We start from the raw sequence: 1,068,931 nt of genomic DNA, 5'->3' as shown, positions 1-1,068,931 counted from the left end.
ATAGCTCATCTCTGCTCCAGCCACACCAACCTTCCTGTGTCTTGGACACACCTCCCCCCTCCCCACCTACCTATCTTCCAGAACTCAGTTGTCACTCCTCCAAGTCTCCAGGATAAGCTGTCCAACACCATGCCTGTCTCCTACCACTGGTGCCACTGTGCATTTATTCCTGTGGGCCTCTCACTGTATCTGTCCCCTCTTAGACTATAAACTCCACCAGAGATGGAACTTTTTCTCTTTTGCTTCACCATTGTATTCCCAGAACTTATGTCAGTGCCTGGCACTTAATAACTCCTGGAGCCATCATCTTCAAACCATAAAGCCCAGAACATTCTCCCCAGTAGGACACAGAGAAGTTGGACTCCAGAGTGATATTCCCCAACCCCACAAATTATGTTTGAACATTTGAAACATCCTCTGATAAATTTAAAGCATGCACTACCATTATTTTACAAAAGAGGTTTGAAATTGAAAATCCAGGCCAATTATGCCAGAACAGGAGGTTTTGCTTGGAAATAGCTGTCTGCTTTGAACACTAATTAGGATATTGATTTCTTGACCAGCATTAAGGAATTAAGCTCTTTTCAAAGCCCCACATGCTAATAGGAACTGAGGAGACATGCTCAATCAATTCCAAATTAAAGGCAGCTTCACTTTGAATCCCTTTTGGGGTTGCCAACAAATATCAAAACCCAGTGAGCAAGTGGCAACATGGCAACACTCCACCCCTTAGCACATGTACTTGCAAGGGTGGCTCCCTTTCAAGGTTTCAGGAAACCAACATTGTAGTTATCATAAAAGTAGAAGAGGATGTGCAGATATCCCAACCTTTTGAAAACATGTAGTTTTTTCCTATTATAATCCAGAAGGCCTGGGTTATCCATCTGTATTCTGGCTTTATTTCCAGAATCTGTGCCTGCAGAGTAACCTTGTGTACAAGCTCAGGACTCACTCCCTCAATACCCAGAATCAAATAGCAGTCCCTGATGGAGTGGCACACATCTCCCTACCAGAGCCTGTTTGAGATAAGACCAGCAGGCATCCAAGCTTCAAAGGGAAAAACCCTCCTCTGAGGTGGCCTCTGCCACCCCGTTCTCAGACGTCTAGATGAGGAAACTCTTTTAAAGCTCCAGATACACCAGAAAGTAACCCTTAAGACCCACTCCAAAGATCAGACAGATACCCCAGGGGGCAACCAAGCATCCTGAGAGAAGAGCTGTGACATTCGGGCTTGGGTGATAAGGTACATTTCCTCATGGGCAGAGTATCTCCTGGAGAGCACCCCTTACCACACAAACCCCTAAAGAGTCAACTACCACCACCTTTGACCCTTACTAGGTGGGGCCCCTCCCCTGAGGGTAGCTGACAGACCCTCCTGCCAGAGGCTGCCTGGTTGGTGGTTTGCCTGAAGCCAGGTGGCTTGTGCCAAAGTATCCCACTCTTGACCAACAAATGTTTGTTGTCTATCATCTGATTCCACTTTGATGAAAGTCAGCAAGGGGCAGGGACACTTTCTGTTTCACCAGGAAGCCCTAGAGTAGCATTCCACAGAAATGTCCCATGTTCTTGGCTGGCCCAGCATTGTGATCATATGTCACAGCTGGACGACTCGGGGAAGCCAACTCATATGATTAAATTCAGAACTGCCAAATGATTCCTTCACACTGAGGGGTGCTCTTTTCAAGGGGTTGAAATTAATTGATTACCCAGAAGGATTTCTGGCTGTAATTCCCAGAAAACCAAGTCATAGGAATGGCGCCTGGTGTGCATGTGTGCTGTGAGCACAGGGGTGGGGAGTCGTGAGGGGTCCTGCCTCCAGACAAAGGTAGGGCCCTGAGAAGGTTGGGTCCCAATCAAGCATCACCCCCTTGGACCTGATGGATAAATCCAGACAAGTACTCGCTCCCTCCACTTCTTCCTTCCAAGTTTGTGTTTGGTACTGACCCTCCCCCTTAAATAAAATATGACATGTAACAGTAATATATACAACAGACAAAAGCAGTGGTTTCTAGGTATAAATATATTTTATGTATTTAGATGTATAACTGTGATGAGACAGGATGAAAATTATTAACCCCCCCGGGGGTTGCACAACCTTCATGCTCCCCAACTCTCACACAAGGGCCAAATCCAAGAAGGTAGATTTTCAAAATAGAAGAAAAAGAAAGCAATGAGGGTGGGAGGATGTGCTCCACAGTTGATGCCACTTGTCAGGGGACATTGATGTGGCCGGAGTTCACAGTGAGGGGAGAGGTGGGGAAGGGACCGAGGTGGGGGCATGAGGAGCTGGGAAAGCAGGAGTTTCCCTGGGATCTCAGTGTTAGCAAGTGAGAATGCTTATGGAAATTTGAGGCAAAATCACTATGGACCAAATACTTAAATGTTTTGGAAAGATGTAAATAAAACTGGAAATTACCAAATGCATTGTGTTTCTTAAAGTATGACACGGCTTTGGGCCTGGATGCAGTTAAAAATTGAAGGCTATGGTTGATGGTTTTTTAGGGGTTTTTGGTGGGGGGGGTTATATAGACTATTAAGGAAATTCTGATTCACAGACAATCAGTTGCAAATGGTGATCGACATTAATAATTTTGTCACAGAGATGGGAAAAGTTTTACTTTAAGGTTTACACTAAATCAAGTTAGCCTAGCAGCACAGTCAATGTGTTGGTGGGCACTGATGTGTAAGCAGTTGGTCACATTGAATAAATGTGTGTGAGTGTGTGATGAAGAGAGAGAGAGAGGTGGGAGGTTTTCAGGACAATTTGCAAATAGCTAGAAATAAATGAAATTCCAGTCAAACATTTGGGAAATCTCTCACAGATCTTCATACGTGCAACCATGTCTCGCAGGCTGCTGCTCCTTCCACTAAACCTTCAACTCCTCCTCCTAACTCATCATCCTTTCCCCATATTGCCTCCTCCAGCTGAAATGGCTGACCTCAAACTGATAGACAAAGCTGGAGTTCACATCAATTTAGTCACCCACACCTGGTTTGCAGATTTTAATAATACAATTTTCAAGGACTGTATTAATTTCCTGGGGCTGCCACAATAATTGCTACAAACTGGATAGCTTAAAACAGCAGGAATTTATTCTGTCAGTTCCGGAGCCAGAAGTCCCACCTTGAGGTGTTGCAGGGCCATGTTCACCTCTGGAGGTTCTAGGGGAGATCTTGTTCCTTGCCTCTTCCAGTTCTGGTGGCTCCATGGCCCCCATCTCTGCCTCCATGACCATGTGAGCTTCTCCTCTGTGTGTCTGGGTCTCCTATTCTGTCTCATATGGACACTTGTCATTGATTTAGGGCCCGTCCAGGTAATCCAGGATGATTTCATCTCAAGACCCCTAACTTAATTACATCTATGAAGACCTTTTTCCCAAATAAGACAATACTCACAGGTTTCTAGGGATTTGGATGTAGACATATATTTGGGGAACCACCATTCAACTCAGTACAGGGGACAACATTTCTCCCCTTCATTACCACATGTGTGAGAAGCAATTCACACATTTCCGGGCACTCAAGAAGTACTCGATCAAAAGTGGCTAATATTAGGGAGGGTGGGAGGGAGGGAGATGCAAGAGGGAAGAGATATGGGGACATATATATATGTATAACTGATTCATTTTGTTATAAAGCAGAAACTAACACACCATTGTAAAGCAATTATACTCCAATAAAGGTGTTTAAAAAAAAGTGGCTAATATTACTTGTACCCACAATGCCCCATCCCCCACCACCTCCACCCCTCCTCCCACCACCCTCACCCCACCCCAACCCCTCCCCAGTGTTGCTTTACTCTCACTCCATATCTTCAACGTGGGCCAAAAGGTATTGTCTTCTGATTGGCTGACTACACTTTAGCACATGGCTATTTTTCAAGACCAGTCTCATCACTTAATTTCAATTACCAGCTGGCTAATTTGCTAAATATCAATATTAGCCAAATGACATTGTCATTGTCCATTTGCAGACACTCAGTATGACATCTCAACATCAGAACTCCCTTCCTTTGATACACATCAGACTTGTGCCAGAACCAGACTCGGGAGCCATGAGCCTATCGTGCTGCCTTTTCTGACTCTGCCCCCTTTGGAAATGCTGGGTCCCTGCTGGGGCAGCATGACTGGAGGAAATAGCTTGGAGGCTGGGCATGGAACCTCCTCCCTGGCCTTCTCAAAGCCTCTCCTCCTCTGACACTAGGAAGGACAATATTCATGACATAACTTTTTTTAAAGATTTTTTGATGACAATTTTTTAAAGTCTTCACTGAATTTGTTACAATATTGTTTCCGTTTTATGTTTTGGTGTTTTGGCCACCAGGCATGTGGGATCCCATCTCCCTGACCAGAGACTGAACCCTCACCCCTTGCGTTGGAAGGTGAAGTCTTAAACACTGGACCACCAGGGTAGTCCCATGACATAATTTTTTAAAAGAAAGAAGCACACCCATGTTGACAGCAACATTATTCACAATAGCTAAAAAGTAGAACAATCCAAGTGTCCACTGACAAATGAAAGAATAAAAAAATGTAATATATTCATATAATGGAATATTATTCAGTCTTAAAAAGGAAGGAAATGCTGACACATGCTGCAACATGGATGAACCCCATCCCTCTCTCCTCTCATAGACAAAAGGCTCAGAACACAGAGAAATCCCCTCAGATCTGACCCATCCGAGAGAAAGCAGCAAAGATGAAGCTGGGGCCCCAGTTGTGCTGCCAAGATGGAGGCCCCAAAGCCTGCTCCCAACCTCTGGTCCAGCACCAGCCTCCGGTCCTCTTTCCCTGCTCCTGCTGCCAGTGGACCCTGACGCCCACCCTTACCAGATGTTGCACTGCCCTCCCTCCCAGCCCCCACAGGTATAGGAGCTATACACCCTGCACCAGGGCTCTGACTTCACAACTGGGAGCTGAAAGAAGCTTCTTCACTTCCCCCAGAGCAGGAGGCCTGTGAGGAAGTACCCACCATACCCCAAGGGATGTGGGTGCCCTGTCTCTGTGAGTTCCAGGGAACTGAGCCAATTCAGAGGAGGCCCCTGGGATGTTTGTTTGTATTCCAGGCTCCAGCCAACCATCAGTGTCCTGCAGTAGGGACTAAAGGCAGTGTAGGGACAGCCAGGCCTGTCCTGGAAGTGAAGCCCACTGTGCCCTGTTCGTGGGGACTGCTCAGACCTTCTTCCAGTTGGGACAAAAGTGTATGGGCCCAGGGGAGGAGCCCACCTAAAGCCCAGGCCCCAGGGCCCAGAATCCCCATCCAACTCTCAAGGGTCTGCACAAGCCTCTGCTGGCCCGTCCTCTCTAGGGAGGCCACACCACTGATAGTGCATGCTCAGGGCACACACAGGAGCTGGAATGATCCTGATCCTATAGACTCGGGGCTGCTCACAGTGTCAGGTGGAACCTGGGGTATAAGGAGAGGACAGGCTAGAGCTGGGCAGCAGGGCTCTCCTCACCACCACATTCTCCTGCAGAACTTATAATGCGGTAAAATTCTTAATTTGAACCAGCCTTTTCATGTCATTGCAAAAATATATTTACTAAGATAAGAGGGGAAAAAATATTAGAAATAGCGTTAAGTTACAATTTGTAAATATTTTTGCATATCTTTTGTGGGTGTCCCTTTGTGCCCTTGCCTTGGGGTCCAAATATATTAGGGGAGGGGAGCCCAGGTCACCGGGGGGAGGACGCAATGTGGAGTAAGCATCTCACTGCAGAACCAGCTCCACCTTTTTTCTGGTGACCGTGGGCATGTCATCAACACTCTTGTGGCTCAGGTTTGTCATCTGGAGATTTTCAAGGTTATTGGGAGAACTCAGTGGGATAAAACAAATTCAAGAGTCATTTATTCAGAGCCATGGGGTGAGATGGTAGAGAGAGAGGCAAAGGGCTGGAGGCCTGAGTGGCAGGCTGGCCATCATTCCAGGAAGAGGTGGGGGGCTACAGAGAAAGGGTGGGGGTGTCAGCTGAATCTGGAGACAGTGGGTTTGTAGAGGCCAGACAAGGGCAGTTGGAAAATAAAAGGTGGTGATCTGCTCAAAAGTCGTATGCGCAGTAAGGAGGGCCAGAGAGAAAGGAGGCTGGACCACAGGGGTCTGGGCAGAGAGGGAGCCTGGAGGGGAAAATGAGAGCAGGAGGGGGCCTGGGGACACTTCTCTTGTACAGGATTATCGCAGTGGCTCCAGGGGCTTCTGCTGTGGAGAAAAGGGGCCTCATGGCGGGGGGCAACAAGACTTTACAACAAGCTGCCCTCTACTCCCCTTTCCCCCATCCCCGACTGGGATCCCAGGCCCTCACCTTCCTGCCTGGGTCCATTCAGGAGGCACTGATCTGGCTGCAGGGTCCCAGACCAACCTTCCCTCCCTTCCTTCCACCTCTACCTCTGCAGCTCTGGAAAAGTCACTCTGCTGTCTTCAAGAGTCCCTGGCAAGGCAGATGTGGAAGAAGTGGAGCCTCCCAGGTCTTCTGGGAAGAGGCAGAGGGGAACCTCGGCCATAGCCTGCTTAAGGCCCAGATTGACACCCCCAGGTGACTGCAGAATTCTAAACAACATCCCTGGAAGCCTGTGGATTGCCCAATCTAATCTATTTTACAAGCAAGTGCTTCTGGCCCTTAGGGTCCCTGCACAGCACCTGATGTGCGTACCATATTTGGAGCAATTCCCCACTTGGGTGAACTCGCTGGGGCATTTTCCCTTCTAAGTAATGAATCCTGCTGGGGCAGCTGCGGGGTGTGCAACCTAATGCTATCTTGGAAGGATGGAGGGAGAAAAGTGGTATGCACCCCATGGTGGGATCCTTCCCCTCCCCAAGCCCATCCTCTCACGGACTGTCATTAAGGAGTTCATCAGCATCCCCATGACCCACACTCTAATTCTGAAGAAAAGAGAATTTCAGCCTGTCCAGCTGTGAGGGCTGGGGGTAAGTTTCCCACTTCAAACTTTCAAATATCCCCTGCATTCCTTGCAAAGTTTCCAGTTTTTGTTCATGTCATATTATTCTTTGCGTGGTTTTGTTGACTGAATAACAAACCATACTTTAATTTGGTGCCTTTATGAAACTTTTCATATTTATATATCAATTCACAAATCAGAAAAAATACTTTGTCAGATAAGGATGTCATTTATTTGTTCTGAAAACTTGATCCCTTTTCTCCTCTCTCTCTCTCCATACACACACACACACACACACACACACACACACACATTTACACATGATGAGTGTGGTAAGTTATCCCGCCTCCATTTTAAATTCTGATGTGGGGTTTCCTGTTACCCACAATGCTTCTCTCCCATCCATTCCCCCAAAAGAGGTTGGTCCCAGCTAGTGAGTGCTGAAAGAATGGAACCACTCCAGCAAGAGCCTGCATGAGCTGACAAAGGACAGTATCCTCTCTGGGGGAGTTAGTACATAAATACATCAAAAATACATCTACAAGTGGAACAACTCCTACAGAACACCTACTGAACACTAGCAGAATACCTCAGACTTCCCAAAAGGCAAGAAAATCCCCATGTACTTGGGTAGGGCAAAAGAAAAAAGAAAAAACAGAGACAAAAGAATAGGGATGGGACTCGCACCTCTGGGAGGGAGCTGTGAAGGAGGAAAGGTTTCCACACACTAGGAAGGTGGGCAGGAGGGAAGCTTCAGAGCCATGAAGGAGAGCGCAGCAAAAGGGGAAAGCAGCGAGATTCCCGCACAGAGGATTGGTGCCAACCATCACTCACCAGCCTGAGATGCTCATCTGCTCACCCACCGGGACACGGGTGGGGGCTGGGAGCTGAGGCTCAGGCTTCAGTGGTCAGACCCCAGGGAGAGGACTGGGGTTGGCTGGGTGAACACAGCCTGAAGGGAGCTAGTGTGCCACAGCTAGCCGGGAGACAGTCCAGGAAAAAGTCTGGACCAGCTGGAGAGGCAAGAGATCTTTGTTTTGAGGTGCGTGAGGAGAGGGGATTCCTTTCCAGTGTGCCCACAGAAGGCAGAGCACCACCCAAGCAAGCTCCAGAGACAGGCATGAGCCACAGCTATCAGCTCGGATACCAGAGGCGGGCATGAACCGCTAATGCTGCAGCTGCTGCCACCGAGAATCCTGTGTGCAAGTGCAGGTCACTATCCACAACCCCCCAGGAGCCTGTACCGCATGCCACTGCCAGGATCCTGTGATCCAGGGACAACTTCCCCGGGAGAACACACGGCACACCTAGGCTGTTGCAACGTTACGCCAGCCTCTGTCACTGCAGGCTCGCCCACATTCCAATTATGACAACTGTACCCTTCCTTCCACCCCGCCTGAGTGAGCAAGAGAGCACTGATCAGCTGTTGCTTTAACCCCCTCCTGTCTGGATGGGGAAAATACTCCTGAGGGCGGCCTACACACAGAGGCAGGGCCAAAACCAAAGCTGAAACCCAGGAGCTGTGTGAACAAAGAAGAGAAAGGAAATTTCTCCATGCAGCCTCAAGAACAGCAGATTAAATCCCCACAATCAACTTGATAAATTTTGCATCTGAAGAATACCTGAATAGACAATGAATGTTCCCAAAATTGAGGCAGTGTACTTTGGGAGCAACTGTAGACTTGGGGTTTGCTTTCTTCATCTGATTTGTTTCTAGTTTTATGTTTATCTTAGTTTATTATTTAGAACTTATTATCACTGGTGGATTTGTTTATTGGTTTGGTTGCTTTCTTCCTTTATATATATATATATTTTTCCTTTTTCTCTTTTTGTAAGTGTGTATGTGTATGCTTCTTGGTGTGATATTGTCTGTATAGGTTTACTTTTACCATTTGTCCTAGAGTTTTGTCTTTCCTTTTTTTTTTTCCTTAATCTTTCTTCCTTTTCTTCTGAGCCATGTGGCTGACAGGGTCTTGGTGTTCCAGCTGGGTGTTGGTCCTGAGCCTCTGAGGTGGGAGAGCTGAATTCAGGACATTGGACCACCAGAGACCTCCCAGCCCCACGTAATATCAATCAGTGAGAGCTCTCCCAGAGATTTCCATCTCAATACTAAGACCCAGCTCCACCCAACGGCCAGCAAGCTCCAGTGCTAGAAGCCCCATGCCAAACAACTAGCCAGACAGGAACACAACCCCACCCACTAGCAGAGAGGCTGCTTAAAGACATACTAAGTTCACTGACACTCCAAAACACACCACCGGACATGGCCCTGCCCCCCAAAAGGACAAGATACAGCCCCACCCACAAGAACACAGGCACCAGACCCCTCCACCAGGAAGCCCACACAAGCCACTGCACCAACCTCACCCACAGGGGCCAGACACCAAAAATAACGGGAACTATGAACCTGCAGTCTGTGAAAAGGAGACCCCAAACACAGCAAGTTAAACAAAATGAGAAGACAGAGAAATATGCAGCAGATGAAGGAGCAAGGTAAGGACACACCAGATCAAACAAATGAAGAGGAAATAGGCAGTCTACCTGAAAAAGAATTCAAAGTAATGATAGTAAAAAACATCCAAAATCTTGAAATAAAATGGAGAAAATACAAGAAATGCTTAAAAAGGACCTAGAAGAACTAAAGAGCAAACAAAAAAAGATGAACAACACAATAAATGAAATTTAAAATTCTCTAGAAGGAATCAATAGCAGAATAACTGAGGCAGATGAACGGATAAGTGACCTGGAAGATAAAATAGTGGAAATAAGTGCCACAGAGCAGAATAAAGAGAAAAGAATGAAAAGAATTGAGGACAGTCTCAGAGACCTCTGGGACAACATTAAACGCACCAACATTCGAATTACAGGGGTCCCAGAAGAAGAAGAGAAAAAGAAAGGGACAGAGAAAATATTTGAAGAGATTAGAGTTGAAAACTTCCCTAACATGGGAAAGAAAATAGTCGATCAATCAAGTCCAGGAAGCACAGAGAGTCCCATACAGGATAAATACAAGGAGAAACATGTCAAGACAAATATTAATCAAACTATCAAAAGTTAAATTCAAAGAAAAAATATTAAAAGCAGCAGGGGAAAAGCAACAAATAACATACAAGGGAAACCCCATAAGGTTAACAGCTGATCTTTCAGCAGAAACTCTGCAAGCCAGAAGGGAGTGGCAGAACATATTTAAAGTAATGAAAGGGAAAAACCCACAACCAAGATTACTCAGCAAGGATCTCATTCAGGTTCAACGGAGAAATTAAAACTTTACAGGCAAGGAAAAGTTAAGAGAATTCAGCACCACCAAACCAGCTTTACAACAAATGCTAAAGGAAATTCTCTAGGCAGGAAACACAAGAGAAGGAAAAGATCTACAATAACAAACCCAAAACAATTAAGAAAATGGTAATAGGAACATGCATATCGATAATTACCTTAAATGTAAATGGACTAAATGCTCCAAACAAAAGACACAGACTACCTGAGTGGATACAAAAACAAGACCCATATATATGCTGTCTACAAGAGACCCACTTCAGACCTAGGGACACATACAGACTGAAAGTGAGGGGATGGAAAAAGATATTCCATGCAAATGGAAATCAAAAAAAAGCTGGAGTAGCTATACTCATATCAGACAGAATAGACTTTAAAATAAAGACTGTTATAAGAGATAAGGAAAGTCACTACATAATGACCAAGGGATCAATCCAAGAAGAAGGTGTCACAAAAAAATAAAACTAAAGGCCAATATCACTGATGAACATAGAGGCAAAAATCCTCAACACAATACTAGCAAACAGAATCCAATAGCACATTAAAAGTATCATACACCATGATCATCTAGAGTTTACCCCAGGAATGCAAGTATTCTTCAATATACACAAATCAACCAATGTGGTACATCATATTAACAAACTGAAGGATAACAACCATATGATAAACTCAATAGATGCAGAAAAAGTTTTTGACAAAATTCAACACTCATTTATGATAAAAGCTCTAAAGAAAGTGGGCATAGAGGGAACCTACCTCAACATAAAAAGGCCATATATGACAAAACTCATGGTCAACATCATTCTCAATGGTGAAAAATTGAAACCATTTCCTCTAAGATCAGGAACAAGACAAGGTTGCCCACTCTCATGGCTATTATTCAATTAGTTTTGGAAGTTTTAGCCACAGCAATCAGAGAAGAAAAAGAAATAAAAGGAATCCAAATTGGAAAAGAAGAAGTAAAACTGTAACTGTTTGCAGATGACATGATACTATACATAGAGATTCCTAAAGATGCTACCAGAAAACTACTAGAGCTAATCAATGAATTTGGTAAAAACAGGATACAAAATTAATGCACAGAAATCTCTTGCATACCTATACACTAACAATGAAAAATCTGAAAGAGAAATTAAGGAAACACTCCCTTTTACCACTGCAACAAAAAGAATAAAATACCTAGGAATAAACCTACCTAAGGAGACAAAAGACCTCTATGCAGAAAATTATAAGACACTGATGAAAGAAATTAAAGATGATACAAACAGATGGAGAGATATACCATGTTCATGGATTGGAAGAATCAACATTGTGAAAATGACTATACTACCCAAAGCCATCTACAGGTTCAGTGCAATCCCTAACAAACTACCCACGGCATTTTTCACAGAATTAGAACAAAAAATTTCACAATTTGTATGGAAATACAAAAGACTCTGAATAGCCAAAGCAATCTTGAGAAAGAAAAACAGAGCTGGAGGAATCAGCCTCCCTGACTTCAGACTATACTACAAAGCTACAGTAATCAAGACAGTATGGTACTGTCACGAAAATGGAAATATAGATCAATGGGACAGGAGAGAAAGCCCAGAGATAAATCCACACACCTATGGTCACCTAATCTATGACAAAGGAGGCAAGAGTATACAGTGGGGAAAAGACAGCCCCTTTAATAAGTGGTGCTGGAAAAACTGGACAGCTACATGTAAAAGAATGAAATTAGAACACTCCGTAACACCATACACAAAAAAAAACTCAAAATGGATTAAATACCTAAATGTAATGCCAAACACTATAAAACTCTTAGAGGAAAACATAGGCAGAACAAGCTATGACACAAATCACAGCAAGATCCTTTTTGACCCACCTCCTAGAGAAATGAAAATAAAACCAAAAATAAACAATGAAACTTAAAAGCTTTTGCACAGCAAAGGAAACCATAAACAAGACAAAAAAGACAACCCTCAGAATGGGAGGAAATATTTGCAAATGAAGCAACTGACAAAGGATTAATCTCCAATATATACAAGTGGCTCATGCAGCTCAATATCAAAAAAACAAACAACCCAATCCAAAAATGGGCAGAAGACCTAAATAGACATTTCACCAGAGAAGACATACAGATTGCCAACAAGCACATGAAAGGATGCTCAACATCACTAATCATTAGGGAAATGCAAATCAAAACCACATGAGGTATTACCTCACACCAGTCACAATGGCCATCATCAAAAAATCTACAAACAATAAATGTGGGAGAGGGTGTGGAGAAAAGGGAACCCTCTTGCTGTGCTGGTGGGAATGTAAGTTGATACAGTCACTATGGAGAACAGGATGGAGGTTCCTTAAAAAACTAAAAATAGAACTACCATACAACCCAGCAATCCCACTCCTGGGCATATACCCTGAGAAAACCATAATTCAAAAAGAGTCATGTACCACAATGTTCATTGCAGCTCTATTTACAATAGCCAGGACATGGAAGCAACCTAAGTGTCCATCAACAGATGAATGGGTAAAGAAGATGTGGCACATATATACAATGGAATATTACTCACACATAGAAAGAAACAAAATTGAGTTATTTGTAGTGAGGTGGATGAACTTAGAGACTGTCATACAGAGTGAAGTAAGTCAGAAAGAGAAAAACAAATGCCGTATGCTAACACATATATATGAAATCTAAGAAAAAAAAAGATTCTGATGAACCTAGTGGCAGGACAGGAATAAAGGTGCAGAAGTAGAGAATGGACTTAAGGACATGGGGAAGGGGAGGGGTTACCTGGGATGAAGTGAAAGAGTAGCACTGACATATATACACTACCAAATGTTAAATAGATAACTAGTGAGAAGCAGCAGCATAGCACAGGGAGATCAGCTCAGTGTTTTGTGAACACCTAGAGGGGTGGCATAGGGAGGTTGGGAGGGAGATGCAAGAGGGAGGGGATATGGGGTTATACGTATATATATAACTGATTCATGTTGTTGTATAGCAAAATATAACACAACATTGTAAAGCAATTATACTCCAATAAAGATGTTAAAAAATCCACTACATCACAAAATATTTTTAAAAGTTATAAATAAGACCCTAGTATTCAAGGGCCTTATCTATACCAAGTGGTACCTAGGGAATTCTTCACTCTAAATTGCCCCATGCATGATTCATGAAACAGCATCTCAGTGTGGACTTCGAGGTGCTGGCTCCTCCTCGACCAGGTGCCAGGTCCCTGGAATAAAGGTCAAAGATCCATCACCATGTGGTCCAGGCTAGCCAGATTCTATGACCCCAGGGACACACATATGATGGCTGGTTGTCTTTGGTACAGGATGAGATCTCTGAACAATAGCCAGTGCCATCAGGAATATCTTAGGAATATCCACAGCTGTGAGGGTAGGCTCCAGGCTCAGCAACAGCTGCACCAATGCCCCTAGTATCACCCTTGGGTGCTTTGGAATGCATCCAGCCTTGGACCCAAATCACCCCACAGGATGCTGAAGGAGATGACCTGTTTATAAAAACCAGCCAACTATAGGCCTCTTCTAACCCTTGGGTTGCACCTGGGTCATTTCCTTGGCCCTAACCACAGAGGGATGTAATCTCTCCTGTTATCCTTTACCTGCAGCCTAAAATTCCATCTCCCTAATGTGGCATCCAAAGCCTTTCTCAACATGTCCTGCCTCCCCAGGGATTCTTCTGGGACACACCATACGCCTCTGACTTCTACACTTTCAGGATCCTGTTGCACCTGCCTAGAATGCAGTCCACTCACTTCCAAAACATACTTACCTTCCATCTCAGCTCAATCTCATCCCCTATCATGACGTCCCCAAGCCCATCTCAGCCGTCTTTGGGGTCATTCCTACCTTCTTCTTACTCATGGCACTTAGGTTTATCAGAGGGTCACTAGATACTCCAACCCTCTGCAGATACCCTGATTTCAAAAACTCCATCATGGTATCCCCATGGATCATCAAAATGTCCTAGAAGTTGCACAGCTTGCTAACCACTAGCAGAATGAATCACACCCATAATGATTAGCATGAAGATGTGCCGACAGCCAAAAAGGCAGAACTGAGAGCATCTCAGGTACTCGGGGAAAGCCCATTCCCTGTGCAGCCACCCAAGCCAAGTCTCACCTGCAGGGCCTGACAGAGCTTGTGGAGACATGGGTACTGGGACCTGAAGAGCTCACAGTAGCTCTAATGCATGGGTTCAGGGAGCGTGGCTGAAGGCCAGAGACAGAGGCTCTTCCCAGCCAGCCCGACACCTTCTGGGGAGAATGAGAGGGGAAGGGGAGTTAGTTTAGGCCCTGGTGAGCCCACCTGACCATGGCCATGGTCAGGAGAGCCCTGGTTACTTTTCTGGCAAAAGCTATCTGGGGGCCTGGCTGCCCACTCCTAATGGCCCAGCCATGGCTGTGCTGGGAACTAGGGCATCTTGGACACCCTCCTTCAGGCGCACAATTTAAAGCACAAAGCATTTGATGTTCAGGTTGGCTATTTTAATTTCACTAAGGGTTGTGCTCAACAGAACCTTTACCCAGGCCCTCAGGGAAACCAGCCTAGGCACTAGTCTGGAGCCTGCCAGCCCCTCCCCACTCTGAGCAGGGACCCAGGCTTTCAGAGTACCTGGGTTAGTTCTAGAGTCACCAGAGACCAGGGAGAGGTCTTCTGGGGAGGAGGCAGCATCCCTCTCCTGCAGGAAGACTTGTCTTCCTGTGTTTTCCTGTTCAGCCTGTGAGCCGAGAGTTTCTTAGGACTGGCTCAGTCCCTGGGGTCCGACCCGACAGGACACCCACATGCTGATGGATGGGTCCCTCTCCCCTCATTCATCCATTTGTTCCTCACACTTATGCCAAGCACCCTCCTTGGGCCAGGCTCTGTGCCAGGCCCAGGGACACCATAATGGACAAGACAGCCAAGGCTCTACCCTCCTGAGGAGACTTGACATCAATAAGCACAGAAGAAAATGAGCAAGACCATGTGGGTCTTCTTTTCTGATTTGGATTCCTTTTATTTCTTTTTCTTCTCTAGTTGCTGTGGCTAAAACTTCCAAAACTATGTTGAATAATAACGGTGAGAGTGGGCAACCTTGTCTTGTTCCTGATCTTAGAGGAAATGGTTTCAGTTTTTCACCATTGAGAACAATGTTGGCTGTGGGTTTGTCATATATGGACTTTATTATGTTGAGGTAGGTTCCCTCTATGCCTACTTTCAGGAGAGTTTTTATCATAAATGGGTGTTGAATTTTGTTGAAACTTCTCTGCTCCAAAATATACAAGCAGCTCATGCAGTTCAATATCAAAAACAAACAACCCAATCCAAAAATGGACAGAAGACCTAAATAGATATTTCTCCAAAGAAACAAACACATTGCCAAAAAACACATGAAAGGATGCTCAACATCACTAATCATCTGAGAAATGCAAATCAAAACTACAATGAGGCATCACCTCACACCAGTCAGAATGGCCATCATCAAAAAATCTACAAACAAGAAATGCTGGAGAGGGTGTGGAGAAAAGGGAACCCTCTTGCTGTGCTGGTGGGAATGTAAGTTGATACAGCCACTATGGAGAACAGTATGGAGGTTCCTTAAAAAACTAAAAATAGAACTACCATACAACCCAGCAATCCCACTCCTGGGCATATACCCTAAGAAAACCATAATTCAAAAAGAGTCATGTACCACAATGTTCATTGCAGCTCTATTTACAATATCCAGGACATGGAAGCAAACTAAGTGTCCATCAACAGATGAATGGGTAAAGAAGATGTGGCACATATATATAATGGAATATTAGCCATAAAAAGAAATGAAATTGAGTTATTTGTAGTGAGGTGGATGGACCTAGAGTCTGTCATACAGTGTGAAGTAAGTCAGAAAGAGAAAAACAAATACCATATGCTAACACAGATATATGGAATCTAAAGCAAAACAAAACAAAACAAAATGGTCCTGATGAACCTAGTGGCAGGACAGGAATAAAGACACAGACGTAGAGAATGGGCTTGAAGACACAGGGAGGGGGAAGGGTAAGCTGGGACAAAATGAGAGAGTATCATTGACATATATACACTACCAAATGTAAAATAGATGGCTAGTGGGAAGCAGCTGCAGTGCACAGGGAGATAGCTCGGGGCTTTGTGACCACCTAGAGGGGTGGGGTAGGGAGGGTGGGAGGGAGGCTCAAGAGGGAGGGTATATGGGGTTATATGTATACATATAGCTGATTCACATTGTTGTACAGCAGAAATTAACACAACATTTTAAAGCAATTATACTCCAGTAAAGATGTTAAAGAAAAAAACAAATAAACATGTGGGTCATGACACTTGGTGGCAAGAGCACAGGGCTGCAGGACACAGGGGTGCCTGGAAGCAACTGACGTCGACTGGGTGGTCAGGAGACTGGAGGAAGTGGAATAAACCCAGCATGTTTACTGGAAAAGTTGGGATTTTACCTGGAGCAGATGCCCCAGATCCAAGGAGGACTATCCAAGGAGGCCAAGACTTAGCTAGGCCAGACTCCCTACTTTCAGGGTGTCCAAGGGTGGGCCTGCTCTCCTGGGTAGGTCAAGGCTGCCCAAGGAAGGCCCAGGAGACACATAGGAAAAGCTAAGGAAAGTTTTAGGGGAGACAGCACATGAAGGCTGCAGAGCCCTGCAGGAAGGGAGTGGGCGAGGCCTTGGGGTCAAATAGGCCTGAGTTGTAATCCTGGCTCACTCAGCACAAGTTAACTCAACCTTTGTGACCCTCAGTTTCTTATCTGTAAAATGAATGGGTGGAGACTTGGTCCAGACTTGTCTCCAGGATTGAATGAGATAATGTAGGTAAAATGCCTGGCATAGTGCCTGCTCCCTGCGATGCAATGTGAAATGTGTTTCACACCTTATCACACAGTAAAGACAGCCCAGGATTGGAGCCAGCAGACACTGGCGTGACCTGCAGCCCAACTCCTAACCCCTCCTGGTTTTGGGAAGCTCGGTTTCCCTGTCTGTAAAATGAGGAGATGCATGATCTAATCTCTGTGGTGGATCAGAGCACCCCCCAGACCGGGCCTGCCTCCCACAGTGTTTTGAGTCTGGGGCTGGGTAGGGCCCCACAGTTGCAGAGAAAACCTGCAACCCCACTGGTGGTCTTTTCGTTGACAAGAAAGCCGTTATTGCAGAAATAGCACTTTCCTGCCCAACGGTGTGAGTGCAGAGGCCACCCCAAGACATGATTTTAGCAGAGTGCCTCTAGCCTGAATTTCTCCAGGGTCCTGATGTCTCAACTCCCAGAGCCAATGTTTATCAGTGAACTCAACAGCCAGCAGCAGCAGCGACGGTGAGGTGACCGAGGGAAGCAGTCTGGCAACCACAGGAAGTAATGTTTCTGAAAAGCCCTCAACCCTGGGGGGCGTCCATGTCAGCCTCCATGGCGGCCTGGCTTCTGCTCTGCCTGCAACACTCCAAGATCAGTGCTCTAGAGAGACCTGGAATCCTGGAGTCCGGTGGGGAGGACCTCTGATAGACTCGTCCTCTCCTAGTTTGCACAAAGCTCACACAGGGGTCCTCTCCTCTCCATATGTTCTCTCTACTCACAGAGCATCTCACAGGAAGAGCCTCCTGTCTTTGGAGGGCCGGAGGGAGAGTGGCAGGTTGCACTCTTCCAAAGCGCCTCCTACTCCCACCCTCAGTGACCTGCCCTGCCCTGCCCAGGGCCCTAGAGCTGCACAAACACATCATAGACTTCCCAAATGAGGCTCTGGCTCCTTGCAAAGGGGAGGACAGGTGTCCCTCAGTCTCACTCCAACTGCCCCCTCCCCAGGATGGAGAAGAGCCCCATTGTGGGAATAGGTGGCTGAGACACACCTCTTCCCCTACCCAACCCCCAAATGCCTAAGTTATCTCATTGCTAGAATGAAAGCTGGAAGGTTGGGGCCCTGAGGTCTGGTGGCCAGGCATGCGGGGCTCCACTGGGGAAGGAAGAAGAGGCCAGACACCAGGGTGTGGGTCTGGGGGGGCAGCCGAGGCCAAGGGCCATAGGCTTGAGGACTACCAACCAGGCACGAATCCTGAAACAGCTTTGTGGCCAAGGAAGCTGGGCCAAGGGCCTCTGCTGGCCTGCTGTGCACTCAGCCCCCAGCAAGGCTGGCAACCAAGGTCCCTGTGGGTTGCCCCCCATGGAGGCCATCATGGCAAAGGGAGGCCCCACTGAGCCGAGGTTCTGGAGGTGCTGCCTGCTCCGTGTTTCCTCCAGGATGCTGAGAATGGGTCCCCCATTGCAGCGTTCCCTAGGGTAAGAGCCAGAGTCACAGACCTGGGCCCAAGGTGCTGAACCCCTACCAGTCCTGCTGTCAGTGAGGGTCATGGGCCATGCCACAGGGGTGGGGCACTGCACACAAACTCTCCGACCCATTCAAGGCCAGGTAGTCTTCCCGTGAGGCAGTCAGAGGCTCTGCACCTCTAAGCACGTGGTCCCCCAGCCCTCTGCTCAGAGCCTCTCAGGCAGCTGTCTTCTACTTCCCAGAGGGACATAAGAAGCCCACAAAAGCTAACCACCCTGATAGCTGCACAGGATCCCAGGCTCTGAGCCCCCACCATCTCCTGGGTCCCAGGCCTTCAAGTTCATCCAGGTCAGCCTTTTACAAACTTTCACTGAAAATACTTTTTCCTTAAACAAAATCTGACCTGCACATTGAATCAATCAGTCAAACATTCGGAAGGGCAAGAGTGGACTTGGTGCCCCAAGCCCTGCCCATCCTGTTCTGAGACCTTCACCCTCAGCAGAGTCCCAGAGGTCTGAGGAAGGGAAGGAAATCCTCTGATTTAGTTTTAGTCCGGAATACAGGTGCCCGGCCCTACAAGTGATGAAACTGAGGCCACAGAGGCAGAGTATGTGGCGAGGCTGCTCAGCAGAGAGGCAGACATAGGCTGTCTCCCCACTGTCTACCCCCCACTCTCCGGCTCACCCACTTCTGCAGCCTGCAGACCGCACTCTCCCTGGCTCCTACTGGAACCTTGATGCATCCCATGTTTCTGGTCTGACAGCCAGTAAAACTCAGCCTTCCTTCTTGTAATCGCCAATTCATTTCCCGTTGGAGGACTCACTTTGAACTTGCAGAGAACAAAGACCCCTTTGTGAGTTGCTTTTGGGAAGGGAGATGGGGGAGAATTGCATAAATAATATGAGAAGCAGCAATCCCAATTATACTTTGTAACCTCTCTGGTGAATATGAAATAAAAACCACTTTATTTGGAAAGCTACAGTGGAGCCAATTTTCTCCAGCCTGGACATGGAGGCCCGGGGCCCAGGGCTGACCAGTGGGGCAGTCGCTGTACTATCAAGGGCAGCCAGGTCAGCCTGTCCCTGCTCAGCCCAGGCATCATACAACATGGCATTAATGTATTTTTTTCCAGCTGCAGGAAGTCCAGCTTGTGCAGGAGGAAAGTCATTTCTTTACCGTTTGGAGCTGGAAAGAAAATGGCTTTATCCCCTCCTTTCCCCGCTGCTCTCAACCATGTGTGTCTTCCCAAGTTTCCCTGCAGTCTGCCTGCCAACACTCCAGGCAGGGACAGAGTGAGAAGGTCTAGCCCTGGGGCCCCTGCAGGGGCCTGGGTCGGGGCTGCAGCTGTCTCCCAGCCACTCTCGCCCTCCCCCTGCACAGGGAAGGCCGGGCTGCCAGCTCCTTGCTTGCGGTTTCTTCACACACTCCATATTCTGTCAGCTGCTTGGCCTGTGCCCACATGCTCTCTTCACTCTCAAACAAACCCCTGTCCTTCCCTCAAGTTCAAGGCACATGCCACCTCCTCTGGGAAGCCTTCTCTGAGTTAGTTGCTCCCCTAATCAAACTTCTCCTAATACTCAGCACAGGGCAGCATGGATTTGTCTCAAGTCTGCCCCCTCAGTTGGCTGAGGCCCTAACAGAGAATGTAATTTATCCTGGTGCCCCCAGCGCCAGTCCCAGGCCTGACACAGCCGTAGCCTGTGAATGGATGGATGAGCATGTCCACATGCTTCTTAATCCATAATGGTACTTAGAGTGGTTAAGATGCTTTCAGCTGGAAACCACCTTCTGTAAGAAAAATGAGGGGTTGGTTCTAGTGGGAAGCAAGGTTCATGTAACTGAGATGTCTGGGTGGATGGCTTCAGGCAGAGCTTGACCCAGGGTCTTTGTATTCATCTCTCCATCTCTGCCTTATCACAGGCAGGCCTCCCCATTATGAGGGGAGATAGAAATATACATCTCAACTTAGCAACCTCCTAGAAGGACAGACCCTCTGTCCTCATGGCTTGGCAAAATAAATGCTCTGTTCCCATCAACCACAGGGGGTCTGAAGACAGGCACTTTCCTCAGAAAGTAAAAGCTCTGGCAACTCCTGTAAAGCAGAGATCTGAAGGTTCAGGTTCAGGAGACATGGGATACTGTACCCCACAGCTCACTGTGTTGCCCAGGATGACGCTGGGCATGAAAAGACTAGTAGAATATTTTGCATCTCTTTTATTAATAATTGACACATCATTTACTTCCAAAAGAGACCTGAGGCCACAGTGTAACTTTGGTCTTACTTTGGCCTTCCAAACAGCTTTCGTGTAGCCATAGCTTCCACTGGGTACCTTCTGTGAGACACTGAGACCAGGAGAAGTGGAGTGACTGGTTGAGGGCCACCAACAAGTGGGACCTCCTGACTGAGCTGCACCGTCCCCTGATCAGGAGACACCTCCTAAAGTCCAAGAGCAGCTTTGCTCTCAGTGCTCCCGGATGAAACCAGAGCACATGGAATGAAAGCGCGGCTGTGCTCTGCCAGGCTTTCTGCCCATGACTGTGCTCTCCAGCGCACTTCCTACTGGGGTCACATACTCCGGTCTTCTGGTGAGGCAAGTCCTGGTGCCCCAGGCACCTGGAGAGAAGCTCGTGGTTATTATTGTTGCTGTTGTTTTCAGCTTGCTCATAAAATTATATTTACATCCATACACACATGTGTATATGCATATACATATATATGACAGATCCATGAAAGTGGGCTAGAATCTAATGCAGAGGATCCATTTCATCTCATGGAATCCACACAAGGACACATTTCACAGATTAGGAAATAGTTCCCCGAGAGGTCAATTGACAAACCCAAAGACAATCAGCTAGTAAATGGAGAGACTGTGAATAGAAGGCCCGAGAGAAAAGGGTCTCACACTTCCTAGCAGCCCCTTTCAGTCTGAGAGGAGGCTGGACATGGCAACAAAGAACAGAGACTGAGCAAGTTCAATCCCTTGGTGTGGGGCTCATCCCTGAAAGTTAGCATCCTAACCTGTCAGTCATTCTTGGGTTGGGGCTGGGAAGCCCTTCGCTGTCTGGCAGTCCTTTCTTAGAGCCTGGAACCCTGCTGTCCTGACCTTCATTCTCAGAGGCCCAGGGGCTGGTCAGGGACACTGAGGGCCTAGCAGGACCTACAAGGCTGGTAGCAGCCAGTGGCATGGCTCACCCACTCCCAGGGGTTCAGACCAGGCAATGCCCATGGGGGACCTGCAGAGCAGGCTTGAGTGCTGCTCTTCCCTGGGACAAAGGATAGGGGTGTCATTCTGACTTCACCCACTCATATGTGGCTGCAGGTTAGAGGCCATGAGATTTTCCTGTCACCTTCATTCTGGGCAAAGTATTTCCTGGTTTCTCTCCTGCTCCAAGCCCAGGACTCCCCATTCCACTCGGGCACCAACCCCTGCTCCAGTGCTGCCCCCACACCTCCCTGACCAGCACGCTATGCCTTTGGGGCTCTGCTTAGCAACCAGGACACAGGCCCTGACTTCACCCCAGTGTTCCATCCTGTGGATTGGGTCAGGGTGGGTGAATACTTTCATGTCCTCAGTGTGTGGGGGCCCAAATGACACCACTGTGTGACATGCACCAAACAGGCGCAAAGACCCAAACAGGTAAAGACAGTAGGTAGATCCTGCAACCCCAGTGGGCTCTGAAGCAGTCACACTCTTAGAGCAAGGGAGACTCACATCAGCAAAACTGTGTCACCCTCCTCACAAGGTTAAGGCTGTTCATTGGAATCTCTTTCTTCTTGTTTTATTTGTAATTTGTGAATGGTCTTGGTGGTATGGTTCTGTAACAGCTATAAACATAGGGGATTATGCTTACTTTCATGTTTTTATGTACTTAAGTAACATTATAATGAAAATAAATTGTCAATACTAGAGAATCAAGACAATTTTTCCCTCCCAAATGGGTATTTAAGAAACACTATGATAAAATAATCAATCCTCTCTGAGGTGTTAAATAGCCAATAAATGACTTAAGAAAGAGGTAGCCCGGAAGAGGGTCAAAAACTCAGAGACAGTCTGGATTTGAACCCACATTCCTTTATGAGCTCAGACCTGGGGAAAGGGTCTTAGAGTCTCTGAGCCAGTTTTCACATTGGAAAGGCAGAAGCCCAGTAATGGTTAGTAGGTTTCTCTCCTCCGGGCATCATCATCCTTCCCAAGATGGGCCTCCTGTACTCAGACTCCCATGCAGAAGAACCTTCAGCCAAGAAAAGCCCTTCTTCAGTGGGAATGCCAGGCCACTGACATGCAGGATAGGAAAGGGTTTGGCTGAGACCTGAGGGGAAGTGGCCTCTAAGAGCTAGCAGGGCCAGCTGCCCTCTGCTGTGGGGCAAGGATCCCACCGCCCGGCTCTCTCAAATCTCAAGGCCCCCAGTCTTGGCCAACAGCCTGCCAGCCTCTGAAGGGCCCAGCTTGCAGCAGGTGAGCTGGGCCGGGTCCCGGAGGCCAGGGTAGATGGGCTGCAGTCTTCTCAGTGAGGACCTGTGGTCACCCACCAGACTGGCTCCCTTCAGGGCCCACCAGTTCACTGGCCTTGCTGCTCACCCTGGACATTTGGGGCCCTGCGTCCAGGGTCCACCCTGCAGGGGCTGGTAAGCTTGAATGACAAGGCCAGGATCTGATTATTTTTACTTTTCAGGGTTGCCCCCACCAAAATGAAGCCCTCTGTTTAACCAGTGGCCACTAAAAATAAATATTTAAATACCACCTTTGTGCAGCTGAGCTAGGTCACGCCTCAGAGACACGCCATCTCCCTCAGTTGCCCAGGCCCAATGACACCCTCGTGCCTCCAGTACTGGCCCAGTAGGAAGACAAATTCTGTGATGTCCATACACATCCATATTCCCCAGTGTCTGGGAGAACAGTAACTGGTTAGAGAAGGTCAGAAGGAGACCAAGAAAGGGAGACCCTCTCCAGAGCATTCTCCCCACACTGGGATGTGAGCAGCCCCCAAGAAACACCCTGACCTTCCACAGTGTCCTGGGTTTGCTCCAGCCATGCAGGTCCCACCAGGACACCGGATACTACCGCCCTGGCTGCAGCTCAAGGCCAGAAACCACACATGGCAGGTGGTCCTGGGGCAGGGACTGCTGGGCCCTCCAGATGGGAGAGAACCAGCCTGGAGAGAAGAAAGTCCCCACCCCGCCAGTGACCTTCTGCTTTTTTCCCAGCCCTGAGATGTTCAAATTGCAGCTTTACTGCTAGGAGTTCAGGAAGTGGGGGTGGAAAGGTCCCATTTTAGCATCTGGAGTAATAGAGAGAATCAGGAGAGAAACAGAGAGAGAGAAGGGAGATGAAGAAAAACACAGAGAGGAGAAAGAGAGACAGAGGTAGAAAGAGATGAGAGAGAGGAGAACTCTCTGATTTCTCTCAAATGGGATGAGGGTAGCCGGGGAGCAGAGCAAGGTAACCCACTGGGCTCCGGAGCTGCCCTCCTGCAGGATGGGCTCCCCTCAACCCCGGCCCATGAGGGAACAGAGCTACCAAAGCCCCACTTCCCTTGGCTGACAGTGCTCAGTAGGGCTTGCTGGGGGACCTTCTCTCCAAATGAAGTTGGACCTAGGTGGTGGGATGGAAAGAAGCTTCTGCTTGCCAGGTACCTGTAACCTTGGGTTGCACCATGAAATAGGTTTTTAGTAGGTCCGTGTTGTAAATAGCACAAATTATTTCCACTGTATTCTTGGTAATTAAATCACTATCACTTTGTGAATACACTGAAAATACATCTCAATACTTGCAATCATGTTTTGTCTGTCTCCTATTTCTTTTCTTTTCTTTTCTTTTACTTTTTCTTTTTTATTTTTCTCATATATTTAAAGGCTCAAAAAATAAAGTGGCCAGGAATTGCCCACCTGAGGTCACCTCATGGACTAGTATAGCTCTGTAAGTGCTCGGGCTCAGAGCATGACAGCGTTCCTCAGGACCAAGAGCAGCCTCGGGGGCAAGTCCTGCACCCCTCAATTCTCAGACCCTCAAATCCTCTTGCCCCTTAGGAGTCATTGCAACTAAGACCCTGAAAACCAGGGTGACCTGGGGGAGCTAGGTGGCTATGGCACTTGGGAGGGCCACCTACCTGGGGCTGAGCAGCCAGGAAGAATGGGCTCAGCCCACCTGGGAGGACTGGCTCAGGTTCCCAAGGCAGCACCAACTTTGGGCAGCAGGTGTTTGTAGTCGTGAGACTTAGTGGGGATGTGGCATCCCTAAGGCTTGTCTCTGCCCCTGACTTAGCTGGGTGTTATTACTGAAGGGGTTTCTTTTTTTGTCTTCTCCCACCCTCTAGAAACACCTTGAAGGAATCACAGTGATGAAAAATAATCGTTCACCTTGTTTTCATCCCGTAATATGACATATTGACATATTTTATCCCACCTGACATTCACAACAGCCCCACCTTCTCTCCCATCACACTTTTGTCTGTGCTGTTCTTCAAACACACCACTTTTCTGCCCCAGGCCTTTTCACATGCTCTTCTTCCTGCTTTAAATATTCTTCCCCATGCTGCATCCCTTCACTTCATTCAGGTCTCTATCAAATCTTCCCTCCTCTGTAAAGACTTACTTCACAATCTTGTGTAATCCAGGAGAATTTTCTTTTTCTTAAGAGATACACTGGTGTGTTAAGAGATTGTTGTGAATTAAAAACGGCAGATTTTTAAAGATTCTTTGCAGTTCTTCCAACAAAAGTTATAATCTATTTCCTCACCCTTCTGCTCTGGGCCAACTTGTGACTTGCTTTGACCAATACAGTGTGGTACAGTGATGCCGTCTGACTCAAAGCTAGAACTCAAGAGACCTTGCAGCTTCTGCTCTCATTCCTTTGGAACACAGGTGCCTGTGAGGAAACCCAAGCCAGTCTGCTGAAGAGGCATATGGAGGAGAACCAAGGTGCCAGACCAATAGCCCCACCAGAGGTAGTGAGTGAGACCACCTGGTGGCTTGTTAGGAATATCTAACTAAAACAAGAGGGAAGAGTCAAGGTTTGCAACTTAAATTTTTTGAAATAAGAAATTATTTTAAAATTTTTCAAAATAAGAAAGGAAGGACAAACAGAAATAAAATATCAGATAGCTACATCTCTGGTCAATTGATTTTCACCAAGTTTGCCAAGAGAAGTCAATAGGGGAAAGGATAGTCTTTTCAAAAAAATGATGTTGGAACAACTGAATATGCACCAACAGAAGAATGAAATTGGACCCCTAACTCCCACCATTTAAAAAAATTAACTCAAAATGGATCAAAGACCCAAATGTGAAAGATATAACTGAAATATTCTTAGAAGCAAACATAGGCATAAATCTTCTTGATCTTGCATTAGGCAGTGATTTCTTAGATATGATACCACAAGCAATAAAAGAAAAACTAAATCAATTGGTCATCATAAAAATTAAACACTTTTGTGTTTCAAAAGAAAGCGAAAAGACAGCACGAAGAATGGGAAAAATATTTGCAAATCATATGTCTGATAAGAGATTCACTTTTAAAATATATAAAGAATTCTAAAAACTCAGTAATAATGCAAATAACTTGATTTTGAAATGGGCAAAGTATTTAATAGACATTTCTCCAAAGAAGATGACCAATGAACATTTGTATGAAAAGATGTACAAAAAGATGCTAAACATGATTAGTCATTAGGGAAATGCAAATTAAAACCACAATGAGATTCCACTTCATAAACAGTAGAATTACTATAATAATTTTTAAAAGGCAGACAATAAGTATTGACAATGATGTGAAAAAATGGGAACAGTTATACACTGCTGGTGGGAATGTAAAAATATTTAACCACTTTGGAAAACTGTTTGGTGGTTCCTCAGTAAGTTAAACATAAAGTTACCATATGATCCAGAAATCCCACTCCTAGGTATATATCTAAGAATTAAAAACATATGTTCATACAAAATCTTGTGCATGAATCTTTGTAGCAGCATTATTCATAATAGCCAAAAGGTAGAAACAATCTAAATATCCACCAATTAATGAATGGATAAACAAAGTGTGGTATACCTATAGGTGGAAAATTATTCAGCCATAAAAAGGAGGAAAATACTGTTAAATGCTACAACATGGATAGATCTTGAATATATTTTGGTAAGTGAAAGAAGTCAGACACAAAAAGTCATATATGATTCTTTTTATATAAAATGCCCCAAATAGGCAAAACCATAGACACCTAGATTAATAGTTTTCAGGGACTTGGGAGAGTGGAGAAATGAGAAGTGACTGCTAATGATATGCAGTTTATTTTTCCAGTAATAAAAATGTTCTAGAATTAGATAACAGTGATGGTTATACAAACTTGTCAATATACTATCACTGAATTTTATACTTCAAAATGCTGAACTTGGGCTTCCCTGGTGGTGCAGTGGTTAAGAATCTGCCTGTCAATGCAGGGGACACAGGTTTGAGCCCTGGTCTGGGAAGATCCCACATCATGCGGAGCAACTAAGTCCATGTGCCACAACTACTGAGCCTGCACTCTAGAGCCTGCGAGCCACAACTACTGAAGCCCACGCACCTAGAGGCCATGCTCTGCAACAAGAGAAGCCACCACAATGAGAAGCCTGTGTACCACAATGAAGACTGACCCCCACTCACAGCAACTAGAGAAAGCCTGTGTGCAGCAACAAAGACACAATGCAGCCAAAAATAAATAAATTTATTTTTTTTAAATGGTGAACTTTACGGTATGTGAGTTAAAAAACCCAAAACGTCTGAAAAAGATAAAACTTAGGCAACTACTAAAATTTCTGTAATATTTAATTTTCTTGATTTGTTCTTTGGTTTTATTTCTTCCTTCCCAAACTGTATACATTTTATTTCCTTTTCTTGTCTTATTGCATTAGCTGGTACTTCCTATATGATGTTGAAAAAGTGTGGTGAACACACCTACAATCAATTAATCTTCGACAAAGGAGGCAAAAATATACAATGGGAAAAAGACAGTCTCTTCAGCAAAGGGTGTTGGGAAAGTTGGACAGCCACATGTAAATCGATGAAGTTGGAACACACCCTCACACCATACACAAAAATAAACTCAAAATGGATTAAAGACTTAAACGTAAGACATGACACCATAAAACTCCTAGAAGAGAACATAGGCAAAACATTCTCTGACATAAATTGTACCAATGTTTTCTTAGGTCAGTCTCCCAAGGCAATAGAAACAAAAGCAAAAATAAACAAAACTGAGGTCTAATCAAGTTACAAGCTTTTGCAGCAGCAAAGGAAACCATAAACAAAACTAAAAGACAACCTACAGACTGGGAGAAAATATTTGCAAATGATGTGACCGACAAGCGCTTAACTTCCAAAGTATACAAACAGCTCTTGCAACTCAATGACAAAAAAACAAACAACCTAATTGAAAAATGGGCAGAAGAACTAAATAGACATTCTCCAAAGAAGACATACAGATGGGCAACAGGCACATGAAAAGATACTCAACATCACTAATTATTAGAGAAATACAAATCAAAACTACAGTGAGGTACCACCTCACACCAGTCAGAATGGCCATGATTAAGAAGTCTACAAATAACAAATGCTGGAGAGGATGTGAAGAAAAGGAAACCCTCCTATGCTGTTGGTGGGAATGTAAGTTGGTGCAGCCTCTGTGGGAGAAAAGCACGGAGATTCCTCAGAAAGCTAAAAATAGAGTTGCCATATGATCTAGCAATCCCACTCCTGGGCATATACCTGGACAAAAATATGATTTAAAATGATACATGCACCCCAATGTTCATAGCAGTACTATTCACAATAGTCAAGGCATGGAAGCAACCTAAATGTCCATAGACAGATGAATAGATAAAGAAGATATGTTATATATATACAATGGAATAATACTCAACCATAAAAAAGAACAAAATAATGCCATTTGTGGCAACATGGATGGACCTAGAGATTATCATACTAAGTGAAATAAGTCAGAAAGAGAAAGACAAATACCATATGATATAACTTATATGTGAAATCTAAAATATGACACAAATGAACTTTTATGAAACAGAAACAGACTCACAGACATAGAGAACAGACTTGTGGTTGCCAAGTGGGATTGGGTTGGGAGAGGGATGTAGTGTGAATTTGGGGTTAGCAGATGCAAACTATTTATATTGATAAAATGGATAAACAACAAGGTCCTGCTATATAGCATAGGAAACTATATTCAATATTCTGTGATAAACCATAATGGAAAAGAATATTTAAAAATGAAGAATATATATATATATATATATACACATCTGAATCACTTTGCTGTACAGCAGAAATAACACAATATTGTAAATCAACTATATTTCAATAAAATTTATTTTTAAAAAAGGAAAAGTGTGATGGGAGGGGACTTCCTTGCCTCATTCCTGATCTTAGCGGGAAAGATTCTAGTTTCTCACCATTAAGTATAATGTTACTGTGGAGTTTTTGTAGATTTTTTTTTATCAAGTTGAGGAAGTTCCCTTCTATTCATGTTTACTGAGAGTTTTTATCATGAATGGAAATTTTATCAAATGCTTTTTCTGCAATTACGGATATGATCAAGTAATTTTCCTTTTTAACCTGTTGGCATGATTACGTTAATTAATTTTTTTATATTGAACCAGCCTTTAATACCTGGGATAAATCCCACTTGGTCATGCTGTATAATTCTTTTTATACATTGTTGGGTTTAATTTGCTAATATTTTGTTGAAGATTTTTGTATCTCTATTCATGAGACATATTGGTCTATACTTTTCTTTCTTGTGTTTGATGGGCTTGGTTTTAGGGTAATGATGACCTCATAGAATGAATTAGGAAGTATTCCCTCTGCTTCTATCCTCTGAAAGAGACTATAGAGAATTGATGTAATTTCTTCCTTACATGTTTGGTTGACTTCACCAGTGAACTCAGGCCAATTGCTTTCTGCTTTAGAAGATTATTAATTATTGATTCATTTTCTCTAATAGGTATGCCTATGCCTATTCAGCTTATCTATTTCTTCTTGTGTGAGTTTTGGCAAATTATGTCTTTCAAGAAATTGGTCCATTTCATCCAAGTTATCAAATTTACAGGCATAGAGTTGTTCAAAGTATTCCTTTATTATCCTTTTAATGTCCATAGGACTTGTAGTGATGTCCACTCTTTCATTTATTAGTAGTCCCCTCTCTTTTTTTCTTAATTAACCTGGCTAGACACATCAATTTTATTGATCTTTTCAAAGAACCAGATTTTGATTCCATTTAATTTTTCTATTAATTTCCTGTTTTCAATTTCATTGATTTCTGCTCTAGTTCTTATTATTTCTTTTCTTCTGATTAAATTTAGTTTACTCTTCCTAATTTCTTAAGATGAAAACTTAGACTATTGATTTTAGATCTTTCTTCTTTTCTTGTATAAGCATTCAATGCTATAAATTTCCCTCTGAACACTGCTTTTGCTGTATCCCACAAATTTTGATAAGTTCTGTTTTCATTTTCATTTAGTTCAAAATAATTTTTAAATTTCTCTTGAGATTTCTTTTCTGACCCATGTGATATTTAGGAGTATATCATTTAATCTTCAAATATTTTAGGAGTTTCCAGTTATTTTTCAGTTATTGATTTCTAGTTTAATTCAATTGTAGTCTAAGAGAAGACATTGCCTGATTTCTACTTTCAAATGTGTTGATGTGTTTTATTGCCCAGAATGTGGTCTGTCTTGGTGAATATTCCATGTAAACTTGAGAAGAATGTGTATTCTGTTGTTGTTGGACAAAGTGAGCATACAGACATTGATTATATTCAGTTGATTGATGGTTGATTATATTCAGTTGGTTGATTATATTCAGTTGGTTGCTGAGTTCAACTATGTCCTTCCTGATTTTCTGCCTGCTGGATCTGTCCATATCTGATAGAGGGATATTCCAACTACCACAGTGGAATCATCTATTTCTCCTTGCAGTGCTATTAGTTTTTGTCTCACATGGTTTGATGCTCTATGGTTAGGAGCATACACATCAAGAACTGTTGTTTTCTTGGAGAACTGATCCCTTTATTATTATGTAATGCCCTTCTTTCTTCCTAATAATTTTCCTTCATTTGAAGTTTTCTCTGTCTCTAATTAATATAACTACTCCTGCTATCTTTTGATTAGTGTTAGCATGGTGTATTTTTCCCATTCATTTACTTTTAACCTATAAGAGTTTTTACATTTAAAGTGGCCTTCTTTAGACAGCATAAAATTGGGTCTTGTTTTTTGATCCACTCTTACAATCTCTGTCTTTTAATTGGTACATTTAGACCATTGATATTCAAGGTGATTATTGATAAAGTTGGATAAATATCTACCATATTTGTTACATAAGTTTGTAGTCCTTATTCTTTGTTTGTTTGTTTGTTTTTGTGGTACGTGGGCCTCTCACTGTTGTGGCCTCTCCCATTGCGGAGCACAGGCTCCGGACGCGCAGGCTCAGTGGCCATGGGTCACGGGCCCAGCCGCTCCATGGCATGTGAGATCTTCCTGGACCAGAGCACGAACCCGTGTCCCCTGAATCGACAGATGGACTCTCAGCAACTGCGCCACCAGGGAAGCCCTGTTTGTATTTTTGTCTGCCTTTTGTGGTTGTAACTCTTTTTCTGCCTTTTGTGGTTTTAACTGAATATTTTATATGATTTTATTTTATTTATCAGTTATATTTGTTTTCTTCTTTTTTTGCTTTTTAAAGTGGTTACCCTAAATTTGCAATATACATTTACAGCTATCCCAAGTCCATTTTAAAATAACACTATACCACTTCACATGTAGTCAGTACCTCCTAATAACAATCTTAGTTCCTTTTTCCTGTCCCTTGTATCATTGCTGTCATTCATTGATCTTACGTATAAGCTTACATAAATAAATATATTTTTATAATTTTTAAATGAAAAATTAATAATTTTTATATTTATAATAAAAATATATAACACACCCAAGTATACATAATCGAACACATTGTTGGTATTATTATCTTGAACAAACTGTTATCTGTTAAATCAATTAAAAATAAGAAAAATAAAAATTTTTATTTTACCTTCACTTACTCCTTCTTCAATGCTTTTCCCTGCTTTATGTAGCTCTGAGTGTCTAATCTATATAATTTTTCTTCTCTTAAAGAAATGCTTAGACATTTCTTACAAGGCTGGTCTACTGGCAACAAATTCCCTCAAATTTTGTTTATCTAAGAAAGTCAAACATTCTCCTTCACTCCTTATTTATCCTTCAGTTTTGAAGGATCATTATGCAGAGTACAGAATTCTAGGCTGTAGAATATTTTCTCCTGAATACGTTAAATATTTCACTCACTCTCTTCTTACTTACATGGTTTCTGAGGAGAAGTTGGATATAATTCTTATCTTTGTTCCTCTATAAGTATGATGGGTTTTTTTTTCCTCTGACTTCTTTTAGAATTTTATTCTTTATCTTTGATTTTCTGTAGTTTGAAAATGATATGCTTTAGGTGTAGTTCTTTTGTTTGGTTAGCTGTGTTTTTTGGCATTTATCTTGCTTGGTGTTCTCTGAACTTCCTGGATCTGTGGTTTGATGTCTGACATTCATTTGGGGAAATTCTCAGTGATTATTATTTCAAATATTTCTTCCTTTCCTTTCTCTCTTGTTTCTCCTTCTGGTATTCTCATCACATGTATGTTACATCTTATGTAGCTGTCCCACAGTGTTTGGATATTCTGTTTTCATTTTTTTAAAGTCTTTTTATTCTCTTTGCTTTTCAGGTTTCAAGGTTTCTATTGATATATTCTTGAGTTCAGAGATTCTTCCCTCAGTCATGCAGTCTACTAGTAAGCCCATCAAAGGCAGTCTGCTATAGTGTTTTTTATCTCCAGCACTTCCTTTTGGTCTTTCCTTAGTATTTCCATCCCTCTGCTTACATTGCTCATTTGTTTTTGCATACTGTCTATTTTATCCATTAGAGCTCTTAGCATATTATTCATAGTTGTTTTAAATTCCTTGTCTGATTATTCCAACACCCCTATTATGTCTGGTTCTGATGTTTGCTCTGTCTCTCCAAATTGTATTTCTTGTCTTTTAGTATGCCTTGTAATTTTTCTTGATAGCTGGGCGTGATGTATTGCATAAAAGAAACTACTGTAAACAGGCCTTAGTAATGTGGTGGTGAGGTGTGGGGGGAGGGGAAGTGTTCTAAGTCCTATGATCAAGTCTCGGCTTTTTAGTGAGCCTGCGCCTCTGAACTATGAACTTCACAAGTGTTTCTCAGGTTTTTTTCTCCCCCTTTTGGTGGGACAGGATGGCTGAAGTGGCCTGGAGTTGGGTGTTTCCCTTCCCCTGGGTCAGTTAGGCTATGATAATACCCCCAGCAGGCTAGGCTCTGGTTAACTAGTTTCCCCTGAGGGCAGGTTTTGTTAAGAAGAACACAATGCTCTGGGCATATTTCAAAATGGTTCCTTTCCCTCTCCCCCTGTCAGAAGTATGTGGGGGTTTTTTTCCTCTGATACTTACTGTGAAAACCTGGTCAACTCCTGGAGGTCAATCTCGGTACCATGGGGGCCCCTGTATGATGGGTCTGCTGGAGTTATTAATTCTCAGACTTATCCACACTGGGCCTCCAGCAGTTCATCAGTTACAGCTCAGATTTTCTACCCTGGCACTGGACATGGTGGTTTCTGGCCGTGAGTCTCTGCCCCGGGAAGCTGTGGCTCCATGTGTTCTCCTCTGTCTCTCCAATGTTGGGGGCAGCAGTTGGCCTTATGTCTTCCCCTCTCTTACAAATCCAAGAAGAGTTGTTGACTTTTCAGTTTGCTCAGCTTTTTACTTGTTAGGACAGAGTGGCAACTTCCAAACTCCTGACTTGTGGAACCCTATTAGTTTTCAATTAATAATTTTAAAAGAATATGTACCAATATTAAAGATATTATTCGAATTTAGTAAAATATTTTGTATATGAACTAAAAATTTCACTCACCTTGCAGTTTGTGCTGTTATACTGCTTTTTTTTTTTAATTTATTTATTAATTTTGGCTGTGTTGGGTCTTCATTTCTGTGCGAGGGCTTTCTCTAGTTGCGGCGAGCAGGGGCCACTCTTCATCGCGATGCGCGGGCCTCTCACTGTCACGGCCTTCTCTTGTTGCAGAGCACAGGCTCCAGAAGCGCAGGCTCAGGAGTTGTGGCTCACGGGCCTAGATGCTCCGTGGCATGTGGGATCTTCCCAGACCAGGGCTCGAATCCGTGTTCCCTGCATTGGCAGGCAGATTCTCAACCACTGCGCCACCAGGGAAGCCCTGTTATACTGCTTTAAATTTTAAAAACAAATAAAAACTTCAGTGGTCACATAGAATGGCAGAATTGAAGTAAATAAAATTCTGGATCTTCATCTCTCCAATCACTGTACTGTTGTCATTTTGTTATATCTGCAGCTTAAATGAAGGAATTCACAGTACCCCAGGGTTAGAGTCATGCCCCAAATGACTTCTGATCTCTGACAACTTACTTGGGACAGCACATTTCTGGGCCAACTGTATACATGGGAATCCTCCAAATTAACTTTCATGTAGAATACAAAGTTTATTAAAGGATAAGAAATAAAATCATGCTAATTTGTAGCATATATATATATATATATATATATATATATACTCACAGTAACCCTAGCAACTGTTTAGAATTTAGACCAACAAAATATTTTCCCAAGAAGAGTAGAGTATTTTATCACACAAAGTGATTAAAAAAAAACAACACAAAACAGCAGTCTGACTTGGCAGCTTTCACTATTGTTCATTTCTCTACAGACTGCACCCTTTTATTGCCCAAACCCAGGAAGACGGCTCCCAATACCCTGTCCTTGGTTCACCACCTATACTTTCTGTTCCCCTAATGCTTTGTAGTTTTTATTTTAGTCAGTTCTCAGGAGAATCTTATGAAGTTAGAGACTATAATGCTTATTTTACAAATGAGGAAAGCAGTCCAGAGAGGTGAGTGGCTTGTCAAAGGGCTAGTCAGAGGGGACAGAGCCTAAAAGCCAGGTCTGCTAGACCTCAGTTCTCAGCTACTTTGTTTCGGGGCCCAGCTCCCCACCCATGGGACTCCATCCACACTGGCCTCTCTTAATAGTGCCATGGGTCGACCCCCTACCACCTTCCTGCTGACAGGTTCACCCCAGCCATGCTCCCAGGAAACTGTCCTCAGCCCAGTGTCTACTGTCAGCCTAGAAAAAACCTGGAAATTCATGCACACTAAGGTGCCCAGAGCTGACACAGGTCCCTTTCTCAAGAGGTATTTGCATCAGGGCTCCTCATTAGGCTGCCAGGATCATCTGTACATACCTCCCTCTTTCTCCACATCACCTCAGGAGTAGTTTGCTCCCCAAAGATGAATTCTGCCTGAGGGTGAATCAAGAGAGAGACCCCAAAGTCAGATCAGCCTCAAAGTGCATTTAGAGTAACAATTAAATTACTCATTCTCTTGACTTGTGTCTGATTATAAGAAGCTAAGAAAATCTAGCTTGTCCCCAAGTGGTACTGCATCCAACAGCTTAGCCTCTGCCTCAGGAGTGCAGACAGCCTCAGCAGGGCTTGGGAGAAGATGCTGTGAGAGGGCAGAATCTCACAAACCCTAGAAGTGGGTCTTGTCCTTAGTGTATTCAGATGCTTCCCTCCAGAGTTATTGGATTTACCAAGCTTAATAAGGGTCAATGTAATCATTTTTGCCCTCCAGGACCTCACAACTCATTAAAGTCCTTCTGCACAGACAGATTAGGGAACAGGCCTGAGAAAAATGTATATCTGCTTTAAGAAAAAAATGGTTTGGATTCCAATTTATATCAGCCAGGATTTAGTTACAGGAAACAGAAACCACTCTAACAATTTTAAGCAAAAAGGAGTTTAGACAGGAAATTAGGAGCATTCAATTTTACTGAGAGGACTAGAGGAGAAGACGTGGACAAGGCCTATTGGACTGATGCCCAGGACAATTTCTGGGGATCAGCTGCCTCAGCCCCACCAGCCAGGTGGAGGTCAGGGGATCACTGCTGCTGCCGCTACACCTGTCTCTCAACTACACAAAGGAACTGAATGGACACTGGAATGCCACTGCAAGAGAAACAATTACCACAACTTTGCTTGCCTGCAGGAACAGCCAAATGCAGCAGAAGGATGCTCTTGACCTCAAATCATAGTGGCATGCAACTAACTGGCAGAACTGGGCATGTGCTGGAGCCAGCTCACTCCAGCTCCACATTCAGTGACATCATGTAAATAGCCTGAAATTGACCATGGTGTGAGTACTTATACCAGGGAAATCAGTAGACACTACAAGCCAGGGTGCACAGTTTTTTTCAGTTGTAGAGCTGGTTGTTAAATATTTACCAGCACAACACTGGGCAGAACCCAGTTCACATCTAGAACTCTAGCTGCAAGGGAAGCAGGAAATTTATTTGTTCACTTTCCAGTCTTTGAAGGAACACTAAAAGGAAGGTGAAAAGAATGCTAGATGCCAAACCACCAAAAATTACACACACTTCTGGGAATGTATCCTACAGTAAATTTACATTTGTGTGAAATGATGTATGATTGATGATGTTGTAGGGTTATTAGTAATTGTGTTGAAGCAAAATTTCTTAACACAAGTTTCTCTTGAGCTTATGTTGATGTTTATTAACTCTCCAGCAAGAGAACTGGCAAGGTGACAAAATAGTATATTGGTTCAAAGAGGGTTTGGAAGTTGTTGATATGTATCTACAGCAGGGAAAGAATGCTTGCATAAGCAGCTCATTAAAAAAAGAGGCTGATAATAAGGTCAAGATTACGGTTTCATTTACCATTATCATTAAAACATCATTTCTGTTTCCGTCGCAACAAATGAGTTTTTAGGCACAAAAGTCTTGGAGGACAACTGTTCCGCAGAAATAACAAGAAACACATCCAAGACATGCTACATCTGTGGCTATTAATTAGACATACAAAGTTACACTGTTTGATGTCCCAGCAGAGCTGGACAAGGGCCAGTGAGCCCCAAGGCAGCAAGTGTGTCAAGTGAAGTTCAGATCAGAGAGCCAAGCAACCAGGTCCTGCTTTGTCTCCATAGCCAGAATGAACTTCTGGTTGAAAGGTGCTAAATCCTTGATCACCAAATCCTTCACTTTGTTTTTTATTTAACAATAGGCAAAAATGGAAATGAGGTGTTACATAATGAATTGTGTTCCCCCCAAAATTCGTATGTTAAAATTCTAACCCCCATTGTGACTGTATGAGGAGATGGGGCCTTTAAGGGAGTAATTATGGTTAAACGAGGTCATAAGGGTGAGACCCTCATCATAGGACTAGTGTCCTTTTAAGAAGAGAAAGACAAACTCATTCTATGAGGCCACAATCACTCTGATACCAAAACCAAACAAAATGTCACAGAGAAATAAAACTACAGGCCAATATCACTGATGAACATAGATGCAAAAATCCTCAATAAAATACTAGCAAACAGAATCCAACAGCACAATTAAAAGGATCATACATTATGATCAAGTGAGGTTTATCTCAGGAATGCAAGGATTCTTCAATATATGCAAATCAATCAACGTGATACACCATATTAACAAACTGAAGGAGAAAAACCATATGATCATCTCAGTAGATGCAGAGAAATTTTCGACAAAATTCAACACCCATTTATGATAAAAACCCTCCAGAAAGTAGGCATAGAGGGAACTTTCCTCAACATAATAAAGGCCATATATGACAAAACCACAGCCAACATTGTCCTCAATGGTGAAAAACTGAAAGCATTTCCACTAAGATCAGGAACAAGACAAGGTTGCCCACTCTCACCACTATTATTCAACATAATTTTGGAAGTTTTAGCCACAGCAATCAGAGAAGAAAAAGAAATAAAAGGAATCCAAATTGGAAAAGAAGAAGTAAAGTTGTCACTGTTTGCAGATGACATGATACTATACATAGAGAATCCTAAAGATGCTACCAGAAAACTACTAGAGTTAATCAATGAATTTGGTAAAGTAGCAGGATACAAAATTAATGCACAGAAATCTCTTGCATTCCTATACAGTAATGATGAAAAATCTGATAGTGAAATTAAGAAAACACTCCCATTTACCATCGCAACAGAAAGAATAAAATATCTAGGAATAAACCTACCTAAGGAGACAAAAGACCTGTATGCAGAAAATTATAAGACACTGATGAAAGAAATTAAAGATGATACAAATAGATGGAGAGATATATCATGTTCTTGGATTGGAAAATGTTGGAAATCAACATTGTGAAAATGATTCTACTAGCCAAAGAAATCTACAGATTCAATGCAATCCCTATCAAACTTCCACTGGCATTTTTCACAGAACAAAACAAAAAATTTCACAATTTGTATGGAAACACAAAAGACCCTGAATAGCCAAAGCAATCTTGAGAAAGAAAAACGGAGCTGGAGGATTCAGGCTCCCTGACTTCAGACTATACTACAAAGCTACAGTAATCAAGACAGTATGGTACTGGCACAAAAACAGAAAGATAGATCAATGGAACAGGATAGAAAGCCCAGAGATAAACCCACGCACACATGGTCACATTATCTTTGATAAAGGAGGCAAGAATATACAGTGGAGAAAAGACACCCTCTTCAAAAAGTGGTGCTGGGAAAACTGGAGAGCTACATGTAAAAGAATGAAATTAGAACACTCCCTAACATCACGCACAAAAATAAACTCAAAATGGATTAAAGACCTAATTGTAAGACCAGACACCATCAAACTCTTAGAGGAAAACATAGGCAGAACAGTCTATGACATAAATGACAGCAAGATCATTTTCGACCCACCTCCTAGAGAAATAGCAATAAAAACAAAAATAAACAAATGGGACCTAATGGAACTTAAAAGCTTTTGCACAGCAAAGGAAACCATAAACAAGACAAAAGACAATGCTCAGAATGGGAGAAAATATTTGCAAATGAAGCAACTGACAAAGGATTAATGTCCAAAATTTACAAGCAACTTATGCAGCTCAATATCAGAAAAACATACAACCCAATCCAAAAATGGGCAGAGGACCTAAATAGACATTTCTCCAAAGAAGATATACAGATCGCCAACAAACACATGAAAGAATGCTCAACATCATTAATCATTAGAGAAATGCAAATCAAAACTACAATGAGATATTATCTCATACCGGTCAGAATGGCCAACATCAAAAAAATCTACAAACAATAAATGCTGGAGGGGCTGTGGAGGAAAGGGAACGCTCTTGCACTGTTGGTGGGAATGTAAATTGATACAGCCACTATGGAGAACAGTATGGAGGTTCCTTACAACTAAAAATAGAACTACCATACGACCCAGCAATCCCACTACTGGGCATATGCCCTGAGAAAACCATAATTCAAAAAGAGTCATGTACCACAATGTTCATTGCAGCTCTATTTACAATAGCCAGGACATGGAAGCAACCTAAGTGTCCATCGACAGATGAAAGGATAAAGAAGATGTGACACATATATACAATGGATTATTACTCAGCCATAAAAAGGAATGAAACTGAGTTATTTGTAGTGAGGTGGATGGACATAGAGACTGTCATACAGAGTGAAGTAAGTCAGAAAGAGAAAAACAAATACTGTATGCTAACACAGATATATGGAATTTAAAAAAAAAAGAAAGAAAGAAAATGGTCAGAAGAACCTAGTGGCAAGACGGGAATAAAGATGCAGACCTACTAGAGAATGGACTTGAGGATACGGGGAGGGAGAAGGGTAAACTGGGACAAAGTGAGAGAGTGGCATGGACATATATACACTATCAAACATAAAATAGATAGTGGGAAGGAGCCGCATAGCACAGGGAGATCAACTCGGTGTTTTGTGACCACCTAGAGGGGTGGGATAGGGAGGGTGGGAGGGAGGGAGATGCAAGAGGGAAGAGATGTGGGGACATATGTATATGTATAACTGATTCACTTTGTTATAAAGCAGAAACTGACACACCATTGTAAAACAATTATACTCTAATAAAGATGTTAAAAAAAAAAAAAGGAGAAAGAGATTTAGAGCTTGCTTACTCTCTCTGCCATGTGAAGAAAACCCAGCAAGAAGGCAGCTGTCTGTAAGCCAGGAAGATAGCTCTCATAAGAAACCAACCCTGAGGGCACCTTGATCTCAGGCTTTTAGCCTCCAGAACTGTGAGAAAATAAGTGTCTGTTGTTTAAGCCACCCAGTCTGTGGCATTTTGTTATGGCAGCCTGAGCTGACTGCACAAGCTACATGTCCCTTAATAGTGTTAACTGGTTAAATAAATTATAGTATAACTATTCACGGCCACATCAAATACCACATGAGAGGTACCCCGGAGTTATGTAAACAGCAATGCGGACTCCTACCACGAAATGCAGTGCAACCATTAAAACGAAAGAGGTAGCTCAAATAAGCACAAGGAATAACCTCCATAGTATGTTAAATGAAAAAAAAGAAGGTACAAATCTCTATATATAGTATGCTGCTCTTCAGGCTAAAAATGATCAAAGGAATCTTTATAGATGTATTTGCTCAACTAAATAAAGCTATCTCTAGAAAGATAGTAGTCTTCAGAGAAGAGTAGCTGGAAGCAGGGATGGGAAAGATTTTCACCATATGCCTTTTTGCACATTCTGAATTTCGTACCAGTGTGCGACTGGTGGCAATTTTAAAATGTTTAATTAAAAAAAATGTTTGCAGGAATAATACTACACTGTTCATGGGAATGTGGTGCTTGGCCCTGGAAAAGCAAGGATTGGGCTGGAGGAATCAGAACACCGCCTTAAGTGCCTGCTTTCCGGCAGGAGCTAACCCTGGACTTCAGGGCACACAGGGGGTTGGGGCCCTGGTCTGACCTTGGGCATGTCACTCACCCCTGTGGCCTCAGTGTCTTCTTAAAAGACCGCCCTTCCTGGGAGACAGACATCACCTATGCTTGTCTACACAAACCAGGTGTGAGATGAGTTCTTTTCCTATGTGGGGCAGGGGTTCATTCAGGGATTCATTGCTATCTAGCCCAGATCAGACCCCAAACCAGACACATCTGTTAAACCCTGACCCCAGGCATCCACAAGAAGGCCACTTCCATGCTCAATGTGAAGGAGGACAATCGGGCCAGTGGTACCAGTGGTCAATAAGAATGGTGGCAAATGTGGGTTCTGGAACCCCTGCCTGGCCTGCGTCCTGGCCCATCCCTCATTACCCTGCCCACATCTAACCTTGACCTGAGAGACAGGCCTGGTCCACTCTGAGTGGTGCTGTGGGGACTGGAGGGGACATGGCCTGTGGTGTGAGTGGCATGGGCTACACAGAGAGACTTGTAAATGCTGCCCAGGGCTATTTCCTCAGGTCGAGCTCTGGCTGGGAGAGGCTATCACAGCTGCTTCCTGTGATTAAAACATGCAAACCTAAAGACTTGTTCAAAGAAATAGGTGGCTTAACAACGAGGGGTGGGCAGGTTCTCTTTGAAATGTGTATGTAGATGCCCTTGGCTGGCCCTCCTGGGCCCAATTATGGAAGCAGGCCAGGCCAGCCCACCCCTGCCTGTCCCTCTCCAGCACCAGGGCAAGCCGTGGTTGGCCAGCAGCAATTCTTCATTTATTCATGAAACGATCTCCATTTACTCTTGAAAAAGTCTCTGTGCTCATTGACATTTCTCTCCCTGACCTCTGACCCTCCTCTTCCCCAGTCCCAAGCTCCTGCATTAGGGTTCAGAGCTTGGCAGGACCCCAGCATCCCAGGGCCTGTATCTGACCCGGCCACAGCTGCTGGCCACCTCTGACACCCCCGCTTTCTGCCAGGGCCCCTCAGCTGTGTGTTTCTAATTCCCTGATGCTCAGGCTGAGAGGTGGGAGAGGGCAGCTCATGCTGGGCGAACTAGGATCCCAGGCAGCCTTGATGGGCATGGGAAGGGGCTGCCCACTCAGGCCTGGCCTTCCCTGGGACCTCCAGATGCCAAGGTGTCAGAGACGCACAGAGAGCAGGGAGTTGCCAGGGGGGCCAGGCTGAAAGGGGACGCTCTAGCCTGGATGTTTCTGGAATCTGGCCTTGAAGGTCCCGACGGAATTTTTCCTCAGAGATGGACTTTCTTGGGGTTCCTTTAAGCAAATCAAGATGACAAGGTAATTTCCCAGGAGGCTGGGAGGTAGAACCAGGCCCAGGGGCTCAGCATTTAACCTGGGCTCCTTGGTGAGTGTAATTCTTTCCTTCCTTGCTCTCACCTGTGGCCTCCTCAATCCGCGGTATCTGTACAAAAGATGGTTATCGACTGGCACAGCCTGACAGGTGATCAAATGGCAAGCTGTGCCCTTCAGGTTGAATTATTTCTTAATCGATTTATTGAGGTAAAGTCACCTGTTCACCTCTTCCAGGAAGAGCTCACTCTCACTCTCATTCCTCTGAACCCCTAGGGCCAACATCTCCTGAACAGTGACTGTGGGCAATGATTGTGAGGGCAGAGACCAAGGCCTGGGCATCTGGAGAGCAGGGAGCAGCTGTCTTGGCTGGCAGCAGGCAGAGAGAATAGGAATGCTCTCAGGAGAGAGGAGATGGAGTGGGAAGGGCTGCGCTGCCCGGACAACCTGAGTTCACACTGGGCCAGTGGAGAGGCGTTGAAGGTCAAGAGCGAGAGGTGATGTGATCAGGGATCTGGGCAGCAGTGCAGGGGCTGGGCAAAGGGATCAAGGTGTGGAAGGAATGTGGGTTCAGGAGAAGTGGCTCTCGGCCATTGTACCTTAGACCAGTGCCCAGGGCTCTCTGAGCCTCATTTTTCTCCTCTGTGAGTTGAGCTGATAATAACAAGCCTGCCTGCGACTGAGGAGAGCTGGGGGTCAAGTGGCCCAGGGGTATGAGGGGCTGTGTAAACCACGTCATCACAATTGCACTAGTGGGTGTGGTAGGGGACACAGCAGCACCGAGCCAGCTCCATGGCTTCCTGAACGGGAATGTGATGGGGCCTGATCAGGACAGACATCTGACATCCTGGTGTCTTCATATGCCTCCCCACCTGCCACACCAGAAGGCCAGACCTCCCTTTTTATGTTTCTAATTTGACAAGTAACATAGGAGCACAGACCAAAACAGGCAAGCACACACACACACAACCACCACCACCACCACCACCACACCACCAACCCCTGCTCCCTCCCCACCAGCAGTAGCTGAGTAGGCTTCATCCTTCCGGTTCTTCTATGCTTAGCATACAAATGCTTAGCACCCAGAGTGGGGTGTGTGTTTGTGTGTGTGTGTGAATGGTTTCTTAGCACATGTGCTTATCCAACTTGTTTTTGTCACTTAGCACCAGGACTTGGGGGGACCTCACTCCCACCGACCATCATAAAGTCTTCCGTGGGCAGTGCTGAATGTCACAGAGCCACCAGCTGCTAAGCGGTGTTTGGGTTGTCTTGGACCTCACTCAAGACAAAGAAATGCTGGGGAACAATAGAGACAGATTTCTGAAGTGTGTTTCCTTCATAACCTCTCCAGAGTTGACAGGGATGTTGTTCCAGGTGAGGAGACCGAGAGGCCCAGAGGCTGCCCCAAGGCCACCCCCCAACCCGACCCCAAGGAGAGAGTCAGACTGCCAGGGACCTGCCCAGTGCCCTCGAGAGAAGCGTCTCTGCTCAGAGGAAGGTGTCTCTCAGGGATCCGGTCCCAATGACCTGGATTGCTCCTGTCCCCCGCCCACCCCCAGCCACATGAGTGACCAGACTCACTGCCCTCCACTCCTGAGACCAAGAGAGGGGCCTGGAAGGCTGGGGCAGAAAGAGTGCTAGATCTCTCCCCAAAGGGCTTTTGTAACTCTTGCAATTGCCAAGTTATCCGAAGGGTGATGCTTCATGCCCTGTGAATATCCCAGTCCCCAGGAACCTGGGGTTTTATCCTCCATGATGGTCCTGGCCTGAATCAGTCCCTCACTGAGGGCTGCAGATCAGTGGCTTCTGATTCTCTCCTTCTTTCCACATTGACATTCTTCTGTGAAGAAGAACTTCCCTCACCCCCTGGGATGAACAAGTACTTCTAAAAAGGTGTCATGCTTACCTACAATGGTGGGAAATGGGCTTCTCTCTCTCTCCTTCTCTTTCTTTCTTCCTTTCTTTCCTTTTTTTCATTCTTTGTCTTTTTGTTTTCTTTTTTTGATGATCACAATGAGCCACGGATTTGTATGTATTGTTCTTTGCACTCAATTATAGTCATTATACTCTTTCTTTTATTTTATTTTTTTTTTTTTGCAATACGCAGGCCCCTCACTGTTGTGGCCTCTCCCGTTGTGGAGCACAGGCTCCGGACACGCAGGCTTAGTGGCCATGGCTCACGGGCCCAGCCGCTCCGCAGTATGTGGGGTCTTCCTGGACCGGGGCACGAACCCGTGTCTCCTGCATTGGCAAGCAGACTCTCAACCACTGCGCCACCAGGGAAGCCCATCATTACGCTCTTTAATGCTCCAGTTGTCCCAGAAATCTTTGAGCACTTCTTTCTTTCTGGCACAAGATGTCCCAGGCCCACCTTATTCTGTTCCTGCCCCAGACCTAGGACCAGTCAGTCTCCCAGAAAACCATGGGTCCTTGGCATGGGAATGGGATTTAGAACTCAGGATCTGGCTCTCAGGGTGTTTACTGCCACAGAGGTGATCCACTACATTGTGGAGAAGAAAGATCTGACCAGAGAGTGGCTGGGGATCAGTCAGGTCCCCTAGGCACCTGTGGCAGAATGGAGACTGAACTCCAAGACTCCCAGCTCTCTGCTTAGGCTCTTTGGAGTGGGGGAGGTTTCCACGTAGGTCATTTCTAGGTGTATGTCCTGAAGCCCATGGTTTGTCCAAGGGAGGCCTTGTCAGCGTCCTTAGCTGCCCACCCACTAGTGATGCCTAAAATTCCACCATTCATTCCAATATGTCAAGATTTAGATCTCTTAGATAGCTAAGAACTAGTTCCCTGAGGAGTTCACTTAAAGGGTTCAGGTGTTCCCAAGACAGATTCCACTAACAGACATAGCCCTGAAGTGCCTGGACTCTGAGGTTGGAGGGAGGGGCCACTCTGAATGAGGAAGGATCTACACAGACTTTGGGGACTGTCTAGGTCTGGGCACTACCTCACAAATGTGTGTCACAGTCTGGCAACCCCAGCCCCCTGCATATCCACTGCTCTAGGGAAAAAATACATCACTTCCTGCACCCTCCAAGACCTCCAGGGGGCTCCTGCAGCTACATACAGAACCCCAGCTTTTATGGCCACAATACATTGAACTCATGATGGTCAATTAAGAAATCTATGTGTTCCCCTTTCTCTTGTAACTCCCATAGCCTCCAGGGCCCAACAAGGGACAAATGGAAATGTTATTCTTTGACAGAGTTGAAAGGGAGTGAGTGAAAACATCAAGCCAACCACGAATGGCAGTAGGTGGAGAGTGCATGGGGGTGGGAGTGGGGGTCTGGCTCAAGCTGGCTTCTGTTTTGAGGAGTAGACCCTAAAAGACATCAAAGGGACTACCACCTTTGAGCTGTGTTCACCTCACTGCTCCCTCTGCCCTTCCCACCTGTGCCCCATGGGATCCAAATATCTTTTGACCAAGAAGTTTCTACCTCATTAACAAAATAAGGAAAAGGGTTGTTTTCAATACACAGGGAGCTATTTCTGTTTGTAGCAGAATAGTACTTCAACATATTGAGGTATTTCTGTCTGGGTTTTTTTTTGTACTTTTTGCAGTCCCATCACGTAGTCCATTCAGACGGGGGGTTATTTTAGAATGGCTGACCTCAGGGTGGGGTCACCCAGCAGGGAACAGAGCACACACATGCAGGATTTTGACTTCCAATGCAGGCTGCTGAGACTAAGGGAAGAGAAGGATGGTAGGAACCAAGGCTTCACATTGCAAGAGCCAGGTTCTTCAAAAGAGAAAGTTTTGGTTTTGTGTTTTGGTTTTGGTCCTCAAAGGCCCAGAGGACAATAGACAGCAGGGTAAAAAAAACGATGTGTGTAGAACCAGTGCTCCACTCGAGGAAATGGAGGGTGTTCCGGACGGTGAGCGGTGGGGAGAGGGGGTGGGCGTGGCCTCAGCCCTGACCAAGACCGTGCAAGCATGGAAGAACACCAGAGCCTGATGGAGTCCAGGAGAGGACAGAGTTATGTAAGCCTCTTTCACCAGGGTTTCTCACCATGGCAGGTGAGATAGTTATGCTTAAACGTGGTGCCCAGGCCACCTCCAGCTTTCCCCTCCACTGTCCCTGGGGTGTTCTTGGTCCTCAGGACTAGAGATGAAGCTTTAGCCATCATATCCATGCTTCATGCAGCAGGATGGAGGAAGGGGGAAGGAGGGCAAAGGCCGTCCTGCAGACCTGTCTTCAAGTTATTTCCCATTTGCTGCATTTCTGCCCTTTGGTCAGAACAAATAACAGCTGGCCCAGCCTGCCAGAGCAGTGCTGCTCCAAACAGTCATCCAATACTCATCTGTGGCTGTTGAAATATAAATTTAAATTAATAAAATTATTATTTGGTGCTTAACATCACTAATCATCAGGGAAATGCAAGTCAAAACCCCAATGAGATATCATCTCATGGTTCTGTTTTGGCTATCATCAAAAAGAAAGAGATAGGGCTTCCCTGGTGGCGCAGTGGTTGAGAGTCCGCCTGCCGAAGCAGGGGACATGGGTTCGTGCCCCAGTCCGGGAAGATCCCACATGCCACAGAGCGGCTGGGCCCGTGAGCCATGACCTCTGAGCCTGCGCGTCCAGAGCCTGTGCTCTGCAACAGGGGAGGCTGTGACAGTGAGAGGCCCGTGTACCGCAAAAAAAGAATTAAAAAATAGAACTACCATATGTTCCAACAATTCCACTTCTGAGTATATATCTTAGTGTGTGTGTGTGTGTGTGTGTGTGTGTGTGTATACTGACTTGAAAAGTTATCTGCACACCCCGCCATGTTCACTTCAGGATTATTTACAATGGCCAAGACATGGAAGCAACCTAAGTGTCCACTGATGAATGAATGTATTTTTTAAAAATGTGGTGTATATATACAATGGATATTAAGGAAATCTTGTCATTTGCAACAATATTGATGGAACATAAGGGCATTATGCTAAGTGAAATAAGTCAGAGAAAGAAAGACAAATATTATATGATCTTATATGTGGAATCTAAAAAACAAAACAAAATATTAAACTCATAGAACAGAACAGATTGGTACTTGCCAGAGGGGAGGGGATTGGGGGTGGGCACAAAGGATGAAGGCGGTCAAAAGGTAGAAACCCACAGCTATAAAATAAATAAGTCCTGGGGCTGTAATGTACAGCATGGTGACTATAGTTCATAATACTGTGCTGTATATACTTGAAAGTCGCTAGGAGAATAGATCTTAGAAGTTCTCATCGCAAGAAAACAAAATGTGTAACTATATGTAGTAAAGGATGTTAACTACACTTATTGTGGTGATCGTTTCACAATATATACAAATATCGAATCATTACTTTGTACACCCAAAGTTAACAGTTATGTGTCAATTATATCTCAATAAAAATAAATAACAACAAAAAGGTAAAAGTCAGCTCCTCTGTCACACTAGCATTTTAACATTTTAAGTGTTTGATAGCCACATTGGAGCTAGTGCCTACCATACTGGACAGCACAGACATAGAACAGTCATGGAAGAAAGTTCTCTTGGCAACACTGCCCAGAGGGGTGAAGGACTAGAGTCTACAAACTTCCACTTGTGGGTCCCTTTCAGTGCTCCTGCTTCTTCCCTCACCACAATCTCTACCTCTGGTGACCAGTGCCAGATACTGGCCCCATCACACCGACCAATGCCTGATGCCAGGGCCCAAAGGCTAGCCAAGTCAAGTGGCCTCAGTATGGGAGGAGAGACCAAAAGGGACAAAAAGGAAGATGAGGAACTTAGGGCGAGGAGGACTGGGGTGCTGTCAGCCCATGTGGCAGCTGACTGGGCAAATGGAGGCAAAACTCCTCCCTCAACTTTCTCATCCATCCACTCACCCATCTACCCATCCACCATCTATCCACCCACCCACCCACTCATCCACCTATCCATCCATCCATCCATCTACCCATCTATCCATCTATTCTGCACTCCTGCTTTCCAGGAATTGTGGGTACAAAACAAATGAGCCACAATCTCCCACCTCAATAGGAAAACAACTAGCATAGTAATAATAATAATATCAGCAACAGCAGCAGCAATACCAATCAGCATAGCGGTGTGATAGATGCACTGACATATGTGGAGGGATGCCTGCTGGAGACACAGTTAACGGTAAATACTGACTAAATGCTGAGGAGCTGTCCAAGCCTCCTTCCCCTCTAAGGAGCCTGTGCTTCCCAAGGTGGGCTAAGGCTGTCAGTCCACATGCCGGGACCTACCCAACCTCCTTGAGGGAGGATTATGGGGTGTTGAGCGACCCCCCCCAGGACCTGTTATGGCCAGACCACTCAGCCAAAGTGGGGTCCAGGCCAGCCCCCCACCTGCCTGCCCTGTGACCCCACATTCCTAGGCTGCCAAGTCTCTGCTCGTACAAGATGAACAAACCCAGGAACCCCCAAAGTGTGACCTTGCCTGCAGAGGATCCTGGCTGAAGCTGCCTTTGCAACTTTGGCTTCCTTTCAGAAGAGTTGGAAAATGTGCTCTCAGAGCCTGGCCATGGTCCCAGCTCTTCTGTCCTGGAGCTGTGTGGCTGCTCAGAGCTTTGGAGGCCCTGTCTGTAACACGCAGACCCATTCATCTTGCAGAGTTGTATGAGGATTGGAGACAATGTGAATAAAGGCTTAGCTGGGGGCTGGCATACAGCTGGTGCCTAATAAATGTTACACATGGTTACAAGGTGAGGAGGGTTCCCTTCCCACTCTCACAAACTCTAATGCTATAAACTAGAGATTTCAGGCACACAGCATTATTCCTATAAGTTCACAAGCCTGAACAAAACCATCCTGTGCATGGGCTCTGGTTTGTACTCAAAGGGAAAGGGCAACAGGCCATAAATCAAAACACTTTGACCTGTCTGGGGAATCTGCTCCCCCGCACACTTCACCTGAGTCTTTGGAGAATTTTCACCACATATGTCAACATGCCGGTCAGCCAGGAGGTCTGAGGCCTCCAGGGAACTACATTTTACAAGCATGCACAGGGCCACAGAGCCTGGATTCATGGCAGGTGGTCAACAGGGCGTTGCATACCTGAAAGTGAGCTGGTTGGCTGCATTTCACTGCTGGTTATGAAAAAGTTCAAGACCAGATCAATTAGTTATAAACGCAGCTTTAGAACTGAGTGGGCCATGGGTTTACAAAACTATTTCTCCCCCACAGGAACATATCCTACAGGCAATATTTGCCTGAGTGTTCAAGAGAGATGAAGCAACAAAGATTTCTGGAACACGAGGTGTTGGGGTATGTTTGAGGGAGAGACAGATAAGTCATTCAAACAACATTTATTTATTTAGTGCCTATTCTTCAGGTACTCTGCTAGTCAGTGAATAAGACAAGGTGGTCCCTGCCTTCATGGGCCTGGTATTCAAGTTGAGGAGCAGATAAGGAAATAGTCAAACAAAATGATTACAAGTGTTCAAGTGATATGAAGAAAATAAAGGACTGAGATCATAATAACAATGGATGATCAGAGGCCTCCTTGATAGCATGACATTTAAACTGAGATCAGAAGGATGGAGAATGAGCCAGTCATGGGGAGAGTGCAAGGAAAAACATTACAGACAGGGAGTAGTATGTGCAAATGCCCTGGGGCAGGAAAGACGTTGCCATGCTCAACCCCCTGAAAGACTGAAGCAAAATCAGAGAGTTAGGAACAGAATGACATGGACCACATAAGCCATAATAGAGAGCATGAATTTTATTTTTTTAGTTAAATGAAGAGCTATTGGAAATTGCCCCAGAGGAGCTATGTGCTTAAGAAATACCACTCTTCTGTTGCTGCATGGAGAACAGACTAGAAGAAACTAAAAGTGGAGGCAGAGAGATCTATTAGCAGGCCTTGGAGCAATCCAGGTGAAAACTGATGATTACTTGAATGAGAGTAATGGTAGTAGGATAGGGAAAAGTGGGGAGAATTCAAAATATATTTTGGATATCGAACCTGTTGCAACTTGCTGCTAGGTTGGATTTCAGGTTGGAAGGAAAGAAGCAGAATCAAGGGTATCTCATGTATTCCTGGCTTTAAAATGCTGGTACCAGATGCTGATATTAGTACACTGATTGAGGGTGGGTGGATATATTAAAAAGGGAAATCAGGAGTTCTGTGTTGGACCTATGATGTTTGAGATGCCTGTGGAACAACCAAATACAAGTGATCTAAGGGCATTAGGAACTCAGAGGAGAGATCTGACCTAGAGATAGAAATGCGAGGCCATCAATTCACAGATGAAATCACCTAGGTGGAGCAGGACCCCTCAGACTTAGAAGCTTGGAGGAGGAGGAAGAGTAAGCTGAGAAGACACAGAAGGGGCACAGGAGGAGGAGGAGGAAACCTAGGAGAAAGTGGGGCTGTGGAAAGCAAGAGAGAAGTGTTTTAAGAAGAAGGAGGTCAACATGTCATCTGCTGAAAAGTTAGATGAGCACCAAGACCTGCCTGGGGATGGCTGGGGAAGCCACTGGGGACTGACCAGAGCAGATCCATTGTGGCTGTAGGACAGGAGGCAGTGGGTGTGGAATGAAAAATGAAGGAGAGATGAGAAAGTGGAAATAGCAGGTGGAGTTACACATGTCATGTTTGCTGGCTTCCCCACAGCTTGAGAACACTCTGGCTCTGTTTGGGGGCCCTTCCCACCCTGAGAGTCCTGTGTCCCTGAATATAATGGAGAAAACTCTCTTCCTGGTCTCCTTTGAAACCAGGGCTCAGGCATGTGACCTGGGATCCTCCAATCAGATTCAACCTCATGAGACATCAAAATCCCTTCCCAGACTCCTTTGCAGCCAAGGCACAAGCATGTGATCTGGCTCCACCAATCAGATTCAATCTCATGAGATGTCAACTTCTTTTTTTTTTTTCCCCAACTTCTTTTGCAGCCAGGGCTTAGGCATATGACCTGACCCCACCAATCAGATTTGCCTCATAAGGCATCTATCCAGGGGGAAGCTTCAGAGGGTAGGAGTGGTCGAGCTCCAAGCACTAGAGGGATACTGGTGGTGGCAGCAGTGCAATGGCAGTGAGGTCAAGCTCCAGGCAACAGACCCACTGTAGCATCTGGTGCTCCATGGGGCAATGGCAGTGGTTTCCACTCTGGCTAGTCCTGTGATGTTATAGTGCAGGAAGTTGATCCTTGGGACTTAGTTTCCAGCTTGCTACTTCAGCCTTCCCCAAAATTCCTTTTAATAAATTCGTCTTTTGTTTACTCTTCTTGACACAACTTCTGTTGCACAAATGAAGAACTGTGCCTGATTTAGTACGACAGAAAAAACAGAAAGAGCAGAACAGGAAACAAGGAAGAACCTGAGTGCCCTGAAACCCCTGGATGCTGGACCAGCCCAGGACTACCTCAGACTTCCTGTTGTATGAGACCAATAACTCCCTCCCCATTATTCAGATTTTCTTGCAGCCAAGTGCACTCCTAACTGAGCCAAAATCTAGTGGCTGGCAGGGGAGCACTGCAGGAATGGGCTGAGGGAGGAGGAAGGGGCAGATAATGAGAACCTCAACTTTGCAGGACAGCCATGCAGTGGCAAAACATTTGGCCAAATGGTCCCCTGCTGCATGGTGGGATACAGATCATACACTAACTGAGGCTGTAGAGTTGGGGAAATGTTAGGAAAAATCCAGAGCAGAGCTGTTATTGGCTACTTTGGGCAATGTTCTACAAGAGAGGAATGAATTGAGACCAGAGACAGCCAGATGTCAGGCAGTGATAGGAGGGAATGTGATGGTTCTGAGTGAAGCTCCCTCTCTCAGTGGCCTGCAAGCTGAATGGAGTGAAATTTCCAGAAAGTTCCAGAAAAGTCTTGCAGGATTTTGCACACACACACACACACACACACACACACACACACACACACACGGTTTCTTTACCCCAGACTGAAATTCTTGCTTGCAAATGACAGCCATAGTAGGAGATAAAATTGGGACACAAGGTCTTTCTCCAGAATCTTCTCTTAAGAATTCCATCTAACAGAGATGCCTCCAGGAAAGAGTGTATGAAGGGGCATCTCCCGCGAGGCCATTGTTTTGAATACAGTAACAAATCCGTTAGGATGAGGGCAAGAAGGTAAATCACTGGAACTGTTGTGTAAGACAGGCTAGGGGAGATCTCTGGCTACGGTTCCTTTCAAACGGAACGAGCCCCCCCACACACACACACACACAAAAGACCAAAAGCCTACCAAGTTTTTGAGTAAAATTATTACCTGAAATAATTCAATGGGTGACTGCCAATCCCCGGCCCTTAGGACCCCAAATTCACTCCAACCGGAAGTTGTGTGGCCCCAGGGATGGCATGCCCCCTACAGCCTGCTTCATGTGTGGCCATGGAGAGTAATGGACAGGGAGGACCCCTGCAGAGGGCAGAACCAAGTCCACAGGGGACAATGGCTACCGCAGTTGCTCCCAGGAACAGAGCAGGGAGCCAGATGGCCACCCAATGAACAGGGTGTCCTCATAGGGCAGGACCTTTGCTGCATGTACCAGTGACTGCTGCCTATGTTGGAGCAGATAACTTGTCTTATAGTTTAAAGGTCTTAGGACCACAAGGAGCGTTATGGAGAAGACTGGCCTAGATGTAGAGATATGAGACTTCTGCTGTCTGCTGTGGGAGACAGTGACATTTCCTGTGTGTGGGGGAAGGGTGGGATGAGTGCTGAACAGCAGAGAGACAGACTGTGCACAGTTACTGCCTGCTGCCTCTTCAGTATCCACCCCTCCTTTCTTCTTTACTAACAGAGGCCTGGTTTGGGAGGGGGTATATAAGTGCCCTTCTAAAATGCTCATTTTCTCAGTCACGTGGGAACAGTGCCATCAGTGATATTCATTCTCCCAATCTATTTAAGTGGAGTCAAAAAATAAAACTGAAATCTAAATCAGCATTAAATTTTTATGGTATTAATAAATATTTCAGTCTTGCTTTGGCCAGTTGGCTGACTTTCCAATAGAATAGGGAGGTCAAGAAGAGTATGCTCTCAGACGGGCCTTGTTGGGATTCAGAGGTGAATATGGAAGGAGAATCTGATGACTGAATGGGGGCATGTGCCCCAGGCTTACAGACTGGCTAGTCCCCATGGGCCATCCGGTGGAAGGATGGAACAGAGAGCAGGACATCAGGCAGCTAAACCACAGATCCTTCTGGTTGTCAGGAAAGTGTTGGGAAAGCGTGATTTTCTCCCATAGTTTCACAACTTCTTAGAGGCCATCCACAGAGCGTAGCCTTGTGTGGTGAAGCCTTACATTGCATACATTTGTCTCTTCCTTGAGCTCCGTGTGGCAGGATGCATAGACTCATCACCGAGTATAGATGCTGCTCCTGCGCCCAGGACATTTAGGGGACCTTTGGAGACCATATAAAAAGGAAGAGAGGGCTTCCCTGGTGGCGCAGTGGTTGAGAATCTGCCTGCCAATGCAGGGGACACGGGTTCGAGCCCTGGTCTGGGAAGATCCCACATGCCGCGGAGCAACTGGGCCCGTGAGCCACAACGACTGAGCCTGCACATCTGGAGCCTGTGCTCCACAACAAGAGAGGCCACCATAGTGAGAGGCCCACGCACCGTGATGAAGAGTGGCCCCCGCTCACCGCAACTAGAGAAAGCCCTCTCACAGAAACGAAGACCCAACACAGCCAAAACTAAATAAATAAATAAATAAATTTATTAAAAAAGGAAGAGAACTTGGCCAGGAGCCCACATTTCCTAGGTATCTACCAAGGCTATGGTGCTGTACACATACAGAGATGTGATCTCATTTTAATCCTCACAGCCCCCCTGTGAAGTAGGGATTATACCCTCATTTTACAGATAAAGTAACTGAGGATAAGAGAAATTGAGTAATTAGCCAAAGTTACCTAGTTGGAAGCCACGGTGCTGGAGTGCAGCCCAGGTCAGTGCTTGGAGTTGTAGCTCTGCCCCCAGATCCAGCTGCTGGCAGTTTCCTTAGGTGTGTGAGCATTTGTTATCTTGCAACACTGAAGAGCCATACAGTGCAGTGAGTAAACTCACAGGCTCCACAGCCAGACAGCCTTGGTTTGATTCCCAATTCCCCTACTCACTAGCTGTGTGACCCGGGGCAAGTTTCCTAAACTCTCTGTGCTTCAGTTTCTGCATCTGTAAAATGGGAATAATGAGAGCAGCATCTACCACATAGTTAGACCGTGTAAAACCCTTAGAATAGTAGCTGGCACATGAGAAGCCCCGAGTAAGTATCAGCTATCATTATTTTATTGTTGCTGATGATGACACTGGCATGGGTGAAGGAGCCTGTGAAACTACATGGCTGAAGTAGTCGTGGGGGAAGGAGTCCCGAACTCCACCGATGCTGAAAGCCCCAAAAGTCCACTTCAGCAGTGGCAGGCGTGGAGGATGGGCTCCAACTCCCTGGCACTGCCCCCACCAAGAAGTGGTTTTGGTTTTGTCTGTTTGGTCTGAGTGTTCAGACTCAGGTCTCCTTGGATTTCTGTCCCCACAGAGCCTCCCACCCTACTGTCCGAATAAACATGCCCATGGTCATGTCCTGGGCAGGCCCCTTCCAAGGACTTGGCCTCCCTCAGGGGTAGTCAGAAGAGCGGGCTTGCATTCCCAACAGGCACCTGTGGAAAGGTCAGACACTTCTGCTGGAGGATGCATGCAAGTCTGTGGCCCAGCCAGTGTGGGGACACTTGCCCATCATTTCTGAGCCATGGGTCCTTGTCTGTCCCTGGGAAGGCCCAGCGACCAGAGAGAAAAGCTTTGGCTGGAGGGCAGGGGCATCCCTGCACCACTTATCTGCTCTCTGGGCATTAATGCTGCCTGGACCCTTCTACTGGTTCCCAGGGAGCCCTACTCTGCCTGAACTGAGCCCAGCACAGCTCTAACCCTCAGGGCCCAGCCACCCTACCTGAGCCACTGGCCTGAGGACCCAGACTCTCTCAGGGTACTCTGGGTCTGGCCAAAATCACCCAGGCCTTTACCTTCTTGAGAGGGCAACGCAAGAGCACTGGGTAAGCAAGTCTGCCTGACCCTGTTTGGCAATCCCCTCAGATGTGTCACTCCCCACCTAAAGTGCGAGCTTTGAAAGGGTGAGAATGGAGTCTCTACAAACAGAGCCTGTCACCCCTCACCAGGTTCCCCAGACTGGAACCCTACACAGCAGGCACTTAAACTGGCAGCAAACAGTCCCCAAATACCCTTATCAGTCCAGATAGCCATAAAGCTTCCTGAGTGCTGCAACCTGATCTCACAAAAATAGAGCTGCTGATTGGAACCTTACGGAAACACTAAAGCCAGAGTCCTTCAAGGTACTGGAGGAACATTCTGGTGAGCTTTTCCTGCCCCATTTTACCTTTGAAAAATTGCAAGAAATTTATTTTCGGTTTTACAACATCTTTGAAAAGAAACCTACCACTATCTTTAAAAAGCAATAAAAATATCCATCCCCTTTTACCCAGAAATCTCATTTCTGAGAATGTAGCTTAAGGAAATAATTGAAAGGAAGAAAAGAGAAATAATGGTCAAAGCTTCCCACTACAGGTTTGACTAAAACATCTAAGCTGACTCTGGAAATGGCCTCATGTCTGTCCAACACCAGAAGGATGGCTATGTTCGTGCACGTCTATCAACTCAATGGTGTCCTGTACGGCTGTTTAAAATTATGTCTGTTTCACAAGGACAAACATATAAGTGACAAAGGAATAGTATGTTCACCAACTGACATGTGCCTGCATGTGACCCAGAAGGAAGTGTGTGGGGGGCATTGAGATTGTGGATGACCCTCCCTTCCTCCTTCCTTCCTTCCTTTCTTCTTTTCTTTCACACTTTCTTTCTTCCTTTAACTGAGGCCATGGGGTTTACTCTTCAAGACACAAGGATGAGAGCCCCCAGGAGAGAGGAAGAAGTGCCCTCAGACTGCTTCCCAGCTTTCCCTGTTGAATCCAAATATTTGTTCTTCCTCTCAGGCCCTGTGGAATCCAAATAGCAACAAAATAGCATCATTATCACCATTGCCATTGTCATCAAAGGGAGAGTCACGCTAAACACCCTCCCTGATGAATCCACATTTCCCCCAAAGTCCCTGCCTTGACACTCCAGCTCCAGAGAGATCTGCCCTGGAAGGCACCAGGTGGCAGTCACTTCATAGATGCGTCCTGGAGCCCTAATGTCCTGAGGACAAGTCATACGCAAGCATTCCAGCCAGTCCTGCTATGGGGAAGCACGTTAGGTAGAATAATAAAATTCCAGGCCTGAAGGAGGAGCTGATGGCAGTGTGTGAGGGTGGTTAGCAGGCTGGACCTGAGGGATCCTGGGCAACATCAGAGCCCAGGTGTCTTTGGGCTCACTCTGGCCTTGGGAGGCCAAACTTGTGTGGGCAAATCCTTAAGAGGAGCAGACTAGGCTGGAACCTGGGCACCAGGTTACCAAAGCATCTGAAGCACTGTCTGCTCCCATGTAGAGCAGGGATGGAGACCTCAGCCTAAGAAGGCTTCTCAAGCAAGAACCAAAAATTACCAACCATATGGGAAAAATTGATTCATTAGATCTTTATGTTGCATTATGAATCATTATCAAAAGACATAATGAGGAAAGTAAAGACAAGTCACACACGGACAGTATTCGCAACATTTGTAACCAACAAAGAGTTATTATTCAAAGTATGAAAGAACGCTTCCAATCTGACATGGGAAAGATAAGCAGTCCAATGGAAAAATGAGCGGAAGACACACAGAGGCATTTGTAAACAAGGAATCTCAAATTGTAAAGAAAGGAAATGTTGCTTAACCTCAAAGGCACAAGAAAGCCAAGGTAAAAATGTGTAGCCATGGGAACCCTTTGCTTATGCGAGTGTGATTCAGCACAACCGCTCTGGGAGCATCTAATGAGGGATCTGGCAGCACTTAATGAGGGGATATGTACCTGCCCTATAACAGAGCAAATCCACTGTTTGTTAGGTGTAAGTCAGAGAGGAAACTCGTGCACAGGCAGTCTAGGGGCCAGGCAATAGTCACACCCCATCCTCCAAAACACAGAACCCTGACAACAGTGCAAATAACCCTCAAAAGTAGACTACTTACTATTTAAATATGGTCTATTCATTTATTAACCACATAAATCTCAAAATCATTGTTTTGAGCAAAAATTGGGAGAGTCACAGAATTTAAAAATATCTTTGATCTTATTTCTAGAAAGTACAAAAATAAGGAAAACTATCAAATACATTAATTTGAGATGCACACATACAAAGGTGCTAATGTTACTGAACCAAGCTCAGGTCTGCTCACCTGTGTGCGGTAAAGATAATCTATTGACACCTGGCTGTAGCGAAGGAAAAGCACAGTGTTTATTGCAGGCACCAAGGAAGGAGTCCAGGCAGCTAGTGCTCAAAAGGCCTGAACCCTTCAAAGGCTTTCAGGGAAAGGTTTCTAAAGACAGGCTGAGGGAGGGGTGTTGTGGGGTGTGTGATCAGCTCATGGACTTTCTCTTGATTGGTTGGTGGTGAGGTAATTGGGAGTCAACATCATCAACCTTCTGGTTCCAACCAGTCTGGGGTCTTCATGCTGTGGACAGCATACAGTTAAGTTCTTCCACCAGGTGGGGGTTTCAGTATCTGCAAAACAGCTCAAAGGACCTGGCTCCGAATATTCTCTATAGCCCTTGAGGAGGAACTAAAGTTTCTTGACTTTGTTTAATGGCTAAACTATCAAATATTATTACTTTGTCTTGTTTGACTGTTTTCATTTCTTCTGTATTTTCTCACTACTCTGATTAAATTTATTCTTTGACTAAAGTTTTTCTACAGACAAAAGGCAGGTGGAGGACACTGTTGGGGGGGGGTTCTGTTCTGGGAAGGCCCCATAAGGTCCTGCTCGGTTACACTAAGAGCCTAAGACTTCATTTAACTACTGCTATCTATTTAAGATGTACCTAAAATGACATTTGTACAATATGATTCATTGCTCTGTTGTTTGTAACAGCAAAAGATTGAAACAACTCGTGTCCATCAGTAGGGACTAGTTCAATAGATTAAGGTTCACCAATTGTCACTGTGCAAAAAAACACCTAAAGCAGGCTGTCTGTATAACCAGATCACTGTGATATATTGCTAAGTGGGAGAAATAAAGTCAAGGTGTAGAACAGGCTGTGGGCATGCTTTCCTTTTGTGTAGAAAATGAAAAAAAAATAAGAAAACATTTTTGTTTGTTTGTCTTTGCCTGCTCTTGCTCACAAAAACCAGGTGACCATCTGTCCCCATCCTAGTTTGTGCCTGCTGTCCTGGCATAATTTAATCACACCTTTCCCTGTTGGTAACGCCCTGGTTGGACCAAGAAGTTACCTGTGTCACCCTAATCCAAATTCGTTGCTTCTTTTTCCTGAGAACAAAGCTAGACTACATTTCTCAGTCTCTCCCACCATTAGGTTTGGCCATGAGAGTGAGTTCTAGGAAGTGGAATTTAAGTGGAATTGTCATGACTTTCAGGCCTGGCCTGTAAAACTGCCATGTGAGATCCTTTCCCTTCCAGCTAGCTGGGTGTCAATGTCAAGGGCAACCTCAGAACCCTGAGCTGAAGCTAGAGCAGCCCCTGGCAGCCTGGATCCCTGAGTGACCATGTGGAGAACAGCTGCCCACCCTCCTCTCCCTGCCTCTTTTGCCTTGCTTTGGTGAGTAGAAAGAAACTTCCATGGGTTTTAGTCATTAGGCATTTGAGGGTTTATTTGTTACAGCAGTCACCCTAACTCAGGCAATTAATTTCTTATTAAAAAATAAAATAAGTGTACAAATATACATTACATGCTTCTTTATTTGTAGGATATATTTTACAGGGAAACGTATTTAAAATAGAGTTCCTTAACCTACAGGATTACTATGAAGATTAAAAAAATTATGTATATAAAGCCTTCCTCAGTGACTAAACCAGAGTTGGTGCTCTAAAATGTGTAACATCCATTAATTATCTATTTACCAATTGTTAAATTGAGGCCATTGTCAGGGCTGAACACTGTCCCATCACCAAGGCTGTTCCCTCTCTCTTTTCTGGATGAAGAGGCCCCACCCTGCTGGTGGCACCTCCAGCAGGTACCTGAGCTTACTTAGCTCTGCAGGAAGCGTTGGCAAACCCTTCTGGGTCAGGACTGGAAGGTCAGTGAGAGCCTTCCCTGTTCCTGGGAGAACAACTGCCCCTCACCTCCATCCACCCAGGCCCTGTGTGGGAAGAGGAGGACTCTGGGCAATTAACTCCATACTCCCTCACTTTTTATCTTCTTTTAAATTCTTAAAGTTCCCTTCTCTCCCATTCCAATCATTAAAGTAATAAGTGTTCTTTGTAGAGAATTGGGAAAACATATTAAGGCTCAAGGAAGAACATTAAGATGTCCATAGTCCCACTCACCAGAAATAATCTGGGGGCTTCCTGGTGAGGTGAAGCACTGAGGAGCAGGGCCAAGCTCAAAGTGTGTGTGTGTGTGTGTGTGTGTGTGTGTGTGTGTGTATGAAACTATACTTAAACAAAACTTATCATCATTTTCAAGTGCACAGTTCAGTGGAATAAATACATTCACATTATTGTACAACCATTACCACCCTTCATCTCCAGAACTTTGAAACTCCATACCTATTAAACAATAACTCCCCATTCTCCCCGCCCCCAAGCCCCTGGCAACCACCATTCTAATTTCTGTCTCTATGAATTTGACTTCACTCATGTAAGTGGGATCATACAAGATTTGTCCTTTTTGTGACTGGCTTATTTCACTCAGCATAATGTCCTCAATGTTCATCCCTGTTGTACCATGTGTCAGAATATCCTTCCTTTTTAAGGCTGAATAATATTACATTGTATGGATAGACCACATTTGTTTATCCATTTGCCCAAATGCCGAGGTCTCGTCTGAGTGTTCTGTGAACTCTCCTCCCCTCTAATACTTACTGGGATCCGGAGGGCCGTTTTTCCCTCTCGTTCACAACAAAGTCTCAAAGAAGGTGCAAGAGCAGATTCAGGTTATGGGCCTGGAGGGCCAGGAAGGCAGAGACTCTGAGACCAGGAGAAGGGAGAGGCGAAGGTCAGCTAGAATCATTGGGGGACAGGATAGTGGTGGACAGGACACTCTCCTGTGACCTGGGCCTGCTGCCCAACAGTCCTGGACACTTAGGGGCCTGGGGCTAAGGAAAAGACCTTGTCCCTAACAAGGGGACAGGAGCTGAACCAGGGAATGTCTCAGGAATCTTCCTAAGAAAGACAGTGGTGGACACGTGACCTCTCTTCAATTTGCACAGATCTACAGCCAAAACCCTCCTACCAGCTGTGGGTGGGTTAATTGAAAAAGACAGTTAATGTGGGCAGTCATGAAGTAAAACCACTCACAATTTAAAGCTTCTAACCGAAAACATACTTAATAACTACACTTTTTTTTTTTTTTTTTTGCTGTATGCGGGCCTCTCACTGTTGTGGCCTCTCCCGTTGCGGAGCACCGGCTCCGGACGCACAGGCTCAGCAGCCATGGCGCACGGGCCCAGCCGCTCCGCGGCATGTGGGATCTTCTCAGACTGGGGCAGGAAGCCATGTTCCCTGCATCGGCAGGCGGACTCTCAACCACTGCGCCACCAGGGAAGCCCTACACTTTTTTTTTTAATATAAATTTATTTATTTATTTATGGCTGCATTGGGTTTTCTTTGCTGTGCACAGGCTTTCTCTATTTGCAGCGAGCGGGAGCTACTCTTTGTTGCGGTGCATGGGCTTCTCACTGCAGTGGCTTCTCTTGTTGCGGAGCACAGGCTCTAGGCTCGCGGGCTTCAGTAGTTGCAGCAGCAGGCTCAGTAGTTGTGGCTCATGGTCTCTAGAGCTCAGGCTCAGTAGTTGTGGTGCCCGGGCTTGGTTGCTCGGCGGCATGTGGGATCTTTCCAGACCAGGGCTCAAACCTGTGTCCCCTGCCCTAGCAGGTGGATTCTTAACCACTGCGCCACCAGGGGAGTCCGGCTTCACCACTTTTGAGTATTTCTCACCAGCTGTAAGCAACTCACGCAGCAGAAGCAGGACTCTAAGAGTACAACTGGGGAAATGAACTTGGTGTGAGCATAAAACAAGCCTTCCAAACAGCACTAGCAAAAATAATGCAAGGCACACGTGATCCATGGACATAATAATGTATAGCACAGAACTTGCTCCACAATACCTGGGTTCAAGAAACATTTCTTTATTTTTCAAATAAAAATTTCAAAACAAACAAAAAAAAGTTGTCTTTGAGCAAGTCGCCCCAGAACACATTCCAGAGGTGCAAGCCCAGCACCAGGCACCAGCCTCTACCCCAGTCCCTCCAAGGTCCAGCTCTGGGCCCCAGGACTGAACCATAAGACCAGAGGCTCCTTGTGGAGACGGCCCAGCCATTTCCAACACCTGGGGGCAATTTCCGCTTCCTGGTCTGGTGGGTGGGAAACCCTCTAGGGAGAACACAGCTGCAAAAAGAAAAGCCACACGCTCAAAACCCACAACAAGCAGACACATGGTCATGTTTTCAGCAATTACTCACCTTTCACACACTCCCTCCCTAAGTCCCTGCAGACCCTGTGTTCCTCTGTTCCTAGGCTGGGGCTGAACTTCTGCCCAAGGCTGCCCCAAGGTGTGGGTGGGTGAGGTGGGGATGCTGGATGTTTCCCTCGCAAGTCCACACCAGCCACCACAAGGATTATTTTTCTCATAAAGACTCACCCTGTTACACAAGGTACAGACAGTGATTGTATAATGAGAAGGTCTTAAGGCACAGGGCAGGCAGAGGGTTGGAAATCAGAACACTTGGAAAGCTGTCTCCCCACTCACTGACTACTGGAGATCCCTAGAGGGAACAGCCCTTCCGGCCAGGCATAAAAGGCAGAAGAGTGGGTAGATGGATGCATGGAGGGACAGATAAAAGAACTGGGAAGTGGGGGGGCGGGGTTACATTAGTTAGAACTTCTTCTGTTATGAGTGACAGAAACTGAATTCAGGCCAGCTTAGGCAAAAGCAAATCTATTGGCTTATGTACCTGAAATATCCAGTGGGGGATCTACTTTTAGATATGGATGGATCTAGGGACTCAAACAATAATATTAGTCTCTCTTCACTTTCCTTGTCTTGACTCATTTTACATTTGTGTGTTGACATTTTCTTTCTCCCTGCAGATGGGCTATGCTGTCAAGGAAGAAGCCAGTAGCCCAGGCTTATATCATCCCAGCTTGGCAAGCCAACCAGAAAGAGACATTCTCTAATAGCCACATAGATTGGCTTGGATCGCATGTCCACCCCTGAGCCAATCCCTGATACCATGGTGATGGGAGCACTAGGATTGGGCAGGCCTGGGTCATGTGCAGTCAATGTGTCCAGGACAGGGTGGGGACACTATGACCCATAGTCTCACCAGAACTATTTTGATAGAAGATGGAGGAGGGTAGTCCTTGTATAGATAAGAAAAAGCCTTTCTGCTACAGCTGTGTATGTTGTTGGAAGTGTATAAATAAAGGCCTGAACATGGGAACATAGAGCTAGAAAAAATCATTGTGAGAGAAGCAGAAAATGAGATGGAAGGTGGGTCAGGGCCCCCTCACAGAGGACCCTTGAAACCCCATGAAGGGCTCGTCTTCTCAATCCATTTTGCCATCTATCAAAACCACCTGTGGATACAACTCAACAAAAAAAACCACAATTTAAAAATGAGCAAAGGACTTGAACAGACATTCGAAGAAGTTATATGAATGGCCAATAAGCACATGAAAAGTTGTTCAGCATCACTCATTAGAGAAATACAAATCAAAACCATAATCACCTCACACCCATTAGGATGGCTATTACTGGGGAAAAAAAAAATACCAATTGTTGGTGAGGATATGGAGAAACTGGAACCCTTGTGCACTGTTGGTAGGAATGTAAAATGGCACAGTCACTGTGGAAAACAATATGGCAGCTCCTGAAAAAACTAAAAATAGAATTACCAAATGATCCAGCAATTCCATTTCTGGGTATATACCCAAAAGAATTGCAAGCAAGGTCTCAAAGAGATCTCTGTAAGTTCATAGTAGCATGATTCATAATAGACAAAATGTGTCCACTGACAGATGAATGGATAAATAAAATGTGGCCTATATATATATATACAATGGAATATTATTCCATTAAAAAGGAAAGAGATTCTGACACATGCTACAACACAGATGAATCTTGAAGACATTATGTTGAATGAAATAAGCCAAACACAAAAGGACAAATAGTATATGATTGCCCTTACATGACATACCTAGAATAGTCAAGTTCAGAGAGACAGAAAGTAGAATGGCAGTTTCCAGGGGCTGGGGAAGGGGGGATGGGGAGTTAGTGTTTAATGGTTGCAGAGTTTGACTTTAGGAAGATGAAGAGCTCTGTGGATGGATGGTGGTGATGCCTGCAAAATAATGTGAGTGTACCTGTCTTAGTTGGCTCAGGCTACTATAACAGAATACCACAGGCTTGGTGGTTTAAACAACAGACATTTATTTTCTCACAGTTCTGGAGGCTGGAAGCCCAAGATCATGGTGTCAGCCTGGTCAGGTTCTAATGAGAGCCCTCTTCCTTGCTGCGTACTCATATATCCTTTACTCAGAGGGTGGTCATGGGGAGAGAGAGGGATCTCTCTTCCTCTTCTTATAAGGGCACAAATTCCATCATGAGATTCCCCACCCTTATGACCTTATCTAAACCTGATCACCTCTCAAAGACCCACCTCTGTATATCATCAAAATAGAGATTGGGGCTTCAACATATGGACTTGGGTGGGGGGGACACAAAAATTCAGTCCATAATAGTACTTAGTGCCACTGAACTGTATACTTAAAAATGGTTAAAATGGTAAATTTTATGTTATATGTATTTTACTACAATATATTTTTAAAGTTATACAAGTAAAAAATCTTGTGTAGTAAGTTAAAGACTCTGGTCCTTGGGCACCACCACGGATGATCTGATTGCTGGAGCTGCGATGGGACCCGGGAAGCACTGATCCTTTATGAGCTACAGGCACATCTGAAGCACACCACAGTTTGAGGAGCACCAATCTAGGTGATAGGGAGCCATGAAAGATTTCAGAGCAGGGTTGGGCAGAATGCAAGTGGAAGGTTAGGTCGCAGTGTGCAGAAAGAAGTTCCAGAGCCATCCTGCACTTATGGCTAAGGGGGGAAGTGGGAAGGGAGGGAGAGGAGCAAAGCTGTGAGGAGACAAGATGAAAAATCTCCAGAACAGGGTGAATGATCTCCAAAGTACTGAACATACTGAACAGAAAACACTGACCACATGGCCATTTCCAGCCTGGCCAGTAGCCCCTCTCAAAGGAAGGGTAAATTCCACTCCCTGCAGCTCCCTCTCCCAGAGCCGCCTGACCGAGGTGGCTTGTAATGGGACCGTCGGCAGACACAGAAAGAGCAGCTTCTTCCACTAGAAGAAACCAGCCAGCATCTCTGGGGCCTCGCCAAGGGACAGAATCCAAGCTTCGGAGCGACCAGCAGGGACAAAGGCATCTGTGCTGTCCTGGCCAACACCTGCCAGGAGAGAAATGCAAAACCCTCACTGGGAGCCCAGAGGCTCAGCTTCGACTTGATGCTTTGGCCACAGATGACCGCTTATCGTTCAAGGAGACAATCCCGGCGTGGTGACAGTCCTGAGGCCAACCTTGCACTGGCCATTTCTGCTGCCACTGGAGCAGAGAGGCCCTTCTTGTTTGGAGACACTGCAGCAGCTGGAGGAGGATGGCTGAGATGGGGTCTTTGCCAGGAAAGATCAGAAATGCACTGCTCACAGTGCCTCTTTCTGCTCTCCCAGGGCTTTTCAAGGCTCAAACAGCTCTACCCAGAATAACAGAGAGGTGTGGGAACCCCGAGCCCCAGGCATTGGTTCCTTCCTTTCCCTCCAAGGGCAGTCCAGCCACGTGGCCATGGGATTGCACCAGAGAAAGGTCAAGCAGAAAGGGGACAAGGTGGGGGTCTTCCTCTGTCCCACAAAAGAAGACCCCTTGGTAGTGCAAGGGGCAAATGGGTTTTTTATGTTAGTTCTTAGATCCTGCTGCTAACAAAGTGATCACTTGGAAGAATATTTTCAGAAGGTCACCCTCCCTGCACTTGGTGCTGATTTTTGGCCTCAGACGTGCTCCCCTGGGTCACAGCCTCCAGAAGGCCTTTCCCAGCACAGCACATTGTCAAAGTCGCTATGACTTATCTGCAGAGAATCTCAGATTTCCTTCCACCCCATACCGCCCACCCCCACCAATTATACATGGTTTTTGTGTGTGAAAACTTGAACAATAATGTATGGGTTGAATGATATCCCCTCCCCTAAAATTCATTTGATGGGAGTCCTAACCCCCAGTACCTCAGAAAGTGACCATATTTGGAAATGGGTCACTGCAGGTTTAAGTTAGAATGAGCTTATACTGGAGTAGGGTGGCCACTAATCCAGTATGACTAATGTCCTTTATAAAAGGGGAAATTTGGACACAGAGATACATACACAGAGGGAAGCCCACATGAAGACCACAGAGAGAAAGCTACCTACAAGCCAAGGAGAGAGGCCTGGAACAGATCTTTCCCGCCTAGCCCTCAGAAGGAACTGACCCTTCTGTTGCCTTGATCTTGCCTCCAGAGTTACGAAACAATGTATTTCTGTTGTTTAAACCACCCAGCCTATAGTATTTTGCTACCGCAGCCCGAGAATTAAATACAGAAGGGTGTAAAGTACAAAGGGAAAGCTGACTCTCGCAGTCACCTCCCTTCCAATCCCCCTCCAGAGTAACCCCCATGGGTGGTGTGCTGCGGCCACAACGTTCTTAATTCCATTCACCAGATTTTGTACACCTGGGTTCTGCACATGAATTAGTTTCACCAGTGAGAGACATTCATGTGTAATTTGGAAAGTGGGATTGAGGGAGAAGCCAGCCTGTGGCTGCTCCTCCAGCTGGCGTGGGGCTGTGGCTGTCTGTGGCCCACGTCAACATATCACAGCATCTCAAGATGTTTCACAGATGTGAGAGGTGTGTATGGCAGTGGCAGCTGGGGCAGCAATGACCTCTGAATCAAAGCTACATGGTATGCCCTCCCACAAATCAGCCTCTGGCTCCCCTAGCCTTCCAACAGCACAGCAGGCACCTATTCCCCTCTCTTAAATGCCTTTCCTGGAAATGCCTTGAGAGGCTCCCATTTCCCACAATGGATCCTGATAGATAGAAATGATTTGATAAGTCTTATTCCAGACTTTTCTGCAGAGAATTTTATAACATTTATTGATGTCCTAATTAAAACTAGAAAATTAACATCTATTCATTAAAACTTTGGAATTACTTGAGTATACAAGAGAAAAGAATCATTTTTAACATTTTTGAAGTTTTTCCATTCAATCTTTTCACTGTGAATATGTCCGTTCCCCTCTAACCTGGGCGTATAATGTGCATACAGTTTTGTAACTTGCTTTTTCTTTTTTTTTTTTAAATTTTAGCTATTGCATAAAAATGCTTTTAATACAGAAGACATTAGCTCATTAGATGGGGCCAAAAAATGAAACATGGATAAAGTTAAATATCATACAATTCACATAATACCTTACGTTTTAATTAAAAAAACAAAAACAAAAAAACCCGGTCGCTAAACAGCCAGTGAGGGCCATCTCCTCCAGGAAGCTGATTAAGTGAACTACAATTGTTTATTCTCCATGCAATGAACAAAACAATAAAAACAACTTTAAAAAGTGAGTCCAATAAAACTCTTAAATACCACAGAATGGGGAGGGTGGAGGAGGACTTCTTATCTCTAATTTCACACTACTAGAGAGGGGGCATCTTAAGGTTTTCAGGACCATACCTGGCATAGAGAAGAAATTAACTAAAAGTCACAAAGATAATAATCTCGGATTTTTATCAGATCGAAGGACCTAGTGAATATCATGGGACCTTCCTCTTTTCACATTCTTCTATCTCCTAAGTCATCTGAAAGTGAACATGCCTTCTCAGAGTCAGAGGGAATAATAATTTTAAACACCAGATTTTATCACTGTATTCCTCCTTCCTCAGTGATATAACCTGCTTTTTATTCTTATTAATATGTGGACAATTTCCCATGTTGCACAGTTGTCATCAGGAAGATGAGTTTTAATGGAAATATAGGGCCTTTTTTTGTTTTAACTCACTTCTCTTGTGAGATAACTACTAAATATAACAGAGGCCATTAACATATACAGTTTAAATTAATTATAACATGAACACTCAGGTAAGGAAACAGAACATTTACTGTACTCCAGAAACCCTTCCCCTACCACTATCCTGACTTTATGATAATTTTTTCCCTGCTTTCTTTTTTTTTTTTTTTTTTTTTTTTTTGCAGTACACAGGCCTCTCACTGTTGTGGCCTCTGATTTTGAGGAGCACAGGCTCTGGACACGCAGGCTCAGCGGCCATGGCTCACGGGCCCAGCCGCTCCGCAGCATGTGGGATCTTTCCGGACCTAGGCACGAACCCGTCCCCTGCATCGGCAGGCGGACTCTCAACCACTGCGCCACCAGGGAAGCCCCTTCCCTGCTTTCTTAGTAGTAGTTTTACTGTTTTTGGATTCATCTCTGGACAACATTGTTTAGTTTGGCTGTTTTTTAATGGAAACTTACAATGTCTTCTGCTGGCTTCTTTGTCTGTAGATTCATCTATTGTTGCATGTAACAATAATTTGTTATTTTTCATTGCTATATAGTATTTCTTGTATAAATATATGCTTACCTTTATTCATCCACTTATGTTGTTGTGGACCTTTGGGTTGTTTCCAGTGTTTTATTATGAACAATGTTATTATGAACATACTTTTATATGAATCCTAGTGCTCATGCCATGCATTTCTGCTGGGTAAACACTTATGAGTGGAATTGCTCCTAAGACAAACTATACGTGGCATCAACCTGATTAGGTAATGATGAACTTGTTTCCAACATGTCTACACCAGTACACACTTCCATCAACAGTGGATGAGTTCTCATTTCTCTACAACCTCAGCAACACAAGGGACCATCAGACTTTAACATTTTTACTGGTCAAGTGGTATGTGAGCGTATTTCATTGTGGTTTTTCCCTCTATTCCTAGTTTGCTGAGTTGATATCATGGATGAGTGTTGAATTTTATCAAGTACTTTTTCTGCATATATGAGATGATTATATGATTTTCTACTTTATTCTATAATATGATCAATTCTAGTGACTGATCTTTGAATGCTGTAACAGCCCTACATTCCCTACACAACCACCACACATTGCTAGACTCAGTTTGCTAATAAATATTTTGTAAAGGATCTTTGTGTTGATAAGAGATATTGGTCTTTTCCTGTGATATCTTTGTCAGGTTTTGTACTGGGGTTATGCTGGCCTTAAAAATGAAATTGAGATGTATTCCCTCCTCCTCCATTTCATAACAGAGTTTCTATGAAATTGATATCATTTCTTCATTAAATATTGATATAATTAACCAGTGAAGCCATCTGGGCGTGGAGTTTTTTTCTCTGGCCATGTTTCTCTTTACAAATTTAATTTTTTATTATATGTAGGGCTATTCAGATTACCTGTTTCACCTTGCATCAATTTTAAGTTGTGTTTTTAAATGTGCCCATTTCATCTTTGTTATTGAAGTCATTGGCTTAAAGTTATCTTATTACTCTTTTAATAGCTTCAAGATCTATAGTGATATCCTCTTTTTAAATTCTGATATTCATAATTTGTGTTTTGTCTTTTATTCCCCTTGATCAATTTTTGCAGGGTTTTGCTAATTTCTTTCAACTTTAAGGAAAAAAAAAAAGACTTTTTGAACTTTTCAATATGCCATTAAGTCCATCTAGTGAATTCTTCATTTCAGATATTGTATTTTTCAGAATACAAATGAAGTCCTTTTTATTATTTTCAATTTCTCCTAAAGATTCCCCATATAGTCACTTCTTGGCTATTTTATAATAGCTATTTCAAATACCTTGCCTGAAAATTTGAACTCCTGACTCATCTAAAGATCTGTTTCTATTGCCTGAATTTTCTCTTGACTATAGGTCAATTTCCCTGTATCTTCACATGTCTACTAATCAAAAATTACTAGTCTGGTGTGGCAGCCAATCACAGTTCTTGACAAGAAGCCCCCATCTAAGCACTAGAATTTAACAGGGCATAGTGCAAAGAGGGTCCAGGATCAGAATGGGGAGTCAGGAGTAAAACTGCTCAAAGCACTAAGAAAGGCTTGGCTGAGGAGGAAATGCTGGATATCTGTTTTACAAACTCTGGATTCTATCATCTTCCTCTGGAAGGTGTTGATTTTTGTGAAATTCCTGACTTAAATTCCTGGCTGAACATCTCAATTTTGTGAAGACTTATTTTTCACACTTATTAGGGGAAGTCTGTTTGGATTTTGCCATTGGTTTTAGGATAAATTTGAGACATAGTCTTTTCTCCTAATATGTAGCCCATTTGGAGTTTCAATGGACATCCCAAGGTGTTTGGGAAGCTCCTCTAACCTAGTAGTATTCTAAACTCCAAACTCTGGCTTCCCTGCAATGGGAAGCAGCTGAAATTTTGGACTAGCTTTTTCAGTTATTTCTTTCCACTATGTTGCTTTGAGTCTCCCCCATGCAACCACAGTTCAGGAGTAACTGAAGTAGGAAGGGAGTTGATATGCAGATTTTGAAGTTCCCCCCTCCATGTCTCCCTGCTTCCTAGGATTTCCCTTTTTCATTTCCAGCTCAGCTCTAAACTCCATCCTCAGATGCCTCAAGCCAATAATAATGGGACTTTCTTAGTCCTAATCCCCCAGTGCTCTGTGGCCTGGAGAGTGGCCTCCAGGAAAGAGCTAGGTAACTAATATGCATGATTATAATAATATGCAGTTCTCTTTTTCAAGGGTCAAATCTCCCCCAGCATCTGCCTGATTTTGGTCACTCTCCAGTGTTTCAAATAATTTTTTTCTTTTGGTGTTTTTTTTTGGCTACTTTGTCCATTAAAGTTTATTGTCGCTATTTGTGGGAGGGTTAGTCTGATACAAGATACTCCACTGTTACAGGAACTAAAACTCTGCTCAATACTGTATGTTTTACTACATCTACATTGAATTGCATGCTTTGGAATCTTAAAAAAATATTCCGCCTTTAAAAAGGCAGAAAAAATTTTAATGATAAAGTATTTATGTGTTCTGCCATTCTCCTATGGTTATGAAAACATCCCGTTCAGTGGGCTCCCATTTCCTGGTAATCTGTGAGCGCTTTAAAATTGAGCACCTAAATCTCCCTGACAAGTAGATGTACCGTTTCCCCCCACCACCCTGCCCCAACATGAGTTTTGGAAAAAGGCTGATCTGGTGTGAATTTTGGATTTGCCATTTATTAGCTCTGTGACCTTAGCCATGTCACCTAAGCTCTCTGAGTTTCCATTCCTCCCCTGTAAACTGAGGTCAAGCATACTGATCCCACAGGGATTAAGTAAATGAAGTAACTTATATAAAGTGTCTGGCACTTAATAACTGTTCCATAAATGTTAGTTTCATGTTTCTAGAGAGAAAGCATTTCATGTCTCTGAAGTAAGATTCTTGTTCTTACACAGAAAACTATTTGATTGTTTTCAACTAAAAACTGGATGTCCCAGGCTGTGTGTATAGAAATATTTTATCTTAGTTGTTATTTTCCCTTGGCAAATAACCCACCAAGACCCTAGAATAGAAGTAAAGAGAAACTAACATTGGCTGCACACCATGACCTGCCAGGTCTCTAGTGGCTGACAAAGGTGAGCGAGCCTTAGTCAGGGCCAGTCTGGTGTAGTGGCCAGGGACCCAGCAAATGAAGGCAAGAAACCCCCAGTGAGGAGCTGAAACTTACAAGGGCGAGTGGAAAGGGGCCTGGTTGGGGTGAGAAGGCTTGACAAAACTCCATCTAAGTGCCCAGGAAGGCCAGAGCGAAGGGGTAATATGCCATAGAATCTGCATGTTTGCTCAGGGAGAGAGGAGGTGGGCATTCCAGGGCCAGGATGCTATGTGGACCAAAGCTTGGAGTTTTAAGAGAGATTTCCTGTCTCTTAGTGGGGAGGTGTGGTGATGGGGGCAGGGGTTAGAGCTCAGAGTCTGGAAAAGGCAGGTGGAGGTGGGGCCAAGCAGAGCCTTAGGGCAGTCAGGCCATGATTTCTGGGCTTGAACGGTGTCCTGTCCAAGCAGAAGAGTCCAGATAATGTTTGCTTCTTTAGGAAGAAGAGTGTGAAGACCCAGAAGAGGCTGACCTGGAGGAGCAGGAAATGGGCAGGATATGTCCTGTACATCAGCTTTGTGGGGAGACGCTGGGGTGAGAGGAGGGGCCATCCTGGTGACTGTATCCAGGAGGGGTTTGAGAGATTTGATGACTCAATGGATATGAGTCTGGAAGGAGTCTTGAGCAACTGAGATGTCTAGGTGGGGAGGTGGTGTGGGGGTGACACATTAACTGAAACAGTGACAGGAGGCACACCAGGTCCTATGAATTCTCTCATCAGTCTTGGGAGGTAATCATAACTGTGCCCACTTCAGTGGAGGAAGTCGAGCTCTGCTGCAGGTAACTCATCCGAGGTCACACAGCTGGACTGGCACAGGGCCTGTCCCATCGTCTGTGGAGTTGATCCAAACCAGTGCAAACCAGTGCTGTGCTGGTAAATCCAATTCCCTCTCCCCCAAAAAAAGCCTGATTTGAAGCATTTGCCATTTCCTGTGGTGTATATATTCCTCCCACCTCGGCCAATTTCAGGCCACCAGCATGATGTCACTGAACGTGGAGTTTGGAAGGGCTGTGCACAAGCCATCATGAGTGGGTACTAGCCAGTACTAACCGGTACTAGCCAGCTCACTACTGACACAACCCAGGTCTGCCTGGTACTTGAGGCCCCTTCTCCCTCCACAGTGACAAACCAAACACCTCACAGCTAATTCAGATCTTTGTATTTTCAGTCACTGTCCTTCACCCTGAACTCTCCTGGGTTTATCTCCCCACAGCTTGGTGTAGCGAATGGGTTATAGGGAAATACCTATCACTGAGGTAGGTCACTCTCCCCCATTCTGTGCCCAGCCCCTTGGCCCTGCAGTTTCAGAATGTCCAGTGTAGTGAATTCTCCTGGAGTTGTATTCCAGCGGCAAATCTCACGCAGGGCCTTTCTGCTGAGTGAGCACAGGAAGCATTCCAGCTGGCACACGGCTTGTATCTGGAAGACATGGAGGAACCAGGCAGCACTCCTGGACCAGCAGGATCAGATATCTGATCACCATTCAGAACTCAACAGAGCGGTTTCCTGTCCCAAGTAGGAATGGTGTTTCTGGTGTCACAATCTGAAAGTGGATACAATTTGCACAGCAACTGTCTTCAGAGTTGACAATGCTACATCCTCATGGACAATTCACTTTAAAAGAATCTGCAGCATTTTAGTACCAAACCTATGAAGATCCTCTTGTGTCACATTTTCTCTCCAATCTTGTGGTTTGTGGATATTTTCCTTCTAACTTGGGACTGACTGCTATGCAGGCCGAAGAAAGGAAAACACGCCAAGCAAGGAATTAGGGCAAGTGGAACCCCACTGACTGTGCACCTCTGTGGGTGAAGAAGGCATGGGGATTTAGGTGAAACAACGTGATTCTGTGACGGACTCATCTCCCAAAGCAACTTGGGGGCAGCAGGCTGTTGGAGTAGCCACTCTGAGAGAAAGGGCAGTGTTAAGCCCTCAGCCGGGAGGCGAAGGTAATGACACTGCAAGGCCTGAGCTAACTGGAGGTCCCCAGGGGATGAAGTGGAGTCACGTGTCCTCCCAGCTTGGGGGACACCTGGCAGCCAAGCCCCAGGCCCTGGGTAGGCACAGTGGCCAGGCTGCCCCCTGACTCCCTGCAGAGCCGCGGGCCCCTGGCTGGGGCTGGACAGGGCTTCCTATCCCTCTGAGCTGGCCAGCTCAAGCATCACATCCTCCCGGGTACACGGCTCATGGGGGACTGCACTGACAATCCGCCTCAGAGAGACTGGGCCTGGTGAGCTTTTGCTGGAAGACACGTCCTTTCAGAAGAAGGAAAGGCCCTTGCCCAAATCTAATTTTAAAGGTCTGTGAATCATAACCCAAACTGCTCATTACCTAGGGACTGCATGGTGACTGACTTGGACCTTCAGCTCCAGCACAGAAGTTGGGAAGGCACACGTTAACCATGGTTCTCCTGATCCCAAGACTCTCTCAGAGACCTCCAGCTCATCAAGGCCCAAAAAGGGTCTCTAGACGCCCTTTTCTAGCACAAGACGCCCTGTATCTTCCTGTCACAGCTGCTCCTATTGAAAAAGGATCATTCCCAGAGGCCCCAAAGCCCCAGGCTCCAAATACTGCCTTGAAATCTAGTCATGGGCTTTAGCTCCCAGGTAGCGCAGAAGCCAAGTAACAGTAAATTGTTTATTAATATATATTTTATATGATGTTATCTAAGATATAGAATGAAACCTCAAAACCTGCCTACAATATAGGTAAGGGGTCAGTGGTTTCATCTTTGAAGACTGAAACTAATTCCCATTTGTGTTCAAATGTACACTTTTCTCTCTGGAAAATGCACTCGCTTCTGGTTGCATGGAGCCTGGTGTCTCTGGGCATGTCCACACCCTCCCAGACATCCACCGCCTCTCAAAGTCTGGAAACGCCCCTCTTATCTTGAGCTGCCACTTCCGTACGTCGCCCTGTGCTTTGATCTCCTGGGACAAATATCTGTGACCTGGGAGTGGAGAAATGTACCTCGTTCCCAAACAGGCCATCTGTCTGCAACTTGCCTCTCCTCAACCCTCGAGTCATCAGTAAATCTTTCTGCCTTTTTTCTCACTTTGCAGTGACTCAAGTTTTGCAGCAACAGAGTTGGCTTTGTGGTTTCCGTTTCCACAGGATGATGTAACCAAGACACTGGGTGCAATATTCCCATAGTATTTCTTGAAGGTCATTTAGTTGTTCAGGTTTATTTTTAAAAGGTTTTATTAGAGTGGCTAGTAGGTACAAAATGCCAGCGTTGACCGAGTAAAATACCAAATGACTTAACGTTAGGTCAGAAACAGCCAAACACTAAGGTCCCTAGAAGTGAATGACCTACTTCTGGAAATCTATCCAATGATCCAAAGTATGAAGAGGGCTTTGTACAAAAGACTTCATCTGTGCTGTTATCCAAGATGGAACAGGACACTCAAGGTGGCCAACCAAGAGCAGCGAAATTCTCAATTCTAAGAGAGACGAGGGCCTTTAAAGATAAGTTTAGAGAATTAATGTATTTTAAGTGGGGGAGGGGGAGCAAGATGCCAAATTGTATGTACGCGTACATCAAACTATAAAGACGTTACAAAAACCCCAGAGGAAGTTACCAAAGTGGGAACAGGGTGGTGCAAGAGGAAGGTATTGTAGGTCATTCCTTTTCGTTCTCTACTTCCCAATAAATCTATGTTTGCATTGTGATGACAATGTTATTTACAATGGAAGAGACAGGCTTCATCTAAAAATCCGAAGTGTTTCCTTCACAACACGAATGTGATCACTTGAATGTGCAGTTTTAGAAACAGTACATTTCTAGTTTGCAGAGGGCATTTTGAGCACATGAATGAGATCTCTCCTTTAGTTATGTAACAGAAGTGTTTGCCCAAAGAAAGACCTAAACTTAATTCAGAATTAATCAATTTGAAGGTCATTCTGAGTTTGACTAGAAGTGTTTTCTTTTCTGCAGTGGGAATGTGTACTGAGCTAGGCATGCGGGGGGCTGGGGCCTGACATGGGGTAATGGGTTGAGGCAAATGAGTAAAAGGAAAGAGGAGGTGGCAGCCCAGAGGCATCACTGACTTAATTAACTGTGGTAGACTGCTTAATGGAGAGAAATTCAATACAGATGCATCAGCTTTAGGCAGATTCCAGATATGGCCTAATTTGCACTATTAAAAGATTTAATCAATTTATTATATTTTCTCATTAGAAATCAGGCACGTATAATGGATAACTCTTACCATTTTAAAGGAAATGTAGTTAGAATATTCATAAAGAAAAAAAATTTGTTTTTGTCTACAATAATAAAAAAAGAAGACCCTCATAACTGGAATATAATGAATAGTAAATGGAATGCATTAAAAAAATATCTGACAACAGGGCCTTAAGTGGTTTAACTGCACTGATGACAAGCCAGCCCCAAATCTGGTTGGTCCTGTGGTTTCCTGTGAACATCTTACACCCATCCCCTCTTCCACACATACATCCCTGTAGAAAAAACAAACAAAACCCTGAAGCATAGCAACACTAACATAAGTTTTTGTTTTTTTCCTACTGAAAGTCACACAAAATGAGTTGCTATTATTTGATCCATTGCGTTGTAACATTTACATCTTCATTGTATTTATAACAAGACTAAGCAGATTTGGTGTGAGCTGCCTTTTCCTTCAAGCAGAACAGGGACATCCTTCGAGGGCTGGGAAAGCACAGTGGCACCCATCGAGGCATGTACAGCCACGTACAGCCACTTCAACAGACAGATCCCTCGCTGGCCCCCAGTCACTGTGGCAAGAAGCTCCTTTGCAGCTGAGATTACATGCAGTAATGTAGCCTAACCCCCTCAGGGAGGGCCGGCACCTGCTTCCTTCCATGACAAGGAAGCACCAGGGGAGACCTTGGAGGTCTGGAGCCAGGGCGTAGCCCCTCAGCCACCGGCAAGCCGTCCAGTGGGTAGGCAGCCCCAAAGGTGTGTCATCTTCCTGAAGAAGAGGAAGTTTCTGTAAGGCAAGAAAAGCTTCTGTAAATCCACTGTTCTCTTAACCTGACCACTATCCTTGGGAGGTAGTGTGGAGACTGTGGCTCAACTGGCACCCCACGGCACATATCCTACCCCATGGACACACTGAGTAGTGAACGGAGATGACTGCAGATAACACCTGAACCTCCAGGTGACCCTTCAAAGCCCAAGAATTGAGGCAAAACGTGACTGTCACTTAGCCTGGTCACACATCATGATAAATGGTGTGAGCATTAGGGGGTGAAGGTGTGTGTTAGCCATGCCCCTGAGTCTGCTGTCTGCACAGCAAGTTCCTCTTTGCTCCAGCTGTATCAGGCTGAGGCTGGGCTTTGTGAAATAGGTGTGGTCAGAGAGCTGGGCAGCAAGGAGGCGAGGACAGACTCACCTGTGGAGATCAAGAATTTGACTGTCTGAACTGATGGTGTTTGGGGCAGTGGGACAAAGACCAGCTGGGAGGGTCAGAGCTTCTTCTGTGTCTGGGCTCAGGAAGGGCCCCGCCGAGAGTTCACCAGCACCACCCAGCCCTTCTGCTCTCAAGACTCTGAAACGGATGGCACCACCCTCACACCAAGAGGACCATCACATGACCTACATTGTGTGACACGTGGCCTGTCTCCAACCATCAAAGTCCCACACGCTCGGGTCTGTGTGTGTGTTCTCATGCTGGCCCAGAGTAAGTGTTGGGAAAGCGATGCCACTTTCCAGAAGTGAGGTGCCTGCGCTGTCTGCCCTGCGATACAAGGCTCTCCAGCCTCCACTTGGGCAGGGCTCCCACACATGCAACCACAATGCCTAGGAAGCCCACCCAGCCTGCTCTCAGAACCCAAGTCCGTAAGTCCGTCCTGTGGCAACAAAGGCTGGCACAGATCCATGTGCCCAAGCAAGCATGTACCCCCTCATCTGTGTAAATGAATTTTTAAAATGCTACTGATGCTAGCCTATGTACAATTCATCCCACCCTCCACACCAGAACCCCACAAACCTGGTGGTTCTTTGCGGGAAGGGCCTGAGGGCTGGATGGTTGGAGGAGGGAGAGGCCATTCACACCTTTGTGCATTGTGATTCCCACCCCCCTTCACCACCTTCACATATTATCCTTAATTTTTAATTATTAACAGGAGTTATCTGGCTTGGGGGTTATGGGCCATTTCATTTTCTTAATACTTTTCTGTAAAGTAATGAAAGCTAAGAGAAAGTCTAAAGTAACAAACGAAGCAAAGAGGTCTAACTAGAAAGTGTTCCAAGTTTAAGGGAAGAAGGAATCATCTTAGGTCAGGAGCGTGGGGCCCACAGGGTCACAGGCCATGCAGTTCCAGGTGGGAGCAGTGGGCAGGCAGGACGGAGGGCATTCTGCTGGGAGGAGTGCACGGCGGGGAATGGAGCACTGATGGAGGGGCTGGGGTAGCGTGGGGCACTGCTGGCCGTTCCAGACACGAGGGCCCAGCATGCTGGATCACCACCTAGAAAAGAGACTCAGGCCTGCAGTCCAATGAGACTGTCCACTTGTGTCACATCCACACTGGAAGGGTCTGAAATGACACCAGAGTGGACCATGGGGGAGTTTCAACGGGCTCCTGGAAGATGAGTCCAGGTGGCCAGTGGAGTAAGGTGGTGAGAGAGCTCCAGACAGAGGGAAAGCACAGGCAGGAGAGAGACTGATGTCCTCACAAACGAAGAGCCCAGTTCGGCTGGTAGCAGTACCCTGAAGGGTGTCCTACAGAATCCACTCTCTGGGCAGTGGAGGAGGGCACCAGAGCTGCTGATTTGGAGGGGTGCTTTAGGAAGAGGGAGTGGCCAGGTGGAGAATGAGCCCACAGGCCAGTGGGCACAGAATCCAGGCACGGCACTACGAGGGAAGAGGATCAGAGTGAAGGGGTCCAACGGCATTTCTGGAGATGGAGTCTTGATGAAGGGAGGTCAGCACCTCCATCGACATTAACGGTGATGTCAGGGAAAAGGAACAGACGTGGGCAAGAGTGGGATTAGGGAAGGAAACAGCCAGTGTTAACAAAGTGTCACCAGGACATCTGATGGACATTGAAGCTCAATAAAGTAATTGCTCACACCCTGTCCTACAGTTCCTTATTATGGTAAAGAGAGACAATTTAAGTGACTTTGTCATCAAGATGTATATTATGTTCTTCCTTACTGAGGAATAAATATGTCTTTGCTTTTTTCCAAGGAAAAACTAAACACTCCCACAAAGCAAATGGCAATTAGGATGAATGACAGCAATTCGTACTGTGAGCACAGTGTCATTATACTGGATCTTCACTGTCATTACATGGTAAATACCTGTCCTGGGAGTGTAATTTGCATCCACAAAGCTTGCTACCTTGGCATCAAAGATCTTACTTTTTTGATTCTTGGATTATATGCCAACTGCAGGTAATTTATCCTGTAGCTAGATCCATCCTAAAACCCTGAGCACATTCGTGCACACAGGATCACGTGGGCACTTGTTAAAATGCAGATTTTAACTGTCCTGGCAGGTGCACTAAGGAGGCCTGGAAGGTACATTTGTACCAAGAAGCCAGATGGGGCTTGGACCTGGTTTGAAGAACTTTGTTCTATAAAACACAAGATTCAGCAAGTTCTTTAAGAGGAACAAACAAAAGGTGACAAGTACATTCTAAGGAAAAAATAAAGGAAGAGGCACTTGAAAGTTTCATTTCATTCCTGAACTGCAGTGCATACAAATATTCCCCTCAAATAACTTGAAAAACCTTATGAATCAGTGTTTAAGTTTTTTACTCTCCAAATGTAATACAATTCTTCAGCTAAAACAAGAGTAATGAGACAAAATGGTTCTGAAAAGTACAATAGAAAAATATTGTCCACTGGTTTATTTTTCCAAATGAGCAATAGGCTATTTACAAATAAGCAGATCTCCAATGATGTATATTAAAATGGCAAATCTATTACTGTTTGAAATCTAAATGAAAAAAAAATTTAAGGCACATTTGTTCTGTGAATTTAAAACAAACTTTCTGGTTTAATGACAGATTCATTTCACTTTTGTCCCCAAAACACGTGAGCACCAAGATTATCAAAGAACACTTAATATTTAGTAAAACAGTAAGGAATGTAAAAATTAAGGAGGGGGAGAAGAGTTTTCAAAAGGAAATCTTTGGAGATCAGTTTACTGCAAATAAAATATACTAAACATTCCTAATACACATAAATACTAATAACTAACAGGTACTTGGGAAATGGCAGAGTTCTAAACGATGGATATTAAATAAATTAAAGGTATTTCAGATATAAAGGATAAAACAAAACAGTAATTAAAGAATGAGACACCCATCTCCATCAACATAACACGGACAGGATGAAGTGATCAAAATCTGATACATTTCCCCCCAATGCTTTCATTAGGGTTGGGTCTTTTTTTTTGTCTTTGTTTTAGCTTGCATACATTAGATTTATGACAATAATTCTTATTTGCCATTCTAAATATTAATATTTTACCCTTTAAAAAGAAGGGTCTGGAGAAGAGAAAATGCCAGACCCTTCTTGAAATGTAATGCCAGGTCCATTAGGCCACACTAATTACAACAAGAACAGCCATCTATCTTTTACTGTGCTTTCCCTTCTCCCTTTGCTTTGAAAAACCTTCAAAAATGAGACAAGATTGGGGGAAACAATCACCTTTGGAAAGCTTTCTTGAAGATGATGATACAGCTACTATCACATTTCTTTATTTGACAACTGCAACATAAAATGGCTTAAAAAAATTGCTGTAAAAAAAGACAAAAGGTAGAATCTGTGCAAAGTTAACAGTTACAACAAAACGTTTACCAGAGTTACAGTGTTTTGTTACAATAATACTTTGCAGGAACGTTCATGTTTTCTGCCATAGGACTATAGCAAAGAGGTCTGAAAAAGAAATATTAAAAAAAAAGTTTTGTTCATCAGGTACATTTCAAGTCATAATTAAGCAGGTCTGCTACATAATGTTCAGCAAGAAAATGTGTTCAAAAGGCAAACATGATCACATTTTTGTTCAAAAAACTCAATCTTCAAGGAGTCCTCTGTAAGAAAATCATGTGTAAAATATATCCTTGTATGGACTTCAAAAACTGATCATACAAAAAAATTTTGAAAAATAAATTAGGTAATTAAAAATGTCTTTTCCAGTAAAGCTGGACATTAGGCTGTCCTCACTGAGCCATTATTATTGCTGCTTTTACTGTAATTTGGGTCATTTTTTTCTAGCCACATTTCAGCCAACTGCTGTGTGGACCCATATGTTGATGCTTTGGACCCCAAGCACATTTTGTACTGTTTGGGATCAAGGTTGGGATCACAAAAGACAGGATGGTGGACGTGGACTACTCCTACTTCTTGGCTCCTAAATGTCTTCAAACCTGCCTGGACAACCTTGTTGAAAAGGTCGACATCCTCGAGCCCCCAGCCTTGGATAGAAACATCAAAGCCACCTACTTGGACGAGATCTCCCTTATAAATACAAGTAATGCCAAACCCATAGTTTCTCCAGAAGCCAGTTTTTTGAGTAAAGGCAAAATGGTTGTCACTGGGAACCTTCCCACTATAAACAATCTTAGGATCGTACTGGCTAAAGATGATTGGAAAATATATTTGTTGGCCCAGAACTGTATTTGCTCGACATCGCTGAAGAAATTCTGTAGTAAATACAAGGTCAACGTCACAGAAGAAGAGCAAAGATTCATTATTAAATTGGGAAGATCCCACTTCTAGGGCCAGAGCTCTTGAAAATTCTCCAGACACAGGCAAAATCTGCATGTCGGCTTTCGGGTACTTAATGCGGTAATCTCTCATGAGTTCAACTTGCTTGGCCTTGTCGGGGTTGGAGTCAGAATTAAAGAGTAGAACAACGAGCCTGACATTCTGATTCGGAATGAGACATGTCTTCTCAAAGTTCCCCATGAATCTCACAAACATGTCAAAACGTCCAGACAAAGGAATCAATATATTGATCTTTTTCTCTTTGGGTTCTTTGTGCTCATCCTTGGACCCAGGGAGCTGAAAGGGAACAAGCTTCTTCAGGGAATTCGAGAGAAAGGACAAGGATCCGGATTCTTGATTGATTTTGTTGGCCAGTTCCTTTGCATCCAGCTCCTCGTGTTCCACAAACTGGATCTTGCTGAAGGTCTGCTGTAAATACGCATGCCTCCGCACAGGCACCGTCATTTTCTTTCCTTTGTGTTTTTTGTACAGAAGCAGCAGGTCCAGAATGTACTCGGCCCCGTACATGGGATTCACTCGGCGATAGCCGTACTGTATCTCCTTAAAATCAATAACACGCCCTCTGGTCTTGGCGTTGGCATTGATCATCTCCATGACCTGCATGACAATGTCATCCAAGGCCTCCCTCTGCGCGGAGTCCATCCCTCTTCGAGGGGGTTGGCTGTCAGCAGCCGAATACAGATATTTCCCAGTCAGAAACTCCCACTCCAGAATCTCCTCTCGCTGGCGGGGCTGAAACCTCATGAAGGAAGGAGGAATTCCCAGCTGGAGGTCTTCTTTATGAATCTCGGTGTTGCTATATTTGCTCATCAGGACAATCTCTCGGTGCAGCTGGATGGTGCGGTGTCGAAGCTCAGCAATCTTGCGGCTGAGCATGTAGCTGTGGAGCCTGTACTGGTAGGGTGGGTTTTTGTTAGGGTGCAGTGTGATGGCTCGGTGAATTTTACTATTATGGAGATCTCTAATGTACCCCTTCTTGTTCTGTTCATAATTCTCATAAAAAAGCTGCTGCATCTGTTAAGAAACAAAAAAAAGATTGCTATTAGTATTACATGACTGAGTGTCCCTCTATTCTTATATTTCCTTATAGACCTGCATACTCTAAAAAAAAAAAAATCTAAATATTAGAAATCTTTCTAAATGAGTCAGAGCATATCTAAGATCCCAGGTAAAGCCCGATCTACAGCAGTCCAATGAGAGCAGAAGAATTATAAACCACTTAAAGAAACAAGACTTCATCAATAACCAGAGTTAGCCAATACAATTCTGTAGGCAAACAGAATTATGAAAAGGTTTTCCCATGAAGTAAAAGTGTAATCCTGAGCTCACAGCACACCAACTCAACATACCTGGAAGAGAATGCCACTGCTGGTCCCCACCAAGCCCGTGAAGGGGACCTAGGAGCCAACGTCCCCTCCCTGAAGACTGGCACCCAAAAGGAGCTGCCATCTGAACAGGAATAAACTGCATTGGTGGAGTGAAAAGGAGAACTCCAGGAGGATGACCCGAGCGCAGGATTAATGCTGCTTCCAGGGAGCTGAGCAGAAGGAAAGCCATCCAGCCACATGCAGGAAGAGGCCTGCAACTGGGAAGGGCATGCTGTAGGTAAAACCAAGGGTCTGCGAGGTTACTGGGAGCACACTTGGAGAATCCTTTAAACATCTCTGTGTTCCTGTGCAGGCAGGAAAGGGCCTGCTTGCTAAGCGCCACGTCTCGAGTACCAGCAGAGCCAGCACATGGGGGCTCAGAGTGTGGAGTTGAAGGACAGGAAAGGCAAGGGGACTCATTATCCCACCCCACTCTCCCTCTGTTCTAGGACATTGACTGGGAGAAACAAAAGTTTGAGATCCATCAGCCAAAACTGGGTCTGTTCCCTCAAGCTAGATAGGGAATATACTTAATTCTCCAGTACATTCAAGCAACAGGATGGTGAGCTCTACAAAGCCTTCTAGAGTAAAGAACAAAAATTTCCAAAAAATTTTAGTAAAAATAACACTTGTGGGACTTCCCTGGCAGTCCAGTGGTTGGGACTTTGCCTTCCAATGCAGGGGGTGCAGGTTCGATCCCTGGTAGGGGAGCTGGGATCCCACATGCCTAGCTGCCAAAAACCCAAAACATAAAACAGAAGCAATATTGTAACAAATTCAATAAAGACTTTAAAAATGGTCCATGTCAAAAAAAATCTCAAAAAACAAAAACATTTGTGGTCGGTATCTGATAAACTAGTCCTATTTTATTTGTGGCTCAACTTTGTTTTTCTTGATCATATTATTAAATACTAACTCTTGATAAGGGTGCATGGATTTGGATCAAGTAGGCCTTTGGACAGTCGTATTTTTGATTTTTTTTCCTTGAGCCACTAAAGTTATAATAATAGAAAAATACAGATTAGCATTTTTACACCCCTTTTTCTTTTTCTATACAATTACTACAAGCTACCAATAAATGAAGCCAATAAGAGCAAAAAGAAGGGAAAGGCTTCTGAAGAATGGCTTAAAAGAAAAAAAAAGAGCACACAAGTAACGCTGCCGGTGCTGAGCAGGGGCTGCACACGCACCCACTCACTCACTCAATTCCCTGGAGCCATGAGTCTGCTGAACGCTGACCACCTGTGTCTTGTCCTCAGCGGAGCAACTAGCCTGGAACTGCAACACCTCCTCGCAAGTGCCCTTACCATTTCTGACTTTGCTTTCCAACATCATCTACAATCAACAAACGAGGTATGTGCATACACGGAATTACCCGCTGAAATGATTTCCAAACGTTACATTACTTAGATAAGACAGTCAAGTAAAAAAAAAAGGAAAGAAAAAAAAGAAAAGGAAAGGAAAGGAAGCAGAGTGTCTCTCACCTCTGAGAGAGAGCACCACCTTTCTCAAGTGTGCAGCGGGCAACCCCACAAGTGTGCAAGTGTCCACTCACTGTTTCTCTCAGCACAAGCAGCACTTAGCTACTCAAATTCTTGACTTAATACATGGACCAAAATAAAGCAGTTTGGGATTTGCTGAAAGAGGGCTTGAAGAAACTGATGTCCGAACTCCTCCAACCCTGGATAGACAGGCCACAGAATGATGACCAAGAAAAATGACAAGGTAATCAAATCATAAGGACCATAAGAATTTATCTTTCTTTTAATTTCACTCCTCAGATGGGTCACAACAAAAGAGGTTTAATGAAAATCCTGTCGAAAGTGTTTTCACTGTTCATTTTCTAGCTGGGCTGATTCCTGGGTACAAACTGCATGGCTGCAAGGTGACAAGTGAGTGTCATCTGAGGATTCAAAACCATGCAGAAACACTGAGGAAAATTCTTTGCAGGTGCTAAAACAAATACTGTCGTTTCCTTCCTCTGACCCTCACCCCTGTATGCCCCAACAACTTGAGGCCATTTTTCCAGTTTTAACAAAGTTAGCCTTTACAACATGCATCAAATAGCTGGGCAAGCCACCTGACTCCATGACTCCACCTGAGGACACCACTGTGTGAGGAGAGGCACTCAAAGGTTGGCAACATGCCCATCACAGCAAAGAACTCAGCAACAACCCAATGCTCCATGGTCGGGGACTACTACAGTCACTACCGTAAGCTATATGGTGGAAGGCTTCCTAACAATTTTGGCAGAGATTTTAAATATTTGTTATAATTACATATTACTTCCATTTTATCTGCTTATAATTTCAAAATTTTTAACAATGAGCATGAAGAACCACGTCTTTTTTTGAAAGGTCCCTTTATGTTTCCAAGAATGCAGGCACACTGAGCCATCAGTCTGGCCTTATAAGCTGCTTTCCAAAACTAAGAATACTCTGAAGCAGGTGGTGCTCCTTCCTCTCCCCGTGCTGCCAATCCCATCTCCCCGGGTATTTCAGACCCTGCTCTGCTCCTGCCCTGCTGGGTGATGTCTCAGTCTCCCAATGGGTCTTCTTGCAGAACTGTTCCTTCCTCAATTCTGCATGGTAGCAAAACCAATCTTCTTAAGAATATGAGTGGTAGAACCCACATGATTCTCTCTTCCCAAATACTCTTAAAAGAGAATAAAGAATGCAAAAGGAATAAACCCATAAGGACCAAGAGAATGGGGTAGGAGACACAGACACAGTAGAGAAGAGATGTCCCAAAATTCTAAGAAAATGGAGAGTGAAGGAAGATGAAACCCAACAGACTGCTCTGAAGAGTAAGCCAATTTATTTAATCCTGAGAACCCTGCGGAAAGATACCAGTGTTGCAAGGCGGGTGGAGGCTGGGGCTGAACACAGGGAGATTGGAGGAACTGGATATATGGAGCAGTGAGAGCCCCACAGTTCCTCCCCACATACCACCATGGCGGGTGGTGGGAGATGCCCAGCAACTTCAAAAACACGCTCCCAGTTATTCCGGCATTTAGATGATGGGTCTGTTGCCAGAATTCATGCAGGGTTGCATATCAATTGTTGCAACTAAACTAGGACTGGTGAGTAGTAAATATTGGCGGTTTCTTGACACATTCATCTTTTTAAAAAAATAATTAATTAATTTGGGGCTGTGTTGAGTCTTCACTGCTGCGTGTGGGGCCTCTCTAGCTGCGGCGAGCGGGGGCCGCTCCTTGCTGCGGTGCGCGGGCTTCCCATTGTGGTGGCTTCTCCCGTTGCAAAGCACAGGCTCTAGGCGCACGGGCTTCAGCAGTTGCAGCATGCAGGCTCAGTAGTTGTGGCTCACAGGCTCCAGAGCACAGGCTCAGTAGTTGTGGCATGCAGGCTCACTTGCTCTGCAGCATGTGGGATCTTCCCGGACCAGGGCTAGAACCCATGTCCCCTGCATTGGCAGGCAGATTCTTAACCACTGTGCCACCAAAGAAGCCCTAACACATTCATCATTTACAGTAGTTATTCCTGAATGTCACTGTCTATAGGTTATTTTCCCTTACTCCTCTGGGTTTACTTCATTGATAAGCACATAAGCCTGAAGTTCAATCTGTCCGCAAATGAAATCTGAACACCTAGAGAGGGATGCGTTCAAGGCTGACAGTAGAGGGGAAATGAAAGTCTAAACAGTAGGACCCCCCAGTCCTCTTCTCCCAAATGGCTCTCAGAACACTGGTCCCCCGCTTCTCATTCCAAGTAGGAGGCTGGAAGCATCTTTTCTGTATCAACTAAATAGCCCCATAGATATCTACAGTCCTCCAACAAAAAACATCACCCAAAAGTTGATCACTACAGCAAGGATACTAGTTTAAAAAAATCTTGCCTATAGAGCTTCTAGTTAGTTTTTCAATGCTTCAGCCTCAAATGACAATTGACAGCCAAGGACCATCAGGCAGTTGAACGAGGGTTCCAATGGGAAAGATGGAGACAAAACAAGGAAACAAAAAGCTTGGTGGAAATAGAAACAATGCAGTGACTAGAAGAAAAACTCAACAACAAAAAAAACCAAAAATTATAAGGTATTCAAAGAGAAGCTACTGTATCTGCACAACAAAAATGGAATACTATAAAAAAGATAATCAGAAAACAAAAAAGCTCTTGAAATTAAACATAAAATAGCAAAACAAAAAGAGTAGAGATTGAAGATAAAGTTGAAGAATATTCCAGAAAATAGAAAAACAAAACAAAAAAAAACAGGAGAGAAAAGTATTCACTCTAGAAAGAGAAAGCACATGGGGAAGAAAACACAAAACATGGGTCCAAAATTACTCAGGTGCCTGGATTGAACCCTAAGTGCCCAGAACAAAGAGTACAAATTGGGAACACTACAGATAAAACTATTAAAAACTTGCATAGAGGAGAAAAAAGGCCATATACAAATAATTCAGAAACTGGAGTGGCACTAAACACAGACAAAACTAAAGAACAATACCTTCAAAAGTGGGAGGAGTGAAAATTATTCTCCACATAGAATTCTCTTCCCAACCAAACTATCCATCAAGTAAAAGGGGAGAACAAACAGCTTCAGATATTGAAGGACTCAAATTCTACCTTGCATTCATTCTTTCCCAGGAAGCTATTAGAGGATGTGCCCATCTAGAATGAGGGGTTAAATCTGGAAAGATGACATAGGATCCCAGAAACAAGGAGTACAACACAGAAGGAAGAAAAGAGAGACCCAGAATGACAGTGCAAGGAAATCCTACAAGAACAGTACTATGGACTGCATGTTTGTGTCTCCCCAAATTCATGTGTTGAAACTCTAATCCCCAATGTGGCACTATTAGGAGGTGGGGCCTTTGGGAGGTGACTGAGTTTAGATAAGGCCGTGAGTGTGGGGCCCCCATGATGAGATCGGGGCCCTTATAAGGGGATGAAGCACCAGAGCACTGTCTCCCCACTATGAGGACACAGCAGGAAAGCAACCATCTGTAAACCAGGCAGAGCCCTACCCGAACCCAACCATGCTGACACTTTGATCTTGGACTTCCAGCCTCCTGAGTGTTTAAGCCACTCAGTCTACAGTATTTTTGTTCTAGCAGCTGGAACAGACTACGACAAAGAGCTTTGCAGCAGGGAACCAGTGCACACGGTAAAAGGCACAGATGTTCACTGCTTGCATCTCCAGAATCCAGATCAGTGCCTGACACGCTGCAAGATACTCAACAGAGAGCTGATGAATTAATGATTAACAGCAGTCTTAATGCATACGAAGTATCAAGAAACTGGAAGATCTCAGTGCAGAAGAACACAGCTGATGTGGATAGACACAATACAATATACTTGTGTTCCTGTGACCAGGATACATGTTAAAATGTAAAAATCAGCAGCACATTTTGAAAAAGAATACACACCCTTCCACCAAAGGATATAGCTGTCATTTGTTTTTTACTCCCCAGAACACCAGTATATAAGTGTACATTTTATTCTTAGCTATCAAAACCCTGCACAAGGGGAGAGAGGTCCATCGGGAGTCCTCTATGAAAGCAGGTCTTCCGTGCATGACTGATTATTTCTTACAGACTCGATAGGACAACATGTCCCCAAACATTTTCAGGAAAACATTTCTCAAAACATTTTAGAAGCTGTCTGTGGTCATTACTTTCATAGTGACTGAAGTCTAGGTAAGCTTTATCTGAAATACAGAGTGTGTGTGCTAAAGGCATAAATACAGAGAAGAGAAAAATATTGACTGGCAGGCTTCTGAAAGGCTTAAAATCCCCTGGAACCACTGTAGACTGAAAATTTTAAGCTACAGTAAAGTTGTTGTAGGAACCTTCTGGCTGAAGTCTGGCTGAAAGGAATGTTGTGTTACATTCTTTTTCTCTTTTTATGAAGAAGAAATCTTGCAAGACAAAAGTGTGTGTGCGTGTGTGTGCAGCATGTGTGTGTGTTTGGGGGAGGCAGCACTTATTTTATTAAAAATAAGGTCAACTCTATGCCCAGATTAGCTGGTGCCCCCCCATGTCACCCCAAAAGATTTAGTCTACTAATATTGCTATAAAATAAATGTTTTAGACAAAGAAGCCACTCACTTGGCAGACTAGATGGAGTACATACCTGCAATGATCTTTAGAAAATCTAAATAAATGCCAGTGAAATAGCTCCCTTTCTAAAAGGACAAATAAGGGTATAAGTACTTCACAGATGATTAGATAGAATGTAACAGGTGAGGACATGCACTTCCACATAAGGATATTAATGGTAATACTCAGACCCTGCCCGAATCGGCTTCCAGTGGCACCTTTTGGTCCTTTAGCACATTTAGCAATCTCCCTCAACTTCTATACAAAGTCTTATTACAAATGACTTTGGTGTAGAGGTAAGGAACCATTTTCGTTTCACCCTCAATGTGGTGCAACAGGAGAGGAAGAGGAAAAATTCAGATTTCAGGGAAACTTTTTTGGAGAAGAGAAATACATGTCACAAATCAACTTCAAAATTAAGAACAGGAATATAAAGTATAATTCAAAGTAAAAATTTCAATGAGATATTAAGGCTAAGTTAAGGAAGAACGATCCAGAAATCATCTGTGATCCTGAAAAGGAGCCGGGCGGCTGGAGGGAAGTACTGGAGAAGCAACCCAGTGCTTAGACTCTGCCCTCTCCCAACCCCACCTGACCAGACCTCCAGGGCCAGCCCCAGGCTGAGTGCACAGCGCCCCACCTACTGTCATCTACCCCCTTAGCACTTTTATCCCAGGTCACACTATCCACAGTTCACATGAAGCCATCTTAGTACTCTCGGGTCTCATTTTTGCCTTTGTAGTATTTCTGGCATTTGCATTTGATTTTGGAATCCCTGGCAAAGTTCTCAAGTTATCTTTGTTTTCACATTGACTAGTTTCTCTGCTGTTATTTGGGTTTTTCCTACCTTTTGTTTTTCTTTGAAGGTGCCTGGTTGCATTTAAGAAGGCATGCTGTGGGTGGGATGAAATTGAACCACTTCGTTCTTAGGCACTTTAATGAGAAATAGTTGGATCGTTAAGCTGAACATCTATACCTTCTATCCATTGTCCCTCTTTCCCTCATGTTATAGCTAATTCCACTGCTTACTACAATATTCCCCATTAAGCAGTCTCTAAGAGGAATAATCATATGACTAAGGGAAGTGGTTAGCAATTTTCTAGTAACAGAAATGAAACTATTATTTATCTGGAAGAAAGTTTAGAATATAACAATTTAAAGAATAAAGGTTAAGAAATAAGGCTACATAGAGACACTTACTGCTTTTATACTACCAATAAGTTGTAAGACTTGGACAAGTCATTTGAATTTGTTGGGTTTCAAGTTTTCTCATTTATAAAATGACGGTATAGAGGTTCCTTCAAGGTGAAGAATTCTAAGATCTTATGTGCTAATTTTAGAACCAGTCTCATATAATTCTAAAGTCATGTCCTGATGTTCTTTAACCCATCCATCCTGATATGGTTGAAGGTGTAACATCAGAATGTTACAGGATTCTAGGTTCACCGAATCAAACTGTATTAAATGGTTAAAAACACATCCCAATGAACTGTTTCCATCCCATAAAAACAAACCTCCAATTCTGTTACAAATGAAAATAGTTAAGAATATGAGATTCATAACAGTTCATTTTAGTAACTCTAGGGGTAACAAATATGTAATTTTTTGGTAATAAAGAACATGTATTTTGAATAGTACCAAATTTAGAACAAGGACTTTGTTATTAAAAAGTACTTCAATAATCTATTACTTGGCACAGTCTTTGGAAGAATATTATAAAATGGAAAGTTAAAAAGTACTGCAGAAGACAAATCAATGCACATAGGTTATTTAATAATCACAAGGAATACCTTATTTAAAACACACTAAAGAAGCCTTTTTAAGATGCATGGAATACCACTGATGGTTTAAAGTTAATTTCCAGTGTCCATAAAACAGCCCTTAATCTTTGTTCTAAAAAGTACCCTCATAGGGCTTCCCTGGTGGCGCAGTGGTTGAGAGTCCGCCTGCCGATGCAAGGGATACGGGTTCGTGCCCTGGTCCGGGAAGATCCCACATGCCACGGAGCGGCTGGGCCCGTGAGCCATGGCTGCTGAGCCTGCGCGTCCGGAGCCTGTGCTCCGTGACGGGAGAGGCCCGCGTACCGCAAAAAAAAAAAAAAAGTACCCCCATAATCTTGGATTCCAGCAAAGCCATCTCCCTTACTGTGAGGTGTTTCAGGACTCTGAGTCAGTCTACAGTAAATCTGAAAGGGGCTAATAAATATCAAGGTCACGCGATTCCCAGGAACTTCTAGCCAGCTGGGAATAACCATTAACTACCCATGCCTAATCTTCAGTTAACAAATACCTCTAGGGTCTTCATTAGCAAATGTCCTTCTCCTCTGCAATGAAGGCCAACATTCTCATTAAGTTAAGGCTCTTCCCATTAACTGTTTACATTAATGTCATCATAAAGTACATACTTCAGCCATATCAACAGACTATCACTGCTCCAGATGGACAGCTATTTCTAATTCTGATTTATACAGTGTTTTAATTCACTGCAGAGAATTTGTTTTCTTACCCTTTTGTTCTGAGAACTGATTCAAAGAAAATATGGGTTGTCTAAATGTCAGGAGACCATAACTGGTGGTAGTTTCAAAATAACCATATTCACAAGTTTTAAATATTTAAATTAACAATGTCATACACCTGCAGGTAGGGTTTCCAGATAATTTATTGTCTGAAGCAGGATCTTCTGAGATGAAAGAGGAAATCCGTTAATAATTAGGCCAAGATCACTGGTATAAACTGGGCCTGTCCCCAGCTCTCAAGACATATGGTTACCCTACATGTCCCTATTAGGTCTCCTCTAATTAGTTTTGTGTAGGCTTTGCCAATTTTCAACCAATTAAGTTCAAGTATTAGGTGCTTAGTATTTTTTTTTTTTTTTTTTTTTTTTGCAGTACGCGGGCTTCTCACTGTTGTAGCCTCTCCCGTTGTGGAGCACAGGCTCCAGACGCGCAGGCTCAGCGGCCATGGCTCACGGGCCCAGCCGCTCCGCGGCATGTGGGATCTTCCCAGACCGAGGCACGAACCCGTGTCCCCTGCATCGGCAGGCGGACTCTCAACCACTGCGCCACCAAGGATGCCCAGGTGCTTAGTATTTTAAAGACTCTATTCAAGAAAGTAAGTTTTTCATGGGAATTAAGCTGGGTCTCTAATGGTAAAAAACGAGAACTATGTGTGTATGTGTGTGGGTGTGTCTTGAATGGTTACTGTCAAATTCTGAAATCCAAATACCTTTTAAAGAAGCCTGACACATTTCAAAATAGTTGAGAATTAACCTTGGCAAAGTAAACAAAAACTGTTGGTAGTAATTTAAGACTTCTACTGATACATAAGACAATATAAGTGATCAAGACCTGAAATCAATAGAGTTTGCAAGTGAACATTCCATGGTCTGAATAGTCAGCAGGGACAGTGGACAGGGGAGAGAGCCCTTATCTGCAGTCAGAACACTGTATCTAAACTTCCAGCTCAGGTCTTTACTCAGGTCTGACCTAGTGGGAGTCACTTAAAGCTTTTCAAGCATCACCTTTTTTTTCCCATAAAGCAGCAAACTTGGCAGGATTATGCAGAATGAATGTATGCAGAACTATCTTTAAATGACCAAATTCTTACGCAAATGCAGCACCAAATACTTAACTAAACATTCACATTAAAGGCACTGTACCAGGCAAGGAAAACTTCACAAGGCCACATACAAAGAAAGGATAAATGTGCGCGTACACATACACATACACACACGTGCACGCACACGTATACGAGACAGAGCATGGCACTGGGCAGACTGACACGGGACATAAACGAAGGGCTCTCTCTAAAACTCGACTCACAGCTGGCACTTGGGTCTAGTCCCCACTGGCCTCCGCTGACACATCACTCACAAGGCTGTTCACTAACTCCAGTCAACATGTGACACACCAGCTCTCTCATTTGACCAAAAGTCTATATGATAAACTGAGTTAACTAAGCTGTGATCTAGGGGATCACCAAAAAACAAACCAAAACAAAAGTAAAACTAAAGACACACAGGGGCAACATGAGAGAAGTGCACCAGGTTGGGGAGTCAGGAGAGCAGGACATACAGAATACAGCCCAGTGAGGTCCGATTTTTAGAGAGAAGCTAGAAATCTGGCTATTTTGTGTAGAGCCTCCTAACTTTTAAGTCAGTAACCAGAGCTCTACACACCACCAGTCCTTCCCATCAAGCTTCTTAGATAGCCAAATCCACCAGAGGGCAGACAGCAGAAGCAAGAAGAACTACAATCCTGCAGCCTGTGGAATGATAACCACATTCACAGATAGATTAAATGAAAAGGCAGAGGACTATGTACCAGATGAAGGAACAAGATAAAACCCCAGAAAAACAACTAAATTAAGTGGAGATAGGCAACCTTCCAGAAAAAGAATTCAGAATAATGATAGTGAAGATGATCCAGGACCTCGGAAAAAGAATGGAGGCAAAGATCCATAAGATGCAAGAAATGTTTAACAAAGACCTAGAAGAATTAAAGAACAAACAAACAGAGATGAACAATATAATAAATGAAATGAAACTACACTAGAAGGAATCAATAGCAGAATAACTGAGGCAGAAGAACGGATAAGTGACCTGGAAGACAGAATGGTGGAATTCACTGCTGCGCTGCAGAACAGACTAAAGAAAAAAGAATGAAAAGAAATGAAGACAGTCTAAGAGACCTCTGGGACAACATTAAATGCAACAACATTAGCATTATAGGGGTGCCAGAAGGAGAAGAGAGAAAGGACCAGAGAAAATACTTGAAGAGTTTATAGTCGAAAATTTCCCTAACATGGCAAAGGAAACAGCTACCCAAGTCCAGGAAGTGCAGCGAGTCCCATACAGGATAAACCCAAGGAGAAACACGCCAAGACACATGGTAATCAAATTGGCAAAAATTAAAGACAAAGAAAAATTATTGAAAGCAGCAAGGGAAAAACGACAAATAACATACAAGGGAACTCCCATAACGTTAACAGCTGATTTCTCAGCAGAAACTCTACAAGCCAGAAGGGAGTGGCACGATATACTTAAAGTGATGAAAGGGAAGAACATACAACCAAGATTACTCTACTCGGCAAGGATCTCATTCAGATTTGATGGAGAAATCAAAAGTTTTACAGACAAGCAAAAGCTAAGAAAATTCAGCACCACCAAACCAGCTCTACTACAAATGCTAAAGGAACTTATCTAAGTGGGAAACAAAAAAGGACCTACAAAAACAAACCCAAAACAATTCAGAAAATGTTAATAGGAACACAGATATTGATAATTACCTTAAACACAAATGGATTAAATGTTCCAAACAATAGACACAGGCTTGCTGAATGGATACAAAAACAAGACCCATATATATGCTGTCTACAAGAGACCCACTCCAGACCTGGGGACACATACAGACTGAAAGTGAGGGGATGGAAAAAGATATTCCATGCAAATGGAAATCAAAAGAAACCTGGAGTAGCAATACTCATATCAGATAAAATAGACTTTAAAATGAAGAATGTTACAAGAGACAAGGAAGGACACTACATAATGATCAAGGGATCAATCCAAGAAGAAGATATAACAATTGTAAATATTTATGCACCCAACATAGGAGCACCTCAATATATAAGGCAACTGCTAACAGCTATAAAAGAGGAAACTGACAGTAACACAATAATAGTGGGGGACTTTTAACACCTCACTTACACCAATGGAAAGATCATCCAAAATCAAAATAAATAAGGAAACAGAAGCTTTAAATGACACAATAGACCAGATAGATTTCATTGATATTTGTAGGACATTCCATCCAAAAACAGCAGATTACACTTTCTTCTCAAGTGCGCAAGGAACATTCTCCAGGATAGATCACATCTTGGGTCACAAATTACCTCAGTAAATTTAAGAAAACTGAAATCATATCAAGTATCTTTTCTGACCACAACGCTATGAGATTAGAAATGAATGACAGGGAAAACACCATAAAAAACACAAACACGTGGAGGCTAAACAATACGTCACTAAATAACCAAGAGATCACTGAAGAAATCAAAGAGGAAATCAAAACATACCTAGAGACAAATGACAATGAAAACACGACGATCCAAAACCTATGGGATGCAGCAAAAGCAGTTTTAAGAGGGAAGTTTATAGCTATACAAGCCTACCTCAAGAAACAAGAAAAATCTCAAATAATCTAACCTTACACCTGAAGTAACTAGAGAAAGAAGAACAAACAAAACCCAAAGTTAGCATAAGGAAAGAAATCATAAAGATCAGAGGAGAAATAAATGAAATAGAAACAAAGAAAACAATAGCAAAGATCAATAAAACTAAAAGTTGGTTCTTTGAGAAGATAAACAAGATTGATAAACCATTAGCCAGACTCATAAAGAAAAAGAGGGAGAGGACTCAAATCAATAAAATTAGAAATGAAAAAGAAGTTACAACAGACACCACAGAAATACAAAGCATCCTAAGAGACTACTACAGGCAACTCTATGCCAATAAAATGGACAACCTGGAAGAAATGGAAAAATTCTTAGAAAGGTATAACCTTCCAAGACTGAACCAGGAAGAAACAGAAAATATGAACAGACCAATCACAAGTAACGAAATTGAAACTGTGATTAAAAATCTTCCAACAAACAAAAGTCCAGGACCAGATGGCTTCACAGGTGAATTCTACCAAACATTTAGAGAAGAGCCAACACCCATCCTTCTCAAACTCTTCCAAAAAATTGCAGAGGAAGGAACACTCCCAAACTCATTCTATGAGGCCACCATCACCCTGATACCAAAACCAGACAAAGATACTACAAAAAAAGAAAATTACAGACCAATATCACTGATGAATATAGATGCAAAAACCCTCAACAAAATACTAGCAAACAGAATCCAACAACACATTAAAAGGATCATACACCACGACCAAGTGGGATTTATCCCAGGGATGCAAGGATTCTTCAATATACGCAAATCAATCAATGTGATACACCATATTAACAAATTGAAGAATAAAAACCATATGATCATCTCAATAGATGCAGAAAAAGCTTTTGACAAAATTCAACACCCATTTATGATAAAAACTCTCCAGAAAGTGGGCATAGACGGAACCTACCTCAACATAATAAAGGCCATATATGACAAACCCACAGCAAACACCATTCTCAATGGTGAGAAACTGAAAGCATTTCCTCTAACATCAGGAACGAAACAAGGATGTCCACTCTCACCCCTATTATTCAACATAGTTTTGGAAGTCCTAGCCATGGCAATCAGAGAAGAAATAAAAGGAATACAAATTGGAAAAGAAGAAGTAAAACTGTCACTGTTTGCAGATGACATGATACTATACATAGAGAATCCTAAAAATGCCATCAGAAAACTACTAGAGCTAATCAATGAATCTGGTAAAGTTGCAGGACACAAAATTAATGCACAGAAATCTCTTGCATTTCTATACACTAATGATGAAAAATCTGAAAGAGAAACTATGGAAACACTCCCATTTACCACTGCAACAAAAAGAATAAAATACCTAGGAATAAACCTACCTAGGGAGACAAAAGACCTGTATGCAGAAAACTGTAAGACACTGATGAAAGAAATTAAAGATGATACCAACAGATGGAGAGATATACCGTGTTCTTGTATTGGAAGAATCAATATTGTGAAAATGACTAGACTACCCAAAGCAATCTACAGATTCAGTGCAATCCCTATCAAATTACCAATGGCATTTTTTACGGAACTAGATCAAATCATCTTAAAATTTGTATGGAGACACAAAAGACCCTGAATAGCCAAAGCAGTCTTGAAGGAAAAAAACAGAGCTGGAGGAATCAGACTCTCTGACTTCAGACTATACTACAAAGCTACAGTAATCGAGACAATATGGTACTGGCACAAAAACAGAAACATAGATCAGTGGAACAAGATTGAAAGCCCAGAGATAAACCCATGCACCTATGGTCAACTAATCTATGACAAAGGAGGCAAAGACGTACAATGGAGAAAAGACAGTCTCTTCAATAAGTGGTGCTGGAAAAACTGGACAGCTACATGTAAAAGAATGAAATTAGAACACTCCTTAACACCATACACAAAAATAAACTCAAAATGGATTCGAGACCTAAGTGTAAGACCGGACACTATAAAACTCTTAGAGGAAAACATAGGAAGAACACTCTTTGACATAAATCACAGCAAGATCTTTTTTGATCCACCTCCTAGAGTAATGGAAATAAAAACAAAAATAAACAAATGGGAACTAATGAAACTTCAAAGCTTTTACACTGCAAAGGAAACCATAAACAAGACGAAAGACCTCAGAATGGGAGAAAATATTTGCAAATGAATCAACGGACAAAGGATTAATCTCCAAAATATATAAACAGCTCATGCAGCTCAATATTAAAGAAACAAAAACCCAATCCAAAAATGGGCAGAAGACCTAAATAGACATTTATCCAAAGATATACAGATGGCCAAGAAGCACATGAAAAGCTGCTGAACATCACTAATTATTAGAGAAATGCAAATCAAAACTACAATGAGGTATCACATCACACCAGTTAGAATGGGCATCATCAGAAAATCTACAAACAACAAATGCTGGAGAGGGTGTGGAGAAAAGGGAACCCTCTTGCAATGTTGGTGGGAATGTAAATTGATACTGCCACTATGGACAACAGTATGGAGGTTCCTTAAAAAACTAAAAATAGAATTACCATATGATCCAGCAATCCCACTACTGGGCATATACCCAGAGAAAACCATAATTCAAAAAGACACATGCACCCTAATGTTCATTGCAGCACTATTTACAATAGCCAGGTCATGGAAGTAACCTAAATGCCCATCGACAGACAAATGGATAAAGAAGTTGTGGTACATATATACAACGGAATATTACTCAGCCATAAAAAGGAACGAAATTGAGTCATTTGTTGAGACGCGGATGGATCTAAAGACTGTCATACAGAGTGAAGTAAGTCAGAAAGAGAAAAACAAATATCATATATTAATGCATGTATGTGGAACCTAGAAAAACGGTACAGCAGGGCAGAAGCTGAGACACAGATGTAGAGAACAAACGTATGGACACCAAGGGGGGAAAACCACGGTGGGGTGGGGATGGTGGTGTGCTGAATTGGGCTATTGGGATTGACAAGTATACAATGATCTGTATAAAACTGATGACTAATAAGAAACTGCAGTATATTAAGAAGAAAAAAAAGTCAGCAACCAGTTTAAACTAGAAAAAGACAGAGAGAGAAACACAAAATAAGTCTGTGGGTCAAATATGGCCTACAAGTTCATTTCCTTCTAGGATTTTAAAAAAATCTCTTCCTGATTTGTTATGGAATCTCACTCTATCTAAAGACATTTTGTATCATTTTAACTTACCATATTTATCAAGTAATATCTTACCGAAACCCCCCTAAAGATTCAAGCAGCCTTTAAATGATGAAAGCCTAATCAGTGACGGGAGTTGCTGTCACAAGACAAGGCCACCAGGAGAAGGCAGCAAGCAAACTGGGGGTGGGGGGGGTGGGGAGAAGAGCACAGCTCAACTACCCTGCACTCAAAGTCTCGTAAAGCACAGCTACCACTTTAGAACCCAGTGGTGTGTATCACAGCTTTGTTTCACACATTAAAGTCAGTAGTTCAGCCAGGTACACAGCGCTGAGGAATCTACAGTGGGGTTGGGGGATAAACAGCGGGTTTGGGATGTCCAGGCTTAATGAACTCTGTGGGGTTAAGGCAACCTGTGTAAATCTGAGAAGGGATTCTCACTACACAACAATCACACAAAGCTTTGAGTTCTTGAAGTTTTCTTTCACAAAAGATCATAAGAAAACTTTTCTGGAGAGAAGAATGAGAAGGAAAGGGAGTGTTTCTGTGGGAGAGAGAAAGGCTATTAAAGCTTTAAATCCCACAGTGTCAAATTTCTAGAGAAGTGATACAAATAAACATTTTCAAAACACAGGCAACCAACAAAGGAGCAAAAAGGCAATACAATGGAGCAAACATAAGTCTTTTCAAAAAACGGTGCTGGAACAGCTGGACATCCACATGCAAAAAAAAATATATCAACCTGGACACAGACTTTAAACTCTTCATAAAAATTAACTCCAAGTAGATCACAGACCTAAATGTAAAACACAAAACTATAAAACTTCTGGAAAATAATAAGAGAAAACCCAGATGACCTTGGGTATGGAGACACCTTTTTAGGTATAACACCAAAGGCACAATCCATGAAAGAGATAACTGATAAGCTGAACTACATTAAAATTAAAAACTTCTACTTTATGAAAGACAATGTCAAGAAAATGAGAAGATAAACCACAGAGAGGGAGAAAATATCTCTAAAAGACACATTTAATAAAGGTCTATTGAAACTCAACTATAAGAAAATGAACAACCTTATTTTAAAAAGGTCAAAGACCTTATATACCTCACCAAAGAAATACAGGTGGCAAATAAGCACATGAAAAGACATCCAACATCATATGACATTAGAGAAATGTAAATTAAAACAATGAGATACCACTACTCACATATTAAAATGTCCAAAATACAAAATACTGAAAACACCAATCACTGGTGAGGATGTAGAGTAATAGGAACTCTCGTTTGTTGCTGGTAGGAATGCAAAATGGTACAGACACTTTGGAAGACATTCTGGCAATTTCTTACAAAATTAAATACATTCTTACTGTAAGATCTAACAATTGCATTTCTTGGTATTTACCAAACTGAACTGAAAACTTGTGTCTACACAAAAACCTGCACATAAATGATTATAACAGTTTTATTCATAATTGCCAAAACCTGGAATCAGTAAGTGAATGGATAGACTGTGGTACATCCAGAAAATGGAATATTACTCAGAACTAAAAAGAAATGAGCAGGACTTCCCTGGTGGTCCAGTGGTTAAGAACCCACATTCCAATGCAGGGGACGTGGGTTTGATCCCTGGTGGGGGAACTAAGATCCCACATGCCACAGGGCAACTAAGCCCATGCACCACAACTACTGAGCCTGTGCGCCACAACTAGAGACCTGATGTGCCGGAGCCTGCACACTGCAACTAGAGTGAAGCCCTCATGATGCACTAAGACCTGACACAGCCATACATACATAAATATTTTTTGAAAAAAAAAGAAAAAAAAGAAATGAGCTATCAAGCCATGAAAAAACATGGAGGAACTTTAAATGTATATTATTAAGTGAAAGAAGCCAACCTGAAAAAGCTACATACTATATATATAATCCCAACTATATCACATTCTGGGAAAGGCAAAACTATGGAGACAATAAAAAGATCAGTGGTTGCTAGGGGTAGGAGAGAAGGATGAACAGGTAAAGCACTGAGGATTTTAGGGCAGTGAAACTACTCTGAATGATACTACAATGGTAGATACATGACATTACACACTTGTCAAAACCCAGGGCATGTTCCCAAGAGGGAACCCTAATGTGAACTATGGACTTTGGGTAATTATGATGTGTTAATGTAGGTTCATAGATTGTAATAAATGTACCACTTTGTGAGGGATGTTGATAGTGGGGGTGGTTTTGTGTGGCAGGTTGGGTGGAGAGGGCTGGGGTATATGGGAACTCTGCACATTTTGCTTTGAAGCTGAAACTACAAAAACACAGAGTTTATTAATTTAAAAAAAAACACACAGGCCACCCATTAGGAAAAAAATCCTCGAAATATTTATGTTAATTAGATTCTAGGAAAACAGTAAATCTTTTTCTCTGGCTTGTTATTTAAAATCAAGTCTTTCATTCTTTCCTTCATTCATCCATCCACTCACTGCTCTAGGCAAAACAAAACCTTTAGATAAATATATAAAATACTCTAAACTTCAGATCCTTTGTGGAAAGAGGTAGGTGAAAATAAAATGCAAGTGATTATACACACTGAGTACAATCTTTTGTTCTTGAAGACAGTAATTTAAACTAAAAAGACTTTACAGAAGGAGAACTATTTTTTGAGTGAGAAGCCAAGCTTTTCTCCCTCTGACTCTCTCCACAAACGCACACATTCTTCACAACGCACAACCCCTTGAGAGAAAAACCTATTTTTATTCATAAGTCATTGCCCAATCAATACTTGATGAATAAATGAACAGGATTATTTCTCCCGTTTTACAAAAGAGGACAGAAAGATTGATCACTGAACAATAAGTGGCTCCAGACAATATTTAAGCATAACAAGGAAAGAGCAGGACCAAGCTCTTCAACAGAGGGGCTAACTCTTAGAAAAGAAAACCACACCTGCCTGCCTCCCCTCCCCTCACAGACCCCAGACAGCCTGTGGAAGGCAGGCAGACCCCAGTCAAAGGCAAGACACTGGCACCCTGTCGACCTCCATTCCCTCCCCAACTCCCAACAGATATGGCAACAAGAGCTGAGAGGACAGGACTTTAAAATATGGATAATCTGTGTCATCAGCAAAATGCCAGAGGAATTGAAAAGCATCCTTAAAAGAGGATCAGTTAGAATTCTCACAAATTACACTAACTATCCCTACTTGTTCCACTGAAGTCCCTTGAAGGCAGGCCTCAACTGTTATTTCTGTGCCCCAGCATGTCACTGAGCCTGGCACATAACAGATTCCCTTAAGAAACATTTACCCAAAGGATAAAATGCTAATAACTGAGAGTTTCAGTGCACTAAGCAGAGCATGATCTGCTCAATATCCCTAATTATCAGAGAAATGCAAATCAAAACTACAATGAGGTATCACCTCACACCAGTCAGATAAATGCTGGAGAGGGTGTGGAGAAAAGGGAATCCTCCTACACTGTTGGTGGGAATGTAAAATGGTGCAGCCACTATGTAGAATAGTATGGCGGTTCCTTAAAAAACTAAAAATAGAGTTACCATATGACCCAGCAATCCCACTCCTGAGCATATATCTAGGGAATACTCTAACTTGAAAAGATACATGCACCCTAATGTTCACAGTAGCACTATTTACAATAGCCAGGACATGGAAGCAACCTAAATGTCCATCAACAGAGGAGCAGATAAAGATGTGGTGTGTGTGTATACACACACACACACACACACACACACACACACACACACACACACACACACAGTGGGGTATTACTCAGCCACCAAAAAGAATAAAATAATGCCATCTGGAGCAACATGGATGGACCTAGAGATTATCATACTAAGTGAAGTCCAAGAAAGACAAATATCATATGATATCACTTATATGTGCAATCTAAAATATGATACAAATGAACTTATTTACAAAACAGAAACAGACTCACAGAGAACAAACTTACGGTTACCGAAGGGGAAAGTGGGGGGGGGAATGGATAAATTAGGAGTTTGGGATTAACAGATACAAACTATTATATATAAAATAAACAACAAGGACCTGCTGTGTAAACGCAGGAAACTACATTTAATATCTTGTAATAACCTATAATGGAAAATTAAGATGAGAAAGAATATATATACACATATATAAATAACTGAATCTCTTTGCTGTACACTAAAAACTAACACAACATTGTAAATCAACTATACTTCAATGAAATAAATTTTTTAAAAACAACAAAAAAACCCAGCATCATCCTACACTTCCAGAACAACCTACCTCCCTCATACAACCATCCAACAGAACCCTCTCTTAGTTACATGTGAGAACACAGGGCTTTTCCTTTGAAAAGTTCTTCAGAGGCACTGGACTTTATAACAAAGGCTTATTTACCCGCAGTCTGTAATAGAAGGTAAGCATTAATAAGCGGCATCTCTGGGAGGCTCTGCGAAGCACTCAGCATGGGCTCACTCATGGAAGGCTATGACAGGTCCTGCTGCTCTGCACATCTCACACACCAGGGGCTGGAGCTGGCGATCAGCAGCTGCCCCGGGCTCCCAGGGCGGGGCGGCCCCTGCTCTCAGGGAGCTCACCCTCCAGGGTCAGGACAGGCAGTTTACAAAGACCAGGTGAAACAGGAGACAGAGAAACAGAAAGCAGGGAGACTGGAGAGAGGGGAGCTTCACAGACTCAGGAAGGGAAGGGGGAAATCTGAGCCAAGACCTGACAGAAGCAACTGGGGAGGGAAGTGTTCCAGAGGGCACCACAGGTCAGACTAGAGAAGATGCTATACTCCCAAGAACTGTCTGTCATCTCTTCTACGAATCCGCTCACCTACTCTGTGCCAGGAGCAGGCCTGAGGCTGGGCCCCCTGAGCACCATGGCCAAAGCGGCCATCCTCCTTCCAGCCCACACGTCCTACTACAGTCCCTCCAGGCCAGCTCATGGTGAGGCTCGTTCACGTGTGCAGTGGGGCCAATGATGAGCTGGGGTTAGATAATGGAGTGTGTGTGTGTGTGCTTCTGTGTAGGGAGAGACAGAATTTTAACAGCATAATCAATATGAAAGGTTTAAAAACTGGAAATGACTTCCTCAAACTTTCTGAATAAGTGTATATATGTATAAACCGTGGGACCAAATTTTGGTCAGACACAGCATAAGAAGTGGAGAAGCCCATTTTTAATGTGTGCACAACACAAACATTCCTGGCACTGAGGAAGAAGATGTGGGGCCAGCACCAATCTCCCACACTGCGGGAATCGGAACCATCACCCTCTCGGAGATGGGGAGCACAGTGGGATCATTCTCACTGGTGAGCTGGTGGGGGCACTGAGTCTCAACAATGGGGTGGGGGTGTTGGGAGAGGAAGGGCCACTCTAGGGACAGTGCCACTTGCACCCAGCATAGATCCTCACACCTCCCTCTCCACCCACTTCTTTCTTCCTCACAATTGCTTTACAGGCAGCAACAACCGCCAGCCCTGGCCCAACACCAGAACCAAGTGGGATCCAAGGGCCAGCCCAGTTGTCTTAAAGTAGAAGTGCCTCAACAGTATCGAGCAACTTTCCCTCAGTGCCCTCTGGATGGAGTGACTGAGTCTTGGGCAGAAAGCCATTACTAGTAATAGTAGTTAAGTAATCTTTAAATTAGAAATGTGAAAAGAAGACTGATCATAAAAATAAGAATGGGTAACTTCTATTTTATCACTAACATTTATTTACACATGGGCCTCGAGTACTCTAAACTGAAAGGAAACAGAATGAAAAAGTTCATTCCTGGTAAAGTTATCTCCACTAATTAAAAGGGCCTACCCTCCTGTTTCTTAGCCCGTTCACGCACCAACACATTTTACATGGGGACTTCAGCTGAGAAACAGTTAAGCAGGCTAGGTAACACTTTAAAGTATTTCAAAATGATATGTTTTAATGACTGCATTTTAAATGATAACTTGTACATTAATTTTCCTCTGAATTCTGCAGCCAATGCAACTCTCTAGCCATCAATTTTGCCCTCATGTCCCTGTTTCCTAATTAATATTCTGCACCTTTAAATACAACTAATAATCAAGCACTAGAAAAAGAATGGGAGAACTGCTTCTAAACACCAAATGCAGTAGTATTTAATCACACCCAGAACTTTCTGCTCCTACAATAGAACCACTGCACATACATGGTCTCCAAGTCCCTGCACACCCCACTTTCTAATCTTGCCTCTATTTCTAAATTACATCACAACCTCCGAGAGCATGTGTGCATGTGTTTGGTTGAGGGAAAGGGGAGACAGTGAGAGCCATGAAGCGGGGGCTGGGAGGATAACCACTGGGGTCTTTAAAAAGTCAAAATTCAATTTCAAGAGTATACTTCTGAAAAGAGGCCAAAAAAATACATCATCTACTTCTTTGCCCGAAGTTTTGAACAGATTCCACAATGTGTGTCTTATTAAAGACCGACTACAATGAAATAAAGGGAGATTTCATGAATGAAGTGTAGTCTTAACCAGCATTTCAAAAACCTGCACTGTAAGCCAGGTGATTCTTAAAATGCCATCTTGTAGAAATACTTAACTCACTTATGATTACTGACTATTTCTAAACCTTTTTTAATTATTATAAAGTAATATACGTCCATTACAAAATACAGAAAACCACTTATCCTACTCCACTGACATTTGAAATATATTCGTTCTAATACACACATATGAATATCTTTATTCACGTATAAGGTAATGATACCGAGCAGCGGGGGCTCCTGGGCACCAAAGTCTTTCTGTGTCCCCCATTTCTTTAATTACAGGAAACAGGCTTCACTCAGCCTCCGTGACCTGCCCTGAGTTCCAACAGGCAGATTCAAGCAGTTGTTAATTAGGGAATGGAGGGGATGTAAGACAAGGGAGAAACAGTCAAGAAAAGCAATAGTGCAACCTTGGGGCAAGGTCCTGGTTCCCCATCAAGGGATACACACAACAATATCTTTGAGCTGTTTTGCAGATACTGAAACCCCCACCAGATGGGAGAAGTTAACAGTTAACCATGGTATGCTGCCACAAGCATGCAGACCTCAGACGGTGGGAATCAGAAGGTCGATGATGCTGACTCCCACTTACCTCACCACCAGCCAATCATAAGAATGTCCCTGAACTGATCACGCCCTCTTTGAACCATTACTATAAAACTTCTCACTACCCCCTCCAAGGTGGGGGTGGGGTGCGGGTGGGAGGCGGGGAGACACACAGTTTTGAGGGCATAAATAAGCCTGCTATGGCCCCCTTTGCCTGGCAAAGCAATAAAGCTATTCTTTCCTACTTCACCCAAAACTCTGTCTCCGAGATTTAATTTGGTGTCAGGTACAGAGGCCGAATTCGGCTTCAGTAACGAAACCAAATTATACTTGGTAAACTATACAGTGCGTATATAAGTACACCATACCTGTGTAAAAATTCTACTTTTGACCATCTTATTTTCCTGAAATAGTTAACAACACTGACTGCTAAATAAAATCAAGCTACCGGGACTTTAACTAAAGAAAGAGATACTAAAATTATAAGCTACAAGAAGAGCAAAAATTTCATAGAAGTGAGAAAGCTTAAAGGCTAAAAGTAAAGGAATAAGTCATATGTCAACCAAAGGCTAGAAGTACAAATTTCTTTCATAAAAAGAACTTTGAGGTGGAGGCGGGGGCGGGGGGGGGGGGGGAGGGGGGAGGGGGGAGTACCAAGAGAAGAGAATTTCATATAGATTTAGAATCAAATTCAAGTTACATATTATCTTGACCCAAGTTAGTCAACACAAATTATATATAAATATACAAAGTAGATGTATATGTAAAATAAGCATACTCTAACTAAACAATGTAATACCCATAAAACTCATAAATATGAGTTTTACTAGAAGAAATGAAAACCTCTTTCCCAGTCTCTTGGCCAGGCATTTTCTTGAGTCCCATTCTGATGTTAAGTCCAAGTGTCAGATGGTACTGTGTCATTGCAAAAAAAAAAAAAAAAAAAAAAAAAGGAGAGAGGAGAGTTTATTATACAAAACCCATGTTTCCAGGGAGAAACCAAGAAAACTCAGAGAGGTAAAAAGAAACATGAGCTCTATTCTTACTACCCAGCAATAACCAATGTTACTATCTTAACAGTCCAACTAATATCAAAATAACTGAGAAAAGCCACCATACCAAAATGTTACCAAGTAGTATTACATGCTGAGATCCATGACTATGACTGTAAACTATAGAACAATTAGCCAATGTCAGGAGTAAAAGCCGTAATTTAAATGTGACTACTCTGGTTTCTTTTCAAATGCATTAGTGTAAAGTGCTAAAATGTTACACTGAGTGTATGTGAGCCTAGCAATTCACAATGAACTACAGGCATATTCCTAGAATACAAAGAAGCAATGCATATTTAGTTTTAATTACTTTAGTCTTTGTTTTACCTTACTCACAAGTACAATATACCTACGCAAATACTTAAGAATCACAGACTTTGCTTTATTTCTCCCCAAAGGTGGTGTTAATTCAATTTATTTTCCCTCAAATTATTGATAAATTTGACTGAAAGCCCATTAATTATATTTTCTTTAAACATCAGATTAAGCTTTGATAATAATAATAAAGCATTTCCATGCTCCCCAAATGCAAGTTTAATCACAAATGCATTCATTCCCAGTCTCACTGCTATGGTAGGGGTAAAGTTAAAAGCCACATAATATAAATTTAAAAGGAGACACCCTAAGGGAAACTTTCTCATCTGGACTGATTTGCTAGTTTCATACTATGTTTTGAGAATATTCCTAAGTCTTTATATTATACCCTACTATTACAGCCAGAATGTTTTTCCATGACAGAAAACTTTGGGTGAAGTATCTAAGGACACCCTAAATTATGGCATTTATATAAAGTTAAATTTTAAGTAGATCATACAATACAGCAAACATAAAACCAAAACTACAAATGAAACCGAGTCCCCCTAGAACCTAGTTCTCCTACCAAGTTTATGATTAACGTTTCTATCCGAAACTGTATTCCCTTTCCTGTCCCTCCCGTTCCCCTCAGGACTGAGGAGTATCAAAGAAAAGGGGGTACTGAAACCAAGCAGGACCCTGCCAAGCCCTCTCTGGTACAAAAGCCCCTCCATGTCCCCTGTTTCTTGTTTGTAGAAAAAAGTCTTTAGTCTCCTAAGGCCTTCCCTGAGTTACAGAGAGCAGACTCAATCAGTAACTAGTTAGGAAAGTGAGAAACTGCAGAAAACAAAGGAAAAGCAGTCAAGCAAGAAAAGTAATGATAGCTTAAACAATAGTTAGTGATAACACAGAGTCCTCAAGGGATATACAGAACAATATGATGCAAATCTTTGAGTTGTTCTGCAGAAACTAAGACCCCCCACCCACCCAGGTGGACAATGGTGACTACACCTTACCACAAAAGCACATAGACCCCAGACTGGTTGGAACCAGAAGCTTCATGATTAAGATTCCCGAAACACCACCCTGTTACCTCACCACCAACCCATCAGAAGAAATTCATGCCCCCTGCACCTCCCACTCCAAATGCTGCCTTTAAAAGCCCTTCCCTGGGCTTCCCTGGTGGCGCAGTGGTTGAGAGTCCGCCTGCTGATGCAGGGGACACAGGTTTGTGCCCTGGTCCGGGAAGATCCCACATGCCGCGGAGCAACTGGGCCTGTGAGCCATGGCCGCTGAGCCTGCGCATCCGGAGCCTGTGCTCTGCAACAGGAGAGGTCACAACAGTGAGAGGCCCGCGTACCGCAAAAAAAAAAAAAAAAAAGCCCTTCCCTGAAAGCCATCAGGGAGTTTGGGTCTTTTCAGTATGAGCTGCCTGTTCTCCTTGCTTGGCACCCTGCAAATAAATGCTGCACTTTTCTTCATCACAACCTGGTGTCAGTAGATTGGGTTTGCCACTCATGGACCCAAGTTTGGTTCAGTAACAGAACTACAATATACTGATGATGAGTTCCTAACAGGCAATGATTCTTGCCAATGGGAAATGCTTGATAGAAACCTATTTCCTATTTGGATTTCATATTAGGAGCTTTTTAAACTTTTAAAGTAAATTAAATGGCATTGTGCTATTGTATTTCTTAAACATCTGACCTTGGTACACTGCCATGATTTCCAAAAGTGATACCCAGATGCCTTACACTTGCAACTGAGAAACAAAAATCCAATCCCCCAAGGAGAGGAAATGCTGCTCTGGATTCACTACAGGATGTAACGATTTCTTTGGGTCATGTGACACAGACCTGAGGTCCAAGAATCTGTCCTCCTTTCCTCTGTGGTGAGACTGGGCCTGGCTCTGGCTGCCTGCCCCCCATTCAATTAGCTGTGACCACACACGCCAAGTTCTCCCCAGCGAGCTGGGAGTGGAAGTGATGTGCTCCCCTGCCAGCCGGTGTCTCCTCAAGGCCTGGCTCTGTCTCCCCAGGCTCTGATCACCTCCTATGGCTGTAGCCAGAGCACCATAACCACGCGGCTGAGGACGAGGCCACAGACAATGCAGAGAAACAAAACTACATTTAGTCTAACTACATTTAGAAATTAACATCCATCTCCACTGCATTCCTCAGGTGGCTGGTATGGCGTTTAGCCCTCTTCTAAGTCACATATATTATATATTTGCCTACTATACTAAACATGTGAGGCAATGAATAAATTACAATTTAAATGCAACTTTGAGGATGACACCTCACAAAGATTACAGTAGCAACTATTTTCTGAGCAGCATTTTACATATTTCATATAATCTCATGCCAGCCCTAGGGACTATTCCCATTTAATAGAAGAGGACAAAATGAGCTTCGAGAAACTGGCTAAGTTGACAAGGAAACAGTGAGTAATGGCAGAGTCAAGATCTAAACCACTCATGTCTTTAACTAGAGCAGACGCCAGCAAACTGTGGCCCACGGGCTGAAATCCGAAATCGGCCTGCTGTCTGTGAAAAGTTCTGCTGGAACACAGCCATGCTCGTTTGTTTAGCTGTTGTCTATGGCTGTTTTTGTTGGGACACAGACGTTATGGCCCACAAAGCCTAAAATATTTACTGTCTGGCCCTTGACAGAAAAAGCCCACTGATCCCTGATCTAGAGCCACACACCATCACAGTGCCTCTGTTCACCGGACGCAAGTGAGGCACGTACAGACTGTGCCCAATGTGGTGTTCTCCCGACATGGCTCACCTTCCCATCTACAGCCCACGTCTTCTTGCTCTCTGTTCCTGCCCCTGAACCCACCTCTATTGACCAGTGCCAAGTTGCGCCTCCCTCACTCAAGACACCCTGTTACATCCATGGAAGTCACACCTCTGGCTTCCTACCTTCTCAATGCTACATAGCTCCTTCAAAAAGGATTCAGGCTAAATTAAAAACCTGAGAGCAATAACACCAGAAGCAGAAAACACAATGCATCAAATTCTGCATAACTTATACTTTGTGGTATACATTTATTCTACTTTGGTTTTGTGCATAAAAGGCAGTTTCAAGACACAAAAAACTAACATAACACTCCCTGAAATAGAACCCTCAAAGACCACAAACAGCCGAGTTATGTTCATTTTATCCCTGTTTCTAACCAGCATTAGAGCTGCATGAGCAACTGGATATGAATGAGTCACAAAAGTTCTCAGAAGAATCATTCTGAATAAGGTACAAGAAAAAAGGCCTTCCCTTACAGAATTCATTTCACAACAAATGAAAATATTTGTTTTCCACAACAAATATTTTCTGAATACCCAATATATGCCAGGCACAGCTGTACAGGCACCCAATACTCTACAGCATGAAGTAAATATTTTTTAATTCCAAGTACTCATCATCTAGGTGACAATCTAGATTGAATAAGACAACATCCAATCACGATCTGTAGTCATTTCATGAGCCAGTTTACTTCTAAAATTTTATTTTCATTTTTATGAGTTTCAAGGTAAAAAATAAGAGTTTTTACCCCCCTACCCCACCCCAAATTACCAGCTATGAACAAAATTATTATGGGCTGTAACATCTAATATGACTGGTACATATGCTGCAAAGAGGAGGCTGAGATGCCAGAGCCTGTTTTGCTTCTCATAGGCTATGTGTCCTCAAACAAGTCTCAGTTTAACTGTGAAATAAGGGGGCTAAACGTGAAAGTCCCTTCCAGGGTTACAATTCAGGGCAAATTAATATAGTATGAACAAGATTAGGGGGATCATTCGAAGACTGCTCTCCAGGACAATAAAAACAGGCACTGACAAGGATGGCTGGCTGCCCCCTGCCTCCCACCTGCACCCCCTAAATTGGTCAGTCACCAAACTGGGCAATACAGTCCAAGTCTTTCCAACATGTCCCCTCTTCTGCATGCAGCCCACCAGCAAGGGTCCCGGTTAGCTCTGACCCTCGGCATTTCTCAGCTGGCTGCAGCAGAAACCTCTTCTGTCTTCCCTGCCCTCAGCCTTACCTTCCTCTAAACCTGTCAGGGTGATCTTTCAAATATGTAACTGGTCATGCTGCTGGCTTGCTGGGAATACTCAAATCTGCCCAAAAGAACTACTCCACATAATCCCGAGGTCCCCTCACATTCCAGCCACCTCCACCAAGCCCAATTCTGAGGCAGCTCTGTGGCTGGGCTGGCAGCCTCCGCCTCTCCATATGTGCCAATCTCCTGGCTTGGTGGGACTCCTGGGTAAACCCTGTCCACTTGGGACTCAGTGCTTTCCTGAGCCACAATCTGTGGGTCCAGTGGACCTGGGCACTTTCTGTCACAGGACATCTCACTGCCTGTTTCTCAGCTCTCCCTTACAGGATCTCCCAGGGTGTGCCCACAGGTGTGTGAGTGTGTGTATGTGGGGTCGGAGGGGTGGTTTGAGGAGAGACAGAAGGTAGATCTCCTTTAATTCTTCTTACAGAGCAGTGATTCTCCATAAGAAGCACATGGCAGAATCATCTGAGATTCTGATGCATGTCTTTGGCAAAACTCACTCTGTAAAGAATATAACGAGGCTGGTGTTTAAAGAAAGGAACCCCAGAAAGGGTTGGCTATTACCCCACATGTGCTCCTTTCATGAATATCAACATGAAGGCACTCTGGCAGGAAGGATCATCTCTCAAATCCTATGGAACAAGCTGAGGGACAAATGAGTAAGCTAGAAAAGATTTCATAAGAAAGATGCCAAAAAACGGGTAGGATGTTGGTTAGCAATCCCCATCTCACTCCTCTGTGCCTTTATGGTTGCACTTAATGGGTGGAGTTGTGGGCTCTTCTTCCAGGATGCTGGGCAGGCAGGCAGAAGGCACCAAGTCAAAGGAGCTAAATCTTAAATAAGGACTGCAGCTGTGAGTCACTGAATGGAGAGGTGACAAGAAGTTAGAAGTAGCAGGGAAGAAATGCAGACAGGCGTTCCCTGGCAGCTCTGGTGGCCCTGGGCAGGTAGGGGCTGCCCTCCTATTTTTATTCCAGGGATGTGTTCTCAGGGAGACCAGGCTAACCAGAAGGAAGGAAAGATTGTCACCTTCCACCTTTCCTGAATTAAGCCCAAGAGAGCACTGGAGGCTGCCTTCATGCCCTCCCAGCAGTGACAGGATAGGTTAGAAGTGATTTCCAGTCAGCAGCACATGAGCCAGGGCCATCACCATAGCTGGAGACAACCCTCAGCCCTCTGCACCATAGCTTTCAACCTGAGCTAATGTGATGGGTCACTGCATTCCATGAGCTTTAGCAACTTCAGAGGCTGCTGTGACAAGCTCTCATCCTACCCAGACTGCCAGGGAGGGAGATGGGGGCAGGCCTGGAAGGGGATCTGGGGCTTAGGAACAAAGTACAGTGGAGGACCAGGGCATTTGTGACAGCTGGCAGCACTCACTGGTAGGACAAGGTGACCCCAATTTAGGGTGTTGGTTTTTATCTTTTTCTTCACTTTAAAAAGGCTGACTTATAAATAGTAGTTTGCATGTTTAGAAATTTTGGAAAGGTGGTTAAGACTGAAGGATAAAGATCATAAAATGAGAACCAATAATTAAAAGAGATCTATTTAATGGAAAATACACAAGGAAAAAAAAGCCCCAAATATTGGTGAGATAAATTGTTTTTGTGTTTTACATGGCTTTTTCCCTACCAGCCTGAACCAGCTATAATCTGGGGGGAAACGCCATGATCTTTGGGCTTATATCGTATGTAGACCCAGATTCCTTTTTTTTTTTTTCCAGATCGATTTTGCCCTGCTATAGAAAGGTCACTTGTTTCCAGAAGAAAATATTAATAGCATCAGTTAACATATAATTTTTTTAAATGCGATAACAGGATTCAGTAACAGCTATCTCCAATTAAATGAAACAAGACCACCACAGATCATTTTTATTAAGAATTGTTTACACCTAAAACCAAGCTTTAAAGTGGAATATGCTGGGTTCCAGAAGCCACAATCCTCTGAAAGGTGAAGTGAGGAGATGTAGAATACATAAGACAGAGCAGGCCCCCAGGAAGCACTCAATAGGTCCTGCCCACAATCCTCGCAGGCCACATACTTTCTCCCTTTGGGTCACCCACTGCACAAGTCAAGGCTAACATCCAAGAGTACAAGATGACAGAGGACACTATTTAACTTCAACACAAAGACTTCACATATTTAGTCACTCAAACTACTTCTAAGAAAGTAAACAACTACCAAAAAGCCCTGTTATAAAGTTGCCAGGCATAAAAATCAGCATCTGGTAGAGTTAAGAATATCATCATTTGACAAACATCAGAGTAATTAATTAATTCAGATAAGAATCATGAACGGATGCTAAAATTAGTAAATGGCAGTAGGGGAGGAACAGGATAGCTCATGGTCTCAAAACATCTCCGTATAAAATAAGTTTGTATTACAAAGGGAAAAACAGTAATTTTACAGTGGAGACTTGGCAACCAATCAGAATTAATCCTGCCCGTTGGGGGTCACACCGACATCATGTGCCCCCATTATGTCCTTGTTCTTAGAAAATACATTTAGGGGCGAAAAAGAATATTACGTCTGCAACTTACTCTCAAATGGTTCAGGAAAAAATATATACATATAGAGAATGATAAAGGTGATGTGGTAAACATTAACCACCAGGGAATCTGGATGAAGGCGATATGGGAGTTCCTTTGCACTATTCTTGAAATTGTTCTAAGTCTAAAATTACTTCAAAATTTTAAAAATTTACCAAAAAGAAAGGTTAAAAACGACAGTGATTTTTTTTTGTAATACTCCATTCACCAGCAAAGAAATAATAAATGATAGGTAATATCTTTCTAAAAGGTTCTTCAGCTGTTCAAAGAGCTTTTCAGAAGTATAAGACGCTTTTGATCTGTAATTGGTTTGATTAAACCTAAGGTTTCAATATTTTATCTTTTGGATCTTTTTTTCCCTTTTTCTTTTCTTTTTTCTTTTTTTTTTAAATAATCAACATGGCAATACCTCCTTATATTCTTTGTGGTTTCCTGGACAAAAACCTGTTACTATTTCTGTCTCTAATTCATCCTTTTTGCCTGCTGTGCTGTGGGCATGACATCAATTTATTATAACCAATAATTTACAGTGCCTCCTAGTTACTAAATTACCACCATACACACTGATGAGTCAGAGAACCAGCATACTCATCAGTTAAGAAAAAGCTTGGTCTTTATATTCCCTTAACATAAACAAAGTAGCCATCAATCTGTATAGATTCTACAGAACTTGCTGATAACTAGAGAAGATATGCAGCTCTACCAGATTTTTACAGCGACTTGCTGAAAGATACATACTCAAACCGAAATGGTATTATAACAAAACTATTATGAATCCAACATTTCAACTGATGACTATTAGTACTAGCCATTCTGACATTTAGACACACAAACCCACACACACTTATACTGCTCAAAGTGGAAAACATTAGTTTTGAAGATGGTTTAATAATTTGCTCTACCTCCCATGCTCCTGGTATGGTATGGTTTTCTATTTCAAGTGTCTATAGTTAGTGAAACATTCCATCCTTAAAATAATAGGATTTAAGGGGATTTGAGTTTTGATGAATGTTACATAGTGTTTGTATGACTAAATGAGAAGTTTAATTTCAAACCCAAACCCAAGCCTGCACTCCTTTCTCTTCCTGCCAGAGCAGTCTGAGCAAAGAGGTAGGATCTAGGAAACTGACTGAGGCCACATGGGCACGATCAGGCTCTCGAGCTAGGTGTGAGGTTACACAAAGCAGCAGGAGAACCAATTCCCAAGTGTTCGTTTTTAACGAGTCATATATGATCCATTAAAGAAAGCAACTAAGCCTCTGAGACAGGGTTGGGGACAGGGAGAAGCAGCTCATCAGCTGGTTTATGAATTCAAGGGGCTCTGAAGATGGCACTATGCTACGGGTCACAATCGAGATTTGTTTCTTGTGAAAGTGGTTTGGAACAGAAGCATTTATGTGGGCTAACTTCATACAAGTTAACACTTGAGAAAATAAACGAACAGACATCAAATTATTCATTGAAAGAATACGGTGATCTATAGAAAGTTAGTAAACTGGGGAAGCTAGAAAAGAGAGCTCTGTTAGACAACAATAAATTGGCTACAGAAAAGAAAAAAGGGGTAAAGAGACTATATAACCTATGAGAAAACAATTTTTTTGTTTGTTTTTTTGCACACAGAAGTATCTTAATGGCAGAGGAGAATGGATGAGTATTAATGCATTTGGGGGGCATAGCCTAAAGCAGTCCTCCAATAAATATTAAATTTCTTTTCTCACTTTCAATCTTAAACATTCACACAAATTTGCTTTGTACTCTATGATATCCATGTTTGTATCATGGTAAAAATGTCTCTCCCTCTCCCAAACCTGATATAAAATTAACGTTCTGGGAACTTAAGCCATGGTTATCCTCTGGCTACTCAGTACCCCCCCCCCAACATATCAGCACACACCTGGAAACCCTTTTGGAGAAACCCAGCTCTAAAACTAACATTTTATTTAAGAGAAACAAGACCAGACAAAAGAAAACAAAACCAACAGCAAAGAAGTAAAACTTAAAGGGGGAAAATCCTAGTGGGATATCTGAAACATATCTTGTTTAGTCAGAAATAGTCTGCTCATGACAAATGTTTTTTATATTAACATAGCATTTACAGTCAAAAAAAGAAAGAAAAGAAAAAGAAACCACTCAGTACCTAAAATGGGAATAAAAAGGCTTTTCTTCTATACCTCATTTTTGGAAACAAAAAATTTTTGGCTACGAGGAAAGAGTTACACCCATATAAAACTTCAGCATGGGAAGAATTAGTATCACCAAGTGCTTCTCAACTTTGCCAACTAACAAACGTATTTTAAAAATTATTCATTCCAATTTTCAGAGTACAACTCATGATGCTGGCTGGCTGTCAACAGCTGTATACTGTAGTACTTTATATAATATTTTATTTCAATGTTAACAGACCATTTTTCTTAAATCTCAAGGTACCTTTATCATATTCCCTATATATGCTAATTTATCAAACACATAAAGTGCCTCATATGTTAGCCTCTAAGAGGAATACATAAATAGTTAAGACAATGCCCAATTTACCAGGAAAAAAAACAAAGTCAGAAACTTGATGCAGTCACACCCTGAGAAAGTAGATCAAAAGAACATGCTATCAAAACAAATACTGTTTTGCTGAATTTACCAATAGGATCTTAAGAGGAGGGCTATGTTGCTATGTGACGTGGTCAGGTATTACCTAGAATCAAGTAACTAAAATTACAAAAGCCGATTTCAAGATGGATTTAGGCTTCCTGTTCACACTACACCTTTTTCCTGAAGTAAAGCCACCAATGAGGTCAAGCAAGGTATGGTCCCTAACAGGAGACAGACAGCACCCAGGGTGGGGTGTCAGAGCCTGAACAGAGTAAGAAAGGTATCTGTACAATGGAGTTGCAGCAATAGGAGATTAATTACATACAATGGAAATTTACCCAGTAAATAAGTATATGTGAGGATAATGGGAGCTAGATTTCTCAACTGTCAGAGAAAGGAGATACAAATATGGAAAGGGAAAAAATGAGAATGAATCCTTTAGTGTTGAAATGGGATTCTGGGTACCAATGTAAACTCATAGATACAAACACACACACACACACACACACACACACACACACACACACACACACACACACACACACACACACACACACACACACACACACACACGGTGGTTCAGTTCACTGAACGGGCCTGAGAGTAGCAATACCCCAATAACAATGAGCACATCTATAGCCTTGATCTTGGCTTCTAAATATTTCTCATTAAAATGAACCAGTGTCTCTTTGAGATACGGCAGATTGCAGAGCTGCAGCAGGGGAAAAAAATAAGAGCCTGGAACATCTTGTGCCAGAAAACAAGAAACTACTCAAAGAATGACAGACACAAGTCAAAAAGACACAGAAGCCAGCAAGAAAGGGCTGCCACTGGACAAATCTGGGATGATTTAAACACAGAAAAATATAATAGTAAAAGATTAGGGACTTCCCTCGTGGCGCAGTGGATAAGAATCCGCCTGCCAATGCAGGCGACACAGGTTCAAGCCCTGGTCCAGGAAGATCCCACATGCCGCAAAATAACTAAGCCCGTGTGCCACAACTACTGCGTCTCCACTCTAGAGCCATAAGCCACAACTACTGAGCCTGCATGCCACAACTACTGAAGCCCGCACACCTAGAGCCTGTGCTCCGCAACAAGAGAAGCCACCGCAATGAGAAGCCCACACACCACAATGAAGAGCAGTCCCCGCTCGCCACAACTGGAGAAAGCCTACGTGCAGCAACGAACACCCAATGCAGCCAAAAATAAATAAAATTAAATTAAAAAAAGATTATCACCCACTGAATAAAACACGAATAGAAGAGTCCATCCTCATACAATCACATACATGAATAAATAGATGGGAAAAACAAGCTTCACCCTACTTTTAACTAATCAAGGTAGAACGAATGATTGGAATTAGAAAAACACCATTTGGCAATAATCTGTAATAATTTATTCAGCCAAAAAACATCGATGGCTGCTAAAACTAGTGGATATGAGTTTCATAAGGAACAGGATATTTACAGAGCCCGAAACAACCTCTCCACAATGATACTTATTAATTATAAAGAGTCATGCACCCCAATGTTCATAGTGGCACTATTTACAGTAACCAAGACATGGATGCAACCTATGTATCCATCAACAGATGAGTGGATAAAGATGTGGTGTATATATAAATATTTATATATACACACAATGGAATATTACTCAGCCATAAAAAAATGAAATAATGCCATTTGCCACAACAAGGATAGACCTAGAGATTATGATACTGAATGAAGTCAGACAGAGAAAGACAAATATATGATATCACTTATATGTGTAATCTAAAAAATAATACAAACGAACTTATTTACAAAACAGAAACAGACTTACAGGCAGAGAAAACAAACTTATGGTTACCAAAGGGGAAAGGCGTCAGTGGGGGGATAAATTAGGAGTATGGGATTAACAGATACACACTACTATATATAAAATAAACAACAAGGATTTACTGTGTAGCACAGGAAATTATATTCAATATCTTGTAATAACCTATAATGGAAAAGAATCTGAAAAAGAATGTCTATGTATCTATATATAACTGAATCACTTTGCTATGCACCTGAAACTAACACAATATTGTAAAGCAACTATGCTTCAATAAAAAAAAATTTTTTTAATTAAAAAAAGAGAGTAACTTTACAGTGGTGAACAACAACTTGATCAAGTGATCAATGTTAATACCTCCAATAACAGAACAAATCAAAACCATGCACTATTAGAATACAAGAACACAGCATGGATTCTGTCATATTCCTGCCCCAAATGCAAAACTTTAATCTAATCAGGAAGAAACAGTTAGCAAGTCCAAACTGATGGACATTTCACCAGCCTATAATCTCCAAAAGCCTCAAGGTCTAAAAATTAAGGAAAGACTGAGGACCTATTTCAGACTGAAGGGACACAACACTCAGAGCATTTAAAATGCTACCCACTTTAGGACTTGAGGACACAGGGAGGGGGAAGGGTAAGCTGGGATGAAGTGAGAGAATGGCATGGACATGTATACACTACTAAACGTAAAACAGATAGCTGGTGGGAAGCAGCCGCATAGCACAGGGAGATCAGCTAGGTGCTTTGTGACCACCTAGAGAGGTGGGATAGGGAGGCTGGGAGGGAGACACAAGGGGGAGGTGATATGGGGATATATGTATATGTATAGCTGATTCACTCTGTTATAAAGCAGACACTAACACACCATTGTAAAGCAATTACACTCCAATAAAAATGTTAAAAAAATGCTACCCATTTTAATAAAATTTCAATTTATACAGATTTACAGAAAAATGACAGAGAGATGTATACCTGTATGCCATGAACTTTTTCTGTTTTAAGGAAAAAGAGTTAAGTGAAAACCTTTATCACTGATACTTAAGAGTGGAAACTGTTATACAAATTCAAAGTTCCATAGGAAAAAAACCCTGCTAAACAAAAATCACAAAGTCAGTTGCTATGCAGCAATAATGAGGTGTGTTTGCATGAAGTCAACAAAGGAGGAGAAAAGGCAGTAAAAATGAATCTTTCTGTATTTTCTATGTTAAATTTCCAGGATAGGATACACAAACAGTCAAGTCAGAAACTGTTCCCATAGAGGTATTCGCTTAGGCATGCTTCAGTTTATTGGAAGGGAGTGGCTATAACAGTATGTTAAAGAAAAGTCTACTGGCATGTGATCGACCTATATTAAAAGATAATTTAAATAGTAAGTTCAATATAGAAAGTATAAAAACTGCCTCCAACTTTGTAATTTAGACCCTTTAAGATCATTACAGAGTACTGTTAAAATACTGATCAAATTTCTCAAAGTCCTTGTCTTTGACTTTCAGTCCAGTATCTCTCTTACCACCTACTCACTAACCCTGGTAAAACTTTCCGAATGCTTCAAGTAAAAAGCATGGAAAGGAAAAAAATAAAGCTCAAAAGATCTCTTTTTAACCTTGGTACAAGATTTGATTGTAATTTACTCATTACACAGTTTGAGATTAGACAGTACCTTAAAATTGGTCAGGTTTTTTACACACTTGGCCACAGGAAGTTAAGGTTAAGAGGTAAAGTTTATGGTCCTCCTGTCTTGGAGCAGAAGCAGCTCAGTAAACATCTTCAATAAGACAACATAGCTTCTCAACTACACTAAAACACACTTTATTCTGCACTGACTTCACCCACAAAGTTTTGTAACTGTCAGGATCATGAGGAAAATTTAGAGTCCTTCCTTCTGTCACACTGTGGGATGATATGATTTGCACAAGTTCCCTTGGATGAATCAGGCAATGTAAACTCGGCATGTACAGCTCCCTTTGAATAAATAAACTGTGGAAATCTTTAATCTCTTCATTGTAATTACTTTATTTGTTACACAAAGCTCAGCTTTTCCATACAAAGGTCTGTTAGTTTACTTGTTAGCTAATCAGGTAAAAGATTTTTTTGTTGAAATATCAAGGCAGTCCGCAAAGAACAGGCTGCATGTTGGATACCCTTATCCCCTAAAATAAAATCTAACCACTTTAGCTCATCCATCTTTCCAGTCTAATTTCCTACCACTCCAATCATAGTAAGCCACATGTAGTTTTCACAGCAGGTCAGACTATCCCATATCCCTGTGACTTCATACTTACTGCTCCCCTTGACAGGGTGCCCCACCCTTGTGACTGGGTAACAGTTCTGTCCATGTGAACTTCTCCCTGCCACCCAACACCTCCACCCCGAACAGTCACTCTCTGGTTTCCTAGAACACCCCATTCCTAGCTCTGTCAGCACTCCCCACTGAGATGTGTGATTATATGATCTCTCCCCTGCGGGACCACAGGCTCCTTGAAAGCAGGGTTCTGTCTTACTCATCTTTAAACCTCCGCCTGGCTAAAATGAAGGATGATCCTTATATCAGTCTGTACTGTTTCTATCAGACAGCAAAAATATCATCTAAAAAAATCCAGTCTCTACAAGACGTGCATTCAGTTATATCACTCGTACTTTATTTGCCTTTGAGGGGAAGGGAATGGGATGTGAAGCATAAAAACCATCTCCGTTGGGGGAAAACATCAAAAAGAGAGTTGATTCATGTACATTCCCTGGCTCTATCACCTGACTACCCTCAACCTGGCCACCTTCCAATTGGTTACACGGCTCACCTCACCCCCTCCCCACCTAAATCTGGGGAACTTGTACTCACTCTTTAGACACCTCTCCCAGAGCCCCATCAGGTATGCCTGCCCCACATGCACACAGCTCTCTCTCTGTACTGTCTGCATAGTGGCACTATCATTGCAGTTAATCAAATAGTGCCCTCGCAAAGATGCATACTCCAGAGGACAGGGCCTCCAGATATCACAGGGGTAACTGTGCCTCACTGAGTGCCAGGAACATAGCAAACACACAAATATTTTAAAGTGTCAATTTTGCTGAGTATTGAATGAATCACAGAAGTTTATGTATCATCTGTCTCTACCATTAGAAAAATTCCACAACAACAAGGATGGGCACATATTTACTCCCCTCAGAACCCCTGCCAGTCATACAGCACCACTATCTCTTGGTTGGCATTTAATGATTACTGCTGAATGAACAAATAATGAACAACTCCTGTATGTCTCTTCAAAATCGCTCTCACCTTATTAACAGTTACCCAGGTATGAAACATGGAATGTGATTATCTTCTGTAAGTTGCTCAAACTTGTTCTAAAAACTTTTGCCCATTACCATTAAGGTTAAGTGCTCTGTATTAATATTCTAAATGCCTAAGGCACATGAACAGTGAAAAAAGGCGGGGGAAATCAAACCCAACCTCAGAGATCAATTCGACAATTTTCCATATCCTCATTATAGTCATGCATAAACCTGTCCAACCTTAATATTATAAAAGTACAAAAATGGAAAGAGCTACTTGCCCAAATTAGAAACAGAAATACAGTACCAAACAAAAGCACATCAGCCTGGACTAATCCATAAATAGGTTACTAAAAATTTCTTCTGAAACAATGGTGAGACATTGTGACACACCTAAAATCCAAATCACTGACAATACCAACTGCTGGAGAGGAAGAGAGCAACAGGAACTCTCCTTCATTGTTGGTGAGAATGAAAAATGGGCCAGCCACTTTGGAAGACAGTTTGGCAGTTTCTTAGAAAGCTAAACATATTCTTACCATAGAATCCAGCAGTCACACTTCTAGATATTTACCCAACTGATTTTAGAACTTATGTCTACACAAAGTCATGCACACAAAAGTTTTACAGCCACTTTGTTCATAATCGTCCAAACTAAAAGCAATCAAAACGTCCTTCAATAGATGGCTAGATTAACTATGGTACATCCAGACAATGAAATATTACTCAGCAATAAAGAGAAATGAAAAAATAAAAAAAAAAAAAGAAATGAGCTATCAAGCCACAAAAAGACATGGATGAACCTTAAATACATACTCCTAAGTGAAGAAGCCAGTGTGAAAAAGCTACACAAAAGTATATGATTCCAATTACATGACATTCTGGAAAAAGTAAAACTATACAGTTGGTAAAAAGATCAGTGGTTGCCAAGGGCTTAGAGGGTGCAGGGAGGGAGGGAGGAGCATTGGACAGGTGAAGCACAGGGATTTTTGAGGGCAGGGAAATTACTCTATATGATAATATGATACTGTAATGATGGATACATGACACTACGTATCTGTCAAAACCCATGGCACTTTACAGCATTTAAAGTCATTTAAGAGGTCAGGGGAGGGAACTGAGCAATTAAGCAAAGGGATGGTGGATGGTGAGAGCCAGGTTTCTCACTGCTGTAGTGGGAAGGTTACAGTTAAGCAGAGGGAGGAGGCTAGAGTGATCCATGTGGTACTGATTCCAGCTGGAGACATCAGTATCAACTCATGTTTAGTTTAATATAGATACAGGTGGTTACTTACAGAAATATTTATAGACTTATGGGTCAGTATATACACATAGATGTCCTTGCTCTGTCAGTATGAAGGGAGGGCCTAGGAGCAAATGATACCCCAAGAGCAACAAGCACACCCAGCATCCAGATCTTGGTTTCTGACACCATTCCCCAATAGAAGGAGCCTAGACTCCCTGAAGAAATGGTTGATTCTAAGGCTGGGACAGAAAATTTACAAGACGAGCCTGCAGCATCTTCTAGTGCCAGAAAGTAAGAAAGTACTTGGGAGATAGGCAGGGAATCCAACTGAAAGAACTCCCAAAGGCCAAACCTGAAACAATTTTAGCAACCAAATCAAGTAGTATATAACCCAAAATATAAATATCCATGAGTCCTTAGGGGATAAAAAAAATAATTGAATAAATAAATGGGAGAGAAGAGACAAATCTGTGCAGAATTCTAAATAATATATGTAGATACTCCAAGCTCAAGGCGGGGGGAGCATAACCCCTCACTCCTTAAGAATGGGGCTGTGCTTACTGACTTCCTTCCAAAGAGCACAGTGTGGAAATGGGAGAAAAGAATTTTTACAGTGGAAAAACCTAACACTCTTGTCAGCCAGGTGATCAAGGTCAACATCAAGCGTGATAAATCATGTGATGATATGTGATGAGAATGGCACTTTACCTCCATGGTCTTCTTTTAAAAAACTCTTAACTCCAGGACTTCCCTGGTGACTCAGTGGTTAAGAATCCGACTGCCAATGCAGGGGATACATGTTCGAGCCCTGGTCTTTGAAGATCCCACATGCCGCAAAACAACTAAGCCCGTGTGCCACAACTACTCAGCCTCCACTCTAGAGCCCACAAACCACAACTACTGAGCCCATGTGCCACAACTACTGAAGTCCGCGTGCCTAGAGCCCGTGCTCCGCAACAAGAGAAGCCACTGCAATGAGAAGTCCGCACACCACAACAAAGAGTAGCCCCCGCTCGCCACAACTAGAGAAACCCCACACACAGCAACGAAGACCCAATGCAGCCAAAAATAAAATATAAAATAAATTAATTTAAAAATAAAAACAAAAAAGCAAAACTCTAACTTCAGCCTAATCATGAGAAAAACATCAGATATATTCTAATAGAGGGGCATTTTCAAAATACCTGACTCAAAACTGTCAAGATCAAAAAGGAAGGCTTGAGAAACTGCCACAGAGCAGAGGAGCATAAGGAGAGATGACGATAGAAAAAAGACAATAAGTAAAAAACTAGGACATCTGAATAAAGTATGGCATTTTCTCTGTAATATTCCTGTAAATCCAAAACTGTCCTAAAGTCAAAAACTTATTTTAAAACAAAATGAAACAAACCAACAAAAATCTTTCTACTCAACACCAAACCTTACACCAGTGGTTGTCAAAGTGTGGTCCCTGGACCAGCAGCATCAGAATCACCTGGAAACTTGTTAGAAATGTGAATTCTCCGGCCACACCCTAGCTAGGCCTGCTGATTCAGGTCAGGGGATAGGGTTCAGCAGTTTAAAATAGCCCCTCCGGTGACTCTGATACACACTAAAGTTTGCACAGTGGCTCTGATTTCTGATACAGGAAGTGGGTGGGACTTGAGAACCAGGTGATGCTCAGGCTGCTGGTCTGGGGACCACATTTTTGAAAATCTCTGCTTTACAAAAACAAAGCAATACGAGTGGCCATTACTGTGTGCAAGTACTTACCACAACACACCTGTGAGAAAGGTTTCATCACACCCACATTAGAGAAAGAGAGTGCTTCTCCTTGGCCACACAGTCACGTGATGGGACTGTGGAGCCTTTGTCCTGCCCTCTCCAGGGGCAGCATTTCTGGGCAACACACTGTATTGGTCTCCCAGGCTGCTGTAACAAATGACCACAGACTGGGTAGCTTAACACAACAAGAACAGTTCTGGAGGCTCGAAGTCCAAATTTAGCAGGGCTGTGCACCCTCTGGGGAAGACTCTGCCCTTACCTCTTCTGGCTTCTGGTGGCTTTTGGAATTCTGGGCTCCTGGCCACACGGTTCCAATCTCTGCCTGTCTTCTCTATGTGTCTGTGTTATTTCCCTTTGCTTCTTTCCTATAAAAACACTTGTGATGGCATTTAGGACCCACCTGGATAATCCAGGGTAATCTCCTTATCTCAAAATCCTTAGCTTAAATATATCTACAAAGACCCTTTTTCCAAATAAGGTAATATTTACCAATTTGAGGGATTGGGACTTGATGCCTTTGGGTGGCCTACTATACATATTGTAAATCAGGATGCTAATCTAATGGATTCTTCTACAAAATTATAGCAGAGAATTTTTTATAGCAGAAGATTTCTTACCAAGGATCTGTCATCTTTTTTCTTTCTATAGGGATGACCACAGAATACCATACAAATTCAACTGCAAATGTGAAATACTGCCATCTTTTAAACTTTCTAAAATTCAACTTACAGTTAATAAACACCTTCATCAAGGCCACAGAATTCAGAGGACTTGTTTTGGAAGATCCTGACCAGCATCTTTAAAGAGACTTCTGAGAAATCTTAGGACTAGCTTAAAGATTTCTCAAGGAACTGATCCAGGAATGTTCGCTCTGCTGCTTTTACATTGAAAATTTCCTAAGAATAAATCTAGGGATTGGAAATCAAACTCCTCTTTAGTTTGTTCTTAGGTTGAGGTCCGCCACTTTAAACCCATTACACCACTGCTTTAAACCATTTACAATGGCTTGGCAAGAGTCTCAAAGAAAAGTAACAGAGTACTCTGAGGTCTAACTGCTATCCATTAAACACTGTTTTAGTATTACACGAGTATACTAAAAATATCCTGCCAAATAAAGAAATGTAAGAACCACAAAAAGTTTCCCCTTGTCTAAGACACCTGACAACTGAACTTTATTGGTTCTTTTCAAACGAATACTGGCAATACTTACAATAAAAAGGTAAGAGTGCAGTGCATTATACAGAAAAAGAAAACGTAATTCCATCAGAGTTAGAAATGCAGGATCTGCAGTTAGACTGCCTAGATTCAAATTCTGAATCAAGCACTTTACCATCTGTATGACCCTGGATGAGTTAACTAACCCTGTTTCACAGACGAGGAAACTTGGAGACCAGAGTTTAAAGCATAAAATATCCTTTAAACCTCACTCCCCTCCAAAACCAAATTATTTATTACAGTGGCTTAACTAAATCAATGTTCAATTAAAACTCTCTCCTGAAATTAATAGTGATTTCTGCCTTCTAAGTTAAGTGCCCACTAGGAAACATTACTGATCTACCATAACTATTACCACTTAGATCACTTGGTGATCAGCCAGCTTTCCACCGATTAGGAAGTTTTATTAGCCAAAACTTATAATGGAAAGGCTGAGCCCCTAATTGATTTCTCTATCCATTAGCAAAGGCTGTGCAGCGATTCCCTGATGATGCATGCAATACTATGGAGTGGGTTATCTTTTTAAAAATAAGCAAAACCATGCAGTTTTAAAATCAATGTAAGTGAATGTCAAATTTCATGATAAATAAAACCTCTGTAATATAGGGACACAAGCCCCAGAGCTTACTACTCCAAGCAAACAATGCTCTGGCTTCTGTCCGGGTGTTGACCACCAGCCAGCCATCTGTGATCCACTGGTTCTCAGGCTGCCCCTGAGGTTTACTAGTTTCAAGTAGTATTCCCGCACATCAGTCACCAGCTGATAAAAAAGTTCCTCATCGTTATGCCAGCACACCTCCCATATCAGGAAGTGCTCTTTTTAAAGAAGACAATGTTCACTTTTGATAAAAACCTCCCACATCACTACCTTTCAAGCCAGCTATAACAAGTACCTAAATGGTGGGTGTTCAAACATTGCAGGTTCAAACTAAGCAAACATCAATCAAAGGTAAGATTTTCCTCTTATTTCACTGGCCTCCCCTGCTCAGTCTCCTTTGCTGGATCCTCTCCATCTCTGACTGCTAACCCCTGGCAACCCCAGGGCTCAGCCCTAGGGCTCTTCTATCTCCACTAACTCCCTAGGAGATGTCATTTGTCCTCTGGCTTTAAATAATGTCTAGATGCAAATGACTCACATTTGTATTTCTAGCTTGAACTTCTCCAGTCTTTGCCATCACCTTAACTCTATCCCTCCACCTGCTCAGGCAACTTTTCTCTCTCCCCACATCTCATCCCTCAGCAAGTCCCATCAGCACTACCTTCAAAAATTCATCCACAATCTAACCACTTCTCTCCACTCCTACTGCTACCACCCTGGGCCAAGCTAACCTTCCCTCTTCTCTGGGTTGCCAGACATGCCTGCTCACCAATCTCCCTGCTCCCACTCGTGCTGCCCACAAACCAGGAGTTCTTTCAAAACATTAACTCCCTGCACTCCTCTGCCCCCACCCCTCAGTGCCTTCCCAGATCACTCAGTATGGAACCCAGAGCCCTAAACATGGACAGGCCTTAGAGGATCTGGCCCCTCTCACTCATGCGCTCCAGCCACCTGGCCCCCTTGTCCTAATCACGCACACATTCTCTGCCTCAGGGCTTTGCATGACTCATTCTTTTGCACGCCCCATTCCTTCTACTGAAGATGACCCTTCCTGGATATAACAAGGTTCGCTTCTTACGTTCTCAGATGGACTAGCATTCTCCTGCCCCTCCATCACTCTATCCCCTTATCGTGCTTGTATTTCCTCAGAGGGCTTAACAAGACCTGACAGTATACATCTGTCTCCTTATTCTCTGATGTCCCCATAGAGAAGTAAATGTGTCACGACAGCATGCTTTGCTGTACTCATTGCTGCATCCCCAGCGTCTAGAACAGGGCCTGCCACATAGAAGGCATGTAGATACGTTTTTCAATGAATTAACCATTAAGAAAAATTTAAGTATGCTTGCATCATCTGTGATCTCATACCTACCTGACCCTAATAAAACAACCAGAATTCTAAATTATTACAGAATCAATTTATAAAAACCTAAAAAGCAAACAAGTGTTCCTTCCGTGGTAAAAAAGAATTAAGAATGGACTCATCTTTCTGCCTTAAATAAACCACATCGTTGTAAATAAAAATAGCCTCATGTCTTTAAATGAGTGTTCCTGTTGAAGAGAAATGCACAGATGTTAACATATAAGAAAGGAAAAGTACCTACAGTATTTTTCAGAAGAAAAATTCTTTGAAAATAAATGCCAGACATCAAAGAAAATAACTCTGTACTGATTTATCCCTGCAAGGGTTCACAAAGCGAAAACACAGAAACAGAACACTACAGGGTTAACCATGATGATGTTAGCAAGGGTGCTAGCATTAAATTGCTGAGTGAATGCTGAAAGATTCTTTTTAGCCAGGGAAAATTTTTGCTGTAATGGTATCATTACAAATTTCTTACAGTAATAACACGGTACACTATAAGCTTGCTCAAATGATAAGCTCTTTATGAGGGTTAAAAGTCTGCAGCCCTCTCAAACAAAGGCCTTTCTGTCTTGGATTTCCTAGAAGTCAATAAGCTAAAAATCACATCCTGCACGATATCCACTTAGACTCACAGAAGATCTAGTCTTCTATGGCTTCACCCTGTTCCCCAGGGCACTGAGCAGTCAATGTGATACAGTGGCAGAGACGGCAACCTCACTTCTGTGTCCAATTAGATCATCTCTGGGTTCAAACTGCTTTTAATTTTGAAATAATTTCAGAATTACAGCAGAGTTGTAAAAGCAGTAGAGAGAGTTCCCATCTCTTCACCCTGCTTCCTCTAATGTTAGCATCCTATGTAACTATGCAACACATATCAAAACGAAGAAAGTAACATTAATACAACCCTATTAACTAAACTACAGGCCTTATTCAGATTTCATTCATTTTTCCACCAATGTGGAAGAGAAAAGGTCTTCCAAGACCTTCCTTCCTTTCCCTTCCAACCCAGGACCCCATACTGCATTCAGTTATCATGTCTCCTTGGTCCCTGCCATTTTGGGACAGTTCTTCAGTCTTTCCTTGCTTTTTACGACCATGGCACTTTTGAAGATATTTTTACAGGTATTTTACAGTATGTCCCTCAACTTGGTCTGTCTGATGGTTTCTCCTGACTAGACTGGAGGTATGGCTTTTGGGGAGGACTAAGGCCTTCTCATCCCATCCCATTCCTGGTGCCTGCCAGGTTTTTCTACTATAAAGTTACTCTTTTTCCCATTCCCCTACTCCATTCATTTAAAAATGAGTCACCAAGTCCAGCCCACATTCAAGGGGGGGGGAAATTAAGCTCCACCACCAGGAGGGAAGATTATCATATAATTTGTGACTGTTAAAACCACCACAGTGATTAATAAATACTTTGCAACTACTTTTTTTCAAACTGAAATTTGTCTGATAAACAAATCTCAAGTTATGGTTCATGGAAACTAACAAAAGCTGCGCCTTAAAATAGAAAAAAAAAAAAAAGAAGAAAAAAGAAAGCTGAGGCTTGAGAAAGATTTGTAACCAGAACACATAAACAGACATTTGTGAAATCATCAACTGCATAGACAAAAAAATGATATTTTAAAATATCATTTACTTTTAGCTTTAAAGTGTTTGTCAGTTTAATCTCTGGCCAACAGTTCTGTTTTCATCATTGTATCTAATACAGCTTCCTTCCCTTTCCTTACTCAGGATTTACTGCTGACCAGCACTCATCATCATTGACTTTTATCTGGCTACACAAATTGCAATTAACATGGCTTAGAGAGGGGAAGAAGGGAAAAATATACATAAAGCATTAGCCTGCCAAACATAAATGATGAGGGGATACTCTGTGCCAAGTTTGGCTTCCCTACCAACTGGACTCTAAGTTCCTTACCAGTAAGACAAAGGTCTAAACTCCTTTTCTGTGTTCTCCACTACCCAGGATGAAGCTCTGCACAGGACAGGGGCTAAATGTGATGATGCCAATTAACTAAAACAACTGTGGTCTCTACTTATTTCCAAAACATGGATCATGAGAAATGTTTTAAGGGTAAATAAATGGCACTGATGGTTCTTAAACATGAGCAAGGAGAAGAATCACCAGAGAAGCCTGTAAACAGTGCAGATCATTAGGCCACACCAGCAAGAGGCTGCTTCTGGGTTTGGGCCTGGAAATGTGCTTTGTAACAAACACCTCAAGTGATTCTCTTGTAGATGGCTTCTCTTTTAAGAAAGAGCAACCTGATATAAGAACTACACGCAATGCTACTGCTTGAAGCACACACACATAACACACACACATGCACACACACACATGCACACAGACTCACGTGTGTGCGCGCAGACACACAGACACACATATGAACATAAACATGCACAGATCCAGAATTTTCCCACTGAAAAAAGGTCCCACATCACTCAAGTTTTAGAAAGACTGATTTACAACATAGTCTTAAACCTTAGCGGCTTCACCTCTGACATCAGGCTCATTCTTGCCTTTGTTCCTCACTTGTCACTTTTTGGAGACCAGAAAGTCTCATCAGTTTGAAAAGATAATACTGGAATTAAAAACTTTAAAAAGCTTTGCTGTTGCCATCCTAAGACCTCATACAAATGTGACAGGACACCATCCTGATTGTTCATAACAGTCTAGAAACCCAGCAACCTTTAGAGAAGTGGGTGACCCAGACAACACAAGCCTCCTCCACACTGACCCCCAATTCATCCTGCCCCGCTCTAACTGTTCCACAGGTCCTCCACACTTTCCTGTATAGCTTATATTATTTTGCCCTGGTTTATTGTTGGTTTACTATTATTAGGTAGTGAGGTATTTTTCATATAGATTAGTCCATTTTCACATAGTGATAGTAAGTTTTAGAGCTCATTTTATTCCTGTTATCTCAAAATGGCTTGTACAGCACTTTGAATACTTAGATACGACTTAGAAGGTAGATTGTCGGTTTATTACAGAATTGGGGTGATGACATCTGTGATCTCAATCTTCTCAACTATACAGGAAATGTTCTTCTGCTATATTTTAAGATAAAGATATATGGATCCCATCTTCTGATAATGTGGCTAAGAGCCCTTTTCTGTCAACTAAACATAAGTTAAATATGCCTCATTATGAGCTTCCAGTAAGAAAGGTGGTTAATATATAAAGCCTAGAATATCTTTAAGATATTCCTACCAAACTTGAACATAATGAAGACGTATCTATCTGCCTTTAGATCCACACCTCACAACCACAAGACTGATATATTAAACAGTGAAACCGTTTCAGAGGTGTTTATGTACCTATGGAAGGTTTTGTCTTGCCACTAAAATAATTACAGGTCCAAAGCAACTGATTTCTCCATTTCAGGTAAACTTTGATTTGTTCTGTCAGAATAGTCTTCTCAGAACTGTAAAAGCAAACAGAGATTCCAAGACCACACTGTTAATACAAATCATATTCAAGTATTTGTTGATATAGGTCAAAATCTATGCAAAGTGCTCAGGGAATGAGTTCTGAAAGGCTAAATTTTTCAGACACTTGAGGATATCCCCCAATAGCATTTCCCGAGCCTTCCCTCTGTGCCAAAGCACTACCTATGATAATATGCATCATCTCAATTAATCCTTGAAACTATCTTACATGGTAGACAATTTCTTATACCATTTTTAAAGGAAATTAAGGTCCAGTGAAGGCAGGTAACCTGCTGTCTGAGATCATGCACCTGGCGAAGAATGAAGCCAAATCAATTGTGATTCAAACCTAGGCCTCTTGTGCCCTAAAGAATGTCCTCAACACTCACTACCTTGTTTCCCCCAGCACTTGAGGGGGAAACCTCACCTCATCCTTCACCTCTTTCCTCTTGCTTACGCCATTCGGGCAACAGCGGTCCCCTTGCTGCATCTTAAACACGCCATACACAAGCTGGCCCTCATCGTCTCTCTGTCTACACCTGGCGCAGCCCACTAGAACGGAAGAGAGCAGGGCCTTCGCCTTCTGCATTGCTGCCTCCATCAAGAACAGTCTCTTGGTCATAGAAGACGTTCAAACTTAATCTGAAAAATGAATGTGTGTGAATACTGTAACTGATGGGTTGCAAGTCTTTCTAATTTTTAGGATACAATTTCCTGACTTCTTCAGTGAGGGTAAGAGGCTACTCAGTGATTTATCTGATTGTGAACAAGCAAAATTTAAGCTGTGAAGCTAAGGCCCCATAATGAATGGTCTTAGGTGACATCAATGAAAGTGGTAGAGTAAAGAACTCCAAAACTTCTCTCCTTTACAAAAGCAAAGACATCATGGGCAAAAATTGTTTCAGGCAACCTTTTCAGGACTCTGGATATTAGTCAAAGGTAATCCAGGAAGCATTTATGCAAGAATAACAGCGAAATTTTGGTAAGAACAGTGAGTTTTGTGACATTTTAACTCGCCCTATTTCCATTCCCAGATCCCTAGCAATGTGGTAAGTTTGAAAATCAACAGTCCACAGTCACGGTGGAAACCAGCAATCTGGCAGCCATGGAAGGGAGCAGAATGGGGCTGGTGATCCTTCAAAACCCCAGTCCCAGAGAACTGTCATTATCTGACCTGTCTAGTGGTTCCCTAAAAGACCTCACTTGCAAGGCTGTCTTTATTTGACCTGACCCACAGTCCTCCCATTGCAAACAGCCTCTTGGTAGGGAAGGGGGGAGATATTTGTTAAAAACAATCACAGGTAATTGTTGAACATCATGCTGCCTGAGCAAGTGGCTAACAGGACAAAACAGGCTAACCAAAAAGCTTAAAGAGAAAAGCTGGGGTATGAGATGTCCATAAGGGGCTTTGAAAAGCTTTAACGTATTCCTGGGAATCCAGAAGGCCATGCACATGCATGGGTCTGTGTGCATGCCCAGGGAAGACCTGAGAAGGCCCTAAGCACTCATCTCTGGTTGACCTTGAGGTTCTGCACAAGCAGGAAGCAGCTAAGGAAGAGTTGAAAACTGTCAGGTGAGTGTTGAAGGCAAACATGAACAGATACACAGAACCCCTGAGCAAAGACTGGAAAACTTATTCGTTCCAGTGCCTAAGGAAATCTCCATGCAATCAGTAGCTGACCACTAAGCAAACCAAGCAGAGATTTTAGTGGCCAAAAACACGAAAAGAATACAGACCTTACAGAATAAGTTCTAAAAAGTCACTAAACAAACAACAGCAACATCATCAAACCATGGACAGAGGGCAGAATCTGATTTCCAAAGTGGTTTATATTATTTAAAAGGTCCAATTTCCAACTAGAAATTATGAGACATGCAAAGAAACAAGGAAGTATTGCTCAAAAAAAGGGGGAAAAGGCAGCCAATAAAGAGAGAGAAATTATAAAAAAGAGTCAAACAGAAATTCTGTAGTTGGAAAGTATAACAACTGGAATGAAAAATTCACAACAGATTTGAACAGGTAAAAGAAGGAATCAGCAAACTTGAAGGTAAATCAACTGAGATTATCCGATCTGAGGAGTAGAAAGAAAAAAGAATAAAGAAAAATAAACAGAGCCTGAGCATATGCATAATGGCAGTCCCAGAGAAGAGTAGGAAAGAGAAAGGGGCAGAAAGATTACTGGAAGAAATAATGGCTGAAAACGTCCCAAATTTGATGAAAAACAATTCACACACCCAAGAAACTCAATAAACTCCAAGTACGGTAAACTCATAAAGAGCCACACCCAGACAAATAATCAAACTCCTGAAAGCCAGAGGGAATCTCAAAGCGACTTATGACATAGGAAGGATCCTCAGTAAGATTAACAACTGACTTCTCAACAGAAACCATGGACACCAGAAAGCCTCCATTCAAAATGTTGAGAAAGACTGTCAACCAAGAATTCTGTATCAACAGAAGCATCCTTCAAAAGTGAAGAAGAAATTAGGACATTCCCAGACAAACAAAAAGTGAAAGAATTTGTCACTAGCAAACCTGCCACATGAGAAATACTGAAGTCTTTCAAACTAAAATGAAAAGACACTAGGCAGTAACTCAAATACACAGGAATAAAAAGTCCAATAAGGGTAACTACACAGGTAAATACAAAAGACAATATAAATGTATTTTTAAAATCTGTATTGATAAGTCTTTTTTTCTCTAATCTGGTTTAAAAGACAACTTCATAAAGTTGTCTTTTAAAAATTATATAAATATAATTATAAATTTATAATTTTTATAAATTATAAATCACTAATTATAAATCTACGTTGATGGGCATACAATGTAGAAAGATATAATCTGTATGACAATAACAGCATTAAGGACTGAGGGGAGAATTAGCTATACAGGAGCAAAGATTTTGTATACTATTGTTATTAAGTTGGTATTAATTTGAACTAGGTTGTTATCAGTTAATGTTAATTGTAATACTCAGGGTGACCTCTAAGAAAATAACAAAAAATAAAGTAAAAGAAATGACAAGAGAGTGAAAATGTATAGAAAATATGTACTTAACACAAAAGAAAGCAGCATGGAGGAACAAAAAAGACATGACATAGAAAACACATAGCAAAATGAGAGACATAAATCCTATCCTATCAGTGATATTAAATGTAAATAGATTAAACATTCCAATTAAAAGGCAGAACTGGCAGAATGGATTAAAAAGTGATCCAACTATATGCTTTCTACAAGAGACACACTTTAGATTCAAAGACACAAATAGGCTGAAAGTGAAAGGATGGAAAAAGATATGCCATGCAAACAGTAACCAAAAGAGAACTGGAGTGGTTGTACTAATATCAGGCAAAATTGACTTTAAGACAAAAATTGTTACTAAAGATGAAAGAAGAAATTTTATAATGATAAAAGGAGTCATCCATCAGGAAGATCTAACAGTTATAAGCATATATGCACCTAACAACAGAGCCCCAAAATATATGAAGCAAAACCAGACATAATAAAAGGGAAAAATAGAGAATTCAACAATATTGAAGATTTCAATATCCAATTTTTAATAATGGATAGAACTAGCCAGACAAACAAGGAAAGAGAAGACTTGATCAACATAAAAATCAACTAGACTTAGACAACAGTCCACACAACAAGAGCACAATACACACTCTTCTCTAGTACATATGGAACATTCTCCATATGTGAATCACCATATGTGATTCTCCATATGTGATTCCATAAAAAAGACTCAATAAATTTTTTTTTTTTTTTTCCGCGGTACGCGGGCCTCTCGCTCTCACGCCGCGGAGCACAGGCTCCAGACGCGCAGGCTCAGCGGCCATGGCTCACGGGCCCAGCCGCTCCGCGGCACGTGGGATCCTCCCGGACTGGGATACGAACCCGTGTCCCTTGCATCGGCGGGCGGACTCCCAACCACTGCGCCACCAGGGAAGCCCTCAATAAATTTTTAAAAATTGGAAATAATACAAAGTATGTTCTCCAACCATATGGAACGAAATTAGATAGAAATCAATAACACAGTGATTGGTCTTAGACTGCTGTGCTTTTCACAGCCGCCTTACTTTCTCTTATTTTTCACTTCCCTTCATGTCTTTCCCACTCACTGCTGACACAGTCCTTACATAATATCCCCCTTTTGGGGGTGCTAATTTGCCCTTCTAATCTATCAGGGGCTTGGAAATTGAACCACCAAACTGCCAGAACAAAAGAATAAGGCTCAGTATAAGACCATGAAGGGCTCTGCCTCGAAGAAACAGGCTGCATTAGTGCTCAGTATTTGAGCATCTATTCTAGCCATTTAGAGGCCTGCCTGGTTCTTGGCCACGTAAGTTAATGGGCAGCCTATAGGAATGAGGAAGGCACCTCTATAACACAAAGCAGGTCTAAGACAACTAGCAGTTAAGAAACATTATTTCTTCTATGATTAAAGAAAAAAATCTCAGGCTTCTGATGTAAGGATGTTCAATACTCCTTTAAAAGCCAGTCAGACTAATAAAGAAGAACTTCTCTTTTCACATATTTTGCTCTAAACTCCAATTCCCCTTGGTGATATGCCTTCCTATAAAAAGAACATCATGGGGACATCCCTGGTGGCGCAGTGGTTAGGAATCCGCCTGCCAGTGCAGGGGAAGATCCCACATGCCGCGGAGCAACTAAGCCTGTGCACCACAACTACTGAGCCTGTTCTCTAGAGCCTGTGAGCCACAACTACTGAGCCCACGCACCACAACTACTGAAGCCCGTGCACCTTAGAGCCCATGCTCTGCAACAAGAGAAACCACTGCAATGAGAAGCCCGCGCACAGCAACAAAGAGTAGCCCCCACAACTAGAGAAAGCCCGTGTGCACAAAAAAGACCCAATGCAGCTAAAAAATAAATTAATTTTTAAAAAAAAGAACATCATAGATCTTACCCTTCTATTTTATATTTAAAATCAGCATCACAAGGTTTTACACTTTTAAGTTTTTTTTCAACTATTTCATGAACATATATGTTTTTGTCTCCTCAACTAGACTAAAGTCTTTGAGGGAGAAAAAGGCCATTCATCTTTCATTCTTCTTTTGCAATTTCCTACCAGTTCGGAGGGCAGTACTTGGGTCATTAATGATCCCTTAATAAATATTAACTGGTTAACTCAGACATCACAACTGGTGTGGCTTGGTGTACTGGTGTATCCCAAACAGTTCTAGATGTGCCAAATAACAATCCCTTTGGGTCTGCAGAGGGCGGGTAGAGTGGTTAGGGGATGGGGTAGCAGAAGCCCTCTCGAGGCAGTTGCCTTAACATGTGTGCCATGATGTAAAAAAGACTGGGAAACATTAGGATAAATGACTGGTTAGAAACACTGCTGAATAGAACTGGAAATAGCCTGAATATCCATTAAAAAAAGATGAAGCTCTTTATGTACCGAAAGGAAAATCTTCCAAGACATGTAAGTGAAAACCAGCAAGATGTGCATAGTATGTAAAACATGCTAACATTCATATAAAAGGGGGAAGATATACAAACTTAATTGCTTATATACACGTAGGTTGTATCTGTAAAGGTGCACTATGGTGGCTGACTCATGAGGGGAACCCAGTGGCTGGAGATAGAGGTGGCAGGACTTATCCTAGTAAACCCTTTGCACTTTCGAATTCTGAACCATATGACAGCATTAGCTATTAAAAAGATAAACTTTTTTTTAAGTTGCCAAATCTATCTATGCTTGTTGCTAACTTTCATTAGTAATGATCATTTTCTACCTAGTCAAACATTGAGTTAAAATAATAAAAGCAAGATCTGGATGCTGGTTACATAGCTATGTCCAGTTTGTGAAAATCCACTGAGCTCTATACTTATTTATGATCTGTGCACTTTTCCAAAGGTATGATATATATATATACTTCAGTAAGAAATGAAAAATAAAATGAATAGATTACTTAGGTCAACTTTCTTTTTGTCCCCTCCTATTAAAAGAGTAGTATAATATTTCATAGATTTGCCTAAATAAAATACTGTGTCAAATTGTTCAATAATGTTCATCAAAAAAAGAAAAAAACTGGTATAACTTGAGTTAGTGATGCTGACCCCATGTGACAAGGGGGAGTCAGGCCTGCCAGCTCCTTCTACCTCTTTTCCACCAGCATTAACAGTCTCAAGGTCCACACTCTCTCTGCTGCTGGGTCCTCACAGTAGATTTTAATAAGCCTTGAAAAGCATTACTAAAAACCGCCTAATGGGTTACCATATTGCAGTCACATTTTTTCATTATGAAAATGAAATTTTTAAAGTCACTTAACAAAAATGCCAAGGTCATAAAAGACAAAGAAAGAGGCTGTGCAAACATCCTAGATTAAAGAGACATGACAATCAAATGCAAGACCCCAGGCTGGAGCCTGTAATGGAGAAGGAAGAGCTGTTACCAGGACTTTACTGAGTCTACAGACAACATTATGTTAAATTTACTTAAGCTGTACTGTAGTGGTATAAGAGAATTTCTCTATTTGTACTCAAAATACATTGACATTATTTAAAGTAAAGGGCCACAAAGAAAGCTACCCATAAATGGTGGTTGGGTAAGTCTATGTCTCTGTACTGGAAGAGGGTGGAGGGGCAGTCAAGCAAATGATAGCACAAATGGAGTAAAACGATAACAGGTTACTCTGGGTATAGGTATATGGATGTTCCTTGCACTTTTTTTTTCTGTAATGTTCCTGTGAAATTAAAATGATTTCCAAATAAAGTTTTTAAAGTCATGTATTAATAATTAGCCACCAATAATAGTCAGAACAGGGACTTCCCTGGTGGTCCAGTGGTTAAGACTGTGCTTCAAATGCAGGGGGCATAGGTTTAATCCTTGGTCGAGGAACTAGGATCCCACATGATGTGTGGTGCGGCCAAAAAAAAAAAAAGTAAATAGTCAAAACAAGCTTAGAAATGAATCTGGATTTTGATTATGACAGTTGCTCCTGAGGAGCCACTTTAATTATGTAAGTGTAATCCCAAGACATTATCTGGGACTTGCAAAAAAAAAATTACACTTTCTGGCTAGGTTTATAATAGAGCTAAAAAAGTACCTTCCAAGACCCAAAGCTTAACATAATTGTCTTTAACATAAGATTCCACCTCAATAATTTCTCATAATGTGAGCCTTAATGGAGAAACTAGATTTACAGAAAGTTTAATAAAAGTTCCTCATCCACATGAGGGTATTAATCTTGCCTGAGTGGTGAACACAATGATAAATCCTAATGACGACTTAGGTTAGAACCTCTTAAGCATTTTCTGTTAGAATAAAAAAGGAAACAGAAAAGAAATCAAAGGTCTAATAAAATGGTAAATGTCCCAACAGAATTCTTAAAAATGATATGGATGAACTCCATGTGAAAGGCAAAACTATATTTATAGAAAAATGTATAGAAAGTTCCTGTGACCCAAGGAAGGGAAGAATTTCTTAAGACATGAAAAACACAAACCACACAGGAAAAGAATGATAAACTAGACTACACTTAAACTCACAATTTGCATATAATAAAAATACCACATTTGCAAGCCACACTCTGGGAGAAGATATTCTCCCACAAAAGGAGAGTCATCTGGTACAAGCCCTGTGGAGACCAAGCCAGCAGTATCTAGAAAAAAATGTGTCATCAGGCATTTAGGGAAATGCAAAGCAGTAGACAGCATCTGAAGCTGACTCAGGAGATCCTGGGCAAGGACAGGGAGTGACCCAGGGAAGGAGCTTCCTCCCCCACCAGATCCTTTTAGCTAATAAGGTCATTTACCAGATGCGTCAAGTCTAACCGGCAGTTCCAAGTGTACAGACAGGATGATTCCCAGCACCCTCACTTCAGGCCTTAGAAAACTTTGGCGATTACATCATAATAAAGGGAAATAGCCCCAAAACTGTCTCCCAACCCCTACACCCCCAAGACAATACTTTCTCACTCTATCTTGGCACTAATGTTAGGTCAGAGCTCTTGATAAACTCAAGGTACTGACTCTGTTGGTGTCTATCTATCAGCGTGTAAGATCTAACAGTATGACAACACTAAGAGATTTTTTAAAATTCTCTCTCAAAGGTAGACCTATCCTCTGCAGTTCTAGCAGGAAGGCTAGCTTCTCAGAGATCAGGGGCAGCATAAAGCACTCCAAAATACACAAGGCATTACACATTTTAAGAATAATGAAACTTGTTAAGGTTATAACTACTTAATTAAGGATGGGGAAAATGCAGGAATACTGCCAGCTGTATCGTGCTTAAAACTGCACGAAATCTCCAAACGGCTTTCCTAGCAGCAAAAATCCATGAAAACAGAATCCCCCCTAGATCCAGTGAGCAATGGCCCATGCATGGGGAGGCGGGGGAAGTACACAAAGAGATTAGAGTGTTCAGTCAGATCACATTTGGGATTTACAATGTTTCTTTTATAACTGGAAACTATACAAAGACTACTTCCTGTATACTCGAAAATGTCCACTTCCCTAAAAGTTCAAACTAAAGAAATAGTGTGATTAGGAGACATTTAAAAAGAAGTCTAGGAGAAAGGCAAGTACAGGCCAGAATACCATTTCTTCACACAAGCACTTTAGAAAATTAACTCAGAAGACAAGCTAACACTTTACATCTGAAAATGCATTTCTTTTTCTTGGGCAAAGGTCTAGCAATTCCCTTTGCTCCTCACAACTATCAGTAGTGTATCAATCTAAACAACACAACCTAAATCATTTTTTCCATTCTGACTAATATCACATCCTGCAACTGTAGGCAAGAGGTGCACATCTGCCAATAAAAACAAAGAGAAATCAAAAGCTAACTCATATTCTCCACAACTATTAAAGAGAAAACATCCCCAAGTAGGTTTCCTTCAAAAAATTGCACCGATGTATCAATATGTTGGAAACTGCCTATTCTGAAAGGAACAACTATATTGCAAACTTACAGATCATAACAACTGTTAAAAAATCAAGGTTTAATATATATGCAAAGCCAAATACTATTGGCTGTTTTACATCATTACTCATTTTATGAATTCAAACATTTAAGTTTCTAAACTGTGTCGGTCAACGTGACCAGATGAGAGAAGTCAGACCTTTGGGAGAAAAGGGACACTCTTATAATCACATCTGCAAAATCAGAAGTCAGATTAGATAAATCTTCTGGAAAATCATGAAAGTATCACTGTGACCTGTATTAATCCTTTTCTTTGGGTCCCAAATGCCATTATTAACTAAGATTTTAGGACAAAAGTACATAAGGTATGTTCTAAAAACCAAGAGAAAAAGTAATGAGAAAATTCAAATTAAAAGAACCAAAGTAAAAATGTATAACTTAATATGAATTTTTAAGCCTTAAAGAGGACATTATCACTAATAGTTTCCTATGACTGGTCCAGACCTAGTAACAAAATCAACAGATTTTCTTCTGTTCTTACCTCATAAGACCAGACGCACTGCACCCCTGCAAACCTCCGGACACACCTTCCCACCTCAACATCCTCGTGGGTTGTGTACATTTCCCGGAGGCACTTGCCGATGTGTGGTACCATTCTCCGGAGAACTTCCCGGCTCATGATCACACCAGGGCCCCCCATGCAGAAGTTCTCACCAGGTTCCAGAGCAAGTTTCCCCATTTCTTCCATGGTGCCCAGTCCTGTCTGCCCAAGAAAGAGGGGTTCACTACTATTCAAACTCCTCAGAAAATTCTCCAGACGGTCTCCTTTGATGTAAACATCATCGTCTGCTCTCATAAACCATTCATACTTGTCCAAGTAGTGGTCATGCATGTACTTGAGCATCATAAAAGACTTCTTCTGGGGTGGGTAGGAGTCGTCCACTCCCCGTAGTGGCACTATTGGAATTGGGATCGATGTGTCTGAACCCTCACTAGAGAAGAATTCGACTTTCCCAGGAATTGTCTTGGACCATGTTCTGGAATTAAAATAAACATCAGTGAGGGAACAGTTTATTCCAGGCTTCCCATTTCCATAAATTCCCATATCTTGATTCATGTTGAATCACTTTGAATGTACATTCAAAAGGATGATAAAAAGCTTCCCCTTAACGGAAGCCCACACTACCGGTATTGCAAAGTCCTAACTCATTTTCAAAAGAATCCCAATGAAAAAGAATGATGAAGTATTAAAATATTTCCCAGATAACTATGTTTTAGCTATGGCTGAAAACCAAATTGCCAAGGCACCAAGTCTAGATATTCAGGTTAATTCTCTGATACTACCAACTCCCTACCTACAAACTCCTCCGCTCTCTAAAACAAAAAATTTTTTTTTAAAAAATTGTTCATTCAATACATTTTCTTGGAATGCTCATCAAGTGCCAAGTATGCATTAGGCCACGGGGATGCAGCGGTGAGCAAAACACAGACCCTGCAGCTGATGTGGAGTCGACACGAGGCCAGTCATACACTTATCCAAGAAAGGTGAGCAAACAAAGGACACCAACCAGACAGGGAGCGGGGAATGCTTCCCTGAGGCGGGTGAACATCAAGGATAAGAAGTAGACCCAGAGTGTGTGTGGGGGGGGCTGTCTTGATGGGGGAAAACTGCAAGGCCTAGCAGCCCTCCAGAGATGGGGGCCTTTATGCTTTAAAGCAGCAGGAAGCCACTGCAGGAGCAAGTCTATCGGCACCATTTTTCCAACAGCATTTGCTCACTTCATGTCTCTGTCGCAATTTTAACTGTCACAATATTTCAAACTTTTCATTACTACTATGTTTGTTATGGCGATCCTTGATGGTACTACTGCAAAAAGAGGCTGATGGTTGGCTCTGTAGGCTCAGATAATGGTTAGCATTTTTAGAAATAAAGGGTTTTTTTGGTTTTTTTTTTGGTGGCTCGCTTCTCCCTGTTCTCTGGATACTAACCGAGCCGGAGTCCCCCCAACCCCACAACCCGCCAGGATCAGGCGACCACGAGGGTCCCAGCTTCTCTTCGGGAGGGGGAGCCACGTTCTCCATACCCAGCTGGGAGTGCCTCGCTGCCTTCCCATTGGCCCAGCCGATACTAGTGCCTTCTGCCATTGGTTGCTGGTTCCTTGATCCCCATTGGCCAGTGCTCATTGTGACCTCACGGACCCATGTGGGAGCGCCACAGCCAGATTGGCTGCTGCACCCAGCCAACTACCACGGAGAAAGGAATTTCCAGAATAGCTGGGGCGGTGAGGCTGATTTAAGGTGGTCTGAGCAATCCCAGGTCCCAGGGCTGCTTCTCAGCTTTTTCCTGGTTTCAGGACTTAATGAAGCTCAGGTTCTTGACATCTCATCGCAGAAAGAATTCAGTGAGAGACAAAGTGATAGGTAAGAAGTGGATTTATTTAGAGAAAACACACTCCACAGAGTGTGGGCCATCTCAGAAAGTGAGAAAGGCCTAGAAATAAAGTATTTTAAAATTAACATATGTACATTGCTTTTTAAACATAATGCTACTGCACCTTAACAGACCAGTCTGATAAGCATAAACATAATTTTAATATACACTGGGAAGCCAAAAAAAAAATTATGACTCGCTTTATTGGGATATTTGCTTTATTGCAGCAGTCTGGAACTTCCAGTTATCTCCGAGGTATGCCTGTATAGCCAATCATAATCACATGATGAGAGCAACTGTAAAACGCATCCTCACTTCAGAGATGTTAAAATGTGAAAAAAAAAAGTGCATCTTAGAATGGATGTAATATAGTAGTTGTAATGTTTTTCCCTTAATGCCTATGGATTTAAAATGGACCTACAGGTCTTATACCATTTACAGAACCCTTAACTAAGAATTCGGCATAAATGAAACCTGATGGGACTACAGATGCTATACTAGGTACTGTACTTCATTTTCACAAAGGATTTGCTCCTGAAAAAATGCATGTAAACATAGTAGGAACGAGGCAATTAATTTAAAGAGAAATCAACCCCTCCTGCAAAGAGAAAAGTCCATTTTAAAATGGGAATGAACACCAACCTACATAAAATATAACTTAAATGCACTCTTCTGACATAGCACCATCATCAGGAGGGAGACAATTTCCCAGTCTGGGCAAGTCAGTGATAACGAAGTTATACCAAGAAGATCCCCCATCCAAGTCAAGAAGCCCCTTATTTCTCCATTCATGTAGAAATGATTTTTGTTTGGCAGAACAATTCTTCAAAAACATAAATAATTTCAGTCCTTGGCAAGTAATAGAGTTCAATAAATACTGCTCACTCGTGTGAAATAAGGGACTTAAATATGCCGTGCATATGTATGAGCGTGCGCACGCAAAAGGGCAAGAAACGAGCTGGCTCTTATCTTTGAGAAATTTCCAGGTGAGGCACACTAACATTCCTACATGCAGAAAAAAAGCAACTTAATCAAAATACAACCAGAATATAATTATTAAGAGGTAAAATCCACAGACATGCTGGAGTTGAAATATACTACAGTTCATGGTACTTCTGAAATAATTTTAAACAAAATAGTCTGTAGTATCTCACAACTGATTTTAAAAGGGTAGTGAATAAAATCAACTTAGCTTTAGCTTCTACCCAACTGGTTCTGTGATTAATAATACAGACCACGGGCTTCCCTGGTGGCGCAGTGGTTGGGAGTCCGCCTGCCGATGCAGGGGACAAGGGTTCGGGCCCCGGTCCGGGAGGATCCCATGTGCCACGGAGCGGCTTGGCCCGTGCACCATGGCCGCTGAGCCTGGGCGTCCGGAGCCTGTGCTCCGCAACGGGAGAGGCCACAGCAGTGAGAGGCCCGCACACCGTAAAAAAATAAATAAATAAATAATACAGACCACATTCAAAGTAGTACTAAAGTAAGTCAACTCCAGAAGCCATTAAAATCCTAAAGCATCATGGGGTTATTTGGAATACAGGGTCGGTAAGACAGCGCTTACATTCAGAGGAAAAACCTGCTCTTGAGACATAATACAGTGTGTGATGGTTAAGAGCATGGACTCTGGAATCAGGCTATTGGGGTGAAAATCTTGGCTTCACTTTGGGCAAGTTACTCTGTGACTCACTTTCCTTATCTGTAAACTGGGGATAATAATAGTACCTGCCTTATAGGGTTGTGGTGAGGGTTAAATGGATTATTACATCTAAAAGAGCTTAGAAGGCAGCCTGGCATGAGGTAAGCATTACTAAGTGTGACTTATTAGGGAATACAAGAGTTTGCAAATAAAATAAGGTACTGAAAGAAAAATGGGGGAGACAGGAAAGTGTGGGCTGAACTTGGAATAGTCAGTCTCAAGATTACACACCAGAGTGAAGGCATTGTGAAAAATGCTGCTTCTCTTATTTCTGGCTAAAAACCTGACACTCAAGCTATATAACAGAGTTCTATCATACTATCAATCTCAAGACAATATCAGGGTAGAAGTCTAAAAAGACTTTAAACTTTAAAAGTGTTCTCACTTAAAACACCAGAATCTTTCATTATCAGACTGAGGATCAAAATTCATTTTGTCTGGCTCTGCTTCCTATGTGCCACCCCAGATAGAATATAGCGATGGAAGCACTAGCAGTACAACCATCAGTGATGTGATTAATACTTCAACTATAACCTGAAATGGTGTAATTTGTCCAGGAAGAGCAACCAGTTAATTTTAAAAACAAACAATCTAATCTCAAACCATCTTTAAAAGCCTCTCTGCAGTTTTAAGGTAACTCCACTGATTATTATCTTTTCCTTTTCAGGTAACCCAAGGAAAAACCTCACATTGCCCTTTTCTGTTCTTAAATGACTGGTAATTTGAGGGAAATCTCTTAATATTGAGCTTTTGTAAATCCTTCAATCTTGGCAAATTATGATCTTTTTACTTAGGGTCCCTTTAGCTTAAATAGCTCCATAAAGAGTTCTGGAACATAAATCATGATTCACCACCCTGGGGAAGGCAGGGGGAGGGCATCAATAATTTCAAAGAAATGAAGGAACTGGTACTGAAGAAGCAAACTGGCCCCCCTTCTGAGACAGAAACAGGTTAGCTTCCTTAATTTTCATAAGCAAATGTCAACTTTGCCATCAACACGTTTGTAACCAGGAGCAAAGAGCTCTCACTTAATTGAAACCACAGAACATTTGCAAGGGCCCCTGCCGGAAAGCTCACTTTTCAATGGACTGATAACCAACTCTTGCTAAAGCACAGATAAAACAACTGAAATCTGAGAGTCCCAAGCTAATAACCTTCCTTTCCTCCAGGCTTCTAAACACTGACCCTATATCAAGTTAAATCACAGTTAAGTCATGCAGCTGGACATTAGCTTCGCTGAGGAATGCCTTTGCTGAGTTAGGATTTAATAACAGTCTCCATTTCTATTCATGTCATTTTAAGAAAAACTACATAAAATACATTTCTGTACGAAACCACATCTACAGCATGACTGTTGTCCTGGGTACACATTCATAATATACAGGTAAATTTTAAAAGCAGACAACAGAATACTTGTGATATGGATTAATAAGGGAACAAAAGTACACATACAAAATAAAATAAAGTACAACTCTACACCAAAGTGTTTACTATGGTTATTTTTGGATAGAGGATCAGAAGGGATTTACTTTTCTTCATGTTTTCTACAACAAATAGAGTTAGGGAAAAAAAAAAAAATTTTAATCCAGGAGAAAGCTTTAAACTAAAAAGCATCCAAAGAAATAAAAATATTTAACAGATAATTTTACTTGTGTAATAAAAATATTTTTTTACTCTAATCAATGGAAAAACTAAAAGAAAACTGGAGTAAGATTGAGTACTTTCTTTCACATTTTCTAAACTTTAATAGTTACAGTAAGTTTTATAAATAAGAACGGGAGATTTTCTGTGAGTCCCCCCAAATCACTATTACATATGTGGTCTGATAGTTACAGTGGTAAGTTTGAAAAGACTCATATGATCAAATCACCTCAGAATTTGGAGTCAAGGAAGGAAGGGAGAATATAGTTTTCCCCTGCAGAACTGATAGATAACAGAAATTAAATGTATACATTTATATTCTTCCCTATTACAGAAAGGATTTAAGACAACTTAACCAAAATGCACACAGGATGAAAAGAATAAGCAAGAAAATTAAGAAAGAAAAACAAAAGTAGGAAAGTTGGAGCAAGGCATGAAGGTGGTGCCTGTAGCAGGGAGGGCAAAATCAGGGTAGTAAGCCTTCCGGCAGACAACCAAGAGAAGTCACAAGACTGTGTCTCACTGTTCGGGGTTAAGTGACATAATGATTCCAGATACTAAGACCTCAGGGAAGTTTCTCCCCTGCATCTATGGTAGAGAAACGGAGCAAATGTACTGAGTACCCTTACAGGAGGCACCATGTGATGGAGCAGCAATCTTAGCTCATCCTCCCAAAAAAGTACATGGAGGACAGTTCTATACTGCCAGTCAGAGCGCCACGGGCCTGGGAGAACTGAGGTCTTCCCAGACAGTCTACCCAATGAGGACTCAAGGCCTTTCCTGGAACTGAAGGAATGCCCCCGGCAGGATATACAAGCCTTATTCAGCCCAGGAGCACTGCACTTAGCAGCAGGTTCCCCCTTCCGTGTATGTGGTTTCCGGATATGTGGCTTCCTCTTTTAAAATTTTTAACTGTCTCACTGGATATGACCTTATGATATGAGCAATCTCAAATTCTTTTTAGAAGTAGGTGGGGAAATATATAACGGGGATCATAAATGTTGGGGAAAATTTTTAAAGGAAAAATCAAATTAGACTCCTTACCATTAATCCTGAAAACTAGACTTAAGGTAAAAGCAAGCATTAAAGAGCCTTCCTGGCCCCTTCTCCCAGTAAAGATGTTGGAGGGTGGATTACAGCTTCCCACCTCAACAACGGCCTGGGCACTAGCCCAGGAGGCAGTTCCAAGGTACTAACAGCTCAGTGCAACCTGCCCTTTGAGCCTAGGTTCACAGCAAACAATAGAAATACTCATCAACAAACAGACCACAAATACGCTCTCTTTGAAACACAAGAATTAAAATTTGGAGTGTTAATGGCAGAAGGCAAATTCTGATCTTGTGGTCCATTTCCAAAGCTTCAAGTCTTAGAGGGCCACTTTGCATACATTGACAGTTTATATTTTGCTGCTGTACACTTAGAAGCGTAAATACACAACTAATTCTTAGTCATGCATAAACAAAATGTTTTCAAATATAATTCTAAGAAAAAAAAATCAGTGTTGTTTAATGTAAACAATAAAACCACCCTGAACCACAGCCAACTCCTGTGCAAGCCAGTCTTCTTCCTCTGTTGAGGTGTTCCCTGGCATCAAGACCGCTTCCCAATCACCAACACCCAAAAGGAGTCACGGCGTGCAGGGCAGTGGGTTGAGGGCATCAGACTCTCAACCTATGACAACTTCACAAGGTGTGAGAGGCACCAATACCCACGTTTTACAGATGAAAAGACTGAGGCTCAGAGCCAGGTAAGTAATTTGCCCGAGATCACAAAGCTAAAAGATGTGGAAACCATGACACAAGTGGGGTCTGATTCCAACACCTCCACTGGCCAGCCTACTGGCTTGTTCATCCCCACACCTGTCTGCCCACATTTGTTCTGCAGTCCCACCTCTACTGCTAAGGCTGAGAGAACAGTCATCAGAGATAATGAGAGAAGGCTTACACCCACTTCAGCCACCTCCTCCCACTGTCTGCCTGGCTGAGACCTGCCTGTCAAGGACACCTTTAGAGTTTGGTCTGGTTTCGAAGGCCAGAAGACTTCATTCAAACGTTACTTTCTGAAACCCTCATTCCATGTTTGGGTCCCTCTGCCACTCTAAATCCTGCCCAATTATTTTCTGGTATTAGGTTGGAAACACACAGAACAAAGTTTAACAGAAAATCAGCACCTAGGTTCAATTTACAAGACAATCATTTTAATGGCATTAGTATCTACATTTTCAATAATTCTCAGGTTTTGCAAGCCCAGAGTTCACATCAAATCAGAGCAGTCTACACCTTATTTTTAATCATTCACATTAAAATGTACTCAAGTACAGAAAAAATATAGCAGCCCTGAACGCTTCAGGAAATGACACTGAATTAAGGTGAGACGAACAGTTTCACTACTTTTACACTGTAACTTAGTTTCAGTAACACCTTCCTCCAATTCTATCCAGAACCAGAAGCCAAAAAGACACTGACAATAAAAGACGAAGGCACTGGGGCTTCCCTGGTGGCGCAGTGGTTGAGAGTCCGCCTGCCGATGCAGGGAACATGGCTTCCTGCCCCAGTCTGAGAAGATCCCACATGCCGCGCAGCGGCTGGGCCCGTGAGCCATGGCCGCTGAGCCTGCGCGTCTGGAGCCTGTGCTACGCAACGGGAGAGGCCACAACAGTGAGAGGCCCGCGTACCGAAAAAAAAAAAAAAAAGATGAAGGCACTGAATACTTATATGAATATACAAAAATCCTCACATTAAAAACGCTGTCACCTGATTCTCCCAAGTATCGCCTGGAAGGGTGAAGTTACAGTAACTGAGGAAATACATTTACAATACCCAAATACATGTGTTAACCCTACATTTTGGGGCAGGATTAACTGTCATTTACTGAAACAAGAATGACCCTAACTTGAAACCCTAGGGAACCCAGGGCCAACATGCCATCTGTGCTCAGCAGTCTTGCAGGTACTTACAATTTAACACACTCAAAACTTCACTCACATTTCCTCCCAAGAGCTGTCACCTCCTTTTTCTTTTTTAACTGTAGTTATGTAGCTTTATTACAAAGTGTTCACTGTAGAAAAACTCAAAAATACAAGAACGTGCCAACATGAAAAATCATTCAGCATCGTGGTATGTATATTCTTTTACATTTTCTTTTCTATGTCACATAAACACAAACATTTATTTAGATTTTTAAAATGGTCTCATATGGGCATACAATTTTAAAACCTACTCTCACTAAGATATATTATGAACCTCTCCTCATTCCAATAAACACATTTCAGCCACATCTTTTTTTTTTTCTCTCTTTTTTTTTATATTGGAGTATAGCTGCTTTACAGTGTTGTGGTCACATCATTTTTTAAGGTTAGAGAAGTAGATCACAGCATGGACAGATTAGTGAAATCAATTATGATCCATAGCTCCTAATACAGGACACCAAAGATACTTGCAATTTCCACTTCATAACATACATCCTTGAACACATCTTTAAATTCCTTTGGAAAAATTTCTAATGGAATTACTAGCTCTCAGATCCCAGCCCTTTCTCATCATCCCTTCACTACTTCCTGCTATTCCACATTTCCAGGAACCTGTTGTCATCTCTGCCTCAAAAACTCCTGCTCATCTTTCAAGACTATGCAAGGGAAGAGGGGTAAGAATGTGAGTGAGACCCACCTCGATCCCCTTCTCAAGTCAATGCAGGCCTCTTTCTTCTGTACCCACACAGTAATTAGTCCAGGCACCCTGTGAGCCCTATCACTCAACAGTATTGCTTGTTTCCTTCCCTAGATGATGAACTCTGCAGGAATGGAATTATTAATCCATTTTCAAAAACTGCAGCTTAATTAATGGATGGGGGAAAGTGAAATTGCCAATGCAATAAAAACACAATCATGTATACTCTTCTACTGACAACTACAACTATCCTTGGAATATTCTGTTTGAGAGCATCAAGATCTGGAACCATGACACAATACTAAAGTCATTTTCAGGACCACAATTTTCACCAGTTTTCTTATACAGGTAATTTATAACGTGAAATGGGTTGTGCCCCAAAAGTTCACTTACAGGTTGATTATTTGGATTATAGAAGCCTTTCAGTAATTTTTTTGCCAAACTGAATTCTACCTGAGAAAGCAAGCCTTGCTCTAAACTGTTTCAAGATAAACATGGTTTACTGAGTTCAAGAAAGAAGGAACTCTGAGATCTGCTCATTAAGGTTGGTAAAAGGAACAGTCTGCCTTCATTTAAAGCATTAGGAAGAGGCCATTAACTGATAAAACAACATTTTGCAATAAGATTCCTATATCTAAAGCTAGTGTTTCTCAAACTTTCTTACCACAATTCCCTATAGACTGATGCTAATCTTTAATAGTGCCCTTTATCACTCCTGGGGCAAAGAAGGGGAACCACCACCTCTTTCTTCTGAGAAAGAACAAAACAGTTCCCCGTCTTCAGCGCAAGGGAAGCAAGAATCGAGATAAATAAAAGGTGTTGAATTAGCTTAGTGTTCTGGGCACAAAAATGGACTAAAGAGCTAAATATGAATGCTTTCTCTTTTTTATCAAACCATTAATTAAAAAAAAAAAATCTAGCACCAAAACTCTCCCAGCAAGAACAGGTAAGTATAGCCAAGAAATGTTTGAAACAGAAAAGTAACAAAGTAGAACTTGTGTACTGGATATTAAAATATTATTCAACCTCCAATAACTTCAACAGGTAGTACTGGCACAAGAAAAGACAGAAAGATCAATGAAACAAAAGAGCAGGTCCAAAAACATACCCAGGAATTTTGAGTATGATGAAGATGGCATTTCAAATTGGTAGGGAAATGGGAGCTTATTCAACACATGGTGCTGAGACAATGTATCATTTGGGGTAAAAATGAGGTTGAGGTGATTTGTACCCCTTCTAGAATCAGAAACATGTTACTTTAAAAAAAAAAACCTCTCCAGGGCAATAAACTTCCTCAGCTTATGGGGAGAACAACCCTAAAACCAGAAAGGAAAAGACTGGACTACATGGACATCTAACTTCTGTATATCAAATGATGTAACTAAGAAAAAAGAAAAAATATGGAAAAAATACAAATTGCAGCTAATAACAAAGGAACCCAGCCAGGGATTCTGATGAACTGTCATTAACCAGCATAATAACTTTGGAGGAACCACTGTACCATTTTAAAGTGAAATTACCTAGAACACAAATACTTTGTGGATGAGTTAAAAAATAAAAAAAATCTTATATGTTGATTTGTAGAACACCACCCTACCCAGAACCCTAAGGGAATTTTAGTTTAAGACAATCTCAGAGCTCCCAAACTGCAATCACTTCAGATATAAATCTTTTCTCAATTCTTTTTAAAATTCATTACATTTATAAAGCTAAGGATACATCCACCTGTTCCTGTGCAAAACCAGATCTCTGCTGACTTACCTCCTTCCCCCTAAATCTATTCCTCCTCTAGTTTTTCCCACCTCAATAAATGACACCACCACCCACCCTTTCTTTCAAGGCAAAATCCTAGAAGTCATCCTTGATTCCTCTCTGCCTCACTCCTCACAAGCATTCTGTCAACACATCTTCAACTCTGGCTCCAGCATATATCCTGGAACCATCCTCTTCTCTCCATCCCCATTAATATCACTCCAGTCCCAACCATGCTCATCTCCACCTGGACCATCTCCTAACATCTCCTTACTCCCCTACAATCTATTCTCCACACAATAGCAAGAATTAACTTTTCAGAATATAACGCAAGCCCTCCCTTTCCCATCTAAACCCTCCAAAGCGTTTCTAATTCACTTAGAGTAAAATTCCATAAGACCAGACACTATCAGCCTCATCCTCTTTCTTTTATTGACCTTCTTCAAGTTCCTTTGCAAACTGGTTCCTGCCTTGTAATTTACCAACTCTTCCCTCTGCCTAGCACGCTCATCAATGACATTCCCACAAAGGCTCCTCATTATCAGATCTTGGCCCGAACACCACACTCTCGGAGGCCTTCCCCAACAACCTAACAGAGAGAGACACCACCCCACCCTGTCCCTACCCTGCTCTACTTTCTTCACAGCACCCATCACTAGCTGAAATCCTCTTTTTGGTGTCAGCCCCTCCCACTAGAACAGAAGCTCCATGAGAACAAGCATCTTCACTCTTGTGTTCCCCAACACTCAGAATCCAGACCCAAGGGACTATGCATGTATTTGCTGAACAAAGGGACAAACCCTAAGTGTATGGGAACATTCTGATGAACCAGGATCACTCCTGTCAACTTAACAGCTATGGTATCTGCTCAGTGCCTATGAGGGAGTTACCCTTGCCCTGTCTCTGATGGGCTACACTTTGAGTTTTGTTTTGCCTGCTTGTTAAAATCTGTTTCTTGCCTGCTTTCAGCTGTCACTGCACTGCTAACATCTCTTGGTGATCCCTCTCCCCCACTGTAAGCATATGGCAGGTCTGAAAAGTAAAAGTCAGTAATGATGGGCTCTTCCATCATTAAAGTGCACCAACTTTAGTGCAGACAAGTGTATCTCCTTGAATTTTTCGAAGGCTTTAGCTCCTTTCTGGGTCTCAGACAGTTTCTAGTCCCTAGATCTGAATTCTGACATTTTCAATATCCTAGCATAAAAGTACATTATAGTACCATCTTACTAAAAACACTGCCATCCCCTTCAACCCACAAGCCAAACAATAATTTTATTTTAATAAACAAAAACAAAAAACACTGAGGTTTTTTCCTAAGCTAAAGAGTGAATCTGCCTTTCAAGGGAGATGTAAAACTCAGTGCCAAACTAGAGTTCTACCTTGTGCTAGAAGATTTAATCCAACTTGTATACTGCATGAAATTTCCAATTTAAGAGCTGAATGTGGACTTTTTGGCCCAGGCTGCAAAGCACAGCAAAGCCATAAGCATAAGTTACATCCTATAACCTCCATCCCAATTCTGGCCTTCCCCCAAAGTTCCTTAAGTCTAAAATCGTCTTGTGCCATCTCCTGCAGCCAGTCTAAACACAGAGTTGACAGGCTGAGAAGCAGAGGACCTTAACCAGCAAAGCAGGTCCACCCCCAGGCTCCAACTAATATGACTCCTTAAGATCAGAGAGATACAAGAAAAGGTATGCAGGAAAGCTGACAGAATTACTAAATAGTATACACCACTTCCTGGTAAGGGTTTTATCAAAAAGGCAGAGTTGCCACAAAGAAGGGTCAGAGGGCAAATTGTGTTTCTACTTTTCCCTAACTGCCTTAAAGAAAATAAACAATGAGATAAAATCCTACATCCAAAAAAGATGAGGTAGGAGATTTGGAAAGGAGGCCAAGAGTAGAGCCTCAAGCATGGGCTTTGGGAAAAGATCATCTCCAAGTGTTAAATAGTAGGTCCAGTTTGCCATACATTTTCTGAGTATTGCTGGTGTACCAGGACCCCTACTAGTCTGTATATATTGATTTGGTATCTATGAAAATGTACTTGTTTGGGGGGCAGGGAATCACACCGTTTACTATTTGAACAAACTACTTTGGTAACTGTCCCAAAGTTGTGATTTCAAAGGACTTGTCACCAAACTGGAGTCATGTAGATTTACTTTCAAAATCATGCTGTAAACAGCTCATCCTCATTTTCTGATGCAGACATTTCTTTTTTCAAAAAGCACATGTACACCTGAAACACTGTAAAACAACTATAATTCAATGCAAAAAAAACCAACAAAAAGCACAATTCGTATAAAATTCCAGATAATTCATGATAGATCCGGGAGAAAACCTTGATCTGCGGGTTCCCAAATCACGATCTTGGTCAAATTTATGCTACCTTTTCTAACCTTTTCAGGCACTCAGGACCCTTGCTGGCAGAACCTGGGCTCTGGACTTAAACAAGATCCCAATGGAAACACACAGGAATGAGGAATCAATGCACTGAAAGGGCAGACATTCTCTACTGCTCTTTCATCTTCCTTTTCAGTCCTTTACTTCCCCCCATAAAGGAAGGGAGATCCATATATGTTCTTCCCCTCACAACATTTAATGCCTGAAAATTCAGACCAGAACTAGAGTTAAAAGCTGAAGTTATAAAGATACTGGTTATAAATTAAGAACCAACAGCAACCAGCTTGGTCTTGCTCAGCAATGACTGCTCTAAGAGTCCATTCCCAGATGACCTCTCGCGCATTGGTTTGCTCTGTGGCTGGATGAATCCCAAATCTTACCTGTAGAGTAAGCATTTCTGTACTTCACACATATAAGGTTTCCATTATATCCCTTTATTGAATCTACATCCCTCTTCTACCTCAAATTCATTCCAATACAAATCTGCCATTCCAAAATCATCTCTCTTTCTCGCTTCTAAAGATTACTTTGGCTAATCCCTTTGTTAATCCTGAACATGATTCCAGCCACTTTTCTAACTCATATGGCCAACCAGGGCCCAGACACCGAATAACACACACATCACTCAATTGGGTTAGTTAACACCAAATCTACCATGGGCCAGGAACTGCTTTTCCCAAAGGTTCTCTTTCCAATTATTCAACAGACTGGCGGGGCTGAGTATGCAGTGGGTACCCGCTTCCATTTACCGAAATGAGTCCAACAGTGAAACCTACAAGTGTAAGGACTCTAGATTAACTTACATGGGCTCTAGTTCTACAAAGGTAAAGGTGAAGATTTCAGAGACTCAAATAGTAATCCCCACTGCCATCACTATCACAAGTACTGTTCTAAGTTTTCCCAACAACCTTACGAGGGAAATGTTCATTAGGGCTCATTTAACAAAGGCGAGGACTCGGACGAGAAAAGATGAAGTCCCTTACGTCAGGGTGAGGACCACACCCAGAGGGGCCACCCTGGTCCATCTGACCCCAAAGTCCTTCCTTCTGCACGTTGCGCTCACCATCCCGCCTCTGACCTCTGCTGCCAATGTCCGACATCGCCCGCGGGGCATCCCGATCCCACGGGCCACGGGTAGACCCGCTGGGCAGTCCGCTTGGATGCTGGATGCAGGAGGCGGTGCCCGGAGACCAGGGTCTCACCTGTAGGCAGCCACCGCGCGGGTCTGCAGGTATTTCTGGGCGGTCATGACTCCCACGAAGAGAAAGTTGCTGTCGTGCGGGCCGCCATCCTGGGCCCTGCCGTGCGGCCAGAGCTGCTCCCCGCGCGCATCCCCGCGCGCCCCTCCGGCATGGGAAGCCGCGGCCGCCTGCCCAGGCCGGCAGCCCTCGGGACTGGCGCGGAGCCGTGGGCCCGCTCGCTTCAACTCGGAGGCGCGGGGCAGGACGAGCCGCGAGGCCAGCACGAAACCCAGCACGAGCCCGAGCAGCACGCTGAGCCAGGCGCGCCGGCCGCGCACTGCCATGCCAGCGCCGCTCCGCCCGCCGGGCCGCCGCCGCCGCCGCCGCCGCAGGCTCCGCGCGCCCTCAGCCCGCCGCCCCCGCCCGCGGAGGCCAGCCCGCCCTAGCGCCTCGAGGCCCCGCCCGGGCAGCGCCGAGGCCGCCGCGGGCCCGCCGTGCCCATCGCAGCCCTCGAGCCGCCCGCAGGCCCCGCGCCGGCGCTTTGTTCCGCACGCCCACCCCCACAGCCGCGGCCTGTGCCTTTAAGAAGGGACCATGCCCGGCGCGCGCCGGCGGCGGCTCGGGCGCAAGGCGGCGGCGGCTCCTCCCGCTCGCGCTCGGGGGCAAGTGGCCAGCGCGACGGCGACGGCAGTGGCAGCCGAGTCCGGGCCCCCGTCCCGCCCAGCCCGCGTCCCCCAGCTGGCTCGGCTCCGCTGGCGCTGCGCCCGCCCCGGTCCTCTTCGTGGCCGGCGCCTCCGCAGCACATCCTCCGGCTTAGCTCGCCATTGCAACAGGAGTGCCTCACGTCACGCACGGCGCGTTATGAAGCGGCCCCGGCGGCGGCGGAGCCTGGCCCCTCTCGGGATCCGTCCGCGTCGCCCGATTGGCGCAAAAGTGAATGGGGGGCGGTTCACGTGGCCAAAGTTTGACCAAAAAAAAAAAAAAAATCAGCCCTTCGGGCGGGCGCGGAGCCCGCCCCGCCCCGCCCCGCCCCGCCCCGCCGCGCCCGCGCGGTCTGCGGCCAGGCCGCCTGGGCTGAGGGGGCGTGGGGCCGGGTTCGGCGCCGGCGGGGGCTTGGACCGCGGCGCCCGGCAGCCCGTTAGCCTCTCGGCGACCACAAAGCCGCCGGCCAGCGCTCGGACTCCCAGCAGCGGCGCCCAGCACCGGCCCGAGGGTATCCCCTCGGAGGGGCCGTGCCTGCCGGCCGTCCAGTTCTGCAAGATGCATTGGTAGCGTGAATCTGAGGAGGGATTTTTAAGAAGGGACTTCTTGGTCCGCCAACTCTCCACGAACCACTCGTTCCTCCTGCATAGACTGTCTTCAGATAAACCCCCACTCCCCATGCCCAGCCCCTCAGCCAGGCGGACCTCACCGGCTACCTTGCCTGCGTCTGCCCATTTCACACTGTATCTTTGTTCGCGCCGCTGTGTGGGTAGGAGCGAGCACGTATAGAATAAACAGTTCAGGAGCCGTTTGAGACGTGCACGCTTGGAGAATGAACCGTGAATTCAGTTACCTTGTTCCCTGCCACTAGTTTCTAAGCTAAAAAAAAGCTATACTTAATGTCCAAGCTCCTAACACTACCCGCATTTAATAGATGTTGAAGAAATGGTAGGTAATGTATTTACAGTCTATGTGGACAGTCAGTATCTCTAATCTGAATCTTTGTCAATATTTTAACATAGTCCGTCCATAAAAGTGCCATGGATTTCTAAAGACAGGTTTTGAGAACCGGATTCTCTATGATGGATTTTAAATTTTACACATATCCTCTTATTTTTTAAAATACATTTATTTATTTTTGGCTGCGTTGAGTCTTCTTTGCTGCCGGGCGGGCTTTCTCTAGTTGCGGCGAGTGGGGGCTACTCTTCGATTGTGATGTGTGGGCGCTACTCTTCTTTGTGGTGTGCGGGCTTCTCAGTGCGATGGCTTCTCTTGTGGAGCACGGGCTCTAGGCTCTTGGGCTTCAGTAGTGTGGCCTGCCGGCTCAGTAGTTGTGGCTCGCGGGCTGTACAGCACAGGTTCAGGAGTTGTGGTGCATGGGCTTAGTTGCTCCCTGGCATGTGGGATCTTCCCAGGGCTTGAATCTGTGTCCCCTGCACTGGCAGGCGGATTCTTAACCACTGCGCCACCAGGGAAGCGCAGCATTTTGTTTAAAAAACAAAAACAAACAAAACGCAGCTAAGGTAACAAAAGCTGATGAAGTGCCCATACAACAAATGTTTATGTAAATATTAGTGTTATTGCTTTGTCGTCAGTGTATTGGGGTTTTTTAAAGAAACTCCCAGAGAGCAAAGTATTTTCCTGGGCCTGACAGCTTCCCTTCATTTAATCAAATGAACCCATGAATTAGGGACAGAAAATAAGCATGCTTGGGGTAAACTTTGGATCTTTCTTCATTGCTAAGATGACCAAAAGATTGAAATATTACACAATTTAAAGTGCCACCTTGTGGGAGAGATATCATCTCTGCAATTGAATGGTGGTCACTCTTGTTTATTCTTTGGATATCAGCACTTTCTTTGGCTCTTGTGATTTATGTCAGAAATAGTTCATTACCCACGTTCCCACAGGCTCCCTCCCTAGGAGGTGATCCACATCCAAAAATAAAATACACATTATTCAGTGAACACAGGATTCCAACAGTGGTCTTGAGAAAAATACAGTACATGTAAACATGAATTAAAGACTTGAAAATCACCCGAAGGGGTTTCCAGTAAGACCATAAGCCACAAATGCCGAATAGTCACCAGATCCCCCAAATTCAGCAGCAGCCCCATAATTCAAAGTGATTTCTATACAGCACAAATCTAGCAAGATACAGATGTTCAATCTCATGACATAATGATTTCAATATTTGCTAACCTGCTTTAAACTTCTCTATTTCCTCATCTAGACTAAAATCTAATAAAAAGTACATAAATATGTGATGGCAATTAAATGTTTTGTCCTCCTCCATTTCCTGGCTCCTTGGTGTCCCTCAGTTCCTAGGTCAGAAGCCTCACCTGCATACCTGCAGACTCAGTGGGAGTGTGTCTTTCATAATGTAGAGAGCATACCCTATTTTCCATAATGACTGGACCTGAAGGTTTAGAGCACCTGGGTCAAGGAGACTATGACACAGGTGAAGTCATCCCACGAAAAGTAGGGGATACCAGGCTAGGGGAGGGCAGGAGGAGAAGAGGGAGGGCAGGGTCCTGTAGAAGTTGGCCAGGGGCTCCAGGAGCCTTCACACTGGGGCTGGGGCAGCTTCCCAAGTACAGTCTGGGGAGATGGAGGGGAAATTCCTGCACAGCTGGATGGTCTGGCTGAGGCAGTTCTCCTAGAGAGGGATCCACAGGCATCCCAGCAAGGGCCCCCTCAGAGGCCTGGATCAGAAAGCAGAACTCTCCTACATGGGGGGATTTCACAGTTGGAGGCAAATGCCCAGAACCAAGGACTTCGGTGACAGCCAGAGGCCCAAAGGGCCAGACAAGAAAGCCCAGCGTGGAGGTCCATCCAGAGGCCGGCCCCACCTGCCCAGATACAGCTAACACCAGCAAGGATCTGGGAAGACGGCGTGCATCTGAGACCCCTGCCCCCAGTGCACACACATGCACCCTCCCCAGAACCCCCTCAAGGCCGAGGCAGGTCCTCACTCCCCATGTCTTCCTCTCCTTTATTTATTTGTAAAGGTGAGAAGTCCGGTTGATCAGATTCTATAGGCATTTCACCTGAGGAAACTGAGGAAAGAACTTTCCTCCATGGAGCCCTCTCTGTTGAGGGAGTCATTAACCATCTTTCTCATTTAAAAAAGGAGTGGTGTTAACCATAATCAGATAGACAGAGTTATTCAATGAGGAAGACTCCTAAAGGCACACCCTTCCCCCCCCACCCCGGGGGCCTGGGCTGGATCAGGGACTCCCACCAAGTGTGGGGTCTGGGCTTCCTTTTGCACTGAGGGAGTCCCCCCTGGACAAGCTTGCAGACCCCTCAGGGGCTTAGTTTCCTTGTCTCTAAATGGGTCTTTCCACTAGATCAGCGGTCCACAACATTTTTGGAACCAGGGACCAGTTTCGTGGAAGACAATTTTTCCACAGATGGCGGGGGGTGGGGGGGTTCAGACAGTAATGTGAGCGATGGGGAGCGGCAGATGAAGCTTCACTTGACCCCTGCTCACCTCCTGCTGTGTGGCCTGGTTCCTAACAGGCTGCAGACAGGTACCGGTCCGTGGCCCGGGGATTGGGGACCCCTGCACTAGATCATGCTAGAAGTTTCTCCTCAGTGATTCTAGACAGATGATGAGAAATTTGTCCAGACATGCCACATCATCTAACTTCCTTTCTGTTTTCATGCATGAACCTATGTTACTGAACACTTTCTCGCAAATTGCAATTCTGTTCCCACACGCGTTACATTTTTTTTTCCTGTTCTTAATATATTGAACGCCTGTTAACAGGTATAACATTTCATATAATTTGCAGCAATTTCTTGGAAACCCTTGGTAAATACCTCAATTGTTTGTTGGCAGCAAGCCTTGAACAACTGACAGAGTTCCCTGTAAGGGCTTCTTTAAAGACACAGCTCCTGGACTCCTGCCTTAAACAAGGGGCCCTGCAAAAAATGTTCATAATTTTTAAAAACCTTTGGAAATGGCTCTTTTAAGAAACAGTGAATGTGGAGGAGGGAGTCATAATCCATGCTTTCAGAAGGCTCTGTTCATCGCCTGCGAAGAAGAAAATCTATAATGACCATTTTACTAATATTACCACTTAACCTCTATTAACCCAATAAAATTTTGCTTTATTATTAATGCTGCTATTAAACTGACATTTAAGGTCCTCATTAGCTAATGAATTTTGCTCAATGTTTCCTTCTATTTGCAGCATTTCCAGCCAGATGCAGGAAAGGGCAAGTGATATGGCTTATGTTCTGGCTTCCAGACACTAGTAGATGTGACGCTGGTTGTGCTAGAATGTTCTTCATGCTTCCTTGGTCTGCTTATCAGCTCTGTCCATTCTTTCTGTCAGATATTGAGTCAGTATGTGTGTGTTTCTGTGTATGGGAGAGAGACAGAGAGAAGAAATTTAGCACCACTCTGTGTGCTGGCCGGATGGGATGTAATCTTACTAACTAGAAAACGTTGGCTGCTGCCAGCACGGGCACTATTGGGAAACTGCCTGAATGTTCTCTGGGAGATAACCTCACTGCAGAGTCTGGGGACAGTTTGCTTCTAGTCTAACACTTAATCCTTGTGTAGCAGAGAAGTTTGCCTTTCCCATCCATTGCCAAGAAATGCCATTAATCCCTAAAACGGTGCCAGAGTTTCCACAGCTGGAGCATTTGCACAAAGACAAAGTTTCCATTTCTCAGGAGGGAAGGAGTGCCCCCACCACCACCACCAGGCGCTGGTCAGCTGGGCCGCAGCATTGCCGCCTGAGTGCTGCACACAGTGGTGGTCAGGCCTGGAGGCCTAGTGGAAATGCTCCAGATGTGCAACTCAAACTCTCTTTGTTTTACTCACAGTCTAGTGAAGCATAAAATTGCATGGGGGGAAAATTCAAGCTGCAGAAGAAGGTTTAAGCTATAAACTGAGGCAGCAGAAATTCAGATCCATAAAACATAAAGTGCAATGCAAGGATCAGAAAACATTAACACCATAAAACCTGATAAATGACCCCACTACATTAATCATTCACACACCTTGTTATTACACTATCATGCCTGGGCTAGGGTCATAAACACTTCTATCACCAGTGATGGGTGATAAGGATTGTTATCAGACACGGCAGTGAGGCCTCTACAGGAGTTTAAAATAAACACAGTGGGATGAGACATTCTCCTGGGGAGTCTGGAGAAGGAGGCTCTGAAACAGGCTGGGAGGAGAGCCAAGTCCTGCAACCTGTTTGGAGGGCAATTTCATCACAATTGCAACTTACAAATGCATTTACTTTTGACCCAGCAACCCCACTTCTGAGAATTTTTCCTCCAGTCATACCAGTACAGAATGACACTTGTACTGGGTTATTCTCTGCCACATTGTTTGTGATAGTAAAAGATTAGACCTGTGTCCATTTAGAGGGAAGTGGAAAAGTAAACAACGCTGTATCCATCAGAAAATGAGATACTCTGCAGATGTAAAACAGGGTGAGGAAACCCTCTCCCTTCTGAGATGGAGAGAGTGCCACTAGGTGTAGGACAGAAAGCAGAGAGAATAAGGATTTTGCTAGTTTTTTTTTTTTTTTTAATAATAAAACACTAGAAGAATGCACAAGAAATAAAAGTGAAACCTGCGGGGTGGGGGTGGGGGCTGGTTGAAAGGAGAGACATGAGCCAGAGTTCCCAATGGACACTTTTGAATATCTATCTCATTTTTTATTATGTGACTGTATTATCTATCTAACCCTCCAAAAAAGCTACCAATTTCCCACAAGTTGAAGCCCTAAAATGCTATTAGCAGAGCATTGACCACTAAGACCATAGATTCTCCCTGACAGCTTATTTGGTGCAACTGCTCTTGTTTAATGGAAGTGGAAACTGGAGCCCATTAACCACATTGTGAGTGCTGCCACCAAGCCAATTAGCCAACATCCTGGCCCAGAATGTCTTGGACTGTAAGCAAGAATCCACCAAGTATTTTCTTTCAACTGGTTAAAATGAAAATTTCCAAGGTCTAATTGAACTTTTACTTTCCGGTTTCCTTAGCATATCATTATAAGTGTTCTTCCAACATGGAAATATTAAGAGCCTTCTCAAAGCACCAAAATAGACATGCCTATACTCCTTTCAGAATCTCTTTCTCCACTTGTTTTGTACTGGCTCCTCCTTGAACTTAATTTTTGGATCTTCCATAATCTTAGGGCCTCGTGCCATGTCTTTCCCCCCACCCCAAACATGTTTTTTAAAAAATCAGTCTTTCAAAATTTTCTTAGGCTATTATAGCACCAAACAAGAAAGCCAAGAGCAGATCCAGAACTTTGTGACAATGGCGCCCTCTTGTGGTACAGAGTTATTTCTGTTACCTGAAAGTCTATAATCTTGGACTCGAAAGAGAATAATGGTCAGATATTTTATTTTATGGTAACACTTTTACCAGCATTTTCCAAAGTGATATCCTGGCCTTTGATTTGTGGCTAAATAGCTGGTGACACTGTAATATGATAGGAATTGAATTAAATGGTCAGCTAGAATCTGCCCCTTGTATTTTGAAACTGAGTGAGATACTCTGGGGGAATGTAGGTTTAACCCCACTTTCCCCCTCATGATTCTGATACCCAAATAGTTTTGAGATCCATGGATATCTGCTTTCTTGTGGGAAATTGGTCAATTTCCCCAACAGATGAAAAGTATCAGCCAGTATAAATTGTATATGGGAGTAGATGTCCTCCTTCATCTTCCCAGGTTCACAGCTGCAGAGGGGTTCACACTGGAGAGGCTGTCTGCAGACCCTGGAGAGCCAAATGTTTTCTTTGCAATTCTCTTCAAAAAGCCACCTTTAATCCTTTTGCACGCATATGAACTGTTGGTGGTGTGGTCATCTGCATACGTTTGCCTTGGTTGTATCTCCCCAAGAAAGGTTCCCACCCACCCCTGAATTCAGAGGGTGCTCTGAAGGTGTGGCCTCCTGTCTAGCAAATGCAACAGAAATTTCATAGATAACGTTCTTTCATTACCAAAACTGTAAGTGACCCTCAGCTACAATTGGCCCTGCAGGACATTTCAATGATGTTGAAGTTAACAGAAGGAAATTAACTGAACTAGTATAATTTGTTTTCTGCTGTATATTTTCTGGGTTTTGTGATATGTTCCAGTCAGTGTTTCATTTGGTTTAATGAGAAACGAACATTTATGCCATTGTAAATACACTTTATTTCTATATATTTCATAGTAATGAAGCCAAGTTTCAAGAGGCTAAACATCAGAAGCAAGGATGAGAAGATGTGTTACTTAGGCTCAGACATGGGAGCTGTGCATGACACTTGCCTGGAATATACGTCAGGCCCAAACCACCTCTGCTTTACTCCTTTGTCAAATTTTGTGATGTCAAGAAAGCAAAACTGAAAGAGACTCAAAGATCCCACAGAGAGCTCTGATCCCTAACCAGAACTACCTGTGCCATCAGGGTCTAATCAGGGGACAGAAACCTTGCCAGTCATTTGAACAGAATTTTTTTTTAAGTTTTATTGAGATCTAACTGATATACAATACACTGCATGTGTTTCAAATGTACAATTTGTTAAGTTTTTATACACCTGTGAAAACACCACCACTGCTGTGATCTGAATGTTTGTGTCCCCCGCCAAAACCTTATGGTGAAATCCTAACCTCCAAGGTGATGGTATTAGGAGGTAGGACTTTCGGGAGGTGATTCAGTCATGATGGTGGAGCCCTCGTGAATGGGGTTAGTGCCTTTATAAAAGGGACCCCATAGAACTCCCTAGCCCCTTCCACCAGGTGAGGACACAGTGAGAAGTCTGAGACTCAGAAGATGGCCCTCACCCAACCATGCTGACACCCTGATCTCAGATTTCCAGACTGCAGAGCTGTGAGAAATACATTTCTGTTGTTTATAAGCCACCTGTCTGTGGTGGTATTTTGTTATGGCAATCTGAACAGAGAAAACCATGATCAGGATAGTGAACTTATCTGTCATTCCCAAAAGCTACTCCTTCCCTGCCCCCAACCTCCATCTCAGGCAGCCACTGATCACTATAGATTAGTGTGCATTTTCTATAGTTTTGTATAAACGGAATCATACAGTATGTACTTTTTAAAATCTGGTTTATTTCATGCGCATTAAATTATTTTGAAGTCCACCCATGTTGTTGCATGGATCAATAGTTCATTCTACTTTACTGCTGAGTAGCACTGCACTCTATGAACATACCAGCATTTATCCATTCACCTGCTGATGGACATTTGCACTGATTTTGACTTAGGCTGTTACATGCAAAGCTGCTATGAACATTCATGTGGAAGTCTTTATATAGACACGTGCTTTCATTACCCTTAGGCAAATACCTATGAGAGGAATAACTGGATCATACAGTAGTGTGATTTAACTTTTTAAGGAACTGCCAAACCTTTTCCCATTTTTTTCCTACTAGCAGTGTGTGAGAATTCCAGCTCTTTCACATCCTCACCAACAACTGGAATAGTGAGTCATTTTAGCCTTTTTAATAAGTATGTAGCAGAACCTCATGGTGGTTTTAATTTGCTTTTTCCTAATGACTAATGATGCTGAGGATCTTTTCATTGTGTACCCATCCACATGTCTTCCTGGTGAACTATCTGTTCAATGCCTTTGCCCACTTAAAAAAAATAGAACCATAATGGAAAAGAATATATATAGAAAAAGAATGTATATATGTATAACTGAGTCACTTTGCTGTACAGCAGGAATTAACACAGCATTATAAATCAACTATACTTCAATTTTTAAAGAAAGGTAGGAAATCCTGTCACAGGCTACAATACAGATGAACCTTGAGGACATTATGCTAAGTGAAATGAGCCAGTCACAAAAGGACAAACACTGTGTGATTCCACTTATATGAGGTTCCTAGATTAGTCACATTCACAGAGGCAGAAAGTAGAAGGGTGGGTGCCAGCAGGTGGGAGAGAGGAATGGGAAATAGTTGTTGAATGGATGGAGTTTCTGTTTTGAAAGACAAAATAGTTCTAGAGATATGTTGTACAACAATGTGAATATACTTAACACTGCTGAATTGTACACTCAAAAATAAGGTGGTTAAAAAAAAGAAAAATATAAATCATGAAGTGTTAAGGTGTAAATAATTAAATATTTTTAAAAATTAAAAAATGGGTTGTTGTTTTTGTTTTTTGTTTTTTTGCGGTACGTGGGCCTCTCACTGTTGGGGCCTCTCGCATTGCGGAGCACAGGCTCCGGACGTGCAGGCTCAGCGGCCATGGCTCACGGGCCCAGCCGCTCCGTGGCATGTGGGATCTTCCCGGACTGGGGCACGAACCCGTGTCCCCTGCATCGGCAGGCGGACTCTCAACCACTGCGCCACCAGGGAAGCCCTGTTGTTTATATTCTTATTCTTGAATTTTGAGACTTCTTTATATAATCCGAATAAAAGTCCTTTACCATATATATGATTTGCAAATATAATCTCTCAAACTGTGGACTTTCCTTTTATCCACTTAAACAGTATCTTTCAAAGTGCAGAAATTTAGATTGTGCTTTTCGTGTTGCAGCTAAGAAAACTTTGCCTAACTCAAGATTTACAAAGATTTTTCTTTCCGATTTTCTTCCAGAAGTTTTATAGTTTTTTTGTTTTTGTTTTTCTTTTATTTTTGTTTTACAACTTTATTGGAGTATAATTGCTTTACAATGGTGTGTTAGTTTCTGCTTTATAACAAAGTGAATCAGTTATACATATACATATGTTCCCATATCTCTTCCCTCTTGTGTCTCCCTCCCCCCCACCCTCCCTATCCCACCCCTCTAGGTGGTCACAAACCACTGAGCTGATCTCCCTGTGCTATGCAGCTGCTTCCCACTAGCTATCTATTTTACTTTTGGTAGTGTATATATGTCCATGCCACTCTCTCACTTTGTCACAGCTTACCCTTCCGCATCCCCATATCCTCAAGTCCATTCTCTAGTAGGTCTGTGTCTTTATTCCCGTCTTACCCCTAGGTTCTTCATGACATTTCTTTTTCTTAAATTCCATATATATGTGTTAGCATACGGTATTTGTCTTTCTCTTTCTGACTTACTTCACTCTGTATGACAGACTCTAGGTCCATCAACCTCATTACAAATAGCTCAATTTCATTTCTTTTTATGGCTAAGTAATATTCCATTGTATATATGTGCCACATCTTCTTTATCCATTCATCCGATGATGGACACTTAGGTTGTTTCCATCTTCTGGCTATTGTAAATAGAGCTGCAATAAACATTTTGGTACATGACTCTTTTTGAATTATGGTTTTCTCAGGGCATATGCCCAGTAGTGGGATTGCTGGGTCATATGGTAGTTCTAGTTGTAGTTTTTTAAGGAACCTCCATACTGTTCTCCATAGTGGCTGTACCAATTCACATTCCCACCAGCAGTACAAGAGGGTTCCCTTTTCTCCACACCCTCTCCAGCATTTATTGTTTCTAGATTTTATGATGATGGCCATTCTGACTGGTGTGAGATGATATCTCATTGTAGTTTTGATTTGCATTTCTCTAATGATTGATGTTGAGCATTCTTTCATGTGTTTGTTGGCAGGCTGTATATCTTCTTAGGAGAAATGTCTATTTAGGTCTTCTGCCCATTTTTGGATTGGGTTGTTTGGTTTTTTGTTATTGAGCTGCATGAGCTGCTTGTAAATTTTGGAGATTAATCCTTTGTCAGTTGCTTCATTGGCAAATATTTTCTCCCATTCTGAGGGTTGTCTTTTGGTCTTGTTTATGGTTTCCTTTGCTGTGCAAAAGCTTTGAAGTTTCATTAGGTCCCATTTGTTTATTTTTGTTTTTATTTCCATTTCTCTAAGAGGTGGGTCAAAAAGGATCTTGCTGTGGTTTATGTTATAGAGTGTTCTGTCAATGTTTTCCTCTAAGAGTTTGATAGTTTCTGGCCTTACATTTAGGTCTTTAATCCATTTTGAGTTTATTTTTGTGTATGGTATTAGGGAGTGATCTAATCACATACTTTTACATATACCTGTCCAGTTTTCCCAGCACCACTTATTGAAGAGGCTGTCTTTTCTCCACTGTACATTCCTGCCTCCTTTATCAAAGATAAAGTGACCATATGTGTGTGGGTTTATCTCTGAGCTTTCTATCTTGTTCCATTGATCTATCTTTCTGTTTTTGTGACAGTACCATACTGTCTTGATTACTGTAGCTTTGTAGTATAGTCTGAAGTCAGGGAGCCTGAATCCTCCAGCTCCGTTTTTCATTCTCAAGATTGCTTTGGCTATTCGGGGTCTTTTGTGTTTCCATACAAATTTTGAAATGTTTTGTTCTAGTTCTGTGAAAAATGCCAGTGGTAGTTTGATAGGGATTGCATTGAATCTGTAGATTGCTTTGGGTAGTACCGTCATTTTCACAATGTTGATTCTTCCACTCCAAGAACATGGTATATCTCTCCATCTACTTGTATCATCTTTAATTTTTTTCATCAGTGTCTTATAATTTTCTGCATAGAGGTCTTTTGTCTCCTTAGGTAGGTTTATTCCTAGATATTTTATTCTTTTTGTTGCAATGTTAAATGGGAGTGTTTTCTTGATTGCACTTTCAGATTTTTCATCATTAGCATATAGGAATGCCAGAGATTTCTGTGCATTAATTTTGTATCCTGCTACTTTACCAAATTCATTGATTAGCTCTAGTAGTTTTCTGGTAGCATCTTTAGGATTCTCTATGTATAGTATCATGTCATCTGCAAACAGTGACAGCTTTACTTCTTCTTTTCCGATTTGGATTCCTTTTATTTCCTTTTCTTCTCTGATTTCTGTGGCTAAAACTTCCAAAAGTATGTTGAATAAGAGTGGTGAGAGTGGGCAACTTTGTCTTGTTCCTGACCTTAGTGGAAATGGTTTCAGTTTTTCACCATTGAGGACAATGTTGGCTGTGGGTTTGTCATGTATGGCCTTTATTATGTTGAGGAAAGTTCCCTCTATGCCTACTTTCTGCAGGGTTTTTATAATAAATGGGTGTTGAATTTTGTCAAAAGCTTTCTCTGCATCTATTGAGATGATCATATGGTTTTTATCCTTCAATTGGTTGATATGGTGTATCACATTGATTGATTTGTGTATATTGAAGAATCCTTGCATTCCTGGAATAAACCCCACTTGATCATGGTGTATGATACTTTTATTGTGCTGTTGGATACTGTTTGCTAGTATTTTGTTGAGGATTTTTGCCTCTATGTTCATCAGTGATATTGGCCTGTAGTTTTCTTTCTTTGTGACATCCTTGTCTGGTTTTGGTATCAAGGTGATGGTGGCCGCGTAGAATGAGTTTGGGAGTGTTCCTCTCTCTGCTATATTCTGGAAGAGTTTGAGAAGGATAGGTATTAGCTCTTCTCTAAATGTTTGATAGAATTCACCTGTGAAGCCATCTGGTCCTGGGCTTTTGTTTGTTGGGAGATTTTTAATCACAGTTTCAATTTCAGTGCTTGTGATTTGTCTGTTTGTATTCTCTATTTCTTCCTGATTCAGTCTCAGGAGGCTGTGCATTTCTAAGAATTTTTCCATTTCTTCTAGGTAGTCCATGTTATTGGCATAGAGTTGCTTGTAGTAATCTCTCATGATCTTTCATATTTCTGCAGTGTCAGTTGTTACTTCTCCTTTTTCATTTCTAATTCTATTGATTTGAGTCTTCTCCCTTTTTTTCTTGATGAGTCTGCCTAATGGTTTATCAATTTTGTTTATCTTCTCAAAGAACCAGCTTTTAGTTTTATTGATCTTTGTTATCATTTCCTTCATTTCTTTTTCATTTATTTCTGATCTGATCTTTATGATTTCTTTCCTTCTGCTAACTTTGGGGTTTTATTGTTCTTCTTTCTCTAATTGCTTTAGGTGCAAGGTTAGGTTGTTTATTCGAGATGTTTCCTGTTTCTTAAGGTAGGATTGTATTGCTATAAAATTCCCTCTTAGAACTGCTATTGCTGCATACCATAGGTTTTGGGTCGTTGTGTCTCCATTGTCATTTGTTTCTAGGTATTTTTTGATCTCCTCTTTGATTTCTTCAGTAACCATTCGTTATTAAGTAGTGTATTGTTTAGCCTCCATGTGTTTGTATTTTTTACAGATCTTTTCCTGTAATTGATATCTAGTCTCATAGCATTGTGGTCAGAAAAGATACTTGATACAATTTCAATTTTCTTAAATTTACCAAGCCTTGATTTGTGACCCAAGATATGATCTATCCTGGAGAATGTTCCACGAGCACTAGAGAAAAATGTGTATTCTGTTGTTTTTGGATGGAATGTCCTATAAATATCAATTAAGTCCATCTTGTTTATTGTATCATTTAAAGCTTGTGTTTCCTTATTTATTTTCATTTTGGATGATCTGTCCATTGGTGAAAGTGGGGTGTTAAAGCTCCCTACTATGAATGTGTTACTGTTGATTTCCCCTTTTATGGCTGTTAGTATTTGCCTTATGTATTGAGGTGCTCCTATGTTGGGTGCATAAATATTTACAATTGTTATATCTTCTTCTTGGATCGATCCCTTGATCATTATGTAGTGTCCTTCTTTGTCTCTTGTAATAGTCTTTATTTTAAAGTATATTTTTTCTGATATGAGAATTGCTACTCCAGCTTTCTTTTGGTTTCCATTTGCATGGAATATCTTTTTCCTTCCCCTCACTTTCAGTCTGTATGTATCTCTAGGTCTGAAGTGGGTCTCTTGTAGACAGCATATATATGAGCCTTGTTTTTGTATCCATTCAGCCAAGTCTATGTCTTTTGGCGGAAGCATTTAATCCATTTACATTTAAGTAATTATCGATATGTATGTTCCTCTTCCCATTTTCTTAATTGTTTTGGGTTTGTTATTGTAGGTCTTTTCCTTCTCTTGTGTTTCTTGCTTAGAGAAGATCCTTTAGCATTTGTTGTAAAGCTGGTTTGGTGGTGCTGAACTCTCTCAGCTTTTGCTTGTCTGTAAAGTCTTTAATTTCTCCATCAAATCTGAATGAGATCCTTGCTGGGTAATCTTGGTTGTAGGTTTTTCTCCTTCATCACTTTAAATATGTCCTGCCAGTCCCTTCTGGCTTGCAGAGTTTCTGCTGAAAGGTCAGCTCTTAACCTTATGGGGATTCCCTTGTGTGTTATTTTTCCCTTGCTGCTTTTAATATGTTTTCTTTGTATTTAATTTTGACAGTTTGATTACTATGTGTTTTGGCGTGTTTCTCCTTGGATTTATCCTGTATGGGACTCTGTGCTTCCTGGACCTGATTAACTATTTCCTTTCCCATATTAGGGAAGTTTTCAACTATAATCTCTTCAAATATTTTCTCAGTTCCTTTCTTTTTCTCTTCTTCTTCTGGAACCCCTATAATTCCAATGTTGGTGCATTTAATGTTGTCCCAGAGGTCTCTGAGACTGTCCTCAGTTCTTTTCATTCTTTTTTCTTTATTCTGCTCTGAAGTAGTTATTTCCACTATTTTATCTTCCAGGTCACTTATCCGTTCTCCTGCCTCAGTTATTCTGCTATTGATCCCTTCTAGAGTATTTTAATTTCATTTATTTTGTTGTTCATCGTTGCTTGTTTCATCTTGAGTTCTTCTAGATCCTTGTTAAATGTTTCTTGCATTTTCTCTATTCTATTTCCAAGATTTTGGATCATCTTTACTATCATTATTCTGAATTCTTTTTCAGGTAGACTGCCTATTTCTTCATTTGTTAGGTCTGGTGGGTTTTTATCTTGCTCCTTCATCTGCTGTGTGTTTTTCTGACTTCTCATTTTGCTTATCTTACTGTGTTTGGCGTCTCCTTTTTGCAGGCTGCAGGTTCGTAGTTCCCGTTGTTTTTGGTGTCTGTCCCCAGTGGCTAAAGTTGGTTCAGTGGGTTGTGTAGGCTTCCTGGTGGAGGGGACTAGTGCCTGTGTTCTGGTGGATGAGGCTGGATCTTGTCTTTCTGGTGGGCAGGTCCACGTCTGGTGGTGTGTTTTGGGGTTACTGTGGACTTATGATTTTAGGCAGCCTCTCTGCTAATGCGTGGGATTGTGTTCCTGTCTTGCTAGTTGTTTGGCATAAGGTATCCAGCACTGTAGTTTGCTGGTCGTTGAGTGAAGCTGGGTGTTGGTGTTGAGATGGAGATCTCTGGGAGATTTTTGCCATTTTGTTATTACATGGAGCTGGGAGGTCTCTTGTGGACCAGTGTCCTGAAGTTGGCTCTCCCACCTCAGAGGCACAGCACTGACTCCTGGCTGCAGCACCAAGAGCCGTTCATCCATACGGCTCAGAATAAAAGGGAGAAAAAGTACAAAGAAAGAAAGAGGATAAAAGTAAATAAAATAAAGTAAGGTAAAATAAAATAAAGTTATTAAAATAAAAAAATAATTATTAAGAAAAAAATTTAAAAACAAAACAAAACAAAAACAGACGGATAGAACCCTAGGACAAATGGTGAAAGCAAAGCTATACAGACAAAATCTCACACAGAAGCATACACATACACACTCACAAGAAGAGGAAAGGGGGAAAAAATAATAAATCTTGCTCTCAAAGTCCACTTCCTCAATTTGGGATGATTTGTTGTCTATTCAGGTATTCCACAGACGCAGGGTACATCAAGTTGATTGTGGAGATTTAATCCACTTCTCCTGAGGCTGCTGGGAGAGATTTCTCTTTCTCTTCTTTGTTCACACAGATCCCGGGGTTCAGTTTTGGATTTGGCCCCGCCTCTGCGTGTAGGTCGCTGGAGGGCGTCTGTTCTTCCCTCAGATAGGACGGGTTTAAAGGAGCTGCTGATTTGGGGGCTCTGGCTCACTCAGGCCAGGGGGATGGAGGGGTACGGAGTGCGGGGCAAGCCTGCAGCGGCAGAGGCCAGGGTGACGCACCAGCCTGAGGTGAGCTGTGCATTCTCCCGGGGAAGTTGTCCCTGGATCCCAGGACCCTGGCAGTGGCGGCCTGCACAGACTCCCAGGAATGAAGGTGTGGAGAGTGACCTGTGCTCACACACAGCCTTCTTGGTGCAGCAGGAGGAGCCTTAGCGTCTCAGGCCTGTCTCTGGGGTCTGCGCTGTTAGCCGCGGCTTGCACCGGTTTCTGGAGCTCCTTTAAGCGGTGCTCTTAATCCCCTCTCCTCGCGCACCAGGAAACAAAGAGGGAAGAAAAAGTCTCTTGCCTCTTCGGCAGCTCCAGACCTTTCCCCGGACTCCCTCCTGGCTAGCCGTGGTGCACTAACCCCCTGCAGGCTGTGTTCACGCCGCCAGTCCTCTCCCTGCGCTCCAACTGAAGCCCGAGCCTCAGCTCCCAGCCTCTTCCACCCCGGTGGGTGAGCAGACAAGCCTCTCGGGCCGGTGAGTGCCAGTCGGCACCGATCCTCTGTGCCAGAATCTCTCTGCTTTGCCCTCCTCACCCTGTGGCTGCGCTCTCCTCCTCGGGTCCAAAGCTTCCCCCTCGGCCACCCGCAGTCTCCGCCCACGAAGGGGCTTCGAGTGTGTGGAAACCTTTCCTACTTCACGGCTCCCTCCCACTGGTGCAGGTCCCGTCCCTATTCTTTTGTCTCTGTTTATTCTTTCTTCTTTTGCCCTATCCAGGTACGTGGGGAGTTTCTTGCCTTTTGGGAGGTCCGAGGTCTTCTGCCAGCGTTCAGTAGTTGTTCTGTAGAGTTGTTCCACATGTAGATGTATTTCTGATGTATCTGTAGGAAGGAAGGTGATCTCTGCATCTTACTCTTCCACCATCTTCCCCTAGATCCAGAAGTTTTATAGTTTTAAGGTTTGTATTTAAGTCTATGAACTATTTTGAGTTAATTTTTATATGAGATCTGGACCAAAGTTTATTTTTCTCCCATATAGATATCAAGTTTTCCCAGTACCATTTATTGAAAAAGGACCATCTTTTCTCCACTGAATTGCAGATTTTTTCTAGATTTTTTATTCTGTTCCATTGATCTGTTTATTCACCTTGAGACCAATTACACAGTCTTGGTTAATGTAGCTTTATAAGTCTTGAAATCAGGTAATGTTAGACCACCAACTTAGTTCTTTTTTTAAGTTGACTATTCTGAATACTTTACACATCCTATGTGAATTTTAGAATCACCTTGTCAAATTCTACGAAAATGCCTGCTGAAATTCTGATTGATACTGCATGGAATCTTTAGATCAATTTGGGAGAAAATGTTGTCTTAATATGAAATCTTCTGACCCATGAACATAATCTATCTATCTATTTATGTCTTGTTTAATTTCCCTCAGCAAAGTTTTATAGTTTTCAACATACAGATCTTTTTTTTTTTTTTTTTGCGGTACCCGGGCCTCTCACCGTTGTGGCCTCTCCTGTTGCGGAGCACAGGCTCTGGATGTGCAGGCCCAGCGGCCATGGCTCACAGGCCCAGCCACTCCACGGCATGTGGGATCCTCTCGGACCGGGACACAAACCCGTGTACCCTGCATCGGCAGGCGGACTCTCAACCACTGTGCCACCAGGGAAGCCCCAACATACAGATCTTTCACATATTTTTTCAAATTTAAATATTTCTTGGTTTTGGTGATAATATCATTTTAAAATTTCAGTTTCCTGTTGTTTATAGCTAGTATATAGAAATACAATTGAAATCTGCATACTGATCAATCATGCAACCATGCTAAATTCAAAAATTCTAATAACATTTTATAAATTCCATCAGATTTTCTACATAGATGATCAGATCATCTGCACATAATGACAGTTTTACTTCTTCCTTCCCTATATGGATACAATTGATTTCCTATACTTGTTTCATTGCGCTGGTTAGAACCTCCAGTACAGCGTTGAGTGGGAATGTCTGATCTTGGAGGGAAAGCTTTCAGTCTTTTTCCATTAAGTATGGTGTTAGCTGTCAGGTTTTGGTAGATGCCTTTTATCAAGCTGAGGAAGTTCCTTTCTATTCCTAGTTTACCAAGTTTTATTAGGAACAGATGTTAAGTTTTGTTAAGTGCTTTTTCTGTGCCTATTGAGAAGATCATATGGTTTTTCTTTTTTAGTTTTTTAATGCGGTGAATTATACTGAACATTTTCAATATGAAACAACGCACACTTGGTCATTATGTCATGGACTCTCTATTCTTTTTATAAATTATAGGACTTTGTAAAGCTCAACTTCATAAAATTTCATTTAGAATTTCTGCATCTATGTTCATGGGGGATATCTTGGGGAATGTTAATTTATAGTTTCTTTTTTTGTAACATGTTTGTGTGATTTTCTTATCAGAGTAATGCTATCCTTACACAATGAGTTGGAAAGTTCCCTCCTCTTCGATTTTCTGCAAGAGTTTGTGTAGAATTTGTATTATTTCTTTCTTACATGTTTGGTAGAATGTACTAGGGAAGCCATCTGAGACTGGAATTTTCCTTGTGGGAAAGTTTTAAACTATGGATTCAATTTACTTAATAGATGTAGGGCTATTCAGGTTATCTATTTCTTCTTGAATAATCTTTGGTAGTTTGTGTCTTTCAAGAAATTTATTCATTTCCTCTAAATTGTGAACTTTATTGGCATAAAGTTGTTTATAATATTTCCCTTTATCCTTTTAATATCTACAGAATCTATAGTGATATTATCTTTCTCATTCCTGATATTGGTAATTAATTTCTTTTTCCCCCATATTAGTCTGGTTAGAGATTTTTCAATTTTATTGATATTTTTCAAAGAACCAGCTTTTGGTTTTATTGATTTTCTCTGTCGTTTTCTTTTTCAGTGATTTCTACTCTGATAATTATTAATGGGTTGGCCAAAAAGTTCGTTCAGGTTAATGGAAAAACTTGAACGAACTTTTTGGCCAACACAATATTCCTTTGTTCTGGTTACTTTGGTTTAATCTGCTCTTATTTTTCTAGTTTTTTGAGATAGGAGAAGAGGTAACTGATTTGAGACCTTTTTCTTTTCTGATATAGGTGTTTAATGCTATAAATTTTCCAACAAGTACTATGTTAGCAGTACCCCACAATTTGAATGTTGTATTTTTATATTCATTTAGTTGAAAATGCTAATTTCCCCTTTGGTTTATTTTTTGACTCATGGATTATTTAGATGTTTCCAAATATTTGAGAAATGGATTTTCCCAATATCTTTCTCTTATTGATTTCTAATTTAATTCCATGGCAGTCAGAAAATATGTTCTATGACTTGAATCTTTAAACGTTTTCTGAGACTTATGGCCAGAATATTGTCTACCTTGGGAAATGTTCTATGTGCACTTGAGAAAAGAATGTATATTCTGCTGATTTAGGGTGGAGTGCTCTGTAAATGTCAGATCAAGTTGATTGATAGTGCTGTCTAAAATATCCTTTCTGATTTTACTTTTTCTATCAGTATTGAGAGAGGAGTATTGACAGCTATGATTACAGTTATGAATTTTTCCATTTCTCTTTGCAATTCTATCAGGTTCCAGTAAAATTTTGTTATTAGGTACATAAACAATCATAAATGATTGTTGTGTCCTCTTGATGAACTGACCCCTTTACACTTTTGCTTTGTTTATGACAATAAACCTACTGTCGACCCTGATCTTCTGTATGTACTGTCTTTTTTTTCTCTGGCTGCTTTAAAGATTTTCCCTTTTTATTTTATCTTTATCACTGGCTTTCAGCAATTTGTTTATGATGTGTGTCTGTATAGTTTTCTTTATGTTTCTTGATAGATATGTGACTTTTACTGTCTTCATAAAATTTTAGAAAATTTTGGCAATTATTCCCTCAAATCCTTTTTCTCCACCTCCCCCTCCACTCCACCACCCCTGGACTCCAATTGTCCATATTAATATTGCTACTCTAAGTTGCCCTACAGCTCTGATGCCATTTTCTTTTCTTTTCTTTTCTTCAAAATTCTTTTCTTCTCTCTGGGTTTCATTTTAGATTGTTTCTACAGCCCTGTCTTCAAGTTCACTAGCTTTTCTTCTGCAATGTCTAATCCCATGCAGTGTTAATGCCACCCAGTATATGTTTCTACTCAGACATTGTGGTTTTCATCTCTAGAAGTTCTATTTGAGCCTTTTAAAAATATATCTTCTATGTCTCTACTTAACTTTTTGAACATATGAAATACAGTTATAATAACTGTTTCTATACTCTTCTCTGCTAATTCTAACATCTCTGTCAATCGTGAATCAGTTTCAACTGCTTCCACCTCATTATGGGTCATATTTTTGTGTCTTTTTGCATGTCTGGTAATCTTTGGATGACAGAGATTATTAATTTTGCCTCATTTGGTGCTGGATATTCTGTATTCCTTTGAATCTTGAGTTTTGGTCTGGGATGCAGTTAATTTCCCAGGAAGCAGTTTAATCCTTTTGGGTCTTGCTTTTACAGCTTGTTAGGCAGGGCTAAGGTAGTGCTCAGTGTAGGACCAATTATCCTGTTACTGAGGTAAGACTTTCCTGAGTACTTTACCCAACATCCTGTTAATTACTAGACTTTCCAGTCTGGCTGGTGGGAACAGGAACTATTCCTAGACCTATGTGAGTGCCAGATACTGTTCCTTCAAGTTCTTTTGGGGGTTCTTTTCCCAGCCTCACATAACTTTCTCACATGCATCTGTGGAGAGTACTTTGCTAATGTTTGAGGGGGACCCTCTGCAGTTCTCCAGAGTTCTGTCTACACTTCTTTTCTTTCTGGTACTCTGTCTTGCAAACTCTAGCCACCTGGGTCTCTCCCAACTTTCAGCTCTGTCTTTTCAGTGCTGGGAGTGAGGTTTCACTGGGGTTTACTCTTCCTATACCATGTCCTGGAAACTCTTTGAAGGCAGTAAACTGGAGCAACCATGTAGACACTCTGCTTATCCCCCTATTTCTAGGATCACTGTCTTTCATTATCTGATGACTAGTATGTTGAAACTATTATCTATTTTATTTGGTTGTTTCAAGTGGGTGGGTAAAACCAGTGACTGCTATCCTATCTTGGTTGGAAGTGGAAATCCAAAAAGAGAGAACTTAATATAAAGAATTGTTGGGAGTCCCCTAGTGGTCTAGTGGTTAGAATTTGGTGCTTTCACTGTGGTGGCCCAGGTTCAATCCCTGGTTGGGGGACTGAGATCCCACAAGCCACATGGTGCAGCCAGAAATAAAAAATAAATAAATTTTTTAAATTAGGTGACTTCCCTGGTGGCACAGTGGTTAAAAATCCACTTGCCAATGCAGGGGACACGGGTTCAATCCCTAGCCCAGGAAGATCCCACATGCCATGGAGCAACAAAGCCCATGAGTCACAACTACTGAGTCAGTGCTCTAGAGCCCATGTACCACAACTACTGAAGCCCAAGCACCTAGAGCCCCTGCTCCACAACAACAGAAGCCACTGCAACGAGAAGCCCGCGAACTGCATTGAAGAGTAGCCCCCACTCACCACAACTAGAGAAAGCCCGCATGCAGCAACAAAGACCTAGCACAGCCAAAAATTAAAAATAATTTTTTAAAAAATTTAAAGTTAAAAAGAATTGTTAACTAGTTAACTAAAGAGAAAACACTAAGATATCACGGAAGTTCCCACCCTTGGCAGGCCCCAGATTCAGACAATGTTCTCTAGGCTTGAGGGGCCAGCCTCTCAGACATCTCTTATAGACTGACAAATGTCCCAGGACAAAAAAACCTACTAGAGTTTTGTACATCTTTCTATGTTCCCATACTTTCTTCCCACATCTTGGCCTAATAAATGCATGATGTAAAAACAATGTTCAAACTATCTTGTACAGCTTTGAGAAGTTCTTTTCAGAAGGAAAGCTAACCTGGATTACCCAGTCTTCTATTACAGGAACATGTAGAAAAAGAGAGAGGATGACCAAATTGCCAGACTCTCGTCTCAGGATCCCCCACCCCTCCACTTGAGGGTCACAGCAGCAGATGTCAGTCACGAGGCTTGTACAATGTAAAATTTTTTTCTTTCTTTGAATTTTGTTCTGCCACTTATGAGCAAGCAACTTTGCATTTTTGAATCTCAGTTTTCTCATGGATCATGAGAAATAGGGAGTAATCTATTTCACAGGGCTAAACCACATGAGGGATGTAAAATCACTTTGTGAGTTACTAGATGTTAGTTTTTACTTACTGGTGCAGATAGAACAAGAGTAACAAGGTCATTCCTAGGTCTCTCCTTTTGTCTCCTCTCTGTGGTTTTACTCCAGCCCACCTGGGGCAGCAGGGTTCAGGGAAGCCTGTTGGCATGCCAGCATTCTTCTCCCTTAGGGCAAATCCCCTTTCCTCCTAGAACCAGTTTCCTCATTTGTCAAATGGGTGTAATAATTCTGACCCTGTCTCTCTCTCTGGGCCAGTAGATGAAAGGCTGTGAAGTGCTCTGAAATCTATGAAGCACCTGACAAATGCAAAGGCTTCCTGTTCTTATGATCATTATTATTATTTTGGCATTTTCCAAAAGTAGTTTTGTCTTTCACTAGTAATAGCCAAGCTCTAGAAGTTTGTAAGTGGTTGAAACATATTTTTCAAATAAATATGTTTATTAATAATACTCAAGCTCCTGAAATTTGTGAATGGATTAAATCTATATTTAAAATATTGTTTAGGGGACTTCCCTGGTGGTCCAGTGGTTAAGACTCTGTGCTCCCAATGCAGGGGGCCCGGGGTTCAATCCCTGGTCAGGGAACTAGATCCCACATGCATGCCACAACTAAGAGTTCACATGCCACAACAGAAGATCCTGCATGCGACAACAAAGATCGGCATGCCACAAATAAGACCCAGTGCAACCAAATAAATAAATATTAAAAACTAAAATAAAATAAAAAATAAACTGAATAATGTTGAAAATCTAATTTAAAAGATTAAAAAAAAACCCAAAATATTGTTTGGGGTCCTTGGTTACTTGGATGTAATCATCTTGTGAAAATTCATTGAGCTGCACACTTATTATGTGTGCACTTTTCTGTATGTATTTTTATATTTCAATAAGGTGTTTAAAAACCAAAAATTTACATTTTTGTTTAAATGGGTAATGTATGCACATGGGGATAAAATTAAAAAGGTAGAAAGGGGTGGAAATGTCTTTCTTCTCATTCTGCTCTTCAACCTTTCAGCTTCCTTCCCCAGCAGCACACACCTCAGTCGATTTCCTTTGTATTGATCTAGAGATTAGTCTATGCATATCCAAACACATGTGTGTATGTGTGTGTGTGTGTGTGTATCCTCCCTTTTAAACTCAATGTCAGCATCCTATACAAACTGTTCTTCAACCCACTTTCTTCACTTAATATAACTCGTTCTATGGCCATACTTAGCTCATTCACAGTCACAGCTACTTAGTACTCTGCTGTACAGATATTCCACGATTGTATAATATTAGGTATACCAATCTTTTGTACGATGTACCCAAGAATATTCTTTTACACAACTTCTGTGTGAATGCATTCATCTTAGGATACATTTCTAGAAGAAGAAATAATGAGTTGAAGAGTTTGAAATTCTGATATATTCAATTTGCTTTCTGTACAGGTTGTACTAACATACACTCTTATCAACAATGTATGAGATTTAAGGGTGTCTGGTTCCCCACACCCTTGCCAATATATATTATTGAACTTTTTTTTACATTTTCCAGTTTTTCCAGGGGGAAAAAAGGAATTTCAAAGATATTTCATTGTTTTCCATTTATATATGGATACGGTTGAACATCATTTCATATCTTTAGAAACCATTTGAATTTTCTTTTCCATGAAGCACACTATTTGTGTTCTTAATATATTTTTCTATTGACTTGTTAGTCTTCTTTTTTATTGGTTCATGATTTGCCAATTTGTTGTTCAACTTTGTGGTTGTTGTGGTCAGGCAGAAATGTTTTATTCTTATGCGGTCATATTTATCCATTATGCCCTTAGACATAAAGAATCTATAGTATAAAAATGCTGATTCTCACAGAATTATTTTAAAAAGGTCAATATAAACCCAATAAAAATATTAATAGTATTTTTTGGGGGAAAACTAGACAAGCTGTTCCTAAAGATCATATAGAAAAATAAAAAATAAATAATTAGAAAAATTCCATAAAAGAGCAATGAAGGATGACAGTCCCCATTACACACTAAAGAATATTAAAACCTCATTAATTACTTAAAATTAAAGTGTGGTGTTGATGCATTTTATTAGTTTTCTAAGGCTTCCATAACAAACTGGGTGGCTTAAAACCAGAGAAATTTCTCCTCTCCCAGTTGTGCAGGCTAGAAGTCTAAAATCCCTCTGAGACACTGTGTGGAATCCTTCCCTGCCTCCTCCTAGCTTCTCGGTGGTGACCATCAATCCTTGGCTTGCAGCTACATCACTCCAACTCCACCTATTTTCACATGGGGCTCTCCCTGTGTGTCTCGTGTCTGTATTCAAATTTCTCTCTTATGAGGCCACCTGTCATTTGGATTAGGGCCCACCCTACTCCAGTATGACCCCATCTTAACTAACAAACACCCTATTTCTAAATAAGCTCACATTCTGAGGTCATGGGGGTTACAACTCTAACATACCTTTGGGTGGGGACGCAATGCATGTATATATAGAGATAAATACAACAGAACAGAGACCAAAGTAAATCTAAATACATCTGGAGATTTAGTATAAAAGTGAAGGAAAGGGTTTCCCTGGTGGCGCAGTGGTTGAGAGTCCACTTGCCGATGCAGGGGACGCGGGTTTGTGCCCGGTCCGGGAGGATCCCACATGGCGTGGAGCGGCTGGGCCCGTGAGCCATGGCCGCTGAGCCTGCGCGTCCAGAGCCTGTGCTCAGCAACGGGAGAGGCCGCAGCAGTGAGAGGCCCGCGTACCGCAAAAAAAAAAAAAAAAAAAAAGTGAAGGAAAGATGAACAACTGTGTGGCAATTGGGAAAAAAAACAAGTTAGATCTCTTTTTCGTCTGTATATCAAAGTAATTTCTAGAGGGATCAAAAGTTTCAACAACTAGGTACTGGTAGAATGGGGTAATCTTGGAGTAGACAAAGCCTTTATAAACATGACATAAAATGCAGAATCTATAAATTTACTTACTTGTAAAAATGTAAATTAAAACAGATATGAGGTTATCCCTACTGTGACATCACTTCCATTCACTTGTGGTTTCTGCCAGTGAAGAAAGTGTGTAGTTATAGCCACTGCTGGGAACTGTGGGTAAACCTGGGGATTTTCATGGACATAGGGAGAGACATGCTGAAGTGAGGGCAGGAGTGATTGAAAATCTCTGTATAAAGGGGTAAGCTATCCATCCACTCTGTTAGGTAGCATAGATTCTTTCCTAAGCTGAATTTGATCACTGGCCCATGTCAGCTTGCCCAGGGCTGGGTTATCTCCTCTATGCATATCTCCACACCCCAGTCTACTGGTCATGGTAGCATCTAATAATAGTCCTCTGAACCAGGCAATTCTCCACACACAACTCCAGGCAGCTACTACCTATCAATAAGCTGAAGCCTACTGGTTGTCCTAGCCAGTTATGACCAAACACAAATATTGTCTCCACTGCAGTGTACATTCAAGTTACATCTTCACAAGAAAGACCAGCATTCTTGGCTCGTTTGTATTGAAAGCCATGTTTGAATTTGCCATAAACCTGTTCTTGAGGACACTGACTATTCTTTCTAGCATGTTTCTCTTCCATTAAATTTTTATGTCTGAAATTTGTTTTAAAATTTAATAACAGGATAAACTTTCTTCCAGCAAAGGGTGTGACATCTTTCTATTTTTTAGTAATGAGAAGCAAAAACTTTGTGTTTCCCTTTTGGCCTTGGCTGCTAAGAAACTCAGAACCATGTTAAATACTTATTAACAGGAGCTGCCTGAGGCCTATGCCCTCCTTTCTTTGCCCTCAGTATACATTCCTCTTGTATTAATACCATTTAGTGTAAGCCACCCCAAGGCAGAACATTTGTAGGACGTGGTACAGTCCTCTGTGATCCCTCTGTTCAGGGCTCCAGTTCCACTCGCCCCATTGCTGCCTCAGGCCTAGTGGTGGTAACGTCTCCCTCAGGTTGCCAGCTACCACACCCTCCCTTCTTCACATCCCAACACCCTGCCCACACCTTTGTAAGCAGTCCCTTTATTAGGATCTTCTCAATTACCCAGTTTGTGTGTGCCATCTGTTTCTACTCAGGACCCTATCTCATACATACAAAGGATGTGCCAGGAGTGGGCCTTGGAAACAGACCCTCAAAATGGGATTCAGGGACTGGGTTGCTCACATATCTAAGGAGTGAGCAGTGGGACATTGGTAACCCACCACAGACGTTCACTGGTGATGGCACAGGAGGGGAGAGCAAGGCAGTGAGAGAGCAAAGGGCTGTAAGACAGTCACAAGGGCAACGAGAGGGTTTAGAAAGACTGTGGGGTCAGCAGGCTGCTTCTGATGGCCTTTGAGTGTATACCCAGAGACAAGGACAAATTGAAGGCAGTTACAGTCAATGCAGAGCCCAGCTGGAAATCAGAATGCTCTGATGGAATCCCCCATCCTCTGTAGCTGCAGGAGGGAAATGGTGGAAGCCAGTCCAGGGCCTGACTGTAAAGGCTGCAGAGCTGCATTGCCAATTAAATGCATAGCCCTGTCTGGTCTCTTATGCTGAGGGAACTGATGAGAGAGAAGGGGACCTTGAGATGTGGGTTGACAAAAGGCTGCGAACTTTGTCTTTCCCTGTACCCCAACCCCTAGCCAGCCTCCCCTGCATCTATATCTTTCAATGAACCCTCCTGGGGCAGTGCCTCTCTGGCTGATGCCTATTACCCTCAGGGTTTGCTCCCATCACTCCTCAGTGCCTCCAGGCCCATAGGAAGAGTTTGATTCCAACATGTCTCAGATGGACAAATATGAGGTCTGCCGTGGAGAGCAGAGCTAAACACTGAAAGTGAAGCAGGGCCGCAGGCATCTGTGTTGGCAGGAGTCTGGAAGAACCATGGTAGTGGACTCCAAGGGTATCAGAAGAAGGCTTGAGGAAGCTAAATTTCTCAAAATGGAATTCAGGGTTTAATGTGTTGGCTGGAGCAGCTGGGAATGGTGTTCAACTCTATTAGACTCCTTACTCGAAGCCTGTAGTCAAGTGGCCTAGAGTCTACACTCCCATAGGTTAGCTTGAATAAACTAAATATATGAGCTGTCTGTAGCTTGTACAGGTCAGCCTCTTGGGGCAAGAATAGGGTGGAGAGTGGATATTGAAGGGCAAATGAAAAATATCCACTATTCTCGAGTCCTTTTGAACACCACCAGTGCAATACAAGAATGCTGGTGCTCCCCCGTTACCAGCACCTTTTTTTTTTTTTTTTTACATCTTTATTGGAGTATAATAGCTTTACAATGGTGTGTTAGTTTCTGCTTTATAACAAAGTGAATCAGTTATACATACACATATGTTCCCATATCTCTTCCCTCTTGCGTCTCCCTCCCTCCCACTCTCCTTATCCCACCCCTCCAGGCAGTCACAAAGCACCGAGCTGATCTCCCTGTGCTATGCAACTGCTTCCCACTAGCTATCTACCTTACGTTTGGTAGTGTATATATGTCCATGCCTCTCTCTCGCTTTGTCACAGCTTACCCTTCCCGCTCCCTATATCCTCAAGTCCATTCTCTAGTAGGTCTGTGTCTTTATTCCTGTCTTACCCCTAGGTTCTTCATGACATTTTTTTTCTTAAATTCCATACATATGTGTTAGCATATGGTATTTGTCTTTCTCTTTCTGACTTACTTCACTCTATATGACAGGCTCTAGGTCTATCCACCTCATTACAAATAGCTCAATTGCGTTTCTTTTTATGGCTGAGTGATATTCCATTGTATATATGTGCCACATCTTCTTTATCCATTCATCCGATGATGGACACTTAGGTTGTCAATAGCCCAGCACCTTTTTTAATACTTTGATGGTGGATCTCCTGGGCCACCACTGGAGGGTATCATTAGGGCGTGCACAGAGTAGATCCACACAACATTTGTGTCTCTTGAAACATCCTCTGTTAAATGTCTGGGAAATTCCAACACTTCGACCATGTTGACTATGGCTTCCTTTGGCTGCTATAACAAGTTAGAACAAACTGGATGGCTTACAACAACAGAATTTTTTTCTCTCATAGTTCTAGAGGCTAGAAGTCCAAAATTCAGGTGCTGGCACAGACATGTTCCCTCTGAAGCCTCTAGGGGAGGATTTTTCCTTGCCTTTTTCAGTTTCTGGTAGCTCCAGGTATCCCCTGGTTTGTGGCTAAATCACTCGGTCTCTGCCTCCGTCTTCACATGGCTTTCTTCTCTCTGGGTCTGTGTCTCTTCTCCTCTTCTTATAAGGATGAGCTGAACTGTTATGAACTGAACTGTGTTCCCCCCAAATTTATATGCTGAAGCCTTAACCTCTAGTACCTCAGAATGTGACTGCATTTGGAGATAGGGTATTTATAGATAGAGGTAATTATTTTAAAATAAGGCATTTAGGGAGGGCTTTGATCCAATTTGACAGGTATTCTTATAAGAAGAGATTAGGACACACAGAAACAAGATGGATGAGCGCCCTGAGAAAAAAGACCATGTGAAGAGGTAGCAAGTGGGCAGCTGTCTTGCAATCCAAGGGGTGAGGCCTCAGAGGAGAGCAAGACTGCTGACGCCATCTTCAACTTCCAGCCTCCAGAACTGTGAGAGAATACAACCCTGCAGCTTAAGCAACCCTATCTGGGGTACTTTGTTATGGCTGCCCTAGCAGACTAACACACTAGTCACATTGGATTAGGGCCCACCTCAATCCTAAACATGACCTCGTATGACCTCATCTTAACTTGGTCATACCTACAAAGACCCTATTTCCAAATAAGGTCACACATTCCCAGGGTTAGGACTTCAGCGTATCTTTTGGGGGTACACAATTTAACTACTAACAGCCACCTTGAGTCCAATCATCAGTAAACCAGCTTAGCAGATATTAACGCCATCCCCAGGGGCTCCAACTCAGCTAAGGAGAGGCACTGGTGGGTAAGAGAAGAGGGGGGTCAGAGTAGGTATTCCAGCTCCTTCTTGTTGGGTCACTGCGAGTCGACTGTACAGATTCTGGTAACTGTTCTCTTTGCAGACCTTTGGTTTGCTAGGTGGGGAGAGGGCAAAGGAGAGGAGACTATCAATGGCTCCCCAGTGTTGCTAGCTGTGCCCATCCCTTGTTGGTTTTGTAAGCAGATTAGGTAGAAAGAAAGAGAACCAGGCATGGCTTTCTTAACATCAGAAGCCATTTTTGACCTAAGCCATTTTGTGATCTAAGCCTGGCCACAATGCTCACCCTTGAACATCTCAGTAATTAATGATCTTAAGGGAACAAAGGAACACAGAAAACAACTGTTATCAGGCAAGAGAAGTAACAACAGCAAAGATAATATATCAGGTGTAAAGACTCCCAGTTCTGTTTCAATGGTAAAGATTAGCCTGAAGTACTCAACCACCAGATCAACTGGAACCTAAGGGATGATGATGTTGACATTTTCTGACCCTCATGACTTCAAACAACTACAGTTTGGACTCTGTCAACCGCCCAAACCTCTTCATGAATATGCAGGTATGCTTAGCTTAAAACTTCCCCAGTTTTGCTATTCTAGGAGACACCACTTCGGGGATAATCCCCAGTGTTCTCCTTAATTGCTGCAAGTAATAAATCCTTCCTTCTCCTGATCTTTGGCTTGGTTGTATCTTTTGGTTCGACACCTACCAAGAGTTGAAGCCAGTTTTTGGGTAAGTTTCTCTAAACCCCACCCACACATTTGCAAATAGCTCTTTTATCGACCACTCCTCAGCCACCCAGTCTGAATGTGCCATGTTTCCTGCTGGAGCCCTGACTCATGCAGGCCATTATCTAGGCTCCTTTTGGGATTGGGGCGTAGTGTACTTGTCAGAGCAGGAGTCTTCATGTGTGCTAAGCAATTCTCTTGATTGTAAATCTTGGGAATGGTCTCAAGGACTGGGTTGGGGCAGCTTTAACCCAGACTGGAGAGATTTCAGAGACTAAAATGTGGATGTTACAAGACCCATGAGGATTTACACCACTACTGCAAAGGGCTAGTTTCTTCCCCTTGCTGCATCTCTACCCTTGCACAGTGGCTTGACGGTTCCTCCCATCAAGAGGTGGAGTCTTCCTCCATCCTTTGCAACAGAACTAGCCTTAAAATTGCTTTGGTCAATGAGATGGTAGCAAAATGTGAAGCAAATGGAAACTTGAAATGCTTTGGCACTGCGCTCGGAATTGAACCACAATGTGGACGAGCCCGAGTAGCCTGCTGGAGATCAAGAAACACCTGTTGCCCCAGCAGATAGCTAGCCAACTGCCAGACATGAGTGAGGCCATTTGGGTCCAGCTAGTCTCTAGCTGACCCACAAGCTGACCCACAGATGCATAGTGAGTGCAGCCAAGATCAACTGTGCCAAGCCCAGCAGAATAGTAGGGATATGTGGTTGTTACAACTCACCAAGTCCAGGGTGGTTTGGGACACTGAAGAAGCTAAGGACTACATCTTCCAAATCAGAGGTTGCACTGGCAAGCTCGCTTCTCTTACATTTTTTTTATTACAAGTCCTATTTTTATCATGGGGTTTACAAATTGTTTTGATTATGGTGAGAAGAGGCCTGGAATAAACTGAAAGGAGGTTTGGAATAAATATTTTAAAATGAAGGGGGCTTGGGCTTCCCTGGTGGCGCAGTGGTTGAGAGTCCGCCTGCTGATGCAGGGGACAAGGGTTCGTGCCACGGTCTGGGAAGATCCCACATGCCGCGGAGCGGCTTGTCCCGTAGGCCATAGCTGCTGGGCCTGCGCGTCCGGAGCCTGTGCTCTGTGGTGGGAGAGGTCGCAGCAGTGAGAGGCCCACGTACAGGAAAAAAAAAAAAAAATGAAGGGGGCTTACCCTATATCAACATTTGCAGAAATTTACTCCAGAAGCTGGTCTCATGGTATTGTATTACTTCCTCCTGTGATGCTAAAAAGGCAGTGTGGGGCCAATAAAGTTCCCTAAGACATTTGTTAAGGTCTGTGTTTTCACATTACCATTAGACCCCCAAGGAGGACTTTCTACTGAGAAGCATGTCAGGAACAGGTACTAACACTGAAAACTGGAAAGACTCTCCTGGTTTGCGGTGAAGTTATTTCATCTCTAAATTACTTCCTAATGTTTCCAACTCTCACATTTCACAAAAGTGGAATCTGTGGCTACAGAGTATAGGTAAGTTAGGCATCCCAAGTCAGATCATTTCTCATTGCGATATGTATTTTCCATTTGTAGCCCTCATCACAGTACAGTCTTTTTTTTTAATTTTTATTTTATATTGGAGCATAATTGATTAACAATGTTGTTAGTTTCAGGTGTATATCAAAGTGATTCAGTTATACCTGTACATGTATCTATCCTTTTTCAACTTCTTTTCCCATTTAGATTATTACAGAATATTGAGCAGAGTTCCCGGTGTCTGGCATGCACTCCTAGTTGCGGCATGTGAACTCTTAGTTGTGGCATGCAGGCATGCAGGATCTAGTTCCCTGACCAGGGATCGAACCAGGGCCCCCTGCATTGGGAGCATGGAGTCTTACCCACTGGACCATCAAGGAAGTTCCTGTCGGGTTTTGATATCAGGGTAATGGTGGCCTCATAGAGTGAGTTTGGGAAAATTCTTTGGAATAGTTTGAGGATAGGTGTTACCTCTTCTCTAATGTTTGATAGAATTCGCCTGTGAAGCCATCTGGTCCTGGATTTTTGTTTGTTGGGAGTTTTTAATCACAGTTTCAATTTCAGTACTTGGGATTATTCTGTTCATATTTTCTATTTCTTCCTGGTTCAGTCTTGGGAGACTGCACCTTTCTAAGAATTTGTCCATTTCTTCCAGGTTGTCCATTTTTTTTGGCATATAGTTGTCTGTTAGTGGTCTCTTATGATCCTTTGTATTTCTGTGATGTAGGTGTAACTTCTTTTTCATTTTTAGTTTTATTGACTTTAGCCCTCTCCCATTTTTACATGATGAGTCTGGCTAAAGGTTTATCAGTTTTGTTTATCTTTTCAAAGAACCAGCTTTGGTGGGGACCTCGATGCCCAAGGAGACAGGAGGACCCCCAAGCGAACTGCCACCGCACATGGCTTGCAGGATCTTGGTTCATGAGCCAGGGGTCGGGCCAAAGCTCCTGCAGTGGGACCCCTGAGTCTGAACCACTGAACTAACAGAGAACCTCAGACCCCAGGTAATATTCATCAGAGTGAGGTCTCCTGGAGGTCCTCATCTCAGCACCAAGATCCAGCTCTACCCAACAGCCTACAAACTCCAGTGTAGGAAGCCTCAGGCCAAACAACCAGTAAGACAGGAGGAACACAATCCCACCCATCAAAAAAAAAAACAAAAACAAAAGAGACGGCAAAAAAAATATGCCATAGATGAAGGAGCAAGGTAAAAACCTATAAGACCAAATAAATGAAGAGGAAATAGGCAATCTACATGAAAGAGAATTCAAAGTAATGATAGTAAAGATGACTCAGAATCTCGGAAATAGAATGGAGGCACGGATTGAGAAAATACAAGAAATGTTTAACAAAGATATAGAAGAACTAAAGAACAAACCAAAATGAACAACACAATAACTGAAATGACAAATACACTAGAAGGAATCAATAACAGAATAACTGAGGCAGAAGAACGAATAAGTGAGCTGGAAGACAGAAAGGTGGAAATAACTACCGAGGAGCAGAATAAAGAAAAATGAATGAAAAGAACTGAAGACAACCTCAGAGACCTCTGGGACAACAACGCACCAACATTCGAATTATAGGTGTCCCAGAAGAAGAAGAGAAAAAGAAAGGGTCTGAGAAAATATTTGAAGAAATTATAGTCAAAAACTTCGCTAAAGTGGGAAAGGAAATAGTCACAAAAATCCAGGAAGTGCAGACAGTCCTGAGGGATAAGCCCTAGGAGAAAAACACCAAGACACATACTAATCAAAGTAACAAAAACTAAACTCAAAGAAAAAATACTAAAAGCAGCAAGGGAAAAATAAAAAATAACATACAAAGGAATCCCCATAAAGGTATCAGCTGATTGTTCAGCAGAAACTCTGCAGGCCAGAAGGGAGTGGCAGGATATACTTAAAGTGATGAAAGAGAAAAACCTACAACCAAGATTACTCTACCCAGCAAGGATCTCATTCAGATTCAACAGAGAAATCAAAAGCTTTTCAGACACGCAAAAATGAAGAGAATTCAGCACCACCAAACCAGCTTTACAACAAATGCTAAAGAAACTTCTCTAGGCAGAAAACACAAAAGAAGGAAAAGACCCACAATAACAAACCCAAAACAACTAAGAAAAAGGTAATAGGAACATGCATATTGATAATAACCTTGAATGTGAATGTATTAAAAGCCCCAACCAAAAGACACAGACTGGCTGAATGGATACAAGAACAAGATCCATGTATATGCTGTCTACAAGAGACCCACTTCAGACCTAGGGACACATACAGACTGAAAGTGAAGAGATGGAAGAAGATATTCCATGCAAATGGAAATCAAAAGAAAGCTGGAGTAGCAATATTTGTATCAGATAAAATAGACTTTAAAATAAAGACTGTTACAGGAGATAAGGAAACTACATAATGATCAAGGGATCAATCCAGGAAGATATAACAATTACAAATATTTATGCACCCAACATAGGAGCACCTCAATACATAAGGCAAATGCTAACAACCATGAAAGGGGAAATCAACAGTAACACAATAGTAGGGGGCTTTAACACCCCAATTACACCAACGGACAGACCATCCAAACAGGAAATAAATAAGGAAAAACCAACTTTAAATGACACAATAGACCAGATAGATTTAATTGCTATTTATAGAACATTCCACCCAAAAGCGTCAGAATACACTTTCTTCTCAAGTGCACACCAAAACATTCTCCAGGATAGATCACATCTTGGGTCACAAATCAAGCCTTGGAAAATTTAAGAAAATTAAAATCCTATCAAGCATCTTTTCTGACCACAATGCTATGAGACTGGAAATCAATTACAGGAAAAAAACTGTAAAAAACACAAATACATGGAGGCTAAACATTATGCTACTAAATAACCAAGAGGTCACTGAAGAAATCAAAAAATACCTAGAGACAAATGACAATGAAAACACGACACCCCAAAACCTATGGGATGAAGGAAAAGCAGTTCTAAGAGGGAAGTTTATAGTAATTCAATCTCACCTCAAGAAACAAGAAAAATCTCAAATAAACAATCTAATGCTACACCTAAAGCAACTAGAGGAAGAACAAAGAAAACCCAAAGTCAGTAGAAGGAAAGAAATCATAAAGATCAGAGCAGAAATAAATGAAATATAAACGAGGAAAACAATAGCAAAGATCAATAAACCTAAAAGCTGGTTCTTTGAGAAGATAAAAAAATTGATAAAGCCTAAGCCAGACTCATCAAGAAAAAAAGAGAGAGGGGCTTCCCTGGTGGTGCAGTGGTTGAGAGTCCACCTGCCAATGCAGGGGACATGGGTTCGTGCCCCGGTCCGGGAAGATCCCACATGCCACGGAGCGGCTACGTCTGTGAGCCATGGCCGCTGAGCCTGCGCGTCCGGAGCCTGTGCTCCGCGGCGGGAGAGGCCACAACAGTGAGAAGCCCATGTACCCCCCCACCAAAAAAAAGAGAGAGGATACAAATCAATTAAATTAGAAATGAAAGAGGAGAAATCACAACTGACACCACAGAAATACAAAGGATTATAAGAGACTACTACAAACAACTATATGCCAATAAAATTGCCAACCACAAAGAAATGGACAAATTGTTGGAAAGGTACAATTTTCCAAGACTGAACCAGGAAGAATTAGAAAATATAAACAGACCTATCACAACGAATGAAACTGAAAGTGTAATTAAAAAGCCTCCAACAAACAGAAGTCCAGGACCACACGGCTTCACAGGCGAATTCTATCAAACATTTAGAGAAGAGCTAACACCTATCCTTCTCAAACTCTTCCAAAAAATCGCAGAGGGAGGGACACTCCCAAGTTCATTGTACGAAGCCACCATCACCCTGATAGCAAAACAAGAAAAAGATATCACAAAAAAAGAAAATTATAGACCAATATCACTGATGAACATAGATGCAAAAATCCTCAACAAAATACTAGCAAACGGAATCCAACAACATATTAAAAGGATCATACGCCATGACTAAGTGGGATTTATCCCAGGGATGCAAGGATTCTTCAATATATGCAAATCAATCAATGTGACACACCATATTAACAAATTAAGGAATAAAAACCATATGATCATCTCAATAGATGCAGAAAAAGTTTTTGATAAAATTCAACACCCATTTATGATAAAAATTCTCCAGAAAATGGGCATAGAGGGAACCTACCTCAACATAATAAAGGCCATATATGACAAACCCACAGCAAACATCATTCTCAATGGTGAAAAACTGAAAGCATTTCCACTAAGATCAGGAACAAGACAAGGACGTCCACTCTTGCCACTCTTATTCAACATAGTTTTGAAAGTCCTAGCCACAGCAATCCGAGAAGAGAAAGAAACAAAAGGAATACAAATTGGAAAAGAAGTAAAACTGTCACTATTTTCAGATGACATGATACTATACATAGAAAATCCTAAAGATGCCACCAGAAAACTAGTAGAACACTACTTAACACCATACACAAAAGTAAACTCAAAATGGATTAAAGACCTAAATGTAAGACCAGACACTATAAAACTCTTAGAGGAAAACATAGGAAAAACACTCTTTGACATAAACCACAGCAAGATCTTTTTTGACCCACCTCCTAATAAAAATAAAAACAAAAATAAACAAATGGGACCTAATTAAACTGAAAAGCTTTTGCAGAGCAAAGGAAACCATAAACAAGATGAAAAGACAACACTCAGAATGGGAGAAAATATTTGTACATGAAACAACAAAGGATTAATCTCCAAAATATACAAACAGTTCATGGAGCTCAATATCAAAAAAACAAACAACCCAATTAAGAAATGGGTGGAAGACCTAAACAGACATTTCACCAAAGAAGACATACAGATGGCCAACAAACACATGAAAAGATGCTCAACATTACTAATTATTAGAGAAATGCAAATCAAAACTACAATGAGGTATTACCTCACATGGGTCAGAATGGCCATTATCAAAAAATCTAGGAATAATAATTGCTGGAAAGGGTGTGGGGAAAAGGGAACCCTCCTGCTTGTTGGTGGGAATGTAAATTGATACAACCACTATGGAGAACAGTATAGAGGTTCCTTAAAAGAATAAAAATAGAACTACCATATGACCCAGCAATCCCACTACTGGGCATGTACCCTGAGAAAACCATAATTCAAAAAGACAGATGTGCTACAATGTTCATTGCAGCACTATTTACAATAGCCAGGATATAGAAACAACCTAAATGTCCATTGACAGATGAATGGATAAAGATGTGGCACATATATACAATGGAATATTACTCAGCCATAAAAAGAAATGAAATTGAGTTCGTAGTGAGGTGGATGTACCTAGAGTCTGTCATACAGAGTGAAGTAAGAAAGGTAAAAACAATTACCATAGGCTAATGCATATATATGGAATCTAAGAAAGAAAAACAAAAAAGGTACTGATGAACTTAGTGGCAGGGCAGGAATAAAGACATAGATGTAGAGAATGGACTTGAGGACACGGGGTGGGGAGGGGGAACCTGGGGTGAAGTGAGAGTAGCATCCACATATATACACTACCAAATGTAAAATAGCTAGCTAGTGGGATGCAGCAGCATAGCACTGGGAGATCAGCTCGGTACTTTGTGACAACCTAGAGGGGTGGGATAGGGAGGGTGGGAGGGAGATTCAAGAGGGAGGGATGCCCAGAGATAAACCCACGCACATATGGTCACCTTATCTTTGACAAAGGAGGCAGAAATGTACAGTGGAGAAAGGACAGCCTATTCAATAAGTGGTGCTGGGAAAACTGGACAGCTACATGTAAAAGTATGAAATTAGATCACTCCCTAACACCATACACAAAAATAAGCTCAAAATGGATTAAAGACCTAAATGTAAGGCCAGAAACTATCAAACTCTTAGAGGAAAACATAGGCAGAACACTCTATGACATAAATCACAGCAAGGTCCTTTTTGACCCACCTCCTAGAGAAATGGAAATAAAAACAAAAGTAAACAAATGGGACCTAATGAAACTTAAAAGCTTTTGCACAGCAAAGGAAACCATAAAGAAGACCAAAAGACAACCCTCAGAATGGGAGAAAATATTTGCAAATGAAGCAACTGACAAAGGATTGATCTCCAAAATTTATAAGCAGCTCATGCAGCTTAATAACAAAAAAACAAAAAACCCAATCCAAAAATGGGCAGAAGACCTACATAGACATTTCTCCAAAGAAGATATACAGAGTGCCAACAAACACATGAAAGAATGCTCAACATCACTAATCATGAGAGAAATGCAAATCAAAACTACAATGAGATATCATCTCACACCAGTCAGAATGGCCATCATCAAAAAATCTAGAAACAATAAATGCTGGAGAGGGTGTGGAGAAAAGGGAACCCTCTTACACTGTTGGTGGGAATGTAAATGGATACGGCCACTGTGGAGAACAGTATGGAGGTTCCTTAAAAAGCTACAGATAGAACTACCATATGATCCAGCAATCCCACTACTGGGCATATACCCTGAGAAAACCATAATTCAAAAAGAGTCATGTACCAAAATGTTCATTGCAGCTCTATTTACAATAGCCCAGAGATGGAAACAACCTAAGTGTCCATCATCGGATGAATGGATAAAGAAGATGTGGCACATATATACAATGGAATATTACTCAGCCATAAAAAGAGACGAAATTGAGCTATTTGTAATGAGGTGGATAGACCTAGAGTCTGTCATACAGAGTGAAGTAAGTCAGAAAGAGAGAGACAAATACCGTATGCTAACACATATATATGGAATCTAAGAAAAAAAAATGTCATGAAAAACCTAGGGGTGAAACAGGAATAAAGACACAGACTTACTAGAGAATGGACTTGAGGCTATGGGGAGGGGGAAGGGTAAACGGTGACAAAGCGATAAAGAGGCATGGACATATATACACTACCAAACGTAAGGTAGATAGCTAGTGGGAAGCAGCCGCATAGCACAGGGAGATCAGCTCGGTGCTTTGTGACCGCCTGGAGGGGTGGGATAGGGAGGGTGGGAGGGAGGGAGACGCAAGCGGGAAGAGATATGGGAACATATGTATATATATAACTGATTCATTTTGTTGTGAAGCTGAAACTAACATACCATTGTAAAGCAATTATACTCCAATAAAGATGTTTAAAAAAAAATAAAAATAAAAGTTACACATATTAAAAAAAAAAAAAAAAAGAGGGAGGGATATGGGGATATATGTATTCACTTTGTTGTACAACAGAAACTAACACAGCATTGTGAAGCAATTATACTCCAATATAGATGTATTAAACAAAACAAAAAAAAACCCAAAAAACAAAGAACCAGCTTTTAGTTTCATTGATCTTTTCTACTGTTTTCTTCATTTTTATTTCATTTATTTTTATTTATTTATTTTTTGCGGTACACGGGCCTCTCACTGTTGTGGCCTCTCCCGTTGTGGAGCACAGGCTCCGGACGCGCAGGCTCAGCGGCCATGGCTCACGGGCCCAGCCGCTCCGCGGCATGTGGGATCTTCCCGGACCGGGGCACGAACCCGTGTCCCCTGCATCAGCAGGGGAACTCTCAACCACTGCGCCACCAGGGAAGCCCATCTATTTCTACTCTGATCTTTATGCTTTCTTTCCTTCTACTAACTTAGGGTTTTGTTTGTTCTTTCTCTAGTTGCTTGAGGTATAAGGTTATTTGTGATTTTTCTTGTTTCCTGAGGTAAGATTTTATTGCTATAAACTTCCCTCTTAGAACTGCTTTTGCCGCATCCCATAGGTTTTGGATTGTTGTGCTTTCATTTTCATGTCTCTAGGTATTTTTTGATTTCCTCTGATTTCTTCAGTGATCCATTGGTTGTTTAGTAGGATATTGTTTAGGCTCCATGTGTTTGTGTTTTTTATAGTTTTTTTCTTGTAGCTGATTTCTAACCTCATAGCATTGTGGTTGGAAAAGATGCTTGATATGATTTCAATTTTCTTAAATTTACTGAGGCTCACTTTGTGCCCAGCATGTGGTCAATCCTGGAGAATGTTCCGTGTGCACTTGAGAAGAATGTGTATTCTGCTGCTTTTGGATGGAATGCTCTATAAATATCAATTAAGTCTATCTGGTCTAATGTGTCATTTAAGGCCTGTGTTTCCTTATTGACCTTCTGTCTGGATGATCTGTCCATTGATGAAAGTGGGGTGTTGAAAGTCCCCACTATTATTTTGTTACTGTCCATTTCTCCCTTTATGGCTGTTAGTATTTGCCTTATATATTGGGGTCCTCTTATGTTGGATGCATATATATTTACAATTGATATATCTTCTTCTTGGTTTGACTCTTTGATCATTATGTAGCATCCTTCCTTACTTCTTTTAACAGTCTATTTTAAAGTCTATTTTGTTGGGACTTCCCTGGTGGTGCAGTGGTTCAGGATCCAGGGGACATGGGTCAAGCCCTGGTCTGGGAGGATCCCACATGCCATGGAGCAACTAAGCCCATGCACCACAACTACTGAGCCTGTGCTCTGGAGCCCATGAGCCACAACTACTGAAGCCCGCGTGCCTGGAGTCTGTGCTCCACAACGGGAGACGGCATCATAATGAGAGGCCCACACACCGCAACAAAGAGTAGCCCCTGCTCTCCACGACTAGGGAAAGCCTGCGCACAGCAACAAAGACCCAACACAGCCAAAAATTAAAAAATAAATAAATTTAAACATTTATTAAAAAAAATAAAGTCTATTTTATCTGATATGATATGGCCACTCCAGCTTTCTCTCGGTTTCCATTTGCATGGAATACCTTTTTCCATCCCCTCACTTTGTCTGTATGTGTCCCTCGATCTGAAGTGTGTCTCTTGTAGATAGCATATATATGGGTCTTATTTTTGTATCCATTCAGCCAGTCTGTGTCTTTTGGCTGGAGCCCTTAATCCATTTACATTTAAGGTAGTTATCAATAAGTATGTTCCTATTTTCATTTTCTTGTTTTGGATTTGGTTTTGTAGGTCTTTTATCTTCCTTTCCTCTTTTGTTCTATTCTCTTGTGATTTGATGACTAACTTTGGTGTTGTGTTTGGATTCGTGTGTGTGTGTGTGTGTGTGTGTGTGTGTGTGTATCTATTGTAGTTTTTTGGTTTGCAGTTACCATGAGGGTTTGATATAGCAGTCTATATATAAACAAGATTGTTTTAAGTTACTGGTCTTTTAATTTCAAGCACATTTCCAATATCCTGCATTTGTGCTCTCCTCTTCTCACAATTGCTGGTTTTGATATTTATGTGCAGATGATTTCCTACATTTACTTTATGTTTGCCTTTACCTGTGAACTTTTCCATTTGTAATTTTGTTTCTAGTAGTGGCCTTTTCTTTTCCGCTTAGAGAAATTCCTTTAGCATTCGTTGCAAACCTGGTCTGGTGATGCTGAATTCTCTTAGCTTTTGCTTGTCTGTAAAGCTTTTGATTTTTCCATGGACTCTGAGAGCCTTGCTGGGTAGAGTTTTCTTGGTTGTAACTTCTTCCCTTTCATCTCTTTAAATATATCATGCCACTCCCTTCTGGCCTGCAGAGTTTCTGCTGAGAAATCAGCTGATAACCTTACGGGAGTTCCCTTGTATGTTAATTGTTGCTTTTCATATTTTTTTGTCTTTATTTTTTATCAACTTGATTACCATGTGTCTCAGCATGTTCCTCGTTGGGTTTATCTTACCTGGGACTCTCTGTGCTTCCTGGACTTGGGTAACCATATCCCTTCCAGTGTTAGGGAAGTTTTCAGCTATTATCTCTTCAAATATTTTCTCAGGTCCTTTCTCTCTCTTCTCCTACTGGGACCCCTAAAATGCAATAGTTGGTGTCTTTAACGTTGTCCCAGAGGTCTCTTAGACTGTCTTTCTTTTCATTCTTTTTTTCTTTTTTCTTTATTCTGTTCCATGGCAGTGATTTCCACTATTCTGTCTTCCAGGTCACTTATCCATTCTTAATGCCTCAGTTACTCTGCTATTGATTCCTTCTAGTGTAGTTTTTACTTCAGTTATTGTATTGTTCACCTGTTTGTTCTTTATTTCTTCTAGGTCTTTGTTGAACATTTCTTGTATCTTCTCAATCTGTGCCTCCAATTCTTCTTCCAAGACCTTGGATCATCTTCACTATCATTACTCTGAATTCTCTTTCTGGTAGATTGCCTGTCTCCACTTCACTTAGTTGTTCTTCTGGGGTTTTATCTTGTTCCTTCACCTGGGACATATTCCTCTGCCATCTCATCTTGTCTAAATTTCTGTGATTGTGGTTTCTGATCTACAGGCTTGCAATTCTACTTGATTCTGCTGTCTGCCCTCTGGTGGATGAGGCAGGCTGTCTAAGAGGGCTTGTGCAGGGTTCCTGGTGGGAGGGCCTGGTTCCTGCCCTATGGTGGGTGGAGCTGGGTCTTGTCCCTTTGGTGGGCAGGGCTATGCTCAGAAAGACTTTAAGCAGTCTCCTGATGGATGGGGCTGTGCTCCCACCCTGTTGGTTGTTTGGCTTGAGGAGCCTGGAGACTCTTGGGTGGGGCTAGGTCTTGTGGGGGTGAATGGCAGCCTCCTGGAGGATTCACACCAATGAGTTCTCACCAGAGCTGCCACTGACCATGTCTTTGTCCCCACAGCCACAGCCGCTCCCTACCTCTGCTGGAGACCCTCCAATACTATCAGGTAGGTCTAGCCCAGTCTCTTAAGCAGTCACTGCTTTTTTCCCTAGGTCCAGGTGTGCACTAAACCTTGTGTGTGCCCTCCAAGAGTGGAGTTTATTTCCCCCAGTCCTATGGAATTCCTGAGATCACACCCCACTGACCTTCAAAAGTCAGACTCTCTGGGGTTCCTCCTCCCATTGCCAGACCCCCAAGTTAGTGGGGTTCAGGACTTTCACTCCTGTGGGAGAACTTCTGTGTTCTAATTATTTTCCAACTTGTGGGTTGTTCACCTGGTGGGTATGGGATTTGATTTTATTGCGACTGTGCCCCTCCTACCATCTCGTTGTGGCTGCTTCTTTGTCTTTGAGTATAGGGTATCTTTTTTTGGTAGGTTCCAGCATCTTTTTTTGTTGATGGTTGTTCAGCAGTTAGTTGTGATTTCAGTGTTAAGAAGGGGTGAGCTCACGTCTTTCTACTCTGCCATGCTTTGCTATCTCCAGTCATTTATTTTTGTAACTGTGTGATGCTCATCTTCCCCCCCCCCCCCCCGCCCACTGTGGATGCATCGCATGGTCCACGAGGGCAGGGCACGTGTCTGCACTGTTTACAGCATCTTCTTCATCACCAGACTGACTCTGAGTTTTCAGTTTCCCAGAGCACAGCATCATTTTCTATCTAAGTTCTTTTGAGATACAGTATTTGAATTGGGGTACAATATGCTGACATTTTACTTCAAGCTGCATATACCAATATGCCTAATCACGACATCATACATTTGTGGTTTCTCCAATGCCACTCACATCGAGTGGCATTACAGTGATGCTTACACCTTTTTGTCTTTTCTAACTCCTTTTGTAACTTTCTTTAACTTCAGCATTTAGAGGTCAGGAAGATCAGGAAAAGCAGCAAGAGACTGATCAGAAAGGCAGGAGAAAACCAGACAAGTGCAGAGTCCCAGAAGTCAAGAGAATAGTGTTTTTCAAGGAGTGCTCAATTACTGCAAATGATGAGTGCCAAGAATCATCAGACACATCAACTTAAGAAGAACTTTTGTGGAACATATAACAGCAAATGGAAGAAGAGAAATTGGAGAGAGAATACAGGAACTTGTTCAAGAAGACTAGGAGCCCTGGGCAGGGTACGCACAGGAGAGAGGTGTGGGCTGTCTTGGGAGTAAAGACCCAGAGAGTGTGGTGTTATGGAAGGCAAGAGAAGGGAGTGCTGCAAGGAGGGTCAAGTGCTGGCAGGTCAAATAAGACAAGACCAAAAACTCCACTGGGGCATGAAAGAGAATGATCCAGGAATAGCATCTTTAGCATTAAGCAGCATTAATCTGTTCCTGATGAGTGGAGACAACTCAAAGCTCACTCTAGAGCACCAGAGGGAACCAGGTCTTTGGGTATGTGATATGGCTTTGTTCTTATGAGAAAGACTTGATGGCATGGTGGAGAGAAGGAAGCAAGGGAAGAGTGGTCCTTGAGAAGGAGGGAATAGTTCCTTTCTCCTCCTGCAGAGGCAGGTGCCTTTGGCCAAGGACACAATGCTAGCCACCAGAAAGTTTCAGCTGAAGGTCTGTGCATATTTTGCCCCACATTTACTAATGTTGCTCCATGACCAGGGTAGACTGGGTAACGCATTCATCATTTAAACCTTAATAGCTCTCAAGTGTCTACTGCATCAGTTTCAAGCTGCTGGCAGTCTATACTGGGTTCATGCTGTGATCTCAGCTGCAGCCCCTCCATTGAGGCATAAGGCAGTGTTCTGCCGGTCTGACACGGCTCTGACCCATCCCTTCTTCCCCATGGGCCTCACGTTCTGGCCCCACTTCCTCATTCTTTCAATATCAGCACAGGACCTATCTCTTCTGGCAAGAGATATTTCCTACCTCTTCTGGTCCACCCTTCTGAAATGCTTACTGCCCTAGACTTGTAGCACACAATTTTCACCCAAGTATTCACTATTCCACATGATAACTGTTTCATTAGCCAGATCAAGCTCCCATCTTGGTTATCTATGGCCCTTGGCTATTAGGAACACAAGGACAAAGTAGACTATAGTGATCAGCGCCTTGGACCAGGTGACCCTCTAAGCTTCAGTTTCTGAAAACCAAGGTTAACTAGAAGTACCTACCTCACAGGATTGTAGTGAGGATTAACTATAAATGTATGTGCCTGGCACACAGCAAGTGCTCTTCAAATGCTAACTATTACACAAATTAGTTTCCTTCTCCCCTTTATTATCTCCCAATCAATTCTCCACATTGCACCACCCCCTCCACCACCACCTCATGGTGCCAGATGCAAGGTGGGTACACAGAAGTCATTGTTTCTTCCTATGTGTCCCTGACTTGATAATTCCTAAATTTATGGGAACAAAATGAGGTTTGAGGGAAAAGTCACAGCTAATAGTGTACTGAACCATGCCCTTCTACTTCTAAAATGAATAGTTGAGAGCTGCTTAACACAAGTTTTCAGCTACAGAAAATACATTAAAGGAAGAATTCTTTAAAAGTTCCTTTAAAACCTACAGGAATCTCTCTATATGTAAATAACAAACACGGGTGGAATATTTTAACCTAAGTCTAAAACTTCCCATGTTGTGAGTCTTCCATGCTGGTGGAAAGCCAATCTGGGTAAAAACTGGTAACTCAGATAAAGGTTCAAGGGCTTTCCTAAACCTCAGGAGACCCACCCTGGTTTTCAATGACCCTCTCTTCTGCCAGGAACTCCCACATTCCTCCACTCAAAATTTCACTCAAATGTCTCCAGACTCAAATACTTGATTTTGACTACTCCAGCCCATTTGTTTGCAATCACACTGTCTTCAAAATCCTGTTTTCACTCCCTCCAGCCCTCCCCAGGAGATTTTAAGCCCCCTAAGACCAAACTATATTTTTCCTTTATATATGTCAAGAGACAACTACAGAATATTTCACACACTCAACATATGTTGATTAATTTACATGAGACATTTCTGGAATACTTTCCCAGCTAATCATCACTATTCTGCAGGTTAATTTTGTTCCTTCTTAAAATCTTGATGTGAAGCAGGGATCAGCAAACTATAGCAGGCAGGACAAATCCAACCATGAGCTAAGAATTTTTAAATGTTTCTAACAATCCTTTAAAAATGTAAAAATATAAAGACTATGAAGCTGCAAAGTCTAAAATATTTACTATCAGGCCCTTTATAGCATACTTGACCAAAGTTCTAGACAAGTACATAAGAAATGAGTGCAAGAGGGATGACCCAAAGGGCTCCCAGAAACCTCATTGGCCCCTGAGGTACCTCTAGGCAAGATGTTTCTTTATCCTCTTAATTCAGAAACAACTCCAAGTGCCTGATTTTGTGGATAAACCCCAAGGAGCCTGCCAACTCTGAAAATCACTACAGCTATCTGCCACTTGCCATGCTCATTGCAGGTGAGGAATAATGAGAAGGGAAAATAATATTAGTGGGAGGTTATGAATAATAAAAAGCTGTGTAATATTAGATAGACAAATTCAAGTTCATAATGAAATTTCCTTAAATTTGATAAAGATGCTGAAAATGTTCCTTGCAAATTTTTTTTATACTTAGTTTCTTTTTTTTTTTTTTTTTTTTTAACAAAGCTCTGTACATAAAAATAAATATACAGAAACAACCCCATCAACTCTCTGCATCAGTAATCCTCGCTGGTGGGCTCACCATTTACAAGGAAGACATCATTCAACGCAACCTGTCACAGAGACTGTCCTACCAGCAAGGACCTGTTAACTTGAAGGATCATTGCCAGGTCTCTTTTATCAAGATCGCCAATCACTTGGAGGCCTTTAGCTATCAACTAGCAATGACCCATGAAATCAGTGAACACAGTCACTGGCTTCAGTGCAGTGTGACCAACTGCAACTACTGCCTAGTGGCCACGTCCATGCTCTATATGCTGCCTTCAACCCTTGAAGACACAGATGCAGTTAAGAACAGAAAGAAAGCCCCCTCCCCCTGGGTAGTCACTGTGAAAAGCGTGCATAAGGCAATTGAGTCGAGGGTTAAGGATTCATCTTGCTAGTGTCAAAAGCAACACTAACAAGATTCTTAGCCTCATCCACCAGACGATGGACCTCTGCGTCCAGGTCTCCAGGAGCAGGCTCCACCTCCTTCACCAGACAAAGGGTTGTAACCTGTGACAAGAGAAAAGCAGAACAGTGCTGGAAATGTTCTGTATCAAACATAAAATTGTGAGCCTGACATGCAAAGCACTGCAAAGATATGGATTCTATTCTCACAAACATTTTCATACAACTTTCAGCTACCATATGACAAAAAAAATTTACATGGTCACTGCAGTTTGAACAAACTTTCTGGTGGGAATAAAACAAGCCATTCAGCTTCTCTGTTTTAACTCTCCAAACACGAAAAACTACCCAAAACACACAAAAAAATTTGCCCAAAAAACCTCTCAAGATGGCTAGATTTAAGTATATAAAGGCTTCTAACTGCAGTGCTTAATATAATGTATACATTCAGATAAGAACTGCTCAACCTACAGAAAATAAATTTAAAAAACCAAAATCAAAAAGAATGGAACTCGTTACTTCCACTAGTCAGAACTGGGTAATCCACATGCCCCAGTCCCCAACCCCATCCCTGCCCACTCATTAGCTTCCTAAAGTTAATGGACATTTGGCAACCAGGTTGACTGATCAGGCTTTAGAGCCAGCAAGACCTTAAATGAGGTGGTTTTGCTCCTTACTTACTACAGAATCTTTGGTCACTAACTCCCTGTGTCTCAGTTTCCTTATTTGTAAAGCCAGGCCAGTCAAAGCCCCTAGCTCTGGATGCATTCCATTTTCTACAATTCCCTCCTAAATACCACCACTCTTTGCTCTGAAAAATAGTCTTGGAAGACTATTCCTTGCTTGGAGCAAGAAAAAGATTCAAAAAAGCATTTCCTTTTCAGACACACCACTTCCCTACAGCAAGCCAGCTTCGGGTGTTGTCAGAGCCCAGCCCAACTTGTGTCCAGTCTGCACAGAGCCCAGGTTCCAGACTCCTGACAGTCCTCCAATAGGCCAGCCAGGCTTCCACACCTCTGCCTCTGCAGCACCTCCCCACAGAAAACCCCTCTCCCGGACGGAGGATAGTCTTTGGCCTAAAACTGGTTCCTACATAAAGTATTTTAATGCCTTTGCCCTCCCCTCTCTCAGGATTAACAGAGAACTCCTGGCAGATCACAAAGGTTACTCATTTTCATTTGTGTGGGAGTCCTGTCTTCCCAAAAGGACGTGAAAGTCCTTAAGGATGGGGTAAGGACAGACTGCTATGGTTAGAGGGCTCAAGGATGTTGCATGCAGAAGCTCTCTGAATGAACATCTGTCCATGCCTCCTTGAGAAAGTTATTTGTAAGAAACAAGGTGGCCCTGGCTGGAAAGACCAAAACCCCTGTGTCCTAGCCCCTTGACAAACTTACCTGCAATACTATTCCTCGCCCCAGTTACCACTCCCTTTATAGGACTGTGTGGGAATACTAAATTACAGTGAGAATACTAAAATACAAGTGCAACCATCCAATTATTTCCTGAGGGCCTCGAGTGACCTCCTTTTTCAACTGCCAATCAAATGCTGACTTTGTGAGGCCAAGGAGGTTATAGGCCTCCTGGAAACAGGACTTGAGCCCACATCCTTGCCCAAGGCCCACAGGGCTCAGCACGTTGGTGACTTCCAGCCATTGAGGGCTGCTTTGCATCTGATTCTTATTTAATCTTCATAACCCTAAACTTAGGAATTAGTCTCAATTTACGGACAATGAAACAAGGAAAAAGAATCTTGTTTTTAAAGGTAAATGTATCCTGTAATTGTTCAGAATGCTTTGATGTTTGGTACTTACCTCCTCGCCGCAAGGGCTTTCTGTCAGATTTTCGTTTTGGGATGACTGATGAAGTAGAAGACCCAGGACTGTCTTCTTCCTGTTTGAACATACACAGGCTTAAGAATCTAGTTAAAAACATTCTACTCCAGGGACTTCCCTGGTGGCGCAGTGGTTAAGAATCCACCTGCCAATGAAGGGGACATGGGTTTGAGCCCTGGTCCGGGAAGATCCCACATGCTGTGAAGCAACAAAGCCCACGAGCTACAACTACTGAGCCCACATGCCACAACTACTGAAACTCATGCACCTAGAGCCCGTGCTCCACAACAAGAGAAGCCACTGCAATGAGAAGCCCACGCACCGCAACAAAGAGTAGCCCCAGCTTGCCGCAACTAGAGAAAGCCCGTGCGCAGCAACAAAGACCCAATGAAGGCTACATCACCTGAGGCTTTCTTGTATTTCCTTTGTAACTTTTTCCTTCTCGCATGCTATCCCACATTTCAATCTTCTGTCTCCTTTTCTCTTCTTCAAGCTGAGAAGAATCACACGTTGTACAGTATGAATTCATAAGCTACCATCTTTCTCAAAGAAAATGTAATTTTGATAACTTTTAATCTAAATGTCCTTCAAAACACACCTTCACCTACACTTTCTTCAGTTAATAAAACAGTTGTCATCTAGTGGTGTGAGTTTAACTCACCAACAGAACCTTTTGTTTTTGTATACTATTAAAGAAAGCAAAAAGTGTCACAGAGAAAAGAATACCGACTCTTGTTCTAAACTGGACATTTTTGGTAATGGAGAATAACGCTGACCTGGAAAGGGTGAATGTGGCTGGCAGGCCTGCTTTGTTGCTACCTGGTTGCGTCACCTGAGGAAACTCACTTAACCCCTCTACTTCAAAGGCTATGAGGATCCAGTGAGAGCAGATTTGAAAGTTCTTTGAAAGTCAAATACTATGGGAGCATAAAGGAAAACTAATCTCAGCAGAAAACTATGTCCAACAATGAGCACCTGAGAAAGCTTATACAGTAATTATGCAGTAAACAGGAGGGAAACACAGTGCCCTGGGTCTCTGACTCTGCTTCCTCCTCCTTGAAGAACAACTGGGTACTGCAACTTAAGTTCACACACAAGTCACTCTCTATTCCCAGTAGAATCCAGACCCAAACTTTAGTTCATTCTGGTTCCAATTAAACTGTGATATCACAAAGATATGTAAGAAGATGCCTTAGAAAGCACATATCCAGAAATTTCTCGATGGCTTTCAGGGTTCATCACTGCTAAATCCACATGTCTGTCCCTTCATGCTTCCACTGTCTGCAAGTACAGGAAGTCAAAGAGGAAACAGTCTCTTGATCTGAAGGTTGTTTTATGCTCATAGTTAACATGGAAAACACCAGAATGGAACATTGCTGATAAATCCTGAGACCAAATAAGACAGCTGACTGAACTGTGAGTCAGGCAGATTCTGTTTGTTAAGTTTGTTAAATACACAGAACCACAACTTTAAAACTGAACATAGGCTTCTATCTTCTCTCCAATTTTAGGAGGCGCACACTACAATTTTTAAAAATAATCTTTTAAAAATTTTTTTTCAGCTACATCAACAAATTGGATAAATGATCAGGCTGTTTTACTAATGCAAAAAACTCAGACCCTCAAGTCATTAATTTTGACATGTAGAAGGAATTCAACTTACTCTATGGCTCCAGAAACAAAACAAATGGTTGGAAATCAGCAAAGGAAAAAACTAAAATAAAACTGCTTAAAAATGGCATCTATGTATACTATGCTGCCATTTCTATGTAAAAATGATACATGCATGTGTTTATATATGGATAAAATGTTTCTGGAAAAACACCTAGAAAGCTTAACATGGAATGCTTGAGCAGCAGTAGATAGGGGAGCAAGGAAGGCAGAGACTTAATTTTCATAGTACAGATTTTTGTATCATGAATTTGTTTTAACCTCATGTGGTTTAGAAAACTACATAAATAATAGGAATGTGCTAGTACATTTTAGGTGACTATTTAAGTGGAAGATGGGCAACCCACTGAACACTGAAGAAGGCTGCTGAGAAAGGTGACCAAGAAGGCCGAATGTGTGTAGTAGGTGTTGTCTTATTCTGTCCTTTCCCTCTGGGCTCCAACCAAGCTGTGGAGACCAGCCATGTACTGGATGACCATGCAGAACCAGCAGTGGCAGAAAGGTACTCCATATTGGAAACACCAGAGACACATGCAAGACCAGGAGGAAGACCAACTTCTCTGGCTTCCTTCAGAGGAGAAAAAAAGGGGCCCAGAAACATCTGCACTGAAACTAGAAAGCAGAGTCTACACTTAGTTGTTTCAGTTACAGAGAATGGGTCCAACCTGGTGGGTGACCTTACTCCTGTGAAGAGCAGCACAACCCACCTGGCTGCTCAGGTCACTTCAATAGCAGCCTTTGGTTCTTCCTCCCCCAGACCCCCCAAACCTTTTACCACCCCTACAACCAAACCATGTGTCTTTAAAAAAATCTTTCAAAACTCCATCTCCTGCTCTCCATCTTGACCCTGGGTTGAGCCCATCGCCACCCTCCCCTGGCTCTCCTTCAATCCACTGAAGAGCAGCCGCACCAAGCCAGGTCATGTGACATGCTCGGCTTGAGACCAACCATGGAGCAAGAGGCTGAATGTGTGTCTGGTGGTATGGCTCCTGTACACAGCAAACAGTTTTGCTGGGTGAAATGCTGCCGTGAGGGAACCACTTAAAAGAAAAAACATAAATACAAGACACCCTTCTTTAAGAGTATTTCCCCCTAAACAGTAAGAAATTGCACAAGGAAAACATGCTGAGCAATACTTAGCTAAGTGGAAATGATTCGGCCTGAAATAGTTATTCTTTGTATCCACCCTAATGCGCATGCACATGTGCACACACACTTTTACCCACTAAACCTCAAATATCATGTATTCAAACTAAAACCAGTTCATACCTGTCTTAGTTTCTCCTTATGCTTTTCAACTTGTGCATTTAATTCATCTTGCATTTTCAAACGAGCAGCTGCTAAAGCCTCCTGTCGTTTAACAACAATATCAGGTTCTAAAATGTCAGAAAGAAATTGGGATAAAGCACCTTGTGTAATATAAAATGGAAACTCTTGAGGTCTATATTATTAGAAGTGTACAGAAGTCAGGCAATGCAAGAATATACTTTTACATGAATAAGTCTATTCTTCTGCATATATTTTACTGCTTAAGGGGGGGGCGGGGCAGCGGACTATCCCATCGCCACAGTTCATAGCCCTTGTTAAATATCCAAAGCATCAGAAATCTCTGTTCAAAACAGATTTCTGGGCTCCCTGAGCAGTTCCAATTCAGAGAGTCTGGCATGGGCTCCAAGACTGAAATATAAGTGGTCTGACGGCCAGTGAGATTCCATTCCACAACCTGGATACCTCCTAACACCCAGTCTCTAGGTTGACCAGAATTCTAGAAGACAACCAAGGAAAGATAAAGTTTTCTGATCATTAGCCATCACCTAATTAGCCCAGGTCTACACCAGAAAGAGGTAAAGATCGTCAGGTATTTTATCCTTGTTTTTACAGGAAAAAAAAAAGAGAAAAATCCTTCCAGCTAGCATTAACAGAAATGACCACCCCAGGTATCTGTTTTTATCTGGTTTAGAAAACAAAGCAAATTATATAAATATACAATCAAGTTCTCTATTTTACTCAGACCACTGTGTTTAAGGAGCACTAAGGGGAACTAGGCAGTGGTTTGACTAATTTTGTAAACAAGGAAACAAACTGGAACTTATATGTTCACATCAGTATCATCCAAAGGATATGCGATCATCATTACTTATAGATAGTTAGCAGTGGAAACAGGTCACCTAACTGAATCCACGTAAAACGGGGGCCAAAGTAGCACAGGGGTGTGTCTGTGGTGACAGAGATGACTAGACCTTTATCTTTAAAAACAAAATTAGTTCCACTTTCTAGAAATGTGAATTGTGGTAACATTTGGAACTGTTGGATCATTCTTAGAATAAAATTATGTGTGGACTTTTTTAACCTAATTTTTCTAACAAAATTGTACAACACAAGGTAACACCTTTCACTGCACATACACTTCTTGCAATGCTTCATTACAACAAACTCCTCTTCTGAGATGCCCGTCCCATTATCTTATAAATCTACTCCTCAGTTGTCAGCAGGTCTCACAGAGCCAGAGATGGCTGTACCAGGTGACTTGTTCTCTAACACCAGTCATCCACTTCACAAAATCCTGCAACTTAAGCAAGATTTACTTTGTACTTTGTAGTTTTTGTTGGATATACAGCCAACAACCAAAAATGCTGAGATAATGGCAGGACCACAGGGTTTCATGGGAGAGGAGACTGAAGGAATTTTCTAAGTCTTTCTACTAATAACTACATTTGTGTTATGTTTGCTTTCCTCCCCACCCTCAGTAACTGTGGTGGCTCAGATGACTGATGATTTGTATTTATTTAATTATACTGCTATTCTCAAGACACTTAACATTTATTTTAAATATGTCCTCAGAAACTCTAGCTTCTAACTAGTTAAAGCTACTGCTTTAGAGGGAATAAGTTTTTGAAACAGTCAGGTGTAATCTGATATCAGGTCTGATGAGTAAGTTGTGAAAATCAAAATGCGGTGGATGTGAATAACTAAGGCTGAGTTTGTCACTCACGATTGTTCTAGAGATTAATGAGACTTAGTAGACAGACCCATAAGTACGGAGTAGCTGTGAAGTCTTCACTTTAATCTCTCCTGTAAATGAAAAACCATGCAACACAATATGCAGTGAGTGCTCTACACACCATCAAGCGGGTTTTTCATCCCATCAAAAACTCTGAAATTAAAACAAAACAAAACAACACTATTGCAAATCACCAAAACCAATTTCCTAAGCATAAAACAGTTTTCTTCCCACACAGATCAGAAACGTATTTCTTACTCTTAACAACAGACTAACTTTTAAATACTAAAACAAGTAGGCGTAAAGCCACGTCTTCATTTGTTATCAGGCACTAACCCAGAGCAGCGGCAGCTCGATCCAGCTGCCTCTGCCTCAAGGCCCTCAGCCGGGTGAAGAGCTTCTGAAAGACCATGTAGAGAAGAATGCAGCTAAAGACGATGTACCAGCCATAGGTAGCCAGCAGGGAGCCCACTGAAAAGAAGAAAATAGTTTTCAAGAAACTAAAAATGATACTACCACTGGACTTTTCTATAACATTAAACAAAAGCAAAATAAGCGTAGCTTCTTGTCCTCAAAACCTTCACGGTGTAGCTGAAGACCTAAGTAGGCAGTTAAAATAACGAGTAGTACAACAATTCATGGATCACTGAGAAGGGACTTCTCAGCTACCTGGGGAATAGGAGGGGCAAGTCCGGAGGACGTGGGGCACGCCAGCTGGGTTTTGAGGGGTGAAGGGAAGTGTATCCGACTCAGGAGGGCATAGGCCTTTCATATCCAGACTACATATAGAAAGGAGTGCCCATGGAGGGCTGATACAGCGCCGGATTTTGGGGGCGTGAGTGGGGGTACGGAGTCGAGGGGCTGAGGCTTGAAGGCACACGCCAAGGGCGGAGAGACCCCAGCAACCGCAAACCCGGAAGGCTTGCTTCGCATAAAGTAAAGAACTCGCGCAAAAAAGGGCCGACCGCAACGCCCGAGGAAGCACCGCTCTGGGAGGGCCTCCAAGCGCGCTTCGGGACCACCGCCCGGGCCTGCGTGCAGCGCCAACATCCGGCTCCCGGCCAGGTCCGGCCCGTAGGGCAGAGGAGAACGACTCACCGAACATGGCGGCGCGCCGAGGGTGGCGGCGCAAACCCGCTGCCCTGCGACCCGCGCCGACTCACCCGTGACGTGAAGGAAGCGCAGCCCCTCGGTCTCTAGGGCTGGCCGCGTGGACAGCTGATCCCCGTCCCGCTCCACGGCCGCCATCGCCTAGCCCGGCCCGGCCAAACCCGGCCGCGTCAGCTCCAGCCTTAGTCTTCCGGCCGGCCCCTACGTACACGTGGCACGTCTGGGGCCGGCGTCCCGTCGTCCCGGCCAATCGCGTAGCGACCCGGCCCAGATGCTCGGCCTATCGCCGCGAGGGCGTGGCCGAAAGGGGGCGGGTGAGCGATCCGGGAAGGGCAGGGCTAGCCGTGGCCTGACTGGAGCCCTACCATCCGCTGCGCACTGGGTGGTCTAGCGGCTACCTGACTGACTTCCCAGCCGACTCCGTATCGAATGTTTACCTTTGCACTGATTGGACACCGAGGTCGCAGGAAGTTGGGGCCGCCGAGAAACAGGATTTGCGCCCTGGCTCTTGCTCCGGGCACATTGGGCAACAGAACTCGGCAGATTGGCGATTCCCAGCCGTTGCGGGTTGCAGCCAAGGTTGCCCCACCAAGCCGTAAAGAGCCTTCCCCTGCCGCTGCCGGTGTTAACCTTTCAGGCTAAGAAAGTCCCCGCCGACCCCCGTGGTTCTCTCCTCCGGAATCAAAACCTCTTGGGAAAGAATTAGCATAACAGTGGCTCCAACACGCATTGAATCTTACTGAGTATCACAAGACGTCACAGTTATTTATAATAATGTCCTGGCTGTTTTCCCTGCCTGCAATGCCTTCCTCTACCCCCTTCCACTCCTCACCCGTCAACGCCTCTCTGAGCCCTACCTTAACCACCCTATTTGAAATTTGACCTTGAGGCATTTTTGGAGAAGGATTTACAGTGAACGTACCCAGCTGTGTCTCAAAAGAAGGGTTGAGAATTAGGAAGAGAAATTAATGAGCAGGCGATGACTTCAGAGCGCACCGCCATCGCCACCGCCTTCACGAGCACCAACGCGAGGCTGAGGTACCACTGGGGCTTCCACCGCTGGTTGGCCTAGAAGTTCTTCAAAGGGATCAGCTCCTGGAACTGCACAACAACATCAGCGGTGTGTCAGAAAGCAATAAAAGAGGAGATTCTTATAGAAGGACTTGCGTTCATGGGCCATGGCAAATAGAAGACTGAAAGCTCTTCATCTTGAAAATGGGCTTCTCAAATCGGGATTGAGGACTCTGGATTTTAGCAATTAAGACTGAAGACCCATTGATTTGATGAATTTAGAAGGAGGAATTTTATTCCTCCACCACCACCACCACCAAGTTTCTGAAGATGATGAACTCTTTGCTTTGAGGTGGTTTCTCACTTGCCCTGGCATCTTGCAGGAACTCAGTGTGCTAAAAATGAACGACTTCTTGGGATTACAGTTGCAATACTTGGTCTGGGATCAGCTTAAAATATACCTTGTATGTAAATACTGATGAACTACTCAGGATGACTAGGGTTACCTGACCTCTCTGTTTATACTCTGGACAGTAGGTACACTGTACTGGAGTCACTGTTCATGGAAAGAGCTGGTTAGGACCTCTCTATCAGGGAGTGAATCCTCTGAAAAAGGATCTGGCACAACAGTTTCAGTCAATGCTTGAAGTGTCAACTAAAAAATTATTCACAACCTAGAAGCTGAGAATTATGTTTTATTTGGCGGAAAGTTTTTAGGACTTCAAGCCAGGGAGGCAGCATTTCAAGTAACCCTGAGGAGGCGTTTGCAACAAAGGGCAGGTAGTCAGAACATCAAAGATTACTGTTAACTAAAGAAAACCAGAAATCCCAAATGGAGTTTAGTGCTTTCCTATGTATGGGAAGATGCAAGAATCTGGGCTCACTGAAATCATTCTTTTGATATGCACCTAAGCTATCTGGGGCCAGTATCCAGTGTTTTCACATCCTGAGTTTCCTCAGGGCTCACCTTAGGGAGTGGCTGCAGTCTGATGGCTGCTAAATGACAGGTATTCTTTGTTTCCTTCCTGAGTTCCCTCAGGGGTCACCAGCTCACCTTCCTTGGTGGCCGCTTGGCTGCAATCACTGATGACTGTGACATCCTTTGTTTACTGATACTGCAGGCAATATTCCATTTATTAGGAGCTGTTTACTTTTATGTAGTAACTTAGTGGTTAAGATTGCTGGTGGCTTGGGTTAGCTAAGAAGACAGTCTTTAACAGACAGTTCCCTGCCTTAATAAGAGGTGTCAGATTAAGATGTGAAAGCTTCAAGAGTGTTTCAGTGAATATCATTTCTGAGTTCACAGTGTAGTTCAGGAATTAACTTGGAGTAGCTATAGAGGAAGATCCCACATTTCAAAGTTTGCTGTTGCTGGATTTCAAAATAAGTCAATGAGCCGTGAATGAATTAAGACAACCTGCATATCATAAAAATGTCAAAATGCTTCATCTGGTTAAATAGGAGAAAAGAGATTGCTTTATTTGCCTTTTTTACCCACCTTGCCTGTAATGTTTGTAATCATGAAGATGGAATAAATTTGTAACATTTAGTTTCTACCATATAAACAAAAATAGTGAACAATTCCTGTCACTCAGGACTTTGTGATATAAAATAGAAACCAGCACAACACTCATGAAAATAATGTACACTTTAAACATATACAAAGTATATTATTGTAAACTTCAATGTATGTGTGTGTATACATATGTATACATGTATAACGATGAGGAGTATATTCAACAGAAATTTAAGAAATTTTGAATGATTTCAGGACATGGATGTTTGGCTTTCATTTCAGTTCCTAGCACATTGCTGTTCTTGTGGTCTCACTGATAGAAGTTACTCATTCTTCCTAGCCAGGTTTATGTGTTAACCTTTGTCCCTTTAATCAGTGTATAATCTCACCTAGCTTGTCTAGAACCATAAAGTTATTTCAGCAAACACTTTGCTCAATATAACTGCTCAGGTGTTATTAGCAAAAACAGGGCAAAAGTAGTATCCAGGACTCCCAACTAGTCACTGACAATGGTAGACTAAATTATTGGCCCCAATCCATTACTCCTTCTTGCAACTATACCCTTGCCTAGTCTCAAGGTGGGAGGAGTGTATTTCCGCATCCTTTGACTTTGAACTTGGTTAGGCTGCTTGCTTTGGTTAATGGAAGTTAGTGCAAGTTCATGTGCCTAAGGCACAATGAGGCCAAACACACCAAAACGGAGTTTGGGGCAGAGAAAGGTTTATTTCAGGGCCATGCAAGGAGACAGGTGGCGTATGCCCTAAAAATCCCTGACCTCCTGGAAGGGTTTCAGCAAAGCATTTTTAAAAGCCAGGTACAATCTCACTACTGGGCATATATCCTGAGAAAACTGTAATTCAAAAAGATATAGGTACCACAATGTTCACTGTAGCACTATTTACGATAGCCAGGACATGGAAGCAACCTAAATGACCATCGACAAATGAATGGATAAAGAAGATGTGTTACGTATATACAATGGAATATTACTCAGCCCTAAAAAGGAATGAAACTGAGTTATTTGTAGTGAGGTGGTTGGACCTAGAGTCTGTTATACAGAACGAAGTAAGTCAGAGAAAAACAAATACCTTGTGCTAACGCATATATATGGAATCTAAAAAAATGGTACTGATAAACCTAGTGGCAGGGCAGGAATAAAGATGCAGACATAGAGAATGGTCTTGAGGACACGGGGGGAACGGGAAGCTGGGATGAAATGAGAGAGTAGCATCGATATATATACACTACCAAATGTAAAATAGACAGCTAGTGGGAAGCTGCTGCATAGCACAAGGAGATCAGCTCGATGCTTTGTGATGACCTAGAGGGGTGGGATAGGGAGGGTGGGAGGGAGGCGGAGGCTCAAGAGGGAGGGGATATGGGGATATATGTATACATATAGCTGATTCACTTTGTTGTACAGCAGAAACTAACACAACATTGTAAAGCAAGTATACTCCAATAAAGATGTTAAAAGAAAAAGAAAGCCAGGTGAGGGAGGGGGGTTGCAGGATATGTGATCAGCTCATGCATAATTTTCTGATTGGCTGATGGTGAGATAACAGGGTGGTGTCACAGGGGTTAACATTATCAGTCCTTAGGCTCCAGGAGGTCATGCTCATGGTCATCAAGTAGTTAACATCTTCCATTTGGTGGTGGTTGTTGTGGGGGGAGGTTCACATCTGTAAAACAACTCAGGAAATGTGCATCAAATACTGTTATCCAGATACTTCAGAGAGGAGCTAAAGCAGATGATTATGGGAGAAGTACTGTCCCAGGAAGGCCCCATAGGGTCCTGCTTGGTTACAGTAGCAGTGTGTCAGTTTTGAGTGTAGGCCTTAAGAAGATTCTACTGTTTCCTTTTTGTGCCTTTGCCTGGTTAACTGACTTGTCCAAGGAGAATGAAATATGTAAAGCTGAGCCACCCTAGTTAATCTATAGACGTAAAGTGAAAAACAGAGCCAGCTATGAGAATAAATGGTGACTGTTGCTTAAAATAAGTTTTCAAGTGGTTTGCTATGCAGCATTTTAAAAATTTTTATTTTATTGAGGTATAGTTATTTACAATGTTGTGCTAATTTCTGCTGAACAGCAAAGTGATTCAGATATATACATATATATATATATATATACACCTTTTTTATATTCTTTTCCATTATGATTTATTACAGGATATTCAATATAATTCCCTGTGCTATACAGTAGGATCTTGTTGTTTCTCCAGTCTATATATAATAATTTGCATCTGCTAATTCCCAACTCCCAATCCATCCATCCTCTACCCGACCCCCCCCAACCAGAAGTCTGTTCTGTATATCTGTGAGTCGGTTTCATAGATAAGTTCATTTGTGTCATATTTTAGATTGCACATATAAGAGATATCATATGGTATTTGTCTTTCTCGGACTTACTTGAATTAGTATGATAATCTCTAGGTTGCTGCAAATGGCATTATTTCATTCTATTTTTTATGGCTGAGTAGTATTCCATTGTGTATATATACCACATTTTCTTTATCCATTCATCTGTTGATGGACGTTTAGCTTGTTTCCATGTCTTGGCTATTATAAACAGTGCTGCTAAGAACATAGGGGTATGCAACATTATTGTGGCAATAGCTAACTGATAAATTTCCAAACCTCAGCTTTTCACAAAAGTGTATGCCACAAAACAGGATTAAAGGTATTTGTAACTAAGGAGATTACAGAGACAGCAATCAAACAATGGTGTTTCTCGGAGATTGGTTCAAGATGGCAGAGTACAAGGATGTGCTCTCACTCCCTCTTGCAAGAACACTGGAATCACAACTAACTGCTGAACGATCATTGACAGGAAGACACTAGAACTCACCAAAAAGACACCCCACATCCAAAGACAAAGGAGAAGACACAATAAGATGGTAGGAGTGGCGAAATCACAATAAAATCAAATCCCATAACTGCTGGGTCGGTGACTCACAAACTGGAGAACAATTATACCACAGAAGTCCACCCACTGGAGTGCAGCTTCTGAGTCCCATGTCAGGCTTCCAAACCTGGGGGTCTGGCAACAGGAGGAGGAATCCCTAGAGAATCAGACTTTGAAAGCTAGCAGGATTTGATTGAAGGTCTTTGACAGGACTGGGGGAAACAGAGACTCCACTCTTGGAGGGCACACACAAAGTAGTATGTGCATCGGGACCTAGGGAAAGGAGCAGTGACCCCATAGAGACTGAACCAGACCTACCTGCTAGTGTTGGAGGGTCTCCTGCAGAGGCAGGGGTGGCTCTGTCTCACCATGAAGACAAGGACACTGGCAGCAGAAGTTCTGGGAAGTACTCCTTTGTGTGAGCCCTCCCAGAGTCCAACATTAGCCCCACCAAAGAGCCCGGGTAGGCTCCAGTGTTGGGTCGCCTCAGGCCAAACAACCAGCAGGGAGGGGACCCAGCCCCACCATCAACAGACAAGCGAATGAAAGTTTTACTGAGCTCTGCCCACCAGAGCAACAGCCAGCTCTAGCCACCACCAGTCCTTCCCATCAGGAAACTTACATAAGCCTCTTAGATAGCCTCATCCACCAGAGGGCAGACAGCAGAAGCAAGAAGAACTACAATCCTGCAGGCTGTGGAACAAAACCACATTCACAGAAAGATAGACAAGATGTAAAGGCAGAGGGCTATGTACGAGATGAAGGAACAAGATAAAACCCCAGAAAATCAACTAAATTAAGTGGAGATAGGCAACCTTCCAGAAAAAGAATTCAGAATAATGATAGTGAAGATGATCCAGGACCTTAGAAAAAGAATGGAGGCAAAGATCTAGAACATGCAAGAAATGTTTAACAAAGACCTAGAAGAATTAAAGAACAAACAAATAGAGATGAACAATACAATCACTGAAATGAAAACTACACTAGAAGGAATCAATAGCAGAATAACTGAGGTAGAAGAACGGATAAGTCACTTGGAAGACAGAATGGTGGAATTCACTTCTGCAGAGCAGAATAAAGAAAAAAGAACGAAAAGAAATGAAGACAGCCTAAGAGACCCTCTGGGACAACATTAAATGCAACAACGTTCACATTATAGGGGTCCCAGAAGGAGAAGAGAGAGAGAAAGGACCAGAGAAAATATTTGAAGAGATTATAGTTGAAAATTTCCCTAACATGGGAAAGGAAATAGCCACGCAAGTCCAGGAAGCACAGCGAGTCCCATACAGGCTAAACCCAAGGAGAAACACACCGAGACACATAGTGATCAAATTGGCAAAAATTAAAGACAAAGAAAAATTATTGAAAGCAGAAAGGGAAAAATGACAAATAACATACAAGGAAACTCACATAAGGTTAACAGCTGATTTCTCAGCAGAAACTCTACAAGCCAGAAGGGAGTGGCATGATATACTTAAAGTGATGAAAGGGAAGAACCTACAACCAAGATTACTCTACCCGGCAAGGATCTCATTCAGATTTGATGGAGAAATCAAAGGCTTTACAGACAAGCAAAAGCTAAAAGAATTCAACACCACCACACCAACTCTACAACAAAAGCTAAAGGAACTTCTCAAAGTGGGAAACACAAGAGAAGAAAAGTGCATACAAAAACAAACCCAAGGGCATCCCTGGTGGCACAGTGGCTGAGAGTCCGCCTGCCGATGCAGTGGACATGGGTTCGTGCCCCAGTCCAAGAGGATACCACATGCCGCAGAGCGGCTGGGCCCATGAGCCATGGCTGCTGGGCCTGCACGTCCGGATCCTGTGCTCAGCAATGGGAGAGGCCACAATGGTGAGAGGCCCTCGTACCACAAAAAAAAAAAAAAAAAAAAAAAATTAAGAAAATGGTAATAGGAACATACATATCAATAATTACCTTAAAAGAGAATGGATTAAACGCTCCAACCAAAAGACATAGACTGGCTGAATGGATACGAAAACAAGACCCATATATATGCTGTCTACAAGAGACCCACTTCAGACCTAGGGACACATACAGACTGAAAGTGAGGGGTTGGAAAAAGATATTTCATGCAAGTGGAAATCAAAAGAAAGATGGAGTGGCAATACTCATATCATGTAAAATAGACTTTAAAATAAAGAATGTTACAAGAGACAAGGAAGGACATGACATAATGATCAAGGGATCAATCCAGGAAGAAGATATAACAATTATAAATATATATGCACCCAACATAGGAGTACCTCAATACATAAGGCAACTGCTAACAACTATAAAAGAGGAAATCAACAGTTACACAAAAATAGAAAGGAACTTTAACACCTCACTTACACCAATGGACAGATCATCCAAAGAGAAAATTAATAAGGAAACACAGGGTTAAATGACACAATAGATCAGATAGATTAAATTGATATATATAAAATATTCCATCCCAAAACAGCAGATTACACTTTTTTCTCAAGTGCGCATGGAACATTCTACAGGATAGATCACATCTTGGGTCACAAATCAAGCCTCAGTAAATTTAAGAAAATTGAAATCATATCAAGCATGTTTTCTGACCACAATGTTATGAGATTAGAAATAAATAACGGGGGAAAAAATGTAAAAAACACAAACACATGGAGGCTAAACAATACATTACTAAATAACCAAGAGGTCACTGAAGAAATCAAAAAATACCTAGAGACAAATGATAATGAAAACACGACGATCCAAAACCTATGAGATGCAGCAAAATCAGTTTCAAGAGGGAAGATTATAGCTATACAAGCCTATCTCAAGAAACAAGAAAAATCTCAAATAATAACCAGACAAAGATACTACAAGAAAAAGAAAATTACAGGCCAATATCACTGATGAATATAGATGCAAAAATCCTCAGCAAAATACTAGCAAACAGAATCCAACAACACATTAAAAGGATCAAACACCACGATCAAGGGGGATTTATCCCAGGGATGCAAGGATTCTTCAGTATACACAAATCAATCAATATGATACACCATATTAACAAATTGAAGAATAAAAACCATATGATCATCTCAATAGATGCAGAAAAAGCTTTTGATAAAATTCAACACCAATTTATGATAAAATCTCTCCAGAAAGTGGGCACAGAGGGAACCTACCTCAACATAATAAAAGTCATATACGACAAACCCACATCAAACATCATTCTCAATTGTGAGAAACTGAAAGCATTTCCTCTAAGATCAGGAACAGGACAAGGATGTCCACAGTCGCCAGTATTATTCAACATAGTTTTGGAAGTCCTAGCCATGGCAATCAGAGAAGAAAAAGAAATGAAAAGAATAAAAATTGGAAAAAAAGTAAAACTGTCACTGCAGACGACATGATGCTCTATATAGAGTATCCTAAAGATGCCACCAGAAAACTACTAGAGCTAATTAATGAATTTGGTAAATTTGCAGGATACAGAATGAATGCATAGAAATCTCTTGCATTCCTATACACTAATGATGAAAAATCTGAAAGAGAAATTAAGGAAACACTCCCTTTTACCATTGCAACAAAAAGAATAAAATACCTAGAAATAAACCTACCTAGGGAGACAAAAGACCTGTATGCAGAAAACTGTAAGACACTGATGAAAGAAATTAAAGATGATACCAACAGATGGAGTGTTCTTGTATTGGAAGAATCAATATTGTGAAAATGACTAGACTACCCAAAGCAATCTACAGATTCAATGCAATCCCTGTCAAGTTACCAATGGCATTTTTTACAGAACTAGAACAAAAAAAATCTTAAATGTCTATGGAGACACAAAAGATCCTGAATAGCCAAAGCAGTCTTGAAGGAAAAAAACGGAGCTGGAGGAATCAGACTCCCTGACTTCAGACTATACTACAAAGCTACAGTAATCAAGACAATATGGTACTGGCACAGAAACAGAAATATAGATCAATGGAATAGGATAGAAAGCCCAGAGATAAACCCACACACCTATGGTCAACTAAGATATGACAAAAGAGGCAAGGATATACAATGGAGAAAAGACACTCTCTTCAGTAAGTGGTGCTGGGAAAACTGGACGGCTACATGTAAAAGAATGAAATTAGAACACTCCCTAACACCATACACAAAAATAAACTCAAAATGGATTAGAGACCTAAACGTAAGACCGGACACTATAAAACTCTTAGAGGAAAACATAGGAAGAACACTCTTTGACATAAATCACAGCAAGATCTTTCTTGATCCACCTCCTAGAGTAATGGAAATAAAAACAAAAATAAACAAATGGGACTTAATGAAACTTTAAAGATTTTGCACAGCAAAGGAAACCATAAAGGAGACGAAAAGACAACTCTCAAAATGGGAGAAAATACTTGCAAACGAATCAATGGATGAAGGATTAATCTCCAAAATATAAAAACAGCTCATGCAGCTCAATATTAAAAAAACAAAAACCCAATCCAAAAATAGGCAGAAGACCTAAATAGACATTTCTCCAAAGAAGACATACAGATGGCCACGAAGCACATGAAAATCTGCTCAACATCACTAGTTATTAGAGAAATGCAAATCAAAACTACAATGAGGTATCACCTCACACCAGTTAGACTGGGCATCATCAGAAAATCTACAAACAACAAATGCTGGAGAGGGTGTGGAGAAAAGGGAACCCTCTTGCACTGTTGGTGGGAATGTAAATTGATACACTCACTATGGAGAACAGTACGGAGGTTCCTTAAAAAACTAAAAATAGAATTTTCATATGACCCAGCAATCACACTACTGGGCATATACCCAGAGAAAATCATAATTTAAAAAGACACATGTACCCCAATGTTCATTGCAGCACTATTTACAATAGCCAGGTTATGGAAGCAACCTAAATGACCATCTACAGATGAATGGATAATGAAAACATGGTACATAGATACAATGGAATATTAGCCACAGAAAGTAACGAAATTGAGTCATTTGTAGAGACATGGATGGATCTAGAGACTGTCATACAGAGTGAAGTAAGTCAGAAAGAGAAAAACAAATATCGTATATTAATGCATGTATGTGCAACCTCGAAAAATGGTACGGATAAACTGGTTTGCAGGGCAGTAATTGAGACAGATGTAGAGAATAAACGTATGTACACCAAGTGGGAAAAGCGACGGGGGATGGGGGTGGTGGTGTGATGAATTGGGAGATTAGGAGTGACATGTATACACTAATGTGTATAAAATAGATAACTAATAAGAACCTGCTGTATAAAAAAATAAAATTCAAAAATTCACAAAAAACCTTAACAACAAAAAACTGAACAATCTGATTCAAAATGAGCATAAGACTTGAATAGATATTTCTCCAAAGAAGAGATACAAATGGCCAATAAACACATGAAAAGATGCTCAACATCACCAATTATTAGGGAAATGCAAATCAAAACTGCAACGAGATACCACCTCACACCCATTAGGATGGCTACTGTCAAAAAAATAGAATATGAGTGTTTGCAAGGACATGGAGAAATTGGGATCCTGGTGTAATACTGGTGGAAATTGGTACAGTCACTATGGAAAACAGTATGGTGTTTCCTCAAGTAATTAAAGCTAGAATTACTATATGATCCAGCAATTCCACTTCTGTCCATATACCCCAAAGAATTGAAAGTAGGATCTCAGATATTTGTACACCCATGTTCATAGCAGCATTATTCTTAATAACTAAACAGTGAAAGCAACTCAAGTGTCTATCAGTGGTTGAATAGACAATATGGATGAACCTTGGGGACATTATGCTAAATGAAATTAGCCAGTCAGAGAAAGATACATACTGTATGATCCCACTTATATGAAGTACTTAAAATAGTCAAAATAATAAAACAGAAAGTAGATTGCTGGTTACCAGGGGCTGGGGGCAAGGAATAACAGGGCATTATTGTTTAATGGGTATAGAGCTTCAGCTTCACAAGATGAAAACAGTTATGGGGGTGGACACAGGTGATTTTTGCACAACGTGAATGTATTTGATACCACTGAACTGTACACTTAAAAAATGGTTAAGATGGAAAAAATTGTTTATCATGAAGTATATCAAATACAAAATGTAACTAAAATACATATGTATAATTTAAAGAATAAAAAAGAAACAATAGTGTTTCTCAAACTTGAATAATACAAAGACCTCTTTCAATGACTTTCTTGTAGACCTTCAAATGTGGCCTTTAAATTATGTTAAATATGTACATATATAAAACTAGATATATATCTCTTAAAGTTATATTTCTTACACCCTCAAAACCAGGGCACTTACTGATTATATACAAATACTACAAAGCTAGTATTAAAATCAACATTTTTATGTAGTTCCACAGAAGCAAAGTTTTTTTTTTTTTTTTTTTTTTTTTTGCAGTATGCGGGCCTCTCACTGTTGTGGCCTCTCCCGTTGTGAAGCACAGGCTTCAGACGCGCAGGCTGAGCGGCCATGGCTCATGGGCCCAGCCGCTCCGCGGCATGTGGGATCTTCCCGGACCGGGGCACGAACCCGTGTTCCCTGCATCGGCAGGCGGACTTTCAACCTCTGCGCCACCAGGGAAGCCCGAAGCAAAGTTCTTTTGAGCGTTGCATGACTTGTCACTGGATAAAAGTTTCCACTAGGACATGATTCCAGTTAACCTGAATGAACCCCATGTTCTGAAAAATTGCACACTGAAAATACTGGGCTTCTGGGAAAAAATGGGTTCAAAGTAAGCCATAGGTCCCAAGACACACAGATGGAGGTTGAGCTCTGAGCACAGGAGCCCTCACTTTCCTCTGGTCAAATTGATGCAAAAACTTCACTTGGGACAATAGCATAAATAATGTTACAAGGTCCCCTTTTTGCTTTTTTCTTACCAGCCCTCAAATTATCAATCGTGTCATTAAACTGATACCGAAGTAATTCTGTTCAGTCCAGATTAATTCAGGTAATGAACTCATGTTATTATTAAGTGCTGCACAAAGCCAGCACCCAAAGAAAGTTACTCCTTAGAGGTAAGGAACGTGATCAGAAAAAAGTTAACAGTTAACTTCAGCCAACTTATTTCTGAGGCTATTGACCAGAGCCCCAGAGTTCCACTTAGTGAGGTGGCTCACAGTTGATGGGGGCAGGAAGCCTGGAGATAGCATCTCTGGATCTTAAATGTGGAAAAGAAAACCTGAATCATTTTAGCTGTCCTATCAGAAGCAGAAGCAACAGGTAAGTGTGCATTTACAGGAAGGTTGTATAAAAGTAGAAAAGGCAGCCTCACTGGCGTGTGTCGTGAAAGATTTGGGAGCTAAATTCTAATCCAGCCCCAAAGAAATAGATCTTAAGACACCTCCCCACCCCACAGTCCTTCTGTTCTGACTTTTGCTCATGTAGCAACATTCTAGTCACAAAGGGAACCTCGGTGAGGGGATGGGTAATGCCTGCATTGCAGACACTGAAGAAGTTATATTCCTCTGAAATTAAATTAACAATAATATTTAAGTTTATAAACCTATGTTTGGTTTACTTCCTGGGTGTCTAAATATCTAAGGAATCTATATAAAAAAGCATCCAGGGCTAATCAGAACTAGGAGGAAGGCCAGGGTGTCTAGATTAAGAATACATGTATTAACTCATTTTATCCTCAAAAGAATTTTGGTTGTTGCTTGTATTTGGGTGTTGCAAGGTTGCTTTTTAAAATTTTTGTTGGAGTATAGCTGTTTTACAATATTGTGTTAGTTTCTACTGTACAGCAAAGTGAATCAGCAATATGTATATATATATCCCCTCTTTTTGGATTTCCTTCCCATTTAGGTCACCACAGAGCATCGAGTAGAGTTCCCCGTCCAGTACTATAGGTTCTCATTAGTTATCTATTTTATATATAGTATCAATAGTGTATATATGTCAATTCCAATTCCCCAATTCATCGTCCCCTTCCCCCTTGGTATCCATACTTTTGTTCTTTATGTCTGTTTCTCTATATCTGCTTTGTAAATAAGATTGTCTATACCAATTTTTTTCAGAATCCACATATATGCGTTAATATACAATATTTGTTTTTCTGTTTCTGACTTCATTCTGTATGACAGTCTCTGGGTCCATTCATGTCTCTACAAATGACCCAGTTTTGTTCCTTTTTATGGCTAATATTCCATAATGTATATGTACCATATCTTTATCCATTCCTCTGTTGATGGACATTTAGGTTGCTTCCATGTCCTGGCTATTGTAAATAGTGCTGCGATGAACACTGGAGTGCATGTGTCTTTTTGAATTATGGTTTTCTCAGGGTATACGTCCAGTAGTAGGATTGATGGGTCATATGGTAGTTAGATTTGTAGTTTTTTAAGGAACCTCCATAACTGTTCTCCATAGTGACATCAATTTACATTCCCATCAACAATGCATGAGGGTTCCCTTTTCTCCACACCCTCTCCAGCATTTATTGTTTGTGGATTTTTTGATGATGGCCCTTCTGACTGGTGTGAGGTGATACCTCGTTGTAGTTTTGATTTGAATTTCTCTAATAATTGATGATGTTGAGCATCTTTTCATGTGTTTATGGGCCATCTGTATGTCTTCTTTGGAGAATGTCTATTAGGTCTTCTGCCCATTTTTCGTTTGGGTTGTTTGTTGTTTTGATATTGAGCTGCATGAGCTGTTTGTACATTTTGGAGACTAATCCTTTGTCAATTGCTTCATTTGCAAATATTTTCTCCCATTCTGAGTGTTGTCTTTTTGTCTTGTTTATGGTTTCCTTTACTGTGCAAAAAGTTTTTAAGTTTAACTAGGTCCCATTTGTTTATTTTTGTTTTTATTCTCATTACTCTAGGAGGTGGGTCAAAAAAGATCTCACTGCGATTTGTGTCAGAGAGTGTTCTGCCTGTTTTCCTCTAAGAGTTTTATAGTATCTGGCCTTATATTTAGGGCTTTAACCCGTTTTGAGTTTATTTTTGTGTGTGGTGTTAAGGAGTGTTCTAATTTCAATCTTTTACATGTAAGACTCCAAGCTTCCAATGCAGGGGGCACAAGTTCAATCCCTTGTTGGGGAAGTAAGATCCCACATCCTGCGTGGCAAATAAATAAATATATATATAAATAAAATAAAATATTTTCCTTAATAAGGGAGGTAAAGCAAAGAAAGACAAAGTAATTTGTCCATTGTCACAAAACTAGAACTTGGTGATATGGGGATCCCACCCCTCTGAGTTCCTCAGTCTCTAACAGCAGAATGACAAACCTTAGTTGTGGAGATATCAAGGGGTTAAGTCTGGCAAATGTAGCAATACGACCAGGTTTTCAGTGAAGTGCTCAATCAGGATGGCTGAATTTCTTTTTTTGTTGTTGTTGTTGCATTATGCGGTCCTCTCACTGTTGTGGCCTCTCCAGTTGTGGAGCACAGGCTCCGGACACGCAGGCTCAGCGGCCATGGCTCACGGGCCCAGCCACTCCGCGGCATGTGGGATCCTCCCGGACCGGGGCACAAACCCGTGTTTTCATCAGCAGGCAGACTCCCAAACACTGCGCCACCAGGGGAGCCCAAGGATGGCTGAATTTCAATGGACCTGGGACTCATGAGGTGGATGAGACTTCCCTCACCTTATTCGTAGGTCCTCGTAGCTCTTGCACAGGCTTCATGAGTGACTTTGAATTGTCAGACTTGGAATAGATTTCAGGCCATCAGAGACTTTATGATTAAGAATGAAGAATTTGGTGAAGTACTGGGCCCTCTGCAAAAAGAGAAAAGTCCAACTCTCCAAGCCTGGTACCTGGTTGTTTGGAATGGCCTATCCAGCTCCCAGTACCCTGCACCCCATGCACCAGATGGTTCACCCTCTTCCAACATGCCTGAGCTTTACTGCTCCCACACTTCACCCTTCTTGTCCCCCATCTAGAATGCCTGTCTGCCCCATTTCTGTCTCCTCAGAGAGCTTACCTAGGTGACCCCACAGTTGTTAGAGAGAAGCTGTGTGTCTACTTTGTGATGAAGTCCCAGGTCAGTTCTGATCTCTTTCTCATCCCAGTGCTCATGAGAGGGAGAGACTCAGTGTGTACCTGTTTGCCCTACTAGATTAGAGGTTGGGGTAATGAATTTTTTCTGTCCTACACACTGTCAGCTCTGAAAGGAGGAAGCAATGAGAATTTTGTTTGGGGCCATAATTTCTTTTCTTTTTTTTTTTTTGATTATTTTTTGATGTGGACCACTTTTTTAAAGTCTTTATTGAGTTTGTTACAATATTGCTTCTGTTTTTATGTTTTGGTTTTTTGGCCATGAGGCATGTGGGATCTAGCTCCCTTACCAGGGATCAAACCTGCACGCCCTGCATTGGAAGGCGAAGTCTTAACCACTGGACTACCAGGGAAGTACTGAGGCCATAGTTTTTTTTAGAAAAGAACAGAGTCACTCTGTTAAGCAGTCCTGATGTAGAAACTTTACCACCTTTGTCAGTAACACAAAGTTTTGTTCTGTAGTCAAAGTGCTTCTTAACATACAACTCCCCAGGGATGCTCCTAACCATGGATAGTGAAATCATAATTGAGTAAAGTTTGATCAACAGAACTTTTAATCAATGTTAGTTTTGGTCTTTTTCCCATGGGATTGAAATAGACTTGAGACTTCATTGCTCAGCTCAGGTACCATGCCATGAGTAGACAGTGGCTTGCCATCCTATCACATTGCAGGGGACAAGTGCTGGGTAGTTTGGGCCTTCTCTTCATGGGGCAGGCATGCTAGAAAGGCCTTGGAACAGATGTGGGAGGCCAGTGTCAGCTCTCCACACATGTGTGCAGACTCTGGGTAAACTCCCCTTAACCATGACCTGGTTTTAATTTTTTGAGCATGAGTAGTCTGGAGTTGTGGATCAGGGCCTGCAGCAGAAGCTATCTAGACCTGGTGCAGCTAAGATGCAGGAAAGTAGGATAGAATCAGAGCAGATGGACTTGAGGCAAGGGACAGCTTGTTTCTTTTCATAGGCTGTTGAAAAGTTTCCCAGAGGGTATGAATTGTGGAAGAAAGGAACTGGACCAAGACTTCTGAGAACATGAGGGTGGCTGGAAGGATATAAAGTTATCTCCCAGAGCTGGGAAACTACAGTGTTTGGAACAGAGATGAACACAGTCCAGATCAGTGCTCAATGTCCATGGACAAGTCATGGCTAACTGGTAAGCTTCCCAGCAGAAGGTAGAGAAGAGTAATAGTGGTGGGAAGGAGGGATTAGACAGTATAGGCCCTTGAGGGGAAGGAGTTGGTGGCACAGAAAACTTGTGGTGGGCAGATGAAGCAAAACTAAGCCCTACCTTGGAGGGCATAGGGCCTGCAGACTGAGATAGGGATGGTGTCTCAAATGAATGGGAAATGGAGGCCTCAGCTAGCAGAACTAGTTTGTTTTAAGGAAAAACAGAGGCATCCAGTTAGAAGGAGGACACAAGGGCTCGGGTGTCCCATAGCCAGGCTGATGGGGGATGGAGGTATGCCTCCTGTTCTCCTGGACAGAAGCACTCCCATGGTATGGAATGTGGAGGAAGGGAGAGAGTAGGAAAGAGGAAACCTGAGACATCTTAGGCAACACAGGGAAACCTTAGGGTACTTTGTTCTGATGTTCAGCCCCAGGGTAGGTTCAAACAGGATACTTTATTTGTTGACTGTTTAGGCACTAGTTTTGATGGTCTGCAGCAGCTTCCTCTCCTGTGACTTGTGATCATGATGTGAGAAAAGGTGATGAGCACAAGGTTGGTGTGATGATCCACTTAAAATTCAGAGAGCAAGTCAAGCCAGGCAGCACATTCCAAGATGCCCAGTCTGTATTCTTTATGACATAAATACAGTGTCAGTTTGTTTCTAAATGGTGATGTGTCTTTTTAAATAACATTTTTAAAATTAATTATTTATTTATTTTGGCTGAGCTGGCTCTTAGGGGCAGCACACAGGATCTTCGTTGCAGCATTTGGACGTCTTAGTTGAAGCATGTGGACTCTTAGTTGCAGCATGCAAGTGGGCTTTAGTTTCCCAATCAGGGATCGAACCGGGGCCCCCTGCGTTGAGTGCACAGAGTCTTATACACTGGACCACCTGGGAAGTCCCAGTGCCTGTGTCTTGACTTGAGAATCTAGAAAATGATGTACAAAGATATAGAAGCTTTCTTAGAGATCCCAATCTCCCCTTAAATTCTCTCTCTTTTTTTTTAGGCATAGCTGCATGACATGCAGGATCCCCAAGCAGGGATCGAACCCATACCCCTTGCATTGGGAGTGAGGAGTCTTAACTACTGGACCACCAGGGAAGTCCTGAGATCACAATCTAATCTGCCCATTTTATGGAGAATTTGAAGCTCAAAGCCACTGTGGCTAATATGGAGAAGACAGTCATACAATGAATGGAGGAATGAATGAATGGACAAGGGTCAGAAATGGGACACAAACTACATTTGCTCTGTGGAAATGGCTTTGATTTTGGAGTACTTTAACTGAAGAGACTTTTCTTAAGCTAATGTTTCCAACTAACAGCACCATTAATTCTGAGATGTCTATTTTCTCAAATTTTTCAGTGCCATGCTACCATAAACGAAACATAATTGTTCAGATAGAATCCCATTACACATTACTGCCTCTGTTGTATCTCACAATGGTTGGTCAAATGTACAGGTATTTAATAGCCTTGAATTCCCTTCTGATCACTGAGCTGCATGTGTTATTTCTACCCAAATATATAGCACCAATGGAAAGATAAGCTCTGAGCCTAAGTGAAGATTGTGAACTCTGGACCTCTGATACTTGATGCACAGGTTTTGTAGACTTGCACCTACAAAAGTGTATGACAAGCTCTCCCCAGTTGTGTGGCCATCAGGGGTTTGCCCATGTCTACTCCCTCAGAGCTTTCTACATGGCGGCTGACACTATCCCTAACCCTAACCCTAACCTTAACCTTAACCCTAATTCCAACTTTAACCCTAATCCCATAATTAAGGAATAGAAAGTTATACTCAATAGCTTTTGTATTTAACTATCTATATCAATTATTTAGGATTATAATTGAGAAAAAATTTTTTCCATAGTATTTTTCTATTAATTCATGAATCCAGCAAATTATGAAATAGTTAATACATTTATGAAATAACATTCCATTCCATACTGCTCAGAGAGATGATGGATCTTCACATCTGTGCCTAGTATGGTGTCTGATGCCCAGTAAATTTGTGAATGAATATTACCTAAAATATATGCTATGAGGGAGGGCGTCCACAGTGAACACAGGTGGCAGAAGAGATTTCAGGTAGAGGAAAGAGCAAGGTAAAATGTCATAAGGAAGGAACATGCCTGGCTTGTTTGAGGATAGTTGGGAATGCTGTTTGGTTGAAGTGAGCAAGGGAGAGAAACCTGGGGGATGTGAACAGACTTGTCAGTCGTGGACGCTGGCTTTTACTCTGTGTGAAATGAAGAGCCAGGGGAGAATTTTAAGAAGTGGAGGGAAGTTATCTGACTTACTCTGGTTGCTGTGCTACAAATTGACTGAAGGGACAAGGACAGAAGCAGGGAGGTCAGTTAGGAGACAACTGTAGTTACCCAGGTGGTAGCTCAATCCTGGTTACTAACAGTGGAGATGGTAATAAGTGGTCAGATATTAGATGTATTTTTGCATATAGAACCAAGGACTGCTTCACAGATGTGACATCAGAAAAGGTCCTTCACTCAGAAAAACCCATGTTTGGTTTCATGCTCCGCTATAGCCATCTTGAAATTATTTTTCCCAGCTTTATTGAGATGTAACATATATAACTTTGTGTAAGTTTAAGGTGTGTGATGATTTGAGGAACATATATATTGTGAAATAAATACAACAGTGAGTTTAGTTAACACTTCCATGATCTCACATAATTACCACTTTTTTCTTTGTGGTGAGAACATTTCAGTTCCACTCTCAACATCTTTCAATTATATAATGCAGTATTGTTAATTATAATCATATGCTGTACATTAGATTCCCTAGAACTTATTATCTTATAACTGGAAGTTTTCTTCCTTTGACCAAAATCTCATCATTTCCCTACCACCTATCCCCTGGCAAGCATCATCCTACTTTGTTTCTATGAGGTTTTTTTAGATATCATATTAAAATGTGGAATTTTAATTTTAGCCTTTTTAGATTCCACATGTAGGTGATATCATAAAATATTTGTCAGTTTTGTCTGGTTATCTCATAAACATAGCCTCCTCAAGGCCCATCCTTATTGTCATAAATGGCAGGATTTCCTTTTTTATTATGGCTGAATAATTATATAATATGTAATTATATATTATACAATCTTTTTTGTCCATTAATCTATTGATGGACACAATCTGTTTCTATGTTTTGGCTATTGTGAATAATGCTGCTATGAACATGAGAGTGCAGATATCTCTTCAATATTATGCCATCAATTTTGTGGGTATATACCCAAAATGGGATTGCTAGATTTTATGGTAGTTCTGCTTTTAATTTTTTAAGGTGTATTATGTGTTGATTCATTAATTTTTATATCACAATATTATTACCACCCTAGTTTTAACTAATATCTCCATCTTGCCACATTTTTTGTTGTTGTTGTGAGAAGATCTAAACTCAATAATTTTGAAGTATTATAATTTTGTCTATAATCACGGTGCTGTGCATTAGATCTCCAGAACATATTCATTTGCTAGCTGACAATTTGTATCCCGTAATGACATCTCCCCAATCCCCACACACACCAGTCCCTAGGAATCACCATTCTATTCTCTCTTTCTACAAGTTAGCTTTTCTAGATTTTGCTTATAACAATACAATACAATATTTGTATTTCTCTGTCTAGCTTATTTCACTAAGCATAATGCCCTCAAGTTTCAACTCTCTCTCTCTCTCTCTCTCTCTATATATATATATGTATATACACACACACACACACACACACACACATACTACCTCTGCTTTATTGATTCATCCATTTGTGGACAAGTACATTGTTTTCATATCTTGACAATTGTCAATAATGCTGCAATAAACGTGAGTGCAGTATCTTTTTCATGTTTTGTTTTCATTGACTTTGGCTATGTAACAGGAAATGGGATTACTGAAGCATATAGCAGTTCTATTTTTACATTTTTTGAAGAGCCTCACATTGTTTTCCATAGTGGCTGACTCAATTTACATCCACACCAACAGTGTACAAAGTTTGCTTTTTCTCCACATAGCTGCCAACTCTTATTATCTTGTCTTCTTGATGATAGCCAACCTAACAAGTGGAAGGTAATATATCTCATTGTGACTTTGATTTGCATTTCCCTAATGATTTTGAGCATATTTTCATGTACTTGTTGGCCATTGTATGTCTCTTAAGAAATAACGTTTATGCAATCCTTCAGCCCATATTTTATTCAGAGTTTGCTATTGAGTTGTATGAATTCTGTATATGTTTTATATATTAAACCCTTATCGAATACATAGTTTACAGATATTTTCTCCCATTCCATAGACTGCCTTTACATTTTGATTGTTTCTTTTGCTGTACAGAATATTTCTATGCTGACGTATTCTCAACTGTAGATTTTTAAATATTTTTTTATTTTATTTTATATAAAAAACCATTTTTTTAAAATTTATTTTTGGCTGTGTTGGGTGTTGCAGTGTGCAGGCTTCTTTCTAGTTGTGATGGAAGGGGTCCAGAACACATGGGCTCCGTAGTTGCAGCACACAGGCCCTCTAGTTGTGGCACGAAGGCATAGTTGCCTCGTGGCATGTAGGATCTTAATTCCCCAACCAGGGATTGAACCCACGTCCCCTGCATTGGAAGGCAGATTCTTAACTACTGTACCACTAGGGAAGTCCTCGAATTGTCGATTTTTGCATTTGTAGATTATACTTTTGGTAGTATAGCCAAAAAAATTATTGCCAATACTAATGTCAAGGAGTTTCTTTTCTTCAAGGAGTTTTACTATATGATATGTTTAATTCTTTAATCCATTTTGAGGTAATTTTTGTAATAAGTTAGGGGTCCGATTTCATTTTCTTGCAAGTGGTTATCCAATTTTCCACCACCATTTGTTGAAGATGGTAGCCTTTTCCCATTCACAGTAACACCACAACAAAATACTTATAAACAAATTTGACCAAGAAAAGGAAGGAACTGCACAATGAAAAATATAAGGCTTTGATGAAAGAAATTAAGACAAAATAAATTGAAAGATCTTCTGTGTTCATGGATCAGAAGAAATTTGACCAAGAAAAGGAAGGAACTGCACAATGAAAAATATAAGACTTTGATGAAAGAAATTAAGACAAAATAAATTGAAAGATCTTCTGTGTTCATGGATCAGAATAACTAATGTTCAAATGTTCTTGCTACCCAAAGCAATCCATAGATTCAATGCAGTCTCTATCAAAAGTCCAATGTTCGTTTTTACACATATAGAAAAAACCCTAAAATTTGCATGGAACCACAAACAACCATGAATAGCCAAAGTTATCCTGAGAAAAAACAAATCTGGAGACAACACAGTTTCTAATTTCAAACTATATTACAAAGCTATTATAATTAAGACAATATGGTACTGGAATAAAAGTAGACACAGGTACCAATGGAACAGAATAGAGAGGTTAGAATTAAACCCCTGCAAATAAGGTCAACTGATATTTGGGAAGGGAGCCAAGAACACTTGATGGGGAAAGAAGAGTCACATCAGCAAATGGTGCTGGGACAACTGGATAACTTTTATTTTTTTGAGGAACTGCCTGTACTATTTTTACATAGTGGCTGTAATAATTTACATTCCCACCAACAGTGCACAAGTATTTTCATTTCTCCACATCCTTGCCAACACTTATCTGTTGTCTTTTCAACTCTAGCCATTCTAACAGGTGTGAGATAATATCTTCTTGTGGTTTTTATTTGCATTTCTCTGATGATTAATGATGTTGAACGTTTTTCATGAACCTCGTGGACATATGTATATCTTCTTGGGAAAAATATCTAGTTAGAGCTTGTTCATGTAAATCAGATTACATGTTTTTATGCTACTAAATTTATGGATTATTTATATACTTTTGTAATTATCCCTTATCAGGAGATGGTTTGCTAATATTTTCTCTCATTTTGTATGTTGCTTGTTTATTGTTTCTTTTGCTGTGCAGAAAGTTTTTAGATCAATATAGTCTCACTTATTTTTACTTTTATTGCCTATGCTTTTGGGGTCGTATCTAAGATAATCATTGCCAGGATTTCCCTGGTGGTACAGTGGTTAAGAATCTGTCTGCCAGTGCAGGGGACATGGGTTTGATCCCTGGTCAGGGAAGATCCCACATGCCAGAGAGCAACTAAGTCCATGCACCACAACTACTGAGCCTACATTCTAGAGCTCATGAACCACAACTACTGAGCCCACACACCACAACTACTGAAGCCAATGCTCACTCTAGGACCTGCGTGCCACAACTACTGAGCCCATGCTCTGCAACAAGAGAAACCACCACAATGAGAAGCCCACTCACTGCAACAAAGAGTAGCCCCCCACACTGCAACTAGAGAAAGCCCATGCACAGCAAAAAAGACCCAACACAGTAAAAAAAATAAATAAATAAAGATTTCCCATGACCAACGTCAAGGAGATTTTCCTCTGTTTTCTATTAAGAGTGTTATGGTTTCAAGTCATTCATTTAATTCACTTTGAATTTATTTTTGTGAAAGGTGTAAGATAGGGTCCCAACTTAATTGCATGTTATTATTCAGTTTTCTCAACACCATTTATTATCTTTCCCATAAAGTAGTATTCTTGGTCCCCTGGGAAAGATTAGTTTAGCGTGTATGTGTGGGTTTGGTTATGGACTCTCAGTCCTCTTCCATGTATCTGTTTTGGTCCATGTGCCTGTTTTTTTGCCAGTACACTGCGATTTTTTTAAACTGAAGTATAATTGACTTAAAATTTATTAGTTTCAAGTATACAACATAGTGATTCAAAAGTTTATGCCTTACAGAAAGGTAGCTATGCTTAATCTTGTTACCAACACCTTATAAAGTTATTACAATATTAATGACTATATTTCTTATACTATTCATTACATCCCCATGACTTATTTATGCTAGAACTGTACGTTTGTACCTCTTAAGCTCCTTAACCTGGTTTCTTCACCTCCCCGCCCCATATCTCTGGCAACCACCAGTTTGTTCTTTGTATATATGTCTTTCTTTTATGTTTGTTCGTTTTATTTTTTAGATTCCACATATAAATGAAATTATATGGTATTTGTCTTTCTTACTTTGACTTATTTTACTTAGCATAATACCCTCTAGGTCCATCGGTATTGTCACAAAAGATTTCATTATTTATATGCCTGAGTAATATTCTGTGTGTGTGTATAGTCTTCTTTATCCATTCGTCTATTTATGGGCACTGTTGCTTGCTTTCATATATTTCTTACTGTAAATAGAGCCCTAATGAATATAAGGTTACATATCTCTTTTTGAATTAGTGTTTTGGTTTTCTTTATATAAATACTGGATCAATCATATGGCAGTGTTATTTCTAATTTTTATGAGGAACTTCTATACTGTTTTCCATAGTGGCTGTACCAATTTACATTCCCACCAACAGTGCTTTTAAGGATTCACTTTTTTTCCACATCCTCACCAACACTTATTTGCTATATTAAAAAAAATTTTTTTATTGGAGTATAGTTGATTTGCAATGTTGTACTAGTTTCAGGTGTACAGCAAAGTGAATCAGTTATACATATACATATATCCACTCTTTTTTAGATTCTTTTTTAAAAATTAAAAAAAGTTTATTTATTTATTTTTGGCTGTGTTGGGTCTTCGCTGCTGCGTGTGGGTTTTCTTTACTTGCGGTGAGAAGGGGTTACTCTTCGTTGCTGTGGGCGAGCTTCTCATTGTGGTGGTTTCTCTTGCTGCGGAGCATGGGCTCTAAGCATGCGGGCTTCAGTAGTTGTGGCTCATGGGCCCTAGAGTGCAGACTCAGTAGTTGTGGTGCACTGGCTTAGTTGCTCCATGGCATGTGGGATCTTCCTGGACCAGGGCTTGAATCTGTGTCCCCTGCATTGGCAGGTGGATTCTTAACCACTCCACCACCAGGGAAGCCCTCTTTTTTTTGGAAGCCCTCTTTTTTAGATTCTTTTCCCATTTAGGTCATTATAGAGTTCCCTGTGTTATACTATTTGCTGTCTTTTGATGAAAGCCATTCTGACAGGTGTGAGGTGGTATCTCATTGTTTTGATTTTCATTTCTCTATTAGTGATGTTGAGTATCTTTTCATGACTTTTTGGGCCATCTTTATGGCTTCTTTAAAAAAATGTCTATTTAGGTCTCCTTATTTTTAAATCAGATTTGTTGTTCATTTGATGTTGAGTTGTATGACTCTTTTGTACATTTTGGATATTAACCCCTCATGAGGTATGTGATTTGCAAATACCTTCTCCCATTCAGTAGGCTACCTTTTTGCATTTTTAAAATTGTTTGCTGTACAAAAGCTTTTTAGTTTGATGTCACATTTGTTTATTTTTGCATTCGTTTCCCTTGCCTGTGGAGACATATCTTTAAAAATATTGCTAAGACCAATGTCAAAGAGTGTACTGCCTGTGTTTTCTTCTAGGTTTGTATGGCTTCGGGTCTTACACTTTAAGTCTTTAATCCATTTTGAGTTGATTTTTTAGTGTGTGTAAGAATAGTCCAGTTTGATTTTTGCACGTAGTTGTTCAGTTTTTCCAACTCCATTTATTGAAAAGTCCTTTTCCCCATTGTGTGCTCTTGCCTCCTTTGTAGTAGATTAATTGACTGTTATAGGCATGGGTTTATTTCTGGGCTCTATTCTTTTCTATCGATCTATTGTTCTAATGATCTATGTTTTTGTGCCAGCATCATTGTTTTGATTACTGTAGCTTTGTAGTATAGTTTGAAATCAGGTAGCATGATAGCTCCAGTTTTGTTCTTTCTCAAGATTGTTTTGGCTATTTGAGTTCTTTTGTATTTCTAAACAAATTTTATAATTATTTGTTCTCGTTCTATGAAATATGTCATTGATAATTTGATAGGGATTGCACTGAATCAGTACATTGCCTAGGGGAATAGGTCATTTTAATATTAGTCCACTCCATGAACAAGGAATATCTTTCCATTTATTTGTGTCAGAGTTACTTTCATCAATGTCATAATTTTCTGAGTACAGCTCTTTCACCTCCTTAGATTTATTCTTAGGTATTTTATTCTTTATGATACAATCATAAATAAGATTGTTTTCTATGTCTTCTGATAGTTTGTTGTTAGTGTATATATAGAAATGAAAGGGATTTCTGTAAATTAATTTCATATCTTGCCACTTTATTTTATTTATTTACAAACTTACTTATTTTTAAAGTTTTGGCTGTGTTGGATCTTTGTTGTTGAGTGTAGGCTTTCTCTAGTTGTGGTGTGTGGACTTCCCATTGTGGTGTCTTCTCTTGGAGCACAGGCTCTATGTACATGGGCTTCAGTAGTTGTGGCTCACTGGCTCTAGAGTGCAGGTTCAGTAGTTGTGGTACACGGGCTTTGTTGCTCCATGGCATGTGGAATCTTCCTGGTCCAGGGCTTGAAACTGTCTCGCTTGCATTGGCAGACAGATTCTTAACCACTGCACCACCAGGTAAGCCCCTTATTGTATTTATTTATTAGTTCTAATATTTTGGGGGGTATCTTTAGGATTTTCTATATATAGTATCATGTCTTCTTCAAGCAGTGATAGTTTTCCTTCTCCTTTCCTGTTTTGATTTTATTTCTTTTTCTTGTCTGATTACTGTAGCTGGGACTCCCAATACTATGTTGAATAAAAGTGGCTAGAGTGACAAAAAGTATTTCTCAGACATTAAAAAAATAAATTGCCATTTGCAACTTTACAGATTGTCCTAGAGGTTACTCTGCTGTGTTATATATCAGACAGAAAAAGACAAATACTGTATTATTTCATTATTATATGTGGAGTCTAAAAAACAAAAGGAAAAAGAATAATAAAAGAGAAACAATCATATATACAGAGAACCAACAAGTGGCTGCCAGAAGGGAGGGAGTAGGGAGAAGAGAGAAATCGTTGAGGGCGGTTAAGAGGCACTAAATTTCAATTACAAAATAACTGTTGAGTATGAAATGTACAGTGTGTGGAATATAGTCAATAATTATATAATATTTTGTGGGGTGACTGATTGTAACTTGACTTATGGTGATCAGGTTGTGTACCAGGAACTAAATATAGTGTTGTAGGTCAATTATATTTCAAAAACAAACAAACAAACTTTGACAAAAGATCAGATTTCTGGTTACCAAAGGTGGGGGTTCGGGAGAGGGAGAATTAGATAAAGGTAGTCAAAGGTACAAACTTCCAGTTATAAAACAAATAAGTACTAGGGATATAATGTACAACATGATAACTACTATGAACTCTGCTCTGGATTATATATAAAAATTGCTGAGAGTAAATCTTAAGACCTCATCACACAAAAAAATGTTAAAATATTTTTTTCTATTTCTTTAATGTTTTATCTATGAGATGATGGATGTCTCTAAACATTGTGATTATCATTTCATGATATTGATAAGTTAAATTCTTATTCTGTACACCTTAAACTTATACAGTGCTCTGTGTTAATTATATCTCAATAAAATTGGAAGAAAACATAAAAAATAAATTTTAAAAAATAATAGAGTGAAGGCTCTTTTGCCAGAGGGTTTTTCTCAAAGTCTGCTCCACTCACATCTTTAAAACTTCCATTTATACGTTCATCCCAGAGTTCTTTCACCACATCCTTGTCCCTCTGCAAACAGTAGACTGCCATCACTTTTTGGCAAGTGACTCTACTACTCGATGCTAGCTAGGTTGGTTGGAAAAAAGTGCATTCTGTGTTCTAATACAGCTGTACTTTTAGGCAGATTCGCTAGGTCTCTGCATGAAGGACTCGACCAAACTAGCCTATAAAGAAAGTCTCGTTACTTGTTTGTGGCAGAGAAAGTGCCCATTCTCTTCCATACACAAGAGCGGTTTCCCACCTTAACCTAACCACAGTAGATTTTTCTATTTTTTTTTTCACAATAGATTTTTCGAGGCTGCTGACAAGAAATGCTTTTCAGAGCCCTTTTTTCAAGGAAGAGAATTTCTGCCTGTTGTCATCTTAGGAATGCATTGCTGTAGATACCAGTAGAACTCAGCAAGTGCCTTAATATGTGTTGTGGAGCCAGAAAAGCTATGCCTATGGCTCTTGAGGGAAAAGCACCGTTCAACATACTCTGCATGGGAGGTAAGGAGGCTGTGGTTCCTCGACGCCACAGCGCGTTCCGCCCTCTCCAGCTCTGCCCCTCGATGGTCGGGGACAGTAGGTGCTCTTAGGTGCTCTCTGAGAGGCCGTCTCCCTCTCTCCTTGCCTCGCCGCAAATCCGTCTCTTCCGAAGGTCCGGAGAGCGGAGGCACGGCCATGGAGCCCGAGAAAAAGGCGATGGAGCATAGGCCACAGAAGAGGTCACGGAGCGGCGAGCGCTTGGCGTCCGAGCGGGTCCCTGAGTTCCGGCCAGTGGAGCCGCGTGGCGCGAATCTCTGGCTCGAATCTCTGGCGCGAATCCATTGCCTCCTGGCTCTGCAGCGCGCTGTCCCAGAGGACCGAGACGACGCGCCTGATGTGCTGCATAAGCAACTCCTGGTGGTGCTGGAGCGTGATGGGGCCGGCGTCGAGGTCCACCAGCTGCCAGTGGGGAGCGATGGTGCCTGGAAGCCTAAGTGCATTAAGTTAGGGGGAAAAAATGAAGATACATTCCGTGGATCATAAGGCAGAGCTGGCTGTAACCTCAGATGGAAAACCATATAGAACCATGTTCTATAGCATAGAACATGCAAGGTTTCAGTGCATTTTACAAGAAAAAATATAATTCAGATCACATGTGGAAATTATCATCATCTTGCACTTTCAAAACATGGTGAGCTTTTTGCATGGGGAAGGACTTTCTTCAACCTAGATGCAAAAGCTCTCCCAGTACCATTAACTAGCTCATGTGCAGCAAAACTAAAGGAATTGACTCTTGGATTCATATTTCCCTTTTAACCCCCCCCCCCCAGCCTGGTCTATGGAGAGGATTGCCTGATCTCAAAATCACCTTAAAACAGTGCTCAAATGGTGAAGAAACTACACCAACACCAAGACAAAAAGAAGACAACATCAGGAGTAAACAGCTGTCCCACTATGCCAGATCTGACCCATATGATCATTTATAGTGTTTTGTTAACTTATTGGACTTTTGCATATGAATCAAATGTTTTTCTATCATGGGCATGATCTTATGCAGATTTTAGAAATCAATCCAATTGTTGGGTTTGTGGTCAATTACCTACCTCCAATACTTCTGGTTTACCTTCGTGGATTTTTTTCCTCTCCAAGGCTCTAATTGGGTGGCTTTCAGAAATTTCATTTTAGTAGAAAGATGTTATAGTTCTATTAAGGCCACTATTTTTATACTAGATGGGACTTGGTCAATGAATAATACCTAACTGTAAACATAAATTTTATTGAAAGTTTACTCATGCTCAATCAGAACAATGAACTGAATTTCAGTCAAAGACCATAACCTCCACTTTTTAGGAGGAAACCTCCTGCAATCATGGGATGGATTTATATGGTTAACCAGATTATGGTCATTTAAATTTAAAAGCCCCCAATTAAACCATAATGAGTAATTATTATTCTTATAATGGGCTCAGTGCCTTATGAAAAAAGTCACTATATCATTAACCTTAAAGATTGTGAGTGATTGGTATGGGACAGATTGGGTTAGGTGACAAGATATATTGGGTCACTCCTTTTTTTAAAACAATAAATAAACGTATTTTTGGCTGTGTTGGGTCTTTGTTGCTGTGTCTGGGCTTTCTCTAGTTGCGGTGAGCAGGGGTTACTCTTCGTTGTCGTGTGTGGGCTCTAGGTGTGTGGGCTTCTGTAGTTGTGGCACGTGAGCTCAGTAGTTGTGGCCTGCAGGCTCTAGAGCACAGGCTTAGTAGTTGTGGCACAGCAGCTTAGTTGCTCTGCGGCATGTGGGATCTTCCCAGACCAGGGCTTGAGCCCGTGTCCCCTGCATTGGCAGGCAGATTCTTTACCACTGTGCCACCACGGTAGCCCTATACTGGGTCATTCCTAAAGTACTCAATGGATTTGTGGTACCAATTTATGGCCTTAGGTTCTTCCAGGATGAATAGGAAGATGGATTTCCTTAGACTCAAGGTCTCTTATGTGCCAAATTAGATATAGCTGTTGCAAATTTATCATTGGTATGAGCTTGATGGGCCAATACATCTGTATTTCATTGGTATGACCATTTAGCAGACATTTTTGCATCTTCAGTAGGATTGGAAGATGTATTTCACCATATTGAAGCCATAACAAAATTCATTCAATAGGTTCTAAATGACAGTAATCAAGCTATTAGCTTACTGAATTCTGAGGTCTCTGTGATGAGGAAAGCAGTATTACAAAATCACATGGTCCTTAATAAGCTTACAGCATCTCGGGAAGGCACCTGTAGCATAATTCAAACTGAATGCTACATTTTCATACCAGATGAATCCTCTAACACATTCAATGACCCACATTAAAAAAAACAGCTTTCTGCCCTAAGCAATCCACTCCCCAGTGTTGGTGACCTCGTAAAAAAATGATTTGGTGCTGGAAGCTCTTGGCTTAAATATTCACTTGTCATCCTATTAATGCTTCTAGCTCTATAGCTTGTAGTCTGCCTATTTTACAAAATTATTGTTTCTTGCATCACCAAATGTGTGACTAACTGATAAAAATTATAATGACAAGGTGACTTGAAACGACCAAATATAATTCTGTATGAAGTCAGTGATTGTAATAGTTTAACTCCAGATATGGGAAGAAGAAACAAGAGAGAATCTTTTCCTGGATCAAAACAGAATAGTAAGACAGGTTATCAGAGACTTCTGGCTACTGGTAATAGGGCCTAATCTAGTTATAGCGCATTGAGTGGCCTAGCAACAAAATTCTGACCTGCCCTAGAAATGAGCATTCCTGGCACCACGGGACAAAATGCCCATGAAATGCTTCCCAAACCTTTATCAAATTTATGACCACGAGGGGGCACTGTTAACAAAGAATGTTTCTCACCATCTGGCTCTACAAGAACTGAGCCACTGTAGTTGACATTCAAACACACCTTGAAAGAAATTTAGGGTGGAGATCAGGAATAAAGCACCCTGAGCTCTGGGAAAGCTGGCAGAACAGGCTTACAGATAGTTAGATATTTTCAGGAAAAAAAATTATGCAGCCAAATTCTTGCATCTTCCCATACTTAAGCACTAAAATCATTAACTAAGATGTTTCTCATTCCTAGCATCAACTTTCTACGGAGATGTTTGTCAGATTGAAAGTATCCCTTTGTCAAACTCACATATGTACGAAACTCTTCCCTTGCTTCTTTGGAACAGTTTCTCAGAACTATCTGAGAGGCTGTCCCTGGGGATATAGTCTTCAGTAAGACACAGAATAAATTTAATTCACACCTTTTACATCATTGTGTGTGTGTTTTTTTTTCAGTCAACAAATGTTTGTCCTAGGTGAGCCCTGACAAGATAGTTGAAAAGATTTCTTTTTTAACTAGCTTTGTGGGAAGAATTTGTATTTGTTAAAGGTCTTCTCTTTTGTATATAGAAGTGAGGCAGGAGATAGATGGGTTCCAGGTTAGACATTTACAACTAGCCTCCTGTTTACACTTCCAGATAGAAATAGCAACAGGAACAGCACCCCATAAGAGGTGACGCCAGGCCTCCCACAGACCTCTGAGCTGGAATACATCTTGGAAAAAAAATGTGCACGCATATTGGGGAGTGTCCAAGGGCAGGTCAGGTGTGGGAAAAAACCCATGATAATTCGTCAAAGGTAAACAAAGACCCAAAAGAACTGCCTATATAAATGATTTCACTGCCTCTTTACTGCACTCCTCTTTATTAGGGAGGATGCCCACACTATTTTCTCTGTGGATGTGTATCTTTGCCTTATATCTCTCATATTAAAAAAAAATATTTCTCTGTGTGTGCTTCCAATTATTATGCTATGTCTCTAATAAAAAACTTTGTACTGGTTTTTACAGTTTTTGCCTCCTTGATATATCTTGTTTTCAAGAGGGGCAAGAGCCGGAGAAACTTTGCTTCTATCTTCTAGCCTTTGGTGGACATAGGCTACCCAGGTTCTATTCTTGAGCAGGGAACTAGGATCCTGCTTCAAGCCACTCCTCACCGCTTGTCGCCTCAAGATCAGAAGCAAAATGAAGATAATGTAGTTGTATGGGTAGGTTAGTGCCTTGATATATTCAGGTTGAAACTCAACTTTGAAGAATTAGAAAGAACTTTCCTACAAATCAGTGACAATTTGGACAGTTTGTCTTATGAATTTTTTACACAAAAAGAAAAAGACCACCTATTCTTTTTTACCAATCCCCAAACCTCCCTATTCATCTTAAAAGGCTTGCAAGTATTGTAAATACTCTGGCTTAAGGAAACAAAAGTTCTACGTGGAGGAATTTGCATTCTTTCTCTATGCCTTTGGGATGTAAATTTCTCCTTGGTCTCTAGAAACCCAAGTAATTCTTATCAGAAGGAAGAAAAGAAAGAATATTAGAAAACTAAGCAAATTAAAAATCTCAAAGCTCCATCCCCTTCACAGATATTAGTGAAAAATTTAAGCCATCCGGGCAGGCAAACTAACTAGTGGGTTTTGCATTATCATAGGCTAAATTTTTAAAACAAAGGTGTAAGATCTCTATGTCTGTCCGTTTTTGTATGTTTATGTAGATATATTTTACATGTGTGATATTTTTCTACCTCCAGACATCATTGCCAAATTTAACATAGCTATATTAAAATGGCTTAAAGAAAATTAAATATTTCTATAAATCAAGTTACTACCTTAGGAAACAAGAAAAAGAAGAGCAAATTAATTCCAAGAAACCACAAAAAAAGACACAATAAGAATTAGAGCAGAAATCTATGAAATTGAAAACAAAAAATCAGCAAAGAAAATCAATGAAACCAAAAGCTAGTTGTTGGACAGACATTAAAAAGGATAAACCTCTATCCATGCTGACAAGAAAAAGTGACAAGACACAAATTACTAATATCACAAATGAAAGAGGGGATATCACCACAGACATTCAAAGATAATATTGGATACTATGAACAGGATTGTGCCCACAAATTAGATAACGTAGATGATATAGACCCATCCTTCAAAGACACAATTATTAAAACTCACACAAGAAGAAAAAGACTGTCTGAATAGGCCCATATATATCACAGAATTTGAACTTATGGTAAATATTTCAAAACAAAAAACACCTAACCCAGATGAGTTCACTGGTGAATTCTACCAAACATTTAAGAAAGTATGCCTATTCATTATAATTTATTTTAGAAGATAGAAGCAGAGGGAATACTGTATAACTCATTTTACAAAGCCAGCTTTACCATAAAGCAAAATCAGACAAAGATATTACAGGAGAAAAAAGTTATGTACCACTCTCTCTCTCTCTCTCTCTCTCTCTCTCTCTCTCTCTCTCTCATGAAGGTAGATGCAAAAATCTGCATGAAAACATTTAGAAATGGAATCCAACAATGTATAAAAATAATTATAGACCACAACAAAGTGTGGTTTATCTCAGGTATGTAGCATTAAAAAATCAATTAGTGTATTTCAACACATCAATAGGCTTTAAATATATGATTTCGCCAATGAGGAAAGAGTCTTTGACAAAATTCTACACTGATTTATGATAAAATTCCTTACTAAAATAAAAATATAGAACTTTCTCAACTTGTTAAAGAATACAAAAAAACAACAGCTAAGGGGAAGGACAAAATAAGGTAGAAGATTGATACAAAATACTATGTTTTAAATATATAAGCTACAAGGATATATTGTACAATACAGGGAACAGAACCAAAATTTTATAATTTTAAATCTGTAAAATTTTTGATTCATTCCAACTAACTGGAAACTGACTTAAGGACGCCTCAAAGCTGTAATAAATATACACACGTTGTTGAGTACGAAGGGAAGATAAGTGATCAGGTTGAGACTGGTACTTTTGGAAAAGGACTCGGAGGAAAAGGGAGATTGCACCAGTGGACACCTGCCTTGGGGAGTGAGCAGGTTAAGCCCAAGACTGGGCATCCTTGTCTGAGTTTTGTGTGGAGTAGACATCCCCCCCTTGTCTGGTTAGGGGACCACTGGGACAGATAGAAAGGTTGAAAAACCTGAACTCCACTCATGAAGGGAACACATACACTGGCTCTCCCGCAAAGCAGGGAGGAGAGAGCTCTACCCTAGCAGCTGTTGGATTTCCCACTATTGCCTTGTTGTGAATCTCAGATGGACCCAATGAATGCTCTGGCCCTGCTCACTTCATACCACAACACGGCACTGGATCTGGAGAAAGGAATAGAGCTTCGGATGCAGAGGTGACTCCCAAAGCTACTCAGATTTGTGGTAGTCGCCTTCCCTCCACAGTTAACTTACCCCATACACGAAGAGAAAGCAAATGGGCCCTGCTTCTCCTGTGGAGTGGTTCCATAATAAGGTGGAAGTAGCAGAAGTTGGGGTTAGTAATTAGCTGTGAGAGACAAAAGGGTCTTGCCCTCAGGCAGGGCAGAGAGAGATCTACTCTACTGGCTGCCAGGTTTCCTGTGACCACTTTGCCACATGACACAACCAAGCCAAGCAAGGACTCCAGGCACACTCAGTCTGTGCCACTAGTTATGGGGTAGACATGGCTGGGGAAAGGGGTGGATAGTGAGTGGCATCTGAGTGGACCCACAGACACATTCACAGGCAGTGTATTGGACCTCTGTATGTGCATAGGCCCCTCTTGCTTCAGCTCTTCCTTCCTCTGGAGGAAATGTCTCTGAGGAGAGGGAAAAACACGCACTCAAAAGGAAAAGAACCAACTTGAACCTGACCCACAGGGCTTCTGCTCCAGCAACTTGAGATCAAACCCCACCTCTGACAGGGTGGTGACGACCACTGAGCAGAGAGAAAGTCCGGCCTCACACCTGGTGTTGGCTGTAACTCCTCCATCTCCATTTTCACTCTCTCACTGAAACCCACGTGCCTAGAGCCCATGCTCCGCAACAAGAGAAACCACTGCATTGACAAAGCCACACACCATGACGAAGACTAGCGCAGCTCGCCACCACTAGAGAAAGCCCACGCAAACCAATGAAGACCCAATGCAGCCAGAAATAAATAAATATATTAATTTTTTTAAGTCATACACAAAGAATATCCATAAGCTATCAGCTGATAGCAGGAATTTTACAGGCTAGAAAAGAGTAGCATAATATATTCAGAGTCCTGAAAGGGAAAAACCTCCAACCTAAGATACACTACCACCAAGATTAACCTTTAGAAGGAGAGAGAAGAATTTCCCAGACAAGCAAAAACTAAAAGAATTCATCAATACCAAACCTAACCTAAAATAAATGTTAAAGAGCCTCCTCTAAATGGAAAAGGGGGAAAAGGAAAGGGAAATGGAAAAGAAAGGGGAAGGGAAAGGAGGAAAAGTACATGTATAATAAGTATTGAAGATCACTTAAATAAATCAGTACGTAGATTAAAAGACAAAAAATAGTGTAAAATCAATTAAAACTACAATAAACAGTTAAGGGATTAGCATGACATCACAAACACAACGTGTGGGGAAGGGGAGTAAATAACGTAGATCTTTCAGAAAGTGTTTGAACTGTAAATAACTACCAGTTTAAAACAAATAAATATAGTCATAGGTCAATACATAACCCCATGGCAACTATAATTCAAAAACCTACAATAGATACACAAAAACTAAAAGGAAAGGAACAGAGACATACCACTACAGAAAATCATCAAACCACAAGGGAAGAAAGAAAAAGAAGAAATGTAAAGAGAACTACAAGAGCAAACTGAAAACAGGTGATTAAATGGCAATAAGTCCACACATCAATATTTACTGTAAAAGTCAAAGGAATAAATGCTCCAGTCAAAAGACAGGATGGCTTATTGGAATTAAAAAACAATACCCTTCAATATGCTTCCTGCAATACACTCAATTAAAGGCTAAAAATATAACCTGAAAGTGAGAGGATGGAAAAGATATTTGTTGCAAACAGAAATGACTAGTAGGTGGGGGTAGCATACTCAGACAAAATACATTTTAAAACAAATGTTTTAAAAACTTTAAAACTAACAACAAAGAAGGGCATTATATAATGATAAAGGGATAAATACAAGAAGAGGATATAACAGTCATTACACCCAATATGATGGCAACAAAATATATAAAGCAAATAAATGGAGAAATTGGAGATGATACAATAGGAGTAGGAGTCTTTAACATTCCATACTACCCAAACCAATCTACAGAGTTAATGCCATCCCTATCAACATACCTGTGACATTTTTCACAGATCTAGAACAAATGATTCTAAAATTTGTATGGAACTACAAAGACCCCAGGTAGCCAAAGCAATCTTGAGGGAAAAAAACAAAGTTGGAAGTATCATGTTTTGTGACTTCAGACTATTCTACAAAGCTACAGTAATCAAAACAGCATGGTACTGGCACAGAAACACATAGATCGATGGAACAGAATAGAAAACCCAGAAATAAAAACCACACTCTTATGGTCAATTAATCTGAGACAAAAGAGGCAAAAGAATACTATGGAAAGAGTCTCTTCAAGTGGAGATGGGAAAATTGGACAGCTACATGTAAAGCAATGAGACACTACATTCCCTGTAAAAAATGAAAACACTAATTCTAAAAGATACATGCACACCAATGTTCCTAGCAACACTATTTACAATGGTCAAGATGTGGAAGCAACCCAAATACCCATCAACAGACAAATGGATAAAGAACGTATGAGATATATATATTACTCAGCCATAAAAAGAAAGGAATTCTGTCATTTGCATTAACGTAGATAACCTAGAGAATATTATGCTTAGTGAAATGTCAGAGAAAGGTAAATACTATACACATATGTGGAATCTAAAAAAAAATAATAATGAGTATATATAGCAAAACCAAAATAGACCACAGGTATAGAAAACAAACTAGTGGTTACCAGTGGGGAGAAGGAAGTAGGGAAGGGCAAACTGGGGGTATGGGATTAACAGATACAGCCTACTATGTATAAAATAGATTAGCAACAAAGATATATTGTATAGCACAGAGACTTCTAGCCATTATGTTGTACTATCTATTGAAGGATGCGATCTGTAATAATAATGAGTCACTATGATGTATTCCTGAATCAAATATGATATTGAAAATCAACTATATTTCCATTTTTAAAAATTGAAAGCTTCTGCTCTACAGAACAGTACAAAGAGATTAAGAAGACAAATTTGGACTGGCAAAAATTTGTTTAAAAATGTATTTGACAATAGATTTTATCATAAGAACTTTTAAAACTCAACAAGAAGTGCACAAAGTATATGGCTAAACACCGCATCAAAGAAGATATATAGTTGGTATAAAGCGTATGAAAAAATGCTCAATATCATATGTCATTAGGGAATTTCAATTTAAACGATGATGAGAACCAGTACACCCCTATTAGAATGGTAAATTCCATAACACAACTGGTTGCTGGTGAGGATGTGGAGCAACCGTCTCATTCATTGCTGTTGGGAATGTGGAATGATCCAGCCAATTCGAGACTGTTCAGCAGTTTCCTACAAAAGTAAACATATTCTTACAAAGCTAAACATATTCATACAATCCTTTTTCCTTACACTTATTTGTATTTACTCAGATGAATTACAAATGTATGTCCATAAAACAAACCGGCACACAAATATTTATTATCAGCTTTATTCATAATTTCCAAAACTTAGAAGCAACCTAGATGTCCCTGAGTAGGTAGGTGGATAAATAGAGGCACAGCCATATACACTGGAATATTTTTGTGTGAAATGAAGAAATGAGCAATTATGCCATGAAAAGATTTGGAAGGACCTTAAATGCATACTACTAATGAAAAAAGACAATCTTGAAAGTCTGCCTAATGTGTAATTCCAACCTTATGTCATTTTGAAAAAGGCAAAACTATAGTATAGCCAAGAGGGATTTCCAACTGTTTGAGCAGAAGAAAGGATGAAGGTGGAGCACAGCAACTTTTAGGCCAATAAAACTACTCTGTATGATACTGAAATTGTGGACACAGGTTTTTATACCTTTGCCAAATCCCACAAGACTGCACAAAACCAAGGGTATTGTAAACTGTGGACTTTATGTTTTGATATTTAGTGCATAAATTGTAAGAAATGTACATTGATTCAGGATGTTTAGGATGGGAGAGGTCAAGGGAGTAATATGTGGAAACTCTCTGTACTTTCTGCTCAATTTTGCCATAAACTTGAAATTACTCTTAAAAATAAAGTGCATTAATTTTTAAAAGATTAATAATTCTTGTTGACCACATGTTGCTTTTAAATGTATCTTTTAAAAATAGAAACATAGAGAAGAAAATCTGAAATGTATAGTTCAAGGATTTTCACATTTCCTCCTGCTATGTGTGTTTCCCTTCAAAATTCGTATGTTGTAATCCTAATGTTCATGTGATGTTGTTAGAAGGTGGGTACTTTGGGAAGTAAATCATGAGAACGGAGCCTTTAGGAATAGGATTAGTGCTCTTACGAAAGAAACCCCTTAGTTCTCCTTATCCCTTTCCATCACATGAGGATGCAACAGGAAGCCTGTAGTCAACTGTGTTGGACATTCACCTGACTATTCTTGGATTACCAGCCTCCTTAATTGTGAGAAAATAGATTTCTGTTATTTATATGCTCCCTAGGCTATGGTATTATTTATAGTATATAAAAATGGACTAAAAGAGCTTCCTTGACTCTGCTCCCATGAAAAAGGTTTTCGTGTGTGTTTATGCAAAATTAAGACCATTAAAAAGACCATTCTATGGGAATGAGCCTTAGCAGATGAGCAGACAAGCAGCTTTTCTCTTCCCTGGATCTCTGCTACAGACTTGTTTTTCACTGTCATTGTTACCAACACTTTCAAGTCGAGCCCAAAAAGGATCCACCTAGGTCAATAGAACGACTGACCTAGGTTAGAATAAAAGAAGGTTTTATTCTTTGATCAAAGAATAAAAAGATTGAACTCTAAAGTACATTCTTCCCCCTACAGGCTGTCAAATGGGCTGTGGGCTTTGCTGGTGACATCATGAGAGTGATATTCTCGCATCTATTAGTATTAATTGAGAAGATTTATGTGCTAAGAATCATCGTAGGCTCTAAAGATATTCCTGGTTAGGAGGTCAGTGAGTGTGGGAGAAACCGGCAAATATGGCATTTGCGGCTGTAGTGGTCCTGGGCTTTAGGTACAATATAAGTTAAGCAAGTGTTTTCTTTATTGTCAAGTCCATTTGGCCAGAAATCAATCTTGAAGTAAGTTAGTAATGAAGTTTGCCTTTGTCACCTCTTTTTCTATATTTTCCTTAGAAATTTCAAACAAGTGTACAAGTATTCTGGATTTGCTATGCCAAATCCACACATCCATTTTCAGCAAATTCCATAATAAAAAAGTTCTGATGGATCCATAAAGCCAAGAATAAGTTATCATCCAAGACGTACTTTGTTTGCCTTTCATTTTTTCTTTAATGGTGTCCATAACAGAAGAGTGTCCTGGATCCAATCTTAGACAACATTCTGGGAATTAATTCTCTCCAATAGACAAACATCCATCCTGACATGGTCTTTGCAAATCAGAGCTAAAAATAAAACTAATTACCAGAAATGGACAGTTATAGCCCAGAAGAGTTTGAGGGTTTCATCATTCATTGCTAAATATATAAAATTCTACTTTGATAATAAGTTCTTCTAATCAAAGCAAGCAGTGTGTTCCCAGATTGTTTTATTTTTTTGAGCCTTGCATTATTAAAAACACATAACAGTCGATGAGGGGTTAGTAAGGACTTCGCTAAAGTTTTGTAATATCGTAGTAAAAGGTTTGATACGCAGTCCCAGCTTCTGAGACTTCAATGTGTGCATTACCTTTTATTCTCCGTATAAAATTCGGTTAAAAGAGTAATAAAATAATTGTTACATGACTACATGTATGTAAATACATGAAAGAGAGAGGAAAATGCTGTGGTCACACAGCCTCGAATGAATGCATTTCTCTGTCAATTATTGTTGTCTAGAACTTTATTATAGCAGAGAAAATAGATTACCTTTCTAGTCAAGATTTCTCCTAATCAACTGATTGGTTTGAAGTTTTATTAGGATTTTGATAAGAAAAATAGGTTGCACCACTAAACGGCTCATAGCCAAGGAGACATACAATGCATTTTATTAAGAGGGCATGATCTTGTGATTTGGATTGAGGGATTTTTCCCTGCATAAAACTCTATTGGCACGTACTACCATTTTCTAGATAAAACATGCTTAACCACGCTACTGAACGTTATTACTACTAGCTCATTCAGAGCCATGAGATTTAAGTAAAGGATTAGAGTTCAACTTGGTTTTAAAGGATGGTAAATCTCCATGGGAACAAAGAAACAGAATTTCAGAATACTACTTGTTTTTCTAGGGATTAAATCATCTTACTGTCGCTTAGATGTAAAATATCTCACTATTAACAAAAGGGCAATAAGAATACACATATTAGTAATTACCTTAAACGGAAACAGACTAAATTCTCCAACCAAAACGCATAACTGGCTGAATGGATACTAAAAACCTGTATATACGTTGTCTACTAGAGATCCACTTCAGATCTAGGGATACACAGAGACTGAAATTGAAGGGATGGAAAAAGGTATTCCATGCAATGAAAAAATCAAAAGAAAGCTGGAGTAGCAATACTCATATCAGACAAACGAGACTTTAAAATAAAGTTACCAGAGACAAGAACACTACATAGTGATCAATAATGATCAATCCAAGAAAAGGATATAACAATTATAAATACATTATGCACCCAACTTAACTCAAATGCTAACAGCTATGAAAGAGGAAATCAACAGTAACACAATAATACAGGGGGACTTTCACACCTCACACCAATGGCCAAATCAGACAGAAAATTAATAAGGAAACAAAAGCTTTAAATGAGTCAATAGACCAGATAGAGTTAATTAATATTTAAAGGACATTCCATTAAAAAACAGCAGATTACACTGTCTTCTCAAGTGCACACGGAACATTCTACAGGACAGATCACATCTTGGGTCACAAACCAAAGCTCGGAAAATTGAAATGATACCATCTTTTCTGACCATAACCCTATGAGACTAGAAATAGATTACAGGGAAAAAAACGTAAGAAACACAAGCACATGGAGGCTAAACAATAGGTCACTAAATAACCAAGATATCACTGAAGAAATCAAAGAGGAAATCAAGAAACTACTAGAGAAAAATGACAATGAAAACATGATGATCCAAAACCTACAGAATGCAGTAACAACAGTTATAAGAGGGAAGTATATAGCAATACAATCCTACCTCAGAAAACAAGAAACATCTCAAATAAACAACCTAACCTCACACCTAAAGGAACAACAGAAAGAAGAACAAACAAAATCCAAAATTAGTAGATGGAAAGAAATCACAAAGATCAGAGGAGAAATAAATGAAACGGAACCAAAGAGAACATTAGCAAAGATCAATAAAACTAAAAGCTGGTTCTTTGAGAAGACAAACTAAACTGTTAAACCACATTCATCAAGATTCAATCAAGAAAAAGAGGGAGAGGACTCAAATCAATAAAATTGAAATGAAAAAGAAGTTACAATGGACACCACAGAAATACAAAGCATATAAGAGACTACTACAAGCAACTCTATGCCAATAAAATGGACAACCTGCAAGAAATTGACATATTCTTAGAAAGGAATAACCTTCTAAGACTGAACCAGGAAGAAATAGAAAATATAAATAAAATAAAAAATAGAAATAGAAAATCCAAGTAATGAAATTGAAACTGTGGTTAAAAATCTTCCAACCAAAAAAACCCAGGACCGGATGGCTTCACAGGTCAATTCTATCAAACATTTAGAGAAGAGCTAACACCCACCCTTCTGAAACTCTTCCAAAAAATTGCAAAGGGAGGAACACTCCCAAACTCATTGTATGAGGCCACCATACCCTGATACCAAAGCCAGACAAAGATACTCCAAACAAAGAAAATTACAGACCAATATCACTGATGAAGAGAGATGAAAAAGTCCTCAACAAAATCCTAGCAAACAGAATCCAACAACACAATAAAGGGATCATACACCATGACCAAGTGGGATTTATCCCAGAGACACAAGGATTCTTCAGTATACCCAAATCAATCAATGTGATACACCATATTAACAAATTGAAGAATAAAAACCATACGATCTCAATAGATGCAAAATAAGCTTTTAACAAAATTCAACACTCATTTATGATAAAAACTCTCCAGGAAATGTGTATAGAGGGACTGTACCTCAACATAATAAAGGCCATATATGACAAACCCCCAGCAAACAACATTCTCAATGGTGAAAAACTGAAAGCTTTTCCTCTTATATCAGGAAGAAGACAAGGATATCCACTCTTGCCACTATTATTCAACATAGTTTTGGAAGTCTTAGCCACGGCAATCAGAGAAGGAAAAGAAATCAAAAGAATCCAAATTGGAAAAGATTTAAAACTGTCACTGTTTGCAGATGAACTGATACTATACATAGAGCATCCTAAGATACCGCCAGATAACTGCTAGAGCTAATCCACGAATTTGTTAAAGTCATAGAAAATTAATATACAAAATTAATATACAGAAATCTGATACACTTCTATACACTAATAATGAAATATATGAAAGAGAAATTAGAAAGAGTCCCATTTACCATCATAAAAAAAGATAATAAAATACCTACGTGTATTTTACCTAAGGAGGTAAAAGACCTGTACTCAGAAAACTACAAGACACTGATGAAAGAAATCAAAGTTGACACAAACAGAAGGAGAGCTATACCATGTTCATAGATTGGAAGAATCAATAATGTGAATATGACTATACTACCCAAAGCAACCTACAGATTCTTTGCAATCCCTATCAAATTACCAATGGCATTGTTTTACAGAGCTAGAACAAAAAATCTTAAAATTTGCATGGAGACGCAAAAGACCCCAAGTAGCCATAGCAATATCGAAGGAAGAAAACGGAGCAGGAGGAATCAGACTCCCTGATTTCAGACTATACTGCAAAGCTACAGTCATCAAAACATTTTAGCACAGGCACAAAAACAGACATAGAGATCTATGGAACAAGATAGAAAGCCCAGAGATAAACCCATGCACTTATGGTAAACTAATCTATGACAAAAGAGGCAAGGATATACAATGGATAAAAGAAAAGGTCTCATAAATAAGTGGTGCTGGGAAAACTGGACAACTATATGTAAAAGAATGAAATTAAAACACTTACTAATACCGTACACAAAAATAAACTCGAAATGGATTAACGACCTAAATGTAAAGCCAGACACTATAAAACCCTTAGAGGAAAACATAGGCAGAACAGTCTATGACATAAATCACAGCAAGATCCTTTTTGATCCACCTTCGTGAGTAATAGAACTAAAACCCAAAATAAACAAATGGGACCTAATGAAACTTAAAAACTTTTGCCCAGCCAAGAAACTATAAACAAGACGAAAAGACAACACTCAAAATGGTAGAAAATATTTGCAAATGAATCAACGGACAAAGGATTAATCTCCAAAATATATAAACAGCTCATGCAGCTCGATATTTAAAAAACAAACAACTCAATCAGAAAATGGGCTAAAGACCTAGACTTTTCTCCAAAGAAGGCATACAGATGGCCAATAGGCACATGGAAAGAGGCTTAAAACATCACTAATCATTAGAGAAATGCAAATCAAAACTACAAAATGAAGTATCACCTCACAACCTTCAGAATGGCCATCAACAAAAAATCTACAAACAATAAATTCTGGAGAAGGTGTGAAGAAATGGCAACGTTCTTACACTGTTGGTGGGAATGTAAATTGGAATATCCAATATGGAGAAGAGTAAGGAGGTTCCAGAAAAACCTAAAATTTAGAAATATCGTATAAACTAGCAATTCCACTCTTAAGTATGTATCTGGAGAAAACCTTACTTCCAAAAGGTACATGCACACCAATGTTAATTCATCACTATTAACAATACGCAAGAGAAGGAAGACATCTGAAAGTCCATCAACCGAGAAAAGGACAGACAGGACTGGGCACATGTTGATTTTTATTGGAGTATAGTTGAGTTACCATGTTGTGTTAGTTTCTGCTGTACAACAAAGTGAATCAGTTACACATATACATATATATAAATTATTTTTTAGATTCTTTTCCCATGTAATTATTACACGTATTGAGTCGAGTTCCCTTTGCAATAAAGTCTTCATTACTTTTCTATTTTATATACAGCAGTGTGTATATGTCGATCACAATCTCCCAATTTATCCTTCCCCATATTCCCCTTAAGCATGTTTGTTTTCTATGTGACTCTGTTTCTGTTTTGTAAATAAGTTCATTTGTACAAGTTTTTTAGAGTCCATATGTAAGATATTGCTGTGAATTATGTCAGAGTGTTCTCCCTATTTTCTTTCTCCACTTATTGTACCCTGCCTACATTTAGGGCTAATTTGTGTTTATTTTTGTGTATGATGGTAGATAGTGTTCTAATTTCATTCCTTTACATGTAGCTGTTGAGTTTTCCCAGCATCAGTTTTTGACGACTGTCTTTTCTCCATTGTGTATTCTTGGCTCCTTAACTAGAGATTAGTTGACTATAGGTGTGTGGATTTACCTGTGGAGTTTCTATCTTGTTCCATAGATCTCTATGTCTGTTTTTGTGCCTGTGCCAAAATGTTTTGCTGACTGTAGCTTTGTTGTTTACTCTGAAGTCAGGAGTCTGAATCCTCCAGCTCCATTTTTCTCAGTGTTGCTTCTGCTATTCAGGGTCTTTGATGTTTCCATACAAATTGTAATTTTATTTGTTCTAATTCTGTGAAAAATGTCATTGGTAGTTTGACAGGAATGCATTGATTTTCTAGATAGCTTTGAGTAATATACTCATTTTGAAACTATTTATATTTCCTATTAGGAATGTGGTATATCTTTCCATCTGTTTGTGTCATCTCAATTTCTTTCATCACTGTCTTATAGTTTTTGGAGTACAGGTCTTTTGTTTTCTTAAGTAGGTAATTTATTCTTTTCTATATGATGGTAAATGGATGGGATTGTTTCTTGAATTTCTCTCTCTGATCTTTTGTTAGTGTATAGAAATGCAACCCTTTTCTGTATATTAGTGTTTCATCCTGCAACTTAACCATATTCACTGATGAGGTCTAGTAGTTTTCTGGTAGCGTCTTTAGTAGTTTCTATGTATATGTATGTAAGTTATCTATGTAAGTTATCTGCTAACAGTGACCGTTTTACTTCTTTTCCAATTTGGATTCTTTTTCTTCTCTGATTGTCGTGGTTAGAACTTCCAATACTATGTTGAATTAAAGTGGCAAGAGTGGACATACTTGTCTCGTTCCTGATATTAGAGGAAATGCATCCCTCAGATAAATCCTACTTGATCATGGTGTATGATATATGTTGTAAGATTCGGTTTGCTTGTATTTTGTTGAGGATTTTGCGTCTCTATTCATCAGTGAAAAATGTCCTGTGATGTTCTTTTTCGTGGTATCTTTATCTCGTTTTGGTATCAGTGTTATGGTGGCCTCAGAATGAGCTTGGGAGTGCTTCTTTCTCTGCAAAATTTTGGGAGGGTTTCAGAAGGATGTATGTTAACTCTTGTCTAAATGTTTGACAGAATTTGCCTGTGAAGTCTTGGACTTTTGTTTGTTGGAAGTTTTTAAATACTGTTTCAATTTCAGTACTTGTGATTGATCTGTTCGTATTTTCTGTTTTTTTTTTAGTTCAGTCTGGAAGGTTGTACTTTTCTAAAAAGTTTTCCGTGTCTTCTAATCTGTGAATTTTATTAGCTGTGCATTATATTTGTGTATATATTTGTTTTTAGTAGTCTCTTATGACCCTTTGTATTACTGTGCTGTCCATTGTAATTTTTTTCATTTCTCATTTTATTGAGTTCTCTCCCTTTGTGTCCTGACAAGTCTAGCTTGAGGTTTATCAATCTTATCTTCTAAAAATACCAGCTTTTAGTTCATTGATATTTGCCGTAGCGTGCTTCATCTCTATTTCCTTTGGTTATTTAGTAACCTTATGTGTTTGGGTTTGTTTTTTTTTTTTTACAGCTTTTCCCTCTCATTTATATCTAATCTCTTAGTGCTGTAGTCAGAAAAAATACTTGATGTGATTTCAATTTTCATAATTTTACTGAGGCTTGATTTGTGTCCCAAGATGTGATCTATCTTTGAGAATGTTCCAGGTGCACTTGAGAATAAAGTGTATTCTGCTGCTTTCAGGTGGAATGCCCTATAAATATCAATTAAGTTCATCTGGGCTAATGTGTCATTTAAGGTTTTCTTATTGCTTTTCTGTCTGGCTGTTTTGTCCTCTGGTGTAAGTGTATGTTAACGTCCCCCCCTGTTATTGTGGTACTGTTAATTTTTATTTTTAATGGCTATTAGTATTTGTCTTATATATTGAGGTGCTTCCATGTTGGTTACATATATATTTACAATTGTTATATTTTCTTGTTGGATTGATCCCTTGATCATTTTGTAGTGTCCTTCCTTGTCTCTCATAACAGTCAATACTTAAAGTATACTTTGTCTGCTATTAGTATTGTTACTCCAGCTTTCTTTTGATTTCCATTTTCATGGAATATCTGTTTCCACACCCTCACTTTTAGTCTGTAAGTATCCCTAGGTCTGAAGTGGGTCTCTTGTAGACAGCATATGTATGAGTCCTCTTTTTGTATCCATTCAGACAGTTCATGTCTTTTGGTTGGAGCATTTAATCCATTTACAATTAAGGTTATTATTAGTATGTATGTTTCTATTGCTGTTCTCTTGTTTTGGATTTGTTTGTATCAGTCTTCTTTCGTTCTTGTTTTGTTCTCTTCTTGTGGTTTGATGACTATACTTAGTGTTGTGTTTGAGTTTTTTTCTTTTTTGTGTATGTATCTATTATACACATTTGGTCTGTAGTTCCCATGAGGTTTCGAGATAACAATCTGTACACGTACAATGTTGTTTTTATGTTGCTGGTCTCTTAATTTCAAATAAAATTCTCATTTCCTTTACTCTCCCATGGTTGCTGATTTTGATATATTTGTGTTTGGATTTTTTCCTACTACTAGTTTCTATTTACCTTTACCAGTGTGTTAGCCATTTTTTTGTTTGTAGTTGTGACCTTTTTTCTTTTTTCCCCCCTCTTAGAGAAGTTCTTTTAGTATTTGTCATAAGGCTGGTTTGGTGGTGCTGAATTCTCTTAGCTTTTGAATGCAAAACCTTCAATTTCTCCATCAAATCTGAATAAGAGCCTTACTGGATAGCGTGTTCTCTGTTGTAGTTTTTTCCTTTTCATCACTTTAAATATGTCATTCCACATCTCTGGTCTGCAGAGTTTCTGCTGAGAAATCAGCTGATAGTCTTATGGAGATTCCCTTGTAAGTTATTTGTTGATTTTTCCTTGCTGCTTTTAATATTTTTTCTGTATCTTTAATTTTTGTCAGTTTGAGTACTATGTTCCTTGGCATTTCCTCTTTTGGTTTTTCTTCCCTGTTTCTTTTCCCACGTTAGGCAAGTTATCACCTATAATCTCTTAAAAAAATCCCCTCAGGCTTTCCCTTTCTCTTCTTCTGGCATCCTCATTATATGAATGTTCGTGTGTTTTAATGTTGTCCCAGAGGTCTCTGAGACTGTTCTCATTTTTTTCTGCAGCCCATGTATTGAAGAGTCATACTGATATTCAGGTCTTTTATTCAACAAATACATTTCAAAATGCTATAGCTGTCATAAATAGTGATTCTTCTGATGCACCTGGGAAAAGTAAATTGAAAACCTTCTGGAAAGGATTCACCATTCTAGACAACATTAAGTACATTCTTAATTCATGGGAAGAGGTTAAAATATCAACATTAACAAGAGTTTGGAAGTTAATTGCAACCTTGGTGCATGACTTCACTGGAATCAGTAACTACAGATGTGTTGGAAACTGCAAGAGAACTAAAATCAGAAGTGGAGCCTGAAAATGTGACTGAATTGCTGCAATCTCATGATAAAACTTCAACAAATGGAGAGATGTTTCTTATGAATGAGCAAAGTAGTTTCTTAGGATGGAATCTAGTGGTGTAGAGGTTAAGATTGTTGAAATGACATCAAATGAGTTACAATATTACATACACTTAGCTGACAAAACTGTGGCAGGTTGGAGAAGATTGACTCCATTTTTTTGTTTTTTAAAAAAAAATTTTTTTGTTTGTTTTCCGGTACGCGGGCCTCTCACTGTTGTGTCCTCTCCCGTTGCGGAGCACAGGCTCTGGACGCGCAGGCTCAGCGGCCATAGCTCACAGGCCTAGCCGCTCCGCGGCATGTGGGATCTTCCCGGACCGGGACACGAACACGCGTCCCCTGCATCGGCAGGCGGACTCCCAACCACTGCGCCACCAGGGAAGCCCTCAAATTGTGTTTTAAATGCATTTGTGAGTTGAATTTGTTTAAAGTGCCATAACCTCAGTCTATATAAACATATTTTACGCCTTGATTTATCAATTTTATAATTTGGAGGCAAAAAGAATAGGTTTGAGCTTTGATCCTATTACTGTTTGGGCATGTCTGGGCAAGCGAGGAGTTCACTCATGCAAAAAATTGAGAGTCATCATGCATTCAACACACATTTGTGGGACCAAACCTGCATGAAGGAATGTGAGAGATCCGCAGGGGACAATAGATGCACAAGAAATAATTGTGCTCCCAAGCACTTCATAGCCTACAGAACAGTGAATGCCAAGTGGCAGCACTCAGCACTTTGTTGGGTGTGCAGAGGTCTAGGTGGATACTGGTTGAGAGGAGACTGACTTCTGACCACACTTAAAGCAGAGGAAACAGGATCAGGACTGAGGCAATGTGTGCTGCTCTTTGCCTTTGAGGAAGAAATGTGCTTTTAGGAGCGTTGCATAAAGATGAGAGAGATCTTTCATCCGTGCTTTCTAACATAATCCAAGTTGGTGTGTGGAACACCAAGCAGGGAAGCATTTCTTGTTTTTATTGCCTTTAAAAAAATACAATAAAATCGAAATAACAAAATTTACCGTTGTAATCATTTTTATGTGTACAGTTCACAATATTAATATATTCACACTGTTGTGCTCTTGCTTTCTCATAACTGACAGGTGTTGCCAACCACTCCTTCCCTTTTTGCAGAATGAACATATCTGACTAAATTGTCAGATATTACATAAAAAATATGTATTGCTCCACAAATTCTAAATTGTTTTTCTGGCCAGTGAGAAGCCTCTGGAATTGTATCCTGTACAATACAATAGTTTATGTGAGACACACTAAGATTAATACTTTTTTCCAGTCTAGTAAACAACACTGTTCTTTTGTAAGAACAGACTTTACTTAATTTTTTCTAATTTTATTTCCATTATAGAACTTAAGATTTATTTCAATATGAAGATGGTCTAGAGCAAAAAGTTGAAATATGACACAATTGTGATGATTTTACGTTAGATTTGTCGAAGATAAATCCTAGTTGAAGCAGGGAGGATAGACTTCATAATAACTACTGCAGAAGGGAAGAAAGGGAAGAATAACTACTGCAGAAAGGAAGAAAGTCCATGAACTGAACATAAATTTACTCAAAGACAGAGGCGTGCTGAGTGAGAATTACTGAGTGGTGTGAAGGAGGCTTTTGGTCCAAAGGGCAGAGAAGGGGTTTACAACTTCAAGCCTTCTAAACTAACTGCTTTAAGAGGGGTAGTGGGGCCTGTCTGGCTATTACCAGGTTTTGGCTAGTACAAATATATTTGGCTAAAACAAATTCTGACAGTGTTAAGCTTTCTCAGGTAGGCATTTTAAGTGGGGCTGGGGTCATCCTAGGGATATGGCCTTAAACCTCCAGAAGCCATGCTAGAGTTTGGTCAAATCTCTTAGTTCAGGGATCTGGATGCACTTAATTACAGACCCAGAGCTCTTTCGCAGTTCTCATGTTTCATTTGTTTGAATTCTGCTGAGTCAAGTTGAAAGCAAAGAGAAAGAAAGTATTTCTTCTTAAGCCTAGAGGCTGGATGTGTATGTGTGTGTTTGCTTGTGTACCCCTCACATGCCCAAGCATACACGTGCATATTTGTATACGTGTTTGTGTGGGTTTTTTTTACAGGACTTTATAGAACATCTCAGTGAGTGAATGAATTCAGTGTTTCCAAATTCTGTGTCTGGTAATTTTATCTAGTTGTCTTAGTTTGGTCCAATCTTTAAATTTGGAGAGAGAATGAAATGAATGTTTTACAACAGTCTATGGTACCAAGGGCCTAGGGTATATGCCACTTGCAGCCATACTATTGGAAGAAGGTGCATTTTCTCTAGAATACTGCATAGTATGTTCAGATCTTTCTGTAACCCTGGGGGTTTGTCCAGGGGCGTGTCAATGTAGCAGTTGTTGCCTGGGCTTCTCAGCTTTATTGGTATGGGTGAATGAAGTGCTGGTATTTGTTCTGGACTTTATCTAACATAGTCTCAACTATCTATAGATTAGGGTAATTTTGTGTGAATGCTGATGTTTAAGTACTTTAATGCTCTTATACGATTTTAAATATAATTCTTAGGACTCAGAACTCTGGAAATATATAGGAATGAACACGTTTGAATTTGAAATGTGCATCTTGTCACACATGAAATAATTATTTTAATTGCTGTTTGATGTGTGTGGTAATATCTGAGAAAGTTTAATAAAGTTGGATTTCTCATTTCCAACTAATCTTAAAGTTACTATAAGATTATTTGGAGACAATTTTGAATTGGCAAGAGCAGCCAGTGCCTCTCATAGTTTAAGGAGCGTATAAATGCAGATTTATTTCAGTATGTCTGTGATGGACCCTACACAGTCTGCATTTCCAAATAAACGTCCAGGTGCTGTGGCTGCTGCTGGCCATGGGGAACTGCACTTGCTGGTCAGCCACAGGGCTTTCTGATACTGCTTTTGACATTTGAACCACAAGAGTTTCTCCTTTTGCTCCTGTTCACTTCACTCTCCCTCGGTAATATCCATGTTCCCCTTCATTTTCATGGACACTTCCTAGCAGCTAGTGTGCATTCAGATAGGAGTTGCCATGCTCCCTGGCTATACCTAACAGAATGCATGCTGCTTTAACATCTTCTACCTATGAGCCACACTCTCTCTTATCCATCTGCTGGAAAAATGGAAGAGTAGAGCTACGCAAGAGAAAAAATTTGGGGTGGAGCTAGATCCCTCTGCTCACTCATCCAAGCTGGGATGTGAGAAAGATCTGATTATGGGAAACAGTTGAGATCTCAGAGTTTGTTGTATTAGTCTCCTTTGGTGAATACAACATCCGAGGCCAAACTGCTTAATTCCAGGACCATTTTGCTTGCAGAGAAAATTTGCTACTTCAATCTAATTTCAGAGTACTTAGTTGCAAATATATACTTAATTAATTTATGGATTTGTATTCTCATGGAATGACTAAAGAGGTTCGCTCAGCTCTCACCTCTCTCCCCAGTTTCCACCTCTTACATTCCCTTCCAATAAATGTTTCACAAAGGTGTACTGTGAAAATTGGGTCCTACTACAGGCCTAATAAATCAAACCTGCAGAGGGAGCACTTAGAAACATTTAGCAGGAGAGCCCCATGATGTCATCAGCAACCAAGTTATGGAAATGAGAAATTTGGCAAAATTGGCTTTGAGCTGGAACGAAAGCATGGTTTGGAGATGACCTTTTTTAACTTTCCATCCTTAACGAGGCCTTTATTTTGTGGGAAATTATTCTCCTCAGCCTTGGATTTTTCTGCCCTGTTTGGTTTATTCAGTTCTTTTCACCAGAGAAAACTGTGTAGAAGTTAACTTCTTTTAGAATTTAACTTTTTGTCAGCAGTTACCTGTATTATTCTGCATCTTGCTTTTAAAGTGGCAAATGTTCCTTTTCTCAGGTCAGGTGTATGCAGTTGGCCCACGTTTACTGATTCACGCAGTTATGTGGTTTTTCTGTTCTGTATTGTATCTGTAAGGTGAGGAGATTTATTCTTTATTCAAAGTGTGGCTGAAGAAGTTGAGAGAGACAGATCAGATAAAAGATGAGTGTCCAGCCTTTGTTTACATGCTCGATTATTATTTCTTTTTTTCCACCTTTTATTTCTATTCCGTTGGTCCTCAATGAATTAGAGCCAGACTTCTTTTTAAATTGTGACATATCTGGCTGGAGTCTTGTGAGGTGTTTGTACCCCATTGATTATATCATACTATTATACCACTACTATTTAAACATTCACCACCAATAAAACGTACTGATTTCTAACCCCTTAAAGACATCTATGAGAACTTCTGAAGTTCTGGCAAGTTGAATTGGCTTGAAAAGCAGAGGTAATACAGTGTGAGCCCTCATGGCAATGATTAAGGAATGTAATATGATTGGCGACGCTGACAGGAAAGGCAAATTCACATCTGAAATCCTTATCTATTCCAAAGAAGAAGAACCACTCGCTGCCAACTCAAGGATGCAAGGCTTTGCAGTAATGAACCTGTCAGTATCCCTACGGAAATGGTGCCACATTGAGAAATACGGTTGGCTCCCATTGGTAGCAGAGGGGTGCTCATTAGTGGCAAATCAGTTTTGGTGAGGGAAAGTCCACTTTGTTGAGCTCATGATGTCCTGCATCTCTGCTCTTATGGTTATTTTGCATGTGGACTTGATGCCATGAAAGTCTACATCCCTTACTCATGCAAAATGCTTAAACTTTCCAGCCCTACTCAGGCTTGGAGTATAGAATCTCCGTTCATGAAGGATATATCAAGCTATGTATCTTTAATAGTAGCCCAAATCAGGCACTACATCTCTCTAGGCACACTAGGAAGCCAAGAATCTATGAGACTGGTGAATGGTTGTGAACACAAGAACACGTTTCTGTTTCAAAACTCAGGATTTCTCCGTGGGGGTTCTCCCACTATAGCTTGTCAAAGAAGCCATCCGTATTTGAACAGATACTTTAAGTACCATTGGCTCTGCTGGGTCACAAGACCCACATTGCACTTTAGGCTCTGTACTAAAGCATCATCTGCCACTCAGAAGGGCTAACCCAATGCCCAACAGGCTATCGAGATGATTAGGGTCCCCCCAGGTTGGATATATTATGAGAGAAAACACTTGAGTTTACCGAGTCCAGGGATAAGAATCAAGGAGAAATCCAATCATTCTTCTGGGCTCCTAGAAGACGAACATAGGTAAACAGACTGCTTAGTCCCTGACTTCCATATCTCCCTCTGACCTTAGACCGTCTTGTCATTTTGTGTATCCAGGGAATTAAAAAATTCTAGCCAGAATGGAATTACTCCAGAAATTCAGATTATTTTCCTTTCCTCTGGGCACAGTCAACCTGGTGAATAACTCCTTTCCTCTGGGAAATACTTGGAAGGAGAATTGCAGTATAGACAAGAACCCACTTTTCAAAGGGACCTGCTCAACAAAGGGGCTCTGAGTCTCTGTATTGTCTTAAACCTGTGGCCAAAATAAGAGTCCATGAGCCCCCATTATGTCAACATGTGCTACAACACCCTGGCCCTAGTTCTTCCCCGATTTATATAATCTGGTATAAAGCCTTCATAGGCTTTGCATCTGTCATTGCTACAGACCTTGGGATCTATTAGACTTTGTCTCAGAAGCTGTGGATCAGATTGCTCTGATTTATCTTCCATTCCTAGGGCTTACCATGGCCATTGAATCTACTGCCTCTGTAAGTTAAGTCATGCCACTTACTCCAAGAGTTAAGGTTCATGGCGGCATCTCCCACCATTGTTTGCAGTCTCCACTGAGCTTCCATGGATGCTGGAAGTCTCTAGCTGAGACCTTTCTAGTCTCTTGGTGAGGGCAATATCCTTGAGAGTCCCTGTTTGTGGCTAAATGGTGAATGGATTAGTTACACATGGTACACCCACTCCATTTCCACGTCTTAAAGACTTGGGCCGTTTGTTTCTGGTTTATCAGAGAAGTGCCAGCATCCCAATGTCTTTGGCTGAAGACTACTATGAATCCAGGTTTCAAGTCATTTTACTCAAATAGTTTCATTGTTAAGCTTTAAAACAAATTGCTGGTAATGTTTAACCCCTTCATTTATAAATTGCAGTCAGCCCAGTCTTATAGCTGGTCCTTTCTGGTTCTAATATCCTTAAGGTAACTCCCCAGCGAGCTTTACAGACTCCTGTGAATACAAATATTCAAGAAGTTGCAGTCTCTCAAGTGTGTATGCAAACTCACTGGGGAATAGAACCTGACGTTCTCCTTCTGGGCTGTGCTTGGAGGTGACTTTGTGTTGAGCCCGAAACAATGAGAAGAGCATCACTAGAGAGGCTCCTGGCCCAGGGTGAGTCTTTGAGAGTTTTTAGAACAGAGAAGCTAGTTTGATGTGAGGTTGGAGGTTCAAACATGCCACTCCAAGCCTTAGGGTCCCAAAGCATGAGACTTCATGAAGGTTCTCTTTTACTTAGAATTCCTGGTCTGTAACCAGTACATTCAGGGTCTGAGCATAAACTCTGTTTTTAATTTACAAGTAATCAAGTGAGGCAAAGTTCTATATATTACTTTTCAGTAGAGAGTAACTGTCATTGATTTCTGTGGATCTCTACTGAACACTGTTGACCTCACTTTGACATTTTAGCACCTTGTTTACCTGTCCTTTTAAAATTATTTTTAAATTTTTTTCCATTTTACTTTTTATTTTTTACATATACATGTATCCATTTTTTTCAAATTCTTTTCCCATTTAGGTTATTACAATATATTGAGAAGAGTTCCTCTTGCTATACAGCAGTTTCTTGTCTGTTACCTATTTTAAACATAGTAGTGTGTACCTGTCAATCCCAAACTCCCAGTCTATCCCTCCACCCCACTTTTCACCCCCAGTAACAATAAACTCATTCTTCTACTCTGTGATTCTGCTTCTGTTTTGTAAATAAGTTCATTTGTATTTTTTTTATATTCCACATATAACAAATATCATATGATAGTGGTATTTGTCTGGTTTACTTCACTTAGTATGATAATCTCCAGATCTATCGATATTGCTGCAAATGACATTATTGCATTCTTTTTAATGGCTAATATTCCATTGTATATATGTACCACGTCTTTATCCATTTATCTGTTGATGGACATTAGAGTTGTTTCCATGTCTTGGCTATTGTATAAACAGTGCTGAAATGAACATTGGGGTGCATGTATCTTTTTGAACCATTTTCTCCAGATATATATCTAGGAGTGGGATTGCTGGATCATATGTTAGCTCTATTATTTGTTTCTTAAGTAAACTACTTAAAGTTCTCCATAGTAGCTGTACCAATTTACATTCCATGGTCTTCTGAAAGAAATATTATTTTCCAAACAAAAGTTTGTTTCAATTAATAAAAAGTAAATGTTGGCCATAGTAAAAATAATTGTCTCAGATATTCACTCCATAAGGTCAAGGTTTCCGAGGCACTGCAGAACTCGTGTGCTAAGCACACGAGTTCTGAAGTGTTTAAAGCCATATTTCCAGCATTTAAAATATTTTTCTTCATTTTTCCTAGGTGTCTAACATTGGGCAAGCCTCAGCTTTCTTATCAGTAAAAAGGCGACAACAACAGTACCTCCTTCACAGAGAAGTACTGCGATACAGCGCACGTAAAGTTCTTAGCACATAGTCCTCTATAAAGGACAGCTGCTATTGTAATTTACCAGCGAAGGGACCTTCAACTTTGGTGACAGACCAGGGAAAACTTGACAATTCTGGTAAGAGGAAGGAATTAATGAACTTGAAATGTTTACCGGTATTCAAACGTAGATCGAAGTAATCCAAGAAGTAAAAATACAGATACTTGTGAGTAGTCCAATTGACATCTGAAAACCTAATGCAAAGTTCAGGAGCCTACGTTAAGTCTTGGAGCAGAAGTGAAAGCTGACAGAGGTGGAAGAATATGTCTTATAGCCCACCCTACCCATCATTCCTCCAGTACCTATCCAGGAGCAAACGGTTTGTCTTGCTGAAGTCATAATAGATGAGCTAGGGAACCTGATGATTTTTTTCAGTAAAATGTGTTCCGTTCAAATTGACCCAAGCAGAATGTAAAATCTGTCTTTCCTTCCTGGTGGCAGTTGCCATTGGTTTGCAGTCCTGTTGGCGAACACAGGGTTTTACTTTAGTGTCGGGCTGCAGCCCTTAGGAGCGGCTATTCAGACTTTTCAGGTAGTCAGTTCTTCCTTCCCCATGCATGGATGGTGTTGGAGCAGTAAACCAGAACCTTACCCACACTAACCTATGCCTGGACTGCAGGTGAAGCCCTCCTTGGCTTGGCTAGAGCCGGGTTTCATGCTTTCCATGGGTGCAGGAGGGGTGGCTTGTTCAGAGTGTGGGTTCTCTTTCTGGGCTCTAGCAGGAGTGGAGAAAAAGGGCACATACCTTGAACATAGGTCACTTGTAACATTCCTTCTCTTAACATTTGCAGAATCTTCCTCTGGGTAGGGCTAGCACAAGGGTGAGCTTCTGAGAGGAGCAGTTGGTGTTATAACCCCCTTGGTGTGCAAGGACCCCCATGTGGACCTGAAGGGTCTTAGCAGTCCCCTTTCCAGGTCTCTTGTTTGGCAACCCACAACCAGAAGACATCTACTCAGTTCAAATATTTCTGCCAACATGTGCATTTATTTGTATTAGAAGTACAAATGTAGGAATCCAAATACAAATACAGAGGGCGGCCCAGCCCGCCCAGAGCAGGGCACAGCGGGGATCAGACCGGTGAAACGGGGCGCAGCGCTGCCCGTGTCGCCAAGGCACATTAGGCACGGAGTGCCTGCTTTTCACTAGGACACCACGAGCTGCCCAGCTAGCAGGGAGTCACGTCCTTGACAGAGAGGAGGAGGACAGCAGGACATGGGGCCAAGAGTCAAAACCTCCAGTCCCTCATAGGACGACAGTAGAGCAAGGACTGTGTGAAACCACTTGATGAGGGTGGAGACCCTGACCTGGTCCTCAGCCCACTTCCCTAGAAAAAGACCAGCACACACATTTGTCCAGGGCGCCTCCCCTCCCTGGGTCAGGCTCCTCTACACTGAGCACTCAATGCAGATTCCTAGAGGCTCTCAGATTCTGATATCCATCTCGGAGGAGATGAATTCACAGGCAGGAAAGATTCCACACAGGAAGAGAGCAGACATGTGCATCTTTTCTCCCATTCTGCCTGAGGCATCTCTTAGGGCCCCGACTGTTTTCCTTTACATGCAAGATTCAAAAAGAGAAGACTGCACACTACGGCTCTTACACGTGGCACAGTTCACACTAGACCTGGTGCTCGCTCACATTATACATGAAAGCTGTGTCCTAAACAAGCGCTACAGTGACTATATGCAACCTACATCTTGAAGAACTACTTTTGGCTTATCAGTTAAAATAGACCACAATGCACAAATGACCAAAGAATCACTCAGGTGCACCCTAGTGAAAAAGTGATGATCTTAGTAAAATGCAGGTTTGTTTGGACTCCAAAACAACTTCTGATCAGGTATTAAATTTGATTTTCTTTTTAAAGAAAGAATGTGGTCCCATTCTTCCAGGAAATATATTGTCAGTTCCTCTGTCTGTGTTTTCCTGAAAATGGTTAAGAAGCTAATACGCTATTATTAAGAAACTGTGCTCCTCTTCATTTCAACTATGTTTGGGGTAATACAATTAGAGTAATACACACGCTAATAAGTTTTCCCAGTTTTACCACTGTAATGGGGACACAAATTCACACATCACTGCATGTAAACACAAGATTGCCTCTTACTCTTCACAAGACAACCCAGGCCTAATTCCTGAAAATTATTGCTCTCTTAGAATCTTCCAGAGAGAATGCATTTGTGAAGAATGAATATTTCATTTAATCCAGGAGCAGCTTGTAAAGAAAAACATACCATGTAGTTGCACATACATACGTGTGTAAACATGGTTCACTAGCACAAAACTAATCATTTTGAAGGTCAAGAATGATTGAAAGTATCCTTTTAAATGTTTTAATAGAGTTATTCTGAAGAGCTAATGTATAATACTGTAAATTTCATCAATATATTTTACCTGTGTCTATTTCTATCCAAAAGTAAAAATTCCAAGGTATATCAGACTTGTTAGACCTAACAAGTGTAACAAGAAGCGTATTGATATTCTTCATGGGCTAACACAATTTGAGGTGTACACAGAGTGTTCTTCTTTGGGAAAAGAGCTCTTAGCCAATTTAAATTTAACTTCATGAGAAGGAATTAAAAAGCCAAATGCAGTAAAAGCAGTAACAAAAAACAAAACAATAAAAACCCAAAAGCAACCGAAGAAAAATTAGATGAAATATCTTCCTAAGGAATCATTTTAAATTCTGATTTGAGGCAGTGTAGACAGATAGGACTTCTGGGACAAAGAGACGCTCTGGAAATGTTTACGGCGACCAAAATTTTGAACTATGATCTGCATATTTTATATTTAAAGTGAAATCAAACTTTTCCATTTTTAAGTTCTAATTGTGTTATGGTTTGGAAAAGACATAAACCTTTCTGCTGAAGGAATAGCTAAAGACTAGCATGGAACATGAAAAAGGACATAGATGATGATGTTGATGGTGTTGTAGTTGTTGGTGATGATGATGATGATAATGCTGTTGTACCATATTTTATTTCTTCTAAAATCCTATCATTCTGCTGCCAACTTAAAAAGGTCGTCAGCAAATTACGAATTTTCTATCAATACTTATCTTTTAATTACATTGAAAGTCACTTCAAACTGAAGCTTTTTCTCTCTTTTTTTTTTTTGTGCTATACGAACCTCTCACTGTTGTGTCCTCTTCCGTTGCGGAGCACAGGCTCCAGATACGTAGGCTCAGGGGCCCAGCCGCTCTGCGGCATGTGGGGTCTTTCCAGACCGGGGCACGAACCCGCATCCCCTGAATCAGCAGGTGGACTCTCAACCACAGCGCCACGAGGGAAGCCTCTCTTTTTCTTTTTATTAACCTCTCTGTAAGCTTCGCGAGCCCTCCTGTTCTAACCAGGGCACGAACTCAATAAATGGGGCAGTTAGCTGATTGGTGGACGAGTTGACTGGAACTGTTAGGTGATAGGGTGGTCGGATCTCGTCGAAGTGACTGAAGTGCAGTTCTGTTTATTGAGGGGCTTTCACCTGTCAGCTGACAAAGCTGACAGCCCAAAACTTTCCTGTTGTAAACATGAATAGCACGTGAAAAACCCTGTTGTAATAAATACTAACTAAATCAAAGCACTCATCATTTGAGGCTGAAAAATCAGTCTGACAGTAAGTTCCTCTACTTTTTAATGGAAAATGAGAACTTTAGTATTGTATTTTGTGAAAAACTGATAAGTGGGAAAAATAGAATCCAAATAACTAGTAAAGAAGAAAATATAGCAGCCACTTCCTGAGTCTGGAGGATTTGATTATTGGCACTCAGTCTTCACTCTCTCCAACCTACACAGTTTAAATTGTTCAGCAGTTTTATTGATAGAAGACCATACTTCCCTGCAAAAACCACTATCACCCTCACGTTGTAGAGTAGCCCATTGGGCTAGGAAAACTGTTGTGTTTACAAATGCAAAAAAAATGACGTGGTGGAGGTAGGTGACTATCTGAATAGCGCAATCAAAATGATTTACATTTCCCTCCCATTATCTGAATGATACATTCATATAGTGTTGCTTTATGTATGTGAGTGTGCATGCTTGTCTTTTGTCTTCCTAATTATCTTCTAGTTCATTTTCTTATATAATAAAATTTTAAAAACCAACTTGGTTGGACTTCTCTGGTGGCGCAGTGGTTGAGAGTCCACCTGCCAATGCAGGGGACATGGGTTTTGCTACAGTCCGGGAAGATCCCACATGCCGCGGAGCAGCTAGGCCCGTGAGCTATGACCGCTGAGTCTGCGCGTCTGGAGCCTGTGCTCCGCAATTGGAGAGGCCACAACAGTGAGAGGCCCGTGTACCGCAAAAAAAAAACAAAACAAAAAACAAACAAAAAAACAACTTGGTTAACTCAAAACATTGCAGACTTGTTAGTGTATGTTCAGCTACTTTCTTAGCACTGATATAAAAAAATTTAGTGTGTATGGGAGCAAAGTAATGTTTTGTTCACATTAAAAACCAAAGCATCATTTAACTAGAGAACATTTTGAAAAAAGTAGGAAACATTCTCCATTTTGGCCTGAATAGAAGAAGACCAGGCTTATATCCTGGAATTGCTAATTTGTAATCACAAGAAATTTTAAAGGGAGAGGAACTGCCCTGTCTAATCTTCAAAGATTATCAGACATTTTATTTTAAAAGCATGGTTTTATATTTCAAGAGCTATGACTGACTGAGGTGTTTTCTTATTTTCTCAACATATACGTGTTTTCTCCCCATAATAATAAAAACCTTTTTTTATAGTAAAACGTAAATCACCAAGGAATATGAGAAAGGGGTCTGTCACTTAGCCTGAACTTTTATTTTTTGGCTCTTCTGATGTGATTATTCAATGCAGTGGTAACTGCTAAACTGTGTGAACCTGAAGCTCCCTAAGGCATATTTGAGGAAAAAAGTGTACACATTACACACTTCCTCAGTTTTGGACAATTAGAAAGGGGCTTCAAGAGAAAATTGTGAATTTTACATTTACAGTGTGTTCACAATCTGGTACTTTCCCTCTTATTTACATGCACTTCTCTGAATATTTTTAATGTGATCAGGTTCTCAATTCTAATAGTAAACATTTCAATGTACATTTACATCCAATTATGCTTATCCTGAGTCATTCATTTTCTTTTTACAGAAAGAAATTGAAGATTAAATTTCATACATATATATATATAAACACTAGTACACTGGTGTGTTTAGATCAGTAGAATGACTGAGGTTGGAGAGGAGAGAATGTTGGATTCAGAAAACAGAGATGATGCTATACATATAATTTCATAAGAGTTGCCAATTATGCTTAAATATTGAATGGCCTTGAAACGAGAAGCATCAGTAAACATTTCTGAAGGTATAATTGGAATAAATATATGTTATAAAAATGCTTTTAGGTTATTTTCTTCCCCAGAATTTCACTGGCAAATTGTCTCCTCCAGAACTTCTTTTAAGAAAGAATAGATTGAAAGTCTTCATACTGTTAGAAGTTATAAAGTAGGGAACTGTGTTTGAGAACAACTTGGGCTGCCCTCCTTGAGTGGAATGTGGTCAGGACACCTCCAGAGCCCTCCTCTGTGGATGAGTGTGAGGTTGATGTATTAGGGATAGGGTGAGACTGCTAATAGGTAAAATTCTCCAATTGAAGAGAAATTTCATTTAGGCCAATAAGTTCAAACTGTTTCTCTACAAATACTCATTGTTATTTTATGTTTTAAATTGGATTCTCTAAATAAAAGCCAACTGGCTTGTGGCCTATGTAGCAACTAAAACATCAAATGGCAGGAAGGAAGTTGACGGGAAGAAACTCAGTATCTCACATTATATAGACATCCTTGAAAACTGCATGATAAATATATCAGTATATCTGCATTCACTTGATACTAAACAGTGTTCATACAAATAGACTAATTTCAACTTTTTCTGGTCTTTTCCACTCATCTTTTCTGTGTATCGTCTACATTCAGTAAAGTGTATGAAATTAGCACTTTTCTATATCTTCTCTTCATAATGTTTTATCTTTTTTCTGAGTAATATATGTCCAAATATATAATTAAAATAAAATGTAATTTCCAATAAAACAAATACAATTTTCTGAATGAGAAAGAGGAAAAAAAATTAGTACGAAATTTTTAATAATGCCAACAGATATTTATGTGTTAACCTACCGGTAGGACTTTTTCTTTTCCTATCAATGATGGAAAGCTTCTGAAGAGTCTTGTGAAGTACATACTAGCAGCCAGTTATAACAAAGAACTAACATCAAGAAGCAACTTGGCTTTGTGTTATAAAAATATCAAAAGAGTAATAATTTCAAGGTTTTTTTTCCTTTGGAATCTTGCTACATATCCATATTTCAAAGTATAAAATAATTTTTTCTTCAAAATGTATCATTGATGATAACCATTACCCATTTTTTTGCTTCTAAAGTTGATTTCACTTGAAACAATATTCACTAAGAAAATTTTGTAAAAATTCTATGTACACTTCTTTCACACACTGGAAAGCAATGTCAAAACAATGGCTTATGAATGCTGTATACCCATCTTTGAAAGATAATCATTGAACTCATAATAGCATATACTGTGGGGTTCACCTTCGTCTAGTAAAACACAACTCAAGGTAAAATGTTGAACTACTGGTGTTCAAAGATAAACATCTTTGACTTTAGCTACATGAGAATTTTGAAAATTCATTTTTTTTCTCAACTGAAAACTTGTGGATAATGCATATACATCCTTCCCAAACCTAGGGTGAAGTTATTAAAGAATGCCAACCAGTGAAGATGGTGCCAGAGCAAAGAGGCCACAGAGAGAGGAAACTGGGTGGTAACTCACTGCAGTTCACACTTGAACTCAGATTGCCTGGGCGCTGAGATCAGTAGAGTGTATCTTGGCCAGCAGTGACTTCGCATACATGGACACCGGTGCTGCCAACGGTTGCAAAGAAAAGATACAGAAAGGGGCCGGGTCTAAGAGCTTCTCAGATATTTGCTTGTAGGTTTCACAGATTTCTTCACAAGGAAAATTCGCAGCTGCTTCCAATATCCAGAAAAATATATCTCCACGTTACAGATTCAGTAAGAATTAACAAGAATATCACTTTAAAACTCAATTAACCTGTTTGTGTGCTCGCATGTTTGTGTGAGCCTGAAATACATAATAGAAATATTTGCCACATACTCCTACGCTGCTCAAAGGTATTACATAATTTCAGATAAACTGAGTAGTATCTTTCCTTGCTACTCCAATTGATCACTATTGGTCTGGGTAGGGCCAAAGTTTAGAAGGAAACCTAACACTCTTCATTTTTCACCAGGAGGAAAATTTAGAGATACAGATATCCCACCCAATAGACCAAGTTGAAGAGCAGGAACGATGTAGGGAAAAAGACCCGAGAATATGAGTCTAGTTCCAAGATGTCTATGTGAATACGCCCTTTTCTCCAAGATCCTGATTTGCATTCTTCATAGCAGCAGAAGAAGCTCTGACAGTCTTTCCCATCCAGACACTCATAGACACAGGTGTCTTCAAATTCCTGCCAGTACACGGAATTGTTTAGGGTAACCATTGCCGGTGGTGGTGGACTCATATCAAGGAGAGAATAGTTCTGCTGGCAACAAGAAAAACACAAATATCAACATGAGATGAATCAAGATCAGCCCAAGGTGTATCAAGAAATAAGTACAGTTTATGCCTGTTCAATAAATAAAGAGGACTGTGCCATGCCCTATGCCCACCCTCATTCCTGCTCTGAAAAGTTCAGTCTTTGCAAATTTAATGCATGAAAAACTACAGTGACGTTTGCAAATCTTGTATTTCTTGGGTTACTGATAAGGGAGAATAAGCCTATTTTCAAATGTGTATTTGCAATTTCAAGTCCCTGTTCTGCCTATTTCTCTTCTGATTTGGAGTACACACACACACACACACACACACACACACACACACACACACACACACACATATAAAATTCCGCAAATGTTAAAAAATACATATAATAAAGTGTGGAGAAGTAAAGTTCTTTTTTTTAAATTATCAAAGAGTATTTTTAAAAAGTACATAAGGATGATAAGAGAATCTTCTTGTTCCATGCAATTCAGGTGAAAAATGAGTTTTCAATGTGTGGATACCAGACATTGCTTGTCATCTCTAGATAGCCAAAATCTGTGTACAATTGGAATGTTATATTTTCTACTTCACAAGCTCTCCTTCTGATGTTGGAAGTCAGTATGGAGCAGATAAGGAGACAGGACAATTTACAGTCACACATAAATGAAAATAGTTTGATTAAATATATTTGTAGCTCTGTGGAGTCAAACCACAGAGAAGCAGGTAGAGATGTAGAGCATTCGGTATTACTACTGGTAGCCTTTGGGGACATCTTTTTAATTCGGAATTGATTGTGTGTGAGGACCGACCTTAATGAAGATGTCCTCGTCCTACTGTGCACAAGCCAATAGCCAGACAGGAGCATCACGGTGCAGCTGTCTACTTTCATCAACAATTCTAGGCAATGGGCAGAAATGAAAATTTTGCTCTAAGTTAGGTTATAATGTAGATACATATCCTCCCTCTCCCTGAGAGGGTGTAAATATCACCTGAAGGTTTGCTAAAAAAACAGATTCCTGTGTCTGTCTGAAGTATTAGTATTTTTCTAACAAACTCCAGTTGGAAAATATCTGCCTTTATTGAAAATGGCACATGAATTCTGACAGTGTTCTGCCAGATTTTCATCATATTTCTTCAACACTTTGTACCTGTGTAGGGTCACACAGAGAAGCTCAGCAATTACAGGCAGGCGAGCCCAACAGAAGGAGCTTACTCAAAATGGACATCAGAAGCCTCTGCAGGGAAAGAGCTCACTAGAGAGTCAAAGGGTGCTCATGGAGGTCCCAGGCTAAAACTATAAGATATCTGGGACAAAACTGCCTATCACACTCCCTATCCCACCTCTCGAGGTGGTCACACAGCACCGAGCTGATCTCCCTGTGCTATGTGGCTGCTTCCCACTAGCTGTCTATTTTACAATTGGTAGTGTATATATGTCAATGTTACTCTCTCACTTTGTCCCAGATTACCCTTGTTCCTCCTCGTGTACTCAAGCCTATTCTCTAGGTCTGCGTCTTTATTTTTGTCCTGCCACTAGGTTCATCAGAACGTTTTTTGATTCCACATATATGTGTTAGCATACGGTATGTTTTTCTCTCTTTATGACTTACTTCACTCTGTATGACAGACTGTGGGTCCAGCCATGTCACTCCAAATGACTATTAAGTTTCACTTTATGACTAATCCATTGTACATATTGTCATATCTTCTTTATCCATTCATCTGTCGATGGACATTTAGCTTACTTCCATGACCTGGCTATTATAAATAGTGCTGCAATGAATATTGACGTCCATGTCTCTATTTTGAATTATGGTTTTCTCAAGGTATATGCCCAGTAGTGGGATTGCAGCATCATATGGTAGTACTGTTTTGGTTTTAAAGGACCCTCCATACTGTTCTTCTTAGTTGCCATATCAATTTACTTTCCCACCAAGAGTGCAAAAGTGTTCACTTTTCACCTTCGCAGCATTTATTTGTAGTTTTTTGTGTGATGTCCATTCTGACTGGTGTGAGGTGAAAACTTGTAGTTTTGATTTGCATTTCTCTAATGATTAGTGATGTTATCATCCTTTCATGAGTTTGTTAGCACTCTGTATATCCTCTTTGGAGAAATGTCTATTTAGGTCTTCTGCCCATTTTTGGATTGTTTTTTGAAATTACGCTGCATGAGCTGCATTTTGGAGATTAATCCTTTATCAGTTGCTTCATTTGAGGGTTTTTTTCATATATATATAATTTGCTAGGCAAAAGCTTTTAAGCTTCATTAGGTTCCACTTGTTTACTTGGGTTTTTATTTCCATTTCTCTAGGTGGTTGGTCAGAAAGGATATTTCTGTGATTTCTGTAATAGAGTTTTCAAAGCTTTTGACATAATTCAAAACCCATTTATGAAAAGACTCTCCAGAAAGTAGACGTAGAAGGAACCTACCTCAACATAATAAAGTCCATATATGACAAACCCACAGACAAACCCACATCATCCTCAATGGTGAAAAACTAAAAGCATTTCCACTAACATCGGGAAAAAATTTGCCTACTCCTACTGTTATTATTCAACGGCATTTTGGAAGTTTTAGCCACGGCAATTGGAGAAAAAGAAGTAAACGGAATCGCAATCGAAAACAAGCGGTAAAACTGTCACTGTTTGCAGAAGACATGATACAACACCTGGAGTACCCTAAAGATGCTACCAGAAAACTGCTAGAGCTAATCATTGAATTTGGTAAAATAGCACGATATAAGTAATGCAGAAAAATCGCTTGAATTCCTACACACTAACGACGAAAAATCTGAAAGAGAAATTGAGGAAACATTCCCATTTACCACTGCAACAAAAAGAATAAAATTTCTAGGAATAAACTTTCCTAAGGAGACAAAAGATCTGTATGCCGAAATCTATGACACAGTTGAAAGAAATTAAAGACGATACAAACAGATGGAGAGATATATATCATGTTCTTATGTTGGAAGAATGAACAATGTGAAAATGTACTACCCAAAGCAATCTACAGTTTCAATGCAATCCCTATCAAACTATCCATGGCATTTTTCACAGAACTAGTATTTTAAAATTCACAATTTGTATCGCAACACAAAAGACTACGAATAGCCAAAGCAATCAAACAAAAGGAAACAAAAGGAGCTGGAGGAATCAGCGTCCCTGACTTCAGACATACTACAAAGCTACACTAATTAAGACAGTATGTTACTGGCACAAAAACAAAACTAGATAAATTGGAACAGGATAGAAAGTTCAAAGATGAACTGACGCCCACGAGGTCACCTTATCTTTGATAATGGAGGCAAGAATATACAATGGAGAAAAGACAGCCTCTTCAATAGGTGGTGCTGAGAAAACTAGACAGCTACAAGTAAAAGTATGAAATTAGAACACTTCTTAACACCATACACAAAAATAAACTCAAAATCGATTATAGATTTAAATATAAAGCTTGACACTATAAAATTCTTAGAGGAAAATAAAATAGATATTTTAATTAAGGAGTCTCCAAGGTCATCTTCAGTCCAGCTAGGTTCCTTCCCGACTCACTCCTGTTTCGCCTGTTTGTATATTGCAGCAATGTGACTTTCTCAGAACGCTGTTTCCTGGCAGCAGGTACTACTGCACACCCAGAGTGGACTAGCCTTGCATACTATGGGCTGGGAAATCGTGGCACAGTTATTTGGACAACTTTCCCCAAAGCAATGTGTGGTCATCAGAGGAGCCTGCTGCTGACCCTCATCGCAGAGAGGTTGCTCATCTCTGCTTTTCCTTTTCGGAGGTAGTGGCCCGTCAACTAAACTAACATGTGGATCTTTCAGAATAGAATTGAAGATATTGTCAGCTAACTCCCCCTTCCTCTTTCTTCTGAACTTCTGTTGAAGTTTTCTCTGACTGCGTCTTTGCACATAGCCTGGAACTTTTTCTGTCTGTGAATTGTTTTTCTATGACTTTCTTCAGGGTCATTACACTTTCCTGCTTAAGAAAAATAAATTCTTCTAGCTTCTAGTTATTCTTTCTTTTGACAGTATCATTTCTACACCACTGATGTCAATATTTCTTTCTCCACTCCGAGCACTCTGGCAGTGTGAAGACTGAGAGTGGAGGAAGATATAATGTGCTCTCCGGCCTCAGGCTATTCGTTTTGATATTTCTCTGTTATTCAGCATCCCCCGCTCCCACCCGTTCACCTTACTTTTCAATGCGTTGTTATTTGGCAGCATTTGATGGCCAGAACTATATGTTCACTGTGTAAAAATGGCCTTACCTTCTGTCAGAACTACAATGATACACACTTGAAGAAATGCTGAAGAAAATTGTCTGAAATGCACTGAACATACGGTGCTGATCAGCAGTTAGAAAACCAATTGTGGTGTATGCTTGGGCATAAATTATTGTCAATTTCTGAGTTCACAGGTATAAAGGAATAGAAATAGTTATACGTAAAAATTGTTATATGATAAAAGCGGTAGCGCACATCAATGATTTAAAGACATATTTTTCAATTTTTCAATAAATTCTTACATTAATCCATACAATCAATATTCAAGCACATTAATAATTAAATATAACAATTTTTCTTTAAATTGTGAAACCTTACTCAATATTTAAGAGGCCTTATGTTTTCAACATCTCGGCGTCCTTTCAGTAGAATGGGTGTTGTGAGGATAAATGAGTTGATACATGTACTGGTGGAATGCATTTTGGCAAAACTTGTGCAATCTTTGGCGTAGCCAATTCTGCGTCTAAGAATTTAGACTAATAGTTACAAGTATGTACAGAACTGTAATGATAAAAATATGTTTACAAGTGAAAAAGTGTGGATTAGCCCTTTGTCCAGCCAAGATTGTGCATCAATCATGAACATATGATACAATTATTAAGATGATCCTATAAATTAATATTTTGACCCAGAAATGTATTTATAATTATTTTTGAGTTACAGGAATATATATGGTATACACTTTTACCCGGGGGGGGGGGGTGGGTAGAAGGAGTGCTTTTTTTCCCTTTATTTTCCAAATTTTCTTAATTGGACATATTTTAAAGAATTAAGTACATTTTTGAAGGGAGTACATGCATTATTCATTGGCCTCCAATAAGTGCATATGTAAACAATAATATCTTTCTATTGTAGTTTATCCAGAGTTCTCAGAAATATTTGCACTTGCAGTGCTATACGTACGGAGGGGGCTTGTAGACTTAAGTGTTCATGAATCCATCTTGAGGAATCTGGATATAGTAACTACAAGGAAATCAGAAAAAGTATTTAGAAAACTACTATGGAAATCTGCATCACAAAACACTGGTAAAGAGTAATATTTAAAGTATGATCACATCAGTCCACGCCACTGGTAGGTGAAGCTGAAGAGTGCTTGAATGTCACATTCATATCTTTGGAATACCTGTGTTGTATTTTTAAAGACTTCTTCAACTATTTATATCATTATATAAGATCCTATGAATAAGAATCATTTACCTATCCTCCCAGAAAATCTTTGCTACTGGAACTCACCGATGTCTTTTTCTTAGTGCTAGCTGGTTTTCTACAACTTGAATAGTAGTTGAGGGTAGCATACTCCATCAAAGCAGCAAAGACAAATAAGAAGCAAACGGTCACGAAGAGGTCCATGGCTGTCACATAGGAAACACGAGGCAAGGATTTCCTGGCTATGGTGCTGAGTGTGGTCATGGTCAGCACTGTGGTTATGCCTGCACAGGGAACACATACCAAGTTGTGAAAGGGGTCACACAGAATCCCTCCATTGCGACACAGTGTTTTATTTTTATGTGACTGCTTCTTGACATTGCATAAATAGAATACATTTAATTGTAATTGTTTAATTTTGTAAGCAACAGTTCCATAAAATGTTTTATTATAGTCTTCACATTAACATTAAAATACCTGAATTAAGTTAATATCTTCCAGTTTATTCAGTTATTCTCGTACTGTTTGACATTTTGCCTCTTAAATATATTTTTAATGAAAATACAGTTTTCAGTCCCCTGTACTTTCCGTCAGTTCGTCATCTCACACTTTTTTCTGCCCAGATAAACCACTTTTTGTCTTCTTCTCTATGCAACTTGTAAACTCTTTTTCTTGAAGACTCAGCACTCTTTCTGAGGCAAACGGCTTCGTAGTACCCCAGGCAGATCTGATAATATGTAGTTTCACTATTCCTGTACCTTCTATGTACCTTACTCTTCTGCTTCTCACAGAGAATTGCATATGTCTTTGCAGTGTGTCTCCCTGAACTGACTGTGTGATCATTAAGAGAAAAACTGTATCTTGCTCATCTTGCTTGCCTATTACCTAATATTGTGCTTAGCATTCTAGGCTTTTCAATAAGTGCTTTGCATAAGTGTATTGATTCTTTGATTAATTAGTTAACTAATCACACTCGATTCAATCTATTTCATATATGTCGGCTAACACTAAAGATTTAATCAAAGACTGTGGAAAAAATTAGGAAAGGGTCATACATGTGATGAAAGAAGAACAAGAAAAGGAAATGGAGTTTACTAAAATGAAGAGAGAAATAACTGGATGATTATCATGTGAAATGATGAGCCTGCAGGAAATTAGAACATGCAAGAACTGTCAGACAGGCAGGCTAGTGACATAGACAACAGACTCACAAGAATAGACATTTTAACACTCCACCTCTGTGATTTAAAGGGAGTACTATAAAATACCTGCCCAGAAGTACTAATCAGGGATCAGGTATACGTGACAGATGCACACACATCAGATACCAGGTTTGCAGTTTGCATCCCAGCTACAGTTTAGTGCATATCTGGCCTGGCAATCAGCAAAGGCCAGTTGTAGAATAAATCAAACAGCACAGCATAAACAGCTTGAGTAGGTGTACAAGATAATGAACAAGAAGTCAACGGCTTCAGCCTTGCTCTTGGCTTTTCAACATTTGGTCATATAAAGTTACCTTGTTTAAAATGAGTTTCTTTAATCAATTCAGTGAAAATAGGATGCCAGGCTCTCCATGTTGTAGGTGAGCAAGTTGTGAAACTTTTTGTAAAAATGATTTGTAAATTTGAAAAGTCTACACTGTTGACAGGTATTTTTATGAAAGAAGATTTCACAATAAATATATGTCCAATTTAATTTTTTAAAAAAGTGTTGACCATGTCATCTCTACAGAATTTATAAGTAGGTATTTTTCAGTAAAATTGGGTATTTTTACCTAACTTCTTCAAAACTTTTTTCTCATGTTTTGGAACACCAGGTGCAGTTATGTTATACATCTTCATACTGTCTCAAAGATCACTGAGGCTCTGTTCATTTTAAATATATTGGTTCCCTCTTTTCTTCTGATTAGTTAAATTTTATATGATGGTTTTCAATTATACATGACATTTTTCCCCTGCCATTTTTCAATCTGCTCTTAAGCTCATCTAGTGATTTTTTTTCAATTCGACTATTATACATTTAACTCTAGAATTTCTTTTTTAATATACTACATCAGCTATTATCCATCTGGTCATCTGGTAATTCATTATTTTATTTTAAATCCTTGAATATTTGTAATCATACATGCTTTTACAGATAGTTTCCTGTAATTGATATTTAATCTCATAGCGTTGTGGTCAGAAAAGATACTTGATACAATTTCAATTTTCTTAAATTTACCAAGGCTTGATTTGTGACCCAAGATATGATCTATCTTGGAGAATGTTCCATGAGCAATTCAGAAAAATGTATATTCTGTTGTGTTTGATCAAATGTCCTATCTGTTGATTCAACATCAGAGTTGCATTTTTTTTACATCTTTATTGGAGTGTAATTGCTTTACAATGGTGTGTTAGTTTCTGCTTTATAACAAAGTGAACCACTTATACATATGTTCCCATATATCTTCCCTCTTGCGTCTCGCTCCCTCCCACCCTCTTTATCCTACCACTCTAGGTAATCACAAAGCACAGAGCTAATCTCCCTGTGCTATGCGGCTGCTTCCCACTAGCTATTTTATGTTTCGTAGTGTACGTTTGGGAGTGTATTTTACGTTTGGCCTGCAGTTTTCTTTCTTTGTGACGTCCTTGTCTGCTTTTGGTATCAGGGTGATGGTGGCTTCGTAGAATGAGTCTGGGAGTGTTCCACCCTCTGCTATATTTTGGAAGAGTTTGACAAGGATAGGTGTCAGCTCCTCTCTAAATGTTTCAAAGTGCCTGTGAAGCCATCTGGTCCTGGACTTTTGTTTGTTGGAAGATTTTTAATCAAAGTTTCAATGTCAGTGCCTGTGGTTGTTCTGTTAATATTTTCTATTTCTTCCTGATTCAGCGTTTGCAGGTTGTGCAACTCTAAGAATTTGTTCATTTCTTCCAGGTTGTCTATTTTATTGGCGTAGAGTTGTTTGTAGTAATCTTTCATCTTTTGTATTTCTGCAGTGTCAGTTTTTACTTCTCCATTTTCGTTTATAATTCTATTGATTTGAGTCATTTCCCTTTTTTGCTTGATGAGTTTGGCTAATGGTTTATCAGTTTTATCTTCGCAAATAACCAGGTTTTAGTTTTATTGATCTTTGCTATCGTTTTCTTCATTTCTTTTTCATGTATTTCTCATCTGATCTTTATGATTTCTTTCCTTCTGCTAACTTTGGGGTTCTTTTGTTCTTCTTTTTCTAATTGCTTTAGGTGCAAGATTAGGTTGTTTAACCTCTTCAATAAGTGGTGCTGGGAAAACTGGACAGGTACATGTAGAAGTATGAGATTAGATCACTCCCTAACAGCATGCAGAAAAATAAGCTCAAAATGGATTAAAGACCTAAATGTACGGCCAGAAACTTTCAAACTCTTAGAGGAAAACATACACAGAAGACTCACTAAGTCACAGCAAGATCCTTTTTGACCCATCTCCTAGAGAAATGGAAATAAAAACAAAATAAATGGGATCTAATGAAACTTCAAAGCTTTTGCACAGCAAAGGAAACCATAAACAAGACCAAAAGACATCCCTCAGAATGGGAGAAAATATTTGTCAATGAAGCAACTGACAAAGGATTAATTTCCAATATTTACAAGCAGCTCATGCAGCTCAATAACAAAAAAAAAAAAAAACCAAACAACCCAATCCAAAAATGGGCAGAAGACCTAAATAGACATTTCTCCAAAGAAGATATACAGGTTGCCTACAAACACATGAAAGAATGCTCAACATCATTAATCATTAGAGAAATGCAAATCAAAACTAAAATGAGATATCATCTCACACCAGTCAGAATGGCCATCATCAAAAAATCTAGAAACAATAACTGCTGGAGAGGGTGTGGAGAAAAGGGGACACTCTTGCACTGTTGGTGGGAATGTAAATTGGTACAGGCACTATGGAGAACAGTATGGAGGTTCCTTAAAAAACTACAAATAGAACTGCCATATGACCCAGGAATCCCACTACTGGGCATATACCCTGAGAAAACCATAATTCAAAAAGATCATGTACCAAAATGTTCGCTGCAGCTCTATTTACAATAGCCAGGAGATGGAAACAACCTAAGTGCCCATTGTCGATGGATAAAGATGTGCCACACAATGGAATGCAATGGAATATTACTCAGCTATAAAAAGAAACGAAATTGAGCTATTTGTAATGAGGTGGCTAGACCTAGAGTCTGTCATACAGAGTGAAGTAAGTCAGAAAGAGAAAGACAAGTACCGTATGCTAACACATATATATGGAATTTAAGGGAAAAAATGTGAAGAACATAGGGGTAAGACAGGAATAAAGACACAGACCTACTTGAGAACGGCCTTGAGGATATGGGGAGGGGGAAGGGTGAGATGTAACAAAGCGCGAGAGAGGCATAGACGTATATACACTACCAAACGTAAGATAGAGAGCTAGTGGGAAGCAGCCAAATAGCACAGGGAGATCAGCTCAGTGCTTGGTGACAGCTTGGAGGGGTGGGATAGGGAGGGTGGGAGGGAGGGAGACGCAAAAGGGAAGAGATATGGCTACATACGTATATGTATAACTGACTCACTTTGTTATAAAGCAGAAACTAACACACCATTGTTAAGCAATTATAGCCCAATAAACATGTTAAAAAAAATACAAGAAAGCCTTGCCTAAATGAAAAAAAAAATTAGGTTGTTTATTCGAGATGTTTCCTGTTTCTTAAATTAGGATTCTATTGCTATAAATTTCCCAATTACAACTGCTTTTGCTGCATCCCATAGGTTATGGTTCATTTTGTCTCCATTTTCATTTGTTTCTAGGTATTTTTTTATTTCCTCTTAGATTTCTTCAGTGATCACCTCGTTATTAAGTAGTGTATTATTTAGCCTCCATGTGTTTGTATTTTTTACAGATCTTTTCCTGTAATTGATAGCTAGTCTCATGGCGTTGTGGTCAGAAAAGATAATTGATACCACTTCAATTTTCTTAAATTTACCAAGGCTTGATTTGTGACCCAAGATATGATCTATCCTGGAGAATGTTCCATGAGCAATTCAGAAAAATGTATATTCTGTTGTGTTTCATCGAATGTCCTATAAATATCAAATCCATCTTGTTTAATGTATCATTTAAAGCTTGTGTTTCCTTATTTATTTTCATTTTGGATGATCGGTCCTTTGGTGAAAGTAGGGTGTAAGTCCCCTACTATGAATGTGTTACTGTTGATTTCCCCTTTTATGACTGTTAGTATTTGCCTTATGTGTTTAGGTGCTCCTAATTTGGATACATAAATATTTACAATTGTAATATCTTCTTCTTGGATAGATCCCTTGATCATTATGTAGTGTCCGTCTTCGTCTCTTGTAATAGTCTTTATTATAAAGTCTATTTTGTCTGATATGAGAATTGTTACTCCAGCTTTCTTTTGGTTTCCACTAGCATGTCTCTAGGTCTGTTATGGGTATCTTGTAGACAGCATATACATGGGTTTCTTTTTGTATCCATTCAGCCACTCTGTGTCTTTTGGTGGGAGCATTTAAACCATATAAATAAGGTCATTATCGATATGTATTATCGATATGTATGTTCCTATTCTTATTTCTTAATTGTTTTGTGTTTGTTATTGTAGGTCTTTTCCTTGCCTTGTGTTTCTTGCCTAGAGAAGATTCTTTAGCATTTGTTGTAAAGCTTGTTTGGTGGTTTTGAACTCAGTTTTTGCTTGTGTGTAAATGTTTTAATTTCTCCATCAAATCTGAATGATACCCTTGCTGGGTAATCTTGGTTGTAGGATTTTCTCCTTCATCACTTTAAATATGTCCTGCCAGTCCCTTCTGGCTTGCAGAGTTTCTGCTGAAAGGTCAGCTCTTAACCTTATGGGGATTCCCTTGTGTGTTATTTTTCCCTTGCTGCTTTTAATATGTTTTCTTTGTATTTAATTTTGACAGTTTGATTACTATGTGTTTTGGCGTGTTTCTCCTTGGATTTATCCTGTATGGGACTCTGTGCTTCCTGGACCTGATTAACTATTTCCTTTCCCATATTAGGGAAGTTTTCAACTATAATCTCTTCAAATATTTTCTCAGTTCCTTTCTTTTTCTCTTCTTCTTCTGGAACACCTACAATTTGAATATCGGTTTGTTTAATGTTGTCCCAGAGGTCTCTGAGACTGTTCTCAGTTCTTTTCTTTCACTTTATTCTGCTCTGCAGTAGTTATTTCCACTACGTTATCGTCCAGGTCACTTTTCCGTTCTTCTGCCACAGTTTTTCTGCTATTGATCCCTTCTAGAGTATTTTTAATTTCACTTATTGTGTTCTTCATCGTTGCTTGCTTTCTCTTTAGTTCTTCTAGGTCCTTGTTAAATGATTCTTGCATTTTTTTTCTATCCTATTTCCAAGATTTTTGATCATCTTTACTATCATTATTATAAATTCCTTTTCAGGTAGACTGCCTATTTCCTCTTCATTTGTTAGGTGTAGTGGGATTTTATCTTTCTCCTTCATCTGCTGTGTATTTTTCTGTCTTCTCATTTTGCTTATCTCACTGTGTTTGGGGTCTCCGTTTTGCTGGAGGCAGGTTCATAGTTCCCATTCTTTTTGATGTCTGTCCCCAGTAGCTAAAGTTGGTCCAGTGGATTGTGTAGGCTTACTGGTGGAGGGGAGTGGTGCCTGTGTTCCGGTGGATGAGGCTGGATTTTGTCTCCTGCCTCTTCGGCAGGTCCAGACTTTTCCCCGGACTCCCTCCCGGCTAGCCGTAGTGCAGTAACCTCCTCATGCTGTGTTCACGCCACCAGTCCTCTCCCTGCCCTCCGACTGAAGCCCGAGCCTCAGTTCCCAGCCCCGCCAGCCCTGGCGGTTGAGCAGAAAAGCCTCTCGGGCTGTGCTCTCCTCTGCGGCTCCGAAGCTATCCCCCGCTGCCACCTGCAGTCTCCACCCGCAAAGGGGCTTCTAGTGTGTGGAAACCTTTCCTCCTTCAACGCTCCCTCCCACTGGTGCAGGTCCCGTCCTTATTCTTTTGGCTCTGTTTATTCTTTTTTCTTTTGCCCTACCCAGGTACGTGGGGACTTTCTTGCCTTTTGGGAGGTCTGAGGTCTTCTGCCAGCGTTCAGTGGGTGTTCTATATGAGCAGTTCCACATGTAGATGTATTTCTGTTGTATCTCTGGGGAGGAATGTTATCTCTGCATGTTACTCTTCCGCCATCTTCCGCCTCTCTTCCCAGAGTTGCATTTTGATGTTGACTTTTTTCCTTGATCAAGAGTCACATTTACTTAATTCTTAGAATGTCTATTAATTTTTTACTGTATACACAATATTGTAGATGATACCTCATAAAGAGCATTGACAGTTATTTTTTTTTTAAAGAATGTTGAATGCTTTCTTATAATTGATTTAATGCTGGTGCTTTTGATCTTGTCATAGAATGATTTAAGCTTTATCTAAAGTAGGCACAACCATTCTGGTGTCAACCAAATATCCTGGTGTTAATGACATTTCTCCACTCTTCTGGTCTGTAACTCTATTAATGGCAAACACTGTGTATTTCTGGTATATTTATCCTCTTAATACTACAATGGTGACACTTTTTTTTTTTTTTTTTTTCTGTACGCGGGTCTCTCACTGTTGTGGCCTCTCCCTTTGCGGAGCACAGGCTCCGGACACACAGGCCCAGCGGCCATGGCTCACGGGCCCTGTGGCTCCACGGAATATGAGATCTTCCTGGACCAGGGCACGAACCCACGTCCCCTGCATCGGCAGGTGGGCTCTCAACCACCTGTGCCACCAGGGAAGCCCCTACAATGGCCACACTTTGATAGGACTTTCATAGTCTCAAGTTGTTAGCCACTTATTGAAGGCATGCTCACTATGACACCCTAATATGTAATTGTAAGGTCATAACCTCAAGAAAAGTTACAAAATTTGTGTTATGCTTTTGCCAGCTGATTTACTAATTCTTTCATGTATTTTCTGTTCAGCATGCAAAACTAATATTGGCAGAGGATACTAAAGGCTAATTTTGTTCAAAAAGTACTTTGTTGTTAAACAATGATTTTTAAAAGCCAACAGAAAATGTTCAATGTAATATAGAAGACTGTAAATATTTTAAAATTTAAGTAGTTCCCTCTTTTCTGAAAGAAATTTGAGGGGAACCTTTATATGCTACACTGCCTGTGTTAATAAAATATGGAAAGGCAAAATTCCTATCATTAAAAAAAATATATACAACATGTTGCACAATCACAATCTTAAAACCACCGAAATTTAATGTTTTCTTAAGAGGACTTTGGTTGCCAGAAAAAAATTCATGAGAAGAATTTTTAGGTTATAGATAGGTAAAATAATATAGATAAAAAGTTTAACCTCAAATTTTAAGTGGCACACATGGAATTCTACAGTCAGGAAGAACAGTCTAAATTATCTACCTAAAAACAAGCATGAATCAAGTAGCCTTCAAATTAGATCAGTTACATTTGAGCTAGGCTTTTTATTGAAAATATTTTTATGAATACTTCTATGTTAAACAAAATGGTAGCAAAGATTTTTTGAAACTCACCTAATGCTGTTCTTGCTGGTGTAGCATCTTTTTTGATCCAAAATGATACCCAGGATAAAACCACAGTCAGTATACAAGGAATGTATGTTTGAATAGTGAAGTATCCCATTCTTCTACTCAATTCAAAATATATAGTCATGACAACATAATCACCTGTAATAAAACATTGTCAAAATTAACTTTCTTGTGTTAAAATAATTCAAAGAAATAAATTATTAAAACATTTTGTTAAATGAATAATGGATAAATATATTCAAGTACAACATTCATCAAACTGGGGAGTCAAAATTCTGGGGCTCTTAATTTTTATCATATCCGTGGTCCTATGAGGCATTTTACTGTAAAAGGCACAAAAAGATATGTATTAATTAGAAGTGATAGATATGCACATTTATTCCACAGGAGATCATTATCTAATGTTCAGCTGTATGTTGCATGCTTAAAATCAAGGATAACAAATCAACCCTCAAGTAAATCCATTTTCATTTTGCTTTCTTAACAGTAACAGATGTACACATAAACTTTCAAATCTAAACTCCTGTAACAAATTTATATTTCTATTTTTTAGTATGAATTGCATCTTGCTACCACTGTAAATTTTCAAAACTTTATTATGGTCTAGTTGTGACCCAGGGTAAGCCACCCCAAAATGTGTCTAAATAGCATATTGATTATTTTGAATTAAAGTAACTTAAGAAATGCCAACATAAGAGGGACACTCTGACTCTCCTCTCTGTATCTGAAAGCAGAAAAAAAAATCTCTCATGTGAAAGGGGCACTCCCCGCACCTAGAGGTAGGACTTCCTTATCACAAAGAAGCCTGTATAAAAAAACCTTGTCCCGTGTCAATTTTACAATTAGTCCAGCCACAAGAACTCAAGGGGGGATGATGGGGAATTACTCCGTCCCCAACAGTCTACACCGTTCTGCATGAAATGCCCCTTGCACCTATATTCTTTGCACTCCTGGTCTCCCCAGGTCCTCTGATTTGCCAAGATCTTTCCTCAATTGCTGCTGCATCCCTTCCCTACTGCCTAAGATGCTTTTCTTTTCCTATCACTTGCATCCAGATAGTTACAAGTCAACTTTGAAGCGCAGCTTAGAAATCATTTAGCCTGCCAGGAAGCGTTCCTTATCTGTTCCTAACAACTGCAATAAAGTTATTTCTATAATTACCTATAAAAACAATGTTGTCTTAAGAACAATAAATTAGTTGGGTTATAGAATATATGTCTTGTTTATCAATGTTACTTGGTAAGCAATCAACTGGTAATTGTTTAATGAAAAGATCACCATGAAAGTCCCATTTTTACTTAAAAATATTGATAGGGAGACCATATTAAGCCAGTATAAAATTATACCTCTCATTAAATTAGAATATTTATTGAGGAATGTGGTGTTCTGTTTTAGCAATATTCAGGATGGCTGATAGAACATCAATTATTGAGATCATTTTTCCAAGAAACATTTAAATATTTTAGCAATTCCAGTATAAAGGAATCCGAATGATTAACCTGGAGCAATAAATAAAACCCACAAATATAGTTTTCTAAGTAATATGAAAGTCAAGTTACATCATTTCCTTGGGAAATTTTATTGAATTATGTGTGATATTTAAATGTTTATGAATTTACAGAAAACAGTAGACAGAAAAGCAAAACCTAATAAATCACCCTAACTGTTACGAACACACCCAAGTGGAATATACAAAGAGTTGAATAATTTCTTCAACCACCATTGTCATTTCCTAAGATAAACAGTAGGACAACTCCAGAGTAGGCACATAATTCATTTTAGCAAATACATCCTCTTTGGCCTAACCTGAGGTGAACAGGTACCCCAAATCTTGGGTTCAGAATACCCCTTTGCCTAACTCAGAGGTCTGCCTGAACGTCCCACTGTCAGGTGTGAAAGTAGGAAGGGACAGTCAAGGACACATTTTGAAGCCAGATTATTTTAAAATAACTTCTTTTTTCTTTCTTTCTTCTTTCTTTCATTCTTTTTTTTTTCTTTGTTCTTTCTTCCTCTTTCATTCTTTCTTTCTTTCTTATTTTTGGCTGTGTTGGGTCTTCATTGCTGCACGGATGCTTTCTCTAGTTGCATGTGGAATCTTCCTTGACCAGGGCTCAAACCCGTGCCTCCTGCATTGGCAGGAGGATTCTTAACTATTGCACCACCAGGGGAAGTCTTGGCTCTTGGTGAGGTTCTGGGACACACCACAGAAACTGGTTCCAGAGAACCCCCTCGTTCCTATTTTCCAGCTCTACTTGGAGAAGCGGGGGCAAGAAGAATTGTGATTTCCGGCTTCACTGGCCCCTACAGGAAGACCAACGAAAAGCCAATATGCTACTCATCCCAAATTGGCTAGGGCAAAAGAAATAAGGAAAAATAGAGATAAAAGAGGGATGAAACCTGCACCAGTGAGAAGGAGCTGTGAAAGAGGAAAGGTTTCCACACCCTAGGAAGCCCCTTCACGGGCGGAGACTGTGGGTAGCGGAAGGCGGAAGGCTCGTAGCCAGGGAGGAGAGTGCAGCATCAGGGGTTCAGAGGGCAAAGCAGATTTCCACACAGAGGATCAGTGACGACCAGTTCTCACCAGCCTGAGAGGCTTGTCTGCACACTCGCCAGAATGGGTGGGGGTGCGAGCTGAGTTTCAGGCTTCGGTCAGATCCCAGGGAAAGGTTTGTGTTGGCTGCATGAACACAGCCTGAAGGGAGCTAATGCAACACTGCTGGCCAGGAGGGAGTCCGGGAAAATGTCTGGAGCTGCTGAAGAATCGTTTTTTTCTTGCTTCTGTTTCCTGGTGTGCAAAGAGAGGGGATTAGGAGTGCCGCTTAAAGGAGATCCAGGCATGGGCGCAAGCCACGGCTATTAACGCACACCTCAGAGACGGGAATGAGATGCTAAGGCTGGTGCTGTACCCACCAAGAAGCTTGTGTGGAAGCACAAGTCACTCTCCACACCTCTTGTCCCAGGAGCCTGTGCAGCCCACCACTGCCAGGGTCCTGTAATACAGGGACCACTTCCCCTGAAGAACACGGCGCACCTCAGGCTGTTGCAATGTCATGCTGGCCTCTGCCGTTGCAGGCTTGCTCCGCTTTCTGTACCTCTCCCGCCACCCGGGTTGAGTGAATCAGAGCCCCCGAATCAGCTGCTACTTAAACCCTGTCCTATCTGAGCGAAGTACAGATGCCTGCCCTCAGGCGACCTCCATGCAGAGTGGATTAAATATCCACAACCAACTTGATGTACCGTGTACCTGTGGAGTACCTGAATAGACAACGTATCATCCCAAATTGACAAGGTGGACTTTGCGAGCAAAGATTTTATATATATATATATTTTTTTTCCTTTATTCTCTTTTGCGAGTACGTATGTGGAGGCTTCTGTGTGTCATTCAGTCGGTATAACTTTGCTTTTAACATTTATCCTAGAGTTCTGTCTGTTTTTTGTTTTTGTATAGTTTTTAGCACTAGTTATCATGGTGGACCTGATTTTTAGTGTGTTTGTTCTTTCTTTTCTTTTTTTATTACTTAAAACATTTATAAAATAATTTTTTATTTTTCAGTCTAGTAACATTTTATTTTACCTTTTTCTTTCTTCTTTCTTTTTTCTCAATTTTATTCTGAACCATGTGGATGACAGGCTCTTGGTACTCCAGCAAGACTTAACGGATGTGCCGTTGAGGTGGGAGAGCCAAGTTCAGGACACTGGCCCACAAGAGACCTCCAAGCTCAACGTAATATAAAAACAGTGAAAATCTCCTACAGATCTCCACCTCAACACAAAGACCCAGCTACACTCAACGACCAGAAAGCTACAGTGCTGGACACCCCATACCAAACAACTAGCAATACAGGAACACAACACCATCGACTAGCAGAGAGGCTGTCTATAACCATAATAATACCATGGACACCACAAAACAAACCACCAGGGCAGACCAGCCAACCAGAAAAACAAGATCCTGCCTCATTCACCAGAACACAGTCACTATCACCTCCACCAGGAAGTCTACACAACCCACTGAACCAAACTTAACCTGAAAAATAATTCACAATAATGATAGTAAAGATGATCGAAAATCTTGTAAATAAAATGGAGAAAATACACGAAACGTTTAACAAGGAAATAGAAGAACCAAAAAGCAAACTGTGATGAACAACACAATAAATGAAATTAAAAATTCTCTAGAAGGGATCAATAGCAAAATAACTGAGGCAGAAACACGGATCAGTCATCTTCAAGATAAAACAGTGTAAATACCACAGATCATAATAAAGAAAAAAGAATGAAAAGAATTGAGGACAGTCTCAGAGACTTCTGGGACATTAAATGCACCAGCATTCGAATTATAGGGGTCACAGAAAAAGAAAAGATAAAGAAAGTTAGAAAATATTTGAAGGGATTACAGTTGAAAACTTCCTTAATATGGGAAAGGAAATAGTTAAGTCCAGGAGCACAGAACGTCCCATTCAGGATAAATCCAAGGAGAAACATGCCAAGACACATATTAATCACACTATCAAAAATTAAAGAAAAAACTTTAAAAGCAGCAAGGGAGAAACAATGAAAAACACACAAAGGTATCCCCTTAAGATTAACAGCTTATCTCTCAGCAGAAACTCTACAAGAAGAGACTGGCAAGACATATTTAAGGTGATGACAAGAGAAAATCTACAACCAAGATTACCCAGCAAAGATCTCATTCAGATTTGCCAGAGGAAAACCTTTATAGACAAGCAAAAGCTAAGAGAATTCAGCACCACCAAAACAGCTTTACAACAGTTGCTAAGAAATGTCTCTAGGCAGGAAACACAAGTGGAGGGAAAGAACTACTATAAAAAACCCAAACAATTAAGAAAATGGTATGAGGAACATACATATCGATAATTACCTTAAATGTAAATGGATTAAATGTTCCAACCAAAAGACACAGAAAGGCAGAATGGATAGAAAAACAAGACCCATATGTATGCTATCAACAAAGGACCCACTTCAGACCTAGGAATACTAAAGAATGAAAGAGAGGGGATGGAAAAAGATATTCCATGCAAATGGAAATCAAAAGGAAGTTGGAGAGGAAATTCTCATGTCAGACAAAATAGACTTTAAGACAAACACTACATAATGATCAAGGGTTCGATCCAAGAATATATAACAATTGTAAATATTTATGTACCTAACATAAGAGCACCTCAATATATAAGGTAAATACTAACAGCCACAAAAGGGGAAATCGACAGTAAAAAATCATAATAGGGGACTTTAACACCCCACTTTCACCAAAGGACAGATCAGTCAAATGAAAATAAATAAGGAAACAGAGGCTTTAATAGATATATTAAACAAGATGGACTTAATTGATAATTTTAGGACATTCCATTAAAAAACAACAGAATACACATTCTTCTCAAGTACTCATGGATCATTCTCCAGGATAGATTGTATCTTGGGTCACAAATCAAGCCGTGGTATATTTAAGAAAAGTGAAATCGTATCAAGTATCTTTTCTGACCACAATGCTCTGAGACTAGATATAAGTTACAGGCAAAAATCTGTAAAAAATACAAACTCATGGAAGCTAAACAAAACACTACACAATAACCAAGAAATAACTGAAGAAATCTAAGAGGAAATCAAAAAGCACATAGAAACAAATCACAATGAAAACAAGACGACCCAGAACTTACCGGATGCAGCAAAATAAGTTCTAAGAAGGAAGTTTATAGCAATACAATCCTACCATAAGAAACAGGAAACATCTCAAATAAACAACCTAACCTTGCACCGAAAGCAATTAGAGAAAGGAGAACAAAAAATCTCCACAGTTAGCAGAAGGAAAGAAATCATAAAGACCTCATCAGAAATAAATGAAAAAGAAATGAAGGAAATGATAGCAAAGATCAATAAAACTAAAAGCTGGTTCTTTGAAAAGATAAACAAAATTGATAAACCATTAGCCATGCTCATGAAGAAAAATAGGAAGGACGCTAGTAAATACAATTAGAAATGAAAAAGAAATAACAACCGACATTGCAGAAATTCAAAGGATCATGAGCGATTACTACAAGCAACTATATGCCAATGAAAAGGACGACCTGGAAGAAATGGACAAATTCTTAGAAAGGCACAACATTCAGAGACTTAACAAGGCAGAAATAGAAAATATGAATAGACCAATCACAAGCACTGAAATTGAAACTGATTAAAAACCTTCCAACAAACAAAATCCCAGGACCAGTTGGCTTTACAGTTGAATTCTATAAAACATTTAGAGAAGTGCTAACACCTATCCTTCTCAAACTCTTCCAAAATATTGCAGAGAGAGAAACACACCTAAACTCATTCTACGAGGCCACCATCACCCTGATACAAAAACCAAAGATGTCACAAAGAAACCTACAGGCCAATACCACTGATGAACGTAGTTGCAAAAATCCTCAACAAAATACTAGCAAACAGAATCCAACAGCACATTAAAAAGATCATACATCATGATCAAGTGGAGTTTATTGCAGGAATGCAAGGAATCTTCTATATATGTAAAGCAATCAATACGAAACACCATATTTATTAACAAAATAGAGAAAAACCATATGATCATCTCTATAGTTGGAGAGAAAGCTTTCAAATAATTCCACACCCATTTATGATAAAAAAAAAACCCTCCAAAAAGTAGGCTTAGAGGGAACTTTCCTCAACAAAGTAAAGGCCATATATGACAAACCCACAGCCAACATCGACCTCAGTGGTGAAAAACTGAAACCATTTCCACTAAGTTAAGGAACAAAACAATGTTGCCCAGTATCATCACTATTATTTAATATAGCTCTGGAAGTTTTCGCCACAGCAATTGGAGAAGAAAAAGAATAAAAGCAATTCAAATCGGAAAAGAAGAGGCAAACTTCTCACTGTTTGCAGATGACATGATACTATACATAGAGAATCCGAAAGATGGTACCAGAAAAGTACTGAGTTAATGAGTTTGGTCAAGTAGCAGGATACAAAATTAGTTCACAGAAATCTCTTGTATTCCTATACACTAATGATGAAATATCTGAAAGTGAAATTAAGAAAAAACTCCCATTTACCCATTTGCTCTACAACAAGAGAAGCCACTACATTGAGAAGCCTGCACACCGATATAAATAGTCCCCACTCTCCACCACTAAGGAAAGCCCATGCACAGCAAGGAAGACCCAACACAACCAAAAGTTAAAAAATTAAAAAAAACTCTCCTAATTTCTTCTGTCTTCCAGGCAATTGAGCCCAACGTAATGTTTATTATGTTGCTGCATCCGTTCCTAGTTTACTCATTAATCTTTTATGTTCATCATGTTTTTCTAGTGAGACTGAAAGCTCCTTGCTCCAGTGAATGTTTTTCATACTTTTCTTAACCCTCAATAGCATAAAAATTACTCCGGCTACTACCTCAACTCCACCAGTCCCTCCATTTGCCACTTCCCTTTCTCTTAGGGTTAATTTTAAAACAAGTTGTGTTCAACCTGCCTTCACCTTTCCTTTTGTTTAACATCATCTTGCTTACAACGGAAAAGGAATATCAGTATCAATGTTTGACATTTAAATGTTAGATCACCCAGTTTGGTTACCCTCTTTTGCTCAGCCTTACACCCCAAAAGTCTGCTAGTTTATTTCAAATTCTCCAGGAATGTAATTACATTATTAATTTAAGTGACTATTTTGGTAAAAACTTCCCCCAAACATGTCCCTTTATGTAGTTTCCAAAGTATATTTATATAATTATGATCTTCCATTCTTTTAACCTTATCAATATTTAATATTTAAACATAAATGTTATTTCTCACCTTTACTATTGTGACATTTGTGAAGTTTTCTTTTCTCTGCCGATCAGTTTTTAAAACCTTTCTCCCTGTGTAAATGTAGCACAGCCATGAGTTTCACAAGCCCAGATTCAAACAACCGTGGATCGAAAATATTTGAAAAATATTTTTTCCAGAAAGTTAAAAAAAGCAAACTTGAATTTGCCTTGCACGGAAAAGGACAATTGAACCTTGAGCAACAGGAGTTAGGGGCACCAACCCTCCATTCAGTTGAAGCTCCATATATACGTGCTCTTCAGTATATATGGTTCTCTGATTCCTTCGCATCTGCGGTTCTGCATATGGGGATTCAACAAACTGGGATTGTGTAGTACTGTATAGTACTTACTACAAGGAAATCCAAATATAAGTGAACATGTGCAGTTTAAACTGTGTTGTTCAAGGGTCAACAATTTACATAGCATTCATATTCTATTTACAACTGTTTAGCATTTACTTTGTATTAGGTATTATAAGTAATTTAGAGATGATTTAAAGTATACAGGAAGATGTAAGTTAAATGCAAATACTATGCCATTTTATGTAATAAGCTTGAGCAACTGGGATTTTGATATCTTTACCTGGAATGACTCACCATGGATATCAAGGGGCAACTATAGTTCTCTATTTAGAATTATATCAAGAATTTAGACTGTTCTTTAAAGATAGTTACACTAATTATTTAAATTTACACTTAACATAGTCATATGAAACAAATTATTGAGTTTTAAAAGCCAATAAATGATTCATATTAACAAATAACTAGATCAGCAGAAAAGCCGACTTGAAACCAATCTAATCCCCAAGACCTGTCAGAAAAAAACTAACTGCAAAATAGTGGACCATAGATTCCTATTGTGGAGATTACCAAAAAACAAACAAAAGCCATAAAACAAAACAAAAAAATGTATTAAAAGACATTAATAAAGCATGTCTCTGTATCTAGTTGTAGAACTTGTAGAACTCTCACACTTAGGAAATTGGTTTATATAAATCTGGTCAGGGATGAGAATCTTAGGTTTATAGACATAATGTCAACATAGTCTCAATTTAAAAATATAAGATAATCTTGTCACCCTTTTCCCAATCCCAGTTAAAATACTAAATATTTTTGAGCTTTGAATCAGCTGTTTTGCCTCAAATGTCATTTAAGAATCATGCTGATCCGAATGTAATTATTTTAAACATACACAGGAAGAAATCTGCATGAAAGGGAAAGGTATGCCTAAGTCATCAGTGGGAAAATGTCGGATTTGTTTTTGAGAACTACACTTCTGTAAGTTAACTACTACCTGCAGATGTTTTCACAATTTCTGTGGTGTTTCTGAGGCCCATGAAGTCAAACTGATAAAGCCGCCAGGATTTCTGATCAGCTGCCTCAACCGAATTTTTTCTCCATCTATAAATCATTTCTTCTTTGGGGTAGCCATCTGAAAATGCAGAAAAAATAACACTTGAAAGATGTAGGTTTGTAAAGCATTAATGTCGAAATTATAATGCTGATCATTTAATAGGAGCTGAAATTTTAGTCCATGGGCAAAGGTCACCTAACCCAGAAGGTTTCTACTGCAGATCTTCACAATCAGCAAGATATTCCAAGCCACAAGTGTTTCCATCATCTGTATGGACACAACACATATCTTTCACTGTGGAAGGCTTGATTATAGATGACGTTCAAAGAATGCACATGAAAGTACTGGTCAGAGTCTCACTAGCTCCTAAACACCAGGATCTAACAACCTGGCCCACACTCACCAGACCTTCCACCTTTTTCCTGAACTTTTTTCAGATCTCAGGAAAGGTGATTTTACTTTTTTCTTATAAACTTTTATTATAAATAGCTTTTATTATTTCCAACATATTTATTTTTTTATTATTGAAGTGTAGTTGTACAATATGTCATGTGTACAGTATAATGGGTCACAATTTTTTAAAGATTATAAACTACATTTATAGTTATAAGATACTGGCTATATTTCCTGTGCTGTACAATATATCCTTGTAACTTTTACAAAACAGTTTACACGTTTTGATTCCCTAACTTCTATTGCCCTCATTTCCTTCTCCCCACTGGTAACCACTAATGTGTTCTCTAATCTATGTCTGCTTCTCTTGTTCTATTCACTAGTTTGTTGTATTTTTAAATTCTGCACTTGTGATATCATTCATGCAGTATTTGTCTTTCTCTCCCTGACTTATTTCATTTAGCATAATAACTTTAAGAAAGACAATAAGGATTTGAGAGGTCAACTTACTCTGTTATGCTCTTTTAGTCTCCAGTTCTGATCAGTTTGACATTTTCCTGAGACCATTATCCAACTTGTTAGTTACTCTAGAAAAGCAAGATATTTTGGTGTTCTAGGCTCAGTGTGGACAACATGCCCAGAGCTGGGTGTCTTGGATAAGGGTTCTCCTCCACTCCTACTGGTAGTTAGCAGGGTTCTGTTGGCTCCCTAAGCCCAAGCCAGTGATTGGCCCGATGCTTGTTTTTCAACTCCTGGATTCCCTTTCTGAACAGCACTTGGGACCGCGTTAAACTCCCCGGAACTCTCTGATGTAATAGAGTACAAGTACGCTTCCTGCTTTCTAACTGTGGATTGCTCTGTGAAATTATTGTCAACATTGCAAGGATACTTACTTGCTCTCCCCTAACTGGACAAAGTTGACATCAAGGCATTAGACTCAGCCTGAAGTAACCAAACATTTTACTTGGCCATTAGCCACTGTCTCAATAGATTTATCTCCTCATTAAACTATCAAATTATAAAAGGTACTTTATGCTATAATTCTTTTTTATTTGTTTTGTTAAACAGCTTTATTGAGATATAAAACTGACACACTTAACATACAAGTTTGGTGTTTTTCAGTATACTCTCAGAGTGGTGAAACTGTCACATAAATCTAATTTTAGAGTATTTTTATCATCCCAAAATGTAACCTTAGTCATTAGCATTCACTCCCAACTCCACCTCCTTAACACATATCATGCATCGCTCCCAGACCTAGACAACCACTAATATATTTTCTGTCCATAGGTTTGCCTATTCTAGGCATTTCATATAAATTGAGTCATACTACATGTTATCTTTTATAACTTTCTTTACTTAGCATAATGTATTCAAGGTTCACTCACACTGTAGCACATGTCAGTACTTCATTCCTATTTATTGCTCAATAATAGTCTGTTGTATGGATATGCATTTTTTAAAATCTATTTGTCATTTGATAGACATTTCGTCTGATCTACTTTTACACTATCATGAATAATGCTGTTAGGAACATTGTGTACAAGATTTTGTGTCAATATGTTTTCAGTTTTCTTCAGAGTATACCTAAGAGTGGAACTGTTGGTCATGGGTTTACTCTATATTTAATACTTCTCCAACAGTCATAGAGGTGTCAGGTTGTAACTTATTGTTGTTTAATTTGCATTTCCCAAATGGTTGTTATTGAGGATCTTTCCATGGATTTATTGGTCATATATATGACAAGTTTGCTAGGGTATGTTCAAATCTTTTGAACATCAGATGAATGGATAAAGAATATGTGGCACATATATACAATGGAATATTAGCCACAGAAAGAAAGGAAATTGAGTCACTTGTAGTGAGGTGGATGGACTTAGAATCTGTCATACAGAGTGAAGTATGTCAGAAAGAGAAAGACAAATACCATATGCTAACACACATATATGGAATTTAAGGAAAAAAATGTCATTGACAACCTAGAGGTAAGACAGGAATAAAGACACACACCTCTAGAGAATGGACTTGAGGATATGCGGAGGGGAAGTGTCACCTGTGACAAAGCGAGAGAAAGGCATGGACATATATACACCAACAAATGTAAAGTAGATAGCTAGTGGGAAGCAGCCGCATAGCACAGAGAGATCAACTAGGGGCTTTGTGACCTCCTGGAGGGGTGGGATAGGGAGGATGGGAGGGAGGGAGACCCAAGAGGGAAGAGAAATTGGAACACATGTATATGTATAACTGATTCACTTTGTTATAAAGCAGAAATTAACACACCATTATAAAACAATTATACTCTAATAAAGATGTAAAAAAAAAAGCAGATCACAACCTTCCATTGGAGTTTGCTCCGTTATTCAGCTGTAATTAAGAGAAAACGGTTTGATTTACCCACAATCATCTCTCATTCTCCTTGTTCTAGTTCCTAGAGAATAGACAGGACAGAGTTTCCTCTAAATTACATCCTTTGGATTTGCATTGCTGCTTGTACCAAAACACCATATTATGGCAAAAAAACCAAAAAGAGGTGTTGGAAATGTTAGACAGCTGCATGTATATCCATGAAGTTAGAACACACCCTCACCATACACAAAAATAAACTCAAAATGGTTTTAAGACTTAAATATATGGCATGAAAACTCCTAGAAGAGGACATAGGCAAACCATTCTCTGACATAAATTGTACCGTTTTCTTAGGTTTGTCTCTCAAGGGAATAGAAGTAAACGCAAAAATAAATGAATGGTACCTAGTCAAACATATAAGCTTTTGCACAGCAAAGGAAATGACAAACAAAATGAAAATACAACATACGGACTGGGTGAAAATATTTGCAAATCATGCGACTGACAAGGGCTTACTTTCCAAAATTTACAAACAACTCAAGAAAGACAGACATTATAGTCTACAAACAATAAATGTTGGACAGAAAAGGAAACTCTCCTACACTCTTGGTGGGAGTGTAAATTGGTGAAGCCCCCATGGAAAACAGTAGGAAGTTTCCTCAAAAAACTAAAAATAAACTTACCATATGATCTAGCAATCCCACTCCTAGGCATATACCCAGATAAAACTATAATTTAAAAAGTTGCATGCATCCCTATGAGCATTGCAGCGCTATTTACAATAGTAAACTGCACACACACACACACACACACACACACACACACACACACACACACACAGTGGACTATTACTCAGCAATCAGAAAGAATGAAATAACACCATCTGCAGCAACATGGTGGACCTAGAGATTATCATACTATGTGAAGTGAGAAAGAGGAAGACAAATGCCATATGCCATCACTTACATGTGGAATCTAAAATATGACACAAATAAAGATACCTATGAAAAGACATTATTACAAAGAAGACATACAGCTGGCTAACAGTCACATGAAAATATGCTCAACACCATTAATCATTAGAGATATGCAAATTAAAGACACAATGAGATGTTTCCTCAACCCGTCAGAATGGCTATTAAAATGACGACAGGATTTCCCTGATGGCGCAGTGGTTGAGAGTCCACCTGCCAATTCAGGGGACTCAGGTTCTTGCACGGGTCCGGGAAGATCCCAAGTGCCGCAGAGCGGCTGGGCCCATGAACCATGGCCGCTGGGCCTGCGTGTCCGGAGCCTGTGCTCTGCAACAGGAGAGGCCGCTGCAGTGAGAGGCCCGCGTACCGCAAAAAAAAATGACCACAAATAACAAGTGATAGCGAAGATGTGGAGAAAAGGGAACCCTTGTACTCTGTCGGTGGGAATAATTGGTGTGGTCACTGTGGAAACAATATAGAGTTTTCTCAAAAAGCTAAAAATACATATACCACAGCAATTTGATTCCAGGGTATTTATCTGAAAAAAATGAAAACAATAATTCAAAGAGATACCTGCACTTCAATGTTCATAGCAACACTATTTACAGTAGCCAAGATATGGAAGCACGCTAGATGTCCATCAACAAATGAATAGTTTAAGAAGTTGTGGTGTATCTGTATATACATATGTGTGTGTGTGTGTGTGTGTGTGTGTATATATATATATATATATACATATATATATATATTAAATACTACTCAGCCATAAAAATGAAATTTTGCCGTTTGCAACAACATGGATGAACTTGGACGCTATTATGCTAAGTGAAATACGTCAGACAAATACTGTATGATCTCATTTATATGTGCAATTTAAAAATAGAGAGTAAATTGATATTTACCAGGCAGGGTGGGGGAAATGGGGAGATGTTCATCAAAGAGTACAAACTTTCAGATGTAAGATGAATTAATTTTGGGAATCTAAAGTACGGTATGATGACTATACGTCGCAATACTGTGTTACATACCTAAAATCCTGTGAGTGTAGATTTTAAATGTTTTCACAATAACAAGAAAAAATGGTAATTATGTGACATGAAGGATGTGTTACCTAACATTATTATGGAAGCATTTTGCCATATATACATTGTATATGTTAAACTTACAAAATATTATATGTCAAATACATTTCAATTAAGGTAGGAAATGAAGTGTGATAACCTTGCTCCAGGGTTAATAAGTACTCCCCAAGCACACATCATTCCACACGACTTTTACCCTAACATTCCTTTTGGTTGTGTACCCAAATACACTCATGAGTATGATAAGAAGCTAATCCTAGAGAACACAGCTTTGCTTACATGATGAGGCACTTCACAGATTACAGCTGGCCACCCAAGAATTTTCACATGAAACACTTGATTTGCAATAACTGGTGATATGTGTAAAGCTGTAATCTGCCCAGCAGGGCTGCTTTCACTGACTGATAAAATCTGTCACTCACACGTTATGATTTTAGGGACTCCAAGAGGTATACCCCTTTCCTCTACCCCAAATCTTCCTTCAAAAAAAAGTTCTTTACACAAGGACAGAAATAAATAATCTCAGGCTCTCATCATGGTAAAATCTATTATTTACTTCAAAGTTATACTAATAACATTATCACTTATCTTCCATTTTATGATACCTTCAAGTAATTGAACAGATAAATCCGATTTTTATGGTCTACTTTTAACCGTTAGATTTATTTTTCCTTTAAGGAGTAATTCTAGTTCAACCTCGGGCAGAATAACTCTCATCTCTTCTACCTTAATGGTAAAATGGAGACTAAATATTAAAGATACCTACTTCTTGGGTCTGGTGTGTTGTGTGCTGGTACAGGAAAAGCTCTGCTCAACATCAGATTTTATATTAACACAGATTAACATGGGTTGTTAATATGCAGCAAAGAGAAGTGACTCTGGCAGGTGAATATTGATACTCCTTAATGGAATCAAGTACATTGCAGTGCAGGTGGCATAGCTAGGTATGAGCATTGCTGAAAAAGAATCATTTTTAAACAAGAAGGCAAGAAGTGTTCACCAATATTTCCAGCTTGGTGGAGGAAAAAAACATGCACTAATGAAAAACCTCAAAAGCACACACGTGAATCCCAGAGGCCATAAAAATATTGCCTAGGGCTTCCCTGGTGGCGCAGTTGTTGAGAGTCTGCCTGCTAATGCAGGGGACACGGGTTCGAGTCCTGGTCTGGGAGGATCCCACATACCATGGAGTAACTAGGCCCATGAACCACAGCTACTGAGCCTGCGTGTCTGGATCCTGTGCTACGCAACAATAGAGGCCGCGATAGTGAGAGGCCCATGCACCACGAAGAGTGGCCCCCGCTTGCCACAACTAGAGAAAGCCCTCACACAGAAACGAAGACCCAACACAGCAAAAATAAATAAATGAAAAATTATATATATATTGCCTACACAGGTACAGATTCTTAAAAACAAGGGATCAAGATGGCTCAGAAATATCTTCCACTGTTTATTTATTGCTATTTATAATGCTGAAAGGTCTTTCAGGGTTAGTTTTTCAGATGAGACATTACCCTGCCAGGGAAAGCAAAAGGAAATTCTTGAGAGATTGTAGGACATGGGAAAGTGGATGGGGAGAGCGTCTGAAAAGAACTGCAGTTTGAAGCAACACAGCATAACAATGACCAGGATGGGGTGAGGATTCTGAGAAAAGTGCAGGGAGGAGAAAATTCAGTTAGAAAGTTCACTATTTAAGGATGTGCACACAGACCACAGACATGGGCAATTCATATATAGCCAAAATTTCACATGTATGCTATCACTATGCAAGGAGAAATGTAAAAATGTGGGAAGTGAAATAAGGTCCCTGGTGTCAATTGTAAATGTTATCAACTTGGAAATAAGATTATACCCTGGTAGTTAAACGGGTGCAATCTACACCTAAATAATGAGATTTATCACGTGAAAAAATAACCCAGTGATCAGTCTGGAAATAATTGAGAGACCCCGAACCAGACTGCAATCTGAGAGAAGAATGGAATGAGATGGCAACTATGGAGCCTGAGAACGTAGTTGTGTGTTGCTTACTGTTTTAGGGAGGCAAGCTGAAACTTTACAGTCGGTTGAGGGTCTGGGTCCTGGATAAAGACACTGCCATTGCTCACTCAGCACTGCCCAGTCTCTGAGATAATCATGAGCCACTAGTCTGAGCATCTAGCTCAGTGGTAATGACCATTTTATCATAAAAACACATTATTCTGGTATATACAAACCAAAAATACTGTCTGGAAATCTGTGAAAGTAGTGTTTGGCTCAGTGGGAGAGGAATTTGTAGTTAGACGGTCTACATTTGAATTTATTTCAAACTGTACACCATCTCCTGGAAAACAACAGTGTATTCTTTAGCCAAATTTAATCATATAACGAGTGTTTTCAATAATACACCATCAACCTGCCTTCATCTGTCCTTTGTCTAGCTTAACTACAAAATGCAATTTTCTTCTCAGACTGTCATGAGCCTGTCCTCCATCCACTTCACACCCTGCTGACCCTGATACGGACAGGGTTGATTAATATGTGGTTATTTTCATTAATGTTTATGAGGGGAGGGAAGCGAGGTTGTCCTAGTAGTGTAAAGAAGATAATGCGAGTGCTGTAAATAGCTGTGAGGGAGGTAGCGGTTAGGGTTAGTAATAGGGCTCAGGCGTTGATATAAGACGAAGTGGCGGCTTCGATGATGGGGTCTTTAGAGTAGAATCCTGTGAGGGATGGTATTCCTGTGAGTGCTAAACAGCCAATGATAAGGGCGGTTGTGGTGAAGGGAAGGGTTTTGTATAGCCTTCCTATTTTTCGACTGTCTTGTTCATTGTTTAGATTATGAATGATGGAGCCATATCATAAGAATAATATGGCTTTGAAAAAGGCGTGTGTGCAAATGTGTAGAAACGCCAGGTAAGGCTGGTTAATACCAATTGTTACTATTATTAGGCCAAGTTGGCTGGAGGTGGAGAAAGCAATAATTTTTTTGATGTCGTTTTGGGTGAGGGCACAAATGGCTATGAATAAAGTGGTGAGGGCACATAGAGTAAGGGTTATTGTTTGAATGGGTTTGTTATTCTCCATTAACGGGTAGAAACGGATAAGTAGGAAAATCCCTGCTACGACTATTGTGCTTCAGTGGAGTAAAGCTGAGACTGGGCTGGGACCTTCTATTGCTGAAGGGAGTCAGGGGTGTAGTCCAAATCGGGCTGATTTTCCAGCTGCGGCTAATGAGTCCTATGAGGCGAAGATTTGAGGAGTTTTGGTTGAGTATGAAAATTTGTTGTAAGTCTCATGCGTTTATGTTAAATAAAAATCATGCTATTGATATGAGGAATCCGATATCTCCGATGAGATTATATAAGATTGCTTGAAGGGCGGCTGTATTTGCGTCTGTCCGTCCGAATCATCAGCCAATTAGCAAGAAGGATATAATACCTACTCCTACTCATCCAATGAAGAGTTAAGAGATTGTTAGCTGTAACGAGGATGAGTATAATGATGAGGCAGATAAGTAGGTATTTGAAGAATTGGTTGATGTGGGGGTCAGAGTGTATATATCATATTGAGAATTCCATGATAGAATACTACGGGTAGTAGTACGGGTATGAATATGAGTGAAAAGTAGTCTATTTTGAAGCTAAGTGATAGTTTAAGAGTTTGGATGGTAATTCAGTGTCAGTTTGAAATGAATGCTTCTTGGTTTGTGTGAAGAAATTTTATTATTGGGATCACGCTAGTGATGAAGGCGGAAAGGGTAATGTTTTTTTACATAGTGTTGGTACTTGCTGCTTTTGTAGAGGTTTGTGTTAGATATTATGATGGGGCAGTTAATATTAGTAATGTGAGTAAAGCCGAGGAAGTAAATAGGCTTATTACTTTTATTTGGAGTTGCACCAATTTTTTGTTTCCTAAGACAAATGGATAACTGTTATCCTTTAAAAGTTTGAAAAAGCCACATTGTTAGGTGTGGGGGTTTGAGTTAACAGTTCTTGCAGTACTTTTTCAGTAAGAAGTTTTGATCTTCTATTACTAGCTTCAAAAACTAGTGTTCTCTTTAAACTATATTTACAATAAAGAGGTCCTAAGATGATTTTGAGGTTTAGCGATAGGAGTAGTAAGGGAATAATGTGTAGGGCTATTAAGGCGTGTTCTCGTGTGAAACAGGGGGTGAGGTTGTTGATATGGTATGTTTGCCGCGTTGTGTCGTGATTAACATATATAGGGAGTAGAGAGCTGTGATTACAATATTTCTTCCTATTAGGATAATAGTGAGGTTTGATCATGAGAAAGCTGATATAATTACAAGTAGTTCTCCGATTAGGTTGATGGTAAGGAGTAGAGCGAGATTTGTTAGGCTTGCTAGTACTCATCGGGTCGCTATTAGTGGGAGAAAGATTTGTAGGCCTCGTGCTAGGATTCTGGTTCGGCTATGGATTCGTTCATAGTTCGAGTTTGCTAGACAGAATAATATAGAGGATGTAAGGCCATGGGCGATTATTAGAGCTGTAGCTCCTATGTAGCTTCAGGGGGTTTGGATGAGGATAGCTGCGATAACAAGTGCCATGTTGCTGACTGAAGCGTATGCGATGTGTGACTTTAGGTCTGTTTGATGTCAACAGATGGAGCTGGTTATGATTATTCCTCATAAGGACAGCATGAAAAAAGGGTAAGCTATATGTTCTATTGGAGGGTTAAGAATTGATGTAATTCGTAATATGCCATAGCCTCAAAGTTTTAGTAGTGCAGCTGCAAGGACTATTGAACCTGAGATGGGGGCTTCTACGTGTGCTTTCGGTAGTCAAAGATGTAGTCCGTAGAGGGGTATTTTTACTGGAAAAGCTATTATGCAGGCTAATCATATGAGGATGTTGGATCAGGAGGTGGATAGTGGTTGGGCTCAGTGTTGTAATAATAGAAAATTTAGAGATCCTGATGTGTTTTGTAAGTATGTTAGTGCTACTAGTAAGTGGAGTGATATAAGTGTGTAAAATAGGAAGTAGAGTCCTCCATTGAGTCGTTCTGTTTGGTTACCTCAGCGGGTAATAATGATGAGAGTGGGGATTACTGTAGCTTCAAATATGATGTAGAATAAGATTAGTTCTGTGGCAGTGAATGTTATAATTAGAAGAGTTTGTAATGTAACTAGTATTGTAAAGTTTTTTTCAGACGAGTGGTTCTATGAGAAGGTTGGACTGGCTTGCTATTAGTATTAAGGGAAGGAGTCATATTGTGAGGAGTGGTGTGGAAAGGGGGTCGGAGAATAATATTAGAGAGTAATTGAGACGGTTGTCGATGAATTGATTAAGATTAGGCTTGTAAAGCTGATTAGTAAACTGTGGGTTGTGGTATTAATTCAGATAGTTTTTTTTTTTTTTTAACATCTTTATTGGGGTATAATTGCTTTACAATGGTGTGTTAGTTTCTGCTTTGTAACAAAGTGAATCAGTTATACATATACATATGTTCCCATATCTCTTCCCTCTTGCGTCTCCCTCCCTCCCACGTTCCCCATCCCACCCCTCCAGGCTGTCACAAAGCACCGAGCCAATATCCCTGTGCCTTGCGGCTGCTTCCCACTAGCTATCTATCTTACTACGTTTGTTAGTGTATACATGTCCATGACTCTCCCTCGCCCCGTCACTGCTCACACTTCCCCCTCCCCATAACCCCAAGTCCGTTCTCTAGGAGGTCTGCGTCTTTATTCCTGCCTTACCCCTAGGTTCTTCATGACATTTTTTTTTCTTAAATTCCATATATATGTATTAGCATACGGTATTTGTCTTTCTCTTTCTGACTTACTTCACTGTGTATGACAGACTCTAGGTCTATCCACCTCATTACAAATAGCTCAATTTCGTTTCTTTTTATGGCTAATATTCCATTGTATATATGTGCCACATCTTCTTTATCCATTCATCCGATGATGGGCACTTAGGTTGTTTCCATCTCCGGGCTATTGTAAATAGAGCTGCAATGAACGTATTGGTACATGACTCTTTTTGAATTTCGGTTTTCTCAGGGTATATGCCCAGTAGTGGGATTGCTGGGTCATATGGTAGTTCTAGTTGTAGGTTTTTAAGGAACCTCCATACTGTTCTCCATAGTGGCTGAACCAATTCACATTCCCACCAGCAGTGCAAGAGGGTTCCCTTTTCTCCACACCCTCTCCAGCATTTATTGTTTCTAGATTTTTTGATGATGGCCATTCTGACTGGTGTGAGATGATATCTCACTGTAGTTTTGATTTGCATTTCTCTAATGATTAATGATGTTGAGCATTCTTTCATGTGTTTGTTGGCAGTCTGTATATCTTCTTCGGAGAAATGTCTATTTAGGTCTTCTGCCCATTTTTGGATTGGGTTGTTTGGTTTTTTGTTATTGAGCTGCATGAACTGCTTGTAAATTTTGGAGATTAATCCTTTGTCGGTTGCTTCATTTGCAAATATTTTCTCCCATTCTGAGGGTTGTCTTTTGGTCTTGTTTATGGTTTCCTTTGCTGTGCAAAAGCTTTGAAGGTTCATTAGGTCCCATTTGTTTATTTTTGTTTTTATTTCCATTACTCTAGGAGGTGGGTCAGAAAGAATCTTGCTGTGATTTATGTCATAGAGTGTTCTGCCTATGTTTTCCTCTAAGAGTTTGATAGTTTCTGGCCTTATATTTAGGTCTTTAATCCATTTTGAGCTTATTTTTGTGTATGGTGTTAGGGAGTGATCTAATCTCATACTTTTACATGTACCTGTCCAGTTTTCCCAGCACCACTTATTGAAGAGGCTGTCCTTTCTCCAGTGTACATTCCTGCCACCTTTATCAAAGATAAGGTGTCCATATGTGCATGGGTTTATCTCTGCGCTTTCTATCCTGTTCCATTGGTCTATCTTTCTGTTTTTGTGCCAGTACCATACCGTCTTGATAACTGTAGCTTTGTAGTATAGTCTGAAGTCAGGGAGCCTGATTCCTCCAGTTCCTTTTTTTGTTCTCAAGATTGCTTTGGCTATTCGGGGTCTTCTGTGTTTCCATACAAATTGCAAAATTTTTTGTTCTAGTTCTGTGAAAAATGCCAGTGGTAGTTTGATAGGGATTGCATTGAATCTATAGATTGCTTTGGGTAGTAGAATCATTTTCACAATGTTGATTCTTCCAATCCAAGAACATGGTATATCTCTCCATCTATTTGTACCATCTTTAATTTCTTTCATCAGTGTCTTATAATTTTCTGCATACAGGTCTTTTGTCTCCTTAGGTAGGTTTATTCCTAGATATTTTATTCTTTTTGTTGCAATGGTAAATGGGAGTGTTTTCTTGATTTCACTTTCAGATTTTTCATCATTAGTATATAGGAATGCCAGAGATTTCTGTGCATTAATTTTGTATCCTGCCACTTTACCAAATTCATTGATTAGCTCTAGTAGTTTTCTGGTAGCATCTTTAGGCTTTTCTATATATAGTATCATGTCATTTGCAAAAAGTGACAGCTTTACTTCTTTCCCGATTTGAGTCCTTTTATTTCATTTTCTTCTCTTGTTGCTGTGGAGAAAACTTCCAAAACTATGTCGAATAAAAGTGGTGAGAGTGGGCAACCTTGTCTTGTTCCTGATCTTAGTGGAAATGGTTTCAGTTTTTCACCACTGTGGACGATGTTGGTTGTGGTTTTGTCATATATGGCCTCTATTATGTTGAGGAAAGTTCCCTCTATGCCTACTTTCTGCAGGGTTTATATCATAAATGGGTGTTGAATTTTGTCAAAAGCTTTCTCTGCATCTATTGAGATGATCATATGGTTTTTCTCCTTCAATTTGTTAATATGGTTTATCACATTGATAGATTTGCGTATATTGAAGAATCCTTGCATTCCTGGAATAAACCCCACTTGATCATGGTGTATGATCCTTTTAATGTGCTGTTGGATTCTGTTTGCTAGTATTTTGTTGAGGATTTTTGCATCTATGTTCATCTGTGATATTGGTCTGTAGTTTTCTTTCTTTGTGACATCCTTGCCTGGTTTTGGTATCAAGGTGATGGTGGCCTCGTAGAAGGAGTTTGGGAGTGTTCCTCTCTCTGCTATATTTTGGAAGAGTTTCAGAAGGATAGGTGTTAGCTCTTCTCTAAATGTTTGATAGAATTCGCCTGTGAAGCCATCTTGTCCTGGGCTTTTCTTTGTTGGAAGATTTTTAATCACAGTTTCAATTTCAGTGCTTGTGATTGGTCTATTCATATTTTCTCTTTCTTCCTGATTCAGTCTTGGCAGGTTGTGCATTTCTAAGAATTTGTCCATTTCTTCCAGATTGTCCATTTTATTGGCATAGAGTTGCTTGTAGTAATCTCTCATGATCTCTTTTATTTCTGCAGTGTCAGTTGTTACCTCTCCTTTTTCATTTCTAATTCTATTGATTTGAGTCTTCTCCCTTTTTTTCTTGATGAGTCTGGCTAGTGGTTTATCTATTTTGTTATCTTCTCAAAGAACCAGCTTTTAGTTTTATTGATCTTTGCTATTGTTTCCTTCATTTCTTTTTCATTTATTTCTGATCTGATTTTTATGATTTCTTTCCTTCAGCTAGCTTTGGGGTTTTTTTGTTCTTCTTTCTCTAACTGCTTGAGGTGCAAGGTTAGTTTGTTTATTCGAGATGTTTCCTGCTTCTTAAGGTGGGCTTGTATTGCTATAAACTTCCCCCTTAGAACTGCTTTTCCTGCATCTCACAGGTTTTGGGTCGTTGTGTCTCCATTGTCATTTGTTTCTAGGTAATTTTTGATTTCCTCTTTGATTTCTTCAGTGATCACTTCATTATTAAGTAGTGTATTGTTTAGCCTCCATGTGTTTGTATTTTTTACAGATCTTTTCCTGTAATTGATATCTAGTCTCATGGCTTTGTGGTCAGAAAAGATACTTGATACAATTTCAATTTTCTTAAATTTACCAAGGCTTGATTTGTGACCCAAGATATGATCTATCCTGGAGAATGTTCCATGAGCACTTGAGAAAAATGTGTATTCTGTTGTTTTTGGATGGAGTGTCCTATAAATATCAATTAAGTCCATCTTGTTTAATGTATCATTTAAAGCTTGTGTTTCCTTATTTTCATTTTGCATGATCTGTCCATGGGTGAAAGTGGGGTGTTTAAGTCCCCTACTATGAATGTGTTACTGTCGATTTCCCCTTTTATGGCTGTTAGTATTTGCCTTATGTATTGAGGTGGTCCTATGTTGGGTGCATAAATATTTACAATTGTTATATCTTCTTCTTGGATCGATCCCTTGATCATTATGTAGTGTCCTTCTTTGTCTCTTTTAATAGTCCTGATTTTAAAGTCTATTTTGTCTGATATGAGAATTGCTACTCCAGCTTTCTTTTGGTTTCCATTTGCATGGAATATCTTTTTCCATCCCCTTACTTTCAGTCTGTATGTGTCTCTAGGTCTGAAGTGGGTCTATTGTAGACAACATATATAAGGGTCTTGTTTTTGTATCCATTCAGCTAATCTGTGTCTTTTGGTGGGAGCATTTAGTCCATTTACATTTAAGGTAATTATCGATATGTATGTTCCTATTCCCATTTTCTAAATTGTTTTGGGTTTGTTATTATAGGTCTTTTCCTTCTCTTGTGTTTCTGGCCTAGAGAAGATCCTTTAGCATTTGTTGTAAAGCTGGTTTGGTGGTGCTGAACTCTCTCAGCTTTTGCTTGTCTGTAAAGCTTTTAATTTCTCCATCAAATCTGAATGAGATCCTTGCTGGGTAGAGTAGTCTTGGCTGCAGGTTTTTCTCCTTCATCACTTTCAGTATGTCCTGCCACTCCCTTCTGGCTTGTAGGGTTTCTGCTGAGAGATCAGCTGTTAACCTTATGGGGATTCCCTTATGTGTTATTTGTTGTTTTTCCCTTGCTGCTTTAAATATGCTTTCTTTGTATTTAATTTTTGACAGTTTGATTAATATGTGTCTTGGCGTATTTCTCCTTGTATTTATCCTGTATGGGACTCTCTGTGCTTCCTGGACTTGATTAACTATTTCCTTTCCCATATTAGGGAAGTTTTCAACTATAATCTCTTCAAATATCTTTTCAGTCCCTTTCTTTTTCTCTTCTTCTTCTGGAACCCCTATAATTCGAATGTTGGTGCGTTTAATGTTGTCCCAGAGGTCTCTGAGACTGTCCTCAGTTCTTTTCATTCTTTTTTCTTTATTCTGCTCTGCAGTAGTTATTTTATCTTCCAGGTCACTTATCCGTTCTTCTGCCTCAGTTATTCTGCTATTGATCCCATCTAGAGTATTTTTAATTTCATTTATTGTGTTGTTCATCGTTGCTTGTTTCATCTTTAGTTCTTCTAGGTCCTTGTTAACTGATTCTTGCATTTTGTCCATTCTATTGTCCATTCTATCTCCAAGATTTCGGATCAACCTTACTATCATTATTCTGAATCCTTTTTCAGGTAGACTGCCTATTTCCTCTTCATTTGTTAGGTCTGGTGCATTTTTATCTTGTTCCTTTATCTGCTGTGTGTTTTTCTGTTTTCTCATTTTGCTTATCTTACTGTGTTTGGGGTCTCCTTTTTGCAGGCTGCAGGTTCGTAGTTCCTCCTGTTTTTTATGTCTGTCTCCAGTGGCTAAGGTTGGTTCAGTGGGTTGTGTAAGCTTCCTGGTGGAGGGGACTAGTACCTGTGTTGTGGTGGATGAGGATGGATATTGTCTCTCTAGTGGGCAGGTTCACGTCTGGTGGTGTGTAGAGTTGTTTTTTGATAATCAAGTTAGGGGTATCAGTATGATGGTAGGAATGATGAATTTTAGATTGGAGATAATGATTTTGTACGTAGTCACTGCTGGATGTGTTGGAGATTATGACTAGTAGGGTTAGTCCGATGGCTGCTTCTCAGGCTGCAAATAGTAGGAGAATAATTGGTATCATGCTGGCTAGGGTGAAGTGTGAGTTTAGGATTGTGAGGGCTGACAGAATGAATAGTGATAGTATTACGCCCTCTAAGCAGAGTAGTGCGGATATGAGGTGGAATCGGTATATTAATAATCCCGTAATCCCGTAAGGTGAAGGCTACTAGGATATTTATATGGATTAGAGACACTTGGTATTTGTGTTTGGATCACAGTCTAGTGAGTCGAAACCACTTGTTTTATTTTAAACTAGGTACCATATTTGTCTCATTCTAAGCCCTTTTGTGTTCATTCGTAAACTAAGCTAGCTGCTAGTAGAGATTAAGAATAAGGTCATTGTGAGTATTATTTTTAGGTTGTCTGTTTGGGTTGCTCAGGGTAAGGGAAGTAGGAGGGCGATTTGTAAGTCAAAGAGAAGAAAGGTAATTGCTACTAGGAAGAATTTTATGGAGAAAGGTAGGCGAGCAGATCCTATTGGGTCAAAACCACATTCGTAGGTGCTTGTTTTTTCTGCGTACACGTTTAGCTGAGGTAGTCAAAAAGCGATAAATACAAATAGTAAGGCTAGAGTTGTATTTGTTAGTAGTGTTAGTAGGACGTTTATTGTTCTTTTTCGGGGTGCACCGAAACTAACTGGAAGTCAGTTGTACTTGTTAATACTAAAAGGACTATGAACCTTATTAATAGATAGATACATAGAGAAATAGTCATACGTCTACGAAGTGTCAGTATCAAGCAGCGGCTTCGAAGCCGAAGTGGTGGCTTGAAGTAAAGTGGAATTTTATTTGGCGTATAAAGCAAACAATGAGAAAAGTGGATCCGATGATGATGTGTAGTCCATGGAAGCCTGCGGCTACAAAGAAAGTGGATCCGTAGATTCCGTCTGCGATGGTGAATGGGGCTTCATAGTATTCTGATGCTTGGAGTAGGGTGAAATAAAGGCCGAACATGATTGTGATGAAAAGAGCTTCAAGTATGTGTTTGTGGTTTCCGTCTATGAGACTGTGATGCGCTCAAGTGATAGATACAACAGAGGCTAGTAACACAGAGGTATTGAGAAGTGGAATTTCTAGAGGATTTAGAGGGTGGATACCTGTTGGTGGTCAGCATCTGCCTAGTTCAGGAGTGGGGACAAGGCTTGAGTGGTAAAAGGCTCAGAAAAATCCTGTAAAATATAGGACTTCTGATAGGATAAATAAGATTATTCCATATAGAAGTCCTTTTTGGACAGTTGGTGTGTGGTGGCCTTGGAAAGTGCTTTCTCGGATAATATCTCGTCATCATTGATATATTGTTAAAATATTTGTTAGTAAGCTTAAAACTAGCAGGGTTATTGAGTTGAAGTGGAACCATATGATTAGGCCCGATGTTATAAGAAGTGCTGAGAGAGCTCCTGTAAGGGGTCAAGGACTGGGATTTACTATGTGGTATGAATGGGTTTTGTGGGTCATTATGTATTGTCATGCAAATATAGGCTTACTAGTAGAGTGAATACGTAGGCTTGAATTAAGGAGACAGCGAATTCGAGGATGGTTAATAGAGTGAGGATAGTGAATGTGATGAGGGCTGTGAATAGGCTGGTACTTATTAGTTTGAGAGTTGTTTTTCCAATTAGATGTAATAAGTGGCCTGCTGTAATGGCGGTTAGTCGTACGGCTAGTGCTACTGGTTGAATAAGTAGGAAGGTAGGTATACCTTGTGGTAGAAGGTGGGCTAAGGATATTTTTGCCTTATTGCGGAAACCTGTAATAACGATACCAGCTCATAGAGGAATAGCTATTCTTAAATTTATTGAGAGTTGGGTGGTAGGTGTAAATGAGTGGGGTGATGTTCCAAGATGTGTAGAGACAATAAATAGGAGAAGTGAGATGAGAGTGATCAGGTTTGTCCTTTGAGGTTTTGTGTATTGATTAGTTGTTTTGAGGTAAGTTTGGTTAATCATTGTTGGATGGAAACTGTGCGATTGTTAATTAGTCGATTTGGTGTTGGGAATAATATAGTGGGGAATATAATGATTAGAGTGGTGATAGGGATACCTAGTATTATTGGGACTGTGAAAGGGGTAAATAGATTTTCGTTCATGTGATGTTTCAAGATTGTTGTAATTTGGTGTGTGTCAATTTGGGGTAGGGGGAGAAATGTTTTGAAATTTTTAGCTGGAATAGTGTGAAGAGGGTTAGGAATATAGATAGGATAGTAAGGAGTCATGTTGATGTATCCAGTTGTGGCATGTCATTAAGGGGAATTTTACGGCTCTCAACCTTTAACTAAAAAAGTTAACGCTAGTTTAGCTTCTTAATGAGGTTATAGTTATAGTTATATATATAGTTATAGTTATATAGCAGATCATTTTTCAAAGTTCTCTAGGCGAACTAGTTCGAGAACGATTGGTATGAAGCTGTGATTTGAGCCACAGATTTCTGAACACTGTCCGTAGAATAGACCTGGTCGTGTTGATATTAAAGTTGTTTGGTTTAGGCGTCCAGGGATTGCATCTGTTTTTAGGCTTAGGGAGGGGACAGCTCATGAGTGTAGTACGTCTTCGGAGGAGACTAATATTCAGATTGTTATTTGTATGGGTAGGCTCATTCGATTGTCCACTTCTAGTAATCGTAGTTCTCGGTTTTAGGTCTGAGGTTGGAATTATGTAGGAGTCGAAGTTTAGGTCTTCATTGTCGGTGTATTCATAACTTCAGTATCACTGGTGTCCTATTTTTACGGTGAGAGGGATTATTGATTTCGTCTATTATGTAGAGAATTCGTAAGGAGGGCAGGGCGATTAGGATTAAGATGATGGCTGGGAGGATGGTTCAAATAATTTCTACTTCTTGGGCGTCTATTGTATGTGTGTTAGTTTAGTTGTAAGTATTAGGGTGATAATGTAGAGGACTATAGAGCTAATTAGGAAAACGATTATTAATGTGTGATCATGAAAGTGTAGGAGTTCTTCTGTAATAGGTGATGTTGCGTCTTGGAAGCCTACTTGGAAGGGATATGCCATGGAGATATACAGGATTTTCACATGTGATTTACCTTTGACAAAGTTATGTAAGGCTTTACTAATATCTCATTTATAAAGAAAGACATTAGTGGTTTTTTGGTATTTGCTTGAAACCTATTAGAGGGGTTCGATTCCTTCTTATCTTGACCATTTTGGGTTGACGTATGCTGGTTTTTCAAATGTATGGTATGGTGGAGGACACCCTTTTAGTCATTCATGGTTTGTGGAGGTGAGGTCTACTGTTAATACCTCTCGTTTGGATGTGAATGTTTCTCAGATGATGAAAATTATTAGTATAACTGCTGTCAGTGAGATGAAAGAGCCTATTGATGAGATAGTGTTTCATGTATAGGTGTCTGGGTAGTTGGAGTATCGTCGAGGTATACCGGATAGGCCTAGGAAGTGTTGCGGGAAGAATGTTAGGTTTACACCTACATATGTAATTATAAAGTGGATTTTTGTTCCTGTTGGGTTGAGTGTATATCCTGAAATTAGTGGGAATCAGTGGACAAACCCCCCTATGATGGCGAAGACATCTCCTATTGAAGGTACGTAGCGAAAGTGGGAGACTACGTAGTAGATATCGTGGAGAACAATATCTAGTGATGAGTTAGCTAGGATGATGCTAGTTAGGCCGCCTACTGTAAATAGGAAAATAAAACCTAGGGCTCATATTAGAGCGGGAGATCACTTAATATTCCCTCCGTGAAGTGTTGCTAGTCAACTAAAGACCTTTACTCTTGTGGGGATAGCAATAATTATAGTGGCTGATGTAAAGTATGCTCGTGTATCTACGTCTATACCAACTGTGAATATATGATGAGCCAATATGATAAAGCCTAGGAACCCAATAGAAACCATAGCTCAAACTATTCCTATATATCCGAAAGGTTCTTTTTTCCCTGAGGTTACAATATATGAAATTATTCCGAAGCCAGGTAAGATCACAATATATACTTTGGGGTGACCAAAGAATCAAAATAAGTGTTAGTAGAGGATTGGGTCGCCTCCTCCTGCGGGATCCAAAAAGGTTGTTTAAGTTTCGGTCAGCAACAGTATGGTAATTCCGGCTGCTAGGACTGGTAGTGATAATAAGAGTAATAGTACTGTAACTAGGACTGATCATACGAAGAGGGGTGTTTGGTACTGGGTTATAGCGGGTGTTTTTATATTAAAAAAGGTTGTAATGAAACTGATGGCTCCAAGGATTGAGGATATGCCGGCTAGATGTAGAGAGAAAATGGTAAGGTCTACTGAGGCTCCTGCATGTGCTAGATTTCCGGCTAGAGGGGGTATATAGTTCAGCCCGTGCCTGCGCCGGCTTCAGCTATTCAGGATGCTATTAGTAGTAGGAAGGAAGGAGGAAGTAGTCAGAAGCTTATGTTATTTATACGGGGAAAAGCTATGTCAGGTGTCCCAATTATTAGAGGGACTAGTCAGTTTCCGAACCCACCAATTAGGTATGACCATGAAAAAAATTATCACGAAGGCATGGGCTGTTACTAGTACGTTGTAAACTTGGTCATCTCCGATTAGTTTGCCAGGTTAACCTAGTTCAGCGCGAATTAATAAGCTTAGGCCAGTGCCTACTATTCCTGCTCAGGCACCAAATAACAGGTATAAGGTATCAATGTCTTTGTTGAGAATAGTCAGCGATTTATGAACATAGGTAAAAAGGCAGAGTAGGTATTAGACTGTAAATCTGAAGACAGGGATAAAGTCCTCTTTTTGCCAAGTCCTGTGGTGAATTATCATTTTGAATTGCAAATTCAAGGAAGCAGCTTCAATACTGCTGGGACTTCTCCCGCTTTTTTATCTCGTGGCGGGAGAAGTAGATTGAAGCCAGTTGACTAGGGTATTTAGCTGTTAACTAAAAGTTCGTGGGAGATGTATGCCTCCAATCTAGTGAGGATTTAGCTTAAAGTGTTTGATTTGCATTCAATTGATGTAAGGTACAGTCTTGCAATCCTTATTGGGCAGGGGTTAAGTAAATTATACTTGCGTAAGGCTTTGAAGGCTCTTGGTCTGATTTAACCTAAACTCCTATAGTAAGATGGAGAATGTTGGTGTGAGAGGTAAGAGTACTGTGGATAATACGATTGCTGTTGGTAGAAGGATTATTCGTTTTGTGGAGTGAAATTGTCATTTTCTTTTTATGTTGTTTGTAGAGGGAAATAGAGTTATTGCTGTGGAGTAGGCGAGGTGTATGTAGAAATATAGATTGAGTAGTGCTGTGATGGCTATGAAGGTTGGTATAACAAGAATTTCGTTTTTTGTTAGTTCTTGAATAATTACTCATCTGGGTATGAATCCTGTAAGTGGGGGAAGTCCTCTTATGGAGAGTAAGGTGAGTATGGTGAGGGTTGTGATAACAGGCATTATATTTCATGTTTGGGATAATGATAGTGTGGTGGTGGTTGAGTTTTGGATGAATAACATGAATATGGTGAAAGTTATTGTGATGTAGATTAGTAAATTTAGTAAAGTCAGGGTTGGGTTGTATAGTAGGATAGTTGTTATTCATCCTATGTTGGCGATTGATGAGTAGGCTATAATCTTTCGGAGTTGCGTTTGGTTTAGTCCGCCTCATCCTCCGATTAGGACAGAGTAGAGAGAGTTAATATTAGGTGTAGATTAATTGATGGTGCGATTTGATAGAGGATTGAAAGGGGTGCAAATTTTTGTCATGTAAGTAGGATTAGGCTTGTAGTTAGGGGGACACCTCTGGTACTCAGAAGTGGAAGGGGGATAGTCCTAGTTTAATAGGTAGGGCCACTGTTAGTAGGATGGATGCTGTTGGGTTGAATAATTTTGTGATGGTTCATTGGCCGGAATGTATTAGGTTAATGACAACTGCCAGTATGAGTAGTGTGGATGCGGTGGTTTGTGTTAGGAAATATTTAGTTGAGGCTTCTGTGGCTCGGGGGTTAGCATTTTTTTATTATGATGAGGATGATGGCTATTGTATTTATTTCTAGTGCAATTCGGGCGAATAGTCAGTGGGAGCTAATAGTTACGATTATTTTCCTAGGATGAGGATTATTAGGATAATGATGAGGATGAATGGGCTGACCTTACTTTAGATTATAGTATGACATGGTAGCACGGAGAATTTTGAATTCTTAGGGGTAGGTTAGATTCTTATTATTTTAGAAATAAGAGGGTTTGAACCTCTATTATTTACTCTATCAAAGTAACTCTTTTGTCAGACATATTTCTTATCTTTTATGTTTGAGAGGGGATGCCTGTTGTTATAATGGGTAGTGAGACGTGTCATATACAGAGGGCTAGTGTTGGAGGAAATTTTTTCAGAGTAGGTGTATTAGTTGATCATATCGGAATCCGGGGTCGGATGCTCGAATTCATAGGAAAGATATTGTGAGTAGTAGTGTTTTGAGAATGAGGTTTGTTGTGTGTAGTTCTGGTGTGTAGGGGTCGTAGAATGCTCCTAGAAAGAGGATAGTTGTGAATATATTTATTATGATGATGTTGGCATATTCTGCTAGGAAGAATAGGGCGAAATGGCCTGCTGCATATTCCACATTGAAGCCGGATACGAGTTCTGATTCTCCTGTTAGGTCGAAGGGGGCCCGGTTAGTTTCTGCTAGGGTAGAAATGAATCATATTATGGTTAATGGTCATGAAGGAAAAAAATAGTCATAGTTGTTCTTGTGTGGTAGTTAGTGTGGATACGGTAAAGGAGCCGTTTATTGGAGTACTGATAGGAGGATGATGGCTAGTGTTACTTCGTATGAGATTGTGCTACTGCTCAGAGAACTCCAAATAGTGCGTATTTTGAGTTGGAAGCTCAGCCGCATCATAGGATAAAGTAGACGGTTAGGTTGGATATTGCTAGCATGAATAGTACTCCTAGGTTTATGTTGATGAGGGGATATGGTATGAGTGGGGGCTTCATACTGTGAGAGCTAAGGTTAGGGCAATTGCGGGTGCGATGATGAATATAGCGGTGGAGGATGTGGCTGGTCGTAGGGGTTCTTTAGGGAATAGTTTGCATCGGCGAATGGTTGGAGCAAGCCATGTGGGCCCACGATGTTTGGTCCTTTTCGGAATTGTATATAACCTAGGATTTTACGTTCCACTAGTGCTAGGAATGCAACAGCTCGGAAGATAGGGAGAACGAGTGTTAGGATGTTAACTATAAACATTTTGTTGGGGAGAGGATTTGACCCTCTGGGTGTAAAAGTTTAACTTTTATGCAATTGCCGTACTCTGCCACCTCAACAAAGCCCTGGTCTTGGGCAGGTATATTTGCGCTAGTTTTAAGTTGAGATTAGATCATTAATTATTTGAAGGCGCTTGTTTGAAGTTGGCCTTATTTCTCTTGTCCTTTCGTACTGGGAGAAATGCGTAATAGAAACCGACCTGGATTACTCCTCTGAACTCAGATCACGTAGGACTTTAATCGTTGAACAAACAAACCCTTAATAGCTGCTGCACCATTAGGATGTCCTGAACCAACACCGAGGTCATAAACCCTATTGTCAATATGGACTTTAGACTAGGACTGCGCTGTTATCCCTAGCGTAACGTTCCGTTGATCAAAATTTTGGATCAATAAGTGATACTATGCTTTGGTTAGTAGGCTTAGGCTTTAATCACTCGGAGGTTTTTTTGTACTCTGAGGTCACCCAAACCGAAACTGTCAACCCATATAAAGCTTTGTTATCCCGTGAATCTCCATAGGGTCTTCTCGTCTTATTTTGTTATCCCCGCCTCTTCACGGGGAGGTCAATTTCACTGATTAAAAGTAACAGACAGTAAAACCCTCGTGTGGCCATTCATACAAGTCCTTATTTAGAGAACAAGTGATTATGCTACCTTTGCACGGTCAGGATACCGCGGCCGTTTAACGATTTTCACTGGGCAGGCAGTGCCTCTAATACTGGTTATGCTAGAGGTGATGTTTTTGGTAAACAGGCGGAGTTTTTGTTCGCCGAGTTCCTTTTACTTTTTTTAATCTTTCCTTAATACACGCCTGTGTTGGGTTAACAGTGTGTTTAATAAATAATTTAGTGTTGGGTTATATTTATTAACTGTTAATTATCAGTATATTATCAGTTACTGATGTAAGCTTGTGCGAGGAGAAAAATTTCTTGTTACTCATGTTAACAGTAGTACTTCTATAGTTGAATAGATTAATCCAATAGTCAGGCCAGGCGTTGATTTATTTATTGTTGAAATTAAAACGTAGTTTTGTTGTTGAGCTTGAACGCTTTCTTAATTGGTGGCTGCTTTTAGGCCAACTATGGTTTAAGTTTATAGTACACCCTAGTAAACGTATCCATTTCTAAAAAGCTGTACCTTTATAGACTAACAATTAAATATACATTAAGACTTGATGTGGTTTTTAGTATTATTTAATGTTGAACTGAAATTCCTTTCTTGGACAACCAGCTATCACTTAGGCTCTTTAGGCTTTTCACCTCTACTTATAAGTCTTCTCACTATTTTGCCACATAGATGAGTTTGTTCTAGTTACTGCTTGTAAGTAGCTCGTCTGGTTTCGGGTAATTTAGCTTAAGGTCTCTTTGCTAAGTTATTACTAGTTAAGTCATTATGCAAAAGGTACAAGGAGTAAGCTTTGCTTTTTTTTACTTTTAATATTTTTTTCATTTTTCCCTTATGGTACTTTCTCTATAGCGCCATTGGTGGTTAAATTTCTATCTCCTCTACTTTAGATGTATGGTGAATGTTTTATTTGATTAGTTTATGGTACTAGCGGTGGGGAGGGTATGGGCTAGGTATAGTTCAAGATATACACGGATTGTGGAATCTTCTAGGTGTAAACTAGATGCTTTGTTTATGCTATATCTTGTTTTATCCAAGCACACTTTCCAGTATGCTTATCTTGTTACGACTTGTCTCGTATAATTGCTTAGCATAGGTTAGTGAACTGGGGTTTTGCTGTGATACTACTTGAGGAGGGTGACAGGCGGTGTGTGCGTGCTGCATGGCCTTATTCAATTAAGCACTCTGCTCTTAATATACTACTAAATCCTCCTTTAGTTTTTAGATTTCATAAAAACTTTCGTGTGGATATAAGGGGTGTTCTTATTATAGAAAATGTAGCCCATTTCTTCCCATCCCATATAGGTTACACCTTGACCTAACGTTTTTATGTATGGTAGTTATGCTTACTTTTGTTCCCTTTTAGGGTTTGCTGAAGATGGCGGTATATAGACGGAAGTAGCAAGGATTGGTGAGGTAAATTGGGGTTTATCGGTTACAGAAAAGTCTCCTCTAGAGGAATATGAAGCACCGTCAAGTCCTTTGAGTTTTAGGCTGCTGCCAGTAGTACTCTAGCGAATAGTCTTGTTTGGGGACTACTTAAGTTTACGACTAAGCTTAGTGGAGTATCTAATCCCAGTCTGGGTCTTAGTTGTCGTGTATTCAGATTGTACTAATGTCACTTTCGTGGTTTGGCTTAGTTTTAATTATGGCTTTTTACAGCTTAATTGGGATTTGACTTTATTTTGTATGGTTCCTTAACACTCTTTACGCCGGGTCTCTATTAATTTGAGATACCTATTACGAACAGGCATATGAAAATGCTCAACATCACTAATCATCAGCGAAATGCAAGTCAAAACCACAATGAGATATCACCTGACAGCTGCCAGAATATCACTAAAACGATCACAAATAACAAATTTTGGTGAGTATGTGGAGTAAAGGGAACACTTGTACACTATTGGTAGGAATGTAAATTGGTGCAGCCACTGTGGAAAACAGTAGACCGTTTCCTCAAAAAACTAAAAATAGAACTACCTTATGATCCAGCAATTCCATTATTTAGCATATATTCAAAGAAAACTACTCTTAGAAGATACATGCACCCCAAGATTCATAGCAGCATTACTTATAATAAACAAGGTTTGGAAACAAAGTGTGTCCTTTAACAATGAATGAATAAGAAAGATGTGGTATGTATGCATAACTATCTATCTATCATCTATCTATACACACACACACAAACACACACAAACACACACACACACACACACACACACACACACACACACACGAAATTTTGCCATTTGAAACAATGTGTATAGAACTCTTATGCCTAGTGAAATAAGTCCGAGAATGATAAATACTGTGATATCACTTGTATGTAGAATCTAAAAAAGGAAACAAATATGTAAAACAAAACAGAAACAGACACAGATATAGAGAACCAACTGTTACTATGGGAAGAAAGAAGGGGGAGGAGCAAGATGGGGTAAGGAATTAAGAGATACAGACTGTCATGTATAAAATAAATAAGCAACAGATATATTGCACAGCACAGGAAATATAGCCATTACTTTATGATAACTTTAAATGGAGTAGAGTCTATAAAAATATTGAATCACTATGTTGTACACCCTGAAACTAATATATTGTAAACCAACTATATTTCAATGATAAATAATAAACACTCAATGAAAATAATATAAATATTATGCACTTCTTCATTGCCAGGGCTTTATGAAGCTGTTTACATGCTATTTTTTAATGAAACTACATCATAACCCTATGAAGAAAGTAATATTTATCTTCATTGTAGAAATGAAGAACCAGGCTTAGAAGAATGAAATATCTGGCCCACATAGGAAAAGCAACACTTAACAAGTATTGATGGCAACATCTTGGCCATTATCTTTTGCTAATCACATTAAACTTTAGGTTCTTTATTTGCAAAATGATTTAGAAAATACATGCCTCCAATTATTTATGTAAGTACTAGGAAAGATTGTATATACCTAGAGTGCTTAACTGTGGATAAATTAAGATGAGGCATTTAAAATAACGGCACATTGAATATTAAACGATTACAGCCCATCACTATGAAACATAATTTTCAAATGTTATTGTTGTATAATAGCATCAAAAATCCTATATAGAAGGACATATTTATTATTGCATGTCTGGATTATTTCCCGGAAGGAAGATTGTTAAAATAATAGATTTTTATTTCTTCTGTTGATGGAGCCCAAATCAGGCTTTTGGTTGTCATTCTAAGTTTCTCAGAGAGCATGATGCTTCTAAATGCTGATAAGACAGGCCTGATTCCAGATAGCCGTGGAAAATCTCTGGGAGCCAAAGTATATGGTAAGTACATGTCACACCCAGAGAAGCAGTGGAGTGATCCTTAAGGAAGGTTTTCTTTTGTTGTCTTTTCAGGATCAAGATGCAGGTCATTTGTGTTTTGCATCACATGATTTTGTTTAAGACGGTGTAGATGGTTTTCCCATTAGGACTACCCCAGTTAAGTCGCTGACTTGAAAACAAGGCTCCTGAAGCACTACTTCTCTAAAGTGTTGAAATATTTCTTTTTTTTCCCTCATGCCCATGTGTAAGGGCCAACCAAGCAAATCACAATTACCAGATGTGCAGGGTCAAAGGAGAGGGCTTGTCTCTCTTTTTCTCCACCCTCATTTTCTTTTTTTTTTCACTATGGTTTATTACAGGATATTCTCTGTATTGTAGAGTAGGACTTGTTTTTTATCCATCCTACATATAATGCTTTGCTAACCCCCTTTATTGTTTTTTTAAACATCTTTAATGGAGTATAATTGCTTTACAATGTTGTGTCAGTTTCTGCTGCATAACAAAGTGAATCAACTATAATGCATAGGTATATCCCCATATCCCTCCCTCTTGCACCTCTCGCCAACCCTCCTTATCCCACCCCTCCAGCTACCACCTTCATTTTCAATGATCAGCTATTGTCTTTCTTTGGGGAGGGTGTATTTTGTGGTAGTTTCTCTGTCCTAGACCATAGTTCAGATGTCCCTAGTTGTTTGCAGAAATTCTATAGCTTTTAATCGAGGAGAGGAGTCTTCGGGCTTAACTGAGTGGTTGAATTCAGTATTCAAATTGCTGCAAACTCAACTTGTAGCAAAGGGTGATTAGTATGTTCTACTACTATTATTGCGAGATTGAGGGTTTACTTATCACAAACCTATTTCTTCTTCACTGTTCAGCCAAGTTCATTTGAAGAAATGAGCTACTTTTTTTTTTTGTTATACGCGGGCCTCTCACTGTTGCGGCCCCTCCTGTTGCGGAGCACAGGCTCCGGACGCGCAGGCTCAGCGGCCATGGCTCAAGGGCCCAGCTGCTCCGCGGCATGTGGGATCTTCCCGGACCGGGGCACCAACCCGTGTCCCCTGCATCGGCAGGCGGACTCTCAACCACTGCGCCGCCAGGGAAGCCCGAGCTACTTTCTTATATGTATAGCAAATCAAAATTTCAAACATTGAATAAAATAATTGAGAACAGAATATATCTATTTAAAATTGTCTATTCCAGGCTTACATTTTCATACCAATCACACAGCTACAACTACATTCCTCAAGGAGAGATGAAAAGGCAAGATCCTTTCCGCAATTTGCACTGACTTAAGAACAAATTTTAAATACTAAAATAATAAATAGATTTTAGGCTTTATGAAACTACAGAATATGAGCGTCACCAAGACCATGCTCACTTTGACACCAATTGCAAGTTTGAGAGTCCCCAGTACTATCTCAGGTTCGTGATTTGTTAGGACTCAAAGAACTCAGCCAAGTCATTAGACTTATGGGTACAATTTATTACAGCAAAAGATATAGCCTAGGGCTTCTCGGTAGTGCAGTGGTTGAGAGTCCGCCTGCCGATGCAGGAGACATGGGTTCGTGCCCCTGTCTGGGAAGATCCCACATGCCGTGGAGCGGCTAGGCCCATGAGCCATGGCTGCTGAGCCTGCGTGTCTGGAGCCTCTGCTCCGCCATGGGAGAGGCCACAATTTTGAAAGGTACGCGTAAGGCAAAAAAAAAAAATTATATATATATATTTATATATATATATAATAAAATCAGCAAGGGAATGGAAGAGGCATAGAGGGTAAGGTTCAGGTTTCCATAAGCATCCTCTCTCGACTGAGTTGGGTGGACAGCAAGTTCTCTGAGCAATGTTGTGTGACAATAAGCATGGAGCATTGCAAACAGGGGAGCTCACCTGAGCCTTCATGTCCAGAGTTTTTACTGAGGCTTTGTCATGGAGGTGTCACTGAGTGCTAATATAATTGAACTTAGACCTCGAGGGGTTAGGCTGATACTGTGTGGTCCAAGGTCTACAGCCGTAAATCACATTATTAGCATAAACAGTTGTGACCCAGAGGCCCCAACATAAATCACATTGTTTAGAAAGACTCTCCGGGGTAGCCCACAGCCCCTAGCTGAACAAAGACTCAGAATATTCTGAGGGCTTGAAGATGACCTCCTTTGGAGCTAGGGGTAAAAGTCAGATCTCTTTTGAAGCTAGGTTAATTCTTTACTGCAGGAGAACACATTAACATAGTTGTTTTAACACTCTAACATATTTTGAGTGCATATCATGTACCATATTTATGCTGATTATTTCACAAGTATTAACTCAGCACTTCATATGATAACTATTATTATTAACTCTATTTTACAGATAAGACAATACATGTGTAAATATATTAAATAACTTGTTCAAAATCTTTGCTAAAAAATGTAAAGTCCAGATATGACGTCAGCAACTGCACAATACTTTCTTCCTTACATAGAGGAATTTACTGTTAACTGACTGGTTTATAAACCGGTCATTCGAGTGTAATATTACAAACATACGAAAATAGAACCCTGTATGTCTGGTTACTTGGTATTTGTCTCTACAGAAGCCTGAAACTATGATTGAGCCTTTGCCAGACTTTGAAAATGTGATTCTTTGGAGTTTCTTTATGATAATGATGCCAAGCCCTGAAAATGTGGTTCTTTGGAAGTTCTTTATGATAATGACTGATATTTTTTTGTGCGAAGAACCTGGAACAAAGAACCATGCCATAGCAGCTTGTCTGGATTTCTCTGTAGAAACATTACGATTGATGATGTACACCTTGTTTCATTGTTGGAGACCTGAGTTTGTTGCCTTTCCTGGCCATGTAGCATGGTGTGTCCAGGCCTCCATAACAGCCCAAACCCCTAGATTCAAATGGGCTTCCCTGACCAGAGATTTTACCCAGGCCCGTGAAGTGTGTTACTATACAGTAAGTGCTCCTGTGTGTCTCAGGATAGAGAAGGAGCCAGAGGCCTGTGCCCAACAACTTTGGGCATGACAAATGCATGCTTACTTTCCTATTTCTCTTGTTCTCTATGTTTCTGGCAAAGCACAAAACCAAAACAGGATTAAACACAAGCATGGTCTTTTCTTTAGAAGTCAATGATTTCTTCACATCAATGATTCCAATGTTGGTCTCAAAAGAGAGAAGATATAACCAAAAAAGGCCACTGAGGAAAGGTGATGTAGGCAAGGTGAACATTTTACTGTCCTTATAACACTATTGTGGATATTTGGCCAACTTACATGGATGTCTGACTCTTCTGGAGAATACTCATTGAGCTAAAACTTTAGACAAATCTCTTCCAGGATGTTTCTGAATGAAGGAAACAGATGCGGAGGAGATCGTCAAATGGTTAAACATATAACTGCTCCATTTTTTCTCCTTGGGAGTTTCTCCTCAGTCCTCAAAGCTAATATAATGTGTGTTTTTTCACATGAAAACAGAGAATCAAGACATTCTTCTTGGTGTTGGTGTTCATCTCTGTAGTAATGGGTAGCATCTCTCCCTCCCAGTTCAGGGAAGGCAGGCATCATAGACAGTGTGTGCCCTTCTTGAGGGGCTCAGGAGATTGCTCTGATGCAGACTTTTCTTTGATGTACTTATTTAATTTATGTATTTATTTAATTATTAAATAAATAATTAAATAATTAATGTATAATTTCTTTGACTTGAAGTGGAACAAAAAGAGGCTCCTTAGCTTGTCTGAATGAACAAAGAGCATAAGAAAGGGATCAGACATCAATAACAAGACTCTCAGCACACCCTCATTGCACCTAACAATTCTTTTATGTATTTATTTGGCACTACTTTTAATAGCATATTTTCTTTTTCTTTTTTAGGCAGACATCTTACTTTTAGTTAAAAAGAATCTTGTCTTCAATTTACCTGAGTAGTTTACATGAAGTTATTTAGATAAAAGATTTGAGAGAAGGCATATTCTAAGAGAGAAGAGACTTACAGGGATGTGTCTACCTTTTATGGCTGAAAGACTTCCAGTGGGACTGTTAAAGTGCGCTCGGTGACCAGGAAGTGGCACTGCCACACAGGGGTGGGCAATAGCTGGAGGGGAGGCTGGCTGTATCCCTAGCATTCCGAAGTCCAGGCACCCGTCTTTGCAGAGAGGGCCCTTATTGAAGCCTTTTTGTTCCCAGGTCACTTCCTCTTTCTCACTGTGGATGGATGAGCTCTGAGGCGTGTCTTCTTCCTGGACTACTACATTTTACACTCTCTCTGGTGTGATGTTGGTTCTCAAAAGATGGCTCTTCCCTTTCCCATTTTTCCCTCACTAGATCAGTGCATACCTGTGAGCAACAGCACCATCTTCCAGCTCTGCCCATGTGACCTCTAAGTGTCTCATGTTGAAGCCGGGTGGGGGCTCAGAGGGTCCCTGACCTCTGAGCCTTCTCCCTACATATCCATCCCTGGGAGACGGACGGCCCCACTTCCTCCACTTGTGCTGTGAGTGTGCAAAGAAACTTACTTTGCTCACAATCACTCTCTTCAGTTGGGACCAAACAACACCATCCATCTCAGGCTAAAAGTACGTAGGGGCTGTTTTCTGTGTTGAACCTCCTCCCCGGGTGTAAAGGGCCTTGACCAAATTGCCAAGTCATTGTCACTGTGATGTTTGACTTCAAGTGCAGCTGGGGATGCTGATGTCCAGGGTCCAGCCCTGTGCTCAACTCTGCCATCGCTTCCCTGAGGCTTGCTCTTTATTATCCCATTTTGTACATGAGAGAAAGAGATTCAGAGAACTGAGGGCAGAGGCAGGATTTGAACTCACAGTTGTCAAGTGTCAAAGTCACTGCTGTTGCCTCCCACGGCCCTGTGACTGACAATGCAAGTTGTGGTGAGCCACTGCCTCTGTCAGAGTGGGTGGGGTGGGCGGAGGGGAGGAAGAGAAGTATCCTGCCTGTAAGAAGGGAGGTGTGGGCAGCATGTGGAGACATGAAAGGACTTTCCCTGGCATTACGAACAGCTGGTATCAACACAACTTGTTTTCTCTCCATCTACTTAAAGCCTTTCTCTTGGGGAGCATTACCTCTAGCTAGTGACACTGCTGTCACAGCAGAGCATACCACAAATAAGGTTCCAAGAGGAAAGGGATAGCAGTGATTTGAAGTTCGTTAACAGAAAGGGGGCAAAGAACAGTTCTTCTGGAGAGGAAAATGACCTGAAATTTAAGGCAGTGAGCCCGTAACATGCCGAGACTTGCCAGAGTTTGAGGAGTAGTGAGGAATGAGGTAGCCCATGGGTGGGACTGGGGGAAACTCTACTTATCTCCTGAGTGTGAAAACCTGTCACATTCGCTGTAGCATCTAATCCTCTCAAAAGCCCCACAGGAAATTAAATCACCCAAGTCTCTAGGCAAGAACTGTGGTCCCAGGACCCAAGGAACTAGCCCAGGAGCAGACCCCTCAGGATGTGGGGACACAGAGGCGGACATGGATTTTAACCCAGACCCATTGTTTGTCAAGATTTTGCCAGGCCCACAAAACACACCGCTTCAGGGACAAGTGCTAGTAGGGCTTGACAGGAGAGTGAACCTCTGCCCAGTCACAGGACATGAAGAAGAAGAAAAACAATTGGGATAAGACCTCTTGTTAGGGAGAGGACAGAGGGGGAGGCTTCATTGGAGAAAGTGGCAGTGACCCTGGTGAGCACGTGCTCATGGAAGGCGCAATCTCTGGTGAGTGGCAAAAATAGAAAAGGAAGGAAGGGATGGTCCAAGAATAAGATTGTTGATATTTACATAAATGGAATGTGAATTGAAGGGAGAAACCCTATGAAGGTCAGTGAGTCTGTGAAACTGAAAGGCTGTGTGATGGGAGATGATACATGAAAAGAGGACATGACTTTTAGAGATGGAAAACACTGCTCACTCACAGAACTCTCCATGCAGCCCACGTGTTGGAACTATAGAGAGAAACACAAGCAGGGACAGGAGGAGTAGATTTAGGAGCCATCAGTCAATTCTAGATCATTGAAAATGTATGGTAGAGGCACTGTCTATTGGCAGAGGGCTGGGTACCTCCTTAAGGAGGAGAAAGACAACAAAGTAAAAGTTTTCTTGTAGGTCCAGATATCTCAATTTTAGGACAATTAGCAGCATCCCTGGCCTCCACCCTCTGGATATGAGTAGCACACCCCTCCCAGTATTGTCCCGGTGCAGATACTTCCAATATTGCCTCCAGGTGAGAACCAATGCTGTAGAGAATTCCATTAAATGGCTGAGCTAGTATTTTATTAATCACCTTTCATAGCGTAACGAAATCATTTCCAATGTTTATCTGTAGAGAGCAGCTTTGACTATCAATACCTCAGTATTTAGATAAATTCCCTGAAAAGGAATTGTGGTTATTTTTAAGACTGATACATATATCCAAAGAGGAAGGAGGGAAGTGTTCAGCTGGGAAGGATGCCAAGCATCTGAAAAACACAAGGCAGGGAAATTATTTGAAAGCAAAGGAATTTGAGCTTGAGAATGTGAGAGCCCCTGTGGACAGGAGGTGCTCAAAGTCTCTGAGGTGGGACATTACTACTCAGCAGAGTGTGGTCTCTGTGATACTGTGATGTTGACATCTGGGTTACAGCCATACAGGCAAACAATTCTAAGAGAACAAGTCAACTGATTCAAGGTATTAACTGGATGGAATGAATCCTTCCTTCGTAGTGCATTCCTCTCTAGTCTCTAGGTTTCCTTTCGATTTCTCACCTTTAAATGTTTGCTTTGTTTAAGATAAATGGCTGAATCCTGATTCTCAAAATATCACAGTAATGGAGTCTTGGCCTCCTCCAGATTGGAAGGAGCCCTTCTTCAGATGGAACTCCTTCCAGGCTGCTCAGAAACTCATTTCTCACTAGAATGAATGTTAGGCTGTCCACAGAGAAGTGTGAGAGGGTTCTAAGTTATGGGGAAAAGGATTAAGTAATGTCAAGAAAGAGCCAGGAATTAAGAAATTGTGAGGGCTCAGGGAAACTCGTGGACCAGAAGGATGACATAAATTTACCCCAAGGGGAGAGAAGAGATACAAATAAAAAACAGTTTATTTGCTATGAAAATCACTACACATACTTATTCTATAAATAGTAAGCAGACTTAGGATTAAAATTTGGTTCACTACAGGCTACTCAGTATTTGAATCACTGATTTCCACTAAGCGCCGAAATAACTACCATTCCTTTACAATGAAAGATTAGAAAGATTATGAGCATTAATATTTCAAAGGGAATACACCTTGCACATTTTATGTGTATAAATTTATTTCCCAGAATAAATCAAACATGTAAAAAATGCCCGATAGAGGATTTATTCACATTAGTCTGTCTAAACATGAACATTAATTCACTGAAAAATATTTGGGAAAAAATAGAAATATATAAAAATAGTTGTGGGAAAGTTGAAAAGGGGATATCTTTAGTTAGGCATAAGTGTAAAATTATAGCATTAGATTAATGATCTTTCAGCAGCTGGGACTAACACTCTTGACTCCTTCTGTAATTCTCCACCTTAAAATCAACCACAACTTATACACACTGATCTGAATGTATTTTTCAAGATTAGAGCTCAAATATGAAAATGAGCATTAAATTATCTAGTCAAATGTAATTTAAACTCTAACCACAACTTGAAGGATTTATTTGTGCTACATAAGCACAGGTGACAGCTCATTTCTAATGTTAGCACACACGTTAATTGCTTTTTCTTTTTTTAAAAAATTCTTTTATCCAATAAAGTTTACGTCCCTCATATTAGTCATAAATCTCTTTGTAATATCTCTAAATTGAGGAAAAGTTTGTTGTCCACTAGTTGACATATTTTCAGTCAAGGTCTTCCCCTATATTTATTTTGCCTTAATAAAAACTTTGAGGAGTATAGTATTAACTTATGATGATAGAGCAGACTTGTTGCAGTTACTTCCCTGACAATATTTTAAACATGAATTATTAGAAACACAAACCGCTTATAAGTGTATATTATTATATGCAAATTTTTTCTAAACATTGCTAAGATGGATGTTACGACTTACAATCTATTTATTGCATCATTTGCTGCTTGTCCTCAAAGGATTTATGCATCTTTTCACTTTGCTGGTTCCTTTGATTTGAAGGGAATAATGCAAAAAAAATTTAGATAAACATTGAAAATAACTTTGCAATTAATTATATTGATTTCACAGTAACTTGCAATAAACAGAAAACAAGGGACGATTATCCTACTGTGAGATTTTTTTTCCAAAAGCAAGTTTTTTCTTAACTGGACATGAAAGTTTGAATTCAGAGTAATAAATACTGAGAAAAGGAACACCTTAATTTTTACTTCCTTAAGAGAAGTCATAATAATTGCTTTTTTCGTCAAAGAAATGATTTATGACACAAACTTTTAGTCGTTAACTGAGCTGATGAGTGAGGAAAGATGGAAGCTGACACAAGCACACAGCACTGTAGAATTTCTGCATTAAGAATGCTCAACAAACAGTCCATAAAACCCATTCCTTTCTCTTCCATGTTCAAAGTGTTTGAGAGGCTCAAAGAACACCCAGTTTCCTCTTCTTACTTTCCCCATCCACCACAAATTCATGAGCTTACTAGTTCATTTATGTTATATGAATGGATATACATATATAAACACGTTTTAGTTATTAAGGACACAGTCATGCAACACCATGGATGAATCTCAGAGAATTATACTGATTTTTAAAAAGCCAATTCTATAAGGTTACATCCTGCATGATACCACTTATACAACCTGGAAATGACAAAATTACAGAAATAAAGAACAAATTATTGGTTGCCAGGGGTTAAGGACAGGAGGGAAGTGAATGGACTTAAAAAACTGAAAAGCAGCATGAAGGATGGAAATGTTCTGTATCTTGACTGTATCAAACTCAATATCTTGGTTTTGGTATTGTACTTTTTTTTTTTTTTTGAGGTACACAGGCCTCTCACTGTTGTGGCCTCTCCTGTTGCGGAGCACAGGCTCCGGACGCGCAGGCTCAGTGGTCATGGCTCACGGGCTCAACCGCTCGGTGGCATGTGGGATCTTCCCAGACCGGGGCACGAACCCGTGTCCCCTGCATCAGCAGGCGGACTCTCAGCCACTTCACCACCAGGGAAGCCCCGGTATTGTACATTTTTGTGAGATGTTACTATTGGGGGAAATGGGTAAAGTGTACATGAGGATTCTGCATTATTTCTTATAACTGCATGTGAAACTATAGTTATCTCAAAAAAAATTTTAAGTTTAAAAAGTTGTATGACAGGAAAAAAGGGGAGGAAAATATTGGCAAACTAAAAATTAGAGGATACAATGCTAGCAGACCAGCTGCTATAAATATGTTAAAAAACTGAAGGAAATCATACTTATGGAATTAAAGTAGGAAAAAATACTAGAGATATCGATAAAGCTATATAAGTATTCTTTTAAAAAGAAAAATAAAGAAGAACCGAGTAGAAATTCTGGGTCTGAAAACTACAGACTGTTATAACAATCACTACAGGAAAATTACGGAGGATTTGAACTTTCCAAAGGAATAGTGAACTTGATGTCAGGTCTACTGAGATTACTCAATCTAAAGAAAAGAAAAAAGAAGAATTAAGAAAAATGAACAGAGCTTCAGAGGCTTGTGGCATACCATTAAGCATGCCAATAACATAATCAGAGTTCAAAAAGTATACTATAAGAGACAAAAAAAGTGGGCAGCAAAATTATGGAAGAAGTAATGCCCCCAAATTTCCATAATTTGATGAAACGTTTTAACCGACACATCCAAGAAGTCAATGAACTTCAAGAAGGATAAGTGAAGGTCAAGTACGATAAACTCTAAGAGATTCACTACTAGACACATTATTGTGAAAATGATGGGAGCTGAAGACCAAGAGAGAATCTTGCAAGCAGCAAGAGAAAAGCAGCTTATCATGTACAACAGGTCCTAAATAAAATTAAAAGTAAACTTCTCCTGAGAAACCATGGAGTCCAGAATGACAATGAGATGACTTATTCACAGTATTGAAAGAAAAAGGCTGCCAAACAAGCATTCTATTTCCAGCAAAAATGTCCTTTAAAAAATGAGAAATTAAGACTTTTCAGGAGAAACTAAAACTGAGAGAGTACATCAACAGCAACCTGTCCTACAAGAAATAATGAAAGTTGAAATTAATACATTCTAGAAAATTCTGATACACAAGAAGAGAGGAATTGTCAGAAGTCAGCCAATATAAAATAGATAATCTGAGTAGTACTATAACTATTACAGTATTTATAATTCTAAAAGATTCTGAGAAAGAAAATAGTGGGCCTTGATGGCTTTAATGGAGATTTTACCAAATATTAAATACCAGTTTTATACAATAGCTTTCAGAGAAATGAGTATGGAACAGTTCCCAGATGATTTTGTGGGGTTAATGTCATCTAAATACCAAAACCAACGAAAATAGTACAAAAATAAAAGTACAACCAATATTCTTATGAAGTGGGGTGCAAAAGTGATCTTAAATATAATAGCAAAGATTTTAAAGTTTAATGCATTCCATTTGTTTATTTTTGCCTTTATTTCCTTTGCTTTAGGATACAGATCTAAAAAAAAATTGCTGTGATTTATGTCGAAGAGTGTTCTGCTTCTGTTTTTCTCTAGGAGTTTTATAGTATCTGGTCTTATATTTAGGTCTTTAATCTTTTAAGTTTATTTTTGTAAATGGTGTTAGAAATGTTCCAATTTCATTCTTTTACATGTAGCTGTCCAGTTTCTCCAGCACCGCTTAAAAATGGGACTTAATTAATTTAAAACCTTTTATACAGCAAAAGAAACCATCAACCAAAAGATAACCTACTGGATAGAAGATATTTGCAAATGATATGACCAATAAAGGGCTAATATCCAACATATATAAACAGCTCATACTATTCAACATCAAAAAAACAAACCTGATTAAAAAATGGGCTGAAGAATTGAATAGACATTTTTCCAAAGGGAAATGTAGAGGCCAACAGGCACAAGAACAGAAGCTCAACATCACTAATCATCAGGAAAATGCAAGAAAAAGAACATAAATAACAAATGTTGGTGAGTATATAGAGAATAGGGAACTCTGGCACACTGTTGGTGGGATTGTAAATTGTTGCACCACTATGGAAAGCAGTATGGAGGTTTCTCAAAAACTAGAAATAGAACTACCGTATGACCCAGCAATTCCACTCCTGGATATATATCTGAAAAAAACAAAACTAGTAATTCAAAAAGATATATGCACCTCAACGTTCATAGCAGCATTATTTACAATTGCCAATATATGGAAACAATCTGTGTCCAAAAAGATGTGAATGGATAAAGAAACTGTGAGAGATAGATATATATATATATATATATATATATATATATATATATATATATATATATATATATATATATATATACACACACACACACAATAGAATACTATTCGGCTATAAAACATGAAATTTTGTCATTTTTAGCAACATGGATGGACTTGGAAGGCATTATGTTAAGTGAAATAAGTCCGAGAAAGACATATACTGTATATGTATATGTATCATTTATAGGCAGAATCTAAAAAATTCAACAAACGGGAATAAAACAAAAAAGCAGACTCAGAGTATAGAGAACAAGTTAGTGGTTGCCAGTCGGAGGGAAAGACGTGGGGAGGGGCAACATAATGCTGGGGGAGAAAGGGTTATTACAGGATTATATGAAATCATGTGTGTGAAACTTTTGAAAATTGTAAAGCACTCTAGCATTTAAATCTTTCATTCAATAAAAAAGACAAAAATATAGAAAGGATGTGGAGAAATTGAAAGTTTTGTACACTGTTGGTGGGAATGTAAAATGGTGCAGCTGTTATCAAGAACAGTATGGAGATGCCTCAAAAAATTAAAAGTTTAATTACCATATGATCCAGTAATTCCAATTCTGGCTACATACCTAAAAGAATTAAAAGTGGGGTCTTGAAGAGATATTTGTACACCTATGTTCATAAGAGCATTACTTACAATAGATAAAGGGTGAAAGCACTGACAGATGGATAAACAAAATGTGTTACATACATACAATAGAATATTATTCTGTCTTAAAAAGGAATGGAATTCAGACACATATTACATCATTATGCTAACTGAAATAAACCTGTAACAAAAAGGCAAATACTGTCTGATTCTACTTATATGGGGTATCTAAAATAGTCAAATTTATACAGATGGAACATAGAATCGTGGTTGCTGTGGATTGGGAATGAGGAGTTGCTGTTTAATGTGTATAGATTTTGAGTTTCACCATTTCAAAATTAATGTAATCCACCATATCAACAGGGTAAAGAAAAAAATTACATTATATCAATTAATGCAGAAGAAACATTTTAAAAAATAAGTAACATTTGTGATAGAAACCATTCAAAAAGAACGAAGAGAGGAATGTATCCTCAACTTGATAAAGAGCAACTATGAAATGCTGTATCTGATATTACACTTTATGGTAAAAGACTACGTATCCTTTCCTTACTATCAAGGAATAGGCAAGGATGTCCTCTCTCACCACTCATTCATCACAGTACTGGAAATTCTAGCCTGTCGGCACAATAAGGCATTCAAGGGCATGCAGATTAGAAAGGAAAATACAATGGTTTATTACCTACACACAAAATCCCAAAGAAACTTCAACAGAACACCTCTACTAGAACTGATGTAAGATCAGCAAGGACCTAGGATACAAGACCAACACAAAAAAAATCAATCTTATTTGTACTTACTAGGAGTGAATTTGGGGAAACCAAAATTTAAAACAATGCTATTTATAATCAATTCAAAAAAAGAGAGAAATACCTAGGTATAAGTTTAAAAAATGGGCACATCTGCATGCTGTAAGTTAAAAGAAGACAAAGAAGATTTGAATAAATGGAGAGATATAATGTATTCCTGAATTGAAAAATTCATATGATAAAGATGTGAATTCTTTAAATTTTGCTATATGAAAAACCCTATAAACAGGATGAAAAAAATTTACAGACCAGGAGAAACTTTTTGCAATATATCCACATATCTGACAAAAGTCTTATATCTATACTATATAAAGATCACTCAAAACTCAATAGCAAAAAATCCATTTAGAGGGTGGGCAAAACACATGAAGAGACATTTCACCAGAAAAGAAAGATACACGACAAGTAAACATATGAAAATATATTCAACATTATTTGCCATTATGGAAATGCAAATTTAAGTGATGATGAACTATCACTACATAGCTACTACACTAGCTAAAATAAAAATAGTGGTATCACCAAACACTAGCCAGAATAGGGGGAACATGGATCTCTAATTCATGCTGATAGGAATTTTAAATGATAGAGACACTCTGAAAAATAGTCTGAAAGTTTTCATAAAAGTAAATATATACTTTTCAACAAGTGGTGCTGGAACAAAAGGATAACCACAAGCCCCAAAAAAAGGAACAAAAACGAAAGTGGGACACTTATCTCTCTCATATATACAAAAATTAACTCCAAGTGGATCAAAGAACTAAAACTATAAAACACAATAAATCAGAGGAGAAAAATCTTCATGACCTTGGATCTGGCAAGGATTCTTAGATATGACACCAATATTATGTTGGTTAAGAAAACATAAATTGAACTTCATCAAAGTATTTTTTTTAGTTTGTGATTCAAAGGACACCATCAAGAAAATACAAAACCACTCATACAGTCGTAGAAAATATTTACAATTCACATAAGGGGCATGTGTCTAGAATATATAAAGAATTCTTACAACTCAATTATAAAAATGTAAATAATCTAATTAAAAATGAGCAAAGAATCTGAAGAGATATTTCTCCAAGGAAGATATACAAAAAAATCAATAAACACATGAAAGAAGATAGGTATCATTGGTCATCAGGGAAGTGAGAACAAAAACCACAATGAGATACTTCACACCCTCTAGGATGATTAGAATTAATAAAATCAAGAAAATGACAGCTGTTGGCAAGAGTGTGGAGCTATTGCAAATCTCATACACTACTGTCAGGAATGTAACACTGTGTAGCTACTTTGGAAAACAATTTGGCACTTCCTCAAATGAGCATAACTTTAACATATGACCCAAGCATTTCACTCCTAAGTATATACCTAAGAGAAACGAAAACATGTCCACAAGAAAATGTGTATACAAACATTATGGCAGCATTTTTCATAGTAGCTGAAAATAAACACAACTGAAACATACAATAAATGAATTGATTTAAAAATGTAGTATATCCATACAATGGAGTATTAATCAATTATAAAAAGGAACAAAGTACAGATGAGTGTTACACATTGGATGTACCTCAAAAACATTATGCTAAGTGAAAGAAGGGCACAAAATTCCAAGTATTTTATTATTCCATTCACATGAAATTCCAGAATAAGCAAATTTGGAGGAACATAGTTTAGAGGTTTCTGAGTGGTGGAGGGGAGATAGGCATAAGCAGTGGTAACAGAAGGGTATAGGGTTTCTTTGTAAGGTGATGAAAACTGTCTATTACTGACTGTAGAGATCTTTGCACAAATCTGTGACTATGTTAAAACCAAGTTGTAGATTGTAAGTGGGTGTGTTATGTGAATGATATCTAAAAAAAGCTGTTAGCCTGAGAAAACCATAATTCAAAAAGAGTCATGTACCAAAATGTTCATTGCAGCTCTATTTACAATAGCCCAGAGATGGAAACAACCTGTGTCCATCAACGGATGAATGGATAAAGAAGATGTGTCACATATATACAATGGAATAATAGTCATAAAAGGAAACGAAATTGAGCTATTTGTAATGAGGTGGATAAACCTAGAGTCTGTTATACAGAGTGAATTCAGAGAAAGACAAATACCGTATGCTAACACATATATATGGAATTTAAGGGAAAAAAATGTCATGAAGAACCTAGGGGTGGGCTTCCCTGGTGATGCAGTTAGGAGTTAGGAGTCCGCCTGCCGATGCAGGGGACACGGGTTCGTGCCTCAGTCCAGGAGGATCCCACATGCTGCAGAGCGGCGGGGCCCGTGAGCCATGGCCGCTGGGCCTGCGCGTCCGGAGCCTGTGCTCTGCAACAGGAGAGGCCACGACAGTGATGGGCCCACATACCACAAAAAAAAAAAAAAAAAAAGAACCTAGGGGTAAGATAGGAATAAAGACACAGACTTACTAGAGAATGGACTTGAGGATATGGGGAGGGGGAAGGGTAAGCTGTGACAAAGCGAGAGAGAGGCATGGACATATATACACCACCAAACGTAAGGTAGATAGCTACTGGGAAGCAGCTGCATAGCACAGGGAGATCAGCTCGGTGCTTTGTGACCGCTTGGAGGGGGTGGGATACGGAGGATGGGAGGGAGGGAGACGCAAGAGGGAAGAGATATGGGCATATATGTATATGTATAACTGATTCACTTTGTTATAAAGCAGAAACTAACACACCATTGTAAAGCAATTATACACCAATAAAGATGTAAAAAAATTATTGTTAAAGATATAAAAACATGAAAAGCAAGACAAAAACTCTGAAGAAAATATAAGAGAATAATTTTATGTGTTTGTATAGGAAAGAATAAGGAAGGGATTTACTCATTTGTATAAGAAGTATAGGGCAATATTTCCTGGACAAGACACTAAAAAAGGCAATGTGACAATTTTTATTTTTAAAAAACAGTCTTCTGCATAATAAAAATCACTACAACAAAACAAAACAAACAAATAAAAGGAAGCTGTTAGAAAAAAAATAAACATGAATTTACCTTATCATCCAGCAATCACGTTCTTGGGAACTTGAGAGATTAAAAACTATGTTTATGTAAAAATTGTGAAAAATATAATAATTGTTCAAAACAGCTTTATTTATATTGGCAAAAATAACATGGAGACAACTCGCTCTTTAAAGAGTGAATGGTTAAATGAGATTTGGTACATCCATACAATGGAATACTATTCAGTATTGAAGAGGAACAAGAAAAAGAAGAAGAAAACCCCAAATTTGTAGAAGTGAAGTTTTACTGAGCTCTGCTCACCAGAGCAACCCCCAGCTCTAGTTTTATGCTTTTGATTTATGATTTGTGAAAAAAGTCAATCTAATGAAAGAATTCAAAGAAAATCTAAATAAATTAGGAGACTTAAGGTGTTAATAGAATGGAAGACTCAGTATAGTACAGATGATTAATATATGGGTTTCATACTATTTATGATCATATTTCTATAAGCTTCTCCGAAAGACAAAACCGTGGAGGCAGAGAACTGATTAGCGGTTGCCAAGGGCAGAGTTGGATGTGGGGGTGGTGATGCATGGTGCCTATATGAAGAAGTAGCAGGAGGGAGTTCCTTGTTGGGAGCCAAGAAGTTTTCGCCATTAGAAGATGGCCGACACCCTGCTTCTCTTCCTGATTTATGAGATAGAAGTTCGCGCCTAAAATGAAAGCCCGCGCACGCAGCACCAATGATGATTAGCCAAGTACTTCCCTCATTCTGAATCCCGCCCCCCTTTCTCTGCAGTGTATAAATACAGCTACCGCAGCAATAAAAGTTTGAGGCTTGATCAGGATTCTGTCTTGCCTCCATTCTTTCGCGTCTCCTGCCCTTCCCCCTTTTTTCAACCCCCACAGGTTCCTCCTCAGACTCACAAGGATTTGTCCTGCTGGTCGGGACTCCCGGGGACGCCCGGGGCCGTACACAATTGGCGCCCAACGTGGGGCCTGAGGAACGGATCCTGACGGAGGTAGCACGCTTACGAACGCCTGGCCAGGCACCCACTGAGCCGCCGCGAGACTTACTCGAAAGTGCAGCTTGATTAGGTCCCCGGAGGACTGGCCGCCCTTCGGCAGTCGTGACCTGAGGATAAGGTAAGCGGAGCTATAAATATGGGACAGGAATTGAGTTCCCATGAACTCTTTCTTCAGGGGATCGAGGATTCCCTCAAGATGCGGAAGATTAAGGCTAGAAAAAAAAAGATTTGCGTGAATTTTTTATGTTCTTGTCTGATGTTTGCCCATGGTTCCCACAGGAAGGGACAATAGATAAAAAATGCTGGAATCGTGTAGGAAATTGTTTAAATGATTATTATCAAACCTTTGGGCCTTCTAAAGTGCCTGTGACTGCATTTTCGTATTGGAATTTAATTAGGGAGATTCTCATGGGTCATTTTTTTGACCCCGATGTCCAAAAGGTTGTAGAGACCGGGGAAACAATTCTTAAAGCAGCCTCTCGTCTCCATTCAGCTTGTCCATCCGTTACCATTGATATGGGTTCAAATGAAGAGTTCCCAAAAATTCCAGAAACCGGTCATCATTATCCCACAGATGATAAAGTTATCCCAAAGATTTATCCTTCCCTTACTGCTATTAAGGGTGATCCCAATGATGACCAGCTTTCCCCCCAAGATCAGGAAACTCTCGATGAGCAGGCTGCTCGTTATCATCGCAATGATGATTCCTGGGGATTCCCCCCTTTGAAGCCTCCACCATCTTATAATACTCCTCATCAGATGCCTGCCTTTAGCGCCCCTGCTCCCATTGCCCCCCTGATTGATCCCCTTCGACAGACTAAGATGGCCTTAACCCAGGAAATTTCCTCTTTGAGAGATGTTTTACAACAAAAACGGGAACGCTTGGATCTCCTAAAGGAGCTTAAGGCCCTTGAGGTGGAGCTTACTTCTTTTAATGTCTCGAACGGTCCCAATAAACCCCCGCTTCGACAAAAACCAGGATCCATTAAGTTAGCCTTCCCTGTTACTCGCAGTCAAAATTTACCCACTCAAGGTGAAATTCAAGCTGAAGATAGTGAGGAAGGGGAAGAGGAAGAGGGAGAAGAATCTCCTGAACCTGATGAGGGACCAGATATTCATAATTCTTCTGGGGGCGGCCCTTTTGAACATAAATATCACCGCCTCAATTTAAAACATATAAAAGATTTAAAATCTGCTGTCAATAATTATGGGCCCACAGCCCCTTATACATTGGCAATCTTGGAGGGATTAAGCGATCGCTGGCTGACCCCAAATGATTGGCTTACCCTGGCTCGGGCCACCCTTTCTGGAGGAGATTTTGTTTTATGGCGCACTGAATTTGCAGAAAATTGTAGAGAAACTGCCCAAAGAAATGCTGAAAACAGAACTTCCCGATCATGGACCCGAGATAAATTACTTGGCCGTCCCCCCTATGAATCCAATGAGTCTCAGGCTGCTTTTCCCCCTGGTTTGTTGGCTCAAATACAAAATGCTGGCCTTAAGGCCTGGCGCCGTCTTCCGCCTAAGGGTTCGCCCACAACTTCCTTGGCAAAAATTCGCCAGGGACCAGAAGAGCCTTATTGTGAGTTTATTAGCTGCCTCACGGACGCCGCCGAGCGTGTAGTGGGTGATAGTGAAACTGATAATGCCTTTGTTAAACATTTAGCTTATGAAAATGCCAATCCGGCCTGCCAAGCTGCCCTTCGGGCTCATCGTGGTGGTAGCCTGGCTGATTACATTAAGTTGTGCTCCGGAATTGGTCCCTCCCATTCTGTTGGTCTTGCGATTGGAGCTGCTCTAAAAGATTTTATTAAAGATACATCCGTCCTAGATAAACAACAAAAAACTTGCTATAATTGCAAACAACCTGGACATTTTGCCCGGGATTGTTCATTACATAGACAAGGACAGTTATTAAAGGCTAACCCACAACAACCCCGATATCAATCCCGGGCTCCTCCCACCACCGTTTGCCCTCGTTGTAAAAGAGGCAAACATTGGTCTTCAGAATGTTTTTCAAAAACGGATATAAATGGCCAATTGCTCCCCAAAAAACAGGGAAACTTTTCACGGGGCCAGCCCCTGGCCCCTTCCTTGGAACCAAACCAAGGGGCAATTCGGTTTGTTCCTCAAAAATCTGGACAAGTTCCCTGCACCCGGATGTTGGCTCCCTCTGTCGAGCCACACCCGGAAGCGCAGGATTGGACCTCTGTGCCTCCACCGACTCAATATTAGTCCCAGAACAAGGAGTACAACCAATTCCCACAGAAGTTTATGGCCCCCTGCCCCCAAATACTTTTGGTTTAATTTTAGGAAGAGGTAGTTCCGCTTTGGCTGGCCTCCAAATTATACCTGGTGTTATTGATAATGATTATTCAGGTCAAATTACCCTTTTGGCATCTGCTTTACAAGGCCCTATATCAATCCCTAAAGGTCAAAGGATAGCACAGTTAGTATTGTTGCCCCTAAATTCTTTAAATAAGAGCCATACTAATTGTCCTAGAGCAGATGCTGCTTTTGGCTCCTCAAATTACTCCTGAAAGGCCACTCCTAACCCTGTGGTTAGATGGAAAGAAATTTGAGGGTTTAGTCGATACAGGAGCCGATGCAACAGTTATTTCGGAAAAATATTGGCCCTCCTCTTGGCCTTGTACAGTGTCTATAACTCATTTACAAGGCATAGGACATTCTACCAATCCTAAACGGAGCTCTAAAGTTCTTACATGGATAGATACTGAAGGTAATACTGGACAGGTACAACCTTATATTTTGCCACATATCCCGTTGAATCTTTGGGGACGTGACATCCTGTCACAATTAAAGTTAATCATGGCCAGCCCCAATGAGGTGGTGACCCAACAAATGCTAAACCAAGGGTTTCTACCAGGCTTAGGCTTAGGAAAAAATAATCAGGGTATTACACGACCTATTTCCCTGGCATCTAACATAAATCGCCAGGGCCTAGGCAGTTCGCCTTTTTCTTAGCGGCCATTGACCTTCCTGTGCCCCATGCGGACAAAATACGATGGAAAACTAATGATCCCGTTTGGGTGGACCAATGGCCTCTAACAGAAGAAAAACTTACAGCTGCCACAAAGTTAATGCAGGAACAATTGGCCGCTGGACATTTAGAAGCCACTACTTCGCCATGGAATACCCCTATATTTGTGATAAAAAAGAGATCTGGCTCATGGCGACTTCTCCAAGATCTTAGGGAAATTAATAAAACAATGTTTACTATGGGAGCTTTACAGCCTGGCTTGCCTTCTCCTATTGCCATTCCAGCTGGCTATTTTAAAATCATTATTGATCTTAAAGATTGCTTTTTTACTATCCCTCTCCATCCTCAGGATAGAGAGCGTTTTGCATTTAGTCTCCCAATTAGATAATAATGGTAGATCTGCCGCCGATCGCCTTTGGCATCAAGAAACTAAAAATCAATATGCACAAGTTATGTGGAAAGACCCTTTGACCTTTAAATGGCATGGACCCGATCCACTCCTCATCTGGGGGAGGGGATCCGCATGTGTATATAATACCAAAGAAGGTGGAGCACGCTGGTTGCCTGAGCGCCTTATTAAACCTATAAGTTCTATAAAGTAATAAATTTTATCCAGGGCCCTTTTCCCTGAGATTGTATTTCTTTTTCTTTTTCAGAAAAAGATGGAGACCCTCCTAATATTGAAAGAGTGGCAGAGACGACATGAGTTATCCGTTGTGACCCTGATCCTGTCATCTTTGCTGGTTGTTGGACAGGCTGAAAGCACTCCCCACTTGCCTCAAAATTTAACCTGATACATTACCATCGCCTCGCCATTACAGAAGCAGAACCAAAGGATGATTCTGGCTGCCCCTCCACTGGAGCGGCATGAAACAGAGACATGCCTACCCCCCTCTTTGATGGAGGGTATGGGTACCGAGTTGAGTGTGGCAGCAAAGCATGCACAAGGGAAAACGTGTATATATGTATATACAAGGTAATCTCTGTTATTCCCTGTGAGTATACCTGAATTATGATAGAGGTTGGTATCTAAACATTGTTTTTGGCTTTTAGTAGCTAAGATTATCTTTGGCTCTGCCTCTCCTCCCCAAAAGATACCAAGAGCCGATGAGTGTGGACACACATACCTTGTCCACGGGAGGATTCAGGTCACTACTCCCTCACTCGGTTAATGCCCACCTCCTTAAAAGAAATAAAAAGGGAGGAAATGTTGGGAGCCAAGAAGTTTTCGCCATTAGAAGATGGCCGACACCCTGCTTCTCTTCCTGATTTATGAGATAGAAGTTCGCGCCTAAAATGAAAGCCCGCGCACGCAGCACCAATGATGATTAGCCAAGTACTTCCCTCATTCTGAATCCCGCCCCCCTTTCTCTGCAGTGTATAAATACAGCTACCGCAGCAATAAAAGTTTGAGGCTTGATCAGGATTCTGTCTTGCCTCCATTCTTTCGCGTCTACTGCCCTTCCCCCTTTTTTCAACCCCCACAGGTTCCTCCTTAGACTCACAAGGATTTGTCCTGCTGGTCGGGACTCCCGGGGACGCCCGGGGCCGTACACAGTTCCTTAGACGGGACAGAAAAGTTTTGCATCTTGGCTCTGGTAGAGGTTACACATACCTGTGTTTGATCAAACGGCATAGAAATATATAACCGTACACACAAATGAGTGAATTCAACCATTTGCAGTATCAATTTCCTGTTTTTTTAAAATTTTACTTCAGTTATGTAAGATGTCACCACCAGAGCAAGTGTGAGGTAGACTACATGGGAATCTATGTAGAATTTTTCAAATCTATAATCATTTCAAAATACAAAGTTTAAAGTATGGGGTGGGTAACAATCTCCCCTTTTTTTGGTGCTGTCAACTTAGTGCCCTCCTACTTGTGACACACGCGCCCCAGTTTCACTGCATGTGTCACACCATACATGTCCAGCCCTCTGCATTTTGTGGCTCTGTTTCCTTCTGGTGCATTAGCAAATTGCTGCCAATTCTCTCCTCCCTCATCTATGAAATGAAGCACTTTCTTCCTGTGCCCCATACTTTGGGTATTCTGGGTTTTGTGCTTCCTAGTTTATAACTGGCAGTTTGACAAATTAATTTTGGATGATGTAATGAGGTGCCTTACTCTGGAGAACACTCCACTGGGAGACAGGTCTTCTATTCTCTCTATCCTACACCCTCTGATTTGTTGTCACAGCCTGCCTGAGCCAGATCTGTCAGATAAAACTAGAAATACCTGACTCACCTATAGAACAATGCTGTACTTTGTTAATCTCATATTAGACAAAGACAAAGGAGAACCTGCGTGCTTTCACTTTTCCTATAGTAAAATATATGCTATCTTTTAGGATTTGTTTGAAGCAGAGACTTTCTTTTTTCATTATTCTCACAATAAACACTCTATTCTCTACTGTTTAAAAATGCACTCCAATAACAGAAAAGCTAATCGGGAGATTTGAGGTAGAGGGATTTCAGATATCTTCAAGTGTTTATAAAGAGTTGCTGACTTCACCTGGTGTAGGGTCCTGGATGCAGTCCTCTCTAAATTACTAATTTATTACCGAAGAAGATTCTGCATTTTAAGGCCAAAATTGATCCAAAGCAGTGGCTATATCCAGAAATAACCAAATTAAACAGTGGCTCAGATAGGGTCCAGCAGTAAAATTTGCCCAGCCCGTATCTTTGCTTACTATTTGCAGAAGCTGGGTGCATGCTAAATGGGAATCTGGGTGGCATGTTCACATTTAGAATGGAAACTGGGAGACAGCAAACAGACAAGGGTATTGAAATACAGAATTGTGTCAACATATTTGTTGACAGAACATTGAACATCACGGCTTAGCAAAGATCATAGTACCAACCAGGGATCATTGATTGCTGCCATCCCTGAGGTCACTATTTTATTTCAAACCTGAGGAAGACGTTAAACTGCTCTGACAACATTTGGAGAGGAGGGGTTATGGCACCAGAAGACAATGGCAGACAGCCTTCAAACCATGACAACTTCGTCCCATTACCAAGGTAGCTAAGTCAAAGGGCATAGTTTAAATTTAGGGGAAAAGTCACAGAATTGTCGAGTTTGTAGATATCATAAGGTAATCTAAAATGTGGAAGTAAAAAAATCAGATTAACAAATTGTTTGCTTGTAATACAGGTTTATTTGTTTTTAATGTTGTCTTGACTCAATCTTGGCTAGAGGCTGGTCAGTTCCCTCTCCTGAGCAGCTAAGTACTTCCGTACTTCAATTCCCTTATAAGAATCTCACACTCAGAGCACTGTGCACCAGCCCTCATTGCCCTTAGGATCAGACAACGGTAGAAACCCCCTATGGGAGCAGAAGAAATTACTCAATTAGCCAATCCACACGGAGCCCATGATTCCAAGCTAACCCCAGCCCACTTGCCATGCACAAGCTGCTCCCTAGAGTTCCAGCTTGCTGTGACCATGCCCCAGATGCAACGCTTCATTTGACCCTGCCTGGCAGCCTTTTCTTGTCTGGGACTGCAAGTTATAAAAAAATGTTCTTTTTTTCTTCCTGTCACTGTGCTGCGTTCCACCATCAAAAGAATCTTTAAAATTATAAAATGTGGGCCACGGCTGTGTTTTACTTCAAGCTATGAGATTAGTCAATGGCCAAACCAGGCCTAGCCTGAAACATAAGGTACATATGCCGCTTACATTCCATAAAGCCCTCCAGGGTGAGGCAGGGAGCACCTCAGAGCTTCACTTTCATGGTAATATTTGTCTCCTTGAGAACAAGGAACAAGGATTTTTAACCTCATTGACTAATATGGTGCCTAAAATTTTTACATATTTAATGCTTTTCTCATAAAATAAGTGAATAATTAGATGAGTAAATGCTATAAAGCAATGCTGTATGAAATTAAATAGCAAAACATTTTATACCAAATTTTTTAGGCTAAATTATTCTTAGATAACTGTAATGCAAAGCTTTTGTCATAGTTTTTTCTGTGCCTTTGCTGTCACTCTAAATCTAGAAACTTTTCTGTACACAAATACTCTCAGTTTAAACTTCTTCATTGTTGCAGCTGAGGAAAGGAACTGCTAGGAAAAACCCACAAGCTTTAATAATTCCCTGGATGAAGGTGTATAAGTTTGCAGCTTGTTGATTTTGATACACCACTGGGACATCCAATGATATTGCGATGACTAGATCTGTAGTTGATAACAGAGGTCTGAGTAAAGAGGTATGCATACGAATTCATTAATATAGAGTAATTGAAAACATGATGGCGGCTCTGCAAGAATGTTCACACTTAAGGAGAGAAGAGGCCCCAACTGGGGCACCAGCAGTTCCAGGAGAGGAAGAGAAAGAAGCTAAGAAGGAAACACAAGCAGTATGTGCAGTGGGTGACAGAGAGCTGATCTGGAAGCCAAAAAATATTTTGAAGATGAGGAGAGTGAAACTTGCCTGATGTTGCAGACAGAAATGGTCTTTGGGGCGGCAGATTAGGAGAAGTTCCTATTTTGTGGAAGTTCATTTAATTGTCTTAACATTTTAAAAGTTGTATCTGAAAAGCTGTATAGCACATATTGCACAAGATGACTTATGGAATCTTAAAATATCTTAAATCTTGACCACGGGGGGAAAAATCATTGCATAACACAAGGTCTCAAAGTGCATTACCAAGATAAGTTAAAATGAAAACAATGATTCCAACTGCCTGTCTGATTTGAATATCTTATTCTATGTGGAGGTGAATAGACTTCTTGACATCTGAAAGTCAGAAAGGAATTAGAGCCCAACACGTGCCATGATGAGGAGAAATGTCCTCTGCAGCCATCCGGGAGTAGAATAATAACATACTGGAATTCTAGGAAACAGTAAAATACGTGGCAAGCACTGTGGCTTTCACAGCTGTAGCTGCTTTATTTTGTACCTTCCCATCTGCCTTGACTCAATCTTTGGTCCAACACTTATATATAGAATGCATAAGCCTTTTAATATTCATGAATCACTTCAGAGGTATGAAGCCACCATATGAGACCCTCCTAAGGGATTTGGAGACCTGATTTCTGCTTGTAGCCTAGTAATTGAATAACTGTGTGTCCACTGGTTATTCATTACTTTTTTGTAGGGAAGTTCTCAATTATATTCTTATTTGTACATATCACTAATATAAAACCCGTTTGATGTTATTGCAGAAACACAGATTCCAAGGCCCCAGCCCAGACTTAGAATCTCTGGAACTATGCCCCGGAATTAGCATTTAATAGTCTTCCAAGATGTTTCTCATGCTTACTATTGCTATAGAATCACTGGTCTAGAAATTCCATCCAGATATACCTGCCTAGGATTTTTTTAATGAACATTTACTTTAAAGTAACTTTAGATTTACAGAAAAGTTTCAAATATAGAGTTCTCATATACCTTTCACTCATTTTCCCCATCATTAATATATTCTTTGAATTTTAGAATTTTATTTTTTTATACAGCACGTTAAGTTATCCATTTTATACATATTAGTATATATATATATCAATCCCAATCTCCCAATTCATCACAACAACACCACCCTGCCACTTTCCCCCATTAGTGTCCATACGTTTACTCTCTACATCTGTCTGTATTTCTGCCCTGCAAAACAGTTCATCTGTACCATTTTCTAGGTTCCACATATATGTGTTAATATACGATATTTATTTTTCTCTTTCTGACACCTCACTCTGTATGACAGTCTCTAAATCCATCAATGTCTCTATAAATGACCCAATATCTTTCCTTTTTATGGCTATAATTCCATTGTATATATTTTCCACATCTTTATCCATTAGTCTGTTGATGGGCATTTAGGTTGCTTCCATGACCTGGCTATCATAAATAGTGCTGCGATGGACATTGAGGTACATGTGTTTTTTTGAATTATGGCTTTCTCTGCGTCCAGTAGTGGGATTGCTGTGTCATATTGTAATTCTTAGTTTTTTAAGGAACCTTCATACTGTTCTCCTTAGTGGCTGTATCAATTTACATTCCCACCAACAGAGCAAGAGTATTCCCTTTTCTCCACACCCTCTCCAGTATTCATTGTTTTTAGATTTTCTGATGATGCCCATTCTAACTGGTGTGAGGTGATACATCATTGTAGTTTTGATTTGCATTTTTCTAATAATTAGTGCCTGTCATTAATCTTATATCACCATAGTATATTGATATAACTAAGAAACTGTACCAGTACACTACTATTTGTTGCTACTGATTTGTTGTTGGTTACATCATTACTTATGGTTCTACTTCATACACTGGGCTGCCTGTACATACTAGTTTCTAATGACCCTCTTCAGAGATATTTATGTTATTTTTATTAATGATGATCACAAATATAAGTCTCAACCAGAGTATGCTGTTAAAAAAATAATTCAAATCCAGGTTGTATTATATTTACTATTTGGAATTTTATAGCATAAGCATAGAACAAATTCTCCAACCATGTCTTCTTTTGAACTCTTTAGATCATAATAACTACATTCCTAGAATGTGATCTGTTTTGATGTGGACCACACCCTTGACTTCCAAGAACACTCAGTGGGAAGCATGGAAGGATTGAGTGGGGAGACCCATGCCATTTACAAAAAGGATGAGTATCCCTCATCCAAAAGAGCTGAGACAGACCTCATCAATGAGAAGCAAGGGAGGGCATTGATGTGGAGAGTTGGTTGCCTTTTCTGAGCAACTGTTATGAGAGACAGCAGAGAAGTGAGGCCAACCCTGGATAACTGATTGTCATGTGGTGCAGAGTGAGGTGATCACCCAGAAGGCCAGTGGCAGTGGATGCACAGAGTGGAGAAAGTCCACGGCTACTCCTGCTACCCTTGGTTATTCTAGACTGGTGGCAGCACAGTGGTCAGAACACGAAGGGGCTCAAGTCCACACCTGTCAATATATAGATATCTGAACCCTTCTTGTGATCAACATAAATAAAAGTCAATAATAGCGCATCAGCACCATTCTTGTGGCCCAGGCTCACATCAAGAGCAATCCATGGACCAGGTTTCCCTTCCAGCGCCAGGCCTTGCCAGTGGATCCTAGAACGACATCATAGGCAGAAGCTCCAGAGCCACATGTGGTGTTTGGTTGATGCTTTGTGTAGAATATGTCAGAAAGCAACCCAAAGAAAGAAACAGAGACAAGCCAGATGTGCGTCCCCTGGAATCAGATTGCCAAACCAACTGGTCAACACAACTGGTCAACCCCACTGGTCATAGACCCTCAAGAGAAAAAGACAATTTCAAGGTAGGCGTCTACAGCAACTGAGACCCATGTTGGAACAAATTTGTGCCAGGCGTGTCCTAGGTGGATGCACTGCCAGCCTTGGCCAGCCCAAGCACCAGAGAGGGACAAATGTTTTTGAGGACAGGATGGGAGGAGTGGACAAGAAGGTGGAATAAGATCTTGAGCTCACCTCCCATTCATGGGTACACCACAATTACAACTATTTACAGAACAACTACTGATGAGAAAGACTGAAAGACTAGTAGAAAAGATCTACAAAGAATAAAATACCTAGGAATAAACCTATCTAAAGAGGTAAAAGAACTCAGAAAATTAGAAGACACTGATGAATGAAATCAAAGGTGACACAAACAGAAAGATATACCATGTTCTTAGATTAGAAGAATCAACATTGTGAAAATGACTATACTACCCAAAGCAACCTACAGATTCAATGCAATTCCTGTCAAATTACCAGTGGCATTTTTTTACAGAACTAGAACAAAAAAATCTTTAAATTTGTATGGAGACACAGAAGACCCCCCAAATAGCCAAAGCAGTCTTGAGACAGCATTTAGTTTTATTGCTCTTTGCTATTGTTTTCTTCACGTCTGTTTCATTTATTTCTGCTCTTATCTTTATGATTTCTTTCCTTCTACTAACTTTAGGTTTTGTTCTTTCTGTTGTTGATGTAGGTGTAAAGGTTAGGCTATTTATTTGAGATTTTTTTTGTTTCTTGAGGTAAGAGTTTATTGCTATACACTTCCCTCTTAGAGCTGCTCTTGTTGAATCCCATAGGTTTGGCTTTTATTTTCATTTGTCTGTAGGAATATTTTTATTTCCTCTTTTATTCTTCAGTGACCCATTGGTTGTTTAGTAGCATATTTTGTAGCCTCTACGTGCCTGTGGTTTTTTAGTTTTTTTCTTGTAGTTTATTTCTAATACCATATAGTGTTGTTGTTGGAAAAGATGTTTGATATGATTTCAATTTTCTTAAATTTACTGAGTCTTGCTTTGTGACCCAGCGTGTCATCCATCCTGGAGAATGTTCTGTGCACTTGAGAAGAATGTGTGTTCTGCTGTTTTTGGATGGAATGCTCATAAATATCTATTAAGCCCATCTGGTCTAATGTGTCATTTAAGGCCAGTGTTTCCTTATTGATATTCTGTCTGGATGATCTGTCCATTGATGAAAATGGGGTGTTAATGTCCCCCACTATTATTGTGTTCTTGGCAATTTCTCCCTTTTCAGCTGTTAGTATTTGCCTTTTATATTGAGGTGTTCCTATTTTGGATGCGTATATATTTACAAGGGTTATATCTTCTTCTTGGATTGATCCCTTGATCATTATTTAGTGTCCTTTGTCTAACAGTTTTCATTTTAAAGTCTATTATGTCTGATATGAGAATTGCTACTCCAACTTTCTTCTGATTTCCATTTGCATGGAATATCTTCTTCCACCCCGTCACTTTCAGTCTGTATGCATCCCCAGGTCTGAAATGGGTCTCTTGTAGACAGCGTATATACAAGTGTTGTTTTTGTGTCCATTCAGTCATCTATGTTTTTTGGTTGGAACATTTAATCCATTTATATTTCAGGTAATCATCAATATGTATGTTCTTATTGCCATTTTGTTAATTGTTTTTGGTGTATTAGTAGACCTTTTTTCTTCCCTTACTCTTGTTCTCTTGTGGTTTGATGACCATCTTTAGTGTTGTGTTTGGGTTCCTTTTTCTTTTTTTGTGTGTGTATCTCATTGTCTTCTTTCCATTTTTTCTTCCTATTAGGTTTTGATATAACATTTTATATATGTTGAAGGCTGTTTTAAGTTGCTGATCTATTTCCTGTTCCTTTGGTATTTGTTGCACAGCTGCTCTCATGGTGTTGAGTTTTCTTAACTTTTGCTTGTCTGTAAAGCTTATGATGTCTATGTCACATCTGAGTGAGAGACTTGCTGGGTAGAGTATTCTTGATTGTAGGTTCTTCCCTTTCATCACTTTAAATATACCATGCCATTCCCTTCTGGCCTGCAGATTTTCTGCTGAGAAATCAGCTGTCAACCTTATGGGAGTTCCCTTATATATTATTTCTCATTTTTCCTTTGTTGGTTTTAATATTTTTTCTTTGTGTCTAATTCTTGTTGATTTGATTACTATGTGTCTCAGAGTGTTCCTCCTTGGGTTTATCCTGCTTGGGACTCTGTGCTTCTTGGACTTGGGTGAGTATTTCCTTTCCCATGTTAGGGAAGATTTCAGCTATTATTTCCTCAATATTTTCTCAGGTCCTTTCTCTCTCTCTTATCCTTCTGGGACCCCTATAATGCGAATATTGGTGCGTTTAACATTGTCCCAGAAGTCTCTTACACAGTCTTCATTTATTTTCTTTTTTCTTCTGTTCCATGGCAGTGATTTCCACCATTCTTTCTTCCCGGTCACTTAGTTCTTCTGCCTCAGTTATTAAGCTATTGATTCCTTTTTTGTAGTTTTCATTTCAGTTATTGTCTTATTCATTTCTGTTTGTTCTTTAGTTCTTTTAGTTCTTGTTAAACGTTTCTTGCATCTGCTTGATCCTTGCCGCCATTCTTTTTCCGAGATGCTGGATCATCTTCACTATTATTATTTTGAATTCTTTTTCTGGAAGGTTGCCTATCTCTGCTTCACTTAGCTGTTTTTCTGGGGTTTTATCTTGTTCCTTCATCTGGAACATAATCCTCTGCCGTATTTTGTATAATTTCTGTGACTGTGGTTGTCGCTCCACAGGTTGAAGTACTTCTGTGACTGTGGTTGTCGCTCCACAGGTTGTCGCTCTACAGGTTGTCGCTCCACAGGTTGAAGTACTTCTTCTTGCTTCTGCTGTCTGCCCACTGGTGGATGAGGCTATGTAAGAGTCCTGTGCAAGCTCCTTGATGGGAAGGACTGGTGGTGGGTAGAGCTGGGTCTTGTCCCTCTGGTGCGAAGCTGTGCTCAGTAAAACTTTAATCCACTTGTTTTCTGATAGGTGGGGCAGTTTTCCTTCCCTGTTGGTTGTTTGGCCTGAGGTGACCTAGGACTGAAGCCTACAGGCTGTTTGGTGGGGCTTATGCCGGCCTCCAGTAAGGCTCATGCCAATGAGTATTTCCCAGAACTCCTGCTGCCAGTGTCTTTGTACCAGCAGTGAGGCACAGCTGTCCCCTGCTTCTGCATAGACCCTCCAATACTAGCAGGTACGTCTGGCCCAGTCTCTTATGGGGTCACTGCTTTTTTCCCCTGTGTCCTGGTGCACACAAGATTTTTTGTCTGCCCTCCAAGAGTGGAGTGTCTGTTTCCCTTAGTCCTGTGGAAGTCCTTCAATCGAATTCCACTGGCCTTCAAAGCCGGTTTCTCTCAGGACTCCTCCTGCTGTTGGACATCCCTGACTGGGAAGCCTGACTTGGACCTCAGATCTTTCACTCCAGTGGTAGAACTTCTGTGGTATTCCAGTTTGTGTGCTGCCTACCTAGCGGGTATGGTATTTGATTTATTGTGATTGCACTCTTCTACCATCTCACTGTGGCTTCTCCTGGTCCAGTTGAACAATACTGAAATGGCTGCAAGAGCAGTGAAGAAGAGCAAGATGTGAGTCCACCATTATTTACAAAAAGACATGAAATAAAAAGGTTAGAATGTCAAGTGGTGGAAGATCTGCAAGAGAGGGAGAAATCTATCAATTATCTGTAAACTTAATGAAAGAAGTTGCATGTAAACTGGCGTATAGATCACAAGAGTTCATATTTCCAAATATTCCTTTGGATAGAACCAGAAAATATGCAAGAATCCATGGAATGCTTTAGAGACAAAATGTGATCTTGTTTTTGCCTTGTTTCTTTAAAGGAATAAAAGAATTTTTAAAAAAACAAATCATATTGCTGTACTTGATGAAATCACTAATAAACTCCAATGTAGTAATATAAGTGCTTCTCTAGTAATGCATTAAATTACAAGCTATAGCAGTGAGCCTGACATCTACTGCAATTTACTTTAAGACAGTATTTTAAAGGAGACAACTTAATTAGAAAAAATCCTAAGTCATTGCAGAATATTTTGTAAAAAAAAATACAAATGGGAAGTATCATGTTAAAAAATCTTAAATAGGTAAATCCAAAGTACACGTATGTGTTTCCATAATATCGTTTAAGGCAGAAGATCTGAAAAAATTTTTTTAAAATATGATGACTATTCACTTTAATGTTCTAAAACTACCAGTTATTAAGAGAAGGAGAAATAAGTACTAAAACCCTCAGTATCTGGCTTTAGTGGAGAAGAAAACATCGTTTGAGAAATATTTGCTTTTAAAAATTATTTGATAACAAAATGGTAAATGATCTAAATTTATTTGTAACCTTGAAAATATGAAATAAAAACAGGCATGCACTAGACATAGTTTTTAATTATCTATATAAACTGTAATATATAAGTATGTAACTCCTTAAATTTCACCTGGAAGCAAGACCAAATCTTTCTGTTCTTTTCATGAGTACTCAAAGTGCATGTTGGTAAAATGGAGATTTTTAACTTCTGACTCAGCTCTGACCTTTTCTGTCTTGTATGAGGATCTGGGTCTACTGTCGTCACTCAGGAAATAACTTTAATAGTCTTGAGGTAGAAAATTGAAGACATTTTAACAAAATGGACTTGACTCTCAGAGTCAGCTATTCAAGTAGCAAGCACATACAATGTTTTAAGTTGAAACTAAAATAAAATACTCTCCCCCACTAAGGGTCCTGAAGTCAAGCACAGGCGTGAGTGTCTAGAAAAAATACTTCCAAGTCAAAGGTTTCTACAAATGTCATAACTTAAGCCTTTTGATATACTAATTGAAAATGCATTAGAGTTAGAACCAAGGTTACTAGGTTGACCTAGGGGAGACAAAGGGATTACAAAGAAACCGTTGCTCTGTAGCTAAATAAGAAACTTGAATATTGACAACTGCAGGATTGGAAACCATCATTAAACATCTTAAGCACAGGTTTGAGTACAGCAAAAGAGCGTTTTTTCCACCGAGGCAGCAATTAGAGGGCCCTTTCTCTCCTGTTTCAATGCACAGAACCGACACCCGGTTCATAGGTCCATTTTTGGCCTAATTACGCAATCATTTTTGTAGGGTCTCAAATAATTTCTGAATGAACTTGGACATCTTTAGCAGAAAGCCTACTGTTACTAAACTAACTTCCTGAAATTTTAGGTAACAGATAAAAAATTTTAGCTAAACAGAGACTAAATCATTCTTTCCGCTTTTTAACCGATGTTTCTTTCTCATGTAAATTTGTAAATAAGAAGAAAGGTCTGTTGTTCTCCATCTTCAAAGTTAACACTAAAACTCACAAACTAATTCTGTGATGATGATAAGGTTCTGCTCACAATGCATAAAACATATTCCTGCCCTGCTTCCCTATGTCCAAACGTGCCCCACACTTGCATTCTAACTACACTTCTATTCTTTACTTATACAATGGTCTTTCAAGATAATTGGTTCCAAGACCCCTCGCAGATACCAAAATTCATGGATGCCCTTACATAAAATGGCCTAAGGGACCATTTTGGCCCTCTGTATCTGTAGATGTGTGAATCCGCCGATATCGAGGCCAGACAGTACTACTTTCCCTGCTTGAACTGCATTTCCTGAGTACAGATAAAATGATTTTGTCTGTAGTTCAAGGACTACTTTGTTCTATCTTCTGAAAAAAATCATTAAATTTTTGGGTCTTTGCTGGCTTCTCAGCAAGCCTTTTTCTGAACTCAAGATGATTTAGTTATACAGTGCCTTCCATTGTGCTGTGATCGGGGTGTGTGTGTGTTTGTGTGAATATTTTTCCATTTCCTAGAAGTGGGAATGCTCATAATAATGTGGTAGGTGTATGTATACCTTTATGTAAACCAATGAACTTTCCTAAGGGAGCTGTACCATGTTGCTTTCCAGAGGATATGCATAAGGGCTCTCGTTGCTCCACATTCTCACCAGCACTTTGTATGCCAACTTATAAAATGATAGTGTATCTAACCATATCTCAATGTAGTTTTAATTTACAATTTTCTAATGATTAATGATGTTGAACATCTTTCACATGCATATTTGAAGCATATACCTTTTTTTGGTGAAGTGTTTTTTTTTTAATACTTATTTTTATTGGGTTGTTTGTTTTCCTATTGTTGACTTTTGAGTGTTCTTCATACCTTCTGGAAACCAGCCTTTCTTCAGATGTAATTTGCAAATATTTTCTCTCCGTTTGTAGCTTCTCTTATTCTTTTAGCAGTGTCCAAGTGCAGAGCAAAATGTTTTTGTTTTTTTTTGTGGTACACGGGCCTCTCACTATTGTGGCCTCTCCCGTAGCAGAGCACAGGCTCCGCACGCACAGGCTCAGCGGCCATAGCTCACGGGCCCAGCCGCTCTGCGGCATGTGGGATCTTCCCGGACCGGGGCACGAACCCGTGTCCCCTGCATCGGCAGGCGGACTCTCAACCACTGCACCACCAGGAAAGCCCGAGACTCTATTTCTTAAATTAATTTTTGTTGGAGGATAGTTGCTTTACAATGTTGTGTTAGCTTCTACTGCACAGCAAAATGAATCAGCCATACATATACAGTACACTGAAGTATAGATAGATTAAAGCAGGGTGAAATCCTAATCCTAATCTAATCATGCAAATTTATTTAATTTCACATTTCTATAGGTCAAGTTACACGGGTTTCACTAGGCGGAAATCAAGGTATGGGCAGGGCTCTATCTATTCCATCTTCCTAGACAGAAGACCCCCTACTCTTAGATGTATACCCAACACAAATAAATGCATGTATGAACAAAAGGATATTCAAGAACGTGTTGTAGCTTTACTGGTAATATCCATAAGCTGGAAATAATTCAACTGTACATAAAAATATATTGAATTAAAATATTATGGTATATTTATACATTGGAATCTTAAACAGCATGAAATCTTAAAAATGAACCACTTGTACACAATGGATGAATCTCATACACAAAATGATGAATGAGACAAAATATCAGAAAAACGTTTCATACAAAAACGTCACATTTTATAGGAACTTTAAAAAGAAGTGAAAATAATCAGTAAAAATAGAATTCAGAGTGCCAGTTACCTTTATTTGAGCGTTGGTATACAAAGGGGCAGCATTGACTGACTGGAAAAGGTACAAGGGAGCCCTCTGGCATGCTGGAAGGGTTTTATATGTTGATCTGAGTGGCAGTTACATAGGTGTATATATGAGTGAAAATTCATCAACTTTTAACTTCACTGTATGTATGGTATGCCTCAGTATAACTTTTTAATATTAAAAAATGTACTCACTCATCTCACTTTTAGTGAATCCAATGTGGTTTTGGTTTGCTTTGTTAATAACTGCCTTACATTCACATCTCTTGATCAGTGTTGAACTTTTATTTCAAAAACACACAAAAAGAAAGCTATTGAGTGGAGTATGTTAAAATTATCCTTCTTGTAGTAGGTGGCATTAGTCAAGAAAGAGCCCTAGGAATCCAGACTATGCCTGTATGCTATAGAAGTGGATCTTGTAAAATGAAAAAATCTCCATACTATTTTGGAAAACTTATTCTTTCTGCTTCCGTGAAAATGGCTGATATAATATTTGGAAAACCATTTGGCAACGGATTAAAATACATGCATTTGTCGGTATATGTTGCTATGCTTTGGAAACATTGCCCAAGGTTTTAAGAAACAGTTATTAGAAGAAATTTCTGTGTGGGAGATTTGCCCCACAGTTGCATGAAAATACAGCTTTCAGCTCATGATATTTTCAACCTATTTTTGAGAACCACAAAATGAGCATCCGAGAAGAAAATGTACTCAGCAAATTACCTCGTTATCATAAGGAAAATTTGATACAATTTCTACATGGCATTTACATGTAGTATAACATGGGAAATTCATTTGTACAACAGTTTTAAAAGCTGTTGAAGCCACAGTTATACAAAATCTTAGAAGTCAACCCTGTGCTTAACCCTCTGAAATTTAAACAATAATAAAAATTTAAAATATTTGCATTGAGGTGAAAAGTAAACAGTAAAACCCTAATTTTTTGATGTGTTGCACATTTTTATTGAAACAGAAGACATTCCTTGGATCACAGTTCTATGCTACCTAGCAGATAGTTCCAGTGAATACTACCTGTTCTTATACATTATTTTCTGAAGTTCTTTAACTTTTTATAATTTGCATAATCAGTACACACTTTTTTGTATCGGGCTTCTTAATGTCTGAGAGCTTCATCATGTTGGTGCATATGTCAATAGTTTAGTCTTTGTTTCATTTCTGAGGAGTATTTAATTATATGAAAGTACCATTGGGGATTGGAGATGGACATTTGGGGATTTTATAAGCCAAGTTGCAGTGCATATTCTTGAACTTTCTTGGTGAGGATTGCACTCATTTCTCTTGAATATATGCCAGGGGTGGAATTGCTGGATCATAGAGTAGCTGTATATTTAAATTTAGGAGATAGTGTCAGTTTCTCAATATAGTTGAGACATTCAGTTTTATTAGAGCCAGTGAGAGCAAAACTAAAATTCAAATTGTTCAAAGGAATTTTATGCCAAACATAGGAAACTTAAATGCTTTCAATAAAACTCCTCAATTTGTACGCTCCAGAAGTATGGTTAATGAACATGAAAGCACAACTCCAATCCAGCCCCGTGATATATTCTCAAGCTTAAGCAAGAGTTTCTCCGTGTCTCTTTTTAATTTTATATCTCAACAGATCTATGTTTCTCTATCCTTAATTTTGGAGAATGATAATCATGCATGCCGAAAGTAATGTCTTTATGTATTAATTTATGTTAATTCTTCTACTTATCAGTTTTGGTTTTTGCTGTTGTTTGATACAGAGTAATGCAAAATTCTTCAGACCTAAAGAGGCATCGTCAAACACTACTCCCTGTAAAACTAATGTCATGGTTCCAGGAAGACAAGTCATGTTAACAGTGGTTCAGGGCATTTTATGTGTAGGACTCCATTACCTTTTTTATTGACAAATAAAACACGATAGTCACAAACCTAAAATATTTCATTAAACATTAGGCTCTCCCTTGGGTGATTAGTTTTTTTGGTCCTCTGCCCCACCTTACCCCAGCCCCTGCAATTCATCCCCCAACTCTAGAGATCCGAGAAATTTAGGCAGAAAAATCATATGGCAGTGGTGTCATATGCTGGGGATAACATCTTGCCAGAGGAAAGTAAGAAAATCCAGGTCACTCATTGCTTTATTTTACCCTATGGTGTATTCTCCATAGACATAAAACTATCCATGGACTTATAAAGTAGTTTTCTCTTTTAAAAATAAAAAGAAATGAAACAAACACATCTGGTTATGGTCCTAAAAACACATATAATAGAAACATTATTCATATTTGAAACATACAATCATGGTAGTGTTTATTTTTCTGACTGAATATCCTTGAATTTTCACTCTCTGCTTTTAATAAGTGTAAAAATATGAAAAGTAAAAATCAAGGCTATCTTTCTGTAGGAAAGTCCAAAGTTGAGTCGTTTTATTTACTCTGAGCAACACTTTTTTTTCTGTATAAAACTATTAGGGGTATTTGAGGTGTGTGTGATGGGGGTGGAATATAGAGAGAAGATTCAGTTGCTTGGAAAACAGCACACAGACATCTCCATCTCACTCTTTGCCCAGCCTCATTTCCCCAGTTGACAGGCCAGCCTCTTAAATGCCCCATCTGAAGAAGGGCTGCTTCTACAATTCCCCATCACAGGAACCTTCTGATAGTGGCTGGTGTCCACATTCTTACCCACGGTTAGCACAAGAAATCCGCACATCTCCTTCCCCCTTTACATACCCGTGGAGACGAAGTGTCTTTTGGGAATGTGAATATATTCTGGCTAATTATATTAATATACTAATATGAAAAGTCATTCTAGGCATTTTTGTTTTAAACTTGATGGTTCTGGGTTTAATCAAACAAATCAGGAGGTATGTACCAAGTCACTGTTTAAAACAGGTCTTTCCTAAACACCACCTCTCTATCATACACCTAAAATGATACAGGTTAAAGGTCCTTCTTATTGCCCCGGCTACTGAAGGGAGCATGTTAATCATGTATCTCCTTTTATCTTGTCTTTTGATTGATGCACAGTATTCATTCAGAAAATAAATGTAGTGATATCTTCTGTCATCTACTTGTTGTTGGTGGTCACTAAGATGCCAGTGCTCATCCAGCTGTGGAGCATGCAGTTTAGAGGCTGTTTGCATGGGGATTGAGAGAAAAGACCCTAGAGCTATATAAATACAATTTTTACTTCAAAAACAAATGCTGTAACATAAGGAAATTACTTTACCTTAAATATTAAGAGCTGTGCTCCAATTTATAAAGAACTTCTAATTTTTCACTTCAGGTGAAAAATTTTTTTCCACAGGAAATAGGAGGACTAACTGAAAAATGTTTTGGATTCATGCAAGAACTAAAGTTGCTGGGCAAATCACCACCCTGAAATCTGAAGAGACAGGTACATCCAAGGATAGACAGCTAAATTTACCTGGAGCACAAGTTGCTAGAGCCATAGGTGGTAGGAACACTTAAATGGTGATTTTGATGAAATGCTGGACGCTGAGTCTAGATTATAATAAGAGTTATAAAGTCATGGAGCCCACCATAAGGGTATTCCCACACTTTGTAGGGTTTACCTAAATGACTCCACAAGGTTTTCACAACTGAAAATCCAAGAAAGGTCCCCTCTAGGCTTTGGGACAGGGAGTAAAGAGGCAGGGATAGTGTGTAGTGAAATTTGCCCAGAGTCTTCTTCATAACAAAGACCAACTCTACAGGGCAAAAGGTGTTGCCAGAGTCTTATCCCAGTTGGGGAAAGGGCATTCCTCCCACTCTAGCTACCTCTAGCCTTCTTTCAGAAGGCATAGAAGACAGTCAACAAGGTCAGGGCTTCAGAGAGATAGATGAAGAACACTGTTGCTGGGGAGGGAATGGGGTGAGATGGCAAAAACTCTATTCCCACACTTGTGAATGTCACAGTCCTGAGACACAGGCCCACTGAAATACTGAGATTTAGTCAGAAGAGTATGAAGCCTTCTTCACCCACATTTTGTCACCTCACAAACATAACTCTAGTGTAACAAATGGAGATTCAGCTGAAATTGCTGCAAGAAGCAGACTGTCTCTCAGGAACAGTAATAAGGGGAGCCCAGAGTCAAAAGGAAGGGCAAACAAGACTGATTCAGGGATTTGCTTCTGGCACCTGTAAGCTACAATAGCACTAAACACAGCCCAGCTTGTAGTGAGAGTAACAAAGAAGTCATACCAAAGCATAGTTAACCCTGTGCCTATGAGCTCATACAACATGTTCTGCTTTCCACAAAAAATTTTACAAGGCATGCCAAAAGGCAAGAAAGAAACAAGATCTGAAGAGAGAAAGCGATCATCACAACCAGATTCAGATATGACACAAATGTTGGAATCATGAAACATGAAATTTAAAGTAACTATAATTAATATGTTAAGGCATCTAATTTTTAAAAACTGGAAAACATGTAAGAACAGATGGGTACTATTAGTAAAGAGATGGAAACCCTAAGAAAGTATCCAAAGGAAATGCTAGAAGTCAAAACCATTGTAACAAAAATGAAGAATGCCTTCGTTGTGTTTATCAGTAAGAAAATAATCAGTAAGCTTGAAGGTAAGTCAATAGACACTTAAGTTGAAATGCAAAGAGCAAAAAGAATATAAGGGCTTCCCTGGTGGCACAGTGGTTGGGAGTCCGCCTGTCAATGCAGAGGACACGGGTTCGTGCCCCAGTCCGGGAAGATCCCATATGCCGCGGAGCGGCTGGGCCCATGAGCCATGGATGCCGAGCCTGTGTGTCCGGAGCTTGTGCTCTGCAATGGGAGAGGCCACAACAGTGAGAGACCCGCGTACCGCAGAAAAAAAAATGAATATAAGTATAAACATGACAGAACATCCGAGAACTATGAGACAATTTCAAAAGGTCTAAGATAGATGTAACTGCAATATACTAGGAAAAGATGAGAGAACAGACCAGAAGATGTACTTGAAATGATAATGGCTGAGAACTTTCTAATTATTGACAGATACCAAACAATAGATCCAGGATATAGTGGAAGATAAATATTAAAAGAATCCAAAACTAAAAAGAAACCCCACAACAAGGCGTATCATATTCAAACTGCAGATAATCAAAGAGAGAAAATCTTGAAAGAAGCTGGGGTGTGGGGACATTTTACAGAGGAACAAGGAGAATATTTACAGCAGATAGGCTATGCAAACAATGACAGTGGAGTAAAATAAAGTATTAGAAGAAAAAAAAACCCCTAGAATTCTATGTACAGAGAAATTATCCCTCATAAGTGAAGAATAAATGATTTTCTCAGATGAACAAAAACCAAAGGATTTCATCACCATAAGACCTGGTTTGCAAGAAATATTTTTTAAAAGTTCTTCAGGGAGAAGGAAACTTGGTAGAGGTCAGAAACATGGATTTACAAAGTGGAAAAGAGCATCAGTGTAAGAATAAATGAAAGTAAAATATTTCATTTTCCTAATTCTTAGCAATCTAAAAGTTTGTACAGTAATAATAGTAACTATTCACTGGGTGGTTATAACATATAGATAAGTGAGATGAATGAGAGCAATCTCAAAGGGGTGAAACTGTAGCACGCACTTGAAATAGTATATAGTTATTAAAGGTATATTTAGCTTAGTTAAAAATTGTACATTACCATTAGAATTTTTAAAGAGGTATAATGGTATACAAAGAGAACAGATTAATATGGAATCATATAAATTGCTAAATTAAAGCCAGAAGAGGTAGAAAATGAGGATGGGAGAGTAATAAAAAATAAATGCATTGAAAAGAGAACTGTTACAATGTGTTAAATATTAATCCAACTATATCAATAATCACTTTAACAGTGAGTGGTCTAAATGCATCAAATATAGAGATTGTCAGAGTACAACAAGAAACGCACTTTGAATATAAAGACTCAGATAGGTTAAAAGCAAAGGGATGGGGAAATATATAACATGTTAAGAATAACCGAAGAAAGCTGGAATACATTTACTAATATCAGAAAAATCATACTTCAGAAGATATTACCAGCAATAGGGATGCTTTACATAATGATAGATGAATTCTCCAATAAAACATGAGCATCCTAAACATGATACACCTTCAAAGAGAGCATCAAGATACACAAGGCAAAAACTGCTGTAAATGAAAGAAGAAATAGAAAAATCTAATATATTTGGAGACTTTAACACCCCTCTATTAGTAATTGATAGATCAGGCATGCAACCAGCACTTAAACGTTTATAAACGCTATAGCAGCTTAATCTTAATTGCCCCAAACTGGAAGCAACCAAGATATCTTTCAATAGTTTAATCAATAAAAAATGGTACATCCATACAGTAAAGTATTTCCCAGTGATAGAATGAACTATCAAGCCTCAAAGAGGCATAGATGTAAAAAAAAAAAAGCATAGATGAATCTTAAATGCATACTGCTAAATCAAAGAAGCTTATCTATAAAAAAGGTAACATACTGAGAAATTCCATTTTATATAACATTCCAGGAAAAGAACAAACTATAGAGATGTAAAGAGATTCAGTGATTGCCAGATGTTCATGAGGAATGAGTGGAGCACAGGTGATTTTCCTAGGAGGTGAAACTATCCTGTATGATACTGTAGAATAGATACATAATAATATGTGTTTCTGATAACCCATAGAACTTTTAATTACAAGTAAATCTTAAAGTCTACAAATTTTTTAACCTTAGGAAGTTAGGGGATCCCAGAAAGGAACATAGAATGCGACAAAAGAATCTGTCTTACAAGTGTATAAAATAACTTCACTGAAGGGGATGGGGGATAAATGTGTTGATTTAAGAAACTTTTGAAACGAGTGGAGTCTGTAAGTAAGTCTAAAGGAAAAAGGAACTGTACTTGAGTACTGTACTCTAGTTAATAAAGTTGTTTCCATGTGGGTATAGGTTATCAATTCTGAAACCACTATACCTGTACTCTAGAATTGAATTATTAAGCAGCTGAATGGTGGATTAATTAAGCAAATGGAAGCCAGGGTTTACAGATAAGCAAGGGGAAAATGTTAGAATGATTCATGTTGCAATTGATTAGAACTGGAGACCTCAATAAGGACTCTTGTTTAACCATATACATTTATAGTTATATACATATAACTATCTATCTATACATATATAAATATTTATAGATATGTTTATATACATTCTCCAGAGTGTCATATAAATGGAATCACACAATTTGTAGCCTTTTGCAGATGAGCTTCACAAACTTAGGAATATGCATTTGAGATTCATCTAATCATCTGATTATCAAATATATATATATATGTTTTGTCATCTGACAGGACTTAGAAATAACACCTCAGTAGAAATGACTGTACCTCATACCAAGATTCTGATTTCTCTAATAAAGGTAGAACAATGGTTCTAGGATTGGGGCAGTAAATATACAAGATGAGCCTAGATCATCTTGTAGTATCAGAAAGTGAGAAAGAGTTTTTTAAAAATAATAATATTGCATATGTCAAAGGGACAAAAGAGCCAGCTGAAAGAAATCCCAATGGCCAAAGCTGGAACAATTTAAGTAGCAAAGTAAAGTAGATTTGGGTTATAAACTAAAGTATAAAATAAATATTCATAAATTTATGCTGATAGAAATAAATGAATTAATAAATATCAGGGAGAATAGACAAATTTTCTTTTAGGAGAATTCCAGATAATTTACATAGATACTCTGCCATTCCCTTTAGGAGTAGTCCACATAATTTACATAGATACTCTGCCCTCAAGGAAGTATAGTCTAACTTCACACTCCTTATGTGTGAGCTGCACATGGTGACTTCCTCTCAGAGTACAAGGTACTGTATAAAAAGTGGGTAAAGTAACTTCACAATAGAGAATGTTACCTACAGTGGAGCGCCCCACCTCATCCAGGTGATAAAGGTTAACATCAACAGTGAAAAGCCATGTTGACAATATGAGGATGATGGGAATTGTACTTTTTACCTCTGTGGTCTTCCTCTTAAAAACCCACAATCCCAGTCTAATTGTGAGAAACACATTATACAGTTCCCAACTGAGAACATTCAAAAAAATACTTAACCAGTACTCCCCCAAAATGTAAACGTCATCAAAAACAGTCTGAGAAATCTTTCATAGCCAAGAGGAACTTAAGGAGATGTGACAAAGAAATGTAATATGGTGTTCCAGATGGACTCCTAGAACAGAGAATAGTAGGTGGGTAAAAACTAAGGAAACGTTGAGTAAAGCATGGACATTAATTAATAAAAATATATCAATATTGGTGTGTTAATTTTGATATATGTGCAATGTTAATAATAGGGACACTGGGGATTGGTTATGTGGGGACTCTACTATCTTCACAATTTTTCCTATAAATGTTAAGCTATCTCAAGAAGCTTATTTTAAAGAAATCAAAAGACAATGGATACAGCACATGCAGTGGTACTGGAAATTACACCAGATTTCGGCACATATTCTCATCTGAGCTTCTATAGTTATACTGGGACAATGTTTGTCCCTTGCCTATTCCTTCCTTGGGTTCGTTCTGGTCTAGCTACACGGTTAATGAACAACACGGCCAAGTGAATGGGCTGAGATTGTATCAACACATTTTAAACAAATTTTTAATAACAATGCCTGTGGGCATGAAAAGGGCCATTTTCCTCTTTTTCAAAGGCTACTATGAAGTCGTGTAAACATTTGGTCTCCACTCTGTTAGGTGTAGTTTGCTACCTGAGGAAGAATACCTAGAGGTGGTGAAAGAATCCCTCAAACAGACACCAAAGTCCTGACAGAAGATTTCTTTCACTCTTCTTCTTGGCTTAGCTAGAGTGGACCACTAGTTCCAACCAGACTCACTGTGGGACACCAATAGGGGTGAGCAGGGACAGGAGTACAGACACAGGTGTCTCTGGGTCACCAGGGCTCACTGAGCCCAGCACAAGGACCATGAGGAGGAGGATCCTCTCCTGAGCTGGTCCATGAACTTTATTTGTATTTTGGTCCCTGTGGATTTACTGGACACTGTAGTGTGTAACATGCTAATAACTACTCTAGTAAATTCATGTTTATGACATCAAAACAAGTAAAATAGTGTCAAAAGTTTGTAGTCTACTCTTTTAAAGGAGAAAAACTATCAAATTTTATTTTTTGGTTTGTTCATTCTTAACTTGTATCAATAGATTAAAAATTACAAGATGTTCACAATTTATAATCAATATCTAGTGAAGTCAGATCTAATTTCTACAGAGCAAGTAATGTGCACAATACACAGCAGTGGTTTGTTTTCCCAGTTTCAATGAGGTAACATATCAAAGAAATGAAAGCAACTTGAGGTAGCATTATTTATTAAAGAATTTATTGCTCATTTTTTCTACCTGATTTTACCACAAAGTATATTTGATTTTTAAAAAGTTAAAGCAATAAAAATAGCAAACACCTCACTTGGAACATCATCTGAAATTTATAGCTCTAACATTGACATCTACATTTTAATACATTCTTTAATATATTTCCAGCACAAAATTAGCATAAGACGTGTAATAGATTACATTATTTGTATCTGAATATTTATCTATTTCCTTAACTTTATGACCATTTTTGCACCCTCCTAGCAGAAAGATACACTACAACAGGTTTTCAATTATTTAAAATGTTTGCTAAAGGAAAAGAGAGAAAATAAGTATTTGATTGTTATTTTAGCAAAGTAAATTTGATATTTTTAGCTTGAGAGATCATTTGAACAGCTTGTTCTGAGTAGGTGTGTTTGGTAATTTTTCTGTAGCGTGCCATTATATGTGTATATTTTACCATCAGAGTTAGATTGTGCGCTGGACTGCAAGCAAGAAGACATAACTTAAAAGGTTAGAAATATGTGCTAAGTGATGAAATGTAGGCAGTGGACACCACTGTTCTGAGAAGAAAAAATAAACCAATACTACCTAGTATTTAACAAAATTATCCACATGTCTTGAATCCATTTGATCTCAGATAACAGTGTTTTCACTGGCACAAAATTTAGCTGAATGAGCTTTTAACATATATGAGCATCTGTTCTGTTCTCTGCAGTACAGGGAATATTCTCCCACTTAGAAGTGAGATTGCAGGTTTAAATAAAAAGCATTGAATGCCAAGTTACTTTCAAGATGACTGTGTTGATTTGTGTTATTATAAACCTGCCTGTTTCCACACACTCACCATTGGACAATTTCAAGCAGTTTAGTTTTTGCTAATCTCATAGTTTAAACTGATAACTCACTATTTTCATTAATACTTTCTATTTTAGTGATATGGAACTTATTTTTGTGTTGAATTTCTATTTGCAGCTTTTTTCTGTATGAATTTCCTTTTTGTATTATAGGCAAATCTTCCTGTTGCATTGTGGGTTTTATTTATTTATTTTAAAAATCTTCATTGGATTTTAATTGCCTTAAAATGTTGTGTTAGTTTCTGCGGTGAAACAAAGTGAATCAGCTATATGCATATGTATATCCCCATATCCCCTCCCTCTTGTGAATCCCTCCCACACTCCTTATCCCACTGCCACAGGTGGTCGCAAAGCACCAAAGCTGATCTCCCTGTGCTATGCAGCTTCTTCCCACTACCTATCTGTTTTACATTTGGTATATAAATCAATGTTACTCTCTCACTTTGTCCCAGCTTACACCTTCTCTTCCCTATGTCCTCTAGTCCATTCTCTACATCTGTGTCTTTATTCCTTTCCTGCCCCTTCCATAACCATTTTTTAAATTCCATATATATGTGTTGAAAAATGGTACTTGTTTTTCTCTTTCTGACTTACTTTACTCTGTATGACAGTCTCTAGGTCCATCCACTTCACTACACATAAATCAGTTCCACTTTTTTTTATGGCTGAGTAATATTCCATTGTGTGTGTATATATATATATATATATATATATATATATATACCCCATCTTCTTTATCCACTCATCTCTCAATGGACACTTAGGTTGCTTCTATGTCCTGGCTATTGTAAATAGAGCTGCTGTGAATATTGTGGTACATGACTCTCTTTGAATTATAATTTTCTGAGTGTATATGCCTAGTAGTGGGATTGCTGGGCAGTTCTATATTTAGTTTTTTTAGGAACCTCCATACTGTTTTCCATAGTGGCTGTATCAATTTACATTTCCAACAACAGTGCAAGAGGGTTCTCTTTTCTCCACACCTTCTCCAGCATTTATTGTGTGTAGATTTTTTGATGATGGCCATTCTGACTGGTGTGAGGGGATACCTCATTGTAGCTTTGACTTGCACTTCCCTAATGATTAGTGATGTTGAGCATCTTTACATGTGTTTGTTTGCAATCTGTATATCTACTTTCGAGAAATGTCCCTTCAGGTATCCTGCCCATTTTTGGATTATTTATTTTTTCTGATATTGAGCTGCATGAGTTCTTTGTGTATTTTGGAGATTAATCCTTTGTCCATTGCTTCATTTGCAAATATTTTCTCCCATTCTAAGGGTTGTCTTTTTGTCTTGTTTATGGTTTCCTTTGCTGTGCAAAAACTTTTCAGTTTCATTAGGTCCCATTTGTTTATTTTTGTTCTTATTTCCATTTCTCTAGGAGGTGGGTCAAAAAGGATCTTGCTGTGATTTATGTCATAGAGTGTTCTGCCTGTTTTCCTCTAAGAATTTTATAGTGTTTGGCCTTACATTTAGGTGTTTAATCCATTTTGAGTTTATTTTTGTGTATGGTGCTAGAAAATGTTCTAATTTCAATCTTTTACCTGTCCAGTTTTCTCAGCACAACTTATTAAAGAGGCTGCAATTTCTCTATTGTATACTCTTGCCTCCTTTATCAAAGATCAGGTGACCATTTGTGCATGGGTGTATCTCTGGGCTTTCTATCCTGTTCCATTGATCTATATTTCTATTTTTTGTGCCAGTACCATACTGCCTAGATTACTGTAGCTTTGTAGTATAGTCTGAAGTGCAGGAGCCTGATTCCTCCAGCTCCATTTTTCTTAAGATTGCTTTGGCTATTTGGGGTCTTTTGTGTTTCCATACAAATTGTGAAATTTTTTTGTTCTAGTTCAGTGAAAAATGCCATTGGGAGTTTGATAGAGATTCTGTTGAATCTGTAGATGGCTTTGGGTAGTCTAGTCATTTTCACAATGTTGATTCTTCCAATCCAAGAACATGGTATATCTCTCCATCTGTATCGTCTTTGATTTCTTTCATCAGTGTCTTACAGTTTTCTGCATACAGGTCTTTTGTCTCCTTAGGTAGGTTTAGCCCTAGGTTTTTTATTCTTTTTGTTGCAATGGTAAATGGGAGTGTTTCCTTAATTCTCTTTCAGATTTTTCATCATTAGTGTATAGGAATGCAAGAGATTTCTGTGCATTGATTTTGTATCCTGCCACTCTACCTAATTCATTGATTAACTGTAGTAGTTTTCTGGTAGCATCTTGAGGATTCTCTATGTATAGGATGACCTCATCTGTAAACAGTGACAGTTTTACTTCTTTTTAGATTTGGATTCTTTTATTTCTTTTTCTTCTCTGATTGCTGTGGCTTAAACTACCAAATCTATGTTGAATAATAGTGATGAAAGTTGGCAACCTTGTCTTGTTCCTGATCTTAGAGGAGAAGGTTTCAGTTTTTCAAAATTGAAAACAATTGTGGCAGTGGGTTTGTCATATATGAACTTTATTATGATACGGTAGGTTTTTTTATGCCTACTTTCAGAAGAGTTATCATAAATGGGTGTTGAATCTTGTCAAAAGCTTTTTCTGCATCGATTGAGATAATTATATGGTTTTTATCCTTCAATTTGTTAATATGGTGTATAACACTGATTGATTTACCTATGTTGAAGAAGTTTTGCATTTCTGGGATAAACCCCACTTGATCATGGTGTGTGATCCTTTTAATGTGCTGTTGGATTCTGTTTGCTAGTATTTTGTTGAGCATTTTTGCATCTATGTTCATCAGTGATATTGGCCTGTAGTTTTGCTTCTTTGTGACATCTTTAGTTTTGGTATCAGCGTGATGGTAGCTTCATAGAATGAGTTTGGGAGTGTTCCTCCCTCCGCTATATTATGGAAGAGTTTCAGAAGTATAGGTGTTAACTCTTCTCTAAATGTTTGATACAATTTGCCTGTGAAGCCATCTGGTTCTGGGCTTTTGTTTGTTGGAAGATTTTAAATCACAGTTTCAATTTCAGTACTTGTGATTGGTCTGTTTATATTTTCTATTTCTTCCTGGTTCAGCCACGAAAGGCTGTGCTTTCCTAAGAATTTGTCCATTTCTTCCAAGTTGTCCTTTATATTGGCATATAGCTGCTTGTAGTAATCTCTCATGATCCTTTGTGTTTCTGCAGTGTCAGTTGTTACTTTTCCTTCTTCATTTCTAATTCTGTTGATTTGAGTCTTCTCCCTTTTTACCTTGTTGAGTCTGGCTAATGGTTTATCAATTTTGTTTATCTTCTCAAAGAACCAGCTTTTAGTTTTATTAATAGTTGCTGTTTCCTTCATTTCTTTTTCATTTATTTCTGATTTGATCTTTATGATTTCTTTCCTTCTGCTAACTTTGAGGTTTTGTTCTTTCTCTAATACCTTTAGGTTTAAGGTTAGCTTATTTGAGATATTTCTTGTTTCTTGAGGTAGGATTGTATTGCTATAAACTTCCTTCTTAGAAATGCTTTTCCTGCATAGAAAAGATACTGGATACAATTTCAATTTTCTTAAATATACCAAGGCTTGATTTGTGGCTCAAGATATGGTCTAACCTGGAGAATGTTCTATGAGCACTTGAGAAGAAAATGTATTCTGTTGTTTTGGGATGGAATATCTTATAAATATCAATTGACTCCTTCTTGTCTAATGTGTCATTTAATGCTTATGTTTCCTTATTTATTTTCATTTTGGATGATTTGTCTATTGGTGAAAGTGGGGTGTTAAATATTCCCAACTATGACTGTGTTACTGTCAATTTCCCCTTTTATGGCTGTTAGTATTGCCTTATGTATTGAGTTGCTCCTATGTTGAGTGCATAAATATTTACAGTTGTTATATCTTCTTCTTGGATTGATCCCTTGATCTTTATGTAGTGTCATTCTTTGTCTCTTGTAATAGTCTTTATTTTAAAATCTATATTGTCTGATATGAGAATTTCTACTCCAGCTTTCTTTTGATTTCCATTTGCATGGAATTTCTTTTTCCACCCCCTCACTTTCAGTTTGTATGTGTCCCTAGGTCTGAAGTGGTTCTCGTGTAGACAGCGTATATACAGGTCTTATTTTTGTATCCATTCAGCCAGTCTATGTCTTTTGGTTGCAGCATTTAATCCATTTACATTTAAAGTAGTTATCCCTATATATGTTCCTATTACTATTTTCCTAATTGTTTTGAGGTTGTTATTGTAGGTCTTTTCCTTCTCTTGTGTTTCCTGCCTAGAGAATTTCCTTTAGCATTAGTCATAAAGCTGGTTTGGTGGTGCTGACTTCTCTTAGTTTTGCTTTTCTCTAAACGTTTTAATTTCTCCATCGAATCTGAATGAGATCCTTGCTGTGTAGAGTAGTCTTGATTGTAGGTTTTTCACTTTCATCACTTTAAATATGTCCTACCACTCCCTTCTGGCTTGCAGAATTTCTGCTGAATGATCAGCAGTTAACCTTATGGGGATTCCCTTGTATCTTATTTGTTGATTTTCCCTTGTTGCTTTAAAATTCTTTTCTTTGTATTATTTTTTGATAGTTTGATTTATATGCGGCTCAGCATGTTACTCTTTGGGTTTATCCTGTGTGGGAATCTCTACGTTTCCTGGATTTGATTGACTCCTTTCCCATGTTAGGGAAGGTTTCCACTAGTATCTCTTCAAATAGTTTTTCAGACGTTCTCTTTTTTTCTTCTTCTGGGACCCCTATAATTCGAATGTTGGTGCTTTTAATGTTGTCGCAGAGGTCTCTAGACTGTCCTCAATTCTTTTCATTCCTGTTTCTTTATTCTGTTCCCTGGCAGTTATTTCCACAATTTTTTCTTCCTACTCACTTATCTGTTCTTCTGCCTCCATTATTCTGCTATTGATTCTTTCTAGAGTATTTTTAATTTCAGTAGTTTGCTTGCTCATTATGGTTTGTTTGCTCTTTAGTTCTTCTAGATCTTTAAACGATGTTGTATTTTCTCCATTCTGTTTCCGAGATTTTGGATCATACTTACTCTCATTACTGTGAATTCTTTTTTAGGTAGACTGCCTATATCATCTTCATTTATTTGGTCTTGTAGGTTTTTACCTTGCTCTTTCGTCTGTAACATATTTTTGTCATTTCATTTTTTCTTTTTTCAATGGGTGGTGTTGTCTTACTGGTTGTTTGAGTTGAGGCATCCAGCACTGGACTTTGCAGGGAGTTGGGTAGAACTGGGTCTTGGTACTGAGATGAGGACCTCCAGGAGGCCTCACTCCAGTTAATATTCCCTGGGGTCTGAGGTTCTCTATTAGTCCAGTGGTTGGGACTAGGAGCTCCCACCTCAGGACCTAGGGCCTGACGTCTGGCCTGGGAACTAAGATTCCGCAAGCTTCTTTGTGCAGTTAGAAAAAAAGAAGAAAGAAAAAAAGGAGCAGTACATTATCAAAGAATGAAAAAGAAAATAAAATTACAAAAAAAAACATGTATTAGGAAAAATAAAACTATAATTGAAAGAACTGCAGCAACATAAAATAAAACCACAACAGAGAAAAGAGAAAAATGTGGGGATGTGGAGGGAGGGGGAAGCCAAAAGGAGAGAACAATAACAAAGTATAAAGAATAAAATAAAATTAGAAAAATAGAAGATTTATTAGAAAACATAAAAATATAAAAGTATCAACAACAATGAATCAACAAGATAAAAGAGAACCTACAAGAGGAAGAAAGAAAAAGATAAAAGCCTTTGCTATGGGGTGGAGTTAGGTGTGGAATTAGGCAGTGGTGGAGTTTAGGCTGGGGTGGGACCTAGGTGGGTGGTGGGGGTGACATTTGAGCTTGGGGCAGGGCCTAGGCTCAGGACCCACATAGGCCAAAAAGGCCCCTGGTGCGGGACTTAGGTGGGATGATGTTCAAGTGTGGGGCGGGGCCTCTGCTTAGGACCTGCAAAGAGGGGAAGAGGCAGCATGTCAAAGGAGGGCCTTTGGAGGTGTGGAGTTCTGGGGTTTGGAGGTAGGACCCTGAGTGAGGGTGTGTGGTGGGGTTTAGGCCCAGCACATTGGAGGGGGTCTCCAGGTGTAGAGGTAGGGCCCTGAGTGGTGGTGCAGGGGTGGGGCTTGGGCTCTGCATAGCTGGAGACAGGCTCCAAGGGAAGAGGATTAGGCCCGGGAGTCCAACAGGCTCCCCAGTGTCTAAGTGGACAAGGAAAACACTGGCTCCATTCCTTTGCCCTCCCCACCATCTCCCCCACTATCTCCCCCGTCATGGCTGGACCCCTAACCCGTGTGTGGGAGCCATTACTTTTGCTCCCCCTTCCCTCCCTCCCACTCCCTCAAGGCCTGCGTGGCTGAAGGGAGCCTCAGTGGGCAGAGGATCAGGTCCGGGATCTCAGCAGGTTCTTGGGGGCCCAAGTGGGCAGGGGAAACCTGGTCACACTCTCTTTTGATTCTCTGCCCTCCCAATGGTTCCCCAATTTCTTCCTTCGGGTATGGGATCCCTTCTCTGCCCCCAGCAGCCTCCCAGTCCTGTCCTACCTCCACTTCTCCTCCTCCTTCACTCCCCCCATGGCCCACATCCTACCCTGTCACTGGGGGTTCCTCCCATCCCCTTAGGTGTCCTTGGTCCTTCACCTGTGTCTGGTAGGTGCCCTTGTGCGGAGACATGAATTCCACGTCCTCTTAATAAGCCATCTTGACTCTGCCCCTATTTACGTTTTTGGTATTGATTTGTGGGATTGCTCTAAGAGGGATACTATATGTCAGTATTTTTTCAGTTGAAAATCATAAAATAAAAACAAAATATTTAATTTATTGGATTGTGTAACTGACACAATCAGAGCCAGGTATGACTTTTGAAAGTATGATGCAGGTGCTCAAAAATGCATAAGCATCAGGAATCAGTGAACTCCATAGCACTTTTCTCAGTCTCGTCCCACCCTTCACTGGTGTGGAGTGGTTGAGAAGAAGGAGTCCAATTCCTAGTTCCCTCCCTTGGACTAAAAAGTGTAGAGTGGAAATTGATTGAAATGTTTTTGACCTGACTGTGAGATACCCAAGGAAAATAGCTAGTGGGAACATGCTGTATAGCACAGGGAACTCTACTTGGTACTCTGTGGGGACCTAGGTGGGTGGGATCGGTGTGGGTTGGAAGGATGTGCAAGAGGGATGGGATATATGTATACATATAGCTGATTTATTTCATTGTACAGCAGAAACTAACACAACATTGTAAAGCAATTATACTGCAATTTAAAAAAAAAAGACTGTGCAAGTCAAAAAAAAAAAAAAAAAGGTATGATTAGAAAATGGGCACACACTTCACCAAAGAAGCTACATGGATGGTGAATAAGCACTGCAAATATGTTCAAAATTATTAGCCAGTAGGTAAATTCAAGTTAAGCAGAATGACTAAAATTTTTTAAATGCCAGCAAAACAATTACTAGGAAGTGTAAAGAGCAACTAGATATTTCCCATATTGCTGACGAGAATTGGAATGATGTAGCCATTCTAAAAAACATTTTGGCAGTTTCTTATAAAATTTAACATACACTTTCCATATGACTTAGCCATCCTGCACCTGGTGATTGACCATACAAAAATGAAAACATATTCACACAAAAACTAGTGGACAGATTTTCATAGTAACTTTCTTTGTAATAGCTAAAAACTGGAAAGAACCTAAACGTCACTCAGTGAAAGAATATAAAAACTATACTATCCATATAATAGACATGCATTAATAAAAGAAACTATACATGCCACAATTTGGATGACATTAGTTCGAATGAAAAAAAGACAGTCTCAACAAGTTTACATCTTCTATAGTTCTACTTATATAGCATTCTTGAAACAATAAAATTAATTATGGATAACAGATTAGTAGTTGTGATTGATTAGATCTGGGTAGAGGATATGATTACTAAAGGATAGGATATATCTTTTTTGTTTGTTTTGTTTTTTGTTTCAGTATGAGGGCCTCTCACTGTTGTGGCCTCCTCCATTGCGGAACACAGGCTCCGGACACGCAGGCTCAGCGGCCATGGCTCACGGGCCCAGCCGCTCCGCGGCATGTGGGATCTTCCCGGACCAGGGCATGAACCCATATCTCTTGCATTGGCAGGCGGACTCTCAACCACTGCGCCACCAGGGAATCCCTAGGATATATCTTTTAACCAATAAAATAATTCTGCATCTTGATTGTAGTAGAGGTTACATGAATCCATCCACACAATACATTTTCATAGATCCACACAGTGCCTTTAAAAACTGGTGATATCCAAATAAGGCTTGTAGTTTGATTAATATATTATATCAGTGTCAATTTCCTTGCTCTGGTGATACTATATTTGGAGATACTGGGTAAAGTGTATACTAGTTTTCTCTAAACTATATACAATATTTATAAATTATTATAAATTATAATAATTATTTAATTTGTTATATTTATAAACTAAACAAATTTTAAAGTAGAAAAACTATACAAACAATAACAGGGAAGAATTTTTTCAACTGTCAAAGGTAGTCAGACACATATACATGCACATTCACTCACGTGTACATGCATACACAAGTGCACACTGTATGATTCCACTCTTCTGAAATCCAAGAAAAGACAAAAGTGATCTGTGGTAGCAGAGTGTCTGTGTGAAGAGCTTGCTTAATTCTTTTCCCCAAAAAACAATGATGAAATTGACAAAGTTTTCAAAAATTATAAGTCTCTAGATGTTGGCTAAAGGACACACAAAAAATTGAGAATAATTTATTCAATAAAAGCTATTGGGCTGGATGTAAATATGTCAATCTGTGTCATTTTAGCCAGGTACTGCTTCCACCCACACCCATCTCCATGACATGTAAGTTCTTCCTGGAAGGGTAGGGCATTCCATGAGTACTGGTATCTCCATTGCACAGCCACACAGGGCTAATTTTATTTTGTGCATAGCATGGAAATATCCCATTAATATACAAAAATCCCACTGAAAAATCTGAGGGTCATTGTTGAAACAATAGATTTTAGTGGCAAACAATCAAAAGTCTGACATTGCTGTGATATTAGTTGAGGAAAGTAACAAAAAAGCAGACCAGCCAGAAATCCAACACATAGATCCAGTCAAAGAGGGTCTTGCTAAGATTTCCTATACCCTGCACCCACTCAGAAAAGATTGGAGCAGGCCTCTGGCACCAAAAGCATTTGACTGAGCATAGGGCAGAATTGTTAGGTCTCTCAGTTAGAAAAATTCAACAGCAAAGCCTGGAAACAAAACTCACTCAAGGGGTTTAAACACAACCTCTGACAGAGGTTATGGAGCCAGACATAAATTTTTTTTTAAATGAAATAAAAGAAAGAAAGAAACATCAGAGACATTTTCTATGAGGATAACAGATGCTACAGAATTAGTCCAGGCAAGTCAGTAAACAAGCAAAAAACTGCAACAACAAATATTGGGGATATGAGAATACAGAGTTGCTATAATATATTATCTTTCAACAAAACTGAGACATTAAAATAAACAGGAAAGTATAATTCATGCAAAGGAAAAAAATTCAGTAGAAATTCTCTTTGAGGGGGTACAGATGTTGGACAAGCAGACAAAGGCTACAAAGACGATATTATAAATCTGTTCAAAGAACTAAAGAAAACATTTTAAAAGAATTAGGAAAGTATGATGATGATGATGTTTCACCAAATAGAGACTACCAATATATAATGAAGTTCTAAAAATGATCCAAATGGAAATTCTGGATTTGAAAGGACAATAAATGAAAAAAATTCACTAGAGGGACTCAGTAGCAGATTTGAACTGGCAGAAGAAAGAACCAGTGAATTTAAAGAAAGTTCAATAAACACTATTTACTCTAAAAAACACTAGAAAAAAATAGTGAAGAAAAATAAGAAAATCCTCAGAGACCTGTGGGATATCTTTTAGCACTCCCACATACACAATAATGGTAGAGCCAGGCGAGAAGAGAGATAAAGGAATAGGAAATATATTAGAAAAAATAAAGGTTAAAAACTTCCAAAATTGTATGCAAACAATCTGCATGTCCAATAAGCTCAACAAACTCCAAGTGGAATAAACACAAAGAGATCCAGCCTCACAAATATGATAATTATTAAAAGTCAAATACAGCAGTACTTTCTAGAGACAGAAATCATAATGCTATTGCTTTAGGGTTGTGAGGAATTTGAGTGTAAAATTGTTTTAAAATGCAAGTTTTATTACAGATATACTGAAACTAACAGATCAGGAGGCAACTGTCATTGAAGAAATAGTTCCCAAGAAGAGGGGGTATACCATGCCACAGGGGGGCCACACAAAGGAGCACCAGTGTTGATCAGAAAAGGGGAGATCTGTGGGCAAGAGTCTTTATTTTGTTTTCCCAGAAAGGAATGGATGAAACAGAGTAAGCAGTTTAACTTTGGTTAGTATCAATAATTTCAGCAAACTCTGGGGCATAGAGGCTGTCCCTAGTAGTCTGGCCCTAGGATGATTAAGGCAGATGGTTAGTGGCCCAGTGTGTAAAAGCCCATAGTGGAGGTAGTTAAGGATGTGGACTCTGGATTGTTGGTTTGTTCCCAGGCAAGTTGTTTGTTATCCCTAGGAATTAGCTAACCCTAAGAGAGGAAATTTCAATGTCAGTAGGTCTCAAGAGGTCAAAGCATCAGGAAAAAAAAATATGCTTAATACATAAAGAGGCAGGAAGAACATTTTTGTGATAATGGAAATATTATATATCTTTTTTCGATTATGGTTACATAGATATAGGCAAGTGTCAAAATATATTAAACTGAATATTTAAGATCTGTGCATTCTATTGTATGCCAATTACTCTAATCAAGATATATAACACAAATTAAAAATTAAGATAATCAATCTGATATAGTAATATAAAAATGAACAAAATAAAGTCCATATTGGTAAGTTAATATTAAGGTAAGATACCACGTATAGAAAGTTCCTAGTGCAGGATTTGGTACATATTAGGGGTTAAAAAATTAGAGGCCTTTCTATCACTTCTATTATCAACAAGACTACTCTAGACCACATTTTCACATTTAACCCTATTATGTAATTCAGAATTGTGTTGATAATCGGAGACACAGAGCATTACTAAATATCAGAGCTAACCCTCAGGGCATTTTCATGATTCTATATTCTCTAACAATTCATAATTCATCTAAAACATGATTTAAATTATTCTTTCACTTAAATTGATCCAAACGCTCCTTTCCCAAGCACCTGTGTGTGTATTACACTTATCACTTGTGTTTGTTCTTAGTGATTTTCAAAAATCTTTTTATCAAAATGTCTTCTTCAAGTGTCGTCTTGTGAAGCAGCTGGGAGCTCTGACTGTTAGAATAGCCCAAATCTGCTTCAAGGAGCTTCTACTGATTGGCTCAATCCTACCCCCAGAAACACACAAGCAGCTTAATAATCCTTCAACGACAGTCATTCAGACACTTCAAGTGTTCTTCAGGACACCTGTTGAAGGCATCTGAGGTCCCTTCCCAAGAGATAGTCTAACAATGTTTTTAGACTCCCTATTATTTCTTTCTTCCTTGAGCTTCCTTGCTGTTGAACAAGAATAAAGAATGAAAACAAATGAAGACAGCCTAAGAGAATTCTGGGCCAACTTTAAATGCAACAACATTCGCATTATAGGCATCCTAAAAGGAGAAGAGAGAGAGAAAGGACCCAAGAAAATATTTGAAGAGATTATAGTTGGAAACTCTAACATGGGAAAGGAAATAGCCACCCAAGTTCAGGAATCACAGAGAGTCCCATGCAGGATAAACCCAAGGAGAAACATGCCAAGACACCTAGTAATCAAACTGACAAAAATTAAAGACAAAGAAAAATTATTGAAAGCAACAAGTGAAAAATGACAAATAATATACAAGGGAACTCCCATAAGGATAAGAGCTGATTTCTCAGCAGGAACTCTACAAGCCAGAAGGGAGTGGCATGACATATTTAAAGTGATGAAAGGGAAGAACTTACAACCAAGATTACTCTACACGGCAAGGATCTCATTCAGATGCGACGGAGAAATCGGAAGCTTTACAGACAAGCAAAAGCTAAGAGAATTCGGTGCCGCCAAACCAGCTCTACAACAAATGCTAAAGGAATTTCTCGAAGTGGGAAGCACAAGAGAAGAAAAGGACCTACAAAAGCAAATCCATCACAATTAAGAAAATAGTAATAGGAATGTACATATCAATAATTACCTTAAATGTGAATGGATTAAATGCTCCAAACAAAAGACACAGCCTCACTGAATGGATACAAAGAAAAGTACCATATATGCTGTTTGCAAGACACCCACTTCAGACCTTGGGACACATACAGACTGGAAGTGAGAGGATGGAAAAAGATACTCCATGCAAATGGAAAACAAAAGAAAGCTTAGTAACAATACTCATATCAGATAAAATAGACTTTAAAATAAGAATGTTATAAGAGATAAGGAAGGACACTACATAATGATCAAGGGATCAAACCAGGAAAAAGATATAACAATTATAGATATATATGCACCCAACATAGGAGCACCTCAATACATAAGGCACTTGCTAACAGCTATAAAAGAGGGAATCGACAGAAACACAAGAATACTGGGGGAGTTTGACACCTCACACCAATGGACAGAGCATCCAAACAGAAAATTAATAAGGAAACACAAGCTTTAAATGACACAATAGACCAGATGGATTTGATATTTATAGGACATTCCATCCCAAAACAGCAGATTATGCTTTCTTCTCAACTGCACAGGGAACATTCTCCAGGATAGATCACATCTTGGGTCACAAGCCTCAGTAAATTTAAGAATATTGAAATCATATCAAGCCTCTTTTCTGACCACAATGCTACGAGATGATTAGAAATCAATTACAGGGAAGAAAACATAACAAACACATGGAGGCTAAACAATACATTATGAAATAAACAAGAGATCACTGAAGAAATCAAAGAGGAAATAACAATATCTAGAGAAAAATTACGATGAAAACACGATGATCCAAAATGAAAACCAGACAAAGATAGTACAAAAAAAAAAATTAGAGACCAATATCACTGATGAATATACAACAAAATACTAGCATACAGAATCCAAAAACACAATAAAAGGATGATACACCATGGTCAAGTGGGTTTTGTTCCAGGGATGCAAGGATTCTTTAATATATGCAAATCAGTCGATGTGATACACCATATTAACAAATTGAAGAATAAAAACCGTATGATCACCTCAATAGATGCAGAAAAATCTTTTGACAAAATTCAACACCAATTTATGATAAAAACTCTCCAGAAAGTGGGCATAGAAGGAACTTACCTCAACGTAATAAAGGGTAAATATGACAAACTCACGGCAAACATCGTTCTCAATGGTGAAAAACTGAAAGCATTTCCTCTGAGATCAGGAACAGGACAAGGATGTCCACTCTCATCACTATTATTCAACATAGCTTTACAGCAACCAGAGAAGAAAAAGAAATAAAAGGAATACAAATTGGACAAGAAGATGTAAAACTGTCACTGTTTGCTGATGATGTAATATTATACGTAGAAAATCCTAAAGATGCCACCAGAAAACTACTAGAGTTAATCATGAATTTGGTAAAATTGCAGGATACAAAATTAATGCACAGAAATCTCTTGCATTCTTATACACTAATGATGAAAAACCTGAAAGAAGTTCACAATTTGTATGGAAACACAAAAGACCCCGAATAGCCAGAGCAATCTTGAGAAAGAGAAACAGAGCTGGGGGAATCAGGCTCCTGGACTTCAGACTATACTACAAAGCTACAGTAATCAAAACAGTATGGTAGTGGAACAAAAACAGAAATATACATCAATGGAACAGGATAGAAAGCCCAGAGATAAACCCACGTACATTTGGTCCCTTATTTTTGATAAAGGAGGCAAGAATATACAATGGAGAAAAGACAGTCTGTTCAATAAGTGGTGCTGGGACAACCTGACAGCTACATGTAAAAGAATGAAATTAGAACACTCCCCAACACTATACACAAAAATAAACTCAAAATGGATCAAAGACCTAAATGTAAGGCCAGACACTATTAAACTCTTAGAGGAAAGCATAGGCAGAACAGTCTATGACATAAATCACAGCAAGATTTTTTTTGATCCTTCTCCTACAGTAATGGAAATAAAAACAAAAATAAAAAAATGGGACCAAATGAAACTTAAAAGCTTTTACAAAGCAAAAGAAACTACAAACAAGATGAAAGGCAACCCTCAGAATGGGAGAAAATATTTGCAAATGAATCAGTGGACAAAAGATTAATCTCCAAAATATATAAACAGCTCATGCAGCTTAATATTAAAAAAAATACACCTCAATGCAAAAATGGGCAGAAAGCTTAAATAGACATTTCTCCAAAGAAGACATACAGATGGCCAAGAAGCACATGAAAAGCTGCTCAACATCACTGATTATTAGAGAAATGCAAATCAAAACTACAGTATAGTATCACCTCACACCAGTTAGAATGGGCATCATCAGAAAATCTACAAACAACAAATGCTGGAGAGGATATGGAGAAAAGGGAACCCTCTTGCACTGTTGGTGGGAATGTAAATTGATACAGCCACTATGGAGAACAGTATGGAGGTTCCTTAAAAATCTAAAAATAGAATTACCATATGACCCAGCAATCTCACTTCTGGGCATATACCCAGAGAAAACCATAATTTAAAAAGAAACATACACTCCAGTGTTCATTTCAGCACTCTTTACAATAGCCAGGTCATGGGAGCAACCCAAATGCCCATTGACAGATGAGTGGATAAAGAAGATGTGGTACATATATGCAATGGAATATTACGCAGCCATAAAACGGAACGAAATTGGGTCATTTGTAGAGACGGATGGATCTGGAGATTGTCATACAGAGTGAAGTAAGTCATAAAGAGAAAAACAAATATTGTATATTAACACATATATGTAGAACCTAGAAAAATAGTACAGATGAACCTGTTTGCAGGCCAGAAATAGAGACACAGATGCAGAGAACAAATGTATGGACACCAAGGTGGGAAAGTGACAGAGAGGTGGTGGTGTGATGAATGGGGAGATTGGGAGTGACATATATACACTAATATGTGTAGAATGGATAACTAATAAGAACTTGCTGTGTAAAAAAATAAATACAATTCAAAAAAAAAAAAGAAAATAACTAAACTTGAGCCTTAAACCTATACTACATAGTAGTCACTTACCTAATTGACAAACTATGAAGCTTCAGAATCCATACCTGACTTATAAGTTATAATAATTATAACAGTTATAATAAACATTATAACAGTTAAAATTAAAATAAAATTATAACAGTTATAATAAAAAGTATGTTATAATAAAAATTAAAAAAATATATAAAAAATTATATAACAGTTATAATAAAAATTAAAAAAATATAAAAAATTATATAACAGTTATAATAAAAATTAAAATAAAATTATAACAGTTATAATAAAAATGTCCTCCTCTCCCTCACAGAAATTTTACTTCACTAGTAAGAAGTAGTCTCACTGGGTTCTTCCCAGATGCCCAAATATATATTAGTTCCTGCTGGTCACTTCTAAAAGGTATTAACGTCCTTATTATGTAACAGATGCTTTAGAATAGCCAAATCCAACCACACGATATTTGGGCCTCCTGTAACCCAAGGAGGAGCGAAGGACGAGATAGGATGCTTTGGGAAAGGTTGGCAAGGAATAGATCATCAGTTGTGTGAAATGAAGTAAGAGAACACCCACACAATTTCTCTACCTCATAACTTTTCCCTAGAGCCTGTGCTAACATCATAGAACAATTTTTTTTTTTTTTTTTTAGGAAAGATACCATGAGTGGTATAAGAGCTTACCACTCACCAACTGGGTATCTTTGGGCAAGTTACTCTGTAAAGTTAAAGGGTGCTCTAACTGGTTTCTAAAACCCCTTTCCTAACTCCTTATACCCATCAAAATGATATGATCATTTAATTGCTGTTTAAATTCTCCACACTTATTCTAGCACAAAAATCTCAAAAAGGATTTCAGAACTGGATAAAGGCCAACTAAAATTTGGTTGAATCAGACTTGCAAAACCAGTACTAGATATTATTTCAAAGCCTCCATAGGTCAGTTTTACAAAGAGCCATGTTTGCCCGAGGCACTTTCAATGATGTGCCCTCACGTTGGTCCTTTGGCATTCACAGCTCCAGCTCATGTGTCCCACAGCAGCTCCTACAACCCTCTCTCTGAAGCCTTCCTCTCCTTCCAAGTGACATGATCTTAGCCAGTGATGAATGGAGTTGAAAGATAAATCCCTAGCATCCTTATCCCCAGTCAGGACAACTCTGAGGTGTGTTACACCCTAGGCACCCACAGTGGTAACCTGCTCTACACCCACCTTTGACTGGCTGCCTCACCTCTGTACCCCTGCCAGTATTTCCTCAGGTCTCCTTCCAAATACACTAATGTACCATTTGTTACAGGACTTGCTGCTGGGCAAACCCACCCTGATACAATGGAAATCCACAGACATTACAGCTGGGTTGTATGGGTAAATTACTTGCTTATGAGTGACAGGAACAAACTTGAAAATAGAAAAATATGACAGAATCCTAAATTTCAAAATGCAAATATATTAATAGAAAATTCTGGGAAACATCAGGTTGAACTCCTTTGGACAAAAATAATTTAAATGATATTTATGAAATATAAAGAATTCAAGAAGCCTTGGGCATCCCCTCTGAGAAGAAAAAATAACACAATAAAGAAACATGAAGAAGATATTGGATAGTAACAATTTTAGACTGGGACTGTGACCAGCACATGATAATATTTGAGAGAAAACTAAAAGAAATCATCTGACCTGACTAGGAGAGGGAACTAATGAAGATTCCCTATTACTGATGTGTTCATTATTATCTGAGTCTTTATAAATAAAATTATCCATATTTTAACCATATATTCATAGGAAAGAAAAATTATTTTTCCTCTAATACTGAGGGTTATCAAAAACAAACACCAAAGTAAATGTCAGCGGCTGGACAAGTTATTTCCACATCAATATTTAATTAAATAGTATTAATATGGATTCATAGAATTTTAGAGTTACAAGAGCCTTTTTAATGAGCATTTTTAGGACCACTGATTTAAAGCCTCAATCATAGTGAGGCTTGTGTTAGCTTGTAGATTTGTGTTCAGTAGGGATGCAAATAATTTCTGTCTGGTAGAAAAGATAACCCTAAATATTATGGGCTATTTCCCTGTAGTAATTTACTAGTTTTATATGTAACACAGAAATCTTTTTTCTAACAGCTTTATCAAATTGCCTGTAAATACTTAGTTCCTCAAATGTTCCTTTAACCAGTATTTGGCATCTATTGATATCCTCATTTATTCATGAGTTGATTAAAATATTTGATATGTGTTCATTTCCTATTTTTAAGAGTCATCATTTTAACTTTTTGAGAATTATAGTTTAGCAGCACATAGTTCAAATTCTTTTCATAGGTAGAGACACTTAGAAAAGGTAAGCAAATTTTTCTGACCAAGAATTGAAACCAAGAATCCTAAATTCCGGACTAGGCCCTTTCTAGCATAGCTCATTCTTTTCCTACAGAGCTAGGACATCTGTATGTCCCTTTACTTCTACAGTGCTGTAAATCAGACAAGGTTAATAACTAGGATTTTGTAGATGGAGAAAATTGAACCCAACTGGGATAATATCTTGCTTGAGGTCATAAACCTAGTCATTGACAGATCACCACAATACAGCTGATGCCCACAGTGAGTTCGCAGTGACAGTAAGGACCATACAATGTGCAAGAGCCTAGGACTTGGAAAATGAGTGCTTGTGGCAGGGAGGGAGGGAATCAGGTATAGAGAGGTAGTGAAGGAGTTAAAGAGGAAGCAGTTTATGAGCAAGAAATTTAAACAGGCTCAGTGATGGTAACACTTTATATTTACTGGTAAGCTTAAATTTTAAGAAGTAAATAAATGTCATAAGAAACTCATTCTGAGTAAAGTGTGGTTGTTGATCAAACTAGGTTTGAATAATAAAACTGAGAGAAAAAAACATAAAAATATCATCAGAAAATCACCCCTATCTAAGATTCTGGTATGATTTCAGCTATTGCTTTTACCTAAAATAAGAATAAAACCTAATAACAATAACATATATTCTACAAAATGTGCACAGATAAAAGCTTGAAGCTGAGTTAATATCTGAATATAATTTTGTATACTATTTTAGGTTTTTATTAACTTAGCAAAAAATAAATTATATCCTAAGTCAATTAAGACAATTGAAACTGAATGGTGTATGCTTAAAAGCCATTAAGGCATGCATTTAAGGCATGCATTGCAGTGCGCTTTACTTTTTATTTTTTTAACATCTTTATTGGAGTATAATTGCTTTACAATGGTGTGTTAGCTTCTGCTGTATAACAAAGTGAATCAGCTATATATATACATATAGCCCCATATCTCCTACGTCTTGCATCTGCCTCCCACTCTCCCTATCTCACCCTTCTAAGGTGGTCACAAAACACCAAGTGGATCTCCCTCTGCTATGTGGCTGCTTCCCACTAGCTATCGATTTTACATTTGGTAGTATATAGAAGTCCATGCCACTCTCTTACTTTGCCCCAGCTTACCCTTCCCCCTCCCTGTGTCCTCAAGTCCATTCTCTACCTCTGTGTCTTTATGCCTGTCTTGCCCCTAGGTTCTTCAGAACCATTCTTTGTTGTTGTTTAGATTCCATATATATGTGTTAGCATATGGTACTTGTTATTCTCTTTCTTACTTCACTCTGTATGACAGACTCTAGGTCCATCCACCTGACTACAACTAGCTCACTTTCATTTCTCTTTATGTCTGAGGAATATTCCATTGTACCTATGTGCCACATCTTCTTTATCTTTTCCTCCATCTATGGACACTTAGGTTGCTTCCATGTCCTGGCAATTGTAAATAGGGTGGCAATGAACATTGTGGTACATGACTCTTTTTGAATTATGGTTTTCTCTGGGTATATGCTCAGTAGTGGGATTGTTGGGTTGTACAGTAGTTCTAGTTTTAGTTTTTTTAAGGAACCTCCATACTGTTCTCCCTAGTGGCTGTATCAATTTACATTCCCACCAAAAGTGCAAGAGGGTTGCCTTTTCTCCACACCCTCTCCAGCATTTATTGTTTGCAAATTTTTTGATGATGGCCATTCTGACTGGTGTGAGGTGATAGCTCATTGTAGTTTTGATTTGCATTTCTTTAATGCTTAGTGATGAGCATTCTTTCATGTGTTTGTTGGCAATCTGTGTATCTTCTTTGGAGAAATGTCTATTCAGGTCTGCCCATTTTTGGATTGGGTTGTTTGTTTTTTTGATATTGAGCTGCATGAGTTTGTAAATGTTGGCGATTAATCCTTTGGCAGTGGCTTCATTTGCAAATATTTTCTCCCATTCTGAGGGTTCTCTTTTTGTCTTATGTTTTCCTTTGTTGTGCAAAAGCTTTTCAGTTTCATTAGGTCCCATTTGTTTATTTTTGTTTATTTCCATTTCTCTAGGAGGTGAATCAAAAAGGATCTTGCTGTGATTTATGTCATAGAGTGTTCTGTCTATGTTTTCCTCTAAGAGTTTTATAGTGTCTGGATTTACATTTAGGCCTTTGATCCATTTTGAGTTTATTTTTGTGTATAGTGTTAGGGAGTGTTTTAATTTCATTCTTTTACATGTAGCTCTCCAGTTTTCCCAGCACCACTTATTGAAGAGGCTGTCTTCTCTCCATTGTAAATTCTTGCCTCCTTTACAAAAAATAAAGTGACCATATGTCCATGGGTAAATGGGAGTGTTTCCTTAATTTCTCTTTCAGATTTTTCTTCATTAGTGTATAAGAATGCAAGATATTTCTGTGCATTAATTTTGTATTCTTCTACTTTACAAAATTCATAGATTAGCTCTAGTAGTTTTCCGGTAGCATCTTTAAGCATCATACTATTCTCTATGAATAGTATCACGTCATCTGCAAACAGTGACTGCTTTACTTCTTTTCCAATTTGGATTCCTTTTATTTCTTTTTCTTCTCTGATTGCTGTAGCTAAAACTTCCAAAACTATGATGAATAATAATGTTGCGAGTGGACAACCTTGTCTTTTTCCTGATCTTAGTGGAAATGGTTTCAGTTTTTCACCATTGAGAATGATGTTTGTTGTGGGTTTGTAATATATGGTCTTTATTATATTGAAGTAAGTTCCCTCTGACCCTACTTTCTGGGGGATTTTATCATAAATGGGTGTTGTATTTTGTCAAAAGCATTTTCTGCATCAATTGAGATGATCATATGGTTTTTCTCCTTCAATTTTTTTATATCATTTATCACATTGATTGATTTGCATAAATGAAGAATCCTTGCATTCCTGGTTAAACCACACTTGAACATGGTGTATGAACCTCTTAATGTGCTGTTGGATTCTGTTTGCTAGTATTTTGTTGCATCTATGATTTTTGCATCTATGTTCATCAATGCACTGCTATTAGTTTTCTTTCTCTGTGACATCTTTCTCTGGTTTTTGTATCACAGTGATGGTGGCCTTGTAGAATGTGTTTGGGAGTGTTCCTCTCTCTGCTATATTTTGGAAGGGTCTGAGAAGGGTAGGTTTTAGCTCTTCTCTAAATGTTTGAGAGAATTCAGCAGTGAATCCATCTAATGCTGGGCTTTTGCTCGTTGGAAGGTTTTTTTTTTTGGTACACGGGCCTCTCACTGCTGTGGCCTCTCCCATTGCAGAGCACAGGCTCTGGACGCGCAGGTCCAGTGGCCATGGCTCACGGGCCCAGCTGCTCCACAGCATGTGGGATCCTCCCAGACAGGGGCACAAACCCGTGTCCCCTGCATCGGCAGGCAGACTCTCAACCACTGCGCCACCAGGGAAGCCCCATTGGAAGGTTTTTAATCACAGTTCCAATTTCAGTGCTTGTGATTGGTCTGATTATATTTTCTATTTCTTCCTGGTTCGGTCTCAGAAGGTTGTGCTTTCTAAGTATTTGTCCATTTCTTCCAGGTTGTCCATTTTATTGGCATATAGTTGCCTGTAGTAATATCTCAGGAGGCTTTGTATTTTTGCAGTGTCAGTTGTTACTTCTACTTTTTCATTTCTAGTTCTATTGATTTGAGTTTTCTCCCTTTTTTTCTTGATAAGTCTGGCTAATGTTTTATCAATTTGGTTATCGTCTCAACAAAGCAGCTTTTAGATTTATTGATCTTTGGTATTGTTTCCTTTGTTACTTTTTCACGTATTTCTGATCTGATCTTTATGATTTCTTTCCTTCTGCTAACTTTGGGGATTTTGTTCTTTCTCTAATTGCTTTAGGTGTAAGGTTAGGTTGTTTATTTGAGATGTTTCTTGTTTCCTGAGGTAGGATTGTATTGCTATAAACGTCCCTCTAAGAACTGCTTTTCCTGCCTCTCATAGGTTTTGGGTCATCGTGTTTCATTCTTATTTGTTTCTAGGTATTTTTTGATTTCTTCATTGATTTCTTCAGTGATTTCTTGGTTATTTAGTAGTGTATTCTTTAGTCTGCGTGTGTTTGTATTTTTTTCCTGTAATTGATATCTAGTCTCTTAATGCTGTGGTCTGAAAAGATACTTGATACAATTTCTGAATTTTACCAAGGCTTGATTTGTGACCCAAGTTGTGATCTATCCTGGAGAATATTCTATGAGCACTTGAGCGTAAAGTATATTCTGTTGTTTTGGGTTGAATATCCTATAAATATCAATCAACTCCATCTTGTCTAATGTGTCATTTAAAGCTTGTGTTTCCTCATTTATTTTCATTCTGGATGATCTGTCCGTTGGTGAAAGTGGGATGTGAAAGTCCCCTTTCATGATTGTGTTACTGTCGATTTTCCGTTTTATGGCCTTTAGCATTTGCCTTATGTATTGAGGTTCTCCTATGTTGGGTTCATAGATATTTACAATTGTTATATCTTCTTCTTGGATTGATCCCTTGATCATTATGTAGTGTCCTTCTTTGTTTCTTGTAATAGTCTTTTTTCTAAAATTTATTTTGTCTGATATGAGAATTGCCAATCCAGCTTTCTTTTGATTTCCATTTGCATGGAATATCTTTTTCCATCCACTCACTTTCAGTCTGTATGTGTCCCTAGGTGTGAAGTTGGTCTCTTGTAGACAGCATATATATAGGTCATTTTTTTGTATCCATTCAGCCAGTCTCTTTTGCTTGGAGCATTTAATCCATTTATAGTTAAGGTAATTATTGATATGTATATTCCTATTATCATTTTCTTCATTGTTTTGTGTTTGTTATTGTAGGTGTTTTCCTTCTCTTGTGTTTCCTGCCTAGGGAAGTTCCTTTAGCATTTGTTGTAAAGTTGGTTTGGTGGTGCTGAACTCTCCTAGCTTTTGATCGTCTGTAAACGTTTTAATTTCTCCATCGAATCTGAATGAGATCATTGCTGGGTAGAGTAATCTTGGTTGTAGTTTTTTCCCTTTCATCACTTAAATATGTCCTGCCACTCCCTTCTGGCTTGTAGAGTTTCTGCTGCAAGATCTGCTGTTAACCTTATGGGGATTCCCTTCTATGGTGTTTGTTGCTTTTCCCTTGCTGTTTTTTTATAGTTTTTCTTTGTATTTAATATTTGATAGTTTGATTAGTATGTGTCTTGGCATGTTTCTCCTTGGTTTTATGCAGTATGGGACTCTCTGTGCTTCTTGGACCTGATTGACTATTTTCTTTTCCATATTAAGGAAGTTTTCATCTATTATGTCTTCAAGTATTTTCTCAGTCCCTTTCTTTTCCTCTTTTTCTTCTGGGACCCTTATAATTAGAATGTTGATGCATTTAATGTTGTCCCAGAGGTGTCTAAGATTGTCTTCAATTCTTTTCCTTCTTTTTTCTTTATTAGTCTCTGCAGTAGTTACTTCCACTATTTTATCACCCGGGTCACCTATCTGTTTTTCTGCCTCAATTATTCTGCTATTGATTCCTTTTAGAGAATTTAAAATTTCATTTATTGTATTGTTCATCATTGTTTGTTTGCTCTTTAGTTCTTCTAGATCCTTTTTAATTTTTTCTTGTATTTTCTCCATTCTATTTCAAAGATTTTTGGATCACCTTTACTATCATTACTCTGAATTCTGTTCAGGTAGACTAGTTCCTCTTCATTTTTTTGGTATGGTGGATTTTTACCTTGGTCCTTCATTTGCTGTGTGTTTCTCTGTCTTCTCATTTTACTTAATGAGAAATACTTAATGGGGTCTCCTTTTTGCAGGCTTCAAGTTTGTAGTTCCTGTTGTTTTTGGTGTCTGCCCCCTGTGACTAAAGTTGGTTCAGTAGGTTGTGTAGGCTTCCTGGTGGAGGAGACTGGTGCCTGTGTTCTGGTGGATGTGGCTGGATCTTGTCTTTTTGGTGGCAGGACCACATCCAGTGGTGTGTTCTGGGGTGTCTGTGACCTTATTATTATTTTAGGCAACCTCTCTGCTAATGGGTGGGATTGTGTTCCTGTCGCTAGTTGTTTGGCATAGGGTGTCCAGCCCTGTAGCTTTCTGGTTGTTCAGTGGAGCTGGGTCTTAGTGTTGAGATGGAGATAGCTGGGAGAGCTTTCGTTGTTTGATATTATGTGGTGCTGGGAAGTCTCTGGTGGACCAGTATCCTGAATTTGGCTCTCCCACCTTAGAAGCACAGCCCTGACACCCAGCCGGAGCACTAAGACCCTATCGCCACAAGGCTGAGAAGAAAAAGGAGAAGAAAAAGAAAGAAAAAAAAAAGGTATTAAAATAAAAAATAAAATATAATTATTCAAAATAAAAACAGGGAAAAAAAGAAAGAAGAGAACAACCGAACCAAAAAACAAATCCACCAATGATAACAAGTACTAAAATCTATTAAAAAAAAAAACAGACAGCTATACAGACAAAAATCACACAAAGAAGCATAAACCTACATGCTCACATAAAGAGAAAAGGAAACAAAATATGTATCTATAGTAAAAAAAAAGGATGAATAAAGCAACGAAATCAATGAACTAATCTACCAGTGATAATAAACTCTAAATATTAAGCTAAGATAAATATAAATCTAGAAACAAATTAGATGCAGAAAGCAAACCCTAATTCTACAGTTGCTCCCAAAGTCTACTGCCTCAATTTTGGGATGATTTGCTGTCTATTCAGGTATTCCGCAGATGCAGGGTACATAAAGTTGCTTGTGAAGATTTAATCCGTTGCTCCAGAGGCTGCTGGGAGAAATTCCTCTTCCTCTTTGTTCACAGAGCTCTTGGTGTTCACCTTTGGATTTGGCCCCGCCCCTGTGTGTAGGTCACCTGAGGGCATCTGTTTCCATCCAGACAGGATGGGGTTAACGGAGCAGCTGATTACGGGGTTCTGTCTCACTCAGACCAGTGGAAGGGTGGTATGCACTGCAGGGCGAGCCTGTGGCAGCAGAGGCTGTCATGACATTGCAACAGCCTGAGGCACACCGTATGTTCTCCTGGGGAAATTGACCCTGGATCACGGGACCCTGGCAGTGGCAGGCTGAACAGGCTCCCAGGAGGCTAGGTGTGGATACAGGTCTGCACACAGGTTTCTTGGTGGCTGCAGCAGCAGCCTTAGCGTTTCATGCCCGTCTCTCGTGTCCATGATGATAGCCGCGGCTTGCGCCTGTCTCTGGAGCTTGTTTAGGTGGTGCTCTGAATCCCTTTTCCTCACGCATCCCAAAACAATGATCTCTTGCCTCTTAGGCAGTTCCAGACTTTTCCCCAGACTCCCTCCCAGCTAGCTGTGGCACACTAGCCCCCAGCAGGCTGTGTTCACACAGTCAACCCCAGTCCTCTCCCTGGGATCTGACCTCCAAAGCCAGAGCCTCAGCTCCCAGCCCCCACCCATCCCAGCGGGTGAGCAGACAAGGCTCTAGGGCTGGTGATTGCTGGTTGGCACAGATCCTTAGTGCAGGAATCTCTCTGCTTTGCCCTCTGCACCCCTGTTGCTATGCTCTCCTCCGTGGCTCTAAAGCTTTCTCCCCCCACCCCCCCGCCCGTCTCAGCCAGTGAAGGGACTTCCTAGTGTGTGGAAGCTTTTCCTCCTTCACAGCTCCCTCTCCCAGGTGCAGGTCCTGTCCCTATTGTTTTCTCTCTGTTTTTTGTTTTGCCCCACCCAGGTACGTGGGGGAATTTCTTGCCTTTTGGGAAGTCGGAGGTCTTCTGCCAGCATTCAGTAGGTGTTCTGTAAGAGTTGTTCCACATGTAGATGTATTTCTGATGTATCTGTGGGGAGGAAGGTGATGTCCATGTCTTACTCCTCTGCCGTCTTGAAAGTCTCTCTGCTGTTTAGTTTTTTGCTGTCTAAAAAAGTGATCTGGAATATGCTTTTGCTCTTAACCAATCAAAGTGAATTAACAATAAACTGCATTTTCCCCAACACACTTACGTTCTATTGTTGTTAGATATACTTTTAGCATTATTTGCTTTTTGTAAAATATGTGGAAGTAAAATATTAATATTCATGGGATGAAAATTCATTATAATTAGTTTTGTGGACCCAAGATTTTGGGAAACAGATCATCTTTTTCTATTCATATTATATTTCTTTTTCCTCACACATACACAGGCTTATTGGATATAAACAAAAGAGAATCAAAATTCATAGAAACAAATTGCATTTGCAGCTTGCCTTCAGCACCTAATCATTGAAAATCATTTGTTAACTGTAAAGGGTGCTCTTGTATTGTGATTTGGATTATTAAATAGCTATCACCAACATCATTACCACAAACTACAACGGAAAAAATAAAAACTAATAATAGGGTCAGATTTTCCTTCTAAAAGAGCAAATTCCTCTTTATAAATTCTCTCCCCTTTGTAGAAAATTAACTGGAATTTCCTCCGTAAAATTATTTACACCTTCCTACCAAGGCTAAAAGACATTAGTGTTTAATTCATAACTGGTAATTGCAAACATATTTGTAAAACATTTCAAAAATGTTCATTGAGGAAAAAGGCAGAAAAATGTTTACATATTCTATCAATGGTTAATGGTTAATCTAGCCCTTGGGTAAATATGTTCAAAGCATATGATCTGAAGAGCATATCTTTTCTCACAAAATGTTCTCTGTTCCTAATTCTATTAGAAGTTTTAGACAATGGAACTTGGTGCACTAGCTATGTAAGCTAGATAATATGGGGCTGCACAGATAAATGAGCCTCATGTGTCACTTCAAAGCTCAACAGAAGACAAAACTGTGTTGGTATGTTTTTGTTTTTTGTTTTATTCCCATTCGTTTGACCTCTTGATTGAGAAAGAACACAGGAAAGCAGTGTCAGAGCTCTGCAGTGCAGAACCATCGACAAGTTTTTGGTGTTGCTAACATACATGGATTTGCACCAATTTTTAGCCACTGCTGGAATAACAACTAATATTTTTCCAGTAGCCTCTGGTAACACTTCCATGCATGAGAAACCCGATGTTTGCTATATTAAATATAACAGGAGAGTAATGCGCCAGAGTGGTTGCTTCATTTTGCCATTCCTATGGCAAAATTAAAATTCACTGTGGCTTGTGTCATTGAAATGTAACTGATGAGGAAAAGACCATGCAACTTCTTTAAACAAGAAGCTAACGAAGCAGGAGGTGCCTGGTCCTCCTCTGAGGTGGCCTCCTGAGATTTCAAGGGCAAAAACAGGTCCACGTCATAATGCCTGAAGTCTGCTGGACCAACCACAATGGGTGGCCCCAGACTCTGTTGTTAAGATCTCAAGTGGAGTGAGAGAAACACTTTGCCAAGTAATCTGGAGATTATCCAAACAGGTAGATATTGGTAACTTTAGATCTCCTGATGTTGACTGCAAAAACAAAGCAAGAAAAAGCTGCAAACTGTTTTCTCCAGGCTATTGTTTGAGCAGCATAAGTGGTTAGCTGGCCACCTGGTAAGAAAATCTTTCCTGGAGACCTATACATTGCATTGCTCTCCTTAGAGTCTCTCTATATTCTGTTAAATGCCTAATGCAAGTCTCATGGTTATCAGAACTGAAAGATGATGCAAGATCACCCAGGCAGATATTTTATTTAACAGATGTGGAATCTGAGGACCTCAGATGATAAGTGACTATTCCACTGTCTAGTTCAACTTAAGCATGCTGTTTTCAATACATTGACTGCTGACTTCCATTAAAGGTTAGTTTTTTAAAGGATGGATTTGTTTTTCAAGAACTGAAGTTTTTGTTGGTCGGGGTGTGCTGAAGGAGTATGCAATCAGCATGCAATGGATACAATTATGCTTCCATGATGGGCCTCACATACATATCTGAAGAGTAAGGAGGCAGAGGGAACACCTTACCCTTGGCTTCCACGTTACTCAAGAAAAGTACTGGGGAAACTTTGTCAATACCCACATCTGAAAGGTTTTCTTATGCACCATAACTTCACAGCTGGAGGATCTACGCTCAAACACTGAAGATACTCTTAGAATCTCATGCAGTTGAATAGCTGAATCATTTTGTGTTGAGGCAGCTGTATACTTGCACTGTCTACAGGTTTGTTCCACCATCATTCCCAACAGAGCTTTGGGGTCAGGCAATTTTCCTAGGTATATTACTAACACCCATTAATTGAAAGGTCTTATAAATGGCACCTGGCCCGTGGTATCTCCTTGTTTTTGTGTTGTTTTAATAGCGACAGAGTAAAAGGACAAAGTAGGTGTTTAAATAAGTAAGCCCTCCAAGGGACCATAAGTAAAGGAAAAAGTATGGGAGACTCCTATAAGTTAATGATCACTCAGTAAAGCAGGTTTGCTTAACTACAAAACCAAGCAGGCTTGCTTAGCAATAAAACCATGCAACAGAAGCTTGAGACATGCCCCAAAACAATAAAACAATGGTGAAATGAGACACACATCCTGCCCAGTGATTTCAGTAATTTAATGACTCCTACGACATGCTTTTCTGGCCATATTAAAATGAAAAATATAAGGGAAAGGTGACATTATACTGAAACCTGAGATGATTTACCATATTTTAGTATATGTTACCATCTTTTTGCTCATTTCCATTGTGCCATGGCAGTCCCAGCTTGACCATGTAGGGACAAGAAAACTCCCCTGCCTGACATGGAGGAGGAGCTGATGATGGAAGTTTGATGTCTATTCAAGAATGAAGAGTACATGTCCCTCCCTTCCCCACTTATCCTTTGACTATAAAACTGTAGCCCAGTAAGTTCTTGGGGCTACAAGACTTGCCCACTTGCCCACTCAACCCCTTGCCCACTTACTTTCAACCTATTCTAATAAATCACTTCTTATCTATCACTTTGCTTCTGGCTGAATTCTTTCTGCACTGAGCCATAAAGAACCTGAGCTGCTCAGAGCCTCCTGAGACACATTTCTGCAATTTCACTTTTACCATTAAGTTACCTTGCTGAACAGACTTGGGTTATCTAGAATTTTCTGCTAATTGGTACTCTGCACATCTAGTTTAAGGCTGCCTGGTGTGAGATAAAATGACCTCTGAAGCTTTATAAAATTTACAAATCCCTTGAATCATCAATATAAAGTTAAGTTGTTCAGTTCACTATTAGTATTATGCAAAAGTAAGGTAAAATACAATTAAAATTCAAAAGTGCTACACGGGATAGCAACCTTATTAAACGTTTCAAAATAATGAAGGAAAAAAAGGTGAATTAAAGTCAAGTCTTAGAAAACGTAAATAATTTATTATCTGAACATTGCATACCTATTCAATATCATTTCAAGATGTTGGGCTCCTTCAACTTTGCACTTCATCAACAGAGACCTTAGTTCACCAAATATTTCCATCGTGCTGGCTTTGGCAATGTCCCTTCCTTTCCCCTACTGCCTCTGTTGACTGAAACAAATGCATAACCTAAAAGTTGAGAATAATGTTTATTCAGCAAACTGAGGACTTAAGCCCAGGAGGCAGCCTCTCACATAGCTCTGAGGGACTGCCCTGAAGAGGTAAGGAAGGAGGCAGGATTATATAGGTGTTTTGGAAAACAAACAAACAAAAACAGCTGGTCAGAACATCAAAAGATTAATGTTAATTAAAGAAAAATCGGATATCTCAAGTTATTGAGTTCAGCACTTTTCTATGTATGGGAAGATACAACAGTCTGGGCTTATTGAAATCATTCCTTTGATCCTTTGATCCTTTGATCACACATTAACTATCTAGGGCTAATACCCTATCCTGTTTTTCTCCCTCCTAAACCCCCTCAGGGTACACCACTGGAGCTGCTGGCTCGATGGCTACAATATCCTTTGTTTACTGAAACAACAGGCAGCATTCTTCGTCCACACCTCCCATAAACTTCAAGTCTTCATTCACTCAGTGTCTCTACTACTCAGTCTCTCAGACTCCTAAGCAGATGTATATGGTTCTTCTCCAGTGTTTCTATTCCTCATTTTCAGTAACTGAGAGGGTATGTGTCAGTTTCAGGGTATGCCTGAGTTTAACTCCCTATGACCTGTGGCGAGTAACTGTACATCCTGAGTTACAGCCTACATGCCTGCCTTGGCATCCTGTAAAATTGGAGGTATTGATAACAGAATTGATAACATATGTACTGTGAGTGGTAAATGAGACACTGTGGTACACCATGAGGGCAGTGACCCCAGGACAGTGTCAGTGACACTATGCACATCACGTAAGATTACTATTATTGTTATTGATATATAAGTGTTTTCCAGTATGAGGTCACTCCCATGTCCTTTTTCTTATTCTTCATATCTAGGCCTAACGTATGCCAACGTTTTTGACCAACTACCTTAGCATAATGTGTGTGTGTGTGTGTGTGTGTGTGTGTGTGTCTGCGTCTGTGTTTGTGTGTGTGTGTGTATTTGTCCATGAACTTTGGCCCTCACAGCTCCATCAGGTTTCCTGGTGGTCAGCCCTAGGAATGAGTTTACAACCTAGATCAAAATGTTTGTCCTGGTCTCTGTTCCTTGAAACTCACAATATAGTCTTAGCCATTGAGTTTTGAACTTATTCCACTGTGGAAAGAACTAAAAGAAGAAAAGAAAGAGTTCTTCTCTCTAAGACCTAAAGCTGAGTGGCCCTTCCCTTTTCTGGCCATGCCAGGGCCTCACGAGGTGGTAGGGTTCCCAACCTAGAAGTACCCAGATGCGAGGAAGGGAAGGAAGAAATGACAGCATGCTCAGAAAAGGGATAGACAGAGATATCTAAGAGAAGGACCTGCATTTTCCCTGATCTCTTTCCACTTCTTCTGTGAAAACTTTCCTTATTACATGGGTCTGATTCTGCTTATCCTACACCTGGAACCCTTTTCCTGGGTAAACAAAACGAAAAGTAGGGCAAACCATGAAGGTTAATCAGTGAGGAGAGCATGGCATAGAGTAGGTATTGCAATTAATGCATGATTAGTTGACTAAAATTTAAATAATAAACCAATCACATACTGTTTAGAAAAGTTGCCACATACGCTGTGTATAAAATGATTCAATTTTGCCATAATATTTACAAAAACTCCCACTATATTTGAAGCATTTTAAAGGTTTTTTGAAAGTACAGCTTTTTCCCAATTCTCTCTCCCTTTCTCCCTCTCTCTTTCTGTTTGTCTGTTTGTCTCTCTTTCCCTCCCTCCCTTCATTCTTTACACCCTCTCTTGCCCAACTTCTCTCTCTCTCTCTCTCCCTCCCTCTCTCTCTCTCTCTCTCTTTCCCCCTCTCCATGCATGAATGGCAGCTGTAGGTGTGGATTTACAGAGATGTGAGATGCACAGAAACAGGGAAGATCAAGTTCCCTGAGATCAAGTTCCTTGAGGACATGGGTGCCAGTTTCTATTCTGGCAGAGAGCAGATTACAGGTTTTAGCAGCCATGCAGGTAAAAAGTAGATGCAGGAGGAGCCTTGTGATAAGGTGAGAAAAAGGTTATTGCTGCAGAGATGAGCAAAGACCTTGTGCCCCAGGACCTGTGTGAGGATCGGGATGTGCACAGACACACCTTAGCTTGGAGAACATGGCTGGGAGAAGTACCTGGAAAGACTGAGCCTTTACCCCAAGGCAGCCAGCTAAGGCAGAAGAAGATGGCTTTATATCACAAGTGGCATAAATTCACAAGTCCAAGACCTGTCCCCAACACACGACACTCAGTGAGAATGATGCCATATTAAGAAGGTTAGATCAGTCCTACAAAACTAAGCTAGGGAATTCCTTTTTCTTTTTTATTTCTCACCCTGGAATTTTAGGGGATATATTTTTATCCTGCTTTGAAGATTTTTCTACATATGATGCAGGAAAATGGCATGGAGTTGGAAGTCAGAAATCATAGACTCTAGGCACAGCTATAGCCCAGCTGGCTGCATGAACCTGTCACATAACCCTGGATCCACAGCCACTGCCTTTTCTACAGCCCATGAGTCTCATGGCTCTTCTTCCTCTGTCATCTCCCAATTTTAAAGGACTGTGTGCCCTCTATTTTAGCTGTAAAAATAATTTATGTCTCATTCTAGTGTTTCTATGGTTGTGTTTGGGCTCTGATACTTAAACCTGAAAGGAGTTTTACGTCCTACTTTCCAGGGACTGGCAGAAGGAAAGGAGGTCATTACATGCTTCTGTTTCCCTTTTCTCTTCCTATTCTCTGATACTACTAAAACTGCCTCAAGGGGAACCTTCTTCCATTTAGGCCTACAAAATCTCAAATCTTGTTATTAGCAAATCAATACAAAAATACAACATTTTTCCTTCATTTTATGCTTTCTTTCATAGTAGAGTATAGTTTGTCATGAGACCTGTTTCTGCACCACCAACAGAATATATGACTTGGACAAGTTACACAGCTTCTGAGCTTCTGATTTTTTATTTTTAATGAGTAAGAATTCCATCCTCACAGAAATGTTTTGCAGACAGCCTGCATAGGAATAAATAATTACAGAGAGAAAAATAGCTTTATAGCAAGGAAATCTGGTGACCTGTCTTAAAAAGTAATCTAAATGAACCTAACTAGTTAGGGACAGGGGACACATTGCCAACGTCTCCTTTGTGGTGCACCTGCCCAAATGCATACCACAACTTTAACCACAAAGAAAGAACACACAGACGCCAATGGACGGAGGTTCTGCAAAATGACTTGTCTACCTGTTACAGTAATGCCACTGTCTTAAGAAGGCTGAATAAACGGCCCAGATTAAAGGACACTAAAATGACAAAAAAGGCAAATACAGCTTGTTATCATAGACTGGGTCTTGAAGTGGGAGGAGGGAGGGTTAGTGTGTGTGTGTGTGTGTGTGTGTGTGTGTGTGTGTGTGTATTCTTTAGCTATAAATATCATTATTAGGAGAACTGATGAAATTTAAACAAGGTTTGCAGATTACATAGTAGTATTGTATCAATGCAATGCCCTGATTATTATAAATGCACTCTGATTATATAAAAGTATATCTCGGTTTTTAAGAAATACATTTTACTTTATTTAGGGGTAAAAAGGCGATATACCTGTAACTAGATCTCAAATGGATCAGCAAAACAAAACAAAACAAAACAAAAACTTGCCTGTGTTTATAGTAAACGAGACATAATAATTAAGTGAATGTAGTAAAACTTCAACATTTGGGGAATTTAAGTGAAGAGTATCAAAAGTTATTTTTCCTATTCTTGCGACTTTCCTGTAATCCTGAAATTATTTCAAAATAAAAAGGCAAAAAAAGTGATAATGTATATGAAATTTGTAGCAATCTGCATATCATATTTCATGCTACTTGCATTACTATGTTATGGTTACCTTCGAGTAGATTGGTAAATAGTCTGGAAATGTGCTACAAGATCATGGTGTAGCCAAGTTATAAAGAAGGTCTTTTTTTTTTTTTTTTTTTTTTTTTTGCGGTACACAAGCCTCTCACTGTTGTGGTCTCTCCCGTTGCGGAGCACAGGCTCCGGACGCGCAGGCTCAGTGGCCATGGCTCACGGGCCTAGCCGCTCCGCGGCATGTGGGATCTTCCCTGACTGGGGCACGAACACGTGTCCCCTGCAATGGCAGGCAGACTCTCAACCACTGCACCACCAGAGAAGCCCAAGAAAGTCTTTTTTTTTTACAACGTTTTCTAAGCCAATCATACTCCAGGAAAGCTGACAAAAAAATAGTTCTGGGAATGGCCATACTCTCCTCCCCTCCACTGCTGTCTGGGAACTTCTAAGGAAACCATTCTCAGTGTCAGTGTAGAACTGCACGCTCATCTACTCACAGCAGGAATGTGTGTGCACCTTTCTCTTAGCTAAGCCAGGCCTCTCCAATGATACTTGGACAGTATCTCCATTGACAGCCACATCACAAGGTGCCACACCTGCTAGATCCTCCAAGAACATCACTTTTCCCTCCTGTGATTGAAGCACTTTGTAGGGTAGCAAAATTTGCCACCCCAAAATGTCTCTGGCATTTGAATTATTTTAAACTGAAAGCAATCAAGTCCTAAAACAGGAAGAAACAATGAGCTTCCCTGTAACTGCCTGGAGAATTTAGATAGAGAGCTTCTTACAAGAATAGAGTGATTATGAGAGATGTCTGCAAAGAATATGGGTTATCCTGGTGGGGAAACTCTCTGAGATCAGAGTCCACTCTGTGTTCCATTGTCTCTGCTAGCCCAGCAAACATTTATTTACCAAACATTTGCTTTTCCATCTTCATCTGAATTGCTTCCCTTCCCTTTGAAGTCCCAAACCTCTACCCCGAACATCCTCTTTTGTCTTTAGCTGAATTAAGGTGAGGATTTCAGCCATTTGGGGAGTTACTCAGTTTTGCTGGGTATTGCCCATGCATACATGCTATTAAACTTTGTTTGATTTTCTCCTGCTAATCTGTCTCCTGTCATTTGAATTCTTAGACCAGCCAGAAGAATTGGAAGGGTAGAGGAACATTTCTTCCTCCCAGAAAACCTGTTGTCCAGGCAACATCATAGGTCCCATTATTACTCAGATGCAAACTGTGGCTGCCTCAGGACATATAGAGGTACAACTGGCCCTAGGAGATCATATCAATACCCAAAAAGGCACATCCACATGGTGCCTGCATATAATTGAGCCATGTGACTGCCACACAAACTGAATACTAGAGACAACAGTAGATCCCTTTAATTAGAAGCAATTAGTCTATTTAGTTTTTCTCATGAAATGTATAAAACCACGAAGAGCTTTTCATAATACAAACTTAATGTAATGACGGAAATCCAGTTCTTTAAATGTTTCCTGAGGTCCCTCTGAACATGGTTTTCATACACAATTATGTGCCCACACCAAGGTACCTATGCTTAGGTAGTGACCATTCTCTGTCACTACTCCTCTCTTTTTTGGTAAAAACAGTTCCTTGCTCTTCTAAAGCAAGGTTCATTTTGGTCATTTAGACCTAATAAAAGTACCCATCAGATCCCACAGCCATGTGCCCAAAAGGCTCCAGAACACAGGCTGACCAACGGGCCAGCCCATCCGGTCAGTCTTCTGGCGAGATTTTCAGTCACCATGGCAGCCATGTTGGCCCCCTCTCCATTTTCTCTCATCTGAAACTTCACAGGTTGTTCAACTCCTTTCATTTAAGTATAAGTCAGCGATTTAATAGCTGAAATCCTTTACAAGAACGAATGATAACTCACATATTGTAATTGGTTTGATTGTTGGCTAGGTCCATAAATGGCACAGGGGGAGGAGTAAATGCCCATTCAATGTAGGAAATCAGTGGAGGAAAGGAAAATGCAATGCTTCACTGATCGATTGTGGGGTTAAGTCAGACAGAGAAGGAGGTTGCCACTGATCATGAGCTTGTCCTCCAAAGACACAGTCCCTACTGTGTGGCCAGGCTCTAACTGATGTGTCCAGCAATGAGAGGCATTCTCGCCTCAAGGAAGAGAGGCAGGTGTATGCCTTCCTCACCTTGGCACAGAGGAGGCAGCTGCCCTCTAATGGATGATAGACACTGACTCAGACTTCTGCAAGAAACAACTCAAGTCTTCAGACCTGTTTAGGTCTCCAAGACCAAGTCCTGGAGGGTCAGAAAATGATGTAAAAAATTATCTTACTTCTGATGTGCATATTGCCTCCAGAGCCCTCTCCCTCTCCAGGCTTTCATGAAATGTCATTTTGGCTCCCTTACTACCTCCCTCTGGTCTTAATCCCCACTCCATCCTGCCCTCACAGCGTTGTTGCAGGAACCCTCGTTGGCTAGAAAAATGCCCACTAGCATTACCCCAAGTTTCCAATTCTTCTTCATTACTCTCAGCCCTGAGCAAACTCTGAAAAGAGAACATGACCATCATTGCTTTAGTGATGACCAACCTCAGATTTGCAACCCCAGCCTGCTTTTTTTTTGTCCCTTTTCCTCTAGAGTAAGCCCATAACTTACTTCTCTCGTTTTGGTATCTCTGCTTTTATCCTACAACTTCTTCAAAGTAGCGTCCTCATCTGCACCTTAAGTGTCTGCTGTCATTCTCAAAGATACTCATTAAAGGCTTCCTAAAAACCCAGAAGGAGACTGGGTCCTTATGGGACCCTCCGTGAGTAACAATGCTGGCTGCCTTCAGCCATCTTTGACCCAGTTTCCTCCCCTGATTAGACCATTTGCTTCCTCAGAGCCAGTGCCCATAAGGAAAATGGTCTTCCCCAGGTCCCATCCCAGTCACTGCCTTTTGGATCAGCTGATGTAGACTCTTAGTCATAGGCCCTAAGAGCAAAGGATGAGCAAGACCTGTGAGTGGCCTTCCCTCTCTCACAGACCTGTCTAATATAAAGGAAACTATGTGGTGGTACCCAGAGTAAGAACGTAGGACGATCAGTTTAGAGAACATTTATCCCAATTTAACTTGGCTGGTAAGTTTTTTCCTCAGGCAGAACTAGCTCCCTTAAGGTCACCCAACCACTGAGCCAAAGGTCCTCCATCCAGTGACCTGACAATTTGCCCCATCTCGTCCAGGCTTATATTTGGAATACTCATCCCCACATCTTCACAGAGGTCCTGCTTTCCTAACTCTCAGGTCAGCTCACTTGTCACCCCTCAAAGAAGGCTCCCCTGATCACTAAGTCTTGCACACTCTCACAGGAGACACTACCTAATTTTCTTCAGAAAATTTTTCCTGAAATTTTAATTTTTCTAAACCAATTTTCTCCTGTGTTTGTCTGATTTCTGGAAGTCTGCCTCCCCTCCCTGGAAGGCTGCGATGGTGAGATCATGTTCTGCATCAGCCACACTCACCTCAGCTCCCCCCTTGCTGAGAACCTTGACGGATGCATGGCCAGCACTTAACATTTATGTGCTGAGTGAGTCCACCCATATCCTTCACACTCTCTCATCACAGCTTCCACAGTAGATACCCTGCTGCTCCATCCTAGAGCTCTTCAGGATAGATGCACAGGAGGCTCAGTTGCTGAGAATGTCAGCTCACAGCTGTACTTTGCACTGAGAATCACCCACAGTTTCAGGTGGCAGCTTCGCCCAAAGTTATGCCCCCTCTTCGGGGTCCCCATAGCCAATGACCTACTGATATGGAGTTACAAAGACTTGGCCCCGTTGCCTCAACTTTGGATCCTCCTGAAGGGCTGTTACAGCTCCAGAGCTCCCCGTGGCAAACCCAATATAAGTCAGGTTTTCCCTCTTCCTAATCCCGCCTTTCTGCAGAGAGCATTCCTCAGTTGCTTTCTGCATGGAACTCTCCAGCTCTGACTATTTTCAGGGAACTCAGTGTAACTCAACTCTTTCCCTTTAGCTGGACCCTCTTTTTTGCTTCTATTTTTGATCCTGTTAAGTTCCCTTTATTTGTCTTTTACTCTAGTTTTAAGATTTGGGTGATGTCTTGTACTCAGCTGGACCTGGAATCCTATTGGGTAGGACTTCCTGGTGGAAGGGACCAAACTTCCTCCACATTTTCACCTCTTAATATATAGAAATCTTATCAAAGTATATACCAGGAGAAATTCAGGGTACTCCTGCTGATTTCATCTTGCAGGAGGAGGAGATTCCTTCATGCCAGATTGAAATGTGAAGGAAGTCTGAAATGTGGAGATGTGGGGTCTTCTTCCCTCAGAGACAGCCTTTGGTGGTGGCCAGAAAGATTATAAAAAAACTGAAGAGAACACAAAATTTAATGAATTATGTACCAGTTTAGAAGCCATTAAAACTGGAGCAGCAGCAAATGTTTCTATATCAGTAGTAATATACAATTTCATATTATTTTCATAAGGTGAAGCTTATCAAAAATAATTACTTGTTTTACTCTTATGTACTTTCTAGTCCCTGGAAATACAGAAGAACAAAGCGTTATGTTTGACAGTTTAACAGCTTCTGACAAACCATTATTTTGGAGAGATGGTCATTTGAAATACCAATATCTTGCTCTCAAATCTGAGATAGAATGGTTAGCCCAAGCTAATTGGAAGTAGCAACAACAACCTGGAGAAGAACATGATGTTGACATTAAATGAAAGGCATCTAATTGAATGTCAAGGCAAACAGAGCAATGTCCTTTTGTTAAAACTTCCATTTCCTTTACATGGTGAAATCACACAAAGGGAAATATGCTCACCATGTGTCTGTTTTTCGGACTTTAAAATAATGGATATAAATGCTACATCAAAAGGCTCAATGTATACTAAAAAATAAAACCACAAAAATGTGACAATTGAAATAGGTATTAATCAGTTTTTACTACTTTCTTTGCCAAAACCCAATCCTTTGAAAACCTCTACTTTTACGGAGTTATAAGGTCCCAACATTTTTTTTTTTTTTTTTTGGTGGTACGCGGGCCTCTCACTGCTGTGGCCTCTCCCGTTGCAGAGCACAGGCTCCGGACGCGCAGGCTCAGTGGCCATGGCTCACAGGCCCAGCCGCTCCGCGGCATGTGGGATCTTCCCGGACCGGGGCACGAACCCGCGTCCCCTGCATCGGCAGGCGGACTCCCAACCACTGCGCCAGGGAAGCCCCGGTCCCAACATTTTTGATTTTCATTCTTGATTTCTTTCACAGAACACCTCCACACACTGACACAAACTTAAACACCATATTTAATTTTATGACTGAAACTCATAGATACATCCTGCTGGGGCACTGGCTGTGTGCAAAAATTCTCTGTTGATGGAACTCACTATCTAGATTTTACATTTTAACCTAATTCTGTCACTGAAGTGAAACCAGCTCCTGGGTATTCCCGATAAAGAGCAAGACAGAAAAGTGATAGTAAAAGGTGTCAGTTTGCCACTTTTGCTCCTGTGCTTTCTAATATTCTATATGTACATTTAATTGAGCCAATCTGAACTCTTGAAAGACATTCAATAACTTGGAAGAGCATCCAATCTAACACTAAATACATGTGAGCAAAGAGCAAATCATTTTTCATGATTAACATCTGTTGTCATCATCATTAAATACAAGGAGTCCAAAGCTAGGAAAATGATCTGTGTGTGTGTGTGTGTGTGTGTGTGTGTGTGTAAAATACACATGTGTATATTAATTTTTTAACGTGGTGTTTTCTCAAAAGTTAATAAAATGGGATAATTGAAATACCCTCAAAGGGGCTACTGAACGTCACCTAAATAAATCCTAGTATTTAAGATGCAGGGTAACAATCATTTTGGAAATGTTGAAATAACAGATTTAATGCGAAATTTTGTTATTTGACTTGACACATCATCTTCAGTTAGCCTGTCTCCAGCTGATAGCTAGTTTCAGACACATGACAGAAAGCAAGTAACATTTATATAAGAACAGATTAGCCCGGAAGAGCTGACCTCCCTCTCATCCTTGCAGTCTGTTGACCTGTCGCACTCATTAAAAGGCTAGTGTGCTATGGGAAAATTCCCCCAGACTCTCCACTGGGAGGAGAGGTCTGTCTTCTCCTGCATGAGAGTTCATGAGGGTGAAAAGCAGACCAAACAGCTCAGTCCTCTGGTGGTTGCTAAATTCAATTTCATGGAAGTTTACCTGGGAAAATAATGCTGTTCCCTCTGCCTTTTCCCCCAGAATAGGAAGGAACAAAGTAGATAAGCTACAGGAACTTCTTCTAAAAAACAGAAGAAAAACATGAAAACATCTGTATTGGAACTAGATCAGAGAGCTTGAAGGTTTTAGAAAGATATTCAGATAATCTTGGCATGACTTCCCTGGTTTACATAAGCCTCTGCTTTGAATCTCTTACAGAAAGAAAAGGTCTGGATGGTGGTTTAAGATAAACATGCATAAAAATAGCAGAAATTATTTAATAAATGTTCCAATGTTCATTTGCCTATAGCAACTTCACAGAAAAGTTTACAAAAAACTTAGATGGGAATGCTTATATGGAGTTCCCTTTTTATTTTATATTGCATTATGTTTTAAACCATGGGGAGGGAATAGACCACAAATGTTTGTTTCCTCAGCTTTAAGTGAGAATTTATAACATCCTGGCTAATATATAATTTTATTGTTTATCCTAGCTTTTGTTTTGTATTTAATTTGATTACTTGCAAAAATAACTAAATAAATATGTCTCTTCTCATTAAATTAAATTTTAATTACAGACCTCTGTGGAAAATATTAAAAATCTAACTAAAAGTGAACATTCTGCAAAAAAAAATGGTTGTGAGGGAGATATAACAATAAAAAGGAATACATTTTATTTATAATTACATAACATTTTAGACAAAGCAACTCTGTGAGGGCTTGTTCTCTTTGGGTGAGTGGGCACTTACATGCCAATGCAAGTGTCTGGGGGCACCTTTGTGAAGTGGTGATTGGCCTGAAATATCCTGGATGGGAGGAAACCTTGGGGCCACCCTCCTACCGGGTATACCTCGCTGCTGCTTCATCCTCAAGCCTGTGTGTCCATGAAAAGAGCTTGCAGTGCATGTCATCCACCAGAAGGTGTCACTGCAGCTCTTGGATCTAAGAAGGTGTGCACCCTCCCAAGGAATAGCCGCAGTGCAGGAGTCACCAGACCCTCTGACCAGAACCCCTGAGAAGTGGCTCTCTGCATTGTATAACTCTGTAAACTCACAAGCTCCTAGAGCATGCTGCAACCAGGGCCATTTCTGTGTTCTTCAAGAGAAAAATAAAAATTAAAAGAAACCCTTTTTTAAAATTGCACATTTCATCCACAGTAGGCTCTTGATATTTGTGTTTGAATATGGAATAAATCATATTTATGCAGCACTTTCCATTTGCGTTCTTTAAATGTTCATCCAGCATCTCAATTATCACAAATCTTGTGCTCCGACACTTCTTTTCTTTTCTGGATCTCAGCGGAATCCAGCAGGCATAAAGGGCTTCAGGCAGACCTGTTAGCTCAGGGCTCGACTTTTCACTGGGGAGGCACATTGAGGGTGTGTCACTTAGGACTTACTGTTTGTTTTGCTACCCAGGGTAGCTCTTCTCTCCACTCTTCCTTTTCCATCTTCATTCAGTTTAACATTTCCTAGAGCTGGGAAGGAGATCCTCTCCAATAGAGCAGCTCCCAGAAATGATTTAGAATGAATCTACACCACTCATCTGCAATCAACCTGAAACCCAAGGTGCTGAAGGGCAAAGCTTTTCTCATGAAATATCATTTTTACTTGTAAGAACAACTGGCAGAAAAATGGTGATTATTTTCAGACTTGGGTGTTTGGTACACATTTTCTCGAAAATGATTGAAGGGAGCCTGTCACTTCTAGAAAAACAATTGACAATATTTGTTGCCAGTACTAAAATTTGAGATTTCAAAGTGGACATTTGAATTTTGGAAAACTTGTATCCACCATCATGAGCCTGACAGCTTCCCAATACTTAAACTACTATTCTAATGAGATTGGTGAGAATATTAACACAAGTGATCTGTGTGATATTGTGTCAACATTTGGATGATCTGCATAACTCTGTGAACCAATATTTCCCAAAGGACCAATGCATGATGTACAAAATCACACATGGGTAAAATGTATATTCCAAGTACAATATAGAACTTCTGACTGCAAGGGTAATTTTTACATTGGAGAATATCTCTGTGGAATTCCTTTGAAGTCTAGAAAACTGGATAAATGTTCCAGTCTTGAGGATAATTTACTTTTTATAACCTTATGAAAATTTCAAATGTACAAAAATGTTGACAATATTCTATAATGAATACCCATATATCCATCAAGATTCTACAATTAACATAGCCCTATACTTGCTTTCACACCTGTATAGATCAAATAAATCCATGTGTTTATAAGGGCTCTGCTGTGCTCTAACTGCATTTCTCAGTTAGGAATTTCCTATATTAGGAAATTCCTTCCATCTCAGTGAATATAAATCCTCAGTATCATGTTCAAATTGTGCAGCCTGTTCTTATATGGACATAATGGAATTTATCTCAGTTATTGAATATTGGGGTTAATTAGACCCTACTTATTTGAGAAAAGTGGAAATGACATGTTTTTCTATAACAATGATCCTTACTTCCTTTGATAAAGTCCAAGAATTAGTATTCTTCAGTGAATGAACATACACTATTCCAGGGCTTATTGTGTGTATTGTGGTAAGTTATGTCAATATGATTTTTGCTTTGCAAGTTGAGTCCATACACAGATGTTGAAGAAAAGGTAGAGTTTAGATCGAAGACAAGAAGGAGTGAGGGAGCAACTCTAGGTCCTTTCAGATATCCTGCCTCATAGTAGGTCCTCAATAAATAGCAAAGAAATGAATAACTAAATGATGAAGTACAGTGGGAACAGATTTATTTCTGGAGTCTCTGACTGGAAGAATGAGAATCACAGATAGAGCTGCCGAGAGGTCAAGTTTGGTTGCACATTGGGACTTCCCTCCCCCCCCCCCCACTCCTCCCACCTAAGTCTTCCCCACTCTCCAGCTAAGGACATCTTTTACAAATTGTCACAGAAATCAAAAATGAAATATAATTTATTATATAACTGTAAAATTCATTATGGATAATACCGTTTATAAATCACCGAAATTCTTTTTTAAAAATACTAACAGCTTTATCAAGCTATAAGTCACATAACATAAAGACTATCCTTTAAGAATGGACAATTCAGTGGTTTTTAGTATATTCACAAATTGATTACCAATGCGTTGGTTATCAATATCTAATTCTAGATCATTTTTATCACTCCAATAAGAAACCCTTTCTATGCCTTTTAGCTATCACGCATCATTCCTCCCTACCCCCCAGCCCCTGGCATCCACTAAGATATTTTTTGTCTCCATGGATTTGTCTATTCTAGGTAATTCATATAAGTGGAATCATACAAATATTTGTCTTTTTGTTTCTAGTTTCTTTCACTTAGTAAAATGTTTTCAAGTTTCATCCATATTGTATCGATAGCATACCTCCGGTATTCTATTTCTTTTTATTGCTGAATAATATTCCATTGTGTGGATATTCCATTGTGTGGATATATCACATCTTTTTTCATCCATTCATCAGTTGGTGAACATGTGGGTTTTTTTCACTTTTTGTATACTATGGATAATGCTGCTATGAGCATTCATGTGTAAGTTTTTGTGTGAACATATATTTTCATTTCTCTTGGATATATACCTAGGAATGGAAATGATGAATCATATGGTGACTGTATGTTTAGCTGTTTGAGGAACTGCCAAACTGTTTTACAAAGGAGATGCACCATTTTACTGTCTCATCAGCAATGTACAAGGGTTCTAATTTCTCTATATCATTGTCAACAGTTGTTATGATATCTTTTGTGATAGAGCCACCCTGGTGGGTATGAGGTAATATCTCATTGTGGTTTTGATTTGCAGTTCACTAATGATATTAAGTATGTTTTCCTATACTGATTGGCTATTCGTATATCTTCTGTGGAGAAATGTCTATTCTGGTCCTTTGCTCATCTTTAATTGACCAATTAGTCTTTTAATTGTTGAGTTGTACACATACATGTTCCTATTCTCATGGTCTGTTCCTTTATACACAGGAGACAGACACCTCACCAGGTTAGAGACTGACGTTCACTAAGTAGCTCCCATCTGGGGGTAGACTTTGAGACACAAAGAGAGTAGGAGACAAATATGTTACAACTCACAGTGGACACTAATGGAGACAGATCTTTCCCTGTTGAAGATGGAACCCTGAACACTCTGAGTTTTTCTGGCACAGCACAATAGAGTCCTGTTTTTCTCTCAGAATTATCAACAGTGCTCTTTCTCTCCCCAAACTGTTCCCATTAGAACAAATCACATAACATACAAGTCTTGGGTATGAACAGAGCTATCAGTCAGCAAAAGCCCATTTAAAAAGCTCAGTAATGTGGGTTGTGCATCACTCGAGCTGCATGCAAGACACGTGGTACTGAAAATAGCAGGTGCAGCCACTGACTTCTGGGAGTTTTTACCTAGTCAAAGTCTTCCATAACACCATGGGAGATATTGATATTGTGGGAATGGAATCATGCTTAATTTTTTGTGTGTGATTCAATATTTTTATAGACTGCACCCCACTTAAAGTTGTTACAAAATAGTGGCTATATTTCCCTGTGCTGCACAATATAGTATAACCTTGCTATGTATCTATTTCATGCACAGTAGTTTGTCCCTCTTACTCCCCTTCCCCTGTATGGCCCCTCTCCCCATCACTCTCCCCACTGGTAACCACTAGTTTGTTCTCTCTGTGAGTCTGCTTCTATTTTGTTATATTCATTCATTTGTTTTATTTCTTTAGATTCCACATATAAGTGATAATACAGAGTATTTGTCTTTCTCTGTCTGACTTCACTAAGCATAATACTCTCTAGGTCCATGCACGTTGTTGTAAATGGCATTATTTCATTCTTTTTTGTAGCTGAGTAACAATGGAATCATGTTTTTTTTTTTTTTTTGCGGTATGCGGGCCTCTCACTGCTGTGGCCTCTCCCGTTGCGGAGCACAGGCTCCAGACATGCAGGCTCAGCGGCCATGGCTTACGGGCCCAGCTGCTCCGCGGCATGTGGGATCTTCCCGGACTGGGGCATGAACCCATGTCCCCTGCATCGGCAGGCGGACTCCCAATCACTGCACCACCAGGGAAGCCCTGGAATCATGTTTTAAATGCATGTGAGACAGTCACCCATGTAATGGAACTCTGCAGTGAACTTTAACTAAATGTGAAGTTTCTACAGTAGATTCTCTGGTGGGGCATACTGCTACCATAAGCCACAAAATATGAGAAAGTACATCAGCATTCCTGAAAGTGTCCTCCTGGCGCTTCCCCGTGCAGCTAACATCCCTTCCTTCCTCGGGCCTTTGACGAGAGCTGGGCTGTCAGGAAACCCATCCACACACAGGGAGCACCACCCATTGTTAGACAGTTCTTATCAGGGGTGGGCCCCCCCCCCCAAGCTCCCTGGACACATGGAGCATCGTGGTTCCACCGAATTGTGAGGTGTGGCCCAAGACACAATCATTAATCGCAGCCAAAATACTGGAGAAAGATATGCTACTGTTAATTAGAAAAAATTCAAGGTCATGGTGATGGTGGCCCTCCACTGAGGTCTACCTGCTTTCCTGGGAACAATGCCAGCAGGGACTTGTAGGATGCCTGGGGTGAATAAACTGCAAATGATAACTGGCACCTGCTGTCAGTTTTGTTGTCGCTAGGAGCTAGGCTCACCATTCTACACAAGCTACCTAATTTATCCTCCTGTTATTACCGTAATTTTTCAGACTATGAAACTAAAACTTAGAAATACACAGTAATTGTCCTACGTCATCCAGATTAACAGTGCAGACTTGGATTTGAGCCAAAATGATCTGACTGCAGAGCTAGCCAGCTACCTCACTTACCATTTCTTCCTTCTTTCAAAAGTACTTTGAGCCTTTCCAAGTGCCAGGCACTGACCTAGGGCCTAGAGGTGCAGGAGGAGATACAACAAACTCCTGTGCTCACGGAGCTCACCGAGGTGGGAGAGGCAGTGGACACAGAAACAAGGACACACACATGGTGTCTCAGAGAAAATGAAGAAGAATTTGAGAGTGTGGCCTTGTTCTGTTATACACGGGGGAATCTGGGAAGGCTCCTTGAATGCGGTGAGCTTTCATACCAAGACCTGGAGAAAGTGAGAAGAAAGTATGCACATGTGTGTGGGCAGAGGCTTCTGCTCTGAGAGACGAGCTGACACAGAGCTCTGAGGCGGGTGTGCCCAGTGTGTGCAGGACATAGGTGTCTGGTACGGCTGAGCCCCTGGGGGAGCCAGCAGAGTGGCTGGGTGGGAGGTGGAGGACCTGGGAGCATGGGGAGGATTTGGCCCTTATTCTGAGTGAGGGAGACAGCAATTGCTTGGACACAGCTGACCCTTGTGGCTGCTCTGATGAGATGGAGTGTCAGTGCCCAGGTGGTGGCAAGAAGCATCTGCCAGCATCCACAGAGAGACCACCACTGAGCTGGGTGGAAGCTGAGAGTGGATGTAGACACTTGGAGGATGCAGCAGCTGGGTAACAGGGCAAGAGAGAAGTCAAGGACAACTCTGAGGTCTTCAAAGACAGAGTTTTAATTTAATAAATAGGGAAAAGAACTGAAAGGGACACATTGGGTGTGGTTTGTATATGTTACATTGAGATACCTGAGGGACACCCAACCAGCAGAACACCCACCCCCTTTCAATTCCTCTTTGTCAACAATAGCAAAATTAAACAAGATAATACAGATATCAGTTACTTAGTGATCATGTGTGGGGCCCTTCCTGGGTGCGTTACAGAAGAGGTTTCCTTTATTTCATCCCCATGAACGTGTGGGTGAGTTGTTGCTATCCCCATGACTTCTGTTGGGCATGGTACTCCCCTGCTTCCATGTCAAGCCTGGGGCAGCAGGGAGGCACAGAGATTTTGCCTGGCCTTGACTCTCAAGCTCAACTATAAGGATTAAGGGTTGAAACCCGACCCTGATGTGTGGCCTTTGGCCTTGAGCAAGTCACCCTCATCACGTGCTTCCCTGTTGGCCACGTGGGATGGCATGAGCTCTTGCCTCAGGTCAGTGAAAATAACGTTGGACAGTTCCTGGCCCACAGTGTGCTGTCACTTGTATTCTCATTCTTAGAATTGTATGTACGACAATTTTTAGTCTTAATTTGAAGAATATCAATCTGCTCAATTTGTCTTGGATTTATGTCTTGTGGGATTCCCTGGGTCATTTTTTCTAGTTTCAGAAAATGTACAAGAGAAATTGGTGCCTTCCGCTTTGAAGTGTACGAGACCAACCACACTCATCCCTGGTCCTCTCCTCTCACTATTTGGATTGATTTAGAAGGTGAGAGGTGACAGCGAGATGGAGATTAAATGACTGAGTGGTTTGGCAGAGTCCCTACATGCCATAGAGTCTTAAAAGGATCTAAGATGACAGAAAAAGCAAAAAAAAAAAAAAAAAAAAAAGAAACACTCACAAGGAAGGATACCTGGCTTGTTTAGACCTATGAATTTCAGCTGCAGAGAAATGTGCAGACAGGTCTTGTGGTAACCCGCTGGGCTCCTGTGTCTTCTCTCATACTACTCACAACAGCCCAGCCCAGTTTGTCTGCCAGCTCTAAAGCTCGTTTTCTCTACCAACAGGGCTTCTGGAGCTTTCTCACTGGGCTTTCATCCCTCTGCTAGCTGGTCACCCTTAGTCTGTCCCCAGTTCTGGCCCTAGTGGTCTGATACCCTGAGCTGACCCAGGCCCCCCCCCAAGCTCCCTGGACACATGGAGCAACGGGGTTTCTATGTTCACCTTGAAAGCAATGGCCACCTCCATCTTCTGCTGAGCTTACCTGCTCTACCTGCAGCTACACTACAATCGCCCCAAGACAGGATCATGTTTTACGTATCTTCATGTGTACAAAGGGGAAAATTGCAAGTCCAACACACTAACCCTCTGGCTATTGCTTAAGTTGTCAAAATTAAGTACTGAAGGGAAATGATTTTTGTTAGTGTCACTAAAAGTAAAAAAAAGTGCAGTAAAGGATGCAGTCAGGTATGAACAAAAGAATAAACATGGTCTGCAAGTCTATAGGGAGTCTGAAATTGTATTTCTAGGAGAAAGAATTCAGCTCAACCTTTCCATTAAAATTCTTGTTACCCCAAAGCACAAAGTTCTAAAGGTCTCTCTGTTCTCCTCTAATAACCTGATAAACTGTTGGCTGTGGAAAACTTTTCACAAGGCTCAGAAAGTGGGAAAAATTTCGTTATTCCAGTCAAATGGTAAAGAAATACCCTTAGAAGGGCTGCAAGGAGAGAAAAACAGACCCAGTGTTTGGTCGACGTGTTCCAAAGCTGGACGATTTCAAAGGTTAACCTCGACAATTTTGTGATGTCCTAGTGGGAGTGGAAGGTGAGGACACAATCCTTTGTCATTTCTACTGCTCCCTTTGAGTTAAATAAATTCTCCTTAGATGTTATACTTAATAGAAGTATGTCTCTTCTGAAGAAGTGACAGAGCACTCTTCTGAGAGCGTTACCACAGACAAAACTCTGCTTTGTTCTCTGGCTATTAGAAAATTCGCCCTGCAAATAATAATTATACAAATAATTATATAATATATATTATAAATAATATATAAAAATATATTTAATATAAATAAATATATATTAAAAATATAATATATAAATAAAATTATAATTATATATAAAAATATAATATATATATTTTATTTATAAATATAATTATAACAACCAAGAAAGCTAGAGTATTTGAGGGGTTCTCCTCTAATGGCTCCAATTTCACTTAAAATTCATATTTTCACATATATTACATATATGTATGTGCATGTGTATATATATAATGTATATATGCACATATATATAAAATTTGGTGTTTAGTAACCTATGGCATCATTATCCAGGCACACAAATGTCAAATGCTAGAGTCATTTCTGATTCCGCCCTTTCCCTGACTGCACACCCCAAATCTTAGGCATCCTCGTCAGTTCTGGCACAGTCTGCCCCTTCCCACCTCATAACTCTGTATCCCATCCCTCTCTCGTCAGCTCTCCCTGCATTCTGCTACACATTGATCTTTCTCAAACACATGGGTGACCCTGTCATTTGTTTAATTCAAAAGCTCTTAACATTCAGAAAACAGTTCAGGACTTCCCTGGTAGTGCAGTGGCTAAGAATCCACCTGCTAATGCAAGGGACACGGGTTCAAGCCTTAGTCTGGGAAAATCCCACATGCCACAGAGCAACTAATCCCGTGCATCACAACTACTGAGCCCGTGCTCTAGAGCCCACGAGCCACAACTACTGAGCCCACATGCCATAACTACTGAAGCCCATGCGCCTAGAGCCCCTGTTCCACAACAAGAGAGGCCACCGCAATGGGAAGCCCACACATCGCAACGAAGTTGCGGCCCCTGCTCGCTGCAACTAAAGAAAGCCTGCGTGCAGCAATGAAGCCCCAATGCAGCCAAAAATAAATAAATAAATAAATAAATAAACAAGTTTATTTAAGAAAAAAGGAAAAGAAACGAGTTCAGCTCTCTCAGGCTGATGTTCCATTCCAGGCATCTGTCCCTCTTTTTCACGGAACATTGTTTATGAATCCCTGGGCCTGACCACCACTTTTTCTGTTCCCCAAACTTCTCCTACCACAATTGTTTGTTAAATACTAACTTTAATAGCTTAAAATGATAACTCTTCCCTGATTTCCCATGGAGGAGTAACTTCCCCACCTCTGCTACCATGAAATGTCAGAGGAAATTTTACTTCCCTTATTACTGTTTGCATTATTATGAACTAGTATCAGTATATTATCTGCACATAATAGTTAGAGAGAGGCAAAGCACAGTGGTTAAGAGCATGAGGTCTGGTGCTTATTTTAGAATCTTGAGTCATGTGACTTGCAAGTTACTTAAGCATCTTGGGCCTCAGTGTCCTTATCTGAAAAATGAGGAGAACAATGGTATGTATCACATTGGGTTTTCTTAGGGGTTTAATTAATTAATTAATATATGAATATGGTCGTCAAAGCAGTATCTCATATACAGTAGGTGCTCAGTAAATGCTAGCTACCATTTATACCTCCTGGTTAGATACATAACTCTCTCAACATCCTTGAAGACAAGGACCAAGAATACTGAATGCTTCAAGGCAGCAGCATTGAGATTCTCACTGGTTCCAATAATAAATGGATCATATGACATTTATTTAGCTTTACAATCTTTCATTTCAAATTTCAAGGACATCTACCTTTAAAAATTCCTGTTAACCACTAACTGTAACTGAAATAGCATATGAAGGGATTTCCAGTTTCAGCTCCAACATGAAAAGAGCTTGGAAGTTGTCACATCCATCTTTACCATGAGAAAAGCCTGGACTAACTGAAAGTCACTGACTAGTCTTGGACCCACTGGAGAACTGAGGTCTCAGGGCAATCACCACCCAGAAATCTACAGAGACAAGGAAACATGGAGAGTCAAGGTGGAGACTATCTGGGGAGAAGTTGCTGAAGCCCAAAACTGGCAGAAACACTTAAATAATAATTTTGGTTATTGCTGAAGGCTGTGTGAGCTAATATGAGACTGAAAAACTTGGGAGGCAACTACCTCAGGGGGCCTCCAACACTTTCATGGGCTTTACCTCCATGAGTCCTGTTATTGTGTGTACAAAGGGGAAAAGGCTGTCAAAGTGAAGATCCAAAAATTCCCTTTTTTTCTCTGGCAGGGGAAGACTAATCATTGTGAAATACACACTAGCATTTGCCATAACATGTACTCTAGAGGGGAAAAGACTTTACCAGAGCCTTATCCCATATGAGAGAAAGGCATCCTTGCACTCCACCCCTCTAGTCTTCCTGTCTCACCTCAGGGAGTAAGACAGAGTCAACAGGGACTAGCACTTCAGTGAAATATAGAATGTGAGCTTGGCAGCTGGGCAGGGAGTAGGAGTTAGAGGAAAACCTATTCCACTGGAGAAATACTTGGGAAGTCACAGCCCAGAAACACAGGCCCACATACAGACTGAGGTATAATCATAAGATTATAGAAAGCTCCCCATCCCCAACACCTCACTCCAAACCAACAGGGCTCCAGTATAAGAACAGTGGATTATAGCCAAAGAGCTACAAGACCCAAACCCTCTCTGAGGAGGCATACTCAGGAAGCCCAAATCAGAAAAGAGAAGCAAATGCAAGGCCACTGGAGGAATTTTTAGCCTCTAGAACCTACAGCTGCAGCAGACATGACACACTGCCCAACTCCAAGCCAGATTAACATAAAGTCTCATTCTAAAAGAGTATTTAACAAGAACCTATTAACCAATACAACTGGCCTGGATTTCAACAGAAAGCATAAAGCATGCCAAAAGGCAACAAACAAATACAAATCCATTTGAAGAGGCAAAGTCCTCAAAAGAACCATACTCACAGATAACACAGATGTTGGAATTATCACACAAGAACTTTAAAATGACTATGATTAATATGTTCATGGTTCTAATGGAAAAAGTGCCACTTTACCCCAATTAACTTCCTTGTTCTCAGGCCAGCTCTGTCTGAAATTAAATAGCTATTCTGTCCTTTGATTAGTGTTAGTATATCTTTCTTCATTCCTTTGATATTAACTTGTGTAAGTCTTTATATTTAGTGGGTTTCTCATAGATGACATATGGGTCGTTTTTACTCCATGCTGACATGTAGAGGGGTTAATTCCGCAAGAAGATGAAGCAATCCTAGATCTATCTAGGATTCTAGATGTATCTAACAAACAACATCAAAATATATGAGGAAAGACTAAAAGAACTGAAAAATAGATCCACTATTATAGTTAGAGACCTCAACACTCCTTTCTCAGTAAATACAGAAATTTACTTAGCTATTAAATGGCAGATATAAGAACCAAAATCTAAATAAAAAACGTTTTATCAATTGGTAATTTCTCAATTTATCAATAAACCTATGATCAAAGAAAGCACCAGTTTGGGGCTTGAAATTTCCTAATAAATGTTTACAGAATTTGATATAGTGTTCAAAATATAAATGATATTGTCTTTCAAAGGTCAACAATATTTAATTCAGCTAAATTGAGAAACTGTTTCAGATACTCAATTCTGTCCTATATTAACTTTTCACTATGGGGCTTCTTTATCAAAACTTCTTTAGAAAGACTAGCAATGGAATGAGAGCTGTAAGAGAAACACTAAATAGCAAAGCACATCTGTATTGATGTTCAAGGTCTGCATCAGACTTATAAGAATTAAAAGCAAAGCACCACTTCACATTAAGGCATTAAGAAGACTAAGGAAATCCCTCATCTAAACCAGGCCTGAGAGTCAGCCCCTATGGCTCCATTACCCCAAGCACACTAACACAAAGATATGCATTATGTCAGAACAAGCCTAACAGGTGGAGAACAGAGTGATGTTTCCAGTGCCCTCAGAACAGATCACATGTTTACAGGTGATGATCTAAAATCCCAGCACGCTAAGTTCAAGGGAAATATACCACTTGATGTAAGCTATGTGCCAAACAAAGAACCCTGAAAAGAGGTACTTCCCATTCTCCACAACTATTTTCCTAATTCAAGTTCAAAAAATATGCATTGTCCTCAAAGCCACAACCTCTGCCTGGCTGGCATGGCTCCAATAAAGGGGATGAAATATATAATCTGATTTTCTCCAGCTCTTAGTCATCCAAAGAGAGGAAATGTATCTAAAAGTACAGAATGCAAGTCACCTGGCACATTTAAACATTACCCAAGTCGGCTTTCATGTTTCCACAAAGAATAACTGGATTGTTTTGGCTCTGTTCCCAGATACTGAAAATTAATTAAGAATGTACCACAACTTTCCTTCCTTCCTTCCTTCCTTCCTTCCTTCCTTCCTTCCTCCTTCCCTCCCTCCATCCCTCCCTCTTTCTCCAGCCTCTGATGAGGTGCCACACACCTGCTCCAACAAGCTCCCATTGTAAATCTTGGGAAGAGGCACTGCTTCCACTTTTCTTCTTCATTGGAGACTCTCCCTCGGCTCTTGGTTGTTTGTTTACAGACTTTATTTTTTGTACCAGTTTTGACTTCACAGCAAAGTTGAGCAGAAATTACAGAGATTTCCCATGCCTCTTTTTCTTTGATGGTGTGACTTTGTTGATAGACAAAGTTCTTGAATAGGAACAGCATATGTTCTCATTAATGAACTAATCACCTACTTAGTCAAATGGCATCCTCCAAATGAGGAATTACATAGGCTGCATCATCTTGAGCTGTTAACACACATGGTTTGTCTTGGGCAGTCACCTACACAGAATAAAGATCTATTAAGAACCTAATGTGAACAGGTGTGAATAGCTCACAGAAGACATGCTCCCTAACCTACAAAAATCAACAAAACCAAACTTTTTTGAAAATATCGACTAAGTGTACAGAAAGAGCACTTTATAACCAAAATGCATTGATAGACTTTCTTTCCAGTTACATTATGGCAGGAGAAATTATTTGGTTTACAGATTTCTTACTTTCATCTTTTCATGCTGTTAAAGCCATAATAAAGCACATATCCCAGACACTTCTGGTTTCATCACTGAAGACGATGATTTCCCTAATTAAACAGGTACATCAGTAGACAAGTGGGATGAAGCACAGGCATCTTCTCCTAAATATTGGAAAAGCTAAGCTCTCAGACGCCATTTCTCCCTCCTTTTTCATATCAGATAAGCCAGTTACACCAAGCAATACTGCTGTTGGGCAGCTGAGAGGGATAGGGGAGCTCAAAGGGGAAAAGAGATAACTTTTACAGTAGACAAGCAGGGTCTTCAAAATACTTTTGGTAGAAATTCTATGTTCACAGACAATTATTTGTGGTTTATCTGTATTCTGTGGTTGCTTGTTGAGTGTACCCACCTAGGCATTGCTCAGATAGTCCTGGAATGGTTCCCACTCTCTTGCTGAGATGTGCTCTAACCCCTGAACAGAGTGGGGAACAACGTGAGAGCCCAGATGACAGGCCAGAAGCAGATGAGTCAGGAGAGTTGTTCTATGTCCAAGGCTTACCTGATTCAGGCAGAAGCCTCTGAATCAGGATCCAGGAGGCAGTCTCCCCTCTCTTGCTTGGTTCACTTAGTGGAAAAAACAAAGCACTGGGGAGAGATGCTCCAAGAATTCCTAGCATCATTTACTAAGCTGACTATGAATATGTCCACAATGCTTTGATAAAGAATGTGCCAGTTTCTCCCCTGAAAGATGCATGCTTTCCTTAGGAAGCCCCTGAGAATTTTAATTTCCATATTCCTTTTGGGGGAGGGAAGCAGTAGCTCTGTCATGTCTTGTATGCAGGTCCATGTTTTTCAATCATTGATCGAGGAGACAGTGGTCAGAATACAGATGGAAGTGAAAGATAAAAACATTTCTAGAATGCCACACAGGGGTTCATTTGCCTTGACATTGTGTTTCTTTAGCTAATAACAGCTCAGATAAAGCCTGGTGTGGTAGAGAAGACCCTGGACTTGGAGAAGCAAGAGTGCATCAGTTGTGTGATCTTGCACTGCAATCTTTCTCTAAGACTCAGTTTTCTCATCTGTGAAAGGGGGATGGCAGATGGGAATGGAGGGCAGAATGTGCTACATTTCACATTGACAGGAAACACAATCATAAAAGAGAGATTGTCACTGTTCTCTGGCCACTCTTGGTGCTAGGGAATGGCGTCAGCTAGAGAGAAAATCCGATGTGTCCTTGGGACTGTTATAACTATGTGGGGACAGGGCCAACATACGCTGACACAAAGATTTGCTACCTGGCATCTATTCCACTTCCAAATTAATTATGTTGGGAAAAAGGAGCATTGCCTTTTAAAACTCTGAAAATCAGCCAACTATCTCAGACATTCTAGTATCACTGTAATAGCAGTGACAGTTCCCTAACTATTTCTCTAGCTCAAGTACAGTTACAGCTGGCACAGGTGTCAAAGATAAAGAGCATAAACGTGAGAGAGGACCTTCAAGATGGCGGAGGAGTAAGAAGTGGAAATCACCTTCCTCACCATAAATACATCAAATATATATATACACGTGGAACAACTCCTACAGAACACCTACTGAATGTTGGCAGAAGACCTCAGACTTCCCAAAAGGCAAGAAACTCCCCAGGTACCTGCGTAGGGCAAAAGAAAAAAGAAAACACAGAGACAAAAGAATAGAGATGGGAACTGCACCTCTGGGAGGGAGCTGTGAAGGAGGAAAAGTTTCCACACACTAGGAAGCCACTTCACTAGAGGAGACAGGGGTGGGTGGCGGGGGAAGCTTTGGCGTGATGGAGGGGAATGCAGCAACAGGGGTGAAGAGGGCAAAGCAGAGAGATTCCCACACAGAGGATCAGTGCCAACCAGCACTCACCAGCCTGAGAGACTTGTCTGCTCCCCTGCCTGGGTGGGTGGGCACTGGGAGCTGAGGTGTGGGCTTTGAAGCTCAAATCCCAGGGAGAGGCCTGGGGTTGGCTACGTGAGCACAACCTGAAGGGGGCTAGTGTGCCACAGCTAGCCAGGAGGGAGTCCGGGAAAAAGTCTGGAACTGCCTAAGAGGCAAGAGACCATTGTTTCAGGGTGTGCGAGGAGAGGAGATTCAGAGCACCACCTAAACGAGCTCCAGAGACAGGCACAAGTTGTGGCTATCAGTGCAGACACCAGAGACGGGCATGAAATACTAAGGCTACTGCTGCAGTCACCAAGAAGCCTGTGTGCAAGCACAGGTCACTATACACACCTACCCTCCCGGGAGCCTGTTCAGCCTGCCACTGCCAGGGTCCGTGATCCAGGGACATCTTCCCCAGAAAAACACACGGCACACCTCAGGCTGTAGCAACATCACGCTGGTCTCTGCCGGCACAGGTTCACCCTGCGTTCTCTACCCCTCCCTCCCCACAGCCTGAGTGAGCCAGAGCCCCACTCCTTTAACTCCCTCTTGTCTGGGTGAAGAGTGGATGCCAGAGGGCAACCTACACGCACAGGCAGAGCTGAATCCAAAGCTGAACCCCAGGATCTGTGTGAAAAAAGAAGAGAAAGAGAAATTTCTCCATGTGGCCTCAGGATCACTGGATTAAATCTCCACAATGAACTTGATGTACCCTGCATCTGTGGAATACCTGAATAGACAATGAATCATCCCAAAATTAAGGTGGTAGTCTTTGGAAGCAACTGTAGACTTAGGGTTTGCTGTATGTGACTGAATAGTTTCTGATTTTTATGTGTATCCTAGTATAGTTTTTAGCGCTAGTTGTCATTGGTGGATTTGTTTATTGGTTTGGTTGCTCTCTTCTATTGTTTTTATTAATTTTTTAATATTTTGATTTTAATAATATTTTTAATTTTATTAATTTTTAATTTTATTATATGTTACTTTTTTCTTTCTTTTTTTTCTCCTTTTCTCTGAGCTGTGTGGCTGACAGGGTCTTGGTGCTCCAGCCTGGTGTCAGGACTGAACATGTGAGGTGGGAGAGCTGAGTTCAAGACATGGGACCACCAGAGGACTCCTGGACACAAGTAATATCAATCAGCGAAAGATCTCCCAGAGACCTATGTCTCAGTGCTAAGACCCAGCTCCAATCAATGACCAGCAAGCTCTAGTGCTGGACATCCTATGCCAAACAACTAGCAAGACAGGGACACAACACCTCCCATTAGCAGAGAGGCTGCCTAAAATCATAATAAGGTCACAGATACCCCAAAACACACCACTGGACGTGGTCCTGTCCCTCAGAAAAACATGATCCAGTCTCATTGACTAGAACACTGACACCAGTCCCTTCACCAGGAAGCCTACATAATGCACAAAGGCAACCTTACCCAATGGGAGCAGACACCAAAAACAACAGGAACTATGAACCAGCAGCCTGTGAAAAGGAGACACCAAACACAGCAAGTTAAGCAAATTGAGAAGACAGAGAAAGATGCAGTAAATGAAGGGGCAAAGTAAAAACCCACCAGACCAAAAAAATGAAGAGGAAATAGGCAGTCTACCTGAAAAAGACGTCAGAGTAACCATGATCCCAAATCTTGGAAATAGAATGGAGAAAATACAAGAAACATTTAACAAGGACGTGGAAGAACTAAAGAGCAAACAAACAATGATGAACAACACAATAAATGAAATTAAAAATTCTCAAGAAGGAATCAATAGAAGAATAATGGAGGTAGAACAGATAAGTGACGTGGAAGATAAAATAGTGGAAATAACTACCACAGAGAAGAATAAAGAAAAAAAAAAAAGAAGGGAGGACAGTCTCAGAGACATCTTGGACAATATTAAATGCACCAACATTCGAATTATAGGGGTCTGAGAAGAAGAAGAGAAAACGAAAGGGTCTGAGAAAATATTTGAAGAGATTATAGTTGAAAATTTCCCTAACATGGGAAAGGAAATAGTCAAGTCAAATCCCATACAAGATAGTCAAGTCAAATCCCATACAGGATAAATCCAAGGAGAAACACACCAAAACACATATTAATCAAACTATCAAAAATTAAATACAAAGAAAAAATATTGTAAGCAGCAAGGGTTAGGCAACAAATAGCATACAAGGAAATCCCCATAAAGTTAACAGCTGATCTTTCAGCAGAAATTCTGCAAGCCAGAAGGGAGTGGTAGTATATATTTAAATTGATGAAAGGGAAAAAGCTACAGCCAAGATTACTTTACCCAGCAAGGATCTCATTTAGATTTGATGGAGAAATTAAAAGGTTTACAGACAAGCAAAAGGTAAGAGAATTCAGCTCACCAAACCAGCTTTACAACAAATGCTAAAGGAACTTCCCTAGGCAGGAAACACAAGAGAAGGAAAAGACCTACAAAAACAAACCCCAAATAATTAAGAAAATGGTAATAGGAACATACATATAGATAATTACCTTAAATGTAAATGGATTAAATGCTCCAACCAAAAGACACAGACTAGCTGAATGGATACAAAAACAAGACTCATATATATGCTGTCTACAAGAGGCCCACTTTAGACCTAGGGACACATACAGACTGAAAGTGAGGGTATGGAAAAAGATATTCCATGCAAATGGAAATCAAAAGAAAGCTGGAGTAGAAATTCTCAGACCAGGCAAAATAGACTTTAAAATAAAGACTATTAAAGAGACAAAGAACGACACTACATAACGATCAAGGGGAAGATGAACAATTGTAAATATTTTTGCATGAAACATAGAAGCACATCAATACATAAGGCAAATGCTAACAACCATAAAAGGGGAAATCAACAGTAACACAATCATAATAGGGGACTTTAACACCCCACTTTCACCAATGGACAGATCATCCAAAATGAAAATAAATAAGGAAACACAAGTTTTAAATGATACATTTAACAAGAGGGACTTAATTGATATTTATAGAATATTCCATCCAAAAACAACAGAATACACTTTCTTCTCATGGAACATTCTCCAGGATAAATCATATCTTGGGTCACAAATAAGGCTTTGGTAAATTTAAGAAAATTGAAATTGTATCAAGTATCTTTTCTGACCACAATGCTATGAGACTACATATTAATTACAGGAAAAAAATGTAAAAATTACAAACACATGGAGGGTAAACAACACACTACTAAATGACCAAGAGATCACTGAAGAAATCAATGAAGAAATCAAAAAATACCAAAAACAAATGACAATGCAAGCACAATGTCCCAAAACTGCAGCAAAAGCAGTTCTAAGAGGGAAGTTTATAGCAATACAATCCTACCTCAAGAAACAAGAAAAACCTCAAATAAACAACCTAACCTTACACCTAAAGCAATTAGACAAAGAAGAACAAAAAACCCTTAAATTTAGCAGAAGGAAAGAAATCATGAAGAGCAGAAATAAATGAAAAAGAAATGAAGGAAACAATAGCGAATATCAATAACACTAAAAGCTGGTTCTTTGATAAGAAAGAAAAGAAAAGAAACAAAATTGATAAAAAGCTGGTTCTTTGATAAGAGAAACAAAATTGATAAAATATTAACCAGACACATCAAGAAAAAAAGGGAGAAGACTCAAATTAACAGAATTAGAAATGAAAAAGGATAAGTAACAACTGGATAAGTAACAACTGACACTGCAGAAATACAAAGGATCATGAGACATTACTACAAGCAACTATATTCCAATAAAATAGACAACCTGGAAGAAATGGACAAATTCTTAGAAAAACACAACTTTTTGAGGCTGAACCAGCAAGAAATAGAAAATATAAACAGACCAATCACAACCACTGAAATTGAAACTGTGATTAAAAATTTTCCAACAAACCAAAGTCCAGGATAAGAAGGATTCACAGGCGAATTCTATCAAACGTTTAGAGAAGATCTAACACCTATCCTTCTCAAACTCTTCCAAAATATAGCAGAGAGAGGAACACTCCCAAACTAGTTCTATGAGGCCACCATAACCTTGATACCAAAAACAGACAAAGATGTCAAAAAAAAAAAAAGAAAACCATAGGCCAATATCCCTGATGAACATAGATGCAAAAATCCTCGACAAAATACTAGTGAACAGAATCTAACAGCACATTAAAAAGATCATACAACGTGACCAAGTGGGGTTTATCCCAGGAAGGCAAGGATTCTTCAATATATGCAAATCAATCAACGTGATAAACCATATTAACAAATTGAAGGAGAAAAGCCATATGATCATCTCAATAGATGCAAGAAGGCTTTCGACAAAATTCAACACCCATTTATGATAAAAACCCTCCAGAAAGTAGGCATAGAGGGAACTTACCTGAACATAATAAAGGCCATATATCACAAACCCACAGGAAACATTATTCTCAGTGTTGAGAAACAAACCATTTCCTCTAAGATCAGGAACAAGACAAGGTTGCCCACTCTTATCGCTATTATTCAATTAGCTATGGGAGTTTTAGCCACAGCAATCAGAGAAGAAAAACAAATAAAAGGAATCCAAATCAGAAAAGAAGAAATGAAGCTGTCACTGTTTGCAGATGACATGATAATATATATATATAGAGAATCCTAAAGATGCTACCAGAAAACTACTACAGATAATAAATGAATTTGGTAAAGTTGCAGGATACAAAATTAATGCACAGAAATTTCTTGCATTCCTATACACTAATGATTAAACATCTGAAAGAGAACTTAAGGGAACATTTATATTTACCATTGCAACCAAAAGAATAAAATACCTAGGAATAAACCTACCTAAGGAGACAAAAGACCTGGATGCAGAAAACTATAAGACACTGATGAAAGAAACTAAAGATGATAGAAACAGGAGAGACATACCATGTTCTTGGATTGGAAGAATCAACATTGTGAAAATGACTCTATGACCCAAAGCAATCTACAGATTCAATGTAATCCCTATCAAACTACCAACAGCATTTTTCACAGAACTAAATAAAGAGTGTCACAGTTTGTATGAAAACAGAAAAGAACCCCAATAATCAATTGTATGGAAACACAAAAGAACCCCAATAGCCAAAGCAATCTTTTCGGTTTTTTTTTAAACATCTTTCTTGGAGTATAATTGCTTTACAATGGTGTGTTAATTTCTGCTTTATAACAAAGTGAATCACCTATACATATATCCCATTATCTCCTCCCTTTTGTGTCTCCCTCCCACCCTCCCTATCCAACCCCTCTAGGGGCTCACAGAGCACTGAGCTGATCTCCCTGTTCTGTGTGAATGCTTTCCACTAGCTATTTTACATTTGGTAGTGTATATATGTCCATCCCACTCTCTCACTTCGTCCCAGCTTACCCTTCCCCTCCCCGTGTCCTCAAGTCCATTCTCTAAGTCTGCATCTCTATTCTTGTCCTGTCCCTAGGTTCTTCAGAACCATTTTTTTTGATTCCATATATATGTATTAGCATACGGTATTTGTTTTTCTCTTTCTGACTTACTTTCCTCTGTATGACAGACTCTAGGTCTATCCACCTCACTACAAATAACTCAATTTCATTTCTTTTAATGGCTAATATTCCATTGTATATATGTACCACATCTTCTTTATCCATTCATCCATCGATGGAAACTTAGGTTGCTTCCATCTCTTGGCTATTGTAAATAGAGCTGCAATGAATATCACAGTACATGACTCTATGAATTATGGATTTCTCAGGGTATATGCCCAGTGGTGGGATTGCTGGGTCCTATGGTAGTTCTATTTTTAATTTTTAAGGAACTTCCATACTGTTCTCCATAGTGGCTGTATCAATTTACATTCCCACCAACAGTGCAACAGGGTTCCCTTTTCTCCATATCCTCTCCAGCATTTATTGTTTGTAGCGTTTTTGATGATATGGTCATTTGGACTGGTGTGAGGTGATACCACATTGTGCTTTTGATATGATTTTCTCTAATGAGTAGTGATGTTGAGCGTCCTTTCATGTGTTTGTTGGCAAGCTGTATATCTTCCTTGGAGAAATGCCTATTTAGGTCTTCTGCCCAGTTTTGGATTGGGTTCTTTGTTTTTTTGATATTGAGCTGCATGAGCTGCTTGTAAATTTTGGAGATTAGTCCTTTGTCAGTTGCTTCATTTGCAAATATTGTCTTCCATTCTGAGGGTTGTCTTTTCATCTTGTTTATTGTTTCCTTTGCTGTACAAAAACTTTTAAGTTTCAATAGGTCCCATTTGTTTATTTTTGTTTTTATTTCCATTTCTCTAGGAGGTGGGTCAAAAAAGATCTTGCTGTGATTTATGTCATAGAGTGTTCTGCTTATGTTTTCCTCTAAGAGTTTCATAGTGTCTGGCCTTACATTTAGGTCTTCAATCTATTTTGAGTTTATTTTTGTATATGGTGTTAGAGAGTGTTCTAATTTAATTATTTTACATGTAGCCGTCTAGTTTTCCCATCACCACATATTGAAGAAGCTGTCTTTTCTCCATTGTATATTCTTGCCTCCTTTATCACAAATAAGGTGACCATATGTACGTGGGTTTAGCTCTGGGTTTTCTATCCTGTTCCTTTGATCTATAGTTCTGCTTTTGTGCCAATACCATACTGTCTTGATTACTGTAGCTTTGTAGTATAGTCTGAAGTCTGGGAGCCTGATTCCTCCAGCTCCCTTTTTCTTTCTGAAGATTGCTTTGGCTATTTGGAGTGTTTTGTGTTTCCATACAAATTGTGAAATTTTTTATTCTAGTTCTGTGAAAAATGCCATCGGTAGTTTGATAGGGATTGCATTGAATCTGTAGATTGATTTTGGTCGTATAGTTATTTTCACAATGTTGATTATTCCAATAAGAACATGGTATATCTCTCCATCTGTTTGTATCATCTTTAATTTCTTTCATCAGTGTCTTATAGTGTTCAGCATATAGGTGTTTTGTCTCCTTGGGTAGGTTTATTCCTAGGTATTTTATGGTTTTGGTTGCAATGGTAAATGGGAGTGTTTCCTTAATATCTCTTTCAGATTTTTCAGCATCAGTGTGTAGGAAGCAAGAGACTTCTGTGCATTTTTTATCCTACTACTTTATTAAATTCATTGATGAGCTCTAGTAGTTTTCGGGTGGCATCTCTATTTTTCTCTATGTATAGTATGTCATCTGCAAACAGTGACAGGTTTACTTCTTCTTTTCTGATTTGGATTCTTTTTATTTCTTTTTCTTCTCTAATTGCTGTCACTAAAACTTCCAAAACTATGTTGAATAATAGCGGTGAGAGTGGACAGCCTTGTCTTGTTCCTGATCTTATGGAAAATGGTTTCAGTTTTTCACCATTGAGAATGATGTTGGCTGTGTATTTGTCATATATGCCTTTTATTAAGTTGAGGTAAGTTCCCTATATGCCTACTTTCTGGAGGGTTTTTATCATAAATGGCTTTTGAATTTTGCTGATAGCCTTTTTTGCACCTTTTGAGATGATCATATGGTTTTTCTACTTCAATTTGTTAATATGGTTTATCACATTGATTGATTTGCATATATTGAAGAATCCTTGCATTCCTGGGATAAACTTCACTTGATCATGGTGTATGACCCTTTTAATGTGTTGTTGGATTCTGTTTGCTAGTATTTTGTTGAGGATTTTTGCATCTATATTCATCAATGATATTGGACAGCAGTTTTCTTTCTTTGTGACATCTTTGTCTTATTTTGGTGTAAGGGTGATGGTGGCCTCGTAGAAAGAATTTGGGAGTGTTTGAGAAGGATAGGTGTTAATTCTTCTCTAAGTGTTGATATAATTTGCCTATGAAGCCATCTGGTCCTTGGCTTTTTTTTGTTGGAAGGTTTTTTTTTTTTTTTGGTGGTACACAGGCCTCTCACTGTTGTGGCCCCTCCCGTTGCGGAGCACAGGCTCCAGACACGCAGGCTCAGTGCCCATGGCTCAGGGGCCCAGCTGCTCCATGGCATGTGGGATCCTCCTGGACCAGGGCACGAACCCGTGTCCCCTGCATCAGCAGGCGGACTCTCATCCACTGTGCCACCAGGGAAGCCCTTGTTGGAAGATTTTTAATCACAGTCTCTCGGTGCTTGTAGTTAGTCTGTTTATATTTTCTATTTCATCCTGGTTCAGTCTCGAAAAGTTGTGCTTTTCTAAGAATTTGTCCATTTCTTCCAGGCTGTCCATTTTGTTGGCACATATTTGCTTGTAGTAATATCTCATGATCCTTTGTATTTCTGCAGTGTCAGTTGTTACTTCTCCTTTTTCTTTTCTAATTATTTTGGTTTGAGTGTTCTCCTTTTTTATCTTAATGAGTCTGGCTAATGGTTTATCAATTTTGTTTATCTTCTCAAGGAACAAGCTTTTAGTTTTATTGATCACTGTTACTATTCCCTTCATTTCTTTTCCATTTATGTCTGATCTGATCTTTATAATTTCTTTCCTTCTGCTACCTTTGGGGCTTTTCTGTTCTTTGTCTAATTGCTTTAGGTGTAAGGTTAGGTTGTTTATTTGAGATATTTCTTGTTTCTTGAGGTAGGTTTGTATTGCTATAAACCTCCCTTTAGAATGGCTTTTGCTGAATCCCACAGGTTTGGGGATGTCATGTTTTCATTATCATTTGTTTCTAGGTATGTTGTGATTTCCTCTTTGATTTCTTCAGTGATCTCTTGGTTATTTTGTCGTGTATTGTTTAGCTTCCATGTGTTTGTTCTTTTTACAGATTTTTTCCTGTAATTGATATCTAATCTCATAGCTTGTTGGTTTGAAAGATACTTAATATGATTTCAATTTTCTTAAATTTACCAAGGCTTGATTTTTGACCCAAGATATGATCTATCCTGGAGAACATTCAATGAGCACTTGAGAAGAAAGGGTATTCTGTTGTTTTTGGATGGAATGTCTTATAAATATCAATCAAGTCCATGTTGTTTATCATTTAAAGCTTGTGTTTCCTTATTTATTTTCAGTTTAGATGATCTGTTCCTTGGTGAAAGTGGGGTGTTAAAGTCCACTACTATGACTGTGTTACTGTTGATTTCCCCTTTTATGGCTGTTAGCATTTGCCTTATGTACTGAGGTGCTCTTATGTTGGGTGCATAAATATTTACAATTGTTACATCTTCTTCTTGGATTGATCCTTTGATCATTATGTAGTGTCGTTCTTTGTCTCTTGTAACAGTTTTTATTTTAAAGTCTATTTTGTCTGATATGAGAATTGCTACTCCAGCTTTCTTTTGATTTCCATTTGCGTGGAATATCTTTTTTCATGCTCTCTCTTTTAGTCTGTATGTGTCCCTAGGTCTGAAGTGGGTCTCTTGTAGAGAGCATATACATGGGCCTTGTTTTCGTATCCATTCAGCCGGTCTTTGTCTTTTGGTTGGAGCATTTAATCCATTTATATTTAAGGTAATTATCTGTATGTATGTTCCTATACCATTTTCTTATTTGTTTGGGGTTTGTTTTTGTAAGTCTTTCCTTCTCTTTTGCTTCCTGCCTAGGGAGGTTCCTTTAGCATTTGTTGTATAGCTAGTTTGGTCGTGCTGAATTCTCTTAACTTTTGCTTGTCTGTAAAGGTTTTAATTTCTCCATCAAATCTAAATGAGATCCTTGCTGTGTAAAGTAATCTTGGTTGTAGGTTTTTCCCTTTTATCACTTTAAATATGTACTGCCATTCCCTTCTGGCTTTCAGAGTTTCTGCTGAAACTTCAGCTGTTAACTCTATGGGGATTCCCTTGTATGTTATTTGTTGCCTAACCCTTGTTGTTTTCAATATTTTTTCTTTGTATTTAATTTTAATAGTTTGACTAATAAGTCTCTTGGTGTGTTTCTCCTTGGATTTATCCTGTATGGGACTCTCTGCACTTCCTGGACTTGACTGATAATTTCCTTTCCCATATTATTGAAGTTTCCAACTATAATCTCTTCAAATATTTTCTCAGAGCCTTTCTTTTTCTCTTCTTCTTCTCAGACCCCTATAATCTGAATGTTGGTGCATATAATGTTTCCCAGGAGTCTGAGACTCTCCTCCATTCTTTTCATTTTTTTTTACTTTATTCTGGTCTGTGGTAGTTATTTCCACTATTTTATCTTCCAGGTCACTTATCCATTCTTCTGCCTCACTTGCCTATTGATTCCTTCTAGAGCATATTTAATTTCATTTATTGTGTTGTTCATCATTGTTTGTTTGCTCTTTAGTTCTTCCACGTCCTTGTTAAATGTTTCTTGTATTTTCTCCATTCTATTTAGAAGATTTTGGATCATCTTTACTATCAGTACCCTGAATTCTGTTTCAGGTAGACTGCCTATTACCTTTTCATTTGTTTGGTCTGGTGGGTTTTTACCTTGCTCCTTCATCTGCTGTGTGTTTCTCTGTCTTCTCTTTTTGCTCAACTTACTATTATTGCAGTGTCCTTTTCACATGCTGCAGGTTCGTAGTTCTCTTTGTTTTTGGTGTCTCACCCCAGTGTCTAAGGTTGGTTCAGCAGGTTGTGTAGGCTTTCTGGTGGAGGGAACTTGTGCTGTGTTCTGATGGATGAGGCTGGATCATGTCTTTCTGGTGGACAGGACTGTTTCGGTGGTTCTTTTTGGGGTGTTTGTGACCTTATTAAGATTTTAGGCAGCCTCTCTGCTAATGGGTAAGGTTGTGTTCCTGTCCAGCCAGTTTGGCATAGGGTGTCCAGCACTGTAGCTTGCTGGTCTTTGAGTGGAGCTTGGTCTTAGCATTGAGATGGAGATCTCTGGGTGAGCTTTCACTGTTTGATATTATGTTGAGCCAGGAGGTCTCTGGTGGACCAATGTCCTGAACTCAGCTCTCCCACCTCAGAGGTACAGGCCTGACAGCCAGCCAGAGTACTTAGACCCTGTCAGCCACACAGCTCAGAAGAAGAGACCAAAAGAAAGAAAATTATAAATTAAATTTATTAAAATAAAAAATTTAAAATAATTAAAAAATTTTTAAGTAATAAAAGAAAAGTAAAGAAAGAAGAGAGCAAGCAAACCAAAAAGGCAAAATCCACCAATGATAACAAGCGCTAAAAACTATACTAAAAATAACAAAACAAACTGAAGAATGGACAGACAGAACCCTAGGACAAATGGTAAAATCAAAGCTATAAAGACAAAATCATACAAAGAAGCATACACATACACACTCACAAAAAGAGAGAAAGGGAAAAAAATATATCTTTTGGGAAGTCTGAGGTCTTCTGCCAGCATTCAGTAGGTGTTCTTTAGGAGTTGTTCCACATGTAGTTGTATTTCTGATGTATGTGTGGTGAGGAAGGTGATCTCCTCATCTGAGTCCTCCACCATCTTGAAGGTCTCTCTATTAAAAAATTGTTAATCTTAACACCTAGCCATGATCCTTCAAGTCAGCCTCCTCTGTTGCAAAGGGCATGTGCAAATGATCGAAGTCACGAGTATATAAAAGAAAAAATGAAAAGGCTATAATCATATTAATGAAATGAAGGGAGGATTTAGGCAGAAATCGCCAAGGTTCTGAGTAATGACCCATTGTTATTCACACTACCTCCTAAAGCAATCTCGAGAAAGAAAAACAGACACAAAACAGAAATATATATCAATGGAACAGGATAGAAAGCCCAGAGATAAAGCCACGCACATATGGTGACCTTATATTTGATAAAGGAGGCAAGAATATGCAATGGAGAAAAGACAGTCTCTTCAATAGGTGGTGCTGGGAAACTAGACCGCTACATGTAAAAGAATGAATTTAAAACACTCCCTAGCACCATACAGAAAAATAAACTCAAAATGGGTTAAAGACCTAAATATAAGGCCAGACACTATAAAACTCTTAGAGGAAAACATAGGCAGAACACTCTATGACCTAAATCACCGCAAGGTCTTTTTTGACTCACCTCCTAGAGAAATGGAAATAAAAACAAAAATAAACAAATGGCACCTAATGAAACTTAAAAGCTTTTGTACAGCAAAGGAAACCATAAACAAGATGAAAAGGCAACCCTCAGAATGGGAGAAAATATTTGCAAATGAAGCAACTGACAAAGGATTAATCTCCAAAATTTACAAGCAGCTCATGCAACTCAATATAAAAAACCCCAAAAAGCCCAATTCAAGAATAGGCAGAAAACCTAAACAGACATTTCTCCAAAGAAGATATACAGATTGCCAACAAACACATGAAAGGATGCTCAACATCTCTAATCATTAGAGAAATACAAATCGAAACTACAATGAGGTATCTCCTCATACTGGTCAGAATGGCCATCATCAAAAAACTACAAACAAATGCTGGAGAGGATGTGGAGAAAAGGTTACTCTGTTGCACCTTTGGTGGGAATGTAAATTGATACAGCCACTATGGAGAACAGTATGGAAGTTCCTTAAAAAAACTAAAAATAGAATTACCATATGACCAGCAATGCCACTACTGGGCCTATACCCTGAAAAAACCATAGTTCAGAAAGAGTCATGTACCATAATGTTCATTGCAGCACTATTTACAATAGCCAGGACATGGAACCAACCTAAGTGTCCATTGACAGAGGAATGGGTTAAGAAGATGTGGCACATATATACAATGGAATATTACTCAGCCATAAAATGAAACGAAATTGAGTTATTTGTAATGAGGTGGATGGACCTAGAGTCTGTCATACAGAGTGAAGTAAGTCAGAAAGAGAAAGACAAATACCATATGCTAACACATATATATGGAATCTAAAAATATAACGGTTCTGAAGAACCTAGGGGCAGGACAGACATAAAGACGCAGACGTAGAGAATGGTGTTGAGGACACGGGGAGGGGAAAGGGTAAGCTGCGATGAAGTGAGAGTCTTGCATTGACATATATACTCTACCAAATGTAAAATAGATAGCTAGTGGGAAGTAGCTGCATAGCACAGGGAGATCAGCTTGGTGCTTTGTGACTACCTAGAGGGGTGGATAGGGAGTGTGGGAGAGAGACGCAAGAGGGACGGTATATAGGATATATGTATACGTATAGCTGATTCACTTTGTTGTACAGCAGAAACGAACACAACATTGTAAAGCAGTTATGCTGCAATAAAGATGTTAAAAAAAAATAAGAGCATAAATGTGCTTGCTGTGTTGGTTTTTCACCCTAACTTGTTTACTGGGGAGAGAGCAAAGCTCTCTTCATCTCACACCTTGAGGCCTGAGTATCTCATTTTGCTCCATCTGTCCTCTTGCAATAGCAATAAAAGTAATAGTGTTAATAATAAAAGCGCAGACTCAGTAACCATTCTACTTCATTCAAACCCAGTTGCCCTTGCTCTCTAGGGAGATGCAGGCAGATGACTTTACCGCCCCATGCTGGGTTTCCTTGACTGCAGAAGGCATTGAGAAAAACAGGGCCTCCCAGGGTCATTATATGTATCAAATGGGCTGATGATTGTAGTTGCTCAGAGCAGTGCCTGGCGCGTAGTAAATGCACCTACACAAGTTAGAAGGAAAGTGAGGATTCCCAGTTTCCAGCATCAAGCTCTGTGCTCAACACTGAGCCCGATGTCTCCATGCCAACCTGTGCTGTCCAAGCAGGCAGGAGGATGGCCCAGAGCTTTCTTGACACTCAGTATGGTTCACATCTTTATCATCTTTCAAAAAGCTTTTATTTGCGGTATGCAGGCCTCTCACTGTTGTGGCCTCTCCTGTTGCGGAGCACAGGCTCCGGACGCGCAGGCTTAGCGGCCATGGCTCACGGGCCCAGCCGCTCTGTGGCATGTGGGATCTTCCCGGCCCGGGGCACGAACCCGTGTCCCCTGCATTGGCAAGCGGACTCTCAACCACTGCGCCACCAGGGAAGCCCTCAAAAAGCTTTTTAAACTTTATTTTAGTGAATATATGCATTATATAAAACAGCAGAAACACACAGAGATGCTAGAGATTTCATTATTACTCCCCAAAATAATGTTTACTATCAAGACTTTGAATGGGGGAAATTTTTTAAAGGCAAGTAAGATTTTTTTTCATGAAATAATGAAAGTGACCATTAAATGTCTCCCCCCCATCCCCACCCTATTACAAAGATTAAATTTCCTCTGGAAAGCCACACATAAAAACAAAACAAAACAAAAACCCTGATCTGGACAGTAAATACTCAATAGAGTTGTTAACCTAGGCAACCATTCAGTAAATTAAGGTATTGTTTAGGCATTTTGAAGCTTTCTTCTTCATTTCTCAATACAGTGTTCCCGCCGTCCTGCCCTTCTTTCCCTCCAAAAACACATCCCAGAGCAGAAATGGTTATATCTCTGAGTCCTCTGAGTCTCTGTTCCTACAAACTAATTTTCAAAATGAAAATACTGCACAAAGATATGTAACAGAACTATGGAAGACTTAGGGAAGTAGTCTTTTCTTCATAGCTAAGGTAGTCTTTGCTTTGCATTGTTTCTTTTGTATACTCTTCAGGGTTTGTTTGTCTGCTGCCTAAGACAACACTTGTAGGATTATGTTGGATGAACGATAGGAAAGGTCTCTCTACTATAAACCAAGGAGGCAATGACCTTGTGATTAGATTTCCAGTTATTGATGCTGAATCTCTGGTACCATCTTCAGTGACTTCAAGTTTTGATTTTTGCAAGATGTGAGAAACATGAAGGTTTTCCGACATTGTTATTTTTGCAAAATTTGCCTTTAATGGATCAAGCATCCATCAGTGGCTCCTTCAAATCGGTTTGTGCTATGGCTATGAACCTGGGCAGGATCAGCTGCATACTGTTGCTCTGGTGCTCACATCAGCTGTCTCTGGTCTTGCTGCTCATGTGGGGGTGACAACCAACAGTGGAGTGAAGGTGAAGATCTTGGCCGGCAGCACAATCAGCATGCTGATGCTTTCCTCAAGGTAGGACATTTCAGTGAGGTCCTACCTAAATCCTTGGGGGTACTTGTTGCCTCCACTGGAACACAGAGAACTGAACTATAATTGGACCAATAGGATTTCCAATCAGTTGCCAAAAATGTACACTTCTCTGTGTTCTCAGGTTGAAACCCTGATGTCCTTAAACTCTTAAAAAACTCTGCACTAACAAAAACCAGTCCAGTGAGCACACGATTCATAACATCTAGGGAAAAGAGAGTGGCCGTCTTTTCCTTGGCTTTATTTTTAACACAGTCACAGAACCCAGTGTCTGAAGGCAACCTTTACAGACAAGTGTGCACATATTGTGTTGGTCAAAAAGTTCATTCAGATTTTTCCGTAACATCTTAACAAAAAATTGTTTGGTAGATACTTCCAAACTGGTGAAATTAAGCCCAGAATGAAAGGCTAATTGCTAATGAGGGTTTAGCTGTTTTCTCTTCCTGAAGCCTTCCATGTGCAGAGTTTGTCCAGCACAGCTGTGCATCTTTGGGGAATCCAACCGTAATAGAGAAAATGTGCAAATATCCCTCACACCAGCTTCTGTCACCTAACTCCCATCAAGTGCACATCTTTAGCTAAATCGACTAGCAATCTATAAAGGGTATGTCTCTAGTCCCTTCCATCGTTTTCTAACTTGCTGCCATTCCCACTTTGCAGATGGGGGAAGGAAGGCTTAGCAGGGTTTAGAGAGGTGAAGAATGTTCCCCATTGTTCTACAGTGAGTGAGCAGGCAGCTGGGATTCCAGTACAGGAAGCCTTGTTTCACAGCCTTGGTCCCTCCCTCTCAGACTCCCCCTGCCCCCAGCAACACTCTCTGCAGCCACAAGGGTATTCACAGTGATAACTATCAAATGACTCCTTCCTGATCACTCAGGGAGCCCTGGACAGGTAGCTCCCATCACATACACATTCTGTCATTTAATTTAATCTTCACAGAGACAGATGAGGTGGGTATTATGATCCTTGTTTCATAGATGAGAAAGCTAAGTCTCAGAGAATTTAAACAATATGCAAACACCTAAGCAGTGAGAAGAGCTCTCAGTGGGAGGAGCTCTCACTCTTGTTTTACTCCAAGCCCTCCGACACTTCCGTTTTGCTGGTTTTCAGGCACTCAGTGTTTGGGATGTGTGAATAGCATCTGTGTACCCTCTAGTGCACACTCTTCTCCATGTGACCCAGCACCCAAAAGTCCATTGGCTGCACCAAGAGGAAGGGTTTTGCTACTATGTGAGAAGATCTGAGAGATGCTGAAAGATCACCTTCTCCAGCGCCTCCGCAACCTTCCTGCCACTGCACCGTCCTTCTCCCCTCCATCTGCTGTTGAGAAAGGGGCACAATACCTCCAGGGATCCACCGTGACAGGGCACCCAGGGTCATCTGGCTACAGAGGGACCTCATCAAACAAAAAGCTTCTGCACAGCAAAGGAAACAATAAGCAAAATGGAAAGCAATGTACAGAATGGGAGAAAATATTTGCAAATCATGTATTTGATAAGGGACTAATATCCAAAATATATAAAAAACTCCACAACTCAGTAACTCAGTAGAAAACAGCAACAACAAATAACCTGATTTAAAAATGGTAAAGGACCTGAACATTTTTCTGAAAAAGACATACAGATGGCCAACAAGTACATGAAAAGGTGATCAATCATCAGAAAAATGCAAATCAAAAACACAATGAGATATCACTCCACATTGTCACAATGGTTTCATCAAAAAGACAAGAGTTCATAAGTGTTGGTGAGAATGTGGAGAAAAGGGAATCCTTGTGCACTGTTAGTGGGAATGTAAATTGGTATAGTCATTATGGAAAACAGTATAGAAGCTCCCCCCAAAATTAAAAATAGAACTGCCATGTGACCCAGCAAATTCCACATCTGGATATATATCCAAAGGAAAAAAATTTCCATCTTGGAAAGATATATGCACCCCCATGTTGATAGCAGCATTATTTACAATAGCCAGGACATGGAAATAACATAAGTATCCATCCACAGATGAATGGATAAAGAAGTTGTGAGATATATATATATACATATGGTGAAATATTATTCAGCCTTAAAAAGGAAACCCTGCCATTTGCAACAACTTGGGTGGATCTTGAGGGCACTATGCTAAGTGAAGTAAGCCAGACACAGAAAGACAAATACTGCATGATTTCACTTATGTGTGGAATCTAAAGTAGTCAAACACATAGCAGACTGTAGAATGGTTGCTTCCAGGGTCTGGGGTAAGGAGAAATGGGGAGATGATTGTCAAATGGTACAAAGTTTCGGTTTTGCAGGATAAGTTCTGGAGATACACTATACAGCATGTTACCTGTAGCTAACAATACTGTATGGTGTACTTACAATTTTGCCAAACTCAGTGAGTTCCAGACATTAAATATGCACAGCTTTTTACATGTCAATCATACCTCAATAAAGTTGTTTTAAAAAATAAAATAAGGGTGGCAGGATATCATTGTGAAAGAAAAAAAAGAAGAAGGAAAAAGGAGCACAGACTTCAAAGAGCACAGCCTTCAAAGTCACAAAAAGAGCACAGCCTAGCAGTCAGGCATTCTTCCTCTGCCATGACCCAGTCCTTAACCTCTCAGAACAACTTACTTCACTTAGAGCCAGAATAAAAATAACCCACTTTCAAGACTGGACAGCAGAGCCAGTGCAATCATGAATAGCAGTGGTTTACACCATAATGAGGGTAACAGTTAAAGGAGGTGACCCCAAAGCTCTGTCCTTCCTGCTACAGGCATCACTGTCTTCATAGAAGGCACATACAGCCAGGACCAGCCACATGGGGCACTGTCCCACCCCCCAAGGTGTGAGTGTCTACAGCAGTGAGATGGCAGGGACAGGGAAGAGTTGGAGAGGCCAGAGATCCAGGAACATGTGGGAAGATGACCTGGCTAGCAGGTGAAGGGCAAGCACTTCAAGGAGAATGGGGCAGGCAAAGAGACAAGATGGCAAAATCCCCCTCACCCTCTGCACTGGTCTGTCTGACATGGTCCCTGATCGGAAACCTGCTTCCCAGGGCACTGCCTTGATTCTCACTCTCAGCTCCAGGATGCTGGACTCTGCCATGTCTCCTGGACATGCCAAAAAACTCCCTTTGGTTACATCCAAAACAGGTGAATTCAAGTGAATACAGGAATATTTGGGGAACTTTGGAGTCCACATATTTTGTAGCCTGGAAGTGTGGGAACTTCCCTCCCTGTATTAGGGTTCTCCGGAGAAGCAGAACCAATAGGATAAATGTAGATGCAGGGATAGATACAGATAAAGATATAAGAGGACATTTATTATAGGAATTTGTTCATGAGATTATGGAAGCCAAGAAGTTTCACAATCTGTCATCTGCAAGCTGAAGACCCAGGAAACCTTGGTGGTGTAATTCAGTCTGAGTCCAAAGGCCTGAGAATTAAGAGACTGAGGTTTTAAGTCCTGGTCCAAGTCTGAGGCCTGGGAACCAGGAGCATTGATATCTGAGAGCAGAAGATGCACATCCCAGCTCAAGCAAAGAGCAAATTCCACCTTCATTCACTTTTCTCTTCTACAGGCAGACCTTGGAGATATTGCAGCTTCAGTTCCAGTCCATCACAATAAAGCAAACAACACAACAAATCAAGTCACACAAATTTTTTGGTTTCCCAGAGCATATAAAAGTTATGCTTACTCTATGCTACAGTCTATTATTGATAAGTGTGCAGTAGCATTACATCTAAAAAAAAACAATGTAAGTAACTTAACTAAAAAACAATGCTGTTTGGGAAGGGATGCCATAATTTTCAATTTGTAAAACAAAATGCAGTATCTGTGAAGCACAATAAAGTGAAAGAAGATAAAAGGAAGTATGCCTGCATTTGGTCCCTCAAAAGACTGGATGATGCCCACACACCTTGGTGAGGGTGATCTTCCTTATTCAGGCTACTGACTCAAATGTTGATCTCTCCTGTAGACATCCTCACAGAAACATTCAAAAATAATGTTTTACCAGCTATCCAGGCATCCCTTAGACCGGGAGTCCCCAACCCCCGAGCCACGGATTGGTATTTGTCTGTGGCCTGTTAGGAACTAGACCGCACAGCAAGAGGTGAGTAGCAGGTGAGCCAGCCAGTGAAGCTTCATCTGCCGCTCCCCATTGCTCGCATTACCACCTGAACCATCTCCCCCCACCCCCTTCCATGGAAAAATTGTCTTCCACGATACCAGGTCCTGGTGCCAAAAAGTTTGGGGACCTCTGCCTTAGACCAGTCAAGTGATACATAAAATGAACTGTTGCTCTCGCCTTGGAAGACGGGCTTCCTTTTGGAAGTTTTGTACCTGAGAATTTGCTTCAAAGGACACAGGGCCACTGCTGGCATTTCATAGCATCTGCTATTTGGTGATTAACTCATCCAAAAGAGAAAGGACTTTCAAGGAGCTGTGTGGTTTCTTTCCTGCCAAAGCAAATGTCCCACTTGCCAGGACATTTCACCTGGCAGAGGGTCCACTTTTTAATGCACCCGGGGAGCAGGCAGGGAATGGGCAATTTTGTCTGTTTATTTTAAGACACACACCAGTTATGAAGCATTTGGATGAGCCATGAATACTTGGTTCCCTCTTCAGGTCTAAACCCAAGAAGGGTTTAGAATGAAATACATTTGGCAGCACTCTGTATGCTGCACACGGGAAGAAACGAGCTATTTGTGGCTCCTAAAAATAAACCTTTCTGGTTTGTTCCTCTGCAAGTCCAATCAGATGCTGCTGGAGCCTGATAATGATGAGGCTGAGTTCAGCCTATCTTTCCTAGTCAGCCTGCCCTCCTGCCTTAAGGGGATAAAGCTCAACTGACCAAGAGATGCAGATGGTGCCCTCCCTCTAGGCATATATCTTTTTGAGTTAGTGTTTTCATTTTCTTTGGATAAATACACGAAAGTAGAATTGCTGGATCATAACACAGTTCTATTTTAAATTTTTTGAGGAATCTCCATACTGTTTTCCACAATGGCTGCACCAATTTACATTCCCACCAACAGTGCAGAAGGTTTTCTTTTTCTCCACATCCTCACCAATATTTGTTGTCTTTTGATCATAGCCATTCTGACAGGTGGGAGGTGATATCTCATTGTTGTTTTGATTTGCATTTCCCCAATGACTAATGATGTTGAACATCTTTCCATCTACCTGTTGGCCATCTGCATGTCTTCTTTGGAAAAAATGTCTTTTTAGATCTTCTGACCATTTTTTAATCAAAAAAATTGTTTTGCTATTGAGTTGTATGAATTCTGTACATATTTTGGATACTAGTCCCTTATCAGATATATGGTTTGCAAATATTTTCCCTCATTCAGTAAGTTGCTTTTCCATTTTGTTGATAGTTTCCTTTGCTGTGTAGAAGCTTTTTAGTATGATATATAGTTCCATTTGTTTATTTTTGCTTTTGTTGCTTTGCTGGTGTCAGATTAAACAAGTCATCACCAAGACCTATGTCAAGGAGCTTACTGCCTATGTTTTCTTCTAGGAGTTTTATGGTTTTAGGTCTTATGTTCAAGTTTTTAATCTATTTTGAGTTAATTTTTGTGTATGGTGCAAGAGAGTGGTTGAATTGAATTCTCTTGTGTGTGACTGGCCTGTTTTCCCAACACCATTTATCTAAGAGTCTGTCCTTTCTTCATTGTATATATTCTTGTCTCCTTTGTGGTAAATTAATTGACCACATATATGTGGATTTATTTCTGGGCTTTCTATTCTTTTCCACTGATCCATATGTCTGTTTTTATGCTAGTGCCATACTGTTTTGGTGACTCTACCTTTGTAGTATAGTTTCAAGTCAGGGACTGTGACACTTCCACTTTTTTCTTCTTTCTCAAGATGGCTTTTGTTATTCAAGTTTGTGTGTGTGTGTGTGTGTGGTTTCATACAAATTTTAGGATTATTTGTTTTATTTCTTTAAAAATGCCAATGGAATTTTGATAAGGATTGCATTGAATCTGTAGATTGCTTTGGGTAGTATAGAAATTTTAAAAATATTGATTCTTCCAATATGTGAGCATAGAATATCTTTCCATTTATTTGTGTTTTCTTCAAGTTCTTTCATTAACACGTTTTAGTTTTCAATATACAGGTCTTTAACCTCCTTGGTTAAATTTATCCCTAGATAAATTTTGCTTTCTCTTTTGTCTTTTTCTGAATTTAAAACGAACTGTAAAATGTGTTTATCCATTATTTCATTTTTGTCTTTTCACTCTAATGTATAGTGAAGAAAGCCACAAAACCTTCTGCCTGAGACTTCATCAAATTTTTTTGTCATGCCCCATATGCAATTTTAAAGATAGTCAGTGAAGTTAGTTGAACTCTTATGAGTCATACTTAAGTAGCTGTGGTCAATATATTTTAAATGAATCATCATAAATTCCACAGATATATTTCTATATTGACCTTTACTTTAAAACTTTATAAGCAAATAAATTTGACATTTCCTTTTATTTGTAGCCTTGTACTTAGAATTATATATTGTCTTTAAGAATTTGTAAGTGATTACTTGTTAGCTCTGGTATCAATCCTATGTAAAATATTGGAAAATAAAATACTATGAAAAATTACATCCTATTATAGTGTAATGAGACAACTATAAATATATTTAAGTAAAAACTTTATCTTTTTATTTTGAAGACAAACCACTTGACTTGAAGATGATATTAAGCATAAAATTATTGCAAATGAATTCTGTATATGTCCAAATAATACGCACAGCTCATTAGCATAAGGGTCTTTGGTAAGTCAACTGTTCATCAACTTCTGAGTTCTTTAATATTATAACAAAATGGTTAAGTTGTTCAAAGATTTATCAAAGCTACTTATTTTGTAACATAGGTCCTATGTAACAACGTCTAGAGTGAATATACCCAGGTGGCCCAGACGAAAACCGTTATCCATTTTCTCTGGTTGTATAGTGATGCTATAATCAATCATGTGACTGTTTGCTAGAAATCAGCATAGGCTAGACAATCATTTACAGAGCAGTCATACCCCAAGTCAGTACTCACAGCTGGAGAATATCAGCGGGCAGGAGTGCTCATCCATGGGGAAGTTGTGCAGCTGCAGCTGGCATTCTGCATTTATGGTGAGCCTGTGGGGGAGCCAAGCATCACTCTTGTGGCCAGCCAGCGACAATCCAGCAAAGGCCCTAAGCAAAGCCAGGGGCGGTCACATTACTACCATGTGGGGAGCAGGGGCGTGGGGTGGCCATATAGAGCTCACTCTTAGCAGGGGCACCATCCATTCAGTATACCATTTGGGTTTTTTTGTGTTGTGTTACTTTGTTTTACTTTTAACTATCAGAAGCAGAGGAAGTTTCCATTATTAAAATTCCTGACTGTGTCTAGAAATATAAGCCAAGTAAGAGAGGAAACAAATCAAAACAATATGTCCTTGTTTTCATATGTCTTTGTTTCAATATGTCCTTGTTTTCATATGTCCTTGTTTTTAATCTGTTTGACTGAATTAAATCCTTCCTCCATTTTGAAAATGGTATATTTGCCTAAATAGGTATAATGTCAAGTTCATCCACTTGTAGGGAAGATTTCATACTTGGCTAACCCCCCTACTTGACTAGGCAGGTCGTGGCTGCACTAAATGTGTGTATTGCATCTTTTCAAAGCAGACATTCCTTGGGTCAGAATTTCTATAAAGGATCGCAGGACTGGCCATGTCTCTATTCTGGTTTGCTGAAGCTCACCTTCATTTCAGAGTCTCATTTATATTCCTTTAAGAATTGATAAGGAAATAGCTATTACAAACTCCTGTTCTCCAAATGTAACTAACTCATCAGCAGAATTCCCTGTTGTGGCTTTTATTGTTGTTGCTGTTCCCAAGCTGCCAACATTATTATTTCCGTGAAACTTTAAAATTCTTTAATCTTCTGCTTATTTTGATATTAATCTGTGCCTTTATCTGTGCTACAAATATGTGTTTACCATATGAATTACAGATTTCTCCTTATGGCCACAAATCACTTGCAATTAAAAGCTCCTGATACTGGATGTGGGAGGAGGGGGTTGTGTTCAAGGGCGGGCAGTGGTATTCACTTAGCCAGGAGGACACAGGGGCCTGGTCAGAGGTATTAGAGAAATGACATTCCCCTGCAGCATGCTGAATCAAAATGCCTTTTAGGCTTTCAGGAGGAGATACACACAGGTAGGTGGCTCCTAGAATCTGGTGCCCAGAAGGGAAGTTTGGGGTTGGAAATGAATGTGGGAATGAATCCTCAGCGTGTATATGGCTTTTAAAGTCTTAGGAATGGATGAGCTAAGTCAGCAGGAAAGTGGAAAGTGGGTAAAGTGATGGGGAAGTCCTAAGGCAGGAGGAGCAGAATGAGGAGAGGCTGTGTCAAGAACAGGACAGGAGGTGCAGGAAGCAGCTGTAAAGCAGCAAAGCCAGTGAGACAGAGATAATCAGCACAAGGCACTCAGTCCAGTGCTCTGGAGAGGGCTCAGACACTGGGAGAGCAGGGTCCAGACACCACTGTCCTTGATCCCAACGCTGGGTGAGCAGAAAGACTGGCTTAGGTGCAGGGCATTCTATGGTATGTTGCAGCCATTTGTTCACCCTAGCGGAGAGACTATTGAGAGATACAGACCCAAGTTCAAACCCGGGTAACACTAGTTCCCGATGGAAACTTTGGGCAGGTAGTTCTATTCACATCTTTCAAACACAGCCCCTCTTACTTTGCTGGGTTTCTGTGAGGACAGCCAAGAGGACTCATTACAAGGTAGCTGCCACTTCCATTAGGGATGCATTAGGGAACACCCTCTGTGCTCTTTTGTTCCTTTTGGTCTCAAATTTGGCTATAATTACATTTTTCAATTAGTACACCAAGACATCTTTATTTTCTTAGCTGAATGGTCCTGTGGGTTAAACATATTAAAGATAATTTCCACAGCGCACTTACAGCAGAAATGGATTCTGATGAAGGAAGGAGTTTATATTCATCGCAGATCATTTGTATGTCTTTATTTTTACATAACATGGGATTAGGAAAAACTTCCTCAAGACCCAGTAGCATGTTGAACATGAGAAGTGATAGAACTTAGCAATGAAAAATAGGGTCCCATTCCTACAATGATCTAAATTAAAGTCCCCAATATCAGACCATCAGTAGCATCTCACCTTAAAGTGTAAAGGATTTTCCCATCATTCCAAATTCTGAGGAGCTGATTAGGGGTGGTGATCCAGTGAGCCTCTGCAGTTTTGGAATTGCGGAATATTGTATCTGGAATCCATATTAACCCCACCATGTTGCTGTTCAGAGTAAGTATTTTCATTGTGCTGTTGAACCGAAGGCGACTGTCGGTCCAGGTCTGGGCAAAAAATATATCAATTTGGTATTCCTGAAACAGAGCAAAAGGAGGGGCAAGACATTTCTATTAGTGGATTTTCTGCAGGTTTTGTTTTCTTTCTCAGGAGTATGGTTCTCCTTATGTCTGCATCCTCACCTGCCCACATCCCTTTCTGTTAGTGCCTAACACTGTGCCTGGATCAACGTGATGGACATTCAATAAAGGTAACTGATATTATTTGTCAACAGTGTGATAACATATGTGAAAATGTTCTGTAAATAATAAATTGTAATAAACACATAGAGTGTGGTGAGGGGCCAAGAGGTAGTAGAATACAATTCAGAACATAGATGCAGACTCTCCTATATTCCTAAGTCCAAGCTGTGGCAGGTATCAAAATCTACCATTCTCTAATCTGTAAAATGGGTAGAACAGTAGTGCTTACCTCCTAAAGGGGTTATATGGAAGGAAATAAATAGTTAAATAAAAAGCTCTAGTGCCTGGCATAAAACAAATTATCCAGAAAGTATTAGCTCAGATAATAATAATTATCATTTTCACTCAAGAGCCTTCTCAAATAACACAATGCAAATCAAAAAGCAAAAAATAAGCAATGACAAAAAAAAAAATAGAGCTGATAGACACCCAAGCCGAATGCTGATTCTGAAAAAGGGCTGATGGCACTCAAATTACTTCTGTAACTGGAAGCAACCCCAGTATTTACAGCATTAGATACAGGATGGGGCTGACGTCACTGTGAGACATGGAGAAATGTCTTGAGCCTGGACCACCTCAGAGGCTCCTCCCATAATCACAGTTTAAAGGATTAGCTTTAGGTCCATAGTAAGGAGGAGCTAGAGGAAGACTGTTAGTGATTTTAATATCTTTCATAGTTTCTTTACATATTAGATATTATAAATGAATTACTTTTACAGAGTTCAGTAATTTTCAACAAATCCCATATTTACCCTTTTCATTGAGTTTCTGGTTTAAAGAACCTTTTTGACACAGGTAATTCAACAGACCAAATCCAGCCTTTTATTAACTTATCCCCTCATTCATCATGTCTTTGTTGCACTGACTATGTCAGACTCTGAAAACCATTGAAGGCCCAGAACTGTGCCAATAGGAAAAGCCCCTGCCTTCATGGGGCTTATATTCCAGTCAGGGAAAACAGGCCTTAAACAGACAATTAAGGTGAAAAAACATGACATGTCGGATGTATTGACTGCTATTGACTATGCTTGGTAAGTTAACACAAGAAAGAAATTATCTCAGAGGATAATTGGCTGGTTTGAAAGCAGCTATGAAAGTGTGAACAGAGACTGTTGCCTGCCATTCCAGTAAGCAAAGAATGTTGCCCCAATTTCCAGTTCTACAAGGACCAAGCCATCAGCCCCTGCAGTGGTGTGCCCTGAGGGGAATTCAGGATGGAGAATAACAGGAAGTATTTTGTGCTTTGGAAACTGGCCCTAGATAGTTAAATGCATATTTAAGGAATAATGTCAATGAACCTAGATTCTTACATCTTCCCATACATAGAAAAGCACCAAAATCATTAACCTGAAATATCTGTTCTTTGTAATTAGCAGTGATCTTTTGATGTTTGACTACATTTTTTCCCAGCAAAAGTCTATGTATCCTGGCTTCTCCCTTAACTCTTCACAGCAGTTCCTCAGAGCTATCTGAAAGGCTGTCTCCCAGGCTTAAGTCCTCAGTAAGATCCCCAGATAATAACTTGCAACTTTTATTTAGTTGAAAAAAGAGAAAAGAAAGATAAAACAAACACTGATTCTTGTAGGAATGGAAGAAGCAAATGTTTCTCACCCTATCAGTAAATCAAAGATTCAAGAAATGCTTTGACTGTTAAAAGCCTATTGAAACTCACCTTTGCAGAAATAATCAGACCCATTGCTAAAAATCTCTAAATGGGTTAAGTTGTCATGATGCAAAATCTTTGTGCAAATATGGCTCCAAGGACAAGTGACTAATATATGACTCTTCCACTGAACACTGATGGGACCAAGGTGTCTGTACTTAATTTAAGAGAAAAATTAAAGGTGAGAGTGAAGGCAAAGGGTTGGGTAGAGGCAGTGGCATTGAAAACAAAGGCATATCATGGATCTTGGAATCGTGTTGACACAAGATCTATGCAACTGTTAAACTGGCCTATCAGGTAAGAGGCTGGCTGGGTTTTGAGAGAGTTCTACTGCCAAAGGAACCTCAAGTCAGGAAAAAATGTCTGTGACTATTTGAGACTTAGATGTACTCTTGCATTTCTTTTTGTGATGGGTAGATCGTGGCTTGGAAAAGCTGATTGGACCCCAAAGGAGGCTTATTCTCCAATGTTAACTTTTCCATGGCCAGAACAGTTAATGGAAAAGGAAAACTCCCAGACAATGGAGTCAAGAGCCAAGGAGAAGAGTTCTTGGGAGCCCAACTCTGGGAGCAAGTTAAAGCTTAATCAAAGACACTCTCTTCCCAGGGAAGAGAGCCCACTCAGGATCTGCCCACTGGGGTCTCAGAATTGCTGCAAACCAGTGGGTTGATTGTGATTATCCTGGCCTTTCTTCATCCTTGTAGCTATACTGTATATGTAGGTGTGGGTTAGATAGCTTTTTTTTTTCAGTTTAGAGGTCGGTGGATCAAGGAAAGCCATGTGCAAACTTGATGTGAAGACGTACACATACAGGTAACTATGATGTTGGGGATGGGACTGGGTGGACCTTTGGGGTTACCTCAATTGAAGAAGGGAGGAGTGTGTCTGTCCTGATTAGGGAGAGACAGACAAAACATTTGGCAGCTAAAGACAGATCATGGTGGTCATTGGTACTATTCACCAAGTATTGCAGCATCCCTCCTTGTGGGCACATGATAGATTCACATGCTCCCATTTTAGGCCCTGAGAGACTGTGCCCACATGATCAGTGTCTAGATGATTCACACCAGACATGTATTGTAGGTGAAAAGGTAGAGAGAGTGGGATGCAGGGGCGGGGGCTGTGGTCCTCACTGAGAAGGTGACTTAGAACAAGACCTCAGTGAGGTACAGGAGTGAGCTGGGCAGATAGATGCCTCCCTTGCTAGGGCCCTGAACACAAGAAGCAGGAAAGTCAAAGACACTCCTGAGAAGTAGGAATAATGCTGTGGTACAGATTCAGCCAAATGGGGCAGGGGAGCAGACCCCTCACCTCCTTGATGGCAAGATTTTAGCCAAACAATGATGATTGCTGACTATAAAATAGAGACTATATTTGAACAGAGAACATGAGAACACACTCAAAACTTTAAATAAAATTCAGGCTGTGAGAATAGCCAGTACAGTACATATAGGTATCTAAACGAATTACTTCCTTTTTCCCTTTAACACTGGGTTATTGGGTAAAGGAATAAGGAGAGAAGGATAAAGATGTTCTCCTCAACAGGGCCAAGGTCCACCAATCATGTGGGTAATGATAGCCAGTAAAGACTGTTTTCTGTAAAGGCCTCAAGTGTATTTTGGAAAGAATCTAAAACCAACCAGATTTTTTAAAATCCCTATATTATATCAGGGATATTGAAACTCAGAAAACTTCAATAATTTTGCCAAAGTTACCAAAGGGCTCCAAGTAAAAATTTCCAAGTGGGTCTTTTTATTGTTTAAAAATGAAAAATCAGAAAGTCTCCTAATGACAAAATAGTCCTCCTCTTTACGCCCTTTCCCTACTTATCTTCTCTGCTTTCCATCCCCATTTATGTCCCGTCACAATAAGTTTTAAAATGCAGATCTGAGGGCTTCCCTGGTGGCGCAGTGGTTGAGGGTCCGCCTGCTGATGCAGGGGACGCGGGTTCATGCCCCGGTCCAGGGGGATCCTGCGTGCCGCGGAGCGGCTACGCCCGTGGGCCATGGCCGCTGGGCCTGCGGGTCCGGAGCCTGTGCTCCGCAATGGGAGAGGCTGCAGCGGTGAGAGGCCTGCATACCGCAAAATAAAATAAAATAAAATAAAAAATAAAATGCAGATCTGAGAAGGGTAAATCATATATCAAGCTAAGCAGCATCACCTAAAGTCACCCCCATGAGGCACAGATGCTTTTGTACCCACCAGGCACTGACTATTAAGACAGACAATAATGATTTTCTGCTAGGGGGTAAAACGAGGCCTGAGAGGTTAAGTAAGTTTCATCAAGTCACACAGCTGCTAAGTACCAATTGTGCCAAACTATATAGTCAAAATCTTCTTCCCAGGAGAAAAGGGAATCCTCCTACACTGTTGGTGGGTATGTATATTGGTGCAGCCACTGTGGAGAACAGTATGGAGATTCATTAAAAAAATAAAAATAGAGGGCTTCCCTGGTGGCACAGGGGTTGAGAGTCCGCCTGCTGATGCAGGGGACGCGGGTTCGTGTCCCGGTCCGGGAAGATCCCACATGGCGTGGAGTAGCTGGGCCCGTGAGCCATAGCTGCTGAGCCTGCGCGTCCAGAGCCTGTGCTCCGCAACAGGAGAGGCCGCAACAGTGAGAGGCCTGTGTACCGAAAAAAAAAAAAAAAAATAGAACTACCATTTGATCCAGGAATCCCACTCCTGGGCATGTATCTGGAGAAAACCATAATTCAAAAAGATACATGCACCCCAGTGTTCACTGCAGCACTATTTACAATAGACAAGACATGGAAATAACCATCCAGTGACAGGTGAATGGATAAAGAAGATGTGATATATGTATATACATACACACACACACACACACACACACGCACGCACACATGCACACACACACACACACACACACAATGATATATTACTCAGCCATAAAAAGAATGAAATAATGCCATTTGCAGTAACATGGATGGACCTAGAAATTATCACACTAAGTGAAATAAGCCAGACAAACACAAATATCATATCATATCACTTATATGTGGACTCCAAAAAAGGATACAAATGAACTTATTTACAAAGCAGAACAGACTCACAGACATAGTAAACAAATTTATGGTTACCAAAGCAGGGGTGGGGGAGGGACAAATTAGGAGGTTGAGATTAACGTACACACACTACTATATATAAAATAGATAAACAACAAGGACCTACTTTATAACACAGGGAATTATACTCAATATCTTGTAATAACCTATAATGGAAGAGAATGTAAAAAAGAACATATATACACACATACATACATACATATATATATACACATATATATATGTAGCCAAATCACTTTGCTGTACATCTGAAACTAACAACATTGTCAATCAACTATATGTCAACAAATTTTTAAAAAAAATCTGCTTCCCTGGATGTGAGTGAGAGCAGCTGCAGCAGCTGCAATCTAGTTGCCAGATATGGGAACCACCACCAGGCGGTGAAGAAAGAACGCCGGTGTAGGCATCCACTCCACTTTTGCCCTGTTTACAAACTGTGTGAGATTATTCACCTTCCTTGGCCTTTGATTCTTCCTCTGTAAAATGGCAGAGTTGGGTTAGATTAAATATAAGAATGTTTCCACCTCTAACATATTATATTTCCACATCCCTGCCTGGAGTTAGCTTTTCAGTGCTGAAAGTAATTTTTCTGTAGGGGAACTATTTTTCTGTAAGGAAAGGGATCACACCATGATGCCCTAAGGAAGGGTCTGCAGGGTTTGGAGGGATTCTCTCTTTATTCTGAAGTCCTGCCACAAACTCCAACTCAAGAAGACAGAATGTGGATGGTGTGCGTTGGTGCCTGGTGTGGATGTTTTATTGTGTTTACATTTGACTAAATGTTGGAGAAACACTTGCCACCCACAAAGTAATATTTTTATGTCTCTCATAAACTTTCTTTGTAACTGCATTAATCATCTTTCCTGCAGAGGAAAAAAAAATCATTCTTACAATGTCTATCTAAAACAACATTTTACATAACTCATAAATAGCTGTGAAATTAATGTCTGAAATACTAATAACTGCAACAGGTGAAAAATGTGCAACATCCCCAACTTAAACCTTCATGCTTGTGGAGAGCCTATGCTGATAATTTGTTTTAATAATTGGAGGGCTCAATGATTCCTAAACAGGCCAGCAGTGTGTGGAGCATTTTAACAAAACAGAAGAAAAATTATGATTCTTCATGCTATCTCTCTGTAATTTCTAAAACACTAGAAATTTATTTTCTAATGCTTTTCTCCTTTCCTTTACCAAAGAAGAGGGCCATATGCAAAGATGATAGATTAATAAAGGACAGGGACTTGGAGACAGGAGGTTACAGGAGACACACACTCCAGGGCACAGGCGCTCTCCCTCCATCCCAGCACATCAGGTCATCGCCTGGAAGGTGACAGACAAATCCTTTAGTATTGAAAGTCACTGGCAGTTTTCTTTGTAAAATGGAAATTACAGGCCCATGCCGGTTAGACTTTGTTCAAATGCCTCAGTTAAAAACGTATAATATGTAATGATGATTAGAATAAAATGATTTTTATTTCTTCCTTATCAGGTATGGAAGCATAACAAATATATATTTTTGGTGTTACTTCCTCAAATTCATCATAGGAAACAAGGCTTTACAGCTGGCCTCCATTTCTCCCCCAGAGACCTGCTCCAGCCCTGCCTCCAGATCTGCAGCCTCCAGGGACTGCACCTGCCCTGTTTTCATCCCTGAGTTCCCTGAACATCCTTCCCACTAACCCCAGGCTCCTCCAGTCTTTGGAAGCCATTCACACACTCCAACATGTAAGCCCTACTCTGTGCTGGGCATGAGGCTAGGTTTATATAAAGACAGATGCAATATCCTTGCCTGCAGGAGCTTGGGCCCACAGCATGTGGAGAGGGTGTGATGCCCCACCTGGCACCCAGGCAATATGAGGGCAGCCTCCAGGAAGCCAGAGAGGCCCACCCAGGTGGTGCAGGGGGCTCTGCAGGGACTAGGCCTCCCATCTGGTCCTGGAACCACTGGGCAGAAAGTGGACAGGTGATGGGTGTATCCATCAGGGAGGACTGTATCAAAGCCGAGAGGAGTGACACCAATTCAGGGAGAGTGGGTTGTGAAAAGTATTTGTTACAAGGATCATCCATAGGAGCATCAGGAAACCAGGTAACCTCAAGATGCAACAGGGAAACATGGTGCCCTCCTGAGCAGGTCCAGGACTTGTCACCTGATACTAATGTAACCTAGGGCCCTTTTTAAGAAAAGGATATATAAATATAAATATAATATTAAATAAAATATATACATTTATTTTGAATGAGAAAAAAACATAAATACTCAAAAATTGCAAATGCCACAAAAATCACAAAATCAGGGAAAAATAGATTTTATTTTTATTTGCTAACTGGCCCACTTTCATCATACTCACAAGTCCTATATCTTTGCTTGCTTGTTCTTTGGTCACACCTTTCTATGGCAATGTTTTATGATGTTAGTTTTTTAGAGAGAGAGAGAATAAAAATTATTACTTCCTCTGGTATAATGAAACAAAATATTTTATTATTAACAGATTTTTAAAAGTTTACTTAAACTCACAATTCATTATTGGAAATATCATGTGTATATTTGGGCCTCTGCTAAATGGGGAAAAGCCTCAAGTTTCTTTTATATAAAGTTTGCGGATTCTGCATTTGAACTTGGGCTCTAGGATTTTCCTCCAAGCCACCCATACTTCGGGAGTCCTGGACCTTGAGAAACAATCACTCTGGGATAGAGCTTGGGTCTTGCTCATCCCGTGATCATCATAGTATATGGAAGTTGCAGGGAACCCTAACCCACTAACCATAGCTTGAAAGCTTCCCCAGCCCCACCTTCCCTTAGGGTCCACAATTACCTGCACCCAACAAGAGGAACTTGTAATGGGGAAATCAGAGGAGGAAGAGATAGCAGTATTATTTAAAATGCCTCGCATTTGCAAATTTCACACACTGCTATGACCTTCCCTGGGGCCTGGGAAGGAGCTTCTGCAAGAAAGGAACTCTGAGGCTTAAATTTTGCAAGCATGATGCAAATTGGGAAGACCCAATGGACCACATGGTGTTCGTGGATCTGGGCCAGGAGTCGCTTGTGGATGTCAGGTGGACCCAATCCAGGATGAGCAAGGGTATGGAGGAGACACAGCTGCTGCTGGAGATGATGCTAACAGTCAAGAGAATAGGAGGGAAATCTTCCTCCCTTCTGTCCTTATCTTCCAAGTGCCTCAGGTTGGCTACCCAGCAGAAGGCCAGGTGACCAGGGACCTGGAAAGGCAGGCTTTGGAGTCAGCCCCCTGTGGTGGGAAGCAGTGCAGGGGAGAGTGGGAAATGAATGGAGGACCAGCAGGGGCATGAGAGGGGTGGAAAGGGCACCCATCGCGAAGGAGGCTCCCGTCTTACACCCTGTGGACATTTTCCACATCCGCCTGCTCGCCTTTTCAACATTCCCTCTCTTGAATAGCGGTCCTTCCTCTGGAATTCAGCTACATATTTACTGCTTTCAGATTAAACTTGTCTTTCAGATTAAAGCATTCCATTGGATGTTATATTCTCCAACTACCATTGCTACTCAAAAGCATACAATGGCTACTCGTCTAAGAATTGAGTTTAAACTCCTTTGCATGATACTTAGGGCTCTTTTCTTTATAACCCAAGCTGACCATCTGATTCCTTGTAAACACACCCCTTACCACCCGATGTGACAAGACACTCTGCATACACCCTCATCCTCCCCATTCCACCCGTGCTGTCCCCAAACCTGGAGGCCCTCATCTCATCTATCAGTCCTCCCATCTCCCAACTCCCTGAGGCATGGCTCCTTAACATTACACGTTTGGCTGTAGCCTGCACCTCTTCAGAATATTACTATTACTTTCTTCTCCTGATGTGAATGCCTTGTTTCTTTCATTGGAATAGCTCACAGTTGTCTGCATGTTGAGCACATAGCACTGTCACGTGGTCCCTCGATCCTTGTCCATAGCACTAATACTCCCTCCCCACACCGAGAAAGCAGCATCATTTAAGAGCACTTTCTTGACCAGCAGAGAGTTCCACCAATCAGCAAAGATCCGAGGCCTTATTTATAAAGCTGCCAGTTAAAACATGACTATAATTCTGTAGTCTGGGCTGGGAGCTACTGCCACTCACCACATGGAAGAGTGATGTGTTGCCTGCCTGCTGTGTACTTTTAAGTATGAGGTGGTGACTTTTGTCTGGGGGCTCAGCCTCCAAATGCCTGTGCCCTTTCAGTGAGTGTCCATCCCAAGGGTACCTAGGGGGTTCCCAAATAGAGAAAGGGTCCTGCTCTCCCTCCCCTCTCCAGGGTGGCCACAAAGCACTGCCTGACCAACATGCCCCAGGACACCTGCTGAGCATATCCTTCTGAGCAGACCAGGTCACACCCAGCCCCTGAGACACAGCAGTCTCCCAGGACCCCATTCCTTCTCTGCTCCAGGTGATGTACCTACTTTGGATAGCAAATCTTCTTGTCCTCCCACCTCTGCAGGGTAGGAGGCAACAGAGAACCTTATTTCTGCTTCACCCCCACTGTTGAAGTCTAGGTCCTTGTGTGCTCACTCATTCTAAGGGAAAAATCCATGTTCCTGGCTCCTTTCCAAACAGGCAGGAGCCCATCACAGAGGTGTGGGAAGAGGTGGCTATGGAAAACTCAAGGAGACTATTATGGGCTGAATTGTGTTCCCCCCAAATCTGTGTATTAAAGTCCTAACCCCCAGTGCCCCAGAATGTGACTGTACTTGGACACAGGGCCTTTCAAGATTTGATTACATTAAAATGAGGCCATATGAGTGGGCCCTAATCCAATTTGACTGGTGTATTTTTGAGAAGAGAGACACACACAAAAGGAAAAGCATGCGGGGATAAAGGGAGAAGGCGGCCATCTGCCAGCCAAGGAGAGGGCCTCAGGAGAAACCAACACTGCAAACACCTGGATCTTAGACTTCTAGCCCCCAGACAATGAGAATATATATTTCTGTTCTTTAAGCCACCGGATCTGTGGTACTTTTTTTTTAAAAAACATCTTTACTGGAGTATAATTGCTTTACAATGTTGTGTTATTTTCTGCTGTATAACAAAGTGAATCTGCTATATGCTTACATATATCCCCATATCTCCCCCTCTTGGGTCTCCCTCCCAACTTCCCTAACCCACCCCTCTAGGTGGTCACAAAGCACAGAGCTGATCTCCCAATAATATGCGGCTGCTTCCCACTAGCTATCTATTTAACATTTGGTAGAGTATATGTGTCAATGCCACTCTCTCATTTCGTCCCAGCTTACCCTTCCCCCTCCCTGTGTCTTCAAGTCAATTCTCTACATCTACATCTTTATTCCTGCCCTGCCCCTAGGTTCTTCAGAATCATTTTTTTTATTCCATATATATGTGTTAGCATACAGTATTTGTTTTTCTCTTTCTGACTTACTTCACTCTGTATGACACACTCTAGTTTCATCCATCTCACTAAATACAACTCAGCTTTGTTTCTTTTTATGGCTGAGTAATATTCCATTGTGTATATGTGCCACATCTTCTTTATCCATTCATCTGTCGATGGACACTTAGGTGCTTCCATGTCCTGGCTGTTGTAAATAGTGCTGCAAAGAACATTGCGGTACATGACTCTTTTTGAATTATGGTTTTCTCAGGGTATAGGCCCAGTAGTGGGCTTGCTGGGGAGTATGGTAGTTCTAGTTTTAGATTTCTAAGGAACCTCCATACTGTTCTCCATAGTGGCTGTATCAACTTACATTCCCACCAACATTGCAACAGGGTTCCCTTTTCTCCACACCCTCTCCAGCATTTATTTTTTGTAGATATTTTGATGATATGGCCATTCTGACTGGTGTGAGGTGATACCTCATTGTAGTTTTGATTTGCATTTCTCTAATGATTAGTGATGTTCAGCATCCTTTCATGTGTTTGTTGGTAATCTGTATATCTTCTTTGGAGAAATGTCTATTTAGGTCTTCTGCCCATTTTTGGATTGCGCTCTTTGTTTTTTTTGATATTGAGCTGCATGAGCTGCTTCTATATTTTGGAGATTAATCCTTTGTCAGTTGCTTCCTGTGCAAATATTTTCTCCCATTCTGAAGGTTGTCTTTTCATCTTGTTTATAGTTTCATTTGCTGTGCAAAAGCTTTTAAGTTTCATTAAGTCCCATTTTTTAATTTTTGTTTTTATTTCCATTTCTCTAGGAGGTGGGTCAAAAAAGATCTTGCTGTGATTTACGTGATAAAATGTTCTGCTTATGTTTTCCTCTAAGAGTTTTATAGTGTCCGGCCTTATATTTAGGTCTTTAATCCAGTTTGAGTTTATTTTTGTGTATGGTGTTAGGGAGTGTTCTAATTTCATTCTTTTAAATGTAGCTGTCCAGTTTTCCCATCACCACATATTGAAGAGGCTGTCTTTTATCTATCGTATATTCTTGCCTCCTTTATCAAAAATAACATGACCATATGTGCATGGGTTTAACTCTGGGCTTTCTGTCTTTTCCATTGATCTATATTTCTGTTTTTGTGTCAGTACCATACTGTCTTGATTATGTAGCTTTGTAGTATAGTCTGAAGAGAGGGAGCCTGATTCCTCCAGCTCCGTTTTTCTTTCTCAAGATTGCTTTGGCTATTCGGGGTCATTTGTGTTTCCATACAAATTGTGAAAGTTTTTGTTCTAGTTCTGTGAAAAATTCCATTGGTAGTTTGATAGGGATTGCATTGAATCTGTAGATTACTTTCGGTTGTATAGTCATTTTCACAATGTTGATTCTTTCAATCTAAGAACACTGTATATCTCTCTCACTGATTGTATGGTCCTTAATTTCTCTCATCAGTGTCTTATAGTTTTCTGCATACAGGTTTTTGTCTCTGTACGTAGGTTTCTTCTTAGGTATTTTATTCTTTTAGTTGCAACGGTGAAAGGGAGGGTTTCCTTAGTTTCTCTTTCAGATTTTTCATCATTAGTGTGTAGGAAGCAAGAGGTTTCTTGCTTGCATTAATTTTGTATCCTGCTACTTTACAAAATTCTTTGCTGAGCTCTAGTAGTTTTCTGGTAGCATCTTTAGGATTCTCTATGTATAGTATCATGTCATCTGCAAACAGTGACAGCTTTACTTTTTCTTTTCCAATTTGGATTCCTTTTATTTCTTTTCCTTCTCTGATTGCTGTGGCTAAAACTTCCAAAACTATGTTGAAAAATAGTGGTGAGAGTGGACAGCCTTGTCTTGTTCCTGATCTTATGGAAATGGTTTCAGTTTTTCACCATTGAGAACAATGTTGGCTGTTGGTTTGTCATATATTGCCATTATTATGTTGAGGTAAGTTCCCTCTATACCTACTTTCTGGAGGGTTTTTATCATAAATTGGTGTTGAACTTTGTCGAAAGCTTTTTCTGAATCTATTGCTATGATCGTAGGTTTTTTCTCCTTCAATTTGTTAACATGGTGTAGCACATTATTGATTTGCATATATTGAAGAATCCTTGCATTCCTGGGATAAACCCCACTTGATCAGGGTGTATGATCCTTTTAATGTGCTGTTTGCTAGTATTTTGTTGAGGATTTTTGCATCTATTTTCACCAGTGATATTGGACTGCATTTTTCTTTCTTTGTAACATCTTTGTCTGGTTTTGGTATCAGGGTGATGGTGCCTTCACAGAATGAATTTGGGAGTGTTCCTCCCTCTGCTATATTTTGGAAAAGTTTGAGAAAGATAGGTGTTAGATCTTCTCTAAATGATTGATAGAATTTGCCTGTGAAGCTATCCGGTCCTGGGCTTTTGTTTGTGTGAAGATTTTTAATCACAGTCTCAATTTCAGTGCCTGTGATTGGCCTGTTTATATTTTCTATTTCTTCCTGGTTCAGTCTTGGAAGGTTGTGCTTTTCTAAGAATTTTTCCATTTCTTCCGTGGTGTCCATTTTAATGGCATAGAGTTGCTTGTAGTAATCTCTCATGATCCTTTGTATTTCTGCAGTGTCAGTTGTTACTTCTTTTTCATTTCTAATTCTATTGATTTCAGTCTTCTCCCTTATTTTCTTGATAAGTGTGGCTAATGGTTTATCAATTTTATTTATCTTCTCAAAGAACCAGCTTTTAGTTTTATTGGTCTTTGTATTGCTTCCTGCACTACTTTTTCATTTATTTCTGATCTGATCCTTATGATTTCTTTCCTGTGTTAACTTTGGCATTTTTTCCCCTTCTTTCTCTAATTGCTTTTGGTGTAAGTTTACGTTGTTTAATTGAGATGTGTCTTGTTTCTTGAGGTAAGATTGTATTGCTATAAACTTCCATCTTAGAACTGCTTTTGCTGCATCTGATATGTTTGGCGTCATTGTGTTTTCATTGTCATTTGTTTCTAGGTATTTTTTGATTTCCTCAGTGATCTCTTGGTTATTAAGTAGGGTATTGTTTAGCCTCCATGTGTTTGTATTTTTTTACAGATTTTTTCCTGTAATTGATATCTAGTCTCATAGCGCTGTGGTCAGAAAAGATATTTGATAAAATTCCAATTTTCTTAAATTTACCAAGGCCTGATTTGTGACCCAGGATATGATCTATCCTGGAGAATGTTGCATGAGCACTTGAGAAGGAAGGGTATTCTGTTGTTTTGGAAGGAATGTCCTATAAATATCAATTAAGTTCATCTTGTTTAATGTATCATTTAAAGCTTGTGTTCCTTATTTATTTTCATTTTGGATGATCTGTCCATTGGTGAAAGTGAGGTGTTAAAGTTCCCTACTATGATTGTGTTACTGTCGATTTCCCCTTTTATGTCTTTTAGCATTTGCCTTATGTATTGAGGTGCCTCTATGTTGGGTGCATAAATATTTACAATTGTTATATCTTCTTCTTGGATTGATCCCTTGATCCTTATGTAGTGTCGTTCTTTGTCTCTTGTAATAGTCTTTATTTTAAAGTCTATTTTGTCTGATATGAGAATTTCTACTCCAGCTTTTTTTTGATTTCCATTTGTATGGAATATCTTTTTCCATCACCTCACTTTCAGTCTCTGTGTGTCTCTGGGTCTGAAATGGGTCTCTTCTAGACAGTATATATGCAGGTTTTGTTTTTGTGTCCATTCAGCCAGTCTTTTGGTTGGAGCATTTAATCCATTTATATTTAAGGTACTTATCAATATGTATGTTCCTTCTACCATTTTCTTAATTGTTTTGGGTTTGTTTTTGTAGGTCTTTTCCTTCCCTTGTGTTTCCTGCCTAGAGAAGTTCCTTTAGCATTTGTTGTAAAGCTGGTTTGGTGGTGCTGATTTCTCTTAGCTTTTGCTTATCTGTAAAGGTTTTGATTTCTCTGTCGAATCTGAATGAGATCCTTTCTGGGTAGAGTAATCTTGGTTGTAGATTTTCCCTTTCATCACTTTAAATATGTTCTGCCACTCGCTTCTGACTTGCAGAGTTTCTGCTGAAAGATCAGCTGTTAACCTTATGGGGATTCCCTTGGATGTTATTTGTTGTTTTTCCCTTGCTGCTTCTATTTTTTCCTTGTATTTAATTTTTGATAGTTTGATTAATATATGTCTTTGTATGTTTCTCCTTGGATTTATGCAGTATGGGACTCTCTGTTCTTCCTGACTTGACTATTCCCTTTCCCATATTAGGGAAGTTTTCAACCCTAATCTCTTCAAATATTTTCTCAGTCCCTTTCTTTTTCTCTACTTCTGGGACCCCTATAATTTGAATGTTGGTCTGTTTAATATTGTCCCGATGTCTCTAAGATTGTCCTCAATTTTTTTCATTCTTTTTTCTTTATTCTGTTCTGCAGTAGTTATTTCCACTATTTTACCTTCCATGCCACATATCTGTTCTTCTGCCTCAGTTATTCTGCTATTGATTCCTTCTAGAGAATTTTTAATTTCATTTATTTTGTTGTTCATTATTGTTTGCTCTTTAGTTCTTCTAGGTTCTTGTTAAACGTTTCTTGCATTTTCTCCATTCTATTTCCAAGATCTTGGATCATCTTTTCTATCATTACTCTGAATTCTTTTTCAGGTAGACTGCCTATTTCCTCTTCATTTGTTTGGTCTGGTGGGTTTTTACTCTGCTCCTTCATCTGCTGCATATTTCTGTCTTCTCATTTTGTTTAACTTTCTGTGTTTGCGGTCTCCTTTTTGCAGGCTGCACATTCATAGTTTCTGTTGTTTTTGGTGTCTGCCCCCACTGGGTAAGCTTGGTTCGATGTGTTGTGTAGGATTCCTGGTGGAGGGGACTGGTTCCTGTGTTCTGGTGGATGAGGCTGGATATTGTCTTTCTGGTGGGCAAGACTGAGTCAGGTGGTGTGTTTTGGGGTGTCTGTGATCTTATTTTGATTTTAGGCAGCCTCTCTGCTAATGGGTGGGGTTGTGTTCCTGTCTTGCTGGTTGTTTGGAATGGGACATCCAGCACTGGAGCTTGCTGGTCGTTGGGTGGAGCTGTGTCTTAGCATTGAGACAGAGATCTCTGGAAGAGCTGTCACTGATTGATATTATGTGGGCCTGGGAGGTTTCTGGTGGTCCAGTGTCCTGAGGCTCTCCCACCTCAGAGGCTCAGGCCTGACACCAGGCCAGAGCACCAAGACCCTGTCAGCCACACCACCAGGTACCTGGTTCTTGCCTTTCGGGAAGTCTGAGGTCCTCTGCCAGCATTCAGTAGGTGTTCTGTAAGAGTTGTTCCACATGTAAATGTATTTTTGATGTATTTGTGAGGAGGAAGGTGATCTCCACATCTTACTCCTCTGCCATCTTGAAGGTTCCCTATGGTACTTTTTTTTTTTTTTTGCGGTACGCGGGCCTCTCACTGTTGTGGCCTCTCCCATTGTGGAGCACAGGCTCCAGATGCACAGGTTCAGTGGCCATGGCTCACGGGCCTAGCCGCTCCGCGGCATGTGGGATCTTCCCAGACTGGGTCACGAACCCATGTCCCCTATGAGAGTCCACATTGGCAGGCGGACTCTCAACCACTGCACCACCAGGGAAGCCCCCCTATGGTACTTTCTTATGACAGCCCTAGGAAACTAATGTAGAGACCAAATGAAGACTAAGAAAATCAGTACTCACTTTGAGGTAAAATGCCTTTAAATGAGTTGAAAGTGTCAAAGGTAAAAAAGAAAGTTATCCAAAGGTGTTTGTAACATTTGCTCTTAAACACAGTTTCTGCCACTTGCAAGTTTTTCACTTAAAATACACCTATACTTCCTATTCTAACTTTCACTGTCTGAATATTCACTTTAACAGTTCACAACCATTCTTATCCAAATTTACTATCAAGTGGAAAAACCTGCTACAGTAAGTCCCTTATATACAAACGAATTCCATTCTGAGAGCACGTTCATAAGTCCAATTTGTTCATAAGTCCAACAAAGTTAACCTAGGTACCCACCTAACACAATCGGCTATATAGTACTCTACTGTAGTAGGTTTATAATACTTTTCACACAAATAATACATTAAAAAAAGAAAACATGTTTAATCTTACAGTACAGTACCTTGAAAAGTACAGTAGTACAGTACAACAGTTGGCATACAGAGGCTGTCATCAAGTGAACAGGTAAGAAAGTTACTGACTGGAGGAGGTGGGAGATGGTAGAGCTGAAGGATTATCAGCAATAGGAGACAGAGGGCAAGTTGCAATTTCTCTCACACCTGATGTTGATGGCACAGGTTCTGGTTCCTTGCTGCATTCAATTCTATCTACCCTCTTGACAAAACAATCCAGTGATGTCTGGGTAATAGCTCTTTTTTTCTCATCATATGACATGGTAGCACTGGATTGCATTCTGAACAGCTTCTGCAACCTTTGTGTACAGTTCTACATTTGAGTCCTGTGCCTCAAAAACTAACAGCGCCTCCTCAAATAAAGAAAATTCCCTTGCTATTTCCTGCATTGTGAATTTCTTCCTAGCAGTACCACTACATCACCACTGCTTTTACGCTTGCTTCCAGACATGCTGGGCTTGAAATAAAGATACTGTACTACTGTGCTCTATACAGTACTGTACAGTAAAGCACAGTCATTTAGAGTATGTATGCAAGTGACAATGTACACCAGACACATGAACTAACTTACTTGTTTGGACATGCAAATGCATGTTTGCATCTTTGAAAGTTCAGAACTTGAAGGTTCATATGTAGGTGACTTACTGTATGTTGACTTTTTATGTGTCCATCAGCAAAACTTTTAAGTAGTAGGTGATTCTGGGTGAAAGTGTGTGGTTATGGTGAGTTATTTGCAAAAACAGTTATAAGAACTCCTCTTACTTTGTCCATGGCCATGGCCAGCTCCTCCCACACTGATTCTGGACTTGGCCATGTGTCTTACAGCAAATGTAACAGCAGCAGAGACTTGGAAAAAGCTTGAGTGCAGAGGCTGGCCTGTCTTGCTGCTTTTTGGGAACACTGAAACAACCATCAAATGGATGAGACCAGGCCAGCCTGCTGGGAATTAGATAAATGCCAGGCTCACAGCCCCAGCTCACGTCAAGCCAACAACCACATAGGTAAGGGACACCATCCTCACCTTGTTAGCACCACCCCACCATCCCATCCAAGAACCATGAGGAACACAAGCATATCTGCTTTCATAGAGCTTCACTTGATTGTGCTTTTATAGGCTGAAAGTCTGTGGCACCCCTGCATTGTCAGTTGATGGTTAGCATTTTTTAGCAATAAAGTACTTTTAGTTAAGGTTTACACATTGCTTTTTTTTAGACATAATGCTATTGTAAACTTACTAGACTACAATATGGTACAAACATGAACTAGAAAACCAAAAAAGTTCATATGGCTGGCTTTATTTCAATATTTGCTTCATTGTGGTGGCCTGGAACTGAACCTGCAGTATCTCCCAAGTATACCTGTATGAAAAAACACTAGATTTGGGATGGTTTGTTTCACAGCAAGCTTACTGGTAGGTTCTTATGTTACATTTGTGTGTCATGATTATCATCTTCCCCTCCCTTTCCTGGAGAGTTTAGCCCCTCATGGTTTGTGAATTTTACTTCTTCAAACCTATTGCAAAACTGGGTCCAATATTATTTTATTTTTTTATTATTATTTTTTAGAATCTTTTTTTAAAATTAATTAATTAATTTATTTTTGGCTGCATTGGGTCTTTGTTGCTGCGTGCCGGCTTTCTCTAGTTGCGGTGAGCGGGGGCTGCTCTTCATTGTGGTGCGTGGGCTTCTTATTGTGGTGGTTTTTCTTGTTGTGGAGCATGGGCTGTAAGCATGTGGGCCTCAGTAGTTGTGGCACACGGGCTTGGTTGCTCCGTGGCATGTGGGAGCTTCCTGGACCAGGGCTCGAACCCATGTCCCCTGCATTGGCAGGCGGATTCTTAACCACTGCTCCACCAGGGAAGTCCAAAACTGTGTCCAATTTTAGATGGTATCTTTAATGTCTTTTTTTTTTTTTTGCGGTACGCGCGCCTCTCACTGCTGTGGCCTCTCCCGTTGCGGAGCACAGGCTCTGGACGCGCAGGCTCAGTGGCCATGACTCACGGGCCCAGCGGCTCTGCGGCATGTGGGATCTTCCCGGACCGGGACACGAACCCGTGTCCCCTGCATCGGCAGGCGGACTGTCAACCACTGTGCCACCAGGGAAGGGAGAAGTTGGAGATATGGTGAAAACAGGGCTAAAAGAACCCCAGAAACAAGTGAAAATCATAAATATATCTTCACTGAATAAAACACAGATATCCTATAAAAAGAATACCAAAGTCATTTTGCACATCTTAAATAAGAGAGAATGTTACATAGTTTCCATTTACCATTTGTTGATGACTAGATACCTATCAGAAACTCTTATCTCTGAGATTTTAAAAATGCTTTACAAATTTTATATTATTCCATTATAGATAATACAAGAAATGTGTGTTAATAATTATCATAGTTTTGTGACTCTAGTCCTCAAAAGGAGTATTGAATGCCTTCCCAATGGGAGCACTGAGCGTTTCTCTGAGATCTCACTGAGCCTGGAGACACAGCACAATTTGAAAGTGGAAAAGGTGCCTTTCAAAGCTGCTTCCCTGTCTATACACAGGTTTCTAAAAGTTTGGGGTCATCTCAAGCAATTTCATGATTAGGAATGCCAGGAACCAGGAGAGATCCTGGCCCAGGTCCTGTCTTCCACATAAGACTTATTATGTATTTGTTCCTAAAGTAAGAGCTGCAAAGCCCACTGCACTTGTCTCTCCTTCCACTTCTAATTCCAGTGTGTCCTGAGGGAAGCACAGCCTGGAGCCAGGCTGCCTGGGTTTGAATCCCAACTCACCACTCATGGGCAATGAAAATTTGGGCAAGTTTTAAAACCTCTTTATACCAAAGAAAATTGGGAAAATAATTATTCATATATCACTTTTAATTGCCTTGTGAAATATATTGTTTACACTCAAGACTTTAGGGCCATCTATTCTTAAGAAATTATTTAGTCATCTTTAAATAATTTAAAGAACTACTTGAGAGGTTATTACATGTATGTGTATACATACATACACATATATGTGGATATATATATCTGTATTATACAAATGTATATTAAATATATGTAACTATTAAACATAGTAAAGATTTATATCTATATACTAACTTATGGAAAAGCATGACTGGCCATGGATGGAGAATGTGAAGTAATATCATCTTTTACAAATACCGTATTAGCATGGCTCTTGTTCACATCACTGCACATCAGCAAAGACATAAAAACTCTTGCAAATATAGAGAATATTGAGAGGCGGAAGGTAGTTACAATGCTGCGTGCTAGTCTCTAATTCATTAGTGCTTTGCAATTTAGCAAGGCAAGTTTTACTGTCCATTTTGAAAAGTAACGTAAATGATATGCTTTCTCGCTGTAAGGTACCCTTCACAGAGAGATGTGTAAAGAACACCACGGTGAGTGCATGTGGCCTGGATGCTTGGCCCAGGTTCTGAGGCAGCCGGGAGAGCCCCTGCATTAGATGGCTGCAAATACTTAATCTGTGTTCTTCACCCTTCAACATTAGTGCCCATGGGACTGGAGGCAGGACCTTTCAGGGATGACCTCACAGCCCCTTGGACCTGCCTCAACCTTCAGGAGAGTCAGAGAAGGCTAAGAATGGCTTTGTTTATTGTTTAAATATCAAAGTTTGGAAAGATTCTCACCTTTAATGTATGGTTTCACACCTTCTATAAGAAGGTTCTGCACACGACTTTCTTTTTTATTAATGTAAGATGACTTTGTTCAATATTCTGTAATAACCTATAAGGGAAAAGAATCTGAAAAAGAATGAATATATGTATATGTATAACTGAATCACTTTGCTGTACACCTGAAACTAACACAACATTGTAGATTAACTATACTCCAATAAAATTTTAAAAAATGACTCTGTTAATATGAATTTATTCTAGAAAAACTGTTCATCACTTTCCTAGTGTATCTTCTTTCCAGATAAAACTGTTTCTTGTGCTATTATTTGTAATGAAATATGAGTTTTAGGAAGTTCTAGGAAGTTAAATGTCAGTAGCAAATGATATTTCCATTTTCTTCTCTCCAATCAGAATGCTGGACACCACTTATTCCCCAAAGAGTCATGAACATTCCTCTGGAAGGGTTTCTTCCAGCGGTGCTGTCTCATCTACACAGGGATAACTTCCCAAGGCAGAAAGTTGTTAGCATTCACTAATGCCAGGACAGGCCTGAAATATGCAAGGAACTTGGAAGGTGGTACCCTGCAGGCCAAGGCCAAGGCATGGACAGGGGACCACAACCTTCAGAAATAATTAGGTCCCTAAACTGAATTTTTAAATAGGCTGCGAGGCCCGGTCGGGAGGCTCGACGTAGTATAAAATCGTGAACAGGAGAAAGGAGAGAGGCCCGAATTCTGGTTATGGCTGTGAGCACCTCAGCGCATGTGTGCCTGGCGTCCTTGCTGATAAATAAGGTGACTTCCATGGTCCCTGCCATAGTGAAGACAGACGTCATCACCATGTTGCCTGTGTCTGAAGAAAGTGGGTTCTGTCCTACTAATATACTGACACTGGCTACAAATTGCTAGGATTCCGTCCATGTTCTAAATAATAAACATGCCCTCACTTTGCTGAAGGCTCACAACATATTAACATCCCGATTTTACAGACAGAAACTAAGGGGCCGGGGAGTAATCCACCCAATCAGTGACCGAGCTTTGCTGAAGCCCACGTTGGTTTCAAATGTTTTTTTCACAACTGCGCTCAGCAATAATGAGAGGTGCACCTCAGGCTCCCAGACCCTCAGACAGGAGGCTGGAGATGGGACGTGTGCTTTTGGTGTTGGCTCCCATTCCAGTAAGTTATTTTCCAACAGGCAAAGCTAAATTCATGATGAAAGGATACATTCAACAGATCTGAAGTCTCTCTGGGTAAATTAACATTAAATGAACTGAATCACAGTTTGACTTGACAGTCAGCAGCATTCCCCAGGAATCATCACGGAAGGGACCAACGGGAATTTCTGACCTGAATAAGAAGCCTTCTTAGCACCTGAGACCTCATCCATGATTTACAGAATCCACATAATGTTCCAGGTAGCTGCCCAAGAAGGAAGTGGGGCTTACAGCATTTTTCCTCTCTTTTCCAGCGGAGTACATCTGTTACCCTAGGGGACCTTCAGTATTAAAGATGAGTTTAAAGAAGTACATCTCCCCTTTGGGACATTTCTTTACAAGAGGCCTATAAACTGACAGTGGAAGGTGAAAAAAAAGTAATGTGGCTTTCCTGTGCCTGAAGAAAACTACTGTAATTCTGTATTGAGTTGCATTTAAAATTAAATATTTTAAAAGACAGGTGTCCAGGAGATCCCTGCTTTGAGTTTTCTCTCAGAATAGTAAACTACTTTCCCTTTAAGCATTGCTCAGAAGTACTTGCCACCACCCAAAAGGGAATCACGAGAATGTTAGAATGTAAAATGGTTTAGTAATACTTTGCAGAGGAGGCTGTATCAGGTGCTTATGTAAGCAAAGGTTTTATTTTGTGTTATTTGGTTTTTACCCTTGAAGAACTGGCTTGGGCTCTTTATCCTATCAGAAACCTTAAAAATAAGGATGCCAGATTCCATAGTGTTTTTTTTTCACATTGTGTGAGCAAAGGGTGTGGTGAAGCCTCTTTTCCCCTCAGATTTATTGAGATACAATCGACATATAACATTGTATAAGTTTAAGGTGTACAATGTGTTGATTTGTTATATTTACATATTGTAAATGATCATCACTGTAGCATCAGCTGACATCCCCATTCCATCCAATAATTACCATTTCATTTTGTGGTAAGAACATTTAATTCCTTCCTTGCCTTTGTCTTTAAGTCAGGAAAAAGATGCCTTATCTGCTATTTAATGAAGAGACTTCTCACTTAGGTTTCTTTTTCTTTTTGGCTCAAAAATGTTTGATCTTTCCACGAGAAAATGATTTAAATTTATACAACATGCTTTGCCATATGACCGGTCTCAGCCTGAAGCTGGTACAGTTGGTGGCCATTCCTGGTCCAAGTTCACTGCCAAATCACATTCTATCTTCAGACTGAAGTTTTCCTTTTTAAATATTTAGGCAGAAAATAACAGGTCCTTAGTGCTGCCAGACTGCTAATACCCTTGTGCTTGGTTGCTTCCAGGATCACAAAGCATCTGTGAAGGAAACCCGGAGGAGTCTGGACTAACAAAGAAACTGAGAGGCATGGCATCCAAGGCAGAAAAGGATAACAGTGGACTCTTACTTTGGTGTCTGCCGAGGCCAGTGTTGGCCTGAGCTCATCATCCAGGTGAGGAGCTTCTGCTGATACCCCTTCCAGATCAGAAGAGGCCCTCACAGTGGGACTGGAAGGCGGCACAGAGGCTCACAAGTCTGCTGACAGAAGCTCCTTGGACACCATGGGGAGAGGGGCAGAGGTGCCAAGTTACAACCCCGTGCAGAGGGCAGACCCAGGAAGAATGTGAGCTCGCACTTACTGAGAGGAAGAAGGAATGCAAAACACAAGCAAGGACCTGGAAAACAGTCATAAAGGTGGAGAGGCTCTGAAACCTGCCAGAGTTTAGAATCTCTGGCCTAGAAAGATGAAGTAAGTATACCAAGAGAGCACAAACTTTATCAACTCAAGGATTAGGGTTCACAGAAGAGAGGATGTCTTCTAGGTAGACAGTACTTTGTGACACTACAAGAAGAAATTTCCGAGACCTTGGTAATCTAAGTTAAAAATATCATATTCCTGACAAATATTTAAATAGGGCCTTAATTTGGAGACTAGGATGAAAAAAAATAGTATGTTGGAATTCACCACTTTCTCATATGAAACTAGTAGAGATGGAGTCTTGCCTCATAACACTGTCTCCTAGCTTGAGGGCTACAGCCCTGATGGAAATCTGACATCATGATGGAAAGTCCATCCTGCAAAATGAACTAAATTCCTCATCATTCGGGGGAATTTCTCTCTTGTGAGAAATATACATAAATTAAAAACATCAAGTAAAACATTGGATTAAAATCTCACGCATTTTAAAGCATCAGTGAGCAGGTCAATTCACTGTTCACTAGCTATGTGTCAGGCATTATCATTATTTGACAAATATTATTTCTTTAATCTGCCCAAAATGAGGTAGAGTTCATGATTTCTTCAATTTTCTATCCAAAGACGGTGTCAACAAAGAGATGTACTTTCTTTTCAACTAGAAGACAGTCCAACCATTTTCACATTTCTTTTTGGCTGAAAATAGCAATGGATTAGAAAGCAGAATAAGTGAATATAATTTATCATTACAAGGAAAATATCATTCAAAGTTGTCAAGGTGCAGTAGACAAACATTTTCAAAAAGAACTCATCATAAATAATGTTGATTAAAAAATTAAATTAAAATTTCCCTAACTTTTGTGTATGTGTGTGTGTGTATATGTGGTATATATATATATATATATATATATTCACAAGAATAGGTTTATCCTATATATATACATTTTAGTAAGCTTCCCCTGCCTGCGACTTAATATTCGGCTATGGCCTTCCTTCCTTCCATGTCAACAAATTGGAAGTACAGTTATGATTTTTAATGACTGCAGCATATCCAATTGTTTGAAATTATTATATAGTTTACTTCACCAATCTTTTACTGGGGGACAGGTTATTTCTGGGTTATTTTCTCTGGCATAAACAACCACAATAAACATCCTCAGACCTAAAAAAAAAAAAAGAAAGAAAAAAAGAAAAAAGAAAAATGTGGAATGCTACAACTACAAAAATCAGAATCTAGATGTTTTCAAAGAAATCAAGTGACGTAGTCTGAACTACAAAAACAGGAGTGGATACTGAAAAACTTCAGAAGTCAAATGAAAGATACGCTTATATAGTCTACTTATAGACTTCATTGGAAATCGTCAGATAGATCTAAGACCATTTTAATTACTTGAAAAGTTTTAACATTTGTGTAATGAACGTGCTTTATAAAAATGGTCAGTATTACCAAAGTTATTTTAAAGCACGAAATTTCATAGGATAAACGGATTTCTGTGCATAAAAGTAATATTGCTTATATCTGTCACTATAAAAGGAAGAGAAAGAATGCTTTTGATGAGAATGATTGAGAAACTGGATTTTATTAAAATTAAGAATGTCTTTTATAAAAAATAATTAAGAAGGTAAAAGCAAACTACAGAGTAGGTGGTTATATGCAACACCTGTGACTGATAACAGAAATCAGCATGTCAGAGGAAACAAATTAATAAACTATTTCAAAATTGTGCCAAGTGCTTACTTTACAGTGTCTAGATGAATCTGCAATACCTTTAGCAAAAAGAGAAGTCAAAACACTTCTGAACAGGGTAAAATATATCTTTCGAGTACAGAACTACAGACCTGGGAGACTCATTGCAGTTTTTGAAGTATTTTTCATGCACAAGTAACTACTGTTGTAGGACAATCTGGGTCTAAAATATATTGGTGTGTTTGGAGACATTTCAGAAAAATTTATTACACAGAGATATTCCTATTAGTGTTCTAGTCTTGGGTGACAGACAAATTGTAACAGTCTCATCAAAACACATGTATGTATTTGTTTAATTATCAACATAATCAGGACACAGAACAGTTCCATCACCTCCCCACAAAACTTCTTTCCAATCAGGACACAGAACAGTTCCATCACCTCCCCACAAAACTTCTTTCTTCTATCTTTTTGTAGTCACCTTCTCCCCACTCATAACTCCTGATCAGTTCTCCATCCTTGTAATTTTGTTCTGCTGAGAATGTCATATAAATGGAATCGTACAGTATGTAACCTTTTGAGTCCAGCTTCCTTCACTTTAAGCATAGCGTCTTACACCAAGTTGTTACATGATTCAAAATTTCATTCCTTCCTATAAATATTGTTCCATTGTAGAAATGTACCATAGTTTGTTTATCCATTCCTCAACTAAAAGACATTTGGGTAGTTTCTAGTTTTTAACAATTATGAATAAAACTGCTATAACTATTAATGTACAGGTTTTTATGTGAAAATAATAAAATTTCACCACTCTAGCATGAATATCCAGAAGTCATCTGCTGGGTCATATTATATGAACATGTTTAAATTTATAAGAAACTGCTAAACTTTCCTAAAATTGCTGTACAATTTTGCATTTCCACTAGCAGTTTACAAAGGTTCCAATTGCTCCACAGTCCTTACTATGGTAAGCATTTAAAAAATTTAACCATTCTATAGTTAAAATAGTTTAAAGAGGTTTGTAGCAGTATCTTATCATGGTTTTAATTTAATTTACCTAGTACTTAAGGATGATGAACATCTTTTAATGCATCTATTTGCCGTCTTTATATCCTCTTTGGTGAAGTGTCAGTTCACATCTTTTACCCATTAAAATTTTTTTTCTCTTACTCTTGAGTTTGAAGAATTCTTTACACACAGTGAGTACAAGTCTTTTGTCAGTTGGGTGATTTGCAAATACTCTCTCCCAGCCTGTAGCTTGTTTTTTCATTTGTTCATTTATGTGCCATACTTTGGGTACCATGTTTAATAACTCAGCTCCAAACCCTAGACCTTGTAGGTTTTCTCCTGTATTTTCTTTAAAAAGTTTTATAGTTTTTGTTTCACATGATGATCTATGACCCACTTTGAGCTATTTTATGTTAATATTTCAAGGTTCACCTTTTGCTTATGAATATGTAGTTGTTCAAACACCACTATTCTTCCTCCATCAAATTGCTCTTGCACATTTGACTATAATCATTTGGCCACATTTGTGTAGTCTCTGTATGCTGTTCCTTTGAACTTTCTCGATCTCTTCACCACTGTCACACTACACTGATTAGTATTGTAGTAAGCCTTAAAATTAGATAATCTGAGTACTGAAACTTTATCTTTGTTTTTCATAGTTGTTTTGGATAGTCTATTTCTTCTGCCTTTCCAAATAAATTGTAGAATCACTTGTCCATGTCTACCAAAATACCTCCGGTTTTTGTGCCAGTACCATACTGTTACTGTAGCTTCTGAAGTCAGGGAGCCTGATTCCTCCAGCTCTGTTTTCTTTCTCAAGATTGCTTTGGCTATTTGGGGTCTTTTGTGTTTCCATACAAGTTCTAAAATTTTTTGTTCTAATCCTGAGAAAACTGTCATTGGTAATTTGATGGGGATTGCACTGAATCTGTAGATTGCTTTGGGTAGTATAGTCACTTTCACAATATTGATTCTTCCAATACAAGAACATGGTATGTCTCTTCATCTGTTTGTGTCGTCCTTGATTTATTTCATCAGTATCCTATAGTTTCCTGAGTACAGGTCTTTAGTCTCCTTAGGTATGTTTATTCCTAGGTATTTTATTCTTTTTGTTGTAGTGGTAAATGGGATTGTTTCCTTAATTTCTCTTTATGATACAGAGCATTGAGTAAAGTTCCCTGTGCTATACAGAAGGTTCTCATTGATTATCCATTTTATACATAGTAGTGTATATGTCAATCCCAATCTCCCAATTTTCAGCCCACTCCCCCTCCTTCCCCCTTGGTATCAATAAGTCTGTTCTCTACATACGTGTCTCTATTTCAGCTCTGCAAACAAGATCATCTGTACCATTTTTCTAGATTCCACATATTTGCGTTAATATACGATATTTGTTTTCCTCTTTCTGACTTACTTCACTCTGTATGACAGTCTCTAGGTGTATCCAGGTCTCTGCAAATGGCACTACTTCATTCCTTTTTATGGCTGAGTGATATTCCATTGTCTATATGTACCACATCTTCTTTATCCATTCCTCTGTTGATGGACATTACTGATTCACTTTGCTGTACAGCAGAAATTAACACAATATTGTAAAGCAACTGTACTCCAATAAAAATTAATTTTAAAAAATACCTCTGGGATTTGAATTTGTTTGCATTAAATCTATGTATAATTTTTGGAGACTACATGTTTACTTATTTGAATCTTCCACTCTGTGAACACAGTGTGTCTTTCCATTTCTTTATGTCTTTTTGATTTCTTTTATCAAGATTTTTAGTTTTCTACAGACTGACACTGTACATATTTTACTACTTTTATTTCTAAGTATTTCAAATTTTGGAGTTATTTAAATGGTTTTTTTTAAACTTTTCTGTTTTCCAATGTACATTTATACTGTATAGAAATACACTTGATTCATATGTGTTGTTCTTGTATCCTGTGATTTTCTGACACTGCTTCTCAGTTCTGGGAGAAATTTTCGTAGAGTCTTTGTGATTTTTATGTAGACTATCAAGTGTTCTGCAAATGGAATATTTTATTTCTTCCACTCCAATGTGCATGCTTTTAGTTTTTTTCTTGGCTTTTGCACTGACTAAAGCTTCTTACTATGGTGTTCAACAGAAGTATTGAAAGCTTGTTTCTAAGCCTAAGGAGAAGGCATTCAGTCTTTCACAATTAAGTATGATCCCACCTGTAGATTTTTCCCAGATGACATTTTTTGAGTTAAGGAAGTTCCCTTCTATCAATCATAGTTTGCTGTGAGTTTTTACTGTGAATAGATGCTGTATTTTCTCAAATGTTTTTCTGCATGAATTGCTATGATCATGTAGCTTTTCTTCTTTAGATCATTAATATGGTTATTATGTCAATTAATTTCAGAATATTAAACCAGTCTTGCATTTGTAGTGTAAATACTACTTGATGCTTTATATTATTCTTTTTATATATTGCTGGAATCAATTTGCTAATATTTCACTATTTTTGCATATATGTCTATAAATGATAATATGTGGTTTTCTTTTTCTGTCAGGTTTTGGTATTGGATTAATGCTGGTTTCATAAAGTGAATTACTTCAATTTTCTGGCAGAGATTGTACAGAATGAGTATAATTCCTTCTTAAATGTTTGGTAGAATTCACCAGTTAAAATATTTGGACCTAGATATTTCTTTTTATTTATTTATTTATTTTTTGCATTAAAAAAAAGCCTATGAAATCAATTTCTTTAATGGTTATAAGACAATCCTGGTTTCATCTTGGGTAAGTTTTGATAGTTTGTGTTTTTAGAAGAATTAGTCCATTACATCTAAGTTGTTGAAGTTATACCCATAGTACTGTTTCTAATATTCACTTATTCTCCAGAGCACAATTACAGTCCCCATTTCAATTCCTGATATTGGTAATTTGTGTCTTCACTCATCTTTATTTTGTTATTCTTGCTGAAGTTTTGTGAATTTTATTAATGTTTTCAAAGAATCAGCTTTGATTTTATTGATTTATTTTCTGTTTTCTGTTGTCAGTTTTGCTGATTACTCTTACCTTTATCATTTCCTTCATTTGGCTTTATTTGGATGTGTTTTGCTCTTTGCTTTTTTGTTCTTAAAGTGGAAGCTTAGGTAATGATTTGATACATTTCTTCTTTTCTAATATAAATAATATAAAGCTATAAATGTCCCTCTAAACATTGTTTTAGCTGAAACCCCCAAATTTTTATATGTTGTATTTTTATTTTTACTCAGCTCAAAATTTTCTAATTTCTCTTGAGACTTTCTTTTTGGTCTATTGCATATTTAAAGGTATTCTGTTTAATTTCCAAGACTTTGGGAGATTTTCCTGTTATCTTTCTAGTTTTATTGCATTATAGTCTGAGAAGATACTTTGAATAATTCAAAAGTTTTAAACTATTGCTCTTCCTTCATTCTTGATATCTCAAGTTTCCTTCTGGTATAATTCCCTTTCCACCTTAACAGTCTCTTTTAATAACTTTTAAAAGAGAAGTTCTATTGGCAACAAATTCTTAGTTTTCCTTCATCTGAAAATGTCTTTATTTATGAAGGATATTCTCACTGGATGTAGAATTCTAGCTTGACAATTCTTTTCTTTCAACACTTGAAAAATAAATGTCAGCCTCCTTTTGTGTCCTCCATGGTGTCTGATTAGAAACTCACTGACATTAAATCACTGTTCCCCTATAGGTAATATCTTATTTTTATCTGGATGCTTTGTATTTGTCTTTAATATTTAGCAGTTTGATATTGATGTGTCTTTGCATGAATTTCTTTGGTGTTTACCCTGTTAAGGTTTGGTCAGCTTCTTACATCTTCAGGTTTATATCATTTGTCAAAGTTTGGAAGTTTTTAGCCATTATTTTTTCTATTAAAAAATATTTATTTATTTATTTGGCTGCACCTGGTCTTAGTTGCAGCACATAGGATCATCTTTGCTACGTGCAGGATCTTCATTGAGGCATGCGGGCTCTTAGTTGCAGCATGCCAGGTCTAGTTCCCTGAGCAGGGATAGAACCTAGGCCCCCTGTTTGGGAGCATGGAGTCTTAAACACTGGACCACCAGGGAAGTCTCTCCTCAATTGTTTATTTATTTATTTGAATTTCATTTTACTTCTTTTTTATACAGCAGGTTCTTATAAGTTATCTATTTTATACATATTAGTGTATACATGACAATCCCAATCTCTCCCAATCTCCCAATTTATCCCACCCACCACCCCCAACCCCGCTTTCCCCCCTTGCTGTCCATATATTTGTTTTCTACATCTGTGTCTCTATTTCTGCCTTGCAAGCCAGTTCATCTGTACCATTTTTCTAGATTCTACATATATGCGTTAATATACGATATTTGTTTTTCTTTTTCTGACTTACTTCACTCTATATGACAGTCTCTAGGTCCATCCACATCTCTACAAATGACCCAGTTTTGTTCCTTTTTATGGCTGAGTAATATTCCATTGCATATATGTACCACCTCTTCTTTATCCATTCGTCTGTTGATGGGTATTTATGTTGCTTCCATGACCTGGCTATTGAAAATAGTGCTGCAATGAACATTCGGGCTCATGTGTCTTTTTGAATTATGGTTTTCTCTGGGTATATGCCCAGGAGTGGGGTTGCTGGATCACAAGGTAGCTCTATTTTTAGTTTTTTAAGGAACCTCCATAATGTTCTCCATAGTGGCTATATCAGTTTACATTCCCACCAACAGTGCAAAAGGGTTCCCTTTTCTCCACACCTGGTCCAGAATTCATTGTTTGTAGATTTTTGATGATGGCCATTCTGACTGGTGTGAAGTGATATCTCATTGCAGTTTTGACTTGCATTTCTCTAATAATTAGTGATGTTGAGCATCTTTTCATGTGCATTGTGGCCATCTCTATGTCTTCTTTGGAGAAATGTTTATTTAGGTCTTCTGCCCATTTATTTATTTATTATTATTATTTTTTTGCAGTACGCGGGCCTCTCACTGCTGTGGCCTCTCCCGTTGTGGAGCACAGGCTCCAGACGCGCAGGCTCAGTGGCCATGGCTCACGGGCCTAGCTGCTCCGCGGCACGTGGGATCTTCCCGGACCGGGGCATGAATCTGCGTCCCCTGCATCGGCAGGCGGACTCTCAACCACTGCGCCACCAGGGCAGCCCTGCCCATTTATTGACTGGGTTGTTTGTTTTTTCAATATTGAGCTGCATGAACTGTTTATATATTTTAGAGATTAATCCTTTGTACATTGATTTGTATGCAAATATTTTCTCCCATCCTGTAGGTTGTCTTTTCGTCTTGTTTATGGTTTTCTTTGCTGTGCAAAATCTTTTAAGTTTCATTAGGTCCCAGTTGTTTATTTTTGTTTTTACTTCCATCACTCTAGGAGGTGGGTCAAAAAAGATCTTGCTGTGATTTATGTCAAAGAGTGTTCTTCCTATGTTTTCCTCTAAGAGTTATATAGTGTCTGGTCTTACATTTAGGTCTTTAATCCATTTTGAGTTTATTTTTGTGCATGGTGTTAGGGAGTGTAGTAATTTCATTCTTTCATTTCTTTTAGCATCACATTATTTCTACTCCCCTTCATCAATGACAAGAATTTTAGATTTTGTTATTTTCCTATAGGTCCCTATATCTCTGGTTTTTTTTCTTCAACATTATTTTCTCTGTTGTCAGTATTAGATAATTTTTTTAATGACAGCTTTATTGAGATATAATTCACATTCCATTTATATCTACTTATATCTCCCATTTAAAGTGTGCAGTTCAATGATTTTTATTAAATTCACAGTTTTGCAACCACCTCCACAATCAATTTTAGAAAATTTTCATCACCCCCCAAAAGAAACCCTGTATCTATTAATAGTCATACCCCATTTATTCCTTACTCCATTATCCCTAAGCAACTGCTGATTAATTTACCTTCTGTCTTTATGGATTTGTTATTCTGGCCATTTCATGTAAATGAGACATAGAACATATGGTCCTTTGTGACTGGCTTCTTTCACTTGGCATAACATTTTCAAGTATTAGATAATTGTTAACGAACTATCTGAAAGTTCACTAATTTGATCATCTGTCATCTGCATTCAGCCACTGCATTCATACGGTTACCCTGTGAGGTTTTTGGTGGGGTTTTATGGATTTTTTTGGTGGTTGTTTTTATTGTATTTGTCAGTTTTAAAATGTCTAGTTGGTTGTTCTCTTTATCTTCTATTTCTTTACTGATAACTTTAACATTTGTTAAAAGAGTAATCATAATTGTTTCTTTGAGTATTTTAAAAATACCTGTGCCAGTCTTTGCCAATATGAAACAACTGTTTCATATTGGCATGGGAGTCTGTTCATTGTCTTTTCTTATACAAGTTGAAATATTCATGGTTCTTTATTTGCCAAGGGATATTTGATTATAGTCGTTATAGTTTAAATTTTATGTTGTGAGACTCTGGGTCTTAAATTCTATAGAAAATGTTGATATTTTTGCTTTTAGCGGGCAACTGACCTGGTTCAGGCTGCAAGTTCCAAACTGTTCTCTGTGTTTTGTGGCTCCAGTGTGAGTTGTATGTGAGCGTTCTAAGTCTTTGTACTTCTCTTCAGATCTATTCCACATATATCTAGAACCTAGGTAGTGGACTATCAGTTAGTCCAGTTCTAAAAATCTTTGATATGTTAATTATGATCAGATCCATGCATACATAGGTCAAGATAAGTCCTGGAACATATAAACAATTTTATGGGGTCATTTTCTTGACCACTTCCCTTTCTTCAATCTATCTGGTATTGTTCTCTGGAGAATGGATAGGGAGAAAAAAAAATGTGACGCAGCTCTAGGAATGCAGCTCCACCAAATAAACAGGAAGTCTCTCTCTCTCAGAGTTTTGGTTCTTCTGGGTTCCAAAAGTTGCCACAGCCATCACCTAAATGAAATTTCTACCTGAGAATTAGGAGTTTTTTCCTAACACCTCAAGCCAGATAAGAGGGTTTTTTCTAGAACCTCATTGTCTGAAAAACAGTGCTGACATCCAGATTTCAAGTTGTGTTAAATTCAAGTCAAGAGACTCTGGAGGAAAAACAGGGGTAAATTCCTTGACCATTTGGTACTTCAAATTCTGGTGTTCTTTCCCAATCCATTTGCTACTATTTAATTTTCAGTGTCTTCAAATAGATGCTCCAGGCATTCTGACCATGTTTTATGCTTTTATGAATTGGTAAAGAAAGAGTGAAGCACGTTTATCTTACCTATCACAGACCAGGAACTTACAAATTGTATCTCTATGAAAATTTTAATTTTCTGAGATTTGCTGGTATATAAAAATAGCTGATTTTGTAATATTGACCTCATGGCCAAGAGCCATGGAAAATTCACACATTACCTTTCAAAAGTAGATTCTATTGGATTTTCTATGTATAGAATTTTTATTTCTAATTTAATTCCATTGTGGACATTATACAATGCATGATTTTAATCCTTTTAAATTTATTGAGTCTTCATTAACAACTTAGTATGTGGTCTTTCCTGGAGAATGTTCCATGTGCACATGAGAAGAATGTGCATTTTGCTGTTGTTGGATGACTGCTCTAGAGAAGACTGTTAGGTTTAGTTGGTTTACAGTGTTGTTAAAGTCTTCTATTTCCCGGCTGATTTGTCTATTTGTTCTACCATTATTGAAAGTGGGACTCAAGTCTCAAAATATTATTATTTTCTTTGGAAAAGTTCCTCTCTGTGTCCTAAATATTATTGTTGTTCTCCCTTCAGTTCTCTCAGTGTTTGCTTTATGTATTTGGGAGCTCTGTTAGGTTCATGTATGTTTACACCTTCCTGATGGGTTGACTCTTTTATCATTATGTAATATCCTTATTTTCTTTGGTAACATTTGTTTTTCTTAAAGCCAATTTTAAGTCTGATATTAGTATAGTCACTATAGTAACCTAGTGTCAGCTGTTTGCATGATATATCTTTTTCCATCCTTTTACTTTCAACCTATTTGTATCCCTGAATCTAATAAAGTATGTTTTCCATGGACAGCATATATTTTTCTTTTTATCCAATCTGACAATTTCTGCCTTTAATTGTTTAATCCTTTCACATTTAATGTTATTGATATGGTTGGATTTACATCTGCCATTTGCTTCCTGTTTTTATATCATTCATGTCTTTTTATTCTTTTGTTCTTTGTTTACTTACTTCTTTTGTATTAGTGCCCATTTTCTAACGTAACATTTGTTTTAAAAATTATGGTTGCTCACAGCCTGAAGAATGTCCTTTAGCATTTCTTACAAGCAGGTCTCATCACCACACTCAGGTCCATGTTGCATGTGCTCTATTCAAGACTGGTGCAACTGAGAGGTGTAGGGGAGCAAAATTTGCCACCCCAAAATGTCTATTTGGCATGTGGATTATTTTGAGTTGAAAACAATCAAGGCCTAAAAGACTCAGGAAGAAAGTTTGACCTTCCCCCTAACTGCCTAAAGAATGTAGACAGAGGACCTGTTCCAGGAAATGAGCTATCACCATAGATGAGTATAGTACAAACTGGGTGTGGAGACAGGGAGGAACCCAGCAAAGTCTGTTTGCTAAAGTTCCTCTCTGTGTCCTATTGTTTCTGCTGGCCCAGCAAACATTTGTTTACCAAACATTTGCTTTTCCATCTCCATGTGAATTGCCTTCTTCCCCTTTGAGGTCCCAAACCACTACCCCTAACATCCTCTTTTGTCTTTAGCTGAAGGGTTATTTAAGGCAAGGGTTTAAGTCATTTTGGCTACTCAGTTTTCCTGGATCTCTCCCATGGATACATTCTTAGACTAGCCAGAAGAAGCTAGAAGGGTAGAGGACAATTTCTTCTTCCCCAAAATAGGACAGAGGCTCCTTCTTCATCCATTCCCTACTCACAGGCTGAGAACTCTACTCCAGGCATGGCAAACCAAGAAAACCGGGGGCCCAATAACCCCTGCCACAGCTCACCCTTAGGGTGAAGGGCCCACACCAGGAAGGGCAAGCCTATAAGATCAGGGACTACTAATTCTCCCAAAGTGAGCTCATAGAGCAGACTAATCTTGGGAGAAGCAGAATCCCACTGTCCCCGCCCTAGTTCCTGTGAAGTGTGTAGGGGTTCTGCCTGGGATAGAGGGAGGTCATAAGGTTGAAGATCTTCACAGCTCTGCCTGAAGGGACTGACTTTATTTGAAATGCCAGCAGCCTGACCATCCAGGGGGAAACTGTAGCCCTAGATAATATAAGCAGCTCTTTGCAGGAAGCTGCTCTCAGCAGGAAGCCCCTTTGTCTTGTCACTTTAGCAAAGCTATATTGTCACTAAACTTAAACCATGCACCCCCATGCTCTACTCATCTCCAGCCCAAGCACACCTTTCAAATCTTTTGATCACACAATATCTTGCCTAACCTGTTTGGTTCTTTCCATAGATCAAAGAAGTAGAAATGAAGAATAAGTAAACTGATGACCAGATCTCTTCCCTAGCTTCTCCTTCAGCAATCTCACAAACAAACTGTGTGAACAAGTTAGCATATAAAGAAAGATCACAATAAGTTGACAGGACTGCAGTGGGGGATGGTGTTGACTCTGACCCCCATCTCAATGATTAACCGAGTTTTTTTTTGCTTTAAAAACTTTCATGGCAGAGCAGAATCTTTGGAGATGGTTTTTGGGGACACTGAGTCCACCAACTCCCCAGATTTCCAGCATTCTGATTAAAAGCAATTTTCCTTTCCCCTCCCTCTTGTGCCTCCCTCCCACCCTCCCTATCCCACCCCTCTAGGTGGTCACAAAGCACTGAGCTGATCTCCCAGTGCTATACGGCTGTTTCCCACTAGCTATCTATTTTACATTTGGTAGTATATAAATGTCAAGGTTACTCTCTCACTTCGTCCCAGCTTACCCTTCCTGCTCCCCTTGGCTTCAAAGTCCATTCTCTATATCTGTGACTTTATTCCTGTCCTGTCCCTAGGTTCATCAGAACCTTTTTTTTTTTTTTTTTTAGATTCCATATATATGTGTTAGTATATGGTATTTGTTTTTCTCTTTCTGACTTACTTCACTCTATATGACAGACTCTAGGTCCATCCACCTCACTATAAACAACTCAATTTCATTTCTTTTTATGGCTGAGTAATATTCCATTGTATATATGTGCCACATCTTCTTTATCCATTCATCTGTTGATGGACTCTTAGGTTGGTTCCATGTCCTGGCTATTGTAAATAGTGCTGCAATGAACATTGTGGTACATGACTTTTTGAATTGTGGTTTTCTCAGGGTATATGCCCAGGAGTGGGGTTGCTGGGTCAGATGGTAGTTCTATTTTTAGTTTTTTAAGGAACCTCCATAATGTTCTCCATAGTGGCTGTATCAATTTACATTCCCACCAACAGTGCAAGAGGGTTCCCTTTTCTCCACACCCTCTCCAGCATTAATTGTTTGTAGATTTTTTGATGATGGCCATTCTGACTGGTGTGAGGTGATACCTCACTGTAGTTTTGATTTGCATTTCTCTAATGATGAGTGATGTTGAGCGTCTTTTCATGTTCAGCCCTTCCTTTTGAAATGGTTACAGAAAATAGGGTGGAAGTCTAACATGGTTCAAAACCTAATGACTACTAATAAGTTAAAGTGAAAGGAATAAAATGATATAAGGCATCCTTGTACCTACCCACCTCAAGTTGGAGTGTAATTAGAAAAGAAGACAAAATAATAAAATTAAATTTAAAACTATGCTGCCCCACATTTGGGTGAAAATTGACCCAACAGTGACTTTTTGATGGATTTCTCTCTCCAGGGTCACTTTGCTTTCAGACTGGTTCTAGAAAATCCTCTTACTTTCTCCATGAATGGGATTCTTCCACCCAGAATTTCCTTATGGTTGGGTGAACTGGTGTCCCAGGACCTGGCTGTTCCTACATTTGTCATTTTTTAGGACAGCACCTGGCCAGGCCTTCATCTCTGAGCACACACTCTGTCTTCACTGGCTACATTGAAAGTATGTCTCCTCTATTCTGAACAACTGCTGTTGAATACTTTCTTATTATTAAAAAATACCAGGATGTTGGGGGACTAGAATAGTGGTTGACAAATTGGGACTCATTAATAAAAGATTTTATACACCCAAGAGTCAGAAGTGAAGGAAGGCACTGAAGACAATGGGCAGGGTATTTATAGAAGTGGCTGTCAGAATTATCTGGGAGGCATGTTAGGACACGGAGCCCCACATCCAGAGTGTTTGATTCAGTAAGTCTTTGAGTGGAGCCTGAGAATGTGCATTTCTAACAATTTCCCAGTTGATGCTGATGCTGCTGGCCCAAAGGACAACCCCTTGAAAGCCTCTTCATTAGAACAATTGAACAAAAAATTATATTGTGGCAAAAAATTATATTGTGGACAATTGCTTAAAATTGAGGGATAGAAAAGACAATGGGATACAGAGGACAGGGCACTGGGTTATGGTCTTCAGCTGCCATTATCTAGGCATGTGAGAGTGTCAAGACAGTTTTCCTCTTACTGGGATGCTCTTGCTTAAGATATATTGGCTTCAGGGTTCCCTTTTCTCCACACCCTCTCCAGCATTTACTGTTTGCAGAATTTTTGATGATGGCCATTCTAACCAGTGTGAGGTGATACCTCATTGTAGTTTTGATTTGCATTTCTCTAATTATTAGTGATGTTGAGCATCTTTTCATGTGCCTCTTGGCCATCCATATGTCTTCTTTGGAGAAATGTATATTTAGGTCTTCCACCCATTTTTTGATTGGGTTTTTTTTTGATATTGAGCTGCGTGAGCTGTTTGTATATTTTGGAGATTAATCCTTTGTCCATTGATACATTTGCACTGTTGAGGAGAATGTAAATTGATATAGCCACTATGTAGAACAGTATGGAGGTTCCTTAAAAAACTAAAAATAGAATTACCATATGACCCAGCAATCCCACTACTGGGCATATACTCAGAGAAAACCATAATTTAAAAAGACACATGCACACCAATGCTCATTACAGCACTATTTACAATAGCCAGGTCATGGAAGCCAACTAAATGTCCATCAACAGAAAAATGGATAAAGAATATGTGGTACATATACACAGTGGAATATTACTCAGCCATAAAAATGAACGAAATTGGGTCATTTGTAGAGATGTGGTTGGACCTAGAGTCTGTCATATAGAGTGAAGTAAGTCAGAAAGAGAAAAACGAATACTGTATACTAATGCATATATGTAGAATTTAGGAAAATGGTACAGATGAACCAGTTTGTGAGGCAGAAATAGAGACACAGATGTAGAGAACAAACGTATGGACACCAAGGGGAGGAAGGGGAGGGTGGGATGAATTGACAGATTGGGATTGACATATATACACTAATATGTATAAAATAGATAATTACTGCTGTACAGTAGAAACTAGCACAACACTGTAAAACAACTACACCCCAATAAGAAAAATAATAAAAAAATAAGATATAAGCTTGGCTAACTCCCTCAAATATTGCCTACTCAATGATGCCAACCTTGACACTTTATCTTGAATTGCAAGTCTACCTTCACACCCCTATCCTGCTCATTTTTCTTTATTTTATAACACTTGCTACACACACACACACACACACACACACACTTTTGTTATTACCTTTACTTTTTATTGTCTATGCTTTCCCTTGAGAATGCAGCTCCCCAAAGACAGGAATCCTTGTCTGTTTAAATCACTGACATACTCCAAAATAGTATCTGACATACAGTAGAGGTTCAATAAATATGCACATGAATGAATGCCTTTTAACACTTTATTTGCAAATTGAGCATGCATAAACCTAAAGTGCCAGATCTTTGTTATGAAATGTTGCAAGTCTTTTCAGATTCCCTTCAAACATTCTAAATCTAATCCCAATTATATCACTTCTCTAATGTCTACTTATTCTATATCTTGCATCCATCCCCCTGACACAGTCTTTAGTACAAATAGATTAAATGAATTTTCTCTGAATTTTGCAGCAAAAAAAAAAAAAAAAAAAAAACAGGCAACATTAGTAGCAGTCAGTAATCCCTTCACCTCAGTAAGTGTCAGCCATCCAATTCACAGCATTACTTCTGGACCTTAGTGACATTTTCAATGAATGCAGTTTCCATGTCTTGTGCTTTAAACCACTAGTTCAGGATCAGAATTTGTTGTTTGTGCTCCTGTAAAATTATTGACTACTGTCAACATTATTAGATAGAAAAAAATATATCTACCCACATCAGTAAATCTCTCTGTTGCTATGGAAATAGCCCCGATTTCTTTTCCCTTTCTCCCTTGTCTGAAAGCACTTCTGTTTGCTGCTGTTATAGAAAAAGCCTGCATCCTGGTAGCTATAGTAACAGCTTGCAGAAAGTTGATTTTCACATTGTTGCTTCTTTCCAGTCTCTGCACACCAGGACACAGTCCTTAATTCAGCTAATTGCCGTGGATTATTATCTAGAAAACAATTAGGGTCAGATAACCTATTCTAACATCAGTGTACAAATACCTCAAAGACATTTGAAGTGTCAGATACATGGGGAGGCACCACCACACCAATCTCTTTCTCCCTCTCACATACTTACAAGGAGGACCAATGTGAAAGGATGAGTGTGGGTTCTTCTCCCTAACGGAAGACTGCCCCTCAGTTCTTGGATACATTTGGGTGTAGTAGAATGAACTGAAGTCAGAATTTCAACTCTGCCCCCAGACATACATTTGTTTGTTCTTCAATTCACCTTAAAAGAGTTCAATAATTTTGACAAAATTTGGAATACTACAAAAGGACACAATAGTCTTTTTCTGTAGAATGTTTTCATTAACTAAAAACTTCTGGAATGAACTGCATAATTCAATTTTTTATCTTGTAGTTAAATGAAAACTGATAATTTAAAATGAGCCCATCTGCTGCCACGTTGATTGGTTTCACTAGGATTCAATTATGTGGTAGGAATCATAGAAGGGAATGATTTTAATAATTGATCTTGAATACAAAAGCCAAGGTTAAGCTAATATATCATCCAGGCATAGCACAAATATTAATATACAAAGCATTAAGATTCATAAATACATATAGTAAAGTTAACATAACATCCTAAAAATATGAGTAATATCTAAAGTTACTTGAAAGCCTTATATATCCTGGAATCCAAAGCTATTAGCCATTGACCTGTTTTCATAAGACTGGATTATGTCTAACTTTAGAATAGTCAGAATACTATTATAGGAGGTTGCCAAAAATCCTGGGAATTTTAGTACAAACAGCTTGGCAACAAATACAGAACACACACACACACGTGTGTGCATGCGTGTGTGTATATATATATTTCTGGAACACATATAAAATTTTCTTAATTATTACTATAATTACTGAGAAAAGTGCTATAAGAAAATGGAATTTCTGTTGTTATTGGGGCATCTATATAATTCATTGTGCAATTCAACAAACTGTAAATATATTTTCTCATTTTTTCTTAATAAGTTTTAAGGACAGTTTTAGATTTACTAAAAAACTGCAAAGGTAGTACAGCATTCTCATACACTCCTTACCCAGTTTTTCTTATTATTAACATCTTAGGTTAGTATGACATATTAGTTACAATTAATGGACCAAGAGTGATACTTTATTGTTGACTAAAGTCCATATTTGATTCATCTCTCCTTAGTTTTTTCCTAGTATCCTTTTCTTATTCCAGGATCCCACCCAGGGTGCCACATCACTTTTAGTTGTCACGTTTTCTTAGACTCCTCTTGGTTTTAATAGTTTCAGCCTTCCTTTGCTTTTGGTGACCCTGACAGTTTTGAGGAGTACTAGTTAGGAATGGTGTAGAATATCCTACAATTGTGATTTGTCTTTTGTTTTTCTCATGACTAGATTTGGGTTATGGTTTTGGGGAGGAAGACCACTGAGGTATAATGCCATGCTCAATATATCATATCAAAGGCATATGCTATCAGCATGACTTACCACTGCTGATGTTGACCTTGGTCACCTGGATGAGGTCATGTTTGTCAGGTCTCTCCACTGTAAAGTTATTTTTTTGCCCTCTTTCAATATTCTATTTTTTGGAAGAAAGTCATTAAGCTCAGTTCACACTCAAGTAGGGGGAGAAGGGTTAAGCTCTACCCCCTAGTAGGGAGTATCTCCATAAATTATTTGGAATTCTTCTGAAAGAAATATTTGCCTTTTCTCCATATTTATTTTATACTTTGGTTAATAATCTAATTCTACTGTATCGGGTTTTGGCTCAAGTTCTTCCAGCACTGGCCATGGGGAGCTCTTTCAGTTGGCTCATGTGCACTATGATGCTATGACATACCTCCATCAATGTGTGATTTTTCTTAAGAACTTCCTTGTTTTCTGATACTACAAAGTACTCCAGACTCATTTTATATATTTCCTTCCCCAGTCCTAGAATCAGCCATTTCTTTAAGAAACCCTGGTTTAGAGTCCTTTTTATTAGAGATTGGTATTAGAAACCAATATCTGAGTACCAGTTACTCTCATTGCTACATCAGTTCTTCTAGGCACTCTTAGTTGAAAGAATGAGGAAATATATGTATATGTATTCTAGTCTATGTATACACACTTATTTACAAATATTCTTATATGTAACCATCGGTATCTATGCTAAACTAAACATTAGTTCATACTGAGCTAAATCATCACCACCGTATATCATTCTAGCTTCCTCCTCTTGCTTCTCTGTAAACTGTCATTACGACCATGAGACAGTTGACTCCCACCATTTGTTATCCACTTACTTAACTGTTCAATTCTAATATCCTGTATAGTGGTATCAAAATTTTAAACCATACCCATTTAAGACACAATTTTGCCAACTACAGCACAGTGCTTATGTATTTTTTTGTCTTGGTTTTGTTTAGTTTTTTTTTTTTCTTTTTTTTTGTCTTACAGACTCCACTCTTTTAGAAAGTTAGTTAGGTGAGTAAGTTTTCCCCTGCACCTTTTGTTTCATATATTTGTAATACAGTTAGAATATTTTTCATATTCGTCGTTCAATATGGTATAATATAGAGGACAGAGGAAAGTAACAATGAACTCAAATACAGGTATCCAGATTGAAGTATAAATAAATAAAAATTAAAATGTACAAAGACTTAGGGACTTTTTAGATTGCAATGTTTGTGCAATTGAAGTCTCGGAAAAAAAAGAAGAGAGAGGTAGAATGGGCAGAAAAATATTTGAAGAAATAAATGTTCAGTTAGTCAAACTGGACAGAAGAAAAAATTATATATTTGAGATGCACAGGAATCTCCAAGCATAATAAACATAAAGAAGGTTTTGCCTAGGTACCTTGGAATCAAACCAGTAAAAGCTAGAGATAAAGGAAAAATTTTGAACACACACAAAAAATAATATCTTGCTTGGTGACTATGTACAATTGTTAAATATGGATAAACTGAATACTAAAATTAGCAAAGTTTATTGTATGTAAGTTATACCTGAATAAAGCTAGAGAAAAAGGGACACGACAAAAATTAAAACAGAGCCTGGACAAAACTGAAATAACTTCAAGAGGACTGATTTAAAAAGAAAAAGACAGCAAGAATAAAAAATACTAGAAAAAAAGAAAGTGTATTATATGTTTTAAAAATAACAAAAGAGGGGACTTCTCTGGCAGTCCAGTGGTTAAACACTTTGCCTTCCAATGTAGGGAGTGTGGGTTCAATCCCTGGTTGGGGAGCTAAGATCCCACATGCCTCAAAAAACCAAAACAGAAAACAGAAGCAATATTGTAACAAATTCAATTAAGACTTTAAAAATGGTCCACGTTGAAAAAAATCTTAAAAAAAATAATAAAAGAATACTACAAACAACCTAGTGTGAGTAAATTAAAATTTTAGATGAAACAGAAAATTATAAACTTTTCAACTATCAAAATTGACATAAGAATAAACTGAAAACATGAAGTCACCATTTGCAAAAAGGGCACCAAAATTGTTGGAAAACATTTTGCCCATGCCTTCCCCCAATCCTCATCCAAACAATAAACACACCATGGTCCAGGTAATTTCAAAGACATTCCTTACCAAATTTTGAAAGAGTGAATGGTTTCTATCTCTTTTCAAACTGATTCAGAGAATAAAAATCTCAGAAAGCTATTTGGCTGGTTTTATGAAGCAAATATAAGCTTGGCAACAAACAAAGCAAATACAAGAAAAATATCAATTACAATTAAAGATACTGTACTAGTTTCTTATTGCTGGTGTAGCAAATTACCACAAACATAGTGGTACAAACTACACATCTTACAGTTCAAGTGGTTAGAAATCTAAAATGGGTTGGCAGAGCTGCATCCCTTTGTGGAGGCTCTAGGGAGAATATTCCTTGCCTTTTCCAATTTCTAGAGGCTGCAGCATTCATGGGCTCTTGTCTGGCATCACTTTGATCACTGCTTCCTTGTCAAGCCTCCTTCTTTGACTCTGGTATTCTCTCTTGTGAGAACACTTGTGATTAGATTGGCCATACTAGATACCAGAATAATCTCCCATCTCAAAATCCTTAACTTAATCACAACTACAAAGTCCCTTTTTTATTCTGTTTTTATTTATTTATTTATTTTGCAGTATGCGGGCCTCTCACTGTTGTGGCCTCTCCCGTTGCGGAGCAACAGGCTCCGGACGCGCAGGCTCAGCGGCCATGGCTCACAGGCCCAGCCGCTCCACGGCATGTGGGATCTTCCCGGCCCGGGGCACGAACCCGTGTCCCCTGCATCGGCAGGCGGACTCTCAACCACTGCACCACCAGGGAAGCCCCAAAGTCCCTTTTTTAAATGTAAGGTAACACATTCACAGGTTCTGAGGATTCTGATGTGGACATCTTTGGGGTGACATTATTCTGCCAACCCCAAACGAAGATACAAAAATTCTAAATAAAATACTTATATCAAAACTAACAGTGTATAAACAACAACATTCATCTTGAATAAATAGATGTCATGCCAGAAACATGAGGTTGGCTCAACATCAGAAATTATATTGTAATGGAGAAAAGTTGTAGGATTGCCTCAATAATTGAAGAAACACCCTTCATTCATAGTAAATATTAATATTCAATCATAACAGAAAATGTTTTAATAGTTGAGAGGTATAATTGTAAATGTGTAAATATTAGTTCATTCCAAAATTATTAACTACTATCAAATTATTCTCCAAAGTAATTTACCAATTTTAACTTTCTTCAGGTAGATACAGGCATTCCTATTTTTTTACATAATCACCAAAATTTGGTATTGTCAGACTCTTTAAGATTTGCAGTCTAATGAATGCAAATATTATTTCACTGTTTACCTTCCAGTATTCCTGTTTACTAATGGATTTTTCTTCCTTTTGCTTTTTCTTTACTCATTTTGTAAATTGATAATTACTGAATCAAGTATCTGTTCTCCAAATTTCCCGTCAATAACCTTGTTGTATTTTTCTATTGTGCTGTCCTTTCATTTCCCTAGTTGATTTACAGGAAGTCTTTGTGTTTTCTGAATAATAATCCTTCATTCTATAAATTGTATGTGAATTCTCTAGAAAACATCTCAGACATGAGATCAGAAAACATGGATGAGATTGTTCACTGCTGCATTATTTTAATCCTGAAAATGGAAAGTTCAAAACTACTTAATTGAACTGAGATTCAGGCAAACAACAGAACACTGCACAGCAGCAAAATGAATGGAGTCCTCTACATATCAACACAGCTAGCTTTCAAAAACATAAAGTTGAATGTGACGATTGTAACTTAAAAGACTTCATAGACTATCATATGATTTGTGTAAATTTGAAGATGTGCCAAGCAATACTATAAATTTTATAGATAACAGAACTAATTAATGGAAGTAAAAATATAGTGGTTGAAAGAATGCACACCAAATTCATGAGAGTGATTTGTTCTGGCCAGAACAATGTAGATAGGAAGTAAAAGGAAAACAAGGGTGATTTTAGTTTTAACTCAAGTATTCTATTTCTTTTTGTTTAAAGAAAATCTAAATTGAACAATAAACACTCTCTCCCCTCTATTAATAACTTAAAATTGCTTAAGTGACTGACTTAAAATTTATTTTTAAAAGATCTTTCCAAAAAGAAAATAAAATTTTCATAATTAACCAAATTAAAAACTTAAGTAAATAGCCTTTAGGGACTTTCCTGGCGGTCCAGTGGTTAAGACTTCACCTTCCAATGCAAGGGGTGTGGGTTCGATCCCTGGTCAGGGAGCTATATCCCACATGCCTCGTAGCCAACGTAGCCAAAAAAAGCAAAACATAAAACAGAAGCAATTTTGCAACAAATTCAAGAAAGACTTTAAAAATGGTCCACATCAAAAAAAATCTTTAAAAAAAATAGCCTTTGGGCTTCCCTGGTGGCACAGTGGTTGAGAGTCTGCCTGCCAATGCAGGGGTTCGTGCCCCGGTCTGGGAAGATCCCACATGCCGCGGAGCGGCTAGGCCCTTGAGCCATGGCTGCTGAGCCTGCACGTCCGGAGCCTGTGCTCCGCAACGGGAGGGGCCACAACAGTAAGAGGCCTGCGTACTGCAAAAAAGAAAAAAAAGTAGGCTTTGACTCAGCGTACCATTGGAAATAAACACACAAGATAGTTATTTTCAAGGATATTGAAGAAATATATTTCTTATTAGCCCCATAGAACAGAAAGTTTATAGAGATCACACACATACAAACATAGTCATAACTCAGGACAAAGCCCACAAAGACATGGGAAAAAAGGGCACTCTTTTAGTTTTCTGCTACATTTATATTTTATTTTTCTATTGCTTACTTCATAGATTAACTTTCCTCCTGTTTTTGAAACACTGTTTAGAAAGAAGAAGAATTTATATGAAAAGAATGTACTTTTCAAGTCTGCAAGAAGATGAGTGACACTCATACCAAAGCCAACTCACCTTTCATTCTTGGTATTGTAAAATACTATTGTTTATCAAAAACAGTCTATGTTTAACTTGAAGTCTTAAATATTCTTAATGTGGCTGAGGAAAGCTCAGCATTTAAAAAAATATCCTTGTTTTTCATTTACAAAATACAATGAATAAGTATGGGGTGACGGCCGAAGTCTGTTGATGAAGGTAACACTTGTTAAATGATGGAGAAATTATTAACCTTGAAGAGCTGCTCCTCGCTATACTAAAAACCTAATTAAGTGAGAATCTGGTTTGGGAGTTTTATTAAGGTCACCAGTGTTGAATTTCAGAAGGAAGTAAAAAGTTGTGAAGTCTGTTTATCAAACCAAAATATTTAAGATGGCAGATTGTTCCAGAAGTGAGGAAAAATGATAAATGATTTCATAGGAAAGAGTAAATAATTTTAAATATTACTCAAAGGCACTTGAAAGCTCATATTTGTTCACATTTAATTGGAACTTGATGTTCAGTTGGGAATAAGGTATCTAAAGATTTCAACTTGCAGCTCATCTGCTAATATATAAATCCTCTAGGCTGAAAAAAACTGAGATGCCTAGCCTAGTATCCCAGGTGATTCAGACTTTTATCATATGTATTCTAGACTCAAATCTATGAAAAGATAAGGTAAACTCCTTACTGTAATGATCTTAGTCACTGTTACCTGCACCAGCTTCACAAACTTTCCCCCTTCTCTTGTGATTGCCAGAACTCCCAAACTGTGCTTAAATATTCAAATATATCTTTGATCCAGACATGACTTTCTTGCTGACCAAGGCTTTTTGTCTAATTGTGCTGACTCAATAATTCTATTTTTACTGATTGCATATTAAACGCATTTTTTGCAAACATTTTTCATACATATTACCTAACCGAAGTCTTTCATTCCATTCTTAACATTAATAAATCTCCCAAGAGAGGTGACTTGTAATTGATCAGTGTATTCCAGAGGTAGAATTAAAATATTTCTTGTTGCTGGCAGAAAGAAGTTATTCTAATTCTCAAATTCAGAGATCAACTCATCAAATAGTATGGATTTTCTTACAGGAAACAGCTCTGTGTTCAGTTACTGATAGAACAACTCAAAAGCTGTTTATTGATAGACTGTGTGCAATCTAATCTATTACCCTTCAAATAAATTTTTAGCTTCAGGATTAAAAGTCAAACTTCTCACTTCAAAGCTCTTATAAGTGTTATTTTTAAAATGATTTTGCTAGTTCAAATTTTATCATTTATTTATCTTTTGTTGGTGGTAATATTTTTAAAAACTTTTCATGGGGGAAAGTAAAACTCAAGTCTTTTATCCTCCTAATAACTTTTTCAATATACTCTTTTAGAATTCAATTCCTTTCTATCAATTCATTTAGCACAGTTTCTCAGTCTACAGAATGGCAAATTACATCACGTTATTAAAAATATTACTTTAAAGAGATAACAAAAATAAAATAAGAGGAAATGAAGTTTTTCCTTGTATTTTTCCCAGGAGACATTTTTCAGGGCTAAGATGCCCTGGTCCATCTGTCCCTTCCTAGTCAGCTCCCCTTGCTGGACACCAGCTCTACCTCTATAAAATTAAGGGCTGAACAAGTCAATCTCAAAGATTCCTTCCAGGCCTATCATTCTCTAATTGATTATCCCAAGATAATTATCTATGACGTGACAGTCACTTACCTTACTACTTTTAGTAGCAATGATATACAATATAGAATATAACTTATGATGAATTTATCTTGATTTCCTGAAGGCAGCGTAAATTCATTAGCTTTTAATCCATTAAATACTGAATGAATTTTTCTTGAAGCACTGATACAAAAACAAAAAGTGTAATTACTAAACTGAACAAAATATGAACTTTATTAAATTAAGTCTTCATATCTAAAAGTCAAGCTTGAGCTCCTAAATTATATAAGAGATCTGTTTGTTTGTTTATTGGTCAAATTGATAAAATCAATTTTACCCATGGTTTTACATCAAAGCTTTTAGATTTTTTTGAAAATATAACTACCAGAGATATCATAGAGTCCTCAAGGAGGATGACTGTGTGTAAAGCAAGAAAAAAAAAGCAATCTGTGAATTACTTATTTGCTCACTCAGTCCATATTTCCTCAGGCCACACGAGGCCAGGATTTAAATTGCTGTCACTAAGAAAAATGTCTCATGTTTCTTTCTTATTTGTCCAACTCCAGCAAGATTTCCAGCTCCTTGCAAGATCCTCTCCTCTTTACCGTCTCTTTCTTGGGTGAGGGGACCTTGTGGGTAAAAATAGCAGGTACTGTCAGTCATTTTGTGATACCAGCTTTCTCTTCCTCCTCTCTTGGGTCAACACACTAACTACAGAGGCCTCCCTGAGTGCAGGACAGAGCCATTACACCTTCCTGAAGGATGCAAAAACAGAACTGCTTATCCCAGCGAACCAGAGAGATTTAGAGAGAATCATTCCTTAATAACGGATAAAATAAGACTTCAGAGCAAAGATAATTATCAGGAACAAAGAAAGATATTATATAATGATTAAAAGTGGTCAATCCACCAGAAGACAGTGATCCTAAGTATACTTGCAACAAACAACAGAGCTGCAAAATATACACAACTAAAAGGGCTGAAAAAATAAGTAGACAAATCCACATATAGTTGGGGGCTTCATGACCCCACTCTCAAAAAATTCATAGACCTAAAAGGCAGAAAAATGATGAAGATATCGAATAACTGAACAATATCATCAGCCAACAAGATGTAATTGACATTTATAGGTGCTCCTCCCAACAACTGCAGAATACAATGCAATGGAGTTCTGTTTCATGGAGCCATTGATCATTTAGCTGCATATACATGCCGAGTTCTAGAATGACCGTGAGAAAAGATCCAATGGGAGTAAGCACAGCAGCTCTCAGGCCAGGAGCTACTTGTCTAGGGAAAAGATGAGGAGAGATGGAATTAAGACAGTGAAGGATCAGCCTCCAAAGGAAGGAATACTCAATCCACTGATTAAAACACATCACAGCATATTTGTTCTTTATCAGGGAATTTCTTATAATATTTCGCTACTTGATGCACGTTTTATATATATGAGTAAGTCACTTAGGAAGATATTTTCTAAATGCACTTGAGCTCTCTGGATTCCTTGAATTATTGAGGTTTCTTTTTTAGTTTTTCAAACACTGAAAATACAAACTGTACTATTTCTATCTAAAGTCATTTCTACCAGATTCTTCTAATTATTGATTTCAAAAAACAGTGCTTTCACTTCACATTTAGCAGACTTACCTTTGTCTCCATCGCTACCTCAAGGCATATCCTCAAGGAGCACATCCCAAAATTGACCCTTGTAGGAAGACTATGAAGTTGTTCAAAGCTTCTCAAATGGGAAGTAGAAGAGACAAAACAGTCAGCATCAGAGAAAGAAAATGGTCCAGACATCAGGAGCTTCAACCAGGCTGAACTATCACCAGCTTCACGCTTGGGAGGCAAGACTATTTCATTTGACTTTGTACAATCTAAAGGAAGAATAACAGTACCCCACATATAAGAGGTAGATGCTCCATGCATAACAGGTTGATTCAGTGGAAGATTTTAGGAAATGCTTGATAAGTGAATGAAAGGTTAATGCAAAGCTCAAATGTTTGCACTTTCACTTGACTTGATTTAGAACTTCTAGTTCTGAACAAGATGCAATAGACTTAGAGATCTGATCTCTCTCTCTCTCTTTCTCTCTCTCTCTCTCTCTCCTACCATTTATACTTCATAGTCTGTGGATCACAGAGGAAGTCAAAAGAGAAATCAAATATACAGTCAACTGAATGAAAAATTATATATATGTAAATTTGTAAGATGTAGCTAAAGCACTTTTGAGAGGGAAATTTACAGTACAAAATGTTTACATTAAAAAAGAGGAAAGGTCTCAAATTATCTAAGCTCTCACCTTAAGAAGTTTGAAAAATGATAGCAAAATATTCCCAAAGATAGCAGAAGAAAAGAAAAATAACAGCAGAAACTAATGAAATTAAAAGAGAAAATTGATGAACAAAAAAAACTAGTTTTTTGACAAGATCAACAAAGTGACAAATGTCTAGGAAGACTGACAGAAGAAGGAAGGCACAAATGACCAATATTAGGAATGAAACAATGAATATAATTACGAATCCTGCAGATATTAAGGCCATAGTAATGGACTACTATAAACAACTCTACACACAAATTCAACAACTTAGATAAAAAGGACCATTTCCTCAAAAAGCACAAAATACCAAAAATTAACTAACATTAAATAGATGACATAAATTAAATAGATGATGTAAAGCCTTACAACTATTAAAGAAATTAAATTTGTAGTTTAAAGATTCCTAAGGAAAAGAATCTCCAAGTCTATGTGGTTGCAGTGGGAAATTTTACCAAATATTCAAAGAATTAAGATCAATTCTACCCAATCGCTTGCAGATAGTAGAAGAGTATAGAACACTTCCCAAATCATGTATTATCTAATACCAAAACCAGACAAAAAGTACAAAAAAAGGAAAAAATACTAATATCTTTAATGATCATAAGTACAATAATCCTCAACAAAATAGTAGCAAATCAAATCCAGCAATATATAAAAATAATTCTACACCACAACCAAGAAAATTTTATTTCAGAAATGCAGTGTAAATTAAAAACACATTGCAATTTATAATCACTAAAAATGAAGTACATAGGTACAAATTTAATAAAATCTACATAGCACTTGTACACTGAAAACTACAAAACACCAATGAAAGAAATCAAAGCTCTGAATAAAAGGAGGCCATACTGTATTCATGGATAGAAGCTTCAATATTTTCAGATGCCAATTCTCTCCAAATTGATCTGTAAGTTTAATATAATATTTATAAAAGTCCTACAGCTATAGAAAAGTTTATTCTAATATATATGGAAAGGCAAATAAAGAATAGTTAAAGCATTTTTAAAAATAAAGAATAATTAGAGAAATTATTTTACCTTGATTTGAAAACTTACTCTACAACTACAGTAACAGTACTCAAGACAATGTGGTACTGGCAGAAGAACAGAAATACAGATCAAGGGAACAGAATAGAGAACCTACAAATAAACCCCCAAGTGTATGACCAATTGACTTTGTACAAAAATGCAAAGGCAATTCATTTGAGAAAGGATAATCTTTTCAATTTATGGTGCTGGAGCAATGGATATCCATAGGGGAAAAAATGAGCCTAAAGCAAAATCTCACACTTTACACAAAAATTAATTAGAAATTGATCACGGGGGGGGGGGGGGGGGGCCTTGAAGATGGCGGAAGAGTAAGACTCGGAGATCACCTTCCTCCCCACAGATACACCAGAAATACATCTACACGTGGAACAACTCCTACAGAACACCTACTGAAGGCTGGCAGAAGACCTCAGACCTCCCAAAAGGCAAGAAACTCCCCACGTACCTGGGTAGGGCAAAAGAAAAAAAGAAAAAACAGAGACAAAGAATAGGGACGGCACCTGCACCAGTGGGAGGGAGCTGTGAAGGAGGAAAAGTTTCCACACACTAGGAAGCCCCTTCGCGGGCGGAGACTGCGGGAGGTGGAGGGGGGAGCTTCGGGGCCGCGGAAGAGAGCACAGCAGCAGGTGCGGGTGTGGAGGCCAAAGCGGGGAGATTCCCGCACAGAGGATCGGTGCCGACCGGCACTCACCAGCCCGAGAGGCTTGTCTGCTCACCCGCCGGGGCGGGCGGGGCTGCGAGCTGAGGCTCGGGTTTCGGTTTCGGACAGAGCGCAGGGAGAGGACTGGGGTTGGCAGCTTGAACATAGCCTGAAGGGGTTGGTGCACCACGGCTAGCCGGGAGGGAGTCCGGGGAAAAGTCTGCACCTGCCGAAGAGGCAAGAGACTTTTTCTTCCCTCTTTGTTTCCTGGTGCAAGAGGAGAGGGGTTTAAGAGCGCTGCTTAAAAGGAACTCCAGAGACGGGCGCGAGCCGCAGCTAAAAGCGCGAACCCCAGAGACAGGCGCGAGCCTCGGCTAAAAGCACGGACCCCAGAGACGGGCGGGAGACGCTAAGGCTGCTGCTGCCGCCACCAAGGGGCCTGTGTGCGAGCACAGGTCACTCTCCACACCCCTCTTCCGCGGAGGCTGTGCAGCCCGCCACTGCCAGGTTCCCGGGATCCAGGGACAACTTCCCCGGGAGAACGCACAGCGAGCCTCAGGCTGGTGCAACGTCACGCCGGCCTCTGCCGCCGCAGGCCCGCCCCGCACGCAGTGCCCCTCCCTCCCCCCCCCCGGCCTGAGTGCGCCAGAGCCCCCGAATCAGCGGCTCCTTTAACCCCGTCCTGTCTGAGCAAAAAACAGACGCCCTCCAGCGACCTACACGCAGAGGCAGGGCCAAATCCAAAGCTGAGCCCCTGTGAGCTGTGAGAACAAAGAAGAGAAAGGGAAATCTCTCCCAGCAGCCGCAGAAGCAGCGGATTAAAGCTCCACAATCAACCTGATGTACCCTGCATCTGTGGAATACCTGAATCGACAAGTAATGATCCCAAATTGAGGAGGTGGACTTTAGGAGCAAGATCTATGATTTTTTTCCCTTTTCCTCTTTTTGTGAATGTGTATGCTTCTGTGTGAGATCTTGTCTGTATAGTCTTGCTTCCACCATTTGTCCTAGGGTTCTATCCGTCCATGGCTTAAAAAAATTTTTTTTTCTTAATAATTAATTTTAATAACTTTATTATACTTTACCTTCTTTCTTTCTTTCTTTCTTTCCTTCCTTCCTTCCCTCCTTTAGACAACGAATCACCCCAAATTGAGGAGGTGGTCTCTGAGAGCAAGATTTCCCCCTTTACCTCTTTTTGTGAGGGTGTATGTGTATGCTTCTGTGTAAGATTTTGTCTGTATAGCTTTGCTTCCAACATTTGTCCTAAGGTTCTATCTGTCCCTTTTTTTTTTCTAAATATTTTTTAATTCAATAACTTTATTATACTTTATTTTATTTTTACTGTCTCTTCTTTCTGTCTTTTTTCCTTCTTTCCCTCCTTCCTTCCTCCCTCCCTCCCTCCTTTCTTTCCATCTTGCCTTCTTTCCTTCTTTGCTTCTTTCTTTCTTCCTTCCTTCCTTCCTTCCCTCCTTTCCTTCTTTGCTTCTTTCTTTCTTCCTTCCTTCCTTCCTTCCCTCCTTTCCTTCTTTCTTTCCTCATACTTCTACTAATTCTCTCTACTTTTTCTCCCTTTTATTCTGAGCCGTGTGGATGAAAGGCTCTTGGTGCTCCAGCCAGGAGTCAGGGCTCTGCCTCTGAGGTAGGAGAGCCAACTTCAGGACACTGGTCAACAAGAGACCTCCCAGCTCCACATAATATCAAATGGCGAAAATCTCCCAGAGACCTCCATCTCAACACCAGCACCCAGCTTCACTCAACGACCAGCAAGCCACAGTGCTGGACAACCTATGCCAAACAACTAGCAAAACAGGAACACAACCCCACCCATTAGCAGAGAGGCTGCCTAAAATCATAATAAGTCCACAGACACCCCAAAACACACCACCAGACATGAACCTGCCCACTAGAGAGACAAGATCCAGCCTCATCCACCACAACACAGGCACTAGTCCCCTCCACCAGGAAGCCTACACAACCCACTGAACCAACCTTAACCCCTGGAGACAGACATCAAAAACAGCGGGAACTATGAACCTGCAGCCTGCAAAAAGGAGACCCCAAACACAGTAAGATAAGCAAAATGAGAAGACAGAAAAACACACAGCAGATAAAGGAGCAAGATAAAAATGCAGCAGACCTAACAAATGAAGAGGAAATAGGCAGTCTACCTGAAAAAGAATTCAGAATAATGATAGTAAGGATGATCCGAAATCTTGGAAATAGAATGGACAAAATGCAAGAAACAGTTAATATGGACCTAGAAGAAATAAAGATGAAACAAGCAACGATGAACAACACAATAAATGAAATTAAAAGTACACTAGATGAGATCAACAGCAGAATAACTAAGGCAGAAGAACGGATAAGTGACCTGGAAGATAAAATAGTGGAAATAACTACTGCAGAGCAGAATAAAGAAAAAAGAATGAAAAGAACTGAGGACAGTCTCAGAGACCTCTGGGACAACATTAAGCACACCAACATTCGAATTATAGGGGTTCCAGAAGAAGAAGAGAAAAAGAAAGGGACTGAGAAAATATTTGAAGAGATTATAGTTGAAAACTTCCCTAATATGGGAAAGGAAATAGTTAATCAAGTCCAGGAAGCACAGAGAGTCCCATACAGGATAAATCCAAGGAAAAATACGCCAAGACACATATTAATCAAACTATCAAAAATTAAATACAAAGAAAGCATATTAAAAGCAGCAAGGGAGGGCTTCCCTGGTGGCGCAGTGGCTGAGAGTCTGCCTGCCGATGCGGGGGACGCGGGTTCGTGCCCCGGTCCGGGAAGATCCCACATGCCGCGGAGCGGCTGAGCCCATGAGCCATGGCCGCTGAGCCTGCGCGTCCGGAGCCTGTGCTCCACAACGGGAGAGGCCGCAACAGTGAGAGGCCCGCGTACTGCAAAAAAAAAAAAAAAAAAAGCAGCAAGGGAAAAGCACCAAATAACACACAAGGGAATCCCCATAAGGTTAACAGCTGATCTTTCAGCAGAAACTCTGCAGGCCAGAAGGGAGTGGCAGGACATATTGAAAGTGATGAAGGAGAAAAACCTGCAACCAAGATTACTCTACCCAGCAAGGATCTCATTCAGATTTGATGGAGAAATTAAAACCTTTACAGACAAGCAAAAGCTGCGAGAGTTCAGCACCACCAAACCAGCTTTACAACAAATGCCAAAGAAACTTCTCTAGGCAAGAAACACAAGGGAAGGAAAAGACCTACAATAACGAACCCAAAACAATTCAGAAAATGGGAATAGGAACATACATATCGATAATTACCTTTAATGTAAATGGACTAAATGCTTCCACCAAAAGACACAGATTGGCTGAATGGATACAAAAACAAGACCCATTTTTATGCTGTCTAAAGAGACCCACTTCAGACCTAGAGACACATACAGACTGAAAGTAAGGGGATGGAAAAAGATATTCCATGCAAATGGAAACCAAAAGACAGCTGGCATAGCAGTTCTCATATCAGACAAAATAGACTTTAAAATAAACACTATTAGAAGAGACAAAGAAGGACACTACATAACGATCAAGGGATCGATCCAAGAAGAAGATATAACAATTGTAAATATTTATGCACCCCACATAGGAGCACCTCAATACATAAGGCAAGTACTAACAGCCATAAAAGGGGAAATCGACAGTAACACAATCATAGTAGGGGACTTTAACACCCCACTTTCACCAATGGACAGATCATGCAAAATGAAACTAAATAAGGAAACAAGCTTTAAATGGTACATCAAACAAGATGGATTTAATTGATATTTATAGGACACTCCATCCAAAACCCACAGAATACACATTTTTGTCGACTGCTCATGAAACATTCTCCAGGATAGATCATATCTTGTGTCACAAATCAAGCCTTGGTAAATTTAAGAAAATTGAAATTGTATCAAGTATCTTTTCTGACCACAATGCCATGAGACTAGATATCAAGTACAGGAAAAGATCTGTAAAAAATACAAACACATGGGGGCTAAACAATACACTACTTAATAATGAAGTGATCACTGAAGAAATCAAAGAGGAAATAAAAAAATACCTAGAAACAAATGACAATGGGGACACAACGACCCAAAACCTATGGGATGCAGCAAAAGCAGTTCTAAGGGGGAAGTTTATAGCAATACAAGCCCACCTTAAGAAGCAGGAAACATCTCGAATAAACAAACTAACCTTGCACCTCAAGCAGTTAGAGAAAGAAGAACAAAAAAAACCCCAAAGCTAGCAGAAGGAAAGAAATCATAAAAATCAGATCAGAAATAAATGAAAAAGAAATGAAGGAAACAATAGCAAAGATCAATAAAACTAAAAGCTGGTTCTTTGAGAAGATAAACAAAATAGATAAACCACTAGCCAGACTCATCAAGAAAAAAAGGGAGAAGACTCAAATCAATAGAATTAGAAATGAAAAAGGAGAGGTAACAACTGACACTGCAGAAATAAAAGAGATCATGAGAGATTACTACAAGCAACTTTATGCCAATAAAATGGACAATCTGGAAGAAATGGACAAATTCTTAGAAACGCACAACCTGCCAAGACTGAATCAGGAAGAAAGAGAAAATATGAACAGACCAATCACAAGCACTGAAATTGAAACTGTGATTAAAAATCTTCCAACAAACAAAAGCCCAGGACCAGATGGCTTCACAGGTGAATTCTATCAAACATTTAGAGAAGAGCTAACACCTATCTTTCTCAAACTCTTCCAAAATATAGCAGAGGGAGGAACACTCCCAAATTCCTTCTACGAGGCCACCATCACCTTGATACCAAAACCAGACAAGGATGTCACAAAGAAAGAAAACTACAGGCCAATATCACTGATGAACATAGATGCAAAAATCCTCAACAAAATACTAGCAAACAGAATCCAACAGCACATTAAAAGGATCATACACCATGATCAAGTGGGGTTTATTCCAGGAATGCAAGGATTCTTCAATATACACAAATCAATCAATGTGATAAACCATATTAACAAATTGAAGGAGAAAAACCATATGATCATCTCAATAGATGCAGAGAAAGCTTTCGACAAAATTCAACACCCATTTATGATAAAAACCCTGCAGAAAGTAGGCATAGAGGGAAGTTTCCTCAGCATAATAAAGGCCATATATGACAAGCCCACAGCAAACTTCATCCTCAATGGTGAAAAACTGAAAGCATTTCCACTAAGATCAGGAACAAGACAAGGTTGCCCACTCTCACCATGCTTATTCAACATAGTTTTGGAAGTTTTAGCCACAGCAATCAGAGACGAAAAGGAAATAAAAGGAATCCAAACCGGAAAAGAAGAAGTAAAGCTGTCACTGTTTGCAGATGACATGATACTATACATAGAGAATCCTAAAGATGCTACCAGAAAACTACTAGAGCTAATCAATGAATTTGGTAAAGTAGCAGGATACAAAATTAATGCACAGGAATCTCTGGCATTCCTATATACTAATGATGAAAAATCTGAAAGTGAAATCAAGAAAACACTCCCATTTACCACTGCAACAAAAAGAATAAAATATCTAGGAATAAACCTACCTAAGGAGACAAAAGACCTGTATGCAGAAAATTATAAGACACTGATGAAAGAAATTAAAGCTGATACAAATAGATGGAGAGATATACCATGTTCTTGGATTGGAAGAATCAACATTGTGAAAATGACTCTACTACCCAAAGCAATCTATAGATTCAATGCAATCCCTATCAAACTACCACTGGCATTTTTCAAGAACTAGAACAAAAAATTTTGCAATTTGTATGGAAACACAAAAGACCCCGGATAGCCAAAGCAATCTTGAGAACGAAAAAAGGAGCTGGAGGAATCAGGCTCCCTGACTTCAGACTATACTACAAAGCTACAGTAATCAAGACAGTATGGTACTGGCACAAAAACAGAAAGATAGATCAATGGAACAGGATAGAAAGCCCAGAGATAAACCTATGCACATATGGACACCTTATCTTTGATAAAGGTGGCAGGAATGTACAGTGGAGAAAGGACAGCCTCTTCAATAAGTGGTGCTGGGAAAACTGGACAGGTACATTTAGAAGTATGAGATTAGATCACTCCCTAACACCATACACAAAAATAAGCTCAAAATGGATTAAAGACCTAAATGTAAGGCCAGAAACTATCAAACTTAGAGGAAAACATAGGCAGAACACTCTATGACATAAATCACAGCAAGATCCTTTCTGACCCACCTCCTAGAGTAATGGAAATAAAAACAAAGATAAACAAATGCGACCTAATGAAACTTCAAGGCTTTTACACAGCAAAGGAAACCATAAACGAGACCAAAAGACAACCCTCAGAATGGGAGAAAATATTTGCAAATGAAGCAACTGACAAAGGATTAATCTCCAAAATTTACAACCAGCTCATGCAGCTCAATAACAAAAAAACAAACAACCCAATCCAAAAATGGGCAGAAGACCTAAATAGACATTTCTCCAAAGAAGATATACAGACTGCCAACAAACACATGAAAGAATGCTCAACATCATTAATTGTTAGAGAAATGCAAATCAAAACTACAGTGAGATATCATCTCACACCAGTCAGAATGGCCATCATCAAAAAATCTAGAAACAATAAATGATGGAGAGGGTGTGGAGAAAAGGGAACACTCTTGCACTGCTGGTTGGAATGTGAATTGGTTCAGCCACTATGGAGAACGGTATGGAGGTTCCTTAAAAAACTACAAATAGAACTACCATATGACCCAGCAATCCCACTACTGGGCATATACCCTGAGAAAACCAAAATTCAAAAAGAGTCATGTACCAAGATGTTCATTGCAGCTCTATTTACAATAGCCCAGAGATGGAAACAACCTAAGTGCCCATCATCGGATGAATGGATAAAGAAGATGTGGCACATATATACAATGGAATATTACTCAGCCTTAAAAAGAAATGAAATTGAGCTATTTGTAATGAGGTGGATAGACCTAGAGTCTGTCATACAGAGTGAAGTAAGTCAGAAAGAAAAAGACAAATACTGTATGCTAACACATATATATGGAATTTAAGAAAAAAAATGTCATGAAGAACCTAGGGGTAAGACAGGAATCAAGACGCAGACCTACTGGAGAACGGACTTGAGGATATGGGGAGGGGGTAGGGTGAGCTGTGAAAGGGCGAGAGAGAGTCATGGACATATACACACTAACAAACGTAGTAAGGTAGATAGCTAGTGGGAAGCAGCCGCATGGCACAGGGATATTGGCCCGGTGCTTTGTGACAGCCTGGAGGGGTGGGATAGGGAGGGTGGGATAAGGAGGGTGGGAGGGAGGGAGACGCAAGAGGGAAGACATATGGGAACATATGTATATATATAACTGATTCACTTTGTTATAAAGCAGAAACTAACACACCATTGTAAAGCAATTATACCCCAATAAAGATGTTAAAAAAAATTGATCATGGATTTAAAAGCAAAATGTAAAGCTACATAAGAAAGAATCTTCAAGACCTATATAGCAAGATGAGGAGTTCTTATAGATGACACCAAAAGCACAATCCATAAAAGAAAAACAAAAAATTGCGTATTACCAAAATTTAAAATTTTGTTCTGCAAATCTTATTAAGAGAATGGAAAGATGATCTACAGACTTAGAGAAAGAGAAAATATTTGTAAACCACATATCTGACAAAAGACCCCTATCTAGAATATATGAAGAACTCTCAAAACAAAAGTACAAAACAATCCAATTAGAAAATGGGCAAAAGACACTAACAGACTTGTCACTAAAGAGGAGATATAGATCACAAGCACATGAAAAGAAGTTCAGCATCATTAACCACTAGGGAAAGGCAAATTAAGGCCATGATGAGATATCAACACACCTATTGAAATAGCTGATATTAAAAAAAAAAGTAAAACACCAAATGCTGCAGAGTATGCAGAGAAACTAGATTTCTTATACACTGATGGTGGGGATGTAAAATGGTACAACTACTCTGGGAAATAGTTTGATGGTTTCTTTAAAAAATTCTTTTAAACTAAATATAACCTTACTATATTGTGCAGAAATAGCACTCCTGGGCTTTTATCTGAGAGGAATGAAAATTTAGGCTCACATTAAAACCTGTACAAAAATGTTCATAGCAGCTTTCTTTCTTATATAGTAAAAAACTGGAAATAATCCAAATATCCTCCAATGAGTGAAAGGTTTAACCAACTGTTGTACTTTCATAGCATGAAATACCAGTCAGGAATAAAAAACCAACTGTTGTACTTTCATAGCATGAAATACCAGTCAGGAATAAAAAAAGAACAAAGTATTGATACAAACAAGTTGGATGAGTCTCAAGAGAATTACGCTGAGTGGAAAAGCAGGAAAGCAGCAAAGGTCGCATTTTGCATGATTCAATGCATAAAACATTCTTAGAGAACAGATTAGTGGTTTCCAGAAGTTATAGATGGGGGAGGGGATGGGTGTGGCTACCAAGGAAGAACAGAGGAGATCTCCTCCTAAGATCTTTGCCCTGATGGAACAGTCCTGTGTCTTCCCTGTGACGGTAGTTACAGGCACCTACACATGTAACAAAATTGCATGGAGCCATAAAAAGACACACAAATGAGTGAATGTAGGAGAGGTGAAATCTGAATAAGGCCTGTGGATTGCACCAATGTCAATGTTTTTGCTGTTGTTGTATAGTTATATAAGATGTTAACCCTTGGGGTAAAGGGTACTTAGACCTTTCTGTACAATTTTTGTGATTTCCTCTTAATTTATTGCAATCTCAAAATTAAAAGTTTAAAAAATTAAAATAATGGCTCCAGTGATTCTAAATTTCTTCTTTTTACTGTTTAACAGCAGTAAATTTAGATTGCAATTATACAGAATTATAGTAGTTTGAGTTAAGATGAAAGTCTTTCATAATCTTCATTACTAGTGTTGTAAAGCAGAAATGAGGGGAAAAAACAGAGAAAAAGGCTAAATGCATTACAGAAAACCAATGTCAAGTTATCAATATATCATTATATTGTTATGAGTTTATATGTCCTGAAGCAATAAAAGTCTAGGAATATTTTTGTACTGATCCCTCTAATTATGCTGTCAATCTCCTCCAGTTAGGTACCCGGACTGATTCTCAAAAGTCGTCAAGTTATTTATGGTGACTAATTTTAACCTGTGTCTTAATAATTATACAATATGAACTAGTTTATACTCAAATGTCCATACTCTGCAATATTACATAGTGATTAGAAAGAAAATTAAAAAAATGCATAACATGGATAAGGGTAAGAAAGTTTTAAAACAACAGGTGGTCATTTGTCATACTTTTATATAACCAACTCATAGACATCCTCTTCTGTAAGCATTTCATTTACTATGCCTCAAATAACTGCCTTTCTGGACTTCACCAAGAAAAAAAAGAAATTGCAGTGCATCTCTGATTTCTTGCTGGTGTGAACCTGGACCCGCCATCCTCCCCAATGAGAGAAGTAGCCTCCATCCCTGGGACAGATGGTGACATCAGCCCTCGGCCTTAGAGACTTGCCTCACCCCAGCTTTCCTTTCTTGAGCATCTTAGTAGTTGCCAAAATCTGACTTTTCCCTTCCTTCTCTTTCATCTAAACAAAGTACAAACTTCTCCCACATAGCCAGTCAACCAAACTTCTGTTTCTATTTTAGCTGGGGGAAAAAATGGTATAGAACAGAAACATAAGTACAACCTCAGTAAAACATGTGATTCCAACGACATGGAATGACAGCTGCAGGATGATGTATAAAATATGTCTCCTGATCTGAGTTCACAGCCTGCTTCATCTTTGCTTTGTCAAAAGATCTTTCTTACACTTTAATCCACTTTGCGGAAGAGGCATTTCCTGTTCTGAGGTGCTACAACCAAGATGGCAACACAGGCCTGCATCACATCACTCTTAGTCCCTTTAATCAATTCTGCATCATACTGCAGAACAAAATTCCTAAAACAAAACTTTCGTCATTCCCATACTCAAGTCTCTTGGTAATTAACCCCAGGCTTGTTTATTTCTTAATAGTTTAAAATTATAATGTGATCCATTGAAGCTTGACCATGCATGGGGAGCTGTGCCAGGTACTTAGTGACATCTCATTCAATCCATGGAATATCCCCTCTGAAAGACTGAACATACAGACGGACAATGACCAGACCACATATGACAATGGAACTCTGCATCACAACCTCTGAAGCCAGTAGCCCAGGGAGCTAAACCATAACCTCTGCAACCATCAGCTGAGAATGGTCAGGACTTGATGGATGACTGACAGCTTTCCTAAAATTTCACCCTCATTTCAAACTCAGGATCAACCAAAGAAAGCCAAATATGCACCCATAACCAATCACATACAATGTTCCAGCTTCCCTGTGCAAACAACCTCCAATCATGGTACACCTGGAGCCATCCCTTTCTTCCACTATAAAGCTTTCCCATTCCTCTGCCTGCTTTTGAGTCTCTGCCAAAGGTAAGTGATGCTGGCTGACTTTCTTGATATAGTAAGCCCTGAATAAACAGCCTCTGCCTGCTCTTATTTATTTCCACAAGTCCTGAAATCCAGAAGGATCATCTGCATGGTTTGCAGATGTAGAGACTGTGACCTGGGGTGGACAGAAGTTTGATGAAGGTCATTAGCATCTAGTTTAAAGTCTACCACTCCAGTCTCAGACCTCTTACTTCCTCTGCCATCTCTGTGCTCACATATATCTGCTCTTACTATTAAAGGACACCACGAGCCTCCTTGTCAGCCCTGCGATCACAGAAATTAGTGGCTAATAAAATAACTGCACTTCTACTGATGACCTAATTTAAATGTTCAGGGTTTTTCTACTTGTCATAAGGAAAGTGATACCAAAACCTGGTAGAGCCAGTAAGAAGATACCTTTTCTTTTATGTTTCAACAGGCAGGGGAGGAATGATGAGCATTGAGAATTGTCAGATATTCAACAGTATCGCAGTGGGAACAGACTTGGCTGGTCTAGTTGGTGTAGTGTGAGGCAGGTATCCCAATAGGGGGATGGACTTTCTTGAACATTGCTCATAAAACACAATTTTCTCCATGCAGTTCATAAAAGGTTCTCTGACTCAGTAGGACCAATTAAAAGCTCCATCTCAACACAATGTTTAAGGTACTAAAAATCTTATTATTTTAGGATATTTAAAATATTCATTATATGCTAAGCTGGTCCTATCACTCAGACGAGGGAAATCTGCACATATAGTTCAAAAGGATAATAGGGAGATTTAGAAAGAACCATGAGATTTTGAACAGTAACACTCAAGTAAAAATCAAAAGATCAAGGTTGGGGCTTCTCTGGTGGTGCAGTGGTCGAGAGTCCGCCTGCCGATGCAGGGGACACGGGTTCATGCCCGGTCAGGGAAGATCCCACATGCCGCAGAGTGGCTGTGCCCGTGAGCCATGGCCGCTGAGCCTGCACGTCTGGAGCCTGTGCTCCGCAACGGGAGAGGCCACAGCAGTGAGAGGCCCGCGTAGCGCAAAAAAAAAAAAAAAAAAAAAAGATCAAGGTTACTTGCAAACAACCTGGGGACTCTTAAAATGCATAGACTGCAAATATGTCTAATGTTTTTAACTGTAGCATGCATGGTTAAGTTCTCCAATGCACTCATAGAGGGTACAATCCTTATGTTCTTCAGCTGCCACATCCCAGAGGTCACAGATAAACAGATTCACCATGCTAATACAACATTCTGTGGCTCTAGCTCAAGAAACATTGGGCTCATTGCAGCTCTTACTCTACCTCTTGCCCTTGTTAGACTTTAATTCATAACACAGCATTTCTATGATTTTTGACTTCACATCTACCACAAATGTTTTAGTAATTCAAGGACCTGTGGAAAGTATATTTTGATAAAAGGATGGGGCCTTTAAGACTAATTTATTCTTTAATGAAAATATTACTTATGATTAATTGCAGTGTTATTTTAGGTAGGATGTATGTAAACAAAACACTATGCATATATAAGATTTGTGTTATAGAAAGAAAAATGGTAAGAAGGAAGAAGAAAGATGAAGGTAGAAGGAAGGATGGTAAATAAGGTGAGGATGGAAACGGTCCACTGGAAGAGTAGGTGAGTCTTTGAGGACCAGCGCCACATTCTTTGGGTAGCTAACCAGAATGACAAGTAGATATACCATGTAAAGCACATGAATTCTCACTTCAGGGAATTATTGTATACTTGACATTATACACAGTGGGAGCTGTGTCCTCCCAGAGTGTTTATGTCTCTTTCTCCAAACAGCATTTCTCTGAAGCTTTCACTGTGAAATAATTTCTATGAAATGTTAACAGGTTCCATGAAAATGGTGTGCTAATAACTTTGGGGTTCAATGCCCACCATATGCTACAATCCTGCTGAGATTCACGAGGAACTTTAGCACATCAAAAACTCCAAGAACTCCTGAGATTACAAAGCAAACAAAAAGTTTAACTTCAGTGTTTGACAAATATTCCCACATGCAAACTTTTCTCATCAGCCACATGTTTAACTCACTGCCTGGCACTAGCAAGTCTCAGGTGTTCTATACTTGATGCCAATGTATGCTGTGTGGAGCCCTTTGACACAGAACTAGAGGAAGTAGGTAGACACCAAAACACCAAAATGGTCCCCAGTGAGCCTTGTTTTTTTTTTTTACTCACAGCTTTGTGTAGTCCCTTCCTGCATTCTATCAGAGCTGGTCTGTGTGACCAACCAAATATGGCAAAAGTGCTCTATTATAAACATCTGTGGCTCCCATCTGGGCCTTGCTCTTTCTTGGGGCTCTTGCTCTGTGGCAAGCTGGCTGCCATGTTAAGAAGAAGCTCAGGCATCCTATGGAGGGTCCATTCAACGAGGAGCTGAGGCCTCATGCCAACAGCCACGTGAGTGAACTTGAAAGATTATCCACCCTCAGTGGGACCTTCAGAAGACTGCTTGGCTGCAACCTCTTGAGAGACCTTGAGCCAGAATAACCAAGCTAAGCCCCTCATAGATTCCTGATCCTCAGAAGTTGTGAGATACTAAATATTTGGTTTTTTTAAGCTGCTAAGTTTGGGGGCAATTTGTTATGCAGCAATAGGTAACTAGTATATTTGATAATTAAGAAAGCCTGGGGAATATGACATTTAGGGTTGTACCAGAGGAACACCATCATTCATTCAATCAAACCTATGAATTATGCTGATATTATGAGCCAGATACTGAGATATAGCAGCGAATTAAACATGCAATCCCTTCCTCTACCTTATATTCAACTCTCCATTAGTTGTCCTTCAGAATCTCTCATGTCTACGGTGACTTTACTTGTAGCTGGTTCCAGGCCGACCCCACTTCCCAGTACCCTGTGCAACACAGTGTGGAACGGGTACCAATTTCTCATTAATGGACTGGAAGCAGCTCATGCAACTTCTGTGTCTAGGGCCATCAGCTCCCTCCTCTACTCTTCCTTTTTTCTTTCTACCAGCTTAAACTTAAACAGACAGTGGCCTAGCTCTAACCATGCAAAACATAATAACACACTTAGATATGATGAATCAAACATGGAGGGAACCTGGGTCCCTGAGTGATTGCACAGAGCAGGGTCACCCCATTGACCTGATGGCTCAGGACAAGGCATTACATGAAAGAGGAATAAAAATAAACTTCTGGATTTCTCTGGTGGCTCAGTGGTTAAGAATCTGCCTGCCAGTACAGGGGATATGGGTTCGAGCCCTGGTCCGGGAAGATCCCACATGCTGTGGAGCAGCTAAGCCCGTGAGCCACAACTACTGAAGCCCACGTGCCTAGAGCCTGTGCTCTGCAACAAGAAAGCCACTGCAATGAGAAACCCACACACCACAACAAAGAGTAACCCCTGCTCACCACAAATTGAGAAAGTCCACGCACAGCAACAATGACCCACTGCTGCCTAAATAAATAAGTAAATAAAATTTTTTTTAAAACTAAAAAAAATAAACTTCTATGTTTTTCTTTTAACTCTCGACTTTTGTTTTCTTTGTTACAGCAGTATAAGACTGGACCTTATTTGTGCAATTTATAATAACAGAGCACAGTGTATTAAACACATAATTGAGCTAAAATATTCATAGTTACTCCCCCCACAAAAAGAAGAAAAGAAATATCTTCTAAGTATCAAAAAGCATCCAAGATAGCGTTATTTTGGGTTTAGGAGACACATTTCTCTTCCTGTTACTCTCCCTTGCTTGCTCTTTTTTTCTATTTTTTATCACTGTAAACCAAGGGTCAAGGGTCAGCAAACAATGGCCTGTGTGCTAAATCTAGACCAACACCTGTTTCTGTAAATAAAGTGTTATTGGGGTACAGCCACACCCATACAGTTACAAGCAGTCTGGCTGCTTTTGAAATTACAGCTTCAAAAGTGAATGGTTGTGACAGACCATCTGACCCGCTGGCCCAAGATATTTACTCTCTGGTGCTTTACACCAAAATCCTTTCAACCCTTGCTGTAGAGGACATGTTTCAATTAAATACTTTGTAAAACACACTTTACTACTGGCTCATTATTAAAAACCACAATGTCTAAAAATTCACTTGCCCTGATTCTAGTTGTTCAGATCTCCAAGCAGGGAGTTTCTTCTCTTACTTTACTGAGGAAGAAAAAGAAAATGTAAAGTCTTTTTTTTTTTTTTAGAGTATAGTTGATTTACAATGTTGTGTTATTTTCAGGTGTACAGCAAAGTGAATCAGTTATACATATACATATATCCATTCTTTTTTATATTCTTTTTCCATGTAGGTTATTACAGAATATTGAGTAGAGTTCCCTGTGCTATACAGTAAGTCCTTATTAGTTATCTATTATATATATGGTAGTGTGTGTATATTAATCCCAATCTCTTAATTAAATCTGCCGGCCTTTCACCTTTGGTAACCATAAATTTACTTTCTATGTCTGTGAGTCTATTTCTGTGTTGTAAATATGTTCATTTGTACCACTTTTTTGGATTCCACATATAAGCAATATCATACAACATTTGTCCTTCTCTGTCCGGCTTACTTCACTTAGTATGATAATCTCTAGGTCCTTCCATGTTGCTGGGCCAAACTCCACTCCCACACCAGTGTTCTGTGCCTTACAGATAGAAAAAGAAATGTAATTGCTAGGTATCTGCATACCTCCTCTTCATGGCCTTTCCCTCTTGTAAGAGAGAGGTTTCTGGACCTTAAGCCCAAACACAGATCATTCATAATATTAGCAGAGAGAAAATTGATTCATTTTTTAAAAAATTTCTACCTTCCTTAGATTATTTATTTATTTATTAGGTCACACCACGTAGCATGCGGGATCTTCATTCCCTGAGCAGGGATTGGAACCTGGGCCAATGGCAGTGAAAGTGCCGAGTCCTAACTACTGGACCACCAGGGAATTCCCTGTTTCATTTTTCTAAGCATGCTTTTTAAATTTTCATCCTTTTTTATACTGCTCTACATCACTTCTATTTTGGATTCTATTTGGAATATTCATTATCCTATTCTGGCTATAGCATCCATTCAGGTAATTTCCTTTGAATTTCTATGAATTTTTGGTAGTAAGAATCTCCCACTATAAAGAAGTAATAGTGGAAATATTCAAAGTTAGATGCTTCAAAACAAGTTTCCATTGCCTTTAGGGTTATATTAATATTATAGTTAATATTAGTAATATATTTTCCAAGATCTTAAAATAGTCACATATATTTATAACAGATATATGTTAATCAGAAAATAAACAAAAGATCATTAAATTGCCCATTACTAGTCCTCCAGATCTTCAGTGATGTCTTATGATACATCATCCTCAGGCTGATTTCATGCTGAATTATTCTTTCAGTCTATAAGCACATCCACCACCTTTTAGTGTCAGGACTAGGCAAGGACTGGGACAAAAAAGATGAGCTATGAATGGCAGAGCTCTGTCTTCAAGAGCTTTAGAGTCTTGTAGTAAGACAGATAAAGAAAAAGTTTATTTAAAATATAATGCTTGCTGGGAATGAGGTTGTAACAATGCAGTAGAAATGTGGGAGGGAGAATGCCCAAGTCGGCAGGGGTGGGGTGATTAGAAACAACTTTAAGCTGATGCTTGAAAGTCTGCTTTGAAATTTTCCGGAGAGAAAATTTCCGGAGAGAAATTTTCCGGAGAGACCTAGAGACAGAAGGCATGCCAGGAAAAAGACAGAATATGAAAAAGAACAGGGTTATAAGAACTCCAGGTGGCTTAGAATTGTTGGATCTGGCAATGGTGTGCCAGGAAAGGGGGTCTGAGGGAGGACCAGGAAAATCAAAGAAGGTCTCCACTCCAAATTAAAGATGTTTTAGATTTTCCATTGAAGTCATGGAGGAGACCACTGAGGAATTCTGGGTGGGAGAAGCTGCTGTGGCAGAAGGTGAAAGACTGGTTCATTTTGGGGTGTGCGTGTGGGGGCAGAAGAACAGGCATTGCAGTAGCCAGTTCAGAGACCATGAGTGATGGAAGGTGATAGAAGGGAAGACACTTTTACACGTCTAGTGTTTGCAAGACACTGGGCATCTGTGAATGATTCCTGAGAAAAGGGAATCAAAAGAGGGGACCCCAGTGGTTGTCCTGGCTTAATCACCTTAGCAGAGTTTCCTCAGGGCAACAAAGGAAAACTTTGAGTGTGAGTTGAAGAGAGGAAGCTGAGTGTCAGGGAGACCTAGCTGGTAAGAATCTGCAGGGCAGAGCACTAGGAGAGAGAACTACCCAGGGAGAAAATATTTCAAATGAATAAAAATGAAAACATGACATAGCAAAACATGTGGGATGCATCTAAAGCAGAGCAGCTTTTATTATTGATTGCACTAAATTTATTTTATTGCACTAAAGGCAATAGAAGAAAGATCTCACATCAATCATCTTAGCTTCCACCTTAAGAAACTGGTAAAAGGATAGCAAATTGATATCTTCACCCCCTCAAAAAAAAATAGAGGAAAAGAAATGTAAAGTTCAGGGTGGAAATCAGTGAAATAAAAGAGAAACAATAGAGAAAATCAATTAAACCAAAAGCTGATTCTTGGAGAAGATTAATAAAATTGACACACCTGTAGTCAGACTGATCAGGAAAGAGAGATGACACAAATTAGCTGTATCAAAAATGAGAGAGGTGACATCATCACAGATTCTATTTATATTAAAAGGAAAATAAGAGAAGATTACAAACAACTTTATGTCAATATATTGACATCTGAGAAGAAACAGTTAAGTTCCTTAAAAGACACAAAATGCCAAATTTCAATGCAGAAGAAATAATGTGAATATCCCTGTAACTATTTTAAAATTGAATTTTTAGTTAAAAATCATTCCAATTAAAACGACAAAACTTCAAGCTCAGATGTCTTCACTGGTGAACTCAACGTATAAGTAAAAAATAAAACCAAATCTATAGAAATGGTTTTATACCAATTATATACATATGTTCCAGAAAACTGCAAAGCAGGGAATACTTCCCAATGCATTATATGAGGCCAGGATTATCCTGATATCAAAACCAGAAAAAGACAATACAAGAAAAGAAAATTACACAGCAATATTCCTTATGGAAATAGATGCAAAAATTTAAAATACATGTTTAGCATATTGAATCCAACAATACAAAATGCAGCATGACCAAGTAGTGTTTAATCCAGAATGTAAAGTTGGTTTAACATCCAAAAGTCAAGTAGTGCAATTCACTATATTAACAAACTAAAAAAAAAAAAAATCATATCAATAGGTTCAGAAAAAATAACTTGTCAAAATCCACTCATTCCTGATTAAAAAAAGAAACTCATGGTAAACTAAAAATAAAAGAGAACTTCCATAATCTGTTAAATGGCATCTTTAAAGATTCTTGAGCTAACATCATAATTATGAAAGATTGAATGCTTCCCCCTAAGATCATAAACAGTATAAGGATATCTGCTTTCACCATTTCTATTAAACTTTTCACTGGTGATTTTTGCCAGAGCAGTAACACACTCAAAGAAGTAAAGAAATGGAAGGCATATGAATTGAACAAGAAGAAGTAAAAGTGTAGTTATTTGTAGATGACATAACTATCTATGGAAGGGGGAAAAAATCAGATTGTCAAGGTTGCAGGATATAAGATCAATGTACAAAAATAAATTGTACTTTTTGTATACTGGCAACAATAATTGGAAATTCAAATTTAAAACAATGCTGTTTACAATACTATCAAAAATTGAAATAAGTGAGCATAAATTTGACAAATGATGTGAAATACATGCAAACTGAAAACTACAAAACATTGTTGGGAGAAATTAAAGGAGACCTGAACACATGAAAAAATATACTGTGTTTATACCTCAGAAGACTCAACATTAAGATGTTACTTCTCCCAACTGATCTTTTTGGTGATGATTTATCTACACATTCCTAATAAAAATACAGTAGGATTTTTTTTTTAGAAACTGACAAACTATTTCTAAAATTCATATGGGACTGCAAAGCACCCATAGTAACCAGTGCAACTTTGAAAGAGAAGAACAAAGCTGCAGGATTACAGATCTGATTTCAAGATTTAGTTTAAAGATACAGTAATCCAGATAGTGTGATAAAGACAAATAAATTGATCAATGGTTAGAACTGAGTCCAGATATAGACTCAGGCACATAGGGATAACTGATTTTTGACAAAGGTAAGAAAACAACACAGAGGATGATCTTTTTGACAAATGGTGTGGAAAGATTAGATACCCATATGGAAAAAAAAGAATTCTGATCCATATTTCACACTGCATACAATTATTACCTCAAAATGTGCTGTTGATCTAAATGTAAAAGTTAAAACTTAAAAATTTCTAGTAGAAAACATGGGAGAAAACCTGGGGTTTGGTGATGAGTTTTAGATAAAACATCAAAAGCATGATCCATGAAAGAAAAAAAAAATAAACTGGACTTCAAAATTTAAAATATCTGTTCTTCATGGGCTTCCCTGGTGGCGCAGTGGTTGAGAATCTGCCTGCTAATGCAGGGGACGCGGGTTCGAGCCCTGGTCTGGGAAGATCCCACATGCCACGGAGCCACTGGACCCATGAGCCTCAACTACTGAGCCTGCGTGTCTGGAGCCTGTGCTCCACAACAAGAGAGGCCGCGATAGTGAGAGGCCCGGGCACCGCGATGAAGAGTGGCCCCCGCTTGCCACAACTAGAGAAAGCCCTCACACAGAAACAAAGACCAAACACAGCCAAAATAAATAAGTAAATTAATGAATTCCTACAAAAAAAAATCTGTTCTTCAAAAGACACTGTTAAGAAAATGTACAGATTAGGAGAAAACATTTCCAATGCACATATTTGATAAAGGGCATCTACCTAGAATAAAAGTACTCACTTTGGTTCTCTGAAATCTTTTCTCCTAAGCTGGGCAAAGATGGTCCTTAAAATGCATATCCAGGGAGACCTTCAATATGGTGGGGGAGTAAGCCGTGGAGATCACCTTCATCCCCACAAATATATCAGAAATACATCTACATGTGGAACAACTCCTAAAAAACACCTACTGAATGCTGGCAGAAGACTTCAGACTTTCCAAAAGGCAAGAAACTCCCCATGCACCTGGGTAGGCCAAAAGAAAAAACAGAGACAAAAGAATAGGAATGGGACCTGCACCTATGGGAGGGAGCTATGAAGGAGGAAAAGTTTCCTAGGAAGCCCCTTCACTGGTGGAGATGGGGGGTTGCGGGGGAGTGGGAAGCTTCAGAGCCACAGAGGAGAGCGCAGCAACAGGGGTGTGGAGGGCAAAGTGGAGAGATTGCTGCACAGAGGATTGGTGCCGACCAGCACTCACCAACCCGAGAGGCTTATCTGCTCACCCACTGGGCCGGGTGGGGGCTGGGAGCTGAGGCTCTGGTTTTGGAGTTCAGATCCCAGGGAGAGGACTGGGGTTGGCTGCGTGAACACAGTCTGAAGGGGGCTAGTGCACCACAGCTAGCCTGGAGGGAGTCCAGGAAAAAGTCTGGACCTACATAAGAGGCAAGAGACCATTGTTTCTGGGTGCGCGAGGAGAAGGGATTCAGAGCCCCGCCTATACAAGTTCTGGAGACGGGCGTGAGCCACGGCTATCAGCACGGACACCAGAGACGGGCATGAAACGCTAAGGCTACTGCTGCAGCCATCAAAAAGCCTGTGTGCAAGCACAGGTCACTATCCACACCTCTTCACCTGGGAGCCTGTGCAGCTGCCACTGTCAGGGTCCCGTGATCCATGGATAACTTCCCTGGGAGAACACACAGCATGCTTCAGGCTGGTGCAACATCACGCTGGCTTTTGCTGCTGCAGGCTTGCCCCTCATTCCATACTCCTCCCTCCCCCGGTCTGAGTGAGCCAGAGGCCCTTAATCAGCTGCTACTTTAACCCCATCGTGTCTGAGTGAAGAACAGAAGCCCTTAGGTGACCTACATGCAGAGGTGGGGCCAAATCCAAAGCTGAACCCCAGGAGCAGTGCGAACAAAGAAGAGAAAGGCAAATTTCTCCCAGCAGCTTCAGAAGCAGTGGAATAAGTCTCCACAATCAACCTGATGTACCCTGCATCTGTGGAATACCTGCATACACAACGAATCATCCCAAAATTGAGGTGGTGGATTTTGGGAGCAACTGTAGACTTGGGGTTTGCTTTCTGCATCTAATTTGTTTCTACTTTTATGTTTATCTTAGTTTAGTATTTAAAGTTTATTATCATGGTAGATTTGTTTATTGATTTGGTTGCTCTCTTCCTCCTTCTCTCTCTCTCTCTATATATATATATGTATTTCCTTCTTCTCTTCCTGTGAGTGTGTATGTGTATGCTTCTTTGTGTGATTTTGTCTGTATAGCTTTGCTTTTACCATTTGTCCTAGAGTTCTGTCTGTCCAGTTTTTTGTTTTTTTAGTATAGTTTTTAGCACTTGTTATCATTGGTGGATTTGTTTTTTGGTTTGGTTCCTCTCTTCTTTCTTTCCTTTTTCAATTACTTTTAATTTTTTACTTTTTATTAATTATCATTTATTTTCATAACTTTATTTTATTTTTCTCTTTCTTTCTTTTCCTTCCTTCCTTCCTCCCTTCTTCCCTTTCTCCCTTTCTTTCTTTCTCTCTTTTTTCTTTCTTTCTTTCCTTCTTTCTTTCTTTCTTTCTTTCTTTCTTTCTTTCTTTCTTTCTTTCTTTCTTTCTATCTTTCTTTCTTTCTTTCTTTCTTTCTTTCTTTCTTTCTTTCTTTCTTTCTTTCTCTCTCTTTCTTTCTTTCCTTCTCTCTTTCTCCCTTTTATTCTGAGCCATGTGGCTTAAAGTGTCTTGGTGCTCCGGCCAGGTGTCAGGCCTGTGCCTCTGTGGTGGGAGAGGTGGGAGTTCAGGACATTGGTCCACCAGAGACCTCCTGGCTTCATATAATAGCAAATGGTGAAACCTCTCCCAGAGATCTCCATCTCAGCACTAAGACCGAGCTCCACTCAATGACCAGCAAGCTACAGTGCTGGACACCCTATGGCAAACAACTAGCAAGACAGGAGCACAACCCCACGCATTAGCAGAGAGGCTGCCTAAAATCATAATAAGGTCAGAGACATCCCAAAACACACCACAGAATGGGGCCATGCCCTCCCAAAAGATAAGATCCAGCCTCACCCACCAGAACACAGGCACCAGTCCCCTCCATGAGGAAGCCTACACAACCCACTGAAACAACCTTAGCAACTGGGGGCAGACACCAAAAACAACGGGAACTATGAACCTGCAGCCTACGAAAAGGAGAGCCTAAACACAGTAACTTAAGCAAAATGAGAAGACAGAGAAACACACAGCAGATGAAGGAGCAAGGTAAAAACCCACCAGACCAAACAAATGAAGATGAAATAAGCAGTCTACCTGAAAAAGAACTCAGAGTAATGATAGTAAAGATGATCCAAAATCTTGAAAACAGAATGGAGAAAATACAAGAAACGTTTAACAAGAACCTAGAAGAGCTAAAGAGCAACAACACAATAAATGAAATTTAAAATTCGTTAGAAGGAATCAGTAGCAGAATAACTGAATCAGAAAAACGGATAAGTGTCCTGGAAGATAAAATAGTGGAAATAACTATTGCAGAGAAGAATAAAGAAAAAAGAATGAAAAGAATTGAGGACAGTCTTAGAGACCTCTGGGACAACATTAAATGCACCAAAATTTGAATTATGGGGGTTCTAGAAGAAAAAGAGAAAAAGAAAGGGACTGAGAAAATATTTGAAGAGATTATAGTTGAAAACTTCCCTAATATGAGAAAGGAAATAATCAAATCCAGGAAGCACAGAGAGTCCCATACAGAATAAATCCAAGGAGAAACACACCAAGAACATATTAATCAAACTATCAAAAATTAAATACAAAGAAAACATATTAAAAAAAGCAAGGGAAAAACAACAAATAACATACAAGGGAATCCCCATAAGATTAACAGCTGATCTTTCAGCAGAAACTCTGCAAGCAGGAAGGGACTGGCCAGACATATTTAAAGTGATGACAGGGAAAATCTACAACCAAGGTTACTCTACCCAGCAAGGATCTCATTCAGATTCAACAGAGAAATCAAAACCTTTACAGACAAGCAAAAGCTAAGAGAATTCAGCACCACCAAACCAGCTTTACAACAAATGATAAAGGAACTTCTCTAGGCAGGATACACAAGAGAAGGAAAAGACCTACAATAACAAACCCCAAACAATTAGGAAAATGGTAATAGGAACACACATATCGATAAGTACCTTAAATGTAAATGGATTAAATGCTCCAACCAAAAAACATAGACTGGCTGAATGGATACAAAAACAAAACCTGTATATATACTGTCTACAAGAGACCCATTTCACACCTAGGGACACATACAGACTGAAAGTGAGGGGATGGAAAAGATATTCCATGCAAATGGAAATCAAAAGAAAGCTGGAGTAGAAATTCTCATATCAGACAAAATAGACTTTAAAATAAAGACTATTATAAGAGACAAAGAACGACACTACATAATGATCAAGGGATAAATCCAAGAATAAGAAATAACAATAGTAAATATTTATGCAACCAATATAGGAGCACCTCAATACATAAGGCAAATGCTAACAGCCATAAAAGGGAAAATCAACAGTAACACAATCATAGTAGGAGACTTTAACACCCAACTTTCACCAAAGGACAGATCATCCAAAATGAAAATAAATAAGGAAACACAAGCTTTAAATAATACATTAAACAAGATGGACTTAATTGATATTTATAGGATATTCCATCCAAAAACAAGAGAATACACTTTCTTCTCAAGTGCTCATGGAACAGTCTCCAGGATAGATCATATCTTGGGTCACAAATCAAGCCTTGGTAAATTTAAGAAAATTGAAATCGTATCAAGTATGTTTTCTGACCACATTGCTATGAGACTAGATATCAATTACAGGAAAAAATCTGTTAAAATAAAAACACATGGAGGCTAAAAAATACACTACTTAATAACAAAGAGATCACTGAAGACATCAAAGAGGAAATTAAAAAATACCTAGAAGCAAAAGACAATGAAAGCATGACGACTCAAAACCTATGGGATAGGCTTCCCTGGTGGCGCAGTGGTTGAGAGTCCGCCTGCTAATGCAGGGGACATGGGTTCGTGCCCCAGTCCAGGAGGATCCCACATGCTGCGAAGCGGCTGGGCCCGTGAGCCATGGCAGCTGAGCCTGCGCATCCGGAGCCTGTGCTCCGCAATGGTAGAGGGCACAACAGTGAGAGGCCCGCATACTGCAAAAAGAAAAAAAAAAAAGAAAAGCAGAACAAAACAAAAAAACCTATGGGATGCAGCAAAACAGTTCTAAGAGGGAAGTGAATAGCAATACAATCCTACCTCAAGAAACAAGAAACATCTCAAATAAACAACCTAACCTTACACCTAAAACAATTAGAGAAAGAAGAACAAAAAATACCCAAATTAGCAGAAGGAAAGAAATCATAAAGATCAGATCAGAAATAAATGAAAAAGAAGGAAACAATAGGAAAGATCAATAAAACTAAAAACTGTTTCTTTGAGAAGATAAACAAAATTGATAAACCATTAGCCAGACTCATCAAGAAAAAAAGGAAGAAGACTCAAACCAATGGAATTAGAAATGAAAAAGGAGAAGTAACAACTGACACTGCAGAAATACAAAGGATCAGGAGAGATTACTACAAGCAACTCTATGCCAGTTAAATGGACAACCTGGAAGAAATGGAGAAATTCTTAGAAAAGCACTACCTTCTGAGACTGAATCAGGAAGAAATAGAAAATATAAACAGACCAATCACAAGCACTGAAATTGAAACTGTGTTTAAGAATCTTCCAACCTAAAAGCCTAGGACCAGATGGCTTCAAAGGTGAATTCTATCAAACATTTAGAGATAAGCTAACACGAATCTTCTCAAACTCTTCCAAAATATAGCAGAGGGATGAACACTACCAAACCCCTTCTACGAGGCAACCATCACCCTGATACCAAAACCAGATGAAGATGTCACAAAGAAAAAAAACTACAGGCCAATATCACTGATAAACATAGATGCAAAAATCCTCAGAAAATACTAGCAAACACAATCCAACAGCACATTAAAAGGATCATACACCATGATCAAGTGGGGTTTACCCCAGGAATGCAAGAATTCTTCAATATATGAAAATAAATCAATGTGATAAACCACATTAACAATTTGAAGGAGAAAAACCATATGATCATCTCAGTAGATTCAGAAAAAGCTTTTGACAAAATTCAACACCTATTTATGAAAAAAACCCTCCAGTAAGCAGGCATAGATGGAACTTACCTGAACGTAATAAAGGCCATATATGACAAACCCACAGCCAACATCATTCTCAATGGTGAAAAACAAACTATTTCCACTAAGATCAGGAGCAAGACAAGGTTGTCCACTCTCACCACTATTTTTCAACAAAGTTTTGGAAGTTTTAGCCACAGCAAACAGAGAAGAAAAAGAAGCAAAAGGAATCCAAATTGTAAAAGAAGAAGTAAGGCTGTCACTGTTTCCAGATGACATGATACTATACATAGGGAATCCTAAAGATGCTACCAGAAAACTACTAGAGCTAATCAATGAATTTTGTAAAGTAGCAGGATACAAAATTAATGCACAGAAATCTCTTTCTTCCCACACACTAATGATGAAAAATCTGAAAGAGAAATTAAGGAAACACTCACATTTACCATTGCAACAAAGAGAATAAAATACCTAGGAATCAGCCTACCTAAGGAGACAAAAGACCTGTATGCAGAAAATTATAAGACACTGATGAAAGAAATTAAAGATGATACAAACAGATGGAGAGATATACCATGTTCTTGGATTAGAAGAATCAACATTGTGAAAATGACCTTACTACCTAAAGCTATCTACAGATTCAATGCAATCCTTATCAAACTACCAATGGCGTTATTCACAGAACTAGAACAAAAAATTTCACAATTTATATGGAAACACAAAAGACCCCGGATAGCCAAAGCAATCTTGAGAAAGAAAAACAGAGCTGGAAGAATCAGACTCCTGGACTTCAGACTATCCTACAAAGCTACAGTAATCAAGACAGTATGGTACTGGCACAGAAATAGAAATATAGATCAATGGAACAGGATAGAAAGCCCAGAGATAAACCCACACACATATGGTCACCTTATGTTTTATAAAGGAGGCAAGAATATACAATGGAGAAAAGAGCCTCTTCAATAAGTAGTGCTGGGAAAACTGGACAGCTACATGTAAAAGAATGAAGTTAGGGCTTTCCTCGTGGTGCAGTGGTTGATAGTCTGCCTGCCGATGCAGGGGACACGGATTCGTGCCCTAGTCCGGGAGGATCCCACATGCTGTGGAGCAGCTGGGCCCATGAGCCATGGTCGCTGAGCCTGTGCATCTGGAGCCTGTGCTCCGCAACGGGAGAGGCCACAACAGTGAGAGGCCCGCGTATCACCAAAAAAAAAAAAAAAAAAAAAAAAAAAAGAATGAAATTAGAATACTCCCTAACACCATACACAAAAATTAACTCAAACTGGATTAAAGACCTAAATGTAAGGCTAGACACTATAAAACTCTTAGAGGAAAACACAAGCAGAACACTCTATGACATAAATCACAGCAAGATCTTTTTTGACCCAACTCCTAGAGAAATGGAAATAAAAACAAAAATAAACAAATGGGACCCAATGAAACTTAAAAGTTTTTGCACAGCAAAGGAAACCATAAACAAGACGAAAAGACAACCCTCAGAATGGGAGAAAATATTTGCAAATGAAGCAACTGACAACGGATTAATCTCCAAAATTTACAAGCAGCTCATGCAGCTCCAATATCAAAAAAACAAACAACCCAATCCAAAAATGGGCAGAAGACCTAAATAGGCATTTCTCCAAGGAAGATATACAGATTGCCAACAAACACATGAATGGATGCTCAACATCACTAATGATTAGAAAAATCATATGAAAACTACAATGAAATATCACCTTACACCAGTCAGAATGTCCATGATCAAAAAATCTACAAGCAATAAATGCTGTAAAGCATGTGGAGAAAAGGGAACCTTGTTGCACTTTTGGTGGGAATGTAAATTGATACAGCCACTATGGAGAACAGTACGGAGGTTCCTTAAAAATCTAAAAATAGAATTATCACATGACCCAGCAATCCCACTACTGGGCATATACCCAGAGAAAACCATAATTCAAAAAGACACATGCACCCTAATGTTCATTGCAGCACTATTTACAATAGCCAGGTCATGGAAGCAACCTAAATGCCCATCAACAGACAAATGGATAAAGAAGATGTGGTACATATATACAATGGAATATTACTCAGCCAAAAAAAGAAACGAAATTGAGTTGTTTGTAGTGTGGTGGATGGACCTAGAGTCTGTCATACAGAGTTAAGTAAGTCAGAAAGAGAAAAATACCATATGCTAACACATCTAAAAAAAAAAACGTTCTGAAGAACCTAGGGACAGGACAGGAATAAAGACTCAGACGTAGAGAATGGACTTGGGGACATGGGGAGGGGAAAGGGTAAGTTGGGATGAAGTGAGAGAGTGGCATGGACTTATATATACTACCAACTGTAAAATAGATAGCTAGTGGGAAGCCACCACATAGCACAGGGAGATCGATCAGCTCAGAGCTTTGTGACCACCTGGTGGGGTGGGATAAGGAGGGTGGGAGGGAGACGCAGAGGGAATAGATATGGGGATACATGTATATGTATCCTGATTCACTTTGTTATGAAGCAGAAACTAACACACCATTGTAAAGCAATTATACTCTAATAAAGATGCTAAAAAATAAAACATAATAAAATACATATCCATTCACCTAACACCCCTGCCTAAAGCCTCCAACACGTCCCTCTGCTCTGGGAATGAAGCTGAGACTCCTGGGTGGTCCCCAAGCCCTGGGTGCCTCGGTCATCCCTGACCTGTTTTTCCTGCTATTTTTCGGTCCTTAGACCTTTAGGCTTGCTGGCCTTCCTCAGTTCCTCCAGAGGCACCTGTGTCTATGTTTCTCCACACCTTTAGGTCCTCCCTCTGCTGTTACCTTCAAATAGGATACTTCCCCACCTGTGTGCCCCTCCCTTGCCCAACAATGTCTTGCTCACTTCTCAGTTGTCAGCTTACACCTTATTCCCGCCAAGAGATCTTTCCTGATCCTCCAGGAGACCGGGGTATGTGTTTCCCAGAATCCCATGCTTCTCTTCCCCAGCACGAGTTACCATTGTGATTTAGTAAAAGCAGTAGTCTGTTCAATGTTTGTCTCCTCAAGACAGGGACTATGCCCATTGTCTCAGCAAGTGGCATGGCCCAACATATAAAAACATTTACAAATATTTGTTTGAAGAATCATAACTGAACACAACGGACTTGGCAGAATGAATCCTAGGCATAGAATTTTTGGTTTATAAATTTAAAACAAAAATGATTCCCACAGATAGATGGAAAGAAAATGAATGTTCTAAATATTTTAGTTCCCATCTGTACATCAGGCATTCCAATCTGCTCCTAAAACACCTAATAACAGGCTTCATTTGCTTGTTTGAAAAAGTGTTTGACAAGTTCAAATCTCTTAATGTGGGGATATATCCAAGTGTCAGTCACAGCATCATTTCTGTCGTACACTGAATGGTTACAGGAATCAGGACCTGGTAACTTGAGCAAAACAGAGTCACATATTTCAGGCGAATTTTCTTGGGACTCTATACAGCTTACAGATGACTGACCACTAGGGTTGAGATCGATGTATCACTAAACTCCGGAAAAAGAAATTCTGGTTATGACACTGCATTTCAGTGCTGAATTTAAATCACCTCTAATTTCTCCATTATAAGTCCTGGTAGTACATTGATACTCTTTCAGGGAAGTTTATGGTCTCTGTCAATCTGGATGTACCCCTGACGTTCTGCACTATCTGTGATGGCCTCTGGCTTTGATGCAAGTGGGCTCTGATGATTCCATTTCTAAAGTGGAATTCACTTAACAGGTATCTTTGGCTATGATGGAAATGAGAGTGCAGGTGATTCAAAACTAGTGGCTCTCACTTGTGCCAAACTGATACAATAATCAGTTGAGGAAATGTGTGTTTTTTTTTTGTGTGTAGTAAATAGCACTAGGCTTAGTGAAGGGAGAAAAAACATAGTTTAGTTGACTCTATTTTCTCAAAATTATTTGCTAATTTTAAAATAAATTTCATTAAATTGACTTCTTGGTAAGTCATTTAACTGTCTTTTGGTTTTACATATGCATCCCTAGAAAGTTCTTAAATTGTTGAAGGCAGTACTTAAATCAGGTAAGGACATTTGTCTCACCACAAATAATTAAGAATGACAAACATCTGAGTATAACTTATAAACTTCCTCAGAACTCCAGTGAGAATTCAGTGTAGAAGACGGGGCAGGGCAAGGAAGGGGTTAAGATGTCACCTCCCTGATAAGGTAGAACTAGAGCCTAAAAAGAAATCATTCATTTAATAGGAGATGTGGAGATCTAAAAAAGAACTGCTAAGATCCATTATAGATCAACACACCCTGTTGCATCCCTGCTTTGAAAATTGCATTCTTATAAGCAAGCATTACAGAGATGGCTCTGGTTAAAGGCATCCAGCATTACTGGGTAGAAGAATCCACCAACTACCTCCAACTTTGATCACAAAAGAGAAAACAGATGACAACTAACAAAAGGGTCCCTCTAAACCCTGAGATGTTCCACTCTCTCACAAGGCATACAGTGTATTTCCCCTCCCTCGAAAGGCACACAGGTCTCTTATCCCTGCCTAAGTATGATGCACAAATATTGATCATTGCCTTCTATTCTAATATAAGATGTTCGGAACGAAAAGAATTTGAGAGAGAATGGGTGGTCTCTAAAATGAGCTCTGATTTGTTATATACTCAGAATAGGAAGGCAAGTTGGACTCTGCTCAGAGATCTGTTGGAAAGGAGGGAGAAAGCAACAATAAAGAGCAAATCCATTTTGTAAAGAGACGTTGGGTATAAGACACAGTAGAGGTGGGATCCAGTGATTCACAGGGAAAAATAAGGGAAGAAATTATATTATTGGCCTCAATTCTCAATACACAAATTTAGAGGATGAAAAAAGTAGACCATAAAAGGTAGTAACTCATAGAATGGAGGCTTTTTTTAAGATGAAAATGTGGAAATTTAATAGCATACCTTGTTGAAGTGAAATAAGCTTTTCAAGAATTTTTCAGGTTAAGAAGTTACTCCCCACAGACAGAAATATGCACCAGAGAAGGTTTATATAATGTGGAAAGGAAAGGAAGAGGTAGTTTCTACTTATAAGTCTCTGCCAACTAAAATGTCAATGTGATAAACATCACATATATTTAATTACATGCATTTGATATATTATTTAATATACGAAAATATAGAATGGAGGGTATGTGATGGGGAGTGAGAGCGCCCTGCCCATCTCACCAACCCAAATCCCTCTACCCTGAGCAGAGGCAAGTAGCGGGGGAGGTAAGCTCTTTCAACTCTTTCTCACTCTGACGGTTAATTTCAGCTCTCTAGATAATGCTTTGCCACTGAAACATATATTGTTTTTACAGTTTTAGACTCCAGTATATGAAAATCGACTCTCTCAATATGGCTCATATTGATTACCTTTGCAACTTTATTTTTTTATTTTTTGTGGTACGCGGGCCTCTCATTGTTGTGTCCTCTCCTGTTGCAGAGCACAGGCTCTGGACGTGCAGGCTCAGTGGCCATGGCTCACGGGCCCAGCCGCTCTGCGGCATGTGGGATCTTCCCAGACTGGGGCATGAACCCGTGTCCCCTGCATCGGCAGGCAGACTCTCAACCACTGCACCACCAGGGAAGCCCCCTTTGCAACTTTAAATCATCTGCTTCCAACTGTTCCCTTCTTCTAGAGACAAATCTTGATTCAGAGTGTCACACAATAAGCTGAACTTTCCTGCCATCTCTCACTTCTAATTTCATCTATAAACACAATTAAGTTTTCATGTTGATTCTAGAAGCTGAAAATTTTGAATTATCATTATTATCACAGAGATAGGTAACCGGGGCCAGGGAATGAATGTGCAGTTCCCAACCTGCCCCAGAGAAAGAGACTTGCTGATGAGTTGCCCCAGAAGGCAGAGGAGAGTCTCTGAACTTATCCCTTTGGGGGGCTGGGGGCTTGGTGAGAGTGGACCACGCTGTCTTAGAACTCAGGAGAGTAAAGAGAGGAGTCTTTGTGGTGTAGGTAGGCATATTCCAAGGCTTTGGAACACTAGGAGACACTGGAAAGTTAACAACTGACTATAATCAATATAAAAAAAACAAGGCTTTGCAGAAAGCTGTCTGCTTCATTCATGATATCCAAGGACATCGTGGAATAGAGAAGAAAGGAGCACCAGAGAAGGGGGAGGGGAGAGAGAGAGAGAGAGAAAGAAATAGGGAAGAGAAGGAAGGAAGAAAAAACCATATAAGCCACATAAACAAAACTAAATCTAGTTTGTTTCATGAACATAAGTGAAACTGAACAGTTATTTCTTATAAATGCCTCTGATAACTATAAAAGAAACTTCAGTCATCTTCCTCAAAATGGTATGAGCTGGTCACTTTTAACCAATCTCCTGCTATCTGGAAACCCCCCTTATAAAGGGGGTGTAACCCCCACTGTAAAGGCTAAAGGGCTTCCTCATTTTCCCTTGATAAGCCACCCTACAATGTCATGCATCTGAGCTTCATACCAGCTTTGGATTTGAAACCTCCCAGTTCACAAACTGTTTTTATGTGCACAATAAACTTTTACTAATTACTATTTTATTGGTCTGGTGGTTTTAATTTTGCTATTTCTGGATTTTTGACAATCCAAACAAGGTTTGAGTAGCCCGATGACTCTGAACTGATCATTGCCCGTGGTCCGGCTTCCCCAAAGCATCACACTGCAAAGTTTCCACAGGCTACCGTCTGTCTATTGGAGAAAGTAACCTGAGGGGACAGGGATGGGAGAGACAAAGGGTTCCCACGCAGACTGCCAGCCCACGCTGGTGTCTGGAGCTCCTGGCTCTTGATTTCACAGAACATTTCCAAGGGGAAGCCCAGCCCCTGGGAAATGAGGTGCAAGCCTCTGCTCCTGCCTGTACAGAGGACCAGCCTTGGGGCAGAATGCACCCTGTGGAGATCAGCATCACCCACGAAGCCAGGCAGGATGTGGGAGCTGTGGGCCGTCACTGCCAAAGGCCAGAGCAGGGGGTTGGAGGCCTGGAGTGGCCCTGGATGATGTCTGGCCAGGTGGGACCAGGGCCAGTTCTGTGTGTGCCTCCAGCTCAGGGTCAGAGTGCAGCCAGGCAGCTCCCCCCCATCCCACCACTTTCCTCTCATCTCTCTCTCCAAGATTGCGGGATTACTTCTCCTTGCAGCTTGGGTTCCGCTCCCGCCCTGTCCTACTGATCTCATGTAGGGAAGTGGCCATAGAGAAGATCCTTAAATCCAAACCAGATAGTGCAATTTCCTTGGTTAAAATGACATAGAAACGTAGAAGAACATTCAAGAACCCTCCCCTGCGATGTGCTCCATCTTATAGTGTGTCTCCACTGTGCTCCTGTTGCCCTGCCTTCTTGGTGGTCCCACATGCCCTGAGCTCCTTCCTGCTCTGGGCCCCCTGGCCTCCTTCACATGGTCTCTTCTTAAATGTAGCCTCTCAGAGAAACCCTCCCCAATATCACCCTGCCTCACTCACTCTCAAACTCCCTTACCCTGGTCCTTCACTCTCCAGCCTTTATCCCCACCTAACACTATTTCCCTGGGTACTGGTTAGTGTGTTGAGAAGCTAGAAGCCAAGGAATTGCATGGTCACCTGTGAGTTCTAGGGGCAGGGTCTCTGCAGTTATTAGAAGAATTGGAAAACTGCAGAAAAACAAATTCTCCAGGGAAACACAAAGATTCTTTGAAGCAAAGTGATTATAGTTAGTAATCTGGAAAATTAATTTCAAGCATTAGATTAAATCACTTCTCTCATTAGAGGGGGAAAAAATCAATTGGAGAACGACACAACCTTTCAGAATAACCCTGTTTGAAGCAGGAGATTTAAAATATCACTAGCAGGACCTCCCTGGTGGCCCAGTGGTTAAGACTTCGCCTTCTAATGCAGGGGATGTGGTTCAATCCCTGGTCAGGGAGCTAAGATCCCACATGCCCCATGGCCATAAAACAGAAGTAATATTGTAAAAAATTCAATAAAGACTTTAAAAATGGTCCACATCAAAAAAATCTTAAAAAAAAAATCACTAGCCAGTCATTTATTCCTCTCGCCAAAGAGAAACTGAGCTATCTAGAGAAGCTGGAAATAAAGGAACCAAAACTCAGCTCAAGGTAGAATGGGAATTATCCTTCCCATTCCATTATATCACAAAAGACAACAACCCCAATAGCGCAAGGCAGATTAAGTCCTGAATGCAGCAAGATCAGAGAGAGAGTTTCTGCCTTTCTTGCCAGAGGTAAGCTCCGGGGCTTACTGAACCTCACAGGGCCACTGTCCTGCTCTGTGTCCCCTGAGGCTCTGAACACCAACGCCAGGGGCCAGGGTCCTTTATGGTCTTCCCAGAAGAAATTTACACCAGAGTGTGACTCCTGCCTTTAAAAATGCATTTTTCTAATCTAGAAACAATAAATGCTGGAGAGGGTGTGGAGAAAAGGGAACACTCTTGCACTGCTGTGGTGGGAATGTGAATTGGTTCAGCCACTATGGAGAACAGTATGGAGGTTCCTTAAAAAACTACAAGTAGAACTACCATATGACCCAGCAATCCCACTACTAGGCATATACCCTGAGAAAACCAAAATTCAAAAAAAGTCATGTACCAAAATGTTCATTGCAGCTCTATTTACAATAGCCCGGAGATGGAAACAACCTAAGTGTCCATCATCGGATGAATGGATAAAGAAGATGTGGCACATATATACAATGGAATATTACTCAGCCATAAAAAGAAACGAAATTGAGCTATTTGTAATGAGGTGGATGGACCTAGAGTCTGTCATACAGAGTGAGTAAGTCAGAAAGAGAAAGACAAATACCGTATGCTAACACATATATATGGAATTTAAGAAAAAAAAATGTCATGAAGAACCTAGGGTTAAGACAGGAATAAAGACACAGACCTACTGGAGAACGGACTTGAGGATATGGGGAGGGGGAAGGGTGAGCTGTGACAAAGCGAGAGAGAGGCATGGACATATATACACTAGCAAACGTAAGGTAGATAGCTAGTGGGAAGCAGCTGCATAGCACAGGGAGATCAGCTCGGTGCTTTGTGACCTCCTGGAGGGGTGGGATAGGGAGGGTGGGAGGGAGGGAGACGCAAGAGGGAAGAGATATGGGAACATATGTATATGTATAACTGATTCACTTTGTTATAAAGCAGAAACTAACACACCATTGTAAAGCAATTATACCCCAATAAAGATGTTTAAAAAAAAAAAGAATAAATAGAACACTTTCCAAAAAAAACAAAAAAAATGCATTTTTCTAACAACAAAAGGAATCAATGCACACAGGGGCAGGAACCCCTTGGGAAAACACATGACAGGTTAACACAAAGCAGGTGTCAGAGACAAACAATTTCAGATTAAAATTTTAAATGGCTAGGCAGCATGCTATGCTATTATTTATAACAAAATCCTCTGAACATGGACATTTCAGATCCTGAATTTCTTATTCACATGGTGATGTGGTTGGATTACCTCAGAAAACTCTTCCAGGTTTAATATTCTGGCTGCAGTGCCTAGTGTCAGGTCTGTGGTGGGGCTGGGGGAGGGTGGTTCCTCTCTCAGGGAGTCAAATTCTCTCATCCCAAAGAACCTGCCCCACACTGTCCTGCCAGTGTTTTTAATTTCTACCACTGCACAGAGTCTCAGATTGAAGGAAGTCCTACAGATTCCTCAGAGGCCTAACAAGTTTGTCCAAGAAGCAGATGACACCATTCTCCCCTGGCAGAGGGAGGGATGGAGGCAGTTAAATTCCAGCTGGCTGGGGCAATCACATCTGTGCTGAGCACCCAGTACCTACAAGACAAGGCTCCTCGCCTGGGGTCCACACACAGGATAAGATGACTCCACTGTGAGCCAGGAAAGTAGTGTCATATTGACACAGAATGACTGCCCAGCCCAAGGTCTGGGGCTGGTGAGGACCCAGGAGAGCCAGGCCTGGGCCAGTCGGTCCTGGGGGACCCAGTTCTGAGAGGTCCTAGAGCTACTGGCCAGAACAATGAAAACCCAAGGCACTAAGGAAGAACAGGCAGAGGACAGCAGGAAGGTCTGTCCCTGCAGCCACTCTCTGACCCCTCTCCAACCCTCTCCCATCCACCGACTGAGAAAATAGCCACACTCCCACATCAGATTATTAGTGATGGGGCACTAGAGGAGAGAGGAAGATGGCGAGTTTCACTTTAGTAATCACTCATTTCCTCAGTACACATCTTTCTCAAGGAAGCTCATCTGTACTGGGTTTGCTGGTGTCACTTCAACCCTCAGAGCTGTGGCGGGTGCAGTGGCACTAAGCTCTCAGGGGCCCACACTGAGCAGTCTTACATGGGAAACCACATCTGTCCGTCACACGGACCCAGGCCCCAGGCCAGCAGGGTTTCAACGGCAGAGTGGGGTGGTGGGACACAGCAAAGAAAAGCCTGCAGCCAATTCTGTCCCCACCAGCTTTGCTTTTTATCTGGACTGCCCTCTGGAGAATCACCTCTATTTGTGAACTGGAGAAAGGGAATCTACAGCTACCTTCTGAGAATGAATCAAAACCTCACATTAATGTTCAAGTTATGAAAAAAGCCCGTTCAAATGATCTTAAATAATATTTAATTTATAAATATTAAAAAACTTCATATTTAATACTTTATTAGGATTTATTTTAAAAACTAATTTATACATAGGTTTCAAATAGAAAAATTACTACTTTTGTGTTATTTGGATTTTTAAATTCTCTTTTTAAATACTATACAGTGTAAAATAAATACACCTTCTCATCCACCAGACAAGTTTGGTTCTCCCTCTCCTGGGAGACCTTGTCACCTCCCCATATATGCACTCCTGGTTCTACTCCAAAAGCTCCCCAATGCCTCCCACCCACTTATACCCTTACCATCCCCACCTTCCACAGTGATGAGGCCCAAGAAATGGGGGTACAGCATGGAGGAGGGAGAGCAGGGGAGCCCCACTGAACTGTCAAGTCTGGGTGGGTCAAGGAACACCCTTGCCAATAGGTGGAGAAGGGGGTGTCCAGAGAGAGTAGGAGGGATGGAAGTTAAGGAGTCATTTGGAATTCTGGAACTCCAGGAAGAGCTTGGTCATACCCTTCTGACCCCAGGGAGGATGAAGTGACTCAGATGCATTCTTATGTAATAATTTAACCTCATATCTCAGACTGTCCACCAGAAAGTAGGGCAGGTTACTTACATTTATTAGGAATAGCATTTTTCCAATCAAGTGACCAATGAAAGAAAACAAAAATGCAAACAAAGACACAAAAAGATTTTACTTTCCAAATATTCCAACTTTCCCTTATTCCCTAAGCTTGCAGGAGGGTGGGGGGTGGGGGTGGCACTGTTTCTGAAGGAGCGCCTCCCTTCTTTTAACTTGTCTAGGGGAACACTCACTGTTTGTTACCTGGGCAATCAAACACAAATCTGTTCAGAGCACAATTTCCTGTAATGTAAAACATGTGATGAATTAGCACTTGAAAACAGCTAAAGGAGAGAGTTTACCTTTCCGATAACTAGCCTACTGGTGAAAGAATACTCCAAGGAATAGGCAAGGCTTGTCAACCACTTCAGAATTCTTCCCTTGCAGGAATGAACCACATTGTGAGGCTGTGTTCTCTGGTTTGTGAAGTGTACCTAAGGACTCGGTGCTTCCCGGGCCTCCTGAAGGCAAGACAGGGAAATCAGGAATGATGGCCAGGGAAGGCCTGTAGTCCCAGGGCCCTGGCTCTGGGGCCTGCTGAGAGGCACAGTGCTGGTGGCTGGCTGCATCCCGCAGCCGCCCTGCACTTTCCTGCACTCTGAGCAACTTGGCATTTGTATTCTTCCCACCTATAAATTTACTCACTAGACTAGGAAATGTGATGGAATTACATTTCATCATGTAGCTCTTGTCATGGACACTGTCTAAAGAAGAACTTTCTGTAATGCTAGAAATGTTCCTATAAAATGTGTGACAATTCAGCACTTAAAATGTGGCTAGTGCCACTGAGGAAGTGAATTTTTAACTTTATTTACTTTTCACTAATTTAAATGTCAACAGCCTTCTATGACCAGTGGCAATGGTACTGGGCAGCAGGGGTCTGTAGGTAATCAGAGCTTCCGTTGCAAGCCAGGGAGCAGACCCACTTCCAGGGGAAAAGCAGACAGATGTTCCTCCATGGGATAAAGTTGGGGGAGTGTCACTGGGTACCCGAGAGAAACCCTCTGGCCAGTGACACAGGCATCCCTGTTCTTAAACTCAGAGCAGCCAATCAGGTTAGCCCAGCAGAGGTGAGGCAGATGTGGTGGGGGGTGGGAGGGTCAAACAGGTGTGAAAATACCAGAGGGAGGATTCAGAGAAGGACAGAAAGGAGAGGAAACTAAGTATGTACTGATGACACCCTCACCCCTCGGGCAGCCTGTACCAGGCTGTCGCTCACTCCCACCTGGCAGTATCATCACTGCCCTGAACTGAGGATCAGATATGAGGCTCCCAGCACCCCCATCCTTCAATGCTCAATCTACTCAGCTTCCACAAATTATGAAAACGTCATAATTTAATGCACCAAATATCTTACCTTACAGTGTCTGGTAAAAGGTTTTGTAGCTTGGTTTGAAAGAGTTGGAATGATTAATCATGCAATATCCTTTAAAGTCACGTTATTTAACCAATGCACGAACTCCTCATCTAACCCGTGTGGTTGAGCTTATGCTGCCACATGGTTGAAGGTGCTGGGGACACAGCAGTTCCTGCTTAATTCCACTGGCGGCAGAGACAGTAAGGAAGGCTGTAGAGTGTCCTGTGGTGTAAGAGCCACCAAACCATGGCAAAATCAAGCAGGCCTCAGGGGGTGGCCAGGAAAGGCCTCTCTGATGAGAGGACACTTCAGCAGAGCCCACAGGAAGGGAGGAGGGATCCAGGGAGGCTAAACAGGCCCTGAGGTGGACATGAGGCTTGGGGCCAAGGTGGAGCAGGTCAGGCGACCGTGTCATCCATGCAACACACAGAATATTAACAAAGTGTGCTTTGGAGGCTGCAGTACCTTTCACAAGGCAAGCCTATCGACCTACAGGCATCCAAGTGTGTGCTGCTTCCAGAGAGCCTGATGCCCTGAGACATGGGGCTGAGCACCTCCTGGTCAACCTTAGATGACAGTCAAAGCAGGAGTCCACCCAATGCTCTGTGTGTTTAGTACTGAAACTTAACTAATCTTAAGATTTCAAGAAAGTATCAAGCACCTTTCAAGAGATTTCAAGCATCTCTCCTGACCTTCTCCCCAAATGTGTCTATTTGGAGACTTTGGTGGTCACTGTCAATTTTACAGCCCACCTCACATCTACCATGTGTCCCAAATACTCTTCCTTCTGTGTTGTCTCTAGTGATTTCAACTAATTCCATTCTACTTTGTCACTCCTTGAAGGCAAGCCACACATGTCCCTCGAATGATATACCACCCAGATCATAGACTATCTGTCCATCTTCAAAGTTGCAAAGGTTCACTCTTTCAGTGATGTGATCCTTGATAGCAAAGACAAGGGCACCTGAGGTTCCAATGGCCCGTCCTTTCCGCAGGATCTAGAGAAGCCATTCTCCTTTGTATCTTCCTTCACTCTTAAAACTCCTTCATTTTTATGTGTCTTGATTGGGATCATCAAAAACACTTTACTGATCACTGCTCTGAATATGGCCTTGAACCTATTCTTAGCACTGGCATTGCCACCAGAACCACATGCCAGACCTGTATGTGGCAGTACAGCTCAGGTACAGACGTTGAGACAACATTAACTGTGTACTAGTATCAGATGTTGGGCAATACTCCTGTTTTATTTCTTGGCTTTGTGTGCTGTTTTCTGGCATTATACTTCAGTTCTTGGTCTTGCCTTTTGATATCAGTAGGATGAGTGATAACCCATTCACTGCACAGCGTGGACTTAGCTCTGAGCCTGTGACAAACAATACTGGATGAGAACAGCAGGCCGCTGGTCCATATCCCTAGAGATAACACCAGACTGGCTGGTGATCCAACAGAGAAGGACAGCAGGAGCCCACCAAGACTGGGCTATGGGATCTGTTCCTGGGTGGACAGGATGTTTTACAGCAGTGAGACTGAAAGAGAATTTGGAGCAGCGGCTTTGCCTGATAAGGGCAGCTTCAGGTGGTGAGGCAGGACAGACAAGACGCCTGTCTGGAGACCTTCAACGATGATGACCGAGAGTCAGAAAACAAGGAGGTGGAAACAGGTTTTCCAAATACATGAAGTTAATGGGAGGAAAAATAAATAGAGACACATACAAATGACAGTGGGGTCACTCTTGTCTGTGTTCTGTATATGTTTCAGGTTCTGTTTAGTAATCATCTGCTTACATGTAACCACGTAACAGTCTGCAGTGGGGGGGGTGGGTTCTTTTCTCTTAAAATACATAACCTATTCTTTCATGTCAGGGTTGGGGTAATACGTTAAGAAGACCTTTCAGAATAAGAATCAAAGTCAGAGGTTTTCAGTATCAGAAGGCATCAGAAATGTTACAGAGTATGGTAAGGCTGAGTCCACACCAGGTCAAGATCATGTTCTTAAAGGTTCTGAGAGAGAAAAGCAGTAAATGGTGGTAGCCTGTGTGCTCGAGGAAGTAAGTCTGGAGAGGGGATGGGTCAGCTGAAGGAAGCGACAGAAACAGCAGGACTAAGGAGGAAAGGGCTCATGAGGAGAAGATTGGTAAACATGAGATAATTTAAAAGACAGGATTATGGGGGCTTCCCTGGTGGCGCAGAGGTTGAGAGTTCGCCTGCCGATGCAGGGGACACGGGTTCATGCCCCGGTCCGGGAAGATCCCACATGCCGCGGAGCGGCTGGGCCCGTGAGCCATGGCCACTGGGTCTGCGCGTCCGGAGCCTGTGCTCCGCAACGGGAAAGGCCACAACAGTGAGAGGCCCGTGTACCGCAAAAAAAAAAAAAAAAAAAAAAGACAGGATTATGTATTTGTATACATTTATTTGCATAGAATGAAATTAGAATACTCCCTAACACCATACACAAAAAAAACCCTCAAAATGGATTAAAGACCTAAATGTAAGGCCAGAAACTATCAAACTCTTAGAGGAAAACATAGGCAGAACAGTCTATGACATAAATCACAGCAAGATCCTTTTTGACCCACCTCCTAGAGAAATGGAAATAAAAACAAAAATAAACAAATGGGACCTAATGAAACTTCAAAGCTTTTACACAGCAAAGGAAACCATAAACAAGACCAAAAGACAACCCTCAGAATGGAAGACAATATTTGCAAATGAAGCAACTGACAAAGGACTAATCTCCAAAATTTACAAGCAGCTTATGCAACTCAATAACAAAAAAACAAACAACCCAATCCAAAAATGGGCAGAAGACCTAAATAGACATTTCTCCAAAGAAGATATACAGACTGCCAACAAACACATGAAAGAATGCTCAACATCATTAATCATTAGAGAAATGCAAATCAAAACTACAATGAGATATCATCTCACAGCAGTCAGAATGGCCATCCTCAAAAAATCTAGAAACAGGGGCTTCCCTGGTGGCGCAGTGGTTGAGAGTTCCCCTGCTGATGCAGGGGACACGGGTTCATGCACTGGTCCAGGAGGATCCCACATGCCGCAGAGTGGCTGGGCCTGTGAGCCATGGCCGCTGAGACTGCGCGTCCGGAGCCTGTGCTCCGCAACGGGAGGGGCCACAGCAGTGAGAGGCCCGCATACCGCAAAGAAAAAAAAATACAGAAAAAAAAATCTAGAAACAATAATTGCTGGAGAGGGTGTGGAGAAAAGGGAACACTCTTGCACTGCTGGTGGGAATGTGAATTGGTACAGCCTCTATGGAGAACAGTATGGAGGTTCCTTAAAAAACTACAAATAGAACTACCATATGACCCAGCAATCCCACTACTAGGCATATACTCTGAGAAAACCATAATTCAAAAAGAGTCATGTACCAAAATGTTCATTGCAGCTCTATTTACAATAGCCTGGAGATGGAAACAACCTAAGTGTCCATCATCAGATGAATGGACAAAGAAGATGTGGCACATATATACAATGGACTATTACCCAGCCATAAAAAGAAATGAAATTGAGCTATTTGTAATGAGGTGGATGGACCTAGAGTCTGTCATACAGAGTGAAGTAAGTCAGAAAGAGAAAGACAAATACTGTATGCTAACACATATATATGGAATTTAAGAAAAAAAATGTCATTAAGAACCTAGGGGTAAGATAGAAATAAAGACACAGACCTACTAGAGAATGGACTTGAGGATAGGGGGAGGGGAAGGGTAAGCTGTGACAAAGCGAGAGAGTGGCATGGACATTTATACACTAACAAACATAAAATAGATAGCTAGTGGGAAGCAGCCGCATAGCACAGGGAGATCAGCTCGGTGCTTTGTGACCACCTAGAGGGGTGGGATAGGGAGGGTGAGAGGGAGGGAGACACAAGAGGGAAGAGATATGGGAACATATGTATATGTATAACTGATTCACTTTGTTATAAAGCAGAGACTTACACACCATTGTAAAGCAATTATACTCCTATAAAGATGTAAAAAAAAAAAGAAAAGAAAAGAAGACCGAGCAGCGACTTCACACTTTCTCCATCCTCTGTCCACAAAATAATAATAATGATAAATAAATAAATAAATAAATAAACACAGCCCCCAGTCCTCTACACAGCCAGAGATGAAAGGCTCTCACACTTCCAGGTAAGCCAACATACCTCACTGTTTTTCCTCAGCCCAGGCTCCCATCCCTCCCACTCCAGGGGCAAGAGGAGCTGCTGCAAGACCAGGCATCACTCACGTGGACTGGTGCTCGAAGAGGGCTATCTGCTTCCTGCTGTGCATTTTCTGTAGTCCTGCCCAGGCGAGCAGGGCCCTTTGAGACTAACACAGCAGCCCCCTCCACCTCCAGTGCATCAGAAGGGAGATAGCAGGCTTCTCATCAATTCACTACTTCTAGGATATAGGGAGAGAGAATGAGCTTAACCACCATGGACCTAACTATTCTCTTCAATAATTTACTCAGCAAGGAATATTTAATACATTGTATCCTTTTTTCACTGAAATTGTTTATTAGAAGAGAATAATTTAGACTCATAATGTATTCTGTGTCAAAATATATTCATCAAACAAGAGAAAATGGCCTTTCCCCTTTTCATCTATGTCTCCTTGCCTCCTGCCTCCAAGTCAAGGTTGAATGGTCATAAACAGAATTTTTAGAAATATTCTCTGTAGTCTCAGCACTTAGAACATGGCCTGACAAAACAGTTGCCACAATTCATGTCCAAGGCACAGAGTTACCACTGGTGCACCCTGGGTCTCGTCCTTGGTCCACCACACTGCCCAGCTGTCCTTTTATTCCCCAGCCACAGTCCAGAAAGATCGTGATCCCATCCAGTAAGTGGCCATGTACAAATGTACAGGAAGACCTTGGTTCTTGCATAAGGCAGGATGAGGCTCCTGGTGGATCCAGATGAAATGACAACTGCTTGGACCACACTCCACTGCATTTCAGGCCAGAGGCATGAAAAGAATCGATTATTTAAGTACCTATTGAATTTAACATAAATCAAATTCATTCTCTATTATTTTAGAGAGTTATTTTAAGTTTGAAGAATCTGCCCTCAATCCATATTCCAGGTGGTTGAACACCATTTCCAAGCTCAAAGTTATGACATGCAGAGTTTCCTGCAACGAAATTGGATTTTACTCCATTTAACACAGCAACAGTTATTATCATAAAGCATGTGTCCATTTTCCCTGAGAAAATTAATCTAAAATTGTTTCACTTCTTATAGTTCATTTTCACTTTAAACTTATTTTTTCCTCAGTTGTAAGAGGCCCACTACGATTTATAGCGTAGTCAGCTTTATTATTTATTGACATAAAAATTGAATTTTTGTATGAGAAACTCTTGCAAACCTCAGGTAAACAAGAGTAGTATTAAAGTATTCCCATCTATTATTTAGATCAGTTGATGAAGTAGAAAGAATCTTTGCTAAGATAAAAATTTTTTAATGTGTTTTGCAAAGCTTAGATAATTGGATTATTCTTTCCTTCATACAGCTGTGGAAGAGTCAGTACAATTTAGATAGTCTCTGTCTACCAAGCAAAACATGAAGTGTTACCATATCAAGCAAATGAATTATTTTAAGAGAAGATGACAATAAGCTTGAAACTCTTATTTTTGTGTCCACATCCAGGATATTAAGGAGGGTTCTAGGATGGCAACCTTGACCAGCCGCTGTCTTTCTTTGCCAAAAGATTTTTTTAAGTAACAAAATTGGGTTTTCAAGTTCACATTCATGAAATATAGCAATGGCATTTAGAAATTCACAGGTGATTTCATTAAAGTCTAACATCTCCTTGGAATAGGACCACTCCCTCCTCTTCTGCCTCTAAAGTCCTTTTCCCCTTCCCATTTCATAATACCTTTAGCAGGTGAACTTAATGGAATGTTCTGAAATCAAAGGAAAATACAGTCAGCCCTCCATATCCACGGGTTTTCACGTCCACAGATTCAACCATCCAATGGATGGAAAATGTTAGTAAAAAAATCCATACAGTTCCCAAAAGCAAAACTCAAATTTGCCCCATGCTGGCAATTATTTACATAATATTTACCTTGTATTTACAACTATTTACATATCATTTACATTGTATTAGGCATTCTAAGTAATCTAGAGATGATTTAAAGTATATGGGAGGGTTGTGTAGGTTATGTGCAAATACTACGCCATTTTATATGAGACTTATGCATCCTCAGATGTTGGCATCCACAGGAGGTGGGGTCCAGGAACTAATCTCCCACAGATACTGAGAGACAACTGTATACTGCTCAAGTAGCCTCCGAAGTTAGCAAGAAAGGATATGGTCTCATGGCTCCATACGTCCTTTTTTTTGAGTCTAGTTATTATTAATTTAACTATGATTATGTTGTTCTCTTGAGCATATAGTATTGAACATACAGGATTTTTTGTTCCATATAGGATTTTTAAAAATTTAGATGTTTGAAAAAATATTTAAAGTATAAAGGTTACTTTAAAAGTTCTTAGTGTATTCATTCAAATACTTGTGTGCATATAACATGGAAACATGGGTATGAGACTCGGATATTTGATATTTCATGTAGAATGTTTAGGTTTTCGATTTTCTTGAATTTCCTTTAATATTAAGAATAAAACACACACACACACGCACACACACACACACACACTCACACCGATGTTTTAATGTTTTAAATTTGGTCCAATCACTTAAAGTTTTAAAACTGCATTCACTATGCAAATGACCAAAACAATGACCTAGAATTGAGCTCTACTGCTCCCTGCACAGCACTTTATAGTTGTTAATGACAGGCTACAACAGCATGGTTAGGTTCAGGTCTGTAATTTGTAAAATGTATTTTTAGGATACACAAAAAATACAGTGCTAAGTCATTTAATGGCTTAAAACCAAAAGTAAAAATAAATAAATAAGACCACAATAGAAGTATTTCTTATTTTCAAATGGCAGCTTCCAAAGAGGGCTGTGATAATTATTTTCTTCACTATTAAAGAGTGAAATGAGGCAGAAGATACCTATTCACAAAAACAAACACAAACAAAACACACAAAAAACCCACCACCAACAACCAAACAGAAAAAATAGCAAATAGTTTAGAAAAAAACATAGGTAAACTATACAAACACACAAAAATTATAAAAGCCTATGCTTCATTTTGCATGGGGAACAAGTATTTCTAGGGAAAAAGAAATCTGCAATTAAAAAAAAGTCATAGTGAGAGGAGTAACATCTAGAACAAAGTAAGGAGAATGACTATGGATAACCATCCATTCCAGACTCTGGGCACATACATGCCTCTCGAGTGTAGCATGACATTCAGAAAGGTAGAAGACAGTCAATACATGTGGAAATAAACTAAATAATATAAAATCTAGTTCGTTTGATCTGTAGTTCTTTTTCAGCAATTATCATCATAATGTATCTCAGATTCACTCTACAGAGTTGATGTATAGTAAGTTCAGAATTCTGTATTACAATGTATATTAATTGGTGCTAAAATGTTTTATTTATTTGTGAAAATATAGTAAACATTATAGTTAATCTATTTGAGCATTTAAAATTGTAAAACTGTGTAACAATTAAAAGCATTTATTCCTAATTATACTTTTATAAATGAAAGTTTCATATGTCATATAAGATCATGAAGAAAAACATAACTGGTAGACTGGAATTATTAAATAATTGTCTCTATATCTATATTATTTTTCAAGCACAGATATGGTACAAGTCTTCTTTAACAAATATTTGATGTGAGGGACTGTATACCCCATCCCTTGGCATCCCTTGAGGCCCCATTTTCCCAGGGGATAAAATAAGGTATAAGGGGAGATGCTGGCTATGAATAAATGGTCAAGGTGCCCAGCATAAATCAGGTGAGCATTCTTCTGTCCTCATCTCCCCAAGGGTAAAGGGAACATGACCGCTGGTCAGGAGAGGTATAGCAGCCTTGGAGCTCCATCAACTTGAAAGGTTTCCCTGGTAGAATACATTAGCTAAAAATGGAAGCAAACTCCCCTGCACAGCACCCCTATGCAGGGGAATTCACCATCTGGAGCTCCGAGTGTCCAGATGGCAGCCCATTAGCACGCTGTGCAGGGTGGCACAAGCTGGGACAAGAGCTGTGCACTTACCAGCGTGTCCTCATGCACAAGTCCAGCCAGCTTGCTTGTTCACTGTCAGCATGGGGGCGCCGCCTGTCAGGCTGGCCGCAAACTTGGTGAGCTCCCCACCTCCTGCCCTGAGCGGCAAGGTCTTGCTGTGGCCGCAACAAAGCGCAAGGCCCAAGTCGTCCTCTCCGGGCGTGCTCAGTCCCTGAAAGCGCATCCACCTCGGCTCTTGACATCCCTGGACCCTGTTCCTCAAATCCCTAAGGGTCGGAGTGAGCAGCTCACACACGCACCCTGACTCACGCCTCCTGCAACATTCCCAAGGCCCGAGCCTCCAAACCTTGGAGCACCCTGTCCTCTTCCCTGGCGCTCTTTCCACCCCCGCCAACAGCTCATGCCGCGGCAGCTGTCACTTTCAGCCCTTCTCTGCTAAGGGCCTTCACTCCCGCTGCCTGATTTTCCAGGATTCCACGCGTCAGCACATTCCCAGCGCTGTATGCATCCACACTGCCCTCTCTGTGCCTGTGTCTGCCTGCTGGCCTCTTCTAAAGAAAATAAATTCTCAAAAGTGGACATAATCACCCAATGGAGCACCAAATCAGCCAGTAGCCTTAGGCACAGGCTCTGGGCCCCACCCCTTTCCTCTGGGCTCTGCTTTGTCCCCTTGAAGCTCCAGAGACCTGGATTCTCTTGCTTCAGACCTCCCTCTCCACTCAGCACCCCACAGGTATCCTGTGAATCCCAGTACCCTCTCAGAGCTACATTCTGATGGAGGGCTTCTCTAGGACCCAGAGCAGATAAAGCACACAAGTTAGACTGCAATGGGTAATTCCAGCTGTATTTTACCAGACAGGCTGCAAAGTCCATCATGCTGTTTCTGGGGCATTAGGGTTGGAACATGGCAGTCCTCCACAAAGTGGTGTTAGTTGGAAGATTGAAGGTTGCCATGTTTTAATCTTCATCTCTCTGGATGGGACAAAGATGGTTGCAAAGGTGGAGAGAATCTTGACAACTCACAAACCTAGCATTTGATTTAGATTATTATTCCTCAGGCAGGAATGAAAAACAAATTTTACAATGAATTTTCATCTACAAGCAAATATATTTAGATTTTAGAAGTAAAGTCTTAGACTGAAGCATTGGGCAGTGGGGAAAGGTGGACTCCCACAAGCCAAGAGAAATGCTTGGAGTCCACTTTGAAAACTCTCCTAGTGGGGGCTGTGATTCTACAACCTGCAGGGCAGTGTCCCAGAAGCCAGAGGCCCCATGCTGTAAGATACGGGCACCGTCATAGGAAAGACAGGAGGGGACTTTCAAAATTCTAATTCAAAATATTTTTATATTAGCCTATAAGCTAAGACGTGATTATTTTAAGACAATGGACTTAAGACGATAGAAACAGGAAGAATAAAACATTTGATTCTGAGTGACTACATAAATGTGCTGGTGAGCATACCCTGAAGGATGAAAGAAAAAGCCTTATTAGTCTTTGTGAAAGAACGGAGAGGAGTGAGGGCTTCCAGGGGTGGCAGAATGGCTGCCCTGGTCCCCACACAGGGAGTTCACACTGTGGCCAGATGGCCATTTCCAATTACTGAAAGAAAATGTTTCTCTACTCTGTAAAGGAAACTTATCATCATATTGAATAATGTTTCCTCCAGAGACGGCTATGAAATGCTGTGCTTTCTGAATGGAAAAGGAGCTGCATTAAGCTCATGAATAGCACTGCTAAAATGATATATGGAATCCACTAAAATCACTCCTAAATCCACAGCATGAGCAAATGTTACACTCTGTAGGGACCTAGAAATAATCTTGTCTGTTACTTTTCAGCCCTTTCTTTCCATCTTAAATACCTTGGAGATGGAATACTTTCTCATCACAACAGAGAGTAAAGTGGTTGTTGTCAGGGGCTGGGTGTTGGGGGAAATGGGAGATGGTCAAAGGGTACAAACTTCCAGTTATAAGATGAATAAGTTCTGGGGATCTAACGTGGGGCATGGTGACTATAGTTAACAATATTTTATTATTGGGTTGGCCAAAAAATTCATTTGGGTTTTTCATAACATCTTATGGAAAAACCTGAACAAATTTTGGGCCAACCCAATATATACTTGAATGTTGCTAAAAGAATAGATCTTAAATGTTCTCACCACAAAAAATGAAATGGTAACTATGTGATGAGATGGGGGTGTTGGCTAACGATTTGGTGATCATTTTGTAACGTGTAAGCATATCAAATCACACCATATACCTTAAACTTACACAATGTTATGTCATTTTTATCTCAATAAAACTGAAAAAATACATTCTCATCATCAATCCCTTTGTGGAGATTCTTTGCTAGGGCAGGGAAGGGTGCTGCAATAACTCTTCATGTCTAGTCTACTCGCATTCAGGGGAGGAAACTGAGGCACAGAGGGAGGCAGGTCCTTGCTGGGTTACCCTGGGCTTTAACACAAACAACTGGATGCTGCCCCATCGGCTGGCACTGCCAGTCTGGGTCAGAGAAAGGTCAGGCTCAGGTGAGTACCCACTTCCTAGGGAGGCTTAGGGTAGGTAAAACTATGCACTATTGAGGTTCTCGAAAAACTACTTCCTAAGCAACTGGTTAGGTAGGTTAACACAACTCAATATTTCAGCGTTTCTAAGAAAATGCTTCTGTACGTAGAGACACCAAAATCCAGCTTTCAATTTAACAGCTTGGCTGAAAGCTGCTTTTTTCTGTGTTTTATTTCTCTCAGTGCTGGCAAAGTGAGGATGCAAACATGGGACACTACTGAACCCCTTCCCTCAGCAAGACGCACTTTAACCATTAACCGTTCACCCTGGGGGATGGGGGACCAGCAGTGGGAGTACAGGGGGCACTCTGAGCTCTGACTCTCCGTGAACCCCGCCCTCGATGCCCAGCCCCATCTCCAGCAGGGAGTAAGCTAATAAAGGTGAAGCAGATTTAAAGTTTTAAGAAATATCCAATCTTAAACCACGGTAAATTCTGGAAATTTATCTAAAGGAAACAGTTCTAAACATAGAAGAGATTGTATTCGGAGTGTTCTGTCACATGAAAAGGAGAGTAATCAGCACGTCCTGCAATGAGGAAGTGAGCCAGCGGATTTGGCGGCAGCCTCTCCCTGAACTTGACTGAGCATCATGCTGCAGGGCAGGACTGTGGGGCCTCCTGAGTGCAGTGTCGGGCATGGACAATGTGTCTAATATCCTTTTACATCTATCTAGCTAGCTATCGATATGGTGTGTGTGTGTGTGTGTGTAAATATATATATATATATATACACAAATACACACATATAAATCTATCATCTATCTACCTATCTAGTATTTTTTTTAACATCTTTATTGGAGTATAATTGCTTTACAATGGTGTGTTAGTTTCTGCTTTATAACAAAGTGAATCAGCTATACGTATACATATATCCCCATATCTCCTCCCTCTTGTGTCTCCCTCCCACCCTCCCTATCCCACCCCTCTAGGTGGACACAAAGCACCGAGCTGATCTCCCTGTGCTATGTGGCTGCTTCCCACAAGCTATCTATTTTACATTTGGTAGTATATACAAGTCCATGCCACTCTCTCACTTCATCCCAGTTTACTCTTTCCCCTCCCCGTGTCCTCAAGTCCATTCTCTACATCTGCGTCTTTATTCCTGTCCTGCCCCTAGGTTCTTCAGAAACATTTTTCTTTTACATTCCATATATATGTGTTAGCATACGGTATTTATTTTCCTCTTTCTGACTTACTTCACTCTGTATGACAGACTCAAGGTCCATCCACCTCTCTACAAATAACTCAATTTCGTTTCTTCTTATGGCTGAGTAATATTCCATTGTATATATGTGCCACATCTTCTTTATCCATTCATCTGTCGATGGACATTTAGGTTGCTTCTATGTCCTGGCTATTGTAAATAGAGCTGCAATTATCTAGTATTTTAAACGTTTTAAAAAAACCTACCAAAATGTTAAAGGTGGCTGTGTTAGGGTAGTAGGATTGTGGATATCAAAAAAAATTTTTTCTTCCTATTCCAATGTTTTGGAATGCATTTCTATAACTTTAGTAAGAAAAAAAAATCGTTTAATTATAAACTGCTGTCAAATTTCAGCACAATAAAAATATATATGTTTTAGTTGTTTATAAAAGAATTTCTTCAGGGCCCCTCACATCAATGTTGGATTGAAAAGAAATGCTGTAAAGATACAAATGTATGTTACATCTTTAAATTATTCATAGTCCCCCTTTTTGTGCTTTTACAAAGAATGTCACGAATTTCAATTACTTCAAATCAAGAACGTAAATAAGAATCAACCAGAAGAGGTAAACAAATGGAGAAAAGTGCAATAATCTCTTCAGCTTGGCAGGATTGTTTTAACTTTGCTCTGGGCCCTGGGTGCCCAAGTGCAGCAGAAATCTAAAGCGAGACTGAATGTGAGGTGCCCTCTCTGTGCCCTTTGGCTGGAATATTCCAGGATGGCTTAGCCACTGTCAAGGGCCTGACTTCAGTCGAGGTCAGGCTCTGATTTTTAAGGGATCACGGAGGTCATCTAACTGAATACAAGAATTCACTCCAAATATTTCTCAAGGGCCTGAAGACCTTGAACACATTCAGGGTTGGGGAGCTCCTGTCTTTTGGGGTAGTGAGTTATGTCATTTGACACCTTTAATTCTTAGATCACTGTTTACACTGAGAAACTCTGTGTTCCTGCCATATGCACTCATAAGGCACTCAGGTACTCCCAGATTCCAAAATCCATGCCCTCCACTAATTCGACTTAGAAAATTAGGACTTTGCTTTTTAGGTCTTTGGCTTGGAAGTTCCAGAAAGAAATTCGAGGAAAGAGGTAGGGATGAAGGAATCACGTCAGTAACAACCTCAGCTGACACCCTCTTTGGCATGAATTTTCTCTCTTTGGTGCTCTTCTATGCACTTTGCATGTGATTCTCAAACATCCTTGAGGCAGATTCTTCTATGGCCCCCATTTTACATGTGGGGGCGCCCTACCTTGAGGTGACACGGCCAGGAAACTAGGGAGCCAGTATCCAAGCCTGCCATCCCTGGCTGGACCTCTCATGCTACTGACTCTCAATGTTGAACTGGTTTGATTCCAACTGGGGGGGCAGCACTCAAGAAGCACGGGCGCCTTCTGTTGAAGAATGTGCTGCAGCCTTAGGATTAGCTAAGATTCCCCAGGAAGAGAATGAGAAGGGAGAAGAGTTGAGGCCAAAACTATAGGGAAATCTGCATTTGGAATGCAGAAAGAATATATTTAAAAGGGTTTAAAAAAAGAATATGGAGCCAGCTCAGGAAAACCAAAAGCACCTGCTATCCTCAAGCTAAGTGGATTTCAATCATGTAACTCAATTGGGGGCAATCATGAAAATGCCTAGTTCATGGCTTTACTCAAAAAAAAAAAAAAAAAAAAAAAGGATAAAACAGCATCTACATCATCTTTACTTGCCATCTGGACAGGGAAGGTCAGTTTGCTGACCTCAAATTTTGAGTAGCTGAAAAACAGGAGGGAAGCAACATTTTATGAAGCTAAAACAAGCTACATTTACCCAGACACACACAGATTGAGGGCCATTTAGGCATTCTATAAAACAGCTTCTTGGTTGTAATAAGGCAAAAAATTACAGAGGCATCTGGAAATGTAATTTAAGTCAAAGGTGTGATGTTAGCCTGCGGGGTCCCCTGCAACCTGTGTACAAATGGGAGAGACTCTCTAGGTCCCACGGGGCCTTCTGAGAGGGCACCCACAAAATACTGTCACTTACAAAAGACTCCTTTTCTGGGTACTTTAAAAAATTAGCATCCATTCAGTCACTCTGCCTTAATCTTGGTTTTGTTTGTTTGTTTTTGCTTATTTGTTTTTGTTTTATAACTCCTTAACTCTTTTTCAAACCATGTGGTCATTGAGTTTTTGATTTAAGGATGTAAAGTGCAGTAACATAAATAATATTGTACCAGGAATTACACCAATGGTCTTCAGATTCTTCTCCAAGCATATGGGAAGAGAAGGAGGCTTCTCTGCATAGCGTGCAAAAATAAAGGTCACTGAAGAAAGGAGAAGAATCAAATTTCTGTATCCCTCAGGGAACAATCTCCCTCATGTCATATAGACTTTAACCATCTATTTAATAAAAGATCTCATCTACTTATAGCATTCACCGATCTCTCAATTATTCCTTGTAAGCCTGAGCAGTTCTCTTCACTGAATGTAACTCAGAACATGCACCTCAATATTTGTTTAGTGAAAGGAAAAAGAAAAGAAAAATAAACAATTTCACGTTCAACCGACCGAAAGGTTAAATAATGTTTGGCGTATAAAGTATTGTCAATTTTAAAAGCTGAAATCAATTCCTGATCTATGATTTTTGATAATAGATTAATGATAAGAAGAAACATCCCATACTAAGTAAGTAGTAAAATGACCACTTTCCACTATTGCTGGTGAGCATATAATTGGCAAAGTTCTTGGGGAAAACTTGCACAAGTCGTAGCAAAAACAGACTTTGACACAATGATTATATTTCTAAAAATCTGTGTTAAGTAAATCATATTAATTGAAGGCCATGTTTTACCTCAGAGAGACGAGGAGGCAGGCATTAAGTTTCCCTGAGGCTGTGCTCTTCAGCTCTGGAGCCACGTGCAGCAGTGGACAGCCAGCATGAACCTGGGGATGCAGTCTGCAGGTAGGCGCTGTTGGCCTGCTGGGCACAGAGCTGCTGGACAGAGGCCAGGAAGACAGGAGTGGAGGGCTGGGGTCTCACATTCAGGCTTCCAAACCATGGAATCCACAGACAAGAGCACATTCATCATCCTGCCCTGTCCTGCAATATCCTGTCACCTGCTGTGGGAGCTGGGGGCAGGGCCAGAGCCATGGAAGGCGCTCTCAGCTTCACAATTTAGGATGGAGCTTCTCTCATGCAGACCTTATGTAACTAATACTGGGGAAGGGGTTTCACCCAAATTGGACGCTTTCCTATTCCTTGGGGCAATACTATATGGCCTGGAAGAAGAACCAGCCATTGTCCCAAACTGAAACCCATGCCCACTCCAAGGTCAGGAGTGCTGCACAGACAAAACTGGTAGCTGTGCCCATGTGTAGAGCAATGACATACACTGGAAACAGCGAAAGATATGGCACATGGTCCCCTTCGGCTCCTGTGGTCCCTGGAGGGACTTAAAATCTAGGAAGAAGAAATGATAAAAAACCAGTGAAGGAGAAGCTATAGTAAGGATTCCAGAATGTCAGGGGAGGGAGTTAGCACTTGGGCTGTAGTCAAAAGGAGAAGGCCCAGGTTAGAGCAGGGCATGGGTAAACTGAGAGCGTGGCCAGAGTCCTCAGGGAGAAAGGAAGCTGCAGGGTTTGTGTTCATTACTGATCTCTCTGAGAAGCAGAATAACAGTAGCTGGCTTTCTCTCTGTGTGTTGATGTGGATGCACACAGAACCTTTATCTTACTGTGCAGGTAGAGAAATAAAGACTCACTGAAGTCGACCTTGCCAAGGTCACCCACGTGTTAGCATCAGTCCCAGTGGTTCAGAACCAGTAATGTCTGATTCCCGAGTCCTGTTCTTAACCCTGCTCCCTTCTGTGAAACACACAGGCTATAAATTTGCACTGAAGGTCAGAATGAGACATGAAAATCATCCTCATAGCTTGGTCTTAGGGTTGATAGAGTGGAAAAAGGAGACATTCGGGCAGGACTGCCATGCTCGACCAAGTCAGATAGACAGGAGCTGAGTGGGGATGTGGGGGAGCCTGAAATACAGGGAGGGGAGCCCTGGATGGAGTGTTCATCACTGCTGAGTGAGGGGAGCAGACATGTCACCCCAAAGTATGCCACTTTGGCTATGGAGTATTTTGAGCTGAAGGCCATCGAGAATTAACAGATGCAGAAAGATGCTTTCTCGGAGCTTCTCCCATCTGACTAAGACCAGAAACTTCTGAGAAATGAGCACTGCCATAAACCCCCTCTCCAGGAAGAAGAGGGAAAGCCAGCACCAAGATGGGCACAAACATCACTAAATAACCTTTATCTTCCATTAGTGTCCCATATATTTACCTGCTCAACATTTACTACCCCTAGAAGCTCAAAACCCTTTTCCTTTGTCTCGGTATTTCTCCACAAATTTATTGCCTCCGTGTCTGACTGCCTCTTTGGGGTTTTCATTTTGTTTCTGTGAGGCTGGCCATCTGTATATGAAATAAACATTTTCCTCCTATTAATCGGTTCTTCTGTCAGTTCAATTTGCAGGGATCCAGTCACAGAATGTAAGAAGGGTCCCTCTTACAGGAAGAAGTGGGGCTACAACTCTGCATGCCCAATGCCAGAAAGACAGAGAACCCCCCTGTCTTAAGACAGGAAGCCCCCAAGGACAGTGAGCCTACCTCAGAGCACCAGGAGACCCGCCCTGGCTCCTGTCTTCCTTCCCCACCCTGTCCCCCTCCTCCTCAGTGCCCACCTTGGGGAGAGGCTCTGCCTCCTGGGGAGGTAAGATCACCCTGGAAGAAGACAATGGCCCAGGTCCTCTTTCTGGGGTTATGTGTGTCTATCTCTAGAGCAGAATGCTTCACCCTCCTCTGTGTCCCTCTGAGGAGCATGACACACTGAATGTCAAGTGCGAGTGAGATGTGATCACTAATATGCCTCACAGTTTACAAAACACTCCCTATGCACAAGCTCCCGGTGCTGCAGGGAGGGGTGAGATACAACCATTTAACAGCCAGTGTGGGACCTGGAGGCTCCTGCTAGTAGGGGCAGAGTCTTTCATTTCTGGAGCCTGGGGTAGAGCCAGGAAGGCCATTCCGAGGGTCCCGGGGTAGGGCTGGGAGGCCCTCAGGGCCGTGGCATCACTTAGCTGTGTGGCCATCTCTCAGAACCAGAACACATGTGACTGACAAGGAGGTGACAGACGTGGAGCTCTGGGCCATAGCATAAAGCTGTGACAGCTGGGCCTTTACTTCTACTTCACTGACAATATTATTAGCGGCCACAGCAGATCCTCAAACATCTCTTAATTGAAAAGAACTGGTCAAACACAATGGCCAGTTTAAAGCTAGGAAGATTGATCGTACCTGCAGAAACAGTCAGCATGAGCCCCACTCGGAGTCCTGCAGAGCACTGGGGCCTAATAATTCAACCCCAAGAGCAGGTTTGGAAAATGTGTGGTGGAGACTGCTTGGAAACACATTGATGGAGGTCAGACTTGGTGATCTTGGGTCATGAAGCAGCTTCTGCCTCTGGGATGGTACTGAGTGCAGTGGTTGCCATGTGGCTCTGGCTGCTGAGGAGCTGCCCTGTGCTCCCAGGTGGCAGGGCTGAGCTGGTGGCCTCTGTCTAGTTTTCACCATGTCCAAAGGTTTCTGCTTGTTGCAGACCCTCCCTTTTTCCCTTTCAATTCTAGGTAAACTCAATCTTTGTACATCTAATTGTCACCGACTCCACAGCTCATCTGTGTTTCCAGCCCGAGCGTGCTGGATCTGCATCCATGTCTGGTCTGCAGTGCTCTTGGTGCAGCCTCTGCTTCCCTAGTTCTTGCCAGCCACAGGACGGCCAGCCCCTGGCCATCTTATTCCTAACATGCTGCGAATGAGCAAATGCCACATTAGGACATCAGTAGAGCAGAAATCTGCGGATAATATCCTCGATGCAATGCAGGCTTATCCTCACCAAGTCCTTCAGTTCATCATGCTGCGTGTAAATGTGACCAGGACACACTTCCATCTCTTCTGGGGCCAGGAAGTTCAGCTCAGGAAAACACATATACATAAAAATTATTTTTGATTTGCACCGTAATCCTAGGTAACTGAATGAAGATATTAACCAGGTCCAGAAGATGAACGAAGAGAGGGAGGCCATGACCCAGCAGAAACATCCCCAGGACTAGAAAAGCCATGTGCCACATGGCCTCACAGAGGGTCACTGCCCACGATCATACATCATGGACCAGTCATTACATATGCTCACTCCTGACCCAAGTGACTCAGAACACCAGGGTCTTTGCCTGTGACTCATGCCTGAGAAGTGGACACCAACAATCCCACAAAGGTTTTGCAAATGTGTTTAATAACAGAGGATCAGATAAGAGAGGCAAACTGAGCCTTTGCCAGTTGATAATAAAAAGGGTTCTAAGATCCTTGCCATGTGTGGGAGGAGATTAGAAGAATCTATTAAGATTAGACTTAGGACCTCAAAGGGGTCAAAGCTTGCAGAATGTTGAACTGCAGGGAAGCACAGGAAAGGTTAAATGGCAACAATGAGGTTCATCCAGATGGGCCACGTCCCTCCTAACCATGGTCCCTAGGAAACAGGGTGCAGAGTGCATGAGAAGGACTTATCTTTAAGAGGCTGAGCAGGACGGGGAGAAAGAGTAAATAAGGAGCATTCAACCTTTCAGACCTTCTGCCCAGGGTGTGTGCAGTCCCTCCCCACAGTGCTTTCTGGAATCCAACACTGGGTGGGGCACGTCTCACATTCCCAACATTCTGAGTTGTGTCAGGCCTTGTCTAGGGTGCCTAGGGAGCTGCAGCACCTTTCTGAGAACAACAAAGTCAGACAGAGGGCCCAGAAATGAGCTAGAGAAAGAGAAGCTGGGGAGCGAGGCTACCTGGAGCCTGCGGGGTCCCAAGCTATCTGCCAAGTAGCCATGCGGACCCCTCTTCCTCCTTCTAGATTCCTAGCTTCTCCCTGCAAGGAGTTATCTACAAATGCTGGCTGCTTGTTTTTAAAGGAATATTGGCGTTGACTAAATCTAACATAGCTTAAGTGTTAGCAAGAAGACCGACAGACTTATCTAGGACAGAGAAATGAATCAAATGGGAAGAGATGCAAAACACAAATCTGAGACCTGCCCCCCACCAATGTGCATGTATTTCCAGATATCAGTGATATAAGGAATATGGCTACAGTTAAATACAACTAATTCTGATATCTGACCACAGCATTTGGACTTTTTGCTTTTTTTTGTTTGCTTTTAGAAAAGGCAGCAGGCAGAGACGGTATTTCAGTCCACCCTGAAGCTCTCCAACTGCCCACCCCCACTTCCTCAGAAGGAAGGTGGGGGCCTGCATACCAGTGACCAGGGTTTTCAAAGGCTATTTGATGAAACAAGGTAGGTGTTTTCCACTGAAAAATGTGAGTGTAAATGTTTCAGATGGAGTCAGTGTTAAATCTGTTTGGGAAATTTTGGAATAAATGAAGCTCTTTTAAAGGCTGAAGAGCCTGAGTTTCATCTTCTAACTCATTTACCTAGAAAGTAGACAATATTCTTTTTTTAAATTAATATTTTATGTATATATTTTTAGAGCAGTTTAAGGTTCACAGCAAAACTAAGAGGAAGGTACAGAGATTTCCCATACACCCCTGCCCCCACCGCATGCACAGCCTCCCCCAATATAAACACCTCCTACCAAAACGGTGCATTGGTTGCAACTGATGAACCTACACTGAGGCATCGTCATCATCATCCAAAGTCTGTAGTTTGCATGAGAATTCACTCTTGGTGTTATATAGTCTATGGTTTTGGACTAATATATGATGACTTGTATTCACCATCATGTTATTACACAGAATAGTTTCAGTACTCTAAAGCTCCTCTGCCTGTTCATTCCTCCCTATCCTCCCCTAAACCCTAGCAACCACTGATCTTTTTGCTGTCTAAATAGTTTTGCCTTTCCCTTCTATCATATAGTTGGAATCAGATAGCATGTAGCCTTTTCAGATTGACTTGTTTCACTTAGTAATAAGCATTTAATGTTCCTCTATATCTTTTCATGGTTTGAGAGCTCCTTTCTTTTTAGTGCTGAATAGTATTTCATTGTCTAGATGATCCACAGTTTGTTTATCCATTCACCTACTGAGGGTATCTTTTTTTTTTCTAACGACTTATTGGAGTATAATTGCTTTAAAATGGTGTGTTAGTTTCTGCTTTATAACAAAGTTAATCAGCTATACATATACATTTTTCCCCGAATCCTCTCCCTCTTGTGTCTCCCTCCCACTCTCCTTATCCCACCCATCTAGGTGGACACAAAGCACCGAGCTGATCTCCCTTTGCTATGTGGCTGCTTCCCACTGCTATCTCTTTTACACTTGGTAGTGTATGTATGTCCATGCCACTCTCTCACTTCATCCCAGCTTACCATTCCCCCTCCCTGTGTCCTCAAGTCTATTCTCGACAACTATGTCTTTATTCCTAGGTTCTAGCCCCTAGGTTCTTCAGAACTACTTTCTTTTTTTTTCTTTAGATTCCATATATATGTGTTAGCATACGATATTTGTTTTTCTCTTTCTGACTTACTTCACTCTGTATGACAGGCTCTAAGTCCATCCACCGCACTACAAAAACCTCAATTTCGTTTACTTTTATGGCTGAGTAATATTCCATTGTATATATGTGCACATATTCTTTATCCATTCATCTGTTGATGGACACTTAGGTTGCTTCCATGTCTTGGCTATTGTAAAAAGAGCGGCAATGAACATTGTGGTACATGACTCTTTTTGAATTATGGTTTTCTCAGGGTATATGCCCAGGAGTGGGGTTGCTGGGTCAGATGGTAGTTCTTTTTTAGTTTTGTAGGGAACCTCCATACTGTTCTCCATAGTGACTGTATCAATTTACACTCTCACCAACAGTGCAAGAGGATTCCCTTTTCTCCACACCCTCTCCAGCACTTATTGTTTGTAGATTTTTTGATGATGGCCATTCTGACCAGTGTGAGGTGATACCTCATTGTAGTTTTGACTTGCCTTTCTTTAATGCTTAGTGATGTTGAGCGTCCTTTCATGTGTTTGTTGGCGATCTGCATATCTTCTTTGGAGAAATGTCTATGTAGGTCTTGTGCCCAGCTTTGGATCTGGGTTTTTTTTTGTTGTTGTTATTGAGCTGCATGAGCTGCTTCTATATTTTGGAGATTAATACTTTGTCAGTTACTTCAATTGCAAATATTTTCTCCCATTATGAGGGTTGTCTTTTCATCTTATTTATGTTTTCCTTTGCTGTGCAAAAGCTTTTAAGTTTCATTTGTTTATTTTTGCTTTTATTTCCATAACTCTAGGAGGTGGGTCAAAGAGGATCTTGCTGTGATTTATGTCATACAGTGTTCTGCCTATGTTTTCCTCTAAGAGTTTTATAGTGTCTGGCCTTACATTTAGGTCTTTAATCCATTTTGAGTTTATTTTTGTGTATGGTGTTAGGGAGTGTTCTAATTTCATTCTTTTACATGTAGCTGTCCGGTTTTCCCAGCATCACTTATTGAAGAGGCTGTCTTTTCTCCATTGTATATTCTTGCCTACTTTATCAAAAATAAGGTGACTATATGTGTCTGGCTTTATCTCTGGACTTTCTATCCTGTTCCACTGATCTATCTTTCTGTTTTTGTGCCAGTACCATACTGTCTTGATTACTGTAGCCTTGTAGTATAGTCTGAAGTCTGGAAGCCTGATTGCTCCAGCTCTGTTTTTCTTTCCCAAGATTGTTTTGGCTATCCGGGGTCTTTTGTGTTTCCATACAAATTGTGAGATTTGTTGTTCTAGTTCTGTGAAAAATGCCAGTGGTAGTTTGATAGGGATTGCATTGAATCTGTAGATTGCTTTGGGTAGTAGAGTCATTTTCACAATGTTGATTCTTCCAATCCAAGAACATGGTATATCTCTCCATCTGTTTGTATCATATTTAATTTCTTTCATCAGTGTCTTATAGTTTCCACATACAGATCTTTTGTCTCCTTAGGTAGGTTTATTCCTAGGTATTTTATTCTTTTAGTTGCAGTGGTAAATGGGAGTGTTTGTTTCAGATTTTTCATCATTAGTGTATAGGGATGCAAGAGATTTCTGTGCATTAATTTTGTATTCATTGATTAGCTCTAGTAGTTTTCTGGTAGCATCTTTAGGATACTCTACGTATAGTATCATGTCATCTGCAAACAGTGACAGCTTTTCTTCTTCTTTTCTGTTTAGGATTCCTTTTATTCCTTTTGTTCTCTGGTTGCTGTAGTTAATACTTCCAAAACTATGTTGAATAATAGTGGTGAGAGTGGACAACACTGTCTTCTTCCTGATCTTAGAGGAAATGGTTTCATTTTTTCACCATTGAGAATGATGTTTGCTGTGGGATTGTCATATATGGCCTTATTATGTTGAGGAAAGTTCCCTCTATGCCTACTTTCTGGAGGGTTTTTATCATAAATGGTGTGAATTTTGTCAAAAGTTTTTCCTGCATCTATTGAGATGATTATATGGTTTTTCTCCTTCAATTTGTTAATATGTTTTATCACACTGATTTATTTGCATATATTGAAGAATCCTTGCATTCCTGGGATAAACCCCACTTGATCATGGTGTGTGATCTTTTTCATGTGCTGTTGGATTCTGTTTGCTAGTATTTTGTTGAGGATTTTTGCCTCTAGGTTCATCATTGATATTGGCATGTAGTTTTCTTTCTTTGTGACATCTTTGTCTGGTTTTGGTATCAGGTTGATGGTGGCCTCGTAGAATGAGTTTGGGAGTGTTCATCCCTCTGCTATATTTTGGAAGAGTTTGAGAAGGATAGGTGTTAGCTCATCTCTAAATGTTTGATAGAATTCGCCTGTGAAGCCATCTGGTCCTGGGCTATTGTTTGCTGGAAGATTTTTAATCACAGTTTCAATTTCACTGCTTGTGGTTGGTCTGTTTATATTTTCTATTTCTTCCTGGATCAGTCTCGGAAGATTGTGCTTTTCTAAGAATTTAGAAGAATTCTTTAGACAAATTCTAAGAATTTGTCCATTTCTTCCAGATTGTCCATTTTATTGGCATAGAGTTGCTCATGATCCTTTGTATTTCTGCAGTGTCAGTTGTTACTTCTCCTGTTCATTTCTAATTCTATTGATTTGAGTCTTCTCCCTTTTTTTCTTGATAATCTGCCTAATGGTTTATCAATTTTGTTTATCTTCACAGAGAACCAGCTTTTAGTTTTATTGATCTTTGCTACTGTTTCCTTCATTTCAGTTGCATTTATTTCTTCTCTAATCTTTATGATTTCTTTCCTTCTGCTAACTTTGGGGTGTTTTTTGTTCTTTCCCTAATTGCTTTAGGTGTAAGCTTAGGTTGTTTATTTGAGATTTTTCTTGTTTCTTGAGGTAGGATCTTATTGCTATAAACTTCCCTCTTAGAACTGATTTTGCTGCATCCCATTGGTTTTGGGTTGTGTTTTCATTGTCATTTCTTTCTAGGCATTTTTTGATTTCCTCTTTGATTTTTTCAGTGATCTCTTGGTTATTTAGTAGTGTATTGTTTAGCCTCCATGTGTTTGTATTTTTTATAGATTTCCCCCTGTAATTGATATCTAGTCTCATAGCATTGTGGTCAGAAAAGATACTTGATACAATTTCAATTTTCTTAAATTTACCAAGGCTTGATTTGTGACCCAGGATATGATAAATCCTGGAGAATGTTCCATGAACACCTGAGAAGAAAGTGTATTCTGTTGTTTTTGGATGGAATGTCCTATAAATATCAATTAAGTCCATCTCGTTTAATGTATCATTTAAAGCTTGTGTTTCCTTATTTATTTTCATTTTCGATGATGTGTCTATTGGTGAAAATGCACATTAAAGTCCCTTACTATGATTGTGTTACTGTCAGTTTCCCCTTTTATGGCTGTTAGCATTTGCCTTATATATTGAGTTGCTCCTATGTTGGGTACATAAATATTTACAACTGTTATATCTTCTTCTTGGTTTGATCCCTTGATCATTATGTAGTGTCCTTCTTTGTCTCTTGTAATAGTCTTTATTTTGAAGTCTATTTTGTCTGATATGAGAATTTCTACTCCAGCTTTCTTTTGATTTCCATTTGCATGGAATATCTTTTTGCATCCCCTCACTTTCAGTCTGTATGTGTCCCTAGGTCTGAAGTGGGTCTCTTGAGACAGCATATATATGTGTCTTGTTTTTCTATCCATTCAGCCAGTCTATGTCTTTTGGTTGGAGTATTTAATCCATTTACATTTAAGGTAGTTATCAACATGTATGTTCCTCTTACCATTTTCTTAATTGTTTTGGGTTTGTTTTTGTAGGTGTTTTCCTTCTCTTGTGTTTCCTGCCTAGAGAAGTTCCTTTGGCATTTGTTGTAAAGCTGGTTTGGTGGTGCTGAATTCTCATAGCTTTTGCTTGTCTGTAAAGATTTTAATTTCTCCATCGAATCTGAATGAGATCCTTGCTGGGTAGAGTAATCTCATCGTAGGTTTTTCCCTTTCATCACTTTAAGTATGTCTTGCCACTCCCTTCTGGCTTGCAGAGTTTCTGCTGAAAGATCAGCTGTTAACCTTATGGGGATTCCCTTGTATGTTATTTGTTGCCTAACCCTTGCTGCTTTTAATATTTTTTCTTTGTATTTAATTTTTGATAGTTTGATTAATATGTGTCTTGGCACGTTTCTCCTTGGATTTATTTTGTATGGAGCTCTCTGTGCTTCCTGGACTGGATTGACTATTTCCGTTCCCATGTTAGGGAAGTTTTCAAGTATAATCTCTTCAAATATTTTCTCAGTCTCTTTCTTGGGACCCCTATAATTCGAATGTTGGTGTGCTTAATGTTTTCCCAGAGGTCTCTGAGACTGTCCTCAATTCTTTTCATTCTTTTTTCTTTATTTTTCTTTGCAGTAGTTATTTCCACTATTTTATCTTACAGGTCACTTACGTGTTCTCTGCCTCAGTTATTCTGCTATTGATTCCTTTTAGAGAACTTTTAATTTCATTTATGCTGTTGTTGGTCATGATTTGTTTGCTCTTTAGTTCTTCTAGGTCCTTTTTAAACATTTTTTGTACTTTCTCCATTCTATTTCTAAGATTTTGGATCACCTTTACTATCAATACTCTGAATTCTTTTTCAGGTAGACTGCGTATTTCCTCTTCGTTTGTTTGGTCTGGTGGTTTTTACCTTGCTCCTTCATCTGCTGTGTGTTTCTCTGTCTTCTTATTTTGCTTACCGTACTGTGTTTTGGGGTCTCCTTTTCACAGGCTGCAGGTATGTAGTTCCTGTTGTTTTTGGTGTCTGCCCCCAGTGGCTAAGTTTGGTTCAGTGGCTTGTGTAGACTTCCTGGTGGAGGGGACTGGTGCCTATGTTCTGGTGAATGAGGCTGGATCCTGTCTTTCTCACAGGCAGGACCACATCCGGTGGTGGGTTTTGCGGTGCCTGTGGCCTCATTATGATTTTAGGCAGTCTCTCTGCTAATGGGTCGGGTTGTGTTCCTGTCTTTCTAGTTGTTTGGCATAGGTTGCCCAGCACTGTAGCTTGCTGGTCATTGAATGGAGCTGGGTCTTAGCATTGAGACGGAGGTCTCTGGCAGAGCTTTCACCGTTTGATATTATGTGGAGCTGGGAGGTCTTTGGTGGACCAATGTCCTGAACTCAGCTCTTCCACCTCAGAGGCACAGGCTTGACACCCAGGTGGAGCACCAAGACCCTGTCAGCCACACGTCTCAGAAGAAAAGGAGGAAAAAAAAGAAAAAATAATAAAATAAAATAGTTATTAAAATAAAAATAATTATTAAAAATAAAAAAAATTAAATTGTGGTTAAAAAAAGAAAATGAGAGCAACCAAACCAAAAAACAAATCCACCAATGAAAACAAGCACTAAACACTATACTAAAAAATCAGAAACCAAAAATCCAGACAGACAGAACCCTAGGACAAATGGTCAAAGCAAAGCTATACAGACAAAATCACACAAAGAAGCATACACATACACACTCATAGAAAGAGAAAAAGGAAAATAAAATCTATATATTAAAAAAAAAAGGAAGAAGAGAGCAACCAAATCAAAAAACAAATCTACCAACAATAATAAACTCTAAATACTAAACTAAGATAAACATAAAACCAGAAACATATTAGATGCAAAAAGCAAACACCAAGTCTATAGTTGCTCCCAAAGTCCACCGTCTCAATTTTAGGATGATTCATTGTCTATTCAGGTATTCCACAGATGCAGGGTACATCAACTTGATTGTGGAGATTTAATCCACTGCTCCTGAGGCTGCTGGGAGAAATTTCCCTTTCTGTTCTTTGTTTGCACAGCTCCTGGGGTTCAGCTTTGGATTTGGCCCCGCCTCTGCATGTAGGTCAACTGAGGGCATCTGTTCTTCGCTCAGACAGGACAGGGTTAAAGTAGCAGCTGATTAGGGGGCTCTGGCTCACTCAGGCCGGGGGGGAGGGAGAGGTACAGAATGCACGGCAAGCCTGCAGTGGCAGAGACCGGTGTGACATTGTAACAGCCTGAGGCATGCTGTGTGTTCTCCCAGGGAAGTTGTCCCTGGATAATGGGACCCTGGCAGTGGGGGGATGCACAGGCTCCCAGGAGGGGAGGTGTGGATAGTGACCTGTGCTTGCACTCAAGTCTTCTTGGTTACTGCAGCAGAAGCCTTAGCATCTCATGCTCGCCTCTGGTGTCCACGCTGATAGCTGCATCTCACGCCAGTCTCTTGAGCTCGTTTAGGTGGTCCTCTGAATCCCCTCTCCTTGCGCACCCCAAAACAATGGTCTCCTGCCTCTTAGGCAGTTCCAGACTTTTTCCCGGACTCCCTCCCGGCTAGCTGTGGCATACTGGCCCCATTCAGGCTGTGTTCACGCAGGCAACACCAGTCCTCTCCCTGTGATCTGACCTCTGAAGCTGGAGCCTCGGCTCCCAGTCCCCACCCGCCCCGGTGGGTGAGCAGACAAGCCTCTCAGGCTGCTGAGTGCTGGTTGGCACCGATCCTCTGTGCCAGAATCTCTCCACTTTGCCCTCTGCACTCCTGTTGCTGTGTGTCTCCTCCGTGGCTCCGAAGCTTCTACCCCACCCCAACCCCCGCCTCCGCCAGTGAAGGGGTTTCCTAGTGTGTGGAAACTTTTCCTCCTTTACAGCTCCCTCCCAAAGGTGCAGATCCTGCACCTTTTCTTTTGCCCTACCAAGGTACGTGGGGGTTTTCATGCCTTTTGGGAAGTCTGAGGTCTTCTGCCAGTGTTCAGTAGGTGTTCTATAGGAGTTGTTCCACATGTAGATGTATTTCTGATGTATCTGTGGGGAGGAAGGTGATCTCCACGTCTTACTCCTCTGCCATCTTGAAGGTCTCCCCTCTGAAGGACATCTTCATTGCCTACAAGTTTTGGCAATTATGAATAGAAATGCTATAAACATCTGTGCGCAGGTTTTCTTGTGGACTTAAGTTTTCAGATCCTTTGGGTAAATACTAAAGGAGCACAATTGCTGAACCATATGGTAAGAGTATGTTCCATCTTGCAAGAAACTGCTCAGATGTCTTTCAAAGTGGCTGTACTATTTTGCATTCCCACCAGCAGTGAGTGAGTGTTCCCTTTGCACCACATCATCACCAGCATTTTGTATTGTCAGCGCTCTTAATTTCGGCCATTTTAATAAGTGTGTAGTGGTATCTCATTGTTTTAATTTGCATTTCCCTGATCACGTATGATGTGGAGCATATTTTCATATGCTTACTCACCATCTTCTTTGGTAAGGTGTCTGTTAAGGTCTTTGGCCCATTTTTCAATCAAGCTGTTTTCTTACTCATGAATTTTAAGAGTTTTTCATATATTTTGGAAAACAGTCCTTTATCAGTGTGTCTTTTACAAATATTTTCTTCCAGTTTGTTGCTTGCCTTCTCATTCTTTTGACATTATCCTTCACAGAGCACAAGCTTTCAATTTTAATGAAGCCAGCTTATCAATTATTTCTTTCATGGATCTTGCCTTTGGTGTTGTATCTAAAAAGTCATTGCCATATCGAAGGTCATTTCGGTTTTCTCCTATGTCATCTTTTAAGAGGTTTATAGTTTTTCATTGTACATTTATGTCTGATCCACTTTGAATTAAATTTTATGAACTGTGTAAGTTGTATGTCTAGATTAATTTTTTTGCATGAGGCTGTCCAGTTGTTTCAGTACATTTGTTGAAAAGACTTTCTTTGTTTCATTGTATTTCTTTTGCTCCTTTGTCAAAGATTAGTTGAATATATACATTTTTCTTTCTGGGATCTCTTTTCTGTTCTATTGATCTATTTGTCTAGGCTTTCATCAGTACCACACTGTCTTGATTACTGCAGCTTTATAGTAAGTCTTGAAGAGTCAGGAGTCAGGTAGCATTAGTCCTCCAGCTTTGTTCTTCTCCTTCAATATTGTTTTGACAATTTTGCGTCTCCATATAAACTTTAAAATCAGTTTTTGTCAATAGCCACAAAATAACTTGCTTGGATTTTGACTGGATTGCATCCAAATCTTCAGATTAAGTTGGAAAGAACTGACATCTTGACAGTATTGTCTTTTTATCCATGAAAATGAAATATCTCCCCATTTATTTATTTAACTCATGAGAGTTTTGTAATTTTCTTCATATAGGTCTTTTATGTACTTTGTTAGATTTATACCTTAGTATTTCATTTGGTGGGAGGAGTGTTAATGTAAATGGCATTGTATATTTAATTTCAAATTCCACTTGTTCCTTGCTGGTAGATAGGAAAGGGATTGACTTTTGTATATTAACTTTGTATCCTGCAATCTTGCTATAATCACTTATTAGTTCTAGAGGTTTTTGGTCAATTTCTTCAGATTTTCAAGATGCTCTTTTTAAATGATGAGATTCAGCTTTTTTCCTAATGTGTAGTTTTCCTGAAACTAAAAAGTTAAGTGCAGTAGCACCCAAACATCAACACTCTTGAATTTTGAAAATTTAAAGGTAAATTTTGCTTTCAGAAAAGGAAGCCAAGGCTTATCCTGTCCCCAGCATGCTCTATGCCCTGTCACGGCTACCTATGGGAATCTCCATTGGGATTATCATAGCCACTAGTTAAGTGAGTAATCCCGAACATGCACCTCTCATTTAATGAGAACATTCTTAGATCGATTATCAGTTCACATCCCACAGTTCTCAGTACTACCCACTGTGGCTAGTATCACTTGATAACTAGCACTTTCCCCTTGTTTTACAAGCAATAACAATGCATCTATCGTCACAGAAACTTTATAGGGTGGGTATTTAGCCCACAGGAGAGAGTTGGCTCTGAGAGGTCAGTGAGCAAGTGGTAGACTGATTCAAATACACATCTTAGTGACACCAAAGTCCACATTAATGGATTAAAAACACTCTAAAAATGTTCTGTGTCACTGAATAAATGGCCACTAACAGACTGTCTCCTTGGTGGGTCTTCAGTAAGCACTCAATCAACTGTGGAATAAACTGTGGAAACTTTGAGGTTCCACCTTAGCTGAAACTGTCTTCCATCCTACCTTAAAATCAAATAAACAAACACACCCACACCCCCCCGGTGCTCACAGTTTGCACCATTCTGCACCATAAGTGCAGAATTTTCTACTTGCAGTGACTGAGCTTGAAGATGGGTACTGCTGTGAAATATTATAACTTTATGGAACTGATTTTCTTTAAGAAGTTGTGTTCATAACCAAGAAGATATACCTCAATGAAAAGTTAAAACTATGTGATGCCTCTTCCTTGGCTGATCATCACTGAGTGATCCTTCTGCTCATCCCTCCCTTGGGTGAGTAGGTTTGGAAGCCTCCCCCTGTGGTGGCTTGCAACTTACACAACTGGGCTGGGTCCCTGGTCTGCGCTAACAACTTACATGACTGTGGACAAGTTCATTAAACTCTTTAAGCCTCAATTTTCTTGTCTTTAGAATGGGAGGACAGAAATTCCAGCACCACAGAGTTGTTACCTGTACTTAATGAGATAATTCATGCAAACTCATGAATATACAGTAAGTCTTTCAAACAAGCACAAAGGCAAATTCTAAATGGGAGGGGAGGAGAGACAGAGGGTAGATTTGAGTGTGTCTAACTTCTATCACTCAGCACAGAAGGTGTGGGGATATTTAACTGACCTGTCTCACTAGTCTCAAAAAAAAAAAGCTGCTGTCATTCTAAATTGTACTCTCAACTCAATGATAAGGGGAAAAGCATTTTAGCACAAGCTCTCAGTCATTTTTCAACATGTCTGTGTACAGTTACATAGCAATAACTTTCAGACTTAATTGAACATGACTACGCTATAAAAGGATACATTTTAAAAAACTGGATTCTCGTTTCAGAGAATCTAAACTCTCTGGAGTGTGTTTGTTTTTAGGACAGGAGGTCTCCATGCTTCATGTATTATTTGTTTCCTAAGCAGCATTTCTCTCTTACATCAAAAGTCTGGTTTATCACAAGATAAATACCTTTCCAGCTATGGTTGAAGTGACTAATGTTTATGTTAATTTTTCATAGGTTGTTAAATAATGAATCATGTCACTGCTTCTCTGATCTAGTCATCGACTGGCAAAGAGCAGGTATCTAGATGCAGATTCACTCCTGGGAGGCACTGGGTCTCTCTCAGGCACACTGAACCTGTTTTCTCCTCTGCAAGAATAGTCTTCTAATAGTTCCTCCCTTGAAGGGCCTGAGAGGGTCACACATGGGGTCACTGTGGACCTCAACTAACGTAGCTCTCATCATTATATCCAGCACAGACAAAAGGTGCACCTATGTAAATGCCTGAGGAGCCAGGTCTAAGCTGGACCTTCTGTGAACTTAAATTCCTCAAGTTCTGGTTTACTTTAAGATTTGTTTTCTGGGTTTCAAGCTGCTAGAAGCTGAGAAACACCAGTAAGAAACTGAGGGAATTGCAATAGACATTCTGCTGACAGCATCCAAATGTTATGAGAGTGTCAGAGCAGGGGAGAGACAAGATGAAATGAAAGCAAACAGACGCAAGATGTCAGACAGCTGTGGCCTCCGGAGCCTGGGCCTGTGGCCAGCACTGCAGCCATTGGAGGACGTGCTGGGCACCAAGGGTCATTGCTTAGCCTCAGCCGGCCCTTTGGTCAAGGACCACAGAGCAGTTTATATTTGATCAACTGTCTTTGAGAAGGCAGAATTGCAAAATATGTTTTAGAAGGAGTGCTACCAAAAGGTGCAATTAAATTTGTCAATGTAGCTTGGGGATAATGTGTATTTACACGTGCTGACTTGTTCCTGGTGTTTCTGGACACAGGGAGCGTTCACTGGATTCCTGTGGAAGCCTCCCTCTTGCACAGATCTGGTGAAGAGATGATGGAAGGAAGGCAAGGTGCTGCCCCCATCCAGGAGCCCTGCCCACAGGTGGCCAACCTGTCAGCAGTGGTGGCACTGGGACACCACAGCTGGGCCTCTCGGGGCTCACATGCAGGCCTGCATGACTAGAAGGCCTTGGCCTGGTGTCCCCTCATTGGCTCACTTCCTTCAGTGTCTTTTTTCCTCTGGCTCCCAAAATAACAAAAATATATTCCCTGACAGGCTCAAAGATGGCCTGTGGTATTTCTCCAACCCTTCTTTTACTTCTACTTTCTGATAAGAAAATGGTCCTTAAGGAGTCACCTTAATCATGGATCCTCTAGGGAATTTGGAGAGATCGGTGTGAGAGAAAATGGAGAGTATGTTCCCAGGAACCTAGCCTCTGTCTGCTCAGACGAATGACTCTCCTTCAGCAAAGCGCTCAGGCCAGTGCTGTCCCCACTCTGCTCCCCTCTGCGTCCCTGGGGGCATGCGCAGGATCTACTGGGCTCTGGGGACAGGAACGCTGCTCCTCCTACTCTGCTGGCACTTGATTTCTAAAATGTCAGTATTTAAATATTCAAATCAAACCACAGTTTGCTGCCACCACATTCCCTAGTGCTCTCAAGTACTAAGTGTTTGGAATATTCTCTATCGCACTTAGCCATCACCAAGACAAACATAAGAGTGTCAGCTCATAGCTGGCAATTCTCTGCACCAGTTTAGATGGTGAGTGGAGGGTGCGCTTGTGCATGCCCGTGTCTGCGTGTGTATGTGGTGGAGGAAGGATGCACAGGCGTCAGGCGGACCACAGCTGGGAGGCCCTGATGGAGAGGGGCATGGGAGGGACAGAGGGATGCACCACTGACATGATGGGACTCAGAAAGTTGAACGTCTCTCCTGTGGGGGGAAAAATGCACATGAATACTCTTCTTGCTACACTCATTTTTTCTTTTTTTGGTTTTCATAAAAGAGAGACCATCTGTGTGGTCTGCAATGGGGAGAGGCAAATTCAGGAGGAATTACAGGTGTTTCTGGAGGCTGAGGAGAGAGGAAGGGATCCTGTCCTCAACTCTGCCCTCTTCCTGGGCTCAGAAGCCTGGCTCCAGTGGTCTTCAGTGAGGGGCCTTCTGTGCAGAGCTGGCCTGTCCTTGGGCACCCAGGCATGATGCCAGAGCCCAGGGAGGAACCTGTCCTCTGACGGAGCCCATGGACATGTGCTGTGCGTTTTCCCCATCCTATGTGTTAGCTCTGACCCATGACTCCAGGCCCCAAGGATTCTAAGTTACTCCTATGGACCAAAACTGTGGAGAAGCTATTCCTAGTATTTTAAAACACCGTGGCCCAATAGGGTGTTTGAAAACCCTAGGGCAGGTGGCGATCTGCTTGTTGCTCAGAACGACTGTTCTTTTTGCTTGGCCTAAATTCCTCTCTCCCTCCCTCCCTCCTTCCTTCTCCCCAATATCTTTCTCTCTCTCTCTCTTTCTGTATTCCTTCCTCCCTGCCTCTCTCTACTCACCTTCCACACACACACACACACACACACACACACACACACATGGCCCAGGTGGTTAGATGCTGGTTCCCTGTCCTCCAGTGACATCCTATCTGAGCTCTGTTGGCTGACCTCACGGCACTCCACTCTGCTGGGTATCTGCTTGTCTGACCTTCCTCCTGACCTGTCCACAGTTAAGGGATAGAAGCCACACCCTGCAGCTGCATATCCAAAGGACACAACACATTGCCAGGTACTCAACAGAAACCAATTTCTTTTTAATCTCTTTTTTAGAATTCAAGCCAGTTGTAGTTAGTCAAGCAGTGCACAGGGGCTAAAGACAAATATTCTGCTCTTTTTCTCCCCTCCATTTTATATTTGTTTGGATTAGTGGGGATTATTCCAGGGGAAGTATGTAGAGATGGCTGGGTATCTATACAGAATGTGGGAGATGCTGTTTTCCACGTTTCTTAAAGTATGGATGAGCTAGAAAGCTGGAGTTAGATAAAAAGAGTCGAGAATGTAGGCAACGTCAATAAAAAATTTTAAATAAAGTAAATCTCAAGGCCCTAAGTAAGGACTTTTGTGGGGAGTGATAAATATAGACCAAGGGTAATACTAGCTCTCTTGGGTCAAGTTCACCGAGGGCTGTTTCTGTAAATAAAGTTTCACTGGGACACAGCCATGCCCACCATTCACATATGGTCCATGGCTGAGTTCACTACAAGGGCACAGGTGAGTGTGGAAGAGAGGTCCAATGTCCACAAAGCCTGAAGCATTTACTATCTGGCCCTTTATAGGAAAACTTTTCTGACCTCCTCCTCTAAGAGGTAAAAAGTGTCACTCCTTTACTTTCTCATGCCAGAAGGTAAGCTCCTTGAAGGAGGGTCTGTATCTGCTGCGTTCCGTGATGCATCTCGAGCTGGGGAAGTGATACCACATATGAAGCACCTGACACACTGCAGAAATAACCCTAAACACTTATTAACATGCTGATCTCTGGAAATACATATGTGACTTTCTCATTTTATTTCATGTAAAATTCTCAAAAGGGAGCATGTGTTTTAAGAGTGAGGAGTGATGAAACAGTATTTCAAGTATGGCTCATAGAATTCAACATCATAGTATAGTCAGATGGTTCACAGTAAAACACACAGACAGACCTGCCTCATATCAACTAAATTTAAACACAACATTTAAATTTACATGAACTATCACTCAGATGGGGCCTGGAGGAGGGACATCAGGAACAGAAGGGCTCTGGCCTGAGAAGGGGAAGAAAGGCTTTGGCAATAACTCAGACATTAAAGACGTTTACAACTGGTATGGAGAATAGGACACTATTTATAAGAAGAGGAAAATCAGACGGGAGAGCTGACCAAGAAGAAGTATGAAGGTCTAGGAGAGAGCTGAAATCCCACTCCAGCCATCTGCAATGAGGCATTTGGGTCAGCACCCCACTTTTGTCAGGGCGGTGTTGGTGGGGTCAAAGGGGAGTTGAATACATGCAATCACCTGGCCTTTGCACTATACCTCCACAGGCAGATGCCTGCTAAAAGAAATTCAGTAGAACCCAGAGTCTCATAATGTCCAAAATTCCCAAACAGTAGAAAATCACAAGATATATAAGAGAAGATGCTGACACTGAAGTGAAACAGATGCTGAAATTATCTAACAAGGATTTTAAAGAAGGCATAATAAAAATCCTTCAACAAGCAATTATAAATTCTCTTAAAAGAAAATTTAAAAAAACAAAAAAATCTCAGTGAATAACCAAATGGAAATTATAGTAAATATAGTAAACACAATTTAAAAAAAAACTTTATTGGACTATAGTTGATTTACAATGTTGTGTTAATTTTAGGTGTACAGTAAAGTGAGTCCATTTTACATATACATATACCCACTCGTTTTTAGATTATTTTCCCATATAGGTCATTATAGATTATTGAAGAGAGTTCCCTGTGCTATACAATAGGTCCTTATTAGTTATCTATTTTACATATAGTAGTGTGTATATGTCAATCCCAATCTCCCATTTTATCTCCTGCTCCTTTCCCCCCCAGTAAATACAATTTTTTAAATTCACTGAATGGTCTCAATAGTAGAAGGGAGATGGCAGAAGATGGACTCTGTATAAGTGGTGACAGATGAAAAAAATTTCTCAAGCTAAATAATAGAGAGAAAATAGACTGTAAACTGCAAAAACAAACATAAACAACACAAAGAAGAGTCTCAGAGAACTATATAATAATTAAAAAGCAGTTAGTATTCACATTATCAAAGTCTCAAAAGAAGAGAGTGGACTGAAAAAGTATTAGAAGAAATAGTGACTGAAAACTTCTAAAATTTGAAGAAAGACATGCATCTCCAGATTCAAGAGGCTGAGCAAACCCCAAATAAAACAAACTCAAATAATCCATGTCTATACACATCACCATAAAATTAATGAAAATGAAGATAAAGAGAAAAAAGCAGCCAGAGAGAAATAACATATTACATATAGGTTGATGCCAATGCAAACAACACACTTCTCATCTGAAACCACAGATGCCAGAACATGACACAGCACACTTCAAGTGCTAAAAGAAGATAACTCTCACAGTGACTGTTCTACTCATCCAGTGAAAATACCTTCCCCTCCATATGAAGAGGACAGAAAAAACATTCTCAAAGAAAAATTCAGCAAATCTGTCACTAGTAAGTCTCTCTTAAAGAATGGCTAAAGGAAGTTCTCTAAACAGAAAGAAAATGATAATAAAAGAAGTCTTGGAACTTCAGAAAGGAAAAAAAGAGCTTGGGGAATGAGTAAGAGTAGGGATAAAATACAATAGACAATTCTTCTCATGAGTTTCTTAAATAATATTTGTTGTTTGAATCATAACACTATCTGATAGGGTGCTCAATGTATGCATAGGAAATCCCTAAGGCAATTATATCTAAAAAGTAAAGAGTATAGGAAACTAAATGGAAGTAAGTTTTCTATACTTCATTCAGTGTCATAAAACAATGAGACTATTATAAATCAATAATGTATATTGTGATTCTAAGAGCAGCCATGAAGAAAACCATACAGTCAAGAACATTATAACTAAATCAGGGTAGAATCCTAAAAAATGTTCAAGTAACCCAAATAAAGAGAACTAAAGAGAAACAGAGAAACAATTTAAAAAAATGAAACGAAGGGAAAACAAATATGACAATGTCAGACTTAAATGTCAATATCTTATAATATATCAATAATTATCTTGGGCTTCCCTGGTAGAGCAGTGGTTAAGAATCCACTTGCCAATGCAGGGGACACGGGTTCAAGCCCTGGGCTGGGAAGATCCTACATGCCGCGGAGCAACTAAGCCCATGCACCACAACTACTTGAGCCTGCATGCTAGAGACCACGAGCCACAACTACTGAGTCTGCATGCCACAACTACTGAAGCCTGCGCACCTAGAGCCCATGATCCACAACAAGAGAAGCCACTGCAATGAAAAGCCTGCACACCACAATGAAGAGTAGCCCCCACTCACCACAGAGAAAGCCCATGCACAGAAATGAAGACCCAATGCAGCCAAAAATAAATAAATTAATTAATTAAAAAAAATTATCTTAAATGTAAATGACTTGGACACAGCAATTAAAATACAGAAATTGACAGAGTTCATTAAAAAATCATGATCCAGGGGCTTCCCTGGTGGTGCAGCTGTTGAGAATCCACCTGCTAATGCAGGGGATATGGGTTCAATCCCTGGTCCGGGAAGACCCCACATGCCATGGAGCAACTAAGCCCACGAGCCACAACTACTGAGCCTGTGCTCTAGAGCCTGGGAGCCACAACTACTGAGCCCACATGCTGTTACTACTGAAGCCTGCGCACCTAGAGCCCATGCTCCACAGTGAGAGAAGCCACCACAATGAGAAGCCTGCGCACTGCAACAAACAGTAGCCGCTGCTTGCTGCAACTAGAGAAAGCCTGCGTGCAGCAACGAAGACCCAACACAGCCACAAATAAATAAATTTATTAAAAAATTAAAATAAAATAAAAACATGATCCAACTATATTCTGTCTATAAGAAATTCACTTCGAATTCAACAATATAAGTAGAATGAAAGTAAAAATATGGGAAAAGATATACCATAAAAATATTAATTTTAAGGAAAAGCAGGAGTAGCTATATCAATATTGAGCTGGCCAAAAATTTCGTTTGGGTTTTTCCCTAAGACGTTATGGGAAAATCCAAATGAACCTTTTGGCTAACCCAATACCTCATGAAGCAGACTTCAGAGAAAAGAAAATTACTAGTGACACAAAGAGACATTACATAATGATAAAAAGAGCATCTCATCAAGAACACATAACAATATGTTACGTGCAATATGTTATGAACATCAAATATATATGAACCAAACAGAAATATGCTATGAGCATCAAAATACATGAAGCAAAAACTGATACATCTGAAGGAGAAATACACAAAATTCACAGCTATCACTGGGGACTTAAAACCTCACTCAAGCCATTGATTGTCCTATTAGACATAAAATCAGCAAGGACACAGACGAACTGAACAAATCAATCTGCAAACAGAACCTAATTCTCATAAATAGAAAACTCCACCTTAAAACAGAAGAATACACATTTTTTAATCCAACAGCTGTGAAGCATTTACTAGGGTAGACCATATCCTAGGCCATAGAGTAAACTTCAAGAAATTGAGAGTAATTGGAAACATCCAGAGTTTGTTCTCTGACAACAATGAAATCAAAATTGAAATAAAAAAGAGAAATACAACAGGAAAATCTCCAATCATGTGGAAATTAAATAACATACTTCTCAATAATCTATGGGTGAAGTTTATATGTCAAAGAAAAAAATTTAAATGCATAGAACTGAATGAAAGTGAAAATACAACATATTAAAATATGTGGAATGCAGCTAAAGCAATGCTGAAAGGGAAATTTATAGCACTGAATGCTTACATTAGAAAAGAGTAAAGATCACAGTTCAGTAATCTAAATTACTAGCTCAAAAGACTTGGAATAAAAGAACAAAATAAACCCAAAGCAAGGTAAAGGAATGAAATAATAAAGATAAGAGCAGAAATTAATGGAATTGAAAATAGGAAAACAATAGAGAAAAACCAAAGAAACAAAAAACCAGTCTTCAAGTCAATAAAAGTGATAAACCTCTAACAAGAAAGACAAAGAAAAGTAGAGAAAAGACACAAATCACCAATATCAGTAGTGAGACAGAGGATATCCCTACAGACCTTGCAGCCCTTAAGAATATACAGTGGAGACTATGAACATTACACTCAAATTTGGTAATTAAGAAAAAATGGACAAATTCCTCAAAATCTACAACCTGTCAAAATTCATCTTAGATCAAACAGAGAACCTGAATAGTCTTATTACCATTTAATAACTTATATTTGTAATTTAAAAACTCCCACCAAATAAATCTTCAGACCCAGATGGTTTCACTGAAGAATTTTACTCACATTTCAAAATTAACACCAATTTTATATGATGCTTTCCATTACTTGTGTTTGGTGTTTCCTTTTTGAAAAAAAATCTGTTTCTTATACTGGGATATAAGCTCCCTGAGAGCAAGAACCATATCTGTATTTTTAGTAACCAGCAAAGCAGATGGCATAAAGTAAGTGATTAATAAACAGTGAGGTGAATGAATAACCACACAGAGGAAAATCCCTCAGAGAACATTGTAGAGTAATAGGTGTGTATATGTACATATAAAATACACATATTTAACATGCATTAAAGTCATCTGATTGATACATCTTCAAATTATTAACTGAGCTTGCCCCTAGGAACAATAGCAGGATTATGTGGTGACTGGTCAGGTAATTCCTTTCTGCATAATATACTTCTCTAATCTATATACTTATTTTTCAGTTGGGAGCATATGTTCATGCATTGCTTTTGGAAAGCAAACATTTGTTTTTTTAAGTAAACCAAAGAAGAAAATAATGCATGTTTCAATAGTCAAATAAAACATATTTCAACAGTTTTTTAAGGAGAAAAGGGAACCCTCTTGCACTGTTGGTGGGAAGGTAAATTGGCACAGCCACTATGGAGAACAGTACAGAGATTCCTTAAAAACATTAAAAATAGAGCTATCATATTATCCAGCAATTCCATTCCTGGGTATATATGTGAAAGAAATAAAATAAAGAAGAAGGACATCCTGCCATTTGCAACAACATGTATGAACACTAAGGGCATTATGTTAAGTGAGATTAAGTCAGACAGAGAAATGTACTGCATGATCTCACTTATATGTGGAATCTGAAAGAGCCAAACTCATAGATACAGAGAAGAGCTTGGGATTGCCAGAGGCGGGGGTGGAGGAGTGGGGAAAATGGGTGAAGGTGGTCAAAAGAGACAAATTTCCAGTTATAAAATCAGTAAGATCTGAGGGTGTAACGTATAGCATGATTTGACATTAACAATTAACAATCTGGATTGTATATTTGAACGTTTGTAAGAGAGTAGATCTTAAAAGTTCTCGTCATAAGAAAAAACATTGTAACCATATGAGGTGATGTTAGATGTTAAATAAACTTATTGCAGTGATTATTTTGCAATATATACATATATCAAATCATCATGCTGTACACCTAAAACTGGTACAATTTATATGTGAATTATGTCTCAATAAAACTGGAAAAAAAACCCAAAACATACTTTGACAGTTTTTCAAGTCCCAGAGCCATTTCAATCACCTCTTGACCCCCTTCAAAACAACACTTCTGTTACTTAAATGTGCAGTGTGTTGGATAAAATCAGGGAGCTGGGATCTAAAGTGCTGGTTTTGTACCAGTCTCTCCCCTCTCCTTAAAGGTGCAGCCTGGGCACCTGCTTCCTCACTAGGTTCTCACTCTCACCATCTCACAGCCAGGAGCTAAAAGAGGGGTGCAAAGTCCAGCCTAATGTTTTAGGTGTTTTTCTTCTTTCTAGTTTTCTTATGGCCCCAGGGGGAAAATAAGATAGTTTATTTACACCTTATCATTCAGAAATATGGCAACATGATCAGATACTATTAGAAAGAAAATGAAGCAGGTTTGTCATCCATTTAAAACTCCAGCTGATCATTTCATGGCTCATCAGTAGAAAAAAGCTGGAAAAGAAAAACCAAACCCTTATCATCTATAAAATAATATTTCACAAAGTAGAAATCAAGGATTTAAAGAAACCAACCACCTAAGGGTCTTCTAAGATGAGCTGATCATTCCTCATTGAAAATTAAAAGTAAATCATAAAAGCACAAGTTTTTCTTGTTGTTTTTGCTCTATTTAACTTGACATCACCCTAAGACTGCATCCTTGGTTATCAGACGATGTTTTTCGTAGGTTTCCTGTAAGCCTCATTTGCCCATCAGCTGCCTGAACCAGCAGTGGCTCATTTCTGTCAAATGGGCATCCTGTTAATGAGGCTGGTGAGCATGCACACCACCTGGCCTCCCAGCAGGACCACTCTGATGCCCAGCAGTTGCAAATCCACATGCACAGCTGGATGTTCAGTGGGGTCACTCGACTTCAGCACAAATGTCTTTGGCTGGCATCTGTGTGGGAAGGTCTTTCTCTATCCCAGCCTCTCAGCTAGGTGCCCTCCTCACATCAACTCTTTCAACTCTCAGGATCACACTGGGAACTGGGAAACATTACCTCCATTGTGGAGTGGAAGCCCAGGGGTCTCCATGTACCAGGTCACGCAGCTCTTATGTGGTGACTCCAGATTCAGAGCACAGTCTCTTTGATTCCTAAGCACATCCTCTTAAATATCATTTATGAAAAACAATATTGTTGCCCAGTAAAATGTGTACTATTCATGGATTTGACTACTCAAAGTCTTGAATATTTGAGAATAACTTCTCCAGTCCATGGCATTTTATAATCTGTAATTTTGAATAAATACACATTTGAATAATAAGCCTATTAAGACTAGTTTGTGGGAGTGAATTGCTTAGGTTCCAGCCACCCCTGCTTTACAAGCTCCAGTCTGCATTCCAGCATAGAGCTTGCAGTCCAAAAACCAGCAAGATAATCTGTAGAAAGTACATGTAGTGAGGGACCATCCCCAGAGCTGATGTGCAAGGTGCCTCAAAATCTGCATTTTTACTGGCTTCTCTGTGTTATTCTAATGTTTGTGTCTACATTCAATTTTGTTGCTTTCTACTTCCTACTAACACTCAGTAGGAGTTCCATATATTTTTCAATTACATTCAACTTCATGTCACAGTGGAAATGCTATGTTACAATGGCATTTGGTAGATTGGGGGATTCACTATGCTTTCTCGTGTGCAGAACTGGATGAATAAGACTGCTAAGTATCTCGTATAGTTTGGTAGGAAAAAAGTGAAGACATATCTTAACTGGGACCTTAGGATCTGAATATGACCAGAGCTCATCACATCACTTTTGAGTGTTGAGGTCTTTGGTTTACTACTGCTTACCCAGCACTTCGAGGAGTGCTTACATAATTATGATGCTCAACGTGTATGTATAAGTGAATGAATAATCATTTGTCATTGGTGCATCACATAACAGAGAAAAGGGAAAACTGCCTCCAGAATGATGTGGTGAGGATGCACATGTGTGGTCAGATGGTGTACACATGACAGTGCATCGGCATAGAACCGAGAGAATTAGAAATTCACTCAGACAGAAATCGTGGAATCTGTGTTTCTAGCCCCAATCTCGGCCTGATCCTTTCAGTGGATGCTGTGAGTGGCCACACGTCTGTAACACAGCTTCCCTCATTGTTGCATGCCCAGGTATTTGTGTTAGGATACACCTGTTACACAAATCTGGCCTAAAATGAGAGTCTAGATAAGACTTCCAGTAAACAAGGGTGAGTGTGCTCAAGAGGCCTGCCTTCTGTTTTTCCCTCCCTGATGGATAAAGTGTAGAATGAAGAACTCTGAGCGTCTGACATGGGGCAGCACCAGTGTGCTGACTTGAGATTCCCTACTGACAATGCCCTCCAAATTGCCCATGTTGTGTGGGTGGCTCTCAGTGGCCCTTACCCTGGGGCATGGCACAGAGGCTGCTCTTAACAAAACATCCTCTTGCCAGGTGCCTGCTTGCAATTCTCCACCCTGAAATGCTGGGAGACAGGTAGATTTGATAGTGAGATATTTATTTAATTCTGGCCCTTCAGTTCCTTAGACCCTTATTGCAATGCTCCATGTCATGAAGTTTGAAACTGGGGCTCTTGTAAGTGGAGTCAGTACAATCTAGCAGCTGAAAGCAACACCTGAAGCAAGAGAGGAATTTCCAACCCTGCTATGGACTGAATTGTGTCCCTCCAAATTCATATGTTGAAGCCCTAACCCCCATTGTGACCACATTTGGAGATTAGGACATTATAGAAGTAATTAAGGCTAAATGAGGTCATAGGTAGGGCCTTGGTGAGATAATATTAGTGTCCTTATATTATTAGTGTCCACCATGTACACAGAGGATGTGCCATCTGCAAGCCAGGAAGCAGGTTCTTACCAGACACCAGATGGATCTTGGATTTTTAGGCTCCAAAACTGTGAGAAATAAATTTCTGTTGTTTAAGCCACCCAGTCTACAGTATTTTGTTAGAACAGACTAAAACAAACCCTAAAATACTAAGCTAAAACAACTTTGTGTATTAGGTTGATTAGTCCAAGTCTTGAGCCCTGAGTAGGTACAAGATAGACAATTTTCAGTGGCCATCAGGAGTGCTAACAGTGACAAGAGGTGAATGGTAAGAGCATTTGCCAGTTGATTTGTGGCCAGAAAGGACCAAGGAGAAATAAAAGAACAATAAAAGAAAACAATGCTGGTGGTTGTGGTGTTTTTCAATTATCCCTGGAAATGACCTTAGCTGCACACACACACACACACACACACACACACTCACACATGGTGTATAGACTTTAGAAAAGGGATCCAAGCTGGAGTAAATTTAACGGTGTAGGTAATGTCATGGTTGCAGCTCTGCAGGAAGTGTGAGGGGGTATGAGAGGAACAGAGGCTGGCTCAGGGGAGTGGGGTGATGGTGAACCATGGAAGGTGAATGTAGGCTATGAGAACAAGAAATGTCTACTGCACCACCAGGGAGGCACTGAGACACTTGTGGATGGAAACACACCACCAAAAAGCGACTGAAAATAAGTGATCTGGAAGAATTTTATGGTTGTTCTCTTGTACAGTGTCATTTTTTTTCCTTTCACTCAAGCCATTCGCCCATCTATTCACAGTTGCTGTTGAAGGATATAAATCTATTCCATCTTCTCAACCAATGGTTCTCAAGCCTTTAGGTACTTAATGCTAATAGGTTCTTCAGAAACAGTGTGTGTTCATGGTGGACATGCCCGATTTATCTCTATTGCCCAAGGTCCTAACCAACACCTTCGTGAGTGCTGTGATATGGAAAACAAGTGCCTTGATCCCACCGTTTCCTGGGGAAAGCTGAGGATTCACGAATGTTCATTGGGGAGTCTGCATTCTACACAAATGACCAGCATGCACAATGCACTACAAGACAGAACTGCTCGGACTCCTCGGAGCCGCCTTCAGTCATATCTAAGACCTGATGAACTTACTGTGAACCAGGAGAACAATTTGGTAACAGGGAGGAAAGACAGAGGCACTGTCTTAAGGCATACAAGGTTGAAGAGGTGATTCTCCCCTTCCTCACCTCAGATCACTGTTTCTTTTTCAAAACACCCAGTGCTTCTTCTGGCCTCCAATTACTATGCATTTAAAATTCATACCATTAAAAAATAAATAAAAGATGACAAGAAGTAGGGAATCAAACTAAACTTCTGAACACTCAAAGTCTTCAGAAATTTAGTTCTACTGACAGGACAGTAGAACCCTAGGGTGTTCTGTTTCTTTGTATAGGAATGGATGAATACTAAACATTTTGAAACTGGAAACTGCTCACTTGGGTAGTTCCTGATTAAAGTTTTCATGCCATAGCACAGGGAAAAATGATAAATTTTGTGGAGTTAGACTAAGCATAAAGCCATCAGAATTTCATCCCCCAAATCAAAGGAATCTGTTAAACAAAGAAGTTATAGACTGAAAGTAAGTAATTACAAAACTGGAGGCTCTGTTATCAACAAAAATGGAAAATGTACAATGCTCCTTGTTTTGAATACAGCTAATGCACTATTATCTTGGACACATAAGATGAATGCACAGTGACACTGTATATTGCATTGCATGGGACATGGGACAATGCATGAGGCATTGTTTTGCAACACACTCTTGGAGGGCTGACAATACTGCATCACTAGATTGCTAAATTGGACATGTTTTAAAATGGTAAATCATGACCCTTCATTGATGTTATTATTTTCATTTAAAAGTAAGTAATATGTCTGATTTTTGCATTGATTTGAAGTTCTGAAAAGGAATTTCACAATTGTTGACTTTTAGGCTTGTGTGAGTTTTGGTTTTTTACCACGAGCAAGTATTAAACAAGTCAGTAACACTCAACAACACTTGGAACATCTGTGAGAAGCTGGTTTGTTTAAGGTAGTACTCTGGGCAGCCCTGCAAAGTTTTTAAGAGATTGAAATGCATGTTGGCGCAGTTCAGGAGCATTCCCCTGTTACTAAACCACAGATACGAAACACACCCAAGTAGGTGTGACACACACAAGCCAAACCACCAACTCTTTCCGCATTAATCAGAGAGTCATAACTTGGGCACTGTCACTGATGCTTTTTGCTACTTTCTTTATAATCAGGCATTGAGTTCAGCTTCTCATCTCCAGCATTTTCCAAGCTCTCCTTTCAGTAGAAAAGCACACAATGGTAACTTAATACAACCAGTCTGGAAATTTCCAACTCCTTCAACTCTCCACCTTGCAAGTTCCCAGACTTGAATCCTCTTCTGAAAAGCCTTCCTGACTTTTCAGGGCAGAGTCAGTCACTAGTGTTAAAATAATTAAACAAGGAGGCCATTAGATCAAAGTTGCTCTAATGCCTTGGTAGCTACCTGCATAAGCAAACCAAAACCTAAACCAAAGTCAATTCCTGTGAATGCACTGGTATCCCAGAAAATGAAATTTAAGAACAACCCATCATACACAGCCAACTAGGCTTTCCCAAGTAAGAAAACTGCTTAAGCTGTAGCCAATCAAATAATTTTCTTGCTTTGCTTCCCCGTCTGCTCTATAAAAGCCTTACCCCCAGCTCCTGTTTGGTAGAGTGCTCCTAACCACTTCTGGTTTGGTGCTGCCCAACTCAAACTGATCTTGCTCAGATAAACTCTTGAAAAATTTTAACATGCTTCAGTTTATCTCTTAACACTAGAAATGCTTAAAGTAACAACTGAACTATTCTTAGGACAGAGACCACTTGCTCCTTTACTTACAGCTCCTCATGCTCGACAACTGCTGTACTCGAGACCTCTTGTTAGAACGATTTATTAACCCCCTTCTCTCCTTGAGAGCAGCAAGGTAAGGTCCTCTGGCATAACTATCATGACCTGGAATAACACGAAGCTATTCTGTAAACACTGGTTCATGAATGAGTGGTTAAAGAGTGAATATTATTACCTTTTCTAAGCTCACAGTAGTTTTTTGGCACTAGTAAGCACTATAGTTCCTGTAGCACCCATTCTATAGCTGTGTCCCTTGAGAGCACAGGTTTAAAACAAGATGGAACTGAACTGTTAGAATATAGGAATAAATGGGCTGGGCAGTCACGTAAACTTGGGAAATGATGACTGTTGGCTCTTTCTTTAAGAAATTCACTATTATATGTATGCATATTAGCATGCTGAAGGCTGTGTTGATCTCTTAAAGTTTAAAAAAAAAAAAGGAAAAGGTTTAATTTTCCCCAGCAGTCAAACTGGAGCTGCAGAAAGTATATTTTGCTTGTTTGTTATTTTTTCAGCATACCTTTTTATGTAGGCCAGAAGAAATTTCCCAATACCAGCTTTATGCTCCAGGCCTTTTTTTAATACAAGGTTGCTAAGAACTGACTCTCTTAGGTTTTTTATGGTACATGACTTGCCCCAGGCCATTCTGCGGAGCTGATTCTGCAGGTGTGCTTAGAGGAAGGGACATCAAGGCTCCTTCTTTCCTTGTAACCAGCATTTAGAGGTGAACTGGAAATGTTTGAAGCAACAACTGAATTATTCTTAGCACAAAGGTCAGAATGCGTTGTGAGAAAAAGAAAATAAAGGCTTCCTTTCTTTAGAATGATCCTGAAGGATGTCTGAGCCACCAAGGGCCCGTCTGTCATGCTTTCTGGCATTTATCTTCTCCACCTATAAATGTCTCCATGAGAGGCATCTGTCTAGGTAATGTCTAATGATAAACTAATTCTAATTTAAAATATTATTGGGCAGTGGAATCAGGATGGCTGCATAGTTTCTGAATTTCCTCAAATCCTCAATGCAAGCCAAACAGATCATTGAGGATGAGGATAACATATGAAAAACCCCTGGACGATATATCTTTAAAATAGACAAACAAACAAACAAACAGGTGTCAGGGAATAGCCCTGAGCGCCAAAGAGGATCTGGCCCCAGGTAGAAACCAGGGCATTGGGTCGGCAAATTACGGCAAAACTGGGAGAAGTCCTTGCAGGCCCTAAGCTGCAGGTGTGTGCAGAAAGTGCAGCTGGCAGAGGGATTGAGAGTCACAGACCACCAGGGAGTTCGTGCTGGTCACAAACACTGAGGAAGCTGTAGAAGCAGAATGTGCCCCGAGCAGGGCGGAAGCCCTGGGCAGCAGAGACAGAAAGTCCCCCTGGGGTGGGGGGTGTAGAGAAGCAGATCCCAGCAAGAAGTAGGGACAATGAAACCCACCATTCCCAGGGGAAGGCCCGATGGAAGGCCAGAAAACATAGGGCTGGTCCTTGTTTCTGATCGCTTTCTTTAAACACTATGTTACTTCCTAGCTCTGAATGATGGACAGTTCTAGAAACTGTGACAACCTGATAGCAATGCCCCTAGGTGCCAGATGGTATTTTCTGAATGCCATTCCCCACTGAGTGGGGACAGAGCCCCTTAGAAGAATGACTAATTACAGGGTTTGGGAAAGAAATATACAAAGAGATCCTGGGACATCGTGTGACACCTGAGGAGGGTCATGTCAAAAGTCACAGAAGCCAATTTTCAGGGGCTTCCATTCAACAAAGACAGGAAAATGTGAGACTCAGAAAAGTAACTACTATAAAAGATACATGCACCCCAGTGCTCACAGCAGCACTATTTACAATAGCCAAGACATGGAATCAACCTAAATGTTCATCAACATATGAATGGATAAAGAAGATGTCGTACATATATACAATGGAATACTAATCAGCCATAAAAAAAGAATGAAATTGCTATTTGCAGCAACCATTTGCAGATGGACCTAGAGATTATCATACTAAGCAAAGTAAGTCAGACAGAGATTACTCATATGTGGAATCTAAAAACATGATACAAATGAACTTTTTTTAGAAAACAAAACAGAAATAGACTCACAGACATAGAAAACAAATTTATGGTCACCAAAGGGGATATGGGGGGCATAAATTAGGAGTTTGGGATTAACATACACACACTACTATATATAAAATAGGCAAACAACAAGAACCTACTACCTACTACCCGGTACTATATAGCACCGGGAACTATATTGAATATCTTGTAATAACCTATAATGAAAAAGAATCTGAAAAAGAATATATATGTATATATTTATGTATAACTGAATCACTTTGCTGTACACCTGAAACACTGTAAATCAACTATACTTCAATTTAAAAAATGTACTGAATATATAAGGATGTATGAGCCTATAATGATATTCAATAAAGTGTGTGTGAGAGTGAGGGAAGGGAGTGGAGGGGAGGAGATGGAAGGGGAGGGAAGGGGGAGCGGGGGAGGGAACAGTCACTGGTCAGCACTGGGGATGCATAGAGCACTGCCCACTCTGCCAGCTGGCAATTAAAGGGAAAGATTTCAGCATTCATCCTCCTTTTCCTGTACAGTAGTGTGCCTGGGTAACCAAATAGCCGTTAATTGATGAAGGACAGTGGTTTTGTACTGATGGACTCTATTAAAGTGGAAGAAACAGTGCCTGATGTGATACAACATATGAAATGCAGGAAATGTGGGTAGTAGGGTAAATAGCTCCAGAAGAAAGAAAGCAGCCAAATGTCTTCAACACATCAATGCATGGAAAAGCAAGCAGATGGATGTTCTGCTGGAGAAGGAAGGACACTCATCAGACACGTGGATGCGACCAAGTGTGGCATGGATGGCCCGATGCTGCTCTAACAAGGCAGCCACACGAATATGACTGGTTGTGGTCTGCACATTACAGGATGCCAGGGAAGCAATGGGGATTTTGTTGGCAGTATAACAATATTGTTCGGTTTTTAAAAAGTCCATATGTTTTAGCAAAGTATTCTCGGGTATGTAGGGGCAAAATGATGAGAGGCCTAGGTTTGAATTAAATTATTTCAACATCAAAAATAAAAAGTGTGGGGAAATCTTGATAATTATTGAATCAGATTATGAGCATACAGGGTAACAATGTACTATTCTCTCTGGTTTTGTATGTTTCATAAATAAATTTTCCTATAAATATTATTGTGAGGAAAATGTCACTAAATATACATATTTATAATTAACTATTAGTAAAAGATAAAGTATTTGGAGCAAGAAATGCTATTCAGAATCTCCCAACTAGGTTCCTCCCTGCCTGTCCCCTTCCTCTTACCCCTCCCCCTCCATTCTCCGTCCTTCTCCCTCATAAAACCACACCAATCTGCATCCAGATGGCTTGGAATTGTTAACCAAAGGAGCAGACTAATGGGCATGTGTGTCGGTTATCTTCTCAGAACTGCCAAAGCAGCCAACTCCCTGCTGAACTGCTAATGGGACCCTAACTGCAAACCCATTTCCCTACATCAACGAAGAGGATCACATCCAGAACATTTACAAACGAAGTAGGTAGTTAAAATGCAACAAGAAGAAAGCCCTGACATTTCAATTTTAGAGCTAGCAAATGATTATAGACTTTCAGAACAGAGTGTTATACGCCTCTGTCACAAGAGATGAGGCCAACTGTTTGATGGGGTGTTGCTCTCCTAGTCCCAGAGTGAGGCTTGCAAGCAGAAGGAGCATTTCTTTAGGTGCATTCACAGATGGATGAGTGGAATTCAGGCGACTCTGATGATGACAGAGTACAAATTGCTGCTGGCAGCCTGAGGGAACCCTCATCTGCGTGGTGCACTCAGGGCAGCTGGACAGTTTGCCCAGGGTTCTTAGACTCACCAGCTAATTCTGAGACCACAGTTTGCCCAACAGGAACCAGCCTGTGCCTTCCAGGTGCAGAAACTTGGACTGTTAAGGCTGTCTTGGCACTGCAGGCCCTGTTCTGAGGTCTGAATACCATGGGAATCCCTGGATCCCTGGAGGGGGAGGAAGGTTCCGGGTCAGTATGACTGGAATTAAACTGGGTAATGGGGCTTGCAGTCATACTTGGTGAAAAGGATTCAAGGAACATTTCTGGCTCATAGAGGTCTGAGGCTGCAGGTGCACATGTGCTGCATGCATTTACTAGATGAAGTGATATTGCAAGAGATCAATGTCCGGGTCTGCCTGTCCTGCTGAACCTCAGGGCTGGAGAAGGATAGAGTGGATTCTGGGAAAGTAGTAAGGAGGGTGTCAGAGAGGAGTTCAACATGCAGAAGTGCAGGATAATAACTTGGGTATAAATAATCTAAGTCTCAGAAATGTCATGGCTCTGAGCTACAGGTTTCAAAGGAGGAAAGTGGAGTGAGGGTGAGGCTCAGTGGAGAACCCAGCCCTGATGATCCCCAGGGAAACTCTACAGTCAAGGAAGTCACCACGCTGAGGACTAAAGAATCTTCCAGGACTTCCCAGTGACAACTCCATGGACTCCAGGGAAGCTTCACTTCTCAGAGCCGACACTTCCTTCCACACACCTGGCCATGCTGTCCTATCCCTGCCACTCTATAATTTTTGCTCTGCTTACACACATTTCTCCTTTGGGCACCTTGGAAGCTAAGATCACCCTTATTCACATCTCTTCACTGCACCCAGAACAACAGTGTCTGACACAAGCATGGGTTTTGGTTGGCCTAGAACCTGTGTAACACATCACAGAATGTGCACAAATACTAAACCGAAACACTAAAACTGTTGTTCTAGGTGGCAAGGGAGGAATAATTTTCTTCCTTGTTATGATTTTCCAAATTGATGGTATACTACTTCTCTCTCTTTCTGTCTCTGTCTTCATATACTAAACACACACAAACACAATTTGCAGCGAAGAGCAAAGGAATGGCAGGAACATTCGGGCACTCCCACCAGGAGTAATAACTTGAGGAGAATATCTCTGTGCATCAGTGTTCCTTTATTTCTAGCTTTTACATTGGTAGCCCAAGGGAAAGAAAAATAATTTTTATTTAATATTAAAAGACATAGTTAAGTAAAGTGAAGGGGTTTCATGATTTAAGATTTGATGCAGATTCTCAAAGCTATAATTTATTTCTTAATTTGAGAGCATGGATTCTAATGGATTGTTCTTTTAGGAGAAATGTTTGATGATCTGGCTCTAACATCTAACGCACCCAGCCAGGTGCAAGCAGTGTAACCCATGATGAGCACTCCCAGATGCTGGTGCCCTGTTCTGCCCGCTTCCTCCTCGCCCAGCACCAGACCAGGCCCAGCTCCTGCTTTTCTGTCACCACCTGATGAATAGTCTGAGTCATCTGCAGAGCGAGAGCTAAAAGCCCAATCTGGAAGGGACAGACTTGAAAGTAGTAATTATATATTTTCAATTTGAAATTGCTTGAGTTGAGAGATTCAAAATCTATTTGGGGAATGAATAATAATATACTGATAATTGGCACATTTTTACATCAGCCTTCCCCTTTTAAACACTCATTTGGGACAACTAGCAAGAAAATGCTAACGAAATAAAAATACCTTATTTCTTGCACACATCTTATTTGTCACATTCATCTGCCTTCACATTCTACTGTCATGATTTCAAAATAATCAAGAGCACTAATACTGCTATCAAAAAATTGATATATTGTGTTATTAATTGGAGTATTTGGTACATTTATATTTGAGGTGATTATTGATATGTTTCTGCTTGCCTTCCGTCTTGCAATTTGTTTTCTATTTGTTGCATCTGTCCTTTGTTCCTTGTATTTTTCTTTTCTGTCTTTTGGATCAACTAAAATGTGTTTTAGTATTCAGTTGTATCTCCTTTATTTGTTTTAAGCTATACTTCTTTGTGTTATTTTTAATGGTGGCTCTATAGTTTACAATATGCATCTTTTTTTTTTTTAATGTTGAGCCTTCTTTTAATTTATTTATTTTTATTTTTGGCTGTGTTGGGTCTTCGTTTCTGTGCAAGGGCTTTCTCTAGTTGTGGCAAGCGGGGGCCACTCTTCATCACGGTGCGCAGGCCTCTCACTGTCGTGGCCTCTATTGTTGCGGAGCACAGGCTCCAGACGCGCAGGCTCAGTAGTTGTGGCTCACGGGCCTAGTTGCTCCGCGGCAAGTGGGATCTTCCCAGACCAGGGCTCGAACCCGTGTCCCCTGCATTAGCAGGCAGATTTTCAACCACTGCACCACCAGGGAAGCCCGATATGCATCTTTTAATTTATCAACGTCTATGATAATTTAATATTATATTATTTACCTATCATATACGAAACTTACAAGAGTATCTACTTTCAATTCTTCTCTCCTCTCCTTTGTGCTATTATTGTTGAATGTTCTTTCCACATATAAACTTGACTACACATTGTTATTACTTTTGCTTTAAATGGCTAATTGTCTTTTGAAGAAATTAAGAAATGAGAAAAAGTGCTTTAAATTTACTTACATATTTCCATTTATCTGAGCTCCTCAATCCTTCAGTAGACCCAAGTTTCCATTTGGTATAATTGTCCTTCAGCCTGAAGCAAGGTTTTTAATTTTTCTTGTAGCACACCTCTGCTGGTGATGAATTCTCTCACTCATTAATCATGTATATATATTTTTAAAATATTTATTTATTTGGTTGCACAGGGTCTTAGTTGTGGGAGGTGGGCTCCTTACTTGTGGCTCTCTGGCTCCTTAGTTGTGGCATGTGAACTCTTAGTTGTGGCACGCATGTGGGATCTATTTCCCTGACCAGGGATCGAACCAGGGCCCCCTGCCTTGGGAGCACAGAGTCGTAACCACTGCACCACCAGGGAAGTCTCCCAATCATATATTTTTTAACATACATTTTGAAGGATATTTCCCTTGGTTATATAATTTTTTACTAGATCGATCTCTCTCTCTCTCCTTTAAAGATGTTATTCCACTGTTATTTTTAGTTTGCATTATTTCAGATGCGAAGTCAGACTATTTTCATCAGCATTCTCCTCTGTAATATGTCACTTTTCCCTCTGGTTGCTTAAAAATGTTTTTCTTTATCTTTTTTTGTTTCAGCAATTTAATTATTATTTTCCTAGGTATGAATTTTCTGCCTAGTGTTGGTTATGTTTCTTTGTCCTGAGGATTTATATTTTTCAGTTAAACTTGGAAAATATTCAGTCGTTATTTCTCTATTTATCTTCCCCCAATTCCTCTCCTTCTGGGGCTGCTATTACACACACTTGAGACCACTTGACATTGTCTCAGAGGTCACTCAGGCTCTGATCATTCTTTTAGCCCTTTTCCTTCAGTAGTTCAGCTTAGATAGTTTCTATTGAAGATAGAAAGTTCACTGATCTTTTCTTCTGCAATACATGCAATATTAAATTTCCTGTTAAGTCCGTATATTATTTTTAAATTTTAGATATTGCCTTTTTGAGGTCTAGAATTTTGATTCTTTTCATAGTTTTCAGTCTCTACTGAGATTCCCCATCTCTTCTTTCATTATCTTCCTGTTTCCCTTTAAACCTTAATAATATTTATAATAGTCTTTTAATGTCCTTGTCTGTTATGTCCACCATTACTATTCTTTCTGAGTCTTTTCTGTGAAGACTGAATTTTCTCTTGATTATTGCCACACTTTCCTGCTTCTTTGCATATCTAATAATTTTTAATTGTATTATGGACACTGGATGCAACGCTATTAATGTCTAGATATTGTCTTTTTTCAAGTACATTGCATTTTGTTCCAGTAATTAGTTAATTCAGCTTGTTTCGTTTGAAGCTTGTTTTCAATCTTTTTTGAGTAGCTCTAGAACTTAGACTTCTTACTTTTGGGTTAGACTAGCCCTATTTCTAAAGCATTGGCTTCCTTGAGTTTCAAATAAATGCTTAGTGTCTCTCCACTTTGGCTGGTCTGAATTCTAATGTCTCTGAGCTTTGTACAATTTCCAAAGCTGCCATTCAACACAGAGCTTCCCAGTAATTGTTCCCTCTCAGGTCTTGTGAGCACTGCCTCACAGCTTATTATTTTGGTCAGATTTCTGAACCTCTTCTTCTGCACAGTTCCCTCTTCTCTGATATTCGTCCTGCATCTCCAGCCATGTCAGCATCGCAGAACTCTGATCTCCATTGCCTCAGCTCAGTGAGGCCAACATGCTCTGTCTGGGCTCCATCTTCTTGCACCAGGACTGGAGAGCACATCTAGGCAGAAAGCCAGGTGATGACGAGGCTCACCTTATGAGCTTTCCTGCTCTCCAAGAACATGGTCCCATACTTCCTCCTGCCCAACATCCAAAAACAATCATTTCATATATTTTGTTCAATTACATAGTTATTTATGGTGGGAAGGCCAGCCTGACACATAACTTCTGCATGGCCAAAACAGGAAGTCAGTACAGATTTTTGAAAATCAAGACCACAAATTGTAGGAAAAAATGTGGTCAAGGCAGTCCTACCAAGGCACAGAACCAAAACCATGGTTGCATCATTTCCTCAGAAAGTAGAGCAGTAAAGGTAACAAAATGCCCCTGATAGCTGTGAGAAAGTCTGAGACTGAATTGAGTTGTGTGGATGGTGCTTTGGGCTTGGGGAAGAAGACAGACCAAATTAGTGATGGAAGGGTAAAATGAAGAGTGAATTGTAGGAGTTCAGCTTTTGCTGCGTCTCATCTCTGACTGAGACATCTGTGTTGACCACACCTGAAACAACGTGGACCTTGGCCCAGGTGTCTTCAGTCATCATAACTGAGAAAAACTGATGGGGACTAACTAACAAGGCATTTTTCCCACCCTAAACCAAAGTGAAACCAGATGGGCAAATGAATTACAATCCTATGGTCTCCGCCCAAAGGAGGAAAAGAAGAGGTCTGAATTGTTTGGCTGGGTGAGGGGTAATTGGTAGTTTTCTGAGGCCTGGGGTCTCTGTCGTAAAGTTCATCTTACAAATCCCAATCCACCCTTGTGCATACTTTGGGGCTGTCATATAATGGGGTTTGGCCCCCCACACAGACATCCCTTGACAAGGTCATGCATATACATAAAGGAGTATTACCTAATAGGCCAAAATAATAACATACTGGATGACAGATTCTATAAGCAGACATATTCGAATAAATTAATTTAAAATTTTATATTGGCCTGATAAACACACTAAAATCTAAGGAAATATAGTAGCAATATTTGATATGAGAAACATTAAAATAAATAAGATATTAAATGGGATGACTAACTGAATGGATATAGCAGAGGAAAAACTTAACAAAACTCAAAGACTAGATTGAGCAAATGCCAATGGATAAGAAAAGACAAAGTCACATGAAATATAAAAGGAAAGTTAAGATATATGCAAGACACAGGCTGAAGTGCCGTCGTCCAGATAATAGAAGTCCTGAAAAGAGACAAACATTAAAATGGGTTGTAAGAAATATGTAAAGAAAGAGTGAAGCTAAAGAATTTTTAAAATTTAAGAAAACACTTATATTGAAATGGCCTACAGAGAACCAAATAGGATATTTCAGGTGTTTGCCCCCAGTTCCTGAAATAGGGCTTCTGAAACCCTTGTAAACAGAGGTGCTAAGAAAACTTTTGTACTAATATTTAGTCTTTGACCCCAGTTCCCTGCACAGAGCTCATGAAACCCTTGAAAATTCCTAAGTGGTAAAAGCACTAGGAACATCTTTTGTTCTAACATTTGGTCTTTGACCCTGGTTCTTGACACAGAGCTCCTAAATCCCTTGGAACTTCCTGGGTGATGGGAGTGTCTTTGCTCTAATGAGTTGACTGGGTGGGCACCTGGATGGCTCCTGGATAGGGGTTGGTCACCAGGAAGACCAAGCCATTATCAAAATTTGGAACTTTCAGCCCCACCTCCCATTCTCTAGAGAAGGGAGAGGGGCTGGAAACAGAGTTACTATTCATGCCTATATGGTGAAGCCTCTGTAAAAACCCCAACAGTATGGGACTCAGGAAGTTTCCAGGTTGATGAACACATCCACATACCAGAGTGTGATGCACCTCAACTCCACGGAGACAGAAGCTCCTGCACTCGGGACCTTCCTAGACCTCCCCTGATGTATCCCTTCATCTGGCTGTTCATCCACATCCTTTAATATTCTTTAATAAGCTAGTAAAGGTAAGTGTTTCCCTGAGTTCTGTGAGCTATTCTAGCAACAAAAATTGAATCCCAGGAGGAAGGAGTCATGGGAACCTCCGATTTGTAGCCAAATCAAACAAAAGTTGTGGGTAATCTGGGGACCTACTACTTGAAGTTGGCACTGAAGTTGGGGGGGACAGTCTTGTGGGACTGAGCCCTTAACCTATGGGATCTGACACTAACTCCAGGTAACACTGTCAAAACAGAGTTAAATTGTAGGACACCCACCTGGTGATGAGGAATTGTGTGGTATGGGGAATAACCCCCCAACATCTTACTGTGATGTTGGGGAATAACCCCCCAACATCTTACTGTAAGAGTAAAGGAGAAACACAAAAGGAACACTGAAATTTTTGCAACACTGAGGAAAATGCCAGAGCACATACAAAGGAAATGAATCAAAATGACATTACATTGGATACATGATAGGAGTGGAAGGAATAACAAAAGATGCAAAAACTTGAAAAATTCTTCCCTTTTTTTAGTCTTTAAAATCCAAGTATTTAGTGAAATTAATACAGATTCTTCAGCTTTCTTTAGTTAGTATTTGTCCTGCTATTTTCTGCTTTCCCTGATGCTTTTATTTGTGTCAATCTTGAACAGCAAATATTTGTATTCGGTTTTTCCAAATTGTTTTCTTCTACTGGGAGAGTTTTATCTATTTACATTTTAGACTTATTTATGTTTGGAACTATTTCTCCCTTCTTATCTGATTAATTTATCCTTCATTATCTGTACTTCTTTTTAGTTATGTCTTATCTTCCTTTTTGTAACTGACGGATCTATCAGTTCTGTAGAAAACAAGGATTTAGAATACTCTCACAATTGTCAATGAACCCTAGTCTATGAATGAGGCCCTGCTCTAGGTACTGGAGACAGAAGAGTAAAATAGACATAATATCTATCCTCAAGACAGTGGAGGGGAGAAAATCAGTCTCCACATTTCTGGGATAAAAGATGCCTCTAGCTAACTGATAAACATTAGTGTCTTTATAACAATTTTTAAAAAGGAAAAGAAAAAATAATAATTGGTACACTGATGGAAGGAAACAAAAGAATGCCAGATAATATAAAAAATATATAACAGTGGTTATTGAACTTAGTCTTTTAAGCAATGTTTCACAAAAGTATATGAAGCAACATGGCAAAGATATAACTATAAAAAATGACAATTGAAAATTTCTATGTTTATTCATTTGAGTTTTTCTGAATTATAACTGCTGCCATGTCTGTAATTGAGGTTGAAAACTGCCTTTCCAAATAGTGAGGGAACCATTGAAGAGCTTCTGGTCCATTTCTCTTCCAAAGATAATGACTCACAGCTTATTCATAAACAGGAAAAAATAATATAGAATGTTGGTATTTTCCCCCTCAGTCTTAAGAAAAGCTTGGGAACCTAGGTTTCTGTTATTGACTTTTGACTTCTGGTTCCCATCAAGCCACTTCACTTGCCTCTTTTTCAGTTTCAGGATAACGTGTGAGGAACCCCCAGAATAACATCTGTGAAACTATTCTGCAAAACATAAATTCTTATACCCCTTTAATTTATGGAATGGAAGACATTCTGAACAGGGAAACAATGTAAGTCCTTTAAGCCTCTACCCGGCACTATGTCTATTCCTGTCACCAAGGAAGGCTGGCCCCCTTCTGAAGGGGCAGTATGTTACAAAACAGAAGTGCTTGAACGTTGTCACTCTTTCAAAGAGCAAAACAGGCATTTCTAAGATCCAGGGTCACATTTAAAACAATCCTATTAGAAAACTGGTTGAAAAACTGAGATTTTCACCATAGAAGATATTTGGGTGGCAAATAAGCATGTAAAAAAGATGTTCATCATCACAGGTCATAAGGAAATGCAAATTAAAACCAAAGCGAGCAGTCACTACACACCAATCAGAATGGCTAAAGTAAAAACAGCTGAGCTCTGCCAACTCTCAGTCTGGTACTTCCCAAGTAATAATCTCTCTAAGCCTCAGTTTCCTCACCTGAAAAGCAAGTATTTTTCACGTTTCTTCCTGTGTTTGAACGGTCATTTTCAGACTTGAAGATGATAAATGCAGCACCTATGACAGTCTCTGACCTCTAGTGGGGCTCACAAGAAGTAGCTACGAACACATACAGTAGGTATACAGCGATATGAATGCGTATAGTTACTTAAAAACTTACACAACCTCATATAACGAGAAACATTGTTTTCAGGGTAAAATATCATTTTCTATTCTCTCAAAAATGAAAATTGCTAATCAAAAGGAAAAAAACCTCACGTATCACAGAGAAGTAAAAAGTAAGAGAGGATTGTGAATTCACTTGGTTTTTTTAAAGAGGCATATGAAAATCTTCCTCAATGCATAAAACATTTAAAATAATATGCAAATTTATATATTAATAAATTAAAAGCAAGAGGAGAGGTGAAAAATAAGTAGAGAAAGAAGAATTAAAGATGTTCTCAGAGATGCAAAGAGTTTCTGAGGGAAAAATAAGAATAAGCGTGAAAATACCTGTGGAAGAAAGGAAAGGGGATGAGAGAGGTAAGGTGAGGTGTAAAGATTCGGTGTAATAATAAGGATAAAGAGGAATTATTTAGACATCAAGAAAATTCTAAAAATCTTGAAAAAAAGTCCTTGTCACATTGCTGCCTCTCTCAGGACAATGGTCTTAGAAGCTTTCAACTCGTTTTATTGCTCTCTGAAATGCCCAGTGAGCTGTCTAACCATTTCTCATGGCTCTTCATCGGTGTTCTAAAAGGTGGCAGAAGATCCACCTAGTAGGAGAGGGAAAAATGTTCTCTAGTCTCTAATAGTAACCTAAGAAATACCCTCCATGCGCGCGCACACACACACACACACACACACACACACACGCACACATGGTGAAATAAAGCCGAAATTCTGAATATGTCCACCCCTGATTTAATTCCAGCCTTGGAAATAGCTGAAAAGAATTACCTGTCTCTAATCAGTCATTGGATTTCCACTTACCTGAGTTTAATGCTATTTCAAATATTATCTATACCTTTTCTATCAAAATGAATGATTTTGGACTTGAAAAGGGTAGAGTGATGAGAAAAATGATGATGATGACTAACAGAAATCATTTATTGAGTGTTTAGCACACACCAACTCTGCTAGGGACATTATGTAAACTGCTCCATTTAATTATTAGTTATAGTAATGTACTAACAATTATTAGCATTTATTGAGAGGCAAATACATTTCAGCATACTGCTTTATTATCATGCATTGTTTTCTTTGATCCTTACACTGTTATGTGAGGCAAGTGAAGTTGAAAAGGGTCAAATTCATTGAAGTAGAACGTGATAGTGCTATGTCTGATTCATCTTTCTTAGACCATTGCCCATTGTCAGGATTCCATTTATTCAATCATTCTTTTTTTACTGTCTACCAGGTATCAGGCTAAGAGGATGTGTGGTAACCTGCCCTCATAACTAACTGTAAATAACTTTCCTTGGGTCATAGAGTGAGTAGGTGGCTGAGCTGAGCCTCAAACCCAAGTTTGTCTAACGGCAAAGCCTTGTTCTTTGTCCTCATGACACTGCCTTCAAATGCGCCTTGAGACATAAGATTTAGGAAGATTTTGATAAAGGGCAGACTTTATCAGCTTTGGAGGGCTGAATAAATAAAATTAATATGTCCTAAAGCCCATGTACCACTTCAGTTTTCTCTCTTCTTTTCAATGAGATAACTGAAGCTCACTGGAGTTGTTACAGTACTGTACTTAAAAAAACTGATCCAACAATCTCCTAAACCAGGCATTCATTATGCAGTAAATGTTTGCCACATTCTGGGCACTGTTTTCAGGACTCACAGCCACTCTTTACAATCCTACTAATATTTGATAATAGATACTTCTATTATCAAATTTTGATGAGGAAAATGCGTTTGAGGGAGGTGTCTGGGCTGAGTCGAACCCAAGCTCCTTGCTGCCTCGCTCTCTTAGGCTTTCCCAGCATGGCTCAGCTTCTGGATGGAGGCAATGAGCAAGGCTGACCAGTAGAATTGGCAGCAGCAGAATAAAGGCCATAACTGAATCAAGTCATAAATGTCAGTCTAACTGACACCTAAGGAATGTGAAGTGGCTGGTAGAATGAAGATTTCCACAGCGATTTAACACACTTTGGCCAATAAGGGGAAAGAAACTAAGGCTTGATTTAATAGGAAATGCAGAGTTTTTGAAAATTTTTGAAAAGGAAGATACCAGGATGAAATCTATGTTTCAACAAACCAGATCTGAAGCAGCATATGGGAATAGATGCAAGGGGCAGAGTCTGGAGACTTTGGGACTGCCCCAGGCAAGAGGATTAGAGAACTCAACCCTGGGTTTTAAAAGGAGGGTACAGCGACTTGCTTGGTTATAAAAACAGTTAAAGATAGCAATAAAGGTTAATGCTAAGAGGAGCCCAGAAAAGCTATGGGGTGGGGGGAGGGGGTCACTCTATAGAGGGAGGAGAATTTTGGAACAGAGATGGTGCTCTTGTCAACAGGGAATGTTGCCCAACATTCCAGTTCTACGTGGATCAAGCCACCAGCCACTGCAGCTGCCCTCACACCCAATGGTGTGCCCTGAGGGGAATTTAGGCTGGATCAAAACAGGAAGTTTTCTGTGCTTCTTAAGATGTATATCTAAGGAATAATTTCAATAAGCCCAGACTCTTGCATCTTCCCACACACAGAAAAGCACTAAAATCATCAACGTGAGACATTTGTTTTTTGTGATTAGCAGTAATCTTTTTTTTTTTTTTTTTTTTTTTTTTTTGCGGTACGCGGGCCTCTCACTGTTGCGGCCTCTACCGTTGCGGAGCACAGGTTCCGGACGCGCAAGCTCAGCGGCCACGGTTCACGGGCCCAGCCGCTCCGCGGCATGTGGGATCCTCCCGGACCGGGGCACGAACCCGCGGCCCCTGCATCGGCAGGCGGACTCTCAACCACTGGCGCCACCAGGGAAGCCCAGCAGTAATCTTTTGATGGTCAATTACATGGGTTTTTTTTCCAGCAAAAAATCCCTATATATCCTGGCTCTTCCCTTAACTCTTCTGAGCAGTTCCTCAGAGCTATCTGAGAGGCTGTCTCCTGGGCTATAGTCCTCAGTAAGGTCCCCAAATAAAACTTAACTTGTAACTTTTAGGTTTTGTATTTTTCTTCAGTCAACACTCTCCAGTAAGTTTTAGATATAATAAAAGATCCAGGGGGCACTAATAGCAGGTAAATGGAAGTACTAAAATAGTCTTCCAGGAGGCTTGATCTGAGAAAGGTGGCATTTACTTGTTACAATTTATAGTTTCAGGTTCACAAGAACTGCCTCCCATATAGATGTAACTGCAAACCACAGGGAGGGCAGAGAACACAGTGGTTATGGAATTGTGGAAACTGGCCCATGCTGTTATGATTTTCATAAGAGGGAAATAGTAGGTTTAGGACAAACTGGTAAATCTAACAATTTCTACTCAAAGGCAAGAATAAATAATTATCAGGTAGTTGTTAAGCCTTTAGAAAAGGCTACTCTAATCACTAGGAGCTAAAATGGAATCACTGAAAAAAAGAGTCATGGCAAACAATGCCACATCATTTCAAGACAGAGCTAACTAGAATTGCAGGTCAGAGAAATTCCAAAGTTACCGGCCGTGTGCCTTGATTTTCAGCAGGTGTTTGTGGACACCAAATGTTGCAGTGAACACAGAAATATATGCTGAACAGTGCAGCAGGTTTAAGAAGGCGTGAAGAGCCATGCTCAGAGAATGGCCAAGAGCATACTTTTCAGCATCATGAAGGTTTGTTCACCTTTGAAAATGTGGTTGAAGACACAGGAGACATCATAACATCATGAGCTGCCTAGCTGAGCATTCTGTGTGAAAAATGGAATATTTCCTGCCATATCAGTAGACAAAGGATGTCACAGTCATCAGTGATTACAACCACTGCCAACTGGTGTGCTGGTGAGCCCTGAGGGCACTCAGGAAGGAAACAAAGAATGCTTGCTATCTAGCAGCCATCAGAGGGCAGCCACTCCCTATGGTGAGCCCTGAGGAAACTTAGGATGTGAAAATACAGGACACTGACCCCAGATAGCTGAGGTGCATATCAAAGGAATGATTTCAGTGAACCCAGACTCTTGCATCTTCCCATACATAGAAAAGTGCTAAATTGTTTAACTTGACATATGTGGTTTTCTTTAACATCTTTTGATGTTCCGACTACCTGCCCTTTGTTGCAAAACTCCTATATATCCTAGCTCCCCGCCTTGTCTCCTCCGAGGAGTTCTCTCAGGGTTAACTTAAGATGCTGCCTCCCAGGCTTGAAGTCCTAGAAATTCCTGCAGAATAAAACATAACTCTCAATTTTTAGGTTGTGAATATTTTTTTAGTCGACATGTGCAATGAGGGGGAATATGTCAGATGACATTAATACACAAAATATTCTTTCCAGGTTATGGTGATCAATTTAAACCAAAAAGAACTTTAAAGGAAAGAAGTAAAAATTAAGCATATAAGAACTGAATAAGGAGAGATAATTTAGCAGGAATTCATTTGAGAAGAAGCCTCAGAGTTTGGGTTGCAAACAAAGTTTAAGCTAGCAAAAAAATGCTACTACAACCTTATGCTGTGTAATAGTAGTCTTCTATTCCTACTAAGGGCAGAAAAGGTGGCCCAGCACAGGGCACTGAACTGACTACATCTGGAGTCAATGCATGGTTGGGAAACATATTTTTAGGGCCCTTCTGAGGACTGACAAAAAAAAAAGGAGTTCACCACAGAACCAGAGGATTTCCAATAGAAATCAGCAGAGTTGAATATTCTGAGGCATGAGATGGATAAAAACACTTAGGTCTAACCAGGCTGGTGAAGGGAATCTCAGGAGAAGAGAATAAGGAATTTTTAACCTTGAAAACGGAACTTAATTGTATAGAATTATATTCTCAAATACCCAAAGGGCCTTGATAATCAAATTATCAGTTATTCTATGTAATGCCAAGAAGTAGAATTAGGAGCACTGGTTTAAGAGATGTTAATGAGTGTCTAGGAATATTCTCATGTAGGAAAGGATCGAACAAGAAGTATGACTCAGATGGTCTAAGACCCTTCAGGCAGAAACATACCCAGTCTTGGACATGCTGGCAAATGTCAAGACCAAAATAATACGATTTATTCCACAAATATTTATTAAGCTTTACTGTAACCCCCACACTGAGTTTGAGGCTACAGATGCATTGGTAAAGAAGAGAGACAGTCCTTCACCCTTAAGTATGGGGCTGGTCATAGTGGGGACTTAGGCAGGACTTTCCCATGAAGGTAACCTCTGGGGAGCAAGTGCTAGTTAAGACTCTGAACTCCTGAGACAAGAGCTAGCTTGTAACCAAGAAAGAGGAAAGATAGAGTAGGCGGTGGAAGCAGGGAGGCTGTGTGTTTGGTTGACCAATATCGCAATCAGATAAACTGAAGCAAAGTTATTTTGCTGTAAGTCCCTTTCACAGAGGGTTGCTGGTCTTATCTTTTTTTAAGAAGGTGTTGCTCTAAGTATAAATGAGTTTACATATGTAAAACACCTAGAAAAGTCCCAGGCACATAGAAAGTGCTATATAAAGGTTGGCCATTATTGTTATTGTTGTTGTTGGCCTTTGTCCTGATGGTCCCAGAGGGGTTGCATTATGGACTGAATGTTTCTGTCTCCCCAAAATTCCTATGTTGAAGCTCTAACCATTCCCCCACAATGTGATGATATTTGGAGGCAGGGCCCCTGGGAGGTGATTAGGGTTAGATGAGGTCATGAGAGTGGACTTCTCATGATGGGGTTAGCTTTAAGAGGAAGAGAGACCAGACTTTCTTTCTCAGCACCATGTAATAGCACAGCAAGAAGGTAGCTGTCTGCAAGCCAGGAAGAGGGCCTTCATCTGACAACTGCATTGGCTGGCAACTTGATCTTGGACTTCCAGCCTCCAGAGCTGTGAGAAAATAAATGTCTGTTGTTTAAGCCAATGCAGTCTACTGTATGCTGTCATGATGGCTTGAGCTAAGGCAAAGAGGGAGGGGGTGCTGTTATGACAGGAGGCCGAACCCTCTCACTGGGCTTGCAGCATATGCTATTCTTGGTCACCAGTTGCATCTCCTCTCAGGCAGAAACCCTCAAGTAAAAGGGATTTGGCACACAATTTTGATCACGTTCCCGTCACTACATCCTCCCTGCTGCTGGCTTTCTACAGCTCTCAACACTGAGGAACTCTGGATCCAGAGTCATCTGGCAACATGCTCCTCTTCATTCTCCTCCTCACACTCACTGGCCTTTGATCAGCTCCTTCAGTGGGCCATGCTTCCTCTGGCCTCATGCCCTTGTCGTGCCATTCCCTCTTCATGACATGCTCATCCAGTCCTTCCACATCAGCATGTGTCCAGTAAAGTCTGAATTTCCTAATCAGATAAATTTCCCCATTGTACAGTACACCTTAGCACTTACCAACATCTGTAAATATGTTTTCTGTGAAAATGAAACTAACAGCTTCCCCCTTACCCTTTTCCCCACACTCCACCAGGACAGAGGCTCCATGTCTAGTGCTGACCATCTCACCCCAGCCCTCAGCACAGTACCTGGCATACATCTATATGCACTGAACATGTCTGTTTTAATGAACACATTGATAAAGCGCAATAAAGACTTGAACCCACCACACACATTAGGTAATGCCTCTGGCCTGGGTTTAATTTCTCTGCACATACCTTGACTCCAGAGACCTTGAGGAAAAACAGGAGAAGCTTTTAAACCATGCATGTCTTGCCTCTCACAGAGGGAGCTGCTTACTCATTGTCAGTCATATGTGGGGTGACCACCTTTCTGGGGAGTTGTGACAGTTCATTTTACGTGTCAACTTAACTAGGCTAAGGGATGCTCAGATAGCTGATAAACCATTATTTCTGGGTATGTTTGTGAGGGTGTTAGTAGACTGAAGAAAGAAGGTCGTTCTGCCCAGTGTGGGAAGGCACCACCCAATGCTCTGAGGGCAGAGGAAGGAGGAAAAGGGCCCTGGGACGCTGTGCCAGTGGGAGGCACAGTGGCCTTGCGGATGGGCTCCCTGCTCATTCCTGGAACCATCTGCCCAAAGCCAACAGGCCTGAAGCACGCAGGCCGAGCCTTGCACTGTGCAGGAGCTGGGGACACAAAATGAAGAGAAGACAGCCCCTGCTCTGCATGGGCACAGAGTGCAGTAGGCCAGGGTGGTAGTTTAGAGAAGCCTAACTTCAGAAAGCTGAGCAAAAATAGTCACACTGAAACTTCTGTAAGGCTATCAGTGGATTTATCAGCCAAAACCTTACAGAACAAGAGAGAGTGGAATAGTATATTCATTGTGTTAAAAGAAAAAAATACCAATCAAGAATACTTAACCAGCTAAGTCACCTTTCAAAAATGACAGTGAGATAAAGACTTTCCCAAACAAACAAGAGAGTTCATCATCACTAGACCAGCCTTATAAGAAATGCTAAAAGGAGTTCTTCAAGCTGAAATGAATGGTGATATTCTGTTTGCAATCAGCTGAAGTGCTATAAGAGAAATTAAGATGTAAGAGAAAGGAGAATATAGTTATTTCTATATTTCTTTCCTTTTTGGTATTTCTGAACATTAGTTGAGAAGTTGCTCTATGTCATAGACAGATATTTTCTGTCGGACATCCTTCAAATGTTGCTAGTAAATATATTTAGAAGCACATTTGCCATCCTGAATCTCTTGGAGAAGACTTCTAAGAACAGTTTGGAGAAAACTCTGATCCAAGACTAATTACTCATTTGCTTTTGGACCTGAACATCTAAACAAATCAAAATAAAACCAATTTGATGTGAGACATCACTTTCCATTAAAAGGAGGAGGTTCACATGTGTTAATTTTGTTGGGAGCTAATATATGCATGCCAATTATGATGCAAAGACTCCCTTTCACAACAGCAGTAAATGTAATACTTAATATTTGATGTTTAAATTAAAAGTATTCCACCAATGAGATATTATTTGCTGAAAATGTTCAATGTAAATTTAATCATGATGGAGGAATCAGATATACCAGAATGTGGGACCTGATACTGTTATCAGATAACTAACCTACAATCTTCAGAAAAATAAAATGGTACAATAAACACAACAAATCAGAAGGGAGGGCGCCAGTCTAGATCAGAAGAGACTGAAGAGATATGGTTAGTAAGTATCAAGGGTGAACTTGATTCTTAGATCAAAATAACATAGTCATGAAAGACATTTCAGATGCAACTTGGAAATTTGGGTCTATAGATTAGATACTAAATGATAACTTTGATTTAATGGTATTATGGGTATGTAGGAGAATGCTTTCTATCTTAGGTGGTGCTTGTAAAATATTAAGGGGTGGTGTATTGTGATATCTGCACCTTACCTTCAACTAATTTGCTAAAAAGGAGTGTGTGTGTGTCTGTGTATGTGTGTGTGTGTTTAGAGAGAGAGAGAATAAATGTGCAAAAACTCAGTTAATCTAGGTCCAAGGTTAATAGGTGTCTATTGTACTGCTCTTTCAGCTTTGCTTTACATTTGAAAATTTTCAAAATTAAAGTAGGAAAATATTTTATGTTAAACATTCTAATTTCTTCTATGTGCCATGACAGTAACATTTGCTCAGGGACATGGAGATGGTTTGCTCTGATATCTCCTTCTTCCAGCCCCTCCACCAGCTGAACTGAACAGGAGTCCACTCCAAAGAAGGCACTGTTGAGCGACAGTGAGGCGAGCACTGTCAACAATGGGGTTGGCCCCACCACACACGGTCCTTATACAGCCTCTGCAGGGGAGACACATAGAAGGCTTAGACACTTCCTGCCCCCATAGAATGTTCACCATTAGGTGGGGCTAAGGCAAGCAACTCTGTATACACGTGGTAGAAAGCAATGCTTACATTGGGAAAGATAGCAATGGAGCTTACAAAAGCTTTGGAAAATCTCAAGATGTTTGTAAAATTTGTTTGACAACAGAATAAAAGAGAAGTGAGAGGTAAAGAAGAAGGGTGCATGGCTGTCAGGCTTAGGAGTTTATTTGTAATTTTGGGGGCAGTGGGGAGTCTCCAAGGGTGTTGAAACATGGTAAGAGCTGTGTTTCAGCAGAATTTGTCCGTGAGTGGTATTGGTCAGACAGGTCAGGATTGCTGAAAGGGACTAGGGTGAGAATCCATGTGGGGACAGTGAGGCTGGAGAGGTTAAGAGGCAATGAAGAGAAACTGACACCCAAAGACCCAGTGTCTAGTGGACCTGGATCACCTACTAACATTGTAGGCAAATCTCAACCTCCATGTGACCCCTACCACTTTTTTACCTTAAGAAAAATAGCTGCACTCTCTTGGGTTGTTAAGAGTATCAAATAGGTAAGAGATCTTAAATGTTTTAAATTCTAACAATAATGTTGCCTTACATTTATGGGTTAAATGTAGTTTTTTGCTGGTCCTTCATCCTAGCTGCTAACTAGGGACCACTGTGCTTATCCCTCTCCTAATAATAATCTGTATCTGGGAGCATCAAAGGGATGCTCCACACAATCACCACAAGATGCCCACTTCCTTTCCTCTGATCCTATTTTAGAAAATGCTGGGTATGCTCTTTCATGTTTGGCATGCTTTGGTTACCATCTTCATTATTGCTGGGTACTGCCACCTGACCCAGCACTAGATGTATCTAAAAGCTGCCACAACCATTTCCACTTAGCCCGCTGGCCCTGTACTCTCAGAAGACCAAAGCTGCACAGTGGGCAGTTGGCACAATGAGGAGGAATTAACTTCACCTTTTTGTGTAGATCCTTATCTAAGAAGTCTTAAAGTAGGGTTGCTTGAGCCCCAATGTCTTACCATGGTTTCAGGGAAACATGAAACATAAGTTCTCTCTTTCCCCCTCCCCCAGGTTCCCTGGAGAAAAGGGAGTGCCAGGTACCAACACTCAGCATGATCCCTTCTGTTGACCAAAGCTTTGTTAATGAGTCAAGTTTGCCTTTCCTGGGTGATCCCTGTCTTGGATTGAGTTCTCTCCTAGGGAGTTCCTTATCATGCAATGAAAAACAATTCTTTTAAGCCCCCAATTTCCTTTTTCTTTAGGCATGCCCAAATATTTTGGAGCAAATGTGACAACTGCATTATTAATATTCATATACCCAAGGAGCTGTAGGAGGTCTTAAAGAAAAATGTTATCAATTTTATTGTATAACTTTTTCTCCATTTTTATAAATAAAATAATAGTATATTTGTTAGGCTTATTTCTATCTATATGTTTATAAACTCCTTGAAGACAGGGAAGATATCTTTTATTTCTTTGTTTCCCATGAATAGCCTAATCATCATCTGGTAAACACAATAAAGGCAGCTGTATTTGTTTTCACATCCTTACATTTACAGAAGCAATAATATATTAAAGCACAGTAACGCTCTCCCACTCTTTAGGGTTCTATGTACTCTTTCAGATGGTTTTTCCATTATGTGGTCTTGTACCAACTGAATATCATTTTGGGGGAAAATGAGCCTTGGCTTCTAGCTCATACTATGGACAAAAATTAACCTGAGGTGGATTACAGACCTAAATTTGAATGCTAAAACATTCAAGTCTTAAGAAGAAAACAAATAAAAAATATGTTCATAAGCTTGAGTTAGACAAATATCTTCTAAATAAGACATAAAAAGCATTCAGCATAAAAGAAAAAACAAATTGACAAACTTAACTTCTTTAAGATTCTTCAACAACATTAAAAATATGTACAGACATTAGAAAAGATTGGAGTTTCCTAAATTCAATGTTCCTCAGCTATGACACAAACCCTTGGCTATTTCACATTTGCCCCACAGAACTTGAGGGCAAGGAGAGTAGATACAAACATGGAGCTCAGGCTGCCTGCTGTGTCCTGAGTAAGAAAGTCCTTGTCTCTGACCCAGGCATCTCCTGTCTTCTGCCAGCATCCATAAAACTGCAGTAACTTGTTAGTTTGTAAGTAAAGTAATATCTCAGACTGTCACAGCTCTTGACAGGGAGAACCCTGAAGCATCTCAGTAGTTGGAACTTGTCCAAAATAGAAAGCCAAGTTAGAACTCCAGATCACCAAAGCACAGAACCAGTGACTGTCTCTCCCCACCCCAACAGAAGATGGGGTTCTCTGTACATGGAGGTTGAGTCAGAGACCCAAGATTTGGTGACAGAGAAATAACAGGTGAGCAAAACTGCCATTTCCCTGATTGGCTGGCTCACAGAATTTTGTCCACAGGTTTACAATTTCCAAGGCAACAGATTTTAAAATAAATAAATAAATAACAAAAATGTAAAAACTCTTCCAGTTTATGAAATTAACAAACTGAAGAAAAAAGGCCTAGAAATACTAATTAGCAGTACCTCCCCCAAATTCTAAGTCTTCACCCCAAAATGAGGCCCACAGAGAGCTTCCAGTCAGCCATGAGTGTTTCATTTCTAAATATTGAAAGGCCAGTGAGGAAATGCTTTATCTAAATATACTCCAGAACAAACAGAAAAGTAGGATTTCAGAGGTAACAGAAATAATGTGGGACCAGAAGAAAACTTCAAAGACACCATGGTCAATGTTCTCAGAGAGAGAAGTTACCAAGCCACTGAAAAAACAGCAGTATGCTGTAAAAAAGGAATATTCCAAGAACAAGAAAGATCCTTTGGAAATTAAAAAAAAAAAATCCATAGATGTTAGGTAAATTTGGAGGAATTTCCCAAAAACTATTTCGAAAAAAGACATATAAATAAAAATAATAGAACATAAAATAATATGTAATATAAAAGAGAAAATTAATTATATCAAAGAAATAATTTATCAAAGAATTAATACAAGACAAATTTTCCAAATCCAAAGACTTCACTTCCCAGATAGTTAAGACTTGCCTAGTGCATGGTACAGTAGAAGAAAATAAAGTAGGTAATACCCATATTTAAAATATATCATCAGAAATTCCAAAATATGAGGGGGAAAAGAAACTTGCTGTTTGGAGCAAGAAGCAATCATAATCAAATGAGCATCCATAAGGACAGGGTAGAACTCATCCATAGCAATTCAGCAATCAAGCCAGCTTGTACAACTCTGAGGGGAAATTATTTCCAACCCAGGAGAGTGAGGGTAAAGATATCCAAGGTTTCCAACATGCAACATTCCTCAGGAAGTTCCTGGAGAATGTACTCCACCAAAATAAGGAAACAGAATGACCAAGAACAGGAAGATCTGATTTGGAGATGAGGAAGTCAACACAGGAAACAAAGGAAGGGGCTTTGTGGGATGCTGGTGCAGGGGGGCTCCAGGTCCACAGATGAGGGACAACAATCAGAGAAATATGGCCAATAAGGGCTGTCTGAAGCATTCAGACCTATGGAGAGGGTCTTATGGTTCCATCAGAGTTGCTGATAAAACACTGCAGTGCTAGGATAAAAACACCAAATTTTTTTAAAAGGAAGAAATTATCTCCCAGACAAACAGAATTTATGCCCCCCTCAACTCTGCAAAAAAGTAAGTAAATCACACTAGAACATTCTGCAGAGTTCAGTACTTCTATATTTAAAACATTGGAAGCAGGGAATAAGGATTTCATCAAATTGTATTTTGTAATTGTTTGGGGAGGATGAGGGCAGGGAAGGACATGTAGAGGAGGGCTGATAGTAGAAGAGAACTAAATTCTAGTTTTCTCCAGTAGGCATCACTATGTATTGTCTTCCACTGATTAATCCAGAAGTTTTCATACCAGGATATTATGAGGAACATGAAGGTAAATAACAGAAGGAACTCCTCAAAGAACGAACAGTGGACTCAAGTCAGACAGGGTGGAGAATGAGGCAAATATATTTTTATTTTTAAAGTCTTTTAGTAGTATTTTATTCTTTAAGGTATGAAAATTAAATTCCATTAATGAACATAAATTTTAAAGTAATGAGGAAGATAAAGAGGAAGAAGTGGGGGGGAAGAGATAGTGAAGGGGGAGGGTGGAAGGGGAGGAGGAGGTGGGAGGGAGATGCAAAGAGCGAGAAGAGGAAAAAGGAAATAAAAAAGAAAGTCCTTGGTCATTGCATAAACAAAGTGAGTTTGGAGAGATAACTTCACATGACTTCATTACTAAAATGACCTATATAATAAAATAGGCATTTTGATGGGAATAGGATGGCAGTGAGCATGGAGGAGGGACATGCAGGTTATAAGGATGATGTCTTTCAAACTAGAGAGAAATGAAAGAACATTATCAGAATAAATTAATATTTAGATGGCATTTTTACATATGAAAAATTTTAGCAGTAAAATATTTTCATCTAATAAAGGAGGTATTCTCCAACTGACATGGTTTATAAGGGAAATAATGGAGGTTTTATTTTCCTTTTTTTTTTCACATATCTGACAAGAACGCCATTTACTTGTTATTAAATTTTTAATAGATAAACAGTAGTTTATTCTAACCTCTGGCACATTATTTAAAGGGGAATTCAGTGCAGGTCCACAGCTAGGAAAAAATAATATATCACACTCAGAATCCATATGGAAATAAGTATGAGTAGCATAATTTCTTTTTATTACTTTTTATTTATAAGTAGATAAAATGATTAATACAAAGCAAATTTAAACAGTATTTGTAGGTATAATTGAAAGTAAATGAAAAACCCCATTGAAAAGAGCATGGAATAAGGGGAAATAAAAAGTCTTTACTAGAATTATTCCTTCAAGGACTCCTAGGTACAAGATCTGTTGAGCTCTGATGAATATGTGCTCAGCACCAAATGAGAGGAACATCATGTCCACTGTCCCTGAGAGTTGTGCTTCCACTGCTGCCCTGCTTCCTTCAGTGGCTAATTCATGATTTTAAATATATCTTCTTCCTATCTCCCTCTTCTCCTGTAATTTACCCCAAACTAACACTCGACTTTCCATATGAACCTCTAACCCAGGTCTTATTCCTCACAGCTATGTTTCCCATTCCCCCTGCATTCCAGAAGCTCCTGTGACCTGCAAATCTCACCTGGCCCAACAGGGCAGAGGGAAAGGCCCATGGGCCTCACTCACTGTATTATCCCCTGCTAGCACAAAGGAGATGCTCAGTTAGTACTTGTCAGCTAAGAACATAAGAACTCCACTCCCTTTGTTCAGGAAAGTAGTAGGAATTCCATGCAGTGTGGGCAAATGCAGATGAAGGAAGAGGTAGTGATTTATATTCAGCAAGAGAGCTCCACGCACAGGAAATCTGAGGAGCCATGATGAGAAATTCTGACACTGCACACATGGTCTTACATATTCTGCCCGGTACACAGTGATATTTCACTACAGTTATAATTACAATGGTGAGCACACAGATACCTAATATTAGAATATACTGATATAAGAATTATTACTATTACAAGGCAAGTAATATTATCCCCAGTTTACAGATAAGGAAATAGAAATGCAGTAAGATTAATAACTTACCCAGTGTCACATAGGCAGTAATGACCAAACTAGAATTTGAGCCCAGGTCTGTCTGTCCACCTTTTAAGTTTGGAATTTGCCTGAACACAGGAGTAAGTATCTCAAGTACCTTCAAAGTTCAGATTTATAAATAACAATGTGAGAACCAGAGGTATACACAAGAGCGAACACAGCAGTTGTGATGAACCAGGAAGTTCAGGATGAGCCTAAGGGAATTCAAATCTATTATTTTAAAATCCACTGTGTTTTCAAATGAAACACTACTGCTGGCTTTCTTTTTTTTTCAGTCAGTTTATGGTCCCTTGTGTTCAAATCTTGAAAAGTTTACATTTCTTTTGTTACATTTGAGGCAAACTATCACATTGGAATAAAAATTTTAGTGCCATAAAGGTGAGGTTATTTTTTTAACCCTGTTTAAATCATATAATTTTGCAAAGCATAATTCTTGAAAAGTATTTATAATCTTTTTTCCTCCAAAAAAATTTCCATCTTCCACTCCAAGCATGCAGTAATTGAATTCTAGTTATCATATTTCTGAAGTGGAACAAAAGCATATATTACTGGCAAAATCATTTTTTTATAGTGCAGTATTACCTAACCAAAAGTGCAAGTAATTTTGCCAATAATATATGCTTCTGTTCCACATCAGAAACATGATTCTTTCTCCGTTGAGGTGGAGAATAAGGAAGTTGAGACTCTGTCATCTCCTATAGTTTCTGTATTTGGAAAAGAATGTCCTTACATGTATATTATACACTTAGATAAGAGGTAGGTAGGAAAATGGTGGGATGGAATTACTTGTCAAGTGTGGACTTTTTTAATGGACAAACTACTTAAAAAGACATAGAAAAGAAAACACTCCAAAACATTTAATTTTATCTGTAGCCCAGAGCTCCAAATGTATATAGCCTTATCCTTGCACAAAAATCTGGTCACTTAGAGTGAAAACAGGAAAACAAACCCATCTTCTACTAAAACCAAAACTTGCCTTGACGGGAAAAGGGTGAGTTGGGGAAAAAAAATCCATCTCAGAGATTTCCACCTCTGGGAAGAAGCAAGAGACATACTTACACATATTTCTCTAGAAATCCCTGGATATTATCTATAAAACAAACACGAGAAGACTGTGAAAAGTAGAGAGAAGAAGGCAGACCGCCCCCCCCAGGGCATCAGGACACAAGGAACAGCTCAGTGGTTAATTCATTGGGGTGATGTAGCCTAGACTTGGAGCTGAAGAAGCCAGCAACTCAAAAACATCATAAACACCACAAAAGTCTGTTTTTTCTAGATAAAGAACCAGTAATGGGGCAGCTAGAATACTTTTAAACAATAATTGCTCTATTTTACCCAAACACAAGAGAAAAACTGTGGAATTAGCCTGACCCGTGTCAACAATGATGAGTGGGGAGACTTGACAATCCAACCTTGCCAGGCTATAATAATATGCCCCAAACCTCAACCCCGTGACTAAGGTGATGTCAGGGAAGGCTGAGTAGAGAGACAGGACTTTCATTCCCATCATACGTTGGGAGTTTCTCCTCCCAATGGTATGACTGGAGATGACATGGCAAGGAGGCACTTCTATGCCTCCAACCAGTTAGGTATCAGTAGAAGTCAAGTGGAAATTCAGGACATCCAACTCTAACCAGCAGTAATTAGAAGACACCAGTCTTCTGGTGTCAAGGGATACCAAGTAAGAAACCAGGACTTCTACAACTTGGAAGTAATGAGGTGACACCCTAACCCCTCCTCTGCTGGAGTGGTGTCGGGGAAAGATAGCTAAAACAAAAAGGTTAATTGAACAGTTTCATAACATAGTACCTAAAATGCCCAGGTTTCAATTAAGAAACACTCATCATACCAAAACCAGGAAGATCTCAAACTGAAAGAAAAAGTCAATCAATAGATGCCCAAACAGAGAAGACAGATGTTAGAATTATCTGACAAAGATTTTGTCAGGTGAAAGCAGTCATCATAAAAATGCTTCATTGAGCAATTATCTATATACCTGAGACAAGTGAAAAAATAAAAAGCATAAGCAAAGAAATGGAGAGACTCAATAGAAAATATATAGAAGACAAATGAATGTCAGAACTGAAAGATGAAATATCTAAAATTAAAAAAAAATTCATTGATGAGTGCAACAACAGAATGGAGGGGACAGGGGAAAGAATCATGAAACAGAATATAGAACAACAGACATTACACAATCTGAAAAATCAGAAAGAATACAGACTGGAAAAAATGATCAGATTTTCAGGGACCTGTGAGACTATAATAAAAGATCTAGTGTTCATGTCTTTGGAGTCTGGAAAGCAGAGGAGAAACAGAGTGGTGATGAAAAATTACTTTAAAAATATAGGTGATAACTTCTTAAGTTGTCAAAAGACATAAGCCTACATAATAAGCTAAGCAAACCAAAAGCAGAATAAGTGCAAAAAAATGTAAACTACAACCAAAAAAATGTACTATGACATCATAGTAAAATTTCTGACAAATAAAATTTTTTAAATCTTAAAAACAGTGAAAAAAGATACTTTATCTATGGGGAAAAGACAATTTGAGTGACAGTGAATTTCTCATCAGAAATCAATGAGGTCACATGCAAGCAGTACACATTTTTCAAATACTGAATAAAAAGAACTCTATAATCTTATATTCAGCAAAAGTAACCTTTAGGAATGAAAAGGGAATAAAGACATTTTGGACAAAGAAAATCTAAGAAAATTTGTCACCAGCAGGTCTATCCTAAAAGGATGGCTAAAGGAACATATCTAAACAGGAAGAAAACTATTGAAAAGGAAATCTTAGAACATCAGGAAGGAAGGAAGCACACAGTTGGTAAAAAACATAAAAAATACAATTGATTTTCCTTTTTCTCTTTGGTTTTCTGTATGATGGTGGATGCAGAAATTATGATTCTTTCTTCTGTATGTTCATAAAATATTAAGACTATTTTATTATAAACTAGGGAGGACAAAAGGATGTAAAGGAGGCACAGTGTGTATATTCCACTTAAATTGGTAAAATTATGACACCAGTAAACTGTGATAAGTTTGCATATATAATGTAAGATTTAGAGCAACCACTGAATGCATACAAAAATCAATACACATAAACACTATAGATAAACAAAAATGGAATTCTACAAAAGCTCAAATAACCTGCAGAAAGGCAGAAAATGGAAAAAAAAAACAGGAAGAGCAAACAGAAAACAAACCACAAATGATAGAGTTAAATCTTAACAAATTGAAAATAACATGAAATGCAAATGGTCTAATAACATCAATTCAAAGATAAAGACTGGCAGAGTGGATTAAAAAACATGAACCAATTACGGTTCACTTAAAACAATTCAACAACATAGGTACGTTGAAAAAGGATAGAAAAGGTATATCATGCAAAAGATAATAAATAAAAAGCAGGAATGGCTACATTAACATCAGATAGAGTGGACTTCAGTGTAGATTTTCATAATGGTGAAAGTTTCAATCCACCAAGAAGACATAACAATTGAAAATATGAATGCACCAAACAACAGAGCTATAAAATCTATGAAGTAAAAATGACAGAACTGAATTATAGGCTAAAAAGAATTATAGACTAAGAGCAAATCCCAAGGATGCAAGCCTGGTTTAATATTTGAAAATCAAGTAATGTAATCTAGCATATTAACAAGCTAAAGAAAGAAAATCATATGATCACATCAATCAGTGCAGAACAGGTATTTGACAAAATACAATACTCTTAGTATAACCTCTCAGCCTAAGTTTTCTTATAGGAGTTTCATGGTCTCTGGGCTTAAATTTAAGTCTTTAATCCATTTTGAGTTTATTTTTGTATATGGTGTGAGAAAATGTTTTAATCTCATTCTTTTACATGTAGCTGTCCAGTTTTCCCAGCATCACTTATTGAGGAGACTGTCTTTCCTCCACTGTATATTCTTGAGAATGCGTCCACATGCCATTGTGCAGGTTCCCAAACTCCAAGAGGACAGAGGCTCATTTGTTTGGGACCTCGCCCTATGTATCTCTTCATCTGGCTGTTGGAAAACTGTTGTCAGGCAAGGAGTCTCCTCCATTCTGCCTTATTGCAATTGACCAAAAATCTATTTCATGCAAGCAGTCTAAAGCACTTCACTACCTGGAAGGTACCTGCAAAGAAGCTATGTGGGGGAGTGAAGTAGGAGAATTGGCTTCCTCAGTCTTCAATTCATGATTCCTAGGAGAGCTATGAAAAAAAGAGAACCTTGCATGTAAAAGTCATGTCTTGGGCAGAGCGCAGTGATGGAGACAAGATGGCAGAGTAGAAGTACATGAGCTCACCTCTTCTTATGAAAACACCAAAATCACAACTAACTGCTGAACAACCATTGACAAAAAAAGCAATGGAACCTACCAAAAAAGATAGCCTACATTGAAAGACAAAGAAGAAGCCACAACAAGGTGGTAGGAGGGGCACAACTGCAATAAAATCAAATCCCATGCCCACCGGGTGGGTGACCCACAAACTGATAAATAATTATATCACAGAAGCTCTCCCACAGGAGTGAAAGTTCTGGGCCCCACGTCAGACTCCCCAGCCTGGCGGTCTGGAAATGGGAGGAGGAGACCCAGAGAATGTGGCTTTGAAGGCCAGTGGGGTTTGATCACAGAAATTCCACAAGACTGGGGGAAACAGAAACTACACTCATGGAGGGTGCACAAAAGGTCTTGTGCACATCAGGATCCAGGGAAAACAGCAGTGACTTCATAAGACCCTGGGTCAGACCTACCTGCTGGTATTGGAGGGTCTCTTGTGGAGGTGGATGGCAGCTCACTGTGGGGACAAAGACACTGGCAGTAGTAGTTCTGAGGAGTACTCATTGGCATGAGCCCTCCTGGAAGCTGCCATTTTCTCACCAAGACCTGGCTCCACCCAACAGCCTGTAGGCTCCAGTGCTGGGGCACCTCAGGCTAAACAACCAACAGGGTGGGAACACAGCCCCACCCATCAGCAGACAGGCTGTTTAAAGTCTTCCTGAGCACACGGCTGCCCACTAAACACACTCCTTGAGCTGGCCCTGCCCACCAATGGGACAAGACCCAACTCCACCCACCAGTGGGCAGGAACTAGTCCCTCCCACCAGGAAGCCTGCACAAGCCTCCTAGATAGCCTCACCTGCCAGGGGGCAGAGAGCAGAAGAACTATATCTGTGCAGCCTGTGGAACAGAAACTGCAATCACAGAAGGTTAGACAAAATGAGACAGCACAGAAAACATGTCCCAGAGGAAGGAACAAGATAAAACCCCAGAAGAACAACTAAATGAAGTTGAGATAGGCAATCTATATGAAAAGTAATCCAGAATAATGATAGTAAAGATGATCCAAGATCTCAGAAAAAGAGTGGAATAACAGATCAAGAATATACAAGAAATGTTTAATAAAAACCTAGATGAACTAAAGAACAAAAAACAGAGATGAACAATACAATAACTGAAATGAAAAATACACTAGAAGGAATCAATAGCAGAATAACTGAGGCAGAAGAATGGAAAAGTGAGCTGGAAGAAAGAATGGCAGAAATCACTACTGTGGAACAGAATAAAGAAAAAAGAATGAAAAGAAATGAGGCCAGCCAAAGAGACCACTGGGGCAACAATAAACACACCAACGTTCACATTATATGGGTCCCAGAAAAAGAAGAGAGAGAGAAAGGACCGGAGAAAATATTGGAAGAGATAATAGCTGAAAACTTCCCTAACATGGTAAAGGAAATTGTCACCCAAGTCCAGGAAGTGCAGAGAGTCCCAGGCAGGATAAAACCAAGGAGGAACAAGCCAAGACACAGAGTAATCAAACTGACAAAAATTAAAAGACAATTTGTGAATGTACCATACTGTTTTGATTACTGTAGCTTTATAGCATATTCTGAAGTCTGGGAGCATGATACCTTCAGCTCTCTTCTTTTATCTCAAGATTGCTTTGGTTATTCAAGTTCTTTTGTGGCTCCATATAATTTTAGAATAATTTTTTCTATTTTTGTGAAAAAATGTCACGGGTATTTTGGTAGGGATTATATTAAATCTGTAGATTGCTCCAGATACTATGGACATTTAACAATATTAATTCTTCCAATCCCTGAACATGGGATATCTTTCCATTTATTTGTATTATCTTCAAGTTCCTTCATCAATGTCTCATAGTTTTCAGAGTATAAGTCTTTCATCTTCTTGGTTAAGTTTATTCCTAGCTATTTAAAACTCCTAGAAGAAAACATAGGCAGAACACTCTTTAATATAAATCATAGCAATATTTTTTTGGATTTGTCTCTTATAGCAAAAGAAACAAAAACAAATAAAACAAAAACAAATAGAATCGAATTAAATGTAAAAAGCTTTTGCAAAGCAAAAAACAAACAAGCAAAAAAAAAATCAACAAAACAAAAAGACATCTACTGAATAAGAGAAAATATTTGCAAATAATATGACCACTAAAGAGTTAATATCCAAAATATATAAACAGCTCTTACAACTCAATACCAAAAACCAAACAACTCCATTAAAAAATGAGAAGACCTGAGTAGACATTTTTCCAAAGAAGGAATACAGATGGTAAACAGTTACATGAAAAGATGCTCAACATTGCTAATCATCAGGGAAATGCAAATCAAAACCTCACATCTGTCAGAATAACTATCATCAAAAAGAACACTATCTGCTATTTGCAAATGCTGGTGAGGATGTGGAGAAAAGGGAACCCTAGTACACTGTCCGAGGGAATGTAAATTGGTATAGCCACTATGGAAAACAGTATGGATGTTCCTCCAAAAATTAAAAATAGATCTGCCATATTTTATCCAGCAACTCCACTCCTGGGTATATATCCAAAGAAAACAAATATACTAATTTGAAAAGTACATGCACCCAATATTCAAAGCAGTATTATTTATAATAGCCAAGATATGAAAGCAACCTAAATACACACACACACACACACACACACACACACACACACACACACACACACATACATACATACACACACATATATATGATTATTACTCAGCCACAAAAAAGAATTAAATCTGCCATTTGCAACAATATGGATGAACTTGGAGGGATTATGCTTAGTGAAATAAGTCAGACAAAGGCAAATAATATATGTTATCACTCATATGTGGAATCTAAAAAATAAAACAAATGAGTGAATATAACACAACAGAAACAGTTACAGACATACAGAACAAACTAGTGGTTACCAGTGAAGAGAAGGAAGAGGAGGGTAATATAGGGAAAGGGGATTAAGAGGTACAAAATACTGTTAAAGTAAGCTATAAAGACATATGGAGAAATATAGCCATTATTTTATAATAACTTTAAATGTAGTAATGTAGCATAATCTATAAAAATACTGAATTACTATGTTGTACACCTGAATCTCATATAATATTATAAAATAAATATATTTCAATAAATAACCCCTCAGAAAACTAGAACTTGCTCAACTTGATAAACATCTACAAAATACTTATAGCTACTATTACTTAATAGTGAACAGCTAAATCCTTTCCCCATAAAATCAGCAGCAAAGCATGTCCACTCTCACCACACATATTCAACATACTATTGAAAGTTCTAGCCAATGCAATAAGGTAAGTAAAGGAAATAAAGGGCATACACATTGGAAAGTAATAAATAAAACTGTCCTGATTTGCAGATGATATGATTGTCTACATATGATAGAAATCCCAAAGAATGGACAAAAAAACTCCTTATAAAATAATGAGTGAGTTTAGCAAGGTCTCAGGATACCAAATGACTACACACACACAAAAATTGTATCTACATACAAACAAAGAACATGTGGAAACCAAAATTAAAAATACAATAGCATTTATAATCCTTCTTTTATAAAACAAAATACTTTGGATTCCAGTTTTACTTCTAACATATAAAAAGCTTGAAAGTCCTCACTGGTCCTTGCAACAAGAATAAAGCCCAACAACTAGAATCAATGACTTCTCTTAGAGCCACTGGATAACGGAGATTGTAAGACTCCGAAAGTGAGTCTTTTTGGAGTCAAAAGACTCCAAAAGTGCAGCCACCCCAAAGTCTGAAGATACAGGTGAACACAGAGAATTAAAGCTGATGAGTAACTTACTCAGTAGAAGCCACTGAGCCATAAATTGGGAGGAACACTTAAAGTTGGAAGCTGAGTGTGGACTAGTATGTAAATGAGACATTCCTGGGGGCTGCAGTCTTAAAAGAACCATCATACTCTCATGGGTCTTACGAAACTTCAGGAACCTCCCCAGGATCTCATGGCAATGTTTTTAAAAAATGTCCCTCTGTCTCTGGCAGTGGTAAGGGAAAATAAATCATTGTGAAATATGACGAGAGTGTTCTCCACAACCAAGGCCTACTTTCCAGAAGAAAATAATTTACCAGAGCCTTATCCCCACTATGGGAAATGTCAATTACCCAACTCCTTCCCTGTGTACTTTTCCTCTCTTACCTCCTAAGGGAGTTGGCGGGAGGTAAGAAACAATTATGAATATCACAGCCTAGTGACACAGGGCCACTAAAAGTCAGATTAATCATAAGATAATAGAACACTTTCCCTTTCTCTCACCTTACTAACACCTCCAACGTGGCTTCAATATAATAACATTGGATTGCAGCTGAAAGTGTTGCAAGTCTACCTTTGGAAGGCCAAAGACAGCAAGGGAGACCAAAACAGAATTTGGAGTCCCTGTTACCTATAGCTACAGTAAATATTAAATAAACTCAGTCCAACTACTAGCCAGATTAACATAAAACCTCACTCTGAAAGCTCGTTTGCCCTCAGTGTCTATTACCCAATAAATGTCTGCATTTCAACTAAAAATTACAAGTCGTACTAACAGACAAGATAAAACACAATCTGAGAAGCAAAGAAAGTATGAGAAGTAATTCAGATATGCCACAGGTTTTGGAATTATTGAAGAGGGAATTTAAAATAATTATGATTAACATAAAGGGCTGTAAAGGAAAAAGTAGATTATATGGGTAATGTAAGCAAACTTCAGAAAACTAAAGAAAAAAAAATATAGACAGAAGCCAGAGAGCAGAAAAAAAAATATGTAGGTGTAAGTCTATACAACATGTACAGGATTTTTATGTTGAAAACATACAACATATATTTCATCATGTCTATGAGAGAAATTAAAGATCTAAATAAATAGAAAGACATATCATGTTTATGGATTAGAAGAGTCAACGTAGTAAAGATGTCTTCTTTCCAAATTGATATACAAGTTTAACAAAATTCCCATAAAAATCTCTACAAGATAATTTCATATATATAAATACACTTATTCTAAAAATTATATGTAAAGTCAATGAAACTAAAACAGATCTGAAAATGAAGAATAAAGTAGGAGGAACCACTCTACACAATATTATGGCTACTATATATAGCTACTGTAACCAAGACCATAAAGCATTGCCAAGGGGTAGACATAGATCAATGTAACAGAATAGAGAACCTACAATAGAAGGAGCCCACATATACAATCAACTGAGTTTTGACAATGGTACTAATGCAATTCAATGAAAAAAGGGAGCATTTCCAACAAAGACTCCTGGAATAATTAAACATTCATAGGCAAAAAAGAACCTCAAATTAAACTTCAAACCTTATACAATATAACCCCCCAAAGATCATAGATTTAAATGTAAACTTATAAAAGGAAAATTGAATTGTACGATATTTAGTTGGCATCAGAGAATTGCTGGAAAACATCGAAAGAGAAATTATTGCTAGAATATATAAAGAACTCTTATAATTCACTGCTTTAAAAAAAAATCCAATTAGAAAATGGATGAAAGACACAAGGAGACATTTAACACTGATGAAAGAAATCAAAGAAGATCTAAAAACATGGAATGACACACGATTTTTATGAATTGAATGACTCAACATAATGTGTGTGACAACAGATGTGATTCTCTCCAAACTGATACACAAGTTTAATAAAATTCATATCAAAATTTCAGGCAAGATCTTTGTAGGAACAAAGATTATTATAACATTTATACGAAGAGTCAAAGAAACTAGAATAGCTAAAACACTTTTGAAAAAACAGAATAAAATTAGAGGAATTAACCTACCTGATTTAAAGACTTATTTCATAACTATTGTAAACAAGACTGTGTGGTATTGGTGAAGTGATAGATAAATGGAACAGAACAGAGAATCCAGAAACAGACCCACATGTACACACATATGCCTATATTTTTTTAACATCTTTATTGGAGTATAACTGCTTTACAATGTTGTGTTAGTTTCTGCTGTATAACAGTGAATCAGCTATATGTATACATATATCCCCATATCCCCTCCCTCTTGTGCCTCCCTCCCACCCTCCCTATCTCACCCCTCTAGGTGGTCACAAAGCACTGAGCTGATCTCCCTGTGCTATGCAGCTACTTCCCACTAGCTATCTATTTTACATTTGGTAGTGTATATATGTCAATGTTACTCTCTCACTTCGTCCCAGCTTACACTTCCCCCTCCCCATGTCCTCAAGTCCATTCTCTACTTCTGCATCTTTACTCCCGTTCTGCCCCTAGGATCATCAGAACCTTTTTTTTTTTTTTTTTTTAGATTCCATATCTATGTGTTAGCATACGGTATTTGTTTTTTTTTCTGACTTACTTCACTCTGTATGACAGACTCTAGGTCCATCCACCTCACTACAAATAACTCAATTTCATTTATTTTTATGGTTGAATAATATTCCATTGTATATATGTGCCACACCTTCTTTATCCATTCATTCATCTGTCGATGAACACTTAGGTTGGTTCCATGTCCTGGCTATTGTAAATAGTGCTGCAATGAACATTGTTGTACATGTCTCTTTTTGAATTATGGTTTTCTCAGGGTATATGCCCAGTAGTGGGATTGCTGGGTCATATGGTAGTTCTATTTTAGTTTTTTAAGGAACCTCTATACTGTTCTCCATAGTGGCTGTATCAATTTACATTCTCACCAACAATGCAAGAGGGTTCCCTTTTCTCCACACCCTCTCCAGCTTTACTGTTTGTAGATATTTTGATAATGGGGCCATTCTGACCAGTGTGAGGTGATAGCTCATTGTGGTTCTGATTTGCACTTCTCTAATCATTAGTGATGTTGAGCATCCTTTCATGTGTTTGTTGGCAATCTGTGTATCTTCTTTGGAGAAATGTCTATGTAGGTCTTCCGCCCATTTTTTGATTGGGTTGTTTTTTTGATATTGAGCTGCATGAGGTGATTGTATATTTTGGAGATTAATCTTTTGTCAGTTGCTTCGTTTGCAAATATTTTCCCCCATTCTGAAGGTTGCCTTTTCATCTTATTTATGGTTTCCTTTGCTGTTAAAAAGCTTTTAAGTTTCATTAGGTCCCATTTTTCTAGCTTTGTTGTTTTTTTCTTTTTTTGCAGTACGTGGGCCTCTCACTGTTGTGGCCTCTCCCATTATGGAGCACAGGCTCCGGATGCTCAGGCTCAGCAGCCATGGCCCATGGGCCCAGCTGCTCTGCAGCATGTGGGATCTTCCCGGACCAGGGCATGAACCCGTGTCCCCTGCATCCGCAGGCAGACTCTCAACCACTGCACCACCAGGGAAGCCCTTAGCTTTGTTTTTATTTCCATTTCTCTAGGAGGTGGGTCAAAAAGGATCTTGTTGTGATTTATGTCATAGAGTGTTCTGCCTATGTTTTCCTCTAAGAGTTTTATAGTGTCTGGCCTTACATTTAGGTCTTCAACCCATTTTGAGTTTATTTTTGTGTATGGTGTTAGGAAGTGTTCCAATTTCATTTTTTTATATGTAGCTGTCCAGTTTTCCCAGCACCACTTATTGAAGGAACTCTCTTTTCTCCATTGTATATTCTTGCCTCCTTTTCATAGATTAAGTGACCATAGGTATGTGGGTTTATCTCTGGGCTTTCTATCCTGTTCCATTGATCTATCTTTCTGTTTTTGTGCCAGTACCATACTGTCTCAATTACTGTAGCCTTGTAGTATAGTCTGAAGTCAGGGAGCCTGATTCCTCCAGCTCTATTTTTCTTTCTCAAGATTGCTTTGGCTATTCGGGGTGGTGGTATAAGAACCCTTAACATGAGATCCACCCTCTTAAGTGTTTGAGTGCACAACACAGTATTGTTAACTACAGTTTCCATGTTGTATAGTAGATCTCTAAAACTTATTCTATCCTGTATAACTTTATACCTATTGAACAACATTTCCCTATTTCCCCCTCCCCCATCCCTTACAACCACCCCTGAAATTCTTAAGATACTAAATGAAAAAAATCCATATCTAGTCACATAGTAAGATTTCAGAGCACCAGGAATAAAATAAATTTCTCAAAGCTTCCAGAAAGAAGAAAAACATTACAAAGAATAATTATTCAGAATGATATTGAAATTTTTAAAAAGAAAAACTGAAAAACTATGGAACAATGCCTTCATAATTCTGAGGAAAAATGATTTTCAGTCCCACAGTGGAGCTTAACCGAGGATTAGGAAGGCCAGTATAAAGGGGGTCCAACGCCAGAGGGACGTGAAGTTCTTTAGATGATAGTCAAGGAAGACCCTTTTATGACAGGTGTTCATCAGGGTTAGAGCTCTCCCAGGTCTATAAAAAGTGTCACACTGGGGGGCCAGGAGTGGGAGATGAGTAAATCACCAGACAGAACTGACTGTGTGGAAAACTCTTCTGAGAGATATATTACAAAGTGCTAAGAGTACAGGAACTTTTAGTGATATACTCCAAGAAAATCAAGTCTACAGTAGAAAAAAAAAGTCAAGTTTTGACTCCAAGGAAAAACAGAGTTTGATGAGAAATGACACTAGCCTAAGAGTGAACAGAATTTACATGGTCAAAAGAATGAAATCTCTTATTATGTGTTTACCCAATTGATATGCATTTACACGGGGAGAGGCAAGGTTGTGGACAGCGGCTGTGAGGTCCCCACAGTCCTCAGCAACCATTACAAAAAGTCAATCATCTGCATCTAAAATTAAATCAAAGAAGTAGAATATGCAGATTATTCTGAACTAGAGAGAGAGATATCAGAGAAAATAAAGCTTTAGGTGAAAGTGGTTGCCTCTGGAAAACAGGATTGAGAAGAGAGACATGATTTTTTGTTATATTTTAAAGTATTTACAAATAATATAAGGATAGGAATAACAAGTTAAATGAACACAAAATGAAATTTAGGAAAGTAAAGACATTTTCAAAGTGCTGTTGCATTGTCTCCATTTATGGGGGCACAAGATACTATGTCAAATCCTGATAAAGGACTTTGTCACAGACTCTAGAGCTGTAGACCAATAAGAAGAAAGCAAAAAAAGTTATTTATCTTAAAGATAAAAGCAACCTTCCCCACCCCCACCGAAAAAGGAGAGAAAGACAAGATGAAAAAGTAACATGAACACAGTTTCATTTGTCACAGAATACCCATGGTTTTATAAAAGGGAAACCAAATATGCCCCAGAAGTAGTCACAAAGTCCTCCAAATAGAGAAGATAAAGTCCTGTAAACTCTGAAAAAAGAGAAAAATAGGGCGTCTGTATTACAAAATAGTCACAGATGTCTCAGCTGTGTTGGCCCCAGTATACTATACATTAGGCTTGGTTGTCCAGAAAGGATGTGCACAGAGTCTTTGGAACATCTAATATTAAATAGATATTGCTGTAGTCTTTGGAACATCTAATATTAAATAGATATTAAATAGATATTGCTGTAAATATCTAATATTAGATAGATATTACATCAAAAGAAAAAAACCACATGTCCTTGCTCTTACATAAGTAAGGGTTTCAACAATTATGACAGCGTAATATGTTTCTTCAGCCATATTTCTTTTTTCAGGACTAGGGAACCACAAGCAAAAACAATAGAGCAATAATGTTATTGAACTATTGTTTCTACTTTAACCTTCAGTCTTGTATTCATCTCCCCTTAAACCATCCAGAATTTGATTTGGAGTTAACTGAGTGAAACTTAGGTTTAATATTCCAAAATATGTGCTCCCTAGCTTATGAAGGGGAATCTTTTCAGGCCAGAGCCCTTGGCTTTCCTCTCACCTATACTGCAGTGACCTGCCTGCTCCTCTTCCCAGGATACTCCATTCCATATGGTTCTTCCTGAATTCATTTGAACATTTTGGTTTTGCTCTTTACTTGAAGAATTTTTCATCAATTGGTTTGCTTTCTCACAATTCTCTCACAAGTTTCCTCAAGCTCTCTGGGAAAGGATCATTCATTTATCCACGAACCTTTGCTTAGCACACACTGTGCTAGGCAACATGCCATTGACTGGAGACGGCTGTAAGAATGAATCTGCAGGGTTATGGTCTAGTGCAGGATGGGGCAAAGAGAACTACTACAAGACAGATTAATACATGATACGAAAGATTTGTAAAGGACTAACCTTGGGGGTGTGGGGCCAGAGCTCAGAAGAGGCTTTCCTAGGGCGTCGATTACTGAATCTGGGAGGTCACAGGCAGGAAGGCCACCCAGACAGAAGTCCAAGGTGTTAAGCCAGAGGAGACCCTTTACAGTCTTGAGTTTGCTGCAATGAGCAATGCTTAGGGGAAAGCGGTGAAGCTGAGGCTGGATTCAGGTAATGCAGCGTCTTGCACGTCCCAGGAGGGCATCAGGCCTTTTTTATAGAGAAGAGGCAAGTAAGAATCATCACAGTATTTTAATCAGAGGGCTGACCTGGAGGAAGGGCAGTCCGAAAGCAGCCCCATCAGCAGCCACCCAAAAGAGAAGGCAAGGGCCTGAGCTGCGGGGAGGAAGGAGGAGTGGGGAGGGTGTTCTGCACTTGAGAGAATCCGGGTGGTGTAATTGTGACCTACTGACTGAGTTGCCTGATGGGGGGAACCTAAGATTAATTCACATTTTCTAGACTGGGGAATAAATTTAGAATGTTATATCTAAGAAAATATAAATGAAAAATGCCACTTAAAAATATGTAAAGAATTGATATCCATTTCCACATAATAAGAACAAGAGGCAGCTAAACCATGATCACATTACAAGAGATCATTTGACTGAGAAATTATGTCTATTATACATGACTAATTCATTTAACATTATCACCTCCCAGTAAAACACAAGGGAAGACATGCATTCACACAATCACATTCTAACCCCTAAAGTTAAAACCTATCCTTTATCTGAAACTATTTTCAATTATATTCAGATATAATTCAGAAGCATTAGAACATGCAGTCAAAAAACTTTCTCCTGAAAATCACTCTCTCAAAGCTTATATATGTCAATTTCACACTCCATATCAGCCATTATAAAATTCAATCCAAATTTTTACTATTTGAAGATCTATCTAAATGATTCCCTAATGCAGAAGTCATTTTGTCAAATATTACTTTGCAAGGCCTTAAAAAGGATAAAATGCTTAATCATTGTATTCATATTTAATGATCACAGCATCTTTTTGACATACGAGGCATGGCTTGAGCTTAAAGGATGGAGCCTGCCATTTCTTTCGCTTCAGGACATTGTGTGGCTATGGACGCCACACTCTCCACTCCCCATGGTGTAGTCAGCTCTTCACAGCTCCCAGTTAGAGGGAAGCAAGCAACAGGCTTACTGAGCATCAACTCAGGGCAAAACACTGCACTTTTTCTCCTTTAGCAGCACAAGAGACCTAATGTCAGTGCTGGACTCACACAACTTGCCCTGGGTCACACAACATGCTTGAGACATGGTTTACCTGGTCCACCAAAAAGATCCTCCTTGAATGTCTAGACCAATTACTGGACCACTGGAGCTACTGGGAAGTAGCTGCTGAACAAATTAGGATGGTGCACAGAATTTCCCTTGCTGCTTACAAGAACAGACTGTCTTCAAGTACGGAAGAACAGCCACTTAGGAAAATAGCTATTATCCATTCATTCAAAGAAGCTCTATCTGGCCACTCATCCTGTTACTCTCAAAGTTATTTAATGTTTTCCCTAATTAGGATCGGTTGTTAGTTTATTGTTTATTTGTATAGGAACACACACACACACACACACACACACATCTTAATCATATTTACCTAAACTAGTGAAATTTACAATGATAAAAAAGAAGTATCTCTGCCTACATAGCAACTGATTATTTCTCATCACTATAGTTAAAAACACACATTTATCAGTATAGATTTTAGAATACAAATTTTTAGAGGAAATTACTGATCTTGCTTTGTGTGATGTCTGAAAGTCCCATTTTATCACTCATGGTGCTAATTGTTCTTATGACACTTTGGAAAATCGATTCTAATTTGGTGAACACCATTAATGAATCCTGGGAAATTTGTATCTTTTTTAATCCGTTGAGGACCAGCCCTGTGAGGTTCTGAAGCAAAACACAGACACTTCAGAAATGATCTCTATCTTAAGGAAGTTCTGAGTTTCTTACAGAGGAAATTGTTTTTCCATTGGCATCTACTTTGGAAAAAGTGTTAAATTACACAATGTTGACTATGAGTGCAGTAGAATCTCTGTGGAGTGTGAGACCAACACGAGCAGAAGTCCAGGAAGGCTTCTTGGAGGAGGGGCTTTGAGAGAGGCTCTGGAACCAGGATAATTTGTACCTGTGGTTATTCTGAAGAAGACAATGCACAGTTGGAAGGGGAGGTATTGAAAGGACAAGCCAGGCATGAGTGGGAATAAGCCAGAGGCTAGTGTGGTAACCACCAGGGCTTCAGAAGATGGAGTGGACAGTGGGCATCTGGGTAGACAGGTGGGGTGTCACATGGCATAGTCCCCAGAAGCCAAGCAGAGGAGGTTAACGTTGAACTGAGCAGTTGATCACTGTGCTGGTGGTCTTACATAGAAGGGTGGTACCAACAAAGACTGCTTCAGGGGCACCCCTCACAGAGAGCTGTAGAGGGGATGCCCTTTCAATACAGTGAGGGGGTACTTCCCTGGTGGCGCAATGGTTAAGAATCTGCCTGCCAATGCAGGGGACACGGGTTTGATCCCTGGTCCGGGAAGATCTCACATGTTGCGGAGCAACTAAGCCCGTGCACCACAACTACTGAGCCTGTGCTCTAGAGCCCACAAGCCACAACTACTGAAGCCTGCATGCCTAGAGCCTGTGCCCTGCAACAAGAGAAGCCACCACAATGAGAAGCCCGGGCACCACAATGAAGAGTAGTCCCTGCTTGCCACAACTGGAGAAAGCCTGTGTGCAGCAACAAAGACCCAATGCAGCCAAAAAAAAAAAACCCATACAGTGAGGGGAAGGGATGGCAGCAAACTGAAATGCCTCAAGGACAAGGGCTGCAGCATCTCTTGGATAAATCTGTACTTAGCACATGATACTTAATCTAATTTACATGTATATTTAAGCTGATGGCATACATTTTCAAATCTGGTCTCAGGCCAATCATTATGGTCACAGCCAAGGCCATTTCTTATATTAGCAATTCCCTAGGAATGAGATAAATGAGGTGTAAGACAATTTTTTCTGATGCCTGTGGACAAGCTCAGAGATGTGAAATTGGCTTTTCCTTAGGTGATGGGAGGTAAGCAGTAAAGCATTTAATTTCAGGGAGGCCTTAAGAATTGGAACAAATGGTGTCATAATTCCCTTGGTTCATGAGTAATGTTGATTTTCTTCAATTAAATGCTTAAAATGCAAGTAGCTCAAAGAAGTCCAGATGTCTGGTATTCTGTGAGAACTTTATAAACAACTGAGATGTCTGGATCTTGTTGAAATGTGAAATTTGGTAAATGTGTAATATAAGATGAACCTAGATATTTACATTGACAAAAATCATCACGCTCAAGTTAACAGCTCCACTGCATTTGCAGCTTTAACAATTTGCTATCCAACTTTGTGGGTGACAAATCCAAATAACTCATCAGGAATTTCCTGATAGAGAAAAACTCCATCATCATAAGAATTAATAAAAAGCTCTCCCAGAGGGGTTTGTGTTTGGATTCCAGAAAGCAAATTATATTCTCAGAAACAGAGCAAATAGCCTTTGTTGATAGGAAAGCATTTCATTAGGAGTCTGTTCCAAGATGGGAAGGCAGTGAGAGGAGGAGAACTCACAGCTCAGAACCAAGACACAAGAGATCCAAAGATGCCCCAAGTGCCCCTTGTGCCTTGGCTACAGAAAGCGATCCCAAGCTCTGAAACTGGGGCCCAACACCCTCCCAGGGACAGGAGTTTCCATGAATAATAAATACTGAATGAGAAAAGGAGTCTGGCAATGGAAAACCTGGGAATTTGTAGGCATTGATTGAGGACACATGGTAAAAGAATTATGAATCCATTATTTTAAAACATCTTAATTTCTCAACAGGCATGCGTAGAGGGTAGCATTTCCTGTCAGAAAGCCAGTTTTATGTTAATATTAAAGCATGACCATATTCACTTTTCTGTTCTCTACTGATGGGTGAAGAAATCACAACTGCAATGAAACTAGAAATAAAAAACAGAAGGAAAATGAAAATTCACAAACATGTAGAAATTAAACAACACTCTCTCAAATAAACATAGGTCAAAAGAGAAATCACAAGGGGAATTTGAAATATCTTGAGAGTAATGAAAATGAAAAAGTCACATACAAAAACTTACAGAATGCAGCAAAAGCTGGGTTAAGAGGGAATTAAGAGTTGAAAATGCTTACATTAAAAAAGGAGAGGGGCTTCCCTGGTGGCACAGTGGTTGAGAGTCTGCCTGCCAATGCAGGGGACATGGGTTCGAGCCCTGGTCTGGGAGGATCCCACATGCCGCAGAGCAACTGGGCCCGTGCATCACAACTGCTGAGCCTGTGTTCTGGAGCCCATGAGCCACAACTACCGAAGCCCGCGTGCCTAGAGCCTGTGCTCCGTGACAGGAGAAGCCACCGCAATGAGAGGCCTGTGCACTGCAGCAAAGAGTGGCCCCCATTCGCTGCAACTGGAGAGGACCTGTGTGCAGCAGCGAAGACCCAACATAGCCAAAAATAAAATAAATAAAGAAATTTATTAAATAAAAAAAAGAAGAAAGATTCCAAATCTACAACCTAACTTTACACTTTAAGAAACTAGTAAAATAAGAACAAAATAAACCCTAAGCTAGCAGAAGAAAGGAAATAAGAATTAGAACAGAGGTAAATGGAATAGAGAATAGAAAAATAAAGAAAATCAACAAAACCAGGAGTTGGTTCTTCAAGAAGGTCAACAAAATTGACAAACCTTTAAGTTATATTGACTAAGAAAAAAAATAAACTCAAATAACTAAAATAAAGAATGAAAGAGGGGACATTATAACCTAATGTTACCAAAATAAAAAGGATTATAAGAAAAAACTATGAAAAAGTGTACACCAACAAGTCAGATAACTAATGAAATGGAAAACTTCCAAGAAGTACAACCAATCAAGACTAAATAATGAAGAAATAGAAAATCTGAACAAATGTATAACTACAAAGGAGACTGAATCAGTAATCTAAAACCTCCCAATAAAGAAAAGCCCAGGACCACATGACTTCACCAGTGAATTCTACCAAACATTTAATGAAGAATTAACATTAATCCTCCTCAGTCTTTTCCAAAAGAATTGAAGAGGAGGGAACACTTTCAAACTCATTCTATGAGGCCAGCATTATCCTGATAGCAAAAACAGACAAAGACATTAGAAGAAAAGAAAACTAGACACCAATATCCCTTATAAATATTGATACAAAAGTCCTCAATGACATATTATCAAACAAAATTCAACAGCACATTAAGAGGATTATACATCATGAACAAGTGGGATTTATTCCTGAACAGCAAGGATGGTTCAACATGTGAAAATCAATGCAATGAACTATATTAACAGAATGAAGAAAAAAAAGACATGATCTTTGCAACTGATTGAGATACAGCATTTGATAAAACTCAACACCCTTGCATGACAAAAACACTCAACAGACTAGGAATAGAAGGAAACAACCTAAACATAATAAAGGCCATATGTGAAAAGCCCACAGCTAATATTGTACTCAACAATGAATGACTCAAAGTTTCTTGTCTAAGATCAGGAACAACACAAGGATGCCCACTTTACCACCTCTGTTCAATGCAGTACTGGCAGTCCTAGCCAGAGCAATTAGGAAAAAAAAAAGGAAATTAATAGGTAGCCAAATTTGTACCAAAAATGTAAAATTATCTCTGTTCACAGACAACATGAACTTATATGTAGAAAACCCTAAAGATTACACACACACACACAATCTACTGGAACTATAAACACATTCAGCAAAGCTACAGGATACAAAACCAATACTCCAAAATCAGCTGTTTCTATACACTAGAAATGAACAATCCAAAAAGGAAATTAAGAAAATGACTCTATTTACAATAGTATCAAAAAGAATAAAATACTTGAAACTAAACCAAGAGGCAAAGAAACAAAAACAAAAACTTAGATACTGAAAACTACAAAATGTTGCTGTAAGAAATTAAAGAAAACACCAATAAGTGGAAAGACAATCCATGTTCATGGATTGAGAGACAATATTGTTAAGACATCAACATTACCTAAAGTTATCTACAGATTCAATGCAATCTCTATCAAATTCCCAACAATGTTTTTTTGCAGAAATAGAAAAAAAAAATCCTCAACTTCATATGGGATTTCAAAAGATCTCAAGTAGTCAAAACAATCTTGAGAAGAGGAAAGCTGGAGGTCTCACACTTCCTAATTTAAAAATTTACTACGGGGGCTTCCCTGGTGGTACAGTGGTTGGGAGTCTGCCTGCCGATGCAGGGGACGTGGGTTCGTGCCCCGGTCTGGTAGGATCCCACATGCCACGAAGTGGCTGGGCCCATGAGCCATGGCTGCTGGGCCTGCGTGTCCGGAGTCTGTGCTCTGCAATGGGAGAGGCCACAACAGTGAGAGGCCCGTGTACCACAAAAAAAAAAAAAAAAAAAAAAAAAAAAATTACTACGAAGTCCAGTTATCAAAATAGTGCAGTACTAGTATAAAAACAGATGTATAGACCAGACAAATAGAAAAGATAGCCCCAAATAAACCCAGACTTATATTGTCAGATGATTTTCAACAAGACTAAAAAGACTATTAAATGGGGGAAAGGACAGTCTTTCCATTGAATGTTGGGAAAACTGGATCTCCACATGTCAAAGAATGAAGTCAGACACTTACCATGCACCATATACAAAAATAAACTCAAAATTTATTAAAGACCTAAATGTAAGAGCTTAAACTATAAAACTCTGAGAAGAAAACATAGGGGAAAAGCTTCATGACATTGGATTTGGCAATGATTTCTTGGATATGACACCACAGCACAGTCATTAAAAGAAAAAAATAGACAAATTGGACTCCATCAAAATTTAAAACGTTTGTGCAACAAAGGGAACTATAAACAGAGTGAAAAGTCAACCTACAGAATTGGGGAAAAGGTTTGCAAATCATACACTTGATAAAGAAATATAATCCAGCATAAAAAAATACAAACAGCCTGATTTAAAAGTGGGCAAATAATGTGAATAGATATTTCTCAAAGAAGATATATAAAGGGCCAATAAGCACATGTAAAGATGCTCAACATCACTAATCATGAAGGAACTGCAAAGAGACACTACTTCATACCCCATAGGATGGCTTTAATTAAAAAAAATATTTTTTAACAGAAAATAACAAGTGTTAGTGAGGATGTAAAGAAATTGGAATGTTTGTGCACTGCTGATGGGAACGTAAAATCGTGAAGTTGCCATGGAAGACAATATGATGGTTCCTCAAAAAATTAAAAATGGAATTATCATATGATCCAACAATTACACTTCTGAGTATATACTCAGAAGAACTGAAAGCAGGGACTCAGGTATATATTTGTGCACACATGTTCACAGCAGCGTTATTCATAACAGTCAAAGGTGGAACCAATTCAAGTAACCATTGACAGATAAATGGATAAATAAATGTGGTATATGTCAATACATAGAAAAGAATATTATTCAGCCTTAAAAAGAAAGGAATTTCTGACACATGGCACATATGAATCTTGAAGACAATATGCTAAGTGAAATAAGCCAGTCACAAAAGGACAAAGACTGATTCCACTTATAGGAGATACCTACAGCAGTCAAATTCATAGTGACAGAGTGTGGTTGCCAGGGTTTAGGGGCACAGGATTGGATGAATTATTGTTTAACGGGTACAGAATTTTAGTTTTAGAAGATGATAAAAATTCTTTGGATGGACGGTGGTAATTGTAGCATGATTTGAATGTACTCAATGACACTGAACTGTACACTTAGTTAAAATGATAAATTTTATATTATGTATATTTTAACACAAGTAAAAAAATGCCTCTCCCCTGAATGTTTTCGAACTTCCAATAGTGACTTAAGTTATTTAATTTTACTTAAATAGGTGGGAACTTAAAAGTAGATATAAATTCCGTATCTTCTAATTCTCACACAGCTGTAAATTAAATTTTATAAACAAAATACAAAACTCAAAATCAATTAAAAATATCAAATCGACCTCATTAAAATAATGAGATACATGGTACTGTTCTGGTGACAGTTAATTATAGCTGCTGTAGTCTCCTCCATTGGACATGGATAACACATACCATTAATCATAATAAATCCGATTTTAAAGGATGAAAGGGAAGTTTCCCTCTGTACATCACCAGATGTGTGTTAATGTCATTGTCTTTCATATCCAAGTCTCATCTGTTGCTTCTCTGTTCACAGTTTCTTATCCACAGATACACTCCTTAACTGGCCTCTACTGGACCAGCTCACAGGATGGAGCAGCCCCTCCATGCTCATCCCTGCCCTTCACCTGCCCACTAGCTGAGGGGTCTATTTTTAGTGACAGTTGTGTGCTATCCAAATAAGCCAAGGCCAAATTTTTATTGTTATCACATGTACTGTTATTTAAAATACACATGAAATATGAATTAGTAAAAGAATGGTTATTTCCTTGAAAACTAAGTTGACAACTTAGGGAAAAGTCCGATGATGGCGTCACTAAATAAGCACTGCCTAAACTCATGTTGGCCAGGCGAGTGGAGAGGCTTAGGGGTCTGGCACTCTGTGCACCAGTATCTAAATTCTCACTCCACCATAAAAGGTGAAGATTAACATGTATAGAAGAAGCTGTGAATAAAACTCTTAGAAGAAAACATACACTGAACATAAATCACAGCAAGATCTTTTTTGACCCACCTCCTAGAGTAATGAAAATAAAAACAAAAATAAACAAATGGGACCTAATGAAACTTCAAAGCTTTTGTACAGCAAAGGAACCCATAAACAAGACGAAATGACAAGCCTCAAAATGGGAGAAAATATTTGCAAACGAAGCAACGGACAAAGGATTAATCTCCAAAATATACAAACAGCTCATGCAGCTCAATATCAAAAAAACAAACAACCCAATCAAAAAATGCACAGAAGACCTAAATAGACATTTCTCCAAAGAAGACATTCAGATGGCCAACAAACACATGAAAAGATGCTCAACGTCACTAATTATTAGAGAAATGCAATGAAAACTACAATGAGATAACACCTCACACCAGTCAGAATGGCCATCGTCACAAAATCTACAAACAATAAATGCTGGAGAGGGTGTGGAGAAAAGGGAACCCTCTTGCGTTGTTGGTGGGAATGTAAATTGAGGCAGCCACTATGGAGAACAGTATGGAGGTTCCTTAAAAACTAAAATAAAACTACCATGTGACCCAGAAATCCTACTACTGGGTATATACCCAGTAAACCATAATTCTAAAAGACACATGCACCCAAATGTTCATTGTAGCACTATTTACAATAGCCCGGACATGGAAACAACCTAAATGTCTATCAACAGAGGAATGGATAAAGAAGATGTGGTACATATATACAATGGAATATTACTCAGCCATAAAAAGGAACGAAATTGAGTCATTTGTAGAGATGTGGATGGATCTAGAGACTGTCATACAGAGTGAAGTAAGTCAGAAAGAGAAGAACAAATATCGTATATTAACGCATACATGTGGAATCTAGAAAAATGGTACAGATGAACTTATCTGCAAAGCAGAGGTAGAGACACAGACATAGAGAACAAGTGTATGGATACCAAGGCGAAAGGGCGGGGTGGGAGGAATTGGGAGATTGGGATTGACATATATACACTATTGATACTATGTATAAAATAGATAACTAATGAAAACCTACTGTATAGCACAGGGAACTCTACTCGATGCTCTGTGGTGACCTAAATGGGAAGGAAATCCAAAAAAGAGGGGATATGTTTATATGTATTGCTGATTCACTTTGCTATACAGTAGAAACTAACACAACATTGTAGAGCAACTATACTCCAATAAAAACTAATTTAAAAAAAGAAGAAGGGCTTCCCTGGTGGTGCAGTGGTTGAGAGTCCGCCTGCCGATGGAGGGGACACGGGTTCGTGCCCTGGTCTGGGAAGATCCCACATGCCGCGGAGCAGCTAGGCACATGAGTCACGGCCGCTGGGCCTGCATGTCCGGAGCCTGTGCTCCGCAACAGGAGAGGCCACAACAGTGAGAGTCCCGCGTACCACAAAAAAAAAAAAAAAAAAAAAAGCAGCTGTGATCTCTGTAAAAAAAGAAATCACAAACTCTAACAAACCCTGATTCAGGGACCAGCCTTGGTGCAGGATTCCCCTCCGGCAGGGGATGGCCATGGTCTGCACCTCAGTGGCCTCAGTGGCCAACCCAGGTGTCTCCTACTGTTGTTCCCAGGCTACCAGGGCTGCCAACACCTTGGTCTCTGGGGACCAGGCTGCTGGAATCACACAGCTTGAGTGTTGCCTCCTAGATCAGAGCAAAAGTGAGTCCTAAGGAGTCTCAAACTGACCATTAAATGTGAAAGTGATATCATTCTTGGTGTGAACTAGTTCCCTGTCCCTAACCAACTATAGGGGTCTAGAAAACCCAATCCTACCATGTACTGAGAAAGCGGGGGCAAAAATATTTTATGAAAGGCAATCCAGTTACATGGTATTTGGCCTCCTCTCCTTCCTGCAAGAAAAATACTCGTCCCTCCATCACAGGGGGACAACCCACAGGCCTTTCTATTCATGGCATCCAGCTCAAAGCTCCAGCATTTCTGTGTAATGTGCAGGAGTCTCTCTGTCAAGACCCTGCTGCAGTTCTTCCCGATCCAGAGACTTAGAGCTAAAAGAACAAGTTACTTGCCTTGTCTCCAGCCCACTGGGTAACTGCAATAAATGTTGGAAGATGGCAGTAAATGTCCATGCCTGTGCCGTGAGGGCAGCTCTAGGAAGTGTCCGTGCTGGTTTCAGAGAGTGTCTCACCAATTCATTGTGCCAAGTGTCCTTGGGAATGAACTTTCTTTTCTGTTATTTTCCTTGGGCCCTTCTGAAGTAGACACTGGAGAATATCCCTCCATAGGGGCTGAGCAGATTTCTTAGTCTGGCTCGTAGACATTTAATGGGTTGTTTTCAGTTGCAAACTTAGTTTGGGTTCATATGTTCAGGTTTGTGTGTTGGTATCTATTTTGGCAGTGTGACTTTGCTGAGATCCAGGAGGCTTCTTCCAGCAGCTCGATGCTGCCAGCAGCACGAGTCCACAGCTGTGCCGAGGCTTTTTCTTGACACTGTTTATGTGTGTCCTGTTTCTTTGCCTCTCCCCCATGCCTTTAATCTCTTCTTTTTCTCCAGCATTTCCTCTCTGCTCTGGGTACTTTCGGTGTAGGTGCTTTGGCCTCCAGTGGGAGGACCACATCTGTGGTTCTTTCTCTGGACCTCCATACCCTGTTGGAAGGTTTACTGGGTGCCAGTTTTAGCAATGAGTGCAACAGCCACACTCTTGATTCGATGATGGCTGCTGGCTTATTGTAATCTGACTTTGTTCATCAAGATGAGTCTAGATTTTATCCTTTTGAGTTTGGATTGAGAATTGTCTTTTCCCACCCATTTAAATCCCTGAATTTGTGAATTCCATTTAGTGTCTAATATTCCTGCTTGCAAACAACCATTTGTTTTGGGGGAATCATCTTTTTCTCTTAATGCTTTGTCAAATGCAATCAATATCAAGACAGATGTACCACTGAAAATTTGTTTTCCAATCTTTCTCCTGGCCACGAGATTCCCTGTTAAGTGGGTGAGACCTCGCAGGGCTGCCATGAGAGCAGAAGATAAAGTGCCGGTGAACTAGACACAAATGGGATAAGTATAGTTTCTTACCACATTTGTTTCAATGATCCCATTCTACAAGTTGTGTTTAACAGGTAAACCTTAGTTTTACAACAACCAAAACTATATCATTAGAAATCTTCGACCTGGCAATTTATTCCCAGGCCCTAAAAAGATACAAACACAGGCCATTCCACTATGATTTTATGAGAGTCAAACTGCTCTAAAGGTTCCTCCTCACTGCTGCCCTCCAAATAACCCAGACAATCCAGATTTTAATTCAATCTGTATTTTAATTCGCCCACTAAAACACAAGCTTCCGAGGTCTATGCTAGCAGAAAGGGATCCAGCCAAGTGGGTGTTAAGCAAACATCTGGTGGATGGATGAATGGATAGATAGGATAAGACGGATGGATGGATGGATGGATGGGTGGATTGTAACCCCTTCAGTGAACTCAGTCACTCCACAGTGACCTTGCCTTCCTCTTATTCCTACATTCACTCTTTCGGGTCCTGTTCAAACTCTAAGTTATCATTTTTGTGGATGTATTTCTCCCCAACCAGACACTAAGCTGTTTGAGAGCAGAGGTTGGGTATAAGTTATCTTTATTTCTCCCACTGTACTAATCATTCAGGACTACATGGATGGTGCTTAATGAATAATTGCTGTCTCACTGTAGGCTATGGCAATGAAAATGTACCAAGATGTTCAACCAGGCAAAAGATATTAGACATGTAAAAGGATGAAAATCCACCTTTTTTCATGAACACATTAGCATACCTATTTTATTCATTAGAATATTCCAACTCTCAATAAAATTTCATTCACAAAGAAACAAAAAGGAAGATTTCATAGATGCCTTATTAGGCAAAATCAACATGTGGTATTAAGATGGTTCTTAGAATTTTGGAAGGTAGAGAGAAAGGAACTCCAAGTTATCGCTGTGAGCCAGGCCCATCTGTGCCCAACATCTTATTAGAATTGGGCTAGACTGACATTTGGGACCACTCTGACATTACTGAAACAATTTCCCAGCTTTCTTTCAATGGGAAACATAGTCTTCCAAATACCAAAACTACTTAGGTGCAGAAGGTATAGTACTTCACTGAGCTTCAAGCATAATCATCAGCTTATTATCTATTTTGTTTGACTGTGTTTCTCTTGCTAAACAGTCACCTCTTAGCACCCAGGCTTATCAGCACTGTTGATGTAGGGCTGGGGAACCAGGCCAGTGGTATGTGCAGTGGCACCTTCTCCAGGGCACATGTTGTCTGTACCTACACATGGTAGCAGAGGGTTACTCTGAAATGATGCTGCTTTGGCTTTCTCTTCCTTTTGCTTTCCATTTTTATTTTTTTACCAAATTCAGAGCAGGGCCACACAAATAAATTAATTCCTCTACACACTCAATAATAATTCCTTAAAAATGCAGACACTGGGTTTGAATCCACTTCTAGCTGTGGGACTTCGAAAAAGTTACCTTTCTGTGCCTCAGTTTCTTCATGTGGGAAAGAAAATAATAATAACAATATGTCTTATTTCACAGTGTTGTCCTAATAATTATATACAGTACTGTATATGAAGCACTTATTACAGAGTCTGGCACATAAACGTTTGTATCTATATTATTTAGCCAAAGCAGACTTTATATACCATGCATCTGTAGTGAGATCAGACTGCTTGAGTTCATACCCCGCCTCAATTATTTTCTAGTTTTTGTGACCTTGGGCAAATTATATAACTTTTCTAAGTGCTTAGAACAGTAGGCAGTACAGAATTTACCCCAGTGCTTGGTATTACTGTGGTGGTGGAAGGCTGGGCAGCTCCATGCTGGAGCTTCTACAAAAGCCGCTCTTAGTCACATGGGCTGCACAGCCCTGGGATACCTGTAGGTGTCTATTCAGTAAATTGGGTACCAGCTGCTCAAATGAAAATTAGAGATGATGGAACAAGGATGGGTATCACCAAATGGAAACTGAGCTAGTCTCTAAGATTCTGACTCCTTGAAGCTGTGAGGTGAAAATCTGAGTCCTCTCCAGAGGCAAAGGCATCGGTAGTCTATGAATGTCTGCTTTAAAGCGATCATAAATTCTCAAACACTAAACCAAAATGCAAGGTCCATTTCACTGCTGAGAAAGTTAAAAAGCTTCCAAAATAAGTAGACATTTAATTCCTTATATAGTTGACATCATAGAGCTGATGTTTGCAGTGTACCAGAGCCATAAGATACTCTGTAAGAATGCTATTCTCTTGTTGCTTATAAGAATTGGACTAAGTAGACACAATAAATAAGGCAAGGGAGATTGGTTCATGATGGCTGAGTAGAAGGACGTGTGCTCATTCCCTCTTGCGAGAGCACCAAAATCACAACTAACTGCTGAACAATCGTCGACAGGAAGACACTGGAACTCACCAAAAAAGATACCCCACATCCAAAGACAAAGGAGAAGCCACAATGAGACAGAAGGAGGGGCGCAATCACAATAAAATCAAATCCCATAACTGCTGGGTGGGTGACTCACAAACTGGAGAACAATTATACCACAGAAATTCACCCACTAGTGTGAGGGTTCTGAGCCCCACATCAGGCTTCCCAACCTGGGGGTCCAGCAACATGAGGAGGAATTCCCAGAGAAGCAGACTTTGAAGGCTTAGTGGGATTTCATTGCATGACTTTGACAGGACTTGGGGAAACAGAGACTCCACTCTTGGAGGGCACACACAAAGTAGTGTGCACATCAGGACCCAGGGGGAAGGAGCAGTGACCCCATAGGAGACTAAACCAGACATACCTGCTAGTGTTGGAAGGTCTCCTGCAGAGGCAGGGGGTGGCTGTGGCTCACCATGGGAACAAGGACACTGGCAGCAGAAGTTCTGGGAAGTACTCCTTGGTGTGAGCCCTCCCGGTGTCCGTGGTGAGCCCCACCAAAGAGCCTATAGGCTCCAGTGCTGGGTCGCCTCAGGCAAAACAAGCAACAGGGGGGGAACTCAGCCCCATCCATCAGCAGACAAGTAGATTAAAGTTTTACTGAGCTCTGCCCACCAGAGCAAAATTCAGCTCTACCCACCACCAGTCACTCCCATCAGGAAGCTTCCACAAACCTCTTAGATAGCCTCCTCCACCATAGGGCAGACAGCAGAAGCAAGAAGAACTACAGTCCTGCAGCTTGTGGAACGAAAACAACATTCACAGAAAGATAGACGAAATGAAAAGGCAGAGGACTATGTACCAGTTGAAGGAACAAGATAAAACCCCAGAAAAACAACCAAATGAAGTGGAGATAAGCAACCTTCCAGAAAAAGAATTCAGAGTAATGATAGTAAAGATGATCCAGGACCTCGGAAAAAGAATGGAGGCAAAGACTGAGAAGATGCAAGAAATGTTAACAAAGACCTAGAAGAATTAAAGAACAAACAAACAGAGATGAACAATACAATAACTGAAATGAAAAATACACTAGAAGGAATCAATAGCAGAATAACTGAGGCAGAAGAATGGATAAGTGACCTGGAAGACAGAATGGTGAAATTCACTGCCATGGAACAGAATAAAGAAAAAAGAATGAAAACAAACGAAGACAGCCTGAGACCTCTGGGACAATATTAAATGCAACAACATTCGCATTATAGGGGTCTCAGAAGGAGAAGGGAGAGAGAAAGGACCTGAGAAAATATTTGAAGAGCTTATAGTTGAAAACTTCCCTAACATGGGAAAGGAAATAGCCACCCAGGTCCAGGAAGTGCAGAGAGTTCCAGGCAGGAAAAACCCAAGGAGAACAATGCTGAGACACACAGTAATCAAATTGATAAAAATTAAAAACAAAGAAAAATTATTAAAAGCAACAAGGGAAAAACAACAAATAACGTACAAAGGGACTCCCATAAGGTTAACAGCTGATGTCTCAGCAGAAACTCTATAAGCCAGAAGGGGGTGGCATTCAAAGTGATGAAAGGGAAGAACCTACAACCAAGATTACTCTACCTGGCAAGGATCTCATTCAGATTCGACAGAGAAAGCAAAAGCTTAACAGACAAGCAAAAGCTAAGAGAATACAGCACCAACAAACCAGCTCTACAACAAATGTTAAAGGAACTTCTCTAAGTGGGAAACACAAGAGAAGAAAAGGGCCTACAAAAACAAACCAAAAACAAGGCAGTGGTAATAGGAACATACATATCGATAATTACCTTAAATATGAATGGATTAAACACTTCAACCAAAAGACACAGGCTGACTGAATGGATACAAAAACAAGACCTGTATATATGCTGTCTACAAGAGACCCACTTCAGATCTAGAGACACATACAGATTGAAAGTGTGGGGATGGAAACAGATATTCCATGCAAATGGAAACCAAAAGAAAGCTGGAGTAGCAATTCTCATATCAGACAAAATAGACTTTAAAATAAAGACTATTACAAGAGACAAAGAGCGACACTACGTAATGATCAAGGGATCAATCCAAGAAGAAGATATAATAATTATAAATACATATGCACCCAACATAGGATCACCTCAATACATAACGCAAATGCTAACAGCTATAAAAGAGGAAATTGGCAGTAACACAATAATAGTGGGGGACTTTAACACCTCTCTTACACCAATGGACAGATCATCCAGACAGAAAATTAATAAGGAAGAAAAAGCTTTAAATGACCAACAGACCAGATAGATTTAATTGATATTTATAAGACATTCCATTCAAAAACAGCAGATTACACTTTCTTCTCAAGTGCACATGGAACATACGCCAGGGCAGATCACATCTTGGGTCACAAATCAAGCTTCGGTGAATTTAAGAAAGCTGAAATCATACCAACCATCTTTTGTGACCACAATGCTATGAGATTAGAAATAAATCACAGGGAAAAAACTGTAAAAAACACAAACACATGGAGGCTAATCTATACGTTACTAAACAACCAAGAGATCACTGAAGAAATCAAGGAGGAAATCAAAAAATACCTAGAGAAAAATGACAATGAAAACACAGTGATCCAAAACCTATGGGATGCATCAAAAGCAGTTCTAAGAGGGAAGTTTGTAGCAATGCAATCCTACCTCAAGAAACAATAAAGATCTCAAATAAACAATCTAACCTTACACCTAAAGGAACTAGAGAAAGAAGGACAAACAAAACCCTAAGTTAATAGAAGGAAAGAAATCATAAAGGTCAGAGCAGACATAAATGAAATAGAAACAAAGAGAACATTAGCAAAGATCAATAAAACTAAAATCTGATTCTTTGAGTAGATAAACAAAATGGATAAACCTTTAGCCAGAATCATCAAGAAAAAGAGGGAGAGGACTCAAATCAGTAAAATTAGAAATGAAAAAGAAGTTACAACAGACACCACAGAAATACAAAGCATCCTAAGAGACCACTACAAGCAACTCTATGCCAATAAAACAGACGACCTGGAAGAAATGGACAAATTCTTACAAAGGTATAACCTTCCAAGACTGAACCAGGAAGATATAGAAAATATGTACAGACCAATCACAAGTAACGAAACTGAAACTGTGATTAAAAATCTTCCAACAAACAAAAGTCCAGGACCAGAGGGCTTCATAGGTGAATTCTATCAAACATTTAGAGAAGAGCTGACACCCATCCTTCTCAAACTCTTCCAAAAAATTGCAGAGGAAGAAACACTCCCAAACTCATTCTATGAGGCCACCATCACCCTGATACCAAAACCAGACAAACATACTATAAAAAAAGAGAATTACAGACCAATATCACTGATGAATATAGATGCAAAAATCCTCAACAAAATACTAGCAAACAGAAACCGACAACACATTAAAAGAATCATACACCATGATCAAGTGGGATTTATCCCAGGGGTGCAAGGATTCTTCAATATATGCAAATCAATCAATGTGATACACCATATTAATAAATTAAAGTATAAAAACTATATGATCATCTCAATAGATGCAGAAAAAGCTTTTGACAAAATTCAACACTTATTTATGATAAAAATTCTGCAGAAAGTGGGCATAGAGGGAACCTACCTCAACATAATAATAGTCATATATGACAAACCCACAGCAAACATCATTCTCAATGGTGAAAAAATGAAAGTGTTTCCTCTAAGATCAGGAAGAAGACAAGGATATCCACTCTCACCACTATTATTCAACATAGTTTTGGAAGTCCTAGACACAGCAATCAGAGAAGAAAAAGAAATAAAAGTAATCCAAACTGGAAAAGAAGTAAAACTGTCACTGGTTGCAGATGACATGACACTATACATAGAGAATCTTAAGGATGCCAACAGAAAACTTCTAGAGCTAATCAATGAATTTGGTAAAGTTGCAGGATACAAAATTAATATATAGAAATCCGATGCATTTCTATATGCTAACAATGAAATATCAGAAAGAGAAATTAAGGAAACAGCCCTACTTACCATCACATAGAAGACAATAAAATACCTAGGCATAAACCTACCTAAGGAGGTAAAAGACCTGTACTCAGAAAACTACAAGACACTACAAAACTACAAGATGAAATCAAACTACAAAACTACAAGATGAAAGAAATCAAAGATGATAGAAACAAATGGAGAGATATACTATGTCCATGGACTGGAAGAATCAATATTGTGAAAATGACTATGATACCCAAAGCAATCTACAGATTCAATGCAATCCCTATCAAATTACCAATGGCATTTTTTAACAGAACTAGAAGAGAAGCCACCACAATGAGAAGCCCGCACAACAACGAAGAGTAGCTCCCACTCTGCAACTAGAGAAAGCCTGCACATAGCAACAAAGACCCAACGCAGCCATAAATAAATAAATACATAAATACATAAATAACAAAACAAAGAAGTTAGAGATTTTAAGAAGTTTCTTACAAGTCAACATTCTGACAACAACAAGATGTGGCTTCAGGATTTGGTCTCAGCAAAGAGATTTAGTTAGCAGTTACAACCAGCAGTCTGGGTACTGGCAGCCTGGTCAGAGAACACCAACTGACAAGCACAGGGCCCCCCAATGATTAGACATTTCAGTGGCCAAAGACAGAATATTTCCTACCATCTTTGGCACAAAATAATGGCCAGAATTCCACAAGCGGTGAGAGCAGAGACCATGTACCTCTAAAGAATAGAAAGAGGTAACATCACATATCTAGGCCAGATGTTATAAAAACTTAAATGCCAACAGAGGCCAGCCAGGTAACACAAATAATTGAAGTGCCTAGATGTAAGAAAAACAACTATGCATGCATGACAGTGAAGGGCAACATACAATAAGGAGAAGCAGGGACGGGGTTGCAAGAAGGAGCAACTGACCTGTTGAAAGGGAGCAGCTATTCTCAGTTCACAGCAACTTGCCATATAAAAACACACCTAGTTTATCAGGGTTTTTAAAATCTGGTAACACCTGATTTTTTAACATATAATTTCATAACATTTAAACAGCAGCAATGAATTTAGTTGTTTAAACATCATGTGTCACAGACAGACTTGAGAGTGGTCCTCCTTCAGTGGTCCCCAACCTTTTTGGCACCCGCAACCCGTTTCACAGAAGACAATTTTTCCACGGACCGGGGACAGGGGATGGTTTTGGAATGATTCAAGCGCATTACATTTATTGTACACTTTATTTCTATTATTATTACATTGTAATACATAATGAAATAATTATACAACTGACCATAATGCAGAATCAGTGGGAGCCCTGAGCTTGTTTTCCTGCAACTAGATGGTCCCATCTGGGGGTGATGGGAGACAGTGACATCCGAGATGTGTTGCTTATGTCCAGTTTACTCCGTAATCTGGTTTTGGTTGCTGTCACTGCAGAAAACCCTGCTTCACAAAGATAGGATGCTGGAAATGGAAGTAGGCTTTTCAGTGCTTTTGTGGCAATCTCAGGATATTCTGCTTTGACTTTAATCCAGAACGTATGGAGATTTGAAGTTGTCTCAAACATACTTTTCAGGCCACTGTCATTTGCGATCTCAAGAAGTTGATCCTCTTCTAGCACGGACAAAGTCGATTCACCTGGCTTATTCACAAATGGTTCGTGGATCCATTCCTTCCCAGTTCGGGGGTCTTTTGTGGTTGGGAAGTAATGCTCAAACTCTTTTGAAAGCCAAGATAGGTGATCATGCACCAGCTGGGAGAAAGAAGGCCCTGGCTCAGTCTCTTTCAAAATCTCTGCTGATGTTCGAAACATGTCAAAAATCCCAATGTTCACTCATTACCCCTGTAATTCCAGTTTGGCTTTGAATGCAGCCACTTTATCGGCCAACTTGAACACAGCTGTCATTCTCTCCTGAAGTGACAGACTGTCGTTGAGCAGGTTGAATATGTCACACAAGTAAGCAAGTTTTGCGACCCATTCTGTGTCACTGAAATGTAATGCCAGCGGTGACTGTTCTTCTAAAAGAAATCTCTAGAGCGGCTCTCACAACTCAAGAACTTTGGCCAGTGATCTACCTTTAGAAAGCCATCACACTTCTGTTTATAAGAGAAGACATGTGTGCTCTGCATCTATCTCCTCACAGAGTTGTACGAACAGACATGAGTTAAGGACATGTACTTTAATGTGGTTGATAATTTTAATCACATCCTGCAAAACGTTGTTAAGTTCAAGTGACATTTTTCGGCTAGCCAGTATTTCTCTATGGATGACTCACATTCAGAAGTGCCCTCTTTGACCCGAGCAGTGAAACCACAAAGCCGTCCAGTCATGGCAGCCGTTCCACCCATGCATATACCGACACAAAATGACCAATTCAGTTTTCCTGATATGTAATCATCAAAGACTTGGATATTTCTGCAGCTGTGGTGTTGGTTGGCAACAAAAGTGCACATAACATATCCTCATGCACATCCTCCTGAAAAATATATCGCACAAAAACAAGTATTGTTGCCTTGTTGTCAACATCGGTAGACTTAACCTGGATTGCATATCATGGTGACTCATTAACCCTCTCTAACAATTGTGACTCAATATCTTCTGCTATTTCATCAATTCATCTAGTTATGGTGTTAGTCAAAAGAGGAACACGTGCCACCTTTTGAACTGCAGCCTCTCCCAAAAGTTCATGACAAATGTCCTTAGCAGCAGGCAGGATCAACTCTTTACCAGTATTAAAGAGTTTCTTACCTTTAGCAACGTGGTTAGCGCTAAGAATGATGCTCTCAGTGCAGACACATTTGATGAAGTGGTGGCCTTCAATAATTGCTTCTGTTCTTCGTGTTCAGGTTTTTTTCTTTTGAAAAACTCCAAAGTCTAGTCTTTTAATGCAGGATGCTTTGTCTCCATGTGGCAAAGCAGTTTTGAAGGTTTCATGGCTTCGTTGGATAGCCAGTCACCACATATTATACAAAGCGGGCTTGGAGAATGTGAATCAGCTGTTACAATGAACCCATAATTTAAGTAGGACTCTTGATATTTTCTTTTAACTGCAGTTTTCTTCTTGTTGGCAGTCTTAGAGTCATCTGCTGTCTCATCATTTGGTCTTTCCCCCTTTTCAAAGAAGTTTTCCAGCAACATTTGTTTTTTACTCATTTTGGCTAGGAGTAGCTTGTGGGCTACCAAAACTGTGGCTGAGACAAGTGCACAGTGCGGGAAAGAGGTGAGGACAGAAGTGGTAAATAAAATAATGGGCGGGCCATGCACAGACTAAAATAAGTGTCAGATTCTGACTTAAAGCCTGCCACCAGATGCAGCTGTACAGTTGCATCAACTCACTTGCCACTATAAAGCCTGCTGCCAGATGCAGCTTAATTGTCACTTGCCACTCACTGATAGGGTTTTGATATGAGTCTGCAAGCAACTGATTTATTATGGTCTCTGTGCAGTCAAACCTCTCTGCTAATGATAATCTGTATTTGCAGCAGCTCCCCCGTGCTAGCATCACCACCTCAGCCCTACCTCAGATCACCAGGCATAAGATTCTCATAAGGAGTGCACAACCTAGGTCCCTCTCATGTGCAGTTCACAGTAGGGCTCACACTCCTATGAGAATCTAATGTCACTGCTGATCTGACAGGAGGTGGAGCTCAGGCAGTAATGCGAGTGATGGGGAGTGGCTGTAAATACAGATGAAGCTTCACTGGCTCACCTGCTGCTCACCTCCTGCTGTGTGGCCCAGTTCCTAACAGGGCACAGACCACTATCAGTCCATGGCTCAGGGGTTGGTGACCCCTGTCCTCCATGATGCCTACCTCCTGGTGTTCACATTTTTGTTTAATCTCCTCTTCTTGAGTGTGAGCAGAACCTGTGACTTACTTATGACCAAGAAAACATGGAGAGGTGATAGGGCATCATTCCCATGACTCTGTGACATTATATAAAAGTCTAGAGAAGCTCATTATGGATGGATGAAGTAAGTAGCCAAGTAGAGACAGCTCATATGCCAAGGCACTGAGGGTTCCCCTAGGGTGGTCTCCAGGAGCTGAGGGTGACCTCTAGGAACTGTGGTTACCCTGGGGTGTTCTCCAGGAACTAAGGGTGGTCTCGAGGAGCTGTGGTTCCCCTGGGGTGGTCTCCAGAAGCTGAGGGTGGCCTTTAGGAGCTGTAGGCAGTTTATAGCTGACATTCACCGGGAATCCAAGGCCTTCAGTCCTACAAGCACATGGATATAAACTCTATAAACAACATGAGTGATCGCAGAAGCAGATTCTTACCCAACTGATCCTCCAGATGAGAACACAGTCAGAGACACTTGGATTGCAGACTCGTTAGACCCTAAGCAGAGGACCCAGTTAAGCCTTATCTAGACTTCTGACCCACAGAAACTATGAAATAATAAATGTGTTCTTTTTTAAGCCACTAGTTTTTGCTCATTTGCTACATAACAGTATGTAACTAATTAATAAATACACCGTGCAAAAGGAACAAATCACATCTAAAGGACATATTTAAAGGACGTATTTTGGATATATTTTGCCATGGACAACTAATAACATCTGCTGTATTTCATTAAACCTGGCATCAATATTTGCCAAAATTATAAGATTATCTAGGCTGAGAGTTCAAAGCATTTAGAGGACACAGATGAGCCTTAAGTGTCATCGTACTACAGGCAGGGTAAGTTTTTTTCTACTTCATTTCCTCAATAGTCAATCAGGACGATGATTGAGACATAACCCTGGATTTTACTTTCACAAAGTCTTGTGATCATTTTTACTGAAACTGTGGCCTAGATAATAACACAATTAGCTTTAGAGGTGGATTCTTTAGGGATTGGGTGACTCGCCAAATGACATTTAGGGCAGAACTAGATGCATAATAAGTATATATTAAATGAATACACGAATGACTTTTAAATATCAGGTGCTACCCTGGCATACCTCAGGTGCCAGCGCTTGTACTGTTCTTCTACAACATCAGAATTAGTAACTAAGAACAAAACAGAGGGTCTGGATACAAAATTTATGAGTGACATTGTTCTTTGAAGGGAAAGCAAGTAAGTTGAAAAATAGAACAATATAGACTCAAAAGTTCAGAATAATGCACCAACTCTAATGAAATATAAATTAAAAACTCTCAATTTAGGCTGAAAAGCATAAACTACACACACATAAAATGGGTTATATATGGTAGCATAAGTGGAAAGGCTTAGTTCTTGGGCTACATGCCCATTCCTTGTGAACTGAAAGAAATATCATATTAGTTAATGCCACTATTGTTACTGCATTTATTGTATAATAAACATACACATGAGTCAGGCCACTGGCATTTCCTTCCATCTCAATTCCAGGCCTTGGAGAACCATGTTTAATTTTGACAAGTATCACCAACTAGAGACCATTTAGAGGAGTCAAACCAGCACAGTGGCATGGCGCCTCTCTCTCGCTTTGTCACAGACTTGAGGATATGGGGGGGGGGAAGGGAAAGTAAAGTTTTAAGGGAAATACTTCAGTGAAATGAGACTTAAAGGGAGTTTAAACAAAGACTGTGCTCTAAAGCCAAAATCTCTAGGTTTAAATTCTGTCTCCATCCCTTATTATCTTTGTGACCTTGAGCTAGAGCTTAACTTCCTTCTTCCTTGATTTATTTTACCTAAAAACCAAGACAGCAATATTACCTACCTCACTGAGTTGTGAGGATTGAATGGATTAGTATATGTAAAGTATTTAGAAGAGCTTTACACATAAATGGTAGCTATATTTCTCCTTCTCCTCCTCCTTCTTTTCTTAGAAGCAGTAGTAGCAGATATAGTAGCACTAGAAGTGGCAGTATTTATATTATTTTACTAGAATCCTTCTTTAATCACAGTATTGTGCCTTGGATAATATAAGTAAACAGTAAATATTTCAAGGTTTTTGGTGGTTGTTTTTTTTTGCTATTAAGAAACTCAAGATAGAGTAGCAGGAGTATTATATATCCCAGGCATGTAAGTGGGTGAAAAAATCATCAACAGGAAAACTGTAGAGGCTGATAAAGTCAATTCACGTATCAGAACTCACAAAATGGAGGCCACCCAGTGGCTGGGCAAACATCACAAATGTGAACCTAATTCACCCCATAGTCACAGGAAACACACCTAACTCAGCTTTAGCTATACTATTTGCCCTAGAAAAGAAGACCTGCTGGCCTTAAAGGAACTCCCCAGCCTCCTAGCAAATCATGCCCTGTTAACACATTTGTTGCCTTGCTCTTGACCCAAATCCCCTGGGAAGAGTGCTATACTGCTTGTGACCTAGTGCGTGAATTGTTTTCCCTTAAATAAAGGGCATCAAACTCATTATTGAATTGTCTCAGTTTTGCCATTTGACAAAGGCTATTATTGTTTTCCGTAAAGTGGTTAAACGAAGGACAGATCACCATCAAATCCTATTTTCAACATTTGTATGTAACTGCCTTGATTTAGAAACTGGGAACTTTGAATGTTTTACTCTGAAAGGATTTGGAAATGCTGATTAAAAATAAATGTTTATTTAGCATATATGTAGGAATATTATTAAATTCAAAGGTATGTTGTGAGGAGCTGTTGCACTCAGCTCTGATGTACTTGCATCAGACTGACACACTGGGCATGAAACATAGTAACTGACAGTGCTGATGATAAGCACAGATCTGAGGAGTTTGGGGGATGGCATGCACCAACTGTTCAGCATGGTTTACTGATAACAGTGAGACTGATGAATCACAGGTGGTAAAGGTGAGAACCCTACGGTGGGGATGGTGGTGCACGCAACCAGCAGAATATAGCATATCCTGACCAAGACTTAATTTGGGGTGTCTGGACCCAAGGTGTTTGGTGCACATGTCAGTGATTCTTGGTTTGAGAGAATGAGTGTTTCCATATGGCGCCTGGTCTCTCCAGACCTGTGAGAGGGGCCTTTGACTGGCAGGTATCTCCTTTCTTCCACATTGCTGCTATACTGCATCCTTTTCCTGCAAAAAACTATAGCTTTATGGCCATCATCACTGTGGGTTCTGTGAGGTGTCTTAGTAGTCGAACCCTGTCTAAATGCCACCAGTAGTAAAAAGTGTAGCCAACCTACAAAAAAAAAATTGTGTTCAGGTAGGTCACTCTTTCTATTTATTTCATTTTTTATTTTTTAAGTATGTCCTGGTTGTGATAATATGAAAGAAAACTAAGGACACATTTTAACTTAAGAAAGATATCAATATCTATCTAAAAATTTGTATTTCCAGAATTCAAAGGACCAAAAACATCTGCTTAGAGACTTATTCCATGTAATAAAGATAATAAATTTCTTTCCAATGAAGCCTGCAAATCTTAATTAGACCTGTGAGTTCAGTGTTATAGTACATTTCCATGGGTAAATAAATAATTCTTTTGGGTATATAGTCCCTTATTCCCTCAGTAAATCTGTACTTTATATAATCTAGTTAATTAACTTTGTCTCTCACTTTCCATTTTAAATCATCATCTTCATTCATCAACTAAACTATCCTGGAAACTCGTAGCAGAATATTTATTCATGCTCACTCAGCTACTTTCATGACATATTTTTAAAATCAAAAGTTATTTTTTGAAAAGAGTGCAGCAAGGGACCTATAAAAGCAATATATCTTAGTGTTGGTATTGTTACTCTGGGACTGTTACATGTGTGTTGCAGAACAAAGCAAATGAAGAATTAAGTCAGGGAACTGGGATTTTCAACCATCAGAGAGAGAATATACAGTTATAAAATGGATGAAGTTAAATAAAATCATGTAGTCTTAAATTTCAATTAAGTGTATCAGCTCAGGCTATATCTTAGCTTAACATATTTCCTAGATTGCTCCACTGAAAAAGCCTAGAAACAGTATCAAATCTAGTAGCAATGAGTACCCTAGATTCCAGATAGTAGCCTATAAATACTAGTTAGCAGTAAAGGGAACCTGAGTTCCTTGAAAAAATGGTCATTCTAGGTTTGATGTAGGAAATATATAAGATAAGCACAGAATATCTTGTTATAACAGGATGCAAATAATCTATTAAATGTATTTCCAAAGAAGCCAGGAGGAAATCTCAGTATCTTTCCACTGCCTAAAGATAAGAAAATTTGAGTTTCAGTAAGAATAAGTGCAATAGATGATTGAAAATATATCAGATATGTTTACCCCATGTCTTCAGAGAGTTTTAAAAAGCTGATTGGTCATCTTTGCAAAATAATGAGCTGGTGCCCTAGCATCCTCTAAACCAGTAAATAAAGGCAGAAAAAAAATCAAGCATTTATCTAGGCTTTTCTGTACAAACTGCACCTTAGGGTATCCAGGCAATCAAATAGTTGATAAGAAGAGGTTTATCTTTATAGAGTATTATATTCCCTGCTGTTGTTAAACCTATTTCACTCATATGTAAGGTTATATTCTAAATCAAATTTTCTATTTTAATGAAATTGGTGTCTCTTGGAAGTGAATAATCAAAGAAACCTATTTCTAAAGGGAGAAAACGTGAATCCCTAGGATTAAGGCTCAAAGGATTGATCAATTAAGAAGCCAGGAGCACATGTCTCTGCCAAAAATGTATTAGAATTGCAATTGTCTAGCCAACCTATGTCTCACAGGTCTTAAAACTCAAGAGTATACTACATGCATCAGTCCCCCACCAGGTCACAACCAGTACATCCCCCATCCTACTGCTATGTGATCCAGTGATAGACACTAACCTGTGGTTACTCCGTTAATCTCCCAATCACTCACTACCTACACACTAGGCAATGAAATGTCTTGAATTCACTTGTCACATGATAACCTAATTTATGAGCAGACAAGTGAGGATCAATGGAGATTAAAAAAATAAACTAACATGAGGAGATCAAGATGGTGGAGTATGAGGACCACCCTCAAGAACACATTAAAAATACATCTACATGTGGAGCAGTTCTCACTGAACACAACCTGGAGACAGGCAGAAAGACTCCAGTGCAACCAAGGCTGTAAAGAAAGATCCACATGGAGTCAGGTATGAAGAGAAGCAAGGCGATCAGGTCAGAACCAGTGTCCCTAGGTAAGGACACAGAAGAGGAAGGGGATTACATAGGCAAAAAGATCCTCCTTGGGGAACGAGTGGTTCAAACCACATATTGGGTGCCCCAGCCCTCGGCTGGCACTGGGAAGACAAGTCCCCTAGCTGGTTTGAAAATCAGGAGGGCTGTAGGAAACCTTGACTCTGCTAGTGAAGAGCTCACACATATTTGTTACTCTTGGGAACAAGGCAGAGGAAGCAGACTGAAGCTGCCTAGGATGCTGGCTGGTTTCCCATAAACACCACAGCACACCCTGGCCCACACTCAGCACTCACTCTGGCCCCTATGGCTCTGGTGTAGCTCCACACTATGGCAAAGGCTTCTGATGCAGTTGTGTGGACGAAGCTGGCTCAAAGCCATCATGGCATACAAATGAGGCAAAGGTGGCCATTACAGGCATTCACGGAGGCAACAGATCAGGAGCAGTCTGGAGTTCTGACTGGTATGGCAGGACTGCCCCAGCACCTGCCCCAGCCCTCACCAGGTGACCATTCTAGGCAGGTACTCTAGAGCTGCTGTCCTCTGGGCCAAAGGTGCCTTTGCTGGGAGAGGGCAAAGCACACACACACAAGGAATGGAACCAGCTGGGACTCAACCCATAGGGCTTCTGCTCCAGCACCCTGGAACCTGCCTCTGCTCCTGATAGGGTGGTGATGGCCACTGAGCATAGGGGAAGCTCAGCTCACATCTGGCAGTGGCTCTGGGTGCTCCATCTCCAGCCCTACCTCCCAGCAAGGTGACAGTGGCTAGCACACCCAAAGGGAAAACATGACCCATGATCATGTCAGATCCAGATTTCCCACCAAAGCCACAGGGCACTGCATAGGGACATTCCCACAAAAGGACACCAATTTGGGACTAAGATAGGTGACTATTTCACCTACTGTCATAGAGACAGAGAAAGTTAAACAAAATGAGAAGACAGAGGAATTTGTTCCAAATGAAAGAACAAGGAAAAAAACCTGAAAATGCAACTATTGAAACAGAGATGAAAATTTACCACATAAAGAGTTCAGAGCATTATTAATAAGAATGCTAACTGAACACAGAAAAAGAATAAATGAACACAGTGTATAGTTTAATAAGAAAGTAGAAAATATAAAAATCACCAGTCAGAGCTTAAGAATGCAATAACTGAAATGAACAACACTAGAAGGAATGAACATTAGATGAATTAACAGCAGACTAGGTGATACATAAGAACCCATAAGTGATCTGGAAGATAGAATAATGGAAATTGCCACATCAGAACAGCAAAAGAAAAAAAATTTTTTAAACGAGAACAGTTTAAGGGATCTCTGGAAAACCCCCAAGTGTACTAACATTTGCACTATAGGGGTTCCAGAAGGTGAAGACACAGAAAAAACTGTTGAAAATGTTGAAATTATGGCTGAAAACTTCCTAAACCTTAAGAAGGAAACAGATATCCAAGACAGGAAGCACAGAGGGTCCCAAACAAGATGAACCCCAAAAGACCCACATCAAGACATTAAAATGGTAAAAATTAAAGATCAAGAGAATTTTAAAGGTGGCAAGAGAAAAACAAAAAGTCACATACAAGGGAACCCCAACAAGGCTATCAGCTGATTTTTCTGCAGAAAATTTGTAGGCCTGAAGGGAGTGGCATGATTCACATAAAATGCTGAAAGGGAAAAACCTACAACCTACAATACTCTACACAGCAAGACTGTCATTTAGAACTGAAGGAAAGATAGAGACAAGCAAAAACTAAAAGAGTTCATCAATACAAAACTGAACATAAAAGAAATGTTAACGGACTTTCACTAAGTGGAAAAGAAAAGGCTGCAACAAGAATCCATAGGAAAGGAAAAAATCCCACCACTAGAGGCAAATATATAGTAAAGGCTGAGGATCAACCACTTAAATATGTATACTTAAAGACAAAAAAAGTATGAATATCAAAAGAGAAAAAATGTAAAATAAACTATAACTACAATAAACAATGAAGGGATAAATATGAAGATGTAAAATATGACATCAAAAACACAAAATGTGGGAATCTAAAATGTTTACCTTTTAGAATGTGTTTGAATTTAAGTGACTCTCAGCTTAGAACATGTAGAAATATTATAGATCAATATATAAGAACCCTGTGATAACCACAAATAAAAACTCTACAATAGATACACAAAAACTAGAGAGAAAGGAGCACAAGCATACCACTAAAGACAATCATCAAACCGCAAGGGAAGAAACTAAAAGAAGAAGAAAAGAACAGAAAAAAACTACCAAAAAAAACCTCCATAGAAAACAAGTAATAAAATGGCAGTAAGTACACAGCTATCAATAACCACTTTCAATATCAATGGAGTAAAAGCAACAATCAAAAAACATAGGGTGGGGGCTCGAGGTCAAGATGGTAGAGTAGGAGGACCTGGGGTTCACCACTCCCCACAAGTACATCAAAAATACACCTACAAGTGGAACAATTTGCACAGAGCACCTGCTGAACACTAGCAGAGGACCTCAGACACCTAAAGGACAAGAAAAGATAACCATGTAACCAGGTGGGATGAAGGAGAGAAAGGGAAGAAAAAGAAAAGAGGAAATGGGATGGGAACCACATCCCTGGGGGGAGCTGAAGGAAATAAGAGGTTACTGCACCCAGGGAGGTCCCCTCACAGGTGGCAAAATACACTGAAATAGAGGGGGAGCTTTGGGGTCTATTGGAAGAAAGTGCAGTGGCCAGTCGGTGGCAGGCAGGAGAGAGCACAACTTCCACCAACAGTCTGTGCCACAGCCCTGTGCATCCAAGCATGAGATGGGTGCCCGCCCATGCTGGCAGGAACTGGGTGCTGAAGTGTGGGGTTAGGACAGTGGATCTGGAGAGAGGACTGTTGTTGGCTGCAAGAAGATGACCTGAAGGGATGGGAGTGAGGAGCTCACCTGCATGGAGAGAGACTGAGGGGATGGGCATGAGGAGCTCCGTGGCTGGGAATGCTTCTGGAGGAAGCAAGGAGCCATTGTTGAGTAGTGCACAAGGGGTGGGGTCACCATCAGGGACTCTCTATGCACATGTCAGCCCCTTCCTCCACGGGCACTGGGAGGGACACCCACCAGAGCAAGCATGCGCACTCCCATCTGTTGCCAACTCCTGATGGCCCCTGCCTCCATGGGCACTAGAGGGGGATCCCACTGGAGCAAGCACACAGGCCCCAGTCATGGCCGCCTTAATCCTCTCCTGCATGAGTGAGCACGCATCTCTGTCTGTCACTGCCTCCTGCTGGCCCCTGACACTGTGGGCACTAGAGAAGGATCCCATCAAAGTGAGCACACATGCCCCAGTCATGGTACTCTTCTCCCTCTCCCACCTAAGCGAGCCCGCACACCCCAGTTGCTTGCTGCCTCTTGCCCCTCCCACCTAAGTGAGCAAGTATACCTCAGTCGCTGCCTTCGCCACCTCTTGCCTCGGTGGGGAACAGACACCTGAGGGTGGCCTACACACAGAGGTGGAGCCAAAAACAAAGCTGACACCCAGGGGCTGTGCAACTAAGAAAGAGGAACTGAAATCTCTCTGTGCAGCTCCACAAGCCGCGGATTAACCCCCATGATCGGCTTGGTAAGCCCAGAGTCTGCGGAACATCTGAATGGAAACATCTCCTACAACTGAGACCAGTCTAGTTTTAGCAGCTCTGGACTATGGGAGCACATACACACATGAGCTGGGCCAGGTCAGAGTCTGAGCTGTCCCCACAGTGTCCACAGATGGTCCAGAGACCTACCTAGAGGTTGTGGAGGACCTCTTGGGGAGGAAGGGGTTGACTGTGGCATGGTGGGGGCAATGACACTGATAGCAGAGGCCACAGGGAATTTTTTGCTTTGTTGTTTAATTTTTAAATATATTTTCATTTTTCTACTTTTATTTTTTTCTTTGTTTTTTCTTATTTTGGTTTTTACTCTTTTCATTTTTGCTTTTTTGTTTCTTTTTCCTTTCTTCTGTCATTTTTGCAATTTTATTGTTTCTTTGCTTTTTTTCTTTGTTTTTATTGTTTGTTTTGGGTTTTGCCTGAGATTTTTGTTGTTTTTCTCTTTTTTTCTCATTTTTGTGTGTTTTTGTTTACTTTGACTTTTTGTGTTTTTCTTTTGTTACATTTGCTTTTATTGTTTGCTTTGCTTTTTGAGTTTTTCTGTTTGATTTTTTTCTTGTTTTTTCTTTATTTAGCTTTTTGTTCATTTTCATTTGCTTGGTTTTGTTTTTATTTTTTGTCTTAGTTTTTCTCTGGAGTTTTTGTTTTGTTTCTCTCTTTTGTGTTTTTTTGACACTTTTATGTGTTTTTTGTTTACTTTGACTTTTTGTTTTATTTGCTTTGGCTTTTGAGAGCTTTTAGTTAGTTGTTTTCTTTGTTTGTTGGTTTGGTTTTGTTTGTTTGGTTTGGTTTTTGTTGTTTGTCTTAATTTTTTTTTCTGCTTGTTCTTTATTTGTGTTTTTGTTCCTTTTGGACACACCACACAACTTGCAGTGTCGTGGTTCCCCAGCAGGGGGTCAAACCTGAGCCTCCGTGGTAGGAGTGCCAAGTCCTGGCTGCTGGACTGCCAGAGAATTCCCCGGCACCTGAGAATATTAATCAGCGGGAGCTCTCCCAGAGGTCCGATCTTGGCACCATGATCCAGCTACACCCAACACCCTGCCAGATGCAATGATGGATGCCTCAGGCCAAACCAGCAAGTGAGGAACACAGCCCCGCACATCAACAGACAGGCTACCTAAAGATGCACTAAACTCACAGACACCCCAAAACATACACCCTGACACGGCCCTGCACACCAGAGTTACAAGACCCAGCTCCACCCACCAGAGTGCAGGCACCAGGATGCCTACACAAGCCCCTGGACCAACCTCACCCACCAGGGGGCAGACACAAGAAGCAAGAGGAGCTACGACCCTGCACCCTGCAGAAAGGAGACTACAAACACAGTAAATTAGATAAAATGAGATGAAACAGAAATATGTTGTAGACGAAGGAGCAAGGTAAAAACCTCTAAGAAAAAATAAATGAAGAGAAAATAGGCAATCTACCTAAAAAAGAATTAAGAGTAATGATAATAAAGATGATCCAAGATCTTGGAAATAGAATGGAGACGTGGATCAAGAAGACACAAGAAATGTTTAAAAAGGATGTAGATGAACAATACAATAAATGCAATGAAAAATACATTAGAAAGAATCAATAGCAGAATGACAGAGGGAAAAGAAGGGGTAAGTGAGCTAGAAGATAGAATGGTAAAAATAACTGCTGCAAAATAGAATGAAGAAAAAAGAATGAAAAGAAATGAGAACAGTATCAGAGACCTCTGGGAGAACAATAAACACACCAACATTTGAATTATAAGGGATCCCAGAAGAAGAAGAGAAAGAGAAAGGGTCTGAGAAAATATTTGAAGAGATTATAGTCAAAAACTTCCCTAACATGGGAAAGAAAATAGTCACCCAAGTCCAGGAAGTGCAGATTCCCTTATAGGATAAAACCAAAGAGAAACACACTGAGACACATATTAATCAAACCAACAAAAATTAAATAAAAAGAAAAAATATTAAAGGCAGCAAGAGGAAAGCAACAAGTAACATACAAGGGATTCCCCATAAGATTATCTGCTGATTTTTCAGCAGAAACTCTGCAGGCAAGAAGGGATTGCAACAATATATTTAAACTGATGAAAGGAAAAAACCTACAACCAAGAATACTCTAACCAGCAAGGCTCTCATTCAGATTCAATGGAGAAATCAAAAGCTTTACAGACAAGCAAAAGCTAAGCTACTTCACCACCAAACCAGCTTTACAACAAATGCTAAAGGATCTTCTTCAGGTGGGAAACACAAGACAAGAAAAAGACCTACAAAAACAAAGCCAAAACAATTAAGAAAATGGTAATAGAAACATACATATCAATAATTACCTATGATACAAGTGGATTAAATGCTCTAGTCAAAAGACACAGACTGGGTGAATGAAGACAGAAACAAGAACCGTATATATGCTGTCTACAAGAGACCTATTTCAGACCTAGGGACACATATGGACTGAAAGTGAAGGGATATAAAAAGATATTCCATGCAAATAGAAATCAAATAGAAGCTGGACTAGCAATACCCACATCATATAAACTAGATCTTAAAATAAAGACTATTACAAGAGACAAGGAAGGACACTACATAATGATCAAGGGATCAATCCAAGAAGAAGAAATAACAATTGTAAATGTTTATGCACCCAAGATAGGAGCACCTCAATACATGAGGCAAATACTAACAGCCATAAAAGGGGAAATCGACAGTAACACAATGAGAGTGGAGGCCTTTAACACATCACTTACACCAATGGATAGATCATTTCAACAGAAAATGAGTAAGGAAACACAAGCCTTAATGACACATCACACCAAATAGACTTAATTGATATTTATCAGACTTTCAATCTGAAAGCAGCAAATACACTTTCTTCTCAAGTGCACATGGGACATTCTGCCAGATAGATTGTATCTTGGGTCACAAATCAAGTCTTGGTAAATTTAAGAAAATTGAAATCATATCAAGCATCTTTTCCGACCACAACACTATGAGATTAAAAATCAATTACAAGGAAAAGAAAACACAAACACATCAAGGTTAAATAATATGTTACTAAATAATCAACATATAACTGAAGAAATCAAAAAATACCTACAGACAAATGGCAGTGAATACATGAGAAACCAAAAACCTATGGGACACAGCAAAAGCAGTTCTAAGAAGGATGTTTATAGCAATAAAATCTTACCTCAGGAAACAAGAAAAATCTCAAATAACCTAACATTACACCTAAAGCATCTAGAGAAAGAAGAACAAACAAAACATAAAGTTAGTAGAAGGAAAGGAATCATAAAGATAAGAGAAGAAATAAATGAAATAGAAATGAATGAAACAATAGTAAAGACCAATGAAACTAAAACCTGGTTCTTTGAGAAGATAAAAAAAATTGATAAACCTTTACCACAATCATCAAGAAAAAAAAGGGAGATTATTCAAATCAATAAAATTAGAAATGAAAAAGGAGAAATTACAATGGGCATGGCAGAAATAAAAAGGATCATAAGAGAATACTACAAGCCACCATATGCCAATAAAATGGACAACCTGGAAGGAATGGACAAATTCTTAGGAAGGTACAACTTTCCAAGACTAAACCAGGAAGAAATAGAAGATATAAACAGACCAATCACAAGTAATGAAATTGAAAATGTAATTAAAAATCTTCCAACAAGCAAAAGTCCAGAACCAGATGGCTTCATAGGCAAATTCTATCAAATATTTAGAGAAAGGCTAACACGCATCATTCTCAAACTCTTCCAAGAAATTGCAGAGGCCACCGTCATTCTGATTCAAAATCCAGAAAAAGTTATCACAAAAAAAGGGAAATTACAGGGGCTTCCCTGGTGGCGCAGTGGTTGAGAGTCTGCCTGCCAATGCAAGGGACATGGGTTCATGCCCTGGTCTGGGAAGATCCCATATGTCACAGAGCAGCTAGGCCTGTGAGCCATGGTTGCTGAGCCTGCGTGTCCGGAGCCTATGCTCCACAACAGGAGAGGCCACAACAGTGAGAGGCCCGTGTACTGCAAAAAAAAAAAAAAAAAAATTACAGACCAATATCACTGATAAACATAGAGGCAAAAATCCTCAACAAAATACTAGCAAACAGAATCCAACTTTTAAAGGATCATACCCAAGATCAAGTGAGATTTACCCCAGGGATTCAAGGATTTTTTCAATATAGGCAAATCAATCAATGTGATACACCATATTAACAAATTAAAGAATAAAAAACATATGATCATCTTAACAGATGCAGAAAAAGCTTTTGACAAATCTCAACACTCATTTATGATAAAAACTCTCCAGAAAGTGGGCATAGAGGGAACCTACCTCAAAATAATAAAGGCCATATACAAGAAACACACAGCAAACATCATTCTCAATAGTGAAAAACTGAAAGCATTTCCTCTAACATCAGGAACAAGACAAGGATTTTCAGTCTCACCACTATTATTCAACATAGTTTTGAAAGTCCTAGCCATGCAAATCAGAGAAAAAAAGAAATAAAACTAATCCAAATTGGAAAAGAGGTAAAATGGTCAGTTTGCAGATTACACGATGCTACACATAGAAAATCCTAAAGATGTCACCAGAAATATACCAGAGCTAATCAATGAATTTGGTAAAGCTGCAGGATACAAAATTAATGCACAGAAATATCTTGCATTCCTATACACTAACAATGAAAGATAGAAAGAGAAATTAAGGAAACAATCTTATTTACCACTTCAAAAGGAATTAAATACCTAGGAATAAACCTACCTAAGGAGGCAAAAATCCTGTTCTCAGAAAACTATAAGATACTTATGAATGAAATCAAAATGGCACAAACAGATGGAGAAGATATACCATGTTCTTGGATTGGAAGAGTCAGTATTGTGAAAATGACTATACTTCCCAAAGCAATCAACAAATTCAATGCAATCCCTATCAAATTACCAATGGAATTTTTCACAGAATTAAAACAAAAATTTTTACAATTTTTTTGGAAACACAAAAGACCCCGAATAGCCAAAGCAATCTTGAGAAAGGAAAATGGAGCTGGAGGAATCAGGCCCCCTGACTTCAGACTGTACTATAGGGCTACAGTATTTAAGACAGTATGGTACTGGCACAAAAACAGAAATATAGATCAATGGAACAGGATGGAAAGCACAGAGATAAACTCATGCACCTATGGTCACCTAATCTATGACAAAGGAGGCAAGAATATACAATGGAGAAAAGACAGCCTCTTCAATAAGTGGTGCTGGAGAAACTGGACAGCTACATGTAGAAGAATGAAATTAGGAAACTTGCTGACACCATACACAAAAATAAACTCAAAATGGATTAAAGACCTAAATGTAAGGCCAGACACTATAAAACTCTTAGAGGAAAACATTTGAAGAACACTCTTTGACATAAATCACATCTTTTTTGACCCACCTCCTAGAGTGATAAAAATAAAAACAAAAACAAACAAATGGGATCTAATTAAACAAAATCTTTTGCACAGCAAAGAAAAACATAAATGAGATGAAAAACAACCCTCAGAATGGGAGAAAATATTTGCAAATGAAGCAACTGAAAAGGGATTAATCTCCAAAATATACAAACAGCAAAATATACATGCAGCTCAATACCAAAAAAACAAACAACCCAATCAAAAATGCATGGAAGACCTAAATAGACATTTCTCCAAAGACATACATATAGCCAACAAACACATGAATAGATGCTCAACATCACTAATTATTAGACAAATGCAGATCAAAAGTACAATGAGATATCACCTCACACCATTCAGAATGGCCATCATCAGAAAGTCTACAAACCATAAACACTGGAGAGGGTGTCTAGAAAAGGGAACCATCCTGAACTGTTGGTGGGAATGTAAATTGATACAACCACTATGGGGAACAGTATGGAGCTTCCTTAAAAATCTAAAAATGGAACCCCCATATGACCCAGCAATCCCATTACTGGGCATATACCCTGAGAAATCCATAATTCAAAAACACATATGCACTGCAATGTTCACTGCAGCACTATTTGCAATAGCCAGGACATGGAAGCAACCTAAATGTCCATCAACAGATGAATGGATAAAGAAAATATGGTACATATATGCAATGGAATATTACTCAGCCATAAAAAGGAATGAAATTGCTTCAGTTTTGTAGAGATGTGCATGGGCCTAGAGTGTGTCATACAGAGTGAAGTAAGTCAGAAAGAGAAAAACACATATCATATATTAATGCATATATGTGGAATCTAGAAAAATGGTACAGATGAACCTATTTGCAGGGCAGGAATGCAGATGTAGAGAATGAATATGTGGACTCGGGGAGGGGGGAAGGGGGGGTTGGATGCATTGGGAGATTGGGATTGACATATATATACAACCGTGTGTAAAACAGATAGCTAGTGGGAACCTGCTGTATAGCACAGGGAGCTCAGCTTGGTGCTCTGTGGTGACCTAGATGGGTAGGATGGGGGTTGGAGGTGGGAGAGAGATCCAAGAGGTAGGGGATATATGTATACATATAGCTGATTCACTTCATTGTAGAGCAGAAACTAACACAATATTGTAAAGAAACTACCCCAATAAAAAAAAATTACATGATCATATCAATAGATGCAGCAAAAGTATTTGACAAAATTCAACATCCATTCATGATAAAAATGCTCACTAAAGTTGGTATAGAGAGACATATCTCAACATTATAAAGCCATATATTCCAAACCCACAGCTTACATCACATTCAGTGGTGGAAAGCTAATAGCCTTTCCTCTAAAATCAGGAACAAGACAAGAATATTGTCTGTTGCCACATTATTCAACATTGTAGTGGAGGTCTGAGCCATAGCAATAAAACAGGAAAAGAAACAAAAGTCATTCAAACTGGAAGGGAAGAAGTAAGACTGTCATTCCTTGTAGATGACATTATATTATATATAAAGAATCCTAAAGTCACCACCAAAAAACTTTAGAATTATTAAATGAATTAATTAAAATTGCACAATACAAGATTAATATATAGAAATCTGTTGCTTTTCTATATGCTAATAATGAGCTATCAGGAAGAAAATGCAAGAAAACAATCCCAATTAAAATTGCACCAAAAAGAATTAAATACTAGGAAAAAAACTTAACCTAGGAGGTGAGAGACCTATACCTTGAAAACTATAAGATATTGTTGAAAGAAATTAAAGTTGATACAAAAAAAATGGAAAGATGTACCATGTTCATGGACTGTAAGAATTAATATTGTTAATTACATACTGCCCAAAGAAATCTACAGATTTAATGCATTCCCTATCAAAATACCCTTGACATTTTCCACAGAACTAGAAAAAATAATCCTAAAATTTATATGGAACCAGAAATTGCCTCGAATGGTCAAAGCAATATTTAGGGAAAAGAACAAAGTTACCAGTATCACCCTCTCCAACTTCAGACTACACTACAAAGTTGCAGTAATCAAAACAATATGATATTGGCCAAAAAAAGACACATAGATCAATGAATCAATGAAACAAAATAGAGAGCTCAGAAATAAAACCATGAAATTATAGTCAATTAACCTACAACAAAGGAGGCAAGAATATACAGTGGTGAAAAGACAGTCTCTTCAATAAGTGGTGCTGGAAAAACAGAACAGCTACATGTAAAAGAATGAAATAAGAACATTCTCTAACACCACATAAAAAAATAATGTCAAAATGAATTAAAGACCTAAATGTAAGGCCTGAATCATAAATCTCCTGGATTAAAACATGGGAAGAACACCCTTTGACATAAATCATAGCAATATTTTTATATGTCTTCTAAATCAAAGGAAACAAAAGCAAAAATAAACGAATGGGATCTAAATAAATTTAAAAGCTTTTGCACAGCAAAGGAAATCATCAACAAAATAAATTGATGGTATAGGCACATGAAAAGATGTTCAACATTGCTAATCAGAGAAATGAACATAAAACCACAATGAGATTATCACATCACACCTGTCAGAATGACTATCATCAAAATGATCACAAATAACAAATGTTGGCAAAGATGTTGAGAAAATGTAACCCTAGTACACAGTTGGTGGGAATGTAAATTGGTGTAGCCACTATGAAAAACAGTATGTAGGTTCCTCAAAAACTAAAAATAGATCTACCATATCCATAATTTCCACTCCTAGGGTATACCTGAAGAAAATCAAAACAGTAATCTGAAAAAATACATACATCCAAAGGTTCATAGCAGTATTATTTACAATAGTCAGATATGAAAGCAACCTAAGTGTTCATGAATAGATGAATGGGTAAAGGTGCCTGCAAACGAATCAATATGATAAACCACATTAACAAATTGAAGAATAAAAACCATAGGACCATCTCAATAAACCCAGAAAAAGCTTTTGCTAAAATTCAACCTCCATTTATGATAAAAACTCTTCAAAAAGTAGGCATAGAGAGAACATACCTCAACATAATAAAGGCTATATATGACAAAACCATAGCTAACATCACACTCAAAGGTGAAAAGCTGAAAGCATTTCCTCTAAGATCAGGAACAAGACAAGGATGCCAACTCTCACGAATTTTATTCAACATAATTTGGGAAGTCCTAGCCACAGAAATCAGAGAATAAAAAAGGAATCCAAATTGGAAGGGAAGAAGGAAAACTGTCACTGTTTGCAGATGACAGGGTACCATATATAGAAAATCCTCAAGACACTACCAGAAAACTACTAGAGCTCATCAATGAATTTAGTAAAGTTCCTGGATACAAAATTAATACAGAAATATGTTGCATTTCTACACACTAATAACAAAATATCAGAAAGAGAAATTAAGGAAACAATCCCATTTACCATCACATCAAAAAGAATAAAATACCTAGGAATAAACCTACCTAAAGAGGCAAAAAACCTGTTCTCTGAAAACTATAAGATGGTGATGAAAGAAAGTGAAGATGACACAAACAGATGGAAAGATATACCGTGTTCTTAGATTGGAAGAGTCAATATTGTTAAAATGACCATACTATCCAAAGCAATCTACAGATTCAATGCAATCCTCATCAAATTACCAATGGCATTTTTCACAGAACTGGAACAAAATATTTTTAATTTGTATGGAAACACAAAAGACCCTGAATAGCCAAAACAATCTTGAAAAAGAAGAATGGAGCTGGAGGAATCACACTCCCTGACTTCAGACTATACTACAAAGCTACAGTCATCAAAACAGTATGGCACTGGCACATAAACCAACACATAGATCAAAGGAACAGGATAGAAAGCCCAGAAATAAAACTATGCACTTATGGTCAATTAATCTACAACAAAGGAGACAAGAATATACAATGGAGAAAAGACAATCTCTTCAATAAGTGGCGCTGGGAAAACTGGACAACTACTTGTAAAAGAATGAAATTAGAATGTCTCCTCACAACATTTATAAAAATAAGCTCAAAATGGAATAAAGACCTAAATTTTAAGACCAGATACCTTCAAACTCCTAGAGGAAAACATAGGCAAAACACTCTGACATAAATTGCAGCAATATTTTCTTGTATCTGTCTCCTAGAGTAATGGAAATAAAAACAAAAATGGGACCTAGTTAAACTTAAAAGGTTTTGCACAGCAAGACAAAAAGACAACACTCAGAATGGGAGAAAATATTTGCAAACGATGAGACTGACAAGGGCTTAACTTCCAAAATATATGAACAGCTAATACAACTTAATATTAACAAAAAACAAAACTCAATCCTGCAATTCCACTCCTAGGCATACATCTGGAGAAAACTCTAATTTGAAAAGATACATGTACCACAATATTCACAGCAGCAATACTTACAATAGCCAAGACATGGAAGCAATTTAAGTGTCCAAAGACAGATAAAGAAGATGTGATATATATATGTATACACACATACAATGGAATATTGCTCAGCCATAAAAGGAATAAAATAATGCAATCTGCAGCAACATTGATGGACCCAGAGATTATCATACTAAGTCAAGTAAGTCAAAGACAAATATCATATATCACTTACTTGTGGAATCTATAAAAATGATACAAGTGAACTTATTTACAAAACAGAAACAGATTCAAAGACAAAGAAAACAAACTTATGGTTACCAAAGGGGAAAGAGGGTCAGGAATAAATTAGGAATTTGTTTTTAACAGATACATATCACTGTACATAAAACAGATAAACAATAAGGACCTACTGTACAGCACAGGAAACTACATTCAATGTCTTGTAATAGCCTATAAGATGGAAAAGAATTTGAAAAAGAATATATATATATATATATATGTGTGTGTGTGTGTATAACTGAATCATTTTGCTATACACTTGAAACTAACATAACATTGTAAATTAACTATGTTTCAATTAAAAAGAAGATGTGGTGTATGGAATGGAATGGAATATCCCTCAGCTATACAATGGAATATTACTCAGCCATACAAAAGAATGAAATTCTGCCATTTGCAATAACATGGATGGACTTGGAGGATATTATGCTTAGTGAAATAAGTCAGACAGAGAAAGACAAATACTGTATGTTATCACTCATATGTGAAATATTAAATATAAAAAAATGAATGACTATATAAAAACAAAATCAGACTCACAGATATAGAGAACAAACTAGTGATTACCAGTGGGGAGACAGAAGGGGGGAATGGTAAAACAGGGGTGGGGGATTAAAAAGTACAAACTACTATGTATAAAATAAATAAGCTACAAGTGTATATTGTACAGCACAGAGAATATAGCCATTATTTTATAATAACTTTAAATGGAGTATAATCTATAAGATAAATAAATAAATAAATAAATATTTTGGCTGCTTTGGGTCTTCATTGCTGTGTGTGGGCTTTCTCTAGTTGTGGTGAGTGGGGGCTACTCTTTGTTGTGGTGCATGGACTTCTGATTGCGGTGGATTCTCTTGTTGCAGAGCAGGGGCTCTAGGCGTGGGGGCTTCAGTAATTGCAGCACATGGGCTCAGTAGTTGAGGCATGTGGGCCCTAGAGAATGCGGGCTTCAGTAGTTGTGGTGCGTGGGCTCAGTAGTTGCGGTGTGCAGGCTCTAGGGGGCATGGGATTCAGTAGTTGTGGTGCGTGGGCTCAGTAGTTGCAGTGAGCAGGCTCTAGGGCACGTGGGCTTCAGTAGTTGTGGTGTGAAAGCTCAGTACTTGTGGGTCATGGGCTCCAGAGCACAGGCTCAGTAGCTGTGGAGCACAGGCTTATTTGCTCTGCAGCATGTGGGATCTTCCTGGACCAGGGATCGAATCCGTGCCCCTTGCACTGGCAGGCGGATTCTTAACTACTGCGCCACCAGGGAAGTCCCTAATCTATAAAATATTGAATCACTATGTTGTATACCTGAAATTAATACAGTACTGTAAATCAGCTAAACTTCAATTTAAAGATAATTAATAAATTAATATAAAGCACAGAAATCAAAACAAACAGGAATAAAAAAGAAACTTGGAACAGCATGAATAGAATGCCAGCTAATATCCAGGTTTCAGCAGGTGAAGATGAGCTGAAAATAATTTGCCCTCACCTCCTCTGGATCTTCTGTTCCCTTCAATAAAAAAAAAAAAAAAAGAACCTTCAAGGGAAGAAACAATCCCAACTTAGCACCTACTCACAACAATCTGCTAGGTGAGCCTATGTGTGGGCTCCTGGATTAGCACTGCATTTGGCCTATAAAAAAACAGAAATTGATGAATCATACAACATATGAAATTTGTGTGGTGCTTTTCATTTGGAAACAAATGTCCAATTGATCTATAGGAAGCTTCCCCTTTTCCCTTTTCTATTCATTTCATTAATTCACGTGGTTCATTTGGGGTTGGTGGTACCTCACGTCCCTCTCCGAATGCACAACCTGCCCCCAACAACAGGACTTTTACTGAAACTATCAAGAAAGGTGGTTTATCCTCCTGAGACAGAAGGTGGTAAAGACCATTGGAGCCTGGACCTGGTGGGGTACAGAGAATGAAGCTCACACAGAGGAGACAGAGATTCTTTAAAGCATAATTTGGGGAGAGGGGGAAGATGGTGGAAGAGTAAGACGCGAAGATCACCTTCCTCCACACAGATACATCAGAAATATATCTACACGTGGAACAACTCCTACAGAACACCTACTGAACGCTGGCAGAAGACCTCAGACCTCCCAAAAGGGAAGAAACTCCCCACGTACCTGGGTAAGGCAAAAGAAAAAAGAATAAACAGAGACAAAAGAATAGGGACGGGACCTGCACCAGTGGGAGGGAGCTGGGAAGGAGGAAAGGTTTCCACACATTAGAAGCCCCTTCATGGGCAGAGACTGTGGGTGGCGGAGGGGGGGAGCTTCAGATGTGCAGAGGAGAGCGCAGCAACAGGGGTGCAGAGGGCAAAGCAGGGAGATTTCCGCACAAAAGATCAGTGCCAACCGGCACTCACCAGCCCGAAAGACTTGTCTGCTCACCCGCCAGGGTGGGCGGGGCTGGGAGCTGAGGATCAGGCTTCAGTAGGAGCGCAGGGAGAGGACTGGTGGTATGAACACAGCCTGAAGGCGTTAGTGCACCATGGCTAGACGGGAGGGAGTCCGGGAAAAAGTCTGGACCTACCAAAGAGGCAAGAGACTTTTTCTTGCCTCTTTGTTTCCCGGTGCGCAAGGAGAGGGGATTAAAAGCACTGCTTAAAGGAGCTCCAGAGATGGGCGTGAGCCACGGCTAACAGGACGGACCCCAGAGACGGGTATGAGACACTAAGGCTGCTGCTGCAACCAGCAAGAAGCCTGTGTGCGAGCACAGATCACTAACCACACCTCCCTTCCGGGGAGCCTGTGCAGCCCACCACTGCCAGGGTCCCAGGATCCAGGGACAACTACCCCGGGAGAATTCACGGTGTGCCTAAGGCTGGTGCAGTGTCATGCCGGCCTCTGCCACCACAGGCTAGCACCCCACTACGTACCCCCACCCCCTAGCCTGAGTGAGGCAGAGGCCCCGAATCAGTGGCTCCGTTAACCCAGTCCTATCTGAGCGAAGAACAGATGCCCTCTGGCGACCTACACGCACAGGCGGGGCCAAATCCAAAGCTGAACCCCGGGAGCTGTGAGAACAAAGAAGAGAAAGGGAAATCTCTCCCAGCAGCTTCAGGAGCAGCAGATTAAATCTCCACAATCAACTTGATGTACCCTGCATCTGTGGAATACCTGAATAGACAAAGAATCATCCCAAATTGAGGAGGTGGACTTTGAGAGCAAGATTTATTATTTTTTCCTCTTTTGTTCTTTTTGTGAGGGTGTATGTGTATCCTTCTGTGTGATATTTTGTCTGTAGAGCTTTGCTTTCACCATTTGTCCTAGGGTTCTATCTATCCTTTTTTTTTACTTAAAATTTTTTTAATAGTTATTTTTTTAATTTTAATAACTTTAGTTACCTTACTTTCTTTTCTTTTATCCTCTTTCTTTCTAATTTTTCTCCCATTTATTCTGAGACGTGTGGATGAAAGACTCTTGGTGCTGCAGCCAGGAGTCAGTGCGGTGCCACTGAGGTGGGAGAGCAAATTTCAGGGCACTGGTCCACAAGAGACCTCCCAGCTCCATGTAATATCAAATGGCGAAAATACCCCTGAGATCTCCATCTCAACACCAAAACCCAGCTTCACTCAACGACCAGCAAGCTACAGTGCAAGACACCCTATGCCAAACAACTAGCAAAACAGGAACACAACCCCACCCATTAGCAGAGAGGCTGCCTAAAATCATAATAAGTCCACAGACACCCCAAAACACACCACCAGATGTGGACCTGCCCACCAGAGAGACAAGATCCAGCCTCATCCACAAGAACACAGGCACTAGTCCCCTCCACCAGGAAGCCTACACAACCCACTGAACCAACTTTAGTCAATGGGACAGACACCAAAGACAATGGGAACTATGAACCTGCAGCCTGCAAAAAGGAGACCCGAAACAAAGTAAGATAAGCAAAATCAGAAGACAGAAAAACACACCGCAGTTGAAGGAGCAAGATAAAAACCCACCAGACCTAACAAATGAAGGGGAAATAGGCAGTCTACCTGAAAAAGAATTCAGAATAATGATAGTAAACATGATCCAAAATCTTGGAAATAGAACAGAGAAAATGCAAGAAACATTTAACAAGTACCTAGAAGAACTAAAGATGAAACAAGCAATGATGAGCAACACAGTAAATGAAATTACAAATACTCTAGAAGGGATCAATAGCAGAATAACTGAGGCAAAAGAACGGATAAGTGACCTGGAAGACAAAATAGTGGAAATAACTACTGCAGAGCAGAATAAAGAAAAAAAATGAAAAGAACTGAGGACAGTCTCAGAGACCTCTGGGACAACATTAAACGCATCAACATTCAAATTATAGGGGTTCCAGAAGAAGAAGACAAAAACAAAGGGACTGAGAAAATATTTGAAGAGATTATAGTTGAAAACTTCCATAACATGGGAAAGGAAACAGTTAATCAAGTCCAGGAAGCACAGAGAGTCCCGTACAGGATAAATCCAAGGAGAAACATGCCAAGACATGTATTAATCAAACAGTCAACAATTAAATACAAAGAAAACATATTAAAAGCAGCAAGGGAAAAACAACAAATAAAGCACAAGAGAATCCCCATAAGGTTAACAGCTGATCTTTCAGCAGACACTTTGCAAGCCAGAAGGGAGTGGCAGTACACATTTAAAGTGACAAAGGAGAAAAACCTAAAACCAAGATTACTCTACCCAGCAAGGATCTCAGATTCAGATTTGATGGAGAAATTAAAACCTTTACAGACAAGCAAAAGCTGAGAGAGTTCAGCATCACCAAACCAGCTTTATAACAAATGCTAAAGGATCATCTCAAGGCAAGAAACACAAGGGAAGGAAAAGAAGTATATTAACAAGCCCAAAACAATTAAGAAAATGGGAATAGGAACATACATATCGATAATTACCTTAAATGTAAATGGATTAAATGCTCCCACCAAAAGACACAGACTGGCTGAATGCATACAAAAACAAGACCCATATATATGCTGTCTACAAGAGACCCACTTCAGACCTAGAGACACATACAGACTGAAAGTGAGAGGATGGAAAAAGATATTCCATGCAAAGGGAAACCAAAAGAAAGCGGGCATAGCAATTCTCATAACAGACAAAATAGACTTTAAAATAAAGACTATTAGAAGAGACAAAGAAGGACACTACATAATGATCAAGGGATCGATCCAAGAAGAAGATATAACAATTGTAAATATTTATGCACCCAAGATAGGACCACCTCAACACATAAGGCAAATACTAACAGCCATAAAAGGGGAAATCGACAGTAACATATTCATAGTAGAGGACTTTAACACCCCACTTTCACCAATGGACAGAATCATCCAAAATGAAAATAAATAAGGAAACACAAGCTTTAAATGATACATTAAACAAGATGGACTTAATTAATATTTATAGGACATTCCATCCAAACACAACAGAATACACATTTTTCTCAAGTGCTCAGGGAACATTCTCCAGGATAGATCATATATTGGGTCACAAATCAAGCTATGGTAAATTTAAGAAAATTGAAATCATATCAAGTATCCTTTCTGACCACAAAACTATGAGACTAGATGTCAATTACAGGAAAGATCTGTAAAAAATACAAACACATGGAGGCTAAACAATACACTACTTAATAACGAACTGATCATTGAGAATTCAAAGAGGAAATAAATAAATACCTAGAAACAAATGACAATGGAGACAAGATGATGCAAAACCTATGGATGCTGCAAAGGCAGTTCTAAGAGGGAAGTTTATAGCAATACAATCCTACCTTAAGAAACAGGAAACATCTTGAATAAACAACCTAACCTTGCACCTAAAGCAATTAGAGAAAGAAGGAAAAAAGAAACCCTAAAGTTAGCAGAAGGAAAGAAATCATAAAGATCAGATCAGAAATAAATGAAAAAGAAATGAAGGAAACGATAGCAAAGATCAATAAAACATAAAGCTGGTTCCTTGAGAAGATAAACAAAATAGATAAACCATTAGCCAGACTCATCAAGAAAAAAAGGGAGAAGACTCAAATCAATAGAATTAGAAATGAAAAAGGAGAAGTAACAACTGACACTGCAGAAGTACAAAGGATCATGAGAGATTACTACAAGCAACTCTATGCCAATAAAATGGACAACCTGGAAGAAAGGGACAAATTCGTAGAAATGCACAACCTGCCAAGACTGAATCAAGAAGAAATAGAAAATATGAACAGACCAATCACAAGCACTGAAATTGAAACTGTGATTAAAAGTCTTCCAACAAACAAATGCCCAGGACCAGATGGCTTCACAGGTGAATTCTATCAAACATTTAGAGAAGATCTAACACCTATCCTTCTCAAACTCTTCCAAAATATAGCAGAGGGAGGAACACTCCCAAACTCATTCTACGAGACCACCATCACCCTGATACCAAAACCAGACAAGGATGTCACAAAGAAAGAAAACTACAGGCCAATATCACTGATGAACATAGATGCAAAAATCCTCAACAAAATACTAGCAAACAGAATCCAACAGCACATTAGAAGGATCATACACCATGATCAAGCGGGGTTTATTCCAGGAATGCAAGGATTCTTCAATATACACAAATCAATCAATCAGTGTGATACACCATATTAACAAATTGAAGGAGAAAAACCATATGGTCATCTCAATAGATGCAGAGAAAATGTTCGACAAAATTCAACAGCTATTTATGATAAAAACCCTGCAGAAAGTAGGCATAGAGGGAACTTTCCTCAACATAGTAAAGGCCATATATGACAAACCCACAGCCAACATCGTCCTCAGTGGTGAAAAGCTGAAAGCATTTCCACTAAGATCAGGAACACGACAAGGTTGCCCACTCTCACTACTCTTATTCAACATAGTTTTGGAAGTTTTAGCCACAGCAATCAGAGAAGAAAAGGAAATAAAAGGAATCTAAATCGGAAAAGAAGTAAAGATGTCACTGTTTGCAGATAACATGATACTATACATAGAGAATCCTAAAGATGCTACCAGCAACCTACTAGAGCTAATCAATGAATTTTGTCAAATAGCAGGATACAAAATTAATGCACAGAAATTTCTAGCATTCCTATACACTAATGATGAAAAATCTGAAAGTGAAATCAAGAAAACACTCCCATTTACCATTGCAACAAAAAGAATAAAATGTGTATGAATAAACTTACCTAAGGAGACAAAAGACCTGTGTGCAGAAAATTATAAGACACTGATGAAAGAAATTAAAGATGATACAAATAGATGGAGACATATATCATGTTCTTGGATTGGAAGAATCAACATTGTGAAAATGACTCTACTACCCAAATCAATCTACAGATTCAATGCAATCTCTATCAAACTACCAGTGGCATTTTCACAGAACTAGAACAAAAATTTCACAATTTGTATGGAAACACAAAAGACCCTGAATAGCCAAAGCAATGTTGAGAACAAAAAACGGAGCTGGAGGAATCAGGCTCCCTGACTTCAGACTATACTACAAAGCTACAGTAATCAAGACCATATGGTACTGGCACAAAAACAGAAAGATAGATCAATGGAACAGGATAGAATGCCCAGAGATAAACCCACGCACATACGGTCACCTTATCTTTGATAAAGGAGGCAGGAATATACAGTGGAGAAAGGACAGCCTCTTCAATAAGTGGTGCTGGGAAAACTGCACAGGTACATGTAAAAGTATGAGATTAGATCACTCCCTAATACCATACACAAAAATAAACTCAAAATGGATTAAAGACCTAAACATAAGGCCAGAAACTATGAAACTCTTAGAGAAAAACATAGGCAGAACACTCTATGACATAAATCACAGCAAGATCCTTTTTGACCCACCTCCTAGAGAAATGGAAATAAAAACAAAAATAAAAAAATGGGACCTAATGAAATTTTGACATTTTTGCATAGCAAAGGAAACCATAAACGAGACCAAAAGACAACCCTCAGAATGGGAGAAAATATTTGCAAATGAAGAAACTGATAAAGGCTTAATCTCCAAAATTTACATGCAGCTCGATAACAAACAAAGAAACAACCCAATACAAAAATGGGCAAAAGACCTAAATAGACATTTCTCCAAAGAAGATATACAGACTGCCAACAAACACATGAAAAAATGCTCAACATCATTAATCATTAGAGAAATGCAAATCAAAACTACAATGAGATATCATCTCACACCAGTCAGAATGGCCATCCTCAAAAAATCTAGAAAAAATAAATGCTAGATAGGGTGTGGAGAAAAGGGAACACTCTTGCATTGCTGGTGGGAATGTGAATTGTTATAGCCACTATGGAGAACAGTATGAAGGTTCCTTAAAAAACTACAAATAGAACTGCCATATGACCCAGCAATCCCACTACTGGGCATATACCCTGAGAAAACCATAATTCAAAAAGAGTCATGTACCAAAATGTTTATTGTAGCTCTATTTACAATAGCCAGGAGATGGAGACAAACTAAGTGTCCATCATCGGATGAATGGATAAAGACGATGTGGCACATATATACAATGGAATATTACTCAGCGATAAAAAGAAATGAAATTGAGCTATTTGTAATGAGGTGGATGACCTAGAGTCTGTCATATAGAGAGAAGTAAGTCAAAAAGAGAAAGACAAATACAGTATACTAACACATATATATGGAATTTAAGAAAAAAAAAAGTCAAGCAGAACCTAGGGGTAAGACAGGAATAAAGACACAGACCTACTAGAGAATGGACTTGAGGATATGGGGAGAGGGAAGGGTAAGCTGTGACAAAGTGAGAGAGTGGCATGGACATATATACACTACCAAACGTAAAATAGATAGCTAGTGGGAAACAGCCGAATAGCACAGGGAGATCAACTCGGTGCTTTGTGACCACCTAGTGGGGTGGGATAGGGAGGGTGGGAGGGAGGAAGATGCAAGAGTGAAGAGATATGGGAACATATGTATATGTATAACTGATTCACTTTGTTATAAAGCAGAAACTAACACAGTATTGTAAAGGAATTATACTCCAATAATGTAAAAAAAAAAAAAAAGAAAAAGCATAATCTGAACACTGGGACTCAGCCATGCCTGAAGCTAGGAATACCCTTGGACTTATCAGTTACCTAAGCTAAAATGTTCCCCTAAGCCAGTATCTCGAAAAGAATTGTGAAGAATAAAACAGTTATCTCTGGATGGTGAGATTTCAGGAGATATTTTCTGCTTTTGTACTTTTCTGTCTTGTTTGCAGTTTTTACAATAAATATGTACAACAAATAAAGTTTACAATATAATAGAAACAATATAAGACAGCGGTATTTGGGGCATCACTCTATGTAAAGAATTAACTACAATGTGTGGATCTCTTAGATAAAGTCAAAATTATAGAAAGGATCGTAAAGCCATCTTGTTTATACTAATATTTCAGACAACAGAACCTGTTCCATGTTGTAACCTCATCAGAGAGGGAATCTCTGTAATTCCCCTCAACTACCCATAATTTCCAAATCTTGTCATTTACCATTAGGAAAGTCTTCCTTAGCTTTAATTCTGAACACTCTTGGCTCATGTTCTGTTATTCTTTTCTTGGTGCAGACGCACAAGTGTTCATCCAGCCATATTTCCACTGGGACCCTTTCCCTTCTTCTCCTATTTAGCCCTTAAAAAACAAGCTGCCATATGAGACATCCAAAAGAAGGGGTCAGGCCCTTATATTGTGCATAGAAAGAAGTAAGGACAAGGCAAGAGGCTTTTAGATTTTAAAATAACAGCTTCCCTCTTGAGCCTTCCTGAATGGTGAAGTCCTTTTCCTGTCAGTTGGAGCTGCCCGAGGGAACTTTATTCCTATCCAAATGGTGGCATGGTTCCAGGTTATAAACAGACTGTTTTGCCACTGATCCTAGACCAATGTCTGATTTCTAGACACTCCCACCTTCTGTGACTGTCTGCTGGTATGGCCCTACAATCCCAAATATCTGTCTAAATATTTCTAAGGTACCTGTCACTGTCATCTCGAAGCACCCAAAACACCATGTGCATTTCCAACTACAGAATGACTCTACCTTCTGAATCATCAAAAAGAGATTAAGCGTTCAATATAGTTTTTGTGTTGAATCAGCGGTTACCCTCCCATTTCCCTGAATCACATCTTCAGATTTCTCTGAAACCTCTGCAATAAGCATCCGCAGCAATTTGTATATTGTTCAGATGTATGGGGAAAAGAGGGTGGGGAGGTATGCAATCTAGGCAAGAACAACTATGTCTTTGAAGTGAGGACCTATGTCAATGGTTATAGGCAGTTTCACTGAGAAATAAAATGAAATACTAAAGCAAACTTGGGACAAGTAAAAATTATTACCTATGGATTCAAGCAGCAACTACTTTACAAAAAAACATGGCTTATGCATGGGAGCATTATATAGCTTCTCAATATAGACAGGTCATGTAGTATTGTAGAAAGAGATGAAGCTACGAATCAAAACACTTGGGTTTGATCAATGATACTATTTATTTTACAGGGATAATAGTTATAAAACCTAAACATTAATTTTTTCATTTGGAAAACAAGGAAAATAATGCCTGCTCTCCTACATTACAAGGTTATTATAGAAAAATTTTGTAAACTCAAATTATCAGTGTACATTAATTTAAAAAAAAAGCAACTTGGAGGAAGCAGAAACAATGCACAGAGAAATTGCATAAAATAAACTGTTATTAATAACCTCAGAGAGATAAAGTATTGCATCCAGGAGACTAAGAAAGACATTCACAAAACAAAAAGAGCTCTTTGAAAAAACAATGCATTACAAATAGAAGGAATACAAGATAAAGTTGAGGAAATCTGTGACTAAAGATTAGAAAAACAAAAAAATAAAAAAAAAATAGAGAAAGTATATGCAAAATAGCAGAGGATCCCTCCAGAAGTCATCTTAACTGAAGGAATTCTAAAAATTAGAACAAGAGAATATGTATTAGAGGAAATTAGTGAAGAAATATTTTGAGACTTTATTCGTGGAACTTCAGGGCAGAGTTTCCACATTGGAAAGGATTACTGACTGTAACTAAAGTACAATAAATGAAAAAAGTCCTGAAATAAATCACAGTGCTATGAACCAGCAAACTATTTAATTTTATATAATTACTAATAAGGTATTAGTTGACTAATTATGAGCACGTCCATACAATGGAAATGAAACAACACAAAATTGTGTTTTCTAAAAACATTTAATGACATAAGAAAATGTAGGTAGAAGTTGAAATGGGATTTGTTTTTTAATAGGACATATTGAATCAGTTCCTACAGAGAGCTTGGAGGTTGTCACTTCTGCTTTATGACAAGAATAAGCTGGAAAAACTAAAAATCAACCATCTTTCTTGGAACCATCAAAGAACTAAAGTCATAGATCAAACTGCCACCGGAAAATGGGCACATTTTGAGAGATAAGCAATGGAGATCTTCTTGCTTGGGGCAGAAGTCACAGGAGCCATAAAATAATAGGAACAATGAAATGCTGATTCACTGGAGGCTGAGTGAAGACCAGCATGACAATGAGAAAACCCTGTGGGCCCAGCATAAGCAATACCCCAATGCTCTCCTGGATTTTCTTTTAGGAAACCCTCCCTCCCAGATTCTGTGATATTGTTATTTATAATACAAAATGTATATTTGGTCTTAATCCCCATTTCTGGCACAGAACTCCTAAAACTCTGGGAACCCTTGTTGGAGAGCAACAAAATAGTCTTTTGTTATGTGAATGAGGTAACTTTTGAACCACACTGAAGGATGGGGCCTGGTTGCAAGGAGAACCAACCATGTGACTAGAGGGTTGGAACTTTCAGTCCCACATTCCCTGACCTCAGATCTCTGGGGATGTGAGAAGGGTTGGGGGTTGAATCAGTCACTAATGGTCCATAATTTAATCAATCATAACTAAGTAATGCAACCCCCATAAAAATCCAAAAGGCTGGTGTTTGCAGAGCTTCCAGGTTGGTGAACATGCGGAGATGCAGGAAGAGTGGCATACCCAGAGAAGGCAGGGAAGCCATATGCCTTTCCCACATCTCTCACTGTGCATCTCTTCCATCTGGCTGTTCATCAGTATAAAGAGCCCAGAAACAAACCCACACACCTATGGTCAATTAATCCTTGACAAAGAAGGCAAGAATAAACAATGGAGAAAAGACAGTCTCTTCAGCAAGTGGTGTTGGGAAAGCTAGACAGCCACATGTAAATCAATGAAGTTAGAACATTCCCTCATACCATACACAAAAATAAACTCAAAATGGCTTAAAGACTTAAAAAAAGACATGATACCATAAAACTCCTAGAAGAGAAAGAACATAGGCAAAACATTCTCTGACATAAATCATATCAATGCATTCTTAGGTCAGTCTACCTAAGATACAATAGATACAAAAGCAAAAATAAACAAATGGGACCTAATCCCATTTGATCTAATCAAACTTATAAGCATTTTGCACAGCAAAGGAAACAAAGACAACCTAAAGACTGGAAGAAAATATTTGCAAATGATGTGACCAAGGGGTGATTAATTTCCAAAATATACAAACAGCTCACCCAACTTAATAACAAAAAACAAACAACCCAATCAAATGGGCAGAAGACCTAAATAGACATTTCTCCAAAGAAGACATACAGAAGGCCCACAGGCACATGAAAATAGGCTCAACATTGCTAATTATTACAGAAATGCAAATCAAACATACAGTGAGGTACTACTGCATACCCGTCAGAATGGCCATCATTAAAATGTCTACAAATAAAAAATGCTGGAGAGTGTGTGGAGAAAAAGGAACCCTCCTACACTGTTGGTGGGAATGTAAATTGCTGCAGCCATTATGGAAAACAGTATTAGGTTTCCTCAAAAAACTAAAAAAAGAGTTGCCATATGATCCAGCAATCCCACTCCTGGGCATATATCTGGACAAAACTCTAATTCGAAAAGATACATGCATCCCAATGTTCATAGCATCACTATTTACAATAGCCAAAACATGGAAATAACCTAAATGTCCATCAACTGATGAATGGATAAAGGAGATGTGGTACACATATACAATGGAATATTACTCAGCCATAAAAATAAGAATGAAATAATGCCATTTGCAGCTACATGGATGGACCTAGAGATTATCATACTAAGCAAAGTAAGTCAGAGAGAGAAAGACAAATACCATATGGCTATTCCCAAGTCATATCCTTTTATATAAACTGGTAATCTAATAAGTAAAATGTTTCCCTGAGTTCTTGTGAGCCACTCAAGCTAGTCAATCAAACCCAAGAAGGGGATCCTTGGAATCTCTGATCTATAGCCAGTTGGTCAGAAGCACAGGTGACAAACTGAACTTTCAATTGATGTTTGAATTGGGGGGTCAGGCAGTCTTGGGGGACTGAAGCCTTATCCTGTGGCATCTGACGCTATCTCCAGGCAGATAGTGTCAGAATTGAGTTGAATTGTAGGATACCTAGTCGGTGTCATAAAATTGCTTCTTGGTATGGAACCACACACCCACATGCACACACACATGCACACACACACACATACACACACACATATTAGAACAGATAATCAGAATCCTTATATTCTCATGGTGAAGATCCAAAATAGATCCCATCACGGTCCTGGTAGGAGAAGGGGGAGAGAAATTATTGTGAAATATTCACAAAACCTTCTCAATAACAAAGGCCTACTCTCCAGGGGAAATGACTTTGCAAGGGCAAAATTCTGAAACTTGATTTCAGATAGGGGAAATGGTGTAGAAAGAAACTCTAACCACTGGAGTATGGACAGCAACACTCATGAAGCCCACAGCCCTGAGACAAAAGGTCCACTGAAAGATTGAGACTAATACAGAAAAGTATAGAATGTCCCCCACCACCTCACATACACCTACCACACCAAGGAAGCTCCAGTATAACTGGGTTACAGCTTAAACAGTTACAAGACAGAGACTCTGGAAGACAGATGATTCTAGGACTAGGGAGGGAATATACAGGATGAACTTGGAGAATCCTGCAATGCCAGAAAATAAGAAAGCAAAAAAAAAAAAAAAAAAAAAAGATAAGCAAACAAATAACAACAAAAACCCACAATGGAGACATGACAACTAAATATTATGTGATATCCTAAATGGGATCCTGGAAAATGACATAGAACTCACTGTTTTATATATTCTATAGGGAAATATTAAAAAAAAAGTATGGGCTTCAGCCAATGTTATGTATCAGTACTGGCTCATCACTTGTGAAAAACGTACCATGTGGGTGTAAGATGTTATCAAAAGTGGAAACTAGGTGCAGGATATATGAGAACTCACTGTGCTATCTTCATAACTTTCCTGTAAATCTAAAACTATTCTAAAAACGTATTTATTTTAAATGGCAACAAAATTGGAGATAGTATGACCCTACTAATATTTTGTAGAAGATATTATATAAAGTTGAAGAGATTGTATGAAGTCATCCAAAGAAACCATCTGTACCAGGAGATTTCTTTTTGGGGAACTTTGTAATTACAAATTCAATTTCTGTAGTAGTGTAGGGATATTCAGATTGCCTTTTTAATCCTGGCTGAGCTTTGGTAGTTTGTAGTTTTCGAGGAATTAGTCCATTTCTTAAAGTTGTTGAAATTATGAGCATAAAGTTGTTTACAATACTTCCTTATTACCTATTTAATAGCTGCAAGATTTGTGGTGCTATCTCTAATCTCATTCCTAATAATGGTGATTTGCATCATTTCTCCTTTTATTTTTGTCAGTTTTGTTTATCAATTTTATTGCTTTTTTTGAAAAAACAAATTTTCTTTTATTGATTTTCTCCATTGTTTTCCAATTTCACCTTGAAATGATTTCTGATCTTATCATTGTCTGCATTGTCTTGTCTTGCCTTCTTCTGTTTCCTTTGGGTTTATTTTGCTTTGGGTTTATTTTGCATTTCCTTTTTAAATTTCTTGTAGTAGGAATTTAAATTACAGATTTGTGATAAACAACAAGGTCCTACTGTATAGCATAGGGAACTATATTCAGTATCCTGGAATAAACCATAATAGAAAAGAATATGAAAAGAATATATATGTATAATTGAGTCACTTTGCTATACAGGAGAAATTAAACACAACATTGTATATCAACTATACTTCAATAAAAATTTTTTAAAAATTACTGATTTGAAATCTACCCTCATTTCTTTCTTTTCTGTTTAACATCTTTATTGGGGTATAATTGCTTTACAATGGTGTGTTAGTTTCTGCTTTATAACGAAGTGAATCGGTTATACATATACATATGTTCCCATCTCTTCCCTCTTGCATCTCCCTCCCTCCCACCCTCCCTATCCCACCACTCTAGGTGGTCACAAAGCACCGAGCTGATCTCCCTGTGCTATGTGGCTGCTTCCCACTAGCTATCTACCTTACGATTGGTAGTGTATATATGTCCATGCCTCTCCCTCACTTTGTCACAGCTCACCCTTCCCCCTCCCCATATCCTCAAGTCAGTTCTCTAGTAGGTCTGTGTCTTTATTCCTGACTTATCCCTAGGTTCTTCATGACATTTTTTCCCTTAAATTCCATATATATATGTCAGCATACAGTATTTGTCTTTCTCTTTCTCACTTACTTCACTCTGTATGACAGACTCTAGATCTATCCACCTCATTACAAATAGCTAAATTTCGTTTGTTTTATGGCTGAGTAATATTCCATTGTATATATGTGCCACATCTTCTTTATCCATTCATTCAATGATGGACACTTAGTTTCTTTCCATCTCGGGGCGATCGTTAATAGAGCTGCAAAGAACATTTTGGTACATGACTCTTTTTGAATTATGGTTTTCTCAGGGTATATGCCCAGTAGTGGGATTGCTGGGTCATATGGTAGTTCTATTTGTAGTTTTTTAAGGAACTTCCATACTGTTCTCCATAGGGGCTATACCAATTCACATTCCCACCAGCAGTGCAAGAGTGTTCCCTTTTCTCCACACCCTCTCCAGCATTTATTGTTTCTAGATTTTTTTATGATGGCCATTCTGACTGGTGTGAGATGATATCTCATTGTAGTTTTGATTTGCATTTCTCTGATAATTAATGATGTTGAGCATTCCTTCATGTGTTTGTTGGCAGTCTATGTATCTTCTTTGGAGAAACGTCTATTTAGGTCTTCTGCCCATTTTTGGATTGGGTTGTTTGTTTGTTTGTTATTGAGCTGCATGAGCTGCTTGTAAAGTTCGGAAATTAATACTTTGCCAGTTGCTTCATTTGCAAATATTTCCCCCCATTCTGAGGGTTGTCTTTTGGTTTTGTTTATGGTTTTCTTTGCTGTGCAAAAGCTTTGAAGTTTCATTAGGTCGCATTTGTTTATTTTTGTTTTTATTTCCATTTATCTAGGAGGTGGGTCAAAAAGGATCTTGCTGTGATTTATGTCATAGAGTGTCCTACCTATGTTTTCCTCTAAGAGTTTGATAGTTTCTAGCCTTACATTTAGGTCTTTAATCCATTTTGAGTTTATTTTTGTGTATGGTGTTAGGAAGTGATCTATTCTCATTCTTTTAAAGGTAGCTGTCCAGTTTTCCCAGCACCACTTATTGAAGAAGCTGTCTTTTTTCCACTGTACATTCCTGCCTCCTTTATCAAAGATAAAGTGACCATATGTGCGTGGGTTTATCTCTGGGCTTTCTATCCTGTTCCATTGATCTATCTTTCCATTTTTGTGCCAGTACCATACGGTCTTGATTACTATAGCTTTGTATTATAATCTGAAGTCAGGGAGCCTGATTCCTCCAGCTCTGTTTTTCGTTCTCAAGATTGCTTTGGCTATGCGGAGTCTTTTGTGTTTCCATACAAATTGTGAAATTTTTTGTTCTAGTTCTGTGGAAAATGCCACTGGTAGTTTGATAGGCATTGCATTGAATCTGTAGATTGCTTTGGGTAGTAGAGTCATTTTCACAATGTTGATTATTCCAATCTAAGAACATGGTATATCTCTCCATCTATTTGTATCATCTTTAATTTCTTTCATCAGTGTCTTATAATTTTCTGCATACAGGTCTTTTGTCTCCTTTGGTAGGTTTATTCCTAGATATTTTATTCTTTTTGTTGCAATGGTAAATGGGAGTGTTTTCTTGATTTCACTTTCAGATTTTTCATCATTAGTGTATAGGAATGCCAGAAATTTCTGTGCATTAATTTTGTATCCTGCTACTTTACCAAATTCATTGATTAGCTCTAGTAGTTTTCTGGTAGCATCTTTAGGATTCTCTATGTATAGTGTCATGTCATCTGCAAACAGTGACAGTTCTACTTCTTCTTCCGATTTGGATTCCTTTTATTTCCTTTTCTTCTCTGATTGCTGTGGCTAATACTTCTAAAACTATGTTGAATAAGAGTGGTCTGAGTGGGTAACCTTGTCTTGTTCCTGATCTTAGTGGAAATGCTTTCAGTTTTTCACCATTGAGGATGATGTTGGCTGTGGGCTTGTCATATATGGCCTTTATTATGTTGAGGAAAGTTCCCTCTATGCCTACTTTCTGCAGGGTTTTTATCATAAATGGGTGTTGAATTTTGTCAAAAGCTTTCTCTGCATCTATTGAGATGATCATATGGTTTTTCTCCTTCAATATGTTAATATGGTTTATCATATTGATTGATTTTGCATATATTGAAGAATCCTTGCATTCTGGAATAAACCCCACTTGATCATGGTGTATGATCCTTTTAATGTGCTGTTGGATTCTGTTTGCTAGTATTTTGTTGAGGATTTTTGCATCTATGTTCATCAGTGATATTGGCCTGTAGTTTTCTTTCTTTGTGACATCCTTGTCTGGTTTTGGTATCAAGGTGATGGTGGCCTCATAGAATGAATTTGGGAGTGTTCCTCTCTCTGCTATATTTTGGAAGAGTTTGAGAAGGATAGGTGTTAGCTCTTCTCTAAATGTTTGATAGAATTCTCCTGGGAAGCCATCTGGTCCTGGGCTTTTGTTGTTGGAAGATTTTTAATACCAGTTTCAATTTCAGTGCTTGTGATTGGACTGTTCATATTTTCTATTTCTTCCTGATTCAGTTGTGGCAGGTTGTGCATTTCTAAGAATTTGTCCATTTCTTCCAGGTTGTCCATTTTATTGGCATATAATTGCTTGTAGTAATCTCTCATGATCCTTTGTACTTCTGCAGTGTCAGTTGTTACTTCTCCTTTTTCATTTCTAATTCTATTGATTTGAGTCTTCTCCCTTTTTTTCTTGATGAGTCTGGCTAATGGTTTATCTATTTTGTTTATCTTCTCAAAGAACCAGCTTTTAGTTTTATTGATCTTTGCTATCATTTCCTTCATTTCTTTTTCATTTATTTCTGATCTGATTTTTATGATTTCTTTCCTTCTGCTAACTTTGGGGGTTTTTTTGTTCTCTTTCTCTACTTGCTTTAGGTGCAAGGTTAGGTTGTTTATTCGAGATGTTTCCTGTTTCTTAACGTGGGCTTGTGTTTCTATAAACTTCCCTCTTAGAACTGCTTTTGCTGCATCCCATAGGTTTTGGGTCATCGTGTCTCCATTGTCACTTGTTTTTAGGTATTTTTTAATTTCCTCTTTGATGTCTTAATGATCAGTTCGTTATTAAGTAGTGTATTGTTTAGCCTCCATGTGTTTGTATTTTTTACAGATCTTTTCCTGTAATTGATATCTAGTCTCATAGTGTTGTGGTCGGAAAAGATACTTGATACAATTTCAATTTTCTTAAATTTACCAAGGCTTGATTTGTGACACAAGGTATGATCTATCCTGGAGAATGTTTCATGAGCAGTCGAAAAAATGTGTATTCTGTGGTTTTTGGATGGAGTGTCATATAAATATCAATTAAGTCCATCTTGTTTGATGTTTCATTTAAAGCTTGTTTCCTTATTTAGTTTCATTTTGGATGATCTGTCCATTGGTGAAAGTGGGGTGTTAAAGTCCCCTACTATGATTGTGTTACTGTCGATTTCCCCTTTTATGGCTGTTAGTACTTGCCTTATGTATTGAGGTGCTCCTATGTGGGGTGCATAAATATTTACAATTGTTATATCTTCTTCTTGGATCGATCCCTTGATCGTTATGTAGTGTCCTTCTTTGTCTCTTCTTAGAGTCTTTATTTTAAAGTCTATTTTGTCTGATATGAGAACTGCTACGCCAGCTGTCTTTTGGTTTCCATTTGCATAGAATATTTTTTTCCATCCCCTTACTTTCAGTCTGTATGTGTCTCTAGGTCTGAAATGGGTCTCTTTAGACAGCATAAAAATGGGTCTTGTTTTTGTATCCATTCAGCCAATCTGTGTCTTTTGGTGGAAGCATTTAGTCCATTTACATTTAAGGTAATTATCGATATGTATGTTCCTATTCCCATTTTCTAAATTGTTTTGGGTTCGTTATTGTAGGTCTTTTCCTTCCCTTGTGTTTCTTGCCTAGAGAAGTTTCTTTGGCATTTGTTGTAAAGCTGGTTTGGTGGTGCTGAACTCTCGCAGCTTTTGCTTGTCTGTAAAGGTTTTAATTTCTCCATCAAATCTGAATGAGATCCTTGCTGGGTAGAGTAATCTTGGTTGCAGGTTTTTCTCCTTCATCACTTTCAATATGTCCTGCCACTCCCTTCTGGCCTGCAGAGTTTCTGCTGAAAGATCAGCTGTTAACCTTATGGGGATTCCCTTATGTGTTATTTGGTGTTTTTCCCTTGTTGCTTTTAATATGCTTTCTTTGTATTTAATTTTTGATAGTTTGATTAATATGTGTCTTGGCATATTTTTCCTTGGATTTATTCTGTATGGGACTCTCTGTGCTTCCTGGACTTGATTAACTATTTCCTTTCTTATATTAGGGAAGTTTTCAACTATAATCTCTTCAAATATTTTCTCAGTCCCTTTGTTTTTCTCTTATTCTTCTGGAACCTCTATAATTTGAATGTTGGTGCGTTCAATGTTGTCCCAGAGGTCTCTGAGACTGTCCTCAGTTCTTTTCATTGTTTTTTTTTTTTATTCTGCTCTGCAGTAGTTATTTCCACTATTTTATCTTCCAGGTCACTTATCCGTTCTTCTGCCTCAGTTATTCTGCTATTGATCCCATCTAGAGTATTTTTCATTTCATTTATTGTGTTGTTCATAATTTTTTGTTTCATCTTTAGTTCTTCTAGGTCCTAGTTAAATGTTTCTTGCATTTTCTCTGTTCTATTTCCAAGATTTTGGATCATCTTTACTATTATTATTCTGAATTCTTTTTCAGGCAGATTGCCTATTTCCTCTTCATTTGTTAGGTGTGGTGGGTTTTTATCTTGCTCCTTCAACTGCGGTGTGTTTTTCTGTCTTCTCATTTTGCTTACCTTACTGTGTTTGGGGTCTCCTTTTTGCAGGCTGCAGGTTCGTAGTTCCCGTTGTTTTTGGTGTCTGTCCCCAGTGGCTAAATTTGGTTCAGTGGGTTGTGTAGGCTTCCTGGTGGAGGGGACTAGTGCCTGTGTTGTGGTGGATGAGGCTGGATCTTGTCTCTCTGGTGGGCAGGTCCACGTCTGGTGGTATGTTTTGGGGTTTCTGTGGCCTTATTATGATTTTAGGCAGCCTCTCTGCTAATGGGTGGGGTTGTGTTCCTGTTTTGCTAGTTGTTTGGCATAGGTTGTCCAGCACTGTGGCTTGCTGGTCATTGAGTGAAGCTGGGTGTTGGTGTTGAGATGGAGATCTCTGAGAGATTTTGGCCATTTGATATTATGTGGAGCTGGGAGGTCTCTTGTGGACCAGTGTCCTGAAGTTGGCTCTCCCACCTCAGAGGCACAGCACTCACTCCTGTCTGTAGCATCAAGTGCCTTTCATCCACAAAAAAGAGGAAAAGGGGAAGAAATCATAAATCTTGCTCTCAATGTCCACCTCCTCAATTTGGGATGATTTGTTGTCTATTCATGTATTTCACAGATGCAGGGTACATCAAGTTGATTGTGGAGCTTTAGTCTGCTGTTTCTGAGGCTGCTGGGAGAGATTTCCGTTTTTCTTCTTTGTTCTCACAGCTCCCAGTGGCTTAGCATTGGATTTGGCCCCGCCTCTGCATGTAGGTCGCCGGAGGGCTTCTGTTTTTCGCTGAGACAGGACGGGGTTAAAAGAGCCGCTGATTCGGGGGCTCTGGATCACTCAGGCCGTGGGGAAGGAGGGGCATGGAGTGTGGGGCGAGCCTGCGGTGGGAGAGGCCGGTGTGATGTTGTAGCAGCCTGAGGCTTGCTATGCGTTCTCCCGGGGAAGTTTCCCTGGATCCCGGGAACCTGGCAGTGGCGGGCTGCACAGGCTCCCCAGAGGGGAGGTGTGGATAGTGACCTGTGCTCACACACAGGCTTCTTGGTGGTGGCGGCAGTAGCCTTAGCATCTCATGCCCATCTCTGTGGTCCACGCTTTTAGCCGTGGCCTTCGCCCATCTCTGGAGCTCCTTTAAGCAGCGCTCTTAATCCCCTCTCCTTGCGCACCAGGAAACAAACAGGCAAGAAAAAGTCTCTTGCCTCTTCAGCATCTTCAGACCTTTTCCCGGACTTCCTCCTGGCTAGCCGTGGTGCACTAACCCCTTCAGGCTGTGCTCATGCTGCCAGTCCTCTCCCTGCGCTCCCACCGAAGCCCGAGCCTCAGCTCCCAGTCCCAGCTCCCGTCCTCCCTGGCGGGTGAGCAGACAAGCCTCTCAGGCTGGTGATTGCCGGTCGGCACTGATCCTTTGTGCGGGAACTCTCCACTTTGTCCTCCGCACCCCTGTTGCTGCACTCTCCTCTGCGGCTCCGAAGCTCCCCCCTCTGCCACCCGCAGTCTCTGCCCACGAAGGGGCTTCTTAGTGTGTGGAAACCTTTCCTCCTTCACAGCTCCCTCCCACTGGTGCAGGTCCTGTCCCTATTCTTTTGTCTCTGTTTATTCTTATTTCTTTTGTCCTATCCGGGTACGTGGGGAGTGTCTTGCCTTTTGGGAGGTCTGAGGTCTTCTGCCAGCGTTCAGTAGGTGTTCTGTAAGAGTTGTTCCACGTGTAGATGTATTTCTGGTGTATCTGTGGGGAGGAAGGTGATCTCTGCAACTTACTCTTCCGCCATCTTCCCCTCGTCCCTCTACCCTCATTTCTAGTATATTTCTTCCTATGAATTTCCCTCTCAGCACTGGTTTAGCTTTATCCCACATATTTTGATATGTTTTTATTTTTATTCAGTTTATGTATTTTTTAAATTTGAAAGTCTTCAAATTTTTTGATGCATGGATTATTCAGAACTGTGTTGTTCATTTCCATTTGCTTAGAGATTTTCTTGTTGTCTTTCTGTTATTGATTTCTAGTTTGCCTTATGGTCACAGAACAAACTCTGTATGATTTAAATTCTCTTAAACTTGTTGAGGTTTGCGTAAATCATCTCTCTTGGCAAATGTTTTATGAGTACTTGAAAAAAAATGTGTATTCTGCTCTTGTTGGTGGAGTGTTCAATACATGTCAATTAGATCCTATTGCTTGATTTTGCTGATTGGACCTTTTGCATACTTCCCAAGTATAACTGTGGATTTATATATTTCTTCTTTCAGCTTTGTAAGTTTTTGCTTCATGTATTTAGAAGCTCTATTGACTGATGCACACATTTAGGATCATTATGTCTTCTTGGTTGATTGATCCTTTTATCATTATGTAAAGTCCCTCTTTATCTCTAGTAGTTTTCTTTGTTCTGAATTCTACTTCATCAGATATTAACATATCTCTCCTGCTTTATTTAACATTTGCATGGTACAAATTTTCCATTCTTTTACTTTCAACCTACCTATATTGTTGAATTTGAAGTGAACTTCTTTTAAGCAGCATATAGTTGAATCATTTACATTAAAAAAACTTTAATCTACTCTGCCTATCTCTGTCTTTTAATTGGTGTATTTTAACTGTTGACTTAAAAAAATGCACAGCATGAGAATTGTGAGTTAAGTTTTATTTGGGGCAAAATGAGGACTGCAGCCCGGGAGACAGCGTTTCAGATAGCTCTGAGAAACTGCTCAGAGGAGGTGAGGGGTGGAGCCAGGATATACAGGGTTTTGTATAAAGGGCAGGCAGTTGGGACGTCAATGGATTATTGTTATTTAAAGAAAACCAGACATCTAAAGTTAAGGAGTTTAGTCCTTTACTATGGGAAGATGCAAGAGTCTGGGCTCACTGAAATCATTCCTTTGATATGCACCTCAGCTCTCTGGTGCCAGTATCCTGTGTTTTCACATCCTGAGTTTCCTCAGGGCTCACCGCAGGGAGTGGCTGCAGTCTGTTGGCTGCTAGATGGCAGGTATACTTTTCAGCCCTGAGTTTCCTCAGGGCTCACTGGCTCACCTCACGTTGAAGGGCTGCAATCGTTGATGAGTGTGCATTCTTTGTTTATTGATATGGCAGGAAATATGCCATATATAAATATTCCATTCCATTTATAAATATTCCATTTATCATGACTGTTTACATTTTAAGATCATTATTGATATATTAGAAAATAAGTCTGTCATTCAATATTAAATTTTCTATTTGTTTCCTCTGGCTTCCCTAATTCTACTTTTAAATTTTAAAAATTTATACTTACACATAGAAAGCATTGGCAAGAAATGATGCAATTTGTTACAATGATTTTCTCTTTATGATTCTAGTTACTTGTATTTCAGTATATTACATTTTCCATTTCCTATTCAAATGAGGAGATGGAGAGCACCTGGGCTTTTCTTCCTATCCAGGCAGACTAACCCAGTTATGAGAAAAAAATCTATGGCAAAATGCCCACTGAGGCTAGTTTAACTTCTCACAGGAAACATAAGTCATGCCTAACTGGTGTCTGTATAACAAATGCATAAAACAGCACCAGCTGTCTGGGTAGTCCTCAGTGTTTCTCAGTGAGTAAATTTGTAAGTGACAGAAAGGTTTAATACAACCTATAAACAAAACTACAACAAACAAGCCAGCTGGCAAACATTAAAATACTCTCAAAATTCACATCTCACTAAGACTGAGTAAGCAGCACCCACATTCATACTCAAAAGCCAGGACATCTTGGTTCTTAGTGGGCCATGCTTGTGACTGTACAAAAGCCTCTGGAAAGCAAGAGCACTCAGCCAGTTTGAATTAGTCTGTCTTTGCTTATACATATGATTCAGTCAAGTGCCATGGGCAAAAAGTTAGAAAATATATCATAGAGAGAAAATTACTGAAATCATTGTTTTGAAGTAGAACAAATAGCTGAACATTCTACAAATAGTAGTTAACAAGGGTTATTTTTCATGTAACTTCACATTTCATTAGGAGTAGGATTTTTCCTTTCCCAAACACAATAAGGCAAGGGAACTTCATTCCCTGTGACTGCTATATGCATGTATATTGCAGTGTAACTGCTTCAACTTGGTATTTTACACATACTGAGCTGCACAGTTCCATAGGGTTCTGGCTGAGCTAGCCTTTTGTTCATGAAAACAAGTGCTTATTTATTTCCTCACTAACCATTAAAAGAAAGCCTTAACCATGAAAGGCAGCTATGTCAAAGGATCATTTAAAAGACAGTCATTTAAAAGGCATATATTCTATATTTGAATGCTTTTATAGAAGCCAGGAGAAAACTGTGGGCAGACATACCCCATGCTATTGATGTTGGTCACTTCAAGTAGGTGGGAAAGAACAGAGAACAGAAAGGAGAGTTAACTGTTTTTAACACATTGTTGTACTGTATGCTTGTTACAATGGATATGTAAAACTTTTGTAATTTACAAGAGGGAATGAATAAAGACTTAAAGGGAAAGGGGAAGCAATTCCTTTTGCCTTTCTCTTCTCTGGGCTCCTTGCCCATACTTTGGTGTTTATAAATACTGGGCTGTTGCTTCTGATTCCCTCCCCTGCAGGGCATCCCTGTCTCTTCCCAGTGGGCCCTGCTGTGAGCCACCCAGGGCGGGCAGGAGCTCCCACATTAACTATGTCTGAGTGGAGATCTTTGGCAGCAAAGGAGTTAACTTTTAAGCATTAAACAGAGCTAATGTGACTTTATTAACATCTGAAGGAAAGGGGATCAGTTCCAAGGAGTGGCTTTTCAGTGCAGACAAATGTGTATAGACTTATATGCCAGAGAAGAGGCAAGGACTCCAGGAAGCCTGGAATCTCCTGAGACTGGTTGTGAGGTGTCACTGAGGGTATCACCGTATGATGAAGACAGCACACAAACACCTATTAAATCTTCCACATTCATTTCAAGGTGAGAAAGATTATGAATATGACTATGAAATAATAAAAATATACATATATTGGTCTCTGTCCCCAGTTCCTGGAACAAAGCTGCTAAAACCTTGAAATTTCCTAAGTGATAAGAGCATTAGGAACATCTTTTGTTCTAATATTTGATCTTTGACCCAACTTCCTGACACAGAGCTCCTAAATCCCTTGGAATTTCCTGGATGATAACAATGTCTCTTGTACTACTGAGGCAACGCTTGGTCAGCATCTGACTGATTCAGGATGAGTGCTGGTCACCAGAAAGGTGAAGCCATGACTAGAATATTAGAATTTTCAGGCACAGCCCCCACCCCATCCTCCAGGAAGAAGAGATGGGTGGAAATGGAGTTTATCACCAATTATGTTTGTATGATGAAGCCTCCAGAAGGATCCCACTAGTATGGGGCTCGGAGAGCTTCCAAGTGGGGGAACATATCCCTGTGCCAGAAGGGCGGTACACCCCAACTCCATGGGGACAGAAGCTGCCACGGTTGGGACACTTCCAGACCTCACCCTATGTATCTCTTCATCTGGCTGTTCATCCATATCCTTTATGGTAGCCTTTATTATATAATGAGCCAGTAAACATAAGTGTTTCCCTGAGTTCTGTGAGCTAACCTAGCAAATTATCCAACCCAGAAGGGGTCATGGGGACCCTTGTTTATAGCTGATTGGTCAGAAGTACAGGTGACAACCTGGGACTTGTGATTGGCATCTGAGCTGGGGACTGTCTTGTGGGACTGAGCCCTTCACCTGTGGGATCTGAAGCTCTCTCCAGGCAGTCAGGATTGAGTTAAACTGCAGGACACTCAGCTGGTGTCATAGAATTGTTTAGTGTGGGAAAAGTCCCCACATCTGGTGTCAGAAATGGTGTGCGTGTGGGAGAGTAAAGAAGAAACACAAGAGTGTTTTTCTTGTCCAATAACTAATATTTATTTCATAATTCACCACTCTGAATGCTTGGCACAATCAAGGTTTTTAACTTTTGAAAGAATAATAATCCGAAAATAATTATAGGAAATATTAGCTAGAAATCGTGCTGCATCATTTCTATCAGTGGCAGTTTTACTTGTTCTTCCTGGGATTTTCAATATTTGACACATGGTCAATTTTTAATATAGTACCCTTGGGAGAACTGTGGAAGAAAAAATACAAACACACACCCAGATCACATATTTATGTTGAGAAATCAGATATTAGCAAACACACGTACTAAATTTGAATATTAAAACTGTCAGCACTTTTATTGGGAGAAGTGAGCTCATTAGTTAGTGTGGGGGAAATTCTGTGATTTAATTCATAGCATCACATCCCTGAAGCACACATTACAGAAAAAAACTTGTTCATGGTTATATGACCATAGCACTGTCTTCAGCCAAAGATTCCATAAATTGACCAAAAGACTTTTTGAATAACAATGCTCCCCACTATGTGAAATCCCCCTCTCCTAGAAAGCCTATTATTATTATTATTATTTTGGAGCCAGGCCATTTATCTGATAACTTACCAGGGGAAGGAATATGCCTTCAAATCAATTTTTAGAGCCAAGTTTGAGTTTCTAACTCCTCGGTGGAATTTCTGATTAGTTATTCCAAAATCCTCAAATAACCAGACCAAGTCATAATAAAACACAAAGACTTTCACTTCCAAAACTGTGTGGAAAATGCCAGTTTTCAGGATTTTATGTTTTTAAGATTAAAGTGAATTAACTGGTTCTATAAGCTTATAATATTGACAGCAGCTAACGTATTTAACTGGACATATGGCCCTTGCTAAGCCGAGCCCAGGAGGTAGACCCACTTTTGAAGAGCTCTGACACCAGGAGGCCTTGTTCACACTTGAGTGGCCTGCAGCAAGGCTGTGTGGGTTCTCAAATTACATACTCAGCCGTACCTGCTGTGAAGAGCCACCCTAAGACCAGAATTCATGGACACTCCAAAGTCTTCACTGGATACAATTATGTTCAAATTGTTCTTAACACATCCAGATACATACATGCAAAAAGCATGCTCTCTCTGATAGGCGTTTTAACTTTCTTTTTGAGATCATTGTTGTAGGTTCACATTCAGTTTTAAGAAATAATGCAGACAGTACCCATGTACCCTTCACCTGGTTTTCCCCAATGGTAACATCTTGCAAAACTATATTACAAATTCACAATCAGGATTCATTGACTTTACTTTATTCATTGACTTTACCAGTTTGCCTGCACTCATTGTGTGTATGTGTGTGAATTTAGTTCTATGCTATTGTATCATGTGTAGATACATGTCACCTCCATCACAGTAAAGACAGAGCTGCTCCATTACAAGGATCTTTCATGCAACTCTTTTATATAATCATCTTTCTTTTGCCCCCAACACCTGGCAGTCCCTAAACTGGTCTCTGTTGCTGTAATTTCATCATTTCAATGTTATATAAATGCAATCAAAGTATATAATCTTCTGAGTAGCTTTTTTCATTCAGAATACTTCCCTTGAGAACCATCCGAATTATTCTGTGTATCAATAGTTCCTTCCTTTTCATAACTGAGGAGTATTCCATGGTAGAATGCATCAGTTTGTTTAACCATTCTTGTCAACTGAAAAAGATTTGGCTATTTCCAGATTCAGAATTACAACTACAATTGTTATTTGGAATTACAAAATAAACCTGCTATGAACAGGTTTGTACGTGCTCTTGTGCAGACATGAGTTTTCATCTCTTAGGGACAAATGTCCAAGAATGCAATGGGTTAGATTATAAACACATGCTGAGCTTTGTAAGAAACTGCCAAACTATTTTCCCAGGTAACTGTTCCATCTTGCATTCTTACCAGAAACATATGTGTTCCAATTTCTCCACATCCTAGCTCCAAATGCCAGCATTTGGCATTATCACTATTCTTTCATTTTTGTCATTCTGATAGGTCTGCAGTGATACCTTTTTGTGGTTTTAATTTGTATTTTTCTAATGACTAATGATGTTAAACATCTTTTATTTGCCATCTGTTTATCTTCTTTGGTGAAATGTCTCTTCATGCTTTTTGCCCATATTCTAATTGGATTGTTTGGTTGGTTCATTTTTACAGTTAAGTTTTGAGATTCCTTTATAAGTTCTAGATATCAGTGTTTTGTTGGGTATGTGGTTTGCAAATATTTTCTCTCAATCTGTAAGTTGTCATTTCATCTGCTTTAAAAGGTCTTTGGCAGGGTCTTAATTGTAATGAGGTCAGCTTGTTGGTTTTTCTTTTTATGAATCTGGATCATGTCTTAAAATTACTTTTACTAGCCCCAGATCCTCAGAATTTCTCCATTGGAAAAATAAAAGCTTATAGTTTTACATTTTATTTTGAGTTAGTTTTTCACATAAAGTATGAAGTGAACGTTGAACTTTTTGTGGGTTTTTTGATTTTTTGTTTGTTTGCCTGTCAAAAATCAGTTGAACATAATTGTGTGGGTCTATTTCTGGATTCTCCATACTGTTTCACTAAGTTATCTGTCTATTCCTCTACCAGACTACATTTTCTTTATTAGTATACCTATATGAAAAGTCCTGAAATCACGAAGACTAATTCCTCCAACTTTATTCTTCTTTTTCAAAATTGTTCCAGCTATTCTTCATCCTATACCATTCCATATAAATTTTAAATAAGCCTGTCTTATATTCACCAAAACCTTGATACTATTTTGATAGGAATTACATTAAATAGATCAAGTAGGAGAAAAGTGACATCTTTATTTTGTTGAGTTTTACAATCCAGGAATAAAATACTTTTCTATTTACTTAGGGCTTCTCTGATCTCTTTCATCAGCATCTTGTCATTTTCAGCATATAGAATTTGCACATATTTTGTTAGATATATATATCCCTAAGAATTTCATGTTTTGGAGCAGTCATAAATGCTCTTTGTTTTTAATTTTGACTTCCACATGTTCTTTGTTATTATATACAAATGTGACTAAATTTGTGTGAAGATCTTTTATCCTAAGACCTTGCTGAATTCATTAGGTCTAGGTGTATTTTGTAGATTCCTTGTGATTTTTACATAGACAGTCAGGTTACCTGTAAACTGACAGACTTTTATTTTACTCTTTCCAACCTGTATGCCTTTTATTTCTTATTCTTGCCATATTGCCGTGGCCTGAACCTCCAGTACTATGTTGAATAAGACTTGTGAAAGCATACATCCTTGTCTTGTTTCAATTTTCAGTCTTTCACCATTAAGTCTAATATTAGCTGTAGGTTGTTTTGTTTGTTTGAATATTTTAGATGCTTTCTATTTTAGAAAGCATCTATTTTAGAAGCTTCTATCAATTTGAAGAAATTTCTCTTTATTCCTAGTTTGCTGAGTTTTTATCATAAATAGGTATTGGGTTTTATCAAATACATTTTATGCATCAAATGATATGATCACGTGATTTTTTTCTTTAGCCCATTGATTTAGTGGATTGCACTGACTGATTCTGAAAGTAAGTTGAACCAGCCTTCCATACCGAGTATAAATCTCATTTGGTCATGGTGTATAATTCTTTTATACTTTGCTAGATTCTGTTTGCTAACATTTGTTGAAGATCTTTGCATCTAAGTTCATAAAAGAATCTAATCTGTAGCTTAGTACATTGCCTTTATCTGGTTTTGCTATCAGATAACAACTAGCTTCATAAAAACAGTGGAAGGGTGTTCCCTCCTTTCCTATTTTCTGGAAGAGGCTGTGTGAAATTGCTATTAATACTTCTCTGTTTGACAAAATTATCTAGTAAAACTATATGGAACTCAAGACTTCTTCGGGGGAACTTTTAATTACTAATTACTTAATGGTTACAAGAATATACAATTTTTCTATTTCATTGTAGTTTTGTTTTTCTGGTCAGTAAATTTTTTAATGGTTCATTTATGCTAATTCATAGAATAATGTCAAATTTATAAGCTTAAAATTGATTTTAGTATTATCTTATTAACACTTTAATTACTGTAGGATCTACAGTAGTACACTTTGTTTCATTCCTAATATTGGTGATTTGTGGGGGTTTTCCTAGTTTTTATTTTTCCTTTGTTTCACACTCTTCTATTTCTCTCATCTCTCTAGGGGTTGTTGAGCATTTTTAAGAATTCTTGCTTATCTTATAGTGGGGTTTTGGTATATTATCTGTATAGTTTTCTCTGTGGTTACTCTAGATATTACAATAAGCATATGTAACTGTAATGGGCTAAATTATGTCCCACCTAAAATTCATATATTGAAGTCCTAACCCCCTGTACTTCAGAATGTGACTGTGGTTGGAGATAGGGTCTTTAAAGAGGTAATTAAGTTATTAAAAAGAGGTCATTAGGGTTTGACCTAATCCATTATAACTGGTGTCCTTCTAAGAAGGTGAATAGGACACAGACATGCACAGAAAGAAGACTATATGAAGACACAGGGAGAAGACAGCCATCTAAAAGCCAAGGAGAGAGACCTCAGGAGAAACCAAACCTGCAGACACCTTGATCTTGGCCTTCTAGCCTCCATAACTAAGAAAATAAATTTGTTGTTTAAGCCACCCAATCTGTGGTACTTTGTTAATGGCAGCCCTACCAAACTAATGCAGTAACACATTATTTAATGCATTACTGTAAGTAACACATTACTGTAAGTATCACAGTCTACAGTCTACTGGTACTGACAGGTTATCACTTTGAGGGAAGCATAGAGAACTTTTTCTGTTTAGGTCCTTTTATCTTCCCCACTTTCAAAATATAATTGTCTAAGTATTTCCCATCTATACTACATTCTCATTTATCTTTTTGTTGGCATCTGTTCATTTTGTCTTCTCATTCACATTGTGATTTTCATGTTTCATTGTATGAGGGAGAGTTTTTGTTGTATCCGTGGCATTTGGAATATCATATTATGGCACTGGGGCTAACTCATTGCTGTCTTATTCCTTGTTCTAAGGTCCCTAGGCAGTTTGCCTTCTTCTTACCACCTTTCAGTATTCCTACACTGGACTGTTGTATTATGTCCGGTGATTTTTAGAAGGATGTGAGAACAATGGGGATGCTCCACCTTGACTGGAATCTCAACATTTTTAAACATTCTGTCTGGTACAATGAGTGTTTCCACATTTTTGGTCATTTCTTATTGTCATTTTCTTATGGAAATTTGCCATAACTGATTTTTATAAGATTTTCTGATTTACTTTCATGAATAGAGACTCTGCTTGCCCTATCAGACTTGGGAGACTTCTAGTTCTAAATTCTGGAAACAGACTGGGGAAAGGCTCAAATTATCTAAAGAATAATCTTTTTTATTTTTTTACATTTTTATTGGAGTAAAATTACTTTACAATGGTGTGTTAGTTTCTGCTTTATACAAAATGAATCGGTTATACATATACATATGTTCCCATCTCTTCCCTCTTGCATCTCCCTCCCTCCCACCCACCCTATCCCACCCCTCTGGTGGTCACAAAAAACTGAGCTGATCTCCCTGTGCTATGTGGCTGCTTCCCACTAGCTATCTATTTTATGTTTGGTAGTGTATGTATGTCCATGCCACTCTCTCACTTTGTCACAGCTTACCCTTCCCCCTCTCCATATCCTCAAGTCCATTCTCTAGTAGGTCTGTGTCTTTATTCCTGTCTTACTCCTAGGTTCTTTTTGACATTTTTTTCCTTAAATTCCATATATATGTGTTAGCATATGGTATTTGTCTTTCTCTTTCTGATGTACTTCATTCTGTATGACAGAATCTAGGTCTATCCACCTCATTACAAATAGCTCAATTTCGTTTCTTTTTATGGCTGAGTAATATTCCATTGTATATATGTGCCACATCTTCTTTATCCATTCATCCGATGATGGACACTTAGGTTGTTTCCATCTCTGGGCTATTGTAAATAGAGTTGCAATGAACATTTTGGTACATGACTTTTTTGAATTATGGTTTTCTCAGGGTATATGCCTAGTAGTGGGACTGCTGGGTCATATGGCAGTTCTATTTGTAGTTTTTCCAGGAACCTCCATACTGTTCTCCATAGTGGCTGTAGCAACTCACATTCCCACCAGCAGTGCAAGACTGTTCCCTTTTCTCCACACCCTCTCCAGGATTTATTGTTTCTAGATTTTTTGATGATGGCCATATATACAATGATATCTCATTGTAGTTTTGATTTGCATTACTTTAATGATTAATGATGTTGAGCATTCTTTCATGTGTTTGTTGGCAGTCTGTATATCTTCTTTGGAGAAATGTCTATTTAGGTCTTCTGCCCATTTTTGGATTGGGTTGTTTGTATTTTTTGTTATTGAGCTGCATGAGCTGGTTGTAAATTTTGGAGATTAGTCCTTGGTCAGTTGCTTCATTTGCAAATATTTTCTCCCATTCTGAGGGTTGTCTTTTGGTCTTGTTTATGGTTTCCTTTGCTGTGCAAAAGCCTTGAAGTTTCATTAGGTCCCATTTGTTTATTTGTGTTTTTATTTTCATTTCTCTAGGAGGTGGTTCAAAAAGGTTCTTGCTGTGATTTATGTCAGAGTGTTCTCCCTATGTTTTCCTCTAAGAGTTTGATAGTTTCTGGCCTTACATTTAGGTCTTTAATCCATTTTGAGCTTATTTTTGTGTATGGTGTTAGGGAGTGATCTAATGTCATACTTTTACATGTACCTGTCCAGTTTTCCCAGCACCAGTTATTGAAGAGGCTGTCCTTGCTCCACTGTAGATTCCTGCCTCCTTTATCAAAGATAAGGTGACCATGTGCATGGGTTTATCTCTGGGCTTTCTATCTTTTTCCATTGATCTATATTTCTGTTTTTGTGCAAGTACCATACTGTCTTGATTACTGTAGCTTTGTAGTATAGTCTGAAGTCAGGGAGCCTGATTCCTCCAGCTCCGTTTTTCATTCTCAAGATTGCTTTGGCTATTCAGGGTCTTTTGTGTTTCCATACAAATTGTGAAATTTTTTGTTCTAGTTCTGTGGAAAATGCCACTGGTAGTTTGATAGGCATTGCATTGGATCTGTAGATTGCTTTAGGTAGCAGAGTCATTTTCACAATGTTGATTCTTCCAATCAAAGAACATGGTATATCTCGCCACCTATTTGCATCATCTTTAATTTCTTTCATCACTGTCTTATACTTTTCTGCATACAGGTCTTTTGTCTCCTTAGGTAGGTCTATTCCTAGATATTTTATTCTTTTTGTTGCAATGGTAAATGGGAGTATTTTTTGATTTCACTTTCAGATTTTTCATCATTAGTGTATAGGAATGCCAGAAATTTCTGTGCATAAATTTTGTATCCTGCTACTTTACCAAATTCATTGATTAGCTCTAGTAGCTTTCTGGTAGCATCTTTAGGATTCTCTACGTATAGTATCATGTTATCTGCAAACAGTGACAGCTTTACTACTTCTTTTCTGACTTGGATTCCTTTTATTTCCTTTTCTTCTCTGATTGTTGTGGCTAAAACTTCCAAAACTATGTTGAATAAGAGTAGTGAGAGTGGGCAACCTTGTCTTGTTCCTGATCTTAGTGGAAATGCTTTCAGCTTTTCACCATTGAGGACGATGTTGGCTGTGGGTTTGTCATATATGGCCTTTACTATGTTGAGGAAAGTTCCCTCTATGCCTACTTTCTGCAGGGTTTTTATCATAAATGGGTGTTGAATTTTGTCAAAAGCTTTCTCTGCACCTACTGAGATGACCATATGGTTTTTCTCCTTCAATTTGTTAATATGGTGTATCACACTGATTGATTGATTTGTGTATATTGAAGAATACTTGCATTCCTGGAGTAAACCCCACTTGATCATGGTGTATGATCCTTTTAATTTGCTGTTGAATTCTGTTTGCTAGTATTTTGTTGAGGATTTTTGCATCTATGTTCATCAGTGATATTGGCCTGTAGTTTTGTTTCTTTGTGACATCCTTGACTGGTTTTGGTATCAGGGTGATGGTGGCCTCGTAGAATGAGTTTGGGAGTGTTCTTTCCTCTGGTATATTTTGGAAGAGTTTGAGAAGGATAGATGTTAGCTCTTCTCTAAATGTTTGAAAGAATTCGCCTGTTAAGCCATCAGGTCCTGGCCTTTTGTTTCTTGGAAGATTTTTAATCACAGTTTCAATTTCAGTGCTTGTGATTGGTCTGTTCATATTTTCTATTTCTTCCTGATTCAGTCTTGGCAGGTTGTGCATTTCTAAGAATTTGTCCATTTTTTCCAGGTTGTCCATTTTATTGGCATAGAGTTGCTTGTAGTAACCTCTCATGAACTTTTGTATTTCTGCAGTGTCAGTTGTTACTTCTTTTTCATTTCTAATTCTATTGATTTGAGTCTTCTCCCTTTTTATCTTGATGAGTGTGGCTAATGGTTTACCAATTTTGTTTATCTTCTCAAGGAACTGGCCTTTAATTTTATTGATCTTTGCTATTGTTTCCGTCATTTTTTACATTTATTTCTGATCTGATCTTTATGATTCCTTTCCTTCTGCCAACTTTGGGGTTTTTTTGCTCTTCTTTCTCTAATTGCTTTATGTGCAAGGTTAGGTTGTTTATTCGAGATGTTTCCTGTTTCTTAAGGTAGGATTGTATTGCTATAAACTTCCCTCTTAGAACTGCTTTTGCTGCATCCCATAGGTTTTGGATTACTGTGTTTTGGTTGTCATTTTTCTCTAGGTATTTTTTGATCTCTTCTTTGATTTCTTCAGTGATCACTTCATTATTAAGTAGGGTATTGTTCAGCCTCCATGTGTTTGTATTTTTTTTTACAGATCTTTCCCCTTAATTGATATCTAGTCTCATAGCATTGTGGTCGGAAAAAATACTTGATATGATTTCAATTTTCTTAAATTTACCAAGGCTTGATTTGTGACCCAAGATATGATCCATCCTGGAGAACGTTCCATGAGCACTTGAGAAAAATGTGTATTCTGTTGTTTTTGCATGGAATGTCCTATAACTATCAATTAAGTCCATCTTGTTTCATGTATCATTTAAAGCTTGTGCTTCCTTATTTATTTTCATTTTGGATGTTCTGTCCATTGGTGAAAGTGGGGTGTTAAAGTCCCCTACTATGAATGTGTTACTGTCGATTTCTGCTTTTATGGCTGTTAGTATTTGCCTTAATGTGTTGAGGTGGTCCTATGTTGGGTGCATAAATATTTATAATTGTTATATCTTCTTCTTGGATCAATCCCTTGATCATTATATAGTGTGCTTCTTTGTCTCTTCTAATAGTCTTTATTTTAAAGTCTATTTTGTCTGATATGAGAATTGCTACTCCAGCTTTCTTTTGGTTTCCATTTGCATGGAATGTCTTTTTCCATCTCCTCACTTTCAGTCTGTATGTGTCTCTAGGTCTGAAGTGGGTCTCCTGTAGACAGCATATATATGGGTCTTGTTTTTGTATCCATCAGTCAGTCTGTGTCTTTTGGTGGGAGCATTTACATTTAAGGTAATTAACGATATGTATGTTCCTATTCTCATTTCTTAATTGTTTTGGGTTCATTATTGTAGGTCTTTTCCTTCTCTTGTGTTTCTTGCCTAGAGAAGATCCTTTAGCATTTGGTGTAAAGCTGGTTTGGTGGTGCTGAACTCTCGCAGCTTTTGCTTGTCTGTAAAGGTTTTAATTTCTCCATCCAATCTGAATGAGATCATTGCTGGGTAGAGTAACCTTGGTTGTAGGTGTCTCTCCCTCATCACTTTAAATATTTCCTGCCAGTCCCTTCTGGCTTGCAGAGTTTCTGCTGAAAGGTCAGCTGTTAACTTTATGGGGATTCTCTTGTGTGTTATTTGTTGTATTTCCCTTGCTGCTTTTAGTATGTTTTCTTTGTATTTAATTTTTGAGTTTGATTATTATGTGCCTTGCTGTGTTTCTACTTGGATTTATCCTGTATGGGATCTCTGTGCTTCCTGGACTTGATTAACTATTTCCTTTCCCATATTAGGGAAGTTTTCAACTATAATCTCTTCAAATATTTTCTCAGTCCCTTTGTAGAAAATTTTCTCTTCTTCTTCTGCAACCTCTATAATTCGAATGTTGGTGCATTTAATGTAGTCCCAGAGGTCTCTGAGACTGTCCTCAGTTCTTTTAATTCTTTTTTCTTTATTCTGCTCTGCAGTAGTTATTTCCACTATTTTATCTTCCAGGTCATTTATCCGTTCTTCTGTCTCAGTTATTCTGCTATTGATCCCTTCTAGAGCATTTTTAATTTCATTTATTGTGTTGTTCATCATTGCTTGTTTCACCTTTAGTTCTTCTAGGTCCTTGTTAAATGTTTTTTGCATCTTCTCTATTCTATTTCCAGGATTTTGGATTATCTTTACTATCATTATTCTGAATTCTTTTTCAGGTAGACTGCTTATTTCCTCTTCATTTTTTAGGTTTGGTGGGGTTTTATTCTTGCTCCTTCATCTGCTGTGTGTTTTTCTGTCTTCTCATTTTGCTTATCTTCCTGTGTTTGGGGTCTCCTTTTTGCAGGCTGCAGGTTCATAGTTCCCGTTGTTTTTGGTGTCTGTCCCCAGTGGTTAAAGTTGTTTCAGTGCATTGTGTAGGCTTCCTGGTGGAGGGGACTAGTGCCTGTGTTCTGGTGGATGAGGCTGGATCTTGTCTTTCTGGTGGGCAGCTCTGGTGGTGTGTTTTGGTGTGTCTGTGGACTTATTATGAGGGGGAGAAGATGGGAGGAAAGGAAAGAGGGAGGGAATAGGGGAAGGAGGGAGGGAGGGAAAGGAAAGAAAGGTAAAAATAACTGGAAAAAAATCTCCATGCCTTGGGAAAAATTGTGAATGAGGCGAGCTGTATCTGTAGGAAAGATGTTCTTTCTTCCTAACCCTTTCCACCCATGTGGCTATGCCCCAGGTAAATAGGTGCTAAGCTTCATGTACTCAAGACTCCCACTAGTCCATACCCCTTCCTTCAAACCGCTTTGTGCCACTCATCCCAAGCTTTCCCTGCAGCTTCCCACATCATTCACACTTCTTATGTGCCAGGCAGTGGGCAGAGTCCCCAAGCACTTGCTTGCCAGAATTCAGAACCTAGTAGAAGTGAGTGAGGTGAATAACACATCAGCATGTGTTTTATGTAGAGAAGGACATGGTACAGCAACAGAAAAACAAAAGGGAGAATCTAAACCTTGTCCTATTCCTGACTCAGTTCAAATTTATTTACTATTTAGAAAGTGGTTCTAGATTTGAAAATTAAGTTTACAGAAAGATTAGTGTCTCACGGTTATTTGCCCTTCTCAGAAAACATACAAATAAAATGTATGCACAGAGCAACTGACAACTGAATGCAAATGCCTGTTCTGAGTTCACGCTTTGTCTAGAATTGCCTATTTTTGACTAGAGAGTCTTGTCTTAACAAGAGCCCTGCAGCTCTGCCTTAAAAGTCCAAAGATGCAAGAACCATTAGCACAAAGGTGAGTCACCAATGCATCGTCTCTCTGCTGAAATATCCAGTTTTTCCTGACTTCCCAAACACAACAGAGACACACTTCATCTAGTTTACCAGATGTCTGCATGTAGATTTTAGCCACTCATCAGACTAGATACTCCTGAAGCGCAAGATTTTCTCTGAGCAACCTCAGTACCCTCAGCAACACTGAGCCCAGGACCTCTATACAGTTGTTCTCAATAAATATTTGTTAAGTTGAATGATAAACATGTGTAAAAAACACATGGAAACTAGAACCCTGCTTTGTGTGACAGCATCTACTGTGAATCTGTGGAAGAACAATTTGTCATGATTTAGTATGAGCTGATTGCCTATATTTTACTGGGAACAGCGTGTGATGAATTGGAGCATTTTTGAATATAAGAATCTACAGTCTGCCAGGCTGAAAATATGGTGGCTGTTTATCAGATGTGATAATCCAGGTCAAACTGAACTGCTGGAAACTGAAGAGCTGTCATGGGGACATAGGAGGGGAAAGTGGACCCCGAGGAAATTCTGCTGCCAGGAGGAATTTGGTCTCAGAACTCAGGAAGACATTGATCGGGTATCCATGTCCAAAGACTAGAGTAGTGTGAAGAGAAAAGCCAGAGATCAGAGAGAGACAGGGGGGCTGTGTGCTGTCTCTGGCTTCCAGTTAAGGGCCAGAAGGCAGAGGGTGGGTAGACACAAGGGTCTGGGCTCTCTCCTCATGGCAGGCCCTAGAGGTTCCTCTCCAAAGAGGCTAAATTCCCAAACGCTGGCTCCACAGAACACAGCATCCCAAGTGAAACACCTAAATTTAGTTAAAGATGGGGGAGCAGGTGATACTTATCTCCATTCTCCAGATTTGGTAACATTCTCTGCTAGCAAATGATTAGTACAACCTCAACTGTGAGAACTCTAGGGAGGTTTTGTGAACTATAATGGGAAACACCCATATGTGATTCTAGAAGGGAGGGATTCCACTTCCTTCTCCAGCACATCACCAAATATCTAAAGGGATACAGAGGTCTAGCCAAAGAAGATCATTTTAAATGAGAAAGCTTATATTCCCCACATCTGTGGTAGGAAAGTGACAGGAAAGAAGCTGAGGCAGAGCTTGCAGATGTGATTATGGGCTGAGTCTTGATTCCAAGAACTCTCCCTTGCCATTATGGAAGGTGTGTGTGTGTGTGTCTGCATATTTGTCCTATGAAGTTCAATAAAATCCATGCCCATTAGCCAAAACAACTGCATTGATACCCTCATTCAACAGAGTTGCAGACAGCCAGCTACGAAGAGGTGTGAGCCAGACACTCTTGATTATGGTGGTGAAAAGACAGGCTAACTCTGTTCCAGGTGGAATTTGTTAACTGACATTTCATTTCTTTTTTTGACATTTCATTTTTTAAAAAATTTACAATGGGAGACATTGACGTGACAGAAAAGCCAGTATTATATTGCTTGTTTGCAGAGATCCCTGCCTCTCAGTTGAGATTGTGTTAAGGTCCTATATAGAGGTCAAAAATTTGACTCATGGCTGTAAGAAGCCATGGTCAAAAAAAATTTGACTCATGGCTGTAATGACACAGGTATTTATGATGTGTTTGTGTAAAAAGCAGGCTGTAAAATGCTATTTTCAATATAAACTGTGCATGTATATATGTATGTATGTGTTATCATCATGTATATATTTGGAAAACTATAGTCTAAAATGTAAATGGTGATATTTAGGATTTTTTTCTTCTCTGTGCTTTTCTATATTTTCGAATTTCAACAGTAAATATCTAATACTATTGTGATCAGAGAAAAATCTTCATGGTAGATTTTTTCCAAATTACCTTTTGAGTGTATAATAAACACAAGGAATAGAAATGTTCTTAGGCCCTACTGCATCAAGATAACAAGGCATCTGTCACTCCTTGCTCACTGCAGAACTACTGCCATCTACCTATGTGATCTGGTACCCAGAACCTGGGCATCCTCTCCCCATGGCCAGAGGCTTTTCTTAGAACCCAGGAAGGGCAATCACATATGACTACAACCCAATCTCTATTTTCCTTGGTTGAGATTGGGGGACACTGCTTTCTGGACTAAGCAAGTTACAAATATCAGGGCAAACAACTTTTCAAGAAGGCGATGTGGTGCTATGAAAAGCTTTGGAGTCTGACAGTCCTCATTTGGAAGCCTCTACCCCCTTACATGCTTTGAGCAATGCTCTCAGTTTCTGTGAGTCCTGGTTTCCAAAGGAACAACAAGGAAACAGCAGTAACCCTTGCAGCCTCTGAATAACTGATAACCCAGTTGAAATGGGAACGGCAAGTGCCTGAGTGCTTGGCTCAGAGCCCAGGGTGGGGCACATGAAAACAGCCTGCTTAACAAAGGTCTGCGGACTGTACTCAGTAAATATCTGCCACCACTAATGCTAACTGTGTATGTTTACTATGTGCCAGGCACATTGCTATGTGATTTGCATTCATGAAACCCACTGTAGTTGTCAGAACATTGTAGGAGGAATGTATTATTATCTTCACTTTTTAAATGAGGCATGTTTTAAATGAGCAAGGTTACACACTTACTCATAATTCCATGGAGTTAGCCTTGGAACCAGGTAATGTGATGAAATTTGAGCCACTATATTCTGTCCCCTCCCCACATAAAATAAGAGATTAACAAACTCATTAACACACTGAGGGGACCTCCACATTCAAAAGGTACAGTAGTGTCAATACCTTTTGGAGTTCCTTCTTAGGGCTCTTCATGCTCTGACATTTTGAGCTTCTATAATATGGAAAATTGGGTTTCTAAACTAAGTGCCCAAGCACTGTTGCCAAAATTCTCCAACCTGTTATCTTTTTTAAATTTAAAAAATTAAAAATTCTAAAGGAATTTCTTCTCAAAAAAACATCCTGGGTGTGTAATCTTTCTGTACATCTAATAGAGGAGTCAACAGTAGAGCTAAAGGGAAGGCACCCAGGACTGGAATGTGTGCACACTGAAAAGCAGAATCCCCAAACCTGCCAGGGAGCTGCAGCACTCAACACAGGCTCATATACGGCAATTATAAAGCAATCACAGCTCACACTCAAGATACTTAATCTACCACCTTAAGTGCTTCATACATTTTTCTCATTAATCCTTTATATTACTTATTATTCCCACTGTACCGATGGGGAAACTGAGGTGCAACTCACTTGGGTGTTCTGCCCAAAGTCACACACTAGTAGCGGCAAAGCCAGGATGTGACCCGAGTCGGCCTGGCTGCGCTCCTCCCACTTGATCACTGCTCTTCTGCTTCCAGCTCACCAACCTGGCTGCACTTGCCTTTGGTTTGTTCCCTCTTTACTTGTGCAGTCCCATCCTCTCCTGCTTCAGGCTTCAGTGCCAGGGCCTTGTACTCAGGCACTGATGCACCGGGTCAGCCACCTTTCCTGAGGACATACTCTCATTCACGCGGACCATTCCAGGACTGGGGAAAGATATGAGGAAACATATTAGGAGGGGAGGTACTTTCTCAGTTGCCTTTAAATTGTACCAAGCAGGAATCTGAAATTCAAGCTACCAGACAGGCCTAGCAATAACCCATGGAGAAGGACCCTCTAGATACAGACATGAATAACTGTGTGGTACAGCAGCGGGTACACTCTAGAGGGGAGGGTTCTGCTAGCTGATGAACTTTTGTGAATTCTTTCCCTAATCTGTAAAATGAGAACACTGAACAGATCATTTCAAAGGTCACTTTCTGTTTGGAAAATTCTGTAATTCAACCTGTAGGCAAGGAAAACAAATATTTAATGAGCACATCTCTCTTTGGGTGGCAGGCCTGTCTGTTGTTCTCGCCAGCATTAAATCTTTGGAGACTGAGTACAACCAGCCCACGTGGACTGGGATGCACTATTCTGAGCCTCCAGAACACCAGCTGGTTTCTGGTGAGACAAAAAAAACCATGAAGTGAGAGTGTCATGAATCCTTACACAGTAGTTATAGGTTAGTAACAGCTGCCAAAGGCAGGCATGTCAGGGCAGAATAAAATCTCAGAAATTGGAAGGGGAAAGCAGAAGACATGTACACAGATGCTCCAGGATCTTGTGAAAATATGATAATAGAGAAATCAAGTGAGAAAGACATTCTGTGCCATACCTGCACATATACTGAAAACGTTCACACACAAAAGCATCCTTAATAAGGCTCAAATCTGAGGGACAGAGTTCCCTAAAGTAAAGAGTCCCCATTTCTATCATGAAAGAAATGAAAAGCTGGTAAACCAAGTCATGAAGATACAATGGCTGGTTTATTAGCTGATATAGTGTGACCCTGACAGAAGCCATGAGTTAATGAATGTAGTAGAAAGCTTCACGTAGACAGAAAAATGATGAGAATGTTTAAAATTCCAGATTAAAAGAACTAATATTTGAGAAAACGTGACTATGTATCGAAAGTTTATTGACAGTATTGACATCACCAAAAATGGCAGAGTACAGACTGTTGGAGCATCCTTTCAAAGAAACATAGAAAAACTTGGCAAAAATTGCCAGAATTAACCTTATCAAAATTCTCAAAGGTAGTGAAAGGTTTTCAGTAACCAAGTAAGCCAGGAGAAAGTCCACAGAAACAGGGCAGGAGAGTGCTGTGGCATTTTAACTTATCTAGGCCAACCCTCCCACCCAGTGCAGCATCAGTCTTGAAGACAGTAGCCCATGTTCCCCTTATGGATACCTGGTTCTGGAGAGAGCAGAGCAGACCTTGTTCCCAGGAAATTGTGTTTGTTGGTTTCGACCTGACGGGAGCTGTTACAAGGGACTGATTCACAAAGAAAGTTAGAAAATGTGAATAGACTCATAACAAGTAAAGAGGTTGAATCAACAGTCAAAACCTTCCAGCAAAGAAAACCATGAGCGGATGGTCATTGGTGAATTCCACCAAATATTTAAAGAATTAACATCACTCTTTTTCAAACTTTTCCAAAAATAAAAGAGGAGGGAATACTTACTTCCTAACTCATTCTATAAGGTCTTCATTACAAAGTCAGACAAAGACATCACAGGAAAATAAAACTATAGAACAATATCCCTTATGAATATATAGGCAAAAATCCTTAACAAAATACTAGAAGACTGAATGAAATAGCATATTAAAGGGATTATATCTCATGACCAAGTGGGATTTATCACAGGAATGCAATGGAAGTTCAACATACAAAACTTAGTGTAATATAACAGATTAGAGAAAAAACAAAATAATCTACACAAGCATCTCAATGTAGCAAAAGCAATTGCCAAAATGCAGTAGCTTTTAATAATAAAACCACTCAATAAACTACAAATAGAAGAGACTTTCCTCAAAATTATAAAAGGCATATATGAAAAATCCACAGCTAACATCAAATTGAATGACAAAACACTGAAAGCTTGCTCCCTAAGATCAGGAACCCACTAAGATCAAGGATGCCCAATTTTGCCACTTCAATCAATACTGTAATGGAAGTTCTAGTTAGACCAATTAAGCAACAAAATAAGTAAAAGACACCCAAATTATTAAGAAAGAGGTAAAACTATCTCTATTTACAGATGACCTGATTTTACATGTAGAAAATCCTAAAGAATACACACACACACACAATGTTAGAGCTAATAAACAATATCAAAAGCAATGTTTCAGGATATAAGACCAACTCAGGAAAAATTAGTGTATTTCTCTACACTAGCAATAAACAATCTGAAGAGGAAATTAAAAAGAGAATTCCACTTGATAGTATAAAAATAAAATACTTAGGAATAAATTTAACCAAGGAGATGCAAGTATTGTATACTGAAAACTACAAAACATTGCTGAAATAAAGACACAAGAAATGTTAAGGCATCCTATGTGCATATATTGAAACACTTAATATTGTTAAGATGGCAATATTATCCAAAACAATCTACAGTCAATGCAATCCTTACCAAAATCCCAAGAGCTTTTTCTGCAAAAATACAAAATGTGACCCATAAATACATATGAAATTTCAAGGTATCCCAAATAGCCAAAACAATCTTGTAAAAGAAGAACAAATTCGGAGGTCTCACACTTCCTGATTTGAAAACTTTCTACAATGTACAGTAATTTAAAGAGTGTATATGCCAGTATCCTTATTGGCATAAGGATAGACATACAGATCAACAGAATAGAACTGAGAGTTCAGAAGTAAACCCATATATCTATGGTCAATTGGTTTTAAACAAGTGTGCCAAGACCATTCAATGGGGAAAGAACAGTCTTCAACAAATGGTGCTAGGACGACTGGATACACATGTGAAAGAATGAAGTTTTACCCCTACCTCAAACCACATACAAAAATTAACTCAAAAGTGAATCAAATTCTAAATTTAAGATCCATAACTATCAAACTTTTAGAAGAAAATATAGAAGTATATTTTCATGACCTTGGATTCAGAAATAGATTCTTAAATATAATATCAAAAGCACAAGCAAGGGCTTCCCTGATGGCGCAGTGGTTGAGAGTCTGCCTGCTGATGCAGGGGACAGGGGCTCGTGCCCTGGTCCGGGAAGATCCCACATGCTGTGGAGCAGCTGGGTCCATGAGCCATGGCTGCTGAGCCTGCGTGTCCGGAGCCTGTGCTCCGCAACGGGAGAGGCCACAACAGTGAGAGGCCCACGTACCGCAAAAAAAAAAAAAAAAAAAAAAAAAAAAAGCACAAGCAAGAGAAGAAAAATATATAAATATGAAAATGAAAAACTTTTGTGCATCAAAGGACATTTACCAAGAGAGTTAAAAGAAAAGACACAGAATGGAAGAAAATATTTTCAAATCATGATTTTGATAAGGGTCTAGTATCCAGAATATATATATTAAAAAAAAAACTCTCACAATTCAAAGACAATCCAATTTTAAAACTGGTCAAAGAATTTAAATAGATATTTCTCCAAAGAAGACAGATGAATAGCCAAAAAGCACATGAAAAGATGCTCAATAACATTAGTCATTAAGAAAATACCAATAGAAAACACAATAAGAGTGAGAAGGGATTTCCCTGGTGGTCCAGTGCGTAAGACTTCATGCTCCCAATGCAGGGAGCCTGGGTTCGATCCCTGGTTGGGGAACTAGATCCTGCATGCATGCCGCAACTAAGAGTTCACATGCCACAATTAAGAAGTGCACATGTCGCAACTAAGAAGAAGTCTGCATACTGCAACTAAGAGTCCACGTGCCACAAATAAGAAGTCCACGTGCTACAACTAAGAAGTCCATACAATGCAAGGAAGATCCCACGTGCCGCAACTAAGACCCAGCACAGCCTAAATAAAACAGTAAGAGCAAGGATTCTGGGAAGATGGCAGAGTAGGAATCAATAGGAATCTTTCCTCAGCTAGAAAACAACTGTACTATCAGAATCTGTCTGATGTAACTATTTTGGAACTCTAGGGTCTACTGATGATTTGCAACTTCCAAGCAAAGACTTGGATGGTAACTTGCAGTTCATTTCAGTCAACTTCTGCTCTTAGCACAGGAGCAGCTACACATCCTCTACCCCAGCCTCATGGCAGGCAGCTGTGCACATGTTTCTGGAGCAGCCTGCATGTAGCTGGTTGGAGCCAGGATGGGCAAAAAGGACTCTGTCCTCCAAATATTGGGGATCTGTGCTCTGATCACTGATTGCTGCTTCTGACCACAGAGGTACAGAGGAAAAGGTGGGCAGGCATTGTTGTTGTACTTCCCCTCACTGTTGCAAGCTCCCCGCATCTGGCTGAAATGCCTTCAAGGGGATTGAAAGGGCCAGCAACCTTTTATTTCCAACTTTTATTTTTCTCTTTTTCCCCTTGTGGGATCCAGACATTAAAAACTAGAACATTCAAAAACAACTGCATGTATGAGGGAAATTAGAAAGTGACTGTGCATACCCAGGGAAAAGAATCAGAAAAGAACAGAGAAGACCTTACATTTACACATCAAACTGATCCTCAGCATACAGATAGCCTACAACAATCAAAAACAAGGACAACAAATAATAACAATAACAAAAGCAGCAAACCCTGGGGAAAGAGAAGAATCTGATTTCCAGAGTAACTATATTATTATATTCAAACGTCCAGTCCTCAGCAACCAAGAAATTGTTACGGAACCAAACTTGGGTCCACTCACCTGACACACAGCAAAGCCAATCTAATGACACCAGGTAGTGGTCAAGGTAAGTACAGCATTTATTGCAGGGCCAAGCAAGGCAAATGATCAGGTCACACTCAAAAGATCCAAATTCCCTGATGGCTTTCAGGAAAGGTTTTTTAAAGGCAGTGTGAAGGATGGGGCTGCAGGGTGTATGAGTAGCTTGTGCACAATTCTCAGATTGGCTGGCATCAAGGTGAAGTTTTGAGTATCATTGATCTTCTGGTTTCAACTGGTCTGGGGTCTATGTGCTTGCAGTCAGCAGTTTCATCTGGTGGGGGACTGCTTTCTATAAAGACAGCTTAGGAATGTGTGTCAGGCCTTTATCTAGATCTTTCAGGGAACTGGAGTTTGGTGATTCTGCTATGTGGCAGATTTATAGCCTAAATTGTTACCAGATTCCAGGCCCAACAGCTGTTCTTTGTTTCTATATCTTCATATTTCCTAATCATTAACTCTTGAGTCAGCCTTTTGAGAATTAGGGGAGGCCTGGAAGACTAAAGCAAAAAACTTATACTTCAAAGGACAGGGACACAGGAGCTTGTATACAGTTTCAGAATTGACAGGCATACAAAGAAACAGGAAACTATGGTCCATTCAAAGGAAAAAAATTAATCAACAGAAACTGTCCCTGAAAGACCTATGGCAGATATACTAGACAAAAGCTTTAAAATAAGTGTCATAAAGATGCTCAAAAAACTAAAGGAAAATGTGGAGAGAGTCAAGAAAACAATATGTGAACAAAGTAGAAATAACAATAAAGAGATAGAAAACCTAAACAGAATCCAAAATGAACTCTGGAGCCAAAAAGTACATTAACTGAAATAAAATATTTAATAGAGAGAGTGAAAGGCAAATTTAAGCAAGCAGAAGAAAGAATCAGGAAAACTGAAGATAGAACAGTAGAAATTATTAAGTCTGAGGAACAGAAAGACAAATTTGCAAAAAAACGTGAACAGAGCCTAAGTGACCTTTGGATACCATTTACCAGAAGAAGAAGAGAGAGAGAGGGACAGAGAGAATATATGAAGACATAATTGCTGAAACCTCCCAAATCTGATGAAAGACATGAATCTAAACTTCCAAGAAACTCAGTGAATTCCAAGTAAGGTGAACTCAAAGAGACCCACACTGAGAAACATTATAATGAAACTTTCAAAAGACAAAGACAAAGAGAGAATATTGAAAGCAGCAAGAGAGAAGTGTATCATCACACACATGGCATCCTCAATGAGATTATCAGAAGATTTCTTATCAGCAACTTTGGAGGCCAGAGGCAGTGTGCTAATACAGTCAAAGTGCTAAAAGAAAAAAAAAACTGTCAACAAAGAATGCTATAACTAGCAAAATTGTCTCTCAAAAGTGAAGGAGAATACACTTAAAACTAATACAATGTTATATGTCAGTTATATCTCAATAAACTGGGAAGGAAAGGTGAGGAAGAAATTAAAACATTCCCAAATAAACAAAAGTTGAGGGCGTTTGTTACCTCTAGACCCAGCTACAGGAAATGCTCAAGGGAGTCCCACAGGTGAAATGAAAAGACAGTACACAGTAGCCTGAAGCTGTATGAAGATATAAAGCTCTCAATAAAGGTAAATATATGGGCAATTATAGAAGCTAGTGTTATCTTAACAATGGTTTGTAACTGCACTTTTGTTTTATACATAATTTAATAGGTTAATACATTTAAGGAAAATAACAATTATTAGTCTAAAAGTTAGTATCACTGTACATTTGATTTGTAACTCTAAATCTTGCTTCCTGCATAACTTAAGAGACTAAAGTATTTTAAAAAATTAACAGTTTATGTTTTGGAGCACACAATGTATAAAGAGGTAATTTTGTGGTATAAAGAATAAAAGTGTTGGCATCTTGTATGCATCACATGTTCCAGCGACATTGGGAAGATCGAAGGAGACACACAGAGGAAACAGTTTCTAAAGCACCATAGACACACACGGTGTGTGGGTTATGCCACTGCTTCTAGACACCTGAGCCCCAGCTCTGGGGTTTCACCAACTCAGTGCCCTGTTATTGAGAGAAGTCATGTCAGGCCTTTCTGGGGATAGGCAATGTAGACCCTGTCTGCCTAGGTTACCCAGGCTGGCTGGGGAAAAGCAGAACCCCAAGTGGCCCCCATGGCAGAATAGTAAATGTGCTTATGTCTCACTTCTTTAGAATCTATGTTCCGTGATGGCAGGAATTTTTGTCTTTTTTTTTTCTCCAGTGGCTAAATCCCCATTGCCTGGCACAGTGCTTGGCCCATGGTAGAAGCTCCATAAACATTTGTTAAATGTTGACTATTGACTGGTTCTAAGTACAAACAAACCATTTGGGGAGACTTAAATTCTAATGAAGAAATTGGAGAAGACTGAATGGAGAAAATGGGTTGGCTTCCACTGGGCAAAGATGGGGAAGGGATGGTCCACTTGGTGGGATGGCAGGAAGCAGGGAAGCAAAAGCCGTGTGGGCCCATGGTGTCTGGGATGTATCCCCAGGGACTTAGGACATAGGTGAAGACCAAGTGATGGGGACAGGTAATGCTGTGCCCTCAGGGAGTTGGGACTGCCTGTCTTTAAGGCACTATTTTCCACATTTCAATCACTCAAATGTTATTATCACTATTTTTGCTATATCTTGTACCCATTTATATTATTTGCTTAATAATTTTCATTTTGACTTAAAAAAAAGAATAAAAGTGTTGGGAACAAAACTGTAAAGGAGTAAAGTTTTTGTATATTATTGAAGGTAAGCAGATACAAATTCAAATTAGAGTGTTATAACTTTAGGAGTTAAATGTAATCACCAGGGTAACTGTATAGAAAATAGGTATAGAATATACACAAAAGGAGATGAGAAAGTAATTTAAACATGTCACTACAAAAAAATCAACTAAAAACACAGAAGAAGACAGTAATGAAGGAAATGAGGGACAAAAGAGCTGTAAAGCATACAGAAAACAAGTAGCAAAGTGACAGAAGTAAGTTCCTCCTTATCAGTAATTACTTTAAATGCAAATGGTTACACTCAATCAAAAGACAGAGATTGACAGAATGAGTAAACACATGACTCAACTATACGCTGTCTAAAAGAGATGCATTTGCACAAAGGCACAAATAGATTGAAAGTGAAAAGACAGAAAAGATATTCTGTACAAATAATAAACAAAAGAGAGTAGAAGTGGCTATTCTAATACCAGAGGAGACTTTAAATCAAAAAAGATTATAAGAGGCAAAGAATGACATTATATATTAATAAAAATTTTAATAAAGCAAGATGATACAACCATTTATGCAGCTAATGACAGACCATGAAAATACATAAAACAAAAACTGATAGAACTAAAGAGAGAAATAGAGTTTTAAAATAATAGTTGTAGACTTCAACCCCACTCACATTCTGGTTGTTCTGTAATGGATAGAACAACCAGACAGAAGATAAGCAAGGAAACAGAATAGAGGACTTAAGAAACACATTAATCCACCTAGATCTAACAGACATATACAGAACACTATACACAATGATAACAACAGCATACACATTCTTGTTAAAAGCACATAGGACATTTCCAAGAATAAACTTGATGTTAGGCCACAAAAGAAGTATCAGTAGATTTTAAAAGATAGATATCATATGATACTTTTATCATCTCCAACCACAATGGGATGAAATTAGAAGTCAATAACAGAAAGAAAACTGAAAAATAAACAAAATTGTGGAAATTAAACAACACACTTTTAAACAATCAATAGATCAAAAAGAAACCACAAGGGAAGTTAGAAAATACTTCGGGACAAACGAAAACAAAAACATAACATACCAAAACTTATGGGACATTGAAAGCTGTGTTAAGGGGAAATTTTATAGCTATAAACACTTACATTCAAAACCAAGAAAGATCTCAAATCAACAACCTAACTTTACAACTTGAGGGAGTAGAAAAAGAATAACCTACAACTGAAGGTAACAATAAAGATTACAGCAGAGAGAAATAAAATAGAGAATAAAAACACAATAGAGGAAAGTCACTGAAATCAAGTGTTGGTCTTGATTTCTAAAATCAGAAATCAAAGTGGTGACATTATTACTGATTCTACAGAAATAAAATGTATTATAAGAGAATACTATGAACAACTGTACAGCAACAAATTGGATAACCTAAACAAGATGGAAAAATTCCTAGAACTACAAAACCTATAAAGACTAAATCAAAAAGAAACAGAAAACCTGAATAGACCTAAAACTAGTAAAGAGATTGAATCAGTAATCAAAAAAACCTCCTGACCACCCCTCCCCCCAAAAAATAAAGCGTGTAGGCCTGATGGCTTCATTGGTGAATTTTATCAAAGATTTAAAAAATTAACACCAATCCTTCTTATATATTTCCCCAAAACTGAAGAGGCGGGACACTTCCTAACTCATTTTATAAGGCCAGCATTATCCTGATACCAAACCCAGACAAAGATATTACAAGAAAAAAAAATTACAGACCAATATCCCTTATGAACATTAGCGTGAAACTCCTCAACAAAATACTAGCAAAACAAATTCAGAAGAGTAAAAGGTTTATACATCATTACCAAGTGGGATTTATTCCTGGAATGCAAAGATGGTTCAACATAAGAAAATTGATCAGTGTAATATATCACATTAAGAGAATGAAGAGGGGGAAAATATGATCATCTCAATTGATGCAGGAAAAGCATTTGACAAAATTCAACACCTTTTCATGGCAAAAAACCCCAAAAAACAAAAAACACTCCAAAACTAGGACTAGAAGGAAACCATCTCAACATAATAAGAGCCATATATGAAAAACCCACAGCAAACATCATACTCAATGGTGAAAAACAGAAAACTTTTCCTCTAATATCAGGAACAAGGCAAGGATATCTGCTTTTACTATTTCCATTGAACATAGTACTTGAAGTTCTAGCCAGAGTACTTAGGCAAGAAAAAGAAGCAAAAGGCATCCAAATTGGAGAGGAGGAAGTAAAATTATTTCTACTTGCAGGTGATATGCTCTGATTATACATAGAAAACCTTAAAGATTTCCCAAAAAGTTAGAATTAATAAATGAATTCAGCAAAGTAGCAGAATACAGTCAACAGACAAAAATCAGTTGCATTTCTACACATTAACAATGAACAATCTGAAAAGGAAATTAAGCAAACAAAACTACTTTCAGTAGAATCAAAAAGAATAAAACACTTAGTAATTACTTAACCAACGAGATGAAAGACTTCAACACTGACAATTACAAAACACTGCTGAAAGAAATCAAAGAAGATGTAAATAAATGGAAACTCAACCCATGTTCATGGAGTGGAAGATAGTCTCTTGTTAAAATGTCCACACTATCCAAAGTGTGCTATATATATATAGACTCAATGCAATACCTCTCAAAATCTCAATGACTTTTTTTTTTGTTTTTTGCAGAAATAGAAAAACTCATTCTAAAACTCACATGGAATCTCAAGGGACCCTGAAGAGCCAAAATCTTGAAAGAGAAGAACAAATTCGGAGGTTCCACACTTCCTGATTTCCAAACTTACTACAAAGTTACAGTAAGCAAAAACAGTAGGGTATGGGCATGAAGACTAATGGAATAGACACAGAGACAGGCATATAGACAACAGACACACAGACTAATGGAATAGAATAGAGAGCCCAGAAATAAACCCACATATATATTGTCAAATTGTTTTTGACAAGGGTGCCAAGACCATAAGTGTGGAAAGGACAGTCAACCAGGCTGAGACACCCCCAAAACCTTCTAGTCTGCTCATTGGCCTTTACTGCCTCAGACCCACCATGACCTCATTTCCCTCCCTCTGCAGTGGAATTCGGTGCCCCTTCACTTGCGTTCTCATTAACCACCTGCACCCCCTTCATCCTGTACTGCTGAATACAACAGTGTCTGCTCCTCTCCTGCCCTGCACACTGCACCCCGCATGGCCAGAGGAAAACCCCTCAGTCAGCAGAACCCCTACCTGCCTGCCCACAGAACATCTTTCCTCCTAGATGGTGCGCACTGTCTCTTCTCCCAGGTTTTCACCACGGCCCTGGAGGCCCCAGGATGAGGGTGGCTCCTCTAACCATGTCTATCCTGTTCCCTTGCTTCTCTCCTCCATGTGCATGAGTCCCCTTGCTGTTCTAGAAGTCTCCAGAGTGCTCCTGTCCCAGAAACCTGTTCCCCACTGGAATGCCATTTCTCCAGAGTCACACAGCTGTCCCTCAGCCACTTCCAAGTCTCTCCACACACACACACACACACACACACACACACACACACACACACAGGCACACACATATACTCACAAACACATGCACGAACAAACAAATCAGATACACCAGGCCCTCCTTATCCCCTTTCCCTGCTTTACTTTTCCACACAGAATTTATCACCATTTGTCAGATTATACATTTGTTTTTCTTTAGAAATGTCTCATCCCACACCTTAGAATGTAAGATCTGGGAGCATAAGGAGATTGTTTTCTCACTGCTACATTCCTAGCACCCCTGAGAGGTGTCTAGTAAAACTACGCCCCCAGTAAATGTTTACTGAATAAATAAGCACCATAGAGCTCAGAAAAAAAGAATTCTGGCCCAGGTCAGGAAGTGCCGAGGCTGGGATGTGACCCAGGCATCCTTGACCTCAGCCTGCAGAGCCCAGCTCTCACCTCAGCAAGGTGTCTGTGCCCAGTGTCCGCTCTGCTCCACTGAACTGCAGTTTCACTTGGGGTCAAGTGTAAATGTGATCGGCTCCAGCTGTGTCACTCGAGGTGGGAGGTGTCTGGGGTCACCTAAGCCGTGTCTGCCATAAACAACCCTGTAAGAGCCCCTGTTGGCGCGGCAGCAGCTGAAGGACCTGGTGCTCCTGTCGGGCTGTGCATCCACAGCAGTGGCTCAGGCACCTGCTAGCTTCCTTGTGCCTGTGGACCCTCTCTGGGGATGGAGATCCTGGCTTCCTGAAGGGACGGAAGGTCCTCAGGGCCTCCGTCTGTCCTGGAGACCTGGGTTGGCGTGGAAACAAGAATGTCAGCCATAGAGCCCTGGGAACCCAGCAAAGACCGTGGGGGCCCCCAGAGCCCCAGCACAGCAACTGGAGACCCGTGCAAAGGTCGCATGCTAAATATGTCAAAAATAAATCAGCAAATCCAGACAAACCTCAGTATTTTTTTCATGCTTTACTTAGGAAGTAGCCATTTAAATAAACTGCCCGTTGAAAAGATATTTATTTGCCCACAAACTTGAATGTATATATGATAAAGTTGTTAATATAACAGTAAAGTTTTTGTTAAGTTACTTTTCAAGTTAAAATGTAGTACAGCTTTAACACCCTTCCATTGTATAGGACTTTCCAATTTGAAAAATGCTTTCATGCAGATTATTCCTGGGATTTCAGTAAATCCTGGTGAGGCTGGCTGGGACATCATTACCGCCCTCATTCTCAGAGGAAGAAGCAGGGCCTTAAGCTCAGTTAGTTCATGATGCCTGTCCAGGCCTCAGTCTACTGCCAGATGGTCTACACGGACTTCCAACAAGCCCTGTGGAACTTGGCCCTTGCCCCACCCCCAATAGGAGCAGGCTGCTCCCTGGAGGGCGTCCCCCTACCACAGGTGGCAACCTCTCCCCGCTCCCCGCCACCCCGGGAGCGTTTCACACAGTGTGGTGAGCAACATCTAAAGCTCCACAAACATCCATTTATCTGATTTACCACCCCTATGTTCCTTATGGAAGAAAGGGAATTGCCAAAATTCCAAAAAGTTCAATTTCTGAAAATGTATGTAATATGTAAGCTAAGCAACACTGCATTGCACCCTTAAAATATTGTTAAGAGGGTATATCTCATGTTAAGGGTTCTTACCACATTAAAAGAAAATTTTAGAAGGAGAATTAGGAAGGATGAAAAAACTGGGAGAACAGTTTGCTATTAGTCTGAATTATGTCATTTATAATATACATTCAGAGTCAGTTTTAAGCTCTTCAATAAAATGTTTATTGTTGGTGACTCTACAGTGCCTGAGTCACTATGCTCCATCTAAAAGGCACCATATGGGTCTGGAGGGGAAGATGGCGGAAGAGTAAGATGCGGAGATCACCTTTCTCCCCACAGATACACCAGAAATACATCTACACGTGGAACAACTCCTACAGAACACCTACTGAACGCTGGCAGAAGACCTCAGACCTCCCAAAAGGCAAGAAACTCCCCACGTACCTGGGTAGGGCAAAAGAAGAAAAAAAGAATAAACAGAGACAAAAGAATAGGGACGGGACCTGCACCAGTGGGAGGGAGCTGTAAAGGAGGAAAGGTTTCCGCACACTAGGAAGCCCCTTCGCGGGCAGAGACTGCAGGTGGCGGCAGGCGGGAGCTTCGGAGCCGCGGAGGAGAGCGCAGCAACAGGGATGTGGAGGGCAAAGTGTGGAGATTCCCGCACAGAGATTGGTGCCAAGCGGTACTCACCAGCCCGAGAGGCTTGTCTACTCACCCGCCGGAGTGGGCGGGGCTTTGAGCCTCGGGCTTTGGTTGGAGCGCAGGGAGAGGACTGGGGTTGGCGGCGTGAACACAGCCTTCAGGGGGTTGGTGCACCACGGCTGGCCGGCAGGGAGTCCGGGGAAAGGTCTGGACCTGCCAAAGAGGCAAGAGACTTTTTCTTCCCTCTTTGTTTCCTGGTGCGCGACGAGAGGGGATTAAAAGCGCTGCTTAAAGGAGCTCCAGAGACGGGCGCGAGCCGCGGCTAAAGGCGCGGACCCTAGAGACGGGCAGGAGACGCTAAGCCTGCTGCCGCCGCCGCCAAGAAGCCTGTGTGCGAGCACAGGTCACTATCCACACCTCCCTTACGGGGAGCCTGTGCAGCCCGTCACTGCCAGGGTCCCGGGATCCAGGGACAACTTCCCCGGGAGAATGCACGGTGAGCCTCAGGCTGGTTCAACGCCATGCTGGCCTCTGCTGCCGCAGGCTCGCCCCGCACTCCGTGCCCCTCCCTCCCCCGGGCCTGAGTGAGCAAGAGCCCCCGAATCAGCAGCTCCTTTAACCCCGTCCTGTCTGAGCGAAAAACAGACGCCCTCCGGCAACCTACACACAGAGGCAGGGCCAAATTCAAAGCTGAGCCCCTGGGAGCTGTGAGAACAAAGAAGAGAAAGGGAAATCTCTCCTAGCAGCCTCAGAAGCAGCGGATTAAACCTCCACAATCAACTTGATGTACCCTGCATCTGTGGAATACATGAATAGACAACGAATCATCCCAAATTGAGGAGGTGGACTCTGAGAGCAAGATTTATTATTTTTTCCCATTTTCCTCTTTTTGTGAGTGTGTATGTGTATGCTTCTGTGTGAGATTTTGTCTGTATAGCTTTGCTTCCACCATTTGTCCTAGGGTTCTATCCATCCGTTTTTTGTTTTTTAAAATTTTTTTCTTTCTTAATAATTAATTTTAATAACTCTATTTATTTTACTTTATCTTCTTTCTTTCTTTTTCTTTCTTTCTTTCTTTCTTTCTTCTTCTTTCTTCCTTCCTTCCTTCCTTCCTTCCTTCCTTCCTTCCTTCCTTCCTTCCTTCCTTTCTTTCCTTCCTTCCTTCCCTCCTTTAGACAACGAATCATCCCAAATTGAGGAGGTGGACTTTGAGAGCAAGATTTATGATTTTTTCCCCTTTTCCTCTTTGTGTGAGTGTGTATGTGTATGCTTCTATATGAGATTTTGTCGGTATAGCTTTGCTTCCACCATTTGTCCTAAGGTTCTATCTGTCCGTTTTTTTAAAAAAAATTTTTCCTTAATAATTATTTGTTAATCCAATAACTTTATTATATTTTACGCTATTATATTTTTTTATTTTTTATTTATTTATTTTTTAACATCTTTATTATATTTTAATCTTCCCTCTTTCTTTCTTTTCTCCTTCCTTCCCCCCTTTCTTCCTTCCTCCCACCGTCCCTCCCTCCCTCCTTCCTTTCTTTCTTTCTTTCCTCCTTTCCTTCTTGCCTTCTTTCCTTTTCTTCTTCCTTCCTTCCTTTCTTTCTTTCTTCCTACTTCTACTAATTCTTTCTCTCTACTTTTTCTCCCTTTTATTCTGAGCCGTGTGGAGGAACGGCTCTTGGTGCTGCAGCCAGGAGTCAGTGCTGTGCCTCTGAGGTGGGAGAGCCCACTTCAGGACACTGGTCCACAAGAGACCTCCCAGCTCCACATAATAACAAATGGCGAAAATCTCCCAGAGATCTCCATCTCAACGCCAGCACCCATCTTCACTCAATGACCAGAAAGCTACAGTGCTGGACAACCTATGCCAAACAACTAGCAAAACAGGAACACAACCCCACACATTAGCAGAGAGGCTGTCTATAATCATAATAAGTCCACAGACACCCCAAAACACACCACCAGACGTGGACCTGCCCACCAGAGAGACAAGATCCAGCCTCATCCACCAGAACACAAGCACTAGTCCCCTCCACCAGGAAGCCTACACAACCCACTGAACCAACCTTTGCCACTGGGGACAGACACCAAAAACAACGGGAACTACGAACCTGCAGCCTGCAAAAAGGAGACCCGAAACACAGTAAGATAAGCAAAATGAGAAGACAGAAAAACACACAGCAGATGAAGGAGCAAGATAAAAACCCAGCAGACCTAACAAATGAATAGGAAATAGGCAGTCTACCTGAAAAAGAATTCAGAATAATGATAGTAAAGATGATCCAAAATCTTGGATATATTATGGAGAAAATACAAGAAACGTTTAACAAGGACCTAGAAGAACTAAAGAGCAAACAAACAGTGATGAACAACACAATAAATGAAATTAAAACTTCTCTAGAAGAGATCAATAGCAGAATAACTGAGCAGAAGAATGCTTAAGTGACCTGGAAGTTAAAATAGTGGAAATAACGACTGCAGAGCAGAATAAAGAAAAACGAATGAAAAGAATTGAGGACAGTCTCAGAGACCTCTGGGACAACATTAAGCACACCAACATTCGAATTATAGGGGTCCCAGAAGGAGTAGAGAAAATGAAAGGGAGTGTGAAATATTTGTAGAGATTATAGTTGAAAACTTCCCAATATGAGAAAGGAAATAGTTAATCATGTCCAGGAAGCACAGAGAGTCCCACACAGGATAAATCCAAGGAGAAACATGCCAAGACACATATTAACCAAACTATCAAAAATAAAATACAAAGAAAAAATATTAAAAGCAGCAAGGGAAAAACAACAAATAACACACAAGGGAATCCCCATAAGGTTAACAGCTGATCTTTCAGCAGAAACTCTGCAAGCCAGAAGGGACTGGCAGGACATATTTAAAGTGATGAAGGAGAAAAACCTACAACCAAGATGACTCTACCCAGCAAGGATCTCATTCAGATTTGAAGGGGAAATTAAAACCTTTACAGACAAGCAAAAGCTAAGAGAATTCAGCACCACCAAACGAGCTTTACAACAAATGCTAAAGGAACTTCTCTAGGCAGGAAACACAAGAGAAACAAAAGACCTACCAAAACAAACCCAAAACAGTTAAGAAAATGGTAATAAGAACATACATATTGATAATTACCTTAAATGTAAATGGATTAAATGCTCGAACCAAAAGACACAGACTTGCTGAATGGACAGAAAAACAAGACCCATATATATGCTGTCTACAAGAGACCCACATCAGACCTAGGGACACATACAGACTGAAAGTGAGGGGATGGAAAAAGATATTCCATGCAAATGGAAATCAAAAGAAAGCTGGAGTAGCAATTCTCATATTAAATAAAATAGACTTTAAAATGAAGATTATTACAAGAGACAAAGACAGACACTACATAATGATTAAGGAGTAAATTCAAGAAGAAGATGTAACAATTGTAAATATTTATGCACCCAACATAGGAGCACCTCAATAAATAAGGCAAATACTAACAGCCATAAAAGGGGAAATCGACAGTAACACATTCATAGTAGGGGACTTTAACACCCCACTTTCACCAATGGACAGATCATCCAAAATGAAAATAAATAAGGAAACACAAGCTTTAAATGATACATTAAACATGATGGACTTAATTGTTATTTATAGGACATTCCATCTGAAAACAACAGAATACACTTTCCTCTCTAGTGCTCATGGAACATTCTCCAGGATATATCATATCTTGGGTGACAAATCAAGCCTTGGTAAATTTAAGAAAATTGAAATTGTATCAAGTATCTTTTCCGACCACAACGCTATGAGACTAGATATCAATTACAGGAAAAAATCTCTAAATAAAGCAAATACATGGAGGCTAAACAATACACTACTTAATCAAGAGATCACTGAAGAAACCAAAGAGGAAATCAAAAAATACGTACAAACCAATGACAGTATAAACATGACGACCCAAAACCTATGGGATGCAGCAAAAGCAGTTCTAAGAGGGAAGTTGATAGCAATACAATCCTACCTTAAGAAACAAGAAACATCTTGAATAAACAACCTAACCTTGCAGATAAAGCAATTAGAGAAAGAAGAACAATAAAACCCCAAAGTTAGCAGAAGGAAAGAAATCATAAAGATCAGATCAGAGATAACTGAAAAAGAAATGAAGGAAACGATAGCAAAGATCAGTAAACCTAAAAGCTGGTTCTTTGAGAAGATAAAGAAAATTGAAAAGCCATTAGCCAGACTCATCAAGAGAAAAAGGGAGAAGACTCAAATCAATAGAATTAGAAATGAAAAAGGAGAAGTAACAACTGACACTGCAGAAATACAGAACATCATGAGAGATTACAACAAGCAACTCTATGCCAATAAAATGGACAACCTGGAAGAAATGGACAAATTCTTAGAAATGCACAACCTGCCAAGACTGAATCAGGAAGAAATAGAAAATATGAACAGACCAATCACAAGCACTGAAATTGAAACTGTGATTAAAAATCTTCCAACAAACAATAGCTCAGGACCAGATGGCTTCCCAGGCGAATTCTATCAAACATTTAGAGAAGAGCTAACATCTATCCTTCTCAAACTCTTCCAAAATATACCAGAGGAAAGAACACTCCCAAACTCATTCTACGAGGCCACCATCACCCTGATACCAAAACCAGACAAGGATGTCACAAAGAAAGAAAACTACAGGCCAATATCACTGATGAACATAGATGCAAAAATCCTCAACAAACTACTAGCAAACAGAATCCAACAGCACATTAAAAGGATCATACACCATGATCAGGTGGGCTTTATCCCAGGAATGCAAGGATTCTTCAGTATACGCAAATCAATCAATGTGATACAACACGTTAACAAACTGAAGGAGAAAAACCATATGATCATCTCAATAGATGAAGAGAAAGCTTTCAACAAAATTCAACACCCATTTAAGATAAAAACGCTACAGGAAGTAGGCATAGAGGGAACTTTCCTCAACATAATAAAGGCCATATATGACAAACCCACAGCCAACATCATCCTCAATGGTTAAAAACTGAAACCATTTCCACTAAGATCAGGAACAAGACAAGGTTGCCCACTGTCACCACTATTATTCAACATAGTTTTGGAAGTTTTAGCCACACCAATCAGAGAAGAGAAAGAAATAAAGGAATCCAAATTGGAAAAGAAGAAGTAAAGCTGTCACTCTTTGCAGATGACATGATACTATACATAGAAAACCCTAAAGATGCCACCAGGAAACTACTAGAGCTAATCAATGAATTTGGTAAAGTTGCAGGATACAAAATTAATACACAGAAATCTCTTGTATTTCTATACACTAACAACAAAATGTCAGAAAGAGAAATCAAAGAAACAGTCCCATTTACTATTGCAACAAAAAGAATAAAATATGTAGGAATAAACCTACCTAAGGAGACAAAAGACCTGTATGCAGAAAATAATAAGACACTGATGAAAGAAATTAAAGATGATACAAATAGATGGAGAGATATACCATGATCTTGGATTGGAAGAATCAACATTGTGAAAATGACTCTACTACCCAAAGCAATGTACAGATTCTATGCAATCCCTATCAAACTACCACTGGCATTTTTCACAGAACTAGAACAAAAAATTTCACAATTTGTATGGAAATACAAAAGATCCCGAATAGCCAAAGCAATCTTGAGAAAGAAAAATGGAGCTGGAGGAATCAGGCTCCCTGACTTCAGACTATACTACAAAGCTTTATTAATCAAGACAGTATGGTACTTGCACAAAAACATAAATATAGATCAATGGAACAGGATAGAAAGCCCAGAGATAAACCCATGCACATATGGTCACCTTATCTTTGATAAAGCAGGCAAGAATATACAGTGGAGAAAAGACAGCCTCTTCAATAAGTGGTGCTGGGAAAACTGGACAGCTACATTTAAAAGAATGAAATTAGAACACTCCCTAACACCATACACAAAAATAAACTCAAAATGGATTAAAGACTTAAATGTAAGGCCAGACACTATCAAACTGTTAGAGGAAAACATAGGTAGGACACTCTATGACATAAATCAGAGCAAGATCCTTTTTGACCCACCTTGTAGAGAAGTGGAAATAAAACCAAAAATCAACAAATGGGAACTAATGAAACTTAAAAGCTTTTGCAAAGCAAAGGAAACCATAAACAAGACGAAAAGACAACCCTCAAATTGGGAGAAAATATTTGCCAATGAAACCACTGACAAAGGATTAATCTCCAAAATTTACAAGCAGCTCATGCAGCTCAATATCAAAAAAAGAAACAACCCAATCCAAAAATGGGCAGACGACCTAAATAGACATTTCTCCAAAGAAGATATACAGATTGCCAACAAACACATGAAAGAATGCTCAACATCATTAATCATTAGAGAGATGCAAATCAAAACTACAATAAGATCATCTCATACTGGTCAAAATGGCCATCATCAAAAAATCTACAAACAATAAATGCTGAAGAGGATGTGGAGAAAAGGGAACCCTGTTGCACTGTTGGTGGGAATGTAAATTGGTACAGCCACTATGGAGAAAAGGATGGAGTTTCCTTAAAAAATAAATATAGAACTACCATATGACCCAGCAATCCCACTACTGGGCATATACCCTGAGAAAACCATAATTCGAAAAGAGTCATGTACCACAATGTTCATTGCCGCTCTATTTACAATAGCCTGGACATGGAAGCAACCAAGTGTCCATAAACAGATGAATTGATAAGGAAGATGTGGCACATATATACAATGGAATATTACTTAGCCATAAAAAGAAACGAAATTGAGTTATTTGTAGTGATGTGGATGGACCTAGAGTCTGTCATACAGAGTGAAGTAAGTCAGAAGGAGAGAAACAAATACCGTATCCTAACACATATATATGGAATCTAAAAAAAAAAAAAAAGGTCATGAAGAACCTAGGTTCAAGACGGACTAAAGATGCAGACCTACTAGGGAATGGACTTGAGGATACGGGGAGGAGGAAGGGTAAGCTGTGACAAAGTGAGAGAGTGGCATGGACATATATACACTACCAAATGTAAAAACAGATAGCTAGTGGGAAGCAGCCGCATAGCACAGGGAGATCAGCTCGGTGGTTTGTGACCACCTAGAGGGGTGGGATAGGGAGGGTGCGGGGGAGGGAGATGCAAGAGGGAAGAGATATGGGGACATATGTATATGTATAACTGATTCACTCTGTTATAAAGCAGAAACTGACACACCATTGTAAAGCAATTATACTCCAATAAAGATGTAAAAAACAACAACAAAAAACAGGCCATGGAGCCACACTGCAGAATACTTTTCACCAATTAAATAGAACGGAGCACATCTATTAACTTTATGTGAAAGGTGATCTAATTGTTTTCAGAACCAAATGAGCCTTAAAAATTACTTGGTGCAAAAAATTTACAAAAAACAAAATTACAGCGTAGAGATGTGGCATCCTACTCATGTCCAACTTTTCCTTCAGCATTCTCAGAATCATGTGATATCAACTACTCAAATCAACCTGGAAATAACATCTTTATTTGCCCTCTCATGCAGTGTGTCCTGCTCTCATTCACAAATGCACCTATAGGGCTTCCCTGGTGGTGCAGTGGTTGAGAGTCCGCCTGCCGATGCAGGGGACACGGGTTCATGACCCGGTCCGGGAAGATCCCACATGCCGCGGAGCGGCTAGGCCCGTGAGCCATGGCCGCTGAGCCTGCGTGTCTGGAGGCTGTGCTCCGCAACGGGAGAGGCCACAACAGTGAGAGGCCCGCGTACCGCAAAAAAAAAAAAAAAAAAAAAAAAGAACCTATAAAGTATGCAGTAACCTTCAAGTAGTTCTCAACATACAGCACTTCTGTGAATTGCTGAGATTAGAGACACCCTTTCCTGTGAAAGAGGTCCCAGTGCTGAGTAGTCAGACAATTAGAAAACACCAGTATCAAATCAAGAATCATATTTAACAGTGATCCTATCTGCTCAGGAAGCAAAGGAAGGAGCTCTTCAGAGTGGGGCCCTCTCCTTGAAGATGCTCAGGCTTCATGATTTCATCAGTGATGGATAGAGCTGCTTATAGTGTCTGTTCCATAAAACTGAGGCTTTTTTGCCCATGTGTATCCAAATTTGTTAACTAATTCTTTGATTTCCATGATCTAAAACAGACACAGTAAATGGATCGACTGATAAACATTTATCAGTATATCTTAAACTTCCCAGAAGTCTCCCTGACTCTGGGCACCCCCAGCCCCAGACTAACCTAAAGGGCCTGTGTTCACCTTCACTGTTGTACTGGGGTCCTTTCTCCTAAGTGTCTCCTAATTTTTCTCACTACCAAAGCTCCTTCGGTTAAAGATGGAAGTAATCACTATTACATGCCAATGTCCCGTGCCAGTGCCAGGGCAGAACAGACATGGTTTTCCATTCTGAAGGGACTGTAGAAGGCATCCTACTGGGTGCAGTGGAGGCACAGACATTAAGGGTTTTTTCCCTGAATTTTGTGTTATCTAGAGAGAGAATGAGAAACGTACATGGGGAACTAAGAAAAAAAAAAAGAGGTTGCAACAAATGGTCTAGGAGAGACACAAAGGACTGCATGAATCGAGAGACATCTGGGATAATGCAGACAGGCTCAAGGACAAAACAACATATGCATTTGGACGAAAGAATGAGCATCTTCAGGGAGACTGGTTTGCTTGGATGAGTTCTGGAGGGAGCATCAATAGAGTGGTTGAGGTAAGACAGAGTGAGTTAGGTAAAACGTGGTCCTACTGGGATCCAGGGTCCTCAGGCGCTTGGGAGCAGAAGCTGTGTCTCTCCACTGTACCCCTAGCCCAGAAATCAAGTCAGGCTCCCCCGCAGCCTCTTTGCCTGTGGACAGTGTAATGTACAAATCATTAGTAAGTGGATTTGTGATGGTGTAGACAGAAAAAGGTCAGCAGTTTACTTTCACCCCATGTTTTAAAAAATTAGGCTTGTTGAATAAATACAATGAAAAAGAAGTCAAGAAAGCAAACATTTACTTCAACTCCATTTATGGAGCTTTAAAGCACCCATGCTCCACATATACAATAAAATGATACTGCAGACAGGGCCTGGGGATTTGTGATGCCATTTGGAAAGAATCCATATGTAGACTTTGACATGTGTTGGGGAGAGACTCACCCTTGCTGAGGCCATGTTTGTTTGCGTTTGCATTTAACTGAAATCATTTGGAAGTGAAAAATCTTTCTTAAAAAAATAGTCAATAGTTCTTTTTTTCAGTAATCAAATTTTGCCATCAGTCAGTTCAGATGACTAAAATTTTTATATAGCTTCCTTTGTGAATAAAAGTCGGAAAAAAATGATGTTAGCCTTTGTTGATGGGAGTTAGCTTGCTTGCCTGCAAGTGCTATTTTAGTAATGAAAACTGTCTTTTATTTTTCCCTGCCTCATTTATGTCATGCTAACAAGCCCAGCTTGTAAGTTCCCATTAAAAATGTGAAAAATATATTTTATATAATTTCAATTCATTTGACCATTTCCTTATATTATAAAGTATAATGATAAAACCTAAATTACACTACACATACACACAAAGGCTTTCTCAAGCATAGAAAATGGTTAATGAAGAAAACTTGCAGCACTGAGAACCCTGCAGAAGGCGCAGAGATTCAGGGTGCTCAGTGGGACTCTGGCTGATGAGGAGGCAGGGAGTGCTGGCAGCCAGTGCTGCCAACGGTGGGGCTCCACCGAGCTCACTGCAGTCCCTACTGGTCTTCATTCACTAAGCCGGGGATCTACAGCAGCTTTTATTGCAGGGGACTTTAAAAGGCATCCTTGTGGTTTCTGAGAGTTATTCCTCATCCTTCTGTTTGCAAGCTAAGTAAGCTTTCTTTATCCTTTCCACATGAATCACATTTTCTGCCAACTGTCTAATGATGCTGTGGTTTTCCTGTGATCTTAAATTCTCTGTGCCATCCTTCTTCAGTTGCAGGAATGAGAGGCAGGCCTAGCCCTTGAGTTAGTGATTCTGAATCAGGTTCCATTGAATGCAGTGCACCTATTTTCTGAATTCCTCCAAAAACAATATTTCTGATCTGAAACCTGCTGACAGAAGTTTTCTATTATTTTGAAAATTCAATTAAGAATCTGATGAATGTCATACAAGTTCATGTATTCCCCCAGATAAATAAAAGGTTATACATTCAAGGTGTTTGGGTTCATTCTTCTCTGGCTATCATTATACCTGCATCTTCATTTCCTTTGACTAAACCAGAAGAGTGGCTTAGACCTCCTTAGAGAACTGTGCAGGCTGCCAGATCAGAAGCCAAACGCTCTGTAACTTACTTTTCAGAAGTCTTTTCATGCCTGATACCATCGACCATTGTAAGGGAGTAGACGGATTGCTTCTAGCATTCTAGGGGAGAACACAGCAGCAGGTGTAAGGATCATATCTGGATTCAGCAAGAATTGGCCACAGAGAATCTTCATAATGAGAGGAAAAACAGAGCTTCTCATGATGACAGCTAGGCATTTTATTTATAATTTGGTGTGACTGTTTGCCTTGCCACACAACTAAAAATTCATCAGGATGTGTCCAGATAAAGGCTATAACTTAAGCAAATTCTGGGTTCCCAAGAGAACTCTTACTGAGGATTAAAACTCAATTCAAGCAAATGTGCCCAGTTAATAGCCACTGGAGGGATCTGACACACCAGCAAATATAGCTCCAAAGGCCTTCTTTAATATTAAAACTCTATTTAATACTCATGCTGTCAAGCCATGAACATTTGAAATATGTCTCCCCCAGTGAGTGGGATCGGCCATAAGCAGATGGGCTCAGTTACAGGCTATTAGACACTGACTCTGGGAAGCATGAGCTACTTATGCATATATGCTCATATATATACTCATATAGGATGGGAGGGGCCTCAGTTCTGCCCAATCGCTGAGCATTCACAACCCATTCCTTCCCTCCCTGTTCACAGAGCCAAAGGATGCTTCACACAATGTATTCCAGCACCTACTTGGGGACCAGCCCCCTCTGGTCCACACATGCTCTGAGGGTCCATATAAGGCATGACTGTGGGGGTGAAGAATGCTAGTGAATGTATTTCTTGATTACTGATTATATTTTTATTTTAGAATCAGCAAATGAGTGAATATTTAATGAATTTTACATGATTTTTTTTTAAAAAAGTGCGATAGTTAAACCAACAACTCCACCAGAATGTTTGTTACAATTTATCCCAAGCCCAAAGTTTCCCAACCCAAAGCAGCCTGATTAAGTAGGAAAAGCCCTCGATCTAACATCAGAATAAGTAGACCCTGGTTCTGTCACTATGCATCCAGCATTCTTCAGGACCTCAGTTTTCTAATTTGCAAACTAAATGTCAGGGCTAGCACCTATAACTGTTAGCCTTCACCATAACCAATACGTAGTGGCTTAAAACAACAATCATTCATTGTTGCTCATGAGTCTGTAAGTCAACTGGGTGGTCCTGGTGAGTTGGGCCAAGCTTGGCTCATTTTGGTTGAGCTCACTGGTGTGGGTGCCATGAGCCCCCACTAGGAGGTGTCTTACCTAAGACGGCCTCAGCTGGAATGGCCCATCTCTGCTCTATGCAGCCTGGCCTTCCTGGCAAGCATATCTGGTTTCCATGGTGGCTGGGAAAGGGCTCAAGCAAATAAGTGGGAACAACAAGGCCTCTTGCCTCACAGGCTTGGAACCGAGGGGTAACTCCTATCTCCTTCTATTGTTCAAAGCAAGTCCAGGTCTGATACAAAGAACAGAGAAAGAGACTCCTTCTTTGAATGGCAGCAATTAAAATGTCACACTGTGGATGCAAAGGGATGTGGACACAGAGAGGGGCATAACTAGAACCACTGCTTGTAAGCAATTGTTCAAGATATCTTTTGAACTTTAAATCACTATCATGTATCACTCATTCCCCAGTGGGCTTCCTAGAGATTATCCTCAGCTAAAAGCCAGCCCCTAAGAAATCAATCTCTGCATGCAGAAAGTGAACCAGGAATTATATGGAGAGGACACAATTCTGCTAGGAATATAATCAAGAGAAGAGTAAGCCTGAGAAGGTGAGAGTCGATTTTTATTTAGTTCTCCCCCAACCTATCCTTTCCCCTTAAAGGTTTGGATGATGCTATGTCTGGGGCTGGCATGGACCAGTTCTCAGAGCTGTTTGGGACTGTGTTGGAGGCTGTATGTTCAATTTACCTTACTTTCAAGGAAGGTGATGGAAGTGTTTATTATTTTTTAAATAATGTTCATTCACAGCAGGCCCATAGGCTAAGAAAAGAAGTTTGCTGCCAACTCCCACAAGGCCTCTTCATGAGACTGCTGTACTGCCATTTTGTCCCCTTTTATCCCAGCCACTTGATAGATTGTTAGCCCTTGCCAAGATTTAAATCCATCTTCAGGTGAAATCTCACCCACTCACAATATACACACACTATGCAGCATTTTCTTAATTTATTCTATTTCTAGCTTTTGTACTTAAATCATAATGAAGGTGTTTCTCCGAACACCTTCCCTGCTCCTGTTCAATTTTAAATTGCACTTAATTTTTTTAAAGTATCATTCTAACTTCCAACAGTTCTTCAATTCTGTAAAAGAACAGGGTTTTTTGTGTGCCTTTGCCTCTCTACCCTTTGCCTTTGCATTTTCTTTTAGCAATTGCCAGTTCTTTTTTTTTTTTTTTTTTTTGCGGTACGTGGGCCTCTCACTGTTGTGGCCTCTCCCGTTGCGGAGCACAGGCTCCGGACGCGCAGGCTCAGCGGCCATGGCTCACGGGCCCAGCCGCTCCGCGGCACGTGGGATCTTCCCAGACCGGGGCACGAACCCGTGTCCCCTGCATCGGCAGGTGGACTCTCAACCACTTTGCCACCAGGGAAGCCCAATTGCCAGTTCTTTGATGGGGGATATTAATGACTGTCCTCACTGTTCACCACGCCAATCTCAAAAGTGCCACAGCTGTGCTCACGCCTGATCTTGCCTACGGTCCTATATCAAGGTGCTGGCTGGCCATGCTCTTTCTGAGGGCCCTAGTGGAGAATCAGTCCATGAATTTCACAGCTTCCAGTGTTGCCAACAACTTTGGTGCTTCTTGGCTTATAGACACATCACTCCAATCTCTGCTTCCATCATCACATGGCCTTCTCCTTTTATGTCTCTTGTCTCTGTGTCTCTCCTCTTGCTATAAAAGAACACAGTCATATTGGATTAGGGCCCACTCTGCTATGCCAGTATGACCACATCTTAACTAGTTACATCTGCAACAATCCTATTTCCAAATAAGGTCACATTCTGAGGTTCTAGGAAGGATATGAATCTTGAGGAGAGACTATCCAACCCAGTACAGGCCTCTTTATTAGCTTAGTTGATGTTTATTGAACCTGTATTAAGGTCATCTTGCAAAAGACATTTCATCCTGACAATTACAGTCTCAGGGAGAGACTATGCTTATCCCTGGACTATTTCTGTAGCAAGAAGGGACGCTGTGGCTTTGAGGGGCTTGGGATGACTCAAAGAGGATATGTATTTCCTAGGGACATATCTTTCTTCCAAATAGGTATGACTCCTTTGAAATGTGACATATTGCCTCACATTTCACCTGATCTAGAGATTATCCTTAGCTCCAGATGAGGAGACCCTGGACAATGCTGGTGCCAAGTTACATCCTCCAGAAGAGGTACTTTTCCTTTTGTCATGTCAATATTCCACGCTAGGCCCATGTTCCAGTTTCTCTACTGTAGTTTTATTTTACTTCTACAGATTTCTTAATGTGTTTTTTTTTTTTTTTTTTTGTGGTACACGGGCCTCTCACTGCTGTGGCTTCTCCCGTTGCGGAGCACAGACTCTGGATGCGCAGGCCCAGCAGCCATGGCTCACGGGCCCAGTCACTCCGCGGCATGTGGGATCTTCCCGGACCGGGGCACGAACCCGTGTCCCCTGCATCGGCAGGCGGACTCCCAACCACTGCGCCACCAGGGAAGCCCTCTTAATGTGTTTTGATCAAAGTATATTTTTCCTTTTCTAAATATGGTTTTTTTTCCCACAGCATAAAGAGCTAAGAACTTGGTTTTCCAAAGTTAGAAATATTGTGAGAAGAACTGAGTAAATGATCAAAATACCAAATGATAAGATGAAACAAGGTGTATTCGCCAGAGTTCTCCAAAGACACAGAACCAATAGGACGTATACATAGTGAGATTTGTTAAAAGGAAATGGTTCATGGGATAATGGAGGCTGGTAACTCGCAAGATCTGGAGGGTGAGTAGGCAAGGTGCCGACCCAGGAGGGCCAGTGGTGCAGCTCCTGTCCATGTCTGAAGGCCTGAGCATCAGAAGAATCAATGGTGTCATTCTCATTTGAAGGCTGAAGGCTCAAGGCATCAAGACGTTGTGTTTCAGTTTGAATAAAAAAGCAGAAAAATGCTGATGTTCCCGTTTGAAGGCCACCAGGTAGGATGAAGTCTCTCTTACTCAGGGAGGGTCAGCCTTTTTGATTCAGGCCTTCAAGTGATTGGGTGAAGCCCACCCACATTAGGGAGGACAATCTGCTTTTACTCTGTCCACCCATTTAAATGTTAATCTCATCAAAAAATACCCTCACAGATACACCTAGAATAAAGTTTGACCAAATGTCTGTGCACCCTCTGGCTCACTCAAGTTGACATATAAAATTAACCATCACCCAAGGAAAACCCACATTCTGTGTGTTCAGCATCTCTGAGAGCCTGGGGAAATAGTAACATGTTTAAGCCCTTGATGTGACCTGACCTGAAACCCCTGATATGTGGGCCAGGGCACAGTACAAGTGTGCGCTGGGCTGTGGTGATGCTCAAAACTGAGCTGCAGGGAAGATCCAACCTTAGAGCTTGCCTTACCTCTGACATGCCTCAGCCTTAAACACTGTGTAGGACTAGAGAGAAAAAGCCCTTCCTTTGGTTTCCAGAGCCACCTTCAGTTGAGTAAAAGAGATCAGCTGATCACAACAGAGCCTGGAAAATCACCGGCCATCTCAGGAAGCCGTTTCTTTCATCTTTACCCAATTTCCTCAAAGTATTCAGGAAGCTGATAAGGCTACAGGGAGGAGGGCTTGTGGAGAAGGCAAGGAAGATGCTCGTGTTCCTCTGGCTGCCACTTGCTCACAAAGGTCAGCACAGGAAACAATCCATTAAGCCATATGGGGCATCTGCAAATTAGTCCCTATTTGTCTTCGCATTTCTAAAATTAATGCAACCCAGAATAGAATAGAATAGAAGAAAAATGAGAGAATGAGAGAGTAGCTGCCCTGGAAAATCCAGCAGGGCTCGAAGGAGTCTAAAGAGCTGGCGTGTGGCTGTGCAAGCCCTTGGGAACATATGGGTCTTTTCGTCCCAATTCCCATTAGAAGAAAGTCCTTGTGAAATAGCACAATACTCGCACAATTGGAACTGCATGGCTGATGAAACGTATACCACAAACACAGCGGCAACACAGCAACTGCACTGTGAGGCTGGAAATGCATAGTGCTTTCGCGAAACCACATCTCTCAGGCGGCGAGGCTGTTTCGCTAACAGCCAGCCACCGTCCGGCTAAAACTGCCAGTGCTCAGCCTGATTGGATAGTCTGTTCTGGAAAATGGCAGAGGTAGACAAATACCACAGGTATAAAACCCTGGCAGAATTTCAGAATATAAACTCTACATAAGGGCTACCCATGGGGTCAGGTCATCTGAACACACTGAAATCAATTTTGTCATTTCTCAATAAGGAAGCTTCTTGCGGTTGACTTAACAAAATACCACAAACTTGGTGGCTTAAAGCAGCAGAAATTTTTTCTCTCACAGTTCTGGAGGTCGGAAGTCTGAAATCCAGGTGTTGGCAGGGCCTCACTAGCTCCAGAGGCTCTAGGGGAGAATCCTTCCTTGCCTCTTCCAGCTTCTGGTAGCTGCCACATGTGGTTTGTGGCCACAACACCCCAACCTCTGCCTCCCTCTTCACACGATCTTCTCCCTCTGTCTGTCTCAAACCTCCCTCTGCTTCTCTTTTATAAGGACACTTCTCATTGGATTTAGGAGCCCCCCGATAATTCAGGATGACCTCATTTTAGGATTGATAAATTAATCCCATAGTCACAGGCCCTTTTACAAATAAGGTGACGTTCACAGGACCCAGGGATTGGATGTGGATATCTTTTGTGGAGCTGTTCTTCAGTCTCCCAAGGAAGGGCTAGGTGAGATCACCTACAAGACCCATCCAATGCTAACACTCTGAACCAATAAATGCAAAGTGCTGTGGTGCCAGCACCCCTGTGAAACCAAGAAAGAAGGAAACATGTACAGGGCCCACAAGAAGGGCATCTAGGGTTTAAGATTAGCAAGCTCAGGACTGGGAAGAAGCCCTTGAAAATAAAAATGCCCATGGCATTCAGTGCAGAAACTCTACATGCTAAATAAACACTAAAAGACTCTGAGTTTCATTTCATTCTTGAAGGGACTGGAAGATGGTAGACTAGACACACATGTATCTGGGTGACAATCATCTGCATCAGGACCTTGACACTATGGTTCCCCTAGACTGAAATCCTTTGCATCTCTCACTGTCTGACAGACAAGGTACTTACCTTTCCAGCACAAATATCACCTCCAGCGGGAAGCCAACCTGGCTCTCTCATAGAAAATTAAGGTCAACAAAATGACTTGTAAATTCTTTGAATAGCAAAGATCACATTTCCCCATCATGTGACTTTAAAAAATTATTCTAACTATATAACTTTGAACATCGCTACCAGCTTACCCTCTGCATTTTGAATCGTTTGACTCTTTCATCTGCAATGAATTACTCAAGAGGGTAGAAGGGATTTCTTGTACAAACACCATAGTAAGAACTCTCTACTGGCTGCCCAAAGCTGTCATCTCCTAGGAGCTGCCTTCATTTTTGCACTTGGTTGAGGATGAATTATATAACTCATTTTTTTCCTAAAAGTCAGCACTGAGCTCCTACTCTGTGGTAGTTACTATCCTTGGGGCTGGGCAGTCAAAGAAACAAAATTCAGCTTCTTTCCTCAGGAATCTATAATGCAGCTCAATCAAGGCAAAACCCATGTACTTACATTTGCAAGTAAAATGTTTTCAAAGTTGAATATGCCTTTAAAGTAAAATAACCTATCCCACTAAATACTTCTAAGATATTTTGCTCAATAAAAGAAGGTAGTCTTTCTGTTAAATAATTTTCAAGTGCTAGCTAGTAGTAGCCAGTGTTACTACTCTAAACAAATGAGAAGAAATGATAATCAAAATAGGCAACCAAAGTTTCAAAAATTATTTTAAAAATTATATTTGATTTAACTTGAAGTTGATAATTTAAGATTCACACGATGGTATCAGTAAAAATTATCTTTTCCTAATATCAACTTTGAGCATAAGCTGTTAGGTACAATATGATTATTACTGAAAACTACTTGAAGGGTGCAGATAGCTTCTCAGACTTTCAAACACAACAGCTCCTCCTGGAACTTCAGAATGAAGCATCAGTGTGACATTCATGTCCTTTACCAACCACTTCCAACCCATCTCTTCAGCTCTACCTTCTAGTCTTCCACCTTCTACCTGTCCCTTCCACTTACCCACCCACCCACCCATCCCCACAAGCACACATGTATACACACACACACTAAGTGTGTTACACTAAATACTAAATTTCATCCCTTGCTGTACCACTTAGTATCAGGTTACTAATTGATCTGAATTTCAACAGGTGACTTAAGTTTTGTTGTACAGAGTAAGTGCTACATTCACAAATGGAAGATTCTCAATAGAGACTCTAGGATGGCCTGAAATTATCTCACTTCCTAGTCCCCAAGCCCTTGTGTAATCCCTTGCCCCAGCGTATAAGCAGCATCTGTGACTTGCTTCTAACAAAGAGCATACAGTAAAATGACTAGATATCACTCCCGTACTGTACATCTCGTTAAGACTCTCTCCTTGGCTGGCTCTGATGGAGCAAACAGCCACGCTGGATGGGTCCTTTGCAGCAGGGGCTGACAGCAGTCTCTGGCCACCGTAACAAACTGAGGCCCTCAGTTGAACTGCATATGAACTATAACCACAAGAGCTTGGAAATGGAGCCTTCCTCAGTCAGGCCAAGATGAGAAAGCCCTGCAGACAGCCCAGCCAAGTCATGCCTGGACTCCTGTCCCTCAGAGTATATAATATAAAAAAATTTTTTAAAAATATATACATTGTTCTTCATAACTGAGTGTGTGCTAATATAATTATAAAGTGAACTAATTGACAAGGTATAAGAACAAACTGAGCTCAAATATTAACTTGTGCAAAACCAGAAATAAATGGTAGGAAGAAAGAGAATCCAGAAATTTAGAGTCTTTATGGAGATGAAATCGACTGCTTCTGAAGTCAATAATATGAAGTAAAACCATAAAAGATGTTGAACAACAAAATTCCATTAAGAATTCTCAGCCCCTGGGGATGGAAGGTACAGCAAGGTGACTACGGTTAACAGTATCGTATATTTGAAAGTTGCTCAAAGAGTATATCTTAAAGGTTCTCATTGCAAGAAAAAAAAATTGTAACTATGTGTGACAATTGTAACTATGTGTGACAAATGCTAGTTAGACTTACCGTGGTGATCATTACACAATATATACAAATATCAAATCATCCTGTTGTATACCTGAAACTAATAAAATGTTATATGTCAATTATATCTCAATTAAAAAGCTATCAAGAAATAATATTAGTAGGAAGACCCTGAGCTCACCTCCTCCCACAGGCACATCAAAATTATAGCTATTAACAGAGAACAACCTGAACACTAGTAGAAAAGACTTCCCACAACTAAAGATACATAGAATGAACCACAACAAGACAGGTAGGGGAGTGGAATCGGGGTATAATCAAGACCCATACCCCCAGGTGGGTGACCCACCAACAGAAGGATAATCACAATTGCAGAGGTTCTCCCCAAGAAGTAAGGGGTCCAAGCCCCACATGGGGCTCCTCAGCCTGGGGTCCTGTGCCAGGAAGACAAGCCCCTAGAGCATTAGGCTTTGAAGGCCAGAGGGGCTTAACTTCAGAAGAGTCAGAGGGCTGTGGGAAATAAAGACTCACTCTTAAAGGGTGCACACAAAGTCTCACATGCCCTAGGACCTAGGGTAGAGCAGTACTTTGAAAGGAGCCTAGGTCAGACCTACCTGCTGATCTTGCAGAATCTCCAGGAGAGGCAGGAGGCAACTGGAGCTTATCCTGGGGACGTAGACACTGGTGACAGCTACTGTGAGGAGATCGTTCTACCACATGGACACTGATGTAGGCAAGTGCCATTTTGGAATCCTCCCTCTAGCTTATTAGTGCCAGTAGCCAGCACCACCCACCAGCCTCTCAGCACAAGTACTGGGATGCCTCAGGCCAAGCAACTAGCGGGGCAGAGCCACAGCCCCACCCATCAGCAGGCCTACTGCCCTAAGAACCCCTGAGCCCACAAGCTGCCTCAGGGCTTGGCCCTGCCCACCAGAGGGCCCAGGACCTGGCCCCACACAGCAGTGTGCCAGCACTAGTCCTAGGACCAGTCTTATACACCAGCAAGCCAGCACCAGCCCTGGAACCTACTGGGCAATGGCCCCACCCACCAGCAGGCCAACACCAGCTCTAAGACCAACCATATTGGAATCCAGCAGCACCCAGCAGCAGGCCGACACAGGCAGGACAGCCAGGGCACTATAGCCAGAGATCCCAGGACCCAGCTACGCCCAGGAATGAACCAGGAACATGCTCTAAATAAAGAAACAAGAAAAAAAAATCCAGCAGAAAAACTAAGTGAAGTGGAGATAGGCAATCTACCCAAGAAAGAGTTCAAGGTAATGACTGTAAAGATGATCAAAGAACTTGGGCGAAGAATGGATGAAATCAGAAATTTTTAACAAAGAGTTAGAAAATATAAAGGAGAACCAAACAGAGCTGAAGAATACAATAACTAAAATGAGAAATATACCAGAAGAAATCAACAATATATTAAATGATACAGAGGAATGGACCTGTGAGCTGGAAGTCAGAGTAGTGGAAATCACTCAAGCTGAACAGAAAGAGGAAAAAAGAATAAAAATAAATGAGGACAGTTTAAGAAACCTCCAGGACAACATCAAATGTACTATCATTCACATTATAGGGGTCCCAGAAGGAGAAGAGAGAGAGAGAGAGAGAGAGAGGAAGGGGCAAAGAACACATTTGAAGACATAATAGCTGAAAATTTCCTTACACTGGTAAAGGAAACAGACATCCAGATCCAGGAAGCACAGAGAGTCTCAAACAGGATCAACCCAAAGAGGACCACACCAAGACACATAGTAATTAAAATGACAAAAATTAAAGATAAAGAGAGAATATTAAAAGCAGCAAGGGAATTTACATACAAGGAAACTCCCATAAGGCTATAAGCTTATTTTTCAGCAGAAACTCTGCAGACCAGAAGAGAGTGGCATGATATATTTAAAGTGATGAAAAGGAAGAACCTACAACCAAGAATACTCTACCTGGCAAGGCTTTCATTCAGATTTGATGGAGAAATCAAAAGTTTTACAGACAAACAAAAGCTAAAAGAGTTCGGTACCACTTAACCAGCTTTACAAGACATGTTAAAGGAATGTCGCTATGCAAAGAAAAAAAGAGGCCACAACAAGAAATATGAAAACTATAAAAGTAAGAATCTCATTGGTAAAAGCAAACAAACAGTAAAGGTAGTAAATCCGCCATATATAAAGCTAGTAAGAAGGTTAAAAGGGAAAAGCAGCAAAATCATCTATGTCCACAATAAGTAGTTAAGGGAAACACAAAACAAAAGATGTAAAATATGATGTCAAAAACAGTAAACATGGGAAGGCAGAAAAAAATGCAGGGTTATTAAAATGCATTGGAACTTAGAGACCAGCAACTTAAAATAATCACATATACACAGATTGCTATGTATGTACTGTGTGGGGAACATAGTCAGTAACTATGTAATACCTTTGTATGATGACATAACTAGACATATCATGATGAGCATTATTAAACGTACAGAAACATCAAATCACTATGTTGTGTAAAAGGAACGAACATAGTTTTGTAAGTCAGTTATACTCCAAAGAAGCAAACAAACAAACTCATAGAATAAAAGATTAGATTAGTGGTTACCAGATGCAGGGGATGGGAGAGGGGGAATTGGATAAAGGTGATCAAAAGATACAAACTTCCAGTTATAAGAAAAAATAACTACTAGTGATATAATATGCAACATAAATATAATTAGCACTGCTATATGTTTTATATGAAAGTTTCTAAGAGAGTTCTCATCACAAGGAAAATTTTTTTTCTATTTCTTTGTTTTGAATCTCAATGAGATGATGGATGCTCACTAACCTTACTGTGATAATCATTTCATGATGTATGTAAGTCAAATCATTATGCGGTACACCTTAAACTTATGCAGTGCTGTAGGTCAATTACATCTTAATAAAAGCAGATGATAAATAAATAAAACATTTTTACTTCTTTTTCCCTTTAAAAAAAATAATAAACCTCAGTCAAACATGGGGACTCAGGACTTCATAGATGATCAGGTGACACTGTTGTCTTTAAAATAAGCTTAACAACCAAGTTTGTTTCATATGGTCAATGTAGCCACCATGTAGCAGAAACACAAACTGTACTACTCCCAAGGAAGGCACCCTGCTGATATCCACCTGGCTTGAGGCCTTGGTGGACCATGGACAAGGCAGAATGTCAGAAGGCAGAACAGAGGCCACGGGCTTCCTCCTTTGCCAGGGCAGAGATTCTGCATCTTCTAGGTGGGACCTCTTGAGGCTGGATTCTTGAAGGTTGTGTGGGTTGTGTGCACCCTTTCTTCTCTTCTCCTGAAGCAGGTTTTTATGAGATGGTTCTGTCTCTGCTTCTCCACCATGTATGGATGGCTGTGTGCAAGGACACTGCAGGGCTTATAAATCTCTGGACCGAAGGAGTCACACCAGACTAGACAAACTGCCCAAACACCTCGCATGTTAAGCTGGATGCAGTCCTTGACAGGAATGTGGTTGTCTGCTTAGGACAGTGGTGAATGTGTTTGTTCTATTTCAAAAATTATTTGGTGACTAGAGGGGTGGATTGTTGCAGAGATGGCTAACCACCCACCAGAAGTCCACACTTTCCACTCCATAGGGTAAAACTGTCCCTGGGAATTGACGAGCATGCCCCTGAGAGAGGTGATACTTTGGTCTATTCTGAGTGCCTTGTAGAATCCTAAAATAAGATGAATCACTAGCTGGCTGTGAATGAGTTTTCTAGAATACTAATGGTGCTTCAAGAGAAGGTGATAAGATGCTGAAGACAAACAATCTACTTCACAATATTAGAAAATGGATTGGGGAAAGGAATTCCATTTATAAAATGAAAAACAAGTAATGTATTTTCTTACAGATAAGAGTCTTCAGATCACGAGAAGGCTTACCAGGAAAGTATCTAGCCTTCCAGGACATAGACAAGGAGAGTTTTTCTGTCATCGCAAACAGAAGAACTGGAGACAAGGTTCTGTAATAGGCTCTCAATTCTAAGGGTAGGATGAGAAAAGCAAGGTTGTATTAACTGAGATCTAGCTTTGCATATAGTTTAAATATTGTCCTGATATTAGATGTGACCCAGATTTCTTGTCTGCGCCCTGAGGCTGGCCAATGGGCAGAGAAAACTCTGGAGGTTTTATTTGAATGAATTGGTACAGCTTGAGAGGGGTCAACACTATTTTTCCTTATTCCCACAACTTTGAAAGAGAACAGGAATTGCTATTCACCAGAAAACTTATTCTAGGGACTTCTCTGGTGGTCCAGTGGGTAAGACTGTGCTCCCAATGCAGGCGGCCCAGGTTCAAACCCTGGTTGAGGAACTAGATCCTGCATGCATGCCGCAACTTAAAAAAAAGATCCCACATGCCACAACTAAAGATCTCACATGCTGCAATGAAGATCCCGCGTGCCACATCTAAGACCCGGCACAGCCTAAATAAATAAATAAATAAGTAAATATTTTAAAAACCCAAAAAACTTATTCTAGAGCTCCTGAATAGAATGTTCAAGCTCTAAGATAGACTTTAACATGGTGACACCTTAACAATCAAAATTCAGAGTAAATATCCGTACCTGACTACAAATATAATTTTGACATCTCCAGAAAACAGGTCTTCAGCATATTTAGAATGGATACTGCTTTACTGCTGAGAGGAAGAACCCACTCTCACCACAATGAACCCAGAAAGAGACAGATCCCAGCAACGTGTAATATGTTTGTCCTGGCACTCCCACAGTTAGCACACTGCCTGGTGTCAACTACAAACTGGCACTTGCCATTGGCACTTGCCATCTACCTCTACAAGGATTAAACCATGTGCTACTGCAGCTGCTGACTTTCAACACCCCCTGAAAGGAGTTCAGGTAGAGAGCAGAAACGAGGCACTCTGTGCTCTGGAAAAAACTGGCAGAACAGGTCTTCAGATAGTGAGATATTTTCAGGAGCTGATTTTATGAGCCCAATTCTTGTATCTCCTCATATCCAGAAAAGCACTAAAATCCTTCATGGTGACATCTGCTCCTCATGACTAGCAGTAACCTTCACAAGACTAGCAGAAACCTTCTGCAAAAAATATGTGCTTGATTGCAGGTACTCCCCCTTCACCAAAATCACATATATACTGACCTCCCCCTCTACCTCTTTGGAGCTGTTTCTCAGAGCTATCTGAAATGCTGTCTCCTGGGCTATAGTCCTCATTTTGCCCCAAATAAAACTTAACTCGCAACTCTCATGTTGTGCATTTTTTTAAAGTTGACACCGGTAAATAAAGAGCAATCATGTTTCTGGACATGGTGCTGAAAATCAGAGATTTATCAAGCTACAGCACCAAATCAGGACTGGTAAACAGGCTTTCCTAAGAACATTCAAGTTTGCAGCACCATCAGTGCATTCACCAGCAAAGATAAAAGCAGGACTGGGCCATGTATTAGTAACTGTATAATTAGCACTGCCCCTCCTCATTCCTCGCCTCTCCACAATTCTGTCCAAGCAGACTGAACTAAGAGAAAAGAGGGCAGGGAAGGCGCAGGTAGTAAAAGCACAGACGTGTTCCCTGCCTGGCCTCTAAGCTCAAGGCAGTGCCCCCAAATGCCACTGCTAATGGCAGCTTTGACCCAAAGGGTCAAAATTACAAAACCAAAATAGTTACTACTAGTTGGGAGTAGGGATTGTGACAAAAATACACAAGCAGCCTCCTATTTTGGATTACCTCTGCTCTAAACGGTTGCCTAGGATACAAGGGAGCCCAGATTTTGAAAAACAACACAGACACTGAATGCAAGATCAGACATCTTTCAAGTTAGTCAGATGAATAAAAACTAGAACGTAGAAGTCAAGCGGATTCTCCAGTGTCTCCGGAGGTCCTTAGGTGGGAAAGGGCCTTGCAGCCTCCATTTGCATTTGCAAAGTGAAGCTGGTTTCAGCCAGACAGTGGGAGACTGAGCAACTACCTGAACACAAAGAAACCTTTATTGGGTAGTTCTCTTTTTCTAAACTCAGAATAAAATATGGCCATTTACCATTGAGACATTTACTTCACTGCTTTATTTCAAAGATTCCTATTTACTAAATAAACAGATCCTACCAGTTCACTCCATCCCTGGCTTCCCAGGATGACGTAGGGTCACAGCTGGTTCAGGGCCAACCAGAAACAGGTTTCAGCTTCTTCCTTTATACCAATTATCATGAGCCTTAAAATTTCATCAAATCCGCTACTTTCATCTCTAAGACAAGAAAGGACAAGGATATGAACTGACCAAAAAGTCTTCAGACTGTTGGTAAGTACAATTCCATTCCCAAAGATGCAGGAGAAGACATTTTGTTGATGCAAAACTTATATTCACAAGACTTTTCTTTTAAAACCGGTGTCACCATGAAGGATGCAGTCTAATGGAACAGAAGAGGGAAGGATGACACAGGTGATATGGGGCCACAGTCACTCTCAATCATGAAAAATAGATATTTACAACTTGACAGATGATCATAACTACTCGATACTGTCCCAGAACGCCTCCGTGCCACATCAAATGCAGCAATGAATTACCAATGGGAAGCCATACCCCAAATTGATTTTCTGCCTCTTTTTATATTGTCACAGAAGACAAAAAGCAAGGTTTAAACTGCATTCAGGATGTTGAAAAATGTTTTGTTTTGCAGAGAAGGTGGTGTAAGTGTAAACTGGACACCACCCTCCTCAAATAGGGGATGATTTACCCCCAGGGGGTCTGGATATCCGGCCTCTGCTTCCTAGCTTTCTTCCTTCCCCAACACACTTGGAAAACTTCCTCTTCTAACCCGCCCCTCTTCCCTCTTCTTCTGAAAAGGGCAGCTTCAATCACTTTTGAGTAATAAAATTACCAGCGTAATCAGAGACAGTTGAGGATGTTTGAATATAGCTTCTATTTTCCCGGCAGACAGAAGAGCACTGCAAGAAAGCACAAACACACGGAACGCAAGCTCTGTGCGCTCATTCCTTCAGTGAGTATGGGTTGCAGAGGCAGTCTATTTTTGCATGTGTGTAACACGGGTATATGTCCTCTACAAAATGATGAGGTGAATATTACTTCCTTTTTGTTTTTCTTAACATCTTTATTGGAGTATAATTACTTTACAATGGTGTGTTAGTTTCTGCTGTATAACAAAGTGAATTAGCCATACATATACATATATCCCCATATCCCCTCCCTCTTGCGTCTCCCTCCCACCCTCCTTATCCCACCCCTCTAGGTGGTCACAAAGCACCGAGCTGATCTCCCTGTGCTATGCAGCTGCTTCCCACTAGCTATTTTACATTTGATAGTGTATATATGTCCAAGCCACTCTCTCACTTTGTCACAGCTTACCCTTCCCCCTCCTCGTGTCCTCAAGTCCATACTCTATGTCTGGATCTTTATTCCTGTCCTGCCTCTAGGTTCTTCAGAACCTTTTTTTTTTTTTTTTTGGTTCCATATATATGTGTTAGCATACGGTATTTGTTTTCCTCTTTCTAACTTACTTCACTCTGTATGACAGACTCTAGGTCCATCCACATCATACAAATAACTCCATTTCGTTTCTTTTTATGGCTGAGTAATATTCCATTGTATATATGTGCCACATCTTCTTTATCCATTCATCTGTCGATGGACACTTAGGTTGCTTCCATGTCCTGGCTATTGTAAATAGAGTGGCAATGAACATTGTGGTACATGACTCTTTTTGAATTATGGTTTTCTCAGGGTATATGCCCAGTAGTGGGATTGCTGGGTCATATGGTAGTTCTATTTTTAGTTTTTTAGGGAACCTCCATCCTGTTCTCCATAGTGGGTGTATCAATTTACATTCACACCAAAAGTGCAAGAGGGATCTCTTTTCTCCACACCCTCTCCAGCATTTATTGTTTCTAGATTTTTTGATGTTGGTCATTCTGACTGGTGTGAGATGATACCTCATTGTAGTTTTTTTTTTTTTTTTGTGGTATGCGGGCCTCTCACTGCTGTGGCCTCTCCCGTTGCGGAGCACAGGCTCCGGACACGCAGGCTTAGCAGCCATGGCTCACGGGCCTAGCCACTCCGTGGCATGTGGGATCTTCCCGGACCGGGGCATGAACCCGTGTCCCCTGCATCGGCAGGCAGACTCTCAACCACTGCGCCACCAGGGAAGCCCCCTCATTGTAGTTTTGATTTGCATTTCTCTAATGCTTAGTGATGTTGAGCATCCTTTCATGTGTTTGTTGGCAATCTGCATATCTTCTTTGGAGCAATGTCTATGTAGGTCTTGTGCCCAGTTTTGGAGTGTGTTGTTTGTTTTTTTGATATTGAGCTGCACAAGCTGCTTGTAAATTTTGGAGATCAATCCTTTGTCAGTTGCTTTGTTTCCAAATATTTTCTCCCATTCTGAGGGTTGTCTTTTTGTCTTATGTTTTCCTTTGCTGTGCAAAAGCTTTTAAGTTTCATTAGGTCCTATTTGTTTATTTTTGTTTTTATTTCCATTTCTCTAGGAGGTGGGTCAAAAAGTATCTTGCTGTGATTTATGTCATAGAGTGTTCTGCCTATGTTTTCCTCTAAGAGTTTAATAGTGTCTGGTCTTACATTTAGATCTTTAATCCATTTTGAGTTTATTTTTGTGTATGGTGTTAGGGAGTGTTCTAATTTCATTCTTTTACATGTAGCTGTCCAGTTTTCCCAGCACCACTTGTTGAAGAGGCTATATTACTTCTAATAACATTTATTTTTCCCAATTATAAGTGTGATGCATTCAGATTGTGCAGCATTTTGAAGACTTGGTAAAGTATGCAGAAGGAAATTTAAATTATCCATAATCCTACCTCCTGGAATAAGTATGGTGAACATTTTCATCTATACTCTAACAATTTTTCCCTTACATATTTACATATAAACACACTCAGACACACATATATGCACAGAAATGAAAGGGAAGACATGGTTGTGTGTATACTTTTGGTTCCTGCATGAGTCTCTCTAACAGAGTACAAATCTTTAATACATAGTAGAACTGTAGAAATACATGACGTTAAGAGTTCTTTGATATAACTCATTCATTTGATGGATGCAGCAACTGACACAGGCACTCTGAGAGGATTTTCCCAGTGACCCAGCTACCTCAGGAGAGAAGCAGTCTGCCTCTGAGTGCAGTGATCTCTCCAATATGCCCTGAAAGTCTAGGACAAGTGTCTCCTAACAACTTGACACTAGACCTTGGGAAGATCACAATTACAAAAATCCACAAGTATTGCTAAAAAGCCTGCAGCTGCTTAAGGGTTCTATGAGCAGACCTATGGCTCAAGGGAACACTGTATCCATACAGCTGTTCCTGTGACAGCTGAGGTATGGGACTGCAAGCTTTTAAGAAGAGGAACAGAAACAAAATAATTTGATCCACAGAGTGTGCATGCCTCCTCTTAGACATTGCTTTAATTTTGGATTGGGAATCCCATTTGCCAGGGGGAAAGCAATGTCTTTTTGAAAGTGGGGAGTTTCTGCAATAATGCCTGAGTTGTGTTCTTGCTGGAAAAGAGTGAGATATTGTAATTGGGAAGAAACTTTTGTATTCTATTACAAGTTAGTCACTAAAGGGATGTTGCCTATAAGCTTAAATTATACATAATGGTCCATCTCTGGGAACCCTGCCTCCCAGGTAATGACCATTAAGCTAAAATACCTTTGTTTAGCTCACAGGAAACATCCTGACCAGGCCCACCTGTGAATGACTACAGGGAGGAAGAAATTCACACCTCCCCTCTGAAGGCTGATGGCAACCAGGATGTGTTTGACTTTACTCTCTCCTCTTTTGGTATAAAAGGAGCCTGAGTTCTAACTTAGGCAAGATGGCTCTTTGGGACACAAGCTCACCATCTTCTCGATTAGTTGGCTTTCCAAATAAAGTCATTATTCCTTGACCCAACAACTCGTCTCTCCATTATTGGCCTGTCATGTGGCAAGCAGTACAAGCTTAGACTCAGTAACAAATTTTGGCGAACTAGCCAGGAGCCTTGGTGCTCATGGCCAGGCAGGCCCAGTTAGGGAATTTTCAGGTAAGGCACAAGGAGCTGCCAGGACCATTTGTCCTGAGGATTTGCCCTCCAAAAGTCCCTGAAGTGGCACTGGCTGCCCCAGTGCTTGGCAGTTGGAGCAAGGAATCAACCTTTGGAAGCCAACAGGCTCCATATAGTAGGGTAAGTTGCTCCAGTGTGAACAGCCAGGAACTTTATTTCCTCTCCATTTGGGGCCTTTTCTACAGAATAAGCCAATTTGTTTTGTAGTTGAGTGGGGTACCCTGTCGGAGAGCGGAAAGAGTTGGTGGACTTCCACCCAATTTGTGAACCAGTTTGTTTCTTTGGATGCTAGCATTTCTTTGTGTTTTGTTTGTCTTGAAAAAGGGAGAATGTTTCAACTACCTCTAAAGAAAGTCCTCTGAGGTGCATTTTGGATAAGGGATCTGATTATAGCTCTGAACCTATGGGTGAGAGAAAGATGATATCTTATTGTAATAATATGTGGCCACAGTACCTGTTAAGATCTCCACAGGGGGGTTAGAAAGGGTTATCTTGGGACCCTGTGCATTGTGTACTGCTACTCTTGCTGTGTTAATTACATCCTCTATGGTCTCCTGTGTTGTTGGTATATGTAAAACCCCAAGACCAAACTTGAGGGTTTATTTATTTTCTGCTTGTTCTTTGGGCTTTTTGTTTCATTTTGTGTGGTACTGTTCTCCATTTACAGCCAAATCAGTTTTGTGATACTTAAAACTTTTACTAATATCAAATGGAGGAAAGGAACAGGAAAAAAACAGTCTGTTCTTGTCCAAGAGTGGGACAGTCCAAGGAAGAAGAGAAAGGTTCCACTTGGTTCCTAAACTCACCAAAAGCTACAAATAGAAATAGAAGTGTCTTTTCCATATACATTTAGCTATGTAGACAGGTGACCTTGATTTATCCCATCTGCCAGGAGCCCAATTTGAATCCAACCTCTTTTCTAACTGATGGGTTTTATACTGTCATACCTGACTCATGTCTAAAATTTTGGAATAGGAGCTATGAGGTCCCTGTGTTTGTACATGTGTTATAGATGTGTGGCACTGCCAAAATTAATTTGTAAAAGAGCTCTATTTAATTGGCTTAAAGAAATTGCTCATATAAATACTCAAATATAAAAGAAACTGGCTGCATTTCAGGTTCACATGATTTAGGAAAAACACAGTATTGAATTAATATCTGGTGTTAGTTAACTTAAGCTTGTGGGTTTGATATAGATAGATCTTGAGTCAACAACTTTAAGTATAATACTTTCATTGTACCTGGGTTTACTAGAAATCAAATAATACCTTATACCTGTTACAGTTTGTCAGCAAGGAAAATAACAATGTGACAAGGCTTTTAGGTAAATAAAATAGAGGTAAATGAAGTAAAGAGTTTTGGGGTAACCTTTATGGGAATAATGTTTTGGGAACGTCTATCTAGAATAGTCTCTCCAGATTTTCATAACTCGAAACTGAACTAAGTTTTAAGATAAGATTGAACTTAATTAAGAAAATAAATCTTAAAGGTAAAGTGATATAAAACCTGAATTTGGTTCTATAAGAGGACAAAGTTTTCTTAAAATATTGAACTGCTTTTGGTAACAGATTGTGAGGTTCTTTGATTAAGTGATCTCTATTTGCCATTGAGATCTTTTATTATCACTGGTTAAAACTTTTTGATATTTTTGACAAACTTCCCAAAGTTCAAGTTCAAAGTGGGGTTCATTTGAACTCTGGCTAACTTTGGGGTTTTCCAGAGGGTCCTGGAACACCTCAAATTATTTGTTTTCTCTCCATCTCAGAGAGGAATATTAAACTAATTGGGCTTATTTGGTGGAGGCATTGTCAAATGAGTGATGATAAAACTTCTTAGATTGTGTCACAAGGGTAAACGTTATTAATACACGTATTCTACGGAACTCCTAAAATTCTGGTATATCTTAGTAAATGGTATCAGGCATAATTTTAGTAATTATCTTAAACTGTCACAGCAGTAATCAAGTTTCTATTCAACTGCATCATAATCCCAGTTGATTGATGCCAAAGCAAAAAGGCATCCTTTTAATGGTTAGATGATCAATTGTTATCTATGGTTTTACAGTGGCTTTTGAATGACTCTGTAGCTATTCTGTGAAAAAAGCAGGGAAGAATGAGAAATCCTTTATATGCAAGCATTTGTACTATTATCAGAGAAAATAAGAAAAGGAAAAGAATGAGAGTGAGGATACGTTGCTTCAAATTTTAACTCCTCTGGCTGAGCTAGCTGTCCCAGCCACTCTGGCCATAATGCCAATATATCCACCACCCCTTCCACCTTCCATTCCTATGCCAATATATCCACCACCCCTTCCACCTTCCATTCCTATCCAGCCCCAATTCCTGACACTGGGGCCCAGGCCTTCCCTTGCTTATAGGGATCAATTAGAGAATCCTGTGTTAGTTTCTGGAGCACAGGGTCTGGTCTGGTGTTGCCATCTGAGACCCAACAGGGCACCCAATTTTGGCCAGGAGCCACTTCAGGGACAGGGCAATTTCCTTTATGCCATTATCTTGTAGGGGGCCTAAGTGCAAATGAACAGCTGGCTAGGTTTCTCAGACTTCTTTAATTGGAAAGATGGCAACTCACCTTATAGGGAGGATCCTTTACACCTGAAGCCCACTTGACAGCATCTACAGCTGAACCAAATTGGGGCCCCAGTGAGAGAAGAAGGCCCTTAATAGAGCACTGCTTATTAGTGCATCTTGGCAGGGCCTTGAAAAGGGAAACCAAAGCCAAAGTGTTTGAACAAAATTCAAGAAATTCAGCAAAACAAATGAAGAACTCTCTGAATTTTTGGAAAGGATTTATCAGACCTACAGACATCATACTAATGCAGGTCCCTAGGCCCCTGAAAATATTAGAATGGTAGTTTTGACCTTTTGGAGCAAAGTGCCTCAGATATCAGGAGAAAGTTGAAAAAATTAGATGGTACATTTGGAAAGAACCCTTCTCAATTGGTAGATTTTGTTTTTAAAGTATTCAACAGGGAACAACAACAGAAAAAAGAAAATGCACAATGAAACACCACTTTTTTGGCAGAGGCATCGGATTTTCAGAGGGTGAGTAACTTGAAGAGAGGTAAGCCTCCATTGGGGAAGGAGCAACGTGCTTACTGAAAGGAGGAGAAACATTGGAAAACGGATTGCCCTGTGCTAAAACAGAAGAAGAACAAAAGACAAGAGAGAAAGGAACATTCTGAATGAAGAGGTCCACGGGCTCCCTTGGACCTGAGGTACCTAATTCCCCACAGGAGCCCCGGGTAAAACTGACAGCAGGAAATGGGCTGACTAACTTTCTGATAGATCACACCCTGAAGTTTTTCACAGAATAGCTTAACATCAGTCCCACCAGAGTGCTGTAAGCCTACAGATGGCACTCACGAAAATCCCAGAAAAGGAGACACAGCTCCTTCCCCCAAGGTCTTAAAAATAACCCAAAGACTGCTGTCAGACCTCCCCAGATGGAGAATCAAACAGAGGAAAATGCCCCACCGAGGACTGAAAAATACCCCTCTTTTTAAATAAAATTTTATTGGAATATAGTTGCTTTACAATGTTGTTAGTTTCTACAGTACAGCAAAGTGAATCAGCTATACGTATACGTATATCCCCTCTTTTTTGGATTTCCTTCCCATTGAAGTCACCACAGAGCACTGAATAGAGTTCCCTGTGCTATACAGTAGGTTCTCATTAGTTATCTATTTTTTACATAGTATCAATAGTATATATATGTCATTCCCAGTCTCCCAATTTATCCCACTCTCCCCTTTCACCCTTAGTATCCAAACTTGTTCTCTATGTCTGTATCTTTATTTCTGCTTTGTAAATAAGATCGTCTATACCAATTTTTTTCAGATTCCACATATACACGTTAATGTATGATATTTGTTTTTCTCCTTCTGACTTACTTCACTCTGTATGACAGTCTCTAGGTCCAGCCACGTCTCTTCAAATGACCCAATTTTGTCCCTTTTTATGGCTGAATAATATTCCATTGTTTATATGTACCACATCTTCTTTATCCATTCCTCTGTTGATGGACACTTAAGTTGTTTCCATGTCTGGGCTATTGTAAATAGTGCTGCAATGAACATTGGGATGCACGTATCTTTTTGAATTATGGTTTCCTCTGGGTATACACTCAGGAATGGGATTGCCAGGTCATATGGGAATTCTATTTTTAGTTTTTGTGGGTTTTTTTTGGCAGTACATGGGCCTCTCACTGTTGTGGCCTCTCCCGTTGTGGAGCACAGGCTCCAGATGTGCAGGTTCAGTGGCCATGGCTCACTGGTCCAGCTGCTCCGTGGCATGTGGGATCCTCCCAGACTGGGGCACAAACCTGTGTCCCCTGCATCAGCAGGCGGACTCTCAACCACCGCGCCACCAGGGATGCCCTCTATTTTTAGTTTTTTAAGGTATCTCCATACTGTTCCCCATAGTGTATCAAGTTACATACCCACCAACAATGTTAAAGGGTTCCCTTTTCTCCACACCCTCTCCAGCATTTATTGTTTGTACATTTTGTGGTGATGGCCATTCTGAATGGTGTCAAGTAGTATCTCATTGTAGTTTTGATTTGCATTTCTCTAACAGTTAGTGATATTGAGCATCTTTTCATGTATTTGATGGCCATCTGTATGTCTTCTTTGGAGACATGTTTATTTAGGTCTTTCACCCATTTTTTGACTGGGTTGTTTGGGTTTTTTTGATATTGACCTGCATGAGGATGTATATTATGGAGATTAACCCTTTGTTTGTTGCTCCATTTGCAAATAATTTCTCCCATTCTGAGGGTTGTCTTTTCATCTTGTTTATGGTTTCTTTGCTGTGCAAAAGCTTTTAAGTTTAATTAGGTCCCATTTGTTTATTTTTCTTTTAATTCTCATTACTCTAGGAAGTGGATCAAAAACAATATTGTTGCAATTTAAGTCAAAGAGTGTTCTGCCTATGTTTTCCTCTAAGAGATTGATAGTGTCTGGCCTTACATTTAGATCTTTAATCCATTTTGAGTTTATTTCTGTGTATGGTGTTAGGGAGTGTTCTAATTTCATTCTTCTAAATGTAGCTGTCCAGTTTCCAGCACCACTTATTGAAGAGGCTGTCTTTGCTCCATTGCATATTCTGGCCTTTGTCACAGATTAGGTGACCATAGGTGTGTGGGTTTATCTCTGGGCTTTCTATCCTGTTCCATTGATCTATATTTCTGTTTTTGTGCCAGTGCCATACCATCTTGATTACTGTAGCCCTGTAGTATAGTCTGAAGCCAGGGAGCCTGATTCCTCCAGCTTCGTTTTGTTTTTCTCAAGATTACTTTTGCTATCCAAGGTCCTTTGTGTTTCCATACAAATTGTAAAATTTTTTGTTCTAGTTTGGTGAAAAATGCCATTGGTAATTTGACCGGGATTGCATTGAATCTATAAATTGCTTTGGGTAGTATAGTCATTTTCACAATATTGATTCTTCCCATCCACGAACATGGTATATCTCTCCATCTGTTTGTGCCGTCTTTGATTTCTTTCATCAGTATCTTATAGTTTTCTGCGTACAGGTCTTTGGCCTCCATAGGTAGGATTATTCCTAGGTATTTTATTCTTTTTGTTGCAATGGTAAATGGGATTGTTTCCTTAATTTCTCTTTTTGATCTTTCATTGTTAGTGTATAGGAATGCAAGAGATTTATGTGTTTTAATTTTGTATACTGCAACTTTACTAAATTCATTGATTAGCTCTAGTAGCTTTCTGGGGACATCGTTAGGATTTTCTATGCATAGTATCATGTCATCTGCCAAAAGTGACAGTTTTACTTTTCTTTATGAATTTGGATTCTTTTTCTTCTCTGATTGCCATGGCTAGGACTTACAAAACTATGTTGAATAACAGTGGCAAAAGTGGGCACCATTTTCTTGTTCCTGATTTAAAGGAAATGCTTTCAGTTATTCACCACTGAGAATAATGTTTGCTGTGGGTTTGTCATATATGGACTTTATTATATTGAGGTAAGTTCCCTCTATGCCCACTTTCTGGAGAGTGTTAATCTTAAATGGGTGTTGAATTTTGTCAAGCTTTTTCTGCATCTATTGAGATTATCATATGGTTTTTACTGTTCAATTTGTTAATATGGTATAACACATTGATTGATTTGCATATATAGAAGAATCCTTGCATGCTTGCAATAAATCCTAGTTGGCCATGGTGTATGATCCTTTTAATGTGTTGTTGGATTTTTGCGTCTATGTTCATCAGTGATATTGGCCTGTAATTTTCTTTTTTTGTGATACCTTTGTCTGGTTTTGGTATCAGGGTGATGGTGGCCTCGTAGAATGAGTTTGGGAGTGTTCCTCCCTCTGCAAATTTTTGGAAGAGTTTGAGAAGGATAGTTGTTAGCTCTTCTCTAATTGTTTGCTACAATTTGCCTGTGAAGCCATCTGGTCCTAGACTTTTGTTTGTTGGAAGATTTTAAATTCCTGTTTCAATTTCATTACTTGCGATTGGTCTGTTTATATATTCTATTTCTTCCTGGTTCAGTCTTGGAAGGTTGTACCTTCCTAAGAATTTGTCCATTTTGTCCAGGTTGTCCATTTTATTAGCATATAGTTGCTTGTAGTAGTTTCTTTTGATCTTTTGTACTTCTGCAGTGTCTGTTATAACTTCTCCTTTTTCATTTCTAATTCTATTGATTTCAGTCCTCTCCCGTTTTTTCTTAGTGAGTCTAGCTAAAAGTGTATCAATTTTCTTTATCTTCTCAAAGAACCAGCTTTTAGTTTTATTGATCTCTGCTATTGTTTTTCTTTCTTTCTATTTCATTTATTTCTGCTCTGATCTTTGGATTTCTTTCCTTCTACTAACTTTGAGTTTTGTTTCTTTTTCTTTCTCTAGCTGCTTTAGGTGTAAGGTTAGGTTGTTTATTTGAGCTTTTTCTTGTTTCTTGAGGTAGGACTGTATTGCTATAAACTTCCCTCTTAGAACTGCTTTTGCTGAATCCCATAGGTTTTGGGTTGTTGTGTTTTCGTTGTCATTTGTTTCTAGGAATTTTTTCATTTCACCTTTGATTTATTCCGTGATTTCTTGGTTATTTAGTAGCATATTGCTTAGCCTCCATGTTAGTGTTTTTTACAGTTTTTTTTGCTGAAATTTATTTTGAATCTCATAACGTTATAATTGGAAAAGATGCTTGACACAATTTCAATTTTCATAAATTTCTGAGGCTTGATTTGTGACCCAAGATGTGATCTATCCTGGAGAATGTTCCCTGTGCACTTTAGAAGAAACTGTATTCTGCTGCTTTCAGGTGGAATGTCCTATAAATATCAACTAAGTCTATCTGATCTAACGTGTCATTTAAGACTTGTGTTTCCTTATTAATTTTCTGTCTGGATGATCTATCTATTGGTGTAAGTGGAGTGTTAAAGTCCCCAATATTATTGCGTTACTATCAATTTCCCCTTTTATGGCTGTTAGCATTTGCCTTATGTATTGAGATGCTCCTATGTTGGGTGCATAAATATTTACAATTGTTATTATGTTCTTCTTGGATTGATCCCTTGATCATTATTTAGTGACCTTCTTTATCTCTTGTAACAATCTTTATTTTAAAGTCTATTTTATCTGACACAAGTATTGCTACTCCAGCTTTCTTTTGATTTACATTTGCATGGAATATCTTTTTCCATCCCTACACTTTCAGGCTATATGTGTCCCTAGGTCTGAAGTGGTTCTCTTGAGGACAACATATATATGGGTCTTGTTTTTGTATCCATTCAACCAGTCTGTGTCTTTTGGTTGGAGCATTTAATCCATTTGTATTGAAGGTAATAATCGATGACATATATTCCTATTACCATTTTCTTAATTGTTTTGGGTTTGTTTTTGTACATCTTTTTCTACTCTTGGGTTTCCTGCCTAGAAAAATTCTTTCAGCATTTGTAGCAAAGCTGGTCTGGTGGTGCTGAATTCTCTTAGCTTTTGCTTGTCTGTAAAGCTTTTGATTTCTCCTTCAAATGTGAATGACAGCCTTGCCAGGTAGAGTATTCTTGGTTGTAGGTTTTTCCCTTTTATCACTTTAAATATATCCTCCCACTCCCTTCTGGCCTGCAGAGTTTCTGCTGAAAGATCAATTGATAACCTTATGGGGATTCCCTAGTATGTTATTTGTTGCTTTTCCCTTGCTACTTTTAATATTTTTTCTTTGAATTTAATTTTTGTTAGGTTGATTAATATGTGTCTCAGCATGTTTCTCCTTGGGTTTATCTTGTATGGGACTCTCTGCACTTCCTGGACTTGATTGACTGTTTCCTTTCCCATGTTAGGGAAGTTTTCAACTATAATCTCTTCAAATATTTTCTCAGACCATTTCTCCTTCTCTTCTTCTTCTGGGACCCCTATAATTCAAATGTTGGTGTGTTTAATGTTGTCCCAGCGGTCTCTGAGACTGTCCTCAATTCTTTTCATTCTTTTTTCTGCTCTGAGGTAGTTATTTCCACTATTTTATCTTCTAGGTCAGTTATCCGTTCTTCTGCCTCAGTTATTCTGCTATTGATTCCTTGTAGTGGTTTTTGTGTGTGTGTGTGTGTGTGGTATGTGGGCCTCTCACTGTTGTGGCCTCTCCCGTTGTGGAGCACAGGCTCCGGACACACAGGCTCAGCAGCCACGGCTCACGGGCCCAGCCGCTCCATGGCATGTGGGATCTTCCCAGACTGGGGCATGAACCCGCGTTGCCTGCATCGGCACGCAGACTCTCAACCACTGCGCCACCAGGGAAACCCTTCTTCTAGTGTATTTGTAATTTCAGTTATTCTGTTTTTCAATCACTGTTTGTTTGTTCTTTAGTTCTAGTTACTTGTTAAACGTTTCTTGTATTTTCTCCATTCTATTTCTGAGATTTTGGATCACCTTTATTATCATTACTCTGAATTCTTTTTCAGGTAGTTTGCCTATTTCCTCTTCATTTATTTAGTCTCGTGGGTTTTTACCTTGCTCCTTCATCTGAAACATATTTCTCTGTCTTCTCCTTTTGTCTAACTTACTGTGTTTGAGGTCTTCTTTCCACAGGCTGCAGGGTTGTAGCTCCTCTTGCTTCTGGTGTCTTCCCCCAGTGGATGTGGCTGGTCCAGTGGCTTGTGTAGGCTTCCTGGTGGGAGGGACTGGTGCCTCCGTTCTGGTGGTGGAGCTGGATTCTTTTACCTCTGATGGGCAATGGCTGATGTGTTTTGGGGTGTCTGTGTGCTTAGTACAACTTTAGGCAGCCTGTCTACTGATGGGTTGGTTTGTATTCCTGTCTTGCCTGTTGTACGGTGTGGGGCATTCAGCACTGAAGCCTCCTGGCAGTTGGATGGAGCCGGGTCTTGGAGTTGGGATGGAGACCTCTGAGAGAGCTCTCACCTAATAACATTCCCTGGGGTCAGGAATTCTCTGGCGTTCCAGCATTCTGGACTTGGCGCTGCCATCCCAGAGGCTCCGGGCTAACCTGCGGCCTGGGAACCAAGACCCCACAAGCCACATGGCTTGGCAAAAAGAAAAAAAAAAAGAAAAAATTGGTAGGGATGAAAACAAACAAAACCGCAAATGGTAAAAGCAAAACCAAACAAAAACAAACACAAAGACACATACAAAATAAGAAAACAAAAACCAAGAGAACCAGATAAACTCAAAACAAAATCAAACAATTAAAAACCAAACTAACAAAAACAAAGAATAAAAACAAAAGTAGATTGCAAGCTGAAGGAAAAAGCAAAGAAAACAAACACATAAAAATGATAAAATAACATAAAAACAAAATAGAACAAAGGAAAGAAAAAAACAAGGAAAAAACACAGAACAACATAAAAGTAACATAGAAATAGAAATATAAAAAACTAAATAAAAACAATAATAAAAAAACAAAATATAAAAAACAGTAATAATAATTATATTTTCCTGGGGACTCAGCTGTCAGTGTCTTTGCCCCCTCCGTGAGTCACAGCCAACCTCCATCTCCCCAGGAGGCCCTCCGAAACCTCTCGGTAGGTCTCTGGTCCTTCTTTGCCACTGTGGGAGCAGCTCAGACTCTGACCTGGCCCAACTCCCACGTGTACTAGTCCCCAAAATCCACAGCTGCTAGAGCTAGACCGGTTTCAGTTGTGGAACACTTATCCATTCAGATATTCCTTAGAAGAGGGGTTTACCAAGCCAGTCTCAGGGATTTAATCTGTGGTTTGTTCAGCTGAACAGAAATATTTTTGTTCTTCTTCCTTAGTCATTGTGCCCCTGGGACTCAGCTGTGGTTTTAGCTCCACTTCTGTGTGTGGGCCACTCACAGGAGTGTGTTCCCACAGCTGCTGTGGAGCACTCAGGTCTGCCCCAGTGAGGACAGGGCATGGAGGTGGCATGACATCCTGGGTCACAGGGGCCCCAGCGGTGACAGGTGCATGGTGAAAGTCATGGGTGCATGAGATCCAGCCCTAGTGGGAACCGGCATGAACTCAGCCCTGGTGGGGGCTTTTCCTAGTGCCTGGCAGGGCAGGGGGCCATCACATGGGGGGAGAGAGGCTGCAATGGCATCTCCACCTGCTGCACATCACTCAACAGTGGTGCCTTCCTTCTATAGCAGTCTGGATTTCCTCCACAAGCATTCCTGGTTGCGGATTTCCTCCCTCCCATCCCCTCAGGCTGTCTCCTCGCAGTCAATGGTAGTCCTCCCCCCAGGTTTGCTCTCCAATCCCAACGTTCCAGCTCTTAGCCCTGTGTGCACTGGCAGACACACGTCACAGTTGGGGGTGCGCAGGGCTGTGGCATGGACCACCTGTGTAGGTCTCACTCTGTCCTATCTGCCACAGACTGGCTGTTTCACCCTCCTCTGACAGCCTCAGATGCTCCTCTTCTGTCCCAACTGATTTCCCCATCAGTGAGGGCGCTTCCCCAGACGCGGAACCTCTTCTCTGCTTCAGCTCCCCCCAAGGGGTACAGATCCCATCCCACTTCCTCTCCTCTTTTTTTCCCCTTCTTTATTTTGTCCTACCCAGTTATGTGGGGATCTTTCTTGTCCTTACTGGTGTCCAAGGTCTTCTGCTAGTGTTCAGCTGGTGTTCTGTGAGAATCGTTCCATGTGTAGATGTATTCTTGATGCATTTGTGGAGAGAGATGAACTCCACGTCTCCTACTTCTCCAACCATCTTGGTTTCCCCAGGACTGAAAAATAGACTTTACTCAAATGCCTCAAGCTTCAAAAATTTCAGATAACCTGCTAGTGTTTGTGTGGACACTATTTTAGGATATCCCACCTGGACAGAAAATCTCTGAAGTGGTTAAAGCCCTCCTTAAGGAAATTATCCCCTGACTTGGATTAAAGCATTAAAACAACATTCATCCTGGAGACCACAATCAACAGTTAAAAACAAGAAAATGAATCATATATTGAAAAGGAATGTTGTTAAAAAGTCAAGAGACATTAAACTTGGGATAAGGCCTTGCCAGTTGTCCATGAAAATGGATCTGTGTCCTATAAATATGATTCCTTGGCCAACTGGCAGTAAGTTTTGTCAGCAGGGGGTGCTGGAGAGACACTGTGAAGGCTTTGCTGCTGGGTTCTGGAGTGCTCTCTGAGAGGGCTGCTACAGCGTGGCCATGTCTCCAGGGCCCAGCTGCTTCAGTGCACTAGGCCCTTCCAGCTCCAGGCTCCAGTGGAAAGGCTGTCCCCCACCCTGTGCCCACCCCACCCCCAACCATGCCCGGCTCCCGCAGCACCTGGCTCCTCAGTGCACAGCACTCAATGGTACCCCGTGGCCAGCAGCTTCACAGCACCCTCCCTGGTTTTGTAGTAGAATGACTCCTTGGGTAAATGGATTCCCCTAGCAACGTGGAAGGTGGATTTCTGGAAAGTTCCACTGGTGCAGGACCACAGTTGACTCCTCTGTTGTCCAGCAAGCCATGGCCACAGCCCCTTTGACAATGTCTGCATCTCAAACCAGGGCCCCTTCCTTGGGTAGCTATCTCCTTCTGTATGCTATGCCTGTATTTTTCAGTGTTCTCTTTACTTCTTACTATCCCATCCCCCTTTACTTCAATCCTCTGTTATAGTTACAGTAATTCTTTATACTATACTTTCCCAGTTCAAACCACTCTGTAGCTTCTCTCTCCTGAGCTGATACTGACAGACACAGGCATCAAGCTGTCAGAGCTCTGTGCCGGCAAACTATATACACTGACTCAACTGAGAACAGAAGAGAGTTTAGTGTGGGGTGTCCAGCAGTTCACAGAATAAAGGGGAGGTGTGGAGGCCAGGCTTGGAAAGGAGAGCAACCTTGGCAGGTCGAGGGTTCTAGGTGCCAAAGCCAACGGGCAGGACCTGACTGGGTCAGCCTCCCTGAAAGTCGAGCCTGAAGGTGCTGTGGGCCGGTCACATACTGAGGGAGTGCCCAGGAGCAGGAGAGGCAGGGAAGGAGGTCAGGGCAGCAGGGAAAGTCAAGCAGGGTGTTAGCTGGAGGCAAGTTGGCCCCATGGGGGCACTCTGGAGCACAGACACAACTACAGAATTACTCCACTGTGGCGAAGGGGCCAGCCTCTTTTGCCAGCTGTCTGTCATTTACTGTACCCCTTCCAGGCATGGTGGCTCCATTCAGCCAAGGGATGTTCTCTGGAAAGTTGCTCAGCTGGCAACACAACAGCAGCCTCCTCCATAAGACATTGTAAGAGAAGGAAAGAAACAGGAACCTCAAGTGGACACAGGGAATTAACCTCTGAGTGGGGACAAACTTTACCACAACTGCCACAGCAGCCTTGAAATGAAACACAGGAGTGAGACGGCAGGAAAATGCAAACAGCGGAAGCACTTCCAAGCCCTCTTTGCTGTTTTCATCTAAACGAATCCTCCCAATTCCATCTGACTCCAAAACATGTCCTATGTCACTGAGGTGCAGACCCTCTTGCTTGGGAGGACTGGAGCAGAGCACATTATAAAATGCTCCCTTGACTGGGAAAGAAGAGCAGAAGAGGGGAAGGCAGCACGGGTTGTAAGATGTTTTGATGTGTTTGGGGAATTTAAAAACCTAGCAATATTCATGCACATGTCAATGCTTTCATTTTGCTTGGAAGCTGCTAGTAGTCAAATTAGCTCCCTGCATCCCCCAAAGTCATACTCACATTGAAGAGGCTTGTGTGTTTCTTCATTGCTTGTTTTTGATTTTGTCTCACTTTCCCTTGACATGCTACTTCCCAACATTTTAGCACACGGCATAAGTTTAGCTATGCAATATTTTAAATAAATGTTATCAATTCCTTCACTCCTAGAACTTGAAGTGTAAAATTAACAGGATAAAGTCAGAAAAGGGATTATTTTTGAAGCATGCACATGAAAATGGTGCTATTTTCCAAGACGAGGGGGAGTGGGAATCCAGAAAAAGTGATCCAGGAGCAACCTCCTGAGTCCTGAGCAGGCCCTCCCTCTCCCTATGCCAGCAGCTGCTCCTCCATCCACCATAACTACCATACCTGCTCTGAGGTTAAAGCGTCTTTCCTTTTTTTCCCAATAATGATTTGTTTCACTGTGTTTTCTACATAGATAGAAATAAGGCTATTTTGATGAAGAGGGTGATGCAAGAGGGAAGAGATATGGGAACATATGTATATGTATAACTGATTCACTTTGTTATAAAGCAGAAACTAACACACCATTGTAAAGCAATTATACTCCAATAAAGATGCTAAAATAAATAAATAAATAAATAAAAATAGGGCTTCCCTGGTGGCGCAGTGGTTGAGAGTCTGCCTGCTGATGCAGGGAACACGGGTTCGTGCCCTGGTCCGGGAAGATCTCACATGCCACGGAGCGGCTAGGCCCATGAGCCATGGCCGCTGAGCCTGCACGTCCAGAGCCTATGATCCGCAATGGGAGAGGCCACAACAGTGAGAGGCCCACATACAAAAAAAATATAATAAAATTTAAAAATAAATAAATAAATAAAATTTTAAAAAAACACAGATGAATGGATAAAGATGTGATATATATATATATCACATCTTTATATGTATATAAAAAAACAGTCTTTACAAAAACAATCTATAATTAAATCAGTAACAAAATTTAACTTTAAATGAGTCAAGTATTCTACATTTGAAATTCAATTTCACAGACATTCAAGATTAGTGAATTTTGGTAAGAAAAAAAGACTACCAGAAAGCAAAAAGACACCTTTTCAAATGATGTTATAAACTCTTTTTTAAAATTACTTTGGGAAAACACACAGTATAGTTATTTAAGAAAAGTCTTTTAAGGAAGACTGAAAACTATTTTAAAATTTTCCAAGAAACTGAAGCTTTTCCATGCAAGTGTGGGCAACACTAGTCTTTCCTGAAAGTCCTTCAAGTGGCCTGGAGTCTACTGTTAAATGTGTCCCTTCTGGTGGCACCTCTCCTTTTTTTTCCACCAGGAATATTTGAATCATAGCACAAAACACAATCAGCATTTCATTAAAAGCAGTACCAATTATTCCGAAAGGTTAGTGAGATGCTTTTTCTTGACTAAAGTTTGAGCCCATGGGTCTTCTAGACCACTCAGTGGCAAGGTTTATTAAGCACTACTGTATCTCCAAAAACCAGAGACACAGAATAAAAGAGCACCACGATTTCAGGAATATTTAGAAAAGAATGGAATAAATAAAACAGAATACATCTTTTATGTTCAAAAGATATATGGTTAGTATTAAGCCAGATTTCTGTGAATATATGTATATTGCAGTAAGAACTGCTAGGTCTATCAGGGGTTAGGAAAAAAAGGGAAATCTAAAATATCATAAGTAAATGACCAAAGGATTTTTCTAGAAACCTAATCTTTAGTTCTTGCAAACAGCCAGTACCACTTTAGTTCATTTATTTCAGCTACTATTGAGCAATATCATAGAGGTATGATCATGCAAAACTGGTAATTTTCTGGGAATGTACGTAGCAGGGAAATGCCACCTTTCCACAGAGAATGCTTTCCCCTTTAAAAGTATAAATCCAAGTTGACATATCTAAATTGACCAGGATTTTACCTGTATGAAAGGAGAAGTCCACACGATGCTATAGCTGTCCAGTTAAATTCCCCACAGAGGATTCCAGTGGAGATAAAACTCCAAGTACACTGAGGTTCTTTTTCTACTGTTTCTCAAAAAAAGTACATAAACTGCTGAGATCTATCAGGCTGTATTTTGGCCCCAGTGATTGCCTGATCATAGCTCAGCAGACTAAGCTAAATTCTGTTTTGTCCTCTTCTCTTTTCTCAATACTTCCCTAGAAAAGAAAAGATCTTCTACCACGCATCAAAGCAACAAAAAACACCAAAAGATAATTTGACTCTCCAAATCCATGGGATGTCACAAATGGGAGGAACAGAGACCCACATGTTCTACAGAGTATATTTTGGGGGATCTACGGGAAGGAGGGAACTTGGCCCCCACATTCTTACCACTAATAAACACCACTGACCTACCAGAGGAAAACTCACATATTCCTGAAACTCTGCCTCCAATATCTTCCTATTGTAATGAAACAACCTGATATCATTTCAAGTTTTCAGAAATAGAGATATATGTCTAGGAAAATGTTTTCTATGAATTCAATTCCCACCATATTAACGTCCTGTCATTGCTATGACATAAACATCGACAACAGCTAAATATGAAACTTTTTTTAAGTTCCTATTTTTCCAGGGTTCCAACTTTGTCTTTGCCTTGCAACAGTTTAGCCAGGCTTAGGCACGTGAGAAATTAGAGTATAGATCTCACCCCTTGAGCTTGTCCCTCATTAGGGAGAAAAGTAATGCGCCACCTGCTGTTTACATTATGCAGTGCAAAATGCAACTCCTCATGAGACTGAACTGTAATGTATCCGATTCCTTTCATATGTAAGTCATCGGCGAGTATTAGAGTTGAAAGGTATCTCAGATATAATTCAGCTGAATCCACTTATTTTACAAATAAGACAATAATTTGTTAATTTTTTTTAGTGTTTATTGTTTCTTTAAAAAGTCCTTTTTGAGTTCAATAAACATTAATTAAGCATTAACTACTAAATATTAACTAAACATATCTGGTCCTCAGGGACCATTATACCAATGAGTATAAACTAAACTATTTATCCAAATCTAGTCAAGAATATGCATTCCTACTCTCAAGCTAAAGACTGAACTATTTCTAGTGTTTTAAAAGCAGCCAGGCTCGGGCTTCCCTGGTGGCACAGTGGTTGAGAATCCGCCCGCCAATGCAGGGGACGTGGGTTTGAGCACTGCTCTGGGAAGATCCCACGTGCCACGGAGCAACTGAGCCCGTGCACCACAACTGCTGAGCCTGCAAGCCACAACTACTGAGCCCGTGCACCACAACTACTGAGCCTGCACTCTAGAGCCCATGAGCCACAACTACTGAAGCCTGTGCACCTAGAGCCCATGCTCTGCAACAAGAGAAGCCACCGCAATGAGAAGTCCGCGCACTGCAACAAAGAGTAGCCCCCGCTCACCACAACTAGAGAAAAGCCCGCGCACAGCAACGAAGACCCAGTGCAGCCAAAAATAATTAAATAACTATTTAAAAAAATAAATTAAAAAAATAAAAGCAGCCAGGCTCAACGACAGACACCCCCATGAACACAAGCCCACAAACGTCCAGAGAAGGCAGTTGGGTGGTGGGGTGGGAAACCCCAGTACGTGGTGAGGGTCTGGGGCGGCTGAGCATGCACACATGGAAGCACAGCGACAGACTTCAGTGTTTAAAAGCAGCCATGGGTGATAGGTTAGACTTGTTCTGTAAGATACCAGAAGGCAAATACAGGGTTAGAGGACAGAAGTAAAGGGGGCAGATTGTAGCTGCATGAGAAGAATTTTTCTGTAATTAGAACTGTTCAAAAATGGAAGTGTCTCCCAGTGAAAATGCTAAAGCAGCGGGTAGGTAGATCTTCTCAGACATTTTGTGCCCAGGGAGAAGTGATTCCCCAGCTCCCACCAGGTCCCAGTTACCTTTTTAAAATGGGCTTGCTTCTGGAAAGCAATTTACTTGAGGTCATCAACTAAGCCGGGGTCACAGCTGGAGTTTTAGTTTGCAGGAGAAATAGTTCTCTTTTCCTTTTTCCTTTTTTAAGTTTTTTGGTGGGAGTGGAAGGTGGGAAGACAGAAGATAGGGAGGCTGGCTCCATAAGTCAATCCTAGCATTTTCTTTAGAACTGGTACGGATGATAAATCTTTAGCTGCATCTGACTGGCACATGCAGATATCAATAAGCACATGGTTTAAACTTGGGAGAGATGTAATTATTCTAGAGAGTTGTTATACAGGTGAAAGTTTTTATGCAGCTGAACAGTGTTTTCTAGTTAAATGGTAAAATCTGATGTTTAATTTTAACAACAACAAAAAGAGTAGTTACCTCAATGGAATACTGTTTTATCATAGACTTATTTAAAACCCTACGCAGACAGCCGGAGTTCAGAATCCACCCAGCCCAGTATAAGGTATGAGACCAAACTGTGTGGCTTAACCACACGGGGGCCTCCTTGAAGGACCCATGAAGCTGGAGAGTTTACTGCACCAGAAATATAAGAACATATGTTTGGTGAAAGCTCCCATCATTAGACCTACACAATAACATCTCCATAATGTGGCCTTTCATTTCCTGCCAGCATGGACACACTTGTATGTAAGTTATTAACCTTTAATGGAAAACAAAGTATTAAACCCAGGAGCAACAGCAAGTTGCCTCATTCCTAATATATTCCTACTTTGTATTATGACCTTCCCGGCTATTAAACTCAAAATGCTTTATTTATGGCTTCATTCATTTAAACTGTATTGAGGCACTGCCACCTGAAGTACACTACAGAATATTTACCAGCATTTAGTGGCTTCCTTAGAAATGCGAAGTCCTACCAAGACTACACAGATGAAACAATGGAACTAGAGTCAGAACTTCTAGAAGACAGAAGAACTGAAGAGAGAAATATAAAAACCAGGTCTCAGTCCTTTACAGAGAGGAGGGAGCTTGGGGGCTATCACAGTTCAATATAGTTTCAAGTGCACGAAGTAATCAATGAGGTTGGCAGAGTAGAGTTGGCAAAGGAAGACAGTGACTCGGTCCTCAAGACCCCACAGCCTGGCACATGTGATTCTACTCAGCACGGCTCTGTGCTCCCATCATCTGATGCTCCTCTGCAGCAGGCACTCACCAGGAATAGCCTCTGTACCACGCTCATTTCACCTAACACTTAACACAGTAATTCCACAGAGTTCAGTGAACTGCATTGTTCGTTGACACACTTTTCTCCTGACATTCTAGAACTCTCAGGGACCTTCTGAAGCTGAGTTGAGTCCTGTGGGCAAGGACTATTTGACCACAGGTGGCAATGACACAGTCTGTTAGTTCTAAGAGCCTGGGAGCTGCCAGCTGTTTGCTGGAGAGCTGTTTCTCAGAGCAGCATGCCATGACCTTGTAGGACCAGGCAAGTGGGGCTTCAGCCCTGCCCAGAGGCCCAGTCAGCCGATGGGGAAGCACACTGACAGGCCATGGGATGCTCCAAGTAGGTAACCACCCTGCCCCTTCCAGAACAAAGAAGGTTTATGTTTGAACAAGGTTCTCCTCTCATGAAAGTTCGTGACCACAAGTGGTTCAATACTGGAAATTTTAAAAACCACTTGGATTTTAGATTCTCCTTAATGTCATGTAAATTAAAGTACATATTTTTAAATCATATAGTTTCCACTGTTCTTCATCTCTTGGTTTATAACCACAATGCATTGCCCATATTCTAAGCATTTAATTTTATAACATTGATAAAAGGTTGTAATTAATGACAGTATCTATTCATACATATTTTAGGGAAAAAACTAGAAGGGGGAACATGGTTCATTCTTCAGTAACTTTTGGCTACACAGAGATTCTAGGACCAAGTTCTGCTGCTATGAAATACAGATACTTAAGCAAAGAACAAACCTTTTCACCTGGTAATTCGTACAGATACTTATATTCTCTGTGGTGCCACCTAGTGGTCCAATCATCTAAACTGCATCTTTTTTTCACAGTTTACAGACATTTTATTGAAAACTTTACATTGAATAGCCCCAAAGAGAGAGAAAAAAAAGACTGACCTAAACAGGAAACCTGTTTCATTTATATCTGGTATCCTGTGTAGATACAAACATTGAACTGCTTTTTCCATATTTTGTTTTTACCACCATCACTTTACATACCACCATCACTTTACATACCACCAATGACAACAAATAACCTATCTGCAACAAGACTGCAGATTTTTCACACAATGTTCTTATCATTGGCTTGAATTCAAAATTTTGAACTACCTCCACAGAAGCTGAGAAGTATAATACTTTTCGATTTTATTAAATGTTTGTAAGCATCCTACAGGCTTGCTTGCTAATCCTTGTCTTTGGCAAGTCCCTTTTGACTAGAGATTTTTAGCACTAGCAAAGGGAATGAAGGCAGCAAAGATAATAATACATGCATTTGGTCTTCCTTTTATGGTTTCTTGTTTTATCTTTTCTTGATGGACAAAAGTGTTTTAGAAGTGAGAAATTTATATTGAAGGGTATTTTTTTTAAAACAAATGATGCTGGTTCAATTGATTTAAATAAAATTTTTTCTAAAATTTTGGTTATGTTGGGCATCATTTTGATATTACTTTTCTCAACATTAGGGTATCTGAAGTAACAGAGACCTGAAGCTATAAGTTTTTCTGTATAAAAACTAAACTAGAAATAAACTGCATCTTTTAAAAAAATGTTTTATTAATTTTTATTGGAATATAGTTGCTTTACAGTGTTGTGTTAGTTTCTGCCGTACAGCAAGGTGAATGAGCTATTCATATACATATATCCCCTCTTTTTTGGATTTCTTTCCCATTTAGGTCACCACAGAGCATTGAGTTCCCAGTGCTATACATTAGGTTCTCATTAGTTATCCATTTTATACATAGTAGGGTATGTGTAGTAGTGTCAATCCCAATCTCCCAATTCATCCCACCCTCACTTCTCCCCTTGGTATCTATACGTTTGTTCTATACACAGACTATCTGAAGGCATTATCATCAGGCTGGTGAAAGCCATACACATGGTTGCAAATCCCTTTGCTTTGCATAATTTACCTTCATACCATCTCAATACAGTCTTGGAACACATGTCTCCTCTCTGGGACATTTAAGTTAGGAATGAAAAAGAATATTTGCCAAACTTCAGGTTTCTTGACAGGGTGAGAGAAGAATGTAGTTGGTATCCAAATAACTGACTGATGGTCAATAGAAATGAAAAGGGCTCAGTCCTTCCAGGTGAGTCCACCCTGTGCACTGTCACTACACAGTGGCGATAATGCCATCATGAGCATAGACAGTAAAAGAAACACTACTGGGAGTCCGGGTTTAGAAATTGTTACAAAACAGTAATAAAGACTCGATTTGGAAATACATCCTTGACTCCATATTTATTGAACCATATTTTCAAACTGGAATAAAGGTTACAGTTAACTATCCCAGTTATCAGTAGAAACTTAGAAATTACAGGTCAACATACTTTTCTTGTAACTTGGATTTAGCTTATAAACTAAACCAATAGAAGTAGAGACTACTTGTTATTTGCCCACCAAAATCCATTCTCCCAATTTTCAGTAAGAACAGGGTTGCACGTGGGAAGAGAGTGCCAGACAAGAACCCATTTCACAGACCCCCCTGCAGCTGGCTGTAGCCCCAGAACTTAGTTCTCCCCAAGGGGCTTGTGAACAGAGTAGGGAGTACCCTCCAGGCTTTGCAGTCACATGCTGGAAATGATGGAGCACTCATTGTCAGCCTGCTTCCCTGAATGCCCAAGGGGCCAGAGCAGCCTACCAGCCTGAAACGTTCCTCAGAATTCCTAATAAGAAATTTCTATACTCTTCAAATCATTGAATTACTTGGATTTTCTTGTTACAGCAGCTTAGTGTTCCCTAACCAACAAATGGAGGCCTAAAATTATTTTAATAGTGGCCATTGGATCCAAAATTCATTTGTGTGTAGACTTTACAAATGGTTTTACTGGTGACAATGGTTGCATTTAGCCTAAGAGCTTTCCTAAAAAAACATTAAATGGTAACTGTGTGATGGGATGGAGGTGGAAGCAAATATTATGGTGGTAATCATTTTGCAATTTATAAATCTATCAAGTCAACCCACTGTAAACCTTAAACTTACACACTGTTATGTGTCAATTATATATCAATAAAGCTGGAAAAAGAAAATACATACTCTAGCAATATAAAAGCAGTTAAAAATCAATTTTATTTTATACAAAGTGGCACAGTTTCAGATTTAGTGCTAATCATTTATCAATTTTGATCAAGTCAAAGAACATACTGGAATCTAATGGACTAAATTAGTCTTCAGAACTACAAGGATGAATTCAGACAGCACATCTCTACAGTTACTCTGATTATTTATGAGATGGTAGCTCTTAGTTTCCATTATAGCAATTTGTTTTTTTGAAGTACTTTGACAAATAGCAACAGATCAAAACAATGACCAGAAACTGGATGTGTAGCCAGAAAGTTTGGGATACATAAATTAATTTCCCAAATTCAAAGATACTGTGACTTTTGGGTGAGCATAACATAGCTCACTTACTGTTCAGTACATTTCTCAGAATTTAGTCAAATTGAGAAATCAAATGATTCAGACTTCGCTGAGTTCTTCACCCCACAGGGTGCATCTAAAACTTAAAATGAAAAGCATACACAGAAATCGTTACCCTTATCCACAACTACTCAGTAAGACTCTGCCACTTATTAATTACACCAAACTCTGCTGAGAGAGCTGGGTATAAACTCTTGTCACCATCTGCTCCATTCTCAGATGCATGGTAAACCTGAACCTGCTGTCTTATCATTATGAGTCACCATGGGAATTCAGTAAGATAGGACTTTAAATTCAAAGGCTGTCTTTGAAGATAGAGTAGATTAGCACACTCTTCAGTATAAGTCCACGGCTTCTCCATGCAACTGTTTGTAAAATTCTGCAATGGAAATATCCCAAAGATTCACTGTGACATGAGTAAATAAACAGCTTCCCAGTTGAGCCCACATGCTCTCATGTCATGCAACAAGCCTGGCTGCACAGGGCCAGGCAAAAGCCCTCCTGGTACTGCAACAGAAGCTGGATGTAATGATTTCTGCCTGGATGTACATAGACACTGTCTGCATGTACGCAGTTGCTTCTTTTTTATTTCTTTGTCCCTGGGACTTCTTTTAGGCAAGTAAATTTGGGCTTTCTGTTTTTAGACTAAATGGCAAATGTTCTGAACTATGTTGTCTTACACCTACCAATCAGGATGGTCATTTTCCAAAGAATAAGTACATGGGACAATCCCTTTAAAAGAACACCACATTTCACATATGGAACTAATGAAGGGCATGCAGAGGGAGCCCTAAGGATAACCTGGTGACCAAGACTCACTTTCCCCATCACCAGGGCCCTCTGCTGCCCAATCTTTCCAGGCAGCACAGAGGCATCCAACTGTGCAGCCCTATAGATGTGTAAGGCACAGACAATGGAGCAAAACTCAAATGACTCCAAGACACAACCTCTGGAATCCTTTGGTTTTAATAAATCAGACACTCTAGTTGTTTGTCATTTGCCATTCTTGCTTAAAAACCAAAAGCATAAATGACCATAGACGTTGAAACCTTCTTGTTAATTGGATTCAAAAAACATTCTCTACTGGAACTACAAGAGCAAAAATGGTTTAATCCCATAAAAACTGTGTGTCTGATGACTTGTCCTGACCCAGCTTGTGCAAAGAACCCAATTGGAAAATGTCTTTTTTTAAGTTATTGGTTACTTCGGGACACGGAAAGGTGAAGGTTTCTTGCAGATCAGCTCACATCCATGTGCTCCCAGCTGAGAAGGAGGAAGTGCCCTTGAGGTTTTCAGAAGCTGAAAATCTGGAGGCCAAAAAACTGGAATCAAGTACTGAATGTTTCAAAGCAGGGCCAGGGTTATGGTCTTCGGGCCACCTGCTGGAGGGTCTTGTATTTCCATCTGGACAACGGATACAGAAGAACAGTCTACTCTAGACTCTTTTTATCCTCAACCCTTTGAAATAAGAAAGGGTACAGAGTCTGGAAAAAAGGGAGAAATGGACAATGTTTTTATGATGTGCTTCTCTGATGAAGGTTCCAGCACTTGTATACACCTGAACTGGGTGATCTGTTGCTTTTTCCTGATCAAAATCTGGGGTCTTAGGAAGAGTCGGTGCAGGAATACAGAGGAATGTGCTAGAATCATCCTTGAAAGTTCACTGTACAATTGAGTTTCATTTATTGCAGAACAAATATGACAAATATAATTTTAAAAACCTCATTCGCCATCTGGCACAGGTACTGGTTTTCTGTTTGCAGTGGATACTGCTGTGGTGGGAGCTAAGGGGTTTCCATCCAGCCATGCGAGATGGGCTAGCAGATGTGACGTGACAGGCTTCCAGGCAGGGATTCTCAAAAAAGCTCTCCACAAACCCGTTTTATTCTCTCACCAACACTGGATGATACCTCTCACCTCTTCCCACAGCCCTTTCCAGCACTGTGAGAATGTCTCTGCCAATTCCCAGGGTAAATCTTTGGTGTTAAATTTGATTTCAGGACCTAAAACAATGCCTGACCCAAAGATGCTCATGTATATTTATTAAATGAGTGACTTTCTTTGATTACTGATTTAATCATTGTTTTGTATCTTTATTTTCTCTTCGTGATTCTTCTCTTGTGCTTTTTAAAAAATATTTTTTCTAGTACTTCTGGGGTAATGGTGGATTTTTTCTTATTCATTTTTGAGAACACTTTTATCTTTGCTCTCAAACCTTTAGTAATCTCTATCACGTTCTAACTTTTTCATTGTCTCCTTTCAGTCTCCTAAATATATAATCATATCATTAGCAAACAACTTTAGAACTAATAACCCCAAGTTATGCCTCCTCTAAGTTCATGGTACTCAGTATTGGTTGATCTTAACAATCAAAAAACTGTTACACAGGGCTATCTTGTTTTATTGCACTTTGCTTTCTTGTGCTTTGCACATTGAAGGTTTGTGGCAACCCTGCATTGAGCAAGTCTATTGGTGTCATTTTTCCAACAGAATTTGCTTCCTTTGCGTCTCTGTGTCACATTTTGGTAATTCTCGCAATATTTCAAACTTTTTCATCATTCTCACATTTGTTATGGTGATCTGTGATTAGTGATCTTTGATGTTACCACTACAACTCACTGAAAGCTCAATGATGATGAGCATTTTTTGGCAATAAAGTATTTCTGAACTAAGGTATGTATACTGTTTTTTCAGACACAATGCTATTGCACACATCATAGACTACAGTATAATATAAACATAACTTTCCACACACTGGGAAACAAAAAAATATTCATGTGACTCAGTTTATTGTGATATCTGTTTTATCATGGTGGTCTGGAATTGAACACACAATATCTTCGTGGTGTGCCTGTAAAAGCAGAAAGCTGGGGTGCCTCTAGAGCAGGTGTTGGTGAACTTTCTTCTATGAAGAGCTGGGGAGAAAATATTTCAGGCTTTATGGAACAGAGTCTCACACATTCTTCTTTAGTTTCTTGGGATTTGCTGTTGCTGTCGTTGTTGCTGGGTTTTTTACAATACTTTAAAAGTGTACAGATTTTTCTTAACTAACCAGAAATTTTTAAGAAAGAAAAGCAGGTCTTGGCCCCAGTTGGCCCATGGGTTGTAAATTACTGAACCTTGACCAGTTTCATGCCCAGATTTGATGCTCTTGCTTTAAGGCCCACACTCATTCCAGAAGGTGTCTGTCTCAAGGTCCCCTGCAGAACGGGGACAGCAGTTGATCTCAGTGATTACAAGCATTTCCTTCCTGGTCTCAAAGTTGCGATGTTTACACAGCTGCACCTCCTCCTTCAATGTGAAACCACCTTACAACCTGTCAAGGAGTCTCCGGAGGGAGAGATCAAGATGGCAGAGTAGGAGGACATGGAGCTCACCTCCCCCAAAAACACATTAAAAATGGATCTACACATGGAACAGTTCTCACTGAAAACTAACAGGAGACGGGCAGAAAGACTCCATTGTGACCAAGACTGTAAGAAAGACCCACATGGAATCAAGTAGGAAGGGAGGAGAAGTGATCAGGTCAGGACCTGTGCCCCTGGGAAGGGCTCAGAGGAAAGGGGGATTACATGGGCGGAGATCCTCCCTGAGGAGTGAGGGGTTTGAACCACATATTGGGCCCCAGCCTGGGGGCCCAACACCAGGAAGATGAGTCCCCTAGCTGGTTTGAAAACCAGTAAAACTAACAGGAGGGCTGAGAAAACCTAGACTCCACTCATAAGGTGTGCAGAGATGCTTACTTGCTCCCAAAACAAGACAGAGGAAGCAGACTGAAACTGCCTGGGACTTTGTCTAGCTTCCTGCGACCGCTCCAGTGCACCCTGGCCCAGGCTGAGCACCCGCTGAGCACTTATGGCTCCAATGCAGCTCCACACTAGGGTGGAGGCTGCCGCTGCCAAGGAAGGTGCACAGTTGGAGGGACGGAGTGGGACCCAGCACTGCATTTGAAAGGGGCGAGAGTGGCTGCTACTGGCATTTGCAGAGACTTAGCTCTGACTGGTGCCAGGACCACCCAGTGTGCATGCTGGCCCATACCTGGTGCACACTCCAGACCCTCTTGCTCCAGTGCTACTCCACTCTGGGGTGTAGGTGCCATTGCTGGGAGAGGGCAGAGCACATACTTACAGGGAATGGAATCAGCTCAGATCCAACACTCAGGGCTTCTGCTCCAGCAACTTGGGAGCAGAAGTTGCTGACCCGCCCTACATAGGGCAGTGACAGTCACTGAGCAAAGGAGAAGCTCAGCTCACATCTGGCACTGGCTCTGGCTGCTTCATCTCCAGCCCCACCTCCCACCACGGTGATAGCTGCTAGTGCACGCTCAGATCCGGCTCTCCCATCAAAGCTACTCAACACAAACTGCATAGGGACATTCCCACACAAGGACACCCCTTCAAGACTGGAATAGGTGACCATTTCACCTAATTTCATAAAGACAGAGAAAGTTAAACAAAATGAGAAGACAGAGGAAATTGTTACAAATGAAAGGACAAGGGGGAAAGAAACCTGAAAGAAAGAAAAAAAAAAAACAACTAATGAAACAGAGATAATTTACCAGATGAAGAGTTCAAAGCATTAGTAATAAGAATGCTAATTGAACTTGAGAAAAGAATAGATGAACACAGTGAGAAGTTTAACAAGGAACTAAAAAATATAAAAAGAACCAGTCAGAACTGAAGAATACACTAAATGAAATGAATGACACACTGGAAGGAATTAACAGCAGTCAAACAGAAGAACACATAAGTGCTCTGGAAGATAGAATAATGGAGATCACCCAAACAGAAGAGCAAAAAAAAAAAAAAAAACAAACTTAAAAAAATGAGAACAGTTTAAAGGACGTCTTGGACAACACCAAGCACACTAACATTTGCATTATAGGGGTTCCAGAAGGAAAAGACAAAGAGAAAACAGTTGAAAATGCATTTGATAAAATTATGGCTGTAAAATTCCCAAACCTGAAGAAAGAAACAGATAGCCAAAACAGGATGCACAGAGGGTCCCAAACGAGATGAACCAAATGAGACCCACACCAAGACATACTGTAATTAAAATGGCAAAAGTTAAAGAAATAGAGAGAACTCTAAAAGCAAAAAGAGAAAAACAAAGAGTCACATACAAAGGAAGGGAATCCCCCATAAGTCTATCAGCTGATTTTTCTGCAGAAACTTTGCAGGCCAGAAGAAAGTGGAATGATTTATGTAAAGTGATGAAAGGGAAATACTTACAACTGAGAATACTCTACAGCAAGACTGTCATTTAGAATTGAAGGAGAGATAAAGAACTTCTCAGATAAGCCAAAAACTAAAAGAGTTCATCAACACTAAATGGACACTGGGGCTTCCCTGGTGGCGCAGTGGTTAGGAATCTGCCTGCCAATGCAGCGGACATGGGTTCCAGCCCTGGTCTTGGAATTAATAGATAACTACAGGACATTCCATCCAAAAAAAGCAGAATAACATTCTACTCAAGTGCACATGGAATGTCCTCCATGTAGATCACATGCTAGGCCACAGAACAAGTCTCAACAAATTTAAGAGGATAAAAATTATATCATGCTTTTTTCTGAACACAATGGTATGAACTAGAAGTCAATCACAAACAAAAATGGAAAAAAACACAAACACATGGAAACTAAACAACACAGTACTAAAAACACACACAAAAACCAACAATGGGTCAGTGAAGAAATCAGAGATGAAATCAGAAAATACCTCAAGACAAATGAAAATAAAAACACAACTTTCTAAATCCTTGGGATGCAGCAAAAGCAGTTCTAAGAGGCAAGTTAATATTGATACACGACTACTTTTAAGAAACAAGAAAAATCTCAAATAAACAACCTAACCTACCACTTAAACAAAATATAAAAAGAAGAAGAAACAAAGCTCAAAGTCAACAGGAGAAAGAAAATAATAAAAATCGGAGAAAAATAAAACACACACACACACACACACACACACACACACACACACACACAAAAAGATCAATGAAGCCAAGAGCTAGCTTTTTGAAAAGATAAACAAAATCTATAAGCCTGTAACCAGGCTCACCAAGGAGAAAAGCGAGAGGACTCAAATAAAGAAAATAAGAAATGAAAAAGGAGAAATAACAACTGATACCACAGAAATCCAAAAAAACATAAGAGAATACTATGAACAGTTATATGCCAACAAACTGGACAACCTAGTAGAAATGGATAAATTTCTAGAAACATACAATCTTCCAAGGCTGGATTAGGAAGAAATAGACAATCTGAACAGACCAATCACCAGTACTGAAATTGAATTAGTAATCCAAAAAATTCCACTAAATAAAAGTCCATGAACAGACAACTTCACAAGGTATTCTACCAAACACATAAATGAGAGCTAATATCTATCCTTCTCAAACTATTCCAAAAAACTGAAGAGAAGGGAACATTCCCAAATTCATTTTACAACCACCATTACCCTGATACCAAAACCAGACAAAGACACTGTAAAAAAGAATATTACAGGCAAATAACTCTGTTGGATATAGATTCAAAAATCATCACCAAAATATACACAAACTGAACCTGACAATATATAAAAAAGATCATATATCATGATCAAGTGTGATTTATACAAGGGATGCAAATCAATCAATGTGATATACGATACTAACAAAAGGAAGGATGATCATCTCAATAGATGCAGAAAAAGCATTTGACAAAACTGAACAACCATTATGATAAAAAATCTCTCATCGAAGTTGGTAAGAAGGAACAAATCCCTACATGATAAAGGTCATTTCTGAAAACTGACAGCTAACATACTCAGTGCTGAAAAGCTGAAAGCTTTTCCTCTAAAATCATGAAAAAGACAGAGTTCCACACTCTGGACACATCTATTTAACACAGTATAGGAAGTCCTACTTACAGCAATCTGACAAGAAAAAGAAATAAAAGTCATCCATATTGGAAAGGAAGAAGTAAAACTGTCACTATTGGCAAATGATGTAATATTATATAGAGAGAAACATAAAGGCTCCACCAAAAAAATGTATTAGAACTGATAAATGAATTCAGTAAAGGTTTAGGATACAAGATTAATAAACAGAAATCTGCAGCATTTCTATACACTAACAATGAACTATCAAAAACACAATCCCATTTAAAATCACATCTAAAAGAATAAAGTATTTAGGAATAAACTTAACCAAGGAGGTGAAAGACCTATACTCTGAAAACTGTAAGACATTGATGAAGGAAACTTAAGATGATACAAAGCAACAGAAAGATATCCTGTGTTCATGAGCTGGAAGAATTAATATTGTTAAAATATTTGTATTGTCCAAAGCAATCTACAGACTTAATGTAATCCCTATCAAAATACCCATGACATTTTTCACAGAACTAGAATAAACAATCCTAAAATTTATATGGAAACAAATGACCCTGAGTAGCCAAAGCAATGTTGAGAAAAAAGAACAGAGCTGGAGGTATCACACAGTCAGACTTCAGACTATACTACAAAGCTACAGAAATGAAAACAGTATGTTACTGGCACAAAAACAGACACAGAGATCAATAGGCTCTCCCAGAAATAAACCCAGGCACTTATGATCAATTAATCTACAACAAAAGAGACAAGAATAAAAAAAAAAGAGAGATAAGAATATATAATGGAGAAAAAACAGTCTCTTCAATAAGTGGCACTGGGAAAACTGGACAGCTAGATGTAAAAGAATGAAATTAAACATCTCACGACATTTACAAAAATAAACTCAAAATGTATTAAAGACCTACATGTTTACAAACAGAAACCATAAAACTCCAAGAAGAAAACATAGGCAGAACACTCTTTGACATAAATCTTAGCAATAGTTTTTGGATCTGTCTCCTAAGGCAAAGGAAATAAAAGCAAAAATAAACAAATGGGACCTAATTAAACTTAAAAGTTTTGCACAGCAAAGGAAACCATTAACAAAATGGAAAGACAACCTATGGAATGGGAGAAAATACTTGTAAATGATGTGACATATAAGGAGTTAATATCCAAAACATATAAATAGCTCATACAATTCAGTATCAAAAAAAATTGAACCCAATCAAAAAGTGGGCAGAAGACCTGAGTAGACAGTTTTTTCAAAGAGGATATGCAGATGGCTAACAGGCACATGAAAAGATGCTCATCATAGCTAATCATCAAAACCACAATGAGATAGCTGCCAGAATAGCTATCATCAAAAAGACCATAAAAGGGCTTCCCTGGTGGCACAGTCGTTGAGAGTCCGCCTGCCGACGCAGGGGACAACGGGTTCGTGACCCGGTCTGGGAAGATCCCACATGCCGCGAAGTGGCTAGGCCCATGAGCCATGGCCGCTGAGCCTGCGTGTCCAGAGCCTGTGCTCCACAATGGGAGAGGCCACAACAGTGAGAGGCCTGTGTACCGCAAAAAAAAAAGACCATAAGAAACAAATATTGGTGAGGATGTGGAGAAAAGAGAACCTTGTGCTCTTTTGGTGGGAATGAAAATTGGTGCAGCCACTATGGAAAACAGTATGGAGGTTCTTCAAAAAACTAAAAGGAGAACTACCATATGATCCAGCAATTCCACTCCTGGATATATGTCTGAAGCAAACAAAACACTAATTTCAAAAGATACATGCACTCCAATGTTCACTGCAGCATTATTTACAACAGCCAAGATACTGAAGCAACAGAAGTGTCCATCAACATTTGAATGGATAAAGAAGATGTGGTACATATATACAATGGAATACTACTCAGCCATAAAAAGAATGAAATACTGCAATTTGCAACAACATACATGGACTTAGAGGGTATTATGCTTTGTGAAATAAGTCAGACAAAGAAAGACAGATACTGTATGTTTCCACTTCTTGTGGAATCTAAAAAATAAAACAAATAAATACACATAACAAAAGAGAAACAGACTCACAGATACAGAGAACAAACTAGTGGTTACCAGTGGGGAGAGGGAAAAGGGAGGGGCAAGATAGGGGTAGGGGATTAAGACATACAAACTACTAGGTATAATAAAATAAGATACAAGGATACAGCACAGGGAAATATTGCCAATATTTTATAATATGATATTTTATAATAACTTTATATGAAGGATAATCTATAAAAATACTGCATCACTATGTTGTACACCTGAAACTAATATTGTTTATCAACTATACTTCAATAAAAAAAAAAGTCCCTGGGATCCACAGAAAATCCTTTCAATATAATATGGAGTTTCCTTTGCAAGCATTGCTGTTTGCATTAAGATTCAGCTAGATTCATTATATTCAACTGATCTGCAGCACTCTTTTATCCTTACTAGCTTTCTGGATTAGTCAAGGAAGCACCACAAAATGAACATTTTATTACAAGGAGGGTGCATTTTCACCTTCCTTATACTGCCCAGTCAAGTTTTATAGTTTGTGGAATACTGATTCTGAGAAAATCTGAACAACAAGAATTTGGCCCTGACATCTTGTTTGGAGGAAATTCTTTGACAATTTTTACAATTTTTTTTCAATGCTATTTGTTTCTTTCTTTGGTCCACACTTTACAATTTATCTCTTCTGCAAGTTATTCATTTTATCTAGATTTTTAAAAGACTGTACCTTAAATATTTTGAAATTATTGGCTAGTCTGTTAAATCTTTTTGCCCATTCATTTTGTTAGTCAACATTGGATTTCTTGTCTTCCAGAAGAAGTGAAAGGCAAGTGGTCTGCCATCATGGAGACTTCATGGGCATTGGGATGATTTATTAAGGTGCTATCAGAGGGATGACATTTATATTACAATATCTTTGTATGGTGACAGATGCTAATGAGACATATCATGTTGGTCATTTTGTAATGTATAGAAATATTGAATCACTATGTTGTGCACCTGGAACCAATGTAGTGTTGTAGGTCAATTACACTTCAATTAAAAATAAAATATATAGACACTAGGAGGAATCGCAAAAAAATTAAAAAATTAAATAAAAAAGAATATCAAGCCACAGACACCAGAAGAAATGAGTAAAGGTGGTTAAAAGGTACAACTTCTAATTATAAAATAAATGTCTTGGGGATGTAATGCACAGCATGGTGACTATAGTTAATAATACCATATTGCATATTTGAAAGTTGCTAAGAGAGTAGGTCTTAAAAGCTCTCATCATAAGGAAAAATATTTAACTCTGTATGGAGATTGATGTTAAGTAGACATAATTGTGGTTGGTGATCATTTCAAAATATACAGAAACATCAAATCATGTTGTATGCCTGAAACTAATATATGTCAATTGTATCTCAATAAAAAAATATATCATATAAAGAATAAAGTAAAAGCAAACTGTTTAAAATACAAATTTATAAACTTTTATAAATATTTCTTCATCATGTTCTCCTGGAGGTAATAGTACAGACTGTAGAATCATAAGTGTGATTTTGAGCTCATTAATTACCAATTTAAGACTCTCTGCATTCATACATGTATCATATATTGATACAAAGGGAACTACCCTTGTCTTTTAGCTGAACTTTTTCACATGCAACAGATATATGAGAACTGAGAATCATGAATGCATACTGAAGCCGCATACAAGCCCCTGTGTCCAGGTCCCTTGAAGTAAAAGGCTTTTGCTTTAGTCTCCTAGGTCTCTCCTGAGTCTCAAAAGACTGGTTCAGGAGTTAATGATTAGGAAATGTGAAGATGTAGAAACTAAGAATAGCTGTTGGGCTGGAATCTGGTAACAATTCAGAACACACATGGCAGAATCACTCAACTCCCAGTTCCCTGAAAGCTACAGATAAAGGCCTGACATACATTCCTAAGTTGTTTTTATAGGAAGCAGACCTCCACCAGATCAAACTGCTGACTGCAAGCACGTAGACCCTAGACTGGTTGAAACCAAAAGGTTGATGATGATTAAAACCTCACTTTGATGCCAGCCATCCGAGAATTGAACACAAGCTGATCACGCACCCCACAACTCCCCTCCTTCACACTGCCTTTAAAACCCCTTCCCTGAAAGCCATGGGGGAGTTTGGGTCTTCTGAGCATGAGATGGCTGTTCTCCTTGTTTGGTGCCCTACACTAAAGGCTATACTTTGCTTCACCACAAACCTGGTCTCAGTAGATTGGCTGCTCACAGGTGAGCAGACCCAAGCTTGGTTCAGTAACAACATCTGATTCGTACAGTTAATTATGATAGGCTTTTAGGGCTCCGGGCCATGGGTGTGACAGTCGTGCCTAAGACTTACAGTGTCAGTGCTGGGCCCCACTGCTCTCCAGTGAGTCTACACACAACTGTAATGACTTATGAGAGGTAGGGACCCCTTACCCAACTCAGGATAATGTGCACTCCTGGACTTTTTATTCCTCAATAATGCCAATGATGTAAGAACCACAAGACTGGAAGGTCCCACTGAGGACAAGACAACTTGACCAGAGTGTTCCTTCAGAGCACAACCACCTAACGATGTCCAACATGTTGAATTTTAATATGGTGGTTTATCTCTGGAAAGGAAGCAAGCATGAAAAATTATGCAACGACTAGCTGAGTAAGCAACTGACAACATATGTCCCACTGCAGACAATATCTTATGTCATCTCTCACAACCTCAGAGTATCAAAGGGAAGAGACACTAAGGAAAGATTTTAAATAAATAACAATATATGTAAAACAAGAAAGACAAGAGGTGTAGCCATGAGAGCAGTTGCATTTGGCTACAATTTTGCCCAAAGACATCAAATTATTCTAAGTGTCTGTTGAGTTGCAGATGTGCCTGATTATATTGTAAACCCAAAAGGAAAAAAGCTGAAAGAAAAAACTGTAATGAGTGTTCTCTTCCACTCCCAGGCTGGGATAATATTTTAAAAGCATGTGCCTATTTTGAGACCTCCAAAAAACACGCCTCCCATATGCAAGAGTAATGAAACATGAACATGAGATGACTTTGAAATTGGAGTTCAAAGAACTTCCTATCACTATTTTAAAGAGCAAAATAAGTATGAAGGACCAGTTCTTCCCATAACACGGAGCTGCAGATCAAAGAATAAAGAGGAACTAGGGCATGCACAAGACTACAGGACCACACAGAGCACATGGCGACCTGAAACACAGCATCTTTCATGCTGCTGGAGAACACAGGAATGAGCCAGGAACACTGAGGAAGAAGAAATGATTTAAAGAAATGTGTAAGGGCCTGCCTGCTCCCTCTCATTACTCTGACCTCTGAACCCTCTGCAGTTCTCAAGTCAAGCTAACATCTACCACCTGCTCTGACACAGCAAATGTAATTAACACCATCATTTGCAGATGGAGAGAAAGAAACTCTGCTCCAAAGTCAGCCAGAGTTTCTCTGTGGATCTAGAATTAATTGGCCGGTTGGTGGGAATTCGGTTTTGCTGCAAAGTGAAGAGGAGGCCACCCTGCAGAGCACATGGTGCCTCTGGGATGGACCGCCCTGGGCACGGGTCTCAGGCCATGTCTAACTACACTTAGTTCCTTGTCCATAAAGACACTGGGAATACTGAATTCATAAGGTTCTGTAAGGACTAAATGAGATAATATGGGTAAATTCTTTGGCGGGTGCTGGGAACTCAGTATAAGCTAATTCTGTAACAGGGAAGAGCCAAATCTGACCACATGTTGGATCTGTTTCTTTTACTTTAACCTTTGCTTTCCACTGTTTTTGTTCACTAAAAGGATACTGTCTATACATAATGGCCTACCTCGGGGAACCCTGCCTCTCTGCCTGAATGTTAAACCAAAGTACCTTTGTTCAGGCAAACATCTGGGCCCTGTCCACCTGTGGATGGCTACAAGAAAGAAGAAATTAACACATCCCCTCCGTGAGGCTGGCCAGGTGGTATTTGCAAAACTTAAGGGCCTTTTTACTTTACTTCCTCATCTCCTCCCCCTCTCTGTGCTATAGAAGAAACCGGCATCCAAACCCCGATAATATGGTTATTTTGAGACTTTAGTCTGCCATCTTCTTGGTCTGCCGGCTTTCCGAATAAAGTCATATCCCTTGCCTCAACACCTCGTCTCCAAATTACTGGCCTGAGCAGAGAGCAAGCTTGAACTCAGTAACAATTCCTTTTTTTCTCCTTCACTGAATGCACACATGCTTTTTTAAAAAAAATAAATTTATTTACTTATTTATTTTTGGCTTCGTTGCGGCTCATGGGCTTTCTCTAGTTGCTGCAAGCGGGGGCTACCCTTCATTGCAGTGTGCGGGTTTCTCATTACAATGGCTTCTCTTGTTGCAGAGCATGGGCTCTAGGTGCACAGGCTTCAGTAGTTGTGGCACGTGGGCTCAGTAGTTGTGGCTTGCAGGCTCTAGAGCGCAGGCTCAGTAGTGTGGTGCACAGGCCTTAGTTGCTCTGCAACATGTGGGATCTTCCCAGACCAGGGCTCGAACCCATGTCCCCTGCATTGGCAGGCGGATTCTTAACCACTGTGCCATCAGGGAAGTCCCACACATGCTTCTGATAGAGCAAAGTAGTGCAGTTGCTAATGTCCCTTGATATCCAGTAATTTCAGCAGATTTGTAGTTTTGTGCTCTAGCTGAAAGCTGCTTAAATTAATTGCTGCCAAACATATGTATCATTTCATTCATTTTAGATAGTTTATCTTCTCGGAGACACTAGGCACATCCAGAAAGAGGAAACAGATGAAGAGACTATGGGCAAATCCATAAGGATGGAGCATAATGCACTGACCTTCTAAAGTTTGTTTCCTGGTCAGAGCTGCTGGGATTTGCCCTCTCCTGCATGTCTGGGACTATATAATATACGTGCTGTGCAGCACTCAACATGAGGTCTTTGCACTTGTCGTTCCCTCCTATTCAGGGTGCCCCAACGCCACCCCGAGCCTTCTGCCATCCCCTGCTGGGTTAGCTTCAACTCACCGCCTTAGCTTCACAAGTGCCTGAAGGAATCCTCTGATGATCTCTGATCAGGCCGTGTTCTGTCATAACATCACTCCAAAGCTGCTCATTCCATTTCTTCAAATAATTCATCTCAGCTTGTATAGTAATACATTTTGGTGGTTATATGAATTAATGACAATTTGATCTTCCAGGCTTTATCACCTTGATTTCAGAAACTACATCTTGTTTGGCATAAAGAAGGTGTATGGTCATAAACTTCTAAATGGCTGCCAAATATCTCCCCCACCTGGGATTCCAGCCCTTGAGGAGATTCTCTCTCCTGTGGGTTGGACCCGGTGATGTGCTCCTGACAAGTAGAACACAGCAGAAGTGACAAGGCATCTCTTCCAGATTACATTGTAAAACCTTGCCCCTTAGGCCTCCCCTCCCCTCCCTTCTCCCTCTGTCTGTCTGTCTGTCTGTCTCTGGCCTCTCTCTAATACAACCAGTTGCCCTCTGGAGAGGCCTGTGTGGCAGGAACTGAGAGAGGCTCCAGGCAAAAGCCAGCAAGGAACCAAGATCCTCAGCCCAACAGCCAGTGAGGAAATGAGTCCTGCCAATATCACACAAGGATCCTGGAATCAGACTCTCCCCAGTCAAGCTGTGAGATGACTGCAGGCCCAGCCTCATCTGCAGCCTGTGAGAGCCCTTGGAGCAGAGGTGTCAGCTCAGCCACACCCAGATTTTTGACCATGCATACTGGGAGATAAGAAATGTGTCACTTTACACTTGTATGTGGAATCTAAAAAATGATAAAAATGAACTTATTTACAAAACAGAAATAGACTCACAGACATAGAAAATAATTTTATGGTTAATAAAGGGGAAAGCGGTGGGGGGAGGGGTAAATTAGGAGTTTGGGATTAACAGATACACACTACTATGTATAAAATAAACAACAAGGATTTACTGTATAGCACAGGGAACTATATTCAATATCCTATAATAACCTATAATGGAAAAGAATCTGGAAAAGAAAAAAAAATATATATATATATACACACACACATAACTGCTGTACACCTAAAACTAACACAACATTGTAAATTGAATATACAAAAATTATTTTAATGGTTAAAAATAAAATAAAATATTTTTAAAAAAGAAGTGTGTCACTTTAAGTCCCTGAGTGTTGGGATAATAGATAACTAACCTATATTTCGCTGCACACTCTTAACCTGATGGAGAAACACATATTTTACTTCCAAACAACAGGAAAAAAGATGGAGTATTTTTCTGAGTTGTAGAAAGAGAAATGTCCCACCAAATTCAATTCAATCAGCAATTATGCCTGGGCTTTGCTACAGAAAGCTTTACTGAAGAGGCAGTAGATATGAGAATTGGGGACAGAAAGTCCACGCAGTGGGGAGGAGCATGCAGAAGCTAATCAGATGCAGATGGAGCAAGAGACAGTTACTGAGCAAGGGTCAGGCACAAATCAGGGCCACCACACACACACCCATCCCCCACCGATGGCTGTGACTGAGAACGACACATAGACCTACAGAGAGAAAATCAACAATGATAACTGGTAAGTGTCTTAACACACCAGGAAAAGGCCTCTGCCCAGCCTGCAGTGAGGGCAGGAAACTTCTCAGGAGTAGAAGGACAGTAAAAATTATACAGACAAAAGAAGCTGAGCATTCCCAGCAGAGGCAATGGCACCAGCCAAGGGACAAAGTCCCAAATACCTTGTGGACAGCCTGATATCCATGGCAAGAAGTCTGGATCTGAGCCCGGAAGCTGTGAGAAGCATTGGCAGTGTGTGAACAGGCGGCCAGGAGGAGGGACTGGGAGTTCCCATGCTGAGGAAACTTCCACAGCACCACACCAGCAATACGTGGTGATATAGTGGGCCTGGAGGAAGGGAAGGGGAGGGGCAGGGACAGTGCCAAGGAAGGGGAGCTGCATCATCACACAGCCACGTGAAAGGGACAAGGGGGCCTTCTCAAAAGTTGTTCAAAAACCTATCCTTTTGAAACTATTCCAAAAAAATTCAGAGGAAGGAACACTTCCAAATTCATTCCATGAGGCCACCATCACCCTGATACCAAAACCAGACAAAGATACCACAAAAAAACAAAATTACAGGCTGTATCATTGATGAACATAGACATAAAAATCCTCAACAAAATCCTAGCAAACTGAATCCAACAACACATTAAAAGGATTATACACCATGTTCAAGAGGGATTTATCCCAGGAATGCAAGTATTTTTCAATATTCACAAATCAACCAGTGTGATACATCATATTAACAAATCAAAGAATAAAAACCATATGATCATTTCCATAGATGCAGAAAACGCCTTTGACAAAATTCAACATCCATTTATGATAAAAAACTCTCCAGACAATGGACTAGAGGGAAACTACCTCAACATAATAAAGGCCATATATGACAAAGCCACAACTAACATCATACTCAATGGCGAAAAGCTGAAAACATTCCCTCTAAGATGAGGAACAAGACAAGGATGCCCACTCTCACCACTCTCATTCAACATAGTTTGGAAGTTCTAGCCACAGCAATCAGAGAAGAAAAATGAATAAAAGAAATCCAAATTAGGATGGAAGAAGTAAAACTGTCACTGTTTGCAAATGACTTGATACTAAGAAAATCCTGAAGATGCCACCAGAAAACTAGAGCTCATCAATGAATTTGGTAAAGTCACAGGATACAAAATTAATATACAGAAATCTGTTGCATTTCTATACACTAACAACGAAATATCAGAAAGAGAAATTAAAGAAACAGTCTCGTTAAACAACACAAAAAAGAGAATAAAATACCTAGGAATAAACCTACCTAAGGAGGCAAAAGACCCGTACTCTGAAAACTATAAGATGCTGATGAAAGAAATCAAAGACGACACAAACAGATGGAAAGATATACAGTGTTCTTGGATTGGAAGAATCAATATTGATAAAATGACCATACTACCCAAGGTAATCTACAGATTCAATGCAATCCCTATCAAATTACCAAGGCATTTTTCATAGAACTGAAACAAAAAATTTAAAAATTTGTATGGAAACATAAAAGACCTGGAATAGCCAAAACAAGCTTGAGAAAAAATAACGCAGCTGGAGGAATCACACTCCCTGACTTCAGACTATACTACAGAGCTACAGTAATCAAAACAGTATGGTGCTGGCACAAAGGCAGTCTTATAGATCAATGGAACAGGATAGAAAACCCAGAAATAAACCCACTCACCTATGGTCAATTAATCTACAACAAAGAAGGCAACAATATACAATGGAGAAAAGACAGCCTCTTCAATAAGTGATGCTCAGGAAACTAAACATGTAAAAGATATAAATATGTAAAAGAATGAAGTTAGAACATTCTCTAACAGCATATATAAAAATAAACTTGAAGTGGATTAAAGACCTAAATGTAAGACCAGATAAAATACTTAGAGGAAAACATAGGCAGAACACTCTTTGGCATAAATTGTAGCAATATTTTTTGGATCGTCTCCTAGAGTAACGAAAACAAAAGCAAAAATAAACAAATGGGCCCTAATTAAGCTTAAAAGCTCTTGCACAGCAAAGGAAACCATAAAAAGACAACCTATGGACTGGGAGAAAATATTTACAAACAATGCAACTGACAAGGGATTAATCTCCAAACTATACAAACAGCTCATACAGGTCAATATAAAAAACAAAAAACCCAATCAAGAAATGGACAGGAGACCTAAATAGACGTTTCTCCAAAGAAGACATACAGATGGCCAAAAAGCACATGAAACGATGCTCAACACTGCAAATCAAAACTGCAGTGAGGTATCACTTCACACCCGTCAGAATGGCCATCATCAAAAAGTCTACAAATAATAAATGTTGGAGAGGGTGTGGAGAAAAGGGAACCCTTCTACACTGTTGATGGTAATGTTAACTGGTGCAGCCACTATGGAAAACAATATGGAGCCTCCTTAAAAAAACTAAAAATAGAGCTACCATATATGATCCAGCAATCCCACTCCTGGGCATACATCTGGAAAAGACAAGAACTCTAATTTGAAAAGATACATGCACCCAAATGTTCACAGCAGCACTATTCACAATAGCCAAGACATGGAAGTAACCTAAATGTCCATCAACAGGTGAATGGATAAAGAAGATGTGGTGTATATATATATGTTACAATGGAATACTACTCAGCCATAAAAAGAATGAAATAATGTCACTTGCAGCAACATGGCTGGACCTATAGATTATCGTAATAAGTGAAGTCAGACAGAGTAAGACAAATATCATATGATATCACTTATATGTGGATAAAAAATAACACAAATGAACTTATCTACAAAACAGAAACAGACTCAGAGGAAAAAAAAATTTTCAGCAGAGGGCTGGCTGGCTCACTTTGCCCAGGTGAAAATCAATGAACAATGAGGTCTTCAATCAGCAGGTGAGAGTTGGGACACCGAGGGGACCCAGAAGGGAAGTTCTTTGCATCAAGTGAGGCCATTAGGGTGCTATGTCCTCATACACAGATCTGGTCTTCAAGAATCTCATTCACTGAGGTCAGCTTTGGTGCTCTGCCTTAGTTTCCTCTAAAGAAATCAAACACCACAAATTTAGACCCCAAACAGGAGACCTGCCTTGCAGGTATTCCTTCTACCATCCACATGAAGACCTATTGGAAGAGTTCCTGTGCCACTTCAGGGCACTTCAGTCTACCAGAGGGACTGTGGCAGGCAAGTCCTGGGGCAGACAGCACTGCTCCTCCTGCCATGTCCTCCTGCAGGTGCAGAGGTAAGCGTGGAGCTCAAACTCCACTGTGCTAGAATCAGCTGGCCAGCATACCTCGGGACAAGACACAGATAAAGTAAAAAGTGAAAGACACAGATCAAAGATGATTCTGACTGTCTGTAGGGTTGTTCTGATTGGCTTATTTTGTCAATGAATATGTTGCTAACTTTATGGGAACCAAAAAGGGGAGGTTTGGATGGCCAAGTTAGGATGTTCAGTTAAGAACTAGCCAAGTGAGGAGTAGGAACTGGAGAGCCTACACAAGATCTAGGAAAACATCAGAAATCATGTCTTCAGCTTAGGGTAAAAAAAAAAAATCAGAAGAAGCTCAAATTACAGAATTTTCAAATAAGGAACATCATGTATGGTGCATATAACATGTAAAGTTCTCTCTTCAGTGGCTTTTAGTCTGTCCAACACTGCTAGAGAGCAAGGGAGAGAAAGATTTTCAGTAAATAGTCTATAAACGCTGTTTGAATGTTGCATACTGGGAAGAGTTTTCACCCACCAGGGCACCTCACAGAAAGGCCAGCTCCTCACAGAGAAGGAGTTTTGCAGGTCAATTTCAACAAGACAGAGTGACTCAGAGAAGGCTGGACAATTTCAGAAGGAGAAAGGGGAAATGAATTCAGGGGGTCACATTTTTTTATCTCATGTAAATTCCTTTCAAATGCTTAAAACTTAATTGCTTTTCTCACTCAATGTCTTTCTTGAAATATCTAACTTGTAACTTTGAAGCCAAAAAAAAAGAAGAAAAAAAAGGAAAACAGTATTTTACTGTTTTCTTTGATTCCAGTTCATTTTCATTTCTTTGCATAGCTCAAGGACAAGTTTATCTTTAGACTTCAGTATAATGAAAGAGAAGGATGGGCAGATTAGAGAGTCTAGAAACAAAAGGTGAGTGATTGCAAATCTTGCAAATCATGGCAAAATTAATTGTTCACAGGAAATTTTAAAAGAGTTTCTTCAGTTTTATAAAAACAAATTTCCCTGTTGTGTGCTCAAATTATAGGACATTTGCTCTGGAAGAGACCAGAGAGGCCACTGTGTGCAGGTTTTTTCTCCCCGAGAACGTCCCACACCCCCAGAACCTTGGTGTCCATGGGGCACCTAGTAACCTGGGAGCAAGAGAGTCTGCCCTACGGAAGCAAAGGTGAAACGTGCCTGCCTCCAAGTCCCAGCCATTTGTTTTGTTCCAGTCCTGTCCTCTTGCAGAACTTCACCTGCTCTTCAGTGGACAAAACAGTGGGCAGTGCGGTTTGTGCAGACTGAAGTGTGTCTCGGGACCTCCCAGCCTGGGTACCTGGCAGCCTGAGGAGTAAACACAGCAGACCAGCAGACAGTGGTGCATCAGCAGGACTTGCATCCCACCAGGACACACACCCAGCCCTGCTCTGTTGTTGTGAACAATGGGACAACACAAGTGCAGGGACGTGAGTGGGGCAGCTGAACCGCCAAAGCAAAGGCAAGGACGTGGCAAAAGCAAGCGAAAGAGAACCAAGCTGGACAAAGTGAGGATGCAGAGGAGAAGCAGAGAGGATGGTGTCTAATGAGGAGGGACTTCACAGGGAGATAAAACAAGAAGCAGAATATCACAGGTGAGTGGCTAAGTGCAAGGGAACCCCACAGCCAGATTTCAGGGCTAGCTTAAGCTGCAGTGGCAGCATCACTGGACCACCACGCATCATCAGTGGTGGCCCCTAGGAGATGTATGTGAAGGTCGGCGCTCCTTCACACCCATGAGGTCTGATAATTATTTTGAAACAGGCCTCAGGAATATGGTTCTGACAAAAGAAAAATCTGTTATTTCCTGACAGATGCAACGAACTATTAAATGTTGGGTCTTGCTTACAGTTGAGCTATAAAACTGATTTGTGGGTGGAAGGACCAAACTTAGTGCTATGAAGGGCTCCTTTTGACGTCTTCATACCACGGTCATCCCTGTGGGCTGGGATCAGGTTCCCACCTGGTGCAGTGGTCCCTCATAGTTAACTGTTGAGCAGTAAGAAGCACCTGGGGCCCCTCCGTGGTGCTGGCCGGCAAGGAGTGCCTGGACTGTCAGATGCATCTTTACACTGAGGACCATCTGCCCTCCTGCACCTTCCTCTGTTATTCAACACAAAAACTTCAACATTTCTGTAACAGGTAAGCCCTTTGGTCAAGCTCCTGTCCTCGGTGTTTTCTCTCCAACAAGAGGAGCATTTCAGAGCCCATGATGACTTTCAAGACCACCCCCTTCCAATCTATGGATCATGAAACAGTTACCAAATTATATAAGAAGCATCAGTGAGAATCGGCAAACTTTGATTTCTCTTACTGACTTCTCTCTCCTTTTTGAAAAGCAAGGCAATATTTACTTATCCTCATCCAGATTTTCCATAATTTATCAAACATCATGGATACTGGCTTTGTGCTCACACTGACCAACTTTTTCAGGACCCTAGAATCATGACCGGTCTGAAGTAGGACTCATATTTAAAAATAAACAACTCCAGAGTTGAATTAATTCTTAATATTTATTACATCCTTTCCAGTTTGAAAATTATTTTCTTTCAACTGAATTTCGCCAACTTCTTCTATGTGTAGAGAACCCCTGGAAATCGTGGCAGGAAACAAAAAGAGCACAGCTCCTCAGGAGCTGGACTTCAGCCCATTTCCCCCCTCAGAAAACTGCCTGGTTTTCTTGTCTCTGGAGCCTTCTGCTTACATCCCACATTCTTCTTCTAAATAGGCACACCATCCCTCTCCATCCCAACCCCCTCCCCACAAAAAAGAAAACCTTAGTCCTTGGTTTTCTCTACTTTTCCTTCTATCCATAGGAGGACAGAAGTCTGTCTCAGGAGGATCTCAGAAATGCTTTTAGGGTTTTACAGAATTGTATCTTCTCATCCCTTCAAATGTTTTATCTTTTTTTTTGTAAATAAAAGAAAGTACAACTTTAAATAAAAATGAGCACAGCTCCTGAGCAGTGACCTCCAGGAGCAGTTTAAAATGTTTGGGGTCTGACATACTTTAAACTAATAGGAATGTGGAGAATATGAAGTGCGTGCCACCACTGAGGGGTTTTATTTGTCATGTCTGTTTTTATTGCAACAGTAGCTGAAAAAAGGCATCAACTGAATGGTGGTGGTGTGCTATGGAGTGAGGGAAGGTGACAATGTGAGCCTTGAAGAGTATAATCTTTACAGAAAGAAAAACTGGACAGTCATCCCAAGAGAGGATCAGGAAGAACAGAGGCATGGAATATAGGGAATGTAGGGGCAGGGCTTGTTAGTCCAGCATACCCAAAGCATCACGTTTCTGAGAGCACAGTGGGTATACGAGGCTGAAAGAGGCTGGAGACAAGCCTTAGAAGACCCATAGGGCTAGCTGGGGAGCCTTGTTCTACAGCCACCTGGGATCCACACAAGGTTTTTGAGCAGAAGAGCAATGAACTCCGACCCACTTCCAGGAAGACAGCTGTGGTACCTGTGTGAAGGCGATATGAGAGAGAGAATATTTTACACAAGAAAGCCAATTAGGAAATTATGAAGCAGATCAGGCAAAATATTGTGCAAGCCTGAAGAGAGGGCAGATACAAACATACAAACAAAGAAAATAGCTCCTGGAGCAAAGTTCCCAGGGAGCAGAGGACAGGCATCAGTGCAGAAGGGAAAAGAACAGGGGGAAGCTGAGGGACCCACGAGACCCCTCCACCAGGGCAGGCTGGTTGGAAGGAGGAGGGCTGGAAGACAGAGGCAGAGCACACAGAGGCTGTGGAGCCCGGGATGTGCCTGGGAGCATGAATCGCCAACAGCCCCCACGAAAACAAGGTGATTTCCAGTGCCACCCACAGTCCTGGAAGCATAGAGGGAAAGCGTGCATCTCCTCTGAAGGCCTGCCTCCTCACTGTTCACAAATGAGGGACAGAAGATACATGCGCCTTTCACTCTTGCTCTTGAATGATCATTCTTTCCCTTTCTCATTCCTTGCCAACATCCCTGTGCCAGCCTCCAGCCTTCCTGAGGTTGCTCTGACATTTCTAGTCCCCCTTCTGCACCTGTGCTCAGTCCTTTAGAGGGCGAGGCCCCACACATGCCTGAGTGGTCAGCTGCATTGCTCACACCCCAAAATGGGGAAAGCACAGTGTTCATTCCCGAAATGGAAAAGTTACAGGCAGGTTTCATGCAGCTTCTGTGATTCCGGCCATTCCACCTCCCTTACCACAGAGACCAGGGGAAGCTGGCAGTGTCAAAAGCTCAAGGAAAAAGGGAGAGTGGTGATGCAGAACCATGGGACCGCCGAGAAGGAGGGCTCTTACTCCTGGTACTCCTTCCTCGCAAACCTCGTCTCGATTTGGGGAGTGATGAGGCCTTGGTGAAGAACTCCATGATGGAGGGATGCCCTGAGCAAATGCTGTGCTACTGACACCATGCCTCATGGTTTCTCTGACCTGGGAAATCCCAGACACTGCAGCCTAAGTTACTTCCATTGTAGTTGATTTGAAATGATGTTTGTGATCATTTCCATGAAAATAAATTGTCAAAAGATCAGACATTTGGGTAGGTAAGTAATCTCCACTTACAGTGTTGCAGCTCTAAAGAAAACAGTGTTTAACTAACATGCTTTTGAATTGCTGTATCTTTTCCAAAAACCTAAGTCGTTCCATCAGTATGAACTGACTGAATAGCAACTGGTCAGAACTACAGATTAACACATTTCTTTTCATTCTCTTCTATATTATGCATGTTGTTGATTCACCCCTTCTAACTTGTTCAGTGAGGCAAGGCACACACATATCTTCCTGGTTAAAAAGACCTAATACAGACTGGAGTAGCCTAGATGGAGGAGTAGGAAGACCCTGAGCTCACCTCCTCCCATGGGCACACCAAAATTACAACTATTTACAGAGCAACTGTCTATGAGAATGACCTGAAGACCAGCAGAAAATATTTTCTAGAACTAAAGCTATAAAGAAGGAACCACAACGAGATAGGTAGGAGAGACAGAGAAGTGGTAGAGTCGAGACCCATACCACCAGGTGGGCAACCCACACAGGAGAATAATTACATTGCAGAGATTTTCCCCAAGGAGTAAGGGGACCAAACCCCACATCCAGGGTCCTGCACCAGGAAGACAAACCCCCAGAATGTTTGGCTTTGAAGATCAGTGGGGCTTAACTTCAGAAGGGCTGTGCGAAATAAAGACTCCCTCTTAAAGGGTGCACATAGAATCTCACATGCTCTGGGACCCAGGGCAGAAGCAGTAATTTGAAAGGAGATTGGGTCAGACCCACCTGCTGATCTTGGAGAGTCTCCTGGAGAGGCAGAAGGCAACTGGAGCTTATCCTGGGGACACAGACACTGGCAGCAGCCATTTGGGGAGCTCGTTTCACCACGTGGACACTGGTGCTGGCAAATGCCCTTTTGGAATCCTCCCTCTAGCTTATTAACACTGGGGGCTTACCCACACAACAGCAAGTTGGCACCAGTCCTGAGACCCCTGAGCCAAGCAGTCAGCTGTGCAGGGACCCGGTCCCACCCACCAGGGGGCTGGCACCAGCCATGGGACCCTCCAATCACCTCCAAGCTGACTCAGGATCTGAACCCATCCAACAGTGGATCGCCAGGACCCAGCCTTGCCCACCAGCAGGTCAACACCACCCCTGGGGCCCCAGGCCCTACAGCCAGCCATGCCAAGACCCAGCCCCACCTATCAGTGGCTGGCAGCCTCCACACAAGGCAAAGCCTGGCAGCCAACCAGGCTAGGGGCCAGCATCGCCTACAGCCACAGCCAGAGCAGTCGGCCCTGCCACAAAGAAGGGCCCACGCAGCCCACATACAGGGTATCCTTAGATCACACAGCTCTTAGAACCAGAGGGGAGTGTGCTGCTGGGCCCTAGAGGCTATCTCCTACATAAGACCACTTTTACCAGACTGGGAAATGTAACTGACATACCTAACACACACAAATGAAGACACAGAATTAGGCAAAATGAGGCAACAAAGGAATATGTTCAAAACAAAGAAATCAGATAAAACCCCAGAAGAACTAAGTGAAATAGAGATAAGCAATCCACCAGATAAAGAGTTCAAGGTAATAATCATAAAGATGCTCAATGAATTTGGGAGAAGAATGGATGAACACAATGAGACATTTAACAGAGTTAGAAAATACAAAGAAAACCAAACAGAGTGAAAGAATACAATAATTGCAATAAAAATACACTAGAAGGAATCAAGAGTTCCTTGGATGACATAGAGGAACATATCAGCGAGAAATCACTAATGCTGAAGAGAAAAAAGAATTTATAAACTTAGGACAGTTTAAGAGACCTCTGGGACAACATCAAGTGTATTAACATTACATTACAGAGGACCAAAAAGAACAAGAGAGAGAAAGGGGAAGAGAACATATTTGAAGACATAATAGCTGAAAACTTCCCTAACCTGGAAAAGGAAAACAGTCACCCAAGTCCAGGAAGTGCAGAGAGTCGCATACAGGATTAAGCCAAAGAGGAACACACCAAGACACAATGAAATTAAAATGGCAAAAATTAAAGATAAGGAGAAAAAATTAAAATCAGCAAGGGAAAAGCAACAGAGAGCTCCCATAAGACTGTCAGCTGACTTTTCAGTAGAAACTCTACAGGCCAGAAGGAAGTATCACAATATATTTAAAGTGATGAAAGGGAAAAACCTACAACCAAAAATACTCTGTGGGGTAGAGTCAATATGGCGGCATGGGAAGATGCAGCATTTGCGTCTCCCCACAGTTAGGGCACCTGCCAGATGCTGGTGGGGGACTTGACGCCTAAGGAGATGGGAGGAAACCCCAAGTGACTGGGTGGGACGTGGGGGGACTGGCGGGGGGAGAAGTGGAGGCTGGACAGGACCGGAGCACCTGAGGGGTGGCTGGGAAGGAGGAGGTTTCCCAAACCTTGGGGGGACCCTCGGGGGCTTGGATCAGGGGGGAACACACCTAGCATTTCCCCTGCCCAATCGGCCCGGGAAGCCTGCCCAGCTCCCAAGGCTGGGTCTGATGCCCTCAGAGGCCCCCTCTGGGCCCTGCTGGTCCTAGGGTTGTAGGAGGAAGGGAGGAGGGGGGAAGAACAGGAGAGGCAGACAGTAGGAGGGGAGCCCTCCAGGACCACATGACTGGGGAAGGTGTGGTGGGCATTTCTCCTGCCACTCAGCCCCGGGGAGCCTGCTGAGCTCCCAGGCCAGTCCCTCACCCTCCAAAGCCCCATTTGGGCTGCAATGGCCCTGGGGGCACAGGAGGGAGGCCAGGGGAGAATGGGAGAGGCAGGCAGGACAGGCCCTCCAGGACCGCAGGAGCAAGAGAGGAGCGGAGGGCATTTGCCCAGCCTACTCAGGCCCAGGAAGCCTGTTGGGCTCCCAGGCTGGGTCGCCCACCCTCCAAGACCAGAGGCACGCCTGGGTCTTTCTGTTTTGTTGAGCCTAAGCCTCACGCCCTGAGGGTCTTTTCCAGCCCTGTGGGTCCCAGCCACCACCAAAACCTCACCCCTGCCTAAGCTGCATGCCCCACAGCTGAGGCCTTTTCCACCTTTTTTTGCTTTTCCTACTCCTCTTTTTTACTATTGTGGTTCTATTTTACCTTCTGGTTATTGTTTCATCTATATTTTTATTTTTATATTCTTTCCAAGATATCTGTTAGTTTCATAGTCTAATTTTATTTTTTACTCTTCATTGTTGTTCTGCTGCTTTTTAATTTTTTGCCACCCTGTGCGGCTTGTGGGATCTTGGTTCATGAGCCAGGCATCAGGCCAAAGTTCCTCTGGTGGGAGCTCCAAGTCTGAACCACTGGACTAACAGAGAACTTCACACCCCAGGGAATATTCATCAGAGTGAAGTCTCCCAGAGATCCTCATCTTAGCACCAAGATGCAGCTCTACCCAACAGCCTACAAACTCCAGTGCTGGAAGCCTCAGACCAAACAACAAGTAAGACAAGAACACAATCCCAGCCATCAAAAAAAATAACAGTAAAAAAAGTGAGACAGCAAAAAGATATGTCTCAGTTGAAGAAGCAAGGTAAAAACGTATAAGACCAAATAAATGAAGAGGAAATAGGCAATCTACCTGAAAAGGAATTCAGAGTAATGATAGTAAATAGTATCCAGAATCTCAGAAATAGAATGGAGGCACGGATCGAGAAAATACAAGAAATGATTAACAAAGATCTAGAAGAACTAAAGAACAAACAAACAGAAATGAACAACACAATAACTGAAGTAGAAAATAAACTAGAAGGAATCAATAACAGGATAACTGAGGCAGAAGAAGAAATAAGCGAGCTGGAAGACAGAATGGTGGAAATAACTGCCAAGGAGCAGAATAAAGAAAAAAGAATGAAAAGAATTGAAGACAAACTCAGAGACCTCTGGGACAACACTAAATACAACAACATTCAAATTATAGGGGTCCCAAAAGAAGAAGAGAGAAAGAAAGGGTCTGAGAAAATATTTGAAGAGATTATAGTGGAAAACTTCCCTAACACGGGAAAGCAAATAGTCACCCAAGTCCAGGAAGCTCAGAGAGTCCCATACAGGATAAACCCTAGGAGAAACACACCAAGACATATATTAAGCAAACTAACAAAAATTAAATTCAAAGAAAAAATATTAAAAGCAGCAAGTGAAAAGCAACAAATAACATACAAAGGAGTCCCCATGAGGTTATCAGCTGATCTTTCAGCAGCAACTCTTCAGACAAGAAGGGAATGGCACAATATATTTAAAGTGACAGAGGAGAAAAACCTACAACCAAGATTACTCTACTCAGCAAGGATTGCATTCAGATTTGACGGAGAAATCAAAAGCTTTTCAGGGGCTTCCCTGGTGGTGCAGTGGTTGAGATACCACCTGCCGATGCAGGGGACACGGGTTTGTGCCCCGGTCCAGGAAGATCCCACATGCCGCGGAGTGGCTAGGCCCATGAGCCATGGCCGCTGAGCCTGTGCGTCCGGAGCCTGTGCTCCGCAACGGGAGAGGTCACAGTAGCACAGTAGTGAGAGGCCTGCGTACTGCAAAAAAAAAAAAAAAAAAGCTTTTCAGGCAAGCAAAAGCTAAGAGAATTCAACACCACCAAACCAGCTTTACAACAAATGCTAAAGGAACTTCTCTTGGTGGGAAAAACAAAGAAGAAAAACACCCACAAAAGGAAACCCAAAACAAATTAGAAAATGGTAATAGGAACATACATATCAACAAAAACCTTGCATGTAAATGAATAAAATGCCGCAACCAAAAGACACAGACTGGCTGAGTGGTTACAAAAGCACGACCCATATATATGCTGTCAACAAGAGACCCACTTCAGACCTAGGCACACATACAGACTAAAAGTGAAGGGATGGAAAAAGATATTCCATGCAAATGGAAATCAAAAGAAAGCTGCAGTAGCAATACTCGTATCAGATAAAATAGACTTTAAAATAAAGACTGTTACAAGAGATAAAGAAGGACACTACATAATGATCAAGGGATCAATCCAAGAAAATATAACAATTATAAATGTTTAGGCACCCAACATAGGAGCACCTCAATACATGAGGCAAATGCTAAAAACCATGAAAGGGGAAATTGACAGTAACATAATAGTAGGGGACTTTAACACCCCACTTACACCAATGGACAGATCATCCAAACAGAAAATAAATAAGGAAACACAAGCTTTAAATGACCCAGCAGACCAGATAGATTTGATTGATATTTACAGAACATTCCAACCGAAAGTGGCAGAATACACTTTCTTCTCAAGTACACATGGAACATTCTCCAGGATAGATCACATCTTGGGTCACAAATCAAACCTTGGAAAATTTAAGAAAATTGAAATCATATCAAGTATCTTTTGTGACCACAACGCTACGAGATTGGAAATCAATTACAAGAAAAAAACTGTAAAAACACAAATACATGGAGGTAAACAGTGCACTACTAAATAACCACGACATAACTGAAGGAATGAAAGAAATAAAAAATATACATAGAAACAAATGACAATGAAAACACAGTGACCTAAAACCTATGTGATGCAGCAAAAGCAGTTCTAAGAGGGAAGGTTATAGCAATTCAATCTCACCTCAAGACAAGAAAAGTCTCAAAGAAACAATCCAACCCTATACCTAAAGTAACTAGAGAAAGTAAAACAAAGAAAACCCAAAGTCAGTAGAAGGAAAGAAATAATAAAGATCAGAGGAGAAATAAATGAAATAGAAACAAAGAAAACAATAGCAAAGTTCAGTTAAATTAAAATTAAAAGTTGTTTGAGAAGATAAACAAAATTGATAAACCCTTAGCCAGACTCGTCAAGAAAAAAAAAGGAGAGGATGCAAATCAATAAAATTAGAAATGAAAAAGGAGAAATGACAACTGACACTGCAGAAATACAAAGAATTATAAGAGACTACTACAAACAGCTGTATGCCAAAAAAATGGACAACCATCAAGAAATGGACAAATGCATGGAAAGGTACAATTTTCCAAGACTGAAACAGGAAGAATTAGAAAATATAAACAGACCTATCACAAGTAATGAAATTGAAACTGTAATTAAAAATCTTCCAACAAACAAAAGTCCAGGACCAGATGGCTTCACAGGCAAATTCAAACATTTAGAGAAGTGCTAAGCTAACACCGATACTTTTCAAACTCTTCCAAAAAATTGCAGAGGGAGGAACACTCCCAAATTTGTTCTATGAGGCCAATATCACCCTGGTACCCAAACCAGACAAAGATACTACAAAAAAAGACAAAATTATAGACCAATATCACTGATAAAAATAGATGCAAAAGTCCGGAAGAAAACACTCGCAAAAAGAATCCAACAACATATTAAAAGGATCATACACCATGATCAAGTGGGATTTGTCCCGGAATGCAAGGATTCTTCAATATAGGCAAATCAATCAACGTGATACACCATATTAACAAATTAAGGGAAAAAATCAAATTATCATCTCACAGAAAAAGCTTTTGACAAAATTCAACATCATTTATGATAAAAACTCTCCAGAAAATGGGCATAGAGGGAACCTACCTCAACTTCAAAGGCCATATATGACAAACCCACAGCAAACATCATACTCAATGGTGAAAAACTGAAAACATTTCTACTAAGATCAGGAACAAGACAAGGATGTCCACTCTTGCCACTCTTATTCAACATAGTTTTGGAAGTCCTAGTCACAGCAATCAGAGAAGAAAAAGAAATAAAAGGAATAAAAATTGGAAAAGAAGAAGTAAAACTGTCACTGTTTGCAAATGACATGGTACTCTACATAGAAAATCCTAACGATTCCACCAGAAAATTACTAGAACTAATTGATGAATTTGGTAAGGTTGCAGGGTACAAAATTAATGCACAGAAATCTCTGTCATTCCAATACACTAACAACAAAAAATCAGAAAGAGAAATTAAGGAAACAATCCCATTTACCATCACAACAAAAAGAATAAAATACGTAGGAATAAATCTACCTCAGGAGGCAAAAGACTTGTACTCAATAAACTATAAAACACTGATGAGAGAAATCAAAGATGACATAAACAGATGGAGAAATATACCATGTTCTTGGATTGGAAGAATCTATATTGTGAAAATGACTATACTACCCAAAGCCATCTACATTCAATGCAATCCCTATCAAACTACCAATGGTATTCTTCACAGAATTAGAACAAAACATTTTACAGTTTGTATGGAAACACAAAAGACCCCGAATAGCCAAAGCAATCTTGAGAAAGGAAAATGGAGCTGGAGGAATCAGGCTCCGTGACTTCAAACTATACTACAAAGCTACAGTAATCAAGACAGTATGGTACTGGCTCAAAAACAGAAAGATCAATGGAACAGGATAGAAAGCCCAGAGATAAACCCACGTACATATGGTCACCTAATTTATGACAAAGGAGGCAAGAGCATACAATGGAGAAAAGACAGCCTCTTCAAAATGTGGTGCTGGGAAAACTAGACAGCTACATGTAAAAGGATGAAATTAGAACACTACCTAACACCATACACAAAAATAAACTCCAAGTGGATTAAAGACCTAAATATAAGACCAGACACTATAAAACTCTTAGAGGGAAACATAGGAAAAACACTCTTTGACATAAATCACAGCAAGATCTTTTTTGATCCACATCCTAGAGTAATGAAAATAAAAACAAAAATAAACAAATTGGACCTAATTAAACTTAAAAGCTTCTCACAGCAAAGGAAACCATAAATAAGATGAAGACAACCCTCAGAATGAAAATTTCTGCAAATGAAACAACCAACAAAGGAATAATCTCCAAAATATACAAACAACACATGGAGCTCAATACCAAAAAAACCCACAATCCAATTAAAAAATGGTCAGAAGATCTAAATAGACACTTCACCAGAGAAGACAGACAGATGGCCAGAAGCACATGAAAAGATGCTCAACATCACTAATTATTAGAAAATGTAAATCAAAACTACAATGAGGTATAACCTTACACCAGTCAGAATGGCCATTATCAAAAAATCTAGAAACAATAAATGCTGGAGAGGGTGTGGTGAAAAGGGAAACCTCCTGCACTGTTGGTGGGAATGTAAATTGATACAGCCACTATGGAGAACAGTATGGAGGTTCCTTTAAAAACTAAAAATAGAACTACCATATGACCCAGCAATCCGACTTCTGGGCATATACCCTAAGAAAACCATAATTCAAAAAGAGACATGTGCCACAATGTTCACTGCAGCACTATTTACAATAGCCAGGGCATGGAAGCAACCTAAATGTCCATCTACAGATGAATGGATAAAGAAGATGTGTCACATATATACAATGGAATATTACCCCATAAAAAGAAATGAAATGAGTTATTTGTAGTGAGGTGGACGGACCTAGAGTCTGTCATACAGAGTGAAGTACGTCAGAAAAAGTAAAACAAATACTGTATGCTAATGCATATATATGGAATCTTAAAAAAAAATCGTACTTATGAACCTAGTGGCAGGGCAGGAATAAAGACACATAAAGAATGGACCTGAGGACACGGGGGGGTTGGGGGGAAAGAAGAAGCTGGGGCAAAGTGAGAGTAGCATTGACATATATACACTACTAAATGTAAAACAGACAGCTAGTGGGAAGCAGCTGCGTAGCACAGGGAGATCAGCTTCATGCTTTGTGATGACCTAGAGGGGTGGGATAGGGAGGGTGGGAGGGAGGCTCAAGAGGGAGTGGATATGGCGGTATATGTATGCATATGGCTGATTCACTTTGTTGTACACAGAAACTAGCACAGCATTGTGAAGGAATTATACTTCAATAAAGATATATTAAAAAAAATACTGTACATGGCAAGGCTATTGTTCAGATATGAAGAAGAGGTAAAGAGTTTTACAGACAAGCAAAAGCTAACAGAGTGCAGCATTACCAACACAGCTTCATTAGGAATGTTAAAGGGAATTCTCTAAATGGAAAAGAAAAGAACACAACTAGAAATATGAAAGGAAAAACTTATCAAAGGAAAAAATCTACTGGTAAAGACAAATACACAGTAAAGGTAGTTAATCAACCACTTGTACAGCTACTAGGAGGGGTAAGAGACAAAAGTAGTAAAATCATCTATATCCACAGTAAGTAGTTAAGGGTTATGCAAAATGAAAAGATATAAAATATGTCAAAAACAGTAAATGGGGGGAGTAAAAATTCAGGGTTGTTAGAATGCATTTTAACTTAAGGGATCACCAACTTGAAATGATGATGTATATATATAATTGCCATATATGAACTTCATGGTAACCAGAAACCAAAAATTTATATATACACATACAAATGAAAAAGGAATCCAAACATAACACTAAAGATAGCCATCAAATCACAAGGGAAGAGATCAAAAGAAAAAGAAAGGAACAAAAAAGGAATACAAAAACCTCAAAAGATTTCACAAAACAGCAATAAATATATCTCTATTAATAATTACTTGAAATGTAAATGGACTAAATGTTCCAAATAAAATCATGGAGAGGCTGAATGGATTAAAAAAAAACACCCATATATATGCTGCCTATAAAAGACTCACCTCAGATCTAAAGACACACATAGACTGAACGTGAAGAGATGGAAAAAATTATTCCATGCAAACAGAAATGAAAAGAAAGTTGGGGTAGCTATATAAGACCACATAGACTTTAAAACAGACATATCAGACCAAACAGACCTTAAAATAAAGACTGTCACAAGAGACAAAGAAGGTCATTACCTAATAATAAAGGGATTGATCCAACAAGAAGATATAATAATTGTAAACATATATATATATGTACAACCCTACCCAACATAGGAACACCTAAATACATAAAAGCAAATATTAACAGACATAAAGGAAGAAATTCACAGTAACACAATCATAGCAGGGGAATTTAACACCCCACTTACATCAATGGGCAGATCATCCAGACAAAAAAATCAATAAGGAAACACTGGCCTTAAACAACACATTAGATCAGATAGATTTAATAGATATAAATAGAGCATTCCATCCAAAAACAGCAAAATACACATTCATTTCAAGCACACATGGAACATTCTACAGGACAGATCACATGCTAGCCCACAAAACAAGTCTCAATAAATTGAAAAAGACTGAACCATATCAAGCATTTTTTCTGACCAAAATAGTATAAGATTAGAAACCAACTATAAGGAAAAAACTGCAAAAAAATAAACATAGGAGGCAAAAAAAATATGCTACTAAACAACCATGGGTCACTGAAGAAATCAAGAGGAAATTTAAAAATACTTGGAATTTAATGAAAACAGAAACACCATCTATGGTGTGCAGCAAAAGCAGTTCTAAGAGGTAAGTTTACAGCGATACGAGCATGTCAGAAAATAAGAAAAATCTCAAACAAACAATCTAAACTTACACCTAAAGGAACGAGGAAAAGAAGAACAAAGAAAATCCAAAGTTAGTAAAAGGAAAGAAATCATAAATATCAGAGCAGAAATAAATTAAACAGAGACTAAAAACCAATACAGAAGATCAATGAAATTAAGAGCTGACTTTTGAAAAGATGACCAAAATTGCTAATTTTGATAAACAAAATTGATATTAGCTAGACTCATCAAGAAAAAAAGTGGTCTAAATCAATAAAATAAAAATAAAAAAGAAGTTAAACCTGACACCACAGAAATACAATGGATCATAAGAAATTACTACAAACAATTATATGCCAATAAAATGGACAACCTAGGAAAAATTGGATAAATTCCGAGAAATGTACAATCACCCAAGACTGAATAGCAAGAAATAGAAAATATAAACAGACCAATTACCAGTAATGATATTGAATCAGTAATTAAAAACACTCCCAACAAACTAAAGTCCAGGACCAGATGGCTTCACAGGTAAATTCTACCAAATATTTCAAGAAGAGTTAACAGCTTTCTCAAACTATTCCACAAAATTTAAGAGGAAGGAACACTTCCAAACTCCTTCTATGAGGCAAGCCATCACCATGATACCAAAACAGACAAAGAATCACAAAAAAGAAAATTACAGGCCAATATTGCTGATGAACATACAGTGATATTGAGGCAAAAATCCTCAACAAAATATTAGCAAACCCAATTCAGCATTACATTAAAGGGATCACAGACCATGATCAAGTGGGATTAATCCCCTGGAGACAACATCCTTAAATCAAACAATGTAACACATCACACTAACAAACTGAAGGATACAAATCATATGATCATCTCAACAGATGCAGGAAAAGCATTTGACAAAATTCAACACCGATTCACCATAAAACTCTCAACAATGTGGGTACAGAGGGAACATATCTCAACATAATAAAGGTCTATATAACAAACCTACAGCCAACATTGTACTCAAGAGTGAAAAGCTGAAAGTATTTCCTCTAAGATTAGGAACAAGACGAGGATGCCCAGTCTCACACTTCTATTCAATGTAGTACTGGAAGTCCTAGCCACAACAATCAGACAGGAAAAATAAATGAAAGGAATCCAAATTGAAAAGGAAGAAGTAAAACTGTCACTGTTTGAAGATGACATGATACTCTATACTGAAAATCCTAAAAAACTATTAAAATTCAACAATGAATTCAGTAAATGGCAGTACACAGAAATCTGTCATGTTTCTATACATTAACAACAATCTATCAGAAAGAGAAATTAAGAAAACAATCCCATTTACAATTGCATCAAAAAGAATAAACTATCTAGGAAAAAAATCTAACAAAGGAGGTAAAAGACCTGTACTTGGAAAATTATGAGACACTGACTTAAAAAAACTGAAGATGACACAAAATAATAAAAAGATATACCATGTTAATGGATTGGAAGAATTAGTATTTCTAAAATGACTATACTACCCAAGGCAATCTACAGATTCAATGCAATCACTATTAAAATACCAATAGCATTGTTCACAGAACTAGAACAAATGATTCTACAATTTGTATGGAAACACAAAACCCCAAATAACCTTACTTCTCTTATTCTAAAAAGAATGAAATCTTGCCATTTGTGACAGCATGGATGGACTTAGAAGATATTATGCTAAATGAAATAAGTCAAAGAGAGAAAGACAAATATGATTTCACTTATATGTAGAATTCAAAAAGCAAAGGAAATGAACTAACATAATAAAACAGAAACAGAGTCATAGACACAGAGAGCAAACAGGTGGTTACCAGAAGGGAGGGGGTTGGGGGGATGAGGGAAATAGGTGAGGGAGACTGAGAGGTACAAACTTACACTTACAAGATAAATGAATCACAGGGATGAAATGTACAGTGTGGGGAATATAGTCAATAATAATTTAATACTTATGTATTGTGACAGTAACTAGACTTATTGTGGTGATCATTTTGTAATGTATAGAAATATCAAATCACTAGGTTGTACAATAGGAACATAGTATTATAAGTCAATTATACTTCAAAAAGAAACAAACTCATAGAAAAGAGATCAGATCTCTGGTTACTAGAGGTGGGGGGTGGGGAAAGGGAGAATTGGATCAAAGGTACAAACTTCCAGGTATAAGTAAGTATTAGCGATGTAATGTACAACATTAATATAATTAACACTGCTGTAAGTTATATATGAAAGTTGCTGAGAAACTACATTCTAAGAGTTCTCATCACAGGAAAACCTTTTTGTTTCTTTTCCTTTAATGTTGTATGTATATGAGAAGATGGATGTTCACTAAACTTACTGTCATAAACATTCCATGATGTACATAAGTCAAATCATTATGTTGTACACCTTACACTTATACAGTGCTGTATTTCAATTATATCTCAACAAAACTGGAAGGAAAAATAGGCACAAAAGTGAGAAAGTATCCTATGACTCTGGGCCTCTCAAACCTGAATCAAAGAATAAAAGTGTGCATGTCCAGTCAACACGGGCATGTAATGCTCTGTGATATCACTAGGATGTGATAGAGAACAAGATATTAAAGACCCTGCCCCCCAGGATCCCCATCCCTAAATATTCCCCACCCAATTCTGTTAAGCTGCTTCTCAGATTTCTCCATTCCCTCCCCATTTGTCCTCACCACCCCAGGCCTTGACTGGAAGCCTGCTTTGAGTCATACATCTGTGGTAGGTCGGGGATGAGAGAACACAGATCTGTGCCCTCAGGGACTTACACATCTCACTGGGGAGACAGATCTGAAAACAAGTGGTTATCACTCATGAGGCGGTGTCCCAGCCACAGCAGTTACAGGGGTGCCATAATACGTAACGCTCATCTTTTTTTTTTTTTTTTTGCGGTATGCGGGCCTCTCACTGCCGTGGCCTCTCCCGTCGCGGAGCACAGGCTCCGGACGCGCAGGCCCAGCGGCCACGGCTCACGGGCCCAGCCGCTCCGTGGCATGCGGGACCCTCCCGGACCAGGGCACGAACCCGCGTCCCCTGCATCGGCAGGCGGACTCTCAACCACTGCGCCACCAGGGAAGCCCCTCATCTTTTTTTAAATTTGTTTTATTGAGGTATAGTTGATTTACATTGTGTTAATTTCTGCTGTACAGCAAAATGATTCATATATTATATTCCTTTACATATTCTTTTTCATTATGGTTTATTATAGGATATTGAATATATTTCCCTGTGCTACACAGTATGACCCTGTTGTTTATCCATTCTATATATAATAGTTTGCATCTGCTAACCCCAAACTCCCAATCCAACCCTCCGCATCCCCCCTCCACCTTGGTAACCACAAGTCTATTCTTTATGTCTGTGAGTCTATTTCTGTTTTGTAGATAAGTTCTTTTTCGTCATATTTTAGATTCCACATGTAAGTGATATCATGTGGTATCTGTCTTTCTCTTTCTGACTTCACTTAGTATGATAATCTCTAGATCCACCCATGTTGCTGCAAATGGCATTACTTCATTCTTTTTTATGGCTGAGTAATATTCCATTGTATGTATGTACCACATCTTCTTTCTCCATTCATCTGTCAACAGACATGTTGCTTCCATGTCTTGGCTATTGTAAGTAGGGCTGCTATGAACATAGGGGTGCATGTATTTTTTTGAACTAGAGTTTTGTCTGGATATATGCCCAAAAGTGAGATTGCCAGATCATATGGCAACTCTACTTTTAGTTTTTTGAGGAACCTCCATACTGTTCTCCATAGTGGCTATAGTGGCTATACCAATATACATTCCTACCAACAGTGTAGGAGTGTTCCCTTTTCTCCACACCCTGCCCAGCATTTGTTATTTGTAGACTTTTTAATGATGGTCATTCTGACTAGTGTGAGGTGATACCTCATTGTAGTTTTGATTTAAATTTCTCTAATAATTAGTGACGATGAGCATCTTTTTATGCACGTGGTGCTCATCTTGCTTTGGGATTCACAACCCCTGGTCATGACATGAGGTGCATTGGTCAGAAGGACCTGACCCAGTGGGTGCCTGCTGGGAGGGAGCACACCTTTCTCTTCTGCATTAGGCCTTCCCAGCCCTGGGTCCTGTTCACTGTCCCCCCTCGACACCCTCCCATACCCGCTTAGGGAGCCTCACTGTCCAGGAGCTGAGAACAGCTGCCAGCCTGGTTACAGGATCCAGCTTGGCCCTTTCAGAACAAGTAAATAGTGGGGGAAATTCATAAAGCAGCGCTCACACCCCTGGGAATCAGACTTGGATTCAAGTTCTGCTTCCATTCACCCTCTGTGAGTGGGTTTCATGTTCTCGCTTTCAAGCAGAACAGGAATCCCTCAGTTGTTGGGCTGTTCTGAGACTAGTGAGACAGTGTGAAACAGAACCTAACTAGCAGACCAGCTGGATGAAGAGGGAGTGAGTCCCCAACCTGCATGCAGAGCCTGCTATGCCACTGAGCCCTGAGAAAAGGCAAGCATGGTAGGGTGAATTGCATCCAGCATCAGGTCAGGGTCACATGAAAAGTGACAATAAATAAATGACCAGAACGTGCAAAATAGGGGACAGCCCTATGTTAGGTTGCTAGGGCTATCATAATGAAGTATCCCAAAAGGGTGGTGCAAACAACAGAAATGTATTATCTCATGGCCTGGAGGCTGGAAGCCCAACATCAAGGTGTCAGCAGGGTTGGCTCCATCTGAGGGCCATGAGGGAGGATCTAGTCCCGGCCTCTCTCCCAACTGCTGCTGGTTTGCTGGCCATCTTTGGCATTTCTTGACCTCTAGATCTCTGCCTTCATCTTTACATGGTGTTCTCCTTGTGTACATATCTGCCTCCAAACTTCCCCTTTTCATAAAGACACCAGTCATATCAGATTAGGGCCACCCTCTCCAGTATGACCTCATCTTAACTAATTACACTGCAATGACTCTATTTCCAAGTAAGTTCACATTCTAATGTACTGGGGAAAAGACTTCAACATATGAATTTGAGTTGGCAGGGGCAGGGAGCTTTCCCTTTCAGAAAATGTTTTTTTACACTAAACTTAAAGACAGTGCTCTTTTCAGAGGTCCATAATGTAGCCCATACTCTGAAGAATGAGGGATATCAATTGGGAAATAACCATCAGAAATGGAAAAGTTTAAAATGAAAAGAAAAATAAGCTACTCATACATTTGAAGGAGTTGGTGCACAAGATCACAGCTGACAAAGGAGAGAAGTTTTATTATTACTAGAGCTGACTCACTGTTCTTAAATTGCTGAAAAGTTCACATCCATTCGCAAAGGGACATGAATGCCCCATCCTACCAGTCAGCATATCTAATGACATTTTGTATAAAGTAGTGAAAAACTTCAAGACACAGGAGGACAAAGAAAAGAGGACATATGGTGTAAGTTTAAAATGCACTGGTTTTGGGAGAGACCATCAAGATGGCAGAGGAGTGAGACATGGAGGTCACCTTTCTCCCAACAAATACATCAGAAATACATCTACATGTGGAACAACTCCTACAGAACACATACTGAACACTAGCAGAAGACCTTAGACTTCCCAAAAGGCAAAAAACTCCCCACGTACCTGGGTACAGCAAAAGAAAAAAGAAAAAAACAGAGACAAAAGAATAGGGACATGACCTGCACCTCTGGGAGGGAGCTGTGAAGGAGAAAAAGTTTCCACACACTAGGAAGCCCCTTCACTGGTGGAGACGGGGGGTGGGAGCTTCAGAGCCGCGGAGGACAGTGCAGCAAAAGGGGTGCAGAGGGCAAAGCAGAGAGATTCCCGCACAGAGGATGAGTGCCAACCAGCAATCACCAGCCTGAGAGGCTTGTCGGCTGAACAGCTAGGGCGGGTGGGGGCTGGGAGCTGAGGCTCGGGCTTCGGAGGTCAGATCCCAGGTAGAGGACTGGGGTTGGTTGCGTGAACGCAGGCTGAAGGGGGCTAGCGCGCCACAGCTAGCTGGGAGGGAGTCCGGGACAAAGTCTGGAGCTGTCGAAGAGGCAAGAGAACATCGTTTTGGGGTGTGTGAGGAGAGGGGATTCAGAGCACTGCCTAAATGAGCTCCAGAGATGGGCATGAGCCACGGCTATCAGCGCAGACCCCAAAGACAGGCATGAAATCCTAAGGCTGCTACTGCAGCCATCAAGAAGCCTGTGTGCAAGCACAGGTCACTATCCACACCTCTCCTCCTGGGAGCCTGTGCAGCCCACCACTGCCAAGTTCCCGTGATCCAGGGACAAATTGCCCAGGAGAACACACGATGCACCTCAGTCCATTCCAACGTTACGCTGGCCTCTGCCACCACAGGCTCGCCTCACATTCCATACCCCTCCCTCCCCCTGGCCTGCTACTTTATCCCAGTCCTGGCTAAGTGAAGAACAGACACCTTCAGGCGACCTACACACAGAGGCGGGGCCAAATCCAAAGCTGAACCCCAGGAGCTGTGTGAAAAAAGAAGAGAAAGGGAAATCTCTCCCGGCAGCCTCAGGAGCAGTGGAATAAAACTCCACAATCAACTTCATATACGCTGCATCTCTGGAATACTTGAATAGACAAAGAATCATTCCAAAATTGAGGCAGTGGACTTTGGGAGAAACTGTAGAGTTGGGGTTTGCTTTCTGCATCTAATTCATTTCTGCTTTTATGTTTATATTAGTTGAGTATTTAGAGTTTATCACTGGTAGATTTGTTCATTGATTTGGTTGCTCTCTTCCTTCTTTTTATATATAAATATATATGTATATTAATTTCCTTTTTCTCTTTTTGTGAGTGTGTATGTGTTTGCTTCATTGTGTGATTTTGTCTGTATAGCTTTGCTTTTACCATTTATCCTAGGGTTCTGTCCTTTTTTTTTCTTTTTTTTAGTTTTTAGTGCTTGTAATCACTGGTGGATTTGGTTTTAGGTTTGGTTGCTCTCTTCCTTCTTTCTTTCTTTCTTTTTTAAAATTTTTTATTACTTTTTAATTTTTTTATCTTTAATAATTTTTTAAAATTTCTTATTTTAATAACATTTATTTTATTTTATTATTTTTTTCTTCCTTTCTCTCTTTTTTTTTTTTGCGGTATGCAGGCCTCTCACTGTTGTGGCCTCTCCCGTTGCGGAGCACAGGCTCCAGACGCGCAGGCTCAGCAGCCATGGCTCATGGGCCTAGCCGCTCCGCAGCATGTGGGATCTTCCCAGACCGGGGCACAAACCTGTGTCCCCTGCATCGGCAGGCGGATTCTAAACCACTGCACCACCAGGGAAGCCCTCTTTCTTTTTTCTCTCCCTTTTCTTCTGAGCCTTGTGGCTGAGAGGGTCTTTGCACTCCAGCTGGGTGTCAGGCCTGTGCCTCTGAGGTGGGAGAGCCGAGTTCAGGAAATTGGTCACCAGAGACCTCCTGGATCCATGTAATATCAAACAGCAAAAGCTCTCCAGACATCTCCATCTCAAGACCCAGCTCCACTCAATGACCAGCAAGCTACACTGCTGGACACTATAGGCCAAACAACTAGCAAGACAGGAACATAACCCCACCCATTAGAAGAGAGACTGCCTAAAATCATAGTAAGGTCACAGACGCCCCAAAACACACCACTGCCCACCAGAAAGACAAGATCCAGCCTCATCCACCAGAACACAGGCACCAGTCCCCTCCAGCAGGAAGCATAAACAACCCAATGAACCAACCTTAGCAACTGGGGGATGACCCCAAAAACAGTGGGAACTACAAACCTGCAGCAGGTGTAACGGAGACCCCAAACACAGTAAGATAAGAAAAATGAGAAAACAGAGAAACTCACAGCAGATAAAGGAGCAAGGTAAAAACTCACCAGACAAAACAAATGAAGAAGAAATAGGCAGTCTACCTGAAAAAGAATTCAGAGTAATGATAGTAAAGATGATCCAAAATCTTGGAAATAGAATGGAGAAAATACAAGAAACATTTAAAAAGGACCTAAAAGAACTAAAGAGAAAACAATGATGAACAACACAATAAATGAAATTAAAAATTCTCTAGAAGGAATCAGTACCAGAATAACTGAGGCAGAAGAATGGATAACTGACCTGGAAGATAATATAGTGGAAATAGCTATTGCAGAGCAGAATAAAAAAAAAAGAATGAAAAGAATTGAGGACAGTGTCAAGACCTCTGGGACAACATTAAACACACCAACATTCAAATTATAGGGGTCCCCGAAGAAAAAGAGAAAAACAGGGACTGAGAAAATATGTGAAGAGATTATATTTGAAAACTTCCCTAACATGGGAAAGGAAATAGTCAATCAAGTCCAGGAAGTGAAGAGTGTCCCATACATGATAAATCCAAGGAGAAACACGCCAAGAAACATATTAAACAGACTATCAAAAATTAAATACAAAGAAAAAATATTAAAAGCAGCAAGGGAAAAACAATAAATAACATCCAAGGGAATCCCCATAAGGTTAAAAGCTGATCTTTCAGCAGAAACTCTGCAAGGCAGAAGGGAGTGGCAGGATACATTTAAAGTGATGAAAGGGAAAATCCTACAACCAAGATTACTCTACCCAGCAAGGATCTCATTCAGATTTGATGGAGAAATTAAAATCTTTACAGACAAGCAAATACTAAGAGAATTCAGCATCACCAAACCAGCTTTACAACAAAGGCTAAAAGAATTTCTCTAGGCACATAAAACAAGGAAAAGACCTACAATAAGAAACCCAAAACAATTAAGAATATGGTAATAGGAAGATAACATATCAATAACTACCTTAAATGTAAATGGATTAAATGTTCCAATCAAAAGACACAGACTGGCTGAATGGATACAAAAACAAGACCCATATATATGCTGTCTACAAGAGACGCACTTCAGACCTAGGGACACATACAGACTGAAAGTGAGGGCATAGAAAAAGATATTCCATGCAAATGGAAATCAAAAGAAAGCTGGAGTAGCAATTCTTATATCAAACAAAATAGACTTTAAAATATAGACAATTAAAAGAGACAAAGAAAGACACTCCATAATGATCAAGGGATCAATCCAAGAAGAAGAAATAACAATAGTAAATATTTATGCACCCAACATAGGAGCACCTCAGCACATAAGGAAAGCACATATGCTAACAGCCATAAAAGGGGAAATTAACAGTAACACAATCATAGTAGGGGACTTTAACACCCCATTTTCACCAATGGACAGATCATCCAAAATGAAAATAAATAAGGAAACATAAGCTTTAAATGATACATTAAACAAGATGGACTTAATTGATATTTATAGGACATTCCATCCCAAAACAACAGAATACACTTTCTTCTCATGTGCTCATGGAACATTCTCCAGGATAGATCATACCTTGGGTCACAAATCAAGCCTCGGTGAATTTAAGAAATTTGAAATTGTATCAAGTAACTTTTCCGAACACAACACTATGAATCTAAATATCAATTACAGGATAAAAACTGTAAAAGATACAAACACATGGAGGCTAAACAATACACTACTAAATAAGCAAGAGATCACTGAATAAATTAAAGAGAAAATCAAAAAATACCTAGAATCAAATGACAATGAAAACACGATGACCCAAAACCTATGGCATGCAGCAAAAGTAGTTCTAAGATGGAAGTTTATAGCAATACAATCCTACCTTAAGAAACAAGAAACATCTCAAATAAACAACCTAAACTTACACCTAAAGCAATAAGAGAAAGAAGAACAAAAAAATCCCAAAGTTTGTAGAAGGAAAGAAATCATAAAGATCAGATCAGAAATAAATGAAAAAGAAATGAAGGAAACAATAGCAAAGATCAATAACACTAAAAGCTGGTTCTCTGTGAAGATAAAGAAAATTGATAAACCATTATTCAGACTCATCAGAAAAAAAGAGAGAAGACTCAAATCAATAGAATTAGAAATTGAAAAGGAGAAGTAACAACTGACACTGCAGAAATACAAAGGATTGTGAGAGATTACTACAAGCAACTACATGCCAATAAAATGGACAACTTGGAAGAAATGGACAAATTCTTAGAAAAGCACAACCTTCCAAGACTGAGCCAGGAAGAAATAGAAAATATAAACAGACCCATCACAAGCACTGAAATTGAAACTATGATTAAAAATCTTCCAACAAACAAAAGCCCAGGGCCGGATGGCTTCACAGGTGAATTCTACCAAACATTTAGAGGTGAGCTAACATCTATCCTTCTGAAACTCTTCCAAAATATAGCAGAGGGAGGAACAATCCCTAACTCATTCTATGAGGCCAACACCAGCCTGATACCAAAACTAGACAAGGATGTCACAAAGAAACAAAACTACAGGTCAATATCACTGATGAACATAGATGCAAAAATCCTCAAAAAATACTAGCAAACAGAATCCAACAGCACATTAAAAGGATCATACACCACGATCAAGTGGGATTTATCCCAGGAATGCAAGGATTCTTCAATATATGCAAATCAATCAATGTGATAAGCCATATTAACAACTTGAAGGAGAAAAACCATATGATCATCTCAGTAGATGCAGAAAAAGCTTTTGACACAATTCAACACCGATTTATGATAAAAACCCTCCAGAAAGTAGGCACAGAGGGAACTTACCTCAACATGATAAAGGCCATATATGACAAACCCACAGCCAACATTGTTCTTAATCGTAAAAAACTGACACCATTTCCTCTAAGATCAGGAAGAAGAGAAGGCTGTCCACTCTCACCACATTATTCAACATAGTTTTGGAAGTATTAGCCACAGCGATCAGAGAAGAAAAAGAAATAAAGGAATCCAAATAGGAAAAGAAAAAGTAAAGCTGTCACTGTTTGCAGATGACATGATACTATACATAGAGAATCCTAAAGATACTACAAGAACACTACTAGAGATAATCAATGAATTTGGTAAAGCAACAGGATAGAAAATAAATGCACAGGAATCTCTTGCATTCCTATACACTAATGATGAAAAATCTGAAAGAGAAACTAAGGAAACACTCCCATTTACCACTGCAACAAAAAGAATAAAATACCTAGGAATAAACCTACCTAAGGAGATAAAAGACCTATATGCAGAAAACTATAAGTCACTGATGAAAGACATTAAAGATGATACAAACAGATGGAGAGATATACCATGTTCTTGGATTGGAAGAATCAACATTGTGATAATGACTGTACGACGCAAAGCAATCTATAGATTCAGTGCAATCCCTATCAAACTACCAATGGCATTTTTCACAGAACTAGAACAAAAATTTCACAGTTTGTATGGAAACACAAAAGGCCCCTTATAGCCAAAGCAATCTTGAGAAAGAAAAACGGAGCTGGAGGAATCAGGCTCCCTCACTTCAGACTATACTACAAAGCTAAAGTAATCAAGACAGTATGGTACTGGCACAAAAATAGAAATATAGATCAAGGGAACAGGATAGAAAACCCAGAGATAAACCCACACACATATGGTCACCTTATTTTTGATAAAGGAGGCAAGAATATACAATGGAGAAAAGACATCCTCTTCAATATGTGGTGCTGGGACAACTGGACAGCCACATGTAAAAGAATGAAATTAGAACACTTCCTAACACCACACACAAAAATAAACTCAAAATGGATTAAAGACGTAAGTGTAAGGCCAGACAGTATAAAACTCTTAGAGGAAAACACAGGCAGAACACTCCATGACATAAATCACAGCAAGATCCTTTTTGATCCACCTCCTAGAGAAATGGAAATAAAACACAAATAAACAAATGAGACCTCATGAAACTGCAAAGCTTTTGCACAGCAAAGGATACCATAAACAAGACAAAAAGACAACCCTCAGAATGGGAGAAAATATTTGCAAATGAAGCAACTGACAAAGGATTAATATCCAATATTTACAAGCAGCTCATGCAGCTCAATATTGAAAAAAAAAAAACCACAAAGCAATCCAAAAATGGGAACAAGACCTAAATAGACATTTCTCTGAAGAAGGTATAGATTGTCAACAAACACATCAAAGGATGCTGAACATCACTAATCATTAGAGAAATGCAAATCAAAGCTACAATGAGGTATCTTCTCACACCAGTCAGAATGGCCATCATCAAAAAACCTACAAACAATAAATGCTGGAGAGGGTGTGGAGAAAAGGGAACACTCTTGCACTGTTGGTGGGAATGTAAATTGATACAGCCACTATGGAGAACAGTATGGAGGTTCCTGAAAAAACTACAAATAGAACTACCACATGACCCAGCAATCCCACTACTGGGCATATACCCTGAGAAAACCATAATTCAAAAAGAGTTGTGTACCACAATGTTCATTGCAGCTTTATTTACAATAGCCAGGACATGGAAGCAACCTCAGTGTCCATTGACAGAGGAATGGATAAAGAAGATGTGGCACATATATACAATGGAATATTACTAGCCATAGAAAGAAACAAAATTGAGTTATTTGTAGTGAGGTGGATGGACCTAGAGTCTGTCATACAGAGTGAAGTAAGTCAGAAAGAGAAAAACAAATACCATATGCTATCACACATATATGGAATCTTAGAAAAATGGTTCTGATGAACATTGAGGCAGGACAGGAATAAAGACGCAGATGTAGAGAATGGACTTGAGGACATGGGGAGGAGGAAAGGTAAGCTGGGATGAAGTGAGAGAGTGGCATGGACATATATACACTACCAAATGTAAAATACATAGCTCGTGGGAAGCAGCCGCATAGCACAGGGTGATCAGCTCAGCGCTTTGTGACCACCTAGAGTGGTGGGATAGGGAGGGTGGGAAGGAGACTGAAGAGAGAGGGCATATGGGGATATATGTTTATGTATAGCAGATTCACTTTGTTATAAAGCAGAAACTAACACACCATTTTAAAGCAATTATACTCCAATAAAGATGTTAAAAAAATAAAATAAATGGTAGAACTATAAATTAATTAATTAAATGCACTGGTTTTATCTAAGACATGCCCATTAGCATAGCTCCCACTGATTTCCTTTAAAGTGTGTGTGTTGGTTCTATCATCTTTCCAGACGCACAGACTTTGAGATACGATCTGAGGGTCCTACACCTAAGCTCTATTAGCCATAAACTTGGCTGGTGATATCAACAGGCTCCACAGGTTTGTCAGGATTAAATTTTGCAGCAGTGTAATAGCTAATACAATTAGAGCAAGGTAACTGGATCTATTCACTGATCAAAATGTAACCTAAAGACATGGGAAGTGTATGGGTATGCAGGATGTGCACACTCACACACAGAGATGCACGATGGGTACATAAGAGGAGAGGCAGAGGCTGAAAATGATTTTTATTCATTCATTCGACAAACACTCATCAGGGCCTCTCAACTGAGTCCCAGGGGACCAAAAAGAGATGTGGGTGCTGGCCTCAAGGGTTCACAGTCAAATGGGTACCTGCTACAGACTGAGGCTCACTGGATCTCTGGTTTAAAAAGACTTCACTAGTTTTTAAAGCCTTTAAATGCCATCTTCTTTCTCATTCTTGGAGATTTTTTTTAAGTTCCAGAAATCTTTCCCATTTATGCCATGTGGCTCTTCCAATATTCTATTGATTTATTTAATAATATGTAAATTTTAGATACCATCATTATTTCTACTGCTGTTACCCTGGAAAGGGCTTTATGTCTAGTGAAGAACCAAATGTCAAACACACACACTTTATAAATATATATAAATATAAATATTGTTTTTCATTTCTTAAAAGGATATTAAAACTACATACAAGACCATCCTCTTAAAAAACCAACAACAAACAGACCATGGCTCTGTTCCTCTAAAGCTAATGCTGCCAGAAGAAATACATCATTAATTTCCCTCAAAGAGTCATCATTTATATGAAAACCTGGACAGAATGGACTTCAGAAAGCCCTCCCTTCTCACTAATCTGAAGACATCTGGGAAGGTTACTGAAGCAAGAAGAAAATCGCACAGTAAAGTTTCATAGGGCTTAACTCTTGGCTCCAAATTATTTCCTTGCCAACTATTAGAAATCAAACTTATTCCACCTAAACTTAAAATTTTAAATCAAAGGTGTGTGGCTATGATGGGAAAGCTTGCCCTAGATCAACACTCTCACTAAGAACAAATAGAAAACCTGGATAAAATACACATTTAAAAACTGATTTAAGAGGCCCAACACCAAGAAGGCAGGGTCAGCAGGTAGACTGCACTTCAAGGCACATGCCCTCTCTCCCCAGAACTTACCTCCTGTTGGCCTCCATGTGCAGGAGCTGGTGGGGAGTGGCTGCTAGGAGTGAGGGACCCAGCAGAGCCGAGGCATAAACAGAGTCTGGGTTAGCCAAGGAGCCCTACCAGGAGGGGTGAGGCTTTAGAGAGACGGAATGACGAGGAAATGAGCCAAACAGCACACGGTGTTTCCCTCAACACGTTTACAGACTAATCTGCACAGGTGATAAAGCAGTCATAAAAATGGCTTAAAAAGAGCAGAATTTTCAGCCATTTTATGCTGTCCGAAATATAAAAATTAGAGTTTTGGACCACTTTGGAGTTGCCTTGGGAAGCATCTCAAGCCCTCAGGTGGGACTCCTGCGGAGCTATTCCCAAGACTGCGGCGGTGGGGACCACAGCCCAGCTGAGCCTCAGCAAGACAGCAGAGCAGCCCCTACACCAGCTCTGACCTCCAGACACGAGAGGGAACATTGCGTGAAGTCTCTACAACTTTCGCACATAATCAAAATTACCAGGCAGACAACTACAGAGCCCACGCGCCCTGGAGCCTGTGTGCCACAACTAGAGTGAGAAAACTCGCACGCCACAACAAGAGAGAAGCCCGCACACCACGATGAGGAGACCACATGCCACAACGAAGATCCTGCATGCTGCAATTAAGAACCGATGCAGACAAAAAAAAACACATGTGACCAAATAGTTCTTAAAAAAAAAAAAAAATTACCAGGCAGACCAAACATGGGGCCAAGCAACAAAGGAGACAACAGAAATGATACCACAGATGGCCAGATACTGCAGCTATCAGCCTAGAAATGAATGATTAACGTGTTCAAAACAAAGACTGCAAGATGGAGAATTTCACCAGAGACACTACATCTATTAGAAACTGTCAAATTAAAATTGTAGAAATGAAAACTACATTAACTGAAATGAAGAATTCAGCAGATGGCTGGGACTTCCCAGGTGGTCCAGTGGCTAAGACTCTGCACTGCCAATGCAGAGGCCTGGGTTCAATCGCTGGTCAAGGAACTAGATCTCATATGCTGCAACTAAAAAGATCCCGCATGCCACAACTAAAAAAAGATCCCGCATGCCTCAACTAAGACCCAGCACATCCAAATAAATAAATAAATAAATTTAAAAATAAATAAAATCAATATTTTTTTTTTTAAAAAAGAATTCAACAGATGGCTTTAACAGATAACAGACACATGAGCAGCAACCTAGGATGCTACAAAGTAGACTGGAATGTTTCCACTGATTGAAGCATGGAGAGCAAAGGGATGTAAATAAAACCACAAGCATAAGGGACAAATGGGACTTGGGAGAACTGTTTAACATTCACAGGACTGGAGTCCTAGGATATGAAAAGAGAGAGAAAATGGTACAGAGCAATATTTAAAGAAATAATGGCCAACATTATTGCTAAACTGATGAAGTATATCAAACTGTAGATGCAAAAACTGTGATGAATCTTAAACAGCATAGATGCAAAGAAGACTAAAACAAGGGTGGCACCGTGGTGCTCCAGCCTTCACTTCTTTTGGACTTTCCTGAGCTTAGGTGCCTTCAGAAAAGTTTTACAAAGCAATGGACATCCTCCAGTGGTTAACAGATTTCTTGGAATGGAATTTACTTTCTTCCCTCCTGACCTTGTGTGATTCCACATGGTCGTTGACTTCATGTCTCAAAACTGCAGCCAAAAGTGAGAGGAGCAGGGATGAGGTTCACAGATGTCACAGCGAGTTTCACGGGCCCCCATGTACCCCCATGCCCCTCCTGGCTGCATGCCATACTACAAGTTTTATACTTTTGGCTATGGATCATATAATGAAGCATATACTAATGATTTTTAACCCGTCTCTATGATCTACACAGCCGCCCCCTTAATTTCTGGGTGACACACCGTCACAAACAGCTGTTACAGTCACATTGTGTTGACTCAATCACTGCAAGTCTTAGATATCCTCAGATGACTTATACCAGTTCTTTTAAAAACAAAGGGAAAGAAGCCAGTCTTAGAAGGCTACATACTGAGGATTCCAAATATGACTTTCTAGAAAAGACAAAACTATGAAGACAGTGAAAAGATCAGTGGTTGCCAGGGCTTGGAGGGTATGGATGAAGAGGTAAAGCACAGAGGATTTTTAGGGCAGTGAAAATACTCTGTATGATAAAATAATGGTGAGTACATTATACATGTCATAATATATTTGTGAAAACCCATAGAATGTACAACACCAAAAGTAAACCCTAATGTAAACTATAAACTTCAGCTAATAATAATGTGCCAATATTCATTCATCACTCATAACGAATGTACCACACTAATGCAAGATGTTAATAATACGAGGAGAGAGAGAGAGAGAGTGTGTGTGTGTGTGTGTGTGTGTGTGTGTTTAGAGGTATATGATAACTGTGATTTCTAGTCACTTTTTCTGTAAATTTAAAATTATGCTATATAAAATAAGTCAGAAAGAGTAAGACAAATACTGTATGATCTTACTTACATGTAGAATCTTAAAAACCAGAACTCACAGGAACAGAGTAGATTGCTGGTTTCCAGGGAGGAGGGGGCGGGGGTACTTATGCGTAACTGTTAGTCAAAGGGTACAAATTTCTAGTATTAAGATAAATAAGTTCCAGGGATATAATGTACAGCATGGTGACTATAGTTAACAATACAGTATTATATACTTGATAGTTGCTAAGTGAGTAGGTCTTAAAAGTTCTCAACACCCACACAAAAAAGGACTATGTAGGGCGACGAAAGTGTTAACTGACCCTATTGTTTTAATCATTTCGCAGTATACTGGATATATATATCCAAACACCTTAAACTTACATAATGTTATATGCCAACTGTATCTCAACAAAGCTGGGAATTTTTTTTAACTGCTCTAAAAAATAAAGTTTATTAATTTTTTTTAATAAAAGGAAAACGATCCTAGCATTAGACTCACCCTTGAGCCCTTTTCATCTCAAGTTCCAAGTCAGAACTATAGCTCTCTAGGTGCTGCTGCTGCACGTTCCTGATGACCGCAGAAACACAGTGGGCTAGAGTCAGAATCACTGCTCTGGGGTCTCCATCCCCATCAGCTCCAGCTCACTCCTCACAAATAAGTGGGAAAGGCAGTATCTTCTCTACCATGATCTCATGAAGATTAAATGAGACAGACTGATAGCAGAGAATAGGTATCAAAGCATTAGTTTTCTTTGTTCCATTAGTAAAAGGTTTCTTACAGTGAATATTCTCAAAAATAAACTCTCAAGCTCCCTTGTATGCAGCTTCCATACAAGGCCTGAAACAAATGATGGGTAATTTCTGTGAGGAACTGTGCACATTTAGATATGTTATAATGACAAAGCCAGAGTATGTGATTGAGGCTTTGTAAAAAAAGATTCTCTTCAACCCATCTGAACCATTTCTAATCTCCTCTATAACTAGAAAAAGCATAAACAACTCCAAGAGAGACAAGACAATGAAAATCAATCTGTTAAACAAGAGATCGAAATGCAACTTCATTTTATTTTGCAGGGAGAATGTCTGAAACTGAAACTTCAGTATGAATAATCTCAATAAAAGAAGCAGAAAAGTGGGAGGGAGGAGACGAGTGGGAGGAGGAAATTGTGGTTTTCTCTCTCCTTGATTGTTAAATGAATATTTAGGGGGGAAAAGCCATAACTTTATCAGGCTTTAGCTTATCATCAAAACCGCAATAAAAATTTACATCCTTAAATCATGTACACATCTCTAAATTGTGCCTTTCTCCCATAATATGATTTTTAATTTGATTGTTTTAGTCCCTCTCATATTTTTTTATTATTATTGCTGACTCAATCCCCAATTCCCTCTTAAACACTCAGTTCTCTACTTTTGAACTGCTTTTCTTTTTCACGCGGTCCACTTTAGACTACTTTACAATTCTTTTGAAACTGTGTCATTTAGTTTCATAGAAATAGTGGGTATGTGTGATGTACTCAGCAATGGGAGAAGAAGCCCTTTATCATTCTGACTTCCAAGCAAAGTGCTAGGAACACAAAGGCTGGAACTACTCTTCCTTTAGGAAGCAGACGCAGAGAGAATTTTTAGGGCAGTGGAACTACTCTGTATGATTCTGTAATGGTTGAAACACGTCGTTACATATTTGTCCAAATCCACAGATGTACAACACCAAGAGTGAATCCTAGTGCAAACTGTGGACTTTGGGTGACGATGACATGTCAACATGGGTTCACTGACTATAACAAATGTCCCCCACTGGAGGCGGTGTTCATAGTGGGGGAGGCCATGCATGAGTCGGGGCATGGAGTATATGAGGAATCTCTGTACCTTCCTGTGAACCTAAAAAAAATGTTTTTACAAATAAAAATTTAAATTAAAAAAAAAAGCAACTCGGAAGCCCCTGACACCCTGAGGCCTCTGAAACCTCTCTCAGGAGTGCTGCACATTCCCTCCTCCGGGAACATGAATCTACCTTTGCTCTGGCTCTCTGGGCACGATGATGGTTTATTTATGAATCTGGATTTGAACTAATCTCTCGTGAAGTCAGACGTGCACATACTCAGATGGAAGGGTCTGCACACTCCCCAGAGCAGGGTCTGTCTGGGGCAGAGCTGAGGGTGAAGCTGACTCTTCACCACACATGGCCTCAGAGCCTCAGTCTCTGCAGGTCCACAGCCCACACACCCACATGGCCTTCAAACAGCACATCAATCCCTCAGTCCCCAGTCGTGTCACATACCTGCCGTCCTGCCTTTTACTGAGGACCTTCCTACCTGTCCCACCTGGCAGACCCCTGCCTATCGGCCTCATCCCAGACTGAGAAGATGTCATCAGATAAATCTATCCCAACTGCAGTGGGCTTTTCTGAGGGGGTGCCAGCCATTAGCAGAGTCCTTATCACACTGTGGGGACTGTTACTTACTTTTAGCCTCCTCTACAGCCTATGATTTTCATGCAGAAAAGTATATCAATTCCAACAGCAAAACTTAATCCTGGGCACAAAGGAGATCTCAAGGTTACAGGAGTTCATGATAATCCCTAGATATGCAGATACAAGCAACTGTTCCTAAAACAATTTTGTGACTATGTATCTACGGAGGCACTTCTGTTTTATTGTTAGACATAAATCAGTGTCTGAATAAAGTGTGGTGGAACTAGTGTAAGAAAATAAAACTCCAAAATAAGAAACAAACTGAGAAATGACTACTCAGTGTGGTGAACTGAATAATTATTTATCAGGAAAAGGAAGTATTACAGTCACGGTCTACATTTCACAATCTGCAGCCCAGAGGTTGTGTGGGGTGAATCCTCTTTTATTCATTTCACCTCTTTGCTAGTGGCCCATCTCCAGTGTATGGATGACATAGGGGATTTTTTTTAAAGTGAGTGACCCATAAATTTTAGCCCCACATGGAACCTTTATACCATCAAGGAAAAGATGAACACTTTTAATATCTGGCAATGAAAAGAAAAGATTTTGCTATTAATTTTGGAAGAATTATTTCCATCCACAGAACTTTGCAATGAAAGGAAGGCTTCTTAAGTTGGCATTTTGCAAACCCCCCTCAGCCTCAAGCATCCCCCAAATCCAGGAGCCGTTGTGCAGCGGGGAAGCACAAAGAAGGCCCCAGCATTAGGGGTTCCTGTGTCACTGGGCCCACAAAGCAAGTGCCTGCTCCTGAAATCCTCCACATTCTGCTCAGGGAGGCCCACCCCAGCCTGAGGCGCCTGTGAGAAGACCCTGACACTGGTGGATGCCAACATACCAGCACTTTCCTAAGAGCTAAGCACTTTGTACAGGGAAGGCCTTCTTCTACACTAGAAATAGTTACTACTGGAGCTCACTTTGCTTGTAAGTCTGTGAAAATACCTTCCTCTATTAGGAAAAATCACACATATACTTGATCCCATACTTTCTCCCCTGTTTTAAAAAAAAGGCAGGATATTTACCCTCAGGGAGACAGAAGTATCAACTAGGTAATCTCAGATCCTTTCCTGAGAAATGTTGAAAGGCAGGTCTTTTGGATCTTGAAAAATGAACTAAAGTAAAAAGGCTGTCATTTATATTCATCCCTAGTATAAATGAGGTCAGACATAGCCATTGACTGCACAACTGAAAATAACATGATCTGGAAATCTACACACAGTAAACACACTTGTGGACAAGATGGGGATGAGATACTTTTTAATCATTAGAGCAATATCTCACTGCTGGTGTCACAATCTCTACTCCTTGAGTTTTACCATTTTCAGTGTTTAAACTTCCAATAAATACTACATATTTAAGAAGTCAATTGTGAGTTTAAACTTGCATGATAAATCTCGAGCAGAAACCCACAACGAGAATGTAGGCAAGAACTGATGCAAAGACTGTGAGATCAGAAAAGAAAATAGCTTCTTACCATGTTTATTGATGACACAGGACCAATGCTGTTAACATAGATGTCAACATCAATTACGGTGGGTTTTACTGTGGAGAAAACAAATGTGTGTTAATACGCTGTGCCAGAGAGACTGAGGAAAGTGCTACTAAACTTCCGCTGAGTCACACACTAACAGCTCAACGGCATGTGGGAAAGGGGTGTATTTTTCTTTGGGACTTGCCAGGTAGTTACAATTCTCAAAGGATTAAAGATTCTTACTCATATTTAATAAATTCTTAAAAAACAGGATATTTATACACTGCAAGTTGCCAGTGATAGATGACCATAAAGATACTCTATAACATTTGTTTAGCTGATTATATGGCAGAGAAAACATAAAATGATAAAATATAAGACACTACATAAGAAATTTAATGTCAAAGTTATGCTAAGAAATCGAACCCAAGTAATGAGTAATATCAGGGACAATTCAAGTTATTTATCCATTACCTGGTTGCAACTCAAAGCAAAGATCTGGAGAGTACATACACCAAAGGAGATTAAGAAATACTGATTATTGGTGTCATTATTACCTAAGAAACACACACACACATCTCACAGACTTCAAATCATACAACTCATAAAATAATAATACTTTATGGGCTTCCCTGGTGGCGCAGTGGTTGAGAATCTGCCTGCTAATGCAAGGGACACGGGTTCAAGCCCTGGTCTGGGAGGATCCCATATGCCGCGGAGCAACTAGGCCCATGAGCCACAACTACTGAGCCTGTGCGTCTGGAGCCTGTGCTCCGCAACAAGAGAGGCCGCGATAGTGAGAGGCCCGCCCACCACGATGAAGAATGGCCCTCGCTTGCCACAACTAGAGAAAGCCCTCGCACAGAAACGAAGTTGCAACACAGCAAAAATAAAATAAATTAATTAATAAACTCCTACCCCCAACATCTTCTTTAAAAAAAAAAAAATAACACTTTAGTAAGTCAAGAAATTACCGTACCAACTATAAGGGAGTAAAATTCATATAACAAGAAACTGTAATATCTAACATCGTGCATCAGAGGTAAAATTTGCTCATTTAACCTTAAAGAAAATCATTTTCCCTTTCCTTGGCAGAAATGGAACTTGGGAGACCAGTAATGAGATTCCTGAGACAGCCACCTCTGAGTCAGGGATCCGTGCCAGTGAAAAGGAGGCGTCTCTCTTTCCCCAGCACTCAGCAACTGATAAAGGGGAGAAGAACACCAATTTCAGAATATTTCTGCCCCAGGGGAACATGAACAAGACTCCTGAACCTTTGCACGTAAACACAGAGTGTTTCTATGGAAACAAGGGTGTTCGCATCTGCAATTATTTCGAGCTTCCACCAGTTTTGCTAACTAATCATTCACAAATGGACTTCTGCACTCTATTTCTGGAACTATGAGTGGCACCTGTAAGCTCACAGTCTGTTGTTCAATTATGTAACCAGCAGTCTGCAGCCTGAGCCATGTTGTCCGGACCTCCAAGAAAATGAAAATAATGACAATGAACTGGAGCCAACTACTCTGACATCTGTCAGCGCAACCAAGCCACGTTAGCTTGAAAGAGCTGTTGGCATTTTGGAAAACACCGCAATACAATTCTAAGTACTATGTATCTAGTGCTTAAATTTCATAAAAGGACTATTCTTCATTTTAGGCTGAGCTTTGCTAACTACTCTGAACAGTAAGTAGCATCTTTCTTCAACTTAATTGAAGAACACAGCAAGTGTTCTGTCTCCAAACGCTGTGCTGCATAACCTTGGTAATGTTATACAAAGGCTGTGTTAAGTCAATCAGTTGAGGACCTGCTTTTTGCAAGAGATTTTTCTGGTTGTTTCATGGTATTTATTAGACTTTAGGCTTCCAGGGTTTTTAATCTCATTAAATAAAAAGGACCTACAGATGTAAAGCCTTAAAAGCTTGAAGTGTGAAGTGTCAAATGAGTATTAAGTGCAATAGTATAATAAAGGTTTTAAGAGAAGAGTTTGGAAAACACAAACACACACACACACACACACACACACACACACACACACAAAACTTGGGGGAAATAAACTGTTTTAAGTAAATTCTCATTTAAGCAGCACCATGCTAAAGTAAAAAGAGCCTTTAGGAAAGTGGCTCTGACAGTGGTACCCAGGAAAGAGACTGGCCACAGGAGACTCAAGGTTTACAGTTCAAAGATTACAGATTAAGCCCAGACAAATGATCTTCAATAAGGATGCCAGGACCATTCAATGGGGAAAAAGTATTTTCAACAAATGGTGTTATGTAAACTGGATACCCACAAGCAAAAAACTGAAGTTGAATCCTTACACAATATACAAAAATTAACTCAAAATGGATCAGAAGCCTAAAGGTAAGATTTGAAACTACAAAACTCTTAGAAGAAAACATAGGAGAAAAGCTTCATGACACTGGGTTTGGAAATGATTTCTCGTATATGACACCAAAAGCACAGGCAATAAAAGAAAAAAGTAAATAAACTGGACTACATCAAAATTAAAAACTTCTGTGCATCAAAGGACACAGTTAACACAGTGGAAAGGCAACCCACATTATGGGAGAAAACATTGGTAAATCATATGTCTGATAAGTGGTTAATATCCAAAAAATAAAAAGAACTCCCACAACTCAACAACAGATAAGCAAAACAACCTGATTTAAAAATGGGTAAAGGACTTAGACATTTCTCTAAAGAGACATACAAATGACCAATAAGTACATGAAACGACATTTAACATTATTAGTCATTAGGGGAATGCAAATCAAAACCACTTCACATCCATTATGACGGTTACTATTAAAAAAAAAACAGAAAAAAAACAAGTGTTGGCAATGACATGGAGAAAATGAAAACCTTGTACACTGCTGGTGGGAATGTAAAATAATGCAGGCAATATGGAAAACAGTATGGTGGTTCCTCAAAAAAACAAAAAATAGAACTACCCTATAACCCAGCAATTCCACTTCTGGTTATATACCCAAAAGAATTAAAATCAGGGACTCAAACATACATTTGTGCACACATGTTCACAGCAGCATCATTCACAACAGCCAAAAGGAGGAAGCAAGCCAAGTGCACATGGTGGGATAAATGGGTAAACCAAACATAGTATATACATATGGAATATTACTCAGCCTTTTTGTATTTGTTTATGTGATGGTCAGTCAGGTGCAGCCACAAGAGGAGAGGCTCAGGAAAACAAAATTGATTTATTCACAGGTCCTAAAGACAGGAGGTATGGCACGCTTTGCCCAACTACATGGGAAAGACATAAGGGTGGTCAGGAGGCAGAAGACAGGGCAAGGGAGGGGGTGCTTAGGCCATGATCTGAATTGGGGTCTCTGAAGGAAAGGCAGAGCAGGGAAGGGTAAACAGCTCTGGTTGGCTAGTTTGGCTAGCTTGAATAATTCCTGTGGGCTTTCAGCTATACAGGTGGTCTCCAGTGGCCTGGTACCAGGCCCTGGGATGATTAAAACAGAAGAGTATTGCCTGCTGGGGTGTAAGGGCTGTATAGAGGAGATATGACTTTGGATTGAATAGTCTGTATGTTCAAAGGCTTGCTCCAGGCTGGGCTCCTTGCCATCTCTAAGAATTGGCTAACCCTAGAAGAGGCAGTTTCTGCCCAATCGGGAAGGGTTTTTAAGATATCAAAACATCATAATATACAGAAAAATTTAAATATATACAGAAACCCCCTCATGGTAAAAAGTAAATAAATTATATTTTAATGGAAAAAATTCTTGATGTCAATATCTTTGGGGCTAGACATTCAAAACCACATTTAACATAGTACAACATTCCTTTTAAACTTCAGCCCCTCTTGTGAAAAAAAGCCCAATTTTTATTTCCAAAATGCCCAACAAGTTACATGGTAAGGGGCCCCATTTGGGTGTCATAAAGGGGTACTTCCTAGCACATGTCTAAAATGCCAACCCTGAATAAAACAGGTACTAAAAACATTTCTTATAAGTTTGATTAGGTCCTCTTTGTTTATTTTTGCTTTTACTTCTTTTGCTTTGAGAGACTGACCAAAGAAAACATTGGTTTGATTCATGTCAGAGAATGTTTTGTGGTGTTATGTCTTACACTTAAGCCTTTAAACCATTTTGAGTTTATTTTTGTGTATGGTGTGAGGGTGTGTTCTAACTTCATTGATTTACATGTGTCCAGCTTTCCCAACACCACTTGCCGAAGAGACTGTCTTTTCTCCATTGTATATTCTTGCCTCCTTTGTTGAAGATTAATTGACCAAGGTGTGTGGGTTTATTTCTGAGCTCTCTGTTCGATTCCATTGATCCATATGTCTGTTTTTGTGACAATACCACATTGTTTTGATTACTGTAGCTTTGTAGTATAGTCTGAAGTCTGGGAGGGTTATGCCACCAGCATTGTTCTTTCTCTTCAGAATTGCTTTGGCAATTCTGGGTCTTTTGTGGCCCCATATAATTTTTTAAATATAAATTTATTTTTGGCTGTGTTGGGTCTTCGTTTCTGTGCAAGGGCTTTCTCTAGTTGCGGCGAGCAGGGGCCACTCTTCATCACGGTGCGCAGGCCTCTCACTATCATGGCCTTCTCTTGTTGTGGAGCACAGGCTCCAGACGTGCAGGCTCAGTAGCTGTGGCACACGGGCTTAGTTGCTCTGCGGCATGTGGGATCTTCCCAGACCAGGGCTCGAACCCATGTTCCCTGCATTGGCAGGCAGATTCTCAACCACTACACCACCAGGGAAGCCCCCTCCAAATAAATTTTAGGATTTTATTTGTTCTAGTTCTGTGAAAAATGTCATAGATAATTTGATAAGGATTGCACTAAATCTGTAGATTGCTTTGTGCAGTATGGTCATTTTAACAATATTAGTTCTTCCAATCCAAGAGCATGGGATATCTTTCCATTTCCTTGAATCATCTTTGATTTCCTTTATTAATGTTTCATAGTTTAGAGTGTATAGGTCTTTCACCTCCTTGATTAGGTTTATTCTATGTATTTTATCTTTTTTGATGCAATTTTAAACAGAATTATTTTTTTACTTTCTCTTTCTGATATTTTGTTGTAAAAGAAATGCAACAGGTTTCTGTATGTTAATCTTGTATCCTGCTACCTTGCTGAATTCACTTATCAGATCCAGTAGTTCTTGTGTGGAGACTTTAAGGTTTTCTATATATTGTATCATGTACTCTATATGTAGAAAATTATGGTTTTGAGTTATTATAGTTACTTGGACTTTACATGTTAAATTTTCACACGAGATTAAATACTGCAACAGGAGGAATAATTTTTTAAGGTTCCCTGGAACCTGATGGTGACTACAGGCTGACTCAAGTGGTCAAATAGGCAAAGAGCTGATAAGAGATTGTCCAAGACAAGGGTACTCCTGAAAATAGGCATCTGTTACAACAGAAATTATACTAACTCCCTGAGAGAAGAAAAAACTGAAGGTGACATTAGGAGAACAAATGAAACCATTTCTATTTACTCATAAGTAAGCAAGAAATAGACAATGACAGACACACAGATTAGAATAAATGGAATATAGGGCTGGTAAGTGTTGACAGGGACAGAACTGTGGAGTGGAGTGACTGTAGTTGTCCACAGAAGGAAGTCCTAACAAGCTACCCCAGACTGGCAGCAGTAGGAATGAGGAATGGAGACCCCAAAGAATGCTGAGTAGATGTGCTACGTGGGCAACAGCAAAGGGAGCATGTCGCCTGGCTGCTGGGCCACAAAAAGTGGCTCTGTCCTCACCAGTTCTGTAATATTGAAAAGTTTTTTAACATCTCTGTGCCTTAGTCCCCCTACGTCTAAGATGAGCTCATAACAGAACTTAATTCACGATGGGGGCTGAGAGGGGTTATTTGGACTGTTGTGAAGTAAATAGTAGGTACTCAGTAACGTTTTTTGCTATGGCTTCTGAGGCCCCTAGAATTAGACACAGAAAAGAATGCCAAAATCTTGCATTTGTCATTCTTTCGAATAATATTTATGCCTAAAAGTCACCCTGGTCACTTAAAGTTTAATTTTTTCATGAAAAGTTTAAATATACTGATAGAAACATTTACATAGCAACAAATGAATAGAAAAAAGAGAAGTAAATAATACCAACTCTCATGCCCATGAGGGTAAAATAGAAGGGCTCTTCCCATAACTGGGAGCCTCCCTTCCAATCTTCCCTACGTTTGAGGAAAGGGAGTGAGGGCTCCTCTGCTGTTGGCCTCTCCAGCTTATTGCTCCCTTAGTTTACCTGAACTAAGAGTGCCCCTGGGCAAGGTGATGCATGAGGTAGACCAACTGCCCTATTCCATCACCAACTTCCATCTAAGTACTTTTACCCATCCTTCTGCTATTGCCCACAGACAAAAGTACTGTTAATGTATATTAAATAGCATTGTAATAAGCATGTTGCATTTTATCAGTATGTAATACCATTTTCATTTCCATTTAAGGACAGGAAGTTAAAACACGATTGAGGAGGTGACTTATCTAGGATTCTGCAGCCTCACAGAAGCAAACCCCCAGAGTTCCACCCTCAACCTCCCAGAGACTTAACTTTGGCAATGAAGCTTAAAGGGATTCTGGGGAACAATGACTTCAGGGGGAGTTTACCACCACCACCACCATCACCACCACAAATAATCTTTCCAGCCTCTTCTTAAAGTGAAAATACTCTGTCTCTGAGGCTTATATTAACTTCCTCTATATGATCTCAATGGAGATGTGTTTTCAAAAGTTTTTCTCTAGCTTGGAGAATATTAGGTTAGTGGGGTGGGTGGTTAAAGAGATTTGGGTAAGAGATACATAGAATGGGCAAACTTAGTTAATATTACAGTTCTGCCAAGATCCTAGGTCCATGCAAAAATGTTTGACATAGTTTAGTGCTAGATCATTTAGATGATGAAGTCATTGTTATGGGTCCCATTTCAGATTTAGGGTTCCTATATGGTCAGTTCTGACTTTTTTTTTTTCTTGCGGTACGCTGGCCTCTCACTGCTGTGGCCTCTCCCATTGCGGAGCACAGGCTCCGGATGCGCAGGCTCAGCAGCCATGGCTCACGGGCACAGCCGCTCCATGGCATGTGGGAACTTCCCAGACCGGGGCACGAACCCGTGTCCCCTGCATCAGCAGGCGGACTCTCAACCACTGCGCCACCAGGGAAGCCCCAGTTCTGACTTTTGATTATAGTGTTAGAGCTAATCCCATCTCCACAAGTCCCAGAACTATGGATTCAACTCTAAAGTTATCACTTCTCTTCAATCATCCTTTAGGCATATGATCTCAAGTGGGCCAAGAAGAGTTTACAAAGATCAAGATAAAACTGCCATCACCTCAGACCTGGGTCAGACCTGATAGTAATATGGAAAAGTAATATGGAATATTACTTTTCCATAATAATATGGAAAAAGGTAAATGGTGAGATTCCACGTTTGTATACACTCAAATAAAATGTTTTACTAAAGTAGACAGCTTGAGAATTCACATTCTCAGAAGAATGAAAAGAGCACTGGGGTTAAAGTTTAGAACCACAGATTCTTCAGAGCTCCAGTGGGTAGATGCTCCAAAGCTCATATAAGGCAAGGAAAAGTGGAACATACGTCCAATGCTCTGATTTTTGGAAGGAATGCCCAAGAGACTGGTTTCTGTCTTGCCTGAATTTAAGCACTGACAAGAAGGGGACACGAGGTTGGGGACTACTGAGAACAAAAGCCATCAATAGGTTTGGCCTGTCAGCAGAGTCTGCAGTACAGCAGACCCTAAGGGGAGATCCTGGGTAGAAACTGGCAAACCTCTTCAATTAGATTACACACAAAAGCCCAGGGAGGATGCATTCCCAGACAAGGCTTGAGAGATCACCAGCCTTTCTAGTCAGAAGACAGCTGAAAGTCCTTCATATACAAAACCAGATCGCAAAGACTGGGAGAAGTGGCTGATTTCTTTAAATGCCTAAATCCCACAGAAGGTAACAAGGCATACAAAGAAACAGAGAAACATGGTCCAATCAAAGGAGCACATTAAACCTCTGGGAGATAAAACAGAAATATATGAATTACCAGACAAAGAATTCAAAATAACCATCATAAGGATGCTCAATAAATGAAAAGAGAGCACATATGGACAACTAAATGAAATCAAGAAAACAATGCATGAGCAGAATATCAAAATGAGAGAGATAGAAATTATAAAGAAGAACCAAACAGAAATTCTGGAGCTGAAGAATACAATAACTGAATTGAAAAATTAACTAGAGGGACTCAGCATCCGACTTGACTGAGCAGAAGAAAGAATCAGTGAACTCAAAGGTAGGACTCTCGAAATTACTAAGATAGAAGAGCTAAAAGAAAAAAGAATGAAGAAAAGTAAAGACAGCTTAAGGGACCTATGGAATAAGGTTCATCAAGAAGAACAACATATGCGTATGGGAGTTCCAGAAGCAAACTAAGAGAGAAAAGGGCAGCAAGCCTATTTGAAGAAATAATGGTCCCAAATGTCCAATCTGGAGAAGAGAAATGGAGATACAAATTCAGGAAGTACAAAAAATTACAAGTAGGATAAATCTAAAGATATCTACACAGAAGTACATCATAATCAGGTTGTGGAAAATCAAAGACAAATAAAGGATCTTGAAAACAAAAAAGAAATGTGATTCATCACATATAAGGGAGCTCCTATTAGTTCATCATTGGATCTCTCAGCAGAAACTTTGAAGGCTAGACAAAAATAAAATGATATACGCAAAGTGCCAACGAAGAATACTGTATCCAGCAAAACTGTCCTTTGAAAATAAAGGAGAAATTAAGACTTTCTCAGCTGAATAAAAGATGAGGGAGTTCATCAACACTAGACCTGTCCTACAAGAAATGCTGAAGTAAATCCTTCAAATTGAAGTGAACAACAATAAGCAGCAACACAAAACCATACAAAAATGTAAAACTCGGAACTTCCCTGTTGGCGCAGTGGTTAAAAATCCACCTGCCAATGCAGGGGACACGGGTTCGAGCCCTGGGCTGGGAAGATCCCACATACCGTAGAGCAACTAAGCTTGTGTGCCACAACTACTGAGCCTGTGCTCTAGAGCCCGCGAGCCACAACTGCTGAGCCCATATGCCACAACTACTGAAGCCCGTGTGCCTAGAGCCTGTGTTCCGCAACAAGAGAAGCCACCACAATGAGAAGCCTGCGCACTGCAAAGAAGAGTAGCACCAGCTCACCACAACCAGAGAAAATTCTGTGCAGCAACGAAAACCCAATGCAGTCAAAAATTAAAAATTAATTAATTTTAAAAATGCTTTAAAAAATGTAAAACTCCCAGGTAAAAATATATAAACAAACATAGAATCCTATAGAATCGTAATGTATGTACATAAAATGTTTAATTATGGTACAAAATTTTTTAAAAATCAAAAGCATAAAAAGTTATTTTAAATCTATGTTAATGGATACACAATATAAAAAGGAATAATTTGTGTCATCAATAGCATAAATTTTACAAGGGGTAAAGAGATGTAAAGAAGTGGAGTTTTATATGCAATGGAAGTTAACATATCAGTTTATCATAGATTGCTGTAACTTTATTTTTTTAGTATTTTTATTGGAGTATAATTGCTTTACAATGTTGTGTTAGTTTTTGCTGTACAACAAAGTGAATCAGCTTTACGTATACATATATCCTCATACCCCCTCCCTCTTGAACCTCCCTCCCACCCTCCCTATCCCCCCCCTATTCTTCACAAAGCATCAAGCTGATCTCCCTGTGCTATGCAGCAGCTCCCACTAGCCATCCATTTTACATTTGGTAGTGTATATATGTCAAACATACTCGCTCACTTCATCCCAGCTTCCCTTTCTCCCCCGTGTCCTCAAGTTGGTTCTCTATGTCTTCATCTTTATTCCTGCCATGTGACTAGATGCATCATACCATTTTTTTAGATTCCACATATGTGTGTCAGCATATGGTATTTGTTTTTCTCTTTCTGACTTACTTCACTCTGTATGACAGACTCTAGGTCTATCCACCTCATTACAAATAAATCCATTTCATTCCTTTTTATGGCTGAGTAATATTTCACTGTATATATGTGCCACATCCTCTTTATCCATTCAGCTATCAATGGACATTAGGTTGCTTCCAAGTCCTGGCTACTGTAAATAGTGCTACAGTGAACACTGGGGTACATGTATCTTTTTCAATTATGGTTTTCTCAGGGTATGTGCCCAGTAGTGGGATTGCTGGGTCATATGGTAGTTCTATTTTTAGTTTTTTTTAGGAAACCCCCATACTGTTCTCCATAGAGGCTGTATCAATTTACATTCCCACCAACAGTGCAGGAGGGTTCCCTTTTCTCTGCACTCTCTCCAGAACTTATTGTTTCTAGAATTTTTGATTGTGGCCATTCTGACCGCTGTGAGGTGATACCTCATTGTGGTTTTCATTTTCATTTCTCTAATGATTAGTGATATTGAGCATCCTTTCATGTGTTTGTTGGCAATCTGTATATCTTCTTTGGAGAAATGTCTATTTAGGTCTTCCACCCATTTTTTGATTGGGTTGTTTGTTTTTTTGATACTGAGCTGCATGAGCTGCTTGTATATTTTGGAGATTAATCCTTTGTCTGTTGCTTAATTTGCAAATATTTTCTCCCATTCTGAGGGCTGTCTTTTTGTCTTGTTTAATGGTTTCCTTTGCTGTGCAAAAGCTATTTCATTAGGTCCTATATGTTCATTTTTATTTCCATTTCTCTAGGAGGTGGGTCAAAAAGTATCTTGCTGTGATTTACGTCATAGTGTTCTGCCTACATTCTCCTCTGAGAGTTTTATAGTGTCTGGCCTTACATTTAGGTCTTTAATCCATTCTGAGTTTATTTTTGTGTGTGGTGTTAGGAAGTGTTCTAATTTCATTCTTTTGCATATAGCTGTCCAGTCTTCCCAGCACCACATATTGAAGAGGCTGTTTTTCTCCACTGTATATTCTTGCCTCCTTTATCAAAGACCATATGTGCATTGGTTTATCTCTGGGCTTTCTATCCTGTTCCACTGACCTATATTTCTGTTTTTGTGCCAATACCACACTGTCTTGATTACTGTAGCTTTTTAGTATAGTTTGAAGTCAGGGAGCCTGATTTCTCCATCTCCATTTTTCTTTCCCAAGATTGCCTTGGCTATTCGGTGTCTTTTGTGTTTCCATACAAATTGTAAAATTTTTTGTTCTAATTCTGTGAAAAATGCCATTGGTAATTTGATAGGGATTGCACTGTATCTGTAGATCGCATTGGGTAGTATAGTCATTTTCACAATATTGATTCTTCCAATCCAAGAATGTGATATACCTCTCCATCTGTTTGTATCATCTTTAATTTCTTTCATCAGTGTCTTATAATTTTCTGCATACAGGTCTTTTGCCTCCTTAGGTAGGTTTATTCCTAGGTATTTTATTCCTTTCCTTGCAATGATAAATGGGAGTGTTTCCTTAATTTCTGATTTTTCATTGTTAGTGTATAGAAATGCAAGAGATTTCTGTGCATTAGTTTTGTACCCTACTACTTTACCAAATTCACTGATTAGGTCTAGTAGTCTTCCGGTGGCATCTTTAGGATTTTCTATGTATCGTATCATGTCATCTGCAAACTGACAGTTTTACTTCTTCTTTTCCAATCTGGATTCCTTTTATTTATTTTTCTTCTCTAATTGCCGTGGTTAAACTTCCAGAACTATGTTGAATTACAGTGGTGAGGGTGGGCACCCCTGTCTTTTTCCTGATCTTAGAGGAAATGCTTTCAGTTTTTCAACATTGAGAATGATGTTGGTTGTGGGTTTGTCATATACGGCTTTTATTAAGTTGAAGTAGATTCCTTCTATGCCCATTTTCTGGAGAGTTTCTATCATAAATCGGGGTTGAATTCTGTCAAAAGCTATTTTTTCATCTATTGAGATTATCATATGGCTTTTATCCTTCAATTTGTTAATACGGTGTATCACATTGATTGACCTGCATATACTGAAGAATCATTGCATTCCTGGGATAAACCCCACTTGATCATGGTGTATGATCCTTTTAATGTGCTGTTGGATTCTGTTTTCTAGTATTTGTTGAGGATTTTTGCATCTATGTTCATCAATGATACTGGCCTATAGTTTTCTTTATTTGTGACATCTTTGTCTTGTTTTGGTATCAGACTGCTGTAACTTTGAAATGTTTAAAATACTTGCATTGATAACCACAAAGAAAATATCTGATAGAATATAAACAAAGGTGAATGAGAAGGGAATCAAAATATGTCACTACAAAAGAAAAATGGGGACTTCCCTGGAGGCGCAGTGGTTAAGAATCTGCCTGCCAATGCAGGGGACACGGGTTCACCCTGGTTTGGGAAGCTCCCACATGCTGTGGAGCAACTAAGCCGGTGTGCCACAGCTACTGAGCCTGTGCTCTAGAGCCTGCAAGCCACAACTATTGAGCCCACGTGCCACAACTAGTGAAGCCCACATGCCTAGAGCCCATGCTGCGCAATAAGAGAAGCCACCACAATGAGAAGCCCGTGCACTGCAATGAAGAGTAGTTCCTGCTCGACGCAACTAGAGAAAAGCCCACACGCGTGCACAGTAACAAAGACCCAACACAACCAAAAATAAATAAATATTTTTTTAAATGAAAATAAAAGAATGCAACAAGAGAAGAGGGATAAAAATGGTTGCAAGACAGAAAACAATTAATAAAATGAAAATAGTAAGTCTTTCCTTATCAATAATTACTTTAAATGAAAACGAATTAAATGCTCCAATTAAAAAACATAGATTGGCTCAATGGATAAAAACAGAAGGTCCAAACTATATGCTATCTATAAGAAACTCAACTTAGATCGACACACACAAGCTAAAAGTGAAAAGATAGAAGAGGACATTTTATGCACGTGGGAACCTAAAAAGAGCAGGAGTGGCGACTTATCAGACAAAAGAGACTTTAAGACAAATACTGTCACAAGAGACAAAGAAGGTCATTATGTAATGATAAAAAGGCCAATTCACCAGGATAATATAACAATTATATATGCTCCTGGTACTTCCCTGGTGGTCTAGTGGTTAAGAATCCACCTTCCAAGGCAGGGGAAGGAAGTTTGATCCCTGGTCAGGGAACTAAGATCCCACATGCTGTGGGGCAACTAAGCCCATGTGCTCTAGAGCCCGCGTGCCACAACTAGAGAGCCCACACGCCACAACTACTGAGCCCATGTGCTCTGGAGACCGCATGCCACAACTAGACAGAAGCCCACATACCACAATGAACAGCCTGTGTGCCGCAATGAAAGATCCTGCGTGCTGCAACTAAGACCCAAAGCAACAAAATAAATATTAAAAATATATATATATATATATGCTCCTAACATTAGAGCTCCCAAACACATGTAGCAAAAAATGAGAGTACTGAAGGAAAAAACAGATAGCAACACATTAACAGAAGTCAATACCCCCTTTCAGTTATAGATATAACAATGAGATAGATCAATAAGGTGCCAGAGGATGTGGAAACACTACAGACCAACTGCACCTAATAGACATAAAAAGTAAAGCTCCAACACAACAGCAGAATACACATTCTTATCAAATGCCATAGAACATTCCTCAAGATAGGCTGCATATTTTATCATTAAAAAAATCTTAACAAATTTGCACAGATTGAAATCATACATACAAAGTATCTTACCTGACAACAATGGAATGACACTAGAAATAAATATGAGAAGGAAAACAGGAAAATGCACAAATATGTTGAAATTAACTCATTCTTAAACCAATGGATCAAAGAAGAAATCACAAGGGAATTTTAAAATATCTGGAAAAAAAGAAAACAAAAACACAACATACTAAAACTTATGAGACACAGTGAAAGTCATACGAAGGAGGAAGTTGATACCAAATAAACACATTAAAAAAAAGAAAGATCTTAAATCAACAACCTAACTTTACATCTCAAGGAACTAGAAAAAGGACAACCTAAACCTAAAGTTGGCAAAAGGAAGGAAATAATAATGATTATGTCAGGAATAAACATAATAGAAAACAGAAAAACAGTAGAAAAAAATCAACAAAACCAAGAATTGATTCTTCAAAAATTTCAACAAAATTGATAAACCCTGAGCTAGACTAACTCAGAGAAAAAGAGAGAAGACTCAGATAACTAAAATTGTAAATGAAAGGGGGACATTAAAACTGATGTCACAAAAATAAAAAGGATAACGGACTAATAAGAACAATTATATGCCAACAAATTGGATAACCTAGAATAAGTGGATAACTTCATAGAAACATACAACTTAATAAGACTGAAGCATGAAGAAATAAAAATCTGAACAATTAACTAGTAAGGAGACCACATTAGTAATAAAAACCTAACACAGAAGAGCCCAGGACCAGACAGCTTCACTGATGATTTCTACCAAAAGAAGAATTAACAACAATCCTCCCCTAACTCTTCCGAAAATCAAAGAGGAAGAAACACTTCCAAACTCATTCTGTGAGGTCAGCATCACTATTCTTGCACTAACACCAGACAAAGACACAAAAAGAAAAGTACAGACCAATAACATCTCTGATGAATTCTAATGAAAAATCTTCAACAAAATATTAGCAAACAGAATTCAACAGCAAATTAAAAGTACTATACATCATGACCAAGTAGGATTTACGCTTGGAATGCAAGATGGTTCTACACATTAAAATCAATTAATATAATACACAACAGTAACAGAATTAAGAAAAAAAACCACATGATTATCTCAACTGATTCGAAAAAAACATTTGACAGAATTTAACACCGTCATAATGAAAAACATTCAACAAACTAGCAACAGAGGGAAACTACCTCACCATAATAAAGGCCATAAAAGAAGAGCCCATAGCTTACCTGAAAAGAAATAAAAGGCATCTAAATTGCAAATTATGGATTTATAGAAGAAAAGTATAATTTACAGAAACATTATCTTATAAGTAGAGAACTCTAAAGATTCTACACACACACACGCAGTGTTATCATTAATAAAAAAATTCATCAAAGTTTCGGGATATAGAGTCATGAAAATTCATTGTGTTTCTATACATTAACAATGAACAATCTGTAAAAGAAATTAAAGGAAAAGTTCCATTTACAATAGAATCAGAAAAAATAAAATACTTAGAAATAAGTTCATCTAAGGAGGCAAAGGACTTGTACACTGAAAACTACATAACGTTGCTGATTGAAATTAAAGAAGACACCAATAAATGACAAGACATCTTGGGTTCATGGAGGGGAAGACCTAATATTTTTAAGTTGTCAATACTACCCAAAGTGGTCTACAGATTCAATGCAATCCCTATCAAAATACCAAGGGCATTTTTGGTAGAAACAGAAAAACCCATCCTGGAATTGACATGGCATCTGAAGCAACCCTGAGGAGGAAAAATATCTTCTAATAAAAAGAATAGAGTTACCAGTCTCACACTTCTCAACTTTGAAACAACTTCAAAGCAACAGTAACCAAGACAGCATAGTACAAGCATAAAGACAGATATACAAACCAAAGGAACAGAATAAAGAACCCAGAAATAAACCCCTGTGTACATGGTCAAATGATTTTTTACAACAGTGCCAAGACTACATCATTATCATTCCATTGGGGAAGGACAGTCTCTTCAACAAATAATGTTGGGAAAAATGGATATCTACATGCAAAAGAATGAAGCTAGACTCTTACCTAACCCCATTTAGAGAAATCGACTCAAAATGTATCAAAGATCTTAATGTAAGACAAAACTTTAAGACACCTAGTCTTAAAACTATGTGGGGAAAGTTTCATGACATTGGATTTGGCAATAATTTCTTGGATGTGATAGCAACAATGGCAAAGATAGACAAATGGGATTACATTAAACTTTAAAAAACGTCTGTAAAACACACTAGCCAAGAGGTGGAAGTTACCTAAATGTCCATCAACTTATGGACATTAGATGTGCATTAGATCTTTCTATATTCATCAAGAGTGAATAAAGAAAATGTGCTATACACATACAATGGAATATTACTCAGTCTTAGAAAAGAAGGAAATTCTGTTATATACTACAATATGGATGAACCTTAATGACATTATGTTAAATGAAATAAGCCAGTCACAAAAGGACAAATACTACATGATTCCACTAATATGAAGTGTCTAAAGCTGTCAAAAGCCAGCAGTGAAATTCTATGATTCTATTACAATTGATTAAGCCTAAATAGTACAAAACATTTTTCACTGAACTATTTTGAATTTATTTCACTTTCCTTTGTAAAAGTAAATCTACTTTTACAATTCATTTTTCCAGTATTGCAATTAAAGGGTTTTTTTTGAATACTTACCTGTTACCTATCCTTGCCTTCCTACTTATCTTTATTCATTCAACAAATAATCAGCAGGTGATTACCAAGCTGGATAGGGTTCTAGGAGCTGAGAACAGACCATAATCAAGACATAAAGCTCCTCCCTTCATACAGTTTAAATCCTAGTGGGTCAGACAGATAAGAAACAAGTAAACTGATCCATAAACCAAATATTTTGATAGTGGTGAGTACAATGAAGGGAATAAACCTAGGCACTGAGAAAGAGTGACTGTGATGTGGGGACAGGAGCCCACCTTAGATACAGTGGCTCACTCCCCTAGAGCCATTACACTCTATGCAGTTCATGTAGCCTTGCCTGTATAGGCAAGTTTTGCATAAGCAGACAGCCAAATTACATCCAACGAGTTGTAAATATAAACATTTAGAGTCCCAGAAACGGGGAAGAAAAAAATTTTGAAGAGATTTTAGTCAAGAAATTTCCAAAACCTGATGAAAGACTTCAAATCACAGATCTAAGCAATTCATCAAACCCCAAGAATCTTAAATATAAAGAAAACTATACCTAAACATGTCATTAGCAAACTGCTGAGTGGTCATTAAAGAAAAATAATCTTAAGAGCAGACAAATAAAGGTAAGTTATATAGAGAATGAAAATGATGGCTGTTACATCATAAGAAATAACAGAGGACAGAAAACAATGGTACAAGATTTTTAAAGTACTGAAAGAAAAAAATGTTAACCTATAATTCTATACACAAATAAACAGCCTTTGAAAATAAAGGGTAGGGCTTCCCTGGTGGCGCAGTGGTTGAGAGTCTGCCTGCCGAAGCAGGGGACATGGGTTCGTGCCCCGGTCCGGGAAGATCCCACATGCCGTGGAGCGGCTGGGCCCGTGAGCCATGGCCACTGAGCCTGCGTGTCTGGAGCCTGTGCTCCGCAACAGGAGAGGCCCCAACGGTGAGAGCCCCGCAAAAAAAAAAAAAGAAAAGAAAAGAAAGGGTAAGTACACATATCTTCAGCCAGACAAAATCTGAGAGAATTCATCCACAGGAGATGTGCACTATAAAAATTATTAAAGGAACCTCCTCATACAATTAAATAAACTATAGCATCTGCAAGAAGGAATAAGAAACACCAGAAAAAGCTGGTAACATCGTTATCAGACAATTTAATTCAATCTAAATTTGTTATGGTCCTACTATGACAAAATGTTACACCAAGGGGAACATAAAGACAAATTAGATAAACTGCCTTAGAAACTCCTACAGTGAAGTAAAGAAAATAAGATATACATGTCTGAGTAGAGAACAAAGTTGAAAGTAATATATTCTATAAAAATTACATGTGTATTGTAGAGTTTACTGTGGTTTGCAAAGAAAGCTCAACCGACAAAGTGACCTTTTGAAGTTAGGCTACACTAATAGAAACAGGTAACCTAGGCAGTCAGAATAGCAGGAACAGCTGCAGAGAAATCACTAAATACATACTAGGATCATTAGATAATTCCTTTATCTTTTTTTTTTTTTTTTGCAGTACATGGGCCTTTCACTGTTGTGGCCTCTCCCGTTGCGGAGCACAGGCTCCGGACGCACAGGCTCTGCGGTCATGGCTCAGGGGCCCAGCCGCTCTCCGCATGTGGGATCTTCCCAGACCGGGGCACGAACCCGTGTCCCCTACATCGGCAGGCGGACTCTCAACCACTGCGCCACCAGGGAAGCCCAATTCTCTTATCTTTAACTGGTATTTAGCATGCATGAAAGGGAAAATATGTTGGAAGAAAGGTTTACTATAAAAATTATTATAAAAGTTTGTTGTCTGAATAAAAAGTTTAACATTCATGTTGAAGAATTCTAACAAGGAAAGGTTTTGCATCACAGCTGACTTTATCCAGATGGTCCTGGCAACAGTGGAAAGCTATAAGGATGAGATGTGTAACTGCAGGCCAGTTGGGACTGATTTTAAAAGCTTCTGTATATGTGAAGTTAAAGAGTCTGCCAGAACAGCATGCACCTCAAATATCCAGAAGTAAACTGCAAATGTAGACCTAAGTAGTAATGGTCCAGGCCAAAGTAATAGATTTGAGAACATATGTATTAATACATGGGGATGGTGGCTGAAGCCACAAATGTCGACGTTACTATCAAATTAAAGATGATTTAAAAGAGAAAGAGAAGAGAACAAAAGATAACTTATTGAAGGTCCAGAGGTCTGGGTGACAGGAGGAGGGAGAGATGCCAGAAAGGGGCTAGTAAGATAGGGGCTGCCCATTCTAATCTAGTTCCAACTTTGGATGGATGGATGTTTGCAACACTGGACCTCAGAAGGCTCTGCCTTGAGGATGAGAACTATCTTAACTGTAAGAACAATACTAATTAGCATTTACTGAGCATTTATAACACCATCAGTCTTAGCAGTAAGCTCATTAAGTAAAACCTAGGGCAAGTGAATACATATCAGAGGTTGAAGAACATTTGGCAAGATTCCCCTGCCTTCCTCAAATTTCTTCCTTACCTGGTTAGAAGCTCTTTTTAGTTTTATTTATCTATCTGCCTCTGTTGATATGTATGTATGTGTTTATTTATTGGAACCTAACAGTTTTTCAATCTATATGTATCACCCAATAAAACACAAATATACTGGTAGGATTAGCACGTTCCAATTTGCATAACCAGCTTGGTAAGGGAAAGTCAGGACAAAACTGAGAAGAAAAGTAAGAAGACTCCAAAGACCAACCCACCCAATTCCAACATTGATGGACTGTTCCCTATGGATTGCTATCAATATGCAAGCTGTATCAATGGGATTCTTTATGCCACCTAGAGGAGGCCCCATTAACCCAGTGTGTGTCTGAGGAGCTTTGGTAAATGCTCAAAGCAGCTGGAGAGGAAGCTGTGGACAAAGCCTGGGTCAGAGTCCAAGCAGTCTTGCTCAGTCTTGCTTCACATCTTTCCCGCTCCCAGCTCCTGTCCTCACCCTCTCTTAACTATCTCCTCTGAGAATGCTCCTCACACCATGGGACCCCAGCTGTACTGAAAAAGGGAGCAGATTCTGAATCTTCCTCTGACCTAGCCTATAGCTAGGTACTGTGGAGAAGGCCCAGGGAAACTCCTTCATATCACCAGCTGAGCTTCACCCCCGAGCAGCAATGAAGAAATTTCAGCTCATGGCAACTCTTGAAAGCAAGCAAGAGGCTGGCCTACTGGTGCCATTTATCACACTAATATTGTCCCCATTCATTTGCTTACCCACTTAAAAAAATTACGCGTGTCTCTCTGCAATGGGTTAGTAGGAAGCGGTAAAGGAAGAATGTTTTATTTGAAAAAGTTGCTGGCACCCAGTGTTTAAGCAAGCAATTTGAGAATTGAACAAAACAGGCAGACTAAGTATGTAGTTTTATTTACAGAGGCCACACAGGCCTGTCAGTTTCTATGAGAGCAGAATTCAGGACACTGTACCCCAGATTCTATTCTTGACTGAATCTTTGAGTGATTATTGCTCAAAAGGTTCCTATCCCTTCTATACTTGGAAGAACAATTGTTCACCATAATTTCAGAATTATAATTAAGGGCATGTGCACAGTCACCTGAAGTGCAAACCAAATGTTCAGAATGTGAGACTATTAAAGAGTTGGTCACTGTTTTCATCCATTTAGGTTTATTGTCAACCTTCTACAATAACAGTAAACACTAATGTTAAATATTCAGTGACTATGTTCTAATAGATTTTAGTAGGTTAATACATATGTGTTTTCAACACTGATTCCAGATGTGAATTTTTCTGTTACATTTTAAAATAATGCATCTGAAATAATTATTTCACTGAATTACTTTTAAATGACCCATACCCAGGGCAAATTGTGGCTAATCTTAATTCACTACCAGTTTCATATGTAACAGTATCTGTAATATGTTTAATGATAGCTTGTATTATTCTCTAGAAATGAAAGATGGACAGTGGATAACATTTATTGAGGAAACATTTTCCAAAATTTTGCATTTGGAAAATGTATGCCTAGATAAACCCCAAAGCACTGGTCCAAACAGGAATCAATAACTATTTAGGAGACCAAATAAAGGTATTCCCTTTCACCATTTCTCTTATTAATGCTGCTCAAAGCTTTGATCTAGAAGTGGAAAAATGATGGTTAGTTTTTTGGAGATGGTTACTCATCTCCATGCCCTGCTGTTAGAAGTATGCATCAAGGCAACTCTTCTGGAAAGTTTGTATCCTTCAGCCAAGTAGTTCTGATTCTATAAATTCAAATTAGGGAAAAGCTATCACGGTAGATAGAAAATAGCCAAAAACTCCACCAGCAAGGGTAGAGCCTACTTAATCTAGGTTAACCTTGTGATTCACTTTGACTACATAACCCAATTCTGGTCCCATCCAAATTCCAATTGCTCCTTTGGAAACAAGCCCAGACTAGCCACCTAGAGGAAGAGAGATGATATGGAGACTGAGGCCCAGGTATCTTAGCCATTCCAATCATCCCATCAGAAGCCCAGGCAGGTCAAGGAGGCCACCAGGCACCAGCCAGCCCCTGGTTGACCCTCCAACTAAGCCCACCCCAGCTAATTCCTGTCATACTGCCAAATCACACAATAATACGTTTTAAGACACTAAAACCTAGAGTGGTTTATTTTATACTAATGTCAAATGTGGATAAAAGTTGATGTACCGGTGTTATTTACAATATGAAAAAATGTAAACCAAATAAATGTTCAACAAAAGAAAAATAGAAACCTATCAAATTACAGTTTTAAGATACTTCATGACACTCAATTACCAAGTATATAATGTTATGTGGAAAAAGTGAGGCTACTAAACTCTCTAACTTCACTATATTTAAACTTTTAATAGAAGCTGGAAAGACGTATGCCAAAATATTCACATGTGATAACTTCTGAGTAAGAAGGTGAGTTGTTTTTATTTTTTACATTATTTCACACACCCCCTTTTTACAAAACAATGTCTTTTTAACTTAAAAATAAAAATAATAACCAAAGGAAAAATGAAATGTTGCATCCAATGCAACTTACTTCATTAAGATACTTAGCAATTTAAATGTTGAGGGAAATGTTAAACAATTTTAACAAATACTGCCATAATCTTGTGAATTTTCTAAAGTTTATTAAATCAGAATGATTTACTTAGAGAGGAATTGTTATCCATGAAGACTGGCCTGCTGCCAGGGGGATGGAGATGGATTCAGACACTAAATAGGCTCTACGCTGGATGACACTGAAAACTCTCCCCGGGGGACAGTGAGCCCTCACGACAGTATGTCATCAGGCTGTGAGTCCAGGAAGCGCCTTCAACAAACTGCATCACAGTTATGGTTTCAGTGATGTAACAGCAGGGAGGTTTTCAATATTTAAGTAAACTACTGATTACTTTTAAAACTTGTTTGTTGTTGGAAGAAGAATAAATTTATTGGTGAGAATACTTTAAAAGTTTCAGCTTTTCCACTGTTGTGGTTGACATAGGTAAAAGTAAGTGGTTTCCTATGTAATCTCTGTAAAAACATATATAAAACCCCAGACACAGTAGTTATCCTACAATATTTGCCATTAGCTAATAATACCCAAACACTCCCTAAAGGGTCCATTTGTCCTTGACCAGAATCTAAAAAGCTGGAAAATGGGCATCTCCCTTCAGGAGAAACCCTCTTCTTCCACCTGTTCCTAAGCCAGGCAATAGTCAATTGATTCATCCAGATTCAGGGACTGACTCAGAGAAAACAGACCACTGGGATATGGATATATGACCTCACCTTTCCCATTCTTCCCATGACCTACTATAGACTAGTATGGGAACAGAGTGTGGTGTATATAAAACCAGTACGAGTATGTGAACTACGAATGTCACCTGCCATATCAGTAAACAAAGGATGTTGCAGCCATCAGCCATTACAGCCGTCCCCAATGGTGAGCCATGAGGGAGCTGAGGACGGAAATAGGATGCTTAACATCAGCCATCAGACACTACGGCCACCCCCTCCCCCAAAAGTGTACCCTGAGGGGACTCAGGATGAGAAAGCACAGGACACTGGCCCCAGATAGCTGAGGTACATATCAAAGGAATGATTTCAATGAGCCCTGATTTTTGCATCTTCTCATACATAGAAAAGAGGTAGATTCCTTAATTGGAGATGTCTGGTTTACTTAAACTAACAGCAATCTTTTGATATTCTAACTACCTCGTTTTTGTTGCAAAAACTGCTGTATATCCTGGCTCCTCCCTTACCTCTTCGGAGCCATCCCTCAGTAGCGATCTGAGAGTCCTGTCTCCCGGCCTTGAAGTCCTCAAAATGTCCACCAAATAAAACATAACTTTCAACTTTTAGGTTGTGCATTTTTTTCAGACAAGTATAACTACTAACTACTGCACATATCTGCCTTGTGACAAACTTAACTTAATAAGGAGCATCCCAGTAAGAAACTGTCTAAAAATAAGCACATTACCCCTCCTGCCTTGCCCAATTTAAGCAGGGGCTCCTCAAATCAAGCAGCCAGAAGAAATTCAAGGTCCACAAATGTTAGCATGCAGAGAAGTATGAGGCTTGCAATATTAAACTCAGTCAGGAAGATAAGATATACTTCTGTTTCCACTCAAGATGGAGTAATAGGAACTGGATTTACTCTTTTACTTGAAACAGTAAAAAAAATCAGACAAAATATATAAAACAATGGTTTTCAAGACGCTGGACATCAGGCAATGAAGGCCAGTGGTCAATGAGACTGGAAACAAGCAAGTTAACCTTACAACTGCCCCAGCTTACTGCCCGGATAGAGTTCCCAGGTTGTGGCTCATGGCAAAGCCCCCAGGCAAAGCTCAATGGATTCCCTGAGTTGAGATGACCCTAAGAGTCTCAGGAGCCCAAGGCGATTAGAGTTCACAGGACACAGCCCAGAAGAAGAAAGGGCTGTGCAGAAAGTATCTATCTTATCAGTGCATGTGTGTGAGGAAAACCACCTGGAACCAGTATAAGAACCAGCCATAAGAATTACAGGACAATTTCCTGTGTTCCCACATGACTGGGAACAGTGCCTGTTCTCAAAAGCCAGAGTGGAAAAATAAGAAATTCATCGGTTTTTGGTAGAGTACTCAGCGAAGTCCTGACTCAATACTGGAGAGTAACTAGCCCTAAACCTGCCAGAGCATTTCTCCAGATCTGCCTAACAAATCAAAAAAGCAAGATTTTAAAGGATCAAACTGTTTCCAAGTAACTTAACTGCATCCCAGAATGACACTCAAGAATATCTATAGGAGTACAAAAATATCCAGCAGTCAACAAGGTAAAAGTCACAATGTCTGAAATGCCGAACAAGATTAACAGGCACACAAAGAAGCTAGAAAACACAGCCCACGATGACGAGAATAATCAGTCAATAGGAACTGACCCAGACTGATACAAATGCTAGAATTAGAAGCAAAAATGTTAAAACAGTTATTAATTGTATTCCAAATATTCAAAAAGCAGGGATGTTCAAAAAGTTAAGTAGAGACATGGAAGATATAAATACGACATAAATCAAACTCCTAGAGGTGATGATTATGATATATGAGATGAAAAATACACAAGAAAAGGTTAATGGTGGGTTAGACATGGCAGTAGAAAGGAATAGTGAACTTGAAGCAATAGAAACTATCTAAAATGAAACTTACAAAAAGAAAATATGTTAATGGAAAGAGCATCAGTGAGCTATGGAATAACTTCAAGCAGCCTAAAATATGTGTAATTAGAGTCTTTGAAGAGGAGGGAGATGGGGGAACTAGAAAAATACATTCTTGCAGAAATAATACCTGAAATTTTCAAAATTTAATAAAAAGTGTAAGTCCACTAGTCCAAGAAGCCCAAGGAGACTCAAGCATGAGAAAATGCCACAAGGCAAATTATAATCAAATTGCTCAAATGTAGTAATATAGAGAAAATCTTAAAAGAATCTATAGGGGAAAACATATTAAATCCAGAGGAATAATGATGAGTATGACAGCACATTAGTCATCAGAAAAAGGCAAGTGTCTTTTTGAGTACTAAAAAGGGAATAAATAAACAAACAAATAAAAATGTCTATTAACCCAGAATCCTGTATCAAAAATGAAGGCAAGAGACAGGACTTCCAGAATGCCAGAAAGAAGCGCTTAGAAGACCCACTCCCAAAGAAAGCTGTCATTTAACTGGTTAAAATTATTAGGACAAAATGTATAACATAGTGACTATAGTTGATAACACAGTATTGAATAACTGAAATTTTCTAAGACCGTAGAATTTAAATGTTCTCCCCCAAATAAATATACATATAAATATGTGGGATGATGGATGTGTTCATTAACTAGATGTATATGTACATCAACTAATCATGATATACACATTAAATACCTTACAATTTTATTTGTCAATTATACCTCAAAAAAGCTGGAAAAAGAAGAATTTAAAGACCATGGAAATTGTCCCAAGGGCATACAGCAAATAGAGAAATATTCACTTAAGAAACTCTACTAAGTATCAGCAAGAATAGTGAGAGTCTAAGGCATTTTAGTCATGAAATGCTCCCTCTGTCCCACCCCCAGAGCCATTCAACAGAAACTCTATTCTGGCACTCTATGCTGAGTGGGTTTGACCAAGACAGCATCAGCTCCACGCCTCCAGGCTCTGAGTCTAGGATTATGGTCTCACCCTGGGAGAGGCAAGTCATCTCACTCGCCCCAGCCTCATTTTTAAGAAGTTTTATTTCAGGTAGGCATGGTCCAGAGGACTGATGTTCCCTTTCTCCACTGTGGCCTTCCTCATGACGGGGAAGCTTATTCCAGATGCCCATGCCTTGTTCACTTGTAGGGTGGAGGTTACACGCTGGAAAGAGCAAGCCAAGCAGACCAGGGTTACCAACCTTCCTAACCCACATGCCTGGACAGCAAAGATGTCACTCTGGGAGTAGCAGGCTGCTGTCCCAGTCCCCAACAAATTTCAGTGGCACAGAGATTCTTTCCAGGAGAAGAAGAAGGCCCAAGTATGAAGCACTCTGCAGATCTGCATAAGGAGGATGACATTATTTGACACAAAGTGAGAAAATTCCATGCCTAAGGGTGTTGTTGAAAACAATGGAGATCTTGGTAGAGAGCTATTAAGAGGGTGCTTTTAGCTTTATGATACTGGTTAAAAAAAAAAGCAAAACAGCAGAGCAACCAGAAGTTTAACATAGAGAACCAGAGAAAGAGACCTCTATAGTGTTCCTGGAGTCACAGTCAATCCTGAGTGTCAGAAATTCTGTATATATGCCCTAAACTATATCCACTAAGAAGCAATCAGAGCAAGATATGAAGGACACTGACAACATTCTCAAGACATAAAAACAGACACATCAATAAAAACTGGAAGCCTTATGATCACAAAAGCTTAAACACAACCACTGACCAAACACTGACTGAACAATAAACTACTATGACCCATGGACAATTCCTAAGGAACTCAGGTTTTAAATAAAATAATTTGCATGTCTGGAAGTCTGGAACACTGTGCATGACAAAGGCTGCAACATCTCAGTAGTGGTTAGGGTTAGGGTTAGGAATATCCAAGTTACTAGTCCTTAACTGAACATGGTGTAAAATGTAAAATTTCTAAACTGTGATAGAAGCCCACAAGTTGCACAAACATCTGCTGATAAAAAAAATCTAGGACAGGGGGAAGAGGGTGGAAGAGTAACACGCGGAGATCACCTTCCTCCCCACAGATACATCAGAAATACATCTACACGTGGAAAAACTCCTACAGAACACCTACTGAACGCTGGCAGAGGAGCTCACACCTCCCAAAAGGCAAGAAACTCCCCACGTACCTGGGTAGGGCAAAAGCAAAAAGAATAAACAGACACAAAAGAATGGGGATGGGACCCGCACCAGTGGGAGGGAGCCGTGAAGGAGGAAAGGTTTCCACACACTAGAAGCCCCTTCGCGGGCAGAGACTGCAGGTGGTGGAGGAGGGGAGCTTCGGAGCCGCGGAGGAGAGCACAGCCACAGGGGTGTGGAGGGCAAAGCAGAGAGATTCCCGAACAGAGAATCAGGGCCGACCTGCACTCACCAGCCCGAGAGGCTTGTCTGCTCACTCGCCGGGGTGGGCAGGGCTGGGAGCTGAGACTTGGGCTTTGGTCGGAGCACAGGGAGAGAGAGGACTGGCGGCATGAACACATCCTGAAGGGATTAGTGCACCACGGCTAGCCGGGAGGGAGTCTGGGAGAAAGTCTGGACCTGCCGAAGAGGCAAGAGACTTATTCTTCCCTCTTTGTTCCCTGGTGCGCGAGGAGAGGGGATTAAGAGCGCTGCTTAAAGGAGCTCCAGAGATGGGCGCGAGTCGCGGCTAACACAGCGGACCGCAGAGATGGGCATGAGACGCTAAGGCTGCTGCTGCCACCAACAAGAAGCCTGTGTGCGAGCACAGGGCACTATCCACACCTCCCCACCCGGGAGCCTGTGCAGCCTGCCACTGCCAGGATCCCGGCAGCCAGGGACAACTTCCCCGGGAGGACGCAAGGTGTGCCTCAAGCTGGTGCAACGTCGCGCCGGCCTCTGCCGCCGCAGGCTCGCCCCACACTCCGTACCCCTCCCTCCCCCGGGCCTGAGTGACCCAGAGCTCCCGAATCAGCGGCTCCTTTAACCCTTTCCTGTCTGAGCGAAGAACAGACGGCCTCCGGTGACCTACACGCACAGGCAGGGCCAAATCCAAAGCTGAACCCCGGGAGCTGTAAGAACAAAGAAGAGAAAGGGAAATCTCTCCCAGCACCCTCAGGAGCAGCAGATTAAATCTCCACAATCAACTTGATGTACCCTGCATCTGTGGAATACCTGAATAGACAACGAATCATCCCAAATTGAGGAGGTGGACTTTGAGAGCAAGCTTTATTATTTTTTCCCCTTTTCCTCTTTTTGTGAGTGTGTATGTGCATGCTTCTGTGTGAGACTTTTGTTTGTATAGCTTTCCTTTCACCATTTGTCCTACGGTTCTATCCATCACGTTTGTTTGTTTTTACTTTTTAAAAAATTTTTTTTCTTAATAATTGTTTTTTTATTTTAATAACTTTATTTTATTTTACCTTACTTTATTTTATTTTCTTTTATCCTCTTTCTTTCTTTCTACTTTTTCTCCCTTTTATTGTGAGCCGTGTGGATGAAAGGCTCTTGGAGCTCCAGCCAGGATTCAGTGCTGTGCCTCTGAGGTGGGAGAGCCAACTTCAGGACACTGGTCCACAACAGACCCCCCAGCTCCACATAATATCAAACGGCAAAAATCTCCCAGAGATCTCCATGTCAACACCAACACCCAGCTTCACTCAACGACCAGCAAGCTACAGTGCTGGACACCCTATGCCAAACAACTAGCAAGACAGGAACACAACCCCACCCATTAGCAGAGAGGCTGTCTAAAATCATAAGTCCACAGACACCCCAAAACACACCAGCAGACATGGACCTGCCCACCAGAAAGACAAAATCCAGCCTCATCCACCAGAACACAGGCACTAGTCCCTCCACCAGGAAGCCTACACAACCCACTGAACCAAATTTAGCCACTGGGGACAGACACCAAAAACAACGGGAACTACGAACCTGCAGCCTGCAAAAAGGAGACCCCAAATACAGTAAGATAAGCAAAATGAGAAGACAGAAAAACACACAGCAGATGAAGAAGCAAGACAAAAACACACCAGACCTAACAAATGAATAGGAAATAGGCAGTCTACCTGAAAAAGAATTCAGAATAATGATACTAAAGATGATCCAAAATCTTGGAAATAGAACAGAGAAAATTCAAGAAACATTTAACAAGGACCTAGAAGAACTCAAGAGGAAACAAGCAACAATGAACAACACAATAAATGAAATTAAAAGTACTCTAGAAGGGATCAATAGCAGAATAACTGAGGCAGAAGAATGGATAAGTGACCTGAAATATAAAATAGTGGAAATAATGACTGAAAAGCAGAATAAAGAAAAAAGAATGAAAAGAACTGAGGACAGTCTCAGAGACCTCTGGGACAACATTAAATGCAGCAACATTCGAATTATACAGTTTCCAGAAGAAGAAGAGAAAAACAAAGGGACTGAGAAAATATTTGAAGAGACTATAGTTGAAAACTTCCCTAATATGGGAAAGGAAATAGTTAATCGAGTCCAGGAAGCACAGAGATCCCATACAGGATAAATCCAAGGAGAAACATGCCAAGACACATATTAATCAAACTGTCAAAATTTAAATACAAAGAAAGCATATTAAAAGCAGCAAGGGAAAAACACCAAATAACACACAAGGGAATCCCCATAAGGTTAACAGCTGATCTCTCAGCAGAAACTCTGCAAGCCAGAAGGGACTGGCAGGACATATTTAAAGTGATGAAGGAGAAAAACCTACAACCAAGATGACTCTACCCAGCAAGGATCTCATTCAGATTTGATGGAGAAATAAAAACCTTTACAGACAAGCAAAAGCTGAGAGAGTTCAGCACCACCAAACCAGCTTTACAACAAATGCTAAAGGACCTTCTCTAGGCAAGAAACACAAGAGAAGGAAAACACCTACAATAACAAACCCAAAACAATTAAGAAAATGGGAATAGGAACATACATATCGATAATTACCTTAAATGTAAATGGATTAAATGCTCCCACCAAAAGACATAGACTGGCTGAATGGATACAAAAACAAGACATATATATGCTGTCTACAAGAGACCCACTTCAGACTTAGAGACACATACAGACTGAAAGTAAGGGGATGGAAAAAGATATTACATGCAAATGGAAACCAAAAGAAAGCTGGAGTAGCAATTCTCATATCAGACAAAATAGACTTTAAAATAAAGACTATTACAAGAGACAAAGAAGGATACTACAGAATGATCAAGGGATCGATCCAAGAAGAAGATATAACAATTGTAAATATTTATGCACCCAACAGAGGAGCACCTCAATACATAAGGCAAATACTAACAGCCATAAAAGGGGAAATTGACAGTAATACATTCATAGCAGGGGACTTTTACACCCCACTTTCACCAATGGACAGATCATCCAAAATGAAAATAAATAAGGAAACACAAGCTTTAAATGATACATTAAACAAGATGGACTTAATTTATATTTATACAACATTCCATCCAAAAACAACAGAATACACATTTTTCTCAAGTGCTCGTGGAACATTCTTCAGGATAGATCATATCTTGGGTCACAAATCAAGCCTTAGTAAATTTAAGAAAATTGAAATTGTATCAAGTATCTTTTCCGACCAAAACACTATGAGACTAGATATCAATTACAGGAAAAGATCTGTAAAAAATACAAACACATGGGGGCTAAACAATACACGACTTAAAAATGAACTGTTCACTGAAGAAATCAAAGAGGTAATAAAAAAATACCTAGAAACAAATGACAATGGGGACACAACGACCCAAAACCTATGGGATGCAGCAAAAGCAGTTCTAAGAGGGAAGTTTATAGCAATACAATCCTACCTTAAGAAACAGGAAACAGCTCGAATAAACAACCTAACCTTGCACCTAAAGCAAGTAGAGAAAGAAAAAAAAAAACCCAGAGTTAGCAGAAGGAAAGAAATCATAAAGATCAGATCAGAAATAAATGAAAAAGAAATAAAGGAAAAGATAGCAAAGATCAATAAAACATGCAGGTGGTTCTTTGAGAAGATAAACAAAAATGATAAACCAATAGCAAGACTCTTCAAGAAAAAAAGGGAGAAGACTCAAATCAATAGAATTAGAAATGAAAAAGGAGACGTAACAACTGACATTGCAGAAATACAAAGGATCATGAGAGATTCTATCATACATATAGAGAAGAGCTAACACCAATCCTTCTCAAACTCTTCCAAAATATAGCAGAGGGAGGAACACTCCCAAACTCATTCTATGAGGCCACCATCACCCTGATACCAAAACCAGACAAGGATGTCACAAAGAAAGAAAACTACAGGCCAATATCACTGATGAACATAAATGCAAAAATCTCAACAACATACTAGCAAACAGAATTCAACAGCACATTAAAAGGATCATACACCATGATCAAGTGGGGTTTATTCCAGGAATGCAAGTATTTTTCAATATATGCAAATCAATCAATGTGATACACCATATTAACAAATCGAAGGAGAAAAACCATATGGTCATCTCAATAGATGCAGAGAAAGCTTTCGACAAAATTCAACACCCATTTATGATAAAAACCCTGCAGAAAGTAGGCATAGAGGGAACTTTCCTCAACATAGTAAAGGCCATATATGACAAACCCACAGCCAACATCGTCCTCAATGGTGAAAAACTGAAAGCATTTCCACTAAGATCAGGAACAAGACAAGGTTGCCCTCTCTCACCACTCTTATTCAACATAGTTTTGGAAGTATTAGACACAGCAATCAGAAAAGAAAGGAAATAAAACAAATCCAAATCGGCAAAGAAGAAGTAAAGCTGTCACTGTTTGCAGATGACATGATACTATACATAGAGAATCCTAAAGATGCTACCAGAAAACTACTAGAGCTAATCAATGAATTTGGTAAAGTAGCAGGATATAAAATTAATGCACAGAAATCTCTGGCATTCCTATACACTAATGATGAAAACTCTGAAAGTGAAATCAAGAAAACACTCCCATTTACCACTGCAACAAAAAGAATAAAATATCTAGGAATAAACCTACCTAAGGAGACAAAAGACCTGTATGCAGAAAGTTATAAAACACTGACTAAAGACATTAAAGATGATACAAATAGATGGAGAGATATACCATGTTCTTGGATTGGAAGAATCAACATTGTGAAAATGACTCTACTACCCAAAGCAATGTACAGATTCAATGCAATCCCTATCAAACTACCACTGGCATTTTTCACAGAACTAGAACAAAAAATTTCACAATTTGTATGGAAACACAAAAGACCCTGAATAGTCAAAGAAATCTTGAGAATGAAAAACGGAGCTGGAGGAATCAGGCTCCCTGACTTCCGACTATACTACAAAGCTACAGTAATGAAGACAGTATGGTACTGGCACAAAAACAGAAAGATAGGTCAATGGAACAGGATAGAAAGCCCAGAGATAAACCATGCACATATGGTCACCTTATCTTTGATAAAAGAGGCAGTTTTATAACAAAACATATGTACAGTGGAGCAAGGACAGGCTCTCCCATAACTGTTGCTTGGAAAACTGGACAGGTACATGTAAAAGTATGAGATTAGATCACTCCCTAATACCATACTCAAAAATAAGCTCAAAATGGATTAAAGAGCTAAATGTAAGGCCAGAAACTCTCAAACTCTTAGAGGAAAACATAGGCAGAACAGTCTATGATATAAATCACAGCAAGATCCTTTTTGATCCACCTCCTAGAGAAATGGAAATAAAAACACAAATAAACAAATGGGACCTCATGAAACTGCAAAGCTTTTGCACAGCACAGGAAACCATAAACAAGACCAAAAAGACAACCCTTAGAATGGGAGAAAATATTTGCCAATGAAGCAACTGACAAAGGATCAATCTCCAAAATTTACAACCAGCTCATGCAACTCAATAACAAAAAAAACAAACAAACAAATCCAAAACTGGGCCGAAAACCTAAATAGGCATTTCTCCAAAGAAGATATACAGACTGCCAACTAACAACTGAAAGAATGCTCAACATCATTAATCATTAGAGAAATGCAAATCAAAACTACGATGAGATATCATCTCACAGCAGTCAGAATGGCCATCATCAACAAATCTAGAAACAGTAAATGCTGGAGAGGGTGTGGAGAAAAGGAACACTCTTGCACTGCTGGTGGGAATGTGAATTGGTTCAGCCACTATGGAGAACAGTATGGAGGTTCCTTAAAAAACTACAAATAGAACTACCATATGACCCAGCAATCCCACTACTGGGCATATACCCTGAGAAAACCATAACTCAAAAAGAGTCATGCACCAAAATGTTCATTGCAGCTCTATTTACAATAGCCAGGAGATGGAAACAACCTAAGTGTCCATCATCGGATGAATGGATAAAGAAGATGTGGCACATATATACAATGGAATACTACTCAGCCATTAAAAAGAAACGAAATTGAGCTATTTGTAATGAGGTGGATGGACCTAGAGTCTGTCATACAGAGTGAAATAAGTCAGAAAGAGAAAGACAAATACTGTATGCTAACACATATATATGGAATTTAAGCAAAAAAATGTCGTGAAGGACCTAGGGGTAAGACAGGAATAAAGACACAGATCTACTAGAGAATGGACTTGAGGATATGGGGAGAGGGACGGGTAAGCTGTGACAAAGTGAGAGAGTGGCATGGACATTTATACACTAACAAACATAAAATAGATAGCTAGTGGGAAGCAGCCGCATAGCATAGGGAGATCAGCTCGGTGCTTTGTGACCACCTAGCGGGGTGGGATAGGGAGGGTGGGAGGGAGGGAGACGCAAGAGGGAAGAGATATGGGAACATATGCATATGTACAACTGATTCACTTTGTTATAAAACAGAAACTAACACACCATTTTAAAGCAATTATACTCCAATAAAGATGTAAAAACAAAAAAAACCTAACTGGCTAAGGGGACATAGGACAACAATTGGCCAGTAAGTAGAGGCACTAACCCAGGCAAGAGGCAACCACTAAGTAGCTAGGTTAAAGATGAAAATAAGGCAGAAAAAAATATGCGCAGGGATATCAGAGGTTGCCTACTCTGGGTGAAATAGATTTCTCAGCGTTAGTCCAGGTAAATAACTAAACAAATAAACAAACAACTAAATAACTAAACAAATTAACCAAGCAAACAAAAACAACATCAATGCCTAAGTGATGGAGGATTAGTATCCCGAGTTGCTAAAATACAGTATTTAAAGTGTCAAGTTTTCAAAAAATGTATAATACATGCAAATAAACAGGAATGTGTGACCAATACACAGGGTGGGGGATGGAGGAGAGCATACAATAGAAACTACTTTTGAGAGGTTTCATGGGTTGGACTTAACAAAGACTTCAAAGAGCTATTACACATTAAATACATTCAAAGAATTCAAGAAAATCATACCTAAAGAATCAAAGGAAAGTATGATAACCAAGTCTCATGGAATAGAGAATATCAATAAAGAAACAGAAATAGTAGCAAAGAACCAAATGAAAATTCTAAACTAAAAAAGTATAATAGGGCTTCCCTGGTGGTGCAGTGGTTGAGAGTCCGCCTGCCGATGCAGGGGACACGGGTTCGTGCCCCAGTCTGGGAAGATCCCACATGCCACGGAGCAGCTGGGCCCGTGAGCCATGGCCGCCGAGCCTGCGCGTCCGGAGCCTGTGCTCCGCAACGGGAGAGGCCACAACAGTGAGAGGCCCGCGTACCACACACACACAAAAAGTATAATAATCAAAATAAAAAATTCACTGGAGAGACTCAACGGTAGATTTGAACCGGTAGAAGAAAGAATTGCCATACTTGAGGATAACTTAATAGAATGAATTTGAAGAACAAAAAGAGAAAAAAAGTGAAAAAAATTAACAGAGATTCAGAGAAATGCAGGATATCACTGAATACATCAATACATCTTGGAAATATCAGAAGGAGAAAGGCGAAGCAGCAGAGTATACAGTCAGAGAAATACAATTTAAAATCTTCCCAAATTAGATGAGAAACAATAATCTACACATCTAAGAAACTTAACCCCAAGAAAGATAAACAAAAAGAAATCCACATTTATACACATCATGGTCAAGATGTTGAAACCTCAAAATACAGAGAAAATCCTTAAAGCAGAAAGAGAAAAATAACTCATCACATACAAGGAAGCTCAATGAGATTAAAAATCAACTTATCATCAGAAACAATGAAGGGCAGGAGGCAGTGGGATGACATATTCTAAGTGTTGTGTATAAAAAACTGTCTTTCAAAACACAGTTGACCCTTGAACAACTCAGAACTTGGGGGCACCAACCCTCCATGAGGTCAAAAAATCAGCCTATAACTACATGGCTCCTCCATATCTGCAGTTCCACATCTGCGGATTCAACCAACCACAGACTGTCTGTACCGTAGTATTTATAACTGAAAAAAATCCACATATAAATGGACCTTTGCAGTTCAAACCCATGACATTCAAGGGTCAACTGTAAAGGCAAAATACAGATACTCCCAGATAAACAAAAAACTGAGAGAACCTGTTGCTAGCAGACCTGCCCTACAAGAAACACTAAGGAAGTTCTTCAGGTGGAAAGCAAATGACTCCAGACAGTAATTCAAATCTAAACAAAAAATCAAAGAACCCAGATAAAGAAAACTATGTAGGTTATTACAAAAAAAAAGCATAGTTGCATATACCTTCTCCTTCTTAACTACGTTAAAAAGCAATTCCAAAAAGCAATATGCATATAATTGTATTGTTAGGCCTATAACAAGCAACATATTTATAAATAAAATACATAACAAATATATTTGTTAACAAATATATTTAATAAAATACATTTAACAATAACAAAAAGACAAGTAATATATTTAACAATAAGAGCACAGAGAAGGTGGGTGGGAACACAGCTGATTGAAATAGGTAATGACCCCACATGACAACTCTAACCCCTAGGAAGAAATGACAAGAATCAGAAATGATAAATAACTATAACATTTAAATGGTAAATATACTTTAATAAAACATAAGATTATCTAAAATAATAATTATAAAAATAAATTATTCCATTTATAATATATAGAGATATAGTATGTATAACAACACAAAAATGGGTGTGTGAATGGGGCTATTAGGGCAAGTTCCTATATTTAATTCAAATTAAGTTAGTATAATCTAAGGTAGATATTGTTAAGAGTAGCAAAGATTTTGATAAGATGTATACTGTGATAGGCTTACAAATACTGAGAAAATAAGTCAAAAAATATAATTTAAAAATCATTAATCCACACAAAAAACCTGGCCAGAGGTACTTATAGCAGTTTTATTAACAAGTGCCAAAACTTGGAAGCAACCAAGATGTCCTCCAGTAGGTGAATGAATAAACTGTGCAATATCTGGACCATAAGATATTATTAGCATGAAAAAGAAATGAGCTATCAAGCCATGAAAAGAAGTGGAGGAGTCTTAAATGCATATTACTAAGTGAAAGAAGCCAACCTGAAAAGGCTACATTCCAGTTATATGACATAAGGCAAAATATGGACACAGTAAAAAGATCAGTGGTTGCCAGGGTGGGGGAGATGAATAAACAGAGCACTGAGCACAGGGGATTCTCAAGGCAGTGAAATACTCTGTATGATACTACAATGATGGATACATGTCATTATACATTTGTCCAAACCCGTAGAATGTATAACACCAAGAGTGATCCATAAGGTAAACTACAGACTTTGTGAGATCATGATGCATCAATGTAGGTTTATCCTTGGAAAAATACATTATTCTTGTGGTGATGTTGATAAAAGGCAAGGTTATGCATGTGTAGGACCGGGGTATACAGGAAATCTCCGTACCTTCCTCTCAATTTTATTGTAAACCTAAAACTGCTCTAAAAAATAAAGATTTTTTTTAATCATTAAAGAAACTAAAATGTAACAGGAAATATTCATTTAATACAAAATAAAGCATTAAAGGAGGAATAGAGAAACAAAAGAAGACTTGAGACATAGAAAACAAAAAGAAAATGTCAGATATAAGTCTAGCCACGTTAATGACATCATTAAATGTAAACTAAAAACACAATCCAAATAAATATAAAAACAAGATCAAACACTTCGTTGTTTTCAGGAGACACACTCTAGATTCAAAGATACAAACAGTTTGAAATCAAAAAGATGGAAAAGGATGTATGATGCAACTAGTAACCAAAGAAACTGAAATAACTATATTAATATTAGACAGAATATATTTTAAATTTTAAAAACATTATTAGAGATAAAGAGGAATCTTTCATAATGATAAAAGTTAATATGTTGGCAAATAACAGTAAATATAAATATTAACACAGCTCAAAATTACATAAAGAAAAACCCTGATATAATTAAAAGAAGTAACAGATAATTCAACATACACTTGAAGACTTCAAGTCTACTTTCAACAACAGAAGTAGGCATAAGATCTACAGGGAGGTAGAGGACTTGAACAACAATATAAAATCACAAGACTTAACACACTTCTATAGAACATTCTACCCAATAGTAGAATACACATTTTTCTTAAGTGCACAAAGAACATTCTAGATGACAGAGCATGAGCTAGACCATAAAACAAGCTTTGACAAATGTAAAAGGACTAAAGTCATTGAAAGTATGTTTTACAACCATAATGGAAATATATTAGAGATAACAGAAGGAATCTTGATAAATGTACAAATATGTGGAGAATAAACAACACACTTCTAAATAAACAATGGGTCCAAAAAGAAATCACCCAGCAATTCCACTCCTGCATTTATCATCTGTGAGAAATCAAAATATATGTCCACACAAAATACACACATAGTCATACCAATATTATTCAGAGTAGCCAAAAGTGAAAACAATCAAAATGTCTTACTGACCTTTATTATGATTAATTAATAAAGAGATGAACAAAATATGGCATAGCCATACAACAGAATATTATTCAGCAATAGAAAGAATGAAATACTGATATATCCTATCATACAAATGAATCTTAAAAATATTATTCTAAGTAAGAGAAGTCAGAGACAGAAGTCCACATATTCTATGATTCCATTTATATGCAAAGTCCAGAATGGACAAATCCATTCTGGTGGTTGTAGGAACAATGGGTGGTTGTAGGAACAATGGGGAGTAACTGCTAGCCAGGTACTTATCTTCTTTTAGGGGTAATTAAAAAGTCATGGTTACATAACTTTGTGAACATCTAAAGACCACTGAATTGTACACTTTAATTGGATGAATTTTGTGGTATAAGGACTATATCCCAATAAGATGTTAAGAAAAGAAGGTAAACTAAAAATATTTTCAGGCATACAAATACTGAAAGAGCTCATCACCAACAGACTCATACTAATAGAAAAGTTAAAGGAAGTCCTTTAAGTAGAAGGAAAATGATAAAAGACAGAAATATCTAAAAAGAACCAGAAATAGGAATGACATGAGTGTGTAATTAATATATAATTTAATCTATTTAAGAGATAAATGTGTATTTAAATAAAAATAATAATGTATTATAGGGTTCATAACATATGTTTAAGTGAAAGAATGACCACAACAGCATAAAGTCTGGAAGGAAAGAGACAGAAATATACTACCACAATGTTTTTATATTATGTGTGAAATAGTTTAATATCACCTGAAGGTAGAATATGATTAAGTTAAAGATGTATACTATAAATCTTTAACACAACTACTAAAATAGCAAAATAAAGGGTTATAGCTAATAATAAAGCAAATAAAATGGAACCATAAAACGAGGAGAAAAGGAACAACAGAGACAGGATCTAAAAAAAACCAACAAGAAGATGACAGACAAATCTAACCACATTAATAATCACATTAAATGTAAATGGTCTAAAGACTCAATTAAAATGCAAATATTGTCAGATTGGATTAAAAAAGCAAGACCTACCTATATGGTGCCTACAAAAAGCACACATTTAAGCTAATGACAAATACAGGTTAAAAGTAAAAGGGTGGAAAGACCTATACTATACTAACACTACTCAAAAGAGAGCTGAATGTCTACTTTAACATAAAAGTAGATTTCACAGCAAACAATATTGCCAGGTATAGAGATATTCATTTTCTAATGATAAACTGGTCAATTAATCGAGAGGACATAAAAATTCTAAATGCTTTTACCCCCTAATAACAGTGTTTCAAAATTATTGATTCAAACACTTATAGAACTATAAAGAGAAATCAACACATCCACAGTTACTGCCAGAGATTTCAATCCTCTACTCTCAATGATTGATAAAAATAGGTTTCAAAAGTCAGCAAGTAGACTTTTACAAAAGTATGTACCAGCTTCACTTAATTGAACTAACTTAAAGAACACTCCACCTAACAATAGCATAATACACATTCTTTCCAAGTATATATAAATCATATTCTAGGCCATAAAACAAGCCTCAAATTTAAAAGAATTCAAGTGATGGACCTGTTATACAGATGGACAGATGGACCTGTCAAGTCTGTCATACAGAGTGAAGTAAGTCAAAAAGAGAAAGACAAATACCATATGCTAACACATATATACGGAATTTAAGAAAAAAAAAATGTCATGAAGAACCTAGGGGCAAGACAGGAATAAAGACACAGACCTACTAGAGAATAGACTTGAGGATATGGGGAGGGGGAAGGGTAAGCTGTGACAAAGTGAGAGAGTGGCATGGACATATATACACCACCAAACTAGTAAAATAGATAGCTAGTGGGAAGCAGCCGCATAGCATAGGGAGATCAGCTAGGTGCTTTGTGACCACCTAGAGGGGTGGGATAGGGAGGGTGGGAGGGAGGGAGACGCAAGAGGGAAGAGATATGGGAACACATGTATATGTATAACTGATTCACTTTGTTATAAAGCAGAAACTAACACACCATTGTAAAGCAATTATACTCCAATAAAGATGTAAAAAAAAAAAAAATAGAACTGAGGCCCACCAGACCTACTGAATCACAATCTGCACTTTTACAATCTCCCCAGAGTACTTGTGTACCCATGAATAGTTGAAAGGTACATTTCTACCTCGACATGTCTTTTCTGTCTGAGAAATACACAGATTTTATCCAGTTTGATAAAATAAAACACTCAAAAATACAAAAAAAATAAATAACATAAAATAATAAAATAAAAGAACTCAAGTTATACAACGTATGTTCACTGACCACAGTGGAAATACATTATAAATCAATAGCCAAAGGTATCTGGAATAATCTCAAATGTTTGGAAAATGAATACCACACATCTAAATAAAGCACACACAGGTCAAGAAAAAAAGGAAATTAGTAGGTATTTTTTTATTGAATGTAAATGAAATCAAAATACTGAAATCTGGGACTTCCCTGGTGGTCCAGTGGTTAAGACTCCGTGCTCCCAATGCAGAGGCCCGGGTATGATCCCTGGTCAGGGAACTAGATCCCACATACATGCCGCAACTAAGAACCCGCATGCCACAACTAAAAGATCCCGCATGCACAACTAAGACCTGGGACAGCCAAATAAATAAATATATTTTTTAAAATATTGAAATCTGTGAGATGCTGCTATAGTAATATTTAGGAGGAAATTTATAGCACTAAACATTAAAATTGAAAAGAGGATCTCAAATTAATGACATCATCTTCCATTTTAAGAAACTAAAAACAGAGCAAATCAGGAGTTACATCAGCATCATAGTATAGAGAGATGTCCTGTTTGTCTCTCCCCTTCAACCTACAACCAGTAAAACACCCATACTTTATCAAAGGTACCTCTGTCCATCACCCTGGGATGCCAGAGAATTCCACACATCTGCACATCTAAAGGTGGGTGGACTGGAACACACAGAGGAGGTGGAATCATGGAGGTGGTACCTGCAATCCTTGTCCCCCAGCCCCAGAGAACCTGGAAGCAGCAAAGGAGGCAGCTCACATGACTCCAATCTCCCAGCCACAGTGACACCTGTGGCCATAGCTAACTGGGCAGCAGTGGCAGTAAGACCTGGGACCCTGTCCCTCCAGCCACCAGAGGTGTGAAAGACTCCCGCCCCCGCCCCCTGTCCCCAGTGCAATGGGGGAGCCCATAAACCTGACAACACCAGACGTGGCAGAGGCACATTCAACCCCAGCTCCTCCCACCCACAACAAGCCTGCGACTCAGGAGATCCCATATACAGCAGAAAAGCCCACCATTCCAGTGCCCCAGGCAGTGAGGCCAGTGACACCAGCAGCAAGGCACCAATGACTCCAGAGACAGGAGCAATGGATAACAAGGGTGCTGGGTAACACCTCTGACAAAGGCGGTGAAGGGTGAAAAGTGCCAAGTTTCAAATACAACCAGGGGTGGCTCAGGTAAGAAAAACCAAAAACTTGTCCTATAGCGCCACCTACTGGAAAATAAAAGAAAGGCCTGTAATTTCTAACCTGCGGAATCATCAGAACGAAATGAAAAAAAAGCTTTACCTAGGGCTTCCCTAGTGGCGCAGTGGTTGAGTCCGCCTGCCGATGCAGGGGGCACGGGTTCGTGCCCCGGTCCGGGAAGATCCCACATGCCGCGGAGCCTGCACGTCCGGAGCCTGTGCTCCACAACGGGAGAGGCCACAGCAGTGAGAGGCCCGCGAACCACAAAAAAAAAAAAAAAAAAAAAAGGCTTTACCTAAACAAAGGTGTTCACTAAAATGCGTTGGCAGAGAAACAACTCATGAAGGACTGTGAAGAATCATAGTAACACTGTACAACAAAAAGAAAACAATAATTCTCCAGAAACCAAACTTAAAGTCATGGAATACTGCAACCAAACTGATCGAGAATTCAAAATAGCTGTCATGAAGAAACTCAATGAGTTACAAGAAAACTCAGAAAGGCAGTTCAATGACCTCAGGAATAAAATTAATGAAGATAAGAAAAACTTTACCAAAGAAATTGAAACTCAAAAAGAACCAAACAAATGCTGTAGCTGAAGAACTCAATAAACGAAATGAAGAATGCATTAGAAAGCATTGAAAATAGAGTAGACCATATGGAAGAGAGAATTAGTGAACTCAAAGGTAAAAATTAGAAATGATGCAAGTTGAAGAGAAAGAGAATTGAGATCTGAAAAAATGAGGAAATTCTGAGAGCTATTCAGTTCTTTTAGGAAGGGCAACATTAGGATAATGAGTAACCCAGAAGGAGAAGAGAGCGAAAAGGGAGCAGAGAGCTTATTTGATCAGCTCGGTGCTTTGTGACCACCTAGAGGGATGGAATAGGAAAGGCGGGAGGGAGACACAAGAGGGAGGGGATAGGGGGATATATGTATACATATAGCTGATTCACTTTGTTATACAGCAGAAACTAACACAACACTGTAAAGCAATTATACGCCAATAAAGATGAAGAAAGAAAGAGAGAGAGAAGAGAAAGAAAGAAAGAAAGAAAGGAAGGAAGGAAGGAAGGAAGAAAGAAAGAAAGAAATAGCTGAGAACTTCCCAACCCTGCAGAAGGAACTGGATATACAAGTCTATGAAGCTAAGAGCACACCTAACTACCTGAATGCAAGAAGACCTTCTCTAAGGCACATTATATTAAAACTGTCAAAAGTCAGTGACAAAGAAATAATTTTAAAGGCAGTCAGAGGAAAAAAAGGATAGTAACCTACAAAGGTACCCCCATTAGGCTACCAGCAGACTTCTCAGCAGAAATCCTACAGGCTAGGCAGGAGGGGAATGACATTCTCAAAATACTAAAAGATAAAACCTTTCATCCAAGAACACTCTATCCAGCAAAGTTGTCACTCAGATATGAAGGAGAAGTAAAGGTTTTCCCAGAAAACAAAAGTTGAGGAAGTTCATCATCACTAGACTTGACTTGTAAGAAAAGTTGAAAGAAACTCTTCTACCAGAATCAAAAAGACAAAAAGCACACAAAACTTTGACTAAGGTGATAAATAGATAGAATCAGAAAATTGCAACTGTATATCAGAATAGGTTTTTAAACATTTAATTATAGCATAAAGCTTAAAGAGAATAAAAGGGAGAAAAAAATAGCGATAGCTATTTCAATTTGTTAACCAACTCACAACATAAAAAGGAATAATTTGAGACAACAAAAAATGGGGGAAGAGGAAAAGTACAAAACCCATATAGGTAAATGGAGATAAGATGCTATCAGCAGACAATGGACTATTTCATCTATGAGATGTTTTATAAAAACCTCACAGTAACCACAAAACATAAATCTAGAGCAGAGACAACAAACATAAAAAATAGGAAACTGAGAAAAACATCATAGAAAACTACAGCACCAAATGACAGGCAGAAGCACAAGGAAAAAGAAACTGGATATATAAAGCAACCACAAAACAAAAGAAAAAATGGTAATACTAACTTCACATCTATCAATAATTACTGTAAAGGCAAATGGATTGAATTCACCAATTAAAAGACACGAAGTAGCTGGATGGATTCAAAAAACAAGCCCCAACTATATGCTGCCTCCAGGAGAATCATCTCAGCTCTGAAGACAAATATAGCCTCAAAGTGAAGGGATGTAAAATGATACTCCAAGTAAATGACAGCCAAAAGCAAGTGGTATAGCCATACTCATATCAGACAAAATAGACTGCAAGCCAAAAAAGCTAACAAGAGACAAAGATGTACAGTATATAATGATAAAGAGAACAATTCATCAAGAAGACATAACAGTTATTAATATAAATGCAACTAACATAGGAGCACCAAAATATATAAAGCAGTTACTAATAGACCTAAAGGGAGAAAATGACAGCAACACAATAACTTTAACAGCCCATGCACAATAATGGATAGATCATCCAGACAGTCAACAAGGAAACAGTGGCCTGAAATGAAACATAGGCCAGATGGATTTGATAGATTTGTACAAAACATTCCATCCAAAAGCAAAAGAACACACATTCTTCTCAACTTCACATGGAACTTTCTCAAGAACAAACCATATATGTTGAGACACCAAACAAGTCTCAATAAATTTAAGAAGAATGAAATCATTTCAAGCATCTTTTCTAATCACAGTGGTATGAAACTAGAAATCGACTACAAGAAGAAAGCTGGAAAAATCGCAAATATGTGGAGAATGAACAACATACTACTGAACAACTACTGGGTCAATGAAGAAATCAAAGGAGAAATTGTAAAATACTGAGAGACAAATGAAAATGAAAACACAGCATAACAAAATCTATAGGATGCAAGAAAAGAGTATTAAAAGGGAGGTTTATGGCAATACAGAACTATCTCAAGTAATAAGAAAAACCTCAAATAATCTCACCTTTCACCTAAAGGAGCTAGAAAAATAAGAATAAACGAAGCCCAAAGTGAGCAGAAGGAAGGAAATAATAAAGATCAGAGCAGAAATAAATGAAATACAGACTAAAAAGACAATAGAAAAGATCTATGAAACTAAGAGCTGATTCTTTGAAAAGATAAACAAAATTGACAAATCTTTAGCTGAACTCACTGACAAAAAAATAGACTAGGCTCTAATAAATAAAACCAGAAATGAAAGAGGAGAAATAATAATGGATACCACAGAAATACAAAGGATTATAAAAGAATATTATCAACAGCTTTATCCAACAAACTGAACAACCTAGAAGAAATGGAAAAATTCTTAGAATCACATGAATCATGAAGAAACAGAAAACCTGAAGAGACTGATCACTAGCAAAGAGATTGAAACAGTTATCAAAAACCTCCCACAAAAGAAAAACCATAGACTTCACAGGTGAATTCTAAAAAACATTCAAGGAAGATTTAATACCTATCATTCTCAAACTCTTCCCAAAAATTGAAGAGAAGGGAACACTTGCTAATTCATTTTACAAAGCCAATATTACCCTGATACCAAAACCAGACATAAACAACAACTAAAAAAGAAAATTACAGCCAGTATCTCTGATGAACATAGATGCAAAAATCCTTAATAAAATATTAACAGAATACAATGATGCATTAAAATGATCATACACCATGATCAAGTGAAATTTATTCCAGAAATGCAAGGATGGTTCAATATCCATATATCAATGTGATACACCACATTAACAAAATGAAGGATTAAAAACAGATGATCATCTCCATAGATGCAGAAAAGCATTTGAAAAAATTCGACATCCATTTATGATAAAAACTTTCAATAAAATGGGTATAAAAGGAATCAACCTCAACACATAGTAGAAGCCATACAATGACAAACCCACAGCTAACATCATACTCAATGGTGAAAAACTGAAAGCTATCCCTCTGAAATCAGAAACAAGACAAAGATGTCCACTCTTGCCACTCTTTTCAACATAATGTAAGTCAGAGAAACTAGGCAAGGAAAAGAAAAAAAGGCATCCAAATTGGAAAGGAATAGTAAAACTGTCACTACTCACAGATGACACAATTTTATATATAGAAAACCTTAAAGACTCCACCAAAAAACTCTTGGAAATAATAAACAAATATAGTAAAGTTGCAGGGTACAAAATCTGTTTTGTTTCTATATTCTAACAATGAGCTAACAGAAGGAGAAATTAAGAAAACAATGCCATTTACAATCATTAACAAAAAGAATAAAATATCTAAGAAGAAATTTAACCAAGGAGGTGAAAGACCTATACACTGAAAGCTAAGACACTAGTTAATGAAATTGAAGACAACACAAATAAATGGAGAGATATTTCATGCTAATGGATTGGAAGAATTAACATTATTAAAATGTCCATACTATCTAAAGTTATCTACAGATGTAAGGCAATTCCTATCAAAATATCAATGGCATTTTTCACAGAACTAGAACAAATAATTCTAAAATTGTATGGAAATACAAGAGACCCTGAATAACCAAAGCAATTCTGAGAAAAAAAGAATAAAGCTGGAGGTATCACACTACCAGTTTTCAAGATACTCAATATATTACAAAGCTATCATAATCAAAACAGCATGGTATTGGTAGGAATACAGATAAATAGATCAATAGAACAGAATTGAGAGCCCAGAAATAACCCATGCATATATGGACAACTAATTTATGACGAACTAGCAAAGAACATACACTGGAGAATGGATAATTTCTTCAATAAATGGTGTTGGGAAATATGGAGAGCTATATGCAAAAAAATGAACCTTGACCTCTATCTCACACCATACACAGAAATCAACTCAAAATGAATTAAAGACTTGAAAGGAAGACCTGAAACCATAAAACTAGAAGAAAACACGGCATTACGCTCTTTGACATCAGTCACAGCAATATCTTTCACGATATGTCTCCTCAAGCAACACAGGAAACAAAGGCAAAAATAAACAAATGGGACTACACCAAACTAAAAAGCACAGCACAAGAAACCATCAACGACAACAAAAAAAGACAACTGAATGGGAGAAGATAATTCCAAATCATATAACTAATAAGGGGTTAATATCTAAAATAAAGAACTCATACAATTCAACAACATCAACAACAAAATGACTTGATTAAAAAAATAAGAAGAGGAACTGAATAGACATTTTTCCAAAAAAAGACATACAGGGGACGAGGGGAAGATGGCGGAAGACTAAGAGGCAGAGATCACCTTCCTCCCCACAGATACACCAGAGATACATCTACACATGGAACAACTCCTACAGAACACGTACTCAATGCTGGCAGAAGACCTCAGACCTCCCAAAAGGCAAGAAAGTCCCCACGTAACTGGATAGGGCAAAAGAAAAAAGAATAAACAGAGACAAAAGAATAGGGCTGTGACCTGCACCAGTGGGAGGGAGATGTGAAGGAGGAAAGGTTTCCACACACTAGGAAGCCCCTTCTCGGGCGGAGACTGTGGATGGCAGAGTGGGAAAGCTCTGGAGCCACGGACGAGAGCACAGCAACAGGGGTGCGGAGGGCAAGGTGGAGGGATTCCCGCACAGAGGATCAGTGCCGACCAGCACTCACCAGCCCAAGAGGCTTGTCTGCTCACCCACCGGGGCAGGCGGGGCTGGGAGCTGAGGCTCCGGCTTAGGCCGGAGAGCAGGGAGAGGACTGCAGTTGGCGGCGTGAACACAGACTGCAGAGGGTTAGTGCACCACGGCTAGCTGGCAGGGAGTCTGGGAAAAGTCTGGACCTGCCGAAGAGGCAAGAGACTATTTCTTCCCTCTTTGTTTCCTGGTGTGTGAGGAGAGGGGATTAAGAGCACTGCTTAAAGGAGCTCCAGAGACGGGTGCAAGCCGCGGCTAAAAGCGCGGACCACAAAGAAGGGCATGAGACACAGGATGCTGCTGCTGCCACAAGCAGCCTGTGTGCGAGCACAGGTCACTATCCACACCCCCATTCCAGGGAGCCTGTGCGGCCCACCACGGCCAGGGTCCCGGGATACAGGGACAACTTCCCCAGGAGAACGCACGGCGCGCCTCAGGCTGGTGCAAAGTCATGCTGGCTTCTGCCGCCGCAGGCTCGCCCCACACTCCATACCCCTCCCTCCCCCCGGCCTGAGTGACCCGGAGTCCCCGAAGCAGCTGCTCCTTTAATCCTGTCCTGTCTGAGCAAAGAACAGATTCCCTCCAGCGACCTACAAGCAGCATGCAGTGGTGGGGCCAAATCCAAAGCTGAACCCCGGGAGCTGTGAGAACAAAGAAGAGAAAGGGAAATCTCTCCCTGCAGCCTCAGAAGCACCGGATTAAACCTCCACAATCAACTTGATATACCCTGCATCTGTGGAATACATGAATAGACAACGAATCATCCCAAATTGAGGGGGTGGACTTTGAGAGCAAGATTTATGATTTTTTCCCCTTTTCCTCTTTTTGTGAGTGTCTATGTGTATGCTTCTGTGTGAGATTTTGTCTGTATAGCTTTGCTTCCACCATTTGTCCTAGGGTTCTATCCATCCGTTTACTTTTTTTTTTTAATAATTATTTTTTATTTTAATAACTTTTTTAAAGTTTACCTTACACTATTTTATTTTATCTTTTCTTTCCTTCCTTCCCTCCTTCCTTCCTTCCTCCCTCCCACCCTCCATCCCTCCCTTCTTTTTCTTTCTTACTTTCTCTCTTTCTTTCTCCCTTTCCTTCTTTCTTTCTTTTTTCTTTCTTTCTTTCTTTCTTTTCTTCCTTTCTCTCTCTCTCTCTCTCCTCTCTCTCTCTCTCTCTCCTCTCTCTCTCTCTCTCTCCTCTCTCTCTCTCCTCTCTCTCTCTCTCTCTCTCTCTCTCTTTCTCTATCTCTCTTTCTTTTTCTCCCTTTTATTCTGATCCGTGTGGATGAAAGGCTTCTGGTGCTCCAGCCAAGCATCAGGGCTGTGCCTCTGAGATGGGAGAGCCAACTTCAAGACACTGGTCCACAAGAGACCTCCCAGCTCCACATAATATCCAATGGCGAAAATCACCCAGAGATCTCCATCTCAACACCAGCACCCAGCTTCACTCAACGACCAGCAAGCTACAGTGCTGGACACCCTATGCCAAACAACTAGCAAGACAGGAACACAACCTCACCCATTAGCAGAGAGGCTGCCTAAAATCATAATAAGTCCACAGACACCCCAAAACACACCACCAGACGTGGATCTGCCCACCAGAAAGACAAACCAGCCTCATCCACCAAAACACAGGCACGAGTCCCCTCCACCAGGAAGCCTACACAACCCACTGAACCAAATTTAGCCACTGGGGACAGACACCAAAAACAACGAGAACTACGAACATGCAGCCTGCAAAAAGGAGACTCCAAACACAGTAAGATAAGCAAAATGAGAAGACAGAAAAACACACAGCAGATGAAGGAGCAAGATAAAAACCCAGCAGACCTAACAAATAAAGAGGAAATAGGCAGTCTACCTGAAAAAGAATTCAGAATAATGACAGTAAAGATGATCCAAAATCTTGGAAATAGAAGAGACAAAATTCTAGAAACATTTAACAAGGACCTAGAAGAACTAAAGAGGAAGCAAGCAACGATGAACAACACAATAAATGAAATTAGAAGTACTCTAGAAGGGATCAATAGCAGAATAACTGAGGCAGAAGAACGGATAAGTGACCTGGAAGATAAAACAGTGGAAATAACGACCGCAGAACAGAATAAAGAAAAAAGAATGAAAAGAACTGAGGACAGTCTCAGAGACCTCTGGGACAACATTAAGCACACCAACATTCGAATTGTAGGGGTTCCAGAAGAAGAAGAGAAAAAGAAAGGGACTGAGAAAATATTTGAAGAGATTACAGTTGAAAACTTCCCTAATATGGGAAAGGAAATAGTTAATCATGTCCAGGAAACACAGAGAGTCCCATACAGGATAAATTCAAGGAGAAATATGCCAAGACACAAATTAATCAAACCGTCAAAAATTAAATACAAAGAAAGCATATCAAAAGCACCAAGGGAAAAACAACAAATAACACACAAGGGAATCCCCATAAGGTTAACAGCTGATCTTTCAGCAGAACTCTGCAAGCCAGTAGGGACTGGCAGGACATATTTAAAGTGATGAAGGAGAAAAACCTACAACCAAGATGATCTACCCAGCAAGGATCTCATTCAGATTTGATGGAGAAATTAAAACCTTTACAGACAAGCAAAAGCTGAGAGAGTTCAGCACCACAAAACCAGCTTTACAAAAATTTCTAAAGGACCTTCTCTAGGCAAGAAACACAAGAGAAGGAAAAGACCTACAATAACAAACCCAAAACAATTAAGAAAATGGGAATAGGAACATACATATCAATAATTACCTGAAATGTAAATGGATTAAATGCTCCCACTAAAAGACACAGACTGGCTGAATGCAGACAAAAACAAGACCCATATATATGCTGTCTACAATAAACCCATTTCAGACCAAAAGACACATACAGACTGAAAGTAAGGGGATGGAAAAAGATATTACATACAAATGGAAACAAAAAGAAAGCTGGAGTAGCAATTCTCATATCAGACAAAATAGGCTTTAAAATAAAGACTATTAGAAGAGATAAAGAACAACACTACATAAGGATCAAGGGATCGATCCAAGAAGAAGATATAACAATTGTAAATATTTATGCACCCAATATAGGAGCACCTCAATACATAAGGCAAATACTAACAGCCATAAAAGGGGAAATCGACGGTAACACATTCATAGTAGGGGACTTTAACACCCCACTTTCTCCAATGGACAGATCATCCAAAATGATAATAAATAAGGAAACACAAGCTTTAAATTATACATTAAAAAAGATGGACTTAATTTATATTTATACGACATTCCATCCAAAAACAACAGAATACACATTTTTCTCAAGTGCTCATGGAACATTCTCCAGGATACATCATATCTTGGGTCACAAATCATGCCTTGGTAAATTTAAGAAAATTGAAATTGTATCAAGTATCTTTTCCGACCACAACGCTATGAGACTAGGTATCAATTACAGGAAAAGATCTGTAAAAAATACAAACACATGGAGGCTAAACAATACACTACTTAATAACGAAGTGATCACTGAAGAAATCAAAGAGGAAATCAAAAAATACCTACAAACAAATGACAATGGAGACACGACGACCCAAAAAAGCAGTTCTAAGTGGGAAGTTTATAGCAATACAATCTACCTTAAGAAACAGGAAACATCTCAAATAAACAACCTAATCTTGCACCTAAAGCAATTAGAGAAAGAAGAACAGAAAAACCCCAAAGTTAGCAGAAGGAAAGAAATCATAAAAATCAGGTAAGAAATAAATGAAAAAGAAATGAAGGAAACAATAGCAAAGATCAATAAAACTAAAAGCTGGTTCTTTGAGAAAATAACCAAATTGATAAACCATTAGCCAGACTCATCAAGATAAAAAGGGAGAAAACTCAAATCAATAGAATTAGAAATGAAAAAGGAGAAGTAACAACTGACACTGCAGAAATACAAAAGATCATGAGAGATTACTACAAGCAACTCTATGCCAATAAAAATGGACAACCAGGAAGAAATGGACAAATTCTTAGAAATGCACAACCTGCCAAGACTGAATCAGGAAGAAATAGAAAATATGAACAGACCAATCACAAGCACTCAAATTGAAACTGTGATTAAAAATCTTCCAACAAACATAAGCCCAGGACCAGATGGCTTCACAGGCGAATTCTATCATACATTTAGAGAAGAGCTAATACCTATCCTTCTCAAATTTTTCCAAAATATAGCAGAGGGAGAAACACTCCCCAACTCATTCTACGAGGCCACCATCACCCTGCTACCAAAACCAGACAAGGATGTCACAAAGAAAGAAAACTACAGGCCGATATCACTGATGAACATAGATGCAAAAATCCTCAACAAAATACTAGCATACAGAATCCAACAGCACATTAAAAGGATCATACACCATGATCAGGTGGGGTTTATTCCAGGAATGCAAGGATTCTTCAATATATGCAAATCAATGTGATACACCATATTAACAAATGGAAGGAGAAAAACCATATGATCATCTCAATAGATGCAGAATGCTTTTGACAAAATTCAACATCCATTTATGATAAAAACCCTGCAGGAAGTAGGCATAGAGGGAACTTTCCTCAACATAATTAAGGCCGTATATTACAAACCCACAGCCAACATCGTCCTCAATGGTGAAAAACTGAAAGCATTTCCACTAAGATCAGGAACAAGACAAGGTTGCCCACTCTCACCACTCTTATTCAACATAGTGTTGGAAGTTTTAGCCACAGCAATCAGAGAAGAAAAGGAAATAAAAGGAATCCGAATCAGAAAAGAGAAGTAAAGCTGTCACTGTTTACAGATGACATGATACTATACATAGAGAATCCTAAAGATGCTACCAGAAAACTACTAGAGCTAATCAATGAATTTGGTAAAGTAGCAGGATACAAAATTAATGCACAGAAATCTCTGGCATTCCTATACACTATGGATGAAAATCTGAAAGTGAAATCAAGAAAACACTCCCATTTACCATTGCAACAAAAAGAATAAAATATCTAGGAATAAACCTACCTAAGGAGACAAAAGACCTGTATGCATAAAATTATAAGACACTGATGAAAGACATTAAAGATGATACAAACAGATGGAGAGATATACCATGATCTTGGATTAGAAGAATCAACATTGTGAAAATGATTCTACCACCCAAAGCAATCTACAGATTCAATGCAATCCCTATCAAACTACCACTGGCATTTTTCACAGAACTAGAACAAAAAATTTCACAATTTGTATGGAAACACAAAAGACCCTGAATAGCCAAAGTAATCTTGAGAACGAAAAATGGAGCTGGAGGAATCAGGCTCCCTGACTTCCAATTATACTACAAAGCTACAATAATGAAGACTGTATGGTACTGGCACAAAAACAGAAAGATAGGTCAATGGAACTTGATAGAAAGCCCAGAGATAAACCCATGCACATATGGTCACCTTATCTTTGATAAAGGAGGCAGGAATATACAGCCGAGAAAGGACAGTCTCTTCACTAAGTGGTGCTGGGAAAACTGGACAGGTACATATAAAACTATGAGATTAGATCACTCCCTAACACCATACTCAAAAATAAGCTCAAAAGGGATTAAAGAGCTAAATGTAAGGCCAGAAACTCTCAAACTCTTAGAGGAAAACATAGGCAGAACACTCTATGACATAAATCACAGCAAGATCCTTTTTGAACCACCTCCTAGAGAAATGGAAAGAAAATCAAAAATAAATGAATGGGACCTAATGAAACTTCAAAGCTTTTGCAAAGCAAAGGAAACCATAAACAAGACCAAAAGACAACCCTCAGAATGGGAGAAAATATTTGCAAATGAAGCAACTGACAAAGGATTAATCTCCAAAATTTATAAGCAGCTCATGCAGCTCAATATCAGATAAACAACCCAATCTACAAATGGGCAGAAGACCTAAATAGACATTTCTCCAAAGAAGATACACAGACTGCCAACAAACACATGAAAGAGTGCTCAACATCATTAATCATTAGAGAAATGCAAATCAAAACTACAGTGAGATATCATCTCACACCAGTCAGAATGGCCATCATCAACAAATCTAGAAACAATAAATGCTGGAGAGGGTGTGGAGAAAAGGGAACACTCTTGCATTGCTGGTGGGAATGTGAATTGGTTCAGCCACTATGGAGAACAGTATGGAGGTTCCTTAAAAAACTACAAATAGAACTACCATATGACCCAGCAATCCCACTACTGGGCATATACCCTGAGAAAACCAAAATTCAAAAAGAGTCATGTACCAAAATGTTCACTGCAGCTCTATTAACAATAGCCTGGAGATGGAAACAACCTAAGTGCCCATCATTGGATGAATGGATAAAGAAGATGTGGCACATATATACAACAGAATATTACTCGGCCATAAAAAGAAACGAAATTGAGCTGTTTGTAATGAGGTGGATAGACCTAGAGTCTGTCATACAGAGTGAAGTAAGTCAGAAAGACAAATACCGCATGCTAACACATATATATGGAATTTAAGAAGAAAAAAAAATGTCATGAAGAACCTAGGGGTAAGACAGGAATAAAGACACAGACCTACTGGAGAACGGACTTGAGGATATGGGGAGGGGGAAGGGTGAGCTGTGACAGGGCGAAAGAGAGTCATGGACATATACACACTAACAAACGTAAGGTAGATAGCTAGTGGGAAGCAGCCGCATGGCACAGGGATATCGGCTCGGTGCTTTGTGACTGCCTGGAGGGGTGGGATAGGGAGGGTGGGAGGGAGGGAGATGCAAGAGGGAAGAGATATGGGAACATATGTATATGTATAACTTATTCACTTTGTTATAAAGCAGAAACTAACACACCATTGTAAAGCAATTATACCCCAATAAAGATGTTAAAAGAAAAAAAAAATCTAGAAACAATAAATGCTGGATAGGGTGTGGAGAAAAGGGAACACTCTTGCACTGCTGGTGGGAATGTGAATTGGTACAGCCACTATGGAGAACAGTATGGAGGTTCCTTACAAAACTACAAGTAGAACTACCATATGACCCAGCAATCCCAGTACTGGGCATATACCCTGAGAAAACCATAATTGAAAACGAGTCATGTACCAAAATGTTCATTGCAGCTCTATTTACAATAGCCAGGAGATGGAAACAACCTAAATGTCCATCATCAGATGAATGGATAAAGAAGATGTGGCACATATATACAATGGAATATTACTCAGCCATAAAAAAGAAACAAAATTGAGCTATTTGTAATGAGGTGGATGGAGCTAGAGTCTGTCATACAGAGTGAAGTAAGTCAGAAAGAGAAACAAATACCGTATGCTAACACATATATATGGAATTTAAGAAAAAAATGTCATGAAGAACCTAGGGGTAAGACAGGAATAAAGACACAGACCTACTAGAGAATGGACTTGAGGATATGGGGAGGGGGAAGGGTAAGCTGTCACAAAGTGAGAGAGTGGCATGGACATATATCCACTATCAAACGTAAAATAGATAGCTAGTGGGAAGCAGCCACATAGCACAGGAAATCAGCTCGGTGCTTTGTGACCACCTAGAGGGGTGGGATAAGGAGGGTGGGAGGGAGGGAGACGCAAGAGGGAAGAGATATGGGAACATATGTATATGTATAACTGATTCACTTTGTTATAAAGCAGAAACTAACACACCATTATAAAGCAATTATACTCTAATAAAGATGTAAAAAAAAAAAAGACATACAGGTGGCCAACAGGCACATGAAAGGATTTTAAACATCACTAAAATGCAAATCAAAACCACAAGGAGATACCACCTCATGCTGGTTAGAAGGACTATTATCATTAGGCAAGAAGTAATAAATGTTGGCAATGATATGGAGAAAAGGAAGCCCTCACACACTGTTGGTGGGAATGTAAACTGGTGCAGCCACTATGGAAAACAGTATGGAAATTCCTCAAAAAATTAAGAATAGAACTACCATATGATCCAGATATCCCACTCCTAGGTACATATACAAAGAATACAAGAAAACACTAATTGAAAAAGATATATGCACTATGTTCACTGCAGCATTATTTATAATAGCCAAGATATGGAAACAACTTAAGGGTCCATCAACAGATGAATAGATAAAGAAGATATAATATGCATATACAGATGTTTATATACATATATACACATACATATACACAATGGAATACTACTCAGCCAATAAAAAAGATGAAATCTGGGACTTCCCTGGTGGTCCAGTGGTTAGGACTCTGTGCCCTCACTGCCCAGGGCCTGGGTTCAATCCCTGGTCAGGGAACTAAAAATCCCACAAGCCACAGCACAGCCAAAAAAGACATGAAATCTTTCCATGTGTGACACCATGGATGGACCTTGAGGGTATTCTGCTTAGTGAAATGAGTCAGACAGAAAGACAAATACTGTACGATTTCACTCATATGTGCAATATAAAAAACAAACACCAGAAATAAACCCATACCTACAGTCAATTAATCTTTGACAAAGAAGGCAAGAATATACAACGGAGAAAAAGACAGTCTCTTCAGGAAGTGGTGTTAGGAAAGCTTGAAAGCCACATGTAAATCAATGAAGTTAGAACACTCCCTCATACAATACACAAAAATAAACCCAAAATGGCATAAAGACTTAAATATAAGACATGACACCATAAAGCTACTGGAAGAGAACATAGGCAAAACATTCTCTGACATAAATTGTAGTAATGTTTTCTTAGGTCAGTCTCCCAAGGCAATGGAAATAGAAGCAAAATAAACAAACAGAAACCTAATTAAACGCATAAGCTTTTACACAGCAAGGGAAACCATAAAGAAAATGATAAGACAACCAGAATGGGAAAAAGAAATGTACAAACAACATGACCACCAAGGGATTAATTTCCAAAATATACAAAGAGCTCATACAATCAATAACAAAAAAAAAACCACCCAATCAAAAAATGGGCAGAACACCTAAATAGATATTTCTCAAGAAAGACATACAGATGACCAACAAGCCCATGAAAAGATGTTCAACATTGCTAATTATTAGAAAAATGTAAATCAAAACTACAATGGTGTATCCCCTCATATCTGTCAGAATGGCCATCATCAAAAAGTCTACAAATAATAAATGCTGGACAGAGTGTGGAGAAAAGGGAATCCTCCTACACTGTTGGTGGGAATGTAAATTGGCACAGCCACTGTGAAAAACAATATAGAGATAACTTCAAAAACTAAAACTAGAGTTGCCACATGACCCAGCAATCCCAATCCTGGGCACATATCTGAAGAAAACGCTAATTCAAAAAGATACATGCACCCCAATGTTCACAGCAGCACTATTTACAATAGCCAAGACATGGAAGCAACCTAAATGTCCATCAATAGATGAATGGATAAAGAAGATGTGGTACATATATATAATGGAATACTACTCAGCCATAAAAAAGAATGAAATAATGCCATTTGCAGCAACATGGATGGACCTGGAGATTATCATACTAAGGGAAGTAAGTCAGACAGAGAAAGACAAATATCATATGATACCACTTATATGTGGAATCTAAAATATGATACAAATGAACTTATTTACAAAATAGACTCACAGACATAGAAAACAAACTTATAGTCACCAAAGGGGAAAGGGGGTGGGGAGTTTGAGATTAGCAGATAAATACTACTGTATATAAAATAGAAAAACAACAAGGTCCTATGGTATAGAACAGGGAACTATATTCAATATTCTATAATAAACCATAATGGAAAAGAAAAAACAAACAAAATAAATCATCAAACCAAACAACACAAAAACAAACACATAGATACAGAGAACAGAGTAGTGGTTACCAGAGGGAAAGGGGCAGGGCAACAGGAGGGTGAAATGGGTAAAGGTCATCAACTTGAAAACTATGATTATTACATCTGCATTTGTCCCTCAAATGTGAATCAGTAGGATAACAACCTAATCAGCATGGGCTCAGTACAACTTTATAAAAGTATCTGTGAGATATTTTAGATCAGGATATTAATTACAGACTGATGAAATGCTGACAGCTCAACAGAAGTCTCAATTTAAGACACAGCTTTCATTGACAGTGGAGCTGAGGGCTCTATTCCACTGCACATAAACCAAGCTGAAACCACAGCCACAATAGTGTGCCAGTCTGGGAACACAGGGGACACAAGGCACCTGCCACTTTCTGTCCTCTCTACGGGCCAGGTGTTATAGTCTATAACTCTTACAACAGGACTTGGATGTCATTTTAATTATTCCATTTAGAGATGGAAACCTCCATCAGTGAGGTCAGGGAATCTGCCGGTAACTGGTGGAGGAACCCATTATATGAGTCCAGATTTTTTCTCACTCAAACACTCTCTAATCCACGTGACTCTCTAATCCACGTGAAGCTAATTTGCTCAATTCCTACAGTAGTAATGAATAAACATAAGAAATAGATCATCTGTTATTCTATAAACTGAACTGCATATTCAAATCAAGTGCAGTCATTAGATTATTCCTAGGGACACGTGACCTGAGTTATTTACCAAATTACATATAAGAAAAAATAAAATACTTATATATTGAAACCCCATTATATTCTTTCTCAACAAGAAATAATCGCCTAGTAAAAAGTGTTTTTAATGAACTGAACTGCACGCATAAGCTATAATATGGCCTTGTCTTACACAGAATGGTGCCTTAGGTAAGCGTGCCATGGGACTAAGGTATGTGCGTGAAAGGTGGGGAATACGCAGGGAAGGGTCACCTGCCAACGTGTGTTGAGCTGAGGTAATGGCTCTTCACTCAGAATCCTCTGGATACCTAATTAGTTTCTCCTGGAGATGACAGGTATAATTTCTCCACAAAATTTGTTCTCCACCTCCCCTATGCATTTGAATTAACTTTGTGATATAAACAGCTAACTAAGTCTACAGTAATAGCTCTTACTTCAAGCACAGCAATTAAGAGTGCCTGTTTCCTCTCCTCCTACATCTGTTCTGAGAGTGCAGTGAATACATTTGAATTATTATCTGGATATACAGTAATTGCCCAGAAATGACAACTCACCTGTCTGTAGAGTAGGCTGTGCTTTTTAGGTGAGGACTAGCCAGGCTAACCTAAATGTTCAGTTGAGACAGTCATCTGCTGTGCAGTAAGAATGGAAAAAATAGTTTGACTTGAGTTACAGCGGTCATCCAAAAATCTGTGCCCAGATGAGGCAGCTAGATTGTGTGCTTTAGGGACCCCAAAATATCCCCCATCCTACCTCCAACTCCCTCTTCCTCTGACATACAAGCACCTGCACTTCAACCTTTATACTTCATTCCTTTTAATTAAAACCTCGTGTCTCTTATTTTTTCTTAAAATATGAAACCCATCAGGATGAAGGACAATTCTATAGAACCAATATAAATCATAATATATCTAAATATTTAATTCTTTGTACAGCCCTTCACACATTTCAAAATTCTCTCAAATTCAGCGATCTAACTTGAACTCTCAAAACCCTGGCAGGACTTGGCAGGAGCTGTCACATTTACACACCCCAGGAACCAGGTGAGGAAGATGTGGGAACTTCCTCTGACTTTCCATGGGCTGAGCCAGGCCTCTCTCAGAGATATCACATCTGTGACCAAAAGTCTGTAAACATTCATTTCACAGTTCTATGGTAACTCAATTACGCTCACAATTTTTAACTGAAAGATATTAAAGAGCAGCGTGATAAGGCTTGCTTTAAAAATTATACTTTAAGGCCCACTTATTATTTCTTTTACTTTTTTAACATCTATTTTCTGCAACAGAGCTAACTCCTGTCTCATTGGGGATCGTATTCCCACTATTTACTCATCTTCCCTCTTCCTACCTCATTGGGAACACAACCCTGGCAAGGGCAGGAGTTCCTCCTGCAGTACCCTACAGGGTCTGTCTGGGTCATATCAGTACCTGAGTCAGTGCTGGGCTGCCAAGGCCTCTCCGCAAGCCTGAAGGAAAGAAGGGGCAGTGGCATCTCCTCTCAGGCTCTGACTCTGGTGGGGCTGGTGGGCACCCCTTACTGGGAGGAGCTGGGGGCCTGTCTTCCGCCACCAAGGCACTTCCTCACCACCCACATCATCAGCTTCCTCTCACACTGGATGTTCCTAATTCCACATTTAGAAGAAATTCTAATTAAACTTGGAAAATAAGCTTTAGGAAAGCCAGGAAAAGAAATCCAGATATGCAAACACATGAGAAAGAGGAACAGAAAATTAATCCCTCTGGCTACAGACACAGCCAAGAGGAGACTTTTCAGATGTCCTCCCTGAATTAAATGAGCCCATGGGTCATCTCTACACATTGTACATGTCTTCACCATGTTCATTCACCTTTAAAAGCCAATTTTATTTTTCCCAACACTGATTGCATTTAGCGTAGACTGGCCAGATTATGGACAGGGAGGGAATTTGTATTCTGTAATAATCTATTTTCAGGAGAGTGCTTCAAATTTCTTGAAACCCCGAAGGGAGAAAAACTCACTCAGGTCATTTTCCTTCCTTTTTACAATTATCTTATTAAAAGGTTTATCCTCCTCCAGCATTTTTGAGCCCACATGACAAGATGTGTTGCTGAGATAAATGACACCCTGCATAGCCCTGAAAATAGCAAGGGACATAGCTGAAGCATTACTTAAAATGACAGATAGTTAAAAATGGGAAACTAAAACAGATACATCCATAATTCAGAAGTTAGCTGAGGAGAGACAATAGCTGGGAAAATAGTGAGTATTTTTAAAACACAATGATCACAATTTGTATTCTGAAAACTAATAAGAGTAACATGTGGACACATGACTTCTATGCAACATAAATGAGTCTGTTCGATTCTATTTACTGTTGACAATAACAGTGATGAACCATTTATTTCATTTCCTGATGTTGGATCTTTGTGGATTCAGTTGGACTACGTATGTTGGGAGATGCCAATATAAACTGATGCATCTAAAGTTAGGAATTAGGAACTGTATCCTAGTGGACAGTTCTCAGCTGAAAACTTGTAAAAAGTATACAAAAATGTTGCAGAAACTGTTTCATGGTTACACCACATTATGCCATCCTCAAGACAGTCCTTCAGAATTTATTAATCCCATGGGAAAGATGAAAAATTGATGCTAGAAGAAATCAGGGGAGAGACACTTGATACAGCCCAGCAGGGAGGTGAGGGAGTGCAGGCCATGGAAGAAAACATCAAGGCTGGAAGGGAGGCAGGAATGAGCTCCGTGTGGGAAATGGGACAGGGGTTAAGAGGATCATAGGCTGGAAAGAGATAACAGCAAGGATGCAGTTGAAGAAGACAGGAGGCTGGGTGTTCCTAGATGGTGTGACACATAAAAAAAGTAGGCAAGGGCCAGAGCGCTTACCTCTCTTTGTCATCTGAAGGGGCTTGGACTTCATCCTAGAAGCAAGTGGAGTTTTTAAGGAGTTTAAGCCAGGGAGAGCCTTAACAGGTCTGCTTTACTCCAAAGTGGGAATAGCATTATCAAATCCTAGATGCTACCTGCAGACCCCTTCCCCTTCCCCTTCCCCTCAGAAGAACCCAAGCGTAGGCAGTATCAGGCAGCTCCCCACCTGTCCACAGCCCCGGGCTGGATGCAGAGGGGATGCTCAGTAAATATGGGCCAACTGGCTGAGAGAGGATGGGACTGATAATGGAGGGGAGCAAATAAACTGGTAATTACAACAAACGACTGATAAATCCATGAACAGCACTGTATCATATAAGTTGACTGCACCTTGATGAGGAAGCACAATGGTTACAACAAATAAAATATTGCTACATGTGAAAAAAAGTAGTGAGAAAAGAAATACAGATATTTATAGTAAATTATCCCTTAAAGCAGAGGCCTCTACACCATGAACAAAAATGGTGTCTAATTCAGTATCTTTTACCAGGAGAGCTGTCCTTGGGCAGTTACTCTGAACATCAGTGAGTTGCCGGATTCTGCCACTCAGACATTATTTATCATTTAAGTGAGACAGGAAGAGGAGTCCTAAGATACCCAGTGACCCTGGGGCGCTTCATCAGGTCACCCTGCTGCCCCAGGACCATGACAATGTGCATGGTGGAACTTTCAAGTCATGAAACCAAAGAGGAGCATACTACTATATGGTTTTATATTTAGTTGTTTTTTAAATCTCTTTCACTCAAAAACCACAGAGCCCTTCTGATATATGAAAATGACTTCTGAGGACCAAATGACATGAGGCTTTAGAAGAGCTGCCTTCTAAGAAAGAAGCATTTGTTCTTTGTATTATGCTGTTTCATTTGGAAAATTCACAATTCCTTATTTTTCCTTAGAGGAAAAATAAAATCTTTAGAATTGTGAATTCTGCTTGCCTGTTGCACATGACAAAGCCTTAGAACATCCCCTCCCAAGTGTTGTGTCATGTGAGTATGTAAGAGGGGCCCCCTGATTTTGAATGGACTTGCCTTGCATTTTCTATAAATAGTGCAGTGATCTAGCTAGAGTCAGAGAGATCTGGGTTGGAAGCCAAGCTTACCCACTTTCTACCCATTTTCACCCACTTTCTTCCAATTTTCCCCCTCAGAGGATGAATGTGGTGCTGAATAATATTTCCAATGGCACCACGTATGGAAGGCACTTTGCTATGTTCTAGCACAAGATAAACAAAGGACCAATTGGACTAAACTTACCCAGAAGGGCAAAGAGCGAGTCTTATTTATCTTTGCTCTAAGGTCAAGCACAGTGTCTGACAATTAATGAGAAAATTAGTAACATTTTCTCAATCTTCTCTTTCCATGTAAATGCAGAATTGCTGCACACTTTTCATACTGGGTAGACTTTTTACGTATTTATGATGGGAAAACTGTGGTGACAATTGAATTTATGAACCTTGTGCAATGGTAATTTAGATGTATTGCTCAGTGAATAAATACCTTACAGCAAGAAGGAAGTTTAAGAGTAATTTGTTCCCCTCCTTCATCATATGAAAGAGGCAACTGAGACACAGAAAGATGACAAGACTGCTCCAATACTGCACAGGACATGTATCTCCAAACCCTCTGCACACTACACCACAAGGATTTTGAAATTCTATGCCTACTGGGACCAGTGTAATTCTATGTCTTGATACAGATAAATTGGAGAATGAGGCTCAAACTTGGAAAAACAGAGGGACGGGGCAGCTGGGGTAGTGTGAGGGTTGGCAAGCTGCAGGGCTCTAAATGAAACTGAGCCCCATGGAGAAGAGGAAACAAGCCATAGACTAGGTGCATCCTACGAAAAATGTGTCTGCAACAACCCCCATGTTCTCTGACCATCACCATGAATAGGTATGCATTTCTCTCCTGGCCAAGAACACTACCCTTGTCTTGGTCTTTTTAAATCTATCAATTGTTAATCTATCAAAACAATTGATAGAAAAATTAGATAGAAAATCAGCAAAGATATAGAAGAACTCAACAAAAGTATCAAACAACAGGATCCAATTCATCCAGTAACAGCAGAATACACATTCTTTTCAAGTATCCATGGAACATTCACCAAAACAAAACATATACTGGGCCATAAATTAAATAGTAACAAATTTAAAAGAATTTTGAACTCGTACGGAGTATGTTCTCTGATCACAATGGAACCAAACTAGAAATTAGCAACAGATAACAGGAAGACTTTCAAACACTTGGAAACTAAAAACACACTTCTAAATAATCCACGAGGGGGCTTCCCTGGTGGCACAGTGGTTAAGGATCCACCTGCCAATGCAGGGGACATGGGTTCGAGCCCTGGTCCAGGAAGATCCTTTATGCCATGGAGCAACTAAGCCTGTGTGCCACAACTACTGAGCCTACACTCTAGAGCCCATGAACCACAACTACTGAGCCCGCATGCCACAACTACTGAAGCCCATGCACCTAGAGCCCGTGCTCCACAACAAGAGAAGCCACCACAGTGAGAAGCCCGCGCACCACAATGAAGAGTAGCCCCTGCTCACCTCAACTAGAGAAAGCCCGCATGTGGCAATGAAGACCCAACGCAGCCAAAAAATAATGAATAAATTTTTAAAAATATGAATAAATAAATAATCCATGAGTTAAAGGGGGAAAAAGTCTCAGGGGAAGTTAAAAAAATACATTGAACTGAATGAAAATGAAAATACAAAAGAGCAAAATCTGTAAGATACAGCTAAAACAGTGCAGAAAGTGCAATTTAGAGCATTAAATGCTTACATTAGAAAAGAATAGTCTCAAGTCGAGACTCTAAATGCTACCTCAAAAAAGAGGAGCAAAATAAACCCAAAGCAAACAGAAGAAAGTAATAATAAAGATAAATAGCAAAATATAATAAAATTGAAAATAGAAAAGCAATACAGAAAAATAATGAAACAAAAAGTTGGTTCTTCAAAAAGGTCAATGGAACCAACCTCTAGCAAGATGACAAAGAAAAAAAGAATGGTGACACAAATTACCAATATCAGAAATGAAGCAAGGAATATTATTATAGGCCCCACTGATATTAAAAGGTTTATAAAGGATTAGCAAATAGAATACTGCAATATATTAAAAGTTTTCAAAAAAGAGTATTATTAAACATGATAAGTAGGTGTGGTTTATCCTGGGGATGCAAAGCTGGCTCAGTATTTGAAAATCAACCAATGTAATTCACCATATTAGCTGTGTAAAAAAAAAAAAATCACATGATCATATCAACTGATCCAGAAAATGTATTTGGCAAAGTTCAACACCCATTCATGACAAAATAAAATATTCTCTCAGAAAACTAGAAATAGAGGGAAATTTCTCAACTTGGTGAAAATATATATAAAATATCTCTAGCTAACATTACACTTAATTGTGAAAGACTGAATGCTTTTCCTCTAAGATCCAGAACAAAGCAAGATGTCCACTCACACTACTACTATTCATGTAGCATTGGAAGTTCTAGCCAGTGCAACAAGGTAAGAAAAATAATAATAAAAGGTATACAGATGGGAAAGCAAGAAATAAAAGTCTCAATCGCAGGAGACCTGATGATGTACATAGAAAATCCCAAGGAACCTATCAAAAACAAACAAACAAAAAAACTTCCTAAAACTACTGAGCTTGGCAAGTCAGAGGACGCAACATTAACTTACAAAAAGTAACCATATTTCTGTATACTAGCAATGAACATAGGGAGAAGAAAATTTTAAAATACAGTACCATTTACAAGCACTCCAAAACCATGAAATACTTAGGTGCAAATCTAACAAAATATATTCAGAACTTGTATACTAAAAACTGTAAAACACTGAATGTAAGGTACTAAAGAAGATCTAAATAAATGAAAAGACATATCCTGTCTATGGATCAAAATACTCAACATAGTAAAGATGTCAATTCTTCCCAAATTGATATAAAGATTTAACACAAGATATTTTTGTAGATACAGACAAGATAATTCTAGAATTCATATGAAAAATATGTATTATAAGAGCTAAAATAATTTTGAAAAATAAAGAGGTTGAGGACTTCCCTGGTGGCACAGTGGTTAAGAATCCACCTACCAATGAAGGGGACATGGTTTCAAGCCCTGGTCCAGGAAGATCCCATGTGCTGCGGAGCAACGAAGCCCGTGAGCTACAACTACTGAGCCTGCACTCTAGAGCCCACGAGCCACAATTACTGAGCCCACATGCTGCAACTACTGAAGCCTGCGTGCCTAGAGCCCGTGCTCTGCAGCAAGAGAAGCCACCACAATGAGAAGCCCGCGCACCACAACAAAGAGTAGCCCCCGCTCACTGCAACTAGAGAAAGCCTGCATGTAGCAACGAAGACCCAACGCAGCCAAAAATAAAAAAAAAAAAAAAAAAAAAAAAAAAAAGATATATCAATCTATTGGACATACACCTGTTAGAGGAGCTAAAACAAAAAATAGTGACAGGCGGAGGGGAAGATGGTGGAAGACTAAGACGCGGAGATCACCTTCCTCCCCACAGATACATCAGAAATACATCTACACGTGGAGCAACTCCTACAGAACACCTACTGAATAAAGGCAGAAGACCTCAGACCTCCCAAAAGGCAAGAAAGTCCCCACGTACCTGGGTAAGGCAAAAGAAAAAACAGAGACAAAAGAATAGGGATGGGACCTGCACCAGTGGGAGGGAGCTGTGAAGGAGGAAAGGTTTCCACACACTAGGAAGCCCCTTCACGGGCGGAGACTGCGGGTGCCGGAGGGGGTAGCTTCGGCGCCGTGGAGCAGAGCGCAGCAACAGGGGTGTGAAGGGCAAAGCGGAGAGATTCCCGCACAGAGGATCGGTGCCAACCGGCACTCAACAGCCTGAGAGGCTTGTCTGCTCACCCGCCGGGGCAGGCGGGGCTGCGAGGTGAGGCTCGGGCTTCGGTTGGAGAGCAGGGAGAGGACTGGGGTTGGTTGCGTGAACACAGCCTGAAGGGGTTAGTTCACCACGGCTAGCCGGGAGGGAGTCCAGGAAAAGGTCTGGAGCTGCCGAAGAGGCAAGAGACTTTTTCTTCCCTCTTTGTTTCCTGGTGCGCGAGGAGAGGGGATTAAGAGCGCTGCTTAAAGGAACTCCAGAGACGGGCGCGAGCCGTGGCTAAAAGCGCAGACCCCAGAGCCGGGCGGGAGATGCTAAGGCTGCTGCTGCCGCCATCAAAGGGCCTGGGTGCCAGCACAGGTCACTATCCACACCCCTCTTCCGGGGAGCCTGTGCAGCCCGCCACTGCCAGATTCCCGGGATCCAGGGACAACTTCCCCGGGAGAACGCACGGCGGGTCTCGGGCTGGTGCAATGTCATCCCAGCCTCTGCCGCCGCAGGCTCACCCCGCACTCCACGCCCCTCCCTCCCCCCGGCCTGAGTGAGCCAGAGCCCCAGAATCAGCGGCTCCTTTAACCCCGTCCTGTCTGAGAAGAAACAGACGTCCGCCAGCGACCTACACGCAGAGGCGGGGCCAAATCCAAAGCTGAGACCCTGGGAGCTGTGAGAACAAAGAAGAGAAAGGGAAATCTCTCCCAGCAGCCTCAGAAGCAGCGGATTAAAGCTCCACAATCAACTTGATGTACCCTGCATCTGTGGAATACATGAATAGACAACGAATCATCCCAAATTGAGGAGGTGGACTTTGAAAGCAAGATTTATGATTTTTTTCCCCTTTTCCTCTTTTTGTGAGTGTATATGTGTATGCTTCCGTGTGAGATTTTGTCTGTATAGCTTTGCTTCCACCATTTGTCTTAAGGTTCTATCTGTCCGTTTTTTTTGTTCTTTTTCTTAATAATTATTTCTCATTTAATAACTTGATTATATTTTACTTTATTTTATTTTACTTTATCTTCTTTCTTTCTTTCTTTTTTCCTTCCTTCCCTCCTTCCTTCCTTCCTTCCTCCCTCCCACCATCCCTCCCTCCCTTCTTTCTTTCTATCTTTCCTTCTTTCTTTCTTTCTTTCTTCCTTCCTTCCTTCCCTCCTTTCTTTCTTTCTTTCTTTCATTCATTCTTTCTTCCTACTTCTACTAATTCTTTCTCTCTACTTTTTCTCCCTTTTATTCTGAGCCAGTGGATGAAAGGCTCTTGGTGCTCCAGCCAGGAGTCAGTGCTGTGCCTCTGAGGTGGGAGAGCCCACTTCAGGACACTGGTCCACAAGAGACCTCCCAGCTCCACATAATATCAAACGGCGAAAATCTCCCAGAGATCTCCATCTCAACACCAGCAGCCAGCTTCACTCAATGACCAGCAAGCTACAGTGCTGGACACCCTATGCCAAACAACTAGCAAGACAGGAACACAACCCCACCCTTTAGCAGAGAGGCTGCCTAAAATCATAATAAGTCCACAGACACCCCAAAACACACCACAAGACGTGGACCTGCCCACCAGGAGACAAGATCCAGCCTCATCCACCTGAACACAGGCACTAGTCCCCTCCACCAGGAGGCCTACACAATGCACTGAACCAACCTTAGCCACTGGGGACAGACATCAAAAACAACGGGAACTAGGAACCTGCAGCCTGCAAAAAGGAGACTCCAAACACAGTAAGATAAGCAAAATGAGAAGACAGAAAAACACACAGCAGATGAAGGAGCAAGACAAAAACACACCAGACCTAACAAATGAAGAGGAAATAGGCAGTCTACCTGAAAAAGAATTCAGAATAATGATAGTACAGATAATCCAAAATCTTGGAAATAGAATAGACAAAATGCAAGAAACATTTAACAAGGACCTAGAATAACTAAAGATGAAACAAACATTGATGAACAACACAATAAAAGAAATGAAAAATACTCTAGATGGGATAAATAGCAGAATAACTGAGGCAGAAGAACGGATAAGTGTCCGGGAAGATAAAATAGTTGAAATAACTACTGCAGAGCAGAATAAAGAAAAAAGAATGAAAAGAACTGAGGACAGTCTCAGAGACCTCTGGGACAACATTAAACACACCAACATTCGAATTATAGGGTTTCCAGAAGAAGAAGAGAAAAAGAAAGGGACTGAGATAATATTTGAAGAGATTACAGTTGAAAACTTCCCTAATATGGGAAAGGAAATAGTTAATCAAGTCCAGGAAGCACACTGAGTCCCATACAGGATAAATCCAAGGAGAAATACGCCAAGACACATATTAATCAAACTGTCAAAAATTAAATACAAAGAAAGCATATTAAAAGCACCAAGGGAAAAAACAACAAATAACACACAAGTGAATCCCCATAAGGTTAACAGCTGATCTTTCAGCAGAAACTCTGCAAGCCAGAAGGGACTGGCAGGACATATTTAAAGTGATGAAGGAGAAAAACCAAGAACCAAGATGATCTACCCAGCAAGGATCTCATTCAGATTTGATGGAGAAATAAAAACCTTTACAGACAAGCAAAAGCTGAGAGAGTTCAGCACGACCAAACCAGCTTTAAACAAATGCTAAAGGACCTTCTCTAGGCAAGAAACACAAGAGAAGGAAAAGACCTATAAAAACGAACCCAAAACAATTTAGAAAATGGGAATAGGAACATACATATCGATAATTACCTTAAATGTAAATGGATTAAATGCTCCCACGAAAAGACACAGATTGGCTGAATGGATACAAAAACAAGACCCATATATATGCTGTCTACCAGAGACCCACTTCAGACCTAGAGACACATACAGACTGAAAGTAAGGGGATGGAAAAAGATATTACATGTAAATGGAAACCAAAAGAAAGCTGGAGTAGCAATTCTCAAATCAGAAAAAAGAGACTTGAAAATAAAGACTATTAGAAGAGACAAAGAAGGACACTACATAATGATCAAGGGAGCGAACCAAGAAGAAGATATAACAATTGTAAATATTTATGCACCCAACATAGGAGCACCTCAATACATAAGGCAAATACTAACAGCCATAAAAGGGGAAATCGACAGTAACACAATCAGAGTAGGGGACTTTAACACCCCACTTTCAAAAATGGACAGATCATCCAAAATGAAAATAAATAAGGAAACACAAGCTTTAAATGATACATTAAACAAGGACTTAATTGATATTTATAGGGCACTCCACCCAAAAACAACAGAATACACATTTTTCTCAAGTGCTCAGGGAACATTCTCCAGGATAGATCATATCTTGGGTCACAAATCAAGCCTTGGTAAATTTAAGAAAATTGAAATTGTATCAAGTATCTTTTCTGACCACAATGCCATGAGACTAGATATCAATTACAGGAAAAGATCTGTAAAAACTACAAACACATGGAGGCTAAACAATACACTACATAATAACGAAGTGACCACTGAAGAAATCAAAGAGGAAATTAAAAAATACCTAGAAACAAATGACAATGGAGACTTGACACCCCAAAACCTATGGGATGCAGCAAAAGCAGTTCTAAGAGGGAAGTTTACAGCTATACAAGCCCACCTTAAGAAAGAGGAAACATCTCGAATTAACAACCTAACCTGCACCTAAAGCAATTAGAGAAAGAAGAACAAAAAATCCCCAAAGTTAGCAGAAGGAAAGAAATCATAAAAATCAGATCAGAAATAAATGAAAAAGAAATGAAGGAAACAATAGCAAAGATCAATAAAACTAAAAGTTCGTTCTTTGAGAAGATAAACAAAATAGATAAACCGTTAGCCAGACTCATCAAGATAAAAAGGGAGAAGACTCAAATCAATAGAATTAGAAATGAAAAAGGAGACGTAACAACTGACACTGCAGAAATACAAAAGATCATGAGAGATTACTACAAGCAACTCTATGCCAATAAAATGGACAACCAGGAAGAAATGGACAAATTCTTAGAAATGCACAACCTGCCAAGACTGAATCAGGAAGAAATAGAAAATATGAACAGACCAATCACAAGCACTGAAATTGAAACTGTGATTAAAAATCTTCCAACAAACAAAAGCCCAGGACCAGATGGCTTCACAGGTGAATTCTATCAAACATTTAGAGAAGAGCTAACACCTATCCTTCTCAAACTCTTCCAGAATATAGCAGAGGGAGGAACACTCCGAAATTCATTCTACGAGGCCACCATCACCTTGATACCAAAACCAGACAAGGATGTCACAAAGATAGAAAACTACAGGCCAATATCACTGATGAACATAGATGCAAAAATCCTCAACAAACTACTAGGAAACAGAATCCAACAGCACATTAAAAGGATCATACACCATGATCAAGTGGGGTTTATTCCAGGAATGCAAGGATTCTTCAATATACGCAAATCAATCAATGTGATAAACCATTAACAAATTGAAGGAGAAAAACCATATGATCATCTCAATAGATGCAGAGAAATCTTTTGACAAAATTCAACACCCATATATGATGAAAACCCTGCAGAAAGTAGGCATAGAGGGAACTGTCCTCAACATAATAAAGGCCATATATGACAAACCCACAGCCAACATCATCCTCAAAGGTGAAAAACTGAAACCATTTCCACTAAGATCAGGAACAAGACAAGGTTGCCCACTCTCAACACTCTTATTCAATATAGTTTTGGATGTTTTAGCCACAGCAATCAGAGAGGAAAAGGAAATAAAAGGAATCCGAATCAGAAAAGAAGAAGTAAAGCTGTCACTGTTTGCAGATGACATGATAGTATACATAGAGAATCCTAAAGATGCTACCAGAAAACTACTAGAGCTAATCAATGAATTTGGTAAAGTAGCAGGATACAAAATTAATGCACAGAAATCTCTGGCATTCCTATATACTAATGATGAAAAATCTGAAAGTGAAATCAAGAAAACACTCCCATTTACCATTGCAACAAAAAGAATAAAATATCTAGGAATAAACCTACCCAAGGAGACAAAAGACCTGTATGCATAAAATTATAAGACACTGATGAAAGACATTAAAGATGATACAAACAGATGGAGAGATATACCATGTTCTTGGATTGGAAGAATCAACATTGTGAAAATGACTCTACTACCCAAAGCAATCTATAGATTCAATGCAATCCCTATCAAACTACCACTGGCATTTTTCACAGAACTAGAACAAAAAATTTCACAATTTGTATGGAAACACAAAAGACCCCGAATAGCCAAAGCAATCTTGAGAACGAAAAATGGAGCTGGAAGAATCAGGCTCCCTGACTTCAGACTATACTACAAAGCTACAGTAATCAAGACAGTATGGTAGTGGCACAAAAACAGAAAGATAGATCAATGGAACAGGATAGAATGCCCAGAGATAAACCCACGCAAATATGGTCACCTTACCTTTGATAAAGGAGGCAGGAATGCACAGTGGAGCAAGGACAGCCTCTTCAGTAAGTGATGCTGGGAAAACTGGACAGGTACATGTAAAAGTATGAGATTAGATCACTCCCTAACACCATACACAAAAACAAGCTCAAAATGGATTAAAGACCTAAATGTAAGGCCAGAAACTCTCAAACTTTTAGAGGAAAACAGAGGCAGAACACTCTATGACATAATCACAGCAAGATCCTTTTTGACCCACCTCCTAGAGAAATGGAAATAAAAATAAACAAATGGGACCTAATGAAACTTCAAAGCTTTTGCACAGCAGAGGAAGCCATAAACAAAACCAAAAGACAGCCCTCAGAATGGAAGAAAATATTTGCAAATGAAGCAACTGACAAAGGATTAATTTCCAAAATTTACAAGCAGCTCATGCAGCTCAATAACAGAAAAACAAACAACCCAATCCAAAAATGGGCAGAAAACCTAAATAGACATTTCTCTAAAGAAGATATACAGACTGCCAACAAACACATGAAAGAATGCTCAACATCATTAATCAATAGGGAAATGCAAATCAAAACTACAATGAGATATCATCTCACACCAGTCAGAATGGTCATCATCAAAAAATCTAGAAACAATAAATGCTGGAGAGGGTGTGGAGAAAAGGGAACACTCCTGCACTGCTGGTGGGAATGTGTACAGCCCCTATGGAGAACAGTATGGAGGTTCCTTAAAAAACTATAAATAGAACTACCATATGACCCAGCAATCCCACTACTGGGCATATACCCTGAGAAAACCAAAATTCAAAAAGAATCATGTACCAAAATGTTCATTGCAGCTCTATTTACAATAGCCCAGAGATGGAAACAACCTAAGTGCCCATCATCGGATGAATGGATAAAGAAGATGTGGCACATATATACAATGGAATATTACTCAGTCATAAAAAGAAACAAAATTGAGCTATTTGTAATGAGGTTGATAGACCTAGAATCTGTCATACAGAGTGAAGTAAGTCAGAAAGAGAAAGACAAATACCGTATGCTAACACATATATATGGAATTTAGGGAAAAAAATATGTCATGAAGAACCCAGGGGTAAGACAGGAATAAAGACACAGACCTACTGGAGAACGGACTTGAGGATATGGGGAGGGGGAAGGGTGAGCTGTGACAAAGCAAGAGAGAGGTATGGACATATATACACTACCAAATGTAAGGTAGATAGCTAGTGAGAAGCAGCTGCATAGCACAGGGATATCAGCTCGGTGCTTTGTGACCGCCTGGAGGGGTGGGATAGGGAGGGTGGGAGGGAGGGAGATGTAAGAGGGAAGAGATATGGGAACATATGTATATGTATAACTGATTCACTTTGTTATAAAGCAGAAACTAACATACCATTGTAAAGCAATTATACCCCAATAAAGATGTTAATAAAAAAATAGTGACAATACCAATTGCTGGTGAAGATCTCTCACATAGTGATGTTGGGACAGAAAATGGTACAGAAAGTTTGGAAAAGAGTTTGACAGTTTCTTAAAAATAATTAAACCAACATTTATCATAGGACCTAGCAATCGTACTCCTGGGCATTTATCCCAGAGAATAAAATCTTATGTCCATGCAAATTACCTGCATAGAAATGCACACAGTCATTTATTTGTAATAGTCCAAACCTGGAAACAACCAAAATGTTCCTCAATAAACATTAATCAAACTTTTGTCTATCCATACCATGGAAGATTGCTTAGCAATAAAAAAAGCAAACTACTGATACAGGCAACAACTTGAATGGATCTCAAAATCATTTTGCTGAGGGAAGAAAAGCCAATCTCAAAAGGTCACGTACTGAATGAGTGCACATACGCAACATTCTCAAAATGACAAAAATACGGAAATAGAGACCAAATTAGTGGCTGATGGGTTAGAAATTTTGGAGGAGGGGAATCTTCATGGTGATAAAACGGTTCTGCATCTCAATTATAGTGGTCATTACACAGATCCACACATGACAAGATGATGTGGAGCCACGTACACACACTGTACCAATGTCAACTCCTGGTTTGATACCCACGAATTGTGTGACTGCACTACCTTTGCAACTTCCTGTGATTTTATAATTATTTAAAATAAAAACTTTAAAAATATATTACAGTATGTTTCCTACTGGAATAACAAACATCAACACTCACTTCCAATATCAGGCCTCAGCTTCTTATCATATTCTCTCAGCAACTTGTTGAGAATAAGAGTCACATCTGTATCTTGGGATTTTGGAGCCAAGACCCACTTTTGGTTTGATGAAGAATCTTCATATTCATCCTCTTCCACCTTTCTGGATCTGTAATTATGGCACAAAGTATGACATATAAGTTGTAGCAATGGCTCCAGGAAGTGTCAAGCTTTGGCTCACCCAAGCACCACTGAAATAGGTAGAAAGGCCCTAGTACACTCATCCCAACCAATAGATTATCTCTAAAATTAAAAAAGTAAAACAAAACACAAATAAGAAAGAATCCAACAAGAATGATAGTACTATTAACATAGCATGATGTTTTCATTAAATGTCACAAAATGATTCCATGTCCATGTTAAACCATAGACATCATAATAACTCAATGCATGAAGGCCAACCAGCAGAGTCAGCCTTCCTTGGATCAACCTTGAGAACCTCTGAAGGTCAAGGCACAAACATCTTGCTGTTTCCACTCCCCACTGCCAAGACCTCATTTTAGTTGAAGGTAAGAACAGCTTCTTCAGAATGCACTCACTGAAAATTGTTGAATCTGACTCTGTGCTTCTCATGGAGACTAGCACCTTTGGTCTAGGCAGACACAGGGATACGAGGAGGTGGTATGCTTGGCCAGCACCCATGTGGGGTGCCAACGAACAGCGATATTGGTTGGTAAACACCCTCTGGTGATTTTACATGCCTCCTACCACACAAACTGATTCATCTCTTACAGAGCAGGCTAATATAGACATTAAAAATTAAAACCTTTCTAATATGTCTTTACCATTTGGCCCTTTAATAAATGTGTCCAAATGAACGGTGAGCATATCTGAGTCTCTCCTGAGCAGGGCTGAGCCTGACAGGCGCCTCTCCTGGGTGATACATGCTCACAGGAGTACTCGAATGGAGAGGTCTCAAAATGACAAGCTAGCTTCCTTAGTGAGTGAGGCCATCTCAGCAACACAGCCATCCAGGCCTGAAAAGAGCAGAGTCTTCTCTTCAAAGTAGCACTTCCAGGGGGCCTGCCATTTACCGGGGCAAAAAAGCTCATCACACAAACAAGCAACCTTCTTCCTTTATGGCTTGTCAGTGGGTGCACCGTAATGACTTTTTTTCTTCACAAAAGAGAACAAAATATAGAACAGAAAATTGCATTGAGGTTTATTTGTCCTGAGTATGAGCTCATTTCTGATTAGCTTCCCAGATGGGAGCCAAAATGGCAACAACATCTCAGGGCAGTTGTGTTCTGGGACGTGTGTCTTTAAGTTAGTTTTTAGAATGGTCTAAATTATCTGTAATGAACATGAAATAAATGAAAAGAATAAACTTTTTAAAGTTTATTATCTCTACTTTGTCTAACGCCTCAGAATCATATATATATACTTACATAATATAACATGTAACTATAATATATAACATCTGTATAATCTATGTATGTGTCATATGTACATGAGTCTTTTTATGAGTGTTAACTAGCCTTAACATAGATCAGAACAGTGTCAGTCTAGTCCTATATGAATATATACACTTACATGAAGTTTTGATAATAAATATATGGCATATATCTCAAAGATTGACATCTTTTAATTTTTTCCTTGGCTGATATTAAACTATAATTCTATTTCTTGACTGGAAGTTTAGAATAAATCATCCATAGGAACTATAAGTTGCCGTGGATTTTTTTCACACTGAATATTCACCATCAGTAGGAACTTGTAAAATTTGGGACACATATTCAAGAACTGATATACTTCATTTCATTATTTGTAAGCCTGATGTTTTATAAATAACACTACAGAATTTTAAATGCAGAATATTTTATTTTATCAGGAATATTGTCAGGAATGTTAATTTTATCATCTTACAAAAAAGTGGGTGGAAGCAGGTTCTGCAGGACATGGATTGCTGGGAGCCAACCATTGCCCACAGGACCTGGCAATTTAGTCCACAGCAAAAACACTTGGGAGACTATGGACAGAGAGACAGATCACCTGGGAGGATCACATACAGCATCCTCAGGACTCCTTCCAACTCGCCCACAGTGCGGTCCTCTCTTCCTCTGCTGTCTGTCTCTTCCCCTCCCCTCCCCTCCCTCATCCCCAGAGACAGCTCACCAGCACAGACCAGACCATGCTCTCCATGCCCTGTATCTTCTCTTGCCCCAACACTCATATGTTCACAGAAGGAGCACACTAACTCTTCATCAGTTTTCTGTATACACAGCCTTAGTTTCTGAAAAATACTTTGAGCTATGTCAATAACAGGTATTATGAGACTAATTCTCCCTCTAGCAGTCAAGTGGTGATGAGAGGGTTTTCCTGAAATTGCGTAAGCTTCTTAGCTCAGTGTAGGTGAGGGAGGAGACAAAGAAAGGAACAGCTGCAGCATCCTCTCCTGCCCCTTCCCCTTCGGGAGGTAAAAATGGGACACTCGTGGCTCTGTGGCTGGGTTGGGGGGGACAGCGGGCAGCACACAGGCAGCGATGCTCTGGGCCGACACTGGGCTCCTCCCAATCTTGATGCCATGTCAGTTTGCTGCAGGACTTCAGAGAATGAAATCGAAGCTTCCCAGTGCTAGTGCCGGACCACCAGCCCAAAGGAAAATCCTCCCTTTGATGAAAACCCAATCTCAGGGACTCACCAGAACGTGAATAAAACAAAAATGTTCTATTTTTCTAAATTCTAAGTGGGTTATATATAATCTTAATCAGTGTTATGTTATCAGGATTGTTGGGTCCTAAACACCATCATTACATTTTTCTTAAAAACAAATTGGTGATGTAGTGACAGCTCAGCCATCATATAGTATTTTCATGTCTTACATATTCTCTTCTGCTACAAGGACAGAGACAAAGTTGGATGTATCTATAAACATAAAAAGGAGCTCCTAAACCTCAGAAAGCAGTTAGCCATCCGCTTATGGTATCACCAAGGTCCAGGTGTGACTTAATGTGTTTTAATGTAGAATAAGCTCCTCCATAAGTGTCAGAATGGGTTATTTTCTCTCCACGGAGCTGCCAAGCCATCACCATGGAGCACAACTGTCAGAGCCTTCTCTAGGGCTCTTCAACACCAGGAAGGCATGCCAGAGTGCAAATGAGAACCCTCTCAGACTTAATAACAGTTTTGAAAGGTGATGCTGGACATCAGATTACTTTACATGTCTGTAAAACCCATTCAAAGAGCAAAGACACTTTCAAAGGAGAGGTATACAGCAACAAAATTAGTTTAAAACTTGGATTTTTTTCAACTGATATGCAACCTCTATTATCAAGGCCATGGAATCAACCCAGACATAGAACATATTAAAGTTGTTACACCTGCCTTGGCAAAATGAAAGGATGAAGAATCCCCAGAGATTGTATGTGTGTTTGGGAATCCCTAGACACCTGAGCACTTCAAGTTAGCCACCCAGATACCTTCCTACTAAGCACATAAAGTAATGAAGACAATAGCGGGTTTCCTTCTAACATGTATCTATAAACAGCTGATTATCTAACCCTGAACTGCAGGTCACTGCATCCAGTCGGTGGCAACAGGAAGGTCGATTAGATATAACCTCAGATCTGTATATGACCTGGGACCTCCACATTGTGCCTGGTGTTGTCTGCTTCTAAAAAGAGATACATCCAGGCATGATCAACCTCAGAGAGTGCACTCCTATCTCCCTTCCCAGCTAGCTCCTTAGATAGGAAGAAACTTCAGTTGAAGGCCCAAGGAGTGTGCAGCCTGATTGGAAGAGCTGCCATGAGTCTGCCTTCCCCAGCACACACAATCTGCCTTTCTCACTCTCAACTCTTAGCAAAGACCAGCAGTGTGCGGTGGGGAGGGCCAGGACTTTCTTCCTCAGGGTCTGTCAAAGGTAGGGAGGGAGAACTATGACCCATTCACATTCACGTCTTGTAGGATTTGTTAATGTACCTTCCTAGTTCTTTGGTACTTCACAAATGTGAATGAACATGCAAGACCTCCAGGTATTGCCTATTAACAACTGCAGGGTTTATAGCCCACAGGAAGGCTCTCTAGTTTTCTAGCTCCCAGATCTAGGAAATGAAGATGGTGTCAAAACAAAAGTGTTTTGGGGGTAGGGATGCCCTGAGATTCTTGGGGTGGTGAGCGGGATGGGAGGAAGGGAGCTGCTCTAATTTGTAAAGCACAGGGCAGTCTTCAAGTTCTGGGCTACAGATCTAGCCCGAGACAGAATTAAAGGAACCAAACCCAGAATCTCCAGTTATATTCACAGCAACAGTGTTTAACCCCTCTGGTCTCACTGTCTTTCCACCCTCATGAGCCATCTTCATCTCTTCCTGGAGCATTTCTAAGCTCCCATTAGGTGGTTGGTGTCCTGGGAGGAAGGTTGGGGTATCTATGGTGAGGTAATTTCTTACAGTTACTAGGTAGATAACATTATCAATTTCAACATGCTTGCTTTATAGGGGTAGGTTTGTGCATGCTCCCGTGTGTGAAAGTGGCTCATGTAGAAGGGGTGCATATGTGTACTGTACGTGTGCTCGCAGGACCTGGGAAGAAAATCCTTTCTGAGAAGCAGGGCTCTCAGCTGTCCACCTTGCCCCAGTTCTCCTCCACCTGCCTCCAGCCCGGCTGCTCCTCACAAAGACCGGTTTAAACTGGGCAGGTAGGAAACCGTAACTCCTGGGTCTTGGGAAATTTCGGTGATGAAAATGATACAGAATGTTGCTGTGTGTGCTGTGTGTGTGTGTGCGCGCGCGCGCGCACAGCGCTGAAACACTTGGGGGAGGGGTAGGAGGTAGACACAGGCTTTCCCCTATGATGTTGGTTTTCAAAACCCCTCAAAACCACCAGATCCTAAAAGCTTCAGGAGAAGAGCCCATTAATCTCAGAGTCCCCATGTTTCAGGCTGCAGAGAAGGCTGCAGTCGCCCAGCCCGGAGAGGCAGATGGCCATGTCCGGGGTAGATGGGACAGGTAGGGTGCCGGCCGACTTCCCGTCTCCTCCCCGCGGCCCTGGCAGGATATGCCGCAGCCCAGACGACGGACGGCGAGGCGCGCCGGCGACTTGGGGCCGGGGGACAGCGCCCCCCGCCGCCCTCCCTCCAGTCTCGGAGCCTCCGGAGATGCGGAGCCCGGGCGCCACTTACCGTGCGTGCAAGCCCGAGAACAGGCAGAGGAGCAACAGCAGCTTTGGGGCCATGGTGCCGTGGAACGTGGGGCTCAGGGTCCGAGGCCTCGGGCCGCGCGCGGCTTCCTCCGGGTCGCGGGCCTCGCCTCCGCCGGTTCTCCGTGCCCTCGCTGCCTCCGATGTCGCCGAACGTGGCGCGACTCGGGTGCCGGGCCGCCGCGGCGGGACAGGTGCGGGCTCTGGCGGCCGGCCGCGCCCCCGACGGCCGGCGGGTCTGCGCGCGGCTCCGCCTGGCTCACGCGGGACACCCGGTCCCCGCGGCGCACAGCCCCCGCCCGCGCACCGGCGCCAGGTCCGCGCAGCCAGCAGGCGGGAGCAGGTGGCTGCGGGCGGTCCCTGGCCCAGAAGACCCGCGGCCCGCAGCAGCCCACCCCGCCCTGAGCCGCGAGCCGCGCCGCGCGCCGCTGCCAGGGCGGTGGGCTCTGCGCGCTCTGTGCGGCCGCCGTGCGCTCCGGGGTGGGGGCGGGGAGGCGGCCGCTACTCTGGCAGCGACTCCGAGGAGGCCCCGGCTGGGTGGAGTTCCCCCAATTACACGTTTGACAATGCGGGAGGCGAAGAAAGCTAGGTTCGAAAGGACCCGTAGTTTGAGCCAGGAAGGGGGCGGGGCCCGGCGGGGGCGGGGGCGGGGGCGGGGAGGCTCAGGGATCCCTCCGAGAGCCTGAGGGAGGGCCCGGAATAGGCACTCGGTAGTCCGAAAAGAGCCCTCGATCCCGACGGGATGCCCTCCTCCCCGCAATTCAACACTAGGTAGCGGTTCTCCGCGCTCCCTGACCTCCCAGAGCGTCCCTACCTAGGCACCCTGGCGAAGGAGCGAGACGGTCTGCTGAGAAGCCCTTCCTTCGCACACGTTGTGCTAAATCGACTGAACCCCTTCCGCACACTGCTGAGATTCTGCAAGGAAAAGTGGCTTGCTGGGGAGTATTTGGAAAAAAGCTGTGTACCTTTCGCACACAGAGACTAATATATACCAATAAACAGCAGTGGTGAAAAAAGGTGTTGAAGGTAGGAGACAAAGATCCCTACCTAGATAAAAGAGCAAAAGACGTTCCATGTGGTTGAACTATGAAGCGCACTTCATTCAATAGCTTTTCAAAGACTCACAGACTGAAAATTGCATTTATGTTTTCATTAGTAATAATCATTAAGAATGTTAGTCTTTCACCATATAAGAATTACAGTGTCAGAGTACCTTAGAGTACATCCACTAAGAAGTTGGCTTTTATATTGGAGAAAAAAAGATAGTTCTTATTAAGTATTTTTTTATTTTGAACTACTATTCATAGAATTATAAAGATGTGATGTTTCTTTAATATATTGTCAAACAGCTTTGTTCACAGGATATATGCAAGGGTAAGTTGAAAATTGCCTGGTGTTTCCCTCTTATTTCTGGGTTCAACAACATGAACGTGGTCATGAAGTAGAGTGAAGTTGTTAGTGATGAGGATATATATATATTAACAGTGGAGCTGTGGCCTCCTTTGCATTGCCATCTTCCTGTCTCTATCTGTCTCTGTGTCGCCTTGAGCTCGCTCCAGCTCATTTCTTCCCAGGACTCCTTCTGACATCCTCCCCTGCCTTCCACAGCTCCCTCACTCAGGTCCTGACACTATGAAGACTTCCATGCCTCTCTCTCTCTTTGTCACAGCTTACCCTATACACTACCAAACGTAAGGTAGATAGCTAGTGGGAAGCAGCCGCATAGCACAGGGAGATCAGCTCGGTGCTTTGTGACTGCCTGGAGGGGTGGGATAGGGAGGGTAGGAGGGAGGGAGACACAAGAGGGAAGAGATATGGGAACGTATGTATATGTATAACTGATTCACTTTGTTATAAAGCAGAAACTAACACACCATTGTAAAGCAATTATACTCCAATAAAGATGTAATAAATAAATAAATAAAATATTAAAAAAAAAAAAGAAGACTTCCAACATTCCTACATTCTGCCACTTTCAACACCTTTAACACTTCTCCCAGCTTCAGGGGAGTATGAGCCTTTATCATACTCTGTCCTAATCTTTCATTTTCTCTATCCCACACTGCAACTGAGCACTTTAAAAATCAGTTAGATGGGGACTTGCCTGGTGGTGCAGTGGTTAAGAATATGCCTGCCAATGCAGGGGACACCGGTTCCAAGCCCTGGTCGGGGAAGGTCCCACATGCTGCGGAGCAACTAAGCCTGTGTGTCACAACTACTGAGCCTGCATGCCACAACTACTGAAGCCCGCACACCTAGAACCCATGCTTCGCAACAAGAGAAGCCACCACAATGAGAAGCCCGCGTACTGCAACAAAGAGTGGCCCCCACTCACTGCAACTAGAGAAAGCCCATGCACAGCAATGAAGACCCAATGCAGCCAAAAATAAATAAATAAATTTATTTTTTTAAAAATCAGTTAGATGATGACTTATCATTCGTTAATTGCTTATAGAAATATGTCAAGTCTCCACATACTTCTTATGTGCGCTGCAAGAAAACTGCATGTAAAAAGAAACAATTCATCTATGACTCAATTTTAAACACAGTAATAGGAACTTGGGTAAGATAACAGACATTGGTAACATAATAGGGGCCCAGGGCTAATGTGAAAGTTTTATATAAATGAACTAATTTTAACTCTCATGATACTATTCCCATTTCAAAGATGGAGAAAACACACAGAGAAGTTAAGTCATTTCCCTAAGATCACACAGCTAGGAGGTTGAGGACTGGGAGTTAACACCCAGGTAGCAGGCTCCAACATCTCTTAATCACTATGCCATACTACTTCTCAGATGAATAGGAGCTCAGTAAACATTTATTGTTTGGTTCTTCGAGCAAAGTTTCAGATTCCTTGCTGTATTCTTTATTATTTGAGCATGCGTACAAATGCTTACAAGTTGTTTGTAATAGAACAGACTGATACTTGAATGTTTTTGCAAAATATCAGTATAGTGAGAACTGTCCAATGAAGTTTTTACAACACAAACAGTGGGAAAGAAAATGTGATGTTCTTTTTACATCTCTTTGTTGTTTAGTCTTTTCCTTTCTTGCATATTTTCAATCTGTTGTTATCATGAATGAGTGTAGCATGATCTCTTCTGGTACTTGGCCCCATTTATTAGACTTAGTGGGTCAACTTGATAGAGTTGAACATTTTACCATAGAAAGCCCCCCTTCCCATGGTGCTGCCTGGAACAAGATTTTATTTTATTTTTTTAAAGCTAAATGAGTTGAGGAAAGGCAAATTCAAAGCAAGCTTTCTGGGCAGAAGTGTGAAAGCAAAATTCAAGGTCAAGAATCTAGAATCTTCAAAAGAAAAGCTTTCTGGCTTATTTTCCTGCCTGGCCCAGCTTGACCGAGGGAGGGTGGGGGAAGCAAATAGAAAGGGAGGGAGGGAAGGGGGGGAAAGAAATGCTTTACGGAGCATGCGCAGTGCTCACTCTCCTTTTTTATTTTATTTTATTTTTTGCCTCTGTCCTCTCCATCTTTAGCAGTAGAGAAGCTGACAGTTCGGTTCCACTTGGCGCCCGGCATTTGCATTCCATTCCCCAAGTTCTCAGGAAAGGGTAAATAAAAAGTAACCTAAGAAACAGGTAAGGGTTGGAGCACATGCACTTCTGTGAATATCGAACATCCTCTAGCTATGCTTGCTGTTTGTTTCGAGGGCTGACATTTGATTCAGACTCAAGGTTTCCCAAGAAGACCTGGGCTGGCCGCTGCGTCTGGCAGGAGGAGGGAGGGAGCCCGAGTGGGCGGTGAGACTGACTGCCTGGGCTAGGGATCCTTTTGCGGCTTCTTCAAGAAATACCTCTCAGAATTCCTTGCCTGGCCTCACTTCACCTCCTACAGGCGCGTAGGAACTAGCGAGATGTGGTGCTGAATAAAACTGAACTGCTGCATCAGCTGATCTTATTCTTCATTGCTTCTGGGTTTTCTGTTTGAATAAAATCTCCTCCACTCTCAAAACTTTACTTCTGAATTGTATAATGATGTTTCGTGGTTTAAAAAAAACTTTCTCTTCTCAACTTTTAAATAATTTTATTATCAAAGGATAATACACATACAACAAAATGCACTCATCTTAAAAGTATGGCTCAGTGAATTTTTACGTATGTATATACCACATGTGTAAGAATAACATGTGTCTATTGTCCAGATTAAGATACAGAACATTTTTCCGGTGCCCCCTCCCGGGTGCTGAGCTAGCTTCACTGCCACCACCGACCCTGGTAACCACTATTCCATGTTCCATCACAACAGACTGGTTTTGCCTGCTCTTGAATCTCACATAGACTTGTGTAGTGTGTTCTATGTAACTGCTGGCTCTCATCCTACATAATGTGGTCCAGATGCATCCATGTTGCTGCAGGTAGCAGGCATCCATTACTTCTTATTCTGCGCGTGGTATTTCACTGTGGTATTCAGTATAGCACACAATATTTAGCTGACATGAACATATTCGTACATGTCTTTTGGTGGGCATATGTGCTGATTTCTCTTGGTTATCTGACTAAAAAAATTTTTTAGATCACAGGGAAGGTGTATGTTTAGTGATCATAAACATTACTAAAGAGATTTCCAAAGTAGCGGTATCTATTACCACCTATTGGCTCTGTATGAGCTCCATACATAGCCGTGAAATGTGGCCTTGTCATTCTTCTTGATTATAGCCATTCTGATATTTCATTCTGGTTTTAATTTCATTAAGCTCCTTTCAAAGTCTTGCCAGCCATTAAAATATCTTCTTTTACGAAGTATCATTCAAGTCTCTTCCCCATTTTTAAACTAGGCTGTTTGTCTTCTTTTTGTTTATAGAAGCTTCTTGTATTCTTGATATGAGTCCTTTAATGTGTGTGATGAATAGCTTCTCTCAGTTGATGGCTTGCCTTTACTTTCTGCAAATAGTGTCTTTTATTAACATTATTGCTTTGCATCCTATTTAACAAATCATTGCCTAACCAGAGGTTATAAAAATAGTCTACTATGTTTTCTTCTAAAAGCTTTAATAAGAAAGCTCCTTTTAGGTCTAGGTTTCATTTCTAATTAACTTTAGTGTGTGATTTTATTTATGAGTCAATGTTTATTTACTTCCATACTGATATAACCAATTTCTCTAGCATGATTTATTTAAAACACCATCTTTTTACCACTCAACTTATATAAATCAGGTGACCATATATGAATGCATTTTTTTCTGAGCTCTGTTCTCTTGATCTATTTGTCTAAACTTGCATCATTACCATGTTTTTTTTATTTCTATAACTTTAAAATTGTTCTTAATATTTATTTCTTAGTACTCTGAATTTATTCTTTTGGCTGTTCTAGGCTCTTTGCATTTCCATATAAGTCAGCTTGTAAAGTTTCCCCAATCTTCGAAAACTACTTAATATGAAATATTCACAAGTTTAAAAAGAAATGTATAAGAATAATACAAAGATTTCCATATAGTATAATCTACAGCAATTTTGTTAATTGGTCCATTTACATCTTTAATATTTCCCCCACATAGTCCAAGATCCTATTCAGATGACACAATTATTGTCAGTTATTGTGACCTTTTAGTGTGCCTTCAATCTAGAGCAGTTCCTTGGCCTTTCATGGTCTTTCATAACATCGTGACAATATCCATAGCAGAAAGTGATTTTGTAGAATGCAGCTCAGATTGAGTCTATCTGCTGTTTCCTCCTGATCAGATTCAGGTTATGTATTTTTGGCAGAGATACGATATAAGTAATGTTGCTTTTCTCAGAGTATCACGTTGGGGGCACGTAATGCTGATTTGTCCTACTATGGGTCATGTTGATCCCTTGGTTAAGTTGGTAACTGCCAGCCTTCTCCCCTGTGAAGTTGCTTTTTTTCATTTTATATTGTTAAATATTCTTTGGAGGGAGCTCTTTAAGAATATTTAACCATTTTAGTTTTAGCTTTCATTGGTGATTCTTGCCTGCTGGTTGTAAAATGGAGATTTGCTAACTCGATTGTTTCTTCTGCATTTATGAATTGGTATTATATTGTGAGGAAGCGCTTTCCCTCTTCCTCTCTTACTATTTTTAGTATGGACTCATGACTTTTTGTCTTACTTAATACATTTTAGTCCATTACTATTCTTATTTACTGTTATTCTCAAGTTATCCAAGATTTAGACAGTAGGGGCCGCTTCAAGCTGACACCTGACTCCTTTTAGCATATCTCCAATGTATTTTTGAGCACGTCCTTACTTTCTTGTACAAGAAGATTTTCCAGGCTCACTCATAATTTCTTTTTCTCAGCCCTTGAATCCATACTTTCTCCCTTGTTCTTTTAATTAAAAATAATATTTAGAAAACATGATCTAACTGTATTAAAATATCATTGCTTTGAACTGAGGTGAGAAATGGTATCTCAACATAGTTCTAATTTGCATTTTTCCTGTTATGAGTAATATTGAACATTTTATAATGTTTATGGCCATTTTATATTTTAGCAAGTTATCTTTTCATGCCCTTTGCACATTTTTCTATAAGATTTCTTCATATCTTGTCCTCAAATTTTGAGAATTTATATTTTCCCATGGTATATGTTGCAAATAGTTTCTTCCTACTTGTCATTTTTCGTTTGATTTGCTTGTTATTTTTTGCATCATGCAAATTTTAAAAACTTTTCTGTAGTAAAATTTATCAGTATTTTATTGCATCTCAATTTAAATACATAGTTGTAAACCTTCCCCCTACACTCAAGTTATAAAAGAATTCACTCATGATTTATTCTGATCATTTTTTACATTTATATCTCTAATCCATTTGGAGTACATTCTTGTGTATTATGTGAGGCATGATGCTATTTTGACATTTTCCAGATGGTTATCCAGATCTACCCACACTACTTATTCAAAAGTTCAACTTTGCCGTAATGATTTAAATAGTTTATCATATACTAAATTTCTATATGTACCTAGATCTGGTTTTGAATTTTCATTTAATTCTAGTGGCTGCTTTACTACTAATATGTATAACCATTTTAATTATAAACACTTTGTACTATGTGTTAATATCTGTTTGGGCCAGTGTTAGCTCCTAGTTTTCTTGGTCAGTATTTTCAAGTATTCTCACATATTAATTTTTCCAGATTAACATTATTCTCAACTTGTACAGCCTCAGAAAAAAAAACTTTTTTCATGTTTTATTGGAGTTCTATTACATGGATAAATTAAGGAGACTCGACATTTTTATGATGTTCAGTTGTCCTTTACAATAACAAGAAATATTTTTTCTACTTGTTCATGAGTACTTCATATAAGGTTTTAATATTTCTTGTTAAGTTTGTTTGTAAGAACTTTATCTTTTTATTTCTTTGGTAAATGGTGTTTTCTCTTCCACAGTGTCCTCTAATTGGTTATTATTCATGCATATAAACGTTTGTTATTTTTATATTATTTTTATATCCTGCTTGCTTTCTGAATTCCCTTGATGTTTGAGTTAATTGATCATTGATTCTCTAGTGTTTTCCAGTTTATTATCACATTATCTACAAATAGAGGTAGATTTATTTCAACGTCCTCCAGTTTTATGCCTCCAGTATGCCTCCTTTGTCTAATTCCAGTAGCTAATACTTTAAGTATGATGTTAAAGAATAGAGGAGGGCTTCCCTGGTGGCGCAGTGGTTAAGAATCCACCTGCCAACGCAGGGGACATGGATTCGAGCTCTGGTCCAGGAAGATCCCACATGCCGCAGAGCAACTAAGCCCATGCACCACAGCTACTGAGCCTGTGTGCTGCAACTACTGAAGCTCGTGTTCCCTACAGCCCGTGCTCTGCAACAAGAGAAGCCACCACAATGAGAGGCCTGCACACCCCAGCAAAGAGTAGTCCCCACTTCCTGCAACTAGGGAAAGCTCGTGCGCAGCAACGAAGACCCAATGCAGCCAAAGATTAACTAATTAATTAATTAATTAAAGAATAGAGGAGGTAGTGGAGGAAATTTCTTATTCCAAATTACAGTAGAAAGTTCTCTAGGGTATCAATGAGAGAGAGACAAACAGAAGGAGGAGAAAGGAGATACCCATAAATAATTATTTTGAAGTTTTTTTTAAACAAATCAGAAATGGGTATTGAAATTTATCATATTTTCAGCAACAATAGAGTTACTCAAATGATTTTCCCCATAGGTGATTAATAACTGAATTATATTATTGAATTTCCTGATATTGAACAGTTCTTACACAGTTGAAAATAAACTTGGAAGTTTTTCTTCATTTTCTACATTTTGAAACAATTTACTTAAATTGGGATTCTAAGATCTCCAAAAGTTTAGTAGAATTCCCCTGTGAAGACATCTGGGCTCTTTGTGTGTACGTGTGCGTGTGCATGTGTGTGTGTATGTGTAGAAGTTTCTTGATAAAGTTCTCTTTTTTCTTCCATGGAAAATTGACCTTAACTTTCTATCTCTAATGGAGTCAATTTCAGCAAGAAATTTCCCCAAGAAATTGTCCATTTTATCTATGTTTCAATGTTATTGAATAAAGGTGTGCTAAGTAGTCTTTCATGACTTCATTTTGGTTTTCTCTGTATATGTAATTTGTTTCTTATTTTGTGTACGTTCCCCTATTTTTTCTTAAGTGGCTTGTATAATTCATTTTATTAATCCCCAGAATTTTGATTCATTAGTTAGATCTACTGTTTTTATATGTGATATACAATTAAATTCTGCTTTTGTCTTTATTTTACTTACCTTGTGTTTTCTTTTGGTTTATTTCATTGTTCTACTTCTAGATTTTTGAGTGGGAATTTAATTCCTTTTTTGCTTTTTTTTCATTTGTATTGATATGTGTTTAAGAATATGAATTTTCTTCTGATGTGCCTTAAATGTATCCCATAGATTTTTATGTGTAATTTTAAATTACCCTTGATTTCTAGAAATTTTGACAATTTCTGCATCTCCCTTCATCCTTGTGTTAATTAATAGAAGAATTTTTAAATTTCCAGTTAGAAGAGACTTTTCAAAATTTTGTTTTTAATTTCTAGTTTTATCATCAGAGTGTTACTTATCAACCTTCTACTTTATAAATATACTAATATTTCTTAATATCACTAAGTAACTTAATATGTGATTAATTTTGTGGCTGGTCCCAGTGTATTTGAGAAGAAAGTCTATTATCAATTATGAGCATGCAATGTCAAAATACATCATAAGACCTACACCATTATTTTTAGTTTTTTTTAATCTTTGCTTACTTTTTGTTCTCTTGCCTTATTTTGTCCTAATATTAAAGTTTTTAAATGTGTATGCGTTTATATCAGTCTCCTTTCATCTTCTGTAGTTTCTACTTTGCATGGGTTATGGTCACAATTTTTGGTGTATTTCTAGGTATTCTAACTGTTGTATCTTTGCTTTGCATTGTGGTTTGTCATGTTTAATCTTTTTATGCCTGAATGTTACCATACTCAATGTCAGGATTTCAAACTCTACTTTCTTCTAGTTTTCATTTGCCTGGTATATCTTTGCTGATACCTTTATATTTAGCCTTTTTGGATCACTGGCTTTTGTGTGCGTTTTTTCTGTATCATAGAGTTTAGTTCTGCTTTATGAACCTACTTGAAAATATTTTCCTTTTGATAGAAGAGGTAAGTCCTTTACCTTTACAATAAGACTTACTTTGGTACAAGGTCTCAACTTTCTCTGTATAGTGTGTCTTCTTTGCTCTTTTTAGATTTCATTTTTGGAGTACAAGGAGTTTTGTGTTTTTGTTCTGGTGTTTGTGATACTTTTTCTTGTCTAACCTTTCGATAGTTTGGCTGTTTTGAATGCCCTACTCTGACTTTTACCTACTATCTCTACAGCAGTCAATGGACTAGTTTCATTTTCCCCTTTCTCTCTCCTTCTTCCTCTTATCAGTACAATTCTTTCTGCTCTGTCATGGTATTTAACATTTGTGCACTATACTTCTACCCTCGTTTCCACCCTTTTCATTTTAGATCCACAAGTAAATATATTGAATGCTTACCATTAGTTCTTATAATGAAGGCTCCTTGAGGCTTGCCAGGATTAAGTTATAAAACCTTTACTCCATCAAAATGCATAATGTAGCATATAAGAATATGTTAACTCCAATCAGGCAGCTGCTTTCTGGTATATCCCATGCTATAATTGTCCAGGAATTCATGTTTATCTTTAATTTTCTTCCCACATATTAGGCAATTTTTAAATTGTTTTGTGTGCTCAGTGTGTTTGGAATTATCAACATGGTTGCAACATTTTTGCTCTCATTTCATTCTTTTATATCAGAACTTCCTTCTAGGATCTTCTTCCACTTCCTAGAATTTCTTTTAGTAAGGATCATTTGGCACCCAAAATCACAGATTTTTATTAACCTAAAAATGTCTCCGGTGCATTTTCTTTCTTAAAATATAGTTGTCCTACATATAGAATTCAATTTGAAAGTTATTTTCTCTTAACTGTCATTATTCTCTGGTCTCTCATATGTTGTGGAGAAGGTATCAATTTAATTTTCATTTGGCTTTCTTTCCTCTGAATATTTTTTGAAAATCATTGTAATTTTTTAATTAAACTTAAAAAATTATATAATTGTAGATTCACACGAACTTGTAAAAATGATACAAAGAAATCCCATGTAACTTTATTAAGTTTCCTCCAAAGGTAACAGCTTAAAAAACTATGGTACAAATCAAAGACAACACAAACAGATGGAGTGGTATACCATGTTCTTGGATTAGACAAATCAATATTGAGAAAATGACTGTACTACCCAAAGCAATCCACAGATTCAATGCAATCCCTATCAAATTACCAATGGCATTTTTCACAGAATTAGAACAAAAAATTTTACAATTTGTATGGAAACAAAAAAGATCCTGAATAGCCAAAACAATCTTGAGAAAGAAAAATGGAGCTGCAGGAATCAGGCTCCCTGACTTCAGACTATACTACGAAGCTACAGTAATCAAGACAGTATGGTACTGGCACAAAACAGAATTATAGGTCAATGGAACAGGATAGAAAGCCCAGAGATAAACCCATGCACCTATGGTCAACTAATCTATGATCAAGGAGGCAAGAATATATAATGGAGAAAAGACAGCCTCTTCAATAAGTGGTGCTGGGAAAACTGGACAGCTACATGTAAAAGAATGAAATTAGAACACTCCCTAATATCATACACAAAAATAAAATCAAAATGGATTAAATATAGATCTAAATGTAAGGCCAGACACTATAGAAGTCTAGAAAGAACACTCTTTGAAATAGATCGCACCAAAATCTTTTTTGACCCACCTTGTAGAGTAATGAAAATACAAACAAAAATAAACAAATGGGACCTAATGAAATTTAAAAGTTTTGCACAACAAAGGAAACCATAAAGAAGACAAAAAGGCAACCCTCAGAATGGGAGAAAATATTTGCAAATGAAGCAACTGACAAGGCATTAATCTCCAAAATATACAAACAGCTCATGCAGCTCAATGACAAGAAAACAAACAACCCAATCAAAAAATGGGCTGAAGACCTAAATAGACATTTCTCTAAAGAAGACATAGAGGTGGCCAAAAAACACATGAAAAGATGCTCAACATTACTAATTATTAGAGAAATGCAAATCAAAAATACAATGAGGTATCACCTCACATCTGTCAGAATGGCCATCATCAAAAAATCTACAAACAATAAATGCTGGAGAGGGTGTGGAGAAAAGGAAACCCTCCTACACTGTTGGTGGGAATGTAAATTGGTACAGCCACTATGGAGAACAGTATGGAGGTTCCCTAAAAAACTAAAAATAGAGCTTCCCTGGTGGCGCAGTGGTTGAGAGTCTGCCTGCTGATGCAGGGAACATGGGTTCGTGCCCCAGTCTGGGAAGATCCCACATGCCGCGGAGTGGCTGGGCCCGTGCGCGACCGGAGCCTGTACTCCACAACAGGAGAGGCCACAACAGTGAGAGGTCCGCGTACCGCAAAAAAAAAACAAAACAAAACAAAAAAAAAACTAAAAATAGAACTACCATATGACCCAGCAATCCCACTCCTGGGCATATACCCAGAGAAATCATAATTCAAAAATATACATGCACCCCAACAGGAAGACAACCATTTGAAAACCAGGAAGAGGGCCCTCACCAGACACAGGATCTGCCAGCACCTTGACCTTGGACCTGCCACTCTCCAGAATTTTGTGAAATAAATGTTTATTGTTTTAACCACCCACTCTATGGTAATTTGTTATAGCAGCCTTCAAAGGCTCAGCTATGACACCAGCTAGGTGACAATGTTGTAGCAAAAATAGAAATGAGGCTTTTCTGATAAACAAGGAAAAAAAACAATAAACAGGCTGGGGAAACAGCATAAACAGGCCTGAAAGAGTTAAACAATCTTAGTTATTCCTTAGCAGTTACTATTAACAAACACTTGTAGCTAGACTTGTCCTTCACAAATCTAACCTCTAACACTCTGACTCAGTTTGAATTACATCTTGCACCTGGTGTTTACACCCCCTACACTCCCTTGTAGCAAATCACCCCTTGTAGCATTCTGCATTTCAGAAAGAAGGTTGTGGGCCAATAACCCAGAGACAAACGGACCCAGTTACTGGGCTGCCTGATGCCAGCTGTGACTGTTTTGAAATGATTCAGGAATAATAAAAATACAAGACCTTCACTACTTTGATCCTTATCACCTACCCCAGACTGTGAACCCCACCTATAAGTCTTCTCTTATTTCCCCAGGGAGGGGGGGTACAGTTTTTGAGGTGCTAGCCTGCTGTGTTCCCTTTTTGCCTGGCAAAGAATAAAACTACTCTTTTTCTTTTTCCTCCAAAACTCTGTCTCCGTATTTCTATTCAGCATTAGTGCACAGAGAGCCAAGATTTTAGCGTCAACAATACCTAGAAAGATTTTGGTTCCTATTCTCCTTGACCTTAGACTCTGCTGGTCTAGAGGTCTCAGTTCCGAAGGGAGGAATGCTTCTACCTGGGGACATGACAAGGATTCCATTGAAAACAGAGATAAGACTGGCAACCAGCCATTTGGGACTCAGGCCTCTGAATCAAGAAGCCAGGAAAGAGACTGACTGTGCTGGCTGGGTGATTAACCCTAATGACCATGGGGAAATTGGACTGCTGCTCCACAAGAGACGTTAGGAAGAGTATGCCTAAAATACAGGAGATATCTTAAGGAATCTTTTAGTATTTTCATGTCCTGTGATTAAAGCCAATGGAAAACTTCAGCAACACAGTTCAGCAGAAACCCCCCAGGAATGAATCTGGGTCAGCCTATCAGGCAAAACACCATGACCAATTGAAATGCTTGATGAGGGTAAAGTGAATATGAAATAATTAGTGGAAGGAAGTATTTGTAAATACCAGCTACAACCATATGGCCAGTTTCAAAAATGAGGAGTCTAACAGTTATGAATATTTCTTCTTTATTTTGGTGTGAATATGTTTTTGTGTGTATACAAATATTGTTGTTTTCTTTCCTCTATTATCCCCTTATCTAATATAAAGGATGTTAACAATAGTTAATTTTATATCTCATTATTTAAGTTATAAGATATCAAAACATGAGTGTACAGCGCCAAAAGACTTTGTGTTCTCTTCTGGGGAAAGTGTTAGCATGTTTTGGGTTGTAGTTAGGTTAGTTGCTTCATTTTAAGCAGAAATATAACTTTGTTACTGTCTTTATTTGGACATTAAATATGATTTAAGAGATGTGTGTGGGTGCCAAGTTGACAAGGGGAAGACTATGGTGGCATTTTGATTTGTCAACTTGGTTAGGCTACTGTCCCCAATTATTCAATCAAATATAAATCTAGGTGCTGTTGTGAAGGAATTTGTAGATGTAATTAGAATCCCTAATCAGTTGACTTTAAGTTTAGGACATTTTTCTCAGTGGGCCTGACCTAATCAGATGTAAAGCCTTAAAAACTGGCTTGAGACTTTCTGGAGAGAGACAGAGAGACATATGGAGAAAGAGAAAAGATTCCCATCTGTGGGCAAACATCTTTGGCCTGTGTCCCTGGAGTTCCAGACTGCTCCTGACAGTCCCTTCCTAATGGCCTGCCCTGTAGACTTTGAACTTGCCTTGCCAGCTTCCATAGTGTATGAGCAATACATATGTATGTTTATCACATATATCTATATATTTACAGATCTATATCTATATCTCCTACTGGTTTGCTTCTCTGCTTTACTGCTGAAGAATATAAAATCATTAACTATTAAACATTTGGAGGAAGAGAGGTATACTCTTTCAGTAGCAAGTTAAAGGGTCACAAAAATATTCAAACTACTTTCTCTCACAGACAACGCTCAGGAAGTCAGAAGAATGGTTTTGAATGACTACACTTACATTGCCTTTGCCCCTGTCATGCCCAGATACTTCAGTTAGAATACTTCTTTTTTTTTTTTATGGTCCTTCATTGCAGTTTTTCAAAGCATGCAATTTTATTTATGTATTTCTGAAATTTTAATTTTTTTCTAATAGAGCATGTTCTTATTAGTTATATATTTAATACAAATAAGTGTATATATGTCAATCCCAATCTCCCAATTCATCTCAATTAGGATACTTCTGCTAAGAAACTCCCCTCCATACAATGACGCTCCATTGGCTCACTCCTGTAAGCAAAAACAATGGGTGAGAAAAGTAGAAATTTCTTTTCCCTTGTCTTATTTACCTTGTGAAGATTTTAGGATGTTTGAGATTTGGCATGGTATACGTTTCTAGTAAAGCATGGAACTTCCAGAAATATCTTATGATTAGAAATTAACCATTTTAAAATGTCAAGTATTCCCAAGGCCAAGACAAGGTCAGTAGCTGTATGCAACGAAAGGGTAAAGCCAAGCTCTTCTTAAAAAGTTCCCATAGCACAGCTTTTGTCATGTGGGTTTAATAAAAAATCTAAAAATTCTGATGTAATCTATGTTTTTAAAATGGCTTAAAATAGGGATGAGGCATAGTGGAGTTTAAAATTAATTTATTTGAAAATAAAGTGCATGTTTTCTGAAATGCCCCAGTTTAAACTGGTCTGAAAAAGGTGCTGCAGACTCAAAGTTCACAGGATGAGGTAGGTTTCACTCTGAAGATGACTGAAGCAGAGGGAGCGGGAACTATGGGGAACTGTATAGTGGATTCCCAGCCAAAGGCAGAATGAACCCAAGCCTTAATTTGCTCAAGTCAGTTTTGATTTATGCCTGTTTTTCTGGTGTAATTATCAGTCTTGAGTCCTCTTAAAAGTGTCTTGGTTTAGGGCTTCCCTGGTGGCGCAGTGGTTGACAGTCCACCTGCCAATGCAGCAGACATGAGTTCGTGCCCCGGTCTGGGAAGATCCCACATGCCGCCGAGTGGCTGCGCCCGTGAGCCATGGCTGCTAAGCCTGCGCGTCCGGAGCCTGTTGCTCCGCCACGGGACAGACTACAACAGTGAGAGGCCCACGTACCGCAAAAAAAAAAAAAAAAAAAAAAAAAAAAAAAAAAGTGTCCTGGTTTAAACAATAAATTCCTAATTTAATTCCATTATGTTTTGAGAACATACTTTATATGATTTTAATCTCTTTTAGTGTATTTCTACTTGTTTTATGATACAGAAAATGCTCTATCCTGGAGAATAGTACAGGTGCACTTGTAAAGAAGGTGTATATATTCTGACATTGCTGAGAGAGTGTTCTATTAATGTCAGCTAAGTCAAGTTGGTTGATAGTGCTGTTCTTGTCTTCTGGCTCCTTGCTGATTTTCTGTCCAATTGTCCTATCAATTATTGAGAGTGGAGAATTGATGTTTTCAACTATTATTGTTGAAATGTCTATTTCTCCTTACAGTTCTGTCCGTTTTTGCTTCATATGTTTTGGCACTCTGTTGTTAGGTGCATATCTGCTTTGAATTGTTATATATTCCTGATGAATTGACTGTTTTATTGCTATAAAATGTCCCTTTTGTCTCTAGTAATCTTTTTATATTAAAGTTATTTTTCTGATATTGGTATAATCTTTCCAGTAGTCTTTTGGTTACTGTATGCATGCATGATGTGTCTTTATCATCTTTTTACTTTCAACCTATTTGTGTCTTTGAATCTGAAATCTGTCTCTTATTGACAGCATATAGTGGGATCTTTTTTTAAAATTTAGTCTGATAATCTCTACCTTTTGATTGGAATACCAAATACATTTGTTAACATAATTAACGTAATTATTGATATGATTGAATTATACCTCCTGTTTTGCTTTTTGTTTTCTTGTATCCTCTTTGTTCCTGTGTTACTCCTTTTCTGCCTTCTTTGGTGTTAGATATTTTATAGTGCACCATTTTAATTCCTTTAATGGATTATTTACTCTTTTTTTACTTTTACTTATTTTCCTAGTGGTTGCTCTGGGGAGTATTGTTCTTACCTTAAAACAATATAGTTCAGATTATTACTAATTTAGTTTCAATAGTATACAGAAATTTTGTTTCAATATAGGGCCCTGTCATCCCCTCATTATGATATTATTATCCTACAAATTACTGCTTATAAAGTCAACAATACAATTTTATAATTATTATTTCAAATAACTACCTTTTAAAATCAGTTAAGAGAAGAAAGAGTAAAAACTATATTTATATTTCCTATTATATTTACCTATGTAATTACTTTTACTGGTTTTCTTTCTTTCTTTGTATGGATTCAAGTTACCATCTAATATTTATTTTCAACCTGAAATACTTCTTTCGATATTTCTTGTAGGGTAGGTCTGTTATAGATTAATTTACTCTTTTTTTATTTACCCAGAGATGTCTTTATTTCAGTTACCTTTTGAAGGATAACTTTGCTTGATATAGAACTTTTGACCATTATTTCTTCAATAATTTTCTTCTTTATCTCTCCTCTCTCCTTCTAGGACTCATTTCATATATGTTGGTCTATTTGATGGTGTTCCACAGGTGTCTCAGGCTCTGTTCATTTTATTCTCTGTATTTTCTTTCTGTTCCTCAGACAGAATACTCTCTATTCACTTACATTCAAGGTTGCTGGTTCTTTCCTCTGCCTGCTCAAATCCAATATAGAGGCCAACTTCTGAATATTTCATTTCAGTTACTGTACTTTTTAGCTACAGAAATTTTAGTTGGTTCTTTTTAAAAGTGATTTCTGGGCTTCCCTGGTGGTGCAGTGGTTGAGAGTCCACCTGCCGATGCAGGGGACGCGGGTTCGTGCCCCGGTCTGGGAAGATCCCACATGTCGCGGAGCGGCTAGGCCTGTGAGCCATGGCCGCTGAGCCTGCACATCCGGAGCCTGTGCTCTGCAACGGGAGAGGCCACAGCAGTGAGAGGCCCACGTACCGCAAATAAATAAATAAATAAATAAAATAAAAGTGATTTCTGTCTCTTTATTGCTATTATCTATTTGGTGAAACATTGTTGTCCTACTTTTCCTTAATTTTTTAAACATGGTGTCCTTTAGTTCTTTGAACATATTTATAAAAGCTGATTTAAAGTCTGCCTACTAAGTTGAACATCTGAGTATCCTCAAGGTTAGTTTCTTTGGATTGTTTTGTTTCCTGTATATAGGCTATATTTCCCTGCTTCTTTGCATATCTCATAGTACTTGTTGAAAACTGGACATACTAGACACATATTTCAGTAACTTTGAAATCCAGTCATTCTTCCCTTCCTACTTACTGTTTGTTGTTGTACTTTTTTTGTTGCTGGAGGTTAGATTTTTTGTTGTTGTTTAGTAACTTTCCTGGACCAGTTCTGTAGTGTTTGTATTTCCTAGAGTATAAAATCTCTGTTTGTTTCAATTTCGTTTAATTTGTAGTCGTCTTTCTAGGTGTCATTTCTGTATCAGCATAGCTCTCTGTGCTCATTCTTGACTGTTCACACAGCCCTGAAGATGCACACAGCTTTCCAGATCTAGGAATATGTCAGAGGTTTTCATAGTTCACTGTGGACATGTGAGTCCCTACATTATCTTTTAAAATTTTTGGCTGGACTCTTTTTAGCCCCAGATTATATCACAGCCCTAGGAATCTATACTGTTTACCTTCCCTGACTGCTACTGACTTCTGTTATCAACAATGCCCTGGGAATAAAGCTTTTCCTTGGAGCTCCAAGTCAGGTCGAATCGTGGCAAAGCCTTGGGGACAGGGCTTTTTCTGGAGTTCCAAATCAAGTTAGCCCACTTTGTGTCAGCAAAGCTGCTGGTCTTTATGGGACCATGCCAAGGAGCTGGTAGGGAGATGGGAATATCCCTAAACTAAAGTGTCATAGACCCACTTTTCTAATTGAGGCTCAGTAGTTTTCTTCAATAAACACTTTTAATTTGTTGTGTGCCTTTATCTAAATTTCCAGAGTTCTGAAATGGTTGCTTTTGATAATCTTGCCAGAGTTGTCATTGCTTTTTGAGGGGAGAAGATTTACTGAGGTACTCTCTCCACCATCTAGCAGTCTCATTTCTGAATAGTAAATTATATGGCCACTTTACCTAAAGCAGGAGTCCCCAACCCCTGGGCCGTGGACCAGTACCGGGCCGTACAGCAAGAGGTGAGCGGCGGCGGGCTATTGAGCGAAGCTTCATCTGCTGCTGCTGCCTATCACTTGCATTATGGCCTGAACCAGCGCTGGCATTACCGCCTGAACCATCCCTCCCATTGCTCGCATTACAGCCTGAATCACCTTCCCACGCCCCACCCCCCACGTCCATGGAAGAATTGTCTTCCACGAAACCGGTCCCTGGTGCCAAGATTGCTGGGGACCACTGACCTAAAGGGTCAGCCTGCTACTCAGGCCAAGCCAGTTGTTGCCGTGTGTGGGTGTGTTCCCAATGTTGTTATGTGAAATATAGATACGTTTGTAAAAAATACCGAAATTTTTATTTTATAAACTCTTAAAGACATATTTTCTTTGGGTGGGATACAACCACCCCTACCCAAAGAGGTTTCATCACATCCAGGCCACCCACTTTCCGGTATTCATTCCCTCCATCAATTTACATTCACTGAGCACCTGTCACTGGCCTGGAATAGTGTTGGCTGCTACGGAGACAGTGGTAGCAACATGAAGAATGTATAATAAATTAGGCTTAAATTATATTGAGTCAATTAAACCTCATTTCAAATTTTCCTTTTAAGGCTATGCATTGCAAAATATAGTATCTGATGTTTGGTTTTACTTGTCTTTCGATCTGAACTCAGAAAAACTAAGGGAAACCCATTTTTTCAGACTTTTATATTAGGGAAATTCTAAGCAGTAAATATTTTTCAATCACAAGTTTCCATAAAGAACCCAGGCTCATTTTAAAATAAACTACAGACCCACTAAGATTGGAGTTGAGATAGACTATTGAAAATGACACTGACAAACAGATAATCATGCAAATCTTTGATGAAATGAACCATTTTGCACACTTCAAAAGCATTACCTTACATCACTGCAAACCTGGCAAGTAATTGCAATGATCAGAGTAGTAATTCATATTCAAATCCTCACCATGTTTGCTCATGGCATTGATTGTCCCAGATGTGCTAGTATTGTAATAAAGACATTAAGACTAATTTTTAAATATTTAAACTACTGTTTTCACTGAGAGAACTATGGCATTTCCAATTTTTTTAAAAAAGTTCTTTTTGATTTGAAGCTAGTTCTTACAGTACAGGCTAACATTGATTGAAGACTCTGTGCCATCGTAGTTATGCTTTCCCCTTGATGTAGACTCCCCGCTCCTTGCAGTCACCGTAATCATTTACATGGGTGCTCTGAGAGGAGCAATCACATCCAAACACGGGGTTCTAGTCAATCAGTGCTTCTCTCTCTCTTCCCTCCCTGCATCCTTGCTCCCTCCTCTCTCTCTCTCTCTCTCTGTCTCTCTCTCAGATGGGGAGAGTGCTACTGTGACAGGTCCATTCTATCAAGAGGAGTTTCTAGGATCACAGAAGCACAAAAATCTTATATAAGAAGGAACAGACTTAAAGGTCACGTTTTCAGTGTAAAAAATGTTCTCTAGGGCATTCTTATCATTCAGCCACTGCTTAAAGCAGGATTTTCCATTTTAGGTTACATTTTTGTTCTAAATCATCTTCCATCTGGAAGAAACTACATGGGGTTGTGAACCCAGATTTAGAAACTATGAGAACTGCAATCTATTTGCTCCTAATGATTTGAGCCAATAGATTAACCTCTTTGGGTTTTGATATCCTTATTTGTAAAATAGAGATTTCTCATTTACCTTACCTAATTCCCCTAACTTATCACAAAGGAGACATACAGCATTATTCCTAAAGCATTAACATAACAAATAGATTAGAAGATTACAACTTCCTTGTCAATATTCAATGCAGGGTGTTGTATCATTTTAACTTTGATAGTTACTCTCGAAATATCTGAACCCAATTGTTGCATATAAACATTTAGGTCAACTTTCACCATAGTCTGCCCTAAATAGACCCATCGCTTCCTGAGAAATAGAGAAGTAATACTGATTGCTGACTTATTAGAATATTCTGTCTATTTATGTTGATGTCAAAAGAGATACATTTAAATACTCTGGTTCTAAAAGTAGAGCACTGTAATTTATAATTATTTTCAAAAAATTTTATTCCTTGCCTTGTTGTCATTTTTCCCAAGGTGATTCTTCATTATGTCCTCATTAAAAATAACAAACACTGAAATATCTATAATACAAAATCAGCAGACAACTGATATGACCTTTTTCACTAAATATTCATCAGATTTAAGGCTGAGCAGCATGTAAATGCAGTAGTTAGATCTTCAAACTGGAATTCACCTAGCAGGGCTTCCAGGGTTTCCTGTAACAAAAGCTAGGACTTGTCAAGAAAATTATTGCAACCTGCTATGGAAGATATCATTTCCCATTAGGACTGAGATGTTTAAAGTGAGCATTTGTATGTATGTGTAGCCTTTTAGATCTAACCTATAGTATATTTTTCTCCAAACTACAATGCAAGGCTAAACTGTAAAGACTGTAAGAGAAATAAAAATAAACAGTAAATGAAAACAGAAGCTTCATAGTCAGCTTCATGTCTGCCCTTGGTTTTGGCCAATTTTATGCTGTGGTATAATGGAAAGCACAAACATCATTCTACAAATATAGCACCATTCGAAATAGAGAAATGCTTCTTGTGTGACGTTTTAAGAGCACCCCTTTTGTTGACCTTTACCTTTCTATTATGAGAGCCTGAGTAGCGGCAATGGAACCTCTGTGTATTTAATGAACAAGGGATGCCAAAAATGGGCACCAGTCTTTTGAAGAATGTAGTAGTTCTGTGCATCTCTCATACTACTCTGATAAAATGTAATACCTGATCTTGAATCCTGTGAAAAAGCTTGTCAGGATAAGTACTTGGAGTTTTCAGTGAGTGGATGCTATAGGCATTTATCTGGTTATTCAAGATGAAAGACTTCTGAATATCTGCCTATATGTGTGTCCATGGCCATGACCATGTCTGTGTCCACGAAACATGGTGAGGTGGATGGGTTTTTAAGAATTAGGTACCATGAAGTAGTCAATTTAGGCAGGTTTAATTTTGATACCATTTGCTAATGGTCATAATTTCCCTTTTACAAGTCATAGAGGAGACAGAAACTGTTCCTTTTATACATGTTGTTCCTGGATACTTCTTCTAACAGTAAGTAGCTGGTCCACATGCAGTTCTTTGTATCACTCTTTACAAACAGCAAAAGGAAAGCCATGGGGCTTCCCTGGTGGTGCAGTGGTTGAGAGTCCACCTGCCGATGCGGGGGACATGGGTTATTGCCCTGGTCCGGGAAGATTCCACATGCCGCAGAGCGGCTAGGCCCGTGAGCCACGGCCGCTGAGCCTGCGCGTCCAGAGCCTGTGCTCCGCAATGGGAGAGGCCACAACAGTGAGAGGCCCACATACTGCCAAAAAAAAAAAAAAAAAAGGAAATCCATGGAGAACTGAGTAGTCACTTTGCCCACAGCAAGCACCCACCTTGGGAACACCTTCAGGTAGAGCTCTATCAAGCAGAGACCTGTAGGGCACCGCACCCTCGAGATGTATGAGACGGAAAGAACTTCCAATTCTACCTATTCACCTCACTGTGGTTGAAGTCAGCTTTCTCTCTACATACTACCCAGAAGAATTAGATTGGAACAGAGGTGAGCAGCCAAGTGAGACACTTTTTCCCAAGCAATTTCATGATGGGTTTCCTTTACATAATTTTTAGAAAATGAGTCAATCCACCCACCAAAATATGAAATATTTTTCAAAATATGACATTTATCCACAAGATCAGTTTATTTTTTAATGAACATTTAAGGTTCATATACAAAAGCTAACAGAGCAATAAGTCAATCATGAAATAACATACAGGGAAATAAAATGGAAAATAACTCATTTACAATTTCTCACCACTGAAGCACTACACACTGTCTGCAGTGAGGTGTGGTCAGTGTTTCAGACAGTGGATGCTCAGGCCAAATGCCAAGACTGTCATCACACTACTTTTTGTTTTAAGATCTTTTCTTTCTTGGTCATTGTTCAGTTAGTGGGGGGAGTCGGAGGGAGAGAAGTAAGTTTCATTCCCACCTCCCCCACAAAAACTATTTTTAAGCAGTTAAATTTTTCCTTGGGGAAACATTGTATCTGTTAATCTAACATATCATATATTTCTGTTATTAAATGTCTGCATAAATATTTGTTTATTCTATTTCTTAACATAAGATCATGCAGTACTTTTAATTTCAGAACAGTAAGAATTATCAAAGGCAATTAGTTTTGTACATAAATGCCCACAGTTTCTTTTTCAAAGAAAAATGTGCTCTTTGTGATATTTGTTTCTTGTGAGAGTTGGTCAAGTAGTAATCATGGAGTATTTCCTAAAATATTTATTTGCTGGGAAAATTTGTATGAAATGACATTCAAAGTATAAAAAACATTGTTAGGTAACACTTGGAACAGTTAAAAATATACTTGTTTGTAAACTATCAATGTAAGATACTGAGCATCTGAGTATCAGAGCCATTGTCTCCTGTTTTTCTAGAAAGTGGCTTGATTTATCAACGTGACATCTTTGAAACATCTGACATTATATATAGAAACATCAAGGCAATATTATTTGTACATATTATTAAACATGCAAAAATTTCCTGAAAGATAGTGCCCAAAAAAGGGAGGTCCCCCAAGCTCAACCTCTCCTTGGTGCCCGTCACTGAACGTATGGCTGTCTTGGAGTTTGGGAGCATGGCAGCTCATTTTGGAGAGGTAGCCCCTTTAATCACTGGCTCCCTATTCAAATATGTTGCCCAGTAAACTAGGTTGAAAGTGCCAAACAGGACTGGGAATATAATTCGGGACATTTTGTCTATCTTGCTGATGCTGTTGTAAGTCTTTTTGTTTTCAGAAGTCTTGTCTTCAGGTTTTACTGAGGCTGAAGAGGCATTTGAGGTCCCTGAAGGGGTCTGCTCCTTTGGGATGTTTGGGGGGTGGGTCATCTTCCCAGTAGTATAAGCATTTGTTGATTTATTTAGTGTAAGTTCACGCTCCTTTTTCTGCAAAATATAAAAAATTTAAGGGCATGACGTTTGCAGGCAGCTGTCAGTTCACTTCTAAAGGTTCTGAAGGTTTATCTCTCAAAAGAGAGAGACAGAAACAGACATAAAGACAGAGACAGAGAGGGTATCAGCTTAGCTCTGGCAGAGGGCAGCCTTCCACAGACTTCTAAGCCTAGAACCCCACATGGCCAGTCTTGGATGTGAAATTCTAGAACAGGCAAAATACTTTATGGTAGAAAAATTCGGAATAGTGGTTACCTTTGTTGTGGTGGGACCAGGAATGGACTGGGAAGGGGCATGGTGACCTTTCTGGAGTGCTGGCAATGTTCTCTATCTTGATAGGGATTTGGGTTTACTGGTGAACATGTTCATCAAACCTCAGCAAAAGTACCCTTAACATTTGTGCATTTCATACTATGTAAATTTTGCTTCAAAAGAATCAAACAGTAAACAAATATTGAACTCTAGTTAGTGACATGCTTACTGAAGTATTAGTGGGAAATGTACTATTTACTTTGAAATACATCAAAAAATATGATGTATTGACAGATGGATTGAGGATGGGTGGATGGATGAATGGATAGACAGATTTTAGGTAACATAGATAGATAGATAAATGATAGATGGGTGGTGATGACACAAGCTCAGTAAAATGTTAATAGTAGACAGGTTTTCATTTTGTAGTTCTTCAACATTTCTGTATGTTTGAAAATTTGCATGATAGAATGTTGGGAAAAATTCTGTTCCTTTACCAAAGTAACATAATCTCATTAAATTAAATTTGGAAAACCAAAGAATAATTAAAGAAGATATATCACTATCTGAAAAACAGATCTGCATCCCATTGCTCATAGCAACATTATTCACAATAGCAAAAATATGGTAACAATGTGTCTGCCAGTCGATGGTTAAACAAAATGTGGTGTGTGTGTGTGTGTGTGTGTGTGTGTGTGTGTATACATACAATAGAATACACATTGGAACACAATGGAATAGTATTCAGCCATAAAAAAGGAAGAAAATCCTGCCATTTCCAACAGGGAAGGATCTTGAGAGCATTGTGCTAAGTGAAATAAGTCAGACAGAGAAAGACAAATACCATATGATTTCACTTATATGTGGAATCCAAACAAAAAAACAAAAAAAAGCTGAACTCATAGATACAGAGAGCAGATTGTTGGTCACCAGAGGGCAGGGGGCAGGGAGCAAAATGGGTGAAGGTGGTCAAAAGGTAAAAACTTCCAGTTGTAAGATAAATAAGATTGGGAAATGTAATACACAGCCCAGTAACTATGGTTTTTTAAAAAAAGAAAGAAAATATATTAACCATTAAAAATATGTGGGAGGGAGCTTCAAGATGGCGGAAGACTAAGACGTGGAGATCACCTTACTCCCCACAAGTACATCAGAAATACATCTACATGTAAAACAACTCCTACAGGACACCTACTGAATGCTGGCAGAAGACCTCAGACCTCCCAAAAGGCAAGAAACTCCCCACGTACCTGGGTAGGGCAAAAGAAAAAAGATAAAAACAGCGACAAAAGAATAGGGATGGGACCTGCACCAGTGGGAGGGAGCTGTGAAGGAGGAAAGGTTTCCACACGCTAGGAAGCCCCTTTGTGGGCGGTGACTGCGTGTGGTGGAGGGGGGAAGCTTCGGAGCCACGGAGGACAGTGCAGCAACAGGGGTGCAGAGGGCAAAGCGGAGAGATTCCCGCACAGGGGATAGGTGCCGACCAGCACTCACCAGCCCGAGAGGCTTGTCTGCTCAGCCGTCGGGGTGGGCGAGGGCTGGGAGCTGAGGCTCGGGCTTCGGTAGGAGCGCAGGGAGAGGACTGGCGGTGTGAACACTGCCTGAAGGGGCTAGTGCCCCACGGCTAGCCGGGAGGAAGTCCGGGAAAAAGTCAGGACCAGCCAAAGAGGCAAGAGACTTTTTCTTGCCTCTCTATTTCCTGGTGCGCGAGGAGAGGGGATTAAGAGCACAGCTTAAAGGAGCTCAAGACGGATGCGAGCCGCAGCTATCAGCGTGGACCCCGGAGACGGGCATGAGATGCTAAGGCCGCTGCTGCTGCCACCAAGAAGCCTGTGTGTGAGCACAGGTCACTATCTACACCGCCCCTCCTGGGAGCCTGTGCAGCCCACCACTGCCAGGGTCCCGTGATCCAGGGACAATTTCCCCAGGAGAACGCACGGCGCACCTCAGGCTGTTGCAACGTCACGCCGGCCTCTGCCACCGCAGTCTCGCCCCACATCCGTGTCCCTCCCTCCCCCCAGCCTAAGTGAGCCAGAGCCCCCTAATTAGCTGCTCCTTTAACCCAGTCCTGTCTGGGCGGGGAACAGACACCCTCAGGCGACCAACACGCAGAGGCGGGGCAAATCCAAAGCTGAAACCCAAGAGCTGTGAGAACAAAGAAGAGAAAGGAAAATCTCTCCCAGCAGCCTCAGGAGCAGCGGATTATATCCCCACAATCAACTTGATGTGCCCTGCATCTGTGGAATAACTGAATACACAATGAATCATCCCAAATTGAGGAGGTGGACATTGGGAGCAAAAATGTATATATTTTTTTCCCTTTTTCTCTTTTTGTGAATGTGTCTGTGTATGCTTCTGTGTGTGATTATGTCCGTATAGCTTTGCTTTTACCATTTGTCCTAGGGCTCTGTCTGTCCGTTTTTTTTTTTAAGTATAGTTTTTAGCGCTTGTTATCATTGGTGGATTTGTTTTTTTGGTTTGGTTGCTCTCCGCCTTCTTTCTTTCTTTTTTTAAATTACTTTAAAAATGTTTTTAATACTTACTTTTTATTTTAATAACTTTTAAATTTCATTTTATTATATTTTATCTTCTTTCTTTCTTTCTGTTTTGTCTCCCTTTTATTATGAGCCGTGTGGATGACAGGCTTCTGGTGCTCCAGCCAGACATCAGGGCTGTGCCTCTGAGGTGGGAGAGCCAAGTTCAGGACATTGGTCCACAAGAGACCTCCCAGCTCCACGTAATATCAAACGGCAAAAATCTCCCAGAGATCTCCATCTTAACACCAAGACCCAGCTCCACTCAACGACCGCAAGCTACAGTGCTGGACACCCTACGCCAAACACCTAGCAAGAAAGGAACACAACCCAATCCATTAGCTGAGAGGCCGCCTAAAATCATAATAAGGCCACAGACATGCCAAAACACACCACCAGTCATGGACCTGCCCACCAGAAAGACAAGATCCAGCCTCATCCACCAGAACACAGGCACTAGTCACCTCCACCCGGAAGCTTACACAAACCACTGAACCAACCTTAGCCACTGGGGACAAACGCCAAAAACAACAGGAACTATGAACCTGCAGCCTGCAAAAGGAGACCCCAAACACAGTAAGTTAACCAAAATGAGAAGACAGAGAAACACAGCAAATGAAGGAGCAAGGCAAAAACCCACCAGACTTAACAAATTAAGAGGAAATAGGCAGGCTACCTGAAAAAGAATTCAGAATAATGATAGTAAAGATGATACAAAATCTTGGAAATAGAATGGAGAAAATACAAGAAATGTTTAACAAGAACCTAGAAGACCTAGAGAGCAAACAAACAGTGATAAACAACACAAAAAATGAAATTAAAAATTCTCTAGAAGGGATCAATAGCAGAATAACTGAGGCAGAAAAACGGATAAGTGGTAGATAAAATAGTGGAAATAACTACAGCAGAGCAGAATAAAGAAAAAAGAATGAAAAGAATTGAGGACAGTCTCAGAGACCTCTGGGACAAAATTAAACGCACCAATATTCTAATTGTAGGGGTCCCAGAAGAAGAAGAGAAAATGAAAGGGACTGAGAAAATATTTGAAGAGATTATAGTTGAAAACTTCCCTAATACGGGAACTGAAATAGTTAAAGACCAGGAAGCAAGGAGAGTCCCATACAGGATAAATCAAAGGAGAAACATGCCAAGATACATATTAATCAAACTATCAAAAATTAAATACAAAGAAAAAATATTAAAAGTCAGCAAGGGAAAAACAACAAATAACATCTAAGGGAATCCCCATAAGGTTAACAGCTGATCTTTCAGCAGAAACTCTGCAAGCCAGAAGGGAGTGGCAGGACATATTTACAGTAATGAAGGGGAAAAAATCTACAACCAAGATTACTCTACCCAGCAAGGATCTCATTCAGATTTGACAGAGAAATTAAAACTTTTACAGACAAGCAAAAGCTAAAAGAATTCAGCACCACCAAACCAGCTTTATGACAAATGCTAAAGGAACTTCTCTAGGCAGGAAACACAAGAGAAGGAAAAGACCTACAATAACAAGCCCAAAACAACTAAGAAAATGGTAATAGGAACATACATATCAATAATTACCGTAAGTGTAAATGGATTAAATGCTCCAACCAAAAGACATAGACTGGCTGAATGGATACCAAAACAACACCCATATATATGCTGGCTACAAGAGACCCACGTCAGGCCCAGGTACACATTCAGACTGAAAGTGAGGTGATGAAAAAAGATATTCCATTCAAATGGAAATCAAAAGAAAGCTGGAGTAGCCATTCTCATATTAGACAAAATAGACTTTAAAATAAAGACTATTACAAGAGACAAAGAAGGACACTACATAATGATCAAGGGATCGATCCAAGAAGAAGATATAACAATAGTAAATATTTATGCACCCAACAGAGGAGCACCTCAGTACATAACGCAAATGCTAACAGCCATAAAAGGGGAAATCGACAGTAACGCATTCATAGTAGGGGACTTTAACACCCCACTTTCACCAATGGACAGATCATCCAAAATGAAAATGAATAAGGGAAACACAAACTTTAAATGATACATTAAACAAGATGGACTTAATTGATATTTATAGAACACTCCATCCAAAAACAACAGAATACACTTTCTTCTCAAGTCGTCATGGAACATGCTCCAGGATAGTACTTGTACTGGGTCACAAATCAAGCCTCAGTAAATTTAAGAAAACTGAAATCGTATCAATTATCTTTTCCAACCACAACACTATGAGACGCTATGAGATAGCAATTACAGGAAAAAATCTGTAAAAAGTACAAACACATGGATGCTAAACAATACATTACTTAATAAAGAAGTGACCATGAAGAAATTAAAAAGGAAATCAAAAAATACCTAGAGACAAATAACAATGAAAACACGACGACCCAAAACATATGGGATGCAGCAAAAGCAGATCTAAAGGGAGGTTTATAGCAATACAATCCTACCTTAAGAAACAAGAAGCATCTCAAATAAACAACCTAACCTTACACCAAAAGTAATTAGAGAAAGAAGAACAAAAAAACCCCAAAGTTAGCAGAAGGAAAGAAATCATAAAGATCAGATCAGAAATAAATGAAGGAAATGATAGCAAAGATCAATAAAACTAAATGCTGGTTCTTTGAGAAGATAAATAAAATTGATAAACCATTAGCCAGACTCATCAAGATAAAAAGGAAGAAGACTCAAATCAATAGAATTAGAAATGGAAAAGGAGAAATAACAACTGACACTGCAGAAATACAAAGGATCACGAGAGATTACTACAAGCAAATATATGCCAATAAAATGGACAACCTGGAAGAAATAGAAAAATTCTTAGAAATGCACAGCCTTCTGAGACTGAACCAGGAAGAAATAGAAAATATGAACAGAGCAAACTCAAGCACTGAAATTGAAACTGTGATTAAAAATATTCCAACAAACAAAAGCCCAGGACCAGATGGCTTCACAGGCGAATTCTATCAAACATTTAGGGAAGAGCTAACACCTATCCTTCTCAAACTCTTCCAAAATATAGCAGAGGGACGAACACTCCCAAACTCATTCTACGAGGCCACCATCACCCTGATATCAAAAGCAGACAAAGCTGTCATAAAGAAAGAAAACTACAGGCCAATATCACTGATGAACATAGATGCAAAAATCCTCAACAAAATACTAGCAAACAGAATCCAACAGCACATTAAAAGGATCATACACCATGATCAAGTGGGATTTATCCTAGGAATGCAAGGATTCTTCAATATACGCAAATCAATCAATGTGATACACCATGTTAACAAACTGAGGGGGAAAAATATATGATCATCTCAATAGATGCAGAGAAAGCTTTCAACAAAATTCAACGCCATTTTTGATAAAAACCCTCCAGAAAGTAGTCATAGAGAGAACTTACCTCAACATAATAAAGCCCATACATGACAAACCCACAGCCAGCATCATCCTCAAAGGTGAAAAACTGAAACCATTTCCACTAAGATCAGGAACAAGAAAAGGTTGCCCACTCTCACCACTATTATTCAACATAGTTTTGGAAGTTTTAGCCACAACAATCAGAGAAGAAAAGGAAATAAAAGGAATCCAAATCAGCAAGAAGAAGTAAAGCTGTCACTGTTTGCAGATGACATGATACTATACACAGAGAATCCTAAAGATGCTACCAGAAAACTACTAGAGCTAATCAATGTATTTGGTAAAGTAGCAGGGTACAAAATTAATGCACAGAAATCTCTTGCATTCTTATACACTAATGATGAAAAATCTGAAAGAGAAATTAAGGAGACACTCCCATTTACCATTGCAACAAAAAGAATAAAATACCTAGGAGTAAATCTTCATAAGGAGAAAAAAGACCTGTATGCAGAAAACTATAAGACACTGATGAAAGACATTAAAGATGATACAAATAGATGGAGAGATATACCACGTTCTTGGATTGGCAGAATCAACATTGTGACAATGACTATACTGCCCAAAGCAATCTACAGATTCAATGCAATCCCTACCAAACTACCACTGCCATTTTTCAAAGAGCTAGAACAAAAAAATTCACAATTTGTATGGAAACACAAAAGACCCCTTATAGCCAAAGCAATCTTGAGAAAGAAAAATGGAGCTTGAGGAATCAGGCTTCCTGACTTCAGACTATACTACAAAGCTACAGTAATCAAGACAGTATGGTACTGGCACAAAAATAGAAAGATAGATCAATGGAACGAGATAGATAGCCCAGAGATAAACCCACACACATATGGTCACCTTATCTTTGATAAATGAGGCAAGAATATACAGTGGAGAAAAGACAGTCTCTTCAATAAGTGGTGCTGGGAAAACTGGACAGCTACATGTAAAAGAATGAAATTAGAACACTCCCTAACACTATACACAAAAATGAACTCAAAGTGGATTAAAGACCTAAATATAAGGCCAGACACTATCAAACTCTTAGAGGAAAACATAGGCAGAACACTTTACGACGTAAATCACAGCAAGGTCCACTTTGACCCACCTCCTAGAGTAATGGAACTCAATGAAACTTAAAGCCTTTTGCACAGCCAAGGAAAACATAAACAAGACCAAAAGACAACCCTGGGAATGGGAGAATATATTTGCAAATGAAGCAACTGACAAAGGATTAATCTCAAAATTTACAACCAGCTCATGCAGCTCAATATCAAAAAAACAAACAACCCAATCCAAAAATGGGCAGAAGACCGAAGTAGACATTTCTCCAAAGAAGATATACAGATTACCAAGAAACACATGAAAGAATGCTCAACATCATTAATCATTAGAGAAATGCAAATCAAAACTACAATGAGATATCATCTCACACCGGTCAGAATGGCCATCCTCAAAAAATCTAGAAACAATAAATGCTGGATAGGGTGTGGAGAAAAGGGAACCCTCTTGCACTGTTGGTGGGAATGTAAATTGATACAGAGACTATGGAGGTTCCTTAAAAAACTACAAATAGAACTACCATACGACCCAGCAATCCCACTACTGGGCATATACCCTGAGAAAACCATAATTCGAAAAGAGTCATGTACCAAAATGTTCATTGCAGCTCTATTTACAATAGCCAGGACATGGAAGCAACATAAGTGCCCATCAACAGATGAATGGATAAAGAAGATGTGGCACATATATACAATGGAATATTACTCAGCTATAAAAATAAACAAAATTGAGTTATTTGTAGTGAGGTGGATGGACCTAGAGTCTGTCACACAGAGTGAAGTAAGTCAGAAGGAGAAAAACAAGTACCATATGCTAACACATATATATGGAATTTAAGAAAAAAAAATGTCATGAAGATCCTAGGGTTAAGACAGGAATAAAGACACAGACCTACTAGAGAATGGACTTGAGGATATGGGGAGGGGGAAGGGTAAGCTGTGACAAAGTGAGAGAGTGGCATGGACATATATACACTACCAAACGTAAAATAGATAGCTAGTGGGAAGCAGCTGCATAGCACAGGGAGATCAGCTCGGTGCTTTGTGACCGCCTAGAGGGGTGCAATAGGGAGGGTGGGAGGGAGCGAGACGCAAGGGGGAAGAGATATGGGGATACATGTATATGTATAACTGATTCACTTTGTTATGAAACAGAAACTAACACACCATTGTAAAGCAATTATACTCCAATAAAGATGTTAAAAAATATGTGAAAGATGAAAAGCAGAGAGGAAGTGCATGGAGAAGGAGCAAGAAGAAGCAGTGAAAAGTGAGGTGGAATAAGAGTGCATATGTACCCAGATGCAGGGAGCACAATGACCCCGGGGCCACAGTGAGGGTGACCACAGCGTCAGAGCAGAGCAGGGTCTGTGGGCCACTCCTCAGAAATGGTACGGTTCTTTGCAGCCCCCATGGTGCCATGCACACACCCCTACTCGTCTGCCAGAAGAAGCCCATCAGCATGATGGACTAGCTACCTCAGTGGTTTGCACGGCCTTTGTCTCTGGGTGTAACCAGGACAGAGCAGACACTGGAGGAGAGAATGATGGGTCTCAGAAGTGGGTGTTTCAAACAGGACTCAGGGTGGCCACAGTGGTCCAGAGATGTGCCTCTGTCCTCCTTCCGGGACGACTTGCTGCCCAGCTAAGGGCAGACAGCTCCCTACACGGTCAACTTCAACTCCTTCCTCTGTCCTTTCACAGGTGTCTACCCCTAAAAACCATCTTGCATTCCCAACTCTGAAGATCCCAACAGGTAATGATGGTGAACACAGTCTGGTGTTCAAATTTTCTCCACTTCTAAGTAAAAGCCAGTAACGCTATACTTACTTATTCATGCTCACCACCGTGTGTAACAGTATGACTTGCCTGCCGGGATACCTGCAGATGCCTCGATGCCTCCACTGGCCTAAGGGATGGTATCCCCAGCACCACAGCCTTGGGGGACAACACCTAGTCTTCTAGGAGATCAGTGCTAATCTGAGATTACATGAGCCAGTTACCTCCATGTCCTCCTCTCCCTCCAGGTCTGCATTCAGATCTGTGATGAGTAATAAGGACACTGAGGCTGAGTGTGAGCAAGCGAGGTGGCCGATGATGATGACAGCCCATTCGACAACCTTCAAGGACTCTCCATTGCCCCTGGGTTCCACCTTCCTCCTAGACTCACAGACACGAGCCTGATGGCCTCAATTCCTGCAGCACCTCCCAGGCGGCTGCCCGCTCAGGCTCAGGGAGGCTGTCTCCAGGCCTGTAGCAAACATTTACTTCCTGGCAACACAGTGTTGGGTGTCGGGAAGCCCCTCTCTCCAGACTCCATGTCCCCCAACAAACATCCTCCATGGTTCTGTCTGTTGGGACACTTCAGTCCAGAATTCCCACAGTCTGAAGACGCCCTGCCTCTGCCATGTTTTCTCAGCTTCCCACCAATCGCCTGCTGCTGTCAGCTCACTCCTGTCCCCCATCATCCCCCAAAACACACCCCCTCATGAGATTCCTGCTTGTCAAGGCCCTCCCCAGGCATCTCCCTGCTTCCCTTCTTCCCTGAGGGGCCATGGGTGCACACAGCTGAGTGCCCTCAGCAGCAGCAGAGTATCCTGGTGTAGTCACAGGTTTGGGGCACAGTCTCCGGTAGGGCCTTCCAGACTCCCTTCATGATGATTTCCAAAGGACAGATGAAGTTTCACTTTCAAGTCTACCCTGATAAGTCTGGCCTGTTCCTCTCTCAGAGCAAAGGACTTGTTTGTTTTAAATGTGGCATACTTAGCACTTTACCATGTGCTATTTATTTTCTATTCCATGTATGTTATTTTCTTTTCCCCAAGGATCTGGTTCAGGTTGGAATGTTGTACAACCTTTTTTCTTCAAATATTTTTTAGATTCAGGCACCGACCTCCCTCTAAATACTCAGCACTTAATTGCTTTGAATAGAGAAATGCTTCCCACAATAACTCACGTGCATCATTTAAACAAGACAAATCATCTCATCAGTGGAATTGGGTGTGTTTGCCTGTTGTGTTGCTCCCAATAATTCGAATGCTCCCTTCATGACCTTCAAGCCACCTTGCAGAAGACACGCTGCATGGTGAAGTGGCAAGAGTGAGCAGAAGAATTGACTGTACCATTCAAAACTGGATAAATAGTCCCTGAACAGACAGAAGGTACTTTAGCAAAAGTAATAGGCCTGATATCAGACCTTTCCCTTGAATGAAGCTGGTGATTCAAAATAAAGGTAAAACAAGACCTGTTATAAGACTTTGTAAGGACCTTGAGTATAAGGGAAGAAATCATTTTTCAGGGGGAGGGATGTAGGGAAAACAAACACCTGGTCTTATACTTGGACATAAAATCAGGCACATTTTCTCTGGAGTATGGAGGAAAATGAAGTCAGTACCTTGATCTTGGCTGCTTCCAAGGCTTTTTTGCCATCCCAGGCCCAGCCTCTCTTTGTGAAATAGTTGACGGTGGCAAACTCGATCAGCGCAGAGAACACAAAAGCGTAGCACACGGCTATGAACCAGTCCATGGCCGTCGCATAAGCCACTTTGGGCAGAGAGTTCCGGGCACTGATGCTGAGGGTCGTCATAGTCAGCACCGTGGTCACCCCTGTGGTTGTCAATGACAGGGGTGGGGTCAATGGGAACAAGGATCAGCACCAGCACTGGACCCCAGTATAACACCCCTGAACGTGACAAAGAAAGAAAGGAACTATCACTTTAATCCCCAGCCTAGGTCTCCCGCTCCCTCTACAATTTTCACAGCACAACACATTCATAGCATTTAAAACACTGCTTAGTTTATTTACCTTGTCAATCGTCTCCTTCCTCTAGAACATAAATCGAGGTGGGCAGGGATTTGGGTCTGATTCATACACATACTCTAACTGTGTCCCCGTTGTCCTGACCTGACCCTGCAGAGAGCTGGTGCTCAACAAGGATGCGTCAGAGGAGTGGGGCATCTTAGTGGCCCCAAGGCAAGTCCAGCTGAGAAGGGCAAGAACGTTCCCACCGCTCTAACGAAGTGCTTCACAAAGACTCACTGTGCACCTTACAAGTCGTGGGCTCCAGAAAACTGATGAGACAGGCTTGCTTTCACATGGATTAACGCAGCATGCAGACTCCGAGGACCGGAGTGCAACAGAAGCACCACATCTGAATCTGGGTCTTGGCACTTCACTCCTTCTAACAAGGATCTGGGCCACCTTGATGCTGCCATGCAAGATGCCTGTAGCCATCTGCCTTGTCTTCTGGGGAAATTTGCAGTGACCATAAAGGAAGTCTGGATCCTCGGAAGGGGACGATAAGCCTCTAACGGGCATCTATTAAGGGCCAGACTCTGATCTAAGCTACATTCTGAATGGGTGTCATTATCCCCATTTTGCAAGTGAGGAGCTTAAAGATTTAAAAATAGTAATGTACCCAAATTCGCCAGCTGGCAAATGAGAACCTGTACTGGGACCCAGGTCTGCTGAAACCTTACAGCCCACGTAGTTTCCACATGCTCTATGTCTTTCTTCTTACTGCAGTTTTGTTTGCAGAAAGGTGCAAGTATGTGTATGGGGTGTGGGTGCAACACACCTGTTATGAGTGGAACTGTGTACCCCCCCAAATGCATAAGTTGAATTCTTAATCTCCAGAACCTCAGATTTACTTTCCAGACCTTACTTGGAAATATGGTCTTTACAGAAGTAATCAAGTTAAAATGAGGTCATTAGGGTAGGCCTTAATCCAATATGACTGGTATCTCTCTCACACACACACAGGGAGAACAGCACATGAAGACTGGAATTATGCTGCCACAGGCCAAGGAAGTACCAGAAACTGGGAGAGAGGCCAGAAACAGAGCCTTCCCTCACAGTCCTCAGAAGAAACGAACTCTGCTGATTTTGGACTTGTAGCCTCCAGAACTGTGAGAGAGTTAATTTCTATTGCTTAAGCACTCAGTGTGTGGTACTTTGTTAGGGCAGCCTCAGGAAAGAGCACCAAAAGAGTGTCATGTTGCTGGTGGTCATAGCAGCTTAGTCTTCATTCAGTGTCATCTTTCAGAGGTATTTATATACCCTCACTGAACACGGTACTGTGCATGGAATTAACGCTAAATGAGAAATCGGTAGTCATCTTTGATTTTTCTTAGAAATCCAGTTAATCATTGTGCTGGAGAGAAGTGTTCTGTGTGTGACCTTGAACAGGCTTCTTGTGTCTCCTTGAGTCCTTTAACATCCTAATGTGCTTTGAGAATCTCTAAGAGGAAGCAGACTGGAATATAGGGCATTCTCCAAACTAAATCTTTTTCCTTGCCCACCTACTAATGCTCCCCTAAAGAGCTAGGGGAGCACTGCCTGGCCACAAGCCAACCTCCACACCCTCCTGAAGCTAAATCAGGTGAGGCAGGTGAAGCTGGGTATGTGGCTCGAGGTAGAGAGATTGCTCAGACAGGAGCAATCCTGGGCCCTCACTGGAAATCCCGAGGCTCCTCCGGCTTCCTCCACCTACAGGAGCACTGGCGGGAAATGCAGGGCACGTTTTCCTTCTTTGGAAGGGACAGTGCAATAGGAAAAGCTGAGGCGGGAATAGTACTTTACAGTTTAGAAAGATGTGAGCATCCATTACAACTGACCCACGAAATTACTTCTAACATTGATTTTGATGAAATGAGCTTCCACGTAAAAGTCAAACACTCAACCATGTCTGCTGTGCCAAGGTACTTCCTGAGCTGGATCTTGCTAAACTTGATTTATGTCTCAAGGATGTCAGATAATTTTCTAAATTCTTATCATATATATGTATACATATATACATGTGTCATACGTACGTATGTATATCTCATATATATTACATTTATATATACATAAGGTAATATATATTATATTTTATATACATTTAATCTATTACTATCATATCACATGTAACATATTGACTGCCACTTGGGAGTTAATTTTAAAGTGGCATGCACATTTCAAAGAAAACTGCCTGATAACATAGAAAACAGTACTTTATGAGACTTGTGAAAATACCGTAGCAAAATCCCACATAAGACAGATTGCTGGCAATTTCAAACCTCAAAAAAAAAAAAAAAGGCTCTTAGTGAAAGACTTTTCAAAAGGGAAACAGTGATCGAATTGCTCTGAACCCTGGTTCAGAGAGCAGCCCTAAATCTACTCTTTAACACTGAATTCATAACTAACTGGTCTGTTTGTTTTCTAGGTCACAGAATAGACAGGCAGCACTAGGGACTTTGAGGCTGCTGTCTTTGGGGTGTTAGAGGCAGTCACAGGCCTGGCTTGGGGACACTCACCGAACACTGTCCTGGCTGGAACTGATTCTCGGTTCAGCCAAAAGGACACTTGCGACAAGATCACAGTCATTATGCAGGGGAGATAGGTCTGGATGACAAAGTACCCGATCTTCCTCTTCAGATGGAAATGAGCCGTCATGATTGTGTATTCACCTGCAAATGAACAAATTACTGCAGTCAGCCACCTAAATGAAACCCTACAGTCCTGCCCTGTGGTTCCTGCCCCTGGTCAGAGCCCCGGAGCTTCCCTTCTCTCCACCCTCCCTTTGGACAAGCATTTATTTGTATTGTTTGGGTGAAGGAGAGGCTGAAGGATGCATGGATTTCTTAACGGTCATTTTATAAGTAAGTCTTTTGACCCCCAGCCTCTGAAGAGCCTCTGCTGGTGGATGCTTTGCTGGGGAAAATCAGATTTGTGTGTTTTCCTAATCCCTGGTCACAATCTATGCCACTCTCCACCTGCCCCCCTCACTGCTACTGCCATCAGGATTTCAGGATTTAGCCTCTCCAGATGTAACTCAGGACATCACAGAGCCCAGTCGTGGGCAGATTGTTTTCTCCTCATTTCCCAGCCAGGGAGGGCTGGAAGGAGTGGGGGGCTACCACTTCCCCACAGGCTCTGTGCCCCCTCAGCCGGCTTGGGGGTGAGGAGCAACAGCCTCCGGAGGCCACTGGTGCTGGCCACTCTGAGCTTCCGCTGGTCCACAGAGAGAGTGAGGGCATTTCCTTGGCGATGCCCCAGTGCCTTCTCTGGATCTGGCTGGCTGTGTGGGAGGCGAGTGCAGACCTCCCCTTCGTTGCGGAGAACGATGCTGCCCTGATGGTGAACTGGTAAGAAGCCAAGGCAGCTGCGGTGGGAGGGTGTGTTAGACAGAGTCTCCTTTGCTGTGTGAATTTGCATCTCCCTGGGGAGATGGGAAGGATGCTTTGAGAGGTGGAGGCAGAGCTGAGTTGATCTGAGGACAAGAGTTCTTCAGCTGAATTGCAACAAGTAGATGGTGTGGCCAGGGAGCCTGGTGGAACTGTGAATGTGGGGGGAAGGGCCTGGGGTCTCTGCTAAGGTAGACCCCTGGTGGGGCCATCTGTTCGAGGGTGGTCGGCTGGCTGTATGGGCAGAATGTTGAGACATTTGAGACTGATTACATAGCTCGGACGCCTGCTGTTGGATTCAAAGCCCAGTGCTCAGCAAGGCCAGCTGTGGATGTGTCCCTACGTGCCTTTTCTCACAGCATGAGTTAAGATCATATGTGGCAAACTCTGCCCTCTTACAGAAGAGGAGACCAAAATTCCCTCAGGGCCAAGATGCACCACGCCCTCCCCACAGCCCCAGGCAGATGAGAGCAGGTGAGAGGAGGGGAATAGGCTCAGGCCTAGCAGAAGGAGACAGGGACAGAGAGAAGGGGGGCAAGATATGTTTAGTAGCAAAGACATCTTTATCATGATCCAATTTTGCCTCTCAATTCTTGAGAAGAGGGAAAATGCCATTCTGTTTCTTTGCATTAGGATTTGAAGTTACTCTCCTACTTGTAATTCTTTTGTTGTGGTGGTTCTTTTCATTCTATTTTTGAGTTGAGGATAACAATATAAGATAACGTTCAAAAAAAGACCATCTTTTTGGAATGCAAATAGAGCAGAAACCCATTTATAAATTTTTAAAGAACGACATGAAACGACTCCCAACTGTAGCACCCTCCATTAGCATTGCAATTCTTAACCCCAAACCTCTGCCGTGCCACCTTTTCACTTGTTCCCATAAAATCAGGTCTGCTTTCTCTTCCCTTGCCTTTAACACGGTAATCACATGGCACAGCAGCCTCCTCCCAGCCCTGCCAGGCCCTTTCCCCAGGATGCCAGCCCACGCCAGTGGACGGACACTGAGTGCCTGTGTGAGAGGAGGCATGCACTGCACGTCCCTGTGCTTCCAGCCAGCTCCAGGGGGTGGTGATGCTGACAGAGTGACGCTGACCAGGATAACATTTGAGGCTTAGAACTCATGTTGCAAGCAGGACTTTCTCCATCCCTGTTCTACATTTCTCCTGCCATGAGAAGCCCTGCAGGACCCTCCCCTGCTCACAGCCAAGCTTGTGACCATGACCTCTAGGGCTGGGCCTCCTGGGGCCAGGAGGTGTCTGAGGACACCCCTTGCAGGTGCAAGAAGGGAACGCGTTGTGTTCCTTTGGACACCCTGCCCACTTTGTGTCAGGTGAAGCCTGGCTTGTGCTGCCCTGCGGGCTCAGGCCAGCCCTGTGCCTGCGGGTGTGACAGCACTTGCTAAAACCTCAGCTATTTCTATGGTGCCCGGTTGTGCTTCCCAAATTCAACCCCAGGAAAACCTCTGAAATGTTCAAAGTGGGGAGATAGCAGAACAGGTAAATGAGAGTATTTGCAGGAAGCTCTCTACCTTTCCTGCAGAGGCTGCTGCCCTCATGTCTCAGTGCTTGGGCAGGACTATGTTATATAAGTAGGTCCATGAGGCCTCCGGCCAGGGCCTGCGGTCACCAGGGCTGCTCACATGGAGGCAAATGCACCTCAGATTAATGCTCTCATGATCCTTAATGCCAGGATGCCACAGCTGATGCCTCCATGTGCGGCTGGAGGGAGGGGGCCCGATGTGGAAGGTTCCTTGTGGCCAGCACAGCACGACAGGCCCGGGTGGCTAAGGAGAGTCCTGGGCTCTCCCAGGGTGTGCGCCCCTGAATGGGGGGTGAGGCTTACCTGTGCTGGTGCTGATGTTCTCTGTGCCCACTGTCTGCCCCATCAGGTGGTATTGGTTCAGCCTGGAGCCATCTTCTGCCACCACAACCGACTTGGTTGTGCCATTGGTCCAGACATAGACAACTTCAGAATTAGGATATGCATCTGTATGGGGGAGGAAAAAGGGGTGTAAACATGGAATCATTTGCAGCGTGGCACAACCAAAGATGTTTATAAAAGTAGTACGAGAGATGATTAGAAAGTCAAAGTTAAATGACCTAAAGAAAGTACAGGCAGTCAGACCAGGGCAGACAGCACCACGGTTCAGGCCCTTCTCATTTCTAAAGGGCAGAGTGCTCAGAAGCCGGGCCCAGTGCTTCCTACAGGGTATCTTCTCTTCAGGGTGCACTGTCGCACGGGCCTGAGACCACAGGGTCTGGGGCTCTCCCAGCTCTTAGGGCTCCTGTTGTCATTACAAGAGCTCTGTAAGGATGTAATGCATAGAGTGCCTTGTCAACAGTTCATAAACAGTCAAAGTAAGAACAATGAATCACCCAAGAAGTAATGAATACACACCAAAAAGACAGTTTGGAAACCGGGAGCACTCAAACCAAAGCATGGACTGAGGCTCAGGGGTACACTGCTACAAAGCATCTTGTATGGTGGCAAAGTGGTGATGGTTTGTTTATTCGTCACAGTGTTGGTTACAGTATTAGAATTTTCTTAAATGATAGGGAAATGGTCAGTATTTACCTCATATCAACCTTGGGAAACAGTTTAAGTTTTGCTTATGATTCTCAGAGGCATAAGGAAGAAATGACCCAGGTCGAGTTAGCCTTACAAAATAAGCTAAATTAAGCTTTGTTTGTAGGACTAAACTGGTTGTCTGCTCAGGGAATTTTCAAGCCTGGTCTCTGTTTTTGTTTTTATTTATTTATTTATTTTTGGTTGCGTTGGGTCTTCGTTGCTGCGTGTGGGCTTTCTCTAGTTGCGGCGAGCGGGGGCTACTCTTCGTTGCGGTGCGCAGGCTTCTCATTGTGGTGGCTTCTCTTGTTGCAGAGTGTGGGCTTTAGCATGCAGGCTTCCGCGGCACATGGGATCTTCCCAGACCAGGGACTGAACCCGTGTCCCCTGCATTGGCAGGCAGATTCTTAACCACTGTGCCACCAGGGAATTCCCTCTGTTTTTGATTCTAACAACTTGGAGCAGCATTTGATCACATCAGCTACTATAAAGGTCTCTCTTTTCAGAAGGCACTTGTTGCCCTGTTGTCCATGCTGTCCTGGTGGGAGGGTGGTGCAGAAGGCAGAAACTTTACCCCTGGTGTCACACCTGTGACTGTTACCTTACACAGCAAAAGGCACTGTGCAAAATGGAATTAAAGCTATGGGCTTAAAATCAGGAGATTATCCTAGATGATCCCAGTGGACCCCGTATAATCACTTGAGCCTTTAAAAACAGAGAACTTTCTCCAGCTGGGGCCAGTCAGAGAGACCCAGCTCAGAGAGATTCGAAGCAGAAAGAAAGGACTCGACTGCCATTGCTGGTTTTGAAGGTGGAGGAAGGGGCCATGAGCCAAGGTATGTGGGCAGCCCATAGAAGGCAAGAATGACTCCCTCAGGTGACAGTCAGCAGGAGACAGGGACCTCAACCTACAACCCATGGAACTGAATCCTGCCAACAGCCTGAGAGAGGCTGAATGTGGATTTGCCCCCAGAGCCTCCAGAAGGGAAAGCAGCCCTGCTGACACCATGATTCTGGCCGTGGGAGACCCAGAGCTGAAACACTAGGCAAATCCACTGTATTCTGACCTACAGAACTGTAAGATAACACGTTTTTGATTATTGAGATATAATTAACATGTATCATTGTATAAGTTTAAAGTGTACAGCATCATGATTTTATATATGTATTGATACATATTGCAAAATGATCACTACAATAAGGTTACTTAATAAACGTGTTGCTTCAGTTAAATTGCTAAGTTTGTGATAATTTGTCATGGCAGTAGAAAACTGGAACAGGTAGATGGACTGATAAACAGAAGACTCTCTCCCAGAGGAAGGAGACAAATATACATAAGACATGTTACATGTGAGGTGGTAGTAAGTGCTATGGAGAAATATAAGCTATGAAGAGGAAAGAGGTGCTATTTTAAATAAGGTAATCTGGGAAGGCATAACTTAAGAGACCCAAGGGCTGTGCAGGAGCCTGCCACGTGGTTGTCAGAAGGACATGTATCCCAGAAAAGGGCACTGCAAGTGCACATGTCCTGGGGCAAGAGTGTGCCTACAATGCCTGAGGAGAAGGCAGGTGGGCAGTGTGGCTGGACAGGGTAGACAGCAGAGGGCAGAGGAAAAGACTACATAAACGTTGCCTCAAGGCTATTTAAGGCCTTTGCCTTTTACTCTGAGCTAGCCAGGAAGGCAGGGGCGGGGATAAGCAAGTAAGTGACATAGCCTAGTTCATGCTGTAAAAGGACCCATCTGGCTGAAACAGGAGACTAGAATGCAGGGGGGGAAAGAACAGAAACAGGAGAGTGCTTAGGGCAATATTAAAATAATTCAGGTGAAAGATGATAGTGGCTGGAAGTGGTAAAAAGAGGAGAAAATAGGGATACATTTTAAAGGAAAGGGTCATCCAATCAGCTAACAAATCAGATGTGAGCTGTGAGAGGAAGAGGGTGACCAAACCAGGCATCTGGATGGCTCATTTGTACTCTAGGATGGCAAAGATTCTGGAACAACCCAGCTTCTGAGGAAACAGCAGCATTCAGGTGCTGACATTTCAGAGTTGAGAGGCCTATGAGAGGTCTCCTCGGGATGCTGAGCAGACAGTGGGCCACACAAGTCAGGAGTTCATGGGATTGGTCCCTGGTGAGGATGTGACTTCTTGAGGCATCGGCACACAGATGTCACTTGAAGCAGGGGCTGGTGACAGGGTCACCTGCAGAGTGAATGTTGGTGGAGGGGAGGGTGCTGCAGGGCCTAGAGGTTGGGAAGGTGAGGAGGGAGCTGCAGAGCCACTGGAGCAGCGGCCACTGCAGTGGGAGGACATGGGGAGTGTGCTTCGCAGGGGCTTGTGTCACAGGCTTCAGACGACAGCTGAGAAGTGGCCTCGGGGCCTCGTGGCATCTGTTCACCTCAGCAAGAGCACTTCCAGAGGAGCAGTTGGCTTTAAGGAACAGGGGAGCTCAAGTGTTCCCCATGGCTCTTGAGGGCCCTGAAGGTAAACCTGCACACCCGCCTCTGTATCTTCCCAGCTGCCACACACAGCACCCAATGCCTTCTGGACAAGGCTGTGTGCTTGGCTCGCAGCCTGACGCCAACTCCAGATGGAACAGAACCCATGTACCCTCACAGGGAGGCCTCTGCAGACGTCTCAGGAGATGGGATGGGCTGGCAGGGAAGGCATCCCTAAGCAGGACAGCAGGCTCCGGGACTCCACCAGGCAGAGCTGGTGCCCGGCACTGCAAATGGGCTCCTGGTGTGGCCACTGCTGAGGCAGACAAGCAGGACTACACGCGTGATGAGGTTTCCACAGAAGGAGCCAGAAGAGGTCACGTTAGTAATGAGCCGTGTTCCCACTAAGTGTGGGAGTTTCTTTGCTAGTGCACATCACTTCCTTATTCTTGCTTTATGTGCAAAAGAGTATACGTAACACTTGGAAAATAATAAAACAAGCATGTATGTAGCAAACATTGAGCTTAACACAGAGGAAAACGTCAGAACCTTCTAGGCGCACGACTCACCAAAGGCTCACTTTCTCCCCACAGGTGGTATTCTGAACTTTATGATAATCATTGCATTGTTTGCTTTGTAGTTGTACCTTCTGGGCAGACATCACTAAACAAAGGGGCTTTTTTTGCCTTGCCTATGTTTTCTTTGTGAAATCTGTTTTGTGTTTTTTACCCATTTGATTCATGTTTTCAAATATATTCTGATATACATATTTTTTTTGCTCCATGTGTTGCAAATATCTTCTTCAAGTTTGTGGCTATTTCACTTTGTTCATTTTTTTAAAAATTTTTTGATAAATGGTATGTTAAGTTAGTCAAATTTATCAACCTTTTAATCTTTCTGCATCTTATTTCGGAGGCCTTCCTGATGTTACACATGTAGTATCAAAGCTGGAATGCTCCATCTTTAACCATTAGGGCCTTGATCACAGACAGTTGACTTCTGTATATATTTTCCTACATAAGTATCCAATCAGATCTTCTCCATGTGGTTTTTGGTGCTGCCACCGAAATCATTAAGCTGTCCCTCCCACCCACGTACTTGCAGGGCCTGTTCTGACAAGTAAGGTCTCCATCAGGCATGGGCTCTCTCTTGCGGGATTCTCTGTTCTGCTCCTTTTTTCTACTCCAATTTCAATCTCCCCTGTCTTAACTACGCAGACTTTAGAATTCTAGACAAGAACAGCTGGAAGGGCGAGGTGCCAGCTTTTCTTCTTCATGGGGCCCTGGCTGTTCTTGGTCCTCTGCTCATCCATATACATGTTAGAATCCGCTCATCAGGCTTTCCCAAAAATACTCTGATGAAATTTATGTTGGCCATGAATTGGATCTATAGATTACAGATTGGGGACACATGACATCTTATGGTATTGAGTCTTTTTATCACAGACTTGATATGTATTTAGGTCTTTGGAGTGAAAGTGCCTGACAGTAAGCCTTTTTGATTGTAATGTAAGTGCCTGGCATTAAGCTTTCCATTGCCGAGGCAACTATTTAAAAGGCATCCACCTCACATAGGCATGTTCCCAGCTACACTACTAGATAAAGGGCAGGTCCACCCATGCAGTTCCCCTTCTAGAAAGCCCAAGGTGACCTAGATAACTGGTCATTTGATGACCCCACTTCTCCCTAGTTAGAGTGCCTAATTCCTGTTCTTATGTTTTAAATTTGCCAATAAAGATTGAACTGGTGAAACCCTAAGCACCCCACCCTGGACCCCAATAAGGGTAGAGCCCTGGGTCTGCGCTCTTTCTCTCTCCCTTACCCGTGACAGTGCTGTGTGGCCCTGGGCGTGCTGTGTACCCTCTGAGAGCTCTGAGTAATAAGCCTTGTTTTTTCAAAGTTCCCTGGTGGTTGTTGCTGAGAATGCCTTGCAATCATCATAGGAACCACAAAGGCCAGTCCAGCCTCAGCGTTGCCTCTGGTCAGGGAATGTCTGAGGGGCCGCCATGGGTAGTATGGGCCCAGATGAGCACCCCAGGCATTCTCAGTCACAGAGCATTTCTGACTGCTAATGTATGAGCTGAGAGCAACACAAAGTATTCTTCTAGGTTGAAATATCTTTCAGTGAAGTTGTATCACTTTCTTTCTTGTGCTAGACATTCTCCCTCCAGATGTGTGTTACTCAACATGGTTCCAATAACCAGTGTAACCTGTCTCTGAGCAAAGCCATATGGGATCCCAACTTATCAGAAGGCTGCTCGGCGAGGGGGTGGTCAGAACCCTGAGAATTAGTGACATGATTCCAATGTTCATCTGCATATTAGTAAGACATGAAATAGAAGGACGTAAATAGAGTAGACCAGCTACAGCAGTCAATGGAATAACATGGATGCTACACTTGACTTACACAGCAGGTGGAGGTTGACTGTTCTTGTCACTTTTTTTTAAATTAGCATGACCTTCCATTTCCAAGTTTCAGGTATTACAGAAGTGTTGATTTCACACGGACAGCACTGGAGTTACCCAACACAGTGCATTCTGCCGTAATGTCCCTTCTCTACTGGGGGAACATGGCTGGGGATGAGGGAGGTGAGGCCTGACGATGTGCTCCACCCTGGCAAGCTGCTTTCTAAGTGTCTGGTCACAGACACCACCAGGCATATGCTGAGACTTGGATGGTGCCCTGAGTTCCCCATAAAAGACATGAGATTTCTATCTTCCTATTATTTAGATGCTTACAGGACCCTGAATATTGAAGGGCCGTGGTACTGAGACATGGACTTGAGCAGAGTGGCCACACTGGATTCTAGCTGGGGCTGTGAGTATGGAGTGGACAGTACATGGTGATGAGGCAGCATCTCCTGGCAGTCCCCAGACTGTCTCAGGCAGCTTGTGCTCCTGTTGTCCTGTGCCACTGTCCTGCATCTTCCCCCAGCTCCTCTGCCTCATAGCAGGCAGAGCCGCTGCACTGTGAAGCTGGCCTCCCCCTTCCCGGCTACATTTGCAGTGAGGAGGGCTGCCAATGTCCCACTAACAACCCCCACTCCAGTCCCAATCCACACGTGGGCTGTGAGTCTGTACCCTGGCCAAAAGAGTTAAGGGGGCCCCCATAACCCCTGGAAGATGTGAGTGGGTTGGAAAAGGTGAATCCCAAAACTCAAAAAGAAAAAGAAGCTCAAACCTTGGGACAATAGGTCTCAGTGACCAGGGCAGTTCTGAGAGTCAGAAAAGACTGGGAGCGCAGACATGTATCTAAAGAGAGTACGGGGGAGGCCAGGGGAATATGGCGGAAGAGTAAGACACGGAGATCACCTTCCTCCCAACAGATACATCAGAAATACATCTACACGTGGAACAACTCCTACAGAACACCTACTGAACGCTGGCAGAAGACCTCAGACCTCCCAAAAGGCAAGAAACATCCCAAGTACCTGGGTAGGGCAAAAGAAAAAAGAATAAACAGAGACATGAGAATAAGGACGGGACCTGCACCAGTGGGAGGGAGCTGTGAAGGAGGAAAGGTTTCCACACACTAGGAAGCCCCTTCGCGGGTGGAGACTGCAGGTGGCGGAGGGGGAAGCTTCGGAGCCGCGGAGGAGAGCACAACAACAGAGGTGCAGAGAGCAAAGCGGAGAGATTCCCGCAAAGAGGATCGGTGCCGACCAGCACTCACTAGCCCGAGAGGCTTGTCTGCTCAGCCGTGGAGGTGGGCGGGGCTGCGAGCTGAGGCTCAGGCTTCGGTGGGAGCGCAGGGAGAGGACTGAGGTTGGCGGTGTGAACACAGCCTGCAGGGGGGTTTAGTGCACCACGGCTAGCCGGGAGGGAGTCTGGGGAAAAGTCTGGAGCTGCCGAAGAGGCAAGAGACTTTTTCTTCCCTCTTTGTTTCCTGGTGCGCGAGGAGAGGGGATTAAGAGTGCTGCTTAAAGGAGCTCCAGAGACTGGCGCAAGCTGCGGCTAACAGCGCGGACCCCAGAGACGGGCATGAGACGCTAACGCTGCTGCTGCTGCCACTAAGAAACCTGTGTGTGAGCATAGGTCACTATCCACACCTCCCTTATGGGGAACCTGTGCAGCCCGCCACTGCCAGGGTTCTGGGATCCAGGGACAACTTCCCCGGGAGAACGCACAGCGCACCCCAGGCTGATGCAACGTCATGCTGGCTGCTGCCGCTGCAGGCTCACTCCTCATCGTGCCCCTCCCTCCCCCTGGCCTGAGTGAGCCAGAGCCCCAGAATCAGTGGCTCCTTTAACTCTGTCCTGTCTGAGCGAAGAACAGACGCTCTCCGGCGACCTACACGCACAGGCGGGGCCAAATCCAAAGCTGAGCCCCGGGAGCTGTGCGAACAAAGAAGAGAAAGGGAAATCTCTCCCAGCACCCTCAGGAGCAGCGGATTAAATCTCCACAATCAACTTGATGTACCATGCATCTGTGGAATACCTGAATAGACAACGAATCATCCCAAATTGAGGAGGTGGACTTTGAGAGCAAGATTTATTATTTTTTCCCCTTTCCCTCTTTTTATAAGTGTGTATGTGTATGCTTCTGTGTGAGATTTTGTCTGTATAGCTTTGCTTTCACCATTTGTCCTTGGGTTCTATCCATCCGTTTTTTTTGTTTTGTTTTGTTTTTATTTAAAAAAATTATTTTTTCTTAATAAATATTTTTATTTTAATCACTTTATTTTATTTTATCTTACTTTATTTTATTTTCTTTTATCCTCTTTCTTTCTTTCTTTTGACTTTTTCTCCCTTTTAACTGAGCCGCGTGGATGAAAGGCTCCTGGTGCTCCAGCCAGGAGTCAGTGCTGTGCCTCTTAGGTGGGAGAGTCAACTTCAGGACACTGGTCCACAAGAGACCTCCCAGCTCCATGTAATATCAAACAGCGAAAATCTCCCAGAGATATCAATCTCAACACCAACACCAAGCTTCACTCAACGACCAGCAAGCTACAGTGCTGGACACCCTATGCCAAACAACTAGCAAGACAGGAACACAACCGCACCCATTAGCAAAGAGGATGCCTAAAATAAGTCCACAGACAACCCAAAACACACCACCAGATGTGGACCTGCCCACCAGATAGACAAGATCCAGCCTCATCCACCAGAACACAGGCACTAGTCCCCTCCACCAGGAAGCCTACACAACCCACTGAACCAACTTTAGCCACTGGGGACAGACACCAAAAACAATGGGAAATACGAACCTGCATCCTGCAAAAAGGAGACCCCAAACACAGTAAGATAAGCAAAATGAGAAGACAGAAAAACACACAGCAAATGAAGGAGTAAGATAATAAACCCACCAGACCTAACAAATGAAGAGGAAATAGGTAGTATACCTGAAAAAGAATTCAGAATAATGATAGTAAAGATGATCCAAAATCTTGGAAATAGAATAGAAAAAATGCAAAAAACATTTAACAAGGACCTAGAAGAACTAAAGAAGAAACAAGCAATGATGAACAACACAATAAATGAAATTAAAAATGCTCTAGAAGGGATAAATAGCAGAATAACTGAGGCAGAAGAACGGATAAGTGATCTGGAAGATAAAATAGTGGAAATTACTACTGCAGAGCAGAATAAAGAAAAAAGAATGAAAAGAACGGAGGACAGTCTCAGAGACCTGTGGGACAACATTAAATGAACCAACATTCGAATTATAGGGGTTCCATAAGAAGAAGAGCAAAAGAAAGGGACTGAGAAAATATTTGAAGAGATTATAGTTGAAAACTTCCCTAATATGGGAAAGGAAAGAGTTAATCAAATCCAGGGAGCAGAGAGATCCCATACAGGATAAATCCAAGGAGAAACACACCAAGACACAAATTAATCAAACTGTCAAAAATTAAATACAAAGAAAACACATTAAAAGCAGCAAGTGAAAAACAGCAAAAATACACAAGGGAATCTCCATAAGGTTAACAGCTGATCTTTCAGCAGAAACTGCAAGCCAGAAGGGACTGGCAGGACATATTTAAATTGATGAAAGAGAAAAACTTACAACCAAGATTACTCTAACCAGCAAGGATCTCATGCAGATTTGATGGAGAAATTAAAACCTTTACAGACAAGTAAAAGCTGAGAGAGTTCAGTGCCACCAAACCAGCTTTACAACAAATGCTGAAGGATCTTCTCTAGGCAAGAAACACAAGAGAAGGAAAAGACCTACAGTAACAAACCCAAAACAATTAAGAAAATGGGAATAGGAACATACAAATCGATAATTACCTTAAATGTAAATGGATTAAATGCTCCCACCAAAAGACACAGATTGGCTGAATGGATACAAAAACAAGACCCAAATATATGCTGTCTACAAGAGACCCACTTCAGACCTAGAGACACATACAGACTGAAAGTGAGGGGATGGAAAAAGATATTCCATTCAAATGGAAACCAAAAGACAGCTGGAGTAGCAATTCTCATATCAGACAAAATAGACTTTAAAATAAAGACTATTAGAAGAGACAAAGAAGGATACTACATAATGATCAAGGGATCGATCCAAGAAGATATAACAGTTGTTAAAATTTATGCACCCAACATAGGAGCACCCCAGTTCATAAGGAAAATACTAACAGCCATAAAAGGGGAAATCGACAGTAACACATTCATAGTAGGGGACTTTAACACTCCACTTTCACCAATGGACAGATCATCCAAAATTAAAATAAATAAGGAAACACAAGCTTTAAATGATACATTAAACAGGATGGACTTAGTTGATATTTATAGGACATTCCATCCAAAAACAACAGAATACACATTTTTCTCAAGTGCTCATGGAACATTCTCCAGGATAGATCATATCTTGGGTCACAAATCAAGCCTTGGTAAATTTAAGAAAATTGAAATTGTATCAAGTATCTTTTCCGACCACAACGCTATGAGACTAGATACCAATTACAGGAAATGATCTGTAAAAAATACAAACACATGGAGGCTAAACAATACACGACTTAATAACGAAGTGATCACTGAAGAAATCAAAGAGGAAATTAAAAAATACCTAGAAACAAATGACAATGGAGACACGACGACCCAAAACCTATGGGATGCAGCAAAAGCAGTTCTAAGAGGGAAGTCTATAGCAATACAATCCTACCAGAAGAAACAGGAAACATCTCGAGTAAACAGCTTAACCTTGCACCTAAAGCAATTAGAGAAAGAAGAACAAAAGAAGCCCAAAGTTAGAAGAAGGAAAGAAATCATAAAGATCAGATCAGAAATAAATGAAAAAGAAATGAAGGAAATGATAGCAAAGATCAATAAAACTAAAAGCTGGTTCTTTGAGAAGATAAACAAAATTGATAAACCATTAGCCAGAGTCATCAAGAAAAAAAGGGAGAAGACTCAAATCAATAGAATTAGAAATGAAAAAGGAGAAGTAACAACTGACACTGCAGAAATACAAACGATCATGAGAGATTACTACAAGCAACTCTATGCCAATAAAATGGAGAACCAGGAAGAAATGGACAAATGCTTAGAAATGCACAACCTGCCAAGACTGAATCAGGAAGAAATAGAAAATATGAACAGACCAATCACAAGCACTGAAATTGAAACTGTGATTAAAAATATTCCAACAAACAAAAGCCCAGGACCAGATGGCTTCACGGGCTAATTCTATCAAACATTTAGGGAAGAGCTAACACCTATCCTTCTCAAACTCTTCCAGAATATAGCAGAGGGAGGAACACTCCCAAACTCATTCTACAAGGCCACCATCACCCTGATACCAAGACAAGGATGTCACAAAGAAATATAACTACAGGCCAATATCACTGATGAACATAGATGCAAAAATCCTCAACAAAATACTTGCAAACAGAATCCAACAGCAATTGAAAGGATCATACACCATGATCAAGTGGGGTTTATTCCAGGAATGCAAGGATTCTTAAATATACGCAAATCAATCAATGTGATACACCATATTAACAAATTGAAGGACTAAAACCATATGATCATCTCAATAGATGCAGAGAAAGCTTTTGACAAAATTCAACACCCATTCAAACCCTCCAGAGAGTAGGCATAGAGGGAAGTTTCCTCAACATAATAAAGGCCATATATGACAAACCCACAGCCAACATCATCCTCAATCGTGAAAAAATGAAAGCATTTCCACTGAGATCAGGAGGAAGACAAGGTTGCCCACTCTCACCACTCTTATTCAACATAGTTTTGGAAGTTTTAGCCACAGCAATCAGAGAAGAAAAGGAATAAAAGGAATCTAAATCGGCAAAGAAGAAGTAAAGCTGTCACTGTTTGCAGATGACATGATAGTATACATAGAGAATCCTAAAGATGCTACCAGAAAACTACTAGAGCTAATCAATGGATTTGGTAAAGTAGCAGAATACAAAATTAATGCACAGAAATCTCTGGCATTCCTATATACTAATGATGAAAAATCTGAAAGTGATATCAAGAAAACACTCCCTCTTACCATTGCAACAAAAAGAATAAAATATCTAGGAATAAACCTACCTAAGGAGACAAAAGACCTGTATGCAGAAAATTATAAGACAGTGATGAAAGAAATTAAAGATGATACAAATAGATGGAGAGATATACCATGATCTTGGATTGGAAGAATCAACATTGTGAAAATGACTCTATTACCCAAAGCAATGTACAGATTCAATGCAATCCCTATCAAACTACCACTGGCATTTTTCACAGAATTAGAACAAAAAATTTCACAATTTGTATGGAAACACAAAAGACCCCGAATAGTCAAAGCAATATTGAGAACGAAAAACAGAGCTGGAGGAATCAGGCTCCGTGACTTCACACTATACTAAAAAGCTACAGTAATCAAGACAGTATGGTAGTGGCACAAAAACAGAAAGATAGATCAATGGAACAGGATAGAAAGCCTAGAGATAAACCCACGCACATATGGTCACCTTATCTTTGATAAAGGAGGCAGGAATGTACAGTGGAAAAAAGACAGCCTCTTCAATAAGTGGTGCTGGGAAAACTGGACAGCTACATTTAAAAGAATGAGAATAGATCACTTCCTAACACCATACACAAAAGTAAACTCAAAATGGATTAAAGACCTAAATGTAAGGCCAGACACTATCAAACTCTTAGAGTTAAACATAGGCAGAACAGTCTATGATATAAATCACAGCAAGATCCTATTTGACCCACCTCCTAGAGAGATGGAAATAAAAACAAAAATAAACAAATGGGATGTAATGAAACTTCAAAGCTTTTGCAAAGCAAAGGAAACCAAAACAAGACCAAAAGACAACCCTCAGAATGGGAGAAAATATTTGCAAATGAAGCAACTGACAAAGGATTAATCTCCAAAATTTAAAAGCAGCTCATGCAGCTCAATAACAAAAAAACAAACAACCCAATCCAAAAATGGGCAGAAAACCTAAATAGACATTTCTCCAAAGAAGATATACAGACTGCCAACAAACACATGAAAGAATGCTCAACATCATTAATCATTAGAGAAATGCAAATCAAAACTACAATGAGATATCATCTCACACCGGTCAGAATGGTCATCATCAAAAAATCTAGAAACGATAAATGCTGGAGAGGGTGTGGAGAAAACAACACTCTTGCACTGCTGGTGGGAATGTGAATTGGTACAGCCACTATGGAGAACAGTATGGAGGTTCCTTAAAAAACTATAAATAGAACTACCATATGACCCAGCAATCCCACTACTGGGCGTATACCCTGAGAAAACTATAATTGAAATAGAGTCATGTACCAAAATGTTCATTGCAGCTCTATTTACAATAGCCAGGAGATGGAAACTACCTAAGTGTCCATCATCAGATGAATGGATAAAGGAGATGTGGCACATATATACAATGGGATATTACTCAGCCATAAAAAGAAACGGAATTTAGTTATTTGTAGTGAGGTGGATGGACCTAGAGTCTGTCATACAGAGTGAAGTAAGTCAGAAAGAAAACGAGAAATGCCATATGCTAACACATATATATGGAATCTAAAAAGAAAAAGAAAATGGTCATGAAGAACCTAGGGGCAAGATGGGAATAAATATCTAGTAGGGCAGACCTACTAGAGAATGGACTTGAGGATATTGCGAGGGGGACGGGTAAGCTGTGACAAAGTGAGAGAGTGGCACAGATATATATACACTACCAAACGTAAAATAGATAGCTAGAGGGAAGCAGCCGCATAGCACAGGGAGATCAACTCGGTGCTTTGTGACCACCTAGAGGGGTGGGATAGGGAGGGTGGGAGGGAGGGAGACACAAGAGGGAAGACATATGGGAACATATGTATATGTATAACTGATTCACTTTGTTATAATGCAGAGACTAACACACCATTGTAAAGCAATTATACTCCAATAAAGATGTAAAACTATGTTAAAAAATTCATTATGTTGTACACCTGAAATAATGTTATATGTCAATTATACCTCAATAAAAAAAGAAATAGAAAAAAATAAAAAGAGTACGGAGCACAGAAAACTATGCTTCCCCTCTCCCCCTCCCCCTCCGCCATGGAGCTACCTACTCAGTGCCCAGCATCCTCAAGGAAGACGGGAAAGAGGGCAAAGAGCTGGCAACACACTGAAGAGGGAGGACATTCGGGACGAATGAGGCATTTGGGAGAGTGGGGCAGGTGACCCCTCGGGTGGCCTGGAGGGACGTCGACTGAGAATGTGGGGATGCAGGTGGGACCTGTGGGGTGGTGGAGGCACAGAGGTGGGCGTGCAGACTGGACTGCTGGGGACACGGTCCTGACTGCAGGCTGGGCATCACTCTCCTCAGTGGGACTGGGGGTGGCTGTCCTTGAGCTCTGGGGCTAAGAGGCGCACTGACCAGGGAAGCGTGTCTGTCCTGCAGGGATCAGTGGCTGGGAGAGGTTGGCTCTGTTACCTGCAGGCTCTCTGGGCACCCGTCCTCCAAGCCTCTTTCTCCATTGTTGGTGGGGGGTGGGGTGGGGGTGGATAATAATACTTATCTTACAATAAGGACCCAATAAAATAATAATTATAACTAGATCAAAGTTACTTGAAATCACAGAGTGATGTATGAATGTCACCTACAATGTATATTAATAATTCATATCCTCTGGTTTTTCAAACTGTAAATATTAAATGGCCTATTGATATTGATGATGTTAATGGCATTGATAACAGCAGCAACGAGAGGCAGCGCGGCCTCCGGCACGTCAGTTCAACACCGTGAGTTCTGCTCTGCCATCAAATTAAGGATGGGAATAAATGAGGCACTCATGTGCCTTTCTGCTTGGGCGTTTAGCAACACTAAATTCTTCTCTGTGTGTCAGAGGTGTGGCAGCCCATCTCTTACCTGGGGACGACAGTAAAGAAGGCTATCAAGTTTGCCATGTTGCCATCATCTGTCATGATTTAGAGCTCCAGAAACATAATGCTTGCCTTTCTCCAACCACACATCAGCGGAGCCAGGCAAGAAGGTTTGAAACATTTTCATCCACAACTAACTTGGGAATTCATCACTGCTTTCAGAGCAGCTCTGTCCCTGGGTTGACACTTCCTGTCTGTCCACTTCTGGCACTGCAAATCCTGAATAAAAGGCCACAATGGCACATCAACCCCTTATTTCCAAGGCCTTTTAGAAGTGATGAGTTTTTGCCTAACTACGAGAGAAACATGTCTGACCTTCACTATGGGATGATCTTCGACAACCTCTTTACGCTCAAAGTTCTACTTCCTCATCTGCAGATTGAGGGAAACACCTAGGGGTGCTTAAGGGTAAAGTGTATTCATGAATGTCAAGTATTTAGCACATGCCTGACACACAGTTATAAATAAATAGTAGCTGTAAGAAACATAGCCATAGGTTGGAAAGAAGTTTTGCTTGGTGTCAAATCCAGTCTTATGAGAAGATCTTTCTACATGAATTCACTTTCTAATTGTCTGTCAAAAGCAAACCCAGTGTGTGAGGACCACTGGTTAGTCTTATCTGACAGGCTGCTTGGACACCCAGGAACTGCCAGTAACCAGTGAGGAAACCTCTTTTACTCTATGCATTCACTGCCTTTGGCATTAGAAGAAATGCAGGTTAGGATGTAATTGGAATTTTGGTGATTTGCAAAACGTACAGGATTTGAGTTCTCTGACACCCATGTCCTCAGCCTTCCTCCCTCTTCTAAAACTGGAGGTGGGAACGGGCTGAGTACCTTCCCCAGGTGACCTCACCACCCATCACCTGCGTGACCTGCCCATCTTCAATGGTACCGAGTCTCAGTCTCTTGAGCTGAAAACCAAGTCAATACCTGACACATTGATTCCATAATCTAAATTAGAAAATGTGTAACATATAAATGTCTGTGGTTACGTTATTTCTAATGGCCTATTGCACAACCAATATCCCTGCTTTCAATTAAGCAGGTAACAATTAGATCAGTGGGGCTTTGCCAGGCCACTTTCCTTGCCCAGAATCAACTGGGAAGTGAGTGCAGCTCTCTGCAGATGGAGATGAACAGATAACACTGCTGCCCTGTTACCCAGGAAGCGACACTGGAAGCCTGAGATTTGCTAGTCACATGGCCCATCACCACCCCACAGTCAGGTCCTTGTAAAATTACTTGGGGTCACTGTCCCGGCTGGTCTGAGGGAGAGTCAAGAGACCGTGCTCACTGTGTCTATAGACTTAAATGGGTCAAATCAGGAAAGAAGGACAAAGGACTGTCACCCTCCCAGCAGAAAAGCTGCTTCCTTTGTGAAGAAGAGTGAGAGGCAGGTCAAAGGCCGGGAGTATGAGGAGGAAATCCCTCCATGCACTTTCTTACACTCTCATAAACTGATTAGCTTTTTATACATTCAAATCAGCAGCTCCTTCCAATTACTTCCAATTTCTCATAGAAAATAGTATTTTCCAAGTCACCTGGTCTTAAAATCATGATGCCATCTTTGACTCTTATACACACGCCCAAAGTCCATCTCAAAATCCACTTGTCACACCAGCCACCACCCTGCTCTCAGCTCTCATCACTTCTACTGCTTCATGGCATTCCAAGTGCTTGGTTTCACTTCCAAACTAGTGATTTCAGTACATCCCTTACTCCACAACATCACTGCTCTGCCTACTACTTTTACACTTTGGGATTTAAGGCCCTTCCTATCTGGGTTGTAACACTGTCCTGTCACTTCCCCAAAGGGTGTCCTCCACTAACTGATCACCTGTCATTTGTGTTTTGTCCTTATTTCCATTATGCCTTCTTCTATCCAAATCCTTCCAGGCTCAGTTCAAAATATGACCCTATGAGGAGGTTCCCCAAATGGCCTTCAGTTTCACAAGGGTTTTAACCTGATTATCTAACATGTCCATCATCAGCTCCTTGAGCACCGGTCAAGCTTCTTTTTCTCACTGCACCTAGCAGAGTGCTGAGGGCAGAGCACACCCGACATAGCTGATAGTAATCAAGGGTAACTAACGCACAACACAGACAAAACTTCAATGTATTTCTAAGACCTCACATCAGGCACTCCGAAACCTGCGCTCTAGACCACCAACAGGTGAGCTGAGTCTCTCCGTATTGGGCATGACCAAGGCAGGAGCGGAGGTGTAATCCCACATGTCTGAATGCGCTGACAGGTTACCGCCATGACATCTACCCTCGACGGTCTGAAATTCTCTCTACTGGAGATCCACCGAAACAGTGTCCATGTCTAATATAGAATATATTTTCATGAATCCAGATGTTTTCTCATGACTTAATCTAATACTTAAGGCACCATTTCACAAATAAAATTAACAAAAAAATTGTTTTTTTTTCTTTTCTAAATGGTCTTGATTTGTTTAAGCATTTGCTTCCAAATGTAAGCCATGCCATTATATTTAAGGAATTTCCTTATGTACTGGGAAGTATCCATCTATAAGCCAGGGCTAATTTCAACAACTGTTTGAATTCTTGAGAGAGGAGATAGGAATAACAGAAATGTCTGTTAATCCAGCTCTGCATTAGAGAAGCCAGAGCATGTGGCTCGTTAGAATAATGACGACTGTTTGCATTGCTTTGTCTCCTAATAGCAGAGAACTGTTGGATTGGGTAATTTGAAACTCATTATACTATCACATTTAGCCTCTGCAGACTCTGATGCTGATGGTAGAAGTGAACTACTTGGCCAAGCAGCTATTTTTAGTAAATCCAAAAGATGAAAGACAAGTAAGAAAAACACTTCATTGAATAGCATTTCTTCTCTTAAACCTATTAAGTCCTGAGCTGAAACCATACAAGCTGAGGAAAGGTGAAGTTTATGCAGTTTTGTAGCTCTTGATCAATTGTATGCAAACATGATATATCAGGAAAATCTTTTAAACTGCCTTGTATATCATAGTAAAGATAATAAGAGCAAATATAAATAAGCGATCTCATCTATTTCAAACCAGTCTTCAAGTATCAGGCAGATAAAAAGAAATTTGGCATGAGAGTTCAATATCTCTACTGAGTTGAAGAAATGGTTATATTGGTTTTGTCTCTCTATGGAGTTCAAGAAATGAATAAATTTATATATGTGTATATATATATACATATATATATATATAAATTGATCTTGTTTTGTTTGGTTGAATGTTGAAATGAAAAGATCCTATCAGATGCATATTTTAGCTTTGAATATGATAAATGATATAACTGCAGCTGGTGAGTTGTTGAATATGAGATGATATGAAGAAGGGTTAAAAGCTCACATACTTTTTTTCACCAAAAATTGCTTTTGTGCTCCTGCCCTGCACACCATTGCCATTAAATCTGAATATCACATTGACTTGAATTTATTTAACTAATGATGAAAAAATAACAGTCTTTGACTTTTAGTGTTTTTTACCTTTGATCAAATGAAGAGCATAATTTTCAGGTACAAAGAGTAGCATAATTTTAAGTTACACAACTCATTTTCCTCTTAGAGACATGAATCAGTGATTCCCAAGTGAGGTGCCCTAGGGATCTTTTGAAGGCTTTGTCCCAACTACTGATGTGCACAGCTATCCGATGGCAGTAAGTGGTTTAAATAAATCCTAGTGAGAGTCCCTTTCCATTACACTACTTCCCCAAAATAAATGTATGTTTTATCTCTCCATGGCGTTTGAAGATCATAGTTTGAAAAAAATGAATTATTCCCATCCAACTTAATTTTTGGCTCATCACACATACTTATTTCTCCTAATCCCCCAAATCCCTTTGGAATTATAGAAGCAATATAAAAGGAAACCCTCAGAATCGAAGGAAGTTCCTTGCCAGTAACGGCTGAGTTGCTGTTAGTAGGTAACAACTATTAACTCTGGACACCACATGAAAGGAGCAGGAAAGGGTCAGCCTATAAAGACAGAAAATATCACCCGACTCCAGTCAAATACCACCGAAAAGATGTTGCCCTACCCCACCCCAGGCCAGCAAAGAGAGTGGAGAGCCTAGGCTTTCACACTCAGCAGGTATCAGCAAAGGTCCAACACAAGGGAGCAGGGCTTTCATCCTTGCTGGGCAGCACTGATGCCAATTCTCTGTAGTGGGCTAGAGGCCAACTGGGGAGCCTGGACTCCCACCCTAATCAGTAGGAGCATGTCCTCCTGCTCCTTGCTGGGGCTGCATCACAGGAAGTTTAGTGGAGGCTCAGACTCCTGCCACCCCAAGCCCACCGTCCCCCACATGGTGTCAGTGAAGACCTGTATAGAGCTCGGAGTCCCGCGTCCACCCAGCAGGAGCAAGAGCCCAGTCATCCCTGTGTCAGTGGAGGCTGAAGGGAAGCCCACCTGGCAGTAATGAGGCTGTGCTGCACCTTTCCCTGCCAGAGCAGTGGTTTTAAAAATCTAGCTAAAACAGAAGGTTTCAATAAAATCCAGATTGTCATAACATAATACATAAAATGTCCAGGTTCCAATAAAAAAAATGTGTCCTAACAACAACCAGGAAGATCAAACTGAATTTTTTAAAAAATCAATAGATGCCAAAGAAAATAAGACAGAGATGTCAGAATTACCTTTTAAAAAATTACTTTTTAAAAATCCTTTTAAAAAAAGAATTTTTGAAGCAGCCACCATAAGATGTTGCAACAACCAATTACAAACATGCCTGAAACAAGTGAAAGAATAGAAAGTCTCAGCAAAGAAACAGAAGAGAGAAAGAAAAACCAAAAAGAAGTTTTAGCACTTGTATTGGTCTGCTTGGGCTACCATAACAAAATACCATAGACTGATTGGCTTAAACAATCAAAATTTATTTTCTCACAGTTCTGGAGGCTGGAAAGTCCAAGACCAAGATGTTAGCAGATTCAATTTCTGGTGAAGACTCTTGTCTTGGCTTACAGAGGGCTGCCTTCTCGCTGTGTTCTCACATGGCCTTTCTTCATTGCATGCATGTGGAGACAGAGAGAGATTTCTCTCCTCCTTTGCTTATAAAGGCATCAATCCTATCAGATGAGGGTTCTACCTTTATGACTTCAATTAACTTTAATTACAAAGGCTCTATGTTCAAATACAGTAACAATAGAGATTAGGGTTTCAAAATATGAATTTTGGGGGTACATAATTCAGTCCATAGTGTTCTACCACTGGCCCCACAAAATTCATGTCCTTCTCACATGCAAAATACATTCATTTCATCCCAGTATCCCCAAAGTCTTAACTCATTCCAAGCATCAACTCTAGCATCTAAGGTCAAAAGTCTCATCTAAATATTATCTAGACTCAATTCATCCTGAGGCAAAATTCCTCTCCAGCTGTGAACTTGTGAAACAAGTTATTTGCTTCCAAAATACGATGGTGGGATGGGTATAAGATAGACATTCCCGTTCCAAAAGGGAGAATGTGGAAGGAAATAAGGAGTGACAAGTCCCAAGCAAGTCCAAAACCTAGCAGGGCGAGTTCCGTTAGATCTTAAGGCTTGAGAATAATTCTCCTTGGTTCAATGTTCTGAGGCAGCAGATTCATGCCCATTGCCCTGCAAGGCGTGGCACCCAGGGCTCTGCTAGCCCTGCCCTTTGAAGCCCAATTGGAGGCCATCTGGCCCCCTGGGCCTGTGCACTCTGCACCTGGGGTGGGACTGGCAGTCCTGATGGTCTCTGAATTGCCTTTGGGGTCTTTCTACCTGCCTTCTGTTGAGATGGCCAATAACACCATGGGTAACCTTTTTATTTGGTGTTCTCTCCTGAAGAAACTTCCTCTTTTTTTGCAATATGAGTATGAGAATTTTCCAAATCTTTAAGTTCTGGGGTTTTTTTTTTTTCATTTTTTGTCTTAACAATTCCTTCTTTAATTCAGCTCTTGCCTTTCACATTTTACTATTAAGCTGTCAAGAGGAACCAAGCCACTCCTCCAGCACTTTCCTTAGAAATCTTCTCAACTAAATAACCAATTTCATTGTTCATAAGGCCTACCTTCCACAAAACACTGGAACACATTGTAGTCAAGTGCTTTGCCAGTTCATAACAAGCAGCAGCTTTCCTCCACTTTCCAATAATCTGTCCCACATTTCTGCCTGAGACCTCACCAGAAGACCTTTAACATCCAAGTTTCAACCAGCATTTTGTTCATGATTCTTTGGGTATTCTCTAAGAAGAAGAAAGGTTTCTCTCTAGCTCTCTTTTTTCTTTCTGAGCCCTTACCAGTATCTCCTTTAACATCCATGTTTCACCCAACAGTCCCTACATAGCAATCTTGGCTTTTTCTAACATGCACCACAAAAGTCTCCAGCCTCTATCCATTACCCAGTTCTAAAGCCACATCCACATTTTCAGGTATTTGCTACAGTAGCACCCACATCTCATAACCAAAATCTGTATTAGTCAGGGTTCTCCAGAGAAACAGAAACAATAGGATATATATACATATATGTGTGTGTGTGTGCGTCTCTCTCTCTATATATAGACATATATAGACATATATACATATACATATATTTACATATATATACGTATATACATATATATATAGAGAGAGAGACACACACACACACACATACATACATGGCATTGTCTCATGCAATAATGGGAGGCATTGTCTCATGCAATAATGGGAGCTGAGAAGTCCCAAGATCTGCAATCAGCAAGCTGAAGACCCAGGAGAACGGATGGTGTAGTTCCAGTCTGAAAATTGTTAGGCTGGAGACCCAAGAAGAGCTGTTTCAGTTTTCATGGAAGGAAAAGACCAACATTGCCTGCTCAAGGCAATCGGGCAGGAGGAGTTTCCTCTTACCCATGGGAAGGTCAGCCCTTCTGTTCTATTCAGGTCTTCAACTGATTGAACGAGGCCCATCCACATTAGGGAGGGCAATCTGCTTTACTCAGTCAACCAATTTAAATGCTAATCTTATCCAAAAATATCCTCACATGCATGCCTACAATAAGGTTTGACCAAATATCTGGGCATCCTGTGGCCCAGTCAAGTTGACACATAAAATTAAAGAAAACAATAACCATAATAAGAAGCTCAGTAAATGAGTTCATCAGAAAGATGAAGGGGACAAAAGAAAGAATCAGTAAAATTAAAGATAGAACAATCAAAATTAAGTGATCTGAAAAACAGATTGTTGGGCTGCACCCTGCAGGTCTACAAGGCCTCTACTTGCCCATCCTTAAGACTGAAGAAAGAGCCAGTGACAGAAACATCAATGGTTTAATGGATGGGGGAACTTACACCTCTGAAGCAAGGTCCTGGAGTGACACCCCACCATGTTTGGCGGATGGCAGGCAGGACATGAGGCCGTCTTTGCTCCCGGGGTGGAAGGAGAGATTGCCAGTTATAGGAGGAAATTATATCAGGTTACCTCATTGGTTACCAGGGAAACCAGCAGAGGGGTCTGTTCCTCACCACCCCTTTGATAAGCAGAGTGGAGAGTTCTTATCTAAAGCTAGAACAGTCATTAGCTGGGGCCTGGGGCAGGTATGTAGGTCAGTCATATGAGTAGGGTGTAGGTGAAGTAGGCACTGGTCAGGCAAGGGATATACAGAGAACAAGGGAATAGCCATCTGGAGGGGCCTGTGACCATACACAGATGTAATAGAAAAAAAAGTGAAAAGAGCCTCAGTACTTGTGGGAATACAACAAAAGATCTAATATTCATGTCATTTGAGTCAGGAGAGAAAAAGAGAAAGAGGATGGGGCAGAAAAAGTATTCAAAGTAATAACTGGTCAAATGTCCTAAATTTGACCAAAATCTATAGATTCAAGAAGTGGAGTAAATCCCAAATCAGTAAACCCAAAGAAATCCACACTAATACACATCATAGTCAAACTTCTGAAACTAAAGTCAAAGAAAAAACCTTGAAAGCAACAAGAGAGAAAAGAGGGCTTCCCTGGTGGCACAGTGGTTGAGAGTCCTCCTGCCGATGCAGGGGACACGGGTTTGTGCCCCAGTCTGGGAAGATCCCACATGCTGCGGAGCGGCTAGGCCCGTGAGCCATGGCCGCTGAGCCTGTGCATCTGGAGCCTGTGCTCCGCAACGGGAGAGGCCACAAGTGAGAGGCCTGCGTACTGCAAAAAAAAAAAAAAAAAAGAGAGAGAGAAAAGATATCTCACCTATAAAGAAAATATGGTTTGAATTATAGCAGATTCCTCATCAGAAATCATGGAGGCAACAGCAAAGTAACACATTTTTCAAATGCCACAAGAACTGTCAGAACAGGATCTTATATTCATTAAAAATGTTCTTCAGGTATGAAGGGAGAAATCAAGGTATTTTCAGATGAAGAAAAACTAAGAGAATTTATTGCCAGCAGTCTATCCTAAAAGAATGGCTTGGGACTTCACTGGTGGTCCAGTGGTAAAGAATCTGTTACAATGCAGGGGACGTGGGTTTGATCCCTGGTCAGGGACCTAAGATTCCACCTGCTGTGGGGCAACTAAGTCCGTGCACCACAACTACTGAGCCTGTGCTCTAGAGCCCGTGAGCCACAACTACTGAGCCCATGTGCCACAACTACTGAAGCCTGTGCACCTAGAGCCCGTGGTCCACAACAAGAGAAGCCACTGCAATGAGCTGCCCGTGCACTGCAACGAAGAGTAGCCCCCACTTGCCGCAACTAGAGAAAAGCCCGTGCGCAGCAACAAAGACCCAACGCAGACAAAAATAAATAAATAAAATAAAAGATGTACAATAAGATATACACAAAAACACTGTAAATAAATAAAAATGGAATCATAATAAATGTTCAGCTAACCCACAGGGAGTCAGGAAAAAGAAAATAGAGAAATGGAAAACATAGAGAATGGAAGACCAAAAAATCAAATAAAATGGCAAACTTAAGTCATAACATACCAATAGTTCCATAAAATGTAAATTATGAAAATACACCAATTGAAAATACAGACTGGCAAAGTGAATTAAAAAATATGACCCGGGCTTCCCTGGTGGCGCAGTGGTTGAGAGTCCGCCTGCCAATGTGGGGGACACAGGTTCGTGCCCCGGTCCGGGAAGATCCCACATGCCGCGGAGCGGCTGGGCCCGTGAGCCATGGCTGCTGAGCCTGCGCGTCCGGAGCCTGTGCTCCGCAACGGGAGAGGCCACAACAGTGAGAGGCCCGCGTAACGCAAAAAAAAAAAAAAATATGACCCAACTATACACCATCTGCAAGAAGCTCATTTTAACGTAATGATGCTTAGAGTAAACATATGGAAATATATACATCATTCAAATATTAATCAAAAGAAAGAAAGAGTGGCCATATGGATTTCAGGTAAAGTAGAATTCAAAGCAAAGAAAATTACCAGAGACAGATATGAACATTATGCAATCATAAAGGGTTAATTCATCCACAAGAAATTATAATCCTGAATGTGTATACACCAAATAACAGCTGAGAAATACATGAAACAAAAAACCCACTGAATTGAAAGTAGAAATAGTCAACTGCACAATTACAGTCAGAGACTTCAGCACCTCTTTCTCAACAATTGATGAAGACAGAAAATCAGCAAACAATATAGAACTCACAACACCATAATCAACAGGATTTAATCAATACTTGTAGAGCATTCCACCAAGCAACTGCAAAGTACACATGACTTTCAAGTGTTCACAGAACAAATATCAAAATGAATCCTATTCTGAGTCATGAAATAAACCCCCATAAATGTAAAGAAAGTTGAAACCATACGGAGGGTGTCCTCTGACTCTAATGGAATTAAACTAGAAATCAGTAACAGAAAGATAACAGGAAAATCCCCAAACTGTTTAAAAATTAAATAACCCACATATAAATAATCAAATGTTCATACAGGACATCTGAGAAGTGACTCAACATAGCAATAACTACCATGCAATAAGGAGTTATCAGGTGGGTAACCGAAATTGGGTCATTAAGGGCTGTTGGAGGAGGTGACCTGCAATCTGAGAAGTGAAGACAAGAAAGAATTGCCTGGTGCAATTGCCTGGTGCAGGTCTAGGGGTAGGGAACTGCTTCCCGAGGAGCATACCCTAACAGGCAAGTGCCTCCACTTGCATTCTCAGTTACAAGCAAGGAAACCAGCCTGGTGTGTGTCCCACCATACTCTCCAGACTTCCCAAGCAGACTGCAGCTCATCTCATTCTTACTCACATATAGAACATAAATGCTTCTCTGTCTTTGGGGGACATAACCCCCAAAATATAACCATGATTCTTACTTGTGAAAATAACTTACAGCTGCCAAATTTCAGAGGGCAGGCATGAGCATCCATCGGGAAGTCTTCAAGTTGCATTGGGCACTCTGCCGAGATGGTCAAGCTGAAAAACAAGAGATGGGGACCTTTCAATGACTCACCGACTCTGGCTATTTACTGGACACCACGTTTTGAAAGCCATATTAAGCACTCCACTCATTATTTTAATTACTATCTTTTATGAAATTGTCTAAACTGTCCCACCAAATTACATAGGATTGCATTGTAGATGAATATCATTTAGAAATAAGGTTTAAATCAAATCTGCTCAGGAGTTCTGTGGCTTGGTGAGTGTCTGTACATACATTACCGCTTGTAAAGCAATTTGAGATGCCTTTAAAGATAATTTATTCTTTTATTCTCCCATCACTTACCCACAGTAATAAAAAAACTTCCCTTGACAAGGCTGAAAATATATGTATGTTCTAAAATAATTTATAAGCTCAAAAATATAAGTGTGGGGCTTCCCTGGTGGCGCAGTGGTTGAGAGTCCGCCAGCCGATGCAGGGGACACGGGTTCGTGCCCCTGTCTGGGAAGATCCCACACGCTGCGGAGCGGCTGGGCCCGTGAGCCATGGCCGCTGGGCCTGCGCGTCCGGAGCCTGTGCTCCGCAACGGGAGAGGCCACAACAGTGATAGGCCGCATACCGCAAAAAAAAAAAAAAAAAATATATATATATATATATATATATATATATAAAAGTGTGGAATAAATACACAGTCCAAGTTTCGACCAGAAGCTGGCTATAATTATTGTGTACTGGGCTGATGTCATGAAACTATAGAGTAAGCAAAATTGTGTTATGATAGCAACTTTCTTATTGTTTTTAATCCAAGTCTGGTCTTCCAAATAATAATACCACCATTCACTACCACTGTCACCAATGACTAAAACAGTGCTGATCATAAGAGTTGCTTGTCTGGGCTAGGGACTGTGTTAAGTGTTTCACCTGCATTAACATATCTAATTAGAATAGCACAATGTATTGCTATTATCACCCCAGTGTCAAGGTAAGAAAGTGAGGCATGGATATTAAGGGATCCGGACAAGAATGCAGAGCCCCTAATGGCACGTGCCCCACAGGCTGTGTGACCCAAAACTCTGTTTGTACTTGCGGAGTCATCATGCTGTGGTGCTTTTATTTCCCTACAGATTTACTAATTAAGTAGTAAATCTAAATTTCTTTAATGAGTTAGTCTTCTGTTCTTAGTGTTTAATTCTATTATTTAAAATGAAATGTAATTGCATAAAATGAAATCAAATTGCACAATTTTCAACTTTAAACAGACGTTACAATTCTATTTTGTTATATTGTCTGGATCTTGCCCATGTGCCTGGGGTGAGAATAAAAATGTAAACACAATCATTTTTGCCTTTACTTCTTCCTTCTTTTAAGATAGCTTAACTTTTTTGCTATTAAATTGGGCATGTAATTCACACTTGACGATTGCAGATGGAGTAGTCAATTCATGTATTCTCTGAATGGAGCTAAAACGTGTCAGTGGAAGGAAGGTGTGTGCCCATCATGGAGAGGAAATCTGCTGCCTCTGCCTGGGGGTACCACTCTCCCCAAAATGGACTGAGTTCCAGAGGGTGTGAGTGCACATGGATGAGAATATACCACAAAAGTCTCATATTCAGGTGGGGAGATGATATCTAAAATTATACGCCACCTATGTTCGTAAAAGAGTATGGAAAATACAGAAAAGTTATAAAGAAGAAAATTACAAATACATATCATTTCACTTATAATTTCACCTGGTACACTTTGTCCAGATTTCTTCACAGCTACGGATGTTTTCTTTCTGTTCTTGGTTTATAAAATTCAGTCTTCTGTTTACCTAACATTAGAGAAGGGGCATTTCCCACATCTTTAAAATCTCTGCATAATCATGACTTTGAAAGGTAAAATATTTAATTCTAGCATGCAGATGTGTGTGTGTGTAATATACATATGCATATATCTGTATATGTGTGGACATCTTCAAGCATAAACTATGTAAAAGGATTATTATTAGAGACTACAAAATGGGGAAGGTAAAGGAATATTTACTTATTAGAATTAAGAAAACAGGACTTAAAAAACACAGCCTGTGAGAAGGACAACATAAAGGAAAATAGTGTTACTTTATATTGTTAGTAAACTTAAGCCATTTGTTAAACAAAGCAATAGTGGGGCAGAAAACTTAAGTGAGTCAAATATGTTCTAGAGAATAAAATCACAATGACTCAGTAAATCTAGAATTTCTTTGAGAAGCAAATTTATAGTAGGGAAATAAAAAGTATATATAAAGCTATAGTGCTAGGTACAAAGCAATAAATGTGAAAGTAAGCACATGAAGAAATGGTGATGTGGGAGAACAGAGAACGCTTCCAATTAGAAAAGTGCATCTCAGTGCTGGTCTACGGCCTCTGTTCCAACAGTTGATGGCCTTGGTGTAAGGAAGATGCTGGGCTCAGCCAGTGGGAACAGTGTGAGGGGGGGCAGGGTGCTTCAGGTGGTCCTGACTGTCCAAGCCCTGCTGTATGCACAGCAGACTTCAACCAGCAGACCCAGTGCTGCAGTCTTCAAGTTGCCCCCAATAATATCAACAACTATGGGCTGGACTCCCACCAGCAGGGTGACGTGGAGATGGTCCTTCCATGGCAGAATCTTCTCTCCAGACACTGCCATGTCTTGGAGCTCACATAACTGGGCTTCTGTCCCCCAGAAAACACTCTATGGCCCACTGGGTCTGGAGGTTGCCTTGAAGCCAGATCTGTTGGCTGAATTCTTGACAATGTGGTGAATCACAGTTAACTCCTCTCCCCCCTGCTTGGTGCTGGGTCTCTGATTTGATCCCCGGGGCCACTGGAGGCACTGCCACCTGCGTTCCTGTTCCTTGCCCTTACTTGTCAGAGTAGACCCCTCAGAGAGACTTGACCTCCCACCTCTGGCACTCTGCCCACTCCTGGCTTTTCCTCCTTTTCCTCATGTACTCCTCTTTCTTGGCCAACACCGTGTGTTTATAAGAGAGGTGAGGAGCCATCTTTTCTGTCACTGTGTTCTCAGCATTTGGTGTCTTGTTTTATTCTAGCTGTTTGGTCCTGAGGTCTAGGCCAAAACCACTGCACTGACAACATTTAACAATAGCAAGGAATGTACACCAAGGAGTCTGCTTTTAGCATACAGCAGGAGGAGAGAGGGTGGGTAGAGACAGGTGGACAGAATTTAGCTGGATGTAAAAAGAAAACTCTTTTGAAGAAAAAAATAATTCCAGTGAAAACATAAAAAAGATAATTCTACAATTACCATCTTGATAAATGCTAACATTAGAGCCTCACAGATTGTTCCCCCATTTTAATAGACCTCTTTAGAATTTGAATTCCAAACATCAGAAAAATATACTTCATCTATGATAGTGTCTCTCCTCTAAGGAGTGAATGTATTATTCAGATAAATTCCCCAATAGCAAATGTTTCAACCTTAGTAAGAGAACAACACTTAAAATTTTGATCCTTTAAGCATTTCAAAAACGGCCTATGCTTTTATAGTACTCAAATAATATCTCTAGATAAGAGGGACCCTTCCATTCATGGGGTTCTTAAAATGCAGTGTCCTTTGATGTACAACCAACCTCCTTCACACAGAATTGAGATCAGAGCACTCCATGGAATGTGGACTGTCAGAGCTCAAAGGAGCCAGCCAGGTCACCTCCTAGAAACCCTTACTTTTCTCAAAAGGTTAAGGAATATGCCTATGGAAAAATTTACTGAATTACTGGTAGATCCAATGATCCTGCTTTTTTTCCCCAAAGGTCAAATTTCTGTTTCTAAAGACATTCAGGCATTGACTTATTGGAACATAATATCCCATTTTTGAACATCTTAATTTTAGGGTAAGAAAAAGGGCATTTTGTGAGTTAAGCTGTTTGCTTCAACTTGGATGTAAACTCCCTAGAGAGCCCTCTGCTTGCCCAGGGGCAGCCCGCAGTGGCATGTGCTTCAGATGTTAAAACAGGCAAATTCGGGCTTCCCTGGTGGCGCAGTGGTTGAGAGTCCACCTGCCGATGCAGGGGACACGGGTTCGTGGCCCAGTCCGGGAAGATCCCACAGGCCGCAGAGCGGCTAGGCCCATGAGCCATGGCCGCTGAGCTTGCGCGTCTGGAGCCTGTGCTCCACAACGGGAAAGGCCACAACAGTGAGAGGCCCGTGTACCGCAAAAAACCCCAGCCAAATTCTAGAGTAGCTTTGCCATTAATGAATTGTGCAACTTTGTAAAACTGCCTAACTTCTCTGGTCCAGCCTTTCCATTTGAAAAAGAGAAATAGCAGCTGCTTTATTCTCTGAAAAAAACAAGAATAGTTAATAGGTGCATAAAGAGATTTCTACCCAATATGCTCTCCAGATCTGAGCCTTCTTCATTTACTTGAGAATATTCAGTGCAATAGAAGGTGTGGTGGTAGGCAGAATAATGGTCCTGCAAAGATGTCCATGTCCTAATCCCCCAAACCTCATGACTTGTGAATATGTTACCTTAAATAGCAAAAGGGCTGTGCAGACATGATTAAGTTAAGGCCCTTGGGAGAGGGGAGTTTATCTTGGATTATCCAGATGGGCCCAGGCGAATCACAGCAGTCCTTATGAGAGGAAGGCAGGAGTGTCAGAGTCAGAGGCGATATGATCACAAAAGCAGAGGTCATGGGATTGTGGTCATGAGCCCAGGGATGCAGGCAGCCTCTAGAAGCTGGAAGAGGCAGGAAAGGATTCTCCCCTAGAGAATCCAGAAGGAATGCAATCCTGCTGCCTACAGCTTGACTTTAGCCTCGTAAGACCTTTTTTGGACTTTCGACCTCCAGAACTAGAAGATAATAAATTGGTTGTGTTTTAGCCAATAAATTCGTGATAATTTGTTACAACATCTATAGGAAAATAGTACAAAATTTGGTACTTGGAAGTGGGATACTACTGTAACAAATACCTAAAAATGTGGAAATGATTTGGAATTGGGCAGTGGGAAGAGGCTGGAAGAATTTTGAGATTCATTATAGAAAAAGCCTAGACTATGTTGAACAGACTGTTAATTGAAATGTGAATGTTAATGATTCTGTAATGAGAACTTGCAGTGAGAAACATGGTAGAGAAGACCTACATTATATGGTCATAAACACACTGCTGGTAGCAATATGGACATCAAAGGCCCTAATGGTGAGAAGGAAATGAGGAAACTGGAACTTGGAGGAAAGGAGATTCTCGCTGTATAGTGACAGAAAGCTTACGTGGAAAGCGGAACTTGTAAAAGATTGCAATAGGCTAAATAATGCCCCTCAAAGATAAAAGGTCCTAATTCCTGGAAGTTGTAAGCATTACCTTATATGGGAAAAGGGTCTTTAACAGATGTGATTAAGGGTCTTGAGATGGGGAGATTAACCAGGTGGGCACTAAATGCAGTCACAAAGATCCTTATAAGGGAGAGGCAAAGGAAATTGCACATAGATAAAAGAAAGAAGGTGATGTGATGAAAGCACAGATGTTTGAAGATGCTGTGCTGCTGGCTTTGAAGATGTAGGAAGGTGCCCTGAGCCCAGGAATGCAGGCAGGCCGCTCTAGATACTGGAAAAGGCAAGTAAATGGATTTTGTCCTACAGCCTCCAGAGGGAGTACAGCCTGGCCAAAACTGATTTCAGAATCATGGTCTCCAGAAATGTAATACAGTAAATGTGTTTTAAGTCACCAAGTTTGTGGTAATTTGTTACAGTAACCACAGGAAACTGATACAATGATGAAATTGGACCCTTAGATGAGGAGAGTCCAAGCTAAGTGTTAAAGTTGTGGCCTGTTTTTTCTTCCTGTTGCTTATAGTAAAATGTGAGAAGAAAGAGACAGATTAAGGTAAGAGCGGCCAACAAAAAATGGACCAAGACTTGATTTGGGAAATTCTCAGTTTATCCAGGTTGCAAAAGATGCTATAATTAGGAGTTCATTGTCAGGAAAACATACTCTTAAGGGAAAGCCAAGGGTGTGGTTGGACCTTTTGCTACTGCCTCAGACTCTTTGAGGAAATTAAATGTGTGACGCATGGGTCCTCTCAGCCATGTAAGCAAAAGAATTATCCATGAAAGATTTATGAAGGAGGTCTAGTAGTGTAAATTCTTAAGACATACACAGGAGACGTAAATGATTCTTAAAAATTTTATACCAGCAGAAACACTGTCAGTTGGGGCTGAATGGGACAGACAGAGGCCAAAATGAAAGAAGGCTGTCAGAACACCAACATTCCACAGGCAGGAAATAGGTTGAAAGAAACTACTCAACTGCAAACATGTGCTACCCTTCATGAAAAAGGCAGGATGACTCTAAGGGCAGAGCCTTAATCATGGAGGATTAGCCCCAGGCCTTTGAAACCTACTGTTGTTTGCCTAACTGGATTTAGAAATTTGTGGGGGGTGGGGGGATAGTGCTTCCTTTTCTCCTACTATTTTCTCTCCTTTCAAATGGGAATATCTTTAACTGTTATCCTCTGCTTGTCCCACCATTGTATTTTGTGGGTAATTAACTTGTTTATTGAGTTCCACAAATTCACAGATGAGGATTGTGCCTCAGGCTAGATCATACCCAAATCCTCACACATAGCTGATTTAGATGATTCAGATGATGAGATTTGGAACTTTGGAGCTGATGAGATTTAGTTGAGACTATGGACTTTGATGCCGTAATGAGTTGAGACTTTGGGGGATATTGGAATGAGATTAATATTTTTTGCACATGGGACAGACATGAATTTGGGGGGCAGAACTCAGATTGTGGTAAGCAAAATAATGATTCCCTAAAGATGTTCATGTCCTAATACTTCCTACTTATGAACGTGATACCTACCATGGCCAAAGGGACTTTTCAGATGAGATTAAATTAAGGATTTGGGGATGGGGAGACTACCCCAATTATTGGGCAGGCCCAATGTAAGCACAAGCCTACTTATAAGAAGGAGACAGGAGTGTCTGAGTTGAAGTGGGAGATGTGATGCTGGAAGCAGTGATAGTGGAAGGAGTGATGCAGGGCCATGAATGAAGGAATGCAGGCAGCCTCCAGAAGCTGGGGAAGGTGAGGAAATAATTCTCCACTAGAGAATCCAGAAGAGACACAATCCTGGCAACATAAGACCTGTTTCAGACTTCTGGTCTCCAGAGCAGTAAGATAATAAAATTTGTATAGTTTTAAAGCCACTAAGTCTGTGGTAATTTGTTACAGCAACAATAGAAAACTAGTACAGTAGTTTCCATAAAATAAAATAATAATAATATTACTAATCCAATAACCAATTGTTAAATAATTTTCACAAAGTTGAGAAAGAAATTTGGTTTGGTCAACTTATAAATAGCTCACAAAGTATTCACTGTCATGAAAATCACAGGCTTGATAGTGAAATGGACCAGACGCCTCAGGCAATGTGGCCTGGCTTGGTCAGTGACTGAGCTGCAGGCTGCATCTCCACTGTTTTTTTTTCTCTCCCCCACCCCTCCCCCTTGGCAACTACAAGTCTGTTCTCTATATCTGTTTGTGTTTCTTAGATATGTTCATTTGTGTTACATTTTAGATTCCACATATAAGTGATATCGTATGATAGTCTTTCTCTGTCTGACTTACTTCACTCAGTATGGCAATCTCTAGGTCCAACCATGTTGCTGCAAATGGCATTATTTCATTCTTTTTTATGGCTGAATAATATGCCTCCACTGGTCATTCAGTGGAAACATCACCTTCCTATCAAGACTCTCAGGCAATATATGAAATTTATTTGGGGACTCTTGAAATTCAATACTAACATAGCAAACACCTAATGATTGGTGTTATGGGAAAGAGGTGAGGCTTAATTTGGCTGATACTTTTCCAAGTGAGTCTTTGTAAGGAACATAAGAATACTTAATGTACACAGCTTTCTGTTTACTATGGTTGCACCCATCTGAAGGGCTGCCAGCTTTGGAGATGGAGGAAAGCTGGCACTCTCAGCTGGCTCTTTGTAGGCAACACCTTTATTTTTTCTGTAGGCTCATTGTGTTGCCTCTGGCTTATTCCCACCTGGATGGGGCTGTGCAGGGCTCCTTCAACACTCTGGATAGTCTTCCTTGCTCTACACCTGAGTCACATCCTCAGAGATGAAGAAGCTATAGATTAATATCTGCACGAGGAGCACCTGTTGTGCTGGGTCATCGGGGGAAGGTCTCTGAAAGGAAGCCCAGCTCTGAGGGTTATATGCCTGTTTTCCTTATATTTGATTTACCTCTAGATTGGCAAATAAAAGAAGTTTACTCAGGTATTACAAAGAATTGGTCTTTTTATTAATATAACATGTCTACTCATATGTATTTATTGAGTCACTAGCTCTAGGAATAGAGATAGTCCTGCTTCTTCTTCAGAAACTTCCCCAAGAGCTCTGCCTGATGTCAAAATTCTGTTTACTGGAGCTTTCTCTTCTATACTCCTGTGCTCAGGAAGAGCTGCAAACTTATTCATTCAATAAAAAAATGCATGAATGCATTTCTCTTCCTGTAAACAATCACTATTCCATGTATCATGATAAATAGTGATATACCATGTTTATTATTTTTCAGTTAGGCATCGCTGGTTTTCCTTGAAACTAATTACAATTCATAATAATGTTTTGAGGAAAACATTCTAAAGCTCAGCTATGTAAAAACTGAACTTTTAAAATCTAAACATTGACAAGTTGGGAACAATGTATGTTGGAAACCAGAGGTCATTGCCAGGTTCAGCCACTTCCACTCCACATTTTACTAACTAACCTGTGTATACTGGTCCCTTTGGTGACAGTTGTAGATCTATTGTAATTAAGTTTGATCCAAACCAGAACTGCAAGCCTAGTTTCCTTCAGGGCCTGGCCACAGTGCTTATCCTGGTTAGTCGCCCTCCTGAGGGATCTCCATCTTAGCATTAACCCTGACCCTACCCAAAGCTAAAGCAGGGCCTTTGCCTGTGATAAAGATGAGATGAGATACCAAGTTCAGCAGGTACAGCCCAGGTTGGGGTGGGCAGCAGCCAATGGAGAGCAGAAGAATAAAGGGTGCAGTGACTTGTTTAAAAGGCAATAGAATTTAAATTCAGTGAAGGGCAACCTTGCAGAAAGCAGAACTTAGGGCATTATCTGAAAGTTCCAATAAGACTATACTAAAATGATGCATGTTTTGGTTTATACAATTGTAAAGTTCCATACTTAAAAAAAACCCCACAAAACTGTTATTGAGATAACATAATGAACCTCTTCCTTTTAGCAATGAAGCCAAATTCTACAATTTACTTCCAGCTTGAGTTACACATTTCATAAGTCATTCTAAATCTCATTGATTCATTTTGTACTCTTCAGTGTAATAGGGATGTACATGGGACCAACCATCAGAATTATTCTGGCTGAAAATCCTCTGTGAACTTGCACTATTTATTGGGATTCTCATTCCTCTTCAGCTATTGGAAAGAAGATGCCAGGAATTCTTTATTTTGGGAAAACTAGTAGATGTGTGATAATTTTACAAACTTAGCCATATTTCTTATCAAAAAGGGATATAAACTTTATTGATTTATTTTGATTAACATGGCTATTTCTATTTTAATGCTTGTGTTCCTCAGGAAGGCACTGTAATGATTGATGTGAGAGCAGAAACATTTTGGTTAATTTTTTATGTGTATCCACACACCCAGCAATAAACCTTCTTAATAAATCAAATGTAGGAAAATAAACACAAGCTTGGTCAATAAAAAGACTGCTGCTGGGCTTCCCTGGTGGCGCAGTGGTTGGGAGTCCGCCTGCCAATGCAGGAGACACGGGTTTGTGCCCCGGTCCCGGAGGATCCCACATGCCACGGAGCGGCTGGGCCCATGAGCCATGGCCGTTGAGCCTGCGCATCCGGCGCCTGTGCTCCACAATGGGAGAGGCCACAGCAGTGAGAGGCCTGCATACCGCAAAAAAAAAAAAAAAAAAAGACTGCTGCAAAAAAGGAGCAGCAAAATTATGCAAAGACATTCCTTTCTCAAAGTGAAATTCAAGTACATCTCTAATCATAAAGCACAATGCAATCAACAGTGTCGTGGGCTACAGAGAAGATGGAATAGACAGTGAAATCAAACAGACCCAGCCCCACCACTCAGCTCAATCTCCATGTGCCCACATTTCCCTATAAAGGGGATTATATAAAGCTTATCTTACAGTGTTAAGTCCTGACATACCAACTACCAATACAGAGATGTACTACAATGCTTGACACACAGTAAATGCTTTAAAAATCCTAGAGGAGAAGTAAAGGTGACATCAGTCGAGGTGGGGGACTATGGAACATCCACAAAAGCAGTGAATAAGCTGCAAAAACAGTCAGCATAGACTTTTTACGGAACTCTGGAATCTGATAAAAAACTTACAACAGCCAGAGAAAACTTAACAAGAAAAAAAATGCCTGAAAACTAGTAAGCAGGTTATGTAGCATTTTAACTTACCCTGTTACCAGCCCCCACTCTCTAGCTCTGCGGTAGGCATGAAAATGGGAACTCACATTCCTTGTGCAGGTTGCTGGTAATGGGAATGATATGGACCTTATTCTCAAAGAATGTTAGTTGCTTGTTTTGATCTGTCTGGTGGGTACCTGAAGGATTGGTTCAAGGGTCTGCCTTTGTTTCAACTGACTCAGCGGTGTCTTCCTAGGGTGTTATTTGTTGAAAACATTTAAAGGCAAATGTATTCACCACAGTCACAGGGGAAATGGATACAGCTGGGGCAAGCAACAGACAGACTGAAAGCCTAGGAAGGAGAGGCTGAGGAAGGAGATACTTGGGGAAATAAGGGCTAAAAAGCTCCCACATATTCCAGAGAATCTAGAAGGCCATGTGCATGCTCAGGACTGGACACATGCTCAGAAAAGACCAAAGAAGACCCTAAGTTCTCATCTCCAGCTGACTCTCAGGATCTGTACAGGCAGGAAGTGAAAGCTATGGCAAAGTTGTAAACTGGCTAAACTTTAAAGAGCACTCCAACATACACACAGTCTATCTGCAAAGACTAAAAGAGCTTTTATTTTCTTTTTTTTTGCTCCAGGTTATTAAGAAATCTGTATCAAATCACTAGCTGGCCACTAAGCTAATAAGAGTGACCACACATGACAAAGAATACAAACTTTTAAAAGTTGTTGAGAAAACTCACTAAACAAACAAAAATACCACAAAAAGCAAAACAGGAAACTCTGTGGATGGAGGAGGATCTGATTTCTCTAGTTACCATATTATGATAATCAAAACATCCAGTTTTCAACAAAAAATTGAGGCATACAAAAATAAAACCCCACAAAAATAGATATCCCATTCATAGGGAGAAAAGAAATTAACAGAATCTGTCTCTGAGGAAGCAAAGACATTGGATTTACTAGAAAACACTTTAAATCAATTGCCTTAAATACCAAGGAGCTAAAGAAAACAATGGACAAAGAAATTAAGGAAACTTAGAGAACAATATCTCAACAAATATAAAATATCAATAAAGAGATAGAAGGTATAAAAAGAACCAAATAGAAATTCTACAGGTGAAAAAAAAATAACTGAAATGAAAAATTTGCTAGAGTGTTTCGACAGCATATCTGAGAAGATGGAAGAATCAGCAAACTTGAAGATAAGTCAAATGAAATTATCCAGTTTGAGGACAGAGAGAAAAGAATGAATAAAAATGAACAAAGCCTAAGAGACCTCTGGGACACCATCAAGAATACCAAAACATACATAATGGGAGTCCCAGAACTAGTGAAAAAGGAGAAAGGGGCAGAAAGAATATTTGAAGAAATAATGGCCAAAAATGTCTTCATTTTAATGAGAAATATTAATCTAACATCAAAGTTCAAAAAATTCCAAGTAGGATAAACTTAAAGAGATCCACACTGAGACATATTATAATCCACACTGAGACACATTATAATTATAATCTCATGAACAAGAGATCTTAAATAAGGTTAACAACTGACTTCCATCAGAAACCATGGAAGCCAGAGGCAGTAAAGTGACATATTCAAAGTGCTGGAAGAAAAAAGTATCCTTCAAAAATGAAGGAGAAATTAAGATATTGCAGATAAACAAAAAACTGAGGGCATTCATTGTGACAGACTTGTCCTATTATAAACACTAAAGGCAGTCCTTTAAGTGGAAACAAAAGAGTACTAGCAGTAACTGGAAGTTACATGAAGAAATGAAGAATGCCAGTACTGGTAAAGACATAGGTAAATATAAAAGCCAGTATTATTTTTATTTTTGATTCATAAACTTTTATCTTATATGATTTTAAAGACAAATGCATAAAGTGGTGATTATAAATCTATGTTACTGGGCACACTATGTATAAAGATGTAACTTTTGACAATAACAACGTAAGGGGGGAACAGAACTATAGAAAAAAAGTTTTCATATACTATTGAAACTAAGTTGGCATTAATTCAAACTAGATTGTCATACATGTAGATATTAATTTAAATCCCCAGAGTAACCATTAAGAAAATAACTAAAAATATATGCAGTATGAGAAGTGAGATGAGCGTTTAAATAGTGCACTAGAAAAAATAATCAATTAAATACCAAAGAAGGCAATAATTTAAGAGTTGAGGAACCAAAAAATGAATAAAGCATATAGAAAGCAAATAGACTTAATCATCTCTTTAAAAACCCTATCTCCAAACACAGTCACATTCTGAGGTACTGGGGGTTAGGATTTCAACATACGAATTTGGAGGGACACAGTTTGGCCCATAACAACACCCCTTACTACATTATCTTTAATCCTTCCTTGTCAGTAGTTATATTAAATCTAAATGAAACAAACACTTCAATTAAAAGGCAGAGACAGGTAGAATCAATAAAGAAATATGAACTAACTATATACTATCCACAAGGGATTCACTTTAGTTCCAAAAATACAAATAAGTTGAAAGTGAATGGATGGAAAAAAGCATTCCACCCAAACATAACAAAAAGAGAGCTAAAGATAAAATTTGTTACAAGAGACAAAGAAGGACACTATATAATGACAAAAGACTCAATCCAGTGAAAATATATAGAAATTATAAACATATATGAACCTTACAACAGAGCCTCAAAAATATATGAGGCAAAAACTGACAAAACTGAGGAAAAATAGACAGTTTTACAATAATAGTTGGAGACCTCAATATCCCACTTTCAATAATGGTTAGAAAAACCAGAGAATAATGACAAGGAAATAGAAGATTTAAATTACACTGTAACCCAACTAGACCTAGCAGTCGTATATAGAGAACGTCATCCAACAATAGCTCTCTTTTCAAGGGTACATACTGTTGTATGACCATATGATAGACCATATGAACAGTCACAAAACAAGTCTCAATAAATTTCAAAATATTGAAATCATACAAAGCATCTCCCCTGACCAAAATGGAATGAAATTAGAAATCAATAACAGAAGGAAAATGGAAAATTTCACAAATATGTGGAAATTAAACAACACAATCCTAAATAACAAATGGGTCAAAGAATAAATCACAAAAGAAATGAGAAAAAAACCTTGAGATGAATGGAAACAAAAATATAGCATATGAAAACCTATGGGATGCATCAAAAGCAGTGCTCAGAGTGAAATTCAGAGCTGTCAACGTCTGCATTAAAAAAGAAGAAAGGGGCTTCCCTGGTGTTGCAGTGGTTAAGAATCCACCTGCCAATGCAGGGGACACAGGTTTGAGCCCTGGTCTGGGAAGATCCCACATACCGTGGAACAACTAAGCCCATGCACCACAACTACTGAAGCCCGCGTGCCTAAAGCCCGTGTTCTGTAACAAGAGAAGCCACTGCAATGAGAAGCCCGCACACCGCAATGAGAAGCCCACGCACTGCAACGAAGAGTAGCCCCCACTCGCTGCAACTAGAGAAAGCCTGTGTGCAGCAACGAAGACCCAATGCAGCTAAAAATAAATAAATAAAATAAATAACTTTCTAAAAATAAAAAAGAAGAGAAGTTTCAAATCAATAACCCAATTTTACATATTAAGGAACCAGAAAAAGAAGAGCAAACTAGACCCAAAGCTAACTGAAGGAAGGAAATAATAAAGACTGGGTAAGTGAAATAGCGAATAGAAAAACCTCAGCCTCTCTCACAGAGAAGCCAGAGGGCATGCTGCCCAGTGACCTAAAGCCCATAGGGTCTGCAGCCCCAGTGCAAGTCTTCCACACCACAGATGCTGCAGTTTTCCATCCTTGAATCCCTTCTTCCAGAATTCTGAATGCTGCAGATAATGGACAATCAGAGCAGGATTTATAATGTTATTTAACATATTTTAACAACCCAGAATCTTTCAAATGATGACCACATCCTTCTTTTGGAGAGCTGATAGAAAGGGTGATGTTGGAGCACGTGGGTGAGTAGACAGACACTTGTTGTACTGGGTGATGCTAGAGGGCTGAGTCCCAACTGAGTGGCGGCTGCATCTTCCATAATGCAAGGACTTGGTTAAATTTTCTGTTGGCTTCACTGGACAGTGGGGATTTCTTTGCCCAAACTCAGAGACTCAGTGCTTTTCTACCTAGAACTGCCCCTCAGTGTCACTCCTCTTGATGTCCATGACTGTGGTCTGACCATCAATCTCCTCTTTCCACTTCACATTTCAGAATCCTCTATTTTCTACTCTAGCAACTCATTTTGTGACAGTCTATCATTCCCATTAAATGGCCAAATATTTTGGAACTGTATGGAGTTTCTGTGAATCAGGAAGGGTTTCTCTCACTATTGTTGAAATTACTGAGCTCAAGGCTACCAGTCCGCAAATGTCATCGACTTAGGAAAATTGCATTATTTTTAGAAAACAACATGATAAAATGTGCCCTAAAAAGTCCCTTTCTGGGTTGGTTTTACCCCCAGCACAGTGAATACCCTACAAGTAGCGTTGACTGGTCTTCATGATGCAAGTTCGTAGAGCAGAGGATCAGATACTTGTAGTAGAGGAGCTGAGCATAAAACAGGAAAACCGACAAGAGGATTTGGGTTCCACTCTCCTTATCATTAGTAGACATAAACAACATATGAATTCTGAAACTTTAGATTTTATCAATGAGTAACTTGTAGTTCTCCAAGTTCATAAGGAATTGAGTGTGCAGGTGAGACAGCTGTGCAGAGTGGGCTGGGATGGTTTGTATGGCATTGTAGCTTTTCATTGATGTCTGTGTGAGTTCACTAGGATGGCCAAAACAAAGTGTCATAGACTCAGTGGCTAAAACAATGGAAATGAATTCTTTCACAGATCTGGAGGCTGGACGTCTGAGATCAAAGCAGGGCTGGTGTCTCCTGAGGCCTATCTTCTTGGCTTACAGACGGCCGCCTTCTGTCTTCACATGGTCTCCCTTTGTGCCTGTCTGTGTCCTGATCTCCTCTTCTTATAAAGACACCAGTTGTAGTGGATTAGGACCTATTCTAAAGACCTCTGTTTAACTTAATTACCCCTTCAAAGGACCTATCTCCAAATATAGTCACATTCTGAGGAACCTGGGTTTAGCTTTAATATGTGAATTTTGGGGGACACCATTCAGCCCATGACAATAGCCAACTCATATGTTTCTTACCTGCAGCTCCCCCCACCTTTCTGACTTGACAAATGATGGCATACAGACTGAAACAGACAATGAGGAAATCTACCTTAATTGGTTAAACTTGGACTGTTGACAAGTGACTTTAAAAAGGGGGTGAAAACTTTTGAATTTGTGAGACATTATGTTCCATTTCATATGCCTTTTATGAGATCTTTTGAACAGCTCTTTTATGGTTGCTTTGCAGAGACAGCAAGAAATCTTTGGTTCATCTGGGGGCAACATTAACACACACACCAAGTGATACCTCATAGCCCTTAAAAAGAAAGGCAATGTATTCCAAATAGTCTTTACACCCCTGTGTGATACGGAGTGAAGGAGCAGCCAGAGGTGCTGGGTTCCAAAACAATTCAAGGTTGGGGAATGGCCGAGGGTGGGAAGGACTGACGACTCTGGAGGAAAAACATGTAACAAAAGGGAGGTTCATCCCTTCATTGGAAAGCCTGAGTGGGGTCCGCCCGGCTCTCGTGGAGACCTTGACCCAGCCTGGCTGACAATAACTAAACGGGTTTCTCCTCTGGGCCGTGTGCTGTGAAAAAGCTCTTTTCACTTATATTTACAAAAACCCTAGAACACGGGTACTATTTATATACCCATCTTACAAATGAAGTTACAAAACTTCTCCCATGTCACACAATTAGTGGCACAGTTAGGATTCCAACCCAAGTGGAATCATTCCAGAGCCTGCACACAAGTGGTGTCAGGTCAAGAACTTGCAAGTTGGTTAACAAGCTCTGCATCCCTAACAAGGGAAACTCAGACTGTGTTTTAAATTGTCTTGGCTTCTGTATTCAGAATGAATAATTCAGAATGGCTCCCCGAGAGCCAGGAGTCAGCCAAGTGCAACATTCCCAGCAGAGGTTAAGGGCCTGAATGGCCTGGCAGGCAGGGTACCAGGCAGGGCCTGGTAGCCAGGGCTGGAAAAAAGGGCCAGTGCCACATAACAGAGAAAGAATGAAAAGGAACCATTTGGTCAACCAAAAACTAGGGAAGCAGTTGCTATCTGGGAAGAACTCTGGGCCACATTTCAGACCTCAGCAGATGTGCATGAGGGGGTGTCCTAAAGGCCACTGGGAACCCGGGACCACACAAGATGAAATAGGGCTTGTGTTTTACAGCATATAAGTAAATAGACATGTTGGGACATGGAAACAGAAGAATTTTCAGAGAAGAAACCCGGGAGTGAGACGAGAAGGTAAAACACCGGAGGGCCTGATGTTCTGTTGGCCCAGCTGTGCCTCTGGGTCTGTGTGGCTTTGAAAGGGTCCCAAGTCTCAGTTCAACCCCCTACAGAATAAGGAAAAATATATGTCCAATCTCCCCGAGGGAGAGTACACCACCCACCTCAAGAGGCTAAAATAATAGGTATTAGCATCTTCCTAATGTGAGAGGAAAGGGTCTGGTGACAGAAGAGCACAGGAAAACACAGGTTTATATAATGAAGGACAGTGAACACTTGTAGAGGGAGTTCATGCCCCAGTGTTTAGAGGCCAAGGGATTAAGATGAAGGACAATGAGGGGAAGTGGGTCTGACCCGGCTGATCCTTGACAATCAGGGACCAGCTTTCACAAACAGGTAACAGAGACAGTGCAACAGCCTGAAGCCATGAGCCCCGCGTGCTGCTGACCTGCCACAGAGAACAGTGATCCCTACTCCAAGACATCTGAGAAGGAAAGGAGAAGGGTGGCCAGTCAGGGGGTCAGGAAATGTTCTGCTCCTTGCCCTAGAATTTCCCAGTGGCCCAAAGCAGAAGTAACTTGCCCTGAATACAGGGACCTTTTAAATCGGTCCTTGCCCACCTTTTAGGTCTATTCTTCTGAGATATCATCACACAATTTTTACACTACTTCATTCTGACTCCTATTTTCATATTTTTGCACATTTTTGTCCCTATGTCTAGAACATCCTTGTAACTCCCCCTCACCCCACTAGCCACACCTCCTCAAGACCTAGCTCAGACAGCCCTCCATCACTCCTTCTGTTAACCCAGTCCCCTGCCCACCAGCCCAAGAAGACAGGCCCCACTGTCGTATTCCTAAATATGCCTGCCTCCATTTCTATGACATGAGGGTCCATGGATGGTGTTTATGCACCAACTAAAGTTCTTTCAGGTAACTGTAAATTGATGAAGGGATGGAGCAAGTGGGGAGAAAAAGATGGTTAAGTGAAGGGCTGAGGGGGGAAGGGCAGGAGGTTGTCATCCTGGCTGACAGGCCTGCTCCCATGATCACTGCTTAGTTATTTAAATTAACACACAGGGAGATGAGCCAAACAGATCTTCGTCTTGCCTCCCCTTGTTTAATAACATACTTTCAGTTGGAAAATTAAGGTTTAACCCCTCACCACCACCCCCACACACCCGCATAGGCTTACATGTTGCTCCGACTCTGGCACTGACATCCTGTGCAATGTCCTTCCACAAGCTCAATACTGCACTAGGAAAACAGAGAGCAGGGAGGGAGGAGGAGTACGTCCTCCAGACATCTGTACAATTGTCTGTTTTCCAGGCAGGGCCAAGCACAGCTTGTGCACTTAGAGGCTGATGGAGCACCCCTGGTGCAGGTGACCACAGGGGCGGGGAGGCCGGCAGACCCCCATCAGGACTGCTCTGTCATCTTCTGTCCCCTCAAGCCCACTGTTCATGGATTGGCCTCTGCCGTTTGGCACCCAGGGAAAGGGTTTAGCAATGCGCTAAAAGTCAAACCAAAATGTCGAGTGTGATTGCATCTTCGTCTGCACTTAGCAGCCTCAGGGCTGCACAGTCTGAGCATAGTTAAAATGAAATTCAGCCTTCCTCTGACCCTTTCAGGAAACCCTGGTGCCCTTCAGGTGTCCCCATGCATTCATTCCTTCAAACTATTATCTACGGAACAGCACTGCTTTGCAAGACAGATCTGGGAATCGTTTTTGACACTTCTCACACACATATCTCTCCATTTCAATTCTACCAGCAATCCTGGCAGTTCTCCCTCCAAAATGAGTCTACCCATTTTGTTCTTTGGTTTTGCCTCCGGCATATCTGCCCTCGTCTCCTGCCTGGATGTGGCACGGTGCTCTTAGGAGCCCTTAGGTGCCACTAAGAGCACTGTGATCCCAGTCAGAAGCCTGATTCCTCCAAGCCCTGTTTTTTTCAGAAGGCAGCAGATACCTAACCTTAAACCCGTGCACTTCACTCCCCACATCAGCCCTTCCTCTGTTCCTTAAAATGCTGGCTCAGGACACCCAGCCAGTGCCACCTTTTCCTTCTGGCCACAATTGCAAAGTGACTTAGAGAAGTCTTTTCTGGGCCCACGCCCAACCTAAAGGGCCCTTCCTATTATTCTCTCCCATGTTCTTTTTCTTCTCTGTGCTTTAATGTTAATAGAAAATAACATTTCCTCTGTTTATATTTAAAGGTCTGTTTATTGATCTTATTAATATTGTCTGAAGCACTATGGGAAAGAAATTAGATTCAACTGGAAAAAAATACATTCAATAATAAAAATTAGATTAGCAATGTTTATTATTTTTTGTTGGATGTCTTTACAAATATTTAGTCTACTTGATCATTAGTACGTTTAAAATGCTTTTTAAAAACATCATTTAAAGATTTTTAAAATTTTTTAAATATTTTTTTACAAAAAGATTGTAGGGGAGTGACATCATCATTTTGAAGCTGCCAGTCTCCTTCCCCTTACAAAGATCAACAATTAAATTGCTATTCATGAATAAAAACAGCTCTGGGAGATCTGGAGCCCACTTTCCACTTCCAGGAAAGGAAGAGTTGGGTGAGTGATCAGGTTCCCCAGCTATTCTGGGCACCGTGCAAAAGTACTGCTTCACTTATACCCAACCAAGGCTGGCAAAGCTGATGTACAGACATGGCTAGAAACAGAAAGAAAAGCAGGGGCTACTAGGAGCAGCCAGACAGCAGAGTGATAGTGCCCTGCTCTGTAGACAAAACCAGCAGATGTTGCCACTGATGAAACCAAAGGTGGCACTGCCACCATCAAACCCCTGTAGATTTCTCCAGCTTTCACCCCATAGGTATTTCACTGACTCCAGCCACCTGGGTCTTTCCTCGGTCCCTCCCCTGTGCCCCTGCCAGAGCACAGGCACCACACCAGCAGCCATCCCAGGCTTCTGTGGCTACATGAGTTCCAGCCTAGACACCCACTGCTGATGCTCACCACCATGCACGCACTGGAGGCCAGCCCCTCCAGTGGGGCTGTGCATGTTGCCAGCCTCCACTACAGTGTGCACACTCAGGGGAGACTGTGTAGCCATACGAAAGCACACGAGAGCCAAAGCCGCCACAACTGCTGGTGGGCTCAAATTGGGCCCTGTCTTCTGTCACTGACCTGCACCACTGTGCTCCCTGCAGCTGGCCACTCCCCTCCAGCCGTGTACCAGCAAGCCCCCAGCCAGACCCGTCATCTGTCTCCACTGCTGCACCCATGGCATGATCCAGCAACCCCTAGTGCACACAGACAGGCAGAACTCTCATGGTTGACCCTGCCCCTGCTGCTTGTCCTGGCCTCCACCACTACATGTGTGTCTGCAACTGACCCCTGCAGCTGAGTGTGTGCACACCACTGGCTCTGGCCACCACCACAATTCATAAGTCCTTAGCCAACCAAATTACTTGATGTAAATGTAAACAGATTGAATTCTCTAATCAAAAGATAGAGAGTAGGTAGATGGGATTGAAAACCAAGAACCAATCATATGTAGCCTACAAGAGACTCACATTAACTTTAAGGGCACACACTGGCTCAAAGTGAGGGGATAGAAAAAGATATTCCACGAAAATGGAAACCAAAAGAAAGCAGAGATAACTGTATTTACACCAGAAAAATAGATTTTAAACCAAATCTGTAACAAAAGACAGACAAGGTCATTATATAATGATAACAGGTCAATTCATCAAGATGATATAACAATCCTAAATATATATGCACCGAACACCAGAACACCTAAATGCATTAAGCAAATACTAACATATCTGAAGGGAGAAATAGACAGTACAATAACAGTAGGGTATTCAATACCCCACTTTCAACAATATACACACATCCAGACAGGAAATGTATAAGTAAAGTTGGACTAGAACCATACTTTAGATCAATGGACCTAACATGCACGTACAGAACACACCACCCAAGAGCAGCAGAACACACATTCTTCCCAAGTGCACATGGAACATTCTCCAGGATAGATCATGTGATAGGACACAAAAAGTCTTAGCAAACTTAAGAAGAGTGAAATCATATCAAGTATCTTTTCTGACCACAATGGTATGAAACTAGAAATCGATGACAGGAAGAAAACTGAAAAATTCATGAATATCTAGAAATTAAATAACACTCTCTTGAATGACCAATAGGTCAAAGAAGAAATCTAAAGGGGAATCAAAAAATATCTTGAAGCAAATGAAAATGGAAATACAACATACAAAATCCTGTGGGATGCTGCAAAAGCAATGCTAAGAGGGAATAAGGGGGAAGTTTATAGACAAATGCCTAGACTAAAAACAAACAAAAAAAAGATCTCAAATAAACACCCTAACTCTACACCTCAAGGAACTAGAAAAAGAACAAACTAAGCCCAAAGTTAGCAGAAGAATGAAATAACAAAGATCAGAGCAGAAATTTTAGAAAAAGAGACCAGGAAAAATCAAAGATTAACAAAATTAAGAGTTGTTTTTTTTTTTAAAGATAATCAAAACTGACAAACCTTTAGCTAGACTAAGAATAAAAGAGAGAAGACAAATAAATAAAATCAGAAATGGAAGAGGAAATGTTACAACTAATATCACAAAATACAACAAATCATAAAAGACTACTATGAACAACTATATGCCAACAAATTTAATAACCTAGAAGAGATGGATAAATTCCCAGAAACATACAACCTACCAAGACTGAAATAGGAAGAAATAGAAAGTATGAACAGATGAAAAATGAGCAAGGAAATTTAATCATTATCAAAAATCTCCCAACAAAGAAAAGCCTAGGACCAGATGGCTTCACTGATGAATTCTACCAAAACATGAAAAGAACAATGAACACCAATCTTTCTCAAACTCTTCCAAAAAACTGAAGAGGAGAGAACACTCCCAAATTCATTTTACAAGGTCAACATCATCCTGATACCAAACAGGTAAGGACATTATAAGAAAACTAGCCCAATATCCCAGATTAACTTAGATGCAAAAATTCCTAACAAACATTAGCAAACCAAATTCAACAGCATATTAAAAAGATCATACACCATGATCAAGTGGGATTTATTCCAGTGATGCAAGGAATCAATAAATATGATACATCACATAAATAGAATAAAAGATAAGAATCATATGTTCATCTCAACAGAAGTATTCATTGAAAATGAATTCATCCTTTCATGATAAAAACATCTAACAATTTCAGTATAAAACATGCCTCAACATAATAAAGGCAATATATGACAGGACCACCACTAACATCATACTCAATAGTGAAAGTCTGAAAGCTTTTCCTCTAATATCAGGAACAAGACAAGAGTGCTCACTCTGACCACTCCTATTTGACATAGTTACCAGATGTCCTATCCAGAGCAATCTGGCAAGAAAAAGAAATAAAAAGCACCCACATTGGAAAGAACTAAAATTGTCTTTTTTGTAGATGATATGATCTTATATATAGAAAATCCTAAAAACTCCATCAAAAACTTGTTAGAACTAATCAGTGAATTCAATAAAGTTGCAAGATACAAAATCACATACAGAAATCTGTTGCATTTCTATACACCAATAAAAAAATATGAATAATAAAGAAAAAAATCCTATTTTCAATAGCTCAAAAAACAAAAGTACTTAGGAATAAATTTATCCAAGGAGGAGAAGGATCTGTTCACTGAAAAGAACATGATTTTGATGAAAGAAATTGAAAAAGACACAAACAAATGGAAAAAAAACCACGTTCACGGATCAGAAGAATCAATATTGTTAAAATGTTCATGTTATCCAAGGTTGTCTGTATATTCAATGTGATCCTTATCAAAATTCAAAAGGCATTTTTCACAGAGATAGAAAAACAATACTAAAATTTGCATGGAACAATGAAAGACTGAATAGCTAAAGCAATCCTGAAAAAGATGAACAAAGCTGGAGGTGTCACACTTCCAGATTTCAACCATATTACAAAGCTATAGTAATCAAAGCAGTATGGCTTTGGCTTAAAAATAGAAACAGACTAATGAAACAGAATTGAGAGTCCAGAAATAAACCCTCAAATATACAGTAAATTAATATTTCATAGGGGAGCCAAGAATACTCATTGGGAAAAGAACAGTCTCTTCAATACTTGGTGTGGGGAAAGCTGGATAACCACATGCATAAGAATGAAATCAGATCCCTATCTTACATGATTCACAAAAAATTAACTCAAAATAGATCAAAGATTTAAACATAAAACTGCTAGAAGAAAACATAGGGGAAAAGCTCCTTGACATTGGTCTTGGCAACCATTTTTTGGATATAACAACAAAAGTAAAAATTAATAAGGGGGACTCCACAAACTAAACTGCCTCTGCACATCAAAAGAAATAATTATTAAAATGAAAAGGCAACCTATGAAATGGGAGGAAATATTTGCAAATCATGTATCTGATAGGGTTTATTTTCCAAAATATATAAAAATCTCATACAACTCAACAGCAAAAAACAAACAATCCAATTTTTAAAACGGGCAGAAGAACTGAAAAGACATTCTCCCAAAGAAGACATACAGATGGCCAACAGGTACATGAAAAGGTGCTCAACATCCCTAGTTACTAGGGAAATGTAAATCAAAACAACGAGATACCACCTTACACCTGTCAGAATGGCTATCATCAAAAAGACAAGAGATAACAAGTGTTAGAAAGGATGTGAAAAGGGAGCACTCCTACACTGTTAGTAGGAACGTAAGTTGGTGCAGCCACTACAGGAAACAAAGTATGGAGGTTCCTCAAAAAATTAAAAATAGAACTACGATATGATCCAGCAATCTCACTTTGGAATATTTCCAAAGGAAGTGAAAACTAGCTCCAAGAGATATTTGCATGCCCATGTTCACTGCAGGGTTTTTTCATAATAGACAAGATATAAAAACAACTTAAGTACTCTTTTCCGGATGACTGGATAAAGAGGATGTGATATATATACATACATGTACATTAAACACAAAATTATTCAGTCATGAGAAAGAAGATAATTCTGTCATTTGCAACAACTCGGATGAAACTTGAGGGCATTATGTTAGACAGAGAAAGACAAATATTATATGGCTAAAAAAGCCAAACTTATAGAAACGAGAGTAGACTTGTGATTATCAGGGGCTGGGAGGTGGGTGAAATGGGGGAGATGTTGGTAAAAATGTACAGACTTCTAGTTAAAAATGAATAAGTTCCGGGCTTCCCTCGTGGTGCAGTGGTTGAGAGTCCGCCTGCCGATTCAGGGGACACGGGTTTGTGCTCCGGTCCGGGAAGATCCCACATGCCGTGCAGCGGCTGGGCCTGTGAGCCATGGCCACTGAGCCTGCGCGTCCGGAGCCTGTGCTCCACAACGGGAGAGGCCACAGCAGTGAGAGGCCCGTGTACCACAAAAAAAAAAAAAAAAAGAAAAAAAAAAAAAGAATAAGTTCTAGCTATCTAATGTGGAAGCAAAATGATTATATTTATAATACTGCATTACATACTTGGAAGTTGCTAACAGAGTAGACCTAAAACGTTCTCACCACAAAAAAAGATATGGTAATTATGTGAGTGATGGAGGTGTTACCTAATATGATGGTGGTCATCATTTTGCAACACATAAGGTGTCAAAATCAACAAATCGTACACCTTAATCTTATACAGCGTTATATGTCAATTACCCTAATAAAACTAGAAAACAAATATACAAAAAGCATTGTATCATAAATGCTTTAACTTTTTTCAAAACTATTCTAAAATTTTACTGAAATCCGAGGATACCTGGTATCCTCTGACTGTCATCCCTTCTTTGTATGTGTTACAGCAAAAAGCTGGCTACTGCTGGTCTATGTGCTGTGTGTGCAACTATGATCAGGGCCAACAGAAAAATATGACCCTTAAGAAACGTTTCTGCTTCTGTTGGATTGGGCTGGGTTTCCAACGGAACTTTCTGTGATGATATGAATGTCCTGTATCTGTGCTGTCAGATACTGAAGCCCTTCTTTGACTAGCTATTGACCACTTAAAATGTGGCCAGTATGACTGAGAAACTGAATTTTAAATTTTATTTAACATTAAGTTCAATGTTTTATTTAATCTTAAATTTAATGTTAAGATGCAGTAGCTAACCCTGTATCTTAACATTAGAGATAGCACAGATTATAGGAAAAACAAAACCCAAAACTCATGATTTCATGCCACTTGGGAAATATTCTAAGCACTGATGACCTGGTGCCTTCATTCTTCTCCATAAGTATCAGACATATGCATAATCATTTTCAGGGTAAATACAGAAATCCTCAGGGCATTAACCACATAACTGAGAGACAGTGACCTCTCTGAATTTTATACTATGCAAGGTACTTGTCTGACATTTATGGATTATCTCAAACTCAAAGCATGGACAGATGATTATGCATGAGCTGAGACCACCAATTTCAGCAACCTAGAAGGAACCTTCACGTTTCCCCAGGTGAGGAGGCGGGAGGACTTCTTCAGCAGCCTTTCGACACTGAGTCAGCACCCAGGTGTCCCAATGACTTGGTGGTAGGTACAGACCAGTTTCGTGCGGGTGAGGGTGTGGGGCTAAGGACGGATTTACAGGCTCTGAGAAACCTCAGGTCGGTTGCAGACATGCTAAGTGCGTCTCATGGGAAAACTCTCCAGAAACGCAGCACTTTGCTCTCACGGAAAAGTGTTTCCGTGAAACCAGAGTTTCCTTGGGTCTGATACAAGGCACTCCTGAGCCCATTCCCCCTAAATGTAAGTGGATGGGGCGCCACCTGGTGGTGAGTGTTTTCACCCACGTTGGCTGAATAGAGTGCATAGCTGACGGCTGTACGTTTCTTAGACATTATGTTAAAGTAGGTATAGGCAGGTGAGTTGGGCATTTGGGCTTTATTGATGGACGAATTCCTGCATATTCATTTTCACCTGCCTCATCTATGAACAGGGATAATGATGGTACCAACCTCTTAGGGTGTTTTGAGGGTTATATGAGTTTATACTGCTAAAGTGTCTGGCAAGTAATAAAAGCTATATACCTTTTTGAAAAGCAATTAGCAGCCCAGGTCAAGAGGTTTTTTCCATTTGACATTACTGAGGGCCTGGACCTTACCTTTGTGAGGTTGGGAATGGTGTTTGGGACCAAGTCCCCAGCCAGCAGCTACCTGGGACTTTCCACAACTGCCTCCAAGGAGAGGTTACTAGAGATTCCTCAACATTGTGTGAGCTATGGCCCTGAGCTTGCAGGTGGCTCCTTTTCAAGAAAGTCCCTGCCTGGACAGGGAAGCCCGAGACTCCAGCCCAGGAGAGCACGGTGCCAGGAGCCTAGGACTGAGTGTCTGACAACCTTTGTGGGGTCAGAACCTAAAAAGACAAAATGTGCTGGAGTTGCCCATTTGCAAAGGATGATGCGGTCCAATCTAATGGTCCAAAAAGTCTAGACTAACTGGAGTGAACTGACCCAGGATAATTCCAGTCATGTTTTCAAACCAAATAGGCAAGAAACCTGTATTAAAATGTCCTCATGTGTATCCCCAAAGTACAATTTGTTAGCCAAACATAAACTTGAATCAATATAAAACTGGCAGAAACCTAAGCACTGAGCATGTTTGTGGAAGAGAAATTTTCTAGATCTCCCTTCTAAATCCCTGAAGCTAAGGACTAAGCAGGGAAACGGCCTAGATTAAGGAATGTGGTCTGTTCATTACCGTATACTCCTTCACAAACGTGCAGTAAATTCCTCTTGAGGGCCAGCCCAGGAGCCAGGCACCCAGAGTCCATGGAGTGTATGAAATTACACAGAATCATGCATGATCAAGACATGGGCCCTTCCCCAAGATGCTCAGAAGTTCAACCAGGATATCAGACCCAGGTGGCCAACGCTCCAGACAAGATGACTTGGGGCTGTGACCGGAGGACCCTGAGCTGAGCCAGGTGCCAGTGGGCTGGCAGAGCAGGAAGCTTCAGGGAGCCGTCTGGGGAAGTCTGGGTGCCCATGCCCAAGGAAACCGAGAGAGGGCAAGGGTGCACACCTGATGGGGAGATGGAGGTGAAGGCTGTGCTGTACAGCCAGGTTCCCAGGCTCCCCATTTAGGAGCAAAGGTCATCTTCAGTCAACTCAGCTCACAAGCTGTTCTGTGAGACTCGTTTCACAGAATAGCTTGTGAGCTGGTGTGACTATAAATCTCAGGCTAACTGTTACACATAGACTTTTCTATTGTTGATCACATCTCATGTAGCAAAATGGGCTGATGCTTCATTTTCAGTTTCACAGATAGAGTGTCAGCGAGGAAGTAACAGAGACCATCCCTCTTCCCCCTGTTGGAGGGAGGGGAATTGGTACAGTTTTTCTAGAGAGCAACGTGGAAATACATATTGAAAGGCTTATCTTTTGGCCAATTCCTGGAATTTATCCAATGGGTAGAATTATATGCTTGCATGGCAATATTTATCACCGAGGACAAAAATGGAAATGACATGAAATTTTTTAGAGACTATATAATGACAGGATACTGACCTGATGACATTTGATGGATCACAATATTTGAGAACAATGTTTGATGACAGGAAAAAGATGTTCAATATATTTCAAATTATAAAGCTATTTACAAAACAATTTTCAGAGAATGAGACCACTCAAAAACTACAGGAGAGTATGTGTGGATACACACAGATATACACGTGTGTATGCAGGTGTGCCCACACACAGACACACGTACATGACGCACACCAAACCATTAACATTGATTTTCTTTGGTCTGAGTGCCATAACTGTATTCCATATCTGGTGATTTTCCATGTTTTACAAGTATTTAAATAATACATTGATTCTTGTCATTAACATAAATGTTATCTTAAAAAATTCAAGATTTGGCCAATATATCTGTTGGTGTCATGAAAGACTTTTAAAATTATTATTATTATTTATTTATTATTTATGTTTAGTTGCCTTGGGTCTGTTGCTGTGCGTGGGCTTTCTCTAGTTGCGGCAAGCGGGGGCTACTCTTCGTTGTGGTGCGCGGGCTTCTCATTGTGGTGGCTTGTCGTGTTGTGGAGCACAGGCTCTAGGCACGCAGGCTTCAGTAGCTGTAGCACGTAGGCTCAGCAGTTGTGACTCGTGGGCTCTGGAACACAGGCTCAGTAGTTGTGGTGCACGGGTTTAGTTGCTCCACAGCATGTGGGATCTTCTCAGACCAGGGCTCGAACCTATGTCACCTGCATTGGCAGGTGGATTCTTAACCACTGAGCCACCATGAAAGACATTTTTAACCAGAACTGGTGTTATAAGTAGGGATGTAGACACTCTCATACACATACCAGTGTTTAGTTAAAAACTTCTACTTACATATGTATAACTTTCTTCAAATATATTGCCCACAAATCAAACATGTAACATGTATATAATTTCCTTCAAGTAAGTTATTTATACTATAACTTCATGGTGCTGTAAGCCAATCGCTATGCAAAAATGTGACTGTGCTGCCCCCCAGTGGCCATTCAAGGAATAGCTGTATATACAATCACGTTTTCAAACTGACATTCTCAGACCCTGCAGCTACACTGTATTGAGAGAAAGTTAATCAACAAACAAGGACCTTCAAGATGGCGGAGGAGTAAGACTTGGAGATCACATTCCTCCCCACAAATACATCAAAAATACATCTACATTTGGAACAACTCCTGCAGAACACATACTGAACACTGGCAGAAGACTGCAGACTTCCCAAAAGGCAAGAAAATCCCCATGTACTTGGCCGTGTGGCTGACAGGGTCTTGGTGCTCTGGCCTTGTGTCAGGCCTGAGCTTCTGAGGTGGGAGAGCCGAGCTCAGGACATTGGACCACCAGAGACCTCCCAGTCACACATAATATCAATCAGCAAGAGATCGCCCAGAGATCTCCATCTCAAGGCTAAGACCCAGCTCCACCCAACGGTCAGCAAGCTCCAGTGCTGGAGGTCCCATGCCAAACAGCTAGCAAGACAGGAACACAACCCCATCCATTAGCAGAGAGGCTGCCTAAAATCAAACTAATTTCACAGACACCCCAAAACACACCACCAGACGTGGACCTGCCCACCAGAAAGACAAGATCCAGCCCCATCCACTAGAGCACAGGCATCAGTCCCCTCCACCAGGAAGCCTACACAAGCCACTGAACCAACCTCACCCACTGGGGGCAGACACCAAAAGCAACAGGAACTACAAACCTACAGCCTGTGAAAAGGAGACCCCAAACACAGTAAGTTAAACAAAATGGGAAGACAGAGAAATATGCAGCAGATGAAGGAGCAAGGTTAAAAACTCACCAGACCAAACAAATGAAGAGGTAATAGGCAGTCTACCTGAAAAAGATTTCGGAGTAATAATAGTAAAGATGATACAAAATCTTGGAAACAGAATGGAGAAAATACAAGAAACATTTAATAAGGAACTACAACAACTAAAGAGCAAACAAACAATGATGAACAACATAACAAATGAAATTAAGAATTGTCTAGAAGGAATCAGTAGCAGAATAATGGAGACAGAAGAACGGATAAGTGACCTGGAAGATAAAATAGTGGAAATAACTACTGCAGAGCAGAATAAAGAAAAAAGAATCAAAAGAATTGAGGACAGTATCAGAGACCTCTGGGACATTAAACGCACAAACATTCGAATTATAAGGGGTCCCAGAAGAAGAAGAGAAAAAGAAAGGGTCTAAGAAAATATTTGAAGAGATTAGAGTCGAAAACTTCCCTAATATGGGAAAGGAAATTGTCAATCAAGTCCAGGAAGCACAGAGAGTCCCATACAGGATAAATCCAAGGAGAAACATGCCAAGACACATATTAATCAAACTATCAAAAATTAAATACAAACAAAAAATATTAAAAGCAGCAAGGGAAGATCAGGAAACTTCCATAAGCCTCTCAGATAGCCTCATCCACCACAGGGCAGACAGCAGAAGCAAGAAGAACTACAATCCTGCAGCCTGTGGAACAAAAAGCACAGTCATAGAAAGATAGACACGATGAAAAGGCAGAGGGCTATGTACAAGATGAAGGAATAAGATAAAACCCCAGAAAAACAACTAAATGAAACAGAGATAGGCAATCTTCCAGAAGAAGCATAATCCAGAATAATGATAGTGAAAATGATCCACGGCCTCGGGAAAAGCATGGAGGCAAAGATCAAGAAGATGCAAGAAATGTTTAACAAAGATCTAGAAGAATTAAAGGACAAACAGAGATGAAAAATACAATAACTGAAATGAAAATTACACTAGAAGGAATCAATAGCAGAATAACTGAGGCAGAAGAATGGATAAAAGTGACCTGGAAGACAGAATGGTAGAATTCACTGCTGTGGAACAGAATAAAGAAAAAAGAATGAAAAGAAATGAAGACAGCCTAAGAGACCTCTGGGACAACATTAAATGCAACAACATTCGTGTTATAGGGGTCCCAGAAGGAGAATAGACAGAGGAAGGACCCAAGAAAGTATTTGAAGAGATTAGAGTAGAAAAATTCCCTAACATGGGGAAGGAAATAGCCACCTAAGTCCAGGAAGCACAGAGAGTCCCATACAGGATAAACCCAAGGAGAAACATGCCAAGACACACAGTAATAAAATTGGCAGATATTAAAGACAAAGAAAATTTATTGAAAGCAGAAAGGGAAAAATGACAAATTGTTTAAGTATAAGTATATCATGCCACTCCCATAAGGTTAACAGCTGATTCCTCAGCAGAAACTCTACAAGCCAGAAAGGAGTGGCATGATATACTTAAAGTGATGAAAGGGAAGAACCTACAACCAAGATTACTCTACCCAGCAAGGATCTCATTCAGATTTGATGGAGAAATTAAAACCTTTACAGACAAGCAAAAGCTAAGAGAATTCAGCACCACCAAACCAGCTTTACAACAAATACTAAAGGAACTTCTCTAGGCAGGAAGCACAAGAGAAGGTAAAGACCTACAATAACAAACCCAAAACAATTAAGAAAAAGGTAATAGGAGCATACATATAAATAATTACCTTGAATGTAAATGGATTAAATATTCCAATCAAAAGATATAGACTGGCTGAATGGATACAAAAACAAGACCCATTTATATGCTGTCTACAAGAAACCCACTTCAGACCTAGGGACACATACTGAATGAAAGTGAGGGGATGGAAAAATATATTCCATGCAATGGAAATAAAAAAAAAGCTGGAGTAGCAATTCTCAAATCAGAAAAAATAGACTTTAAAATAAAGACTATTCTAGGAGACAAAGAAGGACACTACACAATTATCAAGGGATCAATCCAAGAAGAAGATATAACAGTTGTAAATATTTACGAACCCAACATAGGAGCACCTCAATACATAAGGCAACTGCTAACAGCTCTAAAAGAGGAAATCAACAGTAACACAATAATAGTGGGGGACTTCAACACCTCATTTACACCAATGGACAGATCACCCAAACACAAAATTAATAAGGAAAAACAAGCTTTAAATGACACAATAGACCAGATAGATATAATTGATATTTATAGGACATTCCATCCAAAAAGAGCAGATTCTACTTTCTTCTGAAGTGTGCATGGAACATTCTCCAGGATAGATCATATCTTGGGTAACAAATCAAACCTCAGTAAATTTAAGAAAACTGAAATCATATCAAGCATTTTTCTGAACACAATGTTATGAGATTGGAAATCAATTACAGGGAAAAAAACGTAAAAAACACAAACACATGGAGGCTAAACAATACATTACTAAATAACCAAGAGATCACTGAAGAAATCAAAGAGGAAATAAAAAAATACCTACAGACAAATGACAATGAAAACATGATGATCCAAAACCTATGGGATGCACCAAAAGCAGTTCTAAGAGGGAAGTCTATAGCTATACAAGCTTACCTTAAGAAACAAGAAAAATTTCAAATAAACAATCTAACCTTACACCTAAAGGAACTAGAGAAAGAAGAACAAACAAAACCCAAAGTTAGCAGAAGGAAAGAAATCATAAAGATCAGAGCAGAAATAAATGAAATAGAAACAAAGAAAACAATAGCAAAGATCAATAAAACTAAAAAGCTGGTTCTTTGAGAAGAGAAACAAAATTGATAAACCATTAGCCAGACACATCAAGAGAAAGAGGGAGAGGACTCAAATCAATAAAATTAGAAATGAAAAAGGAGAAGTTACAACAGACACCGCAGAATTACAAAGCATTCTAAGAGACTACTACAAGCAACTCTATGCCAATAAAATGGACAACCTGGAAGAAATGGACAAAATTTTAGAAAGGTATAACCTTCCAAGACAGAACCAGAAAGAAATAGAAAATATGAACAGACCAATCCCAAGTAATGAAATTGAAACTTTGATTAAAAATCTTCCTACAAACAAAAGTCCAGGACCAGATGGCTTCACAGGTGAATTCTATCAAACATTTAGAGAAGAGTTAACATCCATCCTTCTCAAACTCTTCCAAAAAATTACAGATGAAGGAAAACTCCCAAACTCATTCTATGAGGCCACCATCACCCTGATACCAAAACCAGACAAAGATACGACAAAAAAAAGAAAATTACAGGCCAATATCACTGATGAATATAGATGCAAAAATCCTCAACAAAATACTAGCAAACAGAATCCAACAACACATTAAAAGGATCATACACCATGATCAAATGGGATTTACCCCAGAGATGCAAGATTTCTTCATTATACGCAAATCAATCAATGTGATGCACCATATTAACAAACTGAAGAATAAAAACCATATGTTCATCTCAATAGATGCAGAACAAGCTTCTGACAAAATTCAACACCCATTTATGATAAAAAAAAAAAAACTCTCCAGAAAGTGGGCATAAAGGGAACCTACTTCAACATATTAAAGGGCATATATGACAAACCCACAGCAAACATCATTCTCAATGGTGAAAAACTGAAAGCACTTCCTCTAAGATCAGGAATAAGACAAGGATGTCCACTCTCAGCACTATTATTCAAAATAGTTTTGGAAGTCCTAGACATGGCAATCAGAGAAGAAAAAGAAATAAAAGGAATCCAAATTGGAAATGAAGAAGTAAAACTGTCACTGTTTGCAGATGACATGATACTATACATAGAGAATCCTAAACATGCCACCAGAAAACTACTAGAGCTAATCAATGAATTTGGTAAAGTTGCAGAGTACAAAATTAATGCACAGAAATCTCTTGCATTCCTATACACTAATGACGAAAAATCTGAAAGAGAAATTAAGGAAACACTCCCACTTACCATTGCAATAAAAAGAATAAAATACCTAGGAATAAACCTACCTAAGGGGCCTTCCTGGTGGCGCAATGGTTGAGAGTCCGCCTGCCGATGCAGGCAGGTGATGCGGGTTCGTGCCCCAGTCCGGGAGGATCCCACATGCTGCGGAGCGCCTGGGCCTGTGGGCTGTGGCCGCTGAGCTTGTGCGTCTGGAGCCTGTGCTCCGCAGCGGGAGGGGCCACGGCAGTGAGAGGCCCGTGTACTGCAAAATAAAAAAAAACCTACCTAGGGAGACAAAAGACCTGTATGCAGAAAACTATAAGACACTGATGAAAGAAATTAAAGATAATACCAACAGATGGAGAGATATACCATCTTCTTGGATTGGAAGAATCAATATTGTGAAAATGACTATACTACCCAAAGCAATCTACAGATTCAATGCAGTCCCTATCAAATTACCAATCGCATTTTTCAAAGAACTAGAACAAAAAATTTCACAATTTGTATGGAGACACAAAAGACCCCGAATAGCCAAAGCAGTCTTGAGGGAAAAAAAACGGAGCTGGCGGAATCAGACTCCCTGACTTCAGACTATACTACAAAGCTACAGTAATGAAGACAATATGATACTGGCACAAAAACAGAAATATAGATCAATGGAACAGGATAGAAAGCCCAGAGATAAACCCACGCACCTATTGTCAACTAATCTATGACAAAGCCGGCAAGGATATACAATGGAGAAAAGACAGTCTCTTCAATAAGTGGTGCTGGGAAAAGTGGACAGCTACATATAAAAGAATGAAATTAGAACACTCCCTAACACCATACACAAAAATAAACTCAAAATGGATTAGAGACCTAAATGTAAGACTGGGCACTATAAAACTCTTAGAAGAAAACTAGGAAGAACACTCTTTGACATAAATCACAGCAAGATATTTTTTGATCCATCTCCTAGAGTAATGGAAATAAAAACAAAAATAAACAAATGGGACCTGATGAAACTTAAAAGTTTTTGCACAGCAAAGGAAACCATAAAAAAGACAAAAAGACAACCCTCAGAATGGGAGAAAATATTTGCAAACGAATCATTGGACAAAGGATTAATCTCCAAAATCTATAAACAGCTCATGCAGCTCAATATTAAAAAAAAACAAACAACCTGATCCAAAAATGAGCAGAAGACCTAAATAGACATTTCTCCAAAGAAGACATACAGATGGCCAAGAAGCACATGAAAAGTGGCTCAACATCACTAATTATTAGAGAAACGCAAATCAAAACTACAATGAGGTATCACCTCACACCAGTCAGAATGGGCATCATCAGAAAATCTACAAACAACAAATGCTGGAGAGGGGTTGTAGAAAAGGGAACCCTCTTGCACTGTTGGTGGGAATGTAAATTGATACAGCTACTATGGAGAACAGTATGGAGGTTCCATAAAGAACTAAAACTGAAACTGCCATGTGATCCAGCAATCCCACTACTGGGCATATACCCAGAGAAAACCATAATTCAAAAAGACACATGCACCGCAATGTTCATTGAAGCACTATTTACAATAGCCACGTCATGGAAGCAGCCTAAATGCCCATCGACAGGCGAATGTATAAAAATGATGTGGTACATATATACAATGGAATATTACTCAGCCATAAAAAGGAGCAAAATTGGGTCATTTGTAGAGATGTGGATGCATCTAGAGACTGTCATACAGAATGAAGTAGGTCAGAAAGAAAAAACAAATATCGTATATTTATGCATATATGTGGAACCTAGAAAATGGCACAGATGAACCGGTTTGCAGAGCAGAAATTGAGACACAGAAGTAGAGAAAAAACGTATGGACACCAAGGGGGGAAAGCGGCTTGGGGGTGGTGGTGCTGGTGCTGGTGCTGGTGCTGGTGTGACGAATTGGGAGACTGAGATTGATATGTATACACTGATGTGTATAAAATGGATGACTAATCAGAACCTGCTGTATAAAAAGATAAATAAAATTAAATTTTAAAAAAAGCAGCAAATGAAAAGCAACAAATAACATCCAAGGGAATCCCCATAAGGTTAACAGCTGATCTTTCATCTAAAGCTCTGCAAGTCAGAAGGGAGTGGCAGGACATTTTTAAAGTGATGAAGGGGAAAAACCTACAGCCAAGATTATTCTACCCAGCAAGGATCTCATTCAGATTTGACAGAGAAATTAAAATCTTTACAGACAGGCAAAAGTTAAGAGAATTCAGCACCACCAAACCAGCTTTACAACAAATGCTAAAGGAACTTCTCTAGCTGGGAAACACAAGAGAAGAAAAGGACCTACAAAAACAAACCCAAAACAATTAAGAAAATGGTAATAGGGATATGCATATCGATAATTACCTTAAATGTGAATGGATTAAATGCTCCAACCAAAAAACAGGCTCACTAAATGGAAACCAAAACAACACCTGTATATATGCTTTCTACAAGAAATGAACTTCAGACCTAGGGACACATACAGACTGAAAGTGAGGGTATGGAAAAGGATATTCAATGCAAATGGAAATCAAAAGAGAGCTGGAGTAGGAAGTCTCATATCAGACAAAATAGACATTAAAATAAAGACTATCACAAGAGACAAAGAAGGACACTACATAATGATCAAGGGATCAATCCAAGAAGAAGATATAACAATTGTAAATATTTATGTACCCAACATAGGAGCACCTCAATACATAAGGCAAATGCTAACAGTAATAAAAGGGAGAAATCGATAGTAATACAATCATAGTAGGGGACTTTAACCCCCCCACTTTCACCAATGGACAGATCATCCAAAATTAAAATAAATAAGGAAACATAAGATTTAAATGATACATTAAACAAGATGGACTTAATTGATATAGGACATTCCATCCAAAAACAACAGAATACACATTTTTCTCAAGTGCTCATGGAACATTCTCCAGGATAGATCATATCTTGGGTCACAAATCAAGCCATGGTAAATTTAAAAAACTTGAAATAGTATCACGTATCTTTTCTGACCAGAATGCTATGAGACTACATATAAATTACAGAAAAAAATGGTAAAAAATACAAACAGATGGAGGCTAAAAAATATGCTACCAAATAAGCAAGAGATCACTGAAGAAATCAAAGAGGAAATAAAAAAGTACCTAAAAACAAATGAAAATGAAAACACGACGACCCAAAACCTATGGAATGTAGCAAAAGCAGTTCTAAGAGGGAAGTTTATAGCAATACAGTCCTACCTCAAGAAATAAGAAAAGTCTCAAATAAACAACCTAACTTTACACAAAAGCAATTAGAGAAGGAAGACCAGAAAAAAACGAACATTAGCAGAAGGAAAGAAATCATAAAGATCAGAGCAGAAATAAATGAAAAAGAAATAAAGGAAACAATAGCAAAGATCAATAAAACTAAAAGTTGATTCTTTGAGAAGATAAACAAAATTGATAAACCATTAGCCAGACTCATCACGAAAAAAAGGGAGAAGACTCAAATCAGCAGAATTAGAAATGAAAAAGGAGAAAAAACAACTGACACTGCAGAAATACAAAGGGTCATGAGAGACTACTACAAGCAACTATATGCCAATAAAATGGACAACCTGGAAGAAATGGACAAATTCTTAGAAAAGTACAACCTTCCGAGACTGAACCAGGAAGAAATAGAAAATATAAACAGACCAATCACAAGCACTGAAATTAAAAGTGTGATTAAAAATCTTCCAAAAAACAAAAGCCCAGGACCAGATGGCTTCACGGGCAAATTCTATCAAACCTTTAGAGAAGAGCTAACACCTATCCTTTTCAAACTCTTCCAAAATATAGCAGAGGAAGGAACACTCCCAAACTAATTCTACGAGGCCACCATCATCCTGATACCAAAACCAGACAAAGATGTCACAAAGAAAGAAAACTACAGGCCTGTATCACTGATGAACATAAATGCAAAAATCCTCAACAAAATAGTAGCAAACAGAATCCAACAGCACATTAAAAGGATCATACACCATGATCATCTGGGGTTTATCTCAGGAATGCAAGGATTCTTCAATATATGCAAATCAACCAATGTGATACACCATATTAACAAACTGAAGAATAAAAGTCATATGATAATCTCAATAGATGCACAAAAAGCTTTCAACGAAATTCAACACCGATTTTTGATAAAAGCCCTCTAGAAAGTACGCATAGACGGAAGTTACCTCAACATAATAAAGGCCATATACAAGAAACCCACAGGCAACATTGTTCTCAATGGTGAAAAACTGAAACCATTTCCTCTAAGATCAGGAACAAGACAAGGTTGCCCATTCTCACTGCTGTTATTCAACATAGTTTTGTAAGTTTTAGCCACAGCAATCAGAGAAGAAAAAGAAATAAAAGGAATCCAAATTGGAAAAGAAGTAAAACTGTCACTGTTTTCAGATGACATGATACTATATTAGAGAATCCTAAACATGCTACCAGAAAACTAATAGAGCTAATAAGTGAACTTGGTAAAGTAGCAGGATACAAAATTATTGCACAGAGATCTCTTGCATTCCTATACACTAATGATGAAAAATCTGAAAAAGAACTTTAAGAAACACTCCCATTTACCATTGCAACAAAAAGAATAAAATACCTAGGAATAAACCTACCTACAGAGGCAATAGACCTTTATGCAGAAAACTATAAGACACTGATGAAAGACATTAAAGGCGACACAAGTAGATGGAGAGATATACCATGTTTTTTGATTGGAAGAATTAGTATTGTAAAAATGACCATACTACCCAAAGCAATGTACAGATTCAATGCAATCCCTATCAAACTACCAATGGCATTTTTCACAGAATTAGAACAAAAAATTTCACGATTTGTATGAAGACATAAAAGACCCCAAATAGCCAAAGCAATATTGAGACAGAAAAATGGAGCTGGAGGAATCAGGCTGGAGGAATCAGGCTCCCTCAGACTATACTACAAAGCTACAGCAATCAAGACAGTATGGTACTGGCACTAAAATAGAAATATAGATCAATGGAACAGTATAGAAAGCCCAGAGATAAACCCACGCACGTATGATCACCTTATCTTTGATAAAGGAGGCAAGAAATACAATGTAGAAAAGACAGCCTCTTCAATAAGTGGTGCTGGGAAAAATGGACAGTTACATGTAAAAGAATGAAATTAGAACACTCCCTAACACTGTATACAAAAATAAAGTCAAAATGGAATCAAGACCTAAATGTAAGGCCAGACACTATAAAACACTTAGAGGAAAACATAGGCAGAACACTCTATGACATAAATCACGGCAAGATCCTTTTTGACCCACCTCCTAGAGTAATGGAAATAAAAACAAAAATAAACAAATGGGACCTCATGAAACTTCAAAGCTTTTGCACAGCAAAGGAAACCATAAACAAGACCAAAAGACAACCCTCAGAATGGAAGACAATATTTGCAAACGAAGCAACTGACAAAGGATTAATCTCCAAAATATACAAGCAGCTCATGCAGCTCAGTATCAAAAAAACAAACAAACTAATCCAAAAATGGGCAGAAGACCTAAATAGACATTTCTCCAAAGAAGACATACAGATGGCCAAGAAGCACATGAAAAGCTGCTCAACTTCACTAATTATTAGAGAAATGCGAATCAAAACTACAATGAGGTATCACCTCACACCAGTCAGAACGGCCATCTTAAAAAAATCTACAAACGATAAATGCTGGAGAGGGTGCGGAGAAAAGGGAACCCTCTTGCACTGTTGGTAGGAATGTAAATTGATACAGCCACTATGGAGAACACTATGGAGGTTCCTTAAGGAAGTAAAACTAGAACTACCATATGACCCAGCAATCCCACTACTGGGCATATACCCTGAGAAAACCATAATTCAAAATGAGTCAAGTACCACAATGTTCATTGCAGCACTATTTACAATAGCCAGGCCATGGAAGCAGCCTAAGTGTCCATTGACAGAAGAATGGATAAAGAAGATGTGGCACATATATACAATGGAATATTACTCAGCCACAGAAAGAAAGGAAATTGAGTTATTTGTAGTGAGGTGGATGGACCTAGAGTGTGTCATACAGAGTGAAGTAAGTCAGAAAGAGAAAAATACCATATGCTTACACACATATATGCAATCTAAAAAAAAAAAAAACCAAAAGGGGCAGGACAGAAATAAAGACACAGGCGTATAGAATGGACTTGAGGACACAGGGAGTGGGAAGGGTAAGCCGGGACAAAGTGTGAGAGTAGCATTGACATATATACACCACGAAATATAAAATAGATGGCTAGTGGGAAGCAGCCGCAGAGCACAGGGAGATCAGCTCAGTGTTTTGTGACCACCTAGAGAGGTAGGATAGGGAGGGTGGGAGGGAGATGCAAGAGTGAGGGAATATGGGGATATATGTATACATGTAGCTGATTCACTTTGTTATACAGCATAAACTAACACAACATTTTAAAGCAATTATACTCCAACAAAGGTGTTTAAAAAAAAGAAAATAACAAATCGTGGTTCTAAGAGATTAAACTAGAACAGCAAAGTACTCATGACCGCTCTATGATCAAGTTCAGACTCGACCTTAAGTGAGCCTAACTCCAAATTCCATGCTCTTTTCTCTTCCTATCACCCCAATTCAAAGCAGTGTTTTTCACTAATAATGAAAATCTAAACAGGGTGTAAACAATCATAAAATATGCCTTTCTCAAAATAAAAATAGCATGGGGGAATTCATAGTGTGCCAGAGTGACAATGCAGATTGACCCCACTCTGTCCAGTGCTCTTTTCCCAAGTGCAGGGCATTTTATTACCCATGATGGCACAGTCGCCGGCACTCTCAAATATCTGCCCACAAGCATGGACATGGTGATCCTGGGTGGAACAGCAGCCAGGTTTTCTGATACCATGTTGTACTAGCACAGCCTGCCTTCTAGTAATTCCTTTCTTGCCTGTTGTGGTTTCCTACACCAGAAACTAAGTAAGAGAGATTGGCTCTTCTGCCAGGGACCCAAAGGCCAGGGGAATAAGCCCTAAGGTGGTTCTCACAAAAGTCTGCACCTTCCAAGCGTGTGGAGGAAACGGAGATGAGAGCTGGTCACTATCTCCCAGTTCACTTGTTATAAAGAAAATGTGTCATGAGATTTGGCATGTGCCCTGAGAGATGTGGTCACCCAGGACTGCTTGGGCTTGCTGGGGAGTGAAATCAGAACTTGCTGCTACTCAATGATGACCTAAAGTTCTACCCAGCAAAAAAACCAAACAATTAGCAAGCCTGGCCAGAAAGACAGTCATTCAGTCCTTGGGTGGACTGAAGTCAGGCTTTGGGTTCTGTGCCTCTTCCTTCTCCAGCTCTGGCAAGGATGACCGAGGAGACTGCTGTGTTGAGGGTCCCCTTGAGAATGCCTGGCCACCAGCCTGACATCCGAAGCACAACTCTGGGGATGGTTCTATAAAACATATCATTTTGTTTGCTACAAGAACATCCTGGAAGAAACTGCTTGGTACTTTACGTGTCCTCTGCTTGACAGTCCAACAGGAAATGTCTGTCGCTTTCTTTGGGCTTACCCTGAACAGCTAGTGACTTTTATCATTAGATCCTGTAAACAGATTACACACGGGTGGTAGAAAGTTCTTCAAAACTGAAATTGTAGATCACTTCCAGGCAAGCACCTAATAAGGCTTTTTAGAAAAGACATTTTGGGAGCAAATGGCATCAATGGCTTATGTTTCCTTGGCTTTTTGGAATCACCTATTTAAAGAATTCCATCCATCTGAATTGTGTGTGTTTTTGAATATTACCTTAAATGATTTCTGGCGCATGGTGGGGATTTTACATAAATGAATCCCTCCCATGTACCATAATCGCTATAGAGTTACTTTTTAGAAGTTGCTAACAGTACTTTTTCAGACATTTCTCAACATTTGTCTCAGGTTAAAACATTTGTCTCAGGTTAAAACAACATTTGTCTCACGTGAACCCTAGTTTGTTCTTCATGTTCATGTTCCATCTTTTTAGGTAGGTCCAAAGTCTGAATAAAAATTTTTAAATATAATTTTAGTTGAAGACTGTATGGAATTTTTATATTTTTTCCAATGTTTGGTATCATAAGCCATATGACAATAGAAACCTTTGTGCATAAAGCTTAGTCCTTATTCCTAATTATTTCCTTAAGATGGACATTACGTAGAAATTACTGGGTCAAAGTATATCACTGCTTTTATAAAGCTTGGCAGGAGTGATCCAAGTGCTAAACAGAAAGGCTGTACCTCTGGACGCTCAGTGACAGGGTGGGACCTGGACGGGGCTGTGTGTGTGATCCGTCCTATCACCAGTTAACTCCTGTTGCCATTTTGCTGTCTTTGCTAAATCAGTAGATTAAAATGCTATCAAATTACAGCTATAGCTCCATCATATTAAAATTCCTAACACTTTCAAATGGAACTATTTCCACTTTCCAAATGTTTTATAAGACTGAAAAAGAAAATTGGTCATCAACTTCGCAACTCGTTAGCAGCAGGCTTCCTCTACATAAACAAGGACAAATTACTGCTGACAAGTTGCTCTGGGTCTCACCATCTTCCGCATGACACTTTAACAAAGGTAAGACAAAGGCCATTATATGTCTAATAATGTTGCATCCCTCCAATTTTCAAATGTGGTGGATTAAACACGGAAATTGCTCATACCTGAACTCAAATTCCTGCTGCCCCCCTCTCTAGCTGCGTGACCTTGGGCTGATTACCAAACAACTCTAAGCCTCAAGCTGTTTTTTGGTTAATGGAAATGGTGTCCCCCAGCTGGCTGGGCTGTCTGAGGACTGAAGGGCTGTCTGTGTTTGTGAAGTTGCCTGGTACACAGACACCCCTCTGCTGCCTCTTCCCCTTCTAGACCAGGGGTTTATCTCACCATCCTGTCCAAGCAATTGTGCATGGGATGAAGCATCCCATTGTCTTAGGCGATGGACCTAACTGATCTGTGCAGGATAGGAACCAGGTGTGAATCAAGGGCAATAATCCATGGGGATCAGGGATATTTTTATTCTATGAATGGAACACAGAACAGTAGGCCCACACAGTGTCCCCACTGTGGCGACCCCTGGCATTCTCCAGGATGTGGAACTCATCTCCATACCTGCTCTCTGCTCACAGGGCTGAACAAAGTGCTCTTGATTTCATTGCCCAGGCTTCCTTTTCCATAGAATGATGGCAAAGGACTAACTGTCGACCCTTAAGATATTTCTCAGCTTTTCACATACTCTCTGCATGGAGAAGGCACTGTCTCAGACACTGATGTGATGTTCACAACTCTTGTCTCCCTCTATGAGTGAAACACCTCCCAGATCAATGTAGGGAAAAGGGAAGAGTGAGGACTGGAACAAAATGCCAAGGTGTGTGCACAGATCACTGATCAGAATCCTTATTGGGTTGTTATAAATCGAGACCTGTTGTCAAATAGGTTTGGGATACAATGTGCCAAAGCATTCCTCAAAATTATGTTAGGACATGCAGCCTCTGAAGATGACTGTATCAATATTATTTTCCACTATGATTATTCTTTTAAATATAAAGTTTATTGTGAAGAATTGTAACTAAGAGAAATTCCAATAACAGCTACAAAAATGCATGTGCTTTTTTTTTTTTAACTTGACTTTAGTGCCTTTTTTCTTTCCTTTTTGTTAATTTAAAAAATATTTTCTAAAGTCTACTTAGGCCCACCATGGAACCTGAAAAGCTATAAAGGAGTCTCTCTGACTGGTCAATTTATTGATTTACTCAGATGCAATGAATAATTCAGAATTTTTTAAAAAAATGACTAATGATCATTTTAAATGAGAAATACTAAATTTTAACCTCAGCATTTGAAATGTTATCAAACCATACAAGAAACAGACTTTTAAAATGTCAAAAGCGTTGCACAATTGCAACAAAAAAGCATTCTCCTTGGATTTTTAAAATAAAATTTCTTTTAAAATAAAATTTCCCTAACTTACATTATCTGGGTCACTCTTCCAAAGATGCCCTTGATCTGTACTTCCCTGGTGGTGCAGTGGTTAAGAATCCGCCTGCCAATGCAGGGGACAGGGGTTTGATTCCTGGTCTAGGAAGATCCCACATGCTGCAGGGCAACTAAGCTGGTGGGCCAGAACTACTGAGCCCTCTCTCTAGAGCCCGTGAGGTGCAACTGCTGAGCCTGCACGCTTCATCTACTGATCCTGCATGCTACAACTACTGAAGCCCAAGCGCCTAGAGCCCGGGCTCTGCAACAAGAGAGGCCACAACAACGAGAAGCTTGTGCACCACAACGAACAGTAGCCCCACCCATGGCAACTAGAGAAAGCCCACGTGCAGCAACAAAGACCCAGCGCAGCCAGAAAAAAAAAACAACAAAGATGCCCTTGATCTTCAATCAAAAAACAAATATAGATAAATACTATGAACCCATAGCAGCCCAAAGAAATAAGCTACATGGACATCAGTATAGGTAGGTCAAAAGGAAAAAATACCCATCACACACACGACAGAATCCTCAAACCAGCCCATCTCCTCTCGGCCCCACCCACCCCCACCCCTGCCCGGCAGCCCAGGGCACGACTCAGCATGCTCACCGCATGGTGTAGAGCAGAGTGCCATCATCCTCCAGCCGCAGCAGCTTGTTGGGCGTGGTCATGTTGTGGGCAATGGACTTCTTCCCATTGTGGAAGAAGGTGTCTGGAGTCCAGATTTTGCTGGCAAGGAGGTTGTTGAGAGGCAGGCGCTGCATGGGCCCTTTAAACCGAAGCCTTTCGTCTTTCCAGCTTTGTCGGAAAAACACATCTATGGTGTATTCCTAGTGCAAAGGGAGGCAACCAGGTGACAACTCAAGGAGAGGAGGCCCTGGGCCAGTGCCTTCAGGGTTTAGAGTGGTCTGGGTGGGGCCGCGCCTCGCACCTACCATTTCCGTGTCAGACACCGGGCCGAAGCTGGTGACGTAGATGTCCGTTCTCACCTGAGTGATACGCTCTGAAACACAGACACAGGTTCCTCACCAGGGCCCCAGCTCACAATTCACAGGGACATAACTCAGGGTGGAGTAAAACGGTGTCAAGGAGCCTATGTGGACTTGTCTTGCCAAAAAGGCAGACAATGTCGAATCATGCTTTAAGTAAATGTCCCTGCTAAAAATGCAAATAATGGAGGACTAAACATATTCTTCTGGGAATGTATTTGCTAGCAGGTCCCTCCTTACCTAATGGAGCAGGTTCAAATGTACCACATCTAAATCGGTTAGAGCCAAGGGCACCACACATGCCTGAAACGGCACATGATTCTCAGCACAAAATTAAGCCAGTTGTACCCTGAAAGCGTATTTTACTATCCATTTAGTTTTATCAACTTTATAGAGTCAAAGTAAAAACTGTGATTATGGCTCTAGTGAAAAATTAAACCTGTAACATGCCATGGTGTGATGAGCACTTGCACTGAATAGTGGATTTCTGAAAAGGACTTGCATAGATGGGAGGGTATGACTTTGATTTTAAAGTATTTCCTAACATAGGGTAACCTCCGCTTCAGTAACACCTAAGAAGTGGTTCCTCCTTAAGTGGACCAGATGGCCTTACCATTATCTGGGAAGAAAAGGGAGTTTGCAGGGAGACCACTTCCCTTGGCTTCTTGCATCTGGAAAATGATAATATGCAGAAGCCTTAGCAACACCACCAATTCAAACTGCTAGCAGGGAAGCTCTTTGAGGAATTGTTTGAACCACAGGAAACATGAGCTTGGTTTAAGCAAAAATTTCCCTTGGGCCTCGAGGGCCTCAGCCAAGGAGCATACACCAACCTCCGAGCCCAGGCCTCAGTCTGTTGTCGTAGCCATCCAGGAGCCCATCCAAGATCCTGGTGAATATTGTGATGTTGTCATTGGTTTCATCTTTTACAGAACTGGTTGGCATTTGTGAAAAGCTTTTTAATGGAGAAACAAAAGAAAGAGTTCAAACTTGTATTAATTATTTCTTACAAATTCGTCTCAAAGTATAGAAACCAGGGAATAATATGGTGACTTGTCTTGACGGGAGGGCATCTGAGAATGATCTCTTGTACTACCCAGGTTATTGTTTTGCATACATAAGCCTTATTCTTGAATATCTTGAATAACCCTAATTCTTCAATAGCCAGCCAGAGAATGCTGGCTCTGGGCTGGTCTCCCATCAACCTTATATGATGCTCTAAATCCATCCCTCCCAGATTCTGAAGAGCTGTTTGTGTCAATAGTGTAGCCATTTTAAAGACATATTAGTCACTGCACATGGACTAGCAGAGCCTAACCCACTCACAGGGTATTTCAGAAGTTTGGTTTAAACACAGAAAAACTGAGTCTTCATTTTGTTAGTGAGTCAACTGCAATGGGCTATGGGGTGTCGGGGGGACATTAAAAACTTTATCCAATTTGAAAGTAAGATTGGTGTGCCCAAATTTCCCTGTATCCTTAATTGGGAGCATTTGTGCTATGAGCATTAAGCCAGGACTGGAGCATATGGTGAAGGGACGACAGAGTCTGTGGGCTTCTGTACCATCAGCACTGCCAGCTGCCAGCACACTTGGCTCCAGCCAAAGCACAGGATGCAGGGAGCAGGAATTGTGAAGCCCAGGCTGAAAACCCTGGCTTTACGTGATGTCGCCTCAGAGCAGAGCCTCAGGGAGCAGTGTTCTGTGTGACCCAACATGTCAACTTACGATAAAACCTGAGAAGACGGGCAGAACCTTCTAGGAGGTTCACAGGAAGAACAGTCTAGTTTGTACAATTCAGTGACGTTATCCAGGCCTCAAAAGTGTATGTTGATGGAGCAGCTGGAAATGAGAAATGGCCCTGAGCATATTTGGGCAAACCGAGTAAGTTATCTAGAGGGAAAGAAAGTCACAAGTCTAGAAGATGGTAACACACCTGAACATCATGGGTTCCACCTCAGGCATCCATCGCTGCTTTTTCAGAAGTGCAAATAGCAAGATATGTCTTATTACCAAGAACCTGACCTGCACATCTGGCTTGGCTTCAAGGGGAACTCAACCCAGCTGAGAGCCAGCTGTGGTCCCGAGAAGTCAGCACCCTTGGTACTTGGGAGAAGAACAGAGGGCTCCTGGGACCTCCCTGTAGTGCCTGATTGTGGGGCCCCACTGTGCTCATGTGCTTTCTCTTCCGTGAAGTGGCTGGAATGGACGCTGAGCTCTGCCATCAGCAGGTGGATCTGAGGGCAGCACTGATGTGTACCTGCCCCACCCACTTCTCAAAAATTGGTCATTTTCACTGACTGCATCTAAACAGATCAACTCTCTAATGGCCTAAAGTGACTCCCTTTTGAATGAGACACTATAAAGTTCTTTGGATCTAATTTTCCCATCACCATTGAAATGCATATTGTTGAAGCTCTAACAACCTAAAATTCAGTCCTGTTAGTATGGAGCCCACAGACACATACTTTTTTTACTCTGTGACTTAGTATTTAAAAATATTGAATTCCCTTTTCTCTGACATCTATTGTAGTTTCACACTTTAGAAAGACAAAGCACTCAGCCTTGAAGACCTAATGTCAGGACGAAGGGGTTTAACACTGTCCTTCAAGTTTATGAAAGAAAGTCTGTGCACACGCCCAGTTGAACAACTATTGCTCAAACTAAATCTGACCTCAATGTCCACTTCGCATGGTGCTCATAACTCTCACCAGTTTGGTTATTCAATTCTGGGCTTGGTCCAAGTGTCCAATTTTTGGAAGGTCCCCATTGGCTCTTTAACTTAGAAGAGAGATGAAAGCCTGCACACTAGTAGAAAAGGCTTATCACTTGTATGTGGAATCTAAAAAAGCCAACTCATAGAAACAGTAGAATGGTGGTAACCAGGGGCTGGGGGTGATGGAATTGGGGAGGTGTTATTTAAGGTTACAAACCTGAAACTAGAAGGTAAATAAGTTCTGGGGATCTAATGCACAGCATAGTAGTTATACTTAACAATACTGTGTTATAAACTTCAAAGTTACTAAGAGGCTAGATCTTAAGTGTTTCCACTTAAGGAAATGATAATTATGTGACATGATAGAGGTGTCAGCTAATGCTAAGGTGGTGATCATATTACAATATATAAATGTATCAAATCAACACACCCTAAACGTACACAATGTTATATATCAATTATATCTCAATAAAAAATGTAAAATAAAGTCACAATGAGAAAAAATAAAAGAAAAAGCATACTTTAATGTTTCAAGAACATTTTTAAAAACTATTACATCTGTTGTGAAAATGTTCTTAAATTATATTTGCTTTGAATAGCCTTGACTGCCCAGAGATAGAGACCATGGAGATGCCCACAGACCATGCAGTCCCAGTGCCTGTCTCCAGGAGAACTGCCTCCCGGACACTCTGGTACACTGCTCCACCACTGACTCAGACAAACACCATTCCACATGGCTCTGAATCCTGCTTCACAAATACCCAAATCATTGCCAAAAGCAATGGGATAGCATGCAATGTCTAAGACTTCCAAAGCTCTTCTTCCACTTTTTGGCCAAAGAGTTCAAATATATCTACACCCATTTACACATAATTACACTTTTCTTGCAGGAATTTCAATATCTGCCATCTTTTGCTGTAACTGCTTCTTCTATTTATCTGTGGACTTTTTTTTTTTTTTTTAGAGAGGCCGTGGCTGGGGATTTGCAGTGATTTCTTCTCTATTTTTACTGAAGGTAGGCCCTAGGAGGTACGAAACGGTTTCTAAAAAAGTCCTAAAAATGCCTATCAGGGCAGGAGTAGAGGTTCCTCTCATGAACAACTGGGAAGTCCTCCTCAGTCCATAGATCTTCCTCAAAAACCATTCATCTGCAGCTCATTGTTACAAAATGCACTGTCTTCACTGCTACGGAGAGGGAGGCCCTTCCCTTACCACTGAAAGCAAATGACGTGCCAGGATACAGGAGACTCTCAGAGAGGTCTGGTGAACTTGCTCATGCATATCAAGCTATACAATCTTTACAGACTGCTTCTAATATACAGAGTGACTTCAGCTTGCTTTGTTCCATTTGAGCTAGGAAAACAAAATAACACACACAGAGTGGGCTGTGCCTTCGGTGAGCAATTCCACACAGTGAGCAAATCCACGAGTCCTCCAGGTGGAAACACAAGATGCCCTCAGCCCGCTAAGGTACAGAAAGCAGGCTCCAGCTTGCATCTTCACTGTTCTGAGTAAAACCAAAGAGCTCTGCCGGCCCTCAGGTAAGCTGTGAGTACACAGCTGCTTCCAGGATAAGCTGAAGGCTCTGATCTCAGGGGGAGCAGATTTTGTGAGCTGAGACTAGATTCGTTATTTCTGAGAATGACCTTAGATAAAGTAGAAATGCTTGAAAAATTTGGTGATTTCCCCTTCAGTATCAGGATTAATGAACTAGGTTCTCTGAAAATACGAACTATTTCCTTATAGTTACTGCCAGTTTTCTACAAACACATTTAGTTTATGAAACAGTTGCAATATTTTCAGATTGATGTTCCAGAAAAGGGATCATAAAGGAAATGTAGACCTAACCACACATGTTAAAACATCCTCATTTTTTATATCTTCCTACTCAGGTACAGGTCTATACAAAAGGCACAAGGACTCGATCCCTAAGCTTGAACTCTGAGCCCCATATTCCAGACTGAAGAAGGAAGGTGGTGGTTGTGACATGGGCAGTGATACGGGTGGAACAAGATGCTCAGGGGGTGGAAGGGCTTCCTAAAATGCTATGAGTGGCCCCTGCCAGGCTTGAGGTCCTGGGTCTTTCAGAGATTTCTGATGAGGTGGAGTGGGGAACAGATAGCCATGAAACGTGGTCCACTAATGGGTTTATTTCACCAGCAGAGTTTTCAGAACAATAAATGTAAATGACTTTAGAAAGGGTCAACTCTAGCAATTGTACAAATTTCCCACCTGTCCCCGTGGTCTTACATCTGGTCTCTTCAAGGCGTTTGATTCTGTGACTTCTGCATTAGCCTCTTCCGGGTTTCTAGGGGTTTCTGGGCCCTAGAGACTCGGCTTTAATTCACCCAGGAGGAATAAGCACTCGTATTTTTATAATGTCCCCAAGTGATCTTCATGTGCAGCCATGGGGGAGAGGTACTGTTCTAAGCCTGTCTAGATTGGAAACAGAAAGGTGAGCCAACTGCCAGAGTGACTCCAAATGACCCCAGAGAGTGTCTCTTCTCTGTCACGTCTTCAGAGAGGCTGTCGGGTTGGGCCCAGTGCTTACCCCAGCAGCTCAGCTCAACAAAGGTATTGTGGACATCAGCCATGTGCTTGGTATTGTGGTGAGAACTGGTGGTGTCAATGAGAAAGGTGGCATCCCCAACCTAGGAAACATGACTGCATCTAAAAGAATAGGCCATGTTCCCAGAGAATTTCTGTAGAACATGGTTGGTGCAGGAATCTTTGCAATATGCAGGGCATTCTATGTACCCAAAGGGGAGGGATCAAGCTTTGTATGGGGTCAGAGGAGAGGAAAGCAGACCTAAGCTTTCAAGCATGAAGATCAGGTCTCAAGCTAAAGGAAGGGGTTGTGAGCAGTGGCACTAAAAATTGGGAGATTAGTATTGACATATACACATTATTATATATAAAACAGATAACTAATAAGAACCTACTCTATAGAACAGGGAACTCTACTCAATACTCTGTAATGAACTATATGGGAAAAGAATCTAAAAGAGTGGATATATGTATATTTATAACTGATTCACTTTGTTGTACAGCAGAAACTAACACAACATTGTAAATCAACTATACTCCAATAAAAATTTTAAAAAAGAAAAGAAATACTGATATTTGCAGAGGGTATGTTGAACTCTGGTGAGAAGAGCCACGTGTGTGGCTCAAATCATGGCGTATTCATGTGAAAAGCTCCACCTCTAGGATCTAGCCTGAAGGTGGTGGGAAACTCAGAGCATCTTAACAGGGGCATTTTCTTTCCTTGTGGCCCCCGGGCACCTTGGGGATGATGGACTTAGAAGAGGAAAGACTGGAGGCGTAGAGACCCATTGCTCAGGTGATGGCAGGGGGTAGAGGCAGGATGGATGAGGCCATCAGCAGGGTTTCTGACGGGGAGTCGGGGAGGAATGGGGAGGGAGGAGTCTGAATACAGCAGGGGAGGGATCCCAAGAGAACTGTCTCCAAAATCAGTTACGAACACAGGGTGAAACCTGCAGTAGAATCCATGCATTACTCTGAAAGAGGAGTGAGCAAAGAGTTGTACTGGTGGTCAAATCTAAGAGTCTTTTTCTTTTTGAGGAAATTTTACTCCAATGTATCTTTTCTATCAGTATTACAATCTCTACTAGTAATAATAACACTATGAGGTAGAGTCCATCTTTAAAGGTGCTTCATTTTACCAAGTGATGCCTGATGAGGTCTCCTTATTTCAGTGAAGGGTTCAAGTTCAAGTTCAAGTTCAAGTTCAAGCTATGTCATCATTTCTGTGGAAGAAAAATCTTTTGTCTCATACCACAAATGGTGCTATTGATGGCAATGTGTGACACATTTCTTGTGATGTTATCTCTGCTTATGCTGACAGCCATTTTTTGATTTCCATAAAATAGGATAGGTAATTGCATCTGCAGACCAGCTTTAATGTGAACTTAGTTTGGGACTGGAACAGAATTGCTTTTAAGCAGCAGCTTATCTGTTTTCTTGAATTGCATTTCTTTCTGCATTTTTTCTTCAGTATTTAATTACTTCTGATAAATGTATCTTCAGTTTATTTGCTTGTTACTTTAAGCTCACTAAATAAGTACCTCTAAATGGCATGGTTTTGTGATGTTTTCTTCAAATTTCCATTGCACGCCACTTTAGCTAACCATGTTAAAAAATATGTAAAATTTTTTAAAATGAAAGCATGGTGGATATAGCCAGACATGAAAGTCAACCCCAAGTTTCCAAATAAGAGTTGTTCCCTCTTATGGTGGAAAACATGGATTGACATGTGTGCTTTATGTGGATAAATTCATGGCCATAAAACATTATGCCAGAACTCTTAGATGGTGCCCCTGTCAAAGGTGCCCCTGGTCCTGCCTGTCAGCTCCCTAGACAGTGCTTAAGTCCACCCTACCCCTGTCTGCCACCCTCCATGTAGACGCTCCACTCCTGTCCCCAACCACTGCAGCCTGGTTCAGAATCCTACCACCTGCAAGGTGCAACCCAGGTCCTGGTCTTGCAGGCCACACCTCCTTCATCTGACTCTGCCCACTTCTCTAGACTCAGCCCCTTCCCTCCCCGCAGCCACACTGGGTGCCCCACATATATGATTATAAAGCACATGAATCATACTGGTGCTTATCACACACGGGTCTCCCTCCCCCCAACCATTCCTATCAGTAATTACATCAGGTCTTTAAAAAGTCTTTCATTCACCCTATATCCCATCCCACCTATTGTTCCATCCTTAGCCTCTCTTCTCATCAAAACTCACTGGAGTTTTCTGCTCAAAGGTCTCTGCTGTCTCTCTGCCCTTCTCTTGCCCCACTCCACTCGGGCTTTGCCCAACTGCCTCCCAGTGAAAGCCCTCTTCTGGCCGCTCCTCCACACTGCCAAACCCAAAGGTCCAGTCTCAGCCCTCAGCTGACCACATCCCCTTCTTACAACACTTCTCCGCTCAGTCGCAGGACATGACTCTCTTTCTTCTTATCTTCACTGGCCTCTTCTCCTCAGTCTTGCTTGCCCGCTTCTTACCTTCCTGACCTTAAACCCTGGTGTGTTCCAGGGCTGTCCAGGGACCCTTTTTCAGACACTCAATGTCTGATTGATCTCATTCAATCTAATGGCTTTAAATGTCTCTCTCAAGTTCATGTCTCCATCCCCAACCTCTTTCTCTCTGACTCCGGACCTGTATGTCCAATGGCCTGCCTGGCCACTTTGATATCTACTAAGCATCTCACAGGTCCAAGACTGCACTCATGATTCTCTACAGCCTCTTCTCCTACTGTCCCCACCAGCTCAACAACAGCCAATTGAACCCATCATGTTTTCAGGTCAAGCACTGGGGAGATCATCCCTGACTCCTCTTCTTTCACGTTCACATCAGCCCATCAACAGACCCTGCTGACCGAAATGCCCCTCCCCTGGGTCGTTGCATTTGCCTCTTAACTTCCTCCCTGGTCCCTCCTTTACTAAGCCTGCCCACCTTAGACTCTTAGTGTATTCTCCACTCGGCAGCCAGAGTCAGCTTTAACGTTTGTCATTTTACGGTCACATCTCAATGGGCTCATATTTCACTCTTCAACAGCCAACTGCTCGTCCTGATACTACCTAGTGTGGCCTACAAGGTCCTTCATGATCTGACCCTCCCAACTGCTTCTCTGGTCCTGCCTCCCACCAACCTTCCCTTTCCTCACACTGCTTCCTCATCATCCTGTATCTGCTGCTTCTCTCACCTGTCCAATCATCTCCATGAAGGGCACTGCTCACATGCTCACTTTCTTTAGACATCTGCTTGAGCACTTCTCTCCAGCACACTCACTACCTCTTACTCTGATCACTCTTCTCAGCAATCCTTGTGACCCAACTGATAAGTATGTGTTTACTGCACACTAGAAGGAGTCCTCCTGGAAGGCATGCTCTACCCTGCCCACCACAGAGTCTCAGCACCTAGAACACTGTCTGGCACATAGAAAGGACTCAATAAACACTGATGCAGCCACAGGGCACCATACTGCAGGATGCCCACATGCTGATCCCCAGAACCTGTGACTGTGAATGTGCTCCCTCACATGGCAAGGGAGACTCTGCTGACATGACTTTGCTGTGCCCACCCCATGGGTCTGGTAAACCTCAGAGTCTCCTGGTCATAACACCCAGGATAGTTAGCCTGAACTTAGCACTCCCTTCCTACCTGGCCATGTTTCAGCATTTAGCACTCATTCAGCAATTTATCCTTCTCATCAACCCTGTGACATAGGATCCATTATTAACTCCACCTGGAGATTAGGAAACTGAGTTGCAGGCAGGCTTAGTAATTCTGCTGCCACACAGAGAAGCTTCACTGTCCTCTGTCAAAATGACACCTACATCCCTGAAATAGGAACCAAATTGATTATAGAGTGATGGCCCAATTTTATCTGTTGTTGTTAAAACTGAAAATGAACTAGTCCTGGGTTTCATTTATGTTTAGGTTTGCCTTTTGACCTTGAAATAAATTGTTAAATAAATACAAATAAAACAGAATTTTCAATGAACTGCTAAAGCCAGTTTCATAGTATATCTTAATTTTCCTATAATATGGTTCCCTCTCTATAACATTATATTTCATAGTACATATTTTGTATTTGATTTTATTCAGGCTACGATAAACCAACTATCTTTAGAGCAGTGTCATTTGAGTTCTAGGTTAGGACATTTCAAAGTATAGATTTTCCCCCATTCTATCCCTTTTCGTCGCACCTTAAATATCCAGACATTCTGGAAAAGGTCCTGCATGGAGGGTGCTAGCCCAGGCCCTGAGCCTAGAGATGGATCCTGACTTTTCTACTTTCCAATGATGAAACTTAGACATGTTTCTCTGTGTTCTATCACCTGAGCTCTTTTCACCTAAAAAGTGAGGGTTTTGTGAAAATTAAACAGTACATTTTTTTGAAAATGCATTCTGGAAATGAAGGAGAAATACTCATGTAAACACTGATAATTATTTTTCCTGCCACCATAGTTCTATGATAAGATTTTTCTACTTTTGATTCTAATATTTTCCTTTGAAATTTCACACCAATTAAAATATGCATGTTATGCAATTGCACCTTTATAAAAATCCAAAAGCCCACATTCTCCTTCTCCCCTTGAACCAAGCCAGTGACTCATCTTGGAGCTAATGGCCAGACAGGGCTGGCTGGGTCGACTCTGGCTGACTGTCCTTCTAAGCTTTGTCTTTAGCTCACTGCCTGTTGGCATGATAAACCTGCTAAGAGTTTCTTCTACAAAGTGTATAATTTGGAAGTATTTTCTTTTGGTGCCTTAAAAAATATTGGGCATTACTCTGTAGCAGGATCTTAGTCACCTAAAATGTTTACTATATGTGAGATCTCTGGCCATCTCTGCAGCCTCCACTTAGACGCCCCCTCACCTGTGTGTGTCCTAACTGCTTCACAGCACTTCTCTGTGTTTTTACAATTGTTACAATGACTTTTTTCCTGGGTCTTGTGAACCAGCAGCTACAGGCAAGAAGAACTTGCCATCTGGGGATTCACAAGAGAGAACTTGCCATTTAAAAAGACATTGTGAGTACTTAAATGACTCAGAGAGAGTATACTTTCTGCTCTAGTTAAAAGAAGAGAACTGTCCTTGAGAACGTGTATGAAAAAGCCCTCTTCATGAAACCAAAGGTCCTGGTTAGCACACCTGCGTAGACAGATAAAGAAGAACCTTATCTGTTCCTGTTCTTAAGCTACTTCTACAAGAATCTGCCTATAATTGCCAATTATAAAATACTGTTTTCCAAAGTCTATTTGAATTGTAGTTCCCATGTGATAAAATTCTAATGCATTTTTAATTTTCCAATAGATAAACCTCTAAAAAATATTTAATACTATTAAATGAATGGAATCAGATTTTACCTTATTGAGTTGATAATTCTCAAATTTATCTTACAATTATCACTGGTCAATCAAGTCTGATAAAGTGTAATTTTTCAAATGATGATAAACTAATTCCAGATTAAATTTAATATTATGTATTTTGACATTACATTGATTCAGACATTGTTATTATTTCTGTGCTAGTTTTTTTTTTACCATGTACATTTGATTACTGGTCTCATTAAAATAATTATAATGCCTCAAATTAAACCATGTCTCTAAACGTGACATTGCATAAGGCTGACAGTCAAATAGGCCTCTGTTCTGTTATACACTTGACTCATGCTCTGTTATGTAACTTAAAACTAACAGAAGAATTACAAAGGCTACTGAAAATGAGCTACTGGTGGCTCTGATCAAATTTAGAAAATAAAAGGGAGAAGAAGGAGAAGAAATGAGACTCATATATTTTCAAAACAATTTCATATTATCTTATATAATCACAGTAAAATACATTTTACATATCACATTTATAAATTTCCTGATTGCCAAATCCACATGCTTTTCACAAATACTGGGTATAACTTTGTACTGCACAAAAGCACACGTGTACTTGCCTCTTTCCTTCTGCTCCCTGACTGGTTTCCTGTCACCCTCCTAACCCTCCACAAGTTGTCTGGTTTCCTTTATGTATTTACAGGCATCAGCATTTCTCTTGTCCCACAATGTTCAAATTAAGGCCTTACATGCTTCCCCGTTCACCTTTCTTTAGAACCAAATCACATAAACTCTTTCTTTGTGGGAAATAACAGAGCTTACCCAAACACTTTTTTCCTGTAATTTCAGAACAGAAAACTCTCTCTACTCCAATGCAGAGAATACCTTTCAAAATTACGTCTCCTTCCTCTATAGATCAGTCTGACTTAGACCTTCCCTGCAAACCACGTGAAATCAAGAGGGGACCACCAGGCAGGTTCACTCTGAGGAGGGCTGAGGACGGAACTCCAGCATGACCGGCTTGGCGAACTTCCCCAGTTAGCCATCCTTTACTCTTGCCTTCCCGACCATAAGACAGGGCTAATGATGCTTAGCTCATAAGGCTCCTCCTAGGGTTTATCTAAAACAGACAACATAACAAATAGGCACTCCATATTGCGATAGCTATTATTTTGTCAAGGTTTTAAGCCAAATAAGTGTTCTGAAACTTTCTTTGCAATTTGACAAAATTATTCTTAAGTTCATTTATAGTAATAAGCAAGTGAAAGGAGCCTTGTATAAGAAGGGAAATAAATAGGGACTTGTGCCCCCAGATGTCAAGATGTCTTCTGTTGAAAACCACACCCTGCTGGGCTTCCTGCTTTGCTGCAGATCCTGGTCCTCAGAAGCAACTGGACATGTAGGACCAAGAGCTAAAAGTACTCAGGGGAGCTGACGTAAAATCCCACTTACAGGAAGATCTTCTAATAGAAATGATCTCAAATACTTAAAACAATTGTAAGCCAAATATGTTCACTGCAGGAAAATGCAATAACAGCACAATCGGAAACAATGTAAACACCCCAAATTAGGGAAGTAGCCTATGATGAATCATTTATGCACTGTAATAATATTCATCCATTTTAAATCATACATTTCAAAGAGTTTGTAGTAACAAAGTATTGGCATGAAGAAAGCACAAAAACACAAAACTGAAGGCACAGTATGATCCCAACTGTATAAAGCTAGGCATAGAAGCAAGGGGAAGAAAACACACCAAAATATGAAGAATGATTGTTTCTGTGTGGTGGAATTAAGGATGTTTTTCTTTTTCACATACTATTCTGTGTCTCACGCATTTTCTGCAGTCAGTAGGTATCGTTTTGGGATGGACTATTGACCTTATATCTAACAGATTCAAAACTTCTCCAACAGCTAATTCTCTAGGGAGATTGAGGGGTATTCTACCACTTGCTCTGTATTAGCTTCCAGAAACTAACAGATATATCTCTGTTTTGAAGATGACCTCAGAAAGTCATCAAATTAAATAAGAAATAAAGTATAGCTGCTTCTAATGGCTAAACTCGGTATGCACATTCCTTCATATTTCAGACTTTCATCCACCATAGTATAATACCTTCGTGACTTTGATTCACAAAAATATATCTGACCAAAATCTTAGGAAAAAATACATGTTCTCAATCCTAGCCTATTTCTTACCTCTGAAATACTGCTAAATATATGCGGTATATATAGTAAGCAAATTAACTACCTAATGTATTAACTTGGAAATTTAAATATTGTGTATGATTTCACTTCTAAACACACTTCTCATGCAGATATATGTAGGAACATCATGGTTAAATCCTATAAGGTTTAGCAGCAGGGAGAGCCCTTGGAAAGGAAGACATTCACTGAACAGATAAGGAAACCAAAGGCACAGGTAGGGAAATAACCACTCAAGACAAGCAGCAAGGCAAGAATAACAACTAATGCTCTTTCCCAAGGGAATACCCTGAGTGGCTAAGAGGCATGTCCTACAGGCATGATTAATGTGCACATTCCTCACGGTGCTGAGGGCTGGACTAGTCCCTGACGGACCTGGTACACAGCCCCACTGCCGTCATGTACCAGCCACACACCTGGGGATGGTCACAAGCCTCTCTCTCTCTCTCTGTTTCCTCCTCTGTACACACCTGGGAATGTCAAAAGAACAGAAAATGTCCAGAGGACAAAGAGAGAAGGTCATGGACTTGGAAGGGTCCTCCTTCCTGCCAACTAGTAGGGATCTGTTGCAGATTCACTGTGCCCTGAAGATCCCTCCATGTTTCACACAAGTGCAACCTTCACAGCTGATTTTCACAGAAGGGGTGCTTGGCGACTTTTGTCCTAAAATTTAACTTCTTAATTATACTCCACCAACTTCAAGTGACAATCCTTTTGATCAGCCAGAACAATTTGGGGAAGAAGAGGGAAGGAACTGATAACGCCAAATGCCTGGGTGTCCTGCAGATCTTCAGGCACATGTAGTTTCTGGTATCTGCCTCTGCATTCAGATGGCCACAGTTCAAGCCCTATGGCTCAAGCCAGGACCACTGCAAGTCCTTGTCAGTGCCACCTAGTGTGGGCCTGGATTTAAAGGCAAATTCCTTTGCATAATGGCACCAAGGAGGGCAATCAGAATGCTGATCATTGCCTTGTCTAACAAGCAATAAATGTCCTTTATGCAGGTCAACTTCTGAATCGTGCTTTAACCTGAGTGGGAGGAAACACAGCCGACTCTGAAACCATCTTCTTCCACTTTTGAAAACATAATCTGCCTCTTTTCTCTGACTCACTTCAGAAACCCCACACTTGGAATAAAGGAATAAAGTGTCTTTATTCCAAGTGCCTTGCTCAGGAATAAAGTGTGGGGTAGGGCAAGGACTCTTTTATTTATTTACAACAAGTTCAAGGGTGTGGGACTGCAAAGGTGGCCAGCGAGGGTTTGCTAATATACTGCTCAGCAAAGTTTCTGAAAGGCACTTGTGCCCCGAAAATCGTAAAATCAAAGCATAGATGATAACTTACCCAAAGTGACTGGCTAAGTTCATGGAAATACAAAACAGAAGGAGGTTTTTGATCATGATAAAGCTAGAGAACATTCCATTGTCCATTCCCAATAAGAATAATAGCTGAAGCAGATGAATTTGGAAGAATAACTGTTCCTTTCTCAACCTTGATCTTGAAGCTGAAAGGGGGAAAAATATATAAACATGAATGTTTCTGTGACGCAGTTCCTGCAATCAAATCACACTGCTAACACACACAGTTCAGAAAGGAAGGAGCCTGGCTGTGCTTGTGCAGCACGGCTCCACATCAGGAGTTATCTGTGTTCACTGGCCTTTTTATTGGGGCATAAAAGGAAATTACAGTAGGCTTAATTTTCACTTTTACTCAAGGTGCAGAATCATTCCCCTAATTAATTTTTTCCCATGCCTCAAATACTTTGTTTTATTTTTACCATGTTATCAAATGACCCATTAGTCCTATTATTAGATTCAATGCCTGAAGTTATCTAACTGTATTTTGCATCTGTCAAATCCACAAGTGGAATACTTTTACCTTTCTGAAATATTTGCCACGCGTTCAAAGTCAGCAAGCTACTCCTTGTTCTGCAAGGTGCTGAGAGAAAGTATGTGAAAAGAGGGGGGGAAAGGCACATTTAAGAAACAGGTCTTCTACAAGATCAAGATAATATAAGAACTGCTTATAAGGGAGGGTTGCCACTTTCTCAGCAATCTGTCCCCATGACTGTAAGAACTTAATAATCACTGCATTTGGGAAAGTCTCTTGGCTCTGGGCTCTGTGCTGGGCCCTAATTAATGCATTTGAAATCCAAGCAGGCACAATCCCTGGGCTCTGCAACTAACCTTAGCGAAGGCATATACTTCTCAATATGCGCATAACGCAAATAGATGCACATCCTATAGGAGCACTGCATGTTCAAAAGAAACATTTTCCCGAGGCGACCCCAGGCCAACTCCGGAAAAGGGAAACACACAACAGGTACTTCCACCTCAGAATCCAAGGCCCTCGAGTGGAGAAAGGCAGGGCGGGGGTCTCCTGGGCGCGTCCTGGGGCTTGTAGCCAAACCCGGGCCAGAGTCCCGGCGGCGAGCAGGTGGCGCTGCATGCGGGAAACCGGGGCGGCGCCTCCTGCTGCCCTCAGCCCAGAGCCGGGACCCCCAAAGAGAGGCTGCGCTCCCACGGTCCCGGGACCGCCGCGGGGGCTCGCGGGAGCTGGTGGGCGCGGGGGCGGCACTGCGGAGGCTAAGCCTCCGCCGGCTTGGTGCCCGCGGCTCGGCAGGGTCGGCCTCCTGCCCGGTCCGCAGCGGCGCGCCCAGCGCCAAACGCTCGCCGACCCTCCCCGGCTAGCTTCTGGCCCCAGCAGACCTGCCCGGCTCCTGCCCGGGGTCCGAGCGGAGTGTCCTGCCGGGCGGCGCTTTCTTTCTCGGAGAGGAGCGCGCGGTGCAGTGCCGGCTTGGTGTCCCCCGTCCCGAGCAGCCCGCGCGACCCGCCCGCGCCCCCCGCCGCCGAGCCGGCGCCCACCCTGCAGGAAGCTCCTGGACGCTGCGCGCCTCGAAGGCCCGGGGCCGACGGGGCCCTCCGGATGGGCGATCTCGCCCGTCGGCTCCAGTGACGGCGGCGGATGCCCCACGCCCCAATTCCTACCGGCGAGCCCGTGGGCACTGAACCCTGGTGCCCCGTCCCGCGGGGCTGCGCCGCTCTGGACCCCCCTGACCTCCCGCGCTGTCTATGCCTCCGCAGTCGCCGGGGGAAAGTTTGCGCTCCCGGCCGCCCGTGGCTCCCCGCCTGTCTCCACCTGCCTTCCCAAGCCAGGCAGCCCCGAGGATAGGGGTGCGGACCGAGCCGGGGCCGCCTGTCCTCTCGACCTCGCCCGCAGCTTCTTACCCCACTTCCCCGGTCCCGCGCGCCCGGGCTTACCCTGCGCGCCGGCCCGGGAAGGCAAGCCGTCGGCGAGGATGCATCCTCCTCCTCCTCCGCCTGCTCTCAACCGGCTGGCAAGAGCGGAAGGCCAGTGCGGCGTCACCGCCCCATGCCGCCAGCGCGAACTTCCCCAGTCCTCCCGGGCCGAAAGGCTCCGGTGCCCCCCGCGCTCCCGCCGCCGCCCTGCGGCTCCGCTCCGCGACCGAGGCCGCGCTCTGCCCTGCTGCAGAGATTCCGCCCCCCCACCCCCCCGCGTCCCCAGTGCACTCGCGCGCTCGCTCTCACCTCGCCCGAGCGCCACATGTCGTCTCCGGCTTTGGGGAACGTTCCTCTGCAGAGGCGCTCCGGTAGAGGCCGCCAGACTCTCACCAAATGCGCCCTCGCCTCGGGCCGGCTCAGCGGAGGGGGAGGGCTCCGGGCCCGCGGCTGGGCCAGGTTTGGGATAGGCCATATTTCCGATGAAGTTTCTTGGTAGCCTGCGGGAGAATATCGATGCCTCTTGTAATAAGCACCAGTCCCTCTTTCCAGAGCTGAGATGGAAAGGGCGTGTCAGCAGGCAGCCGCCGGAGGCCGTTTCTCTGAGAGCTTTCCTGTTTCAGGGCCAGCCCTGAGCACCTTACTGGCCTGGCCTCAGTCTTCCCGCAGTTCTCCACGCAGGCCTCTGTGTCCGCATCTGCTCCTCGCTTTAGAAAGAAGCTAGCTTGTGAGGCTACTTTTTAAAATCTGTAATTCATCGCTACGGGAAGGAAAGTCAGAGTAAAATTGGATTAATTAGAATTAAACACTTACCTAATTGCAGTATACATTTGGGCGTTTTAGGAAGTTCCCTTTCTGGACAAGAAGCCGCCTTGTCAGTAGCAAGGGTCCCTGGGGTCTGCAGACCTGAGAACGGGTCTGGGGCGTGGACACTGGTGCAGGGCACTGCCTCCTGCACCCACGCACATGTGAGATTTCATTATTGGGATCGTGTCTATCTCTGCCGCAGTGTGCCCACTCCAAGAGGTGAGGCTGGCACTAATGACGCCTGGGCGGAATAGGGGTGCAAAAGCAAGCACAGTCCTGGTTTTAAGATGGCAGCATCTGGTTTTCTCAGGAGGCGGCTGCCTCTTGGCTATGAGAACACCCAGGGGGAGATGTTCAAGATTTAAAGTAAAACCAGCAAGAACATGATGGGCAGTGTACTATTATTTCCACATCTTTTGTGACACTGAGTTGTTTACAATCATTTTTAACAGAATAATTGTGAGAAAGGCAAATTTCTAACTCTCCCCCAGAAAATATCTTTAATCTTTCAGTGTGTGAAGTCACTCTGTTCTTCAGTTATGTTTAATGCCATGTAGTCCAAATCTAAGCTAACTGCCGGCACTTTTGCACTTTCCAAAACTCTAAGATTTTCCAAAAATAACAACTTGTAAATATATTTAAGGAACAGGACATAAAAATACATAAATGCTGCAAATATAAGGAAGTGTTATTCTGAGAATACAGTTAGTCACAGTATTAAATAACTCAGATTCTAGTGGTTCTTTATGAAATATAAATTAGGTAAGATGCTCATTTGAAAGGCTTTTCTGATTCTAAAATGAATAAATTGAACACAGGCATTTCTTTATTTTATAATTTCTCAAAAGTCATACACTAAGATAAAGTTCATTGAGAGTCAAAATCATTAAATTAAAAACAATCAGAATCAATACAATTTACCCTACTAAGTGTTAGAATTCTAGGTTTGGAGATACCAGTGACAGCTACTCTTTTCCCAGGATAAGGCAAATCAAAGAGTTCAAATAATTAGTGAATCTAAAGCTTTAGAGATTACCAAAGTCATTCAGTAATTTTTGCAAAAATGTAGATAAACCAGGGATTATTTTGGATTAGTAGGAATTACAGATACTAATTTTTAACAATATTATTTTAATCAATGAAATCAACTATAGGAGAATTTATGTTCTTTTGATGAATTATTTTTTAAATTTCCATGTTTTTCCTATTAGTTTAATTTCAGTACATATTATTGAACATACGGAACTATGTTTACTAAGAGCTAATCTTTAAAATTGTATTTAAGCATGTGGCTTAAATATTTACCTTCTCCCTGAGATGAAATGGTAACCCAGTCTCTCCATATTTATGAACATATAACAGCCTTAGGTCAGATGGACCTGAAAGGATAGTGAAATAATAAGGCATATCATAACCTTATAGAAATTCACATTTTAGAAGACTATATATTACCATTTCATAATGTTTGTTTTAATATGGAATTCAGTGTTTGCCCTGAAAAATAATGGTCTATCAGCTGAATTCCCATTTGTTCCTTTAGCATTTCCCTTGTATTGAATGACAGAAAGCAAAGTAGTTATAGTTCTGGAAAGCAGTAGAGGGCACCACAGTTCCACATAACCTTAGGGTTGGACCAGTCTCCATAATAGTTTCCAGTGTGAGAGCCTAAAATAGCTGAACTTGGGGAAGCTGGGAGATGGGTGAACACTTTCTACCCCATCCAGAGCAGAGACAGCACAGGGAGGCTGTGTTTGTCGGGGTAGGTGGAGTAGAGATGGCTAAACGAGAAAACAGTGTCTCCATGAAGAAGAAGAGCTTGGTGAGAAGTTGAATGGAGGGTGTTCTAAGCTGAGTCCACCTGTGTAAACTAAGGCATGTTCATGGAACTGTATGTAATTTTTTGTTTAGGAAAATTCAAGTACAGGGTAAAGATAGCAACAGGTAAGATGAGACAGGTGCCAGAAGACAAGAAATGTGGCACCAAGCAGTTAACTTCCTCTGCAGGCAAGGAGTCATTGAATAGTTTTGTTGGTGGGGGAGGTACATGTTCCAGAACAGATTCCCCGTAGCAGCTGTATACAGAAAAAGTGTTGGGAAGAGGCAAACCTAGGCTAAAAGCATGAATGAATATTGCAGGACCAGCCTTTGGTGGATGGGAGTTTAATAAATGTTTGAGTCTTTTCATTAATTAAATCATAACTTCATTGATTCACATGTACTCAAAGTGGATTTATTAGTGCTTTGACAGAACAGAAACAAGAGGGTCTTGGTTGTTAAGGAAACAGAAATGTCAGTTCTGACTGGAAGAAGAAGCAAGATTCCTAGGAAAAGGTGGCAGTTGATTTGGACTCTGAAAAAGAATTTGTACAGAAGATATCAGAAAAGGTAAAAGAAAGAGCAGGAACAAAGGTAGGAAAGTACAGGGCACATTAAGTGATAAAAGCTCAATTCACAGAAGCACCCACTAATTTTGGAGTCTCCTGGAGAGGCAGGAGGCAACTGCAGCTCACTCTAGGGACATAGACACTGGTGGCAGCTATTTTGGGGATCTGCTCTACCATGTGGACACTGATGCAGCCAAGTGCCATTTGGAAGCCTCCCTTTAGCTTTTTACCCTTGGGACACTGCCCTGCCCCCACCCACCAGCCTGTAGGCACCAGTACTGGGACGCCTCAGGCCCAGCAACTAGCTGGGTGGGGATACAGCCCCACCCACCAATTACAAGCTGTCTTAACATCCACTAAGCCCCCAGCCATTCCTGGACATGACCTTGTCCACCAGAAGGCCCAGGACACTGCTCCACACACCAGTGTGTAGGCACCAGAACTGGGACCCCCAGGGCTCTACAGCCAGAAACCTTGGGACCTAGCTTCACCTACCAGGCGGCAAACACTAGCCACAGAACCCCCTGGGCCCCACCCACCCACTAGCAGGCAGAAAGCAGTTCTGAAATCACCAGAGCCCTACCCCTGGCTTGTCAGAGCCTAGTAATACACCAGGAAGCTGGCGCCAGCCCCAGAGCTCATTGGGCCCCAGTCCTGCCAACCAGCAGGCCAACACAGGCCAACACCTTGGACCCCTCAATCAGCCACCCCAGGATCTGGCTACTCTTACCAGAGAGCTGACACAAGCTTTGGGACAATGCATACCCCACAGCTGGCCCCACCCACAAGAAGCCTAACGCCAGCTCTGGAACCCCTGGGCCCTGAAGTCAGAGACCCCAGTACTATGTTCTGTCTGCCAGTGAGCCAGCATAGCCCCAGGACCCAGCTTCACACACTGGTCGGTGGACACCAACCCCAGGATCTCCTGGACCCTGAACCTACATACCAGTGGTTGGACACCAGCCCCAAGACCACTGCAGCCCTGCGCCTGTCTTGTCAGGACACAGCCAACACATCGGCAGGCTTTTAACAGCCCCAGGACCCACTGGGCCATAGCCCCACTCACCATCAGTTCAGCACCAGCTTTGGGACACCCCAGAACCCACAGCCGGCCATGTCAAGAACTGGCCACACCCACCAGCAGGATGACACTAGATCCAGGAACCCCAGCCCTGCAACCACCCACCCCAGAACCTGTCTCTGCCCACAACTGAGCCAGCGCCAGCCCCAGGACTCCCCAGGTTTCCACAGACAGCCACCCCATGACCCAGACTCACCAACCAGCAGCTGGCAGCCTCTGCACAAGGCAGGGCCTGGCAACCAACTGGACGTAGGGCCAGCCATGCTTACCAAACTGCCCACAGTTGTCAGCCTGCCACAACAGAAGGACCCACACAACCCTCATAGGGGACAACCCTAGAGCATATAACACTGGTAATCAGAGGGGAGTGTGTTGCTGGGATGCATAGTTATGTCTCCTACAAAAAACCACTTATCAAAGGTCAGGAAACATAACCAACCTACCAGAGACATAAAAATAAAAACATCAAATTAGGCAAAATGAGGCAACAGAGGAATATGTTTCAAATGAAGGAATAAGATAAAACCCTAGAACTAAGTGAAGTGGAGAGAGGCAGTCTACCTAATGAAATGTTCAAGGTAATGATTATAAAGATGACCAAAGAGCTTAGAGAAGAATGGATGAACAGAGTGAGAAAGTGTAAATCACTGAAACTGAACAGAAAAAAGAAAAAAAGAAAAAAGAAATGAGGACAGTTTAAGAGACTTCTGAGAAAACATGAAGTATACTAATATTCACATTATAGGGGTCCCAGAAGGAGAAGAGAGAGAGAAAGAGGCAGAGAACATATATGAAGGCATAACATCTGAAAGTTTCCCTAACTTGGGAAAAGAAAGACACATCCAAGTCCAGGAAAGGTAGAGTCCCAAACAGGATCAACCCAAAGAGGAAAGCACTAAGACACATTGTAATTCAAATGGCAAAAATGAAAGATAAAGAGAGAATATTAAAAGTAGCAAGGGAAAGGCAACAGGTTACATACAAGGGAACTCCCATAAGGCTATCAGCTGGCTTTTCAGCAGAAACTCTGCAGGCCAGAAGAAATAGCACGACCTATTTCAAATGATGAAAGGGAAAAACCTACAACCAAGAATACTCTACTTGGCAAGTCTTTCATTCAGATTTAATGGAAAAATCAAAAGTTTTACAAAGAAGCAAAAACTAAAAGAGTTCCACACCATCAATCCAACTTCACAAGAAACGTTAAAGAGACTTCTCTAAGCAAAAAAAAGTCACAACTAAAAACATGAAAGTTACAAAAGGAAAAAGTTCATTGGTAAAGGCAAATATACAGTAAAGGTAGTAAATCAGCCATGTACAAAACTAATAGGAAGGTTAAGAGACGAAAGTAGTAAAATCAGCTATATTTGCATAAGTAGTTAAGGGATACAGAAAATAAAAGAGTGTAAAATATAAAGTCAAAAACTGTAATTCTTGGGGGCTAGAAAGTAAAAAACCGAGGTTGTTAAAAAGTCTTTGAAATTTAGAAATCAGCAATTTTAAATAGTCATATATATATATATATATATATATATATATATATATAAACCTCAAAGGTAAGCACAGACCAAAAACCCATAATAGATACACACAAAAAACCAGAAAGGAATCCAAACACAACACTAAAGATAGCCATCAAATTACAAGGGAAAAGAATATAAGAATAAGAAAGGAACAAAAAAGAACTAAAAAAACCCAAAAACCCAAACAATTAACAAAATGGCAATAAATACACACCTATCAAATATTACTTTCAGTGTAAATGGACTAAATGATCCAATCAAAAGACATAGGGTGTCTGAATGGACACAAAAACAAGATCATTATATCAGCTGCCTACAAAAGACTCACTTCAGATCTAAAGACACACCCAGACTGAAAGTGAGGGGATGGAAAAGAGTATCCCATGCAAATGGAAATCAAAAAAAGGCAGGGTAGCACTATTTCTATCAGACAAAATAAACCTTAAAGCAAAGACAGTAAAAAGAGACAAGTAGGACACTACATAATGATCAAAGAATCAATCCAAGAAGAAGATATAACAATTGTAAATATATATGCACCTAAATAGTAGCACCTAAATACATACAGCAAATATTAACAGACATAAAGGGAAAAATTGACAGTAACACAATAATAGTGGGGGACTTTTACACCTCACTCCATCAATGGACACATCATCCAGACATAAAATCAGTAAGAAAACACTATGGCTTTAAATAACACATCAGAGCAAATGGACTTAGTAGATATACAGAGAGCATTCTATTCCCAAATAGCAGAGCACACATAGTTTTCAAGTGCACGTGGAATATTCTCCAGGATAGATCACATGCTAGGCCACAAAACAAGTCTTGGCAAATTTTAAAAAATTAAAATCATATCAAGCAGCTTTTCTGATCACAATGCTATGAGACTAGAAAAGAACCACAAGAAAGAAAACTGGAAAAAAACACAAATGCATGGAGGCTAAATAATATGCTACTGAATAACCAATAGATCAAAGAAAACATTTTAACATACCCAGAGAAAAATGAAAAGGAAAACACAGCAATCCAACATCTATGGACACAGCAAAAGCAGTTCTAAGAGGGAAGGTTATAGTGATACAACCTTACCTCAGGAAATAAGAAAAATCTCAAACAACCTAACCTTACACCTAAAGGAATTAGAAAAAGAGCAAACAAAATCCAAAGTTGATAGAAGGAAAGAAATCATAAAGATCAGGCAGAAATAAATGAAATAGAGACTTAAAAATATAGAAAGACCAATGAAACTAAAGCTGGTTCTTTCAAAAGATAAAATCAATAAACCTTTAGGCATACTAATCAAGTATAAAAGAGACATGGCCCAAATCAATAAATTCAGAAATAAAAAAGGAGAAGTTACAACCAACACAACTGAAATAAAAGAATCATAAGAGATTACCACAAACAACTATACACCAATAAAATTGACAACCTAGAAGAAATAGGCAAATACCTGACTGAAGACTGAATCAGGAAGAAATAGAAAGTATGAACAGACCAATTACTGGTAATGAAATTGAATCAGTAATTAAAAACTCCTAATTAAAAACAAACCTAAGTCCAGGACCAGATGGCTTCACAGCTGAATTCTACCAAGCAAGGAAGAGTTAACACCTATCCTTCTCAAACCATTCCAAAAAACTGCAGATGAAGGAACACTTCCAAACTCATTCTATGAGGCCAGCAACTCTCTGATATAAACCAGACAAAAATATCACAAAAAAAGAAAATTACAGGCCTCTGTCACTAATGAACATAGATTCCAAATGCTCAACAAAATATTAGCAATCCAAATCCAACAATATATTAAAAGGATTATACACCATGATGATGTGGGATTTATCCTAGAGATGTAAGGATTTTTCAATATCTGCAAATCCATCAGTGTGATTCACCACATTAGCAAATTAAAGAATAAAAATCTTATGATCACCTCAATAGATGCAGAAAAAGTTTTGACAAAATTCAACATCCAATTATTTATTCATGTTTTACAAATTATTTTTTAATTGAAGTATAGTTGATTTACAATGTTGTGTTAATTTCTGCTGTACAGCAAAGTGATTCAGCTATACATATATATACATTATTTTTTATACTCTTTTCCATTATGATTTATCATAGGATATTGAATATAATTCCCTGTGCTATACAGTAGGACCTTGTAATTTATCCATTCTATATATAAGATTTTGCATCTGCTAACCCCAAGCTCCCAATCCATCCCTCCCCCACTCCCCATCCCCTTGGCAACCATAAGTTTGTTCTTTATGTCTGTGAGTCTTTTCTGTTTCATGGATAGGTTCATTTGTGTCATATTTTAGATCCCAAATATGTGATATTATATATTTGTCTTTTTCCAACTTACTTCACTTAGTGTGATAATCTCTAAGTCCATCCATTTTGCTGCAAATGGCATTATTTCATTCTTTTAATGACTGAGTAGTATTCAGTGTGTGTGTGTGTGTGTGTGTGTGTGTGTGTATATATATATATATATATATATATATATATATATATATATATATATATATATATATATATATATATATACACCGCATCTTCTTTATCTGTCAGTGGACAGGTTGTTTCCATGTCTTGGCTATTGTGAATAGTGCTGCTATGAACATAAGGGTGTATGTATCTTTTTGAATTATAGTTTTGTCTGGATATATGCCCAGGAGTGGGATTGCTGTATCATATGGCAACTCTATTTTTAGTTTTCTGAGGAGCCTCCATACTGTTTTCTGTAGTGGTTGCACCAACTTACATTCCCACCAATAGTGTAGGAGGATTCCTTTTTGTCCACACCCTCTCCAGCATTTGTTATTTGTAGGTTTTTTAATGATGGCCATTCCTACCAGTGTGAGGTGGTACCTCACTGTTGTTTGATTTGCATTTCTCTAATAATTAGTGATGTTGGTATCTTTTCATGTGCCTGTTGGTCTTCTGTATCAACATCCATTTATGATAAAAAAAAAACTCTCAACGTAGTGGGTATAGAGGGAACATACCTCAACAAAATAAAGACCATATAATGTAGGCCCCCAGCTAGCATGATACTTAACAGTGAAAAGCTGAAAGCATTTCCTCTAAGATCAGGAACAAGACAAGGATGCCCACTCTCACCACTTTTATTCAACATAGTACTGGAAGTCCTAGGTCTTAGGTACAGCAATCATACAAGAAAAAGGAATTAAAGGGATCCAGATTGGAAAGGAAGAAGTAAAACTATCACTGTTTTCACGTGGCATGATACCATACATAGAAAATCCTCATGATGCCACCAAAAAACTATTAGAGTTCATCAATGAACTGGATAAAGTTGCAGGATATGATATTAATATGCAGAATGTTCATATCAGCATTATTTACAATAGCCAAGATATGGAAACAACCTAAATACCCATCAAGAGATGAATGGATAGAGAAGATGTGGATTATATGTACAGTAGAATATTACTCAGCCATAAAAAGAAGGAAATTTCACCATTTGCAACAACATGGATGGACCTGGAGGGTATTATGCTTAGTGAAATAAATCAGACAGAGAAAGTCAAATACTGTATGTTATCTCTTATATGTGGAATCTAAAAAATAAAACAAAAGAATGAATGTAACAAAACAGAAACAGACGTATAGAGAATGAATTAGTGATTATCAGTGGGGGAGGGAAGAAGGAGGGGCATGATAGGGGATTAAGAGGTACAAACTACTATGTATAAAATAAATAAGCTACAAGAATATATTGTACAGCATGGGGAATATAGCTAATACTTTATAATAACTTTTAATGGAGTAATAATCTATAAAAATTTTGAATCACTATGTTGTATACCTGAGAGTAATATAATATTGTAAATGAACTATACCTCAATTTTAAAATACCGGGCACTGGATATGTGTTCAATTTGACATTCATATTGAAAGAAACTTGCTCCCAACTTCACACCACTCAAAAATCAATTCCACATGAATCGTACATGAAAAGGCACAAAGAAAAAGACTGATAGATTAAACTATATTAAAATTTAGAACTTTTGTTTATCAAAAACCAAAGAGTGGGAAAAATATTTGCAAAAGTTTTAACTATCAAAGACTTTATGTTAAAAAAAGATAAAATATCTTAAAAATCAATAGGAAAAAATCAGCAACAGTTTTAAACAGGTGTTTCACCATAGATGGAACCCAAATGGGCAGTAAAGGTTTGATAAGATTCTTTGTGGTACTTGTCATCAGGGAAATAAACATGAAACCACCATGAGAGACCACTCTATAGCCTTAGAATGGCTTAAATTGAAAAGACTGGCAATTTCAAACATTGCTAAGGATGTGAATCAATTGGAACTTTATATATTTATTGGAGTGTAAGTTAATGTAACTGCTTTGGGAAACTGCTTGATGTTATCTACTAAAATTGAAGATGTATATACTCTATGACCCAATACTTTCAATACTAGGTACATACTCAGTAAAATGGGTGCACTTGTGCCCCAAAAGACAGGTACAAGTATATTCCTAAGAGCATTATTCATAATAGACAAAATCTGGTGACAAATATCCATCCATAATAGGTCAAATATATAAATTATGGTATATTCATACCATCAAATACCATACAGTAATGAAAAGTAATGAATGATCCCTCCATGTAACAGCATGCAAAAATCTCCTAAACAAATAAATGCCAGGCACAAAACTGTATTTATTGTGTGATGCCGTTTTTAAAAAAGTTCAAAAACAGGCAAGAGTAACACATAATTTTAGAAGTGACCATAGTGGCTTATTCCTAGAAATAAAATGCATATTTTGTGAATTCGTCATGTTGCATAATAAATTAAGGTAGCATTTCTATTATACCTAGTCTGAAAAAGTCATTTAGAATGAGGCAGTAGGGAGAGCACTCAATTTGCAGAGAAAAATTTAGGTTTTAGTATAGACTTTTCTTCCATAATTAACCTCAGAAACTTGAACACATTACTTACTTTCTCTATATTTTCACTACCTTCTCTGTAAAAATGAAAGGCATACCTGTTCTACAGTTTGCTATAGGATCAAATGCAATGTTATATGACACATATAAAGCAAAATATAAATGTGAAGACATTACTATGAAACTCAGAGCACTCATTCATATTCATAGACCATTTTATCTTAGATTATTTAGTGATTTTCATAGCTAAAACTTTGGGGTTTTAGTATACAAAATGATGAAATATATTTGATTGATATAGAATATGGGTCATCAAGAGTGTCTTCTGTTCATGCATAATTTTGCATGTTGTCCAATCACCAAAAAGTCACAGTCATGTTTAGCAAGGAAAGAGCAGCCCCAGCATGGACCCTCTTTGAAGGGCTCTGAACATCTGGGTTCTTCTGCTGTAACCCTAAAGACTTGCTCTCATGTGTCCAACATGTCACAATTCTATCATCGTCCATGGGCTACACCACTTATGCTAATTTAAGTTAGGGAAAAGGAAGGAAAAAAAACCTATATTTTTATTTTTCACAGAAACCAACATTTTATTTGGAGTTATTCTGAGTTGTAAAATGTCAATTCTGTCAAGGAATCATCCAGGAGTTAGTAGTAATATTTTGAATCTGACTGGAGCTCATTCTCCACCTGTATATAGTATAACTACAATTCTGAACCCTCAATATAAATGCCACAAAAATGACTAAATGGGTTATAAAATATTTATCTTATGAATGAAAATACATATTTTATTTAATGACTACTTCTGTAAAATTTATACTACTTCCTGTCTGATAAATATTTAAATAAATATAAACAAAGGTTTAAATAAATATATTTATTTGATAAATATTTAAATAAAATAAATATTTAAATAAATTTTTTAAAAATGGGAGAAATTTGCAAATTCCCAAACACCTTATAGATATTCAAGAAATACTAAAAATAGGAGAAAATAAAGGACTTGGGAAAGTTTTGATCAGATCCAAAGAAGCAGCTTGGTTTTCTATGTGTGTTTTTAGTATATATTTGCAAACTTCTTTCTCAGAAGTTTGCATCTTTTAAAATGTGAATAAAAGATGCCTGTATTGATCTGTTTATGTTACTCATCTATTTAAAGGAGAAACATTCTTGGCTTTCAAATACGCATTTGTTGGAATTGGACAAACACGTAGAATAAGGTCAATTAAGAATTGTGATGAAAGTGATGCACAGTATATAGATGAAATCTTACTTCTGGAGTAAAGAAGATCAATATTAAATGAGAATTTGGAGCCTACCTCAATATTTTTGGTGGAACAGAGAAGGTATAAAAATAAATAAATGCAACAAAGGCATAAAGCCAACAATGAAATAAAGCACCCATGAACTTTATATAGTTTCTCACTGGAAACATGTTTAAGTGGTCAGAATAAGGCAGGAGTCTCTAAGTAAAACTTCTTATAGATCACCCTACTGTATTATTTTATTATATCTCTTTATGGAAGTAAGCTGGTGCTGGATCTCAAAGTCTACTAAGAAGGGGTATTTGTAAATGCTTCCATTCCTCCCAAAATCTACATAAGCCCACTGATGTAAAGCTAAATTTAAAAAATAATGTTATTTGTAATATTTGTAAACTCTTAATTTTTCAAACACTACACATATGTGGGCAATGGCTCGTTCCTTGGCAGGCACAAGAGGACAAGATTCACATGACAAAGAGTGGTTGCATCCATGTTCTAACTCATGGCTCTTTTTGCTTGGAGAGTCTATTCTTTGATGTTCCTTCAAAAAAACAGCCATTTGTTTACTTCTTATTGGAAATAATTATACATATCTATAATCATGTAGAAGTCATGAAGTATTCTGCTAGAAATTGTAGTGATTTCCACAAAATTGTGAATGTGTTTTAGTAACAAGTGTTTTAATTGTGCATTTGCTGGTCAGTCCCCTGCTGAACTGAAGGACATCACCAACCCCATGCTGTAAAGGAAGTATAGTTCTGAAATTAGGATTGGTTTAATACTAAGGAACAGATTTGGAGGAATGAACACAACAATATACCAATTAGAATTTCATTCTTCTCTTAGCACTTGATTAAGCTTCCAGTTACTAATTCATTTTCTCTTGGGGGACTTTCATGCACTCTCCTCCATTACTGAGAATAGTAATGCCTTTTGATTAAAAAAGGTGTTGTACAAGGAATTAGCTGAGAGGAATGTCTACATTAAGTCATCAAATTACCTTCTGAGACATTCTCTGAGGAGTAAAAACTTATAATGTGCAAATAAAAATAATACAGTTTGGGAGAAAGCAGGCTGCTGCCCACATTTCCACAGGCTACTCCTGCCCTGAGTCAAAACAGTGCCCTTAGATCAGTCCCCAAGTCTTTCCTTGGCTCTGGCTCTGACCACAAGCACCAGTGCCCATATCTGGGGCATAATTGGTACGATTATTTTTCAGCCATGAGTCTACAATTCTAAGACCATCTACCTCCTTAGATCCTTCGTTTTGGGGGGCAAAGGAGGAGAAGCAGAAACAAAGTCACGTAGGAAGAGGCAGTGGAGGACTGAGGGCCTTTCTCCACATTATGTCATCTGGAAACACTTGCTGTGACAGAGCTCTGTCCTGGTGCTGCTCAGCTAAGACTGACATTGCCCCATCTACAGCAGAGTTCAGATCTTTGCTTCCTGGGAATTGTTCTATACCTTATTTTTAATTTAGTTCCATTTTGAAAGAAAATCATTTTAGTCTGATTCACAGCCTTATTTTTTCTGTTGAAAATTGTGTTGTTCAAAACTTGTACAGGGGCTTCTCTGGTGGCGCAGTGGTTGAGAGTCTGCCTGCCGACGCAGGGGACACGAGTTTGTGCCCCAGTCCAGGAAGATCCCACATGCCGCGGAGCGGCTGGGCCCGTGAGCCATGGCCACTGAGCCTGCGTGTCCGGAGCCTGTGCTCCGCAATGGGAGAGGCCGCAACAGTGAGAGGCCCGCGTGCCGCAAAAAAACAAAACAAAACAAAACAAAACAAAAAGTTGTACAGAGTAGTCTTATCCCTATCAAAATAATTCTGCAAAGATTTCAAAATGCAAACAATTTCATAGTTCCAAAACATTTCTTTTTCTCAGTTAAGGAGATAAATACTTAGCTTCCTAAATTATCTTATCAAAAAGTAATATGGGAGTATCTAACAAATTGTTATCTCAGTTACCAAGTTGAGGTAAAGAAGATGCTGTATTTGGAAGGTTCTGAGAAGTGTGGCACACCCGTAGAAGGAATTCATCAACTGGCACCTATCATTAATATTGTCATTTTCATTATTGAAAAACATGGGCCTGTTCACACACACACACTCACACACATGTGCCTAAGTAAGAGGCTTTTGTGCATAACATAATTACCTAATAAAGAGCTGGATCAGACAATCACAACCACAGGATGAAATAGTATACAATAAGGTACTAATAATGCAGTAGTAACAGCAAAGCTAAAGGAGATAAATAAAAGAAGGACTGAAGCTGATACAGTGGCCAGTTAGGCTGCATGAGAGCATTTTAAGTTGCTTTAGTTAACAGTGCTATAGAAACTACAAAGAATCTAAGAAAGGCATAACTGTTGGCCCCAGTGACTAAGCCTTCAGGGCCGTTACAAGACAAAGAGTGTCTTTGCCTGAGGGTAACATGCTATTAATAATCACATGGGACACACAAACATCCTGTTTGTCCATGAAACTAAATATTTATTTAATTAAATTTTATTTAATACTTGATACTTCACAACTTTAACAGACATCATTGTCACTGAAAATTCAGGAAAAGGAATATAATAAAACCATCAAGTATTTTAAAATGTTGGAGGATTTTGAATAATTTTGAAGCAAATATTGGTAATGGAATACTTTTCATATACATATTCTAAAATAAATGTCATTTAAAATTAATTAAGTATTGCCTCTCGGAACTTTAGTAAAGGTCAAGATTTTGTCTTTCACTCTGACTTTTCAGTTGAAAAATTACCTCACCCAAGAATCCTCTATGATTTATTAATATATTTGAATAAACAGCTTCAAGGACCTGAAAGCCTCAGTGGAGTAAGAAAGAGTAAAAAGTGACTGGAGAGACATCCTCCTCTAGAAATGGCAGTCTAGATAACCATAAGCAACCCTTTTGCAGAATAGAACTAGCAAAGTTGTATAGATAATAGATGTTTGAAAAGCTGCCTGAAAGTATCAGACACCAACAAGATAGTAAAGAACAAGGTCAATCCAGAGGAGGAGAGTGGCTCATGGAGATCACCCTGGAAAAGAGTAAATATACCAATTATTATTAGACGTTGATAAACTTATTCCAAGAATTCAACCTAGTCATAACATTTAAAAATCAATCAATGTAATTCACTTCATAATAGAGAAAATGAAAAAAAATATGATTTTTTCATATATATATATGAATATATATGAATAATATCTGAGGAAACATAAAAGGGAATTTAATCTGAAAGGAATGATTTTTTAAAAATTAGTGGCAAACTTTATATTTAGATTACATATTTTCTTTAAGATGAGGAGTAAAAAAAAAGATTTTCGCTCTTTTCACTTCTATTTAGCATTGTGCAATGAGGCAAGAATATAAAATTAAAATACTAGAAAATAAATAATACTGCCATAATTAGATTATATTGCTGAAATATAGAAAATCTAAAATATCTAGAGATACATTAGAACTAATAAGGGTATTTAAAAATTTGTTGAGCACAAGATAAAACCAGCTTTCATCTCTATGTATCAGCAATAAACAATCTAGAAAAACATTCCTTGTAATAGAGTAAAACTGTCAAGTACCCAACAATCAGCCTAGCAAAAGATGTATAAAGACTTCATGTGGAAACTATAAAATATTACTGATATGAATTTCAGAAGACCTAAATAAGTGGAGAAATAAGCCATGATCATGAATTGGAAAGATTCAATATTATAAAAGAGTAATTCTAACCAAAGTACTCTAGAGTTCAATACAATTCCAATCAAAACACCACTGGGGTTGTGTGTATGTATGGGACTTGAGAATTGATCCTAATTTGTTCAAGAAAGGGAGGAGGATTCTGAGAAGATGGCAGAGTACAAAGCACCAGAAATCTGTCTCCCCACCTAGATACAATTAAACAGAATCTGTCTGACATAATTACTTTGGAACCCTGGAGTCTACTGAAGGCTTGAAATTTCTAGGGAAAGGCTTGGAAGGTAAATTTGTTAATTTTGGTCAATTCGGCTGTTAGCATGGTAGTAGCTACCCATTCCCCAACCCTTGGTCCCATGGCAAGCAAATGTGCATATGTCCTCGGAGCAGCTTGCACACAACTTTCAGGAGCCTGGATGGGCAAATAGGACCTTGTCCTCCAAATATTGAGGGTATGTACTTTGATCACTGATTGCGTCTGATCACAGAGCTGTAGACAAAGAGGTAGAGGCCATTGTTTTTGCACTGCCCGCCACTGCTACAAGCTCCTCCTCCTCTGGCTGAAGTGACTTCCAGGGGATTGAAAGGGTCAGTGACATTTTTGCTTCCTTGGTTTTTCTGTTTTATTTTCCTTCTGTGAGCCAGGCATTGAAGAGTAGGACATTCAAAAGTAACCACATACACTGAAAAACTTAGAAAGCAACTGCACATGCCTAAGGAAAGGCACTGACTCAGAAAGACCTGAGAAAGTATTAAGTTTACACTTCAGGCTGATCCTTGGCACAGGGATATCCTAAAACAATACAAAGCAAAAATGAAAACAAATAAAGCAAACCTTGGAGGAGGGGGAGAATTTATTTTCCAGAAGTACTACATTGTCATATTCAAATGTCCAATTTTCAACAAAAAATTGTGAACCATACAAAGAAACAAGAAAGTGTGGCCTACTTAAGGGGAAAAAAAACACAACAGAAATTGTACCTGGAAAAGAACTGAGATCGAATTTACTAGATAAAGACTAAAACTTCTGACCTCAGAAAGTTAAAGAAAACATGAATGGATAAAAAGGAATTATTAATAAAGACATAGAAAACCTGAAAAGAGACTAAAATGAATTTCCAAGCTGAAAAGTACAATAACTGAAATGAAAAAACTATTAGAAGGATTTAAAAGGCAGAGTTGAGCAGGCAGAAGAAAGAATCAGCAAACTTGAAGATAAAACAATGGAAATTATCATGTCTGTGGAAGAGAAAGAAAAAAGATTTAAGAAAAGTGAACAGAGCCTAAGGGACATGTGAGACACATTCAAGCAGAACGACACATGCATAATGGGAGTCCCAGAAGGAGCAGAGGCAGAGAAAGGGGCAGAGAGAATATTGGAAGAAATAATGGCTGAAAACTTCCTAAATCGGGTAAAATACATGACTATAAGCCTCCAAGAAGCTCAAGAAGATTAATTCCAAGAGACCCCACCAAACATTATAATTATACTATCAAAAGCCAAAGATAAAGAGAATTTTGACAGCAGTAAGAGAGAAGCAAATCATCACATACAAAGGATCTTCAATAAAATTATCAGCAGATTTTTCATGAGAAATTTTGGAGGCCAGATGACAGTGGGCTGATATATTCAAAGTGCCAAGAGAAAAAGCCTGTCAAACATTAATCCCTTACCCTGAAAAACTGCCCTTCAAAAGTGAGGGAGAAATTAAGAGAGACCTGGATAAATATGTAGGCTGAAATGAAATATTACTTGAAGCTGTATGAGGAAATAAAGATATGAAAAAGGAAATAAAGCTTTCTGTAATACAAACTACTATATATAAAAAAGATAAATAACAAGGACCTTCTGTATAGCATAGGGAACTATATTCAATATCTTGCAGTAAACTATAATGGAAAAGAATCTGAAAAACAAAAGGTGTCTTTTAAAGGTATCTATATGGATCATTATAAAAGGTAGTAATATTGTAACAATTAGTGTAACTCCACTTTTTGTTTTCTACATAATTTAAGAGAGTAATGTATTAAAAATTAATTCATTGTTGCTTTTGAAAACACGATTTATAAAAATGTTATTTTATGACATTACCTGAAAGGTGTGGGAATAGATCTGTTAAATGAGCACACTTTTGGTATGTTATTGAAGTTAAGCTGTTATAAATTCAAATTAGAATGTTATACAGTTATATTAAATGTGATGCCCATGGTAACCACAAAGAAAAGAACTGAAGAATATACAAAAAAGGAAAAGAGAAAGGATTTTATTATTTTTTATTTTTTTGGTCTTTGTTGCTGTGTGTGGGATTTCTCTAGTTGTGGTGAGTGGGGGCTACTCTTTGTTGCGGTGCGTGGGCTTCAGGAGTTGCAGGATGCAGGCTCAGTAGCTGTGGCATGTGGGCTTAGTTGCTCTGTGGCATGTAGAATCTTCCCAGAGCAGGATTGAACCTGTATCTGCTGCATTGGTAGGTGGATTCTTAACAACTGTGCTACCTGGGAAGTCCAGAAAGGATTTTCAATGCTTCACTTAAAAAATCAGTTAAACACAAAAGAGAAAAGTAATGCAGGAAATAATGAATAAAAAGCTATAAGGGGCTTCCCTGGTGGCGCAGTGGTTGAGAGTCTACCTGCCGAGGCAGGGGATGCAGGTTCATGCCCCGGTCTGGGAGGATCCCACATGCCGCGGAGAGGCTGGGCCCGTGAGCCATGGCTGCTGGGCCTGTGCGTCCGGAGCCTGTGCTCCACAATGGGAGGGGCCACAACAGTGAGAGTCGCATACCAAAAAAAAAAAAAAGCTATAAGGTGTATGCAAAACAAATAGCAAAATGAGAGAAATAAGTCCATCCTAAAAGGCATTACTTTAAATGTAAATGGATTAAACTCTCACTCAAAGACAAAGATTGGCAGAATTCATAGAAAATATAATCCAACTATATGCTGTCTATAAGAGACTCATTTTAGATACAAAGATATAAATAAGTTGAAAGTAAAAGGATGGAAAAGATATTCCACACAAATAGTAACCAAAAGCGAATAGGAGTGGCTATGCTAATATTAGAGATTATAGACTTTAAATTTTAAAAAGTTACAAGAGCCAAAGAAGGATATTACACAATAATAAAACGTGAAATCAAATCAGAAGGTATAACAATTATAAAAAATTTTGAATCTAATAATAGACCCTCAAAGTATATGAAGAAACATTGACAGCATTAAAAGGAGAAATAGATAGTTCTACAAAAATGGAGATTTTAGTATCCCATTTTCAATAATGAATAGAACAACTAGACAGAAGATAAGGAAGGAAATGCTTATCTTCCTTACACAAGGACAGCCCTTTCAACAAACAATGCTGGAAACTTGCATATCTACATGCAGAAGAATGAAGTTGGATCCTTACTTAACACGATATATAGAAATTCACTCAAAATGGATCCATGACCTAAGTGTAAGATCCAAATCTATAACATTTAAAAAATATATGGTAAAATCTTCACAGTACTGGACTTTTCAATAATTTCTTGGATATGGAACCAAAGACATAGCCCACACACAAAAAAGTAGGCAAATTTAACTTCATGAATAATCAAAAAAATTTGTACATCAAGACAATATCAACAGGCAACTTACAGAATGGGAGAAAATATTTGCAAATCATATATCCATAGGGAGTTATTATCCAGAATATATGGTGAATACTTAAAAATCAATAAAAAATAAAAACTTCATTCAACTTAATTTCAAAATATCTGGTTGAAATAAATATGCATGTGTATAAGGTAATATATAATGATCTTCATAGCAATGTTATTTGAAATAGATAAAAACTGAAAAAAATGTTAATTCACTTGAAATGCATACATAAATTTGTGGTAAAGTGGACTGTTATACCAGTGAAAATGAACAAACCACAGCTATATGCAACAATGTGGGAAAATTTAAAAACTTAAAAAAATTTTTCCAATGTTATTTTTTTAATTGAAGTATAGTTGATATATAATATTACATTAGTTTTAGGTGTACAACTTAGTGATTCAGTATATTTACAGATTATACTCCATTAAAAGTTATTACAAAATAATGACTATAATTCCCTGTGCTGTACATATATCCTTGTTGTTTATTTTATACATAGTAGTTTGTATCTCTTAATCCCATGCCATTGTCTGGAACCTCCCCCTTCCCTCTCCACATTGGCAACCACTAGTTTGTTTTCTATATCTGTGACTCTCTGTTTCTCTATATACATTTGTCTGTATGATTATTTTAGATTCCACATATAAGTGATATCATACAGTGTTTGTCTTTCTCTGTCTGACTTATTTCACTAGGATAATACTCTCTAGGTCCATCCATGTTGTTGCATGTTGCTCTTCTTTGTATGTTTGGTAGAATTCCCCTGTGAAGAAGTCTGGTCCTGGACTTTTGTTTTCTGGGAGTTTTTTTTTTTGTTTTTTGGTTTGTTTGTTTGTTTCTAATGAGTTCAATTTCACTTCTAGTGATCCCTCTGTTCACATTATCAGTTTCTTCTTGATTCAGTAATGGCAGGTTGTACGTTTCTAGAAATTTGTCTATTTTTATTCTGTGTTGTCCAGTTTGTTGGATATAACTGTTTATAGTGTTCTCTTAGGATATTTTGTAACTCTGAGGTATCGATTGTTATTTCTCCTCTTTCATTTCATATTTTGTTCATTTAAGATCTCTCTCTTTTCTTCTTGGTGAGCCTGGCTAAAGTTTGTCAATTTTACTTATCTTTTCAAAAAAAAAAAAGCTCTTGGTTTTACTGATATTTTAATTTTTGGTCTCTATTTTATTTATTTATATTTTATTATTTGTTTTTTCAGGGGCTTTCTCTTACTCTTTCAATGGAGAGTAAGTAGTTCCTCTGTCTATTTATTTTGCTTAACTTTCTGTGCCTCTATGAATTTAGGTGAAACTGTTACTTGTTGCAGTCTTGAAGAGGTTGTTCTTATGTTGGAGTGTCCCTATACATACTGTGTGTGCCCAGTGCCTTTTGGTGGAAGAGCTGGATATAACGGGGATGCAGGTCATGTCTTTCCTCAGGGTGTGCTGGCAGCTATCATCTTGGTGGGGGGTGGGGCTGGAAATGGAGGGGTTAGAGCTGGAGCCAGGTTTAAGACAATAATTCCCGTCTGCTCAGTGGCCATCAGCACTCTATCAGGGTCAGGGTCTGATCCCAAGCTACTGGAGCAGGAACCCTGAGGAAAAATGTTAAAATAATTTTGAATGAAAGTAAGCAGACACCAAATGATATATATTGTAAGATATCAATTAAATAAAAATTAAAAATAAGCAAAACTGTAGTATTTAGAGATGCAAAACCCAGAAAATTATTACCACAGAAGTCAGGGCATATGTTACACTGGGGTGGAAAAGATAAAGGTAATGACTGGGGAAGGATAGGATGGATGTCAGGAGAGTGGCTGGCAATGAACTATTTTTGGACAATTCCAATTCTTATAATAACCAAGTGGCTCCCATCATTCCAAGTATCCCACAGAAAAAAACTCTAAACTCAAGAAAATCTTAAATTTATGAAGGCATGAGAAAACTAAAAGAAGGCAGATACTAGAGAGTCATCTTCAATACTTAAAATAAGAGAATAGCACTTGATAAATTCCTTCACCCTTTAAAAAAATTTTTTTTAACTTTTAGTCTGAAGACAGGCTCAATCTATACTATGTAGAGCAGGTAAAACTCAAAAAGAAAACTGTTTGAGCATATTACTGGCTTGAAGAACTAAAGAGAGACTTCAAGATAACCACATCCACTGGTAATTGAGAAATGATAGCCCAGAAATGAGAGAATCAAAGAGAAAAAAATCCCAACTTCTGTGTATAATCCTTGCCCGTACTTCTTGCTGATCCTGGAACCAAACATGTATGGGCATATTCCAAGCAACCCCACTAAGAATAAAAGGACTTGACTGTAATTTAAATTCTCACTCACTAAGGGAAAATAGAGTTTTGTAGTTTGCATCTCATAAGGTTAATTTCAAACTCAAACAAACAAACAAACAAACAAAAAACATTCTTTGGAGGAATATAAAAGAATTGAGTGTCTCTAACATGATATCATTCACAAAGTCCAGGTTATAATCCATAACAATCAAAGAAACAGAAAAATGTGCCCAGTTCTCAAATCAAAAGAAACAATTAATGGTGACAAGTGACAAAATGATTCAGATGTTGAAATTATCAAACAAGGATTTTAAAGCAGCTATAATAACTAAGTTCAAGGGCACGAAGGAAAACATACTCACAATGAGTGAAAAGTTAGGAAAATATCAGAGAAATAGAAAATCTGATAAAAGAATCAAATTGAAAATTGTGTAACTGAAAAATATAGTATCAAAATTTTTTAAATTAAAATTTACTGAACAGAAGAATGCAGATGAAGATGGAGAAGGAAGGCAGGTCGGTAGAAATTATTCCATCTGAAGAATATACAGAAAAATAAAATAAAATAAACAAGCCCTTGGAACCTGGGAGACAATAACAAAACATTTAGTATATATGTAATTGAAGTTCCACAGTAGAGGGAAGAATAAGTTTGAAAAAATTTTGCATGGCCAAAATTTTCCAAATTTTAGTAGAAAACATAAATTTACATATTCAAGAATCTCAGAAAAATCTCAAACAGTAAAATTACAAAAAACATCAAACCTAGACACATTATAGTCAAACTATTGAAAACTAAACTTGAAAACAAAATTTAAAAAGCCACCAGACAGAAATGACATAAAACATATAGGAGAACAATGATCCAAATTAACAGTGACTTCACAATAGGAATAACAGAAGCCAGAAGATAGTGGGACTTCTTTCAAGAGTTGGAAAAAGAAAAACAATCTTTAAAGAATTTAAAGGAAAAAAAACCTCCTGTGAACCCAGATTCTTATATTCAACAAAAGTATATTCCATAAATGAAGTGAAGTTATTTTCAGATTTAAAAAAATAGAGATAATTGCATCAATAAATTCTGCACTACAAGAAATGCTAAAGGAAATTCTTCAGTAAGAGAAATGATTCTAACTTAGAACTCAAATCTTCAGGAAGAAAGAAAAAATATCTATATGAATAAATACAAAAGACTATTGTTTATTTCTTAGTTTTTTGAAGTGCATATCACCACTGAAAAGCAACATTAGATTATTTTTTGTGAGTTATGTGATATCTATAAATGTAGTACATACAATGACTGTAGCATAAACAATGGGGGTTGACAAATGGACATATGCAGTTACAGGGATTCTTCATCTTATGTGAAATCATACAATATTAAATTTATGAGGACAATGAGAAATTAAGAATATTTTAATATTCCATGGGTGGTTAAAAATTCAGAGAAGTTATGCTGAAAAACCAACATATACAAAACTGGAATTAAAATATATTTAATCCAAAAGAAGGCAGAAAAGGGAGGAGAAAGAAGCAAAACAACAACAACAAGCAAAAGAGGGGACAAAAAGTAAAATGGCAGATCTAAATCCATTACATAAATAATTGATGGAATTTTAATAGAATAAACACTCCAAGAAAAAGACATAAAATGTTATAATGGATAAAATTAAAGAAGAAGTTGCACAAAAATAGAGCATTTCCTAGATCATTAAACAAGTCTCAATAATTTAAAAGTATTGAATCATACTGAGCACATTAAATTAAATTATAAATTAATGACTAAAAGCTTTCTGAAAAATCTCCCAAGCATTTGGAAATTAACAACATATTTCTGTATAATTCACAGGTCAAAAAAGAAACCACAAGGAAAATTAGAAAATATTTTAAACTGAATGATAATGAAAATACAATATATCAAAAATTGTGGGGTAAAGTTAAAGCAGTCCTTCGAGGAAAATGTATAACTTTAAATGCTTCTATTAGATAAGAAAGGGGGTCTAAATTTGTGTCCCAAGATTTTACCTTAAGGAGCTAGCTAAAACAGAATAAAGCAAAACAAAACAAAGTAAGTGCAAAGGAAGCAAAAAGACAGCAATAAATATAAGAGCAGAAATAAATGAGGTGAAAAATGAATAAAATAGAAAAATTAAATCAAAGCTTGTTTCTTACCAAAGATCAATATTGATTGCTGAAGCCATAGTTGAACAAAAGAGCAAGAAAATAAGTTACCACTGTTTCTTGACAGATGTGTTCTTTATGATAAATTGTTGAATTAAATATTTCTGTTTTGTATATTTTCTGTATATGTTTTATTTCACAATAAAATATTTTCAAAATATAAAAAAGAAATAATTATACATATACACAAAGATACTTACATGAGGATGTACATGGTGATCTTGCTAAAAGTACAAAATGTGGGAAGTCTTTTACACATTGCCAAGCTTCAACTGCTGTCAGCTCATGGCCATTCTTGTTACATCTCTGCCCTCACCCACTTAATTGCCTCCTCCTCCCACCCAGAATTATTTTTAAGCAGATATGATACTCTTTTATTGATAAATAATTCCATTGGTTTTCAATACATATATTGTCAAATGAAAAAAAGCAAATTTTATAACAATGCTTATACTGTGATGCTATTTTTAAAAGTATATGTGTTTACATACTTATTTCAATTTGTTGGCTGCACATAGAAAGAGTCCTGGAAACTTAAACAAGTCAGGATATAAACATGTTTTGCCTCTCAAAAGGCAAGTAGAGAGTGGTTTTCTTGCAGGAAAGAAAACATAGAGCATACCCTAGATCGTTAAACAAGTCTCAATAATTTAAAAGAAAGAAAGAAACCAGGTTTCCTTCTAAACACTCTGTTTGCTGCCCCCAGACACGCACATTGTGCCTCTTGATAGCCATCTCAGCCTATATTAAAAAATAGGAATGCAAATCCAACTACAGATAACCAGATATTTTGGCAACAAGGAAAGGAGATATCCATGTCTGCTTAAACACACACACACACACACACACACACACACACAAGAAATAATTTATTGTAGATGAGTAAACACATAAATGAGTAAAAGGTCTAAAAAGAACAGAGACAACATGTCCGATGTAAAAGTTCAACATGCCTGGAGCACATACCATAGGTAGAGCTCAGAAAAAGTAACTAAGGAAGGTGTGGAAATAAAAAACATGGTCCTCTCTTTGCAGCAGCTGCTGCAAGAATGACGACCATTCTCAGCAACCAGAGAGTTGGTATCTCACAAAATGTCAACATTGCTCTGAAGGAAAACCCAGATTTTATGAAGAATCCCAGAGGAATCCTGCAGAGGAACTCCAATCACATCAATGTGAAGCTCAGCTTCCTTGGGAAGGAAAACAAGCAGCTCTGGGTTGATGAATGGTAGGGAAAAGGAAAGGAAATGGCTGCTGTTTGCACTATCTGTTGTGATGGGGCCTCCATTACAGGATGAGGTCTGCCTGCACTCACTTTCCAAACAATGTTCTTATTAGGAGAGAAGATGTCTCATTGACATCCACAATTTCTTGGGTGAAAACATATCTGCAGGGTTTGAATGAAGTCAGGTGTTGCTTGCTTGATGTTTCAAGCCAGAAAAATTAATTAATTTTCTAAAGAAATGATATTGAATGTGTATCAAATTCAGCTGCATTGATTTATCAAACCATGAAAGTTAAAAATAAAGAATATCAGAAATTTTGGAATGGTACCTATTTCTGTAAGAAAGCATGCTGATGGATAAGATACAGGAGTTGTTCAACTATACGAACAAGATGCTGGATTTACCTAAGAACTGTTTGTGATTTTTTTAAAACACAATAAAATTATTTTATTGATCAAAGAAAGACCTGATACATATTCCTTCTATTTTCTAGCTTTATTGATATGTAATCGACATATATAATTGTGTGAGTTTAAGGTGTGTAACATGTTGATTTGATACACTTTTATATAGGAAAATGATCACCACCTCAGAATTAGCTAACACCGGTATCATAGCACATAATTACCATTTAATTTTCGTGGTGGAAACATTTAAGATCTACTCACCTAGCAACTTCTTTCAAGTATATAGGAATATAGCATTATTAACTGTAATCACCATGCTATACATTAGATCACCAGAGGTTATTCATTTTATAACTGGAAGTTTGTATTCTTCGACCAACCTCTCCCCATTTCCCCTACCTACAGCCTCGTGTAATCACCACTCTACTCTCTATTTCTATGAGTCTGATTTTTTAGATTCCACATATAAGTGAGATCATATAGTATTTGTCCTTCTCTGACTTATCTCACTTAGCATAATGCCCTCGAGGTCTATCCATGTTGTTGCAAAGGGCAATATATCTTCCTTTCTCATGGCTGAATAATACCCATATATATTCTTTATTCATTCATTCCTTGATGGGCACTTCAGTTGTTTCCATATCTTGGCTATTGTGAATAATGCTGTAATGAATATGGGAGTATACATATTTCTTCAAGATCCTGTTTTCATTTCCTTTGGGTATATACACAGAAGTGATATTGTTGGATGATATGGTAGTTCTGCTTTTACATTTTTTAGTAACTTCCATGCTGTTTTCCATTGTGGCTGCACCAATTTACATTCCCACCAATAGTGCAAAAGTGTTCCCCTTTCTCCACATCCTTACTAACACTTGTTATCTCTTGCAACTTTCTCAAGGGAAAGATACTACCTACTGCAATGTTACCTGTGTTAGTTTCTGGTTTTGTTTTGACCAGATAATTTCCATGCTTCAAAATTTTGAATTATCATCATCTTTTGAAATGACACCATACTAATTCAAGTGCCAGCATAAATTAAAATACTTCTCAAGTGCTCAGAAGAAATTAACATCTAAGAGCCCCATGGTTAAAAAGAAACATAATGGATTTTCTAAAGTAAGCAAAGAAATTTTCCAATACACAGTCAATATGGAATTATTGCAATGTGACCGTAATAAAATGACTCTGGAAACTGGGATTCCCTGCACTGTTCTACAGAAACCTGAACTTTTTAGGTAGGAGTAGTTAGGAGTCAGCCCCAATACCTGTAGTTAGGAGTACAAGTATTGGAACTGACAGATTTGGAGTTCAAGCACTGACATTACAGCTTCCTAATCAGGTGACCCTGGACAAGCGATTTAGGCCCTTTGATCCTTCATCCCTAAACAGTAATTTCCTATAGGAAGTAAGTGAAGAGGAAATTAGATAATGCATGTGAAGATGGTGTGCCTGTAGAGCCCAAGTGCTCTGTAACTATCCGCTCTCTACTCTTTTGCTTAATTCTCACTCCATGTTCATCTGGGTCACAGGCCTATGGAAGAAGGATACACTTTAATACAAAGAGGGAGAGGTTCAGGCATGTAATTAAAACAAACAGTCCTCCTTTCACCCCAAAAGTGTATAAATTACTGTTATGAAGTAGCATTTTTGTAACACCCCTAAAAACTGCCTCTTATTTCCCATGTTTCCAGGTCTACAAGTTCTATTCAGTTTTCCACCTCTTACCTAAAGAATCTCCTCTTTTGGAGGAGATTCAAGCAAGTTCATCATTTGGACCCAGGAGACTTCACTCACTAGCCCTGGAACACTGTTCAAATCCTTTTACTTCCCTACATCTCAGCTTTTTCATTTGTAAAATAGAAAACTATGATGTTTCATGGAGCTTGCATTCTTGTGGGAAGACATTTTTTAAAAAGAAAAAGAAAACCAAGTTGTTTATATAGTATATTAGCTCGTGATAAGGCGAAGGAGAAAAATAAGACAAAGCAGGTAGAGAGGAAGTATTGATGGTGGAGCAGTTTGAAATTTCAGATAAGATGTCCAGGGAAACTACTGGGCATATACCCTGAGAAAACCATAATTCAAAAAGATACATGTACCACAACATTCATTACAGCACTATTTACAATAGCCAAGACATGGAAGCAACCTAAATGTCCATCAACAGATGAACGGATAAAGAAGATGTGGCACATATATACAATGGAATATTACTCATCCATAAAAAGGAATGAAATTGAGTTACTTGTAATGAAGTGGATGAACATAGAGTTTGTCACACAGAATGAAGTAATTCAGAAAGACAAAAACAAATACCGTATGCTAAGACACATATATGGAATCTAAAAAAATGGTACCGATGAACCTACTGACAGAGCAGGAATAAAGATGCAGACATGAGAACAGACTTGAGGACACGGGGGGGAAGGGGAATCTGGGATGAAGTGAGAGAGTAGCATTGACATATATATACCACCAAATGTAAAATGGATGGCTAGTGGGAAGCTGTTGCATAGCACAGGGAGATCAGCTCGATGCTTTGTGATGACTTAGACGGGTGGGATAGGGAGGGTGGGAGGGAGGCTCAAGAGGGAGGGGATATGGGTATATATGTATACATATAGCTGATTCACTTTGTTGTGCAGCAGAAACTAACACAACATTGTAAAGAAATTATACTCCAAAGAAGGTGTAAAAAAAAGGGATGTCCAGGGAAAATGACCCTGGAGTCAGGACTTGAAGAAAGTGAGGGAGTGAATCCTGCAGAAATCTGGGGAAGATCACTGAGGCAAAGGGCAGTGGTGCACTGAGTATATTCAAGGGTCAGGGAGGAGCCAAGTGTGGCTGCAGGAGTGGGTGATGGAGGCTTGAGACAATGAGGACACAGAACTTTAGGGCTAGTCGCATGACCCTGGAGGTAACAGAGACATTTGGTTATTGGTTCTGAGTGACAGGTGAAGCCACTGGAAGGTTTTGGGCAGAGTAGTGACATATGACTTCCTTTCAGTAGGACCTGTGCCGAGAAGAGATTGCATGGAGCAAGAGAAGCCTGGGGTCTGTTGCAATAATCCAAACAAGCGATGATGACAGTATGGGCCAAAATGGTGGCAGTGGAGGTGTTGAAAATGGTCAAAGGTAGAGCCACAGACTATGCTGCAGTTTAGATGTGGGTGTAAGAGAGACAGTGGAGCTAAGTTCTGAACAATTGAAAGGATGGCCCACCACCTAAAATATGTGTCTGTGGAAAGTTCAAATTGGAGAAAAATGTATCACGAGCTGGGTAATAGGTATTTTAAATTTGAAATGCCTATTAGATATGAATGTTGAGTTCTTGAGTAATATCTGAGGTGGAGATGCACATTTGGGGGTCTTCAACCCAATAAATGTTGTCTGTAGGTTTAGAAGTTCTGGCAAGAAAAAAAAAAAGGTAGGACAAAGGTAATTGAAGAGAGTTTCACAGAGGGCACCAGCAGGGACCTCTATCAGCACTCAGGGAATAAAAATAGTGGGAAACTGTTTTAAGAATCCAGGAGCAGCTGAAGCCATGGAAGCAGCGTTGCCCAAAAGGAGCAGTTGCCTTAGGTAAAGGCCACATTCTGGCAGTTTGGGAGCCAAGGAGTTAATACTCCCAACATTTCTCTCCACCTTCTCCCTGACCTCCTACAGGTGCTTCCCATTGACTGTACCCAACCAGAAGTCAGAGGCAAGGAAGCCCAGGCAGTGCAGCCCATGGAGGTTAGCCTTCAGGGCATGGAGAGCAGTGGGAAAGGCTGGGAGGGAATAGGGAAGGGAAAGCTGAAGCCGCTAGAAACCATGGAATTGTGTAGGGAGCATATGTAGATAGAAACGAGAAGTCCAGTGATTGAGTCCTGGGCCTTCCAACCATCAGAAGAAGAGGCAAAAAGAAGACTAACAAGGGAGACTGCAAGGGCCAGAGATGGGAAAGAGAAACAGTGGGTTAAAGTGGAGATGGGGCTTGAAGAGCCAGTCATGCACTCCAGACTCAGACCAGCCTCTTCACTCTGCAAATTGACAAATCATTTAAGGTCACCAGGCCTCAATTTTCCCATTTACGAAAAGGTAACATTGAACTATTTTATTTCTATGATTCTCTGCATTTATTTAATATGCTTGGGCACTCATGGACCCTAAGGGATGGTATCTCCCCTCTGTAGGGCCCTTCCATCCAACATATTTCCAGTATACAAGACAAACTGAACTTTGATGGACTCAGCTGAGCAATGCTCCCATAGCTGTGAGCTCAACAGAAAGTGATGTGAAGCAGATTCCAAGAGGGAATCTGCACTTAGTGAACTTGCAATGTTGCCTGAGCTCTGTGGGCCGCATCTTCTTCTAGGGGAAGGAAAACACCTATTTTGGAAAGATGAAAAAACACACAATGAGTTGTTTGGAAATATGTAAATGTGATAAAGTGAAAGGTATTATGATGTAATTAGGTCACTGTGTCACCCTCTTGCCTGACATATTGGTAAGAGTATTATTTAGGATGACAACAACAATATCCAAAGCAAAATCAATGGATTCAGGGTTCTACTAAGTCCAAAATCCTGGTTTAAAGAGATGCATTATTTCGAGACTTCTCAGAGCTTTAAATATGCTAATGAGTGTTATAAATATCTAAAAGAAATAAAATGTGCAAGGATTCCCAAAGTAACTTAGCACTGAAATCACCTTTGACCACATGGCCTGAGCATTTCACAGGCCAAGTGACAAAAACATCCCCTGTAGAAACACTGCATTATGTGATTTTTCTTAGTTAATACTTTTCCATTAGATTGCATATCTTTCCTGAAATCAAGATAACAGTTTTAACATTACTTTAAATTCATAGACTTTATTTTTTATAGCAGTTTTAGGTTTACACAACAATTGTGCAGAAAGTACAGAGCATCCTCATATACTATTTCTCTCTCTCAACACAGTTTCCTATATTATTAACTTACTGCATTAGTGTGGTACATTTGTTATCATTGATGAACCAATATTGATGCATTATTAACTAAAGTCCATAGTTTACATCAGGGTTCACTCTCTGAGTTATGATAAATGTATAATGTCACATACCCAACATTTCAGTAACATACAGAATAGTTCCAATGCCCTAAAAATCTCCTGTGCTCTGCCTATTCATCCCTCCCTCTCCCTGGGCCTCCAGCAACTACTGCTCTTTTCACTGTGTGCATAGTTCTGCCTTTTCCAGAATGTCATACAGTTGGAATCATACAATGTATAACCTTTTGAGACTGACTTCTTTCACTTATGTAGGGTGCTTTCAATATATAAACTTAAATATTTTAAAAGCTTCTTTGAATTTTAGTTTGAAATATGTGTCCGTTTCATTGTTTTAGTGTTCTTGCTGGAGGATTTCAGTGTTAAATATGTTGAGCCCTCTTACAAATCTACCTGTATTCCTTTCTCTCATGCCCTTTTTATCTTTTCTATATTTCGGTTTGAAAATTTCACTCTTCTCCTTTCTATTTTCTATTCCTCTTTATGGTATTCATGACTCTTAGGTGTTTTTTCATTTAAAATGATTTTGAAATATTAGGTTAGAATTTTTCTCTTTAGTTTCGATTTTTCTAGAAGCAAACCTTAAGAAGAGAATTCAGGTAAAGTAGTTTATCTGGAAGGTGGAGGAAACACAAATAGAGATGATGGAAACAGTGAGGCCAGGAAGTGAAGATAGACAACTAAGAGTGTGTTATCAAGAAAGTTTCCTTTCTGGGTAACTGGAGCACAGTCCCTCTAGGGAACTCTGAAAGCTAAGACAAAGATACTCTCCAGAATGATCCTACCACAGGGTGTTTGAGCTAAACATTTATCAGCTCCCCTCACTAGTTGAGAGCCTTCATTCTGTGGCACTTCCACCAGCTCTGGAAGTACAGCAGCAGGACTCCAGCAGCCATAAAATGCTCTTGGCAATGACGTGAAGATACTGAAAGTGGGGCAGACAAGCATCAAATATGGGGGAGGTGACACCCAGTGCCACAGTTTTCATCTTTATATTTCTTTTTGTCTGGTTGTTGTCTTCTTTTTTCCTGGTTGTTTTCATTATTTGTTGGAATATTATTCACTTAATATAAACATTTCCTCAAGTCTTTTTGTTTTATTAGGAGAACACTGCGTGGTTGCAGCAAATGGTCCAGGGTAGCTGCCTCAACTTCACGGCTCAAGGGCACCTTCTTGAAAATAAAAGTATCTTTATCTTAAAAGTATCAAAAATATTCTTTGTGTATCCACTTCTCTTACTTCTCTTCTCTCTTAATCCTCTGTTCCTCAGGATTAAGTCTGATTGGAGAAGGCTTCTAGTCTTGGTCTCTGTATGGGTCAGAGCTCTACATCACTACCGGTTCCTTTTACAGTACTCTTTAAGGTCTGCCTTCCTCTCCTCAATCCTTCCAATCTCTGAACCTTCTTTGTCCTGTGATCCCACAATGCTCAATTTAAGTTTTCTTATCATTAGTTTTTCTTTAGGGTAGATCTTTTTTCTTTGCAAAGGAAACTTTTTGTTTGATCTTTCTGGGATCCTAAGTGATTTGGGTTGCTTCTGTACTGCTTCCTGCTTAATGTTTCCCCATAAATCATACTTAATTGTGACTAGAAGCCTGTGAGAACTTTTCTGAGTAACATTAGTTTTTTTTCTCAGATTCAGTCATTAGATTATTGCTTAGTTTGAACTTTCTTTATGGTGAGGGTGGAGGTGGTAAGTTTTCATGATTTTGCATTCCATGACTTCCAGGGTTATTCCATACTTTTTCCTTTGCCATTATTCAGCAGCCACTGGCCCCACATGGGGCCCGTGGCTCTTTTGTGTTTGGCCAAGCCTTTCTCCGTTCTGGGATTCATAGCGATTCCTTTTCACTTTTCAGTTGAAAATGTTGCAGAATTCCCACTCTCCCACCCCTCACCTTTGCTATCCTACCTCCTTTGTTTGGTTTTCATAAATGTTATTGTGGATATCAAGAGCACAAACAAATAAACAAAAAGAATATGATGTAACCATATTCCTGCTGCCAGAAGTTCTCTATATCTTTTAGGGTCTGTTTTGGTAAGATTAATTTTTTCAAGAAAGCAGTAATTTCATCTACATTTTAGAAAATTAAAACAAAGTTTTTTGTAGTATCCTCTTTTTATTTTTAAAATTTCTGCAGTATCTGTAGTAATGTTTCATGTTTTATTTCTAATATTGTTTATGTGTGGTGTCTTTTTATTCCTATTGGAATCTTGCCAGAGATGTTATCATATTTTATTTGTCTTTTCAAAGAACAACTTTTGGCCTTGTTAATTATCTTTGTTGTATGTTTGTTTTCTATTTCTTTAATCTCTACTATAATACCAAAAATATCCATTTGATCCCAAGTAATGATATTGCCTTAAAGTCTAGTCTATTCTGTTAGATTAAAATACAGCTACATCAATTTCCTTTTGGATTATCATTACAGATATATCTTTCTTCATTCTTTACTTTTAACCTTTCTATTGAGATGAATCGTATTTGGCATTATCTTTTTTGTGAGTAGAAATGTTCAATATTGTAAAAAAGTCTAGTAACTGACAATTGCTGTCTTTTAAATAGATTATTTATCCTAATCATATTTAATAAAAAATTTTAATATTTAAAATTTAACCATATGAAATTATCACTTTTATGTAGTCCCTTTAAAGATATCTCCACTCTCTTTTAATATTATTTTGGAGGCATTTGCCAAAGAAATAAGGCATAAAAGGAAAGAAAGAACACATGTGTCATTATTTTCAAGACTGTAATTATGTACATAGAAAAACCAAGAGTAAACTGTAACAAATATTAGAAATTAACAGTTTACAAAGATGGTTAGCTACCTACTGAATATGTGTTCTAATGGAAGCCTTTTAAATCATCAAGAAGCCGTAAAAATACAAAGAGAATAATATTATAATATCCTTTACATTAAATGTACAATTAACAAAACACCTTAGAGTAAGTGTAAGTAATCTGTAGGATCTTAATAAATATAGTCACGAAATGACATTGAATGATGTAAAATAGAAGACTTGAATAAAAGTAGAGAGAGTACATATATATGAATGGGAAAACACTTGAAAACATGTTTTGCTTTCATCTACAAGTTATTGACATACTCTGCAATAAGTTATAGCATATATTAGACAGTATATTCACTTAAAAGGGAGAAAGTTCTGCTTTAATTTTGTGTCCTGCAAATCCTTACTGAAGCATTAACACTGAAGTTTTCATATATGTGTGTGTTTGTATGCTTTGCTATAATTTTTGACATTTGTTATAAAAAAAATAAAAAGGCAGGTGAAGGAGAAAGTGCTCACAGATGTACAAAAAATTGTCTTCTTTAGAGAATGAATTAAAGTTGCAAAATTTCATTTCTGTTGGTTGTAATTAACTTTCATTCAGAGAATATGAATATACTATTTAATCCTAGGTTTAGTCCTCCTAAATTACTGCTCCTAACTAGTTTCTTTCTTATCTTTCCTTTACCTCACCCCATAACCAATCTCTTCTCCAGGAAGAATCCAGTGTGATCTTTTAAAAATAAAGCAAAACAAAAAGAAATCACATTGTTGACCTGAAACAAACAGACTACCAGATATTTCTCCAGCAAAGATGAGTTTATTTGGGATCAGCAGACAATTGCGACTTGGGGTCTGCAACTATGGAGAGCCATATATAAATCCCCACACAGCAAGGCTAGGAAAACACCTTTATAGAGGGAAAAAGGAAGTTAGGAGGGAGGGTTATAGTAAACAAAGAGTCCATGGTTTTTCATTGGCTGAGTCATTGTGAGGAAAGAAGAGGAGTCTTTCTTTTTTCTGTTGGGCTCTGCTATCATCACAGGGCATGGGGGCACCCCCCTCTGGTCTCCCGGCTCTATTTCAAGTTTCTGTTTATTAATTTTTTACATTTCCTCCTTTTGGTTGACATCTTTCTCTGAAAGCACCAATGATCAAGAGTCATGCTTTCTAATTTCAACAGCTTGTTTTCCCTCCAAGTCAGGAAGGAACTTTCCTGGATGTAGTGTCTCACATCAGAGGGAAAGTGCACAGAATGGAAACCTATTGAGGTCACATTTGAGTAAGAAAGAGGGCTAGGAGGGTGAACTCTCAGGCGCTTTTTATCTAAAGTCCATATATTGTGAAGATCATAGACATTGGAAATCATCTGAAGCATTAGGTCATCAGTGAAGGTTTGGCCACAAACATCCAACTGGCCTGGTCTGAATATCTTGGGAAAGCTGTCTCATCAGATGTCATCCACTTCAATTCCACGAAATCTTTACTTTCAGGTCACCAGATGATGGGCAGGTCCAGTCAGGGTTTGGCACTTTCTTTAGGTGTGTCACCTGAATCTATGAGTCTGTTCCTTGGAGTCTGGTGGCACAAAGTTTGATTAACAGTACCTGATAGGAGCTTTTCCAGTGAAGTTGAAGAGAGTTCTTCTGGAGGTATCTTTTTCTAAAAGAGGAAATCTAAAGGTTGCAAACTGTGATGCTTAAGGTCTTTGTCTCCTGAGGGCACACCATGAAAACACTGTTCTAACAAAACATGGATATTTTTAATAGAAGCAACCAGACCTCTGCAATATTGGAGTATCTCTCCTTATCAGTTGTGGGTCAAAAGAGGCAGGAGCCAAGTGCATTGGGTATCCTGTGACTATCTCAAAGAGTGAGAGTTTATGAGTCCCCAAAGGAGGTGGATCTGAGATTTAGAAGGACCAACAACAATGTTTTTGGTGGGCTTCTACAAATTTTGCCAGTAGAGTCTTAATAATGCAGTTATTGCATTTGACTAAACTAGAGAATTGAGGGTAATAAACACAGTGAAAATGTTGTAAAACCAGGCAACACTGCAGACTTGTCAAATCACCTGGCCAGTAAAATGTGTTCCTCAATCACTATGAAGTTCAAGAGGAGTTCTGCAAGAAGGGATAATCTTTTCCAAAAGAACTTTTGCCAAGGAAGATGCAAGTAGCCTGTCTGCAAGTGAAGGCTTCAGTCCAGCATGAAAACATACAGACCATAGCTAGAACATATTTATATCCAGTAGAGGAGGAAGTTGTATGAAATATACTTGCCAGACCACTAATGGTCTATTAGGCAGTATAAAATGTCCAAGAGCAGTAAGAACAGCCTTCCCTGGGTTGTACTTTGGACCATTGGGACAAGTGAGGTAGGCACTTTTGCAGCCTTGTTAATGGTTCCCCACTGATATTAATTCATGAAGGCTATCATTTTGTTAGTAGATCAATGGTTTAATGCATGTACAGTGGTAAGGAATGGAAATCATAGTCTCTGATAGGACTGGGTGTTATCTGGTCCAAATCAGAGCTCTCTCTCTCTCTCTTTTTTTTTTAAATCAAATCAACAATTGTTGAATTTCTAATCTTGTTTTTCCTTTTCTGAGGACAATTGTTGGGCCTCTCTAGCTAGTTTTTCTAAATTATCATTTAGAGGAATATCCCTTTGGAACATAACAGGTTTGTTTGCTGTTGGTCCCCTTAAGGGTAGCATTCCTTGCAAAAAAATATAAACAAGGTGATTTCTCTTAGCTTCCAGAGAGCCAAGTTTAGAAATCCCCAGAATCTTGATAATAATGGCAGGTAAAAGTACTGCATTTAATAATTCCTGAACATAGGGACAATTTAAAATTTTACGTCCACTGGTTGTAAGGAAGTCACATTGCTTCCACATTCCAAAATCATGAGCTACTCTGAATGCATATCTACTGTCAGTATAAATATTGGTAGTGTTGTCCTTGGCTAAGGTACAATGCCATGTAAAATTGTATAATTCAGCCTGTTGAACAGAAGTAGCAAGAGCTAAATATGCTGCCTCAACAACATCAAAAGGAGTTGTAATAACATACCCAACACAATATTTGCCATTGAAACCTTTTAAGTAAAAACCAACAGTGAACAATGAGAAACCAGCATTACCAATGGAATTTCCTGTAGATCATCACAAGGAGTCAGGAGGTGGCCCATCAGCATTAAGTAGTTTGAAGTGCTTCACTGGTGATGGAGGAGAGAAGTGTAGCTAGGTTAAGGTTAAGATTATTACAATGTAAAAAGAGCTATGTGAGGAGCAGTTAACAAAAAGACTTCATAGGAGGTGAGATGGCTGGCTGAAAAACATTGTGTCATAAGAATTTAGGATTTTCTCGTGACTTTAACAAAAAGGTCAGTGGTTGTAATGACTCTGAGGCAAGGAGGGTATCCCCATGCCACATGGTGCGAGAGGGTCCAGTTGCCAGCTATAATAATCTATGGGTTGATGGTGGTCCTTGTGCTTTTGGGTAAGTACTCCAATGGAATTCCCTTCCGTTTCATATACAAAAAGGAAAAAGGGAATATGATAAATGGGATGCCTAAGGGCAGGTGGGTTCATCAAACTCTTCTTTAAAGCTTGAAGTCTATGTCATCTGATTCTTCCCATAAAATTGGATTGGGGTTGTTATTGCTGAGTAAGACATATAGGTTTGGCCATAAGAGAGAAATTTGTAATCCAGTTTTGGCAATAACCAACTAACCTGAGAAAACCTCACAATTGGCACTTAGTTTTGAGTTTTGGGAAACTTAGGACACCATGATGTCTATCTGGGTCTAGATACAGCCCTTGTTCTAATATCATATGCCCTAAATATCAACCCTGGGTTTTGGCAAATTGCAATTTTACTTTGGTGATCTTATGCCTTTTTAAGGGTAAAAGCTTTAGCAAGTGGATGCTTCTGTGAGGCAGCTTCAGAAGGAGAGCAAAGAAGCAAATAATCCATATATTGTAACAACGTAGAACCTCTAGGAAACTTTATGTCATCCAGATCAGCCTTCAGGATTTGTGAAAAATAAAGACTTTCAATATAACCCTGAGATATTACTGTCCAAGTAAGTTGTACTTCTTCCCAAGTGAATGCAAAAAGGTATTGGCTAGTTTAATTAACTGGAATATTAAAGAATGCACTGCATAAATCAATTACAGTAAAGAATTTACTTGCAGTGGGAATGGATGTTAGTAATATGTGAAGGTTAGAAACAAGAGGGTGTTGAGGGATAGCAATGTTGTTCATTGCCTGGAGGTCCTGAACAAACCTCCACCCTAGGCCCTTAGGTTTTCTCACTGGTAAAATGGAAGTGTTACAGGGACTGGTACAAGAGATAATGAGGCCCAGATCCTAACACCTTGTGATCTTCTATTATGGGATTTACACCTTGAAGGGCTTCTTTACTTATAAGGTATTGATAATTCTGGGAAGAGATTTTGAGAGGTCTATTGAATTTTGATGGGAGGTATGCTGTGAATTTTGCCAACATCAATTGGAGATTATAATAATAACATAACTATCAATAATTACCTTAAATGTAAATGGACTAAATGCTCCAATCAAAAGATATAGAATGGGGGCTTCCCTGGCGGTGCAGTGGTTGAGAGTCTGCCTGCCGATGCAGGGGACATCGGTTCTGGGAAGATCCCACATGCCGTGGAGTGGCTAGGCCTGTGAGCCATGGCCGCTGAGCCTGCATGTCCACAGCCTGTGCTCCGCAACGGGAGAAGCCACAACAGTGAGAGGCGCACATACCGCAAAAAAAAAAAAAAAGACATAGAATGAATGAATGGATAAAAAACCAAGACCCATATATATGCTGCCTACAAGAAACTCACTTCAGGTCTAAAGACACACACAGACTGAAAGTAAAGGGATGGAAAAGGTATTATATGCAAATGGAAATCAAAAGAAAGCTGGAATAGCAATACTTATATCAGACAAAATAGACTTTAAAATAAAGACTGTTGTAAGAGACAAAGAAGGACACTACAGATCAATCCAAGTAGAAGATATAGCAATTATAAATATATATGCACCCAAAACAGTAGCACCTAAATATATAAAGCAAATATTAATGGACATAAATGGAGAAATCAACAATAGCACAATAATTGTAGGGGACTTTACAGCTCCACTCACATCAATGGGCACATCATCCAGACAGAAAATCAATAAGGAAACATTGGCATTAAAGATTCATTAGGCCAGAGGGATATCTATATCCATATCATCTATATCTGTAACTATATCTATGTCTATATCTATATCTATCACATTCCATCCTAAAGCAGCAGAATACACATTCTTTTCAAATGCACATGGAACATTTTCCAGGATAGATCACATGCTAAGCCAGAAAACAAGCCTCAGTAAATTTAAGAAAATTGAAATCATATCAAGTATCTTTTCCAACCATGCTATGACACTAGAAATCAACTTCATGAAAAAAAAAGACAAAAAACACAAACACCTGAAGGCTAAACAATATGCTACTAAACAACCAATGAATCACTGAAGAAATCAAGGAAGAAATAAAAAATACCTGGAAACAAATGAAAATGAAAACACAATGATCCAAAATTTATGGGATGCAGCAAAAGCAGATCTAAGAGGGACATTTATAATGACACAAGCTACATCAGGAAACAAGAAAAACTTCAAATAAACAACCTAAACTTACATCTAAAGAAACTAGAAAAAGAAGAACAGACAAAACCCAAAGTTAGCAGAAGGCAAGAAATCATAAGGATCAGAGCAGAAATAAATCAAATAAAGACTAAAAACAAACAACAAAAAAATAGAAAAGATCAATGAAACTACCAGCTGGTTCTTTCAAAAGGTAAGCAAAATGGATAAACCTTTAGCTAGACTCATCAAGAAAAAAAGAAAGGAGATGGCTCAAATCAATAAAATCAGAAATAAAAAAGGCAAAGTTAAAACTGACACCACAGAATACAAAGGATCATGAGACTACTATGAACAACTACCTGCCAATAAAATGGACAACCTGTAAGAAATTGACAAAATCTTAAAAATGTACAATATCCCGAGACTGAACCAGAAAGAAATAGAAAATATGAACAGTTTAGTTGCCAGTAATGACATTGAATCAGTAAGTTAAAAACTCCCAAGAGGGCTTCCCTGGTGGCCCAGTGGTTGAGAGTCTGCCTGCTGATGCAGGGGACACGGGTTCATGCCCCCGTCTGGGAAGATCCCACATGCCGCAGAGTGGCTGGGCCCATGAGCCATGGCCCGCAGAGCCTGCGGGTCTGGAGCCTGTGCTCCTCAACGGGAGAGGCCACAACAGTGAGAGGCCCGCGTACCCACAACAAAACAAAACAAAACAAAAACAAACAAACAAACAAACAAAAACTCCCAAGAAACAAAAGTCTAGGACTAGATGGCTTCACAGGTGAATTCTACCAAATGTTTAGAGAAGAGTTAACACCTATCCTTCTCAAAGTATTACAAAAAATTGCAGAGGAAGGAATGCTTCTGAACACATTCTACAAGGTCAGAATCACCATGATACTAAAACCAGACAAAGATATCACAAAAATGGAAAGTTATAGACCAATAACACAGATGAACATAGATGCAATAATCCTTAACAAAATATTAGCAATCTAAATCCAACAAAACATTAAAAGTATCATACACTATGATCAAGTGCAATTTATCCCAGGGATGCAAGGATTTTTCAATATCCACAAATCAATCAATGTGACACACCACATTAACAAGTTGTAGAATAAAAACCATATCTTTAACTAAATAGATGCAGAAAAAGCTTTCAACAAAATTCAACAACCATTTTTGACAAAAAAAAAGCCTCTACAAAGAGAGCATAAAGGGAACATACCCCAACATAATAAAAGTCGTATATGGCAAACTCACAGCTAACATCATATAAAATGGAGAAAAGCTGAAAGCATTTGCTTTAAGATTAGGAACAAGACAAGGATGCTCACTCCCACCACTTTTTTATTCAACACGGTATTGGAAGTCCTGGCCACAGCAATCAGACTAGAAAAATAAATAAAAAGAATCCAATTCAAAAAGGAAGAAGTAGAACTGTCGTTGTTTGCAGATGACAAGATATTATGCATAGAAATCCTAAAGAAAACTACTAGAGCTCATCAATGAATTTGGTAAAGTTCAGGATACAAAATTAATGCACAGAAATCTGTTGCATTTCTACATACCAACATTGAGCTATCAGAAAAAAAAATTAAAGAAAGAGTCCCATTTCCAATTGTATCAAAAAGAATAAAATTCTGGGAATAAATCTAACAAGTAGATAAAAGACTTGCACTCAGGGGCTTCCCTAGTGGCACAGTGGTTGAGAGTCCACCTGCCGATGCAGGGGACATGGGTTCGTGCCCTGGTCCGGGAAGATCCCACATGCCGCGGAGCAGCTAGGCCCATGAGCCATGGCCGCTGAGCCTGCGCGTTCGGAGCCTGTGCTCCGCAACGGGAGAGGCCACAACAGTGAGAGGCCTGTGTACCACCAAAAAAAAAAAAAAAAAAGACTTGCACTCAGAAAACTATAAGACCTTGATGAAAAAACCTGAAGATAACACAAACAACAGGAAAGATATACCATACTCATGGATTAGAAAAATTAACATTGTTAAAATGACCTTATTAGTCTAGACAATCTACAGATTCAATGCAATCTCTATCAAACTATCAGTGGCATTTTTCACAGAATAGGAACAAATAATTCTAAAATTTGTATGAAAAAACAAAAGACCACAAATAGCCAAAACAATCTTGAGAAAGAAGCACAAAGCTGGAGGTATCATTTGCCCTGATTTTAAACTATACTACAAAGCTACAGTAATTAAAACAGTATGATACTGGCACAAAAAAAAGCACATTTATCAATGGAGAAGAATAAAGAGCCCAAAAATGAATTGACACTTATTGGTCAATTAATCTATGACAAAGGAAGCAAGAATATACAATGGAGAAAAGACAGCCTTTTCAATAAATGGTGTTGGAAAAACTGGTCAGCTACATGCAAAAGAATCAAATTGAACTGCTTTCTATACCACAAATAAAAAGTATACTCAAAATGAACTAATGACTTAAATGTAAGACCTGAAACCATAAAACTCCCAGAAGAAAACATAAGCAATATGCTCTTTGGCATTGGTCTTAACGATATTTTTTTTTGTTATGTCTTCTCAGACAAGGGAAACAAAAGCCAAAACAAAGAGGGCAATATCAAACTAAAAAGCTTATGCACAGTGAGGGAAATTATTAGCAAAACCAAAAGGCAGCCAACAAATGGGAGAAGATATTTGCAAACAGTATCTCTGCAAGTGGTCAATATCCAAAATATACAAAGAACTCGTACAACTCAGCATCAAAGAAACAAACAACACAATGAAAAAATAGGCAGAGGACCTGAATAGACATTTTTTCCAAAGACAGACAGATGGCCAATAGACAAGAAAAAAGATGCTCAACATCACTAACCATCAGGGAAATTCAAATCAACACCACAATGAGATACCACCTCATGCTTATTGTTGACTGAAAAAAAAATGCAACCTAAAAGTAGAGAGTTATATATATATATTTTTTTTTGAGATACTATTTATTTTTTATTTATTTATTTATTTTTAACATCTTTATTGGGGTATAATTGCTTTACAATGGTGTGTTAGTTTCTGCTTTATAACAAAGTGAATCAGTTATACATATACATATGTTCCCATATTCTTCCCTCTTGCGTCTCCCTCCCTCCCACCCTCCCTATCCCACCCCTCCAGGCTGTCACAAAGCACCGAGCCAATATCCCTGTGCCCTGTGGCTGCTTCCCACTAGCTATCTACCTTACTATGTTTGTTAGTGTGTATATGTCCATGCCACTCTCTCGCCCTGTCACAGCTCACCCTTCCCCCTCCCCATATCCTCAAGTCCATTCTCCAGTAGGTCTGCGTCTTTATTCCTGTCTTACCCCTAGGTTCTTCATGACATTTTTTTTTCTTAAATTCCATATATATGTGTTAGCATACGGTATTTGTCTTTCTCTTTCTGACTTACTTCACTCTGTATGACAGATTCTACGTCTATCCACCTCATTACAAATAGCTCAATTTCGTTTCTTTTTATGGCTGAGTAATATTCCATTGTATATATGTGCCACATCGTCTTTATCCATTCATCTGATGATGGACACTTAGGTTGTCTCCATCTCCGGGTTATTGTAAATAGAGCTGCAATGAACATTTTGGTACATGACTCTTTTTGAATTTTGGTTTTCTCAGGGTATATGCCCAGTAGTGGGATTGCTGGGTCATATGGTAGTTCTATTTGTAGATTTTTAAGGAACCTCCATACTGTTCTCCATAGTGGCTGAACGAATTCACATTCCCACCAGCAGTGCAAGAGTGTTCCCTTTTCTCCACACCCTCTCCAGCATTTATTGTTTCTAGATTTGTTGATGATGGCCATTCTGACTGGTGTGAGATGATATCTCATTGTAGTTTTGATTTGCATTTCTCTAATGATTAATGATGTTGAACATTCTTTCATGTGTTTGTTGGCAGTCTGTATATCTTCTTTGGAGAAATGTCTATTTAGGTCTTCTGCCCATTTTTGGATTGGGTTGTTTGTTTTTTTGTTATTGAGCTCCATGAGCTGCTTTTAAATTTTGGAGATTAATCCTTTGTCAGTTGCTTCGTTTGCAAATATTTTCTCCCATTCTGAGGGGTTGTCTTTTGGTCTTGTTTATGGTTTCCATTGCTGTGCAAAAGCTTTGAAGTTTCATTAGGTCCTATTTGTTTATTTTTAATTAATCTATTAATCTAGGAGGTGGGTCAGAAAGGATCTTGCTGTGATATATGTCATAGAGTGTTCTGCCTATGTTTTCCTCTAAGAGTTTGATAGTTTCTTGCCTTACATTTAGGTCTTTAATCCATTTTGAGCTTATTTTTGTGTATGGTGTTAAGGAGTGATCTAATCTCATACTTTTACATGTACCTGTCCAGTTTTCCCAGCACCACTTATTAAAGAGGCTGTCCTTTCTCCACTGTACATTCCTGTCACCTTTATCAAAGATAAGGTGTCCATATGTCTGTGGGTTTATCTCTGGGCTTTCTATCCTGTTCCATTGATCTATCTTTCTGTTTTTGTGCCAGTACCATAGTGTCTTGATTACTGTAGCTTTGTAGCATAGTCTGAAGTCAGGGAGCCTGATTCCTCCAGCTCCGTTTTTCATTCTCAAGATTGCTTTGGCTATTCAGGGTCTTTTGTGTTTCCATACAAATTGTGAAATATTTTGTTCTAGTTCTGTGAAAAATGCCAGTGGTAGTTTGATAAGGATTGCATTGAATCTGTACATTGCTTTGGGTAGTAGAGTCATTTTCACAATGTTGATTCTTCCAATCCAAGAACATGGTATATCTCTCCATCTATTTGTATCATCTTTAATTTCTTTCATCAGTGTCTTATAATTTTCTGCATACAGGTCTTTTGTCTCCTTAGGTAGGTTTATTCCTAGATATTTTATTCTTTTTGTTGCAATGGTAAATGGGAGTGTTTTCTTGATTTCACTTTCAGATTTGTCATCATTAGTATATAGGAATGCCAGAGATTTCAGTGCATTAGTTTTGTATCCTGCTACTTTACCAAATTCATTGATTAGCTCTAGTAGTTTTCTGGTAGCATCTTTAGGAGTCTCTATGTATAGTGTCATGTCATCTGCAAACAGTGACAGCTTTACTTCTTCTTTTCTGATTTGGAGTCCTTTTATTTCCTTTTCTTCTCTGATTGCTGTGTTTAAAACTTCCAAAACTATGTTGAATAAGAGTGTTGAGAGAGGGCAAACTTGTCTTGTTCCTGATCTTAGTGGAAATGCTTTCAGTTTTTCACCATTGAGGATTTTGTTTGCTGTGGGCTTGTCATATATGGCCTTTATTATGTTGAGGAAAGTTCCCTCTATGCCTATTTTCTGAAGGGTTTTTATCATAAATGGGTGTTGAATTTTGTCAAAGCTTTCTCTGCATCTATTGAGATGATCATATGGTTTTTCTCCTTCAATTTGTTAATATGGTTTATCACATTGATAGATTTGCATATATTGAAGAGAGAGTTATGTTTTATTTGGCAGAAATTTTTAGGACTTCAAGCCGGAGGCAGCAGCTCAAGTAACCCTGAGAAAACTGCCCTGAGGAGGTGAAGGGGGAAGCTAGGATATATAGGAGTTTGGCAACCAATGGCAGGTGGTAGGAATAAAACACTACTGTTAATTAGAAAAAACTAGATATCTCAAGTTAAGTAATTTAGCGCTTTTCTATGTATGGGAAGAGGCAAGATCCTGGGCTCACTGAAATCTTTTGTTTTATGTGCACTTTAGCTATCTGGGGCCAGTATCCTGTGTTTTCACATCCTGAGTTTCTTCAGGGCTCACCATTGGGAGTGGCTGAAGTCTGGTGGCTGCTAGATGGCAGGTATTCTTTGTTTCCTTCCTGAGTTCCCTTAGGGCTCACTGGCTCACTGTTGGAGGGCTGCAATTGCTGATGACTGTGACATCCTTTGTTTACTGATATGGCAGGCAATATTTTATTTCTCACTATCATAATAAAGACAACAAATAACAAGTGTTTGTGAGTTGTATAGAAAAGGAAATCCCTGTGCACTGTTGGTGCAACTGTAAATTGGTGCAGCCACTATGTAAAACAATATGGAGTTTCCTCAAAAATTAAACTGTCATAAAATCCAGAAATTTCACATGTGGGTATTTTCCAGAAGGAAACAAAAACACTAATTTGAAAAATGTGTGCACTCCAATGTTCATTGCACCATTTTTTACAATAGCCAAGATATGGAAGCAACCTAAGTGTCCATGGAGAGACAAATAGATAAAGAAGAATATATATATATACATCATATGATGGAATATTGAAGCCAAATCCAGCCTCTGTACCCCAACACCAAATTAAATCTCAGAAACAGAGGTTGGGTGAAGTAGAAAAGAATAGCTTTATTGCTTTGCCAGGCAAAGGGGGAGACGGTGGGTTAATGCTGTCAAAACTGTGTGTCCCAACCAGGGGAGCAGGGGGAGTTGTGAGGAGTCTTTGTAGTCCAGGAGCAGGGTTGCTGATAAGGATCAGGGTGCTTGCATGGCCTGCATTCCTTCACTCTAGAGATCATCTGGTGTCAGGTGGTGATGGGGGACCTGTGACCTCAAGAATGAAGAGTGCTTCATCAAGTAGTTAACATCTTCCATTTGGTGGGGGTTTTAGTTCTGCAGAAGAGCTCAAAGATATTGTTATGACTATACCTTGAGGGGAAACCAGGACCTGCCCCAGGGCTGCACTATTGTTTCTTGACTGCTCCTCCCTTGTCTCCATATCCCTTCCCTTCCCTGATTAGTAACTGTTTGAACCTGACCTTTGGAACTCAGAGAAGGGGACATAGAAAGACTTTTGTGCCCAAGAGCCCCAGAGGGTCCTGCTCAGTTTCAATATTACTCAGCCTTAAAAAAGATTAAATCCTCCCATTTGCAACAATGTGAATGGATCTAGAGGGTATTATGGTAAGTGAAATATGTCAGGCAGAGAAAGACAAATACTGCACAATCTCCTTTACATGTGGAATCTAAGTACCAAAACAAACCAAACAAACAAACAAAACAAAACAAAAGCAGTCTCATGATATAGAGAACAAAAGGGTGTTTGCTAGAAAGGAGTGAGGTGGGGGATGGGCAAAATACATTAGACTTCATCAAAATGAAAAACTTTTGTGCATCGAAGTACACTACCAAGAAAGTAAAAAGGCAACCCATTGAAAGGGAGAAAATATCTGCATATCAGATACCTGGTAAGGGTCTAGTATCCAGAATATATAAAGAACATTTAAAACTCAACAATAAAAAGATGAATAACCCAGTTTTTTTTGGTTTTTTTTTTTTGGAGTACACGGGCCTCTCACTGTTGTGGCCTCTCCCATTGCGGAGCACAGGCTCCGGACGCACAGGCTCAGTGGCCATGGCTCACAGGCCCAGCCGCTCTGCGGCATGCGGGATTCTCCCGGACCAGGGCACGAACCCGCGTCCCCTGCATCGGCAGGCGGACTCTCACCCACTGTGCCACCAGGGAAGCCCAAACCCAGTTTTTTAAATGGGCTAAGGATTTGAATAGGTATTTCCATAAAGAATTTATACAAATGCCAACAAACACATGAAAGGCTGCTCAACATTATTAGTCTTTAGGGAAATGAAATCAAAACTACAATAATGTACCACTTCACAGGCACTGAGGTATCTATAATAGCATAAAAAAGACAAATAAGTCCTGGTTAGGATATAGAGAAACTGGAACCCTTACAACAATGTAAAATGGTATAGCCACTGTGGAAAACAGTTTGGCAGTTCCTCAAAAAGTTAAAAATAGAGTGACCATATGACCCAGCAACAAATATATATTTTATATATCTTAGAATACCACTTCTAGATATTTATGCAAGTGGAAGGAAAACTTATATTCACACAAAACCTTGTACATGAATGTTTATAGCAGCTTTATCCTTGCTTGCCAAAGATGGGAACAACACTTTTACTTCACCCAAACTCTGTTTCCGAGATTTAATTTGGTGTTGGGATACAGAGGCTGGATTTGGCTTCAATATTCCATTGTGTGATACTTATATATATGTATATATCGTACTATATATATATATATATATATATATATATTCTTCTTTATCCATTTGTCTCTCCATGGACACAGGTTGCTTCCATATCTTGGCTATTGTAAATAATGGTGCAATGAATATTGGAGTGCACACATTTTTCAATCCTTCAGCAGGTGAATGGATAAACAGCCTGTGGTACACCCACAAAATGTAACATTACTCCATTATAAAGAGCTGTGGGGACTTCCCTGGTGGGTTAAGACTTAACCCTCTTAACCCAAGTGTTAAGACTTCACCTTCCAATGCAGGGAGTGAGGGTTCAATCCCTGGTCAGGGAGCTAAGATCCCACATGCCTCCTGGCCAAAAAACCAAAACATAAAACAGAAGCAATATTGTAACAAATTCAATAAAGACTTAAAAAAAATAGTCCACATCAAAAAATCTTTAAAAAAAAACAAGAGCAATGATGTTTTGATTCATACAACATGGATGAATCCTTAGTGAATTTTGTGAAGTGAAAGAAACCAAACCTAAAAGACTATATTGTTTCTTTCGATTTAAATGATGTTTTGGAAGAGGCAGTACTGAAGCATCAGGGAACAGATCTATGGTTGTCTGGGGTTGGAGGTGGGGGAAGGGTTGACAACAACAAATTTTGGGGGGAGATTTAACTGTTCTATATGGTATTTTGTTAGTGGATATTACACATCTGCAAAAAACCATAGAATTATACACCTTGAAGAGTGAATTTTTATTTTATTCCAAAATTTAAAAATAAGCCAGGATGTTGACAAAAGCCAAGACTGAATGTACACCATAGCAAATGAATCTACCTCCATTATAAATAAATGACATAATCACACTGAAAATGGTGGGAAAGAAAGGAACATATTCCCTCACTGGCTGCATTGATTGACTCAAGTGTGAAGACTCTCAGAATGCATGAGACTTTCTTAGTCCCCTTCAGGATGGGAAGATGTACGTATGTGAAGCCTGAGGTGCTTCATTCACTTTGCTTCCAGGAGGACAGTTAGCTTGAAAAGAGAAACATCTGAATGAGGATGGAATAGAGGGTCCCAGAGTGCCTGCACCAGGGTCCTGATCAAATGTGTCTTGCACCCACTCTAATATCATACTTTTTAGGTAAATAATTATTAAATTCTCCTTTTTTCCTCAAACATATTTTGCTAATAGTAATCCAAACCATCCTATCAGAAACACCTCCCATATGCCATTTTGAAGAATTTACTCGAGCACGTGCTTCTGTAAAATTGGTGAGTAAAGCAAGAAAAAAAGAAGCCTGAGGTTCAGGAAAGTGTGTGTAACCCAATAATTCATGGCAGACAATCCTGTGATCACAGCTTTGTAGCAGGCATGGAACGTAGCCAGTCCAGGCTGGAGCAAGAGGGAGCCAACAGGGCAAGGTGGGATGTTACGGATTAGATATACCTCAGGATTTCAGAATGGTTAAAAACATGCAGAATAAGGACAAGATTATATTTACTAGGAGACGAACATTTTGCAGAAGATGCCTAAAAACCTTTTCATGAGGTTGCACTGGCAAAGATCTTCACCTAAACCAGCCCCAGGCAAGGGGATTCAATTCCTAAAGAGAAGGCTACCTCCTTTGAATTTATGGGCATTTGAAGACCCTGAAACACCTAGCTTCGGTTATCAAGTGGAGGGAGCATTGTTTTGTCATCAGTCAACATTCTGCTTTAGCCTATGAGAAAGGACTGTCACCTTGGGCCCAGGGTCTCATCCTCCCACAATGCCAGGACCCTACACCCCCAGATATCAGGCTGCTTCTGGACCCAGGAGAGAGAGGAAGGAGCCCACTCATAACCAAGTGTGTTCACATCCTGAACTGGAAGCTGTGAAATGACTGAGGGGATTACATGGATGCTATGGATTGTCTGCATTGGGCAGACTGGGGCTTGGGATGGGAAATTAATTTGAATTACATAGATAAAACTACATGTTTGCAAGAGGGAAGAGATATGGGAACATATGTATATGTATAACTGATTCACTTTGTTATAAAGCAGAAACTAACACACCATTGTAAAGCAATTATACCCCAATAAAGATGTTAAAAAAAAAAACAAACCCAACAAACTACATGTTTGCACACCAGAATTTTCTGTGACTGTAAAATTCATATGGACTACACCTGTAATAGATGCAAACTAATTTTATAATAAGAAAAACAATAAAGACCATTAAAAGAGGGTGGCATGGGGGGGTGCAGAAGAGGTAGAGCTGGAAATGAGGGTAACTACCTTTCACAGATGAAGGCAGCGATCACGTGCTTCTGTCAAATATGTTGTGAGAAGGGCTATGTGCACTTGATCAGTCACGGGAATTTCCTTGGCAGTAAGTTGTAGTTTGATTTTATAGCACATATTTCCATACCAAAATTGATTTTGTAGCTTCTTTGGTGGTGTATTACTCGCTGTGCTAGACTTTTCCAAATGGCAGCCTCCACTCACATGGGAACTGATGGCATTAAAAGTGCTTCATTTTGCAGAGAAACTCAATTTGCTAGCCATTTACTCCAAAGATATTTTTCTTAGCTAAATAAATAAATAATAAATAAATAAATAAAGTTTTTCATCCCTGAGAAGATTAAGAAAGTTTCAGAGCCTCAGGAGAAAATGTCAAGTGAAGCAGGACAAAGAATCAGAAACTTCATTATTGAAGAGCAGTTCTGGACCAGTCTCTGAAGCCTTATTTTTCCCTAATCACTATTGGTTGACATTACTAAGGACTCCACTGGCATTGAGAAAAATAAACAGCAGGCATGACTGATAACATACTTGGTTAGGCTACAATCATTTTTTTATACAATTGTTATATAACTTATGTCCTCCTAATTGTTTTAATTTTCTGAATTTTGTTATAAAGGAGGGAGATTTTTCAAAATTTCTGAAAGACATGTCCTTGTAATAGATTCAATTTTTTCATTTATCTGTAATTTATAGTTACTTCTTTATTACAAAATGGTATTTGTATTTGGAAACTACAGAGAACTAAAAAATTAACTCATTATTCCAACAGTCAGTGTTGTTCATTGGTTAAGTTTTGATCTATTTACTAAGCAAACACATGTAAGATTTTGTATTACGATGTCCCTTACTGTCACATCATGAGAATTTTCTTATGTCATTAAAGACTATTCAAGTAGATATTACACCTGCTTACTATTCTTTTTTTTAAGGCTGTTACCATATTTTATTTAATAATTTCTGTACTGTTAGACACAGACTATTTCCAATATTTTACTAGTAAAATTATTTAGATTAATACAATTGGCAAACTAGCTTTTTGTGTAACCAGAAATTAGCTGACACTATTTCCTAAGGACAAATTCCCACATTTGTAATTACTGGTTCAGAGTGCATGAAATTTCTTAAGCCTCAAGTAGACATATGAAAATTAATAGCATTTATCGCCATAATGCATTAGAATGCTTGTTTTACAGAACGCTTGACAACATTAATTAATTTTCTTTTTCAAATTGGTTCAAAAATGTTATCTCATTATTTTAATTCATATTTGTATCAAAATGTACTTATAACATTCTTTATCATATTCAGCTTTT

The 1,068,931-nt window shown here is 40.0% G+C and overlaps 4 protein-coding genes and 1 pseudogene across 5 annotated transcripts; all 5 read right to left on the bottom strand.

Moving 5' to 3' along the window:
• Positions 1 to 78,080: 78,080 nt before the first annotated feature.
• CHSY1 (chondroitin sulfate synthase 1) lies at positions 78,081 to 153,204 on the bottom strand. The gene is made up of 3 exons (XM_067755840.1): positions 152,862 to 153,204; positions 138,616 to 139,111; positions 78,081 to 81,091 (listed from the first exon to the last, which is right to left on the bottom strand). Exons 1-3 carry the CDS (start codon positions 153,182 to 153,184, stop codon positions 79,499 to 79,501), a joined length of 2,412 nt encoding a protein of 803 aa, XP_067611941.1. The 5' UTR covers positions 153,185 to 153,204; the 3' UTR covers positions 78,081 to 79,498.
• A 45,672-nt stretch (positions 153,205 to 198,876) lies between these two features.
• Positions 198,877 to 207,206, bottom strand: SELENOS (selenoprotein S). Its single transcript, XM_067755834.1, has 6 exons — positions 207,047 to 207,206; positions 206,220 to 206,354; positions 204,152 to 204,258; positions 201,615 to 201,704; positions 201,191 to 201,269; positions 198,877 to 199,484 (listed from the first exon to the last, which is right to left on the bottom strand). Exons 1-6 carry the CDS (start codon positions 207,129 to 207,131, stop codon positions 199,405 to 199,407), a joined length of 576 nt encoding a protein of 191 aa, XP_067611935.1. The 5' UTR covers positions 207,132 to 207,206; the 3' UTR covers positions 198,877 to 199,404.
• Positions 207,207 to 263,320: 56,114 nt separating this feature from the next.
• GABRG3 (gamma-aminobutyric acid type A receptor subunit gamma3) lies at positions 263,321 to 894,165 on the bottom strand. Its single transcript, XM_067755811.1, has 10 exons — positions 893,705 to 894,165; positions 888,546 to 888,694; positions 816,663 to 816,730; positions 442,392 to 442,612; positions 440,270 to 440,352; positions 293,031 to 293,168; positions 283,895 to 284,047; positions 275,451 to 275,647; positions 275,121 to 275,180; positions 263,321 to 269,930 (listed from the first exon to the last, which is right to left on the bottom strand). Exons 1-10 carry the CDS (start codon positions 893,755 to 893,757, stop codon positions 269,649 to 269,651), a joined length of 1,404 nt encoding a protein of 467 aa, XP_067611912.1. The 5' UTR covers positions 893,758 to 894,165; the 3' UTR covers positions 263,321 to 269,648.
• LOC137207021 (glia-derived nexin-like) lies at positions 432,709 to 436,325 on the bottom strand (annotated as a pseudogene).
• Positions 894,166 to 915,937: 21,772 nt separating the features above from the next.
• GABRA5 (gamma-aminobutyric acid type A receptor subunit alpha5) lies at positions 915,938 to 1,019,445 on the bottom strand. Of its 2 annotated transcripts, XM_067755794.1 has the most exons (13): positions 1,019,189 to 1,019,445; positions 1,018,685 to 1,018,875; positions 1,017,015 to 1,017,074; positions 1,016,481 to 1,016,640; positions 1,003,201 to 1,003,322; positions 1,002,314 to 1,002,381; positions 1,001,988 to 1,002,208; positions 958,262 to 958,344; positions 943,751 to 943,795; positions 933,481 to 933,624; positions 930,766 to 930,918; positions 927,866 to 928,077; positions 915,938 to 917,214 (listed from the first exon to the last, which is right to left on the bottom strand). In XM_067755794.1, the coding sequence occupies exons 1-13, from the start codon at positions 1,019,203 to 1,019,205 to the stop codon at positions 916,915 to 916,917; spliced, it is 1,776 nt and encodes a 591-aa protein (XP_067611895.1). In that variant the 5' UTR covers positions 1,019,206 to 1,019,445; the 3' UTR covers positions 915,938 to 916,914. The 2 variants fall into 2 exon arrangements, with proteins under 2 accessions (XP_067611895.1, XP_067611903.1); XM_067755802.1 differs by lacking the exon at positions 943,751 to 943,795 and having other exon boundaries at positions 1,019,189 to 1,019,442.
• Between the last annotated feature and the right edge of the window lie 49,486 nt (positions 1,019,446 to 1,068,931).

This window comes from Pseudorca crassidens, chromosome 1 (assembly GCF_039906515.1).
Source record: "Pseudorca crassidens isolate mPseCra1 chromosome 1, mPseCra1.hap1, whole genome shotgun sequence".
Classification (NCBI taxonomy): Eukaryota; Metazoa; Chordata; class Mammalia; order Artiodactyla; family Delphinidae; genus Pseudorca; species Pseudorca crassidens.
The sequence above is the reverse complement of the archived record's forward strand: the minus strand, read 5'-3'. Positions and strand labels throughout refer to the sequence as shown.

What these genes read in the sequence shown, in the direction of transcription:
- CHSY1 (XM_067755840.1), bottom strand. Translation starts at nt 153,184, where the DNA reads ATGGCAGTGCGCGGCCGGCGCGCCTGGCTCAGCGTGCTGCTCGGGCTC. An exon ending in CGCGCGGTGGCTGCCTACAG is followed by an intron (nt 139,112 to 152,861) that starts GTGAGACCCTGG and finishes TTTTAATTCCAG; the next exon opens with AACATGGTCCAAGACAATTC. An exon ending in AGTGCGTCTGGTCTTATGAG is followed by an intron (nt 81,092 to 138,615) that starts GTAAGAACAGAA and finishes GTTTCTTAACAG; the next exon opens with ATGCAGCAGCTTTTTTATGA.
- SELENOS (XM_067755834.1), bottom strand. Translation starts at nt 207,131, where the DNA reads ATGGCGGCCGTGGAGCGGGACGGGGATCAGCTGTCCACGCGGCCAGCC. An exon ending in GAAATACAAGAAAGCCTCAG is followed by an intron (nt 201,270 to 201,614) that starts GTGATGTAGCCT and finishes ATGTTCAAACAG; the next exon opens with GAAGAAGACAGTCCTGGGTC. An exon ending in AAAGCCCTTGCGGCGAGGAG is followed by an intron (nt 199,485 to 201,190) that starts GTAAGTACCAAA and finishes CTCTTGTCACAG; the next exon opens with GTTACAACCCTTTGTCTGGT.
- GABRG3 (XM_067755811.1), bottom strand. Translation starts at nt 893,757, where the DNA reads ATGGCCCCAAAGCTGCTGTTGCTCCTCTGCCTGTTCTCGGGCTTGCAC. An exon ending in AAAATCCTTTACACTTTAAG is followed by an intron (nt 440,353 to 442,391) that starts GTGAGATGCTAC and finishes GCTCCCCCACAG; the next exon opens with GCTCACCATAAATGCAGAAT. An exon ending in CCCGCTGATATTCTCCAGCT is followed by an intron (nt 293,169 to 440,269) that starts GTGAGTACTGAC and finishes CTGCATTTTCAG; the next exon opens with ATGGCTACCCCAAAGAAGAA.
- GABRA5 (XM_067755794.1), bottom strand. An exon ending in GTGGCAAATATTTCAGAAAG is followed by an intron (nt 1,016,641 to 1,017,014) that starts GTAAAAGTATTC and finishes TCCCCCTTTCAG; the next exon opens with CTTCAAGATCAAGGTTGAGA. An exon ending in TCCAGCCAGGACAGTGTTCG is followed by an intron (nt 928,078 to 930,765) that starts GTGAGTGTCCCC and finishes TGACAACCACAG; the next exon opens with GGGTGACCACGGTGCTGACT.